Source organism: Lissotriton vulgaris, chromosome 1_1, assembly GCF_964263255.1.
Source record: "Lissotriton vulgaris chromosome 1_1, aLisVul1.2, whole genome shotgun sequence".
Taxonomy (NCBI): Eukaryota; Metazoa; Chordata; class Amphibia; order Caudata; family Salamandridae; genus Lissotriton; species Lissotriton vulgaris.
In genome coordinates, this window is record NC_141685.1 from 796481973 (window position 1) to 797457147 (window position 975175).

The 975175-nt window shown below is 44.7% G+C and overlaps 2 protein-coding genes and 1 pseudogene across 4 annotated transcripts; 2 read left to right on the forward strand and 1 right to left on the reverse strand.

The window, feature by feature from the left end:
* Positions 1-8029: 8029 nt before the first annotated feature.
* On the reverse strand, positions 8030-230734 carry BRINP2 (BMP/retinoic acid inducible neural specific 2). Its single transcript, XM_086956543.1, has 8 exons — positions 228488-230734; positions 98636-98949; positions 77519-77709; positions 72939-73117; positions 66808-66913; positions 52324-52560; positions 42986-43208; positions 8030-10328 (listed from the first exon to the last, which is right to left on the reverse strand). The coding sequence occupies exons 2-8, from the start codon at positions 98872-98874 to the stop codon at positions 9209-9211; spliced, it is 2295 nt and encodes a 764-aa protein (XP_086812669.1). The 5' UTR covers positions 98875-98949; positions 228488-230734; the 3' UTR covers positions 8030-9208.
* Positions 230735-307701: 76967 nt separating this feature from the next.
* Positions 307702-974311, forward strand: ASTN1 (astrotactin 1). Of its 3 annotated transcripts, none has more exons than XM_086956551.1 (23): positions 307702-308273; positions 539005-539192; positions 595797-596187; positions 599729-599902; positions 609240-609347; positions 630563-630712; positions 643974-644141; positions 697234-697318; positions 742749-742823; positions 744303-744440; positions 769393-769543; positions 834208-834374; positions 840779-840973; positions 873824-873951; positions 898996-899100; positions 900042-900230; positions 910510-910778; positions 925636-925769; positions 934582-934733; positions 935542-935677; positions 955202-955302; positions 965365-965548; positions 970246-974311. In XM_086956551.1, the coding sequence occupies exons 1-23, from the start codon at positions 307991-307993 to the stop codon at positions 970481-970483; spliced, it is 3909 nt and encodes a 1302-aa protein (XP_086812677.1). In that variant the 5' UTR covers positions 307702-307990; the 3' UTR covers positions 970484-974311. The 3 variants fall into 3 exon arrangements, with proteins under 3 accessions (XP_086812677.1, XP_086812686.1, XP_086812696.1); XM_086956560.1 differs by having other exon boundaries at positions 599756-599902; XM_086956570.1 differs by lacking the exon at positions 599729-599902.
* On the forward strand, positions 438081-439146 carry LOC147747851 (uncharacterized; annotated as a pseudogene).
* Positions 974312-975175: the final 864 nt, after the last annotated feature.

Sequence of the window (975175 nt, forward strand, 5' to 3'; positions counted from 1 at the left end):
ATGCTGCTTCCGGCCCGGATTTCTGTTCAGCCACCCCGGAAGGCTTCTGTGTGGTAAGACGGGACAGAACCACGGGGAGAGGAGGTGGCTTAGCCATAGCCATCATCCATAAATCGATTTTTCACTCTAAAATCAAACCCATTTATTGACTGGATTGTGAAGCCTGTACCTTTTCCACCACTCTCAATTAAAATCAAGTTTTTAAAGGCATCCTTGTATACCGTCCCCCTGGCCCGCACACTCGTTTCCTTTCGGCCCTTGATGAATTTTCTGAACTCTCCTTAGGTCAGCCTGACTATACCATCTTGGGGGACTTCAATTTTCATCGGGAAGTCGCAGGGGACAAAGACACCACTCAACTTATTGCTGACCAATCAGCGGTAGGATTACAGCAGTTAGTGGCAGCCCCTACTCATCAAGCAGGACATACGCTTGATGGTTTGTTCACCAATAATCCTAGTATTACATTGTCCACAGTTGTTCCCGTAGTATGGTCGGCCCACTTTGCAGTCATTTTCACCATCCTGGGTCATAACCCCAACCCTCCTCAGGTCACAGCTCGTATCCCTATCAGTACCAGAGCCTGGAAAAACCTGGACTACCCTCTCTTATCAAATATCTTGGCTGGATCTCCTTACGAGGCGTCACCTCACCCCAGCCTACTGTCCAGCAGGTACCAGGAGTGGATTTTGGATGCAATTAATCAAGTAGCCCCAGCCAAAACCATCATCTCTAACCAGGCTACGCCATCTGCCCAATGGTTCACGGAGGATCTTCGACTACAACAACAGTATTGTAGGAATTTAGAAAGGTGCTGGCCTTTCGGACAAGCAAACCTACAAAGATGTGCTAGCGCTATATAATAAATCTATTATTAAACACAAAAGCGCTTTCTTTCTGGCCCAGATTGAGTCCGCCCAGAACTCCGCACGAAAGCTATTCCAAGTAGTCGATTCTCTCTCTAACCCTCTGACAGGGCCTCCCATTGAGCCATCTCAAGAGCTTTGTAATGCCGTAGCGACTTTTTTCTCCACCAAGGTCACCAATATTTACTCATCTTTCTCCTCCCTTAAACGCTCGAAGTGCCCTGACCCCCCTCCTTTGTTCTCTTTACCCACATCCACTTTTTCCAAATTTCATATGGTTTCTACTGAACAGATCAGTAAGCTTATTACCTCTATTAAGTCCGGGTCTCCGTTAGACCCTTGCCCTCCTTCTATACTGAGTGCTCTCACGGAGGTTATAAAGTCCCCGCTCACAGACTTATGTAATTCCATCTTCCAGACGGCATCTATCCAGAAATTTGGAAAAAGGCACCCCGCTGACTCAGCCAGTTACAGACCCATTGCCTGCCTCCCATTCCCGGCCAAAATATTTGAAGCAGGCATGAACCAACAGCTTTCGGGGTTCATCGATCACCATCAACTTCTAGATGACACCCAGTTCGGGTTTAGGAAGGGCCACGGCACAGAAACAGCTTTGATAAAGGCCTCTGACGAGATTAGGACTATAATGGACCAGGGTGGGGCGGCGGTCCTTATACTCCTAGATCTGTCCGCTGCCTTTGACACGGTCGATCATTCCATCTTGATCGACCGTGTCACATCCCTGGGGGTGACCCATCTTGCCAGGGACCTCATTACGTAGTTTCTGGCTAACCATACGCAAGCGGTGAAATTGGGCACTTTCTATTCGCCCACTTTCACCCTTCCGTGTGGGTTGCCCCAGGGCTCCTCGTTAAGCCCCACATTATTTAATATGTATGTGGTGGATTTGGCGAGGGTAATAAAAGCACACGGACTGCGCTTAACCACCTATGCGGAGGAAACCCAATTGGTGTTGGCGGTGCATAAAAATGGAACAGCTGTTGCTGCTAGATTCCAGGAGGGGATGTTGGCCATTAGTTCATGTATGTCGAGTAACAGCTTGAAATTAAACTCCGACAAGACCGAGATGATGACCTTTGGCAACCTTTCGCCGGAATGGTCTCCCACCTGGTGGCCCAGTGAAATGGGCTCACCTCCCACTCCGGATGCCAGGGTCAGAAACCTCTGTGTCATGCTCGATGACAAGCTGTTATTCAAGCACCATGTGAATGCAGTGGTTGCATCCTCCTTCTATATGCTGAGGAAGATTAAGAAGCTGTTGCCATATCTCCCTCCAGCTGCAGGAAAAACTCTGATCACCACCCTCGTTTTTTCTAAGATGGACTATGGCAATGCTCTCTTCCTCAACACGCAAGAACAGGTCCTAACCAAACTGCAATCTATTCAAAATGCGGCAGCCAGAATCTTGCTCGGCATCTCCAGTCACCGCCCCACCTCCTCAGTCATACGTCAACTGCATTGGCTAAGAGTCAAGAGTCGGATTAAATTTAAAGCACTCTGTATCGCCTACAAGGCCCTCCATGACTCAGGACCCAGGTTCCTCAGAGATGCTTTTCGGACCTATGCCCCTAAAAGATCACTTCGCTCATCCTGCACCTTCCTCCTCCCTGTCCCACGTACCAGAACCACCACCTGGGGAGATAGACGGCTGGGGGACCTGGGTATAGGCGGAACTGTGCTGAGATGGCTCTCTTCTTACTTAGGTGACTGCACACAGCAGGTATACACCCCTACCTTTTCCTCCTCCGCTAGACCACTCAAATGGGGAGTTCCACAGGGCTCATCCCTGAGCCCGCTTTTGTTTAATGTTTATTTTACCCCTTTGGCCAAACTGATTGCACAAACTGGGATCAAATCCATTTCCTATGCTGACGACATTCAGCTACTTTTCACTTTTGATACCCCCTCCGCCTCTGCCTTCGACCCCCTGAAATCCTGTCTCAGAGACATCTCTAGCTGGATGGACTCTAACTCCCTCCGACTCAACGCAGGAAAGACGGAGATCCTGTTTTTTAATTCACCATCCCCTTTAGATTCCAATTTGTGGTGGCCAGATGATCTGAGCCAAGCCCCCACGCCTGAAGACTCGGTGAGAAACCTGGGAGTGCGCTGGGACAATCATCTTAGTTTTAATGCCCAGGTTCAAACAGTAGCAGCATCCTGTTTTGCTAAGATCAAGACTATCAAACGGCTTATTAACTATCTGCCGTTGGACTGCCGTAAGACTGTGGTACAAGCACTGATAATATCTCACCTCGATTACTACAACGCATTATACCTTGGTATCTCAGCAGGCCTATGTCACAAATTACAGACTGTCCAGAATGCTGCTGCTCGGCTAGTGGAGAGAATTCCAGCTAGACATCACACCTCCCCTCACCTCCGTAAACTTCATTGGCTTCCCATAGCCAAGAGATGTATATTTAAGGCCATGATTCTGGCTTTTCGTGCCTCTAAGGGCAATGGCTCAGCCCATCTGAAAAGTACTCTGAGGCCGTATGTAAACACCAGGACATTACGTTCAAACTCCCTTCTTCTCCTGGAAACCCCAAGATTCAAACGCACTCGCGCAGAAGGGAAAACATTCGAGGTTTGCGCCACTCAGTGTTGGAACAAGCTTCCGGTTGCCTTACGTGCCTGTCAAACAGAATCGGCATTCCGAAAGTCTCTGAAGACTCATCTCTTCCCCACATAATGCCTTCTTCTGCTCCGATCCTCTCAGTTCCCTGATCTATCAGCGCCGGGACGCCCCTTTGGGGCAGCTGTGCGCTTTACAAAATACACAAATAAATAATAAATAAATAGATGCTTCCTAGTAGCAACCCCCAGGCTGTGGAACTCTCTCCCGTTGTCCATCAAAACCAGTCCCACTCTCATCATGTTCCGTAAACTTCTGAAAACCTGGTTATTCAATCAATGATTCATTTGGCTGCTCTTTGTCCCAGGAAGTTCTATATGCGCCGAGACACCCCTGGGTAGTTGTCCGCAATAAAAATCCCAAAATCATAAACATAAACATTCTTTCTGGCTAGGCACTAGCACCTTGAAATAACACCAGAATGCAGTTGTTGTTTATGTGCACCCTTGTCCTATCATATAAATGAGCACATGAGCCAAAAACACACACATGGAAGGAGAGTTCTGAGACAAGAGCACTCTATCTACTGAGATGTAGTGCATCTATCTGTATATGCTAAGGTACGGGTTCTGACAGTAATTCGAGAGATCTTTTATATATATTCATCAGGATTTAGTATCAGGGAAGGGGGGTTAGGTTAGTTTGTCCTATAAAATGATAGGGCTTTTCATGTTCTATGGATTATTAACCATGCTAACAGTATTCTTATTATGCATTTTTTTCTAATTGTGGCACGTATACTGCATTTCAGAGCACAATAGTTTAAATAAATGTTCTAAACTTCCTTTGTGTCTCCTGGTTATCTTATTGTGGACAAGTACGAGTGAGGAGAACCAACAGGTGTGGCCTGCCACCACAATCCCTGAGAGGGTCGAGAGGGTTGTGTTCTGGGGTGTCAATTCACCTGTTTCTCTGCTAAGGTTACGAGGGCATGTGAGGCAGTATAGCTAGTCGGACTCGGACTCAGATACTGAAATTGTATGGTAACTCAGTCCCTACATGCCGGTGTTCTATGGTTCCAGGCATAGTTCTGTTCCAGAGCAGAATCCCTGCCACACAAAATACTTCATTTCACAAATTGTCTTGTTGAATGTCTCTTTGGATAGATGATTGAAAATAAAGTGTTGTACTCCGAAAGTAGTTTTCTTGATGACTTCAACATTAATTTATTTACACCCTGACTTGTTGGGCACAAATTGTCTTCAGAAGCACTTTGAATTTGATAAACTTTCACTTTACTCCCTCATAAAAAGCTGCAAACATCCTAAACTTGATTATCTCTCACCCAAGCAACCTATACATCATGCAGCCTATAAAGGGAAACTGGTGCAATCCTCCCCTTCTGCCATTCAACATATAACTGGACCATCTAGCTTGCATTGTCCACATCATTCCCAAAATCTGAAAATTACCTCTAAAAGCCTATTTTCCTCTAGTTAAAAAAATCAAAACCATAATTCCTGTAAACTTTGAAGTAAAAGAATCCAATACAGTATTCCATTCCACACTCCACAAATCACCTTCTTAGGAATCCATAATAGTTCGTCATAAGGGTCAACCTAAGAAAAACAAAGCATAGGTAGTACTCTGAAAAGCTCTTCACAACCACTCTCCTGACTACAACTTGCAAGAACATTTACTAAAGCAGAACATTTCAAAACAAACCCTCTTTCTTTCAAAATGAAGTTCAGGATGAGTCAACACCTTTTAAAATAATCAGAGACTATGTCAAACCAGAAATCAATCCTACTCTGAATAATGCATCAAATGATAATATAAAAAAGCATCATATAATACATCAATGTCACAGTGGAAACCTACACTTGTTAACCTCAGCCGTCTAAACTCAAACATGAATGGTTAAAATGCACTCCATTATACAAAGAGAATCTATGAAAATGTATGGGGGCGTCAACCCCTCTGTGCACCACCTGGATACTCTACCATCTACCCTCCGCCCTTACTTTCTTTTAATAAACTCTCCACTAGCCCATGGATCTATTCCGACTTTTAAACATTAGTGAACAAACTGCACACATAAAAAAATCTCAACTGCTGAAGATGTCATGACCAATATCCATCTTTCATGTCATGTCCTCTTCCAAGGAAAGACCATTAAGAAAACAATAGCTTTTCATTGCGTCTTCTTAATCTGTACAAGGATCTGCTGTGTCCCTAGTGGAAGGGATGAGGGCTTTCCATCTTTCAGTATGTAGTTGGCATGCAATAATGCTCGAGAACTTAAAACATTATCATCATCAGCCTCATCAACGATGTTTGGAACATATACAGTCACTTTCGATGTAACTCCTCATTCCCAACCTCTGTGAGATATATTACTTACTCCTTATACCAGACACCTTAACTACATCTGTTCCAACAAGCCTATCATGTCTAAAAACCTGTGACTTTCTAATTAATTTTAATGGAGTAACGGCCTCAGGATTCAGTCTACCTACCCATCTCAACTTCGATGTGCGCATCAAGCATGAACTCAGCACACTGTCAACTCCACAAGCAAAAACTAATACAACAATTTCTTCCTCAATTGATTGTCAGTCATGCACACTTTGGCATCAACTACAGGAATGTCCTTGGTTAGGCCTTTCCAGATCTACCTTGGTTCCTTCAATCCACTGGCAAATGCACTAGAAGTTAAAAAGAATTCAAGCAAATTATCTGATGTATATCTCAAACTGTTGTAGGGAGAAGAAAATTGACATGCCATCAGAGACCTTCAAAAGCAAACAGGAAGAAAGATGATACCTCCTCAACGCAACTGTGTTCATTCTCTATGTCAATGACTTGCTATTACTAAACAAATAACAGGCTTCCTACGCATTAGGTTAGAAAAGCCTCTAGTAGCAGATGTGCTGGTCAACAGTCACCTGCAAGTGGAAGTCTCAGTACAATGTAATTGTCTGGGAACAATATTGCAAGGCACAGCCTTTGGAGGAAAACCTAAAAAAAGGTCGAAAAAGTGGCCTTATAAAAAGAATCAAATAACATAAACAAGTATAAATACTTAACTGCTAGTCTTGAGGTTTACAAAAAGCCCATATGAAAGGTCCAATCTAGCATCAAGAATACATCAAGAAAAGGAATTACATGTATATTACTTTAGAGGAGTGTGAGTTCTAACTTCTAAGTAAAACAGTGCTGGTGCTGAAAATGGAAAAACATTCCTGCCAACACAATATCCCGGGGGATGAGAATGGGAGCGCTTTCTCATGGTACGCTTAACTGATCATGATAGCAGGCATCTTACTGGCTGCTATGTGAAATATATTGAGAAACGCCTCATTCAACCACCACCTTGGTACTAGTAGAATTCAACAAACCAGCTAATTTCAGCCACAGGCAATCACTCAGCGTGATACCAATCCATCATTTTGGCCCACCATGCCATCTCAGTTTGGACCCAGCCATATACAATTCAGTCATGACCCTGCTCCAAAGGGAACAGTCCATTCTGAACCGCCAAGCCAGGTACTCCTTGAACCGCAATACAAGCAACCTGAGACCGGTGTCACCCTGATAATTGCTCATCAGCCAGGTATAGCTTGATTCCTGTGGAACAGTAAGCATGAGACCCATGTCTAGACATACCCATCACACTTAGGGTGTCAATTGTAACAATAAGGTGATGGACGGGATTCTTGATTGAATCCCAACAACTAGCTAGCGCTTGGGCTGCATCCCAGTCCCTCGTTTTTAGTCTATCATGCCGCCTTAGTTTGAAGCAGGGTCAAGACTGATGCGTTTGTTTGTGTCCAAACTGAGGTGGCATGGGGGTGAGGTCTAATCTTTAACAGCCTTGCGAATCTTTAAAAAAGTGTTCTCAATTCTTAAGTGCATTTTTAAAGAGTTCCATAAGGATGACCCTTACTCGCAAAAGGAACTGTCTTGTTACTGAATAGAAGAATGGTTAATAAGTTATGGTTGTAGAGCTTATATTTCCGGGTAGAAGGCGTTATATAGAAGTTAAAGCGGTGTCAGTATTCACATTGCAAAAGGTAACATGATGAACCCCTGTAACAGAATGTGCTAATGCTACCTAACAATGCTGCTGCTGTTGCTACAGCAATAGTACTAGTGAAATCAGAAAATTACAGGTGAGAACTAACAGGAGAGGGTCCACATTTCCATATACATAAACATGCCACCAGGAGCCCACTCCCTTCACATTCTATTAGACACAGAAATATACTGGGAGTTTGGTTCCCTTTAGGGAAATCACTGTGAGGTGGGACAGAGAAATAAAGCTGGGCTTCTAGTATAGAGAATGTGAATTTAATCAGGCTTGCAGGACCTGGAGAGACTCCTACTACATTGAGGGTATGCAAGAACAACCACACACTAGATCAAGACCCCCCCCCCACCGTTTCCCCCCCCATCTGTTTCATTCTTTCTTTCTTTTAAGGAGAGATCAGACATCCATATTTCTTTTCACTCTCACCTCAATCTGAATCTCCGACGCTCCAAGTAAACAACTTTTACAGGATTTGATTTACCTATTTTATTCTGTAGCACAGATTTAGATGTTTAACAAGGTATTGTTTCAATAATAACCTTCCAATACATTTCACTGTTCATGGTTTAATTATGAGTTTTTAAAATTACAATCATAACCAAGTTGAGCAGTTCACCCAGGCCCAAAGACAGGGCAAGCCTAAGAAAATAGACTCAGACGTGGACAACCCAAGAAAATTACCTCAGCACATGTGAACCTATGAAAACAAACCCAGGGAATCTTCCTCCGTCTCGGAGAACTCCAAGAAATAACCAAGTATTGGGGAACTCATAAAAAGTAATCCAGAAAGGGAGAAAAGGCCAGCACAAGTAAACCCCCAAAACTACTCAATCACTGGAGTATTCACAGTAAGTCATTCAGCACTGGACAACCCAGGAAAATTATTCCAGAACTGGAGAGTATCTAGGAACAAACCTTTTACTGGAGGTCCCAGGAAAATAATTCCGGCACCAGCGAGCTGTGTAATATAACACTGTACTGTATAGGCCATGAAAGCAATACAGCACTGGGGTAGTAACCAAGCCCTGGATATCCTGGAGCACCGATTCCCTACAAAGGAGAGACCGAGAAATTCCCCTCTGTAGAGTCTAGGGAAGAAGATCCACACTGCATATTTTTACCAAGGGCCAGAATATGCAAGGGTAAAGCTGGCCTAATTTGCATTGGATTGTCCAGTAAAAAATTCCCTGCACTGGAGATCCAAATGAAACTAACCTGGCACTGTACAATCAAGGTAACCAAAGCAATCACTGAATAAATCACTTCCATGTCTCCCAGGGAGTGACCTTCCTCTGTAAAAGAGTGCTATATATGTAGAACGCAATAACATAACTAGGGTTGGTACATGGAATTGATCCTCAGCAGAGCAGTTTAGGGTCCTTATGAACTAGAACCTAGGGAATGGTTGTCACATGTGGTGGATGTGATGGACAGCTCCACCAGCAGTGCAGATTCCAAAATGGTCAGCCACACAACCTGGATGTTCCCAACAACTAGAGGTTCCAGAAAATCTTCTGTTAGCAGTGAAGATCCCAGGTTAAGCAACCCATGAAACTGAACATCCCAAGGGCAATGAGGGTCCCAGGCAGGCATATAGTGTCCCACAAAGGCTAACCCAAAGCAGTTGAGGGTTTTGAAGCCTTAGAAAGGCTAGCTGCACAGCTTGGCCGTCTCATACTCTACAGAGTTTGGCAGTCTAGCATTAAAGGCCCTTAGGGAGCTCTGGATCCTACCAACTTCGTTGATGGGCAGCTTGAGCCTGTGCCGGAGAAGGCAGGTGAAGAAGTCGAGACGGGTGGGACCAGGTGGGGAAAGACTGTTCACTCTATCCCTGAGCTCTAGCAGTTCCATCATGACCCTATCCCGTGGATCACTGGTATATGGATACTCCACTTGCAGCGTTAGATCCCGAATGGCCTGCTGGTCAAAGGGCAGGCTGTACCCAAAAACCTGTAAACTGTTAATCTTCATATAGCCCAAGTTCCTGGAAGGGTCAGGTGCCTCCAGCGGCTCATAGTACAATGTCTGATTAGTGCTCTCATCTTCCACTTTAATTCGGCTCCTCAGATAGACATGTACTGTCTCAAAGAAGGACTTCCATCTATTGCCCAGAGTGAGTGTCCAGTTCTGGCACTGTGAAGACGAGTCCGTCTTAGTCCTTTCCCAGTCTGGGTAGCTCCCTTCACCCACGGGCATGAACCAGCTTTCAGAGTGACTTCCCCCAAAGGGGTTGACATAGATTGCCATGATGGGCTCAAGAGTGCTGTTCTTCGTGAGGCACACCTGCAGGGATATGCCGAGCAGTATGTGCAGCAGTCCCGGTCGGTACTTGTTTGATTTGAAGGTGAGCAGCATCCTCTTGCGCCAAGAAGGGTCAAACCAAACACCCAATCGGAGGTCGTTGCTTATGAAGATGGCGTTGGCCAAGAGAATGCGGGGGTCTCGTCGCTGCAGAAGATACTTCAGTTCCAGGTCAGGCAGGTCTGCCTCCAGCCCCAAGTAGCGCTCTGGAGCATCTGCTACTTCTGGTCGGCACTGTCCATGGATGGCAACGTAGCCCATGTTGCAGCTACTGCAGCGGCTGACATCCTCTGTTTCGCAGCTTGTACAGGAGGAGCCCTCCCCCACTGTGCATGGCATGGAGCCCTGGCACAGAACTTGTTTGTAAGGACAGATGCAGGTCTTGCTGTGCTCCAGGAATGCCCCTTGGAAGCCACTTTCACTGCAGTATAGTAGTGACTGCACCCGACTCCACCAGTAAGACAAAGGCCTGAGGAAAACACAAATAAATAAATAGGTTATTTTGACCAGCCTAGAAATGTAACAGCCATGAACACAAAAAAGACACTATTAGGAAAGGCAATGTGGTGTATTGTTGACTTTGAACCTGGAGATCTGGGTTTGAATCCTGGCACTTGTTTGAAAATTGTGAGATTCTGGGCAAAAACCTTGATCTCTGTGCATCAAAAGTGAATTATAATCCAGAGTCATAATTCAAAAGATATAATAATTTACAGCACTTCATTGCTTCTCGTCTAGGTTGCACTTTATAAATATCAATTAAGCATGGGCGGAAAATCCGTTACGCTCGCGGATTTTGCGGATTTTCGGTAAATTCGCAATCCGCGAACGCTCGCGAATTTACCAAAAATCCGCAAATTCGCACGCAGCGGATTTTTTTTTCTTGGTGATACAATTTTGCGGCATGCAGTGTAAGCTCGCAATTGCAAACTGGTACAAAACCCTCGCGAACTGGCAGAAATCCTTGCGAACTGGCAGAAATCCTTGCGAACTGGCAGAAATCCTTGCGAACACAAAAAAAGCATTCAGCAGGTTCAAAAGTTCAAACTCATCATTAGTAACCATTCCCTGTAGTGCTTCCTGACAAGGGCCCCTCCAGAGTTCAGTTGCTAGTTGCAACAATTGAATGACCCTGCTCTGACCCTCACAGCAGGCTCATAGAATAGCTACAAGTAGGCCACAAAGGTCCTGGAAAAAAAATTGCACTGCAACAGAAAGCAAATTACAGATAAGGAAGCAGGTGCCAGACTGGAATTTTAAAACAGTGACACATTAATAAATCAACCCCAAATTAATACATGTCAGTTGAAGCAGGCAGGTGTGCTTGCTTTTTCCCCCCATAATCTACAGTGATGATGAACCAGAGGGTGGCATTGATGTACCAGAGGTTGGCATGGGTGAAACAGAGGGTGGCACGGGTGAAACAGAGGGTGGCAGGGGTGAAACAGAGGGTGCTGGGAACCTGTGATGATGAACCAGACGTAGAAACAACATAATCGTGACCGTTGCGAGCCGACATGTAAGTTCGCAATTGCGAACTGGTACAAAACCCTCGCGAACTGGCAGAAATCCTTGCGAACTGGCAGAAATCCTTGCGAACACATAAAAGCATTCAGCAGGTTCAAAAGTTCAAACTCATCATTAGTAACCATTCCCTGTAGTGCTTCCTGACAAGGGCCCCTCCAGAGTTCAATTGCTAGTTGCAACAATTGTATGACCCTGCTCTGACCCTCACAGCAGGCTCATAGAATAGCTACAAGTAGGCCACAAAGGTCCTGGAAAAAAAAATTGCACTGCAACAGAAAGCAAATTACAGATAAGGAAGCAGGTGCCAGACTGGAATTTTAAAACAGTGACACATTAATAAATCAACCCCAAATTCATTCATGTCAGTTGAAGCAGGCAGGTGTGCTTGCTTTTTCCCCCCATAATCTACAGTGATGATGAACCAGGGGGTGGCATTGATGTACCAGAGGGTGGTATGGGTGAAACAGAGGGTGGCAGGGGTGAAACAGAGGGTGCTGGGAACCTGTGATGATGAACCAGACGTAGAAACAACATAATCGTGACCGTTGCGAGCCGACATGTAAGTTCGCAATTGCGAACTGGTACAAAACCATCGCGAACTGGCAGAAATCCTTGCGAACTGGCAGAAATCCTTGCGAACACAAAAAAAAAATCCGCGAATTCTCGCAAATTTGCGGATTTTGCGGATTGCGAGTTCGCAAATTCGCAAAATTCGCGAACGCCAGATTCGCAAAATTCGCCCATGCTTAATATCAATGCACGCGTTAGGGACCAATAAAACTAGTGAACTGGAATTTCCACCAGTCTTATCCTGGATCACTAAGAGGGTCATAGTGCATTTCACAAACAGAAAGAATGTCTCTTTACTTTATGTGTATTAATATTATACAAGAGCAAAATAGGTGGCTCAGCAATACTGTTTACTTGCTGTAACAATATGAAAATCAACTCTATACAATTTAATTCAACTGATCAATGTAATACAAAGACTCCATTGTGTTTATTCAAAAGAAGAGATTCCTATACTCATTTAGTTTATATTTTTAAAAACCATCTTCTTTGACTCAAAGGCAACCAACTTGTTTCGTCCCAAAGGACTTCTTCAGGGCTTCAAACAGAGGTTCTTCTAAGTAAAGCAGTGGGCATGAGATTTCATAGTTTAAGTTGTACAGTGAATTTGTCCACAATGTAACATTTCCCTAGGCCCTTTAACGAGACAGTATCCATGAGTAGATGACCCACTTGGTGGTAAGTGTTCAGACTAGATTTTTTCCAAAACCAAAAATATCAGTTAGGGCATCACAGTAATTGTTCCATTTATGGATTCAGTGTCTTTCTATGGGACCGGTGAGTCTGTTAGCACATGATGAAGGTCCTGTGGTGTAATGTCTCTAAAGGGTTTTTAGTCAGGGAAAAGAAAGAAAGGGCACACTGCTGAAAGTGAACGTAAGAGTTTCTAGAAATCCTGGTTAGAGATGTGGTGCATAAACGGGTGAGGGGATCAGCCCTATAACCCCTCCAATGTGTGTAGGCCGAGGCCAGCACACCAGAAAATTACAACGCGATACCCTTGCACACAACAAATATTTTACAAGAAATTGTGTCTATGTAGACACTAATGTACAATTCATGCAAAAACAAAGCATGTGAGATCAACCGGTCCTTGTGAAATACAAGGACCAGTTGATCTCACATGCTTTGTTTTTGCTTGAATTTTACATTAGTGTTTACATAGACACAATTTGTTGTAAAATATTTGTTGTGTACAAGGGTATCGTGTTGTAAGGTCCTGTGGTGTGTTTGCATTTTATAGAGTTGATTTTCAGATTAATATGACAAGAAAATAGTAGTGGTGAGCCCTCTTTTGTTGTAATTGTTTATGGAGTCTCTCCTATGTGGAAGACGAAGGGAGCTTTTCTTCTGGACTCGTGCACTACCCTGATCTATTGTAATCCTTACCCAATAAAGTGTTAGGTGCCACTTTAAATATCTGCACCAGATCTATTACATGCCTGTTCAGTTGCACAGATTTGAGTTGCGGGACAGCTCTAGTTGTGTGCGGTGTAGACAGGAGGATGCAGACTTCCTGCATCTCGTGTGGGGTTGTGCTGGTATACAGGCTTTTTAGGTCAAGGTTGCGAAAGTGCTCACGAAAGTGATGCTGGATTCGGTGCCGTGTTAGCCCGCTGTGTGCATTTTAGGTTGGGTTAAGGGCCTAAAGCCATGCAATAGGCGTTTAGTGGCTGTTTCCATGCTGTTTGCCAAGTCGGTGATTGCGCAATGCTGGGGAGCTAAAACCCTACCGACAGTCAAAAGATAGATCCGAGACTTACTTTATTGCAGGGACCAGCTGGGAATTTATGCGGAGGAGCTGCCTGTAGCCTCATGCCCCATTAAGAGGATACCTATTAGGCAATCCAGACTTACAGTATGGGGATTATAACAATGTGATACTTTCTTGAGGTGGTGGGTAGGGGGCTTCAACTTGCAACAAGTGTTCATGTCTTCATCTATTTGTATCAACGGGCTCCAACGATTCATTAAGTGCCAGCTTTTTGGGGGGGGTAGGTTGGGGAGGTGCTCAGCTCAATGCAGGATATGTTTTTTGTTCATATTCAGGTAAAATGCTTGTATTGTATATAGAAGCTAGTAGATCTGATGTGCCCCATTTAGGTGTTGTAATCACTCCCTGATACAAGCTGTACAATAAAAAGAGTTTTGAAAAAAAACTGTTAGGCGCGGTGTTCTTTTGCCTCAGCCTCTTTGTATAGATTATTTATCATCATACAAGTGCTACTCCTTTTCCCAGAGAGGTGAAAAGCTATGCCATCCCTTTTGGGATTACAACACGCGACAAGTTTCTAATCCAACTGAACTAATATCCATCGCTAAATTGAGCTGGTCGTTACAGGTGGGGCCCACTGGTTCTCATTTTTGAGGACCAGCACTTATTTTCCCTCATCAGAATTTGACCCAGAATAAGAGGCATAACACAAAAGGGGAAAAGGAGGAAGAGAATTATGAAACATCGACAAAGAAAGAAAGCAAGGATGAAAATGAACCTGAAAGAATGAGATAAATGGGTAGTGAGTGTCTGGTGGTGGATGAAAGAGGCATAATGTGGAATCAAGATTAGGGAGCCTTGGTGTTCAGTATCCCGGATATTCAATAGCGTCTCCCTTATGCTTCTGAGCTATACTTTGGGTAGCAGGACTTATTCTTTTACAAATCCATCACTGCTACTATCCGTGCTATGTTGTAAGTACATAGCTATGTCTAAATAGTTTTTGGTTTAGGCTCTATAATAGAATTGTAGTATATGTTTTACAAATGCAGTGTTGGACAAGTCTACTCCCATTCTGGTCCACAAGACTTCTCTGGTAAAAACAATCTCTAATTCATTTATTTGCACTCTCCTTTGAGACAAAGGGCCATTTTCAGGTCCTGCTGATGATGGCTTTAGCTTTCAATGCTGACATAATACATATACAGCAATGGTAATTCTATGCAAAAGCTTAGACTTGTAGAGAGTTCTGTGATTCTAATTGGCGTTCATTCACCCTTGCAAAGTGCACTGTCAATATAAAAGTTTAATGTTGCAACATTAGAATATCACAAATACAAGAAAGGTGATGAGAAGTATGCTTGCAAATAGTCTAAACCACTAGCAATCATTCTAGTCCGCCACTCTAGACAGAAGCCCACCTTATGCAAATCAGTACCAACCCCGCATCTTGTGGTAATAGTCCCTTCTGGACTGCCAGATGAGGCCTTGTTCAGAAGGTACCACCAGCAACTCCAGATTAGTTTCAGCATTTGTAGGCCTCATCAGTGAAGCATATCTTTTTGTATTCAGTGGATCGGAAAGTCAGGGACCCACATTTGAGCACACCCCGTGCCACTCTAAGGGCATAACATCAGACACACAAAAGGTGATAGGAGGAATTCTTGCAAATACCTAAACCATTGGCAATTGCTCTGGGTAGAATTCCAACCATTTTTTCTTTCACCCTTTGTCACCAGACAGAGGCTCACCATCTACAAATCAGCACTGGCCTTCCTCCTCATGGGAACAGCCTGTCCCAAACTGTAGGCGATGCCTCATCAAGAAGGGACCAGAAGCTACCCTAGACCAGTTTCAGCCTTGTTAGGCCTCATCAGTCAGATATAGCTTGCATCTTGTGGCACTGTAAGCAGTAGACCCACATCTGGGCACACCCTCAGCCACTTAGGTCGCATTATCAAGCACACAAATTGTGAGGGGACGAAGGCTTCAAATAACCTAAACCAATGGCAATCACTCTGGGTAGCACTCCAATCTGTTTTTCGTCAACTGTGCCAGTCTAGGCCCATCTTGTGGAAATCAGTACTGACCCAGCTTCTCATGCCAACAGCTCATCCTGAACTGCTCGGCAAAGCCTTCTCAAGAACATAATGTAGGCTGCCTCAGCAATGGCCTTCTCATCAGGGGCAGAGTGAGTACTGATTTGCATAAGGTTGGTCTCTGTTTAGAGTGGCATGGTGGGTGAAAAATGATTGATTAGGTGTTTGCACAGAGTGATTGCCAGTAGTTACACTATTTGAAAGCATTCCTGCCATCATCTTTTTGAGTGTTTGATAAAGCACCTGTAGAATATGCCTTCTCTGCATTTCATTGATGGTCAAGGTTGTACATCAGGTGTAATTGCACTGTGTGGAGGACTTCCATGCATGGTGTCTTCCTTGTGTTACATCGACCCACTACACTGCATTGCAACCTTGGGGCACTAACCCACTCAACTTCACAGTATCTTCAGAATCTTATAAGCACACAATATGTCATGGGAGCACTAACACACCACACTGCCTTACACTAAAGAGACATTCAGGGGCAGATTTATATTTTGGCAGACTGAGATATTGCAGTCAGGGTGATGGAATCATTTAATATATATAACCTTGATCTCGCCTCCACCCACCAAATGATGAAATGACCGAGAGGCTGGTGGTCATTTCTTAAAGTGTTGCCAAGAACTGCCATCAAGGCAGTTCCTGTCAATGCTTTTTACAGTTCGGTGCAGCGCTCCGTCAACATAATGGAGGCCTGCACCAAACAGTTTTCTTTTTTATTAAAAAAAATAAATAAATACCAAAGTGGTGAGAGGCAGTAAAAACTGCTATCTGTCCGCTCATCCACATTGGGTGGACAGCCATATAGACAATTCTCTGATGGCCCTTAATCCATCAGGCCGTCAAGGCAGTTTGCCCACAGTGAAAATGGAACAATCTAATATGATCCGCTCACTTTTAAATTGGGTGGGTGGACCATAATGTTGGTGATATGCAAACTCAGTTGCTGTTACGATGGAGTATGCTTATTGGCAACATTTAAATCGGCACTAAATCACCACTGTGCATTACTTTCTAGAGATACTAACCCACCATACTGCACTGCATTCCATGGAGACTAACCCGTTACACTGTTGGACACAATGCACTCCTTCCAAGGAACACTAAGTAACTTCACTGCACTTCATCCTAGGCACAAACATCACCATATTCTATTGATACTAACCAACTGCACTGCATCATGGACAATAACTAATAATGTTGCATTGAATCCTAAGAACACTATTCACCGCACTGCACTGCATCCTCAAAATATAACAAATTACAAATTACCAGATATCTCTTCTCATTTCAAACAAGCCAGGGTGGCGTCACAAGCAAAGAGCACTGCAGCCTGGTACATGTCCCACATAATCTTATCCTATGCACAATACCCTATCAAAATGTCCTACATCACAACAGCACTAATGTACCACTTTGCATTGCATTTTAGGGGGCACAAACAAATCACACTGCACTGTACACTTAGGGGACGATTCACAGAACTAACTTACGACACAATCCTAAACTTTCTACTTTTGGCATTCACAGAAGGCATTTAGTAGTCTTAAATTAGGATTTTGTCTTAAATTAGGATTTTATCTTAAATTATACTTAAGACAAAATCCTAACATAAGACACAATCCTAATTTAGGACAAAATCTTAATTTAGGCCAAACTCCTAATTTAGGAAAAAAATGCTAGCGTAAGACAAAATCCTAATTTAAGTCAAAATCCTAATTTAGGACAAAATCCTAATTTAAGACAAAATCCTAACTTTAGACAAAATCATAACTTAGGGTTACTAAATGCCATCTGTGAATACCAAAAGTAGTAAGTTTAGGATTTTGTCGTAAGTTAGTTCTGTGAATCGGGCCCATTGATTCTTAAGGCAGCCAAAGAAAACTCACCAAAAACTCTGTGTTCCGTGCAGAGGATAGTAACCCACCACAGTGAACTCTGAGGACACACCACTGTTTATTGGGTAACAATGACCCCAAGAGACAAAAAAGCACTGCATCCTTAATAAGATATATTGCCACAAAGTACTTCATCCTAAGGACACTAACATATCTAGCTGCCTGTATCGACACTGTACTGCATTCGGAGGACGGTAGTGCACTAATCTAGATTGCAGTCTAAGTACATTACCCTAAAACCCAGCACTGCATAGTAAGGACACTCATGAGACTAAACACTCATGAGACTAAATCACCACAGAGCTCTGTATTGTAAGACAACCAACATACCTAGATGCCTGTAGTGACTCTGTACTACAAGAGGGGAAAAGTATTGTATCAATCTATACTGCATCCTAGGTACATCAACCTACCACAGAGCACAGCATAATAAGGACACTGATGATACTAAATCATCACAGCGTGCTGCATTCCAAGGACACTAACATGCCTAGCTGCCAGTAGTGACACTGCAATACATTCGGGAAACAGTAGTGCACCAATCTAGATTGCATCCTAGGTACATTCACCTACCACAGGGCACTGAGTAATAAGGAAACTGATGATACTAAATTATTACAGAGATCTGCATTCTGAGGACACTAACATACCTAGCTGCCTGTAGTGACACAATACTGCATTCGTGGGACATGTAGTGCACCAATCTATATTGTGTCCTAGGCTCATTATCCTATCACAGAGCACTGCATAGTAAGGACACTAATGATACTAAATCGCAACTGAGCACGGTGTCATAAGGGCACTAACATAGCTAGCTGCCTATAGTGAGACTCTACTGTATTTGGGGGACAGTTGTGCACTAATCTAGATTGTGTTTTAGGTACACTGGCCTACCACAGAGCAGTGCATAGTAAGAACACTAATGACACTAAATAACTACAGAGAACTGCGTCCTAAGAACACTGACACTCCTAGTTCCTTGTAGTGACACTGTACTGCTTTCGGGGAACAATAGTGCACCAACCTAGATTGTATCCTAGGTACATTAACTTTCCCATACACTGTATAGTAAGGACACTAACGAGATTAAATCCCAACAGAGCACTGCGGTGCATCCTACGGACACTAACATGCCTAGCTGCCTGTAGTGACACTGCACTGCTTTCGGAGAACAATAGTGCACCAACCTAGATTGTGTCCTAGGTACATTATCCTACCCTAGAACACGGCATAATAATGACACTAATGAGAATAAATCACCAGAGCACTGTGGTGCATCCTAAGGACACTAACATACCTAGCTGCCTGTAGTGACACTGCACTGCTTTCGGGAAACAATAGTGCACCAACCTAGATTGTGTCCTAGGTACATTACCTTTCCCATACACTGCATAGTAGAGACACTAACGAGACTAAATCACCACAGAGCACTGCGGTGCATCCTAAGGACACTAACATACCTAGCTGCCTGTAGTGACACTGCACTGCTTTCGGGGAACAATAGTGCACCAACCTAGATTGTGTCCTAGGTACATTATCCTACCCTAGAACACGGCATAGTAATGACACTAATGAGACTAAATCACCAGAGCACTGTGGTGCATCCTAAGGACACCAACATACCTAGCTGCCTGTAGTGACACTGCACTGCTTTCGGGGAACAATAGTGCACCAACCTAGATTGTATCCTAGGTACATTAACTTTCCCATACACTGTATAGTAAGGACACTAACGAGATTAAATCCCAACAGAGCACTGCGGTGCATCCTACGGACACTAACATGCCTAGCTGCCTGTAGTGACACTGCACTGCTTTCGGAGAACAATAGTGCACCAACCTAGATTGTGTCCTAGGTACATTATCCTACCCTAGAACACGGCATAGTAATGACACTAATGAGAATAAATCACCAGAGCACTGTGGTGCATCCTAAGGACACTAACATACCTAGCTGCCTGTAGTGACACTGCACTGCTTTCGGGAAACAATAGTGCACCAACCTAGATTGTGTCCTAGGTACATTACCTTTCCCATACACTGCATAGTAGAGACACTAACGAGACTAAATCACCACAGAGCACTGCGGTGCATCCTAAGGACACTAACATACCTAGCTGCCTGTAGTGACACTGCACTGCTTTCGGGGAACAATAGTGCACCAACCTAGATTGTGTCCTAGGTACATTATCCTACCCTAGAACACGGCATAGTAATGACACTAATGAGACTAAATCACCAGAGCACTGTGGTGCATCCTAAGGACACCAACATACCTAGCTGCCTGTAGTGACACTGCACTGCTTTTGGGGAACAATAGTGCACCAACCTAGATTGTGTTCTAGGTACATTATCCTACCACAGAACGCTCCGTTGTAAGGACACTAATGAGACTAAATCATCACAGAGCACTGGGGTACAGCCTAAGGACACTAACATACCTAGCTGCCTGTAGTGACACTACACTGCTTTCGGGGAACAATAGTGCACCAACCTAGATAGTGTCCTAGGTACATTATCCTACCACAGAACACTGCATAGTAAGGACACTAATGAGACTAAATCACCACAGAGCACTGGGGTGCATCCTAAGGACACTAACATACCTAGCTGCCTGTAGTGACACTGCACTGCTTTCGGGGAACAATAGTGCACCAACCTAGATTGTGTTCTAGGTACATTAACTTTCCCATACACTGCATAGTAGAGACACTAACGAGACTAAATCACCACAGAGCACTGCAGTGCATCCTAAGGACACTAACATACCTAGCTGCCTGTAGTGACACTGCACTGCTTTCGGGGAACAATAGTGCACCAACCTAGATTGTGTTCTAGGTACATTAACTTTCCCATACACTGCATAGTAGAGACACTAACGAGACTAAATCACCACAGAGCACTGCGGTGCATCCTAAGGACACTAACATACCTAGCTGCCTGTAGTGACACTGCACTGCTTTCGGGGAACAATAGTGCACCAACCTAGATTATGTCCTAGGTACATTAACTTTCCCATACACTGCATAGTAGAGACACTAACGAGACTAAATCACCAGAGCACTGTGGTGCATCCTAAGGACGCTAACATACCTAGCAGCCTGTAGTGACACTGCACTGCTTTCGGGGAACAATAGTGCACCAACCTAGATTGTGTTCTAGGTACATTATCCTACCACAGAACGCTCCGTTGTAAGAACACTAATGAGACTAAATCATCACAGAGCACTGGGGTGCAGCCTAAGGAAACTATCATACCTAGCTGCCTGTAGTGAGACTGACCTCCTCACACCGTACTGTATCCGGGGGGACAGGAGCACAAACACATTGCATCCGAGGTATATTTACCTACAAGAGAGCATTCTATAATAGGGACACTAATCCACCCAGTTGCACCCTAGTGACACCAAGTCATCAGACTGCACTGCATCCTACGGACACTAGCAAGCCCAACTGCCATTAGTGACACTGACCTCTCCACAATGCACTGCATCCGGTAGACAGGAGTGCACCAGCCTACACTGATTCCTAAGTGAGAGAGCACTCCATAATAAGAAACTAAGGGCCACATGTATCAAACAATTTTGCCTTCGCGAAAGGTGTAAATCGGTAATTTCACCGGTTTGCGAATGCAAAACGGCCTTTCAAGATATATGAAAGGCTTCATGGTCGCAACTTTAGGGAATCACAAAAATAGTGATTACCTAAAATTGCGACTACAAACCAGAAACAACATTTTGCAATTCCCTTAGCACATGTACCGAGCATTTTCTAAAAGCAAACTGTGCATTTAGGAAAATGCTACTACCATTGACTTCAAGTGGAAGGTAACCATGTGCAAATTTTGAAAAATGCACAAAAATGCATTTTTCAAAGTGATGTGCACTGCACACATGCCCCTAAGGCATGTGGGTGCTTTAAATTAGCACATTTTTGGGGGACGGGGGAGGGGGTGCTTCAGAGGGTCTTCAGGTCCCTTGGCCCCCGTGGCTATGCATTACCTAATTTGCGATTACCAATTAGGTCATCGCAAATTAGCTCATGCAAAAGCATTCGAACAAATGGAGTGGTGTTACCTTATAAGGATTCACTATTTACCGAATCACTATTTGGTAATATTAAGGAATCACTGGGGGCTAGATGTAGGTAGTTCCCATTTACAGACTCTTAAATACCGAATTTTACCGATTCGGTATTTAACAGTCTGTAAATGGGAAGGGGGCAGATTTAGGTAATTTTAAAATCTGAATTACCGAATCTGTAAAATTCGGTATTTACTGATTCTGTAAATACAGAATCGGTATTTCCCACTGATTCCTATGGGCTTTGAAGCCCATAGGAATCAATGGGAAATACCGATTCTGTATTTACAGAATCGGTAAATACCGAAACCTGCAAGGGTGCAGGGGGTGTCACTTTGACACCCTCCAGCACCCCAAGTACAGGCTTGTGTGACATGTGGCACACATACATGCCCTAAGGGCATGTCTGTGTGTCACATTGCACAGGTGTGCATGCACAGATGTGCATGCACACCTGAATTCGGTATTTTACCACACAATAGGATTGTGTGGTAAAATACCGACTCTTAAGGGCCTGTAGCACTGTAAACTGTGCCCCCTACATTTGTAATTACAGAATCGGTATACTGAATCAGTAAATATACCGATTCTGTATTTTTCAGCCCCCTACATCTCAAAACCCTAATACCGGTCAGAAACGGCCGAAATCGGCAGTTTCCGACCGGTATTAGGGCTCCTACATCTGGCCCTAAGTCTTAGGTGATTCCTTGCATACATAGCATTTTGCGATTACCAAATAGTGATTCGGCAAAAATCGATGTTTGACAATCACAAAATGCTTTTTAGAGACATGTGACCCGAATCCACCAGGCTGCACCACATTCACTGAATCACCTCGCTGCACTGCATCCTTTAGAAGCTGAATACTTCACTATAATAACAGTTCGGATGCTACTGCCGAGATCAAGACAGCAAGGACCACTGATGCATGTCTATGTCTAAAGTGCTGACTTCACATTCTACCTGAACAGAGCATTGCAGATAAGAGCTCACTGAAGCATGCAGTTCGGCGCATTACTGCTGAAATAGCAAACAGGCCTTTAAGAACGCTCCCTGTCTGTGCCTTTGTTTACTTAGCACTTGCGCTCTCCATCTCTCCAAAGTGTGCTATTTTTCCAGACACTTGATAAATAAAAATAAATCAGAGATAAGACACATGGAATAACACCTTATAGGCAAAAAACTGACAATCTCACATACCCCTGAGAAACTTGCCTTCAGGGAATGAGCAAATAACATTAGAAAATGTAAGTCTGCCTTTCCACCTGTTGCTCACTATAAGATAATTTCAGTGGTGATATTTACTAGGTCGCGCCTCAGTACATACATATTTGAAAATTTTAAGTAACTAAATTAGAGCGACATGTTTCTCACAGGCTGCAATTCCCATTTATAGTCACAAAATCAAACAGCAAATACCAAGAGGTTTCATAACAAACAAACACTGCAGAGGAAAGTTATTTTCATTCCTGGTTAGAATACAAAGGAGGTGGGTACGAAAATAACTTTTCATCAGGGACTGTATTAGGGAGAACCCAGCGCCTGCTTTCAGTGCTTGCAGTGAGCCCATATTTCTGAATTAGGGAGTGATTTTCAGACATTTCAGCTCAGAAACAGTGAGCAGGGCGTGCCTCTTTCTGAGCTCCCTAAAAGAATGCACTACACTAAACAGAGAGATGTGAGGTTAAATTAATTTACTTTACACATGCACTTTGTAAGCTCGTAAAAACGTGCTCACCTCTGTGCTGGGACAGTCTAGCCCATCATGATAAGGCACTAGGGGCCCGATGTAGGTAAATATGAAATACCGATTCCTAAATACCGAATTTTACCAATTTGGTATTTAGGAATCGGTATTTCATATGTAGCTAAAAATATGGTAAAAAATACCGAATCGGTAATATTCGTTATTACCGAATCGATAATACCGATTCGGTAATACGGAATCACCTTCCCCTTCATTCCTATGGGCCTGGAGGCCCATAGGAATGAATGGGAAGCCATTCACTATTACCGATTCGGTAAATACCGAATCGGTAATAGGAGGAGCAAATTCAAGGGTGGCAGGGTGTCACATTGACACCCTGTTGCACCCCCGAATCATGCATGTGTGCATGCACATGTGGCACACATACATGCCCTAAGGGCATGTATGTCTTCCACCTGGCACTGAGAAAAAAGCAAAAAAAGCTTTGTTTTAGGTATTCAGTATTTACCACCAACTTGTAGTTGGTGGTAAATAACGAATCCTTAAAGTTAAAATGCACTCACTTGAGTGCTACCTACATAGCTTTTAAGGAATCAGTAATTTACCGATTCCTTAAAATAAGGATTTGGTATTTTACCGATTCCTTAAAATAAGGAATCAGCAAATTACTGAATCCTTAAAACCTGCCTCCTACATTAGAAAAGGCTAAATACCGGTCGGTAACAGGATAATAACCGATTTTCTGCCGTTACCGACCGGTATTTAGCAACCTACATATAGCCCTAGAACAAAAAGAATTCCGTATGGGGGTTTACAATGGAAATATTTATCCCGGATAGTTTAGTGATTTTCCATAGCTTAAAAACAACAATATTTTTAAGACAGCGTCGGTGACGGGTCTCCTTAAAAAAAGCATTATTTCTCTTCGCCAGCAAAATGTACTATTCCTGGTACTGACCTTATGTTAACACATCTGGGGACGAATCATGATGGGATTTTCCGGCGCAGCACAGAGCCGAACATCTGTTTTATGCACATGCAGGGGGTAAAGTGAATTAATGTAACCCCATATTTCTCAGTTAGTGCTTCATTTTCAAACAGCACATATCAGAATCAGGAAGAGGCAAACCTTGCCCACTGTTTCTGTACTATCGGAAAATAAACCACCAGCCCAGAGAACTACTGGGTTAAATTGATTGACTTTACCTCCTGCAGGTGCATAAAACAGGCGCTCGGCTCTGCGCAGTGACAGAAAGGTCCATCAAGACAGGGCCCTTGCTGCTTGATGGAATTATGAGTTATTGTGTTTTTTTGACAAGTCTTCGTTCTTTATTTTTTTATTTGTTTTCTGTGGTGGTGTCATCAAATAAACAAATCTCCGGACTAAAGTAAGATATAAATATTGGCTTTGAGAACATAAATACTTCCATTGGGCCTGTCTTTAATTTGGTAAAGCAAGCAAACACAGGCATACATAACACATGCTTTCATATAATAGCACATTAAACCCAGATCGTTTGGATTTGCTGATGCTTGTTTACTGTGCAGCCCATGGTCTACCAAGTTACCCATTCCGCTTTGTGAGAAGTAGATCATGGCTTGAGAATTTGAGTAGGGGTTGATGTTCAATGCTGTCCTCCATGCCACTTCATGTATTAAATACTTCTGCGCTTGTACCAGTGTCTCCTGGAGGGTTGTGCAATGAATAAATGATTCTGGAGGTTATCTCGGGGATGTTGTTGCTGTGCATGGTTGATGGATCATGTTCATTGTTTCTAATGGTACATTGTGTTTGTAATGTTACAGTATGTGACTAATGGTACAGTGTGTCTCTAATGGTACAGTGTGTTTTTTCTAATGATACAGTGTATAGTTTCTAATGATACAGTGTATAGTTTCTAATGATACATACAGTGTATTTCTAATGATACATACAGTGTGTTCCTAATGGTACAGTGTGTTGTTCCTAATGGTACAGTATGTTGTTTCTAATGGTACATTGTGTTGTTTCTAATGGTACAGTGTGTTTCTAATGGTACAGTGTGGTGTTTCTAATGTACAGTGTGTTGTTTCTAATGGTCCAGTGTATAGTTTCTAATGGTACATACAGTGTGTTTCTAATGGTACATGCAGTGTGTTTCTAATGGTACAGTGTATAGTTTCTAATGGTACATACAGTGTGTTTCTAATAGTATATACAGTGTGTTTCTAATGGTACAGTGTGTTGTTCCTAATGGTACAGTGTGTTGTTTCTAATGGTACAGTGAGTGTGTTTCCAATGGTCCATGTGTTGTTTCTAATTTACAGTGTATTGTTTCTAATGGTACAGTGTGTTGCTTCTAATGGTACAGTATGCTGTTTCTAATGGTACAGTGTGTTGTTTCTAGTGGTACAGTGTGTTATTTTTAATGGTACAGTGAGTGTGTTTCTAAAGGTACAGTGTGTTCGTTCTTATGGTACAGTGTGTTGTTTCTAATGATACATACAGTGTGTGGTTTCTAATGGTACAGTGTGTTGCTCATGGTACAGTGTGTTGTTTCTAATGGTACAGTGTGTTTCTAATGGCACGGTGTGTTTTTATTGGACAGTGTGTTGTTTCTAATGGTACAGTATGTTGTTTCTAATGGTACAGTGTGTTGTTTCTAATGGTACAGTGTGTTATTTCTAATGGTACAGTGAGTGTGTTTCTAATGGTACAGTGTGTTGTTTCTAATGGCACAGTGTGTTGTTTCTAATGGTACAGTGTGTTGTTTCTAAAGGTACAGTATGTTGTTTCTAATGGTACAGTGTGTTATTTCTAAGGATATAGTGAGTGTGTTTCTAATGGTACAGTGTGTTGTTTCTAATGGTACATACATTGTGTGGTTTCTAATGGTACAGTGTGTTGGTAATGGTACATACAGTGTGGTTCTAATGGTACAGTGTGTGCTAAAGGTACAGTGTGTTGTTTCTAGTGGTACACTGTATTTCCAATGGCAAAGTGTGTTGTTTCTAATGTTACAGTATCAGTGGCGGCTGTTGAGATTTGAAAGTGGTGAAGCGGAAAATTATTGGTGTAGCACACCGTGCAAGCGAGCGCAGCGAGCAAGCCTGAACCACCCAAGGAGGGTTCGGGGGGTTCTCCCCCTGAGAAAATTTTGAAAAATTAGCAGCCAAATATGGTGGATTTTCAAGACTTTTGGAAGCCATTGTGCTTAACAGAAACAGGCCACTGCCTCCCCTAAAACTATCATCAATTCCAAGGACTCATGAATTAACCATTCTAAATTGCAATAAACCACAATTAATTTTAACAATGTTGCATAAATAGGTTGGATCTGTCTACTGACCCAGTGGCTATGTGAGATAAAGTGGCTCCACACAAGGCAAACAAACCCTGCACAGAACTTCACAAGAGCTAAAGTGCAATAACATTGAAATGACAATATAACATTTCATAGCAGTTAATTTGATCTTGTTATGTACTCATAATTGCAGTTGCATTTATATAGCCTACATGCACTAAAGCCTACATGCCTACTCTAGCCTACATGCATTCTACTAAATAAGAAAAATAATAATTAAGAGCAAGCAATGGCATAGGCAAGAGGTTTCGCCTTTGGGACCATATAAGTGCTTAGCCATGCAACAGTTGATGTTGTTGCACCAGCGATATGGTGCTGGATAACTAAACACTTATAAACTCCCAAAGGTGGGACCTATTGGCTATGCCAATGCTTGTGTGTAATGTCTTTGTTGTTCAGATACATAAACCGCAAACACATTCATGTAGCACTATAAGCATACCCAGAAGCATATACAGACAAAATGTAGAGAGATATGCAGTGAGACAATACACAAAAGGCAACATGCAAACACAGGTGGTTGTCGATGGATGCGCTGATGGCTGTTAAGAGGAATACATAGTTAAAGAGACTGTTGGATGACTGTGGATAGGTTAGTCAGTTATTTGGATTTGGAATTATAGCTTTTTACCAGTTAATCTATGTATTCCATTCGTGTTGCACTAAACATATTGTGACAGAAATGTCAATCAAAAAATATTTTTCATTTCCATTTTACTTTTGTGTTCAGATGGTGCATGGACTGTGATTCAGAGACACATAGACAATAAGAAAATAACTAATTGTGGTCTATTGTTGTGATTCCAGATTCCGAGAGTTGCACACATTGGAGTGTAAACGACAGAGTAATAACATTGAGTATGATGTACCACTGCTATATAGATGCATGTGCATCCCTATGAGCTATAGAAGATATTTCCACAGCACGAACAGCGGCGAGCAACAAAGCGTTTTATGCAGCAATAGAAAATAAATAAACAATATGGTACAGAGGTGGTAAAAGAAGTCTAATATCTTACTTTCCATTCAGCACAACCACATTGTTTAAATGGGACCAGATTCAGAAAATAATTCTATGTTTGTTCACGAAATGACATGACCATCATTTTGAGGTGTGAAAGTTTTCACAAATGTTGCAGAACAGCAAAATATATCATGTGTGACAAATGCTGGGTGATGCTTGCAGGATGGCTAGGGCCTGACTAGTTGCATACCCTTGGTGACTGGAAAGCCATTTAAAGTGAAGGGAGATAAAGGCAAGAGATAGTGGCTGGCTAGATAACTCAGCGAGTAAATGCTCGCCCCTGAGAAATCAGCTAATGGGGATAGGATGTGGCGTTACGGCCAGAGCTGGTGACCATGTCACTGGAAAACCAGGTTGATATGGTGCAGGAATTATTTAAAATGTGATTGCGCCTTTGCAAACGACCAGTCTCACTCACCAGGGCCCTGGCATGTTACAGGCCGAGCTGCTGGCTTTGGAATCGGGGGAACAAGGTTCGAATCTCAGCGTCGGCTTATCACCCTGTGCTTGTGGGCGAAACACTTAATCTCCTCATGAGTCATGACTACAAAATGAATGTGATGTGACTTTGTGTAATGTAACTGAGGCTCACCGTAAAGTGATCCATACCTTTGGGTCAAGTTTAGGCTATATAAACCCCCGTCAGTCCAAGTTAGCAAAGTAATTTTCACGGATATCTATACATGAAAATCGCACTGGGGGGCACAGCTCATGTACCACTGGACTCTACCAACCCTTTGTTTTCTTCGATGAAAAATAGGGAATAAAGACAATTTGTAGGAATTTTCTTGACAAGATCCAGTTTATTTTTTGTGTGTGCTTGCAATGATTATATTTAATAATTCGGGTTTGGCCTGAACTTTGAGATGGTTGTGTGGCTGTCTCCCTCCCTGCTCAAGCACCTAGGAACATTCTGCAACTTAAGTCGGAAACACTTTGGAGACAGTTTGCTTTGACCCTACTCTGGCAACCTGCATAAACGTACAGTATACTGTCACAACCACACTTTACACATGAAACCTGTGACCGGTATGGTAGTCGCCATCACTACGTTTTAGAAAGGACTATCAGCTTGGCAGTCAATTCTAAATTAGAGACAGCATATCCATCAGGGTGGAAGAGTCCTGGTGGAGTAACAGGATGCCGCCCTAAAATCGAGTACTTAGTCTCTGGAATGGGCGTTTAAAATCTCACCCTGCTGGAGGTTTTAGATTACAGCCAAGGCAATCCTCTCAAAGCTCTATACCCGCTCGAGGAGGACCCACTAAAGCTGTGGGTTTTGTCTGGAAAACCTCCAAGTGATAAAAGTTCACATTTCGCACCCAGGGATGTGCTCTTGTTGGTGGAAAACTTATCAAACCTTTCCCAGACTTAGTCAGCATTTGTATAGCGCTATGTGTTGGTATTATGGCATTATAGCGCTTTAATTTGGGCTCGCTTTCATACAAAGTCTCAGAACGCTATCAGTCTGTTGTACTGTGCGCTCAGAAGACACACGTAGAATGTTTAGTTTATTTGGGTCGGTTAATGTGAAAATAAAATGCATTCCATTCAAATCTTCATTCGAACCATTAATAAACAGATCATAAAAGTACAATCTCATAACAGATTTTATCATAAAACCAAATACCAAAATATTTAAAATGTTATATTTTAAAACAATTAAAATCAGATTAAAACCATAATTGAGTTGGGAGGTGGTGGGGTGACACGACAGCAAGCTCTCTGAGTCTCCTCCACTCTCTGATTGACGTGGAGACGTTAGCAATCCCAGGCTTGTGTTAAAAACGCCTGCGGCTAACTTAACCATGCCATCAGGGGGTGGAGACTGGGCCTCCAGGCTATGTCTTTGCCGAGCTGATGACATCACAGCGTTCAGGGCTGTGAGGTTCTCAGCCGGCAAAAGACAGAGCAGCAAATCAATCAGTGGATGTCACAAAACCGCCACTGAATCATGTAACTTTAAACAACTTGGTGCGGGTGCGGCGGAGACAGGGGCTGGGCAGCAGAGTCAGAGACAGTGCCCTGTGTGTTCTTTGTGTGTATTTAATTTTAAGTTTTAACAAATAAATAAACGTGATCTTCATTGAAATAAACAGTACAAATAAACTGTGCAAATTACCTGGGGCGGAGCCCCGACGCCCGCACAGAGAAACCGCCACTGTAAGTGTGTTTCTAATGGTACAGTGTGTAGTTTCTAATGGAACAGTATGTTGGTACATTGTGTTTCTAATGGTGCAGTATGCTGTTTCTAATGGTACAGTATGTTATTTTTAATGGTACAGTGTGTTATTTCTAAGGGTACAGTGAGTGTGTTTCTAATGATACAGTATGTTGTTTCTAATGGTACAGTGTGTTGTTTCTAATGGTACAGTGTGTTAATTCTAATGGTACAGTGTGTTATTTCTAAGGGTACAGTGAGTGTGTTTCTAGTGGTACAGTGTGTTGTTTCTAATGGTACAGTTTGTTTCTAATGGTACATACAGTGTGTTTCTAATGGTCCATGTGTTATTTCTAATGGTACAATGTGTTGCTAATGGTACAGTGTGTTATTTCTAATGGTACAGTGTGTTTCTAATGGCACAGTGTGTTGTTTCCAATGGTACAGTGTATTGTTTCTAATGGTACAGTGTATTTAAGTACAGTGTGCTGTTTCAAATGGTACAGTGTGTTGCTTCTAACAGTACAGTGTGTTGTTTCTAATGGTACAGTGTGTTTCTAATGGTACAGCGTGTTTCTAATGGTACAGTGTGTTGTTTCTAATGGAACATACAGTGTGTTTCTAATGGTATAGTGTGTTTCTAATGGTACAGTGTGTTTCTAATGGCACAGTGTGTTGTTTCTTATGGTACAGTATGTTGTTTCTAATGGTACAGTGTGTTGTTTCTAATGGTACAGTGTGTTATTTCTAATGGTACAGTGAGTGTTTCTAATGGTACAGTATGTTTCTAATAGTACCGAGTGTTTCTATTTGTACAGTGTGTTTCTAATGGTACAGTGTGTTGTTTCTAATGGTTCAGTAGGATTCTAATGGTACAGAGTGTTTCTAATGGTACAGTGTGTTTCTAATGGTACAATGTGATTCTAATGGTATAGTGTGTCATTTTGTCTCCCTCCCCCTCACTCCTGCTGTACTCTTGATCCTTGTAAAGGGCGGAGAAGTATCTCAGCCTAGCCAGAGAGAGGGTATTTGTTGTCGGGCTATGGCGTCTCCCCTGCTGCCATACATAAATATATAAAAGGCAGCTGGCTTTTTCACAGTTTTTTGCTAACCTATGCTTTCTTCCAGTAGCACATACCACTGCATTACAGCAAGGACAAATACATAAAGACAAACGCTTACAAAATATATGACGGCCCTTTTGTCATTCTTAGTACAGGATTTTACACATCAAATTAAGGTTGCAGAGTTCCTAAAATAAATCTTCTACAAGTCAGCCTATTGGCTTTGACAAAGTTTGTTGAAAGAAGAGCCATTTTAGGACGCCATTCTGTGACTCCTCTACTCTTCGTCTAGGTTCTGCTGGCATATTACCAAGATTCTTACAAATAGCATACTTTTGATCCTCTGATGTCCTTCCTGCTATGTCAATTTTCCCTTGGACTTGCACTGCTGTCCTTGTCACAGCACTTCTGATAGGCCATGAGTCAATACAGTAGCAATATATTGAAGGCCTTATTCACAGCTTGAAGGACGGTACTCTGTCCATCAGGATAGTGGAGGACATCACCTCCACCATCTGATGGACTATCCTCCATCAAATTTAGAGGTAACGCCGGCCCAGGGGTCATCTCTGTACATGGAAAGGTTATCACTGTTAGGTTGTCCCTGTCAATGTACAAAAAGATGGGTGGACAGAGTGTTGGTATTGAAGGCCATTCAAAAAACTTTTTCAACTGTTTTTGTTTTTCAGAAACAATACCCCAAAGCTGGAGTTCGTTCCCAATAAACACAAAACTAATGACCCCCCACCCCACTACATGGGAGTTTTTTGGCTGGCTATAGAAAATCACTATTGTTTTTGCCCATCCCTGACCACAAGATTAGGGTCTGGGAAAAGAATATGTTATTCCATTTGCCCTAATTAGAACCAACAAGGGCTTTAGCAACAATAACTTGAGGCATACCCATCTGTAAAAGAGGCAGAAGTATCCTGTCCGCCAAACTCTAAATTGGGCCCAGAATTTTTAATATGAACATACACATATTTGAAGACATCTACTTGCAAGCCAAGCAGCTGTGGAGAAATGGAGGAAAAGTTGGTTGTATACCTGGCCGGTAGAGGGGGCGGGGAGGGGGGCGTTGGCATCCTGTATTATGATTCCATCATTCCGCCTCTTAGGGACGCTGTATTTGAACCACCTGCAGCCTACAAATCACCAATAATACTCACCCAAAGTTCCCTCTCCTGCCTCTTTCTCATTTCAATCTTGTATGCAATAGAAAACCCTCCTTTGAGTCCATGGGCTTCAGGTTCCATAATGCACTGCCAAGAATTCCATAAGGCCTGAAATCTGCTGTGCGTTGCTTTCAATGGGAGTAGTCCTGCTTTTCCTCAGCACTAGATTCTCTCCTCCAGGATGTGAGACTGGACTTATTGTACATACCCATGACCAGTCTTATGCAATCCAGTCATATGACTTCGCCCTGGACTTGCTGCAGCCTGGAATTGCTTATAAGCTGCCATTTGCCTAAGCTCCATGTTTCTTCCTTTCTAATAGTTTGTTCCTTCTGTTCCTGCTATTTTCCATTTAGTTATTCATTTTGCCTCAACCTTAGCTCTTGTATTTTCTCCTCAGTCTCCAAAATGTTGCCTCTAGTTTATGTTCCCTTTCCCAGTGATTCTACTGCAGTCTCTAGTTCCCTTGAAGTTCCAGCCTCTTTCTTGTTATAGTTCCTAGGATCCTTCACCTGCCTTGCCTGTTCACCAGTTTTTCCATGAATACCTTGCTCCTGGCTGTTTGGTTCATCTCTTTGGTTCCATCCTAGTGCTTGCTCTGTATTTTCCTCTTGGGCTCTTGTGTCTGGTAAGTGCACTTTATGGACCTCACTTGTGTATAAGTGTATTACTTTGTACATGAGCTGACTCCTGGTTGCATGGAGGCAATTACTGCCCCCATCCTCTGTCTTGTGTTTTATGTAGTCTTAAGTGCCTTACCTGTGAGAGTGTGCCATTTCTATATTTCTTGGGAACTGCCACGGTGTCTCCGGCTGGACCCCTAAGGGCATGTCTTGTGTAAGTACAATCCTTGTTTGTGCCCTAGGGTCAAGCGACAGAATCCCTCCTGCTTCCTCCTTTCTAAGGGATTTGCAGGGTGACTATCTGTAAGAGTAATCTGCAAAAAGGCATTGGCATTCCCTGTTGCTATGGGAAGTTTTGAGTTCCCTTTCGGGTGAACGCCTGCACGCACCTTTCCTTTTTTTTAAAAGAGCAGGTTCACTTTTGGAGCGTGCACAGTGAACATGCAGAAAGAGAGGCTTCATTAAGTGCTCTGCTCATTTAAAATGAGTGACTTGAAAGTGTTTCCTGATGCCCACACACTCTGTTAGAGTTCCTAGAAATGTTTGGGGGCACTTGGGGGCAATTTGTGACTGACTGACTGCCTGACGGTATTTGTAGAGCGCACTACTGCTGAGGCGTCTTGGCGCTGTGTTAGAGATGAGCTAGGACATAAACGCATACTTTAGTGTTGGAGAAAGAGCCATGTTTTGATTTCTTTCCTGAATGCCAATCTGTTGGGTGATCTTCTAAGATTCACTGGTAGCGTATTTCAGAGTTTGGACGCTAGATAGGAAAACCGTTTTCCCCCACAACGTACTCTTTTAATCTTCGGAATTTGTACAAGGCCTAGAGTGGATGACCTTGGAGTCCGGGGAGGGAAATAGTGTGAGAACAGAGCGTGCACATCATCGGCCCCTGCTCCAAACAGAGCTTTGTGCACCAGGCAGAGTGATTTGAATTCAATGTGTCTTCGTACCGGGAGCCAGTGAAGATTCCTTATCACTTTTGATGTTGGCTGATGCTTAGGCAGCCCAAGCAAAACTCTGGCTGCCGCATTCTGGATAGATTGAAGTTCATCTAGTTGGGCAACACCCATTCCCAGATAGAGGGCGTTGCAATAATCGATTCTGGACAAAATGGTGGATACTACCACTGTTTTCCTCAGGGAGAAGGGAATGTAAGGGTGAATCTTTCTCAAGCCCCTTAAAGTAAAGAAGCATGCGGATGTGACCTGATTAATCTGTGACTCCCAGATGAGATTTTTATCAAACATTACTCCCACATTCCTGGCCTTTGTGACTGGCACAGGACATGTGCCAGCTGTACTAGGCCACCACAGCGGATTCCAAATTGGGTCTTTTGAGCCAAATTCCAGGACTTCCGTTTTCTCAGAATTTGATTCAAGAAGTTTGCGCTCATCTAGGTCATTAAAGCTGAAATAAATATACAGAAATCAGCAGCCCGAGCATCTGCAGACTCAGCTACAGAAACTATGAGCTGCGTATCATCGGCGTAAGACACCAATGTAAAGCTATAGTTCTTTACCAGCCTGGCCAGAGGAGCTATGCAAATGTTAAATAGTGTTGGTGATAAGGCCAAACCCTGCGGGACTCCACACGGGAGGGAGAATTCCTCCGATCTGAATCCATCCCAGGAAATCATTTGTTTTCTGGATGATAAAAAGGATGATAGGAGAGAAGGAGCTGTACCACTGATACCTGCATCCTGCAGCCTTTAGTTTAATACCGTGTGGTTTACAGTATCAAAGGCTGCTGTTAGGTCAAGCAGGACCAGTACCTTCCTTCCCCCTTCATCTGTCACCTTACAGATTTCCTCTGTTGCCATGATCAGAGCTGTCTCCATAGAATGTTTTGAGCGGAAACTATGTTGCGCGGTATCTAAGATGTTATTTGTCTCCAGGAATCATGCTAGTTCTAGATTTATTTCTTTCTCCAACACTTTGGCAGCAAAAGGTAGACAGGAGATAGGCCTATAGTTCTTTTCAACATGTGGATCTAGCTTTGACTTTTTTTTAGAAGCGGACGAATACAGGCTTTTTTCCATGCTTTAGGAAAGACTCCAACAAACATAATTGTGTTTATTACTAGAGATAGGGATATACTGATCTCCTCCGAGGCCAGATGCAGAATATATGGTAGGCAGGGGTCCAGTGGGGAGCCAGATTTAAGTCTCAGCACCAATTCTGCTACTTTTTCCTCTGTAATTGGAGGGAAGGCTAGCATACCTTCATGGCCCACCCTGGATTCAGACTGAACTAAGGCTTCTGCTCCTGTGTTGTTTATTGATTCTTCCAGACTATCATACACGGATTGCACCTTGTTTTGAAAAAAAAAACGCTAGTTTATCTACAAATTTTTGCTCAGGTGTAAACATTACATCACACGGGCATAATGTGCAGAAACAAGCTGATTTTGCTCATGCTGCCAATTTGGGAAAGCTGCTGGGGTGTTTTATGTAAATAATTCAGATTTGAGAGGCTCTAATTAGACACAGTGCGATGGGCCTTGTGCTCAGGCACAGCTGTATGGAAGAAGGCGGTGTGGGGGTAAGCTGTTCTGTGTGACTGGCGCCCGAGGGGTGGGTCTGCTAAAGGTAATAGAACATTTAGAAGTCCCTTTGGAATGGCATCAAAGTGCATTTTGCATGACACTGACCTCGCAGGTTTCAAACAGCCCACAGTGGTGTAATGGCTGAGGCTAGTGCAGTGCCTAATTTGAGCCTGTGGTTTCCTGTGCTCGGCACCCGCCCTGTGACAGTCTGCCACAAGGTAGCACTGTCTGGCTAATTTAGAGATGGCCACAATAACAGTTAATTGTTAGTTCAATATAAATTAAAAATGCCTATTACCTGCCACCAAAGCCTTTCTCATAGCTTTGGAAGCCTGTAATAGTCTGAATTGTCACATTTGTAGGAGTGTGAGGGTTAGTAGCTGTCTTGGTACGATCATTGGCAGCATAGCAGGGCCAATGGCTGGTGCAAGCTGCAGTGGCCTCCAGGCATGAGCCCTGGCACTTATTTTTTATTTTTTCACACATTAAGCACTAGGCTAGAGGTTTATGTGGGGTAATGTCAATTCAAAACAGTAATGGGTTCATAGCAACTACTATATTCATGCCTTTAATGTTGCAAATAAAAACAATTTTTCGAACAGTAATACAGGTCAGCAATGCAGTCCCTGTTACATTACACTTTTAGACTTCATGTTGTACGGTATACCCAATCCTGCTTGCTAAGAGTATTTTATTTTCCCAGATGTGTTCCAGTAATTTATTTTTTCATGCAGCTTATACAGTGCATTATGCAAGCTTAGTTGCCTCCAAGTGTTTCTGTGAGTTTAGGATTTGATGGGGATTTTGGTGTGGCAAGATTGAGCGCTTTGAAATTGCATCTGAAAGCTGTGCGAGTTTCTCCTAGTGCCTCTCACTGGGTCATGAAGGTGCGCAGAGAACATGCTCATGTAATCTTTGGCCTCTCTGTGGAGCACAGAGGGAAGGTTATTTGAGCCATTTGAAATAAAGGAGACACATAATTGTTGAAATATTGACAGTGAAGTATTAGGGAGGAGGGTCAACAAATTAGCAGGGTGCTCTAAGTGAAGGGTTTGCCTTAGCTCTAAGAACCTGTGCACGAGCCAAGTCCTGATAATGTGTGCTGTATAACTTATGCAACAAATATCATGCAAAACTATGAGATGGCCTCTTCAAAATTCCAAAGGGCATATTTCACTTTAGTACATCAGAATATTTCACTACATTAAAAGCATTTTAAAAAAATTGACAGATTTCAAGTATGAATTTAGAAACATTGCTCCGCCTGCCATGACAACATGGCCATTAGTGAACTAAGAGTTAAGTCGGTTGTCATGTGCACTGTTGGACTTGGCCTTTTTTGCAGGGTCATCCCTAAACTTTTTGCCTTCCTTCTGTATTTTGTCTGACCTGTTGTTGTTGGTTTGATGACTGGGCACTTTACCACTGCTGATCAGTGCTAAAGTGCATATGCTCTTCCTAATGTAAATTAATGTATGAATTCGTGATTCCATGATTTGCTGGTTTGGTTCACCTGTCAGACCCTAGTACAGGGCACCAGGAGTGCCCAGGGCTTGTAAACCAAATGCTGCTGGTGGGCTTGCAGCACTGGTTGTGCCACCCACAGAAGTGGCCTTGTAAAATGTGTCTAAGGTCTGCCATTGCAGAGCCTGTGCGCAGTCTGGTACTGCCATGCTGACTGGGCAAGTGCACCCACTTGCCAGTCCCTAAACCTTCCCTTTTCTTCATGTCAGACACCCCTATGGTAGGCTGAGGGGCAGGGTGCATTGTAAGTATAAGGTAGGACAAGCCCTGGTGTGTGTGGCATGTCCTAATAGTGAATCCCTCAAAGGACAAAGGATTCTGGGGTATAAATATTGGGACCATGAATCCAAGAAATTAGATCACTTTAGGACTACAAGAAGAAACCTCTGCTGAGGAGAGGAACCTGAAGAAACTGAGGAGAGACTATTCCTAAGCTGAAGTGCTGCTTAGGGGATTGGCCTGCAGTGGTTGCCTGACTGCCAAAGAGAGGAAAAATAACTTTGCGTGCTTTACTTTCAACTTGTGAAGGATCTCCAAGGGCTTGGAAAAGAGCTTGCCTCCTGCTGAAGACTCAGGGACACCAGACTTCCAGCCCCAGCAAACCAGAGTTCTTTGGAAATGCCTGCTGCTGTTTTGGGCCATTTGAGGGACTGTGTGTCGCAAGGAGCTGGAAGCTTGACTCAACGAGGAAGAAGCGCGTTGCTGTCGCTGCTGCTGCCGTCGCATCGCGAATGTCGGCGCTGTAGCTGTCGGATTGCACCACATCGAGAGAAGCATCTCGCAACAAAGAGGAAGTGTGTCGCCGTCGCTGCTGCTGCGGTCGCTTCTTGAATGTCGGCGCTGTAGCTGTCGTATTGCACCGCATTGAGAGAAGTGTCTCCCAACGAGGAAGAAGCGGGTCGCCGTCGCTGCTTCTGCCATCGCATCTTGAATGTCAGCGCTGTAGCTGTTGTATTGCACCGCATCAAGGAAAGTGCCTTGCATTCCCCGGAGAAGCGTGCCACCGCCGGAGCTGCTGCTGTGGCATCTTGGATGTCGCTGCTGTAGTTGTCACATCGTGCAGAAGCTTCTCGCAGACGTTGGAGAAGAGTGTCGCAGCTGAAGCTGTTGCTGTCGCATCGCTGAACAAAGGTGTCGCCGCTGCAGCTGACGCATCGAATCAAGACTTCTCGCATCATCGGAGAAGCGTGCCGCATCCGGAAGATCTTCACGTCTTTATTTCTTCGCACCAGAACTTTGCCACATTCCCATCGCTGCAACATTGTTTGTTGTGGAAGAGCAACGCATCGTAAGGTACATTGACACAAAGTGCTGCATCTTAAGAACTAAACAGAACGAAGCTAAAACTACCATCTTAAGTATAGCATTGTGGATTTTTGTCGTTTGTGGTCTTGTGTTAAGTCTATATATAGAATACTTATTTTTAATATACAACTGTATGGTGTCTATCTGTAGTGTTGTCACTGGGTTACTGTATGTGGTCGCAAATGCTTTACAAATTGCCTCTGAGATAAGCCTGTCTGCTCGTGCCAAGCTATCAAGGGGGTGAGCAGGGGTTATTTTAGGAGTGTACCCCCTTACCCTGACTAGAGGCAAGGGTCCCTATTAGTCATAAGTACCTACCTGTGCCAACTAGAGAACCCCAAATCTAACATGCACCCTATAGATAGATATATTCTATTATAGATGGAGAAACATTATAGTTATATCTATTAAATGTGCAGCTTACATATTCCCAGATGTTTCAATATGAAATAATGAAGAAAAAAGAGACACTTGTAAATAAAATATTCGCCTAAGATCACACAATTTGGTCAATTAGGGAAGAGAAGATTGACCCCGTTTTTTGGGTTTCATATTGTGCAATTCAGGCGCTAGATGGGTATCTTATTCTCTCTCCTGCTTTACATCAAGGGTTAATATTTGTCTTCAATTCTTGGTGCATAAGCTTAACATGTGGGTGGAAGGCATAAGCACATGATAGCTCAGATTGTTTTGGGATAGAGGTTTCAAGAGGACTTCAAGGTTAGCCAGAGCCAGACATCTGGCACAAGCCACCACTGGCTCGCCTACCTCTACGAAGTGTGGACTGTACCAGAGGAAAAGAAAATACATTGTGATGGAGAGAGTGAAAGCATGGTCCTTTGATGGTACAGAGGAACTGCATAATGTGAGAGAGCCTGTCGCGGAAGGGTGTACCCTGCTTGACAATCTGGAGCAACCAATGGTCTGTAGTTATAGATAGCAAATGATATAAGAGAAATGGCACCCTCCCCTCCACAGGCCTGGAGTTTCCTCAAGGGTGATCTAAAGCGGTTCTGAAGAGGAGAAGGGCTGTTGAAGCGGTCCTTGGCGACCCTTGGAAACTCCAGATCCCTTGTATTGTGGAAAGAACGGGTTGGACTTCTACTGCACAGGTTGTGAGGGGAGGAGCTGTCAAAATGGTATACCTTAGGAGTAATCCATGGACGAATACTTTTTTTGTGTGGAACTGAAGAGCAGGGGAAGACAGGCCAAATCAGGGGGCCATGGCACAAGCCTGCTTAAAATGCTCCAAGGGTAAGTCAGCCTTCTAGTCAAAAGCATGAGCATCATCGAAGGGAATGTTCATAAGAATCAATTGGGCATCACCAAACAGCCAGTGGAGCACATCCAGGCATCATGATGCCTGGCAGTAAAGAAGTCCATGGACCTTCCCACTGATTCGCACAGTATGTAGGCCAGAGTTGAAGAGGTTCTCACACCGTGTTCTGACAATCATGCAACACTTCTGCAAAATTGTCCCAAAGGCGATCAAGGAGAATCAAGGAAAGCATTTGTGCAATTTCCTAAAGATCGTGAGAGTAACAGGCCAGAAGGCAAGAAAGGCACGCCGGAAAAGAACAATTTCTTCCCCATTGCTGCAATCATCTTAGACTCCCTCTCGGAGATTAAGAGGAAAGAGTCAGGATTCTGCTAGGAGGAAGTGGAAGTCTGTACCACAAGACGCTCCGGGAGTGAACCAGAGAAGAATGAGATGAAGGATTGTGATGCAGGGTGACCTGATGATTCACAATCTGAGCAGAAACTTGTTTACTCAATGTGATCTATGAAGGCCTTGTTGAAAGTTAACAGAGGAGGTCAGTTGCAGAATCTCTGTGTGGTTAGCTCTGCTTTCATTTACAGGCAAAGCCATTCCAGAACCTCACCAATCTTGCGTAGCATAGCCATGAAGGAGGCAACCACCTCCTTTGGAGATGGTCATGAACTCTCCAGATGTACTTCAGAGAAAGTGACTGGGCCACTTGCTTTCTGCAGAGCCACAGTGCCCCCACCATCTGTGCTCATAAGGGCAAAAGACTACCCGCTTCATTGCTATCATTATGTTTGATGATATTGGCCATCTGAATGTGGTCTCAGTAATAGCCAAAACTCATGTCAAACCTGCCAATGTGCTTACCACAAGGTAAAGCTCTGCCAGGAACTCTTTTTCCATCAACTGTTGGCCATGGAACTGGGATCATATCAAAATGGCCTTCGCATTTCGGAAATTTGGCACATTTTGTAACAGATCAGTGATCGCTGAAATGCTGGCAGCAGAGCAACTGCTGCATCAGGAAGAGGCTGAGCAGGGTTGATCAGAGCCAAGGATGGGGATTCCGGTGGAAACCTAGTCCAAGTCAGAGGCCCCAGGGGCTCTGGGGGCTTTCAGATGCACCAGAGCAAGTTGGAGGATAAAAGAGCCAGCATAGCCTGGGTGAAGACAACAAACTGTGGACTGTAAGTCCCAGGAGATGGAAACTCTAGGTAGAAAGCAGGAGGTGCTGGGCCCATAGCGTTGTTCTATCAAGAATCAGATCCGAGGATGATGTTGATGCCCAGAAGTCAGGGAGTGACCTGAAGCAGTGACACACCCAGCGGCCATCCTAAGCTCATGCCATGAAGAGCTGTGCCTTTCACTCCTTTCCAGGGCGAGACTTAGGCTGGAGCTTGGGCTGGTCAAACAATAATGAACCCTTGAGACTGACTTTCTAAAATATTATATCCGAATTCTAAAATCTCCGACGGAATCCTTAAAGAGCCGCCTCAGAGACATATTCGAAAAAACTGGCTCGCCATGGAATAAACAGCTTACGAGAGCCATGGCCTCCATTGAAATTAACAAACCGGCACTCACTCTCCCCTGCATTTCATACGCTATCTGGAAATCGCGTATTAATAAACAAGTCCAGCTTGTCTCGTTCCAGCAAGACCAGGCCACATTAAAAACCTTATCTTTCCTGACTCTGTTGAATGACTCAAACCTAGTAAACAAACCTCAGCCCTACCTTACCGCCCCTCTTAACCCTAAAACCAGGAGAGAGATTATGTGCATGCGAATGCTGGCACTTCCAATTACGGATTTCGACAGGGCCTGGGCAAACCAAAACACTGACGGAGCATGCCGACTGTGTGATTACAAATGTGAAACATGGCTACACCTCTTGTGCTGTTGCCTGACCGTAGCCGCATAAAGGAAGATTCTTCTGAGAAGTATGCTTGAGAGAAAGTGTAACCACCTGCCATGAGGCCTCTGGAGTATGTTTCGCCCAAAAAGAACCTCACAAATCCTGGCCCGCTACGGAAGATTTGTACAATTGATCAGAGGTGCTATGTACCCCGGAACTGCCCCCCAGCCCTCGTAAGGTCTAAACTCTGATACTGGACTACTTTAAACTACACCGGACCATGAAAGAACACTTCCCAACACAGTCAATAAGCACAACCACTCTATAAGAGGAAGAGTAGCAGCGTGCGGAATTGTAACAAAATGAGTCCAGCAGATTTGAGGAGCCAGACGGCTTTTACTTTCACATGGGACCGGACAAAGAACAACGGCCAACAGCAAACATGTGAAGAAGAACAGAGTCAAACGTTAGGACTCAACTATAGCACCTTACCAGAGTTTTTAATTTCCATGAATTGTGTAGTTTTTATCCTTTAATGTTTTTATTGTAATGCAATGGCTTTAATTAACGTATGCAAATAAATTTAATTCAATTCACTCCTTTATGGCCTTGGCGTGCATGAAGCTGCACTTCTCACATGGCCCAGAGTTAAGTTTGGGCTCCAGGCACCAAAGGTATATATCTGTTGCTGTCCAGCATCAGGGCATGGCTAGCTCCTCTGCTGCTGTCCAATGACCGGCATAGCTAGCTCATCCAATATGTTTTTTCTTTTTGCATTCTAGTGCTTGCATTCTTGTTGACATACAGTGGTGGAGAAAACATATGTTATGTAATGACAATAAACAAACATGACTGGATCAGCTACTTATGCCTGACTTGGGAAAACTTGAAAGCTCTGCTGAATGCTCTCCTACACTATTTAAAGTACATTTACTTAATGGTACAAACATTTAGTTCTGTCATTTCTAAACCTGTTTAATGCAGGTGCTGCTGGAATAAATGTTATGGGGAACTAGTACAATCATGTTAGAATATAATATGTCTGACTTAAATATGATTATTAAATGCAACTAAGAGTGAATCAAAATGAACCTTTTACATTTAATGTGAAATGGTAGAACCTACTGACTTTGGTAGGTCACATGCTGCAGTCGCTTGCATAGTGAGTTTTTTACATACCTTTGGTGCACGGAGCCTTGGCGGCTGTGCACAGGGAACCTTTATTGCCACACACAAAGGAATACAATTAGAGGGAACACTGGTGGTAACCCAGAGTGTTTCTAAATTTTTGGTCCGTTCCCTGTTTGTTCACACTAAGGTTGCTTGCCTTCTATATCCTGTTCCTGTGGTTTACGCTGTATCTGTTCTTTCCGGATGTATGCCTTTGTCTGCTCCTCCGCTTCGCTACACTACATCCACGGGGAGATATTCCTTGACCTTGAAGGGTGCATCACCCGGATTTCCTGACACCCTATTGTCATAGTGCACTATGTGAGTGGAAAAGATTCTGTAGCCAATGAGACACCTTTGTCACCACCTTACTAAAGCTTATCTATCACTTTGTCCTCCATCACTGCCTCACACTTCGGCTATAAAAGCAGGCTGAGAATGGTCATATGGATTGGTCATACCTCTCCCTTAGCAGTTTGACATGGGGCTGTCGGCGGCAGTGTTTGCAGAGTGTAAACAGTCGCCGGATGATCCTCTGAGCCTTGGTGAGGAGAAGCCTCAAATTGGTCACCAGTTGCTCGTAACGATGAGTGAGGTGCGGATCCATGGCCCAGAACTGGGAGACAGCAGTAGAGTTCAGGAAGCGGTCTCCTGGTAGCCTCCTCAAAAAGGACTGAAAGTGCCCTGGGTATAAGAAGAAAGAGAAGACACATTGAGGGAGTGAGATCAAAGTGTAACATCTTCACCAATGGAATGCATGAATATCCCTGTTTTGCAGCCCATGCGGCTGTCCACCTGGAAAGACCCAACGTTAAAGGTATATGCTTCTGATGCCTCCTATTGACTTTTGAGTTCCCCTCACTGCCTCCAATTGACATCTGTAGAACAAAGAAGGTTTTGGATCCTACGTCTACCCAGCCCGGATCTCAACAACAAAGTAAACAGAACAAAATGGCTGGATAGGGAAAGTTTGTATCATGAGTATCAGTCACGCAGTCAATATGTACTACGTAACCAAGGTCTTCTGTACCAAAACAAATTTATTTGATTTTTTATCTGGTTTTTCAAAATTTCAAAAACACATGGGCAAACCAAAGACTGTCACGACAGTGAATACATGAATACAATATCTACACTTATACACACGTACCAATATACAATATTTACAAAGTGAATGAAACACAATGAAATAAAGACAGTTGAAAATGACACACCAAAAGCAATAACGTGATTCAATATTCAAACATTAGTTGCATTTATATACAGTGAAAAAATTCATACAAGAAAGCAAGGGTACAACCAGTCCATGGGGATGTAAAACCAAGGAACAGGCGGGGACAGATGGAGTAGTACGCCTGCCTGCCTGACAACACTGTGGTTCAATATTTATATTGGGTTGCACCACTAGGGTCCCAGATGGTATACAGTTTCTCTTCCTAGGTGCACCCTTTTGAATAACCACAGGATGGGAATGTCGACGCGTTTCGATCCGGATTATTGACGGTTCTCTTCAGGACGGGGACTGGGAACAGTGAGTCTGCACGTGGCAAAGAATGTGCCGTGGTGTCGGTAAATCGCCGGAAAAGGGTTGTTTCTGTGGTTAGCCGGTTCTGGTTCTTTAAGATATGTTGTCCGCCACGCGGTACAAACACGAGAGTGAAGCCGCTTACATACTGACTATGTTTCCTTGTGCAAGCTGAATAGGTAGCTTTTGCAGAGTGTAGCGTCTGGTACCAGAAATCAATTCAGGGCTGGTGGGTGGTATCTGAATGAGCCGGGACTTTTTCAGGAGGATTCAATCTCTCGAAATCTCTCGATCTGGAACACACACAGTCTGTCCAAACAACATATCTTAAAGAACCAGAACCGGCTAACCACAGAAACAACCCTTTTCCGGCGATTTACCGACACCACGGCACATTCTTTGCCACGTGCAGACTCACTGTTCCCAGTCCCCGTCCTGAAGAGAACCGTCAATAATCCGGTTCGAAACGCGTCGACATTCCCATCCTGTGGTTATTCAAAAGGGTGCACCTAGGAAGAGAAACTGTATACCATCTGGGACCCTAGTGGTGCAACCCAATATAAATATTGAACCACAGTGTTGTCAGGCAGGCGTACTACTCCATCTGTCCCCGCCTGTTCCTTGGTTTTACATCCCCATGGACTGGTTGTACCCTTGCTTTCTTGTATGAATTTTTTCACTGTATATAAATGCAACTAATGTTTGAATATTGAATAACGTTATTGCTTTTGGTGTGTCATTTTCAACTGTCTTTATTTCATTGTGTTTCATTCACTTTGTAAATATTGTATATTGGTACGTGTGTATAAGTGTAGATATTGTATTCATGTATTCACTGTCGTGACAGTCTTTGGTTTGCCCATGTGTTTTTGAAATTTTGAAAAACCAGATAAAAAATCAAATAAATTTGTTTTGGTACAGAAGACCTTGGTTACGTAGTACATATTGACTGCGTGACTGATACTCATGATACAAACTTTCCCTATCCAGCCATTTTGTTCTGTTTACTCCAATTGACATCAGCATTGTCTCTAAAACCACAAAACGCGTATCTTTTTAGTCACTCTGGTCTCTTTCTCCAGGTCTTCAAACCTTTTTTATTCATTTTGTGAAAGAACAAGGCATCTAGGCAAACCACCCCAAAATGTGGCAACATTGTAGGTAACTGTTTTTCAGAAGTTATCTACAACATTTTATTAAAATCGGATTTTATCTAAGAACAATTTCTGTTTTGATTTCATATAAATTACCTGTATTTTGTAAAAGGATAAAAGTGAGCACAGATGTACATATTCTCACGAAAATCAATGAAATTGTGCTTTCAATGGGGAATTCTCTAGCGATAACAAAGTAAACTTGGGACCCTCTCTGAAACAACAATTCCACTATGTATTGGCCGCCACAAAGTGAGTTTCAGGCAAGTTACACGCATATATATTGACTTACTAGACAGAACCACACAAACAATGAAGGTTACAGGTTACAACGTTCACCTACAAAAAGGCATGCTCCTGAATATTCAATTCAAAATTGTGGTGGACTTGTGGGCTGAGGAAAAGGATTTTCTAGTCGCACGGTTTGGTCCTTTGAAACACTGAGCCAGCTTGGTCACTTATCAATAGTTTGAAACCTTTCTTATCGCATTCAATATTTTGGCCAGAAATACTGCACTGGACACCCATCCTGCTGGGGACTCAAACAATTCTGCAGCAGTGGAAATGTTAACAAATCTGATAGATGCACTGTGGCTCTTTAATTTTTGTTCCCTGACTTCTTAGGGAGTATGGCTCAAGTGTTGCAAGCATAATTACCTTAGAGTTCTGAGTAGATGTGAGTTAAACCAGGGTGTTCAGATCAGTGCCAGGTTTTGGGAAATATATAAATAAAGCAAATGGTCTCCCTGTCCATAAATATGGCATTACATGTAAAGGACACACACTTTAGTTATGATCCTCTTTGTAAGACTATTCGGTCTCATTTGCAAATTATTTATGGGCCAAAATCATTAAACTCCTTGCCTTTAAATGGCAATGTTCAGCGGCTTGACACAATGAAATCCTATGTGAATGGAGGAGCAGTGAAGCGGTGCGCCTGTCCCCGATTGCTGCATCTCTTCTGTTGGTTTTATGTTTTCCAGTGGAACAAGATTTCTGTTACTGGTGTGATCCAAGAGCCACTGTCCCAAATAGATTAGGACTGGAGTTAGAATATTCTTTTGATTATCTTAGTCCTAGAGCATGTAAAAAGTGAGTTTTGATGGATTTTGGACGTAGATGTAGGTCAGAATGTTTGTATGCATCCGTTTATGTATAGACACAATGTTATCAGTCTGTAATATGGGCTGTATTCAGAGATGAGCAGATGGGGTTCTCCATCACAAACTTGGTGGATATCCCACCCACCATATTACAAGTTCTTTTTAGCCTATGACACCCAGTGGCGGCTGCTAATGAATAGTATGGGGGCCGGGGGACCGGGATTAGAAAAAAAAAACATTGACTTACCTGCCAACACCTCTCCTCCATCCTTCTTCTGTCAACGAAGCAGAACGCGCACAGGCTCCCAGAGTACCCTAGCCAATCATGACTCTGCTGTCACCAGCATGACAGCAGTGTCGTGATTGGTCTGAGAACCCTGGTTCGGCGCTAAGAAAGGGAGTGGGAGCCTGTGCATTTTCTCCACCCAGGCTGGCTGTGCAATACATCCGAGTGGAGAAATGCTAAATGCGCATGACAGTTTGGCTGGCCCAAGATGGTCAGCCAAATTGTCACGAGAACTTAGAAAGTGCCCACCATGTCCTGCACCGCCCCTAAAATGCAACCGAACTGAGCCAGTGTGGAAAAAAAAAATAACACTGTGTTATTATTTTATTTATTATTTTTACACTGCTCAGAGAGCAGTGGGGTGACGCTCCTCCGCCTTCGAGGAGGAGCCACCGCTGATGAACCTGGAATGCGGCGGCCGGGATATCCGCCACCTTCTCATGGAGTATCCCATCCATCACATTCAAATTGAGGCTCTTTATTTTTGAAATCCATGTCCCTGTAATCTACACATGCACGTAGAACTGACACAAGAAAGGAATTCCCACATGCTTAGGCATCTCCAAAAAACGGTTTAAAAAGGTCACTGAGACACACAAGTTACATGACGTTTCATGACGTTTCATGTAGGAATAATCTTCACAAGTGACGCTGTCGGTATATTTGTATCAGTTTGTTGCTCACATTGTATGTGTAAATCTTGTTTTCCCAAGTGAGTTTTGTACTACGAGATTTGAAAATGCAAAATATTTTTTTGGGGATATTTTTATGTGGAGCACTGGCGCGTTCAGGTCGGTTTACTAGACCGCTACTGGTGTGTGGAGCATACATGTCATCCTGATTTTATGCGCTTAGACAGTTTAATGCCGCTTAGACCAGCATTTAATTAAAATCCATGCATGCCTGTTATTGCCTTTGTTCTGTGACCCAAAAGAAGCAATTTCTAGGTCCGCTTCCTACATTGACATGTTTGTGTGAGAGAAGCAGACCAGAAACGCCAAAATATCAACACCTCTGGTGAGAACTCTCTCCTCATTAACCCTTTGTGTGATGAGAGGTTTGTGGGGGCGACGTAGCAGCCATTGGTGCATAAGGTGCAGTGACACCGGGGCTCAGAAGCCTGAAGGGCCCATTGAACCAGGATTATTGCTGAATTTTAGAAATCAAACAGAGGACAGGGAGTCCTTTTCCTTTCTTGGGCAAGGACCCATGACATGCTGGCTACGCTACTGGTGTGGGGGGTTCTCCGCGAAATTAAAACACCTACTTTTTGTCTCGCTTGGGTAACAAATATTTATTTTTCTGTAGAAAATGTAACAAAAAAGGTTTTTAATGTCAACTGATATGAGATACACAGAAGAGGTGCCACTTATGCATGGCAGTGGCGGCTCCTATGTTAAAGTGGAAGAGCGTCACCCCACTGCTTTTCAGCAGTGCAAAAAAGGAAAAATAAAATCATAATAATAAGATATAATTTTATTTTTCGGTGCGAGCCGGGTTAGGGTGGGCTGGGTTGTCAGAGCAGGGGGGAGTTAATATGTGAACTTAAGTGCGCTTGTCCGTTTTTTCTAGTTGTCTTGGGCGGCCAAACATTCATGTGCACTTAGCATGTTCTCCACCAGGCTGTATTGCACAGTCTGGGAGGAGAACATACACAGGCTCCCACTCCGTGTCTGAGCACCAAACCAGGCCGCTCAGACCAATCATAACTCTGCTTTCATGCTGGTGACAGCAGCGTAGTCATTTGTTAGGGGAGCCTGAGTACTTCCTGTGTCCAGGGGTCAGGAAGAGAAACAGAGGAGAGACGACAGAGGAGAGACGGCTGCTGTGCAGAGGTAAGCGTTATATATTTTGTTTTTACCTCTCTGCCGCGCCACCCCCTTCCGTACCAGCCGCCACTGAGGCATAGGAGAAATCAATAACAGGTTACCCGGCTCACTCTTTGACACATTCAGCCATCCAAGGGATGCTCACTCATTTCTTATCAGGGCTTTAATGCTATTGAGGGTATGCGTCACATAGCTTGAACATGCGTATCGTCAACCACATGAAGCTCCACCCTAAGTCTTCGGAGCATTCAATACGTTTTAACAACATGGAACTAACAAAGTACAACAATCTTTATGCTTAGTGCTCTTCTGCACCGGAGACCCGGAGGACATCTGCCACTCTGACGTGCTCCTGTTGATGGAGGCTGAGAGCAGGAATCAATCACAGTTTTCAGGCAACCCTTCTTTTTATAGAATTATCAGGGCCTCCAACTACTCATGAACGGAGCTTTGAGGACCCCTAGTAGATTAATATGGGTGTACATACTCAAGAAAAAATTTACTTTTGAGATGTTTGCTATAGTCCTCTAATTTAATACCAAAATGAGGGATGTGTTTGCTACACTCTTAAATAGTTGGAATTTCCTAAGTGCATGCAGAGATGTATGAATCTTATCTAGCGTTTTTGAGATCTCAACAGAAATGCAAATCTGTCTCTGCTCATAGGAGAATAAGTTTGCATAGCTTCCTGCTCAATGCAAACTTTGTACCTTTTCAACCCCAGCCCCCCCCCCAGAAAATCCTCTTTTAAATTAAAACTTGCTGACTGATAAAGTGGAATGACCAGGGTCAGCATCTTCTTTACGGTTAGGCAACTTAAGGCACCTGCCTTAGTGTGCCATCCAGTAACAGCACTAAATTAATTCAAAATTACTGAAAATGGCATTTTTATATGTGCCAAGAGCGCTCCAGCAGGAAAATGCCTATTTTGTGTCCAACGTCAATGCTCTTTGCACTGTTCCTAATGGTGACTTCTGGCATTACCCATTAATTTCTTTATGAAATACATAGTCTTACGATATGAGTAGCATATGGTTTATGATAGCTCATCTGTTGGCATTCCATATCATCAAATCATATTGCTAGACACTTGTTGTGTTATAATGCCTGCACATTTATAAAATACATTTCCCGCATGCAACACAGACGGGTCACTGTTGGGTTCAACAGCAAGATTTGAAGGGCCTGATTAACAAATTGCATTTAGTAGTACGTAAATTAGTACCACAGAAACACTACTCACTTAATACAAAATGTAAATCACAAACCTATAGGTGTAAATCTCTGGCTCCACCTCACCTATATTTTTCTAAGGGTGATTTTCACACATGTAAGTTTACTACTGAGTAGTTTAGACCAGTGTGCATTACCAGGGCAGTGTCATGTGAATCTAGCGAAAATCTAAGCAGTCTTAATTTAAGGTGCAGCCACACATGTTGTGTAACACTTGCCTCACAATACCCTGCATAGGCACACATAGGATAAAGGATGGACGGATGGAAATTTGACAAAGCTTTGTTTGTCTTAGGCAACATGCTTCCAGATTAAGCTAAGAAATTTACAATCATATGTATGCATAACATACAAAAGTCACAATTAGCACCTCTTTTTAATTTTTATGGTATTGTATTTGTTTCTTTTGTGTTACTAATGTTACCAGATGATTCGATGTCACCAAGGACAGAGTTCTCCTGCTCTGGGATTTTGATTAAAAAAAACCTAATCCATTCTTGGAGTTTTAACCCTATTTCACTTCACCCATAAAAACAATGATGTGTAAAAGAGGCTAGAACTGGGGCATTGTGTCCTTGGTGACAAGGAGCCATCAGGTAACTTTAATTACTGCCCTGGGGTTATAGTTCTTTGGAAAATAAAGTGGGTCCCCATAGCAGTTTTCGTGCAATTTCTTGTTTAGGTGAGCTGGTACTTCTAGGGCACGGTGGCGGCGCTTGGGGCAACAGCCCTTTAATGCCTAGGTTCATTCAGAGACCCTTTGGGTCGGCCACAATAACATGATATAGGAATACGGCCTGAGGAAATACCAATTCTGCAGGCAGCAGAATTTCCCCAGGTAGATATTAAAGATAGATTCAGAGCTGGCGAGGTCGGAAGGAACCCAATTACTGCATTTTTTACTCTTTCTGACCTAGTTTTCCTTAGCAAATATGGCCAGGTTTCCCTTGTGAAAATCCTAAGGGGAAAAACACACAACTCGGCAGCTTTGTAAATCCACGTTTGCAGGGGCATAGCTTCCGTTGGTGCAGCAGGTGCAGTGCACCAGAGCCCAGAGGACCGAGGGGCTCATTCAACCCTGATCATGGCTGAATTTTAAAATTCCAATACTGTCTTACTTTTTTAATAAATCCTATGAACCATACGATTTATACACTATGGTACAGTGACACGTTGATGTCTGAGTGAATCTTTTATTTTATTTTTGGATTTTTCTTTCGCAAAAAAGAATTTTGGTTATTAATTCACCAATTCATTATACATTACAAGACCTCCTATACACAATATATAATTTTACACAATATTTACAAACAGACCTTTATACAATTACAAAAATATATAGATTTGTTACATTAAAAAACCCAATCGTACTCTCATACATACACAGCCATTCATAACTTAATACACATACATACACACTGGAATTGAAATATTCGCAGTAAGCCATACAAAATACATTCCTATCAATAAAGTTTTTGTTGAAAAAAGTTTTAAGGTTACTCCTTTTGTTCAGATGGCACAAATACTGAATTAATAACCAAAATTCTTTTTTGCGAAAGAAAAATCAAAAAATCAAACAAAAGATTCACTCAGACATAAACGTGTCACTGTACCATAGTGTATAAATCGTTTGTTTCTTAGGATTTATTAAAAAAGTAAGACAGTATTGGCATTTCTTTGTTCAATTGTAATTCGTGGCTCAGCCTTGCTGTTGGAGGCCCAGACCCAGTGGTGTTTTTTTTGTGAATTTTAAAATTCAGCAGCAGCCATGGGGGCATTTCCTTCCTTGCACTAGGGCCCATGACACACTGGCTACGCTACTGCACGCTTGGAGTGCGACATTGTTAAAATGAGGAAAGAAAATTTTTGGTCTTGAATTACAGAAACACCTTAGCTTTGGAAATGTAAAAAAACACCTACAAATGTGAGGTGCCGGGGGAATGTATCCTTTTAACTTTGCCTTTAAGTATCGCATGCTCCATTCTAAACCCATGAGGTGCTCCAAAGACCCCTGCTGATGCAGTTGCTCCCCCTGGCTCTTGGTAGACACATTGCACCTTGTCCTGCCAACAACTTATAGCAGGTGATCATGCTATTCGCCTGCGGCACAGAAATAATATAACTTAAACATGAACAGTGCTTCCGCCTCTGAGGCCTTGGGAGACTACATTTTTTATAAATAATTCAAAATTATTTCGAAACTCTATGAATTTACATCAGACATATCCAATGTTAGGTCCAGGAGGGCTGGCTCGCTGCTGAATTTTTAGGATATCCATGTGGAATTTTTTTTGGGTCAGTTTTATATAGCGCAAACTCGACCCGAAGGTATCAGATCACTTTACATGAGCACCAGTTGTATTACAGATGGACTCGTTCATTTTTAGGCAGGGGGAGATTAAGCGATTTGCCCAGAATCATAGGATGTTTAAGCCTGCACCAGACTCGAACTTGGTTCTACGGTTACACAGTCAATAGGTTTCCCAAACATTTATCATGAAACTGGCAAGCCTGTACCCCAGAATCTACACTGATAACAATTCCATAGGGCCCTTTTCCGGAGGTTGATATTCTGCAGATGTCCCGCCAAAATGTCCCTATTCCTAGAAATTGTTGAAACAGATTAGCTAGCATTAAAAGCAGACATTTTGCACCTCTTTGCAACCCACCTGACTCCTCAAACTCCTTGTTCTGGTTGGCCCAGATGTCGCGGATCTGCCGCAGGTTGGCTTCCATGGACAGGATGTCTCCTTCTGGGCAGTTGCAGTTGGGGCGGTCAGGGCGGCAGCGGCACCAGCAATCCCGCTGGCTGCAGGTCAGCTCCCCTTGGGAGTTGCAGCCGATGTAGCTTAGGGCGGCCCGCACGAAGCGCTCCCTGAGGAAGGAGGGCAGCAGAACCTGGAGGCCTGAGAGGGAGGGAAGAAAAGGGAGGCGGTCAGAAGGCTACGGTGAGTAGGTCAGCAGCTAGGATGAAACATCATCATTGAATGGATGAGGGCCTATTTAAAGGGAGTCTAGGACACAGCAAGGTTAAGGTCGCCAGATGACTCCATCCCATCGGGCACACCAAGTTTCAGTCCATAGCTTTCTCTTTACAGATCATTGTATTCAGGTCTGTTAGTTCAATTGGTTCAGACGAAATCAACAGAGACCAGAACTCCCAGAATGCATCAGGGTGTTAAAGGAAAACAGGATACTCCCAAGTGTTGGCCCTGATCATATAGAGAGATCTGGTAACCTTAATCAAGGGGCGAGCAAAAACGATCGAGAGAGAGAGAGCAAAGGGAAAAGAAGAATTGAATCGGGCAAAGAAGCCCACCAGGGAAAGAGATAGAGATATATCAAAGGTATCTTGTAAATAAATTCAACACTAGAACATGGGAGACATGCAAGTGAGTATAGTGTTTTCCATGGTTTACAGTCAGGGCCACTGGAATTATGTGGCTGGTGAGGACTAAATTATGCTGCAGTATTGACTAAACTGTGTGGAAAGGAAAGACAAAATATGTGGCATAATGCTACACATTTCGTCATAGCATTACTTCATTATTTTGCCATTTTTACACATGGTAACAATGTCTGGGCAAAGATTTCACCTTATTAGTACCAGTTTAACACCAAAATACAGCAAAAAGCTATTGAAGGATGACCAGCCAATCTTTGTGAAGAGCTTTCCACTGCACTGGAACACGAGTCACTAAATTTTAACAACTTTTGACCCGTTTCAGTAAGAAACATTTTTTTTGCTAAAATCCATAATTGTGCAGAAAAATTAGATGCCAGAAAATTGCATTATTCCAGTGGCTCCGCCTACAGCTCATAATGAACAGCAGGCACTTTTATCAAAATGTTCTCATTTTGTTTGATTCTCCCTCACATTTTCCTTATTTCAAATTCCTCCTGTTCTTGTTTATTTTTCGCAACATCCATGAAAACCCTTTCACCTGCACATTATGTCTAGTTTTGTTCTGTTTTTACTATAGTGGTCCGTATTAATTAATTTCTTTGTTTTCTCATCAGTATTCGTCGTCACTCACCTCTTTCCGCTTTTGATTTTTTTGTGAGTTTTGAAAGTTTTATTATTAAAACGTGTATGGTTGTTAAATGTTGGGCCAGTACTTCTGCCTTCCTATTGCACTACATGAGCACAAATGCGTCCAGAAGGTGGGCTGGTCTGCTTTGCGAGTTGAAGAGGTGATATGATTCAGGGAATGGCTACCCTAGCACATTCCTGAGAGCTCTTAGAGACGAACTAGCTGAGGCGCTATATAGAAACACCTAGGGGCCGATTACAATGCGGCTAAGAAGGCTCCGACCGTCGGTCGGAGCCTTCCGATCCGCATTATAATGGGCTCCTTGGTTTACTTTCCGACTGCCTCATTATGATGGAGGCGGTCGGAAGTAAACCGGCCAGTCATTACGTCTGGCTTCCTGTCGGCCAGTAGGAATCCACCCAGTAATCTCAAGGGCGGGCCTTTCTGCCCTTGAGATTACAACAGACGGTTTCCACATGGTTACCATGCCGGCCTGTCCGACACGGAAACCATGTCAGAAAGCTTGTTTGGGGGCCCCCAGCATGGTCCCCTTTGGTGCACAGCCTCCATTTGGAGGCCAAAGGGGCACTACACCTTGTGGCAGGCACCTTAAGGTGCCCGTCACGGGGTGCAGGAATGAACGGTGCCTTCCATTTCAATATGGGAGCATGCATTACAGCCGTAATGCATGCTTCCATATTGAGATGTAGAAATGCGCATCCTAATGAGGAGGGTGGGACCGCCAAACGGGTGTCTGTGGGTCCCAGGACCGAGTCGGTGTTAGGCGGAAGGAATTCTACCGACATCGAAATAAGGCCCTAAGTATTAACGTTATTACTGCCTCAATTCTTATGGCCACAATGTTTAGAAAAATTAACCATAAGGAGTTAGCGGTAAGACTTGAAGAGGTAGATACAGTATAAAAAAGGAAATGTTGCTTTGATGGAACATATGATAAGCTTGTAAATAGAATGACTCTTTCAAAAAAGTTTCACATTTCGTGTCATCTTTCATTCATTCTTTAAAAAAAAATGTTTTTGTCTTTTCGTTCGGCTAAACACTGATCGCCTTTATTTGTTACGTGTCTTTTTGTTCACCTTTTCATTCCTTTTACTGTAAAGCGCTCTGCTACCTTCGGGTCTTTTTAGCGCTGTAGAAAACTTCTAAATAAATAAAATAAATAAATAAAAATTTTCATTTTTGCTCTTCCAATCCTTTCGTCCCTCGCTGCTTTCTAAAATCCCATTTATATCGTTGTTATTGCTTAATTTCTACTTCTTTCTCTTTACCTCTATATTACAAGAACTCTTTTCCATCCTTCCCCTTCGTTCTCTCGCTATCACCCTTTCTCATTCGCCCCTTTCCCTTTCCCTCTCCCTCTCTCACAAGCTACCTCATCTCTTCCTTATTCTTTTCTGCTCTCCCCCCTGTTTCTCGCTCTTTACCTGTCTCTCTTGCTATCTGTTTTGTTACTTTTTTGCTTGCTCTGTATGTTTCTCTCCCATGACACATCGGTCTAATCCCTATTTCTATTTCTTCTCTTTCTCCCTCGAACCCTCTTTTCCTCTACCCGCCCTTTCACGAGCTATTAACTTCACTTTTGATCTCTTCTCTTCTTTTTCTCTCACCCATCTCTCTTTGTCTCTTTCTTTAGGTCTGTCTCTCATTTACGTAGCTCGTTTTTCTCCCTTGGGCTCTCACAAGCTCTGCTTTTATTTCCTTTCTCTCGCTTTCTCTTTTCGATTTTCTTTCCTGCCACTCTTTTATCTGCTGCTTTTCTACCCCTCTCATCACTTCTTGCATCACCCTTTCTCCCCTTGGCAGTATGTGGCCAGCTCCATTAATGCGAAGGACTCAACTCAGACGACAGACTCCAGATTTTTAAAGCCAAAAACTTTTATTATAACAGTGTCCTGCCTAAAAGTCCCTCCGCTTCGATGTAAGTCATTGGGGGAAATAGGGTTCCCAGTCAGATTTGTTTTCCAATATCCCCCTCTTTGCAGTTTCAAAATGTTGGCCTGTAGGCAGCTTGCGCCGGAGTGTCTGCACCCGGAGATCCCTTAAATACATTATCGATCTGTTTCACGCTGTAAGTGATGTGTAATCAGATCGCCGATGCACAAAGTGTCTGTAAACACCGAGTCTGCTTCCCACTGGTATTGATTCATCCCACGCCCTGGTCAGGAGGCCGGCGTGAGGGCATTGACAAGCCAGATGACAATTGCCCTGGACAGGCTCTCGGGGAGGCTGCCTCCGTGCTTCATTTATTAATTAAAACAAACACATAAGCGCAGGCGAACAAAGTTTATTTTAGAAGCACCCCCACCAGATGGATTCCGAACACTAAGGCTGCCTAGTCTTGATTCGACCTCATGCTGTCGGAGCTGGGGGGTTGTGGCAGTGGAGGGGGTGGAGGGGACACACACACACCGCTTTCGGTATGTAACCGAGGAGTTACCTTACCACAATGGTCGCTCCTCCTTTTATTTAAGCCCTTCGACCGCGCCCCGCCCTCAGGATGTGTAGGTGCAACAATGTATTGTAGGTGCAGGGGGGGCGGGGGGGGGACTCTACATCCCTTCCAACTTTAAATAACAAAGTATAACCCAAGTGTTGCTCTGTACACAAGTGGTCTCTCCCAGTCCTTGGCTTGGCGAAGGGTTAGGACGAAGACCATACCTCTGGCTCTGACCCTCACCATCTCGCCTCCTAGCCAGCGAGGTGACAACACGGGAGTGTTCTGCGCGTTCATCCAGCGGGTGTGGGAGCCTGTCATGCATGGAGGTGACATCCGGAGTGCCCTCAGGGTGATGGTTGGGCACTGCAGCATCAGGGATGGATGCCTCACCATCCCCTTCCTTACTCTTAGCCACATCCCCAACCAGGGAGCTTCTTGCTTGAACCAGGACATGTTGCAAGTGACCATGGTCCCATGGATGGCTACAATCTTCCATACTTCTTTCTCAAATGGTGTGCACTATTTCCACCCTGTGTGATGGTCTCCCACGATGACTGGGTCGCCCACTGCTAGATTAGGGACTTCTGCTCGACAAGCTCAGCTGGCCTTGTAGTTGTCACTCTTTCTTTTCTCCTTGGTAGCATGCACATCCGACATGACTGGTTATCACTGTGGTCCTGTTGGGAGACTGTCTCTGCTGGTTCTACGCATCAACAAATTATTCAAAGCACAGTTTATGGTGTTATGAGGGGTTTGCTGGTATGCTCACAGGAACCTGTGGAGGCAGCAGTCCAGATCTTCCCCATTATCCATGCCTATGTGGAGAACCCTTTTCAGTGTACACATGAAGCGCTCCACCTCCCCGTTGGCCTGGGGCCACTGAGGGGTCACCACATCACCTCTGGTATACTCTGATCACAGATATCCCGTAAACTCCTACCCCGGGAACGGGGGTTCGTTGTCCATTTTCTCTGTGAGCCCTAACATGGTTAACACCTTCTCCAGAACAGGCTTCACCTTGGAAAATGTGGTGGACTGCACAACTTAACCACCAGGTACTTGGTATGGTGGTCTTTAATTACTTCAGTGAGCCGGCCGTCAGGGAAGCTCTAAAATTCCATGCTGATCTGGGACCATTGAAGCAGACTTGATTCTTCTTTGATTATCTGTGCTGAGTCCCCCCTTATGAGTAGCAACCCCTCACCTTCTCATCCACCAAGGTATCCATGACAGGGTACCACACCATGACCCTCAATCTTGCTTTAGTTTTTACTACGCCTTGGCTTCCCTGATGTGCCATATCAACAACTCTGCCCCAAAGCGCCTTGGGCCTCATGATTTGCCTTCCACTGAATAGCAAGCCTTCCCTGCTAGTACTTAGTTATTCTCCGACTGCCCAGAGTTGGTTCATTATCTTTTGTTCCGTGTCTGTCGGCACCGTGGCACTGTCCAGAAAGTTGCACCTCTATCAGGAGTGCCTTTTGGCCTTCGACAGGCACACGTCTGCTAGGGTCACTTCCGTGACTTCTGCATGTGATGGCACCTTTGGGCATGCATTGTGCTTTACCATATTTATGAACTCTTCCACTCCTTCATCCTCCTCAGCCACCTCTGTATTGCTTGCGAATGTTGAATGTCGAGACAAGAAATTGGCTGGGTTGTTGACCCCAGTGTGGTAAAGTATCTCAAACTGGCAGGGTTGCAACTGCACTGCCCACCGTGTAGTGTGTCAAGATGTTCCTGCTAACAGTGCAACCAAAGGTTTGTGATTGGTGACAACTTGGATTGTTACCCAGAGAGTTACAAGTGAAAATGGCGGTAGTACCACCTGATAGCCAATGCCTTGTGCTCGATCTCTGCATACCTCATCTCTGTGTCTGATAGTGCTCTGCTGGCATATGCAATTGGGAACCAGGATCCTTCTTTTTTCCTGTAGTAGGATGGCCCTAGCCTCATCGGGCTAGAGTCAACTACCAACTCTGCCCTGCGCTTTGGATTGAAGAAGGCCATGGTTACATCTGCAGCAGCACTCCTTTCACTTGGCGGAAAGCCAAGTTAGTGCTTGAGTCCTGTTCATTCAGCTCTTGTTAACGATCTGAGCAGATCAGATAGCGAGTGGCTATGTTTGGGATGAATCTGCAACAATATGAGGCCATTTCAAGGAAGCTCCCTACCCCGGTGGCATTCTGGGGAACAGATGCTGTCCTTATTGCTTCTACTTTCTTTGAGTCAACCTGTGGTTCTTCCTTTGAGACTATGTACCCGAAGAACTCTATTGAGTCTTTGTAGAACGAACATTTTTGGTGATGGAGCATCAACCCACAGTCTACCAGTAATTGAAGTGTGGCTCAGAGTCTTACATGGTGCTCCTCGAGGGTGTCTGTGAATATCAGGATGTCATCGCTAATATTTATGACATCCACTAGGCCAAAGAAGGTCTCTTGAAGAGTGTTCTGAAACACCTCTGCTGCTGATGATATCTCAAATTCCAACCTCTGATACCTCAGTAGACTTGTGTGGGTGACAGCGGTTGTGATGTACCTTCTAACTAGTTCTAGCTGATGTAGCCAGCTTTTTAGTCCAGCTTGGAGTATCACTGTGCTCCGTTCCGATATGCCACAATGTCGACCTCAGCGAGGGTGATGTGCTTCTCCCTCCGAATGGCTTTATTCGGGAAGCGTATGTCTACACATAATGAGATGGCTCCAGTTTGCTTGGGTTTTGGCACAATGATGAGGGGTGAGACACATAGGGTGGGGTCAGTGACTTTCTCAACCACCCCTTGCTGTCCCAGATTCTGCACTTTTTAGTCCAGTGACTGCAGGTAGAACAGAACCCTCCAGTGTTGCAGTGCTGTTGGTCTTTAAGTTTCATTGATGTGTAGCCTAATTTGGGTGCCCTTCAGCTGCCCGAGTCCTACAAACAACTGAGGAAACTCCAGCGAGAAGGAAGCAGCATGGGACTTGTGAACCTGATATATGAAGCCCTGGGACTCGTCTTCTTTGTACATTTGACACACTAGCAAGGTACCTGTATTTTCTACGGCGACGTGATCTTCCTTCGCTTACCACCAGGACCTCCATGAACCCCTTCAAGGGCAGTGGCTCCATGCTACCATATGTGTAAATAAACACACCTTTGTTGATGCAAGCTTGGGGTGAGGTACCAGTTTGTCAAATTGTGTCAAGGTTATTATGTTAACAGAGGCCCTGCTGTCATTCAGTATCTTCACGAATGTGCCACTGACTTTCACCGTGCACATCGAGGGTGGCCTCTTCCGGTTGTCTTCTCTCTGCAAACAATATGGGTATTACCTCATTGTTGTCCTCCTCAGTGATCAGGTAGGCATTTAGACGGCCTCCTGTCAGCCTCTCCTCCTTGAGCTCCACTATTAACAGCTTCTACACAGCAGTTCCCACCTTGCCTCTGCACCCTAATTGTGGGCCTTGTCCCTTGCTTCGGCATACTTTGGTGAAATCGTTCAGGCACCCACACCGAAACTAGAATGGCGGGATAGTCTCAAAACTGTGCATGGCTTAATGGTGCTGTCCAGCAGTGCCAATGCTGATCACCCCTCTCCCCTTCCCAGTGTTTAGCAGTCCACAAACTCCCCACACAATATTCTGCTTGGTGGTATACCCAAGCCTTGCACAGTGTTATTTATTGTATACAGTATTTTTTTTTTTAATGACAAGCCGAACAACTGGTCTTCCCTAGGTAGACCCTCCAGCCACCTACACCCCTACTAGGCCCAGCAGCTAAAATCAGGCAGTGCTGCTGCGCTCAATCCGTAGAACCCATGTGGGGTGAGACCCAGGCCTCTCTTCCTTTTTCCTCTCAGGGAGGAGATATATTAGCGTACATGGCTCGGTGTCGGCCAGCAGGTGGCATTGTTCCAGTGCTCCCAGTGTGCCGTAGGCAACTGGCATACCTACTTGGCTCCCAAGCTGCGGTTGTAGTGCTCTTCTCAGAGCAACATCTCTCCAGCTGCGAGGTACTGGCTGCGGGCAGGAGCCACTTGCTAGCAGTCGTCGGGGTCGCAACTGTCCTAGTTGCCAGTGTCAGATCTGGGGGTGGAGAGCAGGGTAACACTTGCAGGCCACCCTCACTGTACTGCTCCAAAACAGGCTTCGCATACACTGATTTCAGTATATAACCGAGGAGGGATCATGAGCTGTAACTCCTCCCTTTATTTAAGCCCCCGGGCTGCTCCTCGGGACGTGTAGGTGCAACAATGTATTGTAGGAGTCGGGTGGCACTCTACACATGCCTCTTTCTCCCTCCACCCTACACTTCCACTCTCTTTCTCTCACTCTTGAATATTCGTTATCATCCATGCTTACTCACCTGTCACTATTACCTAAGCTATAAATACAATATACAATGACATTTTCTGTTCTGCAAACTCTTTACAATTACATTTTCTGTTCTGCCAACTCTTTACAATTACAGTTTCTGTTCTGCCCACTCTTTACAATTACAGTTTCTGTTCTGCCAACTGTTTTCCTTTTCTGTCGTTCTCCACAGGTACAAATTAAGCAGCACTGGTTAGACTTCACAGAAAGGGTCCGCAGTTTGGTGGCGGCTGCTCCTTCAGTCGTTATATTAATTAAGTCTCTACTCACCATGGGGATCTTGTTTCTTCTGAACCTAACCAAGAGAGAGCTCACTATCTTAATCAAGCTGAACCATGGGAGGGCTGAACCAATATGGATTAGAAACTGCCTTTTGCAATATTATGGATAAGAATTTATAAATAATGCTGAAGTGATGACCAGACCACGAGTACTGTAATCTGTACCAGCTGCTAATGATGAACATGACTGTAATATCCATGTCGTTGGAAATGACATGTTTTTCTGAATACAAAAACCCAATAAAGATAAATAAAGTTAAAAAAAGGGGGGGGGGCGCACTGCACACATGGTCTTCTGGTTCAAGTTGAGTGATAGACACACCCAAAACGTTACGCTGCTGCAACGTCGCTAACAGGGCCTTTTTCAAGCAGCCTTGTGCCTGCTCGGACCCGTCTCTGGAACTCCTCTTTATTTCTGTCTCCCACTCAGTGCTTCATTCGAGCCATTACTTAATCATCAACATCAGCACTTTTCATGAGCCACATTGATTTACGGGGAGATTAAGTGATATGCCCAGAATCACAAGATATTGAGCCGATGCCGAGACTCGAACCTGGTTCCCCACCTACAAAGTCGGCAGCTCTGGCCATCAGCCTGGCAAGTACTTGATTCTTTTTTAGGCGGCGCCAACAGGAGAAATGGGCTGGTGCAAACTGCTTACTGACGAGTATCTTTTTACAAAGTAACCACTCCTCTCACCACTGGCTCACAACCCCTTCTGTCATGCGACTCCCGCCTCCTGAAAGGAAGGAGACCGATTTCGACCACATCAGCATTTCTCTTCTCTCAGGGAGTGCAGGTGAATTAGGGGACATGAAATGGCGCTCTGCTGAACTGAAGAGACAGTTTCAAGTGGTTTAATTGCATGCTGTGGCTGTGAGAGCTGACGTGACAGAAACACGAGAAAGCCGCCCAAAGAGCCTGGACAGTTACAGCGCTCTTGGCGCGTGAAGATGAGCGACGCGCTCACATGAAATCAGGCCCGTCAGAAGTGGGGGCACACGGGCTATTATTCCCCAGGACTGACGCTTTTTCATGGCCCTCCTTCTCCTGCTGCAACGCTTCTGTATAGATTTAAAGCAAAGCTGCCTTTTAATAAGGAGGCAGCTACCACGGATATTCAGTGCTTTAAGTGGGATGGAAAAAAGGGGGGGGGGGGGTGGCTTTCAAAGGGACGCGGCCAATGTAATTAAGGGCGTGGCTTAAAAACACATAAACTGAACAATCTGTGTGTAGCACAGTGTGACGCCCGACTTGTATTTTGCAGTTTCTTTCATTGCATCCAGATATATGATACAACAAGTAACATTACAGCTTCAACAAGCTAGGACTTGGCTTTGTCAATGGTTATTAGTTGCATAAGATAACTAAGCCACAACTACGGCTTCGTTGTATATAATCCAAACATGTTTCAGTTCTAACAAGATGGGACAGTGAAAGAACTATAACAAGCCTCTTTTAAGTTACCTCAAAGGCAGTGAAGGGTGGCACTGTTGCAGAGTTAAGATTTTATTTCACCCTGATGGTGAGGGCAAAAAGGGAGAGCCCGATAGGGACCCGTCTCAGCACCTGCTTTTTAGAACTGCCATGCTGAGCACCGACAGGACCCGGCCCACTAAATGCCCTGCTGTTTATGCTACTAGATGGTGCCAGCTGTTGGCTCTCCCATGTTTTCTCTTTCCTGCGGGTAGTTCTCTTGAAAGTTTGAACCAGGTCCTTGCCCTAAGACGGGCCTTGCCTCCATTTGTTGACTCAGGCCCTTCACGAACTTCAGACCACCAGCATGGAATAAGAAAACGCCTCTCAGGCAGGCTGCTAGACAAGTCTGTGGTTTTTGGCCAAATCTCATACCCTGTTCTTACCCACAAGCAGTGGCAACTCGCAGAGGTGGGGGGGGGGGGGTGGAGAGGGGCAGAGTGGGCGGGTAGTGGACTCTGACATACGGTGGAATGGAGTAAAGTAAGTTAATAAATAAATAAATAAAACTATTTACCTTGCGCTCCCTGCATCGCCGAGTTGGCGATGCAGCGAGCGCAAGGTAAATAGTTTTATGTGGTGTTGATTGCCTGCACAGCAAAATGGCCTCCAGATCCTTTTAGACTTGTTTTTAACATTCATGTAAATCATTCAAAATCTTATATAATGACCTGCTGCCGTCCACGCACTAACTCCAAGCACTTTAAAATGGGGTAATTCTAATTTAGCAAAGGTGTAGCATTGTAATTATTTAGGGATTCCTTTTAATCGGTCACTTAGCTGGACATCTCTTTTAACACTTAAACTTCAGACTTTTAGAAGGAACATTGAGGACATATTTAGATTTCCCCATAAGTTAAAAAACAAACCAATTATAGAAATATTGAGCTTTTTCAAGAGCAAGTGTATTACAATGGGAGCAAATAGTGATGGTTTATGGAGCTACAACAACAAAGGTGGTACCCTTCAACGAACAGAAGGGTAGGGTACAGCTACCTTAATATGTCATGAGGAATTTGGGATGCCATACTTAAAAGATCTGATCAAGTTAGGCCCTCTATTACTCTCAGTCATAATCTGGGGATCACCAGAGGCTGGCCTGATCAAATATCATGGCTCTCATAGCTGAAGGAATCATTTAAGAATTTAGGCTTATTGGATTTAAATGAAAACCTCCACAAGATTGGGCCAGAACATAAGCTAGGCGTCAAAGAACGCTATCAGGATTATTGCATGATTGTAGGTTTAGAAATGGCCCAAGCAAAAGAAACAATTGTTAAATATGCTCAGGTGTCAACAGCACACAGTATAGAGCCTTATTTAGGGTGGATTGCGCATCCCATACATCGCTTTTAGTTCTCTCTTTTATAGGCTGCGCATTCTGCACTTTAAATTTGCTTTCCCCACACCAGGTTCCTGGAAACCAGAATTACAGCATTGTGGGTGCGATAACATTTCAACGCAATGCATCCGCCACTTTATTCTGTTTTGCACTTTGTACTCAGCTGAGATGCTCCTTCCTGGCCCTGATATTGTGCAAATCAAATTTGAGAAGTTTCAAGGAAGCGTTAATATTCCTGCAGTCTCTTGAATCCCTAGAACTTGTTATGCAAGATCAAATTTTATAAAATCAGCTTTTTATACCAAGAAAAGGTATGAATTCCAATAAAGTGTGATTCAAAAGATGCTTTAAAGTATTTAATGTACACGTGAAGCCTGCTATGTGATATGCAATCTTATTAAAGAGTTTTTATATTGAAAAAGTATGGATCCCAAATACAGTCTATCATAACAGATGATCAGAAGCCATATATGTGCACCTTTTTCCCTAATGAACAAGCCTTTTATATTGTGAAAATAATATCTGCTCTGACTTTCTGGGCTATCAAAGAAATCTTGTTTTAATTTTTCTGTGACAATTATTTCTTTAAACTGTACTCTGAGCAAATTAACTCAAATGTTGTTACACTGATATTAATTGCTCGAATTTTAAATGTATTGTGTTTTAGTGCTTGTTCTGCTTTTATAGCTCCTGACGAATAAAGGCTTGATTGACTTGCCTGTATTTATGGTGGTCAAGGGCAAGCCAGATCATCAGAAGAGGGGCTTCCATGAATTTGTGTTAGTCTGTTTTGGTAGGGCCAGTTATTTGATGTCAACAAAACCAAGAATGAAAAGTGTGTGAGACCCGGTAACAGTGGCTGTGTATCCCAAAGGGATGACCAGAGTACTGGACCTTTGCATGCTCCATTCCCAAGTTGTTTCCTGTGACTGATGACACCGGGAGTTAACTGGTAATTTCGGAGGTGAACAGAAAACCTGGGTTTCTAGCTGGAGTAAATGCAGAGATGTAGGGATTGAAGACCATGCAGTAGGTGTATTTGGACAATAAACCCTTACCTGCACTCCAGCTCTTAAAGAAAGGATTTCTATGTCCTTTTCCTGAAGCCATGTTGAGATTTTTCCGTCTGAACTTTGAGGTTCTTAAGATGGTAACTTGGATTCCAGACGCTGATTCAACATGGGCTGTCCAATGGCCCAGGGTGCATTTACAAAGGCCCTCCAAGACCCAACAGAACTCTGGCTGGACATAATCATATTATATTTATGCGGAAGCCCCTGCACTGGCTGCCAGCTATGGCATGATCACAGATTCAAGATTCTCTGTGTAATACTTGAAACATTTAATTTCTGTGCCCACAGATACCTCTCCATTGGCTTACTACTACCCCAACATGCCTTCCATCTGAGGTCAGACTCCTTCAGTCTCACCTCCTTCTGCGTGACAAGGCTCAAAACATTTATAGGTTGTACAGTGCTCACCCATTCTTGAATTATCTGGATCACCCCATGGCCTCACCTAAACCAGCGGGTGACTTTCAGAGAATTTGCAAGCAGGACAAATAAAAAACATATTTTGTATACTTTCTATGTATACAAGAAGAGTTACATTTTCTTGGGCCTGCACCAATGCAGTCACTGGCAGGCCTACTTTCTGTCACTCACCGAACTATTGCCCAGGACCAGCCCCCATTTCTTGCCTACATTTTTGAATGTGCATGACCTGCTTGGCTTTGGGAGAGACAGGGGTTAAAACGACCCAGACATTGTGAGTTTGCAAAAGAATTCTCTACCGGGGAGCCTCAGTCCAGCAACACCTCTTCCTGCTCAGAAAAGAGCTACTAGCCCACTTGCTATGGTAAATCCATTTGTTTCTTTTCCAGGGCAGCACTTAGTTGCCATCAGGTTTTTAAAGCTATATAAATGTGCTGTGGATTGGACTGGATTGGGGCTTCTTAATGCTGTAGTAACTTTAGAAATGTATTCTTTGAATTACAATGGTCTTAATCTTTTGTGGGTGGGTGTTTCGTATCAGCATATCCCTACCAACCCCTCCTTCATTTTTCCTCATCCTCACACAGTTTTGAGTAATGATTCTTCATTTTCATACCAGTATCTTGGTCCTGTCCACATTTACTACAAAATAGGATACTTAGGTGTGCAGAGATCTCACCTTCACGTCACAACAGGGGGTTGCACACTCCAAATGGGCATGGCTGCTTGGCCGGCTGTCCGGTCCAAACAGTCATGCACACTATGCATGTTCCCATAACAGGCTGTATTACACAGCCAGGTGGGGAACATGCCCAGGCACCCAGTCCCCATCTGAGCACCGATCCACAGTGATCAGACCAATCACAACACTGCATTGCAGCGTTGGGATTGGCTTAGGGGAGCCTGGGTGCTACCTGGTTCAGCAGAAGAGGAGGAAAGGTGTGGCCGGCGGACGAGGTAACTGGTACTTTAAAAAAATATATATATTTTGTCCCGCCACCCCCCTAGCCCCTCCACCCTCATTCCCTGCCTGCCGATACTGCCTTACAAACAAGATAGGAACGGCGGAGATTTCCACCCACGGGTTTGGAAATTGCATTTCTTGGTACTACATTAGATGCTACAAAATGCAGTTTTTGAGTCGAGTCCTCTGCTTGCAGGCATTGCAATCCTTAAAATCAATCAATTCCAAGAGCATGGCGATAAACTGGGACATGGAGTTTATCCTCTTAGCAGCTATGGAACGTCCAGCTCCAGTGCTGAACGTTCCATTGCGCAGGTGAGGTTCGAACGTCCAACGGCCGACTGCAGCACTCCTGAGGTAGTGGTGCCGTCGGCCGTTGGAATAGGCGCAGCACCTAAGAGGTTATACGTCATGACTTACACACAGTTTACAAACTATACCTATTTTGTTTACTGTAAAGTGCACTGAGAACTTGGTAGGAGCAGCCCTATATGAATAATCATTAAATAAGTAAAATGGGGTCATTTGGAAAAAGTTATACCACTGTGATTATTTTCACCATAGGAAGACCTATATTGATCACAATGCTTTGATATATCATTCTGCAGACATACATAAGTCAGCTAGATTGAACACCACTCTCTCTCCGACACCAGATCGCTTCTTCCACCTCGGAGTTGAAGGCAACTATCCTCTTTATTATACTATAATCTCTCTGGAATGAGGAGAAACACGCTAGCGGCTCTTACCCAATAGTTGCACCCTGTTCTCAGGACTCTCCACCAGAATGGAACTCACAGAGTCCAGGTTGTCGTAGTTGCTGCAGCCCAAAGGGCCTGTTCTGGTCTCAGTCACCTTGTAGACAAAAGACATAGACATAGACATTAAAAATTGAGCACAAAAAAGAAAAATGGAGCTAAAAGATTTGCCTCAAATAAATGAAAGATCACAAATAAAAAACACACAACTTGATGTATTGCGTAGCGGGCATGATATACTAATGGCTGACCAGGGCCATGTGCAGTGAGTTTGGAATGATATCACCGCCATGGGTTTTTGTTGTTTTATGAAGCAACATACGAATGGTGTTACCATGTGTGCCCTGCTGGGGTCTCCATTGAAAGGCCAAGGATACAAAAGCTTGTCAGATCAAAGCCCCATCACACCTCCACCCTACAGACGATCACACCGAGGATGCCAGGGGTTAAATGACAATGGATATTGCAACCCCTTACTTCCTGCAGTAATTGCACTAAAGAGAGGCAAAAGTTAAATTAGCCATTAAGGGGGAGTTTTCATTACATCCCAAAGAGGAGGTTACACCTGAGAGGTGACAAATTGGGCCAACATAGAGGCTGAAAAGATCAAACACTGAATATGCTTTTATCACACAAGCCCAATCACTCCTTAGCTCTACCCGCTTTCCAGCAAAGCCATTGGCTTTGGGTCAATGGGGGACAACCATGTTGGCAAAACCCCAACCTCAAGCAAGGGATGTCCCTTGCTTGCTTATGGGGATACTGTATCCTGCATAGTTGGCAGTATTCTATGAGATTTAGGAGTTCAGCCTCTCCCTGCCCCTCCATTTTAAATACATGCATACTTATATGACTGACTGTGTCAGTTTACAATTGCGTGTGTAGTAAGAATGACAAACTAAATGACAGAGGAGCTTGTTTGAACAATGGCATAGTGGCCAAAGCTTTAAGTTTAGATGTACAGACCTAATCGACTTCTCTCCAGTCTTCACAAACATCAATATGGCTAAATAAGAAGTGGATTATGTGCCATCTGTAACACATCTAGCAAACCCAAGTCAATACTTCTCAGTTTGGTTTGGACGGGGCATGGAGAACGATTCCCTACCCTGAGGACCTGACAAACAGTAGAGAGAAAAATGTCCCAAATAGGAGGTCCTTTGGCAGACAACCTTCACTGTCCTTCGCTGTCCCTTCAGATTATTTTGAGCCTGGAAACTATGAGCAGACCTCAGATAGTCTCACACAGGCTTCTCCCAGCTATGTAGGGAGAAATGATATCCTGAAGTTAGTATGCAGAGGATGATACATCGTCTCCTTTTGTTGGGTCTCAAATCATAGGGATTGCATTGCGTTTGTTAATTACAGTTGATGAAGAAGGGTTAGAAAAGTGCATGCATACAGTGAATGGTAGACTATTACTGGCCATTTATAGCAAGAAACTCCCAATTGTTTGGGCTAAATTGGGCACAGCACTCCGGAAGAGATGCACTCCCAGAAGCCGCTTTTCACTACTTAGGTCTTTGTCTGTGGCTCGGAGTTCATATGAGACTCTGGCAGCCTCAGCCGAAGCTCCACCTTCTCTTGCATGATAACTGGACTCTCAAAAAATAGAGGGAGGTGACAAGGAATGGCCGAGTTTGCTTTTCACAGTCAAAACAAGGTGCTTGTTACTTTGCACCATATCGATGGAGGCTAGAGCTCCTCATTGATTTTTCAACGAGAATTTACCAACCACCCAATGCTGAAGCCCTTCAAAGCAACCCAGAGCTAGATCTGGATGTCAGAGGCATCGTTGGGACACCTTAGAGTAAAACTTTCTCAGATATTAAACAAGCGGTCTCATGCAACAACTAACAGCCACTGTGGACAGTGGTGATCTTTGAGGTGCTCTGCAGTTGTCAAGATCACTCCAGGAACAATAGGGCCCGCATTGCCTGATGGCTTCCCAGAAAACCAGAAGAAAGAAAATCATGAAGAGAAGAGGAGGAGAATCGATTAAAGATAGGTCCGGGTAGCAGCATTCTTCCGGCTTTCCTTTTGCTACCCTTGGCATTGATTTTGCTATCTTTAGTCTCAGGGTCCATGAACATGGCAACAGGAGCAGGAAGTGAGAAATGCTTTAAGAGGTACGTTTACTTTCTCCAATATTTTCGCTCCTTATCCTTTACCATAGCCCCTGTGTATTGATGAGGGCTTCATTTGTAAAACTATAAGTGTCAGGGCCCTCGTCAGGAGGTAATCGCAGCTTGCACAACCCACTGCCATTGCCGACGCTGCCAATGACAATACCTACAAAACTACTAACCATCACACTCTTACAAGTGAAATCCGACTATTACAGGCCCCGAAAGCTGTAAGAAAGGCTTGGGCGGCAGAGGTTAGTGGTTCTGAATTTATATTAGATTAATAAACAACTGCGGTTCTGCTCATCTCTAATTTTCACAATCAGCGCCTCCATGTGGCAGCTGTCACAAAGTGCCGGTGTTGACAATTAAGTGCTGGTGTCTAGCACCGGAAACCACTGGCTTAAATGAAGCACTGGTAGCGAATAAGAGCTACGGATGAGACAAGCGGTTAACTTTGTGACGTAATCTGGGGTCAAAGGGCCCAGGATTTCACTTTTGGCCCCTTGTCATTTTGGTGAATTGAAGTCATGGAGACTCCGACATTTTCGTGCCGGCACTGCAGGAACAGGGCATGATACACCGGGCTGAACCCAATATAAAAGTTCAAAAGGAAAGGCAGAGCTACTCTGCCCCAGGCGACCAGTTTCAGTAGGTCACATCCTAAGCCACTATGAGTGCAGTCTCCGCAACGTGGCCGGGCTGGAATCCCAGCGGAATAAAGGACGGGCCTTTCCCAAGGTGAACCTACACTTGTCTTGCAAACAAATTGTCCAGCGTGGGCGCATGGATTGTATGCTGTGCAGACTGTATTATATGTTTATTGTATTTAGCATGTCTTTCAGTGGGTTGGTACCGCTTGTGTGGCCCAAACCTCTGTGCATTCCCTGCCCGGTCTGCTTCAAGCCAGGCTTGTACCCATGGTTGGTAGAGCGCATGTTTGTACTGTGATCTATGTACGAAGGGATGGGGACGAAGGTGGTGCTCCAGTCTTGTCACGTGAAATGTACGTTTTCTACAGCACATTACAGCAGAAGCTGTACCAACACCGCATGTCTGTTAATTGGATTTATAGAGGTTTCAATGCGTCCAATATCTGCCTCAACAGTAAGCCTGATATATGTCTCCTCAGTAACGCCCATATCTGTCAGTAAGTCAGATATATAGCTCGTGAATAAATCAAATATCTGACCGGGCATAAATCAGGTATATGTCTCACCAAGGCAGGTATCTGGCTCATCATTAAGTCATGCAGCTCCTCGGAAATGAGGTGGTGGGGGGGGGGGGCGAGGGATGGGAAAAAAATACGTACCCTCATCTTTGCTGAAACACGTCTCTCCTCCATCTTCACTCTGCAGCACCGGAAGCAGCCAGGCTCCCGGACTCTCCCAGCCAATCACGACGTTGCATAAGCAGCGTTGGAGTTGGTTTCAGTGGCCTGTTTGGCCACTCAGGCAGTACATGGGAGCCTGGGCATGTTCTCCACCCGGCTGTGCAACACAGCCCTGTAGAGAACATGCTAAGTGCGCAAGACAGCCGTCATGCGCACTTTGGGAGTGCAAACCACTCCTACTTCTTCTGACGGCGGGGAGCTCAGCCCCACAACTAACATGGTTTGAGTGGCACTTAAAAATAAAATGATAAAAACTTGTGTTTCGAGAGTAAATCAGATATCTGCCAGTAAGTCATGCACCTGTCTTCTCAATAAGTCATGTCTTTGCCTCATCGATGAGCCATGTTTCTGCCTCATCAATAGTCTGGTATCTGCTTCATGAGTAAGTCAGATCCCTATCTCATCTGTAGGTTGGGAATCCACTGCAGCAATAATCCCATATCTGATTAATTAATGAATCAGGTATCTGCCCTGTCATATTATCATGAATACCTGCAGTGCATTCTACAGACATTTAACTTGTCAATCCGCAAGGTTGCTACCATGTCAGTCAGTGAGTCAGGTATCCGACATGTGGATGCTTCAGGTATATACTAAGTAATACGTCAGGTATCTGCCTCATTATAAATCAGATATCAGCCTTGTCAATAAACCTGTTATCTACCTTGACAGTAATGCAGGCATCTTGTTTGTGCATAACTCATTTATCTATCTTCTCAGTTAGCCAGGTAGCTACATTGCTAGTACATCAGGCATCTGCCTCGTTAAGATGTGGGGTATCCGGCGAGCATACTTCGGGTATCTACCTACTCAATAAATCTGCCATGAAATGGCTCCAAGGTGTATAATACATTGATATCCTTCAACACAGACACTTTTGCCAATGACTATCGCCTACAGAGTTCATTCACAGATCAAGATTTGTAAATGGGGTAGATCAACCTTTTTTTTTTAAAGAAAAGTGTTGTATTCAATCAATCTATTAGTTCTGGTGATGGACAAAGGTGGTTGTTGATCACAGCCCCTATGTTATGATCACGCGGGATTACTTAAAAATTATGCGACATTATGCAGAATCACGCCAGAAGAGTAGTTCTGTATTTAGTGATATTTTCTTAGTGCAAAAATGCCCTCATGTCCAAAATGGACGGAAGGATGCATTTTGCGCTAAGAAATAGTGCTAATTGTAACAGATCGCAACTAGCAGTGCATGGATGTGAGGGTGCATTTTGTGCCAGGAAATAGCACTAAATGCAGCAGAACACGAATAGCAGTGCAGGCAGCCACTCACGCTCATTAAATGTGCACCTGGGATAGGATTTTCCCCCCGCGTACTCCTGGCATTTAGCGCTGGTTTCTTAGGGCAAAATGAACCCTCACGTCCAAAATGGACGCGAGGATGCATTTTGTGCTGCGAAAATAGTGCTAAATGCAATAGAACACGAAAAGCAGCATTAGAAGCCACTCAGCCTTGCTAAGTGTGCTATTGTGGTAGGATTCTTTCCTCCAAGTTACTCTTAATTATGCGAGCAGGCGTAATTGTGGTATTATCAGTAATTCTGTGTCAAAGAGTAATGTGGAATTATCAAAATTTCTCTGATTCCTCCAGTGTTAAAACTACTCCCAGATTTAATAAATATTGCATATTACAAGTTAAGCTCTTTAAAATGGAGCATAACATGAAGATTTAGATGCTTTCTCCGCCAAAATCCCCATCCCCCTGCATTTTCCATGGATTGTCCCCAATAAATCTCAGCAGGTTAGAGCTGCCAATAAGTACCTGCTGACAATTGCAGGGGGTGCACTTCATCCCACTTGGTAATAACCTGATGTGGTAAACTCTGCCCAACTCATTATTCTGAAATTGCACAGGGGCCGTAACTTTCCAGCCCAGTTGTAAACAAGGAGAATGTCTAAACACAACAATGATACTACTGAAATCACAAAACCTTGGAACGAAGACCACGCTCCTTCCCCTATAGCAGGGGTCTCCAAACCGGTCCTGGAGGGTCGGATCCTTGCTACATTTTTTGGATATTCCCATTGAGATACATGTAGTAATTTTTAAAATCTGGCATGGATCCGGCCCTCCAGGACCGGTTTGGAGACCCCTGCCCTATAGTGTATCTCTGCTTTTAAATCACATTACTATTTCTGGTGGAAAGTCTACAAAAGGAGGGACAGAGGACCGATAAAGGTCCGGCACACACGCCCCCAGGAATGTAGGTATACACAAAGGTGTGCAGTTCCTATTGCGAAAAAAGGTCGGAGGTAGCTGAGGAATCAAGTCGGGGATCTGGTCCTTCAGGAGCAAGGGCCCTCACTCACCCCAAGGGGTGTCATGCTTCATCATAGGGCAGCTCTTCGTTGGGCTGGCGCTGCAATGCCCAATGGGCTCCGCAGGGGGGTCCTTGCCAGAGTTCTTTTAAGCTGCCGTAGTGAAGTGTGAGATGCTATGTGGAAATGCTGTGAGTGAGTAGAGTGGTGTATTAAAAATGACTTGAGGTATTCACCAATTTCTGGTGGACATCACGGCTTCTATTCTCGTGGGTGCCTGGCCTAGCAAAGAGCATACGCCACCATTCATGTCCCAGGGGCCTTACCTTGATGGCTGCTGTTGCGATCTGTAAATGGTGGAGCCGCCGCAGTGTGCTCTCCCGGTCGATGAAGTAAGAAGCTGCCAACTGGTGTAAGGCCTCCAGGGTCACCAGTGAACTGTTCTTCCCACCCAACTTCCTGCTCAGCCTCTGCTTGTCCACGAAAATGCTGAGCGACTCCTCCCCTGTAGAGAGGCAATGGCTGTGAGTGACTCAAGGTGAGACAGGACTGTTAAAATTTCTGCAAAGCGTTTTTTGCTGTAAAATGAAACTCTGCAAAACTCTTAGGGTTATACTGTCAATCAGATATGCAGTCAGGTATCACCCAATATGACTGAGAGGGAGGAGGAGTGACCCCCCCCTCCACTTCTGTCCAAAGTCCTTCTTGGATACCGAAAAATAACTGCAGACCTGAAACCAAAATGTGTCAAAACTAGTTATTTACTGAATCTGCAAACCATAAGGCGGTATTTAAGTTGTAGTAAACAGAAGTGCAGGGGCTAAAGTTTGTTTAGGAGCCAAAATGTTAATTACCAAGGCTGCCTAGACTCGATTCTACCTCACACCTCCCTACACTTCTTGTCTTTTTTTTCTCTCTTGCAGGTATATGCTTTTTGCATTGTCGCATTTTTATATTTCCCTCCGCCTCCTCCACTTTCTACCTTTCTCCCAGTTGCTCTGGGTCAAAGTCTGACGATGAAAAATAATTGTTGGCCCTCAAAATGGAGCGTTGGAGCCCACCACGTGCAACCTCCAGCACAAATTAAGTACTGACATTACTCTTCCTATTGAAGGCCCCTCGGATCTTCACACATATAAGAACTTTTGAATTCTAGACCAGTCATTTTCCACAAGGTCTTATTTCCATTCCAGCTACCTCACCAAGAAACATGTCCCTCGGACAGGTGGACTCAGAAATGTTTCCCCCCAGTCTTTGAGTGTAATGAAAAGGGGGGGCCGCTCGGCCCCCCCGCCGACATGGCGGTGCGGCGCCCTCCCCCTCCTCTGGCCTCTGGGTGGTGGGGCGTGCCGCCCCCCCACCGATAGGCTGAAGCCGGCCCCGTGACCCGGAAGCGGCTGGTTAGCTTTCAGGTCACGGGGGCGGGCAGACCGGGGGGCGGGCCAACTGGGCCGGCGACCCCCTTGGGCAATGGGCAGTTAAGAGGGCCAGGGAGCGAGCTGGGCGCCCTCTTTGCCCCTGGCTCGCTCCCTGCACACCTCGTTGCCCCCACGTTCGGGGCCGTAATTTTCCCCACCCACCAGCCCCAAAATGCAAGTAGGAGTGAAATAATATGAAATTGTAACATAGGCGTCTTTTCCCCGTTAGGGTGTTATTTGGACATGACTATTTAAACTTCGGCCTTTTTCCCGTTCTAGCTGTGATTTCTTGTGTGCAGTGATGCTTTATATTTACTTAGGCCTTTTTCCCCGTTATATAGTTGTAATTAAAATCTATGATGTATTGCGCTGTGTGCTTAGGCCCTTTTTCCCCTCAGTAGTATTGCATGCCTATGGTGTAGTTGAGTGTAGTTGTCCTTTAGCTAGGTTTTCTTTTTCACTAGGTTCACCGTCGTATTTATTAAGGGTGGTCAGGCGGTAAGGTCATGATCGGTGAGCAGCAATTTAAGGTCCTAAGGGGGGCGTCACCATCCACGGAGGGGGTGGCCCAGGGGGAGGGGCCACTGGTCCCTTCTAGAACTTCAGGGGCAGGTATATCCGCTAGCTGCTAAAAATGCGGGGGAGGGAGTCACGCTTTCCTTAGGCCAGTAGCCACCCTGTACATACACCATGACGTCAGCTTATGACGCAGAGTGTAAGGGCCCTCCTTATTGGTTAAATGGAGTTCACAATGCCGACGGGGTAGGCGGTCCCCTGTCGCGCATGCGCACCTGTAGGTAAGGGCGTGGTTAATAGGACTTGACACCGGTTAGCGACCTTGCCGTCGGGCTAGAAATGTTAGAATGCAAATTTCAGGCAGGATGTTAGATTCGGATAGGAAACACGCTGTATTAGACTTTTGTTAAGGTTAGCCTTGGATACTTGTCTTTAATACTGTCAATCTAATGTCTGAAAATGTTGTATTCTAACATGTGAATGTCATTTTTGATATGCATAAATTTTATTATTTTATATAATAAATACGGCCGGGGGGTCCCTGACCCCCCGCCTTCCAAAGACAACTTGCCTATGTAATTCTTCAAGGTTGGTGTGGGTAGCTGGGAGGGGCGGGTAGCCAGTCACGGACCATGTGATGTCAGCCATGAAGAGATGTACTTTACAGTACCAACCTACATCTCAGCATTAGTTGTCAAAGGTGACAGCCAGTATAGAACTATAGGTATGAACAAGGCATTCAGTGACAGTAACTAAAACTGCTAGATGGGGTTTGAAAAGGAGTATTTTTAAGACCTTGAAAAATCCTAAGAGGTTGGCTTTCGTCCCAAGTACTTCAGTAGCTTGTTTCATATTCATGGGGCTTGGCAGCAGAATGCCTGTTTCAGCATCTTTGACCCTTTTATTTTTGGACTCTTCAGCAGGAAGCAGGATTTCCCCCGATGTTTCTCTTACCTCATAAGGTTTGTTTTTCAAATAGCTGGGAAGGTGTATTAAACAATGGGTTTAGAGCGGTGCCATTTTGATCTGTTCCTGTGTTAGGAGTGGAGTAATGAGTGTGAACCTCACCACTGGGTAGGGCGATCTGTGACTAGGTGCCTTCCGACGTGGCTATATTGCAATGCATGTCTGTCTCTTCGGATATGTGATATTTGCAGGTTGTCGGTGTGCATGCATGCTTGCTGGGTGCTTTCTGTGCTTGCCAGGAGTCTGTGTGTGATGGGATAGACCTGTGTGGTGACTGTCTTTAAGTACGCATAGTTTATGCGCGTCTTTTTTAGGTGCACTGGCTGTGCTTGTCTTTGCAGAAGGTTGTGGGACACCTGCATATCTCTGTAAGCGCCTGGTATGTGTATTTTTCTTTTTTTAATTTACGTTGCTTATTTTTATTGACTGCCGCTAGATATGCTTATTTGCTTGTGTACAGGATTATTGTGGTGATACACAAACGGCTCAATCACAAAGGCATTTTTAGCCCTAAACTTATGAATATGGCTGGAGTTTGTGTGGTAGGTGTTAACAAAATATACATAGCACCTCTAAGTTCATTTAAACCAGTGTACACTACCACTTCATAAATGAATTACGCAGGTTTATATCCCACGCTGAAGGTGGGTAGTAGGTGTTTCAAAGTGTGGTTATTCTTATGAGTTTGTAACACAGCCCGCAAATTCCTCACAGATCCTTCCCAGCGCTAGAAATTAAGATTTACTTCTGCAAATTGCTAGAGAAATTCCCTTTCCATTGTGGGAAGAGGAATGGATTACCCTTAAACTCTAAACTACTTAATTATTTTCCCAATTTCTTTCTTATTTATTCCGCAGATAACAAACCAGCAAAGTTCAATCTGTTACCACCTTTAAAGATTCAATAACTGATCAATGGATTGCGACCACAATTCAGTCAAAAAGCATTGATACATACCATTCTGAATCGCAGTTATTAGTGAATGTCCCTTTCATGTCTCATCTTATTTGCGAGTCAGAATAAGGCGAGGCCGGCACAGGTAAGCGCGGTGGGGAGGGGCAGGGAGTGGAGGTGTAAGTTGACAGACGACGGAACAGGGTATATTTATTTATATTATTTTCCCTATTCTGTCGTCCGTCGACGCCTTGCAAACCCGTCTGCACGACAGCGCTTACCTGTGCTGGCCGCACCTGGTCAGATTGGATCGCAAAACCCATTTAGTGGGTCAGAAAGGCTTTTCTGACTCGCAAAAAGGGTTTAGTACATTGTACATGAAATGTTCGCTTTCAAAAACCCTATCACTCTGAGAACTCCAGGGTTTGCAAACACAAATGTAGTTAGTAGATCTAGGCCCCAGTGCGTATGGGGAATTCAGTTCAAATTGAAATAAGTGTTTATATGGCAATGTGCAAGAAATCTACTGTTTTCTGAGTTATCAACATCTGAATAGCATATCCAGAGCTGTTCTGTTATAGTGGCAAATAACATAATTCTTGCATATTCCAACTACAAGGAATTCACACTCAGGAGGTAGAACCTTCTTGCTTTCACCAGCAGGGCTGTTGAACTCTCCTTTCCACCTGAGGTCTCAACCAACCCTCTTTTATAGTATTCTGTAAACATCTAAACATCTGGCTGCTCACGTCATAGTCAGTCTTTTATCTTTTATTTGGAAACAATAAGCACTGGTGCTACAGCGTCAAGATCCTTTGTCGATCGGGCACTTTTTACAATTGTAGTAAAAAATAGGAAAATATAGATTTACTATTTTTAACTCCACATCTATGTATTCTCAAAGTACATAATGCCGAGTTATGGATAGAAAATCTACACATACTTACTGGTAGATATGTGTCCTCAATATTATGGTGTAATGATCTTCCCTACTCAATATTCAGCACACACACCACTTTTTACAACTAAATTATCAAAAAAATTACAACATAACACATTTATAAATGGGTGATATAGGGATGGCCCATGTGTTGCATCCACCAATGACTTACCTCCAAGTGTGGCGGAGAGCAGGAAGTGAGTACCATATTTCTTTATGAGGGTCTCAGTAATTTGTTCAATCGTGGGCCTCCGTCCCAGGAGGCGGATGTTGCGCACAAACTCTGGTGCCAGAGGCAAAGGCAACCCAAAGATATCCTTCCGCTCCAGGACCAGGTTGTTCACCCTCCAGCGGCCAAACTCCCTGGAAGGAGAGCAAGGAAAGGTGGTTTAAGGAGTCCATCAGTGACACAGGAAGACTAGGCTAGTTTTAGTTGATTTCATGTGAAGTCACTTCCTGTAAAATAAACATGAAAGGGGAAAAAAGAGGGACCAAATGCAATATAACACTATTTCTGCTACTATTCCTATTTTATAAAGTTTCCACTGCTGGTGAAGGAGGACGAGAGAACCCGTTCTCCAGCAAAAAAGGGACACCTTTCCAACTGCTGGGGGTCTCTGCCCTTCCTACTTATTGGGCGTGTACCTCAATTTAATTATTTAATCCAATACCATCAATTTCTTCAAAAAAAATAATATTTTGATTTATTTTATAGAGCAAGTTAATCCACATCACCGTTGATACAGAGTCACCGCAAGGGCGATGTACATAGAAGCGAATAAGCCAATTACAAAGCAAATAGCAGGAATAACCTAATAAATTCCATCTGTTTGTGGGAATCCTTGGTCCTGTATCAGTTGGTTTGTTGAATGCTCCACGAGTGTATTGCCAGAAGTGTCATTTGCGACTCGTGCAGGTAGGCATGGTGGGGCTGGGGTGGGGGGTGGAAGTGACCAACGGCAGGATAGTGAAATTCAAATAAATAAATAAAACCACTTACCTTATGCGTGCGGCATCGTTGACTCAGTGATGTGGCGTTTACAAGGTAAGTGGCTTTATTTATTTAATTTTCACTATTCTGTCATTTGTCACATCCACCCCCGCCCCGCCCCACCGCGCTTACCTGCACGAGCCGCAACTGGGAAGTGTTAGTTTGCAGCACTTGTTTAGATGCATGGCAACCTCCAAAAATGTGTTCTCAAAGTTGTACCCCATGAGAGTATGTCTGTCACACCTCCCAGATTTTTTTAAAGGAAAATCAACAGTGGAAGATTCGCAAGAGAAAAGCACCTAGTCAAATATTCTCCAAGAGATATCTTTCTTTTAATCCCACCCTCTAGTACATAGGGCAGTCTGTGTGCACACTTCAAAAACACCCACTGTTACAATGTCGGTTCAAAACATGAACTATGAAAGGATTTGAAAAAAAGGTCAAGGTGCACCAATTAAACGTTTTTGAAAAACTGTTAACTCTAATAAAACAAACAGTAATGATCACTTCAAATTTTTCTTTAGTTCTTGAAAGTTCTTTATTCAATTCAGTAGGTAAAAACTATACACAGGATCTACAGCCGACGCGTTTCGTCCTCAAGGGACTTCTTCAGGGCAAGTTGGTCACTAGCGATGATGTCCCTGGATCTTCTCCCGTTGTAAAGGGAATGCGTAAGTATAACCATCTAGTTATGTTATGGGACACGTGGCATCACGTCTTTCAAACACCTGTACGTTTGGGGTTCTGTCTCAATAGATCAAAAATTGTTGATAGATGTCTATTCAAGATTCAACTACAATCGATTTACACCCATAATATAAGGTGTTTCCACATTGTATGTTCAAGCCACATCCAAGATTGATAGTATTCCAATAGCAATGGAACCAGAGTAGAAGGGTGAAGGGGACCTCCGTTTAAAGTCTACTAATATCTTCTTATTGTTGACGGAATATGTGATAGTTCTATTAACAAGAAACTCTTAAAGCAATTTTGTCACAGCATCCCCTGGTTCCAGCGTGGCTTCGTGAGACAGCGCGAAAAAACGGCGTCCTCCTCCGTCAAATACCGGCACCTCCCAGATTTTGTTGTGTTTAGCAGGGCATCCCCTTGCTATGTATATCTTCTTTCCCTTGAGTACACAATGGTCCATGCCCCTATGCCACTCCTGGAGAGTGGGAGCATCCTGGAGATCTGCCTGATGCTGCATAATCAAATGCCCTCATGTGTGTCCCCGACCACACATCTCCCAGTTTCGAGAGCTCTACGTTATGCCAACCTCTAAAGCCGCCACATACCCTGCCTGCACTAGCCAGCCAGCCCCCAGTCCCCAGCAGCGGTTCCTGCATGGGTATCTTGAACCAGTGCATGTAGTGGAGGGCTGAAGGGGCGTTTTTAGCAAAACGAAAAATACTATTGTCAAAATATGTGTGCAATATTAACATGCAGACTTAAATGCGCAAAATGTGTTTAAAAATGTGCACAATTATAATAGTTAGCCATACTTATTTCTGCTAGGCCGAAAAAGGTTTAAAGCAGCATTGCTTAGCAAGTAGTTTCAAAAAGATGTGCTGAAGCATGCATAAATGGCTTATTATTGACATTTAAATGATCATGTTTTTAGTACTGAATAAAAGTTTCACTAAGGGTGGGCGGAAAATCCGTTACGCTCGCGGATTTTGCGGATTTTCGGTAAATTTGCGATCCGCGAACAATCGCGAATTTACCGAAAATCCGCAAATTCGCACGCAGCAGATTTTTTTTTCTTGGTGATACAATTTTGCGGCGTGCGGTGTAAGTTCGCAATTGCGAACATGTAGGTGCGGCGGGCAGCAACAATCTCACACTCGCGAAATTAAAAAATGTGCAATTCTGCACAAGAAATCCACTAGCAAGCAGCATAGACCTTCTGAAAATGATGATTTTTATCAGAATAACTCCTCAGGTTGACATTTGCCTGCCCTTTTTTGGATTTGAGGCCTTTTGACTTTCTTTGGATCACTTTTGGATTAGAAATAAACTTTCACAAGTAAGTTTGTTTGGGGCATTACATTTGCTGTTCTGCAGAAAAACGAGTTTTGCTAAACTGAAAGCACTCAGCAGCAGGTGCAAAAGTTCAAATTCATCATTAGTAACCATTCCCTGTAGTGCTTCCTGACTGGGGCCCCTCCAGAGTTCAGTTGCTAGTTGCAACAATTGTATGACCCTGCTCTGACCCTGGATCATAGAATAGCTACAAGTAGGCCACAAAGGTCCTGGAAAAAAAATTGCACTGCAACAGAAAGCAAATTACAGATAAGGAAGCAGGTGCCAGACTGGAATTTTAAAACAGTGACACATTAATAAATCAACCCCAAATTAATTCATGTCAGTTAAAGCAGGGCAGGTGTGCTTGCTTTACAACATAGTCGCAACCGTTGCGTGCCGACAAGTAAGTTCGCAATCGCGAACTGGTACAAAATCCTCGCGAACTGGCAGAAACCCTTGCAAACACAAAAAAAAAATCCGCAAATTCGCGAGAATTCGCGGATTGCGAGTTCGCAAATTCGTAAAATTCGCAAATGCCAGATTCGCAAAATTCGCCCATGCTTAAGTTTCACATAACTGCAAAATGTTGCTACCAATACAAAGATGGTTGGTCATACTTGTTTAGAATGTATCAGTTTGGTAGAATTATGAAGAAGAATTACACATAAATCAAACTTGATCTCTTTTAACATACTGATTTTACTACCAAGGGATGATGTTGTGTTAATAATTTTCTCTTGATACTGCAGATGTTTCTATTTCTGCAAAGCTCATAGTTGGCTAACATGCAGTTTGCTTTAATAGAAGGTTAAATATGTAGTCTCACTCGTGAGTAAGATGTCCTAAATGGGAAAATGCCTCAAGTGTAGTTTAGAATGAAATAACACAGTTTCATGCTTAGATTACTGTCTGTTGACCATTGTATTTGTGTGAGAAGAAGAGGAGTGATCCTGTTCCCTGGAGAACACCAAAAGCGGATTGGATGAGAGGAGGGGAAGATGCAACATGAACTGTAACATATTTTTCAACTGTGTATAATAATGCATGTTCCTAGAGTAGACCACCATGCTTTTACCCCACTTGCTAGACCATTTTCCAGACCTTATTTTCGGTTTGCGGTTTCTACTGCTACCACACTTTCACCCTCCCATATTCCCCTTTGCTTTGAGACTCTACTGAGTTTTGTGAACCTCTCTATAGCGAAGTTCTTCTTTTGTTGATTGATTATTGACTACTGGATTTGAGCTTTATGTTTGATCTCATACTCACAACCTTGAAATCTTTATGGGCTCCTTCCGACACCTTTCGGCCCATTCTTAGAATAGGGATTCTTCTGTTATGGAAAACGCTTAATGCATTTTGTTATAAGTTCAAATTAACCATTTTTTTAATCAATTTCTGGTAACGATTAAAACTAATATCAATAAAACCTATGATTTTGATTAAGGATGATTTAATAAATCTTTAACAATAAAACCCTAGAAACTTTCTATTAACTCTCATTGTTGACTGAACTCAACGTAAAGATTGTGATTTCTATTTTTGTGATGATTTACTGCTGATCTTCTCAAATCCAACATCCAAGGTCCATGCAACCTCAACATTGAACAGAAAGCGGGGATCGGCCCTGTGTGAGATAGTTAACTGAGTTAATTTAAATGGATTCCCTCTCTAGCAGGGTGCTGTGCCATGCCCTCAGGATTGCTCTCTTGTCCTCAGGCAGGGATGGCAAGCGGGCAGAGTAGAAGATGTGTAGCCCCTAAGCCACCATCATGTGTGCATTATGTGCTTTTTGAAGAATATTCTGGGTTGCTGACTGGCCCAGGTACAAGATCTGTATGAACCGGTCTCATCTTAAAGGCTGATAAGGATATTTCAAATGGGTATTTCTGGAGTACATACATCCAGAGATGTAGCGCTAAGCTTTATTTAAAATGCCCAGAATGGATAGGGGGAGGGAAGGCCACTTTTTGAGGTCCTGGTGGGTCATTTTTATAAGTTGATCTGAGCTCTGTTCCCAATAGGAGGATTGGTCCAGAGAGACGTGCATACCTAGGTATTTAAACCTGTTGTGGCAGACTGCAGCTGTGACAGCTTGCCCCAGTTGCTAATCTCACCCCAAGTGGAACAACCCCAACTTGGCCCAGTTTACAGCCAGGCCCAAGACCATGCCATATAACTCCAGTATTTTCATTTTCATCATATGGTCCCATGTTTCTGCCAGGTTATTGAACATGGCCCTTTTCTCGGGGGATTTCTCTGAAACTTTAAGCATCCTGTTTTTTTGCAACTCTCTTTTTATGACCTTAGGACTCTTGGCACTTTCCCACTGTACTGCAGTGGAAAAGTGCATACACCCTTCCTACACATGCCAGAATAGGGTGCGTACTTGATTGGTTTAGGTGTCGCACTTGAGAGTACCCTGAAAAAGATACATCACGTACCCAGGGAGGGTACTGCACTGGCTAGTAGTGGTTTGCTGCACTGATTGTGCCACCCACCGGAACAGCCTGTCAAACATGTCTCATGCTGAGGTTGGCCTTTCTCACTCAGGAGCCATCTTTGAGGGAGACTTTCACTACCGCCAGAGCAGCCCTAGAGTAAATCTTGAGAGATGGAGCTTGGGTTAGGCGAGTGGCCGGGTAGGTACACCTGCGTGTTCACTCCCTGGGTAGGGACAAACCCTCATGTGGGTGTTCCCTACCTAGGATGTCCACTCTCTCCATGGACACCTCCAAGGTGTGGCTGATTCTCTTATTGTGGTCTTGGGGCCTGGGATACTTTCCCACTGTAAATGTAGTGTAAAAGTGTGTGCGCCCTTCATACGTACGTTAGGAAGTGGGGCTTACCTGTGGATTCTAAACATAGGTCAGGTCTGCATGTGTGTGGACTAGCACCTACGATGTATTAAAACATGTGGCCGGCCTGCCACTACAAGCTGGTTTGCGTACTCAGGAAGGAGGTGTTAAGCATATGAAAGTCTATAATAATCTGGCGCATCTTTCTGCTGTCACCATTCGGCCGTCAATGTCGCATACTGTGATGATGACCACTTGGCCATGCTCCTTGGCTGTCAGTCAGTTCTACAATTTGCCCACCTTGTCCTCGGCCTCATATAGCCCTCCACGAGAGGCCATCCAGGGGCTTCTTTTTTCCCACTGAGATATTATTTAGTTGGGACCTGGCCAGTTTTGTCTTGTCCACAAGGTTAGTTTAGCAAAAGTTATGTATCTTGAAGTCAAGATGCCGTATCCTTGTTTCAAGTGAGACCATATCTGCCTCTGTGCCTATTTCAAGCCCTGACATGGAACATAGCTAGTCCGCTTATAATCGCTGTGAATGCACCACAGGGGCATACAGCTGAGCCTACTGAGTTAGTGTTCAGTGTAAACAATTCTTGTGCATCCTAACAGTAGGTCCTCTATTAGTTCACTATCTGTTAACCACCAGGCTCTATAGGTTAAGGATGAGCTCCTTGCTCCAGTATAGCTGGAGGAGAACCAGGAAAGGGTCAGGGGTTCCCCCCACGCCGAGTCCACCCCGCCACGTCTTGAATATTGGTTGTGGGGAGAACATAATAGTCAATATGGGAGAAATAACAGTGCATCTCACTCTTCCCCTCATGCCACCAGCTCCAAAGTCTACAAGTCTAATACAATCACTTTCAAAGTATGGGTGCCATATTTAAAGTGCTGGCATTGTTCAGAAAGGAGTGCCATTCCAAATGTAATTATCCCATTCATTCTTGTCAGTTCCACATGATTCTAGATTGAACTGGGGCAGTGTACATAGGTCTGGTATGTCCATAAGATGAGGTAAGGGGTTCACCTTATGGCGCTCAACAGGGTTAGCAAAGAGAAGATCCACTGAAATTATGTGATTTGGCAGCCATGGTATTTTCTGCATAATGATGGATTTGCCACAATTGTCTCATTATTCATCATCTGCTGAATAATTCGCAGATTTTAATAAAAAAAATGTTTCTAGCTCAAATGGATAAAATGTTACTTAAAACAGGCACCACCTGTTGCAGCTCAGTGGAATGCCCTTCAGAAAAGTTGGATGGTCACCCACCTTAAGTCGCTTGTTTCTGTATTTGGGCATTAAACTGGTTCGAATGAGGTGAAACTCATGCCCAGACAATGTTAACATGTACACGACAACATAATGAACAATAATACCACAAAATGTGTCAAATTATGCTGCAAAATTTGCCTTTTCTTTCTGAATAATTTAGTCAACACTGTTGCACATAATTTGATCCTCCCCTGTCGCATAATTCCTGTGGTCCGGGCAACAAGCAGTATATTGCAGCTGGAAACGGTAAAACTGGGTGGAGTGGTGGGGAAGCAGAAGGATGGCCAATACTCCACTCAGTGTTCCTGTATAGAGGTAAATACAAGTTTACTCGAGTGGACACAGTAGGGGCAGTCCTGACACCCGAATGATGATGCTTAATGTTATAGAGTTACTTATTGGCTTCTCGAGTTCAAGTCTCCCTTTTCACAAACTTGATTTTGTTTTAGTCACCAGCAATTTGCATACCATGAGTTGTAGGCAAGACATTTCAAGATTTTTTTTTATATAGTACTTGGGCAGACAAGGTATTGCACCATAAATGTATGTTTGTTCTACCCAATTCATTTATAAAAACTTCGACCAAGCTCAATAAACATTCATTAAATATTGAGCATATGAAAAATCGTATTTGCGATGTAAGGCGATGCAGGCGGAATTATTATGACCAGCTCCAGTTTGGAGTTTCTGATGTTGTTGACCAGAAGCATGCTTCGGGAAAACAAATAAAAAATTCTCAAAAGCTTGGATCATCATATTACAGTGCGGGCCCTTTCTGTATATTGAAAAGTTTTCCATCTTCCAGTGCTCACTCCCAAAGTGAGTTCTCCTCCCACAAACTGAGAAGCAATTTTTAAATGTCATTATTCAACAAGAGCTGTAAAATGTTTTGTGTTTTCCCAGTTTTTAATTAAGATAAGCCTGGGACAACCAGTGAATTTCAGAACAGTAAGTCAGCTCAGCAGAATACGGTACTTAGGGCCTGATTTAGAGTTTGACGGACAAGGTACTCCATTGCATATGTGAAGGATATCCCGTCTCCCACATTAAAAGCAGTGGTTACAGTGGGCAGGATCCGAGGGGCATGCCCATACTTTTATCATTTAAGGAAAACCGGTCCCCTGGTTTTTTTGTGAAAAGACAACAGTCCCTGGACGGTTAATTCTGACAGTCGAAATGCTCTAGCAGAAGTGTAAGGAAGGGAGTCTCTCCTTTGCTGTAAACCCAAGTGAGGGGCCGACAGCTAAACAAACCTTCTTGCCAGGGTGCCTGTTCACCTGAAAGAAATGCAAATGTGTGCAACTGGTCAGTTTGCAAATGTAAATGGTGTTTGGAAGCCATTATTGGCTTTAATTAATTAAATCACTTGAAGCTTCCTGATGGCCTAAATGTATTCTTTTTGAGTGGTACTGCAATGGAGACACCAGCTGAGCGATGAAGTGTGTTCTTTTAAAAGAACAATTATAAAAAATTGCACTACGTACAGTACGGCTATTACAATAAATCTATATTTTGGAAGCACTTTTTAATCCTAAACATTTTTGCACATTCTGTATCACCCTATCTTATACTGTGTCTAATGTAAGTTTAAAATAATGACTTACATATAATGCTTTCTGTCACAGTCACAAGTCACTATTCTCAACTGCACCAACCAGGATTCAGTTCTGTGGCTCTGTTGTTACACACACAGACCTCTGCAGTGCATTAACTAATGTACAATAATGCATTTCCCAATGATTAAACTAACCTGCATTTATTTTTATTTAAGCTGTGCGTTACTTTGTATGTAGTTACCTGAAGGAGAAAGACTGAAAAAAGTTACAGAATATTTTGTTTTTTTTACCAAAACCGTTGACCCTGCCTCATGCTCACTCATCCTGCCCCACTGCATGCAGCAGCACGTTTCACAAACATTTCTAATGCACTTTGACCTCTTATTACAAGTTCCATAGGATATAATGGACTTGAAATATGGTGGACGGTACATACGTCTGTCTGTGACGGAGTAATCTGGTCCTCCAAACTCTAATTACACAACAAATGCGCTCTTCTGCTCTAGTCCACTGCAGGCACAGGCTCCCAGACTCGGTAAGAGAACTGGGAATTAAGGAAAAAACTGCACCACTGTTGAAATACCATCTATTGTGTCGAAATAGAAGTTGCTATGTCCAGACACGTGATTCCCACACGGGCCTTAAGGGAAATAGGCAACCTACCACCCAGGAAAGCTAATTGTAATAGTTGGACAGCACCCTACAGGCTCCCAGACTCCCCTGCAGCCGCAGCTGTGATGCATGAGAACGGCGTCAGAATACGCCTGAGCTCCCTGAATTTGTACTCGCAGTTAAATTGAGAGCCTGTGCCTACGGTCTCCAACCCGGCCACGCAGATCGGGTTTGAGACTGCTTCAGTGCATACTACTCTCATCCCGCTGGCCCCTAGGGTGACCAACCGTCCGTAAATTTCACGGACAGTCCGTAATTTCGGCCGCCTGTCCGTTGTCCGTGAAGGATTCTTTAACGGACGTCATATGTCCGTAATTTTAACCGGGCACGGTCGTACATCCCTAAAGCAGGCACAGCTTCCACTCACCTCCCTTCTTGACTTGACATGAAGCATTTAGGGCTGTTTGCATCTGAATAGATGCCCCTGCTCTTGAAGCTGCAGCCCCACCCCTCACACCTCCAACCCTTGATGAGCTGTTAAGAGGTGCTTGCGGGTGGCTGAGAGAGAGGGGCTGCAGCTTCAGGAGCAGGGGCATCTATTGAGAAGATATCCAAATACGACCATGGATAAGCCCCAAGGCCCCACTTCAAGTGATAACAACAAAAAAGTCGTCACAAATTGTGGGAGTTGCATCTGCTAAAAACTCAGAAGCGGGGAATGCCAGTAATGCGGAACTTCTGAGTTCAACAACTGCTGCAAGCATCACTGACAACAGTATGGACCAAGGGCTCGGCGTTGCCACCCAGTTAAATAAAACTTCAGATAATCTTCTGGATGAATTCCAAAAAACTGAGTCCGCTCTCAAACAAATAGGGCGCACCAGTCTTGATGATAAAAGGAACCACACAGACAAGTCTGAGCAAATGAATAGATATGAACTAAGTAACAAGAGACCCCTTTGGGCCGTACTCAAAGATACGAACAAAAATCAAAAAAAGGTCCCCTCCATTCGTGTCACATTACCAAGCACCAACGCAACCACAGGGAAAAGCATCACCATACTGACTGACCATCAAACCCCGGGAAAAAGTGACCAAAAGAGTCATAGGCAAATAAGAATAAAGGCTGATAGTCATATGGAAGACCAACCGAAACTCACAATACACACTGGCATTAACAGCACTCAAGTATCAAAAGAGATTGTAAATATGGAAAGAACAGATCCTTGTCCTGCACTAGTGATTACATCCAGTGGGCACCACCGAGAACAGGCAGGATCTAACAGACTAGGCCGTGAGGCAAAAGCCACGACAAAAACGCCACTAGTACTAACTCAGAATGAAACATACAATCACATAGGGCAATATCTCCACCTCAATGCAAAGGATTACGATGATCAGCAATTTACTAATAATGAAAAAGTCCAGATCAGCAGCAAAATACCCTCTGAGATGCAACTAGCTACAGCGGGGAAGATACTGTTTACTCCCAATTACGAGCCTCAAGGCATCCAAGACTTCTTAAATCGAGGGAATATTCTCCACCTCACATCCTCCATCCCCAGCCTAAGCCACCTAACGTCGGCTGACCTATTATCAATCGAATTCGTCACGTTAGGAGAGAATGCCCTTAGGGAAGGCACACTTGCCACCTGGAGGAGCCTAGAAGTGGCAAAAAGCATCCTTGCAGAAGCAAATAAATTTGAAGATTGGGGAATCTCTTTGAAAGAACAAACAAAAAAGGGCTATCCCTCACCCCTGCTAAAAAGATGTAGGAAAAGAGAAGACTACTCAACCCTGACCACTCATTCAATATTACATGGTGCCAGGGGGGCTGAAACATCAATCAATAGTCACCAGAGACAAATACAGGGCGTTAATGGTAATTGAACCAATCTTGAGGCTGGTAAAATTGAAGAAAACGTTATAAAACTGCTCTCCTGGAACATCGCAGGAGCAAAAAACATCCTAAATCATAGCAGGAAAACAGCTACCTGGGATCAATATGACATCATAGCGCTACAGGAAACTTGGTCAACTGAGCCAATCGATATACCAGGTAGATTATGTTTCCATGAAAATGCGACACGCTTTCAGCGCTACGGCCGTGCAAGGGGAGGTCTTTCTATTTATGTTTCCACCTCATTAAAGATCATCGTCTCTCAAATGCCTGCCTCAGCTTCGGATATGCAAATCATTAAGCTGGAGAGCACAATTAAATGCGTGGCAAGGACAATCGTTCTAATCAACATATACGCCCACCCAAAAATACAGCAAAAAAAAGAATTGTTCCAACGTGTAGTTAATGTTATAACCTCCATCCGTCTCAACCACCCAAGCTGGGAGATTATTGCTACAGGTGACTTTAACTCAAATCTCTTGCATCAATCGGAGGAAGAGGACAATATCTCAGTGGCAAATGAAATGTGGAATGTCGAATCCCAGGAGATTATATCGGCCTTGAGGACAGACCAAGTGGGAAAGCAACTGGTTTGGGACCTGGAACGACTCGGTCTACGGGTATTAAATGGAAGATTGATGCATGATAAACCTCCTGCTGCTACATACATAGGTCACAAACTCAACTCTGGATTACACATTAATAACATTGCCCCTAATGAGCCTAGTCAAAAAATTCCAAATAATCAGCACTCTAGACAGTGATCATTCCATGCAACATATTGAAATGAAACTAAGCTCTAATAGGTATACAAAGGCTCCAAAAATACCAGGACAACTATCAACCATCAACCTGAAGCGGCTTAAGTGGACAAGCAAAACACTACCCCAAATAGCGTTGGACGCCAAGAACTTATTACAAACGATTATGGCAGAGAGTGATCTTTGTTCAGAAACCTGGGCTAACTTCCTGGAAAGATTGCCAAAATCAAGCAGCAATGCCAGGAGGCAGAGCAGTCCTACGACCAAAACCAAATTTTCAATAACTACTTTAGCTATGAAGAAACATCTTCAAAAGCTAACAAGACAGGTACAAGGTTCAAAGACAAAACAAAGCACCTGGCAAGAAGTTCGGTTGATTAGGAAAGAATACAAAAAGTTAGTATGGATGGAAAAAATGAACAAACACAACGACTTCTGGGCAAAATTAATGCATAACACTAAAAAAGCAGACTCTAGGGCGTTCTGGATGCAAATCAACTCAATCAACAGAGCAGCACAACCCATAAGCATGACATGTGTCCCGGAACATGTCTGGGTCCAACATATAGTCGACACATTCGCGGTAAAACCAGTGGAACTCCCGACCATGATGACTACAATGGTACCCGAAATTACGTTATACAAGGTCAAGGAAAGTAAATCTTTTTCCAGTCACAGTGTCACGTCCAATTGCGTGGAGGGCTTGGACCAATCGATGTGGTCAGCTGACAATCACCGAATATGTTCTATAATTAAGAAAGGCAAGCAAGAGAGTGCTCCAGGGCCAAATGGCATCCCGCAGGCGATCTATAAAGAGGACCCCGAATTTTGGGCATGCAAATTTAACCTCCTATTCCGTACAATTAGCAACTCTGGTCGGGTCCCGGAAAGTTGGAGGGGTGCCATCATCAACCCCATCTATAAAGGCGGAGATCGCAAAAATCCATCTAATTACCGCTTAATTGCCCTGATCGATGCAGAGGCAAAATACTATGCATCCTTAGTGCTAGCGGATCTAACACAGTGGTCGGACATGAATAGCAAGATCCCGTTAAATCAGACGGGGTTTCGTCGCGGTACTGGTACAATGGCTAACGCAATGGCGCTGTGCCTGATTGGCGAAAGCAGTCTACTCAACCATCGAGAACTATACACCTGTTTTGTCGACTTTAAAGCGGCCTTCGACCGTGTTAATAGGAATTTGCTATGGGCCAAATTGAAAAAGCAGGGTCTGCCGGAGTCAATTCTAACGCCGATCATTGACCTGTATAGTAACACCTGGATGCAGGTAAAAATCAATAATGGGCAAAGGCTAACCAGGAAGATACACACCTTTGATGGGTTGAAGCAAGGTTGTGTTTTGGCTCCCCACCTTTTCAATCTATTCATGGCCGACTTAACAGCAAGCCTTGATCAGATCAACTCCCATCCTCCTCGGCTGGCCACACTTCGTGTAACACACCTATCCTATGCCGATGATGTGGTCCTGTTAAGTCAGACTCGAATAGGCCTGCATCGGCTACTACAGGAGCTGACCCGCTACACAAAACAGAACATGATTGAAATAAATAGCGCGAAAACAAAAACCATGGTCATAACCCGACGCCATAAACCACCACCAACCTTTACAATAGACAATGTCAAATTGGAAGCGGTTGGAAGTTACAAGTATCTTGGGATACTGCTGGATAAGCGTCTTAATTTCCAGGCACAACTTAACAGCATGGAAAAGAAGGGCACGGCCCTAATGCACGCCTTTATGAGATTAGCAACCGAACTCAAAGGTCCTTTGGTCTCACCACTGTTAACAATAATGAAAGCTAAACTAATTCCAACGATAGCTTACGGGAGCATATTGCACCATGGCAAGAGCGCACAACTTTTGGATAAAGTACAAATGAAAATTTATAAGCGTGTCTTCGCGCTACCAAGTAAAGCATCCCCGGCTCAGGTAAGACTGGAACTAGGCCTGAAATCGCAAGTGCTGCTGAGGAAGTATGAGTCCATAACATTCTGGTACAATGTCTGGATGCACCAAGAGATCATGATCAATCGTGCTATGTGGGAAACCATCATCAAATGTCCAAACTCTAACCATGCCAAGTACCTTAAAATGTCAATGGAATCAACAAAGCTGGCGGGACTCTGGGAATCCAAGCTCCAAGTACCTTCATTCAAACAGGTGGTCAGGAAGGCAGCCATTAAACACTCATTGTTGGACGACAAAATAGCTTTCAGTCTCCGTTCACATGCCTGGATGACTATCCAATCATACAAAAAATTAGTGCCGGCGCACTTCCTGGACCTGGCCTTTTCGCCCTATATCAAACGCAGATACCTTAATATAAGGTTGGGAAGTCTGCCAACTAATGCCGAGCATCCTAAGTGGAAGTCCCAAGAAATGGAAGGGTGCGGGCTATGTGGTGCAGCAAGACAAGACCTTATCCACCTGATTTGCATCTGCCCGGCTCTTATACAGGAACGTCGGAATTGGTTGAAAGCCAAGTTCAAGCAGTATGGAATACGTACCTGCAGGTCTGCGATTATACAAACATTATGCACCACAGACCCGCAATTCATTTGTAGGTCAATCAAATTTATTGAACATTTTGAGAAAAAGCAAGGAACATTGGCAAAATCTTGAACTTGGAACTGCTATTCTTTACCCCAGAAAGACATTGCTTTTATCTTCATTTTTAAATTTTATTACTCTCACATTCGTGTAAATTTTCTGTGTCTTCGCTATTATCATAATTGTATTTTTGTAATGGTTTTAAATAACTATACAATAAAGTTTCATTCATATTGAGATGCAAACAGCCCTGAATGTGTCTTGTATCTGCAATTTGTGTGAGACATTCCCTTTCTGCGCAGGGCCCCAAACATCCTACAACCCATCTGGATTACACCAAGGCAGCACGTGGTTCTCATCACAGCACAGAGCTTAATAACTGTCACCAAATTGTAAACAAACCTCATTTCTTCAAACATGCAGTCTTTAATGTAATAAAATAAAGAAATGGCACAATTGCACCCACACTGATTTACAAAGTAAGGAGGACCAACAGTTAAATCTGTTCTCTCGGAGTATCTCCTTTAAGTACTGTACATCACAGTGGGGGCTGGTAAAAGTAACATTTTGGAAAGAGAGACTGACTTCTCATTGTCTTGTCCAGGAGGGGGTGAGGAGCCCTACTCCACCCTGGAAGAGACCAAGGATACTGCATGCCCACCCCTGTGCCCACCCTGGTGGATCCTGGTCCCCCTCCTTCCCACCCCCCTCCCCCCAGTGGTGGCTCCTGTCCCCCTCCACCCCCCCCCCACCTGTGGTGGATCCTGTCTCTGCCCTGGGTGGCTTCTGTTCCAGTCCAGTAATGGCTTCTGCAGCTCAAAAAGGCTCAGCTCAAAATGAATATGAAAAGGTGGGCGAGTGAGTAAGTGAAGGGATGGGAGGATGGCTGGATGAATTAGTGAAAGGGTGCATGGATGAATGAAAGATTGAATAGATGGATAATAAAAGAGGATGGATGGATTGATGAGTGGTGGAAGGATGGAAGGGAGAAAAGGTAAATAGCTGGATGTATGGGTGGAAGGGTAGCTGGATGGGTAAAAGGGTGGATGGATGAGTGAAAGGATGGATGAGTGAAAAGGTGGATGAGTGAGTGGGTGGATGGGTGGATGGATGAATGAAATGATGGATGGATTGATGAATTGATATGTGCAAGGGTGAATGGATGGACAGATGAGTGAAAGGGTGGATGTAAGAATGAATGAGTGAGTGAAAGGGAGGGTAGGTGGACTAAAGGATGAATAGATGATTGAAGGAGTAAAAGGATAAATGGATGAGAGAAAGGATGGATGAGTGATAGGGTCAATGGATGGATTCATGAGTGGATGAGTAGATGGATGGATGGGTGGGTGGATGGATGGAAGGAAGGAAGGATTGCTAAGTGAAAGGGACGATGGAGAGAGAAAGGGATGATGGTGGATGACTGAAAGGGTGGATGGTTGGAAGGATGAGTGACTGGGTGGATGGATGAGTAAGAGAAAGGATGGCTGGATGGGTGAAAGGGTAAATGGCTGGATGGGTAGAAGAGTGGATGGATGAGTGTACAGATGGCTAGGATGAAAGGGTGGATGGATGGATAAAGGATGGATGAAGGGATGGATGAGTGAAAGGATAGATGGAAGGATACATGAATGATGGATAGGTCTGCAAATGGTTGAATATGTTTGGATATGGCTGGGCTTACTTATATACCATTGCGCGACCTCTGATGTGTCTGTAAAACTTATCCAATTGTCATGAAGTTTTGTCCTGAATTTTGACCTCCTGTCCTGAATTTGTGTCCTGAATTTTGACCATTTGTCCTGAATTTTTACACTCGCCGTCCTGAATTTACACCAATGCCAGTTGGTCACCCTACTGGCCCCACCCTCAAAGACTCTGCCAGGAAAGGAAAAATAAAACGTCAATAAAAAGTGTTTATTGTAGGTTTATTTTCCCTTTCCTGCCGCTTTGAGGCAGCTGGAGGGGGGTGGGTGGTGGGGGGCGACGCTTTTACGCCATAGCGGAGGAGCCGACCCGGTGTAACCCCTCAAGCCAGAATAGAAGCCTCAAAAGGGAATATACGCAGACATACAGGATACGTAAGCCGTGGATGGCAAAGGAGCTGGCAGACGGGCAGACGCCTCCGTCATCGCCACCCCATGCCCTTGAGAGCCGTTCCATCCGCTGCGCCTCCGTCACCAGAGTGTCCTTAGAGAGGCCCAGGGCCCGGGGGTGTCACTACCTCTGGAAACAAGACATCACTCGGCCCCCTGAGGCTGCGAGTCCCATGGCAACCACCCAGCGCTGCTGGAACTGTGGGCGGGCAGCAGCTGGCGGAGCCTGGCAGCACACGGTGCCCTGGCAGGGCAACTCCAGGCCCGGTCCCCTCTCCTTCCAGATTTCTTACTGAAGGCCGGGCGTCGCCTGCGCTCGCTGGGTCACGCGCTTCTCTCCCACACACTCGCCTGTCACGTGTTCTTACAGCATTATCGCCTCTCTCCCGCTGCCCTTCTTCACCTTGTCTCTTCGAGCTACCGTCATGTCACTTAACCCCATCTCCGCTGCCCTCTCTTTCTCCCCCACTCACTGACTTTCCTCTCCTCTGTCATTCTTCCCTTCATTTTCTCCCCCTTCTTACGATTTGAAGCCTCTTTCCACCAGCCTCCATTTTGCTTCCTCTCTTTGCTTTACTTAGGTACAGTTTTTCTCTAGCTTCTCCTATTTCGCATCTCCATTTTTACCATTCCCCTATATATCTCCCCCTCAAACCCTCCGTGTTTTTAGGAATCATCTGCTTGTCTTCCGTCCTCTATGGCAGGTGTTTCCTCTCCTTTCTTCCTGCTTTTTCTTTCCTTGTCACCCAAACCTCAGGCGACTCTTGCACATCTCGCCTTTCTATCCCCTCCTTCTCCGTCTTCCCCTTCTGTTACTGGACGTCTCTCCTGCTCATCCTCTTATTCATCTCAGGAAGCCCCCCAACGCCCCCGTTATTCCTCACCTTTCAGTCGCCCTCTCTCCCTACTCTTCTTTCCCCTTCATCATATGCTCTTCCGGTCCGTCCCATTCCAGTTTTTCAAATGTCTTCTACAATTTCACCCAGATCTTCTCTTCTTTCTCTTCCACTGACCTCTCTTCTCCCCAACATGTTTCCCCGGCCTGCGTTTCTTTCCTGATCTCTCACTGGCCGTCTCTTTTTCTCTCTCCACAAGTATCCTCTCCGGGCCACATATCCATTCCTACCGACCTTCCTCTTAACCACTCTTTCATTGGGCTTCTCTGTTACAGACCCTCGCTTTTCCCCCATCTCTCACTGGCCCTCTCACTCGCACCCCATCTCTCCTGTCCATCTTCTCTTGTGCACCCTCTCATATGCCCCTCTCTCTCGCTCGCTAGCCCTCTTTTCTTTCCCATTACCCCACTAGCCCTCTCTTCTTCCCAGTTCTTTAAAAAAAACATCTCTTCCTGCCCTGTCTTTCAGACCCGCTCTCCTTCCCTGCTCTGTAACAAGCTTCCCCTCCTTCCACTGCTTGCACATACATTCATTCCATGCATCCTCTCTCATTCACACTATCTTTCCATTCCCTTTGCTCTTTGACCTTCTCTCCTCCCCACCCCCTCTTCAGGCTCTGCTAAACCTTTTCTCAGAGAGCCTTCTTGAGTTTTCTCTTCTAGTGGTGCCGTCATAAGATGCCGGAGACTCATTGCAGCGACGTATGGTGCAGAGGAGCCCTACGCACAAGTCTCCTACATCCGTGTCTATGGGTTGTGTGTCAGAACTCTCATATGCAGTGTCGGCCACCGCAAAAGTAAAGTGGGGGATTTGGGCGGATGGACGCCTCTGTGGCTCCCTGGCGTCACTGCAAAAGCACAGGCTCCCCGCCCAATCAAAGCGCTGCTCTCGTGCTATACCTAGCATGAGAGCAGCACCAGGATCGGTCTGGACGGCCTGGTCTGCCGCTCAGACAGGGCATGGGAGTCTGTGCTGTTTTTCCAACCCAGCTGTGCAACATTGCTGGGTTGGAGAATAGAAGTGTGCATGCCGGTGTGGCCGGCCTAAGACGGCCGGTCAAACTGACATGCGCACTTTACAGTGCCCATCACTCTTCCCCCGGCCATGGCCTGTTTCCACGCTACACTGGCATCAGCTTAGTCAGTCACTTTATTGTTTATCATTTTGTTTTTCTGTAACTGACTTTGACCAGTGGGGTGACGCTCCTCTGCAATTACGGAGGAGCCGCCCCAGTTCATCCGAAAAAAATGGACCCGAAACATTATCCACTTCACAATATCGACTACCACTATATTGCGAAGAATATTATATCAGCGACAAAGTAGGTGTGGAGTTAAGAATAGTAAATCTATACTTACCTATATATTACTACACTGATGACAGTTGTCTTGGTGTGTCCATGCACTTTAAGGCACAGCTACGTTGTTTTCACTATGCAGATTCACACCACCCTAATAGAAATGGATGCTCTGATTTTACCATTCACCACCAGACCAAACCCCACCCCTACATCCCCCTGGTGCCACCTTCCTTCGGTTTACCTGTGCCGTTGCCCGCCCAGCGGTCCTCCTGTCGTTTTGTGCCTCTCCCCTGCTTCCCCTGCATGCTGCTCATCTCCAGGCTACAGTGATAAATAGCAGAGGGGGTGCTTCTTTCTATTGAGTGACTGCCTCTACCTGTCCGGCTCAGCGAGCTGGAGCCAGAACTAAGTGGCTGAAGACCTCAGTGACCTATGAGAAATGGATGGGTTTCTAGTGAGCAGTTTCTTCCCAAGGCAAGGTCAGTGGGCTGCCTCAGTCCAGAGGAGCGTTAGTGGCGAAAGACACCCTCCCTGCTGCTGCCTGCCAAGCAAGTCCCTCCTGTAGCGTCTCCATCTCCACTGCTGCCAATCACACTCCTGGGCACAATGGCTTCCCAGGCACTTCTCTATGCTCTCTAGGCACTTGGCTGCCAGGACCTTTCCTCTCCTGCTGGTATAGCCACAATTCCAAAGCTATGCCACTGCTAGCAACTCTTATGAGTGGAATGTTTTAGACTCCACACTAGGTCGGAGTGAAAGTCAAATTATGCTGGTGTGATTCACACAATTCTGTAATTTTGAATTAAGTTTGCTAGGCTGAATTCCCCAAAATACTCCTCACGACTTTTCAGATAAATTCACAATATTGGCAGTAAAAAAATACTTTGGACATCTGTTTGCTGCAAAAATGTACCACAAACACACAGGAGCAACAGAAAATGAGTGGCTGTTACTGGTCCTTTTGTTGTATTGCACTTTTTTAGTGCAAAATTCATCCTCACGTCTATCTCATCTCGTGCTAAAACATAGTACAAAGTGACAGACTCGCATTTCACATAATTAGGCATAATTTTCTTATATTTTGCTGACATTTTATGTAATTACACAAAAGCATGCTACTTGAATTTTGCACATCTTTACTCTATGTTGCTAAGGGGTGTGCCCCCTACTCTTCTGGTTTGATACCTCAACACCACTCCCACCGTGACACCTTTCTGAATGTGTGTGGTGGGGGAAGGAGGGCACTGCTGTTGTCAATGTGCACTTTTGCACACTGCATTCCTCCTTGTACCATGGCTCCTGTCCTCCACTCTTGCACTCTGTTCTACTTCTTGCACTCTGCCTTTCACTCTCTTGAACTCTACCTTACTCCCTCTTGCACCTTACCTTTCTCCTTATGCAAGATGTCATCCTCCCTTTGGCCCCAGCTCTGCCACTGGTACCCTGTGATTCCGGTGCACCCTCCACTCGCCCCCTAGGGCCCTGTGCCGCATGCACTCTGCACTCCCACCTTTACTCTGTGCTCTCCCCCTACCCTTGATCATTCCTATATTTATATTTTTATTGAGTTTGAAGGTGTTCACCAAGCTTCACTAACATACAATACTGATAAAGCATAGGCAAGCTTCCCTAACACAAGGTACAGTTACTATACAGGTGACAAAAGTGCATTTTCCATGAAACCAGGTGACTAGCGGTACATAAGATATTAGGTTAACAATTTGTTTACATTGTATCCAAAGCTGCTCTAGGACACATAAGAGCACTATGCAATTGGCGATTACAATCGCTCACCTGTAAATCTTGTACCTAGGTTGCTGTGTGTAACAGTGCTGTGAATTATCCTGTCTGACCCGCGGACTTATGCCGATTAATTGGGCAAACGCTGGGTCATAATTAAATGCTCCCTATGGACTTCTTGCTGTACTGAGGATACACTCGCATGCAAGCTTATTTATCAGTCCTCGAATTGTGTCATGTGGACCTGTGATTTATTCAACAAATTTTAACGTCCTGCACCTGCCGTTCAAAACTTGAATGGTCTGCTTTTAATATTGTTATTGAAAACGCTCAAACCACTGTTTGTCCTGATGATGACCGCATAGTCACCCAGCGGTTGAAACGCCGTTGACGCATTCTGTGGCCACAAACTGTGAAAGACACATTATATTTGTTTTTTTTGTCTCTCCTATATATGTAATGTTTGTATGTTAGCCACGTGTTTGGTAATATGAATTAGGTTGTCTTAGTTTTGCCAACACTTTCTTATGAGCGTTCATTTGATTTGTAATGTGTTTTATCTGAAATTATATGTCTAATAAACTATGAGTATTTTTTGTAATGGGTTTTGAAACATAGGCTTCTTTTTTCCTTCTTTTCTTTCACTTGAACAAAAAAATGTTGTATTAACTTGTAGTTTGCTATTGAAACTGTGTACCTGAACCTTTTGTTAGGTGTTACTAGGACACATAAGAGCACTATGCAATTGGCGATTACAATCGCTCACCTGTAAATCTTGTACCTAGTGGTGAATCCCTGACGGTGGCGCTCCACAAAGTCTGTGTACTCTTGGGAACGGTGGAAGGGCCCGCGGTCGGTGAGCAGCCAGTCCAGTGAGGCCCTCGCGGCAGCAGCATTTTGGCTGGTGAGAATGGCCGCGATGGCCAGGACACAGCAGACTTTGATGGATGCCCATAGGAGCATTGGCCAGCCCCAATCACAGGGAGCGATCCTCTGCCACCTCATGCTTCTCCTGCAGGGGAGGAGTCTTCATTATCTCGCCCAATGGTGCCCGCTCCCGCTCGGGGCCGGCCCCGCCTCCTGTGTTGAGGGAAGAAAAAAGGAAATAGTTAGAGACATAGTTGTCTGCTAGGTCACAAATTTCAAACGATGAAAAGCAGCATGTACAGGATAAGAAGTAACATTCTAAGATTCTGGATCAAAGCCTTTAACTTGCCCCCATTATCCGGTGAAGCTAAGTTTTAGGTCTCGGTTAGACATCGCATATGCTGTCTAGAAGAGAAGTGTTGTGTTCTATCAATGGGCTTACAGGCCTCCATTGGTAAACTTCAGCGTTGCTCTCTTTTTCTTTGATGCCATTCGTCGCGGCATGCGGGCGGCATGCCCTTTTCTTTTGTTCAGCCCTCCCATAACGCAGGGACCAAGTACATGTCCCCTTACACTGCTCTCGGTTCGCAGAGCTATTTTATTCTTTGTTTTCAAGCACTCCCTAGGAGTACTTGTGTTTTCAAGTCATCACCCTTTGCGCACACACACACACACACACAGAAATACCACAAAAATACATTCACATGTGCAATGAATACTGCATTCCTTTAAAAAAAATTGAAACATGAACAGCACTTGTATTTTTACACGATACAATGGTATTGGAGTTCTCACCCCCTCCTTCATTTTGTATAGCACAAACACGAGCCGATGGTATCGGAGCGCAAGTTCAGTTCTCCGTCTTGCCATAGTCACCCTTGTGCACATGCACACATACCACTAAAATGCATGTGTGTGTGTTCATAAACAAATGCATATCTTAAAAAGATGTTAAAACACGAACTGCACATTTTTTTTATACCGATTCAATGGTATTGGAGTGCTCGCTCCGTCCTCTGTCTTGCCTTAGTGCGAACGTGAGGCAATGGTATTGAAGCACCATATTACACAATGACACCATCATTTTTGTTGCTGATCCTGCTTCAACTAAGGTATTTTTTCCCCTTCATTGTTGCTTTCCTCCACGCTCTCCCGTCGCTCCTTGCCCATCTCCCCATCCCCTCCTGCTTGACCCCTTGCCCCACTCACTACCTACCTCATCGCTGCAGCAATTTTTTTTTGCACAGAACAATTGTACTGGAGCACTTGTTCCGTCCTCCATCTTGCCGTAGTGCTAACACCAGCTGATGGTATTGGAGCGCTTTAAGCGCTCACAAATTTGATTACACAGTGAAATATTTACTGTCACAGGCAGGGGTAAGCGTAAGTGATTTGCCCAACATCCCATATTGTTCAGCCGACCTCGAGATTCGCACCTGGCTCCCAAGTTACCCTGTTAGTAGTTCTGGCCAAAATGCCACATCCTTGCTTCATTTGAAAGCTCCACTATCACTTCCACATTCGCTCAGCAAGACCCGTCATCACTGAACAAGCATTGGCAAAGCCAATAGATCTCTGCAATGCCTGAGCTATTTGCCTCGTCAGTGTGAATGTCTTTTAGCAGCACATCTGCAAGCCAAACAGTCATGCACACTTTACATGATCTTCACTCAGCCTGCATTACAGCCTGGGTGGAGAACATGCCCAGGCTCTCATTCCCTAGCTGAGCGCCGAATCACGCAGCATTGTGATTGCCTCAAGGGAGCCTCAGCCTGGGTGCTTTCTGTTCCTGGTACACCGGCAAGGAGAGACAACAGTGGACAACAGAGGCGAAGTGCGGCGAAGACGTATGTTTTTAGGACCCCATACCCAGCCCGTGCCGGCTGCTCCTGAACTAAAAAGGTAGCACCTTTTGATAACTCTGACAAGATTGCAAAGGCTGACTTGTGTGGGTTCGCACAAACTACTTGAGGTGGAGACAATACTTAACCTCATGCTCGTACGCTGAGATTTTTAAAAGCGCATGTTACGTGACGAGCTGGGCTCGTCATCAGCGTGCGAGGAGGCTACGCATGACGAGCCCAACTCGTCATCAGCGTGGAAGGGGTTAAGGGAGGAGGAGGAGGAGTTAATTAAACCCTCAGTGAGTGGTTGTACCATTTTACCGACTACTTTTGTCATGGAACCATACTTTTGGTTCGTTCTAAATGCCTATTTTCCTTGTTCATTACCTCGTTTTAGGCTTAACATGTCTCATCACTTATTGTTGATTGTTAACCCTAGTCTGATTTATAGTCATCCCGGCCCTTTTGGTTGTGATGGTAATTCCCACAGGACACAATGCACGCCGTCATGTTCTGTGGCTTTTACAAAAAGCCTAGGCTTGAATTGATTGTTCCACTGCAAAGAAGTATGAATTTTAAGCAGGTTTCTCCAGCTTTGATGTATTTGCAATTTTTGCCTGATGTTTATACCGGTTTCTCTGTTGCTACCTTTTTAGCACCAGCTGTCAAACAAAGGAAATTATTGGCCGATTAATATAATATAAATTGTTTTCCTTTTTCTTTTTAATATATTTATACCCGATATGAACTAGAGAATTATATTTCTATTTGGAGGGTTAACTAAAACCATTACAAATATGTGGCAAACACATTCCTCAATTTTGAATGAAACCAAGTTAATTACAGAGGTTTTGCCTTAAAAAATCATTACAGTTCATACATAAACATAAATGCCTATAATAGTCATATAATCTCAATCCAACACATTGTCCATAATATTAAACAGATCCAAAGGTTTCCAATAAACTAAAAAGCTAGTGATTTTACCACAAATCTGATTAGTTTCACCCTAAAAACAGAGATGTGGGGCTTTTAAACTCATGAAAACTATTTTATGCCATGCAATTGGACATTAAAAACTTAGAGCAAAGTTCATTCAACTCCATGTACAGAAACAATATGTGGGTCAAGTTTTCTGTGCCCACCCCACACATTTGAAAGAAAATACACTAGGTATACTATCTGTCCAGCCACAGCTGAAATTTTACAATTGAAAACAAAAGTACCCTAAACCTCAAGTAAGCATACCTTAGTTTGGGAAGTAACGTTTCTCTCAAGTATCTCTATGGGATTAATTTGTAAAACATTGATTTATGCCACACCCAACATACCTATATGTATACTATATCTAATCTGAATATACGCGACTTTCTGAAGTAGTTGAATTCCTCTTAAAGCTGGCTTGAGTGTCTAAAAAGTTTTAGCACTTTGTCCATCATCTCCTTGTGTTTGCTTAGTTCGCCCAAGTTGACAGGGTCTGCCCAGACGTGGGTACCTTGCTCACCTTGCCACTGGATTCAAGCTAGCCTGGCCGATGAGGGGAGTTACCCCGAAACCGGTCCCAGGATACATGTTAACGGTTCAGGGAAGACCTGCCTTGGCAGTGTGGGATGGACTGTTTCCATGAGGCACAGGGTCAAGACTGATTTGCATAAAGCTGTGTCTTAACTGGGTTGGCGAAGTGAGCTAAAGACGATGATGGATTCAACCCAGATCTGTGACTGGGGGTGTGTCCAAAAAGTTACAGCTCTCTGTCCATCATCTCCTTGTGTTTGCTTGATTCTCCATTTGACAAGGTTGCTCCAAAGATTCCTCGGCCACTCTTCTGAAGGTTTTTAAAAGAACAGCTGGGTCACCACTGGGACCTGGGACTTTAGTTTATTTTTTTCCTACACCAGAGCCTTTTCAATGATTTGCCCAAAGTTTAATCAACACATTGCTACCAGTCAACAGCATGCAAGTTTCAACTGTCTTCAGCAAAGGTATAAACAGGGGGTAACTTCAAGTGGAGGTAGGGGGGAGACACTCATCATGTAAATGCATTCTTGTCTTGATAGTTTGGTGCGGGTTCACTGAAGTCCGTCTACTGTCTCATCCTTAACCAAGAATTAATTAGAAAACAGTGACATTTGATCTGAACGACAGAGGCAGGAATGGGAAACATCCATTACAAAGCAGTCATTACATCGCACTGCTTTTACAACGCAACTGTTACAACACAACTGCCTTTACATTGCATGCCATTACAACGCATGCCATTACAATGCATGTTACTACAACGCATGTCATTAAAACACATACCATTACAACGCATTATAAGGTAAGTACTAGAGATTTTTTAGTTTTAGGGTGGGTATGGGTTTTGGTGTAGATGGGAATAGTAATTTTTACCCCTACATCTTACAACACTTTCCCTACTGTTGCACTCACTGGAGTGGGAATAGTAATTTTTACGCGAACGCTATCCAATACTTATCCTACTGTTGCACTCAGTGGAGTGGGAATAGTTATTTTTACCCGTACACTATCCAATACTTATCCTACTGTTGCACTCACTGGAGTGGGAATAGTAATTTTTACCCCTACACTATCCAACACTTTACCTACTGTTGCCTTAAAAGTATTATGGGTTGTAATGGAATGTTTGTAATGGTATGTGTTGTAATGGAATGCGTTGTAATGGTAGTTTTTTAAAATGCGTTGTAATGGCATGCGTTGTAAAATCAAGTGATGTAATGATAGTTGAGATGTAAAAGCTGCGTTGTAAAAACATGAGTTGTAATTGTTTGCGTTGTAACGTCATATATTTGGTAGGGATACCCATCTGGTTGCTGAATTTCAAAATGTGAAACCCGATAGTCTGGAATGAATACCTGTTTATCCAAATTGTGTGATCCTAGACAACTGTTTTATTTCAAATAGCCTTCTTTTTTTATTAGCATATAGGAGTACCCTTTTAAATATTTGAGTTCAGGATGTGCGCTATTTAGACTATAAGGTTGCTTCATCTATAATAAGAATCCAGGCCACCTTTAGGATTTACATGACTACTCACTTGCCTCTTAGTTCACTGATGGCATTGTCAGTGGGAGGCGAGCCATGAATGTTTTTAAAAACTATCACTTTTAATAAAAGCCTATTTTCCTAGTGGTATAATGTGATGTATTGAGGTGTGAATGCTTCCACACATTAAAGACAGTGCCATCTTAATGCATGCGCACACCAGGCAGTTGCCCACAGGCCCCGCGAGCATAGGGGTCCCATGCAAACCAGAATTTAACACTAATTTTCAGTTAAACATGTTTATTCCTGTGAGTGGTTGTGTAGGCAGGGCCCAGTGCACTGCTTAGCCTGGGGGCCTATAATGCTGTTAAGACAGCCCTGATTAAAGAAGTACACTTTTTTTTTAATTTTGAAGAGATTGTATCCTATTCTTACATTATGTTTGTTGTAAGACATAAATACTAAATATTTTATTGGCTCTCCTTGTGCACGGACTCTTATTGTGAAGCCAACCCCATGGCTTGGCTCTGGCTTGGCTTGCTCCATTAATTTGCCTGCTCACCCTTCTCCATTTGCAACTTGGTCTTAGTGCCTTGGGACACCAATCACTTGATAAAATGACGTGTAAAAGGCAAGGACTAGAAACATGGAGACCTGCAAACATACACCAATTTGACAAATCTACCATCAAGGCTTCATGTAGTAGAGGCAAAGAAGAGTGTGTGCAGTAAAAATTACATTTAAAATAAGTAATCCAAGGAAAAGTACTCCAGGCCACTGTGTTGTAGGATAAGATAGTCATGAGTTCCCAGGGAGAACTACCAGGCCCAGGTGGGACGGGCAGGGGTATAGCTTCTTTAGGAGTTTTGGGGAGTGACACCCTTCAAATGCATTCTTCGTGTGGTAGTTGGCCCCGAGTTAGGTTTGCTATGTCTGCCAATTTTTGTCATCATTCTCATTTCAGCAAGAGTTTTTAAAGTGTTAATTTTTTTGGGCTTTTAAATATATATGGGGAGAGGTTTGCCAAACAAGTATTTGCAATGCATTCGGTCTCGCCTTTGGGACCTTATTTGTATTTAGCTATGCAGCACATTAACCTGGGTGCTGAAACATCTACTGTTTTTTAACATGGTGGAAAGAAAGCACCAAACTGCGTGACACACCAAGGAACACATGGAGAGAAATTTTGCTTTTCAGCGGAAAATGGTATTGTCCAAAGCTCCATTTTTAATTTAAAATCAGGGTCTTCTGTGGTCATATCACTGAAAATACAAGATTTGAAAAAAGTATTATTGTCTACGGGTGTTCGTGGAAGACAATGTCTGTGGACTGGAATCTAGAGAATACTGAAGTGATTCTGGGATTTCACTGACCTCTGCTGGTCATTTTCTGTCAATAAAGTTAAATAGAGTCAGTTGCCAGAAAAATTAGAAGAAGAAAGTCCCTCAGCAGAAAGCAATTTTGGTATTTTACTGACCTCTACTGGTCCTTTTTTAATAGGACAGTTAAATAGAGGCAGTTGAACAGAAAAAAGTCCCTAAGCGGAAGCAGACAAGTCCCAGGGCTGATCTCCAGAGCCCACAAAGTACATACACATATAAATATATACTAATATATATACTAAAGTATACTCGACCTAAAAACTAGTAAATCTACATGCATAGAAGTTCTCCTGAAATGAGTGCAAATTTACTACTTTTCAGAATTGGCAGTAGTATGCTTGGGAAGCTGTGTCAGTCTCAAGTTTCCTGGCATACTAATCGTAATTAAACACCCAGAAGGTGATGGGATGAAGCAGTAACAATTGCCTGGGGTAGGATTCCAATCCATTATTTTTCACTGACGGTGCCACTCTGGATAGAGGCTTGCATAATGCAAGTCAGTACTGAACCTGTTCCGTATGGAAACTGCCCATTCAAACCGTGGTCATCTCACCCCTCCACCCTGCAGCCCACTGCTCTATTATTTGGGAAATTTGAGATTCTCATCTCCGAGTCTCACGGACTGAGCTATACCTCTTAGTTTAAACCTCCTCAGCCTGTTATTAGTGACTCAATGTGCTGTTGATGAAAGGACATCTTCTGGGACAGCATACTGTAGCACATTAACACCACCAGACACTAGGAAGGTGCTGTGGGAGGGTAGGGGTAGTCAGAGGTGGCAGGGGCGGCTCCTCCACTAAGGCAGAAGAGCATTGTACCTCTGCCTTTTTTCAGCACAGCAAAAAGGACAAATAAAATTATAATACCTATATGTTATTATCATTGTATTTTTCGGAGCTGGAGCAGTTTTGTGGGGTGGGCTAGGCTGGGCTGCAGAGGGGAGTAGTGGTGGCACCCACCTAAGTGCGCATAAATGTTTGGCCACCTCTGGGGCCGGCCACACATTCATGCGCACTTTGCATGTTCTCCCTGGCTGCTTTACAGCCTGGGTGGAGAAGATGCTCAGGCTTCCACTCCCGATCTGAGCGCTGAACCACAGCGCTCAAACCAATCACAAGGCTGCATTGCAGTGTTGTGATGACTCAGGAGAGCCTGGGTGCTTACCAATCACAACACTGCATTGCAGAGTTGTGATTGGCTTAAGGGAGCCTATCTTGCTTCCTGCTCCAACAGAAGCCAGGAAGAGAGGCAGCCACCAGCCAGCAGGCCTGCAGGTAAGTGAATTAAAAAAAATTTTTACCCCCCCCCCCCCCGTTCCCTCGTCCCTGCCCCACTACTGATTTTTGGGAGCAGCCACGACTGAGAGGTGGGGTCTTGGGCAAGGAGCCTTAGTGGTGGAGATTCAGCCAGGGACACTAGGGGGGGGAGGTTTGACTCGAGGGACATTGCTAGTGGTGCATGGTGTCGTGTTTTTTCATGACCACAACAAACACAGGATGGGGAAAACTACCTAACTGTAACATTCCAGTCACTGCACAAAACCTGTATAGCAACAGGAATGGCACCCTGCCACCAAAAAGGGCTGTTAAAGCTCCCACATTTATTTTTAAACTTCACAAGCTTTGCAGTTTGTGAAGCTTGTAAAGTTCTTAAAAAATGACAAAGTTGTAAGTCATACGACTGTTGAGGTTCGCACATCTCTAGCCAAGGTGTGGAATGCTCTGCCTGGTAAGCTCAGCCGGTGTCCGCTGTTGCTTAGCAGACTAGGCTTGGAGACAGAGCGATTACCACACTCGTTCCTGGTGGAGTAATATCGGTCTACTCCAACCTTCAATGGGAAAGACACAGATGGCTTATGGGCCTTTCCTACACAAGCCAGCACCCTTCAATCTATTGCAAGTAAATCCTAGAACTTCTTCGCCAGTTTCTGAAATCAGTGAAAGGTTGGCGTGGCAGACGATAGCATGAAAACGGTTTTAGAGTTAGAAGCAGAAACTTTGCAATTGTATTTGCAAATAACTGCTATATGAAATCTAGCCTGAACTGACGTAAAACTTGCTATTTTTTTTTTCAGAACTAGATAAAACCTGCTATTTTAAAATAATCACTATCCAACCAGTAAAATAGCCAGTAAGCATCTTCCAGGAAGACAAGTGTATTAGGTTTGATTATAGCAAGCTAGTTTATAGAGCCGCTGTAAAGGCCATCAAAAATGAAACCTACAACATGTTCCTAGTGTCCGAGTCTCATGGAATGAAGATGTCTTTAGAATTTATATACTATTAGTTTACTTATTGATTTTTGAGAGTGCTCTAACTGCGAATTGTCCCCTCAGAGTGCCGACGGGTGGGGCGATTCAGTGAAAAAATATAGCAAAGGAATAACATGCGGGTGAGGCAGAAGCCACATAGCCCAAGATAAATGCTGCAAAAGAAGAGTAATAAAATCTCATCTGATGGAAAAACCTTGATGATGAGGGCTGAGCAATCAATACAGTTCAGTTCTATAAAGGTTCAGGGGGTACGTCCATGGTCACCAGTTTAGCCCCGGCTATGAGAGGAGCGGATCAGGTGCGATTTTCGATATCTTCTAAACCGTAAGAAGTTTTTTTCTGTTCCCAGTGGCTGATGAAGGGGGTGGTGCAATCAGATTTTTTTTTTAAGGAACCAAAATGTTAAATGTTAAATGTCGTATACTTGTAAAGCGCACAGCTGCCCCAGCAAAGGGGCGTCCCGGCGCTGTATACCCCTGGGGAACCCATCCCGGCTTTCCCTGTGAGATGGTCCCTCCTGGGCATCTACAAGGTGAAGACAAGCATCCTGGCGCTGATGGGGCCGTTAGTAGAGATTAAGCAAGCTATTGCCCAGAGTTGCTGAGTGGGACCCATGGTTGGAGTAGGCACCGAGGCGAGAATTATCGAGTCAGCTGGCCATGGCCCAAGACCCGGCCGCATCGGGAATCGAACCCTGGTCCCGGGCCGACCTCTGCTTCTGGGTCTGCCACCTCTAACCAGTGAGCCACACCACTCCACTCCAAAAAATACATATATGTAGTCATATCTCTGCATACCCCTCTTTTACATTTAACATCATGTATGAACAATTCAACAAATGTTAAAACGGAGAACCAGATCATCTGGATAAATCTAGTGCCAATGGATAAAAATTGATTTAGGCTCAGAAATACAATGTAACAAAGCCAACTGTTCACCATGAAAATATATATGAGGTATGTATATGTGCTGAACAATACCCTTCCCCTATCAGGCGAAGACTTGGAGGTTGACGAGAGGGCACTGTCCTCCTGGCTCCTCCATGCAGCAGATCTGTTCGCCCCCTCCGTACACTTGTCTAAAATTAGAGGTAATGATGCCCACAAATGGTTCACCCAGGAACTTAGAGCACTTAAACTAGGGGTTCGACAGAAAGAAAGACAGTGGAGAGCCACTTATTCCCCACAGGATAGGGAAATTTTCTGCGCTACTAGGAAAAAATATCAAAAAATTTTAAGCCAACACAAACTTAACTACTTTTCTACAAAAATTTTATCTTCACTTAACAAGTCCAAAGACATTTTTAATATAGTCAATGAACTCTGTGACAACGACAGGACAGCCCCCTCAATAGCTCCCACGCAGAAGCTATGTGACTCCCTGAATAACTTTTTCAGAGAAAAAATTGTCATTATTAAGTCGAGCATTGCTAGCTCCCCAACGTTACTTCCTTTGGATGACGTTTTTTATAATCCCTCTGTACTAGATGCCTTCCCGGCCATCGATGGTAAAACTTTTTCTTCATTGTTGGCGAGGGTTAAGTCCGGATCCCCAAATGACATCTGCCCCCCCCACATTTTTTCTGAAATCGGTCAGACTATTCCTCAGGGTATCCTGCCTCTACTAAACAAATCATTGGCCCAGGGCAGGGTACCTACTGGTTTCAAACACGCCCTGTTAATCCCTCTGATAAAAAAAACGGGTCTGGACCCACGGGACTCATCAAATTACCGTCCCATTTCCCTGTTGCCGTTCCTATCTAAGATATTGGAGGCTCACGTCTCCAACTGTCTTTCCAACTTTGTGGAAACCACGGGGTTTTTGGAGCCCAACCAAGCTGGGTTCCGTCCAGGCCACTCGACCGAGACGGTAACCCTGGCAGTCCAGAACACACTTCGGTGTAATGCAGACAGGAACGTCCACCAGGCACTGGTACTCCTTGACCTGTCTGCTGCATTCGACACGGTCGACCACACCATTTTGGTCGGCCGTGTCGGGCAGGCAGGCCTCAGAGGTGCTGCCCTGAGCTGGGTGGAATCATTTTTGTCTGACCGGACTCAAGCAGTGAGACTGGGCACTTTCACAGCCCCTAGAATTAAGAACGACTGCGGTGTCCCTCAGGGCTCTTCCCTGTCCCCCCTTCTATTTAATATATACCTGCGTCCCCTCTTGTATTCCTTGAGGAAATTCAAAGTGTGGATCTTTAACTATGCAGATGATCTGCAATTGATTCTCCCCCTAGGCTCGCCTGACGCTGTTACTGAGTTTAGGGAGGTCATGGCTCATATCCAGAGGTGGATGGGCCTTAACCACCTAAAACTCAACCCAGGCAAGACTGAACTAATCTTGCCTGGGAAGAGTGAACTCAGTTGGGGACCTCAATTTTGGCCTCCGGAGATGGGGAATCCCCCTTCCAAATCCCGCACGGTCAAGAGCCTTGGAGTCACCTTTAGTGAAGACCTCTCTTTGAAAAGTCAGGTAGGGACAGTTGTCTCCGCCTGCTTTTTTCAGCTGCGCAAGATTAAAAAGATTGCCCATCTCCTAACCCACTCTGCCCTGATACAGGTGACCATCGCCCTTGTGCTGTCTAGGCTGGACTACTCAAATAGTTTATATTTGGGTCTTCCAGCCGGGCAGCTCAAGAGGCTGCAGCTAGTTCAAAACCAGGCGGCCAGGCTGGTCTGTGGGCTTCCTAAATGGCAGTCCATCAGACCAGGCCTGGCAGATCTGCATTGGCTGCCGATAGCCCAGAGGGCTGCCTTTAAAACCGGCTGCATCATCTTCAGGGCGCTACAAGGAAAGGGCCCCAAATTTATCATCAACTTGCTTGCTAAATATGTCCCCTCTCGCAACCTTCGGTCCAGTTACAAAAGCCTGCTCACGGTGCCTGTTGTTAGGAAACAACGTCAGGGCGGCAGCTCCTTTCACTTTCTTGCTGCTTCCCTCTGGAATTCCCTGCCAGCTTCCTTAAGGTCACACGAGGATATTCTGGCCTTCAGACAAGCCTTTAAGACCTGGCTTTTTAGAGAAGCCTATCCTTAGTTGTTTCAGTTTGTCCTTCTGTTGTTGTGTTGTGTTTCTAGAAAACTTCCTACAGCGCCATGAAGCCTACGGGCGTACGCGCGCTTTATAAATCAAATTTAACATAACATAACATAACGTATGAATTTTCAAAGCAGGTGGAAATAAAAGAAGGAGATGGCGTGTTAGGAGGAATTAGGAGAGCAGAAAGTGGGTTTGATGCAAGACAGAGATTAGTTAGTAAATTAGTACTAAATGATCAAATGCAACATAAAGGCAGATGGTAGAGCAGTAATAACCATGATGACCGCACAGATAGGAGGAAGATGTGGTGCTGATCTCCACCAGAAATGGAATACGATAAGTGTTCAAAGATCCCAGTAAGAGTTCACCCTTAAGCACCATAAACATGTACCCAGGGCAGGGGACCGGTCTCTAAACAGCTATGCGCTTGTGCACATGCTTCATGGTGATCTCATCTAGCACAGCTCCAAATAGTAAAAGTTCAAACTTTGCAAAAATGTTATCAAGCGAAGGTTTTTCGTGTAAAATGTTTGCCATGATCACAATCAAGAACCATAAGTGGAAGCAAAGGACACTCAGTGTAACAATAATGTATTTGATGTTCACCGTTCCAACTACAAACACAATCTGAAAAACAGATTTTTTATTGTGTGCTCTTTACTCACTGCAGCATTCAAGACGCCACACTCAAAAAATCATAGCAAAATCAAATCAATTCAAATGAGACACCGGCAGAGCAGCTCTGCTTCTAAAATGAATTCTTGAGATCCTGCATGTCCTTAAACTGGCTGTTTCACCGTTGCATTATTTCATGTAATGACTGGTTTTCCCTTGGTTAGCTAAATTAAACTAGGCTGAAAGCAATAAGTGCAATGCTGTCTGCTGTGTTCTGGTATTGTAAAAATATGGTAACAAAATATAATTTTCAGAATTTCATATGCCATAAAAATCATCTCCTAAGTATCGTCTACAAAAATATCAACCACCACTGGAATCAATACTAGAAAGTCTACACCCCATAGATTGACATATTTGTAAATAATATTTAGGATCATAATAGAGTGACTGCCTCACTTTAAGCCATGATGGACATTGTCTTCATTCCTCAACTTTTCACCTACAAATCGTTTTCAGCTGTGTTAGTCTATTCAGGTCAGATAAACAACACAAGGCTAAACGCCCACAATGCATTAGGTTGGTAAAGGAAATTCCTGAAACCGGACATAGTGTCCATAAGGACCTGGAGGGAGGTGATTGCTGACCTGAAGGGATGTGGTTGCCTTAGATAGGGTGCTTATTTCAGATAATATTTCTGTAAACAATATTCTGATATTCAACCAATGCGACTCCAGAGCAGGTGTAGATGGAGCTTTGCCTCAGATCCATAAACCAGACAACTTTGAAGAAAGTGGTCCACACATTCCTCTTTTCTTAGATCTTTAGAAAACAGACCCAGGGCTGATATTCATTGCAATGGCTGTCTTTAGAATATGTATTGCGTCAGCATGGCTGGATACAAATGCACCGGTGAGCCAACAATGGAGATCTCGATTGTTGGCTACCTGTAGTTTAGAGGTAGCCATTTACAAAAGAAAGGGCTGTGGTAAACGTAAAAAAGAACTGGCAATTTAGGATCCTGTATTGTAATTGTAAAAAAAAATCTCAATAAAGAGTATAAAAAAAAAACAGACCCAGCATCTGGTCTCCCTCTTCCTCAAAATCCCATTTAGTCATTTGCCCCTCAATTTTAATAATGCCATATTCTTCTTATTGCCTAGCCCTTGGTGTTCCTAGCCCCGAAATATCCAACATAAATCCTGGAGAATTAGATCAAAGGCAGATTTTCTGCATGATTATAGAATATGTAAATTATTCCCTTTCTGATTAACTGTATGTTTTTTGTTCCTGTCTGAATGTTCTGAAGATCTGACTGTTGGACCTGTGATGAATGCCCTTGCACTATGTGATCCAAATAGATGGCAGACAAGCAATGGATACAAGTAGATAGATATCAGTTCCTGGGCACCATTGTAGGTGCACTGCGGCAGCCAACAGGATGCGACACATGCCTCATCGCCTCAAGCAATATCTGAGTGGTACCTGAATCCAAGATGGTCTGTGTTGTGTTCAAAGGGGTTACCAAAAGTTGACAGACATGACATAGATAGTGCACTAGTCCTGTTAGAAGAAGAGTATCCTAATGTAGCAGTGGTGGTCTTAGTTAAGTATTTATTTGGATGATAGCGGAGACGTATAAGTGAGGATCACAAAAATAAGAAGGGTCTAATATATTAATATTTCTTCACTTTAGGTGTGGGGGACTTAGTCTGTCTTTAGTGATACAGCAAACAAAAGGCGCATTTGTAATCGTTTTTCTAAGTAAATGTCGTTTTTTTAAATATTCAGATTTAGAGTCGGAAAAGAAAATATAAAACTATTTCTTTGAAGGAAAATGTGATGTATGAAATTAAACTCTTAAGTGCTGCGTCGGGGCGTTGGCCGACGGCAGCACTACCTCCCCAGTGCTGCGCACGACCATTGGACGTCCATTCAGCACTAGTTCCAATGGACAGCGCAGCACTGGGGGGGGATATTTGCGCCGCATCTAAGGTGTTAATAGATATATTTATTATTGTGTATTGTTTACTGCAAAGGAATTGTATTAATCACAAAAATAACTTTGCTTGATTCATAGATAGATTCCCTATTCAACAAATCAATTTTATGGATGTCCCTGTGGTCATAAACTCTCCTGACCCACTTACATTGATCCCTAGATGGTGAATTCTCAATTTACCTAAATCTGCTAATGGTATCCGTTTTAACACTCTTGTCCAATGGATACTTCAAGGAAAACTCTTATGCCTGCTAGGCCTAGGCAGAGTTTGCAGAGTTCCGCGAAGTGACCAAAAAATTGCTGCGCTACGTGGGATTCCACAAGTGATGGAGTGTGTTAGGTTGCACTGTTCATGCTGATTTTTAGCACCAGGTGTTTGTCCTGCGCTGTAAAATCAGCGCAAACGGCACCACGTGCAGCGCAATAGGGCGCTACTTCTTTCTGCCGCTCGAGTAGATATTCTACTCGAGGCAGCTTCCTAAACGTGAACGGAAGGTTTCTCAAAGAGAACGGAAATGACCATTTGCCTGCATAGAGAAATCTCTCTGGGAGGTGGTCTGGAGTAAGATTTTCCCCACTTGCGCTTGCCAACATAACATAGGAGATTGCAAGTGAGGAAAAACACGGTTTTTCGGAACTCTGTGCAGTGATTGGAGCATGGAGTGGGAAAAACTCCACAAGCAGAGTGGATTTTCACGCCCAGGCCCAATGCCTGCACTTTGGCACTTCCAGTGCAGTCACCAGTGGCATGCTTCTTGTGACCACAGCAGACTGTCCGCAGAGATCTCCATTCTCTCTCAGGAATATTGATTCCCTCGGCTTGCAATTACTCCCAAGCCTCACTCTCAAAGAAGAGCCCTTCATCTTCTCTGCATCTACCTGTGGGCATTGCCTTACAGTTTTCCTTACTTCTATGAAATAAGAAGTGATCTGCACCTCCAGTTTGGTCTGCTCCAAATTCCTTCAGCGTGCTATTCTCATTTCCCACTTAAAAACAAAAGTAGGGAAACCTCAGTAGGTAATTATGTACCAGTTCCATGTCCTTTCATTCTACATACCATTTATCTCCATATCTGCAGCCCTCAAATCGCACAGCCGTAATAGTTTTTCAAAATGTAACACCGTTACCGATAAAATCTCTTAAAGCAGAGGTGTCCAACGTAGGCCCAGGAAAGCCAGATCCATATAATCTTTTGAGAATAACCATGTAATACAAATGTACAAACTATGACTTCAAATTTGGATAATTTACATAGTCAGTGGCTATCCTGAAAATCTGGCATTGACATAGACACCGGAAACTTACAAAAGGTACCAGCAACTTACAATAGTCAGGAGAAAGGCAACCTCTCTGACTATAAGATGTAATAAAGCTGCATCATTGACATAGAGTAGACCGAAATAGTATTTGACATTTCAATTAGGTGAATACTCTGCCCCTGCATATCAGCCTGTCTGTTAGGAGCAGCGACTCTCAGATTTTCTTCACTCATCCCTTCAAGATTTGGTCAACAGCAATTCCAGGAGTCTGAAGGGTTGAGCGACGGACAGGCTGTTACTACCAGATTGACTGTGCTGCTTACTTATCACTTCTCATGTCCCAAGGCCTTCTTTTTCATGGGTCTTCAAGCCACTTCGGAAGGTAGCCAGGGCCCTGATGTACTAAGGTAAAGACACAAACCAATTACTGTATTTTGCGATGCATTGTTTTGCGAGTTCACCTTCATCTAGCGCTCTAACTGCAGGGACGGAGGCCTGTGAAGGAAAGCGGACCACCAGCCCTGCATTTGCTTTCCCAGAATGCCTTTTAAGCAGACCTGGGGCCAGATGTAGGTGGCCATTTACCGGCCGGTAAATGGGTTTTTGGAATGTAGGGGGCCAATTTTACCGATTCGGTAAATTTCCCGAATCGGTAAAATACCGAATCGGTATTTTTACCAATTCGGTAACTCCTAGATGTAGGTGGGACTCTTCTGAGTCCCAAAGGCCTTTCAGAATCGGTATTTTACCACCCAATCCAATTGGGTGGTAAAATACCGAATCCAGGTGTGCATGCACATGTGTGCATGCACACCTATGCCATGTGACAGATAGACATGCCCTTAGGGCATGTCTGTGTGCCACATGGCACACATGCCTGTATTTGGGGAGCTAGAGGGTGTCAAAGTGACACCCCCTGCGCCCTTGCTGGAATCGGTATTTACCCAATCGGTAAATACCGATTCGGTAATGCCCATTGATTCCTATGGGCTTCAATGCCCATAGGAATTAATGGGCATTACCGAATCGGTATTTACAGAATCGGTAAATACCGAATCTTAACGATTCGGTATTTACCGATTCTGTAATACCTACACCCCCCCACCTCTATTTTACCACTTCTTAAATACCGAATCGGTAAAATTCGGTATTTAAGAAGTGGTAAAATATAAATACCTACATCTAGGCCTAAGTCTTTTAAATGGAAAAAGGCACTTTAAAAAATTGCCAGCCAACATTTAGGGGACGACATAAGGGGAGCACAATCTGCTCCTTTACCTGAGGTATCCCAATAGTTTTTAAAAGATGGAAGCTCTCCATTGGCGACAGCTTCCACTTTGTGTAGAAGATACCACCCATGTTAGGCCTCAGTATATTTAATGGTTTCTGACCACAATTGTAGTTGGAAAGCATTGATACAATCTCGACTTGCAAAGTCCACTTAGGGTGCGATTACGAGTCTTGTGGTCCACGGACCACCAGACTAATGGTGGCGCGGCAGTAGTGGACTTCTGACTGCCCTATTACAATTAGGGCGGTGGGACCGCCATTGCCTCTCCGCAGCCATCAGGGAACCACCATTCTCTGGAGGTGGTGTAGAGGTAGAAATTTGCTTGGAGGACTGCAGCGGTCCCGCCAAGCAAAATACAAGTTTCCTCTCCGCCACAGTTTTCATGGCCGTTCCACCTCTATTAAAACCGTGGCAAGGGGCAAACAAAGGGGGTTCTACATGGCCCTCTATTGCATATGGGCCATGGGGTGCATGCAGGGGAGAACAACACGTGGCCTCCTCTGTGCATGCACCCCAGTTCCTGCACACCATGGACTTTGAAGTCCGTGCTGTGTAGGAACTGCTTTTGGCATTCCCATTGTGGTGCTAATTTTCTGAGGTACCATCACAGGAATGTCAAAAAACTGCCTGCGATACATAAAAAACACTCGTAATCTGGCAGGCAGTCTGACCAGGGATTTGGCGGTGCAGTCGTGGGGTGGACCTGGAACCACACCGTCAAACTCGTAAACGGGCCCTTAGTAAAAATGAGATTCCTTCTTTTGCGATGCAAAGTCAGTGATTCTGTGAATTGACTGCTTTCCCACTGAAAAACTATGCAGTGCACCAGCCCCCCGAATCGTCACAGAGGTCAGAAAACTGTTGATATCATTATATTACGTCTGAGGTGGGGTCCCCAACTGCTTCAAGAACGCATATATGCACAAAAGTATACACTTTCACGCCTTATTACATGCTCTTTTTGTTCTACTTGTGATATTTTGGATCTTGCAAGAACAGCCTTGCTAACTCTCAAATTACAATCAGTTTGAATATTGTGTGTCAAATTATGCGTTCTGGCCTGAAAATCACAAATTTTAAACTGTGATAGGTGTACATTTAAAAGAATGTTGGCTTGCTCTATACCATATCAAGTGCTGGGCTGGCATGCCGGACACTGTGGCTTTGCCTGATGGGCCAACTTGAAAGGGCCGTTGTGTGGGCCGGGATTTTTGGGCCCATGGGACAAAAGAAACCATAAAAGGCCACTAACTAGCCCTTTCTAGCCCACCCATTCGGCAGTGCCAGACTGTTCATCAGGCCAGCCCAGCACTGACCATATCTGACAGGAGTACAGAGGCCACATAGCCTTGCATCACAATTCAGTACCACTTGCTTCCATGTGATTTCATTGTAAACACCAGCTCATGCTCCACATCCACAGCCTCCTAACATATATTGTGTAAATATTTAAGTTTTGCCCCACTTTGGGACTGTGAAGGGGGAGACAAGGAGGACGTGAGCAGCAGTGGTGGTTGCAGGGGAGTTCGCCTGCACCTAGGTTTGTGGACCGGGACTTATTTTTCAACATCACAGCATGAGAGAAAAAGGCAGAAAAATGGATTAAGAAGAAGGTGGACAAAAAAGGTAGAAATACAGTGAGAACAAGCATTTGCAATGCAATAAGTCTCACATTTACAAGAGTTTGAGCTATTGGCATTGGAAATGACAATGACTTTTGTTTATGTGTTGTTTTTAAAACAGCTAAATAAAAGGCATTGTCATTTACAATGCCAATAGCTTAAACTCTCGCAAATGCGAGACCCATTGCATTGAAAATGCGTTTGGCGCCCTTGCAATACATTTTTTTAAAGCTTTAGGAGAGAGCATTTCCTGCAGCTATTTGAGAAAATGCTACTCAGTAGGCTTTAATTATAACCTCTGAGCACTAACACACGTAACAGGGGGTGTGGGCATGGGTGGTTAGAAAAAGAGACAAGGCGGTACTGAGGAGGGACTACTAAGCCTATTGACCAATGAACAGCCACAGTTTACAGTGGACAATGACAAGCCAATGAAAAACATGGGCGGGAGTGGGCGGAACTTCAAGTCCCTACCTGAATGCAGCATGCCTCGCAGAGCAGTGCAAGCGCTGCCCAGGCTCGACCTAAAAAGTAAAAGACGGACCAAAAAAAAGAACATGCAAGAGCGAGACAGATACAGGAAGTGTAGGGGGGAGAAAGAGGCATGAGGTGGAATTAAGATAAGGCAGCCTTGGTATTCGGCAACTCCACCCTTCAGTAGTGCCTATAGCTGACTCCTAGGAGTAACCCCCCTTGACTTAACTGATTATTAAGTAATGTATTTATATTTTGGTAACAAATAAAGCACTTGGTATAATAATGTGAAAGGGAATATTGAAAATGTGTCAACCACATCCAATGTTTTTATGAAAGATAATTTGATTTTGCCAACATATTTGGCGAAATGGGACTTCCAAGGAAATCACTGCATTGCTACAAGTAGAGAAAATAAAAATCTATCATTATAACTAACATCAACTTTTGTTAACATTTATTGGGCAATATTTACTCCCTTGCCTCCAAGCCCTAAGTACCCTAATTGTTTCGGCTCCCTCATTTACATTTTCAATTTCACTCATTAAATATTTTTGTAAATACCATAAAACACAAAACATACCATCGATGTTTACGTATGAAATGTTTTCACCAGCATATATTTATAGCGAAAAATGTAAAAATGCTTCTTAATTTCAACCTCACTTCTACACTCTATAGAGGAAACACCGTCCTGCAAAATTATATATTTTTTCTTGCCTTGTAAAATGTGAAAAAATATATGGTGGTTTTGTGAGGCTTTGAATGAATGATTTAACACAATTTGCGGCAAAGAAATGATTGAAGGCAATGCTTTATATAAATACTTTATATTTCAGTGTGGCACACTAAGATGTTTCATTGATGTGTCTTTTGCCTCCCGCTCTCCTTTCACCCTTTTATTGCTTTTTCACCTCTCCAATTTCCCCCTCTACCTCCTAGCTTTTACAATTATTGATTAAACAAACCCTACTAACCTCAGGGGCCTGGCAATGTAAATAGCCATTCCAGGCTATTCTGCACCAATGCAGGGCACCGACGGCCAGAGCAAAGAACAATGACATTTGCACCAACTGATTAATGCCAAAACGACATTCTGTGCAAATTTCGATTTAAATATTGGTGCATTTTATCTCACCTGGCACTATTCATTATCGTGAAAGGGGTAGGCGAACCTAAATAGATACATTTCAGTCTACAACTTTCAGTGCCATGGATAACGTGCTCACGCGCAGAGAGAGTCTCTCCCTCTCTTAACTATGTCTCTCTTTCTCTCCCTCTTTCTTTCTCTCTTTGTCTAGCTCTCTCTCTTTCTCCCTCTCTCTTTCTCTCCCTCTTTCCTCTTTCTTTCTCTATCCTCTCTCTCTCCCCTCTTCCCCTCTCTCTTTCTCTCCCTCTTTCCCTCTCTCGTTCTCTCCCACTTTCCCTCTCTCGTTCTCTCCCTCTTTCCCTCTCTCTCGTTCTCTCTCCCTCTTTCTCTTTACCCTCTCTCTCTCTCCCTACCATCCCCCTCGCATGATAAATGGACATGTACCTCTGCCGTGACTGCCCGACTATATTTCAAATTCGTAGCCAACCTTTTATTTTGACCCTTAAATTGCTCTGATCTAGCAGGTGCATAGAGGAGAGGCATAGAGTGCAAGATCCAGAAACGGTTCTGTGTCCTGGAAGGAAAACACAAAGTGTGCCTTCATAATGGCAAAAGGGGTATTACCCATGCCCTGGGTGAAACACGTAAAGTGGTGGTGACAGTATACATGGGTTTGTGAATCGGTAATGTGACCAGATTTGTTTTCTCTGTGTAAGGGAGAGGAGTATTTATTGACCCCTACCATGTACATTTCCGCAGTTGTGTGATCATTGCACTGTTATTCTGTGTGTGTCTGCATTGCATATATGTGCATTGAGTGTCTGGCACATGTATATTACTATGTCTCTGTCTGTTTCATGAGTGTGAGTACTGAGACCAGTGGAATCCACTGCACTGATATTACAAGGGTGTGTCTATATTGCAAATATGTGCAGGGAGTGTCTAGCACATATATGCGAGTAGGACTTTGTCTGTTACATGGGTCTGAGTTCTGGTCCAGTAGGATTCATTTAGCATAACCCCTGGTTTAGCATGGCACAAGTTGGAGGGTGATCCAGATCCAGATTCCCCAGATGGTGGGAAGGGGAATGACCTTTACAGCATGCTCACTACATGCTATACCCTTACCATGCTTTCACAGAACAAGGGAAACCCAAAAGGAATAACACTAGGGTCCTTGGGCAGTAGTATATTTTACAGAACAGAGGACCCTAGTAATTAGGGATCAACGGAATGATAGACATATACTAGATAGTATATATGACTTCTGTCCAGCCGGACACTATTTTTATTTTTCAATTTTTCAGGTTAAGAGTGTACATATAATATTTATACAAAAGTGGGCACAGCCTGTGACCCACAAGTGACAAGACAAAACATGTGACAAAACAATTATGTAAAAGCGCACAAAAGCGGTCTGTACTATTAATCTGTTTTACAGACTAGAATTAGATCGTAGCAACCCATTGTTTTACACAATACGTGAATTCAGGCAAACATATGGTGCAATAAGGTCGACGGCGTTTCGATGCAACTACTAGATACATGCATCATCATCAGGACAAAAACTGGTGTGTCAAGTTTGTCTTGAGAGTTTTTTCAATTTCATTACCCCTCATGTATGCATAATAGCAATCTTGGGGGTACACGGACTGTCATAAGCGATTATTATATCGCCTTCGCGGGTAATTTTATACGGGGAATTAGAATGATTGAGCAGTGCTCGTCTTCTCGGCGATTCGATAGTCCATAATAGGGTTTAATTCGGGTCTGCTTGATTGCAGGACTGGTGGGTTCTGGCGGGGATCGCGCCAAAATAATTGTTTTGTCACATGTTTTGTCTTGTCACTTGTGGGTCACAGGCTGTGCCCACTTTTGTATAAATATTATATGTACACTTTTAACCTGAAAAATTGAAAAATAAAAATTGTGTCCGGCTGGACAGAAGTCATATATACTATCTAGTATATGTCTATCATTCCGTTGATCCCTAATTACTAGGGTCCTCTGTTCTGTAAAATATACCCTTACCATGCATCCATTACCACTCATATGACTTTTCCTTGCATGCCTGTACAATGAAATAGTAAGAAAATATTAAAAATATGCATAAATATGAGGGGAAGATGTTTTTACGGTTTATTGGTGGGTGAGGGTATTGTTTGGTAAGGGTATTTTTGGGGTTCAGGCTGGTACGTGTGTCAAGGGTATGTTTGGGGTTTAGGGTGGGTTATGGTATTTGGATGGCAAGGACATTTTCAAGGTTTTTGGGTGGGTAAGGATATTTGGGTGGTAAGGGTATTTTTAGGGTTTAGGGATGTGCGAGTTTAGATATTACGGATCGATAAGGGACTATATATACATACATTAAAAAAAAAGGTTTCACTTATCTGGCATATACTTATTATTCAGTTGTAAAGGCATGCTTGGTAACGACATATGCATGGTAATGACTTGTGTGGTAAAGGCAGGGCCAATGGAATTATGCGATTGTGCCACCACCACGATTTTCACATAATTGTAGATTTGTCGCATTTGCCACAAAAACCATCCTCTGCTGCATAATCTGCAAATTAACCCCCCCCCCCTCCCCCGAAAAAATAGTTTCTAACTCAATCTGTAAAAAAGTTACTAAAATCACAGTGGCACAAGTTGCCATACAGTGAAAGGCCTGTTGCAAAACTGGGCTGGTTACCTTTCTGTTGCTAATTGTTATATTCGGGTATTAAACTGGTTCTTATGAGGTGTACCCAATGCCCAGACAATGTTAACAAGTACAAAAAGTACAAAAAAATGAAGCAATGTGGAGTAATGCAGCACATTTTGTAATAGCATAATTTGCTTTTCCTTGCCACATAACTTACTCAACCCTACCGCATAATTTGTCCCTTTTCTAATGCATAATTCCAACAGCCCTGGGTAAAGGCAATGCTGGGTAAAGCAATTGCGTGGTAATGGGCAAGTCGTAAATGCATGAGTTTTAATGAAATTTGTTGTTGTGTCACACAACCAGTGGAAAGTATTGACTGCAATTCGGTGACTGGAGAGCGGCGATCCAGACCCTGAAGTGAGGGAAGATAGTGACAGGGTTGCCATAAGAAATTCAATGAGGGCACTGATGATCAGTACCTCTTGAGCACTGGTTTGGTAGATAGTAGAATTGTGGGATAGGACTTCAGTTTCTGTTGTTCAAGGAGGGCCTGCCCTTTTGTCCATCCCTGATCACTGCTTCATGAAGGCTGCTGATAGCCAGGTACAAAAAGCTACCGCTTTATTCTGCCCTTGTTTTAGGCACTCCTGCATGGAGCCAGACTCCTTGCTACCAGCTGTGAGAGGCATCACCCTGAACAAAGCTGTGTCTGAGAACAGCCAGGCAAGGACATTTGAACGAACACCAATCCCAAACTAGTTCTGAAAGCTTGAATAGTAGATTAGCGACACCTTTATGGAAAATTAAGCGGCGTAACACAGGCCCCCTCAGCCCCTGCAGTGCGGGGGGGCATCTAACTCAAAGAGGCCCCCTCGGCACTGCACTCTGGCCGGAGAGCTCCTGATTGAGCCTGGAGGGGGCCCCTCTAAGTAGGGAGGCCCCTCACTTTTTTTCACGCCAGTTTTGTCCCTGTTCTGTATTCCTCTTGACCAATGAAGGGACTGCTCTGCAGAATAGGGTTCACCAAATTATTGTGTAAATGTAAAATGTAAATTGATACTTGTATCGCACTACTCACCCGCAAGGGTCTCAAGGCGCTGTACACATACCGCTGTGGAACCCATCCTGGCTTTCCCTGTGAGGCGTCCACTCCTGGGCACCCCCAAGGTGGAGGCCAGGCATCCTTAGCATTGTGGGGGCCATTGTGGAGATTAAGCAAGGTATTGCCCAGAGTTGCAGAGTGGGACTCTATGATTGGAATAGGCACTGAGGCGAGAATTATCAGGTCCGTGGAATTTTGAGCCCAAGACCCGCCGAGGCGGGTTATTGAACCCTGGTCCCGGGCTAGACCTCTGCATCAGGGTCTGCCGCTCTAATCATTGAGCCACACTTTTCCACTCCACCATTGTGAAGCTTAGTCCGGGTCATATGAGCAGATGACTTGTGTGGTGCATTCTTTCTTTGTACAGTAAAAAGGTTACTTTTTCAAGAAGCAAAACAAATGTTCTGTGCTCATTGTGCTAACACTCACAGTGGCTTACAATACAAGCCTTATATATGTGGCTGACACCCCCTGCAACTTTTACAGATATGAATCCGTCTCACATGGATCTCACAGAAAGCAATCATCTGACAACAGTACTGGAGGTCTCCTGCATTGTTCAACTGTCCCTTCCCCTCCTCTGCTTGCAGTCACAGGAAGACAACTCTACTTCCACCCTCAGCCATGTCTAGTCAGGGTAAACAGTGTAAAGGTCCAGGCCTAACCATTGGCTCCAGTCCTAACTGGCCGGTGGGGCTCAGGCTCTCGGACCTATTCTCTGCAGTGCACTCAAGGTGCTGCTGTGCGACCAGGGTTGGTGTTTACATGACAGTCAGTGTCCCACAGGTGAGGGGGTAAAGCTGAAGGTCAGCCTAGTGTCTAGAAGCCGGTCTGTCTGCTCAGAGAGGGAAGGAGAGTGCCTGGCCTTGCACGAGGCAAGACTGTCTAGGAGAAGAAGCTAGCAGTGTTTCTGGAGGACAGAACAGGCAGAAGTTGCTGTCCGCCCTTTGCAGTACAGCTGGAGGTGATCTGTGTTGTGAGGGATATCTCAGTCTCTTATCAAGGCTTCAGCTATGGACTACATATGGAAATCAAATCAGAGAAGTAACTACGTACTGTCCAGCACCCCTGCAACAACCGAAGGGCTCATGCTGCTGCTACCTGTCTCCAAGAGAATCCAGTGGAGGAGCTGCCATTGCCGCCGAAGTAGTCGCATGATCCAGATCTGGAGGCCACATCTGACAGACGAGCCGCCTATGTGATCTCAGGCCGGAGGCCGGAACTAACCGTAACAAGCACCTGCCAGAGTCCAGCCCAGAAGCACCCATCAGATCGTGGCCAGGATAAGCGCCCACTGAGATGGCTTTCTGTGCTGCTCACTCGCAGCAGCCTGAGTCCAAAGTACAGCCACCTCTGTGAACTGCACTTGAGCCTAATCCATGGCTATGCCTATCGCTATACTCGAGTAGAAGTCCCATAGACTCTAGTGAAGCTCCTAGAACTGGGAGAGGGCACTATAAACAGTGCGACCTCTTACCTAGGAATCGTAGCTAGTATCACAACACCAAAGCTGTGCCCCATTGAATTGTATAGCAACGAAAGTGGGAGAGTGGGGGGAGGAAGGGATGGGGAATGAAGGGTAAAAATAATATTTTTTTTTAAAAGTACCTCTCGGAGCCCAATGCTTATGCCCGCTTCGGTGCTTCACTCCTAGCAGTCTCTGGGAAAGCACAGGCTCCCCACCCAATCCAGACGCTGCTCTCATGCTATAAGAGCATCGCCAGGATTGGTCTGAGTGACCTGGTATGTTGCTCAGACAGTGCATGGGAGTCTGTTGCTTTCTCCAACCTGGCTGTGCAACACAACTGGGTTGGAGAAATAGAAGACAGCCGGCCAAACTGACATGCGCACTTCTAAGTGCTCACCAGTGTTCTCCGTCATGACCCGCCCTGTACCGCATGCACGCACGCCTCAGCTAGATCCTGTCACAGAAAAATAAAATTATATTATTGTTTTATTATCATTTTATTTTTCTGTGACTGACTGACCAGTAGAGTGATGCACCTCTGCCATTACGGAGGAGTAACCCTTGTATAGTAATATGTTTCGCTGTGTTATTTCCAAAATATATTTTTAATAAGATACATTTTGGGGTAGAGTGGATACCGGTTTTAGTTCATCAATAAATGAAACAGTGCTCAACATATTGCATGAGTTGAGTTCTATTTTATTGATTGATTCTCTCAAAACAAAGCCCAGTGGCCCAGGAACTTTCCTAACTCAGCTCTAATCCAGGTAAACATAAAGTAACTATCAAGTCACAGTCTAACAATCAGTTGCTTCTCCCCTTTAGGGAAGCCTCTCAATGGTTCTCTGAAGAGGGGTGCACAGAAGTTAACAAGTTCGTCATCGTCCAATTCTCACACCAGTGTTTTACTTCCCCCTCGCTCAAAGGAGATAATAGATAAGTATTAGTAATGTATGACAATATTTAAAATAAGCACAAAGTTTTGCAAAGATTCGTTGCTTGAATCTTCAGTTGGACCTTTCCTCATCCACCCTACTGTGGTGACCACCCAGTGTCTCCCCTTGTCCATGCTGTTCCTGTGACGCACCTGGAATTGCCATGGCCCATCCTCACACAGAACTGAACCTTTTGCCCCACTGGCGAAACTGTTGCACCTCCACTCTTCTTTTCACCCCTCCTCCGCTTCCACAATGGGGGGTCACCTGTATCCCACGTGATACCACCCTGGTCTTCCTGGTTCTGCTCCTCTGGACATCCTGGCCCGTCATTCCTGCATGATCAAACTGGTACACTTCAGAGTACTCCAGTACACTGCTGCACCTACCCTCTGTGTGGCATCCGCGCTGGTGGCTTCCTTCTGGGTAGCTCCCTGCAAGAGCATTGCTAGTTCTTCATCTCTTTATCTTGCTACCCCTCCCCCTTAGTCTGTCTTCCTTTTCATTCCCTAGTCTTTCTTTCCCCTCTAGCTTTCCCTGCTCTAATCTGCCTTCTCTTTCTATAGGTGGTCAACTGGAATCAAACGGTCAGGGGTGCCTCAGTAAGCAATTCTGTTCCCAATGACACCTGGACAATACAATCTAATTGTTCTTACTCACTACTGAGTGAGTCCATTGTTCAGCGGTGGCAGGCGCATGTAAACACGGTGGGGCGGAGTGGGGGCGGGGCAGGGTGAGAGCAGGGGGAAGGAGACAGAGTAGGTATAATTAAATAAATAACACCTCTTCCGTCCTCTGTCGGCTTCCCCCCTGCTCGCCCTGCTCGGCCCATCGCGTTCACCTGTATCGGCCGCTGCTGCAATTGCTAAAAGGGTGCACATGGGCCAGGTTGCAGAAGCCTAATCGGATGGACCCCAGAGGCAAACAACATCAACCACATTGGTTGCGACCCAGCACCCCCGCTTCATTCCTGTGCCCCTTTGTAGTACCACAAATAAAATCGAAATATGAGCATTTAGCAAGGACTGGAGCTCAGTATATCACATGAGCTCCAATTCGAAAAATAGAGCTATTTTTGCACTTGCAGATTACAGAGGCAAGAAAGCCTTCACCTGTGGTTAGAAAGGCATGTAATCAGCCTGCTTGCACATGTCAGCCAGTAGGCTATTTCAGTGTTTGGTTGCCAGGTATCGGGTGAGTGCACTACCTGCATGCGTTTAATTTTAGATGCAGACAAAAACATACTGTTGCTGGTCACAGTATTACCATGAACCAACAGATCGCCGGAAATTGTTTCTTATAGTTCGGTGGATAATAGTTCTGTAAATAATAAAAAAAAACATTCTTGAATTTTAAGGCAAGGCAATGATTAACTTAAGTAGGTATTTTCCAGGCCTCAGCACGGAAACAATTTTACAAAGCTGGGATGTAATGGAAGTGTTTGCACTCGTGCTTATATTGAATCTGCAGTAGATAATCAGTTGTACATTTTGCTTGTAAAAACCACTGTACATCTTTTGTTAGGTCTGGCTTGCCAGTGCCTGTTGCAGACTTACTTCTTACTGTATTCATCGAGTAAGCTTTGGGCCTACCCCTTCTTTTTTGGAACAGTCACTCTCATCAATTGCATAAATATGGTACAAAATTTGTATTTCATTAATCATGATGAAATTAATTAAAACTTCTGCAGGATAAAAAGAACACGATACAAGTATAAAAACAAATAAAAGATACAAAAGCACACGGAATCAGGATTACACAGCAATCAGAAGATCTCTTCAGTAATTGTCCTTAATGGGGCCAAAGATACTTAATAAATAAGGCGGATTGATTCCAAAGGAATCAAATTCAAGTATGGTTAATGTGACACATTTCAAACAAAATTAACAGAAGTCTGGCTATGAGAAATGTACAAAATTCGACTAATTTGATTCTAATATTTATGAATAACATTTGCATATGTGACACATTGGGAACAAGAAACCGGCACACGTAAAACAATTCAAAACCACATACTAATTTATATACAATAGAATATATAAAACAAGCGTGGTTAAAAGTCTGCTATCTGGGCAATAGTATCCTGCTCCGGCAAGACAGTAAAGTCCAAGTAGGAGTAGTAACAAGAACCTCTATAAACGTTTCAGTCTCACTAGATCCATCGTACAGGAGACCCGCCTCAAGAGAGGAGAGGCATATACATTTTGTATGGGCCACCACTGCTATAACCAAAACAAACTGAAACTAAATTATTTTACCAGGCACAACAATTAAAATTATGTAATTATAATGTGGTATGCAGAATTTTTGATACAGAGCATCTTGAACAATTACTTCCTCACTAGACTGCTAGAGTCAGGTTCTAATAGTATGTAGGTCTACTTATATCAATAATTACTTAACAACTTAAGGAAAGACTTCCCTAGAATGGCAAAACTGCACCAGTTGAAATGATGCTTAATTTAATAATAAGGACAACATCTACAATATAAAGCAATGATTTAGACCAAATTGTCCCTGTACAAAAGAAACACCTCTACAGTAATTTCTCAACTATTTACTGCAAAAGGAGTCTTCCTTAGATGACTGGCCATCATATATAACTTTCATCAGTAAGAAATACTAGGGACCTAGAATACAACATTATTTACCCTTTACAAATAAGCTATACATTATTAGTCTTCGAAGCTGAACATATATATTGATTAAGCAATTTACAAACAAATGTGCTAATGTACACATTATTAACAGCATCTATTCACATCAATATAGAGCACATCAGACTAGAACTAGACTCCCTACATAGCTAGAGGTGAGAGTGATCTTAGATTTCTGTAAAATCATGGACAATATAAGAAAATTGAAGATACCAAAGTGAGACAAACATGTCCAATTAATAAAGGGAGAATGTATTATAGGCCCAGAGTAATACATGTGGGATAGCCTTAAATAAATGTGCACTTCGAAGCACTTCACATTGTAAAGACTAGAATGTGTGTCTCGCGGTACATTAAGAATCACTCACCATCATTTACATCTTACATAAATAAGAAATACTAAGGGTCTACTGCACAAAGACAACTGCGCTTTAAAAGTTAATTTAAAGCCTACTAAGGGATATATTATTAATGCTACACATCCAAGAATTTCTGCTTGGGAGGATGAGACACGTATTCAATGGCAAAGGTATGCATGGGGTGAACCATGTTAATCCGATACCGATCAGTGAATTTATAACCAATGGATCTAGTGTGCATGTTGCAAGCCGGCAAGCGTTCCATGCAAATCAATAAAGTGCACGTCAAAAAGTAAAACTCCTCCACATGCTTGACTGCAAATGGTGGCCATATTGGGTTCCCTTATTAGCACATCTAATATGACTACATGGGAGATACCACTACCTGTAGGGCAGGTATTTATGAAACAGGGTAGTTATTAGTTAAGAACTAAGAACAGCCTGTGTGAATAAAACAATTTGTAAAAAAGGAAATGCTAGAATTATACATTTGATGGAATCATGATCTATATGATATGTGCATATATTTGCTTTACGGACCTTAAAACAGCTACCACCTATGTCAGTAGGCGGACTAGTTCTACTTTAATATGCTCTACGTTGATGTGAAGGGATGTGGTTAGTAACTTAAATTCTAGCATTTCCTTTTTGAATCTGGCTCCTATTCAAGAACAATTTTGAAGAAATAGGCCAAGGAGAGAATGGTGCCAAAGAACACATCCAAGGAACACGTAAGTTATACAGACACACAGACGAGGCACCTCTACATACTTTTTTAATGAATTACTAAACAGCGCCGCAAGAAGGCCATTCTTTGCAGAATCAGTATGTCATATCCAGTGGGTCCCCAAGAAAGTCATTGTCTTATCAAAATTCATTCTTCTTCCATTCTGCTTTATTTAATCAATTATCATCCAATACAGACCAGATTCAGATGGTTATTTCTGATAAACCATTTGACAAACAGAGCTTTCATAACTTTACACCTTATTGATATTGTAGAATCTTTTTGTGAATCTGTTGGGTGTTTCTTCCAATATGTTGTAGACTAAAAGGGTATTAAATGCAGTAAATAGCATTGTGTGTATATCACAATTAGAAACGTTTATCAACTTCCATTCTTTCCCATTTGTATGGAAGGACTTTGTTGTTCTGGCAGTATTACATCCTAGACATTGGCCTCAACGGTGGTGTCCGACAACAAGATCATGTCTCCATATCTAAGTCAGAGCAGGTTTCTGTGGGGACTGGGGTTCTTTATACGCTGTGACTAACTGGTCTTTTAAATTGCGTGCTATCTTGAATGCAAACATTGTTTTTTAAGATTGAAGTCTATATTATTTATGAAATTACAATGCTTGAAAATAGTTTTTTTGGCCTTACTAGATTTGGTGGCAAATGTGTTCACTCATTTAAGAGATTTGCCTTTTTCTCGCACTTGGTCATTGGCCAAGTATACTCAAAAATTGTACAAATGGAAGATTATTATGCAGATTACTCAGGTGGTGACTATTTAAAGAGTGTTCCTTTCCGTGGGTTTTCTGTACAAGCCTAGGTGTACAGGTATCTGTTCTCTGAGTAAATTCACTGGTCCAAGGAATCACTTCTTGTCTTATGTTGGAGTGTGAAGTATAGATCATTACTGTTAGAAATAGGGGTCTCTAGTTGGCAGAGGTAGGTACCTTTGTCCAAGTAGGGGCCCTTCTTTCTATTCAGGGTAAAGGTGATACACTTCTAAAATAACCCCTGCTCACCCCTTGTTAGCTTGGCATGAGTAGAAAGGCTTCTCAGAGGCAGTGTATACAGCATTTGTGAACACATACAGTAATACAGTGAAAACACTACAAATAGACACCACACCAGTTTAGAAAAATAAGAAAACTTTACCTAAACCAAAACAAGACCAAACAAAAATTCACAATACAGTTATCAAGATATCCTTAAAAATAGGTTATTCACTCAAATAAAATTTGCAGCAACAAATAACCACCTGGAGTTGATACGACATTGTGACAGATGAAAATCCCAAAGTATGGCGCCGACCGCGAAGTGCGCGGCGTCAGGCGCAGGGTCAAGCAGACCCCCAAAGAACAGTACCTTGGAAACAATGAAAGCAAAGATGGTGCACAGTGTCGGGGAGGTGATGCTTCGTTGGAGCCGGGCTGCGTCCGTTCCTTACGACCCCAGGGGAGGTGAAGCCTTGGTTCCTTACTGCGATGCAGGAGAGGTGAGAGGATGGCTCCTTACTGTGTCAGGGAGGTGATGTCACGTGGCGGCAAGGTGTCGGTTCCTTACGACAGTGCAGGGTCAATGGCTTTGGGAGTCATCCACGTCAGGTATCGGCTCTGCGTTGATGAAGCATCGATGTTGGAGAAGTCGGGGCTGTGGTGCGAGTCAGGACGGTGCATCTTGGACATCACGAGCAGTGTCCTCGGCTCCGGTGCAGGCAGAGTCCTCGTGATGGCTTTAGAGTCGATGCGGCATGGCATCAGCAGGCGTATGGTTCAAGTCGGGCCAGTGCGTCATGATCTTCATTAGCGGTGCCCACTGCTTCTGTGCAGGTTACGGCGCCGCTCACCGGCGTCTGTGTTGCAATTTCTTTCTGTGGCAGCTGAAATAGCAGTTCCAGATGCAGAAAGACAGAAGAAATGGAGTCTTTGTGTCACTGAGACTTCAGAACAGGAGGCAAGCTCTATTTCAAGCCCTTGGGGATCATCCTCAAGCAGGGGACACAGCAAACAGCAAAGTACTTTTCTTTTCCTTGGCAGCAAGTAGCCACTACAGGTCAACCCCAGACAGCAAAACAGCACAGGGGCAGTATACCTCCTCAGATTCTCCGGCTCTTCTCCTTGGCAATGGTTCCTCTTGATTCCCAGAAGTGAGCTAAAGTTCTGGGGTCTGGGCCCCAATATTTATACTACAAAATCCTTTATTCTCTGGTGGGAGAAATGCTCTGTGCTCAGTCAAAACCAGTTCTGTCCTCACTGTTGCAGCTTCCTTGGCAGGAGGTGGAAGGCAGACCAGGCCCATTTAGGTGAAAGGAAATCTCATGCCCCTACTCTAAATGCAGCCCAAGGTCTATTCAGCCCAGCCCTGAGTCATTAGACTCTCTGGAGCCACTGCACCTCCTGGCCCCTGACACTCCAATCCCAGACAGTCAATCCACATCCCAGCAGAGGCACACTGGATGACTAAGCAAGAAAATACCTACTTTCTAAAAGTGTTTTTTCCAAACACAAAATGTAAAAATTACCCTCACTAAAAGATGCATTTTAACATTCTGAGTTCAGGCATACTAAACTTAATTTTTCCACCTTGTTCTCAGGAGTTGTTAGGCTTATAAGATGTTATAAGCAAACTCCCCATTCAATCCTATGTGAACAGGTAGCCTTGCAATAGAGAAAAACGAAATTGGCAGTATTTCACTATCTGGACACAGCACACACACCTGGGCATGTCCTACCTTTCACATACACTGCACCTTGCCGACAAGGGTACCTTGGTCCTACCTTAGGGGTGACTAACTTAAGAAAAAGGAAGGTTAGGGCCTGGCAAGTGAGTGCACTTGTTAAGTTGATATGGCGTACTAGACTGCCCACAGATACTGCAGTGGCAGATCTGAGTCACATGTATAGGCTGCTTAAGTGGGAGGTTCAATCAGTGCTGCAGGTCCACTAGCAGCATATGAGTTACAGGCCCTGGGCAAATACAGTGCACTGTCCTAGGGACTGACTAGTAAATCAAATAAGCCAATCATGAAAACACCAATCCATAACAATAATTTACTAAGGGAGCACTTGCACTTTGGCACTGAACAGCAGTGGCAAAGTGCCCAAAGCATCCAGACCAGCAAAACGGAGTCCAACACACAGCAACAACACATGAGGTCAAGGCAAAAAATACTGGGGAAACCCACACCAATGATGCCAGGTCCAACAGTTCGTTTGTTCATTCAACCATTAATGAAATTCAAACAATTTTCCCAATAATCCACACCAAATCAGAAATGCCACATGTTATTATTAAAAGGAATCTGCCATCATAGACGGTTTTAAATTCAAATTTTATGACAGAATATTTTTTGGCCATGTTTCAAGGATCTTTTCAAGTGCTATTGATGCATCAGATTGTAGAATGTTTGTGTAAAAACTTTCCATGTGTAGTGTCACTAACCAGCCATTGTTACCACTGAAGGCAAGGCCCTCCACAGTACTGATCACCAACATGCTATCACAAGCAGAAGACTTGGTGATTGAAACAGCAGGTTTAATAAAGAAATCAACATACCATGCCAACAGGAACTATTGGTCTAACGGGACGTTTTGTTTCATAATTCAGAGCTTTGCTACAAGATAAAATGGCTGGTATTTTGAAATGATGTCCATGAGGAACAGGTTATTTTTCCAATAAACGACTCCACATCTAAAGCATGCTCAGTTAGTGCCTTGAATATCTGTTCTTATCCCCTGAGTGGGATCACATGAAAGCTTACGGGAGTGTTCTTGAAGTTAGGGCCTGAATACGTGTTCTTATACCCCGTGGGATCACGTGAGAGCTTACGGTAGTGTTCTTGAAGTTAGTGCCTGAACACATGTTCTTATACCCTCCGTGGGTTCACGCGAGAGCTTACGGTAGTGTTCTTGAAGTTAGTGCCTGAATACATGTTCTAATCCCCTTCCTGAGATCACGTGAGAGCTTACGGTGGTGTTCTTGAAGTTTGTGCCTGAATACATGTTCTAATCCCCTCCGTGAGATCACGTGAAAGCTTACGGTAGTGTTCTTGAAGTTAGTGCCTGAATATGTGTTCTTATCCCATCAGTGGGATCGCATAATAGATTCCAGTAGTGTTCTTGAAGTTAGTGGCTGAATAAGTATCTCTAACTTTATTGGACCTGACAATTAAACCACATGATGTAAAACTGGTGAGTGAAGTTTACCATAAACCAATGGATAGAAATAATCTACTATTGTTACATAGTTTCCATCCCAAATCCCTCAGAGAGAACCTCCTGTATGAGGAGTTTCTGCGCCTGCGGAGGAACTGCTCAGAAATCAATGACTTTGAGAAGGACATAAAAACAGTAAGTGGCAAATTCCAGGAACAACAATATACTCAGCATGTCATAAGAAGGGCCTTGAAATTATCCACTATTAAAATAGTGTATGAACGGATTAGGGCAATAAAACAATGGCATATTAATATTTGACTATCAGAATTACTTATAAGAACACTCACAGGGCCTTTGTATAAAACATATAATCTCCTTATGAAATACAAACACCTCAGAGTAGTCCAATATGGCCGACAGAGGTTCCGTACAGAAAACTGGGTTCCCGTGTGAGCCTGTGTCCGGTGGGAATAGGAAGTTACATGACTCTTCCTAGATGGCTCGAAATGCCTTTATTGGTGCCTCTACAAACTCGACCAGCACTGTCGGAGGGAGCAGAGTGGCTGGTTAAGAGAAGCCGCACCTTGATGACGTAAGTTAGGCAGGCAGCGGCAATATGGCAACGAGCAGGGGGTTGGCGGTCATGACGTTACTAACCAACCCTGCTGCGGACTTTAGCCACATGCAGGCCGATATCTCATGTAAAAGGGATAATAGTCTGTAGATGGAAGCATTACAACTGAAAACCCCCCAGGCAATCCATAGATACCAGAGGAGCTGCAAATACTAGGTTGGCCTTAAGAGCACTAACGCTTATCGTTATTTCATAATCACAAAAACAAGGGAACTAGCTATTAAAATTAAGGTCATAACGCTGGTGGTTGGAAGGGCCATCAAAAACGAGGCAACCGATAGGAGGTCTATACAAATAAATGTGAATAACTTTCATATCATGACATCAAAAAGTATTTCTTTTGGATTCTTCATTACCTTAGAGTGTGACTATAGGGCAGTGCCCCCATTCTGTCCCTGGGTTTGGATTACCAATTATGAGACATGGGGAAGGAACATAGTACTGCTTTATTTTTTATAATTTCTTTGTATTATTTAGTAAGAGTGTATCACATTTCACTGAGTGTTGGGTGCCAATTGTTAATGAGATCCCAATATGGAATTGGATCACAAAATCACCATGTGAACAATGATGATATTGTAGAGGGGGTGATCCTTACTGATGGAAGATGATCCTATAATAATGGGATATGATTTATCTTTGTAGATAGACCTGCGGAGAGTGTCTGCCAAAGGCAAGCATTGCCATATACCTATCCCTACCATATAGTCATTAGGTAGGAGGTATCAAAAAAATTATGAGGGATCTGTAGCCTGAGAAAGGCCATTGAACCAGTTGGGCATTTGATAAAGGCTGAAACATGTGGGTACATGCAGACAGGGTAATGGAGATGTTGTTTCTCTAATATACCCAACTGTAATATTTTTTAATCCTGCCAATGGGGCTTCATAATACAATGTAAAGGGGTACCCACATAGACAGTTTTAATCTTCTCTCTTTCTGCAATAGGGATCTTTCAAGTAACACATTCTAAAAAAACCTTTAAAAATATGCGCTCCACCCTGGGCGTTGATCTGCGCCAGGGTGTGTCAGTGGCCAGTATCCAGTGGGTGAGTGCAATTTTAACTACCCTATGTGTTTCCCTGTAAGGATTCTTCTCCCACCTTTTTCTGCCCTAAGCGTAGGGAATCTCTTTAGCCCTTCTCATTGAGTAAGCACAAGAGTCTTTTTGGGAGAGTGAGGGAAGGCTCAATCTCTAGTCCTTTCTACCTGTGTGTGCAGTACGTGTTCTTATCGCCTCAGTGGGATCATGTGACAGCTTACAGTAGTGTTCTTGAAGTCAGTGTTTTTATTCCCTCAGTGGGATCATGTGACAGCTTACGGTAGTGTTCTTGAAGTTAGTTCCTGAATGCGTGTTCTTATCCCCTCAGGTTTACTGTCCCATAGAACAATTCCACTGTCCTTGTCAGCAGTGTTCAAGTGGTGAGCTTCAAATTCTGACGTAGATAATGTGACAGTTTTTAAGTGATCACATTACAGAGGTTTTATGGTTGTTTTGCATGGAAAAATCACTTTTTAAGTAGGAGTGGCCTTTTTGAAATCGGAAGCCATGCCTCAATTCAGTGGTAGAAGCTTTTAAAGTAAACATTATGGGTGTTGTGCTTCATTACGAAGTTGCTAAAAGAGAAAATAAAAGTCAAGTTTGGATCCTACTGCAGATGATTAGGTCTTCAGTATGATACTCAATAAGGAGTACAGGGTTAGGTGATCTAATATAGCTTTATAGCCCACCGTCGTGGACTATACCCGCCCATTACCCAATAAAGGCCCGCTACAGCAAATATAGGAGCGGGACATTAATGCCATTATAGCCCAGCTACGGAGGCCTATAAGACTATTAGAACATTCTGCTACTAGAGGGAAGAATGTTCTAACAGATAAAACAAAGGCCTTGTGGAGCCGGAGAGGAATGAAATACCCACGGGCTCTGTGAGGCCTTTGTTCACAGCAATAGCGGTGAGGGGCAACATTGGAATGTTGGAGCTCCGGGCTTCTACCCGCTATTAAAAGCCCAGAGCACTACATTGTGTTCAAAGGAGCTCCCAATATTAATGTTCTAAAAGCAGGTAGATGGAGGGGTAAATACAGTGTAGTTCATTATGAGGAGCAATGGCCATGTGCCCAGAAAATATGGATGAAGTAACTGAAGCATCAGCAGTGAGGGGTACTCGTGAGGTAATAGGGGCCATGGGAGACTAGATACACTACAAATGGTGTTCTTCCAAAATTCCTCCAGGCCTGAACGTTCGAAGGACAATGGGTGTAAGGCTCACACTGAGAAGAGGTATTCTGTTTTGTGGTTTGTAGGTGATTGTAGTGATTATGTGCTTAGAAAATGCAAATAGAAAGAGAAAGAATTTTGCAGCTCATTGAAAATGAAACGACCAAAGCTAAAGTGTTGGCTGAGAATGAGTCAAAGAACAAGGAACAAATATAAAGGGTCCTAGGAACAAACCAACTGGTATGGTTAGCATTGGAATAAAACTCAAAACGAGGGAGTACATTTCTGCCAATATGAAGGATTTTTGCGGTAGGCCAGATATTAATCAGGATTTGAAGTTTAGAAGGATATTACTTAGGAGGGTTCAGTGTGGGTAGAAAAAGAACATAACTAGAAGAAAGCATCCGGTATTGAGGACACTCTGGAAAGAGACCTGATCACCAAAGCTGCATAACACAGATTATGCAGAAAGTTGGAGAAGAGATTTTCAAAGATAGTATGGACTTATTTGAAATCTGAGAATTCGAGGCTGCTCCCTGAGCCTAAAGATCTGTAGTCACCTGAAATGGATGTTTAGATACTATATTTTGCCAAGACACAAGCAAAGGATCCTGGGAAAGGGTTGAAGAGGGAACTGTTTGCTAGGCAGGTCCCCTTTTTGGTTGAGTCAGGACCATTAGTATAGTCCATCGATATGGTGAAGGAAGCCTTTGTAACAGAGGCTCTCTTAGACATGGCAGAGCTGAAATGCTGCTTCAGGGATGCATCTAGTAGATGGTAAATGAGTGTGAATCGCTTTATGGGAGAAAAAAAGATATTCTCTGAAAATAGATCCAAACCTGATGCATGTTGGTGAAATAGATCTTGCTGCAGAGGCAATTCGAAGTTGTTTGGAGAGTCAAGTCAAGTCAAAAGTAGCTTTATTCGGTATAAATTTTTAGAAAACCATAAAAGCACATTTTAAAATACAATTACAAAATTCATCATTATTTCTAAAATTCATTTATACATCTGCGATATTAATTGGTTCCAATAAAAAGAAGAACACATTTTAAAAAGATCCGAAATGCCGCTTATCTAGGACTGAAATGTAAAAACTGTGATTCATGGATAATCTAAATCTCAGCAAACATTTTAAAAACACTGATATACTGAACAGTGTAAACTCATCCTCCATCATTTACAATCTCAGCAAGGCCGGTCTGCACTGTCTTAGGCCCCACTGTCTAAGCAAGCCAAATATGTACCTTTTCCTAATTGTGGCGTAAAATTTACAAAACATAAACTTTACAAAACATGATACAGTGTAGATCTGATTGTTGTGATACATCTTCACAGGGACAGAGAGGCAATGGGTCTATCCAAGTGTTTGTCTTCTGAAAAGTCACCAGTCTAAAAAAGCTGCCCACCCTAAAGCGGGAGAGCAGCATCCGAGTAAAGCAGCTTTGAGTGAGGGATAGGTACTTCTGCAGGCCAGGGCCATTTAACAACATATGGTTGTGTATGAAGGAAGTTTTCTTGCCCTCCCGTTGCCACCTGAAGTCTTTCAGGAAGGAAAGGCATCTGTCCTTCAGTTTCCGTCTAGAGACACCAACCATACTACATGGATTATCAAAATAATCCTGATGGCCAATAGCTATTAGGAAGCGTCTAACATACATTAGCCACTCTATTTTTGTATACCCCTGATGAATCATACAATCACTAATAATGTCTCTGTTCAACCCTGTTTCCTGGGAGACCCGAATCCTGTGCCACAGCAGTACTGGGCTCACCTTGATAAGATCGGACACATAGACTATGCCCAGCTCTTTGTGGCAGACATATGTGGAAGTTGACTTTGGCACTGCCAGCATATACCATAGGAAGGCGTTTTCACACGCCTGGATCTTGCTGGAGTCCACAATACCCCATATGCCTGCCCCATAGATTGCACGCAGCACTTAGCTTTATAAATATCCGTGAGGACTGTTACCAGTCTGCCTCCTAATTTAGTTGGAAAATTCCTCACTGCACCAATGGCACGGGAGAAGGCTAAATTCCTTGTGTTTGCAGCTGAGCCCCACGTCCCATTGTTATCAAAAACAATTCCTAAATAGGAAAATGTTTTACTAGAGGCAATCTTTTCTCCTGCCTGGAATATATTGCAATTGGCTTTGGTCTTACTATTATTAATTTTTAGACCCCTCTCACCCATAAAGTCTGAAAAGGAATTAAGTGACCTCTCAAGGCCCATTTGTGTACGCGACATAATGACTGCGCGATCCGCGTAAAGGAGGATTGGAACTGGCCGCCCTTTAACCTGTGGGTAGTCCTGCCATGTTTCTAGCAAATGAGATGCTATATTATTAATATATAAATTAAATAAAAACGGTGCCAATATGCATCACTGTCGTACCCCCTTTTTTATCGAGAATTTTGCGGTACATTCTCCCTTTAGACCAAAGCGGACTTTTGCACCTGCCCCCGGTACAGTTCCCCTATGAAGCCTACGATAGTGGAGTCAATTTCTAGGTGTGAGAGGGTTTCCCATAATTTTTCGTGACTGACGCAGTCAAAAGCAGAGCTTAGATCGACAAAATTCATGAAATGTTTGCCCCCTTTCGCTACCACGTGTTTGCTAATTAACATTGCTAGATTTAGGCCCTGCTCTACCGTGCCCAGGCCTTCTTTAAAACCATACTGATAAATGGAGAGCACTCCCGTGTCTGCTGCCCATGAGTGTAATCTATTTAAAATCACCCTACCTGCCACTTTCATTAGTGAATCTAATAACGATATGGGCCGATAACATTTGGGATCTTGACCATCACCCTTTTTAAAAATTGGAATCACTATAGCCTCCTGCCAGGTTTTTAAAAAGCCAATATTGTTACAGCAGTTTAACACATTGGTCAGGAGAGGGGCCCATAATTTATCGTTAGAATTATAGATATCGACCGGTATCCCATCCGGTCCCGGGGCTTTTCCTCCTGAACTCTCGGCTATTGCCACTTCAATCTCTGCGAGTTCGAAATTTAAATCCATAGGAAATAGCCCTAAAGTGTTACTTTCTGCCTCATCCACCCCACCCGTGTCAACTTCCCCTGGTAGAGAATCTTTCTCGTAAAGGCCGGTGAAATAATTGACCCAGGTTTCTTCCTCAATCACTAGATCAATACAATCACCCTTCCTCTCGTGGAAGAAGGGGGCGTTTACTGCTTTCCAGAAGCTAATATTATCCTTCTGGAGGCTTTCTGTGTGTAGTGCCTCCCATGCCTTCTGCTTTAGAGTCTTTTTCCGTTGCTTAACCGCAGAGTAATATGCACTCCTAGTAATTCGTATCTCATCCACATTTTTTAATGCTGTTTTTAATGCTGCGTGGGCTTTGGAGCATTCTGAATTAAACCAGCCCTTCTTCTTATCCTCTTGTCTCTTGTTTTCCGTTCCAACCAAGGATTGACTAATCTCCGAGATTTTAGAAAAAGCCAGGATCACAGCTTCAGTACTTGTTTCCGTTAGACAAGTCGTAAATTTGACTGCTCTATTAGAGATTAACTTCTGGATGAAAGGGGCGGGCTCGATTTTACTCCATTTAAGGGCATACCCATTTTTCTTTTCTAAAGCTATCTTATGGGAATAGAGGTTGTTTACCACTCCCTTGCAGGCATTATTATCCTTCATTATTTCTAAGGAGAGGCTAAGTGAATAGTGATCGCTAATCGCGATTCCGCCTGTTTTAAAATCCAGCAAGCACTGTGAAAAGCTACTAGAAACCAGGACAAAATCGATAAGCGTATTACAGCCCCTGTCATTATATGTTGGATGGATATTCACCGGTGGGTCGCACATTTCATTGCCAAAAGCCAGGTCCATATCAGACATCAAGTTATTTAGAAGGTTTCCTGTGTTGGTATGAGAAAAATGGGTGCAAGGTTCCCCTTTGATGTTTACTACTCCACATATGTTGGTTTGGCTATTCAAACACAGCGAACAGTTAAAGTCCCCCGCCCATATTACCCATTTACCCGAGGGACCATCCCTGTTTGAATTAAGCATGATATGGGTGAGACCCTCCGGAACGTAGTGGAAATCACGCCGTGGGATATTATTGTAAAAATTCACAAAATTAATGGTCTCGTGTCCCTCTAGGGTGAGTTCCAACATCTGATAGTATTTAGATGTGGAAATAAATGTCTTCACCCTTATTTTGGCAATGTTAGAGATCAAACAGCAGAGCCCCCCTTTATTACTGCCCCTGGGTGTTAGCTCAGCAGGAGTATGAAACGTGAGGTATCCGTCTATGTGTACGGCCTCTGTCTCCAACGTCTCCTGGAGGTAAATTATAGAAAAATCCCTAGTATAATTCAGAAAGGTGGGATCATTAATCTTATTGGACAAACCCACCACATTCCATGAAGTGAATGTTAAATGATTGCCTTTGACTTCTGCCAGCTGGGCCATTTCTACAAATTGGGAGTTGTAAGACCCATCACAATCTGGATACTGACTCCCGGGGTACACTGGAGCGTCCATCGGAGAAGTCTCTGCCACTGTACCCCCGCCCCCGCACCCCTGCACCATTCTCACGAGGCCCCCACAGGCGCCAGCTCCCGAATCCAGAGCAGCTAGATGAATATTACCCGGATAACAGACCTTATACTTAGGGGTAGCTTGCTTCATGGGAGTTAGTTCTTGCACCTCTAATCTAACCACTTTAGTAGGTTTGATGGGGATAGTGACACTATTCAGTCAGTCAACCATTTCTAACGCACTAAACCTGTTATCTAAAGGTAAGTGGTACTCATGAAAAGGTGTCTCCTGCCTATAGCCACCCTCCCTGTTTCGTCCAAACCCCACCTGTGACCATAATCCCTCATTTTCCCATTCGATCGGTGGTGGAAAGAATAACGATAGAGGTCTAGCCTCGATCGTTGTTCCTTGGTTCGAATTAAAATTATTTTGACCCCAGGAACAGATAAACTCCACAATGCGGGGATCTCTAAAGTTCACCAACACACAGTCCCCTCCAACAGTTTTTGGTGAGTATCCCATCCAGGGTACCCTACGCACCATCAAGATATTACTTCTTATGTGGGGGGAAGTGGCCTATTTAAATTGAGCCAATGTGCTACTTTATTTTTTAGGCAGGTAAATGACTCATGTGTATTTTTATTTTTGGAGAGTCATTTATAAAGGAGAATAAGAAACATGTTTAGCTGCCTTCTCTCATGAATGCTCAAAGAGATATACACGAGGGGGGCTATTCACAAAGGGCACTTTGTATTAAGTTTTGTAGTACTACAATAGTACTACAAACATACTGGAAATTGCTTTTTACAAACCTATGTGCAAAGTTTCTGCCTTGCCTGTTTTTATCTGCAGAGATTGCTGCCCCAACTGCTGAGTCTCCGCACACGCAGGTATACATTTTAGTGGTGAATGTGGAAAGGGAGTGGTTGGAAAATGGGGAATACTTATGACTAAAAGGGAGGGGATTAGGGAGTAGTAAAGAAAAGCTTAAGCTGGGTCAGGCGGTCAAGGAGTGTATAGAGAGGGACGTCCATCCACACACAAAAGAGTAAGCCTACTGCTATTGACAAATTGCACTACAGCTGTACTCCAGCTAAAAAGGGTCTAAAACAGTAGTAAATGACTCCAGCTCCGAGCTGAAGTAAATCCAGCACCAGTTGGGTTGCGAGAGGTTGTAAAACAAAACAATATGTAAACCCTGCTCGGATGAGTTAGAATTCACACAGTAGCCATGAAGGGGCTGGTCTGTAATTTCAGGATACGAATAGAAGGGCGGGCCAGTAAATGGGTCCGCAGTGGGGTAATAAATCGCACTGCACGGCAATAGCAGGCGCTTAACCTGCTGAGCAGTCTTGATCACGTTCCGTCACTGGTTTCATGTTCAGCAGTATGCTAGAGCACACTCCCGCATATCTAAATGGCTGTGTGTTCAGTGGCCCAGATAAGGCAGAGTCGTAAATACAAACAGCTTATTGTCTTTTCTTCATTTTGGCACCATGTAAAGGGCAGAGGGCACACCCGAAGATATGTCGAAGCAGACAGATATCTACTGTCTCCTTTTATCAATATGAACGGGGCTCATCACATGATGCGCATGAGTAGATACATTTAAGATGTTCGAGTTTCAGCACCATGGACAGTTAGCATCTGTACCTGTACCTAACAGACAAGTTTCAGCCCAAGCACCGATTTCATCCTATTCCTATGGTTAAGCGCTTCGACGCCCACACAGGGGTAGAAGAGCTAAACAATTGCTACAGTGCAATAGAAGGTATGGTGGACGAAATACATCGGACATAGCCCCTGATCCACAAACGGAAGTTTTTTTGGCTACCACCCAACTCTAAACGAGGCCCGCCGATCCTGTTTCTTCATTTCATTATAACAGAGCATACTCATAAGCATATATAAAAACAGCTGTATTTCCATTTACAAATGTATTCATGGCTTCACTTTTGCACCCGACATTCAGAACCATGGACAGACCTTATTGTGGTATTACAAATATCTAATGAGCAACATATATTTTTGTGTCAGTCTGGGCCTGCTTTTTAAGAAAGAAAAAGTTACACATGTTTGGAATTCACCAAGACTTCATGCGTACTCCTGAAAACCTAAAACAATCCCAGGTTTCTAGGAGTAATCCGGGAATTTTTTTTGTAAATTCCAAATTCTCTCAATAGCAAGTATGCTTTTTTTATTGCATAACTGTAGATGAAGTACATACGTGCAAGCCAACATGACTTAGCAACAAAGCAATTGCACTTTTTGTTTGGACATTTTTTCTTACCCCATGGAATATATTTTCCCCTTTGAAAAATTGATTCTCCTTCAAAATCCATTATGGGGGTTCCCCATTCCTATCTCCTCTATGGAAACCAATTTACTCCTGCTCTTAACAAGGGGTAAGTATCTTAGTGTTTCCAGGAAGGTGATAGCTCGTGAAGACCTTTGTGAATACACACAAACCAGTGAGTTTCGTGGGATTCTCAACCTGAAAAGTCAACTCTCCGCCCCACATAGAGGATTTACGCATGTATAGTTTAACACCATACTGGAGTAATATTATATATGACAACATTCCTTTACTGGTGTATATTCACGTTTTATCAATTTCAAACACGAATTTGCACAAGTAGGTAAAGCTATTTTTGCAGGTGTAACGTCACCTTGCATGCACAAATGGTTTTATAAATTGGGATGTCGCTGTCACATTTTCAGCACAGTGAATATTGAGCACATGTGCATATACACAGAGGCTGCACTACAACCTAACGTCTGCGTACATTTTGTGGTACCACTGACAGAACACATGCCTAAATATATATATATAAAAAGATGCATTTCCATTTCAAATTGCAAAACCGATGAAAACACAAACTATTTCACATGTCCAAAGAGCTCCATTTCTGTTGCACTTAATCAGCACCATGGATAGGGCACATATATCACTTCTTACAAGCCTTTGTAAATTCCCCATAAAAGTTAAACTCCCTATTAGAAAAATAGCAATATATTTTAGGTCAAGCCTGGGCAGTGCTTTTGCTGCTCTTGGAGGCATGAAGTATTCGAGTATGGGCTTGAAGCTCCGCCCACTCTCCGCTCATATTTTTCATTGGCCTCTGTCATTGTTCTTTGTAAACGCTGGCTTCTGATTCATTAATAGGCTTGTAAGTCCCTCCTTAGTACATCTTCTCTTCATTTGTAACCTCCCATGAGGACTGGCCCTTTTGCTTCTTTTACAAGGTAGGTCTTAGCACGATTTTCTTTAATGAGTTTCTCCCACTGCAGGCACGACATGCTTTCCTGCAACAATCAGCACGCCATGCACGCTTTCACTTTCCAAGCAGCCGGGACAATGGCGGCCGTTTCTTTGAAAAGAAACAGGTCTCACATTTACAAGAGTTTGAGCTATTGGCATTGTAAATGAGAATGCTTTTTATTTATGTGTTAATTATCAAAACAGATAAAAAAAAGGCATTGTTATGTACAATGCTAATAGCTTAAACTCTCGCAAATGCAAGACCTATTGCATTGCAAATGCTTGTTCTTTTTATTTTAAGTGTACAGGAATATTCCATGAACATTCCGATTTTACTCCCTTTTTAGATGGTTTGGGGTCAGTTCTTAAAGGCGTGTAATTGTACATAAAGAAGTACTGCGGGAGAACTAGTTTGCATACTCCAAAATGCCTTCACGAATAGGCCCAATACTTTTTTTTGCCCAGCTTCCGGTAACAAACCTGAAGTCAAGCCATGGTTTTGTATATAAAAAGGGTTAGTTACGGATCGGCTGATGTTGACAATGGGTGCGTGGGATGCCAACACCTGAAATCAGTTTGCGTAATGCAACATATTCATCACTTCATTTGGACAACAGAACATAAGACATCCGGTACAATCATTTCCATGCATATATATTTTATAGACTAGAGAGAAGAGGACAATAGCTGTTAATGTCCATGCTAAATGATATGAAATCATCAACAAGGGGAAACGAAACAGCTGCATTTGTCAAAGCTGTTGTTTTGTGGATTCGATGTTGAGATAAAGACTCGTGTTAAAAATCGTGTAGAAGAGGGGTACATCTCAAAGGCAACAAGTGCTTCGCCATCTGTAGGCACCATGCCTTAGGCTTTCGAAAGACTGTAATAATAATTATAAACAGAAAATTAAAATTACATACTTTCAGATTATTGATGTAGTTGACAGTGGTAGCTCCTCCACTATGGCGGAGGAGCGCTGCTCTTCCCCCCCACCTCCCCCCCCTCCCCTCCCCACCCCCGCCAGCAGCCGTAAAACTCAAAGAATAAAACCGTAATAACACAGGTTTAATATTGTTTTATTTTTAGCACAAATGAGTCTTGGGGGCGTGGCAGATGAAAGCAGGCTGGAGGGGGAGCGGTGAGCAGCACTGCTGTCAGTGCGCATATTGGTTTGGCGGCCATCTCAGGATGGCCAAACTGACCTGTGCATTGCAGCTGTGTCCAAACCAGCGCATTGCCAGGTTGGAGACAGCAAAGCACAGGCTCCTGGTCTCTCTGGGAGCGCAAATTCACAGCGCTCAGGCCAATCCTGAGGCTGCTTTCACACATGAGAGCAGCATCAGGATTGGCCACCGGAGAGTCTGTGCAGTGCAGCAGCAGAAGAGCACCGAGTTGGCGATGCAACAAGCGACGACAGGCAGGTAAGTGGTTTTTTTTTCATTTTTATTTGTTTGTCCCTTCACCCTGCCCTGATACCACACACCACTGGTAGTTGGCACGGATCAGTCGTGGATGGTGGTCATACTTGTGTGATTGCAATCGTGTAAGGCAAGGGAAGTTAAAACAAAAGTGTCACACGAGAGCTAGTGCAGAAAAAGTGTGAACTCATACGTCTAATACTATTAAGGCAAACAATACAAAGGCTGAAAGGAATGTTGTGCTTAAATGAATCGAAGTTGTCTTTAAGAGATACTGAGTTCAAATTCCTGTGTGATCTCGGGGCTATGGGCTGAGAGCCCCATAAGTTGAGCAATACATTATGCCAAGGTGGGTTCAAAAGAAGCCTGTTGCCTAGCTCGGAAAGACGAAAAGGTGCATGCGTCAAAGAAGCATGGATTTAACAGAGGCAGGTGTTTCAATGTGAGGGTGGGAAGGGATGTTAGGCCCTTCGTGAGTGAACAGGGTAAGAAGGTGTATGAATGTGGTCTAGTCTTGGAAATTTCTAAAATAAACCCTAGTGTGTACGCAATAACAGTGCTATTAGATATGATATGATTTTGGGTTTGGAGGTGACTGAACATTGGAGAGGAATAGCACCCCAGTATTAATAATCTACGTACGGGGTATGTGCAAAGTAATGAAACCACAGTCGCCTTCCTTACTTTTTTAGAATTTTCCAGGCCTGTCATTTTATTGGCATGCATTTGGGTGGGTTGTTTTGTAAGACTTCATAGCAGTTGGTATCCATGAGTTGACAACCGATCTCCGATATATAACCATCTGCGTTTAGTAAGACTAAATGTCTTTCCTGATTGGTTCCCTTGTTGGTCTTTAAGTGTTGTATTGATTGTAGTTGTTGTGCATTAGTATTTGATGGCAAGTATTTCAGTTTTTTTGTGTATTTACCGTATTCCTTTTCCTAATCTACGCATTCCTTTTCCTAATCTACGGTTACAGCTATGTGAAGACATCGATCGAGTTACCTGTAGTGAGTTGGGAAGTGAAGGTTGATTTAGGTTTGAAGTTGCTGATAGTGGTATATGATGTGTCAAGACCCAGATCCAGAGCTGTGCCATTTATGCTTATATTGATACTATTAAATCCACCTAAATCAGGTGAGGTCTCCACTAATGTTGAAATTAAATGTTTCTGTTCAAGCTGCAGTGAATTCGCTCATTATTGGTTGAGATGATCTTTTTAAAAAAAAAACATATTTTATTGATTTTATACAACACTAGCTTACCCGTCGCACGTTGCTGCGATCTCAGAAGAAAGGACATTTAAGGAAACTTATAACATTCAATTTACATTGTGTCATTTTTATTGAAACATTCATTTTAATATGGAAAACATTTTAAAGTGTTGTTTTAATTCTCTTTATTTATTAGAGTGCTTCTGGATACACAGTATTTTTAGTTTTTCCGTCTGGTGCGTACATGAATAAATCAGAAGGTTTTCCGATGCGTGAGATGGCCACATACAGTTGTCCATGTGAGAAGCATGGATTCTCCAAATCTAGTCCACACACTTGCAGCGATTGTCATTGTGCTTTGTTGATGGTCATTGCAAAAGTGAGTCGCACCGGAAACTGTAAACGTTCAGTTTTGGAAAGATTATGAGGGCCCTGTGGGGCCTGGGGAACGATATTTAACACATTTTTCTTTTTTTTTTCCTTTTTTTTGCCAGAAACCTTTGCGGGAGTGCACTCAACTTCCCAAAGTTTCATGCCGATCGGATGAATGGTGTAGTAATGCATAAAGGACAAACAGACAGACATACATTCGTTTTTATATATATAGATTAGCATATGTAAAAAAGGCCTTATATCGTTACATTGTAATCATGCAACACATCATATACAGTTCCATTATTTGAACAGAAATTCCTTGTAGGGTCCTTGGTACCCTTTCATACACCTTGAGTGACAGTGCGTTGCTTCATGTGACCAATAGGTAATGTTCATTTCTATGGGCCATTATTTGTCATTATTACCCATACTCGACCTTCATAAATCAGCCAATATATGTCAATATGAAATCAAACAAATTCAGATAAATATATCTTATCATTTTACATCTAACTTACTATAACTAATTCCCACCCTCCCTTCTCCCACACGCCCGGCAGTCGCATCCCAATGCCTATATGTCCCCATGCTCATACCATTTACTCATAATCATAGTCTCTCTATATGCAAACCTGTCATTAGTCCATCTTGTACTGTATTGAATAATGCTGACATCGCACTTAGTTGTGATAAAAAATATCAACCAGGGGTTTGAGTAGGTGCAACTATACCGTCTCAGTTCGATTGTATGTCAATAGCAGCAAATTCTTCCATTAATGCATTCCACTCCATAGAGATCGGCGTTTTGCGCAATGCCCTGTGTTCTTCTCTTTGCAATTCAGCCCCTTCCGCTTTACCCCACCTGAGCATTTTCACATGCCATTCCTGCAAAGATGGCGTTCTGGTAGCTTTTCATTGTGTTGTAATGTTTCTTTTAGCTAGTAAAAGGGCAAGATGTGCAAACTTTTGAAGTGGGCTACTTTTCTTCCCTCGCGGCCCCAATACCAGTAACAGTATTCCATTGAGTCATTATTCCACATTGGGGTGATATCCTTCAATATTTGACATACAGACACCCAGTGGTGTCCCAGTCTCAGGCAATCCCATAACATGTGTATTAGTCCTTCATCAGGGGAATGACAGCGCGGTCATGTATCCCCCGTGCCCGGGAACATGGTGCTCAATCTACGTGGGGTCAAATAAGCCCTGTGCACTAGCATAAGCTGTATGAATTTTAATTTGGGATTACGAAATACTTTCTTTGGATGCCCCAGGATGATGTCCCATTCCTTATCTGTAAGTATGCGTCCCAAGTCCCTATCCCATTTATCACGGAGTGGCTGTAGTGATACTGCTGCTACTGTACGGATCCCCTGATATAGCCACTTTGTCAGCTGAGCCCCGTTTCCCATTAGGGATTGCATAGTGAGTAGTGCATGTGTGTCTGGTTCGCTACCCTCCTGAACCCAAGTGTCCTGAATAAATCTAGAGACGCTAGCGTGTAATAGGAATAGTCTATTCAGCACTACATGCTCTCGTGCAAAGGCGTCATGTGACATTAGGATACCCTCTAAAAAGAACATCCCAATTGTAGTAATCCCCTCGTCTGTCCGGGCTGACAGTTGTCGACTAGTAACTACACCCGATTGTGTAGGGATACCTAGCAGCGGAATGGTAGGAGCATATGGTGATATCTGTTTCATATATCTCAAAGCGCTTCTCCAATATATCATCGCTATTCATAACAGATGGTGTGCCGATGCTGGGATCTTGGCCTTGGGCAGTAAGAAACTCCGCGTTCCCATGCCTGGCGTGTCATATCTAGTTCCTGTAGGTTACAACCCGCCACCTAGTACGCCAGCCGTTCTAGCTAGCTTGCATAACAGTATGCCTTCAGGTCCGGTGCCCCCAGTCCCCCTTGTTTTGTACTCAGTTGTAATTTCAAGAGTCCAATAGGTCTGCGTCCTGTACCCCAGATCAACTCTATTACTAAGGAATTCAACAATTTAAAAACCCCTGCCGGCACAAGAATAGGCAGATTGATGAAACAGTAAAGCAATCTCGGAAGTAGCACTATCTTGATTATGGCAACCCTTCCTGCCACTGATATGGGCAACGAGGTCCAAAATTAAATTTGGGTCTTGAGGGCAGTTACCGCATGGGTTAGGTTGCCGTCTAATAAATCTTTCGTATTCCGGTATATCTTGATTCCCAAATACCGAGAGGTATGAGGTGCTATGTGAAATTTCCACTGCCCAAAGCATAACTGGCCATTACGTGTGTGGTCAGCAAAAAAATAGGCATAAGATTTATTGGCATGTTAATTCCTGGAAAAAGCAAAAGTGGAGGGAAGAGGTTCAAAATCCACGTCCAAATCATTGATATCGAGGATGAGGTCGTCTGCATATGCAGAAACAATATGTGTTGTGCGTCCCCTCATTATTCTCTTGCATCCCATTAGGGTCCGGAGTCTATGCAAAAGGGTTTCCAGCGCCAGAATAAACAATAACCTGCGATAGTGTGCAGCCCTCTCTCATACCTCTGGCTACACTGTACTGCTGCGAGATATGCTGTCCCGTACGTGCTTGTGCTGTGGGGTTCATGTAGAGCAGTCTCACACAGTTAACATATTCTACTGGCATAACAAACCTAGAGAGGGCATAGAACATGTAGTGCCAATGCAGCGTCATAGGTCAAGCGAAATGCAACCCTTCTTTTTTTCCGTGTCTGGTGTACTGGTCATGATTTGGTGCCATCTTCGAATGTTAAGTGCCTTACTCCTACCCGGTACAAATCCACATTGATCAGTATGTATCAGCTGTGGAATAAACTGACAAAGTCTATTAGCTAATAGTTTACTCAGTATTTTATAGTCGGAATTTAGGAGTGATAAAAACCTATATCCGACATGTCGGAACCGTCTCATCCGGGTTTCAGAAGCGAAACCATGGCCGCTTGCAATGTAGCAGAAGGAAGCATACCTGATTCCAGTGACGTCTGGTATATGCACTGTAAATGAGGTACCATCAGATCAACGTATGCAGCATAAAATTCAATAGGTAGGCCATCATTTCCTGGGGTTTTATTGCGCGGTAGATCTTTAATCGCCTTTCTGATTTCTATACTAGTCACCGGGTGCCAGTTCCTTTCTGAGTTGTTGTATTAGTTGTGGAATTTGCAAACCATCGAAGAAGGGCTCATAGTCTGTATGTCTATGACCTGCGGGGTGTCTGTATAAGTGTTCATAGTATCTTTTAACCCCTGGAGTAGCGGAGTTGTGACGAGCTCAGCTCGTCATGAGCACAGCTCCACTGTGTAGCATGATGAGCTGGGCTCGTTACGAGCACTGCGGCGCCGCGTGCGGCACCCCTCCCCCCACACCGCGGGAGTATTAACCCTGCGTGGAAGGGGTTAGATGCAATATTGATTTCCATTTGGGTGTTAACTGTATTACCCTCCATAGTCCGAATCTCTAAAATAGAGGACGCCGGGGAAGCATTTAAAAAAGTTTTGCTAGAAGGGGTCCTGCTCTATCTGCCTGGTGTGTTGTTTCTGCGTGTAAAGCCGATAGTCTACCATGTTATGTTATGTTATGTTATTCTTGGTTTGTTATTCTTGGTTTTGTATAGCGCACGGCTACTCGAAGAGTGTCCCGGCGCTTTGGTTTGCACACCTATCTCATAACATAACAAATAAAAGGCAGAAAAAAAGAAAAAGAAGATCCAGAAAAAAACCCCAGGGGGACATCTAAGAAGTAAAGAGCCAAGTTTTGAGACCTTTTCTAAATGCCAGTAAATTTGATGTACTGCGCAATGTCACTGGAAGCGTATTCCATAGCTGGGGGGCCAGCAATCTAAAAGAACGGCCTCCAATGCGTGCCCTTTTTACACGAGGGACCGTGGCGAGAAACAGAGATCCGGACCTCAAGGGCCTAGCCGGGTGGTAAAAGGCAAGCCTTTTTTGAAGGTATTTTGCCCCCGAGGCATGAAGAGCTTTATGCGCCAAAGTCAAGGCCTTGAAAATTATCCGCTTCCGGACGGGCAGCCAGTGCAGTGACTGCAGGAGGCCCGAGGCTCTGGCACGGCGAGATAGTCCAAAAATTGCCCGTGCTGCCGAGTTCTGGATCACCTGCAGCCGTTGAAGCAGATATTCTGGCAGGCCGAGATAAAGAATGTTCGAATAATCAATTCTCGAGCCAATTATAGCCTGCACTGTTATCTTCCTATGCTCCTCCGATAGTAAGGGGAGAAACTTGCGCAACATCCGGAGCAGGCCGAAACAGGTGCCAGTGAGACCGATTATCTGAGAGCGCAGAGTTAAGCCATTATCGATCTTAATCCCTAGGTTTTTAGCCACCTAGGACGAAGCTGCTGGTGGAAACATGTTCTCTGGCCACCACACCTTCCAATCCGGATCTGAACTGCACCCAAAGAAGAGGACCTCGGATTTATCCGAGTTGCACTTGAGGCTGTTATGTTGGAACCAATTAAAAACAGCCCCAAGGCAACCCCGGATACTCTCTCCGTGGAAATCCTCACCACTCTCACAGGTAAAGAGGAGCTGGGTGTCATCGGCGTAGGAAACGATCTGAGCCCCGAAAGACTCCGCCAGAGCCGCCAGAGGGGTCATGAAGATGTTGAATAGAGTCGGGCTCAGCACTGAGCCCTGGGGGACTCCGACACCCAATGGCGACATCTCGGCGGAGCAGGCAGAGGCCCAGACCGTTTGTCGACGGCCCGCCAAGAACGAACGAAACCAGCTGAGCACCGTCCCCCTTAGACCGATCTCAGAAAGTCTTGCGAGGAGACCCTCGTGGGGGACGGTGTCAAAGGCCGCCGACAGATCTAACATCACCAGCATCGCCTTGCCACCTGAATCCAGAACCTCCTTAACCGCCTCCGAAACTTCCAAAAGTGCTGTTTCGGTGCTAAGATTGGTGCGGAATCCGGATTGAGTGGGGTGCAGTAGATCATGAGACTCCAGATAATCGGCAAGCACCTTATGCACATGTTTTTCAAGAATCTTGGCAAAAGCGGGTAAAAGCGAAATAGGCCTGTAGTTCGCCAACACCTCCGTGTCCAGTCCGGACTTTTTAAGCAAGGGAATAATCATCGCCTGCTTCCATATCTGGGGAACCACACCCTGCTCGAGAGAACAATTCAGCAGGGGGTTCACATATGGGTTAATGACTTCTGCCATTTTCGCCATAAATTTGGCGGGGCAGGCATCACGAGGTGAACCCGATTTCAGACAGGCCATCAAATCCAACGATGAAGCAGTAAACAGAGGGGGAAAGACTGCCAGAACCGGGCCTGCACTGGACAAGACGGCCGGAGCATCCTCCGCTTGGCAGGGCGCCACTGGCTCCTGCAAGGGGAAGGAGTCCTGGATCAGCCTGATCTTAGAGGTAAAAAAGTTAGCAATCGCTCTGACCCAAGACTCAGGGGGGGGGGGGGGAGTCTGACTCGACGAAGCACGTGAAGCCGTAAACTCCCGCACAATGGCAAATAGCTCCTTACAAGAGTTTGAGGCAGCTTCAATTTTCCTCGCGAAGTAACCTTTCTTCTCGGAGAGGATGTCTCGATGATAAGCTTTTACTAAAGACCTGTAGGCAAGTTTGGCCACCGGGTCATATTTCGCGCGCCATACTCTTTCAGCCACCTTGCATTGCCGACGTAAAGCCGCCAACGCTTCTGTGAACCACGGGGCGGATGCCCGTTTATCTAAATTGCGGGGAGGCCTCACAGGAGCAAGTTCATCAAGCCTCTCCAGGAACCATGCTTGCAGCCGCTCTACATCCCCGTCTAAATCCCCTGTCAGGATGCAGGGATGAGCCGCAAATGCCTGTGCCAGCAGTTCCGGAGTGACCCGATGGAGTGCCCTAAATCCCTGGGTAGCCTGCCGAGGGGCACAGGAGGATTTCCTTACCTCCGAAATATAATATTTTATCAGCCTGTGATCCGACCATAACACCTGAATAGGTGCATGAATCTCTATGGGGGTGGTTGAGAAAATCAAATCCAGGGTATGGCCCTTCTCATGTGTCGGTCCATAAAGATAAGGCGCCAGGCCGAGAGGGGCTGTCACATCCAACATTTTTATCGTGTCGGCATCCATTTCATCGTCCATGTGGACATTAAAGTCGCCAGCAACTATACAATGCTCCGACTTAAGTATCAGTGACGAAGTTACCGACTGGAGCTCTTCAAAGAAAGTGCCCGTAGGCCCTGGAGGTCTATACACAAGGAGACCTTTCACAGATTGGTGCGGCGATAAAAGAATGGAGAAGGCGAGAGATTCACAACCCTTTATCGCATCCGAGGGAATGATGGTGCAAGAGGCACTTTTATTTACTACCATGTGCAGTTCCTAAAGAAGCTCCGCATATTGTTTATTGGTCTCCTGTAACTGTCTGGTGTGCATCTGTTTTTACAGCTTCCCTCTCTAATGTATTCAGTCTACCTTCAATCTCCTTGATCTGTTCGATAAGGGCGAGTCGAACTCCTGCCTTCGTGCTAATCGCTGCTCCTCTTATAACTTTTTTAAAAGCGTCCGTTCCAGCTGATGCATACTAGCAGTCCCTTTATTTTTGGAGAAGTAATTAATAATAGCTGTGGAGAGTGTGCTACGGAAGACCTGATCTTCCAGTAATAGGGGCTGTAGCTTCCAGGTCGGTATCGGAATTTTGCCCCATTGGGTGTTAACTCTACAGGATTATGATCCGATAGTGTCTTACCCAAATGCAGCACGTTGCTAATATAACCAAATAGGGTCCCAGAACAAAAAATTCTATCAATGCAGGTATGTATCCTGTGTGGTGTGGAATAAAAGGAATATTCCTCATGGCCCAGGTCCATCACCCACCATGCATCTTTCAGTTCCCACCCCTCCGCCCATCCCTTAAGCATTTCTGTTTGTTTCTTACATTCAGTTGCATGCAAGGGAGGATGCACCCTGTCCAGATCTATATCTAATGCTGCGTTGTAATCACCACCCAGCACCCAACGATCTCCAGTCCGCTAGTGCTACACTAAGGGTTTCTAGATATTTATCTTGATCAGTGTTTGGGGCATATACACTCCCAAAGACTATGTGTGCCCCATCTAATAAACCGTGGAACAAGACATATTGTTATTGTTATATTAGATTTATATCGCGCCAAATCACCTACAGGTCTCTAGGCGCTCGGAAATCGATGGAATTTACACAATAACTTCATGCAACACAAAGAGGCAGTGCAGCAGCCAACTTACATTGCACCCAGAACCTTTCCAAACAGCAATGTTTTTAAGGACTTTCTGAATCGCAGGAGATTCACTTCTCTACGTAGCCCCTCAGGCAGCTTATTCCATAGCTGAGGGACCAACACTGAGAATGCTTTCCCTCCCTTGGTTACCAGTTTGTACCGAGGGCAGACCAGCAGCTGATAATCAGAAGATCTGAGTGTTCTTTTTGGGCTATACACTTCCAGACGGTCTCTGATGTAAGCAGGTGCATGGCCATAAATTGCCTTATGGGCCGTGCATAGACTCTTAAACTCTACCCTCTCTTTTATGGGGAGCCAATGCAGGCTCTGTAGTAGGGGAGAGGCCTTGGTCCTTCTGGGGAGTCTAAAAATCAGTCGCGCCGCGTCGTTCATCAAGACCTGTAGTCTATTAGTCAGAGTTTTGGGAAGACCTAGATAAAGGGCATTCCCATAATCTATTCTTGAGATAATTGTTGCCGCTACAATTGAGCGCAGCATGGACTGAGAAAGAATGGGAGCTAGCTTGCGTAACTGCCTGATGATATTCGTGCAGCTCCCAACAACAGAGGAGATTTGGCTGCCCATTCACAAGTCACAGTCCAGCTTAATCCCCAAGCTCTTTACCTTTGCGCTCGGCTTCGGAGTTGGCCCTAACTCCTGTGGCCAATAGAGATCGCTCCAAGGTGAGGTGGTAGATGGAATTACTAATACCTCGGTCTTGTCAGGGTTGATCTTCAGCAGATTTTCAGTCATCCACCCAACCGTATACCTCAAGATATTCTGTGCTTGGGACTGCGCAGCCCCTGTGTTATCGATACTCAGCACAAGCTGAGTATCATCAGCGTAGTTAAAAACTCTGCAGTCCATATTGGCCAGGGATGCAATTAGAGGTTGTAGGTAAAGATTAAACAGTAGTGGGGACAATGCGGAGCCCTGTGGCACCCCACACTCTAAAGTCCCCACATCTGATATCAAATCCCCCAGTTGTATCCTCTGTGTCCTTCCCAAAAGAAAGGATTGCAGCCAATTAAAAGCCAAGCCTTTGACCCCAAAGTCGTCCAGTCTTTCCAGGAGCAGGGCATGGCTGACAGTATTGAGCGCCGCTGACAGATCTAAAAGAATCAGGGTGCTCGATTTCTTAGTGTCAGCCATGCCTCTTAATTCATCCAGCACCGAGAGCATCACCAACTCGGTGCTGTGATGTGCTCGAAACCCTGCCTGTCGCTCGTGGAGTAGACAATGAGACTCCAAGTGAAGGGATAGGGACTTCAGGACATGCTGTTCTAGAATCTTAGAAAGAAAGGGCAGCTGGGAGATTGGCCTATAGTTCTTCAAGACTGCAGGGTCCGCACTGGGTTTCTTCAACAGGGGCCTAACTAGCGCTTCCTTAAATTCAACAGGTAGATACCCCGTTTCTAGTGATCTGTTAAGGAGAGAGACAATACGCTCCTCCAAAATGGGGCGTGCCACGCGAAATACACTAGGGGGGCACAGGTCCGCTGGGGAGCCAGATTTAGTTCTACCCATCAAGTGCTCCAAACTCAGCGCATCTATCTCTGGGAACTCCACAATGGTACAATCAGTGGGATTATGGGGGTCAGGGTGTAGGGCAAGTCCATTCACCGTATTACTTTTTATTTCCAAGATGTTCTCCACTTTCTCTAGGAAATATCCCTGAAAGGTGTTACAATTTATGGTAATTTCTGAGCTTTCCGGATTCTTGCTCAGCTCAGCTCAGATTTTAAAGGTCTCTTTCTGGATATTCCCAGCCTTGTTTAAGCGAGACTCATAATGCTCCGCCTTTGCTTGCAGTATAAGTTTTTTATACATATGAAGGAAGGGAAACTTTATACTGATCCCTAGCTATGTCATGTTTAGTTTTCCTCCAGGATCTCTCCGAAGCCCGGAGCTTCCTTTTATGTTCCCTCAGGAGTGGGGTGAACCATGGAGCTCCTTTGCCTGGTTCTTTAATGAGCTGTGTCCTTTCAGCTGCTATCTGATCGAAAGCTTGACACAAGCTCCACGTTAAATCCGTGTATTCCAGGTCCAAGTTGCTTCCAGCACCAAAAGGTCGGGCCACTTTCGGAAATGTCTCAGTCAGGGTTTTTTAAATCAACCTCATTCCATTTACGGGTTTTCCTAACTCCCCGAGACAAGTGGCTTAAATGGCCATCAATATGGACTTCACAGTTCACTAAATAATGATCAGACCATATACATGGTAGAACGTCTCTGAGGATCACGTTGGGATCCGAGGTCCATACAAGATCAAGGGTGTGACCCTTGATATGTGTGGGTACTTCTACGAGTTGTTTGAAGCTCAAAGAGGACATTATGGTATCCAGTTGGCGTGTAGCCAAATCCTTATGAGGATTTTCCCAATGTAAATTAAAGTCTCCAGCTACCACGAATTTTTTTATATCTCGTGCAGAGGTCAGACATAATGGGAGCAAATAGATCATTGAATAGTGGGGTAGAATTAGGTGGACGATAGACCGACAAGACTACCAGGCAAGAATTATTCAAGGTAATCTTTACCCCTAGCAGGTCAGCTAGGTCCACGGTTTCTGACAATATTCTTCCTACTGACAGATTCTTTTTGAATAGGATCGCTACTCCCCCCCCGTGCACTTCCAGCACGGTTGTGCCATATCGCATCATAGTTATTTGGGAGAGCCGCAATAATGTCTGTCATGGAGTTATCACCCATCCAGGTCTCTGTGAGAGTCAGAACATCAATGTCATTATCCTGAAGCAGAGTATAAATCTCCACATGATGTTTATGGAGCGACCTAGTATTTAGACTGGTTAGCTTTAAAAGAGAGGGCTGGGCTCTAGGCTTGCCATTGTAGAGTTGTTTGATGGCATACTTATTCAGCTTTGCCAGAACTGCGGGGTCTGCTAGCAGCTCACCGTTATCTAGTTGGAACAGCTCGTCCGACGAGTAAACTAGCCGGTGGCCAGAAGTCCAGGCCCCGGGGCCCGACGGGCTGGACTTTAGCGTGACTTCGGCGATGCTCTGGCGAGCCCGCAGCGCGTGACCGCTGCGCGTCAGCATGACCGGTTTAAGTACCGGTCTAGCGTCCTTGTGACGACTAGACCGTGCAAAGCGTCTGGGCCTTCACCCCCCCACCCAAGATGTCCGCCGCAGTGCTGCACGAGGGAGAAAAGGACCCGCACCAAACGCGGTGTATTTCAAGTATTATAGTGCAAGTGAGTGGCCGATTTAAAAACAGGGTAGAAGGTAGAAATTAGCACAAAGCAAAATGACAAAACGGGAATTTAAAAAGATGCTTGCAATAGCTCCTGCAATATCGCCCCTATGAGCGTGCTACGCTCTGCGCTGCTCCTTGTAGTTGCAGAGTAGTTTCCAGTGGCAGGCCGCCTAGTTTACCCGGTTTAAGTACCGGTCTAGCGTCCTTGCGACGACTAGACCGTGCAAAGCTTCTGGGCCTTCACCCCCCACCCAAGATGTCCGCCGCAGTGCTGCTCGAGGGAGAAAAGGACCCGCACCAAACGCAGTTTATTTCAAGTATTATAGTGCAAGTGAGTGGCCGATTTGAAAACAGGGTAGAATGTAGAAATTAGCACAAAGCAAAATGACAAAATGGGAATTTAAAAAGATGCTTGCAATAGCTCCTGCAATATCGCCCCTATGAGCGCGCTACGCTCTGCGCTGCTCCTTGTAGTTGCAGATTAGTTTCCAGTGCCATATCTGCCATATCTGCCATTTAGGTCTATGTTTTGCTCCAACAACCTAAAGGGGGTATTATTTCTAACCCAGATCGCTGCTCCTTGTGTAAATGCCGAAAAGGATGTGAAAAACAATTGTCCTCTCCATTTCCGCTACAGCTTAATTGCTTCATCATGGTTGAGGTGAGTTTCCTGTAGGAATGCTATGTTAATTTTCCTTCTGTTCCGTTGCGCTAGTATTCGGTGTCTCTTATGGACAGATCCCATTCCCCGTACATTCCAGGTGCAGTATATATATTTGTTAAGTGACGCCATCTAAGGTCAGGGAAGTACTTTCGCTTTAGAGCATCTGAACTACTACGCCTATCAGTTGTCACATGTGGAAAGGCCAAGCATGCAAAACTAACAAAACTCCCCAATAGTAGGTTCCCCCGGATAACATCAGAGGACCAAACTTGAAATAAAAGTTCAACTGGAACTTTAACCAATAAATACCATAGTGCAGTCGCCAAGGGGGGGGGTGGGAGGCAACAACTGCCCTGCTCCAAACAGGCATTACTCTGTACACAATAAGAATGAACTCAGTATTCCATTACAGTCCCTTTTTACAGATATTACCAACAAAACAATCTAGAAATTGTAATTAGCTCAAAACATATTATATAGCATCATATATGTTACCAATCCCGGCAAGCCCTGTGTTACAATTCTAATATTCGCTTGCAGTCTGTGCAGTGACCGATGGCAAAATGTTAAACCAGTCTCAGATTCAGAACGGACTGTAGCTGCATCTGAGGATTGAGTGGAAATCACTGCAGTCTGGGCATCATGTGCAGCCAGTGCCGCCGCCGTCAAAAAAGCGTCTTTTTGACTGTTTGAGATCTGTTCGAGAGATGGACTCATATCAGTGGCTTCCATAGTTCACCTGTTCTCTGCCATGCTGTCCGTGGCATCCTGTTGCATAAGAGGTTGTCGCAATTGACCTGATGGAAGTGAGGTCTGAGAGGCCGTTGGTGTGAATGTGATCTCCAACCAGTCTACTCCCTCTTCAGGGTTATCAAAAACATTGATTTTTGGCCGTAAATAACTTTTAGGCGGGCCGTAAAAAGCAAGGCATATTTCAAATTGCGTGCTCTCAATTTTCGTTTAACCTCTTGAAAAGTGGCTCTGGCCTTCTGCACCCCCAGCATGAAATCTGGATACAGGTAGATCGTTTTGTTCTCAAAGCAAATAGGGGCTTCTCTCTTGCAGCCCAGAAAATCGTGTTGCGGTCTTTATAGTTCAGGATGCATGCTATCAGTGGCCTAGGCGGCGCCCCTGGATGAGGTGGTCTAGGCGGCACCCGATGAGTTCTTTCCACACTGTAGAGATACGTTAAGCCCTCTTTCGCCACATGGTCTCAAAGCCATTTTTCCACAAATTGGGTAGGGTTAAACCCCTCACTGCGTTCCGGAATTTCAAGAATTTGAACATTGTTGCGGCGGGATCGCCCTTCTGCGTAATCCACTCTGTCCTGTAATCCCTTTAATTGACATTGAAATTGTTCTAGTTGAGAGGTATGCATAGTTTTTGTGGTATCAGATCATCTGCCAGTTTATTTGACTTCACTCCATCTGCCAGTTTTTTATGGTCTGCTTGCAACAGGTTGAAATAAGTAGATAACGTTCCCATCTGTGTTTCAATCGCCACACATGAATCCCTGATTTCTTTTAAAATTAAATCTAGTTTGGCTGCATGTTGGTCAGTCCCTGTGGGTTGCACCACGTCAGTATCAGGGCTGTTCGAGAGTTTACCGCCTGGTGTGGAGTGCGTGTCTTTGTTGGTCGCTGGGTCAGTCTGCTTGGTTTTAGGGCGCCCCATAGCACATCCGGGCCACCCACACTTTTCTGTTCCAGTATGCCCAGTGGGGGAACCCTTCCTTCAGCATGCTCCTCCTCTACGAGGTGGATTCCTCGTCGACGGATCATCCCCAGTGCTAGCAGCGAAGTGTCCACCTCCAGCATCCATCCGCCTCACACCTTAGTAAGGCTCCAGCAGACCACGCATAGGGTATACTTTATTTGTGGTTGGCCGCAGTACATATGCAGTTTTGAGAACACAGTTATGCACTAGTTAAGACATGGCAGTACCCGTGGCCCACTATGGGATTGCACTGTTCCAGTCTCCTCCGCTGTCCAGTGGCCTGGTGCTGGGTATTCGCCAGATGCCGGGCACCTGCTTCCACTAGCAGAGAAGGTAATTTGGATCCTGGCACAGCGGAAGCACTGTATGCAGTCCCCCCAGCGTCTGCACATCAGCGGAAGTGTCAACGGCACCAGCCCTGTCCTCGGTGATCTCCACCACCCCTTGATCATGTGCTACCGATGATCTCAGCCCTTCAGTATAGCCACGGGCCCCCTCACGACCACAGCAATTGTCGGCTGCCTGGAAACCCGCAGCAATTGGTATTAGAGCCCCATGGTCTCCCTTTGCAGGTTATCCCTACTGTGTATGTCCCCCAATGCCCTGACACACAGCTTGTATATTTGGTGCTCCGCCGGGTGTCTTCCCTGGCCGATAGCACTCAGCTTTCGCACTCAAAGCCAGACGTTTCTGTCTCTCTACAGGGCCAGTATCAGCAAGGAACACAAGCATTCCTCCGGCGCGATGTCAGTTTCTTGTTACCTGGCATCCGGCATCTCACGACAGTCACTGCCCTCCGCCATCTTGTTTTGTCTCAAATGGATTCATTTGTTCCGCGACTAGCCGGTTATCAGACACCTCCATTCAGAGGCTCTCATCCCATGTGCAGCTTTTGGGGTCCCAGTCAGTTCCAGTGCCTAGGAAAAGCAGGGGGTTGTAGAGCTCGTACCTGCTGCACCGAGCCGATCAGCTCCCTCCGTGTTAGTCAGTGGCTCCTCTCATCGTCTCCTTGTCTTCCCCGTGTGGGCCAGAACGGCAACTTAAAGTACAGATTTCACCTGAGTTAGACCCTCTGGGACGGAACAACCGCAGGTAGAAGTGTTTCGCTCAAGAAATTTCCTGTTTTTAAGTCCTGAGGTCCAGTTTATGTCAGGATTATTTGCGAATTGTCGGGGTTCAGAACGGTAGTCTCTCAGATCACGTCCTCCATTCTCTGCAGTTGTCCACGCCCCCCCCCCCCCCCATTGGTTGAGATGATGTTAATGGTATTCTGTCCGGTTTAATATGAAATAGGCATACAGCCGTTCCTTATTAATTTAAATAAGTCTATTTTAGTTTGTGTCAAATCCAATTTTGCTATAGGACAGAAGGATAAACTCTTATTGAGTAAGTCAATTTCTTCTATGGTTAGAGTAGCTGTGGACAGGTGGATTACTTTATTTTAGATGGATCCTTTACCTTTTCCTTTCGTTGTGACTTGATGCTATGGGCAAAGACGCTGGGTGCTTTAATTGGAGTGTTGTAGTATCTACAACATTCAACCTATCATCACTTGGAATTCTCCAGTTAAGGTCCCCATGTAACCATAACTCCAAAGTTGCAGAGGCATGGGACCATAATAAATTGATGTTTTTCCGCTGTTTACCAAAAAAACATATGATTGACTGTGATCCTCTAAATAATTGAAGTGTGGTGAATGCTATCATTGATAAGTTTCTTTTTGTGGCACAACATGAGTGTACACATTCTGAACATGAACGTATATGTTCAAGTTTTAGACATCACAATTGCCCGTTTCCACTACATGCTAAAATATTTGTCTGGATCTAATCATTCAGGTGACACAGCCAAGAAAATGTAACAGTGTGAAGATGTTTAGCAACACAAGCAAATCAAGTACTAGCATACTCTGTACCAATGAGCAGTAAAGCATATTAACATTAACCGATCGGAATGCAGGTTTCCATTTAATGGATTTTTCTGTTGATCTTCATCATCTAGCATTAATGTTCCTAAAATGGCTTGAACAAAAAGCACTTAGGACCAGATGTACAACAGTTTTTTGCTGTGGCAAATGGGCAATCGGTCCGTTTGAGACCGCAAAATTGGTCTGCTCAATGTACAAACTCTATTTTGCCAGTGAGTAACAAATTACCGACTCGCAAAATACTGTTTGCGACTCACTGTTAGGAAGCGGGGTGTCAAGGGCGTCCCTTCCTAATAGCGACTCGTACTTCAATGTACAATTGTTTTGGAACTGCAATTGCGGTCGCAAAACACTTGCAGTTTACCACTGACTTCAAGTAGGTGGTAAGCCACCCACAAACGGGAAGAGGTCCCCAGGGGACCCCTTCCCCTTTGTGAATGGGTGCAAAAATATTTTTTTAAGAGCCACGGACCACTGCCTACTCATAAAAAAATGAAACATTTGTTCCATTTTTCTTTTTTAAATGCAGTTCGTTTTCTGCATTTTTTTTAATGCTTTATTTAAAAAGCAGTCACAGACATGGTGGTCTGATGACCCCAGCACGTCAACATCCCTGGGACTGCTAGCCATTCCCATTGGGGTCGCAAATTGTACCAGCTTAATGAATATTAATGAGGCATAATATTTGCGGCCCCATTAGGAATCGCAAACAGTGTCTTTAGACACTGTTGTAAATTACATTTTGCGAGTCACAAAACAACGCAATTTGTGACTCGCAAATTGTAAGTGTTGTACATCTGGCCCTTACTCAGGCATTTTTCGCAGAGGATTACTTTTGGGGCTTCCCATGCACAATAATACTTCGAAAATGTGCACCCATCTCCATTTATCATTCTGCACCGAATTTGCCAAAAACTAAAGTGAATGTGCCGAAAGTTTGTTGCAGATTAGTGGATGGAGGTAAAGTTGTTACTGAGGCAAGAGGTAGATACTTTAATTCTACCTTACACCAGCGTTAATGAGACATGAACATTGAACTAAGGATATAAAGATATATCATTTTATGCCTTTCACCCACCACCATGGGTGGGGCACTGCCACTCACATCTCAAGAGCTACATTTCTGAGTTTCTCTTTCAGCTTCATAGACAGGGCGGAATCTTAAATAATAGCCCCATTTATTTGCCAAACTCCCAGCCCTGTGTGTAGTGCACCCCAAACGTGTTTCAAACAGCTACTGCTACATGTCTGCGTCTGCTTTTTAGCGCAGCCCACATCTGGACAGCTTTTTTTACACACCCAACTTTCAGCGTTAAAACCAGGGCACACTTTAAAGGTCTAACAGCTGTTCGCATCTTTTTTTCAGCTTCACGAGAAGAGCAGCCACACATATCTAACTACTTAACAGCTGCTGTCAACTTTTCAGCACCATGGAGAGGGCCCGCCCCGGCATACTTCGAATCTGATGTATTTTCGGATGTCTCCTTTAGGAATCATGGACGTTACGTTTCAGGATGAGGAGCTGCGCACACACACGGTCACACACACATGTACGATGACAAACACGTCCACGCACGGTTACACTTATGTGTCTGTTGCTCACATTTCAGTGGATTGTTCCTCTATTTCCACCTCCAGGAACCGCGGAAAGGGCCTCCATGCACAAATACCTAATATAGAGAAATCTGTGTTAACGCTTCAGCACCACGTGTAGAGCGCATAGACATGCACACACACTGCATTACGCGTCTGCCCACCGCAAACACAGAACACTCGATTGCACATGTATGTATGTAGGGCCAGTTGGTAACAAGCAGGTTCAATATGCCTGTTGCTCATCATTTGGATTTCTTTATTGTTTGCGAGCACTGTGACCTGGCTATCCCTTCAGCGCACAGAGTGTCCGCCTGGTGAGTCATTGTGTGTTGTTTTTTAATGTTGTGACCAATTAGTGATGCATTTTAAGTCCAGCAGTAGTCCTTCAGGGACTATTGGACCTGGTCCATTTTGCAGGGCTATACACAAACTTTTTGCGTTCCTCCTGTATTTTTCTGATCTGTTTTTGTCGGTTTTATGACTCTGGGCACTTTACCACTGTCGATAAGTGCTAAAGTGCATGTGTACCCTGACAAGAGTGGTGGGTTCTGCCTGGCTTAGGTGCATACCCTAGCCAACCGGAAACCCCATTTCTAACAGTGCCTTCTGAGGTGTTTTCTAGCCAGGCTAAACTCACTCAAAACACCCAGACTCTTCATGCATAGCCCTCCCTATAAACCCATCTCTGGCAACCATCTACAATAAACTTAGTAGCCTCTTATTCAACCTCTACTTGACCATCTGAACATGTTTTGGCCCCCTGCTAGGGTTATACGACACTAGGCAAATGCTACCGTGCAATAAGTGCCAGGGCCTATTGGCAGTGGTTGCAAAGTCCCTAGTGGATGAAGTGCTACACAGCACAACACACACTAAGGTCCATATTGCATGATTCATTACTCTAAGCCTTCATTTGCATTTTGTCATATGTGTACAGAATCATGTTGAAATGTTCAGTAAGTAGGGTTCTGCACATTTAATACATTTTTTTCTTTTCAAAGATAATTAGTGCTACCACATTAAGAAATACAGTAATACAACTTATTTGTAAGGAAAATCTGGGTTCAAGAGCACTAGGAAACGCAAGTGTCAACTCCATATCTTTCAATGCATTTAAACCAACGTTTGTGGTAATACCATCATTTCTGATTGTGGAGACAGAATTTCCGGTCTCATGGTGTTAAGGTAACTTGCACATCCTTCTTTAAACAGGGGCTTAACGTTGAAAAGGTTTGCACTTCTTCCCCTCATTCTGTATACCTCTTTCTATCCACCTACAGTACTAGGCTGCCAGGTGGCTCCCTCTGAACTGATCTCCCAGTCAGGACTTTGCGTCCATCCCTCCAGTTTTGGTCTACTACAAGCTCATTCGGCTACTTTTGCCTTTCCTAAGAGTAAATAGATGTTTCGCCAGAGGAAACAAATTCCACGCAGCCAACGCTTCATTGGAGTGCAGGATAGCCCAATCATGCTCGGTCATGGACATGGTGCCAATACTTGTCAGCTGAGGTTTTTTGTGAAGAGTAAGTAGGATAGATAACACCAACATGGGCTCGTAACCAGGGTATTTCACTGACTAGCCTTCTTCAGGGACACTTCAGTTGAGATTTTGAGGTGTTTGCCCATTACAGTTTTGGCGGTTACACAGTCCCAAGACATAACACTTTGGGCCAGATGTAGGTAAGTTTCATTTACCGATTCTAAAATACCAAATTTTACCGATTCAGTATTTCAGAATCGGTAAATGATATGTAGGTAAGTATTCGATAAAGTTTACTGAATCAGTAATATTCGGTATTTACCGATTCGGTAAATACCGAATCGGTAATTCCCATTCATTCCTATGCGCCTGGAGGCAGACATGGAGGTCTGCTGAGCCCAGCAGGCCACCATCCCTGGGAGGGCCAGCCATTCCCAAAGGGGTCGCAAATTGCAAGTACCTCATTAATATTCATGAGGTTCGCATTTTGCGACCCATTGGGAATCGCAATCAGTGTCTGACACTGTAAATGAACAGGAATTTATATAGCGCAAATCACAGAGCGGTTTCTAAGCGTTGGCTAAGGGAACCCGTCCAGGTATTCCCCTGTGAGATAACCCCAGCAGGGTATCCGCAAGGTGAAAGCCAGGCATCCCGCCGCGAGGGGCCGTTGCGGAGATTAAGCAAGCTATTGCCTAGAGTCGCAGAGTGTGAACCCGTGAATCGCGTAGGAACCGGAGCGAGAATTGTCGAGTCCATGGACATTTTAGGACTCAAGACCCCGCCGAGCCGGGAATTGAACCCTGGTCCCGGGCTGACCTCTGCTTCCAGGTCTGCCTCCTCTAACCAGTGAGCCACACTTCTCCTGTCCACATGTTGTACATTGCAAATTGCGACTCGCAATCAAGAGCAAATTGTGAGGCACAATTTACACTGGTTGTACATCTGGCCCATTGTGTCAAACACATTGGCCCCACTTCAGGCCGAGAAGCTATGTATGCTGGTAGTAGTCTTGACAAACGTTTGTAAGGCCCCGACCACGCGTGTTTAAGCGAATCCATAGGAAGAGCTGAATCGGAGAAGAGTCAAAAGTCTGGCTTTGTCTTACTAGACCGGATTTTCATGTAATTGATGTGTGTGAGGACATTTACAATAATGCTAACTTTTCGAAGCTGTACATTTTCAGGGCCGGACGAGCCATTTGTCAGGTTTGCATTTCCCCAGTGGGCTATAGACTAGGGTATAGCTTTCCGAGCAAGATGGTCGGCCATGAACAAACCATGTTCCTGTTGCTCCATTCTAGTATTGCAGGGTGGGGTTTGTTACAACATTTTTGGCAGGGCCTACTTTGTGTTTCCAGTCCAGCCCTGTTTTTTTTTCTTTTTTAATGATTTATAACATTAATTGTTGCTTATTAAAATTTCCATGGACGTACTTTGTCTTTTTCTTTTTTTAAACCAAGACCAGATATCCCTCTCTCCTTTCACTTTCTTCTTTTTTTCCTCTTTGTTTTTCCTTTGATCCTTATCTACCACAAATGTCTGGTTTCATAATACGACTTGTCTCACCTTTGATATTTGTTCCATTTATGATTCGGAATGTTAAAAAGCTTGGAAAATTATGCAGTATTTTGCAAACCTTTTGTAGCTTCTTTTAGCGTTTGATGTTTATTGATGAGATCAGCATCTGACGAATCCTATTTCAGATAGCTTGAGCTGACTAGCCCAATAAAAGGACCTGAAAAATTAATAATTTCTAAACATAAATATTCAAAGATTAAAAAAGGTTTCCAATTCAGTACGCCAACTGACAACTAGCTTTTGCTGTGCACTACACAGATGGTTGATATCATCCATAGATATGCAGAAGTGGAGCAACACTATCATTTACCGCGCCTTATGCGAGTGGGTATATTCTGTATGGCGCTCAATGAAGTGAATCGCTTCTAGGTGCTACAAAAGGTTGCGGTCGGTAAGCAAAAGGAGGTGCAGTGAGTGGAGAGATTTACAATCAGATCACACACTTTGTACAAGCGGCATTGCCAGTATCTGCAGTTCAGGCAATGGACATTACTAGGCCTAGGCAAAAAATCTAATTACGTGGCGTAATTTGTGTGATTTTGTGTCCTGCTTGCTATGCAAAATTCCTGAAATTACACTATGCCGCATAATTATGCTGCTGTACATAGCAAAAATGATAGCATAGGAACATAACCAAAGCGCGAGCGGCTGTTTGCAGCAGTTATGTTTTTTTTTGTTTCTTTTTGCGTGAAAATTGATGCGATGATGCATCGTATGCTAAAATATATCGCTAAAAGATAGATTTGTATTTCACCTAATTATGCATATTTTGCAAAAATTCCCAGCATTTTCACATATTTACGTGCATTTTGCACACCCTAGTTATACACCAACAAACAATGATCTGTGCAAAACAGTCCTTGAAGATAAATTGGCACAACCAGTGCCCAGCAGGGCTGATCTGCAGTGTACACCAATCACACATTCAACATATCAGGCACTGTGCAAGAAATCTTTTTAGAAACAAGTCAGACAAACTCAGTGGGATTCATTGCTGAAATATCACAGAAGAGAAAGCACGTTGTGGAACATGAGTGGAAATCAATCGAGGAAACAATATGGATTATACCTGCATGCGAGTGTTTCTCTGTAGGGTAAGGAGGTACTCTAAATGCAGAGGCGAGAAGCCCAGCACTGCCATGAAAGCCCTGAAATGGATTAAAAAATCATGGAGGCCCGCAGATGTTGTTGTCAGGTTACAGGCTTTAAATGGAACACATCTGTGAAGTGCTTGGGGCTGCAGTCTGCAGATAAACGTATACTTGTGTACATTAAGGCTGCTAGGTGAGAGGAAAAGGTTCACACAGAAACACACTATCCTGACAGTATAGTATATAATCTTTCTGCCCTTTGCTGGATGCTGAATTGTTGTAGTTCCACCCCCTTTGTGAGTTTTAATTATTGACTCGCTACAATATTGCATCAATTACTTACATATTCTGAAGATTGGTATAAATGTACCTTTCTTCACTCCATATCTATGTACCTTGACTGTGGAGCCACTCCAACCTGATTCAAGTAAGTAATCTTTTACCTTCTACTCACTGCACCCTTCTGTCAAACTTCTTTACCCATAAGCCCTCAACTCACTCTCGAAGGAATCTAACATCCCCTCGAGGAACTGCAAAAGCATCGAAACAAGGAGAATCACCCAAGCATGCCCAAAAAAGCCCCATTTGGGCAACCAACAAAAATGCCTGATGGCATCCTGTTGTGTCACAGAAACACCCCATAGTAATATAAAAAAGAGCTAATATATTACCGGGTCCCTGGAATTATATGATTTTGTGGCTATGGTGTATTCAACATAATTATGAATTTGCCACATAATCTATCATCTGCTACATAATTTTTAGATTTGAATTTAACAATGTTTCTAGCTCAAACATATAAAAAGTTACTAAAATCGTGGTAACACGTTTCAACGCAATAGAAGACCCTCCCCAAATGTGGATACTGCTTATTGCTGTATTTGGGTGTCAAACTGGTACTAATGAAGTGAAACCGTTGCCCAGATAGTGTTAACCTCTACAAATGACAATGTATTGAGGGAATCTGGAAAAACTCACAAAATGTGGCGGATTATGTTCCATAATTTGACTTTTCCTGCTGCATAATGTAGACAGCCTTGCTTCGTAATTTGATCCTCCCATGCCGTATAATTCCAGTGGCCCTGTATGTTATCAATGAGAGACATTCACGTCTACAGAAGAAACAATGCAGCAATGGGAAGGACCAGATCTACTACTCACCCATATGGCTTTCCAAAGCATGCCAGCTGACACCCTGCCCTGGCTCTCGGAAGCAAAACAATTCTCTTTGCTCCTGTCTTCTCCAGGCAGGCAGAGTCCAATGCAGGACCCAGGAAACTACACTAACCAATCCTGGCGCTGCTCTCATGCAGTATAAAAGCAGCACCAGGATTGGAGGGAGCGGCCTCCTTTAGTGTTCCCGAGGACAGTGGAGCCCAATGTTCGTCTCTAACTCAGCTGTTAAAGAGGTTTAAAATGTGCATGTCTGTCTGGCATCGCAAGATGGCCGGCCAAAGAGACATGCGCACTTTAAACTTAAAAATGCCTGCCCATCACTGCTTTCTGCTGCTGCCTTAACCTGCAGCAGCAAAAAGCCCAGTCCCCGGTCCCGATTCTTGGCTCGGGATGGGGTTTGAGCATCGGGATGGGGTTTTGAAAAATAAAATGGTAATAACTGAACTTTGTCATCATTTTATTTTTCATCTCTGGGGGCAATTTGATTAGTGGGTCAACGCGACTCCGGCTTAATGGAGGTGATGCCTCTACTCTCGTTGAGAAGAAAAAGAACACGAATGAATGTTCTTCCTTGCTAGATCTATCCCAAACTGTAAGCATCACATATATAACCTAATAACTGGGGCAACTGGACTGGCTTTTTTTAACCTAAGTATGGTTAGCATATGATGACCCCCCACCCACACCCTGTGCATGAAGCAACACTGCCTTATATAACATAACATGTAAAGTCGCCGCAAGAAAAGGGCAGGAGAGTCACTATTATAGGAACAATTAAACACCTTGCATGATTGTGAATCTATCAGCCCTTCCCCCACTCACACAATTTCTATCTTGCTAATCTATCGCCGGCCATTTCAAACCACCTCGTTCGCAACAATTCCTGCGATTCGGTTACTAGCGTTTGAAACAAGCAAAAGTCATTGTTTTCGGCTATTCCATACATTACTCGAAGCAACATAGACAAAAGGACTACAATCGAGCATCAGAGTTTTGGAACTGATACAAGTCATTTCCAACCCAATGAACGCCCTTGACTCCCTGGCAACGCAGCCACATCCAATCCTCTCGGCCAAACATAGAGCGACCACCTTGTCATCTCTTTCAATATCACAGTCCCAGAGCACTGGAATTCACAAGAGAAACTTCATCCAAAAACTGTGGAAGGTATAGAAAATCTGAAATTGTGGACCATGAAAACTCTAGTTGCAAATACAAATCCTAACCATAAACCTATAGATGCAAGGCATCAGCAGTTCCAAAATGTAATACACATCTGTCAAGAGCCTTGGAAATAACAATTTAAAGGGAAAACAGCAAAACTCACTCACATCAGGTCGTAAAAATGGTTGATCATGGAGAGTGCAACACTCAAAGCCATTAACTTAGGACAGACATGGGTAATTCCCATTCTGTAGGCGTCCCTCAGTTGCATGCGTACTCTCTCCCATGGAATACATGACCGGTCTAAACATATGAGTCCAGAAATCCTTCCTAAACAAACTAGAATTGGTGCAAAATTCAGTGGGCCCTGGTACTTTGACATGTGAAAGGATGGAGTCACATCACTCTAGCCTTTGGTGACCTTACACTGGTTTCCAACGTCACAATCAAGCACTTTATGGAGTCAGATCAACAGTGCTACATAAAAGATGTCAGATCCACCGGCCAAGGGTGAAGCCTTCAGTCCAACACACTCCTACAGCGGAAAGTGCCACGCTTCAACAAAATCCGACTTAGACTACATCTTCAGTCCAAGCCAGCATGATGTGAAACTTCCTCCTCGTTCTGATAAGGAAACCTGGAAATCTCCTTGATTTTTGGAAGGCTGTAAAAACATGTCTCTTCATATATCCGCACCCTAAGTGATAGATTATCGACTTCACAAAAATACCCTGGAACCATGAGAAAACCCGAACTGTAAAGTAAATCAGGATAATACGTCTTCCAGACAATAACTCAACAGCTTGTTCAGATAAAATAAAGGTGTGTGATGGAAAATCCATCGCTTATGCATAGCCTTCAAAAATGCAAAAATGTGCACGCATAGAAGCAGTGACACATTGACCGTGGCATGACAGACCCCGTGCACCTCACCCAACGTTTCCTACTCAGGTCATAATACAACCACCCACATCAATGGCCAAATATGCAGAGCCAAATGTAATCGCTCAGGATAGTTGGACAGTGGCGGCTGGTGGAATTTTAAAGAGGTGAGGGTGTAAAAGTAATGGATGAGTGCCCTGTGGTGAGTGAGCATAGCGAGCGAGCATGACCGTTATAAGGAGATTCAGGGGAATTCTCCCCCAGGGGAAAATTTTGGGAGAAGAGTGGGCAAATAGAGCATTTTTCATCAAACTTGAGAAAACAAGAAGGTTAATAAAGCAATTGTAGTTCTGATATCAATAAAGAGATTTCCTATGATAATGATCAGCTTATTCAGTATAGCCAGAGAATGTCATAACAGACTGCGGATTGTGGAAGGGGTAGTGCTCTTCAGAATTTCTCTGGGATGCCATTATGCTCATTCTTCTATAGACCTGTGCACCCATGTCTCTCTACATCTCGTACTCATAACATATCTGATCATCTTAAGCCGCTTCCTTGCACTGACTCCTGAATGCACTTCCTCTTATCTCTTCACAACCACCCAATGCACCGATTTACCTGTAAGCACTGCATTTTCATGTACTTTTGCATTCTCAATATTTTGGCAACCGTGTATGTCCTCGTTCACGTATAGCTGCACAGAATCACAATTGCAACTGAAATAAGTAACCATTGCTCTTGTTGTTTAGCAGGGAGGCCAAGGATTGGACGACCTAGTTCTGTGAACACCTTTTTGACCCACTGACAGGCACTGTGAGAAATTCACACTGCCTTCAGCCTATTCTCCAGAGCTCTCAATGGTGGCCCTTTATAGTCGCCTGGAGGCGGCTCAGTTCAAAGTATGCACCGTACAAGAGAAAACAGATGGCTTGGCAAGCAGAGGTCTACAACTGACAATTTCTGGCCACAGAAACCCCATGTGTTTTTAATCCGCTAAACGCAACCTTAATATATACGTGGCTGACATGCATTGAGGGAGCTGGGATGAGACACATTTGCCCATGATGTTGCTAACAGGCTTTGCATTATGCTGGTGCACAGGGGTGGGAATAGGACACATAGGACTGAGACTTTTGGGGGGGGTTATGGCCATCTGAGTCTCGATGTAGAGGCCAGAGAAATGTTGTGCAAAGTTAATCCCCCAAGCAAGGCAAAGCCCACATGTCACTTGTTCCTGGAATCCATCATAACCGTATCCAGCTGTGCAGCCCTCATTTGTCACTGGCGGCTTCCCTGATCTTGTAAAATTTCATTAGGCTTTTGATTTGATGAAACAAAGCACTCCAATGTGATGACATATTAGTGAAAACAAACAAATTTAAATGTGACATCCGAACCTAACCCTGTTTTTATCAAATTAATGTCCATTTTAAATTATAATGCTCACAACTTTTCATCTGGAATATAGGTTTGCAAAATTCTTTCCTTAATCTGCAATCAGAATTCACAGTGCCAAACTCTTCCCGGAAGCTGTGACCACATTATTGAAGCAGTTTTCTACAGGAATTGCACAGACTTTTTTGAGCACATTAATAAGCACATTTATTTGCCCAGGCAGAAGGCCGCCATAAAGTCTCCCTTCTCTCACCGCTTCCGTTATTTCAATAGTCTATATGCAGAGGTAAACAAGAGCAGTCGTGACTAGTCCGTGAGGGAGGGTGACAAATGGGTTTGCTGAATAACCATTGTGTACGCCATACCCGGTTTATTGGGAACAATGAGGTTGACCCCAAAAGCAAACACTAGCTTCTCTTGGATCAAAAGAGAGCGAGCCATTAGAGTATGGTTATCCATCAAAAAAGATATGGGTATACATCGAAAAAAGTATGGTTGTCCATCGAAAAAATTATGGTCAGCCATTGAAATAAAGTATGGTTAGTCATAAAAAAAAGATATGGTTATCCATCGAAAAAAGATATGGTTAGCGATCGAAAAAAGATATGTTAGCAATCGAAAAAAAGATGGTGAGCCATGGAAAAAAGTATAGTTAGCCATAGAAAAAAGTATGTTTAGCCACTGAAAAGCATATGGTTACCGTTAAACCACTGATCTCACCTACTTCATCTACGCCTGATCCGTCTCAAAAAAATCTGTCAACCTTAACAAGTTCTTGCCAGCTAGCAAAATAACCGGCCTACAAAAACCACTGGGTCCAATTATTGAAGGATGGGGGGGGAGGCAATATCATTGAACTCTGCCCGTATAACCCCCGCGAGATGAAGAAAACTAACAAAGATAAACGACTATTTCAATGGTCATATTGGGCACTTTCAAAATCTAAAGGGCAATTTAAGAGCTAATAAACACTGAAAACATCTCAACATCTAGAAATTGCTTATTTGAGATCCTAAAAGAATGAGCCCAGCGCGACTTTCATTTTTCACTCTCAGAACAAAGCTCAGTGCTACCCTAATAAGTGTTTGGACATCAAGGGACCAATAGCCTTTGGGAGCTTTGTCTTTTAATAACCAATCCAAGAAGGAGACAAACATGTGTTACTCAGGTTCGGTGGATGTAAAAGTTTAATTAAGATGAGTGAATGGATATGAGATACTTTTAGAACTTAACAAGTTGTGGAGGAAAGAGTGCATGTTTTTCTATAGGGTGTCTGAGGATATTGAAAGAAGAGTTTGAGCAGTCTGGGTTGGACTCTCTACCAGTGGTAAGCACTGAACCACGACATAAAGCAGACACCTTCTCTGACCCGTTGCTAGATGGTTAAGGGAACCTCCAGATATTTTCTTGGGTTGCCCTAATTAGAATTTTTTAAGGCGATCTTGGTTAATACTAAAGCTTATTTTAAATGACAATTTAAAAAATGACCAACCTGCTCGCTTCTTTAGCAGTTCTCCTCTGATTCATCAGAAGGTGTGAGCTTGCACCCTCCTCCAACTTCCTGATATCTTTGCAACAAACAAAATACACGTGTAACCTGGGTGCGCTCTATTCACTACTATCAGGAGCTGCACTCATTCGAGTTTGTACCCGAAGAGGAGTGTGGGCACCACATAAATGGAGGGGCATCCCTGAGGGGCGAGCAAGGGACTTTATGAGTCAAGAAACTAAGGTGTAGAGTTGGGCGTCTACGCTATAGAGAATATCATTTGCTTTTACTTTGTGACTTTTAAGGTATTCACGTACATTTCCCGGTCACTCGTGTAAAGTATGCATGCCGTAACATATGTGCATATATGTATGATATACACAAAGCACAGTACCATGCATCATCTTCCATCCCCCTAGGGTGGAGGTAATGTGCATAGTGCCTAACGTAAACACGTGGGGTTGGAAAATTGTGAAATTTGATTCATGTTTTAATAGTACTCGTTTTTCTCATGAATATATATCTTTACAAATAAAATATCAACAATTCCTATAAAAATTCCGAAATAAACGGATAGGTTAATGCACCCCCAAACTGTTACACTACTTAAACAAGAGCAGGGCAAGTCTAGATTTTTGAACACGTGCAAAAGTTATTTACGTTATGAGTGATTTTACAAAGAGCTCTTGAATTTCCAAGGTTGGCGCATGAGTAGGTCATGCAGTGCTGGTTTTTGCTTTGCATTGTGGGACTTGTTGTCTTACTTATTCTATTGCAGCATCAGAACTGCACATCCCCGAATGCAAAGCAAAACAACACCGACGGCATGAGTTACTCCACATGAACTTGAGATTCTTGGGAGCTCGGCTTTCCATTGCATTTTCTTGGCCACTGCTTTGACATACCTGGAGGACTCCCACCTTTGCAAGAGCAGTTTGGTTTTGTAGGTGCCCCAGAACACCATGACTTGCGTACATTACTCACGCACGCCACGCATGTGTGTGTCTCATGCCTATGTGAATCACGCATAATCTAAACATCCATACACACTTTTCAGGAGACACACTTGTTACCTCAGGGCATATAGGAAATAATTAAGGAAAAATAAAATGAAATGCCATTGGATTCTATGTGTCATAGCCTTGTGAGGGTGTTCCCAGTATAGCACGGCTGAATAATGCCACAGAATCTTCTCACCCCTCCGCATTCCAGTTTTCTTCAAAGCTGTGTGACATCAGTCTTTGGGACAGTGGCATAGCTCGACCCTATTGGTGCCCGGGGTGATCCCTGAGTTTGCTCCCTGGTGCAGGTAAGAGTGCAGGGGTGGTTGTCGACAGAAGACTTGTTCTCGGAGGGGTGGGGAGGTAGTCGATAGACAACTTGCTCACCTCTGCAACGCCACCCCCAAAAAGAGTGCCGCCCACCCCCAGCTACGCCACTGCTTTGGGGCAGAGAAATCAATTCTTTCCATGACCTTTCATGAAGTTCTATTTCAAAGCACTGGCCAAACATAAAGCGGCCCCCTCTTTTGCATAGTAAGTACAACCAGACATGTTAAACTTATGGCAGAGCTGCGGGCTGACATAACCCCTTAAACCTTTGGTAGTTTGGGGCTTTGTAAAAAAATCAGCTGTACGGCCAAGGTGTACCTCATTCCAGGAGCATCTGTCTACTCACACTCTACTTTTGTCTTCCTACTTCAGGTGTTGTTCCTGATCCCAACATTACTTGTCTTCATTACCACAATTGCCATTACTTCCTCGTCCATCTTCCTTATCCTATACTTAACTTATGATCATCTGTCTCCATGTACACATATTGTTCACCGATCAAGTCAAAACTAAAACACACCAAACTGTTTCCATATAGCTCCCTATACAACCAGATACCCCCACCTGACCGAGAAAAGGGGGAAGACACCCCCTAGTACTTCCTGAATTTTTGTTTCTACTAAGGACTGTCTAGCTATCCTTTGTGTCTTAGTAAGAAATTCATGTTTTTAAATTCTTGCTTTTATTCTATTTCATTTAGTTGGGGACCTTTCTCTAACCCTGGGCCAAGCGCTACGCTTGCGTAGTTTGCAAAGTTTGCGCTACTTCGCACTACGTGAACTGCCCATAGCACAGTGCAAACACACGTAGAGTAGCATAGCGTAGCATAGTGCAGCTGTCATTTTTTGCTTGCTCGCGGTCCTCAATGTCAAGTTAGCGACTGCGAGCAAGCAGAATGACATCCTGGCAAGACTTTTTCCTCGTTCGCGATCAGCAACATCAAGTTGCCGATCGCGAGCGTGAAAAATAAACCTCCCGGTGAGATTCTCAACGCGGGGAGGTCAGGTATCTCATTGCGAGTGGTCACCTATGCTCGCGATGAGAAACTACCAGTCTACGTTGAGAAAGCTGCAGCTCGAGTAAAAATCTAATTGAGCGGCAGAAAACTACAGCTTGCACTGTGCAAGATACCATTTTCAATGATTTCATAGTGCTGAATGCTTGTCCGCACTGTGCAATCATTAAAAAAGGCATCTTACACAGTGCGAACAGGGTACTACGGAGTTCGCGTAGTGCTACGCGTGGCTCACGTAGTGCAAAGTGCACTTTGCGTAGCTTCGCATAGCACTACTTCGCAAACTACGCCTAGCCCTAGTTCTCAAAACCTAATGGTATATATTTTATTGTCTGACAAGTCCTCCTTGTTGAAGCACTACTCAAGCAAGCTTCTTAAGACAGGTTTTGATTTACTTGCATCAGGCCGAGTCTCGCTCACCCTTTAATAAACTGCGCTTGTCAACACTTGCCAAAAGTGATGTGGACTTCCTGTTACTGCTTAGCAAAATGCAATATTACCAGTGGCTTCCCGACTTCAAGATGGCACTGGTACAACATGATGTAAGACTGAGAAGTGATAACTAGGTTTCAGGGAACCAGGACAAGCGAGAAGCAATCTGATTGGACTAGGAAAGCAGTTCTTGCCATCCTGAGTGGCCTGCCGTTTCTCCTTCTCTTAACCCCTTGTATGCTCATGACGGAGCCGCTCCGTCATGAGCCGCGGTTGCGCTCTGCTCATGACGGAGCGGTTCCGTCATGGCCCTGCCGCCGCGCCTGCGCGGCGCTGATTTTGCGCCTGCGCAGCGCGTTTTATTAAGCGGGCGGGGCCCAGCGCAACCACGGCTCGTGACGGAGCCGCTCCGTCACGAGCCGCTCGCCCCCCCCCCTAGCGCTGCGGCGTAATTGCCGCTGCAGCGAAGGGGTTAACTAGAGCACTGATTGGTCCTCATAAAAAGTACACAATGTAAAGCCACCATTTACAAAGGACAGGAGCCAATTAAAAAGAAGGGTGGAGCGTTATGCCCTTATCCTGAATACAGCATGTCTTGGAGAGACGCGCAAGCGCTGCCAAGGCAAGACCTAAAAACTAAGGACAGAAAATTAATAACTCCTGCACAACTTTCAGGTAGCGGCTGCTTTTTGGATCTAGATTGACTCCAACCAAGTCTGGTCAGCCCAATGGCGACTACTGCCAGTGGTGTTTGGTTGGGGTCACGCTTTGAAAATGCATCACCTCAGAGGTTGTGGAATCAGGAGCAGAGAAGGATCTCATCCGATTCGAGGGAGCTACAGGCAGCTCTCTTGGCCTTGTATCACATTGTTCCTCACCTAAAGGGGCAAAATGTCCAGATCAAGCTAGACAAGTGGGTTGTCCTGTCATATTTCAATCCTCAAGAGGGAATCAGAAAGCACAGTCTGCCTGTCCTAGCTCAGGAAATGTGCTTATGGTCAGAACTCAATTTCTATCTGTAAGAGTCTTTCTTCCGGGAAGGAGCATGGACGCGCAGACTGCCAAAACAGCATTTTCCTCTGTCAATAACGGGGTCTCGCTGCATTCCTGTTCCAGCAGTTCATACAAAGTTCCAGGACTCCGTGGATTGCTCTCCTTGCATCTCAGAACAATCGACTTCTACATTTTGCTCTCGGGTTCCATTCCCAAAACCTTGGTAGACAGATGCTCTGCTATTATGTGACCATGGGGCCTTCTATATGTCTTTTTAGGATTCTCTCGCAGAGGTGCTCTTGATGGTTCCATGGTAGGCCCATCACCTATTGTATGACTCCTCTCAATCTCCAATTAGCGGTCAAACCAAATTGAATATTTCTAATTGTTCGATCCCTGCCGACTTCAGTCGCCTCGATCACAAGCCTCCCTAAACTGCTTTCATCTGGGGATATGGCATTTGAGAGAGCGAATCATCAGGCTTTGGGATGTTCATCAGAAGTGCTATGTCTATTCAACAACTTTCCACTTGTAAAATCATATGAAAATTGCTTTAAAATTACTATAACAGCTGACACCATCTTGCTTTTGATGCAGCTCTATTGCAGGCCCATGTTAAACCCAGCTGCCTCACCTCTTATGATGTTAGCCTCATTCTTATGCCTGGCATCTTCAGGAGGATTTTGGATTGCTTAACTCAGCATCTAGAAGCTACCGGGTTGTGCATTTTTTCTCAAGACCTTTCATGCTCTTCACACGAGAAAACTGTGAACCTGCAGCACTCTCCAGGTCTCAGTTTCCATCACGAGTTCTCTTCGAAGTTCTGGTGCTAATTGACTATTAAAAGTCCATGTAAAGGGGATGCGCAAAGTCCTTGTGGAGGAAACTTCGATGCTTTGCAGAGCAGGTTCGCATTTTGAGAAATCTTTTTCTTTAACTCACTTTGAGATCATATTCACTTCATTGGCAGAATTTAAAGGAATGTTCTACATCCAAAAGTTTGAATCCATCTTCTTATGAGCGAATTTTGGCTTTTGTTTTAAATGTACCTTCGGGATGTGCGACTGCCTCTACTTCATATTCTCCGTGGGCATTAATATGGATCTTGCGATGGCCACATTCAGATTCTACATCTGTTCAGCTGCTAGATGGTTCAGAAGTTTCATTTTACAAAGACCAGATATTTAGTGTCCTGCTCCATAATAGGATCCTCCATTAGTTCTACAGACACTGCAGACTCAGTCATTTAACCCACCTGCTTCAACAGACTTTAAATCCCTCTCCTATAAAGTTTTATTTGTGGTGGAAATATATATGAGAAGAAGCGTTGGGGAGATGGGAGCTCTTTCAGGCAGAGACCCTTTCTTACCTTTTATTCTCAGATAAGTTAATATTCCGTCCCAACCCCGTGTTCTTTCCCAAGGTTCCTTTTTTTTCATTGCTCAGCGGACTTGGTGCTATGCAATTTTAACTTCTCCTAATATTCCATGAGAGTCAAAGCAGCATGCACTCAGGTTGGCTTGATTTCGGAAAGTTGATTTTTTGCTTGTTACTGTTGGTTTGCAAGAACAAGGCCTCTGGCCTTCCTCTGCCAGGTTCAGTAGATGGTTAAAGCAGACAATCATGATTTCAAACAAGAAAGAAGAGAAATCCCTTACTGCACCACTCCAAGGAAGATCAGCCAGGGGTTGGCAACATCTTGGGTGGGATTTAAAGGAGCTTTAATTAATGACATTGGCCATGGCATCATTTAGTCGAACCTTGTACCTTCATGAAGCACTATAGGCTTCAAGTAAGGGAGGACGCTTCACGCGGCTTTGGATTGTGCGTTTTGAATTCCGTTTGCGAAGACTAATTCAAAAGTAGTAAATCACGTGGTGTGCAGCTATTCTGGGTGACTGCCGAACACATGCATTTGTTTGCTAGAGTAGAGGTTCATAAAAGAAGATATGGAACGAGGAAGGTGGACAACAATGCAGTGCCCGATTACTAACTGGTAATTTTCCTGACTCTGAGTCATGGGCCAGCTCATTACAGGTCAGTTTTTGTAGGGATTCAAATCTGGTTCCCAGTGAACTCTATTTTCTTATTACAGGAAGCACTGGGGTGTCTTTCTCCCTTTCTAGGTCTCGAGGGGGTATCCAAGGAGCCATATTGAAAAGGTGGGATGAATTTTAGTTTCTTACTCGGTTAGGTGGCCAATGGCTGTACATGGAGACAAATCTATACAATGAGGATTACTGGTAAGGAATCTGGCCATGTTTGTATGTAACTTTATTTTTAACATGATTTACCATGAGCTGGGCAACTGGAAAAATGCGATTGTAAGGATGCAGTGGTTTCCTTATAAATACAAACGTTCTACTGTTGCCACGAAATCTAAGGCCTTCTGAATAATTAGCAATTTGAAAAATGGTTCTTTCTTCAATGGATCAAAAGCTATTGAAATTGCTGTACACGGAATGCAACGCCAAACCAGACCCCTTTGCAGATACGAACCAGACACCTTTCAAATATAGATTGCAGTAATCAGGCTTTGAAAGAGGCACAGCTTAGCTTGGATAGTGTAAAATAATGTGTTAAAATGTTGAAATTGTGACATACTAATGCCACAAAATGCACTGTTCATCATTGAACGTGGTTGGAGGAAAAAACTATGATCCAGAGGACAAGATAAAATATAAAAAGGAATTAAAAATGTATCACAAACTTATAAGAGCAGCGAAAGGTGTGCATTTCAAAGAACGTATTGAATCCGCAAAAAACCCTACTAAGGAACTTTTTTCAATATATAAAGAGCTCACGGTTCCCACCAGACTTGAGGCTCAAGATACATACTCTAATGAGCTATGTGATGAGATTGCGGACTTTTTTGTGAAAAAAGTAGACTTAATACATGCCACTTTCACAGACAGCCCACATGACTATCAATCAATAGTAAGAAATGCTCCCGCTACCAAGCTCCAGTTAACAAGCTTTTCAGTCCCTAAGAGATCAGACCTGCTTTCCATCATGAGAGGAATTCACTCTGGATCCCCTCTGGATGTAATCTCCCCTAATCGTTGTACAGGAGTTCTTGATGGTATGATCGAGCAGATTGAACAGCTTATTGCTCTCTCTTTTCAGGAGTGCCATGTGCTGGAGGCTTGGAAAACCGCACAGGTTATACCCCTGAAAAAGAAAGCAAACATTCATATCTCCCAACTACAAAACCTCCGCCCTATATCCCTCCTCCCCTTTTGCGGGAAAGTTGTGGAGAAGGTTGTGAACAAGCAACTTATGAAATTTATTGAAGAGAACTCCTGTCTTCACTCAACCCAGTCAGGATTCAGAGCAGGATATTCAACTGAATCCGCGGTCCTCTTTTCCATAGAACGCCTGAGACAACTTGTTGATGGAGGGCAGACAGCAGCGTTGGTGTTATTAGACCTCAGTGCAGCATTTGACACCGTGCTGCACTCAACGCTGCTGTCGCGCCTCTTCGAAATGGGAATAGAGGGTCCAGCCCTGGAGTGGATAAAATCTTTTCTGGAAAATAGGAATTTTCAGGTGCATTGCCCTCCTTATAAATCATCTCCACGTAAGTTGAGGCATGGGGTTCCACAAGGCTCAAGTTTGAGCCCCACGCTGTTCAATATTTATATGGAGCCTTTGGCACATATTGTGGAATCCTATGGTGTGGATATCGTCACATACGCTGACGATAACCAATTAATAATCCAACTTGCCAACAACCAGCCTGAGGAAGCCACTAACTTTTCCAATTGTATGCGGGCTGTGGCAGGATGGATGAACAGCAACTGCCTTCGCCTAAATGGCGATAAAACTGAGTTGTTGGTGGTCGGTAAGTCCCCCTCCACCTGGTCGCAGGACTGGTGGCCAACGGAATTAGGGCCAATCCCCCGCTCAGCAGAGGTTGTCAGAAATTTGGGAATTATGATCGATGCGGAGCTTTCCTTCAAGCAACAGATTAATAAAATCACTGGAAAATGCTTTGGAATACTGAAAACTCTCCGCAAAGTTCTCGATCTGCTCCCCTTTGGTGCCAGGAAGAAACTTATCCACGCCCTGGTCACGCCACATCTGGATTATGGCAAGGCCCTTCTTCTAGGCCTGAGCAAAAAAGGCATTCAACAGCTACAGGGTGTCCAAAATGCCGCTGCCCGCCTGGTACTCAACCTTCCACGCAGGGCATCCGGTAAGACAGCATTGCGTAAACTTCATTGGCTCCCTATTGTGGAGCGCATAAAATTTAAGGCACTATGTATGGCTCATCGCATTGCCCAGGGAAAAGGCCCGAACTATCTGCAAAGACTCCTCACTATCCATCGCCCCACCCGAAATCTCAGATCCGCCGGAGTGATGTTATTCCAACTTCCCCGTGTTCACAAGACCAGAATGGGAGGTAGCTCCTTCCGTTTCTTGGCTTGCAAACACTGGAATAGCCTCCCCCTAAACCTTTGAATGGAGCCCTCCGAAACAAGATTCAGACTATATTTAAAAACTTATCTCTTCCCCAAATAAATAGTACTCTGGTATATTCTGTCTCATCTGGGAGTAGTAGCATTTCAGCGCGGGGACACACCGTCATAGGTGTAACCAGGCGCTTTAAAAATGGTTTTATTATTATTATTATTAGTATGATGATTTCCAAATCATGTGTAGATGTTTGGTGTGGAGATTTTTCGTATCCGGTCCTATCCCTAGAATCTCAGTCAAAGGAAGACTGGGTTTCTTCTTGTTTGGCAACAGCTCCAAACATCTGCATAGTCAAGCCTTGCTTTCTGACATAAACCTGAAGGGCTTCACCTCATAGGTGAAAAACAAGGTAAACCCAGTGGCGTCGCCCTCTTAATGGACCCCATATTCAACGAACACCGCAATGAAAACCAAAAACAGTAGAAAACCAACTCTGCGACTTGAAGAAAATGGAAGTCTCCATCCTAGAACATGGATTCTGAACAACAGTGCCAGCCCAGGGTTTGCCTAACCTGCATAGAGGCAATACTGACCTCAAATGTCTCCCACCCTGCCACCTCGGAGGGGCATGGCTCATCAAAGGGTTGAAGAAGCTCGACCACTTAACCCAATGCTGGAGGAACTACACTGACTGCACCTCAAAGTCAGTATCATCTTCAAGCCCAGCTGCATCACCACAATGGCCATCGAAAGGAACACCATGGGCCAGATGGACGACCATTATATTTTGTGCCTCGCAATTTGCGACTAATTGCGAGTCACAAATTGTGAGGCACAAAATAAAATCTACAACAGTGTGCACTGTTTGCGATACCCAATGGGGTCGCAAATTGCGAGGCTCATTAATATTAATGAGCCTCTCGCAATTTGCAAGCCCATTGGGAATGACAGGCCCTCCCAGGGATGGTGCCCTGCTGGGCTCAGAAAACCTCCATGTCTGGGACTGCTTTGAAATAAAGCAGTTTTTTTTAATGCAGCCATTTTCCTTAAGGGAAAATAGGATACATTTAAAAAAAAAAAATTCACGTTTTCGTTTCATTTTTTAAGGGCAGGTAGTGGTCCCTGGGAACACTGCCTGCCCTTAAAAAATATTTTCGCATGCATTTGCAAAGGGGTTGGGGTCCCCTGGGTACCCCTTCCCATTTGCGAATGCATTACCACGTACTTGAAGTAGGTGGTAATTGCGAGTGTTTTGCGACCGCAATTGCAGTCCCAAACATTAGTACATGGTTTTGAGACTCGCTATTTGGAAGGGAACGCCCCTTCCAAATAGTAGGTCGCAAAACCTATTTAGTGAGTCACAAATAAATTGGGACTCGCTTAAAAGGCTTTGTCCATGGCCCATGATGTTTTTGCATGCGCAAACGAGATCGCAAACCCTTTTGTGCATGCAAAAACGGGTCGTACATCTGGCCCTAAGACATTACTGGTCAAGAAACTACCCTCTTTGGACAGTCGGCGCCACGCCCGGTGCCAGGAAAATACCTGACTCAAAGCAAATAAGCGCCAAGATGGGAAAGCAGGCGGTCTTTGTCTATGCGCCAAGGCTCTGTGCCAAAATCCTACCGAATCGGAAATGTTCCTTCCCTCCTGCATTTCAGGAAGAAGCAGTAGACTCATCTCCTCAAGGAGTGCTACCCCCTCACACACCCACTCACAGTAGTGCAACCATTTACCTGACTTGTTGTAAACAACCTGACACATACACCACAGCTCTCACCAACTGTTCAGCACTCGGTTGCTTACCAGTCAGGGTGACGTTAGACAAGTATCTCCTCATACGCGCACACATACATCACTCAATGCTCTAAAAGCAGTTTATCACCATGGCTCCCATCCCCAGGCTCTTTTCCTCATTCACTGGGTTTCTGTGCTGCAATCCAAGCAGATCACATCCATCTGCGTCCCTTAGTGTAATTCTCTTGTCACCCAGTCAGAACAATGCAATCATATTCATCGGGCATGGCGTGGCCCCTGGGTAGGCCGCGCTTCTCTGGAGCCCGACATCCACAAGAGATTCCACTATTGGTACTGCGATGTGGCTGAGTAGCCTATGGGTGCGACGTTTGATTTAGGCGCGCACTCGCGTGCACACACACACACACACTCTTCTTTTACCGGACTTCCACCTGTCACTCCACACCTCTTTTCGACTCTAGTCACACAATGCTTACTTTGCAAAAATATAAGTTCCAGGGCCCTCGTAAGGAGACCTTACCAGCTTGCACCACCCATTGTCACTGCCGTTGCTGCCAATAGCAGTACTTACACAACTACTAGCCATCACACTGCTACAAGTGTGACAACTCAGAGTGTTTGAGACCCCACAAAGCTGTAGGAATGGTTTGGGAGACAGGTATTAGTTGTTTTAATGTCTATTTGCTTAATAAACATCTGTTGTTGTGGTCCTCTCTATATCACACAAACAGCACCATCATGTGGCAGCTGTCATAAGTTCCGGTGTTGTCAATTAAGTGTCAGTGCCGAGCACATTAAACAACCGGCTCAAATTAAGCACGGGTGACATATATATGCCGCTCTCACTAGCTTCTTCCTCTTCCCACCCATCTCTGTGTTGTCTCCCTGTCGTCTCCTCCTCAGCGCTACTTGTAGCCACCCTCCCTCACGCTCCATTTCTCTCTCCTCCTAGGGTCTCATTCTCCTTCGCTCTGTCTCTCCAATTAATATCCTCCTTCACACCAAACACACTCTCCCACCCCTTCCTGCACTGCTAGCCCCATTCCCCATGCCCCATGCCTCATCCGCTCTCTATCAAACTACCCGCTGGTCCTATCTACTCTTCTCATATTCTTGCTTTCTCTCTTCATTCTTTCCAAGTATTCTCTTAATTTTTAGAATCTGTCTCTGGCCCTACCTCCACACCTTCTCAATATCTCTTTTCTTTTTATCGCCCCTTCTCTTCCCCTTAAGCGTTGTCTCCATATACCTCACTACAATGTATCCACCTGCCCTTATATCTTCTACTCTCTACGCTCTAATGAATTTCTGCCGCCATTTCCTTGTCTAGTCCGGCTAACCCGCGTATGTTTCATTTCTGAGGAAAAACTGCAACTACAAGCGCTGCCTCACGGGTAACATAATGACCACCCTGTGTGCAGACAGGTTTGGCATGTGCTGCAAATGTAGTTGAAAAGTACAATACAATATAATGTAATACCATGTAGTAATGTTTGTTTGAATTGGGCAAAACAAACACATTTTGTCCACGACCGATTATTTGCAGTATTTACTTTGCATATTATTGGATTATGCTTTACAGTTATGCACTTAAGGTAGAGTTTAGTTCAGGGCGGAGCTGGCATAGTGAGACTAAGCGGAGGTCCACGGAGTTGGGGTGGAACTCTGCTGCGCTCCGCCACCCGCCTCCACTGAAAACAGTTAAAGATTAATTTAAAATTAAATAAAAACACACTTACCTGTCCTGTGGCATCTCCGAGCTGCCCTCCACCTCCACGCCGTCTCTGCGTGAGCGCAAAACGTCTTGCAAGAAATGCGCATGCGCAGTTCTCTCAAGATGTACCCCATCTAGGAGCGAGAGAGGCTGTGAGTAGGAGGAGGGCAGCCTGGGGACGTCGTAGGACAGGTAAGTGTGTTATTTAATTTTAAAATCATCTTGAACTGTTTTTCAGGGAGGGGGCGTGGGCTGGCTCCGCTCTGCTACGTAGTCAACGTTTTGCACTATACTCGTTCGTCTTTCTCACCTGTTGCTGACTCTTAGTCACCCCTCCTGTCTATCTTAACTGTCTTTCTCACCGAGTCCTTATAATACATGATTTACTCTCTTTCACAAAACCTTCTCACCTGTTCAGTATCATTTTCTACTCTACTTCACCTTTTTCCCTCCTCCCTTATCTGTCCTTTTCCACCTGACTATGTCATAGTATTGTTGTTGTCTCTTTCATCCCTATGTGTCTCTCTCAAACACGCATCCTTCTGTGTTTGTCTCTTGATTGCTTACCCTTCTTTCCGTAGTGTCTTCTTCCTTTCATTATTTTAGCCTTATTTTGCCTCGTAGCCTTTTACTTTTGCCTTCTCGCTCTTTTTCTCTCTACTTCTCTTCCCCTGTATTTCTTTCTTACCCTCTCCACAAGCTCAGGGCCAGCGGGAGACATGGAGAGGATCTACACCACTTGTAACAAGAAATTATTATTTTCCAAGTTAGCTACTGCCCTCGGAGGTCAGTAGGTCACAGTTACAGTGCTTACGGTTGCAGGAGGCGAACCCTCAATGATGACCATGATTGTAAGTGGAACAATGAAAGTCCCCTTAGAAATGAGGAATTACTGGGGGGAATCTGTAATTCCAGGATTGAGTGCGGTAGTTACCCCTTTTTCCCAGATTTTCCCAGAGATTTCACCTTCCATGTAAAAATGAGCAGATCAATGCAAACATAGTGCATCCAATAACACAGATAACGGCTGTAATAGGTCGCATAAGAATTATAATGGACATAGTGATGCCTGCGGTGCACTAGTGGTGAAAGCGAGGTACTGCAACACTGTTTCCTGCAGGATTTTAGGGCCATATGTAGGTGGGGTATTACCGGTCGGTAACGGTGAAATTCGGTAAATTTCACCGTTACCGACTGGTATTTAGGGATTTGAGATGTAGGAGGCTGCAAATGAGGAATCGGTAATTTACTGATTCGTTATTTTAAGGAATCGGTAAATTACTGATTCCTTAAAGCCTATGTAGGTAGCACTCAAGTGAGTGCATTTTAGCCTTAAGGATTCGTTATTTACCACCAACTACAAGTTGGTGGTAAATACCGAATACCTTAGAAAAAGCAATTTTTTGCTTTTTTCTCAGGGTCATGTGGCAGACATACATGCCCCTAGGGCATGTATGTGCGCCACATGTGCACACATGCACGATTCAGGGGTGCAACAGGGTATCAATGTGACACCCTGCCACCCTTGAATATGTTCCCCCTATTACCGATTCGATATTTACCGAATCGGTAATAGTGAATGGCTTCCCATTCATTCCTATAGGCCTCCAGGCCCATAGGAATGAATGGGAATTACCAAATCTGTAAATACCGATTCAGTAATACTGAATATTACTGAATCTGTAAAATTTACCGCAATTTTTACCTACATACTATTTACCGAATCTCAAATACCGAATCGGTAAAATTCGGTATTTATGAAACGGTAAATAGAGATTACCTACATATGGCCCTTAATGCCGTGTAGGAAATTATGCCAAAGCAGGAGTAGCCTCTTATATCTTCCAGTTGTTCATCTTTGAAGTAAAAGGGAGTCTGTTCTTGTTGTGCCTTCATTTTTTCTGACACAATTATTTTTGTGCTTGGTTTATTTTTCAGTACACCACAGTGCAGTGACAGGTTATTTTATTTATTTTTTGCGATTTATAGAGCGCGCAAATACCCGGGGGTGTCTCGGCGCTACGGACTGCAGTAGGTGGAACCAGATAGGGAGCTTATTGATTGAACAACCAGGTTTTTAACATTCTTCTAAATGTGAGAAGAGATTGACAGGATCTGATCTCCAGCGGGACAGTGTTCCAGAGTTTAGCTGTGGTAACCACAAACCTTCTGTCACCCCAGGAGGCTGCTCTAGTGCATGGCACCATCAGCTGAAGGGCAGTGGATGAGCGAAGTGCCCTATTGGTGTGTGGATTTTTGGGTGGTAATTAGAAATTCGGGTCCGTTGTTGCGCGATGCTTTAAAGCCAATGCAAAGCATCTTGAACTTTATCCGTTTTTTTACTGGCACCCAGTGGTAGTTCTTGACAACGTGGGAGATGGGTTTAAACTTCGGTGTTCCTGAAAGTATTCTAACAGCTGCGTTTTGGACTGTTTGCAGCTTTTGGATGACCCACTTTTGGTCGTTTGCGAACAGTCCGTTGCAGTAATCTATGGAGGACATAACCAAGGTGCTGATTAAAGTTTTTCCAGCATTCAGAGGGAGATATGGCAGGAGTTTTCTGATCATGCGCAATTTGTGGAATGAAGCAGATGCCACTGAGTTGGTATGGGTGACGAAGTCAAGTTTATTTTTCAAATGTGACCCCTAAATTCCTGACCTTGGTTACTGGAGTAGGTGGGGGGCCCATGGAGGCAGGCCACCAGGTTTGTGACCAGCCAGGATGAAGTTTACCAAAGATCATGACCTCTGTTTTTTCCGAGTTCAGTTTGAGGCAATTGCTGGCCATCCAGCTACTGGCACGTTTTCCCAGGAATACGGCATTTTGTCCTAACTACACCAGGACCCGTATTAATACCATCTGCCTGGATGAACTCCCCGATTTAGGCAACTTATTGAACATCTATTGTTGCCAATGCCAGGACTATATGAATGGATGAATGAAAGTTGAATGTTTAAACAATAGTTAGAGATAACCCCTGTATGAATGAGTGTGTTAGTTTGTCTGAAGTGTGGTCAGTACTGGGCAGTTCTTAATCTAAAACAAGAATCTTTGCTATGTGTTTTGCGAAATATCACTTTGACTATTTAACTTGCACATGTCTGTCTTCTGAAAATTACAAATAATATATTTAAAAAGAAGAAAAATAAAAAATATGTATTTTTTCAATATATATTGTTTAGTCTGTTTTGATTGACCTGGGTTTTGTCCTGTGCAGCTCCAGCCTTTGGGCTAATCACCCCCCTTCTATCACATTTGGATCCTCTAGCTAGGACCTCTACAAATATCAGGCAGGGTGCCTTCTCTCATTCTCTATACAGTCATCCAGCTACTGATGGCGAGCATGCCCTTCTGAAAGTTAGCTGCAACCCTTTCTCCATTGTTGTCTACTGCCAGCACCAATTGAGTATCATTGGCATAGGAGGTAAGGCCCATCCCTTAGGCCTTGATGACTTTAGCCAGGTCCGACACATAGATATTAAAAAGAGTCGGACTCAGGGATGAGCCTTGGGGGACCCCACATGGTAGGGCTAGTTGGGCAGAGTAGAAATTGCCTAACGTTACCGGCTGGGTGCGGTTAGTGAGAAAGGTTTGCAACAGTTCTCTAGCCTTGTTTTGGATCCCCATTTTAGTGACACGGTCGATCAAGATGGTATGATCGACCGTGTCAAAAGCCGCAGAGAGGTCCAGCAGGATGAGTATTGCTGTTCCCCCGGTCCAGGATCATTCTAATGTCTTCTGATGCCTTAATTAAGGCAGTCTCAGATCCATGGCCTTTACGGAACCCAAATTGAGAGCCGTCTAAGTGATGGTATTCTTCTATGTACTTAGAGAGTTGGATATTCATAAGTTTTTCTACCATTTTTGCTGGAAAAGATAGGCTAGCTAGAGGCCTGTCATTTTTAGTGTCAGCTGGGTCCAGGTTGGGTTTTTTTAAAAGTGGTTTTAGGATAGTCTTTTTCCAAATGGAAGGATAGGTACCAGAAGTGAACATTATATTAAAAATGTTGGATAAAGCAGCTGCCAACTGCCTAGCAATTGGTGTGAGTGCACCCGGAGGACAAGGGCCATTAGCTGATCCTGACTTTATAGAGGACATTGTGCTAAGAATGTCTTCAGGGGAGATGCTTTCAAATTGCTTTAGGCAGTGATCTAAGTAACCGTTGTTTAGAGATTGGTCGGCCAACTTAGTGTGAGATGCAAAGTCAGCATAGATATCATTCACTTTATTGAAGAAGTAGTCCGCCAAGGAGTTGCACAGTGACTGGGAAGGAGTAATGGGAGTGATTGATATGTGACCTGAAAGTTTAGACACTACTTGGTAAAGCTTTTTGTTAGAGTTTTTCGCTAGTTCATAATATTTACATTTTTCTTGTATGATCAGACATTAATATTTGGCAAGCTCGACTTTATAAAGAAGTTTTTCTTTACTGGTGTAAGATTTGCGCCATTTTCTTTCTTGATTTCTACAGGCTTTCTTTTGCTCCCTGCGGGATTCCGTAAACCAAGGGCTGATGGGGCGGTTCGATTTTTAGAGATGGTCTTGCTTGGGGTCAGTAAATTAAAGGCTTTCTGCAGCCAATCAGTGTAGTTGGCCACGGCCGTGTTGGAGTCTGATGAGGCATTTGGTCGGGTGGTAGATAGATGGGATTTAAGAAGAAGGTTATATATCTTTTTCAATGCTTTAATAAAGTCTGGCTTGTTAGAGCAGGCATAGGGGGGAGGTTTGCTGTCAATGGGGATGCTGACGATAATTGCGTGGTGGTCTGTCCATACTTGGGGGAGGATTTTTTTAACAGAGAGATTACGCAGGTTGGTAAAAATACCATCCAGCGTGTGCCCCGCTATATGAGTGGCTTTAGAAACATGCGGTGTTAAGCCTGCTGCTTCCAAGTCATCAAGTAAGGATATCGTGTCTTTATCTAGGTGGTTATCTAAATGAAAATTAAAATCACCTAGGATAGATGTGGTATCTTCGGCTACAGTGGATTCAATAAGGTTGCCTAGACCAGCCAGAAACTCTGTTCTGGATCCCGGGGGGCGGTATGACAGGATACCTTTGAATGTTTGGGATGGTGTGAGCAAGATCGTAAAATGCAGAGCTTCGCAACTGGGAGAAGGGATGGGGTCTATTTTAGTGGTTAAATGACTACGAAGATTATTGCCAGCCTTTTTATTTTGCGGTCTATCTTGCTTTAAGACAGAGTATCCCTTGGGTGTGGCCGCTACGAGGTCTGCTCCAGATGCAAGCTCAGACCAGGTTTCAGTTATAAAAAGGACATCGATATTGTGATGAGTAAGTAGCTCTACTATCTCCTCCTTGTGTTTACCTAAGGAGCGAGCATTTATAAGGGTCATGGTGATATTTTCATTTTTTTTATGCTGTAGAGCGGTGGCATTAGAAATTGAAGGAATAGATGGTCTGAATGTGCAGTTTAGACAGGGTTTAACTGACGTATCAGCCGGTATCTCTAATATTAGATGTGGGCAGTCTTTATTTGCAGGAGGTCTTAATTTGAGAAGTTCTATGCCTGAGTAGTCAATATTCATCGATTTCTGGGGGGGCACGGCCAGGGAGGGTGGCCCTGGGCCCGGTCCAGGCGCGGACAGGCGCAGACGGGCTTGCCTCTGGCACGCCCCCGGCACGCCCGCTGCGTGTGCGCATAATGTGCTGGCTAAATAGGTCCAGGTGCGTCAATAGACTAGAGCGCTAACCCCTGCGACCGGAAGAAGAAATGTGCTTCCCAAGTGCCCTCCGCTCAACGGCACTTGCTGCGTCGGACCGGGGCGAGGGAGCAGAAGTAAGCGTTTCAAAGTGGGTAAGGAGTTGTCACCAACAGTATTTAAAATATTTTCACACAGATTAAAACAGTACTGTACTAGCTAGCAGCAGTGGGAGAACAAATACAAATGGACCTGCACAGGCGCTAAGCTGGGAAAATGTAACTTTCTAAAAGTACCTTTGCCAAAATATTTAGTAAACAATTTAATTCACATTTGAATAGTATTTCAATAACTATTTAAAATAGTTTCTTAATTATTCAGGGTCTCACTTTCCCGAGATACAGTATTAGTATTTACCATTATACCCAGTGTTTATCTATGGTACAACCAGCCTTGATACCGTGAAAATTTGCATTTGGGGCTTTTTCACTGTAAGGACATGTGTAACATTAAAATTTACATGTCCTACTTGTAAATACCATGGGCCCTGCCTTTTGGGCAGTAACGCCCAATTACAGGATAACATAGATATTTAGAAGGTTAGGTATTTCAGAAGGAGTTATTTTGACAGGATAAAGTTGCAGTTTTAAAACTGCACTGCCAGGCTATTGAGGGAAGGCCTGCAGTCATTTTTGCATTGTCACTGCAGTTGGTGGCACAGTGGATGCTGAAGCCCACTGGTAAAATGTAACTTACAGGCACTGTGCACACTTTGTACCACATACTAGTGGCTCATGGGTAAGTTAGATTTGCTAATTTAATTGTGTTCAATAGTGGAGCATGGGCATTATACCTCTGGTTAGTAGCGGTGAAGTCTACAGAGTTCAAAAGCCAGCAAAAACATCCAAGGCAAAAATCTGGGGGGTGCACCACGCAAAAGATGTTAATTTCCAACAATTACCGTATGGGAATTTTGCCATTCTTGGACATTACTTTTGCCTGGGTTTGTTACTGGCAGGGGTAGGCGGAAGGCATTGTGGGGTGTGCAAGAAAAGGGAGAATCTATTGTACCTCATGAAATGCTTTTTGCTGTTAAAGCTCAGGTAGGAGGTAATTTTACCACTAAGAAAAGTGTGTTCTTACCTCTAGCAGGATTTGGCACATGGCAAATAGTGTGTTCTTCAACGCACACTATCTATCTTGAGGGGAGGGGTAAATTGCTTTAAATTAATTTACTATCTACTAGTTGTCTTGAGGGCATGTCACAACATTTGTGATTAATGGGACAGGTCCATAAAACAAAAGTGTAATTGGAGAGTTAAAGTTATACTTGAAGGACCCTTTGTTAAAGAGCTTATGTTTGTTAATATTAATGGAACTATGTGGAACAAATTTTAGGAAAACAATATGAAAAATGGTGAAAATAAACATGGCTAGTAAAAAGTGCGCACATTTCTTATATATTTTGTAGGATTTTCGAATTGTAATCACATGATCTCTCTCTCCAATATATATATATATATATATATATATATATATATATATATATACATACACACATATATACATACATATATACATAAATATACATATATACATATTGGGTGTACACTTTTTGTTATTTTTTGCAGAGCAGGAGTGGACAGGGGTGATATTATTTTTAGCTCATCTACGAACACCATCGTGCACTTGTTGAACTCACTGAGAGGCCCACTGGGATCGAAACTATTTAAGGTGATCAGGAGTTTGTTTTGATATTGCTGCTTCGCTCGACATATGGCTTGTGAACAAGAACTGTTCAATCAGTGACACTTATAAAGCGCGCTACATACCCGTGGGGTCTCAAGGCGCTGGGGGGGGGGGGGGGGGCCGCTACTGCTCGAACAGCCAGGTCTTCAGCTTCTTCCTGAAGGAGAGGTGGTCTTGGGTCAGGCGCAGGTCGGTCGGGAGGGAGTTCCAGGTCTTGGCGGCCAGGTGGGAGAAGGACCTTCCTCCTGTAGTCGCTCTTCGGATGCGGGGGACGGCGGCGAGGGCGTGGTTGGCTGATCGGAGGTGGCGTTTGGGAGCGTAGAAGTTGACTCGGCTGTTGAGGTAGCTCGGGCCTTGGTCGTGTAGGGCTTTGTGTGCGTGGGTGAGGAGGCGGAAGGTGATTCTTTTGTTGACGGGGAGCCAGTGAAGGTCTCGCAGATGTCCGGAGATGTGGCTGGTTCGTGGGATGTCGAGGATGAGTCTGGCTGAGGCGTTCTGGATCCGCTGGAGTCTCTTCTGGAGCTTGGCGGTGGTCCCGGCGTAGAGGGCGTTGCCGTAGTCCAGTCGGCTGGTGACGAGGGCCTGGGTGACGGTCTTCCTGGTCTCGGTGGGGATCCACCAGAAGATCTTCCGTAGCATGCGTAGGATGTTGAAGCATGCCGAGGAGACGTTGTTGACTTGTTAAGTTCTAAACGCGTTAAGCCTGATTAATTAATTTGATGACCTATTCTGGATTTGTTGTAGCTGAAATAAAAGAGGAAAAACCTGCTTGAAGTGCAACTCATCGTGGACAACTCTCTTTTCGCATCCCCAGACAGCTGTTTTCTGCTTCAGAGCTACCTTAACCTCGCTCTGCCCTACTGACTCAAGTTGATGTCTGTCTCCTGTTGTTGTTACTGTTAGCTACGCCAATCATGTTTTCCCACTTTGCAGCTCCCGCCGGCCTTTCCTGCGCTCCCTGCTGGACTTTCCCACTCTTGCCGAGCCTACCCACCACCTCCGTACTCCTCCCAATACTTAATGGAGGCTGCAGTGCAGCTGTGTCACTTGTGCACCAAAGGCAAACCCGTCTTCACCTGCACGCTGCTGGACCACGCCCAGCATCAGGAACTTTGATCCAAATGCATCCAACTACTACACCACCAACAAACTCCACCCTCAAAGCTGAATTGAACCACAAACGCTGCTGCCAATCCGCACCTCAGTCCACTGTGGGCCCTTTGCCTGCTTGCATTGCCACTTCACTTGCATCCAAAAACCTGCTCCCATCACCCAGATTCCAATGCACTGGACCGCCTTTTCCTTGCCGAAACCTGGTTCAACCCCACATCGGCATCGTACATTGCAGCAGCCATCCCTACTGAATACAAAATCTTACACTAGGACGACACCATGGACCAGAAGGAGGACTTGCCATCATCCACAGAGACACCATCAAGTGTACCTCTTACACTGACCAAAAAGCCACTTTTATGGAGCACATGCACTTCAAGCTTCAGACAGACAATAAAACCACTATGAAAGGGACCCTTGTCTGCTGGCCCCCACGACCTCGCACCAACTTCATCAAACTCCTCACTAACCTCACCATATCCCTGCCCATAGGCATCAAGGACTTCATACTCCTGAGAGATCTGGAATTTCATCTTGTTGACCCTAGGGACCCCAACTCCACAGACATTTAAAAATAAATACCTTGACTCGGAGGTTTAAATCCAGCTCCAATAACTGCTAGGAACCTTTCACCATTGTCAATGAATTCACCAACCCAACAGCAGCATCCAATGCCATCATCCTTACACAAGAACTCTGCAACACCCTCTCTAACTCCTTCCACAAAAAAATTACTTACACCATTTCACTGTACAAAATGCCACTCAAATCTACTCCACTCTAGTCCACTCTACGACACTCCACTGTATAACACCACACTCTACGACAGTCTCCTCCACTGTACTATATAGCACTCCACTTAACGACACTCCTCTGAGTATGTTTTATGGTTTGAAACATTTTTTATGAAAAGTAAAAACCATTAAAATTCAATGAAAAAACAAATGTTGTGGATATGTTATACTTGGAAAAACTTTATTTCTTCTTTCTATACAAACCCAAATTAAAACTACACAAACATTAGAAATTTTAAGTTATAGTTCTAACTTAAATTTATAATATACTCTTTCTATACAAACACTACTTAAACTACACAAATATTAGAAAATCTACAGTTAGAGTTATAATTGAAATGTATATTTTATGCATCACTTTCAAATCACTAGAAGTTGCGCCAGAGCCAGTGCGCTGTGGGAGGGTCGGCTGCAGGCTGATTTCAGCCCCAGGGACCCCATCCTCCGTAGGCCGGCCAACAAAGGGTGCGTGCCCTGGTGCCCATACAGTGCACACACCACACTTTCATTGGGGGCTGGGGGAAAAGCCCTAAAGCCCCTGCGGCCACAGCGGACTCCCTGCCTCCAGCTGCAGCCGGCATTGCTCTTGCCCTCAGGAAACCGATACAAATGCTATACCCTGCAGGTGGGAGCAATCTTTTCATCTGTTTCCCTGTCCACTTCAGTGCAGGCAGGGAAACAGAAGAAAAGCCTGCTCTCCGTGGGCGGGAGCATTTTTCATGCTCCAGGCCACTGGGAGCGGACTTGGAGTTTGCTCCTGCTTGGCTGGAGTTTTGAAATTGCTTCCACCAAGCGAGAGCACACAAAGGTTTCCCTGCCCGTGCCGGTGCGGGAAGTGAAACTGGTATATCCCCAGGGCGGGCACTCTGAGACATAGCATTAGCCTTCCCTGATGGACAAGGGGATGGGGTCATCAGAGCCATTAAATACTCAGGGAGAGGAGTCGCGCAGCCCACTCTCCTTTGAAGATGCAGCCAGGCCCGAGGACATAGGATTCCCAGTGCTGAAATCAGCCCAGGGAAGGGGATTGCATGCCTCCTCCTCCCCCTTTATCACTATGTCTGGAGCCCTGGGAAATGGTGTCCGTGGGGCCAAAATCAGGCCAGGAGGGTGGCTGCATGCCCTCCGCCCCCAACTTTTCTAATTAAATGACTGGAAGTGACTGGAACGCTAGTTGTGAAAAATTTGTAAAGATTCGTCAAACTGCACCAAAGTTATTAGCTAAACAAAAAATGCTTTTCCTATGGAAACTGGATCCTAGCCATAACTGCCTACACACACATACACACACACACACACACACAAATGCACATACACACGGCCTGGTAGGTGAACTCCGCTCCGTTCACAGAGTTTGCCGAGTTTTCTGTGCTCCGCTGAGCATGCAGAGTTCCAAAAGACTTCGCTCTGCACTTTGGAATGGAGTTTTTTCCTTGCTCACCAACGTTAAGTTCACAAGCAAGGAAAGTCCAACTCTAGACCATTTCCCAGTGAGATTTCTCAATGCTGGCTCACGGATGGTCGTGAACGCCTGCATTGAAAAACCATCCATTTGCGTAGAGGAAGCTGCAGCTCAATTGGAAAATCTACTCGAGCTGCAGAAAGAAGCAACATTCTCTTGCACTGCACATGGTGCCATCATGCTGATATTCCAGCATGGGACAAACACCCAGCGCTAAAAGTCAATGCAAACGGCGTGACCTAATGCACTCTATATGCTTGTGGAACTTTGTGCAGCCCAGCTGCGCTTTTTGGTCACTGCAAATTGTTTCGCGTTACAGAACTTCGTAAACTCCACCCAGGTTGAATACACACATACACATATATACATACACACATATATAAACACACACACACACACACACACAGATGTGCAAAGTGCAATATACTACTGAGTACCACTAATAAATGTTGGGCTGTGACCCATGAGAGTTGAAGTCTCAAATGGTCATGATACTCCACTCCTCACTCAATAATGGTATTAAATAGGTTATTATACTCTTATGGAAGAAGGTGAAAACACACTGAACAGGCCTATGACTATGATGCAGTTATTTCTATGTGTAAAGTAATTGTAACATGCAATCTGTGAGGCAGTAAACAATTATTTTCTTATGTGAATTTCATTCTGCTGTGATGATAAAGAGGAACTTGATATTTGCACTGTAGTAATAAATGTGTGAATGTGTTCATTTGTGTGGTTACACTTAATTGCATGATTCCTGGCCAGAGCCCTGGCACTTGTTATTTTACAAATTAAGCACTGTATTTGTCCAAATATTGGTTTTGTTGGAGTTATAAAGGACACGTTTTTCAGCCACTGCAGTGTTGGCTTAGGTAGACCACTGAGTGGAATGCCTAGAAATCATCTGGCATGGGAACAGCAAAAGAGGGAAGCTAGCCCAGGAAACCATAAAATAGTGCACAAACCCACCGCACAGATTTTCAGTGCCTCTGCACTGTGTTGATGGACTATCCTGATACACTTGACACGCTCAATAGGCCACAGAGCTGGGCATAACTTTAGAAGTATAGCTGCCATCAATGAATTGATAATTGGAATGTTGGGAGCTCTATTGAAGACATTGGAGTAGCGTCAGGCTTAAAATGGCTAGTATAAACTCGAAGCTTCAACATTTCAAATGTTTGTCTCCATGTTTCTCCTTTTTTAATTTAGAGTAATTCTACCCTTAGTGGGTGGAATGTTCTAATAGCCTTATAGCCCTTTTGCCTCAGGCTATACTGGTTGTTAAAGGCCCTCACCCTCGTTATAGACCCAAGCCGCTACTTGGGTTTAGGGCCTTCAAAAACCGGTATAGTCCTCGGCAGCGGGCAATAATGCATACTGGCACCAGCTCAGAAGTCAGACTGGGTACGCTTTTGGTCTGTAAAACTGGAATCAGTTATGGATGTGTAACTGATAAATTCTTTTCAATCTGTATATGTGTGATCTGTAACATCACTCGGACATGCCTTTGTTCTACTATCCTATGTTTATTGGACGGCTGTTATAAGTAGTGATATTATTTAATTTACATAGTTTCATAATATTACTGGCTTATATTATGTTGTTTTTGTTCTCTGTGACTTCACTCCAATTGTTTTTTTAGTGATCTCTGAACACAATAATGATTTATGAAGAACATAATCATGTTTACATAAATTTCTAGAAAATGCAGGTTATGTAGGATAGGATAGGACTGTCATTTTTAAAGCGCTCAAATGCCATGACGTCTTGGCGCTGGGGGTGTACGGAAGAGAGCTGGGCAGTAGCACCAATGGTTTAGTTTGACGGGAACAGCCAGGATTTTAGGTCTTTCCTAAAAAGCTGCTGGTTAGGTTGAAGTCTCATGGAAGATGGTAGTTGGTTCCATAATTTGGCTGCACAGTATGATAAGACTCTGGCCTCCTCATCCGGCTCTCCGAATTTTTGGGGAATGGATAAGGCCCATATTTGTGGACCTAAGCATTCTGGTAGGAGTATACCGTGAGAACACTTTCTGGATCTCCACTGAACCACCTCCCTAAAGTGCCTTTGGCACTAAACAGAAGGCCCTAAATTCAACTCGTTGCTGGATGGGGAGCCAGTGAAGGGATCTTATGCCCGCCGAGGTAGAGTGCCCTTCGGGGATTTTCAGTAGCAATCGCGCCACAGCATTTTGCAGTGATTGCAACTTCATCCTCTGAGATTTGTCAATGCCCATAAAAAGGGAATTACAGTAATCTAGTTTGAGACAAAGAGCTACTACTACATTTTTCCTGAGTTCCTGTGGGATGAACGGGAAGATCTTCCGTATGCTCTTCAATAAGAAGAAGCAGGAGGAGGTCAAACGGTTGACCTGGGCTGCGAAATTGAGCTGGCCATCAAAGATCACACCCAGGTTCTTGCCCTTAGCAGTAGGACGGGGGCATTCACCTGCCTCTGTCGGCCATCAGGTTTGGTTCCACAGTGATTGACCTTTGTCAAACTCCAGTACCTCCATCTTGTCAGTGTTTATCTTGAGGAAGTTTCAACTCATCCAACTAATAATCTCGGTCAGACAGGCATGAATGCTGCTGGCAACGACAGCGGGTCTTTTGGACACCGATATTATGAGCTGAGAGTTGTCAGCGTATGAGACTAAAGTAAAGCTGTACTTTCTAATGAGTCTGGCCAACAGGGTGGCATAAATGTTGAAAAGCGTCGAGACAGGGCAGAGCCATGCGGTACTCCGCACGGAGGATAAAAGGTGTCAGATTGCATAGTGTCCCAATGTATGTTCTGCTCCCGTGCTGCCAGAAAGGAGGAGAGAAGGGCCAGAGATGTATCCTCAATTCCCACATCCTTCAGCCACTGCACTAATACCGTGTGATTCACTGTGTCAAATGCTGCTGATAGGCCTAAGAGAATGAGAACAGCTCCACAACCCATCCATCACTCTGCGAATCTCCTCCGTTACCATGATCAGGGCCGTCTCGGTAGAATGGCACGACTGAAAACCATGTTGAGTAGAGTCGAGCATGTTGTTAGAGTCGAGAAATAACATTAACTCCTTGTTAACAGCTTTTTCGAGAATTTTAGCTGCTACTGGCAACCCTTAGATTGGGCGATAGTTTTTGGTTTCAGTAGGGTCGAGGGCCGACTTCTTAAGGATTGGCCTAATACATGCTTTCTTCCACACACACAGATAGATACCAGATTCTAGGACTTGACTTAAAAGAAGGGTCAGATAGATACTGATCCTCCCAGAGACTAGATGCAGAGTGGTCGTGGGGCTATGTGTTCTGGGAAAGCCCTTGACAAGAAAGGTTGCTTCACAAACAAATGCTGTCCATTGAAGGTATTGTAGTGTCTTATCTAGGCCCGATAGGTGAGAGTAAAGTGACTCAAAAAGGCTATCTGGGAGAAGAATGCAACAGAAAGCGTGTTCTCTCTTATCAAGGCATAGATGACCAAAGTACTTGCATGGCTTATCTGTGTGGCTACCTTACACAATGGCTGGAACTGAAAAGTCGAGTGCACACTTTTATGTTCATTGATTGGCCCAAGACTTCAACCCCAGTAGAAGTAACTCGCCTTGCAGTAGACCTGTGTGCACTGAATACTCTCTTATCTAAGGCCTTTGTTGTTTTCATACTATTGCAAGAGGGGAAACATGCATTACAACGCATGCATTACAACGCAATGCCTTTACAACGCGGTCAATACAACACAGGATCCATTACAGCGCATGCCATTACAATGCCTATCCCTCACTGACCAGCACGTTCCCTGAGGTAAGCACCCAGCAAAGTTAGAATTGTAATTTTTGTTGTAATGGAATATGCGCTGTACAGGATTGCGTTGTAATGGTCTGCGTTGTACTGGAAGCTGCATTGTATTGACCACGTTGTAAGGTATGCGTTGTATTAGTTTACCTTGTAATGTCATACATTCTCGCAAGAACATTAGCACTTCATTTTCTGCCCATATCTATCAGGAAATGGTGATAAATTGTGATAAACATTGGAACGGACATGTCTTTCTGTTTCAGGTGGATGACACTGTTCGAGTATAATGTATACTGTCCTCAAACGAGCAACGTCATATTGCATATGTCTGAAAGAAAATGTGCTTCAAGATATACTGTATTTACACACATTTGTCATTGAAAGTATCATACATATTTTATTGCATTGTTAGTTTTTGTAAATACATTGTTTTACGTGAATTAAAGAATGAACTTCTAAACAAAGTTGACTATTGAAACCTATATATCGATGAACTTCTCGAAGGTAGTTGAGGTTTATATGTAATTTTGGGCACATTTTAGAATTGTTAAGAATTCGGTATTATAATGTAAATTGTAACTTATCTTGCTTTTTAAGATCTGATGTTATATTATATTGTATAAGTATGGATGACATTACTATTAGGATGATACGTTCAATGGTTTCAATAGCTAATAATAGTAATAACAACAACCTAGGAAGGTTTACTGTAGGTATATTTCAATAACAGGGCATATATTGTGTGATACTGGAAGACAGAAGACACCTTCAAGAAGAGGACCACATGTCAGTCAAGTGGTTGAAAGCAATGATGGGTAAAAAACCTAAGCTTTTGCAGGGTCCTTTTCTTGGCAAGGGTTGAACTGGACTGCAGAGCAAAAGGCTGGAACACCACATAGGGGCACTGATGGATATTCTCAAAGGTTTCCAAAATCAGATGGATGGAAGTTAAGGACCACTTCTTGAAAGCCTGATATGGGAGGCTTATTCTGGAATAGTGAACTCATGGAAGGGAAAACCGTGCCACCCTGTCACTGTGCAACTTTTCAGATCTATATACTTTGATTCCCAGTCAATCCTCACACATCCCCATTTTCTCCCTCCCCATGGACTCCACAATATGTCAACCCTCTGGAGGAGTCCCACGCTTTTGATGATGCTCACCAGTAGTCAGTGGTAGTGCATGGAAAGTGACCCACCACCTACAATCAAGGGTGGGTCCTGATTCCTCATAATAGGGTAGGAGGAAACTGAAGGGTAATGATCCTAAGATAAGGGGCACCTGTATCTGAAAAGGGGGCAGCCTGTCATCTTTTCTGTCCTTCATAACTGGAATCCTTACTCCCCTGAAGTGTGTACAATATAATATGTGTGCATGCGAGGCATCTTGCACATGTATTGTGTAGATGAGATACAACTGTAAAGTGAAGAGGGTCTCTATATAATAGCATTAGCTTTGTATCTGTCAGCCATGCCAAAAGTGTAACAGGCCACACACAGTGGGAGAACTCATGGTGTTCAAGCCAATCCTGAAGCTGCTCTCACGAGGGAAACAGCTTCAGGACTGGTCCTAGTAGAGTCTGGGAACATCTGCCTGCAGTGGAGCCACGAAAGGAGCAGAAGACGGCGATGCGGCTGGCTGCAAGCGGCAGATACGTATGTTTTCTCCTTTTTGTGTTGTTCATCGTCTCCTCCCACCCCTCTCCTCTAACATTGGCCACTAATGAGGTACTTGGGAAGAACCAATAGTAGACACCCCTACCAGAAGCTTCAATATTATCAGCTCATTCCCAGGGTTCACTCACTCTGGGTCTATTCACAGCAGTAGAACAAGCATGATGTAAAACATTCTCACTCCAGGACATCATGCCTACCTAGCATTTAACCACTGACAGGCGGGAGAGGGATGCTACATGATATCACGCCTTTCATCTTTAACAACGTCAGTTTATTGATTAACAATATTATGATTAAAACAACCACAGGGTATAGAATTGCTAGGCGTGGATCAATACACAGACGTTGTCACAATAAGAATTTAAATGCTATGGGAGCCATTTTACGAGAGGATTTTCAGTCTCAGGACAGCCATGTCCCATGACAGCGGAGTAACTTACCCTTGTATAAGTTACACTGTGTTATGAAATTTCAAGACAGGAAGACATTAGTTTATTCATGTGTGTGTGCACATTGACACACTCATACATTTCCTCTCAGGTTTCAGCTGTGGGCGTCTCCAGGGGAGTCAGTGAAATCCCATACAAAGGTGATGAACGCCCACTCAAGTGCAGATTTGTGAATATTCAGGGATGCATTTAATCATGTTTCCCACACTGCACATTAAAGTAAAAACAAAAAAGGTCCAGACATAGTTGCTGCAGAAATCATGGCAGGAGGGGGTGAAAAGTGACATGTCATGGAAAACTCGCTTTAAATGAGGAGAGAAAGGATTTTAAAGAATTAAAAATGTTCCTCTCTGTCCTATTAATTCCCAGGTTCAGTTTAAAGCTCTTTGAAGGGGATGAGTTAGGAAGGCTGTTAGACCTGGCCCGTTTGACAGGTTTATCCCTAAGCTTTTTGCCTCCTATTTTCTGGCCCTGTTTTTGTTGGCTCGAGGGTTCAGGACACTTTACCACTGCTGACCAGTAAATGCATATGCTCTCTGTATAAATTGTGACAATGATTGAAATATTTGATTAACTGGTAAGTCCCTAGTAAAGTGCACAGTGTGTGCCAGGGCCTGTAAACAAATGCTACGAGTGGGCTTGCAGCACTGGTTGTGACACAAATGAGTAGCCCTGTAAATGTATCTCAGATCTACCACAGTAGCATGCGCAGTTGCAAACTGCCATGTTGTCCTGACAAGTGCATGCACTTGCCAGGTCCAAACCTAAGGTAGGCCTGAGATACCCCCATGGGTAGGGTGCAGTGCATGTGAAAGGTAGGACATGTACTAGTGTGTGTGACATGTCCTGATAGTGAAATACTGTGTATTTCATTTTTCACTGTTGAAAGGTGATCTGTCCTGTATGCTTATCATTGGAGCAGCACTGTACCATTCCTACATGTGTAACCTGCAATAGGGACAAGATGTAAAAATTAAGTTTGGATCTCTGAAATCAGAGTTTAATAACACACCTTTTTGGTGAAGGTGTTTTTTAAATCCTGTGTTTGAAAATGCCACTATTAGAAAGACAGAAACTATAAGAAACTGACGCTGCCGCCGAGGCACTTCTTGAGAAAATAGACAAAGAGATCCAGATCTTTAAAGATAATACAATCAACAATAAAGGCACGAAATACGAAAGACATAAAGACATTTAAGATTGAACAGGTGTATCCCTTCCTTAAGGAAGACTATTACACTCAGCCTGATTCACGTAGAGCTCTATCTAACTATCAAGGTCGCTCAAAAACTAGGTTTACAACTTTTTCTGAAACCTCGTCATCTGACTCATCAGGATCAGACAATAGGAATAATAAAAAGAAACAGACTTCTTTTTTAGATCAGGGACAACAACAAAAAGCCAGATACAAAGCGCCATGGGAGATGAGGACGAGGAACCGCTCCTACAAATCTTAGGCTGCTCTAATACTGTGGTGAACTTATCTCCAAAAATACTTTCTGCGGACGAAGAATCTGTATTAAATTTGGGGCTAAACTGTGTGCCTTGCAAAATGACTTATTTCACAAGGTTGAAATTGGAAGTCATAGAATTCTATCGGAAGGTGAGGCGGAGGGCTTTTTTTGCAAATAAACCTATACCGATGAATATAGAACCAACAGGTCTTAGAAACAAATCCACATTTGTGCCAAATCAAAACATTCCGAAGAAAATATATGCTTTTGAACAGGTTCTGTTGTCTGCAATTAACACACTTGAGAAAAGCAAAAAGTTTGTCCAACAAAATATTGGCCAAAAGCAACGAGCAGCTATAAAGTCACTTAAAGAAGACACATCTATAGTGATCAAAGAAGCCGACAAGGGCGGGCGGTAGTTATTTGGCCCCATGACGTGTATTTGGCCGAAGGAGCCAAACAAGTGAATAATAAGACCTGGTACAGCCAACTACCAGAGGATCCTACGAAACAAGTACAAAGTTTGATTGCAGAAATTCTACAAGTGGGTAGGGATGGAGGCTTCCTTGGGGAAAAAGAATATGACTATTTACTTTAAAAATTTCCGAGGACCCCTGTGTTATATCTCCTGCCTAAAATTCATGAGTGCTTGAATGAACCACCAGGCCGCCCGATAGTATCGGGTGCGACTCGTGCCTCGAGCGTATCTCTCAATATGTGTACTTCTTTTTAAAGCCTTTTTTGAAGGAAGTAAAATCTTATCTAAGAGACACAACAGATTTTCTGTTGAAGGTAGAGGGACAGAATTTGATTCTCAATTACAAATAATGGTCACCATGGATGTAACATCCCTCTACACCCAGATCCTGCAGGAGGAAGCCTTAGAGTTGATGGAAATATATCTGGAAAAAGAGAGAGAGACCTGCTAGAGTCCCTACGTCATTCATCTTAAATTTGGCTGAGATTGCACTAAGGAAGAATTGTTTTTCTTCTAATGGAGAATTTTTTATGCAAGTGAAGGGGACTGCCATGGGATGTCCTTATGCCCCAGAGATGGCAGTCCTCTTCATGGCACAATATGAAGAAAAATTTGTGGAAAATAATAATTCCTTCAAGAATCACATCCTTCAATGGTACCGCTACGTAGATGACGTCTGGCTCCTGTGGCAGGGGAGTCAGGCTGATCTAGTGGCCTTCTATGAATGGCTTAATTCCAGACATGGAGATATAAAATTCTCCATGTAACATAGTAATGCCAAAATGACATTCTTAGATGTAGAATTGACATGTGCTCAAGGCCAATTAAAAACATCTTTATACAAAAAAGCCACAGATAAGAACACCATTTTGCACCATAAAAGTGCACATCCTAGGAATCTAAAGGCTAATCTTCCGTACGGACAGCTGTTGCGTATAAGAAGAAACTGTTCTGAAGTGAGAGATTATGAAGAACATGCTCACATTTTCTGCAATGAAATGAAACAGCGAGGATACCCCAAAGAACTGCTCAAACATTCCTTTAAAAGAGCACGTTTTACCCCTTGTGAATGCTTACTCCAAGCTAAAAAGAAGCCAGAATTAGAGAGACTAGTGTGTGTGACCACTTATGGCCCAGATACACACAAAGTAAGACAGGCGGTATTAAAAAATTGGCATCTTTTAGAGCAATTAAAATGCCCATTTCCAAAACCGATCTTTGCTTATAAAAAGAACCAGTCCATTGGGCAGCAGATTATCAAAGCTGACGTGGCATTACCAAAGAAGAAATGTGATTTGTTATCACAGTGGCAAATGAAACCCATAGAGGGCCATCACAAATGTGGGAATTGTGTGGCCTGTCCCAGTACCATCGAAGGGAAATAATTCTGCCATTTAGGCACTAAATGGAAACATCTAGATTTTTCAAATTGTAGGACTAAGAATGTAGTCTACGTAGTAGTGTGTCCATGTAAGATGATATACATTGGCAAAACCAGCCAACAGGTCAACTTGAGATTCAGCCAACATAGATCTCGTATCAAAAAGAGAGTGAGGACTGCACCCATGCTTGAACACTTTATTGAGAAAGGTCATGATGAAAACGACATCAAATGCTCCATTTTGTTTGTGATGAATAAAAAAAGTCATTTGGATGTAGATCAAGTGCTTCTACAGAAAGAGCCCTATCTAATCTTAAAATTCAATAGTACACAGACAGGGCTTAATAGCTTGTCTGAGGTAGCAAGACTCTAATATTATTACTTACTAGTATATTTTTCCTGAGTGGGGATTTTTACTTGCAAGACCATTCCAGGTAAACATCTGTATTCTCAAGTGGTGTCTTGTTGCGACAGTGGCTCCGGAATGATAGAAATATATGCTTCGAGACAGGCGTCCCGTCCTGACTGACTGGTTCCCTCAAAATTTGCTCCCTCCGCCAACCCTGAAAGCACACTTAAAATATGCCGTAAGAATGTCCTCCTCAACTCCCTCTCCTTTCATCTCGTTGCGCTCAAGTAATTTATGCACTCTGTGAGCGTGATTAGAGAATATGTTTTTGATGCTTTTTGTGCATCGGTAGTAAAAGGTAGACTTTTGGAAAACTACATATCCCACAATCCTTTGTAGCTTTAACTCGCTATAAATAGCGTAAATCTCGAGCTGCCGCCATCTTGGATTAACCGGGCGGTAGACTGTGGTGTTTCTGAAAAAGAGGTAAGCATTAGCCTCCCTTTTAGCCAAAACTGCACGTATAGGAGGTATGGGGCGGGGCCAACAATTTTTAATATATTTTTGGTAACGAGTTGCTCCTGTTTATCCAACAGGATAGAAAATTCGATACTTGTGTTAAAAAGACGGACAAAGAATTCCAGGTATGCCTAAGTTTTTGTTTAAAGAACCACTTTGCTCAGCAGTGAAACAGCGCGAGCTGCGCTTGGACAAACTAGTTAGATGTGTCTTTATGACTTTTGTAGACAATATTCGGCGATGGTGAACGTCGTGGGAAGTAGATAATTCATCTACTAAAAAAAAAGAATAGAGGATACCATTGGACTTTTGGCAATAAGCACACACATGGTATGTGTTATTAATAGGGCCCCCTTTTTTCGTCAACCTCGAGTGAGCGAATAATGACAGTTTCTAATCTTTTGGCCAGGTCGGAGTGTGGCAGAACAGGTTGGTGTAGGAGCTCACGATCTAGATGAGAGACTGAAGTTAACGGAGAGTATCCACTGCAGTGTTGTAAATAAAGAAAGCTTCCTCACAGTCCCCCCCCTTTCCTTGACATGATGGTAGGTCTATCTGCAGAATGGCAGACATAATATCAAATTGCATTAGTGCAACTGAAATTGAGAGGTGTCCATACTGTTGTAAATAAAACTTTATTGTTTTCTTTACATCCCATGTAGATAATGACAAAGCCCTGATGAAATTCCGGGAACTGGTGCCCTGGGGTCGAAACGCGTCGGCAAACTCGAAGGAGCAAATAGTCAACCATAGTATTAATTAACAACATCTGAGTTTCAGATAGACTGGTTCCATTAATTGAACTCCTCATTGGCTTACGTTGTCTATTTATTTATAGACTTGAAGTGTATATAATGTGTTGTTTTGTTTAAAATTGTTTTTGTTTGGGATGAATGATATTGACAAATTAATTTTAATTTAGTTTCTTTTTATATGTATATCTCTAATGGTAATGTACAGTATTGTAAATAGATCAATGTACAGTGGTCTTGTTTTGCATTTATGAATTTTGAAAAAATAATTTCTAAAAATACAAAATTGGATGGTATAAATAAAAATACCTTGTCAAACTAAACAAGTTGTAGTTTGACTTTTGGAAAGAAAGTGTATCAAAAAGGGTGGTGGAGGCATTTTCGTTTTTTCTTACTATTAGAAAGTTGGCATTTTCTTACTTTACCATTCTGTGTGCCACTCGCTGTTTGTGTATTCAGAATCTGGTGTGTGAGTGACAGGAGCCGAGATGTGCATTCACTCTAGACAGTCACTGGGGGGTTGTGGTGTGCCCTGCCTTGCCTGGTTGACTCATCGCAGACCTGAATAGACCTGGTCTGCATTTAGAGTATTGGGAGGAGGAGTAGGTCGTGTCTCCTTTTGCACTATGATGTCTCCGCCCCCAGCGGTCATGCTGCACCAGTGAGGGCAGAACTGGTTTGGAATGGGTTCAGAGACCCTTCCCACAGAGAGAACAAAGACATTTTGGGGTATAAGTATTACATCTAAAACCCCAAGACTTTAGATTACTTCAAGGAACAAGAGGACCCTACCAAGAAGAAGAGCTGGAGAGCTGTAAAGAGGAGTACTGACCTTTTACTATGTGAGGTTGGCCTGCAGTTGCGGCTTCCATCTGAGGTGGAGGAAAAGGACTGACTCTTTTTGCCCTGCTGTGGTACCCTGCTTGTGAAGAATCTCCAAGGGCTAGTGTGTGCTGGCCTCCTGTTGGAAGTCTCAGGGATACAAAAGACTTCAATGAAAAGATCCAGGCTATACCTTAAATGCAAGTACCTGCCTGGGAGAAAAGCTGGAGAAACTACATGAGGAGAGGTGCCCCATGTGTGTATGGCCGTGGGACGGCCTGCAGTTGCTGCTCTGTCTGGAGCAGATAAAGGACTGGAGTGTTCTTCCACCTTTTATGTTTAAGCACGTGGAAAGCATTGTATTTTCTTATCTGGTGGAGAAGAAATCTGCCTGTGTGCCAAGAGGTGAGCAGTGAGCTTTTATGGGGCGATCCCCTGTCACTAACATCAGTGTCTTTTCTGAGGGAAACAGGTGGTAGCACGAGAGGCCTAGTGCCTGCCACAAGTCACCCCACAGGTTTCGGGCCTGTTGAGGTTAGCATTGACGTGAAGGTGCCCTCCCCCTTCTCCAGCCTGTTGCAAATGAGCCCACATGTGGTGAGAGGTCTGCCGAGACGGAGCCGCATTGACATCACCCAACACACCCCCAGGCTGGGAAGAAGTTGCATGGCAACCAGCCAAAGCAGAGGGTAGACCCGCGAATCCCTGGGAGCGCCTGGGCTCCAACCTGGAAGTTGCTGCAGCTGTGGAGACTCTGGAAAGGCAGTCACCATCCAGAGGACTGGCCAGCCACCAAGGAGGTGTTGTCCTCTGGCAGAAAGAAGTTGAGAAGGAGCACCGGCACGGGCCCCACTTCGCAGCCTCAGCTGCAACCTGATCTGCTCAGCCCCCAGTGACTGGTGAGTCGGGGCTGAGGTTCACTGCTTGGCAGCAGCACCGCTTTTGTGGGTTGCTGCCCTACAAGTGGCGGGGGGCATTCCTGGTCTGATTTGACCGCACCTCACTACGGTGGCATATGGGCAGAGGGCCCGACTAACTTTTACAGATAGCATTGCACCGGAGCGGTGCCAACAACCCCAACATATGCTGGGGTGGCTCCCTCCTTACTTTGGGAGCATTTGTCTCCCTGAGGGGCATTGCAGGGGGAGACCTCAATGGAGACTCCTGCTGGGAAAGTTACCTGAGCCCACAAACTTACTGCACAGACTGTGATAGGAGCACAAACATGATGCCGTAATTAATTTAATGGCTCCACGATAATTTATGACCATTGCAACATACACGTATTTTACAGTAATGCACTAAATGTGATATCATGATAAATGACTAGTGGGCAAAGTGGCTATAAACTACATGTGTTATGACAAGTGCCTAGTGGCACAGTGTTTTATGTAATTATGGTCATATGTGGTTTATGTACATCTTTATGACACGCGCCTAGTGGCACAGTGGTTTATGTTGCATAGTCTAAATGTGTTTTACATGCTGCTCAGTGATTTATGGTCTAATATGTGTTATGTGTAAACAATACAAAGGATTTTTTTATATACCCTTGTGTGCAGTCTCTTTTGTGGTGTGCCTAGTGTGTGTGTTGCGCTAACGCTTTGCACATTGCCTCTGGGATAAGCCTGACTGCTATGCTAAGCTACCAAGGGGGTGAGCAGGAGTTCTCTTGGGTGTGTAACTCCCCTGCCCTGACTAGAGTGGTGGTTCTGCCTGGCTTAAAGGTATACCCTAGCGGATGTATGATGATGCAACGCAAACAAAAATAACGCACACCATTACATCGCATTTTTCACATCGCATGCACCGTTACATTGCATGCATCTACCACGCAAACCATTACATCGCACCCCGTCTTCACATGCATGCAAAAGACCTTTACAATGCACACAAAGACAACACATCCTATTACACTGCAAAATTGTCCCTAACGGCCCCCCAAAACACACTACGACACCCTGACACAAAACAGTAAAGTGTAGAAATGACTCAACACAACGACCTAATATAGCAACGTACCAAACACACTACGACCCCCTAAAGCCTAAAATACTACCATATACTAATAACCCTAAGCCCTAAACCCTAAGTCTAAAACACTACCATATACGACCCTTAACCCTAAGCCCTAACCCTAAAGCCTAAAACACTACCATATACGACCCTTAACCCTAAAGCCTAAAACACTACCATATACGACCCTTAACCCTAAGCCCTTACCCTAAAACACTCCCATATACAACTTAACCCTAAGCTCTAACCCTAAAATACTAACATATACTACTATTAACCCTAAGTTCTAAAGCCAAAAACCCTTCCCTCTACTACACTCCGCATCAACTACCCTAAACCCTAAAACACTACTAATACAGCATCGTCCTGTCTCTCGTTGTGGTTCCAGAAGCGTTGTCTCCCCGCCGTCCATGTCCCGGCGCCAGCGTTGTAAAAGCGCCCACGATGTAATGGCGCCTGCGATGTAATTGCGTGCGTGCTGAACGCACGCGCCGTAATGTCGAGTGCGTTGTGATGGCACGCAACGTAAGCACATGCGATGTAACGCATGCATTGTGATGGTCATTCGCCGCCCTAGCCAACCAGAAACTCCATTTCTAACAAAGGCCAAAATAATTTTCCTGAAAATGTTATCTGCTGAGATGAAATAATTGCAGCCCACAGGGGCCTAAACTTAAGCTTCCTATGAGTTAGTCAGAACGTTCTTCATTTCATACATTTTTTCCATGCTGTCTTAAAGGGGACATGGACTTTGAAAACTAATCAAGCTGTCCTTTACTATTAATGTGTCATCATACCAGGGGATTTACAATGTATGTCTCTTTTCCGTCCAATAAAATTTTACATTTTTGTGAACATTTTTTATTTGGGCCTTATGAATGACGCTTGCTTGCTTACATTAACGAAAAGCACTCTTTGCTTCAGTGTATATTTAGGGGCAGCAGCTGCATGTAAGCAAAAAGACAACAAGCTCGCCCCACATAGGACACACTGCATTCAAAACTCCTCCAGCTGGCTTGTCCTACTCCTGGTCTAAAGTGCTAAATCAATACACTTCCGATACACTACATTACATTCGAAAAAACATAAATACCAAAGGTCTAATGGAGGTGGTATGGCTATGGAACTGTAAGTGCAATTGCAGGCTTTAAAATAGGTTGCACAAGAAAGATAAACTGTCATATGTGAAGAGTTTCGCTTTTACACCACATTATGTACATGTTACCTATTGCTTTTCTTATCTGGTACTTGTAGATCCAAGTTAAGCACTGACAGAATAACAGAGCTCCTGCCTGACCTTGTTAGCAAGTGAGGCAATTCAAAGCACTCCTCTACCTCTGGCCACTGCCTCAATGTTGTATTGATTTTCACCCATTACCTGCTATGAATGTAAACAACATAGGCTAAAAGAAATGTTTAATAGTCCAGCAGAAGGAAAACAAATGAACCAGTTTCATATTTTTGTTGCAAAACGATAAAAAAAATTGGTTGAGGATAGCAAAATTAGTCAAGTTAGACAAAAGTGTGTGTATGCTGAACAACAAATGTAAGTAGGTCCAGTTAATGCATAGGGCGTAAATATTAACTGGTAATTAAGTCTGAATCCCTACAGCAAATATGCATTTATCTGTCTATCCAAGGCGTGTCAAGGTGTGCCTACTTGTTTTGTATCTGGTTGTATATTTGTTGGGTTGGACTAGGAGTGTGTTGGTATGTGTGTTGTCTGTGTGTGTTGTCTATGTCAGTTCTTGACTCTGAGCCTCGGTTTGTTTGTTGGTCCGTAAAGGTCGGTGACTCCATGGTTGATGATCTGTGCTCAGGGCTGTACGTAGACCTAGTGGTCTGTGCACCAGTTCACAATTTTCCTGTGGCAGTCGTGTTGAAGGTGGTTGGGTTGGTGGGCAGGCCATATCTGGCTTTCATAGTCTCCACAGGTGAAAGCGGGCATATCTGATATCCAGATATGTAAAAAAAAAACTGGGGGGAGTGGGAAGCTCAATTGTGGCAACCCTCAACCTCCCTTAAAGGTTGTAACCACTTTGATATATTTACTTATCTTGAGTTTTATATAGCGCTGGCTAGACCCGTAGGTATCAGAGCGCTTTACATAAGGAGCAGCGAGTTGCAAGTTACACATTTTACATAGGTTACACAATGAGGATCAGAGTTACAGGCTAACATGTTACATTTGTTAAAAGCAATCAAAACTTAGTAACCAAAGGAAAAGAGCAGAGTTACAGAAAAATGTATCATTGGATGGGGAGGGAAGGGAGAAACAGGGAGATAGGGAGAAACAGGGACATAGGGAGAAACGGGGAGATAGGGAGAAACAGGGAAATAGGGAGAAACGGGGAGATAGGGAGAAACGGGGAGATAGAGAGAAATGGGGAGTTAGAGAGAAACGGGGAGATAGGGAGAAACAGGGAGATAGGGGGAAATATATATATTTAGACCAGTTCATTTAACCTCTTAAAATGTCAGGAGTTCGTCAGTTGTGAGGCTTTCCCTCTTGTGTTTACTGATTACATCTCGTATCCTTCACCCATGTATTTTATGTTTGTACCACCTGTCATCAGTGCCACGTGTGCCTTCAGAGAAGTAGCTGGCGCAATGAAACCTCCCCTGGCCTGCCTGGCTAGAGGGGCAGCTGCTGGACTGCAGCACCTGCCTCAGCAAAGCCTCCCAATCTGCTGAGACAGGCGTTTTTTCTCTTAGCAAAGCAGTACCAGCCTGGCTTTTGCAAGCACGACAGGTAAAATGGCGCTCCCTTTCTATTTAGACACAGCAGCAGACAACTAAAAACTGCCTGTCAGAGCAGCCAGCCCCCTGCCCCCCATTCCTTTTAAGTCTACAGCTCACAACGGCAGACACTGGCTCCTGGAATAAGCCAGACACTACTGAGCAATGATTCCATTTTAATCCAGGTTTTTGAAGTATTTTTTCACATTCCTCTCCATTTCATTTTGTACTCAAGTATTCCGTTTGTGCTTGGATTCTGGGTGACACTTCCAGCTTATTTAAAATGCTGGAGCCAGGCTGATTACTTGGCAGAAAGAAATGGGAACATCTCTCTGACCCGTGTCAGCTTCACTGTAACTGGATTTTGTGGCTTGGTGTAATAATGTTTCTCTTCCAGAGATCTGTTTATGACCTCATAGGCACAGGTTCGAGTTCTGATGGGCCCACTCAGCCTTTCATCCTTCGGACGTCGACAAAATGGGTACAATTGAGTTGGGTAACAAATAAACATCTGTTATTTTAGAACTAAGAGACCCAAGAGTTGGCTGAATGTGCCACACTGGATACCAACCAACTTCCTCATCAATCTTTTGGAGATCGCCATGAAACGAAACTACTTTGTCTATCAACAGCAATTCTACCTACAATGCAAAGGAGTAGCGATGGGTGCGACTTATGCCCCGAGCCTGTCGAATCTGTATATGGACAACTATGAGGAACAACAACTATACACGGAAGAAAATCCGTACATCAATTCGATATGGAAAAGGTATATCGATGACGTGATCGTGATTTGGACAGGCACAGAAGCCGATTTAAAAGACTTCTTCCTATGGTTAAACACCAGGTGCAATGATATTTAGTTCACCATAAGCTATGACAGAAAAAGTATTGCCTTCCTGGATCTCCTGTTCAAGGTGGAAGACGGGCTGATACTCTGATCTATACAGAAAGCCCACAGAAAGGAATACTCTACTCAAATAGGATTCCCACCATCCATGAAATCTACGTGACCATTCGGTCAGTATTTGCGGATGAGGCGCAACTGCACCAAAAAAACAGACTTCTTTAAAGAAAGTGAGATACTTACCAAACGCCTACGTGAACGAGGTTATCCCCTTGGCCTACTCAAACGTGCTAAAAAGAGAGCTTGGTACTGCCCAAGAGAGGATCTACTCACTCCAAAAGAAAATAAACCAGCCACTACCAACCTAGTTTGCGTTACCACCTTCTATTCTAGGAGCAACATCATGAAAAAAACAGTAAAGAAATACTGGAATCTGGTTGCATCAGAGCTTAATATGGATGAAAGTCCGTTAATTGCATTCAAGAGAGGGCACAATATAAAGGACAATGTAGGAAAAGCTTTCCTAGAGCCTCCAAAGTCATTAACCCAAAGAGACCATCTGGGCCTGCCACCCGTAACAGGACACTTTAAATGCAGTACGTGCAAAGCATGCCCTCTATGCATTGATGGACCATCCTTTTCCCACAACAACAAAACATACACACTGCCTTCACTGACAAATTGTAATACTTCGAATGTTATATGCATCATTCTATGTCCATGTGACAAACCTTATGTGGGCCAAACGACACAGAGGGCCAAGGCACGAATACTACAACATATGAGCAGAATCCGTTGCAAGGTCCAGGGGGCTCCCATGGTAGACCACTTTGTCAGTCAAAATCATGAACCAGACAGTATGCGCTGGCGAATACTGGAAAAAATCAATGCGAATCCAAGAGGAGGATCCATGACTACTGCACTCAACAGAAAAGAGTGCAAATGGATCCATACTTTGAACTCTGTAACCCATGGACTAAACAAGCACGAGGAGATTTCTAAACAAATGGGTTTACTATAATAATGTTAGCCTTAGTTTAGTTTTTGTTCCCTGAAAATGAAAATTAACCTTAACCTTTTCTCCTCTGAACTTTGCCTCTGAACTGGTTAAAAATTAAAATTAACCTTAACCTTTTCTCCTCGGAACTTTGCCTCTGAACTGGTTCACTATGTACCATGCGATCTGTATAAGTTCATTGCCTAGCGCTAATGTTGGATTGCGCTATGTTACTGCCTTTTCAGTTACCAATTTGTACACTGATTTCTTGGTTAAGTAATATGTACATTGTTTGACTTTTGCTAATTTGTACAAGTTTATTTGTCACTTTAATGGTCCGAGTCCTAAGTGGGAGACACATTGGTTTACCACTAGCCGAGGTTTTCCCGCTCCCCCCTGTGCGAATTGTCCAACCTTCACCCTGCGTGTACAGACCAGCCTCTTTTTCACGCGACCCATGTGACATTTGGCACGCGTCACCACGTAACTTAGCAACGTGCTTTCCTGCCCCGTCACGGCGCCTCAGGCGTAACAGAGCCTACCGCACCCGAGTTGCCTAGCAACTGACGCACAGAACGTCCTCGAGGCTTCTTTAATCTCCCTGGCAGCACCCTCGGCATTCTCCCTTTGCATCGATCGCAATTGGACGTGCTGCTCGCTTTTTGATTTACTCGGGGTAAGCCAGTTCTCTGGGCACTCGCTACCCGGCTTTCTGACTTAGTCTCACTTTGGAAAACGAGCACACGCGGGACTCTCATGAGCCGCTCAGCGGGCGCGATGTAGTTGGCGCCTTTATTTAAATAAATTTTACCGTGGGTTTTAAACAACCACTTTTTTAAAATATCACCCCCCCCCCCGTTTTTACCTACACGCTTGTTATATCGATTCATCGTTGCTCTCCCCACCCGTGTTTGGCTAATGCATAGATGCCGCTTAACGGGTAGTCCAATTAGCACCTTTATCTATTTTCACTGTGCATTTACCAAGAATAATCAAAATCCACACGCTCGTAAATCTACACGCTTGTGATGTTAACTTAACAGTGGGAGCACCTCCAATCAGTTTGCTCGTCTCACCCGAGCCTGGCTAATTTACCGACGCCCACACCCCTCGTGGCACGCTAAGTGGGGGTGTTCTCTTGACTGGGATGTAGTTCACTGTTTAGTCACAAAACCCACACACCCTTAGTATAAAGGATTATGCCTCACCAAATCAGTCACTGACCCAGGTTTTCCAAATATTTATCGGGTAATCTCTAAACTTGTCAATTAAGACCCGTAATACCCTGGCACTTCAGCCGCCCTAAAGTAGTTCATCTTGTCTATTCCAGGTTGACCCATCGGCTGATATTCCCCCTGTCCCATCTGTTCCCAATGTGAGTATTCCTCGCTCACACACGTCATGTTTGACGGCTCAATTCCACGCCTCTCTGAAAACCCTCTCCCTTCATTTTCAGACCTTCCCCTGTCTTGATAAAGACCCGCCGCGACCACCAACTGGGGCGCCTTAGGGTCGAAATGTTGACGCTCAATATTGGTCAAGATAACTCCAGGAACTTGCACAGCTACCTCTTGTCTCCTTGGAGGATTAACTCAAAACTCTGGCCTTTCAAAATTCCCCTTGTATAATTTGTATATATGTGTCACTGAATTCAATGCACTGATCATTTTGTTCACCAACAGTCACTTTTATCACATGTTTGTGTCATCACGGAATGAAGTAATTCCTGTGTATCGTGATTGTTTTTTACTCATATAAAGACTTGTACTTCAGTTGTTTTCAGAGAGGTTTATTTAATTGTGTAATGAGCTGATATAGCCTTCTTTAAAGCAATTCTTCACTACCCAACAGAACCACTTTGTTTTTAACTATGTGAAGAAAGAGTTATGCGCATGGCAGTGTACGGCTCACACACACCTCACACAATTTGGAGCGCTCATCTGGTTCATCTTCACGCTCAACATTCTCCAATTCAATTTAGAAAACGGGTGAAACCCGCCTTTTTGCACAAGAGCGGCAGCTCTTGTAGAAAAGGTGTTGTGCGACTATTTCTTACACTGCCACGAATCTATGGCAACAGTGCGCTCTACAAATAACCAATCACATGACATCATTCCTAAACTGGAGGGAGAGTGTAAGTTGAATATGAGAGCTCTGCATCGTTTAGAGAAAGCCTCTGGGAATTCATATTTCTCTGGAGCCATTTAAGGAGCTATTCTGTAGGAGGGTGTAAAATCCACATGTTTACATTTTGCGTAATTATGCAAAATGTCAGCAACATTGCGTGCAATTACACAAATTTACACGATATGCACATCTGTCTTTTCTTGTTATATTTTAACACGAAAATAGTAATTGTGTCACTTTTTGACATATGGGTACAGTTCATACTAACATAGTGCCAAAAACACAAAAGCACCATGACCATTAGCTTCCTGCATTCGCTTGTTAACGTGCATTCACAGTACATTTTTACAGTGTATGGCATGTAATTATACTACATAGCATAATGGCGTAATTTGAGGAATTTTGCTTAACACGCATATTGAGAAAATCACAAAATTACACAAATTAAGCTGGTGTCATTTAAATTGCAGCCAGACCTGCTATTCTAGCAATGACAGCTGCAAAAGCACATGCTCCCCACACGACAGAGGAATACATGCACCTGGGTACCCATGGCACAGGGACCGGTAGAGTTCGAAAATAGGTTGGAAGTGAGAAAAGAAGCCTGCCCTCGTCCTGACATGTGCGAGCTCTACATAGTATGGATACTTCCACCGTATTCATTTGCACAGGAGCCAACGAGATAGAAATAACACTGCCCCCCCCCCCTCAAGCGCAAAGTCAACATTCAAGGGACAGATGTGAAGGCACGATTAGATACAGGATATTCTGGTCCTAACTAAATAGAAGGGGGACCCCTGGCATAGATAGAGGCAGGTAGGCAGGGGGTAAAAGGAACCACCAACATTTCTTGCTTTTAGAGGATATTCTGGTAACTTAATATCAATGGAACAGTTCAGCTGGATAAAACTGTAGTCAATGGTCCTGTTCACCGAGCGATGGTCTAGGGCTACTAAGGAGCCACTGCGTACCCTTTCGAGGAACCTTCAGAATCCAGATGTAACAATTGAGACTGAAAAAATATTTGCCACTGCAGCAAGTACGGCACATTACTCAGATGAAGCAACGACCACAGGCTCTAGCTAATCTATTTTTGACTTAGTGTGCACACAGGCAAACATGAGGACATTTTCGAAAAACACAAGGGATTCTTGAAGGGCATGGGTTACCTGCACAATAAGGAGGCGAAACGGCACACCGACAATAAAGGACAGCCAGTAATTGAATCACGTTTCATGAATGCTCCAAGGTCCATAAAAGAAAGGAAGAAGGAAGAATCAGCAAACATTGTACAAAAAGCCAAAGGGCGCATCCCCAGAGTATCACTGCTAGTGCTAACAAAGAAGCCAAAACAGCTTGGGGATAGACAGACTCTGTGTGGATAGATAACAAGGGTAACAAACAGAACAGCACATTATGCCCGTAATCAACATCGCCAAGAATATTATCAGAGGGAACTGCTGGTTCTCTAAGCTTGACGTAAGTGCCAGACACCATCAGCTAAGCCCCCTTGAGGACTCACCATTTCATCACTATTTTCCTCATGCATGTTGGCTTATTGAGATATAAAAGTGACAAGTTTTGAAATATACCATTATCAATTTACAACAGAAGTCCTCTCAAACACACCTAGTAAACTCTGTCTGATTTGCAAGGTATTATCAACAATTAGTAATGACACCCTGAGCTATGGCATATCTGAGAGGCAACAACATGAACTAAGCATGGGCGAATTTTGCGAATCTCGCGTTCGCGAATTTTGCGGATTTGCCAACTCGCAATCCGCAAAATCCGCGAATTCTCGCGAATTTTTTTTTGTGTTTGCGCAGGTTTCTGCCAGTTCGCGAGGGTTTTGTACAATTTCGCAAATTGCGAACTTACCTGTCGGGTCGCAAGTTTCGCGAACTTGTTGTTTCTACGTGTCCAGCCTGTTTGGGACAATCTTCTTCATCACTGCCACTCTCTGTCACCACTGCCACTCTCTGACTACTCATGCCACCCTCTGGCCCACCCATGCCACCCTCTGTTTCATCACAGCACCCTCTGGTTGTCCAGTCAGTGTACATTATTGTGGCAACGCAAGCACACCTTCCCTGCCTCAAGTGACCTGAATTAATTTGGGGCTGATTAATGTGTCACAGAATATTTTTTTAGCTGGCACCTGCTTCCTTAGTGCTTCCTGATTAGTGATCTTTTGCACTTGCTAAGTGCTTTCATTGTTGCAAAATTAGTTACAACACCTGCCCTGCCCCAACTGACAATAATGAATTAGGGGCTGATTAATGGATTTGAACTTCCAGCCTGGCTCCTGCTTGTCTCCCTTAGCTGTAATTCAGGACCTTTGTGGCATATGTGTAACTATTCTGAGGTTCAGCGCAGGGTCACATAATAGTTGCAACTGGCAACTGAACTCTGGAGGGGCCCCTCAGGAAGCACTACAGGAAATGGCTACTAATGATGAGCCTGAACTTTTGAACCTGGTAAGTAGTTTCAGTTTTGCTAAGATCGTATTTCTGCAATTTTGCACTTATTCGCGGGGCGCGAAGTTGTACTGGGAAGCCGCGAACTCATGCGAACAGTGCGAGCAAAATCCGCTGCTCGCGGATTTTGCGGGAGATTCGCGAATCTCGCGGATTGCGAATTTACCGAAAATCCGCAAAATCCGCGAGCGAAACGGATTTTCCGCCCATGCTTAACATGAACAACTGTGGAGAGTACAGTATACAGTTTAATACAGTAGTTACCCGTTGCTAGTATAGAGTTGTTCTGTGCATAGCATGATAGTTTTGCTGCAAAGCATGATACCCTTTCTTTAATTGAACGCAGCTAAACTGGAATCATGCATATTTTTTCTCTGCAAGTTTGCCTTTTCAAGACCTGCTTTAATGGTATGTTTTTATAAAGTCTGGAAAAAATTACCGTTTTGCACACAGAAGATGACAATTATCTAAGAGCTACCTGAGAAGGCAGAATAGCAACATTCAACCGACAACACTACACAGGTAGAACTCAAGTCACATCAAGCCCAGATACATGGAACAAACTTACACCAGCACTGATGCAATAATATCGCTTTAGGTGTCTTACATGACTGCCATGTAACACCAGCCCCAGAGGCAGGAATAAGCTGAAACCAGAACTGAGACTTCAGCAGGACAACTACGGACACCTCATTCCTGAATCTATGGAATATCAGGTCCAGAGGCGGAAACTATCTGAATCCAGGGCTAAGGCTACAATAGGACCCCAACATACATCTTACACCTGAGTAATATGGAACACCAGGCCCAGAGGCAGGGAACACTCCAAATCCAGACCTGAGTCTACAACAGGGCCACTATAGCTATCTTACACCTGACTACTATGGAACACCACACCCATAGACAGGGGCACATTAAATCCATAAATGAGGCTACAACAGGGCTACTACAGTCATCCTTCACCTGATTCAGTGGAACACAGGGCCCAGAAGAAGGGAACTAGCCAAACCTAGAACTGAGGCCGTAACAGGACCACTACGGGTATCTTACACCAGACTACTATGGAACACCACACTGCTATAGGACACCAGGTCTAGAGACAGGAACTAACAGAATCCAGACCTTAGATTACAACAGAACCACTTCTGACATCTTACGCTGGATTTAAATGAATACCAGGCTCAGAAGCAGGGAAAAAAACACACCTAGAGCTGAGGCCACAGCAGGGCCCTTAGAGACACCTTACTCCCGAATCTATAGCACACCAGGCCCAGAAACAGGGGCAAGTAAAAACAACACCTGAGGCTACAGCAGAACCACTACAGACATCTTACACTGGATCCAAATGATTACCAGGCCCAGAATCAAGGAACAAACCACACCTAGAGCTGAGGCCTTAGCAGGGTCCTTAGAGACACCTTACTCCCGAATCTGTAGCGCACCAGGCCGAGAAACAGGGGCAGGTAAAAACAACACCTGAGGCTACAGCAGAATCACTACAGACATCGTACGGCCAGATTCATCAAGCCGAAAACGGCTCGCAAAGGGCCAGATTCTGAGAATCTGGCCCTTTGCGAGCGCTATTTTTACATTTGGGATTCATCATCCCAAATGCAAAAATCGAATTTTTAGAAATCGCATATTTGCGAATAATTGCATTTAAGGAATCTCAATTAGAGATTCCTTAAATGCAATTCAAGAAGCATTTAAAAATTGCGAAATCGCTATTTTGGGCGGCTATTTACCGCGAGGTCAAACCTCGTGGTAAATAGCGAAAACTTAGAAAAATGCATTTAAATTCATTTTTCTAAGTTGCATGTTACACACACACATGTCCTTTGGACATGTGTGTGCGCAACACCAATGTAGATTACCTTTCAAGGGTGCTACAGGGTGTCCTTTGGACACCCCGCACCCTTGAAATCGCATCCTTATTTGCGATTAGCAATTTGCTAATCGCAAATAAGGAATGTGCAGGAATCGCAATTTATTTAGCGATTCCTACATGAATCCCGTTTTGCAAGTCCTTAATAGCGATTCCTTAATAATCGCTATTAAGGACTCGCAGAACGGCACTATGATGAATCTAGCTGTTAGTCTCTTCTGCTACAGAACACCAGGTCCAAAGGTAGAGGCAAAGAGAATCCATAATTGAGTCTACCACAGGGCCACTAAGGCGCCCAACTGCTTGACGTGTGCTGTAGCGATAGAGGTCAGAAATGTGGTTCCTTGGCAAAGCTTCGTATAGGACCGTCTACTAGAATAGAAGACCCTTCTACAGGTTGAGATTGAGATGCACCTGCAGATCTATGTCTCGCTCTTAGTATTGGAACAAACAGCAGAGTTCGACAGGTCAACACCAAGGCGAGGCCAGGATTGCAGGCGTTTGTGCATATGAGCATTGAGGTGCATTGGTGGAGTCAGGAGCCCAAGTAAAAGAACAGCACGATGGGACTGCTTGAGGGACTTTGGTTGAGGGGAATGTTTGTCCTACCACTGCAAGGTCATGGAGTGTAGTGTGTCAGGTTTGAGATACATTGGCAGAGCTTCGTTCTGCCCTTAGTAATGGAATAGCTAACAATGCCCCAGACCAGAGATGTTGGTCTACAGGCAGACTGGAGTTGGCCTGATACTTACATAGCTTTGAGTGTTGCAAATCAGGATGAGGTACATTGGCTGAGCTGTGTGTTGATGGTGGTGCTGTAAGATGAGGGAGTGAGGTAATTCAGAATTGAGGCTATTGGCAGAGATAGGCATGTGTCTTATCCTAAAAAAGTAGGGGGCACTGTCGGACATGACTGATGCACATCCTTACATACTTGAATAGGTCCTATCGCTAAACAAACATTAACAAAGCCAACAGCGGGGGAAGTGTTGACTGGAAAGCAGCACACATGAGAGAGAGGGAGACACAGAAAGAAAATGTGCGCTAAAAGTGATGAAAACTAAATAAAAAAGTTTTCTGAAGGTGAGTATTTGAAGGATACAATTTATCCAATCAAAAGGATTTTGATTCAAAAGCAGCTATGCTACAGGGGATGGAAGAACATAAGAAGAGGAACAACAAACATTGAATAAAAATCGAGTAAGTAAAAGTGACAGGACAGACAACCAATGGTAAGCAGCCAACGCCTGCTGTCAGTACTGGCATTGTCCACAACAAATCGCCAAAAACACCAGGGGCGGCTCCTCCACGTGGGCGGAGGAGCGTTGCCCCACTGCTTTCACACAGTGCGCGAAGCAGAAACATAAACTGGTATTTAAAATACTATTTTATGTTTCTGCTTCTCGCACTGCGAGAATGCAGAACGCAGGGTTTGGTTGGTGGCGGGTGGGTGGGCGTTCCTGTTACAGGCAGGGGAGGAGTGGCTTGCCTACTATTGTGGACGCTGACAGTCTGGTCGGTCACTGGGCCGACCAAACCAGTCATGCACACACTGCATTTTCTCTGTGGGGTCGGGGTCCTAGCCAATCACAACACTGCCATTACATTTAATTGGCTATGGGGAGGAGAGGGACGCTGCCTGCTCCCTGTAGAAGCAGAGAGAGGGGAGACATGGCGCGGAACTCGAAGGCCAAAGAAAGTTTTTTTAGTATTTTTATTTAAAGTAACCCTCCCCCCCACTCGCAAGTCATGCCGGCCACTACTGAAAAACACACAGAATGCTAAAAGCAGACCTACAAAGGAGGGAGCGCAACTGGATGAGGTCAAGGTGCATTGGCGAAGCTCTGTTTCGCATCCGGTTCCTTTGCAAGTGCACATTGATAGTTCCTTCTGCTTCCTGTTCCTGCTAGCTCGCCCTCCGAGTCCATGAACCTATAATAGCTCTGAGGCATAGTGCTGAATGGGAGTCCCTGGAGAGGGAGCAGAGGAAGGGATGGTATGACGCAGGAAAGCCCTTTCACGAGTTGTTTTTCACAGCCCTGCCTGCTTGTTCCGTAAACAACCACCTCAGCTACACTAATCCCCCTGAGGCTGAGGGCACAGGTAGTCTGACGGGAACCGTCCTGCTGGCAACAGTGGAAAAAGTTATGTAATGTGTCTGTGGTGCAGTTCAACATCCAGGGCATGGAGAGAGGGAAGAGCTGTGAAAAGGTGCCTGTGTGTTTGGGGACAATAGGTAAAGGTCAGGAGGAGTCTGACCCTCTAATGGGTGTCTTTATTTAAGAGAGCCGAAACAGCTATACAGCTTGTAGCCACTTTGAAAAACGGATATATCTATACTAATATAATAAATAGAGAGCCCAAACCTTTGAGGCGGGTCATCTCAGGAACCACAGCACCAATCACAACACCCAATACAACGTTGGGAAGGGCAGTTGCAGCAGAAGGACATAGGCTATGCAGATGCCCACCATATACATTTAAAAGGTAAAATAACTGTGCCAGCAAAGTAGTCCCTTGTGGGCGTGTCTGCGTTGTGCTGTGGGCGTGTGCTGGGGGCGTGACAAACGCAGGGGGCGTGTGGTATGTTCCGCCCTTCATGCCATGTCTCATATTGTGTGCTAATCCCACCCTGCTCCCTTTAAATACCCTTGTACCCCATAATCATAACCCACCCTTACTCCTTAAAATACCCCAACACCCTTAAACACTAACCCATCTTAACCCTATAAATATACCCTGTACCCCAAAGCCCAAACATATCCCTAAACCCTAAAAATACCCCTGTACCCCAAAACCCAAACCTAGCCATGAACCCTATAAATACCCCTGTACCTCAAAACCCAAACCTACCCCTGAACCCTATAAATACCCCTGTACCTCAAAACCCAAACCTACCCCTGAACCCTAAAAATAACCCTGTACCCCAAAACCCAAACCTACCCCTGAACCCTAAAATACCCCAAAACCCAAACATAGCCATGAACCCTTAAAATACCCCTGTACCCCAAAACCCAAACCTACCCCATAACCCTAAAAATACCCCTGTACCCAAAAACCCATACCTATCCCTAAACCCTAAAACTACCCCTGTAACTAGGGGTGGGCGGCCAGCTACGCTCCGTGCACGGAGTGTGCGTAGTGCCGCCTACTCCGAATTTTGCGGAGAGGGCGTAGCCAGGCGGCACTACGCACGATCCGCAGACGGAGCGTAGCTGGCCGCCACCCGCCTCCCTCCCGCCCTCCCTAAATACTTTAAATTAAAGGAATCAAATAATTTAAAACGCACTTACCTTGCCCGCCGCTGCCCGCCGCGTCCCCGGGGCTCGCTATCTTCCGTCTTCTTTACTAATGCGCATGCGCGGGCGGCCGCGCATGCGCATTAGTAAAGAAGACGGAAGATAACGAGCCCCGGGGACGCGGCGGGCAGCGGCGGGCAAGGTAAGTGCGTTTTAAATTATTTGACTCCTTTAATTTAAAGTATTTAGGGAGGGCAGGAGGGCAGGAGGGAGGCGGGTGGCGGGGCTGGCGGCCAGTGGCGTTTGCGGAGTGGGGCTACGCGGAGTGCGGAGGTGGGCGTAGTTTCTCGCCCACTTCGCGTAGCTCCGCGAAGCCCCACTCCGCCAACTCCGCCCAGGGTTACCTGTAACCCATACCCCAAAACTATATCTGAACCCTTAAAATACCCAAACACCCCAAAACATATACCTCAGTACCCCAAAACATATACCCCTATACCCATACTTACCTTATCCAAACATTAAAAAAAACATGCTTTTACCGTTCATGCATTTACAACGAATTTCATATAAAAACATAAAATGTAATGCCATGCGTTATAATGGCATTGCGGAGTCATGGTACTTCCGTAATGAAAGTATGCAGAGTGATGGTATGCGGAAAGAAAGTTGCAGAATAATGGGTGTTTACCCTCCCCCGGTAAGTACATTGGTGGCACCGCGGCCCACATCTCCAGCAACATACTCATATTTTTTCACCACCCATTTGAAAAATGCACAGGTCTCTCTCATGGATGGCCAGCACCGACATACACTTTTAGACACACCTCCCGCCACAAGTTCTAGAATTGCGAACTTTAGAGCTGGGGAGCTACGTTCGAATCTCGGCATCAGCTCAACATCCTGTGATTCCAGGCAAATCGCTTTGTCTCCCCGTGCCTACCACAAATGAATGTGTTCTTTTGTAATGTAAATTGTGCTCATGCCATGTTGAGTTTGCGCTATATAATATTGCAAGGAAAAATAAAGTAGGGAAACTAGAGTTCACACACTACTGAACGCGCACTCTTAAGTGCAGAAGCAGTGCACTGAATCGGAGCGTTTCACAGGCCTGTCACAGATAAGAAATGCTATCAAAACGAAATCCTACAAAACAATATACTACTGGCCGGAAGCAATTCATACCCGGACAACGTCGGAACTGGCTGTAGATAGATAGATAGATAGATAGATAGATAGATAGATAGATAGATAGATAGATAGATAGATAGATAGATAGATAGATAGATAGAATTGCAGCATTTGTGTAGCGCTTCCCTAACTAATATGGGGCGTTGAAGTGCTTATCCGAACAGATAGCTTACTACACTGTGTGGGCGTGTGGATGAAAATGTATTGTCTTTGCTTTGAGGCGGTGTAGCGTTTCCATCTCTTGTGTAGCGACCAATTAGGTGCGATTATGGTGTTAAGGGATAGAGGGCGTGACATTGTGATGAATGAAGGCCTCCACACAGCAGCAGGTCTCATCCAGGGCCTGAAGAAATATGATCACATCAACCCCACCCTAATGGAACACTATTGGCTCCCCCCTACCAGCCTGCACTATATTGAAAACCAGCTGCATAATTTACAAAGCCATTGCTATCAGCACCACTGCTTATCTTGCAGACAAGCCCACTATCTCTGGTGGTTTCGATATATATACCCGCAGTCGGGACCTCTTCAGACTAAAAATTTTTTTTTAAAAGACACAGGCCTTTTCCACCTAGGATCTGGAACAACATCCCCATCTCCATCATGACCCCCCAACGCCTCTCAAATTTAGGAGATAGTTGAAGATTCACCTCTTTAAAGAAACACTTCATCTAAATGCATTAACCATCCACAACTCTGTTTCTTCTCCTCTTACTTGCCAGCTTTAGGCTTGCCTTTAATTACGTACAGTGCTCCACTGCCCGTTAGGTTCGAGCTAAAAACAGCGAATATGTACATTCAAGATGTATGAGAGCTTGATATGTGCTTATAGCAGGTGGTATGCTGGCATTCTTATTTTATAATGTGAAAAATAAAAATATAAGTACCAAAATTCAATGAACACTTCGTAAGCCACTCATACATGACAAGGGGGAACCTGAGAGATCTGAGCAAGCTAAAAGATACTGAAAGAAAGCAAAAAAGACACATACTCAAAAACCTGCCATTTGTAAAGCTAGAGATGGTTTGCGGAATGGGGCATTGTGATATTTTTTCTATGTCGGTAAGCACTGTCCTAGTCCCACATCTATGTTTGTGGCCAACTCTGGTTTGGTTTTGTGAGTCTCTTGGTCTTGTGTGGCCTGTTTGAGCTGTCCAGTCTCAGAGACCTGCTCTCACTGTGTAACTTCTTTGTCTGGGTCTACAGCAGTGAGCAAAAAGCCCCTCTAGATATCAGTCACAGCAATCAGTTCCTCATGTCCCGCCTTTGGATGGTTGGCACAACACCCTTGTCTTGCAGCACCCTACACACAGCACCCTCAGGCTCCTCGAGCTTCATTCACTGGACTTGAGCCGGACTTTAAATGTCTTTTGCTGAGTGAAGTATAGAGGAGGTGGGGGTGACTGCTGTTTAGTGGGGTTCTCCGCAGACCATGTGGTATTGTACATAGTCCGTGTGGTTCAATGGAGCTGCAGGCTGAGAAGATGATGTACACAGTGGGCATGTGGGTGGTTTAGGGAATGCTGTTAGCCCTCATGAGCTAATGGCACCCTACTCTATTGTAGTCATGTGCATACTGAGTTTGAGTGAGGTTTGGTTGAGTGTGAGGCGGGGTGGTGCGGTATATGTTGAGTGTAAGTGGTGGTCAGAGGAGATCCAGGTTTAAGTGGGCTGTCCAGAGTAAGTGTGAGAAAGGGCATGGGGAACTCATGACTGGTGGTGTGTTGTTCACAGCGAGGTCAGCCTAGTGCAGCTAGGTTTCGATGTGAGGTGGTGTTACTGAGTGTGACTGCGAGTGAGTCTGAGATGCTCCATCTTAAAGTGGTGCTGCACAGAATGACCATAACTGGGCCAGTGGAGCTCAGGGGTGACAAGGTGATGTATGTAGACAGTCTCTCTGAGGTTCATGGACCCCAGGGCTGAGATGGTGTTGTACAGTATGAGTGTTATTTGAGTGCAGTATAAAGAGATACTGCATAGGACAGATGTGAGTGAGTCAGTGATGGGTAAAGGTGGCTCACTGTTGCATGGATTGAATAGGGTGGGCAGAACTGGTGTTGCACTGAAGCACCAGGTTGAGATGGTGGTGCACACTGGGAGTGTGAGGTTCAGTCGAGCAGCAAACATCGGTAATGCTGTTCAGCACCGTATGAATCTGAAGTGGGGGTGCACAGATGGGGTAGTACTGCATTGGAGCATCTACATAGCACTTAATACTCCTAGGTGGGTGATGAAGCGCTTGCCAGCACAGGTACAATAGCATGTAGGTTGTGTGGTTTGGGCTATATTCTTCTTGCTCAAAATACCTTCTTGCGCCCATTTTGCACGCAGGGGCATTCTGTGATAAGAAAATAGTGCTAAATGACAGGGGTACGTTGGGCTTATTTGGTGAGTTGCTGCTGCTTGCTATTAATGTTCTGTTACATTTAGTGCCATTTCTGAGAGCAAAATGTATTCTTGTGTCCATTTTGGACGAGAAGAGGCATTCCGTGCTCAAAAATAGCGCAAAATGTAGAATTCTTATTTTCAGGTAATTAAGCGTGATCTCATGGAATTCACAGGTAATTCTGCGTAGTTGCGCTACACTGAATCATGCGAATTACAACCACCCCTAAATTGTAAACTAGAGCAAAAATCACATAGAAATCTGGAGCCCGAGATCCTAGTGATCCATGATTTATCAATTGACCGCACTGTGTGACCCTGGGCAAATCGTGCATCTGGCTGAACCGTAATCGTCTTGTCTGCTTAAATCTGGAAGCGTTTAGAAACTGCATTTCTACAAACATTAAGCATTATAACAAAAATGAACAGTACTCTGGACCGCAGGTATGTTCTGGATGTGCCCAAACAGGTTAGTTGTGATACACTCCGACTGCAGGCATTGAGAAGCTCAAATACGCCCCTCCCCCACACAGAAAGAGCGCGTTTTACTCACAGGTTGAATGAACAACTAATGCAAGCAAGGAAAGTGTGCCATTTGCCCCTGTTGAAATGCAAAAGACAGACACGTCTACAATACCGCAGGCCCTTAACACCCCTGGGAGCCGGTGCCACTGCACCTTAATCAGTGGCGTAGCGTGGGATTAAAGCACCTGGGGCATGGGAAGTATACGTCCACGTTTCTTTTACATTTTTACGCCCTTGAGAATGCCCCTGCGCCCCTAAGAATGTTGCGTCCGGGGCAAACGCCCCTGTGGCCCCGCGCATGCCCGCCACTGACTTTAATAGAGGGGCTCACTGAACATTTAGGATGTATCAGTGATCACAATGCCAAGAATTTGCATGAATCGAGAGCAATGGGATTGCAGCTCATGGATGAGGTGCACCTGGCGCAGTGTCACGATTTGGGAGCAATTCACAAAGCCTCTTTAAATTCTCACTAAATCCCGATGTCGCGACATTAATCAACCTTTATACGGTATTTGCAATCGCACATTCATGAAATCACACAACGTGTATATTGGGGTATCACAAAAGGCAATGTCGCGATTTGAGATAAGTGGGCTAGGACTCTGACCGAACGTTTATGAAGTATGAGTGATCGCAGCGCCACGACATGAACGAGTCAACAACGAGAGGATCACAGCAGCTGTGGTTTGTTACTGTTGATCGCAAATGTCACGATAGTGTGTCAGTTGACAGCGTTCATAGAATCATCAACTGACAGAAACGTCGTGACTTTGACAGTCCGCGATATACGTGCCTTTCACCTCTGAAAACAGATTACTGGATTTCCTCACACGGCCGAAACTGGTAAATGACATCCGAATGTAAGCGCTATAAAGTGACTATGTGAACACACTGCGAGCGGGAGGTGGCAATGTGCGTTGTAAAAGCTTTCAGAACGGCACATTTTTGGCATTTTATTTGTCGCGAGCAGACTTACCTCCAGGTTGCTGTAAGCGGGTGTGCAGACGGTCACACTTCGGCGCTATCCGTCGAGCAGCTCGCTGAGTTTCCACGAGGCTGCAGCGCTAGGAGTCTGTTGCCGTCCCCGAAGCCCAGCGCTCGTCACTGATCGTAAGAGAACTTTCCATGGCTGCCGGAGGGTGCACTTTACCGACTCCGCCCGGTCCCCTCGGGGGACGTTACATTTGGCGCCAACATTTTCCAACACCGGTTCTTGTCCATGGGGCGCCCAGGGGGGCTCTTCTTTGCCTGCTGCTCCTGAGCTGGGGATGCCAGCCACAGCCGAGCTGTGCGTGCACCCTGCGAGTCAAAACTTCCAATTCAGGAGGGGCAGAGTCACGGTTTCCATGAATGAGTTGATGATGCAATGCGTCTCTAAAGCGTAGCTTGAACCAGGGGGATGCTTCAGTGCGCTCCAATTGCCGGCTAGTAATGCGTTCGGACAGTGGTGATGGAGGGAGTCCAATCGGGGTCAGCTTGGTATTCGGTTGAGGCGCCACACCAGAGCCGGACCCAGGGAGGGGGGTGGGCAGGCCATGGGCTGTGCTGCCAGCAGGCACGCGGCTTCTGGGTCGAGTACCAAGGCTGTTAGGTGGTATGAGTTACGCAGACTGTCGACGGATTATTAGTGTACACCAGAGAGGTACCCCCTACACACCTGCGCGCATCCCAGATTCCGATGCTCAGCAATGGTTTCAGGTCCCGGGCATTCCGCGCCAAAGCGATGCAGGTGGCAGTGGCACTGGTCCTGTTCTGTGGCAGTGGGGTGTCTGGCGTCGTCTTCCTTCGAATCGTGTCGGAGTCTGTGGGCTGTCCCGGGGCACAGTCCTGCCGCCGAAAGCTCCTACTCCGGGGTCGTCTCTGCACCTGCTGCTTAAGACCAGCACACTATGTATGCCCTGCTTCTTGTCCCATCACGTGTCCGCTTTTCGGTACACTCGTGCACGCCCGTTACGTGTGCTTAGGTACAGTGTGCCTTGAAGCAACGAAGACGTTGTAGCGCCGCCAACATTCGAACCCGCTCTCAGGAGGTTACACTAAGAGTAGGGACAAGGCCTTGGCAAGTGCACGGTCTCGTGCGATCGCCAGCTGTCCGTGCACTAGGGATAAGAGCGAGAGTTCTTGCACGGCACAAACCCTGGTGCCTCGCCAGCTGCCCTTACACTTGTCCCTGCCTGTTGGCATGGGCACCTCTGCGCACAGTCGTCGTCCTCAGTAGTTAAGGACGTGCAGTTACTCGTGGCATGCCACACACTGCACGCCACGGTCGCGCCTGTGTGCACAGCTGTGTCCGACGCGCTTCCGTAGTGTGACTTCTGGGCGCAGCCGTCAGAAGAATCTTGCGCGAGGTAACAGATTGGCGCTATACACCTCCCGGTGTCTGAATAAATGGCCGCTCTACGGCTGCTGTGGTTGCACGTAAACATCAAACACTCAAGTAACGCCACCGCCGAAGCCACTGTCGCTTGAGCGCCCAGGTTAGATTTTGTAGCACCGACCACGGATATAGCTCTTCGGGGGTTGTTCCAGCTTCGTAGCAGCTGCAGTTCAATTCCCAGCTCCCAAGCTCACGCCCCTGATGTAATCAAGGCCAAGGTCACTGCCGACACCCTAGTTTCGCAGACAGTGCCACTGATGCAGCTACTGTCACGACTAGTAAAACCACAGCCACTGCTCCCAGAAACGTAGCGCCTACCACGGAGCCACTTTCACAAGTACTAGAGCCGCTGTTGAGAGCCTGTTCTTAGCTCCCTGCTCTGTAGCAGTTGCCACTGGTCCAGTCACTGATAACATCACAGCTCCGCAGCACCTGCCCCAGCCACTGTCACTGTCACCGAGGAGAGCTTGGTCTCAGGCAAGGTCCACTGTGCCTGGAGTCTTGTCCTGGCTTCGCAGCACCTGCAACTATTACCACCACTACTCAAGAGTCTTCCCGGGCTTAGTAGCACCTGCCACAGCAGCGCTCAGAGTCTTGTCTCGGCTTCGTAGCACCTGCCACTGGCTCAGAGTCTTTCCGGGCTTCGTAGCACTTGCAACTTTTACCACCACTACTCAGAGTCTTGTCTCGGCTTCGAAGCACCTGCCACTGCGCTCAGTCATCCCGGGCTTCATAGCACCTGCCACTGCGCTCAGTCATCCCGGGCTTCGTAGCACCGGCCACTGCGCTCATCGACTTGTCTCGGCTTCGTAGCGCCTTCCACTGCGCTTAGAGTCTTCGTAGCACCTGCCACTGCACTCAGAGTCTTCCCGGCCTCGTAACGCCTGCCACTGCGCCCAGAGTCTTCGTAGCACCTGCCACAGCGCCTAGTCTTCGTAGTACTTGCCACAGCGCTCAGTCTTCGTAGTACTTGCCAAAGCGCTCAGTCTTCGTAGTACTTGCCAAAGCGCTCAGAGTATTGTCTCGGCTTCGTAGCACCTTCCACTGCGCTCAGAGTCTCGGCTTCGTGGCACCTACCACAGCGCTTAGAGTCTTTGTAGCACCTGCCACAGCGCTCAGTCTTCGTAGCGCGTGCCAAAGCGCTCAATCTTCATAGCACCTGCCAGCACAGTACCCGCCACTGCTGAGGTCCCAGCTGGCAATCGCAGCACCTGCACCGCGGCCCCGGCTCAGCAGCCCCGCTCCATCACCTGCGGCTGGAGCGCTGGCATGATACTGATTGCCCCCCTCGGCCCCCCTCCCTCCAGCATATGTCTAGCCGGCGACCAATGAGATCCAGATCACGCCCCTCGAAAGCACCGATTGGTCCGATCAGGGGAAGGCTGGAAAACGTGGAGCGTCCCAAGGGCCCATTGGCTGACTGGCTGCAGCTGTTTTTTAACCCTCCCTTGCCCTGGGCGAGCGTCCGGTGGGTCATGCTCTTGGAGCACATAGCAACTGTAGCTAATCTGGTGCTCTTGAAGCAGAAAATACTAAGAGAATTTTGCATGCTTTTCTTTAGACTGTCTTTTTTTGGGCGGGGGCATGTCAGATATTTAGTTTCTTGTCAGGTTTTTGGATCACTAGGTGCAGTCATTCGTGTAGCCCTGTTTATTAAAGCTAGGATCACGAGCCTCGAGATCACTTGGGACAAACTGGTCCAGTGCCGGCCTGGGTTTTAAGTGTGAAGTCCGGAGCAGCAGGCGTACAGCTCGCAACGGGACTGCAGAATACGAATCCAGTCCCAGTATTCTCTTACATCCTCTTATATCCTCTTGAATTCGTTTACATTCTCTTATATTCTCTTACATTTTGTTTGCTTTTTATACTTGCACAAATGCCACCATTGCCTACATAACGTTTGTTCTTGTGCTTGAGTGTCTGACTTTTATTGCAGTACTATACCTCTACTTGTACTTTGTATGCTTTTGTACCCTGCACACATGTCATTTTTTTCCTCCTGTACTGTACCTTTGCTACCTCTTGTATTTTGTTTGCTGACAATTGTCACTTTTGCCTCACATAACTGAACGTTTGCTTTTGAAATGTGTTCACTTGTAATTTTCTCCTCATGTATCTGTACTGTTCCTATTGTGAAGCGCTCTGACACCTTTGGGTAAAGTCCGCGCTATATAAAAACGCATAAAATAAATACATAAAAGTATTAAAGAGGGACAGACGCTCGGGCCAAGTAAGTCAATGGTGTAACAACTGTCCCGTGCGGACGGGGGCTCTGAGCTCCATGTGGGCCTCTCTGGCACTGTGCACGGGCAGTGGGCCCCTGGTCTGTGAGCTCCTGACTGGGTCAGGGGCGTGGGGGCCCTCAGGGTCGGCCTTAGGCATGTGCAAGCTGTGCACCTGCACAGGGCCACCAAACCCCAGGGGCCCCCACGCCAATATATATCCTTAATATAATAATCCTCTCAGGATGAATACATATTTGCGTGGTGGCCCCTGGCAGGGATTTGGCGCCTCCAGCTCTGTTCCACTTCCAAACATCTTGACCCCCCCCCCCTCTTCACTGGCCTCCTCGCAACGCCCCGCACGGACCCCTTCTTCCGGGCCCCCTACCTACGCTTCCTGCCCAGGGCCACCATGAGCCTAGAGCTGCCCCTGGGGCCCTCTATCCACGTTGTTACGCCACTGAGTATGTCTAGGCGAGCTCAGGGAAGTCCTCGCGTTGAAGATGGAGGGCACGGAACTGGAACTCACGTGCATTATATTATTGACAGACGAGTTCAATTCTGATAGTAACAGAGAGGGGGGTGTTCCAGAGCCGCACGCCGCTCCTGACAGGAGTTCCGTCGAGGTAGTAAAGAAGGAGGTGGGCATCCGGGGTTAAGCGCTCCAGGAACATACAAGTCGATCATGTATGTGGTGAGGCTGTGCTGCCATACCACGGACTGCCGACAGGGGCGTACATTCTATTGGTGCGTGTGTCGCAGGTCAGGTGCAGAGGCACCGAGGCCCAGAGACCCGAGGGGGGCACTGAACCCTGTTTATTGCTGTATTTCAGTTCAAACGGCGGCCAGGGGGGTCATTATCCTTCCCTGTCTAGGGCCATGGACACGCTGGCTACGTCACTGATGGCGGAATCCGTATTCAGTGCACCCAGTACAGAACTGACCCCCAGGAGCACCACAAGGCTCCAGGGCTGATTTACAAGCCTTCTTGCGCCACGTGTGCGTCATTGTTAACTTGTGTACGAGGAACGGCGAAAAAAGATATGTCTGTTTGGATCCAGTAATCATTAGTTAAGAAGATTGTGAAGGATTCAGTGGATCGCTGTGGATATCAACATAGCTCAATATGATGGTTTATTAATATTTTGAAGTGCTGGAAACCTTTGTTGGAGACCACCCCCTGTAAGTGTGTATAACCGGGCATGAGGTAATAGACGGGGCTGGTCTTGGAGGTTATGGCGCAGGGCATGGCACTCTCTCACCCGCGTACTTTATAGGACAGACTTCAAGCACACTAGGGAAAGGTACCCAAGCACACTAGGGAAAGGTACCCAAGCACACTAGGGAAAGGTACCTCGAGTCCTGGATTGTAAAGATAGGGACCGCAGGGCTTCAACCCGCTACAGAAAGACTAGTCGAGGCCTGGGTGTCAAAGGTACCGGCCACAAGGCGTCGAATCACAAGGGACTGGCGAGTCCAGCCCCGGTAGTAAAGGTGGAGGGGGCCAGAGACCTCAAGCCCACTAGGTAACGGCAGGTCGAGTCCTGGGTATTATAGAAGAGGGTGAGATTACGGGTCTCCAGCCCACCCGGGGCAGGCGAACCCATTCTTGGGGTTTAGAGGTGGGGTTGCACAGAGCTCTAGCTCAGGGTGGGTCTGTGCGTGTGACTGCCAGAAGGAAGGGAGAGGGCGGCAGCATTGCTACCGATGGTGCAGCAGGTGCAGTGGCACCAGGGCACAGATGCTTTAGGGGCAGAATGAACCCTGTTTATTTTTGTCGTTTACTAGCCGCCCGCCAGAAAGACTGCCCGCTTGCCTCGCTTGCAGCAGGGCCCTGGGCACCCTTCCTGCCGCTGGGGAGGAGCGCGGTACTCCATGCCTGGGGCGGGCAGATCCAGTCCTAGGAATCAAAGGTGGGGCGGTGGGCACTGGCCTGCAGGGCACTAGAACAGCTGACGCACGCGGGCTCTAGAACCAAGCAGTGGAAGCTGGAATCTCTGGAGCGGCGAACAATTTGTTGTTGTTGTAAATATAGCCAAATAATGTATTATGTAAATATACTCTGAAAAATAATAAGCCCATTTTGGAAAATAAATCATGGGGAAAATGAGAGAATTCATCATATTTCGGGAAGAATCACTTCCGTGGCACCGGGCACTCGTTCTGCTTCGCCCAGCAGGCCCCGCTTTCAGCAGAGTAAGCATTTGAGTGTTTTAATAAGACTGACTCTGTGCAGGCAGCTGCGCAGGTGGGGAGGCAGGCCTGTCTCTCAGGATAGATTATCAGCAGGTAGGGCAGACTGCTTACCTGGAGGGGGAGGGGACAAGGAGGGGGCGCCAGAAGCACGGGGGCGACAGAGACTGGTTGGAAGAGAGGAGAGAGAGGCAAAGACAGGCAAGCGACAGAGAGAGGCAAAGAGGCGAGGGGGAGAGACTGCCGAACGGAGAAAGAAAGGCAGAGAACAGAAACAAGCACAGACGAGCAAGACGAGGCAAGCGGGAAAAATGTGAGAGAGGGAAAGGTTTAGAGAGGAAGAAAAGGAGAGGAGTCCCGGTTGGGAGGGAGAGAGAAAGATTAGACAGGAAGAAAGAGAGCGTTGCCCTGGCTTTGACGAGGACGGGTTGTCGCAGGTAGAGCGAGGGGAGGAGAAGAGGTCACCAGTAGAGACTGCTGGAACGTGGGAGGCAGCGGGGCACGTGGGTGAAAGTGTGAGGGAAGAGACAGGGACAGTGACGGAGAGACAGTGAGGACTGAGATTGGTAGTTTCCCGAGAGACAAAGGCAAACAATAAGAGCGACGGAGAGAGATTACGCCATTTAGAAAGAAAAAAACTGCAGCAAGGGTTGAAAGACGCAGAGAGTGTGTGAGGGGGGCATAACTAAATATACAGAAAGAGGAGGCATGAAGGAAGAGGCACAGGCAGAGAGGCAGCCATGCAAACCTGGAGTGGGAGAAATCCTGGCAGGCAGGGGGCATGGGCAGAGGGGGGGGGGGGTGGCACAGGGAGAGTAGGAACTCTTCGAGGAGAGGCGCGAGGGGCGCCCTCAAGCAGGTGTGGGGGAGATAGATTGAGAGAGTGAGCCAGCACAGAGGAGAGCGAGAAGGGCATGCCTGTGGGAGACAAGAGTGAACCCTGACAGGCATAGATGGCAGTACTCACAGAGTGAGTGAAGCAATGAGAGAGCATTGGGGAGGGAGTGGAGAGGGACATGCAGGCAAACAAGGCAAAGAGAGACAGGCTTAAAGTTAAAGAGAGGCACACGCACATGTTAACAGCGAGGGTTTTCTGAACAGGCAAAGAACAGACAGGAACCGAGGGAAAGAGATACAGGCAGATAGAATGGCAGAGCACGGAGAGAGGTGTTGCCGGGAAGGCGGCGCAGGGGGGAGATGCAGATGGACAGGATGGGGCAAAGGCAGGCATAGAGGAGCAGGAGACATGCAGAGGCGAGAGGGAGAAAGACAAAACAAGCAAAAAGAACAAAAATATTCATGCAGAGAGACAGTCGCAGAGTTAGGAAAGGCCTATAAAAAGACTGACATAGAAGAGAGAACCATGCTCCACACGACCCAGGCCTGTGGATCAAACAATGTTTTCAGTTGCGCTACTTTTGCCTCCTTGAAAATTCCATATCAGAGTCCTGGCATGGGTCAATACTTCCTCCCATCTGCAAAAAAGGCCCCTATGCGAACCCAGATAGCTATCGAATGATCGCGTTATTAGACACCCACTCAAAGATCTTTGTTGAAATCTTGTTACAGGAACTGGAAAACTGGGTGGAAGAAATAGGCCTGACCCCACACAGCCAAACAAGCTTTCGACCCAAGCCAAGCACGATCGATAACTTTGTGGCTCTATCCAAGCTTATAGAGAAATGCACAACAAAGAATCAATTGTTCTACACATGTTTTATAGACTTCTCAAAAGCTTTTGATCACGTGGACAGGAGCTTGCTGTGGCACAAACTGGCACCATGGGACATCCGTGCAAATCTCTCCTATGGGCAATGCAGCTTTTGTACTCCAAAACATGGACAAAGGTGAGCCTGGGTATGAACAAGGGCCTAACCCAGCAAATCAGGATTGGGCATTGTCTAAAACAGGGGTGTGTGCTTGCTCCATTTCTGTTCAAACTTTTAATATCAGATATAAGCAAAATATTAGATGCGGCACACTCGCATCCTCCAAAATTGGGCCAACAACTGCTTTCATCCGTCGAATACGCAGATAATATAGTTCTCATGAACTGAACCCCAATTGGTTTACCAAACTTACTGAACGCTCTGGGCCTACACTGCACAACAAACAAGATGACAATTGATGTAGACAAAACTAAAATAGTAATCTTTGGAAACTGCCACAAGAAGAAGGGAAAATGGCACCTGGGTAGACAAGAGCTCCAGCTACAAATATCTAGAGGTCTGGCTTCCCCCAGACTCCATATAAATACATTGAAGCCCTCTCAGGCATCTCTCATTACATTTTTCAAATGGTGCGCGGGAGCCTGCGCATGCGCATTCCTGGTGTGGAATGCGTATGCGCAGGCTCCCGCGCATGCGCAGTTCCAGGAGGAAGGCTAGATGGCCCAGGATGACCCCACGATAAGGTAAGTTTTATTTTAAATCTTATCTTAAGGCTTTTTAAACACATTTAATATTGCGGGCGGGAGGTGGGCGGCCACTTCCGTTACGCCCCCGAGTGTGCAGAGATTTGCCCCGTTTCTCTGCCTTAATTGCGAAAGGCGGAAGGGGCAAATCTCTGCACATTCCGTGGGCGGAACGGAGATGTCCGCCCACCCCTATTTGAAACAATAGAAGGTTTTTACAAATCCAGGTTTCTAGCTCTGAGGTTTGGCCTAACACCAACAAATGATGTACTGCAGCCGTTGGCGGGAATACCAAGCTCAACACTTTACTAGCAGTGTTTCGCCCAGAAGAAACTCTTTAGCACATATTGTGCCTGTGCCACATTTTGCTATTTTCATGCAGACAATTTTTACACAGCATCTTTAATATCCATGGAATAAAGACTTGCCGCCATGCCCTTCTTTTTGCTCTGCAAGTCTCAACAGCCCAAAAAATAGTTCAGAGGAGGCTCCTCGGTTATGGCGCCACACTGAAAAATAAAATGATGATACAACTAGTATGTTATCATTTTATTTTTCTTCCTGAGCCAATTGCCATCCTTAAGGCAGGGCCATACTGAGGAGCATCACTAAGCTGCAGGGTGGAGGAAAGTTGTGCACTGTAAGTGCGCATGTCAGTTTGGCCGGCCGTCATAGGACGGCCACACAGACATGCACACTTACACTTCTCCACCCAGCTGTGTTGCACAGCCGGGTGGAGAAAAGTTCAGGATCCCAGTGCCTGAGTGAGCCTTAGTTCAGTCCACTCAGGCCAATCACAGCTCTGCTCTCACTCTGGTATTACCAGCAGGAGAGCAGCGCCATGATTGCCCCCTGGGAGCCTGTGCAGTGATTCAAGTGTCAGAAGAGGAGCAATGAGGTAGAGACCGCAGTGGCAGGCAAGTGCTTTTAATTTATTCATTCCCCTGCACCCCCTTGACCCCACATTCACATAGCCCCACTGCTTCAAGGATAGAACAGCCGCCACTGTAATGGATTGCCTGGTAAGGTTTATCATTATTGCAGAGAAGCCGCTCAAAGATGACACAAAGCGACCCAGAGGAGTACATTGCTGTCAACAGTCGAACAAAGACCAAATACTGTCTCAGAATCTCGATTGAAAATGGGAAATTCTTCTCTAGTATGTGTTGTGTTCAACAAACAACTTGAGTTGAACATAGTATTGCAGAAAAATGACTAACTTTGTGCGTCCGAAAACTCTACTGCCACCTGGGCCCAACTTTTTACAGCTCCACGAGCTATTGCAGTGGTAACCATATATGCTTTGCCGTACTTCACAAAGATTGCCACTCTTAACCTGGTATGGCCTTTATGTAATTTAAGTGCACTTTAAAGGTAATAATTATTGCTGCATGGCTCTCCTTGTAGGCTTAGCTGCAGTGGCGGCTGACACAAACAAGAATTAGTGGGGCGGGTGGAGGGGGTGCAGGGAGCATGAGATGGGGAGAGCGGGATGGAGAGAGCAGGGGGTTATTAATTAAAAAAAGACTTACCAGAAGCTGCCAGCCTCCTGGCTCCTCTCTCCTCCGTGTTCCTCTTCTTCCTCATCCCAGCAGACACTGCCACAGCATCAGAGACTCACTGTGCAATCCCTGCGCGGCTCTCATGCTATGAAAGCAGCGCTGGAATTGCCTGAGTGGGCTGGTTTAATGCTTGCTCAGGCACAGGGAGGCTGTGCTGTTTCCCCAACCCGGGTCTGCAATACACTTGGGTTGAGCACTAGGCCTGGGCGGTAAATTCCGTTCTGCTTGCGGAATTTGTGGAATTTGGGTAATTTTGCGTTCCGCAGAGAACGTGAAATTGCCCAAAATCCTGCGTTCCGCGACTCGCAAACTTTTTTGCTTGTTCGCGTTCTCAAATGCGTGTTCGCAAGATATGTTCCCCCGAGAATGCAAACAGCAATTGCAAACAGTAAAAAAGTATCGCGAACGAGCAATTCCGCGTGTTCGCGGAATTTCTGCATGTTCGCAGAGATTTTTTAACATTTTGCAGAGATTTGCGTAACACGATTCTGCAAATTCCGCCCACCTCTACTGCGCACATCTGTTTGGCCGGCGTAAGACGGCTGACCAAACAGACATGCACACTTCGAATTGCACTCCACTCCTCTCTCCCACAGCCACCCCACCCTACACACGCTGACTCAGACAGCAGGTAAAAAGTCAAACGATAATCAAATATTGTTTTATTTTTCAGTGACTGACTGTTAGAACCAGGATTCCCTATTTGACTGAGGTAGGTACCTTAGGCCAAGTAGGGACCCTTGCTTCCACGTCAGGGAAAGGAAGGACACCATCTCAGATAACCCCTGCTCACCCCCTTGGTAGCTTGGCACAAGCAGCCAGGAGTATCTTCAAGGCAAATGTGTAATGTATTTTCAACCACGCTCCCAGTGACCCAAGGGTGACACCACAAAAGGACTCCAAACGAGTTTCATATAAAAACATGTATAAGTTTATATAAAAATATATACGATGAGACCACAAGATAAAAATCCAACATATGGGTATTTGTAATATACCTCCTGGCCAGTTATTAGGTCAGCCGGCTCTTGTAAGTTCTGGCGGTATTAATGAGCAATTCTAGGTGATCCTATGCAGTCCTAATGCAAGGCTATGCAGTTCGTAATGCTAGAATCAGGCACTTTACAATGGAAGAATAATGCAGTTTGTGATGGAAACTACTGCAATGCGTAATACACCAATCAGGCAGTTAGTTCTGCAGAAATAATGCAATCCGTAATGCAACAATCAGGTAGTTCGTTCTGCAAGCTAATGCAATGCGTAATACAATAATCAGGTAGTTTGTTATGCAGAAATAATGCAATGCGTAATGCAACAATCAGATAGTTTGTTCTGCAAACTAATACAATGCTTAATACAACAATCAGGTAGTTTGTTATGCAGACTTCATGCAATGCGTAATGCAACAATCAGATAGTTCATTCTGCAAACTAATGCAACGCGTAATACAACAATCAGGTAGTTTGTAATACAGAATTAATGCAATGCGTAGTACACCCCAGCACCGATCACTGCGCTTCAGACGGTCTCTCCGCCCATCGTACTGACTCATGGTCAGTTTCCGTCACCATATGCCCCCAACACCGATCTGGTGTAAACCACAGTGCAGCTGCACGTTCTGGCCCCGGTACTGCCACTTCATGGCACGTACGGGCCGCGATACGAGCTGGAACAGAGGCTCGCGCTACCAGAAGGAGAGAGGCTGAGAGCATCTCTCTCCAAGCCCGCACTCCACCCTAGGCACCGACACACATTACCTGGTGGGTGCGACCTCGCTCTCCTCTCCGCCTCTTGCCACTTGGGCCTCCAATGCGACTTGGTTGATTCCGGGTCGATGACGATAACGAAGATCTCAAGCTGCAACAGGGCACACGCACACAGCGTTGCTGAGACTCCCTTAAGCCTCGGGTGATCACGGTCACAGGGTAATCCTCATGAAGGTCTCAGGTTGGACAAAGCACTTGCACTCAGCGTCACTGAGACTCCCTTGAGTCTCTGGTGCGCATGGTCACAGGGCAATCCTCACAAAGGTCTCAGGCTGCACGAAGCACACAGAGTCGCTGAAACTCACTTGGACTTCTGGCACAGGACAATTCTTCCGAGGGTCTCGGGCTGCAAAAAGCACATGTACACAGCATCGCTGAGACACACTTGAACTTCTGGTGCCCACGATCACAGGGCAATTCTTCAGAGGGTCTCAGGCTGCAAAAAACACACGCACACAGCGTCGCTGAGACACACTGGAACTTCTGGTGTGCACGTCACAGAGCAATCCTCATGAAGGTCTCAGGCTGCACGGAGCACACGCACACATTGTCACTGGGACTCCCTGGACTCCAGGGGCCTCATTTATGAACAGTGACGCATCGCTGCGTGAAAACAGCGATGCGTCACTTTTCACTGCGCACTCCTTACGACATTCCTGATGCGTCATATTTAATGTATGACGCATCATGTCGCAAGAAGTTACAGATACGTCAATATTTCTGACGTATCTGTAAGCGCAAAAGTGACGCATTGCTGGAGTGTGTCACAAAAGTGACGCAACTCCAGCAACGCGTCCTATCACATGGGGAAAGCCCCATGTGAAAGGGCTTGCGTCAGTCTTACGCCTGCTGTGAGGCAGGCGCAAGATTTTGACGCAACAGCGTCCTAAAAGTGACACAGTGAAATCTCATAGATTTCACTGCGTCACTATTACGAGGATTTTTGCGGGGGAACGCCCCCCCTGCATACATTATACCTGACGCAGGTATAATGTGGCGCAGGGGTTTAAAAAGTAACGCATCTACCTAGATGCGTCACTTTTTAAATATGGCGCAACAAGGCGCATTGTTTACACCGCTGGTGCGTCACAAAAAGTGACACACCGGCGGCGCAAAACTGAAGCAAGGCCTTCATAAATAAGGCCCCAGGTGCACAAGATCACAGGACAATCCTCACAAAAGGCTCTGGCTGCAAAAAGCACACTCACACAGCGTCGCTGTGACTCGCTTGGACTCCAGGTGCCCACGATCACAGGACATGGCTTAGGAAGGTCTCAGGCTGCAAAAAGCACACTCACACAGTGTTGCTGAGACACTTCTAGAAACTTTTGTGTTCCTGAGTTTCCACAAAAGGGAGCCAGCTCACCTCAGGCCCTTGGGGTTAAGTTACTTCAGGACACAGCACAACAAAGTCCTTTCAAGCAGGGGGACACAGCACACAGCAAAGTCCATTTAGCCTCTTCCATGGTTAAAACAGCAAAATGCACGCCAGCCCTAGAACACACAGATAGGGTCAGTCCTTTCCTTCAGTCTCTTCAGCTGTTTCTTACTTGGCAGAGGTTCCTCTTGACCATGAAGTAGTTTCAATCCTTTTTGTTTTGAACAATCCAATTCCAGCTTAATTTGTGCCGGTGCTTACCGGTGCTCAGCACCAGCACTTATTTCTCAGGGCCTGGTCTACCACATTTTTCTCCCCTGGGCCCAGTAGTTAATCAAAATAAATGTACATACCTGTTCTCTTTCCGTTCGGATGCCTGCCTGGCATGTCTCCAGAGGACGGCGACCCAGGTCCAGGCATGATCACTGTATCATGTTAGTGATGTCAGCAGCATGCCTGCCTTTCACCAAAGAGCGTTGTCAAACTCATACCATTTTAATAATTGTGGCTCAGGGCGGGCTGATGAGTGAGGGCGTGTGGCAGGCTAGGAAAGTTCCAGACATGCCGGACCTGCACGGAGGACGAAATATGCTTTGTTGCAGCCAGAACCTGAATAAAAGCAGCAAAAACAATCCCGGAGTCCGCGTGGATTATTAATTCCTTATTCAGGAATTATTAGAGCAGCTGCAGGCACAAAAGGTGAGTCTCCTCCCTTCCCAGCACCTGTCCTTTTTCATGTGGCACTTCAGAGCAGACATTGAACGATAGTAGCGTCTGACACTGCAGGTCACAAAAGCTGAATTTTCAATCCGATTCATTAAGGAAGTTGAACTTGGAACAATTAAGAACTGGTGCTGTTAGCGAGAACATTTTAAATATGAGTGCGTCAAAACGAATTTCAATACTCATACGCTTTCCCTGAATACCCAGGTCCTGTCTGTTTGACTTTTTTTTTAGAAAACATGAGCATACTGGAACCTTTGCCCGGCTGACGGCAGCCTTCTTTGTAAAATCAGCTGTCAGTTGTTAGTTGTAAAGACACCCTTTGATTTCCAAATCTATTTCAATCTGGACAGTTTTATAACCTGGCCGCAGCACTCTTTGGATAGAGTTGTCTAAAGTGATGTGAATACCGGGGTCAGTTGCTCTCAAACAGCAGAGCAACCGCACTAGTGTCAGCCATTCTCACAGCTTAGTTGAAAAGAGGAAGGAGAGGGCGAACGGTCTATCAATGTACCTCTTCGGTTGCTTACAGAGCCATGAGAGTGTGTAAGATTTGAAATTGCACAGCATTGACCATTGTTTTGATACAGGCAGTAGTTGGCAGTGCAGTAGTACATGCATTGTTTTTGAATTTTACTCATCCTGAGTTTTTGAGATTCGTCTGTGCAAAGGAGAGAGCGGGTAGCTACTAAAACTCTATGAACGGCGTTATGCCTGGGTATTTTTCTACATTTCTGATGACAACAGCAAGCAAACCCCAACCTTTGCTCTACCCTCTTCACTTAAAATACAGAGGGTAGAGAGACTCCTAAACAAAGTAAGGAAAGGAAAAAAAGCCATGAAACCATGATATATGTATATAGACATATATATGTAGGTATACATATATATCCCCTTCGCTGCGGGGGTAATTCCCCCCCTGTGCTGGGGGGAGGGGGGCGCGCACAGCGCCTGCATGCTCATGACGAGCTGAGCTCGTCATGAGCTACGGCGCTCCTGTGCTCATGACGAGCTCAACTCGTCACAGGTGCATTGGCTCCCGTGGAACGCTCAGCACATCGGGGGAATTCTCCCCGCACCTGAGCGTTCCACGGCCCATGACGAGCTGAGCTCGTCATGAGCACCGGAGCACCGTGCCTCAAGACGAGCTCAGCTCGTCATGAGCATGGAAAAGGTTAAATATGTATGTATATATGTTTCTTTTTCATGTTTATGAGCATTTCCACAGTACTCAACAATTTTGTATCTAAGGCTTCTCTTTTTTCCTACGCATACATTCTGTCCCTTTCCAGAAATCCATTGTCTCCAGGAAACAAGGTGAAGAGCTTGGGCAAAGGGATTACAGCAATGTTCTATTTATAAGTGGAAGCTCTTGTGCTCCTGATTGATTGTTCAAAAGTGTTTGCCAAAATTTATCTTTTTTCAGTTTCTTCATTTAAATTTTTTTTTTAAAGAGATGCCACAGATGTTAAGGTGGAAGGAATGTAGGGGAGCAAAATTAAAAGCATTACGAAAATCATGGTAGTTTGATACTCTTTTCATATTGCATTAGCTATCAGACCCTGGACTAAAGATAAACTTATTAAAAACCCTGTTTATGGCAAATGTTAACACGCATTGGTTTTATTTTTATTTTTCAGGTCAGAACTATACACGCAGGAATAGTGCTCACGATTAAGATTTCAACTGGTTTGGAACGCTCAATCTTTAAACTGTGGCAGGGCAGTGGGCCAATTTTAATCTAATGCAGCAGAAATGCTAGTTTGGTTCTTTTGGTACTTAAGAGAGATGGATCCCTGGGCTACAGTATCGCATATGTGAGAAATTGGGTTGTTGGCTTAGGAGTGTGAAACCCTACTCAAGTAACGCCACTATCTTTGTTATGGTGAACCACAAAAAGTAATTCAATTAACCTGTGCTTAATGCCAGGGATGATAGTCTTTACTGTCGTGGTAATTAGAAAGCACATTCAAAAATTATAAATGAAATGTAAAATGAGCAGTTGTTTATCGTCACACATGCACACACACACTTTAGAAGATGAATGCATAAGGTAGGTCTAAGGGGCTGCGGATGGTGTTTGCGCACAGAGTGGGTGTTTGGATGTATAGACAGAATGTGGTGAGGGGGTCTCTGAAGCTTCAAATGATCATTTTCATTCCAGACGTTTGCAACTGGTACATAAAAATGAAAATGCAGTTAGCTAAAACACAGAACTGTTTGAGGGTCAAACATGATGTAGGCCACTTGGCAGTAAGGAATTATACACCATGGTGGCCTAGTGGTTCTTGTAGGTGATTTCTCCTGTTTCCATGTAATGCTGAGGGCTCTGACTCCCAACGAGTGGGTATCAGGAATTCTCTTATTTCTCTGATGACTGGCATGTGTTTCCCTAGGTCTTTGAATAGATTTGAATAGATATTGTTTTTGAAAATATATTTCAGCATCAGTGGGTCCCTCAATCTCTTTTCTACTCCTAGTGAGAAGGTAGGTATTCTACTTCAATAAAGAGCTGTCAAAGGTAGTTGGGTATTAACCTTGGGGAAGGGTAGTGATGGGAGTGGGCCTTTGTCTTATTAAATCAGGACTCCATCCTGAATGGTTCTTCAGTACACAGATCACTGCCCAACTTCCTCCACTAGCTCTACATCAGGAGATGTGATTAATAGTTGGGAGGAAAGATCTTCTTGTAGTCAGTGCTCGCTGAAATTCAGATCGGGTATTACATCTGGCTTTCAGCAGTGCTAGGTGGGGATGTGGGTGGAGTCGATAAGTGGGTGGGGCCAGTAGTTGAAGTGAGTGGGGGCAGGGAAGTGGGTGTGGCCTCCCCAAAAAATTGAGCACCTGCACTTAATATTTTACAAGTTAAGCACTGACGTTCAGGGGTTTCAGCTCTCATAGTTTTACCCCTAAATGTCTTTGAAGTCTTTGTGTTCAGGGGGGCGCTGACCCATGTCCAAACCAGTTCTGGGTGTCTCCCTGCCAGTGACACCTTCTTCCTTTGATAGTGGGAGTCTGGATCCTTAATCACTCAGCAGGGGATGGAGCCATTGTTTTATGGCTGCAGCCCAGGCCTCTTCACCTCTAGGGACTACTCCTCCCCTCAACACTCCAGATGCAGGTCAGACTGTTGCTGTTTCTGGTGAAGAATTGGCTTGGTAGTTTGGTCTGCCCTGTTCCCATGATGCACTGGGTCAGGGACAGACTAATTTGCATATAGCCAGGTTCTGAGCTGGGATGGTGCAGTGAGCTAAATAACGGTGATGGATCAAGCCCTGATCTTTGGACTGGGTAAGAATGGCATGCTTAATTCAGACACTGTTCATCACCACCCCCTTTTCTGAATTGTTGCTGTCTTACCTCCTTCCCTGGGACAAGACATTCCCCAGATCCTATCACTTTCAGATCAGAACAGTCAATCCACAACAAGGCAGAGACATACAGAAATGCTAGAGCACAAAAACCCAGCCACTTCTCAAAGAGTGGTTTCTAAACACACAATGCAAAAATCACCTTCAAAAAAAGATGTGTTTATTGAATTCTGAGTTCAGGCATACTAAACTTCACCTCTCCATCTTAAGCCTTTGGGAAGATAGGCTGGAAACATATTACACAGCCTCCCCATTCTGTCCTATCGGCACGATGGCCTTTCAAAAGTGCAAATCGAAATGGAGATTATTTTGCTGTCAGGACATGGTACACACCTCAGTACATGTCCTACCTGTCACATGCACAGCACCCTGCCCGGGGGGGGGGGGGGGTACTTTGGACCTACCATAGGGGTGTCTGATGTGCATGGAAAGGGAAGGGTAAGGCCTGGCAAGTGGGTGCTCTTGTCAGGACAACATGACAGTTTAACAAACTGCGCGCAGGCACTGCAGGGGCAGGCCTGCGTTCTCTTTTTAAGGCTACTTGTGTGGGTGGCACTATGAGTGTTGCAGGCCCACTAGTAGCATTTGCATTGCCAGCCCTGGCACGCATAGTGCACTTTACTAGGGACTTTACTAGTAAGGCAAACATACCACTCATGGACAACCAATTACCATTACACTTTATAAAGGAAGCACTTGCACTTTGACACTGATCAGCAGTGGCAAAGTGCCCAAAGCAAATAAGTTGGCAACACCATGTCAGAACAAAGGTCTAGGGGGAAAGCAAAAAGTTTAGGGAACTTTAGCCAAAAAGGGCCAAGTCCAACACTGACTCTGAGCCAGTGAGGCAACGCTCCTCTGCCATTGCAGAGGAGCCGCCACTGCTTAGCTACACTTTTCTTAAGTACTACCACTTTCACCTTACACGCTCTCATACTATTATAGACAATGTTGAAATGGCCCATTGGAACTGGTGTGTACAATCTGAATAATGGCAGTGGATCGCACTGTTAACATACAGCTTCTTTTTAAAACGTGTATTAAAAGATTGCTTTGATAGCCCACATGCTATTCAAACATGCCTTTATATTTGCTATTTGCATTTTCTTTTATCATGTAAAGGTTTTAATTAACTGTATCATGATTAATACATTCAAATTATAAGAGAGAAAGGTATAAGCGGAGAAGAGAGCGAGACAATGGAACATGAGATATAGCTTTTCTATTGAAAATATCTGCTCAAAAAGACGGGTGAGTGTGAGAGAGGGAGTGAGAAGAGTGAGAATGTGAAAAGAGGATAAACAGAAGCAAATAAACAAGGAAAGACGAATACTTTTGTTTATGAATTATAAATGTGTGTAATATTTCTATAAGAATGTATTTCTTGGAAATAAAGTACTTTTGAGACAGTGAAAAGAGCAGAGTTGCCAGGGAACGAGCAGCGGGGTGAGACGAGGAGAGTGGGAAGAGGAGAGGACAGGCATGCAGGAGTGAGAGAGACAAGTGGATACAGAGTGAGGCAGAGAGAGTGAGAAGCAGGCAGGGAGAGAGAGGCGGATGAACAGAGGCAAGAGGAGTAGAGACAGAGAGATGGTCTGCAGGCGGAGAGGGCCAGAGGCCGGTAGGAGGGGAGAGATGCAGTCAGTGGCCCAATGCCCGCAGTCTGCAGCCTGCCTGGGGTTGTGTGCAGAAAGAGTCTAGCAAGACTCATAAAATATGTAGGTTTTTATTTATCGCGGGCTCTGGCCTGGATTTAGCCTCGGAGGGGGGAGGGGGCGGGTTAGACGGGGCCGACGCTCGCAAAGCTTCTTTAAGGCTCTTTCTCACTGCCCTGGGGCAGGTGTGAAGTACTGGACAGTGGAGGGTTCTTGGCAATCTTCCCAAGGAAAACATCTTTTATATTACAGAAGAAAAACAGAGCAATCAGCACAAATCACAAAGATGACACATGATCCGCGGCCCGTGCAGGTAAGCGCAGTGGGGCTGAGTGGGGGTGGGGGATTTTGAGAGGCGCCGACGTAGGAACATTAATTATTTATTTAATTTTCTCTCGTCATCGTCCCTCCAAATTGCCATTGAGGAGGCTAGGGACCCCAAGCCTCGATCCAGCTGGGCCAGGTAGGCTGACTCCCTAGAGCTTAGAGGCAAAGGTCCATGTTCTTTTGTTGGCACAAGGATGAAGATGCCAACCAAGTAAGGTCAGAGCTGATTCACATGCACTTTCTTTAGTCGCCTTCAAAGTTGACTTGGTCTCCTGGAAATGATAATTCACAATTCCATGCAGCTGACTCGGGTAGCATTACTGACGGCTCACTATTTTAAGTGAAGGCAGTTGCCTCATGTGCCAAGTTAAGGTGGAGGGCAAAATCTAAAAAAAAAAAAAAAAAAATGACTATATGGCCCAATTGCTTGGTTCACCTAGAGTGCTAGCTACTGGCAGCTATTCTGTGACCATCCCTGGGCAGTATACTCAGCCTTTTACGGAAAATAGCCAGAGAGCCCTGAACACTTGCCTGGCTCCTAGTGCTGCAGATTACAGTGCTTAATTTGAGCCGGTGGTTTCCGGTGCTCAGTACCAGCACTTATTCATCAACACCGCCACTTTTCATGAGCACCAGTTAGGGACACAATAATTTATGATAGGCATGGGGAGATTAAGTGATTTGCTCAGAATCACAGGATGTTGAGCAGCTGCCGAGGCTAGAACTTGGGATGTATTTCAAATAAAGTGGTGAAGCATGTTGTTAAGCCAAGAAGGCTAATGACACTCTCCATCACTTAAGAACCGCAGGGCTGCACCATATTCACAAGAATATGGTGCAGCCCTGTGTTTCCCCCTGTGCTGGCACTAAATGTAACAGTCTATCGCCAATGCAGGCACCCTTGCACCATAGTCAAGGGTGTCTGTATTGAGGGGAAGATTGTTTATGAGCAGGAAGGTGTCCCTTATAGCACATACACAATCTTTAAAAGGTGCTTTCAAAACTTCTCTGTGTGCTGCTTAATGCAGCACACATAGAAGTTACAAAATGTATTTTTTGTAATTGTCTATGTGCAGGAAAGGTTACCTTCCTGCACATAAACAATCAATGGCCTTTTGCTGTTTCTATGTGTGCTGCATAATTCAGCACACATGGAAACAGGAAACACAAGGAGAAATAAAGCATTTCTCTTCGTTTCACCTGTTTAAGACCAGGTTTTCACTGGTCTTAATTTTGGGCTCCTATTTATGCTGCCCTTGGAAATAGGGGCAGCGTCAAAATCAATGGGTGTTGCGGTGGAACGCCCTCCGCAGCACCCATTGCCATCCCCTTTCCAGCTAAGTACAGCGTGAAAGGGGGCCTTATTTACAAGACAGCATTATACCACATTAAGTAGTTAAACTGTGCATTGAAAATAAGGCAAAACACATATCGCCACAGGAATCTGACTAAAAGTGACGTCCCTGTGGCGATTGAGGCTTGTAAATATGTCCCTTGGTTCCCCAGCTTCAAAGTCGGCAGCTCTTCCCACAACATCCTCTCCCCAAATTTAATGGTTCTGCTTTAGGCGGTGCTGACAGGAGGAATGGACTGATGCAAGCTGCCTCCTGACGAGAGCCCCAGCACTTATCTTTTTACAAATTTACCTCTGCAGACACTTTAAACTACTTCAGGCCGCTATTTGGTAGGTTATTGCTCGACGTGCACATTGCACATTTAACTAAGCAGCAAGTACTTAAGCCACTGAGTTACCTTAATATATTTAATTTTCTTTTCTTCTTCTCATAATCTGTTGTTTGCATCACTTTAATTTTTTGTGTCTATGAATTAGCATTGTTTGTGTTTACTGTAATTTGTACTAGGATACTTGTATATTCACCCCCATATTTGCTTTCCTAGGTGCACTTCCGTTCTCTCTGTTCTCAATCTGTTTATTTTTCTATCCATTTAGAGTTTCTCTGTATCTGTGGTCTTTTCCTTTTCATATTTTTGTTGATGCTCTTCTGCACTGGAAATAGAGCAGCCTCCAAAAAGGTCGACATGTTTCCGGATCAGTAAGGGCAGAGCAGCGCACTGACGAAGTAAGCTGAGGATCGGGTGCAACAGCCCCTTCCAAGAGCTCTACGATCCGACAGGAGAGTATTAAATAAATGCGCGAGGTACCATAAGACCTCCAGTCCGAAGAAACAGGTTAATACCTTTTTCGTTCACATTTGAGCACTTAATTTTTTGTTAAACCTCACGTTCCCCAACCACCGGTCCTGATGAATGCCCGTAAGTCCTAAACCCAGGCAGACCAAGGCAGAAACATGTCGACCTTTTTTTAATAATTACCCTCACATTTCCCCCCCCCCCAAGTTTTTTATTACTCTGAGTGCATCCAATACTCGTAACTCAGTCCAAAGTGATGCACCCTTATAGAGTTTACTAGACCAACAGCCGAGTAAAATAAAGTAGCAGAACTTAGGTTGTTGTGTCTTTTTAACAGTACTTTTTATCACTGGCTCACTACTGCGTCAACCATGGGTAAAAACCTCCTGGTGGAGGCTGCATAAATCGAAATCAGACCCAATGATTATGCACTGACGTGATCTAAAAGCGGAGAACCAACATATACCGCTTCAGATACCACCATACCCATCACGTGCATGAGGGTCTTTTTTCATCTGGGACATCCTCATTTCCTGTATACCCAATGGTTGAGCAGGACAAGTGATCCATTCCCCTTTGATGATTTCATGCTATTTTGGAAAGTGAATGGATCCAGAATCCACCTCCCTCACCCTTGATTAGAAGGATACCTGATTAATCATCAAATATCCGTACTCTCTGGATGACCAGATAACCAACTAGGCAGTCTGATGGCATTTGTACAGAAGAGAAAGCATTATTTTTTAAAAGCTGCTAAAATGAGGATTTAAGTCTTGTGTCTCAATATTCTTTTCATAAAGACTTCTTATCAGTGTATCAGGACATGGTCATGAAAAGACCCCTGAGGTTGAAGGTTTCCGGCCAAAACTGTGGTGAATGACTGGGAATAATGATACAATTCCTTCTGGTTCGATTGGTTCTCCTTTCTGTCACTTGAATCCTGTTTTACTGATCTATTTATTGTGCCAGCTTGATAATTTATTGTATAGCACCTTGGTCAAAGCGCTATACAAAATTAGTAAAAGTGATACATAAATAAATAAATGAATAAGTATTAGCATTTGTTTGGGAATCTCCGTTTTTATGGGGCACGCGTTGAGCAATGTGTAACCGTCCATAACTTTGCTTTGCCTTTAAGCCTCTCATAGGTGGGCTATTGGTTGTATAACTATATCCACGGGGTATTAATGCCTTTACAGTCCATGGGTATGACTTATGGGTGAGTAATATTTCAGATAGTGCTTTATGGTGAAAAGATGTAATTGCTTTGGGTTAAATAAAAAAAAACGTGCAGTGGGTGATTTGTTGGTGCCAGGAAGGTAGCTGTCGAATACATTAATTGTACAACTCTGTCTGCAACCTCAAGGCCACAAGTCTGAAGCCTGTCGGGTCTATGTAGCCTTTCATCATTCTGAGGTCGATAAATTGAGTAGCATCAAGTTGGTTAACAATCAACACGTGATCAAAGTTATAAGTGAGGGATGTACATGTACTGATTAGTAGTATTCATGTGTCACGTAAATGCATCATGTATTGATGTTTTAGAAACTGTTTGTCGAGCTGCTTAGTTGTTAAGCAGGCTTTGGTGTGTGATAATAAACACACCATTCACCGAATCAATCAATCAATACCTCAATCAGCCAATCAACAATGCAATGATTTAGTAGAGTTGTTACTGCATTTGTTGTTGTTGTTGCAATTTTATATAGAGCAAACTGGACCCGAAGGTACTGGAGTGCTTTACACGAGTAGCAGTTACATTACACAAGCTCACTTTCATTTTTGTAGGCACAGGGAGATTATGTGATTTTCCCACAATCACAGGATGCTCAGATTTCTTCTGTTTGGGTGGAGATGTGATTCTGCAGCTGACGTTTTGGGTGAACCCAGCCGCGGCCTGTGCAGGTAAAAGCTGTGGGTTTTGGGGGAGGGGGCCAAGGGAGGATTTCGATGGACGGCGACGATGGAAAATGTATTATTTATTTAATTGTCCCTTGTCATTGTCTGTCGAAACCGCCCCCCCCCCCCCACCTGGCCCCACCAAGGCAGCGGAGTTCCTAGCTCACTGTGTGCCCTGCCAAATCTGCTTATTCGCAAGGTGGCCCATCAGCTTGGGGCCAGCCAGTCCCGAGCAGACACATTGTTGACAGTTAACAATTGACAAAATGTCTTCTAGGTGCATAATGCAGGCTCCTGAACCCCCAACCCTTTGTGTTGTGTGTGTGGGAGGGGGGAATTCTGCCGAAGGCCAATGAATATCAGTGAGATGTGAGAGATTTCGGGGGCACATATTCGCATTTTTTCTGGGGGGGTCATCATTTTACGGTACTCCACTAATGTCTTTCGTGACCTTGTATAATAAAACCCTTGGCAATTTGCTTCTCAGATCCATTCACACATTCTTCATTCACACACAAAGTTAGTTATTTTTATTGTTAGAACTTTGTGCTGGTTCTGGGACACGGAAATACCTCAGAGTGCAAACACATGTTTTTACACAGAGCCTCGTGGATCCCACACAATTCTTTTTTGCTGATGCATGACAGGTGCCCAGGAGGGCCAGCTTTAGGGCAGTATGGCCGGTGTGGCCGCACTGGGTGCAGACCTGTGGAGGGAGCACTGTGTTTAGTACTAACTTATGATTGGCGAGATGAGGGGCTCTTTTGTCTCAGAGGAGGGGGTCATGGGGTGTGGGGGTGCCAAAATTGATTGTCGCACCAGGCGCCACCAGCACTAAAGCAGGCCCTGATGGTCCAGACACTGAAAGTGGTGGCACTAGGACACCTAAGTGGAATCCTCAGTGGGTCCTTTGCTCACACCCACGTAAGGCATCTTCAGAGCACTACAGGGCAGTTACAACTTAGAGTGCAGACCAAGGGTTGGATTAGGACAGAAAATTGGCCCGGGCACCAAATTAAAACTGCCACCCATTAGCGAATCATGTAGCTAATAAAAGTGGCCTACATTTGCAAATTACAGCAATTTTAAATGTGTAAAGATATGCTGCTTAGGTGGTTTGCATGGTATGGGAGATTGCATGCTGTTGTGCTTACTACAGGCAATGTTTGTGGTAATATCAGAGAAATCAACATTAAAAACTGCCCCACCAGCCCATAAATCAGGGTCACAAGCAGTTAAAAAACCAGCCCATACACTGATCTGTCCGACCAGGCCATCAGGCACTGTCCGAGTGCCCTGTAGGCCAGGCCAACCCTGGGAAGACCCTGATATTTACAGTGCTTATGCGGGGTGCATCTTTCATCCGGCAGGAAATGAAAATGGTTTGCCATTTTGTTTGTGCTTTGTTCTTGTGTTAAGTTAGCATTTGCGGCACCATTTTATGTTCAGTCGACATTTTAAACATTTCGTCAGCTACGCATTCTCTGATTTGAGAAGCAGGCTGTGGAAATGTTCATTTCTCCAAGCTTAGGCCTTGCTCTGATAATGAATACACTGTTCTTATTGACACATTCCTTTCCCATAGATAGAGGCTTTCTCCCACTAGCCTAGCGATAGACACAAACAGAACGGTCTTGGTATAAAGATATTGTATGTCCAGTCTCAGAGTTGAGACTCGTCTTACTGTACTACTTTGTTTTAGCTGCACCTGCTAGTAGATTTCCATTATGGACGGGACATTCTTGGTTCAGAAACTTACAAAATGTATCTCTATGTTTGCTGAAGTCAGTCCATTTGCAGCAATCCTAGGAGGATGTCAGACTGGACTGGACCTGAATAAAATATACTTGGTTTGTATTCTCTACTGTCTGATCGACTCTTCATTTGTATGGAAAGCTGAGAGGTGGTCGTGAGTGACCCGGGTGGCCTTAATCAGGTCACTTCCTTCAAGGGCAGACCCAATGCATTTTCTCCTCAGTAGGTCATGTTTTAATCTCTTTTAAAGTACACAGCCATACCCATAAGGCTTCTCACCTCTAGGAAGGAATAGTATAGACAGCTGTCCCAAACACAGCAAAACTGTACCACCACAGGGCTAAAAAGCCATGGTTTCAGAGCCTTTCTGAAGGTAGATTAGTATCTTTTTTAGGGAAAGAGGAAGAGCATAGTCAATAATATTAACAGGTGTGAAAGTGAGGTTTCCTAACAAGCGCCATGGTGTACCCAGCTAAAAAGGACCGTGAGCAGAGTAGGGGGCATAGTTTGGGAAATTAAGTTGGAAAAGTAAAGTCAGGAACATTTTGGGGGGAATTAAGGAATACATAGAAACATATGCTAGCAAACTAACTTTTTACATTACCAGCCAAGCTAATGCTCCAAAGTCCAGTTGAATAATAAATAAATGCTAGACATCTGTACAAGCCAAGCACACGGCCGGTGCGGCTGTTGCAAAATAGTGCAACACTATATTCACATGGTATACACTATCATGTATATTAACCAAAAAGATACAGTATCCTTGTCTTTTAGGAATGTTAGGAATTAACCCTATCCCCTTCCATGACATAGCTCAACCAAATAGAATAGGAAACCTACTTAGGTTTAAAAGGGGCCCTCACCTAAGATTTGTTTGTGGCATGCTTCATCAATGGGACCCTCACTCTGAGTGATGGTCTATCTGAGTGGGCTTAGCTGGGAGCTCTTTGCTATTGTAGGGATCTAGGTATCTAAAAGTATGTATGGCATAACCCTCAAGTCACTATTTATTGTGGGTTAGCACGATGAGGTTGAACTCAGTAGTACAAAATGTCTCTGGTCTAGATGTTATGGCCAAAGAATTACCCTGTTTCAGTCAGTAGGTCTTCATCAGGATAACAAACATCCCTCAACAATATTTGTGAGAATCCAGTAATGATTCCTGTATCGTGAAATGGAGTTAAAAACATACACAATGCATACACTCATTCACGCTTACATACAATAGTTGAGGCATTCTTTGGTCATCCTTAAAAAGAGCATGTAGTCCATAAAGGATGTGTGTTGGGACCGTCTGTGGGCTCTGTAGTCAACCAGTCTTCAAGATTCCCCGTCAACAATCTCACCTATTCAGTATCGTACAAACACCTTTGCATTTCACAAGACCTGGCCTTGTGCTACTTCAGTACTATTTCGTGTGGTCTGCTTAGGTGATTGAATTTTGCATATGTTTTAACTGGCTTCTTTAAAATAGGTACTGGTTTATAAAAATGTGGAGAGTCACAGGTCAAACAACTGTGCAGCGCATTTATAGAATCTAGATGTATACTGAAACAAACATAAAGAAACAAAACAATTACAAATTGCACCTTGTCTCTAATGCCCACACACTTGCTGCACCTTCCCCTGTGAAGACTAGTTATTGAGGTAGGCATTCAGTACTATCTTATGTCTGCACAGAAGTATTTCCAGGTAAGGCAATGGACTCTTCTCTTGCCTGGACTGGATGGCAGTCCACCACCTAAATCTCAGGCTGATGGTAGGTTGTCTGGACAGCACAGCGCCCAAGCGAAAATGTCTGGATGGTACATGCTGTTGTCCACTCTAATCCAGGTCCTCAGATCTACCACCAGCCAAGGTCTAGCAACAGCAGGCCAAGCTGTGGGGGGCTGTAAAGCAGTCTTTTAGGCAGTCCTAGCCCAGCAGCAGGTCAGACCTGGGGTGAGTAGATGATCACTTTACTTTTTGAAGCATTGTTTGATTTACATGATTACCTCTGAGTATGATTGCAAATGCTACAGGTGGGAATGTGAAGGTTGCAGCTGTTATTCTTTGGTTTACAATCTTACACAGAAAGGTCTTTTGATTCCTTAGAATGGGCTGGTCAAAGCGCTCTTTTAGTTATTCTTCTGTGGGTGAATGGAGCCCTCCGATGAAGCGTTTTTTTACTCAAAATCCACTGGCGATGGTGTAACTTTAAACATGGACACATATAGTGGATGATTTGCATCATCTATACTACTATTATAAAGAGAGAGCACAAACCTTTTGGCAAGGTAAACTCGGGAACCACAGCGCCAATCCACACACCCAATACATTGTTGTAATCCTCAGGGTGTGCAGATGGACATAGGCTATAGAAAACAAAAAAAAAAAACGTAAATTTAAAAATATAACTTAAAAAAAAAGTAGTGCCCTGAAAGTAGCGCCGGCCGCGACACTGACGGCCACGACGTAGCGCTGGCCGCAACGTACGTGATGACGAGGAGGAGCGGCGGTGAAGTGAGGAGCTCGGGGAGGAGCGGCGGCTCAGGTAAGGCTCTGGGACACGGGACAGGAGGGAGCCGGTGCAGGAGGTTAGCCCGGAACAACTGGGGTAAGGCTCAGGGTCTGGGGGCAGCATTTCAGGCTTGTGAGGAGGAGCGGCGGTGAAGTGAGGAGCTCGGGGAGGAGCGGCAGCTCAGGTAAGGCTCTGGGACACGGGACGGGAGGGAGGCGGTGCGGTGCGGAGGTTGGGCCGGAACAACTGCAGTAAGGCTCAGGGTCTGGGGGCAGCATTTCAGGCTTGCGTGCACTGCCGCCCCGGCCCCCGCCCGCCACAACATTATCCGGGACACAGACAATGTTGTGGCGGACGGGGGCCGGGGCGGGAGTGCACGCAAGCCTGAAATGCTGCCTCCAGCCCCCTTCTGCCCCAGGCAACGCTGGGGCGTGCTGCTAGTTTGATAGATAAAAGAAGTCGAATTATACCAAGAATAAAAGAAATATTTGAGGATAATACTGAATTTTGAGACATCATAACAACACATTGCATAAGCAAATCTCCTGGATCCGTCTGGACTCATTTAGCACAAGGCCTTGCAAACTCCATCAAAGTTATTTGTGGACCAGGCAGAGACACAGAAGCAGACAAGACTAGGCGAGTGGTGTGGGAAGACGTTTCAGGGGCTAAGAGACAGCGGTTACACATTCTGTGTGCTGAATACCTAGCAGCAAGTAAGGCACATGAAAAAGTGAATAATATAGGAAAGTTTAACACCACCGAAATTTGCAAAAAATGATGGTCTCTTAAAGGGCATTTGTGAATTTTTCTTGCATTTTCATGGATGTCAAGCAAGCCTGACTCCTCTAAAGTGTTGCAGATTCACTCGTCCCAAGACAATTTTTAGAAAAGTGTAAAAAAAGTTGAATTTTTCAGTATAATTTCTAAGAAGCTATAGGTTGTAGAATGAGTTTATAAAATGCAATCTCAAATGGCCTATCACAAACCCTATTTACACTTCTAACATTCACTTTCTTTCCTACCCTCCGAAGTAGCTTCTTAAAGATATTTTGCGACAGAAACTCTTTTTGAAAGGGATGAGTTGAAAAATGAGAAATTCACCTCTTACAATCCCAGGCATTACAAGATGCGTAGAGGGCCCTCGCAGGCTCGGAAGTGCTGTAACTCAGGTTACAGAGGACCTATAATTTAATATAACTGATGTGTCACATTATTATTACAATTTAGGGTTTCGGAAAGGACTAAAAAATGATTTTGCTATCAATCATCAGCCTTTCAGTTTATGAAAATACACTTTCTTTTAATCTACATACAATATTTTCCTTTTAGCAAAATAAACTCAATTACCCTAAATAACAACTTATTATTTTCATGAAAAAACTCGTTTATCCCGAAATACAATTTTTTCACCAGTACTAAATACATGTTTGGTGGTGAAATATCAAAATAAGTATAATCCAGAATCAACATGTACTAGGGTTCAGCCCCGAAACCAGATTGGGTGAGGGAGGTCACCTCTGGCTATATTCTGTTTTTATTAGTGAAATTCAAAAGCTTGTTTCAGCAGTTGACATTAAAGAGTTTCCTGAACAGCAGTACAGCTTGTCTATCTTTTCAGAGCCTTGTGATGTTGCCGAATATGTATCCAGGTTTTGGTGACATTGGTTGGCAGGTGGGCAAGATGCCACATCCACTGAAGCTCAAGGTTCCTACATAAAAGAAGGGGTAACTTTTGCAGGAAGCCTACTTTGGATGACCATGTGCATAATAGATAGAACATTATATTTGATCCTGTATTTTACACCAGTTGGAATTGAAGGCTAGTAGCTTGAAAGTGACCAGTAATGCAGTGGTGGCTGGCATCCATGCGGAGAGGGGGGTGAGCTTGCCAATAACATATAAAATAAAACACACGCTCAAATAATATATTTTAAAAACCTTACACTCTCCCTCCTCCCTGCTGAAGTCACTCAGCAGCAGCTCTGCCCCACCTGACGCTCTTTTCGGGACAAGGTATTAAAAATAAAATGGTAATACATAACCATTTTATTTTCCATCTCTGGAGCATTGGGGGGCTTGTTAAGGGACACTACTCTGCTCCAACGGAGCAGCTGTCCCTGTAGTAAGACTTGAAGTTTCCTAAGTGTCCTTCTGGTTATGGCATATTCATGGATTCATATTTTGAATTGTCCAGTCTTGTTCAAAATATTGTGGTGCCCTGGGAGTCTAGCGGTTGCTGCTGGTGAGATTGCTGGCAAAACTGCAAACCTCAATATTTTAGTAACCAGTGGACTATGTCTGAATAATTATTTTGTCTGTGAGCCCACAGGGGTTCTTGGCACCCTTATGGACAGGTTCCAAACAAGAAGAAGGTTGACTCACCAGAAGAGAATCATATCTCTGGTTCAAAACTCGTGGGGGATCACAAGTGTTTTACTATCCACACTGCTAAAGTTTAAAAAAAAATCCTATTTATCTTCAGACACCCTCAAAACCCACCCAAGGAAAATTTTGATCCATAGGCACGATGCCCAATATGATGGAGACAGGTAAGAAGTCTGTGGCACTGGATAGGAATCTTGGTGGGGAAGAGGACAGAGAGGATTATTTAGAGTTTGACAGATGAAGGACATCTCCCAAAATCAGAAGATGTCCCGCCAACCTATTTAGGGCCCACTTACGATACAGTTCGGAAAGGCTCCAAATGGGATTCGGTGTCGCAGAATCCATTTTGGAACCCTTGTTTCCAACCGAATTTTATACATTTACAAACGACCAATTACGATGCCCGGAAACCATTTGGGCTGTCCGAATCAGTTCCAAAAGGCATTTTCCAAAAGTCATTTGGACAGCCCGAGTCTTTCGGAAATGATTCGTACAGCTCTATGGACACAGATTCCGAATGAGCGATTACGATGACCGATTCGGACAGCCGTTCCAATTCGGTCTGCCTCACATGAAAAAGCTGTCGGAATCTGTCTTTGGGGCCTATTGCTGGTGCTCCTTCACCCAGAGGTGTCCGGTTGGGGCCCTTGGGGGTACCCAAAGGACCCCTCTCCCCAACCATGCATAATGTGGCAGGCACCATAGGGTGCCCGCCACCGGGTGCAAGGTTTTCCCTAACCACCCCTTTTTTCAATGGGATCCTGTGTTCTTGTTCGGAGCACATGCTCCCATTTAAGTCAATGAAAAAAGAGCACACAGTTTAAAGTCCCGGATACATATGGGATAAAAAAGAAAAACAGGTAGATACATTATAAAAGAAAGCATGCAGTCTCAGCTCTTGAGTGGGATGCCCAGAAGTGCAGGGTAGGTATCATCCGTAAAAACCATGGATAATGCCGAAGTGGAGGGTGGAACATGTTGCTGAGGTGATTGTAATGTGATCATTAGGCGAGGAATTTGCCCATAAGGAAAGTTTTGGTCTCCTTTTTAAAGCATGCCAAGGATGGAAGTCTTCTGATGGCGGGTGGGAGAGAGTTCCAAATTCTTGGAGCGGCCCCAGAGAAGGCCGGACTGTAGGTTTTTTTCTTCCGGAAGTGTGCTGGTTGAAGCACAAGCTCTTTGGCAGATCAGATATCAAAAGTTTGTAGGCGAGAAATGCAGGGAAGTTGGAGTAAAGAGCTTTGTGAGTAATGCAGGCCAGTTTAAGTTGGATTGTGGCTCTAATGGAAGCCATTTCAGAGCTTTGAGGTGGGGAGAGATGTGGTTGAATTTCTTTGAGCCAGTTAGGAGTTTGGGGACGGCGTTGAGGCAGGCTTTCAATGGGGCCAGAGAGTTCTTGCGTAGCCCAGCGAGAGTAGAGCATCAATATTCTAGTCTGGAAATGACTAGTGCCTGGATTGCTGTTTTTAGGTCAGAGGCATTGAGGAAGGGTTTTAGGTTTCTTTGTTAACTCAGGTGGAATCTGGCAGTTTTGTCCATCAAGTTGATATGACCCGCATGTTCAGGCTGCCGCCAAGGGTTATTCCAAGGGATTGTGCTGTGATAGCCTTGATCCATTCCTGGATGTCTGGATTGGTTTTGGGTGGAGAGTTTAGAAGAAATTCAGTTTTATTTGCGTTGTTTAAGCTGGTTGGCGGTGAGCCAGTGGACAGTCAGCTTCCAGGCCTCATTCAGAGAGGAAATGTCCTCAGGGGAAGAGATTTTGATTTAGATCTGTGTATCGTCAATGTACATAAGGTAGGAGATATTGACAGAGCATAGCACCTCTGTGAATGGTTCAAGGTAAAGATTGAAGAGGATAGAGGAGAGGGTTGATCCTTGGAGGACGCCAACCGTGATCGGAGAGGGAGCGGATAGATTACCGTTGATGAACATTCTCTGTGAGCGATTTTGGAAGAAGGATCTAAACCATTCAAGGATGGTGCCATCCAAACCCGTCCTGAGTTTGAGGCATTCAAGGAGAATCTTGCGGCTTGTGGCTTGTGCCTCCCCTTCTGTAGTACCGATTGTGCTGGAGCATATAAAGTGCCAACTCTTTCGTCCAAGGGAGTTCCTTCATATCCATGAATGAGGGAATCCCTTTGCTCTGCACCTGTGCTGTATTACAAACATGGGCGCTGAGGCAAAGAAGGTGTCAGAAGGCACACTGTAAGTGCCCCCTGATAGCAGTATCCTGGTGGGGGAAAAGGGGGTCTCATTGACACCCCTGTCATCCCCTTGCAGGCAGGTGCAGTCACTCACTTCATCTGCCTGCAAGGGGTGCTCTAATCCCCCTCAAAAGTGCAGGTGGGTGCGACTTGCACTGTGAAACACAAAGCAGATTCAAAGCAGTCTCTCCCTTTTTCATCTGAATGTACTGCCCCCGGGAAAGTGTAAGTTTGCGGACTCCCTGGGGGCGCGCATGCATCCTAATACTGCACATTTTTATTGTTTGAGCCGGGCGCACCTTTTAAAAGGTGCGCCAAGAACAAACAAGTAAAAGGCGCTGAATGTATGATACAGCCCCAGGAGCCTTGTCATCTACCAAACTATAGTTCATTAATCAAAAAGATATGGTACCCTTATTCATTCAGGAATGCCAGGAAATATACCTGACACTGTGTCTCCCCTGTCAATCTGGGTATTGAAACTTCCTGTTTTTCTTTTCCTGTCAGTCCTGAATGAAATGAATATACGACGTTATATCGCAGTGTTCACACTGCAAAACCTTTACAACGTAAGCATTACAACGCAAGTCGTTACAATGACTTGCGCTGGAGGGCGCTGGACTTCGGAATAGTGTCATTTACTATCCCAACTCTGGCCTACATTACAGTAGGGAAGGTGTTGGAATAGTAAATCATACTATTCCTTAGCTTAGAGCACCATCCAGTGCAGGTCATTGTAATGACTTGTGTTATAATACCCGCATTGTAAAGGTATTGCGGTGTAAACACCGCGAGGTAACCGATGTTTCCCGAATTAATAAGGGTACCTTTTCCTTTTGATTAAGAAAATTATAGTCTTGCCAATGCACTCAGTTCTGAACTGCTGAGTACTGAGCAGCCTTTATAACACACACAAACACAGGAACACACACATGTGCACAAGCACACCCACTCATGTGCACTGAAACTCATGCACACACTTTGTACAAGCACACATAGAATATTTTATATTTGTAAACGTGCATATTCGTCATTTGGGGTACCTTGGTGCTGAATAACACATGGCAGTCATTGTATTGACCTCAAAAAGATGAAAGGGTGACTGGATATGTCAGGCTTCTAAAGTAAATTCTTGCACATACACACGTATGCATACCTGCTTACATGCGACATACATTTATGTGCACACTCAAATTCACACACTCGCACAATTGTGCCCAGGCACAAACTTGCGCACACACACATGTACACCCTTGTGGACATACTCATGTACACACATGTACACAAACCCACATGCATACTACACAGGTGCAAACACTCACATTCACACACTCACATGTACACAAACCCAAATACACGGATGCATTCATATATGCATACACACACAGCATTGAAGACTTTGTTTTGCTTAGAGTAGCTGTAATACTTCTTTTGTGGGAGTAGAGCTGCAGCCCCAACCATCATCCCATGGAAGCACCAGGCAAGCCCAGCCCAGTGCTTAATTTGAGCCGGTGGTTTCTGTTGCTCGGCACAGGCAGGTAATTGTCAACACCAACGCTTGTGACAGTCTGCCACAAGGTGGAGCTGTCTGGCTAATTTAGAGATGACCACAAAAACAGTTAACTATGAAATCAATGTACATTAAAAATGACTATTAGCTGCCGCCCGAGTCATTCTGATAGCCTTGGGGGCCTGAAATAGTCTGATTGCTACACTTGTAGGACTGTGATGGTTAGTAATCATGTTGTAAATATGATTGGCAGCATAGCAGGGGAAATGTGAGGTTCAAGCTGCAGTGGCCTCCTGATGAGAACCCTGGCACTTATTTTTTTTATTAAGCACTGTCCTATGCCCTAGTGCTTGAAAGCAGCAGGCTACAGTAAATGCAGAGACCTGACCGAATATTGGTCCAATGAAAAATGGAGAAGGATGGATGCCTCGTCCATATATCCGACTCAGACAAGAATGTGACTGACTCCTGCCTTCTGCATTATGAATGAAAGCTGTTGCGGTGAAAGGGAGAGCAAACTTGATCATGCCCTGAGGACTTGCGTGTGTCTCTCACCATTGCAGTATGAGACTCACTGCATGGCTTCACTGTGACTGGGGCCTGTTGGTGCACAGATTACATTTTAGATCACATCCAAGCCCTGCCCTGAGACCTGGGAAAATACTGCACTGTGCAGCCAGGGGAAACAGTGCAAAATTAGAGCTGGTGTTTGCCGGTACGGGCCACAAGCACTCATTTATGGGGGCCAGCACTTATTTTGTATCTTCACACATTTCCGAAAGCAACGGAGGGAAAAACTCACAAGTGGGGAAGACGGAGGAAGAAAAAGGCAGAAACCGTGACAAAGGAGAAAGCAGGACCTTGCAAGCGAGAGATAAATGGGCAGGGAGTGTCTGGCAGTGGATTAAAGAGACCTGGGATGGATTCAAGACTATGCAGCCTTGGTATTTGGTGCAATGATGTTTAATTGCACTGGCGGCAGGCTTCTGAGCAGCGCTTTGGGCACCAGCACTCATTATTTTAACAAATTAGGCACTGGGAGAACAATCACCCTGCACATCCCAGACTCCATGACGAATGAGTAAACTCTGCCAGCCAGACAAATGGGCCATGTTCCCCGACTGACAATAAATATTGGGGGGGTGGGGGGGTTCCACCTCTCACACCTCCACTGTAGATACACTCCTTGATAGAGGGATGGAGATACAGAGGATGAAGACAGAATAGAAAAGGCTTTGGCACCCCCATGTAGTTCAACGGAAATTAGGTACATTCTGTAATGCAGAATTGGCCTGGCATAAAGCTGTATTGGAAAGGTAGTGAGGTGGTTTTGAAGATTAATTTTTGCAAGACTTTATTGTATAAACCAAATGTAGCTCTGTAAACAAGACACTTGTTTTGATCGAGTCAGTGCAGCTTTTTTAAAGTAAGGGAGGTCCAGTGCTTAATTTGAGCCAGCGGTTGCCGATGGAGACAACCCGCACTCGCTTTTAGGGACTGGGACTTATTTTTTCTCAAAACAAGGGGAAATGAGGAGGAAGAGAAATATGAAAACAATTGCAAAGGAAACCTGCAAGAGTGAGATAAAAGTGTCTGGTAGTGGATTAAAGAGGCATAATGTGGATTGAAGGCTCTACTGCTTTCGTATTCAGCACGCCGACATTTAATAGCACTGGCTGAGGGCTTATAATCAGAGTTTTGGGCACCGGCACTCATTCTTTTGAAAATTCAGCACTGGGGAGTTACAACTAATTCTTGGGGTCCCCTCCATATATTGAAGATGGTCCTGTGTTGTCTAAAGATGGGACATAAGCGGCCCATTGAGGCTCAAATATAGGTCAATTGAAGTAGTGTAAACCTGATACCACTACAGCTGCTATGTATGTGTGGAGTCTTGCCTCAGATAGGTACTGAAATCTTGCATAGCGATTTAGGTTGAAAGAAAAAGGCTGACAATGCTACTGATAAATCCTCCTTCGTGGAAACATCTGCATCAATATTTACTCCTAAAGTTTTTCACAAGTGGTAGGCTTAGGGTAAGCGCCCGTCACAAAGTCCAAACCCTACAGCTCTAGAGGGCCGAGCTTCCACCTTGCAACAGGATCTCCAGTTTTGATTATGTATGTCTCCTGAAATATGTTTTTGGGCGGTCTCTCATGACTTTTGTATGTGAGGTTATAACTTGCATACAAAAATGATCAAGATACAGACAACTGACTGCTTTAAGCAGCATGTGCTTACGGGCCACAGTTTTACAGTTATTGCACTCAAGGCAGTAGACTGGTTTGAGGAGAAAATGTATTGTTCGAGGAAAGAGTGTCTCTCATTGAGAGGTTTTCTACTTGAAACAGTCTCCTGCTGTCACAAACCATGCGATATTTTAGGCTATGTAAAATGGTGCCAATTTTGCACTTCTCAAGTAAATCAAAATTCCAAAATTATGTAACATTATGCCATCATAATAACATTTTGCACATGCCGAACAAACATCAGGCCAGGGTATGTGATGACTACAACTTGTATAACTCTGGGGTGTGGGAGTCTGGTGCTCCAAGAATCAGTAATTCAGGACCGGAGGCTCCTATTATGGGCTTGTCTGCCTCATGGCCTGTGATTTCTTGGCTCTAGGTTGGGACAGCCGATGTGGGAGTAGGATCTCCTTTTGTGGACCTCTCAATTCCAGGCTGGGATATCTTCAATATCGAGGTAGATCGAGCTGAAAGTCCTTAGCCAGACTTTAGGATATCTTCCTAGTTTGTAATTCATAAGATTGAAAGTTGCTGTGAAGTATGAGGATCTGATTCACAAAGGGCTTCCACGGGCGTGGCTGAGGCCAGGCAGTCATGGGGGAGTCTCCGCACTCGGGGCGGAATCTCTGCTATGAGAATTCTCATTGAGCAGATTCCGCACGAGTGTGGAGACTCCCTCACGACTGTGGGGCCTCCGGAACAAGTGCGGAGGCCCTTTGTGAATCAGACCCTTGGATTTTAAGCTCCAGATAGCAACATGTTACAGCTATGGTCATCGCCAAGATAGAGAGGCAATATCTGTCCCGAACTCACATCCCTGCTATAGCTTCTGATTATTTTATGTCTCACCTAGGCAACACGTGCCCCCTGTGTCTTTGAGAAATGCAGTATCTACAATATGGGCTTCAAGCAGCACCCATGTTTTTCATTGGTTCCATTTACTGTCCTTTGCAAATCCCAGCTTTTATTTGGTGAATAAGCTTAGTAGCACTCCCTCCTTTTGGTCTTTTGTATCCTCCCATGAGGGCTGCCCGCTACATGTGCTCTTACTCGTCATTTATTTAAGATACTTTGAGAGCACTCTTTGTTTTGTTTGCCTACCTTCGTTCATTTTTTGCTCCCTTTGTGCGCTGGCTTGATGAATAGTTTGCAGCCACTTCATTTGCCATGCTTAATCTTTCTTCACAGCCACCGCGTACAAAATGTACTTTAGGACCCATGTGTTTTGTTTTGTTTACATTGGGCACCATTTTCATAAAAGAAAGGAATACATTTGCTTTATTTGCCACGCCCCCACATGGCTTGTTTGCTCATACTGAGAATGTATCGAGTTTCAAATGGAAAACACCACAACAGCGCATTTTCTGTTATGTAAGATGCTGGAAGTTGATTGGCTGGAGAAAGAGTAATGCTCTTACACAATGAGTATTCCATTCCTGTGTTGCTTTGAAAACAAAAATGCATGACCCATATGTCATTGTTTATATTTTTGGTTTCACTTTTTTACAGTTTGCTAGCTTTCAGGTTATGACTGCAGCTTTAAAGGACATGCCCTGGAGCCAGGGCATGTGTCCTGTTCTAGCTGATGTGCAGGAATGCTGAATATTTACAGCATGGGCTTATTGGCTCTGGAGAAGGCAGTCTGCTGCAGACAGTGGACTCCGCACTTAAACCCACACCACATGCTCACCAGTGGCATTGAGCAGTGCAAAAAAAAATTACAAATTATAATATCAAGCAGTTATCAATCAATCAAAATACTTTATTGGGCATAAATACAATACCATAAAAGTACAGTTTAAAAAGAACATCACCAAATGAGAATAAAACCAAGCTAAAATACATGTGCAATCAAATCACAAATAGAGCCACTTCTCCAATGTCGTTCTTCTTTAGGGTCATATGTAAATTGTCCTGGGTCAGGGTGGGTCGGAGTAAGTTTGTAGGGGCGTTACATATAAAATCAGTCATATAAGGTGCACAAATAATTAATACCTTTATGCTAAAAATTGCCCTCCCCCACACAGTTCAATATTAAAATTATAGACAAAGAAATACTACAACCATGTATATTCACCCCTCGCATCTTGTGTTTCTAAGTCTCACAGCCGACCTTAAAAAGTTTACGGTGCAAAAAAGTGTTAAAACCTCTGTAGACAATTTCAGAAACAATAGGGCCACCTTTGCCTGCTTGAAGCTGGCGTTCTTTAAAACTCGTTTTAAAAATAGCTTCATAGGGCGAGCATAATAGGGGCATAATAAAACAAAGTGAAGGGTGTCCTGCGGAGACCGTTGGTCGCAGCTGCACAGGCCCTTCAACTCTGTAGATGTTGTATATCCAGCCGAAACCGCTAAGATATGATGTAATAGGTTCAGCCTAAAACGAGTCATTATAAATCTGTTCTGGGCGTTGTGAATAAAACGCAGATAAAATTGATGACCAGACAGGATTTGGTCAGAAGGTATGCTCTCACAGATGGTTTGATCAGCCCCCTTTCTTCTTAAATAGATACTACATGCTTTATAAATTCAACCTTGACATACGCCTTATCCCGGGGTAACAATTTTGTCGGATGATTAAAATAATCCGCACATCCCATGCCTGTTAGGGTTTCCCTCACGTACTTAAGCCATGGGATGTTCCGACCCCGGTCACGGGCAATGCAATCCATTATGATCTCCTTGCTTAGTAAGGCCTCAGGGTTTGTCCAAATTTTAATCCAACATGTTAGGGGTTTGAGTTCCGACCTATCTCTAATATAAGTAACACCCAATTCCTCATGGATAATGTAGGGAGGTGTACTCTGAGGTACTTTCAACAACCGCCGTAAGTATTTATTCTCTTCAGATTGCAAGTGTTGTAAATCAATGAAACCCCAGACCTCACTGCCGTATAGAACTTTGGCACAGCACATGGAGCTATACAATCTCAAGATTTGCTCCGGGCACCAACGAACCAGCCTTCGCGCAAAATTCATGATTGCCCCGGAGCACCTAGCTAGTGTGCAGCATTTCTCTTCTGCTAGGGCTTTAAAACTAAGGCGAGTGTCAATTGAATCCCCAAATATGAGAACGCATACACGTTTTCCAAACAGTGAGTACCAATCCTATAATTAAATTTCCTTTTCGTTGTTTTTCCCACTTCCTTAATATATGATTTTGAAAGATTAGGGGACAAATCTAAACTCTCCATAAAGCGGACAAAACCATCTATCAGACACTGTAGCCCACGCGAGGTACGCGCGAGAAGCACCACCTCATCCGCGTACAGCAGAACAGGGATCCCTCTCGTTCCTATCCAAGCAGTTATTATCATTTTATTTTTCATAATAGGACTCCAACTCCATCTAGGTAGGGTGGGGTGGGACTGGGCTTCCCCACATCGGAGGGAGCAGGAGTGATTTGAACCTTCTCCCTAAGTGGATATGACGGCTTGGTCGGCCCTCTGGGGCTGTCGAAACAGTCATGCGCACTTGACATGTTCTGCACAGCCCAGTAGAGAACATGCCCAGCCACTCAGTTACTGCCTGAGCGGTGGTTTCGGCCACTCAGACCAATCATGACGCTGCTCCTGCAGCGTCGTGATTGGCTGGTAGATTGGCTGGTAGAGTCCGGGAGACTGGGTTCTTCAGGGGCACTGTGAGGACTACGGGAGAGATGTGCAGTGGCAGTGGCAGCTGCAGCGAAGAAGGTAAGTTATTTTTTAATTTTTTATCATGCCTCCCCCTCCCCATCCTGGTCCAGAGGCAACTGCCACTGATGCTCACCAGCACACGACCCCCCATGCACACAATTACACCCAATGGCAAAGAGCACTTTTTATCACATCGCTGAACATGGTCTTTGTGAACCAACATCTTCCACACCGCGGCCGCTGGCAGGTCTTGCTTGTTGACTGCACAGTCAGGTATGGACACTTGTAAGCCCCTTAAAATACATTTATTCAACATGATCCGGCTAAAAATATTCTGCAGCCGCAGCATGCATGTTGCACATGGAGGACGTGCCTGCTGCCAGCGGCCAGGCACCTGCACAGTCACAAATGGGGTAATTTATTTAAGCGCCAAATGCCACTGCATCGATGCACTAAACCAGAGTCGGACAAAATATAAACAAACATCCTTGTTATGAAGGAACTAGCAGAGATTTGTGTGCATTTTCGAGTCAGAGCATCTCAGAGGGGCAGCGTCGCATCATAAAATGAAGAAAACGACCAAAAGAGGTACATTTCAAGTCGTTTTGAAAGGCAAGGGGTTGGGGGTCGAAAATAGTGAACATCAGGTTGGCTACACATTATTACACTTTTTACAACTCTCTCTATGAATAGTAGCAAGAATTACAGCCCCTCTCAGATCTCAGATATTGGCTGGGATACCAAGACATTCATTAGTGGCCGCTTCAGGGTGTGGATAGAGATAGGCCTCCCCTGAGAGATGCCAGCTGAGGGCAACTCTGCAGACCCACTAGGCCTCCTCTGAGAGATGCCAGCTGAGGGCAGCCCTGCAGACCCACTAGGCCTCCCCTGAGAGATGCCAGCTGAGGGCAGCCCTACAGACCCACTAGGCCTCCCCTGAGAGATGCCAGCTGAGGGCAGCTCTGCAGACCCACTAGGCCTCCCCTGAGAGATGCCAGCTGAGGGCAGCCCTGCAGACCCACTAGGCCTCCCCTGAGAGATGCCAGCTGAGGGCAGCTCTGCAGACCCACTAGGCCTCCCCTGAGAGATGCCAGCTGAGGGCAGCCCTGCAGACCCACTAGGCCTCCCCTGAGAGATGCCAGCTGAGGGCAGCTCTGCAGACCCACTAGGCCTCCCCTGAGAGATGCCAGCTGAGGGCAGCCCTGCAGACCCACTAGGCCTCCCCTGAGAGATGCCAGCTGAGGGCAACTCTGCAGACCCACTAGGCCTCCTCTGAGAGATGCCAGCTGATGGCAGCCCTGCAGACCCACTAGGCCTCCCCTGAGAGATGCCAGCTGAGGGCAGCCCTGCAGACCCACTAGGCCTCCCCTGAGAGATGCCAGCTGAGGGCAGCTCTGCAGACCCACTAGGCCTCCCCTGAGAGATGCCAGCTGAGGGCAGCTCTGCAGACCCACTAGGCCTCCTCTGAGAGATGCCAGCTGAGGGCAGCTCTGCAGACCCACTAGGCCTCCCTTGAGAGATGCCAGCTGAGGGCAGCTCTGCAGACCCACTAGGCCTCCCCTGAGAGATGCCAGCTGAGGGCAGCTCTGCAGACCCACTAGGCCTCCCTTGAGAGATGCCAGCTGAGGGCAGCTCTGCAGACCCACTAGGCCTCCCCTGAGAGATGCCAGCTGAGGGCAGCCCTGCAGACCCACTAGGCCTCCCTTGAGAGATGTCAGCTGAGGGCAGCCCTGCAGACCCACTAGGCCTCCCCGGAGAGACGCCAGCTGAGGGCAGCTCTGCAGACCCACTAGGCCTCCCCTGAGAGATGCCAGCTGAGGGCAGCCCTGCAGACCCACTAGGCCTCCCCGGAGAGACGCCAGCTGAGGGCAGCTCTGCAGACCCACTAGGCCTCCCCGGAGAGACGCCAGCTGAGGGCAGCTCTGCAGACCCACTAGGCCTCCCCTGAGAGATGCCACCTGAAGGCAGCTCTGCAGACCCACTAGGCCTCCCCTGAGAGATGCCAGCTGAGGGCAGCTCTGCAGACCCACTAGGCCTCCCTTGAGAGATGCCAGCTGAGGGCAGCTCTGCAGACCCACTAGGCCTCCCCTGAGAGATGCCAGCTGAGGGCAACTCTGAAGACCCACTAGGCCTCCCCTGAGAGATGCCAGCTGAGGGCAACTCTGAAGACCCACTAGGCCTTCCCTGAGAGATGCCAGCTGAGGGCAGCCCTGCAGACCCACTAGGCCTCCCCTGAGAGATGCCAGCTGAGGGCAACTCTGCAGACCCACTAGGCCTCCTCTGAGAGATGCCAGCTGAGGGCAGCCCTGCAGACCCACTAGGCCTCCCCTGAGAGATGCCAGCTGAGGGCAGCCCTGCAGACCCACTAGGCCTCCCCTGAGAGATGCCAGCTGAGGGCAGCTCTGCAGACCCACTAGGCCTCCCCTGAGAGATGCCAGCTGAGGGCAGCTCTGCAGACCCACTAGGCCTCCTCTGAGAGATGCCAGCTGAGGGCAGCTCTGCAGACCCACTAGGCCTCCCCTGAGAGATGCCAGCTGAGGGCAGCTCTGCAGACCCACTAGGCCTCCTCTGAGAGATGCCAGCTGAGGGCAACTCTGAAGACCCACTAGGCCTCCCCTGAGAGATGCCAGCTGAGGGCAACTCTGAAGACCCACTAGGCCTTCCCTGAGAGATGCCAGCTGAGGGCAGCCCTGCAGACCCACTAGGCCTCCCCTGAGAGATGCCAGCTGAGGGCAACTCTGAAGACCCACTAGGCCTTCCCTGAGAGATGCCAGCTGAGGGCAGCCCTGCAGACCCACTAGGCCTCCCCTGAGAGATGCCAGCTGAGGGCAGCCCTGCAGACCCACTAGGCCTCCCCTGAGAGATGCCAGCTGAGGGCAGCCCTGCAGACCCACTAGGCCTCCCCTGAGAGATGCCAGCTGAGGGCAGCTCTGCAGACCCACTAGGCCTCCTCTGAGAGATGCCAGCTGAGGGCAGCTCTGCAGACCCACTAGGCCTCCCCTGAGAGATGCCAGCTGAGGGCAGCTCTGCAGACCCACTAGGCCTCCCTTGAGAGATGCCAGCTGAGGGCAGCTCTGCAGACCCACTAGGCCTCCTCTGAGAGATGCCAGCTGAGGGCAGCTCTGCAGACCCACTAGGCCTTCCCTGAGAGATGCCAGCTGAGGGCAGCTCTGCAGACCCACTAGGCCTCCTCTGAGAGATGCCAGCTGAGGGCAACTCTGAAGACCCACTAGGCCTTCCCTGAGAGATGCCAGCTGAGGGCAGCCCTGTAGACCCACTAGGCCTCCCCTGAGAGATGCCAGCTGAGGGCAGCCCTGTAGACCCACTAGGCCTCCCCTGAGAGATGCCAGCTGAGGGCAGCCCTGTAGACCCACTAGGCCTCCCCTGAGAGATGCCAGCTGAGGGCAGCCCTGCAGACCCACTAGGCCTCCCCTGAGAGATGCCAGCTGAGGGCACTAGGCCTTCCCTGAGAGATGCCAGCTGAGGGCAGCCCTGCAGACCCACTAGGCCTCCTCTGAGAGATGCCAGCTGAGGGCAGCCCTGCAGACCCACTAGGCCTCCCCTGAGAGATGCCAGCTGAGGGCAGCCCTGCAGACCCACTAGGCCTCCCCTGAGAGATGCCAGCTGAGGGCAGCCCTGCAGACCCACTAGGCCTCCCCTGAGAGATGCCAGCTGAGGGCAGCTCTGCAGACCCACTAGGCCTCCCCTGAGAGATGCCAGCTGAGAGCAGCTCTGCAGACCCACTAGGCCTCCACTGAGAGATGCCAGCTGAGGGCAGCCCTGCAGACCCACTAGGCCTCCTCTGAGAGATGCCAGCTGAGGGCAGCCCTGCAGACCCACTAGGCCTCCCCTGAGAGATGCCAGCTGAGGGCAGCCCTGCAGACCCACTAGGCCTCCCCTGAGAGATGCCAGCTGAGGGCAGCTCTGCAGACCCACTAGGCCTCCTCTGAGAGATGCCAGCTGAGGGCAGCTCTGCAGACCCACTAGGCCTCCCCTGAGAGATGCCAGCTGAGGGCAGCCCTGCAGACCCACTAGGCCTCCCCTGAGAGATGCCAGCTGAGGGCAGCCCTGCAGACCCACTAGGCCTCCCCTGAGAGATGCCAGCTGAGGGCAGCCCTGCAGACCCACTAGGCCTCCCCTGAGAGATGCCAGCTGAGGGCAGCCCTGCAGACCCACTAGGCCTCCCCTGAGAGATGCCAGCTGAGGGCAGCTCTGCAGACCCACTAGGCCTCCACTGAGAGATGCCAGCTGAGGGCAGCCCTGCAGACCCACTAGGCCTCCCCTGAGAGATGCCAGCTGAGGGCAGCCCTGCAGACCCACTAGGCCTCCCCTGAGAGATGCCAGCTGAGGGCAGCTCTGCAGACCCACTAGGCCTCCTCTGAGAGATGCCAGCTGAGGGCAGCTCTGCAGACCCACTAGGCCTCCCCTGAGAGATGCCAGCTGAGGGCAGCCCTGCAGACCCACTAGGCCTCCCCTGAGAGATGCCAGCTGAGGGCAGCCCTGCAGACCCACTAGGCCTCCCCTGAGAGATGCCAGCTGAGGGCAGCTCTGCAGACCCACTAGGCCTCCCCTGAGAGATGCCAGCTGAGGGCAGCCCTGCAGACCCACTAGGCCTCCCCTGAGAGATGCCAGCTGAGGGCAGCTCTGCAGACCCACTAGGCCTCCCCTGAGAGATGCCAGCTGAGGGCAGCCCTGCAGACCCACTAGGCCTCCCCTGAGAGATGCCAGCTGAGGGCAGCTCTGCAGACCCACTAGGCCTCCCCTGAGAGATGCCAGCTGAGGGCAGCCTTGCAGACCCACTAGGCCTCCCCTGAGAGATGCCAGCTGAGGGCAACTCTGCAGACCCACTAGGCCTCCTCTGAGAGATGCCAGCTGATGGCAGCCCTGCAGACCCACTAGGCCTCCCCTGAGAGATGCCAGCTGAGGGCAGCCCTGCAGACCCACTAGGCCTCCCCTGAGAGATGCCAGCTGAGGGCAGCTCTGCAGACCCACTAGGCCTCCCCTGAGAGATGCCAGCTGAGGGCAGCTCTGCAGACCCACTAGGCCTCCTCTGAGAGATGCCAGCTGAGGGCAGCTCTGCAGACCCACTAGGCCTCCCTTGAGAGATGCCAGCTGAGGGCAGCTCTGCAGACCCACTAGGCCTCCCCTGAGAGATGCCAGCTGAGGGCAGCTCTGCAGACCCACTAGGCCTCCCTTGAGAGATGCCAGCTGAGGGCAGCTCTGCAGACCCACTAGGCCTCCCCTGAGAGATGCCAGCTGAGGGCAGCCCTGCAGACCCACTAGGCCTCCCTTGAGAGATGTCAGCTGAGGGCAGCCCTGCAGACCCACTAGGCCTCCCCGGAGAGACGCCAGCTGAGGGCAGCTCTGCAGACCCACTAGGCCTCCCCTGAGAGATGCCAGCTGAGGGCAGCCCTGCAGACCCACTAGGCCTCCCCGGAGAGACGCCAGCTGAGGGCAGCTCTGCAGACCCACTAGGCCTCCCCGGAGAGACGCCAGCTGAGGGCAGCTCTGCAGACCCACTAGGCCTCCCCTGAAAGATGCCACCTGAAGGCAGCTCTGCAGACCCACTAGGCCTCCCCTGAGAGATGCCAGCTGAGGGCAGCTCTGCAGACCCACTAGGCCTCCCTTGAGAGATGCCAGCTGAGGGCAGCTCTGCAGACCCACTAGGCCTCCCCTGAGAGATGCCAGCTGAGGGCAACTCTGAAGACCCACTAGGCCTCCCCTGAGAGATGCCAGCTGAGGGCAACTCTGAAGACCCACTAGGCCTTCCCTGAGAGATGCCAGCTGAGGGCAGCCCTGCAGACCCACTAGGCCTCCCCTGAGAGATGCCAGCTGAGGGCAACTCTGCAGACCCACTAGGCCTCCTCTGAGAGATGCCAGCTGAGGGCAGCCCTGCAGACCCACTAGGCCTCCCCTGAGAGATGCCAGCTGAGGGCAGCCCTGCAGACCCACTAGGCCTCCCCTGAGAGATGCCAGCTGAGGGCAGCTCTGCAGACCCACTAGGCCTCCCCTGAGAGATGCCAGCTGAGGGCAGCTCTGCAGACCCACTAGGCCTCCTCTGAGAGATGCCAGCTGAGGGCAGCTCTGCAGACCCACTAGGCCTCCCCTGAGAGATGCCAGCTGAGGGCAGCTCTGCAGACCCACTAGGCCTCCTCTGAGAGATGCCAGCTGAGGGCAACTCCGAAGACCCACTAGGCCTCCCCTGAGAGATGCCAGCTGAGGGCAGCTCTGCAGACCCACTAGGCCTTCCCTGAGAGATGCCAGCTGAGGGCAGCTCTGCAGACCCACTAGGCCTCCTCTGAGAGATGCCAGCTGAGGGCAACTCTGAAGACCCACTAGGCCTTCCCTGAGAGATGCCAGCTGAGGGCAGCCCTGTAGACCCACTAGGCCTCCCCTGAGAGATGCCAGCTGAGGGCAGCCCTGTAGACCCACTAGGCCTCCCCTGAGAGATGCCAGCTGAGGGCAGCCCTGTAGACCCACTAGGCCTCCCCTGAGAGATGCCAGCTGAGGGCAGCCCTGCAGACCCACTAGGCCTCCCCTGAGAGATGCCAGCTGAGGGCACTAGGCCTTCCCTGAGAGATGCCAGCTGAGGGCAGCCCTGCAGACCCACTAGGCCTCCTCTGAGAGATGCCAGCTGAGGGCAGCCCTGCAGACCCACTAGGCCTCCCCTGAGAGATGCCAGCTGAGGGCAGCCCTGCAGACCCACTAGGCCTCCCCTGAGAGATGCCAGCTGAGGGCAGCCCTGCAGACCCACTAGGCCTCCCCTGAGAGATGCCAGCTGAGAGCAGCTCTGCAGACCCACTAGGCCTCCACTGAGAGATGCCAGCTGAGGGCAGCCCTGCAGACCCACTAGGCCTCCTCTGAGAGATGCCAGCTGAGGGCAGCCCTGCAGACCCACTAGGCCTCCCCTGAGAGATGCCAGCTGAGGGCAGCCCTGCAGACCCACTAGGCCTCCCCTGAGAGATGCCAGCTGAGGGCAGCTCTGCAGACCCACTAGGCCTCCTCTGAGAGATGCCAGCTGAGGGCAGCTCTGCAGACCCACTAGGCCTCCCCTGAGAGATGCCAGCTGAGGGCAGCCCTGCAGACCCACTAGGCCTCCCCTGAGAGATGCCAGCTGAGGGCAGCCCTGCAGACCCACTAGGCCTCCACTGAGAGATGCCAGCTGAGGGCAGCCCTGCAGACCCACTAGGCCTCCCCTGAGAGATGCCAGCTGAGGGCAGCCCTGCAGACCCACTAGGCCTCCCCTGAGAGATGCCAGCTGAGGGCAGCTCTGCAGACCCACTAGGCCTCCACTGAGAGATGCCAGCTGAGGGCAGCCCTGCAGACCCACTAGGCCTCCCCTGAGAGATGCCAGCTGAGGGCAGCCCTGCAGACCCACTAGGCCTCCCCTGAGAGATGCCAGCTGAGGGCAGCTCTGCAGACCCACTAGGCCTCCTCTGAGAGATGCCAGCTGAGGGCAGCTCTGCAGACCCACTAGGCCTCCCCTGAGAGATGCCAGCTGAGGGCAGCCCTGCAGACCCACTAGGCCTCCCCTGAGAGATGCCAGCTGAGGGCAGCTCTGCAGACCCACTAGGCCTCCCCTGAGAGATGCCAGCTGAGGGCAGCCCTGCAGACCCACTAGGCCTCCCCTGAGAGATGCCAGCTGAGGGCAGCTCTGCAGACCCACTAGGCCTCCTCTGAGAGATGCCAGCTGAGGGCAGCTCTGCAGACCCACTAGGCCTCCACTGAGAGATGCCAGCTGAGGGCAGCCCTGCAGACCCACTAGGCCTCCCCTGAGAGATGCCAGCTGAGGGCAGCCCTGCAGACCCACTAGGCCTCCCCTGAGAGATGCCAGCTGAGGGCAGCTCTGCAGACCCACTAGGCCTCCCCTGAGAGATGCCAGCTGAGGGCAGCCCTACAGACCCACTAGGCCTCCCCTGAGAGATGCCAGCTGAGGGCAGCCCTGCAGACCCACTAGGCCTCCTCTGAGAGATGCCAGCTGAGGGCAGCTCTGCAGACCCACTAGGCCTCCCTTGAGAGATGCCAGCTGAGGGCAGCTCTGCAGACCCACTAGGCCTCCTCTGAGAGATGCCAGCTGAGGGCAGCCCTGCAGACCCACTAGGCCTCCTCTGAGAGATGCCAGCTGAGGGCAGCTCTGCAGACCCACTAGGCCTCCCTTGAGAGATGCCAGCTGAGGGCAGCTCTGCAGACCCACTAGGCCTCCTCTGAGAGATGCCAGCTGAGGGCAGCTCTGCAGACCCACTAGGCCTCCCCTGAGAGATGCCAGCTGAGGGCAGCCCTGCAGACCCACTAGGCCTCCCCTGAGAGATGCCAGCTGAGGGCAGCTCTGCAGACCCACTAGGCCTCCCCTGAGAGATGCCAGCTGAGGGCAACTCTGAAGACCCACTAGGCCTTCCCTGAGAGATGCCAGCTGAGGGCAGCTCTGCAGACCCACTAGGCCTCCTCTGAGAGATGCCAGCTGAGGGCAGCTCTGCAGACCCACTAGGCCTCCCTTGAGAGATGCCAGCTGAGGGCAGCTCTGCAGACCCACTAGGCCTCCCCTGAGAGATGCCAGCTGAGGGCAACTCTGAAGACCCACTAGGCCTCCCCTGAGAGATGCCAGCTGAGGGCAGCTCTGCAGACCCACTAGGCCTCCTCTGAGAGATGCCAGCTGAGGGCAGCACTGCAGACCCACTAGGCCTCCCCTGAGAGATGCCAGCTGAGGGCAGCTCTGCAGACCCACTAGGCCTCCCTTGAGAGATGCCAGCTGAGGGCAGCTCTGCAGACCCACTAGGCCTCCCTTGAGAGATGCCAGCTGAGGGCAGCTCTGCAGACCCACTAGGCCTCCCCTGAGAGATGCCAGCTGAGGGCAGCCCTGCAGACCCACTAGGCCTCCCCTGAGAGATGCCAGCTGAGGGCAGCTCTGCAGACCCACTAGGCCTCCCCTGAGAGATGCCAGCTGAGGGCAGCTCTGCAGACCCACTAGGCCTCCCCTGAGAGATGCCAGCTGAGGGCAGCCCTGAAGACCCACTAGGCCTCCCCTGAGAGATGCCAGCTGAGGGCAGCTCTGCAGACCCACTAGGCCTCCCCTGAGAGATGCCAGCTGAGGGCAGCTCTGCAGACCCACTGTGTCATTTCCTCTGCATGCTTCCGTTTTCCCATCACTTCCCACAAACAGTGCTGTATGTTATGTTATGTTAAGGGGGGGTTTGTATAGCGCTCAGCTACTCGAACCGAGTGTCCCGGCTGTACAAGAACGTTCTTATGACTAACCAAAATAAGCGACCATCGCCAAAAAAGAAACGGGCAGAAACCACCCCACAAACCTCAACTTTGTGAACAGCGCCATAAAGGGCGCCTGTTGTTTGTGCAGCAGACACCACCAGTACTGCACAACCCCTTCCCAAGTCGCACTCCAGGATACAGGCTCAGGCTGTAAGTCACTTAGCAATGGCAGCATGGTCCCAAATCCAGGCAATGACCGCCACAGGCCTAGAAAACACAGAGTTACATAGCAAAATACAGCAATAATTTGGGTACACTGGGCCTCTGTAACACCACCGGGCCTTGTTACCAGTATACCTCCACGCCCCTGCCCCATGGATGCTCGTGTGTGCATTGGGAGAACAGCTCGAGCTAAGAGCGAAATAACCCATGGACAGCCTGGAAAGCTCAATTACCTGACTGAAAATGTAATTATAGGAATATCTCGAACAACAATATATCCTGGTCACTGATAGGGCATTATCACCCATATGCACTGCATAGAATCTTGACCATAATTCCGGACCAGCATCCAGGGTAATGTGCTGCGCAGCTAAACAGTTGTAAGGTCCCAAAGGCAAGACCTGCGGCTATTGGCTATACAATGCTTGTTCGTAAATTAGCTCGGTGGGTTACTTAACTGCTCCATGTGAGCTCTCGGGATCCCGCTGACCCTGTAAACCCCAGCAGCGCTGCTGGAGTGAGGGGCTATAAGGGAGCCTGCCCGCGCCTTTTGTGGGGAGGGAATGGGAGTAAAAGAAAGACTCGCCACGTCTAGGGGAGAATGAACTAAAGTCAGGCGCAGGGAGCGTGGCCGCTTTAGAGAGCTGCAACAGAGGGGAGCCTCAGAGCAGAGAAGGCGCCCGCCGAGACAGAGAGGCCTCTGAGCGCCTCTGAATCGGACAGACCGCAGAGGATCATGGGAGTCAGATGCTCCCATTGAAACGAGCGGCGAGACGTTCTGTATCCCACAGTACACTGCCCCCTCTCCCCACCCGCGCCGCCTTCACACCGCGCCAAGCACCCCTGCCAAGGTCCGTGATACCAGGCGCAATTGGCATGCACCCCAGAACCTCACACGACCGCTCCCATCGTTGGTCTCAGACTTTTTAGTGAGGCCTCGCTCGTTCTTCAATGACTGAGCTCATGCACTTCAATGGAGTCATGTCCATTCTCGCATCACTGCTCTCATGCACTTCAGTAGAGTATCACCAATTCACACGTTGGTACTTTTATGCACTATTTATTTACTTTTTCAAAAAGAAGCTTTATAAAACCCCGCATCCAGATTCATAAAGCAGTTTTAGACCGTAAATGTACGTGCGTGACCAAAAATGGATAAATATGCGCCTTCCAGCAATTTATGCAGGCATTAGTAGCCTCATATGTTTCAATGTAATATCACTCATGATGACGTATGTCATACGCTTCAGTGGAGTCTCACTTGTTTTCGTATCATTTATTGGCGCCTCATTTAGTCCTGAAAGTGAAACTCAGTCATCCAATCGTCACTGGTCTCATCTATTTCAATGGAGTCTCACACCTTTATTCATCACTAGTCTCAAGCACTTTAGTGACCTCACTCAGTGGCTCATCGCTGATCTGATACACTTTATTGGTATCTCAGTCATTCACTACTCCACACCCCGCCCATTTGGTCATCGGTCTATTTTCTCAGAGGTCTATTTACTCCCTGTTGATGGGGGGATTCTTCTCTGGGCACTTACCTGGTCCGCTGTAACTGAGCCCATCAACACAATAGGAGCTAAAGGGGGAACAGAAGGACAGCCCGCCCCCACTCACTGCACTCAAAATCAATCAAAGGGCTGTCCCTGGATAGATGCACCAAGAATCCTAATTTCAGCAAGAGGGGGTTATTATAACCTCATCCACAACTCCCTCTAGGACCTACTGGTCACTATGCTGTGGTGTATCCTAATTCAAAAATAAACTACCATCAAAGACCCACCCATAAACTGAAAAAAGTGTGGGAAGGAGAGAAAGCACCTCACGGTTGCAACACCAAGGTAGGTGCTGACTGATACTCACCAGCAAACCCACTCATCATCATAGGTTGCTTTCTTTCCAGAAAAAAAATGTGTGTGCCTGTTAAAAATGGGTAAAGCTTACTTGCTTGTGATAGCTTTTATTCAGTGCTGTAAGCTCTTGCAAATTAAAAATGGCTCTTATAGAGCCATAATCAATCATTATTAGCCAACATATTTCATTGCTGTGACAAATTTCAAGCAACTTCTTCAGGGCTAGTGGTGTTCCAATTTAGAATTTCATGGGAGGTTCACATCAAACCGTTTAGTTGCATCAAGACTGCATACCTGCAACCTTAAAAAGCGAAAGCCATGCGTCAACAGATCGCGTACACGCTTAGTGACCGCCACAGGGTCCTGTCACCGCAACCGGGACTTTTCGGCGTCCCATGAAATTCTAAATTAGAACCCCACTAGCCCTGAAGAAGTTGCTTGAAATTTGTTACAGCAATGAAACATGTTGGTTAATAATTATTGACTATGGCTCTATAAGAGCCATTTTTAATTTGGAAGAGCTTACAGCACTGAATAATAGTTATCACAAGCAAGTAAGCTTTACCCATTTTTAACGGTGAGGATTATCTGTGTGTATTCTCACAAGGTCCATAAGTTGTGCATTTTTATAGCATGCGTAGGAAGTACATTCACATTTAGGTTTCTTCAATTTTGTTTGATTTCATTGGGGTTAGGTCTACTCTATAAGAGCACACACATTTCTTCTCTGGAAAGAAAGCAACCTATGATGATAAGTGGGTTTGCTGGCGAGTACCAGTCAGCACCCCCCTTGGTGTTGCAACCGTGAGGTGCTTTCTCTCCTTCCCACACTTTTTTCAGTTTATGGGTGGGTCTTTGATGGTGGTTTATTTTTGAATTAGGATACACCACAGCACAGTGACCAGTAGGTCCTAGAGGGAGTTGTGGATGAGGTTATAATACCCCCCTCTTGCAGAAATTAGGATTCTTGGTGCATCTATCCAGGGACAGTCCTTTGATTGATTTTGACCGCTGTAACTGAGGCCAAGGGTGAGGAAGGGAGTGAGAGAGGCCCTGTGATTCAATGCCTGTGACAGAAGCCTTTTAGAATGCAGTGTGTGAGGGTCGGAGAAAGGTTTTGTGCGAGAGAAGGTCTATGTCAAAAAGAAGTGTTTGAGAGAGTTTGCTTGAGAGTGAGACTAAGTGAGAGAGAGAAGGTTTTTGGCAGAAGGTATTTAAAGGAAGACCTTCACAGAGAAGTTGTGAGAGAGAAACTCTTAGAAGCTATAAGAGGAAAGCCCAGAGAAGCTCAGTCGGAGAAACTGCGAGAAAGAAGCTCTAGAAAGGTGTGAGAGAAAAGATCTGAGGAAGTAAATGTGAGAGGTAATCGCTTGAAGTTTTGAGAGAGAAGATCAATCAATCAGGGAATTGTGAAGCGCGCTACTCACCTGTGAGGATCTCAAGGCACTGACTGAAGCCACGAGAAGCTGCGCAGGAGAAGCTCTTACAGAAGTTGAGGAAAAAACACCCAAGTGTGAAGAGCTGAAATGCTGCAGGGAGAGAAGATATGTGAGGGAGGCACTTGGAAGAAGTGGTGAGAGCTTCACAAAGGTGAAGTTGTAAAGGAGAACCTCTGGCAGAAGGTGTGAGAGAAGCTCCAAAGGAGGAGCTGTCAGTAATGCTCAGAGAGAAGGTCTTAGAAAGAAAGCTGAGTAGGCCAGGATGAGAAGCTGTGAGATGTAGCACTGATAGAGCTGCTAGAAAATACGGAAGAGAAGCTATGAGAGCAGCTGTGAGAGCGAATCGCTGGGGAGATGTGAGAGCTCAATCATACCATACCATACTGAACCATACCATGCCATACCTTCCTGTGCCATGCCGTGCCATTGCACGCCACTCCTTACCATACCATTCCATACCGTACTGTACCATACTGTACTGTGTCATGCCTTGCTATGCCATGCCATGCCATACCATACCATACTATACCATACCGTACCGTGCCATGCCATGCCATACCAGAATTATTATTTTTTCCACAACATACGCACACTTTAAACAGAATAACCTAATGCAAATCCAATTTTGAACTGACCTTAATATGTCTGATTGAGTATTATACTTTTACTTTGACAATTTCTTTGTGAATTGTTTAATGTTTATCAGAAATGTTTTAACACTATTTTTAAGTTAATGATTTGTACATATTGTAAATGATTTCAATATATATTTATACAGCAAAGATTTGCCTACCTACTACCATAATATGGTAATGAAGCATAATTTACACAGATGTTTCTAAATTTAAGAAGTGAAGGTATTCCAGTGATACAAACTGCAGAGGGAAATTGCGAGAGATGTTCGTAGAGGGAATCTGCGAAAAAGCAACTGTCAGAGAGAATATACGATTGAAGCCCTCCGTAAGAAGTTACGAGAGAACAGAAGGTTCTGTGTAATGCACCATTGCTGTTACGAGACAGCAATCTTCATGGTAAAGTGGAACTGTTAAAAAAAGTGAATTAACAATGGCCGTAACTCTACTAAAGAGTTATTTAGAGGAACCCCCATCCCCACTGGTCCACCCATAAATAACAGGGTGGAGATGTTTTCTTGTCGAAGAATTTGGACTCTTTGGATCTACTTTTTAATCACCAAATTGCAGACCTGAGAAAAAAATATATTTTGACCATGCATTTTTCCCTATATCAGTTCTAATTTCATTGCTATATGTCCTGAAGCAAGGTCTGAACTTGATTGATTTGGCCGTGTACCCTACATGATGTTGTAAAGGTGGCTGTTAAGCTTTATCGTTCAGGTACTAAAGCTGACATCTTTTCCGTCTCAATGTTAAAGAAAAATATTACCTGGCTATCTATGACATCTCATGTCCAGTTAATGCTTTCTTGCAACAGGGAATTTAGTTTGTCCCTTTGAAAACTGCCATTGTATTAATACTCCTGAAAGAAATAGAGTTTCGTTGCAAATCAATGGTGAATTAGGGGCCAGGTTCTATGATATCTTGTTTGCTAAAATCACTGAATTCATAGACAGAGGGTATCTTGCAAAATTGATCCTACTGAATATGTCTGCAGGGCATTTGACAAAAATATTGAGTTTTTATAGTGGGATACAGAAATATCTGTAAAAAATATTGTGATACAAAAATATCATGAGGCAGGAATATCGGCTGGTGACATTTGAAAGTGGTGGGGCGTAAAATGGTAATCATACCTCATTGTAGCGAGAGAGCGAGCCCAACCCCCTAAGGAGGGTTGGGTTTGGGGGGATTTCCCCCCGAGAAATAAAAAAAAAAAAGAGTAGACAAATGGTGCATTTTCAAGCAAATTTGAGAAAGCAGGAAGATTAATAAAGCAATTGTGAAAGTGCTGTTATTACATTAATAAATTTAATAAATTAACATTATGAACACCACTCTCGGTTATACAAATTTTTAAACAACATCCTTAAAATCATCCACATAGCACCAACAGCACTCTGGCCCTCAGTACAAGTCCAAATCCTGGGGTGGGACATTAAAACCTATGAAACTAAAAGAAAAGCTGCCTGTCAATGGGAATATATGGATGCAACTGAGCAAAATGGATTGCAACAGGAGTTGTATCGACGGCTTGATTGAACAGATCTTGCTCAGTGCAACTACTATGGGTGGAAGGAGACAGCTGAAAGCACATAGCGCTGTGTCAAGCGTTCGAAGGTCGGAGTGTGAATGCAAGCTTGGGGGCAAAGGCCACTCACTGTACATGCCTGCCCTTATGTTAGTTTGTTTGAATGCTTTTTTTCCCAGCTCAAAGGACAGTGGTTAAGGCCATCATTATACACTGGACTATGGCAACATACTTTATCTGGGGGCGGATAAAGCCTCCATCAAAAGGTTGCAAGTGGTTCAGAACTCGGCGACTAGGATGCTCTATAGATTCCAAAAAGGGCCTTGGAAACTTGTCTTTTACGGGAACTCCACTAGCTTACAATGGAGTAGAGAATTAACTTTAAGGCCTTGGTACTATGTACACAGAGCAAGATCAGAGGCTGGGCAACAATGTCTACATGAATTCGTTCATTACTGCTTACAAACCTTCCTGTTCCTTCTGTTCCAGTGAACTTTCCTTGTGCGGTGTCCCCATAGTCAAACACACACGGATGGGAGGTTGGTCTTTTGCATTTCAGAGCTCCAAGTTATAGCACAACCTGCCAGAAACTCTTAGAAACTGTTTTTCACTGACGTTTTTTCGAAGACAGCTGAAGCCCTGGCTGTTCTGAGGTGGCGGAAGGGCTTGGATAGACCAGACATGTTAGCGTGGGGAAACCCCAATGGGGTAGCTGAGCGCTTTATAAAATGTCTCTATTATATTATTATTGTGGGGTAAGAGAGGAACCTCTAGCCAGAGTCATGCTGTCATATTCAAGAGTTTTGCACACAGCATTTTGCAAATAAAGGGTGATTCATTTCAATGTGACTCTTGTATGACTGTGTCTCACCTCAAGCCTTTTGATGTCTGGACATCTACTGAATAGAACATGACTGAGAGAACATTTTAACTGAGAGAGAAGTCCTGGGCATAATTATGAGGATTATAGACAGCTGTGATGCTCAAACATATTTAAACAGCGGAAATATTACATGATGTGCTGTCATTGATCCAGTCATGTGGTGTAATGCAGTGCCACGCCACCGCACAACCAATTCAACCGAAATCCAAAGCCTTTGGCCTAATTGTTGCCTCACACAGGCATTAAGAGCACATGATGTCTGTCCTTCTGACTGCAGCTAAAAGGCACATCCCTCGTTCAAATAATGCAACCACTTGATCGAGTTATGCCTACTCTGAAAAATAACGGAAAACTGCATGATGGTGGACTGGAGTACTAGGAGGTGTATTGGTAATGGTAATGCAGCCAGAATCGCTTTCTCGCGGGGGGTGGGCTCAGCTCAGGTCAGGAGAAGATTATAACCAAGTCAAGTGCAGAGACTCCCAGCTCACACTGCCCACACTGACACCCAAGTTTAAGACACTCAAAGTCAAGAGTACCTGGTGAGGTACTGTGACCCCATGCCAGCCACACAGTCACTCACATGTCTGATGATAATCTCTAACGATCTCCACAAGTCGACTGCAGTGCACATGCTCTTGTGCTGTAGAGAGGAGGAGGAAGGGTGCCTGGCCGTGGGCCGGCCCTATTTTCCCAGAAACTGCAGAATGTACAATCACTGAATGGCTTAACACTAAGCCATTACCGTGATTGGGCATTGCCATTGCCCTACGTTGGATGCTCCCACCCCCGCGGTGCGAGACTAGACTGCAACAACGACAACCGCATATTAAACACAGTGTCTAGACAGCACTACATGCTGCAGCAGTACAGTAGCCAATCCTGACGCTGCTCTCTTCAGAGGAGAGCTGCTCTCTAAAGAGAGCAGAATCAGGATTGGAGTGAGCATGGGAAAAACGCCGCTCATTTTGGGACCACTGGGGTCTGTGGCATTAGGCAAACCCCGTACTCAGCGGTGCTTGCTTTTCAAAGGCCACTGGGTTCTTAGCTGAAGAAAGGCAGCCAGGCAAACACCACATGCGCAGTGCGCACCTGCAGCTACACAGACCAGACTCAGTCAATGGGCCAGCCATGTCACGTCACGTGATTTGAAGACATGACGCCGCAGCGCTATGGAGTGCAGTTTTAATAATTATCGGTCAATTTATTCGAGCGGCGCGTTAATTAATAAAAGTTTTTATTAACGTGCCGCTCGAATAAATTGCCCGATAATTATTAGTGGGGCAACGCCCCACCGCCCAAATGGTAAAACCGCCACTCGTTGTCAAGAATATCTTATTTTAGGTAAGCAATATCGTTGTTAAGAATATTGTTGTTTTTATTATTGTTTTCAACAATATTGGGCCTTACCACGATGTTGGTCGGAAAGCCATCCGACAGCTTGTCGGTGTCGTTCTGCCCGACATCTGAGGTATCAGTCTGACCATTATATTATGATACAGGCGGTCCGACCGATGCTTGCAAGGGGAATCCACTCTGCCTCCAAAAGGCTCAAGGAGCCCGTCAGGATTTGGGGTGGATCGTAATCCCAAAAATCGAGGCAGTGCCTGCTTAGGCACTGCCATGGGGATTACGATGCACCTTTACAACATTTTCATGTCGGTTCTTCTGTCATGAAAAGGCTGGGGGAAAGGGTTTTTGGGGCCCCTGGCAGGGCCCCTATGGCCCTCGGCTATCGGCAACCCCCTAAACATCCATGCATCATGTAGCAGGCCCCAAATTTCAATTTTATAGGTGCTTGGATGGTGTAGAATATTGTGGCCACAAGACTGTTTGCGCTCATGAAGGCTCAACTTGTCAAGTCAATAAAGTTTTGTGGCATTAGGATGCATATACCAGTGGATACTATATATGTGTGTCAACAAATAGTGTCAAAGCCCACTTGGGCAAAAACTTCCTAGCTCGCCACATGACATGAGACTGTGATTTATGTTATGAACTGTCATGATTTATTTTGAAGTTGCGCCAATTTTACGTAAAGCTATGGAATTATTGAAATATGACTATGTATAATTTACAAACTTAGCTACGTGTGTATACAATTGTTTACATGGTGGTCACGATACTTTTGCACACTTCAAAATGGCCGATACATTTACCGGTATGAACACAGCACCTGAAAGTAGTCCTATGTTTATGTTTATGTTTTACACCAATGGATTTAAATTTGATTGTGTGCACTGAGACTTTCAAACGTGATCAAGGCTTAATCGCCGAAACGCGTTGTTTGTTGCCGCAATAAATCACTCTTTGCAGAAGGAAAGTGTCCGAGTATCAGCGATGTCACTGAGCATGTCATGAGTGATGTAATATGTGACGTTTTCAGCAGTGCATTACGGGGGCGCGAGTTATACTTAGGTCTACTAACTATAACGCCCGAATTTCTATGGTTTTGCACAAGTGAAATCTCCAACTAACTATAACGTTTCTGAAAGCTATGGGTTTTTCAGTGAATTTCTAAGGTTTTTTGAGTGCTAATTTCTAACTATAATGTCCCTGAAACGTATGTTTTTTTCAGTGCATTTCAAATGTTTTTTAAATGCTAATTTCTAACTATGCCTACAAAGGTAGGACATGTGAAGAAAAAGGAAAAAAAAGAGCAGAAAGAAGCAAGACAAATGCAGAAAGAGGCAACATAAGTCCAGAAAGATGAAGAAAAGTACAGTAAGAAAAAGAGATGTGCAAAAAGAACCAACAGAGGAGCAGAAAGTCCTCCTCTGCCTTCAACTTTTTACTGATGGGTACTGGTGGTAACTGACTCTGACTAACCAGGCCTAGAGCCAGTGCTATGCTTAAAGACAATTAGAATACAGTGAAAATACCTACCTAAACTAGGGAACACTATGTGTTGGGGTACCCCTGTGATTAGCATGACATCCTCTGTATTTGCCATGAGTTAATGCCTGGGTCATTGCATGAGTACATGAGTAGGGACTGGATGATTAGAGTATTACATGGAGAGTGCATGGTAATTTTTATAAGTGCTTGGGTTTTGGCGCAGTCATTGGATAAGCACATAGGATTGGCAGGGTGATTGGAGGACTGCATAGATAGTACCAGGGAGATTACTCTACTGTATAGGTAGTCCTCAAGGTATTGCAGCAGTGCATGTGTTAGTGACTGGGTCATTGCATGAGTACCTGAGTACTGAGTGGATAATTAAAGTACTGCAAGGAGAGTGCGTGCGGAATTTATAAGTGCTTGGGTATTGGAGGAGGGTTTGGATTAGTACATGGTAGTGGCTGGGTGACTGGAGGAGTGCATAGGGAGTGACAGTGTGATTGCGGGGCTGCATGGGTACTACCTGGGGAATTGAAGGAGCAAATGAGAAGTGTGTAAGTGGGTACATGACTGTATGGGTAGGGCATATGGGACTGTAACAGTGATCCTTTAGTGCCTGGATCGCATGAGTACATAGCTACTGACTGAAAGATTAGAGTACTGCAAGGAGAGTGCCTGAGTGAATTTATAAGTGCTTGGGTATTGCGGAGTGTTTGGCTTAGTACATGGTGGTGGCTGGGTGACTGGAAGACTGCACGGAGATTGACAGAGTGATTACTGGACTGCATGGGTACGACCAGGGGAATTGAAGGAGCAAATTAGAAGTCTGTAGGTGGTTAGAGAACTGCCTGGGTAGTACACAGGGATTGTAGCAGTGGATGTGTAAGTGCCTGGATCATTGCATGACTACACTGGATGATTAGAGTACTGCGAGGAGAGTGCATGGTGAATTTATAAGTGCTTGGGATTTGGCGCAGTGATTGGATAAGGGCATCGGGCTGGCTGGGTAATTGGAGGACTACATAGGTAGTACCAGGGAGATTACTGGACTGCATATGTAGTCCTCAATGGATTGCAGCAGTGCATGTGTTAGTGACAGGGTCATTGCTTGAGTACATTGGTAGCGACTGGATGATTAGGGTACTGTAAGGAGAGTGTGTGGTGAATTTATAACTGCTTGGGTTTTGGTGGAGTGATGGGATAAGTACATAGTGCTAGCTGGGTGATTGGAGGTGTGCATGGGTAGGGACAGAGGGATTTCTGAAGTGCATGGGCACAACCTGGGTAATTCAAGGAGTGAATCAGTAGTGTGTAGGTGGTTAGAGGTCTGCATGGGAAGATCTTAGGGGATTGTAGCAATGAATGTGTTAGTGCCTGGGCCATTCCATGAGTACATGGGTACTGACTGGAAGATTAGAGCACTGCAAGGAGAGTGCATGGTGAATTTACAAAGTGCTTGGGCTTTGGTGGAGTGATTGGATAAGTACATGGGCCCTTATTTATGAGGCCTTGCGTCAGTTTTGCGCCGCCGTTTTTTGTGACGCACCAGCGGCGTAAAAAATGCGCCTTGTTGCGCCATATTTAAAAAGTGACGCATCTAGGTAGATGCGTCACTTTTTATACCCCTGCGCCACATTATACCTGCGTCAGGTATAATGTATGCAGAGGGGGAGTTCCCCCGCAAAAAGCCTCGTAATAGTGACGCAGTGAAATCTATGAGATTTCACTGCGTCACTTTTAGGATGCTGTTGCGTCAAAATCTTGCGCCTGCCTCACAGCAGGCGTAAGACTGATGCAAGCCCTTTCACATGGGGCTTTCCCCATGTGAAAGGACGCATTGCTGGAGTTGCGTCACTTTTGTGACACACTCCAGCAATGTGTCACTTTTGCGCTTACAGATACGTCAGAAATACTGACGTATCTGTAAGTCCTTGCGACATGATGCGCCATACATTAAATATGACGCATCATTGGTGTCGCAAGGAGTGCGCAGTGAAAAGTGACGCATCGCTGTTTTCACGCAGCGATGCGTCACTTTTCATAAATGAGGCCCATGGTGCTGGCTGGTTGATTAAAGGAGTGCATGGGTACTGACAGGGTGATGGCTGGACTGCATGGGTGGTGCTCAGGGTATTGTAGCAGTGCATGTGTGAGTGCATGGGTACTGACTGGATGATTATAGTACTCCAAGGAGAGTGCATGGTGAGCACCATCCGCGGGTTGCATTGGCTCCCTATGGAGAAGCGGATTCATTTTAAGACACTGTGACTAGCTTTTAAGATATTGAAATTTGATAGTCCTGATCTTCTGAGCAATCTGCTCACCCCCATGTCCCCTCCCGCCGGCTTCGTTCGGCGGGACAACACCTGGCTCTCATCCCACGAGTTATGCTTTGCCGTGCCGGTGGGCGTTCTTTCCGCTGCCTTGCTGCTAGGCTGTGGAACTCCCTGCCTGAACAAATTCGTGGCATAGACTGTCTGTTTGCTTTTAGGAAAGCTATTAAAAAATTTCTCTTTCCTTCAGTGTAGCTTTTGGCTGCAAGATGATCGTTATGGTTTCTGACTGTTGTGTGTGGTTTTGCTTTTGAGCTGCCAGCGCCAGGACGCCCCTTTGCTGGGGCAGCGTGCGCTATATAAAATCTATCAACATAACATACCATAAGTGCTTGGGTTTTGGCGGAGTGATTGGATAAGTACACACATGTCACCTCAGTCCCACCCCTTCCCTTCACGACTGTGCAAATGCGCCCCCTTGCAGGTTTTGAGTTGTGGGATTAATTCCCCTTGAATCCTGAGGGTCCCTGGGGGCCAACTAGCCCACCAGGAAACCTACTCTTGCTTACAAACTCCAACCAAGTGTTTGCTGTAGCCGTGCCCCAGGAACTGAGCCTCGGGGAGGTGGCAGTCCATGGGGCTGCTGGGCTGGGGGGATTGGGGCCCTCCCCACACATTTTTTCCAGTTCCCCCAGGACCTGGCCCACCCGGGGGCTAAGTCTGCGCTTCGTTTTGTTTTGTTTTCTCGGCCGGATTCGCGACCCCATCGTGAATTCAGACAATTTTTTTGTAATGCTTTTTTTGGTCCTGGGGTTCCTTGTGGGACTGCCTGAGCAGGCCTAGGGGTTCAGGGTGTTTCTACTCCGCCCCATTTTCCTGTTTTTTCACTGTGTTTCACTGTTTTCATGTGACTCTGTTCTACCGAGTCACAAGATGGCTGCCAACACTTCCTGGTTTGGACTGTTGGCAGCCAATCACAGTGAAGCTCGTGCTCTGGAGGGTTTGCGAACCAACTGCTGCCCTAAATATAGAAACGTTTTCTTTTTCTAATTTCTCCGGAACTACTGAATGGATTTACACCATTTAACAAAAAGGTCTCTTTCTGAACCAAGGGCTACCGTTTTACCAAATTTGGTGTAATTCCGTTCAGTAGTTCAGGCTGTAGCTGTGTCTAAAGTTTCCAATGGAAAATTACATAGGGAAAACACTTTTTGGGACCCCCTTTTTTCCCAGCCCCCTCTTGTCGGATCACCCCGAAACTTTCAAGACAGGAGCTGACCAGAGTGGGCCACTAGTTTTGAAAATTTCGCAAAGATTCATCAACCAGCGCCAAAGATATTGAGAAAACAAAACTAACTATAACTACCTACTGGCGACCGCCAGTAGGTAAGACACACACACACACACACACATATATATTTTGGAAAATCGTCACACTGCAGACTCACACTGCCCAAAATCCAAAATGACGAAGAGTGGACCCAATAATTGCTGGTGCAAATAAGTGGTTTTATTTCATAATTGCCAACACTGCCGCCTATATATGTATTTATATAAACACAAACACATATATATGTATACACGAGGTTGCATGTTTATATAATTATATAATATAATATAGTATTATTAGTGAAAATTACTTAATTTCAATTATATTAAATTTGTATATCAAAATGTTTAAAATGTTCTACCTTAAACTCTGTTTATATTCAAAAAATTATATTCTTGTATATTGTTTGATAATATTAATATCAACTATATTTTTTCCAGTATTTGTGTACCTACCATTATAAATAAGGGGACACGATATTTTGGTAAATGATATTTGTGACACGATATTTGTGTCAAACGATATTGTGTCAGTAATCCCTCTGCAGCATTTGAAACCATGGATGATGAGCTTCTCTGCAGGCAGTTGACCATCAGTTGCGAGTAAGTTTGATGTGCTGTTGGATTAGATCCATTTGTTCCTAGAGGGGCAGTTCCAGTGGGTTTATATAGGTTGTTGTTAATCTTCTGCCTGTAAATTGGATTGTGGTGTCCCTCAGGAGTCTGCTTGTTTCCCTTTGCTTGTCGATGCTTATATGGTCGCCCTTGCAAAAATAATTTCAGCTGTGATCTGATACTTTCACGTTTGTGGGTGACATCAAGATTCTGGTGAAATTGGAGAAAGATGTCCAACATAGGTATTTCATCATATATTGCCTACGGAAATCAATGCTTGACTACACTGAAACTACCTTTTCTTAAATGCTGGCAAAATGGAGATACTTCATGGGGAGAATCATAATCATAATTTCTCCTCAGTGGCATTTGAATGCACCCTAATTTAGGTGCCCCTCCTTTAGTGGTTCAGTGAATAAGTTGCTTCGTATTTGATTCTCATCCATATATTTTCCTTTACGTTTGCACCACAGTGAAAACCTCTCATTTCCATATGTAGAATCTTTCTGTGATTGGGCCCTTTAGGATGATTTATTCAGCTGGTTCAGGCAGTATCATTTTCTATATACTCTTTTATTATTTGGTGGTGTATCTGGCTCTTCCTCCAAAAGTCTTCAATGCTCTTCAGGCTGTCCAAAATGATGCTCCCTGAGCAATATTTGATTTAATGAAATACAATCAAGTCAAGTCAAAGTCAAGTCAAAAACAGCTTTATTCGATTTTGATATTAAAAATCATAAAAGCACAATAAAACAATAAATATACATTAGCATCATTAGATCATTATGTGAATAAAATCAATTGAGTTAAAAATAAAGAACATTTCAAAGGGAGAGTCACAGTAAATACCAAAAGATTTGTGATGGGTTAATTCATTGTAATCCTGGATTTAATTATAGATTTTTAAAAAGATGACACAAGGTACATAATCAGTTCATCTTTCAGCATTTGCAATTTCATTAGCGCAGTCCTACATTGCCTCATACCCCAGTTTTTTAAGACAGGTATTAGAAATCTTTTCCTTGGCAAAGTGTAGATTTTGTAAAAAATACAATCACATTTCTTCCCATCGTACTGGGTTGGCACTGAATGAAAGAACGTTATATTCATGGTTTTGTGCGTTGTGCGACAAGTTAATCAGAGTTTTCCATTTCATATGTGGCAAACCAATTCCAGTTTCAACAACAAAACAGGACTCTATGCTCTGCAGCTTACCCCAAATTGGTGATCCTAATGTAGCAATGAGTAAAACAAGCCAGGAAGCTCCTCAGTGCGGCAGGTGGGCATAGTACCAGAATGTTGTTCTCACTATATAGTCTATTGGTCCTGATTACAAAAGTACATTTACACATGTAGCTTCACTAATGTTTAGTTTGACAAGTCCTTCTGTTCCAAACCACTGTGTCGTTTCATTTTACCGATATTCACTTTGAACACTCATTGTTGGGGCAAAAAGAAATGTTACATTGACACTACCCAAGAGGTATGCCCCAAAGAAGGGACTTAACTGTCCCGAAATGCATCAGGCATGAAAAGCAACAGGAAGTGCATCTTATGTATTTCAAAGAATGTCACAATTGTATATTGTTGTTTTTAAAAAAGTATCAAGGAAACTTATGATATGTTGCTTAGTACATGTGTGAGGTATTGAAAATATGGTACCAAACACAATGAAGTAAGAGTAGAAACAAACAAATAAATGAGTTAGAGTGAAGAAACGAGTAGATTGTGTTTAATATTGTGATTAACAAATTGTTACATTTTGTTAAAATGAACAGTACACACGGCATTTGAGACTATGAGTGGTCTATTAGGCTCATAATAGAACCTAACAAGCAGACCTCTGCCATGAGAGTGCCAACTGCATGTTCCTGCATGGTGTGGCATGCACCATGCTGTGCATGTTACACCGTGCAGGAACATGGGTGCAATTCCTGGGAGGGCCACAACACGTGCTCCTCCCCACACCCACTACCAAGCACAGATTCGACCGGGGGCCCAGTTAGGGTCCCTGTACCTGCACGTCTGCCACCCTTTTCATGGCGGGATCCCCACCATGAAAAGAGCTGTGGATATGCAGGTTAAAATATGCTCGGAAGTGGGGCGTGGCTTGGACGGGGCGTGGCTTGGACGGCAGGAGGAATGGCCGCCTAGACCGAGTGCTCCGCGGAAAGGGAGAGCGAGATCCGTGATTCTAGTGTTTCCGACGGCGCGATCCGGCTACAATCGTAGGTACCTGCACCGGGTCCTTCACTGCGCCTATCGATGTCCTGAGAGCTGACTGTGAGTGCTGTTTGGGGGATTTACTGCCCTTAGGACTTTCGCGCGTCCCTCACTCCGGGCTCAGCCCAAAATGGCGGCGCCTAGTCACGGCCGGGGTGCCTGACCCACGCGAGCACCATCAGTGCGCTGTATGCCATCGATCTGACACAGCCGGCGGTAAGGACTCATCTGCCCTGTAAACCCGCCCTAAATGCCCATTTGCCGTCAGGAGAAAGTAGCAGGAAGGCAATGCGGACTCCAACCGGCTCATAATGCCTGACCCTAAAATGGCGGCGACATTGCTCTCGATCTCCACGTAATCCCTACACTCCAGCTCTCAGAGAGCTTCTTGAGTCGCCTCGAGGTTATCCACTGCCATCCTGAGCCCTGACCTCCCTCCAAGAGAAGGGATGTGCAACCCCAGCCTGCCTCATCACCAACATCTGTGTACAGCCTGCACCTGAGCCACTGTGACCACGCGGTGTGCCTAAACCGACCTCATTACCGCATGGCTGCATTCTACCACCCATAGTGGCTTTTCTCACTCTGGAGAGAGAACATCACACCTCACCAACTACGCAGAGATCATCCCTTGCGTCTACACGCTATTCTATGTACTTCCTGCCTGTCTGCAAGCAACAACTGGTGCCACTCACGCCTTGGACCCTGGCCCCACCACCCCATCGCCTCAGGCGCTCCCAGTCGCATAAGCAGCCCTGCAGCCGACTCTCTTGTCAAGAGAGAGCTCACCCTTATCAGCCAGCGGTGTCCTTCTACAACACCTACGATCTGACTGCTTCAGGACAAACGCGTGCACAATCCTGACGGGGCCAGCAATCCTGCAACCCTCTCATATCGCAAAGGTGCTCATCCGTGCCATCCAGGAGAGTTCTCCACCAACACTATATAGGGTCAGACAGACTCACTGCGAGCGAGCACACTCACCAGGCAATAATGGCGAACAGAGAAGACAGGAACAATCCTAAAAAGGTGAAACCAGACTCTCTCTTGGACTCACCCATCAAAGGAAAAGCCGATATGGCAGCTAACATGGAAATGATCCTCAGGAAACTGGCAGATCTACATGAACTCTCAAAATCCACCAAATCCAACACCGACTCAATGCAACTTGAACTTACCGCGATCAGAGCTGATATAAATGTAATCAACACAGGCCTGGGCGCGGCGGAACAGCGAATAAGCGACATGGAGGACATCTCAAAACAGTCAGTCTCCAAAATCAAATGCCTAGAAAAGACAACGGATGAGCTGAAGCGCCATAACGCGGAGATGGAGGACAGGAATAGAAGAGGTAACATCAAAATCTTTGGTGTTCCGGAGAATTCAGAAAAAGATGCGGATTCCTGCGTGGCATTCCTCGAAGCATGGATCCCAATGGTCACCAAACTGGACTTCCCACACGGCCTTGAATTGGATAGGGCACACAGGATCCCCACTTTCGCTACTAAGAGCTCAAATGGTCCCAGACCACTTATCTGCAAACCACTCAGATTCCAACACGTCGAGTTGATCCTCCAATTCGCAAGAAGAAACCACCCCATCTCGTGGGACGGCCATAGGCATGAGCGGATTTTGCGGATTGGCAATCCGCGAATTTGCGGATTTGCGAACTCGCAATCCGCAAAATCCGCGAATTCCCGCGAATTTGCGGATTTTTTTTTTTTTTGTGTTCGCCCGTGTTTCTGCCAGTTCGCGAGGGTTTTTACAATTTCGCAATTTGCGAACTTACCTGTCGGGTCGCAAGTTTTGCGAACTTGTTGTTTCTACGTGTCCAACCTGTTTGGGACACTCTTCTTCATCACTGCCACTCTCTGTCACCACTGCCACTCTCTGACTACTCATGCCACCCTCTGGCCCACCCATGCCACCCTCTGTTTCATCACCACACCCTCTGGTTGTCCAGTGTACATTATTTTCGGCAAAGCAAAGCACACCTTCCCTGCCTCAAGTGACCTGAATTAATTTGGGGCTGATTAATGTGTCACAGAATATTTTTTTTAGCTGGCACCTGCTTCCTTAGTGCGCCCTGATTAGTGATCTTTTGCACTTGCTAAGTGCTTTCATTGTTGCAAAATTAGTTACAACACCTGCCCTGCCCCAACTGACAATAATGAATTAGGGGCTGATTAATGGATTTTAACTTCCAGCCTGGCTCCTGCTTGTCTCCCTTAGCTGTAATTCATGACCTTTGTGGCATATGTGTAACTATTCTGAGGTTCAGAGCAGGGTCACATAATAGTTTCAACTGGCAACTGAACTCTGGAGGGGCCCCTCAGGAAGCACTACAGGAAATGGCTACTAATGATGTGCCTGAACTTTTGAACCTGGTAAGTAGTTACTTTCAGTTTTGCTTAGATCGTATTTCTGCAATTTCGCACTTATTCGCGGGGCGCGAACTCACGCGAACAGTGCGAGCAGTGCGAGCAAAATCCGCTGCTCGCGGATTTGCGGATTTTGCAGGAAATTCGCAAATCTCGCGGATTGCGGATTTCCCGAAAATCCGCAAAATCCGCGAGCGGAACGGATTTTCCGCCCATGCCTAGACGGCCATAGAATCATCTTTACTCAAGATTACTCAAGGGACACAGTGGCAATACGAAAAGGTTTCCTGGAACTCAGAGAAAAGCTAAGGTCCAAAAGCATTCCTTTCTCCTTTGCTGGTCCAGCGAAATTCAGGATTGTAATCAACGACCACCCGAGATTCTTCACGGACCCCAAAATCCTTGCTGATCTTCTGGAAGACCGTCAGGAACAGGAAATGGAACTGGCGTCCGGCCTCTCGAACAAGAGGAAGACTTGACCCCACTTAAAGTCCATGAGCAATCTGTCAGTCTAATCTCGATTCCATCCTCACTGTTATACTTCCACAAATGATGTCGTGTTGTCATCCTCCAGCGCAATATGCCGAACTATGCTTAACAGCGGACATTTTGTTCCCTTTGCAGGTCTCTTCCACGTGGTATCGGAACTGTGAGTAGGCCTTAAGCCCTGTTGTTCTGTTGATCCTTCATGTATAACGTTGTATGATTGTCGTAATAGTGCCGATTATACTTAGTCAGCAATGTTCTTTATAGCTCACCGTTACAGATAGTTATAGGTGTAATAGTTATATCCTGTTCGCACTACTGCCTTCCATTCATCGCCCATGTCATTGTTATTGTTATGGTTAATAAGTCGCTCTTTCCACCACCTAGGCAGTTTGAATTAGTTAGATGTTTGTAAAATTGCAGGTACTAATGCCAACATTATCTTACATTAGCCTAAGGAAGCTTACAGCTACCACATATGTATCCCTAATTTCCGCCTTGCACGGGACTGCCGTCGCACTCCCGATGTACGCATAGGGGGGGAGGGGAGGGAGGGACTGTGGGAGGGGGTGGGGAGAGGAGGGGTGCAGGGGGGGGGGAGAAAATGGAGCTACAAGAGTTCAAAGTGCCTTATATTTTTTTGTCTATGTTTTGTTTTGTTCATATGTTTTCCTTTTCCACACTTGTCAGTTGCATTTCATTGCAGTCCACTGTACCTTCACGCAGGGGCCCTCACGTTGTCTGTAAGGAGCATTTGGGGGAGTCGCTGATGATATCCCTTGAATCAGAGCGCATTCTCTCAACGCTGCTCCTCAACCCAAATGGCTAAGACAAACTCTCTAGCTGACGATCTTACGATTGTCTCCCTTAATGTTAAGGGCCTCAACCACCCGGTAAAAAGGAGGAAAGTTCTTGAGTATATATCCAAATCCAAGGGGGACATAATTTTACTCCAAGAAACCAAACTGTCAGAGGACGATCTCCGCTTCTTGAACATCCACTGGGCATCACATATCCTATCCTCACCTGCTTCTCATAAGAAGGGAGGGGTTATCACCATCCTAGCGAAAAAAGCTAACCTTACTCTAGTCTCACACTCCCATGACGATGCTGGCAGGCTATCTATCACTAACCTCCTCAGGGAAGACGACCCTTTACATATACTAAATATTTACGGCCCAAATGCAGACGACCCAGAATTCTGGAATTCAATCGGCCGCTCATTAGAACCTATCCCTTCAGATGACTTGTTGATAATGGGAGGCGACTTTAATCTCCCCCTTGACCCAATTCTCGATAGGCAATCCAGGTGTGCCTTCCACCCCTCCCGCTCACACGAGGCCCTCCTTCGTCTATGCGACAGATATCACCTGAAAGACTCATGGCGCCTACAACACCCGGACGGTAGGGATTACACATTTTATTCTGCTCCACACAACTCCTATTCCCGTATCGACTTCATATTGATCTCAAGCCCCTTCACGCATCTTATAGAAGAGACCGTTATAGCCCCAAAATTAGTCTCGGATCACGCCTGTATCCACACCAAACTAGCTGGTTCTAGATCGATCCTTCCCCCGAAGAGATGGCGCTTTAATGAGGAGACACTCTCAGACCCCGCAAACAAATTAATAATATCAAACGCAATTGAGGAATACCTTTCCCTAAACGACAACCCCGACACCTCACCTAGCACCTTGTGGGATGCGCTGAAAGCCACAATACGCGGGGTCATCATCGCCATTAGGACCAAATCTAACAAGGCACTTAATAAGGAACTTGAGTCTCTGGAACACCAGATCGGTATTCTAGAAGCTCAGCACAAATCCGACCCGCTTGACTCAGGTGTTCTAGACACGCTAACCAAAAAAAAATACGAATACAATACCATCACCAGTAAACGGGCGGGGGTTTGGATTAACCGCTTTAAGGCCCTGAAGCTATGCGAAGGCAACAAAGCCGGGAAACTGTTGGCTTCATACCTGAAACACAAACAGAAATTGTCCACCATATCGTCCATTAAAACCTCATGCAATGTCATTCACACTAAACAGTCAAACATCCTCGATACCTTCAAGGCATTTTATGAAGATCTGTACAAAAATGACAAGGTATTAGACGAATCCACCTGCAAGGACTACCTCAATTCACTCCGCCTTCCAAAACTTTCCGAAGCAGACAGCGCACAGCTGGGCTCAAAAATCTCTAGTTCAGAATTCAAGGCAGCAATCAAATCCCTGAAGAATAATAAGGCCCCAGGCCCAGACGGCTTCACTGCACCCTTCTTTAAGGCCTTTGCAGACCAGATTGACCCTCCGCTTCTTAAACTTTATAACTCTACTGCGGCCTGTGGCGGTGTTTCCCCTTCAATGAGTGAGGCCACAATCATAGTATTACCCAAAGAAGGGAAGGACCCACTACTCACTAAAAATTACCGTCCAATATCCCTGATAAATATAGATTGCAAGATATATGCTAAAATATTGGCGACCAGACTAAATACCATCCTTCACAAATTAATTAGCCCCTCGCAGGTAGGTTTCCTGAAAAACCGGATGTCTAACGACAACACTAGATTACTGTGTCATATTATAGAAAAGGCAAAATCCACTTCTGTACCAATGGTGGCGATAACCTTAGATGCAGAAAAGGCATTTGACAAGGTCTCGTGGTCTTTTCTACGCCAATGCATGCTCTCTTTCAACCTTGGCGACCCATTTATCAAGATGGTGATGGCCCTCTACTCTGCCCCTTCTGCCAGGATAGCTATTAACGGCTCCCTCTCGGATCCCTTCCGTCTGTACCAGGGGACCAGACAGGGCTGCCCCCTATCACCAGCTCTCTTTCTTTTAGCCCTTGAACCACTCCTTACAGATATCAAAAATAACAGGGACATTGAGGGTATCTCCTTTGGAAACTCACGCATCAAATTAGCAGCATACGCAGACGACATCCTGATAGCGACCGAGAACCCTGCCAACTCCATTGCCGCACTAATGTCCTCAATAGATAAATATTCCTCCCTCTCCGGGTACAAATTAAACAGGGATAAGTCCGAAGTAAAACCTCTTAATATCCACACTTCGAGAGAAGTGCTGGGCAATTCGGGCCTGTTCTGGCAAACGGGAGTGATTAAATACTTGGGGATCGAATTCACTGATGAGCTTTTGAGTACCCTTAAACACAACGAGAACAAAACCCTAGACAAAATCAAAAGTCAGTTGGACGGATGGTCACCCCGCTTCCTCACCTGGTGGGGCCGGGTTGAAACTATAAAAATTATGATATCCCCCCTGGTTAACTACCTGGTCACGATGCTCCCACTCCTCCTTTCTAATGTATTCCACTCCAAACTGGACAAAGTCATCTCGGCATTCCTCTGGCAGGGCAAAAAAGCCAGAATCAGTTTAAAAAAACTTCGACTAGACAAGAAATTAGGTGGGGTCAATCTGGCAGACTACAAAACTTACCAGATCGCCTTCTTAGCAAAACAAGGGTCGCATTGGATTTCCTCCCAATCTGACTACACCCCAGTGTGGCTCTTTGTGGAAAAATCTATTCTTGAGGGTCTTAACCCCTGCGCCCTACTCACCGCCAAACTCCGTCCCAGCCTAGGTCCGGGGCCCATCTTCAAAAATACTAAATTGGCTCTGCTAAAGATCAGTAAATGCCTCCCACATCAATTCCGTCTCTCCTCTTGGGAATCTCTATGGCATAACCCCAAAATTGTATACAAAGGGAAGCCTCTCAACTACCCCACCTGGATAGACAAGGGTATCTTATTCCCACACCAACTGATCGAGAACTCGCATCCACTAACCTTCAAAGAAATTCAGGATAAGTTCCACCTCCATAACGTTGAATTCTATAACTTCTTACACATTAAAGTAGCACTAGCGAAGGCTAACCTGACGGTTGTCCCCCCCTCCCTCCCGGGTCTATTTACCTCACTTAACAAATTGGGGCACCAAGTCTCTAGACTGTACAAACTAATGCGGCCGCAATCGTCCACCCTAAATGCACCTCTCCAAAAGTACTGGGACTCATTCTCCTCCACACCTAACTCAGACACTATCTGGGCCAGCACTTGGGAATCAACCACCCGCCACAAAATTAGCCCTACACTCTCACAGACCAAGTTCTGGCTGCTTCATAAGGCCTTCTGGACTCCCAGGAGGTTGTTCCTTCACAAAATCAAACCCGACGACACATGTTGGAATTGTGCGAATATGGGTGGAGATCTGGAACATCTAATCTTCAAATGCCCCTGTGTTACCTCATATTGGGACAGGATCTTTGATTTCATACACACAGTACTCCATATCACCTTACCAAGGGAATTTGCAACGCTTGTTCTAGGTTTTGCCAAAGCCGTCACACTCAATGATGATGACAAAGCCCTACTGGACCTGCTGCTGACGGCTGGGGTCAAAATCATCCTTAATAACTGGAAAAGCACGCACAAAGCTTCCTTTCCCCACTGGCTAAATTGGGTCTCCCACTTAAGAGGTGCAGATAACATATCTTTAACTTCCACCCCATGGAGGCCGCCGCTCAGGAAACTCTGGTCCGCACTAGATGACCACTTTGACGCATTCAAACCCCCATGAATCTGAACACTTGGTACTCAGTGCACTTTTCTACATAAGCTGTCATGTGCATCCTCCCATTGTATACAGTGTAGATCTACACAAATGCTTAGCTCATGTTGCCTCTGCTACCCATTGTTGGTGTTCTTTTCTCCACAGGTCGTGTCATGTGATAATGGTCATGCTAAACAAGTCATCGTGTTACTTTGGACGCAACTCGTCTACATCTGCTTATTAGACATTGAGTGTGGACATTTTGTTTTTTGTTTCTGGTCTTATGTTTTTTTCTGGACTTATTTATGATTTCATTATAGCAATGTATGTATATGTATGTATATCCACGAACTGGTCTTATGTACTGTCGTATTTCTTGCAGCTCCAAATAAAAAAGCTTTGAACAAAAAAAAAAAAAAATATGCTCGGAAGTGCCGGTATCATCACCACCAGCATATTCAGGCCATTTACAGACCACCACCGCAGCGGTGATCCCGGCAGAGACAATGGTCTCATGGTGGTCCCATCACCACACTCATTATATGGCAGGCGGACCCGCAGTTGTGGAGGTGGTTGGACCGTCACCTCGAGTACAGCAATCCCAGGACCGCCGTACTACAATAAGCCCTTAAAGGTTTAAAGAAGGGTAAGGTTGAGCATGAAGGGGTTGAAAAGTAAGGCATACCTAGACTATTAGTGTCTAGAGTGATCAATTTAAAGGGGACAAGTCAATCTTGATTGGCTTGCCACAACATGAACAATATGTTATGGCAGCCATTTTAGAACTTAGGAACATGCACTTGGCGTCCTAAAAATACATGTAAAATAAATAACTCTGACCCGCATTGACATGTGGAGGATGGGTCCCAGTTTGACCCCACCTTGGTTGGCTGGCTGCAACATGGACAACATCTTGAGGTAGCCTTCGCAGAACTCAAGACATAGCCCCCAGTAAAAATGCGTTTTAGTGAATGCTAGGTTTTAAGGGTCTCAAAAAGGAGCAGAGTGAGAGACGGTTTTAGTCAAAATATATAATCATTTGTTTGTGCATTGTATTAATTTTGGGGATTTCTGTAGGTTCTGATCCTCTGCTGGGATGTGATGAACCATGTTTGTCTGAAAACTGTTTTCTTTCATGATTTTCTGATAGAGTTTATGGAAGGTGCTCTAGTAGCTGAAATGATAGCAAATTTGGTATAAGTTCACACTATCTTCCTCAGCCATGTGAGAATAAAGTTTGATATTTGTAGTAAATTGTCCGCATAACAGTAGCAGTGGATTCCCCTGTGTTCTACTGCAGCTTCCCACTGTGTTCTAATGAACAACTGTACGTTTTTTACCTCTAGGGTAGGCTTGGGGAGGGGGCCTCGCACCCGCTTCCCCTTATGAAATGAGGCCCCTTGGGTGGGCACCCTGTGGCCTATAATTGAAGAATGGGGCCAGCCTCCATTTTCTTTTTACCCCGGTTCCGTTGGGAATCTTGTGAGTTTGCAGCAAAAAATGCTGATTCTTTTTGTACTTTGGTCCCCGTTGTCCCTCTGAGTCCTCCTCGATTGGGTTTTAGGGGGGCGGGGTGTCCCTACCCTGCCCCATTATGGTTTTTTTAACTACAGGACAGGAGATTAAGTCTCCAAGTCATGTAATGGCTGCCAACAACATTCTTCTTGTGTTGCTGGCAGCCAATCCGAGTGCTCGCTCCAGCAAGAGTCTGACCCCTGTAGGAGTGAATGGCCCAAGGCAAATAAAGCTCCTCGAGCCAATCGGAATGCTCTATTTTTAAATTGGCGCTCCTGCTAGAGTCTCTTGAGTCCTTCACAGACCCAACCGTCCAGATATACAAATATTTTTCTTAATTTAGAGTAAAAAACTAGTGCACAGGTTTACATCAAATCACAAAATGCACAAGGTGCTTACCAAGATCTAGCTTCCTGACATTTTTGGTGAAATTCCGTTCAGCAGTTCTTGCTGAAGCCCTGCCTAAAAAAGTCTATGGAAAATGCATGAGGATTTTGTGTTATGGGACGCCCCCTTTTTTCTCGGTCCCTGCTTGATAGATCACCTTTTGGGAACGTTTTGTGGAGATTTGTCGAAAAGGGCCAAAGTTATCAGCAACACAAAAAAAACATTTCCTATGGAAAAGCTGACCTAACTAGAACTACCCAGTGCCGATCGCCACTAGCATATATATAAATATATATATATATGTATATTCAACATATTTATATTCATTTAACATGATTTTCTATGGGCTCTCCTCTGCCCATAAGTCAACAGCCTTTTGTAGTACATAGGTAGTACAACTGAAGTACTATTTCACATGCTGCAAAACGAGGTTTGTGAATAGGCCCCACAGTGTCCTAAATATCGCCAAAATGTCAGAGTTAATAATAGAAAATCTGCACCGAATTGTCAATATAATATTTTTGTGAAGGATATTTTGGCCATGATATGGAGATAATACTCCATAGCATCGCCTGACATACAATCGGCAGGCGCCGGTTTAAGGAACTGCCAAACCCGATAACCCACCACATTTCAAGCTTTTAATACTTTCTATGCAACCTGAAAAATATCAGCTTTATCTGTCATCATAAGTCCTGTTAGTGGGCTCTTCATTTCTGCTATGCTAACTAGGTACAGATAAGTCAATCAGTTAATCAATCAGTAGATTTGTTAGCGCTACTTTTCACGCATGAGGGTATACAGATGATTTGTATGAATTGATATTGGTATTTTGTTATTGGTGTTTTGTGAGCAGTGTGTAAAGGAGATAATGACACATTCGGGTGGGTTTTATGTCTTGTCTGGTGATAGTATCTTTCTACCCTTTTAGTTTGTATTTGATCGTTACGTCAGCCTCTAGGAGCTGGATAGTACCAGGCATAGCTGTGCGATGAGAAGCCATAAGTGGGAGACTGGGGGGAGAAAAGCCTTGAGTGAAGCTCTGACTGATGTTGTAAGAGAAACCACCTTTCGCTGGTCATGTCTCACCCCATTCAGCCAGCCCGAATGAGGCCTGCATCCCTCAGTTCTTGCAGTGTTCTGAAAACAGAGCGCCTTGAAGGTCATAGAGTCCATTCCGAGTTTAATAAACCTGGGGATTGACTGCCAGCTTCTGAAAGTATTCATCCCAACAGGGTTAACTCAGACTTTCATCCTTCCAGTAGTCCTCGAGATTGCAATAGCGTGGCAGTGAGAACAATACATAGATCAAAGACAACAGCAGTATACCGGTGTGCTTTGAAGGTGCCACCCACTAACATGGCTTACTTCCTCACATGGCGTCTTCCCCTCCCCTTCTCCAGCATAAACAGCTTGAGGCGGGTGACCCTGTCACTCATTCAGATAGAAACCTTATTTATTCTTGGCTTATCCCTGGTGCCTGCAGGATCCTCTCGTGGGTTTCAGAGAAATGTCAGGCTGTTCAAGGGCAAGGGAGGTACTCTAGTTTTAGGTCTGGCTAAGGACAGCTTTATCCTTGTTATCGCTCCATTTTTGTACATATTATTTAAAAATAGAGATGTTTGGTGTTGGCCAGGGGAGAATGTATTTCTCATTTTGTTCTGCTACTCGTTTGTTATATCATTTTGCTTTCAAAGGGATTTTTGAATTGCAATGCATGAGCGACTATTTCACATCCAAAAAGTACCCTAAATGATCACACTTTTGGTCACATCAATTCTTTATAACATACATTCAATACAAAAACACCACTAATATGATCTACCACCACCAATAGTAAGACTAAAACCACCACAACCAATACCCCTTCCAATACTGCCACCACCTCACCACCAATGGCACACCCAATCACACAGTCAATACCATCTCTCCACCAGTATAAATATCAATGCTACAATACAAGTACCACCACCAATACCGCTAATACCAAATTATCACCAATACCACAGACCACCAATAACACGCCACAATCAATACCATACTTGGACCAATACCATCAATATCACACCAAATCCAATACAGAAATAGCACTAGCACAAGCCAATACCTCCAATCCTACAGTGCCACTACCACACCACTCCTAGTACCTCCACCACCTTTGCCACATGACTGATACCACAACTACCAATAAAACTACCACCATTTCAATGCATTACTACCAATACCACAACCCCACTACCAATGCCAGCATCATGAATATCATTCCTTCAACAGCAAACCACCAAGAGTACCAGCAACACCAATGATATCACCACCACTAAGATCATGACCACCACCAAAACCATCACAATCAACAGCACAGCCAATACATCATTAATGCCACAAATACCACAAATACCAACACCCATACTTCCAACAAGACCACCAATGCTAAAACCACAAATACCCCACTACCTCCAGTATGACACTATACTCAATGCCACCCACCCCAACGCCAGATCTACACCAATAGCATGGGCGAATTTTGCGAATCTCGCGTTTGCGAATTTTGCGGATTTGCGAACTCGCAATCCGCAAAATCCGCGAATTCTCGCGAATTTGCGGATTTTTTTTTTGTGTGTTTGCGCGCGTTTCTGCCAGTTCACGAGGGTTTTGTACAATGTCGCAAATTGCGAACTTACCTGTCGGGTCGCAAGTTTCGCGAACTTGTTGTTTCTACGTGTCCAGCCTGTTTGGGACACTCTTCTTCATCACTGCCACTCTCTGTCACCACTGCCACTCTCTGACTACTCATGCCACCCTCTGGCCCACCCATGCCACCCTCTGTTTCATCACAGCACCCTCTGGTTGTCCAGTCAGTGTACATTATTGTGGCAACGCAAGCACACCTTCCCTGCCTCAAGTGACCTGAATTAATTTGGGGCTGATTAATGTGTCACAGAATATTTTTTTCGCTGGCACCTGCTTCCTTAGTGCTTCCTGATTAGTGATCTTTTGAACTTGCTAAGTGCTTTCATTGTTGCAAAATTAGTTACAACACCTGCCCTGCCCCAACTGACAATAATGAATTAGGGGCTGATTAATGGATTTGAACCTCCAGCCTGGCTCCTGCTTGTCTCCCTTAGCTGTAATTCAGGACCTTTGTGGCATATGTGTAACTATTCTGAGGTTCAGAGCAGGGTCACATAATAGTTGCAACTGGCAACTGAACTCTGGAGGGGCCCCTCAGGAAGCACTACAGGAAATGGCTACTAATGATGAGCCTGAACTTTTGAACCTGGTAAGTAGTTTCAGTTTTGCTAAGATCGTATTTCTGCAATTTTGCACTTATTCGCGGGGCGCGAAGTTGTACTGGGAAGCCGCGAACTCACGCGAACAGTGCGAGCAGTGCGAGCAAAATCCGCTGCTCGCGGATTTGCGGATTTTGCGGGAGATTCGCGAATCTCGCGGATTGCGAATTTACCGAAAATCCGCAAAATCCGCGAGCGAAACGGATTTTCCGCCCATGCGATCAATGTCAATCCACTACTGATACCAATATCACCAATACTAATACCAATTCCAACAGCACCACCACCAACAATACCATCACCAGCAGTGACACCATCACCAGCAAAACCGCCACGAACACAACACCATGACTACTACATGAATATTACCACTAATCCTGCCTACACCACCTATGTTAATACGACTAACACTATCAAAATAACTATCACCAATACCACCACTAAAATTAGCAAGACCACCAACACTATCACTACCACCAGCACCTCCTATCAAGCAGTGGCAAAGCGCGTAGGCCTATCTTTAATGTTCTATCACATGAAAATCGATTTCTGCATGCCTGTGTTTACATGCATTGTCACCTTAAAACAAGACCTATTGGCATTGCAAATACGTATTTCTTTGTGTTCTTGCAATCCATGCAATCAAAAGATTTGATGTTTTGATAATCTTGATATACTTCGCTCTCTTCTTAGGTATAAAATCATCGTAATATACAGATTGTTCTAATGTTTTTATGGGATGTGTATTCTGTATTTTCTCTTTTGTACTTTTATGATTTTAAAAAATCAAATAAAGTGGATTGATTGATTGATCGATTGATTGATTTGATGTATAAATTGTGATATTTTTATACTGCTTACCACCTTTGAACAGGCATTTATAAAACTGCGAAAGACATGTGAAGATATCAAAGGACGTTTTCACAATAAAAAATAGTTTATTTCCTGAACACTTGTGCTTCACTTTATTACATTAGATTACATCTTTGCAATGACATTGAGTGTTAAAAAAATAGATACAATAAATTAACTTTTCCCCGGCCACTGTATTTTGTTTGAAGAGCAGCATTACTTTTTATTAAATTAAACCACAAAGGTGAGTTTTTTAAAAAATAGAGCACTGCCTTCAGCGAATTCCTAAAAGGTGTTCGTGGATTCGACATTCAAAGTTGATGCACGGGAAAGTGAAAAAGTGAAATTATCTGCTCAGAAAATCAATTTGGTCACGTGGGGACAGAGAGGTTTGAAATGAGGTTTTGTGTTTACCCATTGAGCAATTCAGCCACTGGCTGAAAATTACTCCTCCCAGCTAACACCAAAAGACACTACTTTATATTTAATTGTTTTGTGATCTAAATTAAGACATCATGTTTAATAAATACGAATTCAATCTAACGCACATGCCAACAAACACACACTATTATAAAAGTACTATAGTATACCTTATTCACTCAGCTGTCATTCAACTATTGTTTTTGTCTTTTTGAACTGTGCTAGGGAGTGAAACTGCAGCATCGATGGCCGTGGCTCTGGGTCGGCTCGCCAGCCCTTACTGAACAAGAGCCGAGCCACAGCCAAACATGCAGGTTGGAGCCTTGCCCAGCTCCATTAAGGTAGCTCGGAGTGTCCAAAGTTTGCTACTGAAAGGTGTGCGCAGTATCCAGGTAATAGTTGTATTCCGGCTAGGGCTGGCTCGAGGCTTCATCCTCACGAGGTCAATAATTGAATTACACTAAAGCTACTATTAGGAACTTTTGGTAACTAAAACATTAAGGGCCTACCAATCCTATTTATTGTTCATAATTGAAGAGGCAAAACTACAAGTAGCAGAATACAAAGAAAAACAGCATTAGGTGAGCTGCTCACACACCTGACGTGTGTTTTTCACCCCTCCACTCGCCACCTCTTCCCACCCAGGGGAGCTGGGGTTCTCCCGAGGGAGGAAAAGGCCTTCCTGTGCTGAGATTTAATTGTAACAGATGCGCCGAGAGGCTGTAGTCTGGTAGCCACCACAGCCTGTTTGGAAGCCGGCTCCATAGCAAGGCAGCCCCAGAATCTTGGCTTCCACCGGCCCCAGGTGTCTGGGGAGCAGCGGAGAAGGTGGGGTGCTGGAGCAGGGCGGAGTGGCATGGGGGGCAGGTGGGCGAGAGCGCTCCTCGCTGACGCGCCGAGAGACCAGCGGCGGCTCGGCGGCTCCTGCTCTAGTGCCTCTCTTGGTCTGTTTGTCGGCTTCAGCACCAGCAGCGGGCGGAGAGCTGCCGCGCCGTGAGCCGCGCCTGCCACTGCGGTGGACGTCCCCAGCCCGCCGCCGCCGCCTCTCCATCTTGTGCGCAAAGGAAGGCGGAAGAGCGAGGCAAGGCGAGAGGATGGGGGGCGCGGGGAGACGAGGCTGCTGCCAGTAACAACCACCATTTCCGCGGCTCACTCGATGAGGTGAATCCTCTCCTGTCGAGGGGGGACGCGGCGAGGAGCTCGACGCACGGGAAGGGCCGACCACAGCTCGAAGATGGCTCCCCGGCCCCGGCGGTCCACCGGCCGCCTCCTCCTGGCTCTAGGCGCCCTGCTGGCCGCCATGGCCGCCGCCGAGGAGCACGGCAAGGACTTGGAGTGCAAGCTGAAGAGCATCACGGTGTCGGCGCTGCCCTTCCTGCGGGAGAACGACCTGAGCATCATGCAGAGCCCGTCCGCCTCCGAGCCCAAGCTGCTCTTCTCCGTGCGCAACGACTTCCCGGGCGAGATCGCCGTCGTGGACGACCTGGAGAACACGGAGCTGCCCTACTTCGTTCTGGGTGAGTCTGGCGTGGGGTGCGGGTGCTGGAGGGCGCGGGGGCGCTGGGGACCGGCTGGGTGCGTGGGATAGCCAGGCTAATGCGCATGACAGGGAGCATGGGACAGGGTGTCCCTGGCCCTGGGACTCGAGAGGGCAGGTGCATGGACCGTGCCTGGTCATGGCAGCGACAGGTGTAATGCTTAGGTTGGTAGGGGGCGGGACTAAAGGGTGGAAAGGTCAAGGGTGGTCAGCACACAGGCGTTTCAGCGTGCGGGGCATCGATAGGCCCAAGGCATGGCAGCAGGTGTGGTGGGATGGGTGGCCGGAAATGAGCTTGCACAGCTCTTGGGTGGGCAGCGTGTGGGGTATCACGGTACATTGTTGCCTAGGCATGGAAGCCGTAGGTTGTTGCAGCATAGGTGGCTCGGGGTATGGGTGGAGTAGGGTAAATGGGCAGAATGTAGCAGAGGTTAGAGTCAATGTGTTGTGTAGTCAAAGGGTGATTGCCGCACAGATATGGTAAAGTATGAGGCAAAGGGGCCATATGGTGGGTGGGAGATATACGGATATATAGCGGCTGAAGGACAAGCGGCGTAGAGTTGGCAGAATGCAGAAGCATGGAACAGGGTGGAATATACACCAGGGCTTAGGAATTGGCACCTAAAGGCCACAGAAGCCCCTGGACGTGGGGTAGAGTGTGGCAGGGGCCTGGGGTGAATGTGGCGGTGTCAGTGTCCCTGGGCCTGAAGGCACAGTTGCAGAAGGCCTTTAGGGTCCAGAATCATAAGGATTAAGGAGGCCATGGCACAGAGTCCAGTGAACACATTTGCATGGCTAGAGTGACCAGATAATTCCATTTCACCGGAACACCACTTTTCCAGTTCTCGGTTTTCATTTGACATACCAATGCATTCTGGGAGTTGTAGTCTTGCTTCTTTTAAATTGGACCAACTCACCTGATAGCAATGAGCATGGCACATGGCTGTAACAGGGTGGAGGGGTCTAGAGTGACTGCTGCACTACGAGATAGGGTCTGGGAGTCATAAGGTGGTCAGTGAGAGGAGACCAAGTTGTTCCAGTAGAAACACAGTTTATGAAGCATAGGGTGGAGGTGCAAAGGTTCTGGGGATACGGGATGGTTGCAGGGCACAATTCATCAAAATAAAGTGGGGAGACTGATCAAGTTAGGTAGTATGTAAGTGACATCATGACGCGTGCGACCAAAGCACATGACATCACGACGCGTGACATTCCCCATGGCATCCCAGAAAGTGACCTCACTGGAAGTAATGCTCTGACATATGTATGTTATAACATGTGCCAACTGAAAATGCAATCAAATATGTTTTTTTTAAAAGTTGTCTCCTGCAAAGCATATCATGTAACATGCAGATCAGAGATTTTTATTTCATGTAGATAAGTAAGTGGATTACTGCTTTGAATACAGAGATCCCTTTGTTACTTTCAGTTAATACATTGTAATCCTTCTAGTAGATCACAGTGAGCTATGCAGGGTATTTGACTCCTACACCTTGTAACACTGACTATCACATCTTGTACATTAATTTACACACTTACATGATATATTTGGAATGGATAATGTGTATGCTATGTAAAGTGCTCTAACACTCTGCATTGGGATGCGTAGCACTGTAAACGAAATAAAATAGTGCTACTTAAATCGTTCTTTGTGTTAATACTGAGACAGACCAACCCATGTGACATTCTTTCAGTGCTTGCACTTATATACAACAAAGTAAAAAGCATGCATCTCTTAAGTACCTGTGAAGAGATAACAAGCTGTGCCTTTTCTTTCCTCAATGGTGCATTTGCGAGGTTCCAGGACAGCTCAAGTCCCATACTCCATCAAAAGGAGGCATGATGGTTCCTTAACTTCTGTCTTTAACGTTGCTCAGCTGGTGGTGAAAAAAATCCCCCTCGCTGCCTGCACGTTGCTGCTCGGAATCGAAAGCAGACAACGTGCAGGAGCTGATGAACTTGTCCTGGTGTCTCAAAAATTCCACGGGGACAAGTTCTTTGGGGTCCAACTTCTTAGCAGGGGCGAAGGTGTCCACTCTGTGACAATAGTGGTTGGCTGCTGCGTAACCGCGTGGACCCCCGACTCATGCCCTGGAGGGTTTATAACAACTTTCAGGAGGAAGATTTTGTTAGTGAATGTCACGAAAGTACTAGCAACATCATTTTGTGGCTCTAATCTAATACATTTTGTGATATGAATTTTAATACCGGAATATATGTTGTACCAACAAACATAAACAAAGCTGTCTATTACTATAACTTTGTGTTTTCTAACATTGGTACAATATAAGTAAGTACGTTTGCAGATTAATTAAAATCATTGCAATCTTAAGCCATACAGAAAGTTAATCAGAAGTTAATATTAAAGGAAACATTTTCGATTAAAAGAAAGTTCATAGATAAAAGCGTCTTACAATACGAAAAGAATAATCGAAAACTTTGCGACTAATAGTTTGGTAAAGTGCTTCATACCCAGGTTTTTACAAGTGATCTATACTAACTTCTGCTTAAGGGGCAGTTAAGAAACACCATGTGAATGAAAAGAAGTTCATTATTGGAGCATAGTGCTTTGCCAAAAGAGTGTCCTAGTGCATTACAACCGGTAGTGCATAAAGTGCTCCGTGCGAAAGTGCTCCCATAAAGTTTTTCCCGTTTCTACTTTGGTACAATGTGTTATCAGATTCCTTTGTTGCCATTTTCCTTCTGTGCATTCATCTGATATAAGAGAGTTTTACTTTGGTTGTATTGTAAATTACCTCTGCTGCTCACCTGGCTTGGCATGGGCATGTATGTGTAAATGTGCTTCATTTTATGAAGTGTGTCAATTTCTTCATGCTTCAAATTTCAGGTAGATGAGAGAATGTAGGCACTAGAGATACGGTAAGTCACACGGATCAAACTTTGTGGTCTAGCAAGGATGTCTGGGTGAAAGTTCTTACCTCCTATTTCCCACAGTCGTCAACAAACTGAACCACGGAGGAGTGCTATTTACAACATCAACTATTAGTTCATAATGTGACGCTTTTATCTACAGTGCTTTATGCAGAGCATTTTTAAATAAGCAATTGCTATTACCCAATCAAAAATTAGAAGCATGAATGAATATAGAGGCAACATCTGTGACCCCCCCACCCCGGGTTGTCCAGATTGACAAACCGCTTGCACTGTGACCGCAATGTGAAGTATTGCCCTGAATGCTTTGTAACATAAATATTATGTATGTACTGTGAATTCTTGCACTGCAAATGTGGATAATGAATGCTCTGACTGTATTGACCACTGCCCTTTTTCTTTGTTGTTAATAAAAAGAATAAAAAAAAAAATTAGAAGCATGAGTTGAACTCGCTGAGACTTGCTATATGCCCCTGCATTAGGCAGGGGCCAGGGGCGTAGCTTCAAAGGGGGCGGAGGGGGGGGTGTCTGGTGTGCTACACCCCCCAAATAAATGTATTTTCTGGTAAATAGTTGGGTACAGGGGCTTTCGGTCGGGTATGGTGAGGAGTCTGTCAGATTTCACCTAGGAATTTTACTCTCTCTCTTTTGAAGGTCTTAACAATGTTGGTTATTTTAATATTATAAGAGGTATTTTAATAGGATATGCCAGCAGAGTTGTTGTAAAACCTGAACCCCCCCCCCCCACCCACCCCCATATTACAGACCAAGCTGCGGCCCTGGCAGGGGCACACAGCAAGGGTGCCAGGCAAGGATACAGGTCCCTCTCACCACTGCTTGAGCAATAAGTTGCCATGCTAATTAGGGTTCAGAATCAGACCCCCCCTTCCTACCATGAAGCTCAGTGCCACTGCACCTGCTCCCCCATTGATGTTTGCTCCCTTGCATGCAGATCACACAGAGCAGCAACAGCGGCCATTCAACTCACTCGACTATCTCATCAATGGCGGTATCTTTTTATATGATTTGCATGGCGCCCACACGTTTACTAGGGCTTTCAAAGCACTGCAGAATATAGGGAAAGAGGGATGATTTTTTGGCAGCAGTGGAGCATCAGAAGAGGGTACATTATATCCCGACCTTTACCAAATTACTGCCTTGAACAGTGATCTGCACTCAGGGACCCCAAGTGAGCACTGATTTCCAGCTCAGAGACTGCATATTCTTCTAGTCTGTATCCACATTGCATTGCATTTGTATTCTAACTCTTTTGATTGTGGACAGCTCTCTGATTTCACAATGAAACTGTTCATGCTGTATAGAGCTTTGTACTGAAGAAACATTTGTGCTGCACCATAATTACCAATTGACTCCTTGCAATATATCATACCTTCAGCTGGTCTGGACTTTTTAGCCAACAGTATGTTGCCTGCTTGGATTTTTGAGTACATAAGTTCAGTGTTAAACTCACAACTACAATTCCCAGAATGCAATGTGCTGTCTACTAAAAAGCCTGGACGGGGTGTGACGGAGGACAGCAAAACAGCTTGCTACACACAGGCAGTTTTCCCAGACAGTGTTCCGCATACTTCACATTGGAATATTTTTATTGAATCTATCCATTAATATTTGGTCCTTAGGATTACTATGGACTTAGTAATGTAGGGTTCACATCTGAGATATTTTTGTAGAGCATGCTATGGTGTACTGCCCTAAATGAAAATACTGTGTCCTTCTATAGATAGCCCTGCAAAGCTACCTGGGTCCACCTGTTATGCGCTGTTTCGGTCTGGTTTTTTATCTATGAGTGAGAATAACTTGTGCAACTTCATGTATCATAATTGCACAAAATGACTGCAAATTTACAGGAAATTGCGTGGAGTTACATGAAATGCACCTCACACTAAAAAAATTACCCAATTGCCCAGTTTGGGTAGAAATTCAACCTAAAAATGCAATTTTTAGTTGATTTATGGTTGGTCGCGTTCAAAACACTGATGCTCGTGTTTGGATTTGTAGCTATGCGCAAAAAAATTACCTGAATGGTATATATCACGTTAAAGTTCCTCCTGGAAATTATGGGATGTGGCGTAGTGGAATAATCTCAGCAATTTAACTTACATTTTGTACCACAAAATTATGCATAGTTAAAATCCCACTGAGGCCTAATTTTTCTTAGAATTCTGGGACTTATAGTCTTGTTTCCGCATTCATAAAACAGGACTACAAGTCCCAGAATTCAAAGAAGAAAAAACCTGGACTAGAGCAGCATGGACCTCAGAATCTTAGCAGCTAGATATAGATGTCAATCCGAAGACGGGTATCTGAGGTACGCTGTGCAAAGTTGCTGAGCCAAGTAGGTAGCAATATTATCTTTTTATTTGAAATAATATTGCCAGCTTTGCTAAATGTTAAGCTGACAACGTTCTTAAAAAACTTTACCAATATAGGCAGGCTAGGAGCAAGAGCTGCTTAATATTTTAGTTGACGAAACTGCAATTTTTTCTGCTGCTGCAAGGCCTAGGGTGGAACTTCCGGGACTTGAAAAGTAAGGGTGGGCAAAGTTGGCAGAGTACCACTGCGCGGAACTCTGCAGAATTGAACATAAACCTGTCTCATCCCAATTAATAAAACAGAAACCTTACAGTAAAACAACAAGTAACTGTATCTTTACATACTAAAATACATGTAGTCATCTCACAAAAATGAAAACGAAAAATAGGAAGCAGTGAGAGAGGTGATGATTTCGGGGTCCTCCCTAACCTAGGGACAGAACCAAGCAGATGCCTTGAACACAAAGAACACATCATGCTGAACAATTCAGTGGTGGTCCCATCCTCCCAGGACCATCCCAAGCACATTTATGGCCAAAAATACAATCCCAACCAAAAGCTGTGCAAAGCATTTTGGGACGAGATTCTAGAGTGCAGTGAATATTATTGTATCCAATATCAAAGCATTCCTCAAAGGGCAGTGGCTCTCCCTGCTCAGCTGAGAGCTAATACTATATTATTCACTGCACTCTAGAATCTCGCCCCATAATGTTTTGCTGGGCCTTTGATTGGCATTGTATTTTTCCCCACAACTTTGCTTGGGGTGGTCCTAGGAGGATGGGACCACCACCAAATCGTCCAGCATGGTATGCTCTTTGTGTTCAAGGCATCTGCTTAGGGGGAACCCAAAAACATCACCTCTCTCATTGCCTGATAGTTTGCAAAGTTTACTTTTGTGAATTAGTTATATGCTTTTTAGCATGTAGAGGTAAAGTTGTTTAATCAACGGGTTATGGGTGCAGTAGCTAACTCCGCTACTTGGTGGAGTTGAGTTTTTGCATGAATTATGTAATGCATTTGTTAGTAGCGCAAAACCTGTTGTGCTTTCCCGCTATCAGTCAGGTGGCAGTAGGTAACAAGCATCCGCGGCCCGTACGAGCAGTGTGGTAGGGTTGGCTCTTTTCTGGGTGTAGTTCTCTGCTCTTTTACTAAAAAGGGATTTTCTTGGGTAGCTATGATTACCCATGCATAAATATAGGGGTGAAGAAAGCACAGGATTTGTGAAGGGGTGTGTAAGATTGTTTTCTATTCTTATTCAAAATGTTAATGACAATTTTGCGAAATTATGCACAATTGTGCTTTTAGCATAAAATGTGTTTTTCTGGTATGTTACTTACCTTTTGTTTTTACATGCGAGCAAATTTGATGCCATAATGTTGAATCCAGTTGTTGACCCACAACCAATGCAGTTTTCTCCTTTTCTTAACTGCATAAAGGAGCTTTCATAGCCCTGCAGCCAATTCTACTCTTGTAATCTTGCACTCTCTGAAGGCTCAACTGTAGGCCATCAGGGATGTCCACATTCTTGGAGTCAGTCTGGAAAAAAATCATTGTTAGAACTGGAGGAATGAGATCTATAGATGAAGTGAAGGTGACACCACTTAAAACTCATTGACCTGACTTTTCACTCAGGGGTGTGCAAAAAACTGCATATTTGTTTCACAGAAATTGGGAAATTTAACAAATGTTTTGCAATGCAGTTTGTAGGTATCTTGCATGAAAGCATAATGGAGGGGCATACCATGCATACAAAAAAAATAGGTCTCACAAGGCACCAGCAGGAGAATAGTTGTATTGTATTGTATCGTATTGTAATTGCATTTATATAGCGCTTACTACCCCTAACTATTCAGCAAGTAGCACGCTACTCTGGAACCCATAAAGGATTGGTGGTGAATTAGTATAGTGAAAATATGAAAGTAATTTGAGTGGGGGATATGGTAGTAAGTTTTATGGATCGAGAAGGATAGTGGAGCGATAGAAGAGAGAAAAAGGTTTGTTTTTATATAGCCCTTGCTACCCTTGATGGGGTGTTGAAGAGCTTTTTTGGCGAGTAGCAGGCTACTTCGAAACCCATAAAGGATTAGTGGTGAATTTGTATAGTGAAAAATATGAAAATAATTTGAGTAGTGGATATGTTGGTCAGTTATTTGGATTGAGAAGGATAGTGGAGAACAGACAAATGAAAAAGGTTTGCATTTATATAACGCTTGCAACCCCTGATGGGCTCTTGAAGTGCTTTTTTTGGTGAGTAGCATGCTCCTTTGGAACTCAGACAGTGTAATTTCTGTAAACCGAGGCACTCAAAGCGGTATGGTATCAAAGATACACTGTCCAAACAGTAAGGACTAGTAAGGAGCACTATTCCTATTTATTGTAAAATATAAACAGATTGTCTACTGATACAGATGATGTACAACTTTATGTTTTTTGTGGATGAAAAGCCAACACGTGTTTCGTCACTTCATGACTTTTGCAAGGCTTTTGAGAATACATGTAGTAAGTCATTCCTTTGTAGATAGCATAGTCCAGGAGTAAGTCTTCGAATGTCACAGTCTGTACACAAGAAGAGGGTTCTCACCAAGGGAGAGTAGTTGTGGAGCTAAAAATGACCCCTATGAATATTGGACGATAGACCAAGGAAGGCAAAGTTCAGACCAGAGAGATATTAACCCGCCGGCTCAGAAATAGTTGAGTAGAATGAGTGCATGTGGTAAAGAGACGAAAATTGGTCAGGTAGCACTCAAAGTACAACTGTTGATATTAGACCCAGGAGCCCATGGTAAGCTCCTGTAAAACTGGCAGAACCAAGCCCCTGTGTTGCGCAGCTCCTTCTTAGTGTGAACAGGGAGACGGGAACTTATCATAGACACCCTGGGTCTAATATCAACAGTTGTACTTTGAGTGCTACCCAACCTATTCCTCGTCTCTTTACAACATAAAGTTGTACATCATCTGTATCAGAAGACTATCTGCTTGTTTATATTTTACAATAAACTGGAACAGTGCTCTTTACTAGTCCCTACTGTTTGGACAGTGTATCTTTGATACCATACCGCTTTGAGTGCTTTGGTTTATAAACATTATATGATTCGACTGACTGGACCTTTCCAGTCTGTCAGTACACACCTTTGGTAGTAAGGTGCCCAAACCACTGTAGCATCACCAAACTATATTTATGCCCTGTGTTTGCAATACTGTACCCGCTATAACTGTATATATGCTCAAACAATGTGCAATAACTGAAACCACTACTACCGATTATTGTTCAGGAGAATAGTTGCAGCGGGAAATGGCTCTTGGAAAGATATTTTCTGCTTGAACAAATCTCCCCAGGATTTTTTTTACATAATTGCATAATGCAAAATGTTGTATAACACAAAATATGCATCTTTTGCAAGGATACTTTAAATTTCTCAGGGGCGTATGTAGGATCATTGAACACAGGACAGAGGACTACTTGACAGCCAAGTCTCAGCATCTGGGCTTGTGCAATGGTTGGTATTTGATGAGGACAGCATCTAGCCTATCAGTGTGTCATGAATGCTCAAGGTGTAGTCTGGGCACTCCTTACCGTCGATCAGATGAAAAGACTTTAAAAAGTAGTTGCAGGAGCACTTCTGACCTTCCTACTTACTTAGATGTATTATGATGCTGAATATCTTCTGATACCACCAAGAATATAATTAACCATAGATGTATGTGACACTACCAATGATAGCACCAGTGTAGTTATGATCAAGTCAGAGTTTCCACTGGAAAGACATGTTTTGTTTTCTTCTTATCTTAGCGATTGTTTAACAGCTTAGCCTGAAATTCTAAAAAAAGAAACACATCTACTTTGTGGCCTCCATGGCAAGTTTCATGCAGATCCATCAAACACAGACCAAGAAAAAGGGGAGCGAGGCTCCAAAATTCAAATTCGCATTTAAATTCCTATAAGAAGATTTGCTCTCCGACATTGAAAAACGGGTGAAAGGTATTGCACCAGATGTGGCATAAAGATAGAACTTTACCTCAGGGAAGTGCCTTTGCTCAGTTTGGAGTAAATTTATTACGTAGTACACAAGTTATTTGTGTTAAAAAAGTTGCTCAGGTTGGGCATGTAGAGGTCGCAGTTTAGAGTGTCTGAATCGTTAATTTGTAGAGAATCTGCGGTACTGGATCCATGGACATCCGCTGCTTCAAAATGTAAAAAATACTCTGACCTGAATGGCCAAGGGAGCGCCTAGTTGGGTCAGTTATTTTGGTATGGCAATCCAAAGATGGATCCACCATACCAGAACAATCTGATTGGCTGCAACATAGGAAAACAGTTATGGCCACAATTGCAGGAAGCTGGGACTTTGTACCAGCATCCTCAAAGCAAAAGAAGGCACATGAGGAGAAGGGGGAGAGCACCTTGGTCCCCAGGCCAATGTGGCGGGGCCCAAAATGCCCCTATGCTTATTTTTAAAAGAAAAATGATTTTGTCACAGATCTGCAGATCCAGGTGGCTGGAACCCCGAACCTCAGTGCTGCCCCCTTTGTTCCATAGTTTCAAGATAGGAACCGCAGTCCCAAGTGAAGGTCCATGACCTGGTGCTGTGCTCCTGTACAAGCCTTACTGACCTGTGTCAGAATCGCTGTACGTGAACCATAGCCACGGTTGCAGGATGTGTGGTCTGGCACCGGTCAAAGAAGCTTGCAGTGGTCCAAGGAACCAGGTCACAAACTTGCCTCTGTTTCTTCTTTAGAACCACAAATCCAAAAAAGTGGAGCTTAAAGAAAGAAGGATCTGGCCCTAGACCAGACCCTGCGACTAACCCCTGTTGCTCAGGTCATATGCAGCTGCCCTGAGCCTCCTGCTGCCCCAATATATATAACCATATGTAAAAGAAAATGAAATGCTACGTTCCTTTTCATCTCTGTTAAAATGGTGAGGATAATAAGATATATAATCTCACCTGTAAGATGATTTAAGACATTTGTAGTGCATCTGTTTCTTTAAGGGTGAGGTCGTGAGCATTGCATTTGGTGTGTGAGTTATGGTTTGAATGACTTTTGTGCGAGTTATGGATCGTGGTCCTAACAATAACTTCTGACCTTCATTGGTTTTAATTTTTTATACAGGATGCAAGGGGCTACATTTGTCTAGGATAGTAAAATCACTTTTTTAAATTTCCAAATATCTTTTATTGTTTTTCAAAACATATAACATAAAACATAAAAAACATCAGCGCATAGTCGTACAGGTTGGCACCACATTGGATATGTCATCGGTGGTTACACAGTATATACGCATGACTGCCCCCCTTTCCACTGTTGTTTTTAAGAGGAAAATAAATTAAAGGGAAGGAATTAAGGTTGGAAGGAACAGAGAAAACATACAGAAGTTTATTTCTTCATGTCAGAGTTTTGAGTCCTGTGGAGATGTGATGTAGAGCCACTTGTTAGTGTTGTTAGTGTTTATTCATGGTGGGTCATATGGGTCTAAGAGCTCGTCCAAGGTCGCCCACATCCCCCTGTTGGCATGTCTCGATGGTGAGTTTCGGAGGGCGGTGTTGTCAGCACCTCGGAAGTACGTCACCCAGTTAAGCCAGCCCTTGAAAGTTGCCTTGGAGATGTCTTTCCAGTTGGTGAGTATTATTTTGACTGCCGCTGTTAGTAGGAGATCACTTGCTGTGTATTGTTAGACGCGACCGGCGTTTTACGGAAGGTGGAATTGAAGCCTGAATAATACAGACTATAACTTATGGGCAGTAATCTGCAAGAACCCCACAGCCCGGTTTCTTCACCTTTTGCCAATAGAGTTTCATTTTCAAAATCGTCGACTGCTCACCTCACACAAATTTGGCCATTGACAGAATATATAAGAAATGGTTGGTCCTGATGAGAACCCGACATCAGGGGTTTGAAACGCGTCAACCAGAACTAAAATTGACTGGACTCTTTGTCAGCTACGAACATTTACAAATTGTCATCCCTGACTTTAAAAATAAGAGTTTATGTTCAATACATTTAAATGTAAATAGTCTGAACTAGGGAAATTATACCATCTATTGATTTCACTACTTATTTCTTTGTTGACAAAGGGCCTTATTGTGTTGTTTATGTATAGTTGTGTGAATGAAGGATGAATATTGTTTGTAGGATGTGTTTAAATTGTAAATATGTATAAAGTTGCTGGTTTGATATGTCTAACCTTCTAATTGTCTACACATGCAGATTTAATTTTTTGACATGATTTCAATTGCAATGCTCAACTAGTAAAATAAAAATTGGACTAGTGACGTAAAATGGACCGTTATGTTTGATTCATAAAGGTTTCAATTAGATCACTCTTGAAGTTCATCCAGTATTGGCCACTGTTTTGTTCTTTAGTTATATTTGGCTCAGCCTTACTGGAAACAGCCAGGACCCTGTGTTGTTTTTTCCAGTTAGTAGGAGATCCAGCAGGTCTCTGTCTTGCTGTGAGTGGATCTCAGTTGTCATGAATGCAGTTGCGAGAGTAGCAACGCCTGCTTTTAGTGTCTTATGCTTTATTTATAAAGGTGAATGTTTTCTCCCAACATTTTTTAACTTTGGGGCAGTGGAAGATAAGATGTGCTAAGTCCCCCTTGTCCTTGTCACAATTCCAGCACCGGTCATTTTCCCTCAGACCCAGAGTCGCCAGGCGTGTTGGAGTCCAGTATATTTTGTGTAGGAGCCAGAATTTAGTCTGCGCTAAGGCCGGGGAGATTTTGTTTTGCATGTGGGAGGCCCAGAGCAGGTGGCGTTCCTTTTCGCTGAGTGTGGTACCGAGTTCTTTCTCCCAATATGTAATTGTTTTGTCGTTAAGTTTGGAGGCGCTGGGACATAGTAGTTTGTATAGGTGTGATACCTGGTGTCCTATTTTGTTGATATTCATCATGTATTAGATGATTGAGGGTTTGTACTTTGATAGTTTAGCTTTGGACAGGGCTTTTTTGATTTCAAGGAAGTTGTACAGTTCTATGTCTGGTAAATGTTGCTTTGCTTTTAACATATTGAAGGAGGAGGGTCTTCCTCCCCCTTCCAGTTGCGCTGGGTATGAGATACCCAGTCTTTTCCATGTGTCTATGGAGAGCGGTTTTCCCCTATACTTTATCTTTGTGTTTGCCCACAGTTTAGAACATTGCTTGGTGGTGGCTGGGACAGCACTAGGCTGTCACACAGATTGAAAGACCTGGTGTGAAGTCAGCCAGTATAAAGCAAGATACACTACAGGATGCACTCAGGTTCTTTGTGGTGTTATTCACATTTTTGGGGTTCACAGTTTTCAGTGCCAGCAAAGGACATCAGTCTGGTATGGTCTGTAGCTGGATAAGTGCCTTTGGGGAGTTTCACATCCACACGTTGGCATTTTGATTGGCACAAGTTTAGTGCATACTTTGTTGAGGTGGGTGAAGCTACCTGCTGTACTTTGGGTTAAACACCTCGCAGCAGGCCAGGTTCACCTCGCTAGACAGATTGGCAGCAATCATCTGCCTGCATTAGCACTGCTGGGAACATATCACTATAGTAAGACACAAGCGGCAGGTACGGCTTCTGCGAACCCCAAATACATCAAGATCCCCACAATCTAGAGTGACTGCCTCCTAACCCAAAGGTGATGATCTAAAGAACATTTTCAAGGCTGGCACAAAGCAAAGTGGGGAAAGGATCCGTGCTCTGGGTTCTGAGGCCTTGCCTAAGCATTGTTGTCTCTTCTCCCAAAGAATGGATTCTTTGCGTGTGCTTTTGAGGTTGTCCCAATAGGTAAGTTAGGGCCTTGTCCTGGATTGGCACAGTATTGTACATTCTCTTGCTAGATGCAGAGGTTCTATTGACAGAGACCGACACACTGTCTCTTTAGGCTGGTGCAACAGCTAAGAGGCTCAAGAGTTTGGAGAGGATTGGCAACACAAAGCGCTCAGGTATTCCTACCCTAAGGAAGTGCGTGGAAGCTGGCATGGAGCGGGCAGACTTCTGGGAAGCCCTCATTCTGGGAAGTCACAGGCTGGCACTTTTTCACAGTTCTTCTTTGCCAGGGTGTAATGGACATGGCAAGCACAGAGCTGGTACAGATGCTGATTCCTGAGAGGACCTTAACATCCACTTTGGGGAAGCCCTGTAGAAGAAACAATAGCCTTAAGATGCCACCACCACAAGGGAGGATGCCCATAAAGTGGAATCTCCGAGGTTACCAGCAAAAACATGAAATGAAAAATTATGGAGCAAGCTTTGAACTGACTCCTTTCTCTGAACCGAAGGACACCATAAAACACCAAAGCAAACTGGCTCACCGGAACATTAACCACTAAACACTCAAATCGGACACCCGAAATGTAATCAATCAATCAGAGAACTTTATTTCGATCGCTCAGGATCATACAAGTATGACACAAAACACGACACAGAGATGGAAAAAATAACAATAGGAACACTTATAAATTACAAAAAATTCACATGAAACATATAAATATAATTTTTTTGAAGTTCCCATCGAATAAAATACCAGCATATAAGAAAATAAAATTCTTCAAAGTTAAAAAGATTAAAATGACATCATATGGGATAAAAAATAAACTACACCACAGGAAACTAGAAAGAACCCTACATCTACACGTCAACATAAAAAGAAAGGGTGCACCTCATGTAACATGCAAGCAGAAGGCAGCAGTGCTGACACAGTATAACTAACAAATCTACAAGGGGATGGGCAATGGTGGATCCCTACTCCACTTGTCCCTTTTATTTCCTGTCAGTGCTAGCATCAATTCTGGCCGGCCTCGGATCCTAAAACATTTCAGACCTGACATATTGGATTGGGCTCTTACTCAGTTTAGTGAAAGAAGCCACCATCTTGGAATGGTTCAGCCCACATACTTTGTCGACACAGAAATGCACATTATAATAATGTTACAGTGTCTGCAGCTATCTGCTACTCACCACTGTCCAAACACTGATGGTGTAATATCTAACCCTTGTAACGTGTAGGTGTAGCTCTAATCTGCATCCCCGGGCACGTCAGCTCTATAAACTATGTACCAGTGCACAAATACAATGACGAACCAACAAGTAGGACTTCCCAAACCCTGTGAAATATTCATAAATACAATATTGCTCAGTTTCTTTGGTTTGACAATCCTCCTACCATACTTTGGAAACCTTTCAGGTTCCTTAAGGTTTCCTGATAAGCTGGTGAGATTCTAGATAGGCCAGACTGAGAGTCTCTAAAATCATTTAACATTCTGACTTTGGGATCCAACATTGTGCCAGGTTTCAATGACAGCCTCTGGAAAGCAAAAGGCTTCTCCTATTCTAATTAGGAATCTCTCTGATTAGTGGGGGAACCCACTCTGGGCGGTTAGCACCTTCTCCTCCTGAAGAGTACTGTGCTCATGTTTCAGAAGGAAAGGGTTAATATCACTTTCCAAATGAGGGAATGCTCCTCTTACTCACCAAACGTGTGAAGGTTTGGAGAGTAGATCACTGGGGCTTCTCCCAGGGCAATACATCTTTGTGTGACTCCTATCCTGATCTCCAATAAAAGCAAACTTCAAAGAGTCACTTCGAACCTTAAAGTAATCCCTTATTAGAAATCCTACTAGGGGAGGGGCATGAAGCACGGCGTACTAAGTTCTTTGTGAGATCACATTAACATGTGATATGAGATGTAATCCCACCGCCACACTTGTGTGCTGACTTTGGGCTCACCCATTTTCAGGTCGAGCCTATTCCATCCCGTAGTGATGGTGGGCGAGATTATAGTAAGGTTTTCAAAAAGTCTCCCAAAACTGCGGATCGCGTACAGTTCATGTGACCACAACCACGCGCTCGTGCGTGCGCGCCGCCACTTCAGCTCACCAGGCTGCACACCCTCCTCACTCTTCATATGCTCGCTCTCGCGCCTTTCCTTTGATCTCCCCCGCCCCGCATTAGACTTTAAATCAATGCGCTCCCCCGCCACAGCAATGCCGAGAGCTTGTTTTAACACTGAAACACAGCCAAAACAAACACGCCATTTTCATTTTAGAAAATGTAAACGTGGGCTCAAAAACTAAGCAAACTATTTGTAGCTGCCTGTGTCCGAATTGGCTGTAAAAGGTCCAAACACACTGTGTGACTCCTTGGGACCTTGTGAATCTCACAGTCTACCAGTAGGCACAATATGATACGCAACCCCGCTCCCACTTTAGGCAGAACATGTGTGTAACGATTAGAAAACTTTCAAAAGCAAATGATCCACGTATAGAGAACTATGCGGAGTTACCCGTTCAACGTGCCAAACGCTTGGTATCATCATTCAAAACTTGCCCCTCCAACTGAGCAGCAATAAAGGGTAAACACGTGTCCACAGGGCTCAGTCAGTTATTACCTGGGCACCTGAGTCTTCCGATTCTGCCGATGGCTCGATCACAGTACCTCTCCTAGTGGTCACCATGTTTTACATTCGGCTCCTCCCACTAATGACGTTCCCTGGGAACGTGCGGCAGTATCAAGCTTTCTTCCGTGCACAAATTTCACACCACGCGGATGACCGTTCGCCGTCGACTTACAATCAATCGTCATCACGCTGCAAACACGCACTTGATTCTTGATATCAATCGCTAGCTGCATCAGTCTCTACTCCCGTCTCTTCCCTGTATTGGGTAAACTACTCTCCCTAGTGCCTGCACTGGGTAAACTGCTCCCCCTTGTTCCTTAACAGCCACTGGCTTAGCCAGGTCTGTGCTTGAAACAGGTTTTGCCTGACCTTAAGGTGCCAGCTTCTGTGACCTGTGCCTTTCCCTCAAGATGGACTGTCTGTTAGGGTGCTTGCTGTCTGTCTTCACTTGGTAGTACAGAGTTGCCGGTTTCATTGCTAGGGCCGGAAAGTTTACTAAACATTGACATTACAAAAGATATCTAAACCCATTTGTAAAAAATGACGGTGTGGGATTCACTGGGTTTGCGTTGGAAAGATCCTGAAAGCAGCACAAAGTTACACTATGCGCTACTTTGCGCCAAGAGTTCTTTTTTTGGGTGGTACGTTGAGGTTTCCATTCAACGACCAATGGGTTTAATCACAAATCCCTATCTTCTGTCATTCACAGACAGTGATTTGCATTAAACACACAACCCCCCCCACACAACTCCACACCCCCCACACACAACCCCACACACACACACCCCACACACACAACACCCTCACACACACGTCCACACCCCCATACAACTTCACACACACAACCCCCCCACACACACAACCCACCACACACACACAACACCACACACACAACCCCCCACACACCCACACACACACACCCCACACACCCCCCACACACACCCCCACAAACCCATGCACCCCCCACACCCCACACACCCACAACCCCACACACACAACCTCACACACAACCCCACACACATACACCCCACACACACAACCCCCAACACCCACACACACAACCCGCCCACACACACAACCCCCACCCCCACACACCCCCACACACAAACCCCACACACACAACCTCACACACACAACCCCACACACAGCCCCCCCCACACACACCCCACACAGACACCCCCACACCCCTACACACACACCCACACAAACAACCTCACACACACAACCCCCACACACAACCCCCACACACACAACTCCATACACACAACCCCCCACACAACGCCACACACACACACAACCCACCACACACACAACCCCTCCCACACACACACCCCACACACACAACCCCCCTCACACACACACACACTGCGCACTCACACTACATTAGGCCACACACACTGCGCACTCACACACTGCGGACTCAGACACTGCACACTCAAACACTGTGCACTCACATTACTTTAGGCCAGACACACTGAGCCCACACACTACTTAGGCCACACACAGCACCCTCACACTACTTTAGTCCACACATACTGCGCCCTCACACTACTTTAGGCCACACACACTGCACCCTCACACTACTTTAGGACACACACGCTGCACCCTCACACTACATTAGGCCACACACTGCACCCTCACACTACTTTAGGCCACACACACTGTGCCCTTACACACTGTGCCCTCACACACTGCACCCTCACACACTGCACCCTCACACACTGCACCCTTACACACTCTGCACCTTAACACACTCTGCACCCTCACACACAATTACACTCTACTGAATACAACATACACTCCACACAATACCACTCAGTGCCACATAATTCTATGCCACATAATTACACTGCGCTCAACGCAACATACACTCCAAATACCACTCAGTGCCACATAATTACACACCACATAATTAAACTCTACTGAATGCAACACACACTACTCCACACAATACCACTCAGTGTCACATAATTGTATGCTACATAATTACAATGCAACATACACTCCAAACAATACCACTCAGTGCCACACAATTACACTCTACTGAATGCAACATACACTCATCATAATACCACTCAGTGCCACATAATTATATGCTACATAATTACACTGTGCTCAATGCAACATACACTCCAAATACCACTCAGTGCCACATAATTACACGCCTATCTATCGCCCTCACTCTATCTATCTGTCGCCCTTACTCTATATATCTATCGCCCTCACTCTCTATCTGTCTATCGCCCTCACTCTATCTATTGCCCTCACTCTATCTATCGCCCTCACTCTATCTATTCCCCTCACTCTATCTATCGCCCTCACTCTATCTATCTATCACCCTCACTCTATCTATCTATCTATCGCCCTCACTCTATCTATCGCCCTCACTCTATCTGTCTATCGCCCTCACTCTATCTATTCCCCTCACTCTATCTATCGCCCTCACTCTATCTATTCCCCTCACTCTATCTATCTGTCGCCCTCACTCTATCTATCTATCACCCTCACTCTATCTATCTATCTATCGCCCTCACTCTATCTATCGCCCTCACTCTATCTATCACCCTCACTCTATTTATCTATCGCCCTCACTCTATCTATTGCCCTCACTCTATCTATTGCCCTCACTCTATCTATCTGTCGCCCTCACTCTATCTATCTATCACCCTCACTCTATCTATTGCCCTCACTCTATTTATCTATCGCCCTCACTCTATCTAATGCCCTCTATCTATCTGTCGCCCTCTATCTATCTGTCTATCGCCCTCTATCTATCTATCTACCGCTATCTATCTATCTATCTATCTATCTATCTATCTATCTATCTATCTATCTATCTATCTATCTATCTATCTATCTATCTATCTATCTATCTATCTATCTATCTATCTATCTATCTATCTCTATCTATCTATCTATCTATCTATCTATCTATCTATCTATCTATCTATCTATCTATCTATCTATCTATCTATCTATCTATTTATTTTTTATTGCATTTATTTTTTATTTATTTTAAGAGTTTTATATAGCGCTGGCTAGACCCGGAGGTATCAGAGCGCTTTACATGAGGATACACATTGTTATAAAGTTACATCAGTTACAAGTTACATCTGTTGCTAGAAACATATAAATAGCATGGAAGACTAAATAAATGGTGCATGTAAGGGGGTAAGGTAAAAGGGTAAGGAGGGAGATACAGGGGAGCTGCAGTCCAGTGGAGCGAGATGTGGGGGTCGGGGAATCGAGAGTGAGGAATCGTTTTTTTCCTTTTATCTTGGAATTTTGAGGTGAGGTGCCACTCTAGAGCGGAGGTGCCCTTGTTGAATGCGTTTGGTGAATTTTATTCCTGATGAAGAGTGGGCCCATTCCATGTATTGTTTTGTGGGTGATACAAAGCACCTTGAACGTGGATCTTCTGGAAACCGGTAACCAATGCAGGGCTTTCAAGGCAGGGGAGATGTCGTCTTGCGGGTTTATAAGCAAGAGTAGTCTGGCAGCTGAGTTCTGAATCAATTGTAGTCTTTTCATGGGCGTTAAAGATGATCCGTGCTAGAGGCTATTAGTGTAAAAGAGTTTGGATAAAACAAGGAGAAGGTAGCCGGAACCATATGTGTATTTCTCCATATGCAGATATGCTCCCACAGCACTTAAGTCCCTTCTTAACCACTTCCCTGCTAGTGACAAGGTCAACTCGTCAAGGGCTTTACCTGCCCTGTGCTTATGACGAGTTGACCTTGTCACAAACAATGGTAAATGTGGGAATCCAGCACAGGGGGGGAAAACCCTTAGCAGCCAAGGTGTTAAGTATTCTAAGTGCCAGAAAAACCATAAGGGGTACTCGGTAAGCATGGGTGAATTTTGCAAATCTCGCGTTCGTGAATTTTGTGGATTTGCGAACTCGCAATCCGCAAAATCCGCGAATTTTTTTTTTGTGTTCGCGCGGGTTTCTGCCAGTTCGCGAGGGTTTTGTACAATTTCGCAAAACGCGAACTTACCTGTCGGGTCGCAAGTTTCGCGAACTTGTTGTTTCTACGTGTCCATCCTGTTTGGGACACTCTTCTTCATCACTGCCACTCTCTGTCACCACTGCCACTCTCTGACTACTCATGCCACCCTCTGGCCCACCCATGCCACCCTCTGTTTCATCACAGCACCCTCTGGTTGTCCATTCAGTGTACATTATTGTGGCAAAGCAAGCACACCTTCCCTGCCTCAAGTGACCTGAATTAATTTGGGGCTGATTAATGTGTCACAGAATATTTTTTTAGCTGGCACCTGCTTCCTTAGTGCTTCCTGATTAGTGATCTTTTGCACTTGCTAAGTGCTTTCATTGTTGCAAAATTAGTTACAACACCTGCCCTGCCCCAACTGACAATAATGAATTAGGGGCTGATTAATGGATTTGAACTTCCAGCCTGGCTCCTGCTTGTCTCCCTTAGCTGTAATTCAGGACCTTTGTGGCATATGTGTAACTATTCTGAGGTTCAGAGCAGGGTCACATAATAGTTGCAACTGGCAACTGAACTCTGGAGGGGCCCCTCAGGAAGCACTACAGGAAATGGCTACTAATGATGAGCCTGAACTTTTGAACCTGGTAAGTAGTTTCAGTTTTGCTAAGATCGTATTTCTGCAATTTTGCGCTTATTCGCGGGGCGCGAAGTTGTACTGGGAAGCCGCGAACTCACGCGAACAGTGCGAGCAAGCCATAAAATCCGCTGCTCGCGGATTTGCAGATTTTGCGGGAGATTCGCGAATCTCGCGGATTGCGAATTTACCGAAAATCCGCAAAATCCGCGAGCGAAACGGATTTTCCGCCCATGCTTAGTACTCGGCTAGACACTTGACAACTTTGAGTTCCCCAACACCATGATGGCTTCACTGAACTGAGGTGTACTTAAACAGCAATTCAGAGGTGCCCCAAAAACCCACTGACCCTGGTCTATCTATCGCCCTCTATCTATCTATTGCCCTCACTCTATCTATTGCCCTCTATCTATCTATCTATTGCCCTCACTCTAACTATCGCCCTCACTCTATCTATCGCCCTCACTCTATCTATCTGTCTATCGCCCTCACTCTATCTATCTGTCTATCTCCCTCTATCTATCTATCTATCTATCTATCTATCTATCTATCTATCTATCTATCTATCTATCTATCTATCTATCTATCTATCTATCTATCTATCTATCTATCTATCTATCGCCCTCTATCTAGCTATCTATCGCCCTCACTCTATCTATCGTCCTCTATCTATCTATCGCCCTCACTCTATCTATCACCCTCTATCTATCTATCTATCTATCTATCTATCTATCTATCTATCTATCTATCTATCTATCGCCCTCACTCTATCTATCTGTCTATCGCACTCACTCTATCTATCACCATCACTCTATCCATCTATCTATCGATCAACCTCACTCTAATTATCTATCTATCTATCTATCTATCTATCTATCTATCTATCTATCTATCTATCTATCTATCTATCTATCTATCTATCTATCGCCCTCACTCCTATCTATCTATCGCCCTCACTCTATCTATCTATCGCCTTCCCTCTATCTATCTATCGCCCTCTCTCTACTATCTATCGCCCTCACTTTATCTATCGCACTCACTCACTCTATCTAACGCATCACCACAACATCACTATGCACTACCACAGCATCACTGAACACCACAGCATCACTCGTCGCCACCGCAACATCACTCGTCGCCACCACAGCATCAATCTGTGCAACCATTCAACAACAACTGGTTCAAATATGTTCTATCAATGTTTCAAGCTTTATTACAAATGTCACAAAAATATGTTAATATTTCACTTCTGTTCTTGGATTATTGTCACAATAAAATACACTGAACATAATCTTCCCAAAAGTTATTCACAACAGTTTAAGCTATTGCCATTATACATTACAATAACTTTTATTTAAGTATTAATTATAAAAAAAATTAAAAGTCATTGTTATTTGTAATATCAGTACATCTAAGTCACGTAAATACAACACATATTGCATTACAAATGCTATAGGTGTCACATTTGCGAAAGTTATAACTATTGGCATTGTAAATGACAAAGCTATTAATTTCGCTATTTTCAAAACCAACACATAAATAAAAAAATTGTCATTTACAATACCAATAGCTCAAACGTTCCTAATGCGAGACCTATTGCATTGCAAATGCTTGTTCTTTCTTGTGACACTAGGATCTACTAACCTACCCTCGTCTACACACTCGCATTCTTGAGAAGAGATGGTTTCAAGGGGTAATTCACATTTCATTCACGGATGTATGTTGGCGGCAACCAGGGGTAGCACCTTCTACCCTTGGTTTGACCTTTGCATGAAGGAAACTAGCCCTGATACCCTTGGTTTCAGGGGTACTGAAGGCAGCAACAGCAGCAAGAGAAAGTAAAGAGGACCTTGGGAGTGCTGTTTTGTTTCTGTGGTCCACAAGCCTTTCCCTTCAACTAGCCGGGACTCTAGACCTGGCCTATCTGAGGTACTCTCGTCCTAACCTACCTGAGTCAGAACCCCTGAAGCAAGAACCTAATCCTGGTCTGCAGTATGAAATTTTAAGGACAAGAGTGGTATGTAATCCAATCCATTCATCCCACTCTTGTTGGGCAAGGGTCCAGGATAATAAAAATGTTTGTCCCGGCCCACTGAATGTAAAATGCTCTTATAGTCATATAGGTACGCACTGTGCTTTTTATTTTTCAAGCCACATTAAGTTTTTAAGACTCTTGTTTTTTAAATACATACTGTGCAAAGGATGAAGCCTGTAGAGATGCTGTCAGAAATGCATTATTTAAATGTGGCAGTAGAAATTGCTCGTTTTCTACATTCTGTCAAACAGAGTTTTAATGGTGCATTACTGTAGGTGGGAGGGGTAAAGGAGGGGTGGGTTAGCCCGATGGGTTTTAAATTAATTTTACACCGTAACAGTTTTATGTGTTTTAAGACTAGCTCCTCAGCAGCAAATAAGATGCAGTTGAGGGGCTTTTGGGTAGGGAAATGTGGTCCCACCTTGGATACCGCCTCTAATTGCCTATTTAATAAATCAAAGTCTACGATCTCATTAGCACTCTGCAAAATTCATAAATCAATAAATACGTTTGAACTAGGAGTTTTTAAATTACGTTAGATGTAACTCCACAGTAATTTCCCTACTTTTGGGCACACAATTCCAATAATAGTTGCACATTGAGGGTAGCTGGCAGATGCAATTTCATTTGTACGTCAAACTTTTTGAAAGCATATGGGCTGTTGTCACAACCCTTCAAAGCATGGCTGGGTTGCACTTTTTCAGGTGCTCCCAACTGGATGCCATTAACAAGTGGATACTACAAGCTGGCCTTTCTGTTTCTACACTTATATTCGCTCTGAGTTTCACCCTTGAATATGTCGTTTTTGCTGACTCAGTGCTCCAGACAGCTGCAGTCCTACAGCTTTCCAACATGGCTGCCATGCCTGCTTGTCCATACTAAGGCATTTTCTAGCCACTGGTCCACCAGCAGGTGAAACAGTCACCTATCCTCACCTAAACTTTCATAGCTTCTGAAACATAGAAGAGTAAAGATAGGTTGTCATTTCCAGCCCTGTCAATTTTCCCAGGGTCATCTGATATGCTGCCTCATTCCAGGTTTTTGGTCGAGCTAGTGTTAGCAGCGCGCAGCGCTGCGTACAGCAAAAGATCTTTTGTTATCCACTTGCTGGGAATGTTGGACAGGGAATGGGCACGTGCATGCGATTTCACCATGTGTGCGCGCACGTTCACCCAGGCGCCGTGCACATCTCCTGTCCCAGATTCCCAGCAAGTGGATAACACATACACACACGCACGCACACACTCACACACGCGCGCGCACACACACACACACACACACACACACACACACACACACCCACACCCCCCCACTCACCGGGCACACGCGGGGCTTCCCTCACTGGGGGGCGGGCACCGGCAATGTGCCTCGAGCCCCCCTCTTCTCTCCCCAGACTCATCACGGCAGCGATCCAGGCCCAGCAGCAGGCGGGGCTCTCCCTTAGCACGGGAGCCCCGCTGGGACACACGCTGGCTCCCTCCTCATCACAGGAGCATGGGGTAGGCTCCCGTACGCTTCCTGTCTGTGCTGGTGGCCCCGCCCTCAAGCAGGCAGTCCTGGGCAGTCCCGTCTGGCTCCCTGTGTCTCGCAGAACACTGTCCAGTGTGAGGCAAGCTACGGAGGGCGGGGGCGGAGGCAGGTGGGAGGCTGTGCTGCCACCGCTGGGCCTGCCTACCCCACTCGCACTCCCCTGGGGCTTCATTATTGTACTTGTGGTGACACACGGAGGGAGACGCACAAAAGGGGTTTCTTTTCTCCTCTGAAAGTTCTGTCTTGTGTTGCTTGGCAGGGGCGTGCGGAGGGTGCGGGGCCGGGGACAGGCGTGCGGAGGGGGACAGGCTCGCGCGCTCCACTGCCAGGCGTTCCAAAGAGCCCTGAAAGGAAGCTGGCAGGGTGGCGTCTTTTTATTACCAGACAAAAAGCATCCAGAGAGAACAGTAAATCAACAATGGAAGACAGATGCCCTTTCACGCATTATTTTTAAAAAGTCACTTCTGTCACCTCTAATATGTTGTGCTAAGGCTATGCAAAGCAATCTCCAGAGGAATGAGTAGAATTTACAAGCACTTCTTACTGTTAATTTTGTGGAATGCATTGAGCACAACTAACACCTGTCAATTACATCTTTATACGTACTCGGCAATTGTAAATTCAGTTTACATTTGTACTGTGACACTCCAGTACGTCATTCAGGTATAGTCTGACGTACAGAGGATTTATAAACTCATATGTTTTTGTGGCCGCAAATGCATAAAACAATTGCTGAATATATGCCATCCTTTTAAAAAATGCAACATAAACTAACACATAGGAAACCTGAGGGACTTCTACAGCCTCTTCCTGCACCCATCCAGTCATGGGCACGGCATCCATGGATTTTATTGTAGTTGTTCGTCCACCTGACTCGTGTACTGTCTTGTAAATAGTTGTGGATCCCTTCACTAAAGTAGGGCATTTTATTAGGTTAGAATAAACTGTCACAAAATATTGCCAAAAATGTTATGAAGGGAATAATCTACCTTTGTGTCCTGCCTGCTGCCACCGAGTCAGTTTGTAGTTAGAAATTCATTCCACAGCTTTCTCAAGGTGTCACCACCATTTTACAACACTTGTGATAATCATGCCTGTACACTTCCACTCGATGTGCCCTCTGGAAGCGTATCATCAGACACTCATACATACAACATCCTGTCTGAACGAACCCTTCTTTACGTTGTTAGGTGACCCCGGGAGCATGTGAAAACTATCGTCTGTCAAACACGCCTCACATTCGGTGTTCTAACATAAGTTTAGCATGAAGTGTCAATGCAGTTTTCCAGTTGCCATGCAAACGTACAATACATGTAATACTCTTTGCAATGAAAAGCTTGCTTTGGCTCTTTGATTGAAGGGGTGTCACTTGTTTGATAACATTACAAGCACACTGCTGCACGCCGCACGCCTCACACTGCTGCACGCCTCACACTGCTGCATTACTCACACTGCTGCATGCTGCACACTGCTGCACGCCTCACACTGCTGCACGCATCACACTGCTGCACGCGTCACACTGCTGCACGCATCACACTGCTGCACGCTGCACACTGCTGCATTACTCACACTGCTACACCACACACTGCTGCATGCCACACTGCTGCCCGCCACACACTGATGTACGTCACACACTGCTGAATGCCACACACTGCTGCACGCTACACACTGCTGCACGCCACACACTGCTGCACGCCACACACTGCTGCACGCCACACACTGTTGCACAACGCACACTGCTGCATGCTGCACACTACCGCGCGACTCACAGCCGCACGCCTCACACTGCTGCACGCCTCACACTGCTGCACGCCACACACTGCTGTATGCCACACACTGCTGCATGCCTCACACTGCTGTATGACTCGCACTGCTGCAAACCTCACACTGCTGCACGCCTCACACTGCTGAACGCCACACAACACCACCGCATCACTCAGTGACACCACCATATCACTCAGCGACACCACCATATCACTGAGGGACACCACCACATCACTCTGGGACACCAGCACATCACTCTGGGACACCACCACATCACTCTGGGACACCACCACATCACTCAGGGGCACCACCACATCACTCAGGGGCATCACTCAGGGGCACCACCACATCACTCAGCGGCACCACCACATCACTCAGGGGCATCACTCAGGGGTCCAACCACATCGCTCAGGGGCACCACCACATCACTCAGGGACACTACCACATCACTCACAGACACCACCACATCACTCAGGAACACTACCACATCACTCAGGAACACCACCACATCACTCTGGGACACCACAACATCACTCTGGGACATCACCACATCACTCTGGGACACCACCACATCACTCTGGGACACCACAATATCACTCTGGGACACCACCAAATCACTCTAATACACCACCATATCACTCAGCCCAAGCACATCATCACTCAGCACCACAACAGCATCACTCAGCAGCACAACAGCACTGTCCTTGCTTGCTACCAACAAGTATTGCCATAGCCAATAGGACTTGCATTAGGAAAGTGTAAGCTATTGGCTTTGTGAATAACAATGCTATTAATTAATATATTTTCAAAGCCAACACATATTAAAATAAATTATCATTTACAAAACCAATAGCTCACACTTTCCTAATGCGAGACCTATTGCATTGCAAATGCTTGTTTTTCTTTGACTTCTGGGACTTGTAATATGGGATTACATGACTCTCCGCAGTGGGCGTTTTTACACACAGTAAACAATTCAGTGGAGATGTTGAAGCAGGAACGGGGGCAAGAACATTGCAGCCAAATGCAGGTGGGAACACAGAGCAAATCCCATAAATGAAACTTAAAAATGAAAAAAGCTTTGTCATATGGATAGCCATTATTACATTTTCACAGAGGATTCATTAAGCAGAGATTTCAAGTGTCCCAGGTCCATGCACAGTGGCAGCTGCTCCCGGCAAAGTAGTAGTGGGGCGGGGACGGTGGAAGGTGGGGGAGGGGCGGGTTTAAAAAAAAAAATCACTTACCTGCTCCGTCCTCTCTGTCCTCTTCCTGGCTTCTCAGCGAACAGGAAGCAGGAAGCACACAGGTGCCCTAGGCCAGTCACAATGCTGCAATGCAGTGTTGTGATTGGACCGAGCATCGTAGTTCGGCGCTCAGACAGGGAATAGGAGCCTGGGCATGTTCTCCACCCAGGCTGTAATACAGGCTGGGTGGAGAACATGCAAATTAAGCATGACTGTCTGGCCGGCTACAGGCAGCCGGCCAAACAGTCAGGGGCACTTAGAGAGTGCCGCCACTCCTCCCCCCTGTGCTCCCTACCCTAGCCCCATGCCGCCCTGCAAAACTGTCTCATGACGAAAAAATACAATTATAACCTTGCATTATTATCATTTTATTTTTATTTTTTTTAGTGCTGTTGTGCAGTGGAGCAATGCTTCACCTAAGCGAAGGAGCCGCCCCTGGCCATGCATGAGTAGCTAAACCACTCCAGATTTTAGCTTTGCATTCTGGGCCCAGTTGGGTTCATACATGGTGTTTCAGATATATCGGTCGGAGAATATAAAGTTCAAAGCCAAAAACTGTACTTGGGAAACATGAGTTCTCTGCATTAATGATCTTGTATTCAGAAAGAGTAGGCCTACAATGCTGCCCACTGGCCTTACATCAAGTGGCTGACCTTCAGAAGAGCCCTAGTTCCTCATTCCTGAAACAGGTTGTTTATTGTGGTGCAAGATCTATCTAATGTCTGCATGTCCTTGGTACACCAAGTTTACAGTGTTGGAACCAGAGCATTCTCCCTGCTGTAATCTGTATTAGACATCATTGAAGAAACTGTATTAAGACTCATTATTACAGAGATTTGTAAAAAAGGAACTGCTAACACTGAAAATTAATCAAAACGCTTGATTCTACCCTATCCCTAGGCACTTTTGGCGCTATACAGCTTTTGCATCAATGCTTGTGTATGCCTCTGGGGTGATATTATGGCTACTGGGAACACTATGTTCTTACATATAGCACAACATGCAAGGCATTTTCATGTAAAACCTTTATTACCTCCCTGGCAGACACAGACCGACATTTCGCTTCCACTCCACCATCCTACAATTTTCTCCTTAGATCCCCAGCAAAGTTCTACTACATCATAGAACATAGAACACAGGACCATCTAGGGTAGCCTCAAAAGTTAAATTACAAGCATAGCACAACATAAAACACCTCCCTACCTCATAACACAGGAGGTAAAAAGCAGCACAATTATACAACTTATCAGTAACTGTGCACTTATACAATCACAAAACAACAGGTAAGAATTCCCAAACCCTATGACATATTCATACATACATAAGCGTTTAGGGGCACATGCATCAAAGTTTATATTTATGATTACCAAATAGCGATTTTAAAGAAATAGCTATTTGGTAGTCGCAAAACGCAATGCATCAAAAAAGGATGCAAATAAAGATTCTCTAAATGCGATTCCTTAAGAATCACAATCGCAATTAGGGAATTGCTATTTGCTTTTGTGACTCCATCCAGGCCCATAGGTGGGAATTGTCTTGCATTGCCTAAATTGTGATTACCATATTGGTAATCCCAGATTAGGTAATGCAAAGGCTGGGTGCCCAGGAGCCTAAGGCCCCCTGAGGCGTCCCTAACACAAACAGGTGCACATGTAAGGCACACACATGCTCTAGGGGCATGACTTTGAAAAATGCAGTTTTGTGCAAACATTAGCATCAACTTGAAGTTGAGGCTAATTAGCGTTCCCGAAATGCACATTGCGCATTTAGGAAAGGCTTCTAGCATATGTTTAGGGAATCGCAAATTGTGATTCCCCATTTGCAGTCGCAATTTAAATAATTAGAAGAAATTGCGATTACCTGAATTGCGAATCCAAATAACTTTCATGCATTAGGGAAGGCCATTTTGACCAAGCGTTCCCTCATTCAGCTTGTTTCACACTTTCTGCTCACAGCTGAGTCACCACCTGCTACACTATGCTATCCTCGTCGCCAAATTCTTACATACTGCTCAAGATGCACGGGATCAGATATTCATGTAAGACCTGTAGTGTATTGCAGTCCTTTTATAAACAGGCAAAGATGTTGCTTCCACCACTTCTGCAACGGTCTCCTTAGAATCCCAGACACAGCCCTGCGACATCAGAGAATAGATACTATGGTAGCTCAAAGGTTAACACACAAGGAAAGCACAACATAACACATAAGTTCAGTTGTAGACTTCGTTCAACAACCTAATGTATAGTGCTGCTCTACATCAGTTGGGAAATTCAACTGAAGTGCCAAATCGCAAAGGTATGAAAGAAGTAAGTGTGGAACAAAAAACATGGCGGCGCAGTGACAGGAAGGCTTCTCCGCGACCTTATTCTGTCACTCAGCCCGGGCAGAGCTTGCATCCATCTCCTCCTCGCACCCCCCCTACTCGCTGTGAAGGGAGGGTGTCTCGTGTCGATGTCACCATACCTGGTCCACAGGATACAGCGTGGAAGAAGGAATGTGCAAGCCTTGTGCTCCAGGCAGACAGAGCAGCCTTGGCGTTACCATGGGAACGTGCGAGAGACCCAGCAGTCTCCCCCACCCTCCCTTCCTCTCGCCCTCTGTATCTACTTAAAACTCCTTATGTCCATATTCCTTGCATCTCTGCCTCTCTCACGGGGTTACTTCACAGCTACTCCTTCCTGCTTGTACCCCCCACTCATCAACCCCATCTCATTTACTGTTACTTTCCTTCTCTTTTTGTTTCTCCCTCTCAAAGATGGAGTCTCACTTTTTCCCACATCACTGGCCTTATGGACTTGAAAGGGGGTCACTCGCTCTCCTTCATTACCCTTGCACACTTTAGGACCGTTTCACTACTTCCGCCACCACCCACCTCATACATTCTCATGCACTTTACTGGAATCTCGCTGGTTTGCTTTGCCAGCCTTTTACACTTTAATGGAGCTTCACTCATTTGCCACCACATGCCTGACACACTTCAGTGGAGTCCCACACATTTCCATTCACGGGCCTAATGATTAGCGCTAATATACTCTGCATCTTTGGCTGTCCCTGATCTCGTCCCTGCCTGGTCCAGGATACGATGTTGCCCTGTGCTGGGATGCTGCAGCTAGTTGTGGTGTTGCAGTGTGCTTTGAGGTTACAGTGAGCAGGCTGTAATGTGTCTCTGTGCTGCAATGTTGCACTGTTATATAAAGTAAAAAAATATATATGTATATATTGAGAGTTCATAGACATGGGATAAACACATAGGAAACTTCAGCAGGTTCAAAAATACAGCGATTGGCATAACATATAAAGTGCAGCAATTTTACCAGTACCTTTTTTAACTACATCTCTAAAAGTGATCCATTTCTTTGAAGTGCCAAGTGCTAAATCGAATGCATACATTCCTATCCATTGGCATAGCATATAAAGTGCAACAAATGTATCAAAACACTATTTAAACACATCTTTAAAAGTGCTCGCTAGCGCAATCCCCATATTATTCTGAGGGAGAGACCTTCCTTAGGTTATAATCAAGAACTTCTTTCAATAAAAGACCTGTCAATGATCCAATCATGGTTCCTATAGTCAAAAAGGAAGATCTTTTTCATTAAAGTGCCAAGTGCTAAATAAGGTGCTTACATTCACAACGGAATCCTAGACCTTTCGAAAAATATGGTGATGATCTTATCTATATCTATACTATACTATTATAAAGAGAGAACTGTGTCCTTTGAGCCAGGTAAACTCGAAAAGTACACCACCAATCCAAACACCCAATACATGTTTGAAAACGTCAGGGCAATCAGAAGGACATAGGCTATATAAATTTTAAAAAGAAACGTTATTTAGAAAATTTATATTAAAAAAAAAGTAGTCCCTCCAAAGTAGCGCCGGCCGCGACGTGCGTGCTCACGTCAGGAGCACTGGGAGGAGCGGCGTCCGAGGAGCGGCGGACATGGCGCGGAGGGAGGAGCGGTGACCTGAGGAGCAGTGGACAGGCCAGCGGCGGTGCGAGCAGCGGAGAGGCGGACATGGCGCGGGGGAGGAGCGGCGGCAGACAGGCGGTGAGGAGCAGAGCGTCGAGGATCTGTGAATTGGGGAGCTGCAGTTGAGGTAAGGCTCCGGGGACAATGTCGGGGCAGGCGGGTGTCGGGCCAGGCGGGGGACGGGGAGTTACAACAACACAGGCGGTGAGGAGCAGAGCGGCGAGGAGTGGTGAACTAAGGAGCGGCGGCTGAGGTAAGGCTCCGGGGACAATGTCGGGGCAGGCGGGTGTCTGGCCAAGCAGGGGACGGGGAGTTACTACTGCACAGATCGGCTGAGGAAAGGCAATGTCGGGGCAGGCGGGGGTCAGGGCAGGCGGGGGATAGGGACTAACAAGGTGACGGGTGGAACATTTTGCAGGTAGTACTGTCCGACCTCCATTGACTCAGGCCAGGCGGGGGTCAGGCCAGGCGGGAAAACAGATTGGCTGAGGAAAGGCAATGTCGGGGCAGGCGGTGGTCGGGTCAGGCGGGGGAGGGGGCGGGCGGGGGCACGGGCTGCTTGCCAATGTCGGGGCAGGCGGGGGTAGGGGAAGCCTGAATGCTCCCGGACAAGGTCGGGATGGGCTGCTAGTTTTAAATAAAGTGCAACAACATATCAAAGGATCTAGGGTTCAAACATGTAATCACTGTTCTTATTATCAACAGGATGGTCATTTTCAATAAAGTCAAAGTGCTGAATGAGATATATACATAAACAAAAAAAAACAGGTTACCAGGGCAACTAAGATTCAAACCTACTCCAGTACTTCTCATATTTTCTCAATGATCCTGATCTTAATGCATATTTCTTCTCCATCCCTTGTATTTTAGCCAATTTTGCTCTCCTTGCATTAAAAGTAGGTACTTTATCTGTTTTCCAGAGTTGCAGGATCAACGATCTTGCTATTAAAGCTGCAATAAATAAACTTTCGTCATTCATGGAGATGTCAGAAGAACAACCCAAGATTGCTATTGATAATTAAGAGAAATTTGGGGATCTATTGTACCTCTAAGATATTTCTCAATCTCTTCCCACAAATTCTGAATTTTTGGGCATTCCCACATAATATGTATCCAAGTACTTTTCTCTGCACATCGAAAACATTTATCCTCTATTTGCGGGTATATATTATGGAAAAAAGAGGGTGTTCTATATATATCAGCCATTTTGAGTAATATTGCATACGTTTAAAGTTTCCTCCTCGAAAAATAACTACGTTAAATTTGTTTAATTTATCCCAAGTAGATTTATCAATCTGTATACCTTCTCTTTTTCTCCATCTATCCCTGATCTTTTCATATAACAGAGGAGATTTGTTTTCGTCAAAAATTTTGATCCAGCTACTGACCTTCCATTGTATGGGGCCATTAAGAGCTTCGCTGATACTGGGTTTATAACACAGTTTTTGTATATATAACTTTTCCAGTATAATATTTAATCTAATAAAAGACCATTTAAAAATTATATTAGAATGTTGAAGCCCTGCCTCAATCTCTTCCCATGTTTTCCAGCAATTCCCCTTAATTAAATCCTGGATCTTATCATACCCGTTTTCTTTCCATAATCTCTCTGTGTTTCTATCCAGAATACCCATTTCTCCTGTATATATGTTTGTAAATCTGGTTGAATTCTTAATTCTTAATATATCATAATATGCCAGAAGCTGGGATTTTTGTTTAAATAACCATTGTAAGGTCTTATAGCGTACTTTCTTCGGGTACTTGGTCACTCTTGAAGGGTCAATGATGTTGTGCTCCCTTTTTCATAAAAAAATGATCTGCTTCTTGAGTGTTTAAAAAAAATAATCTGAAACTGTGGTGCGCATACGTTGCATAATATTAGTCTCTGATATTCGGTAAAGATAAACCTCCTTCTGCAGTCGAGGAATTTAAAGTGCTAAGTGCCAATCTTGGTATTTTATTTACCCATAAAAAAGGAGAAAACATACTATCTATCTGCTTAAAAAAGGATGTCTGTATTGCACAAGGAGTTGCACTAAAAAGGAAATGAAAAAGCGGAAGAATGGACATTCGAATAAACGCAACTCGACCCATTATTGAAAGCGGGAGCTCATTCCATCCCGCTAACTGAGAGCTTACTTTTTTCAGCAAAGGGATGTGATTTAATGAGTAGAGATCTTCTACTTTTTCTGATATATAAATTCCTAGATACCTCTTTGTGCGGGTATTATATGTCTATCTAAACTCAGTTAGAAGACTGTTTATAGTACAATTACATAGTATGATTTCAGTTTTGGTTTTATTTATTTTATACCCTCCTATTCTTTGAAAGTCAGCAAAGATTACAATGACTTCTGACTAGCTAGTCATCTTTGTGTCTAAGAAGAGAACTATATCATCAGCATAAAGTTTTATATTGGCCATTCCCCTTACCGGGGCTGTGTGAACTCTTTTTTCACTAATTGCTATTGCCATGGTTCCATAAAGAAGGCAAATAAAATCTGGGAGAGAGGACAACCTTGCAGAGTGCCTCTATTTATATAGCATGTCCCTACATTTGATGAGTTAATTAAAATCTGTGCCTGGGAATTCCTATAAAGTTGTTTTAATAAAAATACAAATTCGCTCGGGAAGTCGAACCTCTCCAGAATCGCAAACAGGCAATTCCATGAGACAAGATCAAATGCCTTCTCGGCGTCTAAAAACTAGATCTGTGCCTCCACCTTATTAACATTAAAAAATCCAAAGCTTCCAGTCAAAAAATTGTATTTGTATAGAGCTGTCTCCCTTCTACAAAGCCACATTGGTCCGCCCCAATAAGAGATCCCACCATCTTATTTAATCTATTTGCAAGCAATTTGGTAAAAATGTTTTAATCAGTATTTGAAAGGCTTATTGGTCTATAGGAGTTCACATTTTCCATATCTTTATCTTTTTTCAAAATGCTGACTACTACTGCCGTGCAAAAAGATGGTGGAGGAGCTCCCCCTTGTAATAGGTAGTTAGCGAGCGTTAAAAATTCAGTGCTAAGAGTTGCAGAGAATGCTTTAAAAAATTCTGCTGGAATTCCATCCTCCCCAGTGGCTTTGCAGTTAGGTAAGGAGCTTATGACAACATCTAGCTCTTCTTTTGTAAATTCCGCAAGCAGCAGTGCTTTGAAGTCACTTCCCAGCTTTGGAATTGGAAGCTCCTGCAAAAAATCATTAATTGTTTCCAATGTGACTTAGTGAGATGTTTGATATATATCTTTATAATGTCTAAGAAACATCTCACCTATAGATGAAATAGTCTTCACGCGAGTTTTGGTCTCATTATCATATATACTGTCTATTCTATTGCGAACTTGGTTTTCTTTTGCTTGCCAGGCTAGCAATCTTCCTGTATATTCGCTTTCTTCGTAGTTTTTTGCAGGTATAGCCTACTAGCCATCTCCCCTAATTCATAGTAGAACTCCCTCATTTTTGTTTTGGCATTAAAAACCTCTCGCCTGTTAGCGGGTGTCCTATTTCTATAGTACTCTAGATTTGCGTAGGTTAACCTGGTCTGTATCGCCATTCTCTCCTCCCTTTTAGCCTTCTGTTTTGGTATTTCTTTGGAGGTGATTAATCCCCTCAATGTAGCCTTGAAAGCATCCAATAATATATTAATAGGGGCCGAGCCTTTATTTATGTTAAAAAAAATCCTTATCTCATGCTCAATTTCTGCACACCATTGATGATCTAATAAATTTAATTCATTGAAGTACCATTTCTTGAAACTTCTTTGTCTATGTTGCCTATCATTTCCATCTTAATTAGTGCGTAATCTGAGAATGCATTTACCAAGTGCTCGTATTTACATATTTCAAGACTGGTTAAAAAAAAATCCAACCTGGAAGATGAGTCATATTTTGCCGAGTAACAGGAATATTCACGTTTACATGGATTTTTGAGGCGCTAATTATCCAGTATATCTAAATCTGTCTTGCATCCCTGAATAGCTATGGCAACTTGTGGTTTATTTTGACGCCTATCTTTTTTAGACGAATCAACCATAGGATTTTGTAAAAAATTAAAATCACCTCCCCATATTATTTGACCAGGTATACCTGTCAACTCTTGTTTTAATTGTAATATAGGAAGCGGATCATCTATAACTGGCGCATAGATTGTGGCAAGTATTACACTTATCTGATGTAACATGCTTGCCTATAAATATACTCACACCCCTCTGTGCCATCCCTTATACAGATGAAAAATTATAGCCCAGCCAATTTCTAAACATTCCACCTGAATCTGCTAGGGCCCTGTGATGTGTTTCTTGTATAAAATAAAAAAGAGGGGGGGACCAAGGAGCTAATTTAGGTCCAGTGTCCATGCTCCTTATACTAGTATAATAATAATAATAGCGCCGGCCCTACGAGGAGCAAACGCCCAATGATGAAGCATGACACCCCTTGGGGTGTGTGAGGCAAGCAGAGGGTGTAGAATGACTTTCCCTCTCATATTTGGGTCCTTTATACCTAGGATTACTTTTTCTCTTGCTTCTTCTCTTTATTTTGCATTTTTATGTATTATTGCACGGGTGACTTTTTGCACCCTGATACATGGGTGACTTTTTGCATTCTAGTATAGGAACTTTGTCCTCCTGTTGAGTATTATTTCTTGTATAAAAATCATATCAGGTGATGGCCTTTTAACCAGCTCTCTATAGCGTGCCTTTTATGACTGATTCGCCAAGCCCCGCCCACCCCGTCCGAGAGGCTGCTCGGCGATGACGGCTAGCTCCGCACTAGCGATGGCGTTTCTCGCTATGTGCTAGCCCAATACAAATTATGAAGCCACGGTCTACTTCAGTCTATTTCAGAGTTTCTGCCTCCACTTTTGCCGACCTTTTTGCCGTTCTGCCGCCCTGCTGTGTTGTACTATTGCAGTGCTCGTTTCCCTGTTCTGTTTTGCGCTCACCCACGCTCGCCTGCGCCCGCCCGCCTGCTCCACGATAAGTTTGAAGCGTGAGAGTGGAGGACGAGGTCGGGCGGCACACGTAGGGTGCTTTCAGGACAGGAGGAGGACCCTGTGATTCGAAGAGACTGAGGTCCTGCAAGACGGCATGATGGCGCAATGAAGGTCTGACATGACGCTATGATTTTCCTCAGGACTCTTCGCTAGGGGAATCTGACTAAATCTGGCTCTGGTATTGGAGACAATAGAGTGGGCTTTTATTTTTGACTCTCAGAACGTATTATAGTGACTGCAGGGTTGTAAAGGGGCTGCAAAGGGGCTACAAGGGGGCTTAAGCGTTAACTGAGCTGCTTGAGGTGTACTTGGCAAAGCCAGAGTTCCCTTGATATCTCTTCTGCATCTCTTCTGTATAATGTGTTTACTGGCAGTTATCTTCCTTTGTGACAAAGAGTTCTAAAAAATAAATTAAAAAAAAAGAGCTAAGATGTCAGCAAAAGTGAGAAATAAACAGACGAAGGCCGGGACAGCAAAGGAGTTCTTAGAAACTGGCCAGTCACCACCAGCGCCCATACTTGTATCTAAGGGTGCTAGAAAAGGGAGAAGAAATGCGCAGCAAAGAGCGGACCTAAAAAATAGAGTGCTAGCGCTAGCAGAGAAGAATAGACAAAATGCCTCTGCAAAATCCTTGGAAGAGGAAGAGGATGAGGAAGATGAAGAGGCAGAGGCATTTTCTGAATTGTCTGCAGAGCTAGGTATGCTGGCTGTGGGTGATGAGGAGGGGGAAGGAAACGGAGAGGAGGATGAAGCAGGGGGGGCCCTGAGCAGAGGGGAAGAGAACCAGCCTAATTCTAAACAATACCCCCTCTTCAGTAAGCCTCTGGCGCGGGGTAAACTTATCAGCACCTCACAACTAAGCCAGGAGGAGCAGAAGACCAAAGGGCAAACGGGTGACAAAGACATACAGTATGCGCAATGCCAGAAGGCACTATTCACCCTAAGCCACACCCTGTCACCTCAAGCCACACAGCCACAGATACAACTACAGCCCCAACCAAAGCCGAATGGAGTTCCAGAACCTGCACACCATGTAAATATTACAGAAGTTATCCTTCCAAATGTACCTCTCTCTGCCCACCTGATAAGCCCGGAAACCCAGGAGACTCAGGTAACTCAACAGATGTCGCAAAAGATAAATGGAGTAGAGGTTTTATCCGATAAGTTGACTTCGCTATCTGAGTTACAACCAGTTTCAGCATCAGAAAAGGAAATATGCCTGCCCTCGGGGTGTGACGGAAATTTTGGAGGGAGAAGAGAAGAACAAGATATTTCAGTGCAAGAAATGCTAAGGACTATTCTTCAAGAACCAAGAGATCTGAAAACTTCACAAGCATTTGAAATATCTCAACTACATAGCAGGCTGACAAAGATGGAGGAGAATCTAGGCGATTTGCCTAGAAGGGTCGCAGAGGCGGAGGTACAGGTTTCAACCTTGGAAGATGCTGTCACCTCCATGCAGAAGGATCTACATGTGCTGAATAAAAATAAGTCACAGTTGGAGTCAAAACTACAAGACTTAGAAAATTACAATAGAAGATCAAACATATGCCGCGTAGGAGTAACAGAAGGACTGGAGGGCGCAGAAATGGTGAAATGGACTGAGGTTCTCTTGAAAAAGGAGATATCTGAGCTACAAGGCGATCTAACAATTACGAGAGCCCATAGGGATCCCGCACATAAACCCGCTAATCTTAAATATCCATGAACCATCTTAATGAACTTTTCAGACCGCCGTATTAAAGAGCAAATCTTAAAGGTGGCAATATCTAGAAGAACCTTTAAATTTTAGGATCTTCTCAGATATGTCAGCTGCCTCTGCACATAGATGCAAGGACTTTGTTAAAATGATTGACTCTTTCAAGGCCAAAGGTGCGCAGGCAATGATTGTCCAACAGTCCAAATTAAAAGTATTAGCTTAAGGGAAATTGTGTACCTTTACGGACACACAAGAAGTCCAAACTCTTTTGGAAGGTCTTAATACAACATAAGGAAATGAGAATTATCTAAAAAGCCCAGAGAGCTCAGAATTTTAAAAATCTCTTTTGAGGCGCGGGTGCAAAGTGAATCAGGAAACGCAAAAGGATGCAACAAGATGGCATCCAACAAGAAGAAGAAGAAGGAGGGAACAACAGTTGGGGTTTTCGTTACTTCTAGAGGGGGTGGGGTGGGGGGAAGTTGGAGGGGTGAAGCAGTGAAAAAAGAGAGTTCATAGACGATTTTTTCTTTTGTGTACGCACTATAGGAATGTCTATACCACCAGTAACACAACATATGTTACTAAGGAAAGCTGCTTCTAGGAGGCAGGATCTTTGCACATTGAATATCGTATGCTAATGTACTTTAATGCATGTTTGTTAGATGTTGCTATATTTGCCAGATTTGCACTTTAAATACTCTTTGCACATTTGATATGACAGACTGCGCGATTTTCCACATGAACGCATGATAATGCTATTCTTTTTTGCACACTTGCATAATTGTTATAGCGTACAGGTCGGCTGCGTAATTTGCACATTAATATCTTTTTTGCACATTTGCTATAATGCTTTTTATTGCACAATGGTTATAATGGCTCGATCAAATATCTATGCAATTTTCACATTGAAAATGATTGGTCTTTTAGAGTATATAGCAGTTATTTATTGTGGTTTATTGTGGTTTTTAGTGCTTCTGGTGGAAAAAAAATATTTGCATATTTTGCACATTAGAAGCATCTATTTTTGCACATAAAGCACAAGCTGCACTTTATTGGATATTAGATATAGATATTAGATATAACTTGTGGATGAACATGTACGTAATGACTCTCTATCTTTTAGTACACTATGAATAGGAATAAGGTGACATTCTTATCTCTGAATGCAAATGGGCTAAATAACTGTTCTGTGAAGTTGAGTGTGACGATTCGAGAAAGAGGAACATGAAGTACAAGAGGGAGACAGCTGGAAATCACATGCACTCATGTAGAGTGCTTAATTAAAAGGAAAAAAAGCACTGCCTGAATAGGGAGCATTGGATAAACACAAGTAATAGGTCCATGCTCCGGGGGAGGGATAGACAGCAGAAGAGAAAGGATAGCCCATGGAAGCCGAGGAATAAGATGCAAGAAAATGAGAGTGACAGTAAAGTCAACCAGTTGTAAGCAATGGGCGGGCTCTAAGCCCACTATAGGCTAACATTGGGTCTAGTAAAAGACTGCTCATGCACTGTTTTAGGCCAGACATAATTATTAGGTTCTAAACATGAACTTAATGCCCCATTCCCTTTAGTCACTGCCCTGAAGTAATGCCAGTTTGTCAAATGCATTGCCTACGTGGCCAGTGTTATTGTTATATGTGGAGCAATATTATATGCTGGTTACCCACTCAGAAGTTATGTAGCTCACATACTGATATTGAATTTCCTTCAAGGCACTCTCTTATTTGACATGGATCAAAATAAGCACAGTAAAGAAAAAAGTGATTTTCATGATATCACAGGAATTGGTAAAGTGGAAGGAAGTTGTTATTTAACCCCAATTTGCTGCTTACACTTGTGCAATTCAGCCCCTTAATGAAAATCTTCATATCCCTCCACCAAAGGGCAATGCTTTGCGTTCAATGATTTCATGACCAATATTGGTAGACAGTGTTCAATCAATGCAAGCATCACATGTTAATTCAATATAAAATGTCAATGTCTTTCTTGAAACAAAAACATGAAATGGTAAGCATAAGGGTAGAGAGGAGTCTAGTCTTATGTTAATTTCAATGCCATACCTGACTTACCAGATAGTAAAGAGGAAAAGGGTAAGCACCCAAATGAGAGCAATTATAAACAAGCTTCGGCAATGCCAGGAGGTCTGCCTTATAAGCGACTCCACAGTCACTGACAGGCCAGAGCACTAACTAAGTAATCAGCCAGGTACTCTGAAACTCATCATGATGCAAGAAGCCTGTAGACGTGTCACACCTTCAGCCACTCTAGCCTTTTTATGCAAAGTAGCGGGCAATCCCACACCTGCAGTTGGCTTTCCTTTTTATACGAATTGGTCTACACGTTCCAGCATGCAAAGTGCTGTTGACTAGAAATGCTGGAATGTGAACAGACTACTCCATTTACCTTTTAAGTTACCAACAATACCCAGTGACAAGGACTTATGCATGTTGGTTGATTTCAAAGCAGTTCATCCCGGCATTTCCCATTGGTCCTTGTGAGTACATTGAAGAAAAAGATAAGTGGTGGCAGGGCTCAATTTGTACAATAATAAGTTCCAGTGCCCTGACCAGGAGGCCACTGCAGCTTGCACTACCCATTGCTCTGTCATCGCTGCCAATGATGATTCAAAACAACTACTAACCATCTCTCGCACCTGCAAGTACAACAGTTCAGATTATTACAGGTCCCCAAAGCTAAAGGAATGGCTAGGGAGGCAGGTATTTCCATGTTTTAATGTATATTGTGTTCATAAACAGCCATTGTTCTGTTCATCTCTAATTTAGATAATCAGCGCCACAATGTGGCAGAGTGTCATAAGTGTGGTGATGACAATTAAGTGCCGGCCCGAGCACCCGAAACTAATTAAGTGCCGGTGCTCAGCACCAGAAACCACAGACACCACATGCTCAAATTTAGCACTGAGTGATGGTGAGTCTGTGCCAAAGGGATGAACATCTCTTTCTCTAACTCTCTCTTACTATGCACCACAGTTTACGTTGTGAATGAGAAATAGATTAATGATCAATAACTGTTGGAATGTGCAAACCAGGGAGCCAGACAGACAGACAAACGCATAGGCTTGTTGCAGTGCATTATATTGCTGATGTGTAACATGTACCACGGTTGCCTGACCAATGTCAGTGCTTAATTTGAGTTAGTGATTGCAGGTGACACTGACACTTAATTTTGGGCACTGGCACTTTCTCCTCATCAGACTTTGACTCAGTACAGAAGAGTGATAAACAAAAAAGGGAGAAAGGAGGAAGAGAAAGACAAAAAAAAAAGAACAAAAAGAGAGATCAGGACCCTGCAAGAGTGAGACAGTTTGCAGGGAGTGTCTGGGGTGGATTAAAGAGGCATGAGGTGAAATCAGACTATGCAGCCTTGGTATTCGGCGTACCAAAAATCAGTAGTGCCAGCCACGACCTCCTGAGCAAAACTTTGGGCCCGGCAGTTATTCTTTTACAAATTCAGCACTGCCGCCCATGCGTCTGTGCTGTGCCAGAAGGACATTTGTGTGTATGCACTATTTTGGTCTCCCTTCTAATTAGATATATGCAAAACATACTGGTGTCAGGGTATTGTATGTATGGGGTATGATGTCACCATGTGACGGGCCCAAATATCTTTAATATTAGAAGCTTGGTTTAATCAAAACTGTCAAAGGGCCAATGAGGAATGTATGAAAGTAAACATGTGTGCCTTGTTTTCAGTGTTTTTCTGCAGCCTGCAGCATCCAGTCACTTCTGCCTCCCCAACATTCACTTTTTGACACATTTGCAGAGAATTCCAACATGGAAAACAGGTTGTTTAATGTGTTAAATGCCAGGAATTTTGGCAGTGGAAGAGCAGCAGGCATTGCAGATCTTGTCTATAGTGTCCCTACATGTGATAGGTGACAAGTATAGAAATATCCAGAAGTGCAGTGACTGTTTTTACGCACATCTAAAAACACAACACATCTGGACCGTGCTCAATTTGTAAATAAATAAGTGCCATAGCCCTCGCTAGGGGGCCAATGCAGCTTGAACCACCCATTGACCCGTCCAGCGTTGCCAATGGCAGCCCCAACACAACTGCTCACCATCATACACCCACAAGTGTGCCTTTTTAGACTATTCCAGGCCCCCAAAGCTATAAGAATAGTAATTTTGAATGTATATTGAATTAATAAACAACAGTTGTTGTGCTGATTTCTAAAATTAGACAAACAGTGCATCCATGTGGCAGACTTTAAAATTGCTAGTGCCGAGCAATGGAAACCACCGTCTCAAATTAAGCACTGCACGCCCTGAAGGCACAAGTTTCTGAAAACGTTAATTGTAAGCACGTCCAGGCTAAAAAGCTACATAAAAGCATCGCCCATTGTCGGTCTAGAAAAGAGATCCGGGTATGACTGCACAAAGAAATGGAAAGCTGACAAAGAAGGACAGCATTAGTGTTTTTTAACTTTAGCTACCAAAGCCATTAATCACCATGGCAACAGTAAGATGCTTGCTGTCCATCAACTAGTGCAGACACTTGTTGTACAAAACTGCGTCAGCCCAACATACCCCTCCCCTTGCTAGCACACTTGTTTATTCAGACAAACAGAATGCATGACTGTTGACAGTTAGTAAAGAAATGTAGTCGGGTGATGCGCGTGCTGCACGGATCTGTGAGTAAAGTTCAGGTCACATATGTGACTCTAGGCAGGGCCCACTCCGCATTTGAGGGACATGCGCTTTAGTTGACAATCTGATACATGTCGAACTCATCCACTCAAAATCTTAAATACACCAGTTTATACGATCACATGATGTCTCAGGGCCTTACAACCTTTATTTGCCAAAGCTGTATGTGCTCAGAAACGGGTTGGCCTCCAGCTACTACTACTGTATAAACAAAATCTGCACGTTTAAATTTGAATCTCGTGTGCAAGATAAACTCATGAACAATCAGCACATAAATCAGATGCCACTATAGTGCCTTGAAAAGAGTACATCGCTTTAATAAAGAAAAAATGCTGTCAGTCTGTTTTGGGCTATGTAAATGTAAATGTATAGGCATTTATATAGCGCACTACTTACCCGTAGGGTCCCAAGGCGCTTCGACCGCTGCGAAACCCTTCCTGGCTTCCCTGAGAGATGGTCCCTTAATGGGTATCTCCAGGGTGAGACCAGGCATCCCCGGCGGTCTGGTGGGGCCGTTAGTGAAGATGAGGCAAGCTAATGCCCAGAGTTGCCGAGTGTGATCGCTGATCAGAATGGGCACCGAGGCGAGAGAATTATCGAGTCCGCTGACCCTGGTCCAGAAACCTGCCGCGCCGGGAATCGAACCCTGGTCCCGGGCCGTCCTCTGCTCTCGGGTCTGCCGCCTCTAACCAGTGAGCCACACTACTTCACTATGGGAAACTGAGTCGAATGATACGTTTTTGTAAATCAAACACTGAGGGCCAGATTTATGTTAACTGGCGCATTCCCAGGGATGCGCCATTTAACATGCGCCACAGTGCGCCACAGCTCCGCCACCCATGGTGCGCTGCATTTATAATGCGGCGCACCATGGTGCAAAAACGGCACAGATGCGTGACGCATCTGTGCCAGAAATGTGGCGCATTGCTGGAGTTGCGTCGCAAGCGCGACACAGCTCCAGCAAGGCTCGGGGGTGCCCCATGTGCACAATGCTACGTCAAGACCTACGCCTGCTTCAAGCAGGCGCAGGGTTTTGACGCAGCATTGCCCTGAAAGTGACTGAGTGAAATCTCATAGATTTCACTCAGCCACTTTCAGGAGGCGTTCCTGCGCAGGAACGCCTCCTTATGGCGCAGTGCTTTACAATGTGACGCATCTCCTAGATGCGTCACGTTGTAAATAGGGCGCATTGTTTGCGCCGCAGTTGCGTCAAATAAAGTGACGCAATTGCAGCACAAAGAGGCGCAACGGCCTCATAAATCTGCCCCTGAGTGCCTAATTACGAGTCTGTCGGTCCGAGGACTGCCAGACTGTTGATGGTGCAGCGGTGGCGGTCGTACGACCGCCACATTGGTCGTGCTGGCCTGGGATTGCTGACTCTGCTAGGGAATTGCGTTTCCCTGGTGGTTATGGTGTGGTAAAGAGGTACCTATATGCTTGGCTGGACCGCCATGGTCCTGCCAAGCGTATTACGACTTTCATCTCCGCCATTAATGTCATGGAAATCTTTCCTCCATGAAAAAAGTGGCAGAGATGAAAGAGAGACCTGCAGGGCCCCTTTGTGCTTCACGCTTTGTGGATGCACACAGGACGGAACAAGTTGTGCCCCCATGTGTGCATGCACAGAACTTCCAGCACGGCATAGACTTTTCAGTCTATGCTGTGATGGAACTTTTATTGATGTTCCCTTTGCGGTGCCTATTTTATAGGCACTGCTGTGGGAACACCAAAGGAATCGCCTGCCAATGACAAAAAAAGGAATTATTTGGCGGGCGTAGGCATGGGCGGAAAATCCGTTCCGCTCGCGGATTTTGCGGATTTTCGGGAAATCCGCAATCCGCGAGATTTGCGAATTTCCTGCAAAATCCGCAAATCCGCGAGCAGCGGATTTTGCTCGCACTGTTCGCGTGAGTTCGCGCCCCGCGAATAAGTGCGAAATTGCAGAAATACGATCTAAGCAAAACTGAAAGTAACTACTTACCAGGTTCAAAAGTTCAGGCACATCATTAGTAGCCATTTCCTGTAGTGCTTCCTGAGGGGCCCCTCCAGAGTTCAGTTGCCAGTTGAAACTATTATGTGACCCTGCTCTGAACCTCAGAATAGTTACACATATGCCACAAAGGTCATGAATTACAGCTAAGGGAGACAAGCAGGAGCCTGGCTGGAAGTTAAAATCCATTAATCAGCCCCTAATTCATTATTGTCAGTTGGGGCAGGGCAGGTGTTGTAACTAATTTTGCAACAATGAAAGCACTTAGCAAGTGCAAAAGATCACTAATCAGGGCGCACTAAGGAAGCAGGTGCCAGCTAAAAAAATATTCTGTGACACATTAATCAGCCCCAAATTAATTCAGGTCACTTGAGGCAGGGAAGGTGTGCTTTGCTTTGCCGAAAATAATGTACACTGGACAACCAGAGGGTGTGGTGATGAAACAGAGGGTGGCATGGGTGGGCCAGAGGGTGGCATGAGTAGTCAGAGAGTGGCAGTGGTGACAGAGAGTGGCAGTGATGAAGAAGAGTGTCCCAAACAGGTTGGACACGTAGAAACAACAAGTTCGCAAAACTTGCGACCCGACAGGTAAGTTCGCAAATTGCGAAATTGTAAAAACCCTCGCGAACTGGCAGAAACACGGGCGAACACAAAAAAAAAAAATCCGCAAATTCGCGGGAATTCGCGGATTTTGCGGATTGCGAATCCGCAAATCCGCAAAATTCGCGAACGCGAGATCCGCAAAATTCGCTCATGCTCGCGGGCGGTTCTCACAGGGGTTTGGTGGTGCGGCAGCGGGGCTGTCCTGCCGCTGCACCGTCAAACTTGCAATCGGCCCATGAATGTTTACTGTGTTACCTGACATCATAATTCATGTGAAAGATATTCCCTTCCACAAATGGCTATCTGGCAGTGGGATGAAAAGGATCTTTGCATATGACACCCAAGGAGCTACCGACACAGCAGAAGCTGGTGCTTTATCCAAGCACATCTCGGGTTGTCCAACACCTTCCATTGTTTCCTTCATGGCCCGAGATTCTCTCTCTATGCCTCTCCTTCCGCAGAGAGCCTTGTTTGAGGCTGAGGACGGTTGTTTGTGGAGCTTATACACAAATAAACTCTAGAAAATGCCACCATTCCCAGATAAAAGATACCAGCCATCTCTTCACGTTTCAATATTCTGCAAAGGTCTGGACATGATTCTTTAGTAGAAATGTATATGAAGTCCTCCATATTCATTTATAACATGGCCTTTCTGTCTTTGTTTACTTTAATTATTAGTCAGGGATCGTTAGGGCAGGGGTAAACCCATTTCAAAGTGTTTTCTTCCTACATTTACTGTTTAAAGTATGTACTGATAAGAGGAAAAATACTGGTCATAGGTATTTTTTCAAATTTTTGTACTGTCTGGGGCATTACAATGCTGGACATGGTGGTGTAAAACCGGCCTGGTGGCAAACCTATGCTTACAACATATTCCAAAAGAAAGATGGCCTCTGCGCACAGTGTATGCTGCTGCGCGTGGGGGTGCTTTTGCACAACAGGTACCTTACATTACCCTGCAATACAGCAAGTGCCTCATCTGATGACCACAGTCCCCTGGGTTGGATTGTTCACCTGCTCCCGAATGCCTCAGGGGTGTTTGCGGTGAACAGTACATGTTTTTAAATGGAACAGCTGGGCGCCGAGGGCTCCTGGGCTCAGATATTCTGGTACTTTCCCATCACTGATGTGTAGACCAGTGGTTGTGGAACTATTTTCAGTGAGGGGGATCCTGCTGTCAATGTTCCATCACTAAAGTAATAAGGATTGTGGAAAATCTAAGCATCACACAAAGAACAAGTAGAGCAAATGAGACACGCCCTTCCAGCTGGGGAATGGTAAGGGTGTGTGGTGTGTTGCTGCTGGTGCATTATAGAGCACACTGTTGCCAATATGTTAATGAAGTGTCGGATGGTCATTTGCAGACAGCATATTTTCCATTGGAATTCAACACAATTTGCTCTGACATGCAGTTTTACTGATTAAACTATAAAGTGCACAAACAATGAGTGAAAATCTGCTTTCAGCAAATATTTGCACTTCACCACGTAAAGTGGCTTGATCTTTTTGATCCTTAAAATCTTCGTTTCCATCACACTTCAGAAATTCAAAAAATGTGCCTCGTTTGATATTTTTTTGAAATATTTGTTTAGTACATTAAGAAGTTTTTAAATGTTGGTGTGTGCTAGATAAAGGTGACTTGCTACATCGTATCCTTTCACGCTACCTGTAACTCAGCAAGATTGTCACATAGGTCACTTTACAAAGTCCTCTCACTTTGCAGTCAGAGAAAGAAAAGTAAACCCCAATCTACATGTTAAAAGAATAGACAGTATTTTTTCAGTAGACATAGCCTGCTATTTGACCTTTGTCTTTGAGCACATAGCAAATGTAACAAGATTAAAAAAAAGTTTTTAAGACATCTTTATTGCTCATTTACCTTTTGAATTCCACCATGTTTATTGCAGCCCAGTTGAAAAGTGTCATGCATTCAGCTGCCCGTCCTTTTATTTATTTATTTGCAGAGCGCGGCATTCATCCCAGGGGATATCACAGCGCTGAATAGCAAGAAGTTATGGCAGGGCTGCTGGTGTGGTAGGAAATCTGTTGGATATTAGGCCTTGGGGAACAGATAAGTTTTAAGTTTTTTCCTAAAAGCTAGGGAGTATGTCGTGAGGCGTAGATCTTGGGGGAGTTCGTTCCATTTCTCAGCCACCAGGTATGAAAATGAACGTCCTCCTGCCCTCACTTGTCCTGGCCAGCGCTTGATGGAGTGACCGTAAGCTCCTTGTGGGGACATTGAATTCTATTTTGTTCTGTAATATTCAAGGGCCACATTGATGCAGCACTTTATGTGCATGACTGAGTAGTTTAAGCACTGCTCTTTGTCGCATGGGTAGACAGTGAAGATCTTTCATGCACATTGATGCTGAGCTCATTCTGCTTTTTTTGCACACTAGTTTGGCTGCGGCATTTTAAAGCACTTGTAACCGTGTGAAAAGGTACTCAGCCATGCCTACAAGTAAAATGTTTCCATAGTCAAGCTGATAAGCAGGGCCTGTGTAACAGTTCTTCTACAGTCCAATGGGATCCAGGGGAAGAGTCTGGGTAGCAGTTTCAGAGTTGCGAAGCCTCTTCCACATGGTCCTTCATGGAAAGGATGTTGTCAATGAGGATGCCTAGGTTTTTCGCACATTGCTTGGGTGCTGCATTTAGTTTCAAACAATGCTCAGACATCCATTATGCCATCTCTGAGAGGCAGTTGTGCAGTTTTATTTTAGTAACATCAGTTCTTTCCTCGAGGGTTACCATCAGCTGTCTGTCATCCGCATAGGAGCAAAGCTTTTGCAACATTTTCTCCAAAGATAACACATAGGCGTTAAATAATGTGGGGCTTAGAGATGCCCCCTGCGGGACACCACAGCTGATGGTGCTGGGTTTGGATAAGTAGTCACCCAATTGTACTGTTTGTGTTCTGTTGCTCAGGAATGAGCTGAGCCACTGTAAGGCTTTAGAGTGGATTCCTTTTTCATAAAGGATTTCCAACAATCTGTTGTGTCAGACCATGTCGAACGCTGCCGACAGGTCCAACAGTATCAGAGCTACAGCTCCCCCCTGATCGGTCCGCGATCTGATGTTGTTCTGGACTGCCAGCAGAGTTGCCTCTGTGCTGTTAGTGGCCCTGAAGCCGGTTTGTGAGGGGTGCAGCAGTTTGTTGGACTTTAGATAGTTCGATAATTGTTTATTTACCAACTTCTCCAAAACTTTGGAGAGGTATGGGAGTTGAGAGATCGGCCAGTAGTTTTCAGGGTTATGGACATCTGTTTGTGCTTTTTTCAGCAGGGGGTCACTACCGCCTGTTTCCAGGTATTGGGAAAGGCGGCAGTGTTCAGGGAGTCATTGAGTAGCTGCATGACGTGGAGACATAGGACTGCTGCGATCTGGGTAAAGATGAAATGGGGGCAAGGGTCTAAGGGAGATCCTGATTTAACTTCCCCATCGCTTTTAAGACCTCGGTCTCTGTAAGGGGGGAGTAGTTGCTCATCCTGGATGGAGCCTCTGTTTGAGGAGTCCGGTGTTCCCAGTCAGTTAGGTCTGTTTGGGTGTTCGGACTAAAGGAGGAATATATTTTTGCTTATTTTATCAGAGAAGAAATTGCTGATTTATTCACAAGCTTCTTCTGGGGGGGCACTGTTTGGGCAGGTTTACTAAGTTCCCTAACTATTTTATATAGTTCTTTTGCAGAGATACAACTTTCATTAATTCGTTGCGCAAGTAGGTCTTCTTTGCATTTCTTATGGCGTGATTGTAGGTCCTTCGTTTGGACTTGAACCGTAATCTGTCTATTTCCTGCTTAGACAGTCTCCATTGATCTTGGCCTGTTTTGTCTATTAAAACAGTATTAGGAAGGTAAAGGGTAATGCCTGGGAGCTTATCTTGCCTCTGTTTCCAGGCGGCATTCATTGTGGTGAAAAGATGGCAAAAGCACAGGCCAAGGACCAGCAAGATGCAGGTGACTCATGACAAATGTTTATGAGGGACTTAGTGGTATGGAAATAAAGGCAGGACACATTTTTCTGAAACAAAGGAACTGATGGTGTTGGACATGAATGAGTGCATTTTGGCGTGTGCTTTTTGGTGGATTGTACTAATAATATCAACACCAACAATATTGTGGTACAGGGATATTGAGGACAGAATTCTGAGGGAAAAAATGTCAAAAGGTAACTGTATATAGGTAAGTACGGATTTCCTATTCCTAACTCCACATCTACCTACCATAAAGATACATGTAACTCATTGGTAAATATATGAGGAGTTAGGTAAAGAAAAACTAGACTTACTTACCTATTCATATTTTATTTTTGATTTTCTGACCTCAATATTGTGTCCCATCCATATTGGGCACATCATTTTAGTGCCCAAGAGCACTTCCCAATTTTTGGTATAGACAGGAGAAGCAATAACATCTGAAGGAAGAGATATTGGTTTACCTAAGTAGATGTGTGAGGCTGGAAAATAGATTTCCTTTCTCTGCAAATTGAGCCGAGGGATCACAGAGCCAACCAGTGCATGATAGTAATGAGAGAGCTGAAGATTTGAGCTAAGGTGTCTGTTACAAGGTGAAAGTATTATGTGGTATGGCACGGGTGCCTTACCATGCAATACTAGCACAATACACAAAGATGGACCCTGGGCACTCCCTTGTACACCTTCTCTCAGTCCTGGTAGAGTGACTTCTGTGAATTGTAGTCCTGACCCTCAGAGGGATTCAGCTTTATACATCATTCCCCTGGTTCTCTGGAAGAAGATTTTCTCAACTGCAGTGCTTGCAGGTACCAAGGCTTGCTGGTCGTCAATCCAACTACTACCTCCTTTACTCAACGCTCCAAGAGAAGAGATTCAGGTGCATAAATGACCAAACGCCCCTGTGGCTTAATCATAAAGATCTTGGTGCTCATTTATGAGCCCTTGCGGTACTTTTGTGCCGCACGTGCATCACTTTTTGTGACGCACTGGTGGCGTAAAAAATGCCCATGTTGCGCCCTATTTACAAAGTGAAGAATCGAGGCAGATGTGTCACTTTGTAAACCCCTGCACTACATTATACCTGTGTCGGGTATAATGTATGTGGGGTGGGCATTCCCCCCACATCCAAGCCTCGTAGGAGTGGGGCAATGAAATCGATCAGATTTCACTGCTTCATATCTAGGACGCTACCATGTTACAGCAGGCGTAAGACTGACGCAGGCCCTTTCACATTGGGCTTGGCCCATGTGAAAGGACACATTGCTGGAGTCGCATGTTTTCAGACAAACCCCAGCAATGTGTCAGTTTTATGCCGACAGATACGTCAGTAATACTGACATATCTGTCACTCCTTGCAACATGACTCATCATACAGTAAATATGACGCATCCATTATGTCTCAAGGAGGACGCACTGAGAAGTGACGCATCGTTATTTTCACACAGCGATGCATCACTTCTCATAAATAAGGCCCCTTGCATTTGTTTTCACCCTCTCTTGACACGCCTGGCAGCACCGCTGGCAGTGGATCTGTTAAGCACCACGGATAGCCAAGAGCACCTCTGCACCGAGTCCCCTGAATCAGGTAGAGTTGATCTGCCTGGAGCCTCCTGGTCCAGGGCCAGCTTCTTGCTTAAGTTCCAAAAGTTGTTGCTTAATACGGCCCACAAGTACCTTTTTGCCTAGGCAGTCATTTAAAGACCGCAAGCCTGATTGACAACTCCTTTTGACAGCTGAAGTGCACCTCTGCACCTGCTCCCCTGAGCCAGGTAATATTGTGCTAGCTGTTGGTAACTGGTCTAGGGACTCGCAAACCCTAACTCTGAGTGGGTTCTGTTGATATCACTCTCTAAATAAGCAATTGCATATATGTGTTTTCCCATTGAACGCAACGTTAAATATTTTTACACTGCAAAGTATTGATTTATTTAATGCTTTAAAATTAAGAACCCTGGTTATACAGTATGTATTAATTTCATGTTGGTGTCCAAAAATCTTTAAAAATCAGCTATTTCTTTAAAGAGGTGTCGAATTTCTCTTGAGTTGTGTCAATTACTTATCGTCCATGTTGGTGATGTGAAATGCTTAACACATGTTCCTCTAAGTAGCCTGTCAGCTCTTTGCCACTCTACCAGGACTGAGAGAAGGTGTACTGAGAGAGTACCCGGGCCCCTCCTTCTGTATTGTGCTTGTATTACATGGTAAGGCACCCCTGCCATAACACATAATACTTCACCTTGCAACAGTGTTGAGAAACCAAAGAAGGAGATGATGTCACCCAGGGAAGAAGTCAACAGTGATTAAAGAAGAGGGGCCAAGACAGAGCCTAGGGGACACCCACTGGAAAAGGGATTTGATAAGGACTGGGTTGTGCAGCATGTGGTGGGAAAGATAACCAAGCAGCCAATGCCATGGGAAATAAGAGACTTACGTACGATGGAGTGTCCAACCAGGTAGAAGGCACCTGATAGGTTGAGGAGGTCGAGTAAGGCTGGTCAACACTTGCAGTGTGCTAAAGTTGTTAATTGTAGACAGAAAGTAGTGTGAGAAGTATGTGCAGTATGAGTGCTTGACTGCAGAGGGAGAGGACCCGTGAGTGCATAGGTAGAGACCAACCAGACCTTCAAAGAACTAGGAAGGTGTAAACACAGGACTGGGAAAATGGTTTGGGGGTGGTATTCGGCCACATTTCTTCAAAAGCGTAGTCTTGCAGAAGACAAGCAGATCGATGCTAGTTGCTAGATATATTCGAAGAAATGGGGGAGAGGCATGAGGACACAGTAGGATGAGCCTGGGTGGAGGATATGAGCAAAGGAATGAACTCATTTGCATATTTGGTGAGAAATGGTTGGACGTGGAGTGGTGAGCTGGTAGATAAGTAAGAATAAAAGAGTAAGCAGAGGTGTTACAGAGTTCTGTGGTGGGCTGTTTTTTTGTTTTAGAGGTTGCAGTGCGCTGTAATATGGTCCTGAGCTGCAATGTTGCACAGTGATGTTGTGTTGCTGTTTGTTGTCATGCCTCCTGTTGTTACTCTGATCTGTAAGTTTGTATTGCCATGATTTTTCAGTATGTTGTGCAGAGACCTGTGATGTTGCAGGATGCTTTGAGGTTGCACTGTGATGTAACAGTGTGTTGTGGTGCTGCTGTTTGCAATGATTTTGTCATTTTCTACAGTGTTCCAGTGAGCTGTTATGAAGTGGTGCACTATAATGCTCGCCTGTCCTGTGAACTACCCTGTGATACAATGTTTCCTGTGATGTGATGTTACATTATTATCTGATGTGGTGGTGTGCTGCGACGCTGCAGGGCATTATGATGTTATAGAATGCAATGATGTTGCAATGTGTTTTAATGTTGCAGGCTGTTCACATGTGATGTGCTGTAGTGTAGATGTCTGGTTTTTGTACAGCAGCATGGAGTAATGTTGAAGAGTGTTATAATGTTGCCATGTTTTGTAATAATGCTCTGTGTTTGTTGGTGCATTGTGTTGGAATGTTGCTGACCGCTCTGAAGTTGTTATGTATTGTAATATTTCCTACTGCTTTTTTTGCTAAAGGGTATTGTGATGTTACCCTGTGCTGTCAAGTTGCCTTGTGTGGGCAGATTACTCTGTGCTGTTTACTATTGTTTTGCTGAATGTTTTAGCATTTCCATGTGTAGTGATGCTTATGTGTTGATGTTGAAGTGTGCTGTCAGATTGGTTTTTGCTGTCACCTTACCCTGTGATGTGACTGACCCTCTGTTGTCGTATGGCTGTAAGTTATGGTTTTGCTCTATGTTGTGGTTGTGCCTTTTTCTGTTGTGTTACAGTGTGCTGTGATATCCTGTTGTGCTATAATATGGTCCTGCGTTGTAATTCATCCCGTGCTGCAACGTTGGCATGGTAGTGCTATTGACTTGCAGTGTGTTGTAATATTGCAGTGTTCCAATAATGCCATGAATTGCTTTGTATTTTGATGGTGCAGTGTGTTGTGATGTAATTCAGTGTTATGTTGCAGCGCGTCGTGATGTTTCACAGCGTTGTGATGCCATGCACTGTGATGTTGCTTTGTGTTTTAATAGTGCAGTGTGCTGTGAAATCACCCCATCCCCTTTTGTTGCAATGTGCCATGATGTTGCAGAATGGTAAGATGATGTGTGCTGTGTTGTTTCAGTGTTGTAATGCTGCCAAGTGCTTGTGGTTTGTCGTTTGATGCTACAGTGTCCTTTGATGTCTTCCCATGCACTTTTGTTGTTGTGTGCCGTGATGTTGCAAACTGTTGTAATGTTGAGGTATGCCGTGATGTTGCTATGTGTTGCAATGTGCTGCCATGTTAACCCTTGCCCTTTTTAGGTTTCGCTGGGGGGCGGAGCCGTTAGGCTCCTCCTCCAGAGAAATCTATTGAGTACAGTAAGCACTATGGAACACGCCCCCCGTCCCATTGGCTAGCTCCATAAATGGAGCCTAGCCATTGGACGAGGGGCCTGTCCATCAATGCCGGACCAGACACGGGGGCGTTCCCGAGATTCTTTGGCTTTGGCGACGTCACGCGACGCCGGGAACGCCCCCGAGTCTGGTCCGGCCGGGCCGTGCTTGCTGCTGTCCTGCCTTGTGTCCCTCCTCCCGCCGTCCCCACGTTTCCCGCCTCCCTCCCGACGTCCGTGTCCTTTCCCGCCCCCCTCGTCCTCTCCCGCCCGCCCCCCTCGTCCTCTCCCGCCCCCCCCCCCGTGTCCTCACAAATAGTGGTATCCCGTCCCGCCCGGGGGTCAACCGGCAGCTGCTCGGCACCTTGACCGAGGCACGAAGGGGCTGCGACCGCATTGGTGGCTTTTCGGAGGCTCGTCGGCAGAGGCGCGCTCTGATTGGCCGCTGCAGTGGGCCTGTCCCCGTGAGCTGCGCCGCCGTTGGTTGGAGCCTCGCCGCGTCATCAGGATCTGCCCCGGGAGCCGCGCTGTGAGTGGCTGACTCCGGGGGAACCCTCGACGTCAGCGGAGGCCAGTGGGAGCTGCGACGGGGGCCGTGCCTGCGAGGGTGAGTCTTCGGCCCAGAAGCTGGGGGAGATCGCCTTCCACCCCGCACCCGGTATTCACACCGGCTGAAGAGAGGAAGCGCTGGGGGGCTGTGCGCTCGCTCGCCTTCCGTTTCCCAACTCTCTTCTCTTGCTTCCCCAGTTCTCTTGCCCTCTCTCATTCCGTACTCCCACCTCTCTTCTCTTCCTTCCCTTTTCCCGGCTCTCCTTCCGTTTCCTTACTCTCTTCTCTTCCTTTCCTTTCCCTTTCCCGGGCTCTCTTCCTCTCTCTCCTTCCGCATTCCCACCTCTCTTCCCTTCCCTCCCCTGTCCCCGGCTCTCCCCCAGCTCCCTCTAGCTGCAGCCACAAAAGTAATCTAATAATGGCGCCGGTTCTGTGGCAGGCCGGCCTCTGTAATCTTTCGCCTGTAATTGCCGCGTACGTGGTTTAGCTCAGAGGAGTTAATGGAGACTCGCAGTGTAGCACGGGGTAATTAGTTGTTTTTAAATAAACTGCAGGCACACTTTAATTAAGCCTGCAGTGTGAAAGGTGTGGTGTTATAGCAGAACAAAGCACAGTAGGCTGGGAAGGGGGGGCGGAAGCGGGGGCAGATGGAGAAACAGTGAAAGCCAAGAAGGGACGCGGGTCTCTTTATCTCTGGTTTCGTTAACAGCTGTTGGGGATACAAACATTCGACAGGACGGGAAACCAAGCGCCTGTTTCCCCCTACACAAAACGCGGCTTCAGAGCCACGTTTGGTTGCGGGAGAGAAGAAAAGTCTTCAGAACACTAGAAAGGGAAGAAGGGAGTTGCGCCACACGCCACTACCGATAGACGGAGGGTGTTGGAGCCAGGCAGAGAGAGAGGGAGGGAGCGGGGAAGGGAGGGAGCGAGTGAAAGAGAAGGAGACAGAGGGAGTGAGGTAAAGGGAGAGACGAGGAAAGAAGCAAGAGAAGGAAAGAAAGGGGGCAAGCGAAAGAAAAGAGAACAAAAGAGAACTATGTAGAAGGAAAGAGGCCTATGCGAAGGTAGGAAGGGGCAAGGGAGAGAAAGTCAGCCAAAAATGAGGAGGTAGTGGATAAAGGGAGACCTGTGGAGTGGAACAGGGAGTTCTGTGTTGTAGTTCAGGAATTGTAGGGCCACTTGGAATTCTTGAGTGGGAAACATGGACTTTGATTGGTCTCAAGCTTCATCATCTTTGGCAGCACTGACAGCACTTCAGAAAATAACTCCCAGGGGCTGCTGAACCACAATGTACTGCCAATATATGTTCTGAACTACTGTATGGAACTTTACACTACAATCCCACATGAAGAATACCAAGTACAATTGCGCTGCTGGACGAATCATTATATCTACGTTTTCATTCCTGTGCTCAGTCTTCATCTTTATCCTGATGATGACCCCAGAATTTTGATTCAGTCGAAACGCTGTCAACCATACTGAGGATTAAGACTATAAAATCATTGTGCCTGATAGCTGATGCCCCCACTGCAGCTTTTGTAAATTGTATAAACTTACATTAGCCTCTTTGATATAGACCTTCCATACTTGCTCTATTTGTAATATATAAATGATACTTTATACACCTTGTATATATGTTTGACATATAAAACATACTGAACTTGTAATACATCCCCTTTTGTAATGCTTTGTTCACCCTAAATTGGCAGGGTATGCGCAGATGTGAGTCCCTTGCTCACTTTGCCACTGGATTCAAGCTAGCCTGGTTGAGGACGGCTGGAATGCCAGAAACTGGTCCCAGGATGCTTGTTTCTAGTCCAGGGAAGACATGGCTTGGCAGTTCGGGCTGGACTGTTTCCATGAGGCACAGGGTCAGACTGATTTGCATATAGCCATGTCTGAACTGGGGTGGCGGAGTGAGCTAAAGAACGGTGATGGATTAAACCCATATCATTTGACTGGGGGGTGAGTGTTTGATTTGCTCAAACGCTCTGTCCATCATCCCCTTTTGTATCGAACTTGTAATACAAACAGCATTATTATAAATCTTTTGTTATGTAGTCCTTTTGTTCTCCAATTATTGTTCAATCTTTGCATTTATTTCCCTTTTACGTAATTTTGGGTACACTGCATTTTGTATTAATCTATGCGATACTTGTCTTTAATTAAAATGTATTGTCTGGAATATTGATTAATAACAGGGCACAAATCCTTATCAAGGTGAAGCAGCAGCTCCTTCACAGAGCCAGGACTCAGGCCCCAAGGTCAGGGTTCACATCTCTATAAGATGAAGCATCAAGTGACTCCCAAGGCCAGGGTCTGATTCCAACCAAGACCAAGGGGGGCTCTTGTGTGGTGTGTGTGGGGGGCTCTTGTGTGTGTGTGTGTGGGGGGCTCTTGTGTGGGTGTGTGTGTGCAAATGCAATACGTCTTGCATTTGCGACAGAGTAAGCTATTGGCATTGTAAATGAGAATGCCATTTATTTATCTGTTTTCAAAACCAACACATAAATAAAAAGTTTGTCATTTACAATGCCAATAGCTCAAACTTTTCCGAAAGCGAAACCGTTGCATTGTAAATGCTTGTTTTGCAGTGTCTTCTGTGACGTTGCAGATTGTTGCAATGCTGTAATGTGTTGGGATGTTGCATATTGTTGCACTGTTACAGTATGTCGCGACTTTGCTCTCTGTTGTTTTGCTCCAGGGTGCTGTGAGGTTGCAGGGTGCTTCCATGTGGCCCTCTGCAGTAATGTTGCATCGTGCTGTGAAGCTGATTTGTGTTTTGATGGTGCAATGTGCTGTGATGTCATCCTGTGTCGTGATGTTGCTTATTGCTGTAATGGTAAAATTTGCTGTTATTTTGCTTTGCACATTGATGTTGCAGTGTGCTTGAAGTCCCACGCGCTCTTCTATGGAAGTGCCATGATGCTGCAGATTGCTGTATTGCTGCAGTGTGTTGGGATGATGCAGGTTGTTGTTCTGTTAGTCTATCGTGATTTTCTCTCTGTTTGTTTTGCTCCAGGCTGGTGTGATGCTGCAGTGTGCTCCCACTTTGCCTCAAGCAGTCATGCTACCCTGTGTTATTATGTTGCCTTGTTCTGTGAGTTTGCTTACTGTTGTAAAGTTTCTATGTGCAGTGATGTTTGCTTGTTGATATTGTAGTTGGCTGTGATTGTGCCTTTTTTTGCTCCAGGTGCCGGTGCTGTGATGCTGCAGTGAGTTGTGATATTACAGATTGTTGGAATGCTGCAGTGTGTTAGGATGTTGCAGATTGTTGTACTGTTAGTGTGTCGTGATTTTGCTCTCTGTTTTGCTTCAGGCTGGTGGATGCTGCAGTGTGCTCCCGCGTTGCCTTATGCAACCAAGTTACCCTGTGTTATTCTGTCGCCTTGTTCTGTGAGTTTGCTCACTGTTGTAAAGTTTCTCTGTGCAGTGATGTTTGCCTGCTGATGCTGCAGTCGGCTGTGATTGTGCCTGTTTTGCTCCAGGTGCTGGTGCTGTGATGCTGCAGTGTGCTCCTACATTTCCTCTTGCAGTCTTGTTACCCTGTGTTATTATCTCGCCTTCCTTTGTGAGTTTGCTTACTGTTGTAACGTTTCTATGAGCAGTGATGTTTGCTTGCTGATGCTGCAGTCGGCTGTGATTGTGCCGGTTTTGCTCCAGGTGCCGGTGTTGTGATGTTGCAGTGCGCTCCCACGTTGCCTCTTGCAGTCTTGTTACCCTGTGTTGTTATGTCGCCTTGTTCTGTGAGTTTGCTCACTGTTGTAACGTTTCTATGAGCAGTGATGTTTGCTTGCTGAGGGTGCAGTCGGCTGTGATTGTGCCTGTTTTGCTCCAGGTGCTGTGATGCTACAGTGAGTTGTGATATTGCAGATTGTTGCAATGCCTCAGGGTGTTGTGATGTTGCAGATTGCTGTAGTGTTGCAGTGTGTTGGGATGTTGCAGATTGTTGTACTGTTAGTGTGTCGTGGTTTTGCACTCTGTTGTTTTGCTCCAGAGTGCTGCGAGGCTGCAGTGCGCTCCCACGTTGCCTCTTGCAGTCTTGTTACCCTGTGTTATTATGTTGCCTTGCTCTGTGTGTTTGCTCACTGTTGTAGAGTTGTTATGAGCAGTGATGTTTGCTTGCTGATGCTGCAGTCGGCTGTGATTGTGCCGGTTTTGCTCCAGGGGGCGGTGCTGTGATGCTGCAGTGTCCCGCCATATTGCCGTGTGTGGTCACGTCAGCCTGTGCTCTGCAGGACTCCTTCATAATTATAAATCGCAGCAGGACTTGGCATCTCTGCTGTTGCCTAATAAGCTCCCCACACCTCCTTCTGAGAAGCAGGGAGCCTGGCATGGCCTACATATTCCTCCTAAAATAGACTCCGCCCCTGAGGCTTCCAGGGAGGTTTTTTGACCGCTTTCGGTGCTGTTCCACAAACAACTTTGGAGGGAGGTGCAGGAGGGGCTGTCTTACGCTTTGTCTCTGTGTTGTGTTTATACAGCAGACATTAGAGATCCGTCTGGAACAAGAACATCCCTTGCACATGGTTGTAATGGCCGTGCCAACCTCTTAAAATAAGCACTGCCAAAGCCAAAAGGTCTCACCTATGAGAATTATTGGCGTTGCCAAAGTGCTTGTAACCATTCTGTGCGGAAGAGCTAAAAAAAGCCATCTGACACTACATTCATGTCATTTTGTCGTCACTAGCATGCATCTGTCACACATGCATGCACCTACAAATTTACACAGGTGTTTTTTTTCTTTTTATTTACCGATCCCAGGTGGTGGTGGGGGTTCACACAAGGGATACAGCTGGAAAACACATGCACTCTCATGGATAGCTTACACAAAACTAAAAAATTGTTCCCTGAAGGTGAGCAGTGGAAGCATAGAAGCTAGCTGTTGGAAAACGAGCCAGCGTCTGTGCCGCCTGCACTAATAACATGACTACATTTGTCCTTCACTGGGAACCAAACATCCCATTGTAGTGCCTGACTCTCAGAGGGTAGCGTTGCAGAGCAGTCTGAGGCTTACTCAAGGGAGGTGGTGTGGGCTAGTAATTGCCATTTGCAGGTGCGCAAAAATAACACTCAATAATTGATTGTCCAGTCTGTACCTTGCTTTATAAAAGAAAGAGTACATTTATTAAACACACAAACTACTCAATACTATGCACCAATTTACGAATATACAGAAGCTGTTGGAATTACATTGTGACATTGCATAACATCTCCACCCCTCCCGCAGGGGGGTGGGGTCTAGTACCACCACTCCCATGTATGAACATCATCTTGCCCCCAAATGTAGGTAGTTGAACATAACCTGGAGCATGGGCCCTGGACACTGGCACCATCCCAGTGGTGACCCACCCCATAACCCCCGCACTCTACCCCACTCCCACAGTGATTTCCAATACCTTTTCTTTGTACTTCCCCTCCCGCCAAGAAAGCCACTACACTTCTTGGCTTTGTGGTGGTCATTTGTTGGCCGCAGTTTATTAGGGTTAAAAGGAAGCATGTATATCTTGCATTTGCATGTTATGTCATCATACATTTCCTTGCTATTGTCTCTTGGCCCTTCTGGGGCGGTTCTTCTGTAGGTTGGATTTTCTTGCGCTTCCTCCGCGCGGGAAGGGGATATCCATTGTCTCAGAGTTAGGCCGCCTCGCTACCCTTCCCGACTTTGTTGTGCCCTGTCATCCGGCGGGGGCTGTGCTGCGAGCGCCGTCTTTGCTTCCTACCCCTTCCCTTCGTAGCCATGTCACCCAGCCGTAAGGCATCCCAGAGCCGCTGTCCTTAGGCCATCTCACCCAGCCATGCGGCATCTGAAGGTGAGTGGGCCTATTCTGGCGCACCGCCCTCCGGTGTGCCTCTGTACCAACCGTTCTCAGCATAGCCCTTCACCACGCGCCTTCCCTATCTCAGCCCTGCAACATTGCTGTTCCTTAGGTGTGAGTGGGTGGGACAAGATTCTTCGTGCGCCGTGCTGCTCCCCCGATCCTGTAGATAGGAGCATACCTGGGGGAGCGGCGCTTATATGCCCCCAAGACTGTACTCGAATGTCACCCGCCCCCCCCACCCCCATTGGCCACGATGCGAAAAGGGGGGGGTTGAGCCGGGCACCTTTCGGGGTTCCCCCTGCTTGCTGGGGCGACCCCGTTTTCGTGCCAAATTGGCGTCTCCTGTGCCGTCTCCTGCCCCCGCCTAGCTGCACTGGGGGCTTGCTGCCAGGTTATGGCAACGGCTCCTCAGCCACTTACGGTGGCCCGCCTCTGCGATTACCTCAACAAGCATTAAAAATGGGTATAGCTGCCTTGGTGAAGCATGACCCTGACTGTACATCTCCTACTGACCATAAAGTATGCACCTCTATATCTTAGGGGCTAGCAGTCTGGGGTCTTCACCTAAGTGCAGCAGCAAGAATACATGTTTACGCACACTTTAGAATGACACACACTTTAGAATGACAGTACTCAGCACATTTGTGACTCCTTAGAATGCATTGCAATTACAGCCCCTAAAGGCATCACAGATTAAATCACCAAATTAGTATTATGCATATACAGCCAGACACCCTAGCTGGAGTGTCTGACAACATAACCATTCTTTGCTTATGACATCACCTTTACCATGTTCTTCACAATAAAAACATCAACTTTAGTCCCCATAAAAGAAATAACCATTAGTGGATGCAGTTCTGGTGCAATTACACCTCTTAACCTCCAGGGGATGCCCTTCTCCAGACATCCCCTACTCAGCCCTTTACTCCATGAAGCACTTTCCAATTCACCCTCAGCTGAAGAACAAAAGTTCCAGCCCAGAAGGTGATAAATGTAGGCTGAGCCCTTGAGGGGTTATTCTTTCCAATCCCCAAGACACTTAGAGTGAGACTTTTCTCTTCATGCAGGGGGGAGACTGCGCTTCTCCAGCTGCTCCCCCAGCCCCTGCACATTCATGTGGCGGTGACCCTGTCCTCCTGGGGCCACCACAAGCAAAGAACACCCTGTTTGACCCTGCAGGCCAGTCCTGGCCTGCAAGGCATTATGGGGCGATTCCTCTTTAGCAGTGAATATGGTAGCAGTGGCTCCCCTGCTGCATTGAGGAGAGCCGCGATCTCACCGCTGTGGCTTCAGTACCACCTCACTAGGTTTCGTTGGGGGGGCTCGGTCCCACCGGACCCCCAAGGGTTCATCATTCAGAGGGTCGGAGAGCCCAAGCCTGGCCGCTCCGCTGGGTTATTGGGGCCCGGTCCCACCCGGGCCCCTACCGCTCCCCTTCTTCCCGATGGGTCAGGGTCCCACCAGGGTCACCCGTGCTTATTGCAGAGGTGAGGGCAGCTCGGGCTGCCCACCCCTGGCTGCCCCTATCGGCTCCCTCCCAGCCCGCACCCTTGTGTGCGGCCGCGGGAGCCGGCGGTTGTATTCGGGTCTGCCCGCACCGGCGGGCAGACGCGGAGGCGGCTCACTGGCTGGCGGTTCTTCGGGGGAGTGCGGCGGCACTCCCCTCACTGCCTCATCACTCCGGGGCCCGGGTATGGGGTAACAGGGGGTGCAACGGCACCCCGCCTCTTCTCTTTGTTGGGTCCCGGGGATGGGGTCCCGGGCCCCTGGGCACATATTTGCGGGGGCATGACGACGCTCCCCCGACTTCTGGGGGCCCTCTTCACGGGGGGCGCGATGGGGACTCGTGAATTTGCTTTGGGGCCCGGGGATGGGGTCACGGGCCCCGGGACAGCTTCACCGGGGGGTGCGACTGTGCTCCCCTGCCTCCATCTTTCGGTGAGGCCAGGGTGGGCTCCTGGCCCCCATGCAGGGCAACTTCATGGGGAGCACGACGGCGCTCCCTGGCTTCCCTTTTCCGTGGGGGCAGCCCCCAGGACCTGACCCACCTCGGGGGCATCTCTGAGACTGGTGGCGGAACCCCACGCGCTTTGTCGTCGGCCTTCTTAGGGTAATGGTCGCCTACCTTCTGGGGGCCATATCTCAGCCCCTGGGGGTCTGATCTGCCACATTTCCACGTCTTCTCGCACCTTGTGGCATCCCCCAGCCACTGGGAGCACTCTAGTTTGCTTTCCAGGGTGCATTCTGCAAGGAGCGGTCTTCTCTGGCTCCCCGGTCCAGCCTTTTGCCTGGCTCTCCTCTTGGGCCTCTCTTCTCCCAGCGCAGAGACCATTGCTTCTGTGCATCGGTCCTGATATCTTCTTCTGTCACTGTTAAAACCGAGAGGTGGATATCTGTGGAGGTCTTTAAGTAACTCTGATATCCTAATCGGTGGGCATGTTTCAGCCATACTCTCATTGGTGGGATGGCGGTCTTCAGGACCTTAAGTGTGTGTAAATTAAGTGGTGGTCTAAAAAGTTGTGTGTAAAAAGACCATCTATGTGCCGCACACGCTAAGGTGCGATATGTGATAGAGGATATTTTCATCTAGTGGTGCATTCTCAGATAGCATCTGCAAAATGCCCCCAGAGTTCCATGTGGGGGTCCAACCTGCAGTTACACATTGGTCAAAGTCGAGGACCCACCTTCGTACCTACTGCGTCCGTCATAGAGCTGTAGTTTTTAATCACTGCCAAGGGCCCACACATTAAAATAGTCCTTTTTTGGCTCTTGGGACCAGTTGGACACTCACTCACTTTCACTGCACACTCACAGTGCAATAGCCTGCTCTGCTGTATCCAGACGTTGAAGCACACCCAAGGCGCAATTGGTGCCTTGGGTGGGGCCCGATGATGAAGCATGTCACCAACTAGGTTGGTGAGTGAGGGCCTTCCATAAAACACTAATGTGTTTTGCTCAGTACAGACATCCATTAGGAACATCTATCTCATAGCTAGTTCTCTTTGATACTTAGGTTAGTCTTTTTTAAAAATATATAAATATATTTTAATGTATTGATGCCCCCCCTTGCCGCTCTACCTAGTACCATTGGGAGCAGTCACCACTGGCAGCAGTGTGATGCTGCTGATATAGAGGGCAGGGGCTTAAAACTGGTGAACGATGCAGTCGAAAGATGGTAATGGATTGATGGAGAACCGAAGGGTGGCACTGAGGACAGCGGCAAGGAGATGCAGAATTGCACGGCAGTATGTAATCACAGAGGGAACAGCATCGAAATAATGGCAGGTAGGAAAGAAGCATAATGTCCTCACATTCCAGTGATTGTTGTGATAGGACAGCAGCTTGATGCTGATGAAAAGGAAAGTGGAGTGATGCTGATGTGTGTGCATGCCAACAGAGCGATGCTGGTAAATAGGATAAGAGTGTGATGTTGAATAGAAATAAGGGCAGGCTGGTGAACAGGACATGAGCATGGCACAGAGGAGTGGGGCAGCAGAAGGATGCTCAAACTTAAAAGATCAAAATGATGATGTTGAATTGAGCTGCAACAGCAGAGGGATAGTAATTAAGAGGACCCAGCGTAATTATTTTTCATAGGACAGCGTGATTTAATCATGTGTGCACACATTTATGCAGATAACAAACACTGTACCAATATCTTAAGGATGAATAGGACAGGAACATGTCATTGACTACAAGGACAGTAGCATAATGATGATTGGGAAGACAGCAAAATGATTGAGATGGATTGGTTCTTTATTGCTTAATTAATAAAAATCATTGCAATTAAAACATTAAAACACAAAATAAAAAGAAACACAGTTCTCGGTTACTTTAAACAATATGCGACTGAACAAAGGATTGTTACTATGGTTACATGCTGTAACACAACAGTAAGACCACACATAAACATCTTTTTTGAACAAACACAATATATTCATAAATTTGATACCGTATTATCATTACATTCCCGTAAGTATGCAGTGAAAACTCACAATCAACGTTATATTAAATTGTGCAAATATGAATTTGCATGAACGGAATCATTACAAGCATAATGACGAAGCACAGAACAGGAGTATGGTGTTAATGACTAGGACAGCAGTGTGGCACCGACCATTTGGTCAGCAAAGTAAAGCTAACATAGCCAGGTGGATAGAGCTGATACATAGAACAGAGATGCTACTGTGGTGCTCTCGGTATGCTTAAGAAAAGTGTAGGAGCATGAAGAAGAGAAATAAGACACCATCTTGATGATGCTGAGCAGGACAGAAGCATAATGATAACAGCACAGCAGCAGCAGGGTTAGGTTGTTACTAGAGCATGATAGGGATGAATAGATCACCCCTTTATTTGTCTAGGGGCTCCCACATATTTGACTGCCTGTGTGTTTTGGGTGAGTGTGTCGCTGTGATGTTGTCAGCCCCTCATGCACTCATGGTACAAACACAGCATCTCCACTGCCAGCAACCTACAGAAACAAGGCAAAAACTTAACATTCAACACCCTTAAGGAAGAACACAACCTAGAGAGCATAGAACTGTACAACTTTCTGAAGATCAAGGTAGCAATAAGGAAGGCAAACCTCAACGGACTAACACCATCACTCATACAATACGCCACCAACCTTAATATACTAGGACACCAAGTCGCACACCTCTACAAGGCCCTTTGCCCAAAATCCACCAAACTCAACGATAAAGTCACAATTTATTGGGGCACACTAGTGGGTAGGGTGCTAAGTGAGGAGGAGAGATCAAAGCTATGGAGATCCACATCCAGGAAAAAGGTCACGGCAGCTCTAAACCAGACTAAATTCTGGCTCATACACAGATCACCCCTTTATGCAAAAAAGAGAGCAGTACATTTTAAAAATGCAAGTAGCAAACGAAATAAATATGTAGGATGGAACCTGATGTCCTCTTAAAATAGCTTTATTAGGATATTTTCACATGTTTTTGTACATTCCACATATTCTGCATGTCTTGTGTTTCTGCTTCCCAGCTTTATACTAGCTGGGAGCTAGGTTGGTGGTAGGATAGAATTGGAAATCTGTGATTGATAAGGGACTACTTTCTTGTAGAGGCATGACTGGAATTGTAGTGAGGCTAGCATGTGCAACCTGCAGTCCTGTGGTATTCAGGCGGCTCCCTCATGGTGTGCATCGACAGAGATTTTATTGAAATCCTTATAACACTGTAGTCCTCAAGGCGCTTAATCAAACTGGCCCTAAGTTTCTTTCAGATCTTATTGTGCCTTATTTACCTTACAGAGAGTTAAGATCTGCTAATACCAAATTGCCAAGGATCCCAAAGTTTAATTTACAAACTAGGGGTGGCAGATCTATATCTGTTCTTGGAGCAATGGCCTGGAACGACCTTCCGCTCACTGTGGACATACTATGTGGACTAACATTGACAGCTTCAGAAGTCTCCGGAAAACCTTGCTTTTCCCCCACTCTATCAGACGTTTCTGTTTCCATTTTCTATGTCATTGTCAGTTGAAGTTGGACAAGTTTTCTTTGTGAATGTTTGCACTTTTTCATTCATTCATTCATTCATTCATTCTTTCAGTCATTCATATGTAGGCCAGGTAAGTGTGAACAATGATTTTTGACAGCCTAGCATGCATACTGTTGGTGTCTTTCCCCAACCAATCTCTTTTTTCTGTCATCAAAGTCATACACAAATGTTCATTGGAAATGGTGGGACATCCTCTCCTTGGTGTTTTTTTTTTTTTAGCAATGAAGTTCAGGGAAATGTATGAATGTGTTAACGGATAATGTTTAGGTGACTGTACACATGTAAAATATTGTACATTTTACTTTCACCTTTTTTTTTATTCTCAAAGACCTAACAATTGGTGCCAAACACTTTGGAAGACATTCTACTTTGCTGGAAGTTCAAATACTTCTGTAGCTAAGAAGCAGTATTAAGTGGCTGCGAGATATTAAAACAAAGAGTGAGTTGTCAGGCACTATCCTTCAGATTTACATTCTTCAATTTTGAGAGCAACCCAAAAAGAAAAAAAGAGCCAATGAGATTTGCAGGAGTTCTCAAAAGCAGATGATGGAGAGGTTCCCAAGGAAACAAGGAAGAATTAAAAGAGTAATTAAAGCAGTTTCCATATACTCCTGAAGCTCCAAATCTGGAAACTATAGTTTTGAAAAATTCAATCTTAACTTGGTCTCAGGCCGGATTGTGAACCAAAACCGATCCTGGCAAAGTGCTTGACCGGCTCCTCGGGTGGGTTGGGGGTGCGGTCGAGCTGTTTGCCAGGGCCGGTTTTGGATGATTTTGTTACAGGGGCCAATATTGCAGCTAAACTGCAAAAACGGTCCTGTAACAATAACAGCCCCCAGGGACTCAAAACCGGCCCCTACCCTCGCGACCCACAGGGGAAATGCCCGGTGCCCGCAACGGCCAGTTTGGCCCTGCTTGGCCTATATATGTGAAGACTTTGAGAACTTTTCTGTTATTTAAATTACTTAAAACGACATTAGTGAAACTCAAGGCTAATCTAGGGATGGATCTTTGTTCCTTCTCTGGCTCAGTGTCAACTATGTCAGGGGAACCTGAGGACACCACCAGAGGATGCCCTTTGGCTTCAGGAAGAGAAAGCTAGGCAGTTCCCAAACGTTCACATGATTTAGAGCCTGATTATGGGTTTGGCGGTGTGGGGGCATGCCCCCACACCAGCACTCCCCTCCCCTACCACACCACCAAACTCGACTGCCCGCCAGATTAAGAGTTTTCTCCTAATCTGGTGGGTAGTGCTTTGGTGATCGGACTCATAATTAGGCCTCCAGTATTTTCTTGTGTGGTGATATGAATATTAGTTTCATATTTTGCAAAACATGTTTTTTTTGTGCTTTATCTAGTTTCATGAAGGAAGAGCTGAACACCCAAAGACTGTAAAAATAAATTTTAGCAACGCCTTTGTGACGGGGATTGTCGGGCGTGTGGCCCTGGCAGTACCCAAGCACTTCTCTTTGCTCACTCGAAGGACTAGGGGGTCAAAGTATCTTAAAAAGAGCCTCTATCACAAAAAAGAAACTTGATGACTAATCAGAATGCTGCACCGTGCTGCTCAGTAGGAAAGCAGCGTGATACTGATGAACAAGGCGTGGGGGCTGTGAGCCTGCACAGTGTGAAGTTCCTCCACACTTGTGCTTTTTAGAAAAGATATTGTTCTTTTTACAGAGCATCTGAATCTATTTTCATCACACTCGCACTAATCAGCACACACCTCGGCGATAACTCTGGCTGCCTATGAGTTTAGGTCCTGTATACGTTCCATAAACACAAACATATGGAAAGAACAGCTGCAAGGTGTTGATGAATGGGACAGCAGTATTACAACTACAAATAGCTCAGCAGCAAAGGTAATTCGAATAATAATGAATTGTGATTATGAATATGGCAAATAGTATGACAATGATTATTAGAGCATCATGGTGACAGGGCACTGCGTGACAATTTCAATGGGACGCAAGTGATCATTTTAAGCTGCACAGAACTGCTATAACACTGACTTATAATGATAAGGATCAGGTTCACTGCCGTGTTTGAAAGTATTCGAAGACTGAGAATAAATTGAAGTGATGAATCCTGGGAGCTGCCACAGCAAGAACACTATTGCCCGGTACAACCTGATGCAGTAGTGAAGCGTTGAAAGTTCTGAGACTCCTGTCCTCCTGGTGCCTTGTGAGCCAGTGAGCTGAGAGCATTTGAGAAAGGACTGATTCAGTGGGTAACATGATATATGCAGACTTAGGGCCTGATTCACAAAGGGACTTACGACGCGTAAAGATACGAGTGCAGAGTCTCCGTGCTCGTGGCGGAAACTCTGCACTCGGGGCGTAACCTCCGTAAGGAACACTCTCTGCAGTGCGCTATATGGAGATTGCGCCCCGAGTGCGGAGGTTTCACTACGAGTACGGAGACTCCGCTAGAATCCGCACTCGTAACTTTAGGTGTCGTAAGTTCCTTTGTGAATTAGGCCCAAGGTCCGGCGCTTTCATATAGCCCCTAACAATGCAGTTCTAGAATTGTCTGCTTGTCACCCCTGTGGCCTGACTGTCAGCAAAAATCCCACCAGTAGATGTAGTATATCAGAAATACATAGGGGCAGATTTATGTTGCCTGACATATCTCTGCAAATCTGCAGAGATGCGCCAGGAAAGATACCGCACGCAAGTTTATCCTTGCGCCACCCATGATGCGCTGCAGCACCATGGCGCAGGAATAAACAGATGCGTGTCATATCTAGGGTGTGAAGTTGGCGCAGTGCTGAAGTTGTGTTGCGTACGGAACGCAACTCCAGCACCTTTCCAACTTGCCCTTTCTGTAACATTGTGCGTCAAGCCTTATGCCTGCTTCAACACATCAGCGTTGGTAAAGTGACTCAGTGAAATCTTGTAGATTTCACTGAGTCACTTTTCAGGGGCAGTCCTGACGCAGGTTTCATGTGGCGCAGGGCCTTACATAGTGACGCATCTCTATTGATGCTTCACAATGTAAGTATGTCGCAACGTGGCGCAGGGTTTGCGCCGCCGCTGCGTCACAGAAGTGACGCAACGGCGGTGCAAAAGTGGCGCAAGTCCCACATAAATCTGCCCCCTAGTATGTAAAGATTGGCATTGAGTGCAGAGCGATCAAGACAGTCACTTTGCCCAAATGTGAAGGTGGTGAATTGGTAAGATATAAATAAAAGGCGGGAGGCAAAATGGTAAAGGCAACCTGCTGATCTAAGGTGAATAGTGGGATTTTGTGTCCGTCCATCAAGCCACCCATCGACAACGCAAAGTCGAAATTTAATTGCTAGGCGCAGGTGCATATGGATGTGGCTTGAAATATGTGTACAATAAGATTGAGGAAAACTGATTTTGTGAATAGATGAAAAATGATGTATTATGACAGTGGTTGCAGATAGTAAATGTCTTTAGAAGTATGTAGGATTGCATCAGAGGACTTTGAGACTTCGTTAAAAATGATGACACAGCTCTGTACAAAGTTTACATCTTTGGATTATGAATATGTCAATGATTATATTAAATGTCAAATTGTGGATGGTGGGGAAAGGGAATCTGAAGAAATAGCTTTGCATATTGTTTGGATCAACAAGAGGAAGGACAACTGTACATGTACATTTTCCTGTAAATTGTGACTCCCTAAGAGGCGTAATTTTTAAGTTACAGAAAAATAGATATGTTCTGTTTTCATCCCACAGTATCAGTTGGGAGGGGTGGTAACACATGTACTTATGATTCAGGGATGACATATGGAACACATTGTTAAAGGAAAAGACAAAGTGAAAAGGCATATTAGAAGGAAAAGCAAATGTAAATCCAAATCTGAGGCCCAAATTAGCATTAAATGATAGTAAGCTTTAAACAAATAGGAAAGAAGTGTCTTTAAAGGCCTGAGTGTTGTGCCTTCAAATAGTGATCATTCTACATTAGATTGGCAAATCGTCTTGACCAACGCAACCTGATCCACCATTGGAAGATCTAAATTTTGCAACGGAGGGCCTAATATTTATACTGATTTTTTTTAATATTATAAAACACATTACTCACCAAAAAGGTATCATTCTGATGAGGTTATTAATTCAGCTTCAAAATCAAAACATTTTTATCAGAGGGACAGTAATAATTCAAGAAGACAGCTAACACCTAAACTGTCTATCTTCCTATTCTAGGGTTTAAATTAAATATTGTACCAATTAATCATTCTGCTACGGATACAAAGAAGCATTACATTCAACCCCTCAACTAAAGGTGTATCTGTTCAGGTGATGTTTCTATAGTAAGATTTGCTGCCTCCATCATTTTATTTGATTATCCTTAGGTGTCTGCTTATTTTTCTGTCCAATAGTTCTCACCTGATATTTGCCTATATTAAGAATATAAGTTTAATGGGCAACGATATCAAAGCTAGATAAACCTGATCAAATACTGGAGAAGATCCAGGGGAGGATGCATGGAAAGTTGACAGATTGTTAAAAAATAAATACTATAGTCACCTAATTGTGTGATTATTTAAAGAAATTCTAGAGCAAGCTGAAAAGGTCAAAATAAAAAGTTTTATTCATATGATAGTTTGATGTCATTTAACAGGGGCTCGCTGTTGAATACTCCTTAAACACTGAAGCGAAAGCCCTTCCTCCGCTTCACTCATGGTATGTCAGCCTCTTGGGCGTAAGCAAAATTAGCTCTATTTAGGACATTTTCCAAAAAGCAATATGGGCAGCCCTTCCAACTTTTGTAAAACATTATCAATCAGATTAAATACATTTAAAAATGTTTGAACTTTTGATCCGAAATTTGTCAGGCTGCTCTTTCTAATTGATTTCTCCTATAGTGCTATCTTTTAAATTAAAATAGATGTTTTGTGTTACTTTGGAGTTCTGTGTTTTATTATTGGATATCAGGTTGCAAACTGTTTGATTTGGTGTATCCTCATTCAGTAAGAATTGAATGAGGTAGGATTGACGTGGTTATGTGCCAGTTATTTGTAGATAATCTTCATTACTGCAATTATCCTTCTTAATCCTTGTACCTATAACCCACCCTCATTCCTGTTTGTGACTTTGATCTCAGTCGCTTTGCGATGAGAGGATGTTGAGTGGGATCCTCCCCTTTTCACTGCAGGTGAGAAGTTGGAGTCTGGAGTAAAATGGGTAGTCACAGGCGTGAGTCTGGATTTTGACTATTTGTATGCTTAGTCATGGTGTGCTTGTGGGCAGGTTTGGCTACCTTATTCAGTATGTATGGAGATGATGCAGGAATGAGGAAGTGATAGACTTTTTGAAAGTAAGTGTCTACTTTACCACATGTAACCTCAACTTTGTTGGCAGTTAAATCATAGGAAGGTGGTGCTGGGAGATAACAGGGAGAGCTTATCATTACAAATCTATATTTATTTATTGATTTATTTGAGTGTTTGATAAAGCACAAACATGACCCTCAGGTATGAGAGAACTATGGCTAGGAAGACCATACCCGTCAGGTGAACCATATAAAGATTTGTCAACTGACAACATTATAAACAATATCATTGGAGAGACCATATCTCGTTACATGAGTCCTAAAAATAATTGTTTACTGGCAGTGTCAAAAACACGTAGATTTTGTTTACATCGTCAGCTCTCCAGGCTTCTTGATGAAACGAGACAGGTGATATCTGCGTCTCCGTGAGAGAACCTTGTGCGTCTTTCAGCACCGTAGTCTTCCAGGTCCAGATCCTTTTGTTAGATGTTTGTTTAGTGGGATCCTTCTGACGTCTTTTTTCAAGGTCCAGGTCAATTGATTATACCAAATCTCTGCCGGGATTGAGTTCCAAATCGTAGTGGAAGATCTGGCTTTTTAAATTTCTTTCGTAGCTTCCAGCAAGAGGGAGCTGGAGCTCTTTAGGGAGCAGCTGCCTCCACAGATCGTGAGATTTTCTGCCAGGTACCTAAGTTTGTCTTGGTTTAGGGCTTTGTGCATCATGCATGCAATTTTCATCTGGATCTTGGTTTCAAATGGGAGCTAGTGCAGAGACATGAGGAAGGTGCTATGTGGTCAAACATCCTCGTTCTGTTATTAGTTCCAGTGGTCGCTGGGGAAATGTGTTGTTGGTGGTGGTGGTGGGGTGTAAACCTTCGGCCTGACCTGCGGCAAGTGTAAAAAGCCCATATATTGCAAGGGATGAACAGGGAGTTTTCTGCCTAAGACATTTTTGAAAAAGTAAGGTACATCAATGCTTTTTGAGACAATTTTTCAAAATAAACAGAAGATCAAGCTGGATATTTCAAAGCTAATTTGGAAGGGGTACTCTTGGAATATTCAAATACTCAACGGTATGCCCCCAGATATTTTTTTTCTGTAGTAAATGGTACTCAATATCCAAGAACCAGGGAGTGATAATTAAATCTAAAATAGTACATCTTGCAAGAAATCTGCCTGTGGGTGCAAGTTATTGGTAAAGTTACTGGAAAATCTTTTCCCACTCCCTGGTCAGTACAGGATTTCCCCAAATTACCTCTGTGTTTTACTTAACGCTCCCCTTTCGAAATAAATGTGGAGGTCTTGTTAAGGAGGTCTTTTCACTGCTTAGCTTTGATTCAGCTGAAGGTATATACATTTTATTTGAATCCGTAAGGCACATTGCTCCCTGTTTTGTTTTTGTAGTTTCATATAGGGCAAACTCGACCCAAAGGTATCAGAGCACTCTACATGAGCATCAGTTGCATTACAGATGGACACATTCATTTTTAGGTACGGGGAGATTAAGTGATTTGTCCAGATTTGTCCAGAATCACCGGGTGTTTAAGCCTCCCACCAACCACGAACCTGGTTCAAAGCTTCAAAGTCGGCCCCTCTAGCCTTTAAGCCACATCACCTTCAGAGATACTCTTACAAGATGCTTTAATTTGAAAAAGCGCTTAAGTACTTCCTAAGCGCTGCCAATAGCAGACAACAGTTCTGACATCTCAAAGCTGAAGTCATTCAAAGCAGAAAGGAGCTCTGTCTGTCGAATGAGATAGACTGGTAGTTAGCACCTTGGCTGCTTACGATATTCCCCTCCTGTGCTGGACCATAATAGAAATGGGTGTGGTCATGACGAGCTCAGCTCCTCATGAGCACACGAGCACTGTGCCTCATGATGAGTTGAGCTCGTCATGAGCACCGAAGGGGTTAAATGGCTGGCGTTTGTCCATGCATGGGTTAAAATGCCAACAATGAGCAAGCAACACATTTTCAGGAGCAGTGGTGTAACAAAAGTCTCCGCAGCCCCTGTGGTGTGGGGGGCCTCAAGCACGCGGCCCCCCTCTGGCACCGGCAGGCCCCTGGCCTGAGAGCTTCAGACTGGGTCCTGAGCGTGGGTTCCCCATATGTACTTTTCAGGGAGTCCTTCTCAAGTTTCATTACCTCACTGTGCAGGAGTTACAGTAACACAAAGCCTAATACTTAACAGGAGACGGGACCTGGGAGTTCGGGGCTAGGAGCGACGGACTCCGGAAGAGAAGGATAGTCCGGGAAGGAATGAGTTTGAGGGGGCTGTCAGGGAGGTGGTTGTGCGTGCCAGTGGCGGGCCTGTACCCAGACAGGGATTTTAATGTACTAGGAGAAACAGAGAGAACTTAGTAGCTAGGCTTGAACTGAGACATAGGGCAGGGAATGTAACTTTGGGAGACGGGGGCATGCACATCCTGGCACGTGGACCCCCAAACCTCCAGAGGGGCCTTAATCATTCAAAGGGGCAGTGAGGGCTGTGATATTTTAAAGTGGTGGTTAGGCAAAAGCAACCATCAAGAGCCGCCTTAAGTGAGAGACGTGAGCCATCCCAACTCTTTCCAGGAGTTTTGTGCTCTGATAATGTTTTGAAAAATAAAGAGCAAAATCCAAACCTAATCGAGCAAGCATCGAAGCACTGACTGCAAGCACTGTCCGGCACATGGCAGCTAAGGCTACCGTCGCTCACCTAGGTCTGTGCATTCCTATGCCTGTTCTATGCCTGTTTATGCTGTGCTGCCTTTGGCTTTAACACCTTAAGTGATGCGCCCGTTCAGCGGCCGACGGCACCACTACCTCCGTACTGCTGCCGTCGGCCAATGAACGTTCAAACTGCACCTGCGCAATGGAATGTCCAGCACTGGAGCTGGACGTTCCATAGCAGCTGAGGTGTTAAGGAGTGGGACGTTGTGAAACATTCTTCTACTCCGTCTTGAAAACGTCCTCACTCAGCCTGTAGCAGTTTTGTGAAAACACCATCCTGCCTCCAAACAGTGCTTTTTCATGCAGTACTTTCACCTTCATACCTCCCACACAGTGTCGCCAGTCGTGCTGCAGGTAGGCAAAGGGCCATACTGTCAGACAGTCAAAGACACATGGCCAATCACTGTGGAGCTTCAAATTAAAGAAGGACCGTGATTGGCCATGATCTGTAATTATCCTGCCCCTGCACGTCCTCATGTGCCAATCTGCAGAACCAATCCAGGCGACGCTCTCACACTGTTTATGACAGAAACAGCATGACAGCAGCACCAAGATTGGGGTGGACATCTGAATCCAACGCTCCATAAGAGACCGGGATGCAATAACTGTGCTCTCCGGCTCCATAATACTGTGTGAATTCGGGAGGCTTTAAGTGTGCATGTTGGGCTGGACATCACAAGACACCCAACTAACATAACATTGGTACTACACTTGATAAGGGCCAAATAGTCAAGCCTATTACTCTCACTGCACTGCCAATAAACATTATTGACACCCATCCCAGCACAAGAACGTAGAGTGAACTGCGAGCGCAGTGGCCAAGTTTAATGTGCTGTGGCAACTCAGAAGCAGGGGGTCAACACCCCCACAGCCTGAAAGAGAAACCGCCCCTGATTAGTCTTGGCAGTTGCCACAGCCTTGAGGGTTGCCCTGAGTGGTGCCATTTAGGATTTTGATAAGTCTGTTAAGGTTACACTGTAGTGTAGTTCCTACATTTCCAATAGGCTCTGCTTATTGGAATAATATATCCTATAGATTAGACGTAGGACTGAGGTCGACTAGGTCTCTATAAAAAATACTAGACTTAATTGTGTGTGCCAGCTAACTCAGAGGTCACTAGAAACTTTTTTGAATTCACAAGAAGGGATTAGCCTCTGACAACCTCATAAACATGACAACTTTGTTTCCCCTTGATAAAACGTATCTTAAGAGTCATGGAAACAATAGATAGATATTTCACTCAGTCAATCGTGCATGCTTCGTTTCACTAGAGGTGCAGAGAAAGTAGAAAGACGGGCGTTTTCAATAAAAGGTTTTATTGAACAGTCTTCTTTCTCAAGCATAAGAAATTAACTGCTACAATCGTAACACTGTTTGTAAAATATAATGTGTACAGTATAAATAGTAGAATAAAATAATATTGTAAGAGCATTGTTTGGTTCCTAAACCATATATAAATACATACATAAATACCAGAGGCTAAAAGTGCTCAGCTGGTGCTTCTAAAATACGCCTACCCCGGTGTACCTAACCAAAGCTTAGTACGAGGGAAGAAGTAAGTGAGGTGTAGCATAAATGTAGTATTCTTTTGCCAAGAATCTGCCCAAGATTTTTCTATGGGTCTAATCAGCTCTGTACTTTAGTTTAGAATGGAGAGGGTCAGTCTTGGGACTCGATTTCCCAACAACCCGCAAGGGTAGCTGGGAAACACTGGAGCTGGATTTCTCTGCAGGAGAAAAGACAGTGCATCTGCTGGAGGGTCGGCTTCCTTCGGCACTTGCTGTAGCAGGGCGCGTCAGGCAAGTAGATAGTCGAACTGCTCCAAACCACTGTGTGTTTGCTTTGGCAAGTGTGGGCATATTTATACCATGAAGGTGCCGGGTTTGACGTTGGGTTGGACATAATAACGTCATCAAAGAGTCGCAGTTCTTTGAAAACTCCATGAGTTCTTAGACAAATCAATATTCAAGCAAGGGGAAGTCCACGGCTGCTGAAGCTGAGTTTTCCAAGAAATCGTTGTGGATTTTCGGGACTAGTAGAAGTAGCCCTGCCGTATTTGGACTGCACGAGCTATGCCTAAATATGGTTATGATTTCTTATGCCTAAATAAGGATATGGTGATATATACCTATATGAGGACATGAATCGGGAAACTTACAGTAGGGTCCAAAAATGATACATAACAACACTACCATAGTCCATTTTGAATACGACTAATTATTGCACTGTGGTCTTGATGTCTATTGGCTGGATGAACGGCTTTGCTTTCATGAGGAGGTTGAACTGGAAACAAGCACTGCATGTGGCTTTACAGGTGTGTGCTTTCATGTTAAGGTTCTTGTCCAGGGTTATTTCAAAGAATTTATTTGTATCAATGATGGGCAGTTTGCAATTGAAGAAGTTTAGGTTGTTGATCCTTTCTTGTATTGGCAGGGAGCCGAGGGGTAGGCCAATCAGTAGGAATTCTGTCTTCGTGGAGTTTGATCTGGGATGGTTACTTGAGAGCCAGGTTTGGGTTTTCATTAGGGTGTCGCTAAGTCAGATGATATAATCTGGGGAGGAAATCTTTAAGTACAGCTGGGTATTGTCAGCATACATGTGGTGTTCAAGGTTAGCTTGCTTGAGGATTTGCACCAGTTTTTCCATATAGAGGTTGAATAGTGAGGAGTAGAGGATGGAACCTTGAGGAACTCCAAGAGCAAATGTTCCGACTTGTTAGATACTGAGCCACCCAAATTTGATTTGTTGAGAGCGATCTTGCAGGAAAGAAGTCAACCATTTGAAGACATTACTAGATATCCCCTTTCTGCATTCTAGAAATCTAGGATGCTGCCATGATTGACCTTGTCAAATGTCGATGACAGATCGATCAGTATGAGCAGGCAGTAGTCATTCTGGTGCAGGAATTTGAGTGTATCTTCCAGGATGGGTAGGATGGCTGTTTTGGAGCTGTGATCTGGTCTAAAACCTGATTGGAACTTGTCCAGCAACTTGAACCGTTCAATGTGCTGTCAGAGTTGATTGTGTACACATTTGTTTTCAGCAGTTTTGCTAGGAAGGGGATGTTTAACACTGGGTGAAAATTATTTTGATCTGTCAGATCAGCACCTGATTTTCTTAGGAACAATGTCACTTCACCAATCTTCAGACTTTCTTTGATGATGCTTTGGGTTAGGGATGAGTTCACAATCCTAGTCCAGAGCGGTGTGACTAGTTAATCCTTGATGATTGATAAGGGGATAAGGTCATTGAGGTTGGCTTCTATGAGATATAGATTAAGTTATCTCTTTCTTCATTTAGGGATCTGAATTTGCACCATGTAGCCTCATTTTTGGTCTTCGTGGGATGGTTGGGTGTTTGTATATTGCCAGATGTGGTATTTGTCCTTTTGGGGTTTGAGTAAGTTGCTACTCCTGTCCCCTATCAGTTTATTGTCTATGTTAATTTTGTTTTCAATATTCAAAATCTTTTCTGTGAAGAAGGATGCTTCTCAGTTGTCCTTGGAGGTGTTGGTGATCCTTGTGGAATTGCTGGACCCAGTTCGAAGTTTGATCATCTAAAAGAATGCACACTGCCAATTCTTGACTTTGTAATGTTGGGTTTTAAAGAATAATGATTTCACCTTCCCTATGATCTTTCTATATATTTCTTAGCCCCCTAAGCTACTTCAGATGCTTCCAGGAGGGTTCTTGTATCCATAACCTCTCAGCAAGTTGGACTCTCCTCCTTTATTTATTCAAGTTATTGTTGTACCAGGGGTGGGAATGGATAATTTATCTTAGTGTCTTTTGAGGGAAAGTGCAGCTAGCACATCCATTATGTCAGTCTCATTGTCTGGTTGTGAGGCTCCATTGGTTCTTGAACACCTCGCACCTCATTTGGGGGTGTGAGGATCTTCTGGAATAGTGCGGAAGGATCATCCGTGTTCAGGTGTCTGTTGTCTCTTTTCCAGTGTTTCGGTTTGACCCCTTGGGTTCTTGTCTTCCGTAAGCCTGCGGAGATATGGAATATGATTTGATGATTGTCAGACCAGCCAATTGCCACCGGGTTTCCTACATGAATGCAGAATTTTGTTACATGGTAAAGTAAATCAAATGCATGTAAGTGATATCAAGGGTTTACAGTGTTACTCTTCTTGGCTTCTTAAATGATGTGTAAGGTGAAAAAATATAGGGAAGTAGCTTGTGATACCTGTCCCTCTTTTCCTAGATTTAAAAACAGATTAAAGAGGGAGAGAAATATTGTATAAAATTATTTTACCAAATCAAAATTCTATCAATTGGTGAATCAAATAGGCAGACTGGTGACATGTTATCGTTCACCCCATTTAGCTCCTCACTTTGCAAACCTATAACACCATATGCTTCTAAATTTAGAATTTGTTGGGCTCTATGTCTCTATGGAGGTTCTAAGGGATTTTTGATTGAATTATCATCCACCGGGTTGACATTTAAATAACACTAAACAGGCGAGTGTGAAGAAGAAGAATAAAGGAGAGACGGCCAGTAGAATACAATGAGCATGGTGCAAATTTGAAGTAACGTATAAAACTTATTTATTTATTTATAAAGTTTTATATAGCGCGAACATGATCCCGCAGGATATCAGAGCGCTTTACAATTGGAGGGAAGGAGAGGTAAAAAATGCAATACCGGGATCATATAAGAATAGCAAACAGAACAGTTACAAACAAAAGGGGGGTCAACATAGAATAAGACAGAACTGGTACATATCGAACTAGGAATGAAGCCGCTGATAAATTAAAGAAGAATAGCACCAACGCCTGCCTTAAAGGTGTAAGTCCAATCCCTTAGAGCAGTGGACCAAACCCATTTAAGGTAAGAACTTGTCCATAAGGAATCTTTTAGCTTCCAATTTGAAAGCAACCGTGGAGGAGATTCTGCGTACTTCCGGTGGGAGAGAGTTCCAAATCTTCGGGGCAGAGCCTGAGAAAGCTCGGTGACAAGTTCTCTTTATGTGAAAGATCTGTGGTTTCAGGAGGAAAGAGTTTTCACTTCTAGAAGGTCTGCCACCTCTGGATAGTTCTAGCTTTTGCACTAGATAACTGGGGGTTTTGAAATGGAGGGCTTTGTGAAACAGACAGGCAATCTTTATCTGTATTCTTGCTTCGTAGGGCAACCAATTTAGGCATTTAAGGACTGGGGATATGTGTGCATTTCTTTTGGTACCCATAACCAATTTGGCAGCAGCGTTCAATGATGCCCTTAGTGGGGCCAAGGTATATTTGGGGAGGCCACAGAGCATAGCACTGCCATAGTCTAGCCTCTGCAAAACAAGCGCTTGGACCACCTGCTTGAAGTCATCTTGTGAGAGGAAAGGTTTGAGATTCCTGAGTGTCCTCATCAGGTGAAAAACTCCCTTGCACACATTACTAATATGATTCTTCATATTCAGCTGCTTGCCCAGGGTGATTCTGAGAGATTTGTCTGAGTCAATATTGAGAGGGGAGCAGTTGAAGGCAGTTAGGTGGTATATCTAGAGGTCTAACTTGGGGATGTGATTCGGAGGAGAAATGAGAAGGAATTCCGTTTTGGAGGTGTTGAGCAGGCGGTGGTTCTCGGTTAACCAGTTTTGAGTATTTGTAAAGTAGTGTTGAGTGAAATGAGATTATCCAGGCGGAGATTTTCAAATAGAGTTGCGTATCATCTGCATATATTTCCATTTCAACAGCTTTATTCGACAATTTACAGTCATAAAAGCGATTCACAATAATATAAATGGAATTAATTATACAAAAACATAAAGGATTAGGAAGACATACATAGATCATATAAATAAAACTACTTTGCATCCCCAATATGTAAAATTCCTGAATTAAAATCAATTAAAAACTCATTAGAGTATGAGATAAAAACAATTAAAATATATACAAATCTCATCGTAAGGTAAAGTACCATTATAACTAATGTACTTCTTGGTATATACTCATATAAAACCTTATTGGGACGCACACTCTCCCCCCCCCCCCCATAGGGAGCTTGATAAAATGAGCCTTACTTTGGGCAGCCTCAATTTTTACACTCACTCTGGGTTATTAGGCGAGCCCTCAAAGTCCATGACCACCCTAAAAATGTGGCCATAGCTATTACAATGGGCGGTGATGTGTCAGTCCGCAGAATGCGTTCCGCTTCACCTACCCGCCTCGTGCCCAAGAGCCTACAAATTGGTAACAGCCAGGCCCGACGCGGGGCCGCATAAGCAACACAGGCAAAAAGGATATGGGCCAGGGATTCGTTGTGGGATCTGCACCCCGGGCACTTGTATGTAGCTTGAGCTGACCGCTTAGAGTTCAGACAGTATACTGCTGCTGCGAATTGCCTGACTTGGTAGTGGAGCACCTGTAAGTATACCTTTTTGCATCAGAAACATTTGTATCATACTGAAATCCCAAAAAAATAGAGCTCCGCTGCCTACAGTTTAAGATGTAAAAAAAAAAGGAGACAAGTTGTTACACTTTATCTTTGATGCTCCCAAGTTAGTTTAGGCAGTTGATAGCCTTTGGAAATGGCAATCCTTCAGTCAAGAATCCTCATGAACAGTGGAGGGGTGTTTGCTAGGCCAAGATGGCGGATGTGTTTCCCTAAGGCTCTACACACTGTTTATGTTTGGGGGATTTATACAGAGCAACAGCTACTCAGAGTGTACAGGCGCTATATTAGGCACAGATCCTTGTAGAGTTACAACGCAGAGCTAAAAAGCCAAGACTTCATTATTTTTTTAAAAGACAGAAATGTCCTCACAGCCCGCAAATGCTGTGGGAGCGCATTCCAGTCTTTGGCAGCAAGATGAGAGTAAGAGCTAGTACCCCATCTTTTTCCTCTGAATTTATGAATCACCACCAGAAGAGTTTTAGAGAAGCGAAAGGATCTGGTAGGAAAATAGGGAGTGGTCCTCTTGCCTAGGTATTGAGGGCCAGGGTGATAGAAGGCTTTATGAATAATGGTGAAAAAACAAGTTACTTACCTGTCACTATGGTTCTCTAGTATTGATATCTTTTATAGATTCACATACTTGAATCTTTCCAGTCGTCATGGTGGGAGTCACACAGTAAAAATAGCAGTACTAAATACATTACCATAAACCTATAAGAATAAGAACCACAATTTAACAACCTTTCAATCTCATTTTAGAACATCCAAAGTTCTTTGATCAAAGGTAAATGTTTCTCCACAAGGAATTATAAATATGAGGCACTTACATGTACAATCATCACAGTGAACGCTCAAACTCTAAACATGAATATGAGATGCACGAGACACAGGTTCATGGGACAATTTTGGCAATATTGGGAATTGCACATGATTTAGGTAGCAAAATGCAGCACCTAGCGGTGTGAAGCCCCCTTATTTTAATACAGGAGTATAGTGTAAGGAATCTGTATAAAACTGATCGAAACGAAGATGAAGGAATATATGGAGAAGCAATGAGCTGCTCTTTTTGAATCCATAATGTGAAAGGACAGTAAAGGTTTGTGGGTGTGTACCACTAAAATGAACCCTGGTAAATGAGGGGAGGAATTCTCACAGGTGTCAGTGGTTGGGGGATTGAATTATGCCAGTAACCATTATGCTGTTTGATATCCTTCAACTGTCTAAGTTTTTTCCCATGGGCTGCTCTGTGTACACACCACATACTTAAATAACTGCATTTGCATTGAATTTAGGGTGTGTGTGAATTTTGCATAATTTACTTTTGCATAACTATGCAAAATTAAGTGTTATTACGTCAAATGCAAAACCAGCATTTGGCGCCATATCTTAACGTGAAGTGAAACTGAATGTAAAGACGCATTTTGCTAGCAACAGTGCAAAACAGCCTCAAGCACCGCAAACAAAAGCCGCTTTTGTTTATGTTCACCCAATTCACTAAGTTTTTACCGCAAACATTGTGTAATTACATGGCATGGCATTACACCGTCATTTCTGGAATTTCGCATAAAAAGGATAACGGAAAAGCCCTGAAATTACACTAGATTACTTCATCGTAACACAGATTTTGCCTGGTCTTCCTTGAAGTATGGGAAATGTGCATCTAATATTAAATCCCAGTGGGGTTTTGTAGGTCGTGCAGTGGAACTACTTTCATTGCATTGATGAATCAAATAGCAGAGTGATGGTGATTGAAACAGCAATCAGAGGATAACGAATGACACTCAAGCGTGACACTGATGAACACAACTGCCGAGTAACTATGATCAATAGGACAGCGCTGTGGTGTTCATCTTCTCGGGATGACTAAGCAGACAGCTCAGTAGAAGTTTCAAATCATCTTCTCAGCAGAAAGGAGCCATTGCAATTTCCATTGTTCCTTATGTTATGATAATCACACCTGTTTCTTAAAGCCGCAGCCCACTCCGGGCGGTCGTTGTTTTTAGATTAGTTTTAGTATATTGATGAATTAGTACTTGACTCTGTTTTTTATTTTTTATTTTTTTATTTCTGTAATTTTTTATTGTAGAAAAATATATATTTACATGGGGCATAACATATACATGGGTGGAGGAAGAGGGAAAAGAGCCTGGTTCTGGGTTTCACATCCCCATCAATCGCTACTATAGAGGACCGCGACCTCATCGACCTACTACTGACAGCGGCAGTCAAAACAGTTCTGAGCAATTGGAAAGACACAGGGAAAGCCACGCCTAAAGCATGGCTCAACTGGATCACCTTCCTACGAGGGGCTGACAATATCACAGCGACATACTTGACTCTGTTTTAATCTCGGTTTTGTTCATCCCAGCCTGTTTTTATCCAGATTGTTGGTCATCAACATCCCAGAACTGATGATTCTATATATTTTATTTGCTTGTTTTAATGGCTTGTATGTATTGTAGTGCTATATTGCACTTCTGGCATGCTTTTATGGCTGTTCGCAGCTGATGAAAGAGAATTCTGATTCTGATCACACCTCCAGGACTTTGGGCATTTTATTCCTTTGTTTTGCCTGCTGCTAGGCGTTTTTCCACTTTATATTCATAAGAATTGAACTTACCTTCCTTATTTCTACATATGGAAAAGGACACGATTAACCAAGGAAGCAAATATGGTAAGGTTGTAAGGAGACTTGAGGGCAAGCCTTCTTGATACTCTCAGGAGCAATTGGTATGCTGACCAGTGCTTAATTTGTAACAACAATATAAATTCAGTTTCCCAGTACTTAGGAGCCCACCACTGGTGCTGCTGTCTGCTATAGTGTTGAACACCTCGTGCGTTTTTTCCTTCCACCACCCTATACTTCTTGTCTCTTTGTCTCACTCTTGCAGGTTACTTGCAGGTTATTTTTCATTCCTGCTGTCTAGCTTTGTCACTTTTTTTCCTGTGTGTGTCATCTTCCTCCCTTTGTCACTCTTGCTCTGGACCAAGGTCTGGTGATGACAAATAATTGCTAGGCCCCAAAAATTAGTGCCATCCACCAGCAACCACTGGCAATAATTAAGTTCTGATTGCAATCCAGTTACAAAACCTGGCCCACAAATCCCATATTCTTATCAGGAAACTGTCCTTCAGTTAATCACCTACCCGCAACCTGCAAAGCAAGATCTATCAACAAAGGTTTACTTTGGGCAACCTTTCTAAAGCATCTTCCCTTGCTATTCTCGTTAGCCCATACAAAGACATGTGGGGTTTCTTTCCTGAATTCTTAAGTCTGCCACTGGTAATATGTTTACATGCACGGTAACATCTTTGATTTATAGTTCACTGCAGTGTCTTAAAGAACTCATTGAAAAAATGAAAACATCGAGTTTGAGAGAATGTGACACTTGTGATAACATTCGGGGGAAACCGATATACCTACATTCCACGTATGCACGCGGATGTTAGAGATGCCTTGAGAAACCAACTTAAAGAGTGCGTTACTGCTCCAATTGTGATGCTACATTTAATATTGGTTTTATCAAAAAATAGTTTAGAAAATAGCTATCCAGTTTATAACTATTAATCAAAATCAATGTACGATAGCCCATTTGAGTAAGAATTAAAGAATTAATAATTCCTCTTATTTAATGAAGATAAGGATACAGATCCACAAACTTCAATAAGTGTAGAAACATATTTTTGTGGCAGTTGAAATATGCACCCATATTTGTTTTTATAAGAAAAATGCAGCATTATAAGATTTTGCAGAAAAAAAACTTTGGGCCTCATTACGATGCTGGTCGGACTGCGGCGGTCTCGTCGGAAGCAGTCGGTCCGACCACCGGATTAGTATGCATGGATCGTGTACTTTGACCAACTGCTGAAAGACCACCGGCTCTGACAGCTTTTCTCCAAATGCCGAAATGGCGGTCAGAGAAAATCAGCAGCCATAGGGCAGTACAGGGATCTCCGACTGCCACCCGGATTATGATGATGCTCTCCGATGAACTGACTGTACGACTGCCTGCCTCTAGTTGTTGGAAACAAAGGATTTTGGGTGCATTCTCACCCACATCCACTTGTCTCCAGCCGCCTCCACTGCGGATCCCTTCCTCCAGGTCACCCCTACACCTGGGCAGCTGAACCTCAAAGTCTATGATCCTGTTGGCACTGTAATCCTGGTAGGTCCTTATGCAGTATTCATCCCCATTGACTGGACTGTGAAGATTCTGCCACACGCCAGCAATGGAGTACAGGGTGCACAAGGCATATCCCCACATATGCCATGCATGTGTGTACAATTCACATGTTTTCAGTTAGTTTTGTACTCATTTTCAGCAACATATTTGGGGCTATGTGCTCCACCATTGATGCAACCACTGCAGTAGCAACGGTTGTATCCTAGTACAGTGAAGGGAACCTTCCCGGCCTCAGGAAGGGCTCGCGAGGACAACGGTCGAACGGTCAGTCCGACCGCCATTGTAATGAGCCCCTTTGTTTGGAGATGGATTTGGGCACAGTTCAGAAACTCCAACACTTTCAGGAAATTCAAAACACATTCACTTCTCCCAATTCCAGCAGCGATGATTAATCTTCACATACTGCTAACCTTTACCATCATTACTTTGAGCACACAGAGACCTTCAGAGCTTGGCGTACCTTAATAAAAACTTGTTTTTGTACCTAGCTAAAACGTCTAGTGTACAAAGGCTATATTAATAGATGGTATAAAAGTAGGATGGCAGACATATTGTTTGAGAAGATCATTATAATGAATGAAGGACACAGGTGCACCGTTGCTAGGCTCTTCTAATTCCCCGCTTGCGCCATACAGTGCAGAATACGCAGCTCGGCAATTGGGAGTTATTACCGACCGGACATTGTCTAAAAACTGATGATATGAAGAATCTTCCGGAAAGATTTTTTTTAAACAAATTAAGGGTCATGCCTTCAAAAACGTGACTTTCTTTTTAAACAACATGGAGGAGGATACCTTGATCGCAGTAAGGGCAGTTAAACAAGCATTAGCAAAACCAAAAAGTCTGGGTTTAATGTGACAACACGTGAAAACACAGGCATGCATAAATTATGGTTTTGTCAATGCTTGGTAGTGGTGCTGGTGGTGGACATGGTATTGGTGGCGGCATTGATATTGGTGGTGGTATGAGTGTTGAGATTGGTGGTGATCCTGGTATTGTGATAGTGATACAGCTTGTGGTATTGCTGGAGGTATGTATGATGTATGGATGGTGGAGGCATTGTGGTGGTGGTGGTACTTGTGTGAGTTGTATCTGAGCAGGGGCATTTGAGGTAGGGCTGTTAGTCAAATTGATACTGGTAATGGTGGTGAGGTATTGTGGTTGTGATATTTGTATGAGTGGTGTGGTATTTTCGTGGCATTTACTGACCCCACAGTGGCTGTCTTTGATAAACAAAAAGCAATTTGGGGGCCATGTTAAGGTCAGACTTGTACTGGGAGTATTGACAAAAGCATTAAAAAAAGTCTGCTGCAGTAAAAATAGGATCCCTTTCTGTACACGTGGATGTATGAGATACATAATTTAATGTGACATAAGCTGTGATTGTTGTGTACTTTTTAGATATAAAATACCCCCTGCATTGTAAACAGTGCGTAATTTAAGCCTGTGGGGTCACTGGCATTCATTTTTGGAGGTCGTAAGTACTTTTTCCTCATCGTCAGATATTTCCTGAGAGCAAGAGATGTAAAAACACACAAACAGAAAAGAATGAGGGAGGGGAAGATGGAAAAACCATCACCAAGGGAGAAAGCAGAAACCCTTGATAGTGAAAAAAGGGGCAGTGAGTGTCTGGATGTGGATTAAAGAGTACTAAGGTGAGTTTAGGACTATGCAGCTGCTGTATTTGGTGTGCTGACATTTAATAGTGCCAGATGGGCTTCTGAACGGCGGTAGTTATTATTTTACAAATTAAGTACTGATTTTAATGCAGTCAGTCCATTGGTAGGATACACATAAGGAGCCAAAAGCATTATGGTGAGAGAGAAATACTATTTTGAGCACATCTTTGATAATAACTCAAGCCAAGGACTGAAACAGTTTGATTCAAATAAGACAGTGGTGAAAGGGGGCTGAATTAAATACAACTATGTATATTGTGAGCTAAAGTAATTGCCATTCGGTTGTCTTTCTTGATGGAGTATATTATTTTACCGGCGCAATCTGGCTTCGTCCCTCACAGGTCTACTTCCCTTAATCTGCGCACTTTGTTTGCAGTATTACATAGGATAGACCCCGCTACACCGGCCGCCGCGGTGTAGCGGGGTCTATCCTATGTAATACTGATGCCGAGAAGGCATTCGACTCCCTTAAGTGGCCTTTCTTCCTCTCTCTTATGCCTCGCATGGGTATGCCTGAGTGCTTTGTTTCCACCACTGCCCTACTACACACGGGGCCCACCGCTAGACTGCACCTGAATGGCACTATTTCCCCGCCCTTCTGTCTGTCCCGCGGCACCCGACAGGGCTGCCCCCGTCCCCAATACTTTTTCATTTTAGCGATGGATCCATTGGTGCGGCACTTCCAAGAGAAACACTTACACCGTGACTTACAGTTTCGCACCGGCCCTCTGTTGATGTCATTTTATGCTGATGACCCCGTTTTATATGTTCGTCAACCCCACCTTAATCTCGAACCTCTCATCAGGGAAATCATCCATTTTGGCAGCTTCTCCGGTCTTTGCATCAACTGGCATAAGTTAGTGATCTTTCCATTAAATAGTAGGACAACTACATGGGACTGTGAATTCCCACTGGAATGGTGTCATGACACGGTTAAATACCTCTGGATTTATATCCATTTAGATACTACCTCCATCATTAGGCTAAACTATGGCCGAGCGATTAGCGCGTTGGAAACACTAGTCGATAGATGGTTGTGGCTGCCTTTGTCAATGTCCGGTAGAGTAACCATTATCAAAATGGTAGTTCTCCCGTGGTTTTTGCATCTTTTTAACAGCATTCCCATTCCTCTTACCCAGTCCTTTTTTGTACAACTGCGCCAACTTATTTTGCGCTTGGTATGGGGTGACAAACGTCCAAGGGTGAGTTGTAGAGTTCTGACACTGCTGTTGGAGCGAGGCGGACTGGGGGTTCCAGATATGTATCTCTACTATTTGATCGCACGTTATTGTTACTCCTATGCTTGGTACCACCCAGATGCCCGAAGCCCTTATTTGAAGCCAGAGGCAGACCTGGTTCTGCTGTAGAACTGGTCTACAATACTATCTAAAGGGATCCCGAGAGACCTAAGGGATATTCAGACGGTTTCCACCACTAGTCGGGCCTCGGACAAGTTGCGTGGGCTATTGGGGATGGACATACTATATTCTCCGACTCTGCCACTCCCGAATCCCACTTGGCTTCCTATCACCGGTGAGGTTTTGGTATAACGCACGTTAGCTAAATTTCAGATTTCTACAATTGGTGATCTTTTTCCTGATCATCATGTTTATTCCGTGTCTGACGAGGCTCGGTTTCAGGACTGCTCTTTTATGGACGTCTTTGTGTTGTGATGTTTGCTTTCTCTGTTGAGAGCCCCCTTCCCTACATTTCCGATTGCTCCTGATCCGGTCAATCCACTGTTGTTAATAATTGAGAGTCCGTTGGGTGCTCATTTGGTTTTCAAAATGTATAGGCATTGCATTATGGATTTTCCCTTTTCTGACTTTAAGGCCCGTTCGGCATGGGAACGGGACCTGGGTCTTCCTATAGCGGATGACCAATGGGAGCAATGTTGATGGGTCACAAGTGGGGTGTCGCTGAACAGTAGGCACAAGCTGTTACATTTCAAATTTCTTCGCAGGATGTACCATACCCCGGCTTGCCAAGATAGACCCCTCTAGGCCTCACCACTGTCAGAAATGTTACGCCCCACACGCTGATTTTGCTCACCTATCCTGGACCTGCCCAAAGTTGCAGCACCATTGGGTGTAGATACATGTTACGCTAGGAGACATACTTGCCATGACACTTGTACCAACTCCCGAAATTGCGTTGTTGGGATATGTGACAAACTTCCACCAAAAAGTCAGAAAGAGTGCTGCATTGGGATTCCTACTAGCCGAGCGGGAGGTTGCATTGCTCTAGGGTACCAAGAGGGCCCCCACTTCCCATATGTGGCTCCGCAGTCTGGCGTATTGTAGCGTGAACTGAGAGGAATATGCGACTCTTGTCCCCAGCTCCTCCCACCCGAGGGACATTTGGGGCCCATATAGAGTATACATTGCCCGTAGGCATACCAAAATAAATACTCAAGTTGCCAGTGGCATTATCCCCGTAGGAGTGGGCTGAAAATGTGGTTGCAATATTTGTGCTCTTTAGACATGGTTTTACCTATGTGATATACTGTCTGTCGTTATTGATTTGGGCTTGCATTAGGAGGGGCGGCGGATGGTTCCAGGAGGCGAGAATGTTCATGATAGGTCACTGTCACTTTGGCCTTGCCTGCATATCATTCCCATCTGTTTCAGAGACCTGGGCTAGTACCACGTTAGGTTCTTTTTCATAAAAAAAAATTTCATGACCTTATATGTGCAAATACGCCTTGCCATTGTACCGATATGTGCATTGTTTATTGACGTATATATGTGTAAAACTGTAAATAAAGATTTAAACAAAAAACTATGTATATTGTAAGCAATACCTTCAACAAAAAAGGGGAAGAAAGAGGATTACAAAAAATTCAGAGGGGCTCATCCTCCTGTCAATATGTATCAAAACCAAAAAAGAGCCCATCCGCTTGCATGGACCATACTCTCCACAAGGCAAAGAAAATGCTTTGTTTTTTTATATAACCCTACCCACCAGGGTTGCTCCTTAGTGGCATGCTTCATCATGGGATCCATCGCGCTCTGCTGAGGAACGGGCATGCTACAACCTAAGAATTATGTGGGAGCACTTATAAATATGTACTAAAATCTGAAAAAATAGGCGTGGGGTAGGCAGTAAAAATGTAAAATACCTGCCTAGTAAGTAAAGTATTATTTAATTATTTATTCTGGCCTATAGTCAGTATGGTTAAAAATGGGGAAGTAGAACGTGTAGGTGATCGTGTGCCTTTCTGTGGGTCTACATGTTTCAAGCCGTACCCCATGACTTTTCTTCAGGACCAAGGATCTAACTCCCTGATACCACTCCATTTATATTGTATAGCTGCACACACTCTGCATGCTGTGGGTATATAATATACAGCACTTACTTGATCTAAAAGCTTGATAATCTGTGAACACATAATGGGAGAGTTAAACCACCAAAAAAAGTGGCAGTGTATATATTAAACCACACAACATATGCTGATATTTATGAACGTGCCATGTTCATTATCTAAATTAACGACCTCGTGGTAGCAAGTTTAGTGAAGAGAGATACAAGACAATGCTCGAGGTGAGCCCTTCCAGTGAAACCAAATGAGCCTTGTGACATACAACGCAGAGCGCAATACATTCATAAAAATACTACCTACATATAATATGCAGAATTATTGAATCATGGGTTCTCAGGGGGAGAGGGGAGCTTGTTGTCTTTCTCTATAAAGAAAAACGGGAGAAAAGGATTCTGACGTGTCAAAATACATTTTTATGGGACTCTAAAACAAGATAGTAGTCAACACGGCTGTCCCGTACTTACTATGACAAAGCTGCTCCTCTGTAAAATTACCTAAATTTGCCAACATAGGGACCGAATCTTACAGTCATGTCTCCCCTTCGCTTATATAGGCAGAGTGGCAAAGTTCAGAGGCAAGTGGACGACCGCGTTTACGATCTAAAATGGCGCTAGCAGATGGAACCGGCTTCCATGTTCCATTAAGGTATGCTTGCTGCAGTAAAAGCAGGCTTTCAAGAGGCCGGGAAAGGCACGCTTGAGTTAAGTTTGCAAAAAGACGCCCTGGATATTAGTAAACATTTATTTTCAGAAAAATTGGCCATTTTCTTAAAAATGTTATATTTGAAAAATTGAAAAGGGATTTTTTAAAAATTGAACATTATAGCAGACGAGAAAGAAATCAAAGCTTTTTTTATATTAAAAAAAGGGGGTATTGTGAGTGCACACAGTAATCTAGTGCAAAAAAAGTGTTTAGAGAAACTTCATCAAGTTGGGTACAGACAAACGACTTATTGATGTTGAATAGAGGGTTCGATTGTATCTTGTAAACCTCTGGAGATTAGCTTTTCATCAGTATTACAACAATGATGATAAGCCAGGTAATGCTATGAATTGGGCACATGGTATATTGTCTTTGAGGCCCTCAATGTGTGTTTTAAGTCTTAGCACCCAACGAAGTTCTTTCTCAAACAGCCTAGACTCACGGTTCACCGGGTCAATCAAATAGTGGTTGAGGGCTCTATAGGAAAACAAAGTGTTTCCTTCACCTAGTGGAGGGTTGTCCATGCAAGCAGATAGGGTATTTTTAGGTATTGTAAGCAATAGGCAGGGCCATTGTAATTTTGTAATTTTTCGGTTATAACGTTTTCTACATAGATATGGCATAGATAATGGCTCATGTGGCAAATGAGGCAAATTCGCCTCATTTGCCACATGAGCCATTATTTGCTGCATAATTAGCAGATTTTAACAAACAAATATTTCTGGCTCAAACAGATCAAAATGTACTAAAAACGCAGTGGCACATGTTGTAGCACAGTGTAAGGCCCTTCTCAAAGATTGCCTGGTCAACTTTCTATTGCTTAATGCTATACATGAGTATTAAACTGGTACCAATGACATATAACCAATCGAAATGTATCATTAGATTTGTCAGGGATTATTCTAAACACCTAGAACCTACATTAGACACTCCAGCTACAAAGGTAATTATTTTCTTGTGCCAAAGTTAAACCCGACAGTGAAAGCTGGATAGGATATTTAAAAATGTTGTCGGCAAAGAAATGTAGCGCCTGAGAAAAGGCCTTTTGAAAGTATACTTGAATACATTTTAAACCGCTGTGAGTGTAGAAAGGCTAATTGGTTTACCATTTCAAGTCACCTAACAATTTCCCAAGAGGCTATTATTTCACTCTGCTGTATCTCTTTATCTTTTTGTTAATTAATATATTTAAATGTCCATTGTTATGAGAGCTAAGATAACACATGGCACAAATTGTTGACTACAAAGCATGAAGCTCACCCTACCCAAGCATACTCTTGGTCCAATTCCTAATGTCAACAAATTAACCAGGTCTTGTTAAGTATTTGACATTTATGTAAATAAAACAGGCTGAGGCAAGGATTCACTGTGATGATCCAAACATTATTTTTAAAGAAAGATTTTACAAAACGGTACCCAAAAGTTGTTGGTCAATTTGTTGCTTCTCTTGCCATCTTTTGGGGGTTTTTGCGACCCATGGCATTTGGGGTTATCACCAGGCCAGGGCATAGCTCATGGCGTTTTGCTACGTGAAACTCTGCGAAGTGACAAAAAACCTCTGCGGTGTTCCGTAAGTGGCGGAGTGTAGGGCGAACTGCGTTTTGCACTGGCCTTCCTGCCGCTCAGGTAAAAATTTTATCCGAGCAGCAGCTTGCACCCACCAACTTACCATTCGCGAGCAAGTAAAATACTCCGCTGCACTACGCAGAGTAGAGTTTTCTGCACTCCGCGAGTTCCGCGGAGCACAGAGTGCAGAAAACTCTGCAAACTCCGCCAATGGAGCAGAGTTCACTGCCCAGGCTAGTTGTCACAGCATCGGGTGAGACATTGTTTCCCTCCTTCTTGCCTTTTTGTCGCTTGTGCTCCTTACTCAACAGGGATGTTGGGAATCTGTTAGTGGCAGTCTTAGGCCACATGTTTACTGAACTGAGGGAGAGGTGTGGCGCAGCTGCCAGGACGGCCGACTCCGGGGTACGGGGCTCACGGTTCCATCACCGGGGGCAGCTCAGCATCATGTGACTGGGCAATAGCTCACTTAATCTCCCTGATGGCCCCAAGTGCCTTGGGAGCCTTAGCTGTGATTAGTTCGCGCTTTACAAATACCGGGTTATGGCCAATTATATATGATGGTAGGAGCCTGCATATGAAGGATTGTGTAATGACGTATGGGGTTGATGGTTCTTTCTAAACTACTGCTTCTTCTAAGCGCTGTGAATGGTAACCAATTTACTGACCTTGCAAGGTCAAGCTAACTTGCCAGGAATCAAACTTGGTGGTCTACAAGGCACTGCAAATGTCAGCAACGAGCAGTTAAACCACTGAGCCCCATTGCTAGCTATGTGCCACCAGCTCACAGCTTCCTATACACGTTCCATATCAGCTGGTGTGGGTCTGATGGTCTGTGGAGTGGCCCGCGTGTCCATGATGGCCTAGCATTTTCCAAAACCTGGACCCAGGATGTGAAGCAAACGTGCAATACTGTTTTTGCAGCTAGTCACCAATGCCGCTTTGTAGTTTCACATGTTGTGAATGCATGTGCAGCATACACGACTAGATAGAGACAGGCATCACCGCTTCATGAGCAAAATTGGAAGAAAGAGAGTCTTGGCGTGTGCAAACAAAAGACCCAGGGTAAAGCGAAGCCTGCATGCCGGCGCGCAAAGCCCATTTGGCTTTTAAAAGGGCTTCAGCAACAGTGCAGGAACTTTAAAAAGTTGCCACACTTTTCCACCTTTCCATGTGTACTGTACCGCAGGGTACATTTACAAAGTGGGAAATGTATTAAAGCATAGGTTTTATGCAGGAGTGGTCCCTTTCCAGTACAAAACATACGCTGAAATCACACATACACCCTTGCACCATGGTGGGCGATGTGTGCGCGGTGCAAGGTGGCCTAAGGTGCGCCAGTGCAGGGAGAAAGGAAACCAGCGGAAACTATTAATACAAATAAAATGATGATGATTGGCGATGGTGTTCCAAATGGATCCCACCCACTCACTGTAATAGGGCCATTGTTGTGGTAGAAATGACACCCTTCCGCTCTTTTTCATCCGACGCAGTGCAGCAACTTCTACATTAAAAGTTAGTATATCTGTCCTTTAGTGTTTAACATAAAATAAGTTTGTTAAAAAAAAATATTTTAGTAACACACCATAAGACTGTACCTAGTGCAAACTTTTAAAAATACTTTTCTAATAGAAGGGCACACTCCACAACTCTCAAAAATAATGAATCTTTGTCACCATAAATCCTCAAATGACTCCATCAATTGAGCCCATTACTGGTTCCCAAGCAACCTTTAGATTTCCTGTTTAACCAAATGCACACATGTTCATTTCTTTCAGGCAGCAGCCACCCTGGTGTGGAAGGCGTGTTCCTTCTTCCTCTGTCTGATCTCCTGTGGTATCTTAAAAGAGCAGAACCCCCATTCCCCAATATTTTCTGCCAGAGGCACCTGAAGGTTGGCATTATCTGTTCTGGAATAATTGTTTTTTGATAAAAAAGTATTATTGTAAAATTATAAAAGATTGGGGACAGTGTTACCAATCGATTCCCCACTACTCTTCAAACACTGAGGCTGTCCAAAAGCCATTTACAGGTGGAGGAGGCTTTGTTTGTTTTGTCAAGCTTTTCGCACCTCAAGATGCTGTGCTCTCTGCCTATTCAGCCCACTTACAAGGTGCCCATAAAAGACTTAGCTCAACTGAGAATTGTGCGGAGCAGAATTAAATTCTGCACATTTAAGAGGTCTGGGCTTCCTACACCCGTATTTACTGGGTGCTGGAACAACTAATCCAATTTTATGGTATGGAAATCAAGCAGGTAAAATCACTGTAGGAAAAGGCTGCATTGTAGCCTCAACCCCTCCCAAAACACCTGCCCTAACTTTAGGCAATGTTAAGAAACACAAGGGACACCCTACATCACAAGGAACCAAGGAAAGTATTATATAGACATTAACAATGGTTCCCGTGGGCAATGTAATTAGTATCAATAAAAATATGCGCAATGGCAATCAGGGCGGGACTGGCTACCGGGCGTTTTGGCATGCTGCGGAGCTGAGGGCTGATTTCGTTGATGGGGACCTGCAAGTGCTGAACGAAATTCTGAACGAAGGTCTCCATCAACGAAATTAGCCCCCACTGCAGTGACATCAACCCCCAGCTCTGCAGCATGCCAAAACGCCCAGTAACCAGTCCGCCCCTGATGGCAATAAAGACAGGGTTACGGGGATGTCCAAACGAGAAGAGACTATATACCACAAAATGTTGATATTCACTACAGTTTTTATATGGAAAACATCTGGTATGTATTCAACAAAAAGTGCATGGTGTCCCCAGTGAGCGTGGAACCAATGTGAAAATGTGACCTATAGTGACATAGAAGAAAATGGTTTCCATAAAGTCGACCATTCAATTGATATAAAATAAATACAGCCTTCTATGAAAATATTAGAGACTGATAAATGGTTTGCTTTACATTTTGTCGACAGTGTTTCGGCCCACAAAAAACAATAGGGGGGTCTCTTCAGGACCTAAGTATGTAGGGACATCTGAGAAAGAGGAATGGCTGTCAAAGTGATTGTTGTGCACCACGAGTAGTGAAATTATAGGAGGGGTACTCACATGGCACCCAGCCCAGCACCTAACTTTAGGCAAGGCACAGTGGAGAATGACATGCTATCCCCTGCCAGCCAACATTCTCGCCTTCTTCCTTCATCTTCTGCATCCCTCCCCATTTCCCCCACCTTAGTACAACCCCCTGCACACTTTTACCTCATCGCCCTGCACACTTTCAGGTGGACACAATTTCTAAAGCACCCACTCTGCAAACTTTTTAGTATTGATAAATTAAACACTTGTTTTCTCAATACAAAACACAAGTGGCCTGACGCACAGGGAGATTTCTCCCAGTGTGTGGAGGCCATTCTGTATTTCTCCTGTCTGTATCCACCATGCCTCTGTCAGGGAAAAGAGTGATAGTACTGCTGCCCTCAATAGAGTGGGGCGACCATCATTGTGAATTGGCTGCTTTTTGGCAGATTAGCCTCCAGGTCAGAGGCTACACCGGGAGAGCCAGCAGAGGCTCCATTGGTGTAAACATTGCCCAATCCGCCAATTCTAAATAGAGCAAGTGAACATCAGGTCTCCAACTCCCCAACTGCTCTTTTCCAGGCAGACTCCAGTCTAGCCAATCTGCTCTGTGACAAAATGAATATTCCCCCCACTCAATTTGTTTGCAGCCATTAGGCCTCTTTTTTTCTTTGAGGAGATTAAGAGATCAAGACTATTCATGAATGTATCACCCAACTTACACTTTCTTCCTATCTCATGCAGCATAAACACAAGCCTTTGCATTTTTTGTCACTTCTGAAATAGCTCTCCTAATAAATAAGGAAGAGGTGAAGGGTTATTCTGTGTTTACTTCTCTAAAGTCAGGCTTCCCAAATCCGATATGTCAAGTCAAGAATTCTTAATTGTCACACCAGTTTTTACCTTTATCTTTAAAACGTTTTTTCATCCGTCACAAGTGAATAGAAGAAAGGGGTCATCAAACCTCTTTTAAAGAAGTCAAACTTGAGATCTAGGGACGAAGCTAACTTCAGGCTCATCTTCCTTTTGCCCACAGTCACCAAAATTGGTGAAGAGTTCTGGCTTTCCAGCTTTCTATTTATCTTTGAAGTAAGTGACCCGTTTAGGGCCACCCGGGTCACCGCAGACCACCTCTCAGCCTTCCATACCAAATAAAGAGTCGGTGAGACAGTGGAGAATATACCAATAACTGTTTTTACATACACTCAGAGCAGAGCCCTGTCTGCACAATCTCTTAAGAGAGAGAGACACAGATGGAACTAAAAACTAGCAAGCATAAAGATACATTATGTGCATTTCATGATTGGTAAGAACACTCCCACAGTGGAATTTTCCAGGCAGATGCAGCTGGACAGTAGAATACAAAAAAAGGGTTCTGCTCTTGTATCTACACAACTCAGCACAGTCCAAGGCTGTTTACTCTGAGCTACAATCAAACTACCAGACAGGTGGGATAGACCTTTATCCAGTGGGAAACCTATGCACTGGCCCCAACATTTCTTTATTGCAGAAACGAAACTCAGCGAAGGGCATTTCTCAGAAACAGCAAAAGATTAGTTTCGATCACCATATAAAATTGAGTCTAGACAGAAAATGCTGCAGCGAATGCTAAGTTATACAGGGCACTGGGTAAGCACCAACGGGCCTAATCAAACAATCTTGAAGAGCACTAGTTGCCAGATGCTAGCCAGATGGTTTAGGCACTTGGATGCCCATGAGGCTGTATAGAAATATGCTAGACAAGATCACAGCGATAACATTTCCACCTGCTGCATCCTGCTGTTTAAGTTGTGTCATCCTGTTACTTCCAAATGAGGAACTTGAAGAATAACCTTCTTTTTATTCCATGCCAATTGAAATTTTGTGTTAACCCTACCATCATATCTAGATTGAACTATGCCAATACTAACTGCATTGGACTTCTACAGTCAGCTATTTACAAGCTTCAAGGCATTCCGAATATGGCTGCATAACTTGTCACAAAGTTCTTTTTCTTTTGTTGCTTCTTCTATTTGGAATGTACTCTGACTTGGCCTGCACAAAAGAGAGGATAATTATATGTTCAGGAAAGCTCTTAAAATGCATTGATATTGATTATCTCCATATCTTTTCTGATACATAGTCAGTCCAGCTCCAAGATGCATGAAGACATTTATTGCTCTTTTGAAGAAACAACTCAAATCATACATTACATATATAGGTTTTTTAGTATATTTACTGGGTGCCCTCAGGCTCCAACCATAGCGCTAGTTGCAATTTTAGAAAAAAATGAGCCGACAGGATGGGCATGTGCTCTGTCCTTCGGGGATGGATCATTATCGCCAGAGGGATAGCTCATTTGTCTGGCCCTTGACTTACGGGTAGACTAAGATATACTTCACATATAAAGCCTTAACATATAATTTATGTCTAACAGTCACACCTCTTCCGCCTAAAGCAAACTACTCTATGATCAGTTTCTCAGAATGCATTGTAAGACCGGTTTAGTATTTGCTTCAACCCACAGTACTCCAGTGCTCCCCTTGTAAGCAATGTATCGCTGACTCATGCTTCATCAAACCAGTGTAGTTAGGCAGCAAAATGATTGAGAAGCCTTATTCTGCTGTCAAACTAAGCCTGGGGCTGTTAAAAGCAGCATAACTCTGACATTGCGTATAATGCATTGCAGCTGCAAAAGCATTACATAATGAAAACACTATTTTGTGCACTACTTGTTCCAGTGTTCCAGTGACCAACTGGAAACCACGTTGTCTTCTTGGTGTCTCTCATGTGCCCTATTCAACAGTGTCCTATTGCTAAACAGGCCAGGTTAATTGCTATAATTAGTATAGACTATTAGGAACAACCATTATAGAGAATATGCCCATTCTTCGCAAAGGAATTTTTTAGAAGTTCATAGTAAAAGTTGCATGTTATATTGCACATTGTCCCCAGAGAATGTAATTACAATATTGATATTTTAGCGGATTTGACACTTTGGGCCTGATTTAGATCTTTGCGGATAGGTTACTCCATCACAACGGTGACGGATATCCCATCCACCGAAATATTTATAATATATAAAGATTTATATTTCATCAGCCAGCATATACCTCACCGTTTTGATGGAGTGACCCGTCCGCCAAGATCTAAATGAGGCCCTTTATGTGTTGGAGTCCTCAGAACAGAATTGAAAACATGTTTTGTGTTATAATATATGCTATTAAGAGGCATAATTTCTGTTGCAGTTACCTCTTTGCTGGGCATTGTCTATCAGCCACATATTTGATGTGTTCTCGAGATTGAAGGAATACTTCTAATAAAGGCATGCTAGAACACCATTTGCTGCAAAGTTATTTCAAGCAACTACCTTTTTTGCTAGTTCTGCAGGCCTGCTGGATACCAGCAGAGATGTAGCTTAGTGATCTCATGAGTATTGTATTTCTCAACTTGGGATGTCATTTTATGATTTTATTTTTTATTTTGAATAATTCCGTTTCTTGCGGAGTAATCAACAGGTGTTAATATAGCCAACTGATTGGCACTTACTTATGCAGTCACTCATCAATTATTAAGATGCATTAACCCACTTAGCTCAATATATTGAGACCTATACATGTGTGCGGCCGCAAATCAGCATATGTTGCAATGTCATGATGAGCAGAATGAAAACATACCTTTGTTCAACCATCAGTCAGCAGCACCTTCGTGAAGATGGGCTTAAAAATATGAAATGCGCTTCTTGTCATTTCATAGAAGGGTATTTGGGAGCATTGGCACAAAGAGTCCTTGCTTTAAAACAGCTTTGCAAAAACTGCTTCTAAAGTGCTTCGTATTGAAATCGATAGAAGCTTCTTCTTAGTTGTCAGTTCACATATTCCACTTTTTAAAGATCATTCTGTCAGTTGCCTATGAAACAGTGTGAAATCTACTAAAACACAACAGTCACCTATAAACACGATCATATCCTCTAAAACATGCTTGTTGTAATTGTTATGGGTTTGACCAATACGTTTAACCCCATCCTCGTCATGAGCCACGGTGGCCGTGTGCTCATGACGAGCTGAGCTCATCATGACCGTTGCGCTGCGCCCACGCGGGAATAATTCCCTGCTGTGCTGAGTGTTCAATTGTAACGGGCATGGTCGTGACGAGCTCAGCTCGTCATGAGCACACGGCCACCGTGGCTCATGAGGAGCTCAGCTCGTCATGAGCACCGGGGCGCTGCGCATGCCCCGCCTCCCCCAGCACAGCGTGGGAATTAGCCCCGCAGGCAAGGTGTTAAAATGTAGAATTTTTTGCTATTTTTTGGCTCTAAGGATATTTTTGTCCAATTGTTTGAAGTGTTAGCCCCATCTCCATTGGTTGACCTGTAAGCTCCCCCAATCTCATAATTTGGGTATAGGTGTGCCCCTGCTCCCATGCACTATTATAAGCTACGGATTCAACTCCTAACTCACTGGATATAGACATTAAGGATCGGACTGGCCTGTTGGGCAATCAGGCTGTGCCCGATGGGCTTGTCTTACAAGTTAGCATGGGCCGGGTTTTAGGCTGTTTATGGGCATGTTTTATGGTCTGCTCGGCTAATTTGTACTTTTGAAGCCCTTGATATTTTAACAAACATTGCCTGCAGCAAGCTCAAAATCCATGCAGTCTTCCATACCTCAAAGAAGACTTATACAGCATGTTCTTTACAAGTTTGAATCTGCCCCAATTTGCAATCATGGACCACCTGTTTAGATTTTTGATTCACTAATGGTGCCATTTTTATTTGGGATGTCCGGGCTATTCTCTGTCCCAGTCCGACCCTGTGCACAATAATATCTTTATTATTCTTGTTTATAGCTTCCTTTTCAAAATGTCTGCAATGCCATAGCATTTTACAACTTTTCTGATGCAGTCTTGGCATAAATAAGGTGCATTGTCCCTTTCCTAGGTCTGGCGTGGAAGAGGTTTAGCTATTTACAGTGGCATAATGCAAAATGATGGGGCCCCCTGCAGAATGAGGAAAGGAGCACCATAGAGTTCCATATCTCACATATATTCATAGGCTTTGGGTTGAATGGAGGCCCCCTGATGGTGTGAGGGCCCCCTGAAGGGCTGGGGGCTCCCCTGCGCGGCAGGGCCCTGCGTTATGCCTCTGGCTATTTAAAGAAACCTTTTGTCAATAATATACTGCTGTAACAGTAGGTCTCGGACAGCATCACCCGCTTTCCCGCTGCTGTCGCAGGGTGAGTGCTTCCCCCAGGAAAGGAGCTCTTTGTTTCACATGCATTCTTTAAAAGTGAAAATGAAAAATAAATCGCAGTAAGTGGCTTTGAAAGAATACATAAAAAAGAGTGCGGTGAATAGGGGTTGGTGGGGGTTGGGAGGAGGAACGTGGTGTGATGCACAATTGCATTAATTCCTCATTTTCAGTTTGTGACCAGGGGGCATATTATCAAAGCACCGGTTAAAATTATTGCCAATTTAGCGGCAGGAAACTGCAGCTAAAACGGCGGTAATGGGCTTGATAATATGCCGTAGAGAATTCCAATAGAAGCCCATGTTAACACCAGAACATGGGCTTCTATTGGAATTCTCAAGGGCATATTATCAAGCCCATTATTGCTGCTTTAGCGGCAGTTTCCTGCCGCTAAAGCAGCGATAATTGTAACGCCATTCCTTGATAATATGCCCCCATGTGTTTTAGCTATCAATAGTGCAGCTGGGGCAGTGACACCAGGTCAAGGATTGTGAAACGCTCTCACTGAAACTTAATTTTGTTGTCTGTTACTACCCAATAAGGCCGTTTCCTTGCTTGCATGAGCGACCCTACTACCCTTTCTCAGGGTGAGACTGGCAACTAGGAACCATCTGATGGGCTGGTAATTTATGTTTGTGGGCCTGTTTTGCAGTCTGTTGGGCCAGTTTGTGCTGTTTAGTTCTCTAATATCAAAACAAACATTGCCTGCAGCAAGCTCAAAGCCACATTGTCTTTCATAACTTGCAAAACACTTAGACAAGTTGGCTTTACAAGTTTAAAACGTCTGAGTTGCAAACATGGACACTTCATTAGCTTTCTAATTCCCTAAGGGAGGGTTGCACTTTAATTTTGGTACCTGGGCATATTTCTGTCCAGTCGAGCCTGCCCTTGATACTCGCTGACCAGCCGCAGCCCGTGCAGGTAAGAGAGGTGGGGCTGGATAGGGCGAATTTCGACAGATGATGACGAGGGAAAATTGAATAAAGAATTAATTTTCCCTGGTGGTCATCTGTCGAAATTCCCCCCCACCCGATGCTGACCCAGGAGTGAGAGGAGTCCACTGTACTACAAATATGACTCCTTTCACGATTAAAACTGGGGAAGAGAGTTCATTTAATTTATTTGCATTAGGGCCCATGGCATCTTTGCTACACCACACGTATTAAGACACATTTTAGCAGTGAACCTCTTTAACAATATGGCCTCTTTAACCATTCCATAATTTTCTTGTAAATTTAACTTATGTAAAATATGCCTGGGCGGTTATTCGCCAAAAAATCTTATGCAGGCATGCCCTCAGGTACAAAAGTCATGCGACATACCTACTCAATGTATTTTCCCTATAGTTTCTAAAGTAACCTCAGGAAGCATGGCTTGCGCAGCGACTGTTTCCATGGCATACATCCAGTTCCACAGTCCCCGTGAGATATTTTCTGCTTGGTACAATCTGCTGCTTGTGAAAATGATGCACAAAAGTGTAATTAGGAAAACACACAAAACCTCCTATTGAAATGTATGCAAGATTATGCTTGTAAAGTGAGCATTTCACCCCTTCTTACTTTAAGACCAAAGCAAGGCCTGTTGGATTTGTCAGTGCTTGTTTGCAGGGTCGAACTGGCTAAAGAGCAGTCGGGCAGTGCCTGATGGGCTGGTCTAACTTTTTAGTGTGTGGGAAAGTTTCTTTTACTAGTTTCTAGGCCTGTTTCATGGCCAGGTGGACCGTTTATTACTGTTGATTGTTCTTATGTTACCATAAACTTTGCCTGCAGTAACCACAATTATATGGATTCCCGTTAACCCTGCAAAAAATCCAGTAGTGCTGGAACAATTTTCAGAGCAGGGATGATGCCTTCAATTTTATATGTCTGAAGTCATAGAGATTGTTAAAAATCCAAGCGTCACACAAAGAGCAAGTGTGGCAAATAAACCACGCCCTGGCAGCAGAAGGCGGGTAAGGGTGTTGTATACGGCCGATGGTGCATTTTGGATCACACTGTTGCATTTATGTTACTAAAGCATGGTGTGCTAGCACAGTTCATTTATGGACAGCACATTTTTCACTGAAATGGCAACACAATTCACAATGAGATGCAGTTTTACCTACATACCCACATTTTAGAAGAGGAAAGTGGGAAGTAAAAAAAACATAATTGGGAGAATGTATTTCCCTACATTGACTTCCATTAAAGCAGAGACAATTTCAGGTGGGAGATAGCCAAAATATAGCCATTTATGGCTTAAGAAATAAGGAGTCTCCCGCCTGAATCAGGTCAATTGACACTAATGCTTTAGAATTACAGAAGAAAAATGTGCTTCATTTGTGTTTTACTAACTAATTAACTAATTACTATCCTACCTTTCCTGGCACATTCTTCCTGTACTCCAGCAAGAATATTAGATAGTTTGCTTTACAAAATCATCTAATTTTGCAGAAAGAAAAGTAAACACCAATCTCCTTGTTAAAAGAAAAAGCAGCAGCTCGTCAGAAGACATAACCTGACAATCAGCCTCTGTCTTTGAACTACAGCAAATGTGACAAGATAAAAACAAAATTTAAAGGCACTGTTATCACCCATCCACCTGAATTACAGCATGCGTATTTTGGGGATAACTAAGCACCCCCACACCCTTACTTCTAGTGCCTATGAAAATACCCATACAAAATATATTTACAAGTTCAAAACTGGCCTGATTTGTAAATGTGGTCCCTTTTTATATATCTGGTTCGCTAATGGGGGTCACATTTGCATTGATTCCTTGGCCTATTTTTTTGTCCTGGTCCGACCCTGCTTCATGGCAGCCTGTGTCTACTTCAATTGGTGACACAAGTAACGTACTTCCGGAATATCATACATCAGTGGTTCTTAACCTTTTGACTTCTGTGGACCCCCACTGATTTGTTAATGGAATCTGGAGACTCCCACTGAGTCATTATTGGAAGCTGTGTACTCCCGCTTAAATAATTTGTAGGATTTGGACCTCAAAACAATACACAAAAACACAAAAAGAAGGATACACCAAAAAGTGCTCACAATTTTAAATATTTTGTGCAATACACAATCAAAATTAGAAATTTTTCACATTTTCAAAGTTGCTTCCTTATTTGTATATACTTTATTCATTTTAAATGGCTAATTTTAATAGTTAATTTTGTAAAACAGTCTTGCATCCGCGAGTTGGCTTTGTGGACCCCCAGGGGTCCTCGGACCACAGGTTAATACTACTGTCAAACATGATTGTTCCCTTTTTTCTAACAGTCACCCATTAAAAAATGGCGGTCCAGTAAGAGAACTACAATCCGGACAGTTCAACTGAGGGCTTGTACTCTACTGGAACTCTGCTCTTTTGCAGACTATGACTAATGACCTTTGTTTTTTTTCACTATCCCGTCCCTTCCCCCTCTCTATTTCTAGGGCTTATGGGACCAAAATGCCTTTGGGTAAGTGTGCACTTTATAAATAAATACATTTATAAAGTAAATGAGTGATAGAACGAGCCAAAGAGTAATGCCGGAAAATGCTTAAGGCAGTGCTTCTTTACGCCTTGGATTCCACTGGGCTGGATTCCATTTCATCACATTTGAGCTTGTTTGATGCGTTAGAATACGGAACCAACCATATGCAAATTGGTCCTTGCCCCAGAATTCCACCTGACAATTTCAGGCCACACCAACTCTTCACGTTCTGTTCTATTCTATTCTAGTTTCTAGTTACAGCTTTTCAGTGCACGGTGTTAACCTTGAGTTTTTTTTGTGCCGACAGCTGAAAAATATCCTAAGCAAATAAATATCTAAGCACTGAAATAAAAGGGTTTACAGTTTTTTAAAATCGGAAATAAGCTTCAGTGCTGTAAGTGGGATAAAAATTGGAAGTGGGCCATACATTGTCATTTTATTTGAAGGTGTTGCTGAAGAAGTGCTGGGTGTTCCTAAGAAGTCTGAGTAACTTAGGAACCATTTTAACACCTTCTCCGCGGCAGACATTCCGCCGCTGTGCTGAACAAAATGACGCATGCGCCATTTGGACGGCCCCCAGCCGTCCTCCACAAATGCCCACCGTGACGTAGGAATGCCAGGGGACGCCCGACGCATGGAAGGGGTTAAGGCGTATGGCCAGTTTGATTAAGGCAGTGGCCTGAAGTACTGAAAAGAACACAATGTGTCTAATTAAAAAAAAAAGTTTATTTTTTAAATGTATACAACCTACCATTAATTTCAATAGTCATTTAACGTATTATGGATGACAAATAAATAATTTAATTTGTGTTGTATAATGCACAAATGGTAATTATTATTAAATGTTTTTGTCTAGGCCTACAATACATTCAATAACATTTTCCTTAGCTTATTTAAAGTCACAACCCTAGCTGGGTTGTGACTTTAAATAAGCTGATTTTGGTATGCATGACAATAACTTGGTTTATGTCATACACTTAGGAGCCGATTACGCCGCCGCCTGGAAAGGCTCGGACTGATGGTCAGATCGGATTGACGGTCGACCGCTCGGTTTACTTTCCGACCGCCACATTGCAATGCTGGCAGTCGGAAACTAAACCGATCAGCATTCTGGCTGGTTGCCGATGGGCTGAAGGAGCCCATTGGCCAGTCACAATCGGCTTGTAATCCCAAAGGGAGGGCCTTTCTGCACTGGGATTACTATGCAAGGTTTCCGGCATGGTTTCCATGCCGGCCTGTCCAACATGGAAACCATGTCGGAAAGTTTGTTTGGGGGCCCCCAGCAGGGCCCCTTTGGGTGTGCAGCCTATGGTGCCCCCCTATTGATCCATAAACCCTGTGGCAGGCACCTTGAGGTCCCTGCCACAGGGTGCACGGATGAACAACACCTCCTGTTTTACTATGGGAGCATGTATTATGGCCAGTTTATGGCCATAGTGCATGCTCCCATGGGAACATGTTGGAATGGGACCGAACATTGTTCGGTTGCATCCTAATTAAGTGGTCGGGACCTCCGACCAGAGGTCAGTCGGTCTCAGGACCAAGACAGTGTCCGACATCGTAATTAGCCCCTAAATGTGAAATGAAAATATTATGTCATTTAATTAAAAAAATCACATTTAGTAGCATTCAATGATATTACAGGCATGTACATGCATTCATTGTTATTTCAGTATTAAGGTAATGATGATTTTATTTATGGTTAAAAATACTAAAATCCATCATCGCTTGGGATTAAAGGCTTGTGAAATGACGTGAGTATCCAAAGATTTGCTGCAAAGAATGACTACTCCATTGCATTTACTTGTACCCAGTGAGGCAAAAGTATGACCAAAACAATTTATTTTGAGTTTATAAACAACTTTCTCTGATACATGCGTTTCTGGTTACAATACCACATCAGTTTTTATTTTGGATAGATGCAACAGTATCCTTTGTTGTTTGAGAAGAGTCCCCAAACCTTTAACATTGCATGAAATAATTCTCCACATCATGTAAAAAACAATAAAAAGATATATAACAAATTGAGTGGAAAATTTACAATCAAAAACCATCATCAATGTAAATGCGGATAAAAATTGAAAAGAGTAAGCAATGAAAGAACAGAATATAAGAATAAAAAGATAAAAACCAGAGGGATTGAATAGAAAAAAGAGGAGGAGAGAGGAACATAAATGAAGAGCGATTTGGAAAAGCAGGAAAAAGAAAAAAGAAAGAAAACATAAATGACAAAAAGGCATACCTATAAAACAAACAAATAGTTGAGGATGGCAAAGCCACTTGAGAAAGATGACACAGCTGGAACTGCCAACAGCTGGCAAGGGGAGACAAGACCACATAAATCAAGATTGAGGTACTCTTCAGAGTAGAGAGCAAATGCCTGAAGGGAAATAAAGATAGATTACAAAACCAGCTCAAACTATGGGAAATACGAAGACTATATGCATATATTTAAATGATACAACCAACGGAGTAGTAAGAAAAAGAATGACAAAAATGACATCAATCAGCAAAAATCAAGTGACGGTGAATTTTGAAGTATTCATTGCTTCTCCTCTGCAGCTGTCTATAAACTGCTGCAGAAGAAAGTGGTTCTCCTATGCTGTAGAATTCTTTTCATGAGTAACCTTAAATTAACAAGGATGGAAAAAGCCAAACCTGGCATTCAATGAATGTAGAGCTGGTTGCATATCAAGGAATCCCTTTCCCATGTCGGCAGTAGGCTTAACAAAATCCTGAGAAAAGAATACGTTTGATCTAGACCATGATATATGGTCTTTGACTTTAGCTGCTTCCGTGACTTCGTGCAGGTCAACATACTCTAAAAATACATTTATGATTCCTCTAGGTTTCTGCGAGGATAATAGATGGTAAGAAGAGTGACCAAATCTGTGCACTCACTGTATATTTAATGAAGGGGATACTGGCATATCTAGAACATTAGGTAGAAATGATTATAAGAAAGAGATGGGATCCAAGCATTCCACCCCCTCCATCAAACCATAAATGCAAAGATTATTTCTTCTGTTAAGGTTTTGCAAATCTTCAGTTTATTTATTCAGGTATGACACTTCAGATTGTAAAATTTGAATAGCCTGTGCAGTACTATCGACATCGTTAACCCTTTGTTCCACTTGTGTAACTCTATTATGCTGAGTGACCATTTATTATCTAAAATTCGAAGTTTGTTATTGTTCTCATCCATGTTGGATTTAAGAGCCCGAATTTCCTCAGGCAAAGAGTATCTTTCTTAGCTCTTTTATGAGTAGGAATGCTGTTTATCGAATTCAGCTTGGAAGTTAGTTTGACAGTGGTTGCATTATTACCAACAGAGGAAGAAGATGATAAAGCAGAATCTTGACAGGCTCCCTCCATCATGTTAGTCAAGGCAGAGAAAGAATTAGAAGTGGCAACTATATAATTATTTGAAGAAACTGTTGCAGTAGGTGAGAAGAGTTCAACATTTCTACTTTTCCTCATAAGGCAAGATGTGTTAAGACAGTTTGGTGGTGAGGCAGCAAGTCAGTGAGTAAAGGTGTCAGTGATGGAAGTATAAAATATACAGAATAGAGCATATAAATTTCAGGGGAATGCCAGAATTAGCAAAGAAATCAGTTTCTTGTAATTTAATTAAGGCATTTGCAGAAACGTGAGTAAATGTAGGGAAGACTGCACTAAATTAATGCCGCTATGTGAAAATCAAAATGTTGGATGCAACATCTCCGTCAGCGTGCCTGGCAATAATGAATAAAAAAGTTGTTGCACCTGCTCGACAGATGAACCTGAAGATAGATAAGAGGTTTCCCCAAAATGTTCTACCAGTCAGGCAAGCTTTGCAAAGAAGACTGTCCTATCTCCCCTTGTGACCGCACCAGATTTCCACAGATGGCAGCCATCTCCGACTGATGCCAAACCATGCCCTATTTGATAGTTTTTCTTAATAGACATTTTTCCTGATGGCGACTAAAAACATGTAATTTTTAAATAGGTTCATTACAGTACATGTAAGGGGCTGGACCACATATTCAACTCATGGGGCATAAGAAAAACAAAAGTAAAATATTATTTAGCATTATGTAAAAGAAAGAGATATACTACCATTACCTGGTGCAGTTCACAAAATCTCTGCCTAAAACAGAAGGCCAGCTAATAACATATCTCAGTTTAGTGAACACCCTCTAAATTGTAGGTTACCTGAATGGGAATGTTTGGAATTGAGTCAACTCATTCTTTCATCTTTCCAGAATCAAAAATCATAAAAAATACTTACATATGGGAGCCTGTATATCAGAATTTTGAGTAGACAATATAGTGGGTCCAAACTATCATGGGCTAAATATTGTGAAGGGAATTGCTTGGAGGTAAGTGTAGTTTAACTATTCTTAACTCCACATCTATATATTTTTAATATATAGATACATGTGTGGAGATACGTATCACAAATCAATACTTACCTATAGGTTTCAATATATTTTGGTTCTTTATATTCTAGATATTTTAGCTCAGGAGCTAAAAAGAGCAGAGCCTCTAGGCAGCTTCTGCCTAATTTCTACTTATGCTCCAACACCGATTCTCCTTGTGGCCCCACCCAGACAAGCGTGTACTGACACAATGAGGCTCCATATTGCACATCACTTCAGGCCCCTTCTACCTAGCCCTCTTAGCCCCATCCCCCGCATTGCACTGCACCCCTTAGACTGGCAGTGGAGCAGTTTCAGTGCTTAATTTGTAAAAGAATAAGTGCCAGGGCCCAAAGTTTTGCTGAAAACCTGTGGTTGACGCTGTTGAATGTCGAAATGCCTAGTCGTGATTATGCCTCATGCCTCTTTTACCCATAACCAGACACCCCCTGCCTCTTCATCTCACACTTGAAGGTTCCTGTTTTTTGCCTTTGTCACAGTTCTTCCATCTTTCTCTTCCTCTTTCTTTTTTCCTTTTACATTTTTCTGTCTCTTGCTCTGCATCAAAGTCTGTTGAGGGAAAATAAGCTGTCTTAATATGTAAATAAATGAGGGTTGGTGCTCTCTGCTAGAGGAAAATAGCATAAAAGAAAAACTCTACATTAAAATTTAAAAAAAACACATCTGGAAGATAAAAAAAATCGAGGTTTATAGGAAAAGTATAAAAAAAGATGATATGGGTAATATAACAAATTCAAAGGAAAAGGAAAACTAAATCTATGAGGTATATAAGTTTCTTTTTTAATGTGGCTGTTTCAATTTAATTCAGTGATTGCTCTCGAAAACAGAGCATGCCACTCCAACAGTGTACCACAAAGATGGTGTATAACCAGGTATTAAGTGAAGAAATGGGATCAATGTCACTTGGCTAGCATGTCCTGCCAGTAATGAGGAAGCTCTTTTTCAGAATAGACTTCCTAACACATGGAGTTAAAAGCTATCGATAGAAAGGAGAACGCCATTCGAATCAATCAATCAATCCATTTGTAAAGCGCACTACTTACCCACGGGTGTCTCAAGGCACTGGTGGGGGGGGGGGGGGGGGGGGGGGGACTGCTGCTACTGAACAGCCAGGTCTTGAGGAGTCTTCTGAAGGTCAGCAGGTCTTGGGTCTGCCATAGGGGAATGGGGAGGGTGTTCCAGGTCTTGGCGGCGAGGTGGGAGAACGGTCTGCCGCCGGAGGTCGCTCTTCAGATGTGGGGGACTGTGGCGAGGGTGAGGTTGGTGGATCAAAGCTGGAGGGTGGGGTTGTAGAAGCTGAGTCGTCAGTAGAGTTACGCTGGTCCGGTGTTGTGGAGTGCCTTGTGTGCGTGGGTGAGGAGCTTGAAGGTTATCCTCTTGTTGACGGGGAGCCAGTGCAGGTCTCTCAGGTGGGGTGTGATGTGGCTGCGGCGAGGGATGCCGAGGATCAGGCGTGCAGAGGTGTTCTGGATGCGTTGAAGGCGTTTCAGGAGTTTGGCTGAGGCTACTGCATAGAGGGCGTTACCGTTGTCCAGCCTGCTGCTGAGGAGGGCCTGGGTGACCGTTCTTCTCGATTCAGTGGGGATCCAATTGTTGATTTAACGGCGCATGCGGAGGGTGTTATAGCAGGAGGAAGAGACACCGTTGACCTGTGTAGTCATGGAGAGGGTGGAGTCGAGGATGAATCCTAGGGTGCGTGCATGGTCGGTGGGTGTTGGAGCTGATCCCAGTGCGGTCAGCCACTAGGAGTCATCCCAGGCCAAGGGGGTGGGTCCGAGGATGAGGACTTCCATCTTGCCCGAGTTTAGCTTCAGTCGGCTGTTCATCATCCACTGGGCGACAGCTTTCAGCCCTTTGTGGGGGTTGGTTTTGGTGGTGTGGGGGGTCCTTGGTGAGGGAGAGGATCAGCGGGGTGTCATTGGCGTAGGAGATGATGTTGAGGTCGTGCAGTCGAGCGACGTGGGCGAGCGGTGCCATGTAGTTTTTGAACAGTGTAGGGCTGAGGGATGAGCCTTGGGGTACGCCGCAGATGATCTTGGTGGCTTCGGAGCAGAAAGGGGGGAGGCAGACGCTCTGGGTTCTGCCGGAGAGGAAGGAGGTGGTCCAGTCCAGGGCCTTATCTTGGATCCCAGCGTCATGGAGGCTTGTGAGTAGGGTACAGTGGCATACCATGTTGAAGGCGGCAGACAGGTCCAGAAGGATGAGGGCCATGGTTTCTCCATTGTCTAGCAGGGCACTGATGTCATCAGTGGCGGCGATGAGGGCAGTTTTGGTGCTGTGGTTGCTGTGGAACCTGGACTGGGATGGATCCAGGATGTTGTTCTCCTTGGGGTAGCGGGTCAGTTGTTTATTGACGAACTTCTTGATGACTTTCGCTGGGAAAGGGGACCAGAGAGATGGGCGGAAGTTCTTGAGGTCCTTGGGGTCCGCCTTGGGTTTTTTGACTAAGGCGTTGATCTCAGCGTGCTTCCAGCTCTCCGGAAAGGTTGCTGTCTTGAAGGAGATGTTGATGGCTTTCCGGAGATGGGGTGCGATGGTGGTGCTGGCTTTATTGAAGACGTGGTGTGGGCATGGGTCTGACGGAGATCCGGAGTGGATGGCGTTCATGATTTTCATGGTGTTGTAGTCATTTATGTTGGTCCAGAAGAGCAGGATTTGGTCGGGTGATGGTCAAGAGTGTGGAGGTCTCTGTGGTTGTCGGGGTGGTTGTGGCATTGAGGCTGTTGTGGATGTCTGTGATCTTATGATGGAAGAAGGTGGCAAGGGAGACGCACAGGTCCTGCAAGGGTGGGATGTCGTTGGTGTTGGAGCTGGGGTTGGAGAGTTCACGATGCTGGAGAGGTCTTTGCTGTTTTGTGCGTTATTGTCTAGGCGGTCTTTGAAGGAGGCCCTTTTGGTGGATCTGATCAGGTGATGGTGTCTGCGGGTGGCGTTCTTGTGGGCTGCGAAGCTATCCGGTGTCTGTTCCCGGTGCCATTTCTTCTCTAGCTTTTGGCAGGATTGTTTGGGGTCCTGGAGGTCTTCAGTGAACCAGCTGGCTTTCTTGCTGGTGTGACTGTTGGATGGTTTCTTGATCGGGGCGACTGTGTTGGCGGAGTCATCGATCCACTGTCTGAGGTTGCAGGCGGCGGTGTCGAGGTCGGTGGGGTTGGTGGTTGGGCTCCGTACGAGGGTGGTGGCTAGCTGGTCTTCGGTGACTTTGCTCCAGTAGCAGCGGGGGATCTGTAGGGTGTGGTGGTGCGTGGTGGGTTTCTGGAAGGTGTAGTGGATGCAGCGATGGTTGGTCCAGTGGAGTTCTGTGGTGTGGTTGAAGAAGACGTGGTGATGGAGCGGTAATTTCTTCTGGTAATTTCTCAATGCAAAACCCTCATGCTACCTCTAATTTACAGCTCAAAAGGTGTTGGGCCCTTCACACCATGTATTACCTTCAGGAGACTTTAATAATCATGAACAGTCAAAAATGCAATTATCATTTTAAGCCAATAAAGAGAGTTGTTGAGTATTTAAAAGGGTTTTATTTTCTAGTCAAAAGTTAATTTTTCTCTGACCCTTTATTCATTAGTAAAATATCAATCAGGTTACAGAATTTGGAAAACAGGAAAAATAGCATTAATACAGAACATATTACAGTCTGCATATAAGCATTTACATACAGGAATGTGGCGCAAAATGTCATTCAAGACTCAAAGAGTTTCTAAGAAAAATAGTCTTGCAAGGTTAATCAAAAATCAAATAGTTTGCAAAAATCTCCCATTAAGAGAAATAAATGCACAAGTCAAATAAATCTTTTCAAACCTAATTAATTAGTCAAAGCATAACTGAAATTTAGCATCTAATTCTATTTAATCAGCTGTACTCTCTGTCTGTCTGTGTCTAAAGAGCAAGCAGGGAGTGAGATAGCCCCTCCTTCACCAGACCTCAAAGGAATGCGCCTGCAGTGCCAAGATATGACGTGGAAGCAAGAAACCTCCCCCTGAATCTCCTCGGACGCACCTCCCCTTCAGCAATCTCCCGGGACGTTCTCGTACCTTACCCATAGGCTGTCTGGCCTAATCTGTTCCTTCTCTTCAAGAGCTCACACACCCCCTAATGAGCCTAGAAGCCAGCTGAGCTGAGAAAGCCAACCCTTCCTTTGGAGAGGTCAGTTTTATACACAAAATTTTGGCAGACTACACAAAATGTTTCAACTTTCAGGAAAACCTGTACTGATTGGTCAGTCATGATGGCATGACGTCTCTTTCCTGACTCATTCTAAAAACCTGAACATGCCAGTTTTTAACAAAAGAAGCATACATAATAAATACATTTTATAAGTTTGCAACAATTGCTAGGGAAAATGTTTCAATAGTCTTCCTCGCTTCCTGCCAAAGCGCAGTCAGATGGACACTTTTAACTAACACTGGCACATTTGGCAGAATCACAAGAATGTACAGTTCAAGGTGTTCTTCACTTCTTGTCATGAGGAAAGCTGCCACGGTCTGCGCATGCTCCCTTCTCATTCAAAGCAAGCCATAGCTTTTGATGGTTTCACAGGCAGCCATTTAATTGTAGGCCCCAAAAATAAAATAAACACAAGATAACATTAATTTCATGTAAATCAGCCCATTATGTTTCCCAACTTCATACTAATACTCCTTATAAATGTTTACATAGCCAAGCTACTAGTGTAAATCAGCTTTTCTATTATTTATGACAACATGCAAAATAAAGGTGCAATGTGCAACATAGAAAAAGAGATGTTATTAACTGAAAATACTTATCAAAATATGCAACAAGTCAAAGTCTATTAAGACAGAAATAGTAAATTTAGATTGCATGGGATGAGCTGGGAAGAGAGAAACATATTCTATTAATCTTCAAAGCTAAAAAGGCCACTTTTCTCTACATTGCAAAAACACATGTTAATTCAGCAAAAGCATGTCAGACTGAATTGGCCTCACTTTCATATTTTTCATGTGCCATGGTTTTAACTTGCACCAAAAGGTGCGTGGCAATTTAAATGCAGTCTGTCTGAAGCACAAAAAAAATAAAACAATGCCTGACTGCAGATGAAATCTGCTCCATCAGTGGGAGCTGGCAGAGAAGATGGTCTCCAGTATTTGGCCGGCAGAATGGGTGGTTGTTGTGACGAGTTGTCTGAGTCCGAGGTTGGCGATCAGGGTGGTGGAGTTGGAGTCGTTTTTGTTCTCAAGGTGGAAGTTCAGATCTCCGAGGAGGATTTAGTCAGTGAAGGTGAGGGCATGTGTGCTGACGAGGTCGGTGATGGAGTCGCTGAACTGTGATCAGGGTATGGGGGTTCTGTAGATGAGGGTGAAGCTGCAGTTCCGGCAGGAGAAGGGTCCTTGGGTGAGCCTCGGGGCAGCCAAGAAGCAAGTGTGCGGGCGTCCGGTGTTGAGTGCGTGGAGGGTGCTGGCATCGTAGCGGAGATGACGTTGTGTCGTTCACTGGGGCCTGGGGTTCTGGCACTGGGCGTGGTCCAGGTGCGGTCCAGGCTTGGACGGGCGCAGACGGACTTGCCTTAGGCGCGCCCGCACAGCAGCCGGCATATATGGGGAGGTGGGAGGGAGGAGCAGCATGGTTGCGGTGGTCCTCTCCAGAGAACATGACCCAGTCTAACAAGCACGTCGAATCTGGCTATCACACTCACAGTGGGTCCCTGGTGGATCTAGGTGCCTTCCTTTGCATAGTACTCATTTGGCACAAGGTATGACCAGGAAGCAGCGGCAGCTGGCATGACTTGCGGGTGATGAGGTGGGCACGGAGGTTGGGCAATGGGGGGAAAAATTATGCACTTAACTTGCCACCAGCTCCTGCGTCTCTGTTCCTTGCTGCTGCTCTCCTCATGGGACAGGAAGCCAGAAAGAACAGCCATGCTCCCCTAACCAATCACAGCGCTGCATACAGTGTTGTGATGGGTGCGCACCTAGGCTCCCCTGACCATTGCAGCATTGAGATTGGTTTGATCGTCCTGGTTCGACCCTCAACCAGGGAATGGGGGCCTGGGCTTTTTCTCCATGCAGGCTGTAATACCACCTGCATGGAGAACGGGGAAAGTGCACATGACTGGTTTGGGGGGGCCCGAGAAGGCCGACTAAACAGTCATTGCACACTTATGAGTGGGCAAACCACTCCTCCCCTGCCCTGCTCCGTGAGCAGAGTAGCCCCGCCCACCAGCCCACCTGCAAATGAAACATAAAATAATAATACCTCAAAGTTATTATCAATTTATATTTCCTTTCCTTTATACTGTTCAAAACTAGTGGGGAAACGCTCCTCTGCCAAAGCGGAGGAGCCGCCACTGCCAGGAAGTGCTTATGCTTGCCCTTGATCAAGGAGGCCACAATACCTGACCCTCTTCCACCGGCCAGAACCCTTCAAAGCCAGAATGCCAGACCCTCTTTTGTTGAGCAGGACAATTCAAAGCCAGGGTGTCTGACCATCTTCCGCGGCCCTGAACCTGGCAAACGTAGAATACTCCACCCTCTTCCCCTGGTCAGAACTCATTGAAGCCAGATCATGTGACACTCTTCCCATGGCCAGAACCCTTCGAAGCTCCAATAATACCACCCCCTCCAATGGGTATTCGAATCTGACCCCTGATAATTGCAGGTGTATTTCCTCTTATAGTACTCATTTCGTACAAAGAGGGACCAGGAAATGCTTATGCTTGCTCTTGTCAAGCAGGCACGATACCTCCAAGTCAGCAATGCTGACTGTGCATGTGGCACCACATGGCATGCGCGTCAAGTTTGTTTTGAAAGATGTATCCATCCAGTGATAGGGAAAAAGTGAGAATGGCTGATAGGTTTCCTGATTAATTAGAAGAACTTGAACAATAGCTCAGAAAGCTGACAAATACACCTACTGAGGCAATGTGTGGTAAAATGTGTTACTGTGTGCTGAAACTTATCTCACAAAATTTGGGGAAATGGTGATAATTAGTATATCACCTCATATGTAAGGGAACAGGTTGTACATTTTTAGAATAAAATTTAACAAATCGTGTGAATTTTGGATTTTTTTAAAACATTGCTTTATTAGCCTTATCATTGGATGAAAATTAGTTTACTAATAATTTTCTCCAAAGCTATTCAAAACCAGAATACCTGATCCTCCTTCCCTGGGCAGAACTCTACAAAGCCAGAGTCGCTGGCCCTCTTCCGCTGGCCAGAACACTTTGAAGTCAGAATACCCAACCATTTCCCAGTGTCCAGCACCCTTTGAAGCAAGAATACTGGGCACTTTTTTCCTGGTGAGCACCTTCTGAAGCCAGAGTACCTGGCGCTCTTCCACTGGCCAGAACCCTTCAAAGCCACAATCCCTGACCCTGTCTCACTGGTCAGAAACCTTTAAAGCCAGAATCCCCAAGCCTCTCTATCGACCTGAACCCTTCAAAGCTAGAATACCCAACCCTAATCCTCTGGCCAGAACCCTTCAAAGGGAGAATGCCTGACCCTCCCGCCATGGCCAGAACTCTTTGAAGCCAGAATATTTGACCCTCTGTTGTTGGCAAAAACACTTCAGAGCAAGAGTGCCTGACCATCGTCTGCTGGACAGAACCCTTTGAAACTAGAATACCCAACTGTCTTCCCCTGGCCAGAGCTCTTCGAAGCTGGAATACCCGCCCCCTTCAATGGTCATAATCCTTTGAAGCTAGAACACAGACACTCTTCCGCTGGCCAGAACTCTTCAAAAACAAAATACTCAAACATCTTCTGATGGGCAGAACTCTTCGATGTGAGAAAACCTGCCACTCTTCTGCTGGCCAGAACTCTTTGAAGCAAGAATAACTTCTCTGGTCAGATCTCGTCAAAGCCAGAATACATTAACCTTTTCTACTGATCACAACCCTTTAAAGCTGGAATTCCAGACCCTCTCCTCTGCCCTGAATCTTTGAAAGCCAGAACCGGGAGTACTTTTGCTCTCCGGAACACTTCGGGCCAGAACACCAAACTCTTTTCCCTGGCATGAACACCCAATACCTTTTCCTCTGGTCAAAACATCCTAAAGCCACAACAATTGACCGGATATCAATGGTCAGAATCGCATGAAGCCACAATGCTTGACCCACTTCCTCTAGCAGAACCCCTCAAATCCAAAATAACCAACCCCTCTTGCCTTTGCTAGCTAGAACCCTTGAAGGCCAGAATATTCCAACCCCATTCCCCTGATCAGAATGCCTCAAAGTATGTTCATCAGATGCCTGAAACAGCACCTATGCTAGCTGTTTGTAGCCGTTCCATCTTCCCCGCTATCTAATTGGGCAGATGTGGAGGGGCGCGCAGAGTGGGTAGGGCATTTCTTCCCGAACACAGACTAGTGATGATGAGTGGCAAAAGCACTTCATTCCGTGAGGCCAAGGGGGGAGGAGGTGGAGGCATTTGTGGTGTGAAATATATGGGATAACACAATTTATATACTTGAATATTAACACATGGGCAGAAATAGACTAAGAGAAATGCATAGCACAAATAGAAACCGATTAAAAAACATGAACACATACAAAACCAAACATGGACAAACACTTGGACAGGTAGGCAAGTATACAGACTGAGATAACTGTATACGAAAGGACCATCAAACACTGGCCAGAAATGACTGAGACACTCAAAGGCAAGCTTAACCAAACTGACCAAATAGTTAGAATGCAACAGAAAATAACAAACAGCCACTTAAGTCGACCCACAGGCACATGTTCATATAGGCTGACATCGGGAATTATTCCCAGGACCTGACAAAAAACGAATAGTCCATTGATAGAACATATTTTCGACCTAAAAATATTGCATAATATGTGACTAGAGGGGATTAACTGATTGCCAGAACTTTGTTAATCATGATGGTGAATAAATGCTAAAGCCTTGAGAAAGCCGCGGCTAAATGGACAACTAAAGGGGCAAAACACGTTGGCTGTTTCAGAACCTGTTACTTTGGTATACATGATTTACATGTTGGATATGAAGAATATTCTCGCATGGTGAAACTTAAGAAATAAGAAGAAAGTTACATATGAAAAGTATGACTCATAATTCTCCTAGAAGAAATAATTGAATAAAAGAATAAGCAAAGTCTGACATTTACCAAGAAAACTTACTCACTCTTATTCACAATCTTATAAACATGAGGTATGGCAGGTCCTAACTTCGAGTAGCTTTCCTCCCACAAATAAAAAGGGCATTGGCTGCCAGGTGATGAGACTTGGACCTTGTATCTGGAAACTGCAAGTTGATATACACTCAAGGAGACAAAGATAGAAGTCCTGTAGAATATATAGACTTACAAACGCAGTAACAAGTGGTCTGACTGAGAGATGAGCACATCCTGATGTATAGACATGTAGACGGACTGATGTATATATACACACACAGATAAAGATACAGACAGAGCTGGGAAAACCTATAAATCCCTTCAAGCACGGTGGAATATGAATACAAATAAATAGACATACTTGTAGTCAGAAATAGACATAGACAAGCTGGGATAGGCACACACATAAATTGACTGAAGTACACAGATACGCCCCAAAAAAGAGGAAACACTTGCCCAGACACATGATCAAAGCGATACCAAAAAGGGGATTATGGATGGAGCGTTGGAGCAAATCAAATACTCACCCCCAGTCAACTGATCTGGGTTTAATCCATCATCATTCTTTAGCTCACTCCACCACCCCAGTTCAGACATGGCCATATGCAAATCAGTCTGACCCTGTGCCTGATGGGAACAGTCCAGCCCGAACTGCCAAGCCATGTCTTCCCTGGACCGGAAACAAGCATCCTGGGACCAGTTTCTGGCTAATCACCCGTCATCAGCCAGGCTAGCTTGAATCTAGTGGCAACGTGAGCAAGGTGCCCATGTCCGGGCATACCCTGCCAATTTAGGGCGAAGAAAGCATCCATCAACTGTTGTTTTTGCATTTGTCACCCCAAGTGGTACGGGTATGCCCAGACGTGGGTCCCGTGCTCTCCATGCCACTGGAATCAAGCTATCCTGGCTGAAGAGGGGTAAAACCCTGAAACCGGTCCTAGGATGCTTGTTTCCAGTCCAGGGAGGACCTGGTTTGGCAGTTCGGGCTGGACTGTTCCCATGAGGCACAAGGTCAAGACTGATTTGCATATGGCTGGGTTCAAACTGGAATGGCAAGGTGAGCAAAAAAACGATGGATTCAGGCCCAAATCTCTGTACTGGGGTGAATGTATGACATTGTTCTGCATTCTGTCCATCAACTGTTGTTTTTGCATCAGACACATGATCATGCATGCACCAAAACAACCACACAGACAGACTTTGAAAACAATCATACAGGTTGACTTAGATACAATCACATAGCCACAGATAGACAGAGTCAGAATCCTCCAGAAACAAATAGACAAATAAACAATCACACAAGCGCAGAAGCAGTCACAAACACAGAAAAAGTGACACACAATCGCAATGACAGATGAGGAAAAACGTGCACAGAAATAGAAACAATAACACTGCCATAAAAGTAGTCACACAGATAGTAGCAGCAACAATCACATGGTCAGGCACCAGAAAACTGACAGGCACACTTAAATAATCGCATAAACGTCTGATACAATCACCCATGCACAGAAACATAACACCGGCAATCACTTTGAAAAACACAGAAACAGTTACCCAGACACTGAAACTATCATGCAGACAGTAAAATATTGAGATTAACACAGGATCAATCACACAGACGAAGCCAGTATTAATCACACTGAAAAACACGAAACATTGCTACGGACACAATCTCACAGACAGGCCTGAAAAACACAGAAACAATCTCAATCACACACAACATTCGCACACACCAAAATAATCAGACACAATCACAGACAAAGTCGGAAACACACACACATAGAAAACAATAACTGAGACACAATCACAGAGATGCATGGTCAACAGAAAGAGTCATTAATCCGTTTCACACTTGATATTGGATGGCAGCTCTTACTTCCCCTATGGGGGCTTTGAATCGCTTGTCTACATACATAGCATGCAACGCAGTGTAGGGTGTGTTGTTGGAAGTTTGATGTGGTTTGTAAAGAAACAAGGGGACCATGTGAGTCAGAAGGGACCGAGGGTATACTATCTATTATGTGATTTTTGATGTGACTAATGTAAATATGTAAATGTAGCCAAGTCACTGCATTAGTAATTAATGTCTGAGGTCTGGAAATCTGTTGATTTCCAACCCCGTTTTTATACCCACTGCATTTTGTTGATTTAATTGTCCTTTTGACTACTTGTCCCAAATAAATCATTTTTCCTTTTGATTGAAAAATTGCACAGATCATTATGTTGGCCTGATTACACTGCCTATTCTTCTGTGATAGGGACCTTTGTCTCTCAAAATAGGTTGGAAGGATGATGTCATTGTTTTAATCCTATATCGGAAGTGTTTTCATGCCTCGGCGATGATCACCAAGGTGCTATTTCATAATATGGAATGCAATGCGTAGCAGTGTGGTGGATGATGAAATGTGAGAGACAGACAAGCAGTTTTGTGTTTTTCAGCAGGTAGCTTTGAACAGCACCGCAGGTCTCTTCATGGTATTTCTTACGATATAGTCTTCTTAGCTACTTACTGCTCTGGGTTGTCCAATCTGAGAATTTGTGTATAGTTGTGACCCTGAGCTGGCATAGTTGGATGGAGAGAGAAATGGAGAAATCTGGTTGGATGGGCATTGTTATTAGGTCAAACTGTATAGATATTAGGGACCTGCAGTGCTGGACTATATGTGTAACAGATCTCCTCAGTTATTCCAAGCCTGTTCATTTAGTGATGTTTGTATTTTTTGGCTGCACGGTGCTGACGATGGACAACCTATGTAGCAGATATGCTTTATGTGACTGTAAGAGGTATAAGCTGCAATTTGCTGCTGACCACTGTGCATTATGATTAGGGCTCCCGGTTTTACTGTATTTTTTTTTTTTTAATTTCCGTCTGTATTTATTCATATTTATTTTTTGATGTTTCCATTGGTATTTATCCATATTTATATCGCGTTTTGAGAATAAGTGAAGTCGTGAAGTGGTATATTGTCACATTTATTGAACTTATAAAAATCATACTTAGATATCAGTCTCGATTTTGAAAACAAAGCAGCCAAATATAACAAAACCCTACAACCACAGATAAATATTAAAATTATATACAAATATATGTTAACATATGCCTGTATTTAAGGAAATAATAACCTGTTTTTGAGCTCCCCATGTTGTGTATATGCTCAGCCGTTGGCCTGGAATTCATGAAGGACACCATGGAGAGTCACTCAAAAAAGCACAATTTTCTGCATTTTTCTACTTTTAAAAATAAATACAGAAGAGAAACAGATTATTTTCTGTCTGTATTGATCAGTAAAAACGGAAAACAGTGAGCCTTAATTATGATCTTAGTATTATTGTGGGCTATAACTGTTTTATATGCAACTATTTGATGCCATGGTGAACCATAGATCGCCCCTTCCTCGCTTACCTGCATATCAAAGAGTTTGCTGGTTGTGTTCTTTTTAATCTGTGGATTGTAAATTGATGATTGAGCTTGCTTTTGTGGCTTTATTGCTGGGATGTGGGTTGTGCAGTTAGCTAGGAATTAGCCATGTTTTCAACAGTATTTGGAAGTGTGTTTGCTCCTTGGTGCTTCTAATAATGGCTAGTAGTGAGTGCCAGAGCTTGGCACAGAGAAATCAGTGCCACCTACAGATTTCTTATGGTAAGGTGGTATTACAATAAGTGATGCAAGCATGGAGTACATTGTTCTCTTTGGGTTGTATTGCTTACATTTAACTATATTGCATGGGGGAGTTTCAAATTTTTTTTTTTTGCAGGGAAATGGAGCCACCACAATCGAACATGCATTTTTGCCTGTGGCATCTAAAATCTGTGCACTGTTCTCGACTACAATGCAAGGGATGCAGTTTTGCACTAGCACTTTTGCAAAATGTCGTCTTTGCAGTTGTCATTGCTGTACAGGTCTATCGTTCAACAACTGTACCACTAACTTGCGTAATACGAGTGCACCTGAAAAATCATGCCAAATGGCACTGGGGCATTATAAGTAATCCCTCCCCCTGTGGTTTACAGCCCACTCATAGGGCAGTTGTTCGGTGTGTTATTTAGGCAAGGTAGAATTCTCTTGGGCACTTAGATGGAGAACATGCAGCACTGATCATGTTAAGGTACCACAACGTACACTGACATCATTGTTTCTATACAAACACTATGGGTCCGATTCACAAAAGTAATCTGAGACAAAATACTAACTTTATTACTTTCGGTATTCACAAAAGGCATTTAGTAGTAGTACAGTTAGGATTCCTAACTTTACTACTACTAAACTGAGACAAAATCCTAACTTTACGACTTTTGGTATTCACAAAAGGCATTTAGTAGTAGTAAAGTTAGGAATTCTAACTTTACTACTACTAAATGCCTTTTGTGAATTTCGAAAGTCGAAAAGCTAGGATTTGGTCTTTGTGACTCGGGCCCTATATAAACAAGCCAGTAGGTGTCTATGCTGTGCAGCATCAGCAAAATGATACAGCATCGGCAAAAAAAAATCTGTGTCTCATGACGCAATGCAGACGTGCTTGCTGACGTTTGTACATGTATGATTGTTTGACAGCAGGCAGCTAAAAACTGGGGGGGGGGGGGGTGGTGAGGGGTGACACTTGCAGGCAGGACCAAAACTGTTGCACTTTTGTTACAAGGGGCCAATTTTGCTGCAAGACCGGCCTCCAGTTGAAAACAGGCCCCCCACCCTTCCGACCCACCAGGGAAACGATTCGTGCCCACTACGGCCAGTCCGGCCCTGTTTGCATCTAAAGCCATACGTTATTTTTAAATACTGCACCCCCCACCTAGTCAGTTCCTGGTGTGGCTGCACCGGTCACACCGCCGAAAAGCCAGCCCTGATAACAGACACAAACAAAAACCGAGTCAGAAGGCAGGCAGATGCATGCTAGCATCCAAAGAGATGCAGACAGAGAGACATAGATGACAGCCAAACACCTCAGAATACAAACACACTGCTCAATGCTTTTCTAGACACATTGGCATGGCCAGTAAGATGGAAACTCCCAGAAATACAGAGAGAACGAGATGCAGAGAGGCAGGCCGAGGGAGACAGACACACACACAGGCCCTGTGGCAGATGGCGGGAGAAGTCTTATGTTATTATGTCGGCTGCCTATTTAGTGCTATGCTACCCCAAGGCTGTGTTAAAGCGCAGGAAATGGAGGCAGAGGCTTTGGGCGAGAGGGAGGTATAGGGAAAGGAGGATGAGGATAGGAGAAAGGGTAGAAGGGAACACGATGACATCACGGTGGAAGATTGCTTAAAGTTTATGTTGCCCTGAAGCCTCTACAAAGCACTGTGGACAGGGAGGAGGGGGGTAGAGAAGGAGGGAAAAAGAAAGGGTAATAGCCGAAATAAAACAGAGCAAAGGAGAGGAGCGGGGAGGAGGGAACTGCCCAGGGAAGGAGCGAAGGTCGTGGCAGATGTGGGAAGCAGAGAGGAAATGAGAGGACAGAAGAGAGGAAGTCACAGGGGAGAATTAAAGCGAGAACTGAAGAGGGGAGGAGGGAACAGGCGAGTAGGAAAAAGGCACGTGGAGCAGTGAACGAGAGCAAAGCGAGGTATGAAAGAGAAGGATAGAGGATAGTTGGGGACAGGAGAGGGAGGAGGAGGAAACAGGAAGAATGAGGAAGGAACAGGAGAGAGGGAAGGAGATGCAGGATAGTGGGAAGGAGGCGAGGAAGAGAGAAACAAGGAAAACGAGGAAAGGAAGAACTGGTGACCGAGAGCGAATAATGGAACAGGAGAAAAGCAGGGAGGACTTTGACAGAGAAAGGGAGATATGGAAGGAGGGTGCATGAAAGAGGGAACGAAGGGACAGGAGAGAGACAGAGAGGAAAGAATGGGAGAGAAGGAAATATGAACATGGAGGAGGACACAGAAGATGGGGTAAGAGGGAACTGGTGAGTGGGAAGGAAGCAACACCTTAACACAGATATGGTGGATGTTATTAAAAATGACTATCCCCGCACATCTCTCCACATCTTGCTCCCTCCATCCATGCCAACTCAGGACCACAACTATGCACAAAATCTCAGATTGGATAGGCCAGTGCCAGGGGCGGCTGGTGACATTTGAAAGAGGTGAGGCGTAAAATTAAAGTTGTACTGCACTGTAGCGAGCAAGCGTAGCGAGCGAGCCCGAAAAACCTACAGAGGGTTTGGAGGAGAAAATTTTGAAAAAAGAGTGGGCAAACTTTCAAGCAAATTTGAAGAAGCAGGAAGGTTAATAAAGCAATATGATTGAATTATTTATCATTTAGAGGTGATGGAGATACGTCGCTCTGGAATTATCTAGTGTTACCATTGTACAAAGTGTGTATTTCCTGTGTTCCAATACCGCTTTTAACTGTTATTTTTAATTTTTTTGTATCTTCTACTTAAGGAGATAGAGTTTTATTTACTCGTTGATATTGTAAAACATGCAGCACATACATCCTGAATAATGCCAAAAATCGGAATACAGTGACTTGAATGTCTTTTTTAAATTATTTTTCTTTTTTAAGAATGCTGCATGTTTCCTGGTCTGTGAAGATTTATCTCTGCATTTTTCTTTACTGCGGATGCGCACACTTGAGAACATGATTAGGTCAGTGAACGTTATTTTAGACATGCTGCTATTACTTTTATACTGCTTATCAAACCACCTCCTGCAGTTCAGTAACAAGCTAAGCAAAATATGATCATAAGAAACACCATAAAGAGAACTGCAGAGCGGTTCAAAGCTACCAGCTTACTGAAATCTAAAATAAATTGTCTCTCACGCCTCATCACCATCACACTCCTACGCGCTATGTCCAATAACATGATAACCACACTTCGGTGGTCATCACGTATGGCATAGAAACACTTCCCACTCAGGAACAGAAAGAAAGACAACATCCTTCCAACCACACATCCTACATGGTGTAGCATGCTACAAATGCAGTTAAGCTCCTAAGTGGTCCATGTAGTAAGTGCTATATAAATGCTGCAATACGATACAATAAGTGAGAAGACAACAGAGTACAAGCAGAGGGGAAGGAGAAAAAAGAAGAGAGTGCAGGGTGGTATATGATGTAATGGTGTTTGCTTGTATATTCACACCACCCTCCATCCCAAACTCGGATGTTCTGCTGCTTGGTCTCCCGACCGTACTGCTAAAAGATGAGAGTTTCTGGTTTGTACAACCACACCCCTCTACGCACACTGGTGCACATAAAAGTGCACATCATGCTTCACTGGGAAGTACTACAAGAGAGCATAAGGCCTAACCTTAGTTCTCTTCTGAATGAAAAGCTGCGGATCTTACCCCGTCTGAGGCATCTTTTCAGTCCGTACTTTGTCCTTGCAAATCTGCAATTGGTCTGTGCCGAAGGTCGGTTGAGTCCACAGCGTTTAACTCTCTCTCTTTCTCTATCTCACTCTGTCTCTTTCCCTTGCTTAGAAACTGTGCATGGCAGGCTAATTTAGAAAGGTCCCTTAGCAATTTCTCCAGGACAAAAGCCATGCGAGATAATCGAAAGGCTACAGAATTACAGAAAATGAGGTGAGATATGTAATCAATGTAGGCATAGAGATGGCCGAAAGGGTGCCTAGGATTTCTTGCCAGTTTTAGATAAGAGAATAATCCTGTAATGGATGGACTTTCTTCGAAAGTGTCATTGCATTCATTGATGCCCAGGGGGAGGCAGATCATGCTTTAGAGAACATAAGGTCACACTGACCGTCAGATGGACTGTTTCCATTTGCAAACCAAGGATTCTGCAGTTTGCACACTGACTGGTTTGAGAACGGGAATGCACGTTGTTGTGATGTGACCTACATATCAGTAGGTTGCATCGCTAATTGTACATTCGCAGGGGACCGCAAAACAATGTGACTAATAATTATGAATGAGGCAGGCTACAATGTGAGACCCCATGTGATTGACCACAAGCGTGGGTATGGAGTCCTGCGAGGCAAAGCAGACCAGCATCGGTGCATTTGCTCATCTAAGCAGTAAACATTTTTTTACATCGAGCATTTGAGACCTATTGTAAATATGTTAGTATATACTTTACTATATATACTTTAGTATATATTTATATGTGTGTGTACTTTGTGGGCTCTGGAGATCAGCCCTAGGACTTATCTGCTTCTGCTTAGGGACTTTTTTCTTTTCAATTGGATCTATTTTCTTGATAGAAAACGGCCAACAGAGGTCAGTAAAATACCAGACTTGCTTTCTGCCGAGGGACTTTGGGGCATATTACCAAGGGCATTATCACCGCATTAGCAGGACTTTTTCCCGCTAATGCGGCGATAATTTTATCAGCTGGTAGGCGATAACGGGCATTTAGGGGCCCACTTTGCATGTCAGCGATAATTATCGCTAATGACATGCAAAGTGGGCGTGCCAAGATGTTAGTGACTGAAAACAGTCGCTAACATCTCTAACTCCTACTAACAACTTTTGGAAATATTCGCGCTAAGCGCGAATATCTCCAAAATCTAACACCTGCTAAAAGCAGTTCTTAGCCATGTTATCCAATGGAAGGTGGATAACATGGCTAAGAGCATTGTCACGATAATGTATGAATATCGCTGATTTTTCAGCGATATTCATGCATTTCGCAGGATTTTTACCGCTTTTGAGATAAACCTTGATAATATCAAGGTATCTCAGCTGTAAAAATCCTCGGTGCTCGGCGATATTTTTTTCCCGCTAACCAAGCAATAGCGATAATTATCGCTAGTGCTTGGTAATATGCCCCTTTCTTTTTAAAAGATTTCTGGCAACTGCCTCTATTTAACTTTCTTGATAGAAAACGACCAGCAGAGGTCCGTAAAATACCAGAATCACTTTAGCATTCTCTAGATTCCAGTCCATAGAAATTGCCTTCCACGAGCACCAGTAGACAATAATATTTTTTTCAAAACTTTTATTTCCAGTGATATGATCACCGAAGGCCCTGATTTTATATCAAAAACAGAGTTTTGGACTATACCATTTCCAGCTGAAAGGCAACATTTGTCTCCACATGTTTCCATACCTGGCGTGTCACTCAGTTTGGTGCTCACTTTCCCTCCATGTTACAGAACAGTAGATGTTTCAGCACCCAGGCTAGTGTGCTGCATAGCTAAATACATATAAGGTCCCAAAGGTGAGACCGATTGCATTGCAAATGCTTGTTATAAAAGCAACCCATGACCATTAAAGGGACATGCGCTACTTTAAAATACCCCTGTTTGGGAAGACACTGGAGGTGAGCAGACATAGATCCAGAAGCTTCCCCAAAGCCACTGATACAATTCTCAAAGTGACAGATTCCCCTTTGCCAATCAGTTACCACCCCATCATGGGTTAGGGAGCCGTTTAATGCTATGCAACAGCAATGCAGTGTTAAACCATTGATCATGCCATCTCTGGATCATTATCAGGAGGGGAGTGCCCCATTCATGCTGCTTCATATCTGTGATTCGGAAGGAGTTACAAAAGCCTTTTTATAAGACAGGAACACTTTCCGGCTTTTGTACATTTTGAAAAGCGCTTTTGTGGTTGCCAACCCAGCGACAATGGGAACCTTGGGGTTTGTGACCACAAAAGGGCATTGTACATCAGCCCTGGGTGTCCACGCTTCTAATACCTAATTCATTCTGTGCCAATGTATGTGATCTCTGATGCATTTGTGTTACTTCAGAGCATAGGGCCCTTAACTCACTTCCTGGGGAGATGGAAAGCATATGGGAAACACAATGAGATATTTCATTATTCCCTCTTTTTAATCATGTAAAATGTTACTTCAGTTTTCTCCACCCAACCCAATGCCACTCTCTAGATCAGTGCATCCAAAACATTTTAGAACCATGACAACAGTTTTAGAATGACAAACTTTCATGACCCAAGTAGCTTTAATGAGCCTGAGGCAGGCAGATTTTTCATTTACAGACAGCACATTTTCCAATGAAATGGCCATTAAATCCTCACAGACCTGAAGGTTTTACTGATAAAACTATATTGCACATAAAATTGTGTGGAAATCTTGTTTCAATTAATTCTTATGTGTGAATCGCCAAGTAAAGTGTCTTATTTTCTTTTGATCCTATTAAAATATTTGTTTCCAACACAGTTTAGAATTAGAAAAAAGTGCTTATTTTTTGCTTTACAGTGCATTTACACATTTTTACATTTTGTTGTATGTTACAAAAAAAGATATACTACACTATATCCTTTCACACTCCCTACACTCCAGCACGATTTTATGGCAAGACCGGAGGCTAATCTATACTACTAGTATAAAGAGAGAAAAGAACCCTTTTGGCAAGGTAAACACGAGAACCACAGCGCCAATCCACACACCCAATACATTGTTGGAATCCTCAGGGTGTGTAGATGGACATAGGCAACATAAAATAAAAAAAACGTAAATTAAAAAATTAAAATTTCAAAACAAAGTAGTCCCCTAAAACTAGCACCGGCCGTGACGTAGTGCTTACCGCGACCTAGACGTGAAGACGACATGCGGGGAGGAGCGGTGACGTGCGGCGAGGAGTGGCGGTGAAGTCCGGAGCGGGCGGCTCAGGTAAGGCAAAGAGCAGCGAGGAGTGGCGGTGAAGTCCGTTGCGGGCGGCCCAGGTAAGGCAAAGGCAGGCGGGAGGCGGGAGGCGGGAGGCGGGCGGTGGGCGGGAGGATCGGGGCGGGAGGATCGAGGCGCGAGGCGGGCGGGAGGCAGGCTGGGCAATGTCGGGGCGGGCGGCGGGGAGAGGCGGGAGGGATGCGGTCTGGGCAATGTCGGGGCGGGTGGGAGTGCACAGAGCCTTAAAATGCTGCCCCCAGCCCCCTTCTGCCCCGGGCAACGCTGGGGCGGGCTGCTAGTATTATGCAATCCTCTTTATTGCGCCACCCACAGCAGCATCTTCAAAGAACATAGAACACAAAAAAATTCTTAGAACACTAACACAGAGCCAGAACCTTCATGACTCTTCCTTCTTTTTTGCTGCTGCCCAGAAGATGTCATGTTTTAAATCTCCCTCTTAAATGTTACAGTTTGAATGAATATTGAATGGAATGTTTATATTAGATTAATACTATTGAGTGATTTTTGATGAGAAAAATTGGGTTAATTTTGCGTCTAATTTGACTCGGTTTCCGTTTGCTTAGTGCAGGATGAGTTGGAAAAGTTTATTTTGTTCTGCACTCTGAGAGCGTGTAAACAGTCAAGAGAGTAGGAGTATAAAACAGATTTTACTCAGAGTTGATCGTTATGAACATTAGAGTATTGGGAATCTGTGTTTTGGTTTGTGAAGCAGATAAGTTTTATTTAGAAGTACTTATTTTATGAGGAGAAAACATCAGAAAGGAGATTTGGCTTTCGGGGTGTGTTTAAACCTTCGAGTGAACATAAGAGTCATCCGTGATCAGGGAGGAACAGCACTGCTCGTCCTTCTTGATCTCTCAGCGGCCTTCGACACGGTCGACCATAAGATCTTGATCGACCGTGTCGAAAGGATGGGTATTCGGCTTACTGCCAAGGATCTTCTTGCCTCCTTCCTGGCCAACAGAACCCAGGCGGTCACCATGGGTCTCTTCCAATCAGCGGATCTGTCGCTGCCGTGTGGGGTTCCTCAAGGCTCATCCCTCAGTCCGACACTATTTAATATCTATGTGTCGGACCTTGCAAGTGTCATTAAAGCACACGGGATGAGCCTCACCTCATACGCTGACGACACCCAGCTGGTCTTGGCCATAAAGGGTGACGGACAGGAGGTGGCAGAAAGATTCCAAAGGGGGATGACTGCTATCGGTGAGTGGATGGCAAGAAATTGCCTGAAGCTCAATTCCGATAAAACTGAGGTGGTCATCTTTGGCAACCTTCTGCCAGCCTGGTCGGCAGCTTGGTGGCCATCGGCTCTTGGTGTCCCTCCCACCCCCACCGCTAAGGTCAGAAACCTAGGAGTGACATTTGACGACAAGCTCTGTTTCATGGCCCATGCAAATAAGGTGGCATCTAATGCCCATTTCAAGCTCAAAATAATAAAAAAGATCATCCCTTATTTGCCAGATTCAGCAGCCAATACGTTAGTCACCTCCTTGGTTCTCACATCGTTGGATTACTGCAACGGTCTATTGCTTAATGCACAAAGCAGAGTTACGAAAAAGCTGCAGACTGTGCAGAATGCAGCAGCACGCATGCTTTCTAAAAAACCCAAGTTTGCTCCCATCTCGGACACCCTGAAAGATTACCACTGGCTAACCATTCAAAATAGGGCCAAATTCAAAGCACTATGTATAGTCTATAAGACCCTGCAGGATCAAGGACCGCGCTTCCTCAAAAAGCTATTAATTCCTTATAATCCATCCAGAACACTTCGTTCCTCCTCGCTTAACCAACTTGTGGTCCAACGAAGCAGAACAGTCTCATGGGGTGATCGCCGCTTTGCTATCGCAGCCCCTAAAATCTGGAACTCCTTACCGAACCACATTAAAACAAGTCCCACACTCCTCCAGTTCAGAAAGAAACTGAAGACGTGGTTATTCAACCAGTAAACCCAGCCACCAATCTTCTGATCAGGGATAGACAGCATTGCATACCAGCGCCGAGACGCCTACGGGTAATTGCACGCGCTCTACAAATGCCATTAATAAATAAATTAAGTTTAGCGTTTTATGAGAGAGGAAAGATGGTTTCGTTTTTCTGGATGAAGTGGTATACAGCCTGATTCATGAAGGAGAATTGCGCTCGCAAAGGGCCAGATTCTCAGAATCTGGCCCTTTGCGAGCGCAATTTTTGCATTTGGGATTCATCATCCCAAATGCAAAAATCGGTAATAGCGAAATCGCAAATATGCGAGGAATTAAATTTAAGGAATCTCTATTTGAGATTCCTTAAATGCAATTCATCATCCATTTTCAAAATGCGAATTCGCTATTTCGGGCCGCTATTTACCGCGAGGTCAAACCTCGTGGTAAATAGCGAAAACTTTGAAAAATACTTTTAAAAGCATTTTTCTAAGTTGCATGTTGCACACACACATGTCCTTTGGACATGTGTGTGCGCAACACCTGTTTAAATTTGCATTTAAGGGGTGCTACAGGGTGTCCTTTGGACACCCCTGGCACCCTTTAAATCGCTATCTTATTTGCGATTAGCTAATTGCTAATCGCAAATAAGGAATACTCCCCATTCATTCCTATGGGCCTTTTGGCCCATAGGAATGAATGGGGAGTTATTCCTTATTTGCGATTAGCAATTTGCTAATCGCAAATAAGGAATATGTAGGAATCACATTTTTTTTGCGATTCCTACATGAATCCCGTTTTTCGAGCCTGTAATAGCGATTCCTTATGAATCGCTATTATAGACTCGCAAAACGGGTCTTTGATGAATCAGGCTATTAGTTTTTTTGAATAATTTGAAGGTGCACAATGGTAACGAAAGCTTACCGTTGTCTCATTTGCATCAGAGGGTTCCATTTGGTGCAGCATAAACAGGTGGTTTGTGGTGTTCGCTTGTTGACGTAAGCATGCGGAGGGCAGATTGTTGAACTACGTCAGCACGCGTCCACTCGTATCGACGCATGCGTTGAGAATGTGGTTTCGCTGACTGAAACTGAAGAGACGGTTTCGGGAAGAGAGTGATGGAAGAGTTATTGTGATCGAAGGTCATTTATTTGCCAAGGAAAGACTCTGTGTTTTTAAAAGAGCATTGTTTTTAAATAGCTGTGTAAAGGGAGTCTTGTATTAATAAGATTGGTGACAACGGAGTTTGTTTTAATAAGATTGTTTCATTATTATTTTATACTTAGAATAGGTTGATTAGAGAGTCGTGTTTTAGTCATTTAAGAATGTCAGAGGTTAATGCATTGACTCAAGGAAAATTGAATATGGAGGAGAGAATTGCACTTAAGTTGTCTAAGTTTGCTAGTGATTTGGATTCAAGAATAGATAAAAAGTTAGAAGATTTTAAAAAGAGTAGTGGTTCCACTACCCAGGAGGAACAGTTTTGGTCAGCTGGTGAAGCTCCTATGTTGGGAAAGAAAGGTGGTAAAGTTAACAGAAAGAGGAAGAATGTGGATTCATATGTTTTGAAAAGTAAGAAAGCAAAAACTGCATACCCAGACTCAGGTTTTTTGCGGAAACGTGCAAATCAAGCAGGTGTCAAGGACACACATGGTGACCTAGTAAGAGGTCATAGTAGTAAAAGACATACTACTGTGTTATGTGATGAGTCTTCGGGTAGTGCGGAAATAGAATTAAGTTGTTCCTCTGATTTTGGTTCAGATGTATAAATAGTGGATAAGGTTAAAGATGTTGAGACTAAGAAAAATGATAAAACAGAAGAGGATGCTGGGGTCATAGATCCTTTAGGGGAGTCTATGTTTGATCCTTTGATGGTTAAGCACCCGTTAACGCCTGAATGGATCCCGGCTCCACATGTTGCTGAGTATGTCCAGATGTGGCTCAGGAAGCAAATTCCAAAGGACGTAAGGTTAAGACTCCGTTCAGACTGCTCTAGACCAGGTTTAGCCAATAAGATTGCATTGACACCTGAGCTTAATGCAAAAATTATTGCATTTGTAGCAAAAGGTGGTAGGGATCCAAAAAAGGGATTGGATAAAGGGTTAAAGATGTGTCAGGACAGGTTGCTTGATCTAACAGGGCCTTTGACAAAAATATTCGATATGGCTGAAGAAACCTATGTTGAAAAGAAAGATCTGGACATAGATGAACAAAGAGAGTGGATTCAGAGAGTGGTGTGTTTGTTGGGGAACGCGAACACCGCAATTTCAGTTGATAGACGAAAGAGCATTCTCCTAAAAATTTATCCGAAATTGGTGTAATTGTCCAACAATGAGGATGGATCTGATGCGATTGGGATGCTTTTTGGAGAAGTTTTTATTGAGGAGATGAATCAATATATGGGTGCTTTCAGCTCTTTGGAAAAATCCCAGAGAGATATTAAGAAAGTTTTTGATCGTCGGGCTTTCGGAAGGGCCGGGAGAAGTAGAGGTCATTTTCCCAGCCGTGGTCAAGGAATCACAAGGGCCTCCTTTACGAGGGGATTCAGAAATTACAACTACAACTACCAACAACAGACGGGATATCAGCCCAGAGGTTTCTATCCTCAGAAGGAGAGAGGAAATTATAGGTGAAATAGAAGACCGAGAAGGTCTGGTAAGACAAGACCCTTTTGTTACCCATGTAAAGTTGGGCGGCAGACTTGCCCAGTTTTACAAGAATTGGTGTGTGTTAACAAGGGATCCTTGGGTGTTGCAGACAGTTTTAGGATATCGAATAGACATCATAGAAGATCCGATACAGTTTCACTGTCCTCCAATGATCAAGTTCAGCTCAGAGCTGTCAGAGTTGGTAGAAAAAGAAGTAAAGGAGTTGTTAATGAAAGGAGTGATTGTAGAGGAATTAAAAACATGTGCGGTGTTCAAAAGCAATATTTTCTTAGTAGAGAAGAAAGGGAAGGGTATGAGACCAGTGATAAATTTGAATAGTCTGAACGATTGAGTGGAGTACCATCATTTCAAGATGGAGGGTTTACATATGTTGAGAGGTATATTTCAGACAGGGGATTGAATGACTCGACTGGATTTGAATGACGGTATCTCACAATTCCGATATGTTTGGCGAACAAAAATATCTGAGGTTCAGATGGGGAGGAAAATTATGGAAGTTTGTTTGTCTCCCATTCAGACTTTCATCCGCCCCTTGGTGTTTTATATAGGTGCTTCGTCCAGTCTTTGCATTTTTGAGAGAAAGAGGAATTCGAATGATTATTTAGACAACATTTTGACTATGGATCAGGAGAAGAGCAGAGTGGAAGAATACACAAAGTTGGCTGTGAGTCTTTTGGAGCATCTAGGATTTATTGTGAACAGAGAGGAGTCATGTCTAACTCCAAGTCAGGATACCTAGTTTTGGGGTTTCATGATAGACACTATTCACAGGAAATTACCCTTTTGGAGAGGCAAGATCAGAACTAAACTGGTGGCTAAAAAATATGGAGGCTTGGAATGGGAAATAAATTTTCGGAATAAATCCGGAATTGATAATAGAGTCAGATGCAAGTTTAACTGGTTGGGGGGTACGTTGTGGTGCAAATTCGACAGGAGGCATGTGGACTGTAGAGGAGAGTCATATGTACATAAATTGTTTGGAACTGTTGGCAGGTTAATTTGCAATCAAGAGTTTTACGAAAAACAAGGTAATATGTTCAGTTTTGTTGAGGATGGACAATGTGTCAGCAGTGAGATATGTGAACAAGTTGGGGGGCCCGAAATCCAGAGACCTAGCGGATCTGGCGAGAGTTTTTTGGGATTATTGTCTGAACCAGAACATTTCTGTTCTGGCGGAGTATTTGCCAGGTCAGAAAAATGTGCAAGCAGATTGATATTCGAGAAATCAAACAGATTCAAGCGATTGGATGTTAGACAGGTCAGTGTTTTGGAGGTTAATGGAGTTTTGGGGTCCTTTTCATGTGGATCTGTTTGCAAACAGATGGAATACTAAGTTGGAGAAGTTTTTCAGTTGGCGTGCGGATCCGGAATCGGTTGGGATAGATGCTTTCAGGCAGGATTGGAGGGATCTTCATCCGTATGCTTTTTCTCCATTTGTGTTGATAACCATTGTAACTTTGATGGTACGCAAGTGGAAGGAAACAGTGGTGTTAGTAACTCCGAATTGGAAATCTCAAGTTTGGTATCCCATCCTCTTGGAGATGTCGGTAGATTGTCCAATCCTTCTTCCAACTTTTCAGGGTATTCTGATAGGAGCTTTAGGAGAGTGCCACGAGTTGGTAACTTCAGGTCAGTTGAGTTTGATGGCATGGAGAATTTCAGGAGAGTCTTGGAAATGCCAGGACTTTCGGTTGAGGCTTCTGAGCTTATTAGAGAATCCTGGGCTCAGGGAACTAGGAATATGTATAGATTGGCATGGCAAAAATGGTTACGCTGGTGTGTGGAGAGGGATTATGATCCTGTTTCAGTGGATGTAGTATATGTGGTCAGTTATTTGACATCTTTGTTTGATTGAGGTTTAGCGTATAGAACTAATAATTTACATAGATCAGCTATTGCAGCAGGTCATGAGTTGATTGATCGAATTTCCGTTGGACAAAGTCATCTGGTAAGAAGAATGATGATGAGTGTGAGAGTTTTAAGACCCCCTGTGGTGAGGTATTCTTCAGTGTTGGATGTTTCAAAAGTTCTTGAGTACTTGGAGAGTTTGGGAAGTAACAATGTTTTAGATTTGATAGTTTTAAGTGGAAAATTGACCATGTTACTGTGCTTATTGTCTTTTAGAAGGGTGTCTGATGTAAGAGCATTGGATATGGGAGCTAGGATTTTTAATCCAGAAGGTGTTTGGTTTTATCTCTGTAGAAGAACTAAGACAAATTCAGATAGCATTTTGTATCCTTATTTTGATGGACATGAGCATTTGTGTGTTGTACTTTGCTTAAAGGATTATGAGATGAGAACTTTAGGTATTCGTCCTGCAAATGAGAGTCAGTAGTTGATTTCTTATAGGAAACCTCATAAACCAGTTTCAAATCCAACTTTATCAAGATGGGTGAAGGAGGTGATGAAGAATGCAGGTGTGGATGTGAGTAGATTTGGTGCACATTCTGTGAGGGGTGCTTCGGCATCAAAGGCTTTTATGCTTGGAGGTGCTTTGCATGATATTTTAAGATGTGCAGATTGGTCAAATGATTCTGTTTTCTGTAAGTTCTATTTTAAACCTGTGATTAATGCAAGTGTGTTATTGGTAGAGGGGCTTTGAACTTGCATAACATTAGCCTCCGGTCTTGCCATAAAATGTAGATTTTCATCAGCCCTGATGGACAGAACATCCGGATTTTATTAAAGACACGGAGGCTAATATTATCCCTCCTCTCCCTACCCTTGTTGGGAACAATTGTAGTTTCTTTTTCACCTCGTGGACAGCAATGAAAAGGAAGGAAGAATTTATTCTATTTCGGATTATCGGTTCACTTGTTTTAATATGGACTCTTAGTGACTTTAATTATTTTAATGCAGCACAAAAAGAAGGAAGAGTCATGGAGGTTCTGGCTCTTTGTTAGTGTTCTAAGAATTTTTATTGTGCTCTATGTTCTTTGAAGATGCTGCTGTGGGTGGCGCAATAAAGAGGATTGCATAATATTAGCCTCCGTGTCTTTAACCTCATGCGCGCTAGCGGAATTCCGCTCGCACACTGAGATTTTTTAAATTGCATGTTACGTGACGAGCTGGGCTCGTCATCAGCGTGCGAGGAGGCTACGCCATGACGAGCCCAGCTCGTCATCAGCGTGGAAGGGGTTAATAAAATCCAGATTTTCTGTCCATCAAGGTTGATTAAAATCTGCATTTTCACATAATTCACTTTACTTTATTTTCTCTGACTGCAAAATGGGAGAACCTTGTAAACACCAGTCCCCATGTTACAAACAGAAGTAACAATTTATCAGATGACAAAGCCTGAACTTTGACATCCATCTTTGAAGTGCAGCAAATGTGACAAGATAAATACAGAAATCAAAGGCATGTTAATTTATTGCTTGGACTTTTGTGAACCACCAGAAATCGGCTTGCAACCCACCAGGGTCTTCCAACCCACAGTTCGGGAATGCTGTTCTAAATTTTACCTCAGTCCAAAGAAGGAGGGCTTTCTCCAATAAACACTTTGTTGAATGGGACTAGTGAGATGCATTCACTAAAAGCTGAATTGAACAGGTTCACTGGTCAATGGATATCCATGGATTTAGTTCCTCTTCCAGGCAGCAATCCCCAGAAATCAATAATTTTAAGTAATGCACCTGAGCACCGATGGTAGACACGAGTAGGAGTACTGTCTGCTAGTCAATGATTGGATCTTCGAGCACATTTAAAATTGATATTTATGATGTGACCGATGGTGGGATGCCCTAGGTTATAATTGCTGAATACAGTAGTAGCTGGAGGCTGCTTTTAAGTGTGCCCTGTTACAAATAGAGGTTTGGCCCTGATAAAGTCAATGGTGGACACACCTATGTAACGAAACACGTTTTGGCTACAAAAGCTGTACTAATTGCTGCATGTATGAGAAGACAAGAATAAGAAAATTAAAAAGAAAATGTTGGAACAATTGAAACTCTGACATGTTATATCTCGGTGCTGAGTAGTATTACTAATCAAGTGATTGCAGATACAATTTCCTATACCTCATCAATTCAAGAAATCACAGAAACATCCATGTTTTCTTGGTATTGGCTCTGCAGGATATTCAGCAGATATGGCCCTTGAGATTCCATCGGCATAGGTCTGTCTCCTTTACATGTTGACCTGTACTGTTGGCCTTTGACAGGTTACTTATGTCATGGGGTTACTTAATAGTGCTTCAAGAGATGATAAGCAGCCTGCATTGGCTCCAGCTGCCCCTGCCTGAGACCAACCAGAGGAGCCTTGTTTTTGTAACTGGTACCTCGCTGACTTCAATACAAAGTCATTGATCTGGACTCTTGCATATACCTCCCATCAACAGTCTGGAACCCCCAGAGGGTGTCTCTTTCAGTCACCCTCGAGGTGTGCCTCACAAAACATCAATAAGTACATCTCTGGTGGGCCTCCCTCACGGGGTGCCTCGGACGACATTTTCATCAGAACAGCTGGTGCACTGGATAGCAGTGGGACTGGAAACTGTGGGGGACTGCTTTTCTGATAACATGCTGATCACGTTCCGGGAATTAGTAGAGGATAGTGGTCTATCCTCTGGGCAGTTCCTGCAATATGAAGCATTGACTCGTGCCTTTGGGCAGTTGTGGGGGAAGGGCAGAACCTGATACCCAACCAGTGTTTCATGCACTGATCACGCTCGGATCCCCCGGGCACCAGGTGAAGTGGTTCTACGTTGCCTTACTATCGGCCTCACTCGACCCTCTGACTGGCTTGCGGTAAAGGTGGGAAAGGGTTGTAGATGGGGAACTATCAGACGAAGACTGGGGGGTAATCCTGCAATGCCCAAAGAGGATCTCCCGTAACACTCGTCTGAAATACATACAATTCAATTTTACGCACATGATATACGTGACGCCTCACCGCCTCAACGTTGCGTATGGAGGGGATGAGCCTAAATGACCACGGTGTGCCCAACCAGACGCAGATTTTTTTCATATGACATGGGGATGTCAGTTACTGTGTGCATTCTAGGAAGCTGTACTGGCGATGCCCTGGGGAGGGAGCTGGCCCTCACAGTACGGGTATGCTTGTTGGGTCGGGAATAGACTGATAGACTTGGCTGTGGGACTGGCTAGGCGGAGAATTGCATTAGAGTGGAAGTCAGCTGCAGGGCCCCAGGTGATGGGTTGGACCCGGGACATGATTAACTGGCTGGAGCTGAGGGTGGAACGCTACAATGGGAGGAAGCAAGGGTAATGCGGCAGCGCCCTATAGCAGAACAATGGAAGGAGGCACTGGCAATGCGGGAGACGCCTGCACAAACGAGGGAGAGGAAGAAGGAGCAAAAGTGGGTAGGAGCAGCAAGAGTGAAGTAGTGAAGTAATAGGTTAGAACCTGATCTTGAACAGAAGATTGTTTTCTTAATTTCTTTGGGAGATAACAGAAGAATGAAGGATAACAAAGTAGACCGGGTGACCCTAGTAGCTCGCTCGGGCAATCACATTGAGGTGCTGCAGCTAGAGTACCCCATATAAGACTTCTGCATTTAACCATATACACCCATCTGCATACGTTTCAGTTAATGTTTGAAGTTACTATTTTATTTCTATATATAAGCATGCACAACAATGGAGGGATCTGTTGAAGTGGACTGATGCCTACCGAACAGTGACTAAATAGTATGCAAACTACATAGTGGAGGGATATGTGCTTACCTAGGATTGGGACAAATGCATAAGACATGTTTTGAAGTAACTGAAAGTAGCAACAAGAAGTTGAACAAATGACATATGAATCTTTAATAATATAACGTGCCGCAGTAGCATACAATGATTATAATTGTAACTGAAGCATAGAGTGTATTTGCATGCGATATGTATTCCTGCTTAGTATAAAATAAAGCATAAAAATATGCTTTAAAATAGTACATATCTGGTTTTGCGTCAAAAAATTAGCACTACCCTCCAGCTTGTACCGCTTCTATGGCAGCACTCTTGCAGCCACACTATTGCTGGAATATCATAGGGGTAACATATATGTCATAGATATGCCTGCATTCACCAACCGAAAACTGGGGTAGGCCCTAAGAGATCAATCTTCCTTCTCGTCTTCAGGATACTGGAGGCATACTTGTTGGCTCAGCTTTATTTCTGAATACTTTGGCCTTGGTGGTGTGGAATTGTTGTGATGCTTTCGGCTTTAAAGAGGAAGTTTGCATACATACTCACCGTAGGGGAGGTGAAAGTGGTCAAGTACTGTCTTTATGAGAGTGGCCGCCGGGTCAACAAGACCCCGTAGAGTGATGCTGCAGTCTGTGCATGTGATGCCTCACACTGTGGAACGAAGCCCTCCGTGCATAAAGCATCGCTGCGTCCTTTGTCCAAGCAGAGATCAATTTCTAGATATGTGAGCACTCACACTCAATGAAGAAACAGTCCTCGCTAAACTTGATTGGATCAGACCATTAATTTCTGCTCCTATGTTACGAAAAGTAGAGCACACCACTAAGAAACAGAAACAAGCATTGGCATAGCCAATAGGTCTCGCCTTGTGGACCTTATAAGTATTTAGTTATGCAGCACAATTTCCTTGTTGCAACAACATCAACTGTTGCATGGCTAAACACTTATAAGGTCCCAAAGGCGAGATCTATTGGCTATGCCAATGCTTGTCCTGAAATAGGTTGGAAGACTTTGGGAGTGCACTACAGTGGACTCATCCCATGCAAAAGCACAGAAATTTAAGATTTGGGACTCGAACAGGTTTTCAAAACAGGCAAGTGAGAAGAGTTGCAAATGCTGGGCGGATAACTTTGCTTACCGTTAGAAACCTTTGTCAGCACAACCACGTCGTCAAACATTTCCCCAACCTCAGCCTGTTATGACAAAAGTCCTCTGAATGACTGACTGCCTTGGGCTGACATGTTATCCATGTTGGCATGAGTTTCCTTTACTGTTAATCTGTTTTATTTGATAGCTCGACTTACTTGAAGCATCAAGTTTCTGATTGCACAGAATATCTATGCTTTTTTTTGGATACTGAAGCTTTTTAATAATATTGATCTAAATCCGTTTTGGTCATTGCTATGTTTTGCTTTTACAAACAGGGTCGAGGGGTGTCTACCAGGATGATCATTTTTAACCCCTTCAATGCTGGTGACGGAACCATTCCGTCATCAGTCACGGTTGAGCTGTGCTGATGACGGAATGGTTCCGTCATGACCACACCCATTATCATTGGGGCCCAGCACAGGGGGAAAATATCATCCGCAGCGATGAGGTTAATCTAATCTATTTTGACAACACAGATTCAAGTAATATAATTGGGATGCTGTTGGAACTGGTGTTGTGAAGTGTATGAGCAGGGAAAATCTGTGCAAGATATGACGTTACCATAGTGGTGGAGAAAGAGAACATGAAGGATGGAGGGGTGTATGCCTGAAAAACCTTTAAAGGTGGGCTTCAACATTGGGAAATTCTACAAGGCCAGGCATGTTGTAACATAGGGGGACCACGTCATACAAAGGTGAAGATAATGAGCACTTGTGGAGAGGTAGCTGTCAAACAGTTTGAAATGGAGGAAGCACAAATATTAGTACTGTTCGTTGCAAGCCCGTTTTATGCCAGATGACCCATTCTCTTGCGAGCATTAGGAGGGCGAGAGAAGGAGGTAAAAGCCAGCAGGTGTGTTGGTGTGTTTGCTGATAGGAATGGGGTAGCCAAGCCTTTATTGGGGTCCTGAAAAGTTAACCAATTATTTGCCACTCAAAATAAAACTCTGTTTTTTGATTTCCGGGTCACGTGACTGCCTCCGTGAATGACAGTGAGGTGTGCGAGTGTGTGTGTAAGGGGGGTAGCAGCAAGTTCACGGGTGACTATGTGCAGGAGTCATAGTCGATCGTTCATGAAAGAAACTTATATCAGTAAAACCATCCCTACAGTGTGTAATTTGCACAAGTATGAACAGAAAGTAGATTAAAGAAATGCTATCAGGAGACAGAATCAGTAAACTCTCTCTTAGGCTACTTACAGGAACATCAAGTTGGAGAAATCACCTTCCCTCAGAACAAACAAATAAACTATAAAGGAGGGAGAAGAAACATATCAGCCCATACACAATAAGTATCAGAATGGAGGTTTCACTCCATATAATCTGGATAACACTCCCAAGAGAAAAGCTACGAAAGGCAGATAGCTATGAAAGGCAGATAGAGCGTGCGTTTGGGAGAGCTAAAAAAAAAGAAAAAAGAAAAATAAGGAGGCACTTCTGGAGTGTGGTGTGCTTTTCCCCCGTGAGCTTGGGAGCGTGGGAGGGTTAAAAAAAAAACGAGGCACGTCTGGCGTGTGGTGTGCGCGCACCATGACGAGAGAGGACAGCCATAAGACGCCTCTGCTCGTCATTGTGCGCATAACCGCATGCTCTATGCCATCTAAGAAGCTGTGGTCATGACTTTTTAAAGCCTGTTTACTAAATGTCTCGCAGGGCAGCGCATGCACTGGCTCAGCAAGACCTAAAAAAGGAGTCATGAAGCCCGGGCGGAGCTGGCGTAGTGCCTCTATGTGGAGTTCCACAGAGTTGGGAAAAAACTCTGTGGAATTCAGCTCCGCTCCCTCCCCCCTCCCTAATAATTATAATTCATTAAAAAAGGCACTTACCTGCTGTGGCTGCCTCCTCCTCGCTCATCAAGATACTGCCATCCGGTAGTATGAAATCTAGATATTGCCAGACTAGATAATTTCAAATGTCTGGCTTGCTTCCCAGTGTGGCGTAACAGAGATCTGAGGTTTTTAATAGCAGTGGTCAGACTCAGTGATGTAGGGGTTCTATTCTCATTCAAACGTACACAAGCAATTGCCTAAAAGGGACGGTAATCTAGTAAATAAGTTTCCCTCCCTTACATTCTTGCCACTTCCTCAAGGTGCGGCGTTGCCACAATCGGCTCCCCGCGTCCTCCGATGGTGTGAATCCTGTCTTGGTACGACTTATTCATACTCTTCCACTACATCGAAAGTCTCCCATGACTTCCTGTTAGTGGTACACGAAGGTTAGACTATATACTCACTGTACTCATTGGAATTCATAACAGCCATCTTGGAATTTTCTGCCTATTGAGGCTTACCATGTTGCGGCCCATTCCATTATAATTAATTAGGGAGGGTGGACGGGCCGGCTAACTCTGCTCCACCACGGAGTTGGAGTTTTGCCTAAACTCCGCGTTCCTAATGGAGCATGAAGTAGGCAAAACTCTGTAAACTCTGCTGGCGGAGCGGAGTTACCCACCCCGGGTTAGTTTTAGTTCCCCTCCTGCGCGCATCAGAGGACAGTGCATTTGACTCTTCTAGCTACTCCATCCTACGTGACCTTGAGTCTGCCAAGATCTGTACGTCACACAATTGTGAGGGTAATGTGGGATAAAAATGCAGACGACTTCCTTCCCAGATCATAAAGACTTCTCTGGGTACTGGGTCACCAGTAGTGTCTTGCTGATGTGCTTTAGAATTTTTCTCCAAAGCTTCTATTAGTGTTGTTGGGTCTCTTAAGAACATGGAAACTGGGGTCCAACCTGTGGGGGCCCATCATTCTCCTTCTAAGGTGCATAGCTTCCATTTTTTAAGGAAGATACATTTTAAAAGTCAGTGCCATTAGAGTGTGGGTGTTATTCCATTTTTGGGAATTCTAAATATTGCCATGCTTTAAATGCATGAATAAGTTGCTTCTATGACCGAAATTAAAATGTTAAACAGTGGTTAGTGAAGGAGTTCATTTGAAAACAAAAATATCGGCAACACAGCCTATCATATTTTTACAAGTCCAAAACTGAGCAAAAGTAATCGGGAGACATCCTTGCAATTAGAAGGAAAGAAAAAACCTCTCCGCAAGTCTGTTTCAGAATACGTCTGGAGGTTCCACAAGAATTAATGTTAAGCACACTTCAGACAATGGAGGTCTTTGACTACAAAGCTCTTATATTTGGAAATGAGGGAGAGGTGCTGTTTTTCTCCTAAATCTACCCCCTTACGGATAGCATGAACGCATTGCTCAGAATTACATTTCCCCAGCATAGAAGCTTGCCCGATTCCAGATGTATAGGCTTCAAATTATACGGGAGACTTATAGATTCAGAAGGGCAACTTCTAGCATCTGAGAGGCCAAGTTAAGAGGACGCTCTGTGGCGCCCCTTACTTTTCATCCAGTATCACAAATCTTTATTGGGATGAACTGCAAAGATATTTCTCCTGTTAAGTCGAGATCATTAGGAAGATGATTGCTTTCTCTAATACCAATTTATCTAAATTCTGTACTTTAATGTACTTCTGTTTCAGGTTTGTGAATTTTCCGTAATTTGTTTTCTTGAATCTTATACAAAAATGTCATTAAATTACATTTTTTCTGCAAATTTAGGGCTGCTTGTATCTCACGTGGCTTTTTCACATAAAGACATTATTTGTGCCTATAGAGTCATGCAATTGTGTTCAATTATTGTATGTGAAATTTGGGCCAACTTGAACTTTCCATAATTCAAACTTAAGAAATGTCATAATTTTGCCAGTGCAATTCAAATTTCACCCAGCTTCGTCAAAACATTTGCAAATAATACTAACTTTACCGATTGTAGGAGAGACACTTGTCCTGTTGGTGTGGTGGGCAAACTAATTTAACCAACTATCAGACCGTGGGGTTTGCAAACTGCCCCTTTAAGACGTGGGTTAGTCCAGGCGGTGCACAGACATAATATTGAGTCCAAAATATCGTTTGGACATAATATCGAGTAAATAATATAGACTGGACAAAATATCGACTGGACAGAATATCGACTACAAAAATATCGTTTTTAAGGTAAGTGAAGAAATATCGACTGTATAAAATATAGATAGCAAAAATATCGAATTTTTAATAATATATAATATTTTATAGTGTATTTTTATGTAATAATATGTGTGAAAAGTGTGTATTAATGTTATAAATAATTTTATTAAATGAATTTTGTTTTTATAATAATTGCGTAATGTAATTCTGTAGCGGGTTGTGGGTTTATAGGGGAATAGGGTGGGAAGTAATTTAATTATAAATAATTAAATATGTAAATTAATTATTGATATTAATTTAAAATTAATTGTAAATTAATTTATATGTGTTAATTAATTTAATAGTAATTGCAAATTAATTAATAAAAATTGATTAATTGGTAAATATGTAAATTTTACTAATTTAATGCAGTAGCGGGTTGTGGGATTATAGGGGAATAGGGTGGGAAGTAATTTAATTAATAATAATTAAATATGTTAATATATTTATTGATAGTAATTAGTAAATAATTGATTATTAATTTAAATGTGTTAATTAATTAAATAGTAATTGTTAATAATTTTATATTAATTGATTAATTGGTTAATATGTGATTTTTACAAATGTAATTATTACAACTACGCTTTCCCTACTGTTGCACCCACTGGAGTGGGAATAGTAATTTTAACCCCTACGCTATCCAACACTTTCCCTACTGTTGCACCCACTGGAGTGGGAATAGTAATTTTAACCCCTACGCTATCCAACGCTTTCCCTACTGTTGCACCTACTGGAGTTGGAATAGTAATTTTAACCCCTACGCTATCCAACGCTTTCCCTACAGTTGCACCCACTGGAGTGGGAATAGTAATTTTAACCCCTACGCTATCCAACACTTTCCCTACTGTTGCACCCACTGGAGTGGGAATAGTAATTTTAACCCCTACGCTTTCCCTACTATTGCACCCACTGGAGTTGGAATAGTAATTTTAACCCCTACGCTATCCAACGCTTTCCCTACTGTTGCACCCACTGGAGTGGGAAAAGTAATTTTAACCCCTACGCTATCCAACGCTTTCCCTACTGTTGCACCCACTGGAGTGGGAATAGTAATTTTAACCCCTACGCTATCCAACGCTTTCCCTACTGTTGCACCCGCTGGAGTGGGAATAGTAATTTTAACCCCTACGCTATCCAACGCTTTCCCTACTGTTGCACCCACTGGAGTTGGAATAGTAATTTAAACCCCTACACTATCCAACGCTTTCCGTACTGTTGCACCCACTGGAGTGGGAATAAGAATTTTTACTCTATTGTTATTGTACATTAATATTATTGGCTATTATTTAATTATATTTTGTAACTATATATATATGTTTTAAGAAATATGATAAAAAAAATATTTTTTGTACTTTCATTAATTATTTAATTATCATTAGTTAATTTAAGTATTCTTAAGTATATTTTAGTACTTAGTTTTTAATATTAATTTAATTTAATAGTGTTTTTAGTAAAGTCGATATTTTTTACAACTATATTTTTGTAAACGATATTTTAAACTCGATATTTTTGTACTTACCTGTTTGTAGATAGAAACTCGATATTTTGTCAGTCGATATTTTTGACACGATATTCTTGCATGTCGATATTTTGGAATTCGATATTATTTCAGTGATCCGTCCAGGCACATTGCTAGAGGTATGGGTGCCCCTCTAACTAAACAGCTTTTCTCTTGACTACTTTGATTGGAAGAACATTTTCCAGATCTCAAATGTCTATCCCTCATTGAAAGTCCTGAAGAAGGCAGCTATGATCCACTAAAAGGCTTTTCTCAAAATATTGCGTGTCCGTGGTGATTCGCTGTTGGGCTTCCAACCCAGCTGAGTTACTGAAACAGCATTGGTTGACATTCAATCATCATCATTGAGTATTCTGGATAAAACAGACGGTCCTTACTCATGCTTCTGGGCTTTGCAGTGTTCAACACCCTAGACTACCCTCATCCGCTCTCTTAAACATGGGAAGTGGTAACATTACTAGATCTGAATGAAAATTAATTTCACACGTTTTTTAGTGATTGACAATCTCGATTAGTTTTTAGAGGAAATTTCAGGGATAGAGGAAGGTCCCAGGGATTGTTTATCGCCTTTATTATTTACTATTGTCTTGCAACTTTTGCTTTTACGAATCCTAGAAGTTTGATGCAGTAATTGTGTGGGCGACTTCTAGGTGATTTTCTACCTGTCAAAAATATAGAATCAAGACAGAAAGAGTATACAATTCATCTTCCAGGAAATTCATACCTGGATGAATAACAGCTCGCACAGTCCGAATGAAACTAAGATAGAATTTCTGCTTGGATATGTAATATATTAATGTCATCCATGAATATAGATATTGGAGGTTTTCAGTGGCATAGTTCGGGGCGGCTGGATCCTCTGGTTGGGGGCTGTGGAGGTGAGCAAGTCGTCTGTCGACTCGTGACCCCTCCCCCCCAGAACAAGTTGTCTTTCGACCGACACCCCAGAACAAACCCCCCCCCCCCTCAATCAGGTCGTCTGTCGAGCTCCACAAACCCATACCCCCGGAACAAGTCATCTGTCGAGCACCAAGACCACCCAGCCGCTACCCCCGCTCTTACCTGCACCTGGCGCAAACTCAGGGACCGCAGTAGCTAACTTTTAGCCTGGGCAAAATTCGTTTTATTTCTCTTCTTGTGTTTGAATGAAAGGACACATTACGCTTAGGAAAAAAAAAGCACACAATTGTACATGATGCAAAAAGCATCTGCTCACATTCGGTTCATTTGCTTTGTTCCCATGTTACCACAATAGGATTTTTACTCAATCTCAATTACCCAGCATGGTCTAATGGCACAATCTCAGGCATTTCACGTAATAACTGTAATACTGAATGCTGGAAATTACAGATGATGGCTCTGGCCTAAACTAAATCTTGCCCGGGTTTACTTTAATCACTATTTAAAAATTGATGCACAAACGTTGTCTGTGTTTGGCAGAGGTAGATAAACAATTGGTTTTAAAACACACAATTCCAGCTTGTAAATGACAGGCTCCTCCTCAAAAAATGGAACATTCACAAGCCACAGAAGTTACAACAATACTACTTGCTATTTCTAATGATCCCTTACATAACATCTACACTTCTCGCCCATTCTGAGCAGATTTAATTGTTTATCTTGGAAGTCCAGAGTGAAGATTAAAATACTTAGGTGGTATAATGAGTTCCTCTGTAAAATGATGCAGTAATTCTTCATCTGGTATTACCAGGGCCACTGGAATTATGCAACGGGATTGACTAATTATATGAAAATAAATAGGCATATTAAGGGGCATATAGGCACAGCGGCATATTTTGTGATATTCTTTCTTCATTATGTTGTCATTCTTACACGTTAATACTGTGTAGGCAAACATTCCATCTCATTAGTACAAGTTTAATACCCAAATACATCAATAATAAACAGAAAGGTGACTGGTCAAACTTTGCACAGGACCTTCCCCTGCGCTGCAGCATGCGTTGCTGCGCATTTGGAAACTTTTGATCCGCTTGAGCTACAATTTTTTGTTAAAATCTGCAGATTAATCAGCAGATGGTGGATTATGTGGCAGATGTCCATACTTCCATAATTATGACGCAAACGCTGCGACCACAAATTTGCATAATTCCAGTAGCCCTGGGAATAGCTAATTCCACAGGGTGAAGTAATTACAATGTGCAATTTTACTGCATCATTACGAGCTTTTCTCCTTGGAAAGAGGCATAACATGGGGATTTTTTTTTTTGCATAACAAGTTCTACTTGGTTTACATCTTTATCAGCATTTCACTATTTAGTAACTTATTCCTGGTGAACTATGAATGGGAAAATTATCAGATGGAAGAGTTGTCCAGCACGACTATTAATCTTCATCCATGCAAAAACTTCTGTTTCCACTCGAATCCATATTTGAAAACTGGTTTAACTTTGAAGACAGTAAGTCTTCCTCTTATTATTCACATTTGTAAAGCGCACAATCACCCGTAAGGGTCTCTAAGCGCTAGGGCCGTCGGGAAGTTTAAGCAAGCTATTGCCCAGAGTCACATGGTGCTGGCCTAATCTGCCACCAGTGCCGGGGTTCGAACTGTGATCCACAGATTCTGGAGTCAGTTGCCCTAGCCGCGGCGCCACACCTCTTTCTGAATATTAGGACTGAACACAAAAATAAGCTTGCTTTTCTGGTCCATAAAGCGTTGTACAGGTCAGCAGCACCAAAATAACTCAAAAACAGATCAAAATGACAAAAGTGATTATTCCTACTAAGAACTAGTGGTAAGTCTCTACTGAAACCAGAAAGAACTAAGGGCCGTATTTATGAGGCTTTGCGACACTTTTGTGCCACCGGTGCGTCACATTGTGGGTGGCACCTTATTTAAAAAGTGACGCTTCTAGGCAGATGCAGCAGTTTGTAAACCCCTGCGTCACATTATACCTGTGCCAGGTATAATGTATGCAGTGTGGGCGTTCCCCCGCAAAAAGCCACGTAGAAGTGGCACATTGAAATCTATGAGATTTCAGTGCACCACTTCTAGGACGCCATTGCGTCAATATCTTATTCCTGCCTCACAGCAGGCGTAAGACTGATGCAGTGCTATAATCTTGGCCCTCCCCCCTGCATTGCTGGAGTTGCGTCACGCTTCTGATACAACTCCAGCATTGTGTCCGTTTTGCGCCGACAGATACGTCAGTAATACTGACGTATCTGTTATTCCTTATGACATGATGCGTCATACAGTAAATATGACTCATCAATCATGTCGCAAGGAGGGCACAGTGACAATTGTTGCATTGCTATTTTCGCACAGAGATGCAATAGTTTTCATAAATGAGGCCCTAAGTAAATATGTAGGTGAGGTCTTCAGAGGGACTAGATAGGTTGAAATATTCCTGTATGAGCAGTCAGTTCAGTTCAGTTCAGTTCTTTATTTATTTCGATGGTTAAAAACCATCATAAAAATACATATTATTACATACAACATAAAAACATACTGAACATCAGAATTAAAATCCTGTTTAAAAAAGGTTTTGTTAATACTATATACATACTTTAGGCATAAAAAAAGAGTGCAGTACATTTCATTTCATCCCAATTCGTCCACCATCATCCCCTTGTATTTCTTAATTTGGACACAATTTTTAGAAAACTCATATGTATGAGCAGTCAATCATTTCTTGGATTTACCTGTAGCTCTTTGATGCCCTTTCACAGACTTAGGCGCTATTTAGAAAAACCTTCCATGATGACTGAGTGATTGTTGCTCTCTGCTGCAATGGCAATGGTGCACGTCATCCATTGTGCCCTGTGCACAGCAGCCCGGTGGACCAATGCGGCAGTCAAAGTGTCAGCGTCATCACTGACGCAACAATTGACTGCATGGGTTGGGCAGACTGATCATGGCTTCCAGCAGAAGAAAATTGACATTCTCATCAAAATCACAGGCATAAGCATGACATTAGACGACCTTTCCTTCGATGACTACCCTTACATGTGTATTTTTGTTATTCTGTATTTGTAAAGTGGACACAGCAGAAGGTTTAAAATAGTCCTTGCAATCCACATAAACCCAGCTACTAGAAATATCAGAAGCTGCCTTCTTAATTTAAAAAAAACATTAGTGGGGGGGGATTAAACCACAAGGGGTAGTGGAGCGGTTCAGAGGGTTTGTGGGCAACCACAAAGTGGTAGCAGTTTCTACACATGGCTATTTCCAGGGCCATTGGAATTATGCAATTCTGTGGCCGCTGCATTTTCATCATAATTATAGATGTACTTTTCTTGCCACATATTTCCCCATCTGCTGCATGAATTGCAAATTTAAGCAAAATATGTTTTCATCATGATCTTTACCCTTATTAGGTTAAAATACATAACCATAAAAATAACATATGTGCAAAAAAACACCAATGTTAAGATACAAGATAAAAACACAGACTAAACAAAGGTGAGCAATATCTGAGGCTCACTGGTTCAGCACTGAACAAGTCAATTACAGGATGATATGTGCATAACCCATATAAAGTAAGGTGATAAAACAGAAGTTGATTAAAATGTATCATATGCATTAGTATGTGAACAGACAAAAACATCAGTTGTTTCTAGCTTTTATAGATCAAAATGTAAAAGGGGTCACACGAGCTGCTGCATAGTGGCAATAGAGTTGGGCGAGTCCACAGATTACCAGGGAGAGCCAAGCCAAGGGTCTCTCTCGGCTCTTAGATCCCGTGCACGAGCCGAGCCCTGAAAATGTTTGGTATATAAACCATACACCAATCATCTAGTAAAATATAATAAACTATCTTCAAAATTAAAAAAATGTGTTTATTTAATATGTGCATGCTTTGACATTAATACACCACAGTAAAGCACTGCACTGAAAAATAAGTATAGTGACAGATATTACACATGAATCATCACTTAACTAAAAGGCAAATCAGTGGTCGTTTAAACCCTATACGTGGCTCAGATTATAATAGAACATTATATTCTATTAAATCAAACACAATAGATTTTTTGACAAATGGCATTCTGAACTCACATATTTGACAGCGGTTTCATACGAGATAATGAAGTAAAAGTAGTTTTGGTGAAATAAAATATTTGCCCAAGATCACACAATGTAAGAGAGAAAGCCATGATTTATCCAGGTTTTCTGGTTTCACTTTGTACAAATCAGCTAGAAAATGGGTATCTGTTTGCTATTTTTTATAGTAAGGCTTTCTTTTTAGCTATTTGTGCATTTCTCAAATAGCTCGAAGTTGGCCGAAAGGTGTTGGAGCAGCTTCAATTGGGCACCAGTTCCATTACATAAGGTCAAATGCTTCGTTTTTGCCACAAGGAGATTGAATTGCCCACCATCATAGGATGTTGCTGCAAACACCACAGCTCTCTCCACTTCCAAAGACTGTAGCTTCAACCGTCAGGTCACACCCTGGGTTAAGGGAGGATGGTAGGCAGAAGCCACTTTAAAGCTCGGCTTGTTATGGGCTCGAGGTTCTAGTAGAGCTTTGATCTGAGCAAGAGTCAGAATTCAGGCTCGAGCCTGGGTCGAGCTTTCAGTGGCTGACCAAGCTCTAGGTGGCAAAGGCTAACTAGCCCATTTGTAGTTGCTGGTTGCTAAGTTCAGGTGTTAAATTGGTCCTAATGGGGTGAACTCTTGGCCCAGATAGTATAATCTGTGTTAGAGTAGCCAATGGTACTTTAACAGAATGTGCAGTTCATGGGGCATATTATGCTTTTCTTACAGCATAATTTAATCAACTCTGTTGTATAATATACACCTCCTTTGCTGTACAATTGCAGTGGCCCTGGCTGTGCCTAAACGATGCCCGTGACTTTTGGCTTCCTGATATGCCAGGGCATATTTACAAAAAAAATTCAAAGCGCGTTGCTATGCCATATTTGGAAACGCTGCAGGTGGGGAAGGGGGTGGGGAATAATTTTACATTAATCCATATTACAAATCCTAACTTTTTGACAGAGAGAAGAAATCGAGCAATCATGCAACAAATCGCTGAGGTATACCAGCTGATACCTAGCGCATATCACCTACCAGGAAGTGTAATGTACCAAGTTAACAAACTATGGAAATTCGGGAGGAAAGTTAAATTGCTACATACTTGGACATCATGACCTTATCTGCGCTGGCGCGCACATCCACCTTCCGCCAAATCCTGCTGACATCACAGCCTCCCACAGCAACCATCAACCACAAAAGAGAAACCTGCAGGAATTAAAAATAATGATTTCTAGACTTAAATCTGCGGGGCTGCACGCGCTCGCCGAGGTACAGCTTAAAAAAAACAGAAAAGAAAACCAGGTCTCCATGGTTACCCTGGGAGCGGAGGAAGCGTTCGAGCTAAGTCAGCGAATGTGCTGTCATTCGCTTGCAGTCCAAGGCCTGTTCGATCCCAGAGCGCGCAGAACGAGGCGGGAGACGCCATTATGCCCTCTCTGCGAGAGGCATCTTATCTCAGGTTTGCAGGTGGCGCTTGACCAGCTGGCTTAAGTGCATGCCTCCCTCCCGCGCACATGTCCACTCCAGAGCCACAGTACACTAACGACGGCTTGGATAATGTGATTTAGTGCACCTGCGGGTAGGCCTTGAATTAGCTACAGTGTGCTGATAAAAGAAGGCATTCTAACGAGGCACAAAAGGGGTACAGGACAGGTGCTGGTCACACAGCAATTAAAATTGAAGCATGTGAATAGCGTGCAGCTCTTTCATTTAGATGTTCTTGAGTCCCCTACTTTAGTGGTATGCTGATGCTACTACCCTATCACCATGCAGCTGTCTTTGTTATACACCCATTTGTTGTTTACTAATGTGCTTGTCAAAAATTCACCAATCTTCATTAAGGGCTAGATGTACGACCATGTCATTTAGAGACTCACAAATTGCGATCAATCGCGAGTCGCAATTTGCGAGTCGGTAAATGACATGTACAACAGGGTCTGAGATACTGTTAGCAATTCCAAATGGGGTCGCAAATTGCATGCCTCAAGCATATTAATTAGGCACTTGCAATTTGCGTCCCCATTAGGAATGGCTGCCCCTCTCAGGTATGGTGGCCTGCTGGGCTCAGCAGACCTCCATGTCTGGGACTGCTTTTAAATAAAGCAATTTTTTTATGCAGCCTGTTTTCCTTAAAGGAAAACTGGATGCATTTAAAAAAAGAAAAATTAAACGTTTTCGTTAATTTTTTTAAGGACAGGTAGTGGTCCTTGGGACAGCTGCTTGCAAGGAGGAAGTGGTCCCCTGGGTACCCCTTCCCATTTGCAAGTGCTTTACCACCCTCTTGAAGAGGGCGATAAATTGCAAGGTTTTTTTTGCGACCGCAATTGTGGATGCAAAACATTCTTACATAGGCCTATGATCATTATTAGGAAGGGACGCCCTTGAAACACCCCTTCCTAATAGTGACTCGCAATTCCTATTTAGCGAGTCGCAAAAAATTGCAACTCGCTAAATAGGGATTGTACATGGCCCTATTAGATTTTGCATGCGCAAACGGGTCGCAAACCCGTTTGCGCATGTAAAATAGGGTTGTACATCTGGCCCTAAGTCGCTTGTCTGTGGTCTCTCCGAACCTATAAACCACAGTGCATTTAATTTAGCCATCAGGCGAGACGGCACAGAACAACACAAACCTTATGGTATTAGTGCAAAAGGCCACTTTATTAGGACAGGTCTTCGAGCCATCAGCTCATTACTTACCGAGAAATATGAATACTCTGCCCCTCTAATACAAAACCAGACCCCTTGCCACCCGTACCGTCCTTAACCCCTTCGATGCTTGTGACGGAACGGTTCCGTCACGAGCGCCAGTTGAGCTGTGCTTATAACGGACCCATTCCGTCACGGCCATGCCCGCTTCTTAGAACCTTCAGCACAACGCGAAAATGTGCGCCGCGCTGAAGGTGTTAATACACCCTGTGCCCCACAAACATCAACAAACACTACTATCTGTATTCAGTCCTCTCAAATCTTTTAAACTGTTCACCGTCCTTTCAAACAGTCCCATCTCTCAGCAACGGCTGCAGTTAAGAGGGGGGAGGCCGCCACCCACAAAACTTGGCTGCCGAGAATGGACTGCCCCCCCTTTGCTACAGCACTGCCATCTCTTGGTCCTCGTTAAGCAGCCTTGTCCTTGGTCGTCTTCTCCCTGGCTATTGCTGGCCAATACTTGTTTTTTCTTCCTTCCTCCTCCCTCTTTTTCCCTCCCAAGCGGCATACGCCTGCCTGGCAATTACCCAGCCCTCTTCAACTGGTACATCATCACCTCCGCTTCCTGACACAGCTTGTCCTAAAGCATCAGAACCTAAACGTTAGCCCCCATTAATTGACAACAGTCTAGAACCATCAGCAAAATTACCCTGACCAACAAAACTCCAAAACCCCACACTAAGGGCCCGCTTCACAGAATGAATTTAAGACTCAATCCTAAACTTACTACTATTTTGGTATTCACAGAATGCACTTACTACTTTTGGCATTCACAGAATTAACTTATTACTTTTGGTATTCACAGAAGTTAGGATTTTGTCTTAAGTTTGTCTTAAGACAAACTTAAGACAGACTTATGACAGACTTAAGACAGACTTAAGACAGACTTAAGACAGACTTAAGACAGACTTAAGACAAAATCCTAACTTAAGTCTGTCTTAAGTCTCTCTTAAGTTTGTCTTAAGTCTTGTCTTAAGACAAACTTAAGACAAAATCCTAACTTCTGTGAATACCAAAAGTAGTAAGTGCATTCTGTGAATACCAAAATAGTAGTATGTTTAGGATTGATTCTTAAGTTCATTCTGTGAATCGGGCCCTGACAGCTAACACCAGTGGCCACTAAACAATAACAATCCTCTGAATCTAACAGAGGAATAGTTCTTAAAACCTACTCCCTCAAAATCCTAAAACTGGGTTGTACGAAATGGGGGTATTAGTTGAAAGAGGCATTTAGCCACCGCAAATATTAACCTCAATCCTTGCCAGGGTGAACCCATAAAGTTGCTAAATTAACCTGAGCTCAATCCTCTGGTAGCCATGGCAAAGAACACACGAGCTTAACTTAGAGGCAATGTGTAAAGTATTTATGCAGCACACAAAAAATCATGAAGTCAAAACACCCACAAAGAAAAGACCCAAAACAATGTACAAAAATGGAGCACCTTTTAATGAATAGAATGCTGCTAGAATTACAACAATCTAATAAGTAGATCCAAAGTTAATAATTTTTCAATTTTAAGGTTCAAAATAGCATCAAAAAGCGTTAAGCACCAAGGGCCAGATGTACAAAATCACGTTTACGATTTCCTAATGGTAAATGTTAGTGATTCACTATTAGGAAATCACAAACTGCGATGTGCAGCAGTGTGTTTGACACGGTTAGCAAATTGTAGTGGGTCGCAAATGGACCTGCCTCATCAATATTCATGAGGCTGGTCGCAATTTGCGACCTATTGTGATTGGCTACCATCACAGGGATGGTGGCCTGCTGGGGTCAGCCGACCAATATGTCTGCAATTGCTTTTTAAATAAAGGATTCTTTTTTTTTGTAATGCGCCCCATTTCCTTAAAGGAAAACAGGAGGCTTCTCAAAAATAAAAGCGAATAGCTACCTTTTCATTTTTTAATAGCAGGAAGTGGTCCAAGTTAATACTTGGACCACTCCCTTTGGGCTTCCTTTGGGCCATTCCCTCTCTGTGTTCCAGGGATTGCCATGGTAACAGGGCAGAAAAATGTCCTGCCCATAGGGCTGGCTGAACCTACATATCTGTCCTCTCAGATACCTCACTGGGGAAACCAGATTTTCTACCACTATGGTTTCTGTGGCACAGGTATGCCTCAGATCAGTGACAGGGCCCCCACTCCCTGCGATCTGCTAAAAGACACAACTCCCACTCTCAGGGATCACCAGGTTACCATGTGGGTCCCCCTCCCAAGTAAGATGTGTTAGGGTGTGCTCTACCTTATCATCCCATGGACAACATCTCCCAAGGCCACATTGGTCACTCCTTTGGGGAGGTCATCTGTGGATGGTTCCCTAGGTCAACTGGAGTTCATCTTTTTGTGCCCTGACTGGTGATATCCATAGCATCTGGGCAGTAAAAAGGGTGCACTGGAATTTTGCCCATCAGAACCTCTCCCTTGTGCTCGGAAGGGTTATGGGAATCCTTTCCATCCAAACTCTTTTAGGGCCCTTTGGGAAACCTCTCTGTTTTTTAATCCTAGACTTCTGTCTTTCTGCTGAGGAGGCCTGAACCAACCTTCTTGGGTCACTCCTAGGTACCTTTTTGGACACTCTGGTGCTAATCCAGAAGTTTGCTTTCTTCCCCTGTTTTCTGGATACACGGATCTCAGATTCAATTAGATGCTGACGCAACTCTGTAAAACAATTACTCAGTATGTGCTCCTTCATGATCAAATTATAAAGTCCATTGTAATCACTTGCTTTGCGGCCTTTCACCCAACAATCCAGTGCTTTGCTTGACGAGTCCACACATTCTTTAAATGACTAGTGTGACTGCTTCTGTCTATCCCTGAATGTCAGGCGATACTTCTCAGAGATCAGACAAAACTTGGTGATGAGGGTTGCCGTTGAAGGGGCCGCAGGTCATCTGTTCAGCTACCTCTAAGGCCAATAGGATATCCCTCCCAACAATTGTCATGTGCTTCTATAGACAAGTTCTCCAGTCCTCCTCTGGGACTCTGCATACTCAGGGCCATTTCATATGCTGCAAGCCACCTATCAATGTCATGCCCCACCACATAGTTAGGGCACCAGGTTTTTGGGAATGTAGACTCTGTTACCTCTCCTAGGCACCTCATACTCTTGCTGCTACCATCTTCACTGGACTCCGAGGCCCTCTTGTCTCTCAGGTCCAGTTCTCTCTGGCCCCTCCCAAGGACCAGCAGGGCCATCCTCTCCTCCAAGGCCAATGTCAATTTCTCCTCCTCCAAAGCAAGGGTTACCCATTCTGGCATCAGATCCCTCTCTGCTTCTCTGTCTTCCAACTCTTACTGGGCGAGTCCGTGGAACAATGCTAGGCTCCCTGCTCTGGGCAAGGCAGGGAATCTGGCTCCTGTAGGTTCAGCCACTCCTGACAACCAAGACTCTGAAGGGTTATCCTCACCCTCTTTCATGACTTCATCCTATTTCTCCTCTGCTCCGTCATCCTCTTGCTTCTGTGTACATGCCTGTAGCAAGTGGACCTAGTGGGAGGCCTGCAGTTATGTTTACATTGTCACTGTAGTGGATGGTACGATGTGAGTGCTGCAGTACACTTGTAGTTCAAGACACAGGGTGCTACAAGGGACTTATTTCAAAGATATTTACTATGAGTTATTGAGTGGTATCAACATATCACACTCCGTAGTATCCAAGGGATATCAATCTTATTTGACACAATATGAATTTATGGAAGGTCAGAAGAAAAAACAGAGCAAAAAAAGGGTTTATATTTCAAATTAATTCTTTACTCAAAAAAGTTTTGGGGGATGTATATACATAAATCAATTAAAGCATAAATAGTCATGAACAAAGATAGACAATGTTTTTTGCTATAGTTCATAACATTGAACATCAACTCTGGCTCGATCAAACAGACAACCCAAATTATACAATAAAACGTGGTTGTAGGTTGGTGTCTAAAGACACCATTAAAGGAGATGATGACAAGGTGTCGACGTTTCGGTCTTTGCTGTATTCATCAATAAGACCATCATCAGGACGATGTTTATTCGAATGCTGTATAGGACTCCCTATATATAAAAATAAATTTCCATTAACAACCAAATCTTGCTAAAACCAATAGACGCTCTGAAAACATAATAAATGCATTAGACTTTAAGAGGATATTTACCCCTTCCTGGTAATTCCTCCTGTGTAATTAAAAATCAATATTAAGTCAATATGACCGAATTTCATTTGTGTGGATAAGTATTGTTCTAATGTTAATCCACATATAGAAGTTGTCACTTAAAAAGCAATACCTAATTTCCACAGAATGAGGTATTGGTTAACTAAAAGAAGAATTAAACAACATTTCTAACTTTCTATGTAGACTTTAAATTAGTGATCAACAATAATACATTCAAGCATACTTTTATCTCATTTTTTAGAAGAATAGACAAACAAAAAGCTTGTGTTTTGTCACCTCTATTGTGGGGAGTTATGTATCTCACAATTCTAAAATTCATTAATTCTCATCAGCATCATATTTTGGCAAACAATTCTATTGCTGAGTAGTGGTTAATTCACCCAAATGTTTGTCATGAGATAAATGTTTACATAGATCACATTATTGGTGGTACATCCTAGATTTACTTCCATTCACTCTATATAGAGATGGCTGTTGAGTCACAACATTCTAGTTAAACAAGAAAACAGAATTTGCTTCATTTAGCTATAAGCAGAAATGCCCTTTAGGCTGGCACAGTTTTTAAATACAGGTCAAACAGACACTTCTCTTTAGAGGCAACAAAGGCAAAAACGTGAAAACCTAAAAGTAATCAATTTGTCATTTTAAATATCCCTCACATTATCGTGTAGATGACCTTGGAGGTAATATTACTGGTTTGTATGTGAGTTAACAACATACCTTTATGTATACTGGAGGACCGCTTCAGTTGATATAGGCGGGCCACATTAAAATTCTAAGGGTAGAGAAAGAACCTATTAGCCTGGGAAGCAGTGTGAATGGTGAAACACGTGTCTTTTCAGTATGTTGCCTACCTTCAAAGAAGATTCAATTGGACAACTTCTGTTGGTCCAAGAAAACTGGCTATGCAGTCCAGTCGTAGGAATGTTCAATCCTATCTGGAAGGAGTTTGCATATTATTAAAACAATGGACGTGAGGATGTTAATTTTATAATTTTTATTAAGGTAAGAAAGCTGGGAAAGGGTGGCAAGGAAAACTGCACCAAACGTTAGTTAAAATAAAGCTAATAATAATAAAAATTATAAAATTAACATCCTCACGTCTAAAGAGAAGTGTCTGTTTGACCTGTATTTAAAAACTGTGCCAGCCTAAAGGGCATTTCTGCTTATAGCTAAATGAAGCAAATTCTGTTTTCTTGTTTAACTAGAATGTTGTGACTCAACAGCCATCTCTATATAGAGTGAATGGAAGTAAATCTAGGATGTACCACCAATAATGTGATCTATGTAAACATTTATCTCATGACAAACATTTGGGTGAATTAACCACTACTCAGCAATAGAATTGTTTGCCAAAATATGATGCTGATGAGAATTAATGAATTTTAGAATTGTGAGATACATAACTCCCCACAATAGAGGTGACAAAACACAAGCTTTTTGTTTGTCTATTCTTCTAAAAAATGAGATAAAAGTATGCTTGAATGTATTATTGTTGATCACTAATTTAAAGTCTACATAGAAAGTTAGAAATGTTGTTTAATTCTTCTTTTAGTTAACCAATACCTCATTCTGTGGAAATTAGGTATTGCTTTTTAAGTGACAACTTCTATATGTGGATTAACATTAGAACAATACTTATCCACACAAATGAAATTCTGTCATATTGACTTAATATTGATTTTTAATTACACAGGAGGTATTACCAGGAAGGGGTAAATATCCTCTTAAAGTCTAATGCATTTATTATGTTTTCAGAGCGTCTATTGGTTTTAGCAAGATTTGGTTGTTAATGGAAATTTATTTTTATATATAGGGAGTCCTATACAGCATTCGAATAAACATCGTCCTGATGATGGTCTTATTGATGAATACAGCAAAGACCGAAACATCGACACCTTGTCATCATCTCCTTTAATGTTGTCTTTAGACACCAACCTACAACCACGTTTTATTGTATAATTTGGGTTGTCTGTTTGATCGAGCCGGAGTTGATGTTCAATGTTATGAACTATAGCAAAAAACATTGTCTATCTTTGTTCATGACTATTTATGCTTTAATTGATTTATGTATATACATCCCCCAAAACTTTTTTGAGTAAAGAATTAATTTGAAATATAAACCCTTTTTTTGCTCTGTTTTTTCTTCTGACCTTCCATAAATTAATATTGTGTCAAATAAGATTGATATCCCTTGGATACTACGGAGTGTGATATGTTGATACCACTCAATAACTCATAGTAAATATCTTTGAAATAAGTCCCTTGTAGCACCCTGTGTCTTGAACTATATGTTGCCCAAGCCTACAAGGGCTGATTGGGTTTCCCTTGACAAAAACATTGCAGTACACTTGTGACATTTAGCTTACAGGCCCTGGGTGCTCTGTGGTACCATATACCAGGGACTTACAGGTAAGTTAAATTTGCCAACCAGGGAGGTGGCAATTTCTTTATATTGAAAGCAGGAGCACAGGCACCTTTTCACTGGTTCGCAGGGGTAAAATGCACAGTTCTATGAGTTCTACAGCCAGCAAAAATAGGGTACAGCAAAAAGGCATAACACGGCAGAAAGGACACATTTTCATCATGGATGGATGTGTGGGTAATCATAACAAACTATCTCCAGCCCAACAGAATCAATGTGTGTCCATTGAAAGTCTTATCATAAGCCCAGCATCCCCCTAGATCCTATCTTAACTCTACCCCCACACGCCATAGGCTCCATCTCTATCTAGGACTGTCCTTGGCAATGCAACTCACCCAAGAACCTCAGGGGGAAACTGTCATTCTAATTGCCCCACCCCTCGCGAGCCACATTTGTATATTTTAAGGAGAGTGACCTGAATATTCATATCTATTTGTAGCAACCGAGGAGTCCCTCATGGTTTATTCATGAGTCCAGCTCTTTTTAATATTTATGTACGTCAGTTGGCAGATGTGGTGGAGTCTTTTGGTTTTACGCTGCTACCTAATGCCAATGACACTCAGCTGGCTTTCTCCTTTTCGGCTAAACTTTAACAGTGCCTCAGACCACCTTAGGGGATGCATTTCAGTGATGTCCAGCTAGATGGAGCAAACCTGCTTGCAGCTCAATAGAGGTAAAACCAAATTCCCGGTGAAAGGGAACCTACCTCAGCTATGGTCACCTGATTGGTGGCCGGATGACCATGGCCTGCTTCCTCCAGCCAAGCCAGTGGTGAAGAATTTTGGGAAATGAATGGATACCATTCTCTCATGGATATTCATGTCAGGAAATTGACTGGATACTGTTTGGGACTTCTGAGACATCCTAGAAAGTTTTTCTGGGCTCTTCCTCCTTCCATCTAAAAAACTCTAGTCCAGGCAATTATCATCTCATAGCTGGGCTATGGGAATGTTCTCTATCTCATGCTAATATTTGGCATCTGCAGATGACCCAGAACAGCGCAGCCCAGCTGATGTTGCACATTCCCAAACGCCAATCCATCTCCTCTCAGCTTGAGCTCTAAATTGGTTACCAGTAGAAAAAAGAATACGATCTAAAGCACTCTGTACTGCGTTTCAGTCATTCTCTGGATCTGATCAGCTCTATCTCAAGCACTTGATTTAGCATTACTACTCTTCCAGAGCTTTGCATTCTTCCAGTTCAATTCTAGCCTTTCTGCCTAGATTTAACAAATCATGAAAGGGCAGATGCTTGTGCAAATATTCGGCTACAAGAGTGTGGGATGGTCTTCAGTGACAACTTAGCCACAGTCCTAGTGAGAATTTCTTTTAGGATACAGCTGAAAACTTGGGAACGGGAGCCTATAAGTGGATTAATTATTGCTCTGCACTCCTTGCAAGCTCTGGTTGGGCTTGCCAGCACTACATACTATGTGAGGACATGTGGTATATATTATTATATATTTTTTGAATGTGTTGTGTATAATAATATATATTTTTTGAAAGTATGTTTTGCCTAGCCCTGCAAACAAAATGGCTGATAATGTTTCACAGTTCAAGCAACTTGGAATCAGTAAAGCTCATCTGATATTTATTAAAACACAGGTGTTGGTGGTTCATTATGGATAAAACCAGAGCTAGGATGCCAATGATTAATCAACATTTATTGAAGAGTCCGCAGGTTTAAATCAATCCTTCTGTTCATTTCAATTTAAAAATCCATAGTAGAAAAGAACACCGCAATCCCTCAGGCAGAGTACAAACTACCAAGCTCGACGTGTTTTGAACGATGCCTCAGACCTTGTCTGATAAAACACAAAAGTACCCATTTTTAGTCATCGAGATAAGGGGACCATTTTAACAGTATTTAAGGAGCTTGATTTGTGACCTAATGCAAATCATTTTTTTTAAATTCAATTCACTTTCCCATAGTTATAGTAGGGTGTTAAAACTTAGTGGTCAACGGTGATTTAATCAGTTTTTACCTGTGATTAATTCAGATGTGATGCAAACATGTTTTTATAATTTTTGCCTCTCTCAGTACATCTCTTGTGGATGCGTGATGTCACAGTAACCATTTGCAAGTGTGATTGGTTTTGCCCCTTTTACATTCATCGCTGATGTCTCTCTCTTAAGAGACCTATGGTAAGCATAAGGAAATGTTTCTTTTCGCACCCATAAGTTATTGGACTAATAATGCTGTTTTTTTTACTCTGTAAGTGCACTGAGTCTAGCCAAACAAGCCTCATTGTCAGTGCTCAGACCTTTAAAACGGTATCCGTCTGATTGGGTTACTCACAATTGGTGTAGGTTAGCTTACTTTTATGTTGCTCACATATGGTACCAGGGGTACCGAGGGTCTATAGGTTAAAGTGCCTTTCATGGGCTGCAGCACTTATTGAGCCACAGGTGTTAGACAATGCATAGTTAAACCTTCCTTTTTATTACTTATACTGTGGAAATGTACCCCCGTGAGGGAACACTGGTGCAGGGACACCCTCTCGTCCACAGGTCCGAAGACTAACAAAGGAAAGATCGGCACTGGAGTGAAGTGAAACAAAACAAGTTTATTAAACACTCAAGAGCGGTACCACTTCTGAACAACAACCTAAAGTGTTGTGGGAGGAAGTTCCTTGAATACAAAAACTATCATCCTTTTATACTGTTGTCGCAATGTAATTGCATGGGAAGGAAAACTGGAAGAAACAAGTTTAAGCACGGAAATAGCTATACGCAAACAAGGGCAGATGGGTGGCCAGGTGGTCAGCAGATGAGGAGGGGGAGTAAGAATGTTTATGGCGGCAATAAGCAATTATTTGATACCATCTGAGACCAGGTGCACTGGCAACTGCAGCCCCCCCAACACGTACACCAGATAGACCATGTCAGAGAGCTCAGCTTAAATTTGAGGACACAGGCTGGGTGAAATGGCGAGCAGTAGAGAATAAAATGAATATGACAGAAATTAAATGAACAATAGAAATGGCTGCTGCTTATTCTTACATAGAATTTACACTTTTCCACAGACGACCCTTTTAGCATAAGCTAAGACAGTTTTTGTCCCTTCTAAGGGGCATAGCATATATCCTCAATATCTATTGCCATGAGCTCATATATTTCTTGTTCCACTGCCAAACGGGCATTTACATTTTTGACATACTCTCTAGATGAGATGCAGGCAGTACAGGCAAAAGTACAGAGAGAACAGAGCATTGGTCCATAATGAATACACAAAAAACAAGAGAAGATAATAGCTATTAGTATGAACAGGACTGATAATACTTTCAAACCCCAAACTGAAATTTAGACCCCAAACCACCCAGTCCAAGTCCATGATCCTGGGTCTTGATGTATTTCTGTGGCTATCTTGTGTAGTTTGGAGATGGCCACATAGACAGATGGTGAATTGTCCGGTATGAAAACACAGCAGCTGGATCCGATGACACGTCCACTCCTCCTTGGTCAGCTAGAACAACATCTAAAACAAGTTTATTCTGTAAAGCGACCATGCGGATTGATGCTTGTTCTTTTGTGAAGTTTCTTAAGGTTGCAATAGTCTGATTAATCACTGCCTCCATTGTACGGGTGAGGAGGCGGACCAGCTAGCTATTTTGTACTGGGCCAATGAAGAAGAAAAATCCTTTATCAAAGTCTGTATATTGCTCCCATGTGGTCTGAGTCTGATTGACTACAGAGACATCAATGGCACGTTTTCCCCTACTACCAACTTGGTGATTGAACAATTGCAAATCTTATTGGTATGTTGGGGGAGCTAGAAACACAGGTGGTAGAAGAAAAGCTATGTAACAGGTACCAGACCAGCCTGAGCCTGAGCCTTAGCTCCACAAACAAAATAAGTATGACGTGATGCGTGGAAGCTGCTTCGGCCCCTCATGGACATTTGCAACACTGTATTACAGTTACTGTGCCCCATTATCACATTGCCTGCACTTTGAACACAGATGGGACCAGTAGTCAGAACAACAGAGATAACAGGTGGCCCATTTCCTTTAGCCGATCTAGAGTTTGTATACACATATTTTGTTGCTACATTTCCTCTACTATATTCTTCCATCTCCAAGACGGTCCCCTTTGCTTGTGGGGCCCCATCTTTGTTGGGATAGCATACTTTATTCAGTTTGGCGTTGAGGTCACCCACATCCCATGTTTTTGAGAGGCTAGATTTATAGGAAGCATATAGTAGCTTAAACAAACTTGGCAAGAGCCATTGTGAGAAAATGGCAGTGGTGGCAACAGGATTCCTCTTATGTTCTGGTGAGGAGGAATCTTGCCACAAACCCAAAAGTTAGTAGCATTGCTCAGCTAGTGATGCATTTGAAGAAATGAATTGTTTCTCAGATTTTGCGGGTACCCCTGTTCATGTTGCAGCAAATAAAAATGATGGTGTTCCTTTGTAGTAGGGGATGTAGCAGTAATGTTGAGCAAGGAAGCCCCAGGCATTACTTCCTCCACTACCCTCAATACAGTAGCAATAAGAGCAGCAATTAAAGACAAACCAAGGATGCAAAGTGTACAGCCATTACACATTGCAGCAGCAATCCCCTTCTTCCCCCGAGGGGGGTTAATCTTTCCACAAACGACAAGAAAGGTAGTGCCCTAAGAGTCCTGAATGGACATTGGTTTCTTCACTGACATTGAGACGAGTAGCCACTAATAGGCAGACCCCCCCCCCCTTTGTAGTCAGACATAACCACTCAGGCTAATGACTTCACTTGTCTTGTTTTGATTGGAGTAGGTACCTGGATGTACCTGGGATAGTGTGATCCAGAAAAACTTCCTCAGTTCTTTCAGGTGATGCAGCTCGCCCCGTCTCTGTGACCAAGATGTTGTGGTGATCTTTGAACGCAGTAGGATCCACTAAGGTGAGTGGAACCTTCTTGCAGTGGGTGGCATGCATCCAATTTTTCCTGTTGGTCACTTGGACTGCAGTTCGGGTGGCGAGGAGAACCTGTCTGGGGCCCTTCCAGCAAGGTTCCAGACAAGTAGCTCTTTTGAAGACTTTTATCATTACAAACTCTCCCCGATGCAAGTCATGTCCGTCACCTTGTGACCTGTCCAGGAGAGCTTCTCGAACTTGATGATGAATGGAAAGTAAACTACCAGTCAACTGAGACAGATAATCACTCATTAATGTGTGAGGCATGTCGTGTGTGGGGCGAGGCTTAGGAACTCCCCAAATATTCATGGGCCGGCCAAACACAACCTCATATGGGGTAAGCCCAGAGTGTGTATAAGGTATTGATCTGATGGAAAGCAGTGCTTAGGGCAAAGCATCAGGCCACTTTAAAGATGTGGAAACCTGTATTTTTGCCAATTTCAGTTTCAATGTAGAGATATAACATTCCACCAAGCATGCTGACTGTGGGTGAAAAGCAGCATGGAAATTCTGCTTGACCCCCTAAGTCCTTTCATAACATACTCTACAACCTGTCCAATGAAATGAGACCCATTATCACTACATAAAATTAGACAAGCACCGCATCGAGGGAAGAATTCCTTCAGAAGTATTTTCGCAATTGTGAGGGCTGTATTGTCTTTCGTAGCATAGGCCTTCACCCATTTACTGAAGGAGCAAACATATTTAAGATATTGCAGGGCTCAAACTGGATATAGTTCATCTGAAGGACCTCAAAGGGTACAGATGGTGTCGCAAACCTCACTGCTGGAGATTGCGTTCCCTTCCCAGGATTGTACTGGAGGCAGACCAGGCAAGACTGGACTATCTATGTAGCGGTAACAGAAATGTCCGGAGGGCCCCAGACTTGCATAAGCTGCTTTCCTACTGAAGATGCTCCAACATGGGCTGGACCATTTGCCATATGAATCAGAGGGTATAGGTATGCAGTGGGCAACTTCCATTTAGTCATATCTTTGTTCCTCCAACAGCCCTCATCGTCCAATGTTCCCACCTTAGACCATTGGTCTCATTCATAAAAGGAGGCAGATTGTTACATCTCTAGCACTTCCTGTCTAGCATCATGCCAACACTCAGCTTGTGACTTAAACACATACATAGATGTGGTGCTTCGCTGCGTAGCAGTCTCATGGGCTGTACAATCTGCAAAGGCATTACCTGCTCCTATTTTGTCTGTCACCTTCTTGTGTGCGCTACACTTGACAATAGCTATTTATTTTCTTAGGATAAGTTAAGGCAGTAAGAAGATTGTGCACTAGTTCTCCATGCACTATCTGTGTTCCATTTGAAGTGAGAAAACCGCGTTCTTTCCACAGGCGGACAAAATTGTGAGCTACCCTGAACTCAAATTGACTATCAGTGTAGACATTGACAATCAGGTCTGTACTAAGATAACATACATTGGTTAGAGTGATCAGTTCAGCTGCTTGAGCTGATTTCTGAGAGATGTGAGCTGTCTCAAATATTGTCTGGAGTGTCGTACTAGCATAGGCAGCAGATGTGGTGCCATTGGGCAATTTCAAACTGGACCTAATACTGGTGCAGAGCAAAGGGCTTGACGTTACTGTTGGAAGGCGCTCTGGCACTCAGCAGTCCATGGGAGGGGCATCGGAGTGTCTTTGGTCAAAAGGGCTAACAAAGGTTTGATAATATGCGAAAAACAGGGGATCCACTGACTACAAAAGGAAGTAGGCCAATCAATGCACGGACATCTTTTTGAGTACAGGTACAGGAGTGTCTAGAATGGTCCCAATGCGATCAGGTGGGAGCACACATCCCTCCGTAGACAGGAGGTGATATAAATAGGTAACCTGCTATCTACAGTATTGCAATTTCTTTCTAGAGACTTTGTGATTATGTAATGCAAGAAATGATAATAGTAACAATGTATCTTCTTCACTTAGTTCTGGAGTATCTGCAGCAAGAAAAATGTCATCCACATACTGAATTAGAACCACCCCTTTTGGTACAGGAAAGGAATTAAGCTTTCTCTTCAATGCTTGACTATAAATACTAGGACTTTCTGTATGTATAGCCCTGTGGAGCTCTACAGAACCTGAATGATCTGTTTTTCAGTGTGAATCCAAATAGATAACGGCTGTCCGGGTGAATAGGTATTGAGAAGAATGCATTTTTCAAATCAATCACAGAGAATGTGGTGGCAGTGGGAGGGACCATAGTGAGGAGGGTTGTTATATCAGAAACTACCAGATATTGGGGCACCACTATTTTATTGACTTCACGCAAATCCATAATAAAACTTTAAATCTTAGTATCAGTGTCCTTTTTCAAAATAGGAAGGATAGGGCTATTGCAGGTATTATAGGGAACCTCTTCCACTACACCTACTTTAATCAAATCCTGAACAATACCTGCTAATTGTTCCTCCCCCTCTCGAGATATCTTACAATGGGGCAAAAGAGGAAATAAGACACCCTCCCTCACTTGAATTTGTACAGGTGGATTAACCATTTGACCAACATCAGTGTCTGATCTAGCTCATAAAGTGCAAGGTAGGGACGCCAGAGCGATGTCCTCATTGATAAGGCAAGCCCTATTAACTATTGGATGGTTGTCATTAAGGATAACACGTACACCTCCTGGGGAACAGCGTATCGTAGCACGAAAATATTTTAGCATATCGATACCTACAATGTTATCTGGAGTGTTAGGGGAGAGCAAGAATGGACATGTTGCAGTGAATCTATCAAGTGAGAATTCAAGTGGCTGTGATAGTGGGCTAGGTGTAGGTGTTCTGTCGAACCCTATTGATGTTATCAATGTGCCAGACAGGGGAGCCCTAGGAACCAGTCTTTTAGACAGGGCACTACGGTTAGCCCCTGTATCCACCAGAAATTGATCAGTAGATCGGAAGACATTTGCATCAACATAGGGACCCATTCGATCTACTGGCACCTCAACCAGTCCCACACCCCGTCCTGGGCATCCCTATGCATAATCGGAATCTGTTGGCGTATCAGCAGAATAATCAGTCATTTGTTACTGGTGTCATTTGTCAAAGGTATTATGGTAGCTTGGTCCTTGTTCGACTGCCTCAAACCGGGGGTGAGCACTTGCACTACCCCTGCTTCCTACCTTCCCTGGATGCCCTCTCATACTTCCCCTTCTTTGCTGACATTGTTTGCCTTGCAAATGGGGGCACTCAGAATGCCAATGCCCAGTCTCTTTACAATAGGCACACTGATCAGGAGACAAATTCATCCAAAGAAGAGGGAGTGCCGTGGGTGTATGCATTACACACGTCTGCCTCCTCCACCTCTCCTAAATGATGTACTATACACCTGAGCCATCATAACCTTTGATTTTAAATCCTTAACCTTTTTATCTTCCCTTCCCTTTGCTTCCTGTTCCTGTCGCTCATAATATTGTGCCATTGTCAGAAGGGAGACTGGGGAGGATGTGGTCCAAGAACTTTCCCTAGCCTTGAGGCAACTAGATATTTCAGGTAACATATTAGCAACAAATTTGTCAACAAACAGGTGTTTGCCTGTCTCGTCAGCCAACGACTGGCCACTAAAGCCATGAAATGTCTCCTCAAACCTTGAAAAGAAGTAAAAAACTGGCTTATCCTTTTTCTGTTTACAGGACACTAACGTAGTCCAATCTGTTTTCTTAGGGGGTATGAGAGTCTTCAATTTAGTCCTAATGGCTTTATGAAGATCTAATATCTCCTGTTGGGGCTTATGGGCAGGTTCCCTGTCCGCATCTATTTCTTCTCATTTTTCCCAGTTGTCACCAAATGTAACAGAATCATTAATTTTATGTATTGTTCTCCACATATCAGGGGGCAAAATACGCCCAAAGAACATATCTATATCCATCATGGTCATAGTGCAAGAGCTAATAGCTTCCTTCACCTCCTCATAGAAGGCGGTGGGGTTTTTACGGGGATCGGGCAAGGCAGTCTTAAGGGCCATAATATCTGCTCTACTCCAAGGAGTGTAGACCCAATTATATATGAAATATCCCTTTGCACCATCAGAAGTTTTATCATCATTAGTTCCCGCACCCTTCGGGGGAACATACAGGGGTGCGGCTTCATGTATTGGTCTCATATCAACTTTACTACTACAAGGATTGTCCTCGTCCACTGGAACATCTGTTTTCTCTGTCTGAGACTTTTCTATGACTTTACTCTTCCTAGCTAATTCTTTTTCCTTTTGCAGTTTTAATGTGTCATCCCATAGTTTAACTGCTCATCTAATTGTATCAGGTATGTTTTTGAAAGGGTAAGTCCCATCCCCTAACTGCTTATAATCTGCATTCAAGTCTTTTGGGCCTTGTCAGAAGTATGTTGTCAATTATACAATACATCCCAACAGAACTTTTCTAAAAAATATAACTGTTTTACGTCTTCCCAACTTGAACTGTAGTTGTGAGGATCATCGCAGTTGTAACCCAACGAGATTCCTCTCTATCACTGCCCTTCAATTTATCTTTATGTTTGGTAGTCAGAGTAGAGCTAGTCTGTCGCATCGATCGCTGATCTTCGTCCATATCTTTTGAGGGGGAAAGCTCCTCATCAGAAGCCCAACCCTCAGGGGCACTCGGAACGGGGGATTTACATGTGGTCGGAGTCGCTCTAGTATGATACAATCATCATGAAGCGTATCAAGTATTGGATAGACAGGACATATAATAGGGTACTGGCCATTTACCTGCAATCTGCGTTCTCTATCTTTCTTTTCTATTCCTTCCTGCATTTCGTTATCTCTTAATTCAACACATTGCTGATATATCGTCTTCCACTGTTCTTTCTTCGCTATAGCTTCCTCTTTCTTCGCTCTCTCTCGCACTTCCTTATCCTACATATGCAAACAATCAAGCATATCTCGCCTATTCTTTCTTTTGAACAGACACTGTTCCACGTACTGAACCTCCTTAAAATCAAATGACCCATTCACTGGCCACTGTAGGTCGGGTTCTTTCTTAGTATATTTGTTCCACAATGAGCCATACATTATGGGACAAATACCGTATTTTATATACATATCTCTATTCAGCGTCCCTTTAGGAGGAGCCGGCTGACTTTGTTCCAAAACATTTCCTGCACTGCAACAGCAGCACCACTTATGGGGTTTACTAAGTGCAGGCATGTTTTAACAAATATATGTAAAATATTACTATCCAAACAAGCTTCAGAAGGAGAAAAATCCCCACAATACCTGCCTTCAGTCTTTGCAAAGAATAAATACCAAAACCAAACCAAACAATCAAGAGTGCAGCGTCAGCGACCTTACCAAACAGAAGTCTTCAACTCCCACCTGCCGATCTCTGGTTGACCTAATTGTCACTCCAAATTCGCCAAAGAAGCCCCAGTCAAGACCGGCCACAACCCGGAGGTTCAAGCCAGGAAAACCGGAAAGTTCACATGGGCTGCATAGACAAAGGTCTTCTCATGCAATGTGCGTCCTCAGTGATAATTTAAATCTTCCGCCAAAACCACTACTTCAGACTGCCACATGCTGGGCGCCAATTATGAAAATGTACCCCCGTGAGGGAACAGTTGTGCAGGGTCACCCTCTCGTCCACGGGTTCGAAGACTAACAAAGGAGAGATCGGCACTGGAGTGAAGTGAAGCAAACCAAGTTTATTAAACACTCATGAGCGGGACCGCATCCGAACAACACCCTAAAGTGTTGTAGGAGGAAGTACCTTGAATACAAAAAACCATCATCCTTATATATTGTTGTTGCAGTGTAATCGCATGGGACGGAACACTGGAAGAAACAAGTTTAAGCATGGAAATAGCTGTAGGCAAACAAGGGCAGATGGGTGACTAGGTGGTCAGCAGATGAGGAGGGGGAATAAGAATGTTTATGAGGGCAAAAAGCAATAATTTGATAACATCTGAGACCAGGTGCACTGGCAGCTGCAGCCCCCCTACACATACATCAAATTGACCATGTCAGAGAGGTCAGCTTAACGTTGAGGACACAGGCTGGGTGAAAAGGCGAGCAGTAGAGAATAAAATGAATACGATAGAAACTAAATGGACGCAACAGTAGAAATGGCTGCCACTTATGCTAACGTAGAATTTACACTTTTCCACAATACATCACCCCTAAAGAGGAGCTACAGAGCCCTAAAGTGCATTGTATGAAAAAGATGGACATGTGTAGCAATTTTACATGTCTCTATATCAAAAAGCTGGAATTGGCGTTTTACTATGGAAAGGCAGGTAACCCCATTGGCGACTATGGAGTTACAAACTTGCAACTCAGCAGTGATAACTTCTGAATGGGACTGCTAAAAATGCTACTTCGATGTATCAAAGGAATCATTGCACTAAACAAACTTGCTGCTCAAGTCAAAACAATGTAACTTTTGCATAAATGGCAACTTCAGAAAGTTGCCACTTTGTTGCCCAAAGTTTCCAGTAGCTGTTTACCGTTGCACACAAGTTGTTGTCCTCTAGACAGCCTTCTGTCTTCCTATGGGAGATGTGAACCACTCTTAGGAAGGAACACACAGGTTCTGCCAAGAATAGAAGTATGACCTACTCTTTTCAGGGTGGCCAGTTAGGGTGTGAGCCCAAAAAAAGTGAGCTTCAAACTGGACGTAGCCTTTGAATAACAAATGGTAGTCCCACACGTCAGGGGCTGCTCTTTTGTTTTAGCATGCAGGCTGACATCTTAGGATGAGAGGGAGAAGCCATTGCCAGTTCATTTCTTTCCTTGGGTGTGTATCCCCAGTTAGCCAACGCCTCTGGGTTGGGCTAGGGAGCACAACACACCAAGAAAAAGACTCTACCTTGTTAGGAGTGAGCAGAATAATGCCTTCTGGGCTAGCTAGATGGCACATTCACAGGAAGTTGTGAATAGGTGGAATTGAACCTGGTAGCCCACTGGCTAGTAGTTACCACTTCCCTGAGGGCATGAAATGGGCATAAAAGTGGCTTCCCTGGCACTTAGACCTCAAATCACTTCTGTACTGGAGAGAGAACAAAAGAAGGACTGTGCTGCTATTCCATGGACCCAGCAAAGAGATTCTGCACGAAAAACTGGACTGCACCTTGGGCTAGGACTGCGCCTGTTGTGTCCTGCTTGAGGAAAAGTCTTCTCTGAGCCCAACACAAGAAAGCGACTGCAAGAGTCATTTGGCTGGCTCACTGTTACAGCCACATGGCCACACAAGTTAAGAGTTCTGTTCCTTTGAGAGCAGAGCTTCAAGATGCCTGATCACCACTGGATACCAACATGCTGCTTAGGAGATCGAGTCCTAACTCTCAAAAGTTGCACCCGAGTATGCTGGACATGGCAGAGTCGTCGGAGTGCAGTTTGATCACCCAGCATGGAAGTTACTGCAAGTTAAAGGGCAACACTGGAGACTGCTTTCCGTGGAAGGTAACTGTTCTGAAGGACCTTATCAGAGCTGGAAAACTCCATTGGATTTTTATTGTTGATGTGTCGATTTAGAGATAAAAATACAACCTGCTTTTATAAATTTGATTACTGATGTTTATTGTGTTGCATTTTCTTCTTTTTTAACTGTTTTTGTATTTCTTAGTTCTTTACACTTGTTCCTCTGATAAATCCTGACTGCTCTGAGCTACAGCTACCCAGGACTGAGGTAACATTTTGCAAATGAAACTGACTGGACTTGATATGGAATTGTGCATCAATCACATGGTGGGTCCGTACAGCCACACCATATAATATACTTCTTTCCTCACAGTAAGGATCGGTGCTATGTAGAATAATGCTGTATGGGTATTAGTAATGGATCAAATGATGGGGAAGCTGATCGTACAAAGTGTTTATTTTATATAGTCGGGAATCCTCATTATCAATAGAATAAGGGTAGACACTGGTCTTATCACGTGGAGAGGTGCTCGAGCTGCCCTTATCTTGTCAGACACTGGCTCCTAGAAGACAATTGAGGCCGGGGTGTTCAAATATGTGTTCACCAAATGCTTCACAAGTCTTTCCACCAACTTAGTCGGCGCATAGGTTTATCACCCCCAAAATATACCTTTTGTTTATGCTAAAAAATATTCCAGACCTTGCCAGGCACATCATTTACATCACAAAGTTAGCTTGCATTGGTGACTTGAATACCTGGGCTGATGACCTGTGCATTATCTATGCACAGAGAATAGTCAATGGTAAGGACAATCTTGTCTTTTCCCAGATATTCAAGCAATAAAGACATAGTGAAGTTCACATCTTCTATCTCTTGTTGGTATTGAGCCCAGAAATTCACTGCATATTAGGTTCTCTCAAAGACTGACTATACAGTTATCAGTGTTCATGTCATTGTAGAAATTTCCAACAAATTCAAACAGATTTTTAAATAATGAATGTGCTCACCATCTGGAATGTTCACAACATACAACACTAGGCATGCCTGCAATCACTTCAGGGAGCTGACCCTTTGCCAGATACCTCTTTGACTGTAATCCTCATTAACAAGCAACGTTTCACCTGCCCATGACTAAGTCCCATTCCACATTGTGGGGTACTGCAAGAAATTGGGTTATTAGTTGTGAAGGATGTGAGTCATTGAAAAGTACTACGTATGCATGTTTCTTTTGACTGGGAACCAAGTACCCCATTATAGCACTCAACTCTCTCAGTGCAGCAAAGCAGAGCAGTACAAGGCCTACACAGGGGAGGTGGTGTGAGCTAGTAACCCCAGCTCACTGGTATGCAACAACAACACTCAATAAATATTTGTCTAGTCATTGCTTTTTCTTGATGAAATGAGGTCTCATGCAACATGTATTGTTTTTGCTATGGGTGCCCAAGTCTCACCCTGGGAACCCACATGTCAGTTCCTATATTTTCGTTAGGGGATCCACGGGGAGCCCTAACACCCTCACGACCTCTGCTGGCTCCACATGCATTCGCCGAGCTGGCGCACTCATTTGGTAGGGTTACAAACTGAAACCCATAAAAGAGCACTGGGAAGACTTTGGATGAGCAAGGTGTTACGAATCCAATAATATGGACAAAAACATGCCTACTTTAAAACCTGAAAGAGTCACTGCCAAGTCCTCATTGTGTAGGTCCCTATTGGTACCTGTCCCTTTTACGAACTATGCAACAACTTAACATAATTCTTCGGAGACAAAGTCACCTTCCTCCTTGCAAACATCACAGCCCGACTCAGCATTCTTCCATGTAGTTAGGGTGAGCGATTAAGACTGATGCCCATACTGGATTCCCGTAGTTATCATGTCGATGGACGCAAGCTTCACCTCACTGATAGGGCCCAACAAGGCTGGAACTAGTCTGAGGTTGTCCGTGTTCCCATTTCAAGGTGACCTGGACTAGCAGTTTGGGCGTGACTGTTCCTATTGGAGTAAGACCAAGTTGGATTTACATTGTGTGGTGCCTGTCTGAAGTCGCATAGTGGCTGATAAATGGCAGACTGGAATGGGGCCTGAGTAGTGCTAAATTAGAGCCAGTTGTTTCAGGTGCTCGGCACCGGCACTTAATTGCCAGCACCAACGTTTGTGACAGTATGCCACAAGGTTGCGATGTCTGGCTAATTCAGAGATGACCACAACAACAGTTAAATATTAATTCAATATACATTAAAAATGACTGTTACATACTGCCCAATCCTTCTTACAGCTTTTGGGGCTTGAAATAGTCCGAATTGTCACACTTGTAGGAGTGTGATGCTTAGTAGTTGTGTTGTTACTATCACTGTCATCATGGCAGGGGCAATGTGTGGAGCAAGCTGCAGTGGCCTCCCGACGAGAGCCCCAGCACTTATTTTGTTTACAAATTAAGCACTGGGCCTGAGCAGTTGCATTCAGTTGACGCTTTAGCAAACATTTTACCCATCACCTTTGTGTTTCCCTCACTCATCATCTTGACTACATTCCTTCATAAAGTCTGGTTGAGTGGCTGAGCCTCATCCTATGAGGTGGTACCCGGTTTGGAACTCAGTTATAATATGCATGGCACATTTTTCACACTCAATACACTCATTGTTGAATCAAATCTAACTTAAAAAAATATTAGGTCCTGATTTCCATTTAGGGAAGTCAGGACAATTACAAAGATGAACATCAAAACAAACAAGGATGTTCTAGCACTTTTTGCAGCTGGGAGAAAACTTCAGTGTTTATAAAGTGTGGTCCTATAATGCAAACAAAATATGTTCCTATAGGTAGTGAGCCGACTCGAGAATTCTTGGATATCCTCAAACCGTGGATTGGTTCAGTCTCACTCATTAATGCAGAAAGGGTGCCAGGCGGGATGCTTCAGTTACCAAGTATCACATAATCAGCACCACTAGAATTACGTGGCAATGGGAAAACAAAGTATGCAGTAGGTGTGACTAATTATGGGGCAATAAAAGGCAAATCATGCAGCATAATTCAGAACAGTCTGTGCAGTGTCATTTCACTAATATGTCTTTGTAACACACATAAATTCTGTCTGTGTAAAGGAAATAACTTTATAGTACTGGGTTAACACCGAATAGAGCAGTGAGCTACTGAAAAATAACCAGCTAACCTGGGCAAAAGGTCTACCACTGCAGGGCAGCACCGTGTGTGGGACTTTGTTTATTAAGTTTAGGTCAGTAAGCGCTAAAAACTACCTATATGTTGAAGTCTGGGATATGTAGCAGATGACGTTTTTGGTAAGGACTGCCAATCATATAATTAACCAGAAATGCTACAGGTACCAAATCATGTAATTTCATTGTGCCTGGCTATGATTTGTCCTTTCTTTGTCCTAGTTTCTCCTGGGGACAAGGAGGAAGGATGTGGTGGTGGGGGGGGGTCGAATTTGAAGGTGGGCAGTAGCCAGAATCTGCCAACATTTACATTTCCCTAAATTCATAGATATTTGTTTATTTTTGGAGTAGTGCCACTATTTTATTCAGAAATCCCAGACGGGGAATAATCAGAATGTAAGTCGCAAAATATTAGAATATCAGACACTCAAAAGTGATCTGTAATTCTCCACAAAAGGAAAATGGTAGTTCCTGTGTGTCAATGGTTTGGGTCAAAGTTCCAGTGTCCAGTTAAAGCGGCCATATGGGATATTGAGGTTGGGGACAGGTGGGGGTTGGAAAGAGTTTATGGGGACCAGTCACATACCCAAGTGGTCTCCAAAGCCAATCTTCTTGCACATGGCCACTGGTGATTACAGTGTAATTAACTCACAGTCTCCGGGGGACACTAGGCTTAAGGGGCATGTTTCACATGAATGGCTGGTCACAGCTCAGATTATGTTTTGGGTGTCAGCGACAATCAAGGGATTTGAAGCACCGACTCGACACACAGTTTGGTAAATTGAAAATTAGGGCCAGGATTCAGCGTTCAGTTGTGCCTTTAAACCATGATATCACCTTAACTGTAAGAAACAGAACAAGAGCTCAAATGTGCCTTCAGCCAGACTGACAAGCCCCAGCCAATGCGACAGGACCCCGCGGCCTACTGTCAAAGCCAAGCAAGTGCCCTGTGCTCGTCTTCTGCTAGATAGTTTGCAGAGGGGGCTCTCACAAATTCAAGCGTTCAATGGGTTGGGTTTGGTTGACCAAGGTCCAGCGTCCTTGCATTATTGGAAGTCATTTCTATGCATGCGCTCAGCCCTTTATTCATTTTATTTACAGAGATTTGCAAAAACATGGATGGGGGCGGGGCGTAAGAGTCCAGAGTAGTTAAGGGATTACAGTTTTTTTTTTTTTTTTTTTACTTTTGTACTTCCAGAAATGGACAGGTAGGTAATAGATCAACAGTACATATAGAATTGTGATTCATAAACAGCATGGCGGTAAGAAATTGGGCTTTTAGTACCATTTAGTAGGATCATCATTTATGAACAGCATGAGTCATCCAAATCAGGTCAAGCTGACATTCTTGTCAAGGCTAGGGAATTAGTAGGCGAAGGTAGAAGAGAAAGAAAGACGCAAGCGTACAGTCACATTTCCTCCTAGGAGGGTGATAAAGGACTAATAACAGTATCACCTTGCGTGCACCTTGACATTCAGGAAGAGCCTCCTGCTTCATTTCCGGCAATAATGAGCAGAGGGGGCCCAGGGGCAGTTTAGACGACTGTGCATTCGGTGTGTTCCCTTGCTGGTAGGTTAGCAAGACTTATCCTTCTAGAAAGGCTGGGGACTTTTTTGGAAGATATTCAAAAACTGATCTTTCCTGTTGGAACGTGATCAGGGAGTTGTTGCTTAGCTTTGGGGCAGCCCCAGAGGGGGCTAGCCTAGGCATACTTTTCTTTAGATTTGTTGTGGTCCCTAGTTGCAAAGACCTCTTCCCCCCCATAATCTCTGTGCTCCAGAGATCTTGACCTTGTGTTCTAGGTACAGGGGGTGTTTAGGTGGAATGCAAAGTTCTCGCAGGATTGGTGAGGTTTGTTCTGTATGTCCTAATCCATCTACCATGCAGGCGGCTGCATGAAGAAGAACTTTGAGTGGAGGCAACTTTGACTTAGGCAGACCAATTTAGAGGGCATTCCTGTAATTGATCTGTTTAAGACTAGGGCTTGAATAACACATTTTAAACCAGACTAGAAGGGCTTCATGGTTTTAATCATTTTTAATTAATTTCGAGTACCATTGACAAACTTTATGATGTCCTAATCAAGATGAAGATACCTGTCCAATAAAACCCCCAGGGTTTATGCTTCTCTGGCAATCGTTTATTTTGTTCCTACAGGCTCAGGGTCAGAGATCCAGATTTGGCCAAAGAGTGATCATCTGAGGAAGAAATCAACAAGAATTCTGTCTTGCTGGGTTACGCGCAGTTTGTGTTGTGCCATTAAGCCTTTGATTCGGTTAAGAAAATATATGAGAAATTCGATGTCCTCAAGAGATCTCATGTGTCATCAGTGCGGAGATCTTTTATTCCATGCCGTTTCGTGCAGTGCGTGTGAGGGCCCTAGTGAGTGTAGATGTGAAGAAAGTGGGACACTAGACCAGGTGAAGGTTAAATCAGGAAGTGGAGGTCCAATGAAAACTTGTTTGATGAATGTGGCCCCTATCCTGATTAAAACCTGTGTGGCACATCCCTGCTATTATGTTACAGGGTCTCACGCTCTAAAATATCTCCACCAAAGAACCCCTCATAGGTTGCCCGTAGGGTATTGCAGCGCCGACCTGACGAGGAGCAGACCCTATGATGAAGCATGACACCTAGCTGGCTAGGTGTGTGAGGGTCCGAATTCCAAAAGGAGGAATCCCCCTCCTCTTTTCGGTCATAGAGTGAGCTTAGTTTCACTTGGGCAACCTGTTCTTTTCTGTTCTTTTCCAATTTGTACTGTCAGGAACTGCATACCCTTTTGCGTTGATCTACTGTTGGGCATGTATGCTGGACCTGGTAAAAAAAGCCCTGAGTCCCTTTCTTTGAAGATATTAACACCAGCACCCCACAGACTCATCTAAATTGCACCAGAAACACTCCATCTGCAGAGTTAAGTTTTGTTATGTTATTCGGGCTTGTAAAGCGTGCAGATACTCAACAGAGTGTCCCGACGCTAAGGCAATGGGAGACCGACCAGGGCACCTAGGTTAGTTGTTAAAGAGCCATGTCTTTAGTTTCCTCTTAAAGATGTACAGGTTGTGTGCTAGACGAAGATCTGATGGAAGTTTGTTCCAGTAGCACGACCTAAACAGGAGAAGGATCTTGCGCCAAAAAGGGGCATTTAGCCTTTGCAAAAAAACAAGCATTTAAATTGCAGTATGTCTCGCATTTGCGAAAGTTTGAGCTACTGACATTGTAAATGACAATGGCTTTTATTTATTTATTTCTTAAAACCCGCAAAGTACAAAGTGCCTGTTTACACACTGCTTGCAGGTTTTCAAAACAAACAAAATAACAGGCATTGTCAATGCCAATACCTTAAAGTCTTGCAAATGCGAGATCTATTGCATTGCAAATGCTTGTTTACTTTTGTAAAACTATTAAAAGCTAGACTGACATTTTGTACACGTGAAGACATAAGCATCTATTGCAAAGTAGTTTTTATTAAAATGAAAAGCATTGACAAATGACCACCTAACCGCATACATTAACAAGTAAGCAGCCACCTTAGAATATTTTTATGAAAATAAACATTTAAAGATGGGCAACCTTGCATGCAGACGAATGCACACATGGCCATTCTAGATTTATTTTTTTTAAAAGAATTATGTCCACGATGCCTAGATGATAAAAACACGAACAGCCTAGTAGAAGTGTTAGAGGAGCTGCTAAGCCTTTGCCAATCGCAAATAAAAAACGCATTGACTAAATGTCATTTTTTTTAATTAAAAAAAAATGTAACAGTAGTACCTGGCACTTACGTTTTTGCACAGATGTGCACCTTATGAAGGAGCTAAATGCTGTCACTCACACTGAAGTAAGCCAATGGCTGAAATGAAATGACCATTGGCCTATCCATTCTGTTTACTATAGTGGGGGGAGAAGAAAAGTGTGAATGACACAACAACAGGCTAATAAAAGGAAGGTTTCCAGCAGAAAGCTCCTATAAGTAAATGTATTATCTAAAATCCAAAGATAATGGGTAATGCAAGGCTTTAAATTTAAAGTAGGTTATATCAGATAAAAATGAGAACTAAGAACATAAAGTAATCATTGGGCCAAAAATGCAATGAAATAGAAAAAAATAAATTAAAATGTAAGCAAATCATTAGCCAAGCCAATATGTCTGAATTTCTTTTGCAGGCACACAGTCATACACACATGAACACTTAAACGTTTGCGCTCACAGACACATGCACATATAACGCCAGATGGCATGCAAAAATTAATGGGCACATACATATTTATCACACTCGCTGTTTTCCACTGGAAAAGGCAAGGAACATAGGCACCCCATGAAGAATTCATTATACATGTGTTGCTATATCACGAACCCAGCCATGAAACCACGGAGCACTGTAAATAACCACAGGGTATTGTAAATAACCATGGAGCAGTGTAAATTATGCAAGGAGTTAGGAGCCGATTTTGGTGCACGTCAAGCGGGGATTGTAAAAATGCATTTTGCACAGGTAGAGATTACGCAATCTGCCCAGAGTCACAGGAAGGCAAGTCTATTGCGGAGGCCAGGTTGGGATTCGAACCTGGGCCCAGGTTCTAAAAGCGGCAACAGCAACTCAAACCCTAGGCCACATCTCTTCTCCAGTTTCTGCATGTTATGCCTCCTTTCCGAATTGGAAACTCAGACTAGAGTATATTTACCACATCCAGTAAATGCCTCCCCCAGGATAGTGGTATTTACCTGGTGTGGTAAATACACTATCCAATTGCACACATGTTGTAATCAGGGCTTAAGTGATGTCTATTTGTCACTTTCTTCTCTCTCTGGATTAGTATCTGTAAATTGTTTAATGTTTGCTTGAATTAAATGATGAAAGGGACACTCACATCAGAATCAGAGATTTTTTGTTAAAGAAAAGTTGACTTCTTATGATGACAGTTTGGACCATCCTCACAATAGGAAATGAACAAGCGCTGCCATGGCACACAGTGTGGAACTGATGTAAACACTTTCTGTACAAATATTGTAATGTTGCATAATTAATGCACCTTGTGTTCTGGCTCGCAGTGTTCACAAATGTCAGTTTCTCGGGGGAGGGAGAAGGACCGCAATAATTGATTTGTAAAAATGAGTCAGTCATTTGATCCAAAGAAAAATGCAAAGTTAAAGACACAATGACAACTGAAAGAAAGATCAAGGACGGACCAGCGGTGGAAAGCATTTTTTTAAACAAAAGTTCTCCCACACAACAGCTGAAGGACCAAAGAGTAAGGAAACTGCTTTACCGGTGCGCCTCAGCCTTGCAGGGAAGGGCCGTATTGGCAAAGTCAACGTGTTAGGAGGCAGCAAAGAAGGACAATGAGTGAACCAATGGTAAGTGGCAGTGGGGGAAAAAGTTGTATTATTGATGACAGCAGGTCTTGAAGACAGCGCCTGCGCGCTATTGCTCGACCCAGAAAACAAGGGCCTTACCTACAAGAAAGTGCTTCAGCGCTGCACCACAAGCCATTTGGTTGCGCTACACTGAGTCACTTTCAAAGCACAGGGATGCATCATATTTACAATGATATGTCACATTCCTGGGCTTTCTCCTGCGCTGGTGCACAATTGGCTGCTATGTGCCAACGCAAGTACCCTGCACCATGGTGCAAGGGTGTCTGAGTTTTAGGAGAGATTGTATGTTTGCAGGAAGGAACACCTTCATGCACAAAAACAATCGCAAGAGGTGATTTCCTCTTTCTATATGTGCTGCAGAAAGCAGCACGCAAGGAAAGAGGATAAAACGAGGAGAATTGAAAAAGCTTCTCCTCTGTACGCCATAGCATTCTGACGCATTTCCAGGTTTAATGAACTTTGTAAATCTGGGAATGCAACAGAAGCCAACACATATGGCTCATCCCAGTTGCTCACAGGATTATGTTTAAAATTCTTGTCCTTTCCTATTGCGCTGTTCATCAAATTGGCCCAGTTTACCTGAGGAAAAGGTTTTCCCTCTATGTTCCTAACCGCTCCCTCCGGTCGGCCAATCTGTGTCAAATGTCTGTGCCTAAATTTAAGTACTGCAGACTAGGCGGCCAATCCATCGCAGTCAGAGCCGCGAAAGCCTGGAATGTTCTCCCCCTCCACATTAAAACAGCGCCTACCATCATTGCTTTTAAGAAAGGACTGAAGACCCATCTCTTTAACACCACTCTGTAGGTCTCTTTCCTCTCTCTGTTATGTCATTCCAGGAACCCTTTGCTTTGCCCTCACTTTTTCGCGCCAGGATACTATTTTTTTAGTAATAGATCGCGCTATAAAAGCCTTTATAAATAATAATATGTGCTGAGTGAAAAGGGGCCGTATTTACAAGGACATGAAAAGCCAGGCAGGGCTGCTTTTTTGTGTCCTTGTAAATATGGGGCAGCAAAATGCGCTGTCGGTGCGTCACAAAGAGTGATGTACTGGCAACGCAAGGGGCTTGTAAATATGCCCTCTAGAGTAAAAGAAGAAAATATACCTCTTGGCTCAGGATAGATTATACTGGCAGATGTTGCCAGGCATTCTGCATCTTTTCCTGCTGTCTCGAGCCTTCATGGATTTGCATCTTTTGCTCATCACTTAGTTTTGGAAAGTCTCCAAAGTAGAGTCTCTCTGGTGCCTAATAGTTGGTGCAATTTATGCACTGAAGTGTTTTATTGAGTGTCAACATGCTGCCACGTGGGCACTTTGCAGTGCTGAGGAATTACTTTTTTCTTTGCTAAGGTGCATTTTGCATTTCTTATAAATCCAGCCTTCATCCTGCTTCCGCGTCTTTCTGTGTCTGCCTGGCTTTGTCTCCGTCCGGTACGTGCTCGCTTGCCCTCTGTTTTTGATATGCTTGTCTTGTTTTGTCTGCCAGGCACAACCCAGCGGTCGAAGTACATTAAAAAACTGTATGGGAACTGTGATTCTGAGTACAATGGGTACTGGGTCAGTGAGCGTGGGGGTGGGGTTAAGGGCGTGGCTAAAAATGAAAAACCTAGGGGCACATTTACAAGCCCCTTGCGCTGCTTTTGCGTCACTTTTCCAATATTAAAAGTGACGCAAAAGTGGCGCAAGGGGCTTGTAAATCTGCCCTCTATTCAATACCAATTTTGTTGGTCTTTTACCTTCAGGTAAAGCCCATATAAAATAACTCGCACACCTTAAATGAAAAATGAATGGAAGGTAAACTGCTCAGTGGGAAATGCATTATTTTTTGTTATGAAATCTCTGTTTATTAAAGTGATCACTGCAGATGTCTGCGTGTTTAACCAGAGAGACGCAGAACTGGATCCTGGTTGGCTTAGTGGGGAAAGTGTTTTGTGTATTTTTAGCGGTCCGTGGTTCCAGCCTGCGACAGAAGGCACTGTGTATATGTAAATCATTATAATAAACTTGATTTACACAACTTAAAATATGTGCTGCCACAAACTGGGCAAAAGGGTAAATTATTAAAAGTGCGTCCGAAATATAGATTTTAATAATATGGAAACTGTACCTAGTGCAAACATTATTTATAAATGTCCATTAAAAGTACTTACTCCACAGCTCAGCTGCTAACAACCCTTGCACCTCTCAAAAAGAATAAATCTTTGTGATTTGGAAGCTTCCAGTTCAATTAAAGCCAATACCCGCTTCCAAAAAGCCCTTACATTTACAGATTAACCGATTGCTCATGTTTACATTTCTTTCAGACAACAGGCACCCTGGCAAGAAGGCTGCTTTTTTGTTTGCCGTCTGTCCTTCTCTCGGCTTCATAGCACAGAAGTCTACCTTCCTTCCACTATCTCAGTGTTGGAATTTACAGTTGTCTTTTAACAATTAGTAGGGGAGCTGTTTTTGTTAATTGGAAAATTATGCGCATGTCGTTCCCCACAGATCCCGACCATCATGTTTCTGAATCTTAGAATTCCCTGGTCTTTTTATATCTGTCGATTTCATGCTTTTATCCAAAGTGCTATTTGCAAACAATATACAAAATACAAAATCAATAATATGCTAAGAAAATTATGAATAAAAGTACAGCAGTATAGCAAAGGACAAAGTCCAGACTGCATAGCCTCGGTTTGGACATCATTTGATGGTCAACATGTCACCAAAGGATATGTGTGCTTCTCTACGGGACAGGATCACATTCCAGCCCCACTTTGCACAGAGAAGTGTACATAGAGAGTCGGGCCTTCTGTAGAATAGTTTTCCAGATTCCTATGTGACTAGCTTCTCCAGTCCAGGTATTTCCTTTGCATTCTGGGACTTGTAGTCCTGGTTTTATGATGGGATTAAAAAATACAAGTTCCAGAATGCAAACAATAAACCTTTACTGGGGCCTGAAGCTAAACACAGAACGGACAATCATAGCAGGGCTGCTCTAGGAAGCTTGGCAACTTTTTAGCCCCAAACACATTGTGTAGAGAATTTGCCCAACTGTGCATTCTACACTAAAAATGTGAAATGTATTGATTGCAGTCATGTCGTGTAAACGAGTATTCCTATCTTTCAATTGTATTGGTTTTAAAGTCAGTACTGTAAATGAGTATTCCAAAAAGTCAGAGTCTTCTACGTCAACCTAGATAATTATTTATCTTACCAATTATAAATGTACATCTAAGAAAATTAGTTGCTGGTCCTTCAGGGTCGGCTTTGGCTCAGAATGGTCACCGGAGTATTTGTGTCTGCCTCTGTTCTCCATGAGCAGCCCACCCCTTGACTCTCTCCTGTGGTTAATTTGTGTGTGGTTGTGGTTGCAGTTCATAGTCACCAGCAATCGTTTTTCAGGACTGGGAATTATTCATCATCATCAGAATTTGACCCAGAGAGGCAGAAATGGGCACAAACACAGAAAGGAGAGATTGCATAACAGTCAGAAAGAGAGAAGCCAGAAATAAAAAAGAAAAAGAACATGCAAGAGTGAGATCAAGAGACAGTTTAGGGTGGTGGATGAGGGAAGCATGATGTGGAATCAAAAGTAGGCAGCCTTGGTATTCAGCCCTGATATTTGGCAGAAATTCATCCAGTCCCTAGGAAAAACCAATGTCCCTTGTACTTAATTTAGTTTTTTACACATTTAGCACTGTCTTTGTCTAATGTGTATGGTTTCTCTCTCTGTGCTTTGATCATCATTTGTTTGTGTTTAGGGTGCTTAGTATTCAGTAGATAGCCATGATTATTTGGGAATAATTAGGCAATAACTGAATAAAATGCCTTGAGCAAGAGCATAATATTACAGAAATACCAGGAAACTAGAGAGCTTATTTAGAAGTTGGCATGTAGCTGCCAGTCCACCAGGGGCCATATTATGTATGCAATGCACTTTCCATGTTTGTGCCAAGGTGCACCTTTAAATAGATGTGCTGTGCACAAACAGGGAAAGTGTGCCATATTAACATGAATGCCCTGCTCCCAGGGCAGCAGTGAACTTGTGCTGCCATGGACGCAGTCAATTCACGTGAAATACGGAGCGGCTGTTTCAAAGCTGCTCCGTGTTTTACTGTGCATGCGCAAACCTGCCTGCACTTTAAAGAGACTGCCTTGCAGGTGGGTGCAGTGAGTGACTGCACCCACCTGCAAGGGGATGTCTTGAGGGTCCATGGGACCCCCTCTCTCCCCTCCAGAGGACTACCTTTAAGAGGCTCATTAAAGTGCACCACCATTTTGTGACACACTTTCAGTACACCTCCTACCATCCATAATACACACAGACACAAGGCAAGATGATTCCCTCATTTGCATGGGGTCACTCCCCCATGCACATGAGAGAACACCCTCTAACGATAGCACCAGCGCCATCTATATTACAGAATGGCCTGCGCAGTCATCTACATACTCTTCTGTAATACCAAAGTGCCCCAGGGGCTCACAAAGCGGGTGCACATGACTGTTGCTCCCCTAGAGCACTCTGTGTCATAAGGACCCAGGTTGGCAAGGATAAAAATTTACATAGCCCATCTGCCTGTTGGGGATCTCCAAGATGAAAGTTCATCTGCTGGTGTAGTGAATGCACTTTCATCACACTTGAATGCTGAGTAGGCCGTAATGTTTTTTCCGTCTGTCGGACATTCTTTTTTGCTGTCCCAGCAAAATACAAATATTTGCTTATGAACAAGGAGTTTTCTCTTGTGCGTCACCGACATTTTCCATCCTATGGCCACTATGCCGAAAGGTATGCAGAATAGAATTCTGGGAAAGAAAATTAGTGATGAAAGCCCTACCCTAAATAGAGTGGGGCAAACGCCACTGTGAGCCGGTGGTATTTCGGCTGAGAGACCACTGGGCAAAGGGTTTCATCCACTGGAACAGACTAAGGCTCCACTGGTATAATCCACCTCTCATGGTGGGGTGATACTGCAAGGTTGCCAGCCAAGGTATCTTCTATCTTTTCTTGGATGCATTGCATCCAACAACCTCTCAATCCATACTAATATAATAAAGAGAGAGCCCAAACCTTTGAGGCGGGTAATCTCAGGAACCACAGCACCAATCACAACACCCAATACAGCGTTGGAAAGGGCAGTTGCAGCAGAAGGACATAGGCTATGCAGATGCCCACCATATACATTTAAAAGGTAAAAGAACCGTGCCAGCAAAGTAGTCCCTTGTGGGCGTGTCTGCGTTGTGCTGTGGGTGTGTGCTGGGGGCGTGACAAATGCTGGGGGCGTGTTGTACGTTCCGTCCTTCATGCCATTTCTCATATCGTGTGCTAATCCCACCCTGCTCCCTTTAAATACGCCTGCACCCCATAATCATAACCCACCCTTACTCCTTAAAATACCCCAACACCCTTAAACACTAACCCATCTTAACCCTATAAATATACCCTGTACCCCAAAACCCAAACCTATCCCTAAACCCTAGAAATACCCCTGTAACCCAAACCTAGCCCTGAACCTTATAAATAGCCCTGTACCTCAAAACCCAAACCTACCCCTGAACCCTAAAAATACCCCTGACCCCAAAACCCAAACCTAGCCCTGAACCCTTAAAATACCCCTGTACCCTAAAACCCAAACCTACCCCTGAACCCTAAAAATACCCCTACACCCCAAAACCAAAACCTACCCCTGAACCCTAAAAATACCCCTACACCCCAAAACCCAAACCTAGCCCTGAACCCTAAAAATTCCCCTGTACCCCATAACCCAAAACTATATCTGAACCCTTAAAATACCTAAACACCCCAAAACATATACCTCAGTACCCCAAAACATATACCCCTATACCCATACTTACCTTTTCCAAACATAAAAAACATGCTTTTACCATTCATGCATTTACAACCAATTTCGTTGTAAATGTATACGTGGTAAATGCATATAAAGTGTAATGCCATGCGTTATAATGGCATTGCAGAGTCATGGTACTTTGGTAATGAAAGTATGCGGAGTGATGGTATGTGGAAAGAAAGTTGTGGAATAATGGGTGTTTACCCTCCTTCGGTAAGTACATTGTTGGCACGGCGGCCCACATCTCCAGCAACATACTTTCACCACCAATTTGAAAAATGCACAGGTCTCTCTCATTGATGGCCAGCACCGACATACACTTTTAGACACACCTCCCGCCACAAGTTCTAGAATTGCGAACTTTAGAGCTGGGGAGCTACATTCGAATCTCTGCATCAGCTCAACATCCTGTGATTCCAGGCAAATCGTGTCTCCTCGTGCCTACCACAAATGAATGTGTTCTTCTGTAATGTAAATTGTGCTCATGCCATGTTGTCGAGTTAGCGCCATATAATATTGCAAGGAAAAATAAGGTAGTGAAACTCGAGTTCACACACTACTGAACGCGCACTCTTAAGTGCATCAGCAGTGCACTGTGAATCGGAGCGTTTCACAGGCCTGTCACAGATAAGAAATGCTATCAAAACGAAATCCTACAAAACAATATACAATTGGCCGGCAGCAGTTTATACCCGGACAATGTCGGGACGGGCTGCTAGTGACCCTGGAAGTAGAGTTTCCTGTTGCAGCAAGACAGGGGAATCGGTAGGGAACTGAAACTGGAGCCAACAGGAGCGTGGGCTGAAACCCTTGATGATTGTGTGACTATAAGGCCATGTACACCTCCTCCTCCCACGCTGCCTAGGAGATTCCACATTTGGGCATCAAGATTGAACATTCCTAACATTGAGTGGGCTAGTAAGCCATCACATGCAGGTATTTTGTGTTGCATGATTGTCCCACTCACGTTGTGTGGTTAGACAGAGTGTTTGGTTCCTTGTCTTGATGAAAGCCCTGGACCCATAGGGGCCATTGCTTTATGGGCTGAAAGATGCCGACAAACTGTTAGGGTAATATGGTCATTATACACAATTTTTTTTACAACCCCTCTTTTGTTTTTTAACCATATCTGAACAACAACTAATAAAAGGAATACCTTGGTTGCTCTAGGTATTTTTATTTTGAGAAGACACTGGTTGCTATCATGTTGTAAGTACTCTCTAGAATATGGTTGCCCCCCTCCTGGTTTTTAGGGTCCAGGATGAGACCCAACGTTAAAGCATGCCAACACTAGGGTAGGTGGGGGAGCTAACAAAAAAATGTTTTTTTCATTCTATATGATGATAAGAATGGAATTCCAAGCCTTGTGAATAGATTAAGAGTGGGGCACCCTCTAGCGATTATGAAGGAGCAGGGAAGTCAGGGGAATTGGCAGGCTTCAAGCATTTGGTGGTGATTGACAGATGCCCATTCTTGTCTAGGCTTCTGGTATAGAAGGGTCGAGATGTGCCAATTGCTTTTAGGTCTGATGTAAACCAAGACCTTTCGTTTTTGCCAAAACTCTATATACTGTGCATGTTACAGGGGCTTTCAGTCCGCTCTCTTCATCAATTGGTCTGATGTGATGTCATTCACCGTTTGCTTCCGCCCACCACAACATTCTTAAGGCACAGATTTAGCTAACTTCAGCCACCGGCTTACAAGGCTGTGAGTGTCATTTTACTCTTTTACAATGTGCCCTTTTACAATGTGCACATCCGCATAAGTAGGTCTCTTCAGTGCCAGGGACCTTTTGTGCAATGTATACTTTTACATACAAAAATACACCTTTTGATTTTTAGGCAATGCATGTTTTCATAAAGTGCGTACTTTCACAAACAAATTAAGCATTGGCAAAGACCAAAGGGGATCAATCAACACCAAACCTGTTTACTTTGCCAACGCTTGTGTTACCATTGTGATGGCATCTTAGCTCAGCTTGTCGAGTCACAAAGAATATCTCTGACGTCACACCCCTAGCAACAAGGACATGCTTTTGAGACCGTCCATTCCTCGCCTGGCTGGAGGGGCCTTACTGCCTCGGATGGCGACGCTTCTCTGGACGTCTGTAGACTCCAGGTCGGCCATCAGCCGCGAACATTTCCCTAGCTGAGCATCTCCCTGCCTCGTTTTGGAGAAGAGCCATTCTGATGGAGCCGGTTCATCAACTAACTTCCCGCGGTGCCAGATCGGCTGCCCGCCATTATGCCACGAACGGATAGCCAGGCGGTGTTGCCACGTGAACAGGGTACATGTGAAAGGAGCAGAGCCACTGACCACAGGCAAGGGGCAGAATGCGCGGGGCACATCGGACATGGTCAGAGGGAAGCGAGTCGGAAAATATTGAAAAGAAATGCATCTTGTCTTAAGGAGCCAGGCTCAAAATGGACATTTAGAGTGTGGGGGTTATTGGACCGATTAGATTTAGGGACACAAACTAAATCTAGGGAAAGTTGTGGAATTTTTCACTTAAAGTAAAAGGAGCATGGTTTTTGTCTAAGCATAGGTGCGCCATTTTCTACAGCTGGTTGTTCTGCCCAACATGGAAAGGATGCCAGGCTGGTGGAATTGCCTTTTTTCCGCTGTCCCTTAGGGCAGGCCTAGTCCTGTATGGCAGTGGAAAAAGCAAAGGCCGCCGTTCGGAACCACGTCATCCTCTTCTCTGCCGGAAGTCCCACCCCTGGGCTTCCTGCCGAGGCAAAGGAGAGGTGCACGGCCACGCTTGCAACCTACCCTATAACGGGAACGTTCCACCTCCCCGCGCAAGCTACCCACCCCCCATTTTTCTTTCGAACTTCACCGGTTTTGTGGTTCTCAAAGCTAGAGGTGGCAGTGCTTAATTTGTAGTAAGATAAGTGCCGGGGCTCTCGCCAGGAGGACACTGCAGCTGGCACCACCCATTGCCCCTGCCAGCGCTGCCAATGACAGTAACAACACAACTACTATCACACTCCCACAAGTGTCACAGTACGAACTATTCCGGGGGGGAACAGCCATGACAACGCGGGGATTACCCCGCACTGCCATTACAACGCGGGGATTACAACGAAAGTCGTTACAACGACTTTCGCTGGAGGGCGCTGTTGGATAGGAAATAGTTTAATTTTCTATCCAACACCTTCCCTACTGTCAACGTGGGCTGGAGTTGGAATAGAAAATTAAACTATTCCACTATCCAGCGCCCTCCAGCGAAAGTTGTTGTAACGACTTTCGTTGTAATCCCCGCGTTGTAATGGCATGCGGGGTAAAAGCCCGCGTTGTAATGCCATACAACCATTCTGGGCCACCACATCTATAAGAATGGCTTGGGAAGCAGGTATCAGTCATTTTTTTATGTATATTGAATTAATAACGGGAGGGGGTGAGGAGGGAGGTGCTACAGTGAACAACCACAGCGACCCAGCTGGGAGATGTATGTGTGGGAGGGGCAGTGTGTGAGGGAGGCACAGACCTTGACTTCACAAACCCTAGCTGCAGACAGATGTGCGTGAGGAGGACACAGAGACCCGATTCAGTTTAAGGTCTCATTCATCATGTTTTCCAAACATCCAGGAATGTTGAAAATAATTGTGGTGAGAGCAGGTGGATGCACTGACCTCATTATGTTTCTCTTTCAAAGAAATATTAATATGAATTTTTCCCACAGAACTTTGAAAGACATCCTGCAGGTTTGCATCCCTTCTATTACACACCCGGACGGCCTCCGTCCACAACCTGCCGTTTTCACATAGCTCCCATCAGCAGGGTCTTTGGCACTCAGGCGCTAAAGGCGGGAAAGCCAGGGACTCTTGAGGCCAGCAGGGGTGGGGCAGAGTCAGTCACGGGCGAGGCTGGCACACGACTTGTGACTGGCTCTTCTCCCATCTGCATGCCAGTCCTGTTTGAAGCTACCAGGTGTGTGGGTCAGTAGGATCTGGGCACCCTATTGGTTAACACTGCTCTTCAGCCACCGACCCTCCCCCCAGCTCTGTCCACCCTGCCTATCACCCATCAATGATTTACAAAAAGGGGGTGGTGATGAACAGAGTGTCTGAGTTAAACAGACCACTCTTACCCAGTCCAAAGATCAGGGCTTGATCCATCACCGTTATTTATCTCACTGCCCCATCCCAGCTCAGAACCTGGCTATATGCAAATCAGTCTGTCCCTGGCCCAGTGCATCATGGGAACAGGGCAGACTAAACTACCAAGCCAATTCTTCACCAGAAAGGAGACAAGCTACCGGGGTCCGGTTTCTGGCATTTCAGCCTTCTTCGGCCCGGCTTGCTTGAATCCTGATGGAGCAGTGAGAAAGGGACTCATGTCTGAGTATACCCTGCCACACCTATGGTGGCCAACAACGATTTACAAAAAGGGGGTGGTGATGAACAGAGTGTCTGAGTTAAACAGACCACTCTTACCCAGTCCAAAGATCAGGGCTTGATCCATCACCGTTATTTATCTCACTGCCCCATCCCAGCTCAGAACCTGGCTATATGCAAATCAGTCTGTCCCTGGCCCAGTGCATCATGGGAACAGGGCAGACTAAACTACCAAGCCAATTCTTCACCAGAAAGGAGACAAGCTACCGGGGACCGGTTTCTGGCATTTCAGCCTTCTTCGGCCCGGCTTGCTTGAATCCTGATGGAGCAGTGAGAAAGGGACTCATGTCTGAGTATACCCTGCCACACCTATGGTGGCCAAAAACGATTTACAAAAAGGGGGTGGTGATGAACAGAGTGTCTGAGTTAAACAGACCACTCTTACCCAGTCCAAAGATCAGGGCTTGATCCATCACCGTTATTTATCTCACTGCCCCATCCCAGCTCAGAACCTGGCTATATGCAAATCAGTCTGTCCCTGGCCCAGTGCATCATGGGAACAGGGCAGACTAAACTACCAAGCCAATTCTTCACCAGAAAGGAGACAAGCTACCGGGGACCGGTTTCTGGCATTTCAGCCTTCTTCGGCCCGGCTTGCTTGAATCCTGATGGAGCAGTGAGAAAGGGACTCATGTCTGAGTATACCCTGCCACACCTATGGTGGCCAAAAACGATTTACAAAAAGGGGGGGGCCCTTGCTCATTGCACCATCAGGATTCAAGCAAACCGGGCCGAAGACGGCTGTAATGCCAGAAACCGGTCCCCGGGAGCTTGTTTCCTTCCCAGTGTAAGAATTGGCTTTTGTAGTTTGGTTTGCCCTGTTCCCATCATGCACTGGGACAGGAACAGACTAATTTGCATACAGCCAGGTTCTGAAACTGGGATGGTGCAGTGAGCTAAAAAACGGTGTTGGATCTAGCCCTGATCTATTGACTGGGTGAGAGCTTTCTGCTTAATTCAGAGACTCTGTCCCTCACCACCCCTTGTTGTAAATATTTTTGTCCACCCTAAGGTGGAAGGGTATTCTCAGATGTGAGACCCTTGCTCATTGCACCATCAGGATTCAAGCAAACCGGGCCGAAGACGGCTGTAATGCCAGAAACCGGTCCCCGGGAGCTTGTTTCCTTCCCAGTGTAAGAATTGGCTTTTGTAGTTTGGTTTGCCCTGTTCCCATCATGCACTGGGACAGGAACAGACTAATTTGCATACAGCCAGGTTCTGAAACTGGGATGGTGCAGTGAGCTAAAAAACGGTGTTGGATCTAGCCCTGATCTCTTGACTGGGTGAGAGCTTTCTGCTTAATTCAGAGACTCTGTCCCTCACCACCCCTTGTTGTAAATATTTTTGTCCACCCTAAGCGTGGAAGGGTATTCTCAGATGTGAGACCCTTGCTCATTGCACCATCAGGATTCAAGCAAACCGGGCCGAAGACGGCTGTAATGCCAGAAACCGGTCCCCGGGAGCTTGTTTCCTTCCCAGTGTAAGAATTGGCTTTTGTAGTTTGGTTTGCCCTGTTCCCATCATGCACTGGGACAGGAACAGACTAATTTGCATACAGCCAGGTTCTGAAACTGGGATGGTGCAGTGAGCTAAAAAACGGTGTTGGATCTAGCCCAGATCTCTTGACTGGGTGAGAGCTTTCTGCTTAATTCAGAGACTCTGTCCCTCACCACCCCTTGTTGTAAATATTTTTGTCCACCCTAAGCGTGGAAGGGTATTCTCAGATGTGAGACCCTGGCTCATTGCACCATCAGGATTCAAGCAAACCGGGCCGAAGACGGCTGTAATGCCAGAAACCGGTCCCCGGGAGCTTGTTTCCTTCCCAGTGTAAGAATTGGCTTTTGTAGTTTGGTTTGCCCTGTTCCCATCATGCACTGGGACAGGAACAGACTAATTTGCATACAGCCGGGTTCTGAAACTGGGATGGTGCAGTGAGCTAAAAAACGGTGTTGGATCTAGCCCTGATCTCTTGACTGGGTGAGAGCTTTCTGCTTAATTCAGAGACTCTGTCCCTCACCACCCCTTGTTGTAAATATCACCCATCAATGGCCTCTTTGTGCCGAGGCCCAGAATGTGGACTCTGCATTAATGTGTACTGTGGTCCGAATATTGAGGAGGGAGCCGGAGCTACCGCGGTCATGCCACCAGGCTAAAAAAAAAGTAGAGTGCGTTGGTTCGGCAATGGGCAAGGCATGATGCCTCACTGCTTAGTGCTTGGTCCTACTTATGGTTACAGTTACACTCGTGGTCGGCCGGGGCTGCGGGGCACTGCCTTTAGTAACTGATAGGCAGGGTTGGATTGGGATTCAAAATCGGCCCGGGCACGCAAAAAGAAAGTGGCCCACATTTACATATTGCCTTTCCCCACAACACTGCTTGGCGAAATTTTATAAAAAGGGGGGGGATGGGAGGGGTTACAAAAAAGCACTGATTAGTTTACACTGTTGAACCACACCTGAAACAAGTGAGGCCACTTTTCCTCAGGCCCCCTGCCCCTGCTCAATCAGCATATATTAATCAGCCGGCCCATGTAGAGAAAGGGAGTGACACCTCTGCCCGTTGATGCAAGGGAGGTAATAGATTGGACACCCATCTGCCTCCACAAAGGCCACTCCGGCACCCGCTGGGCCGCTGGCGGCATCCTAACACAGAAACCGCCTAAATCGACCCCAGGCTGCCCAAAAAAGCAGCCCACAGCTGCAGCTCAGACACCGGCCCCTCGGGCATTGCCCGAGTGCCCACGTTACCAATCCGACGCTGCTGATAGGCCCCCCTGGTGCTGCTACTGCTGCGCTGCCTGACCTCAACATGACTCTCGGGGAGCGGATGTGCTGGGGCGTACAATCTGAAATAAATCTGCGAGCAGCGCACACAAACAAATGTCGCCCAGCCCAATCAATGTCTGACTCCCGCGGCCGCCCACTAACAGCAACACTGAATTAAGGGCCGCCTTGACGCCATCACATATATAATCAATGAAGTAGTAATCTTTGCTCAATTAATGCAGTCTCTGGGACTCGGCTCACTTTCACACTCAGTGACTTAACCGAAGCACTCACTGGGACTCGGGAGACAAAGAAGTTAGAACAACACTCTGCGTGCAGTTAGTAAGCTAACATCATGTCATATGTGACATGCAGTCGTGCAGATGCGTGTAGACCCGGCCCTGAAAAGTAAGTTCCTGTGCTAAGCACCGGAAAGCACCAGCACAAATTAAACACTGAGAGGTGGGCGAGCCAACAAATTAACAGGGTGAGCCAAGGGTCTCACTTGGCTCTTAGAGCCCGTGCACCAGCCAAGCTCTGAACATGTTTGCCATGTAGAAAACAAACATCAGGTAAAATATGGCAAAGTCTCTTCAAAACTCCATCATGTGCCTTTCTTTAACATGTGAAATGTTTAACATTGATGCATTGCGTTTTAGCATTGCACTGAGAAATACTAATTAAAAGTTATAGTTTTTTAACATGACATCCGAACCATTTCTATCCCTGTCCTGGTGACAGTGCCATTAGCAAACAAACAGAGAAGGCAGCTTTCATGCGAACCCTGTAACTGACCCAAATTCAGGGCTTTAAGTGGGAGGAAAAAACTTGGGGGTCTCTCAAAAGGGCCAATGTGATTAAGGGTGTGGTTTAAAACACGTAATCCACATATTTGTGCTCAGCATAGTGCGCTGCCTGACTTCTATCTAGCTGTTCTATCATTGCATCCAGATATAGGATACAACAAGTAACATCATACCTACAGCAAGTCAGGACTATTGGCTTTGTCTTTGGTTTTTAGTGCATAAGATAAATGAGCAGCATCTATGGCTTGTATATAAAATTGAAAAAGCTTCCACTTAAAGCCCTGGTGACAGCAGGATTATGTTGCTATTCCTTATTTTCAAAAAGAGAAGGGAAATCTAGAGAGAAAATGGCTCACTTGAAAGGATTTCCCTTCCCCTACAACGCGCACCTGGCATGATGTCATGCCGTAACTTCTCTATTAGTGAGACGTGAGCAGTGTGAGCACATGCACTTCGATGTACCTGGACTCAATGCAGTCCGGAAAAAAACAGACCTCCTGTGCCAGGGCACAAAACAGAGCCCGATAGAGACCCGTTTCGAGGTCCCGATTAAAAGACTGCCGGTGCTCGGCACCGGTGAGATCCTGCCCACTTAAAGCCCTGCCAAAATTCTTATAGAGTAACATTATAGTCTATCAATCAAACACAATAGATGTTTCTACACCTGCTATTCTGAACTCACATATTTGAAGGCACTTTCATGTCAAAGTGAAGAAGAAGGAGGATCAGGAAAATAAAATATTTGCCCAAGATCACACAATTTGGGTATGTGGAGAAGGCATGATTGATCCAGGTTTCTGGTTTCACTTTGTACAACTGAGCTACTAAAGGGGTATTATTTGTATCTCCTTGTTCCCTCAAATGTTATTGCTCTGTTTTAAGCTTTTTGAGCAAGAGGGTAGAAAGTCCTGAAAGGCTTGGCTCGTTAAGGGCTCAAGGTTCCAAGGGGACCTCCAGCTGAGCCAGAGCCAGGCTTCAGACTTGAGCTTTCAACGGCTTGCTCGCCTCCACTTAAGGCTGACAAAGTTTAAAGCAAAATTTATGAAATTACGAGGTCTATGACTTCTGAATTTTGCATGACCTTAATTAGAATTATGTACGTAGGTATGTATTTTTTAGAAAGTTTTTTAAATTCAGCATGTACCTTTTCATTTTCTTCAAAGAGCTAGAATGGATCACAAAGAAGTACCACTTTGATAGTGAGAAGCTACACTCCTATCAGCACCTCTGTCTAATAATTTGAGTTGTAACTCACACGAGAATCGAATTCAACGAAGCAGATGAAGTCTTGTTTTTGTTAGAGCTGGGTCAGGATCAGGGGAAATGTCCTACTTGTGCAAGGGTGGCTGCTCTGCTTAGGCGGAGGAGCGTTGACCCACTGCTCTAAGAGCAGGAAAAATAAAATGATAAGAGTGTAGTTATTGGCATTTTATTTTTTGTAGGTTAGGGCACGATGGGGCTGGAGGCACAGGGGGAGGAGTGGTTTGTGCACACTAGCGCACAGGGCTACTTAGCCGGCCATCTGGGCCTGACCAAACAGCAATGCGAACTTGGTATGTTCCCCACCAGACTGCATTACACAGCCTGGTGAGGAACATGCCCAGGCTCCCTGTCCCCATTTGAGCACCGAACCACAGCGCTCAGACCAATCACAACACTGCATTGCAGCCTTGTGATTACTTTAGTGGATCCTGGATGCCAGGGTGCTTTCTGCGGCTTCCCTTTTCTATTTTGTTTCCCCTTGTCCCCCGCCCGCCACCCTAGTTCCCTGCCAGCCGCTACTGTTCTTGTGATACGGAGAAAAAAGAGGTGCAAAAAGAAAATAAATAACCTCACCATCAAGACCAATGCACCTGTGTTCTTCGATTGAAGGCAAGAGCCCTTATCTCGAGGCTGCAAATCAAGCACCTGATCGTTAATGGGGGATGGGAAATTAGTAAGTGGTTCAATGGACCTGTCGCGCTTTAAAAAAAGTTTATATAGTCAATATTCTGGTGATGGTTGTGGTCATGAAGGCTTTATGTGTTAATGTACTTAGATCACAGATGGTAGTGGAGCTTTCAGACTTTGAAATAAACCTGGGAAATCAGCGCTAACTATAGAGGCAAAGGCATAAAAGTGAGTGCGCATGTCTCGTTGGCATAACGGATCACTGACATAATATCGAAAACACAAATATCTTGAGTACAGAATATTGTGTCAAAAATATTGAGGACCAAAAAAACAAGAACTTTGGTGCAAATAAGTAAGTATAAATTTACTATTCTTAACCCCACATCTACGTACAATGATGAATATATATATATCTATATATCTATATATATATCCATCAACTGCAGTCTCCCACCACTCCAGCGAAGCGACAGAGAAACCACGCAAATGCAGCGTTTCTTTTGGGCGCAGGTATTTATTTAAGGTTGAGTTTCCAAAATCTATATATATATATATATATTTACATAAATTTATTTTTTTCAAATTACATACATGTGAATTATATATAGCAAAACTTTTCTTACCTATAGATACTTACTTTCCCCATATTTTTGTCCTCGATATCTTTGACACAATATTTTGTCCCACAACATTTGCGTTTTCGATATTTTATCTAAATATCCCGGCATAACACAAAACAACGGGGCCCCTTTCAGAATATGAAGAGGGGCCCCTGAGTCTCCCATATCTCACAGATATTCAATGGTCATGAGTTGATTGTGGGCCCTCTGAAGGGTTTGGGGCCCCCAAATGGTTAGGGACCACCATATGCTGCAGGGGCCTGCATTACACCCTGACAAGCCTGATGACAAAAGGCTTGAGCAGCAGATGTCCTGTAGTGAGAGGCAATATGGTAAGAGGACCAATTGGTGACTGTTCTGTCAGGCAATGCTTCTGAAACTAGGCTAGTGTCACCTAGACAGAACTATTCGAGGTATTGGACGAGATTAGAAACACCATTTTTCTGTCATCTTGACTCCCGAGCTATCTCAAGGGCTTTGGAGTTCACCCCTTCCTATTGAATAGAGCGAAAGCATGATGACCTATTTAAGGCACTGTTTGTCTGGGCATAGGGGTAGAAAGGACCTCATTATAAGTAGTGGTGTAATGCAAAATGATGCCCCTGCCCACACCCAGAAGGAGATGAGGGGCCATTGATTTTCCTATATCTCACAAATTACCTTTGGCTATGGCCTGACTGCATTGGAGGCCAGCTATTGTTCCTCACAGGCGGCTGGTTCCTCCTTTCAGGCTTTATCTCTAAGAGGGATGTCACTTCCCTCTCAGGAGGTTGGTAAGGTCTCCATTTGTGAGATCTGCACAGCAGCCATCTGGGCTGCAGCATTCACATTATTTTTGTATTATAGGCTGGCTTTGACTAGAGACATTGATATGGTTTTCAGTACGTATCTATCATCTGGTGGTACTACAGCCTAAATGGGGAATTCTGTGGCTCCTGCGGACATTCTGGTGAAAAAAAGAGCTTGGAGAAGCATGAGTCTTGTCTGCTGTAGTGTATTTTCTCAAGCTTCAGGGTCATGAAGAAGGCACGCTCCTTTGATACCTTGTCAATGAGCACAGAGTGAATGAAGAAGTGGATGAGGATCTACGCTGCTCAAACAAGAATGCATCTTAACAATGCATTCCTTTCCAATTCATGCCTTTACCGCGCAAGCCATTCCCATGCAATTTTGTGGTAAAGGAATGACTGGTAAAGGGATTTGTGTGGTAAAGATCACAACCCAGCCCTAAAACTAACCCTGACCCCCTCCAGCCCTAAAAACAACCCCTCCCCCCCAGGGCCCTAAAAACAACCCCGACCCCCCAGGGCCCTAAAAACAACCCTGACCCCCCCACACCCCCCAAACACTGAAAATAACTCTAATCCCCAAGCCCTAAAAAAACGACCCCCACCCCTAAAGCTTTCCACCACCCCAAAACCCGGCCCCAGCCCCACTTACCAGACCACATCCCAGAACTCCCTTTCCCGATCCTTCCGCTTCCTGGGTCTGCTCATCCGCACATCTAGACAGCTAACTACCGTAACCACACATATATGTGGCTAAGGAAAGCATGGTTCCACTTGTGAGGAAATGGTTCGCAATTGCCTTTTCCATAAGATGGCTGGTGATGGTCTTCATATTTGCCAGGACAGTCGCAGGTGGGGACTTGGAAGGGATACAGAGTATTTCATCATCCTAGGCAGGGTGAAAGCCTGAGGTGCCCATTCCATCTCTTCTTGCGAGGAGAAAACACTAACAGTGCGCCAGTGGCGGATCCTCCGATAAGGCGGGGGAGCGTTGCCTCACTGCCATGAAGCAGCAAAAGAAAGACAAAAATAAATTGATAATACCTTAATATTAAAATAATTTCATTTGTCCTCCTGCAGTGGCAAATTGAGTGAGGGCGTGGGTCGGGGCTGCAGAGCAGGGTAGGAGCGGTTGAACCCTCGTGTGTAGTGACTGCTTGGCTGGCCCTCTCGGGCTGCCCAAAACAGTCATGCGCACTTTCCCTGTTCTCCATGCAAGCTGCATTACAGCCTGCATGGAGAACATGCCCACCCCTTCCAGCACCTATCTGAGCGACAAGTCACTGCGCTCAGACCAATCACAACGCTGCATTGCAGTGTTGTGATTGGCTGCGAGGAATGTGGGCACCATGGTGCTTCCTACTTCCTGCTTCTCCCAAAAAGTCAGGAAGAGGACACTGGAGAGGTGGCGGCCGGGAGGTAAGTGTCTTTAATTAAACAGCCCCCCCCCCCCGCGCCCTTTCCCCTCCATTTGCCCCACTGCTGCTTCCAGGTTGCAGCCGCGACTGCAGCGCGCATATCAAGTTGCACGGATAGGGCAGGTTTTAAGTAGGGATGTCTGAAATTTGCATAATTTACTTTCACGCAATTATGCAAAAATTAGGGCAAAATTATGCATAATTACGCATGGCGCCAATCTTTAATTTCATGCTATATTTCAGTTCAAAATGATTCCTCGGTCAGTTTTAGATGCAAGGATGCCTTTCACTCTGAAAAAACTGCTCTCGTCCTGTTGTTACTGTGCATTTGTGGATTTTTTTTGCCACAAATGGCGTGTGCGACATAATTACACAAAGGGAAATAAGGGCATAATTTTAGGAATTTCATGTAACAGGTGTAATGCGGAACTCCAAAACGTACGCGAACTATGCGGGTGCAATTCTACACATGCTTAGTTTTAAGGACAATAATCCCCAACAACCTGTACTGCTGTTCCAGCCCTATCTTTCGCCCTTTAGCCCTGAAAGTCTCCCTATCATTTAGCTTTTTAACAATATGTCATGGTGCCTCTTATCACCACCGACCCTTCAAATAATGAGCTAGTGCTCCTTAGGGGCACCTGAGAGGGGCTACACCCCCTTTGTCGCCTCACTGTGTTTGTGGTCTCATGGAGGTTCATTCTTTTTGCACATGACTTGCCTGGTGGTATCATTTTTATAAGTTTTTATTGTGCAGTATTTGCAACCAGAGGAAATTCCGTCTCACCTCCCGGTGTAAGTTCAGATCAGATGCTTAGAGGGTGGAGAGGATGTGGCCTAATGGCTAGAGTGGTTGACTTCAATACTGGGCAAACAGGTGTGAGTCTCAGCAGGAACGCTCAACATCCTGTGATTCTGGGCAATTCACGTAATCTCCCCGTGCCTAACAAAATGAATGTGTCCGTCTGTAATGCAAATGGTGCTCATCTAAAGTGCCCTAATACCTTTGGGTCGAGTTTGCGTTATATAAAACTGCAAAAAAAACAAAATACTCAGACCAAAACGAGATCGCCTTTGTAGTCATGTTTTTTCTGTTGTTTATGAGGATACCTGTTGCACTGTTGAACCTGATCCTTGAGGTGTGTTTTTCAAACATTAGCAGTGCATCTATTTCAGGGCTCCTTGTGAACTTTGTAAGAATGGCGCATGAAATATAAAAAAATGTATATGTTATTCTCAGTTAGTCTATTTGTTGAACTCTACCCTATCCAGTACTTGAAATGGAAGCATAAAAGCCCGGGCACTCTATTTCAGAATGTTTGCTGCTTAGAAGTGCTGGTACTCTCCCATTAAGTACTGCATCTCTGCCAAGAAGTGCGGGTACTTTTTCTTTCAAACTCAAGAATTGTGGGTACTCATTACCTGTGAGTACCTGCCCGTTTATAGCACTGACAGTACCCCAAACACATACACCCACTCTACCCTGCAAGAGCATTGAGGGGAAACATGTACAGTGCCTTTCCTCCAAAAATGTCCAATATATGTCTTGGAAGGCCAGATTCATGCCAGATTTTCAGGAAGTCCCATGAGACAAATGCATTTAATATAAAACAATCGAACTAAAACTCAATTTGCCATGTGCCATGGACCAGGCCCTTTTGCATGGAGCATCTGTGCAAGTCATAGTTCATGTACAACCTTAAACATAGTTAATTCACACTTTTCCAGAGCTGCTGTCAACTACTAAGGTTGTCTTGGTCAGATACATCTTTTGAGGGCATGTTGCTGGAAAGGGACAGAATAGTGAATGTACCCCAAAAGAAAATACGATCATGTCAGAGATGAAGAGACTGGATAAACCAAGGTGAAAATCTTCTTTCCGAATTCAACAAAAAATATTGTACTCTCATTTGTATTGTTAATTTGCTGCATTTATTTCATAACTAAAGTTTATTTAACAGCCCTGTTGCTTACATAGTTTGATTTCAAACAAAACAATCAAATACTCACATGAAGCTAATATTAGTTCTGCAATTCAAAATAGTGCCAAACATAATTCAGTGCCTGAAGCTCGCTTTGCTTCATCAGTTTCGTTAATTGCATATCTTACTAAATACATTAATCAGTGGCTCAATTCCCCTAATCTACGACTAAGCATTACTCGGTTACCATACTCGTGATCCGCCCACAATGGAGAGACATCTAACCAATGGCATCTGCACCAAGGTTTTTTGTAAGGTTCAATTTCAAGGCATTTCTTCTCTCACACTTATAGATGTTTCATCTTGATTTTCATATATTGCTCAGATTAACAAATGATATTTATTTATCCGTTTGCATTGTTTCTGTAGCGTCTCTCTCCCATAGACTGTACGTCCTAGCACTTAATGGTAGCCACTGCAAAGGCGGGTACCAGTTTAGACTTAACCAAAAGCAAAAGAGTGATGAACTAGGGGGAGTGAACGAAGGTAAACGATGCAATAAACTGGCCCTGGAAGCATCCAGTGGCAGCTGCTACGGGGTCAGAAGGGGTGAGTCAGGGTTAATAAAAAAAGAAAATTGCCCTTACCTGCCGGCCGCCGCCTCCGTCCTTCTTTTGTCAATGACGCACGGTCCCATGGAAGAAGGAAGCACGCAGGCTCCCAGACTCCCCTAGCCTATCACGACACTGTACTCAGACCAATCACCAGTATGAAAGCAGCACCGTGATTAGTCTGAGCGCAATGGTTCGGCGCTCAGACGGAGAGTGGGAGGTTGCGCATATTCTCCACACTGCCTTGCAATGCATCCGGATGGAGAACATGGTAAGTGCGCATGACTGTTTGGCCGGCCCAAGACGGCCGGCCAAACCATCATGCACACTTAGAACGTTGCCACCACTCTTCCCCCTGCAGGCTGACCGTTCAGCCTTGCCCTGCCCGCACCTAAAACAAAACTGGGTAAGTATGGGAAAAATAAAATGATAATGACACTGTAATATTATCATTTTACTTTTCCTGTGGGGGGTCACTTCTCCGACGAAGCGAAGGAGCCGCCGCTGGAAACACCTCCCGAGGTAATGCTGGATGCAGGAGGCTATGAGCATGGTGATCGACGGATAGAAAGAAAATGTCAAGCCATAAAGTGGGGAATACAGCACAAGATGGTATTATGAAAGGATTGGCCAAGAGCGGGAGCAAGGAGGAAGGGAGACGGATAGAGACAGCGGATGGAGAAATAAAGCCAGTGAGAAAGGGGAGAGGACTGAGGGTAAAATTTGAGGTGTGATGTAGATAGGGAAGATGTTAGAATTTTAGAAGAGAAAGAGATATGTACGCAAGTACAATCTAAAAAGATGCGTTTTAATATTTTATAAAATTGGAAAGGTCTTGAAGGCATCTTATGTCTTTTGGAAGACGGTCCCATAGGGAGATGGCTGATTCCAAAGGGAGGGAGTTGAATCCACCTGTGAGCTGAACATTTCATTTGAAGCCTTGGTGAACCTTTGCGAGGTTTGGATTATAGCTATCCATTTGAAGTTTGGAAAGCCAAACATTGCTGAATTTGGAATCATATTGTTTACGAAGAAGAAGATTTTTTTAGGATGTAGTCTAAGAACGTTGGCTCACATCACTTATGAAAATCAATCAGGCAGTTTTAAGAGTTTGAATCAATTTATTGTCTTTAAAGGACAATATGCTATGGTTAGGAAGATGTGGGTATCATCTGACCTTTGGTGATGTGGGCCACCTGCTTTCTCTTATCAAATTAAAAAGTTTTGCCACATACTGATTGCACAGAATAGGTGCAAGTAGGAATTTTTTTACGAAGTCAACAGGACAGGATCAGCGGTGAAATGATCTGACCATATCAGTTGCTTGCAAGAACTGAAAGCCAAGCCTTTGAAGCACATGTAGGTTTCAAGAATTTGTAAAAGTCTAGAGTGATGAATGCAATTGGACATCTGCAACATATCAAGAATAATGTAGGTGTTGAACTAATCCAAGAAGAAGATATTTGATCATTGTTTTTGTCGGTGATGCAATTTTTGCAGACACCCAAATTGTAGAGAGCAAAAAGATTTTGCTGAAAAGGTTAATATATTTTTTTATTAAGGTGGCTAGAATGATGTCATCATGGTAGAAGGTGGCCTTTACCACTTCATTGGTCTTGTTTAAGTTTTATGGGACATGATAAAAGTCAATTGGGCCAAGAGCTCTTAAACAGTGGAGGACATTTGTATTTCAGGGGATGGCGGATGTTGAGCTAATCCTGTCTCCAACTATTTACACATGACTGACAAAGTCTACACATTCCTTGCATTTTTTGTTGAAATGAACTGTGTGAGATTCGGTAGAAGGTTTCAAATTGTGTTTCAAAGTCTGCAAAAGTTTGTTGGGTCTATTCATCGTGTTTTGGCTCTTGGCCTTGGTATTGTTGACACCAGGAATGCATTTGTGCTTGTATGCTGCTTTAAAGGCAAAAGAGGACTTGAATTGTTGTTCAATGTCTACTTTCTTCCTAGTTTATGTAGCTCCTTTCTTATGGGTAGCTGCTTATTAGAAAATCTGTAGTTACAGGTATTGGACAAAGACATTGTTGTATTAATGAATGGTACTCAGTTAACAGCATTTCTAATTGCTCTGTTATGCCCTGATTATGAGTCTCGGACTCGTGGAGGCGAGCGGTCCAGCCACTGCCGCACCAGTGCTCTGACCACCCCATTATGAGTAGGGCGGTTGGACTGCCATTGCAGCGTGGATGCCGCCAGGGAACAGCCATTCCCTGTTGTAGCGGTGTGAATGCAGCAATATGCTTGGCGGACCTCTGTGGTCCCTCTAAACATAATATGAGTTTCCTCCCCTCCGCGGTTTTCATTGTGGTTCCTCCTCCATGAAAACCATGGCAGTAAGGAAACAAAGGGGGCCTTGCTTATGCCTCTGGGCCCTGGGTGCATGCAGGGAGTCACAACATGTGTTCCCCTGTGTAAATAAACAACAGTTCCTGCACAGCACGGACTTTACTGTCCATGCATTGCAGGAACTGTTTTTGGCGTTCCCATTGAAGGGCCCATTTTCAGAGGCACTGCAGTGGGAACGCTAAAAACATCCCGCCAATCTGGTGCGCGGCCCAACCATGGGTTTGGAGGTGCAGAGGTGTGCCGCCGACATGGCGGTCAGCTCCTGCATTACCATGCTCGTAATCGGGCCCTTAGAGTTAACAAAGGGTTCCATTCTCTGCTTATTGTTGATGGGGGGGGGGGACACTTTGTTTAATGCTTCAGATAGCATATTTTCAGAGAATGGACTACATTATAATTTAAATATTTCTTTAGAATTAGATTGTGTGACTTTAGAAGTTACAAATAGATACATATCCATTGGAATGCCGAAGGGGTCAGACCGACAATTTTATGGGGCAGTTTACACTTCACTTTGATTCAATTAGAGATCAATAAATCTAATATTTTTCCATTGTATGTCGGTAGATTAGACATTTGTTCGCAAACATTTTGAGTTAATAGAGTTTGGAATACAGAGGTGAGCAAGCAGTTTGGTTACCCTAAACCCCGCAAGTCACATGTTTGTAGACAATTAATCTAATGTCCTGCCCACACCACAATTTTCCTTCAAGGTGGCAAATACGCCTATGTTCAGTCAGGGTACTTTACTTGGTATGACCTAACTTAAGTCTAAAAATGTGTTGAATAATTCTGTATTTCATATTATAAAAATAGTGTGAATACTGCTGTGATAAGCCAAAATAAATGGCATGGTGAAAACGTGATCTTTTTTTGTTCATCTAGAATCCTAGCGGACTTCATTAAAAAATATTTCTCTAGACAGTATTATTCTGCAATCGTGTTCCAAGAAATAGCTGGCTTGTCTCGATTAGAAAAACATTCACGCCAACCTTGTTTTTACCACAGCTGTGAGTTAATGCTGCTGCTACCATCTGTTTAAGGCCTGCAGGCTTGAATTCTGGTGGGGCCAACTCAGACTTTCATTATTGTGAAGTTGATAAAGTTACCACACCTGTGTTGGTTTCTTGTAACATCTGTTCTAGGTCGAATGCCTCAAGGCTAAAGATCTTTGTTTAAAAAATAAAAAAAAGCGAAGGGCCTAAATGTATGTTATTATTAATTTCATTAACCCCTTCATCCCTTCTCGCCTCGCTGTTACAGGAGGTTGTACCCGGGGCTCCACTCTCGGTCTAGGCGACGAGAGAGGAGGTGACAGGTCATAACGGGAATGTGTTGATTAATTCGTTTAATTGAATTTCGAGGGGGTGTCAAGTGTTTCTGCCAGTTCGATAAATGAACCCGGGACAGGTTAATTCAGCCTGTCACCCAGCACTGCAGCGACACTCTCTCCCAGGCTGCTGTCAGAGCTGTCCCTTCCCTTTAGAGTCACGGTGAGCCAGCAGGGGGCGGTGCGTCTTCACACCCCCGGAGGAAAGGGCACCACCCCCAGATGGATGCCAAACTGTCCCCAGAGCGCAGTCAGACATGATGGCCTGGCCTGTCAGGGTGCCCCATCAGAGCAGACGAGATATAAACAGACTATGTCTGCAGCTGGGCAGAGGAGTGGAAGGCAGCTGGCACGCAGAGGGCAGACAGTACCCCAGGACAGCACCCACATGTCTTTGCCTATTAAACAGGCCTCCTCCCCTGGCTGCGGCGTCTTCGCTCTTCAGTGCCTGCCTTCGCCATCCCACCGCGCAAAGAAAATACATACACTTTATATTTCCAGCTCACAGCGTTATCTTTCAGCATTCTGGTCCAGGCTTGTAAACACTACATCATTTTGTCTGACACAATATGTCGCCCGCTGTATGTTCAGTGCTGACTTCAGTAAATACCATTTCATTATCTTGTTTCTCACAATGTGCCCCTCGCTGTAAATTCAGTATCAGCCCTGCTAGCCAATACATCAGGACCATTTCTGACCCAATATGTTTTTCTCTGTGCATGCAGTATTAGCTCTTAAATACAATGCATCACCCCTCTGGCCATGAATTTCTCTATTTTGGGTATATGTGCCGTCAGTTCTAGTAAACAGTACATTATCGTCCTTTCTCACGCCAAGTTATTATTTAGATACGTCCTAAGCTATGTCTTATGCTATCGTATGTGTTTCACATTGTTAAGTATATATGTTATTTTATGTTTGTGTTACATTTTTTAATTTATATGTTTTAAGTTATATGTCTTGAGGTATGTTACATTATGTAATGTTTATGCTAACAGTGTACAAAATTCACTTTTGTTGCTCCTGTCAGGTGCGTTGTCCCCTTTGCACTTGCAAATTTTGTTTTTGTTTTTTGAAAAAGGCCTGTGTATGCAACGTGGCATAATAATTTTGGAATTTCACAAAATTACTGAAATCATCTATCAATAATGTCATGCAACAGAAATTTCGCCCAGGCCTCTTTTGTATGTTCTAGACTTCACAACACCAGCCACTCACCACATCAACGTTGCTCCCTGTTTTGCAGTTTTTTTTTTTTAAATATAGCCACCAACTTGTCCCGAAAGCATTAGAGCGCTTTACGTAAGTGAGAACCAGGTTACTTTATAAAACGTCAGTTTTTATTCTTTGGCCCAAGGAGAATAAGTGATTGTTACAGAATCACAGGACACTGTTCCAATGCAGCGAATCGACACTGATTCCCCAGTGCCAAAAACAGCAGCTCTAGCTGATAGGTCACACCTAGTCCCCTCTGCTTCCTCCTTGCAAAGGGTGTGCTGTCGGTCTCCTACTAAACAAATCTCTCATGCTTAACCCCGCTGGAGTGACCGGCTGCTCTAGTGTTTCTTGTATCAGCCACTCCACGAGGGCTGGCTTGTGATACCACCCACACCCATCCATCACAGGTGTCACAGGACATGTAACCCTGCTAATTAAGGGTCCGGGCGCACGTGCCCTGGGACAGTTCCAGATACCATCGATCTGTGTCATGTGTCTTCATTGTCAGTATATTTTACACCCGCCACAAAACCCAGCCTCCTTTCAGGAATACCTTGGTGTCACATGCGCCTTTTACAACAAGCATCGTCCTCCAGGCCCCGCTGAATCATTCTAGGGTGACCTGGATCCATCCTTCACTACTATGCCCCTTCTCCCCATTGATCAGTCCTAGTGACCTAAATATAATGGCTACGAATCACACTGAGAACACACACTTCTCCCTACTTCTCTCTGACCACAGCCTTGCCAACACTGCCCTCACCACCACCGTTGCATCACAGCCCTCTTGAAGTCAAACTCATCTCTACTCATCTCAACCACATCCATCCCAATGCTGTTCTGCCACACTCTAATCGTAAACCCATGCACATATCTGATGATTTCCCTCCACCACCCATCTGTCCCAACCACAAATCTCAGATCTTTAAATAAATAATCCACTGTGATCCCTTTTACCATGGCCAGATTCACAATGACTGTGCCCTACCAAACAGCTCATCCGAAATATGTGATGCCACCTTATGCTGAGTGTACCCATCCGCACCTTCGCCCCAACTGCCCCATCCTAAGACCTGATATCTCCCTCGATCCAGACTACATAGACCATAATGCATACCTGTCCCGGCAATAGGCGGAAATCACACACTCTTCAACCCCTTCTGTAGTAACACAACCTGCTAATGCCTTCATTGCTAAACAGGATGTAGATAAAACCCTTTTCGACTAAATCCTCTTTGCATTAACTCAAATTCATACCCCAGGATATTAACTTGCCTTTCATCCATCCCCTCTACTAGTACTAGTACAATATCCAGTCTCTCGGCCAACAACTCTGCTGCATAAAGGACAGCTACAACATAACCACACACGCCACTCATCAGAGCCTATCTGCCCTCGCCTATTCACCTCATTCATTCCTGGTACTCTCTGCCAAATTAACAATATTCCTGCTACCCCCCCCCCCCCAAATCAATCCCGCCTCTCTTTAAGACTGCTCATCCTGTCTGCACTTTTGGTCCCCAGATAATGGAAGCACTGTCTCTCTCCTCAAGCATCCTAAACCTCTCTCTTTCTCTCTCTCTTCTCTCCTCTCCCTCAGTACTGGGATTTTCGCTATGTTCTTAAAGTCTGAAGCGGTGTTACCCTCTTAAAAAACACATAGGAACTATTTTTTTAAACTTGCAATAGCAGAGGTGGATGTTTTTTTAGCCAAAATATTTGGTAATAGTCTAGCAACTTTGGGGCATATTACCAACAACTAGCGATAATTATCGCTATGTTGGCTCAGCGGCAATATTTTTATCGCCGAGCTGCGGCGATTTTTATCGCTTAGGAACCTTGCTATTATCAAGGTTTATCTCCTAAGCGATAAAAATGGGCCGAAATGCATGATTATCGCTGAAAAGTCAGCGATATTCATGCATTACCGAGCTAATGCTCTTAGCCATGTTATCCACCTACCTTTGGATAACATGGCTAAGAACTGCTCAGGGGCAGGTGTTAGCGAATATCTCCAAAAGTTGGTAATAGGAGATAGCGATGTTAGGGACTGTTTCCAGTCGCTAACATCTTGGCACACCCACTTTGCATGTCATTAGTGATAAATTTCACTAACATGCAAAGCGGGGCCCAAGATGGTCGCTATCTCCTACTAGCTGTCGCTAACTGGTGTTAGCGACAGCTAGGTAATAGGGAGATCATTTTATCTCCGCTTTCTTGGCTTTTAAAGCCAAAAAAGCGGAGATAAACCCCCTTGATAATATGCCCCATGGTGTTTTGCGCCCAGCTTTCCCAGGAAATAAATAGCATAATGATTCATCCGCTTCAGCTAAAACAAAAGGGAAGCTGGGAGTAAAGTTGCCCTGCGTGAAATTGTAAGTATGCCGGAGTACCCGGGGTAATTTTGGTAAGTTTGCCTTACCTTCGTGACACGCAATTACAGATAATAATGCAATTATGCCCCTTAGTGTAATTTTTCATAATTTCTGGCAAATGCCTATTCAAGAGGACAGGAAGAGAGAGCGAGAGGCTGCTTTCTGGTTGTAGCTGTTCTTGTTCTGTTGGATAAAGCACATTAGCAGTGATGAGTTGAACCCTCGGAGAAAAGTATGTCTGAGTTGTAAGTGGTGAACGTAAAAAGCATAAACAGCAACCTATTGAAAAAGTAGACACTTATACTGTTGATAATGGGCCCGTGTTTTCAGTGCTACTGTAGAAAGCTTAAGTGTTTGCTCATCTTTATTTTAAGGACAAAGAGCTAGAAATTCAACACAATGTTATCAAGACAGCAAAGTAAAACAAATTAACTTGCAAGGGCGATTAGTGAATATCCTTAGCCATCAATAAAGCCAAAGAGGACACACTTTGCAAAACAATTAACCATAAACTAGGAATTAAAAATGTTATCTTATTAGTAAACACATCAAGGCACAAATTCTGACTCTGAATTACAAGGTACATATCTTGTTGCTTCTGCACCTAACAACATGGCTAGATGAACGCCATCACCATTGAGAACCCAAATGGGGCACGGGAAGAATCTACAAAATGCCATGGCCTTGATAGACAGCCTATCCAAACAATACCCAACATGAAGCCCATTTTTTGAAGAATTGGTAACCTGAGGTTTCTCAGCTAGATAAAGCTGTCTGCTGTGAGACCTAAAAAGCAAAGGCTGACCCTATCTTGCTGCAAATACCGCCCTACCTCCCTACTTCACTTCTTTTAAAAAACTCTCCACTCCTTATCAACTCTTTAACCCCCTGCATGCTTAGGATGGCCCCGGACATCCGACGTCATGGTGGGCGTGTGCGGGGGATGGCCGGGGGGCGTTCAAATCCCACCCACTATTCAAATCGCCTGCACAGCGCAAAAAATGTGCGCCGCATGGAAGGGGTTAAATATCTTCATCCACATAAGTTACTGAACCGGCTTAAGTACGGCTTCAGCAATCTTCAGGCTCTGCAGAGATTCCTCTCTAGTCTCCCCCTCACCTTCAACAGCATCACCTCTGCTCACAACAGCCAACCCTCTTCTAAACTTATACTCCTTGAACTGTCTTCTGCATTCAACACTGTTCATTGTTAAACCTTCTAGGCCCACTCTCTCACTTGGTATGGCTTCTCTTCATCGCTCTCTCTCTCAAAATGCCTTCTTTCTCATCATGTGCTTAGCTCAGTCCCTGCCACACTCCCTCTTCTCCCGGATGTTCTCCCTAGTACACCACTGCTGCTTTACCCACCCACTGCAGTGCCAGCGCTGCCAACAACAATACCTATGCAACTGCCAACCATAATACTCCTACAAGTATGATTGTTCAGACTATTCCATGCCCCCAAAGCAATAAGAATGACTTGGGTGTCAAGAATTAATAGTTTGTAATATATGTTGAATTAATAAACAGCTGTTGCTCTGCTCATCTTTAAATTGTGGGTTATAAATGAGTGGGTTACCCAAATGTAGCCACTGGGACCTGGGTTCAGTAAGTACTAGGAGGAAGGGGTCCCAGTGTGGACAAGGAACAATTTGCACAGTTCAATGAATTAATCAAAAAACAATTATTAGATCCACAGAGTTTTATTCACTGAGGGATCAAGTGGAATGAATACATGTAGCAAACAGTCAACTGTATTGAAGGTCATACAGTGCCCCGGGAGGGAGGAGGGAAGTGATAGTGGTGAGGATAAGGAGTGGTAGGATTGTGTGACAGTAAAATCAAACATTTGAAAAACCTTTTGCTATAATTTATATAGCAGCAACGGCCATAAAGAATGGCGATCCTAATTTTAGAAAGGCATACTTCACAAGGTACAATACATCTACACAATATTGACGTGAGGTTGCCACAAATAGAACAACAGTCGACGTTTCGACCCTCTTATCAGTGCAGGAAATGTTATCCTTGCTGCGGGGTCTTCATCAGGACCAAGGGATTGGGGCAGGTAACCTGGAATAGATTGAACATAAACTAGAGTTCGGTCCCAGAATTCATAGGAGAGTCACAGGGTAAGAAGTCCTCCATGTAGTCAATGATTAAATAAGGCAACGTCAGTAGTAGAGCTGCACCGATCGCTACATCAAGCACTCACTCGGTGCTGGACATATTTAAGGCATCGTGGGAAGTTAATCCAATGTTCGTTAAGTTAGATTTAATCAGGGAGCTCCGTACGCGGGCAAGCGATTCTTCAAATGTTTGATTTTACTGTCACACAATCCTACCACTCCCTTATCCTCACCACTATCACTTCCCTCCTCCCTCCCGGGGCACTGTATGACCTTCAATACAGTTGACTGTTTGCTACATGTATTCATTACACTTGGTCCCTCAGTGAATAAAACTCTGTGGATCTAATAATTGTTTTTTGATTAATTCATTGAATTGTGCAAATTGTTCCTTGTCCACACTGGGACCCCTTCCTCCTAGTACATCTTTAAATTGTGGCAGACTGTCATAGTGCCAGTGTTCACAATTTAGTACCGATATTCACATTTAAAGTGTCGGTGCCGAGCACCGTTAACAGCTGGCGCAAATTAAGCACTGCCCAAAGCTCCCTCTTCTGTTCCCTAATTTTCACACTTTCTAGCACCTTTCTTGGAGCCATCACTTTATTCTTTGGTTTCTTAAAGCACCATTATAAAGATGACACATTATTTTCTTTTGCTTCCCACCACTCCCCTTACTCTTGTACTACCTGAATTATATGCAAAGGAGGGAAGGAAGGGTAGGCAAAAACAGGCCCAGTGAAAACCAATAACTGCGCCGACACATCGTCGTCATCATCTCCCTATCAGCCTTGAAGACAACCTTTAAACTCGATTTCCTCTAATTTAAGGCTATCTAGCTACTCAAAAGTAATGCCTCAAGGCTTAGCTACTCGGAGAACTACTTTCTTCAGGACCACTGAAGGATTTTACATGTATTTCAGAATAATCTACAAATTAGTATTTAATAAGCTTTCCAATAAATACAAATTCTGGTCGTAGTTCTACCATCTGATGATCATGGGATCAAAGAAAGAGGAATAGTAGAGTAGTTGTCCACAAGCGTGCTCAATTCTTGCCGTGTCTGCAGTGCTAAATGTTTCCATTGCTAAGATGATACGATCACTGTAATTCCTCTTGAATGTCTGAGGGATAAGAAAAGAGTGTGCATGGTTGCTTAGTAGGGTTGTATGACGTTACAACACATGCTTTTTCCTTGCATACCATTACAACACAAGTTGTTATAAAGACTTGCTGTCGGGATGCGTTGCAGTTTGGAATAGTATAATTTACTATTCCAACTCCAGTCTGTGCAATGGTAGGGAAGGTGTTGGAGTTAAATCCCTACAGCAAGCCATTTCATTGTAATGGCAAGCGGGGTAAAAGCATGCTTTGTAACGGTTGTTTCCCGCTTCGTAGAAGACATTAGTTCCTTATAAATTATCTCGGTTTAAGGTTTGCTGTATAAATTCCCAAGTCACTCAGAAAGGAAATTGCCACTTACTAGACCATCAAGTACTGCAGGGCTAGCAAATCTGGCCATTAAAAAATATTGAAGGTCGCGGGCTGCAGGTCTAGTATCGGTACTGAGAGCCATCATTAGTCTGTATAGGAATCTATTTTTATGTCTTTGTGGGAAGGCGGTATTTTCGTTCCCATTCATAAGAAAAGTCTGTGCTCATTACCTGGGAGATAGCACCTGATACCAAGTCCTGATCCAGGTGTCAACATTTCATAAATTCCTTTGAAGCATCTTTCGAAGCATCTTTTAGAAATAGTTGAAGAAAAGGAGATTCCGCTCATTATCCGAACTGGGTTCTCTGATGCATTCGTCCCCAGTAGAGAGGTTGTTAAGGGATTCTCCTGCCTTCCTTTACTTCTGTACTGCTGCTTTTTTGAATTTAAGGTTTTGATGAATCAGACATGAACCAGTTGGAGAAATGGTTTGACAACTGGAAGGTTCCTCCCAGCATTCTTTATATGATCAGGCGCCATCTTTGAAAGATATTTGACTATCTCAAACATGATTAAATATGTTTCCCAGTCTTGTGGCTTTGCTCAATGGTAAAACGTTGGCTGCCTCTCCTGGAACTTAAGGAGGTGAAGCAGGCGGGGCAATCCATTGCTGTCGCATCGACTGAACTGGTGAGCAATCCTCCTCTACGTCTAAGGCCCCAAAAAGTCTTCATGTCATTCAGACAAGTGGTCAAAACGTTGTTTAGATTCACCTGTCCTACTGGCCTGACGACTCCATTAAATATCTGAGCATCGTGCTCCACCGGGAAAAGGAAATTGCGATTTGCCTAAACTATGGCCCGCGATTGACAGACTGACTACTCAAGTTGAACGCTGGATTAAGTTATCATTGTTCATGGCCGGGGGTATAGATATTATTAAAATGATGGTTCTCCTCTGTTTATCATACCTGTTCACCAATATACCAATCCCCCTGACAAACAGTTTTTTATCGAGGCTTTTACTTCACCTCATATGAGCAGGTCGTCGCCCTAGAATCAAATGGGACACCCTAATGCTCCCATACAACTGCGCCGGATTTGGAGTACCAGATTTCCATCTCTACTTCTTTGCTGTGCAATGTCTCTTACCCTACTACTCGTACCATCCTGATGCACGCCTACCATACTCAAGGCCGGAGACGGACCAAGCATTTCAACTCCCGCTCTCTGCAGTCATGCCGCTAGGTCTCCCGAGAGATCCCTGCTAATATCAAAACACTGTCCACTACAAGTTGGGCTTGGGCTAAACTTCATCGATATTTGTGTGGCGTCTACTTTACTCCCCCGCTATTCCTCTGACTAATAACCCATGGCTCTCCCTAACACAAAAGAGACTTGTTCAAAGCTTATTACAGAAATATGACCTACATTCTGTGTGGGATCTTTTTCCCGATGGACAAATTCTCACACACAATGCATTCTCCAATGCTTTCGCTTCTACTCATATGGACTATTCCATACTTTGACGCTTACATTGCATGTTACGAGACAGAATCCCCTCGTATCCATTAGCGCCTGACAACTTTACCCCTTTGACACTTATTACCTCGACCACTGAGAAGTCAGGCTTGGCCTCCCGGCTTTATCAAGCTTGCCTGGCTTTGAAGCCAAGTGCTGTAAAGGCCCGTTCTTCTTGGGAAAGTGACCTTGGTCAGTCACTTCCAGATAAGACTTGGTCCTTTTGTTGTGCACAGACTAAACTTGTCTCTCCTAATCACGGGCACAAAATTCTGCATTACAAGTTTCTTCACCCCGCCTATATCATCCCGCAGGGCCCACCCGCTCCCACTAGTGTGCGAAATGCAAATCATGCAATGATGATTTCCTACATCTCGTGCGGGCCTGGCTGGTGATTCTAACATACTGGTCCAAGATCCTAGCACTGCTCTCCACTATGAGAGAACTCCCTGTAGAGCCAGATTTACTACCATACTCCTGGGATATGTTAAAGCTCTCCCGCCCAGCTCCAGCCATTTTGTGGCAATAGCATTGCTGCCAGCCAAACGCAGAATAGCCATTAGCCATATGTCGGGGTAGTGATCGACCACCCACCAAAGATGAATGGTTAGAAGACATGAGCTATTGTGACATCCCCACACTGCACTTCAGCCCCCTACCTCAGGACCTAGAGATATTTGGCAGCCTCTGCATGCCTATCTGCTGACGCTAGACGTAGCGACCTCCAATGGAGATACTGACTGAGGCTTGTGCCCTGACTGTTGTCCTTTTAGCTTCTTCTCCTGATACCCCCTCTACCCCTTGACACTTGATTTCCTTGTTACAACAGTTTATTTTATGTAATCTGTACAATTGCAGCTGCTTAATGTGTGACACCTTTCTAGATGTTCATTTCTGTTTGTTTTTATTTCTTTCAAAATTCGAAATTTAAAAAAATTAAAAAGATGTATCTGTCCTATGGTGTTCTTGCAATGCTTGGAAAACAGGGTTCCTTCATGGCCCTCTCCTTCTCAACAGTGTCTCTCTCACGCAATTTCACTTCCAATTCCCCTCGTAGGCAGTCAGTCAACTCTCTCCCTTCCACCGGGAAGCCTTTGCGAAGATTCTCAGGTTTTGGCCACAAAGAAGGCAAGCAAATGTTGCAGTGGATACCCCAACTCTAGAGCACAAAATATTTTCTTAGTCACCACTGGTGTTGAGACCCCAGATTCTGGTGGAAAAATGTTGGCACCCTTCCGGGAATGTTTGCCCCATCTTTATATTGAAGTTGCAGACAGTAGTTGTGTATTGCTACAGTCATCTCTGAAACTGCTTCTGAGTAGTCCAGCCCAACCCTTTTTCTGTTCACTTTAGACTGGTCTAGCCTTGTTCTTTGCCTAGAAGGTGCTAGCAGGAAGGTGTGGGAGGGCTGGGAGTTTCTAGGCAGGAGAAACCAAAAACAAGGGTTCAAAAAAAGAGGGACGAAGTCACGCTTTTGTTAACCTGGTGAGGTTAACCCCTCCAGAGTACAATGTTCTAGGACGAGACAGGGGAACTACCTAGCTTCAAAGGAGCCCTCTGTCTCCTCTCCTCTCCTAGTCCACACCCAACATTTTAACCCACAAAATAAGATCTCTGGAATATGTTAGAAGACCCATGCTGTTCATATATCTGCTGTCTTTGTCCTCGCCTAACCCCTATATAATGAATTGGATGTAGCAAATATAAAATGGATTCAAGTGACTATGTTCACACGTATCACATATGTTCCATATGCGCATCCTTTATACACCCTGAAAGACCCATACATACATCTACGCCTCACAGGGATGGACGAAGTAACCTATTGTAGGGGACTGGTAGCCCAATTTATAGGAAGATGGGAGGAGTCAGTATGTGACTCTGCTAGGCATGGGCAGGCGAACAGGCCTGCATTGCCAGTATAACCGGCGCTGCTGCCTCCACTGTGAGTCCTCCACAGCCTGGCAAGTTAACTGTAGTCATGCTGGGAAGTGTACAAGGTGGGCTTCTCAGGACCAAAGATCCCTCCTCTGGAACTCAATCCATTTTGCACAAAATACCTCCAATCCATACGTATGTTACAGTGCTTCAGTTGAGGCAGTGGTTTCTGGTGCTTGGCACCGGCACTTAATTGCCAACACTGGCTATTATGATGGCCTGCCACACGGTGGCACTGTTTGTTTTATTTAGAGATGAGCACCACAATCGTATTTTATTAATTCAATGCACATTAAAAATGATTGATACCTGCCACCTCAGCCATTCTTATAGCTTTGGGGGCCTGGAAAGTGTTTAACTTGTTACACTTTTAGGAGTGTGATGTGTTAGTAGGCAATGAGTGGTGTAAGCTGCAGTGGCTTCCTGATAGACCTTGACACTTATTATATTTTTTACAAATTAAGCACTCACTATGTGTGTTGAGATAGGGGTAAGAATGCTACAAGTTGCTGTAATAAACTCAAAGCATGACACGCTCTCCAGAGTCATGACGGGGCCCTTTTTCTGTCCCAGCAAATAGGATGTAATGCTTTGAAAAATATTGGCCATGAGATCTGTAACTCGGAAGTATTTGAATGTATTATTATTAGTAAGATTGTTAGTTTTCCTTCAGGGCACACTGTAAATTCTTATTTTTAGAAAAAATATTTGGCCAAATCTCTTTAAGGGGGACTTAGTTATCATTAGCTTAATTATCATTGGCGCAGGAGGTGCAGTGGCACCGAGGCCCAGTGGAGTTAGATTGCCACGGCTGGTTTTTCGTCCCAGTCTGGCCCTTGTTAGGGTCCCACTGCATCCTGATTTTGGCTGAAGTTTTCTACCCAACCAGGGTGCTTGGGCAGAACCGTGATGGAAGCAGTACTGAATTACATGAAGGTCAGGACTGAGGTGCTTTGGTAGAGCTGTGTGTGAGTTCAGTGAGGGAATACTACTTCTTGTTTCACCTCTCCCTCCTTTCTTTGCTCGCTCCTCTCCGCGCTCTTCACGCTGCTCACCCCTCCTGTCCCCTCACAGATGGTCTGGTCCGCCTAGGACGGGGCCTGCTTCAACACACCCTGTCCCTCCCAGAGGTGCCGATATAAAGCACCAGGTGGGGCGCCGCGCGGTAATTAGTGCTATTAAAGAGCGTTTAACCCTTGGCTCAGGGCTGCTATTTTTAAAGCAGGGTAATGGAAACGAGCACTGCTGCTCATGGCCGCACTTTCAGTAATGTATAATCAGACCCTCCGGGGCGAGCTCTGCCATCAATATCTGTCAGGCGTCACCGCCCAGAGAGGTGCCTGGCTCCTGGCTCTCTTGTGGAAATAGAAAGTGCAGTGTTGTATCTAGTGTAATAAATGCTTAATTTGAGCCAGTGGTTTCCGGTGCTCAGCACTGGCACTTAATTGTCAGCACCACACTTGTGACAGCCTGCCACATGGTGGGGCTGTTTGTGTATTTTGGAGTGGAGAACACCAACAACAGTAGTTTATTAGTTCAATATATATTAAAAACGACTAATACAAGCTACCTAAGCTGTTCTTACAGCGTTGGAGGCCTGGAAAAGTCTGAATTGGCACACCTGTTGGAGTGTGATGGTTAGTAGTTGTGTTGGTACTATCATTGTCTGCGATGGCAAGGGCAATGGGTGGTGCACGCTTCAGTGGCCTCCTGATGAGGGCTCTGGCACCTATTTATTTTTACAAATTAAGGGCCTCATTAGGATCGCGGACAGACTTGCGTCCGTCCGCGACCCCAGAGCAGGAGGGAACCTCTGCATGGCATGCGGAGTTCCCTCCTGTGCAATTAGGATGTGACCGCCACCCTGGCGGTAACATCCTCTATTTTTAACATTGCGGCGGGTGCGGCTTCAAGCTGCACCCGCGGCAATGTTAAAGATGCAGGTGTTGCATTTGTATGCAGAAAGAGGCAGGCACCGCTCGGTGCCTGCCGCTTTCCTCATACAAATGCAGGGGGGTACCATAGGTACCCCCAATGTGCACCCCCCACCCCCCCTTCACCTAGGGGGCCCGCAACGGGCCCCCGCAGTGAAGCTACACATGCTTTTCCATGGGGGAAAACCCGCCGCGGAAAAGCATCTGAAACAGGCCATCCTAATATGGCGGACAGTGTCTGACAGACACCGTCACCATATTAGAGCTTTTCCACCGCAGTTGTAAGCCAGCCGCGGCGGAAAAGCTGCGGACGGAAACCAGGACCCACCAGCCATCCTAATGTGGCGGTGGGTCTTTGGTGGGTCCGCTGCGGATTTTCCGCATCCTCCGGGCCGGCGGTGGCTTCCGCCGGCCCAGAGGATGCGGGAAATCCGCAATCCTAATAACCCCCTGAGCACTGTAAAATGTGTTTGATACTGGTGTAAGCCTTCTCCTAACTGTAACACATAAGAGACATTGAGCACAAGCAAGTACATCGATTTGTCCGGGATCACACGATTTGTTTAAGTTTGTAAGTGAGGGTTAAAACCCAGGTATCCTGGTTCACTACTACACCAGGCCCCACAACCCCCTTAAAATAGATGAAATGCAGATATCCCATTGCATGATCATCTCGAATGACCTTGAAAAAAGGCACCCAAACCTCAGTCCGCGCCACAAGGCCAAACCAAAGACAGACTAGGCACCATAGAAATGCACATAATATAACATGACCATCATGCAGGAAAACTCACAATCGGTGCACAATTTTCTAAACGCACGTTGTTGTGACATCACTATTCATCTGTCAAAAGAAAATTGCATCACCACTGATTTGCAATCATTTATTGCATTTACATTGTGACGTCACAACGCTTACTCGCAGATTGAGACAGGTTTATTCCAGTGGAAGATTAGCCGTCCCACTCCTTTCTTTTATCGGTCTCTGAATATTCAGTCATTGGCTAATATGGGGCATTTAAGGTCGTGCGTATATTGTACCGCGCTAAGGACCTTTACAAAAGAATACAGTTCTACCATAGACTCCCTTTAGGTTGCCACGCAACAAGCCAGCTTTCAAAGTGACATACATCGGTATTAGTGTGCTCTACTAGATGCTTATGGGGTCTTTAATGTCGCAGTACCAAGGATTTATTCCAAACCTCTCCAACCGGAAAATCTTTCATCAGAAGGAACAAGATGCCAAGTATTCAAAGGAGCAGAAGGGACATGGTGCAATCGTGTTATAACACATTTAGTATACCCACCTCCTCTAGGTAGAAGGGTATGGCAAGGGACCTTGAGCTCAGTGGCATAGCTAGATCTACAGCCACCCAGGGCAGCCCCTTCGTTTTCCGCCAGATGCAGAGGAGACCGGGGAGGGGCAGCCGATGGATTACTTGATCGGGGACGGGGGAGGGGGGTGGGGGGGAGGCATGGTCGGCCGACTTGTTCTCTGGGGCAGGGGGTAGTAGTAGTCGACAGATACGACTTGCTCATCTCTACCGCCCCCAAAAAGAGTGCCCCCCCCCAGAGCTACACCACTGAAGCCCCATGACCCTTTAAAGAAGCTATTACGTAGTCATGGAAATCAACGGTGCCCCTTTCCGTCCACCTTCCTGGTGCCTTTGGAGATATCACTCACTGCACCATGCCCCTCAGTGGAGCTTTGAGTGACAATAATCACTGTACAGTCCCCCTATGAACTTTCAGTGACCTCAGTAAGTGCTACCCGTCCTTTTATGTCGTTTTCAGTGATATCTGACATGGCACCGTCCTTCTCCATTAATCTCTTTGTGACATCAATCACTACACCCATCTCTCCTTGGTGGTCACTTAGCCTATCCCTGCACACAGCTTTCAGTGACCACTCATTGCACCATATACTTCATTGGAGAGCTCGGGGACACTGCTTATTGCTCACCTTCTCAATTTGGCCTTCAGAGACATAATTCACTGCCACTATCCCTCCATCTGTAATATATTCAAGGATATCACTCCCGACCCCTGCTCCTCCATGGAACTTTCAATTACATCACTCGCAGCCCTATGCCCCCTTCATGGAGCTTTCAGGAATACTAGTCATTACACCCCATCAATCTCTGAAGACTGCAACATCATCACTCACTGCACATTATCCCTCCTTAACTTTCAAGGACATGAGTCGCCGCTAGCCTACCCCCATCCTTGATTCTTTCAGGGACATCTTTCAATAGACCTATCCCTTAATGCAGGTTTCAGTGGCGCAGTCACTGGAACATTTTCTCCATCCGTGATAATTCTGGGATATCACTCACAGCACCCATCCTTCTTTAACCTTCAGGTGCTACACTCAATATGACATCTCTTCCCTCCTTGATACTTTTCAGGGTCATCATTCACTTCACCCAACTCTTTATTCAGTTTTCACTGATATCACTCACTGTGGTGATCCCTCCATTCACGATGCATTCAGGGAGATCACTCACTGTACACATCTCTCCCTGGCTGCATTAAGAGTGGAAAATCTCTATGGGGCTGGAGGAGATGACCTAGAAGTGTCCTCGGCAGCTGCAAACTGTGGGATAGCATTAAGTCTCTCCTTTTACCCAGCGACTCACGGATGATACCTGGCAGAGTGATCAATCAATTCCCACAGCGGAGGGCAGGATAGCTCTGATCCTGAACTGACAGCCACATGTATGCTTCCTTGTCAGGCAGCATTGCGCTCACCAGCAATATTTGCATTCTTCCTTACCATTCAAGGAAAATGTATCTGGAGAAAAGAAGCACAGAGCTGTTATTAAACAGCGAGTGGGGTTATTCTACCGTTAAGAAATCTGGCAGATGGGCAGGAGCCATCCTCAGGTGAACAGATGTCTGACTTCTTCCAACAGCAGTCCATTAAAAAAACTGTGAAGGCAGCTTATATTAGATCAAGTTGTCAGGATTTACATGTATAATTTGACTCGTGTAACCCTGAAGCCTGAGGACATTGCAGGGCCTCACTGATTGCTATGCAGACTGAGCTGTAGGATGGTTATTATGTGTCATTCAGAATGGAGGAGGCAGGGGCTCTCAGCTCGAAGGTATGATAACAATGAGCTCAGGGCCTGATAGCTTGTAGGGTGTGATCACAAAGGCTTCCTTGCTGGGAGGCATAGGGATTAGACTTGGCAAGACTTCATAACCCCCACTGCACTGAAAAATATTCAAACAACTCGCATATGTGGATATAGCCTGACTCATGCTTATTAAAATTCTCATTCAAACGTATATACAGAAACTGAAAAGTCATAATTATTTCTATACACAAATCACAAAATTAGAACATCTAGATTTAGAGTGACTCAAAACATTGCTGAAGATACAAAGATGCTATGCAAAATCACCTGGAAATATTGAGTACGACAAAGCTGATGATCACAACTGTATAAGAACATTTGAGCCTAAGCCACCCTAGCACCACGAAGCACTACTTTTGGGTCATGAACCTGGGCAATCAGAGAACATGCACTGGCCATGTGCTGTGCAACTATCCCATGAGAACCTGGCCAAGCACCCCTGCCCCCAGTGGTCCACATGTGGGAAACTTTATTTAATGTATTAATCTGAAATAATCACGATATGAGTGTTTATAGCCAAGAAAGAAGACTAAAGTGCTAATACCCCACTGGACCAATGTACCATCTCATATGACCAAAAGGGGTGAGACTATTGACAACCTTCTGCTTTATTGTACATCAGAGTAGGAAAAAATCCACCCATTAACCCACTAAATAAAGGGTGGAAATCAAAGTTACAGCAAGCAGCACTCAACTTCTGTGGTCACTGGGTGCTGACATAGGCAGGTGAAAAGATATAGTCTAGCTCCTGAAACGGGTTTTAAAGCCTGCACCTATCCCCACTTACACAGAGCGACAATAAAAGTTTCAACTTCGAAGTCCACGTGGTAGTAGTCCCCAAGTGGTCAATGGGGCCAAAAGAGACAGTGTCACAAAAATGCCCAAAGGCCCAATCCTTATGTATAGGCATGAATGGCAGACTGCCACCCTAAATATGCAACTCCATCAGTTGGAGAACTTACTCCTGGAGGAGAACAATGATTCTTAAATGGTATGCAATACTGTACACTGGGCTGGCACTCAAAGCTGAGTTGTAGATTGTCTCTAAGATTAGAGATAGCTGTATAAGGGGGACATCCAACCCTACCACTCATCTGGGAGTTAATACTTTGTATCAGAAGTTCTGAGATGCCCATTAGGCATAAAGTAGAGCCAGAGTAGTCGTCGCTAACGAAACAACACTTCTTAGTTGCATGTTAGAGTTAGAACAAGAGGATCTCTGGTGCCCCTCGCCAAACAATACATTAATCATGAAACACTATTGATTGATTTCAGCTACAAGATAGAGTTAGAATGCGAAACTCTCTGCTACCCCACCTGTGAGATAGAGTAGAGATAAGAAGTTTTCTGCTACCTTCCATCTGTGACGTGGAATTGGCTAGTTCAAAAGTTTCTGTAGCTCTCATTTTTTAGGTAGAGCTTGGACAAGACATTTTATACTATATTTCATATGTGAGGTAGTGCATGGATACAACGTTTTCCACCATCTTTTATCTGTGAGGTAGAGCTTGGATAAGATGTTTTCTACTATCTTTTATCTGTGAGGTAGAGCTTAAATAAGACGTTTTCAACTATCTTCCATCTGTGAAGTAGGGCTTGGATAAGATGTTTTCTACTATGTTTTTTCGGTGAGGTAGAGCTTAAATAAGAAGTTTTCAACTATCTTCCATCAGTGAGGTAGGGCTTGGATAAGATGTTGTCTACTATCTTTTATCTGTGAGGTAGAGCTTAAATAAGAAGTTTTCCACTATCTTCCATCTGTAAGGTAGGGCTTGGATAATAAGTTTTCTACTATCTTTTATCTGTGAGGTAGAGCTTGGATAAGAAGTTGTCTACTATCTTCCATCAGTGAGGTAGGGCTTGGATAAGATGTTGTCTACTATCTTTTATCTGTGAGGTGGAGCTTAAATAAGAAGTTTTCTACTATCTTCCATCAGTGAGGTAGGGCTTGGATAAGATGTTGTCTACTATCTTTTATCTGTGAGGTGGAGCTTAAATAAGAAGTTTTCTACTATCTTCCATCAGTGAGGTAGGGCTTGGATAAGATGTTGTCTACTATCTTTTATCTGTGAGGTGGAGCTTAAATAAGAAGTTTTCTACTATCTTCCATCAGTGAGGTAGGGCTTGGATAAGATGTTGTCTACTATCTTTTATCTGTGAGGTGGAGCTTAAATAAGAAGTTTTCCACTATCTTCCATCTGTGAGGTAGGGCTTGGATAAGATGTTGTCTACTATCTTTTATCTGTGAGGTAGAGCTTGGATAAGAAGTTTTCCACCATCTTCCATCTGTGAGGTGGGGCTTTGATAAGACATTTTTCACTATCTTTCATCTGTGACCACCTGGACCAGCTTCAGCACGGTCGCCCCACCTCGCTCCTCCTCACTATCTGCTGTTACGCGCCCTGGTATCGTTGTCTGCACGTTTAAACAGCACTGCTGTAACCTGTAATATAGCGCTTTACACGCATAGCGCCTCTGTAACTATTTGCATATTTCAGCGCGACCTCGCTCAGGCTATTGGGTTAATACTTGCCTGTGTGTGTACATTTGTCTCTACTGATCACTCGATCATTGTTGTTTGGGTCTGTGATTTTGGTGAAACTGCATTTATTTCTCGAGGCATTTGGATTTAAACTGCATTTATTTCTCGACGCATTTGGGTTTCTGCTGCCCCTGTCTGCCTTTCCCCTTTGACCCTCCATTTTGTTGTTGTCATCCCCTGGCCCACCCCTCATCCACACTACCGCCTCCCTGCTGCCCCTCCCACCCACGTTTACCGAGCATTCCTCTTCCCCGGCCAAACTGTGACCACCTGGACCAGCTTCAGCACGGTCGCCCCACCTCGCTCCTCCTCACTATCTGCTGTTACGCGCCCTGGTATCGTTGTCTGCACGTTTAAACAGCACTGCTGTAACCTGTAATATAGCGCTTTACACGCATAGCGCCTCTGTAACTATTTGCATATTTCAGCGCAACCTCGCTCAGGCTATTGGGTTAATACTTGCCTGTGTGTGTACATTTGTCTCTACTGATCACTCGATCATTGTTGTTTGGGTCTGTGATTTTGGTGAAACTGCATTTATTTCTCGAGGCATTTGGATTTAAACTGCATTTATTTCTCGACGCATTTGGGTTTCTGCTGCCCCTGTCTGCCTTTCCCCTTTGACCCTCCATTTTGTTGTTGTCATCCCCTGGCCCACCCCTCATCCACACTACCGCCTCCCTGCTGCCCCTCCCACCCACGTTTACCGAGCATTCCTCTTCCCCGGCCAAACTGTGACCACCTGGACCAGCTTCAGCACGGTCGCCCCACCTCGCTCCTCCTCACTATCTGCTGTTACGCGCCCTGGTATCGTTGTCTGCACGTTTAAACAGCACTGCTGTAACCTGTAATATAGCGCTTTACACGCATAGCGCCTCTGTAACTATTTGCATATTTCAGCGCGACCTCGCTCAGGCTATTGGGTTAATACTTGCCTGTGTGTGTACATTTGTCTCTACTGATCACTCGATCATTGTTGTTTGGGTCTGTGATTTTGGTGAAACTGCATTTATTTCTCGAGGCATTTGGATTTAAACTGCCCCTGTCTGCCTTTCCCCTTTGACCCTCCATTTTGTTGTTGTCATCCCCTGGCCCACCCCTCATCCACACTACCGCCTCCCTGCTGCCCCTCCCACGCTCCGCCCCCTCCACTGTCCATTTATGTCAGATGGTCCCACGCGCAGCGTCCACGCGCTACGGCCTCGCCGAAGGTGCGCCAAAGGTAAGCCCGTCTACGCCCGTCCGCGCCTGGACCGCGCCCAGCGCCAGACCCCCTGCCCCTCGCGCTGCCCAGCCCTCCCGCGTTACCTACGATGCCGCCACCCTCCTAGCCCTTAACCCCGGTCGCGCCCCCAACTGCGTCCAAGCCGCTCCTGGTCGCACCCATGGACCATTCTCATGCCACTCCTGCAAATTCTACGGCACCGACAACATCACTGTTACGACCACACATCAGACTCCCGACCCCACCCACCTACAATTCATCCTTCTCAACACCCGATCGGTCCACAGGCACGCCATTGACCTATGGAATCTACTAGACACCATCTCTCCAGACGTCGCCTTCCTAACGGAAACATGGATGAATGCTTCCTCCGCCCCAGACATCACCATCGCTATCCCTGATGACTATAAGATCACACGCAAGGACCGCACCGACCACACAGGAGGAGGAATCGCTATCGTCCATAAGAAATCCATCCGCATCTCTACCAGCTCTGACGCCAACCTCGCTAACTCCGAACACATTCACTTCCAGATCCACATCGACCCCAAGACAACTCTTAGAGGCACCCTCCTCTACAGACCACCAGGACCCCGCGCAAAATTCAGTGAAGACATCACGGACTTCATCACCCCACACGCGCTCCCCTCCAAAGACTACATCCTTCTGGGAGACCTCAACTTCCACCTTGAAAAGAACAACGACCGCAACACCGCCACCCTCTTAGACAACCTCGCCAACCTCGGACTTAAACAACTAGTCACTTCCCCCACCCACATCGCAGGTCATACACTCGACCCCATCTTCACCTCCAGCAATCATGTCTCCTTCAGCCACACTACGGATCTCCTCTGGACTGACCACAGCTGCGTTCACTTCACCTACAACAAACCAAAACCCACCAACCACCTCCAACCAACTCTGCTAAGAAACTGGAGCAAAATCACCACGGACCAGATCTCCGCATCGCTCCTTCTAAACTCCCCAGCCCACTCTTCTAACGCAAACGAAGCCGCCGCCAACTTCACCCTATGGTTATCCAACACCGCCGACACCTTAGCACCACTGAAAAAACGTCAAAGCAAACCTGGCAACAAGAAGGCCTCATGGTTCAACGATGATCTCAAGAAATCCAAGAAACTATGCCGCTCCCTTGAAAAGGCCTGGAAAAAAGACCCATCCACCAGCAACAAGGACGCCTTCAAAAGCGCCACCCGCACTCACCACCAACTGATCCGAAAAGCCAAGAAAACAGCATTCAAGGATCGACTTGACAACAACGCCCACAACAGCAAGGAACTTTTCAACATCGTCAAGGAATTTTCCAACCCCTCGGCCAACTCCAACGACATCACCCCCTCTCAAACCCTCTGCGACTCCCTAGCCTCTTTTTTCCACAACAAGATCGCTATCCACAATAGCTTTGACAACCAACCCGGAAGCCAACCCACCCTACCATCTGCTGACCATCTCCCCCCCGTAAACACCCTTAACGCCTGGAACCCAATCTCCACTGAGGACATCATCCGCCTGATGAATTCCATCCACTCTGGATCCCCCACAGACCCTTGCCCTCACCACATCTTCAACAAAGCAGACTCCGTCATAGCACCGCACCTCCGAGACGTCATCAACTGCTCCTTCAACTCCGCCACCTTCCCAGAAGACTGGAAACACGCTGAACTCACCGCCCTTCTGAAAAAACCAACAGCAGACCCCACCGAACTCAAAAACTACCGCCCCATCTCGCTTCTCCCATTCCCGGCCAAAGTCATCGAGAAAGCCGTCAACAACCAGCTCGCCGCCTTCCTCGAAGCCAACAAATCCCTCGACCCCTCACAATCTGGCTTCCGAGCCAAACACAGCACCGAGACCGCCCTCATCGCAGCAACAGACGACATTCGAACTCTACTGGACAATGGTGACACAGTCGCCCTCATCCTCCTCGACCTCTCTGCAGCATTCGACACAGTCTGCCACAGCACCCTTCTACAACGCCTCAGAAACATCGGAATCCAAGGAAAAGCACTCGATTGGATCACCTCGTTCCTCACCGGAAGAACCCAGAGAGTCCGCCTCCCACCATTCAAGTCCGAGGCCTCTGAAGTCATCTGCGGCGTACCTCAAGGATCCTCACTCAGTCCCACCCTCTTCAACGTATACATGAGCCCCCTCGCGGCCATCGCCCGCCAACACAACCTCAACATCATCTCTTACGCGGATGACACTCAACTGATCCTCTCTCTCACCAAGGACCCCAGCACCGCCAAAACTAACTTACACGAAGGAATGAAAGAAGTCGCCGAATGGATGAAACAAAGCCGTCTGAAACTGAACTCAGACAAAACAGAAGTCCTCATCTTAGGTACATCCCCCTCTGCATGGGACGACTCCTGGTGGCCGGAAGCCCTCGGAAAAGCACCCATCCCGACAGACCACGCACGGAACCTTGGCGTCATCCTGGATTCTTCACTCTCAATGAACAGACAAGTCAGCGCCGTATCCTCTTCCTGCTTTAACATTCTTCGCATGCTCAGAAAAACATTTCGCTGGATCCCCTCCGAAACAAGGAAAACAGTCACCCACGCTCTAGTAACGAGCCGACTGGACTACGGAAACACCCTCTACGCAGGTACCACCGCTAAACTCCAGAAGAAACTACAACGAATACAAAACGCCTCTGCCAGGCTCATATTAGACATCCCACGCAACGAACACATCTCTGGTCACCTTAAAGACCTCCACTGGCTACCCGTCAATAAGAGGATCACTTTCCGACTGCTTACCCACGCACACAAATCACTCTACGACATCGGATCAGACTGCCTCAACTCTCGACTGTCCTTCTACACCCCCTCCCGCCAACTCCGCTCTTCCAGCCAAGCCTTCGCCACTGTACCTCGCATCAACAAGACCACCATGGGAGGCAGATCCTTTTCATACCTGGCTGCTAAAACATGGAACTCACTCCCCTCTTACCTTCGCCTCACCCAGAACCACCTAGCGTTCAGAAAGCTGCTTAAAACGTGGATATTTGATAAATAATCCTCCTCCCCTCCCTAAGCGCCTTGAAACCCTCTGGGTATGTAGTGCGCTATACAAATTTTTTGACTTGACTTGACTTGATCTTGGAGGTTAGGCTTGGATAAGATGTTTCCACTATCTTTTCTCTGTGAGGTAGGGCTTGGATAAGACTTGTTTCACTGACTTTCATCTGTGAGGTAGAGTTTATCTAGGAAGTTTTCTTGCACCTTTCTTCTCTGAGGAAGAGTTTCGATTTGAACATCTCAGCTATGAGGTATGATTATTATAATGAGTTATTTAGTGCTTGTCATCTATGAGATATATAGAATGATATATTCTCTGATGACTCTCATCAGCTAATCGGAGGCCAGATAATATTTCCTCTATTTCCTCTCATATGTGAAGTCAATTTTGGATAAAATGTTTTATAATGTCTTAAATATTATTATTATTTATTAAGCACACATTCTCAAATACTATATTGGTGCGGAGGAACAACCCCCACAGAAAAGGGAGAGTAAAAGTCAACAATAAAAAAACAACGAACAAATAATAGGATATTCCACGAACAGAGGCTCAGGACTAGGTTCGATTAAAAAGGAATGTCCATATATCCTTCTTAAAAGCCCTGAAGTTATAAATTGCTCAAATATGTAATGTCAGTTCTTTCCAGATTATAGTTCGTACCACATGGAAAGTCCTTGCTTCTGCTTGCGCTCTTGCTTCGTGGCACCTCGAAACGTAAACCAGTGGCTGAGTGAAGTGTCCGCACAAGACAGTGGGGACTTATCAGTACTCTAGTAAAAATATGATTCAGTTAGAAGTTAGAATTCGGATAAGGTGCAAGTTCTGTGGTACCTCTCGTCTGCTAGGTGGATTTCAGATTCTAAATTTAGCAATGAAGTAGACCTCAGCTACACTCTCCTTAATGAGGTGCAAATATGGTAAAAAGTTCTGTGACTATGAGTTGAAGTTGTGATAATCATTGTGAGGTACCCGCCAGAGCTTTATATGGGTTTAAAGGTATGGAAGCGGGTCTTTAAAGTGCTTGGCCTGAGAATCATATCTAAAATACTCAGCAAGAGGTGTGGCCTATTTAACTAAGGGCGTGGCTTAATATATTCGAAGTAGAATCCTGTGCTTGACAAATTCAGAGAAAGTGTATTTAGGACATTTATCTCAGACCAAGTGCAGTAAATTACTTGACATGGTAAATTTAAAAGTAAGTAACGCCTGGAGGTATTGCTTTTGCTACTTATGGAGAGATTCGAGTAACCAACTTATACCACAGGACCCAGAGTAAAGGCCACACTTGGTCCCTTATCTGAACGTGTTGGGAGTGCTTACAATTTACAAACAACCTTACCTCAGGTGGTGAGCACTGTAAATAACGTGAATGGGCCACCAGCAAAGTGGGCAATTCACTGGTGTGGGCGGGCCCACAAACCATCTCAACTATTCGATGTGGTCTGATAAACCTGACATCTAGGCCTGTCTTCACCTAGATGTTGGTGATAACATTTGAGGTGGAACCCCCAACACATTGCATTTTCCCAGCACATATACTTTATTTTTTAAGGAGGAGATGAGCAGAAATAGAGGGTCCTATAAGGTCTGTTTCAATGCCCATTTATCATATTTTGTTTGGCAGTGCAGCTGTCTGCAAGACCGATTGTTACCAATTCTTTAAAATATACAAGCAGTGGGCTTTGAAGAGTATTTCTGTCTCACCTTATGCTTTTCTGTTATTTTATGTGTTATCAGCAGCCAATGAAGGCTTGCATTGCAATGTTTGAGGGACTATTTTACACTTTAAAAGTACTTTACACTTTTGCAAACCAAATTCTTTGCCTCATAAATTCCCCCTATGCAGATGGCGATATTTTGTGCATTGTTTTCAACGCAGCACGCTCTTTTTAATGCTTTTAGCCAGGACTCAAATGTAAGCCATATTTATTGTTTGCCAGTGTTTTTTTTTCACCTGGGCCTCAGCCATAAAAGTCCCTGTCCTCTTAGAGCACATCTAACCCACTAGTTGGAGTTTGAAAAAATAATTCTGTGTGCTATTTAACAATAGACTTTTGGGAAGTTTGAGTGTGGGGCACCTGGGATTAGCAAGCATCCAATTGGTTAGCCAACCAAGTGTGGCTAATGCCCTTCTGAAAGTAAGGGATATGGCTCAAGTATAAACACTTAAACCGTTCAACAGTGGGGCAAGAACCCTGTTCTGAAACTGGTGGGTGGCACAAAGAGCAAGCATTCGCAAAGTCGACAGGTCTCACCTTTATATTGCAAGTGCAAAGTTATTGCCTTTGCCACTGAAGGCTTGGTTGTAGAGAATTGTTAAAAAATAAATAGAAGAAAAAGCATTTCATTATACTAGAGGAAAAGGAATAATATCTAATGGTATTTCAAAATTGTGCATCGAGTTCAATATTTTCAATCTTTATAAAAGGCCTACTTTATTTTTCAAATGAGCTTCACTGAAAACACTCTGAACATAATTGTCTAAAAACAGGAAGCATCAGCATTTAAAGGCAAATTCTTCCCAAAGCCTGACTAACTGCCCACAGGACTCAGAAGTGAAACATTCTCTGGCATATGATCATCTGCAGTAGCCCAGGGAGCAGATGTATGGTGCTCCAAGAGAAGAGTCATCTCCTTTTCTACCATGCTAAGTTCACCTTGTTCCTCAAACGCCAGCTGAGTGCTGCAGCCATTCCTTCCCCCAGCATAATAAAATCCTTTGTCTGCATTCATGCTATATGTAGAACGTAGGAGATGAACCCCAAACAGCTGTTAATGTCTGCTCTTTATTCATACCACCACACACATATACCTGTTTCTGTGCTGTTATAGACAAGCTGGGAGAGGTGAGGAGAGACTCTGGGAGTAGGAGGGAGAAGAGGTGTGGCTATTTGGTGCAAGGGAAGCAGCACACATGAGAGAGACAGAAAATAAACACACTATCATGGAGGGATGAATAAAAAAGAAAAAGTAGTTCAGTGAATATGGGCAGTGGAAGGATACAAGTCATTCAATCAAAAGGATGTTTAAAGAGACTATGTTCCAGGGGAGGTACAAACACAAGAAGAGGAAGGAAAACCATTGAATAACAAGTACGTAAAATAGAGTGACAGGAAAGGCAACCAATGGTAATCAATGGAAGGTTTTGGTATGGTCCACAAGAGGTCTTTTGACAACAGTCAGTTATAGCTGGGGCAAGAAAACCCAAAAAGTAATGCACGTAAAGGAAGGAAAGAGACAATTAACAAAGTGTGAACTTCCCAATTTTAAAACAATACATTTTTTCACGGATCTTGTTCCTAAAAACAATATCCAGGCTTTGCAATTTAAAAGTAAAATAAATATTTTCTCAAGTCTCCTCCTAGAAGCGGTATTAAATCAAACTGGTATGAATGATGAGTTTCAGAAGCGTGTAATGAATAAATACTTATATGATAATCCTCAATGACACACGCAAAAGTTCCATAAGTCTTACAAACTCCTTCCTGAATTTTAAATAAACACGTTGATGTTAAACATAAGCACCAAATATGAAGCTAAAATATATGTTAGACAGGTCTGGAGAAGACAACAGGACTAACTGTGAATCCGTTGTAGGGTCCAGGGCAAAGGCTGGGTTCCACTATTGAGGTTTCCTACTAAGAGACAGGCTATGAGCGAGCAAATAAAATACAACAAGAGTTTATTCAGTCCTCGCAGTCAAGTTACAATGTTAAAGCTTGTGGATTTATATAGTGTGGCTTATCACCCATGAGGGTATCCAGCCGTTGTCCATGGACATTAAGTAAATTGCCCAGAATCACAGGAAGTTGCGCCAACGCCAAGACTCGAACCTGGATCCCCAGCTCCCGAGTCTGTAGCTTTGGCCGCTGTGCCACATCCTATTAAAAGGAAAGGGAAGTCGTGGTTGTCAACATTTTGTACAGAACCATTTATCCTTGTAACTTTTTTCTCTGGCTTGGAAATCTCACCCTTCAGACAAAGAGCAGCCCCTTTGATATTTGCACAATTTACTCACAGAACATAGGGGTGGACAAAAACAATTGTGATTCTTTACCCAGCAAATTGCCACAAGGGAGGTCTTTCCCCTTACGAACTACACTCACATCCTCGACCAGGCTTCCCATCTCCACCAAGAATGGATATATGCAATAAGGTGTCCTACCATTAACTGTGATAGCATTATCACAGCAGTTTTCACTGTCTTAGATTACCTCATCAGCCTTTGTTCATCATTAATTTTACCATCTCCTCGACACGACTTCTTCGTTATGACCTTTACTTTGTCAATTATGCCTAATCCCTGTCCCTTCCCAATATTACATTTTGTATTACTGTTTTTATTATTAATTAAAATAAATTAAATAATGTGCTACTAACGTATTGTGTGTTCAATATTTATTCATCATAACAAGATTTAATTACATTAAAATATATTTCAAATTAATTTTCTCATGGCTAATCACAAACACTGGCTCGAGTATATATACAGAATTTAATTTGCTGAGAACGGTGGCAACCCTAGCCTCCTTGCAACTGTAGGTAAAACATATTAGTTCCAGACCCCGCTTTCTTAAGATGTCTACCAGGCTATTGAAATATGAGAAATGTCATTTTTAGAGGTGTAGAGGTTTTTAGGGATTTGTCTTCCTGTTTGATGATTTCTGTATAGTTCCTTGGTTGTTATTGTTTCCCACCTCTCTATAGGATGGTGTGATATACAGGACAAGTATATTGTAGTATAAACATTGCCGCAGTCACTGTGGGCACTTGTGTGACTCTTGCTCTGTAGTGCTGGAAAACCCCACAAAGTCTAATGAAGATAGGAGAGATTGTGTGCAGAGTCTGTCACTGGAGATGTACTAAGCTTTTTGCCTCTTATCCTTCCAGAGATTGCCGGGAACACGGATGACATTCCTTTGGTGAGATGGCGGCAACAGTGGATGGAGAATGGGACCCTCCTCTTTCACATACACCACCAGGATGGTTCGGTCGGCCCGCCTGATCGGGAGCCCACAGAGGAAGCTCAGAGCGAGTCAGCCGAGGAGGAGCTGAGGATTTTACACATATCCGTCATGGTAGGTCGACTGTGCCAAACCTGACACCAGGACACACCATGCTATTGGGGTATGGATGGTGGCAGCCTAGAGGGATCATGGATGGACATGCTCTTTGCCCTTCTATCTAGAACCCTGAAAAGCCCAGTGCATGCACTCCCCTTCCTCCTCAGTCAGCTTGGCCAGGTCTTTTGTGCAATTTTGTTGCTTCTGCTTCACTGTGCTTCAACGTTGTATGCCTTTACGTGCTTGTGCAGCCAACTTGCCAGTGCTTGCTTACCCCTCGTGGACCCGTCAGATTGTCTCTGCTAGTTGTCTGCTCACTCACCTCTGGGACATCCAACAACTGCCATCCACCCACATACCTTCCATCCCGAATAAGGAAACACCAGTAGTGCATAAAGATGTTGTGGTCTAATGGTTTAGGAGGCCGAGTGACACAGGATAATTAGAAGAGCCTTTTACAGGGACTTTAGTATTGTTATTTAATTCAATTGTCCTTCTATTTCAATCCTTTCAATTCAGCAAAAGCTAAATATCCAAATGACCCAGGATCAGGATGGACAGCTCAGATCAGCCCTATTTTTTTTTTTTATAATATTTATTAGAGCATTGGCATGTTGGGATCTCAATTGAAAACAATGGAGTGCTCTGGGCTTCTAATGGCCAATAGAAGTCGGAGCTCCAACATTCCAATGTTTGTTCACAGCTGTTTCTGTCTACAAAAGGCCTCATGGAGCCCGAGGGGATTTCAATCCCCTCGGGCTCCGTGAGGCCTTTGTTTTAGAGCATCGGGGCTCTGCCGGCCAACAGCTTTAATTGCCCAAGTTCAGGCGCCTCTAGGGGCGAAATGTTCTTATAGCCTTAGAGCCCTCTGTAGCGGGCTCTACTGGTCATTAAAGGCCAACTACCTTGTTAAAGGCCCTTGCCAAATGCTGGAGTGGGCCTTTAATGGCCAATAGAGTCTGTTACGACAGCCTCTAAAGCTTTATTAGCAATATAAAAAGTGACATTGCACGATTGCACGGTCATTCTTTATAATTACATTCATATATAGCTTGAGTCTGTTACTCCATATTGTATTCATTGCCTGTTCAGCCGGGTCAATTTGTCATGCCTCTATTCCATGAAGACATGTCAGGTTCATTGCACATGCGTGGTTCTGTGATGCGTACTTGTGTTGTCACCACATAAATTGCTTGTCTTTAGATAAAGGATTTAACTAAAGTGAACAATTAGTAAACTCAGGGTGCTGGGATATACAGGTGAGCCAGGTTTGTCCTGGGCCTGATCCACAGAAGAGGGGCGGAGGCAACAATGGTTGATTGGCCAATGTAATGCTATTCTCGAGGCCAGCCCTAGTTAGACAAGATATTAAGTATATTTGTAGAATCAAAAATCTAGAATCTTCCCATATTAAAGCATCCTTTCTCTGCTCATGTGAATAAGTCAAAGGATGACAGAAGTTTATTGAAGGGAACATTCACCTGAATGACATAATCTATAGGAGAAGACTCCCCCTCTACCATATGACATGCAGGAAGGGCATCATGAGCTTAAGTAACTAGGCAACAGGACCGCCTCACCGTATAACGGCTTGCCCTGTGTGGATATCGTTAGGCCTCAGTATCTGCATGGAGGTTTCTGCAGTATACAAGTATAAAAGGCTTGGGCTACCCTTTCCCTCACTATTTTAATCAGTGATTGCAGTATTCTAATGTGGGCTTAAACTAAAATGAGGCTCTAAAACCCCATTCCAAAAAGTGTCCAAAGAGTTAGTTATGCAAAGCCCTATGATTGTCTGAAGCCGGTTCACTGATAGAATATTGACGCCCAAAATATTCCCATACACAAATATCGAGTCGTAAATATCGACATCTGTAATGTAGTCAATAGACAGTGCCCAGTGACCACACTGACCAGGCACTAGGACCAGCCCGAGGGAAGGCCGAGGGCGGGAGGAAAGAGAGGAGCTGGGGGACGAGAGGGCAGTTCACTGCTCACCACCATGGCTGTAAGACCTGAATAAAGAAGCTCCCTAAGTAAGAAGTTGTCCGCGTGGTTCATAGGTCAGCTAGGACACTACAACTGGCGACGAGGGTTAAAAGACACCCTGTGCGTGTGACTAGCGCCTGTAGCGACTGGGGACCGACTGACCCGGGCTCGCCCCACGTATGGAGGCTTGAGCGCGCTGCGAACGGAAAGGAAGGAGAACGCCCACCGAGTGCCTACCTCGGCGGCGTGCGGCCAAGAAGATCGCCCACCGAGTGCCCACCTCGGCGGCGTGCAGCCAGAAAGAACGCCCACCGAGTGCCCACCTCGGCGGCGTGCAGCCAGAAAGAACGCCCACCGAGTGCCCACCTCGGCGGCGTGCAGTGAAGAACAACGCCCACCGAGTGCTCACCTCGGCGGCGTGCAGCCAGAAAGAACGCCCACCGAGTGCCCACCTTGGCGGCGTGCAGTGAAGAACAACGCCCACCGAGTGCTCACCTCGGCGGCGTGCAGCCAGAAAGAACGCCCACCGAGTGCCCACCTCGGCGGCGACAGCGTGGCGAGACGCGGACCTGAGGAGCGCCCACCGAGTGCCCACCTCGGCGGCGACGGCGTGGCGAGACGCGGACCTGAGGAGCGCCCACCGAGTGCCCACCTCGGCGGCGACGGCGTAGCAAGACAACCACCCACCGGTGCCCACCTCGGCGGTGAAAAATAAAGACTGCCTTACCCCTTTGCCTCCAGCGGCGGATCCCGGTCTGGGTGAGTGAAAACGCCGACCCAGCCAGGCTCCCGGTCAAAATCAGAATCAAATCGGCCGAAATCCCGCCAGAAACGAGATTCCCGGCGGCCATCTTGGAGTCAGGCAGCCTCGACCAATCCCCTGCGAGGGATTGCCGGCGGCCATTTTGAAGTCAGGCAAGAGTCTTGAAGTACTAAAAAGAAAAAAAAGCACTGGCGAGTGCAGAGAAACAAGCACAGGCGAGTGCAACAGAGTATACAAACAAGCACTGGCGAGTGGAACGGAGATAACGAACAAGCACTGGCGAGTGCAACGAAGGTATCAAATAAGCACTGGCGTGTGCAACAAAACTTGCAAACAAGCACTGGCGAGTGCAACGGAGATAACAAATCAGCACTGGCGAGTGCAACAAGAACGGACAAAAGAGTGAACACAGACTGCAAAAGGCGTCAAGACCTACGAGCAAACCATGGCTGACCCCGCCCCGGAAAGCATGTCGCGAGCATCTCTCCTGCGGCGCCCCGAGCCCCTTATTGTCGAGTCTGGCAGGAGTATCAGCCTGCGGTGGCAAGAATGGATAGAAGACTTTGACAACTTCATAAAGGCGTCCAAGATAACGACCGAGGAAGACCAACTACTCTTCCTCAGGAACCTGATTGGCAGGGACGGTGGACGGATCATAAAAGAACTGCCAACAGAATCGCTGGTGTCCTACACTAGAGCACAGGAAGCCCTGAACGGTAAATTCCTGCACAAGAAGAATGTTGACTATGAGCGGTGCAATTTCAACCGGGCCGTGCAAGAGAGAGATGAACGAATGGAGGCGTTCGTGACTCGTCTGGATCGCCTAGCAGAGCATTGCGAGTTTGATAAATTTTCGAAGGAAGATGCTATGCGACTAAGAGTCATAGAAGGATGTCTCTCCGAACGATTGAGACGCAAGCTACTGAAGAAAAGCTATGCACTAACGGAAATCGTGGACATGACGAGAATAGAGGAACAAGCTGACGAGCATGCAAAGAGCATGGAAAGCGGGAAAAGCGAGCGACCGGAGCGAGCCTTCAGGACACAGTCTCGGCGCGAACCTAGGCGGTCTCCGCCAAGTGATCATTCATCCAGGTCCAAGAAACACCACCACCAATCTCACCGGGGGCCCAAAGACACGAGATACACGAAAGGACGTTCGGACAAGCACACCAAATGTTACAGATGCGGCTACGACTTCCCACATGCAGACGCATGCCCAGCGCTGGGAGAGCAATGCCGGAAATGTGGGAGAGACAACCACTTTGAAAGCATGTGCGGGCCATATCAAAGAGTGACCACAAGAAAAGCCACCGACGATACCCGAACTCAAGCAGTCGCCATCATGTCAGGGCTGTCGAAGACAAACGTGACTCGTCCTCCGGGTCTTCACAATCAAGTGACCGCTCCTGCAGGACATGTCAGTCTCGGCGATCATCCTCCAGAGAATCTCGATCTCCACCACCTGCTCCTCGAAAAGAATACCTCTATCGGGTAGCAGACCTAGACCAACTGAAAGAATACCCGCGTCTGGACATCAACGTTGGCTCTCACCCCACCCAGTTTGTGCTCGACAGTGGGGCAACGCTCAACTATTTACCAGCCACTGAATACCACCGGATGAATCCACAACCAGAACTAATGGAGGCCCATGTGCAAGTGTATACGTGGATGGCTGAAAAGCCACTGACGTGCCTCGGGAAGTTCGAAACTGGCCTATCCTATGAAGACCGGACAATACCAGCATACATCCACGTCATTGAAGGGCCCGAAGCAGACTGCCTCCTGAGCCTGGCAACTGCCGAACGGCTGAAACTGGTGGATATCCTATTCAGAGTCACTGACAAACCAGCACTCATCCGAAAATTCCCAAAGCTGTTCCAAGGCCTAGGAAAACTGAAGAACTGTCAAATAAAATTACATATAGATGAACAAGTCACGCCGGTGGCACAACACCACCGAAAAATTCCATTTCACCTCCAAGAAGCTGTGGAGAAGGAACTCGGAGACCTGCTAGAGGCAGACATCATCGAGAGAACGGAAGGGCCGACCCCGTGGGTCTCCCCGGTCGTAGTGGTCCCAAACAAAGGAGAAACTGGCCGAGTTCGTCTGTGTGTAGACATGAGAGCGCCCAACACAGCCATTGAAAGAGAGAGACATCCTGGCCCACACATCAGTGACATGATCACGTCCCTCAACGGAGCAAAGATATTTTCAAAACTGGACCTCAACAAAGGATACCATCAGCTAGAGTTGCACGAAAGGTCAAGATACATCACAACATTCTCAACACATCTTGGACTATTCAGATATAAGAGGCTAAGTTTCGGAGTGTCATCAGCGGCAGAGATATTTCAAGAGGCCATCAGGAGAACAATACACCACATCCCACAGGTCCTGAACTACAGTGACGACATCCTCGTATACGGAGCAACGGCGGCTGAACACAACAAGGCGCTGAATGAGGTCTGTCAAGCGCTGCAGGACGCGAACCTCACACTTAACGAAGCTAAATGTGAACTGCACAAACCAACACTAACATTTTTCGGACACCTGTTCTCTGGAAACGGAATGAAACCAGACACAGAAAAGGTAGCAGCGCTGAATGACACACCAAGCCCGAAGGACGTTGGCGATATACGATCGTTCCTAGGTATGGCCAGCTACTGCTCCAGATATATTCCCGACTATGCTACACTAAGCTACCCATTAAGGAAGCTCACTAAACAAGGGCAATCTTTCCAGTGGTCCACCCAGTGTGAAGGAGCATTTCGGGAAATTAAGAGAACTGTTGAATCAGCAAAGAACCTAGCATACTTCAACCCAGCAATGAAGACGGAGATAACGGTGGACGCCAGTCCCGTAGGATTAGGTGCCATCCTGGCACAGTATGACAGGGATGAAGACCAAAGGCACATAGTAGCGTATGCTAGCAGAAGCCTGACGGACACAGAGAGGGCCTACTCGCAACCAGAAAAGGAAAGCCTGGCGGTTGTCTGGGCGTGTGAACACTTCCACATCTTCATTTTTGGAAAACATTTCACACTCATAACGGACCACCAAGCCCTAATCACAATCTTCGGGAACCCGAAAGCAAAAATGCCACCAAGAATAGAGCGGTGGGGCCTAAGGCTGCAAGAGTACACATACACCATCATCCACAAGCCAGGCAAGGATGCAAACCCAGCAGACTACATGTCACGACACCCCATCAAAGACAACAAACGGGAACAATCAATAGCGGATGAATACATTCACTTCGTAGTGAATCAAGCGAGGCCTCCGGCTGTACCACTGGATGCAATCTGTGAAGCAACACAAACGGATACCACCCTGCAAGAAGTGAAACACATGATCCAAACCAACGGCTGGAGACGCAAGTCAAGCAATGGACAAAAAACACTGACATGGCGGCATTCAAACATGTCCATGAAGAACTGTCGATAGCCGCCAATGGACTCATTTTACGAGACACCAGAATAGTAATACCACAACAACTCAGACAAGGGGTTGTCAACTTAGCGCATGAGGGACACCGGGGCGTTGTAGCTACAAAAAGAGCACTCCGCGAAAGGGTCTTGTTCCCAACACTAGATCAGATGGTGGAAGCGACATTGAAGGACTGTCTGCAATGTCAACTCGTAAGTCGTCCAGACCCCCCTGCACCGCTACAAATGTCCCCACTACCGGAGGGCGTCTAGCAACACATTGCCATTGATTTCTTCGGGCCGATCAAATCGGGCCAATATGTCCTGGTCATCATGGACGAATACTCCAGATTCCCCTTCGCCCAGCTGTGCACCTCCACAAAAGCATCGAGTGCCATACCCATCCTGGAAGAGGTTTTTGCCGCCTGGGGAATTCCCCTAGTGGTAAAGTCGGACAATGGACCACCTTTCAATAGCCACGACTTTGCTGAGTTCGCCCAACACCTCAACTTCACACATCGCAAGATCACGCCGCTATGGCCCCAGGCCAACGGAATGGTTGAACTTTTCATGGCCACGATCAAGAGGACCCTACAGCAAGCAGAACTGACCGGAAAGCGCCCGCAGACAGCACTTGACGAGGTGCTGCGGGCCTATCGAAACACGCCTCATTCCACCATGGGCAAATGTCCCGCTACCATCATGCTAGGACGCCCAGTGCGCACCAGAATACCAATGATGAATCTGATTGCGCCAGAAATGGATTCTGACTCTGATCACGAAGAGATCGCGGCAAGAGACAAAGAAAAAAAGGAAAAGATGAAAGACTGTGCGGACGAGCGACGTCACGCGGCCCCCCGCAAATAAAAGAAGGAGACTGGGTGCTGGCAAGACAAGAGCAGCACCGAAAGACTGATTGTCGATATAACGAGGTTCCACTCAAGGTAATCCAACAAAAGGGAACCATGATCACCGCGGAGACTGAAGGGAAGAGACTCACCAGAAATGTGACATACTTCAAAAAGTGCGGACCCACTGTCACCGAATCACTGGCCAATCCCAAACTGGAGCCGGAAGACCATGAGATACTGACAACCAACAGCTCACCACCAATGGAGGTCACTGATGAGAATGAGAGCGACAACCCCGACCTTCAAGCACGCCCCAGACGTGTGATTAAGAAGCCATCGCGTCTGATCAAAGAACCTTAAAGAAATGAACTTGTGATCTGATCAGGGACACGTCATTATGCCACCATCCACCGAGGGGGGAGGTGTAATGTAGTCAATAGACAGTGCCCAGTGACCACACTGACCAGGCACTAGGACCAGCCCGAGGGAAGGCCGAGGGCGGGAGGAAAGGGAGGAGCTGGGGGACGAGAGGGCAGTTCACTGCTGACCACCATGGCTGTAGACCTGAATAAAGAAGCTCCCTAAGTAAGAAGTTGTCCGCGTGGTTCATAGGTCAGCTAGGACACTACAACATCCTATCTCATTGCACTGTCTTTATCCAGTTTAGGGGTGTGCAAAGTTAAACAATTGTTTTTTTTGCAGCCTTTGCAGAGTTATATGGAAAGTTTGAAACGTTGGGAACATTGTGACTGTTGCATTGATGTACATTAAATGCAAATGGAAAATTTTCAGATAAAAAATATGCTAACATTTGCCATTCTGCACAGAAAATCTTCACAAAACACAAACTTGTAGAGAAATATTCTGCACACATTTTTCTAGTGGGAGGGAGTGGGTAGTATGGGGTATCCAGTAGGCTTATAAATTGGGTGCAGGGAATAGGGTCAGATAGGTAGGGAAAGGCACGCAAGCCTAAACTACGAGAGAAAGGGCTGTAAATGGGATGGACCTCAGACGAAACAGCAGTAGGAACTTTTATATTGTGAAGAGGTGCGGCCAGGATCGGACTGGCCTATAGTGCAATCACGCAGTGCCTGAAGGGCTGATCTGACGGATTAGTGTTTTTGGTTATTTGTGGGCCAATTTTATGGACTTCTGGGCTGGTTTTTACTGTTGAATTCTCTGATATTAAAAGAACTATTGCCTGCAGGAAGCACACATCTGTGCAGTCTTCCATACCTTACAATACACCTTTATGTAGCTTGTCTTGCAAGTTCATAATTGCCCCAATTTGAAAACCATGGGCCACCTTTTTAGCATTCTAATTCATAATGGCTGGCTTTTTTATTTTTGTGCTCAAGACTATTTTCATTCTCAGTCCAACCCTGGGCACTGCTTGAAAAATGAGTCTTCAGCTCCTTCCAAAATTGCAGAAGGTGTGGCACCTGCTGTGTTTTGAGATAATGTAACATATTCTGCGTGTTTAGGTAGAGGTCTGGGCCCATATTCGAAAGAAATTCATGCAACGCAGCAAGCCACCTTTCTGCTCTGCGTGAAAGGGAAAAGGCAGGAATGTGCCGCATTTACCATTATATTCCACATTCCCAATGCTGGCGCACTTTTGGCTGCTTAGCGCCAATGCAGACCTCCTGGCGTCATGCTGCAAGGTTGCCTGTGTTGCAGACAGGATTGTTTTTGTGCAAGAAGGGGTACCTTCCTTTACAAAAACAATCCTTAGCAGCATTTTCCTCTTTCTATGTGTACTGCAGAATGCTGTACACTTAGAAAGAAGAAACAACAAGGTGAAATAAAGATATTTCTCCTCCTGATGCCTCTGGTAGGGAGTTGCAGAATTCTGACACCTTCCCAGGTCTACCAGTGTAGGTATGTAGCGGCCGTTGGTGGGAGTGCTGCTGTGCGCTTATGTGGGGCAGGGGAGGGGCTGGGTGGGGGAGAGTAAACTACGGATTATGGACGATTAAAGGTAAGTAAACATATAAATAAATCAAACGAATTATGTTGCGTGCACTGAAACGCATTTGGCGATGCAGCACGCGCAACAAAATGTGTTTTATTTATTTATATGTTTACTTATCTCTAATCGTCCGTAATCCGTAGTTTACTACCCCCCACCCTGCCCCTGAATGAATGAATGAAAGTAGTTTTATATAGCGCAGAACTTTGCCCAGAGGCATCAAGGCGCATAGGATCGAAAAGCTGGGGGCAGTGCATAGATTAGAAGCGGGGGGGGAGAACTACTGGCAAGCTTTGGTAAAAAGCCAGGTCTTTAAGGCTTTGCGAAATTGATCAGGCTGTGCAAGGCCCTTGAGCTTCTCAGGGAGAAGGTTCCAGAGCTTCGGGGCAAGAGCAGAGAAAGCCTTCCCTCCCCATCTGGTCTTCTTCGTCCGGGGGGTGGACGGAAGATTCTTATTGGCAGAGCGCAAGACTCTGCCAGGGGTATAGAAGGATACCAGGGACCTGATGTCCTCTGCGCCGGATTCATGAAGGGCACCGTGGGTTAGACATAAGACCTTAAAATCTATCCTGGGCAGCATCGGAAGCCAGTGGAGATGTTTTCTTATGGCCAAGCCAGAGGACCGTCTAGGGGCGTTGACAACAAACCTGGCTGCAGCGTTCTGCACAACCTGCAGGCGTTGAACCAGACTCTTGTTTATGCCCAGATAAAGTGCGTTGCAATAGTCTAGGCGTGAAGAGATAAGGGCCACAGCAAGTTGTTTTCTGGAATCCAAGGAAAGATAGTTGGAGAGTTTGCGGAGGATCCTTAGAACCCCGCAGCAGGTAGAGACGGTTCTATTCACTTGTCTATCGAGGGAAAGTGTGGTGTCAAGAATAACTCCTAGGTTACGAGCTGCAAGGGTGGGTGTGGGGCATACTCCAAGGGCCGATGGCCACCAGTCAGCCGACCAGATCTCATGTTTGCCTCCGAAGACCAAGACCTCCGTCTTTTCCCCATTACGTTTTAGGAAATTTTTGGTCATCCATCCTGCTACTGCTTCCATACAGTTCCTGAAGTTGGATGCCTCGGTCTCCACAGATTGATTGAGGGAGACCATAATCTGGGTGTCGTCGGCATAAGATAATACTTCTAAGCCAAATGATCTTACAAGCCTGGCAAGGGGGGCCACATAAATGTTGAAAAGTGTGGGGCTCAAGGATAGCCCTGCGGGACCCCACATTGCACAGGCTTGGCAGGAGACAGGAAGTCACCCAGTTTAACCCTCTGCATGCGTTGGTTGAGGAACGAGGCCAGGAGGCTCAAGGCAGGCCCATCTATTCCCATCTCACTGAGGCGAGCAATCAGAATAGCCGGGGACAGGGTGTCGAATGCAGCTGTAAGGTCGAGCAGGATCAGAAGGGTAGTCTGATCACTGTCGACCTAGGTGCGGATGTTGTTAACCACCACTGTGAGAGCTGACTCTGTGCGCCTTCCGAAAGCCATGCTGAGAAGAATCTAGCAGGCAGGATTTATCCAGGAAGGCGCTGAGATGAGAGTTAAGGTGGGCCTCTAATAGCTTGGCAGGAGCAGGTAGCAGGGATATCGGGCAGAGGTTTTTTAGGATGGTGGGGTCTAGGGAGGGTTTTTTGAGGAGTGTCTTGACTATGGCCATTTTCCAAGATGCTGGGAAAGCGCCCTTGGAGATAGCTTGGTTCATGATGTAAAGGAGTGGGGGCAAGAGAACCTCTTTGCACTCCTTCAGGATTTTTAAGGGACAGGGATCAAGGGGGTAACCAGACTTAAGTTTGTCAAGGAGTTGATGGAGGAGCTCCATAGTAAGAGGGGGAAAATTTGTCATGCTGCCATGAGGAAGAGACATCGAGTCTTGTGGGGGGAGAGTTGTCGGAAGGTGGGCGATATTGGTGTTAAGGTTGCAATCTTCTAGAGCTGTGTAAATATCCTTGATTTTTGTGTGGAAAAAGTGGAGAGCTGGTTACACAACTCTTGGGAGGGCACAATAGGGTCAGGGAGGAGAGCCATGGATAGATTATCCACGATTTTAAATAGCTCTCTGAGTGATCTGAGGGTAGTCGTAAGGTTAGTGAAGTATGACATTTTTTCCGCTAGAACTGCGGCCTTATATCTTTTGAGCATGTCCTTATGTTTAGTTCTTTTGTGTAGATCGAGTTGGGACCTCCAAAGCCTTTCTTGCTTCCTACAGTCCTGTCTGAGCAATCTGAGGGCGTCGGTGTACCAGGGGGCCGAGGGGCGCTTTCTGGCAGAGTAGTAAGATTTAGCTGGGGCCAGGGTATCAATGGCCTTTGTTATGGAGTTGGAGAGATCAAGGGAAGCCATATCTATATCAGATATAGATGAAAGGTTGAGGTTGGCGATAAAAGGGCCTAGGGCTTCGTTATTGAGGCCCTTGTCATTCCTTTTGGAGACCTGATGACTAGTGGACTTATCGGAAGGGGCCAAAGGGCAGAGGGTGAGCTCAAGAGGGACGGCCATGTGGTCAGTCCAAGATAGGGGAAGGGGAGGGCCTGTGAGTAGCCTGGAGTCGTTAGTAAAAACTCCATCCAGGGTATGCCCTGCGGAATGAGTGGAGCCCATTACTTGCTGCACAAAGCCATAGGATGCTAGAGAGTCGAGCAGAAGCGTGGAGTCAGCTGAATCAGGGTTTTCTAGGTGAAAATTGAAATCACCTAGAATGGTGAGGTTGGTTTTGTCAATGTAGGGCTCTATTAATTCCAGGAGGTGGGGGGTAAAGGTGGCTCTAGGACCGGGTGGTCTATAAAGAAGGATGCCGGCAAAGGAGGCCGAGGAAGTGAATTTTAACATAAAATGCAAAGCTTGAAGAGAGTCCAGCGGGGAGGAGAGGGGCTCAATCCGGCAGATAGTAGAGCATTTATGCAAGATGGCAATCCCTCCACCTTTCCGCCTTTCCCTGTCCAGTTTCACGAGAGGATCCCTCCCTCGCCCTGCCTCAGTGCCAGGCAGCACTCCCACCACTGGCCGCTACTGGTGTTGCTATATCTGTAATGTGTCATAATACAAGGTTGGATGCATAGGAACTCCCACGCACCACCCATGGAACGCCTCCCTGCCACAGAGTAACATGAGGTCGCGATTTTCACTGCCATGCGACATTCGAGATTTATTAAGCCGCACATGATGGCCGTGCGTGGCTTGATACATTTAATATCGGTTTTGCGTCGCCCTTGTGCAAGGGCGACGCAAACCCTTGATAAATCTAGGCACAGACTTCTTGTATTTTCCTTCTTGCATCTCCTTATTTCTAGTCTGGAGATGTTACTGCTGTGCGTTGTGCATCTTGTGCCAGAGGTCATGGTTTTGTGAAGGACAAACACGACTGTCAATCCGTTTGGTAGACGGAGTTCCTTGCTGGGATCCATGGCACTAAAAGGGTCAAGGCATCTTTTTGTGGACCACAGAAACCTCGTCACTCCCCACAACTCATGCACTCGCATGGCCTGCCCAGGGATCTTGGCAGGTCCGGCTGGCACCAGGCTGCCTCTCTTCCCTCTAATATGTCTAAGGTTTTCTTTTAATGCCAAGACTGTTTAATGGGCCGTGCGTGGAGATGCCAGCGGGGACGCGGCCATGCGCATGCCATCCTCGGATGTTCACCTGCCTGGCAGGGGTCTGAGCCAAGATTAATGACTAGTGCTAAGGTAATGTGGGGAGCAGGGCTGCCAGACAGTGGTGTGGGCAGAGATGGAGCCGGGCTGTCTGAGAGTCGTGGACAGTGGTGAAACAGGAGACCGGTGGAGAGGCACAGTCCAGGGTGGAGTCGCTGGATATGGGAAGATGTGAGGGGGACAAAGGGTGAGGGTGTTTCCACCAGAATATCACTTTTCAAATACAAAAATATTCTGTTCAGACTGCCAACATATTTTTCTGGCAAGTATATATTGATAAGTCTAGGTTTACTATACTTAATTCCACATGTATCATCTTAGTCGATTCATATTTTCAAGGAAGGTACATGTGGAGTTGAGCATAGTAATTTTTGTACTCAACAATATATACTTACCTTCGCAATATTTTGATAGTTGATAGTCTTGTCTCAATGTTTTGTAAGTCAATATTTTTGTACTCATTATTCTGACTTTGAACCAGCCAGGGGGTGAGATGTGCCTCCTGACGTATCAGAGTTGTGCAGGGTGGTGCAAAGAGAAATGTAGAGTCGAGAGCAGCCAGAGGGCCTAGAAAAGGGCAGCGGTGGCACCACTGTGTCTGGGATGGCAAGAAGAGGGGTAGCGAGTGATGGAGCTGGCATGCTAGGGGGAGACATGGGCAGCGATGGAGCTCAGATGGCATGGTGCTGGCAGCAATAGAGACTGAAAACCAGAGTGAAGACATGGCAGGAGTTAAGACAGTCATGAGGGTAGAACCAGGCTACCAGGGAGAGGCGCGTTCAGCAGCGAAGAGGGAAGCCAGCACAATGCATGGACGGTGGTGGAGCTGAAACTCAAGGAAAGGTTTGGGCAGAAAAGTATCAGGCAAGACTGGCACGGGCATCCAGGGGCCACCAGATGTTAGGGCAGCAGGCAGTGCCAGTAGTGGTGCAAGCAGTACTGAATTCAGAACGATAGGTACCGGCAGTGGTTAGCTGGTGTTAGATACTTGGGCAGTAGCTAGGTGCCATGAGGAGGAAAGAACAGCAATGGAGTTGGCAAAGTAGGCATGGACTGTTGTCAGGTTTCTGATAAGGTGGGCCCACTGGTCACTTTGCCGTCCCTTAATCTGTTAGCGGTGCAGTGAGAAATACAACAACACCAACAGCATGATCGGGGGACTATAGAGAAAGGGCAGTAGGAATAAGAGTGAGATGGGTTGGGATTGGAATTGTCCCTGTACTGTGGGCACAGCCTCTTTCTCAGGATTCTTTGTATAGCAAGAGGAATAGGGAAACCAGCTAAGCCGAAGGGGAAAACAACATTTACGAAAGAGAATATAATTGAGAGAAAAGTTAAGTATAGCCGTAAGGAGAGAAGGAAAGGCTTACTAGCTTCTCTGGCGGATGGTGCAATGACGATCCTTTGACAGACTGCGTACCAGCAGCAACCGGTGCAGGTAAGAGTGGTGGGGCGGTGGAGCCAGGTGGGGGGCTATTTCGACAGACGACGAGGAAAAATTAATTATTTATTTAATTTCCCATCGTGGTCGTCTGTCCAATCCACCCCCCCCTCCCCACCTGGTCCCAACGCTCTTACTTGCACAGGCCGCTACTGCCTGGTACCAACAAAGACCCTTGAAGCCAGAGCAAATGAAGGTAACCCCTGAGAAGGAAGCACAATTGGAGGCACCACAAAAGGCAAGAAACATAAGACGTGGGGCAGAAAGGACACGAGGTCTAAACCAAGGGCAGGGTTCTCCAATGTCGGCCCTGGAGGGTTGAAATCAGGCAATATTTTTAGCATATCCCCATTTAGATAAATGTAGTTATCCTAAAATTCTGGCATGGAACCGCCCCCAGATTCAACCTTTTAGAGGGGCTCTTAAATAAAATGTTACTAGTGAATGCGCAATAACTTTCACATTAAGTTATGTAGTATTTATTTTTAAGGTCATGGTGTGGGAGGGAGAATAGGATGTCTGAAGTGCCCAGACATGGACACCATACTCACTCTGCCGTGTAAGAACCAAGCTACATCCTACTGACAAGGACCAAATCGGCCGAAACCATCTCAAAGGGCCATTGCCTGGCTGTTCAGGGTGTACTGTTCCCATGAAGAGCAGGGCCAGATCTCAGCTGCACAGTGTGTCTCTGTCTAGACAGCCACCAGGGTGAAAAACAATGGGCCAAAAGGTGGAACTAGTGATCTTTAGTGGGCCAACAACATTTAAGAACCCGGTTATTTTGCTGTGATCTGTACTAATTATGAAAAGATATTTACCATAACCAGGGGGCAAGCGTTACATCTGTGCAGTGATAGAACCACACTATATAGGCTTGAGAGTGTTCCCATCTGTTTAACCCTCCAATGGGATTGTAGAGTGAAATTAGTAAGACATTAAACATGTGTTTCTCAAGTTAGTTACACTGCACTGTGGTAATACGGATTTTTAATAGTAACACATGTATGGATCTGTGTTTATTAGTACACTTGTTCCAAATGGGATATGTTACCATGTATATGAGAAATAAATGAGTCAGATAAAGACACTTATGAAGCTCAAAGGGGGAGACTGGGATTGGAAAGAATACTAATTAAAAAGAGGCACAGCAGGAGAGCTAGGATGAGAGAGGGAGGCAGGGCTGCAACTCAGATTAGAGAGGGGAGAGGGGCAGAGAGGGGGAGAGAGGGAGGGATGCGAGAAGGAGCGAGAGTAGATACTGTCTGAAATGTGCGTCTGCAAAGAAAGACATTTCAGCCCTGCAGCCCCCATCCCTTCCCCTGTGCCCCCACACGAGTCTTTCTTCTCAGGGAGAGATTAAAAATAGATGGTTGATGGGGGAGCCAGCATGAAAGCCAGCCGGGTCTCCTGCAGAGCCAGGGCCCTCTTCAAAAGCTGGAAGAGAAGCTCTGCGCCTGTGTGGGCAGGAGAGATATACTGTGCCTGCTGGTAGCCCTATGCTCTGGAGAGGGGAGGCCGGCCATGTAAACCCAGCGGTACTCTGATCCGGGAGGCAGGAGCGCAGCTAACAATAGTGCAGCACGTGCAGTGGCACCGGCTCCCGGGAGGGTCAGGGGCCTACTGAATGTTAACCATGGCTGTCTTCTTAGGTGACATACCAGAGGATGGTGGGCCCCTGTTCCTTTTTTTGCACCAGGGTTAGCTAACAATAGTGCAGCACGTGCAGTGGCACCGGCTCCCGGGAGGGTAAGGAACCTACTGAATGTTAACCATGGCTGTATTCTTAAGTGACATACCAGAGGATGGTGGGCCCCTGTTCGTTTTTTTGCAGTAGGGTCCTTGGCACCACTGTTGCGGTGGGAAGATGCGCGCCAGAATATGTCAGAGATGTTCGAAGGAATGTATAAAGTGCGCAATTGCAAAGGACTCACACCTTCTGTGGGAGCGTCCTGGGAAAGTGAGCTTTTTCGCCATAAACCACTGTCTATTCTACTTCTCTGTCAAACATTCTCACCCTCTCTGCCTATGGATACCTCTAACTCTGTCTAAAGCAGTGTCTTCATACGACTATTTGGGGTCTCGGGCATGAAATAGCTCAACTGAGTTTGTGTGACCTGGTTAAAAAGCAGCATATAATTTAGCATTGTTTGGCATCATATGGATTTAAATTATCAGGGGATGGGAAATGACATTAAGATAGGTTCCATTCAGGAGCCCCCCAAATATGTTTTGCCCGGGCCCCCCACAATCCTTAAGATGACACCGTCTGCCCTCTTAGCAAGTCTCCTTTACCTTAGAGCAGTTGTCTTTAAGTTTTTATGCCCCCACTTGTAAAAGCCAAACTGCTAATTTTTATGACAATAAATAAGAAAAATGTCAAATATATTCCGGGCCAGCATCTCATGCCTCACTGAACACCCTTTCATGCTCCATCCCTTACACCTGCAAGAGGTAAGCCCTATAGTCCTAGAGAAACAGCCCAATATTGATCTATTCATTGCTGCACGGTTTAATTTTCCGGTGGACAAGGCAATGATTACATGTTTGGCACCCTGAAATATAAAGTTCTACTATTTCCTGTAATACAGCAGGCCCCTATTAGTAGACTTAAGTCCAGTCTGACCATCAGATTTGTCTCATGTCTGACCTATAAGATTACTACTTAAGTCTATATCATTAGGAACCATCAGGTTTCCTGCTACAGAAGAACCAGAGTCTTATTGCGAGGTGTTCTTGCCAAAGGTCAATGCTTTTGTCTTGTCAGTGCTGAGCTTGAGGCAGTTGGCTTCCATCCAGTTAGCGACTTCAGTTATGCAGGCAGTGAGCTTGTTTCCTGTGTTGGGGAACTTGTCTGAGCTGGAGAGTATGAGTTGCATGTCTTTGGTGTAGGAGAAGATGTTGATGTTTTTTTGTATGGAGAACATTGGCCAGAGGGATCATGTATGCATTGAAGTGGGTGGGGATGAGTAATGAACCTTTAGGAAATTTGCAGAAGTGTTTGCAGGCTTCTGAGGATTGAGGTGCCTGGCTGACAGCTTGTGTTCTATCCGTTAAGAAGGATTAGATTGAGTGGACCGTGGGTCCTTGGATGCCAATCTTGTGCAGGTGCCTGACGAGGATGGAGTGTGATTCCCTGTCAAATGCTACAGAGAGGTGCATGAGAATGAGGGCAGCAGTGTCTTCTCCATCAAGGATCTCTGGCAGCGATGAGTGCTATTTCTATACTTTGATTGGGCCTGTATCTCTACTAAGTGAGGTTGAGGAGCTCGTGGTTACCGAGGTGGTCAGTGAGGCATTGCTTGATTAGTTTCGCTACGACCTTAACTGGGTATGGTAAAAGTAAGATGGGTTTGTAGTTCAAGAACGTGGTTGAGTCAGCGGATGGTTTCTTGAGCAGGGTTGTCATTGTAGCATGTTTCCAAATATCCGGGAATGTGGTTGAGCTGATGGAGGCGTTGAGGATGCGTGTTATTGCTTTGCTAATCGGTTTGCATCCTTTGGTGAAGGCTCGGTAGGCGCAAGTGCCAGAAGGAGCCCCATGTGGATGGTCTTCATGGTAGCTGCAGTTTTGACTGGGATGATGGAGGGCTATGAGGTGATGGCAGCCTATGAGAACATACAGCCTGATTCATGAAGCAAAATTGCGCCCGCAATAGCTGCGAAAATGCTATCGCGGGCGCAATTCCCATAATCGCAATTCACCATTAACTATGCGAAATCGAAAAACACAGATTTGCGAAATCGCAAAAATATTTGCAGAATGCCGGCAGGATACCAATTGCGATTCGGAAATAGCGAGAAAGCACGGATTCTGCGAAAATAATTGAGAAATCGCACATTACTCGCAATCGGTATTCATGAAAAATCGCTAATAGCGAAAAAGCCAAAAATCGCATTTTGCGAGGCGCAATTTAAGGACAACACAAAGCAGGTGGTAACCATCAAACCCATAGGAATTTTTTTTTTGAAAAACCGTTGGCCAATCAGTAACTGGTGCAGGCCTGACCAAACACACTTAAGGGAAAGCAGCAGCAGCAGAAGGAGTTTCACCATGCCAGGAATGTACATGGTGGTCAGGCGGCGAAGGCTACAGCGAGCAGCAAGGAGGAGACGCAGAATCCAGGAGAGGATATTCCGCCAGCGGGTCACCCTGCTGGGCCAGACCAGAGAGCAAATATACGCAAAGTACCGGCTCAATGGGGCTATGATCATCAAGCTAATACAGGACCTTGACTCCCTGATGCAGCACCCAACAGGGCGGACCGATGCCGTCCCAACACATGTCCAGGTATTGTGTAGCCTGCACCTCCTGGCCTCTGGGAGCTTCCAGGGGATAGTTGCGGTAGCTGGGGGGATATCCCAGCCCACCATGTCCCGCTGCCTACGTAGTTTCCTTGACGCAATGCTGACCCAGCTACACCACCACATCAAATTTCCCACCAACCAACAGGAATTGGATGAGACCAAGCTACAATTCTACAATGTTGTCCGTTTCCAACACGTGATAGGATGCATTGACTGTACCCACGTCCGCATTTGCCCACCTGCTGCAACGGAGTACATGTACCGCAATCGCAAGTCCTACCACTCCCTCAACATCCAGATGGTCTGCAATGCAAAGACATACATCACGGACATAGTGGCACAGTACCCGGGGAGTACACATGACTCATTCATATTCCGGCACAGCGGCCTCCACACACGACTGGTCAGGGGAAACTTCGGGGAAGGACACCTACTTGGCAAGTACACTTTGCCCTCAATGACACATTGCGAATGACTAGCTGCGCTGCACAGGCACTCACCCTCTGCTCCTCTCATTCAGGTGACAGTGGCTACGCCCTGTGTGAATACCTCCTCACCCCATACCTCAACCCTGCTACACCACAGCAACGGCGTTACAACGTATCACACATACGCACAAGGAATTGCATAGAGAGAACATTTGGCCTACTGAAGAGCAGATTCCGCATACTTCACAAGACAGGTGGGGCCATGTACTACAGTCCTGAAGTGTGCTGCCGCATTGTGGCTGTGTGTGCTATCCTACACAACATTGCTACCAAGCGCCGGATACCTGTCGACATCTCTGGCAGTGAATCGGAAGGGGGACGACCGACCACCTGCACATGCGCGCCATGCACGGGGGGAGAACCCAGCTGAAGGCCACAGACGCCGCAACCACATCACAATGAACAGTTTCTAGTGCACCCTCTACCCTCACCCCACAAATCACAAATGCATGCAAAATGTAATAATGACACAACGTCAATGTGTGCTGCAAAATTAAATATTATTGTTTCATTCACAATAATGGTACCACTTTAAATGTTGTCATTGCTAACAGTATTTCAGCATACTGCTGTGTGAAAAGACAGGGCAGGCTTATACTCAGCCTGTGCCTGAAATAGTCATATGAAGTCAAGTGCGCCTCCTGCGCGTACCACCCAAGCGCCTCTGCGGCTCATCCTCATCCAAGGCACGTGTACCTGCAGTGGGCCTGGTGCTGCGCCTGAGTGCCCCTACTTGTGAGGCAGAGTGGCTACTCACGCTCGATGTCCCCTCACTGACATCATCACCCCCAACAGTGGCAGGTAGAGCAGGAGGGTGTAGTGCTGTCACGGCAGTGGTCAGGTGCTCAAGGACCCTGGCCACATCCTCACAGCACTGGATGAGCTGCTGCTGCTGCGCAAGGGACCGCCGCGATAACTGTGATGTGGCATTGCCTATAACATAATTGGTCCTGGTGTAGGCCGTCAGCCGGGTCAATAGCTGACGGTGGCGCCGGCGTGCTGCGTTGCGCTGAGATGTAATTGCTGCAGTGTTGGCCTCCATGGCTGCAGTCATGCGGGCCATTCCCTCCCCCACACCTGCCATGGCTGCGGTCATGCGGTCCATCCGGTCCCCCACTACGGCCACATAGCGCCCAATGTTGTACAGCTGTAGCTGTATGGCACCTTGCCGGCGTGCCTGCAGCTGATGTATACGGAGCATGCGTCTTTCCACGCTCATTCTCGCCAGCCGCTGTCCATTCCCCCTCCTGCTGATAGCTGCATTGGTCTGCAGGCGAGACCTGCCACGCCTGCTCTGCTGGCCTGACACAGTGAGTGGCCGCTGTGTTGCCGCTGTCGCGGGCCCTGATGTAGAACCACCAGCTGCTGGTGGTGTCACAGCAGGCGTTGCTGGTGCGGAAGGGGCTGGAGGCACACTGGTAGTGGGCCTGGCTGCGGCAGTAGTAGTTGCGGCTGAGGCTGGGGGCACACTAGTTGTGGGCCTGGCTGCGGCAGTAGTAGTTGCGGCTGAGGCTGGGGGCACACTAGTTGTGGGCCTGGCTGCGGCAGTAGTTGTTGCCGCTGAGGCTGGGGGCACACTAGTTGTGGGCCTGGCTGCGGCAGTAGTTGTTGCGGCTGAGGCTGGGGGCACACTAGTTGTGGGCCTGGCTGCAGAAGTGGTTGCTGCGCCAGACGCAGGAGGCACACTGCTGGTGGACCTGGCTGCTGGTGTTGTTGCTGCGGCAGGGGCTGGTGGCTGTGTATGTGGCGGCACCTCCTCCTCATCCTGGGCCTCCTCATCTATTTGCAGCCTCTCGCTGTCGCTGCTGTCTGCGCCACCTGTGAGGGTAAGTGGACGTTCATTAGTTGCATGTATCTGTCACACGTGCAGTTGCTACATGCATGCTGGGTGACATTCCCTGACTGGCTATGGCTTTGCGTACTTTGGAACCTGTCTGGCTGCATTGTGGTACTTCTACATTGTGGCCACACTAAATGTCCCACAATGCTTCAGGGCATTACCTGATGTGCAACAATGGCATGACTATGGAACATTATGGGAGGCTATATGGTCATGGACATTCATAGGGGACAGGGTCGTAGTCGCATGCCACTTACCTTGGATGTCTTGGGTGGGGTGGGATGAGTCCAGACGAGTCACTCCAATGCACGCCTCCCTCTCCAGCGTGTCTTCTACTTGGTCCTCCAAGGCTGTGTTTGGAGGGACTGTAGGTCCTCCCCCTCCAGTGCCCGATGCCTCTCCAAGCCGCTCAGCCACCTTCTCTTTGGCACGACCTCGGAGGTCGTACCAGCGTTTTTTGAGTTCGTCCAGTGACCTATCAGCCACACCCACAGAGTTCACCGTGGACGCTATACCCTGCCAGATCCTGCGTTTTTCCTGCTTCGGCACCGTCCTAGAGTCCTTCCCAAACAGTTTGGAGTGGTTGGCCACCACCCCTTCTATTAAATGCTCCAGCTCCTGCTCGGAAAATTTTAACTTTCTCTTCCGCCCTGTGGTGTTGCTGGGCCCAGTAACTGCATCCTCAGACATTGCAGCACTGTAGTTTCAGAGTTGAAATCCAAACAGAATTGCAGGAGCTCTCCCAGTTGCTGACTCGAGGTCTGCCTCACTGTGGTGAATAGGGGGGGGGGGAACTGGCTGCTTCCTGGTTGTGATGTCATCACTGTGCTCGAAATGCGACTTCCCGTTTTCCCGATCTCGCGATTTTGTGATCTCGCAATTAGCGATATCGCTATTTGCGATATCGCTATTTGCGATATCGCAATCCCGACACGGATGTAGCCGGAAATAGCGATTATCGATAATCGCAAACGGCTTTTGTGGCCGCGTGCGATTCGCTTTTTTTTATCGCTAAACGTCATGAATTCCGTTCTGCGATTTCTCAATAGTGAATCGCAATTTTTCGCTAATTGAGAATCGCAGATTCCGGTTTTCATGAATCAGGCTGATAGTTTGTTCTTCGGCCATGATGGGAAGTTGAGTTGTGATGGTGATCCAGTTGAAGTTGCTCTACATGGAGGTGATTTTGTTACAGAAGAATTCTGAGAGCTTATTGCAAAGGTCTGATTGCGCATAGTTGTCTGGTAAATGTATTCTCCCGAAGCATCACTGGATGGCAGCTTCCTTTTCAAACAGGTGGCTGGTCTCACCCAGCTGAAACATAAAACACATGATCACAGGGCAGTCCACAAAGGGCAAATCAAACATTTATGGAATTATTAAGAAATCAGTATTTCTGCAGCATATAGATTAGATCACCAGAGAAATCAGACGAACAAAATATTATATTGCACGTGAGTCAAAGTGCTATTCCCAGTAGGATACCAATTTGCCAACTTTGCAGTATCTCTAAATCTGAATGAATAACTATCGTTATCCAAGAGGATAATGTATAGAAAGAGAGAGCTTAAAAGAGTCACAGCTGGTGTCTGCCTTTAAAAAAGGATAAAAATGGTATCTGCTGCCTGTCTTATTGCTGCAGTCATGAAGACCCCTGTTGCTGCTGAAGAAGAGAGACTCGAGCTGTTGTAGATAAAGCAAATTAAATTCTCTTGGTTGACATCTGCTTGCAGCTCTCGCCCTTTTTGCTGTAAGGTTAACAGCTTGCCAGCTGCTTTCAAGTGATTTATAGTTTTGGATCTTATCAGCAGTGCTGTCAGGCACCCTGTTGTTTATGATATGCATAGAATGAGCTAAGGATCCGCCTCCTTTCAAGCACTGACTTTCTTTGACCAGCTCCTTTCAGTCATTGACTTAAGATTTTTGTCAGTCTTTACTGGTGTATCCTTCCGCGTCCACTCTAGTGCTTGCATTGAACTGCATGAGGGACTATTTTACTACTGTAACCCTCTCTGGTCACTGATGCTGAGTCACTGGCATGCGACTTGTTCCAATGTACAAATGCTGCATCTGTGGAACTGTAAACCAAGGCCTATTGGCTTTGCCATTGCTTGTTTTGCTATGCCACTTGTTGAACAATATATGGTCTTTCACTACATGTAAACCTCAGAGAAAACTACACTTATTCCCAATACAAGTGTTTCTGAACCTTAATCTGTACATTATCCTGGGAAACATCCTAAACCACGATGCTTGAGCAACGACTCACCTGAACAACGAGGAGAGAACAACGAAGACTGCTCAACAACGAATGCCAGAACCACGACGGCCGGAACCACGACTTGACGGCCACGTTACTTCTCTCCGCTGACTTCCACCTACCATCCCCTTACGCTCACTACGATTGGGCTTTGTTGGAGTGATACGTCACTCATCTCTGCCCAAACACAAAATGTCTCCCGCGATAGGTTAAGAAAAAAAAGTTAACATTAGCATTGTTTCGTATGCACCCTGGCTGGCGTCAAAGGTAGGTCATTTCTTTAAATGAATATTAATATTAATACTTAAAATTATTTTTAAAAGTATAATTTTTAAAATGAGTTGTTTTACATTTGTATTAAATATATAACGTGTAAACACTTTCACATCTTGCAACACGTTATAAAGGGATTTTGGGGGTGTGGGGAGTTTCCCCCCCCCCACAAAAAATAACTAATTACAGGAATTTCGTTGTTAAGGAAGACGTTCTAAAAAAAGTAGTTGTAACGAATAGGTCGTTGTCAAAACTTTCGTGGTTTTGGAGGTCGTGGTTCAGGCAGTCGTGCTTCAGGCAGTAGTTATTGAGTCATACAACCAGGCCTATGCGTACATTTTTCTAGTGTATAAATAGGAAGGTTTTGAAGACAAAAACACTTAAAGCTTTGCTACTGGAGATGTGACTCAAAATGGGATCATCATTTTTTTTATTTGCTGGCACTCAATTATCTTGCTTTGCCACATCAGTCTCCCTCTCTTACACAATAATCTAGTTTCCTGTGCTGTGAAAGCTTCTTGAGGTTTCATTTGCTGGTTTGTCTTGCCACACTCCATCCCCTAGCATATTTGGGTAGGAAAAGAATTCCCTAGATTGACACCTCAACTCCGCGCATCTTGCCATCTCCTTTACCTCTCAGACTGAAGCATAGATTCTCACTGATTGAACAAACAACTCCTGTATACTCTGTAAATTGGGTCCATGGAACAATCCTTCTACAGGTTCTACAGTCCCAGAACTTAGCGTTCTGTTTTCTTTCTGGTCACAATACAGACTACGGCTGGCTGACTGGTGTAATTTGTTCAGCCATCTCCGGGAATGTCAGACGCTATTGTGGGTGTGGGACAACAAACTGAAGTGTGGCCCCAATGCTTCAAAGGACTCTTCAAAGTTCAAAACAGAAGGCCTGAGTCAGTGGCGGCTCCTCTGCAATGGCAGAGGAGCGTCGCCCCACTGCCTGGCTCAGAGCCAGCAAACGAATAATAAAACAATGCTCTAGCATCTTTTTTGGGGGTTTGCCAGCTCTGAGCCAGCTTGTGCATGGAGGGGCGGGCCATGGGAGGGGAAGGAGGAGGAGGAGCACTTGTCACTCCCTAAGTATGCATATGTGTTTGGCCGGCCGTCTCAGGCCACCAAAACACACATGCGCACCCCCAGACTCCCTGACCTGAGCGGAGTGTCTTTCCTGCCAACTCAGGTCAATCCCAGCACTGCTCTGCAGCACAGGGATTGGTTGGGAGTCTGCCCCAGAGGCTGCTGGGACCATGAAGAGGCCAGCAGGAAGGACGCGACCCCGGAGGTGGCCAGCGGAGCCAGGTACGTTTTTAAAATTATTATTAACCTGTGCTCCCCCCCCCCCCCACGCTTGCTCTCCTACTGGCCTGAGTCACCAACTGCACTTTGTACTGCAAAATATACTGCAAATTGCAGTTCACAGACTACATGCAGAGTTTCACAGCTCCACATTTTGTATGCTTATGTGTGTTTTCCACCCAACTGAAGAGTCTCTGTACACTTACGTACACATTTAAACAGTAAATGTGGGTGGGACTAGAGAGAGTGGGCTGGAAAAAGGGCAGGACTACCACAAAAGGGGATGGGAATAGGGAGGAGTAAAAGGGTTTTAGGAAAACTCAGGAAAAGGTTCAGGGAGGGATGTCACCCACCCACACAACTGCAAGCCAATAGCATTACTCTGGGTGTGGAGACATGTAATTGACACGTTCGTAGTAAGTTTACACTTGAAGTTTCTAAACACCGAAAGTCGTAAACTTACTACAAAGTGTAAACTTACTCAAAAGTGTTAGTTACCTTTGTAAATCAGACACAAAATGTTTTGCAGGGAAAGATAAAACAGCAAATTAAGCAAATTATGCATTTGGCACCCTCTAGTCGCATTGCACATGTTAGCTGACTTGTAATAAATACACAGGCCAGAGTGTCATTAAAACGTATAAACAGATTTTGAGCACATACACGGAGTCCCCAAAGAGTGTGCTTAGGGAACAATGACTCCTTTACCCCCTTCTACACTGGCTGGCCATCTTCTGGGTGAAGATATGCCTGCAGGATTAGCTCAATGAGTTAAACATTTGCTGCTGGAGCAAAGTGGTGATTGGCGGGTCATACATTCAAATTCTGCCCCTTAGGTTGTAATGCTAAATATTTGTATTGTGTGCTTGGTGCAACAACAAAAACAATGTACTCTTCATAAACCATTCTTAGTTTAGATGTATTTTATGCGTGTATTGAATGTTTTGCAGCGTTTCTTTAGCGCATACTACCCCTATGTGGGGCGCCGAAGCCCTTACCCACATGAGTAGCACCCTACACCATTTAGGGTGTTGTTTTTTTCTTTGGGGGCCCCCTCATCTCAGTTCTCTGGCCCCAGAGCTTCTGATTAGATCCAGAGCGAGAACCTATACATGTACCTTGCAGGGGGGCTCTCTCAAATTTTGTTACACCACTGCTTTAAGACTGTTTGGGCTATCATGATGCAGCCCTGAAAGAGCATAGCCAATATACTAGGAAAATTGACCTGTAAAGTGCCCCGATTTATACTTTTATACTAAATTTCCTTTGACGGAGATCATCTTCTACAAAAATGCTGTAGGTTTGACTTGCTCTCTACACTTCATCGCACAGTGCAATATGGGGTTTGTTTGAAAAAAAATTCCAGGAATGGTAACCAGTCTGGACCTATAAACACTCTAAGGCCCACATTAAGAGTGGCCTCTTATGTCCGATGGGGAAGTTACCATCCCCATAGGATATATGAGATCTGCATACTAGGGGGCATATTACCAAGGGTGGCGATATGGAATTATCGCCGGTTTAGCGGCCGTTTTGGGCCGCTAAGCGGCGATAATTCTATCGCTTTATTACCAAGCTGTCGCTAACTGATGTTAGTGACAGTTTTAGGCGATAGCGAGTGGTTTGGGTCCCGTTTTGCATGTCAGCGATTTTTATCGCTAATGACCTGCAAAGTGGGCGTTCCCAACCTGTTAGCGACTGAAACAGTCGCTAACCTCACTATCTCCTATTACCAACACAGGCGTAGCGATGGAAATATTCCTGCTATCGCCAAAAACTAACACCTGCTCTGACCAGTTCTTAGCCATGTTATCCAATGGTAGGTGGATAACATGGCTAAGAGCATTTGGTCGCTAATGCATGAATATCGCTGAATTTTCAGCGATATTCATGCATTTCGCATGATTTTTATCGCTTTTGAGATAAACCTTGATAATAGCAAGGTATCTCAGCGATAAAAATCGTCGAAGCGAGGCGATAAAATTATTGCCGCTAACCCTGCTTAGCGATAAATATCGCTATTTCTTGGTAATATGCCCCTAGATTTCTTCACTGTCACATACAGCTGAAAGCTATTTTTGGAAGTCTGGGGGAAATGAAGGATGAGGGGGAACAAAAATTACCAATACCCAGCAATTTCACATTTCTTAGTAGACTATTAGAGTCCTACTCATAATGGATATCTAATAATGGGTAACTGGATCTGATAACTGCAATGGCTAGGAAATGCCAGTGAATTGTTCAGCTGTATAATATGCAGGTTGCTGGCACTACAATTCTAAAAAATCAGTGCCTCATTAGTATTTGATTCAGTTATTCTGTATATGAGTGCCTTCAGATAATACAGTTTCATGGTTGGTGTTATCCTGTGGCTTCATCGGGGCTTGATGTTAGCTTTTGTGCTAATAGTGTTCTTTTAACTCCCTAGTAACAAGTATCTGGGGAATGGTTCCCCACTCAGAGAGCATTGTCCTGTGTCTCATGTCTGTGGCATTGGCTTTGGATAATTGGTGCTGGTAACTCCAAGGGCGTTAAATACCAGCAAATTATTCAGCTGTTTTCAGAAGTCAAAATCTCTTTGTGAAAGTAAAGAGATCTGCTATGTTGCCTCATATATCACAATTCAACTGCGGCTGGTAACTACTATTACCGGCCCCATTGGAATCGAGCGGTCACTCATAATGATGGCCTCATTTTATTATTTGCAGACTATTGGAAGACACACAGGGCATGATTCATAAAGGGCCTTTTTGAATTAGGCCCACAGATTGTTGTTGAATTACTTGCTCAGTGTAGAGATTTAGACAAGGCCTGTTGTTGTTACACTATTTGTTTAATGGGAACAGGATGTGGCATGCTGTCCAGAGCTGCCAACTTTGGTCCTGGGCTCACTGTGCCACTGGAATCAAGCTATGCTGGGTGAACAGGGGTGAAACCCCGAAACTGGTCCTAGGGTGCTTGTTTCCGTTCCAGGGAGGACCTGGTTTGGCAGTTCTGGCTGGACTGTTCCCATGAGGCACAAGGTCAAGGCTGATTTGCATATGGCCAGGTCTAAACTGCGCCGGAGTCGTGCCAGAGTCATGCCCGTCTGCGCCCGTCCGAGCCCAGACGAGCTTAGGGCCAGCCACTCTGCCGATTTCAGTAAGTTCTGCACTCACTTATTCGCGTACTGAACTACTTCGGTTTCGCTCCTTAACACCTTCGCACTGTACATTAATACAGAGGGGCACTGAACCTTTTACTTATTGTGCATTATGCCATCCCACTAATCAAGTAGAGGCAAAACATACACTACGTTCTGCTCTCTTGAATTGTCGATCTCTTCCAAGGCATTCACTGGAGGTTAACCTCCTTATTTTGGAACACGAGTTAGACATCCTGTTTCTAACAGAAACATGGCTCATGCAAGGTTCAGAAGCGGATATAGTGAACGCCCTTCCTCCTGGTTTTCTAATCCATACCCAGGATAGACCGCTGGGTCGAGGGGGAGGTGTTGCTATTCTGTATAAGAACTCGTTGGCATGCAGAGCCCAAAAAGGTGAGGTGGAAGATTGGGAGAGCTGTAAGTACTCCTTCCAAATCTCACCCCCTGTGGCGATGTCGGGGTTACTAGTCTATCGTCCCCCAGGAAGTATTGGCAACTTCATTGGCTCACTTACGGAGACGGTAATGGTCTGTGCCGCTTCTGTGACAAATTTCATTACCTTGGGAGACTTTAATCTCCATTTTGACGACCAGGAAGACCGGTCGGCGATAGCCCTTCAACGTGACCTGAACATCTGCGGGGCTGACCTTATAAATTTGGAGGCTACCCATAACAAGGGCCACTTGTTGGATCCTATTTTCTCAAACATTTCCACCATGAAAGCAGCCCCCCGATCCCTCTGCCATGGACGGATCATTTTATGATCCCCTTTGCCTGGCAGACCGAGTCGGAGAGCACTCCCCTCACCAGTGTCTGTGCACCCGAAAGACCCTGGGCCAGGCTATCAGTGGAAAATTTTTCACGTACTCTGGAGGCCTCACGCCCACTACTAGCGCAGGACCCTGTCCTGGCAGAAGCGGACTTCTGCAGATGGATGTCGAACACCCTCGACGCCGTCCTCCCTGTAAGATCGGCAGGAAGAAAGGAGAAAAGATTGCGCACCGCTCCATGGTACACGCCAGAGCTGAGGGTAATGCGGAGAGCATGTAAAAAACTAGAACGTGCCTGGAGGAAGAATTGGGAAGTAGCTTGTAAAACAGAATACCGAGTGGCGATAAGGAATTACAAGCTCTCCATCCGGCTCGCCAAAACCCAATTCTTGGAGGAGAGAATCAGCAATGCCTCCAATTCCTCTAGAGAAACATTCCTGGTAGTTAAAGAACTCTTGAGGGTCCCCACACCTCCTGCCCCCACGGATAATCTGGAAGACAAATGCAACGATCTAGCAGAGTACTTCCACACTAAAATTGAAAAAATCCTGACCACCTTGCCCCAAATTAACATAGGAGCTGAGCCCCTGGAGGATGAGGGTTTACCTCTGAGGACCCTGGACTCTTTTGGACCAGTCACTGAGGAGGAAGCTCTTAAAGTCTTATTGTCCATTAAGAGTGGCTCTCCCCGGGACGTTGCCCCATGAGGATTCTCAAACTGGTTGCCCCTTCCATTGTGGAGCCCATTACTGAGGTAATTAATGCCTCATTAGGTGCTGGTGTAGTCCCACCCAACTGGAAGGGGGCAATAGTAAAAGCCCTCCTAAAAAAACCTAGCCTAGACCCCCTTGATATGGCGTACTTCAGGCCCATCTCGCTACTCCCTGGACTAAGTAAAATCATGGAAAAATTGGTTAATCCCCAGCTATCCAACTTCCTTGAGTCCAACGGTGTGCTGAGAAGCTCCCAAACAGGCTTTCGCCCGGGCCAAGGCACTGACACCGCCTTGCTGGCAGTCACGGAGGAGGTACGCTGCATCTTGGATTCAGGAGGATCAGTGGCAGTGATCCTCCTGGACCTCAGTGCAGCGTTCGACACTGTCAACCATCAAGTGTTTCTTCAGCGACTGTCGGATGCCGGAGTGAGGGGGACAGCGTTGAAATAGCTGGTCATTCCTCAGCGAACGGACCTTCCAGGTCTGGGAAGGGGGCACACGATCGGCATCCACCCACCTCCATTGTGGTGTGCCGCAGGGCTCCTCTCTGAGTCCCACATTATTTAATGTGTACATGGCCCCCCTGAAGGATGTGGTGGCTCCATTTAACATCAAGATCGTGAGCTATGCCGACGACACCCAGCTGGTGTTCGCCCTTTCCCAGGCCACGGATAATTCCCAGGTGCTACACTCCTGCCTATCCAAAGTCCACTCTTGGATGGGGGATTCAGCACTAAAGCTGAATGACTCAAAAAACGGAGATAATGCTGATGGGAATGAAAAATCCCTCACTCCCCTGCTCGGCTTGGCCTAGATGCCTGGGACCCCCTCCCAAACCCAAGGCTGAGATTAAGAGCCTGGGTATTTGGCTAGAGCAAGATCTCTCCTTCAGGACCCAGGCTTCCAAATTAGCTGGTGTCTGTTTTGGCCTTCTCCGATCGGTGCGTAAAGTGCTGCCTCTGATTCCATTCCTATCTCGGAAGCTTTTGATCCAGGGACTGATCATATCCAGATTAGATTTCAATAATGCAATCTACCTGGGTGCCCCTGAGATCACTCTGAACAAACTTCAACAAGTTCAGAATGCGGCGGCACGAATGCTTTACAACATCCCCATGTCACGATCGGCCAAACACGCATTGAGGGCGCTGCACTGGTTGCCAGTGCGAGAAAGGGTTAAATTTAAATCTCTCTGCCTAGCACATACAATCTCGCAAGGCAAAGGCCCTCCCGCCCTCCAAAAGATGGTGACCCCGTATAAAGCAAGTAGAACTCTACGCTCCGACCAACAACATTTAATCGTGGTCCCCAGGGTTAAAAAGGCCCGATCAGGAGGGAGGAGATTTTCCGTAAAGGTTGCAACCCTTTGGAACTCACTCCCCCTAGGTTTACGCTCGGAGCCATGTCTTCTACGTTTTCGTAAACAACTGAAAACTTTTCTCTTCTGCTAATCTTTCGTGCCTTTTTTCTGTCTTTTATTGTTACTCTGTTTGGTGAAGCGCTGGGATGCTCCAGGGTAACCACGCGCGATACAAAACTGTTTAATAAATAAATAAATTCCGTCCATCAATTGTGTGTCTTTTGCTTTCTCGCCCTATGTGCGCCAGGCATGCCCGAACAAGGGTCCTGGGCTCACTGTGCCACTGAAATTAAGCTATCCTGGCTGAAGAGGGGTGAAACCCCGAAACCGGTACTAGGATGCTTGTTTCAGTTCCAGGGAGGACCTGGCTTGGCAGTTCGGCCTGGACTGTTCCCATGAGGCACAGGGTCAAGACTGATTTGCATATGGCCAGGTCTAAACTGGTGTGGCATGGTGAGCAAAAGAATGATGGATTTAACCCAGATCTTTTGACTGGGGGTTAATGTTTAGATTTGTTCTGCATTTCGTCTATCAATTGTGAGTCTTTTGCTTTCTCGCCCTTAGTGCGCCAGGCATGCCCAGACATGGGTCCTGGGCTAAATGTGCCACTGCTTTCAAGCTATCCTGGCTGAAGAGGGATGAAACCCCAAAGCCAGTCCTAGGATGCTCCTTTCCGGTCCAGGGAGGACCTGTCTTGGCAGTTCAGGCTGGACTGTTCCCATGTGGCACAGGGTCAAGACTGATTTGCATATGGCCAGGTCTAAATTGGGGTGGCATGGTGAGCAAAAGAATGATGGATTTAACCCAGATCTCTTGACTGGGGGGGAATGTTTTGATTTATTCTGCATTCCGTCCAGCAATTGTGTGTCTTTTGCTTTGGAACTGGGGCAACGTTTTCTTGTCTCGGTGCGGCTCAACATCCTATGATTCTGTGAAAATCAATTAATCTCCCTGTACCTAAAAAAAAAAATCTATGATGTGCCCTTGTGTAATGTAACTGGTGATCAATGAAAGCATTCCAATACCTTCAGGTCAAGTTCAGCTACGTAAAAATGCAAAAAAATAAAAATATTGTACTTAGTAAGGGAAACGGCCTCTACAACGAAGCCGTTTCCACGAAATCCTTTACCACGCATGCTTTACAACGCATGCGTGGTTACAACGAGAGGCTTTACCACGCATACCTTTACTACAAAATACGTAGTAAAGGCATGTGTGGTAAATGAAAAAAAAAAAAAGGGGAGGTTTGGGGGGTCTCCCCCATAAAAAAAAATAAAGCGTTGGGATAAAAAGGGGGGCTGGGGGGGGTCTCCCCCCCAAAAAAACAAAACTTACCTGAAAAGCCGAAGTGAAGACGAAGCTGAAGCAATCGACGTCGTTAGAGAGGAAACAGAAAGTAACTTCCGCTTCCTCTCAACGACGTACGACCGACGTAACCAAAGAAGAAGGCGAGTTAAAAGGTAAGGGGCATTTTAGTAAAATAAATATATATATATTAAGGGTTAAGGGCAGGGGTAAATATAAGGAGTGGAGGCAGGGGGCATTTAAGGGGAGAGTTATAACCTTTATCAAGAGTATGCCCTCACCATGCATACATTTACAATGAAAAACGTTGTAAATGTATGCGTGGTAAAGGTATATTCGAGGTAAAGGTTAAGCGTGGAAAACGAATTCCGTTGTAACGCATGCGTGGTAAAAGCATGCGTTGCAACGGAATTCGTTGTAACGTCATACATTCACTTAGTAAAGGAACGCATTCAGATTTTAAACAGGCACTATTTTTCCATGTACTCAAGGTAGGAAGGCAAACAGTATGGCCTGCTACATCTGAGGAGTTCTTGTATGTAAAATGTTGCATTTTGAGCTTCCTTTCATATGGCATCTTACTTCCTGTAAATCCCAGTCTCATTGCATTACCAGTAGATAATCTGAAGGCGCGAAGACAGTTCACAGCCAGCTGTATAGGTTATTTCAGGTAGGTGATTATATTTAAGATTTGTACTGGCCTAATTTTATGACATAAAATCTATTTAGGAGTGTCTTCAATTTTCCCTAAGCAGAAGTGCCATGCATCCTTCCGAGTCAGGTCACCCGCTCATGGATTCTGGCCAACAATGGTCTCCTTTACTCAGCAAAGACAGACTGAGCCACAATGTATTCTGACCCTAATGTCATCTGCACTTTTGTGCTGGCTGTGTGTTTTTTAGTTTAGACTTTACTTGGAGTAGAGGTGACCAGGCTTGCACCTGGAATGAGGTGTGATAATGCTCTTTCCCTGTTTTTCTGCTGCCCGCCTGCTTGTCTAGTGAGGTATTCCTGAAAAGTAAATTCAAAGCGTCATCCTGCTCTGAAGCAGCTTCCTCTCTGTCTGAGGTACAGACCATGGTGCAGTAGCCATGTTTTCAAGGTTGGTGTTAGATTGATTGACCAAGTTTGCCTAGCTTGAAGGACCCATGCCACAGTAGGGCTGTCACGAAATCACAGTGGGCCCGATTCATAGAATGAACTTAAGACTCAATCCTAAACTTACTACTATTTTGATATTCACAGAATGCACTTACTACTTTTGGCATTCACAGAATGAACTTAAGACTCAATCCTAAACTTACTACTATTTTGGTATTCACAGAATGCACTTACTACTTTTGGTATTCACAGAAGTTAGGATTTTGTCTTAAGTTTGTCTTAAGACAAACTTAAGACAGACTTAAGTTAGGATTTTGACTTACGTCTGTCTTAAATTTGACTTAAGACAGTAGTAGTAAGTTTAGGATTGAGTCTTGAGTTCATTCTGTGAATCGGGCCCAGTGTTCCCCATACTTAACTTGTCTTTTACTAACAATTATTATCAGGTATATCACTCTAATGGTTTCAGTGCTTGGAACCCAAGACTACAACTCCCAGAACACACTAGATTGTCAAATGAAAGCCCAGGGCTGGAAACATGGTATCTGGCTAGTCCTAAGATTTCCCCAGGCAAAACATAATTATTACCCAGATGCAATTGATGCAACAACGTGTTCTAAATAATTTTTTTCCACCCAGACCAAATCAATGTTTTGTTAACTTTCACCAAACTGAACCCTGGTGGAAATTCCAGTTGACCTGTGACAAGTGGTTTCTCATCTTAATCCAGTAGGTAATGGAGCAACATAATCTAATGCTCCATGCATTTATATGTCAATTATTCTCAAAGTGTGCTTTGTATTTACTAAATGTGTTCATGTATTTATCAAATGTAGTAGGTGGCCGAATATACTCATATTAAGATCCACACATATACAGTCAAAATGTACTCGGTGTATTTACTCATGCTAACTGCGCTTGTTTGGAAGCCATGTTGATTCAAAGTTGGCCTAACTTGTAACCAGGCCATAGACACACTAATTGCACATTTATAAAATGCACTGTAAGATTGGTATTCTTCTCTCTCTGCAGGTGTCTTATCAAAGCTTCGTTAGTTAGAATAGAATCATTGTTATTGTATCAAAATTGTCAGACAGGCAGGGATAATTAGAATTTGGCTGCTCACCTGCCTTGCGTGGGATAAGAGAGCCTCCTGTACCAGGCATAACTCCAAGCCCATGCCGAGGTTTGTTTCTTTGTCCGGTGCCAAAAAACTAGGGAGTCTACCTGCTCCCAGAGGGTGATCCTTCCTGATTGGACCATTTGGTGGCAACCAAAGCTCCAGAACGTTCTTTTCTGTATTAAGTGTGTGTTTCATAGAATAAGTCAGCAGATCCTGTCTTGGCTTTGCTGGAAAAAAAAACTTTTCTCAAGCTCTGCTGATTTCCCTGTCCAAGGGTTTGAGCTTTTTTGCCTGAGCACCCTTGCTTTCCCCTGAATCTTCAACTTGGTTCATCTGATGTTGACACTATCCTCTTAGAAATCCCCTTGCCACTTTCAATGTTTATTTTAGAATAGGGAAGCTCCTTTATGGAACCAATTGATCTTATATTTAGTTTTATCTAAATAGTAATGTTTTGCTTATTTTACTCATAATATAACAATTCAGATTGCATGATCATTTGAATATACTATGAATTGACTAATTTACTTCTAATCTTGACTAAATTGCTAATAAAACCCTTATGGTTTGGACACCGTCCTCTATCTGTTTCTGTGGTACCACATTGGTTTTACTGTGATTGAAATGTGCTGCTGATGCTAGCTTCTTTCCTATGCTTCAAGTCGACAATCAAAGGTCCATATGACCTTTGGAGAGTCTTGTTTGATGACTCTCTGGGACCTTTATTTATTTATTTATTTATTTATATTCTTATATAGCGCAGGATTCAACCCCCCCCGTAGGGGTATCTCAGCGCTTACGCTTTTCCAGGGAGGCCTCATAGTACCGGTAAGCTGTGGAAGAAAAGAAAAATGATATCCTAAGGAGTCGGGAATAGGTGGGTTTTTAACTTCTTCCTAAACAGCAAGAAATGTTCAGTTTGTTTTAAAGTGAGGGGAAGTGAGTTCCATAGGATAGGGCCTTTATAGGAAAGAGCTCGGCCTCCTTGCCTAGCCTTCCTGATTCTTGGAACCTGAATCAATTGTTGGCTACTAGAGCGCAACATGCGCCCAGGGCTGTAGTGATGGAATTTTTCTTTCAAGTACTTAGGTCCCATGCCAAACAGGCATTTGTGTATTGTGCAGTAGATCTTATATTTTACACGTTTCCTGACCGGCAGCCAGTGGAGTTTGGCCAGGAGAGGATGAGAGGCAGTTCTTGGCTGAGCATTGAGAACAAGTCTTGCTGCAGTGTTGTGGACTACCTGCAATCTTTGTAGATGTTCTTCATTGGCCGAAATAAACAGGCCGTTGCAGTAGTCCAGCCTACTGGTTACCAATGCCTGGACAAGAGTTTTCCTATAGTTGTCAGGTAGGAATTGAAAGACACGTCGTAGCAGTCCGATGACATGGAAGCAGGACCCTGCTACTTGGTTGATATATTCTTTAAACAGAAGTGCCTTGTCAAGCCGCACACCAAGATTTTTTACAGTCTGTTTGGGAATGGGAACTGGTCCCAAATCCGGGGGCCACCAATCTGGTGACCATGAAAGCGTGGCCTCCCCGAACAGCATGACCTCCGTCTTGTCCACGTTGCACTGGAGGCAATTTAGAGCCATCCAGTCCGATATGGCCCTCATACCTTCCGCAAAAGATTTTTGTATTGCGGGAGTTAGGGTATGGAAGGGGAATAAAAGCTGAGTGTCATCAGCGTATGACACCGGGGTGAACCCATATGCTCTTGCAATGTCTGCCAAGGGGGCCACATATACATTGAAAAGTGTGGGGCTTAGGCATGAGCCCTGTGGCACTCCCTTGGTGAGCTCCCTTAAGGTGGAATGATGGGAGCCCAATCGGACTCCTTGCGAGCGGCCTGAGAGAAAACTCTCCAACCAGGACAGAGCCACACCTCCTATGCCCATCTCCCTCAAATGACCGAGAAGTATTTCATGCGAAACCGTGTCGAAGGCAGCGGATAAATCCAACAGCAACAGAATCATAGAAGCTCCTCCATCTAGTGACATCCTGATGGTATCGGTCACTGAGAGGAGGGCAGATTCGGTGCTGTGATTGGGCCTCAAACCATATTGAGAAAAGTCCATGCCCTCCGCTGCCTCGATGTATTTTGACAGATGGAAATTCACATGCCTCTCGGTCATTTTACCAAAATAAGGCAAGAGGGAGATGGGTCGCAGGTTTGAGAGGTCTGTCCAAGGAAGTGCCGCGTTCTTCCGGATAGGGTTCACCACCGCTTTTTTCCACTCTGTGGGCACACATCCTTCCATGAGCGATTGATTTATTATCTCCTGAATATGAGGTTCAAGTAAGATACTTAGGGGGGTAACTATTTTGGCGGGCAAGAGATCTTCCGGAGACCCCGATTTTATATGACCAAAAAGAAGAGATAGATCTGAGTCATTGACAGCTGGAAATGCCATTAATGATATATCTCTCTGCTTAGGCAATATAGGAGGAGAGAGGATGGCATTCGTTTGGTTCTTTTGACCAGATGCCTTCATTATTTTCTCATAAATCAGATTAATTTTATTTTCAAAGAACAGGGAAATATCATCACATAGAAGTTGAGAAAAATTATCTGGGCTTTCACATGCTGCAGGTTTTACAAATGTCTGTAATATTTTATACAATTCCCTAGAAGAATTTCCTGCCTCCACAAGTTGTTGGGTAAGGCAGTTTTTCCGTGCAAGTTTGATGTTCCTATAGTAGTTAGATTGAGCCTCATGATATGACTTCTTACTTTCCTCTGTTCGCGTTTTCCTCCATTTCTTTTCTATCCTCCTACATCCTTGCTTCTCTACTCTAAGAGCTTCAGTATACCAAAATTCCTGTTTGGAAGTAGGATATTGTTTATGGAGCTTCAGAGGGGCTATCTTATCAATTGATTCTATAAGCGAGAGGTTAAAATTGGATAATGCCAGCTCTACGTCATCCTTTTCTGTGGGAGTAGGCTGTTTCCATACCCTCTGCAATTCCTCAACCGTAACTTTGTGCCACTGTCGACGCCAAATAGGTGGGAGAGTGTTCTTTTACGAGGGTTTATCCACTCTAAATAGCGAAAATTCCACTATAAAGTGATCAGACCAGTTTATTTGAGTTATAGAAGAACACCGTACTCTGGAGCAATTAGAGAAAAGCAGATCCAGGGAATGACCTCCAATGTGTGTTGGCCCGCTATTCTTTAATACTAGACCAAGAGTAGAAAGGTCGGTGAGTAGAGATATAGTTTCTGGACATACTGAAATATTTGCGTGAATGTTAAAATCCCCAAGAAGAAGGAAATCTTCTTTCGCTTTAAAATGTGGAGCTAAAAGTTCTAAAAGAGAAAGGGAGAAGCCCACACTAGGTCCTGGTGGACGATAAATTATTGCTCCTTTCCAGAAAGTGTGTGTGGCAGTTTTGATTTTAAAAATCATTGTTTCGTATTGTGGGCAGCATTTTTGTTCCAGTATGGTAACCTTCAGGTATTCCTTATACATAATGGCTAATCCACCACCTATTTTAACAGGGCGATCTAAATGTATAAGCTTGTATCCCAGGGGAACTCCTAATGCAATAGCCAAAATTGAGTGGGGTTTTAGCCAGGTTTCCGTAAGGAAGCATAAGTCTGGCTGCAGTGTATGTACCAGATCCCATACTTCCAACTGATGTTTGGGTAGGGACCGGACATTAAGGAGAAAATACTTTAACCCATTTACTGGTACTAATTTGGCATTAATAATCTTAGATTGAGGACTAATATAAGGAGTCTGAAAATGACAGTTAAAACAAGAGAAAGCACCTTCTGGACAAGGCCAGGAATCTCTATTACACTCTTTCTGTGGGAGTTTCCTTAAATCCAATAGGGTCTGGGCAGAATACCTGATACCCCGCGTTCCTGCGGGTGGTACAGTCAAAGGGGACGGGTCCATAGCCCCTAGCCCCGTCCTGTCGCGGACGGGCGCAGACGGGCAGCTCTTTGGCTGCTCTTCGGCGTGTCTTCGGCTGCGCGCGTACGCTGCGCGCCCGATAGGGGGCGAGGGCTAAATAGCCCCTGAAGTAGAACAACTAGAGCGCTACCCGCTCCAGTGATTGCCGGATGTGCCTGGCTCTCACCTGTCCGCTCTCCGCACAATGGTACTAGTTACCCTGTCGGAACGAGGCAGACAGGAAGCAAAGTTGAGCCGAGGCTTGTCACTGCCCTCAGAAGAAAGCAACAGCTTCCCCTCCTATTAATTCAGGTGGGGGATATAAAGCGCGATTGCGCTCGCTTTTAAAGTTAATACTGACGTGCTCGATTTGTACTGGATACTAATGTCTATTAACATCCATTTACTGCAGTTGGATTTTTATTTGTCCGACAAAATGTCCATTGTTTCAGCTAAGTAAATGTGCTGCAGTATCCAAAAACGCATATTGCACTGGGGCCACAAGCAACCAACTGTAAGTGGTCAAATGGTATTTTAGAATAGTAGTTGCTGTTATCATTAAACTCAACAGCACGAGTTTCATCAGCTTCAAGACTGGTGGCTTACCTTTCTGAGGCATGTGCATTAAGGCACCGAGCTCTCTTTCCAGATCTGTAGCGATAGGAAATAAAAGTTAAAACAAAGGAGTTGGAAGGTCCATTTTACTTTCCTCTTTTTTAATGATGCAACTTACTGTCCTTGTTGGAAACTTTTTTAGGTTTCGCCTGGCGTCCACTGCGCAGCAGTGTTCGCGCAGGCGAAATCTTTTGTTAGGCAGTACGGGGCTTTGTCCCACCTCTCTCTTCCATTGGCTAGCTCCATAAATGGAGGCTAGCCATTGGAAGAGAGATCTGTCCATTATTGTTTGACCAGATTCGTGGGCGTTCCGTAGATTTTTTCTCATCCCACCCCTTTTAGAACGTCATGCGGCGGTGGGCGTGTACTTTTTTTTTTTAACATGGATGTTTTTCCTCATTGCTAAGATCGTGCTGGTCCTGCATGGTTGTATCCCGCTGTCCGCCCCCCCCTCCCGCTGCCTGTGTCTTTGTTCCGCCCCCCACCCCCGCGCTGTCCGTGTCTCTGAGAAGCTGAGACAAACTGAAAACCATGTATTTTGTATTTCCAAAGTTGCTAGCAATAGTTTCTTAACTATTCTGAAACTCACCAGCGATATTATAGGAAGCTTTTACAGATTAAATATTAAAAATTGTTTTATAACATATAATGTAGTTAGCTCATATTTAAAAATGTCAGCAAAGTATCTCCTCAGCATTACAAGAGATGACACCTAACACCTCGAAGATTGCCGTCAGAACTTTAACCTCAGAGCCGCGATGGCGGCCATCTTGAGAAGGGCTTACTCAGATTCAGATGTTCGGCCTCTGCGGATTGCATGGATAGTTAGCGTGCAATAATATACCCGAACTTATTTGAAGTCTTAGGGGGAACTCCATTGTTTTGAAAGACCCCCAACTGGGGAACTCCACCGCTCCGTTGATGTCACGCAAGCACACTAGTTGCCTGAACAGTGATCGACAGCCCTGCAGTAATCCGATGTGCCATCTAGTCCGTCATTTATGTCAGCGACAACCGTACCACCAGTACGTGCTCACACCCTAAAGCAGCAACGTTTGGAGATGGCGGGCCGGGCACGGGCGCAGTCGCTCCTCCGAAGGTACCGGCTACTACTGTTCACCGCATTGCTGATCCTTTTGCTACAGGCGCTTCTGGGATGGAGCTTCCAGAGCCTGGAGGAAGGGGGCGAGGAGGTGAGATCGGGAGTAGGGTAGTGCATCAAGAATGTGGATTGGAGAATCTAAGGAAGGGTTGGGGGGTGCTTGGGCAGTGATAGGTATGTTTGCAAGTTATGGCTGAAATATTGATTGACTTACTATGTTAAGGTGCTGGAGATGACCTCGGAATGGAAGTCACGTTTGAGATTGTATATCGACCCACATGCAATTGATCACAAATTGGAATTGCAGGAGTCGCGGCACAGACATTGTAATTGTATATAGCGCGCTTCGCTGAAACCCATAGGTGGTTTGGTAGAGGCAATATACATTGTTAGGAAGAGAGGTAGACCGACATGGGAAGAAAAGAAGCAAATGTTTGTGTATTCATTCATTTTTTGTATAGCACAGTGTTGTAATGCAGGCAATTGAGGAAACATCTAGCTTCTGTTGGAAAGGACAATTTATTTACTTCGTCTTGCTGTTTGGTATCACTCACAATAAACAGGCACTCAGCCTAGAATCCTCCTGAACCTTACGCTCTAGGAGGAACCAATCTGATTGTTTGAGCATGGGAACAGTGGGAAACATTATCACTACACATGATTGCATTGCTATACTGTATATATTGCATTACAATACAACATGTGGTCTTTACCGAAAAGTGCTAGAGCACTGTACAATGGAAATAGAACATTACAGAAGACCCACATTAATCAAGAACTTAGAACATTACAGAAGGCCCACATTAATCAAGAACTTTGGTACATTTCAAATAGTCAAACACTTTGAAGATTATGGTATAAATTGTAGCGGTCATAAAAATTGAGGAACAGGATATGCTCTGTGTGTGTGTGGCTCTGGGTGTGTGGCTCTGGGTGTGTGTGTGTGTGTGTGGCTTTCTGTGTGTGGCTGTGTGTGTGGCTGTCTGTGTGTGTGTGTGCAAATGCAATAGGTCTCGCATTTGCGAGAGATTAAGCTATTGGCATTGTAAATGACAATGCCATTTATTTATCTGTTTTCAAAACCAGCACATAAATAAAAAGTTTGTCATTTACAATCACAATAGCTCTAACTTATGCAAAGGCAAGACCGTTGCATTGTAAATGCTTGTTTTGCATAGCACTTGAGTTTTGTTTTTTAACTTAAAACATAGTATATGTTCCACGAACACACTTGGGTTGTGTTCAGTCTGAATATTCTCATTGATGCACCCAGCCAGCGCTCAAGGTTTGTATTCATCATGGACACACCATGGACACATCCAGCGAGCGCTCTGGCTTTTGCATTCTCCATAGGCAAACCCAGGAATGGGCTGGGTCTGTAGTCCCCATGGACATGTCTGGTGACTGCCCTGGCTGTGAATCCCTTATTAGCACACCTAGCGAGTGCCCGGGCATTGTATTCCCTGTGGTGGACAAACCTAGCGGCTGCTCTGACTTTGCATTCCCCCTGGACGCACCGGGTGAGTGCCTTGTGTTTGCATCTCTTATGGGAACAAATGGAGAGCGCCCTAGCTTTGTATTCTCCACAGACACACCGTATGAGTGCCCTGGCTTTGTATTCCCCATGGACGCATGTAGAAAGTGATCTACTTTGTGTTTTCCACAGACGCACCTGGTGAGTGCCCTTGCTTTGTATCCCTTATAGACAGATGTGTAGAGAGCTCTCTGTATTCTTCATAGAAAGTGCGTTGGCTTTCTCGAGTGCTCTCCCTTTGTATTTCTCACGGTGATCTGGCCTTGTATTCCCTGCGCACACCCTGGGAGAGCGCTTTTGCTTGGTTTTTCCCATAGACACACCTGAGTAGTGCTCTTTTTAGACCACTCAGCTCTACTCTGCACCACTGCACTCTATGCACTCCAGTCTACCACTGCACTCTATGCACTCCAGTCTATGCCATTATACCCTGCACCTCTGCTCTCTATGCACTACAGTCTATGCCATTATACTCTGCACCACTGCTCTCTATGCACTCCAGTCTATGCCAATATACTCTGCACCACTGCTCTCTGTGACACTCTACTCTGTAACACTGCATTCTATGCCACTGCACGCTATGTCAATGCACTGTATGCCACTTCATCTACCTGCACAAGTCCACTCAATGCCACTTCAATCTACTCTGAAACAATCTACTCTACACCACTGCACTTCTACCTTACTCTGCTATGCACCTAAACACTCTTCACCACTGTATGCTACACTACTTCGGTCTAGGCCACTCCCCTCTACTCTGCACCTCTTCACTTTCCTCCACTCCACTCTATGCCACTCTACTCTGCAACACTGCACTCTATGCTACTACACTCTACTCTGAAACAATCTACTCTACACCACTGCACTCTTCCTTACTCTGCCACTCCACTATACACAACTGCACTCTATGCCCCTCTACTCTACTCTGTGGCACTCTACCCTATGTCACTGCACTCTATGCCACTATTCTATACAACTGAACTCTACCTTGCACCACTCCACTCAATTCTGCACCACTCCACACTATGCCACATCACTCTACTCTTAAGCAATCTACTCTTTGCCAATGCACTCTACCCTGCACCATTCAACTCTATGCCACTTCACTCAACTCTGAAACAATATACTCTACACCACTGCACTCTGGCCCACTCTGTGCCACTCCACTATACGCAGCTGCACTCTATGCCACTCTACTCTACTCTGCACCACTCTACCCTATGCCACAGGACTCTACGCCAATGCACTCCACTCTATCCCACTGTGCTCTGTGCCAACTACTCTGTATCACTGCACTCTACACAACTGTACACTATACCACTCTCCTCTATGCCACTGCACGCTATGCCACTGCATTCTTCTTTGCACCACTGTACTTAATGCGACTGCTCTCTGCACCCCTCTACTCTGCGCCACTCTACTCTACACCGCTGTACTCTACGCCACTCTACCACTGAACTCTAAACCACTGCACTGTACGCCAATGCACTCAGCACCACTTTACTCAAAAGCAATGCACTCTATGCCACTGCACTCTATGCCGGTGCATGCTATGCCCCTGCATGTTACCCCATTCTAAACTACTCTGCACCACTGTACTTCACACCACTGCTCTCTGCACCACTCTATTCTGTGCCACTCTACTCTGCACCACTCTACTTTGCACCACTCTACTCTATGTCACTGCACTCTATACCACTACACTCAATGACACTGCACTCTGACACTATACTCTGCAAGACGGCACTCTTCGCCACTGACCTCAATGCCACTCTTCTCTGCACCACTGCACTCTAAGCCAATGCACACTATGCCACTGCACGGTACACCTCTCTATTCTATACTGCACCAATGTACTTTACGTCACTGCTCTCTGCAGCACTCTACTTTGCGCCACTCTACTCTGCCCACTCTAATTTGAGCCACTCTACTTTGTGCCACTCTACTATATGCAACTGCACTCTTTACCACTGCACTCTATGCCATGCACTCTGCAACACTCTGCTCTGTAAGACTGCACTCTCCACCACTGAACTCAATGCCTCTCTTCTTTGTACCACTGCACTCTACGCAACATCACTCTTCGCCACTCCATTCTACTCTGCACCACTGCACTGTATGCCACTGCTCTCTGCACCACTCTACTCTGCACCACCCTACTTTAGGTCATTGCACGCTAAACCACTGCACTCTATGACACTTTACTCTGCAAAACTGCAATCTCCGCCACTAAACTCAATGCCACTCTATTCTTCACCACTACACTATATGTCACTGCAAGCTACGCCCATGAATATTATGCTACTCTGCACCATTGTGCTCTGTGTCACTGCACTCTACACCACTCTAGTCTACTCTGCACCAGTATACTCTATGCCCCTGCTCTCTACCACTCTTCTCTGCACCACTCTACTGTGCACCACTCTACTCTGTGCAAATGCACTCTATGCCACTGCAATCTATGCCACTGCACTCTACTCTGCAGCACTCAACTCTATGCCACTGTACTGCACTTAATGCCAATACACTCTACTCCACACACTTTGAATAATTTTACGCCACTCTAATCTATTCTGCAGCATTGCACTCCACTTCACTGCACTCTACACCACTATACTCTATGCCACTGCACTCTATGACACCCTACTCTACATGTCTGCACTCTATATTGCTCCACTCCACTCTGCCCTGAACCTCTCCACTCGTCTCCACTTCACCCTACTCTGAAACAATGTACTCTACTCCACTGCACTCTACACAAATGCAATCTACTCTGCACCACTGTACTCTATGCCACTTCACTCTAAGCAGCTCCACTCCACGACACTCCACTCTATAATGCTCCACTATATGACGCTCTACTCCATTAAACTCTACTGCACTCTATGTCATTCTACTCCACTCTATGTCATTCTACTCCCATCTATGGGCCAGATGTACAACCCTGTTTTTTGCGGCCGCAAACGGGAGATCCTCCTGTTTGTACAGCAAAAAAGGGTAATGGCATGTACAAATGTTATTTTGCGAGTTAGTGTCTCTCAAAATAGCTTTTGCGACTCTACTATTATGAAGGGGCATCCCTTCCTAATAGCAAGTCACCATGACAAGTACTGTAGTTTTACGACCGCTTTGGCGGCCAGAAAACACTCACAGTTTACACTGTATTCAAGTAGGTGGTAAACGACTCGCAAACAGGAAGGGGTCTCCGGAGGACCCCTTTCCCTTTCTGAGTATGTGAGAAAATATTTTTTAAGTGCAGACAGTGGTCCCAGGTGCCACTGCCTGCCTTAAAAAAATGTAACTGAAAAGTTTAATTTTCTTTTTTAAATGCATCACGTTTTTCTTTAAGGAAAACGGGCTGCATTTAAAAAAGAAAAACTGCTTTATTAAAAAAGCAGTCACAGACATGCTGGTCTGCTGACCCCAGCGGGCCACCATCCCTGTGAGTGCTAGCCATTCCCAATGGGGTCATAAATTGCGACTGCCTCATGAACATTAATGAGGCATGTAATTTGCGACCCCATTGGGAATCGCAAACAGTGTCTGAGACACTGTTGTATATTCACATTTGCGAGTCGCAAATTGCGATACACAATTTGATGCCATTTGTGACTCACAAATGTGAATGTTTGTACACCTGGCCCTATGCCACTCGACTCCACAACAATCTACTCTACTCTACTCCGCTCTACAACACTGTTCCACTTTATGACACTATACGCTCTGCCAATGCTTACTTGTATTCTCTACCAACAAATCTGAAGAGAGCTCTGGCTTGGATTGCCCATGAACATACCCAGGGAGTTCTCTAGATTTGTACTTCCCATGAACACACCTGGAGCCATATTATACATTGTGCCCCGGGGGTGCAGTGGATACACCTGAGTAATGCTCAGGATCCAAAACTCCTCATGAACACACCTGGAGAGTTTTCTGGCTTATATTCCCCATGGCCACACCTGGAGGAGGTAACCTATAGCATTCACTCTGACCTTCAAAGATGAAATTCTTTATGCAGGGATATGTGTTGTTAAGAATTAGATTTAGTCAATCTGTTTACAATAAAGTGTGCGATTAGATTGTATGTCAACATATCAAGACAAAATGTTGTGGGACCAAACTTTCGAGACATAAATACTGATACCCACATTATTGTTTAAGTAAGTGCATAGTTATAGATTCACTACTCTTACCTCCACATCTACATACCTTGAAGATACCGATTTTCAAGCTGCATATATGGGAATTTTAGTATACTAAGCCTATACCTACCAATGAATACTTACCTTTACAATATTTTTATTTTCGATATTTAGGCCTTGAAAACCGAAGTATATTTTTCCTCTGATTTTCTGGTGAAAAACTATATAATAATGTAGGCAGACATATCACAAATGGATACCATGCTTCCGATGTAGACACACAACTTCATGTGTGATCTTCTTGAATGAATACAATGGGATGCCTTCAGTCCTGGAAGCATAACTCTTGAATGCGGACTGCGGAACATAGCTCAGTTTCTCTGATGTCACCTTCCGAACAACATTCACTCCTCTAGAACTGAGCTCCACAATAGGGGGTTCTACTTCTCATGTTACTTCCTGTACTGTGCCAATAGCTCAATAAGAACTCCAGAAATCTATGCAATACTGTAGACACGTTCTCCAGGGATATACACAATATTTCATATGTAGATTCTAGAAACTGACACAGCTCTATAGATCTGGCCTTTTGAGGAAGACACAATACTCTTGACATGGGCTCTAGATCTGAACTCGGTTCTCGTGATGAGTCTTACAGAACAAGACGCAAAGCATCAGGCGGTACTTCAGGAAATTGACACGGTGCTCCAGAAGACTCCTCAAACTGGTCACAGTACTCCAAATGTGTCTTCCTGACTGGACCCAATGATCAAATGTGGACTCGAGCAGTGGGCACAATAGTCCAGATGTGAACTCTGTAACAGGACACCCGGAGTGACATTCAGAAATCCACAGCTGTTGAGTCATCAAATGGTCAAATGCTCCATGTTTGACCTTAAGAATTTGACACAATGCTCCCCTTACATATTGAGTTCAGAATTGGGATCAATACTCCTGGTGTGACAACCAGACCTGGTCACAGTACTTCAGATATGGCATCCAAAATTGGGCAACATACCCCAGATGTGGAAAATTGAGCTAGACACATATCTCTAGATTTGGCCTTGGTGTTTGGACAAAGTAAGTTAATTGAAGCTTTCAGGACTGGGCACAGTACTTGTGGTCTAACTTTGAGAACTGGACACAATACTTGCACTGTGAATTCCAGAAATGGGCACAAAGCTGTAGGTGTGACCTTCAGCACTGGATACTAGATTCAGTGTTACCCTTCAGAATTGCAGAGGCTGCACACGAAGGGAGCTAGAGAGCGGGCGCCATAACGATTGTGTGCCCCCCCAGAACAATCCAGTTTGCGGCCGTTTTTTTGGCACGCAGAGGGACTAGGCGTGAAAAAACAACCCTGCACTGCCTCCCCCCATGGTGGCCACCGAAGAGGCGCCACCCCCCCCCCGTACCCCCCCCCCCCGGCCTGGGCAACATACAAACCCCTCAATAAGTGAAAACACCTATCCAGGCAGGGCGACAAAGGGGGGGGGGGGAATATGGTCTGCTCCCCCAGGTAAGCTCCTAAGTTCACGGACGGAGCAGGGGAGCAGCACTTACACAAGAATCTTTTGTCCACCCACCCACATCAAAGGAACAGTATTGTCACAGTGCTGAGGAGCAGATACAAGCAAGCAGAGAACTATGCGGATAATGGTTGGTAAGGAGGCACACCGGAGGGCGGTGTGCCAGATTTGGACCACTAACCTTGGGATACTGCACGGCTGGGTGAGTGGGCCTAAGGGCAGCGGGTAAGACCACTCACTTTCAGATGCCTCATGGCTCAGTGAGGCGGCTTACCAAAGAGGGGGGGTAGCTAACAGAGACGGCGCTCGCAGCCCAGCCCGCCGGATGGCAGGGCACAACAAGAATCGGACAAAGTAATGAGTCGTTGCCTAACCCCGGGGATAGAAGCTACTCCCTCTGTGCGCAAAGAGAGCACAAACCCAAACAACCAAAGAACACGACCCGGAAGGGCCAAGAGAGACGAGACAACAAAAGTTACAAAGTGAATGCATGTTGTCATTGTATTCCTAAATAAACTGCGGCCAACAAATGACCACCACAAGACAAACATGTAAGTTGGTTCTTTTGCAGAATGAGGAATACAGTATGGGGAAATGTGCGGATGGGGAGGAATGGGGCAGAGTGCGAGGGTTATGAAACACAATCCCCAAGGTGGCCTGCAGAACGGAACCCAGTGGTGTAGAGGTGGCACCTATGATTGGACTCAGTGCTCTAGGTGCAACAACCAGAACTATGGAATGTTCTAGAAGCGTGCGGAATGCAGAAGCTTGCTCAGTACAGAAGTGACTTAAAGTCCTGGAGGCAGCACTGCAGAAGTGACCTCTAAAACTGAACTCAGCAGTAGTACTCCAGATGTTACCCCCAGCACTGACTCAATCTCCTAGATTTATTTATTTTATTTATTTACGAGTTTTTGTAGCGCTAGAATCGACTCCAGCTGGAGTATCTCTGCGCTTTTGGGGCGGCTGACATACACAGAGGAATGAGTAAAGCTGGAACTAGATCTCATTTTTAAACAGCAGGGTTTTAAGTTGTTTTCTGAATTTCAGATGTTCGGAGCATAGTCTGAAAGTTAGAGGGAGTCTGTTCCACAGTGTGGGTCCTACTACTGATAGGGCTTTGCCTCCGTGCCTAGCCTTCTTGGCGCGAGGCACTACCAGTAGATGGCTTTTACTGGATCTGAGCGATCTGGGGGGGATGTAAGGAGTAAATTTCTGTTCCAGGTAGGTAGGGCCTTGTCCATTTATGCTCTTGTGAATCAGACAGCATATTTTAAATTTTGTCCTTTGTCGAATAGAAAGCCAGTGCAGTTTGTCTAGGAGTGGTTTAGATGCTGTTCTTGGAGGGGCATTGAGGACTAGGCGAGCCGCTGTGTTTTGAATTACCTGGAGTCTAGCCAACACTCCCTCATTGGCGGAAAGAAGCAAGCCGTTGCAGTAGTCGATTCGACTCAAGGTAAGGATCTGCACTAGGGTTTCCTGAATGAGTCGGGTAGCAGGGGAAAGACTTTGCACAGCAGGCTAATGGTGTGAAAGCATGAGCCTGCAACGTGGTTGCTATGTTGTTTGAGCGATAATTCCTGATCAAGGCGGATCCCCAGATTTTTGACGACCTGTTTGGGTTCTGGGACCGTACCAAGATCAGGTGGCCACCAATCCGGGGTCCACAGTATTTTGGCCTCTCCGAACAGCATAACTTCAGTTTTGCTGACGTTGCACTGTAGATAGTTGGTGGACATCCATTGTGCTACGGCCTTCATGCCTGCTGAGAAGGAGTTCCTTAATTCAGCGGTGAGGGTTTTGAAGGGAAAGAGGAGCTGTGTGTCATCCGCGTGTATCTGCGTGTCATTCAAGATCAAGGCTAAATATTCCAGACGCAGACTCCAAAAATGAAAACACTACTTTAAATCATGTTGCAATATTAAAAAAAAAGAAACTGTGCTTTAAAGGGGAAAAACACGAAGACATAAAAGTAACACTGAGAAGAGCCACAAAAACATCAGGAAGACGTTAACAGAATCTGGTCCTGGGCGGGTGGTGTGTGTCCTGGTTATGAGACGGAGGCTGGCATCTGAAAGACTACATCACCAGTGCCAGCCGAGTACACTACCAGCCCATGTGCTTAAATACTAATTACACTGAAAGCCCCTTCGACGCCTACTTTGCAGCGTCTGCTCGTGCTTCCGTCGTTTGGGTGTTTATTCTCTTGCAGCAAATATTAGCTGAGCGCCGAGTTAGATGCCCACCCAGAGCTCGGCCCTGCTGCTTAATGGGTACATAAACATGGCCAGTAAACCAAGACACCTGTCTGCCCATAAAGGCCCTGGCACCGTGGCCGGACATGGGACGGCGGCTGGCAGATGGCAGATGGCAAATGGCCCATCAAATGCCTAGTTGGCAAGAGCAGAATCGATCAACCTTACTTGGGACGAGAGGTGACATGGCCGCTCCTCCTCCCAGCTGGCATCAGAATGTGGGAGGGCAGGACGAGGCGCCTGGAATGTCATGGAGAGAGGTCTTAGCATCTAAGAATGTAGGACGAGACCGCAGAGAAAAGGTTTCTTTAAAGCAAGGGCAGTACTTTAAGACGCACCCACAGAAAAACAAGCAGGCAAGCCAATCGATCTGGCATGGGCAGGCAGGCGCGAGGTGTACCTTTTATATTTCTTATCGCAGGTATGTGCCTCAAAAATAGATTAAAAACACACGGCGACCATAACGTGCCCGCTGTGTGTTTGCAATAAACAATAAATTATTATTCGTGAAGAAGAGGATAATATATCACTACCTAACCAAGGGTCTTATTACGATGGTGGTGGGACTGCCACCGTCAGACCGTCAGTGGTGATCCCACCGCCATCGGACACTGCAGGGCCGCCCGCTGCATTATGATGGCGGGCGGATGGAGGGTGGGCGGAGAGACTGGCTGCCACGCATCCAACAGTCTCAAGGAGCCAATCAGACCGTCAGAGGGACTGCAATACCTACAACAGTGCCTGCTCATGCACCACCGAAGGGATTACAATGTCCTTTTACGCCGGCTGTTTCATGGCGGTTAACAGGCCATGAAAAGGCAAGCGGAAAGTGACTTGGGGGCCATAGTTGGCCCTCCTTCTCCCCTGGCCCTCCAATGTGGCGGCGGCGGCGCCCCCTACGTATCCCTGCACCATGTGGTAGGCACTGCATGGTGCCTGCCACATAGTGCAGGGGTATGTCAGATGTGTTTTTTTTTGTAATGTGGTGTGTGCTGCAGCCCGCAGCACACGCTGCAATACAAAGAAAATACACAGTGACCGCAGTGAAGGAGGTCGCATCATAATGCAGCCAGCGGGACCTCAGACTCCTAGTCGGGCGGTTCAGCTTCCGCATCGATGTTGGGTAGATGTAAACCCTGCCAACATCATAATCAGACCCCACATACTCAAATCGTATGCAGCTACAATGCTAAAATATCACCCAAATACTTTAAAACAACATCTTTGAAGAGAGGACAGTAAATAAATCACTATCTAACTGGTAACACAAAGGTTTTGCAACTTACACTTTGCTCATATGTAAAGATATTCCAAATAAATAAATACAATAAAACACACTTTGTTCTAGATGTGTCATTGGAGAGAAAGTATCTAATTTTTAGGTGGATGTGAAGCATGTGCACAGGCTTTGTGCAATCAGTGAAGAGATCCAATGGGTAATGCAGACTGATACTTTGCCCGATGCTCTTTGATGTGGAGGAGGCAGCAAAATGTAAACGGTAGTCTATCTGACCAATTGATGTAGCCTGCTGACCAATAACCCATCTATGTATAATTATTATGTATGTGTTTTATGGAAAAACATAGTCTGGCAAAACAGCTAAAGCTGTCTCAAATTCCAGACCTAAAGAAGCAACACTCTATTTTCTCATCCAATCCATCCATGTGTAGGTACACAGACTCTCTCTCACACGCACCCATTTTCCATGACGCTGCTCGTTACCATAGTCTTGCAGTTTAGTGGCATATTTTCTCACTTCCAGCGCTGGGAAGCCCTCGGCCATCTATGCGTTTTATAAATCCCAAACATACATACATAGTAAATAACAGGCGGTATCATTTCCAAAAGTAAGTGGTACTCATTTTATCGACTCTATAGATGTGAATGGCTGAGTTATCCCCTAGCAAGAACTGAACCTGTATGCACTAGGTTACTTTGTTAACCCTAAGTTGGCAGGGTATGCCCAGATGTGGGTCCCTTGCTCACTTTGCCACTTGATTCAAGCTAGCCTGGCTGATGAGGGCTGTTAGCCTGAAACCGGTCCCAGAATGCTTGTTTCCACTCCAGGGAAGACATAGCTTGGCAGTTCGGGCTGGACTGTTCCCATGAGGCACAGGGTCAAGACTGATTTGCATATAGCTGTGTCTGAACTAGGGTGGCGAAGTGAGCTAAAGAACAATTATGGATTCAACCCAGATCTGTGACTGGGGGTGGGTGTCTGAAAAGTTTCAGCGCTCCGTCCAACATTTCCTTGTGTTTGCTCTGCACTAGGTTACCATCATATGATAGAGTTATTAACCTACCTATTATTAGTCCATAAATATATGCTGGCTGAATGTAGCTACTGGTAAGATACTTTGAGGAAGATGGCACCTTAGTGCTAAATTTGTAGAAAACAAAAAAGTGTGAGTGACAAAACTTTTCATTAGGAGCCTACTGCCTAGTGTTTAATTTGAGCCAGTGGGTTTCGGTGCTCAGGACCAGCACTTAATCATCAACACCGGCGTTTTTCATGGGCACCAGTTAAGAACACATTAATTTATGGTAGGTATGGGGAGATTAAGTTATTTGCCCAGAATCCCAGAATGTTGAGCTGACGCCAAGACTCAAACCTGGTTCCCCAGCTCAGAAGTCAGCAGTTCTGGTCATTTCCCACATCCTCTCCTCACATTCATGTTTAGTAGTTGGTTCTGTTTTAGGCCATGCTATTAAGAGAAATGGGCTGGTGCAAGCAGCCTCCTGACGAAAGCCTCTGCACTTATTTTTTTACAAATTAACCACTGCTACCGCCAATACAGTCGAATGCCAAGGTTACTGAATACCAGATTGTCAAGTATTGAATTTATCTCATGCATTCTTCTTCCCCCACTCTGCAATATCTGCTAGATGCATCAACGTTCGAATTTGCGAGTCCTTAATTGCGGAGTTTAAGGATTCGCATTTAGGGACTCGCAAAATCAAATGCATGTAAGATTTGCTAAAATATTAGCAATTCCTAAATATTCCTTATCTGCAACTCGCAGAGTGCGATTCGCCAATAAGGAATGACATCTCATCGATTCCTATGGGCCAAGAGGCCCATAGGAATGAATGGGGAGGAATTCTCAATTTGCGATTAGCAATTAGCTAATCGCAATTTGAGAACGCAATTTCAAGGGTGACGGGTGTCCAAAGGGCACCCTGTTGCACCCCTTAAATTGACCTGGACACAGGTATTGCGCACACACATGTCGTAAGGACATGTGTGTGTGTAACATACAACTTTGAAAGATGCACTTTAGTGCATTTTTCACAGTTTTCGTTATTTACCATGAAGTTTGATTTCACGGTAAATAGCAACCCCTATCAACGAAATCGCTAGCATTCATGCAATGCATTTAAGGAATCTCAAGTTGAGATTCCTTAAATGCAATCGCAAATAGCAATTTATGCATTTGGGATGATGCATCCCAATGCATAAATACCGATCGCAGAGGGGCAGATTCTGAGAATCTGCCCCCTTGCGAACGGTATTTCGCTTGATGCATCTAGCTGTATGTCTTTTTAACTCAGTTTGTTTGGGTACAATTCACCCTAATTTCTCCTTTCTTCTAGTGATTACTTCTTTGTGCTCTTTCTGAACAATTTGTGGTCTGTTTCACTCTGTTGATTAGAATAATTCTCACACTCATTTTAGGATTATTAGTAGTTTGCTTCATATATAGAACTTCATGTCAAACTTCTGTTTTCTTAGGTGTGGTGTTAACCAAGGCGTTTTGGTTTTACTAAAATTATATGTATAATGTACTTAAATATAGGGTCTTTCAGTTAGCCCTCTTAATCCATTGTCTGTTATGGTTTCATTCACATTTTATTTTCACCCACCACAGCACAGGGCAGTCAGACAGCACACTTCACCCATTCGCTAACTGCGCTATGAGTGACGTCATTCTTCCATTTTACAAGGGACAGATCTACACTCAAAGAAGTTCCTTTAGGTGCCTGGAACTGTTTTGGCAATGTATGCTTTCTGAGACCCAAAAAATAATGATCCTTTTGATTGATGAGGTCCCGGCAGCTTCCCCAACAATGAAGTCTTGTAAAAGCCATGACCAAACCAAAATACTGGCTGCCAACATCAGACCTATTGAGTTTGCCGATGCTTGTCTAACAACTTGATACTCCTTTAACCAACATTGGAAGAATGCACAGCTGTGCTGGCCTTGCCTGGGATTCGAATTAGTGACCTGCAAATCAAAGCAGATGTCACAGTGGGCTGTTGACTCCCTGATCCATCTCTTCCCCCTCCCTCAAACGCCTTGAGACCCTATGGGTGAGTAGTGCGCTATATAAATGCCAAACTTGAACTTGAACTTGAACTTCGGCTTGCTGGAAAGCCTGCTGGTTTGGGCACACCAGGGTCAGTTGGCACTGATCCTCTCCACAAGAAGTTGGGTTTATGGCTGTGCCCACATGGGTCAGTAGCAGGGATGGTTCAGACAAATGAGGGTGCATCATCACAGGGCAATGCATCCTATTACAAATGCAAATTAAGGATTGGAAAGACAACAGCATTCATATTGTAAACACATGTTAGCAAGTGGGTGTCCGGGTGATTTTGAGACCGTCGGTGGATGGAGCTGTGGTTGCAGGGCACTTGGATTGGATACGAGAAGTTTCCTTACCCTTGTCCTGAGAAGACCAAGAAGGAGTACGAGGCCGAAACGCGCACGCGTCGACAGTCTTTTACAAGAGGAGTCTGAACACAATTGAGATTATTTCCTTCTTAAGTGAATGCACACTTATGATTTGTTCTTTGGAGAGGGATCATTACCTCGTGTGCTGAGTTGACTACCTCATGAGTGGATCTCCTTTATTTAAGAGGCGACCACTGGGTGTCCTATTTTTGTAGGGGTTGTAGGAATGTAAGGAAACATTGTTGTGATGTGTATCTATTGTAATGTGTATTTATAGTTAGTTGTTTGAAAAGAAAAAAAGAAAAAAAGATTGTTGAAATATTGATGACAAAGAATCAGTGTAACTAATAACGAAAACAAATGAAGATAACTAAAATATTTTTATAACATGTGCTTGTGGTATGTGACTCTGTTTAGGAATTGACAGCAGGACTGTGTACTGTTTATGGGAAAATATAGACTTCCTTATATGTTAAGAGATAGATATATTTATTCCTCCTTGCCAACCTTCTTCTATGTTGTGCATATATTTCGCACAGGTAAATAAAGGAGGGTGATTTGGGTGAACCCCGATATTCTCTTGATATGTACGATGTGCAATGGTCAGCAGCATATAAACTCATTCTGTAAATAATAAAAGCAACAACAATTAGAAATGATTTATCAAAAGGAAAATATATTTTTAGCGACAAAAAGTTGCTTAGATTAAAAGACTGTAGGAACATGAGATTCTAAAAAGACTGTAAAGCGCCAGTGTGCAAAGTTAGCAACGTATTGGCCACTACGGGCCAGATGTACAATGAGATTTTGCAACGCCAAATGGGTTTGTAACCCGTTTCGCATGCAAAATCTGATAGGGCCATGTACAAACACTATTTTGCGAGTGTTTAGCGACTCGCAATTAGGAAGGGGCGTTCCAAGGGTGTCTTTTCCTAATTGTGACTTGCAGCCCTATGTATGAATGTTTTGCGACTGCAATTGCGGTTGCAAAACACTCGCAATTTACCATCCTCTTCAAGAGGGTGGTAATGCAGTCGAAAATGGGAAGGTGATCCCTTCCCCTTTGAAAATGCAGGGGAAAATATTTTTTAGGGACAAGCAGTGGTCCCAAGGCCACTACCTGCCCTTAAAAAACTGAAACATAAACGTTTCATTTTTTTTAAAAATCCATCTCCTTTAAGGAAAACAGGCTGCATTAAAAAAAAACAGCTTTATTTAAAACAGTCCCAGACATGGAGGTCTGCTGAGCCCAGCAGGCCCACAAACTTGGGATGACCAGCCATTCTCAACGGGGTCGCATAATGTAAGTGCCTCATTAATATTCATGAGGCATGCAATTTGCGACCCCATTGAGAATCGCAAACAGTGTCTCAGACACTGTTGTACATTGTAAATTGCGACTCGCAATCAAGCATGAATTGTGACTCGCAATTTACAATGGTCGTACATCTGGCCCTAGATGCTATGCTAGATCATATAGGTATGGTCTTACCTTGTCGATAAGTTGAAAAAATTTATTTTCAGTAATAAGCTGGAAATCTGCACTAGGATAACTTTTCCAGGGGCACAACTGCAAATGTCGTGTGACATACTTTCCTGGCTCCCTTAACCCCAATCCGTAATTGTACATAGCATACAATTATGTACTCTGGATATGGAGCCACTTGTGCAAACTTACATCTTTACTTTTTCCTCTTATCTCCATGGGCAAACAAAATCCCCAATGGAGAAACCCCATCTCCTGCATTTCCTCCCAGTTTGGAGGTGGTCCTTTCCCCTTTCCATTCTGCAAGGGGAGTTACTCCAGCCCTTTGCTGGTGTAAATCCCCGGTCATTGCTAGAGTGGGGACGGGTTGGATTGGAGTTTGTGAATGCCCACAATCATGCAATCTTTTCAGTTTTCTCAAGGTTATAAGGCTAGCTTGGCCTTGTTCAACCACTTCCCACCCCTTGTTTGGGAGTTACGACTAGTGCTTATTTCTCCACACTAGAGGCAGAGAAATAAGCACTAGGAGCTATCTATCACTAAAGACATCACCGAACAGATCCATCTTTACGTAAGCATAACAAAAAGTTATCTAACTACTACGACTCTGGTCAGTGAGAAACCCAGAACTGCATACTAAGGATATATCGGATTGCGTCAAAGGCTGCAAGGCCATAAATGGGTACAAATGCACTATACAAATGCTGATAGCATATTATAACATCTCCTCTGCTCTACTTAGGTTCATGGTGGCGACCCACCTCTCTCACTAGTAGCCAGTGTCACCTGATTAACTTTTAGACTTTATTTCATGGGTGAATCATTTTTTTGCCAAGTGACAAGTTTACCGTCTTTTCCCTCCCAAAGGATGCAAATAGCGGCTTAATTTCCTTATCTCAAGACTCAATAACATATCATAGGATGTTTTTTTAAACTGGGAACATTTCTGTCTTTCTCCTCCACCTCATGACTGAACTGCTGCTCTGATGCTCTGTGTCTTGGCATCTCTTGTCCTCTACATCATGAGTGAGCACACATGCCCTTTGAGTCCTGATGTCACCACAAGAAGTGATGCCTCATGAATATCCCTTCACCTTGACACAAACAACAACCCATAATCTTAAATGCATACTTGCTTTCTAAAGATCTGTAGGCAGGTTGGTCATATCACAGGGCCTGCACCAACAACACAGGGTTTGCAATTGCCACCCCTTACATTTCTCCTGTACTTTGTGTTGTGATAACTCTGTCTCACCCAGTGCACCCTTCTTATTTCCCATAGGGTGGCATGATAGCTCTGCTTGTGTCCATCCTGTGTCTGGTTTTGATCCTCTACACCCGGCGCCGCTGGTGCAAGCGACGTCGCGTTCCACAACCTCAGAAGAGTGCCAGCGCTGAAGCAGCCAATGAGATCCACTACATCCCATCCGTCCTGATTGGGCATGGTCGTGAGAGCCTACGGAACGCCCGTGGGCAGGGCCACAATTCCAGTGGTACCCTGAGCATCCGCGAGACCCCCATCTTGGATGGGTATGAATATGACATCACCGACTTGCGGCACCACCTGCAGCGTGAATGCATGAATGGCGGTGAGGACTTTGCCAGCCAGATGACCCGCACATTGGACTCTCTGCAGGGCTGCAACGAGAAAACAGCCATGGATCTTACCCCAGGTAGGGAAGCATCAACCCTGGCTTCAATGCAAAGCATGTATCACTTTGTTGAGACTAGGAACCCACAGTAATTTGGGCCATGGCAAGCATGAAATATGACTTATGGGAAACAAGTGAGACTCCATTGAAGAGTATAAGGTCAGGGGCGGGAAGTGGAGTGAGATTTCATTTAAGTGCATGAGGCCATTGATGGATGAATGAGTGAGACTCCATTAAACATTAGTTTATAAAGCACAACAGTGCCTACAAGCTAAGCTTCAATGAACTAACTGTGCTATACCTTCCATATAAGGGAGTACAGACCTCTATTGAAGAGTAGTAGATAAATGAAGGAAGAAGTATTGAGAGCCAATTGAGGGGTTAGGACTCTGCTGTCTTGATGGAAAGTACAATACTTGATATGAAGTTCATTTCAATGCCTCAAATGTCAATGATGGACCACATAGGGTTTAATGCAATAATAAAACTTTTCAATGACAACGTTATTAGCTAAGACTTAAGCCAGAACCAGTTTTTATGTGTCATCCCATTCTTATAGTGGGTATCTCTGTTCCTACTGCTTCATCTGCAAAGGGTATATACTGACTTATACCATTCTAAAAAAATTAACTATGATGATCCTACCATTAATGTTTGAAATTGTGGCAAATTTGCCAATCACAAAGTCTTTCCATGTGTCATATTTTTATGTTATTTGTAAGCGTTTTTCTTAGGTAGGTAGTGAACTGGCTTTTACTCTGAAACAGGAAGCAACATCAAGCGACAGGGAGTTGCACAACATATTGCTAGTTTACAGGGGGCTTAGAGCCCGCCCATTGCTTACCATTGGTTGTCTTCACTGTCACGCTCATTTGCTTGCTTCTTATTTGTCAGCTTTTGTGGGCTTTTCTTCCTTTTCTAGTGTTTATCCCTCCCCTTTATATGTGTTCTTCCTCTGCTTCAGTTTGAGCCCTCTTGATTTCATTTTGGTTAAGCACCACTCTACCTGTCCACATGTGTTTTCAAGCTGTCTCCTTCATGTAGTCTGTGTTCCTGTATTTTACCTGTGTGTTTCTTCCCTACCCCTCCCTCGTTAGTTACTGTTCTTTCTTCTTCCTAAAAATGCCCACCTACCATTGTCTTTCATGCTTCCCCACATCCCTCTGTTCTCTGTGTGCTTCCCTATGTTTGCCCGTCCAACCTCTGTTGTCTGTGTGCTTCCCCATCCCAACCCACCCTCTGTTGTCTGTGCGCTATCCCATTGTTGTTTCTTGCTTGTCCTTTTCTTCTCTGTCAGAATCCTTCTCTCCTAACCTCTCTCCCTTCATGTAGCCTCGTCTACCACCCGTTCCCAACTCCAACCCACCCCCCTACTTTTTTTTTTTAAAGTTCATTTGCGCTATATAAAAAAAAACATTAGCACCATCTCAAAAAGCAGATTTCGCACAACTTTTTATTTACTAATCCATCTTGGATTAGTAAATCAGAAGAAAAAACATTGCTCGCCTCATTTTCTAGTCATATGAATCCATGTTGGCATGCCTAAAAAATAACACTACGGCCGCATCACACTTGATAATAATGATAACAATGATGTGAACGCAAAGTCGAGGATTGGAAAGGAGGAAAAGTAATGTCTCAGTGACATGGTGCCATCTGGTCACCCTACTCATACATAAGATGCTCCCTTTAACATCAGAGATTGTGTGTTCGCCAAGTTATTTAACATCACTCTGTGACTCATCTAATGCTGCAGTCCTTCCCTTTCAATCAATTCACAGCTTTATCATTTTGTTCTCACACTCAAAATCACATCTCTATTGTTGTCATCATCTAAACAACTCCAGCTCAACCATTAACATACCTGCCAACTCACACAGTGCCACTGTGTGTCACACGATTTCAGCTCCCTTCACACGGTCACCGGGTAAGGAGCCGAAATCACTCAGTCACTGAGAAAACAAGATGAAAGCCACTGTAAAGTGTCAATATACAGCTTGTTTTTGCTATCTGTAAGCAGCAGATGTCCATTAAAAGCAGGGCCAGACTGGGTACCAAAATCAGCCCTGGCAAAGTGCTTGGCCGCCCCATGCGGGGTTGGGGGTGCAGCTGTGCTATTTGCAAGGGCCGGTTTCAGCCGATTTTGTTACAGGGGCCGATTTTGCAGCTATGCTGCAAAAACGGCCCCTGTAATAACAACGCCTCCCCAGGGCCTAAAACCGGCCGCCACCCTGGCGGCCCACTGGGCAAATGCCCGGGGCCTGCTACGGCTAGTCCGGCCCTGATTAAAAGGTGAGAAATCACCCCATTACAATGGCGACAGCCTCAATGACCCTTTCTTTTCTTTTTTTGGGGGGAGGGGGAGGGGGTGGGGACTTGGTGGGGTGCAGAGTACCTCTTGCATAGCTCTTGGCACCAATCCCCGCCCCCTTCAAGGTCCCACCCCTCCTCACACACTGAAGTGGTTTTGTAAGTTGGCAGGTATGCATTTAAACGAATTTCATTGCACGCGCTGAAACGCATTTGGCGTTTATTTATTTATTTATTATTAGATTACTCAAGTCGGCCGTGAGCCGGAGTTTACTACCCCCAACCCTGCCCCTCCCCCACCCTGCCCCACTGCCCCACAGCACTCCCTCCACAAGCTGCTACTGTCTGTACCTCAGTAACGACTCACACAACCTACTGTTTCAGAACTGATTCCTAAACACATCTCTACTAATACACATCAGACCTGACAACATCACCGTCTGCTGCTCCCAGAGGAGGAGCTTGGTCAGTAAGATTGGGTGTGAGCTTCAGATTTCCCAACAATCCCGCTGGGATATCTTGTTAAAAGGCATCATGAGAAGCAGGACACGTGGGGGGCTAAAGAGGCATTGGAAAAAGTAAGGAGTGCTGAATGTTAGGAGCACTTAAAACACAATTGTTTTCAAACCAACCAAGTTTGGCGGGAGAGAAGAGAGAGATATAGTGTGTGTGTGTATTTTTATAAGTGTGGGCATGTAAAAATCCAGGGTGAAATCCGACAGATGCCCCATCATACCCGACTGAGGGTACCTGCACCCAACTATTTACTACAGATTACATTTTTTAGGGGGGGTGTAACACCCCCTTGGCTGCTCTAGGACTGGGACCCACAGAAATGCACTTCAATCCTGACCTGAAGCACCCCATTCCATTCCACAACTGGGTCCCACAAGTAGCTCCGACAATGCACTTCAACCTTAATCCTTGCTAAGATGCTTTCACATTTTAAATGCAGTACAAGGGAGACACACAGCTCTGTAACTGTACCTCAGGCCATTTTAATATTCCAATTTTTAACCTCCAAACAGCTCTGTCAGTAGAGACATGAGCATGCGCCACCAATTTCATTACTCTGATCCACTCATGGCTGCCGTGGCATCTCAGTCCTAGCCTATGGCACATCTGCTATTCATGTCCATTGACACCACCAAGTGTGAATCCTTCTCATGCACGGGTCTCACACTTCCATCCATGCAAAGCTCACTGGGCCTACAGTACCTCATTTTCTTTTCTTTTTCTCCCTTTCTGAAAGTTTTTGCCTTAAATTCTTCCTGCTCAGGAAGTGACAATGCCAAGCTGTCTCTGATGAAGAAGTACAAGGACAACATCATCGCTACCAGCCCCGTGGACACCAACCAGCAACAGGCCACTCTGCTATCACACACATCCAGCAGCCAGAGGAAGAGGATGAACAACAAATCCAGAGGTAGGGTTTCTAGCTTTAGGGGGAACCAGAGGGAGAGGCCTAAACGCAAAAACCAGTGGTAGGGGTCCTAGCCTCACAGGGCAAACAGATAGAGAGCGGGCAAACAACAAATCCACAGGTAGGGTTCTTAGCTTGAAAGGGGAACTAGAGGGAGAAAATTACCAAGCCCAGAGGCTAAATACATGGGTTTTTAAGACAGTGGTAGAAAGGGGCTAATTAACAAATCCAGAGGTAGGTTTCCTAGCTTCACAGGGCAACCAGAAGAAAGGAATGGACAACAACTCCAGAAGTAGAGCTTTTAGCTGCACTGGCAACTAGACCTAAAGAATGAACAACAAAGCCAGAGGCAGTGTTCCTAGTTTCACAGGGCACCCTGAGAGAAAGAGGAAAAACAAGCCTAGAAGCAAAATGCATAGCGTTTCAGGACAAATGTTGGAAGAGGATAAACAAACAAAGTGTCTTGAGCTAATATATCCCACTTTTTTTGCCAGCTACATAAAGAGGTTATGTAACAAGTCTAGATGCCTGACACGCAGAATCTATGGGCAACCATATGTAGTAAATAATCAGCAAGTCTACTGGTGGGACTCATAACATCCTTGTTCAAACGGAATGAACACAAAGACCAAAGACACCACAACGAGGTAGAAAAATAGAGCTTAATTTAATGAAAAAAACAGGACCATAATTACAAAAATCCAATAAGTCTAACCGGAGTTATGAATTTTTAAAGAATAAACTAAAATGTAGTGCTTAAAAGCATAAAGTCCCAACCAGGCATATCTGGTTCTGCTAGACCGCGTCACATTCAAAAGTTCAGGCCAACCGCGATGGAGCGCAGGTCAGATACAGGGACCAGCCTTGCCCTGCTGAAACAGTACCTTGGTTCGCAGTTGCGCCAAGGTCGAGATGTGAAGAGCATAGGAGACAATGCGTCAATGTCGATCCTTAGGATGTAGGTGATGTGTGGGCTCTGAGCCGCGCAAAGTTGAAGATGCATCAGGAATGGAGGCGATACGCCACGCAGTCAGCGATGCAATGTCCTTGATCCTCGCAGCAGCAGTGATGCGTTGCATCGACGGAAATGCAAAGCACTCTATCCTTGCAGCTGTGGCGATTCCTAGGCGTCAATGGCAATGCACCGGTTCTGAGCACTTTATACCCACTCCCAAGGTTCCAGAACTGGATTGACATCACTTGGCAGGCAAGACTCTCAGATGACAGTCCAGGTGCTGCAGCAAAGTTATTTAGTTGTCTTTTATGTCCCTGCGACTTCAATCAGGAGGCAAGCCACCAATCCCTTGTAGACACTTTGGATCTGGGTAGGAGAGATGCAGGTCCAGTCCTTCTTGCTCCCAGGCTCCTGGTCAAGAGGACAGCAGGCAGCAGGCAGCAGGTCAGCACAGCAAAGCAGCATTCCAGCAGAGTAGCAGTCATTTCAGAAGCACAGCAGTCTTTCTTTCTGGTAGAGTTTCCACAGTTCCAGAAGTGTACTGAAGTGGTGGTGTCTGAGATCCAGTACTTATATACACTTATGCCTTTAAACTGGGGGAGACTTTAAAGAGAGGCCTTTGAAGTGCACAGAGTCCCTGCCCTTCCTGCCTTGGCTCCAGACTCACTACAGGGGAGTATACAGCCCTTTGTGTGGGAACAGAACACATCCTATTCAGGTGTAAGTGTCAGCTTCTCCCTCCCATCCTGCCCAGGATGGCCCATCATGATGTGGATGACCCATCAGCCACACCTAAGCTCCCTTTGTGTGTGGCTGTCTAGAGGAAATGCACAAAGCCCAGCTGCCACCCACCCCAGACATGCACTCAGAGATAGGCAGAAGGCACCTAATAGCTAAAGTAAGAAAATGCCAACTTTCTAAAAGTGTCCTTTTCAGAATTAACATTCAAAATCCGACTTCACCATAATTTGTGATTTACATTTTTATTCCAGAGACACCAAAATTTGTGGGGGTCCCATCTCTTCCCAATGGTTGATTACACGTAAAAAATGTAATAAGTCAATCTCAATGTTATCCTACTGGAGGGATAAGCCTTACAGTTGTGAAAAACGTATTTAAAAGTTTTTCACTACTAGGACATGTAAAACTTAAAAGTAAAAGTCCTAATTTTTACATACACTGTGCTCTGCCCTTGGGCTGCCCAGGGCCTACCTTAGGGTAACTAATATGTATTGAAAACAGGAACGTTTAACAAGAGGGTTAACTTGCCTGGTCGCCATGGCAGATTAAAACTGCAAACAGGTTCTGCAAAGGCAGGTCTGAGACATGTGTAAAAGGCTACTTAAGTGAGTGCCACAGTCAGTGCTGCAGGCCAACTAGTAGCATTTCATTTACAGGCCCTGGGTACAGGTAGTGCACTTTACTAGGGACGTATAAGTAAATTAAATATGCCAATTGTAGGTAAGTCAACCAAACCATGTTTTAGAAGAAGAGCACAAGCACTTTAGCACCGGGTAGCTAAAGTAAAGTGCACAGAATGACAGTCCATGCATCCTATCTGGAACTGAAGGGAGAGAACAAACAATAGGTATAGAGATAAGATTCATTGCTTCTTCCAACACACAATAGTGTTGTTAAAATAACAAGTCCAGAGGTAGGGCTCCTACATAAAATAACAACTCTAGAGATGGGACATGCACCTAGAGGAAACATATTGAGGCCAAAATTAGACTTACAGCTTCTCTCAACAGTCAGAGGTAGGGGTGACCAAGAAGTTCAGAGTTGTTGCATTCTATAGTAGCACAATTTATATAGCACTTCGTACCTTTGATGGGCTGAGAGAGCCACATTTCTAACTGTCTCCCAAATTCGAGATGATTATACATTACTTTAATACCAACAGAGAGTGAGCTTCCTTGTTTAGCTGCGAACTGAGGAATTTCCAGCCATGCAAGATTTTGAAGGAAAGGATGGTCAAGTGTAAAAACAATCTAAATCAAAGAACTTTCTTTTGGTGGGAAGTACAGAACTTGCTGTGAAGAAAGAAAGACCTAGAGGAACAAGTGGCACAATGAGATATGCACACTTCTATGGACAACCAAGGTGAAGGGTAAACTTTGGAGAACCAAGGTAGTGGGTAACCATTGCACCCGGATCAGGACTTATAACTTCTGTGGAAAACCAGTGGAACCAGGTTACCAACATATGTCAGTTCTCACAAGTTTTGAACCAAAACGGTCTCTTTTACACCTCTTCCAATTAGATGAAATCCTGTAGTTAGCCATTCAATCACATATCCTTAACCTAACATAACACAGAGATTATCCACAGACAAAAGGCAAAGGATATTCTAAATGCAGACACCTTTAAACAAAGATGTTCTCCAATCCCTCATGCAATCCAAATGCCCCTTCATTACTACCTACAAGCTTTTCTTAACAGACAACCTGCCAATGGTACCAGGCCACTAAAACTAACCTCCCCAAGCAAAAGGGTCCATGCTATCCCTTGCCAGTCTATGGTGAGTCACTTTAGCAACACATGACAAGCAAATGTGTCTTGTGACTGTCAATAAACACAAACCGATGTGCAAGAACACTTACAAGAGCAGTGGGGATCTCGAAGCCCCAGTAACTACATATATAGTCTCTTCTTCAACAGACCTCCTCCTCTCAAAATAAGGAGTATAGGGTTGTGAATGGCATCTTGTCACTGACCTTGAGCTTTACCTATTAAAGTTGTAGTGCTCCTCTTCACTTGCTATGCCAGGGCTTGAATCTAAGTCAAAGTACACCATGTTCTGTTCAAGTTATTTGAAGCTTCAGTCTCTTTTATGGAATTCCATCATAAAAGGTTCACTTTTGCTAATGAGTCGTATCTAACACAGCATAGCTATCCCTTGACGTCAAACGCTGTAACACATACTGGTGCAAGACAGCAGCGATATCTCTCAGGTTATAAGTTCCTAGAGGCGGGAGCCTTTTACTGCATAACTGTCTCACAGTTTACACAGACCTGAGTGTTATGTTCAGGGTGCTAAGCTATCCTCGCAGATCTTGTAGTCTGGTACTTGAGATAGCAAAACCACATTTGGTGGAAGCGCCCCTCTTTCTGGTTATCAAAGTGTTCCATACAACCTTTTCCAACTACAATTAGTTTTAAGAAAAGCATATAGTCTGATAATTTCCAGCAACTATCTCTTCAGTTTGTAAACTGCTAAATGGTAATCCCAGGTGCACACTTCTAAACCTATGAACCTATACATAGTACAGGTGTGATATGCTGATGGATCTATCTCCTGCTAGTCCTGTAAGTATCTGTGTGATACCCCCTGAAACCTCCTTCAGAGCCTGTGAGCATCAAATGAAACTTGTAGGAATCCATTGCTGAGACTGCAAGTTACTAAACAATATTTCTTCTGGACTTCTTGTTGAATATGCAGATATCTGAATAATACTCCCAATGACCCTCTGAAGTACCTGAAGGTTTTCCATTAATACACCTAGGTTCATCCTACTAAGACGGCAGGTCTCCGAGTGACACGCACTAAGACGACCTGCAGAGTATGACGCAATACGAATAGTACTTTTGGGCCTCTCTGCTGAGCCTGTAGCTAGTCAAGTGATACTGTCTGCTGAAATTGTAGGTATGTGATTGAAAATCACATTGGCCACCCACTGTATGTCCATGTATTAATTCATTTTGTTATTTATGTGACACTTCTTTAGAAGGTTGCATGTCGTTTTTCTTGCGGTTGTATCAGCATCCTTGGAGTACCATTCGATGGGGGTGTTGAATAGTGTCAGTTGGTGTTGGGCACCACAGTAATTGTTTATGTTTTTCCAATAGTTGTAAGACTTTGGGTTGTACACACAAGCAGTTCTTATGAATGCTTGTTTGTGCATTGCAGGTAGCTGCAGTAGAAAGGTAATAACACTATTGCAGTGGGTAATAGGGCCCCACCTCTTCATGATGGGTTTGTGGGTGCTGTCCCTTCCTATAGTGGACAGTGTTCTTTGAAAACATGTTTCTTACATCGACCTCCACTCTACTACACAATATTGACTACAACGGTAAGTAGGTGTGTAGGCAGTAATACATCTATACACCCGTACATATGCTTTCCCTGGCCTAATCCTGTAATCAATATTATAGAGTTAACAAGGTACAGGTAGATATTTTTTACCTCAATATTTTGACAGAGAACAGTAGTGGAACTGCTAGCAGTGAGAGGATTGTTTAATGAGGTAGGTTAGGTTTGAACTCATTTGTAAGGATTTTGCATCTTTTGAGACGTCGGTGGCAGCCACAGCACACAGCAGTATCTCTGCTAATGTTTCTTTCATTTGATGTTCTTAATGGGAATTGGGTGGACTTGACTGGAATGCAAGTTTCGGGTAGTAGAACCTTGGAGAATTACCATTTATAGGGATCCAAGGTGCAAGACCCAGAAAAGTCACTGCACACAAGCCAAGAGGCTTTGGATTGGTCTAAACTAATTCTAAGATGTAGTCTTCAACTTGAGAGGAACGATTCAGTCCGTTCCAGTGTTAGTCCAGTTGCGTGTACTGACTTTTGGAAGCGTCTGAGAAGTATGTAGTGGTTCAGTGCATCATATCGGGCAGACTGCTCTAGGAGTCCTTTAGCTGTTAGTTGTCGTTGCCTTGGTTCTTGGGATCTTCGATGATGTTCATCGCTTCAGACTTGGTTCCTGGTTGAGGCCGAAAGCCCAAATGGCAATTTAGGAGGATGCTGAGGGTTTTCACACACTCATCGCTTGATTTTCTTTACTCTCAAAGATTTAACCTGTGAAGAGTATTTTGGGAGCGGACTGTAATTGATATGGTCTTTTAGACCAGTAGTGTGCTTTTTCCAAGAGTTGGGTGAGAAAAATATTTTAGGGTGTCCCTGATCTTGCCATGAGATAAGGGTGCATTAAACAGCAGTGATGCAAGCACAGATGTAGCTTTCTTAGTCTACTGAGGCAGACCAGAGTTTCATCGTCTGATTTGTTCTTCCCTATGATTCCCTATTCATGCTGGAATTATGAGTTTAAAGGCAATGGAGTGACAGAGGCTGTGACCATGGATATTTAGGGGAATTGTGATCTTTTTGAATCGTGCCTTATGGATCATTTAAATTAGGGATTTGTCAAAGGCCAGATGGTCTTTCAAGGGCTGGTCTTAAAGAGAGAGGTTTTAAGGCACGGAATATTGTGAAAAATTGGAGTCTCATAACCTGAGCAGGAGAAGCAGCTTTCTGGTTTTGGAGAAAAAGACAGGATAATAAATAGAAATTTGAAGAAAGCAAAAAAGACAAAAAAACAGGAAAACAATAGAAATACGAGAAATTTGACAAAACCCTGAATGTTGTTTCCAGCAAATGACAATGTTGTGGTTTATGAGGGAAGCAAAAGGCTACAGAAATGGAATCACATTCCCTTCCAGCTATAGCCTATGGAGCGCAAGTCCTTTTAGTCTTTCAGGAGATGACATAGATGGGTGGATTGCCACCTAGGATGGGCAAGTCAGGGTGACATGTTTTTTCTGATGTCAACTTAAATAGAAAGATAAAAGGGAGGTGTGAGTAAGGTAAGGTGGGGATGTACAGGAGTAAGGGATTCAAGAAACACCCTACATAAAAGAAATATGGGTAATTCATTTATACAAGTTACATTATTTCCAGCCAGGGTATGTTCATGATTGTTGTGAGGATTCGGTAATTTAGTATTTCTACAAATTCACGTAGATTAGATCGGAGCAGAAGATAAGGTACTCAGTAAAAGCTAACCATACAATAAAAAAGAACGAGAGAGCAGGTAGTAGGGCAGTTACAAAGTGGAGATAAAAGACGAAAGAAGGAGACTGCTGGAGGGTATACCACCAGTATATCGAGTTTTAAATATCATAGAATGTTGCCTATGAAAATACTTTGAAGGTAAGTACATATTTACTATACCTAACCCTACCTGTATGCATTTTGATTGTGTGTATATCTTCAAGGTAGGTTGATGTGGAATTAAACATAATAAATTCATACTCATCTACACTTACTTACCGTAACAGTATTTTGGGAGTCAAAATTCTCAGTACGATATTTTTGTTGCAGCACAATATTGCTTTGCTGGATATTCTGACCTGCACCATGTTGTATAACTTATAAGGAGATAAAGGACGGAAAAATGAAAATCTTTTTTCAAAATGCCAAGGTTATCTTCTAAAATGTATGCTTATGAGACTTAGAAAGTTACAGTTTATAGAGTCTTCTTCTGAACTATAGATTCATATTTCCCAGAGAAGCATGAATAGCTCATTTAGTAGGTTTGCTTCCTCAGGTATTCATTTGGTACAGTGAACTTGTTTGGTTTGCGTGACCACACCATGGCATCAGCTTTGCTGGGTCTAAAAACTGGTTCTGTCGGTCTCTAGATAGGATTTGTACCATATTTATTTCAGAATCCATCATTTATTAGGTTATCAACACTCAATAAAAATAGGCTGGTAATGGCAAATTATGTGCAAAATAGCTTTTGCATCTGATTTGAAATTTCACATTTCAAGTTGTGTCCTTGCATCTATTATTTGTTCAGGGATAGGCCATGGGTTCCCGAAATTTGAAGTTTGGTACAAGAAAAGTTGTCTGCTGCTACTGTCCAATCTCCCATTCTTACCTGCAGATATCGGAATAGGGAAGTAGAACCTCAAAGATGAATTCGGTGCTATATGGATTTCACAACATTTTTTTGTGCCATCATATACTGAGGCCCTTGGAATGTAGGTCTGACTGGTGTACAGCCTGTTGCCAGCTTTAGTCCTTTCCTCTGGTTCTTCTTCTATAACTGCAATTTTAACTATAGGCTGGTGGAGATGTTTCGGAACAGTTTGAACACAGGTTGTTTTGGACAGGTATCTACTTCCAGGGTACAGTTTAGTTGGAATAATGGCAAAGCTGAATTCTATGTGAAAGACATGTACGTCTCTAGCCTGAACAGAAGTGTGGTTTCCACCCCTAGTGATAGCGCTTTTCTGGACAGATGTATGTAGACAGTATTAGGCAATGATCAAACCATTTCAATACGATGAAGTGCCAGTGTGTTAAGTGTCATGTACCCTTTCTGTTAAATTGATTGAGCAAGAGTTGGTCATCAGCAGCTCTGTGAAAATTGGCAGTTTTATGTTCATTTAAAAAAATATATATTATTGCAGATAACAAATATTTTGAATTGGCATTCACTTTAGTAGTTCAACTATGGAATTGTTTAATACGTTAATTAATAAAACATATCCAAAAACAGAACGAGGTGAGATCCATTTTCATTTAAATCTTAAAGCATGATCTTTCCATGAAAAGAGATTGGTCTCCACAGGGGTGTATGTCAAGGTTTTGTGAGAACACCTAGACCAGAAGGAAGCCTACTGTGTGTCAAATCCCAGCAGCACCACATTCTTGGCCAGGTATAATGCTTGATTCTTATTTCTGTCATGATCTCCATGTTGTCTCCCACAATGAGGATTCCATGCAACAATATTTGTCTGGTATCCACAAGGAAAAAAGAAGTCGTGGAGTGTCAGTTGAGGCTCTACTGGACAATGCTTGTCTTGTAGACTTCTTGTTTCCAATGGTGCTTCTGTGGTTTGCACTGGTCAGCTTATCGAGGAAAGTGATGGGAATATCTGAGAGACCTCAAAAGTTTAATCTCCTGATTTGTGGATCTATCTCTAATTCTCAGCTTCAATTTGTTCATCATAGGCTACTTTAACAGGATTAGTTTGCCAAAGGCTTGAATTGTGCCCTTTATTATGCTCCAGGGAATCTTTTTCACTCCTAGGTGCAAGAGGGAGTCCTGTGTTTTTCTGGTCTGTTTAAGGTCCTATCTGTTTGTGGTTCCGGGTCCTGAACATAATTTTTCATCCATCAGATACTTGGTCTTTCTGTTGTGCTTTTAACAGATTGTGGGTGGATGTATGCTTCCATCTATGTGGTGAGATGATCAACCCGTCCATGTGCAGGAAGCCCTCATCCTGGATGGTGGGGGATTGGTAGGTTTGCATATGTCTGATCCGTACAGAGTAATTCTTCGGAGCCTGCAGCTATCTAATTCACACCGCAGAAGCCTCTATGGATCAAATAGTACTCCAGGGATCAATTCCTTAACCTTCACTTCAGTCCTCTAAACAATACTCGCTTAAACCTCCTGATGAGCTTGATGATACTGAAATGATACTCCAGAGGCCCTCTGCAGACTCCACAGTACTACCTGAGTCTGCAGGTGTCTCTGTAGTACCCACAGGACATGCTGAGCCTGCTGTTTGTAATGTCGCATTCAAGTGTTGGCTGCTCCCAATTCCTGCCAGCTATTTTCATCAGCCTTCTTTGTCTTCCCAGCGGGCTCTGCATTTCTGAACCCTGAGGGGGATTCTGGGACAGAGGCCGATAATGAACCCCAGCTGACCTTCTACACAGATCCCTCCAGAAGCCGGCGCCGCAACCGAGGTATGGCCTGTGTGAGAAGTTGTGTAAGAGAAGGTTCTTAATCAGGTATCACCTAACAGAGAAGGGCATTCATGGTGTGCAGCTTATCAAGGCAGTTATTAACAAGGTATGGCCTGACAGCGAGGGTATTGATGATGTATCTACTGTCTAAGAAAGGCGTTGATAACGTGTGGCAGGTCAGGGGGCTACTGAAGAGTTCTGGCCTGTAGGAGCACGGTATCCATATGGAAGTGCATCTCAGAATGGGGTTTCGGATGGGTTTTGGTCTTAACAGCAGGTTAGTGACAAGTTGTGGCTTCTGCAGTGGGATTACTGAGGAAGTATGGGGCATATTATCAAGAAACGGAGTGAAAATTATCGCTGCTTTAGCGGCAGAAAACTGCAGCTAAAACAGCGATAATGGGCTTGATAATATGCCTTTGAGAGTTCCAATAGAAGCACATGTTTTGGTGTCAACATGGGCTTCTATTGGAATTCTCAAGGGCATATTATTAAGCCCATTATCGCCGCTTTAGGAGCAGTTTTCTGCCGCTAAAGCGGCGATAATGTTAACTCAGTGCTTGATAATATGCCCCAATGTTTTTTCAGCAGAGTCCTTTGAAAAGAATGGTCCTGCCAAAGTGCTGTATTGATGAGATATTGTGAGGTCTTTTCTCCCGATTGTGAGTCAGTCAATGATCAGTGGCCAGCATCTGTGATGGATACGGGCAGTTACCACTGTAATCGATCTGGTTTACTCGGATTCTCCCCTTAGACAGCTGCTTTCCAAAGCGAACAGGGTTGGCAGTCAACGTTTCTTGTGATTAGAGAGGGTTAGATACTGCAAGAAAGTAGTTAAACTCCATGTCAGATCTGTAGGTTTGCTATAGCAAAAAATGGGGACCCCCTCTAATAATGCTTCAGGCCAGGGAAGAGATGGGATTAAAGTTAATACAATACTGTATGTTTCCCTCATAGCCCGTTATTCATTCTCATTGAACATTGTTCATATGCATTTAAACAAACATCCAAGCACAACAGTGACAACTATAATCATCTCATTATTGTTTTATTTTATCAAAACATTTCTTTTTTGGATTAATATTTTCTTTATATTTTTTGAGAACACATTATGCATAGTTCATCTCAAACTTCAAAGTCATGAATACATTTCTTTTAATCAATGATTGTTCAAATCCAAATCCAAATGGTTACATAAAAAGCATAACCAAAACCATTTTTTTAGAGAAAGACACGCACAACAGCCCTGGATTAAATTTAATAAATATTATCATACTACAATCACTCCAACTCATCCACTTTCACACCAGCTACATCCATCCAGTATTTGTACACAGTTGAGTACAATATATGACGAGAGAGTGAGCCCCTGCCACGAATGGAACCACAATACAGGGCACGAGGCCCAACACAAGGTCGACACGGGTTTCGGTGGAATCAAGATGTTGGGACCACCTTCCTCAGGACCTTTCCAGATACCTACACCAAACTTTCAGTTACAAGGGGACAAAGAATATATAAGGCAGTATAAATTCAAGATACAAATTTAGAAAGAATCCTCTTGGGTTCCACAACCGGAGTCCATCCGGATCACCAGTTAAATGTAACACTGTATTCCAATAATTTTAGCGTTGTTGCATACCAGGTTGTTATCTTTGTTTTCTCAATTAAGGAGAGAAATCTCAAGTAACTAGTGACAAGCAGGCATACCAATAGATATCCTCAAAAAGTATAGTAGTCTTGTAGCTACGATTCTGTATTTTGAGTGTTTTACTTCTCGTGGTACCAAAGTTTTTTATCTACATGTTTTCCTATTGCTCGTTTTGCAGATGCGTCCGTGTCGGCCGCCCGATGACACAAAGCAAATAAGATTTGTAAATAAAAGTTATTTTGTTAACGAAGAGCAGGACAGTTAAAATGTGATAGACCATTGAAAACTAAAATGCGCTTAACAACTCCTGGGGCTCGGATACAGGTTGAAACAAAGTTATAGCTCTTACATGATAGTGATCTAAAAACACAAATGTCTAAGCCCCAGTGAAGCCAAAGAGAGGGATTCGAATGTCTCCATGAACACTTGGTTTACTCTCTATCTAGGTACTGCCTGCCACCATTGCACACAACCAAGCCACCCCCCCAACAGACCATGCTCTCCTGGACCCTGCTTGCTACAGAGGACACGCTCAAGACTATGAAGAGCATCCACTCAGGAGCCCCGATGGACCCATGCCAGTACCACATCTTCCACAGAGCAGCTGTGGCCATCACCCCCCAGCTTCGTCACACCATCAACTGCCCCATCAAAGCCGCCACCTTCTACATTGACTGGAAACATACAGAGATCAACCCCTTGCTGGAAAAGCTATCCTCAGACCAGACGGACCTCAAGAACTTCAGATGGATCTCCCTGCTCCCATTCCCACTCAAGGTCATAGGGAAGGCCATCAATGCCCAGCTCTCCGCGTTCATCAAAGCCAACCACGTCCTGGACACCTCCCAATCCAGCTTCCAAGTAGCCACAACTCAGAGACTGCTCTCCTCACTGCCACAGACGACATCTGCATCATCCTGGACCGGGGCGAGACCGCAGCCCTCATACAACTAGACCTCTCAGCCGCCTTCAACACCACCTCCCACCGCACCCTAATCACCAGACTCCACAACGCCAGCATTCGCGACAAGGCTCTGGACTGGATCCACTCCTTCCTCAGCAGCGGGACCCAGCTAGTCAGACTACGACCGTTCCTCTCAGAACCCACAGAGATCAACTGTGGCATCTCTCAGTGTTCCTCCCTGAGCCCCTCCCTCTTTAACTTCTACATTGCCTCCCACGCAGCCATCGTCAGAAGCCACGGACTCAACATTGTCTCCTACGCCAACAACACCCAGCTGATCCTCTCCCTCACCAATGAACCCAGAACCAACGTCCACAGTGGGGCGAATGCCGTCGCCACATGGATTAAAGACAGCTGCCTCAAGCTCAACTCAGACGTGACCAAAATACTCATCCTGGACCCACCCCTTCAGCCTGGGACAAATTCTGGTGGTCACCCACTCTGGGATCTCCCTCCACCCCGACTGACCACTCCGGCAACCATGGCATCATACTGGACTCTTCGTTCACAATGAACTGCCAAATGAATGCAGTTTGCTCAGCCTGCTTTAAGATGCTCCGCCTGCTCAGAAAGACATTCAGATGGATCCCCGCTGAATCAAAAAAAACGGTCACCCATGCACTCATCACCAGCATTCTCGACTACAACAGCGCACTCTATGCCGGTGTCACCCAGAAACAGCTCATGAAACTCCAAAACGCTGTCGCCAGCCTGGTCCTCAACATCCCCCGTCGCAGCCATATCACGCAACAACTCCAACAGCTCCACTGGCTCCCACTAAACAAGAGGGTCACTTTCAAGTGCCTTACTCTCGCCTACAAAGCTTAACACGACGAAGGACCTGTGTACTTAAACCACTGCCTCACATTTCCCGGACCAGCCAGACTACTTCGATCCTCACAACTCGCCCTCGCTTCCATCCCCAGGATCCACAAGACCAGAACAAGAGGAAGATCGTTCTCCTACCTTACCGAAAGACCTCGAAACCCGCCCCTGCACCTCAGGCAATCAGCATCATTGACCCAATTCATAAAGGACCTCAAGACCTGCTCTTCGGATGATCCTCCTCTCAGTCCGACCTGCAGGCCCATCCCCCAGGGCCTTGAGACCCTCACAGGTGAGTAGCCGCTCTTTACATGCCCTTGATTAGTCGATTGGTTGATTGTAGCGTGGTCAAGGTGCCGGACAGTAGAGTACAATGTATCAAGTTACATTTTGCACAACTGAACTTTCATTTGTTTCAAGGACTTTGCACTAGGCTGAATAACTCAGTGTGTTTGTTGTGAATGTGGATTAGAATTTAGGACAATGGACCAAAACTCCAAATTAATTCATCATCAGACACCTACAATTAACCGTACCCCACTCACATCAATTGTATCTTTTAAGTTATCAGTGGGCCAGTTTACAGTCTTAAAGTCCAGGTAACAGAGCTATACAGGGTCCAGTAATCAATACCACTTATCAGGCACAGTTGAAGGGGCAGCCACCTGAAGACCAACCTGGTCTCAGAGTCACATCAATGGCACTGTGGGTCTGTTTTGCTGGGTCAGGTGCAGCACTCAAAATTTGTCTGAAAGGGGCGGGGCAAGCCAAACAAAACTTCAATAAGTTGGTATGTCATATCTAGCAGTCATGATTTTCTGTTGGTGAGTCACCCACTGGGTACCCAGGATCAAAGGGTGGGGTTATGAAACTGGGTTTCAAATAACGATTGCTATGGAACAATACATGTCATATGGTTTTTGGGGCATGGGTCAGAAATCTCATGCCAGGTCCCACATGTGACAAGCACCAGTTTCTAATGTAAACAAATGTCTTCAGGAAAAGAGAAAACACTACAGCTGAGGTATCTGATGCTTAGGAATGAACAGGAAAGTCTTGCTTCAACATCTGTAAATAGATTTTTCAGCACGAGTGTGGGCTGTGACATGACAAAGGGTAGTAGCTTCTCTAGCACCTTCTTGTGATAGCCTTGTATAGAACTGTAAATTCTAACCTCATTAATCAAATTGTTTCAGATTCAGAGCAATCATCCTCCTCTAAATTAACACTACCTTAAAACAAAGGTAAAGAGGAGAATCCTCCAGGTACATCTTGGGCTGGAAAAAGGCAGATTCTGGTTTGTACAAAGTCAGGGATGACAAACGGCACCCCACCGATAGTTCAAGCTAACCACTCGTTTGCAGTAATAACATAATCTCTGCTGGCCCTCAAAGCATCTGGTTGCAAAATATGTTTGGGTGTCTTCTGGCTTGTTGAGCTGCAAGGTCCCCATGGAACCTGGATGTCTCACTTCCTGAGGATGGCCTTCAGGTTGGAGTCAGCCAGCTGCAACTTCCTGGTTAAGATTTGCTCCTCACTAGTCAATAGGGAGTGCAGCTTCCTTTTTTATAGGGAAGATAGCGCAGAAAGGTTTCCCCAACTATTATACCTGTTCCTGTCCCTAGGTAATATGCGGCAACAAACTAAGAGTGCCATTTAGGGTTTGTTGCAGCAAGAGATACACAAAATATTGGTAGGGCTTTTGTTTGTCCAAATCAACAACCACCCCCTTGTTTAAAGATGGGATAAGTGCTGGAGTTCAGGCATCAATGACTGGACTAACTTTGTCTTCAGAATCCCTTGACCTGCTAACCCATCAGTCACAGGCCCTCTTGGTTCCTGTGACAGATATCCTGCCCTGTTTAAAGCTGTATTTAAAGCAGTTGCCTGTGAGATGCGCTTGGGACTTTGACCAGGTGTTATTAATAAACTATGACCTGTAAGATGGGGCTACTATTACATGTTTTTTTCCAAAGAGGTATTTCTGACTTTTGCTTGGTCAGGTAGAGTTCATAGGTAAGACATTGTCTATAAAATCAGAGTTATTGATGGTAGTTATTTGCCCTGTGACCGTTAGCGTTGAAGTAAGCCATGTGACAGAGGTGAATGATGAATTATCCAGTGTCCAATGGGTCTAAATGACAATGTGTGCCAGAGGTGGAGATTGCTGAATTAGAACACTGGACTGTTGAGAGCTCAGTTGAAGACAACGGAGTGGCTCCGGGTATACAATGGCTGGTTTAAGCTTATTGCTCCAACATTCCAACGTTTGTATTTCTTTTTCTCCCACTTTCATTTAGAACATTCTACCTTTAGTGGGTGGAATGGTCTAATAGCCTCCTTGCCCTTCTGCATCAAGCTATACCGGTTGTATAGCTCTCAGCACAGAGCTATAAGTTTATATTATATATATTACTTGAGGCGGGGTGTTGATGCAGATGAAGGTATGGAGGAGGCAGTCAGAGGGGCGTGGCTTGGATGCCGAGGAGGTAGGCAGCGTGAGCCCGGAGCTCCGTGCCCGATCCCGGAAAATATCCTGAATATCTGATCGGACCCCGGTGTAACCAGTATCATCCGGTACTGGAAGGCACAGCGGAGGGCCCGGGGCCCACGGAAGACGACACCGAGCCATTCCGCAGCGATATTTCGGCTTTGAAAGTTGGACCCAGGCGAGAAGTCGCGGACCCCAAAATGGCGGCGAGGGCATGAGACCCTGAAGCGACGGAGACATCTGCCTGGAGACCTGCAAAGGACTGCTCCCTGGCGACTCAAGGGTGTTGACGGCTGCATCGCGCCTCTCCCCCCAGGTGCCGAGTGGACCTTGGGCGCGCCCTCGGGCGGAGACTGGGGACCCCCCCTGGTAGGGGCGACGACAGTGCGATAGTGACCCAGCAACAAGAACCCTGGGCCCCTGGCACGACTGGCGCCGGCCGGGCTGCGGTCATTCAGTGTTTCCTGCTTTTTTTTTGTGATAACTTCGGGCCCGGGAGCCCTGCCGGAGGGCGATACCCAACGGCACACGGAGGACGGCCAGGAAAGTACCCGGAGGCCACCGAACGAGACGGCCCAGATGGGGAAGACGAAAGGGAAGGGAGATGGCGCGACTGATACTGAGGCCGCGGAGGGAGCGGAGCAAGACCAAGCGGCATTGCAGCGGATGCAGGATCGTATCCTGGAGGCCATCGCCACCACAAAGGACGCCCTGCAGCAGGATATAGCTCAGGTGGCGACGGGTTTGGGCCTCCTGAAGGCCGACCATGACAAGCTTAAGGACAGGGTGAAGTCCGTGGAGACCACGGTTAAAGAATTAGCCCCGGGCCAAGCCACAATGAAGGCCCAGATGGCGGACGTGATGGACCGTCTGAAGGTGTTAGAAAGGAGGGCCGAAGATGCGGAAAACCGAAACAGGCGCAACAACGTTCGCCTAGTGGGCCTGCCGGAAAAAATCGAAGGCGACGACATGGTGGGCTACCTTGATAATTGGTTGCGGACGGAGGTGGCACCGGAAGGATTGTCCCCCTTCTTCTCCCTGGAGCGGGCACATAGAGTTCCAGCGCGCCCACCAGCCTTGGGCCTTCCTCCTCGCCCAGTGGTGTTTAAGTTGCTTCACTACCGGGACAGAGACTGGCTCCTACAGAGGGCGAGAGAAGCGGGGCCATTTCAAGTGGATAACAATAGAGTCACCATGTTCCCGGACTATACATTTGAGACGCAGCGACTCCGGGCAAACTTTCTGTCCCTCACACGGGAGCTCCGCCAGGAAGGCATCAAGTACTCCCTGTTGTTCCCTGCCAAGCTAAGAGTGGTGGTGGATGAGAAAACATTATTCTTCACGACCTCCGCAGACGCTTGGGACTGGTGGGACACTTATAAAGCGGGCACGGATGGTGCTAAGGCCAGGGAGGAGGAGGCTAAGGTGGCGCAACCGGTCAGGCAATCCCAACGGATCAGGAGGAACCGCAAGAGGACTGGAAAACCATCGGTGTCGCAGACGGAGGCGGAGAGGCAGGCGGCACTGCAGGCGGTAGTGGACTTATCTAGGACCGCCAGGAGTCGGTCCGGGAAGGGCACGGAATCGGAAGACCCGGGCACGGGCTCAGAGACGGGACAGTCGGAATTTGGTGGAGCCCGGGGCCCTATCGTGACGCCGCAGACTTCGGGGGAGATACTGGAGGCGTGTTGAACTGAACTGGTGGAGTGAACTCGTTGTTTGGACACCGGGGCACTGGGCCCGCAGCAATGGACCGTTATTGATTGAGGTTTTGGGGGGCTGTAAGGTGGGGATTGTGGGATGGAGTGCACGGGGCTGACTTGTTTTGGGGTTTACATTGCATTGAGCCACGCCTTACTGGCCCCTAAGGTCACCGCAGTGGGGACTGCGATTGTTACCGCCTTTCCTTGAGGGGTGGTCGGGAGTGTTGGTTTGGATGGGGGTACTTCCAGTTGCGGGGGGTCCTGTCCTGGGGGGGTGGGAGAAGCGAGCAGTTGGGGTTGCTCGGGGGGTAGTTGTTGTTGGAGGGGTTCGGCTTCCTGTTTGGAGTGGGTGGGTGGGCGGACCCGTGGTCGCGGGACTTTTGCGGACAATGTTCTTTGCTCTTTGGTCCGGTTGTGTAGGGGGGGATGGCTAGTACCGGGGCCCTGAAATGTGTGACCTGGAATGTGCGGGGTATGCAGTCCATGACGCGCAGACATAAGGTCCAGGCGTACCTCAAGCGTAGGGGGGTTCAGATAGCATTCCTGCAGGAGACGCATCTTAACAAGCAGGAGGGGGCTGCTCTGCAGAGGCGCTGGAGGGGGCAGTTATTCTACACGACATTTTCAGCTTTTGCAAGGGGGGCACTGATTTGGATACGGGCGGGGGTCCCCTTCCAGGTCTCGAAGTCAGTGGTGGACCCGGAGGGCAGATATGTGGCGGTGGAGGGGAGGCTGAGAGGCAGGGCGATATCTCTCTGTAATGTGTATGCTCCTAATGTAGACCTCCCCGCCTTCTTGTCTACTATCTCGGGCAAATTGGCGGGTTATTTGGCAGGGCCGGTCCTCTTGGGGGGGGACTTCAACTCGGTTGAGGATGTGTTACTAGATAGGTCCCATCCCCCGCTGCGCGCGTCCCCAGTGCATAGGGTCGCTAAGCGTAGGTTGGAATGGCAGGAAAGCTGGGCCCTCACGGATGCATGGAGGGCGTTGCACCCCACCACTAGGGACTATTCCTTTCACTCGCACCTACATGACCTGCATGTGAGGTTGGATGCGTTTCTTTGTTCGGCGTGTGTGCTCCCCGCGGTGGGAGGGGCGGAATACTTGGCCAGGACGCTATCGGACCACAACCCTTTGTTGATGTCTCTGGAATGGATGGTGACTGTTAACTGCGTGCCAACATGGCGCCTGCAACCTGACACCCTGGATGACTTGTTGTTCAGGGAGGCCCTGGGTGAGCGCATTGAGAGATATTTTGAGGAGAACAGTGGCTCGGCCTCCACTAGGGCGGTCGAATGGGATGCGTTTAAGGTGGTAGTGCGGGGACACTGCATTGGCCACACGGCAGGGGCTCGGAAAACACTGCTGGATGACTTAGATAAGGCTGAGACGAGGCTGAGGGACTTGGAGAAGAGGCGCCCGAATCACCCTGAGCTGCAGGAGGGGCTTAGCGGGGCACGGGAGGGGCTGGCGGTAGAACTAGAGCGGCTGCGCAGCTTTGATCATAAGGAGTACATGGCGAGGGCGCATGCGGAAGGTGATAAGGCGGGGTCGATGCTGGCTTGGCTTGCTAACCCCATCCGGAGGGGTGTGCCGATCATGGGGATCCAGGAGCCAGGGGAGGAGCCCTGCCACACTCAACCCGGGATCCTGAATAAGTTTCGTGCTTATTATGAGGGGCTCTATGAGAGTGGTGGAACGGGAGGGGCGGACGAGCTTGAAGAGTTCCTGGACGGGTTACAGTTGCCGCGAGTGGAGGACTCGGAGGCGGAAGAGCTAGGTCGGCCCATCTCTCTTGGGGAAATAGGTTGTGCTGTAAAGCAGATGGCTAGAAATAAGACCCCGGGACTCGACGGACTGCCTATTGAATTTTATGGTAAATACCTAGAGCACCTTGCCCCACGGCTGCGCGAGGTGTACAACGAGGCACAGGCGAAGGGCCGACTCCAGGGCTCCATGTGCGAGGCCCTCATGATCCCGCTCCTGAAACCGGGCAGAGAGAGTGCGGCTCTGTCCTCGTATCGTCCGTTGTCTATGTTGACGACGGACTACAAGATCCTCAGTAAAATTCTGGCCAACAGACTGCTGGTACACATGACAAGCCTGGTTCACGGTGACCAGTGTGGTTTCATACCGACACGTAACACCACTCATAACATTCGTAGGCTCACGAGACTGATGGGAGCGGACTGGCCTGACGCAGTCTCCCCGTTTGTCCTCTCCATTGATATTGAGAAGGCATTTGACAGCCTTGAATGGGGATACTTGTTTGAGGTGATGCGTCGCTTCGGCCTTGGGGACGGATATATAAAATGGACCAAGGTCCTGTACACCGAGGCGGTAGCGAGGGTTCGGGTGGGCACACTGATCTCGGGACAATACCCGATTAAACGTGGCACTAGACAGGGTTGTTCCCTATCCCCGCTCCTTTTCGCATTGGCGATGGAACCCTTCGCGGCGGAAGCCAGACTGGGCCGCCACTACGCAGGCTTATCTTTTAGGGGGAGTCCGCAATTCATATCACTGTACGCGGATGACCTGCTGATGTTTTTGGCCGATGCGGGCCCCGAACTTCAGGGAGCGCGGCAGCTACTGGGGCAGTTCGGCCGGTTGTCGGGCCTGAGGGTCAACTGGCCTAAGTCCTGTCTGTTCCCCCTGAGGCCGGGTGAACCGTGCCCACTCACTGCTCAGGAACTCCGGTGGGAACCGCGCTGCCTGCATTATTTGGGGGTCTATGTATATCACACCCCGTCCGACCTACTGGATGGCAATATTACTCGCTGCATCAACGCTCTGCGGGGGTCCATGGACTTCTGGGCAACTCTGCCGTTGTCCCTGGCGGGTAGAATCTCCCTGCTTAAGATGATAGCCCTGCCCAGGCTTTTGTACTACTTTAGGACGCTCCCGGTATGGGTCCCGAGCTCTGTTTTCAGACGCCTGAGGTCATTGGTCATAGCCTTTCTGTGGGGCACGGGAAGGAGGCGCATAGCGCTCGACACCCTGTTGCGCCCCAAAGATGATGGAGGGATGGCGGTGCCGGATTTTGAAGGATACTACTTAGCCGCGCAACTGCAAACCTTTACTCAGGAGGTGGCGAGGGTATATAGAGGCCCCGAAGACGCGAGAGTGGAAGGTACCCCGCGACATGTTCTGGCATATATTACGCTGCACCAGAGGCTCCGGGTGGGAGACCTGACGGTCGAGGAGCAGACGTTCCGTCTTTGCTGGGACCGGGCCCGTAAGCGGGCGGGGGTCCGCTTTATGTATGCCCCCGAAATTCCGCTGGGGATGGTCACCGCCCTTCCACATGGAGGCGACTGGTCGCGCTTAATAGGATGGGAGGAGGCGGGAATACAAATGCTGGGTGACCTTTACGAAGATGGGGTGTTGCTGCCGTTCCAGGGCCTGCAGGAGCGATTTGACCTTCCGAGGGGCGACTACTTGCTGCACGCAGCAGTCACAGGCGCCATGCAAGCTCACTGGGGGGAAGGGCTGCAGGAACCGGGCACCTCGATGGCCTGCCAGTACACCATGATGGCGGCGGGAACCTTTAAGGCGGTCACATGCCTGTACGCTAGGATGCAGCGGGAGGCCTTGCAGCCTCTGGCGGCCCTGAAGGCCAAGTGGGAGAAGGACCTTCAGGTGGAGATTCCGGACACGACCTGGGGCCAGTTGCTAAGGCGGGCACGGAAGAGCTCGAGAAACGCCAGGTTCCAATTGATTCATTTCTATATCGTCCATAGGGCATACCTCACCCCCGGGAAAATACAACAGTATTTTGGGGCGACCGACGCTGCTTGCCCCAGATGTAATGCAATTGGGGCGGATTTGTGCCATATGCTGTGGGATTGCCCCTCTCTGGGAGACTATTGGCAGGAAGTTGGGCGGGCCCTTAACGTCGCGACGGATAGGGATATCCAGTTTACCAAAGCGGTTGGTGTTCTTCATTGGTTCCCGCACACGCCTAGGAACAAGATGACTAGTACATTTATAGACTTGGGGCTCATTCTGGCCAAGCGGGAGATCACAAGGAACTGGAAGTCCAAAGTGGGGCCCACGTATAAAAGATGGTATGGGGAATGCCTGAGATGGGCCGCGTGTGAAAGTACCTTACGGTACCAGATGGCCTGGAGGTTGAATGACGAGAAAGCTCTGGAAAGGGCGACTGCATGGGAAGTGATGGTGCAGGCGCTCCGGGATGTGGACGATGAAGGGCAGGATGGCGAGAGCGAACTGGGCGGGGCGGACCCCGTCACTATACAGGAGAACACACCTTAGTGAAAGATTACTTCCTCCTGCATCACACCGGACACTTTTACACTGTTAGTCCAGCGCAGAGCGACCACGGGGGAGGGTGGGTAGGAGGCTATTTTGGAGGGATGTTGGGGTACCGAAATTTGGGGAGGGGGAGGGGTGAAAACCACAAAAGCAACCCAGGGTTATTTGCCTAAGAAAGCGATCAGACACTGTAAGGAGCTGCGAGAAATGAGCAGGGATGAGGTCACCCGCAACACGGCTGAGGTGACCCCCCGGTTGAAGATCGATTGGGTCGTACTGAGTCTGTACATGCTGTATGATAACTGATAATTGTATTGTCTGTACATTTATATTGGTGATGCAATAAAAATGATGTTAAAAAAAAAAAAAAAACATGGAGGAGGCAGTCAGTGTCCAAGAGAATGAGATTGTTGAAGGTTTATGTCTTGTCAGATGTCTGTCATTGGAAGATTTTGCCTAAGACTGTCACATTTATGCAGAATTATTCCCTTTATAGGTTTTGAACCTTTTCGACACCTTTTGACTAATGACAATGTCCTCTCTATCTTTGATTCCACTAAGTTTTGTTTCTGATGATGTGATTGTCACTGTTTTCATTCTTCCTCCCTCCTCATCACTGTGAAAAATGTTAGCTTGTAGTTAAGAGCTTTACAAAACTACAAATACACAAATAAATACAAAAATACAGCCTTCCCAGGGGAGGGGGTGATGGGTCACTAATAAGGTGTGGCTTGTCAGAGGGAGGTTATCAATGAGGTATGGTCTGCCAGATTATATCATTGATGATATACGTCCTCTTAGATACTGTTTCTAGTGAGATATTGCCTGTTGGATGATGTGTTAGGATTTATGAGGTCAGGGGGCTACTGTTGCTTTATAGCTGGTCAGATGGCGGATGATGTTACTTACTTTGATTTATTAGACACCGTCTGACTCTTGGAGGCCACTTCACAGTGCTTCAGAAAAAAAAGGGGGATAGCATGACAGAGAAAATGGGATGAATATGGAAGAAAAGATGATGTAGATCCTGTCTGATAGCATTTGTAATGAGGTATCGGTCATTAGAAGAGATGAATGAAAATGTATGGTTTTTAAGTAAAAGATATAGGGCCTCATTTATGAGTCTGTGCGTCACTTTTTCGCCGCCGGTGCGTCACTATTTGTGAAGCACCAGTGGCGTAAAAAATGCGCCTCATTGCGCCATATTTACAAAGTGACGCATCTAGGTAGATGCGTCACTTTGTAAACCCCTGCGCCACATTATACCTGCGCCAGGTATAATGTATGCAAGGGGGGCCTATTGACGCAAGAAAGGGTCTTGGAAGTGACGCAGTGAAATCTATGAGATTTCACTGCGCCACTTCTAGGACTCAAATGCGTCAAAATCTTATGCCTGCCTCACAGCAGGCGTAAGACTGACGCAAGCCCTTTCAAATGGGGCTTGCCCCATTTGAAAGTACACATTGCTGGAGTTGCGTCACTTTTGTGGCACACTCCAGCAATGCGTCACTTTTGCGCCTACAGATTCGTCAGAAATACTGACGTATCTGTAACTCCTTGCGACATGCTGCGACATACTGTAAATATGACGCATCATTGGTGTCGCAAGGATGGCGCAATTAAAAGTGACGCATCGCTGTTTTCACGCAGCGATGCGTCACTTTTCATAAATGAGGCCCATAGTATTGGTATGCCCTGTAAGAGGGGATCTTGAAAGTCTATGGCCTGTTCAATAAACGCCCATGATAAGGTATTGCCTCTCAGCAGGGATTTACTTAACATGTTTGACAGTGAGATTGGAATGAGGGTTAACAATAAGGTTTTGCCTGACTGAAGGGAAGTATTGATGAGGTGTAGCCTGTGAGATGGGATAATTTAATGAAGTACAGCCTTTCTGAGATTTAATACCATCCATGAGAGTGTAGCTGGGAACGAGATTGGCCCTGTCACATACAGATCATGAAGGGGTTATAGGTGAATTAGGCCTTGTCAGATGGTCATTATTGACAGGGTGTTGCCTGTCAAAGAGGATTAATGCTGGGCTATTTCCTTTCAGTTGGGGAGTTGTCACAGTGTGATAGGATCTGTTCAGCCAGGTTATGATTTGGTGCACACTCCCAAATTTGATTAATTTATTATTTTCAATGTTTATATTGTTGAGCTATGGCTCTTAATGCTGTATTGCAATGTATTGTTGCGACCATTTTCTACTACCTTAAGCTGTATTATTCTATACTCTTTGGTTGACTATTTTGACCCATATGAATCCTAGTTCGAGTAAACGTATTCACATAACATGTAAAGCGCTCTAATACCTTTGGGTTTAGTTTGCGCTATATAACACTGAAAAATAGACACACGTGGCTTATCAAGGAGAGAGTATTGGTGAGGTATGGTTCCTCAGTTGGCCACTGAAAAGTTATAGACACTGAGCATTGAGTAGATTTAGTCTGTTCAATGGTCTAACTAAAGAGCTAAAGTTCATCAGATGAAATGTATTGATGATGTATGATAGGTTGGTGTATTTGAATGAAAATATTCTACCGGAGGTTGCAATGGAAGAGGAATACCATGTCACATGGGTGTTTAGATGTGGTGTGGCATACTGGTTAATGCTTTTGATGTGATAGGTAAACTTATAGAGATTAATGGTGATATTTGACTGAACAGATTGCGGTTCTGATGTAGTAAATTATATCAGATGGTGTCATTGATTGTGTATGTCCATTCAAAGGGATTTATTGATGAGTAATGACCTGCCCAAAGGTGTTGTTGAGGTTTGCCCAGTCAGATGGGTCTATCAATGAAGCATTGCCTGTCAGAGGGGGTTTGTTGCGAAGGATGATTTGGAGGAGATAAGATTTCTTCATGGACTTAAGGTGCACCAAATATCAGCTATTAAACCACACAAGTCTAATTCATTTTCCATCAAGAGCCCAAAAGACATCATTCTGATGGATACATCTGCCAGTGGATTCCTCACCTTGTGAATATCCCCTGCGCCAGCAGCATTCGAACATTTTTTGTAGCTATCCACGCCGACGAGGACGAAGTCACAGAAGCCCGGCTTCGCTCGCGACTCCACTGACTTCACTGGAGCCATAAGAGAGCCTCGTCGGCATGATGACGTCAGTTCCCTTTATTTCCACGGCCCGACGCTAACGTTTTTTTTAGGACTCTCCGCTGCTACGCTTGTTACTTTGTGTTTCTGGCTGTGTTCCTGTGCTTTTTCTTGTTTTCTTTTAAGGATGTCATCGAGGAAGTCCGGGTTCAAGCCTTGCATGGAGTGCGGAGGACATATGTCCATTACTGATCCACACGAGGACTGTGTTTGGTGTTTATCGTCAGATCACGATGTCGAGGGATGTGCTTGCTGCAGGAAGATGAATCCGAAGGCACTGAAAGAGAGGGAAGCGAAGCTCTTCATGGTGAAGATGAGAAAGGAAAAAAGAGGTAGGAGAAGGTCGAGGTCGCGCTCCAGGTCGAGGTCGGGCTCGAAGTTGATGTCGGGGTATGCTTTGAGAGCTAAGAAGTACAAGAAGAAGAAGAGGCATTCATCAAGATGCCTTTCTGATAAAGAAGCGGCACCGAAGTCGAGCTCTCAATCTCGACGACGCCGTAAGAACTTTGTGAATCCAGCTTCTCCTGAAAAATCAGCTTTGCCTGCAGCTTCTCCACCTAGATCTCCGACGCTGGTTCCCTCACCGAATTCGGTTCATTCTCTGGTTCCAGAAGAAGATATTCCTTTGCCGGATGAGGAGGCAACTCCATTAGTTCCGCTGTCGGCGCTGGCTGGCCCGAACACGGTAACGCCTGCCTCAGATTCAGTCCCGGGGACCTATCCTCCTTTTCCAGGTCCAGGTCAAGATCCGTCGCATTATCTCAATGCTATGTACAGAGTCTTCAATAGGGCTATGTACCCCTCTGGTGCACCTTCGGGACCCATGGGTCCATCACCTTTTAATTTGGGGGTTCCTCAGGCCTATGCCCAGGCACCTTTCATGCCTTTTCTTCCGCCGGCGCCGTCTTGGTATTTCCCGGTGCCGAGGACATCGACGTGGCTTCCAACTTCTCCTGTGCCTTCTATTTGACCTCGTTCAGTGCAGGCGGCGCCGTCGGATCCGTGCATGACCCCGGCTCCGAATCCGATGGAGTCGGTCTTGGCTCCATTGACGCCTACACCTAGAAAAAGATCTAGGAGAGAAGCCCAGAGGGTTTTAAAAGAACAGAGGTATCAGTTGGAGGAGTTGGAGGAAGGTGAGGTTCAGGACTCAGATGAATATTTTGCTGAGTTAAGGGAATCAAGTGGCCTTGATTTTTCTCCAGAGTGGGAACTTTCGGCTGCATCTGATACTCCTTCCAAGGATGTGGTTCCATATCACACAGTGATCATAAAGGCAGCAGAACTTTTGGATCTTCAGCTTCCTACTACTGAGTTTAAGTCAAACATTTTAAAAGAAGTTCTTCATTCACCTTCTTCTGTAATTGAATCTCTACTGCCATTCAATGAGGCAATCACTAACCCTGTGATGGAAGTTTGGTTCAAGCCTTTTTAAGCTCCTGCAGTTTCCAAAACCATTGCATGGAGATACAGGGTGGCTCCAGGGGATCCTGACTTTGTATCTTCCCATCCTTCTCCTGAGAGTCTTGTTGTTCAGGCTGCCTGTTCAAAAAGATCTTCAGGGGCATTTCCACAAGTTGCGGCGGATAGAGAGTCGAAGAAACTTGACCAATCTGCCAAGAAAGTTTTCTCTTTGGCAAGCATGGCATTAAGGTCAACTAATGCCACCTGTCTTATGGGTAGATATATCCATGCTTTAATGGATTCGGCTAGACAGCTAGCACCTAAGTTGTTAGAGGAGGATAGAAAGATTTTTGAGGAAGTGTTACATGATACTCAGGCGGCTGCACGTCAGATGATACAAAGTGGATTAGACACTGCTGACTCTGTCGCCAGAATCATGGGATCTTCTTTGGCTACATGAAGGAGTGCATAGTTGAAGTCTTCGGAGTTCTCGGCTGATGTTCAAGCTACGCTTTTAGACCTACCATTTGATTGTTCAGGACTTTTTGGGAAAAAGGCGGATGCTGTGTTAGAGAGATTTAAAGACAGCAAGGCAACAGCCAAATCTCTTGGTCTTCAAGTTCAAACTAGAGGCTTGTCCTTCAGGAGATACAGAGGATTTGGGAGGTCGTCCTTTCGGACATATAGACAACCTCAACAGCAGCAACAGCAGCAACAAAACACCTTGTACAAATTCTACAGGGGCAAAAACAGAGGTCGCCCACATGGCCGACAGCCTTCCTCCTCCTCTTCTTCTACCTCCCCCCCTCTTGCCACATCAAAGCAGCCCTAGATCCACCATTCTGGATCATGTTGGTCCTGTAGGGGGTGGGCTTGCTCATTTTCTGCAAGATTGGGAATCGGTCATTACAGACCTTTGGGTTCTTAATCTTGTGGAGAATGGGTATGCCCTTCCCTTTCGGGAATTCCCTCCAAATTACCCTCCTTACCAAGGGGCTTGCTCGGAGGACCATCTTCCTCTCCTGCAGGAGGAAGTTCTAACATTATTGAAAAAAGGTGCGATAGAGGTGGTTGCAGAGCAGGAGAGTGGTCAGGGATGCTAATCCCGGTATTTTCTGATACCCAAGAAGGATGGCAGGTTACGTCCAATCCTGGAGCTCAGGATCTTGAACCTTTTTTCTGAAGCAAGAAAAGTTCAAGATGCTCACCCTTGCGCAGGTTCTTCAGGCGCTGCAGCAAGAGGACTGGATGGTGTTGATTGACTTGCAGGATGCGTATTTTCATATCCCGATCCTGAGGTCGCACAGGATGTATCTTTGTTTCATGCTGGGGTCGCAACATCCGTTTGGACTTACTCCTGCACCTCGAGTCTTCACCAAGGTGATGGCAGGGGTGGCAGCCCATCTCAGAAGATCGGGTATTCCAGTTTTCCCCTATCTGGACGACTGGTTGCTCAAAGCAGAGTCACCAGAAAAGGTGCTTCATCATCTGCAGGTGACAACTCCGCTGTTGTACAAATTGGGTTTTTCGATAAACGTGCCCAAATCTCACCTGGTGCCCTCTCAGCACAACCTGTTCATAGAGGCGGTACTGGACACTACTGTCTGTCGAGCATTCCCTCCTCCACAAAGGAGTCTTGACATTCAGGAAATGATTCCCTTGTTTTACAATGGAGCGGTCGTTCCAGTCCTGAAGGTCCTTCACCTGCTCGGTCTGTTTGCTTCCTGCATTCTGTTGGTCAACCATGCACGCTGGCACATGAGGGCGCTCCAGTGGTGCCTCGCAGGCAGTGGTATCAAAACAACGAAGATTTCAAGGATTGATCAGGATCTCCAGAGAAGCTGCTGCGGATCTGTCTTGGTGGAGCGTGGAGGGCAATCTGTCTCAAGGAAAGCCCTTCCACCTTCCTCCATCGGTGGCCACAGTGATAACGGATGCATCCACTTTAGGGTGGGGTGCTCATCTGGGGAACCTGGAGATCAAAGGTCTTTGGACAGGTTGCTTCACATCAGCCTTCTAGAGCTGCGGGCAATACGTTTGGCGCTCAAGGCCTTCCTCCCTTCCCTTCGCGGTCAGTCGGTTCAAGTCCTGACGGACAACACTACTGGGATGTGGTATGTCAACAAGCAGGGAGGAGTGGGGTCGCATTGTCTCTGCAGAGAGGCTCTGCGTCTCTGGTCCTCTGTTCAGGACCATCAGATTTGTCTGATGGCAAATCATCTGGCCGGAGTTCTGAACGTGCTTGTGGACAGTCTCAGTCGGCAATTCTCTGCCGACCACGAGTGGAGGCTTGATCCGAAGGTGGTTCGTCACGTCTTTCGGACGCGAGGAACTTCTCAAGTGGACCTGTTTGCCACTCACGAGAATGCTCACTGCCCGTCATTCTGCAGTCTCTAGTATCGATGCAGGGAGCTTTGGGGGACGTGTTTCAGTTGAGTTGGGGCTCACAACTCCTTCACGCATTTCCTCCCATACCCTTGACTCTTCGAGTTCTGAGAAGGATTTGCCAAGACCGGGCCCAAGTCATATTGATCGCCCCATATTGGCAAAGAAGGGTGTGGTACACAGATCTTCTCCACCTTTCCTCGTGCCCTCCGCTCCACCTCCCTCTCAGGGCAGACCTCCTCTCGCAGTCACAGGGGCAGGTTCTACACCCCCTCCTTCAGAGCTTACACCTTCATGCCTGCAGATTGAACCGGGCAATCTGAATTCTTTCTCTTTCCCGCCTGACGTGGTGGATGTGATTCTTTCGGTCAGACGACACTCCACCAAGTCTATTTATTCCTATAGGTGGTCCAAATTTGTCTCAGGTTGTGAAGAGAAGTCTATTGACCCCTTAAGGACTTGTTTATCCAACATCCTTCAGTTTGCTCTTTCTTTAGCCCAGCTGGGTTTTGCCGTGGGTACTGTGAAGGGCTATTTATCAGCTTTGTCGGCCTTCCTTTGATTGCCGGATCAGCCGTCCTTGTTTAAATCGCCTATTGTGTTACAATTAAGGGCCTTACCAACAAAAATCGGCCCACTCCATTTAAGGTGCCTCAATGGGACTAAAATCTTGTCTTAACCTACTTGATGGGTTCTCCTTTTGAGCCTTTACACAAGAGTCCCTTGAGACTATTGTCTTTAAAAACTGTATTTCTTGCTGCCATTACCAAGGCAAGGAAGGTAAGAGAGCTTCAAGCTCTGAGTTCAAAACCCCCGTTCTTGACTATTCATGCTGATAGAATAGTTCTTAGGACCAGGGCTGCTTTTCTGCCTAATGTGGTAACTCCCTTCATCTGGGGCAGTCCAGTACCCTTCCTTCCTTCTATCCTCCTCCTCACCCTTCCAAGAAGGAGGACTGCCTTCACCGCCTGGACCCTAAGAGGGCGGTGAGTTTTAACCTCAATTGGAGTAAAGACTATTCTGTCGATGACCAGCTCTTTGTGGGTTTTGCTGGCTGCAGGAAAGGCAGAGCGGTGCACAAACGCACCCTTTCAAGATGTATTATCTTGTGCATCAAGGTATGTTACTCTTTGGCTGGTAAGGAACCTCTAGAGGGTATTAGAGTTCACTCTACTAGAAAAAAGTCTTCAACATCTGCTTTGTCTAGAGGTGTTCCTGTAGAGGACATTTGTAGAGCGGCAACTTGGGCCTACCTCCACACCTTTGCGAAGCATTACTGCTTAGATTCCGAGGTGAGGAGGGATGGTCACTTTGCTCGTTCTGTCCTACAGGACTTTTTGGTATAGAAGGGTGGACACCCTCCTCTGGGAGTGGAGACTGCTGTGGGACTCTATTCCCAAGGTGAGGAATCAACTGGCAGATGTGTCCATCAGATGAACAAGTTACTTACCTTTGGTAACGCTTTTTCTGGTGGATACAGTATCTGCCTGTGGATTCCTCACTGGCAAACCGCCTCCCCGTTGTCCACCCTTGTATATCTAAAATGTTGATATTGTTTAATTGTACTTTCAATGGAAGTGTGTGTGTATTGTTTCAAATCCTGTGTACTATGTATACTGTACATATTGGCGTTGGTCCGTCCGTGTGCCTCAAAGGCACGGAAAAAAAGGTCGGAACTGACGTCATCACGCCAACGAGGCTCTCTTATGGCTCCAGTGACGTCAGTGGAGTCGCGAGTGAAGCCAGGCTTCTGTGACGTCGTACTCGTTGGCGTGGCGAGCTACAAAAACCTTCTGAATGCTGCTGGCGCAGAGGATATTCACAAGGTGAGGAATCCACAGGCAGATATTGTATCCACCAGAAAAAGTGTTACCGAAGGTAAGTAACTTGTTCATTAGGTATATCTAGTTGATAATCAGGAGCCTCCTACAGGTCAATCAAGTGTCACTCACTGAAAGTCAAACAAGCTCATAAACAGCAATTAAGTTTCACATATAGATCATCAAAAGCCTCATACACATCATTGAAGTCTCACGCATTGAACATCTAGAGCCTCCTAACCATCAATAAAGGCTCGCTCATCGACTGGCAAGATTCTCATACACATTTATGTAATCGTACTCATTGACCATCAGAACCATCATGCACATCAGCAAACTCTCCCTAATTGACCACAAAGATCCTTATGTACATCAATGTAGTTTCACTCAATCACTGTCAAGATCCACACACACATGAGTGACATCTCATTGGCCATCAAGAGTCTCACTCACAAGTCAGTAGTGCACTTCTTTGTGGTCTTTTACAAAGATTGTTCTGTAAATCGGTGATCCTTCTTTGAACTCAGTTATCTACATGTCCCTCATTCCTCTTTTTGTGTTCCTGGTTCATAGTTGGCTCCCCCCGCAGTCCAGTCAACAAGACCACTTTGACCCTGATCAGCATTACCAGCTGCTTCATCGCCATGGCCTACGCCTCACACACCGGCTGCCCGCTCATCGTCAAGATCACATTGCATGTGCCTGAACACCTGATCGCTGATGGTAAGGTAACTCCGTTGAGTAATGAAGCTTCTGCAGAGATTTGCACACAGTCTGAATGGATGGATTTGTTTTGTCAAGTAAGAGGAAATCATCAATGGAGGATGATGGGACATGCCTGGTTGGTCTATGAAGGTCCCACCATAGATCTGGGTTTTGGTCAATACATTTAAAAGTTTGACATCATACCTACTGCAAATATACTCAATTCAAGAGATCTGGGAAAACTCCAGTTTTATATGTATGGGGATATGAGCAGCAAGAAGGGTGCCCTTCCCTGCACTCCTGGCAACATTTTCAAAGGCAATCTCACAAGCCACCTATCAAACATCCGATGTACGTCCTTTGTAACCGCGAAAACAATCCATTTGGGCATTTGGAGTGACTACATCCTGCTCAGATATTTCAAACTATATTAGATTAAGGTTTGCAAGGCCAGGTGTGGCTTGTGAAGAGGAAGGCTGGCTCTGGAATTCGATGTGTGATGCAACATCAAAGACTGGTGCTGTCTAGTCCAGTTGTGGTTGCTCACATGAGCAGCAAATGTAAATAGTTGGGTGCATGGATATACACATAACATACAGCAAGGGCTTTCCAGCATCCCTAACATTAGTATTTATTGTGTATGCTGGAGTCCTTAACATAAGACCTTTGATGCCTGCTGATCTACTCATTGGTATTTCCTCAGATGCATCACACCTTTGTGCTGCCTGGTAGTATTAATCTCAAAACCTGTTCCTTTGCACCTACTCTCTGGTCCCTTGGTGTAGGTCGGTCAAACAGTTTCCCTCCCAAACCTGGTCTGCATTGATGTACAACCTGTGATCACAAGCAGGAGGTTTCTGTATGACCAGAAAGAGCACTATGCCGCCCTGGCTCCTCTGGCCCTGAATAAACATTGTGACTTTTCTATTCCTGGTGAGTTGGTGTTCCTGAGTGCTATCCTTTACTGCAAACACCTTGAAATTATCCTAAAATGTATTCTCAAACTATGGGCAACTGTCTATGAAGATCTGACAGAGCAAACAATAGACTGAACTGTATTGTATCAGAATATTTCTGTGTTTGCGTACGCTGCAAGCGAATGACACCTCTCAACATTTGGATTTCAATCTCCATTTGGTACTCTTGACAACTTTTTCATCACTGTCTGTTGTTTGAGACATTCTGTAAGGGCAGACTACACCTATGAAATATGCCTTGCTTGCCTAAGCAGTAGTAAAGAAAGTAGGTTATTTGTCTTCACCTTTGAGTTTGTATCTACCAAAAAGATATGGTTTCCTGTTCATAGACACTAGTAAAGCAAAATGCTGTCTTTCTATTAGTGCCAAAGACCATTACTTAAGGTGCATTACTGTAAGCAAGGCTGCTGCCAGTTAATTCAAGTGCTTTATAACCATGCACAGATTATTCTTGGCCGCCAAACCACTGTCTTGGCTGCTGCCTTGTACATACCACATTGGATGGATTCCATGTACAAACTCCAAAGTAGAATACTGGACAGCAGCCAGTATCAAGACACCTCTAAGCACACTCTTGGCCCTCTACTTTATATTGACCATCCTTCATTGGAATTTAAGGGAGAGGTTTAGCGCAGTGGACTCTTGAGCCTAGGGCTCATGGTTCGATCCCTGGCGGCAGTTCGGCTCAGCACCATGTTACTCTGGGAAATAGCTCACTTCATCTCCCCAATGGCCCCTAGCGCCTTGAAGCCTTAAGGGGTGGTATGTTCATGCTTTACAAATAAGGATTACTTCTGAATAACCTCGAAAGCATGGTTCTGTAGGGTTGGCATTTGCGATCCGCTCCAGCTTTTGATGTGCAATGGTAGGCACTCTACAGGCCGTACGCATGACTGCTATCTGTGTATGTGCATAAAGATAGAATACAATTGCATTGTGCCACATTGCCATGGCCACAGATTCATTCTTCTCACTGCCAGAAAGGAACACCTGATATTCCACTGATATCAGATGGTCACAGCAATCATAGATCTGTCTTCAATACAAGCACATTTCACTACCTTTACAAATCCAACCACCTCCACTTGTTCCACATCTGACTTAAAAGACTTGATCCCTAAGTTTAAACATATAGGTTTTGAGGGTAGATCTTTTAGGGCTCAACATGCCAAAAGGTGGAATCCATTTTTCAATTCCTTCTACCACAAACCTAACAATTTTTAATTTCAAAAGCCTTTAAAGAGCTGACATTTTGTGCTGTAGGACACAGAGCTAAAATAGCAGCTACAAAGCTCCTAACCTGGAAATTACACAGCACTGGGGTTGGACACTCCTCGAGGGCACTGAGGCACTGTCCAATGGGCCAGTCTCACAGATCAGTGTGTGGGTCCGTTTTTTAGTAGTTTATGGGCCTGTTTTATGGTTTGGAGGGCCTGTTTTTACTGTTGGTATCCCTGATGGTACCTCAAACATTGCTTGCAGCAAACACAAATGCATATAATCTCCCATTCCTTGAAAAATAATCATAACGAGTTTCTTTTCATGTTCGAAGAATTTGCAAAACTGGTCCACTTTTTTAGCTATCTGGTTCGCTTACACGGTACAGTTTTATTTTGATGCCCAGACCTATTTTTTGTCCCAGTCCAATCTAGCACAGCACTGCTAGCCCCCAGTAGGAGCCCACTTTTAAGTTTCTATAATGGAACGTAACATAACAGAAGACCCACGGTGTCCCTGGTGTCCCTTTGTGCCATCCCAGTAAGTAAGTTTATGGTCTTAACATAAATCAATTGCAATAAATAATACAGTTAAGTATTAAAGCAATTATTAAAACGACACAGTTTCACAATTCAGAGTAACATCAGCTTCCTGATGTGATACCCCTATCTGGTCCTTAAAACTGTAAAACGTTAAAAAAAAAGGAAAACGTTTTAGCTAATAATTTATAAGCAAAGTACAACAACATTATTAATATCGTAATAAAAGAGTCTGTTTGCAATGTAAAAAAACCCAGCACTTAGTAGCTTTTTTCAAAGATTTTAAATTAGTTTCTTTGAGTGCATCATATACATATTTCTTCCTCGGTACAATAATTTCAGACATATGCAAATTATGTGCTCCAAAATCTCTTCTTTGTGGCAGCCCATGATTGGCATCGGATCACTGTGCTGTCTGAGACCCTAATTGGATTTTGCAATCAATTCTCAGTCAGCCCTTATGATGATTGTTTAAATTCAATCAGCATAAACATGCAGATCTCCAACTTTTTAGGTTAAATCACTGCTGCGGGGACTGTCGTTCTTCACTATGTAATGTAATGTAAGGAGTACCCGTATAGCGTAGCTGCCACCCAACGGGTATCCTGGCGCTTAGAGCCAGGAAAGTGTTTCCCGGCTTTGTTTTTGGCTTCAGAATAATGGGGTTTCGAACATCCTCCTCTCCTGACCCCAGATATCAATTTTTCAGGTGCTCAATAAACAAATGTCACCCTTAAATACGTCTTTGTGTTTTTAGTGTATAATTTGCAAAACACATCATGCCAGAGGTGTTTTTTATGTATGATCCTGCATTTTTGTTATTGACACTTTCTGAAATAGTTCTCATTCTGATACTTCCACTAGCAAATGTCCTATATGTTTGCAAGGGCCCAACCATACCATTCTTTTCCTTTGTTCATGATTACATTTATCTCGAAATCCAACTTCACAGTGAGGTCTTCTGACAGAAGATATTCCCCGGAAGGTAAACAGTCATAATATCGATTCCAAAATATAGAATGGACATAATATCGAAGTAAAAATATAGAATGGACATAATATCGAAGTAAAAATATAGAATGGACAAAATATCGAATGGAGACAATATAGTGGTTAAAAATATCGAATTGAAGGTAAGTAATATCGATTGTCAAAATATCAATGTCAAAATATCTAAGTATAAAATATAGGCATTAAATATATCGAATTTTTAATAATATCGATTTTTTTAAAGTGTTTTGTATGTTAGTATATGTGTGAAAAGTATATATTAATTTTTGAAATGTATGTTTAATTTATTTTAAGTAATCAATTTTATGTTATTTAATTTTTGCGTAATTTAATTCTGTAGCGGGTTGTGGGTTTTTAGGGGAAAAGGGTGGGAAGTAATTTAATTATATTAAATTAAATTAAATATTAATTTTGAGCAATTATTATTTATTTTTAATTAAATTTTGCTTTTTAGTTCTGTAGCGGGTTGTGGGTTTATAGGGGAATAGGGTGGGAAGTAATTTAATTGTAAATAATTAAATATTTGTATTTATTTATTGGTATTAATTTTGAATTTATTGTTAATTTTTAATTGGTTATTCATTTTCATTAATTGGTAAATAATGTTTATTAATTGTTAATAATGTTAATATTCTTAATTTATTTTTCGTAGCGGGTTGTGGGTTTATAGGGGAATAGGGTGGGAAGTAATCAAATTGTAATTAATTGAACATTTTTATTTCTTTATTGGTATTTATTTTGAATTTATTGTTAATTTACTTTTAATTGGTAATTAATTTCTATTAATTGCTAAATATTTTGTATTAATTCAATATTTGATAATTATGATAATTTTATTAATTTATTTTCTGTAGTGGGTTGTGGATTTATAGGTGAATAGGGTGGGAACTAATGTAATTGTAATTAATTACATATTATAAATATTTTTTGTGTATTGATAATTAATTTACTGTTGATTATTAATTGGTGAATTTTTTATTATTAAATAGTTTTTGTTATTGAAAATTAATCAGTTGTTAAATAATTATGAATAGGTAAATATTGTTAATAACTAATATTTATTTGTATTTCTAATTAATTATTACATAATATTAAATTGGTTATTAATCTCAATTAATGTTTTATTAGTATTGATATTTAATTTATTTTTAATAATATATTAAATCATTACTTTCCCTACTGTTAAACTCGCTGGAGTGGGAATAGTTATTTGTACCCTCCCGCTATCCAACCCTTTCCCTACTGTTGCACCCTTTGGAGTGGGAATAGTAATTTTTACCCCTACGCTATCCAACGCTTTCCCTACTGTTGCACCCTCTGGAGTGGGAATAGTAATTTTTACCCCTACGCTGTCCAACGCTTTCCCTACTGTTGCACTCTCTGGAGTGGGAATAGTAATTTTTACCCCTTCGCTATCTAACACTTTCCCTACTGTTGCACTCTCTGGAGTGGGAATAGTATTTTTTACCCCTACGCTATCCAACGCTTTCCCTACTGTTGCACTCTCTGGAGTGGGAATAGTAATTTTTACCCTCCCAATATCCAGCGCTTTCCCTACTGTTGCACTCTCTGGAGTGGGAATAGTAATTTTTACCCACCCGCTATCCAACGCTTTCCCTACTGGTGCACTCTCTGGAGTGGGAATAATAATTTTTACCCTCTCGCTATCCAACGCTTTCCCTACTGTTGCACTCTCTGGAGTGGGAATAGTAATTTTTACCCTTACGCTACCCAACGCTTTCCCTACTGTTGCACTCTCTGGATTGGGAATAGTATTTTTTACCCTCCCGCTATCCAAAGCTTTCCCTACTGTTGCACTCTCTGGAGTGGGGATCGTAATTTTTTACCCCTATGCTATCCAAAGCTTTCCTACTGTTGCACTCTCTGTAGTGGGATTAGTATTTGTTACCCCTACGCTATCCAACGCTCACCTACCGTTGCACTCACTGGGGTGGGAATAGTATTTTTTACCCCTACGCTCCAACGCTTTCCCTACTGTTGCACTCACTGGAGTGGTATTAATAAATTTTACCCTCCTGCTATCCTACGGTAAAAATATTGTATATTTTTTATTAAAATTACGTTAATATATATGTATTAAAAAATCAAATGGTATCTTTTTTTAACTTAAATTAATTATATCTTAATGTTAAGGTTATTTGAGTATTTTTAAGTATGTTTTCGTTAATTACATTTATTATTTCATTAATTTTAAATTACTTTTAAGACATTTAAAAAATTCGATATTTTGACTTACTATATTTTTTACAGACTATATTTTTGATTCAATATTTTTGTACTTACCTGTTTGTATATAGGAATTTGATATTTTTGCATTCTATATTTTGGCGACGATATTTTGGGAAGTCTATATTTTGTCATTCTATATTATGTCAGTGATCCCAGCTGTTGGTTCCGAGCGATGCACCTCTAGCACATGGAACTGCAGAACCTCCTGGCAAAGTGTCATTAGGAGTGAAACCAAACACTATTATCAATCTTCATAAGTTTTAACTGAAAATACCATGTTAAAAAACTGTCACCAGCTCGTCACACTTTATGCTGGTATTTGCCCTGGTCAAGCCAATTTTTCATTATCAAACAGGCTTTTCTGAGTAAAACATCCAATTCCTTAACCTCCCTAATCTCATTGGCTCCCATGAATAAATCAAGTTCCCCCAACAGAGGCGGACAAGGATTCGGCTATGATGTCATAATTATGTATCAGGCAAATGGGGTTAGGCTGAGATGGAAAGGTGAAAATTCACCCATAGTGGAACCTTTAATCATAAAAAAATGCATGATGGACATTGATATTATCTTATCTCTAGGATGCCCGTCTGCTCAGGTTATGACTCATTTTCTTAATATTAATACTGTCATTAATAACATCTTTACGGGAAAAAAATTAGGCAGAGGAGGGAAAGGGATTGGATGGTTTGACCATGCCTGTACGTCCCTGCTCTCACAACTCAAACAAGCTTTGGCCAATACCCCAAGGGACAAGGACAGAGTCAAACTTTTAAGATTTGATTATAAACAGGCGCTATCTAAAAGAAAGAGGGAATTACAGCAGGAAGCCTGGGAGCATCTTACCCAGGCAGCAGAAACTGCCGATAGTCGCCTGTTTTGGTCCACTGTTAACTCCCCTTTCCTCCAAGATGACAAAATCCCGCATCTTTCATCTAATGTAGGCAGCGAGGACTGGGTGAACCATTTTTCCGCAATTTTTCAAGATAATACTATGATGCCCAACGATAATAGGATTTGGCCTGTAGTGCGTTTAGATATCTCGTTGGGAGAGGCGGAAAATGGTATTAAAAATAGTAAGGGGGGTAAGGCCCAGGGGCCAGATGGAGTCCCGATAGATGTTTACAGGGCTCAACCCCAGCTTTGGGGACCAATACTTACATTGGTACTCAACGCTGCCGTAACCACCATGATCCCACCAACATGGGGCGACTCCATTATAGTCCCAATATATAACAAGCATTTGCAATGCAATAGGTCTCGCATTAGGAAAGTTTGAGCTATTGGTATTGTAAATGACAAATTTTTCATTTATGTGTTGGTTTTGAAAATAGCTAAATTAATAGCTTTGTCATTTACAATGCCAATAGTTTTAACTTTTGGAAATGTGACACCTATAGCATTTGTAATGAAATATGTGTTGTAGTTACGTGACTTAGATGTATTGATATTACAAATAACAATGGCTTTTATTTTTTTAATAATTAATATTTAAATAAAAGCTATTGTAATTTATAATGGCAATAGCTTTTTGTAAATAATTTTTGTGAAGATTATGTTCAATGTATTTTATTGTGACGAAAATCCAAGAACAGAAGTGAAATATTAACATCTTTTTGTGACATTTGTAATAAAGCTTGAAACGTTGAGAGAACATATTTGAAGCACTTGTTGTTGAATGGTTGCACAGATTGATGCTGTGGTGGCGCCGAGTGATGTTGTGGTGGCGACGAGTGATGCTGTGGTGTTCAGTGATGCTGTGGTAGCGTATAGTGATGTTGTGGTGCCCCTGAGTGATGCTGTGGTGATGCGATAGATAGAGTAAGGGCGATAGATAGACAGACAGACAGATAGAGTAAGGGCGATAGATAGATAGACAGACAGATAGAGTAAGGGCGATAGATAGATAGACAGACAGATAGAGTAAGGGCGATAGATAGACAGACAGATAGAGTAAGGGCGATAGATAGATAGACAGACAGATAGAGTAAGGGCGATAGATAGATAGACAGACAGATAGAGTAAGGGCGATAGATAGATAGACAGATAGATAGAGTAAGGGCGATAGATAGAGTAAGGGCGATAGATAGATAGACAGATAGATAGAGTAAGGGCGATAGATAGAGTGAGGGCGATAGATAGATAGATAGATAGATAGATAGATAGATAGATAGATAGATAGATAGATAGATAGATAGATAGATAGATAGATAGATAGATAGATAGATAGATAGATAGATAGATAGATAGATAGATAGATAGATAGATAGATAGATAGATAGATAGATAGATAGATAGATAGATAGAGTGAGGGCAATAGATAGATAGAGTGAGGGCGATAGATAGATAGATAGAGTGAGGGCGATAGATAGATAGATAGATAGATAGATAGATAGATAGATAGATAGATAGATAGATAGATAGATAGATAGATAGATAGATAGATAGATAGATAGATAGATAGATAGTTAGAGTGAGGGCGATAGATAGATAGAGTGAGGGCGATAGATAGAGAGATAGATAGCGTGAGGGCGATAGATAGATAGATAGATAGATAGATAGATAGATAGATAGATAGAGTGAGGGCGATAGATAGATAGATAGAGTGAGGGGCGACACAGACTACAGTTCTTTACTGGCCACAGGCCTAGGCTAGCGCCCTAAAGGCACAGTCACCAGGACTTGCTCTCACCTCGCCATTCGTGCTGCCAGGTGTGAAATCCAAAACACTCCTCTGCACACTCCCCCTTGAAAAGAAGTCCAAAACAAGTGCAAACCCTACCATAAGAAATACAAAACAAAGCAGCCCACACAAATCACAAAAAGGCTTAAATGAGGATAGAGAACGTTAAAGTCTGATAATACAAAATACAATGTCTTGCTATTTTATCACAAAGACTCTTGAAACTTTGCTGGGAAAGCATTAAAAGCTCAAACATTCTCCATTTTTTGTTAAATGTGATGAATTGGCAGCAGCAAAGGACAAGCATTAAGGCTAGGGTAAACCACCGAAGAATGTCTTTGTTGCACAAATGCACTCCAGCTTCTTCCATAGTAAATTAATTGTCTCAAGGCACTTTATAATCATGCCTGTAGCGCTACACAAAGGCCGGTAACATAATCCAATACAACATGAAAAAAGGTGTATATCAAGATCATCATGCAATATACTTCAACACAATTTCTCAGCCTCGCCAGGATTAGAACTCGTGACCTACAAATGCACACCTAAAACTTTTCAAGACGCTCCCACCACTGCGCCACGCGAAGAGTTAATGCATCGCTCCTGCACGTCTATCTGCCGCGTCGCTACGTTATAGCCAGTGTTTGACTCACAGCGGAAGGACCGTCAAGTAAATGAGATATCTGATGTTCTCACATTCAATAATGTGACATTATTACAGGGGGTTAGGCACACCGTAACAGACTGCTATTGCAACACATAAACCCACTGAAAACCCTCACCCACCCTCTGTATCCCCGCCGAAAAACCTACATCCAGGCACTAAAGTGAGCGTGGGTGTCCTCAGCTTGGGAGGGGGGAGGCTATGCGCGCTTAATGTGTGAGTGTAGAGGTGGCATGTGAGTGCAAGGGGCGCCAGTACGTGGTAAGTGTGGGGTGTCTGTTATGTGGCATTTGTCTGCTGCAAGGAGTCACCATACTTCTTTTCAAAGATTAGCGTGCGATACAATCAGCAACAAAAAAAACCTCGAGCAGGCGGACATCTGCTGTCTGGCTGGCGCTAGAAAAGAGAAAGCGAGTGAGACAGAGCACTGATAACAGAGGGACGAAAGATGAGCCAAATACACCAACGGGAATTTCTAGTTTTGTTCTATATAAAGGGCGCTGGAGGTTCCCCTAAAGACCATCCTGCCTGCTGAATGGATGGATGCGTTCTGTAACTAATACCTTCAACGAGGTGAAAGGAAAAGTAAAACGTGCCCCTGGCGTTTTCAGGAACTAAGGCGGAGAACGTTCAAGTTCATCATCCAATGAATCGTAACAGCGCTGGAGGTCCGCACTGGAAAGTCTTAAAAAGGCTGACAAATACACAGAACACTAATTAAATATAATGAAATGAGAACAAACTCCAAGTTGTCGTCCTCCTGCTGGGCTCTCACCTCCCTATACCACGCAAACATCAAACTGCCCATCCCCCTGCTCAAGCCGCCGGCTTCTCCTTGGAACAAGCATGGCGCGTGCTGCAGTCCGCCGCCGGCCTGCGACCAGGAAGTCAGGCAGGCCGGGCGGGACAACCGGAAACAGGAAGTAGGAGGGCGGGAGCCTACCCCGCCTCCCACGGAAGAGCCGCGATTGTTTTGAGCACCGGAGCAGGCAGGAGCCTACCCTGAGCCCCGGTGCCGAAGAAGGGAGGAAGAGTCCTGCTGCCGGTGAGAGCCGAGGAAGCCGGTGAGTGGGGCTTCGCCTTGTTGCTGGGCTGCAAGGGCGGGGGGGCATGTGTGTGCGCGCGCGCGCGTGTGGCGTCGGGCTGTGTATGTGTGTGAGCGTGCGTGTGTGTGTATGTGTCTTGGAGTCTGTGTGTATGCGTGTGTGTGTGTGTGACTGTGTGACTGTGGGGGCGTGGGGGGGTTGCCTGTCTGGGTGCCTGCGTGTCCGTGTAAGTGTAAATGCATGTGCTTGCATGCGCGTTAGGCTGACTTGCTGGGAGTATGGGAGGGAAGTGCACGGCGTGGCGCAGGACGGAACGTGCGCGTTTGCGCAGCCAAATCTGCCTGCTAAAGCTCGTGACAGTTTCTTGTCCTCCCATTCCCTCGTGTCAGATAGCTATAAGTCTCCGACCCTGGACGCATCCTTCGGATGCGAATTCCAGGGCGAGACCTAAAAAGGGGATAAAGCTCTGGCAAGTAACTACCGGCCCATCAGCCTGCTCGACTCGTCTGTAAAAATTATGAGCAGAGTCCTGCTTTTCAGATTAGAGGAGTGGGCTGATGAGAATGGAATCCTTGCAAACTCACAATATGGATTCAGGAAGGGAAGAGGGACCCTAGATCAGTGCCTGAATTTAGAGTTGTCGATAGGCAAGTACACCAGAGCCAAACCCGGTAACATCTATCTTTGCTTTGCTGACCTTAGTAGTGCTTTTGATTTAGTTAATCACTCACTTCTTTGGACAGTTTTGCTTGACATGGGTGCCCCGAAAGAAATTATCTTTTTTCTCGCCAGATTATATAGCAAGCTAAAAACATGTGTTCGGTATGGTGTTAGTGGGGAATGTACTAGTAACTTTAATGTTAAACGGGGAATTAGGCAGGGTTGTGTCCTTGCGCCCCTTTTATTTACTCTTTTTGTTAATGGGGTTGAAGCTGCCTTGAAAACCATCAAGGCTGATGCTCCACAGGTTGCAGGGGATAGCGTCCCAGTTCTGCTATATGCAGACGAAGCGGTGCTCCTGTCACGGACACCCGTTGGCCTGCAGCATCTGATGGACAAGTTCACGGAATTTATTGGGAGCAGGAGACTGTTGATCAACAAGAATAAAACTCTTACGATGATTTGTGGGACTAAAGCGGGCAGAAACCACTCCTTTTTTATAGAAGGGATTAAAGTGCAGAATGTGAATAGTTTTTGCTACCTGGGGGTTACTTTCACTAGTGATGGTAGGTGGGGGCATGAATTAACGAATGTTCGCACTAAAATGAGCAAAAGCTCTTATGGCATTTTTAAATTTGCGTCCAAGTTGGGGGACAGGCGAATCATGGATATGCTGGAAATCTACAAGACACGCAGTGTATCCATTGCCCTTTATGGGGCGGGGCTTTGGGGCTACTGCAAAACTGATTGTCTACAGATAGAAGAAAATAACTTTCTTAAGAAATTATTGTGCCTCCCTAAATCTGCTTCAACAGAGTTGATCCATAGAGAGGTTGGGGTTTTCCACCTGACCGAGCTCGCCTCACTTAGGCCTCTATTGCTTTACTGAGCAATTTGGCTTAAGGAAGAGACCGAGTTCAATCAACTTATAATTAGGGACTGCCTTGGATTAGACAACTGTATGCAGATACTGTGGCTTAAATATGTTGTAGATTGTTATAAAAGTATCTTTGATATTAATTTGCTGTTAGAAAACTGTCCCCCTAGAGGTCTTGCGAAACAGGATCTAAAAAACACCTTTATGTCACATAAAGCTCTCAAACGTTCAGCAATAACCAATTCCCTCGCTACTGTTAAAATTTACAATAAATATATCGCTGCCGAGGGATTTCAGCTTTATCTGAACGTAGTAACCAGGCCAACGCATAGGTTTGTATTGACCAGATTAAGAGTTGGCACTGCTCATGTACTAGTGGCCTTCCCACATCCTAAAAATCCCCCTATGGGTCCGTGTCCATGTGACGGACATTCCAAGCAAAGCACAATGCACTTTATGCTCTTCTGCTCCCTATTTCAGAACGTTAGGATCTCCTTTTTAAAACCAATATTCCTTAAGTATGGAGTTTCAAATGTGGAGGATGCTATGTGTTTGCTGTATAATTTGGACCACCCCGATATATGTTTTTATACTGCCAGTTTTATATGTAAATCTATGGCTTTTAGAAAAAGTATGAGTTTTTAATCATGTTTGCATTTTTTTTTAACTCTGTTGCATGTTTGCCGTGCTTTTATGGTCATTTTTAATATGAACCGAATAAAGCTTCATGAACTGAACTGTATCAGGCAATCAGTGATGCCTTCTAGTGTTATGCAGTGTCTCTTGAGAATTCACCAAGTTTCCTTCATGATTTAAGGACAACTCTATTGCAGTAAGAATGCATTTTGAGTACAACTTTTCTTTATGACTTGTAAGTAAATATATTTTTGCCAGTCATGTCGTTTGAGAAGTCGCCACCTTTTCCTAATCATTTAATGTAATGTCTAGATAGTACCTCTGTCTCTGGATATTTATGAAAAGACCCAGACGTTACTTTCAATTTATAGAATATAGTAATTATGGAATACATTTTCATGTATAGAATGAGACCTACATCAACCACTTGGCAACTGGTTTCGCTTTTAAGATAGTCAGACATGTAATATGTTTCTTTGGATATATTTATGGATGTCTATTGATGTTATTCAGAGCACAAGGATGATGAGTTACATTAATAGATGGACATGAAGGTGAAAGAAGAATGTGAGGCATGTGAATAAATGGCTAAAAGGAAGGATGGAAATAACAATTACTCTTTGGGTAAACAGTATTTGAAAGTCAAGAGTCTTCAATGTTCTTCTCACCCCTGGTGCACCTCTACTAAGTTCACAACCATATGTGTGCTCCCACCCAGGAAGCCGCTTCATTCTTCTGGAGGGGAGCCAGTTGGATGCCAGCGACTGGCTCAACCCTGCCCAGGTGGTACTCTTCTCGCAGCTCAACTCCAGCGGGCCCTGGATGATGGACCTGTGTGCAAGACGTCTTCTGGACCCCTGTGAGCATCAGTGCGACCCCGAAACTGGTAGGCAGTGGGAACTTGAAGTAGTTAATGGTTTGATTAAATTCTTCTGCCACTGTATGATTTTGCCTTATTGTTGATGAGGTACTTTTGAAGCTTATGTCGCTGTTGGATTCATCATATTCACCATTCTACCAGTAGGATCTATCGTAGGATGATATTGGAGCATTAGATTAGGTTACTTCAATGAAATGTTTTGAAAAGAAAAAATCTAGCTCCTTTCTTTGTTCTCATGGAAAAAAAACATCTTTAAACTACGCCTTGATCATTCCCAGAAGAACATAGCATGGCTATCTTGTCACGTTTTACTATAGTCTTTAATTTTGTTTTTACAGGTGTCTACCTCCATTTTTTCCTTCTTCCGCACTCCAAACACTGAAAAATGTGCTTTTGGAATGCTGGACTAGTCATTTCAATATTTATACATCATTACTTCACTACTGGGGACATGAATGCTCAGCTCGACACATTTTTTAGCTTTATTGACCAAGTTGGGCGGCCTCTGGTTTACCTGAGTCTCTGCATCCCCTCTTTGAAGACAGTGATAGATACATCCTAAAGCCCTCTTCGGTCGGCCGGAAAGCACTCTGTTGGTGCTGCACTTTCATGCACTCTGTAAACGATGGACCAGTGTCTTTTATCAGTGCCTTGAAAACTAGAAATTCAATGTGATATTCGAGTGATACTGAATGTAGACAAGAACAATACAATATACGCTTTGCATTGCTCATAGCACATACCCGTCAGAGGTCGCTTAGGGATTAAAACATGTATCAATGAGAATTTGTCGAAAAGAGGATAAAGATGATTAAAGTTATAGATTGCAAGGCCTTTTCATGTGTTTCCTTGAAGTTAAGATCTGTTGGTGCTAAAGTCAGGCTTGGGACCAACTCCTTCTTTAGTTCTCTCTGTGGTTCAATGTCAGCGAGAATAGAGGATCCGCTTGTCCGTTTTGCAAGCACCTCAGTTCTGATCTAAAGGACCCCACTGTGATGAACATTTTTGAAGTCCTGGTTTAACACTGTAGTCAAAGGGAGGGATTCCGGGGATCCTTGAGAAATCAAAAGGACTTTTTGATTTGCAAGTACTAGGCTGTCGGCTTCTTCGCAGCTGGCTGGGCTTGTGGCCAGGGTTCCCTTCATCCTACCACTAATCACATGCACACAAAGAAATGCCGGAGATGCGCATTCACTATTCGAACTCTCTCTAGAAGAGAGCTCGCAAGACATCAATTGCTTTGCTAATTCGCCTCTCTTAGCTAAGTCTCTAGGTTCCTGCTTCTCATGACAGCAGTGCCAAAGATACAAATTCTCTAATCACAGAGGAAGAGGAAATTACATTGAGCATCCTTTGAAAGCCAATGAACGGTTTTGGGTGAATTTTCTGGCGGCTTATGTTAGTTTGATTTTGATAGTTCAATTGAGGGGTGGGAAGGCTGAAGATTCTGCAAATTCCATGAAATTTTGTGAAATTCCATCCTGTGAAACGTATTGGCTAAAAAGTGGCAATTTTAATCCATTAGCGAAATTTCCCTGTGAGTGGATTTTGGTTGCCTTACATTTTGCTGGCATGTTTCACCCACTGCTACCAATGATATCACAGAAACGTTAGCCCTTTACCAGTCTCCTATTTGCAACTGAAGGGAAGAGGAATGAGTGGAAACTGCAGAATGTAAGCAGGGGACCTGGAGCCCTGTTTACTGGTCTGTTCCTGCCTTTCAATTCATGACCCCTAAGTCCAATGGTAGCAAAAACCATCTATACCATTGGACTTTATGGCTATCAAAGAGCAGAACTGTGGTGGCAGCTGCTATCACTGGCTACCTCGAATTGGCGTCCATGAGCGGTACTACTTAATATTACTTTTCAAGCTCTCAGAATCCTTTGGGCAATCCCCAGCCTCTGATTCCCGGAGGGAGGTAATTTGAAGTTCTGTTAGCTAATTTGCAGGTTACTTAAATATTCATCCATCCCTCCAGAACGGCTATGGGGTGGGTCAGCAAGTCGGCGTATCTGCAATACGCGATCAGAGAGGTTTTGACACAGTCAGTGAGATGGCTGTCATACTGCATCACTAGAGTTGTTGGGGGAACAGGGAGACTTTAAAAGCCACAGACACACATCCGTCCTCAACTAAACACCAGGCTGCCACCTCCTCCCTTCACAAGGGTACCGAACTGGAGTATCCGGAAAGAAGCTTGAACTACATTGGTGAACAAGAAATAGAAGACGTCATAAGTGCATTAGTGACCCTTAAATAAATGGAGTCTTATGACAATAAATTTAGTTATGATGAGAAAAAACTACCAGTCAATGGCGACCAGAGGTTTTCCTGGGTTGTCTCTTTTCTGTGTCCAAGACACAAGTAACAATCGCCTAAATCAATAACACATACTCCTTCCTGCAAATCACGCATCGCTTTGCCAAAACATTTGACCTCCGAACCAACGGCAACTAGAGGGTGAGGCCTGTGAAAATGAGTGTACCCCCACAGCTTCTTGGTCTCTGTAAAACCCGATGCAGCTGTAATTCGAACAATTTGAATCTTTATTTTCTATTGCAGAGCACTGAGGATGTTTTCTCTCATAATAATGAGGTCGATCGGTATTAATAATTTCTTCCTTTCAGCATCTCTCTTTCTCCATTTTTTATTTATTATGTGATTGTTCACTGCCTCTTTCGTTGACAGGGCATTGGCATACACAAATACATAATTCAGTACAAGTTGTTCTTATCTCAGTGGTAACTTCTAATTTGGTAGTTGAGTTGGCGTTCTTCCTTGACAGTCCCTTTCTCCTTTGTACACCCCCTCTCCGGCGCTTTTGCTGTCTTATTTTCTTTGTTCAGAACTCCACGTAGCCTCCCCTCCTTCCCATGAAGTCATCCTCTTTGTCTTTTCCAACCTCACTGCTCAAGTTTCCTTACTTCATGAGATCATTTCCCACTTAATCTGTCAGGCCCCACACCTCCCTTCACTTTTGCATTCCACGTGCCTGTCCTTTCCTCCTGGTGTCCTTACTTCTTGCCCTGCTAGCCCTTTCAATTTTCATCTCCTTTCTTTTACTTTCACTCTGTAGTTGTTTTGTTTGTTGCTTCAAATTCTAGTCTATTCTGTTCCCAGTTTGTATATTGTGTATGTTTTTTTTAGAGTCTGTGTATGGAGAGGTGGAGTCATGGTCTGTGCATTATGAGACTCCACACAATACCTACCCTTGTCAGGGTTTCTCATAATCTGTACCTGGTTAGGGACCGTCACAGTCTGCACACGGTGAAGGGTTGCCACAATTTGTATACCATTAGATTTTGTCATAGTCTTTATATGGAGTAGAGTTGCTGTAATCTGATCATGGTGAAAGTTTGTCATGTCCATACGCTGTGAAGGTTCGCCACAATCTGAAAGCGAAGAAGGTTGACTACACTCTACCTATAGGGAGGTTTTTTTATAATCTGTATCCTGTAATGGCTGCAGCAACCTCTACATGGTGAAGATTTTTACTAGTGTGTATATAGTGAAGGTTTGTAACAATTTGGCATGGTGAACGTTTTTCACAAAAGGATGGATATGGTGAAGTGTGACCAAGGTCTGTTTGTGGGTAGGAGGGGTCACAGTTTGCCTATGCTAGAGTGTGTAATCATTTGTATATGACGAGATTCTGCACCATTCTGTCTATATATGTTGAGGGGTTGTCATCATTTGTGTTTGGCGAGGGTTGGTCACTATTCTTTATGGGCAATGTGCCACGTTGTCAAACCTTCTGACATGCTCCTATATCCTTAAGTACTTTTTTCCATAACTTATTTTTATTCTTTCTTTTACTTTTTCGTTTTTACTTTTTATTCTACTATTTTCATCCTATTCCTTTTTTGTTGTACACCTGTGCATGTTCAATATTTCATAACCATTGTGTGTCAAACAAATGTTTGTACTAAATAACAAATTTGTTTATTTTTCTTCTGTTATTTCTTGCATTGCACAGTTGTATATAATTGCTTCTGTTCTTTCTTTTACTTTAAAGCATTGTTAAAGTCATTCTAACTATTGGTTAAGGTATCTTTTTTCCTTTCTATTTTTTTCTTTCTGTCACTTCCTTCCTCCAATTCTTCCTTTCTTTCATTATTGCTCTTTCTTTCTTTCTCTCCTCTTTCTTTCTTTCTTTCTTTCTTCCTTTCTTTCTTTCTTTCTTCCTTTATTCTTTCTTTCGTTCGTTCATCAACAGTTCTTTTTTTCAGGCCTAGCTCCTCTTTCTCTATAAACATTGTCTACAATATTCTTCTTCTACTCACACACTCCCTCTCTACTTCTTTCCCTTCATATCCCTTCTCTTTTCTAATTCTAATTCAAACAAATTATTAACACATACATTTCTCTTTAAAACCCCCTAACAATTCATTGAAAACATAATGTGGGTGAGTTTTGAGCACCTTGACACACTCAATCGCTAGAATTCATTGCATCTGTCAGATTGAATATGAAAGAGCTATTGAAAGAGTTCAGCCTCTTTCGGCACCGGAGCATCACTTTTTTTGACACTCCGATGGTCTTGCCCTATTCCCCATATTTACAACGTGGCACTAAGGCACGTAACGTGGCTTAACATGCATAAATATGCCCTTCTCCACCACAGTCCATTACAGCAAAGGGGCAGGCAATGGGTGTTCCCTCACAACACCAGTGCTTAATTTGAGCTGGTGGTTTCCAGTGCTCAGCACCAGCACTTAATCATCAACACCGGCGCTTGAGCACTAGTTAAGAACACATTCATTTTTTGTAGGCACTGAGAGATTAAATGATTCGCCCAGGATCACAGGATTTTGAGCCGATGCCGAGACTCGAACCTCATTCCCCAGCTCCGAAGCCGGCAGCTCTGGTCATTCGGCCACATCTTCTCCCCACTTGCAGGGTTTATTGGTTCTGTGTTAGGCAGCGCTAACAAGACAATTTGGCTGCTGTTTTATTTTTAATTAATTTTCTATTGTACTGTGTATTTTATCCGGCTCATGTATAATCACAATGTTATTTGTCTGGGGCTGTTTTTATTTGTAAGTCTGTTTTTCTGCTTTTGTGGCCTACATAGGCTGAATAAAGAAACATTGAAAACAAAATTGACCGGTCGAAGCTGCCTCCTGACGAGATCCCCGGCACTTACTTTTTTCAAATTAACCACTGGAAAACACTCATTGCTTTTTGACGCTGCCCCAGATATACAAAGCTGTGGCAGAGCCAAAAACTAAGATCAGGTAATACCTAGTCTTAGAATAGTGATACAAGGAGAAATTATTAATTTCTCCTCGTTCTTTGATCTTTCTATGCAGCACACATAGAAAGAGCAAATCGACATTATTGATTTTTTATGTGCAGGAAGGTGTCCCTACCTGCACATAAACAATCGCCTTTGCAGCGCAGGCACCCTTGCCACATGGTGGCGGGGTGCCTACGCTAGTGCTAGGATGCTTTTTTTGTGCCAGCGCTAGGGGAAACACTGGGATGCACTGTATTTTTCTATTTACAGCGCATCCCTGCATTTAACAAATGTCAGAGCACGACGCTGCCAAAGTTGGCGTAGCTCCGCTCCCTGGCATTTTCTTGTACATATGCCCCTCTATGCCTCAGCATCACTTCAGAACTACCTAAATAATGGACACCTGTTCATTCACATGAACGCCAGGTTCCAGAAGATTTATTTTGCCTGCGGATGCCCCAACATTCATCTTGTCCCCCATCATCTTCAACATATCCATGGGACTCAACTCTTCAATAATGTCTAATAGACCAATCCCGCACAATTCTACCTGAAAGAGTCTCCACTCCATACTTCCAGTACCTCAAACACAGCCTCCTAGACTTTTGGACTTAGATGTCCAGCACCTATGTGAAGATCAACTCCACCAAAACAGAATTCCTGCTGTTTGCCCAGAAGAGCAAAGAACAACTAGCCCAAATCTGGCTGAGTGTCATCAATCTAGATGCAATTGAACCACAACTTTCACCCAAAGCCAAGTTACTGGGATTTGAACACTGGCCTCACCCTCAATAATCCCTGTCAAAAAACCAAGGTACCCTTTGCAGCTCTCCCTACTAAAGAAAATGAACTGTCCCTCTCAGAGAGCATCTTCAGGACTGCCATTCAACCCTTTGTCCTTTAGCGTCTCAATGGAGGCAACACCTTACTCCAAGGACTCCTAGACTTCACACTTGCACCCATAGGGCATCCTTAATGCTGTATGCTCATCTAGAGCCAGAAGAAAGATGACCACATCACCCTCATCCTGATGGAATTCCACTGGTTCCTCTCGTCACCATCTTCAACACCAATTGTAGCCTCAAAAAAGCCATCATTACCAGCAGTGCCACTTGTCTGGCTAAAAAGCTTACACCTATGGCTTTTGGGACTCCCTGGGACAGGACAACATCAGACTGAAGAGGAAGTGTGTGAAGATTGTGGTGAATTATGTGGTATGGTTGTGCAACCTTACTGTGTAATACACTTGCAAAACGCTTGGAATCAGTCAGGTTTGTTTGTAAAACCTTCAGCTCAACCCTGGCAAGCTGTGGCTTTGAAGGGCAATGCTTAAACAAAGGAACTAGTGTAAAGCATTTAGAAGCACCAAACAACGAAATAAGAAAGTTACTCTTATTGTTATTGTAATTGCAATGATGTAGCGCTTACTACCCCTGATGAGGCTTTGAAGTGCTTTTTCGGAGAGTAGCAAGCTAGGATTTGGATTACTTGTGAATTAGTATTAGGCGATATGAGATTAATTTGAGTAGTGGACATGTGAGTCTGTTAGTGGGATTGAAAAAGGATAGTGAAGGGATAGAAGAGGGAGACGTTTGCATTTATAGAGCCCTTGCTACCCCTGATGAGCTGTCGATGAGGTGTTGATGTGCTTTTATGCGGGTAGCACGCTACTCCAGAACCCAAAGAGGATTAGTGGGGAATCAATATAGGGAAATATGACTTTAATTTGAGCTGTGTACATGTGAATCTGTTTGATAGATTGAAAAGGATAGTGGAGGGATAGAAGAGGCAAAGGTCTAGAAAGTGTTTTTTTTGGAGCTCATAGAAGTAGGAGGAGGTTTGGGATGAGTAAAGGGAAGGTGGAGGTGGGAAGAGTTAGAGCTAAGGGTTTAAAAAGGCGTGCTTGGGAGATCTGAATAGCAAAACAGGTATGAGATGATGCAAGGAGGGGTGGAGGAGGGAAGAGTCTAGAAAGGGTTATTTTGGGTTTCATAGTAGTAGAATGGGATTAGTGATAGTGAACATCAGTCATGGATCCAGCCTTCTGGACACAGTGCCGGCTCGTGTAGGGCGTTCCACCGGGCGGTGACGTGGGGCAGGGGGGGTGTAAAATATGGGAACGGACGGTTACAGGTAAGTAACGTAAAAAATAAATAAAACAAATTTTGTTGCACGCGCTGCATCGCATTTTGCGTTGCAGCGCGCGCAACGACATTCGTTTTTTTTTTTAACGTTACTTACCTGTAATCATCCATTCCCGTATTTTACACCCCCCTACCCTGTCCCTCCCCCACCCCATGTCATCGCCCGGTGGAACGCCCTACACGAGCCGGCACTGTCTGGACCTCTGTTGGACATCCCTTCTCCACATCTTCAGAGACACTACATTCCAATACGACTTTTCCTTCTACAACCCCCTCTGGGATTGTTATATTATATATTTGCTTCAATTTGCTCACCTAGGACTGCATCTTCTAAAATACAAAATTCAATAAGTTCTTAAATAATAGCCCAGGACTGGAGCAAGATAACCCTGATGACGCAGAGTCATGACCAGCAGGTGTCACCGGGAGGTCACCAAAGCAAACCAGTCTCTACTCAGATATTTACCCCTATAAATGTGAAAATGGGAGTAAAATTAATGTGAGTAATGGCAGCACCTTTCACATCGCTTAGAAACGCGAAAACGGTGACATGAAGTTGTATGTCAAAACAATGCCCTGTTGTTATTATTACTCAGTTAAGTGTAGGGCATATGTGTCATGGCAGCTGAAGTGCGTTATTGGTTAACCTGTTGACTTTAATGAAATCAAGGGCCATATTATCAAGAAAGGACGATACATTATCGCCCCTTTTATCGGCAGGAAACTGCCGCTAAAGCTGAAATAATGGGCTTGATAATATGCCTTGTGAATTCCCATAGAAGCCCAGGTTAACACCAGAACCTGGGCTTTTCTGGGAATTCACAAGGGCCTATTATCAAGCCCATTATCGCCGCTTTAGCGGCAGTTTCCTGCCGATAAAAGCGACGATAATGTATCGCCCTTGCTTGATAATATGGCCCCAAGAGACCTGAGATGTTCTAATCTTTCTTTCACAACTTAAACATGCTGAGTGATCTTGGGCAAATTCCTTTATCACCTGGTATCTTTATTCCTCGATCGAAAATAACAAGGGGGCATATTACCAAGCAATAGCGATAATTATCGCTATTGCTTGGTTAGAGACAAAAATGTATCGCCGACCTGTGGCGATTTTTATCGCAGATAAACCTTGGTATTACCAAGGTTTATCGCATATGCGATAAAAATCGGCCGCAATGCATGAATATCGCTGAAAAGTCAGCGATATTCATGCATTACCGAGCTAATGCTCTTAGCCATGTTATCCACCTACCATTGGATAACATGGCTAAGAACTGCTCAGGGGCAGGTGTTAGCTTTTGGAGATATTCTCGCTTAGCGCGAATTTCTCCAAAGGTTGGTAATAGGGGATAGCGATGTTAGCGACTGTTTCCAGTCGCTAACATCTTGGCACGCCCACTTTGCATGTCATTAGTGATAAATATCACTGACATGCAAAGCGGGGCCCAAGATGGTCGCTATCTCCTACTAGCTGTCGGTAACTGGTGTTAGCGACAGCTAGGTAATAGGGAGATAATTTTATCTCCGCTTTCTAGGCTTTTAAAGCCAAAAAAGCAGAGAGAAACCCCCTTGATAATATGCCCCAAGGAATTTTTGTAGTAAGGCGTTCAATCCATCAGTTTGGGGGATTGCTTAAGTATGGTTCACAAGCTTTAGCGCCAACCCCCCCTCCCTCCCACACAAAAAAGATGCTGGGGAGGCCTTATCATGAGTGTGACTCAGACACGCCATTGGGGGGCACCTTCCTCTCAGGGCTCGCTGCCAACGTCTAGGGTCGTGTCACACTCATTTTATCGACCCCTGAAAGAGGGGAGGCTCGCCCAGCACACCAGAATTACCACAGGTGGCCTTTATGTAGCTCATGCATCGTTGCCAACTGATCTCATGCCTCGAGGGTGGCGTGCAGCAGTCTTCGTTTTTCAGCCAACAGAACTTACTCGCCTCTGTGATAAGCATGTTTAGCACTGATGCGTGAAAAAAACACAAGACTGTCGCATAGCAAATGACAACCCTGCACGCACATTGTGGGAGCCAGTTCAGTACAACCATCGCTTTGTTGCTCTAAAACAACTTGGCTTCCCAGGCTAGAAGATCTCTGTGCCCAAGTCTCCAGTAATTCGGGCCATTCTGGGGAAGTGACATTGTCTCACAATGAACCAATCAGATTAAAGTATTAGGTTACAGTAGTTTGTGAAAGAAAAGCTGCTTTCCTGGAGACGTAAAGTCGTTTGAGGTGTTAGGGATAGAGGGGTATTTGTGACAATGAAGGACTAAGGGGAGCAGCCCACAAGCAAAGTGGAGAATTATTCTGAGGAGGGACATAGTGTGAGTTTGACGTGCTAATACAAGCCTTATCTGCAATGATGGCAGGGTTGCCTTGCACTCCTTCCGGCATGCAACAAGAAAGAAATCCAACACCAACTTATATAAATTGAATATGTATTTATTACTTTTTAGACACCAAAATGAGAAAAATTCACCTGAGATTTTTAAGTTACAGGTATATCTCAGCTTTTTAGTCCAAAGCGCAAACAAGCTTTGCTAACTGTAAAGTTTAGAAACTTTAGAAAAGTTTGAAAGAGTTGCATTCGGCTACTTCTCAAGTGGTGCAACCAGTTGTGACAGGAAGGTGGTCAGGGGGGCCAGTAAGAAGTATTTTGACAGTTACCTGGTGACCAAAGCAGTCTCATATCCAGTTCCACCCATTACATCAAGACCACCATAGACTTCAATAGAGTGATCCTGTGGATGCTGAAAGATGCTCTGAGAGCTGTTCAGTCGTGGGGGGTGTCCTTCCAATTATTACTCGGTTCACGGGTAAGGTGGGGTTACTTTGGCCACAGGGGTCAATGTCCCTCAAAGTCCTCTTTGAGGCAGTAGAAGTTCAGCTGCGGCTGAGCTACTTATCTCCATGGGTGTCCAGCGGTATCCTTTCGTGATGGCTGGTGTCTGTCTGTGGTGACCAATCTGGACTCAAACGAGTCTCCCAGGTCCAGCAGACTGGGGTGCAACATTTGCCCTTTTGAGGATTGGTCCCTTGGGTTGCCCGGCGGCGGTCAGCAGTGACCCTTGGAGTCCGGAGTGGCGCAGGTGCAATCCAGCAATCAGTGCAGTTTCTCTTTGCCAAGTCCAATGATCTGCAAGGCAGTCCTTCTATGGTCCTTTCTCTCATAATATCATGATCTGATGTTAAGGGTGCATATTTATGTTCAGAAAGTGCCATAATGTGGTCACTAGCAAATGGGCTACCAGGATTTCTCCGACCTGAGGACTTCTGGCTATGTGTGGCATCTAGCAAACCCAGAGTGCACTATTCTGCGTTGGTTTTGCGAGTTCTCATTTCATAGGTTTCCATTCCTGCTTCCGTCATAGGCTCTGTTGGTGCTGGACTGCTCTGTTTTCATTTCCGTCTCTGGACTTCAGAGCCCCACAAGAACAGAGGAGGTGTGTACACATTTTGCAGGTATACCAGTTTTACTATATTTCCTGGACTTACCTGTTGCCTTGCATTGCTTTGACCACACTTGACCGCCATCTGTGCCATTGGTTTTGCTTCCGCCACCTCAACAGAGTCACTTGGCATTTTCAAGGTCCCGGCCACGAGTGATTACGCCTGTCAGGGACTACAAGCCCCAGCAGCCCTAGCGGTGCGCACGCCGCCCACACCAGTTTCGAGCACCGGGAGGCACTTAAGAAGAGCGCTGGTCTCCCGTAGCGCGGGAACCGAACTTACCTGGTGCCTTGTTTTGCTTTGACCACACTTCACCGCCATCTGTGCCCTTGTTCACTGGCAGCAAGAGAAGGAACTGAAATTTGCAGTCACATGCTTTTATTTTAAACATTGCCCCGCCCCAACAGGCCCCTGGGCATTCTGGTATTTGTAGTGCTGAACATAAAAGAAAAACGAAGGGGCATCACCAGATTGACCTGAGAGGCATAGGTGCGTGAGCATGCAATAAAGTGTTGTAGAGGCATACATGTGATTTTTATATGCGTAGGCAGGCATGTGGGATAGATTGAGGGACAGAGCTCCTCCCAAAGTAAACTATGCAATATGAAATAATGAATAATAGTGTAGTGGGCGAAATATAAAATCATGATGCCAATATTACTACCACGTTGATGATCTGTGACTCATGTATTATTTTGCTTTCATCATCAGTTCTTGCGTTGATCACAGAGTCCTTCGTGCTGTCACATAGAACTACCAAATTTGTGCGAGCTCCATCGGCACTGTGATGGTACAGATGAACATTAGAGCCTCCTTGCATGAACTTGCACCATTTTGAAGGAACATAGTTCTTAAATATAGGCGCCTCGGGCTCAATAGAACTGGACAGGAGCAGATAATGTGCTCAGCAGATTCTATGTGGTATTGGCACAAGGGACACTACTTCTTGGAGGTGTGTTTTTCCCGTGAGCCCTGTAGTCCTGTACTGGTAATGTTTGGGGCCTAATCGTCAGAACATTCTGTAAGGCTTGCCTTCCCAATCCTGCCTTCAGGTATGGTTGACATGAGGTGGCTTTGTGTGAGTAGACAAGGCCCTCTGCGCCACGGATATATCTAATATGTTGGAGATCCTGTTGCCTTGAGGTGTTCTTTCCCTGCTTTTTTAGCAGGTTTTTTAGGCTGGCCATTGTTAGTTGTATGTCCGTTAGGAGATCCGCTGGCACACCCAATGTCTTTTGGGCATCAAGAGATACCTTGCCCAGCGACTAGTGTTATCAGTAAAAACTATTTGTAATGCTTCCCTGATTGTGCCAGGACCTACCTTAATCACATGATGATAATATTTAACTATATATTTTTTACATTCAATACCCATTGCTGGAATATTGAACTCTAGGCCAATCAGTGTGCGCCTTGTTGAGTATGGATACAGAAAAGGGGGTGGTGATGAACAGAGTGTCTGAATTAAGCAGACCACTCTTACCCAGTCAAGAGATCAGGGCTTAATCCATCACCGTTTTTTAGCTCACTGCATCACCCCAGTTCAGAACCTGGCTATATGCAAATTAGCCTGACCCCGTGCCTCATGGGAACAGGGCAGACCAAACTACCAAGCCAATTCTTCACTGGTAAGGAGACAAGCTTCCGGGTGGTCTGCTTAATTCAGACACTCTGTTCATCACCACCCCCTTTTCTGAATCATTTTTGTCCACCATAAGCGTGGAAGGGTATACTCAGATGTGAGTCCCTAGCTCATTGCACCATCAGGATTCAAGCAAGCCGGGCCGAAGACGGCTGAAATGCCAGAAACCGGTCCCCGGTAGCTTGTTTCCTTCCCAGTATAAGAATTGGCTTGGTAGTTTGGTCTGCCCTGTTCCCATGATGCACTGGGCCAGGGTCAGACTAATTTGCACATAGCCAAGTTCTGAGCTGGGATGGTGCAGTGAGCTAAAAAACGGTGATGGATAAAGCCCTGACCTTGGACTGGGTAAGAGTGGTCTGCTTAATTCAGACACTCTGTTCATCACCACCCCCTTTTCTGAATCATTTTTGTCCACCATAAGCGTGGAAGGCTATACTCAGATGTGAGTCCCTAGCTCATTGCACCATCAGGATTCAAGCAAGCCGGGCCGAAGACGGATGAAATTCCAGAAACCGGTCCCCGGTAGCTTGTTTCCTTCCCAGTATAAGAATTGGCTTGGTAGTTTGGTCTGCCCTGTTCCCATGATGCACTGGGCCAGGGTCAGACTAATTTGCATATAGCCAAGTTCTGAGCTGGGATGGTGCAGTGAGCTAAAAAACGGTGATGGATAAAGCCCTGATCTTTGGACTGGGTAAGAGTGGTCTGCTTAATTCAGACACTCTGTTCATCACCACCCCCTTTTCTGAATCATTGTTGAGTATGGAAGCTTAAAAACCTTTCTAAAAGCCATGGTGTAGAGGTGCTCCAATTTATCGGTAAATAGGCCAGGAAAAGCGAGATGGCCGAAGCTCAGTGTTGGAATTAGCTTTGCTTGCATTACTTGTCGAATGCCCTCCGTTGAGTGGCCTAGAAGCTTATGATTTAATTTACATAATGCATGTGTAACCTTAGCCGCTTCAGCCTGAGTGCTTTGGCCTGCAGTGTTGGTCTGAGAATTGTACTCCCATATAAGTATACTTGATAGCAGGAGTAATCCTTAATGGGCCGAGATTCCAACCCAATGGGGATTTTTTTGGTTTGTGGCCAAAGACCAGCATCTTCCTATTTGTTGCGTTGGCTTGAAGTTTGTTTTCCATATTATAGAGGTGTAATGTCTCCAATGCCTTTTTCATGCCATTTCTAGTTTGATCATGTAGATCAAGGTCATCCGCATACTGCATGATTGGAAGTCTGAGATAGCCCAGTTTGGGTGGAAAGATGTTGGCTTTTAAAAGCGCCTCCCCCAGTTCCGAGGTGTATACATTAAACAGTGTGGGTGCGATCACACAGCCATGTTTTAGCTCTTTGTTCATGTAGATCTTGGCTGTTGCACATGTCTGTGTAAGCTTAGTGCAAACCCAAGTGCTGGTGTGAAGTGACATGATGGCCGCCAGGAGTTTTCTCGGAATACCCCACTTTGCGAGTTTTTCCCACAGTATGTTATGGTCGATTCCATCAAAGGGGGCATTGTAGCCGACTAAACATGCATATAGTGGAGGGTTGGCAACCTCTGTGACCTTGGTTGCCAGATATGATAGCTCAATGGCAATGTCCAGTGTGGATGAGTTCGGCCAAAATCCTGTCTTGTATTGCGGTATGATTTGATTTGTTATCCATACAGCTAACTCTTTCAAGAGCACTTTTGCAAGTGCTTTCCCATCAACGTCCAATAATGCAATCAGTCTGTAGTTCTCTGGATGTGATCCCCTTTTTTATAAATGGGATGCAAGATGGAACCTTTCCATGAGTCCGGTACTACTGAGGTATTGTAACATTGGTTAAATAGGCTATGCATGTGAGGGGCCCAAAAATCTCGATCTTCATTGAAGATGCTGCCTGGTAACCCATTAGGCCCGGGAGCCCCATCCTTCTTGATTCCCTTGAGGGTGGTTAGGATTCCTTTTTCTGCTGGGGCAGGGTATTCTGCCTCATTATATATATATATATATATATATATATATATATATATATATATATATATATATATATATATATATATATATATATATATATATATATATATATATATATATATATATATATATACATATATACATATATACATATACATATATATATATATATATATATATATATATATATATATATATATATATATATATATATATATATATATAGAGAGAGAGAGAGAGAGAGATAGAGATATATATATAGATATCTATAGATATATATATATATACACACAAATACATATGTATATAGTTGAGGAAAGTAGGGGCTTTGCCAGAGATTTAAATGGCAAAGTCCATTTAGCAGTTTAAAAACTGCTCTTCCAGGCTGCAGTCGCAGGCAGGAAGCCATTTTGTGCTTTTTCACTCACAGGGTGACACAATCAGTCCTGCAGCCCTGGGTGGACACTGTGACTTACATGCCATGGGTACCATTGGTACCATAAACTAATGTATGATGTAACTACGCGATCATGTTGATCGCGGAATACTACAACGCAGGCTTTACAACGCAAGTCAGTTCAACAACTTGCGCTGGAGGGCGCTGGACTCAAGGATAGTACGATTTACTATTCCAACACCAGTCTACATACAGTAGGGAAGGTGTTGGAATAGTAAATCGTACTATTACTTAGCTTACTGTGCCATCCAGCGCAATTCGTTGAAACGACTTTTGTTGTAAAGCCCACGTTGTAAACCTACTGCGGTGAAACGCCCGCTTAGTAAAGGTCGTCTCCTGCCACATACTAGGGACTTATAAGTAAGTCAGCGTATTCCAATTGTGAGTAGCCAATTCAACAATTGCTCTGTAATGGTTTAGAACACTGACACTGAGGTCTGGTTAGTAGCCTTCAGTGAACTCTCGAAGACGAAAAACTAGCAGCATCAGTCCAAAATTTTAGGGGTGATCATGCAGACAGTGCATTTCCTTACAAAGTGCAAAAAATAAAAAAAAACATAGCTAGTGGTCTTCTCCAGGTATGTACCCAGGACCTAGAATGGATACTGTATCCAGCTAGACTGTCTACGGTCTGCCCCAATTAAAGAAAGGCTTTAAGACAGATCTCTTTAAAGAATGCTGCATCACAACACAGTAGTAGTCTACTTTTATTTACAACTCACCTTTCCTTCATATACATACAAGTAAACCTGCATGAAGATTTTATCTTGAATAAACCAAAAGGAATTCGTAGGCTTCTAAGTGCTCTTGTAGGTTATGCATAAAATCAGCACAGAAAAAAGGCAAGCATTGCAAAGCCAATAGGCCTGGGTGGAATAAGCTAACAGATGAAAACAATATTTGTTGATGCCTCTGTTAGTTCACTAAAGCCAGACGTGTTGACTTAGGTGGAATGGTGGTGCTAATAGTAGTAGTGGTAAAAGTGGTGATAATGGTGGTGGAGATGTTTATGGTGGTAATAATGGTGGTGGAAGTGGTGGTTGGTGTGCTGTTAATTATGGCAGTGTTGTGGTAATGGTAGTGGTGCTAATGGGGGTGGTATTAATGGTGAAGGTAGTAAGGGACTTTTAATGGTGGTGGTAATGGTCTTTTGTAAGTTGATGGTATTGGTGGTAGAATTAGTGGTGGTAGTAGTGGTGGGGTGCAAATGGCAGAGATAATGGTGGTGGTGGTAATCATGGTTATAATGGTGGTGACATTGATATTGAGGGCAGTCAGAGTGGTTGTAACGTCAGTGGTTGTGGTATTAATTGTGGAGGGATAATGGAGATAATAATACTAGTGGTAAAAGTGGTGATCATAGTTTTAATAGTATTGTTTTTGGCAGTGAGGTAGTAATGGTGGTGGTAATGGTAGTAATAGAGGAGGTAGTAGTAATAGTGGTAGCATAAATGGTAGCAGTGGCAATGGTGGTGGGTTTAACAGTAGTGACTATGTTGGTAATAGTTTTTCTAATTTGGTTGAAATGGTAGTGGTGGTGGTAATAAATGGTATAAATAGTCATAGTGGTAATAATGATGGCAGTGTTAATAGTGGCTTGATGGAAATGTGGTAGTGGTACTAGTAGTGTTGATAGTAATGATGTTGGTAATATTAGTGGGAATGATGAATGTACTGGTAGCGGAAATAATTATTGTAATGATAATGTTGGTGGTGGTAATGATGGTCATGGTACACTTGATAGTGGTAATGGTGGTGGTAATTGCAAAAAGAAGAATTGGTGGACAAAATGCAGAACAATGTCATACATTCACCCCAGTACAGAGATCTGGGCCTAAATCTATTGTTTTTTTGCTCACCATGCCATTCCTGTTTGGACCCAGCCATATGCAAATCAGTCTTGACCCTGCACCCAGTGAGAACAGTCCAGCCCAAACTGCCAGACCAGGTCCTCCATGGACTTGAAAAAAGCATACTAGGACTGGTTTCAGACTTCCAGCCCTCATCAACCAGGGTAGCTTGACTCCAGTGACATGGAGTGCACGGAAGGCACTCGTGGTGACAAATGCAAAAAGAACCATTGATGGACAGAATGCAGAACAATGTCATACATTCACCCCAGTCCAGAGATCTGGGCCAAAATCCATCGTTTTGTTGCTCACCATGCCATTCCAGTTTCGACCCAGCCATATGCAAATCAGTCTTGACCCTGCACTCGATGGAAACAGTCCAGCCCGAACTGCCAGGCCAGGTCCTCCCTGGAGTGGAAACAAGCATCCTAGGACCGGTTTTGGGCTTTCAGCCCTCATCAGCCTAGATAGCTTGAATCCAGTGGAAATGGTAGTAATTGTTAGTGGTGCTAATGGTATTGGTGGTGGTAGTAGTGGTGATGACAATATTGGTGGTTTAATGGTTATAATAATGGGGATAGTGCTAATGTGATGGGGTTGTTGGTGGTGGTGTGTACGGAAATCTGCTGGGTGTGGTGGAAGTGCATGCAGCAGAATAGCCGAGGCAAAAAACAGAGTAGGCTTGTACTAGAACCAGACGAACAAAGCTGCAGATTGATGAACCTCCAGGCCTCACACCTAGCAGTAGCTCAACATCAATGGGGCTCACAGGAGTTGCATGGCGCGCTGAAAGTGTAGGCAGCAGACCAACAGCAGAAGAGGTATAATAACAAGGATGGTGGGGTTGATCTGGAATCTAGTGAGCTATGGCTCCAGTCTTGAGGTCAGGCTATCCATAAGTGTGAGAGGGAGAACTTTGGTGGCCATTTTTAGGTTAGGCTTGCACTGTAGAAAACGTTTAACTGCAAATCAGTAAAAACAATTCTGAATACAATGCATGTAGGAAATAAAAAATCGATGTGTAATGAATGAGTGCATATTTCAGATGTAAAGCAGTTTCGCATGCAGTTTAATACAAGCACTCCTTGAAAGGCGGAATGATACACAAAGCAACCAATATCGTGAGGGGGAGAGATTCCTGTCAAGGTGGTGCCACAATAATACATCTTGCCAGGGCTTAATTTGAGCCAGTGGTTTCCGGTTTTCGGCACCAGCACTTAATTATTAGCACCAGCACTTGTGATAGTCTGACACAAGATGGCACTGTCTGGATATTTTAAATTTGACCAATATTAAAAATGACTAATACCCGCCGCCCAAGGCATTCTTATAGCTCTGGGGCCTGAAATAGCCCAATTGCCGCACTTGTAGGAGTGTGGTGGTTAGTAGTTAGGTTGCTCCTATCATTGGCAGCATGAAAGGGGTATGTGTGGTGTAAGCAGCAGTGGCCTCCTGACGAGAGCCCTGGCACTTTTTAGGTCTCGCCTTTACCATTCCGCAGGAATGGGAAATGGGAAGAATTCAAGTCGGCAAAATCCTCTTCAAACCAAGGGCTTTCAGCCCCTCGGTTTTCTTGCAGTTCACGTGAATCATGTGAGCAAACATGCACGCACATTCACGGCCAGGGCTTCTCCTCCCCTAGCAGCACTCCTCCCACACCAGCAACTCCCCCCTCCCACACCAGCACCTCCCCTCTCTCTCCCCGCAAACACAGCCTTGCCGTAGCAGCACTCCTCCCACACCAGCACCTCCCCCCTCCCACACCAGCACCTCCCCTCTCTCTCCCCGCAAACACAGCCTTGCCCTAGCAGCACTCCTCCCACACCAGCACCTCCCCCCTCCCACACCAGCACCTCCCCTCTCTCTCCCCGCAAACACAGCCTTGCCCTAGCAGCACTCCTCACACACCAGCACCTCCCCCCTCCCACACCAGCACCTCCCCTCTCTCTCCCCGCAAACACAGCCTTGTTTTCATTCTGTGCAGTGCAGCACCATCGTTGACCCGATTTTGTAAATTAAGATGCTTTGCCAACACATGCTTGTTATCACACATAAGGTAAATCTATTATTTTTTCAAACGCTTTGTGAAGTGTGTGTACAAGCTTTGTTTATAGTAGGCACGGGAGAGCCAATGCAGCAACTGGAACCCAGTTCCAGTTCGGTAGCTTTGGATGTTTCGCCACTTCTTCCCTATTGAGAACAGAAGGAGAGTTCATTTGTTTTTGCGCTGCGTTCCTCATGCACGTCTCGCCACCTGCGCTGCTCTCTTTTACCTGCCTCTTTCCTGTTGCGTTGAATTGTGCGCTTCCCCAACTGCCTACCCTGCTACCGCGCCCTTCATGTTGCTTTCACGTCCCTCCGGCCCTCTCCACGTTGCTTTCGTATCCATTCCCCAACCCAACCCCATATTGCTCTCACATTCAATGGTGTTGCCTCTGCACCGCCCAAACCTCTGCCTTGTTTATGTTAATGCCGTACAACTAATTGTGACTGACTTCCGTTCCTACTGAACCAGGCTGTAAGACTGGTGTTTCTGGCAGTGGGAATACAGATTTTTTAAAACAGATGTCTGTTCGGAAGTCTGCTTAGTTCGCCTAACTCTGTCATGGCTGCGCATAGCACAAGGCTCCGCCCAGAAGGTATAGTATTACTGACAGTGGCAGCATAGGTTGTAGGCTGTAATGCTGTCTTGCAGCAACAGATAGCTGGCTACTCATACTTTCAAGAAGCAGAGCACGCAAATCACACGGAATTCAGGCAAAGGGCAAAAGCTGGACGGGCTACAGCACCAGCACAAACCCCCTTCCGACTCCACCCTTCCTTTAAAACTCGAGGACACAGGAGCAGCCTCATCACCCACTGGAACAAGCAGGAACACCCCGCCCCATGGTTCCACCCGTTGTCACACCTAGCGAGTCTATGCCATCGGCTGCAGATGTCTTTGTTTGCACCCTTTCAAATTCATTTGGGAAATAGTTTTTAGGCGTAATATTTGTGTAGGTAAAAAAGTTAGATTGGCTGCTCAGCTGAAGCATTCTTTGCCCATGAATTTGCCAAGCCCCTCAAACTGTTCATCACAGAGCAGCTTAATCACAAAATGTTGATGCCGATAATGTGAATATAGATCAAGTAGTTATCATGGCAAGCACAGTGCCTAATGCAGGGTTTGCTGCAGTGTGCTAAGTTCCTGACTGGCAGAGCGTCTGCACAGTAAGCTATCCCATCAGTGAGCAGCAATGAGATTAAAGCAGGGAACTTTTCTCTCTTGATTTGACAATTTGATGACATTGAGCTGTTTGAGTTACCCGTCCATGCTGCTGCAGTCCAAATCTGGGTTAGTACTTTACTTGGAGCATGCCTAAAATAATTGGCAGAACAACTAGACCCCAAAGGCAACGCCACTCACACACGCAACGCCACTCACACACGCAACGTCACTCACACACGCAACGCCACTCACACACGCAACGCCACTCACACACGCAACACCACTCACACACGCAACGCCACTCACACACACAACGCCACTCACACACGCAACGCCACTCACACACGCAACGCCACTCACCCACGCAACGCCACTCACCCACGCAACGCCAATCACCCACGCAACGCCACTCACCCACGCAACGCCACTCACCCACGCAACGCCACTCACCCACGCAAATCCACTCACACCCACGCAAGCCCACTCTCACACACGCAACCCCACTCACCCACGCAACGCCACTCACCCACACAACGCCACTCACCCACGCAACGCCACTCACCCACGCAACGCCACTCACACACGCAACGCCACTCACACACGCAAATCCACTCACACCCACGCAAGCCCACTCTCACACACGCAACGCCACTCTCACCCATGCAATGCCACTCACCCATGCAACGCCACTCACCCATGCAACGCCACTCACACATGCAACGCCACTCACACATGCAACGCCACTCACACACGCAACGCCACTCACACACGCAACGCCACTCACACACGCAAATCCACTCACACACGCAAATCCACTCACACCCACGCAGTGCCACTTTTACCCACACAGCACCACCTTCAGACACACAACGCCACTCACACCCACGCAAGCCCACTCTCACACACGCAACGCCACTCTCACCCATGCAATGCCACTCACCCACGCAACGCAACTCACCCACGCAACGCCACTCACCCACGCAACGCCACTCACCCACGCAACAACACTCACACATGCAACGCCACTCACCCACGCAACGCAACTCACTCAAAGCCACTCACACACACGCAGTGCCACTTTCACCCGCACTGTGTAGTGCACAATAGGTCTCGCAGTAGGAAAGTTGGAGCTATTGGTTTTGTAAATGACAAAGCCCTTTATGTTTTTAAAATGAAAACAAAAATAAAAGGCATGGTTATTTGCAATTGTAATAGCTCCAACTTTCCTACTGCGAGACCTATTGGCAACGCCAGTGCATGTTTTTTTTTTTTTACAAATCAAGCACTGCATCTTACAGACAGTTTTCCTATCAAGCTAAACCTAAAGAAGGTTTCCTCTGCACATCGGAGAAACTGTAAGCAGACAGAAATGTAAAAAAAAAAAACGGTGTTCACGCAGACACAGCAAACATCGTTTATGCATCGACAGCTACGAATTGTAATGTCAATTAATGCAGGTTACTCTGAAATGCCCTGAATGACCAAGTCCAAAGGTACATTATTGGCTTGTGGGAACAAACTGATTCATGACATTAGATAGTGTGGGCTGCTTTTAGCAATTAGGCGTTCACCATACGTGAGCAGTGCAAATTCCTTTCTGTCACTCCCTCGCTATCTCCTTAAATGACTCTTTCTTCCTCTTTCTCCTTTATTTCCTTCTTTCTCCCAATTCACCTCCCCATATATCACTCCTTCTCTTTCACATTCTCTCTTTTCTTTTTTCCTCCTCCCTCTTGGTTTCCTTATCTCTCAGTTCTCCACTCTCCTTTTCTAAATTCCAGGTAGTTGTTCTTTGTTTCTTTATCTTTTTCAAGATCTCTTTGCTCCCAACGTGATCCCTATATCGCTTTATCTCTTTGTGTCTCTCCCTTCCTCTCTCGCCTCCTTTGTGCCTCTTCCCGTCTCTAGACCCACCTCTTCATCTATTATCTCTTCCCCTCTCCTTTTCCCTCCCCCTGTATCCCTCTTACTCTGTATCTCTCTCTTCTCTTCCCTCCCTCTCCTCCCTCCTTGTGCACTTTCCTCCCTCTTACAGCGTGAACAAGGTCCCTCCCACTGCTCGGATGCTGGGTCGCGGTCCTCAGCCCCTGAGCTCCTGCTTCCTTCCATCTGTCACAGCAGATGCCTGCGCGGTGACACTCCTCACCTCGCGTGCCTCCTGCAGCCTGGTGGCATCTTTAGCATTCACAGGCAGCGCCCCTTCACGCCTTCCGCGGCAGTGTGCCCCTCCGCAGCCAAGGCTGCTGCCACCCCTGCTCAAAGACGAGTTTTGAGCCTCACTTTGAGACCTTCTCTTCGCTGCCTCCTTAAGTAGTGCAGCCTTTGTATTCATTTGAAAGTTCAACTTTTAATTTTAACATTCTTTTTGTTGCAGTTTCGGATATATTTTAAACGAGGAACATAACGCATAATCCATTTGACTTATTAACTCTCTATTGATGTAGCACCAAAAGCATTTGAACAAGAAATTATCTTTATGTACAGTGTATACAATGAGGCGCAACAAGTAAAGTTGTTATGCTGTGTTTCATGAAAATGAGAGAGCAGAACTGCGCCAAATCTACTACTTGTGTCGCTGTTCGCTCTCTCAAAGCGCTGACGCACTTTATGTTGCCATGCGCCAAAGCAGACGCCCTTTTGCCAAAGTGCCTGGGTGTCTGCATTGTGGTAAGCATAGTTGTTGTGTAGGAAGTAGTCCCTTACAGTACAAAATCTATGCCTTAAGAAGGCATTCCCACTTTGTACGTGTGCTGTACAAAGCAGCGCACAGGTAAAGTGGGGAAAACAAGGAGACATGAAAACATTTCTCCTTGTTACGTCTCACAGGTTTTTGGTGCAAAACCCTGTCTACAATTCTATATAGATAAGAATTCGCCTCCGCACCCATGGGTGGTGACATGATAACCCCCATGCACTACCTGTGGAACACCCCGATGACGCAAAGTAATGTAACGTGCTGCGGCAACAAATGATGTACAGAATGCTGAATTAATCAAACAATCACCCCAGTAGAAAGAACTGGGCTCCAATCCATTGTTCTTTAGCTCACTTCACCAGCCCAGTTTGGACCCAGCCATATACAAATCATTCTTGATCCTGCTTCTCATGGGAACAGTCCAGCCCGAACTGCGAAGCTAGGTCCTCCCAGGACCAGAAATAAGCATCCTGGGACTGGTTTTAGGGAAGCACTCCTCCTCAGCCAGGCTACCTTGAATCCAATGGCACAGCGAGCAAGGGACTCATGTCTGGGCATACCCATCCTATTTAGGGTGAAAGTGCTGTGCAACAAAGGATGGACAGAGTGCTGAATGAATCAAACATTCACTCCTCTTCAAAAGATCTGAGTTAATTTCATCGTTCTTTAGCTCACTTTGCCACCCCACTTTGGACCCAGCCATATACAAATCAGTCATGACCATGCGCCTCATGGGAACAGTCCAGCCCGAAACTGCCAAGCAATGTCTTCCCTGGACCGGAAACAAGCATCCTGGGACCAGTTTCTGGGTAATACCCTTCATCAGCAAGGCTAGCTTGATTCCAGTGGCACAGCAAGCTTTTTTGTTTTTTTGTTTTTTGTAAAGTAATTTAAGGCAGTGCATTGCACAGATTTATGTTAGTTTTGGTTGCAATAGGACGCAAATCTTGATTTGCATTGTATTATACCACCACACCACTTTGCATCCAGTTTGCATTAAAAAAAAAGTAAAGCAAACCTGAGGCAATGTGTATGTAAAGATGGGCTAGTGTACATAGCAACAGCTCCACAATACATAAGCAATAATCAGTTCAAATTGGAATATATACAGAAGGTTATGAATGTTATAGTTGTTTAACACAGATATGATAATGCAAACAAGTGACCCAAATATGCATATTTACAGGGCTACGTTCAGTGAGAAGGTCAGGATGGTGTGTGGCTGATAATTGGGATTCCCATAACAGGAGGTGATAATGAGAAAGCTCTTGAATGTGATTCACAGAAAGACAGAGGGCATTTCAGTCTGAAGAGAATTGTAGACCAGGGGTCTCAGTAAACTGAAGGACCAAAATCTGGAAGTTGTTAGGGGCGGCCTTAGCCATGTGCAAGCTGTGCACCTGCACAGGGCCGCCAAACCCCAGGGGCCGCCACGCCAATATATATCCTTCATATAATAATCCTCTGAGGATGGATACATTTTTGCGTGGCGGCCCCTGGCAGGGATTTGGCGGCCTCCGGCTCTGTTCCACTTCCAAACACCCTGACCCCCCCCCCTCTTCAATGGCCTCCGCGTTCCGTCCTGCCCCGACCCCCTCTTCCGGGGTCCCCTACCTACGCTCCCTGCCCAGGGCCGCCATGAGCCTAGACCCGCCCCTGAAGCTGTACATAGATATGTAGGGGTGTGCATTCAGCCGCTGCAGGTACGAGCGGTAGTGCCCTGTGAGGGACGATTTCGAGAGACGACCATGAGGGATAATTTAAATAAATAATTGATTTTCCCTCGTGGTCGTCTCTCGAAATCCCCCCTCAACTGGCCCCACCGCTCTTACCTGCAGCAACCGCGGCTGTGCGCAATATGTGGTAATTTGCATAATTACGCAAAATGTATGGATAATTACACATTATCATGTGAAATGTGAAGCCATTTTATAAAAGCCAGAGTCCAGTGTGTTTAATTGAGACTGCTTACTTCCAGCATGGTATGGCCTGTCAGTCCTGCAAACGCCCCCTCTTTTGCCGGCCTTGCTTAGCATTTATTGTGGTATCTCATCTGATGTCATTGAGTCATTTTCTTTCTAATAATACGTTAATGATACATAGCTGTGTGTTCTTATGTGGGGGCTTCGTCAGAATTTTAAACCTATCTAAAAAGGACTGGGGGGGCTTGATGCAGGAAATAATCGTGGCACTGAAGGGAGACAAAAATGGCTTGCTATATGGTGTAAAGGTAGGCTTCAGCAAAATGTTACTTATGCTGGCAAGATTCTTGAAATTTCTAAACTTTGAAATTTGATCAATTTCCCAAATTGTGAATTCTGCAATTTTGTGGAGAGGCGTTTTTTGCTTGAACCAGTCTTTTGCTGATATCTCGCTAGAAGGGTTTTTATGTGGGATGCATTGAAAAGGACTTGCAAGAAACCAGAAAACCACATGCGCCTCCTAATGCATCATTTTGTCTTATTTTCATAGAATCTCATGAAATTTCAGAGAAAATGTATGCAAATGTGGACATCCTTCCTTAAAGGGTGGTGTATAATTACAAAAACAATGCACCTGCGTAACCATCACCTAATATATAGCTACTTTCTTCAGGAAAAGGAAAGAACCTTTGGGTAACTTTTGATGCATGTCAGATGCTGACATGACCTTTCAGGCCAATGTCAGCGAAGTGATGCTGCCCTGGACCTGAACAAAGTGATACTGCTGATGTGTCTCCAGTATAAAGCCACTATAGTTGGCGGTGCCACTGATGCTCGTTCGGGTCATCCTAATGCATTGGTCTTCCTAAAATGTTAATGCACAAACCACAATTGGCTGAAAACATTGCTTGTGTGAAGATCTGTGGTCTCAGGAGAAGACGCCATGTTTCCAGTAGTTCCAGTGCTCAGTAACTTCACTTTGTTCCCGTAGGGGACATGGTCACCTTCTGGTTAGCTTGCTTAACCTTTGAGTGCGTATGTGACACAGGCCTGTCATACTTGTATGCATGGTCCCATGGTCTAGTCCCCTCGGGCGCTGCTCATCTCTGCAAGCAGGCTCACCAGAGCGCCCTCTTTCAGCTGTCATCCAAGGGCGAGCCTCGCTCTGCTGTCCACGCTGCTCTCGCCTTCAGTTCTGCTCCAGCTCATCTCTGCACCGTGCCAGATAGGACATGCTTTAAAATCTTCTTAAGGACGAAACTGGCATGGATTGGTTACTAGCGCCTGGAGGATCTTTGAGGGAAAGCAGCGCTGTATAAGTGCACTTGATAAATCATCCGGTTTATCTTTTTAAATACTTGTCCTGGAAAATATATAATTTGTGGGAGAAAGAGGCACATTGTTTGCAATGAAGTGATGCATAGATAACCAGCGTCAGCGGCATTAAAATTGTTAAATACAACATCTTCCTGGCCTGGCAATCAGAACTGCATTCACAATGACCTCAGCAGACCAGTGCTTAATTTGTAAAGTAAAAGAAGTGCCAGAGCCCTTGTCAGGAGTCCACTTGCACCGCCCGTTGCTGCTGTCAGCGCTGCCAGCTATAGTATCAATGCAGCTACTACCCATCACAATCCTACAAGTGTGACAATTCTGACTATTCCAGGCCCCCAAATCTAGGAGAATGGCTTTGGCAGGCAGGTATTAGTCTTCTTTAATGTATGTTGAATTAATAAAGAACTGTTGCTGTGCTAGTCTCCAAACTAGAGAAACAGCCCCACCATGTGGCAGACTGTCATAAGTGCTGTTGTCGCCAATTAAGTACCGGTGTAAAGCCCTGGAGAACACCAGCTCAAATTAAGCACTGGATGTATACATTCAAGTCATGTACAGGGGCGTAACGCAGGTCGGGCAGCCCCTGCGGTGCAAGGGCCAACCAAGTATTTCAGTGGGGGGCCTTTTAGCGTAAGGCCAATGAATATCTGTGAGGTATGGGAGACTCAGGTGCTCCTCTCCACATTCTGCAGTTGGTTCCATCATTTTGCGTTACGCCATTGGTAATGTACAGGTGTTCGTACCGTGTGTACAGCTTTATCACCAATAAAAATACTCATGTCATGTATATATTATGCAGGTCGCCTGTTTGAGTCCCGATGGAGCAGGCTCCAGCTGTCATCCTTCTGAAGCCGATAAAATGAACACTGTGCTGTCAGATAGGCCCACATGCATCAAGCATTTTTGGAGTCGCAAACGGTGCGATTCCTTAAAATCGGCCGTTTGCGATTCCAAAAATGCTTTTTGGAATGCATCAAGCATTTTTAGAAATCGCAACATTTTTGCGATTTCTAAAAATGCAATTGCTTTTAAGAAATCGCAAATTTGCGATTTCTTAAAAGCAATGCATGATTACTTTTATAATTGCGAATTCGCAATTAGGGTGTCAAATTTACCGAGTGGTTGAACCACTCGGTAAATTTGCAAAAAGTGTTAAAAACGCTGCAAAAGCATTTTTTACACATTCATGTTACGGACACACATGTCCTTAGGACATGTGTGTGTGCAACATGATGCGAAAACCACATTTCATGGGTGCAGGGGGGGGGGTCATTTGAACCCCCCACTCCACCCTTGAAATGCAATCAGGATTTGCGATTAGCAAAGTGCGAATTCGCAATTCCCATACATTCCTATGGGCATTTTAGCCCATAGGAATGAATGGGAATTGCGAATTCGCACTTTGCTAATCGCATAATATTTGAGAATCGGTAAAAATTGCGATTTTTACCGATTCTCAAATATTTTGAGAAAATGTTCATGCATCCCATTTTGCATTTCCTAATTTGCGATTCCCTAAAAATCGCAAATTAGGAAGTGCAAAATGAAACAATGATGCATGTGGGCCATACTGCTAATAACAAGGAAAGTACCATTAAACAATGCATTTTTTATGCGTTGTATACATGCTTGCAAATCCAGACATTAAAGAGTATTTTACCCTTTGATAGACTAGCTGAAAATGCACAGATGGCAGTAGGGCACTGGTCAGGGCACAAAACTGCCTTTTGCATTATTTTTGTATAGATAAAAATAATACACGTTTGCCCATCGGGTCTCACAGGTTGAAAGCAAGTCCGGGAGAGAAGCTAAGCTATGAATGGCATTTGCTTGGGAATATAAGTGTTGTCTAACCAATGTACATTTGAAGAACATAGTGAAGTTCCAAGGTGGGCAAGAAGAGATGGCGGCCAATGCATGCCATTTATGAAGCCCTTCAGCGAAACCAGCTTGAGGCCAGATCACCCGGTCTCAATCTAGACACCAGTGTTTTAGGGCATCTCATTCCCTGCATCTCACTCTCTTCTTTCCTCCGTCTTGGTCCTTCGGTGCCAAGCTTCTCCAAGGCTCCAAGAAGTGGCTACTGGTAGCTCGCCAGCTCCCTGTAAGTAGCTTTACACTGTGCAGACCAGCCTACTAACTAAGAATCTATTGCTTGCTTGAAATAATATAGCTACATCAACATTGAAAATTGTGTATTCAAGACGAAAATGTGTGTTTTATCAGAACTTATGAGCTGAGAAAATGGTTGGATTTCCCCCCCAAATGTAAAACTGATATTTGAGGACTAAATTGTGCGGCACTGGGAAGGCATATTACTAATATTATTACCTTGATGCCAAAGGTATGCAACTAAATCCTAATGCATAATCCCAGTACAGGCCTTCCAACTAGGCAAGGCTTTTACAATACTGCCAAGAGCCTTGCATGATGCACTCAGGTGATCACTTCTGGTAATATTTCATAGGGGGACCTCTAATGTAATCCTGTCTGATGTGATCACTGTTACAACACTAATAATATTAGCAGGTCTGGATGATTTCATTGAATTTAAGTAGCTCTTATTACAGAACAATTTGGAGACCCCTGTTCAATGCTCTGTCCACTCCACCCCTTGCCCTCAGAGCTCTGAGGCAACCTTAGAGTGGTGTAAATCGCTACACAAATGCTCAACACGACATAGATGCTGATAAACTAATGAGAACTTTCAATGTGTCCACCTGCAGGTGAATGAGTGTATGGGTGCCTGCCTTGTGTGTATCCGTGAGTGTGACTGTACCCATATGGGTGGTGTGGGTGGTATACTAGCCAAGGCTTACAAGGATATAAAATGTAAGACCCACTTGTCTGGCTGGATATAACAAAAAACAGTATTCATACTTTCCTGGCTTCCATCTTTATTATTATTTGACCTACTGGCACATAGCAGATCTTGACAATGTTTGTCTTCCCAATCACTCTTAGCCTTCTCAAGTGTCCTTTTATAATTCTTTCTAGCCTTCACAATTTTCTGGAGTGAGTGCATTTGAACAGACAGCTGTCAAGCTTGTTTGGATTATTCATAACCTTGATTAAACCAAGGTTTTGCTATGACACAGGGGTTCTGCTTACGTATCATCTTTTTGTAAAAGAGGTCTAGAAGTTTAGAGAAGAATTTGTTGTGAATCTCCAGAATTGGCATTTCATCATCAACACAACTGTTAGAGAGCGATTTTGCTCTTCCATTTGTAGGGTGTTCTTTTAAGTCACTGTCCAAGCTTTCTTTCATGTATTATCGCCTAACAGCTGAGCAGATGGACAGCATAGGAAATTAAAAAACACAGGACGAAATTTCTTTAAGTAACGGCATATGTCAACATACAGTGATATAATGCTAATATTTACCGGTGGATGTATTGGTATGTAATATTTGGCAGCCTAAATAGCTAAAACACAACAGACATTAAAGTATGACTGAGCATCTATCAGTTAAATGAATATGGAAGTGTACATTTTTACAACTTCCTTCATCTGCAAAACACAAAATAAATATGGATAAATAGAGATAAAATGGTCAAAATATAAATATGAATAAATACAGATGGAAATGTTAAAAAAAGAAATACCATAAAACAGGGAGCCCTAATTATAATCATGGGTAGTTTGCGCCCACATATAATCCTTTACTGTATTAACATTGGGTCATTAGATAGTGTACTGTTATAACGTGAAAAGTGAAGTGCTAAGTATATTTCAGTGTAAACATGAAGACATTAATGTTGCAGTTATATGCGGTTAGACGAAAACATTCACGCGTAGAATTCGTACATGTAGCTAATGAATATTCTCACAATTAATGTGCTTGTTTAATCTGTTGATTTGAGGGGGTTTAGGAATAAGGTTCATTTGTACGTGTGCTTTATGGAATTATGTGTCATTTAATATGTTGGTCGAATTCTGTAGACCTGAATAGTATTTTTCCCAGGAAGCTCTCGCATTAGACTCGTTAGTGGATTACATGTGCACGTGGAATTTGTTCTGTCTCTCACCTTGGGTGAACCCCTGTCCACCCAAGGTGATGCGCCTGTAAACCTACTTAGTGAACAATTAAATCTGGTTTTCACAAAGATAATACTGTCTAGCTGTTTCCCAGATGCCTTGAAAACTGCATCAGTCCTCCCTTTACTAAAAAAGCCCAATCTGGATCCACATGAACCTGCAAGCTACAGACCAATCTCAAGAATCCCTTTCCCAGCAAAATTACTGGAAAAACTACTGAACAAACAACTGTCAGAATTTTTTGCCTCTGCATACGCCCTAGACCAATCACAGTTTGGGTTCAGGGAGGAACATGGAACCGAGACAGCTTTGATCATGGCAGTAGAGGAACTCAGGAGTGTATTGGATGCAGGTGGGAAGGCTGCCCTGATCCTTTTGGATCTCTCGGCTGCCTTTGACACTGTAAACCATGATATACTCTTGACCCGACTAGCAGAACTAGGAGCTCATGACACAGCACTCAAGCTGTTATCTTCATATCTGACCGATAGAACTTTTACAGTTAAATTAGGAGATTCCACATCCAAATCCTTTAGGTCACCGTGCAGGGTACATCAGGGGTCGTTCCTGAACCCTACCCGTTTTAATATATATGTTGCCCCACTAGCAACTATTATAAGGAACTGTGGGTTTCTACCTGTCTCATACGCAGATGACACCCAAATAGTGGTTTAGGTCTCAAAATAACTTAGAGGAAACAGCAGACATATTTAGCAATTGCATGAAACAAGTTAACCACTGGATGCAGCTAAACTGTCTAAAATAAAACGGTGATAAATCCGTAGTTATGCTGCTAGGGACAGATTTGAAATTTTGGTCACCTAAATGGTGGCCAGATAGGGATGTATGACGGTACAATGCGTACCGTTACAACGCGTACCTTTATGACTCAGGTTTAACAACGCAAGTCGTTACAACGACTTGCGTTGGGGGGCACTGGATAGTGAGTAGTTTAATTTACTATTCCAACTCCAGTCCCCGTGGATAGTAGGGAAGGTGTGGATAGTAAATTAAACTATCCCCTATCCTAGAGCGCCCTCCAGCGAAAGTCGTTGTAACGACTTTCGTTGTAAATCCTGCGTTGTAACGGTTCCGTTGTAAAGGATGTTTCCCCCAGATAGCTTAGGCGACTGCCCCTCCCAGTGCAAAAAGTTAGAAATCTGGGAGTTGTATTTGACAATAAACTGTTGTTTCACGCTCAGATTAATAAACTGTCTTGAACTGTTTGGTATATTCTGAAAATGAAAAGGCAGAAGTCTTTTATTCCCCATTAATCATGCAAAACACTAGTAAAGGCACTGGCCTTATCAAGGTTGGACTACGGGAATGCCCTGTATGCTGGGATACAAATCCAACTTCTAACAAGACTTCAGCGTCTTCAAAACGCAGCCGCAAGGTTGGTGCTGGACATTCCCAGATCTGAGCCGGTTGCCCAAAGATTAAGAGCCCTCCACTGGTTACCAATGGAGAAAAGGATAAGGTTTAAGTCAGTCTGCATAGCCTACAAGGCCCTTCATGGGGTAGGATCCCATTTCTTAAAAACTCATCGGAAGCAGTACGAGCCTTCCAGGAGCCTAAGATCTAATCAGGCAAAATTGATTAAAGTCCCTAAATTCAATCAGGTAAGGTGGGGGGAGAAGCTTCCTGCTGCAGACAGCAAAAACCTGGAACCAACTCCCTATTACAATAAAAAATAGCCTCTCTCTACTATCATTCAGGAAGGGTGTAAAATCCTGGCTATTTACCTCCTAGTTAGAACATCATATCACCGGCAGCTCCAGACTTTTGCACTAACTTATCGCCAAGACCCCCTAGGCATTTGTGTGCTCTACAAATTCACACATCAAATCAATAATGCCTTTGTTTTAGGAGTAAGGTATAGGGAGGAGAAGATACATTGAACGGCGAGGCTGATAATGAGGAATAGTGTACTAGCTCATCGGAGAGAGCATGGGAACCAAGGTAATCGAGCCAATGCCTGGGAGCATTACTGCAGCGTGGAATGGGGGAACATCCATGACAACACGGTCAAAACACTGCGCTGCCATTACCACGCATCTTTTACAACGCAAGTCGTTACCACGACTTGCGCTGGAGGGCGCTCTAGACTAAGGAATAGTAGATTTACTATTCCTACACCTTCCCTACTGTACGTAGGCTGGAGTTCGAATAGTAAATCTTACTATTCCTAAGTCCAGCACCTCTAGCGCAAGTCATGGTACAATTTGCGTTTTAAAAGATGCGTTGTGATGTACCGCTATCTAAAAGATTGCGTTGTAACATCATACAACCCGTGGAAAGTTACCTACAAGGAGGTGGCTTGCTTGGATGGTGTGATGTTGCATTGCATCAAGAGATGCTATCTGCAAGTTCATGTATTGAAGTAGGGACAATGTCCAGGTGACTTATGCCTTGCCTTGAGAGGGAGCATCTCAGAACAAGATCTGTAGCTTTATGATACTTGACCCATTTAACATGAGTGGGCTTCTTAGGAAGGCTTCATGTGATGGCACCTTTACGGAACTTGCCTGGGAAATGTTAAGGAGGGATGTCACATCAGTGGTAGTGTAGGGATAGACTAATGCTTTTTACCTACAAACCTCCAATGAACGGGAATTTGTATCCATCATTTTCGGGATCCTGATTCTGGAACTGATTTTATTGAACATCCGGAACCATTTTAACTTCACCCGTAGGTTTGGCTTTGTATTAGTTCCAATGTATTTCTTCACACTCATCTTAAGGTGCTTGTATGTCCAATTGTTCTTGGCTTTGTAATAAAGTTACTAAACTTGATTGGCAGTCTGCGATTCTTCAGAGATATAGTTTATTGGAACAGTAATGATTGATTGACTAAAGATTTCCCTCCCCACAACACTTTCATGCAGACAAAAAGAGACATTGGCCTAGGGTTCCAGAGTATATGAAGAACGTGGGACCCGGCATCTTCACACCCCACAAAATCAGTCTAGTATTCAACAAAGCAGCAATACATTTCCGAGAGCAGGTTCGAATTAGAAAAATACTTGGGGCCATGCAACCCATTGATAGTTGTTGGCTGTCAAGCCAGAGGTACCTCAGTAAGATGTAAAGTAGGTGCAGTACTAAATACATCCCAGTGCAAATAAGCAATCATAGTTTATGATCACTGTCAGCATGATTGTCATGTTCATGTCATCAAGAAGTGGCCAAAGCCTTAGATTAACAAGTACATAGTCAATAATACTCCTATACAAACCCCTTCCAATGGTGGGTTCCATCACTTGATCAGAACAGGTATGGCCATTACAACCTCTTAGGCCCTTACTCACTACAATTAAAGCTAGCTGAAGGGCTATATTGGAAAAATACCTCAGTGATTTGCCAGTTAAAGTCAGTATATTCCACTGATCATCCTACAGCTCGATCAGAGTATTAATACAAGTTGAGGGCTCAAAGGTGGCATTAAAGTGTCCAATAACAATGACTTTAGCCAGCTTCTGAGGCAATTTAATGAGCTCATCAAGGAGTTCAAAAACAGGGGAATTAGTGGGTGCTGATTTCACATTCACATAAAATATCACCACATTCAACCCAGAATGGAATTGGTGGCTAATCCCCATTATATCTGGTGAGCCAACCTTTAGCAACAAATGTGTGCAAGGGACAACATCTTTTATCAATATCAATAACCCCCCTAAGGCATGACCAGATTTTCAGAGTGGAATAGCTTCTACATTATAAGAAGTAAAATCAATAAAATACACCTTATCTATAACCCAGGCTTCTTGGAATGCACACATGTCAAAGTTGCCTATAAGTACCCCTTTCAGTGTCACAAAGTAAAATTTTATATACCTCCAAATTCCAGGATATCACAGTGAAATCCGCTTGTAGATGTGCACCTTCTCAGTTCACAGCATCCCCTGCCTTACACTCATTCTGAATGGTTCCTGCTCTCCTTATGATTTTGTCCTCCACAAAACTTTGAAAAGCTGATTCCCTCATCCCCATTAGCGTCGTAAGATTCACATTGGTCTCCTGGGTGTAGCTTCCTCCCCAGCCTGGGCACTCGCCAAAGACTACGCCACACAGCTTAGTAAAGCCTGTCTTTATTTGTCTACGTGTAACCATGAACTCAACATTCTAAACCTGCATTCACTTCATTATGCTCTGACTCTTACATCATAGTTCTGCGGAGTCCACCAGGAGCCACAATGGTTCTGTCATTGCTAACTCACATAAAAATACATCTCCCCCTCTGTTAAATATAAAAAAAGAAATCAAAATATATACACAATCATAGTTTATCAATGGGTCTTCGTGGCAATGTTATCACACGTCCCAACCGTGTCTTAGGAAACTGCAGACAGGTAGGAGAAGTGCCCATGAACTTCATTGGTGATGTAGGAATGACAGCAGTTAGGGCGCTGTCAGTTGTCCTTTCAGACCCAGCCTCTACATGACAACAGTGCCCCGACTAGCGATGAGCCACATGTCGGAAAGGCAAGGGAGCTCACATAATGGCCTTTCCAGGACATTGGGCAGCCACCATGTGTCCTTTGTGGGTCACAACATGAAAGGGCTCAGCATCAAAGGGAGCATCAGATTTCTGTTTTCTATGCTGACAAACAAGCACTCGATCCCCTCTAGTAAAGTCTTTTGCATGTCAGTGTTTGTCAGACTAGGCCTTCATTCTCCTTTTATGATCCAAGTTTTCATGTGGGTTTCTTCCTCAGTACTTCATCTTCTGTTGGTCTGTTTAGGTAACTTGATCTTCATGGGTCTCCCAAACAAAATTGTTGCAGGGCTTTTACCTGTGGTCGAGTGAGGGGTTGAATGGTAACCTCGAAGAGTAGAATTCAAAACAGTTTTAAGGTTGAGCTTGTCTAATACAGCAACTTGAACAGCTTTCTTAAGAGTACTCATGAAGCCTTCGACAAGGCCATTGGCCAAAGAGGTGTGCTCTTCTGATGCTTCATATTAAGATGACTGAGAAAGTCTATGCATTATCAACTGTTAAAAGGGGGTCTGATTTTAGGATTCCAGGAGCACCACCATGTCTCAAAGATGCTCTATGACTCTTTATTGGGTGATAGATGAGAGAATATTCATCAAAAATCACCATCAGGTGATGTCCTTTGCCGAGTGTACCTAAAAAGTCAACAGCAATTCTTTCCCATGCATTCAACTCGGACTTGTTTAAGGTGTGTTTAGTGGTTTTCGATGAAAGGCAGTTGAAAAGATGACAGGCCTTCAATGCTCTTTCAACTCTCTTATCGAGATGTGGAAGCCAGACTCGGTTTCCGAGAGGTCGTTTGGTGGCTGAGATTCCACAATGTCCTACCTGGGCCATTTCAATCATCTGTTGTCGCAGTCTCTCTGGAATAATAATTCTCAAACATCTTAGGGTAAGGCCATCCTGCGTAACGGACAGTTCATCTTTGTCATTTCTAAATGTCTGGTATTTACTGTCACTTGTAAGAGGTTGAGGGAGCTTGTGCCAAGACTAATGTGTAATTATGTCTTTCAGTTTTAACATGCAACTATCTTTACTTCTGGCAGAGACAATTTGTTCCAACGAAATGTCAGCTGGTGTACTTGATTTCACAATGAAATTTATATATCCCTCTTGGACGGGTGCCAGGGCACTGTAGAAGCACTTGTGAGAAGTAGTTGGCAGTGTTTTGAACTTTCCCTGAATGGTGCATGATGGTGTAGTTGTATTCTTGTAATCGCAGACTACAACATTCAGTGCAAGAAGCATCTTTGCCTTTGGATTACCAAAGATGGTCAACAATGCTTAAAGATTAAGGCAGCGGGATCCACGATAAGTGAAGGAAAAAATGTTGTTATATGTGGTACCCTTTTGTACCTTACCCAACCAAAGGATTTGATTCCAGTAATGTCAGACTTTTGAAACCTATGGTGTTCATTCGGGGTACACTATCAATTGAGATAAATCGGTTGTATACTCTGCGAATGATCATGCTGCCTTAGTAGGCCTTTCTGGGAATCTGAGAGTGACGAGAGAGGGCTTCTCGTATTTGGGTATCTACGCAAAGCTAGACCCTGACAGAAGCATAAAACTCAATGTAAGGAAAATATTGACAGAATTTCATACAGATGCTACTCTTTGAAGAGCCCTGCTTCTCACGATCTTGGGTATGGCAACTGTGTTTAAGATGGTCACCCTTTCAAAGTTTCTATATGCCCTACAAAACCCCTGTTACAAAGGACCCAGATGAGGTCTTTGTTAAAATTGATGGCGAGCTTCAGAAATTGTTATGGAATGAGACACATCCCAGAATAGCCCTCCAGACACTGCAATGGAATTCCTATAATCGAGGTATATCCCACCCGGATATTAGGGGCTATTATTGGGCCTCCTACCTGATTGCAATAAATGACTGGGGCCATGTTGAGGGAGATCCCCCTACCTATGCATTGAAGAGAACACAATTTTCAAATCAAACTTGAAAAGGGGGCTGAGAGATCCAAAAGCACCAAGGCTTGAGGGAGACCCTTGTCTGCCTTTCAAATCAAACTTATCTCTATGGGGGAGGGAGGATGAGACGCCTCATATATGCAACCCAGGCGACATTGGAGGTATGGCATAAGACAAACAAGTGTCTGGGGTAGATAAAGAGAATTACCCAGGAAACTCCACTGTGGGTTGGGAGCCGCTTTATATAGCTTAAACTGTTGAATGGGTTTAGTGACTGGGACAGCATTGGCATTTCTAAGGTGGCTGACTTAATAGAGGGGTTGTCCTCGTGTTCTTTTCTTCTGTCCAGTGTGAACACCAACTCCATGATACGCAACACTTTAAGTACCTCCAACGTATGCATGCTTGAGAAGTAGAATCTGTCACCACAGACCTGCTTGAGTATGCACCCCTTGAAGGTAGGTCCCGTATGGGGAAGATCACAGAAAAGGCAGTCTCATTTGTGTACAAAACCATAAATAACAATATGCCCAACATCCTAAAGAAACTTAGGCTTACATGGGATGCTCAATTAGGTCAATTAGAAGATCTGGACTGGGTGTTCGCTGTGCTGTGCAAGGATTGCACCTAACTTGACCCGTTCTAGGGTCAACAACAACCTCAGTAGGAAACTTTGGATCAAAGAATGCCATTTCAATAGCGTTTTTAATAGTTTTTTGATTTTTTAGAAACTTTGCTCGCATTCATGTGACCAATGAGAAGAAACATTCTTTTCTGTCAAATCTCTTAATGGTCTGCTGACACCGGCAAAGTCTTTTATATATCTTGAAGAGTAGCTAGCCATGCAAAGGAATGAAAGTAACATGGAAACATCTTGTGGGGGACTGGCAATTGACAAAGCTTGCAGTTTAGCTGGATTGAGTGTCATGCCCCCATCAGAAAAGATATGGCCAAATAATTTTAGCTTGTCTGATGGAACTCACATTTCTCAGCATTCAAAATTAAGCCTGCATCAGTGGGAAAATGACACACTTGTGTGAGAGCTTTATTGTGCCCTTCTGTGTCGCTCTGAAAACCAATATGTTATCACTATAATTGAAAGCATTCATGACTGGTTGTATGATACGTCAAATGACATCTTGAAACTGCTCTGCAGCTGATGACATACCGAAACCTTGTATTTTGTAACAGAACAGACAAATATGTGCAGAAAAGGTTGTAATGTACCTGCAATTCTCCTCAAGTTTCAACTGAGGATATCCTTTATTTAAATCAAGATGAGAGAATACCTTCGCATCATTCAATTGTGTTATCATGGCGGCAATGTGTGAACCTGGATGTCGTTCTCTTTCAGTTGCCTTGTTTGCTTGATGAATATCCACACAGATGCGTACACTCCTTTACTGCCATTTTTGGTTACTACCACTATGAGAGAAACACATGGCATTGGACCAGTGGAACGCTCAATGATATCATGTCTGAGTAAGGATACAAGTTCCGCTAAATAAAATGCAGTTCGTCTGTTACTTTGAGCATGAGGACGGACTTCCTCATTATTGTGTAATCAAACTTTCATAGTCTTGAGTTTTCCCAACCCATGAAATAACAAAGGAAACTGATTTACTCTTTCATGATGAGCATTCAGGTTATAGTTCACTGATATCAATCCCATATCAACAACTGTGCTGAATGTGAGTAAACAGGTACTTGATGCTGTACCTTGAAGTACATGAAATGGTACTTGTCCTTTTGTTTTCTTGTATCTCATTGTCGCTACAAATTAACCATGACTTTTTGGTGGAGTTGATGCAGCCCATGTATACATTTTCATTTTCAATGGCGCAAGTCGGGGAAATGGAGATAGTTCATTGTATTTCTCCTCAGGCATAATGTTTACTGACACACCACTGTCAATAAAAGGTATTGAGCAACTATTGACTTTAAGGGGTCGATTCCGATTCGGGAAAAAAACCATCCGTACGATTTGTATCCGGAGCCCTCTCCGGACGAATCGTACCCGTCCGTCCGAGTCGCGAAGTACGATCCGTATTCCGTGAATCCGTCCGAATCGTTCGATCCGTACGTATTGCAAGGCTGAAACCGTGAACCGTACGACTCGTACACATACCGCACGACTTGTACACATGCCGTACCACCCGACGAGTACGATCCGGACCGGGGTATGAGGATGCAATTCGTACGGTCCACGTCAGGTAAGGGCGAGTCGTACGGAAAAGCACACAAACACATACACACCGTATGGTCCGTACACCCCATTATCGCAGGGGTACGCACCGTTCCCCTGCGATCATGGGGGGTACGCACCGTACCCGGGGTGCCGTTCCATACCTGTTTCGGCACGAACTCTGCTTTTACGGCTGTTTTCAGCTTCCGTAGAAAAAGGGTCATACAGTGCGTACCCGACACGTATCGTACTTGCTGGGTCGTAAAAACCAGCCGCGAACCGTACATATGTCGCGTACAGCGGGTTCCGAGGGAGAATCGTACGGAGATTAGAGTCGTACGGTGTCTTGTACGACTCGTACGGAGTACGGCTCCTGGTACGAATCGTACTTCGTCATACGTACGGGGGACGTTGCAGGGTACGATTCGTACGGGAAATACGCTCCGAACTGCTATTCGGAGCGGTTTTTCCCGAATCGGAATCGACCCCTTAGTGTGATTTTTGGACAATGTTTGAATGACTTTGGTGCTTTGTTATGTCGACCTTTCTTTGAGCAGCAGTTTCCCCTTACATGCGGCCAGTCTAACATATTCAAGTTTCTCTGAAGTAAAGATCAACATTGCACAACCATCGTCTTCCCTTTTAATTGACACTGATACTGAAGAACTATTTGACGATGATTTAGATGACGATTGACTTTGTTTGGTGTCAATTTGCCTCAGCTGGTTTGGTCGTTTGGCCTTGTTGGCGTACATCGAATGTCTCTTCTGGAACGTTCAAGTGGCCATTTTGTCTTCAGGCTGTGACACACTTTTTTCCTCCACCTTTCAGACTATTACAGAATGGTTCTCCTTCCCACAGCCTTTGCAGATCTGTCCAATAGCAGGACAGTTACCTTCGTGTGGAAACAAAAAACCCCACCTGAAGCACAACTACTTTTTCCATGGAGACATTTCCCAAATAGTGCCTAGGCTTATTTCTCACATAAATGACTTACTTACTCTTGGTACTCTTGGCACCTCCGGCCTCCATGTCAGCAGTTTGTCGATTGGCACACTCTTCAGCTCTGGCAACCAGGAGAGCATGCTCCAGACTAAGGGGCCCATTACGATGTCAGACGGATTGCCCCCGCCAGGCTGGCAGTAGCCACTGCCAGCCTGGCGTGGGCATTCCCCCCCGCCATATTAGTATGGCGGGGGGGACCTTGGCGGACGGAAAGACCGCCTGCCACTTTTTCGAGCTGGTCGCCTTGCGGCCGGGGCAGAAAAGGAATAATATGTTGGCGGTGTCTATCAGACACTGCCAGCCATATTAGGATGGGCAATTGTGGATGCTTTTCCGTGGCGACAATGCCGCCACGGAAATGCATGCGGATAATCCCTGCGGGGAGCCGTTGCGGGCCCCCAGGGACTCCAGGGGGGTGTGGGGTGCACATGGGGGGGTACCTAAGGTACCCCCCAGCAGTTCCATGCACAGCATGGCAGGCACCACGCGGTGCCTGCCATGCTGTGCATGGAAGTGCACAGCATGCTTTCCTGCCATTGTGGCGGCGGTGCTGAGTGCAACGCCCGCCACAATGGTAGAAATGCGGGATGCGCCTGCCACTGTGGCGGGCGCATCCTAATGCTGGCGACGGGACTCCCGCCCTTAAGGCGGCCAGTCCCTATTACCATGAGGATGGCGGGCGGGCCTAAGAGTTTCTCTCAGCAGCCGTCGTTTGAATTAATCTGACAGGTATCCGTCAATCTCTCTGAGACGGATAGCTTCCTCTTTTTTAATTGAGCTTACAGTGTTTGATGAGCGTGTCTAGTCTCTTAACAAAATCTTCGATGATTTCACCAACATTCTGTCCTTCTTGACTGAAAATGTAATTATTTAAGTCTACATTTGGCATTAGATTGAACTTGAGATTCAAGGCTGCTTTGATTTGACAGTATGCAATTTCGTCAGCTTGCAGCATTTTCTTTAAGATTTCTTTTACACCTTTACCAGCAAAATTCTTATGGTATTTGATAATCTTCTTGCTATCTACATATATTATTGCATCAATTAAATCATCAAATGTCTCTATCCAGGCAGTCCATCTGTCACCAATATTCACCTTTTTGGCATTATCAAATGGTGATGGTGGTTTAAAGAAGGTGGCAGCGGCATTGTAACCATTGGTGGAACTCACTGCTGTAGAGAGCAGTGTTCTTTCTGACACTACTTGGTGATCATGTTTATGCAAACCATCTCTGAAGGCTTGTGACATACTGGCCTCTGGGTCATCTTTGATATTTACAGGAAATGTTACCTCTTTTTTTGGTCTCCATTGGAAGAGCACACTTTCACAATTCTGATTGCTGCTCTAGGCTACTGATCTTCTGACACTCTTGGAGTTGTTCTAAGCTCCACACTGCAGCTTTGGTGGTGGGTTGCTTCGTTCATGTAGCGCTCCACAAGGACAACCCGGGCACTTCCTCTTGGGCCACTCCACCCAGCTCTATGTTAAGATGACTCTCTTTACTCAGTTCTGTTAAGCAGATGACTGTTTATTGAATTTGGCTCACTTTGCTTTTAGGCGTCTCTGTGCACTGTCTGACACCTGAATGCTTTCTGCCACGCAGCACTTCTGATCATAGCATTAGCCTGCGCTTTGCTGCTCTTTTAAAATCTGGTTGCATCCACCTTTAGCATTATTACTCCATATGATTTATGTTATGTTATAGTCAATTTGTATAGCGCTCGTACACCAGATTAGTTTCTTGGCGCTGCTTGGAAAGGTAATGGGTGGTGAATTTATTCGAGTGATTACTCAAATGCTTGTTTAAAAAGCCATGGGGCATATTATCAAGGACCAGTGTTAAAATTATCGCTGTTTTATCGGCAGGAAACTGCCGATAAAACGGTGATGATGAGCTTGATAATACACCCTTGTTAATTCCCATAGAAGCCCATGTTCTGATGTTAACATGGGCTTTTATGGGGATTAACAAGGGCGTATTATCAAGCCCATTATCGCTGTTTTATCGGCAGTTTCCTGCCGATAAAACAGCGATAATTTTAACACCGGTCCTTGATAATATGCCCCCTTGTTTTTTTAAGTTTGCGGAAGGTCATGATGTCTGTACAGAATCTAATCTCTAGAGGCATGGAATTCCAGTATCTTGGGGCCAGTGTGGAGAACCTGGATCCTCCAAATTGTTTCTGTTTGAAAGAAGGTGTTGTCAAAAGATGCAAATTGGCGGATTACTTGTTGGATTGTATCTTTTGATCATGCTGTCAATGAATTTGGGATTTCTGCCATTCAAGGATTTGAAAATGATGTATCCCAGTTTGAAGGCGCATCTCTGTGATATAGGAAGCCAGAGAAGTTTTTTCAGAAGGGGGGAGACATGTTGGCGTTTGTTTTCCTGCAGAATCAGTCTGGGCGCCTGGTTCTGTACCAGTTGGAGACGGTGAGTGAGGTATACCGGGATGCCATAATATAGGGAGTTGGCATAGTCAAATCAAATCAAATCAAATATTAGCTTTATTTCGGTTTTTGAGTTTAAAACCATAAAAGCAGCAAAAAGAAATACATACATGTATATAGAAATCAACAGTTCATTACAATGTTAAGGAAAAAAACGGATATTTAAAGCAAACTAAAACCAATCTAGTGCAAAATAAAAACACATGGTAGACAGAGTCCCCTTTCACCAAGTGTGATAGTTCAATGCTCTGGGGCCAGGGTAAAAATCAAACAAGTCCCAAATAGAAATTGGGCCATCTCCAATTTTGGGCTGGGAAAATCTTAAAAATGGGACAATGTTCCTGTGTTTGAATTTGATTAGTATCCGGTCTCCTGGAATGTCTTCGGGCAACATCCCTAGCCATCCCACGCTCCTGACGCTCAGGATTCCGCCATCTAGGTCAGGTGGCAGCGGTCTGTTGTTATTGAGCCAAAAGATGGCTTTATTCAGCAGATCCTGGCTTGTTTCGTGTTTGTCCTGACTAAGTTCAGGGACCCCGGAGAGAATAGTCACATAGGGGGCGGCTTCAGGGGGTAAATTCATTCGGTGTCTTCTTTCTTGAGGGAGCCTAGGGGCTTTGAGAGGGAGGCGAGTGGGCTTAGAAGTAACTTTACTGCCGCTTAGGATGGGTGTGCTGAGAGAAGGATCAATTGTTCGTTCTTTCCTGTGTTCGATGGACTTGGGGTTCACAAGGTTAGTAGAGGGCGTAGGACAAGAGGGATTAACAGTATTTACAGGTGATGGTAAAATCCTTTGTACTATTTTTTCAACATCAGACAACCTATTTCCCAGATCCTTAATTTTTGAGAGCAGAGGTGATAAAGCCGCATTCAACAGTCGCTCAATATGGGCCAGTAGGGTCGATTGGAAGGGGGAAACAGAGTCATTTGATGTGATCACTGTCTTAAGTGGCGTTGATACGCTTGGGTTGACGGAGGAAAAAGAGGGGCTACAACACATTCGGGCGGCATTTGGTGGGGTAACCTCATTGTGCCTTTTGCTGACTTGTTCCCGAAACAGTGTATCAGATTGAGGCAGGATTATTTCAGGGGCCTGGGGAGTGCAGTTTATGAGATCCGTATCTCTGTCCACTGTAGGGGAAGTAGAAATATGAGGGGCATAGTTTGTGCCACACAAGGCATTCAGTTCTTCCCAGACAGACATAGTAGTTAAGTTACAAAAAGGGCCCCAAAACGTCACTAAACAAATCACAGCACAAAAGAAAAGGGTAAAGTGTCTCTATACCTCATCCTTTGATGGGGCCAAGTGGGGTGGCCCGTCCCGTCCTCCTCAGGTCCTCTGAGGGCCACAGAGGGCCCGCCCTTTGCCCGGCGTCCCGCTCGCGTCCCGCGAAGCTGGGCGGAGCTCCCCTTTTAGGCGCCTCCTGGCGCTTCTCACGTGATTCAGGAAGCAGCGCCGCCGCTAGGGCCGCCGGGAGATGTAGTCCCAGAGCGGCGGCGCTGTGGACTGCACAATTGGACTCCTGGCGGTGTCGGCAGTGTTGGGGTCCTGCTCGTCTCTCCCCTCCTCCTGCCCGGTAAATTGAGAATGCCCCCGCGCTCCGCCGAGCGGAGCACCCCTTTTAGGCGCCTCCTGGCGCTTCTCACGTGATTCAGGAAGCAGCGCCGCCACTAGGGCCGCCGGGAGATGTAGTCCCGGAGCGGCGGCGCTGTGACCTGCACAATTGGACTCCTGGCGGTGGCGGCAGTGTTGGGGTCCTGCTCGTCTCTCCCCTCCTCCTGCCCGGTAAGTTGAGAATGCCCCCGTGCTCCGCCGAGCGGAGCTCCCCTTTTAGGCGCCTCCTGGCACTTCTCACGTGATTCAGGAAGCAGCGCCGCCGCTAGGGCCGTCGGGAGATGTAGTCCCGGAGCGGCGGCGCTGTGGACTGCACAATTGGACTCCTGGCGGTGGCGGCAGTGTTGGGGTCCTGCTCGTCTCTCCCCTCCTCCTGCCCGGTAAGTTGAGAATGCCCCAATGTATGATATCACCATGGCGAGGACTGCCTGAAGTTTAGCTTCGTGAGTTAGGAACCTGCTGATTTTCTTTATTTTCCTTAATTGGAAGAAGCAGGTGGAAATGACAGATCCAATTTGAGATTTCATGGTGAGGTCACAATTGACCACAACTCTCAGGGTTTTGGCGTATTTAGATGGAGTTGGGGTTTGTCCCAGTTCTTTGGGCCAGAAATGGGAGCTCCAGGGATTGAGTGAACCTCTGGTAACGATTAGTTCTGTTTTATACGAGTTCAATTTCAGTTGAATACAGTTCATCCAATTCCGGATAAACAGCATTGTCGACTGAAATTCATGAGTGGAAGTCAAGGAGTTACTGATAGGAAATACTAACTGCAAATTTTCCGCATAATTGAAGGTTTGGATGTTCCTTACTTTTAATGCGTGGACCAAAGGGAGAAGGTAAAGATTAAATACATGAGGTAAAAGTGAGGATCCTTGGTGGACTCCACAAGTAGTCTTAATCATGGGGGTCATAAAGCCACCAAAATGTACTGACTGGGATCGGTTTGTGAGGAATGATTTAGTCCATTCAAGGGCTGATCCTTCGACACCCGCATCCCTAACACGGTCGATCAAGATGTTATGGTCGACCGTGTCAAAGGGGGCTGAGAGATCCAAAAGCACCAAGGCTTGAGGGAGACCCCTGTCTGCCTTTCCTCTCAGAGTGCCCAATACAGACAGAATCACTGACTCTGTGGAGTGAGCTGGACGGAAACCTGCCTGATGTGCATCTAGGTATTCAGATTGCTCCAGGAAAGCGGATAGACTTTTAGCTACATGGGCTTCAAGCAGTTTAGCTAGATAGGGGAGCAATGATATAGGTCGGAAATTAGTTAGGGTTTTTGGTTCAGCTCCTGGTTTTTTAACAAAGGGATGATTATGGCTATTTTGAAGGACTCTGGTACCTGACCCTGGAGCAGTTACTCATTTCGGAGGGTCACGGCTGGACTTGGGCAGGTAGTAAATATTTCCTAAAGGATCCAAGGGGGGCAGCAGTCCCTTGGAGATCCCGATTTTACTTTGACTAGTAGGTCTGTGAAAATTTCTTGGTTTATTAATGGAATTTGTTCCAACTTTTGTGAGTTCTTAGGTTTTATGGGGTACACAGGGCTCGGACAGCTAGGAATGCTGTTTTTAATGATTTTTATGAAAACATTATTTAGGGATTCACATAAGGATTCAGAGGGATTGGGTTTCACTGTTATTCTATCCGGATTGGATAATTCAATAATGATTGAAAAGATGTCTTTAGAGCGGTTTGTGGAGTTGATGATTTTAGACGAAAAGTATTTGGCCTAGGTAGTCATTATCGCCTTTTTATAAGTACCACGTACTTGTAAAAAAATGCTTTTGTCGTCCGGAGAGTATTTCTCCACTTTCTCTCTGCTTGGCATAGGTCAAGTTTCACGTTTTTTAACTCAGGGGAAAACCATCTATGGTCTTCGTGGCGACGAGCACGGTGTAATTTCTTGAGGGGGACATGTTTATTGCTGGCTGTCATCAGCCAGTTTAATAGGTCTTCCTCGCATTGATTAATAGATGGTTGGCCTGTAGGGATAGTGTTAATCAATGACTCTAAGAATTGATCTTTATTAATAGTGCTCCAGCTCCTCCGTGAGCCAGGGTCATGATTAGTTGTTTTAGGGTGAGTGGGGATATTTATAGTGAATTTAGTGAGATGGTGGTCAGACTATATGCACGGTGTAACTTCTAAATTGGTTATAGGCAGGTTGTTGGACCATACCGGATCTAATGTATGCCCTTTGATATGTGTTGCCGTGGAGATACACAGTTTTATGTTAAGCCCTGCAAGTAGATCAGTTATTTTGACTGAGTGGGGTTCCCTGCTGAGTCGTTGGCGCAGTAGTTGAAGTCACCAACCATCAGTATTTTTGCATGATTAGTTACTAGTTGTGACATTTGTTCACTCAGGGACTTTGGGAACTGCGGCATGTTCTGTGGTGGTCTGTAGAGTAACACACAGACCAGAGGGAGGAGTGATGTTAGATTCCAGTTTAAGTACTAAATTATCTGACTGAGGTAGGTCTAGGGTAGTGAGTGCCGTAAATGTAAGGTTTTGATGCACAGTGGCTGCTACTCCCCCTCCCTTTTTCCCCTGTGGACAGTTAGCTTGAATAATATAGCATTCATTAGGTAGCGCTGCTAGAATGTCCGGGGCAGAGTCCTGTGTTAGCCAGGTTTCAGTAAGTAATAGAATGTCTGGTTTTTCTGACGCCAACAAATTATATATATCAAGTTGGTGTTTGGGCAGGGAGCGGGTATTTAAATAGATTATCGAGAGTGCTTTTTCTTCCTTCGTAGTCTTGGGTTCGGTATGTACCATAGTAGTCTTAGGGTGGTTAAATTCGGGGAATGAAGATCTTAATTTCCTTATGCCGTTTCTGCTTAATCTGGCTAGTGTAACATTGTTAACTGTTAACTCCTTTGAGTGAAGTTTTTTAGAGCAGCTGCGGAGTACGTTGTAGTTTGGGCATAGTAGCTTTCTCCTTGCCCCTGCTGGCCACGGACAGGCGCAGACGGGCTTTGCGCGCCATCGCCGCACCCGCTGCGTTCATCCATTGCGCTCCCGCGCTAATACCGGCATTAGTAGCAGTAAGTGCAGTTTCAATTTGAAAGGACTTCTAAAAGTGTAACAATATTCATGTGCTCCATTCAAATGCATTCATTCCAGAGTTTCAGTTTTTAAAAACAAATGGCAACCGGCGCAGCAATTGTTTCAGGCAGCGACACCTTTCCCAAGTGATTGCTTCCGCACTGCTACCGGCATTAGTAGCCGTAGTCAGCATTGGCTCCACCCCCCTCTGCGGTGGCGTGTCTACCAGGAAGTGAGTGAACCAGCAGTAAGTGCAGTTTCAATTCGAACTGACTTTTAAAAGTGTAACAATATTCAAGTGGGATCTGTGACATAATATCGACAGACAGAATATCGACATACAAAAATATCGACACACAAATATCGACATCAAAAATATCGAAGTTATATCTTCATAATGGTAAGTACAAAAATATCGAAAATATAATATCGTAGTACAAAAATATTGGAAACAAAAATATTGTTTTTTTAAATGTATTGATAATAATGTAAAAATACTTTTAAAATACATATAATTTTACAAATATTAAAAAAAATATTAAAACATATTTTAAAAATTATAACTAATACATATAAATTTAAAATAAATTATAAACTCTACATATAATTTAATATAGATACTTACTCCACATATTGCAACAGTAGGAAAAGCGTTGGATAGCATAGTGGTTTAAATTACTATTCCCACTCCAGAGGGTGCAACAGTAGGGAAAGCATTGGATAGCGTAGCGGTTTAAATTACTATTCCCACTCTAGAGGGTGCAACAGTAGTAAAAGCGTTGGATAGCGTAGGGGTAAAAATGACTATTCGCACTCCAGAAGGTGCAACAGTAGGGAAAGGGTTGGATAGCGTAGGGGTAAAAATTACTATTTCCACTCCAGAGGGTGCAAGAGTAGGGAAAGCAGTGGATAGCGTAGGAGTAAATATTACTATTCCCACTCCAGAGGGTGCAACAGTAGGGAAAGCGTTGGATAGTGTAGGGGTTTAAATGACTATTCCCACTCCAGAGGGGGCAACAGTAGTGAAAGCGTTGGATAGCGTAAGGGTAAAAATTACTATTCCCACTCCAGAGGGTGCAACAGTAGGGAAAGCGTTGGATAGCGTAGGGGAAAAATTACTATTCCCACTCCAGAGAGTGCAACAGTAGGAAAAGCTTTGGATTGCGTATGGGTAAAAATTATTATTCCCACTCCAGAGAGTGCAACAGTAGGGAAAACGTTGGATAGCTTAGGGGTAAAAATTACTATTCCCACTCCTGAGGGTGCAACAGTAGGGAAAGCGTTGGATAGCGTAGGAGTAAAAATTACTATTCCCACTCCAGAGGGTGCAACAGTAGGGAAAGCGTTGGATAGCGTAGGGGTAAAAATTACTATTCCCACTCCAGAGAGTGCAACAGTAGGGAAAGCATTGGATAGCGTAGGGGTAAAAATTACTATTCCCACTCCACAGAGTGCAACAGTAGGGAAAGCGTTGGATAGCCTAGGGTTAAAAATTACTATTCCCACTCCAAAGGGTGCAACAGTAGGGAAAGCGTTGGATAGCATAGGGGTTTAAATTACTATTTCTACTCCAGAGGGTGCAACAGTAGGGAAAACGTTGGATAGAGTAGGGGTTTACATTACTATTCCCACTCCAGAGGGTGCAACAGTAGGGAAAGCGTTGGATAGCATGGGGGTAAAAATTACTTCCCACACTACTTCCGCTTTAACACGGGTTTAAATTACTATTCCCACTCCAGAGGGTGCAACAGTAGGGAAAACGTTGGATAGAGTAGGGGTTTACATTACTATTCCCACTCCAGAGGGTGCAACAGTAGGGAAAGCGTTGGATAGCGTAGGGGTTTAAATTACTATTCCCACTCCAGAGGGTGCAACAGTAGGGAAAACGTTGGATAGAGTAGGGGTTTACATTACTTTTCCCACTCCAGAGGGTGCAACAGTAGGGAAAGCGTTGGATAGCATGGGGGTAAAAATTTCTTCCCACACTACTTCCGCTTTAACACACAACACACTACACATACAAAAAATACACTATTAATATAAATTTCAATTAATCAATCAATAATAACAATTAATATTATTAAATTGATGTAATTATAAATGAACTAATTAACACATATTGATTACCAATTATTTACCAATAAATACCAATAAACAAATACAATCTCTTTAATTAATTACTTTTAATTATATCACACCCTATTTTCCTATAAACACACAACCCACTACACATAAATAAATCACATCATTTAATCACTTAATAATTATTAATTACCAATTAATTATTAATTACCAATAACACACAATTAAATATATTAGCACATTAACTCTAATTAATGTAATTAACTAATTAATATTAATTACCAATTAATTAATTAACAATAACTAAAAATGTTATATATTAGCACATTAACTCTAATTAATTTATTTTACTAATTATTATTATTTAATTACCAATTAATTAATTAACAATAAAAAAATTAAATATATTAGCACAAAAACTCTAATTAATGTAATTAACGCATTAATATTATTTAATTACCATTTAATTATTAATTAAAAATATTTACAAAGAATGTTAATTAATTAATTATTATTAAATTACTTCCCACCCTACTCCCCCATAAACCCACAACCCGCTCTGATACTAAAACGCAAAATGTAAACAAAATTACTAATTTTCAAACATACATTACAAAACATATTTAACAAACATCTAAACAACATAATAAAATACATAACACTTAACATGCATACCTTAAAAAACGATATTCTGTCTGTCGATATTTTACACATCGATATTCTATACCATCGATATTAAAACTTTGATATTAATATATATCGATATTTTAATTTCGATATTTTGTCTCACTACCATTCAAGTGCTCAAATCAAATGCATTCATTCCAGAGTTTCAGTTTTTAAAAACAAATGGCAACAGGCGCAGCAATTGTTTCAGGCAGCAGCAACTTTTCCAAAGTGGTCGCTCCGACGCTGCTACCGGCATTAGTAGCTGTAGTCAGCCTTGGCTCCACCCCCCTCTTCCCCTTTATGGCTTTAGGTTGCGTAGTAGTGCAGTAACTCTCTACAGCCTCTCCAGCAGGTTCTAGGCCAACTTTGTTCAAACTTCTCAGTGAAGCTTTTGTTATCTTCAAACACTTCATACGGACTAGGGTTGCACTTTGACTTCACATATGCCAAACATCGATTCCGCACTTCTACGGGGGCACACTTGACACACACAAGCAGTTTTCTGGACCATGGCAAACCCTCTGGGAGAGCACTGTCGATTTTTGGGTTACTTATCCCCTACATCGTCACCAGTTGTAGCATCCTTCCCAGCCTGGATACTCACCAATGATTACGCCACTCATGGAGCTCAATATAACATGTCTTTATTAATCAGCCTGAAACGGCAAATTCAATATTTTAAACCTGCATTCACTTCGCTATGCTCTAACGCTTATGCCACAGTTCTACGGAGTCCATCAGGAGCCACAAGCATTCTGTTGTTGCTAATTCACACGACACTACACTGGGGACCTTTTTGCAATGCATGATTGATAGTGTGTTGATTGTAGTTTGGCATGCTTAGGAGGTTTTGGGGGTGCTGTGATATGTTATGAAATGTTGTGTTATGTTAATTTGTAAAGCGCAGCTAATCACCTGTGAGGTTATCAAGGTGCTGCATGAGATCTGAGTTGTCCTATAATCATTGTGTCGTAAACAGGCCCGGACTGGCTGTAGCGGGCACAGGGCAACCCCCCGGTGCGCTGCACGGGTGGGGGCCTGTTTTGGGCCCCTGGGGGCCCTTTTTGTTACAGGGCCATTTTTGCAGCATAGCTGTGCTCGGAGGGTGGGGCGGCTGACAAGCACTTTGCCAGGGCCGGTTCTGGTTTCCAGTCCGGCCCTGGTCGTAAACTGGACATACTAATCAGTGTGCTTGCTGTGTGTGCCCATTTGAGTTTGCCTAGAAGGGCTTCTTCTGTAAGTCTGTATGTGCTTCTATGTTTTGCTGTGAGTGAGTTTTGTGTCTCGAGACTGAGCTGGACTACGTGCATTGCACCAGTTAATGAACAACGTTGCAAAAGTGAATATTTTGACCAACATTTTTATCTCACTGGTGCAATCCTGTATAATGTTTGGAAATTTATGTCACAGTTGTCATGCGGAAAATCCCAAAATGACGCCGTGTTGTAATTGTGTCATGCTAGCAGCAAAATTGTAGTGCAGGAGCACAGGAAAAACACACAACTGACCAGAACGCGCGATTGGCCGTTGTTCATAGCGCTTGTGGGTTTTTCCTGCATTTTAGTGCAAAATGCATCCGTGAGTCTAAAATTCAGGATGAATTTTGCTCTGAAATGTAGTACTATTTGCTAGTATTACATTTTGAATAATTTACACGATTTTTGCAGAATTTTGCGGAATTATGCAGAAGAAAATTTCACACTCCACTAAAATTGTGACAAAGAAATGTTTCACTAGCATTGCCAGGAAAATACCCCATGCAAAATTATCATCTGAGTCTGCTCAACTGTTGTTCTTCCATTGAGACTTTAGTGCAAATGTAATTTGGCAGTTGTTGTTCGGTGCAAAAACAGCAGCTCATCAGTGAAAAACTACAGAGTCACTGATACAAAGCATAACATCTGGACCCAGAGGGTATAAATGCTGAGATTTAGAGAGGACTTTTCTGACTGGGTGACTGTGTAATTGAACTTTTGGTATCAGTGCTAATTCAGTCCGTTATATTGTAGTTGTTCCAAGTGGGAGGGAATCACAGTAGGATCTATTCACAAAAGTATTTTAGGATAGGTAAAGTAGTTCTCTTTTACGTACTGTTACATTCCTTTGTGAACTGGACTCAACATATCTATAAACCAAATGAAATATATATATATAAAACAAAAGTTATAAAATGAAAGAAAATATGGATATTCAGGGAGCATTCAAATAGAAATAACCTTTACTAGCAGAGAGTTGGACATATAAGGACCAATCTACAAAGGCTTGTAAGAATGTATAAAACATACTCCTGTAATACAACTTCTTGTTCTCATAAATGCTTTTGTGAATCGTCCCTTTTTTAGTTTAGGAGCCAGATTTTTCCTTTGTAATAGTATGATGATAAGGTAAGTGTGACTTCAAAGGATTTATTTAAGTATTTAATTAAGTGATTTTTATCGTTAAGTTTCAAGGCCAGACAGATGGTTTTCTTGTTCATTAATTTATTTCACTAACTAGTTACACTGCACAGTCTCTTCATGCAATGGATCAGACTCATAGGCAAGACAAGATATAAATCATAAGTACAAAAACATACAAAAAACTAAAGCAGAAACGGGTGTATATAACAAATGATTAACTTTTTATCTCAGTGAATCAAATGAGGGTACTTGAAAATACAAACAATGTGACAAGAAGGTAGAAGTATAAAATGTCAAGCCTTCACTGTTACATTTGTCAACACTTTTCTTCTTAATGAAAATAAAACAAATCAGAAGAAAAAGCGTAGGTCGACGTTTCGGTCTTTACTTTTTCATTGACAAGACCATCTTCAGGACTGACTGCTAAGAGATTAATGCACTTCAGTTTACAAATTAGAGAAGACATCCAGCTGAGTCACATGACTTTGTTTGAACTCAGGGGTGAACAACTATAATACTTGTCAGTCCTGAAGATGGTCTCGTCAATGAAAAAGTAGAGACCGAAAGGTCGACCTACGCTTTTTCTTCTGATATTTGTTTTATTTTCATTAAGAATAAAAGTGTTGACAATTGTAACAGTGAAGGCTTGAAATTTTATACTACTACTTTATTGTCACATTGTTTGTATTTTCAAGTACCCTCATTTCATTCATTAAGATAAAAAGTGAATATTTTCTTATGTACACCTGTTTCTGCTTTAGTTTTTTGTATGCTTTTGCACTTATGATTAATGTCTTGTCTTGCCTATGAGTCTGATCCAGTCAATGAAGAGACTGTGCAGTGTAACTAGTTTTTGAAAGAAATTAATGAACAAGGAAACCATCTGTCTGGCCTTGAAATGTAATGATAAAAATAACTTAATTAAATACATAAATAAATCCCTTGAAGGCACACTTACCTTGTCATTTCACTTTACCCGAGCCCTCAAGGGTAATTTGGGCTGCCCATTTTATTTTTCTTTGTAATAGTAGGCAACTGGTTCAGAACTGTTGTGCAAGAGTAGGCGCAGACGCACATGTAGCAGCATGGCTTCCAGCTTGTAGAGTTGGTCATGTGGATCTTCATGCAGGTTGGTTTATTGAAAGGGCTTGATGTAGAATCATCTCCTGGTAGAGTGAAGGAAAAAACAATTACACAGCATCCACTGGGTGAACAGTAATGTAAAACAAATGGTAATGCTTAAATTCTCATGAGTGACTTGCTTCTGTCTCCAGGAGAGTGTGTCTGCTATGAAGGATACATGAAGGACCCGGTGCACAAGAACCTCTGTATCCGGAATGAGTGGGGAACCAACCAAGGGTAAGTCTGATCTACTTCTCCTTCATAGTGGTAAATCTGATTTGCTCATCCCAATCAAGATTAGCGTGACCTACTTACCTAAACGAAAGATAAATCTGATGTACTATCTGGATTAAGTCTAACCACAGAAAACACCAAGATCTGTCTAACCCATCAGTCTGTCATTTCCGCACAGTTAGCTCAGACCTTGAAATCCTTAGTGGGGGATAAATATGGCCTTCTCAACCCAAACAAGGGCAGGTCTAGCTAGCTCACCTCAACCAGGGGTAAGTCTGTCTATTAATTTAATTTATTTATTTATTTGTAAAGTGCAGTCACCAGAGGCCATCATGGCACTTAGAGGAGCAAATTCTAAAAGGATAGGGACACACAGGGAAGTGGAAATACACAGCAGAACATGTAGGTTTTCAACTTTTTTTTGGTAAAAATACAAAATTAGAAGTCTACCAATCGTCAACAGGAAGGGAGTTGTGAAGCTTAGGGTTAAAAATACTCAAAGATATTGTCCCAAATCCTTCATTGTTTTATTGAGGAATCCTAAGGAAAAATAGGGATCTTGATTTAAGAGATCTGGTTGGGACATGAATTGACATAAAAGAGACAGTAGCTTGGGCATGGTATATTATAAGGTGTAATGCACTAGGTCATAGAACTTTAAAATGAATATGCTTTTTGATAGGCTGCCAGTGAAGTGACCGATGAGCAGATATGCACACTCAAATTTGCACAGGGGTTAGTTTGACCTACTCATCCCAACAAGTGGTAAGAATGACCTACTCGCTCCAGATAATGACTAGTTTCACCCTAAACTAGAGGATGCGTTTACCCTACTCATCACAGTTAGTGCTACGTCTGATCTACTCATCCCGCCCAGGAGATAGTATGAAATGCTCATTTCATCTAGGGGTAAGTCTGACCTACTAAACCAACCCAGGGTAAGTCTGACCTACTTACCGAGACAGTAGATAAGCCAAGCTTACTCATCATTACTACGGGCAAGTGTCGTCCATTGACATCAACCAGGGGACATTTGGCCTATTTACTCTGAACAGGTGTAAGTCTGGCCTCCTCATCACAACTAAGGGTAAGTCTAACTCTTAAAGCACTCTCGAGTTGGTCTAATCTTTAATTGTTTTTGACTTACTACTCCTCCCTTATAAGGGGAAGACAGGTAATTCTTTAGTTCTCCCAAGTGACATGCTTCTGTCTCCTCAACCTAATCATGGCAAGTCTAACTTATCCAGTCAAACCAGATATGTAGTTTCCCAATCCAACCAAAGTAAAGAAGACCTAAAAATACCAGCAAGATACAAGCAGTCTGAGTTTTTCATTTCAGCCAGGTTATGTCTGTCTTACTCTGTCAGGGATGAGCGTAGGCCACTCAATGCACCCTTCGGCCTAGCAGTTGGTAAACTTGACCTGTCACATCTAGGTTTAAACTTTATCGATCTAGCTTAGCCAGCGACAAGTCCCACCTCAAACTCAGCCACGTATAAGCCAGGCGCCATTACCTAATTAGCAGTAAGGCAGTCAAGGCAATCCGAGCTAGGATAATATAAAAATGTATTTATTTATCTATCTGGGAGTGCTATATTCATGCGATAAAGTACCCACTGCATTACGTTACAAGGATATTGAAAATCACTGAAGTGTTCCTTTAAAAGGTCATTGAATACCAAGGTGACTGGCAATGTCCTTTCTCACTAGAACTCTACCAAACTCTTTCCAGTTCATCCTTTTCATTTTAAGACTCTTGTCAAACCAATTCTTGTATTCCTCCTGGTGCTTGGCAATTCTTTTAGACAATCCCCTTCCCTGCACCCTGCTTTGCCTCTCTCCCCTCTTCAACCACGGAGGATTTAGTTTGAAACCTTGTAGTCTCCTTTTCAGATTTACAAAAGGCGTCACTCCTGTGACACTCTTCGGTGCAGTCCTGTAAGTAGTCTCATGTAGTGCAATTTCAATGATCTTTTCCACTCTGTGTCCCTGAGGTTGTCCTCGGGGAGTCGCACTGATCTTTGTCAAACCAGTCATAGCAAACTCAGTTATGAAAGCATAGGAAACATACAAGGGATCCACTGTTGATGCTCGATCTGTTCACAATGTATGAAAAAACCTGCACTTTATAAGCAATACTTGGGGAAAATGGTGCAGACGGCGCAGTGCTCTGCTGTGCTTCAAAATATTCATGATTCTGACAAATTCATTAAAAAGAACAACGGTTGCCTTGAAATTATTGTAAGGGATCTGTTTTCGGGTAATGGTATTCCAACAGGCCAATCATATAACAATCTACAGCGATAGTTTTGACTCTAGGTGCTTGAGTCAGAAGGTGTCACCATGACATTGCAGCCATTTGTCTATAAACATAAGCTGTACAACTTATTTGCACTTTTATAAGTGATTTTGCTCAATTTGATTTGGAGATTTAAGTGTATTTAGTCAGGGGAGAGGATATGGTCTAACGGTCAGAGAGGTCGACCTTGAAACTGGGGAACCAGGTTCGAATCTCGGCTGGGATGCTTAACATCCTGTGATTCTGGGCAAATCACTTAGGGGCAGATTTACAAGCTGCTTGCGCTGCTTTTACGCCGCCATTGCGTCACTTTTGTGACGCAGCGGCGGCGCAAAAGATGCACCAAGGTGCGGGGTATTTACAACGTGACGCATCTCCCATATGCGTCACGTTGTAAAACCCTGCGCCAGAAGAGGCGTACAATCACAGGGGGAGGCGTTCCAGCGCAGGAACGCCCCCCAAAAGTGGCTGAGTGAAATCTACAAGATTTCACTCAGCCACTTTTGGGCCCATGCTGCGTCAAAACCCTGCGCCTGCTTGAAGCAGGCGTAAGGATTGACGCAGCATTGTGCACATAGGGCCCCCTGATCATTGCTGGAGCTGCGTTGCGCTTGCGACGCAACTCCAGCAATGCGCCGCTTTTACGGCACAGATGCGTGACCCATCTGTGCCGTTTTTGCCCCATGGTGCCCCGCATTGTAAATGCGGCGCATCAAGGGTGGCGGAGCTGCGGCGCACAATTACTGGCGCATCCCTGCCGATATGCAGGGATGCGCCAGTAATTGTAAATCTGCCCCCAAATCTACCCGTGCCTAACAAAAAATGAATGTGTCCGTCTGTAACGCAGCTGGTGCTCATGTAAAATGCTCTGATACCTTTGGGTCGAGTTCGCGCTATATAAAACTGAACAAAAAAAATGTATGTATTGGAACATATGTGCTTCTATTTACTCATCCTAATACGGCGGGGGTGCAGAGGCATAGTACTTCCCTCATTTGTGTAAGGCCACGCCATATTTAAATAAGGGAACACCCTCTTAAGATAGAGTCAGCACTATATGTGCCCCAGCCACTTATATAATGTGCATAGGAGGCACAAAAAACGGAACCACCTCTGTTGTGCCCCAGGGGCACTCATTGTAGTAAGGCCTCAGCTGTGATAGAGAATCTTAGATCAACACAGACAACCGCAAGATGGAGCAGTGCTTTAGCTGGGATGAAAATGGCAGGGGGGAGGGCGTGGGTAAAGAAGCATAGCTAGCAATGCTTCCCAGGAGGTGTGGCACATGTAATTAAGGGCGTAGCTTAAAACATGTGCACATAGCACATATCATGCTACGTGACCAGAATTTGATTACCTCTCTGTGAATTTGCTTTTTTACATCTAGACATGTACCACCATAACAACAAATAAACACCTAAAACAAGCCAGACCTATTGGTTTTTGCCAATTCTTAGCTTTATCAGATAAACGAGCCACAAAAAGGATTTTGTTGCGCACGATTAGAATCTAAAATGTTTTAGTTGTGAAAAGATGTGACTCTGAAGGATGTAAAGCAGATGTGAAGCTCGGCTCTGCCACCCCCGCACACTGGGGTGCGCAGCGGGCTGGGGAAAGGCTCCCCCCTGCTATACACAATGGGATCCTTATGCACAGTAAAAATCATTGAATGGAGCCGGGATCGGCCCGAATGGCGATGCCTGGCCATAAGATGGCCGCCGCCCGGGACCTTGAGTGATCGAGTTAAGATCACACTAGGCTGTTCCTGCACAAGCTGGGGCACGGCTCACCCTCCCCTGCCCTTCATAGTAAGTACCTTGCCCTATCCGGAAAGAAGATTTGGAAAGAGCTGGAATCCCTCGGATCGGCTCGGTTGGTGATGCCTGGCCCTAAGACGGCCGCCGCTTGGGACCTTGAATGATCACTGGAGACCACTTGAGGCTGTCCTTGCCCCCTTTTTGATTCACTGACAAATTCGAAGACGCGACCCCCCGCACTGGGTCACTCAAGTAGATGAAAGCTCCCCCCCCCCTTGGGACCTGCCCAATAGAAAACAAAAAAACAAGCCTGTTCACGATCCGGACTGGCACGTCCTGTTGCCTGGTTTGAAAATGGCCGACGCTAATCCACCTCGACTATCGGAGAGTGTGATTTAATTCACCGCCAGGTTTAAGACTTTATCCAGGACGCTAAGCTAAATGCCCACGCAATTTAAGGGCACTCCCAGGACGCCAAGTCAAGCTCGTCCTCAAATTTCCTGTCTGGATGAGGAATCAGGCCAGCCTCCCGAAGCCTAGAGATGGCCAGACCCTCTGATGGCGACCAATAAGGACTACCCTCCGCCTGCTCTAACGATGCTAGCGACTCTTGACCCACCTTAGGGTACCAGGCCTGTTTCATGCCACTTTCACCCCCCTGCAGCAACCACTCTTATACCTCCTCAGCCTACTCTGTGCCCCCCACTACCTGTTCCATGATGCTGCCTCCCCCCTGCAGCAATGTCTCTTTTACCTTAGCCCACTCTGTGTCCCCTCATTCACGGCTCCCATAGTAGGGTGGACCCTTAAGTCCCCACCAAACATTCGTCGTGGGCAGTCTCCGACAGTTGATACTACCAGACCAAAGGAATCCCGCCTCCCTATGAACAGCTCGTCCCGTCCCTCCTTCATAATTCACAATAATGTCACCAGGCACGCTATTTTCCGTCGAACCTCCCATGATGATCCACATGAAACGGCATGGCGCGAATGCCTTTGTGATTAGCTTCCCCTCTAACCTCACTCCAAAAGCGAGAAGAAACCACAAACATAATTTAATCAGACAAATCCCAGAAACGCTATTTGTAGACATGTACCACTGCTCCTCTAAAGGGCAGGTTAAGATGGATCTCATCTTCCACACAGATAGACCTGAGAGCTGGAACACCACATTGAGAATACAACTTCACATATCTAAAGCGACGACCATCTCACACAGCTGTAAACTGAAGATCTCCCTCCCCAACTAGGCAACTAGAAAAGGGAACACATCAGTGACCATTTACTCAAATTGCACAGTTTTGATACAGGCCAACAACAAGAACTTAGAGGCCTTTGACTCCCTCTTCCCTACTCTTTGCTCCGCACATCTTCACTCTCCTTGTCCCGCTCCACCCCAGCCCCCTTCCCCGATCAACCTGCCCCATCAGGAAAAGGAAATATCTACTTCCTCTCCTCTGATGAGATCCCCCAGCCCCCCCCCACAGAAACTCATCCCATTCCTCCGTCCTCACAAACCGGGACCTTCAATCTTCCAAGGAAGATCAGTTCCCACTGCCCCCTCAATCTTATCCTGTCCAACAGCACTCCTTCTTCCCACGTGCTCAGTCCACTGACCCCCGTCAATCTTCCAAAGGGGATCAATCCCCATCACCCCCTCAATCTTATCCTCTTCAACAGCATAACACCATACCTCGGGCTCGGTCTATTGACCCCTTCATCACTCCAGTAGAATCACGTAGAAAGAGCTCACAACTAAACCCCCTACCGAGGGGTAAATATATTAGCACATTAGCTGTAATTAATTTAATTTAATAATTAATATTATTTTTCCCAATTAATTAATTAAGAATAACAAAAAATTATATATAAAAAAATTACTATAATTAATGTAATTAACTAATTAAAATTAATTAATTACCAACTAAATAATTAAAAATATGTACAAAATTATATTAATTAATTAACTAATTAATATAAATAAATTACCAATTAATTATTAATTAAAATATGTACACACATATATTAATTAATTAATTATTATTAAATTACTTCCCACCCTATTCCCCTATAAACCCATAACCCGCTACAGAACATATTTATCAATTAATCAATTAATTAAAATTAATTAAAAATTAATTCTCAATTAATTAATTAATAATTCCTACTAATTAATAATTAATTTAACATAATTAAATTACTTCCCACCCTATTCCCCTATAAACCCACAACCCGCTACAGTAGTAAAAGACAAAATTTAATTAAATTACATTAAAAATAAATAATAAAACATAATAAATACAATATAATATACACTACATTTATTTAAAAATTGATATTAGTGTCTGACCCCGGTGAGATTGTTGACTGCTTTGTTGATCACTTCCGGAAGGTTTACACCCCGGTGAGTGATCGTGATGAGGCTGATTCCCGTCTGCTGTTGCGTGATATAGCTCTTCCTTCTGTCTCGGAAGAAGAGGGCCTGGCTCTGGAGGCTCCCTTTATGGTGGATGAGATTGCCCTCGCTATCCGATCTTTGCGCTCAGGTAAGGCGATGGGGCCAAATGGATTGCCCATCGAACTTTACAAACTTTGTCCGGACAAGATGGCCGCCCATTTGCGCAACATGTTTCTTGACACGTTCGAGGCAGGAATCCTTCCACTTGAACAGCGCCTAGCTACTATAGTGGTCCTTTATAAGGATGGCAAGCCTCGTGATCACTGCACCTCCTATTGCCCCATTTCCCTGCTAAACGCGGAACCTAAAATCCTGGCCAAGGTTCTGGCCAATCGGTTGTTGACGGTGATTTGTGACCTGATCCATCCGGATCAATCTGGCTTCATACCGCACAGAAACACGGCCCTTAACCTGCGTAGGCTTCATGGTGTTCTCGCGAGAGCTGCAACTCTCACGGAGCCTGCGGTGGTGGCCTCTCTAGACGCTACTATGGCTTTTGACACCATTGAATGGCCTTATCTTTGGGCGGCCCTCTCCAAGTTTGGCTTTGGCCCTAACTTTATTGCCTGGGTCAGGCTCCTCTATGAACAACCACTGGCTCAGGTTGTGGTAAATGGCAGAAGCTCTGACCCCTTCCCGTTGGGTCGCGGCACCCGTCAGGGATGTCCGCTTTCCCCGCTCCTATTCACGCTGGCACTTGAACCCCTTGCGGCGTGGCTCCGGTGGGAACCCTCGATTAAAGGGATCCGGTGGACGCCAGATCTAGAGGATCGCGTCTCATTGTATGCCGACGACATCCTTCTTTATTTCACTTCCCCTCAAAAGTCCTTGAACGTACTCTTCGACGTTCTTACATCCTTCGGTAAGAACTCTGGATTGGTCATTAACTGGACCAAATCCTGTGTTTATGTCATAGCTGGGGTTCTGCCGCCTTTGCCTCGCAGGTTCCCAATCTTGGTGGCGGCTGATGGCTTCAAGTATTTGGGGATTTATGTCTCTATGGTTTCTTCAGTCCGCTATGAGCGAAACTTGCACGCTCCGCTCCGCCGACTCAAACAAGATGTAAGACGGTGGCGTGAGCTGCCCTTATCTCCATTGGGCCGAGCGGCGCTTTTTAAAATGATGTCGGCCCCCCGATTTCTCTGTGCCTTGCAGAATTTCTTCGACTCAGTTCCCGCTCGCTACTTTCGCGAGGTCGAGAGTCTACAGCGGCAATTGATCTGGGATGGTCGTGCCCGTATTGCGCTGTCTAAGCTCACCCTTTCCTGGTACGATGGTGGTATTGCTTTGCCAGATATCAGACGCTATTACTGGGCCTCGCACCTGAGCGCCATTAATCATGCAACGTACTCATCGGAACCCGCTCCCGCCTTTGCCTTGGATACATTTTTATTTCCCGGTGGCAACTTTAATAGGGCTTTGTACTGGAAGTCACCAATCCGTCTCCTTACGGGTCCTACGAAGTGTGCAGTGCGGGCCTGGAGGGATGCAACTGTGGCACGGGCTGGGGTGGCAAGCTGACGCGTATGACGCCATTGTATGATTCAGATCGATTGGGCAACCTTTGGAAGACGAAAGGGTTTGATAAGTGGGACATGATTGGGATCAGTACGGTGGATGATCTTTGGGCCAGGGGTGCTGTGAAGTCCTTTGAAGTCCTGAAACTGGAATACCAGCTTGATGACAGGGAGCACTTTCGGTATATGCAGGTTCGACATGCCTTGTCCTCCGTCTTTCCCCCCGGTACTGATATTCCGCAATCCTCCCCCCTGGAGGACCGTGTCCTAGACGGCCATGTCCCCGATAGTACGATTTCCTTAATATATAAGAAGCTCATTAACAACAGGGCTGACCAGCTGGGGAAACTTCGTGCTTCCTGGACAGCTGACGGGCTTGAACTGGACGATGAGGACTGGCAGTCAGCTGTTTCCTCCCCCAAGGAGGTAGCTATTCCGGCTCGGCTTCGTTTTGTCCAGCTAAAGATCCTCCACCGTGTGTATGTGACTGGTATGCGTCTGGTGCGAATGGGGTTTGTGACGGATGGACGGTGTAGGCGTGGGTGCGGTATGGATGGTACTTTTCTCCATGTTCTGTGGGAATGTCCGATTGTCTCGGCCTTCTGGTCTAGGGTGCACGATGTGATGGGACGTGTTACTGAAGTCCCCCTCCTTCCTGAAGCACGACGTTGCTTGCTTAATGTGTGGGAGCCTACGGACTGTACTGCTGCTCAGACGTTCTGGGTCACTCTGGGCAACATGGTTGCAAAGAGGGATATAGCTCAGCTCTGGGGCTCCGCCAGACCACCGCTGCTCAGAGCCTGGAAGGAGAACATGGACTGGTGCATGTTTCGAGAAAAGACGGTGTATGAGGCACGGGGGCGTCCCAAGAAATGGTCCAAGGTCTGGGCTCAGTGGAATTCATACCGTGGTGATATTTGCTCCCCTCCACTTGACTACGAGGTTCCTCTCCCCTCCTCCCCATGATTGACGTTCCGTTTCCTGTTTTCCATATCATTTGTGTCCTTTCTTCCTTCATGCTCGCTCCCCCTTGCCAGATGCGTTCCTTTATATAATTATTCCTTTTCCCCTCCCCCCTCTTATGACCCTTGCCAGTATGATACCATGTGTTTGTGTGTTGTTGTTTTCTTCGACAAAATCATAAAATTAAACCTTTAATATCCTTTTGCTACGGTTCCATGCTCTACACTATAATGTACGCTCAGAGATCGCTTTAACAGTGTACTGTCCCTTTTTTCTTTTTATTCTTTCACTATATGTCATAGCGGCCGGCCCTGAGGGGTTGTAGGCAGACGCTGTGTAATGTGCATTTCACAAATAAAGGTTTTAAACTACAGATTACGGCCAAATGCAGGTAAGTAAACATATAAATAAATGCAACAAATTTCTTTGCGCACATTGCATCAAATTTGGCGATGCAGTGCGGGCAACAAAATCAGTTTTATTTATTTATATGTTTACTTACCTGTATTTGTCCGTAATCTGTAGTTTACTACACCCCACCCTGCCCCTCCCCTGCCCCACGTCACCACCCGGCCGCACTCCCACCACCGACTGCTACTGGATTTTAGTGGCCTGGGCCAAACGTATTTTGGGGGCCCCTGTTTGGAACAGCTTTGAATTTAGGATCCCACTTCAGCTCTTTCATGCCTTCTTTGGCCAGGTCACTGTAGTGCACAGGCACACGAGTTCAAATACAAATGTGTTTACATGTAATATTTAGGGATAGTGATGTGTGTTTTCAATATGGTAACACAGCAGCTCAATATTATTACTGCAAATAATCTCTGTGACTCCCTTCCATATGTCATACGTGAGGTCCTGTTTGGATCTAAAAGAAACTTTTTTTATGAATACATGAAGCGTAAACTCAACATTTACCTGCAAAATGTCTGCAATAGACTCTCCCACATTACCCAGATTAGAAATAAATGATAAGAAAATGGTATTTAAAAGCAATGATTTTAAGAATTATTCAAGGTTATCAGGACAAAACTCTATGCAGAACAGAGCTTGCTCTATCAAGGGGCACCTGAAAGACTGGGGCCCTGGGCCAGAGCTCACTTTGCCCATGCTTTAAAATGTCTCTGAGAGACATGGGCCTGCAACGGCCCAGATGAAGAGAGCGGCATGAGCCAATAGCAGCCCAGAGGAAGGACCATGGGCCTGCTGTTATGCCCCAGTAGAAAACAAAAGATGTTCCTGCAGTGGCGCTATAGAGAAGACAAAGGGCCAGAAAAGGATGAGAGCCTGACCTGGTTGTGACGCAAAAAGGGGGGCAGTACATGGGCCTTGCAGTGGTCTTGATATTAGGAACCTTGCCGAGAAGAAAATAATGGCAACGGCCAATACCAAAATACCTGAAGCAACTACTAGTGCAAAGCAAGTGAAGAGTGGTATCTAAGAAAAAAAGTACAACACCATCAGTTCACAACTGCACATGTCTGGGAACTGCAGGAAAAGTAGAGTTGTGCAGAGACTGGGTGAGACTGTGGAGTGAGTACTTGGAAACAGGCTAGGTCTAAGCATGACTTGGGGCACTAGATCCAAAACAGATTAGGAATTAGCTACACATTGAGCATGAAGAAACACCTCCTCACCTCCAGCCAAATGTTGCCATTGGCCTCCATCAATGACATCCAACAAAAACAAAATAACTATCCAATGCTATCTGCAAGGACCCGTGATCGACAACAGTTTTACTTCCACACACATTGGTGTCTTTGAACTCAACTTTGAGACTCACCTTCAGCCCCTCAATGTAGCTGGCATTGAAATCACACAGCTTTGAGATATAAACAGGGTTACTGGAATTATGCGGCAGGGGAGGACCAAATTAAATGTACCATTGACTAAATTATGCAATGAAGAAGAGACCAAGTATGCGACTCAGTGCAGCATATTTTGTGCAAGTATTTTTTCATTATTTTGTCAATAAAAATGTTTACTCATGGTAACACTGACTGGGCAAAGACTATGTGACAAAGGTAAATATGCGGAAAGTGCCAAGCCATAGAATTGCATAATTCAAGTGGCCCTGGATATAGAAGGAGAGAGAGGGCAAGGCAGAGAATGTGGAAGCAGTACATTTCCCCTTACATATACCCACATACACGTGGCCAAGCACTGACCTCTAGTCTTCTCTGGTGTGCACAAGGGCCTGAAACTAAAATGGTTGTTGATGAAGCCCGACAAAGCCCTCCCCTGCCCCGGTGAGCACCCCATTCATACATCAAGTTAATGCTTTACTGCTTGTGGCCCCAAAATCCCTAACCCTCAAGAATGTTTTGTTGCGCCATTCATGCAACAGCTATATATATTTTTTTATTTATGATCATGCATTGTCAGTATTTGGAACACTTTCCACCACCTGCTGCATAATTTGTAGATTTCATCATCAAAAAATGTGTTTCTGGATCAATCGGATTAAAAGTTCCCTCACAAAAAGTACCACACATGGTTCTGCCCAGTGGCAGACCATTTGCAAAGAATGCCTGGCCAACCTTCTGTTGCTGATTGTTGTATTCAGATGTTAACAGGTGCTAATGTGGCACAAATGTGCCGAGGCAGAATTTGGAGTTCTTTAAATGACAACATAAAACTACTACATGTAGTGCTGTTTTATTCCAGATATTTGTTTTTATCTTGCTACATAATTTTGTCAACGCGGCCGCGTTATTTGGTCCTTCACTGCCACATAGTTCCAATGACTCCAGCTGTAACCCTCAGGCAGGTAACACGGACAAATATGATGTAGGCCAGTCAGTTCAGTTGTGCATTTCTGTAGTCTATATGTGAAATGACTTGGGATAGGGCGGCAAGTTCAAGGCCTTGTTTTGAGAAGAAAGGCTTGAGACTGGGTAGGTGTTTTAGATAGAACTTGGGATTTTTGGCTATCTTGTGTACATGTAGTTCAAACTGGAGTGGTGTATTGACTTTGAAGCGAAGAGATATAGCTGAGGTGATCGTTTTTGGTGTGACTTCTCTTACCGAAGCCGGTCCAAGGATCCAGTTTTGTTGAAAGTCTCTGAACTTCCCACATGTGAGTCTTTTCACTGATGGTTTTATGACATCCTTTGTGTCGTCAGGGGGAAATGAACTTTCACAAGAAGCAAGAAATACGAATCATGGCTCATGACTGGTTCCAAGATATAAGTGAAGCAACCTCTAGAGCTAAATGGACAGGGATCCCCTTAATCAACTCTTTAACACAACTCTCTGCCCTTCTCTACTTGCCCCAGGCCTTTTATGTCTTCAAAGTGTCGAGCTACAGACCGTTCTTTTGTAAATTTCAAGTCAGGGTTGTCCAACATGGGCTCACGGCTGGGATTCAAGCCAGATTTTCAGGAGAACAGCAAGGTGCATGAGTTCCAGTGAGATTCATATTATGTACAGTTATCTTTGGTGGATAGACTGAGAATCTAGCATTTACCCCGTTCTCGAGGACCTATGTTGCACCCCCCTGGTTTAAGAACTGTTGGCCTGTAAAAGAGTTGGTTCCTATGTGCACGCAGGCAGTATTAAACAACTTTATTCTCATGCCTGCCACATTTTCCAGGTCAATGCGTGATGTGCTACTCCAGTCCAGGTTTTTATCTTTGAATTCTGGGACTTGGAGTCCTGTTTTATAATGGAATAAACAGGACTACAAGTCCCAGAATTGAAAACAAAACCTGAACTGCAGCAGCACACCATACATAACCCTGGAAAACGTGTCAGGGCTGTATTGTCCGTGAACATAGTTGCTTGTTCCATTTGATTGTATGATTCTTTATTTGTGTATGTCTCCGCCCCACCTGGTCATTGTGAATGGCTAGGACGGTGTACACCCCTTGTCATTCAATGACTTCTAGTGTTGTATGCCTCCCTCTTATTTTATAGTACCCTGTCATTGTTGACAGTTATATCATTGCACGCCCCCAAATGTGTTATAGCGCAATGCTCATTATTCTATGCTCAAAAGGGAACTAGTTAAAATAAATGTGAAAGTTGAATAATTTATTAGGACAAGAGAAATGGAAGGACACATAGACTTGTCAAGGTTCATGAAGGAAGTAGGGTTACATTGATACGGTTTTAGAAGATAAGCAATATTATTCTGCAAATAGCCGGCCCAAGAAAATTCTATCTTTTTAATCTATAAGCGTGAAGGAAAGTAAATACATCGAGCGGAACGTTGGTATCATCTCGCTGTATGCTAATCACTGCGCAGTTATATATCAGGAATAACGAGCGTTACATTTCGTAAGCAGCAATACCAGTCGTGGAATATGAACTACCGGGTTAAATACACCAGCACCTGGATATCGAATGACGGTGCCCATAAGATAATAAACCACACTCGCCGCTATACAGAGCATTAGTACTCTGAGCAGACGATTGACTTCAATCAAAAGAACTCGAACACCCTCAGCTATCCCTACTGAGGACAACCCTTCCCACACATGTTCCAGGTCTCATTGGGAACGATATATTTGACTGTGTATGTGGCTCCTGAAGAAGGCGTTCTTGTTAAAACGCCGAAACGCGCGTCGAAGAGGACTACTAGTGTCCGCCACTGTTTTATGAATTAAGGGTGTGATTGTTTGTATTATATTGATTGTTTAGAATTGGTTATATATTGTATTTTCTTTTAGTATGTGCTATAACTTTTAATGTTTTTAGCTTGATATATATACCTAATAAATATAACATTTTTGTTATTTCATTTTAAAATTTGTGTGCTTCATAATTACCGTTGTCTCCCTGGTGATATTATATTTGTAACTTTTTTTCACATTGGTCTTTTTCCCTGTCAAACATATTCTGTTGCCTTAACAGGGGGTCCTTGTTATTTACGCCAGAGAACAGAAAACTAACATTTTAAATATTAAAACGCTCTGTAAATTAGAAATACTATTTCTATTGGTGGCTTCATAATACATTGATGTCCTTAGCTTTACTCAAGGGAGCAGTGTACGTACAGCTCATTGGAAACTAGTATGAAAGATTGGTGGCCTCAATTGAAGTACTGAAAAAAAGAATAATTTAGGAGCGAAAAAAGACAACCTGAAATGAAGTCTAGCATATCACTTCATCTTTGAGAAATAAAGCTACATTTTGAAAAGCTCCAAACTTCCCATTAAATGTGCAATTTTGTATATATGTTATGTTTGGGAATTAAATATTTCAAAATGTGTGTATTAGCTGTATGTATACTTGCTTTCGTCTTTGCAATGCTTTGAGGTTCAAATCGTTGAAATTGCTTAGGCTGGGCTCCCCTGCTTCCTAATGTGATTCAGTGTGGGGTCTGCAGAAGTCAGAAGGTTAAGATCCACAGTCTTGGGGTGGCATCCTGGAGCAAGGCTTAGGCATACAGGGTGCAGCGGGACCCTGGTGATAAATGCGAGAGGGAGAGCTGTCCGCCTGAAAACCTCATTGGGCAAGCCTTCAGGGTGTAGCCCAAATCTGTCTAGCCGCCTAGCGCCTAGTGGCACAGGATGGACACCTCCTAAGCAGTGCCAGTAAAATCCCCTGCATCACCACCATAGTGCCCTGAGTGGTCCATAATAATTTTCTGACACACATCCTATACTTACTGACCAGAAGTCGCCAGATTCTCACATTGCACCCATCTTACACATAGGTGTAAAAAATGCTAGCTTGAACAAGTCTTAAGATCCTACACCTGACAGGATTGGCTGGTCATAAGGATTGTCATCAAATCCACACTTTGTTGACAAAAGCTCACAGGTGGACAGATCCCATCTCACTGCAGGGATTTATTAATTATATTTACCTTGTCTTGCCTAGTGATCACTTTCGGTAAGAGAACTATAACTTATTGCATCTTTAAATGTCACAGCTGTAAATTCTTTATCAGATCATTTAACGCAGGGGGGTTCATTGAAGGACCAGATCACTCGGGTAGTGTCAGGATGGCCACAGCCCATGCAAAAGAGTTACATATAGATTAATTGAAAGTAACATTATCACATAAGGTTATTCGGAAACTTTAGCTGGGATACAGTCTTCCTCGACCTATGTTGGACACCCTTGATTAGAGTCCTCCTTTCCAAATACAGATGAAAAATATATTCAGAACTTTTGCTTTTTCCCAATGAGCTACTGTCATTTTTCAATCAGCTTCCTGGAAGGCCCAACCATCCTTGAAAGATTCTCTTGAGAGTCACTGTACCTTTCTTACCTCGTTTTCTCGTCTTACTGACTTCAGATTTCTCACTATTAAGCTTTACCTGGCTTGTAATGTTTACTATACTCTGTCCATCCACCTAGAGCTAATTTAATGTCCCTTTCTTCTGAGCGACTGCAGCCACAACATTCGAGTAGATCTAAAGCAGCTTTATAAACCCTACTGGGTGCAAATTGTCATCTCTTACACATTGTAAAGACCCAAAAAAATTAGACAACATTTCATTTTATATTTTAAAATGTTATACAAAACTCCAAAGGATTATTAACTTGCTGTTCTGATCTTATAGAATTAACTACATCATTTTTAATGTGTTTTTGGTAAGCCACTGCAACAAGAATGTGCCCTCCTAAAGAAAACAGCTGTAAACATATTTGGCAATATTTGCTGCTAGCAGATATGTAGAAAAATATTTCTTATCTTCTAAAATCGAATCGATGTAACCCTACTTCCTTCATGAACCTTGACAAGTCTATATGTCCTTCCATTTCTCTTGTGCTAATGCATTATTCAGCTTTCAAATTTGTGCATTGAATAATGTGCAATGCATAATATGACACATTTGGGGGCGTGCAAAGATATAACCATCGACAATGACAGGGGCTGGTACGATGACAGGATGCCATAAAATAACAGGGAGCAATACACACCAGGAGTAATTCAATGACAAGGGGTGTACACTGTACTAGTCATCTAACAAGACTGGGGTGGGGGAAGAGGGGGAGACATACAAAAATAGAGTCAAACAATCACAGGGAGCAGGCAACTATATTCACTGACAATACATCCCTGCCATGTTTTCCAGGGCAATGCATGGTGTTCTGCTCCAGTCAAGGCTTTTGTTTTCAATTCTGGGACTTGTAGTCCTGTTTATTCCATTATAAAACAGGACAACACGTCCCAGAATTCAAAGATGAAAACCTGGACTAGGATAGTACATCACGCATGGACCTGGGAAACGCGTGACAGCCGTGAGAATAATATTGTTTAACGCTGCCTGCACAAATGTAGGAAACGATTATTTTACAGACCAACGGTTCTTAAGCCAGGGGTGTGCAACGTAGGTCCACAAGAACTGGGTAAATGCAGACTTTTACTCTATCCACAAAAGATAACTGTACATAATAATATGAGTCTAAATGGAACTCAGGCACCTTGCTGTTATCCTGAAAACTTGGCTTGAATCCCGGCTGTTGACTTACATTGGACACCCATGACTTAAAGTTTACTAAAGATCTGTCTCCAGATCGATACTTCAAAGACATAAGAAACTGGGTCTGGGGTCCATACAGAAAGACAGAGAGTTTTGTTAAATAGTTGGTTAAGCGGAGCTCCGTTCATTTGGCTCATGAGTTTGCTTCACTTTTGCCTTGGAACCAGTCATGCTCCACAATTAATTTTTCTTGCTTCTTGTGAAAGATAATTTGCCCAACACGACAAGAAGGACATCATAGCACCAACAGTGAAAAGACTCATGTTTAGAAGTTCAGAGCCCAACAACAAAACTGGAACCTTGGACTTGCTTGTATAAGAGCAGTCACCCCAAAAACCATCACATCAGTTAAATCTCTTCGTTTCAAAGTTAAGTCCCCACACCAACTTTATCTACATGTAAAAGAGATAGCCAAGACTTATATCGCTCCACGTAGCTTGAACCAAATATCTCTCAACGCCCACGCTTTTTACATGCGATGTGCGCTCCCTGCTGCGGATTTCTTCCATATGGCATGGGACTGTTGCGTTCCTTCTGGGATGTGGTGGGTCACAGTGGCATAGCAAGGAGGGGGTGGAGGGCAGTCCACCCCAAGTGGTACGAGCTTTAGGACAGCAGCACTTTTATCCTCATTGTCATCTGTCTCCCGGTCGACATCCCCATACTCTTCACTCTTACCTACGGCAATCGCAGGGCAGCAAATGCAGGGAGCGCCATGAACAGCAAAAGGTCTAGCTATGCCATTGGTGTGTCATGAGCTCTCATCAGTTCTTGGGCACCCTCTGGAATTGGCTCCACTTAATGTGCTGTTTGGGCTTGTGGAGGAGCTGGGGGCCCATGAGATGAGCTTGTTTTCCTTGGGGTGGCCAAGAGAGATGTGGCACGCACATGGAAGCAGCCGGTACCCCCTTGGCGCAGGGGGGTAGACTAATGTACGCAGCAGGAGAAGTCTGTTTTTGCTGCTTGTGGTTGTCTCCATATACATGAAAGGGTGTGGGAAAGTGATACTCTGTGTAATGGATTTGAGACCTGAACATCCACCTCGACAACCCCAGCGACCCCAACTCCACTATCCTTCGTGACAACCTCACCAGCATCAGACTTAAACAACTCATCAACACACCGATTCACAAAGCAGGACACACCCTCGACCCCATCTTCATGGCAGAAAACAGCGTCCAATTCAGCCACACAACACAGCCGCCATGGACCGATCACCACTGCGTACACTTCATCACCAACAAACCCAAGGCACCCAAACCAGGCCCACGCCCCCCACGAAGGAACTGGAGCAAGGTAACTGATGAGCAACTTAACTCCACCCTCACCTGAGACAACTACACATGGGCACCAAACGCAAACGGCGCAGCCAGAGAACTCCACACCTGGATCTCCGACTGGGCAGACAAGATTGCCCAGCTGCGCAACCCCGACAGACAATGCCCCAGGATAGCCACCTGGTTCACCACCGCTCTCAAAGAAGCCAGACACACCTGCAGACACCTGGAGAAGAACTGGAGAAACACCAAGACAACCAAAAACCACACCACCTACAAGGACGCCATGACGGACTACCACAACCAGATCAGAGCCACCAAGAGGAACTTCATCCACAACAAAATCCTGGCCGACTCCACCAACTCCAAAGAATTTTTCAGTGTCATTCAAGAATTCACCAACCCACGCAGCAAAGCCACAGACATCACCCCATCCCAAGACCTCTACGACAAGCTTGGAACCTATTTCCACCTCAAGATCAAAAACCTCTACGACAACTTCATCAACCATCCACCAGGCGCCACAGACAGCCCCCCGCTCCCCAGAAACACCAGCCAGCCCACCATCTCCAACTGGACACCGATTACGGCTGAAGACACCGCCTCAACCATGAAAAGCATCCGCTCAGTGGCCCCCACTGACCCCTAGCCCCCTCACATCTACCACAGAGCCGCGGCCACCATCGCACCTGAACTACAATGCACCATCAACACCACCTTCAAAACAGGCACCTTCCCAGATGACTAGACGTGCGCAGAAGTCAGACCTCTGCTCAAGAAGCCCACAGCTAACCCCACCGGCCTCAAGAACTATTGGCCCATCTCACTCCTCATCACAGCCAAAGTTGCAGAAAAAACTGTCAAAAGGAAACTGACACGATTCATTGAAGAGCACGCCGTCCTCAACCCGTCCCAATCTGGATTCCGAAGCAACCACAGCACAGAGACTGCCCTACTCGCCGCCACAGATGACATCTGCACCCTCCTGGACCAAGGCCACTCCGCAGCCCTCATCCTATTCGACCTATCAGCGGCCTTCGACACCGTCTCCCACCGCAACTAGTCGCCAGACTACATGACGCAGGCATACAAGGAACAGCCCTGGACTGGATCAGATCATTCCTCATCGGAAGAAGCCACAGGATCAGACTCCCACCCTTCCTCTCCGACCCCACGAAAATCACCTCCGGTGTCCCACAGGGTTCATCCCTGAGCCCCACCCTCTTCAACATCTACATGGCCCCCCTCGCAGCCACATGGCCTCAATATTGTATCCTACGCTGACGACACCCAGCTCATCCTCTCCCTCACCAAAGACCCCATCACTGCCAAACTCAACTTCCAGAATGGAATGCAAGACGTCACAGTCCGGATGACCAACAGCTGCCTGAAGCTCAACGCTGAGAAGACAGAAGTCCTCGTCCATGGTACCACTCCTCTGCATGGGACAGCACCTGATGGCTGACCGCCCTTGCAAGCCCACCTACCCCCTCAGACCACGTCAAGCACCTCGGCATCGTACTCGACTCATCACTCACCATGAACCGACAGGTCAATGTCATCACCTCCAGCTGCTTCAACACCCTCCGCATCCTCCACAAGACCTTCAAGTGGATCCCCCTGAGACAAGGAAGACAGTCACCCACGCACTCATCACCAGCAGACTGGACTATGGAAACGCACCCTATGCCGGCATCAACTATTCCCTACTCTACAAACTCCAAACAATACAGAACACCGCCGCCAGACTCGGCCCCAGCATCCCCCGACACAAACACATCAGTCAACACCTAAGAAGCCTCCTCTGGCTACCCGTGGAGAAAAGAGTCACTTTCAAATCTTCACTCACGCCTAAAATGCCTACAGAACAACGGACCCAAATACCTCAACAACGGAATCAACTTCCACGTACCCAAAAAAAACCTCCGATCTTCCAACCTGAAGACATCAGACGTGCCCCCTCCCAGAACACTTTCAGCAAGACTCTAAAGACCTGGCTCTTCGGCTAAACAGATCTGGGGACCCCCCCCTGTCCCCTCAGCGCCTTGAGACCCTCACAGGTGAGTAGCACACTTACAATTCCTTGATTGATTGATTGATTGATTGATTGATGATCGATGTAATGTAATTGATATCATCTGCTGAAATGTTGCCATATCTTTAGGCCAGATTACCGACCCTTCCATTTTGCAAGTCACAAATTGCATCATTTTGCGACTTGAAAAATGGAATGTACAGCAGTGTCTCAGACACTGTTTGTGATCCGAATGGGGTAGCAAATGACCTGCCTCATTAACATTCGTGAGGCAGGTAGCAATTTGCGACCCCATTTGGAATGGCCTGCACTCACAGGGATGGTGGCCTGCTGGGGTCAACAGACCAGCATGTGTGTGACTGCTTTTAAAATAAAAGTTTTTTTAGGTCAAACCTCGGCAGCACATAGTCTGCTCTGCAAGGCATGCTGCATTAGAGCATGGACTTCTAGCCTCACCCCTCCGCTATTATTTTTTATTGGCTTGTGTCATTGCCATTAGTAAATGCTAGATTATGATTCCATAGTAGGCTTGTTAGTCCCTCTTCAGAACATCCTTGTCTCCATTTGTAACCTCCCATGGAAACACACCCTTTTACATGTGTTGTATTCGGTAGGCATTAATTACAGCCTCAGAGCACTATTTCATTTAATGGTTTCGCATGCCTGCTGTTGCATGCAGGACATGCTCTCTCCTAAGGCTTTATTTTTTTTTTTACATAGTACAGCATGCCACGCCACGCTTGTAGTGGTGTCATGCCTTTGTGCAAAACGCGGGCGCATGATTTTTTTTTACTATTTATTTCATTTGCTTTTTTTGAATTGCCCCATGCCGTCGCACTTACACTTTAATGTCGGCCGTACTCCTTTCTTTAAATGAGCCCAGTCTAAGGGTAAGGGCGTGGCCACCAATAAAGTGAAAGCGCAGCTTTTTTTGTAAAAGCGCCCCATACCACACTTTCACTTTAATGGTGGCCAAGCCCCTTTCTTTAGACAGGGCTCGTCTAAAGAAAGGGGCTTCAGCCAATGTTAAAGGTAAAGCGCCGCACAAGGGTTTATACAAACTAGCATTTGTAATGCAATAGGTGTCCCATTTACGAAACTGTCGTAAATGTGAGATCTATTGTATTGCAAATGCTTGTTTTAAATGCAGCCTATTTCCCTTAAAGGAAAACGGAATGCATTTAAAAAAGAAAAATGAAACATTTCTGTTTTATTTTTAAGAGTAGACAGTGGTCCCAGGAACCACTGCCTGCTCTTAAAAAAATTATTTGCTGCCAGTCACAAAGGGGAAGGGGATCCCTGTGGACCCCTTCCCGTTTGTGAGTGGCTTACCACCTTTTTTTTAAATAGGTCGTAAACTGCGGTCTCAAAAGAATCGTACATAGAAGTGTGACTCGCTATCAGGAAGGGACGCCCTTAGCACGTCACTTCCTAATAGCGAGGCGCAACCCCTATTTTGCGAGTCGGTAATAAGTTACCGACTCGCAAAATAGGGTGTTTACGTAGCACGGACCTATTTTGCGGTCACAAACGGGCCAATTTCCTGATTCTGACCGCGAAAAATGGGCATTGAACTGGCCCCTGATGTGTTATTTTATGTACAGCCCTTACTGTATATAATAATGAATGTCCTTGCTGCCAAACTGCAATGAAGTTGGTTATTAAAAAAAGACATAGCCAAAAATGCCAGATTCCATCTAAAACTCCTACACAGTCTTAAGCTTTTCTTCACAAAACAAGGCCTTGAACTGGCTGTTCAATCCCTAGTCATTTCACGAATAGACTACAGAAAGGAACTACTGAACTGACAGAACTACCTAATATTTGTCTGTGTTAAGTAATATCGGCCAGTATGCTGGGTGAGTTGCAGCGTGGGTGTGCAAGGGGTAGGTGGTGCGGCGGCATAGGGTCACTGGTAAACAAAATAAAAACTTACCTGCAGCCGGCCATGTCGCGCTCTTTTGTTCCTCAAGGAGACACAGGTTTCCAGAATGCCCTGCGGCCAATCCTGAAGCTGCTCTCACACATGAGAGCAGCTTCAGGATTGTCCTGAGCGCCCTCGATTTGCACCCCCGGACAGACTGGGAGTCTGTACCTGCTCTCTCCAACCCAGCTGCATTGCTGGGTTGGAGACAGCTTTCACTGTGCATGATGGTTTGACCGGCCTGAGATGGCTGGCCAAACAGTCATGCGCAGTGAAGGGAGTTCACTACCACTCTCCTCAGTGCATGTCACACCCGCCCAGCCCCAAGACTCTCCAGGAAAGGAAAAATAAATTGAGTGTTTATTATTGTTTTATTTTTCCTTTCCTACCATTTTTGGGTGGGCGACGCTGCCCCTGGTGTTAAGTGTCTGGGGGTTAAAGCCAGAGCCACTGGAATCATGTGGCAGTGAAGGACCAAATAATGCAGCAGTGTTGACAAAATTATACAGCAAGAAAATAACGAATCTGAAATAAAACAGCACAACATGTAGTAGTATTCTTTTGTCATTTTATGAACTCTTAATTCTGCCTGGGCAAATTTGTGCCTCATTAGTACCTGTTGACATCTGAATATAGCAATGTGCAACAGAAGGGTGACCAGGTATTCTATGCAAATGATCTGCCGCTGCGCAGATCCACATGCAGCACTTTTTGTGAGGAAACTTTTGATCTGAATGAGCCAGAAACACATTTTAGAGATGGTGAAATCTACAAATTATGCAGCAGGTGGTGGAAAGTTTTCCAAATACTGGCAATGCATAATCATAAATAACAAGAAGTATAGCTGTTGCATGAATGGTGCAACAACTCATATTCTTGAGGGTTAGGGATTTGGGGGTCGCAAGCAGAAAAGCATTAAATGTATGAATGGGGTGCTCACCGGGGCAGGGGAGGGCTTAGTCAGGCTTCATCAACAGCCTTTTTAGTTTCAGGCCCTGGTGCACACTAGAGAAGACTAGAGGACAGTGATTGGCCACGTGTATGTGGGTATATGTAATGGGGAATGTACTGCTTCCACATTCTCCTACTTGCCCCTTCCCTCCTTCCATATCCAGGGCCAGAGTTTAACAAAAATATAGTTTAAAGAAAAGCAAAGGTTTTACGAAATCTTCACAAAATGTGCGGAGGAAGTTCCGCTCTTCCCCTCAGCCCTAGGTTAATTGATCAAATGGAAGACTTTATTTATGGGGATGGCTCAATGAGTTGTAATAATTTTCCAAAAGGACCATGAAGCTATGTTGGGTTTCATTACTCTGTCCAATTGTATAACTAGTTTGCCCTGGGAGCCAAAGGGAACACGCCTAAGCACAAGATAGCAGAGGGAACATTTCTCAATTAAGAAGTCAAACTGAAACAAACAAGGGTTGGCAATTCTTGCTTTACATTCTCTTGATTTTTAATACGTTATTGTTGGTAAAGCTGTTGGGCCCTCATTGACCTCTAAAAATCATTGGCTAAAGCAAATATAGTCTTTTGGTCTAAAAAAAGCACACATCTCCACAGTAGTCCCTAACACTGAAGGGAACTACTTTGTGTGTAAATCTGTTCCATGTGACAGGACAGCGTTTAGTAACTCACAGTGAAGTCAGCCAATGGCTGAAGTGGGTTTACCCGTTGCTCCAAGATGCATGCTGGAGTGAGTGATAGGAAAATGTGAATGAAACAATAACAGAATAATGACTAAAATCTTGCCCCAAAATCCCTAAAATCATCTGTTAAAAGGATAATTTTTATAAAATCAAAATGGCTTGGCTAACATTAGGCCCAAAAAACATCAACTGGTCTTGCCTTGGCTGTCAGCCTTTTGCCTTTGCTAATGCTTTTTTATACACTTTTTTATAAATCTTTAAAAATAGAGGGTTGAAAAGATTCATACATAGAGAGGCTTTTAAAAACAGACAGATGGAGAGAGCTGTATAGATAGAAAATAAAATAATGTTGGCTAGATAGATAGATAGATAGATAAATAGATAGATAGATATTATTAGTATTTTTAAAAGCAAGTTAAGGTAGACGGCATATTTGTTTAGCACACATTAACTCTAAAGTGTTTTTTTTGTACTATTGATAGATAGTAGAGTATTATTGTGGCCTAATTCAACTCTGCTAATTTTATCAGCATTGGAAGGACGAAAGACTAAGTGGAATCTCATGATCTGAGCCTCTGTCCTTGTGGGTCAAACACAGATCCCTGCAGTGGGTGCATTAGTTTACCGAGATACCAGGCCGGTTGGATAAATTATTACAAATAGGCAGCATTGGTGGAAAACATTTAAGGAACGGATAATTTAGGAGTCTTACTCATGATATTTGTGTTAAAAAAATGCTTGTTTTTGGAATAAGACTGACATAAATTGCAATATATATTTTTAGCTTCTCATGTACTAGATAACTGTGCAGATGTTGTGCTTTGGAAGAAAGAAACGTGTTACCCAATTCTGTGAAGTCACAGAGGCTAATATTTGTATGTCTCTGCTAGGCAGCACATTCACTTTCTCCGTGAGATATGCTGTATTTGGAATATGGGCTTTAAGCACCGACCATCTTTTTAATTGGCTCCTTTGAATGTTCTTTGTAAATGCCTGTTTTTTGTTGGTTAATTTGCTTAGTAGCTCCTCCTTTTCTACTGTTTTAACCTCCCATGAGGACTGTTCTTGTTACATGTGCTCTTGTTCTTCATGTTTTATTATACTTTGTGAAGCACTCTTTTTTGTTTGAATCTGCTGGTGCTCAGCTGATGGCTGTGTTTCCTTTTTTCAGCGTGTGCCACGCCTGTCGATTCGTTTTTTATCTCTCCTGTTGGGGAGCCTTCCCTCCTCCCATCACCAACTCCCGCCCGTTGCAGGCCTCTGCTCTGAGTGGTTGCTTTGACAGGGCAGAAAGGAAAGCCAGCCCCGCCCCTCATTGGCTGCTTTTTATTAATGTTGTTGTGCCTGCAGCCTAGAGCTTAGCAGAACTACCTTGTTACTTCAGATTGTCAAGCAATGGCTCGCGCCCGCCCTGAAGAGTATCAGGCTTTAAACTCGTTCAGAAACCTCCTCTTTGTATGTGGTTCACGTCAGACTCTGGCCTTGATGGGGAATACAGACATTCACCATACAATACCAATTTTAAAGTTTTTAATACATAAACTCAATTCCCAGCAACAAAAGCTTGTCGTTTTTGTGGTTAAAATAGTACTTTGTCCCAAAAAACAGATTTTTTTTTTAGCAAACATATTTTGATCCCCAAGATACAGCTTTTCATTGTCATAAAGCATTCACTTATACACTATTGTTAAATATGGTCAGATTCTGCCTTTCATGTCCATTTTTCATTATCAATAATTATCTATGTCCATTATATAGTGGGGACTTTTATCATATTTATACTAGAGTAGCCAGAATCCTGCAAAGAATGGATGGGTCATAATGAGGAGATTGACCTTATTTGGCTGCAATTGACCTAAATATGTCATGCAAAGGGCATTACCAAAAAGGCCCTCAAGTATGCTGCTGATGAGTTGCTATAAAGAAAAGATAGCCAGCATGCTACCAATAATTATGTAATATGTTATGAATTGACCACTGTTATGCAGGGACAGTCACCGTGTGACATAGAATGCCAATAAAGATGATACGGATCGGCCATTATTCTGTAGCTAGCATGTTGCAAGAATTGTTACACTCTTTCATGGATGGGCCACTATTATGCAAGGATATTCAGTATCTTTGCAAGAATCTAACACATATGTCTAAGAATTGAAATGGTTCAAATAATGCCTTGTGCATGCCAGTGTATGCCACTAATTTCAGAAGCTAGTTAATGTGTTCTTAAAAAATGCCCACAAATAAATTATAGGCAGTTCGGCATTAATTGTGGGATCACCAGCATGTTGTCAGGAAAAACCACAAAATGCCATGGATGGGACACTGTCATACAGGTATATCCAGAATATTGTCAAGAATTTCCAAAAATATATTATTTATGAGCCACTGTTATGCCCACAGTATGTCTCTGATCGGCCACCATTATGTAGAGCATAGGCAACATGTCACCCCGAATGCACACACATACGACACTGACGGACCGCCATTATGTGAGGGTTAGCCCGCATATTGCCAAGAATGTGCACAAATATATCCAAGGATTTACCAACATGTCAACAGTAATGCCCAAAATAGGCAACTGATATATTACCTGTATGCCAGGGGTTGGCAGCATGTTACCAAGAATGCCTTCAAATTAAGCATGAGCGAATTTTGCGGATCTCGCGTTCGCGAATTTGCGGATTTTTGAACTCGCAATCCGCAAAATCCGCGAATTCTTGCGAATTTGCGGATTTTTTTTTTTTTTTGTGTTCGCAAGGATTTCTGCCAGTTCGCGAGGGTTTCGTACCAGTTCGCAATTGCGAACTTACATTTCGTCGCGCAACGGTCGCGAATTATGTTGTTTCTACGTCTGGTTCATCATCACAGGTTCCCAGCACCCTCTGTTTCACCACTGCAACCCTCTGTTACATCAATGCCACCCTCTGGTTCATCATTACTGTAGATTATGGGGGGGAAAAGCAAGCACACCATCCCTGCTTCAACTCAGATGAATTAATTTGGGGTTAGTTTATTAATGTGTCACTGTTTTAAAATTCCAGTCTGGCACCTGCTTCCTTATCTGTAATTTTGCTTTCTGTTGCAGTGCATTTTTTTTCCCCAGGACCTTCTTTGTGGCCTACTTGTAGCTATTGTATGAGCCTGCTGTGAGGGTCAGAGCAGGGTCATACAATTGTTGCAACTAGCAACTGAATTCTGGAGGGGCCCCAGTCAGGAAGCACTACCGGGAATTGTTACTAATGATGAGTTTGAACTCTTGCCCCTGCCGAGTGCTTTCACTTTTGAAAAACTCGTTTTTCTGCAATTTCGCGGGGTTCGCGGGGTGCGAACACGCGCAAGATCGGATTCGGAAGCCGCAAATTCGTGCGAATATGCAATTTGTTTTTTTTGCAGCGTGTTAGTTGGCAAGGTTTTGTGCGTTTTTGCGAGCCGCTCGTAGCGCAAGACGCGAAGTTACCCTCGCGGTCGTGCAAGGGCGCAGCCATCTTGTTTGCCTGACGTATTTCCGTTTCCGGGCGCGAAGTGTAATCTCGCAAAGTCCGCGGTTTGCCAGTACAGTCTCGCGCGTGTTCGCAAGGAAAATCTCGCGCGAACTTACCCGCGCGGTCGTGAACGGGCGCGGCCATCTTGTTTCTCATTCATTGCTATGGTTCTGGGCATGGTCTTTGTATCCTCTGTCAATCTCTGCCATCCTTTGCTTGTTTGAAGTTTTTTTTTATCTATTTTACTTATTATCTATCCCTCTATTTTTCTAGCCCTATATTTTTGTGTTTACTGCTACTTTTGGTTAATTTTAAACTACTTTTGTAAACTCTTTTCTTTTCTTCTCTTCCCTATTCTATTTTCTTTATTCCTTTCCGCCCAGACCATGGTGAAGGGAGCCGGGAAGCATCCCGAGAAGGGGAAGGGTCCCGCACCCCGTGTCCGGCTCCCGTGCGGGCGTTTGAGGGGGGAGCTAGTGATGCCACGGGAGATCTTTACCCCGGAGGAGGTGGGCCAGCTCATTTTTTATGTTCAGCGCCGCCTCCCCAGGACCATCATGGGAGGCGGCAAGATCAGTGCCGGGTACGGGGCCCGGGAGCGCCGGAAGCGGTGGGAGAAGGTGTGCCAGGCCATTTACCACCACTCTCGGGTCTGGCGCACCTACAACCAGGCCACCCACCGCTGGACGGATGTCCTGACCCGTGAGCGAGATCTGCTCGACCTCCTTGGCCTTGAGATCCCCGGGCTTGGTGAGTAGTAGTAGCTATGTCTTTACTACTATGTTTTCTCCTGCTGTGTTATTATATTGCAAATTTTTGTTTTTTTTACAAGAGCAATAATGCTGCTCATTACATTGTAGGTACATTTTATTTCAAAATCTTCTGTGCATTTCAGGTACACTGCTCTCCTTCTCAGTAGTGTTGCTACTATGCTTATTTGTTTTAGATTTTGTGTTCATTTCATTGGCCTGTGAAATTATGTATGAGTGTAGTTGAAAGAACTGCGCAATGCTACACACTAAGGTTCAGATTTTTAATTACCGGCGCATCCCTGCAAAGTTGCAGGGATGCGCCAGTAATTGTGCGTCACGCCACCATCACCCATGGTGCGCCGTATTACAATGCGGCGCGCCATGGGCCCAAAACGTCACCAAAGCGTTACGCATCTGTGCCGTAAAGGTGGCGCATTGCTGGAGTTGCGTCGCAACGATGGTGCAGCTCCATCAATTCTCTGGGGTGCCCTATCTCCCCAATGCTGCGTCAAGCCGTACGTCTGCTTCAAGCAGGCGCAGGGTTTGAGTCACGCATCATTGTCCTCAAAGTGACTGATTGAAATCTTGTAGATTTCCCTCAGCCACTTTTAGGATGCGTTCCTGCGCAGGAACGCCCTCCCTTGCGCCGGAACACCCCTATTGGCGCAGGGCTTTACAACGTGATGCATCTCCCAGATGCGTCACGTTGTTAATATACGCCGCACCATTGCGCCTCTTATGTGCTGTCGCTGCGTCACAAAAGTCACGCAACAATGGAGCAAAAGAGCCGCAAGGGCCTTATAAATCAGCCCCTACAGACTCAAGTCCAGTCCTTCCTTTGTACACATGGCGATAAGAAGAAATAGTGGTGGTGGATTAATAGTTTGAGTATTTTAATGACTGGTGAATGTAGTAGGAAACTTTAGTGTTGTCGCTGATCTTCAATCACAATGGACTTTGGCTGTCACTTTGCGTGCTGCGGACTGCTGCCTGCCAATCCTAGGCAAACCTTTTTAGTACTTTGTTTAGTGAGTTACATAGGGTAGTTTCCAATTCGACGGTCCGCAAATCAAGCAATACTAAAGTAATGACGTAGTCGACCACATGAGATTGGTCAATAATATATCCCGTGGAGTCGTTCCCTATTTGCTATTTCGCAAAAATATTTTGTTACTTTGTTAGTTCTTTTTTAAATGTTTGATTTGGTTGAGAAATAAATATCATCCATGTTTTCTGTTTTTCTTTCTTTCATGTTGTACATCAGCTTCCCCCAGGGGCAAGAGGAGGACACAGGAGGAGGAGGAGGAGGGTGCTGTTGTCGATGCAGGCCAGGACCAGGCAGTCGAGGGCTCCTTTGCTGGCCCCAGTAAGTTTTAATTTTAATATAGAGTACTTATTTTTTCCTAGCGTTCCTCATTCGATTTTTTCTAAATCGTCTTTGATCTTCTTGTAGACAGGATCTAAATTCTTATCCCTATGACTCCGTGTGGTATTACTAGATTATTCTTATTAGTCTGTCTGTGTAGCTAACTAAGATTGCACATTTGGCATTTCCATTGGACTCCCATTCTAGTCAGCAATAGCTCTATGCACTGAGTGTAGTCCTCTGGGATTGTCCATATTGTCTTTTCAAGTATTCTAAATGTTTATGCTTTGACCATTGCCAACAATAAAAAGGTGAATGACCACCACCAAGAAATAATAAGATACTACTTTACTTTTGGTTTGGATAGGACAATCCATTCTACTACTGTTGCAGGGACAAATCTGCACAAACAGAACTATGGACACTAAATAATGCATCGCTTAGCTTATCAATTATAATAGGTGCTGTAACTGTTAGACTTTCCACATACCTCAGTGATAACAGACTTTGTAGTTGAACCCCGGCCCCAATCTCCTTACTGACTAGATAGTGTGGCAGAGTCATTTAGCTCCCAAAGTCACCGATGGCAGAGGCACGGACTCATGCTTGCAAAAATTCGAAAACCTTTAGCTCATCCACTCTAGTCTGGAGGACCAAAAACCACAGACTCTATTTAAGTTTAAAAGCTTTATTAAAAGTAAACACATTTATTAAATTCAAGTTTGTCATAAAAGTGAACGTGTAACTGAAAATGGAAAAGTGCTTAGTGCTGACGATTAATTGGACACATTTCTTGTGGTCGAGCCGAGCTCTCACCTGGTTTGAACTTGATCCTGCTCGTGTTCTTAGAAGTCAAGGTTCTGTCTGTTAGGAGAAAAAGTGGTGCGTGTTAAAAAGTAAAAAGCAAACATTCATCAGTTGTGCCAAAAAGTGCAGCAAGACAACAGCCTTCCCTGGAAAAAGGGACCTTTTTACTCTAGAGTAGACAGTCAAAAATTATTAAATTGTACACTTTTTTTCACATTTCTTTCTTCCTCCTAGACCAAATATTATATAGTAGTGAGTGGTGTATTCTAACATTATTAAATGTACTTTGTAGGTGGAACATCTGGAGACGGGGCCAGCGCGGAGGTGGTGGCATTGGACGAGGAGGACAACTCTGGGGAGGAGGCGGTGCAAGTGCCGGAAAAGGACATGCCTGTGAGGGTTCACACGGTGGTGGCGGGCAGAGGTAAGCTATACATTCCTTAGTCATTGAGATTGAAGACTGCAGAGTGTGCTTTCTGCACGGGTGTATTATAAAAAAAGCAGGTAGTAGCCTCCTCTAAATGTACTTCGACTTAGCTGTGAAGTTTTTGGCGAGAAGAATCCCAATCAGATCTGAGGTGAACTTGATGGATGGGATGAACGAAAAGCGAAAGAAGGGTGTAAGTAAGTGTGGAAGCACGAGAAATGTAATGATGACTGGCAAAGAAGAATGATATGTGTTTGCTTGGTCCCCGAGGTGGCTGGGAAGGTAAGAAAATGGTATGGTGCATGGCTGGGTGAATGATGAAGCAAGGATGGGTGGAAGGAGAACAGCCTGGGTGGGTGAGACAGAAACTGTATGTGTGCAATATACTTTGAATGGATGGATGCCTGGATCATTCATGGTACTATCTGACTCTTAGATAGCATATGTGAATCTAGAGAGAGTAGACGGTCACTGGATGAACTAAGTGTTACTTTGAAGAGCATGTAACACCGCACCCGCACGTCCGTTCCAGTGTAGGAAAGGCAAGGAAAAGAAGTTGTAACGTTGTCCAAAGACTACCATGAATAGTAGCAGTAGTTTGTATTGCAACTGCAAGCACAGCATATATCCAGTTATTACGGTGGGCACTCCCTACCTCCCTTAATAACTTTAGTTTAGTAGTAGTACGTCATTCATGTGTGGGGGTATCACTGTTCACTCAATAATAAGCAAAGCACCTAAAGTCATCCCATATGTCATCAAATACATCCCATGTGAAGTGATAGATAATCAGATAATTTAGCTTCTTCATTTTCCTTTTCTAATACTCATTTGCACTGTAGGGTGAAAGCTAAATTAATTAAGCAGTAGCCCTTTTAACAGAGTATTCTCAGTGCCACCCGTAATAGAAAAGTAAGAGCTTCACCACCTGCATGTACTGGACCGGTACAGTAACGCAAGTCTGTCTCACTCACCATGGTGTGCGTCTGTTTTTCTCGGGTGCAAGTTCACTGCGCTGGCATTATGCCGGCTTGCATAAGATAACGTACCAATTGTCCTAAACAAGAGAGAAGAAGAAGAATAAGAGTGGTGTACTGTCATAGTCGACTGTAATAGAAGTCCATAGTGCTCGTAGAATTTGTTCCTTAAACTCCCACTAATGTTAGAGCAAGGATGAAGAAGTCGGAGGTTACATAGATACTGTCCTCAATAGTTATGCACTGTGCTTTCAATTTGCTACTTGTACTGTGACAACTTTCTGCTCAATCATTTTGTGTTAATCTTAAGGAGCATTGGTTACAGACTATGTCTTTCTTTTTTCATGTAGTTGCTCCTTCCAAATCCAAGACACCATCAAGGAGGAAGGAGCAGGCTCGAATGGCCCGGCAACGGAGGCTGGATGCCACTGTTGCTGAATATCGGCGGCTGGTGGCCCTGGAGGAGGAGGAGACGCAGTCTGGAACAACAACAACGTCCACTGGGACAGCTGCCTCCTCCTCCGTGCGGGCTGCCAGCCAGCGCAGTGCTCCAGCGGTACGGAGCCGGGCTACCAAAGCCAAACGCCACCGCCCAGCAGCAAAGAAAGCAGCTGCCCCTCACAGGAATTGCAAGGCACACCGGCGCCGCTTATCCCTCAGACTGTCCTACCTGGAGCAGGAGGTCCATAATTATAAGAACGTGGTGGAGGGCCTCCGCTTCGAACTTGCCACCCTCCGCAAGGAGCATGATGCCCTGGCTGCTAATTCCAACAGCACCCTGCCATAGTGTCCCTTGCCCCTTTTTTAGAGACTTTTGGGGGGTGGGAATTGGGAGTTGTGATTTTTGGGGACTTTTGAAGGACAATCGTTGGGGTTAGGGAGGGTCTTGCGGGAGATTCTTTTGTTAGGGCTATAAAAATATACTTTTTGAAACTTTATCTGACCATACCTGTTTTTTACTGCTTTTGAGTCTGGTGGGTGGGGGTTTAACATAACAGTAAGTTTGTTTTCCTGAATAGTCCTAGGACTTTAGTAGTACTACCGTCAATCAAATCTCTCGTCTCTCCTAATACTCCATTATACTACCTCCAACCAAACGCCTATCTTACCTGTAATTTCTGTTTGCAAGTAGGGCTAGGCCCAGGGCTGGCTCCACGGGAAACAGCAAATAAGGTTGGCAATCCTGGGCGGATAAAATTTCCTCATAGCGGTGGTACTAGTGGTGTGACACAGTGGCAGTTGCTTGCCTATGAAAAAAAGAAAATGAAATCTGGTTTGTGCTCCTGAGCAATACAAAGGTACAATACAGAATATAGCAGGTGACAGAAGTACACTAGAACAGTGCCACGTTGTAGCCTAACAAATGTTAAAGTATAACTAATTCGGTTGAAGTTCTTTGACATTAGCCATGGGTCTTTGTCAAGCAGAGTAAGAATATATCATCGGATTTCTTCACCAGCCTGTTGCTATCACCTTATCCTCCCCAGCAAGTGTGTGGATTTATTGCTGTAATTTAGTCACACATCAATCAAAACCACACAGCCCGGGGGAAGAGGGTTAGGGTTTGAAAAATGGATGGGTACGGGGGTTTTTGGGAAAGGTTTTGGGAGACAAGAAAAAGTAGCACAGCATGGACGAACAATTGTGAACATAAACAAATCTTTGGGTACAAACCTATCCATCAATCTTTGAAAGTGCATACACTACTGTAACTGCATGCATGTCAGTTAAAAGTAATTAGTACTTTCGACAACTGTGGAAGAAAGAATGCGACAGTACAGGGCGTGGGTGGAAATATTGATAACTATATTCAACATAAGGTCTCTGTAGCCAGATACCTGAGAGCCTTGCTGGTCACTATAAATCCATTCACAACAACACTCAATGGGGTTGGTCTGGAAGGTGTCAGGTTTACTCCCCGTGATCCAGTCGATGCAAATATGGTTCCACTTCCAAATGTCACCAACACCCAGAAGTGTAAACACAGGGTGTTCGAGGCATTAGGCGGGGGAGAAAAATAACAAACTAAAATAAAAAATGTGGGATGGGTAAAGGTAGGGTCAGCAGGGAAAGGATACCTGTAACAGAAGACAAGACAGGCATCAGTGAAGTGCTGTCCTAACATACAAGGGTACTCTCATATAGTCTCACTAAATAGTCTGCAAGTCTCCCGCCTACTCATGGGAAATGTAGTTTCATAGTACGGTAGGCGCTTAGGGGCTGCGTAACCTGACAGAAGGTATAGTAGATAGAAAAGGAGAAATTGCTTTTTTTCTAGGTGTCCCCTCACTCACCAGGGTTGCCCCTTGGTGACATGCTTCATCATTGGGGCCATCCCAGTCCTCTACGGCCTGGGGCGTGCTGCGACTTGCGAATTACGTAGGAGCACTTACAAATGACTATGTGTGGTGCAGATGTGATAGTGGAGTGGACTAAGTGATGTGTTAAGGGATCAATGTAGAAGCAGAGAGAGAGCCAAGAAATGCAGTCACAGTCAGAGAAAAAGGCAAGGGATACTGTATCTATGTGGTTGTAGTGGTCCTGTTGGAAGTGGTAAGTAAGTTGCCCGCAGAAAAAAAATCCTCCTATTAGCGGCACTCCTCCATTGCAGCCGACGCTTCGTCCATCGATGTTGGTCACCAGAAGACACCCTGTCCACTGCCTGCCTGATGCTGAATTGTGGCTCGCTACTGTGAAGCCTGACTCCATCCTTTTTTCCCCATTGCAGAGACTGAAACCCGGCCTGTAATTATTCAACGAAAAACAGGAAGTGATATAATATTACAACACCACTGATAAATAAATATAAGGCATGTAGGCTGTGGAGTGCAAAAAGTCACAATTTGTTTTTCCTAGTAGACAGTACAATGTTTTTGAAAGTGCGTACTCTGAGTCACCTTTTGAAGGATGTATGGGCAAATTAATGTATCGGATCTTGCCCCTCAAGCTAGGTGTACTGTAAACTGTGTTTTAGAACAAAATTAGATCTTCCTAGCAGTGCTCCCACCCAGACCCTTACTAAAGCCAGTCGCAAAAATGTAGAAGACCCCCAATCAAATCTCAAAAAACGAGGCCTAGCAGAAAACTGGTGACAAAACTTACTTTGAAAGTAAAAGTAGGCCGAAGTACCCTAATTACCCATTACCCACCGTGGATTGCATTCAAACCACTTGCAAGCAACCAAGCAAAAGTAGCCATAGCCAGCATCGCTCCAAGACTCGAAATCCCCCCCACTCAAACACATGCAATAGAAATACTGCTAACCCTAACGAACCCTAAGTTAAGAATAGTGGCAAAGGCTTTCTTTAACTATGCCAAATCCCCCCTTTCCCACCATGGATTTTCTTCAAATGACTTGCAACCAAAATTACACATTCTCACGAGTGCTCTAAGACCCCAGAACTCAGTTTGAAAAATCTAGAACACCCCGAAACACATGCAATCCTGCTGCTAGGGCTAACCCTAACGAACCCTAAGTTACAAAAAGTGCCAAAACTAAAGGCTTTTCCGCGCGGATTTTGTCCCAACCACTTCTACCCGGTATTAGACCTTCCCAGGAATGCCCCAAGACCCGGCAACCCACCCGCCAAGAAGCGTAACACCCCCAAACAGGCCAAAAGCAAAATCTCATACTTGCAATATTTCTGGGCCTTCGGTCCAAACGCGCTGCGTAGCTAGGCCATAAGTCGGGGTTGGCACGACGGATTTCCTGAAAAGCAAATGCAATCAAGATTAGAGTGTCCCAGCAGTGCTCCCAGACCACGAAACTCACCCGCAAACAGACGGAACCCCCCCTAAGAGCACCTCAAAGGCAAGCAAGTCATCAAAAACACAAAAAAAATTCCGCCTGGGATTTGGTCCAAAACACTTTTATCCGGTATTAGAGCTTCCCAGCAATGGCCCCAGAGCCGTCAACCCAGGAGAAAACGAGTAGAAGACCCCCAAACAGCCAAAGAGCAAAAGTACAAAAATGGGGACTTAGTCACTTTTTCACAAATTTCCCAAATCACTCCGCGCGCGCTCTGCAGCTAGGCCCTAAGTCCCCTCAGCCACCATGGATTTGCTTCAAACCTCTTGCAAAGTAAAGTATATATAGCCAGCAGTGCTCCCACACCACGAAACTCACCCGCAAACACCAGGAAGCCCCCCAAACAGGCCCCCGAAAACGCTACATAGAGCAAAATGTCAGAAATAGCCCAAAAAAAAAATCGGCCTGGATTTTGTCCCAACCACTTCTACCCGGTATTAGACCTTCCCAGGAATGCCCCAAGACCCGGCAACCCACCCGCCAAGAAGCATAACACCCCCAAACAGGCCAAAAGCAAAATCTCATACTTGCAATATTTCTGGGCCTTCGGTCCAAACGCGCTGCGTAGCTAGGCCATAAGTCGGGGTTGGCACGACGGATTTCCTGAAAAGCAAATGCAATCAAGATTAGAGTGTCCCAGCAGTGCTCCCAGACCACGAAACTCACCCGCAAACACCAGGAAGCCCCCCAAACAGGCCCCCGAAAACGCTACATAGAGCAAAATGTCTGAAATAGCCCAAAAAAAATCGGCCTGGATTTTGTCCCAACCACTTCTACCCGGTATTAGACCTTCCCAGGAATGCCCCAAGACCCGGCAACCCACCCGCCAAGAAGCATAACACCCCCAAACAGGCCAAAAGCAAAATCTCATACTTGCAATATTTCTGGGCCTTCGGTCCAAACGCGCTGCGTAGCTAGGCCATAAGTCGGGGTTGGCACGACGGATTTCCTGAAAAGCAAATGCAATCAAGATTAGAGTGTCCCAGCAGTGCTCCCAGACCACGAAACTCACCCGCAAACACCAGGAAGCCCCCCAAACAGGCCCCCGAAAACGCTACATAGAGCAAAATGTCAGAAATAGCCCAAAAAAAAATCGGCCTGGATTTAGTCCCAACCACTTCTACCCGGTATTAGACCTTCCCAGGAATGCCCCAAGACCCGGCAAGCCACCCGCCAAGAAGCATAACACCCCCAAACAGGCCAAAAGCAAAATCTCATACTTGCAATATTTCTGGGCCTTCGGTCCAAACGCGCTGCGTAGCTAGGCCATAAGTCGGGGTTGGCACGACGGATTTCCTGAAAAGCAAATGCAATCAAGATTAGAGTGTCCCAGCAGTGCTCCCAGACCACGAAACTCACCCAGAAACACCAGGAAGCCCCCCAAACAGGCCCCCGAAAACGCTACATAGAGCAAAATGTCAGAAATAGCCCAAAAAAAAATCGGCCTGGATTTTGTCCCAACCACTTCTACCCGGTATTAGACCTTCCCAGGAATGCCCCAAGACCCGGCAACCCACCCGCCAAGAAGTATAACACCCCCAAACAGGCCAAAAGCAAACTCTCATACTTGCAATATTTCTGGGCCTTCGGTCCAAACGCGCTGCGTAGCTGGGCCATAAGTCGGGGTTGGCACGACGGATTTCCTGAAAAGCAAATGCAATCAAGATTAGAGTGTCCCAGCAGTGCTCCCAGACCACGAAACTCACCCGCAAACACCAGGAAGCCCCCCAAACAGGCCCCCGAAAACGCTACATAGAGCAAAATGTCAGAAATAGCCCAAAAAAAAATCGGCCTGGATTTAGTCCCAACCACTTCTACCCGGTATTAGACCTTCCCAGGAATGCCCCAAGACCCGGCAACCCACCCGCCAAGAAGTATAACACCCCCAAACAGGCCAAAAGCAAACTCTCATACTTGCAATATTTCTGGGCCTTCGGTCCAAACGCGCTGCGTAGCTGGGCCATAAGTCGGGGTTGGCACGACGGATTTCCTGAAAAGCAAATGCAATCAAGATTAGAGTGTCCCAGCAGTGCTCCCAGACCACGAAACTCACCCGCAAACACCAGGAAGCCCCCCAAACAGGCCCCCGAAAACGCTACATAGAGCAAAATGTCAGAAATAGCCCAAAAAAAAATTGGCCTGGATTTAGTCCCAACCACTTCTACCCGGTATTAGACCTTCCCAGGAATGCCCCAAGACCCGGCAACCCACCCGCCAAGAAGTATAACACCCCCAAACAGGCCAAAAGCAAACTCTCATACTTGCAATATTTCTGGGCCTTCGGTCCAAACGCGCTGCGTAGCTGGGCCATAAGTCGGGGTTGGCACGACGGATTTCCTGAAAAGCAAATGCAATCAAGATTAGAGTGTCCCAGCAATGCTCTCAGACCATGAAACTCACCCACAAACAGACGGAACCCCCCCTAAGAGCACCTCAAAGGCAAGCAAGTCATCAAAAACACAAAAAAATTTCCGCCTCGGATTTGGCACAAACCACTTTTAGTGCTTCCCAGCAATGGCCCCAGACCCGTCAACTCACCTGCAAAGAGGTAGAACAACACCCCCACAAGTGCTGAGTCTTTCTTCATTGGGCGTAAACCAGCCCTCTGCTTTGATGGAAATAGGAGTCTGGAGGAGGAGGATAGAGGAGCATGTTCTTCTGAACTTGTGAACCTGAGGAATGCACCTTCAAATAAATTAGCAAACAAGTGAAGACAGTTCTGCTGATGGGCTTGTCTTTGTGATTATCTGATTAAAGTTTGAATTATATTAACTGTGCACAACAAAGAAAGACAGACACACAGGAATAAAAGTGAATAAGGATGAAAAAGAAAGTTATTGATTCGTTGTCTCATTTTCAGGGCTCGAAGTCGGAATCACGGTCCAGGAATAAGAATAAGGCTTCGTCATCATACTCTGCGAATTCAGCCCGGGTGAGGTCAGTGCCACCTGACAGAGTAGAAATTCCCTCATCTATGGTGCTGGCCACCTCCTCTTCATCCGGCACGCTCTCTCGTACTCTTATATCTGGTGGTATGAGGTGCTGATTCATCTTGATCATTGTTAACCTCTCCACATTTTTGGGCGAGAGGCGGCTCCGTTTGGGAGTTACAATCCCACCAGCCGCACTGAAAACCCGTTCAGAAGACACACTTGCGAGTGGGCAAGACAAGTAGTTTAAAGCCAGGTTGGTGAGCTGTGGCCACAATTCTTTTTTCCCATGCCAATACGCCAATGGGTCAGAATTAACATAGACCTCTGTGGAGTCATTCAGATAGTCCTTCACCATCGACTCAAGGTCCTCCTCCAAGGTTCCTCCACTTTGCGTAGCTCTTGCTGTGCCTCTGGCCTTTTGAGAACCAAACCCACGCAGAGCTAGCCAATCCTCTTCAGCCTCCAATGTTTCTGCTGCCTTTCGTGCAGATGATGCGGTTGCCGGTGTCTTTAACGGCTGAGAGGTCACTTGTGCCACAGCCACAGGTGCAGAAGTGGATTGTTTTGACTGGGGATGGCCTGCTGATGTACTGCCATTTCCTTCAATTTCCAGCCGTTCTGTTTCAAACTTCTTGGCTGACAAGGCTAGCCAACGTTTGTACTTTGTAACATCTTCATCAGCAAAAGGAAAGAATGCTCTGCCTGCCAGCGCCTTTTTGTAGCGTGGATCCAGAATAGTAGCACAAATGTAATGCTGTTCTGAGTGGATCTTTTGAAGACGTTCATCACCTTGTAGGAGCTCTAATAATGTCTCAGCCAGAAGCAAAGAGTCTTTCTTTTTGTCATCTTTTCGAAACACAGAACACACCTCCTTCAGTTGGTCCTCCAGCATGTACAACAATGGGATAGCTTTTCCCAAATTAGAGTCCTCCTTGCTGACTGCACGTGTGAAGACCTCAAAAGGACGAAGCATGCGTGTTAGGCTTTCAACTATGTTCCATTGCGGCCCACCCATCCTCAGCTCCTCTATACCCTCTTTCAAGAAAAATTGATCGAGTTGCGTATACTGCTCATACAGACGCTCAAGCATGTAGAAGGTTGAGTTCCAACGTGTTACCACCTCCTGGATGAGTGCTTTCACTGGCATTTGACTTTGATATAGCATGCTCCTCAGCTGCTTGCGGGCCTTAAAAGAATGCCTGAAATGCTTGCAAATTTTTCGGCAGTTCTCCAATACACTGTACGCTGCACTGCGTTTATTACCCAAGAATTTTTGGACAACCAGGTTTATACAGTGCGCCAAACACGGCACTCTGAAATAGTAACCGTCCCTCATGGCCTTAACTATATTGGAGCCATTGTCTGTGGAAACATAACCAACCTTGCGTTTTAGTGGGGACAGACAGTTAAGGACCTTTGTGTTAAAGACATCCAAAATGTTTTCTGCTGTGTGACGTTTCTCCAAACCAAACATGGCTAGTGTTGCATGTTTCCGAGCACCTTTAAAAACAATGTTAGTGTCAACACCTGAGTTTAGCTTTGCTTTAGCCCCTGAAAAAGAGACCCAGTGTGCAGTGATGCACATGTAATCAGCGCCTGCGCCACTGGTCCACATGTCTGTTGTCAGATGTATAGTGTGAACAGCACTCTTCTGCAAAGCTGCCCCAATCACCTTCAGAACATCTTCATGTAGTGCTGGAACCACAACTCGGGCAAAATAGAACCGGCTAGGAACCTTCCATTTAGGGCAGAGCACTGTCACTAATTCTAGAAAACCAACCCCTTCTACAAAAGAAAAAGGGAGAAGGTCCAGAGCTAGCATTTTAGCCAGCTTAGTGTTATACAGACGGGTCATTGGGTGGTTGCGTTCATATTGCGCTTCTGTAAACAACATCTTTTTAATGTTGCCCTGGACCAATGATTTACGGGATGATGATGATCTCTTCGACCCAGTTACGCTCGCTGATGAACTTTTCCGCATTGATGTCTCACTCTCTCCCACACTCTTAGTGTGGCTCCCATGGGGTGTGCTGCTGACATGGGAACTGGGTGTAAGTGAAGTGTTTGAATCGTCTTCTACCTCCTCGTCATCAGCAGATGACAAATCAACGTTTTCATTACGTGCAATTCCGGCTTTCTTGACCGCCTCTAGGTGCGGAAACCATTCGACAGGGTGCCTTCTCTCAAGATGACCTCTCTGGCCTCCGGTACCATAGTTAGAACCAAGCTTACCACGACTAAATCGAAGCTTACAAAGGCTACAAATGGCTACGTTTTCCTTTTTTGGGCAAACACTAAAGAAGTCCCAAACTGGAGACTTGAAATGTCTTCGGGGGCCGGAGGAGGCGGCGATACTGGTGGTGGTGGTCCTGCTGCTAATGACAGATGAAGTGGAGGATGTGGATTGCCGAACTTCAGTACGTTTTGCACTTTCACCACCACGAATTGAGGTCGAGGACGAGGTGGGTACCTTCTTGCGAGGAAGAAATATGGAAGCGGTAGGTTTTGGTGTACTACTTAACTCCAAATCTAATGATTCCATTTCCATTGCCTCCTCGCCGACATCATCATCACGCTCAGCAGCTTCTCGGGATAGGGTCAAAATGTCTCTTTGCTGCATGACCGGTGGGGCTGCAGTGACCTTTGTGATGACTGCCTCGTCGTCATCGTGAGAGGCTTCATCACCAGCAGTATCTGTCACTTCTTGTTGAGCCTCATCACACTCCATAGGTTTGAGTTTTTGGACGACCTTCCTTTTACGCTTAGGTACCGGTGGCAGATCATGGTGTGCCTCTGCCTCACTGTCAGACCGCAGTTGTCGTGGTTCCCAAGACAGATCACTTGCACCAGAACGAGGTGGGCTTGAAGAAGATGTAGACACCCCCCTTGATCTTTTCCTTGCTAGGGATGTGGAAGACAATGAATGATCATCAGGAGGAGTGGCTTCCAATGATACCTCAGCTTCATTGTCGATTTCCAAATGTGCCCCTACTTCGGGAGGAACAACTATTGTGGGCACTTGTGAACGTCCATGCACCTTTGCTTGCGCATCTCCTTTTGCTGCCTCTCCTTCCACATGTACTTGGGCGTGTACTTGCACATGGTGTTGTTGTTGCGGCTGTGGTTGTTCAACACTTGTCAGATGAGTTACAACAACCTGTGTTGATTCAGGGACATTGCTGCTACTTTCTTGCGATGAGCCAACATCACTGGTCGATGGTGATTGGAGAAGTACACTGACTGCCTCTGAAGCACTCAAGGGCTTTGACTTAAGTTGGCGTGGTGGTGGAGGCACTGAACCCAATGGAGCAGGGGTGCTGCTCTCAGGTTGGTCCCCAGCAGATCCTGCTGCTGCAGGCGTACTTTTTTTTTTGCTCCCAAAAAAAGTGGCGGGTGGCACACCAGCCTCCTTGGTAACTTGCTTCTTCTGCTCCTTACTAGCAACTTTCTTGCTAGAGGAGCTACGGAGAACTTTCTTTGGGGCCATCTTCTTCAGAGCAGGTCAGACAGCAGGCCGCAGTTGCACGAATTGTAGAGTTGTCTGAGGCCAGACGTGACGTCGCGTGACGTTATGCTGCACACACACACCGCTGCAGGACTTCTTCCTGGCACTGGTGGTTCTCTTGAGTCTTGTGCACCTAAAAAAAATGGAAGACAGAGGAACATCAGTTCAGTTATAGAGCACAAAAAAATCGAAAAACACTGCAAAATCAGCACAATCCCAATCCATCCATGCCCTCCATAATGTTTAAATTCAAGACAACCCACAGAAAGACTAGGCCCATGCAAGACTCACTACCCCTGGGCATAAATAAAGGTTGAAAAGTAGGCAAAATGGTTGGAGGCCTAACAACAAAGCCTGCATTCAAAATGGCCACTTGCCTGCCAAGCACATGGCCAGTGCCTGTAGCTGCACTCAAAATGGCCACCAGCCACATGGCATGTCCCTCCCCATGAACACCCCCAAAAATCGAAAAACACTGCAAAATCAGCACAATCCCATTCCATCCATGATGTTTAAATTCAAGACAGCCCACAGAAAGACTAGGCCCCATGCACCACTCACTACCCCTGGTCAAGGCCCCAACAACAGGTCAAAAATCGAAAAACACAAAATTTTACAAAAAAAAAAAATCGAAAAACACAGAAAAATCAGCACAATCCCAATTCATCTATGGCCTCCATGATGTTTAAATTCAAGACAACCCACAGAAATACTAGGCCCATGCAAGACTCACTACCCCTGGCATAAATAAAGGTTGAAAAGTAGGCAAAATGGTTGGAGGCCTAACAACAAAGCCTGCATTCAAAATGGCCACTTGCCTGCCAGCACATGGCCAGTGCCTGTAGCTGCACTCAAAATGGCCACCAGCCACATGGCATGTCCCTCCCCATGAACACCCCCAAAAATCGAAAAACACTGCAAAATCAGCACAATCCCATTCCATCCATGATGTTTAAATTCAAGACAGCCCACAGAAAGACTAGGCCCCATGCACCACTCACTACCCCTGGTCAAGGCCCCAACAACAGGTCAAAAATCGAAAAACACAAAATTTTACAAAAAAAAAAAATCGAAAAACACAGAAAAATCAGCACAATCCCAATTCATCTATGGCCTCCATGATGTTTAAATTCAAGACAACCCACAGAAATACTAGGCCCATGCAAGACTCACTACCCCTGGCATAAATAAAGGTTGAAAAGTAGGCAAAATGGTTGGAGGCCTAACAACAAAGCCTGCATTCAAAATGGCCACTTGCCTGCCAGCACATGGCAAGTGCCTGTAGCTGCACTCAAAATGGCCACCAGCCACATGGCATGTCCCTCCCCATGAACACCCCCAAAAATCGAAAAACACTGCAAAATCAGCACAATCCCATTCCATCCATGATGTTTAAATTCAAGACAGCCCACAGAAAGACTAGGCCCCATGCACCACTCACTACCCCTGGTCAAGGCCCCAACAACAGGTCAAAAATCGAAAAACACAAAATTTTACAAAAAAAAAAAATCGAAAAACACAGAAAAATCAGCACAATCCCAATTCATCTATGGCCTCCATGATGTTTAAATTCAAGACAACCCACAGAAATACTAGGCCCATGCAAGACTCACTACCCCTGGCATAAATAAAGGTTGAAAAGTAGGCAAAATGGTTGGAGGCCTAACAACAAAGCCTGCATTCAAAATGGCCACTTGCCTGCCAGCACATGGCAAGTGCCTGTAGCTGCACTCAAAATGGCCACCAGCCACATGGCATGTCCCTCCCCATGAACACCCCCAAAAATCGAAAAACACTGCAAAATCAGCACAATCCCATTCCATCCATGATGTTTAAATTCAAGACAGCCCACAGAAAGACTAGGCCCCATGCACCACTCACTACCCCTGGTCAAGGCCCCAACAACAAGTCAAAACTCGAAAAACACAAAATTTTACAAAAAAAAAAAATCGAAAAACACAGAAAAATCAGCACAATCCCATTCCATCCATGGCCTCCATGATGTTTAAATTCAAGACAACCCACAGAAATACTAGGCCCATGCAAGACTCACTACCCCTGGCATAAATAAAGGTTGAAAAGTAGGCAAAATGGTTGGAGGCCTAACAACAAAGCCTGCATTCAAAATGGCCACTTGCCTGCCAGCACATGGCAAGTGCCTGTAGCTGCACTCAAAATGGCCACCAGCCACATGGCATGTCCCTCCCCATGAACACCCCCAAAAATCGAAAAACACTGCAAAATCAGCACAATCCCATTCCATCCATGGCCTCCATGATGTTTAAATTCAAGACAACCCACAGAAATACTAGGCCCATGCAAGACTCACTACCCCTGGCATAAATAAAGGTTGAAAAGTAGGCAAAATGGTTGGAGGCCTAACAACAAAGCCTGCATTCAAAATGGCCACTTGCCTGCCAGCACATGGCCAGTGCCTGTAGCTGCACTCAAAATGGCCACCAGCCACATGGCATGTCCCTCCCCATGAACACCCCCAAAAATCGAAAAACACTGCAAAATCAGCACAATCCCATTCCATCCATGATGTTTAAATTCAAGACAGCCCACAGAAAGACTAGGCCCCATGCACCACTCACTACCCCTGGTCAAGGCCCCAACAACAGGTCAAAAATCGAAAAACACAAAATTTTACAAAAAAAAAAAATCGAAAAACACAGAAAAATCAGCACAATCCCAATTCATCTATGGCCTCCATGATGTTTAAATTCAAGACAACCCACAGAAAGAATCAGTCCACCCACCACTGAGTACCCCTGGGAAAAGGCCCCAAAACAGCCCAAAAATCGAAAATCCCAAAATTTTAGTTGCAGCAACTGTAATGCCCCAAACAAACTTACTTGTAAAATTTCTAATCCAACAGTGATCCAAAGAAAGTCAAAAAGGCCTCAAATCCAAAGATCCAGCAGCATCCACAAAAGGTAATCCTTCCAGGTCCACATCCGAATGAAAAGTGACCAGGAGATGGACAAAGCACTGGGAGGAGCCTGCTGAACAGGAACAGGAAGTTGAAGACTATGGGGCACTTCCTTCCTCCCACCCCCCTGCCCCCTCCCCAAAATGGACTCCTCGCTAAAAAAGTGCAGGCAAATGTCAAACTAAGGAGTTATTCACATAAAAATCATCATTTCTAGAAGGTTTATGCTGCTTGCTGGTGGATTTCTTGTGCAGAATTGCAAATTTATATTTTCGCTCGCCGCATCTCAAATCTCGCAAATTGCGAAGTACCGCGAGACGTGATCTCGCCGTACTCGCGTTGACAAACTATCGCTGGCAAGCCGCGATGACGTAATCGCGCTCGCCAATTCCCGCGGGATCACACAGCAAGATCCAAAATGGCGCAGCACTCGCAAACTATCGAAAAAAACAACTCGGCAAACGATGATAAACGCCGCGCGCCGCAAAAATTGTATCACCAACGCCGCGCGCCGCCAAAAAAATCCGCTGCGTGCGAATTTGCGGATTTTGCGGGAAATCCGCAAATCTCGCGGATTGCGGATTTCCCGAAAATCCGCAAAATCCGCGAGCGGAACGGATTTTCCGCCCACGCTTACTTCAAATATGTCACTAAAGGTCCATTATTACGCAGGGTTATCCTTATGTCTCCAAATATGTCCACTATTATGGTAAGCACAGCCATCATGTCTCTGAGAAAGCTGACACATGTGCCCCTGGTGGGCCTTTTTTATGCAGGAATAGCTGCATTTACCTTCCCCTGTATACGTAAACAGGACTACACTGCAAACTAGATTGTTAGTAGGCCTCTTGAGTAGCGATCCCATGGCCACTGTAGCCAAAGCACTTTTGCAAGACAGCCTTTGGTGTTTTACTGATAATTAGGTGATCTGTTTTGTGTTCATCTAACCAGTTACAAATGGTTTTATTTCAAACAAATGCACACCATTAGACACGAGCAACAAGTCCAACAGAAGACATTTATTAATGATGAACTTTCCCCTGGGGATGGGCAGTTTTTGAAGTTGTCTTGGAATTTATGCGACACATGTCATCTAACGCTGCATCTTCTCTCCTTGCAGTCCATGGCCTTACACGGTCTTCCAGCGGGGATTCGACCTGGTGCTTGGAGAGCAACCTTCAGACAAGATCTTCAGGTAGGAGCCCATGGGTCTGTCCTCCAGCTCAACTTGCCCGCAAGCCTGGTGGGGGTAAAGCAGAGTCATACTGAGTGAGCCCCATTGCCGAACTCCTGTTAATATACTTAGGTATATGGTGTGATGCTATAGACAGGTAAACATTGTTCACTGAATGTGCCCTGAAATCTTTGATGTAGACATTGATAGACCTGCCATATTCCCACACACCCGTCTCGGAATGCATCGCCCAGTGGGATGTAGTCCTTCACACCATTGCAACTCTAGCCACTAGCGTGGCACTCAGGTAAAAGCCTCACAGAAGCTTGATCCACTCTGGTTCATTATAACTCATGTCATGAATGATGTGCTGATAGTTACTATTAAGAAAAATAACTAATCTTACTAATAAGAAAAAAAGAACTAACCTGACTAATACGAAAAATAGCTAATCGTACTAATAAGAAAAAAAGAACTAATATTACTATTAAGAAATATAAGAACTAATTGTACTAATAAGAAAAAGAACTACTCTTACTAATAAAAAAATAATCTTACTGATAACAAAAATGAGAACTAATCTTATCAATAGCAAAAATAAGAACTAATCTTATTAATAAGAAAAATAAGAACTAATCTTACTAATAGGAACAATTAGAACTAATCTTACTAATTTGAATAATAAGAACTAATTTTGCTAATAAGAACGAATCTTACCAATAAAAAAAATAAGAACTAATCTTTAATAAGAAAAATAAGAACTAGTCTTACTAATAGGAAAAATAAGAACTGATCTTACTAATAAGCAAAAGTGTGGCTTAGTACTTGAGAAGCAGTTGTGTAGAACAGCATCGTAAATTAAAATCCTTGCTTTCCCACTTACCATCAGATGCCATGTGTGGTATTTAATATGGGGTATGGTATGCATTAGTTTACTAACCTGCCAATTTTAATAGCTCACAGGACTCTATTCATCACTATTAAGTGTAGAAACTATGCAGACAGTACAGACTGTGCTTCCACATTTGCATAATAAATAGGACATGTATCCACTCTACTCTGGTAAATTGAATAAACATGTGCACTGTAGGTCTGGTGACCTGCCTTGTATGTGCCCGCTGGCTTGGTGTAGATTTTTTCTTGTTAACTATTAAATCCTCTACTGTGGCTGCTACTGCTCCATCATCCATAACATTTCTTTATCCTAGTGTATTGATATGTGGCCTCCTTTACTGAAAGAGCTTCAAAATCCAGACATGATTTCCCTTGTTAGAGCCTGTGTAAGTTGTTGCCTTCATGCTCTGTTAGTTTTAGCCTTTTAAGATGCATGTTCCTTTGACATATGTCTTTTCTGTAGATGTGTGAACGTTTCTGTTCTTACTGTAATCCTAGGCCCTATTCTTTCTATTACTTGTGTGTGCTCTTGTTTCCACACATGACTGTTGTACGGAATATCTGTCCTCACTATTAATCACTCCTGATGTTATATGCCTTTGCCAGGTTCACGTACACCCTTGGGGAAGGCATGTGGCTGCCTCTCAGTAAGAGCTTTGTGATCCCACCTGCCGAGCTGGCTATCAACCCCTCCGCCAAGTGCAAGACCGACATGACGGTGATGGAGGATGCTGTGGAGGTCAGGTGAGTGAGGATGTACCGGCCAAGGGCTGGGCGGCATCAGACAAAATGGAGGCCAGTCAGAGACCACACATTGAAGACCCTCACGCAAGTGAGAATGATGGGTTGACTATCGAATGGTACAGTCAGTGTAGGAATAGTTGAGCTCGAAGATGAATGATTATTTCGCTCTGATACCCACCTGGGTCATGTTCGTGCTATACAAAACTTTAAATTAATAAATATCTCTTTATTCATTTTTCTTTTAATAGAACGTGAAGTAGAATATAAAATAGAATAGAATACAGCATGAAAGTCATCAGTGCACAGACAGGACATTGTCATCACACATGGAATATATTACATTTTTTGTTTCTTGTAATGTGAGTCAGAACCCTTAGGGGTATGATATACCATGAGGTGTTAAGACAATTCGATCCCATACTGAAGCAGTAAGGACCCAATGGGCAAATATGATGTGTGAGATCCCTGGTCTGGGTATGTATACTGTCCTTTGTTATACCCCAGTCTGCCTATAGGTAGTACAAACACTAACTGTGCTCGTCGGTGCAGGGCAAAACCTCCTGTTCTAGAGGTCCGGTGTCTGGTTTGGCTTTTACCTTTGCTAGTAACCCATCCCACCTTGCGTATCGGGATCTCTGACATCCATAGGTCTCTCAGGCAGTCCAGAAGGTCTGGCGCCGTCAACATGTTCCAGGACATCACTATACACTACTTTGTCAGTACCAGGGCAAGGTCAACAAATCTACCAACTTTTTTTTTGCCCATTGTCAGTCTCAGTAACTCAATGGGGACCTGTCTCCCCGCTAATTCAGATAGGTAACACAAATGATTATTTAGATAGCAGCTTAAATATGCAAGTAGTGAAGTCCCATGGATGAAAGCTATGTCTGTCATGGACAGCATAGTAAGGGGCTGCAGGGACATAGGTTAGCTGGTGTTTTGTACATGTTGTGTACATGTGATATTACTTTGTGAGAGGTTTAGGTGTACTTGCGAGGCAAGCTGTTTCCACAGTTGTGGATGATAGTGGTACAAGTATTTAGAGCATGTCTCATAGTGAAAGATTGATGTAATGCAAGACACACAATGGGGTGACAATTGTGTGGAGGACATCATAAAATATGATAGGGAAGGAGGACACAGCAAGGAAGAACGTCAATGAAGTATCCAATAAGTTAAGACTGCAGGGTGAGACACAGTCAGAAAATTTCAGTGGAAGAAAGAATACACAAAGATTTCCTTGGTAGACATGGTATTTGAAGGCTTATTTAGGAGACACGCTAGGGGAATACCTCAATAGAGGACACAGTATTTAAAAACTTCAATTGAAGGGAAAGGGCCTGATCACGATGGCGGATGGACAAGCATCTGACCGCTATTGCTGCAGGCAGGTGACCAGTCGACAATGTGTTGGCGGTCCGGCCCACCACATTACGATACGACCTGCAGGCGGTCATAAAATGCCTTTTTCTATTACAGCGTCTGCTGTGGCCCAGAAAAGGGCCACAGCACAAGTCGTAGTAGAAAAAGTCACTTTACAAAAATTCATGCACCTTGTGCCAGGCACCATGTGGTGCCTGGACCACGGTACATGAATGTGTGGGGGAGGCACCACATGTGTCCTCTTGACTGGCCACATAGCAGTGTGTCATGGGGAAAGGGGGCCCTGCTTGGAGCCCCCAATGTCTGTTTCTGTCTGCATTTTCATAGAGGTGGGACCTCCATGAAAAGTGCTTGAGCAGGTACCTCCTCCATTCAGGATCATGATTCCGACAGCCGCCCTGATGCGATCAGTAGATCCTGTTGGAGGTGGAGGTCCATCCCCTGATATTCAAAGGTCTGACTGCCTGCATTGTAATGCGGCGGTCAGCCCGAAGGGCTGTCTGTCAGTGGGACCACCACCGACAGCCTGTCAGTGGCAGTCCGACCGGCATCGTAATGATGCCCGTAGGGAGAGGAGATTCAATAAAAGACGCACTAATTAAAGACTTCAGTCGAAGACAGAGAAAGGGTACCTATCAACTGAAGAAACACTAATTTAACGTTATATGAAGATTTAAATGAAAGACGCCGCAATTTTAGACTTCGATGAAAGTCAAAGAAAGTGAACACTTCAATGGGCGATGACTTCAGCAGACAAACCACCCTATGAAACATTCAATGGAAGACTTAGTATTGGAAGGAAGCATAAAAGACACAACAAAGGGAGTCTTCAATGAAAAATCATGAAATGATTCTACTAAGTTTGCTTTTGAGGAACTGGTTTTCATAATACAGTTCAATGGAAGGGGAATGTAAGAATCCATACTAAATGGTGTTCAGTGAAGACGATAGTGGCAAACAGCACAGGAAAAGAAAGCATGTAATTGTTTCTCTTGTGAACTACTACACAGTGCATCTTTGAACAATCATGGTTGTTTGTTCTAAGCCACCCTCAGGTGTTGCAAAAAAAGAATAACATAATGAAGAGGCAGCAGTCCTAATTCCTTGTCTATATGAAGCTTAGTGGAAAGCAGTCAGTGTTGTTCCTGCAGGGCTCTGAGCAGCCCCATTGTGCCTCAAAACCAACATAATGCCATGGATCGCTACCCATGGTCCCTATCTGCCCAATCAAGAATACCCTTGTGGATCTAGCAGTTCCTCTGCTAAGCACTTGCCTTGAAGTGTCTGGATTGCATATCCCTATCTCTGTGTGTACCATGGCTAGTGCCCCACATCCCCCATCCCTGCCTTTGAACCTTTTCCCTGAATCAATTTGACAAACATTGCCTGTGCCCGTTTATTCTATCTTATTTTCACCCCTTCTCTCATGTGCCCATATCTTCGGCTGCTCTGTTCATCATTGTACCTGCATCTCCAGTTGCACATTCTGCAATTCCTCAATGTGGCCATATCTCCTTTCCCACATCTTCCATTCCTGTTGGCGCCCATATCCTTTCATTCACCTTCCCAATCACTGTCTTCTCAACATCTCCCCTCCCTACATGTGTCCATATCTCCTACCTCTATTCCAACCCCACCATGTGCACATAACTCCTCTCTCCTCCTCGTTCCAGCATCCGCTGAGCCTAGTTTCCGGCAGGGGGCCTTTGTCCTTGGAGTTTCCTCCTGCAGAGGTGAGCTGTAATATCTGTAGCAGAGAGGGCAAGACCAAGGCTTCTTAATATTCTATGTGCATGGCAGGTACTGCCAATCACGTCTAAACATCACTTCCACTGTGAAGGCTTGTTTGCTCTTGCCACCAAAGTACATATGAGGTTGAGCCTGTCCGGCAAGAAGTGGACGTCCATATGAAGGGTACTACATATGACGCGCTCATTACTGGTCCATCCTTCATTTCTAAGCAGGAAGTGTTAAAGGGTATGAACAAAGTGAGCTACTGGCCAGCCGGGGCAGCTCCTCTGCTGTGGCGGAGCAGCGTTCTTACACTGCTGAAATGCCGCAGAATGAACAAAAATAAAATGATAATTAAACTTTTTTATTTTTCACTTCTAGTTATGTAGTCCAGGGTGAAGCTGGGCCATGTGGCAGTGTCAGCAGCAGGGGGAGGAGGAGTAGTAGGCACTGAAAGTGCGCATGTTGGTTTGGCTGGCCGTCTCAGGACGGCCGAACCAACAAGCGCACTTGGATATCTCCAGGCTGTTCCCTAGAGAAATCAGCAGTGCTCAGAGGCACAAGCTCCCAGTCCCTGCTGGAGCATGAAACTGGACGGCTCCATCCAATCCCAGCACTTCTCTTATGCAGTAACAGCATGAGAGAAGTGCTGGGATTGAGTTGGGCGTCATGGAGATTGCAGTGCCTGGAGCAGAACAGCTGTGAGGCGCGGGGGCAAAAGATTGTGACGGCCGGCAGTGAAAGGTAAGTCTATATATATTTTTTTCCTGCGCTGCCCACTCACATCAGATTGGCAGCAGCCACCACTGCTGCCCAGGACCACTATCACTTCACTTGAACCGGGCTCCAGATAATGTGCCAGATCAGTCAGGGTGGCAGAAGCGTACCCATGTTACAAACTTCTGATATAACCTAACCAACGTCAGCATATGCTTCAAACACCTACCTTCTTTTTGGCATCAAAACACTCATCAAACTTTTCTGGAGTTCAGCTCCTTTAAAGCCTGTTAAAACGTTCTTCCTGTCTTTATTTCATTCCATTTTGAAATCTTCCAATACTATTTAATTGGAAAATCTCTGTTTTAAACCTTAAAGCCCCATCCCAACAAAATATGTTTCGGATGAAACACTCTCTTTCTTCATCAGAGTTTCATTGGAGCTTGTAAATGCGAATTTGCCTTACTCTGCCCCAGGTAGGTGTTCCATGAGTGGAACGTGGGTGTTCCCAAAATACAAATGGATATCCCCTGCCTGAAAGTGAGACTTTCCTTATAACAGTACCCTGTGTGTAATAGAGGAAAGAAAAAGCTTCCTTTTCTTTTTGTTAGACCCTAAACCACTCTAGTAGTGGCATGATCTTCATCGGGTCTCATCCTGGTCTCTAAAAGCCAGGATGGGCTTGACCATATTTCAGGGTGCACATTTTTGTTTCCGGGTACCTGAAAAGAGCAAACTACCTAAAACCAGCCTTGGTTTATCTTTATTAATAGCTGTTTGAGTATAGTTTAAAAAATCTCAAAATGGGGGGTAAGGATACTATGGTCCTCTGTCTCAATAGTTTGTTGACATGTTTCAGCTCTTATACTAAGGCCAGTTGGATCCAGGGCTTTCATCATGACATCACATACACACTGCTCCTGATTCACAATCCATTCACTCGAAAGGCATGCAGCACTATCTTGCATGCCAGGTGAGTTATAATAGGTCTTGATTCCCTACTCTGGAATTCTACAAAGCCACATGGGAGGAGGTGGTGGCATGCCCCTGTAGTCACACATTCGTCATGGGAAGCATGCTGCTTTGTTACCTAATCGAAAAGCCTTCTCTCCAACTGGTACACCGATGGTGGACAGATCATCCCAAGTGAGGAGTTGGTCAGTGTTTGCAAGTTTTAAGCAAGAGTAACATCTTAGTTGAGCACTGATCCGAGCCTGAGTGGGACCTTTTACACCCTTAAATAAAGGTTGTGATTGGTCTAATGTTAGAAGAACAAAACCTGGGATCAGGATTGTCAACAGTGTATCAACCATAGGGTTGCAATCGAAGAAACCAAGAGGCCCTGCAGGGTCTTGGTGAAACTAGCAAAATTCTGCAGTGACCCGGGAATACCTTTGTCGCTCAATGCATTGCATTCTGAATGTTTTGCTGTGCATTTTTGCTGGATTGCCATTGAACATCTCAGCTCATCTGACTGACGGAAAGAACTAAGGGGCCGATTACGATGGCGGGCGGTCCGCCACCGCCGGGCCGGCAGTGAGGACCGCCAGCCCGGCGGTGGCGATCCACCCGCCATCAGCCTGAATATTCCCACCGCCAAATTAGGATGGCGGTGGGAATGGGAACGGTACTGTGGCGGACGGAAAGACCGTCTGCTGTGGTCCCGCAAGGCGGTCCTTTTTCGCCTGCCTTGCGGGACACAGGACAATGGGGCAATGGCAGTGGTGCAGTGCAGGCACCGCCGTGGGCATTACGATGCCTGTCTTTTTTGGCAGAGATCCCGCCTCAAAAAGATAGGTGGAGAATGGAAAGGGGCGACCACTCGGTCCCCCCGCACGTATGGCAGAGTACCACGATCCCCCCGGGAAGCCATCGTGGGCGGGAGGCGCGTCTCGGCTGGTATGCCCGAAGCGGCGTAGCCGGGGCGCGCTTTTTCCCGCCCTAGAGTGGGCTGGCCTAGACACTGACGCGGCTGGCCACGCCCTCGGGGCAGGCAGGGGCGGGTTTACGCCCGCCCTGAAGACGGATAAAAGGGGACGCAAGACCGGAAGGCATCCTCTTGTTCCTGTGCTCTGAAGCTGCACCTCCTCGCTGCACGTGAGCTCGAGACGGAACGAAGAGCCAATTTTGAGCGTTGTAATCCTTCTTTTTTGTCTTGCAGATACTCTGTCGGAGAAATGCCCAAGAAAGGCGGAAAGAGAATGACGACTGAACAGATGCTTCGGGTCCTCATGAAGGAGATGACCGAGCTGAAGAAGCGGGTGGCGGAGAGAGAGGGGGAAGGGGGGCCGGAACGTCCTTCGGCTGGAGCAGCCCCAGGAGGGAGAGCCAAGAGGCCAAGAAGGGGGCCAGCTGGGGGAGACGTCCCGGTTCCTTGCACCCCGCTTGAAGCGCCAACCCCAGTACCCGTGGAGGGGAATCCGATTCCCGTGGTGGTCACCCCGGTGTCCAATGAGGATATGCCGCCCGAGCTGGCAGCACAACTTGCAGCGTGGTTGGGCGAAGGTAGTGAGGGCGCCACGGCTGTCGATGCGCAGGCGCTGATGAAGCAACTGCGTGAGAAACGGGAGGCAGCCAAGGTGTCCGCGCCGGCTGCAGTAATTGACAAGCCACAAGGGACGATTACGACCGCAGAGGCAGCGTCCGGTGCAGGTAAGCGGCCATTGCCGATTGCGAGGGATGAGTCAGCACCCTCTCGTAGAGAAAGGTTGGGTCAACATGTGCCTTTGGCAATTAAAGAGAAGATTTGGGCGGGGGAATATGTGAACATCTTCTCGTTGCTTGTTGATCATTATGAGGTGGAGCATGTTAAGGGCCAGAAAGACCTCATGCATCCGAGTGTTTGGCGCGCAAAAATGGCCGCCTTTAAAGTGAATGAAAATATTGGCAATTGGGGCAATGCATGGGGAATCTTTACGTCGATCTTGGGGGAACGTAGGCCCGAGTTGCTTGCCGAGTTGCCGATCTATCAGTCGCGAATCATGGGGTACTCGACATCATACCAGGGTAACCATTGGTTTTGCTACGATAATCTTTTTAGAAAGGCGAAAGAGCATAATAAAAGCTTAACCTGGGATTGTTACGATTCTCTGACATGGGATAAAATGAAGGAGACAGGAATGTTGAAGATGCCATTGGTAGGAAGTAATGTTGGCGAATCCTCCCGCCAATATGGGGGGACGCCCTTTCGTTCAGGTACGGGTACCGACGATTACTCGAGGCCTTCCGGCAATACAGGAAAAAAGGGGTTATGCTTTAATTTCAACAGAGGTAAATGTACTATGCCCCAGGGATCGTGTAAATTTAAACATGAATGTAGTGGGTGCGGGTCGCCCCATCCTGAGTCCACGTGCAGAGCCAAAACCGGTGATAACGGGGGGAGAGGAGGCGCCAAACAGGTCTAACATAGTCCGAGGGGCGCCTTTACCTACCCCTATTGATACCTTGGCGATGATTCCCTGGCTCAGTGAATACCCGGATCGTGCTTCTGCTGGGGTGCTGCGGAACGGATTTTCGTATGGTTTCCGCATCCCGGTAGGGGACTTTCAGGGTGTGGAGAAGTGTAAAAATCAACTGTCGGTCCTGCAGCATACGACCGTGGTACAAGATAAGATCCGGAAAGAGGTTACTCGAGGTCGGGTCGCCGGCCCGTTTAGTGTACCCCCGGTGCAGGATTTTGTTTGTTCTCCTTTAGGGGTGGTCCCCAAGAAGGACCCGGGTGAGTTCCGATTGATTCACAATTTATCAGCTCCACGTGGTCTTTCTGTAAACGATGCAATAGATCCGGAAGTATGTTCGGTGCGGTACGCATCCTTCGATGAGGCCGTAGCCATTTTGAATCGCCTGGGGCCCGGGGCGCTGATGGCGAAGTCAGATATCGAATCAGCGTTCCGATTGCTCCCGGTACACCCAGACGACCAGCGTCTCCTGGGTTTCATGTTTCAGGGTTATTATTACATGGATAGGTGTATGCCGATGGGGTGCTCTATATCTTGTGCCTATTTCGAGAAATTCAGTAGTTTTCTACAATGGGTCTTCACAAAGAAGACGGGTTTCCAACATGTAATGCATTACCTTGATGATTTTCTGTTCCTTGGGGCAGCCGGGGATCTTGAATGTGGCCGGGCCTTGGCCGAATTTTGTATGTTAATGAAGCAGTTTGGTGTGCCATTGGCACCAGGTAAGACGGTGGGTCCTGCGACTTGCCTCGAGTTTCTGGGGATCGAGTTAGACTCCAGTGAGGGTTGTTTTCGTTTGCCAGCTGACAAAGTGTTGAAGTTCAGGGCAGCCCTGCGAGTGTGTATAAATGGATCTAAAGTTACGCTGCATCAATTACAGCAGTTGGTGGGACAGTTAAATTTTGCCCTGAGGGTTATACCAATGGCCCGCCCCTTCTCCCGTTCAATTGCCCAAGCTATGGTCGGCTTAAAGGAGGGCCATTATCGCATGAGGCTATCGGCTGAGGTCCGCCAGGACATGCGCATTTGGCTAGCATTCCTGGCGGACTTTAATGGTCGAGTCGTCTGGAACAAACCAGCCGTGTCCTCGGAAGAGCTGGGGCTATGGACAGATTCAGCAGGTAGCATAGGTTTTGGTGCCATCTTCGGCACAAAATGGTCGGCACAAAGGTGGCCGACATGGTGGCATGACAATGGTCTGACAAGTAATATTGCTTTCCTTGAACTTTTCCCCATTTTTGTGGCCCTGAGAACCTGGCCAGAAGGGTTCAAAGATCACTCTGTGATATTTTGGTCTGACAATATGACCGTGGTCGAGTGCATCAATAGCCAGGCTGCACGATGTAAACTGATTTTAAGACTGCTCAAAGAAATTGTGTTACTGTGTATGCAACTGAATGTGCTATTCAGAGCAAAACATGTCCCGGGGGTAATGAATCAGGCGGCTGATGCACTGTCTCGTTTTCATATGCAGGCTTTCTCGGGTTTCCTTCCCACAGCGGACCCAGAGCCGGCACCCTTTCCCGAAGCTCTCTGGTCTCTCGGTGCCCCGAACTTCGTCACCTCGTGGGAGAGAGTCTAGCACCAAGGACGAGGAAGGCATATGAAGGGGCGTTTCGGTCCTATTTAGCCTTTTTGGGGACCGATAGAGAGGGGCTTTGGGGCCACGAGGAATGGGTAGTGAATTTTCTGATGTCCTTACGTAGGGCTGGGAAATCAGTGGCTACGGCCCAGAGGCATCGTGCTGCCATTTCCTTTGTTGCCAGGGCTCATGGTATCCAGGACCCGACAGCGTCTTTCGTGGTACAGAAAGCGCTGCGTGGGTGGCAACGCCTTGAGGGTCGCAGAGTAGATGAGAGGCGCCCGATAGGTTTGGATAGGTTGGCCCAGTTGTTGGCCACACTCCCTTCCACATGTTCATCTCAGTTTGTGACAGTGTTGTTCCGAGCCGCTTTTACGCTGGCATTTCATGGGGCGATGCGGGTAAGTGAACTAGTGGCAAGGAACAAACAGGATGTGACAGGGGGTTTGTGCCAGGAACACGTTCAGATCAGAGGAGAGACAATGACTGTCTCCTTTGTCAGGTCCAAGACCGATCAGGGTGGGATGGGTGACTGCATAATCATACGCAGGATTCCCGGGTCCTCCATGTGTCCGGTAAAGTGTTTAGATGATTACCTAGCACGAAGGGTGGCATCATGGGGGGGACCTTGTTGAGACACGCGGACGCCACCCCACTGACGAAATTTCAGTTTCAGCGGGTGCTTGCGATGTCAATTGCCGCTGCGGGCTTGAACCCGGGCGAGTTTGGGACCCATTCCTTTCGGATAGGGGCTGCTACAGAAGCTACAGCTAGGGGTCTTAATGTTGAACAAGTAAAACGTGTGGGGCGTTGGTCCTCCAATTGTTATAAGAGGTATGTGCGGTTGCACATGTTGTGAAGCTGTAATGATGTACTCACGCCTCTTGTTTTTGTTTGATTTTCAGTTGCGCAAGCCTACGAGGCGGGGCGGACTATGCAGTCGACCCAACACCGGGCCAGCAGTCAGACATCACCGGCTGTGACAAAGGAGGTGTGGGTCGTGGGCCACTCATACGTGAGGCGTGCCGCGGACGTATTCAAAGCAGGTGACATGATTCACGTAGCTGGGGAATACGGGTACAGGGTGTCCTTCTACGGAAGGGGCGGTCTCTGTATTGACCAGTTTCAAACATTTTTCGAGGGTTTGTTAGGGCGGACGAGGTCACCGCCGTCTATAGTCATAGTACATCTAGGGGGCAATGATTTAGTCACCACCGGTAGACGACTTCTCCTGGAGGCAATGCTTTCCACTGTAAGTTGGTTGGCGAGGAGAGTTCCGGGGTGCATAATTGGGTGGTCCCATATGATCCCACGAAAGGTGTGGCGAGGGGCTATTTCTATTCCTGCTTTGAATCATTCTGTTAGAAAACTTAATAACAAAGTGAGTAGGTTGTTCCGTTCCAGGACATTGCATTCTATTTCGCATGGCTGTATTAATGATGACAGTATGTATTTGGGGGATGGTGTGCATTTGTCTCGGGTGGGGAATGAGTTACTCATAGGAGACTTTTTAGCATGGTTAAAAACGTTAAAACATGACCTTTAGGTAGGAGCTTTGTGGGGGGTCCGGATAGCCGGTCAACTATCCGGCCTGTGGCGGTAAGGTCATGATCGGTGAGCACTAATTGGAAGATCCCTATGAGTGGGCGTCACCCAACACGGATGGGAGCGCTCGGGAGAGGTGGCCATTGGCCCCTCAACGGGGAGGCGGTCCCTTCTAAGGATGGGTCGCCGGAAGAAAAGGAAAGGCGGTCAAGGCCCCTTCCTGTGTAGGAGGGGTTACAGCCCCCTCCTGGGGAATTTCCCGGGGCCAGTGACGTCTGCGACGGCAGATGTGGTAAGTTGTGCGGGGTTTTTGGGGGGGGGTCTACGCTACCTTCTAGATACCTCACACGAGTCCTCGAACGACCTTTAAGTGGCGTCGAGTTTTATTGGTGCCCCCGTCAAGTCAAAGGGAAATTGGTAGTTGCACTTGAGGTACGCCTCAGTGCTGTCGCCCCTCACAAGTGGGGGGGGGTATTTTTGGTTAGGGATCTTGACACCGGTTACGACCTTGCCGTTGGCCCTTAAACGTTAGGATGTACAATTTCATAATTTCAAGTAAATGTGTGTAGGATGTTAGTTCGGCTAGGAGAACCTCTGTATTAGAGAATCTGTTAAGGTTAGCCAAACATCGCAATGTGGTAATGAAATTGTACATAATATAAAATGTTGATTTAATGTTTTAATTTTGTTTTAATAAATACGGCCGGGAGGGTTACTCCCTCCCTCTTCCAAAAACTTCAAGAACTGTTTCCGGTTTCCCTCCTTTGGGGATTGTGTTGAGAGGGGGTGGCGGGTATCTCAGCCATATGGAAAGGGGCGACCACTCGGTCCCCCCGCACGTATGGCAGAGTACCACGATCCCCCCGGGAAGCCATCGTGGGCGGGAGGCGCGTCTCGGCTGGTATGCCCGAAGCGGCGTAGCCGGGGCGCGCTTTTTCCCGCCCTAGAGTGGGCTGGCCTAGACACTGACGCGGCTGGCCACGCCCTCGGGGCAGGCAGGGGCGGGTTTACGCCCGCCCTGAAGACGGATAAAAGGGGACGCAAGACCGGAAGGCATCCTCTTGTTCCTGTGCTCTGAAGCTGCACCTCCTCGCTGCACGTGAGCTCGAGACGGAACGAAGAGCCAATTTTGACCCACCCACCAGCCCCTGATGACAGCAAGTGGTTTTGAATAAAGTTGATGGATAACTCTGATTTTTGTTTACAGGTTGTGGAATTATTCGTGATGATTTTGAGTATGTAATAAAGAATGTCGATTTGTGTTACGTTTTGCAAATAAAGAAATTCTGCTTTAGTGTTCATTAGTAGCATGCTTTTTAATGAAGGTATAGTTGCTACTGTAATCTTAGTTTAGTCATTTAGTTAGCATTGTCGTATTTATTTTGGTCGGGCGGTAAGGTCATGATCGGTGAGCACTAATTGGAAGATCCCTATGAGTGGGCGTCACCCAACACGGATGGGAGCGCTCGGGAGAGGTGGCCATTGGCCCCTCAACGGGGAGGCGGTCCCTTCTAAGGATGGGTCGCCGGAAGAAAAGGAAAGGCGGTCAAGGCCCCTTCCTGTGTAGGAGGGGTTACAGCCCCCTCCTGGGGAATTTCCCGGGGCCAGTGACGTCTGCGACGGCAGATGTGGTAAGTTGTGCGGGGTTTTTGGGGGGGGGTCTACGCTACCTTCTAGATACCTCACACGAGTCCTCGAACGACCTTTAAGTGGCGTCGAGTTTTATTGGTGCCCCCGTCAAGTCAAAGGGAAATTGGTAGTTGCACTTGAGGTACGCCTCAGTGCTGTCGCCCCTCACAAGTGGGGGGGGTATTTTTGGTTAGGGATCTTGACACCGGTTACGACCTTGCCGTTGGCCCTTAAACGTTAGGATGTACAATTTCATAATTTCAAGTAAATGTGTGTAGGATGTTAGTTCGGCTAGGAGAACCTCTGTATTAGAGAATCTGTTAAGGTTAGCCAAACATCGCAATGTGGTAATGAAATTGTACATAATATAAAATGTTGATTTAATGTTTTAATTTTGTTTTAATAAATACGGCCGGGAGGGTTACTCCCTCCCTCTTCCAAAAACTTCAAGAACTGTTTCCGGTTTCCCTCCTTTGGGGATTGTGTTGAGAGGGGGTGGCGGGTATCTCAGCCATATGCGTTCGGTGGCCCGTTGCTGGCCCCCGGAGGGGGGTGGGGTGGGTGCTGCACGTGGGGGGTACCCTTTGCATTTGCATGTAGAAGGTGGCAGGCATCGCACGGTGCCTGTCACGTTATACATACAAGTGCAAAACATGTATTTTTACATTGTGGCGTGTGCTGCCGCCCGCCTCAATGTTAAAATACAGGATGCGCCCGCCAGTGTGGGGGGGCATCCTAATCTGTATAGCGGGACCGCTGCACCTATGGCGGGCGGTCTCTTTTGCAGCTGCGATGGCAGGCGGACCCATTGTAATCGGCCTCAGAGAGCCTGACTCATAGTTTGACAGACAGGGTATTTTGCTACAAACATTGCAGAGTACACTGTATGCCAAAGAGACGTCCGCTAGCCTTATTTTGAGTAGGGGGACCATCATGTTTCAGATAGTGGTGCGCCCGCTGGGTGCTCTGGCGGAAAACCCTAAACTGACGGCCCAACCGGGTTAGGCCTGTCCATGTACGCGCATCACAGTGTCTGCCCTATTTATAGTTGGAGGTATTTTGTTTAGTTCATAACCACAACCGTAGCAAGGATGCCATGGACCCTGGCACAATCATGGAAAGTGGCCCTTGTGACTGCTATGGGATAGTAAAATACACCCATTTTCTGTGTTCCATCGGCCCGGGAGGGTTCTGACCCTGGTGCCACTGTACCTGCAACACCAGTTGTAGTTCTGCCCCTGTCCAGGACCACCAGGAAATGACCCCAAATGGAAAACATTTTTTAAAGGGCCAGTGGTGTAACTAGACGTTTGACGCCCAGTGCAGGTAAGAGTGTGTGGGGGGGGAGGGGGGGGGGCAGACGGCGGACCTGTTATAGGGGAGGGTGATGGCGGCCGACAGAAGACTTGTTTGTCGGGAGTTGGTGGTAGTCTGCAGATACAACTTGCTCACCTCCGCTGTCCCCCCGCCGACCCTTGCTACCCTACTGCAAATAACCCCACACTTTGGGTGAAAACTCCCAAGGTGTCAGGATTCTTACATTTATGTTTTAAAAACAAAATCTGCTTTGGGAGGTAATTATTTCAGCCAGCCTTTTGGTGACTCAAAATTGTCAAATTGTCGTACATTCCACTATTTTCGATGTTTTTCCACTTTATCGTGAACCTTATTTCATGTTTCAGACTGCGCCTCGAAATGGAATAGGCCGACCAAAAGGCAGCCTGTTCACTCGATATGAAAAAAAAATAAAAGCAATCAAGGTTTCAAATGTTCTCTTTGTTTTAAATTGATGGGCCGCGTTCCGAGCGCAGACATTCCTTTTTTCCATTTCCAAAGTAGTCTGTTTCCTATGTTAATTAGATTCCATCCTCTGTCACCCTCCCCATTCACATTCAGACAAGTGTTCGAGCTTTTTAAATTAATTGAATATAGCAGTGTCCCCCCCTCCTCCAGCGCCCCTCACTAAGGGAGGAAATGACATTCATGGCAGCACCCTTCAGCCAGGCCTCAAGGGCCTAGCTGTCTGATATGGATTGATATTACCTGTAACAAACGCCTCCTCTATCGGCAGTTATAAAGCTGACACCTTAGTGACAGGCCCTGTATGCCGGATTTAATGAGCAGCTGCTGGAAGGATGCATCTCGTGGGCCTAAAAATAAACTCCGGCGCCCATTTCGTATCAGAGAGCATGTATTTTTCTTCCGCTCGTCCCACCCTCCATTATTTCTTAATGCTACTTTCCTTTAATGGTGTACATTAATCTCGTGAAATATGTGCTTATAATGACACTAGTGTGTGCACTGCAAAAATACTTAACTTAGCAGTGTAGTAAAAAAAAATAAAAAAATATCCACTCGGCCTCCAAGATTTAGGGCCTCGACGCGGCTCTGGTGCTAGCGGTAAAACGAACGCAAGCGGTATTTGCACCGCATCTTTAGCACGAATTTAGAGGTGGCTGCACATATCTCGTACTCAGTTTTGCCACCAGCTCTCACCTCTTAGCTGACGAAAAAGGAGAGCACAAAATGGACACCTTTTTTTTTCTTTCGCAGTTTTATATAGCGCGCTGTCACCCAAAGGTGTTGGGGCGCTTTACATGAGCACCAGTTTTTGCTCAATTTTTCGTCACAGACTGCAAATAAGGCCCACAAATTGAGTGGGAACGCAGTTCAAAGGGCTACTGAAAAAGACAAGTTTTTGGTGTGTATTATGGAGCAGGGTGTAAATGGTCTGTTCTTAGAGTTGAATGTGAGTAAGGGTTTACCCAAGTGAATCTTTTTGTGAAAATGTTTTAAACGTACCTCTGTGCCCTGGCCAATTTCAGATCCGTTCATTTTTTGTAACCCGCCCTTCTTCGGATGTAGCAATCCCGTTAATTATCTGTTAACTCATTTTGTATAGTGCTGCAATTCGCCTTTCTGTTACTTCAGAGCTCTGTAATAACATCATCGAGAGGAGAAGGGGCGAAGTTATAAACCAATTGGCCATGGTAGTCCAAATTCCTGGTGGTACAGTAAGATTAGAAAAATCAATTAACGGGGAGATAGAAGTGTTCCATTTTCATTACCTTCTTGAAACGGATGTCTTTTGGCTCTGACCTCTGACTCTGATTCACTGAATCCCACTTATCAATCAATCAATCAAGAATTTGTAGAGCGCACTACTTACCCGCTAGGGTCTCAAGGCGCTGGGGGTGAGGGGCTGCAGCTAGTGGTCGAAGAGCCAGGTCTTGAGCAGTCTTCTGAAGGCTGGGAGGTCTGTGGTCTGACGTAGAAGGAGAGGGAGGGCGTTCCAGGACTTGGTGGCGCGGTGGGAGAAGGATCTGCCCCAGAAAGTGTTTCTGTGAATGCGCGGGACGGTGGCCAGGGACAGGTCTGCGGAGCGGAGTTTCCTGTTGGGTACGTAGAAGAAGAGTCTGTCATTGAGGTAGGCAGGGCCGGTATTGTGGAGTGCCTTATGTGCGTGGATCATGAGTTTGAATGTGATTCTTTTGTCGACGGGGAGCCAGTGCAGGTCTCTTAGGTGCGTGGTGTTGTGGTCTCGGCATGGGACATTGAGGATCAGGCATGCGGAGGCGTTCTGGATTATTTGGAGTCTTTTGATGAGTTTGGACGGGGCTCCGGCGTAGAGGGTGTTTCTGTGTTCGAGTCGACTGCTGACGAGGGCGTGTGTGACGGTTTTCCGTGTGTCCGTCGGGATCCATCTGTAGATCTTGCGGAGCATACGGAGGGTGTGGAAGCAGGAGGAGGAAACCGCGTTGACTTGGTTGGTCATGTTGAGCTTGGAGTCTAGGATAACCCCTACGTTGCGTGCGTGGTTGGTTGGTGCCGGGGGGGTTCCCAGTGATGCGTGCCACCAGGAGTCGTCCCACGCTGAGGGGTTGAGTCCGAGGATAAGGATCTCCGTCTTGTTCGTGCTCAGCTTGAGTCGGCTTGCCTCCATCCAGACGGTGACGACCTTCATGCCCAGGTGTAGGTTGGATTTGGAGGTGAGGGGGTCCTTGGTGAGGGAGAGGATTAGCTGGGTGTCGTCGGCGTAGGAGATTTTGTTGAGGTCGTGTATTCTGGCGATGCGAGTGAGGGGAGCCATGTAGACGTTGAACAGAGTTGGGCTGAGGAAGGATCCCTGGGGGACGCCGCAGATGGCTTTGATGATTCCGGATTGGAATGGGGGGAGGAGGACTCTCTGGGTTCTGTCCGTGAGGAAGGAGTTGGTCCAGTCCAGGGCCTTGTCTCATATTCCTGCATCGTAGAGGCATGTGCGTAGTGTGTGGAGGCAGACGGTGTCGAAGGCGGCAGAGAGGTCCAGGAGGAAGAGGGCCTCTGTCTCGCCATTGTAGAGTAGGATTCTGATGTCATTGGTGGCGGCGATGAGGGTGGTCTCGGTGCTCTGGTTGCTGCGGAAGCCTGACTGGGAGGGGTCCAGGATGCTGTTGTCTTCTAGGTAGCGGGTGAGCTGGGTGTTGACAATCTTTTCCATGACTTTCGCCGGGAATGGAAGCAGGGAGATGGGCCGGAAGTTCTTGAGGTCGCTCGGGTCGGCCTTGGGTTTCTTCAGGAGCGCGTTGATCTCGGCGTGTTTCCAGCTCTTCGGGAAGGTGGCGGTCTCGAAGGAGAGGTTGATGATGTTGCGCAGGTGGGGTGCAATGAGGTTGTCAGCTTTGTTGGCGATGTGGTGGGGGAGCAGGTCAGACGGGGAGCCTTAGTGGACGGTGCTCATGGTCTTAGTTACGTCTTCGGTGCTCACGTTGGTCCAAGAGGTCAGAGGATCGTGGTTGGTGTTCTTGTGGATTATGGCGATGCCTCCTCCGACTCCATTTGTGCGGTCTCTGAGCGAGATCTTGTATCTGTCGGGGATAACCATTGCGATGTCTGGGGCGGAGGCTTCGTTCATCCAGGTCTCGGTCAGGAAGGCTATGTCTGGTGAAGTGGTGGTGAGCAGGTCCCAGAGCTCGACAGCGCGCTTGCGTGCGGAGCGGGTGTTGAGCAGGATGCAACGCAGCCGATTGGGTTCTGTTGCTGCGGTAGTGGGTGCCTCGGCGTCGCTTTTGCAGGAGAAGTTGCAGTTCTGGCAGGTGAAGGGGCCGTGGGTGCGCTTATAGGACATTGAACTCCCAGGGTTGTGAGGGCCTCCCTGTTGAAGTGACTGAATACTCTTTAGGTAAGTAGGTGCGAAGAAGCTGGGTGCAAGGTCCTGTTCCTTGCATAATGGGGCGTGAGGGGTTAAGGTTAGGCTTGGGCAGAGTTTGCGGAGTTCTGCCCACCCAAAAACTCTGCTGCACTACGTGGAGTTCCGCAAGGTGTGGAGTGCGTTAGGTTGCGCCGTTCGCACTGATTTTTAGCACCGGGTGTTTGTCCTGCGCTGTAAAATCAGCGCCAACGGCCCCACTCGCTGCTCAAGAGGGCGCTGCTTCTTTTTGCCGCTCGAGTAGATGTTCTACTCGAGCAGCAGCTTCCTCAATGCGAACAACAGGTTTCTCAACATGAGCGATCATGACCATCCGCTCCCGCTGTCGTTGAGAAATCTTGCTGGGAGGTGGGCTAGCGCTGGATTTTCGAAGCTCGCACTCGCCAACTTAACATTGGCAAGCGCAAGCGAGGAAAAAGCTCCACTCCTTTTCAGAACTCTGCATGCTCCGCAGAGAGGGCAAAACTCTGCCAACTCCGCAAACGGAGCGGAGTTCACCGCCAGACCTAGATAATGTCTCAAAGGTCAGTCACCACTGTGGAGTTAATCCTACTATCTACTGGGGGAAAATAAAACGCCTTCAAGGAAAATGTGTTCTTCAGGTTCAGTCAGTCTGGTTTTGGATTGAGGGTACAACATTAATAATTTTTCACTTAATAATCTGAAAATGATGCAAAATGATGTGAAATTTCACGAAATTCACTTGCTCGTATCTCACCTGACAACTGAATGGAAGGACCAGTCGTCTTTATTAGGTTAGAGACCTCGCTAGAAGGAAATATGGCACCCTTGCTGCGGTTAGTGAATATAACGAAGCAGTAGGGAGCCCCTTTTGTATTCACTTGTCATTACCTGGCTGAGCAGTGACTGGCCTCTGGACACAAACATCTCCAGAGTTCCCACAGCTCCCTCTGAAACACCCACAGGTTAGGGGCATATTATCAAGACCGACAATAACATTATCACCGGTTTAGCGGCAGAAAACTGCTGCTAAAGCGGCGATAATGGGCTTGATAATATGCCCTGGAGAATTCCAATAGAAGCCCATGTTCACACCAGAACATGAACTTCTATTTGAATTCTCAAGGGCATAATATCAAGCCCATTATCGCGCTTTAGCAGCAGTTTTCTACCACTAAACCGGCAATAATTTTAACTGCGTTCTTGATAATATGCCCCTTAGCTCCGTCATACTGGTGAGAAGATGGTTGATGTGTGTCTGCAGCTGTGAGGGGGAAGAGACAGAACGGAAGAGGGCTAATGGAGTGTTAAAAAACATTGTCTACGGGATATTAATAAAGGAATAACACCACTTTAAATGGAATCAGAGGAGGCAGGTGGGAGGACCGTTACTGTTTGCATAACTTTAATGCAAACAATTTTGCGCACATCCGTGAAGATCTGCTCCCTTGGCTTGGACCCAGCTCGCCCATGCCAAAAGCCGGCCTTGGCAAGAGTATTTCTCATGCTCAAAAGTCATACGAAATACCTCTAGAAGACCAGTTTGAGGAGAAAATGTTTCTTCTGAGATGATTCTGGTCCTGTGGGGAAATGTTATGCAGAGTTTAGCACCAGCACTCATAAACCTTTTTTGTAACCAACAATAAGAGGTGGCAGAATTTCGAGGGATTACATTTTTTTTGCCAAAGACTTTGAATCCTGGCAATGAGCTTTTTTGGGAGTCTAGTGTCCATGATGTTGCAATAGTCTAATTGTGCCATCATGTAGGCTCTTATCATTGCCACCATGTGGTCCAGACCAAGGATTGGAAGGATTCTTCAGAGATGAGAGCGTAGAGATTTACAAGTTGATGCCCTTGACCACCCCCCACCTCCCAGATTTGGGAAGTGCAAAGAAATCCAGCATTAAACATCTCTCCCAAGTTAATTGTGTTCCCTGTGAAGTGTGAGGTATTGATGACACTTACATTGGAATGCCACCTGAAAGGTAGAGCCCAGCACCAGGATCACAGATATACAACTTTCTTTAGAGTTTGGCAGTCATGATGCCTCACCACAAATGTGGCAGATATCTCTTCTGTCATATTACAAGTGCATTACGTGGCAGATATCCCTTCTGTCATATTACAAGTGTGCTATGTGGCAGATATCTCTTCTGCCATATTACAAGTGTGTTACGTGGCAGATTTCTTTTCCATCATATTGTGTGTGTTACATGCCAGATAGTTCTTCCATCATGTTACAAGTGCACAGGCGCGGTGCGTCCATTGGGGCATGGGGGCGTAGCCCCACTAAGCCACATGGATGCACGCATGCACGATATTGGCAAAAGAAAAGCAATTGTATTTTTGCCTGCTTAGCCGCCCGCTAAGCAGGCAAAATACAATTGCATTTGCTAGTGCTCCTTCAGTTCGGAAAGGTCCTTAACTCCTTTGCCGCTGAAGCCAGGGGGTGGGGCGGCTGAGCTGCGGACCGGCATCTAAGTCTCGGGCTGGTGTAGCCCTGTGTCACTCAAGTTGAGTGACACAGGGCTATGGCGCACTGTACCAGCGGGTCCCAGCAGGTGCTGCTCAGGCCGCCAGGGCCGGGAGGATTCAGGGCGATTCAGGGCGAATACAGGCTGTGCCCCCCTAGACAATCCTGGCGCTGCATGCAGTGCCAGGATTGGCTATGGGGGCACAGTGTATATTCGTGTCATCATCATGCAGGCGACTGAGGCGGCGAGGAGCGCTGAGGAGATCCGGAGAGCGCGCGTGCCAACTGCCAAGGAGACTTAGGGACCCGAGCAGAGGATACTGTACACAATAAGTATGTATGCCCTTTACACATTCCTCATTTTGACAACCTGTGAGGTTTCTAGTTAGATTAGGAAGTTTAATGAGGAGTAAAGATGGCACATCAGGGCCCCCAACCAAAGTGTGAGCCATATGCAGAGTGTTTACCAGGGTTAGCTGCCTCCCACCAATCTGCACAATTAATCTGAAGCTCAGGGCATAACCTGGAGTCTCTGACACGCCATGAAAATAGCGCTATTTGGCTTCAGTCAAGATACACATTTTGGTAACTTCTTCGATTAATGTAAAGCATTGCACGTTTTTTATAGTTGGTAAATTGAAGTCTGCGAAGACATTGCCCTCCTAAGAAAAATAAAGAAAATCGAAAACATATTCCAGACCTTATTAATACGCACCCTGGAACAAACATAAAACTGATCGTGTAAATATGCATGAGTAATTGACACTTTTTAGGTGGGAAAAAAACGGAGCACCTCTGTATTTCTTGGGGTGATTGGCAATGGCAAGAGGTTTCTCTATATGGAAAAAAGAAATGCTCTGTGGATAAAATAATGTAAACATCTGAACGTGCGGATTCACATTTCCACCGTGCATTTACAGGTGGACTCTCCGTTAGGCAGTCAGCTAAAGTACACAACGGGAAGGAGGAAATGTCACAGGGCCCTGTCAGACATGTATACATGACAGAGGGGCAGTTAGGGTAAAAAGGAGGAGAGGGCAGAAGAGAAGATAAGTGGAAGGGCGGTATCAGAGGGGGAAGGGAGAGCAATAAGTGATCGTGAGCAGAATCAGGTGTGAAAGGGTTGGGAACCGCTCTACAGGATTCCAGAGATACCAGGCTACAGCAAAGAGATCCCATGGAGGTCAGGAGCCTGCCGCCTAACATTTCCTATATTGTTTGTCAGATCATTCGTGCAGCATCTCCTTAATGGCTATTGTCAAGTTTGAGTCAGGCAAAGTTGGGTTATTTTGCTTAGTTCTGCAGTCTTTTATGTCACTATAATGTTGCTACAAATCACAGGAATGACGGACAGAAGAGATAGAAAGGGGGCATTTTCCTTTTCATTACCCCGGACCTCTTTAAGGGATTATGCTGCTCTCCCAAGCTCGCCATCTTTTACCACACACTGCTGTTGCCCATTGTATGCCTTACTTTTTGGATGTGGCCCCAAACTTATGTTTTTTTATATTAAGTACTGCCTGCAGGGTTAGAGTGTGGTGGACAATGTAAAAAGTTATTTTGTGAATTGGGGGAAGGCCTCCTGAGCCAGGGAAGGAGTGTTGGGATCCAATATTGGACACAAATCAAATGTTCATTTTTGAGCACATTATGTGGGCAGCAGTGGTCGAAATTGCTTAAGATTTAAAGTCGAGTTTATAGCGGTTTGGTGATTCTCACCCAATGATTTGTTTCAGAAATATAGTAGCAATTTTTAATGCAGTGACCAGTGAGCTGAGACCTTTTTCCACTATAGTGCGTACTTTGGTTCTTTTGCCTGTAATCTTGCATGAAGTTCTATAGCCTGTATGCTTTATTGCCTGTAGAGAGCTTCGGGTATGGCTTTATGTTACATTTTGTCTTAGTACCCAATATAAATTAGATTGTGCTCTCGAGCCATGCATGCATAAGGCTTTCACAAGCTCTTCCGTGAAGATATTACTGCCTGTGTGCACGAGGCACTGTCATTGATGCCAATTAAAAGTAGCCAGGGGTAGCATCAGTCATTTGCGTACTTTGATACCCCTGGGCAGAAGGACACAAAAACGAGTGGGACAGAGGGCAGAAAGGCACAAAAACGAGTGGGACAGAGGTCAGAAAGGTACAAAAAACGAGTGGGACAGAGGGCTTTGTAAAGGCTGTCTCCCAACTGCTGTGCAACTTCTTCTACTCTTAGAGCTGAGATTTTCATGCAAGTCTTATAGTCTGAATTCAGCAGAGTAATAGGACGGAATGTATGAAGCTCTGTGGTTATACTGTATAAGCAGCTACCTATGTTATGCCATCTATTAATGTAATAACTGCACTTTCACAATTGCTTTATTAACCTTCCTGCTTTCTCAAATTTGCTTGAAAAATACACAATTTTTCTTCTCTTTTTTCAAAATTTTCTTGGGGGTGGTTATCCCCCCAAACCCCCCTTATGGGGTTCGGCTCGCTCGATACGCTCGCTCGCTGTGGTGCAGTATGCAAATCAGTTTGCGCCTGCCACTTTCAAATGTCACCAACCGCCCCTGCAAGTGCATTATAGCCTATGGAACTTGTAATACGACAACCATGATCACAGTCACATTTTGATGCAATATCTCACCTGCCAAACTCTAAATAATAATTCTTCACACTCTCCTTACACACTGATACCTGCCACGGACACTCAACCCACTGTGTTAGACAAGCAAAATCTACCTGTTGAGATGTATGTAGCGCCTTCCAAACGTATTGTTTCATATTAGAGAAATCATTTAGCAGCATTACTGCTTTGTACAGCTCTCTGTCACTTTACAGCTAGGTTTCCACTTTGTCATTATACATGCACACTTACACGCTTGCATAACTTCCTGAGTGCAAGCGCCCATTGGTGTTGATGCCAGGTTTATTTATACAATCCTTCTTTCTAATTACTTTTACAGGATCTTTTCATCATGAAAGGGCAACAATATTCTTGTCTGGTTTTCCCATTGTAGCCTGAGCTCTTGGTTTGGCTTAGTGTATTGAGATCTGAACACCTTAGTGTAAATTTAACCCATCACAGCAATCATAGATTGGTGCTCATGTTTGACTAATGTTTAAAAAAGCTACAACAATAGCGATTTGACCCAAAATGTATACTCTGGGTGTCTGATTATGCAGGAAGAGAAATAGATGTGCAGAAATAAGTAAGAGTATGTATAACAATGTAATTGGTATTTTCAATGACCGAAGGATTGAAATGGTCAGTTAGCAAGGGCTTTTCCAAGTTTTTTTTTTAACTTTAACACCTTTTGCACGCTTTTTATTAAGAAACAAATATTCATGAAAAATGAATGTGCCTTCAGTTGTTTAAGGATAAAAGGGAGGGAGGGGGTATCTTATACTTTGAAGTGAGAGGAGGGACAGAGAGCTAAAGAAGAAGCAATCCTTCTCTCCAGGAAGACTGCTATCTAGAAGAAATGTTAATGTATGCAACTGATTATTCACCAAATCTAAAGCCTGCTTGGAAGCCAGTATTGGCTTTAGTTGATTTCATCTGAAGCTTCATGGTGACAAAGAGCTAATCTTTTTGTGATGTAAGTTGTTACCAGTTCTGGGATGAACAGTTTTAGTAGAAAGGTTTACACTAGGTACAGGCTGATTGTGTATTACTAAAAATGTAACTTTTGAAAGTACTCTAAACACGTTAACACTAGGGGAGGGCCATGCACAAACTAACGTACTACAACATTATATTCACAAGCCTACATGTGGTTGTCTCTGCCCCTTCTATCTTTTATGTGCAGAAATCTCCACCCTGGCTGCAGAAAACACCACACACATAGGTGTACGTCTTGGTAGTAAATGTGGGAGGGATAGGGTGAGAGGCTGGAAAATGGGGACTATTTACAAATAAAGGGAAGGGGTGTTGGTAGGGGTAAGGATGATTTAGGGCTGGATTAAGTAGGTGTATTGGCAGAGACATGAGCCCACCCACAAAAGAATAAGCCTTTTCCTATTCTCAAACTGCACTTCTAACATTACATGATACGTCCTACATGTACTCCAGCTCAGAGATGGAGTACGTTCAGCACCATCTATGGAGCACTCACAGGTGTTGCAACATTCTCCCATAGAAAAATAATGGAGTTAGGAATTTAAAACAAAACCCCATCTCAAATAAGAACATTAATTGAACTAATTTATATTTAAAAAAAATACATATCAAGCAATTTTAATGTTAAAAAGGTAAATATAAATTCTAAATTATATGATATTATTTTAAAATATTTCAATGATCTTTTGCAGTTTAAAAATAAATGTAACTATTTTTTAAATAAATTAAATGAATTAATGGTGCCCATAACAGTTAGTAACTTTTAATATATAATAAATACATATAAGAACTTTTACTTTAGGGTGGCTTATCTTTTTAAAAACATCTTTAAAAATAATTTGAATTTAATTCAATATACTTACATGTATTAAAATAATTTACATTTAGTTAATAGTGCAGTAAAGTTTTTAAAAATCTGCATTTGAAAAGCATATATAAAATTATTTAACATTTAACACACATAAATTGCAATTATTTTTGTACACATTTTTATGAACTTTCATTAATTTACCCTTACTTCACCATAGGGAGATCTCTGTCACAATTACGAAGGTCTACACCAAATGTGGAGAACGTAAAATATGGTCACAAAATCAATACTTGGAGTAACTTTACGGTCATGTTTTACCTTTTAACTGACTCCACCAATTTTTAAGGCATTGAGGATGTGTAAGTTTACACTTCTGAGTACCTTTACACTCCTACATGGTAAATAGCCAAAAGTAGTAAAGTTACTCAAAAGTTTAGAACTAACTTTACACATATAGTTACTCACATGTAAAGTTGCCTTAATGACAGCCCCCTGAATATTTTTGCAAATTTTTCAGAAACTTAAATTATACTGCATGTGGCCTGTCTTGTAGTGTGTATAATGCATGTTTGTATTAAATCAGTCACCCATCAGTTACGCCCACAGGCATCTGAATTGGTCCCTTTAACCATGTGGGACTTCATACCAGAACAATACATTTCCCACAGATTAGTTTAAAATGCGTCTACTTTTCATTTAAGGCATGTGCATTATATTGTAAATGCAGTTACCTCTAGGTGTAAGGATAACAAAGTAGTTACTGGATATTTTGTTCTTTTCAACCTTGTCTCTGAATCTCCACCCTGTGATCTAATTTTTACAAATGGCTTAGTAAACATAGGACTTACCTCTCCTTTGTTATTTTGCAGAGAAGAACTCATGACTTCTTCCTCATTTGACAACTTAGAGGTCCTTCTGGACTCATTTGGACCAGTTCGGGATTGCAATAAGGATAACGGAGGATGCAGCAAAAACTTTAGGTGCATTTCGGATCGGAAACTGGATTCCACTGGTTGTGTGGTAAGTAACTAATTGGTTCTGCTACCTGATGAGCATTTTCCACAAGTGTATTATAAAACTGTCAATAGTTGGTGAAACACATGTTTCTCCCTCAGACTGTAATTGTGACCACAGCATATACCAGTGGCATTCCCCCATCACCTCCTTTGGTTCTAAATCTGATGTGATGTACTATGTGCACAAGGTATACACTGACATGGGTCCAATGCTCATTGTGACAAGGGAGTCAACTGACTCACACAAATGATGTTCACAAAGGCTGAAATTGGTCTCTGGTTTTTTGTGTTCCTATTCAGAGAGGACCAGGTTTGGTAGTTCGGCCTGGAGTGTTCCTATTGGAGAAGGGCCAATGATGGTTTGCATATGATTTTTCCCTGTCTAGAGCAGCACACTGTGCATAAAAACAATATAGTACATTTGGCCAGGACAATTACCAATAGCTGAGACTGTTGCAAACGTTCCACGTATCGCCTTTCCTTGTATTAATGTGATGCTCTAAGTGCAATAGGCAAGCCAGACGTGGCATCCATGCTTATTGTGGCATTGATCCAAGCTACAAGACAGCCCTGAGCCCCTTCAAGGCTGGAATCAGTCTGGTCCTTCCCGTTCAGAGGAGGGCGTGACTTGGCACCTGGAGATTGACTGTTTCTATTGGAGCAGGGCCAAGACTGATTTGCACTAAGTTATTCCCGATCATCTTCTTGGCTATTGTTATTGTCATACAAAAACAAACAGTGATACAGCAGATTATGTCACTCTTCTCTGTAACCAAATGTACATTCAAAGTATTCATCAGGAAGCTACCAACACAAGTTATATGGTTCTATTGCTGTATTTCATTGTTATTAATGGCCCAACAACCGTCATTCTTCATTTGGATTCCAATAAAAATCTAAGTGTGAACACACTGAACTCATAAAGAGTGTAACATAGTACTTTTCCTCACAACCCATGAAACAGTTTACATGTTTCAAAAAGGCTGTCTTAAGAGGCCTGGTGAATAAGCATCTTATTAGATCTGTATATCTATCAATCAATCAATTTAGCTGCATATAATACCATACATATAGTATCCTATAATATCACATTTACTTATGAGTTTGAAATGTTCCCCTATTCGTACTGAGTAAGAACCATGTAATGCCACCATGGCACTGCCTCTCAAAGATGCAGAACTGGGACTCTACTTTCATTGTGTCTGGCTAGTGATTTTAACACATTTGTATGCATGTCTCTTATGGAGAGCCATTAGTATGAATGACAGGATTCTAAATCCAGCAATTCACTGCTTTGTCATAGCAACAGTGGGCAACAGAACAGGCTGACCACTATTCTTGTGTCATAAAGGAATCCCAGGCTGCTCTGCTAGGACTCTGCTAGAAAGCAGTTAGAACAGATGCTGAAGGGAAGGGAAGGCGCAGATAGTGGTGAGTGTGGGTGTCAGGAGTCCATATATTTCATTATTTTCAACTTGGGGCAGGAGTAGAGGCCATGTCATGGATGACTTCTCCATTACTCCTTTGCCTCTACATAGTTATTGAGGCAGATAGTTTTGGGAGTCATAAATACCATAAAATTATAGGTGGGTAAAAAGTTAACATTGGGGATGTGTTTCATTCTGCGTTCTGGGTAACATCATAGACAACTCGTGCTTCACTCATGTCTATCTGATGTAACTCAGAACACTTTGGTGAAATACATCACCATAATTCACTATTTCCCATATAGAATTCTGTATATTGCTACAATAATCAGGTTAATTCTGCTATAAATATCATGCAAATAATACCCATCTGGGCCTGGTGATGGTGGTGGCGGGGGGAGGGAACGTCATGTCCTACTTCATCCTCACTCTGAATCCAAACTGAAAAAGTTTGAGCAATGTATATCCTAATTTAATCACATTGTAATCTTTGCCTATTACTCTTAATGTCTGGGTCCTCAAAGCTGTCATTGCTTCTATATAGGTACAGAAAAGTGGATGGTACCAAGGTCGGGGGGGACAAACCTATTACTTCTGCCTAGATCGGGAACAGTAGGTGATATTGAGGTTGGAGTGTATATAGCTGTTGCTGTCTGTGGTTGGGATGGTCATGTCATAACCAGTGGCGGCCGGTAAGGTACGGGGCGGAGGGGTTTTTTGAATTGAGAAAAATCACTGCGTCTTTCCATCGCCGCTTCTCTCCCTTGTCGAGTGAGTCTCTTCCGGGGACTGGGACGCATCCCGGCTCCCCACAGATAATCATAATACTGCAATGCAGCGTTGTGATTGGTAGGCGCCCAGGCTCCCCTGAACCAATTACATTGCTGTAATAAAGCGTTGTGATTGGACTGAGCGCCATGGTTCGGTGCTCTACCAGGGAATGATGAATGAAACTTATATAGCGCACGACTTACCCTGGGGCATCTCCGCGCTTGCTTAGGGAACCCGTCCTGGTATTCCCCTGTGAGATAACCCTGGCAGGGTATCCACAAGGTGAAAGCCAGGCATCCCACCGCGAGGGGCCGTTGTGGAGATTAAGCAAGCTATTGCCCAGAGTCGCAGAGTGTGAACCCGTGAGTCGAGAAGGCACCGGAGCGAGAATTATCGAGTCCGTGGAATTTTTGAGCCCAAGACCCGCCGAGGCGGGGAATTGAACCCTGGTCCAGGGCCAAACTCAAGCTCCAGGTCTGCCGCCTCTAACCCCTGAGCCACACTTCTCCACTGGGGGCCTGGACCTATTTTTCATGCAGCCTGTAATGCTGCCTGCATGGAGAACACGCAAAGTGTGAATGACAGTATGGCCGGCCCGAGAGGACCAGTCAAACATTAATGCACACTTTACAGAGTACACAACCACTCCTCCTCCATGACGTCAGGGAAGCCAAGCCCGCCCGCCTTAGTGTGACCATACAAAAAATAAAAAGATAATAACTTCAGTTATTATTTGTTTACACTGCTCCGTGAGCAGTGGGGTAATGCTCCTCCGCCTTAGCTGAGGGGCTGCCCCTGACTATGTGGTACCAGGGTCTGAGTGTAAAAAGCTATCACTACTTCTGGCTGGAACCAGAAGAGTGGGTGGTTCTATGAGCGTATAAAGCTATCCTTGCTTCTGTCAGTGTTTGGAGGTGTTTCTGGTACCGAGGTTTGAAATGCTGTTGCTGCTTCTTTCTGAGTAGAGTAGCATAGTTAGCACCAGGGTCTGAGTGGACACAACTCTTGCTGCTTTTGCTTGGCAGAAGAGTGGATGGTCCTGACGTCTGTGTAGATGGGACTCTATGTGCTCATGACTGAGGGGAGAAGTACCGATAGTACCCTTGTCTGCACAGGCAAGCATAAAGGCACCAACGAGGTAGTCTAAAATTGAGAGGACCGATACAAGGATAGGATGCAGCTTATTGTGTTTGTATAAATCTCTTAAGCTTGGTAAGCACCACTGCTTCCTCCACACTGGTTAGTTCCCTGCCTTGCACCTTGCTGCTGGAATAGAAACCACAGCTAGTGCAGATGGAGAAAGTTAAAAAGGCAGTGGGGAACAGTGGATGGAAGCAGGAGTGTGAGAGGGCAAAACCAGGTTACAGAAAATAATGTAATGCTGTGGTACGGGCACGTGGCAGCCCCTGTGAATAAAAAAAAGGAGAGAAAATAAAGAAAAAAGGGAGAAGATGGGCTAAGGAAGCCAAGCACAGCTTAGTTTCTCAATCAAGGTCTTACATGCTTTCACTGCCCACCCCTCTTACCGCAGCCTGAGACGACTAATGTTCTTCCCCTAAAACAAAAGAGTTCTAGGGTAAGGGCGGTAGAGGATCCTGGAAAGAGGGGTCATAAGAAGGCAAATCATGGAACTCAGTAGAAGGTACTGTAGTAATTAGCTAGCAGCTGACTCAGAAGACACTGCGGGGAACTCACTGGAATACTACAAGCATTGGTGAGAACCTCACTGCAAAAAGTCCTAGGGTCAGTTACAAAATCTTTCTGGTATCCTGCTAACTGACAGACAAAGTGATGGCGCTCACTGGGCCGTTCAAAGTAAGACTGTAGCCGTCATTTCGAGTGTCCTAAGGCGGTATCCCATGAGGAGAATACTGATCTGAGCCATTCTGAGTAGCCCAGTATTTCCGGAATAGGGAGTACCAGGTCTGAAAATACCAGACCTAGGAATCCCAGGTCCTGAAACACAGGACCTGGTTGTCGCGATGCAGGCAACTGGTGAGGCTAGCTTCTGCACTACAGGAGGAGCTACAAATGTGCCCTTCTGTGCCCCTCTTTGGGTCTAGCCTCTGCCTGACTCCCATCCTCATCAGTGGTCTAGAGAAAGCCCTTGCATCCATTTACCACAAGCATGGAGCAGTCAGTAAATGGTTGTGGATTTTGGCCCATTGTTTTCTTTATAATGGGGCAAAAAACAGAACTTAACCCAGAAGTACTGGGATTGTGTGTTATGCCCCATTTCAGTGAAAATAACTCATAATTCCCATATGTTGGGGGTACACCAGATGGAATTGGAAATTCTGGCCCCCCGGTACGCCCACATCAATATCAGGACGAACGTCAAAGCCAAAATTCAATGCTTGAAAAAATGTTTAAACCAGCCTCACACAGCAGGAGGCCAAGACTAGAACGAGGCAATAGGGACATGATTGGGCCATGCCAGGCATTCATGTTTTGAAAGCAGCCCTTTACCCAGGGTCACACTGGTATCCGAAAGGAGTTCTGGCAAAAATATTCAGAGCAGGCTCTGCTCCCTGCCTGTCTCTTCTTTCCTGTCCCTTAGTTTCAAATCTCTCGCTCTATCTTACTCTGTGCCTGCTGTACCTGCTGCTATAATCTCCAGGGAGCTGAATAGTGAGGCATTGGATGTCCAATAACTAGGCCAGAATCAAATATGTATAATTTCATTTCAGTAAGTTAATCAAAATGCCCAAAGAAATGCTGAAAATGTGCACATTATTGCTTAAAAAAATCTGGCTTTAACATTTTGCACTATTTTGTTAGCCCAAAGTGCATCCTCACGTCCATTTATAGGCCATAGAAGACCATACAGCGCTGTTGTCTGGTTTATTAAAGACTTTGTGGGGATTTCCAGAAAGTTGATTTAGGAATGCATTCCGCCCGTTGACTACCATTGGTTTTGTGCTTTGTTACATTTTCTACCTTTTTATTTGCTGGCTTTATTTGCTTTAGGCTGTCCAGGTTCAATGTGTTCTTCCCGTTACCAAAACTGTGTTTTCTGTATTCTTCCACAAACCTGCTTTCTGTAAACTGGCCTTTAAATCTTGTTCTTATCTTGTCACATTTGCTGTGCATTCAAAGATCCAAGCCAAATGTCAGGGCACTTTTTTACTTTTCTTTCTCTGACTTCAATGTCAGAGGATGTATGTGATCTAGCTGGATACTGGGGTTAGAAAAGAGGTTTTGTCTAGCACACAACAATATTTAAATGAACTGTGTAAGTATTTCAGAATATATCAGAGTTAGGAACACAAATGAAGCACATTTCATGGTATTTCTGAAGTGTGTTGGAAACAAATACTTTAATATGATCAAAAAAAATCATTACACTAGATGATGCAAATCTGATGGTCATTTCAATGTAAATGTGTTATCTGTTATGGCAGTGCGCTACCATACCATGCATGCTCGCTACACATCACTCCATTCTACTCTGCACCACTCCACACCACTGCACTCTACTCTGCACCACTCCACTTTACACCACTCCATACCACAGCACTCCGCACTAGTCCACTCTATGCCACTTCACTCTATGCCATGTCATGCTACACTTCTCTACTCAACCCAGTATCACTCTACTCTATGCCAATGCACTCTTCACCACTCTGCTCAACACCTCTGCACTCTTCTCCACTGCACTCTACACCACTCCAGTCTAGGCCACACCAATCTACGCTGCTTAACCTCCACTGTATGCCACTGTAACCTATGCCACTCTGCAACACTGCACTCTACACCACTGCACTCTATGCCAATAAACTCTACATCAATGCACTTTACTCTGTGACACTCAACTCTATGCTTCTGCACTCTCCGCCAATCATCTGTATGCCATTACACTATGCCACTCTATGCAACTGCACTCTACCATGTACCGCTCCACTCTAAGCCACTTCATTCTACTCTGAAGCAATCTATTCTACTGCACTCTACTCCACTCTGCACCACTTTACTCTATGCCACTGCACTCTACACTTAACCAATGCACTCTATGCCAATACACCCTACACAACTGCACTTTGGCACTGCACTAAATGCCACTGCACTGTACTCTGCATCACTGTACTCTACACCATTCTCTCTATGCCACTCTACTCCACTCTACACCACAGCACTCTGACACTCTACTCTCTGCAACTAAATCCTCTGGCATTCTACTCTGTACTACTCCACTGTACGCTGCTCCACTCTACGCCACTGCACTCTGTGCCACTGCACTCTACATCACTATATTCTATGCTGCAGCACTCTATGCTACTCTTCTCTGCACCACTCTTTGTCACTGCACTCTATGCCACTCAACTCGATTCTGCACTTCTGTCCTCTGCATCACTCAACTCTACGCCACTCCACTCTGCACCACTCTATGCCACTGCACTCTATGCCACTCCACTCTGTGCCAAACTGCTCTGCATCACCCCAATCTGCACCACTCTACTCCACTACTGCACTCTACTATGCACTACTCTAATCTGCACCACTGCATTCTACAACACTGCAATGTAAGCCACTGAATTCATTTCCACTGCACTCAATGCCACTGTACGCCACTATACTCTGAAACACACTACGCCAATGCACTCTACACCAGTCCACTCTACTCAATGCCACTTCAGTGTGTGCCATTTTATGCGACTCCACACTATGGCACTCCAGTACACAACACTCTCTGCCACTCCACTCTACAACACTCTACTCCACTCTTCATCTTTCTACTCTGACACTCCACATGACTCCCCTATACTCCACTAACTTTTAGGCATGCTGAACAGCAGTCACTCTGGTGGACAACATGGCTAAAACACATTGCCAAAACCAACAGCTCGTGCATAGGCTAGACCTATTTACTTTGTCTTTGCTTTGTGGTGTAAGGAAGCATGCCGCATTTTAAAATCCCAAAATCGTGCATAACACTAACAACAGTCACTTACTTCACAGTTTTTACTCTTTTTTCATGTGCTCTTGCAATTGGTTTTTCACCTGAAGAAGTCTCACTTTTGTGACAGGGCAAAATGGCTCTATCTCAGGCATTTCGCATAACAATCATGGCATGAATTGCTGGAAATAATTGATATAAGACCAGCATGAATAAAATTTCATCCGCGTTTGCTAAAAAACCAGGCTCTCATTGCTCCACTCCCCCAGGGAATGCCAATCCAGCCTTGAACTGATTCTGCAGCCCGCTGAGAAACTGCTACAGCGGTAACATGGCCTGGCCTGCCCTAATCAAAATACAGTACATTTATAATATGGGCCTTTGTGCTCTAGCAGAGGCGTAAATCAAATTTTACTCATTTTGAAGAGTTCAAGCCGGAATCCATTTTCTTTTATATCTTCCTCGTAACATTCGAGGGATTTAAATTGACTAAACATTTTTGACTGTCCCTGCAACTTATATAATTGTCTGAAAGTGTAGCCTAGGCATTAATACTTTGTCTAGGATTTATTTTCAATCTTTTTTCACTGCATTAACTATCTACCAATTGCAATTACCAAATCTATATTACCACAAAAAGGACTGTCAAAATATAAGCCCTTAAAGCAGCCTCCCACAATACACCCATTCACCAAATGTATTTACTTGCGTATGCATCTTTCGTAGGAAAATTTAAGATTTCCATTTAGCTGAAAGGTGGTATAAGAGAAGATGCTACCATATAACGTTCACCTCCAGATAATTACCATCTAGCTAAAAATGCAAGTATCTGGTCTACTATGGATTACTTTTCAGATACTTGTTCAACAAACAAACTTGTAGCACATAAAGCTAGAGCGCCTCAAATCTTCTACTGGTACCTGATCGATAGGAGCTTGTGGGCTCCAATGACAAGGCAGTGTATGATTGGCTATTACCACTTTATTAAATAGCAATTAGTAGGATAAATGATCAGTTTCTATTTATTTTTTTAAAAAGGTAACAGAGTACTGCAGTACCACCTTGAATGTACTTCGGCACTTAAACAACATTTTTAAAAAGTGTAAAAAAAATTGAAAAATACACTGTACTACACTATATTTCACAATAGTGTACTACAGTGTTTTTTAAAACTATTTACATATTTACTTTTCCACGGTAATACCTAGAAAGTACTGCACTACTTCGAAAAATGTAACAAAATAAATAATTTGTAAAAACAAAAGTACACTGTACTACACTATATTTCTCAAATATAGTGTACTACAGTGTATTTCTTTGTTTTTCCATATTTCTTTTTTCTTTTTTCTGTAACTATCATGGCACTTTGTCGATACTACTGCGGTATTCTGTAAAGCTTTTTTAAAATATATAGAAAAATGTTAATACATTTCACTACCTAATACCACTTTAACAGAGTGGAACTAGGTAGGAAACAACAATAAAACCTACTACGTACCTCTTTCTAAGGCCCTAACCCAGAACACAAACGTGGTGAAAACTACATGGCTGCCTTTTACTTTTATAAAGGCAGCCATTAGGCAATGATACACTGCCTAAACATCAACATGTACTGAGGTATACTCCGAGGTTACCGTGCTTTCCATGGCACAATATATAACTCTGTGTTTGTGTTTTGTCACTTGCAACTTTAATAGTTCTTAACCAATTTACAGCTTCTATAAAAAAATTACCCTTACCACCCAATAATCTATACTCCTACCAAATTTCATCTACATCCATTCAGATTCTTTCAATCTATGTCTCTTTAAACTACACTCTACTACACCACACACCTATCCACTCTACGCCCTTCCACTCTACACCACTCCTCTCTACGCCAATCCACTCTGCACTACTCCACTGTACTCTACTCTACTCCATGCTAAGCTATTCCACTCTACGCCATTTGACCCTACCCAATTTGATGGTATGTCACTCCAATCGTCATTCCACGCTACGCCAAACACTTTATGCTATTCTACTGTACGCCACTTGTCTCTACACCTCTCTACTGTATGCCACTCCACTCTACACTATTCCACTCTGTGACACTTGATTCTACAACACTGCACACCACTCCACTCAGCGCCATTCCATCTACCCCAATCCACTCTATTCAACTCTGCTCTATGCCACTCCACTCTACTCTATTCAACTCTACACCACTCCACTGTACGCCACTCTACTGTGTACCACTGCACTTTATGCAATTCCACTGTATGCTACTCCACTCTACTCTATTCCACTGTATGCCACTTGACTCTGCCCCCTTACACTACTCCACTCTATGCTCTTCTACTCTATGCCACTCTACTCTATGTCGCTTCACTCTACATCACTGCACTTTATGCCACTTCTCCGTATGTCACTCCACTATACTCCACGCCACTGTATGCCACTACACTGTATACCACTACACTGTATGATATTACACTCTACGCCACTCCAGCCTATACTACTCCACACTACGTCACTCTACTGTACATCACTCTACTGTACGCTATTCCACTCTACTGTATATCACTCTACTGTATGCCACTCCACTCTATGTCACTGCACCCTACACTATTCTTCTCTATGCCACTTGAGTCTACGCCACTTGACTCTATGCCATTCCACTCTACCCCACTGCTCTCAACTCAGTGCTATTCCACTGCACGCCACTCTACTGTACGAGACTCCATTTTTTGTGAGTTCATTCTGCTCCACTCCACTTTACGCCACTCTACTTTACATCACTCTATTGTATGCCACTCTACTTTATGCCAATCCACACTACTCAACTCTACTCTACACCACGCCATGCTATGCTATTCCAGTCAATGCAACTCTACTGTACATCATTCCATGCGACTTCACTGCTTGGTATACCACTCTACACCACTCCACTGTACGCCACTCCACTCTACACCATTCCAATCTACACCACTCCACTCTATGCGATTTTACTCTACACCACTCCTTTTTATGCCACTCTATTTTAAACCGCTCCACTCTATACCACTCCACTCTATGCTATTCCAGTCTACGTCACTCAACTCCACGCCACTCTATGACACTCCACTCTACAATATTTCACTGCACGCCACACTACTCTATACCACTCCACTCTATGCCATTGTGCTCTACATCATTTCACTCTGTGCCACTCTACTTTATGCTACCCAACTTCATGGCACTCCACTCCACGCCAGTCTGCTCTATGCAATTTTACTCTACACCACTCTGCTTTACGCCACTCCACTCTACTGCACTCTAAACGATTCCACTTTATGCCACTTGACTCTTCGCCACTCTATTTCATGCTATTCCGTTATAGGCCACTCCACTCTATAGCACACTACACTGTACTACACTGTCCTCACTATACTCTATAAGACTCCACTAAACAACACTCAACTGTTCGATACTACACTATATGATTTAAAAAAAATTATTTCATAATTACAACCACAGTAATTCAATAAAAAAAAAACAAAGGTTAAAACTAAGTTATAGTTAGGAGAACTTTATGTATTCATTCATTCTTTACAAACCAAATGTATACTACACAAACAATTGAAATTCTACCGTTATAGTTATACCTTAAATTTATAATTTACTCACCACCTTCAAACAACTTTAACTTGCGCACCTCCAAAGACAGTGTGCCAACTCGCTAGTCACACTACAATAACTATAACGCATACCTTTATGACGTATTGCTTATACCCTTTCATATTACATCACTTATATTATGTGAAATCATAGCCTTCATAACAACACTTTAACATCTCAAATTCGGTCATTTGTGAGAACACTGTACGTGGAAAAGGCATCAGTGATACTTATTGTAGTGTGGCTGGCGAGTTGACAACACTGTGTTTGAAGGTGCATCAGTTATAGTAATTTGAAAATAGTGCATAAATGATAAATTCAAGTAATAACTATAACTTTAGAATTAATAAAGTTTTCTTAACTATAACTAAGTTTTAACCTTTTTTTCTCAATAAAAAAATATATCTATACACACACCACACGTATATATATATATTAAGCCTGGGTGAAGCTGTCGTATTGCCTCTACGAGTAGCTCAACAGAGTTTGAAAAAAACTCAGTGGAGCTATGCGTAGCTCTGCTTCGCTCCTGCCCCACTCCCTCCACACTCCCAAATACTTAAAAAATATATAAAGAAGGCACTTACCTGTGTTTCTGCCGCCTCCCCTGCCTGGCCACTCTCCTTCCTGCTCCTAACGCGTCCTCGACGTCCTTCTTTATAAAAAAAATACACTAAGTCTTGCACGTGCACATGCACATTAGCAAGATGTACAACATAGTGGTTTTTTTTAATGAAGAAGGGCGTTGAGGACGCGAGAGGTGCAGGAAGGAGAGCAGCCAGGCAGGGAAGGCCGTAGAAACACAGGCCTTCTTTATATCTTTTTTAAGTATTTGGGAGTGGGGAGGGAGCGGCTTTCACCGCTCCACCACGGAGGCTGAGTTTTTGCCTACTCCGTGTTTGCCATACAGCGTGGAGTAAGCAAATCTCTGCAAACTGCTGGTGGAGCAGAGTTACCCGCCCAGAGTAAATGTATATATATGTATGTATATATATATATATATATATATATATATATATATATATATATATCCATACTAATATAATAAAGAGAGAGCCCAAACCTTTGAGGCGGGTAATCTCAAGAACCACAGCACCAATCACAACACCCAATACAGCGTTGGAAAGGGCAGTTGCAGCAGAAGGACATAGGCTATGCAGACGCCCACCATATACATTTAAAAGGTAAAAGAACCGTGCCAGCAAAGTAGTCCCTTGTGGGCGTGTCTGCGTTGTGCTGTGAGCGTGTGCTGGGGACGTGACAAACGCTGGGGGCGTGTGGTACGTTCCGCCCTTCATGCAATTTCTCATATTGTGTGCTAATCCCACCCTGCTCCCTTTAAATACCCCTGCACCCCATAATCATAACCCACCCTTACTCCTTAAAATACCCCAACACCCTTAAACACTAACCCAACTTAACCCTATAAATATACCCTGTACCCCAAAACCCAAACCTATCCCTAAACCCTAAAAATACCCCTCTACCCCAAAACCCAAACCTAGTCCTGAACCCTATAAATACCCCTGTACCTCAAAACCCAAACCTACACCTGAACCCTAAAAATACCCCTGTACCCCAAAACCCAAACCTAGCCTTGAACCCTAAAAATACCACTGTACCCCAAAACCCAAACCTACCACTGAACCCTAAAATACCCCTGTACCTCAAAACTCAAACCTAGCCCTGAACCCTTAAAATACCCCTGTACCCCAAAACCCAAACCTACCCCTGAACCCTAAATATACCCCTGTACCCCACAACCCAAACCTAGCCCTGAACCCTAAAAATAACCCTGTACCCCAAAACCCAAACCTACCCCTGAACCCTAAAATACCGCTGTACCCCAAAACCCAAACCTAGCCCTGAACCCTAAAAATACCCCTGTACCCCAAACCCCAAACCTAGCCCTGAACCCTAAAAATACCCCTATACCCCAAAACCCAAACCTAGCCTTGAACCCTAAAAATACCCCTGTACCCCAAAACCCATACCTATCCCTAAAACTACCCCTGTACCCCATTACCCAAAACTATATCCGAACCCTTCAAATACCCAAACACCCCAAAACATATACCTCAGTACCCCAAAACATATACCCCTATACCCATACTTACCTCATCCAAACATTAAAAAAAAAACATGTATGCGTGGTAAACGCATATAAAATGTAATGCCATGCGTTATAATGGCATTGCGGAATCATGGTACTTTCGTAATGAAAGTATGCGGAGTGATGGTATGTGGAAAGAAAGTTGCGAAATAATGGGTGTTTACCCTCCCCCGGTAAGTACATTGGTGGCACGGGTTCCCACATCTCCAGCAACATACTCATATTTTTTCACCACCCATTTGAAAAATGCACAGGTCTCTCTCATTGATGGCCAGCACCGATATACACTTTTAGACACACCTCCCGCCACAAGTTCTAGAATTGCGAACTTTAGAGCTGGGGAGCTACGTTCGAATCTCGGCATCAGCTCAACATCCTGGGATTCCAGGCAAATCGCTTTGTCTCCCCGTGCCTACCACAAATGAATGTGTTCTTCTGTAATGTAAATTGTGCTCATGCCATGTTGTCGAGTTCGCGCTATATATAATATTGCAAGGAAAAATAAAGTAGGGAAACTCGAGTTCACACACTACTGAACGCGCACTCTTAAGTGCATCAGCAGTGCAATGTGAATCGGAGCGTTTCACAGGCCTGTCACAGATAAGAAATGCTATCAAAACGATATCCTACAAAGCAATATACTACTGGCCGGCAGCAATTCATACCCGGACAACGTCGGGACGGGCAGCATAACAGCACCGTTGGTGCGGGTCTGATGACAGCAGTGTGTACATTGTATAGCCCATTTTGGGCGTTATACTGATGGTATACTTTATTGAGCCATAATGCGATCTATTTGATCTCTAGATACTTATGAATTGTATGTATCTTGTTGTATTCTTTATATATGTAATATTACTAACTAGGCACAGACCCACTCCAAGATGGTGGCCATTTTTCCATCATCGAGTCCTACCTCTATGTCGAGCTAATTTGACACGTGATGGTTTAAATGAAAAGTGTTTGCCGCGTTCCTCGTTTCATTACTGAGGAAGGCCGAGTGCCGAAAGCGTGTTTTGAGAAAATAAACAACTGTGAATTTACCCTGTGAGTGCTGCTTCCTGATTCCCGTTTGATTGCGGGGAGGGACTTTGGAGCTGATATTGTTGTCAGGTGCACCCCTGACTAGCAGGCACCAGCCTATGAGTGCAACAGGCAGGTGCAAGTGGAGCGTGAATATATATATACATATATATATATTACCCAGCGGCAGTTGCCACTGGGAAGTTAAAGTTAGGGCCACATTTCATTAGGGAAACTTTTTTTTTTTGCTTATTAATAACTTTGCCACCATTTAACAAATCTTCATGTAACTTTGCAAAAAAAAAATCTTCCACCTCAGCTGTTTCTTCAAAGTTTCAGGGTGATCCATCAAGTGGGACTCAAGAAAAATATGGGTCCCAAAACTTATTTTCCCCATTCATGTTTCCATAGCAAAAATTAACACAGATACAGCCAAAACTGAATTGCAAGCACCTGATCAAGAAAGCTAGCTTTTAGTGATTTAATTTAAATTAGTTCAGTAGTTTTAAGAAAAAAAGGTTAAAAGACTTTGTACATTTCTTGCAGTTGAGGATCCACGAAGGATCCAGGGAAGATCTGTGATGGATCCACGGATCCGCAAGTTCAATCATGCGTTATGATTGGCTGGCTGCAACCATAAGGAAAAATTGTGTCCTCCATCTTAGGACTCAGGGACTCATTCCCCAAGCCCAAAAAAAAAAAAAAATACATTATGAGGAGGCAGGGTAGGGGAATCCTGACCCCCTTATACTTGATTTTCCTTTTTATGGCAAACAACTTCCTAGATTTCCCATTTAGTGAGTAACTACTCTCAGATTATTCCATATTATGGGAATCATGGTAGGGAATTTTGCCAGAATATCACAAAGAAGAAAACCAAATATGGTCACTGGTGGAGAAAATGAGTCACAACAACCTAGAATAATTACATGGGAGAGAGAAGAGTCATGAAACATGTAAGAGTGTCAGTATTAGGAGCAACAAAGACAACAATTAAAAAGAAACAGAAAAGAGACCCAGCAGTAAGACCAACATAATGGTGAGCGAAATTAGGAAAAAGAAAGAAAACAATGACTAGGATCATAGTCAAGAGTTTCCAAAAATAAAATTGTTTGGAAAATGGTGTCCTCTGAATATTCTTATGCATGGGGAGCAGAATCATCTGTGTCCCTCCAACTCCCCTAGAGATAAAATTACTCACTTGGCCTATGCGTAATTCACATAATTCCAGTATTGCGTTACGCCTGTTATGTGAAATTCCACCATTACACCAGTTCCCTTAATTATGCACCTTTCAAAGGACAAATTTGTGGTAAAAGGGTGCATCAACAGAAAGTGTGCCTGTTGGTTTCAGTGCGTTGTTTAAATGCATCCTCTTGCCAAAAATTGACTCCAGGATGCATTTCAAGATAAGATATAGAGCAAAATGATGTATTTGCATTTTGAGTAATTATGCATCCTTTCACGTAACTTTGAGTACATTTCACGTAATTATACGAAAACATATTATGCCAATTTTGCACTCCCCCTAATACTCACATGTTTTCATATGGGCTAGTGTCGAGCTGGGAAAGATGGGCACTCCCCTCCAGGGCTCCTTCACACTCCTCTCCCTTTGCACCTGCCCCACTAAAAAGGACTGAGCATCAAAGAAACATGTGCTTATGGCATCCAAGCCAGGAGCTCAGCAGCCTCTACTAATGAGGAATAGAGGCTGGAGGCTGACAGCAGCACAAAGCACAGATAGGGAGGGTGCAGAGTGGAACAGGAGAAGCCAGAGAGAAATATGAGAGAGAAAAACAGAAAGAAATGCTGATGGCCAGATCAAGAGGTATATGAGAGGGAATGAGAGAAAAAGAGAGAGGAAGGAGGGAGGAGGAAAGAGAGAGAGAAAGACACAGAGCCCAAGCAGAGAGGACAGAAGAGAGGGACTGGCAAAGGCACAGATAGAGTCAAACAATTATGCTACTGGGCAAATCATGGGGTACATGATAAGGAGAAGGAGGCAATGGGAGAGAGAGAATAAGAAAGAGGGATGCACAGATCCCAAGCAGAGAGAGGGTGGAAGAGAGGGAGAGGAAAAGTCAAAATGAGTAGGACAGAGAAAGGCAGAAAAGGATGAGGAGTGCCACAAAATGATTATTTAAGATGGAAAGGAAAGAAGAGAGTGGTAGAAAGAGAAGGATGGATAGAAAAGGCCATAAAGAGAAATAGAATTAGAAAGTCGGAGACACAGGGCACAGGGAAAGATATGTGTGGGGGACATTAACAGTGGCAGGATTGCCAAGGGTCACCATGCAAGCAAGGACCCTCCCAACATACATTAAAACTGCAATCTCTGCCGGCCAGCATTATGAGGCCACAACACGCTCTCCTGTGTCTTTTTATTCATTCAGGATTTCTAATGCACTTATTCATGATTCTTCACTTGATTTCAACTCTGTGACACTCTGTTATTCCTCATGTAACAACTTCCACCTCTGGCTTTCTCTCTTACATCACTCTGTCTATTTATGACACTGGTTCTCCTGCTCTCTCTTCCTACTTTCTCCCTTTTACTTGTTCCTCCCTCTCTGCTTCTCATCGCCTTTTGCTGTCGTTTGTCTCTTTCTCTCTGTTTTTTCACTCTCGTTTTTCTGTCTTTCCCTCTACAGCGCCTCTTTACTCCATCTTCATTTCACTGGTGCAGCTCCATTCCTTACCACTGTCTCTGTATCTCTCACCCTCTTTAATGTTACCTTTCTCACATTGTGCATCCCCACTCCTTTCCTACAGAGAAACCCACTCATGCAGGGCCGAACTGGCCGTGGCGGGCTTCGGGTGTTTCTCCGGGAGGCTGGAAGGGTGGGGCCGGTATTGCAGCTGTGGGGGTTGTTTTTGTTACTGGGGGACTGTTTGCAGTGGTGCTGCAATATTTGACCCAGTAACAAAAACAGTAGTGCTTCACACTTGCAACCCGTGCCCTCCCTCCCAGGGATGCTTTGGGTTTCCAGTCCAGCCCTGCACTCATGGTTTGTCTTTCTAATTCTTCGCTTTCTTTATTCTTCCCTAAGTCATCCCTTCTGTAATGCTAATATTCTGTCAATATGCCTTCTTTCTCTCAATGTGCCATTTACTTACCAGTAATCTTCATTACTCCGATTATCCTTCATTTCAGTAAGCTACTTTGATAGGCTAACAGACTTGCTGCATATACCATGGAAACCATGCTAACCTCAATTTTCAAGCTCAGATCACAAAGAGATAATGGAGAGTGTCCATTTTAGAGTTGGTTAATGTACCTGCTGCATAAGGAAAGTGAAAGAGTGTGAATGTGTGTATGTGTTTGTGTGTGTAAAATGTGTGTTTGTGGGGGGTGTCACAGTGGTCGAAGTGGGTGGGATCTGAGGAGCACCATGTGCCCATACTTTTATAATTTAAGAAATATAGGGGCATATTTACACAACATGTCAGAGAGCTCCAACATTTTTTAAACGCAGGGATGCGCTGTATTTACAAGAATACGGCGTACCCCTATGTTTTCCCTTGCACTGGAGCAAAAAAAGCTGCTTAGCAAGCGCCAACACCCAGCCATCATGTAGCAAGGGAGCATTGGCTACAGGGGCAATTGTTTTTGTGCAGGAAAGGACACCTTCCTGCACATAAATAATCATTCATGGTGATTTGCTCTTTCTATGTGTGCTGCAGAATGCAGCTCACATAGAAAGAGCAAAACATGAGGAGAAATTAATAATTTCTCCGGGTATCACCATGCTAAAACCAGGTATTCCCTGGCATTAGTTTTTGGACCTTCCTTAGCCTTGTAAATCTGAGGTAGAATAAAAAAGCAATGGGAGTTGTGATGGGACGCCCACTGCAAAACCCACTGCACGCCCCTTTGCCGCAAAGCACTGAGGTGGAAACGGGCATATTTACAAGGTGGCGTTAAGTGACTTAGCTCTGCAGCATAAATATGAAAAATGGCGCAGGACCACTGCAGCGTCAAAATAAGTGATGCTCTGGTGGCGATATGGGCTTGTACATATGCCCCACAGTTCCCGTACTGTTTGTGGAAAGACAGCTTCCTGGGACGGTTAATTCCGGCAGTTGTACTGCTTCAGCTGAAGGTAAGACAAGGAGTCTCCTGTGCTGTGAAATGGAAGGAGGGGTAGACAGCTAAACGAGCCTTCTTGCCAGGGTGCCTTCTTGCCTGAAAGAAAAGTCAATGTGCCCAACTGGTTAATCTAAAAATGTAAAAGCTGCTTGGTAGCCTGTATTTGCTTTAATTGATGAATCCACTTGAAGCTTCCTGATTATTCAATTTGAGCGGTATTGCAAGGGAGTTACCTGCTGAGCGGTGAAGTGTTTGCTTTTGAAGGACAGTTTAAAAAAAATTACACTATGTACAGTCTAAGTATTTTTAAAAATCTATATTTTAAAGGCACTTTTTAATCTTACATCTTTTGGCGCATTTTGTAGGAGCCCAGCATATACTGTGTGCAATGTAAGTTTAAAATAATGACTTACATAGTCACAGTGCTTTCTGTCACACACAGGGACCACGTAGACATAAACATACACAAGTGACTATTCTCCACTGCAACAATAAGGGTCCAGTTCTGTGGCTTTCTGGTTACAGACAGAGACCCCTGTAGTGCATTAACTAATAGAGGTTTCCTAACGTACGATAGTGCATTTCCCACTGATTAACTTAACTTGCATTTATTTTTCATTTGAGCTGTGCCTTATTTTATATGTAGTTACCTGAAGGTGGGAGACCAAAGAAAATGTTGCAGAATATTTAGTTTTTTTAGCACCCCCTTTAGCCCCTCCCCTTTGTTCACTCACCTCACCCCCTATGCACAGAGCATCACTTTTGTTTATGCACTTAGACCACTGGTGTGTCCTCACACAGCCTAAAGCCCATATTTTATGTGTTAGGTTTTTGATGCTGTGTGAGTTTAACTGCAAGAAAGGCATACAGTAGCACTACAGAGAAACCATTCTAATGTCACCTGGAACATCTCAAACTTGATATGTTATCCTCAGAAAAGTATTTTGTGTGGGATCTGTGAAACCATGTTGTATTAGCGTAGGCCTCAGGCTGTACATTTTCTATCCCTGAACCCGCACACAGATGTATGGGAAAATCAATGGCATCCACAGACAGGGAGAAAACTCTGTAAGCATCATCTGTAGGGTTATTTTTGTTTCTCAGAAACATCCCATCTACTTTCTGAGTGAAGTGCTCTTAATGGGTGAGTCAAAAACGTTTTGTCTGAAATTACCCACCCATAGAATGGGCAGTCTACCTCCTGGTGGGTGTGGTCAGGACCCCTGTCATCATGGAAGCTTAGAGGGACAGCCCACTGGGGTCTAAAAGGCCCTGAAGCTGACAGGCTGAGAGACAAGTGCACCTCCACCATGCTGCATTCAGGCTGCTCCAGTACTGCAGGACCCTGCCATGGAAGCAGCAAAGGCACTGATTTCTAAACTAGAGGTCCCCAGAGGGAGTGCCCCTGCTGCACTATTCATAGCTGCACCTTTGACAAAGGGACAAAAGAGAAAAAGGTGATGGAGAAAGAGATAATAGAGAAAGCCAGAACTAGTAAGACAGAGTGAGAACAGGAGGAAGGAATTAAGATAGAAAGAAAGAGAGACATTGGGAGAATAGAGGAATGAGAGAGAGAGAGCATGATGGGGAGTGTGTGTGTGTGTGTGAGCAAGAGGGGCTGCCCAGGCTGGAGGCAGATGCAGCCCAGTCACAAATCTAATATCACATCCCTCTCTACAAGCATCATTTGAACCCCACTGAGCCCAGATGGCCTGGCACTGGAAATCAAATATGTTAGCCCTACTGCCAATGTCTAGTGTAGTGTCACCATGGGAAGAACGGATACTTTCTTTCTGCGGTCGTAGATAGTCAAACATAAATGTCACCCTTTTTACACACCACAGCATGCTGTCCAGCGCATAAGCGGCTTTAGGCACAAGCATCCATACTGTGAGCAAGAGATATGTAGAAATACCCGGTGGAAGGCCAGACATTTGTTTACATTGCTGACAAAGGAAGGAAGATGCTACAGGGCAGGTGCCATGCATCCTTTCCCTTTCCTTAATTTCCAGTCAAGATAATGCAGTATTGATGTGTTGTCTCCTGGCTGAGGGAGCCAGCTTGTTGCTTGGGGGGATTGATGGCATGCAGGGGTCAAGAGGTGACCAGCACAGGAGTCGTTGATGCATCTGGCCAAGTGGGCAATCACTTAGGAAGGTTAATGGTCAAGGGACAAAGGAGGTACGAAGAAAGATGTGTTAGTGACCGATGGGTACCGAGATAACGAACAAGCATTGGCAATCGGTCTCGCCTTTGAGACTATTGGCGCAGCTATTCCCTTTTGTGCATGCTGTATAGCACGGGCATTGCAGACCTTGGCAATGATTTGTAGCCATGCTGTATAGCAGAATGGCATATGTGCAGTTTGACCTGAAAAAATTATAATTGAAACAAGAAGTATGATCAGGACCACTGGAATTAAGCGACTGTGTGTCAGCGGCGCATTTAGCATAATTATAGATTTACAGCATTTGCCACATAATCCACCATATGTTGTGCAATCTGTAGATTTTAAACAAAAAAAATAATGTCTCGCTCATACTGTAAAAAATTTACTAAAAATGCAGCGATAGGAGTTGCCGCAAGGTGGAAGGCCTTTAGCAAAGTCACCTTTCCAATGCTTATTACTATATTCGGATGTTAAATAGGTACTAATGAGGTGGAACCAACGTCCAGGCAGGGTTAACAAGTGTAAAAATTACAAAATAACCAAATAAACTATCACAAAATGTGCTGCATTATTTGCCTTTTCCTGATCCATAATTTTTACCCTGATACATAATTTGGCCCTCCCTTGCTGCATAATTCCTGTGAACCGGACTATGATGTATCCAGTGCTAATGCACTTTTTTCTACAGAAAAAATCGCATGATCCCTGGCTGCAATTTAGTGCTTTTCAAAATTAATTTTGCCATACTGCAAAGAATCCGCGCTGCTGTACTGCATGCCTATAAAACATTGGCCAAGCCAATAGCCGTAATAGACGAGACCTACTGGCTTTGCCAATGCTTGTATTTATAACCTGTGGCTGCGCCTGGAGGTAGGGTTGTGGTACATCATACGGGCTAGGGGTCAGCTCAGTGGGCCGAGTGGCTCACTGCAGAAGCCACAACCCATGAATGAATGAATGAATGAAATGAAATTTATAAATGCGCTACTAAGCCCGAAGGCATCAAGGCGCCTAACCAAAAAAGGAATCATAAAAGGCAAATCCAGAGCTAAGGGTAGGCTTTGGCAAATAGCCACGTCTTGAGGGCCCTCCTAAAAGCTTGCATTGAGGGTAGGGATTTAATTTCAGCCGGCAGAGTGTTCCACAGCTTTGGAGCCAGACTCGAGAAGGCTCTGCCACCCCACTTGGCTCTACGAACACGGGGAACTGATAACAGGGATTTATTAGCGGAGCACAGAGTTCTGGAAGGGGTATAAGGAACCAACAGGTCCTTTAGGCCTCCAGATCTGTTTGTAGCCAAAGCCCCATAGATCAAACACAGGGACTTAAAGGAGATCCTGGCCTCAATCGGAAGCCAATGCAATGTCTTTCTTGCAGCAGTGGCTGAAGCCCGCTTAGGTAGATCCAGTACAAACTTGGCGGCGGCGTTCTGCACCATTCGAAGTCGCAGTAACAGACCCTTGTTTATGCCTAAATATAAGGCATTACAATAGTCAAGTCTTGAGCCTATTAATGCTATTACAATTAGCTTTCTAGCTTGTGGGGAGAGGTAGTGTTTAATCTTCCGCAAGATGTTTATTATGCCCCAGCATGTGGAAATAGTCCTGTTAACTTGCTGACCCATCCCCAGGGTAGGGTCAATCATGACTCCTAAGTTCCTGGCCAGGGCAGTGGGTGTCGGACACAGGCCCAGGGATGTAGGCCACCATTCCGCCGACCAAATGTCCTCCTTTCCTCCGAACACCAGAATTTCTGTCTTCTCGCCATTGAGCTTCAATGAATTGCAAATCATCAATTGAGCAACTGCCTCCATACAGTGTCTAAAATTGGAGGCAGCAGAGATGACAGGTTGGGCGAGAGACATCCGTATCTGCGTGTCGTCGGCATAGGAGACTACCTCCATCCCATATGATCTAATGAGCCTGGCAAGTGGGGTCACATAGATGTTTAAAAGGGTTGGACTTAATGCCCACCCCTGAGTGACCCCACAATGCACAGGAAGGGATGGAGATAGGAACTCCCCCAGCTTAACTCTCTGTTCCCTCTGGCCCAGAAAAGAGGCCAGCAAACTGAGTGCGGGCCCCTCAACCCCTATCTCCCTCAGTCGAGATGTTAACACCGAGGGAGACAGGGTATCAAACGCAGCCGTGAGATCTAACAGGATAAGGAGGGTAGTCTGGCCCTTATCAACTCTGGTGCGGATGTTGTCAAGCACAATGGTAAGGGCCGACTCCGTACTATGCTCTCTCCGAAATCCATGCTGCGAATGATCCAAAAGGCCAGAGGTTTCCAGAAAGGCTGCAAGATGTTGGTTGAGATGGGTTTCCAGCATCTTTGCAGGGGCTGGGAGCAGCGAAATGGGGCGGAAGTTTTTGAGAACCCCCGGGTCTAATGTGGGCTTTTTTAGCAGTGGCTTAACCACCGCTCTTTTCCATTGTAAGGGGAAAGTCCCATCCCTCATTGCCCTGTTCATGATCTCTAAAAACGGGGGCAGAAGAGTCTCCTTACATTGTTTAAGGAGTTTCAAGGGGCAAGGGTCCAGGGGAGACCCAGACCTAGTCTTGATTAAAAGGACTTCAAGTTCCTGGAGGGAAAGGGGTGGAAAACTGGACAGACACCCTGAAGACACCTCCTCGGATGATGTTAGCGGTGGGACAGGTAAACACAGAGAGGTAGATAGTGACGTCCTCTGTAGCTCTAACACCGAATATATGTCCACAATTTTAGATTGGAAGAATTGTGCAACATCATTGCAGAGCTGCTGTGAGCTGACAACAGGATCTGGCACCTTCAATAATGTGAGCGTGTCTACGATCTTGAACAGCTCTTTCGGCGAAGAGAGTGAGGTGGTAAGAGTTGTAAAATACTCTTGCTTAGTCCTTATCACCTCTGCCTTATAATTCTCAGGAGGGTTTTATGACTATCCCTATCACGCATATCCCAACTAGTCCTCCAGAGACGTTCCTGTCTCCGTACTCCCTGCCTAAGAAGTCTTAAGGGTTCCGAGAACCATGGGGCCGAAGGACTTTTCCTGGCGGAGTAGCGCAATGAACCTGGTGCAAGTTCATCAATAGCTGTTTTGATGGCACTATCCATCCTCAGTACTGCAGCACCTACATCCTCCTCTGGGGAGATCGCCAAACTGGGCAATCTGGGGGCGAGCACGTCATTAGTTATGCTTTTGAGGTTACGCCTCAATTCCATTTTACTTGGCTCGTTCCCCTTGCTATTAACAGTGGCAATCTTTAATTCTGTAGGGACCGCGTAATGGTCCGACCAAGAGAGAGGGATGGTAGTCTCAATGGTCAACCGGGTATCATTCGAGAAAACCCCATCCAACGTATGGCCCGCCTGATGGGTGGGACCCTTGACTAGCTGTTGCATCCCGCAGCCAGAGAAAATATCCAATAGGGATAGGGTTTCATTTGACTCCAAATTTTCCAAAAGGAAATTCAGGTCCCCCAGAATGGTAAAGTGCTCACAGCCAAAGTGTGGCTCTAGAATGTTGAGCATATGATGACCAAAATCTGCTCTGGTCCCCGGAGATCTATAGATGAGAAAGCCCGTAAACGGAACTGCATATGATCCGTTAATCGAAAACTGAAGGGCCTGAAAAGCGTCTTGAGGTTCTGATAGTTGGATAATATGGCAGGAAAAGCAGTCTCTATAAAGGATACCCAGACCCCCCCCCATGCGTCCCAGTATGTCCTCCCTCACCAGCGTATAGCCTTCTGGTACCGCCTCCACCAAATCAGGTCCCGGGGAGTCCTTGGCCCACGTTTCCGTAATGAAGACCCAAGAGGGTTTTCTGGCCAGTACAAAATCCTTAAATGCAAGATTGTTCTTAATCAATGACCTCGCATTTACGAGAAACCCCTTATCACTCCTCAGGCTGCTACCCGATTTAACACTCGGACCTACCAATGTAGCGTCCGAGGACGGAAGCGGCACCATAGGGGTAGTCCGAAAACAGTGGCAGCCGGGGAAAGTCTGGAGCGTCTCCGGGGCGTTCCTATGGTGGCATGGCAGCTTAGAAGGCATAAGAGTGATCACATCCTGCCAAGAATACCTGATCCCTATGTACTCACCTTCGGTATGCCCTGTCTCCCAGCCATCCAGCCCGTCCTTAGTGCGGACGGGCGCAGAGGGGCTGGACTCTGGCGTGACTCCGGCGTTACTGCGGCACACACGCCGCGCGCACACGCTGCATGCCTGCATGTTGAGCCTATATGGGGCTCTAGCCAGTCAGCCTGACTGCTAGAGCGCTACCTGTAATGGCGTCCTGTCAGCGTCCCCTACCTACCCCCAAGATGGCGCTGATTTTCCCAGACAGCGCGTAGCGCGCTAAGAAGGACCCGCTGAAGCCGCGGTGAAGGGCACAATTATGGTGCAAGTAAGTGACAGTAATTTAAAAGCAGGGGAAATGTAACAAACGATTTTAAATTAAAAGACAAAAACGGGGTATTTTAAAATTTAACACAGCGCCAAAATGCCACAGCGCAGCGCGCAGCAAAGGAAAGCCTTAACAGGCAGACCCACCTTCCACTGCCCCTTAAATACGTTTCGTCTAAATGCCTCTAGCCAGTCAGCCTGACTGCTAAAGCGCTACCTGTAATGGCGTCCTGTCAGCGTCCCCTACCTACCCCCAAGATGGCGCCGATTTTCCCAGAAAGCGCGAAGCGCGCTAAGAAGGACCCGCTGAAGCCGCGGTGAAGGGCACAATTATGGTGCAAGTGAGTGACAGTAATTTAAAAGCAGGGGAAATGTAACAAATGATTTTAAATTAAAAGACAAAAACGGGGTCTTTTAAACTTTAACACAGCGCCTAAATGCCACAGCGCGCAGCAAAGGAAAGCCTTAGATCAGCCATAGATCAGTCATCGACTCGAGTTGAGCACACGTTGCACATATCTTTTGACCATAATAAGTATGCATCCTAAATCTATACTAATATACCTCTTGTACGGCTTGCTTCATTACGCAATGAGGCCTAGAGGAGACCTGGTTTACCCCGGGCTTGTCGGGCGAGTGGTGTGCTCCGGTAGACGCTCAGGTGCTAATTAGTTAGTGGTGTAAGTGGGACAAGGTGATGGTAATTTTTAGCAATACGTAGGGACGGTTTCTTTGGCCATCAAAACACCCAGGGGCAGATTTTAGCCTAATTTTTCTGTAGGTAGGCTAAAGGGTGTAAGTGTTGTTCTGAAATATTATTAGTGGTGTTTATTACTTAAGGTAATTTATATTTAAATATAGCTGGTCCGAGTAGGATAGTGCGTGGAGGCCCTACAAATACTTCAAGAGTAAGGCTGCAGGGAGGATCTAGTGAAGGTGGGCACTTTTAAGGAAGCCTGGGTAGGCTTGAAACGTCCGAAAAGGGTATTATTGGGGGTAGTAGCAGCCACGGTCTTGGCTTGCTTCCAACTGCACATAAAATGAAAAAAATGCTTGAGGAAAAGTGCGGGTGTGAAGATAATAGTTAAGTTACTAGAGAGTGAGAGGCAGGTTTGACAACAAGGCAGCCGCCGGTAATGAAGCAGCAATTAATGGTGGTGACGGGCAGTTTGCAGTGAGAGGAGACACCATGGGCCAGATGTATCAAGGCCTTTGCGACTCGCAAACGGCCGTTTTGCATTTTTTCCGATGTATGAAAAAATCGCAATTTAAGGAATCGCTATTATTTGCGATTCCTTATTTTGCCATAGCATTTAAGGAATCGCAAATTTTGCGATTCCTTAAATGATATGTATGACACATTTTCAAATTGCGATTTTAAGTTAAGGAATCGCAAATTACCACCAACTTGTACTTGGTGGTAATTTGCGATTTCTTTTAAAAATGCCCTATTTGGCATTTGTGAGGGTGGCATGTGACACACATACATGCCCATAGGGCATGTATGTGTGCCACATGCACACACATGTAGATTTCAGGGGTGCAGCAGGGTGTCTTTGAGACACCCCTGCACCCTTGAAATAATTCTCAAATTGCGATTAGCAAATTGCGAATTCGCAATTTGAGAATTATTGCACTTTCATTCCTATGGGCCTCCTGGCCCATAGGAATGCATTGGAAATTATTCTTTATTTGCGAATTCGCAATATGCGAATTCGCAAATAAAGAATTATAAGGAATCGCAAAAAAATTGCGATTTTGTACATACATACCGTTTTGCGAATTCTAAATAGCGATTCGCAAAAAATCGCTATTTAGAATTCGCAAAACGGATTCTTGATACATCTGGCCCCATACCTTTCTAGGCGTCAAGGCATGTCTCTTAAGGAAAGAGAGGGCAGTAAAAGGGGGGAGCTGTGATTTTATGTAGGGGTGGGCGGAATTTGCGGAATCGCGTTCTGCAAATCTCCGCGAACATGCAGAAATTCCGCGAACATGCGGAATTACCTGTTCGCGGTGCTTTTTTACTGTTCACAATCGCTGTTTGCATGCTCGGGGGGAAATATCTTGCGAACACGCATTTGAGAACGCGAACAAGCAAAAAACTTCGCGAAGTGCCGGAAAGCAGAATTTTGGGCAATTTTGCATTCTCAGCGGAACGCAAAATTACCCAAATTCCGCAAATTCAGCGAGCTGAACGGAATTTAGCATCCAGGCCTAATTTTATGTGTGGTGTCTGGTGAAGGGCAGCAGGGGGCAGGAGCGCTACTGGTGGCTGACGGCTTGTGTCAGCGACAAGAGGAAAGACCGTTAGCAGTGCCCTCCAAGATGATGGTGTCTATCTAGTATGCTTCGGTCTAAGACGATTTCAATGTCAGATCCAGAGGGTTATGAGGAGCCCTCAGAGGGAGGGCAGTGGTAGGTTGACTGAGCGATAATTTTTGATGTAAAAGAAGTACTTGGCCCCATATTGAGTGTTCATGGTTTTCGCAAACTGCCTTTGGGAATTGTTTTTGTTTAGTTTTTATAGTGAAACACTTTGACCTGGAAGTCACTCTGTAAAAGGAAGCATGCACAAAAAAATGTTTTGCTAGCCTGGGGTTTGTTACGTGCTATTAGAAGTCAGGAACACATTTCGCAAAATAGTCTTAGCCGATTGTATTTCTGACATAATTACCTTGCTATGTTGTGTTTAATGATGTACAGTGTAATAGTGACCATTTACATGGACTCTTTACACTCTTGATGACAGGCTTTTTCCTGCTTATTATGGGCCTTCCTTATGGTGATGGCTCTCTAGGAAGACAAGTCTTGCGCCCTTCCCTAACAAGTGTGTACATGTGTTCAGTGTGGTTTGTGTGCTTTGTGTATGTGTGCATCGGTGTATCTCCTGGAATGCATTTGCAATGTCTCCCTCTTCCAGTGTGTGTTGGTATCTTTTTTCCCCAGTGTGCATGTCAATATTCCTTGTTCCACTGACAATGTCAGTCTCTCCCTGTCCCAGTGTCTGTGTCATTCTCTTCCTGTGCGTGTCACTGTCTCACTCTCACATTGTCTCTGTCTACCTCTCATGGTGTTTGTAGCTTCCTGTTCCAGAGTACTTAGCACCTTGCCTCAGTGTTGATCTTTACTTGTGTCACTGTCAAAGTCTCTCTATCCATTTATCTGTCTCCTGGTGCAGTGTCCGTATCTCCATGTTTATGTGTGTATGCCTCCCTTCCGAGAACCTGTGTCTCTTGTCTTTGTGCAAAGCTTGTGCCTCTGTATCCCAATGTGTGTGCCTCCTTTCCCAGTGTAGCATCCTGCCAGCCCAGGTACTCGCGTCTTTATTCCGCTGCGTTAAATCAGAACTCAACATTCTAAATCTGCCTTCATTTAATCTCTCCAATGCTTACTTTGCAGGCCTACCTCATACAGTGGGAACCAAAAGAGTTCTAGCGTTCTATTATTTACAGACACTAATCCTCTCGCTTTGCTGAATAAAAAATGAGAACTTTTTAAAATAGACAAATAAGTAAACAAATAAATAAATCCACAAATAAATCCACAAATCAACACACAGATGATCATGGCTATACCGGCAATTATAATTCTTCAATTAAACATTGTGGCGCCTGAATCACACATCTTGCTCAGGTCACTGGATATTGGGAACTGGTAGTCAAAGTTTCAGTGATCTGCACAGGTGGGGTGGAATTAGCATCAGACACAGTGGGCCTTATTTATGAGGCCTTGCAATACTTTTGTGCCACAGTTGCGTCACTTTTTGTGACGCACCAGCGGCGTAAAAATGTGCCATGTTGTGGCCAATTTACAAAGTGATGCATCGAAGCCCTGCGCTACATTATACCTGCATCTGGTATAATGTATGCAGGGTGGACGTTCCAACTTAAAATCCTTGAAAAAGTGGAGCAGTAAAATGTATTGAGTTTCACTGCACCACTTCTAGAACGCCTCTGTGTCAAAATCTTACACCTGCCTCACAGCAGTCGTAAGACTGACACAGGCCCTTTCACATGGGGCTTGCCCCATGTGAAAGGCCACATTGCTGGAGTTGCGTCACTTGTGTGACACACTCCAGCATTGCGCCATTATTGCGCCTACAGATATGTCAGCAATACTGACGTATCTATAACTCCTTGAGACATGATGCATCATACAGTAAATCTGATGCGTCCATCATGTTGCAAGGAGGGTGCAGTGAAAACTGTTGCATCGCTGTTCTCTTGCAGCGATGCAACAATTTTTATAAATGAAGCCCATAATCATCAACAGTCTGTCAGGAGCCAGTCTCTACATTGGCGTTTGGTGAATCCTGGCTCCTGTTTTATTTACACTTTACATCAGTAGCCTAGGGGCCATGTTATCCAATGCAAAAAGGATACTCCGAGAGTAGCTTTGAAGGCCATCCCTGCCCTCTTGTGCGCTGATGATGCAGTTTTACTTGGTAGGACACCAATTGGGTTAAAGCGACTTGTAAACACTTTTATTGATTTTATGGTCTCATTGGACCTCTCTACTATTTCTACAAAATCCCATATAATGTCATCTGGAAATATTAAGTGTGAGAAGCGATCACTTTTATGCAAAGGTGGGGAGTTGTCCAATGTTGCAACATATCCATACTTGGGTGTACTATTTGATCAAAAGGGATCTTGGGTGGCCCCATCGAGCAGTGAAGAAAAATACTCTAGCAAGAGCTGCAGGAGCAATATTGGGCTTTGTCAGGAGATTAGGGAGAAAACCCTTATTGCCATTACTGAAGGTCTAAAATGAGAAATGCGTCCCCATGACAACGTATGGTAGTGAGGTTTGGGGCCATAAGGAGGTATATGACCTGCAAGGGACCGAAAATTCATTTTCAAGGAAACATTTAGCTGTTCCCCTGAATATCCCTGTATTTATGGTGCACGAAGATCTAAGGCAGGGTTACATCGCAGATTGTATTGCAGTGGCCCCGTTAATATGGTGGCTAAAAATTTGGTCTAGATACAAGCCCTGCCTAAATCACATCTTTTTGAGGATTGCATGAAGTTAGACAGGTCAGCAAACATTCCCTGTTATGTTATGTCTCACAACAGCTCACTGCACTAGGGCGCCCTGAGCTTTTTACCCAACCAAGACAGCTGCACCTTGTGGAGTTGAAATACATTAAAATCCAATTTTTAACCAGGAGAAGGCTAGAAAGGGAAACAAATGAACTCAGCAAACCTACGATAAGACTTTACATCATAATAAGCCCTGGTATTTTGGACCAACCCTTTTGGTCTTTTATTAATAATTTGCATAATTGTTTCCTTTTATCTAGATTTAGGTTCAACTGTATTCATTGGTATCTTACAGTACGTATGGGTTTTGTAAAGGTAGGGTCCCTAAAACCCTGTTCTTGTGATGACTTTTTGGATCAAGATCTGATGCACTTTATGTTTTTCTGTGGAATTTATAATGATTTACCGTCTAAGCATATTTTACCTCTTTTAAAAAACTGCCAATTTGCACAAGCAAGATCGCCATGATATATTTGCAAGTGCTTTCATCCCCTCTGATATGTTATGGGGTTGCTAGCTTTTTAGCTGGGGCTGTCCGCGCAAGGAAAAATATGGACTGCCAGTAGAACTGAACTGGGTGTTTCTGACCCGGAAGTAGAAACGTTTTTTAACCTATTTGATCTTTTTTCAGTATTTGATATTGTACAATATTTATTTTTAGTAATGAACGGGCTGATAGTACATCACATATATGTAAGGGCTAAGTAATGGGTTTTTTAAATAATTGTACATATCATGGCAGTTTTGTTTTCTTTTATTACTATGTATTTGTACTGGCTACTTCATGTGTAAACCTGCTTTTATGGCTATAATGTGGCTGAATAAAGTTTTATTGACTTGACTTGACTTGAGTGCTGGACCATATGGAAGAAATGAGAGGACTCTCTGAAAGGACTTCCCCGGGCGCTGGGCAGTCACCATGTATCCTTTGGTATTAGTGATGGTAAGGGGTTCAGCCTCAAAAGGAACATCAGACTTTCTTTTTCTGTGTTGTCTAACAAGCACTCAATATCTTTTTGTAAAGGTGACATCTTGGACAGGACGTCGTCATTCAGCATATATTTTCAACCATAGTTTGCAGCACGAATGTCTTCCTCATTCTTGGATCTGAGGTTGATCCATTGGACAGCTTGGTCGTCATGGCGCTTAACATGAGAGCTGCAGGGCTTTCCCCTGTCATTGAGTGAGGGGTCAAATGGTAAGCTCGAAGAGTAGTGTTCAAAACAACTTTGAGGTCGAGCTTCTCCAATGCAGCACGCTGAACCATTTTTATGAACCGTTCTACCAAACAATTGGCCGGGGGCCAAAAAGGATTGTCTTTTTATTCTTTATAATCAGGTAATTTAGAAATTCTTTGAATTCTCGACTATTGAAAGCTGGCCAGTTGTCAGATATTAGTATTCCAGGTACCCCCCAAGTCACAAAGATGCCATCTAATTATTGAATAACCTTTGCATGTGTAGTGGAGGATAGGTCTTCTAACAATGGAAAATGGCAACATTTATCATATCAATACCTAGACGATGATGTTCACTCTCAAGAGGACCAAATAAATCAAAAGCAATTTTCTCCCAAGCATGATGTGGAAATTCTGACAAGTTCAAACGGTGCTCGATAAAGACAGTTGCATATGTGACAAGCCTTCAATTCTTTTGTGACCCTTTCATCGAGATATGGAAAGCAGACTCAACTATGGAGAACTCTCTTAGTGGCAACTATTCCTAGAAGTCCCTCCTGAACAACTTTGATTACTTGTTGTCGGAGACTTGCGGGAATAACAATTTGTGTACCTCCCAGAATGAGGCCCTCTTGAGTCACTGAAAGTTTATCTCTTACGTTTAAAGAAAACAACATTTTTATTAAAAATTTTCATAAGTTGGAACTGAATACACAGATCTGAAATTATGAGTGTGCACAAAATACAATATTATGACAGTACATGAAGAACGCCATTATCAGTCTTCCATCGCTATCTTCCCACACATGTCCTGATGTCATGACCACATTAATAACAAATGTCTAAGAGCACCTCTGATTATGTCTATTATACAGTTAGCTCCGGTTCCGACTCATCTGATGGCGGGGCACATATGTTCCCTCTAAAGGCATTCCACTTTCCCCACACCTGTGTCCATTTCTTGGGGCAACCTCTGCGGACATAGACCACTTTCTCTGCCAATCTCTTAAGTTTTTGAACTTCAAATACTCACTAGTAATAGTGCGAGGTCTAGAGTGCTGGTTTCAAGATTGATAAGCAATAATGTCTTTCAACTTTACCATGCCACTTTTTTTGGCTCGTGGCAGTGACAATTTGTTCTAAAGACATGGCAGTTGGTGTGCTGGATTTCACAATAAAATTGATTGGAGCCTCCTCTGTCTTTGATCGGATACTAGGGCATTGTAATGGTGCTCTTGAAAAATAATCAGCAGTTTTGATATTTCCCTGGATGATGAAGAATCGTATAGTTGTATTCTTGTAACCTCAAACCCCTGTGTTCAATTCTAGGAGGAATTTTGTCTTTGGGGTTGCTGAATATCATCAACAGTGCTTGATGATCAGTCACTACTGTGAAGCGCTTTCCATACAAAAACACCTGGACATATTTGCAAGGACAGAACACTGCCAAAACCTTCTTTTGCAGTCTGTGAGGTAGCACGTTTCTTTTGTGACAGGCTGTTACTGGCGTATGCCACGATATGTCTGTGGGCATTTGGCTGTCTGTTGTGCTGTGCAAGGATCGCACCTAACACTGTTCTGATCACCTGGTACTGCTGTCTAAGGCCCTCATAGCACAGAGATACCCCAGTTGGGGTGATTCATGCGCTCTATAAATGACATAAATAAATAAACCTGACAGGGCCAGCGTCAACTAAAACCTCTGTCTGAAGTTCCGGATCAAAGTAGGCCAATTCAGTGGCACTTTCAATAGCTTGCTTGGTTTTTTGAAGGCTCTTTTCACATTCTTGTGACCAATGAAAATACACATTCTTTTTTGTTTGTTCTCGTAACGGTGCACTGACCCAAGCACAGTCTCATATATATTTAGAATCATAACTGCCCATTAAAAAAATGATCATAACATAGAAATGACTTGTGGTATTTGCAGTAGACAACACTTGTACTTTAGCCGGATCAGGTATCATACCCCCATCAGAAAAGACATAGCCCAAGAAATTCAAGCTTTTCTTGTGGAATTCACATTTGTCAGCATTCAGAGTTAAGGCAGCATCTTTCAACAAACAACATACTTGTATGAGAGCTGTCATGCTCTTACTGTGTAGCTCTGAAAACCAATATTTCATCACAGTAGTCAAATGCATTTACGATGGCGGTATGATACATAGATGACATTTTGGAAAAGTTCTGCAGCAGAGGATATACCAAAACTCAATCGCTTATAGCGAAACAAATCAATATGCGTAGAAAAGGATGAAATGTACCTGGATTTTTCTTCAAGTTCCAATTGGTGATATCCTTAATTTAAGTCGAGTCAAGAGAAGAACTTTGCACCATTCATTTGAGTCATCATATCAGCAATGTGCAGACTTTGATGTCTCTCTCACTCAATTGCATGTCATATCATATGCAATCAGCTCCTTCACTGTCTCTCTTTGGCAATATTACAAAGGGAGAAACCCATGGTGTTGGATCAGTGAAGCGTTCACTTATGTCATGTTTAAGCAACAAATTAAGATCCTTTTTCAACAACTCCTTGCAAGTTAAAAGCAACTTGTGTGTGTCTTTGAGCAAAAGGATGGACATCCTCATTTATGAGCAACTTTACTTTCATTGTTTTGAGTTTTACCTATGAAATCATAAAGGAAATTGACTTACAATTTCATGAGGAGCATTCATATTTTAGTTCACTAATAACAGTCCCATATCAGTAGCAGTGTTGAAACTCAGCAAACAGGCACTTGAAGCTGCTCCTTGAAGTACATGAATTGGTGCTTGTTCCGCAGTTTTCTTATGTTTCATTGTGGCTACAAAGGAACCTTGGCTTTTTAAGGGCATTGAGGCAGCCCATTTGTATACTTTAGTCTTTGACTTAGTAAGTTGTGGTACCTGAGATAATTCTTGATACTTCTCCTCAGGAATGATATTTATCGACGCACCGCTATCTCTTATGAATGGTATCAACCACCCGTTTATCTTTAGAGTGATCTCCGGACAATGTTTGAATGTTTTTTGGTGCTTTTTTATGTCGATTTTTCCTCACTTTGGATTTTTCCTCACATTCGATAAGTCCCACATGTGCATGCCTTTTTAAAGTGAACAAAGACATTGCACAATTGTCATTGTTTGTTTACAAGAGGGAGAGGGCTTGATTGGGCGATTTCCACTCATCAAGAGTGGTAGGTCCAGCCCCAGCGTGTGCCCTAAAGACGTAACTGTTACAAAGAGTGCTGGGCTGTTCCTCAAATTAAGGAATGTACGTGTCACACTGATGTATGGATAATGTAAGGTCTCAGTGAGTCCTAAAGTTGGGCATCCATTATAATGGATGTAATGCCCTCACACACCCTTTCAGGTGTCATGCTTCATCATCTGGGCTGCTCCTCGTTGGGTCGGCGGTGCAATACCCAACGGGCAACACCTCAAAGAGGGGAACTTTGGCGGAGATCTTTTATCCAACTGCCGTCAGGTGAAGTGCGGGTGTGGGGCCAGAAGAGCGTAGACGTATATGTGAGTTAAAATAAAACGTAGACAGTTTTTCCTTTAAAGATTTTGTCTTTATTAAGGTCCTGAAGAATCGTGAGTCACTGTACACACGCGAGAAACATGTTGACCGTTTAGAGCACTCACTAGCCTATACTCATTCAGGAAACATAGCATTCCAGTGAGTACTGGCTAGTCCTTCTTTTTAAATTAAAGCAGGGGACCCCCAGAATAAACTTGATCCTGGTACTCCTAGCTTTATTTTAACTCACATATATGTCTACGCTCTTCTGGCACCACATCCGCACTTCACCTGATGGCAGTTGGATAAAAGATCTCCGCCAAAGTGCCCCTCTTTGAGGTGTTGCCCGTTGGGTATTGCACCGCCGACCAAACGAGGAGCAGCCCAGATAATGAAGCATGACAACTGAAAGGGTGTGTGAGGGCATTACATCCAACATAATGGATGCCCAACTGTAGGACTCACTGAGACCTTACAGTATCCATACATCAGTGTGACACGTACATTCCTTAATTTGAGAAACAGCCCAGCACTCTTTGTAACACTTGCAATTGTCATTGCCACTTTCACTGGAACCTGATACTGAGGAACTTTTTGTTGATGATTTAGACGATGATAAACTTCGTTTGGTGTTGTTTGCCTCAGATGGTGTGGCCTCTTGGCCTTGTGGGAGGGTGTCGAAGGTCGGTGAGGTAGCATTCGGTCGGCCATTTTGTCTTCATGCTGTGACACACTATGGGGCCGATTCCGATCCTGGAAAAAGCGCTCCGATTAGCCCTACGGAGCGTTTTTCCCATACGAATCATACCCTGCAACGTCCCCCGTACGTACGACGAAGTACGATTCATACCAGGAGCAGGACCCCGTACGAATCGTACAAAGACCGTATGACTCGAATCTCCGCACGATTCTCCCTCGGAACCCGCTGTACGCGACATCTGTATGGATCGCAGCTGCTTTTTGCGACCTGGCAAGTACGATTCGTGTCGGGTACACACCGTATGACCCTTTTCCTACGAGAGCTGAAAACAGCCATTAAAGCAGAGTTCGCCCCAAAAAAGGTACGGAACGGCCCCCCCCAGGTATGGCGCGTACCCCCCATGATCGCAGGGGTACGACACATACCCCTGCGATCATGAGGGATACGCGCCATACCCCACGATCTCGGGGTGTACCCACCGTACCCCATGTTCGCTGGGTGTACGGTGCATACACCCTGCGATCGCGGGGTACAGCGCGTATCCTCCATGATCGCAGGGGTACGCGCCATACCCCTGCGATCATGGGGGTACGCGCCGTACTGTGTGTATGTGATTGTGCGCTTTTCCGTACGAATCGCCCTTACCAGACGTGGACCGTACGAATTGTGTCCTAATTCCCCAGTCCGGATCATACTCGTCGGGTCGTACGGCATGTGTACGAGTCGTACGGTTCACGTTTTCAGCCTTGCAATACGTACGGATCGCGACGATTCGGACGGATTCACGGAATGCGGATCGTACTACGCGACACGGACGGGTACGATTCGTACAGAAAGGGCTCCGGATACAAATTGTACGGGCGGTTTTTTACCAGGATTGGAATCGGCCCCTCTGTGTTTAAATGTTTCTTCACAAACTCCTGGATAATTTCTGTTTCATTGCACATGAATTTCACTTTAACCTGTACTGATAGCATTTGGTCGGCCATTTTGTCTTCATACTGTGAAACACTCTGTGCTAAATGTTTCTTCACAAATACCTGGTAAATTTCTGTTTCATAGCACATTAATTTCAGTTTAACTTGTACTGAACTATTGCTGTACACTGCTTGCCTAATCTGGTTGCATCTTCCTTTAGCGTTCTTACTCCATATAGCGTATTGTATTAATTTGCGTAATGGCACAGTGCCTTTTATTTGCGGCTGTTTCATTCAGTTCCTGGCCACCAACATGTAGACTTTCAATGTGGCTTGCTTTATCGTTAAGCATTTTATACAGGCTGCTGTTGCACTGACACTCCACCAATGCCAACGTTGATTCTGCACTTCGACTGTGGCACACATGGCACACACGAGCCGTTTGCTCGACCATGGCAAACTCTGTGGAAGGGCTCTTTCAGTGTACGGGCTTCATTCCCTTATCTTGTTGCCAGTTGCAGTATCCAGCCAGCCCAGATACTAGCCAAGAACCATGCCACACATGGGGAGTAATTTTACATATCTTTATTCTGCTGCATGTAAGTCAAAACAAAACATTACAAACCTGCCTTCAACTCATCTCTCCAACACTTACATCACTGGCCTATGGTATACAAAGGAAACCAAATAGTTCCAGCATTCTTTAATTTACAAGACACTACACCCAGTACCTATATCTCTTCCTGTGTTTGTGCAACTCGTGAGACTCCATGGCCCAGTATGTGTGCCTGCCTTCCCCGTATCTGTGTCTCTTTCTTTGTTTGTGCAACACTTGTGCCTTCGTGCCTGTGTGTGCGCTACTCTTCCAAGTACCTGTGCCTCTTCTTGTGATTGTGAAATGTTAGTGCATTGGTGTCCCAGTGTGTGTACCTCCCTTCCCAGTACCTGTGTCTCTTCCTGTGTTTGTGCAACTCTTGTACCTCTTTGTCCAAGTGTGTGTGTGTGTGTTTTTGCCTCTCTGTTTCAGTATCTGTTTTATGGATAAAAATCCCCTCACATGGTGGACAGCTGCGTAATTCTAATGTTTTTGATTTGTCTGTGGTGTGTCAACTCGACAATCCTCCAGTCCACCCAGATAGCTTTGTGTTTTTGGGTCCTCAAGGGCATTACAGTTTTCAGTGTAGCAGGTACAGTCACTTGGAGAACAATGGGCCAACTGCCAAGGCAATAGCCATAAAAATAAAATTCCCCCTCTTTGAACCACATGGCATTAAGTATGTGAACAAAGCGAGTGATCCTGACCCTTTGTTTAAAGGTCCACAGGCAAAAGCCCCTGAGGGAAGTTTAAAAAAATTGTTGCAAAATGAAGCATTTTATTGCATAATTACAAAAATGTTGGTCAAACATCTTCATGTTTGCCAATCTTTCTTTACTTCCTTCTTTTCTACCCCCGTTCTTTCTTTAATGATTTTCCTTTTTGTTTGTTTATTCTGCATTCTTTCCCATTTTCATTCCTTCTATCCACCATTCATTTTCTTTCTTTTCGTCTTTCTTTTGATTCTTATTTCATTCCACCTCAACTTGTATCCTCATGTCCTTCTTTATATTCTTATTTTACTTGCTTTAATTTAGTTTTCGAATCTATTTATTCTTTTTCTTTCTTCTTCCTTTCTTCCTGTCATTCTTCTGCACTTGATTCTATCCCTATTTCATCCATTTTCTTATTCCTTTTCTTAATTCTTGCTAACTTTCTCCTCTCTTTTCTTCCTTTCGTTCCTCTTCCTCCCTTCTTTTTAGCACAAGCTGATTATTTCACTGATAAGATATCAAAACACCTTTATTTGTAGGTGATTCATTTTCCATTCTGACAATAATTGCTCCGGAGTATCAATATTTCTGGAATCTTCTCTTTCGGGTCAGCGTTCTCTTCTTCCTTAACCTGGTTCCAGGGCAGTGCCAGTTTCTTAGTTGTTCATTGCCTCCACCTGCTCGCAGTTAATTGGAGCGATGTCGCAGTCTTGGTCCATCTCGGCCCGCGGTATCAACCAACATTAATTGGTGTGGCAGTTGCACCTTATTGAGTTCAACTGTTCTATAACTCTGCTTGCTACAATTAGAGACAGACAACACAATTAGAAAACACCATCACAACCCAACAACATTTGACCTAATGGACAGGGTTGCTGTGAAGGATGGCAGGGAAAAAGATTGCCCAGTTAGTTTCTACACCACTCTTTATATAAGGGATAAGGTACTCCGGATGTACTTTATAAGGATATTGGAAGCCACCGATGATTTCCATTGCCATATGAAGGAGTGAGGCCAAAGGACGTGTTCTTTTATAAGGTCATGTAACTCCAACTTTATTTTATAATATAAGGTGAGACTATCACTCTTTCCACATACCATAGCCTTAATCTTGCTTTCTCATGTTCCTTTCAAACAAGAAGATTATAAGCAGAATCTGTACTGTGAAATTAAACACACCAAAAAGCAGATGGTAATTTTTCCAAGCAGATATTACAATCCGTTTAATGCAAGTCAGGTTAACAAATTCTGTGGCTCAGATTGTGTAGACACATGCAAAGATTCTTTCCTGCAATGATCTGATTACTTTGCTTTTTTTTTTTTAAAGGTTGTTAAACAGAAAAAGCCATTTTCCTTGTGCTGCTGGAAATATGGTTTGTGATTTGCCTTTCACTTTGGCTGCTGTCTCTGCCATTTTATTACAACTGAGAAGCAATGCCATTTCTTTGTTACATGTGATTTGAGGTGTCACAAGTCACCTGCAAAACGGTAATTAGAGATGGGCTATTATATAGAGATTCCAGGGCCTCATATATCAGGACTTGACACCAACTCAAGTCCTCTTTTTTGAGGCAACATCTGCAAAGGAGGATGTGATGCAAATGTTCCCTCCTCCATACAAGAAATACAGAGGAAGTCAACGGTTGAACAAAGAAGGCCCAGTTAGTTTATAAAAGTATACCAACACATGCCCTGTCTTTTCAAACCCCACCTGCAGACGATGAGGTGACAGGAAGACTTCCTAGTGCCTACAGTTACTATTAAGGGAGGATGATGCAGATTGTCACCTCAGTATGGTTGCTCGCTCCCTTATAAACACCTATGCTGGTGATCGGGCCCACCTGAATTTAGTAAGAGTCAGTTGCAATAGAAAAGAATATTTATTATTTTACTTCACTTATTGGCATACAACAGCTACAACAGAACTCTACACCAAGTTTATAATTTCTTACGCCTTCTATTGGTTCAAGGAATGTACTATGCACCAACGAAGTGCCTTTATTGCCAATAGCGGCTGCTACGGGGGAGTAGTGTTGGGCCGGGCGGGGGACGTTGGGTGTTAAAAAAAACAAAAAAACACTTACCTTTCTGGTGTCTGGCTCTCATTGGTCCTCTTCGTCCACGACATGACACACGTAGGAATAGGAAGCAACCAGGCTGCCTCCCCTAAGCCAATCACAACTCTGCAATGCAGCGTTATGATTGGTCTGAGCGCCGTGGTCCGTTGCTTAGATGTGGAAGGGGAGCCTGGGCCTGTTCCTCACTAGGCTGTGTAATGCAGCCTGGTGTGGAACATGCAAAGTGTGCATGGCTGTTTGGCCGGCGCAAAAACGTTCGCCCAAACAGTCATGCACACTTTAGAGTGTGCTCTTCACTCCTCCCCCTGCTTTGGGGCCGGCACAGCCCCGCCCCGTCCGCACCTCAAAAGCACATGACAATATTGAAAAATAAAATGATAATACCATTATTATAATTTTATTTTTCTTGTGGGGCCACACTCTTCCGCTTTAGCGGTGGAGCTGCCACTGTGTATTGCATGAAAACAGGGCTACGGAACCAGGTGGTTAGGGCATTTGGAAAGCTTAGAGTGAAACAAGAATGCGATGTGATTCACAGTTGGAAGTGCTATTGAAGAGTTTGTGGTCAGAACACTTGGTTGCTTTAACTCTGAAGCTGCCTTCAGGAATTTGCATGTAACAAAAACAATTTTTTATGCCTATGCCGTTGTGAGGGCAGATTTAGTGGATATGTCTATCTTGAATTGTCTCGAAATTATTTATATTGCAGCAATATATTATTATAACTACATAAATAAATTCAAACTGGTTTGAGGTGACTTGACCTATGTCTGGGTTTGAGGGACGTGTCAAATCTACTACTAACAAGCATTTACAATGCAATGGTTTCGCCTTTGGAAAAGTTAGAGCTATTGGCATTGTAAATGACAAAATTTGTATTTATGTGTTGGTTTTGAAAACAGATAAATAAATGGCATTGTCATTTACATTGCCATTAGCTTAATCTCTCGCAAATGTGAGACCTATTGTACCCTACGGACGAGCTCAGCGTTATATGCCTCATTACTACACTGTTTTGCCTGCGCATTTCTGTTAGAGCCTAGGTAACCACTTGTGAAAAACTAGGACTGAGCACCATTTACACGAAACCCATCAAAGGCGCCAAGTACAAAGTCGGGCACAAGAACCACTTCAGCTCAGTGGCACGCCAACTACAGCCCTGAGGCTGAGGCCACAAGGATTGGCCCCTGGGCAGACCCAGCCGCACTGGTTGGTGGTGGGGCCCACCCAGGGCTTTGGCGCCGATTGTGCCGATTTGACCCCGCACACAATTCAGCGAAGACATCGCAGACTTCATCAGCCCACACGCCCTCCCCGCCGCTGACTACATCCTCCTAGGGGACCTCAACTTCCACCTGGAGAACAACAACGACAACAACACCACCACCCTGCTGGACAACCTCGCCAACCTCGGACTCAAGCAACTGGTAAATACCCCCACCCACTACGCCGGACATACGCTGGATCCAATCTTCTCCTCCAGCAAGTACATCTCCTTCAGCCACTCCACCGGACTCCACTGGACAGACCACAGCTGCGTCCACCTCAGCTTCAGAAAGACCATGACTCACCACCTCCCGCAACAGGTTCCCCGCACATCACTGAACCAGAACCTTCCCACCAGATCAACGGACCCCAACCAAGCAGCCAACAACCTCACACAGTGGATCACCAACTGCGCTGACGACCTCGCAACCCTGAAAAACCATCCCAACAGGCCCGGAAGCAAGAATGCCTCCTGGTTCAACGACGACCTCAAGAACTCCAAGAAGAACTGCCGCACCCTCGAGAAAGCCTGGCGAAAAAACCCGACTACAGACAACATGACCGCCCTCAAGCACGCCACCCGCAAACACCACCAGCTGATCCACACCACCAAGAAGTCAGCATTCAAGGATCGACTAGACAACAACGCACACAACAGCAAGGAACTCTTCAGCATCGTCAAAGAGCTCTCCAACCCCAGCGCCGGAAACAACAACATCACTCCCTCACAAGACCTCTGCGATGCGCTCGCCTCGTTCTTCCACAGCAAGATCGCAGACATACACAACAGCTTTGGCGAACAGACCACGCACCAAACCACAGAACTAATGCACTCCACCACCACCCTCCGCGCCTGGACCCCGGTCAGTACCGAATACACCATCCACACAATGAACCCATCCACTCCGGATCGCCAACCGACCCATGCCCCCACCCCGTCTTCAACAAGGCTGACTCCGTCATCGCACCCCAACTCCGGGACATCATCAACTGCTCCCTCAACACCGCCACCTTCCCAGAGAGCTGGAAGCATGCCGAACTCAGCGCCCTCCTGAAGAAACCATCAGCAGACCTCACCGACCTCAAGAACTACCGCCCCATCTCGCTCCTCCCGTTTCCTGCCAAAGTCATCGAAAAGACCGTCAACAGACAGCTTGCCACCTTCCTCGAGACGAACGGATCCCTCGACCTCTCACAGTCCGGCTTCCGAGCCAACCACAGCACCGAGACCACCCTCATCGCAGCCACTGACGACATCCGAACCCTGCTCGACAACGGGGAAACAGCGGCCCTCATCCTCCTGGACCTCTCTGCAGCGTTCGATACTGTCTGCCACCGAACCCTAGTACAAAGCCTCAGCAACGTCAGAATCCAAGAGAAAGCACTGGAGTGGATACTCTTGTTCCTCGCCGGAAGAACCCAGAGAGTCCGCCTCCCCTCGTTCAGATCCGAGGCCACCGAAGTCATCTGCGTCGTACCACAAGGATCATCACTCAGCCCCACCCTCTTCAACATCTACATGAGCCCCCTCGCAGCCATTGCACACCAACACAGCCTCAACATCATCTCCTACGCCGACGACACCCAGCTGATCCTCTCCCTCACCAACGACCCCGCCACCGCCAGAACCAAACTACACGAAGGGATGAAAGAAGTAGCCGAGTGGATGAAGAACAGCCGCCTGAAACTGAACTCGGAAACACCCTCTACACCGGAACCACAGCCAAACTACAGAATAGACTCCAACGCATCCAGAACGCCTCCGCACGACTCATCCTGGACATCCCCCGACACAGCCACATCTCCGGACACCAGAGAGACCTGCACTGGCTCCCCGTCAGCAAGAGAATCACGTTCCGTCTCCTCACCCACGCACACAAGGCCCTCCACGACCTGGGCCCCAGGTACCTCAACAACCGCCTGACCTTCTACACTTCCACCCGCCAACTACGATCAACCAGCCACGCCCTCGCCGCCGTTCCACGCATTCGAAGAGCCACCATGGGAGGAAGATCCTTCTCCTACCTGGCAGCCAAAATGTGGAATTCCCTCCCCATCCACCTACGTCTGACCCAAGACCACCTCTCTTTCAGGAAGCAACTAAAGACCTGGCTGTTCGAGTAGTAGCTGACCCCCTCCCCCAAGCGCCTTGAGACCCTCCGGGTGAGTAGCGCGCTATACAAATTTCTTGATTGATTGATTGATTGATTGGTTTAACATCAGTGCCGCTGTGGTGCAAGCTGTGTCCGCGTGAGGCTCTGGCACCGTTAGCTCGTGACAGCCACAACTGCAACGCAGAAAAATGTGGAAAAGATGCTGACAAAAATTGCGCAAATGACACTCGATTTTTTTAACGACATTATAAACAGTGTAGTGGGTGACACCGGAGCAGGCGGTATTTGTTCTGAGGGTTCCTTGCACTGTGTTCTGGTGAAGCCTCAAGTCATCCACCGGCCACATGAGAAGCCCCAAGCCTCTGACGTAAGCAGGGGCCTGGAGAGTCAGTGGGTAAAAGGTTGAGAGGATTTTCCACAGCTCATCATTAAACGACCACAGCTTTTACGGGCTGAGGCGCCGGAGCACGAGGTTGACTTCAGTGCCTTGATGTGCCCCAGCTGATAAAAAGTGAAAACCACTCCGTCTGCTTTCATGAGAAATGCTGGCTTCGCTGGTGGTGCCATCAGCGTGGGCAGCAGTGTGCCACTCAAACTGGAATCCTGTTTGCGGCACAACTACCCCTGCAGGTGGGCGTGGTCTGCTGCTATTCAGTGCGTGATGCACTAGTTTGCACAATTACACAGTCAGATGGCATATTGCAAAAAACTGTGCTTATGAACTGTGTCTCTCGAGTGTTCATGCCCCTGGGATGCGCTAATTCCCATTAAAGTGAGGAAGCATTCTTTTTAACCTATAAACCGAGTGGTAAACCGTTCCAAGGCGTGCTGGCACGAATTATGCCATGGAACACCAGCCCCTGTCTTGTACCACACCGCAGCAGCAGGGCGGTGTGCCAGGCAGGGTGCTGGACTGTGTGTGCAAGCACCACACTGGCTGGCTAGAAATTGCGAAGCTGCGACTAGCGCCTTGGCGCCCACTTCCAGGCGCTCCATCGTTTGAATGGGCCTGTAAGCCCATATTGCAGTATTTCGCTCAGAAGGGGGTGGCTGGGAGTGAGTTATAAAGGGGGTCTGCCCAGAAAAGCCCTCGGTTTATAAATGGCTCTGTGACAATGTACATGCTGTCCGCGTCTTGTCTTTGTAACCCACAGCGTTAGCTGTGCTGCCTGAATGAGCACAGAATAGGTTTGCAAGGCGCACCAATTTGGATTGTTGCCTTCGCCGAATGTACGATGTCAAATACACTTGGTAACGGTAACACTACGGCTGCTCGGTAACACTACAGCTGCTCGGTAACACTACAGCTGCTCGTTATAGCCCTTGGAAATGGCAGGGGTGTGGACTGAAGCACTGTAAAGGCAACCTATTGACATTAACAAAGCAGTCCGCGCCTCCCTCGCACGCTGCTAGGCGCTACTAATGAGGCGAGCACACATATGCTGCAGTGTGGAATGCGTTTAGCCTCGGTAACTACGAAATCACTTTTCGTGTCTTGTGCACTAAATTAAATGATCTTACAAGGATACTGATGCGTGCATTCGATTCGGAAAAACACTTCAGGGGTAGTAAGTGGGAGGCATTGCTATCTGCGTGTTAGTTTTAAGCTGTGTGCTATGACGTCAGCGGATGGCTCCGCCTCCCCAAAGCGCTGCTCTGAGTCGCTGTGCCTAGCGCTGTTAGTGGAGAATGTTTTTATGCCCAAGAGACAGCTGACTATGGCGGGCGCTGGCAGAGGAGGAATTAAGAACTCAAGTGCGCACATTTTAGGGTCACACACAAACACCACTTCCCCACATAGCCAAGATGGCAAAGTGCCACAGTTTTACCCCTTCCTTCCACTCATTCAGTTTAAAGAGCTGCACTGAACACTGCCTCAGAAATCATGAGTCACTGTGATTACCGAGTGAATAAATTACAAAAGCAGACGTTACATGAGGCCAAAGTGACAATTGTGAGCAAACAAAATACATGAGGTAGCAAAAGGTACATTACATATACGAACTCGAAAGTTTCAAGACGGAGCTTCGCAAGTAAGCTACTGCTTCGGTGGAATGAAACAAAGCAAACCTTGGCAAAAAAAAAAAAAACAACCGCCCACTGCCGCATGATGTTTTAAAAGGGGCGGAGAGGGAAAAAATGTACGGAACGTCCACGAATCGCCTTGGACAATGACGGATATATCTCTCTTCCAATGGCTAGCCTCCATTTATGGAGCTAGCCAATAGAAGAGAGAGGCGGGACAAAGCCACATACTGCTTCTCAAAAGATTTCGCCTGCGCGAACGCTGCTGCGCCACGGACGCCAGGCGAAACCAAAAAATGGATTCAATACAGGACTAGTCATTTCCCATGTACAGCTACAGTTAACATTCAGGGGTGGACAAGAGCCAACCAACATCACATGGTGAATCCACACACATGGGCTGACCCAACCACAGACCTGTTACTCTGAAAGCCTAATCTATGTACACCACACTTTCTCCACTTGCTACTCAACGTGGAATATCAGTGTAGGAAATTGCTTACAGATTGAGGCGGGTGAAACCCTACTCATGCAGCAACCACAATTCTTGTGAGGCTGAAACACCAGCACACACAAAATAAAGCTGTACTTCGCCCTCTAGTAGCTTGGCAGAAAAGCAACCATGCTTAACTTAGAGGCTATGTGTAAAGCATTTATGCAGCACACACACAGTTATAAAGTGAAAACACAACACAAGAGAAATCCCATACTAATTTAGAAGAATGAACTATATTGTAATACATTTTTTGACACCCAAAATTGCACACAAAAACGGTTTATTCCTTCCCTTAATTCAAGCTAGCTTTTCTTATTTTTCTCTTCTTTTCATTTCACTTCCCCCCTTCTTTTTAGTACAAGCTGATTATTGTGCTGATAAGATTTTTAAAAACTTTTATTTCTAACAGTTTCTCTTTCCATCCTGACATAAGTCCTTTAGGGTATCAATATTTCTGGAATCTTCTTTTCGACATCAGCGTTCACTTGTATCTCAACCTAGTTCCAGGCGAGTTTCATAGTTGTTCATTGCCTTCGCCTGTCTGTAATGGATTGCAGCGATATCACAGTCTGGGTCCATCTCGGCCCCTGGGTATGAAACGACAGCTACCATTTATTTATTAGTGTGGTTGTTCCACCTTATTAAGCTGGGACTGTTCTATAACTCTGATTCTGCCAATTAGAGACAGACAACACAATTAGAAAATACCATCAAACCCCAACAAGAACATTTGACCTAATGGACAGGGTTGCTGTGAAGGATGGCAGTGAAAACGATTGCCCAGTTAGTTTCTACACCACTGGTGTATATACGGGATAAAGTACTTCAGCCATACTTTATAAAGTGATTGAGAGTCACAGAGGAGTTTTGTTACCATCTAGAGGAACGAGGCCAAAGTCTGTGTTTCTTTATAAGGTTATGGAACTCCAAGCTTATTTTATACCTTATAATACATGGTAGGACTATCACCCATCTCACATACCAATTACAGCTTTATTGTCTTGCTTTCTCATATTTTTTGCAAACAAGAAGATTATAGACAGAACCTGTATTGAGAAATTAAACACACCAAAAAACAGTTGGTAATTTTTGCAAACAGACATTAGAGTCTGTTTAGTGTAAGTCAGGTTAATAAATTCTGTAACTCAGATTGTGTAGACACATGCAAAGATTATTTCCTGCAATGATCTGCTCACCTTGCCTTTTTTAAGAAAAGGATGTAAGAAGAAAGAGCCAGTTCCATTTTTCCTTGTGCAGCTGTAAAAATGATTTGTGATCTTCCTTTCACTCTGGCTGCTGTCTCTGGCAGTAGGCATTGTGACAAAGAACTCAACTGTAATAACTTACTACAATTGAGCAGCTATGTAATTTCTTTGTTACATGTGATTAGAGGTGTCATAAGTCACCTGTGATAAGGAAATTAGAGACTGGCTGTTATACAGAGATTCCAGGGTCTCATGTATTATGAAATGACACCAACCCAACACATTCCCTCTTTTTTGAGTCACCATCTGCAAGGGAGGATGTGACGATAATGTCCCCTCCTCCATACAAGAAATAAAGATGGAAAGAACGGTGGGAGAAAGTAGGCCCAGTTATTTTAAAAATGAAGTACCAACACATGCCCTGTTTTTTACAATACCACCTGCAGGGGATGGAGTGACAGCAATGCTTCCTAGTCCCTGCACTAATTATTACGGGAGGATGATACAGAGGGTCACTGTGGTATGGTTGCTCACTCCCTAATAAACACCAGTGCTGTGTACCTGGACCACCTGAATTTAACAAGAGCAGGTTATAGTAGTAAAGAATATTTATTTACTCCACTTACTAGCATACGACAGCTCAAACAGAACACTATGCCAAGTTTATAATTTCTTCTGACTACTATAGGTTCGGGGAATGTACGATCTACCAACAAAGTGCTTCTATTGCATGAAAATGTTGCAATGGAACCATGTGGTTGGGGCATTTGGGAAGGGTAGAGTAAAACAATTACTCGCACCTAACCCATGCCAAATCGAGTCACACGGAACTCCATACAACCGAATGTTGCTTGATTCGAAATCAGACAAGCTATTGAACTTTTTGGGGGCCAAACACTTGGTAGCTGGAGCTCTGAAGCTGCCTTCACGAATTTGCATGTATCTTTAACCAATTTTCATAGTCTATGCCATTTTGAAGGCAGATTTAGAAGACCTATGCATCTTCAATTGTCTCGAAATTATTTATAATGTAGTAATATATTATTACAACTATATAACTAAATTCAAACTTGTTTGCGGTGATGTGACGGATGTTGTGGTTCGTGGGATGTGTTCAATTTGCTGCTAAAAGGGATTCAATCCAGGACTAGTCATTTCCCATGTACAGCTACAGTGAACATTCAGGGGTAGAGAAGAACCAACTATCACACAGCAAATCCACTCACATGGACTGACCCAGACAGACCTGTTACTCTGAACACCAAACTTATGTACACCATATTTCCTCCACTCTGCTGCTTAACGTGGCATATGACTGTAGAAAGTACAGATGCAGACTGACAGATGGACACACTGACACTGCCTATGGATGCCATGATGCTGCACAAAAACATCATGACTCCGTAGATTAATAAGCAAAGACCACAGATAGACACAGTGACACTGCAGATGGCCACTGTGGGTCTTTAAGTGCTTCCATCCTCTTGGCAAATTCATCCATCATTTGTCCTGGCTGTTGCTTTGCTTTGCTATAAGTGTACCTTTCATAGTGCATATTGGTTGTCAGATCGAACTTTTTGGGGCGTGCGTCCTTCACTGTCTGGTATGTGGCTACTTCTTCCTTTGGGAACTTCTTGAATGCCCCTTTGAGCCCCTTCTCCTAATAGGTGTTATAGATATTTGATTATCTTTGTGTCTTCCAATTCTTCCAGTGCATCGATGAAGTCATCAAATGTTTCGATCATGTCAGATCACCTGGTGCTAATATTTTACTTCTTTGTCGTGCTGAAGAGTGGCAGGAGGGGGAGTTCAGGAAAGCTGCTGTGTCAAACTTGGTCTTACTGTCTTGTGGTGTGATGTTCGCTGGGCTTGTTGGTTTGCACATCTTGATAATCTTAACCTTTGTGCTGTTATTCCCCTTTTTAGGTCTCGCCTGTCGATGCGCATGCGCATCGAGCAAGGCGAGAGTATTGGGACTTATCCGCTCTTTATCCACACTGCAAGGAATCGTGGCGATTCCTTGCAGTGCCCGTGACTTTTAAGCTCAATGCGCATGTGCATTGAGCTTAAAAGCGCGTGCACGTCCGTCTTTGTTTACCCGCTCCGCCCCCTCCCCTTCCCGCCGTGTCGCATTTCTCCTCCCCCCTCCCCTCCGTCCGTCCGTCTTGTTTGTTTGTTTAATTTAACCCGCTCCGCCCCCTCCCCTTCCCGCCGTGTCGCATTTCTCCTCCCCCCTCCCCTCTCTTCCGTCCGTCCGTCTTGTCTACTCCATCTCGCCTTTGTCATCTCAATCTACATTCCCGCCATCTCAAACTCACACCTTCCATTTCATTCCACCCTTCCCCTTTCTAGCTCCTTCACATCTCACCCTTCTCTCCCCTTCTTGTCTCTTCACTTCCCCCCTCCCCCAATCTCTCTTTCCCTCACCTCTACATCCTCCAGACCTCCCCCGTTCGCGTCCCCTCACTCTTTTTCCCTCTCTTCCTCACGTCTCAATCGCAGCTCCCTCAACTTCCTTTTCAGCTTCACACCCCCCTTTTCCCCCTCCTCTCCACGCCGCACATCTCTCCGTCCCTCGCAGTTTGTTCTTCATTCAAATGCCTGCAGTTGTCTCTGGTCCCTCTTCGCTGTGGGTTTTGTCAGCTGTCTGTCACATCAGCCGCCCCACCTCCTTCGCCTGAGCCTGCTCCCCTACAGGATGCTCAGGCTGTCCGCATAAATCTCGCTTTTCGGGCATCTACCAGAGATTCACCATGGGGGGGTGCACTTCTGGGAATGAAGCCGTCCCCCCTACTGTTCCCCACAAGGGCGACGTGCAAGAATAGACACGTGGGGGGGGGGCGGCATTCCTTGTTCAGGCGAGATCTGCTAAAAGAGAGACCCCCCAGCTCCCGAAACATTAGAAAGACATATCTGAGATCTCTGATACGGTAGCATGTAGTTCCCAGCCTCCAGAGCATGCCTCACTTGCTGCAACATTCACATTGTTGTAACGCTTATCTGCTGTTAAATCTTTTTTGTTTGACACAGTCTTCCTACGTGTTTTCTAAAGTGCAAAGTTTAAATTCTACATAAGAGCAGGTCCCCTGGAAATATGCGGCAGAGATCAGCAAATTATGGTGCAGGAAAAGGCAAATTATGCGGCATATTTTGTAAAAGTATTACATTCATTATTTCGGCATTTTTAAACTTGGTAACCCTGTCTGAGCATTGGCTTCACCTCATTAGTACAATTTTAATGCCCGAATAGAGCAGTAAGAAATTAAAAAGGTGATCAGTCCAGCTTTGCAAAGGGCCTTTCAGTGTGAGGCACTATGTGGTGCTACATTATTAGTACGTTTTGAACCGTTAGATTTAGAATCAACATTTTATTTGTTAACATCTGCAAATTATGCGGCAGATGATGGATTATGTGGCAAATGCGACAGATCTATCATGCGAAAGTCGCCGTACAATTGCATTCTTCCAGTGGCCCTGCATAGGAGGAAGATACGTTGGTACCCACCCGCACACAGTGGGACCGATTGACAAAAACATTGTGCAATCCCACGTGTGTGCTACTTCACAGGGGCGCATATTTCTGAGAAATTCTGGATTTTCGAATCTTCTACAAACACGACTGAAAGATGATACAGTTGCAGGGGTTTCACTAGTTCATCAAGAAAATACTTAAAACCCCTATTTGTATAAGGCTTTTTGCCTGCGCAGTAATACACAGCATGGACGTCCATTCACCAAAAGCCTGGGGTAATGGAAGTGACTTCACATGCCCTTTGACCTTCACTTTCACTCACACAGACACATGCTTACACATACACAGTCGTACACATATGCACGTATTCACACATACACACACTCACACACAATCAGCCTACACATACACACACTCTTACATTAACAGACTTAAAACTGCAAGCACGCACGCAACATACATACATTTAAAATAATGTTTTTTACTTACCTCAGCTGTCAGGGAAACTCATATTCCAGCTATGTGTACTCCATTGTGTATTAAACCAACAGTGAATAAAGTAATATTATTCACTATTGGCATAATATAAAATTGACAAAAAACAAGGAGTGAAGCCCCCCACCAACGTCCATAAGGACGAGCTGCTTCTGTTCCTGGCACTGATTTTGCCACTGCTGCCGCTAGGGGTCACTAAGGCAGTGCCGGGGTCACAAGGGGCATGCTAGGGGTCGCAGTAGTGACCCTTGGCGACCCCTAAATGGTGTTCATGGTACATAGTGTAAATTAACGGTGACAAGCTGACTACACATGGATGCAATTGAATAGTTTTCTGTTCTCTCCACAGGGAAAATATTTTCCACATATAGGATCCCTCCCCCTACATCTCTACTAGATTTTGTGGAGGTCCAGCTTTATTTCCAACCTGTAAAGAAACACGATTCCGGTCCAGAAGAAATATCCAGCCAGTTCCAGGTTGGAATGGGCTAGAAACAAGTTTGTTAGTACCACAAACTCATAAACTTGCGAGTGTGGCAAAGCTTTCTAACCATCCCCCTCTCTGTGCCCTGATGTATGGTTCATCGGTGCGTAATGTTACTTCGTTGTGGAGTGAATCTCAACCTGGTTGATCACCCATGACACAAGTCGTTCCTGAAACTTAAACTCACAAGTGACTCAACCCCTCACCCTCACTCACCCTCAACCCCTCACCCTCAACCCCTCACCCTCACTCACCCTCACCCTCACCCTCACTCACCCTCAACCCCTCACCCTCACTCACCCTCAACCCCTCACCCTCACTCACCCTCAACCCCTCACCCACCCTCACCCTCACTCACCCTCAACCCCTCACCCTCACTCACCCTCACCCTCACTCACCCTCACCCTCACTCACCCTCAACCCCTCACCCTCACTCACCCTCAACCCCTCACTCACCCTCAACCCCTCACCCTCAACCCCTCACTCTCACTCATCCTCACTCACCCTCAACCTCTCACCCTCACCCTCACTCACCCTCACCCACCCTCAACCCCTCACCCTCACCCTCACTCACCCTCAACCCCTCACCCTCACTCACCCTCACCCTCACTCACCCTCAACCCCTCACCCTCACTCACCCTCAACCCCTCACCCTCACTCACCCTCACTCACCCTCACTCACCCTCACTCAGCGCAACCACAGCATCTTCACTAAATATATTTAATAAACTTTAAGCTATTGGCAATATAAAATAAAATCCATTTTATTTACGTATTAATTATTAATTGTTTTTTAAAGCCATTGATTTTTTTTATATCAATACATATAAGTCACATATAAGTCCCGTTAATACAAAACATGTTGCTTTACAAATGCTAGAGGTGTCACATTTACAAAAATTATAACTATTGGCTTTGTAAAGAAGAAAGCTATTAATTTAGCTATTTAGAAAAAACAACATAAATAAAAAACAAAAAAATAAATAACACCTATAGCTCAAACTTTACTACTGCGAGACCTATTGCATTTCCAATGCTTGTTCTACTTTGCTGCTGTGGGCTTTGTTGTTCCTCCCCCTGGATGTTCTGTCTAGTGTGTAATAGTGAAGCTCTTCCCTCTACGCAAGGTCTGTTTCCAGTGGTTGCACCGAGAGCAGATGGTGAGGATCTTCCCTATTCATAATGGCTAACCACAGTGGCTGCAACGTGTTGAGGGCTGTTCCCAACTTAAAATGTCAGCCATCAAGGAATATGTGTCTTCTTTGTGCTCCCTGTGCAGAGCACCTGTGTCTCGCTCAGGTTGGGTGGGAGACCTTCCCCCCTTTTGCATGGGGTGCTTGGGTGCACTGTTTTTTTTTATGTGCCCGCTCAGGATGTGAGGCATTTGAACACCTCATGGACCATGCGCACAGGCTTCTGGGGCACTCCACTCATTCCTGACCTGTGTGGCCCAATTTGCATAGGCTATGGGCGCAGGTACTGCAGTTGTAGGGGTCAAGGCTGTGGCCAGCTGGGAGGGGAGGGCTGCGTACTGCTCCACCGTCAATTAAGAGTCCCTGGACATTCTCTGTCCCGCTGCCTTTGTCACCAGTTATGGTGTCTACACGTGGGGCTGCAAGAACAGAGATGCAGACACAGTAGGGCTAGTGCAGGTATGTCCTTTAGTCCCATAAAGTACAGGCCGACGGTTTATCCCGACCCCCCTTATATCACTCCTTCTTTCCTTGAGTCCACTTTCTGTGTCAACCTCTCCAGGTCACAAAAGATAGACAACATGGCACCACCAGTGGACACCATGACGCTACATGTAACCACGTGACACTTCCAGTGGACACCGTGATACTGCCACAATGAACTACAGATAAATACAATGACACCAAAGATGGACACCATAGCACCACAAAGGGACACCATGACTCCTCAGATGGACAGCATCACAGCATGTATGGGCAAATACACACTGCAAATAAACACAATGACAACAAAGATGGACACCATAACGCTACAGGTGGACACCATGACACTGCAGGTGGACATTATAAACACACAGATGGTCCCAATGACAGTGCAGGTGAATAAAATGACCCCTAAGATAGACACCATAGCTCCAGTGATGAGCAGCATGACTGTAGATGGACACGATGACACCACAGAAGGGCACACTACAGATAGACACCATGATACATACTGCGGAAGGGCCCCATGACACCGCAGATTGGCACAAAGACATCGCAGAGTGACCCCAGAACCCCTGCTCGCCACTACAGATAAAAGCATGGGCTGTGTATAAAGTTCTTTAGGCCAGTAACCAATCACAGGGCAGTGACATTATTACTGTGCCCGAAAGAGTAGTGCATAAATATTTGCTTAAAACAGGAAAAGATAGAAGTCTTGCCTTTTCAGACACCAGCGTATAAGTATGGGTTTAAACATTCCCGGCATGCACTTTGCACTTCACTTTCCTTCTAACTCTGCCTGCAAGGCATCCATTTACCCAAGCATGGTTGGGTAGCTGAGAGCCGCCCAGCCGAGTATGAAATACGATTCGTTAAGGTGGCAGTTACACTTGATGTGCTGCAGCAGCAAGGCTGTGACGGCAGACCTTTCGAAAACACACTTCGCCATTAATATTCCGAAGTCCACTTTGTATGCGCTGCTTCGACTCAATCTCTCCAAGCACGGCTCCCCTCTCCCGCCCCCACCGTCGCTCCCCGCTCTCCACGCCTTCACATCTGGCTGCACAGCTGCATGGCGAATGCGGCGGCGCTGGCTGGCTTCATGGCAGTTACCCCCGGTTGCCTCTTCCTGGTTACCCTCGCATCAGGCATCTGGCGCTTGGCAGCAAGGAGTACCCCCGGGGGTAGATGTAGTTCCAACTACTGGGGTCGTTCTCTATCGCAGCTGGCAGAGGGAGGGAGTGGAGCTTATAAGTTGGAAGGGCCAGGTGTGCTGGAAGCAGGTTTTCAGAAGGAGGTGCTTATGTCAGTGTTGGGTCGCTGGGACTGTGAAAAATCCAAGCATCACACTACAGGGCAGATTTACAATAATTGGCGCATCTCTGCATATCAAGAGGGATGCACCAGTTATTGTGCGTCACGGCTCCGCCACCACGGATGCACCGCATTTACAATGCGGCGCATCCATGGGGCAAAAATGGACAGATGCGTGACGCATCTGCTGCCGTAAAGGAGGCGCATTGCTGGAATTGCGTCACAAGCGTGACGCCGCTCCAGCAAGGCTCAGAAGGGGTGCCCTATCCCTAACATGCTGCGTCAATCTTTACGCCTGCTTCAAGCAGGCGCAGGGTGTTGACGCAGCATGGCATGAAAAGTGACTGAGTGAAATCTTGTAGATTTCACTCAGCCAGTTTTAGGAGGCGTTCCGGCGCCGGAACGCCACCCGCTGCACAGGAACGCCTACATGTGGCACAGGGCTTTACAACGTGACGCATGTCCCAGATGCGTCACGTTGTAAATACACAGCACCATGGCACTGGCTTTGTGCCGCCGCTGCGTCACAAAAGTGATGCAACGGCGGCGTAAAAGAGGCACAAGGAGCCTGTAAAATCTGCCCCAAAGTGTTTAGCAAATGAGACACGCCCATTCAGCAGGAAAGTGTTAGGGGTATGGTATGCAGCCGGTAGTGCGTTTTGGAGCATACTGCCACAATAACATAATGTGTATTTATTTGTAAAGCGCACATTCACAATTATGGGTATCTTGGCACTGAATAACAGATATTTGTTATTACCCAACGTTACTCATTTTATCGACCTCAGAAGGATGATAGTTGAGTGGACCCACCAGGATTTGAATCTGTGACCAGGCGGTCAAGCACAGGCCCCTACAGTGAATGCATCAGTCCACTAAGCCACCAGACCGGGCAAACACATAACTAAACCAGGGTGTGGTACCTCACTGTCATTTATAGACAGCACACTTTCCTTTGCAATGGCCACTAAATTAGCAGAAACATTTAGTTTTACAGCTAACACTATGCAGCGTTCAAAGGATAATGTTTCCACACATAGTTTCAGTGAATAGTTAAAATTTGCGCAGCACCAAGTGAAGTGTCCTGATTTATTTTGATTCTGATAAAATATTTGTTTTCATCCCCCTTTCGAATTGCAAAAGGTACTGCTTTCTCTGTACTTTCCTAAGTGCTGATATATTTTAAAATATGTCTATAGGTCAAGGTTTCTTTTGTGATCGTAAAAAATAACATCCTACAGCCTTTCCTTTCACACTCAGCAAGATTGTCACATAGTTACAAAATCCTCTCACTTTGCAGCCAGAAAAAGAAAATACCACTCTTCATGTTAAAAGAATAAGCAGCCATTTGTCAGAACACACAGCCTCACATGTGACCACTGTGATATGTAACATTTAAATGCATCTTTATTGCTTAGTCACCTTCTGCACTCCAGCATGGTTATTTTGGGGTGCTGCTGCACCCCACACCTCTACTTTCAGTGACAATGTTAGGGGCAAGGGTTGGAGGTCTGTCTTTTTTTTTGTTTAAGAAATTTTTATTAAGCATTGAAAAGTAATATAAAAAACATGTCATGAGAAGTTAGAAAAAAGTACATATGAATATAATAATAAATGACATCAATCCAGAGGAATTTATATAAGGAAAAGAAGGGTAGAAAGAAATAGAGAAAGGAAAGAAGGAAAGAGAGAGAAAGAAGAAAGCAGAAGAGAAGGAAAGAGTAGAGGAGAGAAAGAGGAGAAAAGGTAGGTAACCAGAGGGATCATGAGGGATGAAGAGCACGCGGTAAGGGAGAAGGATTAGAGGAAAGATAGGAAGTGAAGGGAAGCCATAACAGATCGGATTTAATTTTCAGAGGAACAGAGGTGGAGGAAGCAATAGAAATTCTGTGTTCATCACAAATGTAATTCCACCATGTGTGGACCGAGAGTTTTGAATTGTCTTTCCAATACGATAAAATAACTTTAAATGCAAGAGCAATAAATAGGTCTAACAATTTAGCAGAAGAGGGTGTAACAATATTAATATCTTCAGATAAAGAACCTAAAAATATGCGTAAAAAAGATAACGGGGAGGAAAGAGATAACATTTTCATACATATAGTCCAAACATCAGTCCAAAAAGATAAAACAGGGGAACATTCGTATAGTTGGTGTTGTAGAGTACCTGTAACTTTGGAACAAGACCAACATAAAGGAGAAGAGGTTGGAGAAAATTTATGAATAGTAACTGGGGTAATAACAACTCTATGATATACAAAAAGTAAGGATTGGGTAATGCGTGCAGCAACGGAGACTTTGAAAATCCTGGACCATAAACGATCCCACATTGCAATGTCAAGGGAGACATCAAGATCGGTCTCCCAAGCAGTCTCTACTTTAGATTTGGAGCGAACAGAAGAATTGGACAGTAAAAGTGAATATACAAGAGCAGCTTTAGGGAGTTGAGTTGAAAATAGAGGATAAAGTGGAGTGACAGGAGTGGAGGAAGAAAAAGATTCGGAAGAAAAAGGTAGAGAGGATAAGTGAGATTGAATAGCAGATGTTATAATAGAATATTCAGAGAGAAATGAGGAGGGTAAATTAAACATGTTTTGCAATATTGGAAAAGAAATAAGAGAGGAATCAAGAAAAAATTGATGTACAAACAGTATATCCTTTTCTTTCCAGTGTTTAAAATAGAACAATTTACCTTTATATCTAAGAAATTTGTTATACCAAACTACAGAGGATAAAAAACATTGCAGAGGGGAGAGAGTAGAGGAAAAAACATTTTGTAACAGAGATTGGGAATACTTCAAAATGGGATATTTGGATATAAAGGTACAATTTGACATAAAGGTAATATGCTGAAAGGAGAAATCTTTCAAAAGAGAGCGTTCCAGAAGAACCCACTTAGGGACAGGAGTATCAAGGAAGTTATAAGCCAAGGAGAAGGATTGTTTGATCAAAAAGGCAGAGTGGTATGAGCCAAAATCAGGAAACCGAACACCACCTTCATTTTTAGGTCGGATCAACTTATGTAAACCAATGCGGGGATGTTTATTATTCCACAAAAATGTTGTACATACAGAATTAATACGAGAAAAATAGGATTTGGGAATTTTGAAAGGGAGCATGGAAACTGTGTATAAAACATGAGGGGTAATCATCATTTTGATGGTGTCCAATCTTCCCCACCAGGACAGGAATAAGGGGGACCAAATTTGAAGAAGGGATTGAATTTTGCAGGATAAAGCATCAAAGGTTAATTTGAGGGTGTCCCTCAGAGAAGAAGAAAATCAGATACCAAGGTACTTAATTTTAGTGGGGCACCATGCAAAATCAGTGTTATTAAACATGTATTGAAAACACAGTGAGTTAAGGGGTAGAACTTCCGTTTTGGATAAATTAAGCTTATAACCTGATATGGAGGAGTACAGCTGAACTTCATTTAAAAAGGGTGGAAGGGAAGATTCGGGATTAGACATGTAAATGAGGACATCATCAGCATACGCTGATAATTTAGTTTCAACAGAGGAAAATTTTATACCAGTAATCTCAGGGTTGGAACGAATGCGCTGTAGAAAAGGCTCAAGACATAAAATAAATAATAAAGGGGAAAGGGGACAACCTTGTCTCGTGCCTCTGGTCAAAGAAAAGAATCTGGAAAATTGGTTGTTAACAAAAATACTGGCACGGGGGGATGAATAAAGGAGTTTAACTAACAATATAAAATTTGGGCCAAAACCAAACCAATGAAGGGTATGGAACATATATTGCCAATTAATACGGTCGAAAGCTTTCTCAGCATCCAGAGAAAGGGCTGCCAACGGGGCTTTGACATTTTTACTGTGAGCAAGGACATTGGAAAAAAGACGAGCATTATCAGCAGCGAGTCTACCCTTAACAAAACCGACCTGATCTGTGTTGATTAAGCGAGGGATAATGGAGTCAAGGCGAGAGGCAAGGATTTTAGCAAAAATTTTACAATCATAATTAATTAAGGATATGGGGCGGTATTTTTTACATTGGGAGTGATCCTTGTCAGGTTTGGGGATAATTACAATGAGAGCATCCAAAAAGGACCCAGAGGCTTTAGCATCCAAAATAAAAGAATGAAATAACTGAAGGAGTTTAGGGGCAAAAAAGGAATGGAAGGAGGAATAAAATTCGACAGGCAGACCATCGGGGCCAGGGGCTTTTGATTTTTTGAGAGAATGAATGGCCGTGGTAATTTCCTGGAGAGTAATTTCACGTTCCAAGTGGGAAAAGTCAACGGGGAGGGAAGGAGGTGAAGGAAGACCTTCAAAAAATGTTGTTAAGTTTGCAGCAGAGGGGTGTGTATCATCTGTGTATAGGGCTTGGTAATAGTTGTGAAATACTTCAGCAATGTCTTCATCGGAGGTAACCAGTTTATTGAGAGAATCATTAAAGATTGGACCGACAGCTTTGCGTTCTGACTTGATTTTCAAATAGTTGGCCAACATTTTCCCTGCTTTGTTCTGGCCACCATGAAATTTAGATTTTATTTTAAGGAGGGTGTGACAGGCTTCATTAGTGATAATTTTATTAAGTGCTGTTTTGGCAAGAATCAAGTCCTGAAGGGCAGAGGAGGATTTAGAGGTGAAATATATGTGTTCGAGGTTTTTAATCTGTTTAAGCTGATCCTCATACTTTTGCTTATTGAGCTTCTTTTTTGTAGAAACATAGGAAATCGTAAAAGCTCGAAAAGAAGCTTTAAAAGCATCCCAGGTGTTAGGAATGGAGGTATCAGCGGGGTTATTAAAGGAAAAGTATTCATTGAAAAACTCAGTACATTTTTTCATGAAAGTGGCATCAGATAAAAGAAAAGAATTAAATTTCCAACGACTAAATTTAGAGAGGCTAAGGGAAAGATCAAGGGTAGTATATACAGGAGCATGGTCGGAGATAAAAATAGAGCCAATAACAGATTTTTGAATGGAGGGAAGAAGAGACTTACTAATCATAATATAATCAATTCTTGAACGTGTGTGATGAACATTAGAAAAAAAAGTATATTCCAATAAATCAGGGTTACACACTTTCCACGAATCATATAAAGGACGTGAGGCAATGGCAGATTGAAAACTCTGATGAGATTTGTCAGGCTGAAATTTACTAGAAGACAACCGGTCTGAAAAAGGGTCTAACCATTGGTTAAAATCACCAGCTACTATAAAATCAGGGCAATCTATGGATGCAATGAGCACTTTGATGTCTTTCCAAAATTTGGGATCTGGGCGAACAGGGCCATATATATTCAATAAGACCATCGTCTTGTTGTGTATAACAACATTTGCCATTGCCCAACAACCTTCAGTATCATTTTGAGAGGAAATAATTTGAACATTTAAAGCTTTATGGAACAATATAGCAACCCCTCCTTTTTTGTTAACGGCAGGAGAAAACACAACCTGACCCACCCAATGTCTCTTAAGCTTAAGCGATTCAACGTCTGAGCAATGCGTTTCCTGAAGGAAAACAACCTGTGAATGGAATTTGGTTAAGTGTGACAATACCTTCTGACGCTTGACAGGATGACCAAGACCTCGAACATTCCAAGAGACAAAATTACACATGTTGGGAGGAGGGGAGGATGGGCGACAAATGGAGGCGACACATGGCAAGGAGATCACTACAGAAGGGAAGACAAAAAATAACAGTTAAACAGTGGATTCGTAGGACGCTCACCTTAAGAAAGCCAACAAGAGTCAAAAAATGAGGAAACAATAATCGGACTAATAGAGAAAACAGTAGAGACCACTTAGGAAGAAGAAAGCAAAGAGAAAGAGAGGAAAGAGAAAGGTAAGAAAGATACATAAAGACAGAAAGAGAGAAAGGGAACAGATCAAGGCACGAAGGCTTGATCTGAGAAAAAGAGAGTAACCAAAACATGTGAGACGAGGGTACACCAAAGAGAGGACATGTCCCACGAGCACACAGGATACGGACATTAGGAAAAGGAAAAACACAAGGATGTGAGGTAAGTATCTGACGAAGATAGAGAAGGAAGATAAATTAAGAGAAGTTAGATAGAATAGAATAACGGTTGTAAAAAGAGAGAACAAAGAAAGACATAAAAGCATTAGCTAGAAGTGTCCATAGTGGAAGGAGAAACACTTAGCAGATAGTCGCAAAGTTTCTGCGGATCATCATAGGACCTGGTGCGACCATTATGTGTGATCTTGCAGAAACAGGGATGTAGAATTCCATACTGAATGCTGAGCTGTCTCATCATGGGACGGAGGTTCAGGAATTCTTTACACCGAGCATTTGTAGCAAAAGATAGATCCTGGGAAATGAAAATGTTATGACCAGACCACTGGAGACGACGTTTGGCCCTGGCAGCCTTTAATACGGCCATTAACTCTGTGAACTCCAAGAATAGCATGATGATGCCACGTGGTTTGGAGGCATTGGAATTGAGGCGGCCAAGACGGTGTGCTCGTTGGATGTTGAGAGGGTGTGACGATGGTTGGAGTTCCAAAAGTTCCTGGAGAAATTTTCGAATAAAAGAGACCATGTCAGCCCCTTCCAAATTTTCCGGAACACCATAAACGCGTAGGTTATTTCGTCTATTGCGATTTTCCAAATCCTCGGTGTGAAGTTTGAGCTTGTGGATCTCTTGTTCCAATAATGGAATCTTAGTTGAGAGGTCTTGGACATCGCTCACTCGTTGTTCTAAATTCAAAACTTTATTTTCCATAACCACCCAGCGCTCCTCAATCTGTTGAAGTTTAGCATTAGTAGCAGACATAAAAGGTTGAAGACCACGCACCTCTTCAAGGATGGAGTCCAGTACAGGATTAGTCGAAGAGTTAATTGGGGAGGGCGGGTCATTTTTAGGCCTTTTAGGCTTGGTTCCGGTCTGCGACAACTTCGGCGAGGTAGAGACATTCGCCATGGTGCAGGGTACCAGAAGCAGATATGTCCAATAAAATTGTAGAGTGTGAACCGGACTGGAGATGCACAATGATGATAGGGGCACACAATGTGGCAAATATAAGGCGATGAAAAAAGGAACCGCCAAGTAACGCACTATTCGTCAGTGCGAAGACAACAAAAAGCCACACAGCACCGTAGAGGAGGCATCAACCAAGACCAGAACATGGACAGGGTGGTATAGCACAGTGCTAATATAAAGTCCCAGGCTAGAGGAGTAAAAGCCGGAACACAATAAGGCTTGTATAAACAGAGTAATGACAAAATGCAGGAGGCAGATGATCATGGGGAGCCAGGAGAGCAAGTGTCATGAAAAGACGGTGAGGCAGTCACCACATTGCCCTTATGTAGAAGTAGAAAACATCGCAGTCAGGATACTCAAAATGGCGGCCGTTTTACCTCAGAGGAGCTGTTGCGCATTAGACTTAAATAGGCAAAGTGCACAAAGTAGAAAGAAACTCTGAGCAGTCAGTAAAGAGAGCAGCACCATAATATTGTGTCCAGAACAAGCTAATGCCGGAACGAAAGGGGGATTGAAGAAGGTGCGAAGAGAAACATTCACGTCGGCGGCAAACAAAATGGCGGCCGTTTGTGATGAGACGTCAGAGAAAAGTTACCGTTGTAAATTTTCTGTGAAATTGCGCTCGTAGAGGCTGCAAAAGCGCTCCATTGTAGACTGTCCACCTTCCGACACTGCTGTATACCAAAAAAGCCGTCCGAAAAACGGCAGGAAGGGTCCTCATGGCATCCGCGGATCAGTCCGTAGCGGAGCTCACGGGAAAGACGTCCTCTGCAGATGGCGCGCAAGCCACGCCCCCCGGAGGTCTGTCTTAAAGAAGGTGGGTTTAATGTAGGCCAGGTTCTGGGTGTTTCAGCCACCGCCAAGGTCTGTGAGGGTTAGATACCTTTGTGCTGATTGGTGCTTGCGCTGTTACATGGCCCTCCCAAACTCCCATTTCAATGTTTCTACCTTCCCACGTCAGCTCTCAAGCCAGGCATACAAATCTCGAAGCAAACGGCAGAACACAAAAAACCGTTTGAGGAGAAAATGTAGGGCAAAAGCACTCGGTGTGCAATAAAGAATTATTTAACAATTACAGAGAATGAAAATGCGCTGAAGAGCTCCTGGGATAGAGAAAAATTATAAAGGAGTGGGGGTTGTTTGGGAAGTAGGCTGGAAGGAAAAGAAAGGGAGAGAACGAGTTTAAAAAATGAATGCTACATTTTTAAAATAACTGAAAGTCAGACTTGAATAAAGAAAAGGAAAGATGAAAATACTGTGTCAGTGATACTGGATTTGGAGATAATAAATTAGGGGTTTTGTCATAGCTTCTAAATGCACCCTTCAAGACTCTGTGGCACAGGCTTAGCTCTTTGTCTCCTCCCTTCAAGTTTTCCGACTTCCCTGGCACTCTCCAGCTGGCTGAGGCACTCACAGAGGACCACTAGAGAGGTCAGCTCTCTAGTGTCGCCTGGGCACCCCATATCCCCCGCCCCCGTCAGGGGCAGGGACTCTGGTTGGAGTCCCCCCCCTCTCCAGCCTTGTAGCGGCACACAGGAGGCGTCACTTCCTGGGCGCCCAGGACTTGGGGAGGGTATATATCCCTCCCCCACCATTTTGGCGATCTCTTTGATCGCTGTACACGCCCTCTCCCTCCCTACCGCTTACCCGGCGTGGTGGTGGCAGGAGGGGAGCAGAGAATATTGTAATGTTTTCCTTTTTCGCTGCAGGCGGAGTTACAGGGCAATCTGGAAGCAAAGGGGTACAGAAGGATACCTCTGCGCTGCACCATGGTGGGTGCCAGAACCAAATCCGAGGAGCCTCATGGGTGGGTCCTTGAAACCGTGTCAGCGCCCCGCTAGTCCTTCAGGCAGTTTTGGGCCTGAACAACCGGGGGCTTTGCTATGCTACGCTACGCCCTGAAAGGGGTGTGAATAATGTACCAACAGTCACGTGATCCGGGAGAGGATCACTAGTAAGGGCAGCATAGGCGGGGTTCGCCCCATTGCTGCCTGGCTCATCAGGTGGGCAGGCGGCCCAGTTTGTTGCCTGCCCTTGGATCGCCTGTAAGATAACCCACCTATTACATAACGGTGTATTTAATAAACCTGCTGCCACTTTACCCAAACCAAAAATGCGTTGTGTGTTTATTTATGGGAAATGTATATTATGTTGGGGGGTTGGAAAAGGATGCCAATGGCGATACTAAGTCAAAACATTTTCCAGTCTGTAGTTACCCTTGGGACACTGGGGAACCAAGATCTGGGTTTATGCGTCCTTGGGAATCCTTGCCCATCAGAACACTGCTCTCTTTAATTGGAGCTTTGAACAAAAAGTGTTGATATTGTGCCCACACTGGTCTTCATTATAATTTTGGGAATTTCCCCCAGAATGATAACTCTACCACTCACAATTCCATGTGTCCCACATCTTTGTACAAACCATTTCTCATTTCCAAAAGTAAAAAGTATTGCCTAGAACTATTGGGTTCGCAAACTCCAGACACGATAATTCTAGGCCCAAGATACACCAGACCCTTTTAAATGGGGCAGGGGTAGGAGCACAAACAAGGACCACCGACCCTGCAACAGCACCCGGAAGCAGATACACCTGAAGCTCACCCGGACCCCACGCCGTTCACCCTCACTTCCCCTCTCATTAGTACTTCTCATCTGCTCTGAGCAGGTGGAAAATGTCTGCGGATTTCTCACCAGGATCAAGAAGATGTGCACAAAAAGGACCCTGTATTACCAGATATGTGCAGTTATTCCGCATTCGGGGGAGAAACATTGTAATTGCCAGAATTTGTTGTGGGAACACTGTCTGAAATTGTAGATTGTAGTCTTCTGGTATCCCCGCACCATATTCCGAAGTACTCTTTCTCTTACTATTCACGCGCCTTTCCACCGCCCCTTCCACTCCATCCCTCCCCCTCCCTTCCACCCCCCCACCCCCTTCCCCATCCCCTCTTTCCTTCAGGGAACAGCAACCTCACACATCCATGACCACCCAGCATCCTCAATCGCCACCCCTTACATCTAATACTCTCTAGTTCCAACTCTGCCCCCTCCCCCAAGATGTGTTCTGTCTAAATTTACCCAGTGGCTATGAACAACGAAGAGCTTGGGTTTCTATACACAGTATGTACAATACCCTTTCCTTCCACCTCTTGCTACTCGTCCTCTACATGACCCCTTTTCCTCCCTCCCTTCTGTTCTGTGCAGTTTTCCTCCTTAATAGTTCACTTATACCTGTACTTTCAATAGTCGTCTGGGAGTCCGTCAAGTTGTGCATTTCTTATATGGATATGTTCATCCTCAATTTTCAATAAAGAATTACGAATCAATAATGATGGTCTGTGTGTTTAAATTCTCAAAGGGGTGGCGAGATGGGAATGTAGATATGGGGGTGGATTATTTTGGATGGTTTGTGTAGATCAGGAATTCAAAGCAGCTCATGAGGGTCAGATCCATGCTGGATTTTCACGATATCCATATAAGATACATTATCATACTATGGTTGAAAATGTGAATCAATTACGTAGACTTTGGTTATCCTGAAAACCTGGCCTGGAGCCGCCCCGAAAAGACCAATGTTGACCATTCCTCCTTTATTACAGATCATTTTGAGAGGAATTTTGTCTTTCTATACCCTCCACCCAAAACAGTTGTTTAAACAAAATGGAGCAAATGCTTCATATATTTTAAGCATCTCTTTGTGGAGCTAACATCCCTATCTAAAGCCTTCATGGTGTTTATTTTCTGTATTTCCAACATATTTGCCCAGTCTTGTATGCCCCCTGCATGTAGCCTCTAAGTGAGCCTTTTCTTTATGCAAGGTTGGCTGAAGGTTATGCTCGGGTCCTGCTCACATGCCTTCATTTTAACCAATCACTGCTTTGTTTCTTGCCCTGGCAGTGCCCCTTGGGTCTCAGCCCCATGAAGGATGGACTAGGCTGCTATGACCGTCATGTTGGCGTGGACTGTTCGGATGGATTCAATGGGGGCTGTGAGCAGCTCTGCCTCCAGAAGACAGTGCCCCTCCTGGAGGATCCTACTCTCTACAACCTACTGATGTTCTGTGGGTGAGTACAGTGGGCTCAGGAGCACCCCCCTGAGGTTAGAAAGCACATTACACTGGAACGGGCACAAGAACCAATAATGCACTTGCCACATGGTGGCAGAAGAGGGGGAAATTAATTATGTTATGAGCCAATCAGGAATGAACGTCTGAGCAAGAAATGGCATGCTTGCACCAATTCTTTTGTTACCACTGTCTACTGAACCGTAACACAATCAAAGCATTTTAGGAACACTAAAGTGTGCACAAGTATGATTTTTCTTTATAGTGATGTACTGCAAGAAATAAAAAATGCTATATTGATTCCACAGTAACCTTACAGCCCATGCCAGGCCTATGTAACGCAGCAAACAACTCAGAGGAGTACAACTTTTCCGGAGCTGCTGAAATATGGGTGTCCTAGAACTAGAGGTCTTTTTAGCAGGGTCACTGGAATTATAAGGATATAGAGGGCCAATTATGTGGCAGGGTTCCCTTAACATTGCGGCAAGTAATTCAAATTATGACGCTTAATGCAGCACATTCTCTGGCAGTTTGATTTCACTATTTTCCCTAGGAAGGCCTTTGGGAAGGATGCCAATGGCTTCAAGTACATCAGATACAGAGATGGGCTCAGCTAAGAAATCCTGCATGTTTTTTTTGGGATAGACTAAACCTATCTCGGATAGGTAGGATTCCAATGCAGTGTGGTCAGTCCCTAACCTGAAAGTGTATAATGTGTTGAAATGCACCAGGAATACGTCACTAATTTCTGATGTTCTTAAAATTAACCTTCCTGCAGGGGATCGGAGCTCAGTGATGTTAGCCTTACTATAAGGGGGTCTGAGCAGTTGAGCTACAATTCTACACGGTCTTTCTCCCTCCCTGTATTGCTTTTCCATGTGATATTTGCCCATGCCTAATATTTCAAGGTCAGCAGTGTCTCTATAGTCAGCAAGCAGTCCTAGACAGGCCTGTTCGGTTTCCGGGTTGTGTGCTTGGGCTAAAGTGGCATCCAGGTCGGCAAGTTCACTCTCTAGCCTGAACAATGTGAAGCGTAAGTTGCAGAGAACACCTGCTTGTTTAGAGATGCAGACCCCACGGATGTATGCCTTGAAACCCTCCCATAGGACAGCATGGGTATCTACCGATCCAGTGTTTAAGGTGAAGAAGTCTTCAATTGCTTCGCGAACTTCGTGTTTAAAATGTTCATCTTCTAGTGCACGGCTCGGGAAGCGCCACAGTCTCTCGTATCCCTCTCGGCGGGGTATCTTTAGTGCTAGTAGTATCGGGAGAGGTCTGAGTACGTGCGCGGGGAGGAACTGTATCGCTTGGCACCAATTGGAGATTGTGGGGGATAGTGACCTATAATCAATTCTGGTTGAGGTGTTGTGATACCTCGTGTAATATATATATATGACTTGTGTGTTGGGTCACGTGAGCGCCATATATCAAATAGCGACAGCTGTTCGCATCAGGACTGCAGCTAGTGCGATGTTAAAGTCGCCTCCCATTATGATAGCCGTCAATTTCAATTTTAAAGCTGCGCTAATAGCGCATGGTAAAAGTCAGGGGAGTCCACATTTGGGCTATAAATGCATACTAGACATACCTCATGCCCCATCAAAGCCCCTTCAACAATGATATATTGGCCTTCTCTGTCGCGTACAACTGAGCGCAAGCTGAAGGAGAGCTTTTTGTGTATTAAAACCGCAGTGGCCCGGGCGTAATTGCTGAAATTACCTATGTGTCCCCCAGCTGGTGGCAAATCTGGTAGGGTCCGAGGAATATAAATTGGTCTCCTCCGGGAAGGCAATGTCGGTCTTCGGGCGCAGGAGATAGTGAAGGACCTGGCGCTTCTTGCGGTTATCATTGGGACCACGGACATTCCATGACATTATGGTTAGATCTGAGAGCCCACTAATGTTACCTAGGCTGGCCATTTCGGGGTCGGGGGAATATCAGAAAACCACTTAGCAATATTACAATAGGAGTATTGACTGTGATCAAGCATGAGACTAACCAAACAAGACATGTCCGTTGCGATCGTCCCCCCTCCCACTACCCAACCTTACAACCCAATAAGTAAGGCAAACCCAACATATACAAATATCCAAAGAGTGTCAATTGCGACAACATGTAAATGCAAATAGCCCAGTAAAGGCACTTTCAGGGATCAAAAAGGGATACCTTGGTATACCTCAATGGGGGGAAGGCAACGCCCCTGCAGCACACCAGCATTGGGAAACAATAAATGTGCAATATCAACATCCCAAGTTCACTGATGATGATGGAAAAGATCAAGGGGGGGGGGGGGGGGTGATAGTACGAACCAGTTTAGCCATGACCAGTCCCAGAGAACAGCTCCATGCTGGCTTTCGATCATCCGTTCTGTGATAAGGAGGGCCCAGCGCTGTTGGTTTTAGATGGAGCGTTATTTTTGTGCTTGTGGCAAAATTCTAAGACTTCAGTGGGGCTGTCAAAGATGCAGGCTTTACCCTTTACCTCAACGCGCAATCTTGCAGGGTACAGCATGCCTTAATGGAAGCCCAGATTCCTGAGTGTTGCTTTCGCGCCATTGAACTTGCGACGTGACTCTTGAACCTTTATTGTGAAGCACAGGTATAAGGTCAACTTGGAGCCCTGCCAAATGGTGTTGCCGCGTTCACAGCTCAGACGCTGGGCTGTGTTGCAGTCTCTGAAGTTCATAACCCTAGCAATTATGGGCCTGGGAGGACAGCCTGAGTTGGGACACGGGCCCAGAGTCCAATGGGCAGGTTCCACCACAAAACCTGACGTGAAGGGGTCCCTCCCGAACATATACAACAGCAAAGACTCTACAAAGGTGTCCATACGACTGTGGCGTTAGATTCCAGCACCTCTAGGATGCGTAGGTTATTCCGTCGACTGTACGCTTCTAAATTTTTGTTTTTTATCACCACCTCTTTTAGGATACGCTCTACTCTTTCTAAGCGCTTGAGTGATTGGGCCGCGCCATCTTCGAAGTCGGATATGCAGGTTTCTGCGATGCCAAGCCGCCGGTCAGTGCCTGTATTTGGACACCGAGGTCCGAAAGGTTTTTGTCCAAGGCATCGAACCTACCATCCAAGGCCTTGAATCCTGCTCTCCTTTCTTGAAGCAAGGAACTACTTTGATCCCTGGGCTCTCCGGCGGGTGTCACCTCTCGTCTGCCTTCCACCATAGTGGTGTCTGCCTCTGGGGCTGTCTCCGCTATTTTTCAACGGGAGGGTACTCTGTTTCGGATCTTTGCAGTCCATGCCGCACTTTTCTTGAAGAGTGTGGGCCATTGTTTTAGCCGAGGCGGGTCACTGCTGTAGGGAGGCTCGCTATGCCTACTCCATGGGAATGGTGCAAAGGTTTTGCTATTTTATGCCTGAAGGGTGGGGCGACGCGGTCACTGGGGAGAGGGCGGCAGCTTCTTGGAACAGTAGGGACCCCAGACAATTGGGAGGCCCGCAGTAGCACCAGAGACAAACCAAGGATGGGCGATGTCAGGGTGGTGCTCTCGTCAATGTCAGGCAGGAGGTACCTGGTCCGTGGCCCACTGTATGCAAGAGCCGTTGGTCCCAGAGACCATGTGCCAGCAGGGACCAGTGCTAGTGCAGAGTTTCCGTTGTTGTGCGTCTGATCACAATGGAGCTGGCTGTCCCTACTGCAGGTTAGTAAGACTGGCTGGGCACAGGGCTGGAGGGTGCACAGGCCAAAGACAGGCCAATTTGTCGAGGGTGGGGGAGGCATCTAGGCGCTGGTGGCGTTGTACCCCACTGATCTCCTCCAGCGATCCCAGTCTGTCGACCAGATCGTGCTCAGCGGGGTCGCGCGGGCCCTATCTCTGCGCTGCCATGTGTAGCGAGGTGGGGGACACGTTGTCTTTGTGCTAACGATCGAATGAATCGCTGCACCGCCCGCCTTATATTAGCTAAGTATGAGGGGGGCAGAGGGCACCACCCGGCACACTCAATGCACCACGGATCCTCCCTTAAATCGCGTCCGGTCCTCTGTGTCTGTTTGCCACTATCGTGTGCCGGCCGTATCAGATCCGCGCCGCCACCATTTGCAGTAATCCGCCCCGCGGCAGTCGGGACTTGGAATCGCTGTCTTCCGTGCGGCAATCAGTTGTCTGGAGACGATGTTAGGGGCAGGCAACTTTCATGCTTCTGGATGTTTCCATTTTCGCTACGGTGTGTTCGAGTTTAATGGGGGATAATTGCAGATTTGCTGGTGTAGCCGGTGGAGCTTCAATGCCGTGCTGCCATTTTGGTCCACGGCTTGGCCACGCCCCCACAGTAAATCTATACTTATCTATTTGCACTTACCTTCTTGATATTTTGCTCCTCAATATTTTTGACACAATTTTCTGTACACACATTCGCCCACATGCATCATTGTAAGGTTTTGCGATTCCTTATTTGCGATTTTTAGGGAATCGCAAATAAGGAATCGCAAAATGGGATGCATGATTTTAATCGCATAATAATTGCGATTCGGTAAAAATCGCAATTTTTACCGAATCGCAAATATTATCCGAATTCTAATTTGCGATTTCGCAATTCCCATTGATTCCTATGGGCCAAAAGGCCCGTAGGAATCAATGGGAAGGCAGTGACATTTTGCGAATTTCAATTAGCGATTCGCAAAATGCTAATGCATTCCATGGGTGCAGGGGGGGGGTCCAAAGGACCCCCCCCTTCACCCCTGAAATGTATTTTAAAGTGCATGTTTCACACACACATGTCCTAAGGAAATGTGTGTCTGTAACATGACAGTGTTTAAAATGCAAATGTGAGCATTTTAATACTTTTTCGCAAATTACCACGAGGTTCACCCTCGTGGTAATTTGCACCCCCTAATTGCGAATTCGCAATTTTAAAAACAATCATGCATTGCTTTTAAGGAATCGCAAATTTGCGATTCCTTAAAAGCAATTGCATTTTTGGAAATCGCAAAAATAGCGAATTTCACAAAAATGCATGATGCATCCCAAAAACGTATTTAGGAATCGCAAACGGCCGAATTTACCGATTCGCACCGTTTGCACTTCCTAAATAGGTTGATGCATGTGGCCGAATATTTTTTGTCTTCGATATACACAAGGCATACACATAAGGTAGGAGAATATTGCTTCGAAAACACAGTTAAAATGTTTTTTATTAATACAACAGCAATTCTGAAACCTACCAATAATTGCAAAGGTCAGAGTTAGTGTACTTGAGATAGAGAATGTATATATACATGGGTTTATATTGATCACAGAGCACTGTGATCAATATGTTCATCAAGATACATGAGAAAAAACCGACCAGCACCACCTGGAGTTATGGAAGAGGCAGTTATCTTAAGATATCTTTTGAACGTATTGAGAGAGAGTGCTTTAGTGGTTCCTTTTTCTGAACAGCGGGATTTTTATGGAAAGAATACATCTGCACCCCAAATTTTCCATACCACCAGGGCTTATTAGGTTTGCTATCAGACAACTAGGGTTGTTCATTTGAAGACTTTTGTAGGCAGTGCTCACTGTTTTAAAAATATATGTAGATTCTCCCCAGCTATGAATCCACTAAAGGTCTGATAACTAACATCTGTCAGGCATTAAAAACATCAGAATGACCTTTATGAAAACTCTTGAAGAGGAATGATGGAAGGGAACTAGAGGCCCATAGGAAGGAATGGGAAGTTATTCTCAATTTGCGATTCGCAATTTGCTAATTGCAAATTGAGAATCATTTCAAGGGTGCAAGGGTGTCTTAAGGACAGCCTGCTGCACCCCTGAAATTTACATGTGTGCGCATATGGCACACATACATGCCCTAAGGGCATGTATGAGCGCCACATGGCGCCTTTACAAATGCCAAAAAGTGCATTTCTAAAAAAAATCGCAAATTACCACCAACTACTAGTTGGTGGTAATTTGCGATTTCTTAAGGGAAAATCGCTAAATTGAAATGCTTGATGCATAGCATTTAAGGAATCGCAATTTGCGATTCCTTAAATGCTGACGCAAAGTTAAGGAATCGTAAATTTTGCGATTCCTTAAATTTGCGATGCAATTTCAATGATACATCGCATTTCCCGATTTTTTTGTCGCAAACGCTGCTATTTTGCGAATCGCAGCGTTTGCGAGAAAAAAATCGTTTGATACATCTGCCCCTAAATTCCTCCACTTCACAGGTGCACCAATGAAAATGCCGCCAAATTGTAAATAAGGCTAATGGATGTCATACTCATGATCAGGGTGGCCACAGTAGGGTTCCTATAACCTTCCCTATATGACTTTGTTTAAGTTGTTCTGCCATATTTTAGCATTGATAGGACTGAGGTAACATTATACTGTTTGACCAATAGTAGCACATGCATGTCTCTGGCTAAATATGTATTTTGGCTTATCTCGCCCTTTTCATAACGTCCTAGCTGTATCGAGGATTATAAATTGGGCCCCGACGGGCACTCCTGCCAGCTGGTGTCTGAATCCTGCCCTCCTGGTGGAGACTGTGGCTTGAGCCCTGATCTGCCGATGAACACAACACTGTTCGGAGAAGTCTTTTTTGGGTACAACAACCACACCAAGGAGATAGCAAGCGGGCAAGTGCTGAGGGGCACCTTCAGGTGAGTGTCACTATCACCCCCCTGCCTTTCATACCCACTATAATGATATGCTATGCAATGTTCTGCTATACTTTGTGATAATATGTATGGAAAAGCCTTTTTGCAGCTCTCAGAATCAGCAATTAAAAATCCGCTCATAAGACTAAAAAAGAGCTTCTGTCACTCTTCCTGTCCCAAAATGTGCACTCATCATAAACTAGTAGCCAGACCTAGATGAATAAAACAAGCTGGCACATTGTTCAAAGCTAACTATGTGAGAAAGTTGCTAAGCAGGGCTAAGGGAGTTGACAATCATAATATTCTTTGATATTATTGGCACTTTTGGGCATTGCTACAAAAGTTATTATTATTTTCTATGAGGGATGATTTTTCTCTTCATTTTAGCTGGATATTATCCGGTTTGACGGATCGGGGTTGGGAAGAACTGACACTTTGTAAAAGAATCAATGAAAATTTTCCTGAATTTAACAAATGTAGTTCTCGTCACCTGTAGCCCTTTCACAGATAGGATTTCTTTGCGTTTCCATGCATTTCTATCATGTATTTATATGCCATAAGGTCAGTCAAGTATTTAGGAGTTTTACCAAAAGTTAATGTTTCATGATGCAGCATCTTTTTGTTAGTTGTTTCCACCACCCCTCCCCCTTTTCGCTGAATTAACTATTCCTCTGATCTTTTCAGCTTTCAACAGAGATCATGATGAAAATTGATTTGCGAAAACAAAGCAGCCATATTTGACTAGTCGAGTGCTATGAAAGTGCTCAAATGCTGCCTTATGTTATGTGATCACAAAGGTGATATACTATTGCATCCATCTTCCATTCCCTAATTTGAGGAGAACTTACGTTTCACTATTCTATAAACTGTTCCTGGTCTCTGGTGCCTCTTCTTTTTATAGGAGGTCACAAACTGACACTCTCTCTTCTGAAATATCGCCAAACTATGGGGCATATCAGCAAGGGCCTGCGATAATTATCGCACATCGCTTTTTAGCGCGAGGATAATTATCGCAGGCTACCGCTGGATTCTAAGAAAAGAAGATAACAAGCCACTTCAGCGCTCCTGTTTGTGTTCAATTAGTATATACCATAGAAATTCATATGGCTATATTCAGAGTCCAAACCCGTTATAGTGTCTAGTGTTAGTCCATAATCATAGTTTATATAGTGTCCAGTATTTGTATTCATACAACTCCAAATTCAGAGATCCAAGTCAGGTTGCATTCCTCCAAAGATTCTTTTATTAAGTATCAATAGTTTTATAACAACTTTGCAGCTCACACCGCCGACACATGTTTCGTCTCACAGAGACTTTTTCAAGGCAAAGAAAAGGAGATGTGCGGACGACTGTTGTCAAGCGACCACGGTATTGCGGCGGGAATGTATCACCTGGTAGTGTCTCCTCACAATTGATAGGGGATAGGTTAACGAAACCTTCCTTCCTATCAATATAAGTATGGCTGTTATGTCAGTTCATCTAATGTTCAATTGAGTTGCCGTTGGCGCAAAGATTTGTAGTTTAGTAAAACAAAGCTTGGCGGGTAGTCTCTCCTGGTAGTTAGAACGAATTTGTGGTGAACAAGACCATGATAAGTCTCTAGCGAGTCGAATGTCGGCCGACTCCGTAACTGTAGTCAAAACGCCAATCACAGAGATAGCGTGCTATCAGCAACGCTTATTTCCCAAGCGATAGGAATCCATGCGTTAGCTGGAAAACAGTGTGATTATCGCTGGAAATCCAGCGATAATTGCACTGCGACCAGCGATACCTTGCCGATAGGGCAGGTTGGTTTTAGCCATGTAATCCACCTCCCATTGGATTACATGGCTAAGTCAGATTACAAGCAGGCATTTTATTTTATTTTATTTATTTTGAAAGTTTTATATAGCGCGGACAAGATCCTTGCGGATATCAGAGCGCTTTACACAGAAGGGGTACATGAGGGAGCATAGTCAGACAGGTAAATCAGATGAGCAAACAGTACATCGTCAGACAGGTAAATCAGAAGGAGCAAACAGTACAATCAAGTAAATCATGCATAGGGTGCAATATGAGCTAACGATCGGTGCATTAAAAACAAGTAGAAGTATAATACTGCAATAAAAGGCATACATTCGCTAGTTGATAATAGTCTAAAGAGGCCATTTCTTAGGGTGCTATATGAGCTAACGATCGGTGCATTATAAACAAGTAGAAGTATAATACTGCAATAAAAGGCAGACACTCGTTAATTAATAATAGTCTAAAAAGGCCATTTCTTAGGGTGCTATATGAGCTAACTATTGGTGCATTAAAAGCAAATGGAGGTATGAAACTGCAATAATGGCAGACATTCGCTAATTAATATTAGCCTAATGAGGCTTTCTTAGGGTGTGTTCAAGTAGTGAGAAAGACTAGTCCAAGATGGCCGACAAAGAGAGAGAGAGAGAGACCAGTCTAAGATGGCAGCCAAATTGTAGGGATTACAGAGTTTGGTTTCCCTTTCTACTCTGGGAATGTCGAGTTAGTCCATCTTCCATGTTGATTGAGGGGGAGAGCAGAGTTCAGCTTCTATGCTGCTAGATGGTGGCTAATCTCTGTTTTGCTGCTCCCTGACCGCGTTGGTATGTAGCTTCATGGTCATCTGGTGGGCAGGGGGGAGATTTATGGTTCCAGCTTTATGGCCCCAGCCAGATTAGCCAATGGAGAGTGAAAAGCCCGCGAAAATACCAGTCACATAAAGATATCAGTTTAAAAGTCCGGGCAAAGCGTAAAAAACCTGCATGAGTGTTTAAGATGATGGGATTGCGAGTAGTTGCCCTTCGAGTCGCCCCTGAGGCTGTTCAAATAGTTTTGTGTGCTGTATTCCAGGCAGAGAGTGAAAAGACCTGCATGGGTATTTGGGTAAATAGCTCTGCGTGCAGTTACCTTACAAGTCACCACGGACGCTGCTGCTCACATCAGACTTCTCCCTAGTTGCGCAGTGGTTGCCCCCCAACACACAGGCAAACAGGGCATACCGTCACTGTGAGGGGGGAGGGGGGGGGGGGAAGCCTCCCGCCAAAATGCCGCCCCAAACATCCAGACAATGGCACACCGGAGCCGTTCCAGATGCCCCCCGTTCCGTACTCACCGAACCACTGGACGGCGGGGGGGGGGGGGTGGAGGCCTCCCGTCGAAGCACTACTGAAGACACACCACAGGGTACACCGGAGCCGCTCCAGACGCCGACCGCTCCGTTCTGAAAGAATCCTTGGGAGGGGGGGGGAGCGCTCGTTCACCCGCGCCGGCTCAGCCAGAGCCGACCCCCGTCCTCCCGTCCCCCACGACACCGATCGGTTGGGCACACCGGAGAATCCTTGAGAGGGGGTAGGGGGGAGCGCTCGTTCACCCGCGCCGGCTCAGCCAGCGCCAGCCAGCGCCAGCCCCCGTTCACCCGTCCCCCCCTACACCGATCCGTTGTCCGCAGGCAGGGCACCTCCGCATTCAAGAAGGCAGAGGAGTGCAGCCGCCCGACAGGATCCTCCCAGGCATCCCCAATGGATCCGACGACTATCTAAGGCGGGTCGGGCACAACTCAGCTCCAACCGTCCTGGGCTCCGGCGAGCTGCAGGGGTCACCAATTTATCCGCCAGGTTCAATGCAAGCGACGGCGATCTCCAGGCGTGTCGGGCCCCTGCGGTGACACGCCACAGCTCAAGTCCAGTCGACCTGGGTTCCGCCGAGGCTGCAGGCGTTCCAGCTGTCCCTGCTGCAGGTACTTGTTTTGCCTCAATAGTCCGATCACTTTTGCGATCAGTTACACGTTTCAATCCAGTTACTTTTTGTTACTTGTTTTTTGCCGAGGGTGGTGCGTGCTAACAGGGATAATTCCACGAACTGGATCCCAAGCACTCCGGAGCTCCGGGGCTCCGGACCGGCGCTCCTACCAGGAAAGTAGCGATAACTGTGGTTAGCGCTACTTTTCTTATCGCTCTGCTTGTTTGCGTGCAGCTTGATAATTGGAGAAATGTCAGTTAGCAACATTTCTCCAGTTATTTTGGCATGGAACGACCACTTTGCAGCTCATTAGAGATGCAAATTTGGGCGTTGTTGTAAGGGGCGCTAAATCAACAAAACACGCGATAGTGTGTCTTTGCTGATAAGGCGTTGAAATTATCGCCGCTTTTTGCTCGAAAACGGATGCAAAAGTTTATCTTTTTAAAGTGATTTTATTATAATGTACTGATTGGAGGAAATGTGTATAGATGTATGTTTTTAAAGAATGTTATTTACAAAATATACAATTGTGACTTCACTTTTTTATAGAGCACCATTCAAAGCACTAAAAATAACAAGTGTTGCAGCCTGCCAACTCACACAGTGCACCCTGTGTCACATGATATCGGCTCCCTGCACACGCTCACCCGGTGAGAAGCGAATATCACACGTTGGCAGGGAAAGCAAGCCAGAAGCCACTGTGCAGAGTGTATTTCCAGCTTGGCTTGGCTTTTGAGGCTTTGAACAGCCGATGTGTATTAATGGATGTGACAACACCCCAGGACATTGGCACCAGCCTCAGTGTTTGGTTGGGAGAGGGGCAAAAGTACTTGACAAGAGTCCTCCCAGCCCCCTTCTCACACTGCGATATGTGTTTTTAGTTGTCAGGTCTGGTGTTACTATCAGTCTATTTAAAAGTACTGCTGAACTTATCAACATTGGAAGGATGGGAGGTTGAGTTGGCCTTGCCTGGGTTTGCACTTGTGACCGTCAGATTACAGCATATCTCAGCATGAAGTTATATCCCTAGGCCATTCTGCTGGCTCAGATTAAATTAACCATTTGTACCTATTAAAGCTGCATAGCTTTACTGGTGATGTACAGGATGTACACTCCCTGTTAAGAACTAATCAATGCGTAATTTATGGCAGTGGTGAAAGGTGGTGAGCACCAGGACCTTTTAGGGAGTCCAAGACCAGTGCTTAACGTGAGCTGGTGGTTTCCGATATTCGCACCGGCACGTGTCAACACTGGCACTTATTCAATCTCCCACATGGTGGCGATACTTGTTAATTTCAATCAATCAATCAATAATCTTTATTTCGATTATATTAAACCATAAAAGATTACATACAATATAAAACAACCATAAGACAATTCTTTCAATCCCTCACCCATCCATTCCGACATAGTTAAAAAATAGTCATCAAAGTCCCAATAGAGGTTTTTCCTAGTAATTAAAACAATAAATATGGTTTTAAAGTCTAAAATCGTGGAATGTCCATCAAGAATGTCATTTTAGCAAAATTACAATTTCACCTATTCATTTAAGCACAATTTTTGCATGATATTGTTTCTTTGTTAAAATATATTTAAAACTATCAGCATTACGTACAAGGCCCATGTCAATACCTTTTGAAAGTTATTATTGATCTCTTGCCCAAGATTAATCACAAAAGTAACTAAAACATAAAACCCCTTCTCCTCCTTATTAGGTCTACACAGAAAAGGTATCTGCTTATGCTAAACAAAATAGATTGGGTAGTATCCGTTTGCAATATTCTTTCCGCCTCACTGCAACGTCTAAATTCCAAAAGGCGACAAATTGGTTTGATCCATTTTCTCCTAGCATGGATGTAAGCAGGGAAGAAGAATAGTATGTGTACTTCATTCTCTTTGGCACCTGTATTGCAAAGTTCACAACTACCATCGTTTTCCTTTCCTATGTTACACACCCATTTTGTAGTGTTTGCATTAATTTGCAAAATACCACAACACAGAGATTTGGCTAGACCTGGTAAAATTTCATTCATAAAAGACTCAAATTTACTGTTTGGTTTCATGGAAAGATACCTCAAGGATAGGGTGCCTAGTTTAGGGTTGTGTAACCAGGAGTTTTGAATAAACGCCCAGTAGCTTAATTTTAACACTTTTTTAGAGCTCAAAGTCAAGCCTTCTGGGTTCTCGCAAAAGTGTCTCAGCCCCAACTTAGTAAACCAGCACAAACGAGCACAACAATAGTAGTTTATTAATTTAACATATTTTAACAATGAATAATGGCTGCTGCCCAAGCTATTCTTGTAGCTTTGGGACCTGGAATAGTCTGAATTGTCACACTTGTAGGAGAGTGATGGTTAGTAGTTGTGTTGATACTGTCATGGCCGAAGCTGCAGTGCCCTCTTGACGAGGGCCCCAACACTTTTTTTTCTTTTTTTTTACAAATTAAGCACTGTCCAGATCAGTGGCGTCACTAGGGGGGTGCGGGGGGTGCGGACCGCACCGGGTGACACCCTCACATGGGGGTGACACCATCTGGTTGCGCCCCCCGCCCCAACAGCAGGCCCCTGTACATGGCACCCCCTGCACCGCACCCGAAGGCCTCGCAGAGACTCGATCCGCTTTAAAAACAAAAGCGAACCGAGATATTTTCTCACCTATTCGAATTAAAATGTTCTCATTAGATAAAGTTTGAAAATTGTAGTAATGAGGGCCCCCCGCCATTTATATGGAAAAAGACACAGTGCTAAAGAGGGGGGGCCGGGGAGGGGGGGGGGTATTAACCGCTTGGAAATTAGCTTTTACTTTAGCTGTTACATATCGTAACATTCTCACGTCTACAAACTCGCTGGTGCCTTGTACACAGATTTCTTTTTGCATCTTGAAAAGCTTTAAAAGAGAAATCACATGAAAGCGGCAGAGAGTGTAAAAACCCCCCGGGTTTAATGTGCGAGAGAGAGGGAGCTAGAGGGGGTAAGAAGACAGAGAGAGAGAGAGTTAGAGTGAGAAAGACAGAGAGAGAGGGAGCTAGAGTGAGAAAGACAGAGAGAGAGGGAGCTAGAGGGAGTAAGACAGAGAGAGGGAGACAGAGGTAGCTAGAGGAAGTAAGACAGAGAGAGAGAGAGGGAGCTAGAGGGAGTATGATAGAGAGAGAGGGAGCTAGAGGGAGCAAGACAGAGAGAGAGGGAGCAAGACAGAGAGAGGGAGCTAGAGGGAATAAGAGAGATGGAGGTAGAGGGAGCAAGACAGAGAGAGAGGGCGCTAGGGGAGTAAGACAGACAGAGAGAGAGGGAGCTAGAGGGAGTAAGACAGCGAGAGAGGGAGACAGAGGGAGCTAGAGGGAGTAAGACAGAGAGAGCGAGAGAGAGAGGGAGCTAGACAGAGACAGAGGGAGCTAGAGGGAGTAAGACAGAGAGAGAGGGAGCTCGAGGGAGCTAGACAGAGAGAGGGAGCTAGAGGGAGTAAGACAGAGAGAGAGGGAACTAGAGGGAGCTAGACAGAGAGAGGGAGCTAGAGGGAGTAAGACAGAGAGAGAGGGAGTCAGAGGGGGCTAGAGGGATCAAGACAGAGAGAGGGAGCTAGACAGAGAGAGGGAGCTAGAGGGAGTAAGAGAGAGAGAGAGAGGGAGCGAAAGGGAGTAAGACAGAGAGAGAGGGAGCTAGAGGGAGTAAGAGAGAGAGAGGGAGCTAGAGGGTGGAAGACAGAGCGAGGGGCTAGAGCGAGTACGACAGAGAGAGAGGGAGCTAGAGGGAGTAAGACAGAGAGAGAGGGAGCTAGAGGGAGTAATACCGAGAGAGAGGGAGACAGAGGGAGCTAGAGGGAGCAAGAGAGAGGGAGCTAGAGGGAGCTAGACAGAGAGAGGGAGCTAGAGGGAATAAGACAGAGAGAGAGAGGGAGCTAGAGAGAATAAGACAGCGAGAGAGGGAGCTAGACAGAGAGAGGGAGCTAGAGGGAGTAAGATAGAGAGAGAGGGAGCTACAGGGAGCTAGAGCGAGCAAGACAGAGAGAGAGGGAGCTAGAGGGAGTAAGAGAGAGAGAGGGAGCTAGAGGGAGCAAGACAGAGAGAGGGAGCTAGAGGGACCAACCCGGAGAGAGAGGGAGCTAGAGGGAGTAAGACAGAGAGAGAGGGAGCTAGGCGGAGCAAGACAGATAGAGAGGGAGCTAGAGGGAGCAAGACAGAGAGGGAGCTAGAGGGAGTAAGAGAGAGGGAGCTAGAGGGAATAAGACAGAGAGAGAGGGAGCTATAGGGAGCAAGACAGAGAGAGGGGGGGGCTAGAGGGAGTAAGAGAGAGAGAGGGAGCTAGAGGGAGTAAGAAAGAGGGGGCTAGAGGGAGTAAGACAGAGAGAGAGGAAGCTAGAGGGAGTAAGGCAGAGAGAGGGAGCTAGAGGGAGTAAGGCAGAGAGAGGGAGCTAAAGGGAGCAAGACAGAGAGAGAGGGAGCTAGAGGGAGTAAGAGAGAGAGAGGGAGCTAGAGGGAGTAAAAGAGAGAGCGGGAGCTAGAGGGAGTAAGAGAGAGAGTGGGAGCTAGAGAGAGTAAGACAGAGAGAGGGAGCTAGAGGGAGTAAGACAGAGAGAGAGGAAGCAAGAGAGAGTAAGACAGAGAGAGAGGGAGCTAGAAGGAGTAAGAGAGGGAGAGAGGGAGCTAGAGGGAGCAAGACAGAGAGAGGGAGCTAGAGGGAGTAAGACAGAGAGAGAGGGAGCTAGAGGGCGAAAAGGCAGAGAGGGAGGGAGCTAGAGGGAGTAAGACAGAGAGAGAGGGAGACAGAGGGAGCTAGAGGGAGTAAGACAGAGAGAGGGAGCTAGACAGAGAGAGGGAGCTAGAGGGAGTAAGACAGTACCTAGCACCGTACATTTCCGACAGAGGTAGTCCATGCGGTAAGTCGTGAGGGGGTGACACCATGAGTTACCCGCACCGGGTGACACCAACCCCAGTGACGCCACTGGTCCAGATCATTTTTATTATCATCATGCTTGAACACAGAGCAAAAGAATAACAATTGAAAAAGGCAGAATGAAGAAGGAGAAGAAGCTAGAAAAACAATTGACAGGTAGAAGCAGGGATGGAAAGAAACTGCAAGAGTGAGACAAAGATATAGGGGGGCATATTTCAAGAAAATGGCATTGAGCTGTGCCAAAGTTGGCAGCACTGCACTCTGACATTTTTAAAACGCAGGGGTGAACTGTATTTGCTACAATGAGGGGCGCCCCTGTGTTTTCCCTAGCACTGGAGCTAAAATTAGCATCCTAGCGCAAACGCAGCACCCTTGCACCATTGTGCAAGGGTGCTTGCGTTGCAGGGAATGATTGTTTATGTGCAGGAAGCAGGCCCTTCCTGCACATAAACAATGCACAATGGCTATTTGTTACTTCTAAATGTGCTGCATTCTGCAACACACATAGAAGTAGCAAATCAGCATTATTTAATGATTGTTTATGTGCAGGAAGGGACCCCTTCCTGCACATAAACAATCAATGATGGTGTTTTGCTCTTTCTATGTGTGCTGCACAATGCAGCACATATAGAAAAAGCAAAAACAAGGAGAAATAAAAGCATTTCTCCTTGTGCACCGTTCTAACGCCTGCTCTTGCATGGCGTTCGTTTTTCATGCTGCCTCAGATTTACACCTTCTTGTAAATCTGGGGCTGCGTCAAAAAGCAATGGGTTTAGTGGTGGTGGAGCGCCCACTTCAACACCCATTTCACGCCCCTTTTACGCAGATACTTATGTGAAAGGGTAGCATATCTACAAAGCGGCGTTAAGCCACAAAAGTGGCTTAACGTCACAATTTGTCAAATATGGTGCAGGACATACCGCCACTGGAGTGTCAAAAAAAGTGACGCTCCGGTAGCGCCAAGGCCTTGAACATGTGCCCCTGGATCGGGAAGTTGGCGGAAGAATGAAGAATTTTGTCAAATAAAGATAGGCAACCTTGGTATTCGAAAAACATGGCATTTGCACCGCAGGCACCTAAGAAGACTTCAGTGCCCCTGCACCTATTTTTATCGTGATCAATACTGTGTTGGGTGATATGGCCCCGTGCGGTGTTGGCGCTCACTATTGACGGTGCTATTCTGTTTGAACGTCTCTAATTATGGTGATTAAAGGGGGAGGAATCATCCACTCCTCCAAATTGTGATCTGTAGGGTTCTACCAAACAGCTACATGCATGCCTGAGCACACATAGGGTGTTCAACATTTGAACACCAAATTACAATTACAAATATAAATTGTGAATATTTCCATGCAAGACACTATTGTATGTTCATTTAATTGTCTTTCCAGCCCTGAAGAAGTCAGGGGTTATTCCCGGACGACGAAACACTTGTTGGCTGGATCAAAGAATGAAAATTAAAACACAGAAATGATTGCAGACTAATATTGTACAATGTTTTGTCTTAAATATAGGAAACGTTGAACATCGTATGTGTGCTCAGGCATGCCTGAAGCTTATTTTTATTGGTATGCACTCGGACAATTTTTGCCAGTGTGAGTTGATGCTTTTAAATGAGGACTGGCCCATTTAGACATTTTACTTCTAAAATCGAAGTTATGTTGCTTTACTGACTGGTTAATACAACAACTTGGTTAGTAAAATGCTAGATTGTGTCCCTTTTCATTGAGAATTCAAGAACCTTTATGGGAAGTTGGAAAATTGTACATTTTGCATTTTTATCTTTTTTTATTTTTATTTTTTACTGCACATGATTACATCCGTGTAAGTTGGACGGCGTCTTTGAATAACTTGAACGCCTCCCCTGCGCAGACCGTTGTAGAGAACAGATTGAAATCCAGATATGTATTTTTGGTTCGGCGCAGACATTTAATTATCACTACAAATTGTTATAGTGACAGAACTGATTTATCAGGCACTGGAAAGTGCCGCGTAGGCTTTGCTTGCGTGGCGCACCGGCAAAAACGCATTATAAAATTTCAATAATTATCTTTCATTGTAATTCGGAAGCTAAATGACGGTTATAAACTGTGGCAGATGAGGGAATAGCACACTTCGCCTTCGCAGAAGATTTTAAAGAGCCAGTCTACATCAGAGGCAAAGCCAGTAAGAAGGGGTGGAAAAACAGTTGCACGAGTGAAATAAAGAGGCAGTGTGAGGTGGTGTTCGAAAGAGGTATGAGGTTTAATTGATATGAACATATGATAGGTTTGTACCTAATATATGTCTGTAAATTTCTGGGGTAATGAATCCCAAAATCTGAGGTACGTTTTCAAATCGGGCGAAACACGTGTCAGCTGTTGTTTTTTGGGTTTATTTTTGGCCATAAATACAGAATATCTTATTGAAAACATACATCGGATTTCGGGAGTCATTACCCCAGGAACTTATAGGCATATATTAGGCACAAACCTATTGTATGTTCATGTCGATTTCCCACAATTTGGTGGTCCTTGGGTGAAGCCACCTGATAGGCACGTGCCATATTAACCTCATCCGTGCGGTGCAGATTTACCACCGGTGCTGGGCCCTAATGAAAATGGGCGTGGTCATGACGGAACCGTTCCGTCATAAGCATCGAAGGGGTTAACAACAGGGTCCTGTCCCATTGTGCATGAACCCCGGCAGCACCCACCGCCAATGAAATCACTGTGAGGCAGGTTTTATATGTGGTAAGCGTGGCATTCAGCAGTGCTGATGGTGAGCTCAGAATAAAAACCTTTGCAGGGACTCGTTGCTGTGAGGTTTTCCTATCCTATTAAAGGTTCAAAGCCTGGAAGCGATTTAGAGACGCCTACTGGGTCTGGGATGAGAAGGTTTAACTTAGCTACAGCAGGGGATAGGAATTTATCTTAGCAGCCAATCAACTTGTCTTGCAGGGTGCCATGAACTGAGCACAAGGCCTCCCTTCAGGATTGTGAAGGTAAGTAGGAGAAGGTGTCACAGCCCATGTGAGGGCCAAAAAGGCAGACATGGGCCACTAGACCACAACTGTGATGATTGAGGTTGTTTTCCTTTGATGTGTTCTGGGGTCTGTCTTACTCTGACTCTGCCAACTGAGCCGAATAAAACCCTTTCTGCACATGACTCTTGAAGTAGCAAAGGTGAGCAGTCAAATGCTTCTCAGGGAGGTAGTGTGGGACAGGGGCCGTTCCTGATGCTGGGCGGGGAGGCTGTGCCCCTATAATAACTTTACTAGCCTTATGAATGGTAATTGCATAAAATAATTAACATCTATATTTCCCTTTTAATGTAGTGCCTTAGCCTGACTAGAGTGACGCTCGTCGGAACGGACATCAGGCAGTTTTTCTTGGGCAGATGTAGTGCGCATGCACCAGTTTTGGCCATGAATTTTCTATAACCTATGGGCTGCATGCTGCCGGCTGGGCCTTCCAGTAATGATGGGATGCAGCATCTTCTTTTGGAATCAGTTTGAATATGGAACATTAATCACTAGAGTTATTTTGACAATGTTATTGTTGCCGGAAAACTGCTGGATGCACGAGGAAGTTCGTGTGCTTTTAAACCAAGAGTTCTTTTTCAACACAGCGCCCCCACACCAAAGGCAGCGGCAGGTGCACAGCCCTAAAGCCAGCCCTGCTCCCAGCAATGGAGCTTGACAAGCATTTCCAGAAATGAATTCGAAGCTATCCTCATAGCCATTATATGAGGAAAAAGAAGTGACAAATTGTGCAATTTTAACATATTGGACAATCCTGATAGCATAAAAATATGGGGCATATTGTCAAGGGGGTTTATCTCCGCTTTTTTGGCTTTAAAAGCCAAGAAAGTGGAGATAAAATTATCTCCCTATTACCTAGCTGTCACTAACACCAGTTAGCGACAGCTAGTAGGAGATAGCGACCATCTTGGGCCCCACTTTGCATGTCAGTGATATTTATCACTAATGACATGCAAAGTGGGCGTGCCAAGATGTTAGCGACTGGAAACAGTCGCTAATATCGCTATCTCCTATTACCAACTTTTGGAGATATTCACGCTAAGCGCGAATATCTCCAAAAGCTAACACCTGCCCTGAGCAGTTCTTAGCCATGTTATCCAATGGGAGGTGGATAACATGGCTAAGAGCATTAGCTCGGTAATGCATGAATATCGCTGACTTTTCAGCGATATTCATGCATTGCGGCCGATTTTTATCGCATTTGCGATAAACCTTGGTAATACCAAGGTTTATCTGCGATAAAAATCGCAGCAGCTCAGCGGTAAATTTTTGTCTCTAACCAAGCAATAGCGATAATTATCGCTATTGCTTGGTAACATGCCCCTATATTTTTTGTAGATTTGACATTGTTCCTGGACTTCAACTCACTGCCAAGCCAGAAAAATGCTCCAGACCCATTGTTGGCTGAAGGTACAGTTTTAGTTTACCCATTGAGATGTTGTAACATATTCAAGGGTAAGGCTGCCCTTATGTACAGTTGTCAAAATATTAGGCTTAGTTCCAATGCTCAATTTGAGCCATTTGTTGAAAGTGCAGCACATGCCACTCATTTTCAGGGTCCCACACAAATGTTTCCTCATCAGACTTTGTTACAGAACAAAAGAGGGAAAACCCAAAAGTGAAACAGGAGAAAGTTAAAGATGGCAAAATTGTGACTAAGGAAGAAAGCAAAGATGAAAAATAACTCGGAAGATTGGGATAAAAGCGCAGGAATCTCCCGGTGGTGGATGAAAGTGGCACACAGTAGAATCGTGTCTAGGAAGTCTTTGGCATTCAGTTCTCATAATATTTGAAATTGCTAGGAACAGGCTCCTTTGGGCCCTAACATTTATTGTTTTACAAATTTAGGACTACTTAGTGGGTTACCACACCTTACGTTGGGGTGTATGACTGATAGGCTACACATTCAATTCCAAAAATACCTTTCTTTCTGAGTTAATTGTGTGCATTGAGTTTGTAGTATTGCTGACTGTAAATGCACTACCACACACGTGTGCTACAAAATCGAATAGTTATTGTTACTATGCCACATTGAGCAGTTCCCGTAAAATGTAGCATATTAGGCCACTTCCATACAGGAATGCACCAGGCTGGTATTGACAAGCTGGCAAAAAAAGTTTGCAAGTTGGGAGCAATATTGGCAGTGGTGCCAGCCTCATTGGTAGAGGTTTAACTAGAATACAGATGTAAAGTTATTTCTTTAGGAAGATTTGTCCAAGACATCAAAGGCAAGGGAGAGGTCAGGGAAAGGCATTCTGGTTCTCCATTCGAAGCCACCGCAGTGTTTAAATCATCCTGTATGGAAGTCGGTGCTGCTTTTGTGCCACCGCCATACCAGAATCTGTTTTAGTAATATAAGAGAAGGTTACTTTCTTAGATGAATGTAGATATGTGTTTTGAAGGCGATCTTTTAATCCTTTTGTCTAGAAACAATTGGTTATTGACCAGAAGTTAGAAGGAGCCTTTGTTTGAAGGACTGGGTGAAGGTGTTGCACGATCCCAGTGCTTAATTTGCAAAAAAATAAGTGCCAGTCCCTTGTCAGGAGGCCACTGCAGCTTGCACCACACTTTATCCCTGCCATCGTGCCAATGATAGTAACAGCACAACTACTAACCATCACATGCCTACAAGTGTGATAATTCGGACTATTTCAGGTCCCCAAAGCTTTAAGAATGGCTTGGGTGGCAGGTAATATTCATTTTAATGTATATTACGTTAATAATGAACTGTTGTTGTAGTCACCTCTAAATTAGCTACACACTGCCACTTTCTGGCAGACTCTCACAAGCGCCAGTGTTGACAATTAAGTGCCGGTGCCGAGCACTGGAAACCACCTGCTCAAATTAAGCACTGCACGATCCTCAATCCAGCACCATATGCCAAAGCCTCAGCCCTATTCTTTCTCCTTTTGCCATCCCAGATTCTCAATCCACTCTCTCCTCTTGCACCAGCCAGTTGTTGCAGATTGAATTAAGAAGGCATCTGGTACTACAGAAAGAGCAGGAATTCTGCTGATGCCTTTGTAGAAAAATGTGTATATTTGTGAGAGTTGTGCCATTTTGATATGTGCAGAGTAAGACATGTGCTCATGTAAGTGCTGGGTGATGGTGAATAGTGTGAGTTAGTGCAGCGTGAGTGGTGCTAGTGTAGAGTAAAAAATTTACGGATGTGAGTGTTGGGTGAGCTGCATGAATGCAATGTCACAGGATAGCCGATGTGAGTGTCAGGTGAGAAGTGTGCGTGCAGAGTGAGACGAGTGAATGTAGGATGGTATGAGCAGTGTACATTTAGGGTGAGTGGTGTGCCTATGTGCGGTGCAGGGTTAGCAGCAGGAGTGAAAGGTGATCTGTGAGAATGACTGGAGAGGGCATGGTGAGAGGAGTTAGTTCAGGGTGATAGTGTGTCCCTATGAAGTCTGGCAGACTATTGTCTCAATGTGCAGCCAGGGTGAACAGAGTCCCTGTATGAATGCAGTCTGAGAGGTTTGTCTGTGTGAGTGCAGGGTGAGAGGAGGGAGTGCAGGTGAGTGGTGTTACTCCAGGGTAAGTGATGTGCTTGTTTGTGTGATGTGTGAGTGCAGGGTGAGTGGTGTGCCCATGATAGTGAAGGGTGACCAGTGTGAGTGACAGGAGTGCTTATGTGAGTGCACGATGAGGGATGAAACAGTGTGAGAATAGGGTGAGAGGGGTAACTGCAGGGTGAGTAATGTGACCATATGAGTTTGGGTGCGGGTGAAAGTGCAGAATGGGATGAATGAATGCATGGTTAGTGATGTGCTTGTTTAAGTGAGATTGAAAAGTGAGCAGTAAGATTGACAGGCAAGTGAAGTGTCACATGAGTGCAGAGTGAGTAGTGTGCTCGTGTGACTGCAGGGTGAGTACAGGCTGTACAGCGCAAGTGCATGGTGAGTGGTGAGTTCAGTGTGATCACTATAAGTGAAGGGTGAGCGGTGTGCTTATGTGACCGCTGGGTAGGTGGAGGGAGATCGGCAAGTGGCATGAGTACAATGTGGTCGTTTTGAGTGCAGGTTGAGCGGTGTTCTAGTTAAGCGCAGTGTTAAGAGGCAGGTGGATGGCGTGAGTACAGGCTAACAGTGTGAGTGCATGGTGAGCAGCGTGATCGCTGTAATGTAGGGTGAGCAGTGAAAGTGACAGGTGAGTGGAGTGTCATGTGTGTGCAGGGTGAGCAATGTGCTTGTGTGAGTGCAGGGTCAGAAGAGGGTGAATGGCGTGAGTGCATGGTGAGCAATGTGAGTCCATGGTGAGCAGTGTGAGTGCAGTATGATTGCTGTGAGTTTAGGGTGAATATGAAAGCAACGGGTGAGCAGTGAGAATGATGAGTGAGTTGTCTGAATGTAGAATGTATTACTAGATACTTTGAGTAACTCAGCAGGTTATTTACGGATGGCATAGGGTTTCAGATATAATTTAAACTATTGCTATTAATTCATCAATCAAGGATGGAGGGTGGAGGAAATGAATAATGTGATGATCCTGCAACAAACTTTCGGTCTCGTGATTAGGGTTGCCAGCTCAGTATGTTGATGTTCCAGTTGGTACAACAATAAGAAAAATCACCTAAAGCCAGTATTTTTAGCAAACAGAAAATATAAATATAAAGCATTTTTTAATGTGTTCAAGGGCTGCATTACTGATCCATGACTAATAATTAAAGGAAAAAAAGACAGAAAATCAGTGGCGTAGCAAGGGGGGGGGGTTTTGGGGGTGGCATCCTCCCCCGCTTTTCCTGCGGTCTCGGCCAGCAATCGCCAGCAAAACCCCGCGCTCTAATGCGTCAGCTGCGGGGAAACAAAGGGACTCCACGGGCGCCCAAAGGTCCAGCTATGCCACTGCATAAAAGTCATGTTACAAATTAATACATATGATTTAATTTACAGCCCTTTTTAGTGTCAAGGCGAGGCCTTTTTAAGGCTTTGTAAACAACAAATGGTCTGTATTTTTCTTTTGGAAAGATCCCACGACAGTGTGTTATCGTGAACACGTCATTCGAACGCGCCGGCGTTCGCAAACATGAAACACGAATCTCGAGCGGGCAGGACAAGTGGAAGAAGATGGCCGCGCCAATTGGTGACTGCATTGGCAAGTTCGCGCAATATTCCCCCCCCCCACCCCCGAGCACGCAAACAGGAAAAACACATCGCGAACAAGCAATTCCGCTTGTTCGCGGAACTCTGCGTGCTCATGGAGATTTTTTACAGTTTCGCTGATTTTTGCGTAGCACGACTACCCAAATTCCGCCCACCCCTAGCTAAAACACTCTGTCATCGCCAGCCTCTTCAGTGGCAAATAATCACCAAAGTCCTTTCACCTAATCCCTATCCTCCACCCTTGATACTGCCACATCTATTATTAGAGCAGTTAGAGTGCGTATGGCATTGAAACTCATCTCCAGGCCCCGTCTTCCTCGAACCCTGGTGAAGTTTTTATGTAGAAAAAGTGAATATGACATATGTCATGGTTGCAATTCTCCAAAAAAAGGACACAAGAGGGACTGCACATGAGTTTCGTATAGTAATCAAACCCCATAGCCAATCTCTATTACTGTTACATTTTTAATCCTGACTGTTTTTTTCCAGGCCCTCGGCTCTTAATATATAATGCCTACTATCAGCATACTACCAGTGGTACTGCTTGTTACCCATATTGTTCATGTAACATTTCCTGTACATTGAAATTGCACCAAAATATACCAATTTCAAAAAATACTTTCGGGGTAGAACTCCCCCTGCGGCCCCAAATGCCACCCATAAACACCGGACTCACTTGCGGTCAATATTTTATTCATTGCTCTTATGCCTCACCAATCTCAAATTCCACCAGCCACCACTGGTGTGGGAGACAAGAGCTCACAACTCACTCACAAATAACAAAGACAATCATGTATTGTACAACCTCGAGCTTATCTTTTTGTTTAAAAAACACTTTCTTCTTACAGCAAACAAATAATGCACATTCCAAAAGAGGCTCACGTACAGGGTTGAATTCTCTCTATCAGGTCTATTCAAATGCTTTTCACATCTAAGGTAACTGCTTCCCTATCCCTCTGTCTCTTTGGTGTATTCCCCTCTGGCTGGGGTACCCCAATCAAAGGTACAGGTATGGCATAGGCTAGGCACAGATGCAAATCACTGTTAGCTACCCCAAAATACTAACTCGGTCCATTCAATAGTCTGTTAGGCCCATACGTACTTATTGGCAAGTTTATCATTCTAGCAGCAAACTTCCTCTATGCTTATTAGGCCCAGTCTCACAGTTCGTATTAGCACCGTCTAACGTTACCTCTTTAGGGCCCAATTCTGATGCGGTTAGGAAAGCATTCCCACCTAGGGCCCGATCATGATGTGGTTAGGAAGGTCCCCTAACAGCATTTGCTCCTTGCTAATCGGATCAGGAACGTGTCTTACAGACCGAGGGCCAGATTACCATGCGGTTAGGAACATAGGCTCCCATAGAAGTCAACGGGAGTCCAACCAAATCATATCTGGAAGCATCCGGATGCATCATACTTGGTCGGTCAGACTCTCCCGATCTTTGTCGGTCGGAAACCATTTACTTAGTGGTATGATGACTCAGCAGCACAAGCCTGTGTGTGGTAAGTGAATTTGCACACTCAGACATCAGTGTCGGTGACAGAGGAACAATGGCAGCAGTTGTGTGTCATCCTAGTCCACTGTGGCCTCTATGCCAATGTAGGATAATGTTTGTTTTCTGCACATGCAGCCTTGATTGTCAATGTGGGCAGAAGCTCATCTTCAGCTGTTGCAGCTCAAGGGTTGATGCAGGCAGACACTCGCCTTTGGCAGTTGCGGGCCCCCAGTCTGACGCAGATGGGCAATCGCCTGTGACAGTTGTGACCTCCAGGCTGTTACAGTGGCTCATTTAGTGGTAGCAGAAGCAAAAGGCCTGAGGGGTAGCTGGCAGGAATGTCAGCTGCATGGTGATGAGTTAATGCACAACGTCTTCACAGATCATTGCAGGGACTAAACTGGGAGACCATAGAGCCACCTTCACATTTGGATCAGCTTTCCTCCCCTGCAAATGCTGGGAGCATTCAGGCTTCTCCACATAAACAGTTACTCTTTCTACAGTACCAGGCATGCTCTTTGCCTTTCTAAATAGGCAGGCATGTAGGATTCTAGCCGCTTGAAGCTGACCCTTAGGTTCTCCAACAAGTTGCAGACATTATGTAATGTCCCCTAATCTCTAAGAGACTGGCTCTCATGCAAATACCAGCCCTGGCCCCAGAACAGGTCTCGAAGTACACTGCAAAGCACTCCTTTCCTTGGTCAAGAAGATGTTGAAACTGGAACAAAGTTGGGTGATTTGGATCTTACTTTTTTGCTCAATTTTCAGACAGGGGAGGTCAATCCACTCTAGGGCTTCAGAACCGGTTTGGGTCAGTTCTCTTGTAATATTCATTTTCTGTCTGTTCCTTAGACCTAGGCTTTGTGCTAGGTTATAGCTCTCACAGCAGGTAGCAATGGTGCTGGCTCCAAGCAGGACCAACCGCCACAGGAGCACAGCAAAGTGTGATATCTCTGCACCTGTCTGTCATCAGCCCTGCTGAATCAGTTTTCAGGGATAGACAATAGACCGGCCCTGCCTAGAAACATCCTCACCTTGAAAAATAGAAACTTCATTTCCACATCTCACCCCTCATCCCTACTATCTACCAACTGGCTCTGCTCAAAAAGAACTAATCAGCAACCCTATGCTAATAAGGTCCTCATTCAATTTCTAAAAGCATCATTGTCTACATCCTACATCACTTCAGTGTTTAGATCTCCACTGTCCAGGCAAATGAGTTCAGGCAATACACTGCTGTGATCTATAATATCTGTGTCCACCCCCCATCATGTGCCACGATAAACTAAGGTATACAAAAAAGTGATGGATGGAATGCTTGAATTAATCTCAGCCACTGGTAGGTACTTGGGCCACATCCCAATCCATCATTAGTTTGCACACCAGGCCACCTCAGTTTGGGCCAAGCTATTTGAAAATCAGTCTTGACTCTGCTCCAATGGGAACAGTCCAGGCTGAACTGCCAGGCCAGGTCCTCCCTGAATCGAAACACAAGGCACTTTGTGATGATGTAAATTACGCTTGAGCAGTTGCTCATGTGAAAACTGTATACAAGACACACCTGCACAATGTTTTGGCTGGCCATCTGTGTGACATTTTCAACCCAAAGCATTGTACTATGCTCAAAAGGTGTGTGAAAGACGTATGGTTAAACAAAGCAAATATCAGACAATACTCAAATATTGAATTGAAGTGAGATTGTCTATATGTAAAAATATTTTTCACTCTGGCATATTTTAAATCTGGCACCTGAGTAATAGTTGTAAGTAGGTCACCTGTCAGACTGTGAGCGAACAGAAATCAAATGGTATGGCCCATGTCTGGGAGATATCTAGACAGTCAAAAAGCTGAAAGCCTATATATGGACATTTGACTGGCTAAACCATTCTGCTGTAGTCTGTAATTAGTTAGGCTTACCTGCCGCTGGCAGGCTTGGGGCACCTCAGAGCTCCCATTCACCATGGAAAGAAAAAGATGCACTCCAAAGTGCCTCAGTGACTCAGCCTTACATTCTCTTTTTGAGGGTTTGGCAAGGTTAACAAATGAATGCATTAGTTCCACACAATGGTACTTCTGCCCCAGATGATTTTCATATGCGGCCTGCCTCTGTTTCAGCATCACTAACTGGCATCCTTACCTCTGTCATCCCAGTCATGACTTATGAGGTGTATCCCACACCTTGAGACAGGGAAAACACAAAGAATGCTGAAAATCCAGCCCTGCCTATCCCACTTTGGAGCCATAAAAGAGGCTGACATGGCAGGAATCTCATGGTTTTTCCTGTGTCTGGCCAAGACAGAATAGTGCTGAATTTCGTGGAGGACTCGAAATTTAGTTAACCCCTTCCATGCTCATGATGAGCTCAGCTCGTCATGCAGTACACTGCTTGTGTGCTCATGGCGAGCTGAGCTCATCATGAACGATGGGAATCAATGACTCTCAGCACAGAGGGAGAATTGCTGTAGCATTGATGTGGTCCCTGGAGCTTCCCCTGAAGAGCTTGGGGAGCGTGTGCATTGTAATCAGTTCCAAACTGATAGAATAGGGCAGGTCCCTGTTGGAGCTTGATGCACTTCCTCAGGATGGTTGTGAAATTGCAAAATATGTATTTTTCTTGTTCAAGTATATCTAATAGCCTTATTGTTTTGAGATTCCTGCATGTCACACTCCTTCCAAGATGCCGGGTGAGTAAAGTTAGCATTGTTGGGTCAGGCTTGCATGGTACTGCTTAGTGTGGTACTCCTCATGCACACACTTTGATTTTGCCCTTCGACTATAGGCTGATGAAAGGATAAAAAGCAGTATCCTTCCCCCCAAGAGGTGTTCTCTGGTAGAGATTGGCATTACTAAAATAAAGTACAAGATTATTTAAAATAATTTCTTAGTTATTGGTTCTGGATTGGAATGGGGAGGTCCTATTAAAAAGAGTGAAACAGACCCCTCCTTTATCTCCAGAGCTCCTTTCCCTACTAGGAAGAGGTCAAGGCACTAGTCCAGTGAGGCTGAAAGGCTGTGAGGATAGTGCCTGAGAACTTAGCCTCTTTTAAAAAGTCACACAGAACCTTTTAGGATGCTGAAGCCTTGCAAAAAGGAGGTAGGTGTGAGTCTTTGAGCTCTTGGGAAGAAGTAAAAGATAAGTTTCCCAAAGACCACACAGGCAAATATATTGGCAAGGATCTGATGCCTAAAATGCTGCCTCATATCCTTAAAAACATGAATGTTCTTCTTTCAGAGACTCTAGGAACTTACTCAGACATGCTGTTGCATCAGTTTCAGAGATCTTCACAGATTGATTTGCCGATCGTTGATCGTGTTTTAGTTGTAACCTACAGAGAGTGAAAGAAGCCAGGAAAGTAGCTATTTCTCAATGTATGACAAAGTTAGATCCTCGTGACAATATCAGGTGAAAATTCTATGTCTAATTAAGGTGGATTCAATGATGGGGAAGTTCAGTCTCCAAGGAGTTGATCTTGAAGGATCCTATGGAAAAATATAAACTTTTCTCTTAAGTTGGTGTACAAGTTGAAATTTGACCAAACAAGGTGCTGAATACAGTGCCAGTACAATGCAGTTAATTATTGTGTACTTTAAAGACCTTTTCAGTTCCATTGAAAAAAGAAGAGAAAGTTCAACTCTGTTGGGAGGGAATGAAGCAGACGATCGAGTGCCTTTATGAAATTTCTTATGATTTTGTAAAGGCATTGGCCTTAGCTAGCTTAGCTAGTTGGGTATCCATAGCATAAAGAAGAAATTTGCTGCTGAAGCACTGGCACATTGATTCATTACAGAAGGCAATAGCACTATGGATGCCTTTTCATGGATCTGTCTTTTTGTAGTTGAGCTAGAAGCAGGAATGACAATGATAGATCTGCAGGATGTTTACTTCCATATACCAATAGCAAAACACCCTCAATGTTGCTCAGGTTTTATGTTCAAGGCTGTCATTGTCAGCGCCAGGTGCTTTGTTTGGCCTGAAATCTGCCCCTTGAGCTTTTATAAAGGTCATTTCTACAGTAGTGGCACTTCTTCATCTTCAGGGGTGGGCAAGATACCCCGGGCTGGACAAATTGTCGCTTCTTGCCCCGTCAGTCAAGAGACATCGGAAGGCCTGTAGATGGCAAAGGACTGACTATTACGTCATGGCTTTCTGCTTAATGTATTAAAATGCTAAATGTTGCCATAACAACACTGAACATTTATTGGGGAACACTTCAGGACAGACCACATATAATAATTCTGACAGAGTGCAAAGCAATTAAACAGTTTCTCCTGGTATCATCCCTTCTAGAGAAGGCGGTAGCCCTAGTGAGGCTATGATAGAAAGTGCAGGGACATATGGTGTCATGCATCTTAAATCTCATGAGCATGCCTGCATTTATTCTCTTTGTTAAACCATCTTCAAACACATTGAAAGCTGGCATCCAAATGTCTTTGATGCTTTGATTCCTTTCAAGCAGGATATCCGGGACTCTCTTCAATGATGAATGTATTCTATCTCCTTAACAAAGTGCCTCACCCTCCAACCAGAACTTCAGAAAGGGATAACAATGGATGCCAGTTAATTTGGATTGGAGACTATAATGGACGATGTATCAACACAGGCTTGTTGGTCCACACTATATAGTCAGAAATCTTCTAGCTTAAGGGAACTGATGACTGTATTCAAAACTCTTCATCTTTTTCTTCAACAAATTAAGAATCATTCATTAATAGGTCAGGTCGGACAACATGGTGACTGTGACTTACATCAGCCACCAAGGACACTTTTCCTCCATCTGTAAGAGTTTTGGCGGGTCATTTGGAACACTGGGTGGAGGGTAATTTTCTATCATTAAAAGCTTCCCATCTGAAGGGTAAGCAGAAAGATCAATCAGATTCCTTGAACAACATTTTTACATAAAACATCTTTCCTGAATCTCTCTTTTACGCCTCTGGTATTTCAGGAGATATGTCAAGGGTTCAGGACACTCATCAAGTTCTCATGTCCTGCTCCTGGAATCAGGCAGAGGGTGCGCGCCCCTTCAGTGAGCCATTGTCAGAAACTTCTTTGTTTTTCCATACTTTCCATTGATTTATAAAGTCATTGCTTGCCTGATAGGGAAGCGAATTAATGATAACAATACTGGCTTTTTGGCTGAGGAAGTCATGGTTTCCTCTTCTTCATAGAATGTTGAAATTCCAGAGTTGGAAGATTCCAACGAATCCGCCCCCTCCATATTAGTTAGATGGCTTGTCCTGAATAACAATAAATCTTTCCTTTTGGAAATTGAAGAAAAGGGATTGGACAATAAATGGTTGATTCAACATCCTGCAGAGGCCATGCAAAAGTTACATTGTCCTTCAATGTGAGAATAATTTTCTCGCCATTGTGGTTCTTTTCAAAGGTGGAAAACTGATCATTCTAATTCGCTTTTGTAGCGCCAGTTACTTTGGTCTTATAATTCCAATGGGAGGGTTTAGATAAGAATCTAGCAATCATAAGATTAATGGCTCAAAGGGCAGCTGTTAAAGTTTTCTGAGAACCTTGGGCTAATCTAAAAGAAGAGGAGATCTTGGTGGCCAATTTGCTGAAGGGTTTTACCCTAACCCATCCATTTGTGCTCTTTAAATCCTCCATGCTACCTTGTGTTTGTTTTGAAAGTTTCTACTTTGCCAGCAAACACCACTGCTTGCAGAATGGGAGAACTAGAAACACGTATTTGCCGTGCCCCTTTTCTGGATTATAGTGTGATTTTATGAACAGATCCCATGTTAGACTGCAAAGTGCCTTCCCTTTGTAACAAATTGGAAGTCAGAAAATCGTTTGGCCCATCTTTCACCTTCTCCTTCCTCTACAGAGGAGGCGGTATGGCATATGTCGGATGTCAAGGGAGATGTGTTCTATTTACTTGGATGTGAAGACTTTTATGGAAAGGGGAGACCACTCGGTCCCCCCGAACGTATGGATGTGTGCCCCGATCCCCCGGGAAACCATTGTGGGCGGGGGTCGTGTCCCGGCTGGTATGCCCGAATCGGCGTGGCCGGAACACGCTCCTCCCGCTCAAAAGGGGTTGTCCTAAACACCCGCCCGGAAGTCCGTGCACTGATGGGCGTGCTTGAGGATGGGCCCCCGCCCTCCCGCAGCTGGATAAATAGTGTGGGAATCCAACGAAGCTTCCTCTTGTTCCTGTGCTCTGAAGGCTGCACCACTCGTCGCTCCTGAGCCCTCAAGGGAACAAGCTGCACTTTTTTTGAGAACTTGTAATCTTTGTCTTTCTCTTTCAGTTATCAGGGCATGGTTGGAGATCGAGTCACCTTTTTAAATCAGGTCGGACGGATCGATCAAGGACATGCTTGGCAAGAAATCCGAAAAGAGCTCCGAGATGGAAAGGATGCTGCGCACGTTGGTGAACCAAGTGGCAGTGATGGACCGAAAGTTGGGTAAAGTTGACCGACTAGAACGCGGCTTAGCGGCCATCAGGAAACAGGTGGAGGCCCAGAATGCCCCCTCGGGCGGCCTAAGAGGGTCATAGGACCGGCCTTGCCGAACGTCACCCCAGGGGATAAGGGTAAGAAGAGGAAGGGGAAGGCGGGTCCCAGCGAGGCCCCAGCTCCAGTAGTAACTCCACCGATTCCAGGCGTGCCAGCGGCCAGCCCGGTACCGGGACCGGATGGGGGGTTGCCTATTCCCGTGGTTATCACGCCACTGGGGGATGACCAGATGCCCCCGGAATTAAGGCTTCTGTTAGCAGCGGTGTTACCATGGCTAAAGAAGGGAGCAGGGGGATCAGCGGCTGCGAGAGACCCGGCCGAAGAAGCTAGAATAATTATCGAGCACTTGCGGCAGGCAAGGGATACCAGGACGGCGAATGTACCTTCTATTTCCCCGCAGGTTGCGAAGGTGGTCGCGGCGGACAACCAGGAGAAAACAAAGGACTCGGCTGGAAGCGCAGCAGAAGCCGGTAAGGGATCGTTACCGATGGTGGTGGAGGGTGCTGTACCCTCAAGGCGGGAAAGTTTAGCTCAACATGTTCCCATGGCTACGAAAGAGATGGTGTGGGCAAATAAGTATGTTAACATGTTTTCACTGTTGACTGATCATCGTGAATTAGAGTATGCAAAGACCCAGAAAGATTTGTGGCACCCCAGTGTATGGCGGGCCAAGATGGCGGAATTCAGGGTCGATGAGACGATGATGAACTGGATCAGGGCCTTCTCCATCTTTGTATCGATTATAGGGGAACGAACACCAGAGGTGTTGACTGATTTGGCATGTTATCAGTGTAGAATAACGAGTTTCCATGCGAAGTATGGGGGTGATGAATGGAAAGGCTATGATATTGCCTTTAGAAAGGCGAAGGAATTTAATGCGGCCTTGACATGGGATTGTTTAGATACAGTGTCCTGGCATGCGCAGCTCTTGCCGGGACCGGCGAGTGCTACAGGGCCCAGCACGAGCGGCTCAGGGGTATTCCCTCAGAGGCAGTCACAGCCCTTTCGGGAGAGCTCTGGGGGGAGGCCCAACCTAAGTTGGGCGGGAACGGAAGCAAGCGAGGGGTGTGTTGGCGCTTTAACAAAGGAACTTGTAGCAGGCCCCATGGAACGTGTAGGTTCCGGCATGCGTGCGCGGGCTGTGGGAATTCCTCACACCCGGAAACCAGTTGCTGATCAAAGGCCAATGGCGCAGGAGGAAAAGGGGGTCCCAAGCAGGATTGATGTGGTGCCTCGGAAGCAAACATCTTCGCCCATAGATATCTTGGCTTTGACCCCCTGGCTAAACGAATACCCTGATCATGCGTCCGCTGGGACTCTGAGGAATGGCTTCTCATATGGCTTCAGGATCCCGGCGGGCAATTTTCGGGGGAGCTCTTCCTGTAGAAATCAGTTGTCGATTCAACACAACCCAACAGTTGTCGCCAAAAAGATCGCAAAAGAGGTTAGCCTGGGGCGGGTGGCAGGACCATTTAGCGACCCACCAGTGGCTGATTTTGTGTGTTCCCCATTGGGAGTGTTCCTGAAGAAGGACCCGGGGGAGTATAGGCTCATTCACAATCTGTCGTCCCCGAGGGGGGCTTCGGTGAACGAGGCGATAGACCCCGAAATATGCTCAGTGAAGTATGCCTCGTTCGATGATGCTGTGGTAATGTTGAATCGCCTGGGCCCCGGGGCACTGTTAGCTAAGTCAGACATTGAATCTGCATTCAGATTGCTCCCAGTACATCCTCAAGACCAGCGCCTGCTGGGTTTCACGTTTCAGGGGAAATATTACATGGATATGTGCATGCCTATGGGGTGTTCGATTTCATGTGCTTATTTTGAAATGTTTAGCTCATTTTTGGAGTGGGTGTTCATGAAGGCCACAGGGCACAAACACGTGATGCATTATCTGGATGATTTCCTCTTTCTTGGCCCACCGGGCACTCGGGACTGCGCGCGGGCATTGCAGGACTTCTGCGTGCTCATGCGGGGTTTCGGGGTCCCGTTGGCACCGGGTAAGACGGTAGGGCCGGCTACCTCAATCGAGTTTCTGGGTATAGAACTAGACTCGGAAAAGGGGTGTTTCCGTTTACCATTGGAAAAGGTTGCCAAGTTTAGGGCTTCCCTGTTACTGTGTCGCCGAACGGAGAAAGTGACCCTGCACCAGTTGCAACAGACAGTGGGTCAGCTGAACTTTGCATTGAGAGTGATACGGATGGCTCGCCCTTTCTCTCGATCCATAGCGCAATCCATGGTGGGCCTTAAGGAAGGACACCACCGTACTAGACTGTCGTCTGAGATTCGACAGGACATGCTCATTTGGCTGGCATTTCTGGCGGACTTCAACGGTCGAGTGGTATGGAGCAAACCCCCAGCCTCGTCGGTGGAACTCGGCTTATGGACCGACTCGGCAGGGAGCGTGGGGTTTGGCGCAATCTTCGGAAACCGGTGGTCGGCACAAACATGGCCAGCGTGGTGGCGAACAAGTGACCTAACAGGTAACATTGGTTTCTTGGACTTGTTCCCCATCTGGGTGGCTTTGGTGGCATGGCCAGAAGACTTTAGGGACCGCTCAGTGGTGTTTTGGTCAGATAACATGACAGTGGTCGAGTGCATTAATCAGCAGGCAGCACGCTGCAAATGGATCTTACGACTGTTGAAAGAGATTGTATTGCGATGCATGAGATTGAACGTACAGTTCAGGGCAAAACATGTGCCGGGTGTACTGAATAATGCAGCTGATGCACTCTCTCGTTCAAAAATGCAGGCTTTCAGGGATTATCTACCCACAGCGTAGCTAGTGGCGGCACCTTTCCCCGAAGCACTATGGCAGATCGGTGCCCCGGACTACAAAACCTCGTGGCAGCCAGTTTAGCGCCCAGGACAAGGAAAGCTTAAGAAGGGGCGTTCCATTCGTACTGCGCCTTTCTGGGGCCGGTAGGGGAGCATAGATGGGGGCGGGAGGAGTCCTTGCTCCAGTTTTTGGTGGCACTTCAGAAGGAAGGCCGGTCGGCGGCAACCGCCAATAGGTACAAGGCCGCCATATCTTTCATGGCACAGCTCCACGGGTTAAGGGACCCGACGGACTCCTTCTTAGTCAGGAAAGCCCTCCGCAGCTGGCAGCGCCTGGAGGGTCGCAAACAGGATAACAGGCACCCGATTGGGTTTGATAGATTGACCACCTTACTGGCAAAACTGGACGAGACATGCTCCTCGCCCAGCGAGGTAATACTATTCCGAGCAGCTTTCGCATTGGCATTCTATGGGGCCCTGCGGGTGAGTGAACTTGTGGCAAGAAATAGGAAAGATGTGGAAGGAGGTCTATGGATGGTTCACGTCCAAGTAAGGGGGGATTCTCTGCTGATCTCGATAGCCAGGTCAAAGACGGACCAGGCGGCCATGGGGAATAGTGTAGTGTTGCAGCGCGCTCGGGGGAATCCCGGTTGTCCAGTGAGGCATGTGGAGGCCTACCTGAAGCAGAGGTTGACAACATGGGGGGGCCCTGCTTAGACATATGGACGGCACCCCTATGACTAGATTTCAATTTCAGAGGGTGCTGGCAAGTACGATTGCCGCAGCGGGCTTGAACCCGTGTGATTTTGGGACCCATTCATTTAGAATAGGGGCCGCTACGGAAGCTACGGCTCGGGGTCTACAGGCGGACGAGGTGAAACAATTAGGCCGTTGGTCCTCGAATTGTTTCAAGAGATATGTGCGACTGCACATGTTGTAAAAGACTGATGAAGAAATGCACTCACGCTTGTTGTCTTTTGTTTGGATTACAGTTTCACGAGCCTGTGACGCGGGCGGAAATTGGGACCGGCCCAGCATCAGCTGACCGTCAGGAAGGGATCATTGACTGGAGATCAAGTGGTCTGGGTCGTGGGCCACTCATACGTGAGGCGTGCCGGGGACATATTCAAAGCAGGTGATGCGATCGACACATCTGAGGAATATGGGTTCAGAGTGACCTTCCATGGGAAAGGCGGCCTCTGTATTGACCGATTGCTAAATTTTGTGGAGTAACTCTTAGGGCGGCACAGGTCACCGCCATCTGTAGTCATAGTGCATGTGGGGGGCAATGACTTGGTGAGACTGGGAAGACGGGTGTTAGTTGAGTACATACTGTCTGTAGTTAGCTGGTTAGCCAAAAGGCTCCCGGGGTGTACGATAGCCTGGTCCCACATGATTCCCAGGAGGATATGGCGGGGGGTTTGTCTATGACAGCGTTGAACCACTCGTTAAAGAGGGTCAACAACAAAATAGAGAAACTGTTTCGCTCAGCTCATCTCCAAAGCATTTTGCATGGGTATATCAGGGGCGATCACTGTTATTTGAATGATGGAGTGCATCTGTCCAGGGCTGGGAATGACTTACTGATAGGAGACTTCGTAGCTTGGCTAGTGGGTTTGAGGAGACATGACCTGTAGGAGGTGTGAGGGGGGGCCAGATAGTCGGTCAACTATCTGGCCTGTGGCGGTAAGGTCATGATCAGTGAGCAGTGATTTCAAGGTCCATAGGGGGGGCGCCACCCATTATGGATGGGAGCGCCCGGGGGGAGTCGGCCTTTGGCCCTTCCCACGGGGGGGCGGAACCCACTACGGATGGGTAGCCCAGGGAGAGACGGCCATAGGCCCCTCCCAGTGGGAGTCGGCTATATGCCCCTCCCACAAATTTCCCGGGGGCCAGATATCCGCTCCGGCGGAAGAGAGTGTGGGGAAGTGGGGAGTCCACACTGTCCTTCTTACGGATACCTCGCACACGAACTCAGACGACCTTAAGATGGCGTCGAGTGAAAGGGGGCCCCCATGACAAGGGAAGTTACAGTTGGCTGCGAGGGTAAAGTCCTCTGCGCATGCGCCACTCACCGTGAGGGCGGGAAGTTGGTGATAGGGATCTGACACCAGTTAAGACCTTGCCGTTGGCCCTTAATGTTAGGTTGTACAAATTCAAAAATGTAATGTATTTATCAGGATGCTAGACTCGACTAGGAAATCTTTGTATTAGAGATTTGTTAAGGTTAGCCTGAAAAACCTGTCTTCATCAAGATGTAATTAAAGTTGAATTTGTACATGATTCATGAAACGTTTTTAATTTAAAGTTTTTAAATTTTGTTTCATATTTTAATAAATACGGCCGGGGGGGGGGGGTCGTGAGGCCGCCCCGCCTTCCAAAAGTTCAAATCTGTGTCTGTCTCCTCCCATGAGGAATTGGTGTTGAGAGAGGTGGCGGGCATCCCGGCCCATATGGAAAGGGGAGACCACTTGGTCCCCCCGAACGTATGGATGGGTGCCCCGAACCCCCGGGAAACCATTGTGGGCGGGGGGCGTGTCCCGGCTGGTATGCCCGAAGCGGCGTGGCCGGAACATGCTCCTCCCGCTCAAAAGAGGTTGTCCTAAACACCCGCCCGGAAGTCCGTGCACTGATGGGCGTGCTTGAGGCGGGGCCCCCGCCCTCCCGCAGCTGGATAAATGGTGCGGGAATCCAACAAAGCTTCCTCTTGTTCCTGTGCTCTGAAGGCTGCACCACTCGTCGCTCCTGAGCCCTCAAGGGAACAAGCTGCACTTTTTTTGACCCACCCACCAGCCCCTTGTTGCAGAGTTGTGAAATAAAGAAATATTGTTGGTGTTATTTGATGTAATAAAAATGTATGACAGTCATTTCTTGCATCATGATCGTATGACGAGGTATGCATGTGATTGAATACTTGCTTATAGGACATTTTTTTCCTTTGTAGAGATGTAAAGGAATGGATTCAATATAGTTTGTGTTTTGCTTTAGGACCTTTTTCCCTTTGTAGCAATGTGAAGTCAGTAAATTATTAAACTGTTGCACATTTAGGCATAGTTTTTTTTTTCCTTAGTAGGTAAAACAATTGTCGTATTTATACTTTGGTCGGGCGGTAAGGTCATGATCGGTGAGCAGTGATTTCTAAGTCCCTAGGGGGGGCGCCACCCATTATGGATGGGAGCGCCCGGGGGGAGGCTGCCATTGGCCCCTCCCACGGGGGGGGCGGCACCCACTACGGATGGGTCGCCCAGGGGGAGACGGCCATAGGCCCCTCCCAGGGGGAGTCGGCTATATGCCCCTCCCACAAATTTCCCGGGGGCCGGATATCCGCTCCGGCGGAAGAGAGTGTGGGGAAGGGGGGAGTCCACGCTGTCCTTCTTACGGATACCTCGCACATGAACTCAGACGACCTTAAGATGGCGTCGAGTGAAAGGGGGCCCCCACGACAAGGGAAGTTACAGTTGGCTGCGAGGGTAAAGTCCTCTGCGCATGCGCCACTCACCGTGAGGGCGGGAAGTTGGTTATAGGGATCTGACACCGGTTAAGACCCTGCCGTTGGCCCTTAATGTTAGGTTGTACAAATTCAAAAATGTAATGTATTTATCAGGATGCTAGACTCGGCTAGGAAATCTTTGTATTAGAGATTTGTTAAGGTTAGCCTGAAAAACCTGTCTTCATCAAGATGTAATTAAAGTTGAATTTGTACATGATTCGTGAAACGTTTTTAATTTAAAGTTTTTAAATTTTGTTTCATATTTTAATAAATACGGCCGGGGGGGTCGTGAGACCCCCCCGCCTTCCAAAAGTTCAAATCTGTGTCTATCTCCTCCCATGGGGAATTGGTGTTGAGAGGGGTGGCGGGCATCCCGGCCCATTTGACTTTAGGTCACATGAAACCTTTGATGCAAGAAAGCTGGGTTGTAAGGCTTCTTCTTTTATGAAATGCAGGTGGAACAGAATAGAGTAGAAATTGGCCAACACTTTTGCATAATTCCCACTCTTGCTTGGGATTCATGGGAGATCCACCAGGATCGTATATTTTATATTATAACATTGGAATGTTAAGCGATCCATTGAAGACAGTGGAGTACTTAGGGCTTCTAATGGATAACAGAAGCCTGGAGCATCAACATTCCAATGTTTGTTCACAGCCGTTGCTGTGAACCAAAGCCTCACAAAGCCTGAGGGGATTTCAACCCCCTCGGGCTCCATGAAGCCTTTGTTTTACAAATTAGAACATTCTACCCTCTACTGGCCATTAAAGGCCCACTCCCTTGTTAAAGGCCCTAGCCTCGGGTCTTTAACGCTGGAGCGGTCCTTTACTGGCTGGTGCTGCCCGCTATGTTGGGATCTACAGCTACATTATATTACCTTAGGTATGCCTCATATGTAATGACTGAGACAAGAACAAAGGCTGTAGAGTAATGCCACCATTACTTACCGGTAATCTTCATTACTCTCAGTCCTACTTGTCCTTGTACCTATCATTATGCCCACACTCCCAGCCTGAAACTATCCACCTTTCGACATAAGGCTATGTGTCCTAAGAGGATGCTGTAATGCCAGCCGCTTTTATGGCTTCCAAATGGAATGGGTAGAGCTGGTTTTTCAGCATATTTTACTGTATTTTTGTGTCTTAAGAGGTGGGATACCCCTCATAAGTGATGCCTAGGATTGGGAATAGTAGGGCTAGGAGTAATATGCAGGTCTGAGCCTGTTAAAGACATCTGTAAGTATCACAAATGTCTGGAACTGCTGGGCACATCTTGAACCGTCACAAACACTTACAAATAGAACAAAAGTAGAGCCCTGTCACACAGGGCTGGCACTGTTACAGATCTCTTTGGATCCCACTGATCCCTAGAAATTTTCAACTTCCAAAATCTCTGCAGACTCTTAGAAGTTTCAAAACATTCATCAATAATAGGAACTGTTCTAAGCTTATTTAACATCAAATACTTTCTGTGATCAACCTAGATTTGCAAAATAGTCACACAAAACTACTGTGCTTTCTAAGTACAAATGTCTAGCAATAAGGGGTGTGTTACCGAATATAATAGTCTGAATATCATCAAACAGATCTGTCCTCCTAAAATATGTCCTAAATATGTACTATAAAAATATTGCCTTGTTGGAGTTAATAATAGAACATCTACTCCCAATAGGATGTTATTTAAAAAGTAATATTTATGTCACAAGATATTTCTGACTACAATATTGGATATCCAACTGCAATATTTCAGACTTTTTCCTAGATATTGTCTCAGAACTGCCAGTCTTTATGAAACCATTCCAAACCCTGTACGATTGACCTTTGACCATTAAATATATGTTACGCCTATCTTACAGGCAGAATAACTTTGCCCGGGGGTTGGAGCACCAGCTTCCAGATGGAATGTTGGTGGCAAATGTCCCAGTGGAGAACCAATGCCAGGAGGAGACCTCAGAGCCAGTGCCAGACCCGGACTTTTTAACAGGTATTGTTTGTTAAATGGAAATGAAAGATGCTCACAGCATGCACCATGGAGTAAATCTAAAATAAAGAGCCCAATGCAGTATTCAGCCCTCTGGCGGTACAGACATTGGCACCAGAACTCTGTCTGATTTTGAAACTTTTATATTTAGTATTTAATGTATCCAGATATCTGTTTCATGCTTGGATGATAAGAAACAGAGAACTTGCTGAATCCAACTAAATTGGCACTTATCTATCAGATTTGACAACTCTTGTATCTATTTTTAATTTTATATCTTCTCTAATAATTCATGATTTTATGGTATATATGTTCTTGCAAGGGCAATGTGTGCACTCACATTTGTACTATAATGACTTGGAGTTTTGTTTTATTCTTTTAACTTGATGCTGATTTTAACTTTTGATAAACATTGTATTTTTTCAGTGTGAACTTCTTTTATGATATATTACCAAAATCAAGAGTATGAATGAATGAAAAAAATTAACTTGGAATCCCAAAATGGATTTTTTTTAAAGTTAGTTAAAAAAAGCTATTGACCAACTACTTAAAAGGGTAACAGAGAAAGTGTATAGCACTACCTGACTGTTTGTAGTATGTTAGCCCACTGTGTGAAAAGAAAGTTTTCAAACCATGTATAAGGTGTAGTAAATAATCACAGTTCATAATCAATGACTCATTTAAAAGTTAAAAATTATTTTGATCAGTGCATTCCATCTGCTGTATTTGATTCAGGTCAACGCCCAGGAATGCAGAAAATTCCATAAAAACAAGATCCAATAGTTTAATACAAAACACAATCCAGACACCATGTTTCATGGGCTCTCTTGCTTCTTCATTAAATAAATATCCAACCAATAGCTATATATAACAATTCATCTATGTTATGTCACTGTCCTTCTGTCAAATTTTACAAATATTCTAACTTTGAAGCAAAGTTAAATCATTTGTAAAGTCCCCAGGAATCTCCCCAACGAGGGATACATTTCATGGGGCATATTTAAAAGCCCCTGGCGCTGCCAGTGTATCGCTTTTGTGATGCACCAGCAGCGTATTTTGCTGCTCCATATTTACAAGGACACATAAAGCCACCTTGCGTAGCTTTTTGTGTCCTAGTAAATACGGCCCCTTTTCACTCAACACTTTGCGTGAAAAGGGCATGCCATGGGCGTTGCTGTGGGTATTTCCTAGCAACACCCTTAGCTTCTGCCGCATTCCCAGATTTATAACCTTTCGTAAAACTGGGAATGCGCCACAATGCTACGTCTCCCCAGGGGAGGTGTAGGGAGGCGCAACAAGGACATGCCGCTTTTTACACCACTCTGCAAACACGCCTATTGGCGCACTGCTGGTGGAGCGACAAAGTCCTCTTGTGTCCGGAGGACCTCGGGACACAAGTGGACTTCATCCTCCGAGCAGCAGTGCACCAGGAGCCGCTTTTGCAGAGTAGAGTGAAAAGGGGCGTGGCCTCGGACCAGCTCTCCTAAATCCAGCTCTGTGGTGCTTACTGGAGGTACCTGGTGTACTAGTTGGCCCCCAGGGAGCCTCAGTATTAAAGGGGAATTAATTCCCCAACTTACAACGCGCCAGGGGGCACGTTTGCAGAGTGGTGGAGAAAGGGGGCGTGACCTGGTATGAGAAGTTAGCAATCCTGCTGTGTGGGACTTCCTGGAGGTAATAGGAGGGCTAGGTGGCCCCCAAGGTTGACATTGGGGGCCAGGAATAGGAAATACTTTGCAACCTCGGAGTGCCTTTGAAAAAGAAGATTGTTATCTTTGAAACGCGTCAGGCAGGATTACAGAAGGAGTAACACGGACTAAAATGCCCACTTCATCTTTAAAATAAAAGTTGTGGATTGCAACCTACCTGTTTGGTGTGCGGACTTATTTGCGTGGGCAACTTTGATGAACATATATATATATATATATATATATATATATATATATATATATATATATATATATATATATATATATATATATATATATATATATATACATACATATATTACCTACTTGCGGTCGGCAGTAGGTAGTTATAGTTAGAACCTAGTTTCCATAGGAAAAGCATTTTTTGATTTGCTAATAACTATGGCGTCGTTTGACGAATCTTCGCGAAATTCTCCCCCCAAAATAATCTTTCCAAATCAACTCCTTTCTCGAAAGTTTGGGGGTAATTCGTCAAGCGGGGCCTGGGAAAAAAGGGGGGTCCTAAAACGCATTTTCTCATTGTTAATCTCCATAGGAAATTTTGAGACGGGCTACAGCCCGAACTGCTGAACTGAATTACCCCAAATTTGTTCAGATAGCGACCTTTTTTTTAAATGGTGTAAATCCGTTCAGTAGTTGCTGAGAAATTAAAAAAATTAGACTCAAAAATCAATTTCCCACAGGAAACTTTAGGCAAGGCTACAGCCGAAACGACTGAACGGAATTTCCCCAAATTTGGCAAAAAGGTAGTGCTTGGTTTAGAAAGCGACCTTTTTTTTTAAATGGTGTAAATCCGTTCAGTAGTTGCTGAGAAATTTAAAAATAAAAGTTTTGATATCTATGGCCATGGTGGAGTTGCGACCCATGCCGACCATGAGCTTTATTTTAATTGGCTGTCAACATTCGAAATCAGGAAGTGTTGGCAGCCACCTTGTGACTCGGTAGAACTGAGTCACAAGTAAACAGTAAAACAAAGGTGAAAAAAAAGAAAAGGGGGCAGGGTAGAAACACCCTGAACCCCTAGGCCTGCTCAGGGGTTCCCCAGGGCCAAAAAAAACATTTTTAAAAAAAACATTTTGGTGAAATTCGTGCTGGGGTCGCGAATCTCCCGGAATGTTAAAAAAAAATGAAGCATGGGTTCCTGTGCTTCATTTAAATGAGGCCCCCGGGTGGGCCAGGTCCCGGAGGCATTGCTAAGAAACATATGCGGGTGCCCGCCACCCCCGGGTCTTGCTTCAAATTATGTGCGGGAGGGCACAGCCCCGGGGAACGCCACCGTTCGGGGCTTTAAAAAAAAACCTGTGTGGAGGACTCTAGCCTCCCCACATGCCCCGGGGACTGCCATCTCCCCAGGGCACTTAATGTTGAGATATGGGGGTCTGTAGCGGGGACCCGGGGACCGCCACCTCCCCGGGGCTTTGAAACAAGGGGAGAGGGCTTTGGAGCCCCTGATGGCCCTGGGGATCGCCACCCCCCAGAGCCCCTGATGGCCCTGGGGATCGCCACCCCCCAGTGCCGGCTCCTGCAGTGTCCTGGGGTGCCCACCCCCGGGACACTGCTGTTTGCAATGACAGGGCTGGTGTCATAAATACTCCAAATACTTCGCAGGGGCAGTATCGATGCTAATCTCCCAATCGCCCTCCAACAGTGGCCCAGCTACAAAGAGCTGAGAACACCAGTCGAAGGGAAAAGGGGAAGTGGAAGAAAGAAGAGACACCTTGAAAACTGTTGCCACCTGCACTGACTGCTGGACTCTGGAAATACGTCAGCCGTCTGTCAAGGAGATGCCTAATACACAGATGAGGGAAAGAATAAACAAAAACTACAACCCACCTTATTTATCACTCTATCATAAATGTTTAAACTTGTCCTACCAGTGGTTTTCAAGGTAATTGCTTCTCTTCATGTAAATGTGAGTGTTCAGCTGAGGACTTTTCTTACTGCAAGATAATAAACTACGTTACTGGTTTGCTACTCTTTGTAAACTCCTTCTACTGTATATTTTAGTACTCTAAATACCTGAAAGACCTCACACTCCTGCGGTAAATGGTTTCTTTCTGGAACAGCTATGTAAGTCTCTAGCTTCGCATGCAGTCTCTGGGCCCAAGGAATCCTTCGGAGCGCGCAAAAAGGTACAAGGTAGGAACAAAAGGGAAGGAAAGGATAGGCCAAGCGCAAGAAGGTAGGGGAAGGCCAGTTCGCTGCTTATCTCAATTACGCTGCAATCTTACTGTCCATGCTCCTAGCTCAGCTGTCTTGTGACGTTCTGTATTCTTCTTCAGGGAGCGTTTCAATCCGTCGACTGCTGCCTTGTAAATTACCAAGTCTGTGGGAAGGCGCTGTAAATTACTTCAGATGCTGCCTCACTCAAAAGCAGCGCAATTCGTCGAGCAGGAAGTCTTTGAATTCTGTGAATTGCTTCCAACTGCCCACTTGGTCCAATTCTCCTCAAAACTTATACTTAATGCACTGGAAATGCTCAAAACGTAAGGAACACAAGGTATACTCTTTGGAAAGATATTTCTCACTAAGAAACTATTATTTCTATTAGACTTCTAACTCCCGTCAGGAATATTGACGCGGAGCAAGAAACCCGACTGTTAACTCTGGAACGAACGTCGTTGAAGTGCGCAGTTCCTTGCCCTCATTCTGACTATATACACTAGACCGCGCATCTCTACAGTGTAATGGTGAGTCCAATGCGTCGGCCATCTTAGGGGACTGAGCACGTTATTTAATTGACCACTACAGAGAACCTAAAGGACTTTTTACAAGGGTCACAGGAGTCTGTTTTTCAATGGCAGGGATACCACACATTCACCCGATTGGATTTTACAATTGCACGAATCTTGATCTGCCACATAGGAGAGCAGCGCTACACTAGGGGTGAGCAGAGACCACACCGGTGCACGCTAACGGTAAGGAGCATCAGCGATAGACTCCTGGGCAGAATGGGCAACTAGGAAAAGCAGGGGAATGTGTGAATTGTCAAGTGAATTAAATCTGCAGAATGCGATTAGAACTGGCTGTAAGGCGGATATATTGACGAGTGGTTGAGATGCGGATAGGCATGAGTAAGGGGATGTATGTATAATGTGACTTACATCCTCTAAATTGTTTTACCACAGACACCGACCTATGGGCGGTCAACGGGACCCACTACAGAAATAGGGGCTCTGAAAAGCGATATATTCTTCCACGGGGGCCGGGTAGGCACGTCAGTGGAGGCCACCTGGTAATGTATTATCCATCGTAGCCAGTAACCGGAAGCACAGCTACTACTTTTTAACCTGCACCAGACCCGGTGCTGCATGTTGAGACAAGACTAATGTATGATATATATGTGTGTGTTGTTTGTCCTATACCTGACTACAGGTACAATAAGGGAAGAATTTAAACGTGCAAATCACATGCTGACCCGAAACCCTGAAGAAATCACTGGTAAAGAAGCAAACAGTGATGAAACATGTTGGTTGACTTTTAATAGAGTGAGCTAACAGCACAGAATAAAGATATAGTTGCCAGTTAGCTTTGCTCTTTTTAAAGGGTGATTTATCTATATTCCATTTTGGTGGGGATATGGGAACATCACATTGGGTTATAGAACACGTGTAACACATTATGGTTGTTTGGTTTGATTGCACAATCTTTTTCTCCCATTTTATTTCCGGGTTGACAGTAGCTAATGATGAGAAGTGAGGAATCAGGCGAGTACCAGCCTGTCAGAATCCTCCCCTTGGTGTTGCTTCCGTGAGGCACTGTCAACCTTCCCTCCCCTTTTTTTCATAGATGGATGATAGAAGGCACGGGGGGTATAGGCGGTGGATCTCGCATACACATATATATAGGTGAACAGCACCACTCTAGATTGTAACAAAGTGCAATTCACACAGATAGAAGATATATGTACACTCTGTCTGATTATACTAAAATACAAACTATAAATTTCTTCTAGCCGTAGAGCGCATAAGGGACAGACCATCATTGTTGACTGCCACATAGGAGCACAGGTTGCTGCAATCTGAAAGTTCCTGACAGTACCCCCTCTCGTCCACCGATTTATCGTTCCTGGCTTGAGTGTTTTTTGTGCATGAAATCTCTTGATCAGTTGTGGGGCATGAATGTTAGTTTCAGGTTCCCAGGACCTTTCCTCTGGACCATACCCCTTCCAATCCACTAAATAATGAAGTTTCCCTCTCTTCAATTTGGAGTCTAAAATATCCTTGACTTCATACTCTGCATGGCCGTGAATCTTTAGGGGTTCGGGAGGTTTACTCAACCGCATTTGTGGCTTAGTCTTTTTCAACAAGGAGACTTGGAAAACGGGATGAATACCTATCTTAGCTGGCAGTTTTAATTTTACAGTCACAGGACCCAACAACACCTTTTCCACAAGATAAGGACCCACAAATCTGGGTTGGAACTTCCTATTCCCTTTCAAATGAAGATTCTTAGTCGAGAACCACACCTGATCACCCTCCCGATATTGTGGAGCGGCCTGTCTATGCCTGTCTGCACATTTCTTATATGAGGTCTTAGCTTTTATCAAATTGTGTTCTGCCAACTTATGAAGGGTGTTTATGTCTGTAATCATATTTTTAACTGCAGGTACCTCCAAATCTTCTTGAGTTACAAAGGGGTTAGGGTGACGACCAAAGTTCAAATAAAACGGAGAGTACCCAGTAGAGGCACTCCTTGCATTGTTGCAAGCAAATTCTGCCATCCACAACCAATCTGACCATTCACCACCCCGATCCATAAGGAACAGACGGAGGTATTGCTCTAACTCCTGATTGATTCTCTCCGTCTGACCGTCAGACTCAGGATGGTAACTGGTCGACAATCTACTCTCAATTCCCAAACCTTTTAGGTAAGTTTGCCAAAAATGGAAAATAAACTGAGGTCCTCGGTCTGACACTAAAATTTTAGGAACTCCATGCATGCTGACTACATTTTCACTGAAAACTCGGGCTCACTCTGGAGCTGTAGGGGTGCCAGACAGAGGAATAAAATGACTCATCTTCGTGAAAGTATCCACAATCACTAAAATGGTATCAAATCCCTTACTCACAGGCAAATCCACAATAAGGTCCATAGAAATGGTATGCCAAGGATGGGTAGGGGTGGGGTGTGGTTGTAACAATCCCTGTGGAGCCTGACGACTGGGTTTGCTTCGTGCACATAGCTCACAAGATTGCACATATTGTTTGACAAGAGCGGACAACTCAGGCCACCAAAAATAACGCTGCACCAAATACAGAGTTTTGGAAATTCCTTTGTGTCCGGCTAAAGGATGATCATGACAACTTTGTAACGCTTTCTGCTGTAAAGTTGACGTGGGAAGATACAGAGTTTCCTTAAAATAAGGTAATTGCTGATGACAACGTCTTTCTTTGCCAAGCGAGACCCATTTCTGGATTTCTTCTTGAATCAAGCTCTTTCGGACCTCTTCCTGGAAATTGTCTAAGGAAAGAGTACAAATAATCTTGTCTTCAGGAATGATTGGTTGAGGTTCCACCGGATGTTCACATTCTTCCGTATTCAAACGGGATAGGGCATCGGCCTTCCCATTTTTAGGACCTGGACGGTAAGTGATGACAAAATCAAAATCCGCAAAGTATAAAGACCATCGTAACTGCTGTGGTGTTAAAGTCTTTGCGGTCCTTAGGAACTGGAGATTTTTATGATCTGAAAATACTGTCACTGTGTGTTTGGCCCCCAGCAAATAATGTCTCCAATCTTCGAAATATTGGTTCACAGAGAGTGAGCAACCCAGTTAAACCCTTGAGGGCTTGGGTAGTTAAATGAAAGGGTAGAGAGGCCTTCAAGGGATATAATTCAGGAAAGAAATCAGTTATTCAATATACTTTTAGGATAAAGTTAAATAACCTAATGTATGAATCATATAGTTAAATACACACAATCAGTTTGTAAAACACATAAAAACATATAAACATATAAACAACAAAACACAAAGGTGTATCAAAAAAGAATTTTATCAAAAAGTTCGAGTCAGCAATAAATCAAAGAAGCAGGTAAGGAGATGCTGGTATGAATAGCCTAGTAGCAAATAATCAATAATACAGCAAAACCTAGAAAAAACATCTATCTCAGAAAGCAAAGTGAATCAAACACTGTAGAGATAAGATGAAGGTCGACGTTTCGGTCTCTCTACAACACAATTATCGAGACCATCCTCAGGACTGTTGTCATTAAAACACTGCTGTAAGCTGTGCTGTAATCTGTAACATAAATATTAACAATTACAAATCTATTCTATTTAAAGACCATTACTCCATACACCCATGTGACAAACCTAACTACAGAAATACGTGACTTATAAAAACTGGACATCACTTACAATATAACAAATTTAACTACAGAAATACATGACTAACTTGAAATGGACAGACACTAAGTACATGATACAAAAATAATAATCGATATATATCTGCATTGTGGTATTTTCAGAGAAGCATATACATTGAGCAAAGTTCCTAACTCTTAACGAGCTCATATTTTCGAACTAGTTATGCAGATCTTTTTAGAGCCAATCTTTACTTTAGGGCAATAAATCATAACAGGGAAAATGCAAGTTGCATGGTTGGTTCAAGTAACAAAAATAACCGAGTCTTCTGGTGACATGTCCAGGAATCGAATTTTAAATTTTACATCACAAATATGTCATCATCTAACTTCAGAAAGCCTAGAGAGATAAGGTAGTGAAGGCTAGGGCAGGACCGTTACATGCAATGATTATCGAATAATGTAGATGTTTCACAAACATACCCAAATTGAATGAGATACCACAATGTTGGTCTCAAGGCAAAGTTAGGCGATGGAAACCGGACGGGTGCCTGCATAAAAAACCACGTGCTTAGTACACATATCGTGGCGAAGGGATGTAAAAAATGGCACAAAGTATGGAAAAATTACCTATGAAAAGAACACAATCGTCCACAGGTCAACGCGCCAAGAATACACTGGTCGATCGATTCTGGATGGCAAATGGCTCAAAAAGTGAAGGATGCTTAAAAATCTAAATATATAAAAAAAAGGGGAGACTATCAGTTTAGTGTGTCTCTGGAAATTCTACAAATAAATTATGACCTCGATTAAACCCACCTCTGTGGTATGGAACTTGGGGACCAGAGATCCTTTTTAGCATACACTATCTGTGTCCATGGATATGGAATCTACAAAGGAAATAGTGGAACCTGCTTAGCCAAATATAAGCCTTAAAACAATGCCAAAATGAACGCACCGTGGAGCATAGCTACCTTATGAGCTGGTGCAGTTATCCAAATAGTAGTTACTGGGCGCTTGACAGCTTCGTTTCTATGTTTGCTGTAAAGCCAATATGTGACAAAAGGTCAGTGTCATAGTCTATAGTCAGACCTGAAAAAGCGCTATAACGAAAGCCCTAGCTAGCGCATCTTGCTTACCTGGGATACAGAAGTCGGGTCAAAGTTAATTTGACTGGAAACACGGGGAAAGCCGAGTGAAACGTGGGCAGCTAGCCTCCCTATTTGAGGCATGGTTTGAAGCGCGAGATAGGACTACGCGCATGTCTGTTGTTACCTAAAGTTATGAGCGCCATCTTGGAATGGGTATTTTTCAAAAAAACAACGTGGCGACTAAACTTGGAACAAATTCAAGTATTCAGCCATAATCGATATTATAAATGATTTAGGATAGAGAACTCAGAGCCGGGCGCTTTGTTATGTGAACCATTTAAGGTGCACGATATTTCCAAATTAAAGCGGGGAAATTGACATAGTATTCAGAAATATTCTGCAGAGTACACTTATTCATATATATACTACAGAATTAAAACAGAAGCAAATCAAGCAAGTAGGTTGGTGAAACATCCACATTTTACAACATTCAAAAAAACGCACTTGAGCACAACAAGTCAAAAAGATTTTTTTGCGTTTTTTCAGAGTTGAAGTGCAAATTTATCGATGTATGCACAACATGATAAATGCAGAGACATCATATTTGAGGCTGAGAATGTTGTCTAAGGTAGGACAGCAAGAGCATGCCATTCTGTGGCAGAATTCAAACCCCTTCTAACCGTATCGGTTAGACAGATTAATTTACCCTCTCTTAGTGAGAGGATTCTGTCAACATTATTCTGGCGTGCATTAGGTCGAATAACTTCCAACACCCACCAAATCATGTCGGTTTCTTTGTGCCCCATTCGCAGATAATGTTCGACTAGTGGGGCATTCTCCTTCTTGCAACGAATCCGTGACTGATGTTGCAAGATACGTTTTTTAATAGGCTGTATCGTTTTGCCCAGATAATGGAGTGAACAGGGGCATTGAATACAATACACCACATTGGTGGTATTGCAATTGGAAAAGTTCTTAGCACAAAATTTGATGCCATTAATCGTACATGTTTTCATAGTTGTTGTAGTTGCACAGGCCGCACAGTTATTGCATTTATGATGGCCAGTTAGAGGGACAAGTTGTCTCATGTTGTCTACGGTGTTATCTCGGGTGGTGTTATCGTATGCATGGATAAGTCTGTCCTGTAGGTTAGTTCCACGTTTGAACGTGAAAAGTGGTTTCTGTGCAAATTCTGGTAGGGAGCGAAGTAGACTCCATTGTTTGGAAACAATTTTCTTGATCGCATTAGAATGCGTACCAAACGTTGAGACACATACTATGTTAACTTTCTTTTGTCGTTTGTTCACAGTTAATAATGTCTGGCGATCATTATACCATGCCTTTTTCATAGATTTTCTTAGTAGCCTAGATGGATAACCTCTTAGTCGGAGTTTTTCTTTCAGTTTGCGTGCTTCACAAAAATAGTCGTCCTTATATGTACAGTTCCGTCGTAGACGGAGAAACTGTCCAAACGGTAATCCGTCTTTAAGGGCCTGAGGATGGTGACTAGTGTATCGTAGCAGAGTGTTTCTAGCTGTTTTTTTGGTGAATAGGCTCGTGTAAAGCAGATTGTTTGAGTCCACTTTGATCATGATGTCTAAAAAAGGCATTTCAGCTGTATTTTGTTCCAAAGTGAACTGTAGATGAGTGTTCCTGGAATTAAGCCATTCATGAAACTTAAGGAGCTGATCAGCCGATCCTGCCCAAACCATGAACACGTCATCTATGTAACGTAGCCACTTCAGTATATTGCTGGAAAATGGATTGGAGCAATGCCAGATATGTTGATCCTCAAAACTAGCAACATAAATGTTCGCTATGTCAGGGGCAAAAATAGCGCCCATAGCCACGCCTTTTTGTTGTAAGTAGAACGTGTTTTGGTACAGAAAGAAGTTTTCACACAACGGAATTCTGATACATTCCATAATGAAAGAAGACGGAACAGAGTGTGGTCTAGGTCTGGATTCTAAGAGTGTATATAGTAGTTCCAGTACTTCCGTCTGGGGGATGTTTGTGTACAAACTTTCAATATCCATTGTTACGAGTATATTAACAGCAGGATCAAAAGGAAAATTCTCAACTTCATTTATCACAGCTGTTGTATCTCTTATGTATGATGGGCGTTCTATAGCAAACGGTCGAATGAAGAAATCAGAGTATGTTGCAAGTGGTTTTAAGATGGAGTTGCAGCCCGAAACAATAGGACGACCTGGTGGATTTATAAGATCTTTGTGCACCTTGGGGAGCATATAAATCACTGGTATTGTCGGTGTTTTATTAACCAGGAAGGCAGCCTCCTTTTCGTTCAACCAACCACCTTCAAATCCCAATTTACTTAGGGCTTGAATTTCTGCTGTCAATCTTCTGGTCGGGTTACTGGCAAGTTTCTGATAGTGAGTGGGGGTTGAGAGTTGTCTCATCATTTCTAGATCATATTTAGACCTTTCCCACAAAACTATGCCACCACCTTTGTCTGCTGGTTTTAACAGAGTTTGGGGTAGCTTCTGGAGGGTTTGTAGTGCCAACTGATGTTCTTTAGGTAGATTGGATTTATATCTACAAGACTTTTGAAATAGAGACTCTATTTCAATAAGTGAGGCATTCTCAAAAGTAATTATGTCCTTATGTATCATCGTGTTAGATGGGTAAAAGGTGGATGGATTCCTCAAACCCGTGAATCCTCTTTTGGGATCTGATGTTGAATTTGCAAAGAAGTTTTTTAACCGCACAGTTCAAAAGAAACGGTATAGTTCCAATTTAGTTTGGAACAGATCATTCCATTTTTAGGACCTGGACGGTAAGTGATGACAAAATCAAAATCCGCAAAGTATAAAGACCATCGTAACTGCTGTGGTGTTAAAGTCTTTGCGGTCCTTAGGAACTGGAGATTTTTATGATCTGAAAATACTGTCACTGTGTGTTTGGCCCCCAGCAAATAATGTCTCCAATCTTCGAAAGCATCTTTCACTGCCAGTAATTCTTTTTCAGTAATTGCGTAGTTTAATTCAGCCGCATTTAATTTCCTGGAGCGATAAGCCACCGGATGAAGTTGCCCAGTTTTCGTGCGCCGTTGCGAAAGAACTCCTCCAATGGCTTGATCTGAAGCGTCGGCTTCCACAAAAAAGGTTTCTGCCGGATCAGCATGTTGCAGAATAGGAGCGGACACAAATTTCTTCTTCAGATCAAGAAATGCCTTCTCAGCCTCTGGAGTCCAATCAAACTTAACTCCTTTCTTCAACAGACGCGTGATTGGAGCGATCAACTGTGAAAATCCTTGGATGAAACGCCTATAAAAATTGGCGAATCCCAGGAATCTCTAAATCTCTTTTATGTTCTGAGGAGCTGGCCAATTTTCCACAGCTTGCACCTTTCCAGGATCCATGGTGATTCCTTGAGAAGAAATGACAAATCCTAAGAATTTCACTTGGTTCACATGAAAAACACATTTTTCCAGTTTCACGAATAAGTGATGGGCCCTAAGACGTTCCAACGCCACTCTTACATGTTTTGGATGATCCTGCAAATTCTTGGAGTAAATCAAAATGTCATCCAAGTAAATTATGGCAATGTTATCAATCAAATCACCCATGATGTCATTAATCAAATTTTGAAAAACTGCAGGCGCATTACATAACCCAAAAGGGATCACACAGTATTCAAAAAGGCCGAACTTGGTGCGGAAGGCAGTTTTCCATTCATGCCCTTCCTTCATTCGAATAAGGTGATAAGCACCCCGCAGATCAAGCTTTGTAAACACCTGAGCTTCTTTAATTTGATCCAACAAAACAGAAATCAACGGTAACTGATATCTGTTCTTAATGGTTACCTGGTTCAATGCACGGTAATCGATACAAGTTCTTAAACTTCCTTCCTGCTTCTTTGGAATAAAAAATAAAGGAGAGGATACAGGCGACTGAGAAGGTCTGATAAATCCATTAGCGAGGTAACGGTCCAAATACTCTTTGAGGTGTTCATTTTCTGCTTCCGTTAGAGCATAAACCCGACTACAAGGAAGGACGGTCCCAGGCTCTAGATCAATAGTACAATCATACGAGCGATGAGGCGGTAACACTTCAGCTTCCTGTTCACTGAAAACGGCCTCTAAGTCTCGATACTCTGCGGGGATTTCTACTGAAGTGATTGCTCCAATAGTCTGACCTCCAAACGACAACAGAGAGGCTTGAGAAGGTTCTTCCAACACTTCTTGTGGACCAAAACAGTGTTCCAAGCAAAATTTAGATTGCATTCTGACAGTTCGATTCTCCCAATCGATGGTCAGATTATGGGTGGGTAACCATGGTAACCCTAAAATCAATTGAAACTGCTGTGCATCAATTAAATTAAATTGCAAAATCTCCCAGTGACCATCGGATTGAATTAGCATTAATTCTTCAGTATGACTGGTGATGGGGCCTGAGGTCAAATTCGTTCCGTCCACGGCACGAACAGGTTCTTGTTTTTCTTTACGGATAGCCCGAATTCCCATTCTCTGAGCATATTTAATGTCACAAAAATTGCCAGTGGCTCCCGAGTCCAACATTATGGCCACTCAAGAAAGCTGAATTTCTGTGAACTTTAAAGTCATATGAAGGATAACATGTGGAGACATGGTTTGTAGAGTATTCAAAATCAGATGAGGTTCAGGAGCCGACTTATCTTCCTTCACCACCAGAGCGACCCCGTCTACTGATGGTTCGTCTCGTTTCCCTTAAACGGAATCTTGGGCCGCTTTGTGCATTCCTTCACAAAGTGACCAGAGCCACCGCAATATAAACATAGCTTTTTCTGGCATCTCTGTTCCTTTTCTTCTTTACTCAAAGGACCTCTCACTGCTCCAATTTGCATAGGTTCCACATCATTATTACTTCCAGTCCCTTTCTCTATTCGAGTCCGATCAAATCGAGGGAAACTGACTCTCCAATCTTTCCTCTTCTCTCCTTTACGTTCCGAGTTGCGGAAATCCAACTCTAACAGCAGATCCACCAATGCAGATAGCTCGGTCGGACGGTTTGGTACTTGAGCTAATGTGTCCTTGATTTCATCTCGCAATCCTCGGTAAAACAATGCCGCTCTCTTTTCTTCTGGCCAATTGGTTTCAAGAATGAGTTTATTAAATTGCGTGAGGTAAGTAATCAAATCTCTAGAACCCTGACGCAACTCCAGCTGCTCATTATCTGTGGCCTGGGAAATCCTTCTCCTGTCAAAGATTGTAAGAAATTCATTCTTGAATCGAGCGAAATCACTAAGAAGGGGATCATCTCCACTGATCAAAGGCATTGCCCAATTGGCTGCATCTCCTCCCAGATAAGAAAGGATAAAGGCTACCCTGGACTGAGCATCAGGGAAGAGGGTGGGACGACACATAAAATGTAAAGAACATTGGGTTAAGAAAAGTTGAGCCTTTTGGGGATCCCCTGTAAACCTCTCTGGGGCTGCTAAGGGAATTAAAGGAGATACAGAATGGATAACCTGTGCAATTGCCTTAGGATCTGGGCTAGAGCTACTAGTACTGGGAGCTGGAGTACTTTGAACTGGATTCCCCATTGCCAACCCATCTACCTTTTGAGCTAACACCCTAGTCTCCTGCAGAGATGCCACTAATTCTAGTTTAAAATGTTTATTTTCCTCACGAACTGTAAATGTATGGAAATGTATAGGCATTTATATAGCGCACTACTTACCCATAGGGTCCCAAGGCGCTTCGACCGCTGCGAAACCCTTCCTGGCTTCCCTGAGAGATGGTCCCTTAATGGGTATCTCCAGGGTGAGACCAGGCATCCCCGGCGGTCTGGTGGGGCCGTTAGTGAAGATGAGGCAAGCTAATGCCCAGAGTTGCCGAGTGTAGTCGCTGATCAGAGTGGGCACCGAGGCGAGAGAATTATCGAGTCCGCTGACCCTGGTCCAGAAACCTGCCGCGCCGGGAATCGAACCCTGGTCCCGGGCCGTCCTCTGCTCTCGGGTCTGCCGCCTCTAACCAGTGAGCCACACTACTTCACCTATCTCTCTTTGAATTTCTTCAAGTAAACTCCCCAATGCCTTCAAATTCATTCCCTCAGCCATACTGCCCGGGTGAAGTCAATTGCGTGGGCAGTTCAATCTGTCATGAATACTCCAAATACTTCGCAGGGGCAGTATCGATGCTAGTCCCAATCGCCCTCCACCAGTTGCCCAGCTACAAAGAGCTGAGAACACCAGTCGAAGGGAAAAGGGGAAGTGGAAGAAAGAAGAGACACCTTGAAAACTGTTGCCATCTGCACTGACTGCTGGACTCTGGAAATACATCAGCCGTCTGTCAAGGAGATGCCTAATACACAGATGAGGGAAAGAATAAACAACAACTACAACCCACCTTATTTATCACTCTATAATAAATGTTTAAACTTGTCCTACCAGTGGTTTTCAAGGTAATTGCTTCTCTTCATTTAAATGTGAGTGTTCAGCTGAGGACTTTTCTTACTGCAAGATAATAAACTACCTTATTGGTTTGCTACTCTTTGGAAACTCCTTCCACTGTATATTTTAGTACTCTAAATACCTGAAAGACCTCACACTCCTGCGGTAAATGGTTTCTTTCTGGAACAGCTATGTAAGTCTCTAGCTTCGCATGCAGTCTCTGGGCCCAAGGAATCCTTCAGAGCGAGCAAAAAGGTACAAGGTAGGAACAGAAGGGAAGGAAAGGATAGGGCAAGCGCAAGAAGGGAGGGGAAGGCCAGTTCGCTGCTTATCTCAATTACGCTGTCCATGCTCCGAGCTCAGCTGTCTTGTGACGTTCTGTATTCTTCTTCAGGGAGAGTTTCAATCCGTCGACTGCTGCCTTGTAAATTACCAAGTCTGTGGGAAGGCGCTGTAAATTACTTACCTCACTCAAAAGCAGCACAATTCGTCGAGCAGGAAATCTTTGAATTCTGTGAATTGCTTTCAACTGCCCACTTGGTCCTATTCTCCTCAAAACTTATATTTAATGCACTGGAAATGCTCAAAACCTAAGGAACACGAGGTATACTCTTTGTGAAGATATTCCTCACTAAAAAACGATTATTTCTATTAGACTTCTAACTCCAGTCAGGAATATTGACGCGGAGCAAGAAACCCGACTGTTAACTCTGGAACGAACGTCGTTGAAGTGCGCAGTTTCTTGCCCTCGTTCTGACTATATACACTAGACCGCGCATCTCTACAGTGTAATGGTGAGTCCAATGCGTTGGCCATCTTAGGGGAATGACTGAGCACGTTATTTAATTGACCACTACAGAGAACCTAAAGGACTTTTTACAAGGGTCACAGGAGTCTGTTTTGCAATGGCAGGGATACCACACATTCACCCGATTGGATTTTACAATTGCTCGAGTCCTGATCTGCCACATAGGAGCACAGGTTGCAGCAATCTCAAAGTTCCTGACAGCTGGAGCTGCGCGGCTCCCGCCCTGCTATTGCAACCTCTGCTTTGCTTCATTGAAGCGAGAGCAGGGAAACCTGTTCTCTCTTCAATGAAGCAAAGCACAATTGCTTTTCCATAAGGGGAGATGCATGTCAGCAGCTCCCTGTGTGGAACAGCAATGCCGGCTCCCGCAGGAGGCGGGGAGCCGGCGGGACCATAGGGGAATTTGGGTCCCCCCACGGTCTCCAACGGATAGGGCCAGGACGGGGTCCCTGGGGCCAGAAGTGGCCCGGGAGGGGGGACACACAGCCCCCCTCCCCTAAATATAAAATACATTTAAAAAAAAAGAAAGGCCGGCCACGGGGGATGGGGTTCCCAGGGCCTAAAATGGCCTTGAGAGGGGTGCCATGTGGCCCCATCCCAAAAATATATTTTTTTAAAAGGATGGCCATGCCCCGGGGAAAGGGGTCCCGGGCCAAATTTGGACTCGGGAGGGGGCCCCCTTCCCATTTTTTTTTTATAAAGGAAAAAAAAGAGCAGGCTCTGGGGGATGGGTTCCCCCGGGCCACAATTAATGTAAAAGAAGGGGGCCACACAGCCCACCCTGTAAAAAAAAAAAAAAAGCCGGCATCGCGGTTAGGCTTTGCCCCCTCCCTGCAGCACTCAGCAAACGCGCCCCCTGGTGTGATGTAAGGTGGGGAATTAAATCCCCTTGAATCTTGAATACTGAAGGTCCCTGGGGGCCAACTAGCCCACAAGGTACCTCCAGTATGCGCCAGGGAGCTGTATTGCAGAGAGGTGTTCAGAGGCCATACCCCTTTTTCACCTCTCTGCAACGCAGCTCTGTGGCAATTACTGGAGGTACCTGGTGGGCTAATTGGCTCTCAGGGACCCTCAGGACTCAAGAGGAATTAATCCCCCAATGTACAACGCAACAGGGGGCGTGTTTGCACAGTGGTGCAGGGAGGGGTCGGGCCTGACATAGCAACTGTGCAAATGCACCCCCTGGCACATTGTAAATTGGGGGATTAAGTCCCCTTCAACCCTGAGGGTCCCTGGGGGCGAATTAGCCCACCAGGTACCTCCAGTATGCTCAAGGTAGCTGTGTTGCAGAGAGGTGTTCAGAGGCCACGTCCCTTTTTACACCTCTCTGCAATGCAGCTCTCTGGCGCTTACTGAAGCTAGCTGGAGGGCTAGTTGGTCGCCAGGGACCCTCAGGATTCAAGGGGACATAATTCCCCAACTTAAAACAACATCACCGATTACATCATCCACATCAAAATCTGATGCACCTTCTCACACTCTAAAATAACCTTTGATACACCCACTGTAAAATACAGACTACCATTTGGTAAACCATCAACACATCAATACCAGTTACTGCACACGCACTCACTGATTCCTAGGTCTACACACACATCCACTCATTCACCCATACAATCACTCATACATACAGTCACTCCTCAATACAACACTATTGTATGCACTCATACACCTCTACAGACACACACACCGCCACTCATCCATGGAGATACTCACACACCTAGTCAGTCATGCAAAGAATCAATCACATTCCCATTTCCTCACCTATACAGTTATACACATACCACCTCACGTATTCAAGCATATACTAACACATTCTTACTCTCTTATACAATCACTGATACAAGTACTCACTCATCTATACAGCCACTCTCACAATCACTGACTCTCATGTATAGTCATTTATATACTCCAACTCTCCCATACACTGCCTTTTACATATGTAGTTACTTGGACATGTACCACTGAGACATCCAATCTCTCACAAACACACCCTTACACACACTCACCCCCACACAGCTGTTTCCACATGCACTCTTGAACCCATACACCCAGTGAATCAACCACTCACACATCTATGCACAGAGTCACAAACCTCCCTGATACACATATTCAGCCACTAACCCATGCATTCAGTAAGACACATTTAATCACTCACTTATACAGTCAGCCACGCACCTACTAAATCCTTCATCCTCACAAATATACACCCACTCATTTTTCAATACACCTTGGCATATATATAAACATTTAAACTTTACAGAAACACACAGTCACTGGATGATGTCATCAGTGATGTCATTTGAGATGTCATCAGAGATGTCACTGACCATGTCATGAATGATGCAATATGTGACGTCATCAGCAGTGCATTGCGAGGGCGTGAACTATAGTTAGCTGAACTAATTATAACAGGGAAATTTCTATGGTTTTGTACGAGAGAAATGTCCAACTAACTATAATGTATGTATGTATGTATATATATATATATATATATATATATATATATATATATATATATGAGGTACGTGCAGTTCCCAGTACAGCGCAGCGCAGTCAGCCACACCGCTAGTCAGGAACAGGCAAGACCCAAACGTGGTGCAAATGAATTTATTTAGTTACCAGCCCAGCACCAATCCGTCATGACGCGTTTCGGCTAGAGATAGCCTTGATCACATGACAAACGTCACGGGGGATGACCACCCCTTTTAAAGTGCAATACAAGTCATCACATGTGATAGAAAGCGAAGAAATACTCTACTTTCCAATGAAATACAATATAGATGTACAATAACTGCATGAATGCATGAGTCACACAAAGGCAAAGATCAACAATCATTAGAATTGCATAAATACGAGTTCATGGCATGGCTAATAAATAAATAAACTTATTGATAATACAAAAAGTTTAAAAACATTTAAAAGCCTATAAATAGTTTTAACTGTTCATTTTACAATTTAAAACTGTCGCCACGCTAATTATGTACTTGTCGGGAAAATTCATTATCACCCTTGTTTGTTAACAAGTACTGTTGTATCCTTAGTACAAACCACAATTCATTTTGTGCCAAGGTATCAAATGATCGGATAGTGCATGTAGAAATACTGCCCATGTGGGCTGCTACAAGATAGAATCTTAACCGCCTGATAATCAATTGTGCAACACAGTTATTACAAACACATCACATGACCTGATGACAAAAAAGTGAATTGTGCAAAAAGTAATGTTAATTCATTAATTTTGTAAGTGATAGGTTAAAATCATTGGTCAAACAGTGTGAAGGTCCAGGGTTCATGTTAAATAATAGCCATACCAACATTTCCATGTTAAATTCAAGTTACAGGACATATGAAATTGGTTCAGGTTAGACTGGAATGCAGCAGCAGAATGGGTATGTACAGGTTATAGATGTGTATAGCAATCCTCTCCCATATTGAGACCCTGAGGTGTCTTAGTGTCAAGAGAGATAATATAGCGGGTCTCCAGCTTCCTGAGTTGGGCCTCCCTGTCACCACCTCTCCTTTGCGGGGGGATGCAATCTATAACATAATAGCGCAACGTTGGTGCATCTTTACCGTGTGCTATTTCAAAATGCCTGGCTACTGGGTATGTAGGATCAGCATGTGCAATTGCACGAAGATGTTGTAGTATGCGCTTATGGACCTGAGGTCGAGTACTGCCTACATACCGGAGCCCGCATGGACATTCTAAAACATAGACTGCGAATTCTGTTTTGCAGCTAAGTTTTTGTTGGATCTTAATAGGTGTGGGAGATAAAGGTGTAACTACCTCAGTTTTACTCACACCATGCTTGCATGCTTTGCAGCTAGAACATCGTATGAACCCCTTGCTGTCGTCTAACCAGGAGCTAGTTACAACTTCTGGGCTACTAGATACCAGGCTATCTTTCATTGACTTAGCTTTTCTGTATGTGATGCTGGGATGTTGAGGCAGAATAGTACCCAACACAGGATCCGTTGAAATCAGAGACCAATTGCTTCTGATTATTTTTTCAATTACTCTGTGCTGGTTACTATAACCAATGATCAATCTAGTATCATTGTCACATACACTAGCAGGGACAGTTGGCTGATTTTCACCTCCTAAGCCAAGGAGTTCCATCCTGTTAGCCCTGTTAGCCCTAGTCATGGCAGCATCCAAGATAGCTGGTTTGTAGCCACGCTGTAGAAATCGCTCCCTACACTGCAATTGCGCTACACGGCACTGGTTTTCACTGCTGCAAATGCGTCTGACCCGCAGCATCTCCCCATAAGGGATGCTGCGAATTAAGTGGGCGGGATGATGGCTGTCCGCATGCAGCAGCGTATTACCAGCCGTGGGCTTCCGGTACAACTTAGTTTGGAGGGTGCCTTCCTGAACAAAGATCTCAACGTCAAGAAACACAACAGAATGGGAACTGATAGTACTGGTTAGTTGGATATTAAGATTATTGATATTGAGTTTATCAATAAATTCTCTCACCTCTATTTCAGTCCCCTCCCAAACAAAAAACAAATCATCAATGTAACGAGACCAGAGTTTCACCTTTGTATTCATAATATCAGAATGTTCTACCATCAGGACCTGCTCCTCCCAGAACCCCATGTGCAGACATGCGTAGCTCGGAGAGAAGCAGGCCCCCATAGCTACTCCTCTGGTCTGTAAAAATAACTGTTTAGCAAACAAAAACATATTGTTATTCAAACACATCGATATCATCTCCACCACCATTCTAGAATGTTCATTTAAACATTCATCCCTCTTTCCTAGGAAGTGTTTAGTGGCTCTTAATCCATCTTGATGGAATATGCTGGTGTAAAGAGAAGTGACATCCATAGACACCAGCATATAGGTGGATTTCCATCTGAAATCGATGAGTTTTTTCAACAAATCAGTTGTGTCCAAGACAAACGAGGGCAGACTTCTTACATGCTCTTGAAGAAAGAAGTCAATGTATCTGCTCACATTTTCTAAAAGACTGCTGCAAGCAGAGATAATGGGTCTGCCAGGCGGTTGTTCTTGATTTTTGTGGACCTTTGGAATAAAATAAATTACCGGAGTTACAGGATGTTCATTTTTTTAAAACTTGTACTCCTCCATGGTCAACAGTCCTTTACTTCGCCAGGCAGACAACTTCAAATAAATGTCATTCTTTGCTGCATTTGCATCTTGCAGAGTTATCCGCTTGTAACAGTCTTTATCATTCAATTGATTGTGAGCCTACTCTAGATACATTTTCATTGGCCACAAGACGACGTTGCCCCCCTTGTCTGATTGCCTTATGACTAGTTGTTTGTTTGCCTTTAATTTCTTAACCAGCTTGTGATATTCGCCATCTTTATAGTTGTACCGTTTGGTAGAGTGTGATGTTTTAATTTGCAGCTCCTTCAGTTGGGAGTTCACTCGCTCATGAAAAATGTCAATGTTGTCCTTGATCATTAGGGGACAGTACTTAGATTTAGGTCTGAAGGGGGTCTGGCATATCTTAGGAAGTGGTTCACCACCTAGTGCAGTTTGAGTCTCTGTAGGGATTGTTCTTTCCTCTTCTTGAATTTCAAATAGTTCCTGTGTTAGTGCTGCTCCTCGAACAACAGAATCATCGGACCCCTGATCACCTGTGAGGTCTGAAATCGACCCTTGTGAGCCTGCGTTATTGCCATGGGCATCCAAGGAACGTGTAGCAAAATGTTTTCGCAACTTCAGTTTGCGTGTATATTTAAACATGTCGATTCTCGTTGCAGCGTAGTCAAAATTACCCCTGGGGCTGTAAGACAGACCCAAAGATAGAATTGAGGTCTCTTTGGAGGTTAACACAGTATTCGATAGATTGATTACCGATTGTGAACTAGTTTGGGAGATATTGGTCTCATTTACTGCTGTGCTTGGGGTGCCCGATTCTTGTTCCACCTGGATCGTGGTTTCCTGGGCTTTCCTCTTGTTGATGCGGCGTTTGTGGCACTTGCGCCTTTCGGCTCGCTTCCTGTTGGCGCGCCAGCGCTGGCAGCCGCTGAACCCGATCTCAACGTTGATTTGCGGTCTTGCTGTACCACTTCCATTTCTTCCCCCGGGGTATATTTGCGAAACCCCGACCGCAGTTGTCTTCTTGTGTCATTATCAGACTCGCTTTCTGGCTGCGAACTGTCCCCCGAGACCGAGGACACCTCTATTTGTCCCGTAGCAGTTGATGTGCTTGGTATGGTGTGCGCGATACTCTCAGTGATATTTCGTCGTTGTTTGATGGAGTCATACTTTTTTGCAAACGTAAATATCTGCCCATTTTCATAATCGAGCCTATCGCGTTGAAATTTATACGCCTTCCTTTTCTTTATGATGTCTTCCTCACGTTTTAAACGCGCATTCATCTCCTCTCTGTACTTTGTGATTTCCGGAGAGGGAGGAAGTTTATGAATCTCCGCATTCAGTTCTGTAATCTCATCCAATAGCTTCAGACGATCACTTTCCGCATATTGGATAAGTATGCTCATGAGGCGTTTTGAGTTGTCTAAATTACATTGCGCCCAATCAGTCATCATTTGGGGGTCTGGTTTTTCATAGGACGGGGCGAGTAGAATGCGCAATCCATGCGGTACCCGACCCACCTCCAAGTACCCTGTTAGGGAGGTGTGTTCCCACCACTTTGACTGTTCGCTTTTACTCGCCTTTTCAAGCTTTTTGAACAACTCTCTCACACCATCAGTTTTTCCTGGCACATGGGTTGTAGTAATGGCTGGTGCGGACCCCCCAGCCGGGGGGTCCGTAAACATTCCCCTGGACGCTTCAACACGCCCCCTTAACGTGTCCGCGGACATGGTGCGATATAATGGGCAAAATTAGTCACAGTGCACAACAAGGTGAACTCCTACCCGACAATGCTCCTCGGAGTCGCTCTTGTTTTCTCCACACAGGAATGCTGCAGTTGGTTTTCGGCTCCGCTCGCTGGTACTCGTCCGTAGACTCTCGGATCCCTTACCAGCCACCGCTGGTCCGGTATTCACGAAAATCACTTCCGGTCTTTCCGCTGCAAGCCGCCGAACGATTCCGCTTCTCCTGGGGCGTGGCGGCGTCTCCTTCCAGAGATTCAAATTAAGTTTCAACAGAAACGCTGCTCCTTGCCGCAAACTTGCCCAAACTTGTGGAGGGTCTCGCCAAATCGGGGGAGGCAATCCCGAATGTCGAAATGAGGTACGTGCAGTTCCCAGTACAGCGCAGCGCAGCGCAGTCAGCCACACCGCTAGTCAGGAACAGGCAAGACCCAAACGTGGTGCAAATGAATTTATTTAGTTACCAGCACAGCACCAATCCGTCATGACGCGTTTCGGCTAGAGATAGCCTTGATCACATGACAAACGTCACGGGGGATGACCACCCCTTTTAAAGTGCAATACAAGTCATCACATGTGATAGAAAGCGAAGAAATACTCTACTTTCCAATGAAATACAATATATATATATGTATATATATGTCTCCAAACTACTCTGTGCAAAAGAAGAGCAGAGGCCACACCGGGGGAATTCCTTGGAAGCAGCTTTATTTGCATTTGATTGGCGAATGCATTTCAGCATTAATCGCAAGGCTTCCATGTTCGCACAATGATTAGTCCTGCCGCCCACTTGATAAAGCAGAACGGCTCCGCCCCCAAATCAGTTGACACACCACCTGCTGCAGCTCACCGAGTAGTGTTGAACTGCAACCCCTAGAATATGTATGAATATATATATATATATATATATCATGAAATCCTGTCAGCACGGCAGCCACGTCTTCACTCACGCAACGTCAGCAAACAGGACACGGACCCAAAATTCGTGCTTCAAATTTTATTCACCCAAGAGTCAGAGAGGCGTTTCGCAGCGCGAACACCGCTTGTTTACTCGACAGCCTCCTCAGCGTAAATAGATGTGTAGTTAAGAATAGTAAATCCATACCTCCCTCTCCACACTTACCTCCTTGCTGTTTTGTTCGTTGATAGTCAAGTCATGTCATTGTGACCTTTCCATATTTTGTATTTTGTCCTCGATAGTCCTTACCACAATCCCCTATTAGCAACAGGGTCTAAAAGAGTGTAAAATGAAGCACAGTCCCTTTCACCCTACTTCAAACACAGGAGCCCACTCTCAAGAGTGAGCTGTAGAGTCTTCTATGTAGACAAATTAGTCTCTGTGATTGATGTATTCACTATTTGATTTGCCTCTTTCAGAAGTTTCAGCAGAGGATTGATCCTGGTGCACTTTAAACCTTCGCTAACATGATAGTGCTTGCCCTCTCCATTTAGTGGGCTGCCTGCTTTCAGAGTGCTGCAGAATGAGCTACCAGGCTGCCCAGTCCTGAAATTGGCACTATTAGTACCCTCACACAAACTGTTTCCATTACTGCTTTTTAATGTTTGTCTATAGACAGTCCTGGCCACCTGTTTCCATATTCTAATGAGTTCCCTACAGTAAGGGCCTGATATATCATGGAAAGATGTATGCCATTCAGTTGCCATTATACCTCATTGATTCGGGTTGGCCATTTTCAGCTTAATGACTAAATATGCAGGGCATCCTGCTAGCTCCACATGTCCACTGTTAGTAGTATAGACATGCATGCCAGATGCGTTGGGGTGTAAATGCTTGTTTACTTGACACTACTGGCATTTATATAGCACACAATCTGCCTTTGATGTGTCATTGCAGCTGATAATACCAATGCAGTTGACCTGTTTTGGCCTGTGATGATATCCCTGTTTCCTTCTTCAGGAATGGTCAATTTCAGCGAGGTGTCTGGATACCCCCTGCTGCAGCGGTGGAAGGTCCGCTCAGTGATGTACCATGTCCGGTTGAACCAGGGCTCAATCTCACAAGGTGGGTAGAACCAATATTTTGCCAATCTTCCTCCCCATACCTCCACAATTTCCCTGATACATGCTCACCATATTTTATCCGTCCTCAAGCAAATTATCCATAATCTCCCTTGCCTTCCTGTTACTGTCCTGCCCCTTTTATGATGTCAGTAGGATTTGGAACAATACATAGTCTGTACTTGTGGTGCTTGTAAAATTAAGCTGCGACAGATCGCACTGCATTTTAAAACGCTGAAATTGGAAACTCTACATCAATATTTTTTCTAAAATAAACGCTTTTTAGATGATACAGGTAGGTACCTCAGGTTCGCTGCAGTCTGTTAGTTGCACAAGCACAGCTTAGGGCTGCTCAGGGTCCCATCTTTGACTCTTCACAATGAGGGGTCGGAGGTCATTATGCAGGAAATGGTTTTTCTGGGTGAGGAGACACCCAAATGTCCTGTTTGTTGGTGGTTGTCCTATAATGCTGGAGGTTAGCCGAATTATAAGTAATTGACGTTTAGGCACGGGCTACAGTATAGGAAACTAAAGTGATCTGTCCAAGTCTCCACAATTTGTCAAGTGAGGAAGCCAGGATCAAATCATACCATGCTTGAAAAAATAGCCCATGGGGGGCCTATTTACTAGATTTATGGCGCAGGGCAAGACAACAAGTTACCTTGGTGTGTTGCCCCGCATCACAGGCAAAGTGCAGGAATGCGCCGTGTTTACCCAGCGATTTGCCCTGCTTTGCATTATTCATTTTTTTGTAGACATTCAAAGCCATGCAAAGTGGCCTTGCATTGTTTCATAAATATGATTTAGAAGTTTGCTTTGTGCATGTACCACGTTGCGTGGTGTGAGCATGACGCAAAGCTCTCATAAATATGCCCCTAGTCTTATTTCTTCATTCACGAATCTCTACAAATTCTAAGTTTTCTCTTGTCCTCTTGTCTTCTGCAGCCTTCAGCCATGCCTTGCACTCCCTGGACGGGGCAACCTCCCGCAGTGATTTTGTGGCGCTGCTCGACCAGTTTGGCAACCACTACATCCAGGAAGCTCTATATGGGTTTGAGGAGTCGTGCTCTATTTGGTACCCGAACAAGCAGGTGGAGCGTCAGCTCCGGCTAGAATACGAGGATATCAGCAAAGGTAAAGACTTCATTGGAAGAATAACAAGAGCAATCTCTGTGGAAAGGATGAATGCGTGAATGTGTGCTCTCACCTGCCCAACCCCCCCAATTCCAGCTTCACCCTTCAACATCCTTAAGATAAGGAAAGACTGAGGGCCATATTCATGACCCGGTTTGCGTTGCTGTTGCACCACACAAGGTGGTGCAACAGCAACGCAAACATAAAGTCATATTTTTGGAGCCCCAAAAAGCAACGCATGGCTTTGAATTATTTAAAAAATATGGAGCAATGCAATGCAGTGAAAATCGTTGCGTTGCATTACTCTGCGCAAGGGAGGCATTCCATGGGCGTTGCGTGGGTGTTCCCATGCAACTATCTTGGTTTATTAAACATTCCCAGAATTACCAAATCTAGTCAACCAGGGAATGCGCCAAAAAGATGAGCCTCCCAAGGTCAGACCTAACGAAGATATTTATTTTTGTTTCTCCTCGTTATTTCCTCGGCACACATAGAAAGAGGAAAATGCCTCTCAAGATTAATTTTGTACAGGAAGTTGTCCCTTCCTGCACAATAACAATCCCGCCTACTACACAGGGTGCAAGAGTTCCTGCATTGGTGCTAGGCTGCAAAAATGGCACCAGCACAATGAGAAAGGACAGGAATGTGCGCTATTCGATAAATACGCCTTTCCCTGTGACACAGGGCAACAAAGTAAGGTGACTTGCTTACCTTAGCCATAAGGGTCATAAATATGGCCCTGAGTCTTTCCAGCAGAGAGTCAAACTAGTAATCTGCTGGATGCATGCAGGTCTGTGTAGGAGGTACATTAACTTATTGAACTATCCCATATGGGTTGTAAACAGTAACCCTCGGGTTACATGCTGAGCTCGGTATCAGGTGCATTTGCCTAGAAAGAAGGGAAAAATAGCAACAAGGGATAATTAAAGCAGCACTTCCTCACTAGTCACTACGTACAAGCTCAACAAATCTCTAATAGTATTGTTGCCCACCTCCAAGGTCCGCTGCCAATGGACTTGACAGTAAGATTACAAAAAAACAAGGCACAGAGAGGCAACACAAACAGCATTAATTGCACAGGAAAAAGAAATCTTTCTGGAGTCTTCGGTATGAATGATCTTTCATTTAATGTTTTCAAGAACATGGGTGCAAGACGCATACAGATGCAACCAACACGTTTCACCCTGAATAGGGCTTCATCAGGGCAATGTATACAATATGGTATCTTTTGAGATATCTCAATCAGCTTCCTGTTCTTCTATCGTTTAATAAAAACTCAACATTTCTGATGCGTGTTCGAATGTCGAGAAAGTTTTGCAACTGGAATGGTCACATCCCATATAACCGGTGCAATGTTTGCTCTGATATGCAAAATTGCACTTACAATATGAACAACGTTATTCATGGAGTAGAAAGCTGGCCAACCAAGGTGTTGTCAGTACGCTTCAAGTTTGCGTAAGCGTTGGCTGCATCTGTATGCATCTTGCACCCATGTTCTTGAAAACATTAAATGAAGGATCATTCACACTGAAGACTCCAGAAAGATATATTTTTCCTGTACCATCAATGCTGATTGTGTGGCCTCTCTGTGCCTTGATTTTTTTGTAATCAGGTGCTTTAGCCCACTGCACCCCTCTAGGATATATCCAGCACCACTTGAATTACACAGTATAAAAGGTCAAATTATGCGGCTGGACTTTCTACGTTATGCAGCACAAAAAAAGCGAATGTGCGTCCATATTCCACACATTCTATGGCAGTATTATGTTGCTCTTTTCTCATTTCAACTCACATTTATACAAAATGGATCACAACGCTAAGCAAAGCACAAAGGTCTCTTTGTAAAGAATAGTATACACCTTCACCGGATTCTGTTGAAAATGGTATTCACCAACAAATAATGGTTTTAGCTTGTACAATAACATAAGAGCGCCATTTTATTAAGGCCTTCACTTGTAAACTTCGAACATGTATATTACACATGTATAATGTTAAGTGTGTCATTAGGAGGCACTGTAAAAGTCAATTGTTCTTATAAAATAAGTAAACTGTCAGGGATGTTTCTGTATTATGATTTATAACTATTTTGAGAACAGCATCTGTGGCATTGCCTGAATTTAAATGAATGATGAAACAAAATATTTACATGACACAGACAGAACTTTTTCCTCCCTGGAATACATTTAGTATGTAAGAAATGTTTTCCTGCGGCAAACAAAAGCCGGACCCAATGCACCAATTTGGGGCAATATTCTACACTGGGCAAATGATTCACCTAAATAGGATTTTTGTAAAGTGTCTGCCACTGCATTGCACCAAGTGTACCAGAATTCTGTATTGGTAATTATTGATCCATTTGAGCTTGAAACACTTTTTTTGGTTCAAATCTGAAAACTGTGCGGCAAATGATGCAAAACACAGTAAGTGCAGTAAATCCATATCTCTACAGTATATGCCACGGCTATGCTTAATATGAGCTGGTGGTTTCAGGTGGAAAACCCACACTTAGAGGCATATTTACAAGCCCCTATCACCACAGGATCGTTATGTAGCTACGTTTGGGCTAGATGTAGGTAAAGTACATTTACCGATTCTAAAATACCGAATTTTACCGATTCGGTATTTTAGAATCGATAAATGCAATGTAGTAAAAAATTCGGTAAAAGTTACCGAATCGGTACGATTCAGTATTTACCGAATCAGTATTTACCGATTCGGTAATTCCCAGTCATTCCTATGGGCCTGGAGGCCCATAGGAATGAATGTGAATTACCGAATCGGTAAATACTGATTCGGTAAAATAGGGAAACATTCAAGGGTGGCAGGGTGTCACATTGACACCCTGTTGCACCCCTGAATAGTGCTTGTGTGCACATGTGGCACACATACATGCCCTAAGGGCATGTATATCTGCCACATGGCACTGTTGAAAATGCACAGATTTGCATTTTCAGAGGTATTCGTTATTTACCACCAACTAATAGTTGGTGGTAAATAACGAATCCTAAAAGCACATGAGCACTCTTTAAAATGCTTCCTATATGCCATTTACCGATTCGGTAAATTCCGAATCGGTAAATAATGATTCGGTAAATACAGAATCGGTAAATACCGATTCGGTATTTACCGAATCATCCCCTACATAGGAAATGGCCCAATACTGGTCGGTAAGGCTGAAATTTACCGAATTTCGGGTTTACCGACCGGTAATAGGCCACTTACATCTGGCCCTAAGCCTTAATTAGAAGGCGGCGTTAAACCACTTAACGTGGCTTAACGTTGCCTTGTAAATAAGGCACTCTTTTACTCTATACTTAGTGTGAAAGGTCTGGGCAATGGGTGTTGCGGTTTGTATTCTGCCGCAACACCCATTGATTTTGACGCAATCCCATATTTACAAGGGTGGCATAAATATGGGGCAGTGTCAAAATTAGGATCAAGGAAAACCTGGTCTTAAAATGGAGAAACAAGGAGAAATTATTTATTTCGCCTCAGTTTTGATGTTTCTATGTGTGCTGCATTGTGCAGCACACATAGAAACAGAAAAACGGCATGTATGATTGTTTATGTGCAGGAAGGTGTCCCTTCCCGCACATAAACAATCATTAAAAAAAAATGACAATTTTCAACTTCTGGAAGGGGCACCTCCCTGCACATAAACAATCATTCATCCCGATGCACGCAACCTTGCACTAAGGTGCAAGGGTGCCTACATTGGCGCAAGGCAGTTTAATTTAGTGCCAGCGCTAGAGGAAACGCAGGGGTGCAGCTTAGCTTTCTAAATATGGTGCATCCCCGCGTTTCAGAATGACAGAGCAAGGCATTAGCAGGATTTGATTAATGCCACACTCCGCCATTCAGTTGTACATATGCCCCTTATTTTTCTCATCAAACTTTGATCCTGGGCAAAAGAGAGAAAACATAAAAGGGGGGACCAAGAGAAAGATGACAAAACAGGAAAGAAAGCAAGGTTGAAAAGATACTTGAAATAGTGAGCTAGAAGAGCATTGAAGGTATGGTGGTGAGTGAAAAAGGAATGTTGTGAAATCAAGACTATGCAGCCTTTGTTTTCAGCATCCTCAATATTCAGGAGCGTTGGCCGCAGGCTTCTGAGCAAAACCTTGGGCCCTAGCACTTATTCTTTTACAAATTAAAAGCTGAAATCATATCATTCAAGCTGTATTTCAGGGAGGGCATATGTATTTTAACAGAGGCCTCTGCAGAAGGTGCATTAATTTGCTTTGCGGACATTCCATTTTATACCTCTGTCTTCTTTTGAGATGTGGTTGCCAAAACTACAATATGTGAAATCTGAATTATTTTAATTGCATTTTAATTTATTCTTTTTGCCACTTCTTACAGATTATTATTATTTTTTTATATCTGTAGCTTTAGTCAGCTTCACACATGATTTGTAGTTTTAGTTTAAGTTTTATTCCAGATGTTTCATTTTAGTTATGATTTGTAGCTTAATTTATGATTAGTAGTTTTTTTTCTTTAGATCTTTAGTTTTTTGTCAGTTTAATTGATATTTTCCAGTTTTAGTTAAAGTTTTATTGTCGCTTTGAAATATGTGCCAATTTAAGCACAGAGTTGTAAATTTGGCTGCAGTTCTATTCGTAATTTGTAGAATTAGTGTCAGAGATAATTGTTACTTGTAGTTTTAATTCGTTTTATTCGTGATCGTTAATGTGAGTGTTGAATGTTAGCTTTAGTTTTAATTTCTTTTTTTATTACTGGGCATTATTTTAGCATTCTTTTATTGATTATTTGTAATTTTAACATTAGTTAAACTGATAGTCAGCTGTGTTCTAACTGAGAACTTTATGGTTTCATTAACTTGATGATAATGACTTTAGTGCCAGATTTGTGTTGTTTTCGTTTAATTATTCTATTCATGATTTTAATTGTATTAGCTTTGAAGATGACTCATAGTTATATTGTCAATGTATCTAGTTACATATTGTTATTTTTTTATATTTACTGTGCATTCAGTTTTCAACGAACTTTGATGATTATCTTTAGTGCCACGTTCTACATGAAAATTGTAGCTTTGCATTCATTGTCATTGTTCAAGTTCTGTACATTTTGACAATGATATTTAGTTTTAGTGATAGCGTTGGTGATGATTTGTATTGATTCTTGACAGAATTGCCACAAATAATTGTAGTTTTTATTAAATTATTGATCTGTTTTTTGTATCGGTCTTATTGCCTTTAGTGTGGAGTCAATGTTACTGATGCATTGTTTTAGTTTTGCTTCTAGTAGTAAGCTTCAATTTTCCTCTACATTTAGTGATGATTGGTAGATGTAATTTTCCTTTTTAATGAATTTTATTAGATTTTCTCTAATGATTGTTACTTTTCAATAATTAGTATTTTTTTATTGGAGATAGTGATATAGCAATGGCATGAATGCAATGTGCAGTGGCGCTCTGTGTTTGGAACACAGAATTACGTGCCATCGCATGCCCAATTCAGATGCAAGGGTACACATCTACAAAAGTCGAAGTATAAAATGTAAAAGATTATAGTTTAATCATTTTAAAAGTAGACAAGTATTGATGGGAAAAATAAATAAACAGATAGGGTAGTCTAGGTTTTCCATCACCTATTTGTCCACGTATTCAAATCATCAGAAATGTACAGATTTTTAATCTTCAAGACATTTTACTGATTTTAGTTTAAGTTGTTTATTTTTTAATTTCCGTGTATGCAAAATACAAGAATGTAGTATATGAAAGAAAACGTGTTACATATCCAAAATATTACAGATTGGAAATGAAAACATAAAGTTAGAATCTGCTTTATTGCGTACAGTAGAACACCATCATCTCATCATAGACAATCAGCCCTTTAGTGTCTCCATCACATTCATATGGAGCAGGGTGGTTTTATTTTTATTTGAACTCTCACTTGAGGTTGGGGTAATGTGCTGGGAGCCATGTAACAGAGGCTGGGGGAAACAACGTAAATGAGAGTTAAACGACTGATAGTTGGGGGGGGGGGAAGAGGAGAGAAAATGGGCGTAGGGGGCATCCAGGTACCATCTGCCATGCAATAGGGTGTGTGTGTGTGTGTGTGTGTGTGTGTGTATATATATATATATATATATATATATATATATATATATATTTTTATTTTTTTTCGGCATAGAACGTCGGCAGCAGCATGCAGCAGCGGCAAAGTAAACAAAGCAAACCCAAATCTGTGAATGTGGTAAGTTTATTTCAGTAAATCGCTCATCACCACTCCGCCATGACGCGTTTCGGTGCCAACAGCACCTTGATCACATGACATTCGCTAGAAGGCGGGCGTGCTCATTTTAAATTGCTTGGAGCCAATTAAAATAACGTCATAGACATAAAAGACGTATATTGCAAAAAATTACTGCATAAATGCAAAGATGTATATGTACACATAAGTAGGGCAATGTTGATACTCATATAGTTTTACACAATAGAAATAATAATGGGATTGGTAAAATTGATGAGATATGTGCAAAATCATGCTGTGCAAATGAATTTAAAATTCAATAAATAAATGTATAAATACATATAAATATATACTCATAAATTTTTTTCAGAATTCATGTATATACATTCACACATAATTGATTAATTCTCAATAACAGTAGTAGGTTAAAAATAAATATAAATAACCAATTTGCTAAAAGCTTAAAACCCTTTGTTAAAAGAATTCTATACTGCCTGAGACAGTGCATGATACGGGAGCGGTCGTTGCATAATGCATATGCCGCTCCTACTATGTACCCATTGTACCTACTAACATATACAATGCAAAAGAAATATTATATCACTTAACTACTCCAAGCTAATTGTGCAACCCCGTGAATATTAAAGAAAATGTGATATTAAAATGTGATATTTGGTCTGAGGCAGATACTATGTTCTTGAAATAAAGATATGCTAGAGTTAAAAATAGAATATAGACTGATTGGAGTTACAAATAAGTATAGCAGTCCTCCCCTGCATTGAGTCCATTTGGGCTCTTAGTGTCGAGTAAGATAATATGTCTTGTTTCCAATCTGCGCAGTAATAGATCACGGTCCCCACCCCTTCTCTGGGGAGGGACTGTGTCTATCACGAAATAGCGCAAATCAGCAGCCTTTTTATTGTGCATTAACTCAAAATGTCTTGCTACCGGAAACGTTGTGTCTCCATTTGTGATGGCCCTAAGGTGTTGGAGTATCCGTTTATGTACTTGTGGCCTTGTACTTCCCACATAACGTAAGCCACAAGGGCACTCCAACACGTACACAGCATATTCGGTACGACACGTCAACTTATACCTGATGGTAGTCGGTATTTTGTTGAAAGGCGTAGTGTATTCCTTCTTACTCACTCCATTCTTGCATGCTTGCAAGTTGGACAGCGTAAGAACCCTTTGCTCTTGTCCATCCATGGAATCTCGACTCGGGTTTCAGGACTGCTAGAAACCAGACAACTGCCCAAAGATCTTGCCCGCTTATAGGCAATCAAGGGAGCCCCCTTAAAATGATTACCTATAACTGGATCACTAGAAATTAGTGACCAGTTGCGTTTAATAATATTTCTGATGGTACGGTGCTGGTTATTGTAAGTTAGAATCAATCTAGTTATATTCTCCTCCTGTGGTTTAGTTGTCTGTAAAGCAGTGGAACTTGTTACAGTGGTTGTATTAGGGGCAGTGGCAGTGATGGTTAATAATGAGGCTCTTGGTTGTGAATTAGCACGATTCATAGCCCTCATTATCATCTTCTGACTATACCCTCTTTCTTTAAATCTAGCCGCACATTCATGCTGTGCTGACAAACAACCTTCTTCCGTACTACAAATCCGCCTGATGAGGAGCATCTCGCCGTAGGGTATACTGTTGATTAAGTGGACAGGGTGGTGGCTGCTGGAATGGAGGATACTATTACCAGCTGTTGCCTTTCTAAATAGCTTGGTTTCCAGTTTTTCTCCATTTACAATAATTTCCACGTCAAGAAAACGAATGGAAGTATCACTGATTTGGCTGGTAAAATGAAGATTCATATTGTTTACATTTAGACTATCAATGAACCCCTTAGCTTCCTTTAGACTTCCATCCCAAATTACAAAAAGGTCGTCTATATACCTTAACCAGGAAATAACTTTGGTAGCCATAATTTCCGAGTAGTTAACCGATAGGACCTGCTCCTCCCAGTACCCCATGTGCAAACAGGCATAACTGGGAGAGAAGCAGGCCCCCATCGCTACTCCTCTAGTCTGCTGGAAATATTGCTTCCCAAATAGAAAAAAGTTATTTTCCAAACACAAGGTGATCATATCCATGATCATACGTGTATGAGTTTTACAGTGATCTGGCCTGGCACTGAGATAGTGCTGCACAGCTCTAAGGCCATCCCTGTGGTGTATGCTGGTGTATAATGCAGACACATCTAATACTATCAGCAGGTAGCTTGATTTCCATTGCACATCATACACTTTTCTAAGAAAGTCACTTGTGTCAAGTACATAAGATGGTAAAGATTTTACAAAGTTTTGGAGAAAATAGTCCACATATTTGCTTGTGTTTTCCAGTATACCATTGCACGCAGAAATGATTGGACGCCCTGGTGGCACAGTATTGTTTTTATGTACCTTAGGGATAAAATATATGACAGGAGTGATAGGGTTGTCATTTTTCATGAATTTAAATTCATCCATCGTGATTACTCCAGCACTTCTCCATGCCATAAGTTTGGAATGTATTAGATTTTTTGACATCAATACCTCATTGTGATCTGCCCTTCGATAACATGTGCGATCATTCAATTGACCCATCGCCTCATCTAGATACATTTGTAAGGGCCACAAAACAACATTACCACCTTTGTCAGATTATCTTATTACCACCTTTGTGTATATATATATATATGCGCTTGTAGTAGGTATTTCTTCTTGTGCAGGCCTTTTTATGATCTACTGCCACTAATTGCACAATATAAGACACTGTACCTACTATGGGGTGGGCTAAAGTCCAGTGAGAGAGGGTTTAGGGAATTATGCAGCATGTAGGTGGTCCTGAAAATCATCTCTCCTCCACCCTCACTTCTCCCCCTCCTCTTAGCTCTATCCCTTCCGATATGTGCTCTATAATCCATCCTCAGCTGTACATCTCAGCACTCCACTGGCCTCCATCCCACCCTCCCCTGATAAGTGCATTTTTCTTTCTGTGCCCTTCACTCATCTCCTCTTTGTCCTACACTATATTCCTCTTCTAAAACCCTCTCTCCTCTACAACCCATTCATGTAAGTCATACAGCCTATTCCTACTCTCCCCTGCAACCCACTCTTCCCCTGCCCTGCACTTTACCTCCATCCTGTGTCACAACTCACTCTGCACCATGCACGCCTCTCTTTTTTGCCTTTGTCACAGCATTACTCTACCCTGCATGCTCTGTCCCCGGCTTCATTCCCTCTGTCTGCACCTTCTTCCTCTATGATCCATCTGTCCTTGGCCCACCTCTTCCTATATCTATCCTGCACCCCTTCTCACTAATCCATCTCCCATTCAGCGGCGCATTTTGTCTGTGGAGCCAAAAGAAGTGATTGATTAACACCCATATTGATTTCTATTGGCTGGCTTCCCATTGAAGTGAATTCAATATATAAGATTGCTTCTATCACCCATACAGCCATACACACTTCCACTCCGCGCTACCTGGCCAACAAACTCAAAATAACAGGCGGCTCCAGATCTTCACTCAGTGGTGAAAATCTACTACTCCAACCTCTCGCTTTCAAAAGGGAAAGACTTATAGTACAATCCTTCTCAGGTATTGCAACTAGAACTTGGAACTCGCTACCTCCAAACGTTTGCACCTCTGCATCCTTCTAGTTTTTCAAAACAGATCGTAAAAATCTCCCCTTGCAAAGACACTTTGATCAATAACTCTCCTCGCCAAGCTCTCCAAAAGGCACACACACAACTAATGCCAGGTCATGGCACTGATTGTTCATGACATTCACGAGAGCTACTAAGACCCTCTGTGTTATGTATTTTGCTAACCGTAATCTCTCCACCTTTTCCTAATATGTAATCTTCAGTGAATATGTAATTTATTAATCTGTAACTTTCACCACGAGTAACTGTTGTGCATATAAGTATTGATACCTACTACCATGATACTCTGTTTCCTTATGTAACTTACTTTAGTATATTGTAAAGCGCTCTGGGTAAAGTATGCACCATATATAAAATAAATAGTTTGGCTCCCCATTTATCAGTCTTGCTGTTACTTTGTCCCTCAGGGAACTCCCCGTCAGACGAGTCCGAGGAGCGCGAGCGAGAGCCCAAGGTACTCACCTTCCCAGAGTACATCAACAGCCTGCTGGAGGCGGGCACCAAGAGGATGGCAGCTGGGGTGCGCATGGAGTGCCAAAGCCGTGGGCGCTGCTCCTCCTACTGCCAGCTCTGCCACGTCACCTCCAACCCCGACATGCCTGCGGAGCCCGTCCTGCTTGAGGTCACCAAGGCTGTGCCCATCTACGAACTGGTCACCAACAATGCCACACAGAGGGTAAGGAAGGTGCCAAAGCATGGGTGTAGGGTGGTGCATACAAATGCAGACTGAGAATGCACAGATAGAGGGCGCTCGTATAATACACACACATATTGTAATGATTGTGGAGAAGTGTGGCTCAATGGTTAGAGCGCCAGACCCTGATGCAGAAGTCTAGCCCAGGACCAGGGTTCAATTCCCACCTCGGCGGGTCTTGGGCTCAATTTCCTCAGACCTGATAATTCTCACCTCGGTGCCTATTCTAATCATGGGTCCCACTTTGCAACTCTGGGCAATAGCTTGCTTAATTTCCACAACGGCCCCAACAATGCTAGGATGCCTGGCTTCACCTTGGGGGTGCCCAGGAGTGGGCACCTCACAGGGAAAAGCCAGGAAGGGTTCCACAGCGGTATGCTTACAAGCGCCGAGATACCCTCATGGGTCGATTCGTGCGCTATTCAAGTACTACTACATTTACATTTTTTACATTGTCTTTTTTCATATAACTGTATGGTGAATTATCCTGATTATCATCTGATCTTCTGTATGCAACATTTATACACTAATAAAGAAATTAAAAAAAAACATTATAAGGATTTCACTGGCCAAGTATTGATACCAGCCCCAAATCCGCGAACAGTCAGATGATAGACATTATCTGAGTTCCAAGAGGCAACTCTTGATTGCCTCTTTGACAAACTCTAAGCAAAACCTTGCAGGAGATAATGGCTGTAACTGAGATGAAGCAAAAGACAATTCAAATATGGTTAGGAAAGTATAATTCACTTTCCCTTGGTCTATGTCCACTCTCTCCCTGCTGCTCAATTGTGCTGTCTCTTGCCTCCAGACCCCGACATCCTCCTTGGGAGGTTCGAGGCTGCTTCCCGCTCCTGCTGCCCGCTCCAACTTTGTCCAGACTGCCTGCAACCACTGTAACTTTTCTCAGCTATTCTATTTCTTAATTTTTCCCTGTTGTGCCACTGTTATTGTTCCCATCCGTGTCTTGCTCTAATTCCACCACTGTTTTTATTTTGTCGTGCCTGCCTGTTCCTTTCACCTTTCGACGCTGCTGCCCCTGCAGCCCCTCCCCTGAAATTCCCCCCGGCATTCCCCTGCTCCCGCCTCCCAGCCTCTACTCCATCCCACCTCCCCTACTTAATGGCACACAGAAGGCCCGCCAAAGGCAAGCCCATCTGTGCCCGTCCGCGACTCGACCGCAGCCAGCGCCAGGAACCCTGGACCTCCCACTACCCATTGCTACAACATCACCACCCTCCTCGCATTCAACCCTGGAAGACTTAGAGGATGCCAACAGGCCTTGCCGAACACGACCCAAAAGCCAGTTCTCCTGCCTCCACTGCCGCCAGACCCTCACCGTTACCCCGGCCTCCAACAACGCTGACGCCAGCATCGGCGACACACTGAAATGCATCCTCCTAAATGTATGCTATGTACACAAACACGCCATGGAAATCTGGAACCTACTCAACTCTCTCTCACCCGACATTGCCTTCTTCACAGAAACCTGGACCAACGCATCCACTGACCCCAACACCAGCACCGCCATCCCAGACAGATACAAGATCCAGAGGAAAGACCGTCCCAACCACCCGGGAGGGGGCCTTGCCATTGCCCACAAGAGCACCCTTCACCTCACCATCTAAAACCTTTCCCTCCGCCGAACACCTGCACTTCTAGATCCAGACCACCCCCAAAGCCACACTCCGAGGAACCCTCGTCTACAGACCCCTGGCCCCCGAACATCCTTCGCCACCACCATCACCGAATTCATCGCACCCCACGCCATCGCCTCAACAAACTACATACTCATTGGAGACGTGAACTTCCACCTCAACAACCCCAGCGACCCCAACTCTACTATCCTTCATGACAACCTCGCCAGCATCAGACTTAAACAACTCATCAACACACCGTCCCACAGAGCAGGACACAACCTCGACCCCATCTTCGCGGCAGGACACAGTATCTAGGACCGACCACCACTGTGTACACTTTGCCATCAACAAACCCAAGGCACCCAGACCAGCCCCACACCCACCACGAAGGAGCTGGAGCAAGGTTACCGACGAGCAACCTAGCTCCATCCTCACCCGAGACAACCACACCTGAGCACCCGACGCAAACAACGCAGCTAGAGAACTCCACACCTGGATCTCCAACTGGGCAGAGGAGCTCGCCCCGCTACGCAATCCCAACAGAAAATGCCACAGGAAAGACGCCTGGTTCACCACCGCTCTCCAAGAAGCCAGATGCACCTGCAGATGCTTGGAGAAGAACTGGAGAAACACCAAGACAACATAAAACCACACCACCTACAAGGACGCCATGACAGACTACCACACAACCAGATAAGAGCCACCAAGAGGAACTTCATCCACAACAAAATCCTGGCCAACTCCACCTTCTCCAAGGAACTTTTCAGTGTCATTCAAGAATTCACCAACCCACGCAGCGAAGCCACAGACATCACCCCATCCCAAGACCTCTGCGACAAGCTTGGAACCTATTTCTATCTCTAGATCAAAAACCTCTACGACAACTTAATTGACCAGGTGCCACAGACGGCCACGACCCCCAGAAACACCAGCCAGTCCGCCATCTCCAACTGGACACTGATCACAACTGAAGACACCACCTGGACCATGAAAAGCATCCACTCGGAGGCCCCCACAAACCCAGCCCCCCTCACATCTACCACAGAGCTATGGCCGCCATCACACCCGAACCACAACGCACCATCAACACCACCTTCAAAACAGGTACCATCCCAGATGACTGGAAGCGCGCACCCTGCTCAAGAAGCCTACAGCTGACCCCACCAACCTCAAGAACTATCGGCTCATCTCGCTCCTCCCCTTTGCAGCCAAAGTTGCAGATAAAACAGTCAACAGGAAACTGACACAATTCATTGATGAGAAAGCCATCCTTGAACCGTCCCAATCCAGATTCCAAAGCAACCACAAAACAGAGACTGCCCTACTCGCCGCCACAGACGACATCCGCACCCTCCTGGACCAAGGCCAGTCCACAGCTCTCATCCTACTCGACCTATCAGAGGCCTTGAACACCGTCGCCCACCACTCACTAGTCGCCAGACTACACGACGCAGGCATACAAGGAACAGACCTGGACTGGATCTGATCATTACTCACCTGAAGAAGCCAAAGGATCAGACTCCCACCCTTCCTCTCGGACCACACGAAAATCACCTGCGGAGTTCCACAGGGTTCATCACTGAGCCTCACCCTCTTCAACATCTACATGGACCCCCTCACAGCCATTGTCCGACAACACAGCCTCAACATCGTATCCTACTCCGACAACACCCGGCTCATCCTCTCCCTCATCAAAGACCCCACCACTGCCAAACTCAACTTCCAGAAAGGAGTGCAAGACGTTGCAGTTTGGATGACCAACAGCTGCCTGAAGCTGAACGCCGAGAAGACAGAAGTCCTCGTCCTTGGTACCACCCCTTCTGCATGGGACAGCACCTGGTGGCCGATCACCCTCTGAAGTCCACCTACCCCCTTAGACCATGCCAAGAACCTCAGCATCGTACTCGACTCATCACTCACCATGAACCGACAGGTCAATGCCATCACCTCCAGTTGCTTCAACACCCTCCGCATCTTCTGCAAGACCTGAAAGTGGATCCCGCAAGTGGATCCTCCCTGAGTCAAGGAAGACAGTCACCCACGCACTCATCACCAGCAGACTGAACTATGGAAACACACTCTGTGCTGGAATCAACAAGTCCCTACTCTGCAAACTCCAGACAGAAAACGGCCACCAGACTCGTGCTCGGCATCCCCCAACACGAACACATCAGCCAACACCTACTAAGTCTTCACTGGCTCCCCGTGGAGAAAAGAGTCACTTTCAAAATCCTCACTCATGCCTACAAATGCCTACACAACACCTCAATGACAGAATCAGCTTCCACGTACCCAAAAGAAACCTCCGATCTTCCAACCAAGCACTGGCCGAAACCCCGTGCATCCACAGAGCCAGAGAGGCGGAAGAGCCTTCTCTCCCTTTGCAGCCAAGACCTGAACCGACAACAGATGCTCCCCCTCTCGGAACACCTTTAAGAAGACCCTCAAGACCTGGCTCTTTGGCTAACAGTTCTGCTAACCCCCCACCCCCTCAGTGCCTTGAGACCCTCACGGGTGAGTAGCGCACTTACAATCTCCTGATTGATTGATTGTTTTTTGCTAAAGGCCACACGCCCTTACAATTAACCAATAACACCAATAGTCCAAATACAGAAGCATAGGAGCAACAGTTGTAATGCCTGACTTCCCACAATGCCTCCTTTCATGGAATAAGGGATAAATGGTTCCCGAGCACAGATAGATTTCTTATAGTTTTTAGAGAAAAGATGTCCTCTATTAAGCCAATAGTCTTTCAAGAGTAAGCATGGGTGAATTTGCGAATTTGCGAACTCGCAATCCGCAAAATCTCGCGAATTTGCGGATTTTTTTTTTGTGTTCGCAAGGATTTCTGCCAGTTCGCAAGGATTTCTGCCAGTTTGCGAGGGTTTTGTACCAGTTCGTAATTGCGAACCTACATGTCGGCTCGCAACGGTCACGATTATGTTGTTTCTACGTCTGGTTCATCATCACAGGTTCCCAGAACCCTCTGTTTCACCCCTGCCACCCTCTGTTTCACCCATGCCATCCTCTGGTACATCAATGCCACCCTCTGGTTCATCATCACTGTAGATTATGGGGGGAAAAAGCAAGCACACCTGCCTGCTTCAACTGACATGAATTAATTTGGGGTTGATTTATTAATGTGTCACTGTTTTAAAATTCCAGTCTGGCACCTGCTTCCTTATCTGTAATTTGCTTTCTGTTGCAGATCAAATGTCTCAACGGTATATATACGCCAATTCCAGAAATCAGTAGTTTTCCAAATAGAGAATTTTGAACTCTATCTATTCCTTTTGTGGAGTCCTTCAAGTAGATAGATATATAGATGTATTCTAGGAGAGTACTCCCCACCACATTAGATGCGTCCCATATTCATTAGTAGAGTAGTCTGGAATTGGCGTATATATACCGTTGAGACATTTGATCTATATGCCCTGAAGAAGTCATTTGGGTGACTGTGCCCCATGACGAAACACGTGTTGGCTCTGTTTTTTCACTGGCTACGTTTTATAAATATTGGAAGACTGATGAAGATTTCTCAGATGTGTGACGAGAAAAGATAAAGAAAATACAAAGAACTAATTGATCGGACTCTTGAAAGACTATTGGCTTAATAGTGGACATCTTTTCTCTAAAAACTATAAGAAATCTATCTGTGCTCGTGAACCATTTATCCTTTGTCCTTGAATCCTCTGGTTCTATAGAAGATTCCCCTTGGGGACGCAGGTGGCCTCTTTCCCCTGTTCCCTTGAGCCATTACACTTGAAGAACACCACACCGGTTGCAATTGCGCAAACATTACCCAGCCACCATTTGTTTTGTGTTGTCCTTTCATGGAATAATGCTGTCATTTATGAGTCGTCCTGACTGGTATTCCTAGCCATGATGGCACTCTGGCTGATTCTGTGTGGTATGGTATTTCCAGATTCTGGATTACTGGATCCGCAAATACTGGGCCTATTAATACCGGGCCCAAAAAACTTGGACTAGGTCATACAGTGCTTGATTTATACTGGTGTTTTCGGCACCCACACATTTCTTAATCCTGACATTTATTTTTGACAATCCACCACATGGTGGCGCTGCCTGTCTATTTTTAGTGGAGCAACATCAGAAACAGATTGCAACAATGGATTATACATAAAAAACATGTAAATATCAGGTTGGGCAGGCCATTCTCGTAGCCTGGCAGCTTGGCATTTTTATTGGGTGAGATGGAAATTTTGAAATTGTTCTGTTGATTGTAGACATTGATGACGCTGGCATTTGTCAGATCTAGATGGAGCTGTGGGCGGTGCAATGTGCTGTGGTCTCTTGTAAAATAGCTTGGGCTCTATCACTTATGTTTTTTTACAAATTAAACACTGGTTCATACCCTGTGAAACCGCAGGCACTAACTGTGGGATAAGGTCCAGCCCAGCTCCCGTCCGGCCCATAGCAGAGCTGGGAACAGCTACCATTCTCCGCAGCACTGCTGTGCTCTTCACCTCCCTAGAATATTAATTGGGTCACATTGTTTTGCACTATTTCCCATTAAACTAGCAGCAAACACAGCACAAATCGATCAATTCTGTGTTTTGCACCATTGCAAACTGTATATATACATGACCTACCATGATATTGAAGTCAAGGTGTGGAATTGGTTGATAACCCTACTTGCGCCATGGTATTGCTATCAAGTGTTCAAGAAGGGTAAGTCTGGGAGTGTGAGGTGCAATAATGAAACTTGGATCTGTATCCCATAAAGGCAGCATTGTAGGGTCCAAGTTAAGGCACAGCCTTTTCCACAGTTGTGGGCTCAATGGTGTGTTAAGTAGTTGAAGAGCGGCTGAAGCAGTGCTGTTTTATCACAGTAGGCAGTGGTAAATCGTTGCTTGCCACAGGAACTATAAGGGATGTGCTGCATTTGTCTGGAAATGTAGCCTCATTAGCTGACACATCTAAAGTGAAACAAGAATATAGGACAAAAATCAAAACATCACATAGCATATCTAAACAAATTAGTCAAAACAAAGTACAACACAACAAAGTAATATTGCAAATATGTAGCCCAAAAACACAGGAGCACATAAAAAACAAAGCAGAACACATCACATCACCACTACAACAAATTTCCACACAGCAATGTACAAAGATGTTCTTATCATATTATCAGCTCCAGAAACATTCTGTGCCTTATTTACTATATGTTGACTCACAGCTGTGCAGCAAGCCTTCCTGCTACAATGCTGTGTGTCAAATCTACAAGATACGGTGCATTCTTGTCCTTCTCCCCAGCACCGGCATACAAACAGCAGTCGAGCGCCAATGCAGACACCCTTGTGCCATGTGCAAGGGTACCTCCGTTGCAGGGATGATTGTTTTTGTTCATGAAGGGACACCTTCCTGCACATAAACAATCATTACAGGTGATTTGCTCCTTCTATGTGCGCTGCAATGCAGCTCACTTATGAGCAAAATACTGGAGAAATAAAGGGATTTTCCCCCATAGCGCCATTTCAAGTCAAGAATAACTTTGGGGCATATTATCAAGGACAGGCGATACATTATCGCCGCTTTTATCGGCAGGAAACTGCCGATAAAGTGGCGATAATGGCCTTGATAATATGCTCTATGAATTCCAATTGAAGCCCATGTTAAATGTGAACACATCTAACATGGGCTTCGATTGGAATTCATAGAGCTTATTATCAAGGCCATTATCGCCGCTTTACCGGCAGTTTCCTGCCGATAAAAGCGGCGATAATGTATCGCCTGTCCTTGATAATATGCCCCTGAATTTGGTCAAAATTAGCCATAAAAGTATAACATACATGAATCACATATGGAAAGTTTATATACATAAAAGTCCAATAAAACCATATAAATCACATATATTAAAAAATTCCAGACAGGTTTAAAAAACAATTCCTAAAGGGAGATGCCAGAATTTGATTACATTTCGTATCGTTTCCTTTTTGATAGTGCCATCCTGTTAAAATTTAAAACAGCCTTACAGGTTACGTAAGTAGACAAATATAACAAAAAGTTAAAACCCTCCTGAAAGTTACATTATCTGATGTCTTTTGAGAGTCGTATAAGAAACTGAGCTCTTGGGACCTTGTAAAGTGCACACAAAAGGGTAAAGTGCAGGGTGCTTTGTTGGGACAGGTTGTTCCTGTTTAGGAAAGGCCCCTAAAAAGTGCAATGTGCAAAGCCTAAATCTGGTCAACAAAAATCTAAATTGTGCTTTCCTGATAAAAGACAATTAAAATTGCTGATATAAAAAAGTCTGCTCAGTGTGAAATAGTCGCCTTGCTGACTAGCGGCGATTATCAAGCTCAGCGCGATATGCATTTTTTAATAAATTGTGTGCTTATATCTATACTGTTAGGGTTGTCAAAAAAATTCCCTAAGCCAATTTCATAAAATGTTCTTTTCACAAAACAAAGCCATGGAATAGCCTCGGCATTATCCAATAACACGCAATCCTTAATAATTTCTCTTGTGAGCTTTAACTCCTCCGTCAGCCAGACTTTCGCCCAGAATATCAATGGGGCGCTGTTTATTCGATCCGAAATAAAATCAACCCCTACCTCAGAATGACAGAGTACCATTGGGGCCCTATTTGGGATCATCAGTAATCTTTCCAGGAAATTATTCTCTAGGGTTTTGAGTTTCCAACTTTTTTGGTGACCCCATACTCCCGCCCCATATGTGGCAGTAGACAGGCATTTTGATTTGTATAAGGTTATTAGGTCCGCTATGGGCTTAAGGCCCAGCTTACATGCAAAGAGGAAAAAACCTTCCACAGCACGGCTAGTATTCTGTACCCTAGATATAATGATGTGTTCCCAAGTCAGTTTATTATTAAAAACATGCCCTAAGTAAATAAACGTCAAAACTTTATCAATTGTCTATCCCTCCACCATGAACTTTCTAGATTAGGTATGACTTGGTCCACAGACCATGACATAAGATTTAGTAAAATTAACTTTTAAGTCTAGAGCTAACATAAAATTTGTGAATGTGTTCAAAGACTTCTGAAGACTATTGGCAGTTAAAGCCATTAAAACTGTGTCGTCCGCATATGACAACAACGGTATGGGCTTGCCCCCTATTCTAGGGAAGTCTAGCTCCTGCTCTTTTAAGGCTGATTCTAGGCCATTTGCGTACAAATGGAAGAGGAATGGGGCCAATATGCACCCTTGACGGACTCTCTCTGTAGAAACAATGGGCCCTGTCCTTTCTCCCTTGGGTCCAAATCTTATAGCTACTGTTGTGCCTACATGCAACCTACACAATAGGGTGATCAAAGGCTCATCAAAGCCCATATCGCCCATCATACCCCACAATTTGCTCCTATTAACGGTGTCAAACGCACTGGACAAGTCCATGAAGGCAAGGTGGATAGATCCCTTCCTTGCCTTCATGTACTTGCACATAATCAGTGCCAAATTAAGGCACTGTTCGTTTGTCCCCATTCCTCTTCGAAACATATATTGAGTGGGGGACATTATACCTTTGCAGTCTTCCCAGGTTTCAAGGCGTGCTAAAATTACCCTCCCCAATACCTTAGCCATGGGGTCAATTAAGGAAATCGGCCTATAACAGGCCGGATCCTCCTTCTTTCCCTTTTTATACACGGGGACCACTATGGCCTCTTGCCATGATGTTGGAATAGGACCCATTATTGCAGCTCTAAAAACATTAGCTAGGAGAGGGGCCCAGAGTTGAATATTACTTTTAAATAAATCAAGAGGGACACCATCGGGGCCTGGGGCTTTTAGATGTATTCCTCTCTGTAGGGCCTCTTCTACCTCACTCACTGTAAGAGAGGCACTCGGTGGATTTAATTGCTCTCCCTGAGTTAGTTCCTGACTAATGATACCATTCGGGTGAAAATCTTAGTGTAGTGGGACTCCCACACATTCCCTGGTATCAGAGAGTCCATAACCCCTAGGTCTTTTGAAAACAATGGGCGGTTAATTACCTCCCAAAAGCACCTAGAGTCTTTGAGCACACTTGCTCTCTCTAGGTCCTCCCATGCCTGCTCCCTCAAATCCTGCTTCCTCTTTGCCACTATGCGCTCATAAGACTCGCTTGCACTCCTATTTAAGACTGTATCTCGCGGGTTTGTGTGTAATGCCTTCTTTTAAATCTTTATTTGCACTTGTGCCCTCAGTATTGAACCATTTGACTTCCATTGATTCCCTTGGTGGTAGTGGGTTCAACAACTTATTTGAGAGAACCCTACACATTTCCCGAAATCCCTGTATAACCATCTCAGGGGGAGGCGTGATCCAGGCATTCAAAAAAATCACTTAAATTAATCTTTACAATCTTTTCCTCAAATTGAGTGGGGTTTGCCTTATACCACGTCATTCTTACTCCTTGATTTGGGTTATACTGGAGGGGGCGGCTGTCACCTTCAATCTCCTGGGCAGCTACAATAAGGGAGGCAGTGAGAGGATTATGATCACTGACATTGTTTGGCTACATTGTGACACAGACTACAAGGGAGGCATATTTCCTAGATATTACCATAAAATCAATAACACTTCCAGTGCCTCTGCTCATATAAGTGGAGTATTGAATTTCTGAATTATCCACCAGATCATTCACAATAAACAAACCATTCACAATGACAATATCATTTAAGGCATCTCCTTGTGGAGTATGTATAAAATGGGGGGATCACTGAAATAATATCGAGGGACAAAATATCGACTTGCCAAAATATCGTGGACAAAATATCGACAGTCAAAATATCGAGTTTGTATCTACAAACAGGTAAGTACAAAAATATCGAGTACAAAATATCGTTAACAATAATATAGATGTAAAAAATATCGACTTTATTAAAAACAGTGTTAAATTAAATTAATATTACATTTTAATTACTAAAATATACTTAAAAATAGTTAAATTAAATTATAATAATTAAATAATAAATGAAAATAATAAAAATAATTTTTTACAATCTTATTTGTTGACCCTGAACCCTAAAATATACCCCTTTACCCAAAAACCCAAAACTGACCCTGAACCCTAAAAATACCCCTTTAGCCAAAAACTAAAAACTGACCCTGAACCCTAAAAATGCCCCTTTACCCAAAAACTGAAAACTGACCCTGAACCCTAAAAATGCCCCTTTACCCAAAAACTGAAAACTGACCATAAACCCTAAAAATGCCCCTTTACCCAAAAACTGAAAACTGACCCTGAACCCTAAAAATGCCCCTTTACCCAAAAACTGAAAACTGACCCTGAACCCTAAAAATGCCCCTTTGCCCAAAAACTAAAAACTGACCCTGAACCCTAAAAATGCCCCTTTACCCAAAAACTGAAAACTGACCCTGAACCCTAAAAATGCCCCTTTACCCAAAAACTGAAAACTGACCCTGAACCCTAAAAATGCCCCTTTACCCAAAAACTAAAAACTGACACTGAACCCTAAAAAAGCCCCTTTACCCAAAAACTGAAAACTGACCCTGAACCCTAAAAATGCCCCTTTACCCAAAAACTGAAAACTGACCCTGAACCCTAAAAATGTCCCTTTACCCAAAAACTGAAAACTGGCCCTGAACCCTAAAAATGCCCCTTTACCCAAAAACTGAAAACTGACCCTGAACCCTAAAAATACTCCTTTACCCAAAATGTATCAATATTATTTAATTACCAAATAATTATTAATTAACAATAATAATAAAGTAAATATATTAGCACATTAGCTGTAATTATTTTAATAATTAATATTATTTTTTCCCAATTAATTACTTAACAATAACACAAAATTATATATATTAAAATGTACTCTAATTAATGTAATTAACTAATTATAATTAATTAATTACCAATTAATTACTAATACAAAATATGTACAAAATTATATTAATTAATTAACTAATTATTATTAATTAATTATCAATTAATTATTAATTATAAATATTTACAAACATATATTAATTAATTAATTATTATTAAATTACTTCCCACCCTATTCCCCTATAAACCCACAACCCGCTACAGAATTACATTACGCAATTATTAAAAAAACAAAATTCATTTAATAAAATATTTTATAACATTAATACACACTTTTCACACATATTTTACATAAAAATACACTATAAAATATTATATATTATTAAAAATTCGATATTTTTGCTATCTATATTTTACACAGTCGATATTACTTCACTTACCTGAAAAACGATATTTTTGTAGTCGATATTATGTCCAGTCGATATTTTGTCCAGTCTATATTTAAAACTCGATATTATGTCCAGTCGATATTTTGGAGTCGATATTTTGTCTGTGCACCAAAATGGGGTAATGGTTGCCCTTGAATATCTGTTAACCCACAACCCCTATCTGAACTATGTCGACATAAAGTACAATTAAAATCACTGACCCAGTAGATACACAGAGGCTGCCACTTCCCTGTAATCTTTTCAATCTCCTCCTTGAGGTTTACAATAATGTTAGTTCTATTTGGGTCGAAAACATTATAATAGCAATTAATTAAAAGAATTTTGACCTGAAACAAGTTAAAAATCAATATCAATTGATACCATGGTGAATTAATAACAGACTTAACATTGATAGACCCATATTTAAGAGAGATCAGGATCGCCAGTCCTCCTTTTGCTCTCCATGCAGGTGAGCCAATTGCATGAACATTAAGGGACCGATAGCCATTTAGTTCGATATTCTTCCTAAACCAGGTTTCCAGGGTGCAGATAACATGGAAGGTTTTAACGTATTTTAGCCACATTTCATCATCCAGTTTCGAACGAATACCTGCAATATTCCAGGAAACAATTCTAAGGGGATTAGTGTTATGTGGCCTTAATGCTGGGGCCTCCCTATTACTAACGATCTCAACATCTGGGACAAAACCCCCACCTCCTAGGTTAGCTCAGATAGGGTAAGTGAAGGGGCCATTTCCTGATGACCGCTCATCTATGCTAGTAACAACTTCTGATGTCATGTATGTAATATGATCAGCAGAGTGAGACCCCAAACTATTCTCTTCTGTTCCTGTTACTGAACAGTTAGAGTCCCTGACTAACAGTTTGTGTGGGTCTACTGGTAGTCAACCATTATCCGATAAGCCTGATAAGGCTTCAAAGCGATTTGTGTGATGCCATGTGGGAGGCTGAAGAAGAGGGGTTTTATTCTGGGAGAGCAAACCAGGCCCATTGCTCCTTTGGTGGGGGGGATAAAAAAAGGCCAAAGAACAGGCCCGTATATTTCCCATAGAGGAGTCACTGAGGGCTTGGTCACTAAAGTGAGATAAGACAAATTCTGCCCATCTCCTAAAATAAAAATTCAAGATCACACAATCGCCTGTTGTGTCTTTCCGTGTTTTTCCTAACCTGCTCAATCGTCTAGCGCCATTCCTACGTGTCCCCGGGGAAGGCACAGGATTCTGTGCATTCACATGTTTACAACACTTTGTGAATCTGGCAATAGGTCTGGTTGCATTCATGTTGGGTGGGAACACCCACAGCAACCCCCATAGAACGCCCCTTTCATGCAGAATATTGTGTGAAAGGGGCCCATATTTACAAGGTCATGAAAGTCACACAGGGTGACTTTGCCTGGCCTTGTAAATATGGACAGACACAAAGTGCGGCTGGTGTGTCTAAACATGAGACTCACCGGCGGCAAAACGGGCTTGTAAATGAGGACCTCTGTTTCTGTAATATGGTAGTAAAGCTGTTTGAAGCAAGCATTGCCTCATCTCACAATCAAGGACATGAAATAAAACGCCATTCAAAAATGTTTTTTTGCCTGACTCTTGCTGTTCAAGTCACTGAATGTTCTTAAATACCTCGAAAGAACAGACATAGATTTGTGCAGCAGCGCCCCCTGGTGTTTAGTTTGTAGTAAGGCACTGGGTATTGATCTGAATGCAGAAAATGTCAGCTAGTGCCCACTCGAAGACATTTGAAGCTCAATGAGATTTTTCTGGGGTAGTGGAGTAAATCACTCGTCCAAAAGTGGTCAGTTTATAAATGGCATTGAGATCTTATCGCGAAGGCGATGCTAAGACAAGTAACATTAGCATATAATAGGTGCTGCACCAATGATATCTAACCCAGTGGCTTATTAAATATGCCATATATTATATCATTATTAACAAAAAAGTCTTACTTGCACAGGCAGCATCACATATAATGTTACAATGCATGCAATTACAATGCATGCTTTTACAATGCAGTCTTTACATCGCAACTACCATTACATTGCATGATTTTATAACGCATGCCATTACAACGCATTAAAAAAAACTACCATTACAACGCATTCAATTACAATGCATACCATTACAACGCATTACATTACAATGCATAATACTTTTAGGACAACAGTAGGGTAAGTGTTGGATAGTGCAGGGGTAAAAAATTCCTATTCCCACTCCAGTGAATGTAACAGTAGGGAAAGTGTTGGATAGTGTAGGGGTAAAAATTACTGTTCCCATGTACCCCAAAACCCATACCCATCCTAATACTACAAAAATTTCCATTACGTTCCTTATAATGCGTTGTAATGGCATGTGTTGTAATGGTATGCATTGTAATGGCATGCATTGTAGGGACATGCATTGTAATGACACGCATTGTAATGGCATGCGATGTAAAGGCAGTTGCATTGCAACCGTTGCGTTGTAAAGGTAAGTCGTTGTAATGACTGCGTTGTAATGGATGTTTCCCGCAGCAGCCCGTGCAGGTAAGAGCCATGGGATGGTGTGGCCGGGTGGGGTGATTTTGACAGACGACAATGATGGAAAATTAATTATTTATTTAATTTTACCTCAAGGTCGTCTGTCGAATCCTTCCCCCCCTCCAACCCAGCGCTCTCGTTTTACTTGCACGGGCCACTGCAAGTCCCTTGCGCCACTGATGTGTCACTTTGTTAAAATGGGAAAAAATTACGTTTGGTGGCGCAAGGAGTTTGTGAATAAGCCCCACCCCTCGTTGTGGATTTTGATGAGGTCTGTGAAAAACGCTGGCCCATTAGAGGGTGATGCACTGTGACGGGCTTTGGTCTGAGTCTTGGATAGACAAACCAATATAGTTTCTTCATTCACTGGTTAGGCCGAAGGGAAATGGGGAGGAAGGTGACTGCCTATGTTGAAGAGCACATGAAATGTGAAGCGCTGTGCTTACTGTAGAGTGTAACTGGCTCTTTCCTCCATCCTCTCTCAGTTGCTGCAGGAGGCCATGCTGAGCTCGCTCTGGTGCTCTGGAAGTGGAGACGTCATTGAAGACTGGTGCCGCTGTGACGCAAGTGCCTTCGGCCTGGATGGTCTGCCCACCTGTGCGCCCCTGCCGCAGCCTGTGTAGGTCATGCGCATGCTGCCTCCTTCTCCCATCTCCTGCGTTCTAACTGCTTGCTCCTCTACCACTATCCCATCTTTCCTACCACCTGGCTACTGTTCTCTCCACCTACTTGTCGTTTCCTTTTCACTACTATCCCCTCTCCCTTTGTACTAACCTACCTGACTGGTATCTCCATCTCCTATTGCCAGTCTCCCACTGCGCATTGTCTTTTCCCTCCCAGCCAACTTCTCTCTTTACCCACTGTCCTTTCCTGATAACCTTTTGTTCTTTCCTTTCCCCTTGCCTACTGATGTTTCCCCATACCACCCAAATGTCAATGATCTCACCATGTGCACCTGGCACAAATTTTCAAATTAGCCTCAGACTGCAGGAGACCATCAGTGTCATATCATGAAAATACCCCCCCCCCCCACTGCAGAACACATTGAGGTGCCCTGAGTCTCCCATATCTCACAGATATTCATTGGCCATGGGCTGGATGGGGCGGGGGGCTGTGCCGCAGGGGTTGTGGGGGCCTGTATTACGCCACTGGAGGCCCTGCTTATAATGGGACCATGGGGTCTTAGCTTTATGATGGCAGCTTATCCAACACTGCAAGCAACCCCCAAGGCAGCAGCCTACAGGGGAAAGCCAGAGTGGCTAGTAGAGTCCTGCTGGCAGGGAAGATGGTGCGGGCTGAGCAGGAAAGCATGGCACCTGCTTGCTAGATGGAGGGCCTGGCAGACCAGTATTATGCTGTTGAATAAGGGCATCAATGGACACAGGGTACAATGGCAAGAGGGTAATCTCAATAGTGCAACAAGGGGTAAAGCCCTCAGGTAGATGTCTAGAAGGTGATGGGGTGCAATGCCACAAGGGAGATGGCAGCAGAGCCCCTCTTGCCCCGGAATGTCTCCTTCAGTGTTTTTGTTTTGTGCTGTTGGTTGCAGGAAGTCGGCCCTGGCACTTATTGTTTGGGGAGTGGGTGGAGGGCAGAAGGTATTTATATTATCAGACTTAGACCCAGAGCAAGATATACAATAACAGAGAAGTGAAGCAGATATGGGAAGATAAAGAGAGGGGTCACAGTTACAAAAGGGAGAACGCACTGATACAAAAGGAAACCTGTCAGAGTGAGATAGGGATGCAGGAAGTGTTGGGTGGTGGAAGAAAGAGCCATGAAGTATAATGGAGACTAGGCTGCCTTTGGTATTTTGCAACCATGGCATTTGGCAGCAAAGGTGGGGGCAGTGCTGTTACAAAGGGTTGTGGAGGGGGCATCATGTCATTGCCTTGCTCTTTCCAGGGCCTCTCCAGCAGGACCGGACATGGAACCAAAAGCAGCCTTCGCAATTTTGTCCGTCCGGACACCACCCCTGTGGTAGTGGGGGAAGCAGTCAGACTGCTGCTTTCAATACTGGGGGGCAAATATTGCAGCATCATTGCAAAACCAGCCTCAGTAACAAAACCAGCCTACACCGCTCTAAAACAGCCCCCCCCCATCCTTCCTGCCTACCGGGAAAACGCCAATGCTGTCTACCACCAGTCCGGCCCTGCTCCCCAGCAAGCCTGTGATCTTCTATAATAACAAGGCAGCTTATGTGTACAGATCACTGGATGGCGCCATACACAAAGGTTTTTCTTTACTGACGCACATTCGTTTTTAATACTCCGAAACAGGTGGTAGTTGAACCCGGCAAAAACAGAAGAAGCATCATGGGCCGGACTGGCCGTAGGCGGCACCGGGCGTTTCCCCAGTGGGCCGCTACGGTGGGGACCGGTTTTGAGCCCCTTTTTGTTACCGGCGGTCAGCATTATTGGCCCCCTGTAACAAAATCGGCCGAAAACATCCCTCGCAAACTGCTCGGCTGCACCCCCCTCACCCCAGGAGGGCCAGCCGAGCAGTTTGCCAGGGCCAGTTTTTGTTCCCAGTCCGGCCCTGGAAGCATCTGACAAGTTTTGAGGGGGCTTTGTGCCTCAGCATTATTATTGTGCAAAGTAAAGATTGACCCACCCTTACCTTAACGGTTCTCACGTCAAAGGCAGACATAAAAGTAGGATGATCGGAGGCAACACTATTGGCCGAGAAAAAGGCAGCAACCTGACCCCCAACAACCATTTGTTCAAAGTCCACCTCATAGAATACATGTAAAACTTCTCTTCGTTGCCCATGGGATCAGGGAGGTTTCCATGCTTGTTTGAGTTTGAGTTTGAGTTTAAAGTATTTGTTAAGCGCGCGTACACCGAGCGGTTTCATGGCGCTGATTGAACTGAGCCCCTGAAGCTTCAGGAACGGGAGGAAAGAAGAGGGGGGAATTTTAGGAGGGATTTTGGGAGGAGGGAAAAGCCTGAGTGAAGAGAAAAGTCTTTAAAGCTTTACGAAAAAGTGAGTATTGAGGGCAGGATCTCAGGTGATCCGGGAGGGAGTTCCAGAAAGTGGGGGCGAGAGTGGAGAATTTGGATCCACCCCACTTTTTACGCTTGAAACGGGGGACTTGGAGGAGATGTTGGGTAGAGGAGCGCAGCTCCCTTTGGGGAACGTAGTGATGAATTTCGGAGGTGATGAAGGCGGGGGCTGATCCAACCCGAGCGTTGAAAATGATACATCCTTGTTTGAACTGGGCGCGTTCGCGGATGGGGAGCCAGTGTAGAGTCTTGAGAAGAGGGGTGACATGGTGGGACTTGGGTAGGTTAAAAACCAGCCTGGCTGCCTGATTTTGTACTAATTGAAGGCGACGCAAACTGTACGCGGGCATGCCACAATAGAGGGCATTGCCGTAGTCCAGGCGGGAGATGACCAGGGCAAGAACTATAAGTTTGAGAGCTGAATAGGAGAAGAACCGGGAGACTTTACGGATGGTGCGGAGGGAGTGGAAGGATGAGGACAACAACGAACTGACCTGGGAGTGAAGTGAGAGTTGGCAATCTAGTTTAAATCCAAGGGTTTTTACAGAGGGAGATGGGGTAGGTGGAGAGCCCAAAGAGGGAGGCCAGAAGAGGGGGGTCCAGGGGCTGGAGCAGCCACCAGTCAGCACCAACTCAGTTTTATCGGGGTTGAGCTTCAGGTGGTTGTGGTTCATCCAGTCCCGGATAAAGGTCATAGTAGATTGAAAATTGATTATAGACTGTGGGGAAGGAGATAGGGAGAAGATCAGCTGGAGGTCATCCGCGTAATTAAAGACAGAGACCTCCAGCTGTTGGAGAGCAAAGATGAGGGGGGCGATGTACAGATTGAATAGTAGCGGGGATAGCGAGGAGCCCTGGGGGACCCCGCCTTTGACCGCCTCGAAGTCTGCTGCAAAGTCTCCCAGGTGCACCGATTGGGAGCGGCCACTCAGAAAGGAGGACAGCCAGACCAGGGCAATGCCTCCGATGCCCGCCGCCCTGACACGGGATAGTAAGATGGAGTGGTCAACCGTGTCAAAGGCGGCGGAGAGATCGAGGAGGACCAGGGCCTGGGGGTGATTGTTGTCCATGCCCTCTCTGAGGGTGTCCAAGACCGACAGGGCCACGGACTCGGTTGAGTGAGATGGACGGAACCCTGCCTGCCTAGTGGCCAATATCTTATTTTCCTCCACAAAAGGGCTGAGCATCTTGGTTACGTGGCGCTCTAGGACTTTCGCCAGAAATGGAAGGAGGGAGATGGGACGATAGTTAGCAAGTGAGGTGGGGTCCGCTCCGTTTTTTTTTAGGATAGGTAGGATGACAGCTGTTTTGAGGGAAGGGATAACGGTGCCTTGAGATAGCGAACTGTTCAGGAGGGTAAGGGGGGTGAAGTGCAGACTGAGTAGATCTGTTTCAGGATGGTTGCAGGACAAGGATCAAGGGGAGAGCCGGACTTGATCATTGGTAGAATGGAAAGGAAAGAGTTTTCTGTAAGAGGTGGAAATGAGTCAAGACGAGCTGAGTTGGGGGGGCATAAGGGAATTACAAAGGAGGGGGAAGGCGGAGGAATATTGGCTTTGATGGTGGAGATTTTGAGGGAGTTGCAGAGGTGCTGGGATGGGGAAGGTTTCAAGAAGGCCCTATCGGAGTAAGCGAGATCGTGAACGATGGTAAAAATTTCCTTGGACTGATTCTCTGCAGCTAGGATTTTAGAAGAAAAATAAGCTTTCTTGGTTTCTAGGATGGATTTTTTGTACTGGGTCAGAAGCGAAATATACTGTTTCCTTAGGACTGGGCAGTAGGCTTGCCTCCATGAGCGTTCTGCTCGCCGGAGATTGAGTTTTAGGTCTTTAAGATCCTGATTGAACCAGCGATTGGCTTCATTGGTGCGTTTTGAGGAAACACGTCTGAGGGGGGCTACTAGGTCGCAGCCCGAGCAGAGCCAGGAGTTAATGGAAACTGCTTGCTCAAGGGAGGAGAGCCCATGGAGATCAGGGCAGGAGTTAGAAAGAGAGGTGGCCAGGGAGGTCACATCTACACGGTTCCAGGAGCGTGCCCAGATGTTTTTAGGAAGGGGGGCTTACTGGATGAGCGCGTAGGTAGTAAAAAGGAGATAAGAAAAAGGTCAGGCAAGGGGAAATAGTCAAGGACGAAACAGGGCAGTTGAGAGACCAGATTTGGTCCAGGATGTGGCCTTTACAATGGGTAGGGTTGTGCACAGCCGGCAGGAAGTTGAGAGAGAGAAGGGACTCAGAAAATTCCTTCGATGTTGAACATTCGGCCGGATCTGAGGGCCAGAAGTTGAAATCTCCTAGTATGAGGATAGCTGAGTTGTTGACTGCTAGGGTAGCTACTAGGTTGAGGAAGGTCGGAAGAAAGAGTTGGGGGGAGGAGGGAGGACGATACAGCAGCACACAAGTGAGAGGGGTGCTGGAGGAAAGTGAGCGGGCGACCAAGTAATCTGAGGAACCAATTGGGGAACCAATTGAATTAAGAACCAATTGTGTTGACCATTTGCACACAAATCCCTTTCCTCTTAATTTTCAGTATGAATGGCCTTCAGAGAGGCCAACTGGAATCCCTCCAAAATTCTAGGCAAAATTCTCGTAGTGGACCCGAGCACAGAGCCAGGGAGCAAACTCAACCATCTTTATGTTGCTATCGGGGCAAGGCACTTCCACGAAAAGCGTTTTGGAAAAAATGAGACCACATGGTGCATTTTACATCACAATCTTTAATTAAATCCGATGCAAAGCTATAGGTTTCATTGGCAGTCCTGAGGGGAAATCAATGGAATATTCTCGTACTTCTCTGCCCCATGCACAGGAGTACTATTTTTACCATCATCATAGCCCACTCGAGTTAACATCCTATTACCGTGCACACTCATACAACCTAGTTAGTATGGAGTTGAGATAGGGGCAGTGCACGAAATGGGTCGGTACAGAGTAATAAATATAAACCAGTTTTGTGCAGATATACTTGACCAGTGCACAATTACAGACCTACACCACATGTGTGCAGGTCTTATGGCAGTGTGCACCTTCACAAGGCACCCGCTGCATGTAAGGCATGGTATAGGTCTCCAAACCGGTCCTGGAGGGCCGGATCCATGCCAGATTTTTAAAACTACTACATGTATCTCAAAGGGGATATCCCAAAAATTTGGCATGGATCCGGCCCTCCAGGACCGGTTTGGAGACCCATGTGTACACAAACTCACAAATATGCATTTACAGGTGTGCATGTTCAATGACTGTGCACATGATGTATGTGGGACTGTCCTAATGTACGCTGATGCACACATCCAGTGTAATCAGGGCTGGCCTGTTATAGCTTCATCAATAAGCACATATTGAGGGGCTTATTTATGAGCCCCTGCGTCACTCTTCTGACGCTGGTGCGTCAATTTTTGTGACGCATCCACAGGGTAAAAAATGTGGCATCTAGGTAGATGCGTCACTTTGTAAACCTCTGAGCCACATTATACCTGCAGAAGGTATAATGAATGCAGGGTGGGCGTTTGACGCAAGAAAGCCTCGTAGAAGTGACACAGTAAAATCTATGAAACTTCTAGAACGCAAATGCATCAATATCTTACACCTGCCTCACAACAGGCGTAAAACTGACGCAGGCACATTTGAAATGGGACTTGCCCATGTGAAATGACCCATTGATGGAGTTGCGTCACTTTCGTGACACACTCCAGCAATGCATCATTTTTGCACCTACAGATACGTCAGAAATACTGACTTATCTGTAACTCGACATGATGCGTCATATTATAAATATGACACTTCCAGCATGTCGCAAGGAAGGTGCAATAAAAAGTTATATTTCGCTGTTTTCACGCAGCGATACGTCACTTTTCATAAATTAGGCCCTAAGTATTTACACTCATGGGCGTCATTTAGGGATTACCAGGGTTGCAGCTGCAACCCCTGGCTTGCCCCTTGCGACCTCTGGTACTGCCTTTGCAACCCTAGTTCCAGGGGTGGTTAATTCAGTGCCAAGAACACAGGGGCGACCCGGATTCCTTACTTTCTGCCTATTTCTCATTAGACTAATAGTGAATGATGCACTACTAGTGTAATAAAAAATGTAGCACTCGTACCTGGATCAGGTCCTTTGGTAGCAGCTTTAGTAATTAACAATTGCTTAAAATGTGTGTTGTGTGTGTGCTTGTGGGTGAGAGTTGTTAAATTAGGATTTTGTCTCAGATTACTTTTGTGAATCGGGCCATTTGTTTTCAGCGGCCGAGTGAAATAGTTTTCTTCGGAGGCTTCATTTCCAGCACTTTCCAGGAGCTGCTGCTCTTACATTGACATTCACTTTAAAGGGGAGTGCAGCCCCACGGATGAATGGCCAGTTTGTCCAGCTCAGAAAGCACATCCCTAGCTTGCCAGTCGCTGGCCAGCTGGGCCCTAAAAATTCACCAGAATGACAAATTAAGCACAAAGCAAGCCTTTTACATCATTCTTTTTCCTACCATTTTTTTTCTTTTGACAGCTTTGCGCTATCTATTTGTTCTTGCTTTCAAATCCTTTACATATGCTTCTTCCATCTTGCTCCAATTAATGTTTTACTCTCTTGGTTCCCTTTTTTGTTGTGCAGTCTGTCGTCTTTTCCACCTCTGTCTTCCATTCTTCTTAGCCCTCTTCTTCCTTTTTATTTTACTTGTCCTCCATTTTTAATGTAGGCTTATTATTTAACTTCTGACATTAACGAATACCCTTGAGATCACACCAAATTTCATTGTAGCGAAGCATTAATAAGCGACCAATGAAGAACAAAAAAAGGCGGACATGGTCCTTTACCACCACACAAGCCCTAAAATCTAATAGGTACATCAACTTCGGTGCTCACTTCCGAGGTCCACCTGCCCCAAAACCTCAAACCATACACAAAGTAGATAAACACAAATAGGAGAGAAGCACTCAAACATATGGACAGTCCGCAATCACTTCATCCAATATCACTACAAGTTTCCCTGTCCTTGCAGTGGTGGTCACAAGGCATTCCAACGTTCAGTCCAATAATGCATCCAAAAGACCAATTCATGTGAGGAATTGTGCAACCCTTGTATTCCTAATTCTTCTTTGCAACATATAGTATACAAACTTGGCCAGGCTGGGAACAGAAACCAGCCCTGGCAATCCTGCTCGACCAGCCCCTTGGGAGAGGGAGGGGGGAGCGGGTGCTACTCGGAAGCAAAGCATTAGCCAGAGGGGCAGTGGGGTGCTAGTGTCAAACACTGCTGCTGCTTTTGTTACAGGATTCTGATATTGCAGCACTGCTGCAAAACCATCCCTCAGTGACAAAACCCCCACCCCAGGGATAAAAAACAGCCCCCCACCCTTCCAGTCCACTGGGAAAATGCCCGGTGCCCGCTACGGCCAGTCCAGCCCTGTATACAAATTGTCAGCCCAGCCAATGTGTTTCATCGCTCCTGTTGGTCAGAATAACAAGTGTTTGGAGATGCTAAGTTAGTACCGGAAGTCATAATGATGGACATTGGAGAAGAAAGGAGCCATCCAGTAGGTATTTCCCATGGGGTATCACTATAATTGATACCTGATGAAATCCTGTTGAGGTGGAAGCCTTTGAAGGCCGGTTTTGAAAGTCCCGGGCAGCTCATGGTGCCTCTCTCACTTTCCCGAGATCCCCGAGGTTAATTGCAGCAGGTAGAGGGAGCCGTCGGAGAAAGAGAGAGAACGAGAGGGAGGGGCAAGGTAGAGAGAGGAAGAAGAGCGAGAAGGAGAGAAGGAAAGACAATGGATGTTTGGAAAGAGAGAGATTGCGAGAGGAAATGAAGGGAGTGGGGCTAGTTTAAGCATTTTTACCAGGGCTGGTTTTGGTTCCAATACGGCCAAGTGGAAGGGTCTTAGACTCACTTCTATTCCTTTGAATAGATGATATCTCTAACAGCCAATTCAACTACTGATGGCTTGGTGATGCTGCCAGGGTCTCTGTAGAAGGGGTTAACTGTAACTTTGCTTTCTTAGATGTTTTGTTATCTCTAGGGTCCAAGTGGAAGGGGTTGCTGTCACTGCCACCCACTTGTATAGAGGATATCTTCAGATACGTAATCACAGGGAAATGAAGTCACTTCTCTTCCTCTGAACTGGTGATGCACCTTAGGACCCAGCTGACAGGGCGTGGTGTGATGCCTCTTGCACTTATCTGGGACCGCGTATAAAGGGGCTAAGTAGTAGGGGACTGACTAAGTAATGTCCCTAAATAGGGGAATGCTTCCAGTGACCCAATTGAAGGAACCTGCTGTCGCCTCGCTTCCCTTGATAAGATGCCACCTCTAGGTAGACCCAGTAGAATGGACGTGCCATCACTGGATCTCCCATGATCATGTAATGTCTCAAGGAACCTAGACAAAATTAAGATATTGTTGGCCCAGTGGAAGAGGTCTGACTGTGAGCTGTTTCCTTTCAGACTGCAGCTTTCTATGGACCAAGAGCCCAGTAGCACTCTTGTGGTGCTGGAGTGGGAGCACATGGAGCCTCCAATCGGAGTCCGTATCGTTGATTACCTCATCAGTCAGGAGAAGGTCACAGACCGACTGGATCACTCCAAAGTGGAGACGGGTGAGTATGCCAAGCATGTGGGTCAGAAACAAACCAACCAGGACTTATCCAGAGCAAGGCAGGTAAAACCTGGCTTGTGTCTCACATGCATGTTTAGTAGAATGGCATGATGTGACAGCTCATTCCGTACTGCAAGTCCCATATACATGTTGCAATAATGTTGCTTGTTCCCATGGTCAAAGTCATCGAACATTAGTACGGCGTTTCAAGTTTGACCCTATTAAATTTTCTTACCCAGTACAGTGGGTTCTCGTTTTTCGCACCTCAGTAGGATTGCTGTGGTCTCCTACATTTCAGTGCATTCTTTATGTGTTCATATGGTAATGAGTTCTAGGTGGTGTTACCAGCAGGAAGTCACTGGTCTCTAACAGATCAATATCATCTGGGTGGATAAATACATGTCAGTGGGTTCTCTGTGTTCCCCCATACTTCAGTGGGTTCTCAATAGTCTAACTTGTTTTTGTGGGTACTTTCTGATCTCTCGCACTCAGTAGTTTATGCATGGTTCCCTATTTGTCAACAAGTTCTCAGTGGCTGTACAGACCTCAATGGATTTTCACTGGGTTATGACCCTTTAGTGAGTTTCCTGTGCTTTCTTGTGTGCCAGTGACCTCACCTCTGACTCCTATTCTTTAATTGATTCGCACTATTCTTACACACTTGTATGGGTTCTCTATAGTCACATCCATGGGCCTTTGTCTGGGATCACATGGCTTGGTGAGTTGCTTCATCTTCACACAATCCTCTGGGTCCTGTGGCCTCACATGCTTCCTTGGAGTCTTACTCTCCTCTCCTCTCTTCTCACCAGAATCAGTGCTCAGCTTTGTTGATGACATCATTTCTGGAGCCAAGTCCCCTTGTGCAATGCCTGCCCACGTGCCAGACAAGCAGTCAATCACCATTTCCCTGATTGTTCGCTGCCTGGAGCCGGATACTACTTACACGTGAGTAGCCCTTTCACATAGTATCTTCCTAAACATCCTCTTCCCTGTCTAGATCACTTGTACAGAAGCAGATATTGTAATAGCTGCCATCAAACATCTTGGTGGCCAATAACTTTCTAGCTCAGTACAGCTCATTTACAACAGCCAAAGGTAAAGTAGTTTGATGAGCACGTCGAGTGTATAGTTACTCCTGCCAAATGTTATAAATGGGCGCAAAGGGGAACTTCGGTTATCTCACAAGAGATACCGTGGAGTGGTGCTGCGGATTCAAGATTTGTAACAGGATCTGGTGGGCTTAGGTAGATAGGTGAGAGATGATGTCCATCTCTCAGTAAAGCCAACATCATTAGTCTAATGTCAGTAGCAAACACATGTCAGCATTGCACCAGGGCAAGCTTTGCACAAACATCAGCAAAGCATCTACAACAGCACAGCTGGAGTGTGTTTGTGAGTGTGTGTTAGAAATCAATAGACTGCTGTACATATGAGTAGTAAACAAATCTGGGTTGAGTACACAGGTAGAATATAAGAAATACAAATGGGTATTTGGTTTAATGCCTCTTGGTTGAGGCAATTAACTTGGGAGACTCATCATTAATGCTGGTGGATAAAGTGTCCTTCGATGAAGCAAGCATCCCGGATATGTGAGTGTAGCTCCAATATCATCACACTCATTACACCTTTAACTTCAGTATGAAACTGACACAGCCTGAGAGCCAATGAAGAGATTTGTTCATCTTACCTTGATGCTGTACATTGCCCATCAGGTCCTTGCTTTGGTTTTTCTTAAGTATGAAGTGATGTTAGAAAACGGTGGGAACATAATCTGGTCTTGGTCAAAGCTGCGGCTTGTTATAGCAGCATCTCAGTTTTTGTTAATGTAATTCAGCAGACAAGGTGGTTGTAGTTACTCCCATATTCTAAATGAGGGGAGATATTTGATGACACCTATTTTCAGATACAAACAACTGGATGGGGGATAAGAAGTGGCAGTAAAATGTGGTACAGGCCTGCTGGTGCCTAGGAGTCTGTTGTCTCTTTGGTATTGCCTCAAAACTTTGAATGACAACTTCTAAAAATACCACTTTATTACTTCTAAAACAGAAATACTTTGAAAAGGGAAAGTGTTAAGTTCCAAAATATATGGAAATAAACACTGTGAGAATGCATTTAAGAGTTTGAAATTAAGAGAATTGAGCAGTGGCTCTCAACATTTTGACTTCAGTGGACCCCAACTGAATCATTACTGGAATCAGGGGACCCCCACTGAGTCATTATTGGAAGCTGGAGACCCCCAGTACAAGCAATTTCTATGATTTGAACTTTAAAACAATACACAAAAATATAAAACAAGTATACACCAAACAAATGCTCAAATATTGAAGTATTTTGTTTAATTAAAATCAAATGTAGAAAAGGCTTTCACATTCTCAATTTTGCTTCTTTTTTTAATTTATTCATTTTAAAATAATTCAATTTTGTAACACAGTCGCGAACCCCCTGAGCTGGCCTCGAGGACCCCTAGAGGTCCTCAGACCATAGGTTAATAACCAATGGACTAGAGCATAGTGGTTAACAGTATGGAGATTGGGATAATGGTATAGGGCTAAGAGTTAAGGTTTTGGAGTATACAGAAGAACCACTGGACACGAGCTTAGTGGTTAACAGTATGGAGAATTGGGTTAAGGGTATAGTGCTATGAGTTGGGGGTTTGGAGAATAGGATTAAGGAATTAGTGTGTAGGGTTCAGTTATTAAGATGTTAGGGGTGAGGGAGTTAAGGGTTTGAAATTAAGGGTTTGGGGTATATGGTCAAGGGTAGAGTGGCAAGTTGTATAGCATTAGGGGAAAGGGCATATGTTAAAATGTGTTGAGGCTTATTCACAAACTGCACTTTGTAGTCCTACTGTAATACTACTCAAGTAAAACAAATTGCAGTTAACAAACATACAGGTGGAGACCTCTGCCTCTCCTATCTTTTCTATGCATAGATCTTTACCCTAGCAACAGAGAGCTCCACACATATAAGAATACCTTTTAGTAGTAAATGTAGGAGGATTGGGAGCAGCAGGGAAATGAGGACTGCTTACAGCTAAATTTGAGGGGCTTAAGGAGGTTTAAGGAGGTGTTTAAGGAGGGCCCTTGAGTGGTTTATGGAGAACAAATGCCGACCCAAGAAAGGATTAATGCCATTACTATTCACAAACTACACTTATAAAGTTACTATGCCAACAAAGTCTCAAAGCAGGGTAAAAGGTGGGATCTGGCAATTCTCAAAGCAGTAGTAAATATACTCCAGCTCAATCTTGGAGTAAATCCAGCACCACGGATGGCCACTTATAGGTATTTCAGTACACTCCTCTCGAAAATAATGGAGTAAGGAACTTAAAAGTAAATCCCATAGGAAATAATGTTATTTAAATAAAAGTATGACTTATAATATATATATATATATATATATATATATATATATATATATATATATATATATATATATATATATATATATATATATATATATATACATACATATATATATATATATATACACACACACACACACACACACACATACACATTTATACAGATGTATGTGTGTATATATATATATATGCGCGAAAACTCCAAAACGCCACCTCCAATCCCAACTCGGATCAGCAAAGCAAGCAGGAGATGGACCACCAAGTCGAATTACAGGGTCTTTATTGCATTTCAGCTGGATACAAGGGCAAGAAGCGTTTCGGGGTTGGACAGCCCTTGTTCACATGCAAATGACCAAATGTAACTTTTTTCTTTTTATAATGCTTAGTGGCCCGCCTGCATCCCGCCTCCAATCTGGTCATGTGACCATAAAGCTAGAAAACATACTGTGCATAGGACTTCTCTGTGCAAAATACGCAGATATCAATGTAAAATGCGCCACATGAAAATGAACATATGTTGACAATCTAGTAAAAAACATTCTCGTTCTACCGATTCATTTGTTATACCAGGATAAATCCTTTCTTTTCTGTTATCTATAACATAACGTCATATTTCTGTGTAATACATAGTGAATGCACATTGTTATGTTATCAGCGGGGAAAAATAGCAAGAAGTGAGAGGGAAACTTACAGTGCTGCTAATGGTGACACCCGGTCGATGCCTAAAGTGCCAGAAGTTATATGACACGTGCAAACAGTCGGGATAAAGTGCTGCAGTGCATGATAAATCAACCTGTAACTGTAATGCATAAATGCTATCTTAACAATTGGGATTAAAAAGGACCTCATTTTGTTAGAAAAAAAGTTAATTAAGACATTACTTATTGGTTTAATAATTTATCATGGTTAAAAGTGGATAAAACACCCTGTGTATAAAAAAGTGATAGCAAGGATCTGATAAAAGACCTGAATATTGGATATATATACACATATGTGTACACATGAAGAAGCTGGAGAACTGATGAATACATTACAATGGCTAACAGGGAACCTGACTAGCCATTGAGGATCACAAAATCCATCTAAAGGGTCAAGAAATCTTGTCACAGGTAATCATCCCCACAAGCAACAGGGAACCTGACTACCTGGCGGCTATGGGTGCATGCTTGGGGAGCCAATACCAGAGCCCAGACAGAACATATTACAAGAGGTTATGCAAGTCCTCAGTGTTATTCAGTCCGTTGGGACTCTTCTGTATATATATATATATATATATATATATATATATATATATATATATATATATATATATATATATATATATATATATATATATACATATATATATATATATATATAGAGAGAGAGAGAGAGAGAGAGAGAGAGGTTATTTAATGTTAAATAATGTACCTATAATCATTAAAAAATTAATTAATCATTATACTAATATAAATGTAATAATACTAAGAAGATAATGAGATATACATAAAATTTCTGCCTCTGTGCAACAAACTTTGTTATCCAAATCATAGTCCATATTATATAAATAGTGATTTATCAAAAGTCACAGCACAGGACAAATTGTAATCATTAGTTCTTCCACATTAATTCATCCAATTTCCCAGTTGTGTATCTTTCACAGCCAATACTTGTTTAGGGGACTACCTGCTTTTCAACACTGGTGGGAAAGCATATATAAAAACAAGAAAAATATCAGAATATGCTTCCCCTGTACAAAATATAAACAAATCTGTACGCATTTACATACTTTAAAAAAAACTTGATTGGTTAATGGACATCACAACAATCCCACCCATAATACATTAGTATCTACTCCACATCAAAACAACCTAGAGACATACTACTACAGGTATCATCAGTTTACATAATGTTCATATTTCTTGTAACATATTGCATCATTTCAGTACTGTTCACTCTGCAATTTAGTAGCTGGAAATCTAGAAGACAAGAAAGCAGAGAAATTCCTTAGAGAAAAAAAAACCTTAAAAAACAACATGGGGGGAGGAGCTTTGCGCGCATCCGAGATGAGCACAGGGCTCCCGAGACTCTCGCCGCCTTCCGCATATATCCTGAACGATATCCTGATTATGAAGACGGGTTATTGGAGATGAAGCTAGCTGATAGATTAGCTGCTTTCAAAAATTGATTCAGACTTCGGAAACCGCTTCTACGAAAACCTGAACTTTTGAGGCCCACCCCATGGCGACGCCTGAGGCTCGAGTCGTTGAGACACCCAGGCAGTAGTTGAACAACGCCAAATCAAAGTAGAGAGTGAAGACTAGATAAGCTAGTCCGGATGCCCAGGATTATATGTCAAAATCAAAAAGGACTAGCTATGTTAGGGGGAGGGGGACTCAAAGAAGTACGCGTGCCGGCAAACCAATTGGTTTGTTCATGAAGCCCTCACCCACCAACCTAGTTGGTGGCATGCTTCATCATCGGGCCCACCACAGTGACACCGAATGTGTCCCGGGTGTGCTTCGACGCCAGGTTACTGCGGAGCTGGTATGTTCGCTGAGTGTGCATTGTGGTGAGTGAGAAAGTGAAAGTTAAAAAGCTATACAGTGGGTCCCAGTACCCGAGGGTAAATGGATAAACTTTAATAACTGGGCCCCTGTTAGCTGTTAAAAAGGCAATTGGACGTGTTGGATTGCGAATTAAGACCTCTAGCGTCCTGTGTGGTCTACATGTTTCAGCCAGGCCTTTTTTAATTTAAAACTGGCTTTCCTCAGGACCAAGTGAGTATGTGAAAAGGTGCAATTTAAATAAAAATACTAAATTATAGTGATTGTGTTATTTTTGTTGGCTATGTGTCGCACTCCCTAAGGTGCGTTTATATGTTAGAGGGGGATTCCCTCTGGCTTTACTACATATAACATAGAAAGGACATGGACAGACGTACTGGGTAGAGTCATTTTAGTATGACATGATAATTTTCACATCATTTAGCCGACTTGTAAGGTGAGTGATTGACCTATATGCGGCTAGGGTGTGGTCATGTCAGAGGCATGACCTGCGTGGGTTTTATTTTAAAACTGATTGTAGTGGTGAGCTAGAGCAGCGGATATTAGCATGGTGAGGTACAGTTAAGTAAAGTACATTATCCTCACACAGGCCATTTGATGTAAAAAGCTTCCTTGGGTCACCTGGCAGAGAAAGAGACCCTGAAAAGAGGTAGTAAAAGTAATTGTTTACATCCAACCTGTAGGGAAAAAGGTTTAGGCAGCTTACCCCAGTTATTGCAGTGGTGTACTTGTGTTACTCGTGGAATTGCCGGTCTAGATCCTCCTTGGACCTGTCGTCCTTCTGCAGTGCCCGGAACGAGTGAAGGAGGCCCGTGGATTGGGTTTAAATAGCCCCGATTATTGTTTCCACCTGGGTAAAGGTGGAAATAGAGGGAGGGATGCGCTCGCGCTGAATGCCCTGTCATTGTTGTTGCGCGCATGTGCCAAGGAGCAGTGTTTATCGTTCGTGCGCGCGGAGGACTAACAAGTGCCTCAGAGACTGCGCATGTGCAAGAAAGCAGTGCGTCTATTGTTAGACGGACTGGGGCATGTGCACAGGTTTATTGAGATGATGTTGTTGGGTAAAGACGAAGCGCTATTCAGCGCATGTTATTCAAAAGGACTACGTTCTCATGACATGCCCCAATACATTATGCTAGAGTGCACTGGTGTGTCTACTGGTAGTTTTTGGGTGCCATTTGTGATATGGCAGAGGTTTACTCAGTTTAGGCTGGGTTACACTATGTGAGAGACAGAAGGGTTCAGATTTGGACATTTTATTATCCATTTTTCAGAGGTTTAGGGAATTCCACGGAATGGAGTCGTTCAGGCCCATTGTGTGGGTAGAAACCCTGTATATCCAGCGTTGTTCTTTCTGGAGAAGGAATTTTTCATTATTTTCTGTTGTGTCAAACTGTTCAATGACAGTCCACGTAAAGTCATTAGGGGCTACAGATCTCCTTGTGGAGGACCTCATCCTAAATCACCTCGCCCCCAAAGGCCTAAGTAAATTATTTACCGTGGAGCGTGCGCACCAAGTACCGGGTGGGAAGCCGAAGCCGGGTGCCCCTCCGAGGCCGATTATCGCCAGGATTTTCAACTTTAGAGACAGAGACGCTATCCTGCAGGCATCGCGGGTGGGCGGCCCCGTGAAGTTCGAAAACACAACGGTGAGCTGCTACCCGGACTTTACCCAGTTCGTTCAGAGGCAAAGGATGGGGTTTCAGGGGGTGAAGCGACGGTCGAGAGACATGGACTTGAAATATGCGATGCTATTTCCAACCAGGCTCCGTGCCGAATATGAGGACCGGACGTTTTTCTTTGATCGTCCCGAGAGCGTGAGTGACTGGCTGGATACATTACCAACGCAGAGCGATCGAACGGAACACTCGGGTGGAGCAGAGGGTGGCGTGCCGGAGCAAGAATGACAATGTGGTTCCTGATTTCCGAACAATTAACTTACTAGACAGCTCGGTTTGATGTCCCTCATACTTATGTGGTTTATGGTGGCATACCGAGGGTGGCGGGGGGAATGGGACTCTTTCCTCCTCTGGGTTTTCATTTTGTAGACTAGTTTAAGGTTAGGGCGACAGGCACACTGCATGTTGGGGATGCTTTTGAGTCTAACGCAGGGGTGCAGGGTGGGGGGTATCGTAACGGGTTCATGTTGGGGGGTGGAAGGGGGAGTTTGAGTATGTTTCACTTTCTCGCAAGGCAACGTATTGTTTTATTCTTGGATCTGGGTACTGTGTTCGCTAGGGGGTGGATTCTGCATTCATTTCCGGGATGGGGGGTAGTAGGTTGAAATTACTGTGTTGGAATGTCAACGGGTTGGGGGATAGGATAAAGCGGGGGTAGTTTTGCAACTGTTGAGACGCCTCTCCCCTGATGTTGTGTTGTTGCAGGAGACGCACTTGATTGGAAACACTTGTCACACCATGAATCGGCGAGGATATCGTCTTGCTGCACACTCTGGGTTCACTACTGGTTCTAGGGGCGTGGGCATCCTGGTCAAGACAAAAAGAAAAAAAAACCAACATGGAAAAACAGCATAAATTATTAGCACAAGTTTATGTTAATTCACAACTTCAGTGATAGTGTATGCAAGTGAAATAGCTCTCTGTTTATAATTAAACCATCATTTCACAATTCACAATGTTTTAAGTTGCTCACTCTTATCCTGTATGCTACTCATGTCCATTCTCAAAGTCGTACAATATGTACATATTTTCAGAACTGCTCTGATAGCCTATAAATTATGGAAAATTCACTACCAAATTTCCCAAAATTCTAAAGAGCTTATTCAAATGTGTTAGCCCCAATTCCTAAATTTTATGTTGAACATAGTGAGAGAAATTCACCCATAATAAAGAAGGAACACATTTCACCTAAATAATCCTTCACTATGATAACAAACTTCACTTAATGTTGTAATCTAACCGATTAAGAACAGTGCTGAGTTTCCTCTTTCCGTCAATTCACATCACTACAACAAATATATTCAAATAACACTCAATAACTCAAAATTATAGCTAATATCAATAGATTGTCAAAAATGAATGATTCCAAGCTGTTCTACATGACCTACACCTATATGAGTCTAACACACATTACATATTACATTATTAATAGTATCTATCTGATCCATTCGAATGAGATGTTCTCACTCAGTAGTTAGTATAAGGCCTCCATTGACTCATCAAATGGTACGTAATTCCCTGTCCAGTTTCAGACCCACCTTAACAGTTTTCAATGTGTTGATCCAATGAGTTTCTCTACTTCTAATTCCATATTGCCCTCTTGACGAGTAGGTTTGACGTGTTCAATTCCAAGTAATCTAATGTTATTCATGGCATTTTTGGGATATTGTTCTTTATGTGCATAGCCATCGGATATTTCACTTCACAGTTTTTAAAAGCTCACATATGTTCCCTCCAACGTTCCTTAAGGTTACTGCTAGTTGAACCACCCTACTATTGAGCCCACTGGTACAGTAAAAAACAGATATGCAGTTTGACTTGTTACATTTGAAAAATGTGTGTATCTGGAATGTTCTTGTCTAAGTGATATCTTGAAATTCCTTCGTATTGTCCATAACAATTTACAACTAATGCAGTTACTACACCTATAGTACCCTCTGGGCAGTCCCTTTAACCAATCTGCCATGTCAAGTGTCACTTGTGATAAGGATATTCTCCAGTGTTGGTACCCTCTTGTTGGTAATCATTGTTTGTTTTGAGATACATCTAACCAAGTCACTATCAAATAACAATAGATCCCACAGTGTTTTCAACTTATTTGAAATAACCTGATTCCCATTACTATATCTTGTAATAAACCACATCTGTTCCTGTCTTTAACTTTATTCAATCTTCTCTGTCAGTAATGTTTCTCTCGTTACTAGGTTAACATGCTGTCTAGCACAATCAACAATTTTTGGTTTGTAGCCTCTCTCAAGAAACTTAGCATAAATGTTCTGCTCTTCTTTCTCATTGTCACTCATCAAACTGCAGTTCCTCTTTGGAAATCAGGTTATTTTCAATACGTTGAAGACATTTTGGAATATGTTATTTGTTAGTGACTTAGATGCCGATTTATATCTTAGCGGAGAGGGAACTCCCCGCTAATACTATGGTTTTCCCACCCAATTTAAAATACGGGAGGCCCAAAGTTTTATGACTGCTGAGATTACCCTGTCTCTAGCCTTGCCATGGACAAGGTTAGTTGACGAAGTAAGGTCTATCAGATGTTTGGCCATATGACCACCCATCAAATTTAAATGAGCGCACAAATAGCGAAGTTTGAATGCCTGTCACCACCAAGAAAAACCTGGCCTTAAGAGGCACTGAAAGTGCTCAATGCTTCCCTCGCCATGGAAGGGAACTCTCATAGAAAGAGGGAATTTTTTTTTATTTTCAAAGAAAATCCCACAGTGGAATATACCTTCTATGTCATGTTTACGAACCATATGGCAAAAGTTACAATACATTGGTTTTGACAGGAACCGCCTTGATGGTGGTTCCTATCAATTAAAGAAATGTCCTCTGGGTAAGCATGGGCGAATTTTGCGAATCTCGCGTTCGCGAATTTTGCGGATTTGCGAACTCGCAATCCGCAAAATCCGCGAATTCCCGCGAATTTGCGGATTTTTTTTTTTTGTGTTCGCCCGTGTTTCTGCCAGTTCGCGAGGGTTTTTACAATTTCGCAATTTGCGAACTTACCTGTCGGGTCGCAAGTTTTGCTAACTTGTTGTTTCTACGTGTCCAGCCTGTTTGGGACACTCTTCTTCATCACTGCCACTCTCTGTCACCACTGCCACTCTCTGACTACTCATGCCACCCTCTGGCCCACCCATGCCACCCTCTGTTTCATCACCACACCCTCTGGTTGTCCAGTGTACATTATTTTCGGCAAAGCAAAGCACACCTTCCCTGCCTCAAGTGACCTGAATTAATTTGGGGCTGATTAATGTGTCACAGAATATTTTTTTAGCTGGCACCTGCTTCCTTAGTGCGCCCTGATTAGTGATCTTTTGCACTTGCTAAGTGCTTTCATTGTTGCAAAATTAGTTACAACACCTGCCCTGCCCCAACTGACAATAATGAATTAGGGGCTGATTAATGGATTTTAACTTCCAGCCTGGCTCCTGCTTGTCTCCCTTAGCTGTAATTCAGGACCTTTGTGGCATATGTGTAACTATTCTGAGGTTCAGAGCAGGGTCACATAATAGTTGCAACTGGCAACTGAACTCTGGAGGGGCCCCTCAGGAAGCACTACAGGAAATGGCTACTAATGATGAGCCTGAACTTTTGAACCTGGTAAGTACTTTCAGTTTTGCTAAGATCGTATTTCTGCAATTTAGCACTAATTCGCGGGGCGCGAAGTTGTACTGGGAAGCCGCGAACTCACGCGAACAGTGCGAGCAGTGCGAGCAAAATCCGCTGCTCGCGGATTTGCGGATTTTGCAGGAGATTCGCGAATCTCGCGGATTGCGAATTTCCCGAAAATCCGCAAAATCCGCGAGCGAAACGGATTTTCCGCCCATGCTTACCTCTGGGCTATGGACATTTCTAAATTTGGCCATTTGTACCTCTGTCAGAGAGACTGAGTAATTTACTCTGTCCCTTTGCCATAGGCTGACGGCCCACAAATTAAATGACCCCTTAGTCAGATATATCTCAAAACAGACAATGATTACCTGCAGAAGGCCACCAAAACTTAAGAATATTGCTCAACCCAAATGACAATTTAAGACATGATAATGGAACAGATGTTGCAATTGAGTATTGGTTAAAGAGACCACCCAGAGAGTGTTTTAACTGTTGGGCCTGCATTTGTTACAAATTGATTTAGGACCACACCAAGGAATTTCAAGATATCACTCAGTCAAGGACATTCTAGATACTCACGTTTATCAATTATAATACGTCAGCAAACCTGTAGGCTTCAGTACCTTGGTTAAACTACCAGAAAATGTACCGAATATTGGAGAAAACATAAGCGAGCAATTAAATAATTGTGATGTGAAATTTCCATTGTCTATGCATGTTAAAGAAAAACATAGGGCCCGATTCACAGAACTAACTTAAGACAAAATCCTAAACGTACTACTTTTGGTATTCACAGAACGTACTTACTATTTTTGGTATTCACAGAATGCTCTTACTACTTTTGGTATTCACAGAATGGATTGACGACTACTAACTTTACGTCCGCACTCGGGCCGGAGATTGCGCCCGGTGGTGGAGATTCCGGCCCGGAGGTGCAGGTTTCGGTCCGGAGGTGGAGATTCAAGCCAGTGGAGATTCCAGCCCGAAAGTGGAGATTCCGGCCCAGGTGTGGAGATTTCGGCCATGGATAAGTCTCCGCCACCGGACGGAATCTCCACCACCGGGTCTGAATGTAGACAGGAAATTATATACCATTTAATGAGACAATGAAAGCCTTATGCTAACTAATGACTGTGAACATTTAATGCGTAAGGATCATAATGATACGATGTATCTATAATATGTATTGTGTGTTAGAATCACAAAGGAGTATTATGTAGTTATCTTAAAAACAAGAGTTAAGAAACTGTGATTACATTAAGGAATGTGAATAACACACTGATTAGGAAAATTGAATTGGAAAACCTTGTTAGGGAGTTCAAGACAACTCCTAACTAGGGGTGGGCGGAATTTGCGGAATCGCGTTACGCAGATATCTGCAAAACATTAAAAAATCTCTGAGAACACGCAGAAATTTCGCAAACACGCAGAATTGCTTGTTCGCAATGCTTTTTTACTGTTCGCAATTGCTGTTTGCGTGCTCGGGGGGAAATATCTCGCGAACACGCATTTTGAGAATGCGAACAAGCAAAACATTTTGCGAAGTCGCAGAATGCAGAATTTTGGACAATTTCGCGTTCTCCGCCGAACGCGAAATTACCCAAATTCCGCGAGCAGAACTGAATTTACCCTACAGGCCTACTCATAACTGCTGTAATTGGTGATTTTTATCGAATTTTTGTTTGCATGAGTGATCATATCATGATGGTTTAAGTATTCCCTATTGCTGTATTCATTTCGTAGAATGTGAACATTACATAACAATTGACATAATCATTATAATATACTGTCCAGTAGATGACTATTCATTGGAAATCAATGGTAAGGTGGAGATATCTAATAGCATTGAGGAAAGGGAATTTCTATTACAATGCGAAGGTGAAAGGTTCAGGATAGTCCAGGACCAATAATTCAAGAAAAAAAATGTGGGCACTGAAGTCGTATCATCAACTGTTCAGATTCAATGCATTGTATGTGGAGGAGTGAATTGTTTCATTGCTTTTGTTCTACTGCTAACTCTCTTAACATACTATACTTTTTTCACTACATTGTGCCTGGATGAATACTAGTAAAAAACTGTGGTTTGTATATAATATTGTAGGTATTCACAGAGAACTGAAAATACAAATATGGAGGTATTGTCTGTCATTAGGGGTGGGTGTAATTTGCGTAGTTTGATTCAGCTGAAGTTACATTAAAATTCCACCACGTTCCGTGTAATTCCACGACGGGCAGAGTGGGTTTTTGATGCTATATTGTTATTTTTTAAATATCTTTTTATAAAATAAACAAACCAAGGAACTGACAGTGCGTCTGTTAACAGATATGTTCCATACATTTTCTCAAGGGTATCCATCCTAACATCTATGGATTTGTTATATCACAATGCAGAGAACTATATCTATAAAATCATTCTTGGGTACATTTCAATGTGTTACAGTGTACAGTGTTCCCCCCCATTTCCCCCCTTCCATTACTCCTATAGTTATCTCAAAGCCCTCTGTATTGTGTCCATTTACCCCAGATTTTGTCCCACTTCCTTGGGCATCTCCTACCCTAGAACACCACTTTTCTGGCAGTGCAGCACCAGTCTAAATCTTCATTCCACTTCACTACCCTCGTGGTTGATTCACACCCCACTCCCTTGCTATATTTTGTTTGACTGCTATGTCTGCAGTCATAAGCCATATCCTTGAATATTTTAGCCATTTGTCTTCTCTGGTCAAGCATAGGATATGCCATTTAGCCCCCTGTGTGACCTCTTGGTCTACTACTTCTGACATGAACTCTATTATTTCTCTCCAGAATTGTTGAATTCGGGGACATGACCACAGTATATGGTAAGAGGTGCCTACCTCAGCACAGACCCTTACATACTGTTCTGTGTCACTTCATCCTAGATGATGTAGTAGCTACCTTGAGGTGTACGATTTGTGTAATATGCGCAGTTGCATGAGGTGAAACCCTGCTCTGATTGCGACCGTCCTTGGATTCTGTATCGCTTCTATCCATTCATCATCTTCAAGTGTCCCCAGATCTGCTGTCCAGGACTCATGTAGAGCCTTTAGAGGGTCTGGGAGTGATTCATTATCTTTTTATTTACTAGGGAAGTGGCTGTCTCCAACATGGGGTCAATAATTATTCTATCTTCGAGTGGAGTGTATTCCGCTAATTGCTCTCTGTTGGACTTGGCTATTTTTGCAGGGTCATCACAGAACGTTTTGCCTTCCTCCGGTATTTTTTCTGACCTGTTTTAGGACTCTGGGCACTTTATCAGTGCTGTTCAGTGTTAAAGTACATGTGTTCCCTATGGTAAACTTGGTAAGATTGGTCTAAACCTGTTTGGCATATTTAATTTACCTGTCAGTCCCTTGTAAAGTGGTATCTCATATACCCAGGGTCTGTAAATTAAATGCTAGAGGTGCGTTTGCAGCACTGCTTCCGCCACCCACCAAAGTAGCCTTTCAAACCTTTCTCAGGACTCTGCCATTGCAGGGCCTGCACACTCAGTTTACTGCTGCTGTGACGTAGCACATAAAGTGGTTGCCACGTCTGTGACTCCCCTTTTACTACATATGAGTCTCACCCCTAAGGTAGGTCCCAGCTAGTCCTATTGGCAGGGTGAGGTGTAGGTAAAAGGTAGGACATGTGCCTTAACTGTGTCTGGGGGTGAATGTTTTGCCATTGTGCAACATTCCATCCATCAACTTGTGTGTTTTGCTGTTCACCCTATGTGGGTATGCCCAGACGTGGGTCCCGTGCTCACTACGCCACTGGAGTCAAGCTATCCTGGCTGAAGACGGCTGATAGCCAGAAACCGGTCCTAGGATGCTTGATTCCGGTCCAGGGAAGACATGGCTTGGCAGTTCGGACTGGACTGTTCCCATGAGGCACAAGGTCAAGGCTGATTTGCATATGGCCATGTCTGAACTGGGGTGGCTTGGTGAGCAAAATAACGATGGATTAAACCCTAATCTGTGACTGGGGGTGAGTGCTTTACCATTGTACAATATTCCGTCCATCATCTTGTGTGTTTTGCTGTTCACCCTATGTGGGAAGGGTATGCCAAGACGTGGGTCCCGTGCTCACTACACCACTGGAGTCAAGCTATCCTTGCTGAAGACAGCTGATAGCCAGAAACCGGTTCTAGGATGCTTGATTCCGGTCCAGGGAAGACATGGCTTGGCAGTTCGGGCTGGACTGTTCCCATGAGGCACAGGGTCAAGGCTGATATGCATATGGCCATGTCTGAACTGGGGTGACTTTGTGAGCAAAATAACAATGATTAAACCCAGATATGTGGCTAGGGGTGAATGTTTTTCCATTATGCAACATTCTGTCCATCATCTTGTGTGTTTTACTGTTCTCCCTATGTGGGAAGGGTATGCCAAGACGTGGGTCTCGTGCTCACTACGCCACTGGAGTCAAGCTATCCTGGTTTAAGACAGCTGATAGCCAGAAACCGGTCCTAGGATGCTTGATTCCGGTCCAGGGAAGACATGGCTTGGCAGTTCGGGCTGGACTGTTCCCATGAGGCACAGGGTCAAGGCTGATTTGCATATGGCCACGTCTGAACTGGGGTGGCTTGGTGAGCAAAATAACGATGGATTAAACCCAGATCTGTGACTGGGGGGGAATGTTTTGCCATTGTGCAACATTCCGTCCATCATCTTGTGTGTTTTGCTGTTCACCCTATGTGGGAAGGGTATGCCCAGTCATGGGTCCCGTGCGCACTACGCCACTGGAGTCAAGCTATCCTGGCTGAAGACGGCTGATAGCCAGAAACCGGTCCTAGGATGCTTGATTCCTGTCCAGGGAAGACATGGCTTGGCAGTTCGGGCTGGACTGTTCCCATGAGGCACAGGGTCAAGGCTGATTTGCATATGGCCATGTCTGAAATGGGGTGGCTTTGTGAGCAAAATAACGATGGATTAAACCCAGATCTGTGACTGGGAGTGAATGTTATGCCATTGTGCAACATTCTGTCCATCATCTTGTGTATTTAACTGTGTGGCATGTCCTGGTAGTGACAAACAGCCCATTTGGATTCCCGCCGCTGTGAGGCTGCCCTATCAATCATAGTAATGCATTGGGGATTCCCTGATATGGGTTTCAGTGGTAATTTCTGACATGAGAGGAGTAGTGTGATCAAGTTTGGTATGTTTGGAATAGTGGCGATAAATGCTGCGTAATGGTGTTCACAGATTTATTATCGCTATTTTAGAAATGCAACTTTTAGAAGCGGGCATTTCTGTGTGCTATGTGTCTTTGTGCTTGCCTGTTGTTTATTGACTGTCTGACCTTGGAGTGACAGGGGCTGGGGAGGTGTAGTGGCTCCAGATGGTCTGGGTGAGTCACTGCTCGGCTGAATAGGCCTGATCTGCATTTGCAGTGGTGGGCGGAGTAGCACCGGAACCTGAATAGGGCTGTGCCTGCCTTCCACAATGATGGCTCCGCCCCCCTGTGGTGTGTTTGGGGCTAGGTCCTACACTGACAATGGAGGTTCTGGTGCACTTGAAAAGATGTGTGCAAGTGCCCTCCAGAACCGGTTTGTGTGCTCACAGAGCCCTGTGCCATGGGTAAGAATAAAGGCACTTGGTAGTATAAATATTGAGGCTGTGACCTCATGTCTGGTTACTCGCTGGACTGGTGCTTACTTGATGACTGCTGGGCGCCAGGAGGAACCACCATGAAAAACTCCCCCTCTGCTTGAGGGTCCTGTGAGCTGGCCTGCCTAGGACCAGCTCTGCCCTCTGTGACCTGAAATCCAGAGCGTGGTGAGAGCTGTGCTAGATACACCGCCCTGGAGCTTGAGGAGCACTTTGTCACTGCCGTGCCCCTCAATGCTGTGCTACACACCAGAAACGCATGATGAGTGCTTTTTAGTTATATTTCCAGAGCCTGAGGAGGGGGCTCCAACTTTGCTTGTAACGATCGCTGTGCCAGGAAGCCGCCGGAAGTCAGGCAGTGTTTGGACCTGATTGCGGGATCAAGGAGGAAACCGGAGACACCGGGCTGAGGGATACTCCGATCTATGTCCTGCCCCCTTTGTGTCTCCCCCATCAAAGTGACTACACTACATGGCCACGGGCCACCACCAGTCCAGGAGTTAGGGTGGACGGTCCTGACCTGCTGGTGAGTTCCTGAACAAGAGGAAGCGAGAGCCTGGCAGGGAGGTGAGTGCCTTTGGACTGGTGTGCCTCAGTCCTGAGCTGCACTGAATGGGGCATGTCAGCTAGAAATGAGTAGAGGATTCAGCGGTGCCCCTTCGAGGAAGCAGGCCACCATGTTGTTATCTGGCCCCAATGGGCCTGTGGCAGAATTCACTCTGGTGCGTTAGTAGCACCAAAGTAAGCCCCACATTTCCGACGTGTGGGAGCTGCTCCGCATGGCCGTGTGCAGCTCCACTATTACTTGACGTCAAGGGCCATTTCTCGAACGGAAAATAGACTGAGTGAGGTCTCTCCGCCTCCGGGGCATTCTTGTTCTGTGAGTCTTGATAGATCACGGTAACCTCGAAGAAGGCCCCTCCGAGCCTTGGTGGAGGAAGGAACCTCCACAAAAGCACCGCTCAGTCCAGGTGGTGAGAGCAAAGGTGCTGGGACCGCCGATTGGGGGCCAGTAGGCTCCCAGGAATATTGTGACCTATTTTGCAGTTTGTACCTAAGAGGGACAATGATGTGTGCATACCTTTCCAGTGTTTACTATGGTGCACTGTTGCTGATGAGGTTTTGCATAATATAATGTGCAAAGTGCAATGGTACCAGTGGTTACTGGCCAACCTAACTGTAATGTTATAACAGTGGCCTGATTGGCCCTGTGGTCTGTATAAACCCTGTAAAGTCATGCCAAGTGCCAGGTGGCACAGTGTATGTATGTGATATGTTCTAATGTGTTTTATGGATAGTACAAAGGCTATTTTTATATAACCTTTTGTGGGGTTTGTTTTGTAGTGTGCCTAGTGTGTTGCTGCTGTTTGAGTGTGTTGCGGAAACGCTTTACGCATTGCCACTGGGATAAGCCTGACTGCTCTGCCAAGCTACCAAGGGGGTGAGCAGGGGTTATCTTTGGTTGGTAACTTCCTTGCCCTGACTAGAGTGGTGATTTCTGCATGGCTTAGGTGCATGCCCTAGCCAACCAGAAATTCCATTTCTAACACTCTCCATCCGAAATGTGTCTCCTTAAGGCATGTTTTAGCTGTAGGTATCGCAGGAATTCTGAATCTGTCATTTGATACTCCACTTTTAGGTCTTTGAAGTCTATCTATGTTACCCCCTCCATAAACCCCTAGATATTCAATACCTATGATCTGCCACTTACGAAATCCTTTTAGCTGGCCCACCTCTCACAGTAGGTCATTGTCTCACAGCAGTGTTCATCCCATCAATTTCTCTTTCCAGCCTAGGAATATAGTCACTTCTCTCCACAACCTTACAGTCGTATGTGTGTGTATAGGTAGTGTGTTTCTTGTCTGTTGACAGTATGACACAGGTAGGTAACCTCTGTGTCCGATGTAATGGCGGTCGACTCTGTATGCCGGTTGCTCCCATCCTGTAAACACCCAGTCATTTATAGTTACTATTTGTGCAGCCAAATAGTAGTTTTTAATGTCGGGAATTGCCAGTCTGCCCTCGAAAACACTCCGCTGTAGCATTTGTAAGGCTATTCTAGACTGCCCTCCATCCTATAAATACTGCCTTAGTTTGCTATCTATCTTCTTAAAACAGCGATTTGGTATTTTACAAGTGGTATTTTGTAGAATGTATAAAAATCTTGGCAATGCCATCATCTTGAACAAGGCAGCCCGCCCCAATAATGACAGTGGAAGTTTCTTTCAGTGTAGTATATCTCTGCAAGTCTGTCTAGCTGTAGAAATAGGTTGTCTTTTAGGAATTCATTATCTGCCTTTGAGATTATTATACAAAGGTATTTGAATTTGTTTTTTATTACTAGGGATAGTGCACTTGTCCGTAGACTTTGGGCCTCATTTATGAAAAGTGACGCATCGCTGCGTGAAAACAGCGATGCGTCACTTTTCACTCCGCCCTCCTTGCAACACCAATGATGCATCATATTTACAGTATGACGCATCATTGCGCAAGGAGTTACAGATACGTCAGTATTTCTGACGTATCTGTATGGCGCAAAAGTGACGCATTGCTGGAGTGTGTCAGAAAAGTGACGCAACTCCAGCAATGTATCCTTTCACATGGGGCAAGCCCCATGTGAAAGGGCCTGCGTCAGTCTTACGCCTGCTGTGAGGCAGGCGTAAGAAATTGACGCATTTGTGTCCTAGAAGTGGCGCAGTGGAATCTCATAGATTTCACTGCGTCACTTCTACGACCCTTTCTTGCGTCAATACGCCCCCCTTGCATACATTATACCTGGCGCAGGTATAATGTGGCGCAGGGGTTTACAAAGTGACGCATCTACCTAGATGCGTCACTTTGTAAATATGGCGTAACAAGGCGCATTTTGTACGCCACTGGTGCGTCCCAAAAAGTGACGCACCAGCGGCGTAAAAGTGACGCACAGCCTCATAAATGAGGCCCTTGGAGTCACCCCGGTTAATACGTTAGTGTTAGTACGTTAGTGTTGACCCGATAGTATGAGATCTTATAGACACTCACACAAATGTAGACATATTTCCGTTTCTGGTGCCTGATACATTTGGAGCCTCCAGATATTTTGGGGATCTGTAGAGTCTGTGAATCTCCAGCATACCTTACTGGAGCTAGAATAGCCCGTGCAAGTGTCTGGAACAAAGCAACTTATGGATAGTCTGGTAAAAGTTGACTCGCATAGGTTCCACAGACGTAGCCTCAAAACAACAGAGGATTGCATGGTATCGGCAGGGAAGGGAAATGGCCTAACTTGCAAAGACCACTCAGTGCTGCTACTGCTGTATTCAAAGATATTACAGCAATGATTATAAGCCGAAGGGACCCCAGTAGTATCGGTTCTGTCATCGATAATAATGAATTTCAATTTCAATGTCTTGGTATGTGCCTTTTGTGTAATCTCAGACACTCTACTAGCGGTAGATGAATGCCAATTACTGAAATCTTATGAATTGTGCCTGATGGTATACAGTGTCCAAAAATGCCCTCGGCCACAGCACCTGGCATGAAACAGGTATGTTCTTCACCAGATGAAAGATATTGAAAGCCTGATTCCTATCTATCTTTTCATGGATGGAACCCTATTTCTGATTTCTGTGTAACATTCTTTGATTTGTCTCTTACAGGTTCACGCTATATGGTGTGGACAACACCGGCCGGCGCTCCCGGGCAAGTGAGGTGACAGTGAAGACCCCCTGTCCCGTGGTGGATGATGTCAAGTCCCAGGGTAAGAGCTGTGAGAGAAGTGCCAGGATCTGTGGATGAAGGGATGTGAGTGTTGGGTTGTTGTGTGCCACCGAGAGTGTTCAGAATATGAGATCTACTAAGATTACTTTTGCTCAGTTAATATGGTTTCATGACTGTTAGTTGATGCAAAGGCATAGACATGCTTTTCTTTTTTCGTATAAAGAAATGCTTCCCCCTTTGCCCTATGAAGAGTGTATTTTCACTACAATGAAGAGACATATAAATTGGTATGCAGACAAAATATCGATTTTTAAATATCGATATACAATAATATCGAAGTTTAAATATCGAAGGGACATAATATAGAAGGTTAGTAATATCGATAGATTTAATATCGATATTAGTAATATCGAAGTGTTAAATATCGATGTTAGTAATATCGATGTTAATAATTTCGATGTTACTAATATCGATTTTTTAATTATTTTTGTGTATATCAATATGTAGTTATTATGTTTTTAATTTATTTTTATGTAATTTTGTATTTTAGTACTGTAGCGGGTTGTGGGTTTATAGGGGAATAGGGCGGGAAGTAATTTAATTATGTTAAATTAATTATTAATTAGTAGGAATTATAAATGAATTTTAATTAATTGGTAATTATTTTTAATTAATTGGAAATGAATTTTAATTAATTGTTTAATTGATAGTTATGTTCTGTAGTGGGTTGTGGGTTTATAGGGGAATAGGGTGGGAAGTAATTTAATCATGTTACATTAATTATGAATTAGTAGGAATTCTAAACGAATTTTATTAATTGGTCATTATTTTTAATTAATTGGTAATTATTTATAATTAATAGATTAATTGATAATTATGTTCTGTAGCGGTTGTGGGCTTATAGGGGAAAGGGGTGGGAAGTAATTTAATTATGTTAAATTAATGATCAATTTGTAGAAATTATAAATTAATTTTAATTAATTGATATTTATTTTTAATTAATTGGTAATTTATTGTAATTAATTGATTAATTGATAATTATGTTCTGTAGTGGGTTGTGGGTTCATAGGGGAATAGGGTGGGAAGTAATTTAAATGTAATTATGTAAAAATGTTTTTTAATTAATTGTTTTGTTAATTATATAATTGTTAATTAATTATTAATTGGTAATTAAATATTATTAAATGGTATTTTTTGTTAATTTTTTTGTTAAATATATTTTGCTAATCATGTTTTTAATAATTATGTATTGGTATTTGTAAATGGTTTATATTTATTTAATAGTTAAGTTTTTTATTATTTAAAAAAATACATTTATTTAGAAGTATGTTATTTTTACCCCTACGCTATCCAACACTTTCCCTACTGTTGCACTCTCTGAAGTGGGAATAGTAATTGTTACCCCTACGCTATCCAACACTTTCCCTACTGTTGCACTCTCTGGAGTTGGAATAGTAATTTTTACCTCTACGCTATCCAACACTTTCCCTACTGTTGCACTCTCTGGAGTGGGAATAGTAATTGTTACCCCTATCCTATCCAACACTTTCCCTTCTGTTGCACTCCCTGGAGTTGGAATAGTAATTGTTACCGCTACGCTATCCAACACTTTCCCTACTGTTGCACTCTCTGGAGTGGGAATAGTAATTGTTACCCCTACGCTATCCAACACTTTCCCTACTGTTGCACTCTCTGGAGTTGGAATTATAATTTTTACCCCTACGCTATCCAACACTTTCCCTACTGTTGCACTCTCTGGAGTGGGAATAGTAATTATTACCCCTACGCTATCCAACACTTTCCCTACTGTTGCACTCCCTGGAGTTGGAATAGTAATTGTTACCCCTACGCTATCCAACATTTTCCCTACTGTTGCACTCTCTGGAGTGGGAATAGTAATTTTTACCCGTATGCTATCCAAAATGTATTTAATTTTTTTATTTGTTTTACATTTTTAATAATTGTTATTTATATTATTATTTGATGTATATAAATTTATTTGTAATTTATTATATTTTCATTTATTTATAAGTTATTAAAATAATTTAGTAGAGGTATTATTAATGAAGTATATACTATGTATTATATCTTTATTATTATTAGTTTTTATTACATTATTTAATAATTGTAAATATTATCATATATTTTTAACTATGTTTATTACATTTATAAGTATTATTTTTTTAATATTCAATGTTTTTAATAAAAAAACAATATTTTTAAAAAAACGATATTTTTGACATCGATATTATTTTTTCGATATTTTTGTACTTACCTTGTTAGAGATAGGATCTCGATATTAATGTAATCGATATTTTTGTTGCGATATTTTGGTAGGTAGATATTTTTGTAGTCGATATTTTGTCATAGATTCACTAGAGATAGTGATGATTGTCATCTTCACCATATTTATCTGCTAACTTTCCTCCAAAAGGTTGTTTCTTGCAGGAGAATTCTCTAGCAAAATTGGAATTTTGCTGTATTTTTATTTCCTTGATTTTTAATTTTATGAAAGTAAACTTTCCAAAGTATGTCGAAGGAAATCCTCCTATCTTCGCATCACCCTACTTATTACAGAAAGGCAGCTAATTTTTAGGAGAAAACTCAATGTAAAAAGACAACAACCAGACATAGGGGCAGATTTACAAGCCCCTTGCGCCACTTTTGCGTCACCTTTCCCATGTTAAAAATGACGCAAAAGTGGCGCAAGGGGCTTGTAAATATGCCCCATAGTGTTTCCTGTACAGGGTTGTTTTAGTGTGTTTTGTTTGGTATCTACATTAGGGCCCAATACAAAAGATCGGCCCCTTTTAAAACACCTCTTTCCTCATTGGTATCATCATGGTCATCAGTGACTCTGTAGATTATTGTAGATGTTCTTCATGTTCCCCAAACTGTTTCAGGAAAGAGTAGCACATCTTTAAAGCAGCAAGAGATTCTCAATTAATTTTGGATGTCTGATGATACTCAGATATACCTTAAGATGTCAACAGAACACTTAACATACTGATCAAGAACTTATTCATTTATAGATGTCACAGATTTATTTTAAAGTAACCTGAGCATAGTAAAAATATATTCCTAATCATTGTCGAAATCTTATTCCAAATCGAGGAGTGGCTTACTTACATGCAGACGACTGGACCATCTTTTTTCTCCATATTACCACATCCCAGCTTCTACAATGCTTTCTGTTGATATATGTAAATGTAAATGTGTTGGCATTTATATAGCGCACTGCTACCCGTAGGCGTCCTGGCGCTTCGACCGCTGCGAAACCCTTCCTGGCTTCCCTGAGAGATGGTCCCTTAATGGGTATCTCCAGGGTGCGACCAGGCATCCCCGGCGGTCTGGGGGGCCGTTAGTGAAGATGAGGCAAGCTAATGCCCAGAGTTGCCGAGTGTGACCGCTGATCAGAGTGGGCACCGAGGCAAGAGAATTATCGAGTCCGCTGACCCTGGTCCAGAAACCTGCCGCGCCGGGAATCGAACCCTGGTCCCGGGCCGTCCTCTGCTCTCGGGTCTGCCGCCTCTAACCAGTGAGCCACACTACTGTTGTCATACATCGAGCATGGGATAGACAAAGCCCAGAAGACTTGGTACCAGCTAAGACTCATTTAAAGGACAAAACCCTTCCACCTCACTCACGCCTTCCTCTCTAGATTGCAGGTTCTTATCTTCTCAGGCACTGAGGGAGACATCACTCTACCAAGACTTCTAAGATTCCGGAAAATCCCCCTGAAGAATGTCCTCCAGGTTGCCACACATCTTATCATCGGCCAACACAATTATGATTCTGTCACTCCAAGCTCAAGGATATTCACTGACCACCCCTTCTTCCCAGCATGGCTCAAGTTCCAGCCACTCTGCATCCTTTGTGAGGCTATCCACAATCTGGATGTTCTAGCTGGATATGTCTTTGTCTGTGGGCACAACTAAGCCACAAATGTATGCAGTCTGACAACGAAATTAAAAAATATTTTATTAAGTCTTTTGCTATGCCCCCTCAACATCTGGCACCAACTGCCCACTCATGCAATATCACTTTCCAACACTCTCGGAAAAAGCATAAACCATCCTTTGCTCTGACACCAATCCTAAATTCTCATGCCCACAAACTCTGCCTAGGTTCCTTTTCCTTCCTATCTAAATTTGTTTTTTTTTAATGTTCTTTTGTTTATGTAGATGATTGAGCCAACTTTGGGTCTTTTCTTGCTACCCACGTTCAGCTCTGATGTTCTTTTATTTGCCTGCTAAAAGTTGTTGAGGGGAAGAAACATATCAATATTATACTTCCAATGTTGTCACGCTGTAAAGACCACAGACTCCTAATTCCAAGTATGAATTTTTATTGTAAGGCCCAAAAATATTTTTATATATACACACCGCAAAATCAGCGAATACAGGTACAGGAAAATCAATACAGAGCCAAATCTGCACATATAATTGATTCAGCAAGAGAGACACAAAACTATAAACTCCAAGATTAGTACACAACTCAAGATGGAGGTGGAGTCCAAATCCCTTTTCATTAGGAAAGAAAGCATGAAATATCTTTCCCTACACTACTCTCATGAATGATGGTTCTGGTGGATTCCCCTATCTTAGTTCTCAAAGTTGTCAGCACGTGTAGACTTCTTTAGAAGTATTCACGACAAATGGGTCAAAATAGTTGAAAGCTATGGAGCTCGCTCTTAAAATGCTCCTTCTCCTCTGAAAATCTAGAAATCCGATTTTTCTGTCCCTGCGCATAATACAAAAGGAATAAATTCAGCCCCCTCCACAATGCATATTATTTCACTTTTCAGGGTTTCGGTGATTTTCCATTACTTCTTTATTTAAATCTTCGTCACTTCTTTTGACCTTGGAGTGTAGATAGGCCAGGCACAGACGATATCCTCCCTTCTCGCTTCTCAGACTGTTCAAAGACATGTTTGATGTTTGGGGTTTTTTATATAGCGCACGCACACTCCAAGGAGCATCTTGGCCCTATTGACTTCATTACCGAATAGAATGTTAGGAGGTTTTAACTGAGCTTTAGATGTCATGTAGACAAGGGTTTTGCATTTTGATTCAGACAGTCCATAGATCCAGGTTTTTATTATTTTTTTTAAAGTTTTTTCTGATGGAGATGCTCTTAGGTGAGCCGGAAGAATATTCCAGGCTTTAGCGCCTAGGACTGCCAATGATTTTCCTCCTTTGGTGGCCAGTCTAAACTTGGGGATGGACATTAAATTGGCCGTAGCTGACCTGAGTTCTCTATTCGGATGGTATCTGTGAAATTTATTGGACAGATATTTTGGGCCACGCTTATGGAAGCCTCTGAAAGTAATCAGGAGGATCTTGAATAGTATACGTTTCTGGATGGGGAGCCAGTGCAACATGTTCAAGGCGGCTGATGCAGATGACTTTCTAGGCCATCTCAAAACCAGCCGAGCCGCCGCATTTTGGACCATCTGTAATTTATGTAGGGTAGATTTTGCCACCCCTGCATACAGACTGTTACGGTAGTCAATTCTCGATGTTATGAGAGCAATTGCTACTGTGCCACGGGCAAACAAAGGCAGGTAGTCAAAAAATTTGCGAAGGCTTTTGATTATGTTAAAACAGATGGCAGCCACTTCTTTAGATTGCTGTTTAAAGGATAGCATATCGTCAAATTTTATTCCTAGGTTTCTTGTTGCACTGATGGTATTAGGGGGGGCTTCCGCATCTGAAGGCCAACAGGTGTGTGGGGAAAAGATGTTGTTTTTTCCGAAAGGCAGGATCTCTGTCTTGGCGGAGTTGCATTTCAGATGATTATTATGCATCCATTTAAAAGTCGCGGTTAAGCAGTCTTTCAATACCTGTTCGGCCCTTTCTGTGTCCTCATCTAGAACCAGGACCAGTTGGGTATCGTCTGCGTATGCAACTGTGCTTACATTATGGGAGGCAATAAGATTGATCAGGGGTGCCATATACAGATTGAACAAGGTAGGGCTTAGACTGGAGCCCTGAGGCACCCCCGAACTGATCTCCTGTTCCTCTGAGTAAAAATGGCCCAGTCTGATTATCTGTTTTCTGTGTAGTAGAACATTTTTAAACCATTTCAACACGGTGCCCTCTATGCCTGCCTCAACCAGGCGATGTAATAAGATGGCATGGGACACCGTGTTGAATGCTGCAGATAAATAAAGGAGAATTAGGACTGCCTTCTTCCCCTGATCTAGTGCCGCTCTTATGGTTTCTGTTGTTGACAAAAGTGCTGATTCAGTAGAGCTCTAAAACCTGCCTGATTTGGATGTAATATGTTATTGTTCTCTAAGAATGTTGAGAGTTGCTTATTGACCAAGGTTTCAGCACATTTACATAAGGCGGGAAGTTGTGAAATGGGTCTCAGGTTGGTTAGGACAGATGGATCATGTAACGGCTTTTTTTGTAGGGGTTTTACAATCGCCGTCTTCCATGTGCTGTGCATTCCAGCTATCTCCTTAAACTAAAATAATGAGTATAAATTATTTCTACCTACAATGGGAGGAAAGCATACAGTTCTAGCACAAACAAAGATACATTCAATTAAATTCTTCAGTAGCTGAGGAAGTGAAACTATAAACAACCTGCAGCTTGAGGCCTAGACTGCAGGCAACTTTAAGACATACGATTATATCAATATGAATATAATGTCTTCCTACACAGGTGCATATAGAAATAATGGTGTCTTCTATTACATGCGAATTCTGTGTACCGTGCACATTACATGTCTTGGTTAACATATAGAGTAAATGCATTTAAAACATAATACATAATGATATTGAAAATAAATGTGGGTGCGTTTAACTATGAGTATTGTGCACTCCTACAATTAGAGTGCTATATGCGCTCTATCAGTTCCCCCCTCTTATTAGCTTCCTTTTCTGGACTCTCAGCCGATCCAGTGTTTATGGACATACACAGAGGATGTTGTTTCCTTCCACCTACCATTCATTTTCCTTGGCAGTTCAAGAAGTTGTTGAGTCCTGTGTCATGCATGAATGCTCTTGATTGCAGTCTATCATGAACCGTAACCACAATCTCTCTTTGCTGCTTTTGGTCAGCTGGCTTGATTCTGTTTCTGCCGCATGGGCCTGCTTTTGCTGCGTGGAGAGCCTGACCTGCTGTGATCAGTACCTGGAGGTTTTTGGAGCTCAACTGATGTGGTGTATTGCACTAAAATCAAACTCTTTCACAGTCACCTCTGGTTCCACATAGCAATACGGTGGGACACCTCCTTTGGGAGGTAGCTGTTTTGAACTCTATAAATGGCCGTATCATTATTATTATTATTATTATTATTATTATTATTATTATTATACGGTGGGATGCAGGACCAGATGTAAGTTACTTCATGCTTCCATTTATCCCACACTTGACTTTTCCACGTCTGTAGTGGTGTTCAAGGTCTGATATTGATTGTATTGCAGCAGCTGTGCAGCACATCATACCCCTGGTGGCAAGGCTGCAAAGTGCCTTGATTTTCACCAATTCTGTAGTTCCCTTTTCATAGTGTAAGATTGAAAGGATGTTAGATATAGTATATCTTATGGGGAGATGCTGAGGAGGTGCATAATGATCCAAGGAAATCTAGCTACCTATGAACCATCTTTCCACTTTCTTTCCCTTTGTTTCTTCTTTGCTTTGTTTCTTCCTTTCCTTCCTCCTGTACTGTACCAATAATTGGACATTTTCTAGCTTAAATACTGTCCTTTCACAACATATATTTGTATTTATATGGAATCATTTAATGTTGTACTCAAATGCCAGAAATCTATCCAGCCAACACCTAACAATACAAATTACACAAAATAAGACAAAAACACACAACATTACAATATAACAATACAAATTAAGAGTAAAATAAATACAGGAATACCCATTTATGAGAGTGTTTTTATGAAGTGTTTACCCGATTTGCAAGAACTTATATTAAAAAAAGATTCACTTGTATACTCCGCTTTGACCGAAAATCTGACCAACTCATCAGTATTCGATCAAATACAAAATTTCGTACTTTGGGGCATATTTACAAGGGGATATTGCTTCCAGAGCATCACTTTTAACAACATTTGTTAACGATATCCCCTTCTCCTTATCTACAAAGCGCTGTTAAGCCACTTAACATCATCTTGTAAAAAAGGCCCCTTTTCACGCTTCACTTAGCGTGAAAGGAGCATACAATGGGTGTTGCAGTGGGCATTCCACCAAAACACCTATTGCTTTTTGACACTGACCCATATTTACAAGGCTAGGGCAGCACCAAAATACCTGGTCTCAGACTGGCGATACAAGGAGAAAATAATAATATTTCCTCTTATATTTTTGCTCTTTCCATGTGATACACACAAAAAACTAGCAAATCGCCTTTCAATATTGTTTGTGTGCAGGAAGGTGTCCCTTCCTGCACATAAACAACCGTCCATGCAGCGCAGGGACCCTTGCAACATGGTGCAAGGGCGCCTCTCCTGCCGGCAGGCAGCTTTATAAGCACCAGCCCTAGGGGAAACACAGGGATACGCTTTATTTTTGCAAATACAGCACATCCCTGTGTTTTAAAAATTTCTTAGTGCAGTGTTACCAATTTTGGCGTAACAACACACTCCGACATTTTGTTGTAAATAACCCTCTTTCTTACTACTCCAAAGGCCATGTAGAGTGAAAATGGTACACAAATAGCAAGTGAAAGGCCACGGAGAGTGAAAATGGTACACAAATAGGAAGTTGGTAGTAGGATTCCGGTTTTATTTCCATTTCTATAACTTTTTGGGTAGTCAATTTTCATCTGATACTATACTTTTCTTTGTTTATCTTTTTTTATAATTTCTTCCACTTAGTAGTGCTTGCTTTAAGATGGTGGTTTCTAAGTTATAGAAAAAGGTCTATGTCAGCACTCAGTGTTCATCATACTGTGTCACTGAGAAGGTACACAATAACAGCGCTGAAATTGATGCTGTAACATATTGTATAGTAACTGCATTTATATAGCACTTCACAACCCTGACAGGGGTTTGAAGTGCCCTGCAGTGTGTAGCTCATTACTCTGGGCCAAATGCTAGTGGTTAATTTAGTGGTTATTGGTTATTGTTCATTATGGCTATTAGTCTTGTTCTCGCAAGGAACCCTTTCTATGTGTTTACTCCAGTTTCTTTGCAGTAGATTCAATTACTAGGAGTTAGGTGTGATCATTATTGAGGGTATATGAGTTCATGCAAATGGGTGGTTAGGGAATATATAGGCTAGATGAGATCTAGGGCCAGATATACGAAGCATTTTACAGCTCGCCAGCAGCACATCAGGTCGTTTGCAACCAATAAAAATGCTTTTTGGCTTGTACCAGCCCTATTTTGCAAGTCGGTAACCAAAATAGGGTTTGCAAGTTGCTATTAGGAAGGGGCATGTTAAGGGCATGCCTTCCTAATAGGGAGTTGCACTGGTATGTAGGAATGGTTTGTGACTGAAAATGCGGTCTCAAAACATGTGCAGTTACCACCAACTTCAAGTTGGTGGTAACCCATTACCAAACAGGAAGGGGTCCCCCTTCCCCTTGTGAATGTGGGTGCCAACATTTTTACAGAGCAGGCAGTGGTCCCATGGACCAATGCCTACTCTTAAACAATATAAAGGTAGCTTTTCATTTTTATTTTTGAAATGCATCCTGTATTCCATTAAGCAATTCAGGCTGCATAACATAAAAAAATGATTTATTTATTTAAAAAGCAAACACAGGCATGGTGGTCTGCTGACCCCAGCAGGCCACCATCCCTGTGATTGTAGCCATTCACAATGGGTCACAAATTGCTACCTGCCTCGTAAATATTGATGAGGCAGGTCCATTTACGACCCACTGTGAATCGCTAACTGTGTCAAACACACTGTTGAACATCGCAGTTTGCGATTTCCTAATCGCGAATCACTAAAATTTGCTATTAGGATATTGTAAACACCTGATTTTATACATCTGGCCCCTAAGTGTTGTTAGATTGCAAGAATATGTTTAATTCCATGGGCTAGTGCCTAAACCATGTCTGTGCTACCCCCTTTCTTATGCCCTCTATTATCCTCTTTGCAATCCCTTTTTTACCTCCATCTAGAAATTGCAGACAAGATCTACAACCTGTTCAACGGGTACACAAGTGGAAAGGAGCAACAGACTGCCTACAACACACTCCTGGACCTGGGATCACCCAGCCTTCACCGCGTGCTCTACCACTACAATCAGCACTACGAGAGCTTTGGGGAGTTCACCTGGCGCTGCGAAGACGAGCTGGGTCCCAGGTACTGCTGCTGCGATGCCTGCTGGTAACATGGGTTGACACTGATGGTGATGGGTGGAGAGAGGTGTCAGTGAGGCACTGGAAGGCAATTTGGGAAGATCCATAATGCTGGGAGTGACAATAGGGAGACACAGGTATGAAAGAGGTGACAGTACCTAAGAGTGACATCAGTCATGCATAGTAAAGGGGATGTCCCTTTGGTGATATCATTGATGCACAGATACAAAGTGTGTGAAAGTACACAGAGGGCCATAAGTCAGAGATGCACAGATACAGAAGATTTGAAAGCGCACATAGGGACATGAATCAGAGATGCACAGGTACATAGGGTGTAACTGTGATGTACAGGTACAGAGGGCATTTGTGCTCAGAGAGGGATACGATACAATAATGCACCAGTACAGGAGGTTGGGGTATCCATAGAGGAACACAGATCAGTGATGAAGCTACAGATGGTGTGACTGGAACATACAAAGAAGGTAAATGAAAGTGTATGAGTGTCCTGATAGGTAAGCTGAATAAGTGGTACACAAGTACAGAGGGTGTGGGGTACAGAGAGGGAGGACCGAGATTACATTTCTTGCTCATTTGGTATCCGTGCCCCCTCAGCTCTGCTTTAATGTTGATAGTTATTTGAGTAACTGGGACCTTGGATGAAGTTTATTCCTCAGCCACCAATGAAAATGATGGGCAAGAGTAGAACATCTATTTATTTATTATGCACACTGCAGTTCATGTTTTGGATAGGTAAAGGACAAAATATAGTGCTTGAGGATGGAGTTCAAGTGTTTACACAACTGAAAAATCAGCTTCTGTGGTGTATCTTCAGTAGTGTTCCAAGTAAATGTTTGATGAGAAACAGGCAAGGAAATGCATGCACAACTAAAAAGAAAAAACTTGCTTTTCTGCTACCGAGGACTTCTCCAGTTGTTGTAGGACAGTGGAGTTGCATTAAACTTGTCTGGTCTTCACAAACCAATGTCTCTCACTGTGCAGCTCCCCAAGTTGTCATGGCACTTTTAAAAAAACTGATTGCTGGTTCAGAGTTCGGCACATTTGACAGGTATCCCTTCTATGGTATGGCAAGTTTACTACATCCAATGGCACTAGGAGTAAGGCGGACAGGATATCTGTCACACTTGTGGCAAAGTAACCTGTCTTCCAAACTCTGACCCCTTGCTTCCCTTTCTTAAACCACTCCTTATGCATATTTTGAAAGTAATCTCCCTGTAAACCTGTCTGTTCAGCATGGCCCAATGCAGGGCATAGCTGACTCTTGCTTTCCTGACCGCTATACAGGGTTCTCTTCTCCTCATTCAATCAGTGGTCATTCACTCAGTCCCCAGAGAGGAGTCTGTAGTGAAAGTTGCAGTCTGTCCAGACGGTTAGCAGTGGTAGTCCAAGTGTGATGGTACCCGCCTCAAGCAGCTCTGTGCCAGAGAGGGACCTGTAGTAAAAGTGGCTCTCTTACCAGAAGGTTAGCAGTGGTAGTCCTGCCTCATGGAGTGCTACGCAAGCGACAAGGCTGTAGTGAAAGTTGCCCTCTTTCCAGAAGGTTGGCAGTGGTAATCCAAGATAGATGGTCCCTGCCTCAAGGAGTATTGTGCCAGAGAGGGAACTGTAGTATAAGTGGCTTTCTTTCCAGAAGGTTAGCAGTGGTAGCCCAAGTGTGATGGTCCTACTTCACTGAGTGCTACACCAGAGAGGAGGCTGTAGTGAAAGTTGCCCTCCTACCAGAAGGTTGGCAGTGGTAATCCAAGATTGATGGTCCCTGCCTCAAGGAGTACTTTGCCAGAGAGGGGGTTGTAGTAAAAGTTGCTTTCTTTCCAGAAGGTTTGCAGTGCTACTCTGCGCTGGAGGATCCCCATCTCAAAGAGTGCCATACCAGAGAGGAGGCTCTAGTGTAGGTTGTCCTCTTTCCAAAAGGTTGGCAGTGTTAGTCCAAGTTTAATGGTCCCTACCTCAAGGAATATTATACTCGGGAGGAGGCTGTAGAGAAATCTGCCCTCTTTACACAAGATTGGCAGTGTGAGTTTCCCTGCATCAAGGAGTGCTAACCAGGAGGCACAAGAAGAGGAATATTGAAGTGGATGTGAGAGACAGCAAAGATGCTCAAGCACAAAAGTTGTGAGGATCGCTGACACTTGGATTGATGCCATCGGTGCTCACTTATAGAAGGTTTATGCCTCTAGGGTGGAGTCTGTATTGCTAAGGAAGAGAATTCCTTGGGTGAATTATTGTTGATACACCTCACCAAAGGCGATTAGGCTCATGTCTTAGGATCAGTAATGCAGTCAGGAAATATCTCAATATTATTCAGGGTTTTCAGAGGCACTGGTAGAGAACCCTCCCCCCCCAACTACCCCACTGAGTGATGCTAATAATAAAGAGCTAGGAAAGGAGTCGGTGTCTTGGTAATGGGGAGCTCCACAACATGGGGGGCAGACAACCTTCCCCTTAGCCCTGCCCCAGCTTGCCCTGACGTCCCACCTTTACCTCCATTTCCTTACCCCCACAACCCTCCCGCTGATATCATCTGCCTGATCTGAGCAGGTGGAAAATGTCTAAGAGATTGTTCTCAGAATTGAGGAAAACTACATGGTGAAAGGATCCGGTATTCCCGGGTCAGTATCATTATTTCCCATTCTGTGGACAGGTCTGGTAATTGTCAGATTTAGTTGCAGGGATACTGGGCAGAATCAGAGACTGTGGCCTCCCGGTATCTCAACACCTAAAACCACTACATTCATTTAGGGCCAATGCAGACAGCGTGGGGTCCACCACATTTTGATTGTGCAGTAAGAAGTGATTTACGCTCTGGCGGGCATGCACATGACTGTACTGTATTTCTTTGCAGTCCTATTTCAATCCCTTAATTTATAAGGGGTGATCTTTAAGGTCTGGTGGGATCTTTACTCTTGTGGGTGTGGAGATGCTCCTAGCCCCATCAGGGCTTAAGGAAAAACCTCCTTTAGAAGAACTGACTTTGGTCTTTGCTCTTGGAAACTCAATGGCTAGGGAACTTCCTCAAAGGAGGATCCAGAGAATTTCAAACGTGTCTGCTTTGTAAACCTGGGTTTGAATTTGCCTAGACGGTTAGATCATGAGCTGCTAGATCTGTGCGACTGACTGAGTTTGTAGTAAGCAGTGACAGCCTCTGCAGGTAGTCTGGGCCATTGCAATCATAGGCTTCGTACATTAAACACAGATTCCTAAATTGGTTTCTCTACTCCATCAGGAGTCAGTGGATTGTGAGCTTGACTTTACTCTGAATCAGATTTAGGCAAAATGTAACTGCTAGCTTCCAAATATTATAGCTTTGATTACCAGTTCCTTTTTAATTAATAATCCCTGCAGAAACACATATTGGTGCATGGACCTCAATTATAGGTTGTGCAAATTGTATTGAACTTAACATTTAATGTGAGCAATAAAGACAGTGCCTTTAAAAATACATTTCAGCAGGTTACCTAAAGAAAACGAGGAAAGGGCCTCGTAAATATTCAAATAAACACATGTTGGTGCAGAAAGCAGCAAAGTCTGCATCATAGGACCCCATTTTGAAAGCTCAACTTGTAAAGGCCTTAACATTTTATTGTTATATTTCATATCTGATTAGACATGTTCAAAGCAATCTAGGCGACATGAAATGACTGTTCAGGGGATTTCCACACAATGATTAATCTGAAGTAGAAAAAACAATCAATCAAACCTTTGTGGACTTTATAACTAGATTTGACCTTTGGCACAAAGGGGAGCTCTAAATCAAACAGAACCCCGGTGTGTTTTACTTTCAGTGCCACTGGTGGTGTCTTCTTCAGTGCTCTGTGCTAATTCGGCGTTGTTGTGTTTCCAGCGGTGTACTTCAGCAATAGAATGTCAGAGCTGGATCCATTCAAACAAAGGGCATTCTTCTTTATGCAAAATCAAACGCTTTTAAGAAACTGAACCTGATTTCCCAATAGAGAAATTAATGTGTAGGTCCCAAAACAGATCTTTACGAAACTAGTCAGGACTGTTGAACACAGATGGCGATATGCAAAAGGGATGCAAAATGTGTAATTTGGCATTTTAATTCTTCATCACAATGGAGTTAGATTTTCCCTGTCCTTACTTTGCTTACAACTGTAACTTACTGAAATGCTATAACCATTAGCCTACACTATTGCAGCTTCTACAGAAAAAGTATTGTACTTTTTAAAACGTTTATCATTGCCTGGACTTACAATTTATTGTTTAATTTATGTGATGTTTACACCTCAGTCCATAGAATAATGTCATCTTCCATGAGTATGCCTTGACTTACTCTTGAGTAAAAAGTTGAAGAGTTTTAGCATTTCAGTGAAGTCGCAATAGTATCCGTTTCCTGTGAGTCCAGGACCATATGTCAATACTTAGTGTAATGTTTGTCTAGTTATCTGATAGTTCCCTGGACCTGGAACTCGTTCTTGCCAGTCCGTTTATTTACTTCCTCTTTTTCTTAGGTAAACGTTCTTCTTTGATTCTTTTTCTCCTTTCATGCTTTTGTTTTCTCTCTTTTTTCTCTTCATTTTTCCCTAGACCTTCCCATGTCTGTCTTTTTTCCTCTTTCTTTCATCTTCCCTGTTTTCTCTTATTTCTCAGTCCCCTCTCATTTCTCGTTCCTCCTCTCCATTTCCTCACTCACTCCTTTCTTTCTCTCTCTCTCTTAATGTGCAGGAAAGCCACACTTATCCTCTCTCAGCTGGATGTTCTGAGCGGCTGGTGCAGTAGCCTTCTCCAGGAGCCCAAGATCACACTGCAGCGCACCACCCTCAAGTACCTGGCCTGCCGCTATAGCGAGATCAAACCACATGGGCTGAACTGGGCCGACCTCAGCCGGGACCTCAAGAAGACCTGTGAGGAGCAGTCCTTGGCTGTCTATTACAATGACTATGGGCAAAGCAGAGACAACTAAGAGAAGTCCTAAGAATGGGGACCACGTCTGGGCCCTGGCTGACTCTAGAACTCAGGCCCCACAGCAAGTTTATGGTACATTAGACCACGGAAAGCAGCCAAACCTAGGAATGCTAAATGTCTGGGCCTATGGAGTGCGGTGGAGCGGCAACACACTGTTGGTCTCCTTGCATCCACCTCTGAAGGATCTGGTGGTTGCACATGGTCTTGCAAAGCCTTCATCTACAAGACTGAGATTACTAATGATTCTTTTATCCCTGAGATCTTCCTCCCTGAGAGTGAGCAGCTACCATCCCTGAGAAGCAGTTAGATGATGGCCTACCTTGTCCAGCCTTGTAATGGGTGTCACATAAGAACTCATACGCCGTCTTCTTGTTTGCTTGTGCTGATTCAAAGCCTCATCAAATCAAACTCGGTTTTGCTAATTCCTTGAACCTCTTGAAAATCCCGGCATCGCATTTGGCGCATGACGTGTCATATATCTCCTCATTGTGAAGCCCATATTTCCTCTTTGCTCCTCACTTTTCCAGGTTTCCTGAACTTCCTTCCTTGCATGGGGGTTCGGCCCAGATCTCCCACCCAGGAGGCTTTCTGGCAGCAAGAGCAGGCAGGTCTGTCATATCCTGGTTCTCAAAGAGGTGGTCAACAACTGCTGGTGCTAGGGTGAACCATGCTGTCAAGACACGAGCTCCATTAGTGGTTCGATCATATGCCTGCCCAAAGGGGCAATATGGCGACCCAGTTCCCAGAATGCTGGCTCATATAGTGGCCCTGATCGGTATACGTTGCCAAAAATTGTCTATGGCTTAGTGGTAGCTTGCACAGCCCCTCCAAATCTTTTGCATCTACCAGCAACTCCTGGGTAATTCCACTGAAAGAAAAGCTTGTAGTATGATTTCACCATGAAGAGACTGTGGGGATCCCTCATTTGGGACCAAGTTTCCCTTGTGAAAGAGTTAGTGTGATAGAGTGCATATCCTTTCATTTCTGCTCATAGTTCTCCAAGACTGGTCTCAGGGGAAAATCGAGGTATGTTAGAATACGTGGCTTTGAGTTGGTAATGGAGGTGGTCTCCCAGGCAGGCTGCCCTCTTAGAAGAAGGAGTGAGTTCAAATTGAAAGCTCCCTTTCTGTTTCACTTCTGACATATGGTGTGATTTAAGGCAAGTTCAGTCTCATTATGCAGGGTGTTTTTAGCTGGGCAGAAAATATGTTGGGAAGTCTTCTGGGCTGCGGGATCATCATAGGCAGGTCCAGCTCACTTACAGACTTGAGTGGCATTATTGAGACTAGTTCTATGTTTAATATGTTTATCCCTGGAGAGTACCTTTGAACTCACAATAATCCCTCTGTGTTTTGCTTTGTTATTTGAGGATATTGTGTGGCTACAGTCCAGCTACTTTAACATTATACACCATTGCAATAGTGATACAGCCCATCAGGCATCTGAAATTATGCTCTTCTTCACTTTCCAAGCTTCCCTTTGTAGACATCATAACAAACTCTGCCTCCAAGTTTTGATTGTCTTGATATGATGATTTCTTGGTGAGTGGTGATCTCATCATTTGTAGGTGTTCTCAATGACCTTACTCCACTTCTCCACTTAATATATTATTTTCCATGCACTTATGGAATACCAATGGCCTCTGTCCCTCCGTGGTGGAATCAGAATCTACTGCTTACCTCTGATGTTGATGTTCTAGCTACCCTTCTCTTGGCAATAACCAACTTATCCCTGATGTCATGGGTGACATCCTTCTCCTTCCCCCCCCCCACCAATGAAAAAATAGGACTTCTGGATGGAGCATTGACATCACAGAGGTCTATGCTTCCTCCAGTGATGTTTTAATTAACGTCTCTGACATCACAGTCTACATCTCAAATCAATGCCAACATAATATGTCGACTCCCAGTTGTGACGTCATAAAATGATCACTACTCATGACTACATTTTTTGTTTGTTTTTTATAGCGCAAACTCGACACGAAGATATGAGACCGCTGTGCATGAGCCATAAGTTGCATTACAGACGGACACATTCATTTTTTGTTAGGCACTGGGAGATTAAGTGATGTGTCCATAATCACTCGACACGAAGATATGAGACCGCTGTGCATGAGCCATAAGTTGCATTACAGACGGACACATTCATTTTTTGTTAGGCACAGGGAGATTAAGTGATGTGTCCATAATCACTCGACACGAAGATATGAGACCGCTGTGCATGAGCCATAAGTTGCATTACAGACGGACACATTCATTTTTTGTTAGGCACAGGGAGATTAAGTGATGTGTCCATAATCACTCGACACGAAAATATGAGACCGCTGTGCATGAGCCATAAGTTGCATTACAGACGGACACATTCATTTTTTGTTAGGCACAGGGAGATTAAGTGATGTGTCCATAATCACAGGATGTTGAGCGTCCCAGCCGAGATTCGAACATGGTTCCCCCTCTTCGAGTTCGACCTCTCCAGCCATTAGGCCACATCCTCCCCCATCCTCTCATTATTATATGTAAGTTAATCTTTCAAAATTGGTTTTGTGCAGTGACATCATGATCCGATTCCATTTGCATACTGACCAAGCCAGTTCTCGCTGCTCAGTTATACCATGATCAGATCATCTCTCTTCATTGAGGTCATGCTCATGTTTCAGTACTGACAGCATGCATGATCCCATTCTGCTTGTGCAATAATATCATGGGCAGATTTTCTCTGTGCTCTTAGATCGCAACATGATCCAGCTCTAGATGTGCCCTGATAACATGATCCGGTTTTCATCCTGCACTGATAATATGATCCATTTACCTTTCTAGACTGACACTATGAGGCAGTTCTCATTGTGCACTAACAATGTGATGCAAATGCCTTTGGTGACTGATCTACAGAGTTCCATTTCTGCACTGATACCGCAATCAAATAATCTGCCTCTACTGACGTACTGATACTGTGATCGAAAAATCTGGCTCCATTGACACAATGATCCATCGCTTCCCCTTTACTACTCAACTCTCTCCCTGAGCGCACATCATTGCTCTTCTCTCCCTGCACTGACGTTTATTGCACTTTTTCTCCCTGTTCTACCTGGATATTGAAAGGAAGAAGACTGAGGATTTTTCCATCTTTGACTCCCAGTTGTGACGTCATAAAATGATCACTACTCATGACTACATTTTTTGTTTGTTTTTTATAGCGCAAACTCGACACGAAGATATGAGACCGCTGTGCATGAGCCATAAGTTGCATTACAGACGGACACATTCATTTTTTGTTAGGCACTGGGAGATTAAGTGATGTGTCCATAATCACTCGACACGAAGATATGAGACCGCTGTGCATGAGCCATAAGTTGCATTACAGACGGACACATTCATTTTTTGTTAGGCACTGGGAGATTAAGTGATGTGTCCATAATCACTCGACACGAAGATATGAGACCGCTGTGCATGAGCCATAAGTTGCATTACAGACGGACACATTCATTTTTTGTTAGGCACAGGGAGATTAAGTGATGTGTCCATAATCACTCGACACGAAGATATGAGACCGCTGTGCATGAGCCATAAATTGCATTACAGACGGACACATTCATTTTTTGTTAGGCACAGGGAGATTAAGTGATGTGTCCATAATCACTCGACACAAAGATATGAGACCGCTGTGCATGAGCCATAAGTTGCATTACAGACGGACACATTCATTTTTTGTTAGGCACAGGGAGATTAAGTGATGTGTCCATAATCACAGGATGTTGAGCGTCCCAGCCGAGATTCGAACATGGTTCCCCCTCTTCGAGTTCGACCTCTCCAGCCATTAGGCCACATCCTCCCCCATCCTCTCATTATTATATGTAAGTTAATCCTTTCAAAATTGGTTTTGTGCAGTGACATCATGATCCGATTCCATTTGCATACTGACCAAGCCAGTTCTCGCTGCTCAGTTATACCATGATCAGATCATCTCTCTTCATTGAGGTCATGCTCATGTTTCTGCACTGACAGCATGCATGATCCAATTCTGCTTGTGCAATAATATCAAGGGCAGATTTTCTCTGTGCTCTTAGATCGCAACATGATCCAGCTCTAGATGTGCCCTGATAACATGATCCGGTTTTCACCTGCACTGATAATATGATCCATTTACCTTTCTAGACTGACACTATGAGGCAGTTCTCACTGTGCACTAACAATGTGATGCAAATGCCTTTGGTGACTGATCTACAGAGTTCCATTTCTGCACTGATACCGCGATCAAATAATCTGCCTCTACTGACGTACTGATACTGTGATCGAAAAATCTGGCTCCATTGACACAATGATCCATCGCTTCCCCTTTACTACTCAACTCTCTCCCTGTGCGCACATCGTTGCTCTTTCTCTCCCTGCACTGACGTTTATTGCACTTTTTCTCCCTGTTCTACCTGGATATTGAAAGGAAGAAGACTGAGGATTTTTCCATCTTTGGGTTCTACCCTGTGACTGGAAAAAGGAAAGGCGGCCCCCAGGTCCCCATCCATGCCCCACTCCCCTAGGACACATCGTTGGTTTATCAAAGCAAACCCCGGTGCTCCTTGGCTGCCTCAGCACTCGCGGCACCTTGACCACAAAGGTGTTGTAGGGGCAATGACAGACAGAAGACCCACAGTGCTCATTACACGTGGCATGGGATGACAGCGAAGGGACATCATCTG

Coding starts and splice junctions, on each gene's coding strand:
- ASTN1 (XM_086956551.1), top strand. CDS start 307,991: ATGGCTCCCCGGCCCCGGCGGTCCACCGGCCGCCTCCTCCTGGCTCTA. Junction 630,713..643,973: donor TGAACACCTGATCGCTGATG/GTAAGGTAACTC, acceptor GCTCCCACCCAG/GAAGCCGCTTCATTCTTCTG. Junction 935,678..955,201: donor GAGCCGGATACTACTTACAC/GTGAGTAGCCCT, acceptor TGTCTCTTACAG/GTTCACGCTATATGGTGTGG.
- BRINP2 (XM_086956543.1), bottom strand. CDS start 98,874: ATGAGGTGGCAGAGGATCGCTCCCTGTGATTGGGGCTGGCCAATGCTC. Junction 77,710..98,635: donor ACTAGGTACAAGATTTACAG/GTGAGCGATTGT, acceptor CTCTCCTTCCAG/GGAGTTTGGCCGCTGGAGGG. Junction 43,209..52,323: donor CAAGGAGTTTGAGGAGTCAG/GTGGGTTGCAAA, acceptor TCTTATACCCAG/GGCACTTTCAGTCCTTTTTG.